Below are 1,153,433 nucleotides of genomic sequence, written 5' to 3'. Positions count from 1 at the left end.
CCCACATATATGCTGTCTACAAGAGACCCACTTCAGACCTAGGGACACATACAGATTGAAAGTGAGCAGGTGGAAAAATATATTCCATGCAAATGGAAATCTAAAGAAATCTGGAGTAGCAATTCTCATATCAGATAAAACAGACTTTAAAATAAAGAATGTTACTAGAGACAAGGAAGAACACTACATAATGATCAAGGGATCAATCCAAGAAGATATAACAATTATAAATATATATGCACCCAACATAGGAGCACCACAATACATAAGGCAACTGCTAACAGCTATAAAAGAGGAAATCGACAGTAACACAATAATAGCAGGGGACATTAACACCTCACTTACACCAATGGACAGATCATCTAAACAGAAAATTACTAAGGAAACAAAAACTTTAAATGACACAATAGACCAGAGAGATTTAATTAATATTTAAAGAACATTCCATCCAAAACCAGTGGATTACACTGTCTTCTCAAGTGTGCACAGAAAATTCTCCAGGATAGATCACATCTTGCATCACAAATCAAGCCTCAGTAAATTTAAGAATATTGAAGTTATATCAAGCAGCTTTTCTGACCAAAACGCTATGAGATTAGAAATGAATTACAAGGGAAAAAATGTACAAAACACAAACATGTGGAGGCTAAACAATATGTTACTTAATAACAAAGAGATCACTGAAGAAAGCAAAGAGGGAATCAAGAAATACCTAGAGACAAATGACAGTGAAAACACGATGATTCAAAACCTATGGGATGCAACAAAATCAGTTCTACAAGGGAAGTTTATAGCAATACAAGCCTACGTCAAGTAACAAGAAAAATCACAAATAAATAATCTGACCTTACAACTAAAAGAACTAGAGAAAGAAGAACAAAGAAAACACAAAGTTAGTAGAAGGAAATAAATCATAAAGATCAGAGCAGAAATAAATGAAATAGAAAAAAAAAAAACAATAGCAAAGATCAGTAAAACTAAAACCTGGTTCCTTGAGAAGATAAACAAAATTGATAAACCTTTAGCCAGACTCATCAAGAAAAAGACAGAGAGGACTCAAATTCTATGAGGCCACCATCACCCCAATACCAAAACCAGACAAACATTCTACAAATAAAGAAAATTACAGACCAATATCACTGATGAATATAGATGAAAAACCCTCAACAAAATACTAGCAAAAACAATCCAACAAAACATTAAAAGGATCATGCAACATGATCAAGTGGGATTTATCCCAGGGATGCAAGGATTCTTCAATATATGCAAATCAATAAATGTGATACACCATGTTAATAAATTGAAGAATAAAAAACATATGATCATCTCAATAGATGCAGAAAAAGCTTTCGACAAAATTCAACAATGATTTATAATAAAAACTCTCCAGAAAGTGGGCATAGAGCAAAATTACCTCAACATAATAAAGACCATATGCAACAAACACACAACAAACACCATTCTCAATGATGAAATCCTGAAAGGATTTCCTCTAAGACCAGGAACAACACAAGGATGTCCACTTTCACCACTATTATTCAACATAGTTTTGGAACTCCTAGCCATGGCAATCAGAGAAGAAAAAGAAATAAAAGGAATACAAATTGGAAAACAAGAAATGAAACTATCACTGTTTGCAGGTGACATGATACTACATAGAGAATCCTATAGATGCCAGCAGAAGACTACTAGAGCTAATCACTGAATTTGGTAAAGTTGCAGGATACAAAAGTAATACACAGAAATCTCTTGCATTCCAATACATTAATGATGAAAAATCAGAAAAAAAGTTAAGGAAACACTCCATTTACCACTGCAACACAAAGAATAAAATACCTTGGAATAAACCTACCTAGGGAGATAAAAGTCCTGCATGCACAAAAGTATAAGACACTGCTGAAATAAATTAAAGATGATACAAGCAAATGGAGAGATATACCATGTTCTTGGATTGGAAGAATCAATATTGTGAAAATGACTATACTACCCAAAGCATTCTACAGATTCAATGCAATCCCTATCAAATTACCAATGGCATTTTTTACACAACTAGATAAAAAAATCTTAAAATTTGTATGGAGACACAAAAGACCCCAAATAGCCAAAGCAGTTTGAGGAAAAAAAAAAACAACGGAGCTGGAGGTATCACACTCCCTGTCTTCAGACTATACTACAGATCTACAGTAATGAAGACAATATGGTACTGGTACAAAAACAGAGATATGGATCATTGGAACAGGATAGAAAGCCCAGAGATAAACCCACACACCTACAGTCAACTAATCTATGACAAAGGAAGCAAGGATATACAATAGATCTCTTCAATACATTGTGTTGGGAAAACAGGACAGCTACATATAAAAGAATGAAATTAGAACACTCCCTAACACCATACAAAAAACTAAGCTCAAAATAGATTAGAGACTTAAATGTAAGATGGGACACTATAAAACTCTTAAAGGAAAACATAGGAAGAACACTCTTTTACATAAATCACAACAAGATCTTTTTTGATCCACCTCCTAGAGTAATGGAAATAAAAACAAAAATAAACAAATGGGACCTAATGAAACATCAAAACTTTTGCACAGCAAAGGAAACCATAAACAAGATGAAAAGACAACCCTCAGAATGGGAGAAAATATTTGCAAACAATCAACGGACAAAGAATTAATCTCCAAAATATATAAACAGCTCATGCAGTTCAATATTAAAAAAACAAACAACCTACTCCAAAAATGGGCAGAAGACCTAAGCAGACATTTCTCCAAAGAAGACATACAGATGTCCAAGAAGCACATAAAAAGCTGCTCAGCATCACTAATTATTAGAGAAATGCAAATCAAAAACTACAATGAGATATCATCTCACACCAGTTATAATGGGCATCATCAGAAAATCTACAAACAACAAATGCTGGAGAGGGTGTGGAGAAAAGGGAACCCTCTTGCACTGTTGGTGAGAATGTAAATTGTTACAGCCACTATGGAGAACATTATGGAAGTTCCTTAAAAAACTAAAAATAAAATTACCATATGATCCAGCAATCCCACTACTTGACAGATAGCCAGAGAAAACCATAATTCAAAAAAGACACTGCACCCCAATGTTCATTACAGCACTATTTACAATAGCCAGGTCATGGAAACAACCTAAATGCCCATCGACAGACAGATGGATAAAGAAGATGTGATACATATATACAATGGAATATTACTCAACCCTAAAAAGGAACGAAACTGGGTCCTTTGTAGAGACGTGGATTGATCTAGAATCTGTCATACAGAGTGAAGTATGTCAGAAAGAGAAAAACAAACATCGTATATTAATGCATATATGTGGAACCTAAAAAAATGGTACAGATGAACCAGTTTGCAGTGTAGAAATTGAGACACATATGTAGAGAACAAACGTATGGACACCAATGGGGGAAAGCGGTGAGGGGGTGGTGGTGCTGTGATTAATTGAGATATTGGGATTGAGATATATACACTAATATGTATAAAATGGATAACTAATAAGAACCTACTGTATAAAAAGTAAATAAAATTAAAAAAAAGTTTTCCCACATCAAACTCATAAACCTCAACAAATCTTGAAATGTTAGTGGAGAATATGAACATACATATTCAAAAGTAAGTTCAAACTACCAAGAAATATGTTGGCATAAATTAGTGGAATCTGCCTTTTCTGGAGGTCACAGTGGCTTCATTTCTATCTTAGGATGAACTTCTTATGCTACCTGGGGTCAGGTGAGTCTAAGCATGTTCTGGATATGAAGAAATCTGGACCCTTGTGGGTCCTGAAAATTTGATGTTTTTGCTGAAATACACAGTCTGTGTAAAACATTCTCTCACAGTGCTCCAGGAACTGCATTAAAGTACACACCTAAAGAGGATGGATTAATATTGTGGAATCGGAGTGAAGAACTACTTCTTAAGTGAATATAGTCTGCCAAGAACTATGGTTGGCATTTCTTCACACACCATTTTTTAAGAACTTGCAATAACTGCAAGAGGTTAGTAATACTAAATCCAGTTTATAGACATGGAAATGAAAGTCCAGAAAAGTTAAAAAACAAAAATCATGTGTCAGATCGCATGTTATTTATATGCAGACAGGTGGGAATTAAAGCCATCTTTTTATGCTCCTTTTTGTTGTGTCATAAGAAATCCATTTAAGATACAGACATACCACTGCAGCTTTTGTAAACTAGTGGCCTGGACTTGGGAAGTTCAGAAAGTGAAAATTGGAGGTAGTTTCTTAATAGACATGTGAAGAAAATATTTCAAAGAGATAATGACCAATTATTAAGACACAATTATCAGTTTCACTTGCTTGGTACCAAAAACCTTAATGGACAAAATATTATTCTTTTCTTATGTATAAGTAAAATAAGGCTATGGAGATTAAATTTTGGATCAACCTGACAGGCAAACAAATAATTTCTCACTTATTCTTTTCTTCTGCTTTGCATCATCTTCATTCCAGGAACTCGGCTGAAACAGGAACCACTATCTGAGGGAAAGAACACTGGGAGGTATAAGTGGTCAAGTAGGGCATTTGCCCCAAAATGATGCATGTGATTCACGTTTTATTGCTAAAATCTAATTGGCCAAACCCAGTCTCAGTGGGGAAGGGAAATATAACCCTCTTTGTCTATCCAAGGAGAGAAGTGGAAATGAGTGGACAGTAACATAATCTTCGATAAGTATCTTATCTAATTTCACATCATGTCAATGAGTGAATTGGATTTAAATGGAGGCAGTTTAACTCTATAAAGTCAATGCATTTTAACATATATATTTTCTTTCATATAATAATAGCTGGCAGCTTATTTGTCAAGCACTCTGTTAAACATTTTGCATGGATTTTCTCACTGAACTTCATATCAATCCAATGAAGACAGCACTTTTAGCATCATCGTTTTTTCAAATGAAAATTTGTTTTCAAGGTTTGAAGGGATAAATTATCTTACCCAAGTCACATTGTTTATGCATCTTGTCTCACAGCAGAACCACTTTCTTAATGAATACCAAAGGGAAAAGCAGTGGGGTATTAAACATACATCAGATATAGATTAATTCCTGGATCTTACAGTTAAATTTGAACATCTGTTTTAAAAGCAACATGGCATAATCTTGTGTCAATACATATGTATGGCTAACATACTCAGAAGGTTAACATAAAGAAATCTTAAGGGAACTCACTGTCTTTAAAATCTGTCTGCTTGTGGTTATGTGTAGTCCCATTGCCTTACCTAAGGTCCCACTCTAAGCCCCTGTCCCCAATACATTTTTGTAATACTAACTCATTCCCTAGCTCTAATTTATTACCCCCAAACTTGACTACCATGCCCTGGTATTTCTTTCATGTAGTTAAGAATTGACTTTTTATCCTAGGTTTTTTCTGGTTTTGAGTTTGTTCATTTACATTTTGCTAAATTACTTTAATACAGGATACTCAGCTCCAAGAGCCCCTCTTACAGCTTTATCCTTTTTTGAGAGTACCTAGTGCCTGCTATAATCATTTTATTTAAAAAAATATAATAATTTATAAAGAATTATGAATAAATTTATAAGTAATTATAATAATTTATAAAATTATGATTTTGTTTTAAAAGCCACCATTATTAAATATTACATTATATATAATAATACAGCACCACAACAAAAATAGTGAATGATTTTATATTGTTTTATGTGTATCAAGTGTATTATGTGTATTTAAACACAACATACAACTCATTTAATTCTCCCAATGACCTTGTAAGGTATGTATTATTATAGCCCTCATTTCATAGATGAGGAAGTAGAGGCACAGGGTCACAAGGCTGGTAAGTGATGGGGCCTAGAATTAGAAGCAGTCTTTTTGAAGTCTGTAAGCTTAACCTCGATGCCAAACTGCTTGGAAAATTTGGTAAATCCTCTTTGGATCAATTTTCCCACATTATGGAGACAATGAAGAAGAAAATGAAAAAAATCCATATGCATTCTGGTGTTGATTAACATATTAATTAATTATGTAATATTTGAAAGCACTGTCAAATAAATGGAAAGGTTAGAATAATTAATAAAATATCCAGTCTATGTAATATTGCACTATCTTCAAGAATCTTAAGTATAAAAACTGTATTCATTAAAATTATTTATGCTTTATTATCCATTGTGTATTTTAGTAATAGCCAAATTGTTCTAAGCATTAGTAATAAATAGAATGAGATGGACAAGAAAGTGCCATGAACTCTTGTACTTACATTCGAGTTAGAAACACAGAAAATAGAAGCAACAGGGAAATAATTAATCAAACTAAGTAATTACAGATTATTATTATTAGAGAAAAGAACAGGGTCTAAGATTGTATTACCATATTAAATAAATACTTAAAAAATACACATATATACATTGAATGGAAAACAATTCATAATAAAAAATTTAGCCCTAACTTTTGGATTATGGCATTGTGCTGGATTTATTTTTCTTTTAAGTTTTCTTTAATGTGGCCAATTAGAGAAAGACAAACACCCCAACTGAAAAAATAGGCAAAGGAAACAAAAAACGAGTTCCCAAATAATAAGTTTAAATAACCAATTAACAAGAATAAATATTATTTCAGGGAAAATTGCCTATACAATTTCCTAACACTGTGCAGCATGTATTGTTTTTTGTATTTACAAAACCATTTTTTGTGTCATCTTAATTTTTTTTTGCTATCCTAGATTTAGGTTTCTGGTGAGTAGGAACTATCATCTGTTTTATCCCGCATTGAACCTTGAGTTCCTGCAGAGTAACAGGAACATAATAGATATTTGTAAATATTTATGGAATAAATCAATAAAACTGTTAACATTTAAATTAAGTAAATGAACTAAAGTTAGTACAAGATATCACTTTTTCTCATCAGTTAGCCAAGAGGAGTTAAAATTGTAATAATCAATATTGGTTTATCAATGTTCGGATGGAAATAAAGTGATAAAAATATTTTCTGCAGATCAATTTGCAAAATGTTGCAATAGCCCTCAAAAAAGTTATCTTCCAATTTTGTACTCTCCTCAATATGACATCTGGCTGAAGAAAATAATGCAATTTGTGCACAAAGTTCAAATATAAGACTGCTTAATACAGAATGCTTATAATGAATAGACTTCTCTCTTTGTGATGAGATTGCATATGACATTTGTTTTTTCTTCATACCTGTTATGGACTAAGGTGTGTCTCTTCGAAATTCATATATTGAATTCCTAACCCCCAGTATATCTCAGAAAGTGACTGTTTGGAGACAGGTCCTTTAAAGAGGTAATTGATTCTAAATGAAGTCATAAGAGTGGGGTTTCAATCCAATAGGATTGGTGCCTTTATAAGACCAGGAAGAGACACCAGGGATGGGTGCACAGAGAAAAGGCCATGTGAGGGCACAGCAAGAAGATGGTCATCTGCAAAACAAGGACTGAGGTCTCAGAGAAACTAAATCTGCCAGAACCTTGATTTGTACTTCCAAATTCCAGAGCAGTGAGAAAATAAATTTCTATTATTTAAGCCACCCAGTCTGTGGCATTTTGTTATGACAGCCCCAGTAAATGAATACAATGGCTTTTCTGAAACTTCCATAATTTCTTTATGTTCGTTTTTAAGTCAGTGAAATGTTTTTAAATATATTTATTTAATATTTTTATGATTTTATTATTTTATCATTGTATGTTTAAGGTCTAGTATAGAAAATAAGATACAAAGTTAATATCAAGTAGCCAGTATAAGTCCTCTCAGAGAAGTATGGATACATTACTATAGTAAATTTAAACTGTAGGGATTCAGAGGGGTTAATTCAAGAAGACTACATAGAGAAGAATTCAAGTGGGATATTGAAGACTGGGTAGAATAAGGATCTGTGACTGATGGGAAGATAGATAAGGAGGTACTGGGAATACTTTTTCAAGTAGCAAGGTCAAACGATTTTCTGTACTGTGGTCAGAAAGCATGGAACTCTGAGTAGAAACACTGAAATTTCAAATGGCTGGAACATAAGATGAGGGAATAGGAACACTGAGATAAACATTTCAGAAAGGAAATTTTGAGGATGTAATTTGGACTTGAGCCAAAGTAGCCAAGACCAGCAGAGAGAAATGATCTTTTCATGATCAAATTTGATATTCAGATATATAATTTGGTAGAACATTACAATTTTGGAGGTGGGAAGAGAGATTAAGGTTAAAAGACAAGTTCATAGCTAGTAAAATACTTCAGCCCAAGTACTAATGAAAAACTAAATTAGTATTGTGTCAGACTCAGAGCTATTAAGAACTAGAGGGATAGCTCTTGCCTATAATTTAATACAGGCAAATAGAGAAGACAGAAACAAAAGATGAAGCCTGGATATCCAACCTATGCTTTGGAGAGGTGAGTTCAGATCAGAAAAAGTGTTGTTGTTGCTGTTACTTTTATTATTGTTAAAGTTTGGGGAATCTACAAGTTTGGAAATAAAGGTGATATGTAATTTATGTAATATGACTAATACAGAGTTTAAGGAAATGTAAGGATGTTTGGGTAAAATTAACCAGCACACAGAATGTAAGCCTGGAGCTCAGGAACAAGTCAGATTTAAAGAAAACACACAAAAATAGTGAAAACAATTTGTAAAATATTTAGATCTCTAAATCAAGGAAGGGAAGAATGTATCCTTTACATCCATCTGAAACCTGGTATTGTATGTCCCAGAACATTTATATGGCTTTCATAATGTTAAGAATGGAACAGAATCCCCAAAGTAGAGGTTTCTTCCAGTCCAGATAGAAGGAAATAGGAGTTTATAAGTCAAAGTATTGTATTAAGTTGATTCATATTAACACACAGAAATGTTTCTGCTTAGCTAAGGATTGAAAGTAAAGACCAACACAAGATAAAAAGACAATAAGTTTAAAAAAGTAAAATGAACAACTATAAGTTTTAAACAATAAGTTTAAAAAAGTAAAAAAAAGTAAAAAGTTTAAAAAAGTAAAATGAATAACTACTTAATTAACTCTCACTGAAATAAATACTAAATGTTTTCATGAATTTAAAATCAAATGCTACAAATAGATCCTCAAGAAAAGATAGATCCCTTAAAAAAATCCCCAGAAAATTTTGGCACTTCTGATTAGTGTATACTAGTGATAAGCTGATGATCCCACTGAAACATAGAAAGAGTCTTGTTCATTAAAAGAAAAATCATATTGTCATTCATCAAGGAACTGTGGAAGCAATGAGTAATAGATGAATGAAATCTCCAGGAGGAAAGATGTGCTTACCAACTTCCAGGGGCTTTTGTCAATATTGGACATGGACTAAGGGATGGTCTTGATTAGACAAAGATCCTCTGCTTGGAAGAAAGAGAAATCAATAGCACTTTTAGAGGTTGCTGGTGGTTAATGCAACTAATTTAAAATGAGGAAACGTGAACATACAATCTGTTTTCCCTAGAAGATATTTACTGAAATCTAGATTCCTGTGGGATACTGAAAGCTTCTAAAAATCAGAGTGAATCTCCCTCTGTCTTCCAGTGCTTAGGAAAAAAAAATCTACTTCAAGCACACTGCTGGCCTTCTTCTCTGGATAACTGCAAGATCTTGAAGCTGTTTGGAGCAGGACACTTCATAAATACAGTAAACACATTCAGAAGGCAGAGTGAGGTGCCCTACAAACTTGTGGTACTTAATTTAGAACTTTCTCATTAAAATGCTGTACCTTTTGTCAAAATACTTGCTGAATTCTGAAGTTACGTGGCAAGAAAATCGAGAATGCTGGATGGGGATCTCTGAAAGTAAAAGCTAGATGTCCCACAATCTTTTAGACTCAGAAGATAGAGATTGCTGGGGTCTCAATGAGATATTGATACGGAAACCTCTGAGAAAAAGAACTAGAACTCCCATAATTATTTTAGTGTCAACAAGATAGAGAGTGCTGGGCTCTCATTCTAGAAGCAAACCAGGCATAAACTGAGCCCTTTACTGAAACCTTGTCCCATTCCTGACTCAGATGAGCTATTTGAGTAGTAGAGGAAAAGGGGAAGCCAGTACAGTTTTGGTTTACATACAACATCTATCACACACATAAAAAAATCACTAGACATGGGAAAGACAAGAATACATAACCAATAACTGAGAGGAAAGAAAAATAGATACAGATCAACAAATGGTTCAAACATTTGAGTTAGTAGGCAAAAATTTAAAATAACTATAATTGTTTTTTTACATCTTTATTGGAGTATAATTGCTTCACAGTCGTGTTAGTTTCTGCTTTATAACAAAGTAAATCAGCCACACACATACATGTTCCCATATCTCTTCCTCTTGCATCTCCCTCCCTCCCACCCTCCCTATCCCACTCCTCCAGGTGGTCACAAAGCACTGAGCTGATCTCCCTGTGCTATGTGGCTGCTTCCAACTAGCTATCGAGTTTACACTTGATAGTATATATATGTCCATGCCACTCTCTCACTTTGTCAAAGCTTACCCTTCCCCCTCCGCATATCCTAAAGTCCATTCTCTAGTAGGTCTATGTCTTTATTCCTGTCTTACCCCTAGGTTTTCATGACATATTTTTTTCTTAAATTCCATATATATGTGTTAGCATACAGTATTTGTCTCTCTCTTTCTGACTTACTTCACTCTGTATGACAGACTCTAGGTCCATCCACCTCATTACAAATAGCTCAATTTCGTTTCTTTTTATGGCTGAGTAATATTCCACTGTATATATGTACCATATATTCTTTATCCGTTCATCCAATGATGGACATTTAGGTTGTTTCCATCTCCTGACTATTGTAAATAGAGCTGCAATGAATATTTTGGTACATTACTCTTTTTGAATTATGGTTTTCTCGGGGTATATGCCCAGTAGTTGGATTGCTAGGGTCATATGGTCGTTCTATTTGTAGGTTTTTAAGGAACCTCCATACTGTTCGCCATAGTGGCTGTACCAACTAACATTCCCACCAGCAGTGAAAGAACGTTCCCTTTTCTCCACACCCTCTCCAGCATTTATTGTTTCTAGATTTCTTGATGATGACCATTCTGCCTGATGTGACATGATATCTCACTGTAGTTTTGATTTGCATTTCTCTAATGATTAATGATGTTGAGCATTATTTCATGTGTTTGTTGGCAGTCTGTATATCTTCTTTGGAGAAATGTCTATTTAGGTCTTCTGCCCATTTTTGGATTGGGTTGTTTGTTTTTTTGTTATTGAGCTGCATGAGCTACTTGTAAATTTTAGAGATTAATCCTTTGTCAGTTGCTTCATTTGCACATATATTCTCCCATTCTGAGGGTTGTCTTTTGGTCTTGTTTATGGTTTCCTTTGCTGTGCAAAAGCTTTGAAGTTTCATTAGGTCCCATTTGTTTATTTCTGTTTTTATTTCCATTTCTCTAGGAGGTGGGTCAAAAAGGATCTTGCTGTGATTTATGGCATAGAGTGTTCTGCCTATGTTTTCCTCAAAGAGTTTGATAGTTTCTGGCCTTACATTTAGGTCTTTAATCCATTTTGAGCTTAGTTTTGTGTATGTGTATGTTAGAGTGATCTAATCTCATACTTTTACATGTACCTGTCCAGTTTTCCCAGCACCACTTATTGAAGAGATTGTCCTTTCTGCACTGTACATTCCTGCCACCTTTATCAAAGATAAGGTGACCATATGTGCATGGGTTTATCTCTGGGCTTTCTATCCTGTTCCATTGATCTATATTTCTGTTTTTGTGCCAGTACCATACTCTCTTGAATACTGTAGCTTTGTAGTATAGTCTGAAGTCAGGGAGCCTTATTCCTCCAGCTCCGTTTTTCATTCTCAAGATTGCTTTGGCTATTCGGGGTCTTTTGTGTTTCCATAAAAATTGTGAAATGTTTTGTTCTAGTCTGTGAAAAATGCCATTGGTAGTTTGATAGGGATTGCATTGAATCTGTAGATTGCTTTCAGTAGCAGAGTCATTTTCACAATGTTGATTCTTCCAATCTAAGAACATTGTATATCTCTCCATCTATTTGCATCATCTTTAATTTCTTTCATCACTGTCTTATAATTTTCTGCATACAGGTCTTTTATCTCCTTAGGTAGATTTATTCCTAGATATTTTATTCTTTTTGTTGCAATGGTAAATGGGACAGTTTTCTTGATTTCACTTTCAGATTTTTCATCATTAGTGTATAGGAATGCCAGAGATTTCTGGGTATTAATTTTGTAACCTGCTACTTTACCAAATTCATTGATTAGCTCTAGCAGTTTTCTGGTAGCATCTTTAGGATTCTATATGTATAGTATCATGTCATCTGCAAACAGTAACAGCGTTACTTCTTCTTTTCCGACTTGGATTCCTTTTATTTCCATTTATTCTCCGATTGCTGTGGCTAAAACTTCCAAAACTATTTTTGAATAATAGTGGTGAGAGTGGGCAACTTGGTCTTTTTCCTGATCTTAGTGGAAATGCTTTCAGTTTTTCATCATTGAGGACAATGTTAGCTGTGTGTTTGTCATATAAGGCCTTTATTATGTTGAGGAGAGTTCCCTCTATGCCTACTTTCTGCAAGCTTTTTATCATAAATTGGTGTTGAATTTTGAAGAAAGCTTTCTCTGCATCTATTGAGATGACCATATGGTTTTTCTCCTTCAATTAGTTAATATGGTGTATCACATTGATTGATTAGGTATACTGAAGAATCCTTGCATTCCCGGAATATACCCCACTTGATCATGGTGTATGATCCTTTTAATGTGCTGTTGGATTCTGTTTGCTAGTATTTGGTTGAGGATTTTTGCATCTATGTTCATCAGTGATATTGGCCTGTAGTTTTCTTTCTTTGTGACATCCTTGACTGGTTTTGGTATCAGGGTGATTGTGGCCTCGTAGAATGAGTTTGAGAGTGTTCCTCTCTCTGCTATATTTTAGAAGAGTTTGAGAAGGATAGGTGTTAGCTCTTCTCTAAATGTTTGATAGAATTCACCTGTGAAGCCCTCCAGTCCTGGGCTTTTGTTTGTTGGAAGAATTTTAATCACAGTTTCAATTTCAGTGCTTGTAATTGGTCTGCTCATATTTTCTGTTTCTTCCTGATTCAATCTTGGCAGGTTGTGCCTTTCTAAGAATTTGTCCATTTCTTCCAGGTTGTCCATTTTATTGGAATAGAGTTGCTCGTAGTAATCTCTCATGATCTTTTGTATTTCTGCAATGTCAGTTTTTACTTCTCCTTTTTCATTTCTAATTCTATTGATTTGAGTCGTCTCCCTTTTTTTCTTGATGAGTCTGGCTAATGGTTTATCAATTTTGTTTATCTTCTCAAAGAACCAGCTTTTAGTTTTATTGATATTTGCTATTGTTTCCTTCGTTTCCTTTTCATTTATTTCTGATCTGATTTTTATGATTTCTTTCCTTCTGTTTATTTTTTGTTGTTTTTGTTCTTTCTCTAATTGCTATAGGTGCAAGGTTAGGTTCTTTATTCGAGATGTTTCCTGTTTCTTAAGGTAGGATTGTATTGCTATAGACTTCCCTCTTAGAACTGCTTTTGCTGCATCCCATAGGTTTTGGGTTGTCATTCCATTGTCATTTCTCTCTAGGTATTTTTTGCTTTCTTCAGTGGTCACTTCGTTATTAAGTAGTGTATTGTTTATCCTCCATGTGTTTGTATTTTTACAGATCTTTTCCTGTAATTGATATCTAGTCTCATAGCCTTGTGGTCAGAGAAGATACTTGATATGATTTCAATTTTCTTAAATTTACCAAGGCTTGATTAGTGACCCAAGATATGATCTATCCGGGAGAATGTTCCATGAGCACTTGGGAAAAATGTGTATTCTTTTGTTTTTTGATGGAAAGTCCTATAAATATCAATTATGTCCATCTTGTTTAAAGTATCATTTAAAGCTTGGGTTTCCTTATTTATTTTCATTTTGGATGATCTGTCCATTGGTGAAAGTGGGGTGTTAAAGTCCCCTACTATGAGTGTGTTACTTTTGATTTCCCCTTTTATGGCTGTTAGCATTTGCCTTATGTATTGAGGTGCTCCTATGTTGGGTGCATAAATATTTACAATTGTTATATCTTCTTCTTGGATTGATCCCCTGATAATTATGTAGTGTCCTTCTTTGTCTCTGCTAATAGTCTTTATTTTAAAATCTATTTTGTCTGATATGAGAATTGCTACTCCAGCTTTTTTTGGTGTCCATTATCATGGAATATCATTTTCCATCCCCTCACTTTCAGTCTTTATGTGTCTCTATGTCTGAAGTGGGACTATTGTAGACACTATATAGATGGGTCTTGTTTTTGTATCCATTCAGCCAGTCTGTGTCTTTTGGTGGGAACATTTAATCCATTTACATTTAAGTTAATTATCGATATGTATGTTCCTATTCCCATTTTCTTAATTGTTTTGGGTTTGTTATTGTATGTCTGTTCCTTCTATTGTGTTTCTTGCCTAGAGAAGATCCTTTAGCATTTTTTGTAAAGCTTTTGTGGTGCTGAACTCTCTCAGCTTTTGCCTCTCTGGAAAGGTTTTAATTTCTTCATCAAATCTGAATGAGATACTTGCTGGGTAGAGTAATCTTGGTTGTAGGGTTTTCTCCTTCCTCTCTTTAAATATGCCCTGCCAGTCCCTTCTGGCTTGCAGAGTTTCTGCTGAAAGATCAGCTGTTAACCTTATTGGGATTCCCTTGTGTGTTATTTGTTGTTTTTCCCTTACTGCTTTTAATATGTTTCCTTTGTATTTAATTTTTGACAGTTTGATTAATGTGTCTTGGCATTTTTCTCCTTGGATTTATCCTGTATGGGTTCTCTGTGCTTCCTGGACTTGATTAACTATTTCCTTTCCCATATTAGGGAAGTTTTCAACTATAATGTCTTCAAATATTTTCTCAGTCTCTTTCTTTTCCTCTTCTTCTTCTGGAACCCCTATAATTCGAATGTTGGTGCTTTTAATATTGTCCCAGATATCTCTGAGACTGTCCTCAGTTCTTTTCATTCTTTTTTCTTTATTCTGCTCTGCAGTAGTTATTTCCAATTTTTTATCCTCCAGGTCACTTATCCATTCTTCTGCCTCAGTTATTCTGCTATTGATCCATTGTAGAGTATTATTAATTTCATTCATTTTGTTGTTCATCATTGCTTGTTTCATCTTTGGTTCTTCTAGGACCTTGTTAAATGTTTCTTGCATTTTCTCTATTCTATTTCCAAGATTTTGGATCATCTTTACTATCATTATTCTGAATTCTTTTTCAGGTAGACAGGCTATTTCCTCTTCATTTGTTAGGTCTGGTGGGTTTTTATCTTGCTCCTTCATCTGCTCTGTGATTTTCTGTCTTCTCATTTTGCTTATCTTATTGTGTTTGGGCCTGCTTTTTGCAGGCTGCAGGTTCATAGTTCCCGTTGTTTTTCGTGTCTGTCCCCAGTGGCTAAAGTTGGTTCAGTGGGCTATATAGGCTTACTGGTGGAGGGGACTAGTGTCTGTGTTCTGGTGGATGAGGCTGGATCTTGTCTTTCTGGTGAGCAAGTCCACGTCTGGTGGTGTGTTTTGGGGTGTCTGTGGCCTTATTATGATTTTAGGCAGCCTCTCTGCTAATGGGTGGTTTTGTGTTCCTGTCTTGCTAGTTGTTTGGCATAGGGTGTCCAGCACCTTAGCTTGCTGGTCGTTGAGTGAAGCTGGGTGTTGCTGTTGAGATGGAGCTCTCTGGGACATTTTTGCCATTTGATATTATGTGGAGCTGGGAGGTCTCTTGTGGACCAGTGTCTTGAATTTGGCTCTCCCAACTCAGAGGCACAGCAGTGACTCCTTGCTGCAGCACCAAAAGCCTTTCATCCACATGGCTCATAATAAAAGGGAGAAAAAGTAGAAAGGAAGAAAGAAAGAAAGAGGATAAAATAAAATAAGGTAAAATAAAATAAAGTTATTAAAATGAAAAAATAATTTTTAAGAAAAAAATTTTTTAAAGTAAAAGAAAACAACAAAAAAATGGATGGATGGAACCCTAGGACAAATGGTGAAAGCAAAGCTATACCAACAAAATCTCACACAGAAGCATTCACATACACGCTCACAAAAAGAGGAAAAGGGGAAAAATAATAAATCTTGCTCTCAAAGTCCACCTCTTCAATTTAGGATGATTCGTTATCTATTCAGGTATTCCACAGATGCAGGGTATATCATGTTGATTGTGGAGATTTAATCCACTGCTTCAGAGGCTGCTAGGAGAGATTTCTGTTTCTCTTCTTTGTTCGCACAGCTCCTGGGGTTTAGCTTTGCATTTGGTCCTGCCTCTGCATGTAGGTTGCAGGAGGGCGTCTGTTCTTTGCTCAGACAGGACAGGGTTAAAGGAGCCATTGATTCGGGGGCTCTGGCTCACTCTGGCAGGGCTGAGGGAGTGGTACAGAATGCAGGGCGAGCCTGCAGTGCTAGAGGTCAGTGTGATGTAGCACCAGCCTGAGGCATGCCATGTGTTCTCCCGGGGAAGTTGTCCCTGGATCCCAGGACCCTGGCAGTGGTGGGCTGCACAGCCTCCCCGGAAGAGCGGTGTGGATAGTGACCTGTGATCACTCACAGGCTTCTTGGTGGTGGCAGCAGCAGCTTTAGTGTCTCATGCCCATCTCTGGGGTCTGCGCTGTTAGCTGCGGCTCTCACCCGTCTTTGGAGCTCCTTTAAGTAGTGCTCTTAATCCACTCTCCTCACGCACCAGGAAGCAAAGAGGGAAGAAAATGTCTCTTGCCTCTTTGGCAGGTCCAGACTTTTTCCTGGACTCCTTCTTGGCTAGCTGGGGTGCACTAACCCCTTCAGGCTGTGTTCACGCCACCAGTCCTCTCCCTGTGCTCCGACCGAAGCCCAACCCTCAGCTCCCAGCTCCGCCTGGGTGAGCAAACAAACCTCTTGGGCTGGTGAGTGTTGGTTGGCACCGATCCTCTGTGTGGAAATCTCTCTGCTTTGCCCTCTGAACCCCTGTTGCTGCACTCTCCTCCATGGCTCCAAAGCTTCCCCCCTCTGCCACCCACAGTCTCTGCCTACGTAGGGGCTTCTAGTGTGTGGAAACCTTTCCTCCTTCTCGGCTCCCTCCCACTTGTTCAGGTCCTGTCCCTATTCTTTTGTCTCTGTTCTTTTTTCTTTTGCCCCACCCAGGTACGAAGGGAGTTTCTTGCCTTTTGGGAGGTCTGAGGTCTTCGGCCAGCATTTGGTAAGTGTTCTGTAGGAGTTGTTCCACGTGTAGATGTATCTCTGGTGTATCTGTGGGGAGGAAGGTGATCTCCACATCTTACCCTCCACCATCTTCCTCAACTCCCCATCTGCCACCTCTTCTCCCTCCTCCAGTTAGTAACTCTTCTTGCCTGTTCACTGTATGCCAGCTCTTGTACTGTACTACTGTACTTTTCAAGGTACTGTACTGTAACGTTAAAAATGTTTTCTGTATTTTTTTGTTTGTTTCTTATGTATTATCTGTGTGAAAAGTATAAACCTATTACAATACAGTACTATATAGCCAGTTGTATTGGTTGGGTACCTGGACTAACTTTGTTGGACTTAAAAACAAATTGGACCTACGAATGTACTCCCGGATAGAACTCATTCCTGTGTAAGGGACTCACTGTAGTTCTTAAATTTAGAACCTTGCAAACATCTCAGGCAGTCTAGGATATGTAGCAATTGTGAAAAGACTGAAAAAAGTGAGAAGATCATTAGTACATTCATATGTCAAAGATAAATGAACTAGGGATCATATTGTTCTTCTAAATGAATTTTACATGAGCTTACATCACCACTCCATTTCTGTGATAACATTTATCTACATGCTTTAGAGGGCTGGATTTTTATTTTCTTAGCTTATGTTTATGTTATATGCACCAGATAGCAAACTTATTATTGAAGAATAAGAAAATAGTGTGGCTACAATTTGAGGAAACTCTCAGGACATTTTCCTAAAAACCAATGTAGCATTGACTTCACAAAACAGTCTTTTGAGACATTAGGATTTAAAATTTTTTAATAGGTGATGAACATAAAAGCTTGGGAAAAGCAACAAAATTTTGTCAAAATTAAGGGTCTTCACGCAAATAAGACAAACAAGACATTGTAGCCATTTTGATGGTGAATAATTCTTAATAAGACCCATAATTACCTGGTTCAGATCCAAAATTCTTTAGAGAGCATATATATGTGTTTTTCCCCCAAATATGATCACTTGTATATTCTTTTCCAACTTTTGTAAAAATATAAAATAATGGTCCAAGTTCTTAAAAGCATTAAGGCTGAAATAACAAGACTATAAAATTGAAAGTTCAACCATTTTTTCCTAAAATAACCCCCTTTAGTACCCTGACTTAAAGCAGTCACACTTTCTTCCATTACAGCCCTCTCTTTCCCTCCCTCTCTTTCTCTATATGTGCCTGTTTTTTTTCCCCCCTGTATATAGCCAATTATAAATTGAAAAATCCTTTTTGGAATAATCTATGAGATTTATCATGTATCAAATTACAGAATTGCAGTAATTGAATTTATATTTATCTGAGAAAGCCTCTACTTTATGAAGACTTACAAATCATTGTATAAATAAGCAGAAATTTAAATATTTGATCAAAACACTCTTTTCTATGAGATGTCAATATATTGATTGGTATCTAATTTGAAAATTATTTGTGGGGTCACAGAAGAGTAATGTAAAATAAGGATACAACAATTATGAATTCAGTGTTTACAATTCTGTAATTAGATATAAATTTTATGGATTAAAGATAAAATTAATCAAATAAGTGATTTTCTTAATTTTTTAAAGCAAAATAACCTTCTTTACAAATGAAATTTTATGCACAACCTGATATATAATACAAGACAAATAAAGTGAGACTGTTCTGGTTAAAACACAATGAGGTTCACAGAACCTTACACCAGCTGTCAACCCCAACAAACCTGGAGAACCATAGCATTCTACACTACATAGTGTGAAAGCACCAATCTAATCTACTCTAATCCCATTCTCCAGGTGGAAAATATTATATACAACATTAAACAAAGTCAGTATTTCTCTGGCTGATTCTTTTTATTATCAGTGGCCAAAACTTTGTAGGCTTTTTCCTAGAGACCACTCTCACTTCTGTGATAGAAGTTATATACCCCTGGATTCCCTTAGCCTAGAGCAGAGGCAAGCTAACATTTTCTATAAAGGGCCAGGTAGTAAATATTCTATTCTTTGCAGTTCAGAAAGTATCTATTGAACATACTCAACTCTGCTGCTGTAGTTCAAAAGCAGCTACAGATTATGTAAAAAAAGAATAGAGTGTAGCTTTGTTCCAATAATATTCTATCTACAAAAATACTCAGTGAGGAATGACATCAGCAAAAAATGGCAAAATAGTTAGTTCCAAGGACTTGTCCATCCATAGAAACACCAAAATTTAAGCAAAAGCTGTATGGATCTAGTTGTCAGAATGTTGGAAAATATTCAATGGTTACAGCAACAAATGGAATGCTGAATCAAAAAATTGCAATTTAAAAATGATAAGAAAATCTTTATGATAGTTTTACTTTCCCATGCCACACCCACCTCTCTGGTTCAGAGACAGCCTACATTCTGAGTGTGGGATTCTGACTCTATGTTATTGAGGGAGCAAAGCAGGCATTATTCTACAAGGATTGTAGTGGTCTATTTTGTCCTATCAGGGGTTACCTGAAGGAATGACAGAGGTGCTGCCTTTATTTCACCTAGCTCTGAATTCTTTCAGCACAGAAAAACAACTACAGTCCTTGGAATCATTGTAAAACAAACGAACAACCCACTGCTACATGAAGAAGATTATAGTTGAGGCAAACAATAGACATGTAGAAGCCTGGGAGGAAAAGCTGATGAAAGAGTTTCTTTGGGAAATTAGAGAATTGAAAAACACCTGCTTATACCAGGGAATTTAGAAAGCCACATTCAAGGCCAGAGCCAGACACATGCTCAGAAAAGACATGAAAATATCCTAAGCCTTTATCCCAGGCTAATTAATCCCTAGGTTTAGAGAAGCAGGAACTGAAGACATAGGCAGAGTTGTAAATGCCTGCCTAAGTATTAAAGTAATGCCTCAACACAGGCCAAATTTCCTAAGATTAGGAGCGGTTTTTTTCTCTTTTATTTTCTTTATTTCTATGTTTTGGTTTTAGTTGCTAAAGGAAATCTCTGTAAAAACATTAGTTGACCATAAGGTAAAGCAACAGTGAATTCAGAGACCACACACAACAAAGAATACAAAGTTTATGAAAATAGTTTAGAAAACTCACTAAACAAAAAACCACAACACATATAAGGCAATAAAAATAAACCCTGAGGAAGGAAAAGCAAAAGATTTCCAGAGTAACTGAATTATAATATTCAAAATTCTTATGTTGCAACAAAAATTATGAAATGAAAATAAACAAGAAACTTTGGCCTATTCACAGGAGAAATGAACAGAAACTGTCCCTGAGGAAACATAGATATTGGACTTATAAGAAAAAGACTTAAAATTAATGGTCTTAACTGCACTCAAAAAGCTAAAGAAAACCATGTACAAATAGCTAAAGAAAATATAGAACAATATATAAACAGTTAGAAAATATCAACAGAAAGGCAGAAATTACAAAGAGGAACCAAACAGAAATTCTGGAGCCAAAGAGTACAATAAAATAAAAATTCATTAGAGAATTTCAACAGCAGATTTGAGCAGGCAGAAGAAAATATCAACAAACTTGAAGATAGGTCAATTGAAGTTAGTCTGAGGAGTAGATAATAAAAGAATGAAGAAAAACAAACAGAGCTAAGATACCTGTGGGACACCATGAATCATACCAATAGTGGGATCTCCAGAAGGAAAAGGCACTGCACACATTAACAACAGAATATATAGTTTTCTCAACTGTACATGGAACATTCTCCAGGATAGTCCATATGTTAAGTAAAACATGTCTCAACAAATGTTAAAAAACTGAAATATTTTAAAGAGAATGCAAAGTTATAGAAATATATATATGTATTTCTTAAAACAAAAAAGAGATGAAGGCAGAAAGAAAAGCAAATTATTCATACCACAGATGTCATTGACAACAAATGAACAAATATTTAGTATTTTATACTCCTGCTATTGAGAAATTTTATATTCTTTAAAAGTTTTTATTTGTATTCACAGGTTTTTATTTTTAGTATATTTAATGAAAAAGTAATTATGCAATTTTTTTTGTTATTTCATATATCCAAGTAGCTATTTATACTTTTGTGAGATTATTTTATCAATTTAAAAAACAATTTTAAAAATTTGGTTTAACAACATATTTGCATATTTGTTTCAGTTATCAACTTCTTATCTTCATGAATCAGAAATTTATATATTGATCAGAAATTGATTTGTCATAAGACACATGCTTGGTCATAAAGTCAAAGAGATGATATTCTAGCAAATCAAAATACTTTTTATTTTCTATATTTATTGTTATTTATATTTTTGTAATCCTTGAAGCATTAGAAGTACACCCTGTGGTTCTCAGGCTATGTTTATACAGAACTCATGTCTTTAACAGTTGAATATGTCTTCACAGGATTTATAGCACTCTGGTACAGTCTTGCATGGAACAGTACAGGGACAGAACAGACTTCATACTAAGATGGCAAAATGCACTCAGGCTTCCCAGCCCTGCTCCCAGATTCTCATCATTGTGACCAATGAAACATAAATGCAAGAGCAATTTCTTTTTGGTACAAATGGAAACCAAGGAGGGTGTCATCAGCTTGTTAGAATGTTCAGAAATGTTTATGAGATATAATAGCAATAGGTCAGAATTAAAGAGTTGAACTGTTCAGACCCCCAGCTGGATAGTAAGAATGGAGCCTCACCAGCTCCCCACAACTATTCACTGTACGTTTTTTTCTTATGTCATGATTTTAGTATGAATATGAAGATCACATCTGTGGAACTACTCTTCAAAGTAGCAGTCAAAATAACAAACAACAATAACAAAAAACATCAGTGGTGTTCTCTCCTGATTGGAGGCTTTAATAATCAGAAGCTGGAAAATTGTATCTTCTTTAAGAGTCAGCAGTTGCAACAAACAGAAGACTCTGGGGCAGTAGCATCAACAAGCAAAGGTAAGTAAATGGGGCTATCTACCCAGGAGTCCCAGGATTTCAATAGTTATTCTGCCTGTGGAATCAGTTATACCATAAGCTGTTGAAGAATAAGTGCAATCCAATGAATGTTTACATAAATAAAATAATTAATGAATGTATACAAATGATTGAATAAATTTAATAAATAATATATATAAAATATATAGTGTTTGCTCTTTTGTTTTAATCTCACATTTATGAAAAATTTTTAATCTATTGAAAACGAACCGACACTAGTCCCCGTACTAAGATAATTACAAAGAAGAAAATAAGAGAGCAGGGAGAAAATACAAATTTACTAAATGCAGAATGGCAAAAGATTCAATGAAAAGTCATATTTTTGCAATTCTAGAACTCAAGAAAAATAATTAACAATAAAACAACAGAAAAAAGGCAAACAACCTGAAAGACAGTACCTGACAATCCAATGAAATTGCAGAATATTGAAAAAGAATAGAAAAAATATTCAAAAAGTATTAAGGAAAAATTGGAAAGCTTTGATTCTATAGATAAAACTCTATTTGACTAACAGGTAGAAGTAGTTTAGGGTTTTGAGATAAAGAAACCTAATATTTTCTTCATAAGAAAAATATTAATCAGGAAGAACAATAAGAAGATTGGGGAACATAACATTTTAAGCTTTTTCTTCTGTAATATTAAAAAGAAGAGGACAATAGAAAAATCATGTAAAGAACTTTGAGGTGAAAACATATTGGGCCTAACTTTGAGCCAAGTGAGGTCCTCAAAGTGAGGTCCGTGGAGCAGCAGTATGGGTATTGCTTGTTAAGGATGAAGAATCCAGGTCCTGAACCAGACCTACTAAATCAGAATCTGCATTTAACAAGATCCTGAGGTGATTCAGGTGCACATTCAATTTGAGAAGCATAGCACTAGGACTATGCTTTCTCTGTGTATGTATATCTGTGTATTGGTTCTATGTTTAGTCAACTGGTTCAAAATCCATTCTCAAAGTAAGCAAATTAATTGGAAATCTTTAAAGAAGGAATATTGTTGAAATATCCTATTAGAATAGTATTAAATATGTCATTATTAAAAAGAAAACAAAACAAATTGAAACAAACAAAACCTCAAATGGTTGCCAATTCATTCCTTTTATTAAGTTCTTTATTTTTTCTTTGAAAATATTTTTCCTGAAAGGAAGCATTTACCTACCTATATTTTAGATTGTATTTAAAAATCCAAGTGGATTTAGGAGTTAGAAGAGCTAGTTTGTAAAACATCAATTCTGTTTTTAGAACCACAAGAAACTATTCCAAGAGAATAAAAATATGTGTTTAAAGTACTGTGTGGCATATAAGGTGGCTAGCTGAAATTACAGTCCCCTACTTTTCAAGGTGTTCAATATTTTGGTATACCAAGACATGCTATTTTGTTCCCGGTCTCTTATCATAGAAAGATTATAACTTATCTAGAAAAAAAATCTTGTTAGAATATGATTAAGATTTTTATTTTAAAAAATTAAGTTTAAAGATAACCAAAAAAGAATCTTGATACCTCTGAAAATATACCAATACATCAAAATCCATTACTCTCAGAAATGTCATTAATGTTGGCTTTATTTTTAATAGATTTTACAATTTGTTTTTATAAATGTAAGTAAGATTAAACCATGAGAGTATACAAATGTATATATTCATGTATTGATCTATTCAATCATTCATTGACTCATTCAAAAGTGTTAAATATCCTCATACTGTAAGTTTGAAATTCAATTAGCCCCTATTCTTCAACAGCTTGTCATATAATTTCATTGAGACTGTAATCAAGGTTGTGCTTCACAAGTTCCTCCAGCAATATCATGAGGCTCTGAATATCACTAACATAGTATATGAATTTAAGTCATGTTACCCAAGTGAAAAGCTCAGTAGATAATTTTACAGTGGTAATATACATAATATATTATATATATATTATATATAAAAGAGCCTCTAATCTAAAAGTGACACAGGAATGGCACACTCATGTAGTCATTCAAATGGCTCATAATTTCCTCTGTGTGTGTGTACACGTATTATCAATATGTCGGCCCCCTTCTTACACCACACTTACCCACTAAGTTCTCTACAATAGAATATAAAAGTTTCTCTTATGTAGAGCATACTATAGTCTCATATTTACTCTTAATCACCTACCTCTTTACCTAGCACATTTTGTTTCCTCAGTATATTCTACACAGGGTTTTCTATATATATGACTCCAAATTGCAAAATCCTTCTGAGTAAAGGCATACCCTATTTACTTTTTTCCAAATTGTACACTTTGTTTCCTTTTAAACATATTTAAGCATTTTATTTCTCTAATTAAAAATTAGACATATTTTGACTTCAAGTAGTTTTCATTCTATTGGGTGAAACCAACCATTAACAAGATAAATTTTTTTAAACCCGTGATTTATTATATGACAATAAATGTTATGATGAAAAATAAGGCAGGGAAAGTGATGATGTGTATAACAGCCTCAGTAACAGCCACTTATTTATTTATATATGAGTAATGACCTGGAAGATGTGAGAGGATAGCCGTATGGATATCTAATGGAATAGCATCATAGACAGAGAACTGGGAAGTGTAGGGGCCCTAAAGAAGGACCATATCTTACATGTTAGAAGAATAAAAATAAAGGCAGTGTAGATGGACCAGAGTGAGAGAAGAAAGCAAAATATATCATTATTTCTCTATCTCTTTGCTCTGTTTTCATCTGTGTTGCATCCATCTTCAGGTAGATTTTTGCAAGCATAGCCACCAACAACAAAAGACCTATCTCCTATTTGACTAATAATTTAAGTGGAAACAAAATTTCCACTTCCAAATATCTCTAGCATAAGTTGATAGAAGGCTTTCATTGGCTCATCTTGAATCATGCATCCACGTTTGAATCAGAAACAGATCAGGGATGCCAGTTCTCTAACTGGCCAGGCCCCGGCCCTGTGCAAACCCCTGTGGCCAGAGGGTGGTACTCACCCCTACCCAATTATGAAAACCCAAAGTAGAGGTTGGTGGGCCCACAACAGAAAGTCAAGTGGCTGTTCCTTAAAGTAAAAGTGAATGGAAATTATTCAGGACCAAATAGCAGATGTAGAACTCGTGCTATTACAGTTTAAATACATTCATTTGACAGTGTGTTCAAATAAAACAGTTGGCCAAAGACATTGAACACACATTGTAATCTTCATTTTGCCAATAAGAGAAAAAGATAATAAACCAGGAAATGGTTAAGAAAATGCATAACTAAATTATTACTTGGTTATACGTGTATGCATTCAGCTATAGGTCAAAATGACAAAATCAAACAAAATTTATTCATTGAGTTAATAGCTTTAATTGTGTTGAGGAAAGATAGCTTCTATTCAAAATATGTATGCCATAGTTTTTAAGCTTTAATGTATGCAGGTGTGGGCTCCTGGTTGTGAATAGTTCCTAAACTATATTACATTTGGATTTTTAATCTTCATAAATTATTCTAACATAGGAATTGAATATACAAAGAGTATAAATGAGATACTAAGCACTTCAGGACTGTGAACAAAGTGCATTAAATGCTAAAGCAGAGCTAGAATTCTGGAGAGGTTTTATCAGTCATATTTATTGTCTGAGTTTCAGTTTTATTAGAGCTGCCTAAGATATATTAGATTTTCCAGATTTTTAAATGCCAGAGTCATATCTGCAAATTGCAATGTAATACTTGTTAAAATCAAGAGGAATTAAAATTACAATGGCTACAGCAATATGAAATGTATTTCTCATATCTCTTTTTGTAACATCAAGATATTCTGTCTCTTTAGAAATGTCTTATTAGGTAAGAGTTCAGTACTGTATTTGTACAGATAATTATCACAGAATAAGAGGGGAATATACAAACTAAATGCAGATTGCACACATAACCTTCCATCATTCCTTTATGAATATCTATTTAAATGCCATAATGCAGAAATTTAGTTGTGCTCCAAAGATTGAATATACATAAATTTGCATAATAAGTAACAACACCTAGAAATTATTTATTACTGGTAACCAGGTTTATATATTAGCCAATAATCATATTAATGTAAATTTGTTAAATATCTAATTTCTGCCAGGCATTCTTCTGGGCCCTAGAGATGTAGCAATAAATTAACCAGACAGAAACTTCTGACCTCTTAGAGCTTCCATCGTACTGGAGTGAGATAGATAGTAAACAAATAAATAAAGCAACTAATATCTCAAATGGGAAAAAAAATGAAATAGGAAAGAATTTGGGAAAACATTATATTTTATGTGAAAAAAATACACACAAAAATAAAATATACACTTTTAAATATGAGATTTCGAATACATATCATAGTACAAGGAGTAATCAAGTTCACCCTGATGTGAAGTAATTTGTGTCTACTGCTAGGGTTACTTCAAAACAGCAAGATACTCTTTTAAGTCATTAAAATCTGCTCACACTTTGGCGGGTCTATTTCTAAACATTTTCTATGTCTGTGTTTTTTAAAATACTCTTGTAAAGTGTGTGGTGTTGGATATATTTTTAATCAATATGATCACTCCCGGTTCTTAGCCAGAAAGCTGAACTTGTTTAAATAAATCATTTACTAATATATTTAGATTGTTTTCACATTCTGTTCTTCATTAATTCTGATTTTTCTACATATTTTTTACTTTACTTTTTTCTACTTTTAAAAATTTAATGTTGTTAAAATTATTTTTTCCCACAAGGTATATAAAGAATATACACATTTCTCTTCTTTCAGAGTAACTCTTCAAAATCTAACATGCATAATTAAAATTTGTTCATTATCAGCATAATTGAAGGAACTTGAAATATTTTATATCTTAAAATTTTTTTTATTCTATATTAGAGCACAGTTGATTAACAATGTGTTAATTTCATGTGTACAACAAAGTGATTCAGTTATACATATACATGTATCTATTCTTTTTCAAATTCTTTTCTCATTTAGGTTATTACAGAATGCTGACCAGAGTTCCCTTCGCTATACAGTAGGTTCTTGTTGGTTATCACTTTTAAATATAGGAATGTGTACATACCAACACCAAACTCCCAGTCTATCCCTCCCCCCAGCCTTTCCCCTGGTAACCATAAGTTCATTCTCTAAGTCTGTGAGTCTCTTTCTTTTTTGTAAATAACTTCATTTGTATCATTTCTTTTTTTTAGATTCCACATATAAGTGATATGATATTGTCTTTGTCTGACTTACTTCACTTAGTATGATAACCTCCAGGTCCATCCATGTTGCTGCAAATGGCATTATCTCACTCTTTTTAATGGCTGAGTAATATTCCATTGTATATATGTACCATATCTTCTTTATCCAGTCATCTATTGATGGACATTTAGGTTGCTTCCATGTCTTGGCTATTGTAAATAGTGCTGCAGTGAACATTGGGGTGCATGTATCCTTTCAAGCCAGATTTTTCTCTGGATATATGCCTAGGAGTGGGATTGCTGGATCATATGGTAGCTCTATTTTTAGTTTTTTAGGGAACCTCCATACTGTTTTGCATAGTGGCTGCACCAATTTACATTCCCACTAACAGTGTAGAAGGGCTTCCTTTTCTCTACATCGTCTCCAGCATTTATTATCTGTAGATTTTTGATGATGGCCATTCTGACTGGTGTGAGGTGATACCTCATTGTATTTTTGATTTGCATTTCTCTAATAATTAGTGATGTTGAGCATCTTTTCATGTGCTTCTTGGCCATCTGTATGTTTTCTTTGGAGAAATGTCTATTTAGGTCTTCTGCCCATTTTTTGATTTGGTTGTTTGATTTTTTGATATTGAGCCACATGAGTTGTTTGTAAATTTTGAAACTTGAAATACTTTATCTTTTATCCCCACTTTCGGTATTGCATTATTGTTGTCTAGTGTTTTCACTCTACCTTGAGTTCTCCCCCACCAACAGAATATACATTATTATAATATTTATATCATTAGTTTTTGTTTAGATTTGTCTATATATTTATCAGTGTATTTCCCCATCATTCATTCTACTATCTCAGTTCTTTCTATGGTTTCTTTTTGGTTTTTATTCTTTTGTTTTGTTTTCTTCTTTCTTTTCCTCAAAGAATCTCTTTTAAAATTCATTTATGAAAGATTGAGTAGTAAAATTCTAAGTTCATTTTCATATGAAAATATTTTTATTTCAACATCTTTTTTTTTTGTTTTTGTTTCTTGCGGTACGCGGGCCTCTCACTGCTGTGGCCTCTCCCGTTGCAGAGCACAGGCTCCGGATGCGCAGGCCCAGCGGCCATGGCTCACGGGCCCAGCCGCTCTGCGGCACGTGGGATCTTCCCGGACCGGGGCACGAACCCGTGTCCCCTGCATCGGCAGGCGGATCCTCAACCACTGCGCCACCAGGGAAGCCCTCAACATCTTTTTTGTATGATGGATCTACTATTTACACAATTATGGTCTAGGAATAATTTTCTCTTAGTATATTTGGAGAACTGCATTACGCTATCTTCTGGCTTCCAGAAAAATCACTTGATAGGCACATTATCTTCTTTGTATGTTATCTATCGTTTTTTTCCTCTAAGGGATTTTTTTTTTTTGTGGTACTCGGGCCTCTCACTGTTGTGGCCTCTCCAGTTGCAGAGCACAGGCTCCAGATGCACAGGCTCAGCAGCCATGGCTCATGGGCCTAGCCGCTCCACAGCATGTGGGATCTTCCCGGACTGGGGCACGAACCCATGTCCCCTGTATCGGCAGGCGGACTCTCAACCACTGCACCACCAGGGAAGCCCTCCTCTAAGGCTTTTGAGATCTAGTAATTGTCATTGTCATTATTCTTAACTATGATATGTCTACATATGGATTTATTTATCCCACTTAAATTTTCTATATTTCCTGAATTAGAGGATCCATTCCATTCTTTAATTATGGAAAATTCTCAGCCATTATCTGCTAAATTATTGCTTCTTTACAAATTTTTTATATTCTCCTCTGAAATTTTTAATAGGCTTACAATTTGTCATATACCTATTTTAATTGTTATTTCCTATTTTCTATCTCTGATATCCTAGGTGTTACATCCTCGGTAATATACAATTCTTCTATATCCATCTTTCAGTTTAGTTATTCTCTTTCAGCTGTACTCAGTCTTTTCTTTGAACCTCCTGATTCTAATAAGTTTCATTTGTAGAATTTCTATTTCTTCTGTTTGCTTATTCTAATCTGACTCTTCCACTTTTATTTTATTTATTTATTTTTATTTTGGAGATATACATTTTAAAGTAATAACTAGAATTATGACTTATAACATTATACCAGAGCATATAAGATTTTTAGGAATTTCATGTAATGTCTGAAACATTTCTATTAACATATTTCCATATAAATAACCCAAAGAAAGTTTAGTCTTAGTTTCTTTTTTGTTTGTTTTATACAGCAGGTTTTTATTAGTCATCAATTTTATACACATCAGTATATACATGTTAATCCCAATCGCCCAATGCAGCACACCACCATCCCCAACACCCCATGGTTTTCCCCCTTGGTGTCCATACGTTTGTTCTCTCCATCTGTGTCTCAACTTCTGCCTTGCAAACTGGCTCATATATACCATTTCTCTAGGTTTCACATACGTGTGTTAATATACAATATTTGTTTTCTCTTTCTGGCTTACTTCACTCTGACTGACAGTCTCTAGATCCATCCATGTATCAACAAATGACTCAATTTCGTTCCTTTTGATGGCTGAGTCATATTACATTGTATAAGTGTACCAAATCTTCTTTATCCATTGACTGTTGATGGGCATTTAGGTTGCTTCCATGACCTGGCTATTGCAAATAGTACTGCAATGAATATTGGGGTGCATGTGTCTTTTTGAATTATGGATTTCTCTTGGTATATTCCCAGTAGTGAGATTGTTGGATCATATGGTAATTCTATTTTTACTTTTTTAAGGAACTTCCATACTGTTCATCATAGTGGCTGTATCAATTTATATTCCCACCAACAGTGCAAGAGGGTTCCCTTTTCTCCACAACCTCTCCAGCATTTGTTGTTTGTAGATTTTCTGATGATGCCCATTATAACTGGTGTGAGATGATACCTCATTGTAGTTTTGATTTGCATTTCTGTAATAATTAGTGATGTTGAGCAGATTTTCATGTGCTTCTTGGCCATCTCTATGTCTTCTTTGGAGAAATGTCTATTTATGTCTTCTGCCCATTTTTGGATTGGGTTGTTTGTTTTTTTTTAATATTGAACTGCATGAGCTATTTATATATTTTGGAGATTAATTCCTTGTCCATTGAATAATTTGCAAATATTTTCTCCCATTCTGAGGTTGTCTTTTCATCTTGTTTATTGTTTGCTTTGCTGTGCCAAAGCTTTTAAGTTTCACAAGGTCCCATTTGTTTATTTTTGTTATTTCTATTACTCTAGGAGGTGGATCAAAAAAGATCTTTCAATGATCTATGTCAAAGAGTGTTCTTCCTATCTTTTCCTCTAAGAGTTTTGTAGTGTCCGGTCTTACATTTTGGTCTCTAATCCATTTTGAGTTTATTTTTGTGTATGGTGTTAGGGAGTGTTCTAATTTCATTCTTTTACATGTGGCTGTCCAGTTTTCCTAGAACCACTTATTGAAGAGACTATCTTTTCTCCATTGTATATCCTTGCCTCCTTTGTCATAGATTAGTTGACCATAGGTGTGTGGGTTTATTTCTGGGCCTTCTATCTTTTTCCACTGATCTATGTTTCTGTTTTTGTGTCAGTACCATATTATCTTGACTACTGTAGCTTTGTAGTATAGTCTGAAGTAAGGGAGTCTGATTCCTCCAGCTCCATTTTTTTCCCTCAAGACTGCTTTGGCTATTTGGGGTCTGTTGTGTCTCCATAGAAATTTTAACATTTTTTGTTCTAGTTCCATAAAAAAATTCCATTGGTAATTTGATAGGGATTGCATTGAATTGGTAGATTACTTTGGGTAGTATAGTCATTTTCACAATATTGATTCTTCCAATCCAAGAACATGGTATATCTCTCCATCTGTTGGTATCGTCTTTAATTTCTTTCATCAGTGTCTTATAGTTTTCTGCATACAGGTCTTTTGTCTCCCTAGGTAGGTTTATTCCTAGGTATTTTATTCTTTTTGATGCAATGGTAATTTGGAGTGTTTCTTTAATTTGTCTTTCAGATTTTTCATCATTAGTTTATAGGAATGCAAGAGATTTCTGTAAATTAATTTTGTATCCTGCAACCTTACCAAATTCATTGAATAGCTCTAGTAGTTTTCTGGTGGCATTTTTAGGATTCTCTATACATAGTATCATGTCATCTGTAAACAGTGACAGATTTACTTCTTCTTTTGCAATTTATATTCATTTTATTTCTTTTTCTTCTCTGATTGCTGTGGCTAGGACTTCCAAAACTATGTTGAATAATAGTGGAGATAGTGGACATCCTTGTCTTGTTCCTGATCTTAGAGGAAATTCTTTCAGTTTTTCACCATTGAGAATGATGTTTGCTGTGGGTTTGTCATATATGGCCTTTATTATGTTGAGGTAGGTTCCCTCTATGCCCACTTTCTGGACAGTGTTTGTTTTTCCATAAATCATTGTTGAATTTTGTCAAAAACTTTTTCTGCATCTATTGAGATGATCATATGTTTTTTTTTTCTTCAATTTGTTAATCTGGTGTATCACATTGACTTATTTGTGTATATTGAAGAATCCTTGCATCCTTGGGATAAATTCCACTTGATCATGGTGTATGATCCTTTTAATGTGTTGTTGGATTCTGTTGGCTAGTATTTAGTTGAGGATTTTTGCATCTATATTCATCAGTGATATTGGTCTGTGATTTTCTTTTTTTCTAGTATCTTTGTCGGATTTTGGTATCAGGGTGATGGTGGCCTCATAGAATGAGTTTTGGAGTGGTCCTTCCTCTGCAAATTTTTGGAAGAGTTTGAGAAAGATGGGTGTTAGCTCTTCTCTACATGTTTGATAGAATTCACCTTTGAAGCCATCTGGTCTTGGACTTTTGTTTGTTGGAAGACTTTAATCACAGTATCAATTTCATTACTTGTGATTGGTGTGTTCATATTTTCTATTTCTTCCTGGTTCAGTTTTGGAAGGTTATACCTTTCTAAGAATTTGTCAATTTCTTCCAGGCTGTCCATTTTATTGGCATAGGGTTGCTTTTAGTAGTCTCTTAGGGTGCTTTGTATTTCTGTGGTGTCCGTTGTAACTTCTCCTTTTTCGTTTCTAATTTTATTGATTTGAGTCCTTTCCCTATATTTCGTGATGAGTCAAGCTAGTGGTTTATCAATTTTATTTATCTTCACAAAGAACCAACTTTTAGTTTTATTGATCTTTGCTATTGTTTTTTATGTTTCTATTTCATTTATTTCTGCTCTGACCTTTATGATTTCTTTCCTTCTGCTAACTTTGGGGGTTTTTTTGTTCTTATTTCTCTAATTTGTTCAGGTGTAAGGTTAGATTGTGTATTTGAGATTTTTCTTGTTTTTTGAGGTAAGCTTGTATAGCTATAAACTTATTTCTTATAACTGTTTTTGCTGCATCCTATAGGTTTTGGATCATCGTGTTTTCATTGTCATTTCTCTCTAGGTATATTTTGATTTCCTCTTTGATTTTTTAAGTGATCTCTTGGTTATTTAGTAACATATTATTTAGCCTCCATGTGTTTGTGTTTTTATGTTTTTTTCCCCCTGTAGTTTATTTCTAATCTCATAACATTGTGGTCAGAAAAGATGTTTGATATGATTCCTATTTTCTTAAATTTACCAAGGCTTGATTTGTGACCCAAGATGTGATCTATCCTGGTTAATGTTCCATGCACACTTGAGAAGAAAGTGTAATGTGCTGTTTTTGGATGGAATGTCCTATAAATATCAATTAAATCTATCTGGTCTATTGTGTCATTTAAAGCTTCTATTTCCTTATTTATTTTCATTTTGGATGATCTGTCCATTGGTGTAAGTGAGGTGTCGAATTTCCCCACTCTTACTGTATTACTGTTGATTTCCTCTTTTATACCTGTTAGCAGTTGCCTTATGTATTGAGGTACTCCTATGTTGGGTGCACATATATTTATAATTGTCATATGTTCTTTGTGGATTGATCCCTTGATCATTATGTATTGTCCTTCCTTGTCTCTTGTAACATTCGTTACTTTAAAGTCTATTTTTTCTGATATGAGTATAGCTACTCCAGCTTTCTTTTGATTTCCATTTGCTTGGAATATCTTTTTCCATCCCCTCACTTTCAGTCTATATGTGTCCCTAGGTCTGAAGTGGGTGTGTTGTAGACAGCGTATATATGGGTCTTGTTTTTGTGTCCATTCAACAAGCCTGTATCTTTTGGTTGGAGCATTTAATCCATTCACGTTTAAGGTAATTACCAATATGTTTGCTTGTATGACCACTTTTTTTTTAACTATTTTGGGTTTGTAAGTCCTTTTTTTCTCTTGTGTTTCCCACTTTGAGAAGATCCTTTAGCATTTGTTGTAGAGCTGGTTTGATGGTGCTGAATTCTCTTAGCTTTTGCTTGTCTGTAAAGCTTTTGATTTCTCCATCGAATCTGAATGAGATCTTTGCTGGCTAGACTAATCTTGGTTGTAGGTTCTTACCTTTCATCACTTTAAGTATATCATGCCACTCCCTTCTGGCTTGTAGAGTTTCTGCTGAGAAATCAGCTGTTAACCTTATGGGAGTTCCCTTGTATGTTATTTGTCATTTTTCCCTTGCTTCTTTCAATAATTTTTCTTTGTCTTATTTTTTGGCAATTTGATTACTATGTGTCTTGGCGTGTTTCTCCTTGGGTTCATCCTGTATGGGACTTGCTGCCCTTCCTGGACTTGGGTGGCTATTTCCTTTCCCATGTTAGGGAAGTTTTCAACTATAATCTCTTCAAAATTTTCTCAGGTCCTTTCTCTTTCTCTTCTCCATCTGTGACCCCTATAATGCAAATGTTGCTGTGTTTAATGTTGCCCCAGAAGTCTCTTAGGCTGTCTTCATTTCTTTTCATTCTTTTTTCTTATTGTGTTCCGCAGCAGTGAATTCCACCATTCTGTCTTCCAGGTCACTTATCCATTCTTCTGCCTCAGTTATTCTGCTATTTATTCCTTCTAACGTAGTCTTCATTTCAGTTACTATATTGTACCTGTCTGTTTCTTTGTTATTTAAATCTTCTAGGTCTTTGTTAAACATTTCTTGCATCTTCTCGATCTTTGCCTCCATTTTTTTTCTGAGGTCCTGGATCATCTTCACTATCATTATTCTGAATTCTTTTTCTGGAAGGTTCCCTATCTCCACTTCATTTAGTTGTTTTTCTGGTGTTTTATCTTGTTCCTTCATCTGCTACATAATCCTCTGCCTTTTCATTTTGTCTATTTTTCCGTGAATGTTGTTTTTGTTCCACAGGCTGCAGGATTGTAGTTCTTCTTGCTTCTGCTGTCTACCCTCTGGGGGATGAAGCTATCTAAGAGGCTTGTGGAAGTTTCTTGATGGAAGGGATCTGGTGGTGGGTAGAGCTGACTGTTGCTCTGGTGGGCAGAGCTCAGTAAAAGTTTAATACCCTTGACTGTTGCTGGGTGGGGCTGCGTTCCTTCCTTGTTGGTTGTTTGGCCTAAGGCAATGCAACACTGGAGCCTACATGGGCTCTTTTGTGGAGCTAATGACAGACTTTGGGTGGGCTCATGCCAAGGAGCACTTCCCAGAACTTCTGCTGCCAGTGTCCTTGGCCCCAGGGTGAGACAGAGCCACCCCCCCACACCTCTGCAAGAGGTCCTCCAACACTAGCAAGTAGGTCTGGTTCAGTCTCCCATGGGGTCACTGCTCCTTCCCCTGTGTCCTGATGCACACACTACTTTATGTGTGCCTTCCAAGTGTGGAGTCTCTGTTTACCCCAGTCCTGTTGAAGCCCTGCAATCAATTCCCACTAGGCTTCAAGTTTGATTCTCTAGGAATTCCTCCTCCCGTTGCTGGTCCCCAGGTTTTGAAGCCTGATGTGGGCTCAGAACCTTCACTCCAGTGGGTGGACTTCTGTGATATAAGTGTCCTCCAGTCTGTGAGTCACCCACCCAGCAGTTATGGAATTTGATTTTACTGTGATTGTGACCCTCCTACCAGCTCATTTTGGCTTATCCTTTGTCTTTGCACATGGGGTATTTTTTGTGTGTATGAGTTCCAGTGTCTTCCTGTCAATGATTGTCCAGCAGCTAGTTGCGATTCTGGTGTTCTCACAAGAGGGAGTGAGAACACATCCTTCTACTCTGCCATCTTGTTTCCTCCCTAGTAGAATACTTTCTAACAGACAAAGAATTTTCCATATCCTTTTTTGCACTAGCTCTACCACTTTTATATAGTGCTTCACTTTTATTGAGTTTTTGTGCCTTTTTTATGTTTTCAATTATTGCAAAAATTTATTGTATCATTCTATCTAATCCTGTTGTTTAATGGTTCTGGTGAATCAGTATGTATTTTTTAAATGTTTTTCTATAAACTCACATTTGGAGGGACTTCATTTGTGAGAATATTATTTTGTCTTCATTGGAAATATGTCCTTCTAGAGGGTATTTGTGTTTGCTACTGTAATACTACCACTATTATATGGCTCTTTATTAGAATGGAATTTCCCATATCTTTCAGGGATTGTAAATCAAAACACAAAATCCAGGTAAGAGGAGGCATATGAATTCAGATTTCCAAGGGAGATATTTTATTCTAAATGACAGTCTAACTGATAGCCAGGCTTGAGACAGATAAATTTCCATGTGTCTTTCTACTGTCAGATAGATATTTCTAATACATAACTTCACAAAAGTTCATGAGTTCTCTCTTCATAGATGTTGGACCATTCCATGCCTTGTGCAGGTCTATGGATTTATTTCTTGACACTCTTGTAACATCTATAACCAAACATTTTGTTCGTCAAGATAATAAAATGCTGAATAATATTCCACTGTGTGTGTATACTAACTTTCATTATCAATTTATCTGTTGATAGAGTGGAATATGTCTATTATCTTGATTATGATGATGTATCTATCATGGGTATTTGCGTATGTCCAAACTCGTCAAATTGTACTCATGAAATATGTAGAATTCTGTGTATATCAATCATATCCCAATAAAGCGTTTTTTTTGTTGTTGTTGGTTTTTTGTTTGTTTGTTTGTTTGTTTTTTAAGATGATGTAATGCTCCCAGGGAAGTTAAAGTGTCTCCATCAACTTTTCTCTGGATATTTTTTTAAAAATTTTCTTTTATCTTCCTTTTTTTCTATTTTTATTTTATCCTTTCTTTCTTTATTTTAGCCTGAGTGTGTAATTAAAAGGATATTTGTTATAGTTCAACTGGTAATTCTAGATATTTTGCAACAGGTGGTGTTTCAGGAAGTTTTTAATTCTCCATATTTCCATAATGATAATTTATATTTTCACATAAATTATATAATGTTTTAGGACATTTTAGGGATCATGTAGACGTTAGGAAATACAAGAAAAGCACCACTATCTGGGAAGGCTTAGCTTTTTCATTTTATCTTATCTGTAAAATGAAGCTGATGTTAATGCCTATCACTTTTTTATTTAATTGAAGTAAGACTGACTTATAATATTATATTAGTTACAGGTGTAAAGCATATTGATTCAAGTTTCCAAAAATTGAATTTTTCAATTCAAAAATTCAATTTTTGTACATTACAAAGTGATCACCCCAATAAGTCTAATTACCATCTGTCAGCATACAAAGTTACTACAATACTATTGACTATATTCCCTATGCTGTACATCAGCAGTCCCCAACATTTTTGGCATCAGGGGCCAGATTAATGGAAGATAATTTTTTCACGAATGGGGGTGAGGTGGGTTGCTTCAGGCAGTAATGCAAGTGATGGGGAGTGACAGATGAAGCTTCACTTGCTCACCTGCCACTCATCTCTTACTGTGTGGCCTGGTTCCTAACAAGCAGCAGATAGGTACCAGTCCCCAGTCCAGGGGTTGGGGACACCTTCTGTACATTACATACTCTTGACTTATTTATTTTGTAACTGGGAGTTTGTACTGCTTAATCCCCTCCATCTGTTTTGCCTATCCTCCCAGAACCCTTCTCTCTGGCAACCGCCAGTGTGTTTTCTGTATCTATGAGTTTGTTTTATGTTTGTTTTGTTTTTAATATTCCACATATAACTGAAATAATCCAGTATATGAGTTTGTCCGTCTGACTTAATTCACTTAACATAATACCTTCTAGATCCATCCATGTTGTCACAAAGGCAAGATATTATTCTTTGCATGGCTGAGTAATATTCCACTGTATATTCATATATATATATGTATATATGTATATTCCATTCTATATTTTTATATATATATATGTGTGTGTGTGTATATATACATATACACCACAATTTCTCTATTCATTCATTCATTTATCAATGGACACAGGTTGCTTCCATATGTTGCTGTTGTAAATAATGCTGTAATGAATATAGTGGTGCATGTATCTTTTTAAATTAGAATTAGTGTTTTTGTTCTCTTCAGGTAAATATCCAGAAGTGAAATTGGTAGATCATATATATGGAAATTCTATTTTTCATTTTTTAAGGAACCTCCATATAGTTTTCCATAGTGGCTGCACCAATTTATAATCCCAATAGTGCACAAGTGTGCATTTTTCTCCCCATTCACTTCAACACATATTATTTGTTGTCTTCTTGATGATAGCTACTCTGACTGATGTGAGGTTGTATCTCATTGTGGTTTTGTTTTTCATTTCCGTGAGGATTAGTGATGTTGGGCATTTCTTCATGTGTCTGATGGCCTTCTGTAAGTCTTATTGGGAAAAATGTCTGTTTAGGTCCTCTGCCCTTTTTTTTTTTTGCAGTACGCAGGCCTCTTACTGTTGTGGCCTCTCCCCCATGGTGGAGCACAGGCTCCAGATGCACAGGCTCAGCGGCCATGGCTCACAGGCCCAGCTGCTCCATGGCATGTGGGATCTTCCTGGACTGGGGCATGAACCTGTGTCCCCTGCATCGGCAGGCCGACTCTCAACCACTGTGCCACCAGGAAAGCCCCCTCTGCCCATTTTGAATTGGATTGTTAGGATATTTTTTGATATTGAGTTGTATGAGTTCTTCAAATATTTTGGATATTAACCCAAAATATCCAATTAACCACTTATTGGACGTCTCATTTACAACATTTTTTTTCCTATTCAGTAAGCTGCCTTTTTTGTTTTGTTGATGGTTTCCTTTGCTGTGAAAAAGCTTTTTAATTTGATGTAGCCCATTTGTTTGTTTTTGCTTTTTGTTGCCCATGCCTGAAGAGACATATCCAAAAAACTGGTGTCAAAGAGCATAGTGTCTATGTTTTATTATAAGAGTTTTATGGTTTCAGTTCTTACATTTAAGACTTTAATCCATTTTGACTTTATTTTTGTATTTGGTCTAAGAATGTGGTCTAATTTTATTCTTCTGCATGCAGGTGTCCAATCTTCCCAATACCATTTATTGAAGAGACTGTCTTTTCCCCCTTGTTTAATCTTGCCTCCTTTGTCTTAAATTAATTGACCACGTAGGTGTGGATTATTTTAGGGCTCTCTTTTCTAGCCCATTGTTATGTGTCTCTGTTTTTGTGCCAGTACCATACTATTTTTTACTATGGCTTTGTAGCATAGATTGAAATCAAAGCCTGTGATATATCCAGCTTTATTCTTTCTCAAGATTGCTTTGGCTATTCTAGGTCTTTTGTGGTTCCATACAAATTATAGATTATTTTTTTCTAGTCCTATAAAATGCTATGGGGCACTTTGATAGGGATTGCATTGAATTAGTAGACTGTTTTGGGTAGTGTGGACATTTTAACAGTATTAATTCTTCCAATCCATGATCATGGAATATTTTTTTATTTATTTGTGTCATCTTCAATTTCTTTCATCAATATTTTATGAATACATCAATGTTTTCAGAATACAGATCTTTTATCACCTTGGTTAAATTTATTCCTAGGCATTTTATTTATTTATTTTTTTGATGCAATTGTAAGTGGAATTGCTTTCTTAAATTCTCTGAGTATTTATCATAAATGTTGAATATTTTGTCAAGTGTTCAATGGATGTTGAATTTTGTGAAATACTTTTTATGAATCTATTGAAATGATCATATGATTTTTATCCCTCATTTTTGATAATGTGTTGTATCTCACTGATTGATATGCAGATATTGAACCATCTTTGCATTCCATGAATAAATCACCCTTTTTCATGGCACATCATCCTATAAATGTACTATTGAATTTTGTTTTCTAATATTTTATTGACAATTTCTTCATCTATGTTCATCAGGGATATTAGCTTATTTCTATCTCTTTTTTTGTAGTGTCTTTGGTGTTGGTATCAGGGTAATTCTGGCCTGGTGCTGTGAATTTGGAAGCTTTCCTTTCCTTCAATTTTTTAAAAGAGTTTGAGAAGGATAGGCATTAACTCTTCTTTAAATGTTTGGCAGAATTCACCTGTAAAACTGTGTGGTCCCGGATTTTTGTTTGTTGGGAGTTTTTGGATTACAATTCAATTTTATTACTAGCAATCAGTTTGTTTGTGCTTTCTATTTTTTCCTGATTTTGTCTTGGAAGATTGTATATTTTTAATAATTTATCCATTTCTTCTAGGTTGTACAATTTGTTGGAGAATTATTATTCATAGTAGTTTAGTATGATTTTTTGTTTTTCTGTGGTATCAGTTGTAACTTCTCCTCTTTCATTTCTGACTTTGAGCTCTTTCTCTTTTTTTCTTGCTGAATCCTGCTAAAGGATTTTTGATTTTGTTTATCTTTCAAAAACCAGTTCTTAGTTTCATTGATCTTTCCTTTTAATTTTCAGTTTCTATATTAATTATTTCTGCTATCATCTTTATTATTTCCTTCTTTATATTAATTTTGTGCTTTGCTTTTCTTTTTCTAGTTCCTTTATTTTATAGTTAGATTGCTTGAGATTTTTTCTTGCTTCTTCAGGTAGGCTGGTATCACTATGACTTCCCTCTTAGAATACTTTTGCTGCATTCTATAGGTTTGGGAAAGTTGTGTTTCCATTTTCATTTGTCTCAAAGTATTTTTTGAATTACTCTTTGATTTATTTTTGACTCATTGGTTATTTAGTAACATGTCTTAGTTTCCATGTGCTAGTGTTTTTTCCAATTTTCTTGTGATTGATTTCTAGTTCCAAATTATTGTTGTCAGGAAAAAAATGCTTGGTATGATTTCAGTCTTCTTAAATTTATTGAGACTTATTTTGTGGCCTCACATATGATCTGTCCTGGAGAATGTTCCATTTGCACTTGAAAAGAATGCATATTCTGCTACTTAGGGGTAGAATGTTCTTTATATACCTATTAAGTCTACCTGGTTTAATGTTTCCTTTAAGGCCAATGTTTCCTTATTGACTTTTTGTCTGGATGATCTGTTCAATTGACGTAAGTGGTATGTTAAAGATCCCTAATAATATTACTGTTAATATTTTCTTTATTTTTGTTAATAATAACTTTAAATATTTAGATGTTTCTATGTTGGGTCCATAAACCTTTATAAATGTTGTATCTCCTTCTTAGATTGACTCCTTTATCATTAGGTAATGTTCTTTGTCTTTTGTTACAATTTTTGTTTAAAGTCTATTTTGTCTGATATGAGTATTGCTACCCTAGATTTCTTTTTGTTTTCATTTCCATTTTTCCATCCTTTTACTTTCAGTCTCTGTGTGTCTCTATATCTGAAGTGCTTCTCTTATAGGCAGCATATAGATGGATCTTGTTTTTTCAATCCATTCAACAACCCTATGTCTTTTGATTGGAGCACTTAGTTCATTTATATTTAAAGTGGTTATTGATAAGTATGTATTGCCATTTTGTTAATTGTTTTCTGGGTGGTTCTGTAGTTCTCTCTGCTCTTTTCTTCATCTCTTGGTATCTTCCTTTGTGGTTTGATGATTTTCTGTTTATTTTTGTGTATCTATTATAGGTTTTTGGTTTGTGGTTACCATGTGGTATGTATGCGTGTGTGTGTGTGTGTATGTGTGTGTGTGTGTGTATGTATTTTAAGCTGGTAGTTGCTTAAGTTTGAACACATTCTAAAAGCACTGCATTTTTACTCCCCACATCCCATGTTTTGTTTTTCACATATTTTACATATTTTTTTATTTTATATATCCCTTAACTATTTATTGTAGTTACAGCTGATTTTTTAAAAAATTTGTCTTTTAACCTTCATGCTAGCTTTTTAAGTGGCTGATAGATTATGTCACTATATATTTACCTCTACTAGTGAGTTTTTTTCATATATTTTCTTATTTTTATTGATGGATTTCTTCCCTTTAACATTTATTCTAAGACTAGTTTAATCCTAATGGACTCTTTTAATTTTTCATTGTCTGGGAAACTATCTCTCTTTTTAATTCTGAATGATAACCTTGCTAGGTAGAGTATTCTGGTGTGTTAGTTTTTTTTATTTGTTTTTTGTTTCCTTCAGCACTTTAAATATATCATGCCACTCCCTTCTGGACTGCAAAGTTTCTGATGAAAAATCATCTGATAGTTTTATGGAGGTTCTCTTGTATGTGAATAGTTGTTTTCCTCTTGCTGCCTTGAAATTATTTTTTTCCTTAACTTTTGCCATTTTAATTGTGATTTGTCTTGGTATGTATCTCTTTGGGTTCAGCTTGGGACTCTCTGTGATTCCTAGACCTGGATATCTGTTTTCTTCTTCAGTTTAGAAAATTTTTCAGCCATAATTTTTCAAATAAGCTCACCGCTCCTTACTTGCTCTCCTTCTGGGCTCTCTGTATGCAAATGTTAGTAAGCTTGACATTATCTCAGAGATCCCTTAAATTATCCTCAATTATTTTTTTTTCCTTTTTGTCATTCTGTTTGGGTGATTTCCAGTATTCTGTCTTCCAAATTACCAATCCATTCCTCTGTATCATCTAATCTGCTGTTGATTCCCTCTAGTTTATTTTTCACTTCAGTAATTGTATTCTTCAGTGCTGACTGTTTCTTTCTAATATTTTCTAGCTCTTCGTTGAACTTCTCATTGTATTTCTCCATTCTTCTCCTAAGTTTGGTAAACACTTTTATGATCAATTTTGACCTCCTTATCTGGTTAAAGCCTTGTATTTGCTTACCTCTCTTTAATTAGGGCTTTTCTTAAAGTCTTATCTTATTATTTTATTTGGAATACAGTCCTCTGTCTTGTCATTTTGTTTGACTTTCTGTACTTATTTCTATGTATATGTGTTTATTTCTGTCTCTCATGTTCTTGAAGGTGTGGCCTTGTGTAGGCAACCCCTGTTTTAACTGTGTGTACCAGGGGGCTTGGCAAGCCAACTGGATCTGGATTAGGTATAGACCAGGTGCATCCTGGGGTGCACTGTATCAAGGCTACTTACCTGGACAGCTGGAGCTGGAGCAGACTTGGGCTGGGAGGGTCCCATGGTGTGCCATGTCAGGGCTGCACTAGTGGGATGGCTAGAATTAGAGTGGGTACAGGCCAAAGCCAGGGGTCCTGGTGCTACCATACCAGGGTGCCTTGGTGGGAATGCTGTAGAAGAGTCAGGTGAGGCTGGGTGTCCCTCCTTTGGGGAGTGGCTGGAGCTGATGTGGGCCAAGGGGCTGGGGTTTGCTGGGTTGGCTGTGGCAGGCTGGCCAGAGCACCTGGATTATGATCCTGCCTGCACTATCAAGGTGGAGGGAGAATGCAAAAAATAATGTTCTCTGGTGCCTCTGACCCCAGAGAGAGTTCCAGCAGTTCCTCACCCATCTGGCAGATGTTCTAAGGTTAGTATATGGATTTTCTTCATGTATTGTCTAGGTACCCTTTAAGCCACTGTTTCTTGCTGTGCCCCATTGGGAGTAGGTCTTCACATGAGCCCCTCAGTGATACCCCTCTCTAATGTAGGTCACCAGAGGTGGGGTTCCCACTGATATCATGTTTTTGTCTCTCCTACTTGTCTCCATGTGGTGCCTTTATAGTTTGTTGTGCTGAAGCTGTTTAATCAGCCCTCAGTTCTTCTTCAGGAGGAATTACTTTACATGTAGGTGTAAATAGAGTGTATTTGTGGGAAGAGTTAAGTTCCAGGTCTTCTTACATTTTCATCTTGGACCAGAGCCCTAGCCCTGTCATTATTCCTGCCACCATTTCAAGATTAAATGAGGGAATACCTAAAGAGTACTTAGAATTGTGCCATGTATATTGTAGATACTGAATTAGTGCTGAGTATTATTATTATTATTAACATTATTATTTAACTGTCTAGTAACTCAGGGAAAGCTTCACTGATTAGGTTTAGCTCGGAAAGAGAAATAAGAGTTAACTTGGTAAATATCAGTTATTATTGCTTTATAAAAATGATGTACCTTTTCCTGACACCTAATTAAAATAAAATATAGTGGGTTAAAGCAATAATAATTTATTATTTTTTGTGATTCTATAGGTCAAGAATTATAGCTATGGAGATTATTTGTTGTGCATGATATTTACTGGAGACAATCAACTGACAGCATTTAGTTGGCACCTAGATTGGGATAAATGCTCTAAGAAGCCTTCACTCACAAGTTAGGTGCAGTGGTGCTCCATCACATAACATCTCTCTATGCAATAACCGAGCCCAAGCTTCTTTACAGCATGGTGGCTATCCTCCTCAGAGAGTGTTCTATGAGGACAAGCTCTAATGTGCAAGAACTTATTAGACCTTAGCTTGACAATGTCTCATTGGTCAAAGAAAACTGCATGACTCATCTAGAATCAGTGTGGGAAGGGGTTACAAAAGGATGTGAATTTTAGCTCTCTGGTTTATGTGTGACTACCAGGTAAGAATCTATCACAGTGAAGAAGATAAAATAATGTTTCATGCACTTAGAAATGTATGTACAAGTGTTCAGAGATAGTAAAGATCAAAGAACATGAAAGAAGGACAACATTGTTAAAGGTGAAATTCAGAGAGAGTGTGGGTTATGGAGTGGAGCTAGAATACAAGGTAGGGTGCACACTTTGCAAGGCTGTTAAGCATATTAAGGAACTTTCCCTTTATGCTAAGAGCAATGGGAAATCATTAATGTGTTTTAAACAAGCAAATGATAAAATTATCAATAATAAATATCACTTTTTTGTGATTTATAAAACATATTGGAGGAAAGTGAAAAGAGATTTTCTGGCTTATAGACTATTTCAGCATTTCAGGCAAGAGGCACAGTTACCTTGGTGTAGATAGAAATAGATCAATATAAGATAAATTTTGAAAGTTGTATTGAGAAGCCATAGTAAGAAAAATTAAGATCCTACTAGTTATTTCTAGCTTCTGTCTGGAATGACTAGATGGATAATATTGCTATTCAATGAAATAAGAAATATGTGAATAGACCAAGTTTTGGTGTAAAAATATGAGTTGGATTTTGGACATGCTAATTTTAAGGTGACATTAAGTCATCTGTGTAGTATTAAGTTTGAAATATGAGTTTGAAATTGATCTCAAAAGAGAAGTCTGGACGATGGATAGAATTTTGTTTCCTTTCGTATATAAATATTACCTAAAATGAACATAGGTAAAATTTATTTGGAAGAGAATATAAAGAAGAAATATTTCCATGAACTGGGTCTTTCCTGAAGCATTGCAACTTTAATTGCCAGGTTGAATTGGTGCAAAACAGTCAGGGAGGGAGGGGCTTGAGTGATAAAAGAAAACCAAGAGAATTTTGTGTTATATTGATAGAAGACAAAGGAAGAGAAAGTTTCATCATTCTTGGTGAGAACATAATTCATCAAAAAAGTAAGCAAGATACAGATAGGAAAAATATATATACATTTATTCCAATGCCATAAAAGCCATTGGTGACTTAAACTGAATTTTCTGATGATAGCCATGTTGGAAAGGATTGAAGTTGGAGAAGTAAAAGATTACTCCTTGGGCTTCCCTGGTGGCACAGTGGTTGAGAGTCCACCTGCCGATGCAGGGAACACACGTTCATGCCCCGGTCTGGGAGGATCCCACATGCGCAGAGCAGCTGGGCCCGTGAGTCATGGCCACTGAGCCTGCATGTCCGGAGGCTGTGCTCCACAACGGGAGAGGCCACAACAGTGAGAGGCCCGCGTACCGCAAAAAAAAAAAAAAAAAAGATTACTCCTTAAACTCTTTTGAGATATTTAGCTGTGGATGAAAATAAATAAAGCAATATCTGAAAGGTATATGAATTTAAATGAGGATTTTAGGTCTTCCCTGGTGGCGCAGTGGTTGAGAGTCCACCTGCCAATGCAGGGGACACGGGTTCGTGCCCTGGTCTGGAGGGATCCCACATGCCGCGGAGCGGCTGGGCCCGTGAGCCATGGGCGCTCAGCCTGCGCGTCCGGAGCCTGTGCTCCGCAACGGGAGAGGCCACAGCAGTGAGAGGCCCACGTACCACAAAAAAAACAAACAAACAAATAAATGAGGATTTTATTTTATTTTTAATGGGAGGTAAATGAGAACATTTAAAAACTGAGTTGAGGGAGTGTGTATAATTACATGAGAGATCATGTAAGTCTCCTTAAAAAAGTGAGAAAAGACTGGTACATTGTGAGTGCCAAAAAAGTGTTTTTATCAATAATGTCATCACCATTGTAAGCATTACATTAAGGAAAAAAATCTGTGAATAGAAGCTTGTTTTTGTAAGATAAAATAATGAGGATGGGTGCGGGTGTAGGTACTATGCAGATGAAGAGTTCCAATCATGTGGTTTCTATTTTCTATGTAAATTTGGATGCAAGTTTATTTACTAATAATTCAGAATAGGAGATGTAAATATTTAGGAAAGCATGAGAACATTGTTATCATGCATTTAGTCAGTAAACATTTATTGGGCACCTACTATATATCAAGCATTAGTCACTGGAGATATCATGATGTGTAAAACCATATCTCTGGTAAAGTTTGATAAACACACATTAGATCAACTTAATTTTAATTGTGATACATATTCTTGAAGGAAGGACATGCACTGCTATAAGTGTATATGACAAAAGATATAACACAATAAGGGAGGCTGGTGAAGGTTCTGTAAGTATGTAATATTTGAATGGAGATAAAATTAGGAGTTAGCAAGATGAAAATGTTTATTCAAAATCAATCCATTTTTATTTAAACAAATACATATTAAACACCTAATATGTGCCATATATAATGCTAGGCATTGGTGGTAGAGGGGAGTGAATAAAATATCACACTATTCCAAACTCTCATGGGGCTTTTTATATAGTAAGGTGAGCAGAACTTTGAATTTGCTAGTTCCTCTCCTTGGAATGTTTTTCTCCCAAGTATCAACATGGCTTGTTCTCTCCCTTTCATCAAGTTTTAACCTAAATGACATCATTTTTAAATAAGCTTTTTCTAAATACTCTAATACTTCTTATCCTCCATTTTTCCTGTGTTTATTCACATTTACCATTTAATGTATTTTGCGAGTTTGCCTTGTTTATTGTCTGTCTCCCCTTTTAGAATGAAAGACTCATGCGAATAGGATTTTGTTGTTGTTTTACTCCCATTTGTATCTCTAATTTCAACAAAAATGGTGGACATAGAGTGATAATCAATGAATATTTATTGGGTGAATAAAGTAATTATGAATACACTGAATGTATTCTAGCAATACATGGTAGAAGCAGTAAAAAAATATCTTCACGTGTAATCTTCATTTTATTTTTTGTTGCCATGATACTGTATTAGAATAGCTCTAATACTCTTAAAAATATCTATTATAGTAAAACTTTTGCTTACCCTTCCCTGCCCTTCCTCTGGCCATTTTATGAGCACTTTAAGTTTAAAGGTGGCAATTTAATTAATTGAAAAAACATGTAAAGAACTTTGCATCTGCAGATTATACATCAAGGCTAAATCATAGAGTACCATTATTATTCTATCTGCACATCTTCATAAGACACATGGACATTGGAGAGGAAAAGGACAGATAGACTTCTTATCCTAGGAGCTGCCATGTTGATCCCTAGTGAGTTACACACTGTAATCCCTTGTAAGTGACAGCATATTGCCCAAGTACTCTGGTTTCTTAGCAGAAAACTTTCCAAATATTTCATGGCAGAACCTCCCTGCTTTGTTCTATGGCTGCCATATTCTGTATGCTCTGCAAACTTTAGCATTCTCTTAGGAATACTTATCTTAAAGTGCTCTAGGACCCAAATTTCCAATATATGTGAGGAGGTCCCCCCCCCAACCCACAACACCCCAAGCTGGATATCCTACAATTGAATCCAATTCTGACACTATTTACCCAGGGATAGCCTCAGATCCTACATGTTAATGACTCAATCCTACAAGATTGCCTCCATCCCACATCAGATGCTAACCACAATCCCAGGTTGTCACCTGTGCTTCTGTGCTATCCATCAGAGGTTCCCACAACAGTCCTTGGGTTCAGTTAACTCACAGAACTCAAGAAACCCATTTACTCTTTAGATTGCCACTTTCCTATAAAAGGTTATAACTTAGGAATAGCCAGATGGAAGAGATGCATAGAGCAAGGTATGGGGAAAAGGTGCCAAGCTTTCATGTTGTCTCCAAGCACTCCACTCTTTCCAGATCTCGACTTGTTTACCAGCCTGGAAGCTCTCCAAACCCTGTTTTCTTCGGGTTTTTATGGAGACATCATTACATAAGTGTGGTTGATTAAATCACTGACCACTGATGTTTGAACTCAATCTCTAGTCCCTTTCCCCTCCCTGGAGGTCAAAGGGTAGAACTGAAAATTCCAACCCTCTAATAACACAGTTGGCTCCACTGGCAAACAGCTCCCATCCTTAGGTGAGGTCCAAGGCCCACCTCATTAACATAACAAAAGACATTTTTTATCACTCTCCAAATTTAGGTAACTCCAAGAATTTGGGGAGCTGTGAGTAAGGAACCATGGAGGAAGACCAAATATATATGGGAAATGTACTTTGGTCATTTGAATGACCAAATATGTATTTTTATTATAAATCACAATATTGCAGATTCTTTTGTCTACTTCTATAGAATTTATTCTAAAGTTAAAATGTAAGTAAAAATACAAAGACTACCTTCAATATACAAAGAACATCAAGAACTCTATTTCCATTATTCCCCAAAACACTTCAGTTACCATAAGATTTAGGTGCAGTATCACATTATTTCCATCTCCTCAGCCTACCCTAGCTCTGCGCAAAATGATCCAATAACCATTTTGCTATTTTTTTCTCTTTAACTTTTATGTCCAACTATATGTGTTTCAAGTGTATTTTTATAAGTGTATTATGGATGATATTATCTTGTTTAAACCCCTTTGTATAGTAAAAATAATACATTTTCATACAGCTTATAATAGAAAATGTTTGCTAAGCTCCTCTTGATTAGCACATGGAAGCAAGTTTATTCCTCATAATTTTCCTCTGGCCTTGGTCCTCAGGAATCCCAGAAGTAAGTTTATCTCAAATACAGTAAGAGTACTACATTTGATATAACTCAAAAATGTCCTCCGGTATATTGTTCAAATACCCTCTTTAACTTTCTGCTTACAAATGTCTTGCCAATTCACATGTATTCTCTCAGCCCATTACATGTATGATATCATTTAATTCTCTGAAGAAGCATTTAAGAAAGCTTTTTTTTTTACCAATAAGAACATATATGCATAAATATTGATAAACACATATAAGTCAAACTACATGTGCGTGTATATGTGCATGTGAGTAAATAGGCATGTTAGAGTGCATGCATGTGTATGTAAGTAACTGTCAATGATGCCTTTTTGTAAGTTTATGGAGATGTAAATAAAAATAAATATATAGGAGATAATTACTTTTCAATTTTTTATGAACTGGCCTATTAGTTTTATAATACATTATTGCCCACCTTCATTTAAGCTATTGTTCATGATGTTAATGTATAAACATATCTCCTTAAAAAAGTGTCTTAAAATGTGCCATGGTGTTCATTTTTAGAGTGTTTCTGTGCTAGCCCAGAAAATTCAAATGGACTCTCTATTCTCCTTTATAGGTGATCCCAGCTTTTTCATTCATAACATCTTTTGTATAATTGCACTGTAATTTTTCATTTCAAAATATTTATGGCATGAGTAACTTTTATCCTCTCCATCTTTCTATATATTCTTTTATATTGCTGTTGTTTTCTTCATGTATTCATATTATTAAGGTGCAGTCACCCACTATCACACTCATTCCACCATCCTGAATATATAAGCTTCAATCATTCTGGCATTTTCATTTATTCAAATTCATACCCAAGTGTAATTGATTTGCAGTTCCCCTCTTTTACTCTGATTTAGCGATTTCTTTAAAATACAGATTTTATGATACATCTTCACCTCCTTGTTACATTTTTTAATACACCAAGGCCCTGAGATACAATTAAATAATTTAGGCAGAAGTTGAATCGTCCCCATGTGTTAAGTCTTACTTGGAGTTCTGTGAAGCATTTTAAGTCAAGGGATTTCCTAAAAGCATTTCTCTTTGCTTTACTCTCCATGGTAATATGAAGAAAGGAAAAGGAAGAATTAATTACTTGTGTTTGCTGTTTCCTTTATATTTAATAAAATTCTGTAGAGAGGAAATGACAATGATTAGTAGCATTCCTTTTAGATGACTTTAATAGTAATATGTAAAAAGAAGTCAAGATTGTGACTTTTATGAATAATACAAAATTTAATGTTTCATAGGAAGAGGCAAAGTTATGAGATAATTCTAGAAATAAGCAAAGCTGTGTTTCAATATTGATAGTATTATGTGATCTTTTTTAATTAACTCCTCGTATATCTGTGATTTAATGATTGTGTGTGTGTGTGTGTGTGTGTGTGTGTGTGTGTATGTGTGTGTGTGTTTTAAGGGAGGTATAATAGTAAAGTAAGGCCTGTTTTCAAAGTTTAATTCATCACACTTCAGTTTCAAAATCTGTGCAATAAGCCTGTTTTCTAATGTATTTCTCACTGATCTTTTTTTATTAGCAAAACTACTGGTTTGGGACTTCTTTTTGAATATTCTTCAAATCCATACCTTTAGTTATCCATTCAGTCTGTTACCTAAACAATCATCTATTCACTCATCTATTAGATTATCCACAAGGCACAAATACATCAGACAAAGTACTTAGATTAGATTATATCTATATCTGAAATAGGTCTACTCAGAAAACATATTGTCTCTTTATAGAGCAAGTACAGAAAAAGAAAACAAAACAAAACAAAACTGTCCTTTAAATATTATCTATGTGCCAGGTTCTGAACCAGGTATTGCATGTATGTTATCTTATTCAATTTTTGGACAAATCTGTAACTGTTATTATTTCCTTCATTAAAAATGCTAAGGTTGCCAAATGAAAAGAGCACTGGAGATTTATTTAGTTGAATAATAATATGAATATACTTAACACTACTGACTGTACAGTTCAAATATTTTAAAATGGTAAATTTTATGTTATGTACATTTACAATTAGAAATACAAAAAATACTAATTTAACTATTTAAACATGTGGCTCCATAAGTAAAAATTTGGGGATTAAAATTCAGTTTAATTAAATTTCTCTTTCCACCTTATTTTGCTAATGAATAAGAGTAATGCCATAAGAAATATACCAGCAACCTGCTTTGGGACTTCAAATAAGTAATGGATAACATGTTTGCACACTTCTACCACAGGACTTACTCTCTCATGTTGAAATCATCTCTGTGTGTCTCCTCCACCATACTATAGGTTTCCCTAAGGAAAGAACCTTGTCTTATTCACCTTGCTATTTCACATCTTGATACTGTACCTGGAACAGTACAGTACACTGCATGCACTCAACAGTCTAATGAGAACAGGATCATGGAGGACCTGATGTTATAAATTGACCTTGAAATATGCATAGAACTTAATGAGGTGAGGAAGACTGGCTTAGGAAAGGAAGAAATCCAGTTGAAAGGAAGTACTTTGAGAAAAAAAGATATGAATTTGAGGAAGCATGGAACATGTTAACAGTAAAAATCTGTCTCATTTCTTCAAGTGGGGAGTCTAGATGAGTTCTAAGGAGTAGAGATGTAAGTCAGAATATAACTGATCTTAAATGTTATGACTCTGAACTAGATCTGCTGAACCTGGCTATTCACTTCCTGGTATAAGAAAATACCCAGAGTAGATTAAATAGAATAACACAGAATAATTTAGTATTAAAAGATGAACAATCTAATCATTACTCTAATATAAGCATGGAATTTGCTCTATCAAACAGTATTCCAGATAATTTTACAAAATTGTAATTAATTGTAATGACAAGAAAAGTTCCTCAGAGAGAAAACATTGCTTAAGGATATAGGGTGAGTAAAAGACAGGATTAGCATGAGCACTGTGGCCTGCATTACTTCCAAAATAATACCTTTTATTAACTAGAGTTGGTCTGTCAACCAGCATTTATCTAAATCCTCAGAATAATGACCAATATATATTGTGTGGATTCTGTGGGATCCTCAAGTGTTTTCTGAACCATCAAAGAAATATTAAATTATTTTACATTACTTAAATAAAAATTAGGTTCTATCTTAACCTAATTCTTTAAAAACTGACATTCTACACATAATACCATGGTGAACATATGAACCCAAAGAGTTGATTATTCTGAGCTTCTTATTCTTCATAGCTGCTGAATATTAAGGCTATTATTATGCTCCTTCTATGTCAGTCTTTGAGATATTAGACTTGGGCAGTAAATTCAGTCATCTTCCAGCTCTGGGCAATATTATCATGAACATCTTTCTCTTTCTGGTAAGATTTCTTTCATACATTCAGATTGAAAAATGAATCCCATCTGTATTCATCTATAGCATGTGCATGACTGTAATATACGTCATAATTATTAATTATGTATAGATTGTAGAGGTGGCTATATCCTTAGTATTTTACTTCAATGTTTTTAGTTGACAGGGAAAAGTTTAAAACTTTAAAAAATATATTGTAATCTATTATTAACATGAAACATCAATGACCTTGTCTTTATGCATTTCTTTTTGCTCTTTTTTTTTTTTTTTGCGGTATGCAGACTTCTCACTGTTGTGGCCTCTCCCATTGCAGAGCACAGGCTCCGGACGCACAGACTCCGCAGCCATGGCCCACGGGCCCAGCCACTCCGCGGCACGTGGGATCTTCCCAGACCGGGGCACAAACCCGTGTCCCCTGCATCGGCAGGCTGACTCTCAACCACTGCCCCACAAGGGAAACGCTTTTTGCTCATATTTTTAAAAGTATGACATATTCCAGCTGTTGTCATCTCAGAGCTTCAGGGCTTAGAAACTATTGCTCCATTTATATATATATATATATATATATATATATATATATATATATATTTACTTACATGTATCTAACATTTTGTCTTTTATCAGATATTTTCTTATATAACTACAGATATTAAACCATTTTTAAAATGATCAGAGTGATGAAGTTTAGACTTTAATCAATGAAAGTAGTAAAATATATATGGATATAAGAGGCTTATAAGGAAGTTTGAAAATTCAGATAGAATTTTAATGAAATATCAAAGGAATTACAATCACCTAATGAAAACTAGGAGGTCAAAGAAAACATATGAAATAGTTACAAAGTAATTGGTCAGTAGGTTTTACTGCTCAATGAATAGTCCTACATAGTTCAGCCTTCTTTTATTTACACAGGATCAAGAGACTAATGGGCCATGAGCAGAAGTGAATGTGTCATTTATGGGCTGAGTCACAGAAAATCAGTGTCAGTTTCCTATGTTCTGGGCTCTTCTGGTGAGAATCCCAAAGAAGCTGTTTCAGATGGTGCACAACTGTGACATGGCAAAGCTTGTTTACCCTGGATGACCAAGTAACTTTGTGTAGCAGAGCCCAGCCCCAACCTGTTGGGACATAGGTAGCATGGAACAATTTTAATGCATTTAATTACTGAATTTTCAGTTATCTCAGCATAGCCTAACCTAACCTGACAAGAAGAGAAATTTGTTCTGGAAGTAGAATGCTACAGTAATAAAATCTAAAATATACTAAGTTGGCCTAGTGAAAAATAACTAACATTGGAGACTGAAAAGATGAAGTTTCATATCATATAGTAGCAAAACATTTGATAAAACTTTGTTTGCAGTAGTTTGGAAGGCAGATTGTGCTCTTCCTCATGCAATAGCACCAGGGAAGAGGTTAAAAACCAAACCTCAGTAACATGGACTAGTTGCTACTGGAAGGATTCAGCAAAGTGTTATATAAAAGAGATGATCTAGGAGACGGTTGGCAGGGATGCATGCAGAAATGAAAGTCCATAGTCATTCTATAAATTCAAGAGCCTAAAATATTTTAAAAAATGTTTTGAGGTCTCAAATTATTAAAAATGGGCTAAAAGGCTTTGTTTTAGGAAAAAATATTAAACTCAGAGTATAGCCTTCTCACCTAGTAATTTTTATGTGATGGCCATTACATTGAGACAGCAGCTTAAGGGTGAGAAAGCAAAATTTTGAGCTGTATCTTAAAAATAACATTGGATATGATTATTGTTATACAGAACTAACAGAATAAAGTAAGTTTGAAGGCCACTAAGCTTTTAAAAGAGTGAATTGATACCTAAAAAGGCCATTCTCAGGAAGGAGAGAGGTGATGATGAATAGATTTGAAAGGTTTATGTCACTGAAACATTCTTATCATTAGGCCCTTTCCTCTTAATTGTTATATTCAATGGCAGTGAAGTGGACACTTTGAACGCATAATAGCAGGTTATTGATATGATGCTGTTATTATTACGGCTATCAAAGGTCAAAAGCATATAGAATGAGGGCTTCTATATGGGCTTCTACCTAATTAGTCAGGAGTACATGTCATCAATTTGTTACTTGTCATTTAAATCTCAAACCTTTTTTTTTTTCTTATCTTGATGACGAATAGTATGGCAGAACAGAAAATGAACGAAAGTATGCTTATTACTCATGTCTTTTCAGGAATCCTCACAATTGAAGCCGTTAAATATTAAGTTTAATCATTTTAGTTCATCTTTGAAAACCACCAAGGAAGTAGGATGTGATCAAAAGAACAACTAGAATAAAATTCCTAATTCCTAATCAAGAAGCAAATGCTCAGGCTTATGCTGAGCTTGATTTATCAACTTATCTTTATTTTCTCTTTGTATAATTATACAAAGTGGTTGGAAGACTGCAAAGGTATTGATAGATTAATGCTTAGTAGGCTTTTCTAAATCTTTGTTTGTTAAAATGGATATTATCTTAATGATAAAATGAAAAAAAAATATGCTGATAATTTAAAACATTCAGGAAAAGTGGCAGCTTTTTTATTAATCTTTGCATTATTCCAAAGGGACATGATTTTTCCCTCTCTCTATTTCAAATAAAGAACACCTTAGCACACTGTCTTTTTGTAGTACACCCTATATCTTGAAGCTACCAGTGACACATAAATCATGATTTCATATAATCATAATTATATGATTTATATTACTCAAAATACCACTGCCTCAACAAATGTTCTCAACCTAAACTGTCCTTTGCACACTTAGAAACTACTTCTTAATTCTCAAAGCTGGAATGGGCCTCAAGAATCCAATTAGATTGTAAGACCATCAACTGCTCCATAAGACTGCAATAGAAACAAAGCCCAAGAACATGGAATGCCTTTCCTCATTGAATGAACTGTACAGCTTCCTCTCCTTGAAACAAGTGAAGCCAGGACTGACACCAATAAATTAAGGATGCTGTCTAGTTTCCCTGAAAGTATTTGAGAAGAAAGATACCTGGGTGGGGAAACAAAAAGACATTCAATGACAGAGTACTCATATCTGAATATCAAAAGAAATCTTGGTTTTTTACCAAGTTGTTGAAATAAGACATGTCAGCTAGTCTGATCTGATCTGGGAAACTATCTTTACATTCAGCTGTGGAATTCCTAATTCTATTTTGACAGCCATCATATTATAGTAACAATAATAACATTTAATAATTGTTGAATTTTTCCTATTTGCCTGTAGTAACAGACTCAGCCACTCCATTTTGAAGATGAGGAGACTGAGGCTCACAGAGATTAAGTAATTTTTCCAAGGTCACTTAACCATCAGTGACAAAGGTGAGAATTAATCCAAGTTCTCTTTGGCTTAAAGTGTCTACTTTTACCTATTAAAATATGGAGGCTTGTCTCCTGATATCCATGGACTTCAGTGTTAACTTCTAAATTACATGCACAATTTTGTGTATGTGTTTAAGTGCACTTTCCACTGTGGGAAGAGCATTTATCTTTTACATCAGATTCTTTAAAGGATATATCATTTCAAAAATTTAAATGCCTAAATGTTTGAAAAAAGGGGAATAGATTCTATCAGTCTGTTCTCTTTATTCGTTGTATTATCTGCTATGCCTGTGTGTGACTGTCCATTCACAGTGAACCACTGCAAACTCTCATATAGTCAACAGAAATTTGTATTATCAGTCCCCCCAACTCAGTAATGTTTATTCCACAAACACTGTACCAGTTTCTCCTCTTTTCTTTCCCTCTTTTAACATATTGCTCTCTTAGCTATGAAGAAAAGAAATTCTGAACACTTATGTACCATTATATATTGCAATTTTGAACTGTCTCATCAACTAAAAACTCTCTGTTTCCATTTAAAAATGAAATAGTGGATTTTTTTTGAAATAATTAAGTTTAATTTGAAACATTCATGTAATTTAAATATCAAAATACTATAAAATCTGTACTTTGAGAAGCTTTGTTCTAACCCTTGTCCCTTTCCTCTGTCCTACCCCTGGCTCCCTATAGGTAACAATTTTACTACTTATATGTGTATGTTGTCAGTTTTTCTTTGTGCAAATATGAGGGAAATCAAATATATACTTATATTCCTCCCTTCCTTACACAAAAGTAGAAAATTTTGCAATATCATTTAAAACTACTCTCAATAGTTATTGCTATGTTCACTTTATTTGAATTACTATTATCCAGTAATCTTGAATTTTCAACTCATATTTTATCTTAATCTTGTTCTGTCTTTAATAGAGTTTAAAAATTATTTAAGAGACACAAACTCTTAAAACAAACAGTTACATTACACTTAGGTTTTGATTTGCTGGTTATTCCTGTTGACTGATTTCTAAATCTTAAGATGAATGAAAAACTACAGTCAGTTAAATAGGTTAGTAGTGTTCTTTGCAAATTGGTTTAAGGGATGGAGGATACACTTTAAAATATTAATAATACTAATACAAAACTTTATCGGGGGAATATAGAATGAGGATTTTAATATGTACCTTCCTCTGTATATATGAAAGAAGTAATGATATAATAAACTTTAGAAATTCTCAGATCCTTAAATAAGTTAATTTATATATGGAATTTGTAAAAGAAAAATATCATGTGCAATATTTACCCCAAATTATTTAAAATTCTGATTAGCATTGTTAAGAACCAGTGCTCCTCAAAACACAATTTGGGCAAGAATATGTAGTTTCAGGAAAACCAGCAGTAAAAGGAATTACTTTGAGACACTCAATTCTACTCAATATTTCAAGCTTTGTAAAACAATTCTGAGTCACTCCCTGTTGACATTTGCTGATGTGGTATCTAAGTAGAAAAAAATCCCAGGAGAATTTCAGTTTATCAATACATTTTCTTGGAAAAATCCATGCTCTCAATATATCTAATGTATCACATTGATAAGAGATGATTACAAACAGATTAAATCTATTTTTAATGGATTGCAATTTATTTTAGGATCTGTATAATCTCCCTACCTACTTAGGACACTGTTATAGAAAAATGACATCAAGGTAAAAGATAAATCCATCAATTGGCAGTTCATTGTTAAAGATCTTTGGCATAAACTCTGCAGCTGAATGTTAGAAGAGTTTTCTTAACTCACCTGTAATTAAAAATTACTTGGTGATTAACTGAGGACATTTACTGTACTCTGATTAAGGAAGCCACCTTAAAAGGTAAAAATGTCAAATGTACAAATAAGCATCATGGATACTAAAGGAATTTTATATTTGTGTAGTATGTCAAGGGATTAAATTTTTTCCGGATGTGCAGGCTCAGCGGCCATGGCTCATGGGCCTAGCCACTCCGTGGCATGTGGGATCTTCCCGGACCAGGGCACGAACCTGTGTTCCCTGCATCGGCAGGAGGACTCTCAACCACGGCGCCACCAGGGAAGACCCAAGGGATTAAATTTTATATATAAAAACACTTTCTCCTAAAAATTCATTTTTTTAAAATGTAGTAATCCCTGTTGAGTCTTAGGAAATATGACATTTCCAAGTATAGATTTCAAATGAGTCACTCATTTAAAAAAAAAATTCTCTGTAGTCAAATGAGATGCCAAATAAGTAAAACAATGCCAGTGTAAAATCTGAGTTAAGAAAAATTCTGTTCTAATAAGTGAAGTGCCATTTTTTGGCCCTCTCTAGAAATATAACTACATTTAAGCCCTCTTGACCCTATGTAGCATTTAAAGATGAATTTCCCCTCTTTGAGAATGACTCCAAATTCTTTGTTTATGCCATTTGCTGCCAGGAATACAACTTCCTCATCTTATCCCAAACGGTGAGAATTTATGTTTCAAGTTTCCCTTCACTGCTACCTACCCAATAAAGCCTTTCTTTAAGGTCCTCCAATTGAATGTGATTTATAGTTCTTCTGAACTACCACTGAATTGTGTTTGATCACATTAGAACTCTTGATATGCTCAAATATATACTTACCTTATTTTCTGTCTTAGACTCTAAGCTCCTTAAGTACAAGTGCAAGTACAGCTTTGCAAGTAGCACAACAACTTACAAGTATTAGGAGCTCACAAAATGACTAATAAATGACTTGATTTGAATATAATTCAACACTGACCAACACTGGGGCAGTAAAGAGAGGGAGGATGGTTTATGTTTGTGCCATTAATGCATACTTGTATAATCTTTAATAAACTTTAATCTTTTTCCATGACTCTCTTTTGGTATTTAATAAATATACATCAATTTAATGTCCATGAAATAAGAGGATTAATACGTATTTTAATACATTTAAAAACATGAGAATTTCTAAAATGAAACAAAAATAGTTGGTCAGCATACCATATAAAATTTCCTAATGTGTCACTAGTGCTTTGTGAATTGCACCTAGAGAAACAATGACCTACTCAATCACCTTTTGTTGTTGAAATGTATTTTGGGTGAAAAAATATAAGGTGATTGACAAGCTGTTGTTGAGTACACATCATATGCTCGGCATGTACTGGCTGAAGTAAAGGACAGAATAAGAGCCCACAGCACAGAAGGTCATTTATTACAGTGATCATTCATATACTCAGATCTGTAAGAAAAGTGTTTTAGTCCCAAATCTGTGATTGAAAAAAGTTAAAAGAATAGATTTAGCAAAGTTCTGTCCCATAGCTTTGTGTTAGGTGACATTTTCTGATGTACAAAATGATTTAAATATACATTCTTACCTGCTAGACTATTCTTCCTTTCCCTAACCTGGAGCTATGTAAACCTTATATTTCCAAAATCTGTTTTTCTTATTTTCTACTCAGGAACCTCTGATACAGGTTGTGTATATTTTTATTTCTTCCTTTAAAGAGCAGGTTTATTTCTATTACAATAACTCTGACTATATGGAGTCATGAAGTGAGAAAACTGACATCAAAATGGGGGAAGAAAATGCTTCTGTTAAACTTTCATTATTGTCCCTCATATATTATAACTGGAACGTTTTGTGGCTATGTATGAATTGCTTTAACCTCATCTTTACGCAGAAATGTTTTGAAAATGTTAGTGATCTAATAACGAGACACCTGACAGTGGAAAATAATATTCTCTTTATTTGGATTGGAGGCAAAGCTAAAAAAGTAATAGCTTCATTATTTTTGCACTAAGCATTCCCAGATTAATTGAACCTTTCATCCAGCATCTGAATCAATGTTTAGTGCAATTGCAGAGTAAGATACATTGCTTGTGTTCCTACAGTTTCAAAAGTGGACATATTTTTCATGTCTGCTATTTTGATATGACTCAATTCTAACAATATTTCAACAAAAAATATGTTTTTTGGGGAATTAGTTTTCTAGTTGATAAGATTCTGACAATGATTGAAGCTTGATACTTCAAATCCATTTATAAATGCTCCAGTACTTTGATTGCCTTTGAAAGTAAAACTAATACTCAAGGAGAAATATTCTTTGAAACATGGCTCAGGCCTATAACAGCAAAATTCAAATCAATGGAAACATACCTTAAAATTCACAACAATTGAAGTGTGATAATCGTATTTTACCTCGTATAAAATATTTGATTCCACAGAATTTATAGCATAATCTTTTTTTATAATTATTTTGTAATATGATTACATTGATAATTGTAATGCATGCCCCTCAGTTCTTCATGTGGTGTTGTGAAGTATGACAATTAGATATGAAATTGATATGAAATTTCTCAGAATAAGACATTATTGTACTTCAATGTCATAATCCTTGTTACTTACTTGGATTTATCTTACTTTTCTTGGATAGTTAGAACTGAGCACCATTATTACTTTAGGTCAAGAACATAACAACAAGAAAATACCCTTGATTCTAATTTTTATAAGTTGAGAAGATGGCTCTATATTAGTAGAGTGGTTTGGGAAGTTCTCTCTTAAGAGGAATACTGGAGCAGTGTTCTGAATATGGGGAGAAAATACATCAAGTGAATATCTAAGAAACAATAGTCCCAAGAAAGGGAATGCTAAGTTAAAGTCTATGAGGCAGGGAAGAAATTGGGATGTACAATAGCAGCAAAAATTCCAAAAAGCACAGTGAGCTAGGGGAGAGAGGTTATAGGTAAGATTGACTGCTAGGTAAGGCATTTATATTTTACCATAAATATGATTGGAAACACTTGGAGAGTTTGAATGCGAAAGTGACAAGATCTGAGGATGTTTTAAGAAGAATATTCCAGCTACTGAGTAGAGAGTAGAATATAGAGAATGAGGAATAAATGTAAGAAAACCAGTAAACTATCAACTTCAATAACCCAGGTGAGGGATGCTGGTAAATTTTACTACTTGAAGGCCATATAAGTGTCAATAAATGGTCACATCTGGAAAATTTTTAAGCCACATCTAAAAGCTTGTTAATAGTTTAGATGTGGGTCCTGGGAGAAGAGAAGGATTTGGCCTAGGCAACTAGATGCATGGTGGTGATGTTTTCGAAGATTGGGTAGATCAGTGGAGAGCAGTTTAGAGGATGAGAAAGGAAGGCATCAACAGTTTTGTTTTGGATAACCAGGCTAGAGATTCTGGTTGGTGATGTACACACCTAAGAATCATCAGTGAATATATGGTGTTTAAAGCCACAGGAATGGATGAAATAATCTAAAGAATAAATTTGGATCAATAAAAAGGGGGTCTGAGGATGAGTTCTAGTGTAAATGCAACATTAAAAGGTCAAGGAAGAAGGTCCTGAGAAGTAACTCCTGCAGTCAGAGGAAATCCAGGAGATTCTGTTGTCCCAGAAGGTAAGTGATCAGATGCCAGTGAGAAGATGTGTATGATGGAAATTATGAAAGGATCATTGAATTTAGCATTGTAGAGAGTAATGCTGATGTTGACAAGGAAAGTTTAAGTGGAGAGATATGGGAGACTGCTTAGCTAGCATGGATTCAAGAGGAAAAGCGAGGTAAGGGAATGAAGACAGTCAATCTAGGCAACTCCTTCTGAGTTATTCTATTATAAAAAGGATCAAGGAAGAGAAGCAGTAGTTAGAAGAGGTCAGAAACCACAGAAGGTATTTATTTCCTTTAAATTCCATAAAAAAGGAAACATTTAAAATGAAGAAGGGAGATGATTACGGAAAAAATGTTTTTGAGTAGGCACGAGGAGATGGAATTCAAAGCACAGAAGAAGGAGTTGGATTTAGGTAGTTGCAGGGACACTTCAGCAATTATAAGACTGAAGGCAGAATATATGAGTGCAGATGAAGTTTGGCTATTGATTTAGAGGGGAAATCATAGGAGATTCTTATCCTATTGTTTCAATATTTTATTTAAAAAGATCCAAAGCCATCAGCTGATGTTCAGAAAGAAAGAGAGGGTGTTGGAGATTGAAGGAAGAGTAAAAGGTATGAAGTAATAGTCTTACAGAGTGGGAAAGTAATTTCACTAAGATAGTATGATAGGATTGCTAAGCAGTGCTGAGAGTCTACTTGAGATTTGAGGTCATAAATCTAAAGTGATATTTATCAGCATGCTGTATATTCTATTCTAGTCATATTTAGATGTTTGGATAGAGATATAGTGTGAATATAGAGAATTACGTGCAATCAGGGTAAAGATTATTTTGGACAAGTACAATGTGAGGATAGATGGTCAAGGTAGTGAGAGTGTGTGCAAGGAAGTATTATGGTGATAAGATACAAGATGCAAAATACAAGGGAGCTCACATAGTAGATAAGTGGGTTGAAAGTCCTAGTGAGGTTAAAGAATTGCAGGAACTGAAGTATTAGAGAAGATGAGCTGGACATATAGAAAGGCTCAGTTGGGGAGCAAGACACTTGAAATTGGCATGATTTATATATTGGAAATTATGTAGTGATCAGTGATGAAAGACTAGTTATAACAGCAGAAAAAAGATGATTGGGACTAAGGAGGTTAAGAAAGCAAGAGGACAAAGTGTTAAATATTTAAGTCAAAAATAATAACAGCAGTAGTATTGACACAAGTATAGCAAGGTTCGTACTAAAATCTTCAATAAGGGTGACACAAAGGTTAGTATAAATCTGCATTAATGAGGGATGACTGATACTATTAGTGAGGAATACTTGGTGGTAGTTGCTTCTAAGAAGCATTTTTGAGGAGGAGGGAGATAAATAAATAAGGATCTGGAAGCATAAACTAAGATGAAGAAATATAGACATAAACTCTTACTTCTGGGCTCTGAGATATAAGGTCTAAGTTTGGGGGAAATCTGACATGGGGACAGAAAATGTTTCCCTACAGAGTCTGTGTCCTTGACTTCCACTGATACCAATGGAAATGCTTTGCCTTGTTGGAAGGTGTGCACTATGTATCTTCCTTTTGCCTCTGTAGATCTATTTTCCATCTTTCTCTACCCTGTTATTTGTCCTGGGTCGCTGAGTTATGTAAACTGCATCCTATGTACTCCAGCTTCAGGTTGGGTTTGGTCAACAGGAGATTGGAGGGGAAGAGGAGAATGAGGACACAATATTTACTTTCCCTCTTATTCTCCCCTTGGGTTCTGTGTGCACTACTGTATTCCTTAACTAAAAATCCCCTAAAGATCTGTTACGTGGCCTTCTACACAATTCTTTTACTTTCTATGTTTTGTTAACTGCTCTTTGCTTGTGTTATTTCAAGCCTAGGCATGGTCATGATGCTCTAGTCCTAGGGTATTGTATTCTACCTTGTGGTTTCCCTACACCCTGTCTATAGATTTGCAAATAACTTTTTCAAATTGCCAACTTTGAGTTAGCTGCTTCCCACTACAGTAATGACAAAATACAGTAAATGGTGTAATTGTTGCCCTCAACAAATCGATCCTTAAATGGGATTCTGAAATTGGGTTGTTCATATAGTTGAGAAATGCACAGTTAACTCTTTTGCTGTGGAGAAATAGGAATAACCCAGAGTATGTTGTAGCATGTAATATGTGCATGCAATATGCAGTGAGGTTAGGTGAGAGACAAAGTGTTTTGAGATCAAGGGCTGTGTTGATCCTTTACTACAACCACAACAGTAATTATAAAGATTGTAGTATCAGCTAGCCTACTATGAAGGCTATACAGTACAACCAATTTTTGACATATTGTTAGTTTCTGATTAGATGGTCAATAAAGACACTAAAATAATTACTAGTATACAGTTGTTATAATACAATGATCATTATCTTATCATTGGTTCTGTTATATGTTCATTGATTTGGGTGGGGTAAATGTTTTTTTTGTTTAAGTCTCCAAATTTTTATATGTGCTCTGGGAACTCAGTTAACCTTATTCAATTCTATATTAGAGGTTAAATTAAGGCAATTTATTACTATGCAAATAAAAGTTACCAAATGTTCCAAAGATAAATCAAGAAAATGTGGCAGTTACCATGCCCTGGGCAATATTAAGAAAACTATGAAGTTACTCACTTTGGTGGTTATAGCACTGTAGACTTTGCTGAGAAAAACTACCTATCATGTCATGTATAATTTCTTCAACTACTGTCAACAATTTTTCTCTGGTCCCAGAGAATTTAGAACGTTGTGTGTTATAGTCTGAATACTGGCTTATTCATATACCTTTCTAGGACAAGTTAATTTATTATCTCTGGGTCATGTTTTCCTTGTTTACAGAATTTGATTATTATGCTACTTTCTAGTATTTTTGTGAGAAAAAACATAGGATAATGAATGTGGCCAGCACAGTGCTCAGAACGTAGAAATGTGTGATGGAAGCTCTATCCTAATCCCCAGCCCAAAATTCTACCTTGGGAAAATCATTCAAACTTTATCAAGAACGTTTATGATTTCTTTTTTTAACTTTTTTAAAAAAAGTTTAAACTTTATTTTATATTGGAGTATAGTCGATTAACAATGTTGTGACATTTATGATTTCTGAATAGAAAAATTAAGAACAAGTAGGGTGGTAATGCTCTAATGAGAGAGTGTGTGTGTGTGTGTCCGTGTGTGTGTTGTGTGTGTGTGTGTGTGTGTGTGGTGAGGGAGGTGGTGTTACAGTATCTGGCATTCAGGAAATTCTGTAGGCTTTACCAAATACTTGCTTGACAGGAGAAAACATTGCTTTAGTCAGAATATTTATTTGAAATTACAAAATTATCATTCAAGCCTTGTTACGGATTGAATTATGTCCCCTCAAAAAAGATATGTTTAAGTTCTAACCCTCATTACTTCAGAAGGTGACCTTAATTAAAAATAGGGTCATTACAGATGTAATTAGTTAAGATGAGGTCATACTGGAGTAGGGTGAACCCCTAATCCAGTATGAGTTATGTCTTTAGTGGAAGATGGTCATAGAATACCATGTGGCAATAAATGCAGAAATTGGCAGTGATCCAGCTACAAACCAAAGAATACCAGAGATTTCTGGGAAGCAACCAGAAGCTAGAAAGACACAAGGAAGAATTCTCCTTACAGGTTACAGAGGGAGCATGGACCTGTTGATACCTTGATTTTGACTTCTAGCTTCCGAAACTGTGAAAGAATAAATGTCTGTTATTTTTTAAAATGTCTGTTGGCACTTTGTTATGGCAGCTCTAGGAAACAAATACAGACTTAAAAGTTAGATACAAATAGTAGAAATCAGTGGGGGACTAGCTTTCAGAACTCTCCTTGGTTATGTCGAATCACTCAAAGAGATGTGGTTCCCAACCACCTAAAGGCCACCAACTCTAGGGTGACAACTGCAAACATGACATATATCCCACAAAGGACAGAGATCACAGCACTTCTCTTATGAAGAGTGTGAGGAATTGGGTTAGTCTTGAATATTTTCCCTTTATTTATGTTTTAGTTTTTATCCTTTTTACCAAATAGATGATGTTTTCAGACATTTTTCTTGATTACATTTTTAGTCTCTTATTAGTCCAAATGATGATTTAAGCAAATTCAAAGTATTTTATTACTATTTTCTCAAAAAAAAAAAAAAAAAAAAAAGGCTAACTGCATCCTGACCTCCAAATTGAGAACTTTCACAATGGATTAAAAATTAATGGCTCTGGTGATCACCAAAAAAGAGCAATTATTACACTATTTACAAAAGTTAGACGTTATCTCAATAAAGAGATGTTGTTATAACAAACTCTCTTTCTTGTTCTTTACAACCAACAGAAAAAACACACAAAAGAAGGGAAATGTGAGTTGTTTTCTTTAAAAAATAGATTAATTTTTAAAGCAAGAACACATTTATATACGTGTATGTTGTTTAGGTCAAAACACATTGAAGAGAAACAATTTGGAGACAAACATTAAAACACCCTCCTAATTAGTTAAAGGCATTTCTTTAAATACCCAGTTATCATTCCTATACCACTTATGCTGATACTAGAGTGATTTTCTTTATGCTCTTCATGGAAGAATGTCTTCCAGATAAGTGTACTTTGGAGAAGGAGTGATAGTAACAAAATTGCTGAGTTATTAAAAGTTTAATATAGTTTCCATAGGAAAGACTTTGTGGAGTACTCCTGGCAAGATCATTTAGGAAAATAATCAAGCCATGTAGACAGGCAGATCAGCCAGGAAGGAAATCAGATATAAAATGAGAACAACAGGAATCAGAATTATTTGAATATGGTTTCTTTATTTACAAAAGACTGAGAAAAATATCTCATTAAACAAAAAGTAATTTTCCAAGGGAAAGATTAAATATCCACAACATAGAATATGAATAAAGATAACAAATGCCAAACATTCAGCTAAAACAAACTGTGAAATTAATTTCCCTCTGCCTAATGGGGAACAAACAATGGCTTTCCATGTTTGTAACTTATCAAGTACATTCCTCAGGGAATAATTTATTCTTATTAAAGCTTTGAATTACAATTTTGTATTAGATTTACTTCACCATAAAAACAGAATTTTAACTTCCATACTTTTATTTCAATAATAATGTGTGATCTTTAAAAAGCAGATGATAAATTAGGCATTAGCAGTATTTTCTAGAGTTGTGCAACACAGAGTAAGGTCTGCAGACGTGGCTGTTTTGCAAGATATTTGTTACCAGAATGTAGTAAGTACAAAGATTACAAGTTTTAAAAACTTTTCTAGCAATTGACATTATCATGACATCTAAGTCTGTGGTCAGCAGACCCTTCTCATTAAAAAGAGTCTAGAGCAATTTGGATGTTGTTGAACTTGGATATGAGTTCCATAGAACAGGAGCTTCATACTAGTCATTCATAGTTGGACCATGTATAGATCTATGACAGAAAACAAAACAAAACAAAATGAAACAAAACACTCTGTATCACAGATAGTTTGAGAAACACTGGTATAGCAGCAGCAACATGGAGTCTGGAATCAGAAAGGCCTAATTTCAAATCCCACACCATATTCCTCATGTCATGTGACCTTGAGGATGTTGCTTGACTTCAAAAAATGGAGATGGAAATTTTTATCACAGAGGGTAGTAAGAATATTAAATGGAATGCCTTGACAACAAATAACAGAATGACTCACCAATGCTTCACAGGTATCCAACTAACTTCACTTCCTGTTCTTCCTTTCCCACTAGGAAGCCACCACCACCAGCATGGGCAAATCTAGTCTTCTAGAAGAAGCAGCACACTTTCTAATGTAACCATGGAGTAGCACAATTAGTAACTCTAAGTTGAAATTCTCTGGATAAAATAGAGAAACCATAATATACTATATGTGTATGTGTATATTTAACATTTAATTATCTTTTAATCATAGTCTAATAAATCAACTGCCAAACAGGATTTCCTAAATCCTCCCTAACATGCTTCCAAGAATTTGACTTTTCTTTCCAATCAAGCTCTAAACATCAGTAAAGGCATAATCTTATTCCTTGTGCTCCAGTCCATAAGTTACTTCAAATGAAATTCTGGATACAATTCAAACCTACTCAGATTGATTAAAGCATATATATATTTTGTTTGTTTGTTTGTTTGCAAACATTCCTATGTATTTCTGAATAGAGACCTCACTGTTCACATGCATAGATGTGTATTCTATGCCACTTCTTACTTGTACTATATAGATACACCACTAAAATGAACAGATAGGGACAATAAAAGATGGTGACAAACTTTATCCATTAAATTTCACTTCAAAAATGAAAAATAGAAGAAATGTAAGACAAATGTCTGAAGCTCAATGTGAGGAGGGGAGCACAAATAAAACTATTCCTAGTATTTAAAGTTTAGGTCATCACACAATCTGTGAATCAACAAGGCAGCCCTCACCATTCAGAGGGCCTATAAAATGTAACTCCCCATCTTGGAACTCCAATCACATTAAATTTACAAAAACATAACTTAGAAACCTAAAGAAAAAATACAATGGAATAATATGGACGTTAAAACATCTTTTAGGATGAAATTAGGAAGGCTCTAAGGTTACATATTGTTTTTCCACTGTAGACCATACTCTTTGTCTTGAAAATAAGTATTATAATTGATATGGGCAAAGGGTGTGAATAGGAAGTTCCCAGGAAAAGAAATGCAAATGGTTAAATAAATACATGAAAGGATCAATATTGCTCATCATTAAAGAAATAAAAATTAAAATGCTAGTGACATTTCTTGTATTTCACATTGGTAAATATTAAAATGTTTGTTAAAATAGAGTACTGATGAGTGTGTAGAGGAGACAGAAATGTTTATTCTGATCCAAATTGGTGCAACAACCTAGAAGAAAGAAAAATGGTTTCTATCAAATTTGAAAAGACACATACCCTTTGACAAAGAAACTCTATTGTTAGGAGTTTACTATAAAATCACGTTGCAAAAATTTAGCAAAATATGTAAATGGGGTTGTTAACGGCTTCAGTGCTAATAGTATGAAACAATGGAATACTCTAAATATCCATCAAGATGAGACTAGAAAAACAAATTATGGTACATAATAAAAAAAATGTTTGAGTAGAAATCACCATCCATCCTATTTCAGTAATATAAGGTGTGTTGTGCTGTATAAGGGAAGTTATACAGCTGTATAAGGGAAGTCACCTGTCAGGAAACAGGTGGCACATTCAAATTAGGATAATTTGAGGACTGTTTGATAATAGATCTTTTTAAAGCAGTGAGCACGGTACAGGGGCACAAGGAATAGTAAGTGTTCTGGGGCTAGTTTCAGTGGAACACTTACAACCTGTAAACTTCCTGAGAGGCAGCAGGAAGGAGCTACCAGAATCTAGAAATAAAGAGACTTATAGAGGTGTCTGTCTTGAGAGAGGACTCATAGAAGAACAAAGCCTGCTTCAAGCAAGTCAAAAGGGAGGGGACTAGATAAATGTCTTCACCCCTCATTCTCATCCCTACTTCTGACTTCTTTCTGGAGCTTCTGATTGGCCCAACCAAATTAGAAGCCAGAGCTAAGGAAACCTATTGAGAGTAGCCTTTTGGGGTAAAGTAGGGATATGGAGAAATACAAAGAGGATATCCAACATAGTGTGTGTATACACACGTGTGCACACACATGCACACACATACACAAACAAGAGAAAGGGAGATATTTGCCTGTCCTCATTATATTTATCAAAGTATTAACTATGGTTATTAACTATGGTAAAGTGAGATTTGAAATGAATTTTACTTTCGTTATACTTTTCAGAGTAGTTTTTTTTTTTTCTTACTAGATGGATATAATTTTTATATTTAGAAACAAGAATAAAGGTATTTTTCTGGTGAAAACAGCAACACAAGTTTGGTGGTAGTCCAAAAGAAAAAGATAGAGGAAAGAAAACATGATCCAAAATTGTAAACAAGTTCTCCTTAACCCTGCTTAAGCCTACTTGACTGTCCAGGAGCTCATGTAGTTTCTAGCACTATGTAGCAAAAGAAACCAAACAAAGCAAAAGCTTAGCATTAAAGAAGTACATTGTGAAAAACTTTCTCAAATGCTGCAGAAGCAGAAGGGATGAGAATTAAAGACTCAAAAGCCTATTTCCACATAACCTCAAGTTGTGAGTCAGAATACAGAGTGCACCAGAACTCTATTTTCTCAAAATAGATAGAGATGATTTCACTACCATGATTTTTAGAAAGGTCATGGATCCCAGGAGAAAAGAGAGTTAGAAATCAGGACAAAGATAGAAAAATTGCATTTGTGTTAGCAATGCTTAATATTAATTGCATCTAAATAAAGGTTAACATGAAATTCTGACTTGTTTTCCAAGAAAATATTTTCATTTATATATATAGCAATGACAAAGCGGAGATGTGAAGTATTTAAATCTCAGCTCAAATACCTACATGTACCCTTGACCTTGAAAATCCATCACACTACGTCTACACATTGGAATATTCCCCAGCATTAGAGATAGTATGACTCAAGCTCACACAGGCTTCTGATTTTTTTTCTTATAACAGAAGTAAATTGTTAACCTAGTTTTATTTACTATAATTCTAAGAATACCCAAGTGTACCAGCAATTTGGCCATTATACTGATCAGGAATAGAGGTGACCTGTAGGCCTCCAGCTGTCTTGTCTCATTAATGAATTACTTGTACACACAATATATCCTCCAAGTGACATCAGACAAATAGTGCCTGCCCTCTGACAAAGTCTCCTCTTGTGTCTTTGTCTGCCACAACTGCTGCTTTGTATTATGTGATATTCTGGGTTGTGGACCATTTAGCTTCAATCTTCTAAAGCATCTTTCAAGAAATACTGGGGCTTTTATACTCCTGGCACTATACTAGACACAGTGTGTAGAGGACAGAGATAGACCAATGTACAATGCAGTTATAATCTCTACCGTCATGGAGCTTTAGGATAGGTGGGTGTGATGTTTAATTTTGTGTGTCAACTTGGCTAACCCATAGTTCCCAGATATTTGGTCAAACAACACTTTGGATATTGGTATGAAGATATTTTTAGATGAGATTAACATTTAAATCAGTCAACTTTGAGTAAAGCAGATTATTCTCCATAATGTGGGTTGGCCTCATCTAATCAGTTGAAGGCCTCTAGAGAAAACAGACTGAGTTGCCCCACGGAAAAGAGTTATTTCTGAAGACTGCCTTTGGACCCCATCTACAGCATGAAATTTGGACTTGCCAGCCTTCATAACTGCATAAGCCAGTTCTTTAAAATAAATCTCTCTCTCTCTCTCTCTCTCTCATATATATAAATGAGATAAAGAAGAGAGCTCTCACCAGGAACTGAATCAGCTGGCACTTTCATCTTGAACTGTCCAGCCTCCAGAACTGTGAGAAGCAAGTGTATATTGTTTAAGGCACCCAGTCTATGGTATTACATTAAGTAGCTCAAACTGATTAAGACACAAAAATATCAAGATCCTCCTTCATTTTCTCAGTCTTCTCCAGGACCAGAAACAGTTTTCTGAACATTTAGATAAGTAGAGACCATCTTCCTCCAAACAGTTTTGAAAATGAATATGTGCCTACTTTTTTCTCTACATATACATACTAACACACTTTATGCCACATACTTCATAAGCCATCAAAGACCTCTAATTTTCATCATTTGAAGGACTCCATGACACAAACTACCTGCTTTCTCTGACACTTGATCTGTTTCCACCCTGATACAGTTACTGATTAAAAGCAGATCTCTAGAACTATAGTACGCAGCTCGAACTTGCAGCCCCACTTTACTAAACTCTGTGTGCCACTGGGTTTTGTGGTACATAAACTTGCTGAGTCAATATATTTAAAAGATATAGACCTGGCCCTTCTTCATGGAAGAACTAAAATAATAATGTTAGTTTTAGTATACTCTATGGTTATTTTTGTACCCAGAAGCTTTCTTCCTAAACAATATACGTGGGTTTATCTAGAAATTGCTGGAATCAATACAGTGTGTACAGCAATTATTTAGGAGACATCCGCTTAACATGCAACTTTTCTGACAACCCTACAAAGGCTGCCTTCATATTTTTGTAATGATTTTGGTCTTAGCTGACTATTTATTACAATCACTTATGATAGACAATTTTAAGAACAATATATAAAACTTATCATTTTATATTTATCATATTCTTATGGCTGTCAACCATGACTATAATGGACTCAGACCTTGTACTAGTTGTTTCATGAATATTGTTTAGACAAAACTCATTTAATTATAACTACTAATATATGTTTATCAGCAGTTTGGAAGGTTCATTATTACTATTTTTCGCTATGTTTTTTTAAAAATTTTTTTAGGATCCTTTTCATTTTTTTAACATCTTTATTGGAGTATAATTGCTTACAATGGTGTGTTAGTTTCTGCTTTATAACAAAGTGATTCAGTTATACATATACATATGTCCCCAAATCTCTTCCCTCTTGCATCTCCATCCCTCCCACCTGCCTTATCCCAACCCTCTACGTGGTCACAAAGCTCTGAGCTGATTTACCTGTGCTATACAGCTGCTTCCCACTAGCTATCTATTTTACATTTCGTAGTGTATATATGTCCATGCCACTCCCTCACTTCTTCCCAGCTTACCCTTCCCCCTCCCCAAGTCCTCAAGTCCATTCTCTGTAGGTCTGTGTCTTTATTCCCCTCTTGCCCCTGGGTTCTTAATGACCTTTTCAATTTTTTTTTAGATTCCATATATATGTGTTAGAATACAGTATTTGTTATTCTCTTCCTGACTTACTTCACTCTGTATGACAGACGCTAGGTCCATCCACCTCACGATAAATACCTCAATTTCGTTTCCTTTTATGGCTGAGTAATATTCCATTGTACATATGTGCCACATCTCCTTTATCCATTCATCTGTTGATGGACACGTAGGTTGATTCCATGTCCTGGCTATTGTAAATAGAGCTGCAATGAACATTTTGGTATGTGACTTTTTTTGAATTATGGTTTTCTCAGGGTATATGTCCAGTAGTGGGATTACTGGGTCATATGGTAGTTCTATTTTTAGTTTTTTAACTAAAAAACTAAATTACTAACTAATTACAAAATTTACTATGTTCTCCATAGTAGCTGTATCAATTTACGATCCCACCAACAGTGCAAGACTATTCCCTTTTCTCCACATCCTCTCCAGCATTTATTGTTTGTAGATTTTTTTATGATGGCCATTCTGACCAGTGTGAGATGATATCTCATTGTAGTTTTGATTTTCATTTCTCTAATGATTAATGATGTTGAGCATTCTTTCATGTGTTTGTTGGCAGTCTGTATATCTTCTTTGGAGAAATATCTATTTAGGTCTTCTGCCTATTGTTGGATGGGGTTGTTTGTTTTTTTGATATTGAGCTGTATGTGCTGCTTGTAAATTTTGGAGATTAATCCTCTGTCAGTTGCTTCATTTACAAATATTTTCTCCCATTATGAGGGTTGTCTTTTCATCTTGTTTATGGTTTCCTTTGCTGTGCAAAAGCTTCTAAGTTTCATTAGATCCCATTTTTTATTTTTGTTTTTATTTCCATTTCTCTAGGAGGCGGGTCAAAAAGGATCTTGCTGTGATTTATGAAATAAAGGGTTCTGCCTATGTTTTACTCTAAGCGTATGATAGTGTCTGGCCTTAGATTTAGGTCTTTAATCCATTTTGAGCTTATTTTGTGCATGGTGTTAGGGAGTGTTCTAATTTCATTCTTTTACATGTAGCTGTCCAGTTTTCCCAGCACCACTTATTGAAAAGGCTGTTTTCTCCATTGTATATTCTTGCCTCCTTTATCAAAGATAAGGTGACCATATGTACGTGGGTTTATCTTTGGGTTTTCTATCCTGTTCCACTGATCTATATTTCTGTTTCTGTGCCAGTACCATACTCTCTTGAATACTGTAGCTTTGTAGTATAGTCTGAAGTCAGGGAGCCTGATTCCGCCAGCTCCATTTTTCTTTCTCAAGATTGCTTTGGTTATTCGGGGTCTTTTGTGTTTCCATACAAAGAGTGAAAAAATTTTTTCTAGTTCTGTGAAAAAGGCTAGTGGTAATTTCATAGGGATTGCATTGAATCCATAGATTGCTTTGGCTAGTATAGTCATTTTCACAATGTTGATTCTTCCAATCCAAGAACATGGTATATCTCTCCATCTATTTGTACCATCTAATTTCATTCATCAGTGTCTTATAATTTTCTGCATACAGGTCTTTTGTCTCCTTAGATAGTTTTATTCCCAGGTATTTTATTCTTTATGTTGCAATGGTAAATGGGATTGTTTTCTTAATTTCACTTTCAGATTGTTCATTATTAGTGTATAGGAATGCAAGAGATTTCTGTGCATTAATTTTGTATCTTGCTACTTAACAAATTCATTGATTAGCTCTAATAGTTTCCTGGTAGCATATTTAGGATTCTCTCTGTATAGCATCATGTCACCTGCAAACAGTGACAGCTTTACTTCTTCTTTCCCGATTTAGATTCCTTTTATTTCCTTTTCTTCTCTGATTGCTGTGGCTAAACTTCCAAAACTATGTTGAATAATAGTGGTGTTAGTGGGCAACCTTGTCTTTTTCCTGATCTTTGTGGAAATGCTTTCAGTTTTCTACCATTGAGGACAATGTTGGCTGTGGGTTTGTCATATATGGCCTTTATTATGTTGAGGAAAGTTCCATCTATTCCTACTTTCTGGAGGGTTTTGATCATAAATGGGTGTTGAATTTTGTTGAAAACTTTCTGTGCATCTACTGAGTTGATCATATTGTTTTTCTCCTTCAGTTGTTAATATGGTGTATCACATTGATTGATTTGCGTATATTGAAGACTCCTTGCATTACTGGGATAAAGCTCACTTGATCATGGTGTATGATCCTTTTAATGTGTTGGATTCTGTTTGCTAGTATTTTGTTGAGGATTTTTGCATCTATGTTCATCAGTGATATTGGCCTGTAGTATTCTTTCTTTCTGACATCTTTGTCTGGTTTTGGTATCAGGGTGATGGTGGCCTCGTAGAATGAGTTTGGAGTGTTCCTCCTTCTGTAATATTTCGGAAGAGTTTGAGAAGGATATGAGTTAGATCTTCTCTAAATATTTGATAGAATTTACCTGTGAAGCGATCTGGTCCTGGACTTTTGTTTGTTGGAAGATTTTTAATCACAGTTTCAATTTCAGGGCTTCTGATTGGTCTGTTCATATTTTCTGTCTTCCTGGTTCAGTCTCAGAAGGTTGTGCATTTCTAAGAATTTGTCAATTTCTTCCCAATTTTCCATATTATTGGCATATAGTTGTTTGTAGTAATCTCTCATGATCCTTTGCATTTCTGCAGTTTCAGTTGTTAGTTCTTTTTCATTTTTAATTCTATTGATTTGAGTCTTCACCTTTTTTTTTCTTGATAAGTCTGGCTAATGGTTTATCAATTTTTCTTATCTTCTTATAGAACGAGCTTTTAGTTTTATTGATCTTTGCTATCATTTCCTTCATTTCTTTTTCATTTATATCTGATCTGATCGTTATGATTTCTTTCCTTCTGCTAACTTTGAGGTTTTTTTGTTCTTCTTTCTCTAATTGCTTTAGGTGTAAGGATAGGTTGTTTATTTGAGATGTTTCTTGTTTCTTAAGGTAGGATTGTATTGCTATATACTTCCCTCTTAGAACTGTTTTTGGTACATCCCATAGGTTTGGGATTGTTGTATTTTCATTGTCATTTGTTTCTGGATATTTTTAGATTTCCTCTTTGATTCCTTCAGTGATCTCTTGCTTATTAAGTAGTGTATTGTTTAGCCTCCATGTGTTTGTATTTTTTACAGTTTTTTTCCTGTAATTGATATCTAATGTCACAGTGTTGTGGTTGGAAAAGACACTTGATGCAATTTCAATTTTCTTAAATTTACCAAGGCTTGATTTGTGACCCATGATATGATCTCTCCTCGAGAATGTTCCATGAGCACTTAAGAAGAATGTGTATTGTGTTGTTCTTGGATGGAATGTCCGATAAATATCAATAAATTCCATGTTGTTTAATGTATCATTTAAAGCTTGGGTTACATTTTTTATTTTCATTTTGGATGATCTGTGCATTGGTGAAAGTGGGGTGTTAAAGTCCTCGACTATGATTGTGTTACTGTTGATTTCCTGTTCTATGGCTGTAAGTATGTGCCTTATGTATTGAGGTGCTCCTATGTTGGGTGCATAAATATTTACAGTTGTTATATCTTCTTTTGGATTGATCCCTTGATCATCATGTAGTGTCCTTCTTTGTCTCTTGTAACAGTCTTTGTTTTAAAGTCTATTTTGTCTGATATGAGAATTGCTTCCCCAGCTTTCTTTTGATTTCCATTTGCGTGGAATATCATTTTCCATGCCCTCACTCTCAGGCAGTATGTTTCCCTAGGTCTGAAGTGGGTCTTTTGTAGACAGCATATATACAGCATATATGTATTTGTATCCATTCAGCCAGTCTATGTGTTTTGGTTGGAGCATTTAATCCATTTACATTTAAGGTCATTATCAATATGTATCTTCCTATTACCATTTTCTTAATTGTTTTGTGTTTGTTATTGTAGGTCTTTTCCTTCTCTTGCCTTTCCTCCCTAGAGAAGTTCCTTTAGCCTTTGTTGTAAACCTGGCTTGGTGGTGCTGAATTCTCATAGCTTTTGCTTGTCTGTAAAGGTTTTAATTTCTCCATCAAACCTGAATGAGATCCTTGCTGGGTAGAGTAATCTTGGTTGTAGGTTTCTCCTTCATCATTTTAAATATGTCTTGCCACTCCCTTCTGGCTTGCAGAGCTTCTGATGAAAGATCAGCTGTGAACCTTATGTGGATTCTTTTGTGTTATTTGTTGGTTTTCCCTTGCTGCCTTTAATATCTTTTTTTTTTTGTATTTAATTTTTGATAGTTTGATTAATATGTGTCTTGGCATGGTTCTCCTTGGATTTATCCTGTGTGAGATCTCTGTGCTTCCGGGACTTGATTAACTATTTCCTTTCCCATATTAGGGAAGTTTTCAACTATCATCTCTTGAAAGATTTTCTCAGTCCCTTTCTTTTTCTCTTCTTCTTCTGGGACCCATATAATTCGAATGTTTTGCATTTAATATTGTCCCAGAGGTCTCTCAAACTGTCCTCAATTATTTTTTCTTTATCATTCTCTGCAGTAGTTATTTTCACTATTTTATCTTCCAGGTCGCTTATCCATTCTTCTGCCTCAGTTATTCTGCTTCTGATCCCTTCTAGAGAATTTTTAATTTCACTTAGTGTGTTGTTTATCACTGTTTTTTGCTCTTTAGTTCTTCTAGGTAACTGTTAAACGTTTCTTGTATTTTCTCCATTCTATTTCCAAGATTTTGGATCACCTTTACTATCATTATTCTGAATTGTTTTTCAGGTATACTACCTATTTCCTCTTCATTTTTTAGGTCTACTGATTTTTTGCCTTGCTCCTTCATCTGCTGTGTGTTTCTCTGTCTTCTCATTTTCCTTAACTTACTGTGTTTGGGCTCTCTTTTTTGCAGGCCACAGGTTCATTGCTCCCTTTGTTTTTGGTGTCTGTCCCCAGTGGCTAAGGTTGCTACAGTGGGTTGTGTAGGCTTCCTGTTGGAGGGGACTGGCTCCTGAGTTCTGGTGGATGAGGCTGGATCTTGCTTTTCTGGTGGGTGAATCCACATCTGGTGGTGTGTTTTGGGGTTTCTGTGACCTTATTATGATTTTAGACAGCCTCTCTTTTAACGGGCAACAGCCTGTCTGCTAAAGTGTGGGGTTGTGTTCCTGTCTTGCTAGTTGTTTGGTATAGGGTGTCCAATGCTGTAGCTTGCTGGTCATTCAGTGGAGCTGTGTCTTGGCATTGAGATGGAGATCTCTGGGAAATTTTTGCCATTTGATATCCCATGGAGCTGGGAGGTCTATTGTGGACCAGAGGCACAGCCCTGGTACCTGGCTTGAGCATCCAGAGCCTGTCATCCACATGGCTCAGAATAAAAGGGAGAAAAGAAGGAAAGAAGATAAAATTAAAATAAAGTAAAATAAAATAAATAAAATAAAAAATAATTATTAGAAATTTTTTAGGTCATAAAAAAGAAAGAGAGAAAGAAGAGAGCAACCAAATGAAAAAACAAATTCACGAATGATAACACGTGCTAAAAATTATACTAAAAAAAAAAAAAGAAAGAAAGAAAGAAAAAAACAGACAGAACCCTAAGACAAGTTGTAAAAGCAAAGCTATACAGATAAAATCACACACAGAAGCATACACATACACACTCACAAAATGAGAAAAATGGGGAAAAATGTATATATCATTGCTCCCAAAGTCCACCTCCCCAATTTGTGATGATTCATTGTTTATTCAGGTATTCCACTGTTGCAGGGTACATCAAGTTGATTGTGGAGATTTAGTCTGCTGCTCCTGAGGCTACTGGGAGAGATTTCCCTTTCTCTCCTTTGTTCACACAGCTCCTGGTGTTCACCTTTGGCTTTGGACCCACCTCTGTGTGTAGGTTCCCGGAGGGTGTCTGTTCTTCACTCAGACAGGACTGGGTTAAAGGAGCAGCTGATATGGGGGCTCTGGTTAACTCAGGCTGGGAGGAGGGAATGGTACGGAATGCAGGGTGAGCCTGTGGTGGCAGAGGCAAGCTTGACGTTGCATCAGCCTGAGGCATGCAGTGTGTTCTCTCGGGGAAGTTTTTGCTTCATCTCAGGACCCTGGCAGTGGCGGGCTGCACAGGCTCCTGGGAGGGGAGGTGTGGATAGTGACCTGTGCTTGCACACAGGCTTCTTGGTGGCTGCAGCAGCAGTGTTAGAGCTTCATGCCCGTCTCTGGTGTCTTTGCTGAGAGCCACAGCTCACGCCCATCTCTGGAGCTCCTGTAAGCCACGCTCTTAATCCCCTCTCCTCACGCACCAGGAAACAAAGTGGCAAGAAAAAGTATCTTGTCTCTTCGGCAGCTCCAGACTTTTTCCCGGACTCCCACCCAGCTATCTGTGGTGCACTAGCCCCCTTCAGGCTGTGTTCATGCAGCCAGCTTGAGTCCTCTCCCTGGGGTCTGTTCTCCAAAGCCAGAGCCTCAGGTCCCAACCCCCACCTATCTCAGCATGTGAGCAGACAAGCCTCTTGGGCTGTTGAGTGCTGGTTGGTACAGATACTCCGTGAGAATCTCTCCACTTTGTCCTCTGCAGCCCTGTTGCTGCACTCTCCTCTGTGGTTCTGAATCTTCCCCCCTCTGTCACCTGCAGTCTCCACCCATGGAGGGGCTTCCTAGTGTGTGGAAACCTTTCCTCCTTCACAGCTCCCTCCACTGGTGCAGGTCCTGTCCCTATTCTTTTGTCTCTGTTTTTTCTTTTTTATTTTGCCCTACCCAGTCATGTGGGTAGTTTCCTGCCTTTTGGGAAGTCTGAGGTCTTCTGCCAGCATTCAGTAGGTGTTCTGTAGGAGTTGTTCCACATGTAGATGTATTTCTGAAGTATTTGTGGGGAAGAAGGTGATCTCCATGTCTTACTCTTCTGCCATCTTGAAGCTCCAACCCCCTCACTATGGTTCTTTTAAATATTTTCAATCTGAGGTTAAGAAATGCTTTCATTCTGGCTTGCTTACACAACTTTTGTTATCAAAACATTTCTCCAGAGTCTGCATTTCTGAATTACTTTTCACTGTGTTCAGTGATCAAGAGCCTTTTAAGTGGAACAGTTGACATAATCATTCTAGCGAAAAACACATTTCTGAGTAATAAGTGACCCAACATTTAAAACTGAAAGATATCTACGTATAGGAAAAGACATCTAATGCATTTCTTCATATAATCAAAAGGAAACTGTTCTATATTATAGCCTATGTTTTCTCAGACCTCCCAAGTGTGGAGCTAAAAATGAGGCCATTAAGAAATGGATTTTGCCTTTACCTGCCCATAAACACCAGATCCCTACAGTTCTTTCCCTTTTGCCTTTTTTATTCAAGTTCTATTGACAGCCCCTTGATGGTCATCTTTGCAAGTGCATTTTAAGTAGTGTGAGCAACCCTCACCTGCCAACAACAGAGAGTTTTTGTAGATTCTGCTAAGCTCTGCTCTACTATTGCCATTTTACCAGGCAACGTAGATCCTTCTAGTAGGTGTTTTAGCTCCCCACTAAGCACCATTGACTTTGCTAGCTCTTGGCAAAATACATCTTCTTTGGGGACTGTGTTATTTTCCTAAGGCTGACATAAACTAAGTTCCTTAAAAAACAAAAATTATTCTCTTCCTGTTCTATAGGCCAGAAGTCTGAAATGAAGATATTAGTAGGGTTGTGCTCTCTCTGAATGCCCTAAGGAGAATCCTTCCATGTGTGTCCCTAGCTTTTGGCAGTAGTTGGCAATCTTTGGCACCCTTTCACTTGTAGGTGCATCAGTCTAATCTCTGCTTCTATAGTCATGTGACATTCTCCTTTTGTATACATTTCTGCCCAGATTTCCTTCTTATAAGGATATCAATAATTGGATTAAGGTGTATCCTAATCCAGTATGACCTTACTTTAACTACATGGCCTTGTCAAAGGCTCTATTTCCAAATAAGATTACATTCATAGTTATCAGGGCTTAGGACTTAAACATATATTTCTGAACACAGCTCAGCTCAGTAGAGAACATGAAGCCATTAAACAAATATTTCTTGAGAGCTTACTATTTGCTTGACACTCTTAGCACTCCTTCTGGGTACTGCCACTGCCTCTCCTATTCCCATCTACCTTTGCCCACCAAGCACCACAGTCTCTCTGTCACCTCCCTGGGGAGTGGTCAGACCACTAATATGTGGATGCCTTTCAAATGCCAAGGGTGCACAGAGTCAATGGCGAAAGGACAGATCTATGTCTTTCTCCCTTTTCTAATTGGTTCTATAAAGGAGGTACAGAAGCAGTGCTGTTTGTGCCTAAGAGTCTTAAGGAGTTTTATGTAACATGGCGACTTCCTTTTTGACCTCTTGTCTTCATTCTACCAAAGCCAAAAATGCAATTACATGGGTGGGGGCTGGGCCAGTGACAACATTAACTAAAGGCCTGGGCTATATTCAGGTGAGAAAACAAACAAGCAACAAAAAAGTCATTTTCTCACCCTATGGTTTTAAAACTGGCCCAAATCCTCTCCCCAGGATCTTTTCTTAAGAAATATTTTTGTGAAGTATAAGTCTCTCCTTCAAATTGATTTTTATCTGTGTTCCTCCTACACAAAATTCATACTTACTATTTCTGTCATTAGTAACTTTCAGCCTTCTGAACAATCAGTTTCATTTCAAACTATCCACACCATCTCTCCTACTTTAATTGCCAGTGGCATTCACTATTAAAGGAATGCTTAATACCGTATTCTGAATATGTAAGCACAGTTTCAGAGAGACCTTTGATCTTAAAATGTCTGTTTTTTAGAAAAGGATAAAAAATAATGATTATTCAGAGCTTACCATTTGCTAAATTCTATACTGAGTTCTTTATATACATTATCTGATTAGATCCTCACAGATAATGAAATAAGTAGTAATGTCATGTCTACTGTACAAATTATGAAACTGATGTAACTGCCCTGAAATAAATAAATTGCTAAGGTTGCATTATTAGAACCTAGCACATACCTAGAAGCTTTAATTTGCCTGTTGATCCTTAACAATTTTGCATTCTGCTTTTGTCATTTTTTTTTTCATGTAGCACAGTCCATAGGGCACTTAAAACACATTTATGATAAAAACTCTCAAGAAAGTAAGCATAGATGGAACCTACCTCAACATAATAAAGGCCATATATGACAAACACACAGCCAACATTGTTCTCAGTGGTGAAAAACTGAAACTATTTCCTCTAAGATCAGGAACAAGACAAGGTTGCCCACCCTCACCACTCTTATTCAACATATTTTTGGAAGTCTTAGCCATGGAAATCAGAGACGAAAAAGAAATAAAAGGAATCCAAATTGGAAAAGAAGAAGTAAAGCTGTCACTGTTTGGAGATGACTTGATATTATACATAGAGAATCCCAAAGATGCTACCACAAAACTACTACAGCTAATCAATGAATTTGGTAAAGTAGAAGGATACAAAACTAATGCACAGAAATCTCTTGCATTCCTATGCACTAATGACACAAAATCTGAAAGAGAGATTAAGGAAACACTCCTGTTTACCACTGCAAAAAAGAGTAAAATACCTAGGAGTAAACTTACCTAAGGAGACAAAAAACCTGTATGCAGAAAAACTATAAGACACTGATGAAAGAAATTAAAGATGATACAAACAGATGGAGAGGCACACCATGTTTTTGGATTGGAAGAATCAACATTGTGAAAATGACTATACTACCCAAAACAATGTACAGATTAAATACAATCCCTATCAAATTATCAATGGCATTTTTCACAGAACTAGATAAAAATATTCACAATTTACATAGCAACACAAAAGACCCCAAAGGGCTAAAGCAATCCTGAGAAAGAAAAACATAGCTGGAGGAATCAGGCTCCCAGACTTCAGACTATACTACAAAGCTACAGTAATCAAGACAGTATGATACTGGCACAAAAACAGAAATACAGATCAAAAGAAAATGATAGTAAGCCCAGAGATAAACCCATGCACATATGGTCAATTTATCTTTGATAAAGGAGGCAAGAATATACAATGGAGAAAAGACAGCCTCTTCAATAATTGGTGCTGGGAAAACTGAACAGCTACATGTAAAAGAATGAAATTAGAACACTTCCTAACACCATATATAAAAATAAACTCAAAATAGATTAAAGACCTAACTGTAAAGCCAAACAGTATAAAACTCTTAGAGGAAAACAGAGGCATAACACTCTAAGACATAATCACACCAAGATCCTTTTTGACCCACCTCCTAGAGAAATGGAAATAAAAACAAAAAAAAAGCAAATGGGACCTAATGAAACTTGAAAGCTTTTGCACAGGAAAGGAAACAATAAACAAGACAAAAAGACAACCCTGAGAATAGGAGAAAATATTTGCAAATGAAGCAACTGACAAAGGATTAATCTTCAAAATATACAAGCAGCTCATGCAGCTCAATAACAACAACAACAACAAAAACAAACAACCCAATCCAAAAATGGGCAGAACACCTAAACAGGCATTTCTCCAAAGAAGATATAGAGATTGCCAACAAACACATGAAAGGATACTAATCATTAGAGAAATGCAAATCAAAACTACCACAAGGTATCACCTCACACTGGTCAGAATGGCAATCATCAAAAAATCTACAAACAATAAATGCTGGAGAGGGTGTGGAGAAAAGGGGACTCTCTTGCACTCATCGTGGGAATGTAAATTGATACAGCCACTATGGAGAACAGTATGGAGGTTCCTTAAAAAACTAAAAATAGAACTACCATATGACCAAGTAATTCCACTATTAGGCATATACCCTGAGAAAACCATAATTCAAAAATAGACATGTACCAGAATGTTCACTGCAGCACTATTTACAATAGCGAGGACATGGAAGCAAGCTAAGTGTCCATTGACAGATGAATGAATAAGGAAGATGTGGCACATATATACAATGGAATATTACTCAGCCATATAAAGAAATGAAATTGAGCTCTTTGTAATGAGGTGGATAGACCTAGAGTCTGTCATACAGAGTGAAGTAAGTCAGAAAGAGAAAGACAAATATCATATGCTAACACATATGTATGGAATTTAAGAAAAAAAAATGTCATGACTAGAGGTAAGACAGGAATAAAGGGACAGACCTACTAGAGAACGGACTTGAGGAAATGGGGAGGGGGAAGAGTGAGCTGTGACAAAGTGGGAGAGAGGCATAGACATATATACACTACCAAACTTAAGGTAGATAGCTAGTGGGAAGTAGCCACATAGCACAGGGAGATCAGCTCGGCGCTTTGTGACTGCCTGGAGAGGTGGGATAGGGAGGGTGGGAGGGAGGGAGATGCAAGAGGGAAGAGATATGGGAACATATGTATATGTATAACTGATTCACTTTGTTATAAAGCAGAAACTAACACACCATTGTAAAACAATTATACCCCAATAAAGATGTTAAAAAAAAATCTACAAACAATAAATGCTGGAGAGGGTGTGGAGAAAAGGGAACCCTCTTGCACACTTGTTGGGAATGTAAATTGATACAGCCACTATGGAGAACAGTATGGAGGTTCCTTAAAAAACTAAAAATAGAACTACCATATGACCAAGCAATCCCACTATTAGGCATATACCCTGAGAAAACCATAATTCAAAAATAGACATGTACCAGAATGTTCACTGCAGCACTATTTACAATAGCGAGGACATGGAAGCAAGCTAAATGTCCATTGACAGATGAATGGATAAGGAAGATGTGGCACATATATACAATGGAATATTACTCAGCCATAAAGAGAAACAAAATTGAGTTATTTGTAGTGAGGTGGATGGACCTAGAGTCTGTCATACAGAGTGAAGTAAGTCAGAAAGGGAAAAACAAATACCATATGCTAACACATATATATGCATTCTAAAAAAAATGATTCTCATGAACCCAGGAGCAGGACAGGAATAAAGATGCAGACGTAGAGAATGGACTTGAAGACATGGGGAGGGTGAAGCATAAGCTGGGACGAAGTGAGAGACTAGAATTTACATATATATACTACCATTTGGTAAAATAGATAGCTAGTGGGAAGTAGCCACATAGCACAGGAAGATCAGCTCTGTGCTTTGTGACCACCAAGGGGGGTGGGATAGGGAGGGTGGGAGGGAGGCGCAAGAGGGAAAGGATACGGGGATATATGTATACATACAGCTGATTCACTTTGTTATACAGTAGAAACTAACACAGCATTGTAAAGCAATTATACTCCAATAAAGATGTTAAAATAAACAAAACCAAACAAAAAAATAAAATAAATAATCTACCAGTGAGTTGGGTTTGGAAGGTAGGGAAGGAGGGTGCGAGAGGGTAGGAATGAAAGAAGATTGGCCATATGTTGATAACTATTAAATCTGCTTTATGGGCCCATGGAAGTTCATTGTACTAGTCTCTCTGCTTTCTTATGCTTGCAAATTTCCAAAATAAAGTTTTTTTAATTGTGAAAAAAAATAATACTCTATAAATATCTTGTGTGGGTTTTATTCTTTTAAATTTGATGAACAATCAGTAAATAAAATATACCCTGAGTGCCTTAAGAAGCTGTATGTGAAAATAAACCAGACAGGTGGAATATTGTGCTGGCAAAATGTAGGCACCCCATATTCATGTTTAATGCCATATTTAAAGGCATATCATTCCAGAATGTGTCACTCTCATAATCAGTGGTTGAATAGTTTTACACATAAATTGTATCTTCCAGTGTAATGTATACACTGTTACCTTAGCAGCTAAGGCTCCTCCGTCTGGGACTGCATGCAAATTTTTTATGTATGCACACATAAATTTCCCAAACACAAATCCAATTTATTGGTATTAGCATGTGGCTTCACCCTCCAATATGCTGAAAGAGGCAGTTTATGTTGGAAACTTTGTAAAAACAGAATTAGATGTATATTCAGAGTTAGAAAGGTCTCTGTAGGGTAATATATTACTTCATTCTGTGCTTATTTTTTCCTCTTTAGTTTTTCTAAATGGGTCAAATATGGCTGAAGCATAATACTGGACAGCTTTATTTGCTTGACATAATTACTAATTTGGTAGCAGTCTCTTTTATTTATGACCAGTGATATTTTTCTTTCTTTAATTTTTTCTGTTTTTTTTTTTCCATTTTGAGGTAACCTCATTTATCCCAGGCAGCAGGTTGAAAAAAAAGGCGTGAGTCCTCAGTTTCCAAAGTGATGCCCCTCCCCACTATTTTGTTGGAATATAAGGATCCCTGTCTTGGACAAATACATTGTGTGACAGTGATCCCTAGTGTTCCCTTTGAACAACTTTTATTATCATTCATCCATTTATCACTAACTTATCCTAGGCATGAGGCACCAATTATGTGTCAGACAATCTGGTAAATATTTAACTGATTCTCTGACTAGTGGACTTTCCAGGTCAGTATTTCACTCTTACAGTGGAACTGAGCCTTGAACTCAATCAGAATAGAGAGATTTCTAAGTTGGAGGTTATCTTTAAGGTAAGAGATATGTAATTACCTCAAGTAATGTGAGTATCTGACAGTAGACAAGTCATTTCACCCAGCCTTGGAACTCATTTTCTTCATCTATAAAATAATAAGATTAAGACATGATCTCTGAAGCTCCTTTCAGACCTACTATTCCTTGATCCAATGAATCAGTAATTCACATGTTTATACTTCTTATGTAAAGTTGATTTTTAAAATGGTTTTTAAAAGTTATAGTCAAATTAGTGATCACTGCAGAAATTTTAGACACTACCAATGCTTACAAAAAGGGAAAATAACGGTTACCTTTAATGATATATTCCAGAGATAAGTAATCAACATTTTAGCTTTTTTTGTTTGTTCGGTTTTCTCCCATAATCTTACAGAAAGTGATATTGGGTTGGCCAAAAAATTTGTTTGGGTTTTTCCGTAAGATGTTATGAAAACCCTAAAGAATTTTTTGTCCAGCCTAATATTTTACAAGATATTTTCATAATAAAATCTTTTTTCTTTTTTTGGTTATATAAGTAGCTGTATCTGGTCCCCAAGGTTTTGTAATGGTTTTTAATTTTTTTCTGCATATTTCTAGAAGTTCTTTTGCACCTCTCCAGGTTCTGCCACTGGGTGGGAAGAGCAGAAGGTAAACACCAGCTGTCAGATCTCAGGGTGAATGAGTAATTCCCTCCAGATTCTAGGGAGGTCTAGAATACAGTTATGTGAGCAGTGAACAGAGTACTGAAGGATTTTCAGGCTTAATACAAAGGCTACTGTCTGGGGATCCTCACAGAAAGACCATCACACAGTCCAGAATGAGAAAATAGACAAAGAAATTTCTTGGAAAAGAAACTTGCTTATGAGCTCATTTGCACACTTACTGATTCTGGCTATCTGGGTTAATCAGGAGTCAGGGAAGCACCATTCACACAACAGTGACTTACAGGAAAATGATTCACAATGAAAATAAATGAAGGTTTGTGTTCAATCCAAGAGAAACATTTGCTCAGCTGGAAGTGAGCCAAGTGGAATATATGTCTGCTCACTTTATAATTCTGTACTTTAGTCATCTTGTATTTAATTATATGATAACGGTGGGTATGTTAATGCATACCTACCTTGTTACAACTATAAAATTTCATAACATTTCCTGAACTTAGAAAATTCTCCCTACTCCTTTTAAGTATTATTTGTTTTTGGAGTGTTACAGTTTTGTATTTTTATTGTTTTTAACCCCTTCTTCCTTCATTACCACCCAAAAACTAAATAGAAATGTAAAGTATACAGACAGGCATTCCCTTTTAGTATGATAAAGGATAGTAGGGAAGATATGTGAGGGATACAAAGAGATGGAGAGCTCTTTAGTAAATGTTCCCCTCACTTTTCTTCCTAGTCAAAGAGAATGCTGACAACTCTTGTTTTGAGCCAGGTATCATGGATTTGGTGTTAGATGTGGATGAGAGTGTTAGTTTTCTTGCTCTCTCTCTTTTATTCTTTTTGGTCTTGATCTAAGAAACTCTAAATCTGTGAGCAACATCTTCACTCTTCCTGTCGAAGGATCGATAAGAATCAGTCCTCTCAAAAACTTGTCAAAAAACAAAAAAATGCCATAGGTAATCACACATTATCTGTAATTCCTGATGATCCTCTAGATCATTCACTCTCACATCTGTTGTTTCTTGGCTTCATCCTCCAGCACTCCACAGAATATGTTCTCTTGAAAGGTCTAAAAATCTTTTCTTAATCCTCAGTCTTCTTGACTTCTTCGTAATATTTGAAACTGGTTATCAGCTTTGGGATGCTGGTCCTCTCCTAGCCTCCTCAAACCTTTCTGGAAGTTCTTTAGTCTCTTGCTTCCACTTCCTGTGACCACATCATTTAACCAACCTTAGTGTCAACCAGGAAGTTGTCAAGAAAATTACTGAAGTTGGCATAACATCTGCTCAAGAACTTCAGAAGGCTAAGTTAATGTTTATATAAGCCAAGTTTTCATCAGTAGTGGATGAACAACTCTGAACTTGTCATCACAACAGGCTATATACATTTAAGAGTAGAAACCTAATTGTTGTCTACAGTGTTTCCTAAAAGCTTCAGAAAAATTAAAAATTCATCAAGGCTCTTCCTCTGCACCTGATTTTTCCTTACTATTATTTACTCGTTTAACATATGATTTCATCTATAAGCTCTCTGGCAAAAATTACAAAGCATCAAACTTTAACCTTAGTTTTTATTTTTTGAATTTAAGGTCCTCCAATACTGGCTGAGGATGTGATGACTACAATTACACAACTGTACACTGATTTATTACCTCTTAAGGTTTTCATAATGAATACATGATATGATGTCTTTGATGTACAGATAACTCTGCCAGGTAGCTGTCATTAGCATATTATTAACATTATTCATGATTAATTAATTCTGGATTAATTATTTTCTAGTCTCCTCATATGCCATCTTCTTAGCAATAACTGGAAATAAGAGTCAGGAACTGCTTTTATTTTACTCCGCCTTGAGTGTCCTTATCTTCCAAGAGAGTTCATCACCAGGTGCAGTCTATCTTAGACTCAAAAATAATCTTGGGAGTCTAATTTAAACAAAACAGAGTCTCTGGCTTATAACTCCTCAGCCAGTACCCTCCATTTTCCATTAAGTCCTTATTACTAAATGTTTCACACCAGTTTACTATTTTACTTGTCTCAGCATCTCATAATAGATAGAAATTTTATCTCTCAGTAAATAGGGTTCAGTTGAAACTTCTGGCTTATTCATCACTTATCAGAATGGTGTTGGCACTCTTTTTATCTGGTTTTCATGTGTTCACTAATGCTTATCAGTCTTCCTTGATCTTAGCTTAATTCCTCTTCTTTTTCAAGATGATCTGGTTTATTCACAATTGTTTGCATTCATCTTTTCCATTTTATACAGATAAAAATGCATAAGTATACTTTATAGACATATATATTTAATAAAATAAATGACATTACCCTGTTATTATTATCCTCATACAACTCACACCTCCTGTGCTTCTTGTTTGACCATTTTCCTCCAAGTTACAAGGTTTTAATATATTCAGTGTCACTGTAGAGTCTAATGCTCCATCACTCCCTAAACTTAGTTGAAGCAGCAAATTCTGTTGACTTCATCACATTCTTTTCATTCCCAAAGCCATTTCCAGGACCAATTCCTCATCATCTCTCTTCTTGATTTGTGAAATAGTGCCTGAAATGTTTCTCACAATCTTCTTTTTTTCAGTCATTTGTAACTCCATGACAGTTACCACTATACAATATAAAGAACATTTATATTTAGATGTGTCACAGTTATCTTTTTATTCTATCATGATTGCCTGTAGGATAATCTCAGATTTATCAAGGTTTTCAAAAGCCTCCAAGATCCCTCTGTTTACAATGACAGCCATGTCTATCTTTACATTTTTCTATAGTAACTATTTCATTAATATTCTACACTTTAGATAATTCTGGTCCCTTTAATTAGGATGTTCTTCTCCCAGTTATCTAAGGTTTAACTCAGATATGATCCTTCTTCCTTCAGTCTTCCATGATTAACACTAAGCAAAATCCATATTATCCTTACTTCTTTCTTGCTCATTATGGGACACTATAACATATAAGCTTTTATTTTAATATATTTACATTCCTCATTGTAATTTAGCTATTTAATCTCTATTACTCTGCTGTTTAGGAAAACAATACATTGTTTAATGACTGGAGATTGATTTGTTTTATTTTTAAAATGTTTTCTCACATGGATCTATTCTTTTAAAGTTTTATTGAGATATAATTCATGCATCATAAAATTCATGTATAAGTCAATGTTATTTTTAGTATACTCAGAAAACTGTGCAACCGTTATCACAGTCTAAGTGGTAGAAAACATTAGAATATTTTCATCATTTGGAGAAGAAATCTTATACTCATTAATAGTCAGTCTCCATGCTCCCTGCCCAAAGAATTAGGCAACAATTAATGCACATTCTGTTTCTACAGATTTGCCAATTCTAACATTTCATTTGGATGAAATCATGCAATATGCAGTCTTTCACTCAGCATAATTTTTCAGAAGTCATTCAAGCTGTAGCATATTTATATTAGATTAATTTTTTCATGTTGTGTATCCTTTTCTGAAGTATAGATTTACAATATTAGTTTCAGGTGTACAATATAGTGATTAAATATTTTAATAGATTATACCCCATTTAAAGTTGTTAAAAAATAATGGTTATATTTCCCTGTGCTGTAAAATATATCCTTGTTGCTTATTTATTTTATATATAGTAGTTTGTGTCTTTTAATCTCATACTCCTATCAACCCCTCCCCTTTTCTTCTCCTCACTGGTAACCACTAGTTTGTTTTCTATATCTGCAAGTCAGTTTCTCTTTTGTTGTATGCATTCATTTGTTTTATTTCTTAGATTCCACCTATAATGATAACATAGAGTAATTGTCTTTCTCTGTATGACTTACTTCACTTATCAAAATAGTCTTTAGTTCCTTCCAAGTTGTTGCAAATGACAAAATTTCATTCGTTTTTATGGCTGAGTAACATTCCATATTCCATATATATATATATATATATGTATATATATATAACATCTTCATTATTCATTCATCTGTTGATGGACACTTAGGTTGCTTCCATACATTGGCTATTGTAAATAACACTGCTATGAACAACACTGGGGTACATGTATCCTTTTAAATTTGTATTTTTGTTTTCTTTGAATACATGACATCTACTAATTCTGCATCTTCCTAAAAATTTCCTTTTGTGTAGTAAATCTAGGTATTATGTTGGCCAAAAAGTTTGTTTGTTTTTAAAGTAAAAATAAAAGACACATTTTTCATTTTCATCAAGAACTTTATTGAACAACGTATTCACCTTTTTGTTCCACTGCCTTCTGCCATTTTCCAGGCAATTTCATTCTTCTGTCTTCCCCAAACTTTTTATCTTTTTGAGCAAAGAACTATTCCAGGTGCATTTTACAGTCTTCCAGGGAATTGAATTTGTTTCCATTAAGAGAATTTTATAAAGCCTGAAATAAATGGAAATCAAAGTTACAATGTCTGGTGAATATGGTGGATAAATCAGAACTTCCCAGCCAAGCTGTAACAATTTTGCCTGGTCATCAAAGAAACATGCGGTCTTGCATTATCCTGATGGAAGATTATACGTTTTCTGTTGATTAATTCCAGATGCTTTTCATTGAGTGCTGATTTCAATTGGTCTAACTGGGAGCAGTACTTCTTGGAATTAATCATTTGGTTTTCCGGAAGGAGCTCATAATAGAGGACTCCCTTCTAATCCCACCATATACACAACATCACCTACTTTGGATGAAGGACAGCTTTTGGTGTGGTTGGTGGTGGTTCATTTTGCTTGCCCCATGATCTCTTCCATTCAACATTATTGTATAGTATCCACTTTTCATCGCCCATCACAGTTTGTTTTAAAAATGGAACATTTTCGGGCTTCCCTGGTGGCGCAGTGGTTGAGAGTCCGCCTGCTGATGCAGGGGATGCGGGTTCGTGCCCCAGTCCAGGAGGATCCCACATGTCACAGAGCGGCTAGGCTGGTGAGCCATGGCTGCTGGGCCTGCGCGTCCAGAGGCTGTGCTCCGCAACGGGAGAGGCCACAACAGTGAGAGACCAGCGTACCACAGGGGGAAAAAAAAGGGAACATTTTCATTACGTTTCAGTAGAGAATCACATGCAGAAATATGGTAAAGAAGTTTTTTTTTTTTTTTTTTTGCTTAACTTATGTGGAATCCAAACATCAAAGTGATGAACATAACCAAGCTGTTGCAAATGATTTTCAACAACTGATTTAAATATTTTGAATATGTCAGCTATCTCCCACGTGATAGAACGTTGATTTCTCAGTTAGTGTTGATTTGATTGCTATCAACTTCATCTGGTTTACCCGACCATGGAGCATCATCCAGCAAGAAATCTACAACACAAAACTTCGCAAAGCACTTTTGACATGTTCGATCAATCACAACACTTCTCCATACACTGCACAAATCTTTTTTTTTTGCATTTCAGTTGCATTTTTACATTTCTTGAAATAATAAAGCATAATATGCCAGAAATGTTTATTTTTCTTCCATCTTCAATATTAAAATTGCTACACAAAAATTCACCAATTTTGATGTTTTTTTAAATGCTTGCTAATATGACAGCTGTCACTATACAAACTAACAAATTGTTTCAAATGAAGTTAAAGACAACCAAGTGCTAATAGAGTCATTTTCTTAAAAAAACAAACAAATGAACCTTTTGGCCAACCCAATATATTTTATGTTCCTTCTTCTTAGGATTACTTATTATTTTCATCAGTGGATCCAGAATCATAAACTCACTTTCTTATTCTCATTTGTATAATGAGAATATATTGGTACCAACCTGATAGGGTTATAGTAAAAATTTATTCAGCCAATACATGTAAAATACATTGTGATATACAGTGTTACCCATAAGTATTAGTTATTACTAAGTATACATATTGAAATTTAAACATAAAAACTTTGATAATATCAAAGTTACTTTTCTAACTTCCATATTAGACAGGAGTATACCAATTGAAATTTTAAAATAAAATCAGCACTAATTATTTCACATTTCATCAAGATAATTACTCCAATATGAGTAAAACTATAACATTTCCCTGACCCTATAATAAAAAATGTTAAAATAATAACAATAATAGTATGTACCAGGAACTTTATATGCATTTTCTCATTTTCTTCAAAGCAAGCCTTAATAAAAATGTTATTGTTATTTCCATTTTGCAGATGAGGAGGGTAAATAAATGAAGAAAGATTAAACAGCTAGTAAATGTGAGAAGGGATACTTGAATCCTGATCTGTCCAACTCAACAAAGCATTAATTTAACCAATTGCAATGTATGTCCATATAGTGCTCCACATTTTTTTTATGTCTTTTCTCTCACTATTTATGCTTCCCAGGATAATTTTTTCTGATCACCATATATCACCATATATCCAAATAATACTTATTTGAAGGTCATGACAAATGAGAGTTGGCATATGAGGCCTCTCTTCACACTTTATAAACAACATTTTATATGTCAGAAATTTGATACTTTATCTTTACCATTTATAGTACCTATTGATTTTGACCTTAAGTTATAATTATTAACATATTTTCTTTTTTCCCTGCCTCTTTCATGTCTAAGTTTCTTGAGAAAAACACCTGTGTTTTGTTCAGTTTTGGACTCCTCAGAATATTTAGCACACTGTATTGCATACAGTAAGTGCATAAATATTTAAGATTATGCATTTTTGTTTTTCATGTCATCTTTATAATATGTTTCAATTTTCTCTTTAAGTGAGGAAAAAGGGAGAGTGTTAATTTTGAGTAGTTGCTTTCATTATATACCAATGTCCATGTAGATTTGCTCGTAGAGCTACATGTGTCTGAAGACAGTTAAACATGAAACAGTTTTTGAACTACTCATATTTTCTTTTGATCTGTATGACTATCCTAAAGCTGGGTGCTGAGAAATCTCATGAAATGTAGTTTCTGGAAATTGTGGTTCCAGTCAGTTGAGAGTTTACTGTTGTGAATGCTACTAGGAAACGAGTTTTAATTACTGACGGAAACAATACAATTTCTATTTGAGAGTTTCATACATTTTATATACATTTTAAAAGGCAATCATTGTTAAGTGGCCAATTACTTTATCATTGACCTTATTTTCTGGACCAGAAATTCTTAGACACACAATATTAAGCCACCAAATTGAATCTACAAACTCAAAAACTTCAGTGGTCCCCTAAAGATCTTCCCTGCATCCATTGGTTTCTCTCACATCTATCATTTTCAAGGTTTAAATAATCTGTTTACAGCTTTCTTTAGTTATTCAAATGACTAAGTTCCTAGATCTAACAGATCTATAGATAGCACATGCTATATGCCTAAACACATTTTTTGTTGATGGCTGCTACCTTGAAACCTGTTCTCCAAGACTGGTTCCTGAATAGTGGAAGCACAACTCTCACAAGTCTTTTATGGAATTTCCTGTTCAAATTTGCTTAAATTAAAAGTCTTTTGAGCCAAATATTTCTTACAAGGCAATACTTCACTTTTAAAATTAGGGAAAAGTTCTGTGGAATTCCTAACTAATGATGCAACTTAAACAGTTTAAATAAAACACCAGGAAATAACATCACCCCACATATGACATTATTTTACAGTCCTTATATTTGTCTCTTTGTGCTATCCTTTGAAGTTCTTTCATGTTCTATTTTAATATTCTTTCTCCCTCTCTGAAAATGTTGGTCTTGAACCAAATATCTTGAGTTTGGTGACATACATTGTGACAGAGAAGCATCCATTCTTGTTTAAACAATGAGAACAGTATAAATAGAATCTCCACCTCCTAAAGCTAGCAACATCAATTATTTAATCTCAAATATCATTAACATCACAACATGCTTGCATAAAAAAACACTAATGGGTTTCATTCAGAAAACACTTTGTAAATTATAATCTTGTCAGTCAACATGATTAGCATATTTGCAAATTAATCTAGAATCTGAAAATACAAGACAATTAATTAACATCCATATTTAGTCTGAGGCTAGTTTATGAAACTATCATCCATGTGGAAAAACTTTGACTCTATAGAACTATATGAAGATAGTTCTGCCAATAGCTTCCAATTATACTTTATAGTATTATCACTATTTCAGATTTTATTGGTGATTTCAAAGATAAGAACTCCAATGCACAAAAACATCAAAGTGCAAGCAAGCCCTTAAAAATGTAGTTTAAAACACAATGTATGCTGTAATGCACTAATGTTTACAATGCCTAGGTTTTACATATATCCATAGTAATATATAATTATAATTGGAAAGGTTTCATTTTTAATTGTTACAACTCATCATTATTATCATCATCCAAAGGTAAATGAGTGTCTGCTGAGTATTATTTAAATCCAAAGAAGCTATTTAAAAAAAAAAAGAATAACTGATTGAAGGGACTTAAATTAATATGAATAACTAAATATAATTTCATACATATTAAGGCATAACTGCAACTGTAATCACAGATAAAGATGCTACACATTTTTTAAGGAGCTTAGTAGGATATTTGATGAAGTTTTTGAAGAGCTTTGTTTTCTGTGACTTCCTTTATTTTGCAATTGGGGCTTCCAGGAACAATTATTACTATATATTTTTTACTTTTAATAAGTAATAATTCAGTTATCTTAAGGTTAGAAAATGTTTAGCTGATTTTTTTCTCAGATTTAGTATGTGTTCTTTGTAATATTCTTTACACTTCTTTGCAGAATTCAAGGAATCAAAGGGTAACACTTTGTAAGACTTAAGATTTGAAACATGTCAGCGTGCATATGACTGGCATACTTATGGTTCTGTCTACATTTAGAACCCAGAAGAATTTATATATGACCATAAACTATGCATTGTTTAATACCCTGGTTTAAATATGAGTTTTAACCCCTGATAACTTTTATAAATTATAATTGTCATTTTAAATATAAATATTATTTTATAAATTACATTTGAATTAAGTTTAATTAATTACATGACCACTAATGATTCTACTCAGTACGTTGATTTACAGCTTTTTAGCTTAACATTTTACTACAGTGAAAATAAAATGAAAGATAAGTTAAGTTTATGTTTTCCATATGCAATTGTTATGAAGGTTAGGATGTTCTATTTTTCTCATTATTATGTGTGCATATGCTTTTTCCTTCTTAATATGTTTAGCGGGTTGAATATACACCTTAATGAATCATATTCCTGACTTCAGAAATTACCCTTTAACCAACCACTTTGTTATATTTTCAACTCTTTCACTCAGCCAGACTTGCTCTTTTTCTCATCTCTGACCTCCAATCACTTGAACTCTTTTTAGTCTATTATTAAGTAAAAGTTTTCTGGCTTTATTTCCTTTCTAGGCCATCCTGGACCAATCTCATGGTTAATAATTTCAATGAATTTCTCCCCACTCCTTGACCTATACCTTCTACAGCTAACCCCTCCTTGGCAGTGCCCAACTATTGGCCAATCCAACCATTTCTCTTTTTCCAAGGCTGGGAAGTGCTGCTGAAGAACAGCTCATAATCTTTGTAATTATATCCATTATACATTATGATTGTTGCTTTGCATAAGCCCTAAGCAACTCAGTAACTTTTTTGAGCTTCCCTTGTTAATCCCCTTCCTAATCCATGTAGTGAACATTCCAAACTGTGAAATGTTAACTTCAAATCTCCAAGCCTATCTCTATCCCAGTTAATTCTCACTCTTAGCACATGATACAATCTACTTCACTGACACAATAAAAGTCATCAATAATGGAATTTTAAAAACTCATAGAACTTTCCAGTACTATGAGTGAAACTCAATATATGAAATTAACACACACACATGGAAGTTAGGTGTAATTTCACAATGGAATATAGGCTTTGACAAAACAATATAACTATATTACAAAGGTATGAAACAACTCACAAAAGGGGTCGAGAGATAAGGCACTGACCTAAGTTACTTTAGAAATGAGTGGAGTCTGAAAGACTAAAGGCAAAAGAAACACTGTACTGTACTTGATGAAGTTATTTCCCAAAGGAGTATATGTTATCAGCTTTGATACTACTATATATCTACATTGAAAATGAATGGTTACATAAATATATGATGGAAGGTAGGATCTGTGTTTCTCACTGTTGGAGTTAGAAGTTACAAATTAGAGACAACAGAAAGCTAGATGGATCCAAAATGGTAATGGATTAGAACTGGAGACATCAGTGTGAACTCATATACACAGAAGCAGTAGGAGAAGCATTATAAGGTTTGAACAAAACCCAATGTTATTGAATATTGACATTACTACCTTATTTTCTCACCTCCCATCCCTTCAAAAACCCACCATAATCTGATTTCTAAGAACACCGTACTAATTAATATTTTGCCTCAGTTGTCACCAATTATTTATTGTTTATCACGTGCTATGTCTTATCTTCACTACAAAGTTTACTTGACTTCTCATCTTCATTTAGCAGCATTGTGTGTGTGTGCGTGTGTTTGTAAATCCTGGCTTATCTTTTCTTAACAATCTTAATTCTTTCTTTTCTGTAAACAAGAATGTTTCTGAAATTTTCTTCAAGCGAATCTTTTCTCCTTAAAAAATATCATGGCTTTATCTAAATTCTAAAATCACCTAATATTTTATCATTCCCAAAATAGGTGGGAAAAGTTCCTCTGGTGGGAGAGAATTTTCTGATTTCTCAATTTTTAAAGAGACATTTTACCTTTATTAGCAGATTCTCAGATAAATTAATGAAATCAAAATGTCTTAAGTTATAAAGAAACTCATACGATTTTATTGTAGTGATTTTTAAATAAGCAGAGTGGGAGGTGACATCATCAAGATGGCAACTTAAATCAATACCAATTTTAGTCCTTTGCACAAGAAAACCAACTAACAACTATCCATAGACAAGACAATATTGTGAAAATCCCAGAACCCAGAAGTGAGGCTGAAGCATCTCTTGGATGACAGAAACTGAGAAGGATCGCATTAAAAGAGATAGAGTAGCAGTTTCATTCTGAATACAATTGCTCTCCCTCCAGGCTAGCAGAGCAACACACCCAGAAGTGCAGCGGGAAAAGAGAACAAATTATGTACATCCTGGAAACATACAACCTACCAAGACATTATCATGAAGAAATAGAAAATCTGAATAGAATAACAATGAGTAAGAAGATTGAACCAGTAATCAAAATCTCACAACAAAGAAAATCCAGGGACCAGATGGTTTGACTGGTGAATGTTATCAAACATTTAAAGAAGAGTTAATGCCAATTCTTCTCAAACTTTTCCAAAAAATAGAAGAGATCACCTCCAAATACCAAAGCCAGAAAAGGACAGGACAAGAAAAAAAAGTGATAGACTAATATTCTTGCTGAACACAGGTACAAAACATCCCTGAATGATGATATAAAAGCCTACTTCTTCACCTATGGGCAACAGAATTTGAGTGAGCAAGAAATTCACTTTTTGTCAAGCCACTGAGATTTGCAGGTGTGTTTACTTCAGCAGATAGCATTACTCACCTTTACCTATACAAACACCTCATTGTAGATACTGTTTTTAACTGGTAAGTGTTTAAATACTCCAATCTTTCTTCTACATTGCCACCACAGCTGTATTTCTAAAGCATACACTATTTCCATAAATAACTGATGATTCACCTCAGAATAATTTAATAATACAATAATGTTCAAATTGTGTAGTATGTATATAAGGTCTATAAAGTGCCTACTTTTGTCTTTTTGTTAATTCTTCCTGCTATTTATGTCAACAACCTCCCCACCTGAAAGAGAGCAAAATCTCATCATTCTGATTAATTCAAATTTTGAAAATTGTCCATGTTCTTAGGTTTCCATTTCTTTTTTTTTCTTTTCCTTCTAGAGTTATCCTAATTGCAAATATCTTCCTGCAGAAACACTGCTCATGCTTTCAGCCTCTCACAATATTTTTTCTTGCAGCATTCCATTTTGTACTACTAGATTTTTAAATTTAGTTCACATTAACACCACTATAACACAATATTCATAGCTTATATTGCATATATAGCATTTTACTATATAATTGTTGATCATGAATTCATAAATTTTCCCCTGTAAGCTTTTGAACTATATCAAGTTCCTTATTGTTAAATTCCTTATTTCCTAACCTGTGGGTGTCTATAGTAAACATATATTAGTTTATTTTCAATTGGATGAAATTAATTTTCCTTCATTAATTTGAAAATTGTGATTTTAAAGATAAGAATACATTGAATTTTATCTTTAACAACTGCATTTTAGAGCAAAATATTTCAAAAAAAAATGAGACTGACAAGATTGTTAAGGAAGACTTGAAAAACTTACCTTATTTAGAAACAAACAAAATTAAAGCTATTATTTCTGTATAAATAATGCCCAGTATGGAGTAGTGTTATTCACTTATTAAAGCTAAAGAGATTTGAACTGATGATGGTACTGTTAGAATAATCATTTATTGTTTGCCTTTTACTGTCATGGAACAATGAAAAAACAAACTTCACAAATTTAAAATTGGCTTTCTTTATTATTTCAAATAATGTGGTTATCCTGTACTGTAAGTTTATTTTGGCATTTCAAGTATATCCTAGAAAGAAATGTAGTAACAATTCAAAAGCTCTACACAATTTTAATCAAATTAATCTGGGAAATTTTATAGGTAAGCAAAGCAGAAGATGCAGATAAAACTACATAACTATTTTTTTCAAAATGTACTAAAGCTTGAAACTTCAAAAGAATACATCTTTAAACATTTCAATGGATAAAGACTTCTGTGTTCAGAATATTAAGTACCTTCATTTCAATAAGAAAAACTACTAGAATTTGTTTCTTTTCTCCAATATTTTCTTTTCCTTTGATAGTGCTCTTAGTTATTAGTGTTTTTTAAAGCATCAAGAATGTGAAAAATAATTTGATAAGCATGTAATAGAATCCTGTAAAATGGGCAAGGCTAATATATTTCCTATAAGAAGCTAATGCAGTATATCAGATAGGCTTAAATATTGATCTTTATTGTTAAATACCACAGCTAATGGTATGGTAAATTACCTTGTTTTATATTTATTTATATGATTTCCTTCAGTTCTACAGAAATTCATGAATACCGTGAAATACTATTGTACTACAATTTTCCATTTATCCATTTATAAATGGAAAGAAAAAGACAAACTGACATTTTAATTTATTACTTGTCTATCATACCAAACTTTTTTTAATAAATAAAATTAAATCATAAACATTATAATGTAAACAATACATTATTTTCCATCTCTTTATGCTGGTTTCCACTGGAGAAGATGTCATTATAAAGAATAGCCTGAGCATAGATTACTAGAGTGCCTCTGCTAAGCCAGGGTGGGATGTCTGAAGTATGTGCTGTTAACCTATAGCTAAGGAGTATAAAAGTGTTTGCCAATATAAAAAGAACAATTCAGAAATAAAATACTTTACTTTTCCACATACTTTCAGCTACTATTTAGATTACAGAAATAAAATAGATAAAAATATGGGAGAGGAGATAGATGAAGATTTGGAAACCAAAGCAATAAAAAGATTGATGACTTCAATACAACAAAATACTCCAAGATATCAGGGTACAATTTTTGTAGATAAATATAAATCATTTTAAGTGAATTGAAAAGCAGCAATCTTTGTATGTGCTTATTGTTGTTCAAACTTTTACCTTAATAACTGACAACTATTGTTCACTGTGCAAAGATTAGGAATCTAATGTGATGTGTGAATTCATAAATTGTTTCTAATAATTTCTTTGAAAAATGAATTTTCTGTGATTCTTCCAATCCTCTTCTAGACTTCATGTGCTGTGTAAGATTCAAAATAAGTGTAGTTAATGTGAATTCTCTCCAGAATCCTTCAGGAAAAGAAAATGTCACCTACCCTTACTTTTCTAAAATAAACTTTTTCAGAGTTCTTTCTTTTCAATGTAAACAAGAGTGTCAATCACTCTGTACAAACTTCTCCTCTCCCTAAGTTCACATAAGAAACTTTCAGTTATCTGATTCCAGAAACATGGGAAATGGTCTGTTTCATATCCACGTTGTGCATTGCCTCTATAATTGCTAATATCAAGAGATGACTTTCACTTTATCATAGACCACATTTCCAAGTGAGCTCAGAGATCCCTCTCACAGGAGGAAATTTTCACTTTAGGTTTAGATTTTATGCTTAGTTACAACCCCCAGTGACATCATTAAGGCCACAGCATTGGTGTCCATACTTCTCAGGCAGCTTGCAGTCATTGTTTAATCCATTTGTAATATTGTAAGCAATCCACTTATAGTTATCAATTGCAGAAACTCATAAACTACCATTCTCTCCATTATAAGGTTACCTTGTTTTCTTTTTTTTTTTTCATCTTCAGGTATTTGCATATGCTCCAATCTTGAGTTCTTGAAAAGCCTCCAGATGCTACTTAAGGGTGATAATGGACTTCAACTCCCATACATATCCTGGATGCAGCATGTGTTCAGGGACCTGATAAATCCCATTTTTAGCCACTGAAACTCTCATGTCTTTAGAAAGCAGCTTTAGCAAAGGGAGAAAGGGTTTCAAACTACTGAATCTTCATTGTCTTATCTGTAGAGGTTTGTGTGGCAGTGGAGAAGATCTTGCTTGAAATAGAGAAAACAAGACAGAAATTAAGATTACAATAATTATTTTGTATCATAAGTATGAAATCTGCAGGATGCATTCTGGGACAAGTAAAACAGACTTAATGCAGACAAAACAACTTCTATTATTCTTTGGTTTTCTTCGATTTTAATGTAATATATTCTTTATTAATGTAAACTTGAGTTAACTGCAAATTAATTAGATTGATCTTCTACAGTTATATGTACCCCATTTCTCTGAATTAACATGAACTGTCTTATTAAAGGTAAATGGAAAGTTTAATTTTATATAAATTATTTTATTTTTTTATAATTATGCTAACAAATGGTGTGATTTTAAAAATTATAGTTGTTTACAATAGTATATTAGTTTCAGGTGTACAGCACAGTGATTCAATATTTATAAATTGTACTTATTTAAAGTCATTATAACTTGTTGGCTATATTTCTTATGCTGTACAATATACCCTTGTGTCTTATTTATTTCACATATCATATCATAGTTTGTACCTCTTGATCCACTATGCCATTTCTCTTCCCACTGGCAACCACAGGTCAGTTATCTCTATCTGTGAGTCTGTTTCTGTTTTGTTATATTCATTCACTTGTTTTATTTTTTGAGATTCCACAAATAAGTGATAATATACCATATTAGTCTTTTTCTGTCTGACTTATTTCACTAAGCATAATACCTGCCAGTTACTGTTGTTGCAAATGGAAAAAATTCATTCTTTTTTATGACTGAGTAATATTCCATTGTGTGTGTGTGTGTGTGTGTGTGTGTGTGTGTGTGTATAATCACATCTTCTTTATTCATTCATCTGTTAATGGACACTTAAGTTGCTTCCATATCTTCCTATTATAAAAACGCTGTTATAAACATTGGGTGTAGATATCTTTGTGAATGAGTAAATTCTTGTTTTCTTTGAATATATACACAAGAGTGCAATTGCTGGATCATATGATAATTCATTTTTAGTTTTTTGTGGAAACTCTATACTATCAATATTTTCTACAATGGCTGCACCAGTTTACACTCCCACTAACTGTAATAGTGTTCCTTATACATTCTCACCAACATTTGTTATTTGTGGTTTTTTGGATGATAGCCACTCTGAAAGATGTGAGGTGATATCTCATTGTCATTTTGATTTGCATTTCCCTGATGATTAATGACGTTGAACATGTTTTTGTGTGCTTGTTGTCCATCTGCATGCCTTCTTTGGAAAAAATGTCTATTTGTGTCTTCTAACCATTTTTTAGTCAGGTTTAGTTTTTTTTTTTTGTTTTTTGTTTTTTGTTTTTTTTGATACTGAGATGTATGAGTTGCTTATATTTTGGGATATTAACCCTTTATCAAACATATCATTTGTCATTATTTTCTCCCATTCAATAGGTTCTCTTTTCATTTTGTCAATGAATTTCTCTACTGTAGAAAAGCTTTTTAGTTTGATTAGGTTTAATTTCTTTATTTTTGCTTTTCTTTCCTGTGCCTAAGGAGACAGATCAAAAAAAAATTACTACCACTTATGTCAAAGAGTGTTATGCCTATATTTTCTTCTAGGAGTTTTATGGGTTCCAGTCTTATATTTAGGTCTTTAGTCCTTTTGAGTTTATTTTTGTATATGGTGTGAGAAAATGTTCTAATTTCATTTTTTTATTTAATGTAGCTGTGCAGTTTTCCCAGCACCATTTGTTGAAGAGTTTGTCTTTCCCCCATTGTATATTTTTGCTTCCTTTATCATAGTTTAGTTGATCATATGTGTGTAGGTTTATTTCTGGTCTTTCTATTATGTTCCATTGATCTACACATCTGTTTCTGTGCCAGTATCATTCTGTTTTTATTACTGCAGCTTTGCAGTATATTCTGAAGTCAGGGAAGGTTATGCTTCCAACTTCGGTCTTTTTTCTCAAGGTTACTTTGCTTTTGTGCTTCCATATAAATTTTAACATTATTTGTTCTAATTCTGTGAGAAATTTCATGAGTATTTTCATAGGGATTGCATCAAATCAGTAGATTGCTTTGGGTAGTATGGAAATTTTAAAAATATTAATTCTTCCAATTCATGAACATGAGGTACCTTTCTATTTCTTTGTATCATCTTCAATTTTCTCATCAAAGTTTTATAGTTTTCACAAAAAAGTTCTTTCAACCCATTGGTCAAGTTTATTTCTAGGTGTTTTATTCATTTCGATGTGATTTTAAACAGGATTCTTGCTTTCTTTTTCTGATAGTTTATTATTAGTGTAAAGAAAAGCAACAGATTTCTGTATATTAATTTTGTATCCTGCAACTTTACTGAATTTATTTATTTATTCTTTGTTTATAAATTTTTATTGAGTACAGTTGATTTACAATGTTGTGTTCATTTCAGGTGTACAGCAAAGTGAATCAATTATACATATACATATATGAACTCTTTTTTTTTTACATTACTTTCCCATATAGGTCATTACAGAGTATTGAGTATTGTTCCCTGTGTTACACAGTACGTTCTTATTAGTTATCTATTTTATATATAATAGAGTGCATATGCCAATCCCAATCTCCCAATTTATCCCTCTCCCCTCCCCTTGTTCCCTGGTAACCATACATTTATTTTCTACATCTGTGACTCTATTTCTGTTTTGTAGATAAGTTCATTTGCACCCTTTTTTTTAGCTTCCACATATAAGTGATATCATATGATCTTTGTTCTTCTTTGTCTGACTTACCTCACTCGGTATGACAATCTCTAGATCAATCCATATTACTGCAAATTACTTTTTTTATGGATGAGTAATATTTCATTGTATATGTGTACCACATCTTTTTATCTATTCCCATGTTGATGGACATTTATGTTGCTTCCATGTCCTGGCTACTGTAAATTGTGCTGCAATGAACACTGGGGTCCATGTATCATCTTGAATTATATTTTATTTTTCCTTTTGGGAGGAGGGTATATGCCTAGGAGTAGGATTGCTGGGTCACATGGTAGTAGTATTTTTAGTATTTTAAGGAACCTCTATACTGTTCTCCATACTGTCTGTACCAATGTACATTCCCACCAACAGTGTAGGAGTATTCCTTTTCCTACATACCCTGTCCAGCATTTATTGTTTGTAAATTTTTTGATGATAACCATTCTGAATAGGGTGAGGTGATACCTCATTGTAGCTTTGATTTACAGAAATCACTTGCATTTCTATACACTAACAACAAAAGATCAGAAAGATAAACTAAGAAAATAATCCAATTTACCAACATAACAAAAGGAATAAAATACCTAGGAATAAACCTACCTAAGGAGGTAAAAGACCTGTATTCAGAAAACTATAAGATGCTAAGGAAAGAAACAAAAGATGACACAAACTGATGGACAGATACAGCATGTTTTGGACTGGAAGAATCCATATTGTCAAAATGACTATATGACCCGAAGCAATCTGAAGATTCTAAGCAATCCCAATCAATTTACCAATGGCGTTTTCCACAGAATTAGAACAAACATTTTTACAGTTTCCTATGGAAACAAACAAACAAACAAAAAAATAACACAAACAGTCTTTAGAAAGAAAAATGGAGCTGGAAAAAAGAAAATCAGAGCTGGAGGAATCAGGTTCCCCGATTTCAGGCTATACTACAAAGACACAGTAATCAAAACAGTAGGGTACTGGCACAAAAACAGAAATATAGATCAATAGAACCGGATAGAAAATACAGAGATAAACCCATGCACCTATGATCAACTAATCTATGACAAAGGAGGCAAGGATATACAATGGAGAAAAGACAGTCTCTACAATAAGTGGTGCCAGGAAAACTGTATGTGCATGTAAAAGAATGAAATTAAAACACTTACTAACACCATACACAAAATAAACTCAAAATGGATTAAAGACCCAAATGTAAGGCCAGACACTGTAAAACCCTTAGAGGAAAACATAGACAGAACACTCTTTAATATAAATCAAAGCAAGATATTTTTTGATCCACCTCTGAGAGAATTGAAAATAAAAACAAAAATAAACAAATGGGATCTAATTAAACTTAAAAGCCTTTGCACAACAAAGGAAACCTTAAACAAAACAAAAATACAACCCTCAGAATGGAAGAAAATATTTTCAATTGAAGCAACTGACAAAGGATTAATCTCCAAAATTTAAAAACAGCTCATGCAGCTCAATATCAAAATACCAAACAACCCACACAAAAATAGGCAGAAGATCTAAATATACACTTCTCCAAACAAGACATACAGAGCACAGGAAAAAAATGTTCAACATCACTAACTATTAAATAAAAGCAATTCAGATATACAACAAATGGTGTTCTCCAAAGCCCTTTCTTTAAACATATAGGGTGCAAGAGGGCAGACGGCAGAAATAAGAAGAACTACAATCCTGTAACCTGTGGAACAAAAACCACATTCACAGAAAGATAGACAAGATGAAAAGGCAGAGAGCTATATACCAGATGAAGGAAAAAGATAAACCCCCAGAAAAACAACTAAATGACAGACAATCTTCCAGAAAAAGAGTTCAAAATAATGTTAATGAAGAAGATCCAGGACGTCGGAAAAAGAATGGAGGCAAAGATCAAGAAGATGCAAGAAATGTTTAACAAAGATTTAGAAGAAATAAAGAACAAACAGAGATGAACAATACAATAACTGAAATGAAAAAGACACCAGAAGAAATCAATAGCAGAATAACTGAGGCAGAAGAATGGTTAGTGACCGGGATGACACAACGGTGGAATACACTGCTGCAGAACAGAATAAAGAGAAAAAGAATGAAAAAAAATGAAGACAGACTAAGATACATCTGAGACAACATTAAATACAACAACATTCGCATTATAGCAGCCTCAGAAGAATAAGAGAGAGAGAAAGGACCCAAGAAAATATTTAAAATGATTATAGTCATAAATTTCCCTAACATGGGAAAGGAAATAGCCACCCAAGTCCAGGAAGTGCAGAGGTCCCATACAGGATAAACTCAAGGAGAAATATGCTGAGAGACATAATAATCTAATTGGGAAAAATTACAGACAAAGAAAAATTATTGAAATCAACAAGGGAAAAATGACAAATAACATTCAAGAGAACACCCATACGGTTAACACCTGATTTCTCAGCAGAAACTCTACAAGCCAGAAGGGAATGGCATGATATACTTAAAGTGATGAAAGGGAAGAACCTACAACCAAGATTACTCTACCTGGAAAGGATCTCATTCGGATTCAATGGAGAAATCAAAAGCTTTCCAGACAAGCCAAAGCTAAGAGAATTCAGCACCACCAAACCAGCTCTACAACAAATTTTAAAGGAACTTCTCTAAGTGGGAAACATAAGAGAAGAAAAGGACCTACAAAAACAAACCCCCAAATTAAGAAAATGGTAATAGGAACATACATATTGATAATTACCTTAAACGTGAATGGATTATATGCTCCAACCAAAAGACACAGACTTGCTGAATAGATACAAAAGCAAGACCCATATATATTCTGTCTACAAGAGACCCACTTCAGACCTAGGGACACATACAGACTGAAAGTGAGGGGAGAGAAAAAGATATTCCATGCAAATGGAAAGCAAAAGAAAGCTGGAGTAGCAATTATATTAGATAAAATAGACTTTAAAATAAAGAATGTTACAAGAGACAAGGAAGGACACTACATAATGATCAAGGGATCAATCCAAGAAGAAGATATAACAATTATAGATATATATTCACCCAACATAGGAGCACCTCAATACATAAGGCAACTGCTAACAGCTATAAAATAGGAAATCAACAGTATCACAATAATAGTGGGGGATGAAAACACCTCACTTACACCAATGGACAGATCATCCAAACAGAAAATTACTAATGAAAGCACAAGATTTAAATGACACAGTAGACCAGATAGATTTAATTGATATTTATAGGACATTCCATTCAAAACCAGCAGATTGCACTTTCTTCTCAAGTGCATATGGAACATTCTCCAGGATAGATCACATCTTGGGTCACAAATCAAGCCTCAGTAAATTTAAGAAAACTGAAATCATATCAAGCATCTTTTCTGACCACAACACTATGAGATTAAAAATCAATCACAGGGAAAAAAAAACGTAAAAATCGCAAACACATGGAGGCTAAAAATACATTACTAAATAACCAAGAGATCACTTAAGAAATCAAAGAGGAAATCAAATAATACTTAGAGACAAATGACAATGAAAACACAATGATCAAAAACCTATGGGATGCAGCAAAAGCAGTTCTAAGAGGGAAGTTTATAGCTATACAAACCTACCTCAAGAAACAAGAAAAATCACAAATAAACAATCTAACATTACACCTAAAGGAACTAGAGAAAGAAGAACAATAAGATGCAAAGTTAGAAGAAGGAAAGAAATCATAAAGATGAGAGCAGAAATAAATGAAATAGAAACAAAGTAAACAAATACAAAGATCAATAAAACTAAAACCTGATTCTTTGAAAAGGTAAACAAAATTGACATACGATTAGCCAGACTCATCAAGAAAAACAGGGAGGGGACTCAAATCAATAAAATTAGAAATGAAAAAGGAAAAGTTACAATGGACACCACAGAAATACAAAGCATCCTAAGAGACCACTACAGCAACTCTATGCCAATAAAATGGACAACCTGGAAGAAATGGACAAATTCTTAGAAAGGCATAACCTTCCCAGACTGAACCAGGAAGAAATAGAATATATGAACAGACCAACCACAAGTAATGAAATTGAAACCATGATTAAAAATCTTCCAACAAACAAAAGTCCAGGACCAGATGGCTTCACAGGTGAATTCTATGAAATATTTAGAGAAGAGCTAACACCCATCTTTCTCAAATTCTTCCAAAATAATTTCAGAAGATGGAAAACTCCCAAACTTATTCTATGAGGCCACCATCACCCTGATACCCAAACCAGACTAAGATACTACCAAAAAAGAAAATTACAGACAAATATCACTGATGAATATAGATGCAAAAATCCTGAACAAAATACTAGTAAAAAGAATCCAACAACACATTAAAAGGATCATACACCATGATCAAGTGAGATTTATGCCAGAGATGCAAGGATTCTTCAATATATGCAAATCAATCAATGTGATACACCATATTAACAAATTGAAGAATAAAAACCATATGATCATCTCAATAGATGCAGGAAAAGCCTTTGACAAAATTCAACACCCAGTTATGATAAAAACTCTCCACAAATTCATCATAGAGGGAACCTACTTCAACATAAGAAAGGCCATATACGACAAATCCACAGCAAATATTCTCAATGGTGACAAACTGAAAGTATTTCCTCCAAGATCAGGAACAAGACAAGGATGTCCATTCTCACCACTATTATTCAACATAGTTTTGGAAGTCCTAGACACGGCAATCAGAGAAGAAAAAGAAATAAAAGGAATACAAATTGGAAAGAAGAAGTAAAACTTTCACTGTTTGCAGATGACATGATACTATACATAGAGGAACCTAAAGATGCCACCAGAAAACTACTAGAGCTAATCAATGAATTTGGCAAAGTTGCAGGATAGAAAATTAATGCACAGAAATCTCTTTCATTCCTATACACTAATGATGGAAAATCTAAAACAGAAGTTAAGAAAACACTCCCATTTACCATTGCAACAAAAAGAATAAAATACCTAGGAATAATTCTACCTAAGGAGAAACAACACCTGTATGCAGAAAACTATAAGACACTGATGTAAGAAAGTAAAGATGATACCAACAGATGGAGAGATATACCATGTTCTTGGATTGGAAGAATCAATATTGTGAAAATGACTATACTACCCAAAACAATCTACAAATTCAATGCAATCCCTATCAAATTACCAATGGCATTTTTTATGGAACTAGAACAAAAAATCTTAAAATTTCTATGGAGACACAAAAGACCCTGAATAGCAAAAGCAGTCTTGAGGGAAAAAACATGGAGCTGGAGGAATCAGACTCCCTGACTTCAGACTATACTACAAAGATACAGTAATCAAGACAATATGGTACTGGCACAAAAACAGAAATATAGATCAAGGGAAGAGTGTAGAAAGCCCAGAGTTAAATCTACGCACCTATGGTCAACTAATCTATGACAAAGGAGGCAAAGATATATGATGGATAAAGAGAGTCTCTTCACTAAGTGGTACTGGGGAAACTGGACAGCTACATGTAAAAGAATGAAATTAGAACACTCCCTATCACCATACACAAAAAGAAACTCATAATAGATTAGGGACCTAAATATAAGACCAGACACTCTAAAACTCTTAGAGGCAAACATAGGAAGAACACTGTTTGACAGAAATCACAGCAAGATCTTTTTTGATCCACCTCCTGGACTAATGGTAATAAAAACAAAAATAAACAAATGGGACCTAATGAAACTTAAAAGCTTTTGCACAGCAAAGGAAACCATAAACAAGACAAAAAGACAACCCTCAGAATGGGAGAAAACATTTGCAAATGAATCATCAGACAAAGGATTAGTCTCCAAAATATATAAACAGCTCATGCAGCTCAATATTAAAAAGACAAACAACCTAATTTAAAAATTGGCAGAAGATCTAAATAGACATTTCTCCATAGAAGACATACAGATGGCCAAGAACACTTAAAAAGATGCTCAACATCACTAACTATTAGAAAATTTCAAATAAAAACTTCAATGAGCTATCATCTCACAGCAGTTAGAATAGGCATCATCAGAAAATCTACAAACAAGAAATGCTGGAAAGGTTGTGGAGAAAAGGGAACCCTCTTACACTGTTGGTAGGAATGGAAATTGATAGAGCCACTATGGAGAACAGTATGTAGGTTCCTTGAAGAACTAGAAAAAGAATTACCATATGACCCAGCAATCCCACTACTGGACATATACCCAGAGAAAACCATAATTCAAAAAGACACATGCACCCCAATGTTCATTGCAGCACTATTTACAATAGCCAGGTCATGTAAACAACCTAAATTCCCATTGACAGATGAATGGATAAAGAAGATGTCATACATATATACAATGGGATATTACTCAGCCATAAAAAGGAATGAAATTGAGTCATTTGTAGAGCTGCGGATGCATCCAGAGTCTATCATACAGAGTGAAGTAAGTCAGAAAGAGAAAAACAAATATTGTATATTAACACATATATGTGGAACCTAGAAAATGGTACCGTTGAACTGGTTTGCAGAGCAGAAACTGAGACACAGAATTAGAGAACAAACGTATGGACACCAAGGGGGGAAAGCGGTGGAGGGTGGGTGTTGTGGTGTGATGAATTGGGAGATTGGGATTGAGGTGTATACAATCATGTGTATAAAATGGATGACTAATAAGAAAATAAATAAATAAATAATAAAAAATGAAATACAATTCATTTATTTATTCTAACATTTTGTTGGTCGTGAATTTTGGATTTTCTACATATAATATTATGTCATCTGCAAACGGTGACAGTTTTACTTCTCTTCAAATTTGGTTGCCTTTTATTTCTTTTCCTTGTCTGATTTGTGTGGCTAGGCCTTCCAATACTATGTTAAATAGAAGGGGCAAGAGTGTACACCCTTGTCTTATTCTTGATTATACAGGAAAATCTTTCAGTATTGAATATGATGTTAGCTGTGGGTTTGTCATAAATGGTCTTTATTACATTGAGTTATTTTCCCTAAACACCCACTTAGATAAGAGTTTTTGTCATGAATAGATGATGGGGATGATTATCTATTCTACTTATTTCTACTGTGATCTTTATTATTTCTTTCCTTCTGCTGACTTTGGGCTTTTTTTTGTTCTTACTTTTCTAATTCATCTAGATGTTAGGTTAAGTTGTTTCTTTGTGATTTTTCTAATTTCTTGCTCTAGGCTTGTATCACTATAAACTTCCTTCATAAATAAATTTTGTCAAATACTTTTTCAGCATTTTTGAGATAATCATGCAATTTGTATCCTTCCTTTTGTTAATATGGTGTATCACATTGGTTGATTTGTGGTGATTGAAACTTCCTTGCATCTCTGGTATAAATCTCACTTGATCATGGTGTATGGTCCTTTTTATATTATGCTGAATTCATTTTGTTAATATTTTGTTCAGGAATTTTGCATCTACATTGGTCATAGGTATTGGCCTGTAATTCTTTCCTTTTTTTTTTTTTTTTTTTTGGTAGTGTCTTTGTCTAGTTTTGGTATCAGGGTAATGGTACCTTTGCAGAATTAATTTGGAAGTGTCACCTCCTCTTCAGTTTTTTAGAATAGTTTGAGGGCAGGCATTAGCTCATCTTTATATGTTTTGTAGAATTCCCTGTGAAGCTGTCTAGTCCTGGACTTTTGTTTCCTAGGAGTTTTTTTTCACTCTTTATTAAATTTCACAGCTAGTGATCAGATTATTTGATTTCTTCGGTGATCCATTGGTTGTTTAGTAACAAATTGTTTAGCTTCCATGTGTTTGTGTGTTTTATAGCTTTTTTCTTGTAGTTGATTTCTAATCTCATAATGTTTTCATTGGAGAAGATGCTTGATATGATTTCAGTTTTCTTAAATTTATTGAGGCTTGCTTTTTGGCCCAGCATGTGATCTATCCTGGAGAAAGTTCCACGTGCACTTGAGAAGAATGTGTGTTCTGCTGCTTTCAGATGGAATGCTCTATAAATATCAATTAAGTCCATCTGGTCGAATGTGTCATTTAAAGCCTGTATTTCCTTATTGATTTTCTCTCTGGATGGTCTGTCCATTGGTGTAAGTGGGGTGTTAAAGTCCCTTACGATTATTTTGTTACTATTGATTTCTCCTTTAATGGCTGTTACCATTGGCCTTATATATATAGGTGCTCCTATGCTGAGTGCATATATATTTACATTTGTTATATCTTCTTATTGAATTGATCTCTTGATCTATATGTAGTGTGCTTCTTGTCTCTTGTAACAATCTTTATTTTAAAATCTACTTTGTCTGATATGAGTATTGCAACTCCAGCTTTTTTTGTATTTCCACTGAATACCTTTTTCCATCCGTTCAGTTTCAGTCCTCACTTTCAGTATGTGTCCCTAGATCTGAAGTTGGTCTCTTGTAGACAGCATATATACAGGTCCTGTTTTTGTATCCATTCAGCCAGTCTATGTCTTTTGGTTGGAGCATTTAATCCATTTACATTTAAGGTAATTATTAATATGTATTTTCTTATTGCCATTTTGTTAATTGTTTAGGATTTGTTTTTGTAGGTCTTTTTTCTTTCCTTCCTCTTTTGTTTTCTTATCTTGTGATTTGATGACTATCTTTAGAGTTGTATTTGGATTACTTTTTCTTTTTTGCATGTGTATTTATTGTAGATTTTTGGCTTGCAGTTCCCCTGAAGTTTTGATATAGCAAATATGTCAATATTGTACATATATACAATATTGTTTTAAATGCTGCTATCTTCATTTCAAATGCATTTTCAATATTCTGCATTTGTACTCTCCTGTTCTCACAATTGCTACTTTGGTATATTTGTGTGTGGATGATTTCCTCCCTTTACTGTATGTTTGCCTTTACTGGTGAGTTTTCCCATTTGAAATTTTCTTGTTTCTAGTTGTGGCCTTTTCTGCTGATTTTATGGTATTGAATTCTCTTAGCATCTGCTTATCTTTAAAGCTTTTTATTTCTCTGTTGAATGTAAATGAGAGTCTTGTTGGGTAGAGTATTCTTGGTTGTAGGTACTTCCCTTTCATCACTTTAAAAATATTGTGCCACTCCCTTCTGGCCTGCAGAATTTCCACTGAAAAGTCAGCTGATAACCGTATGGAGATTCCTTTGTATGTTACTTGTTGCTTTTCCCTTGTTGCTTTTAATATTTTCTCTTTGTCTTTAATTTTTGTTAATTTGATTAATATGTGTCTTGGCATGTTCCTCCTCAGGTTTATCCTGCATGGGACTCTTTGCTCTTCCTGGACTTGACTGAGTATTTCCTTTCCTGTATTAGGGGCTCCTATGGAGTCACTGCTTTTCCCTGGGTCCCAGTGCACATGAAATCTTGTGTGCACCCACCAAGAGTGGAGTCAGTGTTTCCCCTAGTCCTGTGCAGCTTCTGCACTCAAGCCCCACTGGTCTTCAAAGCCAAATGCTCTGGGAGCTCCTCTTCCTGATGTCAGACCCCCAGGCTTGGGAGCCTTATGTGGGGCTCAAAACCCTCACTCTTGTGTGAGAATCTCAACAATATAATTATTTTCCAGTTTAGTTTCCTGTATGTAACCCACCCAGCAGGTATGGAATTTGATTGTGCCCCTCCTACCATATTGTTGTGGCTTCTTTGTCTTTGGATGTAGAATATCTTTTTTGGTAGGTTTGAGTCTTTTTTGTCAATGGTTGTTCAGCAGTAGTTTTGATTTTGTTGTTTTTATGAAAGGAGGTGAGCTCAAGTCCTTCTAGTCCACCATCTTGTCTCCTCCTCCACCTGTTGAGGTATTTTCTGATTTCCTCTTTGATTTCTTTATTGACTAATTGTTATTTTAGTAGCATATTGTTTATGGTTTTCCCATTTTTCTTCCTGCAATTAACATGTAGTTTCATATTTTTGTGGTCAGAAAAGATTCTTGCTATAATTTACATCCTCTTAAATTTGTTGAGACATTTTTGTCACATTGCATGTGATCCACCCTAGAGAAAATTTCATGTGCACTTGAGAGGAATAAGTATTCTGTTTTGGGATGGAATGTACTATAAATATCTATTAAGTCTGACAAGTCTAATTTGTCATTTAATCCCATTGTTTCCTTACTATTTTTGTCTGGGTGATCTGTCTACTGATGTAAGTAGGGTGTCTACTGTTATTGTTTTATTGTCAATGTCTGTTAATATTTGCTTTGTAAATTTACGTGCTCCTATATTAGGTACATATATGTTAACAAATGTTATATCTCTTCTTGATTGATCCCATTATCATTATATAATACCTTTCTTTGTGTTTTGCTACAGACTGTGTTTTAAATATGAGTATTTTTGTCTGATATGAGTATTTTCACTCCTTTTTTGTTGTTTCCGTTTGCATGGAATATAATTTACCTTCCCTCACTTTCAGTCTGTTTGTGTCATTGACTCTGTAGTGAGTCTTTTGGAGGTAGCATATAGATGGGTCTTGTTTTTGTTTGTTTGTTTGTTTGTTTTTCTTTTCCAATCAGCCACACTATGGCTTTTGACTAGAGCATTTAGTGAATTGATATTTTAAGTGATTATTAATAAGTATGTACTTATTGCCATTTTGTTCTTTCTTTTCTGGTTGTTTTTTTAGCTCTTCTCCGGTCTTTTCTTCTTTTCGTTTCTTTTCTTGTGGGTTCTTTAAGCATGTATTCATTTTTTCTCTAGTTTTTGTGTATCTATTGTAGGTTTTTGATATGTGGTTACAATGGGGCTCTTATATGTTAATCTATATCTACTTGTTTTAAACTAATACTCATTTAAGTTCAAACACATTCTCGAAGATCAACATATTTTACTTCCCTCCCCCACTTTTTGTGTTTTTGATGTCATATTTTACATCTTCATGTCTATCCCGTAAATGTTCACTGTAATTATAGTTGATTTTATAATTTTAGTCTTTTAATCTTTGTACTAGCTTATTCAACATTTACTATATATTTACCTTTATGAATGGGATTTTTCCTTTCCTATAAATTATGATTTCTTTGTAGCTGTTTCTTTTGCCCTTAAATAAGATGCTTTAACACTTCTTTTAAGGTCAGTTTAGTATTGATGATCTCTTTTAGTTTCTGCTTGTCTGAGAAGCTATTTATTTCTCCTTCAATTCTGAATGGTAACCTTGCTAGGTAGTGCATCCCATGTTGTAGATTTTTCCATTTAAGCACTTTAAATATATTATACCATTCTCTTGACTTGGAAGTTTCTGCAAAAAAACAGTTGATAAACTTATGGGAGTTTCCTGGTACATGACCCTGTTTTTATCTTGGTGCCTTTGAAATCATCCCTTTAACTTTTGCCATTTAATTATGATATGTCTTGGTTTAGGTCTCTTTGGTTTCATTTGTTTGGGACTCTCTGTGCTTTCTATACCTGGAAATCTGTTGAGTTCTGCAGCTTAGGAAGTTTCCAGCCATAATTTAATCAAACATGTTTTCTAATCCTTTCTCTCTCTTTCTCCCGGGACCCCTATAATGCAAATGTTAGTACACTTGATGTTGTCTCAGAGGTCCCTTAAACTACCCTCATTTTTTAACATATTTTTCTTTTTGCTGTTCTGATTCAATGATTTCCATCATTCTGTCATCCAAATCACTTATATATTCTTCTGTATCACCCAGTCTGCTGTTAAATTCCTTCTAGTGTATTTTTTAGTTTAGTCATTGTATTAGTGCTAATTGTTATTTTTATTCTTCAGTTTCTTGTTAAAATTATCACTGTGTTCATCTATTCTTTTCTGAAGTACAGTTGGCATTCTTTACTAACGCTTTGAACACTTTATCTGGTGAATTATTTATACTGTTTCTTTAGGGATTTTTTTCAAGATTTTTTCTTTTTCTTTCATTTGCAACATATTTCTCTGCCTTCTCATTTTGTTTAACTTTCTCTGTCTCTATGAAATTAGGTCAAATAGTTACCTATCTGACTTGAAGGGGTGTCTCTGTGTGGGAGTGTCCCTATACAATCTATGTGTCCCCAGTGGCTTTGAAAGGAGAACTGGATCTGATGTGAGCACAGGTTACTTTTCCCTCTGGGGTGTGTTGGTAGCTATCACCTTGGTGGAATGTAGGGCTGATATGGAGGGGCTAGAGCCAGTGCCAGGTATGAGCTGGGGCTTCTTCTGTACTCAGTGGCAGTCATCACCCTATTGGGAGTGGGGTCTGGTCCCAAAGGGTTGATGCAGAATTACTGAGGATCAGGTCCAAGCCCTTGAATTTTGTGCACTCCTGCTGGCAACAGCATCTCTGCCCTAGTGGATAGCAGAGCTGAAGCAAGCGGTGGTGGACTAGGTGCTCAGTGCAGGCCAGAATGTGTAATAGGGTGATCTCAGAAAGCCATTCAGAGTCCCTAATCCACCATCTAATCCACCATCTCCATATGGGTGCCAACACTGCCTTCCTTTGCCCTGTTCAGAAACAGCACTGGGTTTGACCTGGCTCTGTCTCCCCAGGTATGCACCCTCTACTAAGTAGCAGCACATTTGCTCCAATGGAGAAAGTAATTGGAGCAAGGGGGGCTGGAGCAGGTGTCTGGATTAAGCTGGGGCACATAATGAGAAGTCAGTCAGATCCCCAGGCAGCTTTCAATCTGTTGCCTTTGCATGTGCACTGGTAAGGCTGCATTCACCTTGTTCAAAGGCAGGGTCAGTCTAAGATGTCTCAATTCTCTCTAAGCATACACACTCTTCTTTGGCCAACAGCAACCACCACCCTAGTAGAGAGCTGACTGGAATAAGAAGAGCTGCTGCAGGTGCCAGGTGCTGGATAAGGTGTGGCTAGGGTGATTGCAGGAAACTGGACAGAGTTCTGAGAAGTTTTCAATCTGCTTCCTCTGCTTTGATCTTGGGGAGTAATTAAGCACAAATCTATATTTTCATTAGCAGAGTGTCCGTTTCTTACAGTCATCTGGTAAGTCCCACTGATTGTCAAACCAGCTGAGGAGACTCATCTTCCTGCTGTGGGACCCCACATCCGGGGTTCCCAATATGTATGTGGCTTAAACCCCTCACTCACCACAGAGGACCCCCAAGCCTGCGAGAGCTCCCTCCTCTTCTGTGACCCCTGCTAAGGGCACAAGTCCTGACCTGATCAATTCTCCTCCCTTCCTACCTGATTCCCTGTGGATCTTTCTTTACAGACTTAGTTGTAGAAAAGCCTTTCTGTCAGTCTCCAGATTTTTTCAGTGAGAGTTGTTCCTTATGTAGATGCATTTTTTATGTGTTCATGAGGGGAGGTGAGTTGAGCATCCTCCTACTTTACCATCTTGATCTCCCTCCTTGTTTGAAGTGTTCACTTATTACATTAAACTATTTAAATTAGAGATTTTTTTTTGTTTTGATGCACATCAACAGAGGTGATTATATAGTTGTTCTGCACAAGTTTTGTTCAGCTTGCTTTCCTATTGTTAGAGCACAGATGTTCTGAACTCACAGTGAAAAAAATCATAGATTACAGGAATGTGTCATTGTTCTCATTCTCCTGGTTTTCTTCCTCCTCTTTTTCCTCTGTTTTCTTCTCTTCATTATCTCCTTTCTTTCTTTACCAGTGATATTACTGACTACCTACCATAAGCTAGATTCTGAGGATAAAGAAAATATAAGAAAGACATGCTAACAAACAATTCGCCAATTTAACACAAGTACAAAAATGCAACTAAATACTAAGGAAAGGGCAACTGTAGATACTATGATAAATCCAATTAGAGCAACAGTTTTAACCCATTTCTTAGTAAAGGTGGACACACACAAACACCTTGAAAACTTATTTTTACATTAAGGTAAAAACTTTATAGGGTATAAAATATAATATAATTTAAAATACCAAGAAGAATGTGATAGTAGCTTCAGGCTGGCCTTTAAACTTCCAAGGTATCTTGTCAATGTACTTTGACATTAAGATAAACTTATTAGAGATACTGATATAAGATTTTTCTGGATGACTTAAGGTTAGAATTCTGAGTGACATTCAATCTCACAAGAGAAATGACAATAACATTACTCTTTAACAGGCATAAATTATAGAAGCATAGAAAAAATGGTATAGAGGAATCATAAATGTAATTTATATATAGATATGCAATAAATATATACAATAAAATGTTGGAGCATAAATAAAAGTAAACTAAATAACATTAGAACACTGGCATTTGATCAGTAATGGCCAATGGTCGAGATTCAAGTTTGGCAATCTCTCTTTTTTAAAAAAAAATAATTAATTATTATTTTTTTGGCTGTGTTGGGTCTTTGTTTCTGTGCGAGGGCTTTCTCTAGGTGCAACAAGCGGGGGCCACTCTTTATCGCGGTGTGCAGGCCTCTATCGCGGCCTCTCTTGTTGTGGAGCACAGTCTCCAGACGTGCAGCCTCAGTAGTTGTGGCTCACGGGCCTAGTTGCTCCACGGCATGTGGGATCTTCCCAGACTAAGGTTTGAACCCGTGTCCCCTGCATTGGCAGGCGGACTCTCAACCACTGCGCCAGCAGGGAAGCCCTGGTAATCTGTCTTAAAGGAATAATTCAAAATAAGGAAAATAATATTTTAATGCTACATTCCTACCACTGGAGACATCCTGAGCTCAATATCCACTCCATAATAGCAATGAGATCAACTCCAAGGGCATTTTGGGGCCATAATATTAAAGGGAATTGGTGCTAAAGTAGGAAGAGAAATTCATTAAAACTCTGATTTCTTCATTGTGCTTTCTCTATGAAATATTTCATGTTGGTTTCCCTCTCTGGAATATAATGCTCCATTTATTTATTGAAAAAATCTAAGTCAAATGAAACAAAATTAGTTATGTTCTAAGCCTTAGGAAGAAATCCTCTTATTTCTCTTACTATGATTTTTTTCAGTATTGATTTTCTTTGCTTTTGTTCCCTCTCCCCTCCACTGGGGCTAATTTGGGGTATGGATCTTAAAGAAAAAGATTCAAGACTATCTAGGGTAAATCTTCAAATATTGACACATGAACAAATACAGATATTCATGATAAATGTAATCAATAGGTAGGAGTGTTAGAAGTCAGAATTCTCAAAGAGTTAACAGGTTCCTGAGAAGTATATTTACCTTGAAGCAAACAGTCCAACTTCATTAGCCAGATAGCTAAAGTTCCTAAACAATAATTAAAATTGTTTTCATACTGTTATAGTCACAGTGGAAACTAAATGATTCTGTAGAATTTTAGAGCTCCAACCACCTGAATTTGAGACTTTTTCAATAAATGAGCTTAACACATAGGGAGGGAGATTATCTCTCTTATTTCACAATATATTGTCTAGTTGACACGATATTTTACATTTCAAGAGTGTATTTTAATGACTGCAAATTCCTACACAATCCAAGTTAGTCAGAAAAGAGAGCTCTAGACCTGTTAGTCTAAAGGCTGCAGTCACATCAGTTTCAATCACTATGAACTTCTGAAACAGCACACAACAACCTGGTTGATTTGTGGACTTACTTATGTCACCCTTGGGGATTCCCAGAAACACTCAAAGGAGGGAATTGTTCAAATATCTAGAATTTTTCATGAATATCTGAGCTTTAGATTCTTACATCCTAGTGCACATTCTTAACCCTCTCTATTTCCACCTCTCTACCTCTCCTGAGATATTATTAGCAAGTAGTGCTCTGAAGATAGTCTGAAAATGTTTACTACAGTGGTTTAAAATTTTATTGTCTTTTTGGTTATAGTAATTCTGACAGGTGTGTGAAATGATATCTTATTTTGGTTTTGATTTGAATTTTCCTGGTAATTAGTAACGTTGAGCATATTTTCATGCGCCTATTGGCCATCTGTATGTCTTCTTTAGAAAAATGCCTATTTGTGTCCTCTGTCCATTTTTAAATCCAGTTGTTTGTGATATTGAGTTGTATGAGTTCTGCATATAGTTTGGATATTAACCCTTTATTGGACATATCATTTGCAAATATCTTCTCCCATTTAGTAGGTTGCATTTTCATTTTGTTGATTGTTTCCTTCACTGCCCAAAAGCTTTTAAGCTTGCTTAGGTCTTTTTGTTTATTTTTGCTTTTTTTTTTTTCCTTTGCCTGAGGAGATATATTCAAAAAAAATTGATATGTCAAAGAGTGTACTGCCTATGTTTTCTTCTAGGAGTTTTGTGGTTTCAGATCTTACATGTAAGTCTTTAAACCATTTTGAGTTTATTTTTGTATATGGCAGGAGGAAATATTCTAGTTTTATTATTTGACATGTAGCTGTCCAGCTTTCCCAATACCACTTATTGCAGAGACTTTTCCCCCATTGTATATTCTTGACCCCTTTATCATAGATTAATTGACCATATGTGTATGGGTTTATTTCTGGGCTCTCTATTCTGTTCAATTGATCTATGTGTCTGTTTTTGTGTCAGTACTATATTGTTTTGATTACTATAGCTTGTAGTATAGTCTGAAGTCAGGGAGCATGATACCTCTAGCTTTGGTCTTTTTACTCAACCGAACTGGAGGGTATTATGCTTAGTGAAATAAGTCAAAGAGAGAAAGATAAATGCTGTATCTTTTCACTTATATGTGGAATCTAAAAAATAAAACAAGTAAATTGATATAACAAAACAGAAACAGAGTCCAGATACAGAGAACAAACTAGTGATTATCAGGGTGGAGAGGATTAGGAGGAGGGGTAAAATAAGTGAATTGAATTAAGAGGTACAAACTACTAGGTATAAAATAAATGTTACAAGGATGTAATGTACAGCACAGGGAATATAGCCAATATTTTTTAATGACTTTAAATGGAGTAAAATCTATAAAAAAATATTGAATCACTATGTTATACACCTGAAATTAATATAATATTGTAAGTCAACTACATTTCAATGAATTAAAAAAAAACTTATGAGAAAAAAAATATTGTTGATTTATGTTTGTGTAATACTTAATTATAATCACTATTGATTATAAAACAAAAAAATAAGGAATTGATGTTTTAGTAGAAAATGAGCTTAAATGTCCAGCAATAGGTGAGTAAAAAATTCACTCAATGAAATATGGTATAGTAATTAAAATGTTGGTTATGAAAACATTAAGATAGAAAATAACATTATATTTAAAAAGCAAAATTGTAGAGCATAGTTTCAATTATGAAGAAAATCATAGAAAATATACTCAATAGAAATATATCAAAATAGTTTAGGGTGGTAGAATAATGTTTGACACACTCAGGACTAGCTTCTCAAGCTACACACCTGCACACTGCCAGCTTGCCTCCCAACAGAGGACTCCACTGCCAGGCTCACACATGTGGCAGGAATGTGGTCATACGAGTGCATGTTCACAGCCAGTATCCAGGCAGTTGCTTGCTTGTGGACCTAGATCCAGCCTTGTGTCCTGTCACTGGCCTGCACCACTGGGCTCACCAGTATGTAGCCACTCCAGCTATTCACCTACAGGCCCTGTACCTAACTTTCCTCATTGGCCAGCTCTACAATGTGCCCATGGTGAAACCTCTAACCTCTGGAGCGCATTTGCCATATATATGATAAAGAGTTAATATTCAAAATATATAAGGAATGCATACAACTTAATAGCAAAAAATGCAAATATCCAGAGAAAAACTTGGTTCAAAAGTATACATGAATCCCAATGTTTATTGCAGCAATGTTTATTAAAATAGCTAAATCATGGAAGCAACTTAAATGTCCATTGACAGATGAATGGATAAAGAAGATGTGGTACATATATACAATGGAATATTACTCAGCCATTAAAAAGAATGAAATAATGCCATTTGCAACAACATGAATGGACATGGAGATTATCATTCTAAGTGAAGCAAGTCAGACAGCGAAACACAAATATCATGTGCTATCACTTATATGTGGAGTCTAAAAATAAAATTGATACAAATGAACTTATCTACAAAACAGAAACAGACTCACAGATGTAGAGAATGAACTTATTGTTACCAGGGGGAAGGGGGAGGGGGAGAGATAGACTGGGAGTTTGGGATTAACATGTACACACTGCTGTATTTAAAATAGATAGCCAGTGGGAACCTACTGTATAGCACAAGGAACTCTGCTCAATATTCTGTAATAACCTAAATGGGAAAATAATTTGAAAAATAATAGAAAATAAATAAATACATAAATAAAATGCAAATAATTTAATTGGAAAATGAGCAATGGACATGAATGAACATTTTTCCAAAGAAAAACAAATATTCCACAGGTACATGAAAGGTGCTTAACATTACTGTTCATCAGGGAAATGCAATCAGAAACACAATGAGATTTTAACTCACACCTGTTGGAATATTAATTATCAAAAGACAAGAAATAATAAATGCTGGTGAAAATGTAGAGAAAAGAGAACCTGGTATACTGTTGATGGGAATATATATTAGCATAGTTGCTATGGAAAACAGTATGTAGGTTTCTCAAAAAAAATAAAAAAGCAATATCATACAATGTTTGTCCTCCTCTGTCTGACTTAACTCAGTATGAGAATTTCTAGGTCCATCCATGTTGCTGCAAATGGTATTATTTTGTTATTTTTTTATGTCTGAGTAATCTTCCATTGTATATATGTACCACATCTTTTTTATCCATTCGTCTGTTGATGGAAATTTAGTTTGCTTCCATGTCCTGGCTACTGTAAATACTACTGCAATGAATATTGGGGTGCATGTATCTTTTTGAATTATGGTTTTCTCCAGGTATATGCCCAGGAGTGGGATTGCTAGGTCATATGGTAGTTCTATTTTTAGTTTTCTGAGAGACTTCCATACTGTTCTTCATAATGGCTGTACCAATTTATATTTCCATCAACAATGTAGGAGGGTTCCTTTTTCTCCACACCCTCTCCAGCATTTATTGTTTGTAGAGTTTATGATGGTCAAAAATAGACTTACCATATGATTCAATAATCCCACTTCTGTTTTTTTATCCCAAGGAAATAAAATTGGGATCTCATAGAGATATCTGCATCCCCATGTTTATTGCAGCATTATTCACAGTAGCCAAACTATGGAAACAGTATAAGTTCCAGTCAACAGAAAAATGGATAAAGAAGATGTGTTGTATGAAATATTATTCAGCCATAAAATGGAAGGAAATTCTCCCATTTGTGACAACATGGATGGACCTTGAGGGCATTATATTAAGTGAAATAGGTTAAAAAGAGAAAGACAAATACTGTGTGATCTCACTTATTTGTGGAACTATAAACATTGAAGTTATAGAAACAGAGAGAAAATAGATGGTTAATAGGGGCTTGAGTGGGGTGAGGTAAATGGATACTTTTTGGTCAAAGTATACAAACTTTCAGTTATAAGATAGATTAGTTCTGGAGGTCCCAGGTACAGCATATAGTTAACAATATTATATTGTACACTTGAAAGTTGCTATGAGACAATTTTAAATTTTCTCACTATAGCAACAACAATAAAAATAGTAATTATGTGAGGTGAATGATGTGTTAATTAACCTTATTGTGGTAAAAATTTTTGCTATATATACGTGTACCAAATCACCACATTATACACCTTAAACTAAAACATTGTTATATGTCAGTTATGTGTCAATAAACCTCGGGAAAAAAGAGTGTGATTCATGTGATTCATAAGGATTTTTGTCAAAATGGCAATATAGAAATTGTTATATATATATATATATATATATATATATATATATAATGTAAATTCAGTTCTGTTCTACATTACAGAACTAAGACAAAGAGCCTATAATGGTTATTATGCAAAGACATGGGATCATGAAATCTGTAAGGCTGCATATCAAAAAAATGTTTAATTTTTCTATCAGTTGGTATAAAATTATAATAAAATATTTTGCACATTTACAAACAAGTGCAACTGAAAGTCCTCCAAAAACTGAGTTCGCCTAATGAAATTATTATTAATCTCTCTATTCAAAACTTTATTCCCTTTCTTCTCCCCTCTGATCTCAATCCTGTGCTAACTGAACACTAATCAACCAGAGTCAGATGACTAATGTTGTTGATGACATTGTTAATGTACTAAAATTTCTGTTGTAGACATTATCATTAACATACAAACTCAGTTTTTTTGTTTTTTTTTCTCCAGGGCAAGAGAAGCTAACACACCCCTGAGCCATGAACCACCTGGCCTGAAAATTATAAACCAGAGACACCCTGACTCCGGCAACTATGGTTAAGAAATGTCAAAAAACAATAATTAATCCAGTTTCTTTGTTCTTCCCCTTAAAAAAAGTCTCTAACTCAAAGACCAAGATGAAGTGGATCTGTGAATTTTTTCCCACTCCATTGCCTGATGTCCTGAAAATAAAACTTTGCTTTGCTGCAAACAGCCCCTGTCAGAGATTTGTTTTTCTGAGCCATGGCAACAGCGACCCTTGGTTAGAGAATGAAAGACTAGACTAGATGCCACCAAGTGGTTCAGACTCAATTAAAAGCCAATATGCCCATAAGGAGAAAATTATTATTTATAAAATCTAAGCCTAAAAGGAAAGTTCAGTCTGTTTTCTCAAGGAAATATTCCCTTCATTGTCCTGAGAAATTATGTTACTGTACCTGTATTTTATTAAAAGTGACTGATTGAGCAAAGGGGGAAAGAGAAAACATTTTAAGGATATTCTGTATTAGACAGAAATGAAGTTCTACTTTTCTTTAAATTTTGGCAATAGAAGTCAGATTCAAATATCATAAAGCTAAGCATTATTTTTTTTAAGAATAATTAATTCTGGGGCTTCCCTGGTGGTGCAGTGGTTGGGGGTCCACCTGCCAGTTCAGGGGACGTGGGTTCATGCCCCGGTCTGGGAGGATCCCACGTTCTGTGGAACGGCTGGTCCTGTGACCATGGCCACTGAGCCTGCATGTCCAGAGCCTGTGCTCCACAATGGGAGAGTCCACAGCAGTGAGAGACCTGTGTACCACAAAAAAAAAAAAAAAAGAAGAAGAATTAATTCTGTTCTTTAGAAGGAAGCCTAACAAAACAGAAAATCACTAGCTAAACTCTTGGGATACAAATTATTCAAAACCTTATCACTAATAAAGATAAACATATAGGCAACTTCATTAATGGCTTTTAATTAATTAAGTAATTACATAATCTATAGTGAGCCCAACCAGACTTAACAGTATGGGCTGTGTCAGTGATTTCAATCATTCCTAGAGATATTAATTTAATTAATATGGGGTAGGAAATTAAGGCTTTAAAAAAGTCTCCAGGTAATTTTAATACACAACAAAGTTTGAGAAAATAGGGCTTGAGTAATCAAATATTAAAAATAAAATATTTGTGTCTTACATCCACACAGCAAAATTTTGAGGGTGTATTCTATATACATCATATAATTCCAGTAGTGTTCTATAGGACCTATTGGAAACAACCCAATCCAAAAATGGGCAGAAGACCTAAATAGACATTTCTCCAAAGAAGATATACAGATTGCCAACAAATACATGAAAGGATGCTCAACATCACTAATCATTAGAGAAATGCAAATCAAAACTACCACAAGGTATCACCTCACACTGGTCAGAATGGCCATCATCAAAAAATCTACAAACAATAAATGCTGGAGAGGGTGTGGAGAAAAGGGAACCCTCTTGTACTGTTGGTGGGAATGTAAATTGATACAGCCACTATGGAGAACAGTATGGAGATGCCCTAAAAAAACTAAAAATAGAACTACAATACGAGCCAGCAATCCCACTAGTGGGCATATACACTGAGGAAACCATAGTTCAAAAAGAGTCATGTACCACAATGTTTACTGCAACTCTACTTACAATAGCCAGGACATGGAAGCAACCTAAGTGTCCATCAACAGAAGAATGGTTAAAGAAGATGTGGTACATATATACAATGGAATATTACTCAGCCATAAAAAGAAACAAAACTGAGTTATTTGTAGTAAGGTGGATGGACCTAGTCTGTCATACAGAGTGAAGTAAGTCAGAAAGAGAAAAACAAATACTGTATGCTAACACATATATATGGAATCTGAGGGGGAAAAAATGGTTGTGAAGAACCTAGGGGCAGGATGGGAATAAACACACAGACCTACTAGAGAATGGACTTGAGGACACGGGGAGGGGGAAGGGTAAGCTGTGACAAAGTGAGAGAGTGGCATGGACATATATACAGTAGTAAATGTAAAATGGATAGCTAGTGGTAAGCACAGGGAGATTACTTAGCACAGGGAGATCAGCTCAGTGCTTTGTGACCACCTAGAGGGGTGGGATAGGGAGGGTGGGAGGGAGGGAGATGCAAGAAGGAAGAGATATGGGGATATATGTATATGTATAGCTGGTTCACTTTGTTTTAAAACAGAAACTAACACACCATTGTAAAGCAATTATGCTCCAATAAAGATGTTAAAAAAAAAAAAGAATCTGCTTTGGTTTATAATGTATCTTTCATGATTTTTCAAATAATCACACAGGTGAAATAACATTTATTCAGAGCCATTACAGAGCCACTTTATTCTTAAAAGAACCTAATTAGTAGGCATTATTACAACCATTTTCCAATTAGATAACTTGCCATAGATCATCCAATTACTATGAGAATAAGAAGTCTGGTGGTGTAGTCAAGATGTAACAACTTGAAACCAACATTTTTACTAAGAAACTGTCTATACCTTATAATAGAAATCAACCAGTCAAAGCAATATTGGACATCTGCATTTTACTGTCCATACACTCTTCAAACTCAGTGTGTACATGTGTGAATTCATATCCTAATCCCACATCCTTGCTTTACTTCCTGAATTCACTCTATACCATATAGACATTGGTTAATGACATTTACATCTATCAACACATCTAAATTAAAAATCTTAGTATCATCTTCAGTTCCCTATTTTCCCTCACTACCTCATTCCCAATATCAAATAAAATATCAGAACCTGTCAATCATAGCTAACAAATATATCTGATTGTCAGTGACTCATAGCCATCACTGCCTTTGCTTTCATCCCAGAATTCAAACTTTAAGACCCAAGCTATTTTTCTCCCACTGTTTCAAAATTTATTTTAATTCTTTGCAAGACTCATAGGATTGTGAGAACTAAGAGTTAATATACATAATAGGCCTAGAATGGGTTCCTAGTAAGATACTAATAAATTTGAGCTATTATTATTTTCTGCTAAAGAATTTCATGTAAATTCAAGTAGTTGAGGGATGTATAAAGAAGTTAGAAAAGATTTTATTTTTCTTTGCCTGTGAGAGTACATTCTACTAAGAATCTGAACTTTATGTGATATTTTCCTCTTGTCTTGGCTACAGTTATTGGAAGCCTTATTCTAAGAAAAGCAAAGCTGTCATCCCTGGCTCCTTATCAGTACAGCTCTATCACACAGAACCCATGTTCTCATTGTGACCCCATATGTAAGCCTGGCTCCCTTCTCTGAACCTACTTCTGGTCTTCTCTTTTTCATTCTCTGTCTGTATATACATCAAGACTTTATTTCCCCTCTTCCTGTACTTCTAGATTGCCTTCTATTTCTGGGGCTATTATCTTATATTTGCAAATTCAGAGGCTATTTCAATAGAACTTGTTTCCCTCTTTTTCCTCCATTCTTACCCTAGATTACTTTAGCTTCACATTACAGTGGGAATTGCAGGACATTTCTATGTTAATTGATTTTTACATGTGGCCATGAAAGAAATGAGATCATCATTATCTTCATCATCAACAACATCATCCTCATTAAAGTAATTTAATATGCACTTAGAATTTGCTGAGTGTTTAAAATGTCCTCAGTACTTGATGAGAAACACCTCACTTAATCTTCACAGGAATATTAAAATGCAGGAAAAATTATTGGTTCATGTTATAGTTCAACAAACTGAAACTCAACAAAGTTATTTTCCCTAAAGCCAAAAATCTAAGATGCTACAATGGATGTGTGCTAGCACAGAAGTAGAAAATAAGGTGAGGATCCACTGGGGGTTGAAGAGGACCATCTATGGAGAGTAGTGGCCACAGACTCAAATGAGTGGGTCTAATACAGAAAATATTTTATTCTACCTTACCTACATGTAAATAAAATTAAGAGCATGGATGTGACTTTTGGTCTCAGTGATGCAGAGGTAAAGTGAGTAGTGGAAACAAGGGTCTCTGATGCAAGGCTCCAATCATAGACCAGTCTTTGTCATTGGCTAAAGATGAACTAACTTTGTGAGCTGGGGAATGAGTAGTGTTTTATATTGAGCATATTTATCCAGGTAATCTCAGTATTAACTAGTTCTATGATTGATTATGTTTTAGGTACTTTATGGTTGCAGTGTGGAAGTTGACCCTTTAGACAATGTTTTTGGCTTTGGTGAATATTATTAGTCCAAACAAATAAATTTTTTAAAACATTTAAATGATACCTATTAATAGGAAGTTTGAAAAGTTGTGTGAAATTGGGCAAATAAAAGAAAATGGAAATGCATCCTTTTAAAAGGTATTTGTTAAGCAATAAGATTTGGGAATGTAGCTGAGATGAAACAGAATGGAGAATTCTAACTGAACAAATTTCTGCTGTGGTTACTTATTGTTCTTACCCAAAGTCAGAGGTACCAGGCCAAATTTTTTTAATGATCCTGTTTTTTTTTCATTTGAATGTGGACAATTTGTCAAATATTAATGTATAGATGGACAAAGTTCAGCACATAGTCTATTTGCAAATATATTTGTACATATAGTATGTACTTTAACTTTTAATTTCAGATTTTTAAGAAGCTGAGTTAGTAGTTTGGACATGCTCTATTAAAATAAAGAAAAAGTATTTTCTTTATTATTTAAGAGTGTTAACTATATATCAACACATAAAAAGAGAAAGTAAAGGAAGATATGCTTAATTGTGCCTGATAGATCTTTTAAATTAATTGATGTATAGGAAATTCAAGAATTAATAGTAGAGGGGTGTATTATGATAATTTTCTGTTTGTCTGTTTACATATTTACTGGTGAGGAAGGTTTACAAACTTAAATACATAATCTGCTTTAGTTTTAAATATTCAATATTGCCATTTAAGACTTTGGCAGTCAAGTGGTCACATAAAAGTGAATGTTAATTCAGCCATTATACATGTATTAAGTGAAATTTATTAGGATGAAAGTAGCTTTCAGAATTGTTAAACTATTTTTTTTTATTAGAAAGAAAGACTCTTAGTTCTTATTTACCTTTTAAGATGGACTATTGTAAGTCACAGCAATGAAAAGAAACAAGGCTCTATAAAAACCATTAAGGGGGATCAATTCTCTGCCAGAACATCTTGGATACTGGATAGTTCACTATGTCAATAAAAACATAACCACATCTCAAAGGATTTTCTTTTGTTACAGTGGCTCACAAATCTATGTGAAAGGCTTGCACAGAGTCAGAAAACATACATGCTCTGTTTCTGTATTACCAATCTCTGAGCCCTGTAAACCATTTTTTACTCTAATTACTACAAAACAATGGGCAATGTTGGGATTAAGTTTAATTTCTACAAGTTTGCTTTCCTCTGTTATTTTGACACTGCAATGTCCATTATGCCATGTGGATAAGGAGTTGACAGTTCCAGGGTGCCTAATCATTAAATTTTCACTTTATTTCTTTACTGTTTTTATTACTGTTGCACATTCAGTTTCTATGGCAATAACAGATCTCATATTTGCCAACTATAAAAGGAGAGTACAAATGACTGGTACATCTCAGAGTATTAATAAAATGATGTTTTAAAATGGTTTTATTATTACTTGCCTTCTAATTATACCATGCTACAATTATAGGTCAGGGTAAAACATCTTCACAAATTGTGTGATGAAAAAATTACCATAAATTGATAAATTTTATTATAATTATAATAGTTCCAGTGAATCTTAACCTCAGAAATATTTGACCATTGCACTCAAAGATCCCTCTCTCTCTCTTCTTTTCTTCTTTCTTCCCTCTGTCCCTTTATCCTTCTTTCCCTTCCTCTTTTCCTTCCACCCTTTCTCTCTCTTTCATTGTTTGGAAGATAATTTTGCTAGAATCTTGGTATTTCAGATTTGGATAAGGGAGAGAACAAAATGTATGAAGAATATTGAATGGGGATAATGTGAGTATTAACCATTTATGACAAGCCAGGACATTAGCTAGATACTTGTTTTTATCATTAGCTAAATACATACTTTTATTTAATCTTCAAAACAACTTATATAGTAATACTATTCAGTTTTCTTGATGAGAAAGCTGAGGCTTAAAGAGGTTATGTAATTCACCGAAAGTTGGGACTTCCCTGGTGGCAAAGAATCCGCCTTACAATGCAGAGGACACAGGTTCAATCCCTGGTTAGGGAACTAAGATCCCACATGCTGTGTGGCAACTAAGGCCTTGTGCCACAACTACTGAGCTTGTGCAACTCAACTAGAGCCCACATGCTGGAAACTACAGAGCCTACATGCTCTGGAAGCCACATGCCACAACTACAGAGGACACATGCCCCAGAGCCTGTGTGCCACAACTAGAGAAGAGAAAACCTGCAGGCCACAACTAGAGAGAAGTCCACACACTGCAACAAAGAGCCTGCATGCCACAACTATGACCCGACACAGCCATAAATAAGTAAATAAGTAAATAAATAAATATTTTTTAAAAATTCACCAAAAGTTACAGAGTTAAAGTATGTCAGATGAATCAACCAAATTCTAGTATAGGTGATTCTAGATATGAAGTCTTAGACCACTGTAGTGTATAGACATTGATGATATTCTTCAGGAAATCTAGAGAGCATTTCTTTTTTGACAGTTTTATGTACTTGATGACTGAATTAAGCAAGGCACACGATAATTACAGAATACAGCTAGATTGAAAAAAAATGAAATGTTGCATAGAGAAGAAGGGTAAACCAATTTATTATTGTGTGATAACTATCTCCTGTTCATAGTCTACTTTAAAAAAATGGTTTAAGAATAAAATTAAAGATAATTAATGTAATTGGAATAATCTATGTTAGATATATCCCAGATTTCTGTTGTACTTTAACTACAATTAAATTCTGAAAAAATTTACTGATTTTTATTTTTCTTAAATATGTGAGTGAAATCAAGATGTCATCCAGATTGATCTGGGTTCACTAATAGGATCTTTTTAAAAACTATTTATTAAAGACATAAAAAACCAAAATGACAGCCTACAGAATGGGAGAAAATATTTAACAAATAAAGCAACCGACAAGGGATTAATCTCCAAGTATACAAAGAGCTTATGCAGCTCAATATCAAAAAAACACACAAATAACCCAATCAAAAAATAGGCAGAAAATCTAAATAGACATTTCTCCAAAGAAGACATAAAGATGACCAACAAACACATGAAAAGATGCTCAACTTCAAATTACCAATGGTGTTTTTCACAGAATTAGAACAAAAAATGTTACAAGTTGTATGGAAACACAAAAAGCCCTGAATAGCCAAAGCAATCTTGAGAAAGAAAAATGGAGCTGGAATAATCAGGCTCTCTGATTTCAGACTATACTATAAAGCTACAGTAATCAAGAGAGTATGGTACTGGCACAAAAACAGAAATATAGATCAATGGAACAGCATAGAAAGCCTAGAGATAAACCCACAGACCTATGATCACCTAATCTATGGCAAAGGAGGCAAGAATATACAATGGAGGAAACACAGTATCTTTAATAAGTGGTGCTCGGAAAACTGGACAGCTACATGTAAAAGAATGAAACTAGAACATTCTTTAACACCATACACAAAGATAAATTCAAAATGGATTAAAGACCAAAATGTAAGGCCAGACACTACAAAACTCTTAGAAGAAAACATAGACAGAACAGTCTTTGACATAAACCGCAGTAACATATTTTTTGGCCCACCTCGTAGAGTAATGCAAATAAAAACAAAAATAAAACAATGGGACCTAATGAAACTTTAAATCTTTGCACAACAAAGGAAATCATAAAACAGATGAAAAGACAACCCTCAGAATGGGAGAAAGTATTTGCAAATGAAGCAACTGACACAGGATTAATCTCCAAAATATACAAAGAGCTCATGCAGCTCAATATCAAAAAAATGAACAACCCAATCCAAAAATGGGCAGAAGACCTAAATAGACATTTCTCCAAAGAAGACATACAGATGGCCACCCAACACATGAAAGGATGCTCAACATCACTAATTATTAGAGAAATGCAAATCAAAACTATAATGAGGTATCACCTCACACTGGCCAGAATGGCCATCATGAAAAAGTCTACAAAGAGTAAATGCTGGAGAGGGTGTGGAGAAAAGGGAACCCTCCTACACTGTTGGTGAGAATGCAAATTTGTACAGACACTATGGAGAACAATATGGAGATTTATTTAAAAACTAAAAATAGAGCTACCATATGACCCAGCAATTCCACTCCTGGGCCTTTATCCAGAGAAAACCGTACTTCAAAAAGACACATGCACCCCAGTGTTCATTGAAGTACAATTTACAATAGCCAAGACATGGAAGCAACCTAAATGTCCATTGAGAGAAGAATGGATAAAGATGTGGTACATATATGTAATGAAATATTTCTCAGCCATAAGAAAATAATGAAATAATGCCACTTGCAGCAACATGAATGAACCTAGAGATCATCATACTAAGTGAAGTAAGTCAGACAAAGACAAATATCATATGATATCACTTATATGTGGAATCTAAAAAAAATGATACAAATGAACTTATTTACAAAACAGAAACAGATTCACAGACATAGAAAACAAACTTATGGTTACCAAAGGGGAAAGGTGGGGGGGGAGGGATACATTAGGAGTTTGGGATTAACATATCACACTACTGTAATCAACAAGGGCCTACTGTATAGCACAGGAGCTCTACTGAATACTCTGTAATAATGTAAATGGGAAAAGAATCTGATAAAGAATGGATATATGTATATGTATAACTGAATCAATTTGCTGTACATCTGAAACTACCACAATATTGTAAATCAACTACTCTCCAGTATAAAATTGAAAAAAATTGAGATAGTAGCTGTAATAATTAAATGAACAGATTTAAATGCTAGAATTACAGTTTTTGCAGATATTTTGCATAATTTTATGTTCTTACATAAAACATTCACCATCTTTCCCAAGAATCATTTGGGAAGTAAATAAGATTTTAATGTAATTCTGAAATATATAATTAAGTTAAATATGAATATATCTCCCTTTGTAGTATTTAATGGAGGAAGAAAAGTTTATAAGTAATTGAGAATTGCAGATTTGTCTCTTTTTTTAAATGAACAAAAACCCTATGAGGTTTTTGATGTTTGTTTTATTCTGAGGCCTTAGAAAATTACAATAAGTAGTAAGAATGATTTTAGAATTTCAGATACACTCAGATTTGTACATGGTTTGACTATTGATTATTTACTACTTTACTCTGTACTGTAGAGCAGTAGAGGAATCTGTAGATATTAGTGATGCCTGCAAAGTTTGTGTCATATATTGAGGCCTATTCATATCTCCTTGGGCTCAGAAAATTGTTTTCTGTAAAGAGAGGAAGTAGAGGGACAAAACCTTTAAATAATATTCCAAATGGTGGTGGCTTAATTTCATATTCTCTAAATGATTTCACTGTTGTTACTGTGTTGATCCTATTTTTGTAATTCTCTGATTAAAATTTTGTTCGACATTATCCTTGTCTGAAATTAAAGTCACAGACCATAGAAACATCCCTTTGTACCATCACTCACCTCTCCGCTCTACCTAGGAAAAGAGTGATTCGCATGTGATGCATTAGGGCTGTTTCTGGGGGAAAACCTTCACTATTCAAAGAGTTGAAGGATTCTCTAAAATAGAAAAATGATTAGTTGTAAATTTCAAATAGCCGCAATTCTCCCCTTACCTCATTTGGCAGCTTAGATCCATTTCAAGCAAGTTTTAGTAAAATGATCTCACTTAGCTTTCAAAGTAATGTAATTTCTCAGGGGCACTAACACTCTGTCAATTTTATAGCTGACTGCATCATTTTTATTATTCCTAAAAATGACTGGAGAGAGAGAGAGAGAAAGTGGAAGGGAAAGGGAAAGGGAAAGGGAAAGGGAAAGGGAAAGGGAAAGAGAAAGAGAAAGAGAAAGAGAAAGAAAGAAAGAGAAGAAAAAGAGAAAGAGAAAGAATATTTGGTACATTTTAGGCACATTCTTAGGTGCACTCTTACTGGCATTTTCTCTCTTGCCTGGTTCTGCAGAGTAAGCAAGTTAATTCTTGCCTCAAAATCATTTTGTGAAAGGCTTACATCTTGACATCTGCTGAGTCATAACATCAAAAAGGCTTTCCCATGTTGATTGTAAGATAAATCATGTAGACTCTTTGGTAGTAGTATTGATTCTGCATTAATCACTGAATTCCCAGTGCAATTTTTCTAAAGTGTATGCACATGTTATTTCTTCCAGAAGGATGTGCCTTTATAGATATGAATGTAACACTGGTAAAGCTAAGTTTTTTACAATATCAAATTAAGCATATAATTTTTGGTTACCATTATTGTTGGTTGGTTTGCTTTGCTTTGGTTGATCCCCAATCTTTAGTATGCTAAAAAGTGTATTGTTTGAATTCTAATATGCCATACATTATGAATACCAAAATCTCTGAGTTGATTCTCTAAGTTAATTATGTAAGTGGTGATGGTAAGATTCTCTTTAGCTGCTGTGATACTAACATACACTTGCTTCTTCACAGTCTCTACTATCATAGAAGAGGATAAACCCAGAATTTTGTTGTAAATTCAACATTTATGAAAGTAACAAAGGCAAGCCAATAGAAAATGTTTGCTTTCAACAAGTAAACTATCTCTTAATATATAAGAAATATTAGGTCTATTTTAAAGGCTTAACATTTAATGTTATAGATTTTATATGACTTCCTTTGGTCAAGGGGGAACACCTGATAAGTTTTACATTATTTATTTACTCTACTTATCATTATGGTAACTGAAGAATTTTTGGAAACCAAATGTAAAGAGTAGAATATTTAGCTTTTAATCAAGACATAGAAAGTCACAAGAGATTGTATCTTTTCCTCTAACAAAAAATAACAAGCCAAATAAGCTACAAAAACATAGTTTCTCTAAGCCCATCCAAGAGTTCTACATGCAAAGAAGCCATGAAATGAACTTTAGAAAGTGATAAGTGTTTATAAGAAAGAGAACCTGGACACATCTTTGGCAGAATGATAAGACAATTAAGAATTTGCCATTAACTGGTGTAGGAAGAAACCAGCTGAAATTCTCATGTACTTTCTAATTATTTTTAAACATCTTTATTGCAGTATAATTGCTTTACAATGGTGTGTTAGTTTCTGCTGTATAACAAAGTGAATCAGCTATATGTATACATATATCCCCATATCCCTTCTCTCTTGCATCTCCTTACAACCTTCCCTAACACACCCCTCTATGTGGTCACAAAGCACTGAGCTGATCTCCTGTGCCATGCAGCTTCCCACGAGCTATCTATTTTATATTTGGTAGTGTATATGTGTAAATGCCTCTCTCTCACTTCGTCCCAGCTTACCCTTCCCCCTTCCTGTGTCCTTAAATCCACTCTACATCTGCATCTTTATGCCTGTCCTGCCCCTAGGTTCTTTAGAACGATTATTTTTTTCTTAGATTCCATATATATGTGTCAGCATATAGTATTGGTTTTTCTTTTTCTGACATACTTCACTCTGTATGACAGACTCTAGGTCCATCCACCTCACTACAAATAACTCAGTTTTGTTCCTTTTTGTGACTGAGTAATATTCCACTGTATATATGTGCCACATCTTCTTTATCCATTCATCTGTCGATGGACACTTAGGTTGCTTCCATGTCCTGGCTATTGTAAATAGTGCTGCAATGAACATTGTGGTACATGACTCTTTTTGAATTATGGTTTTCTCAGGCTATATTCCCAGTAGTGGGACTGCTGGGTCATATGGTAGTTCAATTTTTAGGTTTATAAGAACTGCCATACTGTTTTCCATAGTGGCTATATCAATTTACATTCCCACCAACAGTGCAAAAGGGTTCCCTTTTCTCCACACCCTCTCCAGCATTTATTGTTCATAGATTTTTTGATGAAGGCCATTCAGACAAGTGTGAGAGGATACCTCATTGTAGTTTTGATTTGCATTTCTCTAATGATTAGTGACATTGAGCAACCTTTTATGTGTTTGTTGGAAATCTGTATATCTTCCTTGGAGAAATATCTATTTAGGTCTTCTGCCCATTTTTGGATTGTATTGTTTGTTTTTTTGATATTGAGCTGCATGTGCTGCTTGTATATTTTGAATATTAATCCTTTGTCAGTTGCTTCTTTGTCAAATATTTCCTCCCATTCTGAGGGTTGTCTTTTCATCTTGTTTATGGCTTCCTTTGCAGTGCAAATGGTTTTAAGTTTCATTAGTTCCCATTCGTTTAATTTTGTTTATACTTCCAATTCTCTAGGAGGTGGGTCAAAAAAGATCTTGCTGTGGTTTATGTCAAAAAGTGTTTTTCCTATGTTTTCCTCTAAGAGTTTTATTGTGTCTGGTCTTACATTTTGATTTTTAATTCATTTGGAGTTTACTTTTGTGTATGGTGTTAGGGAGGGTTCCAATTTCATTCTTTTACATGTACCTGTCTAGTTTTCCCAACACCACTTATTGAAGAGGCTGTCTTTTCTCCATTGTATATTCTTGCTTCCTTTATGAAAGATAACATGACATATGTGTTTGGGTTTGGCTCAGGGCTTTCGATCCTGTTCCATGGATCTATATTTCTGATTTTATGCCATTTCCATGCTGTCTTGTTTACTGTAACTTTGTAGTATAGTCTGAAGTCAGGGAGCCTGGTTCCTCCAGCTCTGTTTTTTTTTTCTCAAGACTGCTTTGGCTATTCGGGGTCTTTTATGTTTCCATACAAATTGTGAAATTTTTTGTTCTAGTTCTGTGAAAAATGCCAGTGGTACTTTAATAGGGATTGCATTGAATCTGTAGATTGCTTTGGGTTGTATAGTAATTTTCACAATGTTGATTCTTCCAATCCAAGAACATGTAACATCTCTCCATCTGTTTGTATCACCTTTAATTTCTTTCATCAGTGTCTTATAGTTTTCAGCATACAGGTCTTTTGTCTCGTTAGGTAGGTTTATTCCTAGATATTTTATTCTTTTTCTTGCAATGGTAATTGGGAGTGTTTCCTTAATTTGTCTTTCAGATTTTTCATCATTAGTGGATAGGAATGCAAGAGATTTATGTGCATTAATTTTGTATCCTGCTACTTTATGAAATTCATTGATTAGCTCTAGTAGTTTTGTAGTAGCATCTTTAGGATTCTCTATGTATAGTACCATGTCATCTGCAAACAGTGACGGTTTTACTTCTTTTCTGATTTGGATTCCTTTTATTTTTCTTTTTAATTTTTTGATTATCGGAGTATAATTGCTTTACAATGGTGTGTTCGTTTCTGCTTTATAACAAAGTGAATCAGTTATACATATACATATATCTCCATATCTCTTCCCTCTTGCATCTCCCTCCCTCCCATCCTCCCTATCCCACCCTTCTAGCTGGTCACAAAGCACCGAACTGATCTCCTTGTGCTATATGACTGATTCCCACTAGCTATCTATTTTACATTTGGTAGTGCATATATGTCCATATATACACTACCACTCTTTCATTTGTCCCAGCTTACCCTTCCCCCTCCCCATGTCCTCAAGTCCATTCTCTAGTAGGTCTGCATCTTTATTCTCATCTTGTCCCTAGGTTCTTCATGACCTTTTTTTTTTCTTTCTTTTTTTGGATTCCATATATACGTGTTACCATACGGTATTGTATTTTTCTTTCTGACTTACTTCACTCTGTATGACAGACTCTAAGTCCATCCACCTCACTACAAGTAACTCAATTTCGTTTCTTTTTATAGCTGAGTAATATTCCATTGTATATATGTGCCACATCTTCTTTATCCATTGATCTCTTGATGGACACTTAGGTTGCTTCCATGTCCTGGCTATTGTAAATAGTGCTGCAATGAACATCTTGATACATGACTCTTTTTGAATTATGGTTTCCTCAGGGTATATGCCCAGTACTGGTATTGCTGGCTCATATGGTAGTTATATATTTAATTTTTTAAGGAATCTACATACTGTTCTCCATAGTGGCTGTATCAATTTACATTCCCACAAATAGTGTATGAGGGTTCCCTTTTCTCCACACCCTCTCCATGATTTTTATTTGTAAATTTTTGGATGATGGTCATTCTTGCCTGTGTGAGATGATATCTCATTGTAGTTTTGATTTGCATTTCTCTAACGATTAATGATGTTGAGGTGTCTTTCATGTGTTTGTTGGCAATCTGTATATCTTCTTTGGAGAAATGTCTATTTAGGTCTTCTGCTCATTTTTCAATTGGGTTATTTGATTTTTCTTTTTCTTTTTTTTTTTTGATATTGACCTGCATGAGCTGCTTGAAAATTTTGGAGATTAATCCTTTGTCAGTTGTTTCATTTGGAAATATTTTCTCCCATTCTGAGGGTTGTCTTTTCATCTTGTTTATGGTTTCCTTTGCTGACAGCCTCTTCAATAAGTGGTGCTGGCAAAACTGGACAGCTACATGTAAAAGAATGAAATGAGTACACTCCCTGACACCATACACAAAAATAAACTCAAAATGGTTAAAGACCTAAATGGATTCCTTTTATTTCTTTGTCTTCTCTGATTGCTGTGGCTAAAACTTGCAAAACTGTGTTCAATAATAGTGGTGAGAGTGGGCAAACTTGTCTTGTTCCTGATTGTAATGGAAATGTTTTAGTTTTGTATCTTTGATAACAATGTTGGCCATGGGTTTATCATATATGGCCTTTATTATGTTAAGGTAAGTTCTCTCTGTGCCTTTTTATCATAAATGGATGTTGAATTTTGTCAAAACCTTTTTTGCATCTATTGAGCTAATCATATGGTTTTTCCCCTTCAGTTTGTTAATATGTTGTATCACACTGATTGATTTGTGTAAATTGAAGAATCCTTGCATTCCTGTGAAAAACTCCACTTGATCATGGTGTATGATCCTTTTAATGTGCTGTTGGATTCTGTTTGCTATTATTTTTTGAGGATTTTTGCATCTTTGTTCATCAGTGATACTGAACCCTAGTTTTCTTTCTTTGTGACATTTTAGTGTGGTTTTGGTATCAGGGTGATGGTGGCCCCATAGAATGACGTTGGGAGTGTTCCACTCTCTGCTATATTTTGGAAGAGTTTGAGAAGAATAGAAGTTAGCTCTTCTCTAAATGTTTGACAGAATTCGCCTGTGAAACCATCTGGCCCTGGGCTTTTGTTTGTTGGAAAAGTTTTAATCACAGTTTCAATTTCAGTGTTTGTGATTGGTCTGTTTATATATTCTATTTCTTCCTGGTTCAGTCTCGGAAGGTTGTGCTTTTCTAAGAATTTGTCCATTTTTTCAACGTTGTCCATTTTATTGGCATATAGTTGCTTGGAGTAATCTCTCATGTTCCTTTGTATTTCTGCAGTGTTAGTTGTTACTTCTCCTTTTTTATTTCTTATTCTATTGATTTGAGTCTCCTTCATTTTTTTCTTGATGAGTCTGATTAATTGTTTGTCAATTTTGTTTATCTTCTCAAAGAACCAGCTTTTAGTTTTATTGATCTTGCCTACCAATTCCTTCATTTATTTTTCATTTATTTCTGATCTGATTTTTATGATTTCTTTCCTTCTGCTAACTTTGAGGTTTTTTGTTCTTCTTTCTCTAATTGCTTTTGTTGTAAGGTTACGTTGTTTACTTGAGATTTTTATTCTTTCTTTAGGTAGGATTGTATTACTATAAACTTCCCTCTTAGAACTGCTTTTTTTACATCCCATATGTTTTGGGTAGTCATGTTTTCATTGTCATTTATTTCTACATGTTTTTTTATTTCCACTTTGGTTTCTTCAGTGATCTCTTGGTTATTTAGTAGTGTATTGTTTAGCCTCCATGTTTTAGTATTTTTTACAGTTTCTTTCCTGTAATTGATATCTAGTGTCATAGTGTTGTGGTTGGAAAAGACGCTTGCTACAATTTCTCTTTTCTTTAATTTACCAAGGCTTGATTTGCGACCCAAGATATGATCTATCCTGTATAATGTTCCATGCACACTTGAGAAGAAAATATATTCTGTTGTTTTTGGATAGAATGTTCTATAAATATCAATTAAGTCCATCTTGTTTAATGTGTCATTTAAAGCTTGTGTTTCCTTATTTATTTTCATTTTGGATGATCTGTCCATTGGTGAAAGTGGTGTCTTAAAGTCTCCTTGCTATTATTGTGTTTCTGTTGATTTTCCCTTTCATGGTTGTTAGCATTTGCCTTATGCATTGAGGTCCTCCTATGTTGGGTGGGTAAATATTTACAATTGTTATCTTCTTCTTGGATTGATCCCTTGATCATTATGTAATGTCCTTTTATGTCTCTTGTAATAGTCTTTATTTTAAAGTCTATTTTGTCTGACATGAGAATTACCACTCCAGCTTTCTTTTGATTTCCATTTGCATGGGATATCTTTTTCCATCCCCTCACTTTCAGTCTGTATGTGTCCCTCAGTCTGAAGTGGGTTTCTTGTAGACAGCATATATATGGGTCTTGGTTTTGTATCTATTCACCAAGTCTGTGTCTTTTGGCTTGGAGCATTTAATACACTTACATTTAAGGTAATTATCAGTATATGTTCCTATTACGATTTTCTTAAATGTTTTGTGTTTGTTTTTGTACGTCTTTCCTTCTCTTGTGTTTCCTGCCTATAGAAATTCCTTTAGCATTTGTTGTAAAGCTGGTCTGGTGGTGTTGCATTCTTTTACCTTTTGCTTGTCTGTGAAGGTTTTAATTTCTCCATCAAATCTGAATGAGTCCTTACTAGGTAGAGTAATCTTGGTTATAGGTTTTCCCCTTTCATCATTTTAAATATGTCCTGCCACTCCTTTCTGGCTTGCAGGGTTTCTGCTGAAAGATCAGCTGATAATCTTAAGGGAATTCCCTTATATTATTTGTTGCTTTTCCCTTGTTGCTTTTAGTATTTTTCTTTGTTTTTAATTTTTGATAGTTTGATTAATATATGTCTTGGTGTGTTTTCCTTGGATTTATCCTGTATGGGACTGTCTGCACTTCCTGGACTTGATTTACTATTTCCTATCCCATATTAGGGAAGATTGCAACTATAATCTCTTCAAATATTTTCTCAGACCCTTTCTTTTACTCTTGTTATTCTGGAAACCCTGTAATTTGAATGTTTATGCATTAAATGTTCTAGAATTTTCTCAGTGTCCTCATTTCTTTCCATTCTTTTTTATTTATTCTGCTCTTTGCTAGTTATTTCCACTATTTTATCTTCTAGGTCACTTATCATTCTTCTGCCTCAGTTTTTCTGCTCTTGATTCCTTAAAGAGAATTTTTAATTTCATTTATTGTGTTGTTCATCACTGTTTGTATGCTCTTTATTTCTTCTAGGTCGTTGCTAAATGTTTCTTGTATTTTCTCCATTCTATTTTCAAGATTTTGGATCAGCTTTATTATCATTACTCTGAATACTTTTTCAGGTAGACTGCCTATTTCTCGTTCATTTGTTTGCTCGGGTGGGTTTTTACCTTGCTCCTTCATGTGTGTGCATTTCTCTGTCTTCTCATTTTCCTCAGCTTACTGCCTTTGGGGTCTCTGTTTTGCAGGCTGTAGGTTCATAGCTCCCATTGTTTTTGGCATCTGCCCCCAGTGGGTAAAGTTGGTTCAGTGTGCTGTGTACGCTTCCTGGTGGAGGGGACTGGTGCCTGTGCTCTGATGGATGAGGCTGGGTCTTGTCTTTCTGGTGTATGGACCGTGTCTAGTTCTGCATTTTTTGGTGTCTGTGAACTTATTATGATTTTTAGGCAGCCTCTCTGCTAATCGGTGGGGTTGTGTTCCTGTCTTGCTAGCTGTTTGGTATGGGGTGTCCAGCACTGTAGCCTGCTGGTCGTTGAGTGGAGCTGGGTCTTAGCAATGAGATGTAGATATCTTGGAGAGCTTTTGCCATTTGATATCATGTGGATCCGGGGTCTCTGGTAGTTAAGTGTGCTGAACTTGGCTCTCCCACCTAAGAGGCTCAGGTCTGACACCCAGCCGAAGCACCAAAACCCTGTCAGCCACACAACTCAGTAGAAAAGGGAGAAAAAAAAGAAAAAAGAAAGAAAGAAAACTAAATAAATAAATGTATTAAAATAAAAAATTTAAAAGTATTAAAAATAAACAAATAAAAAAGTAATAAAATAAAGAAAGAAAGAAAGAAGAGAGCAACCAAACCAATAAACAAATCCATCAATGATAACAAGTGCTAAAAACTATACCAAAAAAAAAAAAAAAAGAAACAGGCAGTCAGAACCCTAGGACAAACGCTAAAAGCAAAGCTACATGGACAAAATCACACAAAGAAGCATACACATGCACACTCCCAAATAGTGAAAAAGAAAAAAAAATATTTTTTTTAAAAAAAGGAAGAGAGCAACAAAATCAATAAATCTACCAGTGATAATAAGCTCTAAATACTACATTAAGATAACATAAAACCAGAAACAAATTACATGCAGAAAGCATACCTCAAGTATACAGTTGCTCAAAGTCCACCGCTTCAATTTTGGGATGATTCACTGTCTATTCAGGTATTCCACAGATGCAGGATACATCAAGTTGATTATGGAGATTTAATCCGCTGCTCCTGAGGCTTCAGGGAGAAATTTCCCTTTTTCCTCTTTGTTAGCACAGCTCCTGGGGTTCATATTTGGATTTGGCCCCTCCTCTGCCTGTAGGTCGCCCTCTGGCATCTGTTCCCTTCCCAGACATGATGGGGTTAAAGTAGCAGGTTATTAGGGGAGCACTGGCTCACTCAAGCTAGGGAGAGGGAGGGGTACAGAATGCAGGGCCAGTCTGTGGTGGCAGAGGCTGGCATGCCGTGTGTTCTCCTGGGGAAGTTGTCCCTGGATCATGGGACCATGGTAGCGGTGGGCTGCACAGGCTCCTGGAAAGGGAGGTGTGGATAGTGACCTCCCCTTGCACACAGTATTCTTGGTGATTTCAGCAGCAGACTTAGTGTTTCATGCTGTGTCTGGGGTCTGTGCTGATAGCTTTGGCTTGCTCCCATCTCTGGAACTTGTTTAGGTGGTGCTCTGAATCTGCTCTTCTCATACACCTTAAAACAATGTTCTCTTGCCTGTTAGGCAGTTCCAGACATTTTTTTGGTCTCCCTCCCGGCTAGCTGTGGTGCACTAGCTTCCTCAAGCTGTCTTCATGCAGCCAATCCCAGCCCTCTCCCTGAGGTCTTACCTCCGAAGCCCGAGTCTCAGCTAGCATCCTCCATACACCCCCACCCCCCGTGGCTGAGCAGACAACCTCTCAGGCTGGTGAGTGCTGGTTGGCACCAATCCTCTGTGCAGGAATCTCTCTGCTTTGCCACCTGCACCCCTGTTGCTGTGCTCTCCTCCATGACTCTGAAGCTTCCCCCCTACCCACTCCCTGTTTCCACCAGTGAAGGGGCTTCCTAGTGCCTGGAAACATTTCCTCCTTCACAGTTCCCTTCCAGAGGTGCAGGTCCAGTCCTTATTCTTTTGTCTCTGTTTTTTCTTTTTACTTTTGCTCTACACTCTTATGTAGGGAATTTCTTGCCTTGGGGGAAGTCTGAGGTCTTCTGCCAGTGTTCAGTAAGGGCTCTGTAGGAGTTGTTCCACATGTAGATGTATTTTTGTTGTATTTATGGGGAGGAATGTGATCTCCACGTGTTACACCTGGGCCATCTTGAAGGTCCTCTTTCATGTACTTTTACGGTATATCTTGGCTTACATGAAAAATTAAAATTCCAGGGAATCCCAAACATAGAACAAGTCTGCACCATTCACCAACTCTCCCTTGGGTCTTCACAATTTGCTTAGTGACAAATATGGTGAAGGCTGGTGTGCAGAACAGGAGAGTTGAGAAACAGATTTCCACTAATAAGTGTGTGGTTTCCCACAACTATAAATAAACCCCCTCTGAAGATGGGAAACAGAGCAGGATTTTAGCAGACACAAGGAAATTTTTAAAAGTAATAATAAAATGGGATGTTACAAATGGATTCAGTAGAGAAAAGGACTAGATAACTTGAATACAGAGCAATAGAAAGTTTAACTTAAGGAGAAAACATGTGTGAACAAATAGAACAGAGTGTCTAAGATCTGTAGGAAATCATATCATCTAACATGTATGTAATTGTATCCTCAGAAGGCAATGAAAGTGAAAAAGGAGCAGAGAACATATTTCAAGAGATAATGGCTATGAACTTTCCAAATTAATGAAACAACATCATGGATAAATCCCCAAATCACTACACTGAACAAAAGAAGCTACACACACACACACACACACACACACGCGCGCGCACACGCACACGCACACACACAGATACGACCAGCTGTATTATTTCATTTCTATAACCTCCAAGAACAGGTGAAACTAATTGATGATGATCAAAGACAGGAAATGGTTGCAATACAAATGACAGAGAGGAGAGAAAGGAGGCACAAGTGAATTTCCTTTGGTGATAAGAACAGCCTGTCTTGTTTTTGTGGAATTTCAAGGATATGTAGGACTGATGAACCTAACTGAACTGAACACCAAGGATCTGTGGGTGATCCTCAGTTAAAAGTAAATACAGGTTAACAGGAAACCATGAAAATTTTATTTAAAATAGAGTTGGGAAGCCCTGAAAGGGGAACTGTCATGCACATACCTTCCCTTGGAGCTTACGTTAATTCCTGGACAGAAAAATGCTTACTTTACTTCCCAAGTAGGAGTAAGGAAGATATTCTCTTTGCTGAGCAATAGCTCAGGAAATGAGAAACCATCACCATCCTGAACTCTCACTTTCCTCCAACACACTTGTGTTAAAACAGCCACTTCCAATTTCCTCTTTTTCTCTATAAAGTAATGATCATCTCCTTTTTCTCTGGACTTGCCTATGGTTTGCCATAGTTTACATGCCTTGGATTACAATTCCTCTGCCATCTGCAAATTAACTCACTTTTGCTGGTAAAATAACTGGCCATTTTATTTTTAAGTTTAAAAAAATGTAAACAAACTATTCATAGTACAACCACTCAGGAACTACCATGGGAAACCCCCTTTTTTTGTATTTTATTTTTTAATGCAGATACATATTACACTAGTAATAATAATATAAATAAAATTTTGTATACTTTGTTAACATGGCTTCATACTAGCATATTTCCATTACTATGCCCAAAGAGACCAATTAAAAAGAGGAAAATTTGCAACGTATCTAGGATTCCAATAGGAGAAGACTATATTTCTATGTATTTTAACAGTGGATTTAAGTACATGTTGTTTAGTTTAAGTTGTTGCCAAAATTAGCTTACAGAAAAGAAAGAGGGTAAGAAAAGGAATAAGGGTTTTTTTTTTTTGGTTTTATTTTGGAGCCCAAGGAAAGGAATGTAATGAAGCCTCATGAGGGACTTAACCCAGAAACTAGAAAACCTAAACACACACTCTGTACCCTTTATTGCACTTGGGTCATACTTGCCTTATGTCTCACTGATAGTTCTCTCAGAGGCCCATCTTCTTATTTATTTGTTACGGTGACTGACTTCTTTTCAGGGTTAACACAAGCTCAATTTTAAGTATTGTGACTATTTATTTGGTAGCCCTATATAATATAAAGTGTATTTATCCACAAACTTTGCACTGTAACATTTTTGTCTACCCATGACTTTCCCAGCATCTTAAGGTGGTAAAATATTAAGTTGTTACTAGAATGAAATGGGCTCAACATAAAAATCAAATTGAATGTAGCTGCAAAACACAGTGTAAGACAAGACGTAGACCCAGAGCCTAATCAAGAGACTTCCATCCCCCAAATTGCAAGACTTGAAAATGTTTGCCCACAGAATTTCAGAATGGCTAAGGACAAGTAACTGATATATGCCTCTTACTCATCCTACTTTTAAATGAGAATTTTTAATGCTAGTTTCTTGGTTTTCCCTGTTCCACTACTCTATTATGTGTTGGAGGATGGAAGAGGGGTGGGTAACTTATTTACTTAGTTCATAGCTCGCCATATCAAGGATATCCACATTCAGAGTAAATATAAACCATGAATTCTTTGGTTTTAAGCCTGAATACATTGTTAGATAAGATAAGACTTTTGCAACTCTTGAGAAGTAGTGGTTGAGAAGGTTACCAATGATTAGTGGAAACAGTGTGGTAATTGATTCTAGAGGGAAGACTGTGGTAATTAATTGCTATTTTGGCATGAATTAATTTCCCATTTGTATCTATACTTTTTGCCCTGTAATTCTGTATTTTACCATCCATACTCTGACTCTGGGATGGCATTTCTACTTGTTTTGGCTAATAGAACATGGCAGAAGTGACTATGTTTGCAAGTTCTGAGCCTAAGCCACAGAAAACTTTGTAGGTTCAGCATGACTTCTTATGCTTTGGGGCTTGCTTGCACTTATGCTTCACCCTTTCCATGAGAACATGCCATACTAGGCTGCTGGAAAGGTATGAGTCATATAGAAATAAGACAAAGGGAAGAGAAGGAAGGTGATCCAGCTAGCCACGGCCCAGAAACAGAGTTACCAACCTGATTCACAGCTGATCAAAAGTTCATAATAGAGTCAAACCAACACAAGAAGCACATGATTTGCTGACCCTAAAGAATCATAAGTTTAAAAACATGAATATTGTTTGAATATGTTAACTTTTCCGATTGTTTGTTTTTCAGCAATTTCCAATAGAGATATCCCCCAATTCTACCTTATTATAATTTACCTTTCATTCCCAGAAGTTAGCACATGGGCATAGTTTCTTCATGTCTTAATTTTAAATTACCAGGGATGATACTGATTTCCTACTCTCCCTGAATTAGTTCATTTTGGTTTAGGTGTCTATCTTCTGAAATATAAGATACACTGAGGAAAGGAGACCAGGTAGTGCCTCTGAAATTATAGGAAGATTTTGTTCCAACAATGGTAAAGTAATAAAAGGGAAAAAGCTTGGCCATTTTTTCCTAAGATATTTTATTAAAAATACTTTCCTACTATTTACTTACCAAAAAGAAAAGTCTGTAAAATAAAAAAGAAATATTTCATATTCTCTGGGCACAATGCAAAAACTAAGAAATAAGCAAGGTCTAGTATAATAATATTTAAGTTAAAAATATTTAATTTCCTAGAACTTAGGATGGGGGATACTGCGATAATAATTATTTTGTTAAACACAAATTTACACCGTAATAAGAGACTTTGGAAGAGGAATAAAAATAATAATACTGTATATTCAAATTAATAGAATGTCAATCCATTCTCATAGATAACTAATAGTTTTTGAGTATTTCCATTTTTCAAAAAGTGGGTAAAATAAGTAAAGTAATAACAAAAACAAACCCAAGAGCAATGCAATATTGGGGGGAAATAATGAAGATTTAAAGAAAAGACATTAAAACAATAAAGTGTGGACTGAGTGTTTAACAGGGCTCAGAAAAATACATAAAGAATTCTAAAACCTGGCACATTGAAGAATAATAGACATGCATTTAACAAATATAATCTATAGGAAATGGAAAAATACAAAGATATCAAAAGAGAGTATTAAATTAAATAGATACTGATGAAGTTATTAAATAGAATATACAGAGCTCCAGGTATAAATTGACAATAAACTTTTCTCAACCCAGTTCTGAAAGCAATAAGAAAGAAAAAAGGAAGAAACAGAAATAGAAATTCCATCTTCAGTGATAATAGTAAGTACTTAAAAAGAAAATTAACACTAAGCATGAAGTGTAGCAAAGCATAGTAAAAAAAGAAAATACAATTTTTAAAAAGCAGGTAGTGTTGTGAAAGAACAGCTATCTCCAAAGTAGGCAGTACCTAAAGAGGGACAGAAGCTAGAAGTACTGTACGGGTCCAGTGTGAGTTGTCCAACTGTGGAGCCTCCCTACCTCCTGTTTGAACCTACAGTGTGACAAGGAGGCAGTGCCGAAGGAGGTGTGGCATAAAGAGGGATACTCACAGGTATGTCATCTGGCCATATGTGTCACATTACATAGGCAATTTGTGAGTGGTAAGTGCCCTATGAGTAGGGTTTCCAGAAAAAAAAACAAATTTTATATATATATATAGAGAGAGAGAGAGAGAGAGAGAGAGCGAGAGAGAGAGAGAGAGAGAGAGAGAATACCCAGTTAAATTTGAATTTCAGATTTAATAAAAGGTAAAAGTGTGTTCCAAATATTGCATGAGACATTCTTACACACACACACACACACACACACACACACACACACATACACACATATACACACACACACACACAAAGCTATTTATTTTTTATCTGAAATTCAACTTTAAGGGTATTCTGTATTTTTGTTTGCTAAATCTGGAAACCTACTTATAGTTATTCATCTTTGTCAACCAAAACAAAGAGTAACTATCTATTAGATACACTGAAACCCTGATTCGAATAAAGGTTGGTTTGTGAGCCAAGGTATTCCCCTGCCTCCTCCTTTACATAAAGTGTTCACAAAATACCACTTATTTGGGAAGACTTCCCCATATTTAAAAATAAGTAGTAGCAAAATACACAAACATAAAAACTTAGGCTCTAAAAAATAAAAACTACCATTAGAAAAAGTAAGAAAGAAACTGAAGGAAAAGTGGAAATAAAACCTACATAGCAGTATGAATTTGCCAGAAAATTGAAAATCAAGAAATACTTCTCAACTAACTCATTCTGAGGTCATCATCACCAGACAAAAACATATCACAAAAATAAACTACAGACTAAAATATTTTATAAACATAGGTTCAAAATGTCTAAACAAAATTTCAGTGAATTGAATTCAAGAGTATGCTAAATGAATGTTACATCATGACTAAATGGTATTCAATTAAGGAGTGTAAAGTTAACATTTAAAAAAAATAATGTGAAAGAGGATTCTTAGAAGATGGTGGAGTAGGAAACACCAGAAATCTGTTTCCCTGCCTAGACAGCATCTGCACTGGAAGAATCCATCTGCTGTAACTATTTTGGAACTCTGGAGTCTATCGAAAGCTTACAACTTCCATGGGAAGACTAGGAAAGTACAGACATACCTCAGAGATATTGAGTTATCTTTATACTATATTGTAATCTTTAAATGTGCAATAACATTATGTCTAAAAAAGGTATGTACTTTAATTAAAAAATATTGCTAAAAGATGCTAACCATCTGTTGAGCCTTCAGTGAGTTGTAATCTTTTTGTTGGTGAGGTATATTCCTTCAGTATTAATGGCTGCTAACTGATCAGGGTGGTGGTTGCTGAAGGTTGGGCTGACAGTGACAATATCTTAGAATAACACAACAATGAAGTTTACAGCATTAATTGACTCTTCCTTTCACAAACAATTTTTCTGCATCATACAATGCTGTTAGACATTTTATCCACAGTAGAACTCCTTTCAAAATTGAAGTCAATCCTCTCAAACCCTGCCATTGCTTTATTAACTAAATTTATGTAAAAATCTAAATCCTTTGTTGTCATTTCAATCAACTTCACAACATCTTCACCAGGAGTAGATTCTATCTCAGAAACCACTTTCTTTGCTTACCCGTACGAAGCAACTTCTTATCCATTAAAGTTTTATTATGAGATTGGGACAACTCAGTCACGTCTTCAGGCTACATCCTCCACTGAACTCTTGAACCCCTCAAAGTCATTCGTGAAGGTTGATATCAACTTCTTCCAAATTCTTGTTAATGTTAACATTTTGACCTCTTCCCATGAATCATGAATGGTTTTATTGGTATCTAGAATGGTGAATCCTTTCCAAAAGATTTTCAATTTACTTTGCCCAGATCTGGCAGAGGAATCACTGTCCATGGCATCTATAACCTTACAAAATGTATTTTTAAAGACTAAGTCTTGAAAGTCAAAATGACTCCTTGATCCATGCACTGCAGAATGGATGCTCTGTTAGCAGGCATGAAAACAACACTAATCTTATTATACATCTCCATCAGAGCTTTTGGGCAACCAGGTGCATTGTCAATGAGCAGTGATATTTTGAAAAGAATCTTTTATTCTGAGCAGTAGATCTTAACAGTGGGCTTAAAATATTCAGTAAACGTTGTTGTCAACAAATGTACTGTCACCCAGGCTTTGTTGCTTCATTTACAGAGCACAGACAGAGTAGATTTAACATAATTTTTAAAGGTCCTAGGATTTTCAGAATGATAAATGAAAATTGACTTAAAGTCACCAGCTATATTAGCCCCTAATAAAAGATTCAGCCTGTCTTTGAAGCTTTGAGGCCAGGCATTGACTTCTCCCCTCTAGCTATGAATGTCCTAGATGGAATCTTCTTCCAATATAAGGCTTTTTCAACTACAATGAAAATCCACTGTGTAGTATAGTTACCTTCATTAATTATCTTAGCTAGGTCTTCTGGATAACTTGCTTCACCTTCTACATCAGTTATTGCTACTTCATTCTTGCACTTTGATGTTATAGAAATGGCTTGTTTCTTTAAACCTAATGAACCAAACTCTGCTAGCTTCATATTTTCTTCTGTAGCTTCATCACCTCTCTGAGCCTTCAAAAAATTAAAAAGAGTAGGGCCTTGATCTGGATTAAGCTTTAGAAATGTTGTGGCTAGTTTGATTATCTATCCAGATCACCAAACATTTTTCATCTCAGCAATAAGGCTGCTTCACTTTCTTATCATCCATGCGTTCATACATGGCATTTATCAATTAAGTTCTCTGTCTTATATGGTGCAGTTTGTGGTGCCCCAAAACAATTACAATGGTAACATCAAAGATCGCTAATCACAGATTACCATAACAAATATAAAATTAATGAAAAAGTTTGAAATATTGTGAGAATTACCAAAAAAGTGACACAGACATGATGTGGGCAAATGCTGTTGGAAAAATAACACTGACATGCTTGATGCTGGCTTGCCTCAAACCTACAGTTTGTAAAAAATGCAATATTTGAGAAGTGCAATAAAGTGCAATGCAATAAAATGAGGTATGCCTGTAAATTGTGGTTAATTTCAGTCAATTTCAGCTCTTAGCACAGTAGCAGATTTTAACACCCCTGCCCTCAGCTATGTGGCAAGCAGCTGTGAACATGTTCTCAGAGCAGCGTGTGCAAAATTTTCAGGATCCAGGGTGGACAAAAAGGACTCTGTACTACAAATATTGGGAATCTGTTCTCTGATCCCTGATTGCTACTTCTGATCACAGAGCCATGGCCAAAAGGTGGGCAGATATTGTTGCAGATCCTCCATTGTTGCAAGCTCCTCCTCAGAAGGTTAAAGTGACAGCTAGAGGATTTAAAGGGCCAGTGCCCTTCCCTTCCTGTTTATTTTGCTCTCTTCCCTCTTTTGGGGGTCAGATATTAAAGATTAGGTCATTCAAAAGCAATTGCATATAAGAGGAAAATTAGAAAGTTACCACACATACCCAAGGGAAAGACTCAGAAAACACCTGAGAAGACCTTAAATTTACACCACAGACTGATCCTAAGCACAGAGATAGCCTACAGCAATCAAAAAACAGAAACAATATACAAAACACAAAACAACAAAACCTGGTAAAGGGGAAGAATCTGATTTCCAGAGTTAACACATTATTAGATTTGCACACTTATATTCATAGCAGCATTATTCACAATAGCTAAAATGCAGAAGAAAACTAATGTTCCATTGATGGATCTATGGATAAGCAAAATGTGGTATATTTATAAAGTGGAATAGTATTCAGTCTTAAAAGGGAAAGGAATTCTGACACAGGCTACGATATGGATAAACCTTGAGACCATTATGTTAATTTAAATATGCCAGTTACAAAAAGACAAATATTATATGCTTCCACTTACATGAGGTACTCAACATCAGTAGTCACAGTCATGGAAAGAGAAATAGAATGGTGGTTCATAGTGGCTGGGGGGAGAGGGGAATGGGGAATTATTGTTTAATGGGTACAGTTTTAGTTTCACAAGATGAAAAGAGTTTTGGATATGGATGGTGCTGATGGTTGAAAAACATGAATCTACGTAATACCACTGAGCTGTACACGTAGAAATGGTTAAGATGGCTAGTGTTGTTTGTATTTTACCACAATAATAATATAGGGAAAATCAATAATGCAATTCACCATATTAACAAACTAAAAAAAAGGATTATCAGATTATCTCAATAAGCACACAAAAGCAGTCAAAATCCACCATCCATTTCTGATAAAAGTTTTCTGGAATCTAGGTATAGAGGAGCCTTCTTTCATCTCATTGAAGGTCATCTGTAAAATCTTATAGGTATCATCTCAATGGTAAAAGTCTGGATCCTTTGCCCATAAGTTCTGGAATAATTCAAGGATATCTCTTCTTACCACTTGTATTCAGTACTCTGCTAAAGGACCCAGTTACGCAATAAGGCAAGAACAGAAATAAAAACATCAGATTGGGAAAGGAAGAAGTAAAATTGTTTTTAGTTGCAGATTGCATACTTAGCTGTATAAAAACATCTAAACAAATATACAGATCTGTAACCATTTGTAATCATTTTATTATAAATTTAATATTTCATTCATGTTTTAATTGATTAAAACTAAGTTTAATTCATTCAACAAATATTTGTTAATCATCTACAATGCATCAGGTACTATTCTAAATTATGTGCCCATTGAAAAATAGTACTGTAGATAAAGACTGCCCTCTTGGAGCTTACATGCTAGTGTGTGTATGACGGGGCAGATAAAAGGTAAAATAAATACATATAAAAGGTGTAATAAAAGAAGATAGATACTATGGAAAAAATGAGTAATTAAAGGGGCTAGATGGTGAAGTGTAAGGGTGATCAGAGATACCTTTCCTGAAAATACTTGAAGGCAATGAGGGAACAGATCTGAATCCAGCTGGTAGAGTGTAGACATAGACTCTACTAATTCCTTTCACTTTAAAAACTGCTGGGCAGGGAGAGAGTTGGAGAGTAGTTGAAATAATATGTATGTGGAATTTTTTCATTGTCTTTCATCATTTGTTTTTTATTCACCTGAGATTATGGAGATCCTGAATTATGATTAAGGTAAAGAAAAGTGAAGCTCAATTTCCACTGCATAACAATGTGGATATTGTCAGAAGTTTATTCAGTCTCCTCGTGCTCTTTCAACCTTACCACTCTCAAAAAGAGTCGGGGGACTAGGAAAGCACGTTACCATGTACGTTTTTTGACAACATTGTGATTGAAAAGATAGTTCATCATCTGTTAACTGTCAAGTTGTGCTTAATGCACAGGCACATCTGTCTCACAAACATCATCAAACTGTGCTCTTGAGCCTCTATCCATACATGGAGCAGTGCGGCAGTGCTCTTGTTAGCTTTGAAGTGACTGCACTGCGATGTCTTAGTGTAAGCCCAGAGGGAACTAGTAGAGAGTTCTTCTTCCCCAACAGCCCTAGATGGACATCTGAAGCATTAGATTATTTATATGACTGTAGCACAGGATAACAGACTCCTTCAGGAACAAGGAATACATTTTAGGAAAGCAAAACAAAACGTGTCTTTATATCTGTCATGTATAATACAATATAAGCATTTGCTTTATTCCTGCAACTCCCTACATCTAAATTGTATTTTATTACCATTCAGGTAAAATTCAAGCACCTTGTTTTGTAGTTCATAAGATTCTGCAATGTGGAAAAAAAAATGATTGGAATGACCAAACCGCTAATAGTAGATCTTCTTTGGGGTGTGAAAATGGGGTTATTTGCTTTTGCTCCCTTCCACATTTCTGTTGTGCAAATTTTTGATAGCAAGCATACATTCTTTGGTAATGAGAAAAATCTTTATATTCATATGATATCATATGAATATAAAGATTTCATTTTGTTCAAATTTGCATCAAAATATTATCCAGGAATTGTAATAAGAACCAATACTCAAGTGTTTTCTATGTTCAGATACTCCAGATATTTGACTACTCTAATTCCTTTCAATTTTGTCTTCTAAATATCTCTTTAGCTGTTTCCTCAATTCTTGCTCTCCATCTCTGACCCCAGTGACTTGCCCTTATTATTCAAATTGTAGACTAGACAAGTAACTTAAACATCAAATGGAATTAGAGCAAAAGAAAGAGTTGACAAACCCAAATCCATAATGAAGTATATCTTACCTGACCCAGATCATAATAATTGATTTATTTTGCCAAAGATAGTCAGGGATCTGAAATAGAAACCCAGACAGAAGTTTTTAGTCAGTGTGGAACAAATGAGAAAAATATAATGATGATGACAACAATAAAACACTACCATTTAGTGAGAGAGAGAATGAGAGAGAACAGGAGGGAGAGAGATTTGGTGGATTTTACCAAATAGAACAATTTATTTTAATCTCAGAAATTTTAATATCAATGACTATTTCAGAAATTTATGATATATATTTTTGGGAGTTTCCCTTTGAGACTGTTATGAAAGTTATGAAAACTTTTTGAAAATTTTATTCAGATTTAGCTGCACTAAATAATAACAGTTTAAAAAATATAAAGCTTTATTTTACTTACTTTGTATCTCTTTTTAGATTTCCACTGGAATCTAAACGCAAAGTCAAGATGGTTGCCAGCATGCTTAGCATGCAAACGTTACTGACAATGGCAATCTCAAGTGGGGAAATAACTCTACACGTTTTTTTTTCTTGTATTTTATAGACAATGTTGTTTAACTGGAAAGTACAAATGTTATAATAGTAACAGGAAAAGAAAAACACAAAACTATAAAAAACTCTTAGTTATACATAAGTTTTAAAATGTTTACAATGATCATCTCTAGTTAAGGAAAAATGTAATATCTTTATCTTTTATATTTTATAACTTCCAAAATGAACACGTATTTTATAGTTAGGAAAATATTACTAAAATATAGAATAAAAAAAATAACGGATTATTAAGACAATAGATTGTAAAGTTCAAAAGAATGGTTGAGTGGCTGAAATAATGCCTCCTGAACTGCAGTGGGTGGTTCTAGGGAAAGGCTCTGAAGAATCAATAGAATTTAGGAAGAGAGGGAGGAATAAGAGTATTCTTCATAAATGTAACTAAATGAGAAAACACACACACACACACACACACACACACACACACGAATTGAAAAGCTTTGAGTTGTATTAGCAGAAGCATCTCCGTAATTTTTAAAATGCCCATTCATTTACTTAATAAGCATGTATTGAAGACCTATGTTGTGCTAGAACCCATAGGTTCTGGAAACAAAAAGTCAGGTCCAATAAGACTTCTGTCCTTTAGAGGCTGACGATTTAGTAGAACAATGCAGAGTAGTCAATAATTACAGTATGGTAAATATCAAGGTAGACATAGTCATATCACATGGTGGGAACACAGATAGGTCTCTGACCCAGATTTTGGGATCAAGGACAATATTCTAGTAGAAGTCATGCTCAAGCTGAGATTTGAGGTATTGTCAGGCTAAAGATAGCAACCCTAGACAGAATATCCAGCACATTGGAAAATATAAACTATGAAAAAAAGACTGGAGAACATATATAGTTTGTTATGGCAAAGTCAGAGGGATGGAAGTTGAGAGGGGAGTTATAAACCTAGGGTAAGATCCCATAGGATATCCTGTGTTAGCACCCCTGGAATATTTGTTGGCCTGAAATAATTATGGATTTAATGAAGCTTGCATAAGCACATGCATCCCTGACTGAGAAGTAAATTTAATTAGTGTAACAAATGAATTTAGACAGTGACAGTTGTTCCTGTTCTTTGTTCCTGGCCTCCAACTATACAATGGGCAGATAAAAAAGTTCTTATCCTGAGGGGGTTTATAATTTAGTTTGTGAGAACACAAACAAATATTACCCAGAGACAAGGAGGAGACTAGACAGGAGTTAGAAGTGGCGGCTGTGGTATTGAGTGTCTATAATCTCTAAAGGTGTCTAGCAATGAAATGTCTCCTGGAGACAGTCTTCAGCACTAAAGGTGAATGGATAGTTATTATTATGAGTTTTCACAGTCCTGGAAGGATGAAACTCTCTGAGGCAATTAGCCTATTTTTAAGAGATGTTAAAGATTTTGGGGATGATAGGAACTGAATGTAAGCCACATAAGGATGTTCTCCTTTGGTATGTCAACCCCTGTTTTTGTTTCATTACCAGTGTGGGCATAACTTTGTATAAAATAGGACATCGCAAGTTCAGTAGGACATATATTCATTGGCTGAGGAGTGGACTATGCGTCTCCAAGATAAAAAAGTAGTGACTGTCAAACAATATTTTGTTAAGTGGTCCAGCTCTATAGATACTTTTACACAGTGGAGTCTGTAGAGGTTACACTTATAAGTCAGAAGCAGACTCCATGGACAGGAGACTTGGAGAGTCTTCTATTTCAAGCAGCATAATGCATTGGAAAAAACCTTAAACAGAATTTTAGAAGGAAGTTGCCTAGAAACTAAAAACTCAAAGTCCAGTGAGAGTTTATAAGCCTCTTGGAAAAGTTAGCTTTATTCTTCATTGAGAAATACTGTTCTGAGTATAAATTGGGGGCACCTAAATAAAACCAAAACTAAGAAATATCTCTTTCCCCCACCTCTTGACTATATACTACCACTGAGTAGATAATACCAGTTAAAGAGGAACAAAACTAGGACTTGAATTTCTTTACCCATAAAATTAAATTAGAATTAAATAAGTAAGGCAAATGAAAATGTTATGAAAACTGTTAAATACTACTCAAAATAAGAGTTTGTGGAGTGGGTTAGCACATTTTAAAGTAAACTTTCCATCCTTTTCCTCTGCCTTAATGGAAAGAGTATACTTCCCGATACCTTGACTTGGAGAGGTATTTGATAGGATATTAGTAGAAATGATGAGAACAGAATGCCTAAGAGGCAAGAGACCATTGTTTCAGGATGTGTGAGGAGAGGGGATTCAGAGCACTGCCTAAATGAGTTCCAGAGATGGGCACGATACATGGTTATCAGCGTGGGCACCAGAGATGGGAATGAGATGCTAAGGCTGCTACTGCAGCCACCAAGAAGCCTGTGTGCAAGCACAGGTCACTAACCACACTTCCCCTCCTAGTAGGCTGTGCAGCTCACCACTACCAGGGTCCCGTGATCCAGGGACAACTTCACCAGAAGAACACACGGAATGCCTCAGGCTTTTGCAACGTCATGCCAGCCTCTATTGCCACAGGCTCACCCCACATTCTGTATACCTCCCTCCCCCCAGCTTGAGTGAGCCAGAGCCCCCAATCAGCTGCTACTTTAACCCCATCATGTCTGGGCTGGGAGCAGATGCCAGAGGGTGATCTACAGGCAGAGGCAGGGTAAAATCCAAAGATGAACCCCAGGAGCTGTGTGAACAAAGAGGAAAAAGGGAAATTTCTCCATGCAGCCTCAGGAGCAGTGGATTAAATCTCTACAATTAACTTGATTTACCCTGCATCTGTAGAGTACCTGAATAGACAATGAATCATCCCAAAATAGAGGGGGTGGACATTGGGAGCAACTGTACACCTGGAGTTTGCTTCTAGAATCTAATTTGTTTCTGGTTTTATGTTTATCTTAGTTTAGTATTTAAAGTTTATTATCATTGGTAGATTTGTTTATTGATTTGGTTGCTCTCTTCTCTTATATATATATATGTGTATATATATATATATAAAAGTATATATATATATATACATATATATATATAATTTTTTTTTTCCGTTTTCTCTTTTTGTGAGTGGATGTGTCTGCTTCTTTGAGTGATTGTGTCTGTATAGCTTTGCTTTTACCATTTTTCCTGAGTTCTCTCTGCCTTTCTTTTCTTATTTTAGCATAGATTTTAGCACTTGTTATCACTGGTGGATTTGGTTTTTGGTTGAGTTGCTCTATTTTTTCTTTCTTGTTTTTTCTTCTTTTATTACTTTTTAATTTTTTTAAAAAATTAATATTTTTTAAAATTTTAATTTAATAACTTTCTCTTCTTTCTTTCTTTCTTTCTCTCCTACTTTCTTTTTTTCTCCCTTTTCTTCTGAGCCATGTGGCTGACAGAGTCTTCATGCTCCAGCCGGGTGTAATGCCTGTGCCATTGAGGTGGGAGAGCCGAGTTCAGGACATTGGTCGACCAGAGGCCTCCTGGCTTCCTGTAATATCAAATGGCAAAAGCTCTCCTAGAGATCTCCATCTCAATGCTAAGACGCAGATCCACTAAACAAATAGCAAGCTACAACACTGGACACCCTATGCCAACAAGTAGCAAGGCAGGAACACAACCCAAATGATGAGCAGAGATGCTGCCTAAAATCATAATAAGGTCACAGACACCCCAAAACATACCACGGGATCTGGTCCTGCACACCACAAAGACAAATCCAGTCTCATCCACCAGAACACAGGCACCAATTCCCTTCACCAGGAAACCTACACAACCCACTGAACTAACCTTACCTACTGGGGACAGACACCAAAAACAATGGGAACTACAAACCTGTAGCCTGTGAAAAGGAGACCCCAAACACAGTAAGTGAAGCAAAATGAAAAGACAAAGAAACACACAGAACATGAAGGAGAAAGGTAAAAACCCATCAGAGCAAAGAAATGAAGAGGAAATAGGCAGTCTACCTGAAAAAGAATTCAGAGTAATGATAGTAAAGATGATCCAAAATCTTGGAAATAGAATAGAGAAAATAAAAGAAACATTTAACAGGGACCTAGAAAACTAAAGAGCAAACAAATGATAAACGCCACAATAAATGAAATAAAAATTCTCTAGAAGGAATCAATAGCAGAATAACTGAGGCAGAAGAAAGGATAAGTGACCTGGAAGATAAAATAGTGGAAAAAATAGCAGATAAAATAGCAGAATAAAGAAAAAAGAATGAAAAGAATTGAGGACAGTATCAGAGACCTCTGGGACAGCATTAAACACACCAGTACTCAAACTATTGGGGTCGCAGAGGAAGAAGAGAAAAGAAAGGAACTGGGAAAATAGTTGAAGAGATTATAATTGAAAACTTCCAAAATTTGGGAAATGAAATAGTCAATCAAGTCCAGGAAGCACAGAGTTCCATACAGGGTAAATCCAAGGAGAAACAGGACAAGACACATATTAATCAACCTATTAAAAATTAAATACAAATAAATAATATTAAAAGCAGCAAGGGAAAAACAACAAATAACATACAAAGGAATCCCTATAAGGTTAAAGGCTGATCCTTCAGCAAAAACTCTGCAAGCCAGAAGGGAGTTACAGGACATATTTGAAGTGATGAAATGGAAAAACTTACAACCAACATTGTTCTACACAGCAAGGATCTCATTCAGGTTTGAAAGAAAATTAAAAACTTTACAGACAAGCAAAAGTTAAGAGAATTCAGCACCGCCAAACCAGCTTTACAAGTGCTAAAAAAACTTCACTAGGCAGAAAACACAAAAGAAGGAAAAGACATAGAAAAACAAACCCAAAATATTTAGAAAATTGTAATAGGAGCATACATATTGATAATCACCTTAAATGTAAATGGTATAAATGCTCCAACCAAAAGACACAGACTGGCTGAATGGATACAAAACTGAGACCCATATATATGCTGTCTACAAGAGACCCACTTTAGACCGAGGGACAGATACAGACTGAAAGTGAAGGGATGGAAAAAGATATTCCATGCAAACGGAAATCAAAAGAAAGCTGGAGTAGCAATTCTCATATCAGACAAAATAGACTTCAAAACAAAGACTATTGCAAGAGACAATGAAGGATACTACATAAGAATCAAGGGATCAATCCAAGAAGAAGATATGACAATTGTAAATATTTATGCACCCAGCATAGGAGCACCTCATTACATAAGGCAAATGTTAACAGTCATAAAAGGGGAAAGTGACAGTAACACAATCATAGTAGGAGATTTAATACCCCACTTTCAACAATGGACAGATCATCCAAAATGAAAATAAATAAGGAAGCATGAGCTTTAAATGATACATTAAACAAGAAGGACTTAGTTGCTATTTATAGGACATTTCATTCCAAAACAACAGAATACACTTTCTTTTCAAGTGCTCATAGAACATTATCCAGGATAGATCATATCTTGGGTCACAAATTAAGACTTGGTAAATTTAATATAATTGAAATCATATCAGGTATCTTTTCTGACCACAGCACTATGACTACATATCAATTACAGGAGAAAACCTGTAAAAATACAAACACATGGAGGCTAAACAATACAATACTTGATAACCAAGATATTAATAAAGACATCAAACAGGGAATCAAAAAATACCTAGAAACAAATGACAATGAAAACATGACGCCCCAAAACCTATAGGATGCAGCCAAAGCAGTTCTAAGAGTGAAGTTTTTAGCAATACAATCCTACCACAAGAAACATCACAAATAAGCAACATAACCTTACATCTAAGCAATTAGAGAAAGAAGAACAAAGAAACACCAAAGTTAGCAGAAGGAAAGAAATCATAAGATCAGATCAGAAATAAATGAAAAGGAAAGGAAGGAAATGATAGCAAAAATCAATAAAACTAAAAGCTGGTTCTTTGAGAAGATAAACAAAATGGATAAAACATTAGACAGACTCATCAAGAGAAAAAGGGAGAAGACTCAAATCAATAGAATTGGAAATGAAAAAGGAGAAGTAACAACTGACTCTGCAGAAACACAAAGGATCATGATAGATTACTACAAACAACTATATGTCAATAAAATGGACAGCCTGGAAGAAATGGACAAATTCTTAGAAAAGCACAACCTTCTGAGACTGCACCAGGAAGAAATAGAAAATATGGACAGACCAATCACAAGCACTGAAATTGAAACTGTGATTAAAAATTTTCGAACAAACAAAAGCCCAGGATGAGATGGCTTCACCAGTGAATTGTATCAAACATCTAGAGAACAGCTAACACCCAACTTTCTCAAACTCTTCCAAAGTATAGCAGATGGAGGAAAACTCCCAAACTCATTCTATGAGGCCACTATCACCCTGATACCAAAACCAGATGAAGATGTCACAAAGAAAGAAAACTACAGGCCAATATCACTGATGAACAAAGATGAAAATATCCTCAAAAAATTACTAGCAAACAGAGTCCAAGAGCACATTGAAAGGACCATACACAATGATCAAGTGGGGTTTATCCCAGGAATGCAAGGATTCTTCAATTTACGCAAATCAAAAATGTGATACACCATATTACAAATTGAAGGAGAAAAACCATATGATCATCTCAATGGATGCAGAAGAAGTTTTTGACAATTTTCAACACTAATTTATGATTTAAAAAAAACCTCCAGAAAGTAGGTATACAGGGAACTTACCTCAAAATAATAAAGCCATACATGACAAACCCACAGCCAACATCATTCTCAGTGGTGAACAACTGAAACAATTTCCTCTAAGATCAAGAATGAGGCAAGATTGCCCACTCTCACTCTATTATTCAACATAGTTTTGGAAGTTTTAGCCACAGCAATAAGAGAAGAAAAAGAAATAAAAGGAATCCAATTTGGAAAAGAAGAACTAAAGCTCTCACTGTTTTCAGAAGACATATTATACATAGAGAATCCTAAAGATGCTACTAGAAAACTACTAGAGAGAATGAATTTGATAAAGTAGCAGGAAACAAAATTATTGCACAGAAATCTCTTGGATTCCTATACACTAGTGATGAAAAATCTGAAAGAAATTAAGGAAACACTCCCATTTACCACTGTAACAAAAAGAATAAAATACCTAGGAATAAACCTACCTAAAGGGACAACAGACCTGTATGCAGAAAACTGTATGAGACTGATGAAATAAATTAAAGATGATACAAAGAGTTGGAGAGGTACACTATGTTCTTGGAATGGAAGAATCAAAATTGTAAAAATGAGTATACTAGCCAAAGCAATCTACAGATTCAATGAAATCCCTATCAAACTACCAATGGCATTTTTCACAGAACTAGAACAAAAAATTTCACAATTTGTATAGAAACACAAAAGACCCTGCATAGCCAAAGCAATCTTGAGAAAGAAAAAGATAGCTAGAGGAATCAGGCTCCTGGACTTCAGACTATACTACAAAGCTACAGTAATCAAGACAGGATGGTACTGGCGAAAAACAGTAATATAGATTAATGGAACAGGATAGAAAGCCCAGAGATAAACCCACACACATATGGTCACCTTATTTTTGGTAAAGGGGACAAAAATATAAAATGGAGAAAAGACAGCCTCTTCAATAAGTGGTGCTGGAAAAACTGGACAGCTACATGTAAAAGAATGAGATTAGAATACTCCCTAGCACCATAGACAAAAATAAACTCAAAACGGATTAAAGACCTAAATGTAAGGCTAGACACTGTAAAACTCATAGAGGAAAACATAGGCAGAACCCTCTATGACATAAATCACAGTAAGATCCTTTTTGACCTACCTCATAGAGAAATCGAAATAATAACAAAAATAAACAAATGGGACCTAATGAAACTTAAAAACTTTTACACAGCAAAGGAAACCATAAACAAGATTAAAAGACAACTGTCAGAATGGGAGAAAATATTTGTACATGAAGCAACTGACAAAGGATTAATCTCCAAAATTTACAAGCATCTCATGCAGCTCAATATCAGAAAAACAAACAACCCAATCCAAAAATGGGCAGAAGACCTAAATCGACATTTCTCCAAAGAAGATATACAGATTGCCAACAAACACATGAAAGGATGCTCAACATCACTAATCATTAGAGAAATGCAAATCAAAATTACAGTGAGGTGTCACCTCACACCTATCAGAATGGCCATCATCAAAAAATCTACAAACAATAAATGCTGGAGAGGGTGTGGAGAAAAGGGAACACTCCTACACTGTTGGTGGGAATGTAAATTGATACAGCCACTATGGAGAGCAGTATGGAGGTTCCTTAACAACCTAAAAATAGATCTACCATATGACCCAGCAACCCCGCTACTGGGCATATATCCCTGAGAAAACCATAATTCAAAAGGAGTCATGTACTACAATGTTCACTGCAGCTCTATTTACAATCACGAGGCCATGGAAGCAACATAAGTGTCCATCGACAGATGAATGGATAAAGATGTGGTACATGTATACAATTGAATATTACTCAGGGATAAAAGAAATGAAACTGAGTTATTTGTAGTTAGGTGGATGGTCCTAGAGCCTGTCATACAGAGTGAAGTAAGCCAGAAAGAGAAAAACAAATATCATATGCTAACACATATATATGGAATCTAAAAAACAAAAGAGAAAATGGTTCTAAAGAACATAGGGTCAGAACAGGAATAAAGATGCAGACGTAGAGAATGAACTTGAGGAGGCAGGGTGGGGGAAGGGTAAGCTGGGACAAATGAGAGTGTGGCATGGACATATATACACTACCAAATATAAACTCGATAGCTAGTTGGAAGCAGCCACATAGCACAGGGAGATCAGCTTGCTGCTTTGTTACCATCCAGAGAGGTGGGATAGGGAGTGTAGGAAGGAGAGGCAAGAGAGAGGAGATATGGGGATGTATGTATATATATAGCTGATTAACTTTGTTTTAAAGCAGAAACTAACACACCATTGTAAAGCAATTATACTCCAATAAAGATGGTTTTTTTTAAAAAAAGAATATATAGGCATAAAGAGGACTTTGTCTTCAGTAAATTCTTACCTTGGATTTCTTGATTCTGGTTCAGAAGATTAGGCCTCCTTAATAGGCTACTTTAAATGTTTGAACTATATAAATTTCTTCCTAAACCCTAAACTTTAATTTACAGTGTCTGGGTGCTATATGTACTGAAGATTTCAGTAAATCTGTTTATGTCTTTGAATGATTTCAAATTTTGTTGGTGAATCATATTTGAGAGATTTGGTTATATATTAATACATATAAATTGAGCCTCTTTAAGACTTTTTTATTTTTTTTCATTCAGTGATTCAGTAAATGTCTTTTTAAATACATTTACAGCATAATGAGCTTGTGAGGATCTCACTATAAATATGCTTAAAAACTAAACATAAAAACAGGGTGAATATAGGAACTGACATGCCTAATTCATTCATGGTAAGGTCTTATGCAAGTTCCATGCTCTAGAGAATTTTTACATAAAGTTTTAATGAAAGTTTTGGCAACTCAAAACTCATTTTATGCTCCTGAGTAACACAGGGGAATATCACTTTTCCCAAAGGCGGATCTGGACAGCTAAATCACAAGTTGTAAAGGAGATAAGTTCATTCAGATTCTTAGACTGAATTTACATCTATATTATAGTTTCAACTATCATCTTTTTAATATTGTGTTTTTTTTAAAAGAATAAGAACAGCATTTCCCAAAGAGGCCTATTGAATATGTTATATTAATATTTTAGTGCCAAAATTATTATTAATAATAATACATTGCAAAGTATCCAAAACTTGTTGGAATTTGCCTATAACCCGTCTAGGCCAAAAGGAATAAAGTGTTCTGTTTGGGCAATTATCCTTTATATGATACCTAAGAGTTTGGTGTGAGATTTTAGTAAGCATGGATAGGAGTTCATTAGCAGCAAGATTAATTAGTGAGAATATTAGGCCTTATCTACAATCCATAATAGAGAGATAGAGCTTTTATTTTTATAGAAGACACAGATTGCATATAGGACTCTATGTACAGCTTTAATATTATATGTATCAAAAATGCACATATATATTTAATACATTTTTATTCTGGAATAGGTATTTTTTTTCATTTTATGCTGATATCTAAATAGACTGAGCTTTGGGGGGCGAGAACTTGAAAAAAATAAGAAAAGACCATAAGATTCATGCCCTTGATGAGTTAGTTATTCTAGGCAAAACTAGCTGGAACATACATATATTCAGTGAAAAACAAGAAGGTGAAAAGCAAACCAGGAGGAAAGGTAGAGAGGACAGTTACTTATTTTGGTGACATTTATCCCTTGCTTTTACCCAGTATATGCATTTTTTAAAGTGAAAAGGTATTTTTATACTGATATTTTTCTTTGGATACTGATATTTTTCTCAAGGATTGTGAATTTAATCAATGAATCTTCAGCTGATTGATTCACATTCCTTGAGCCTTTCAGATACATTGTTTGAAAGAGAGAAAATGCCTTCTCAGGCTAAAAACTGAACTTCTTATGCAGTGACTGATGTTATATTTATTACTCAAGAAACCACTGGTGAAGTGAAGAAAGTGACCAAATTTTTATGTACAGCATATTCTAGCTATATAAACTTGCTTGCATCTGTTGGAAAAGAAGCAATTTAATTATAAACAATAATTACCTCTGAGGTATGAGATCTATAGTCTTTATTTATTTATTTAGGTTTCCTTCTTTTATTTATTTATTTATTTATTTATTTATTTATTTATTTATTTATTTAATATGTCTTTTTTGGAGTATAACTGCTTCACAATACTGTGCTAGCCTCTGTTGCACTACAAAGTGAATCAGCCATATGCATACATATATCCCCATATCACCTCCCTCTTGAGCCTCCCTCCCACCGTCCCTATCCCACCCCTCTAGGTGGTCACAAAGCACTGAGCTGATCTCCCTGTGCTATGCTGCTGCTTCCCACTAGCTTTCTATTTTACATTTGGTAGTGTATATATGTCAGTGCTACTGTCTACCTTTGTCCCAGCTTATGCTTCCCTTCCCCATGTCCTCAGGTCCATTCTCTAGGTCTACTTCTTTATTCCTGCCATGCCACGAGGCTCATCAGTACCATTTTTTTTTTAGATTCTATATATATGCGTTAGTGTATGGTATTTGTTTTTCTATTTCTGACTCACTTCACTCTGTGTGACAGACTCTATGTCCATTCACCTCACTACAAATAACTCAATTTCATTTGTTTTTATGGCTGAGTAATATTCCATTGTATATATGTGCCACATCTTTATCCATTCATCTGTCGATGGACATTTAGGTTGCTTCCATTTCCTGGCTATTCTAAATAATGTTGCAATGAACACTGTGGTACATGTCTCTTTTTGAATTATGGTTTTCTCAGGGTATATGCTCAGAAGTGGGATTGCTGGGTCATATGTTAGTTCTATTTTCAGTTTTTTAAGGAACCTCCATACTGTTCCCCATAGTGGTTGTATCCATTTACATTCCCACCAACACTGCAGGAGGGTTCCCTTTTCACCATACCCTTTCAAGCATTATTGTTTCTATATTTTTTGATAATGGCCATTCTGACTGCTGTGAGGTGATACCTCATTGTAGTTTTGATTTGCATTTCTCTAATAATTAGTGATGATGAGCATCTCATCACGTGCCTCTTGGCTATCTGTATGTCTTCTTTGGTGTAATGTCTATTTAGGTCATCTGCCGAATTTTTAATTAGATTGTTCATTCTTTTGATATTGAGCTCCATGAGCTGTTTGTATATTTTGGAGGTTAATACTTTGCCTGTTGTTTCATTTGCAAATATTTTCTCCCATTCTGAGGATTGTCTTTTTGCCTTGTTTATGGTTTCCTTTGCTGTGCAAAAGTTTTAAGTTTAATTAAGTCCCATTTGTTTATTTTTAATTTTGTTTTTGTTTTTTTCATTACTCTAGGAGGTGGGTCAAAAAAGAACTTGCTGTGGTTTATGTCAAATAGTGTTTTCCTCTAAGAGTTTTATAGTGTCTGGTCTTACATATAGATCTTTAATCCACTTGGACTTTATTTTTATATATGGTGTTAGGGAGTGTTATAATTTCATTCTTTTACATGTAGCTGTCCAGTATTCTGAACAACAATTATTGAAGAGGGTGTCTTTTTTCCATTGTTTGTTCTTGCCTCCTTTGTCATAAATTAGGTCACCATATGTACATATGTTTATCTCTGGACTTTCTATCCAGTCCATTGATCTATATTTCTGGTTTTGTGCGAGTACCATACTGTCTTGATTACTGTAGCTTTGTTGTATAGTTTGAAGTTGGGGAGCCTGATTCCTCCAGCTCTGGTTTTCTTTCTCAAGATTGCTTTTGCTCTTCAGAGGCTTTTGTATTTCCATAAGAATTGTAAAAAAAATTTTTCTAATTCTGTGAAGTATGCCATTGGAAATTTGACAGGGATTACATTGAAACTGTAGATTGCTTTGGGGAGTATAGACATTTCCACAGTATTGATTCTTCCAATCTAAAAACATGGTATATTTCTCCATCTGTTTATGTCATCTTTGATTTCTTTCATTAGTGTTTTATAGTTTTCTGAGTGCAAGTTTTCACCTCCTTAGGTAGGTTTATTCTTAGGTATTTTATTCTTTTTGTGCTGATGGTAAATGGGAGTGTATCCTTAATTTATTTCTAATTTTTCACTGTTAGTGTATAAGAATGCCAGAGATTTCTATGCATAAGTTTTGTATCCTGCAACTTTACCAAATTCATTGATTAGTTCTAGAAGTTGTCTGGTGGCATCTTTAGGATTCTTTATATAGAGTATCATTGCATCTGCAAAAGTGATAGTTTTGCTTCTTCTTTTCCAATTTGTATTCCTTTTTATTCTCTGATTGTCATAGCTAGGACTTCCAATATTATGGTGTATAACAGTGGCGAGAGTGGACATCCTTGTCTTGTTCCTGATCTTAGTGGAAACGCTCTCAGTTTTTCACCATTGTGTATGTTGTTTGCTGTGGATTTCTCATATATGGCCTTTATTATGTTGAATTCAGTTCCATCTATGCCCATATTCTGGAGAGTTTTTATCATAAGTGGGAGTTAAATTTTTTTCAAAGGCTATTTCTGTATCTATTGAGATTATAATATGGTTTTGTTCCTTAATTTGTTAATACAGTGAATCATATTGATTGATTTATGTATATTGAAGAATCCTTGTATTCATGGTATAAATCCCACTTGATCATGGTGTAGTCCTTTTAATATGTTGTTAGATTCTGTTTGCTGGTGTTTTGTGGAGGATTTTTGTGTCTATGTTCATCAGTGATATTGGTCTATAATTTTCTTTTTTTGTGATATCTTTTTCTAGGTTTGGTGTCAGGGTGATGGTGGCTTCTTAGAATGAATTTGGGAGTGTTCTTCCCTCTGCAATTTTTTGGAAGAGTTTGAGAAGTATCAGTGTTAGCTTTTCTCTAAAAGTTTGATAGAATTCGCCTGTGAAGCCATCTGGTCCTGGACTTTGGTTTGTTGGGAGATTTTTAATTACAGTTTCAATTCCATTACTTGTGATAGGTCTGTTTATATTTTCTAATTCTTCCTGGTTCAGTCTTGGAAAAGTGTACCTTTCCAAGAATTTGTCTATTTCTTCATGGTTGTTCATTTTATTAGCATATAATTGTTTGTGGTAGTCTCTTATAATCCTTTGTATTTCTGTGGTGTCAGTTGTGATTTCTCCTTTTTCATTTCTAATTTTATGATTTGCATCCTCTCCCTTTTTTCTTTTTTTTTTTCTTTTTTTTTTTGCGGTACGCGGGCCTCTCACTGTCGTGGCCTCTCCCGTTGCAGAGCACAGGCTCCAGACGTGCAGGCTCAGCAGCCATGGCTCACGGGACGAGCCACTCCGCAGCATGTGGGATCTTCCCGGACCGGGGCATGAACCCGTGTCCCCTGCATCGGCAGGCGGACTCTCAACCACTGCACCACCAGGGAAGCCCCTCTCCCTTTTTTCTTGATGAGTCTGGCTAAGGATTTATCTATTTTCTCTATCTTCTCAAAGAACCAGCTCTTAGTTTTATTGATCTTTGCTATTGTTTTCTTGGTTCCATTTCATTTATTTCTGCTCTGATCTTTATGAATTCTTTCCTTCTACTGACTTTGGGTTTCCTTTGTTCTTTCACTAGTTGCTTTAGGTGTCAGGTTAGATTGTTTATTTGAGATTTTTCTTTTTTCTTGAGGTGAGATTGAATTGCTATAAACTTCCCTCTTAGAAGTGTTTTTGCTGTGCCTCATAGGTTTTGGGTCATCGTGTTTTTACTGTCATTTTTTTCTAGGTAATTTTATCTCTTCTTTGATTTCTTCAGTCATCTCTTGGTTATTTAGGAGCACACTGTCTAGCCTCCATGTATTTGTGTTTTTCACAGTTGTTTTCTTGTCATTGATTTCCAGTCTCATAGTGTTGTGGTCAGAAAAGATGCTTGATATGATTTCAACTTTCTTAAATTTTCCAAAGCTTGATTTGTGACCCAAGATGTGATCTATCCTGGAAAATGTTCCATGTGCACTTGAGAGGAAAGTGCATTCTGCCACTTTCAGTAGAATGTTCTATAAATATCAATTAAATCTATTGGTCTATTGTGTCATTTAAAGCTTGTGTTTCCTTATTTATTTTCTGTTTGGATGAATTGTCCATTGGTGTAAATGGGGTGTTAAAGTCCCCTACTATTTTTGTGTTACTGTCGATTTCCCCTTTCATGGTTGTTAGCATTTGCCTTATGTATTGGGTGCATAAACATTTATAATTGTTATATCTTCTTCTTAGATTGATCCCTTGATCATTATGTAGTGTCCTTCCTTGTGTCTTATAATAGTCTTTATTTTAAAGTCTACTCTGTCTGTCTGATATGAGAATTGCTACTCCAGCTCTCTTTTGCTTTCCATTTGCATGGAATATCTTTTCCATCCCCTCACTTTCAGTCTGCATGTGTCCCTAGGTCTGAAGAGGGTGTCTTGTGGACAACATATATATGGGTCTTGTCTTTGTATCCATTCAGCCAGTCTGTGTCTTTTGGTTTGGGCATTTAATCCATTTCTGTTTAAGGTTATTTTTGATATGTATGTTGCTATTACCATTTTCATAATTGTTTTGGGTTTGTTCTTATGGATCTTTTTCTTCTCTTGTGTTTCCTGCTTAGAGAAATTTCTTTAGCATTTGTTGTAAAGCTGGTTTGGTGGTGCTGAATTCTCTTAGCTTTTTCTTCTCTGAAAAGCTTTTGATTTCTCCACTGAATCTGAATGAGATATTTGCTGGTAGAATAATCTTGGTTTAAGATTTTTCTCTTTCATCGCTTTAAGTATATCCTTTCACTCTCTTCTGGCCTGCAGAGTTTCTGCTGAAAAATCAGCTGATAATCTTAAGGGATTCCTTTGTATGTTATTTTTTGTTTTTCCCTTGTTGCTTTTAGTATTTTTTCTTTGAATTATTTTTTGTTAGTTTGATTAATATGTGTCTTGCTGTGTTTCTTCTGGGGTTTATCATGGATTAGACTCTCTGTGCTTCCTGGACTTGGGTGGCTATTTCCTTTCCTATGTTAGGGAAATTTTCCACTACAATCTCTTCAAGTATTTTCTCAGACCCTTTCTGTTTCTCTTCTTCTTCTGGGACCCCTATAATTCAAATGTTGATGTGTTTAATGTTGTCCCTGAAGTCACTGAGACTGTCCTCATTTCTTTCATTCTTTTGTCTTTATTCTGCTCTGTGAGTTATTTCCACCATTCTATCTTCCAACTCACTTATTCATTTTTCTGCCTCATTTATTCTGCTATTGATTCATTCTATTGTTTTTTTTTTCATTTCAATTATTGTGTTGTTCATGACACTGTTTTTACTTTAGTACTTTTAGGTCCTTGTTAAACATATCTTGTGTCTTCTTGATCCATGTCTCCATTCTATTTCTGAAATATTGGATCATCTTTGCTATCATTACTCTGAATTCTTTTTCAGGTAAATTGCCTACTTCCTCTTCATTTATTTGGTCATGTGGGTTTTTACCTTTCTCCTTCTTCTGCAACATGTTTCTCTCTCTTCTCATTTTGTCTATCTTACTCTGTTTATGGTATTCTTTCTGCAGGATGTAGGGTTGTAGTTCTTCTTGCTTCTGTTGTCTGTGCCCTGATGGGTGAGATTGGTCCAGGAGCTTGTTTAGGCTTCCTGATGGGAGGAACTTGTGCCTGCCCTCTGGTGGCTGTAAATAAGTCTTTTCCCTCTGATGAGTGGGGCCACATCAGGTTTGCTGTATCTGTGAGCTTATTATGACCTTAAGCAGCCTGTCTGCTAATGGGTGTGGCTGTGTTCCTGTCTTGCTTGTTGTTTGACCTAAGGTTTCCAGCACTGGAGCCTGCAGGCAGTTGGGTGGAGTTGGGTCTTGGTGTGAGATGATGGCTCCAGGAGAGTGCCCACTGATTAGTATTCCCTAAGCTTGGAAATTCTCAGCAGTCCCCTGTCCTGAACTTGGCACTCCACCCCAGAGGCCCAGGCCCAACCCCTGTCCTGGGAACCAAGAGCCTGCAAGCCACACAGTGTGGCCAGAGAAAAAAGTAAGAAAAAAATTAAAAGAAATAAATGAGACCCAAGACTATTAGCAAAAACAACCAAACAACAACAAAAAACAAAAAAAGAAAGAAGAAAACAAACAGATAAACCAAACCCAAGACAAATGGTAAAAAACAAATGCAAACGCAAACAGACACAAAAAAAGCAAAGAAAACAAAAAGCAAGAGAACAAAAAACAAACAAAAGAACTCAAAAATGAAAATAATCAATAAAGACTAAACTAAGAAAAACAAAAAATGAAAAATAAAAGTAGAAAACAAATTTAAAAAAATCAAAGAAAACAGAAAACAAACACATAAAAATGATCCAAAAAAGAACAAAGAACAAAAATAAGAAATAAACACAAAACAACCAAAAAGTAATGTAAAAACCAAATAATAAAAAAATAATAAAAGCAACAACAACTTATCTACATGAAACAAAGAATAATAGTAACAAGAATCTTTTACTGGGGCCTCCTTTGTCGGTGTCCTTGCTCCCATAGTGAGCCACAGTCAAGCCTTCCTCTCCAGGAGGCCCTCCTATACCTCTAGGTAGGTATCTGGACCTGCTGTGGGTACTTTGGGGCAGCTCAGACTCTGACATGGCCCAACTGCTGCATGTACTTGTCTGCAATGTCCACTGCTGCTAAACCTAGACTGGTTCAGTTGTGGGAACACTCAATGTCTATTAAAATATTCCACAGATGCAGGATTTACCAAGCTGATCATGGGATTTAATCCATAGCCTGTGTAGCTGCATGGAGAGATGTCTATCTTGTTCCTTAGTTACACTGCTCCTGGGGCTCAGCTTTGGTTTTGGCCCACCTCTGCATGTGCACCACCCTCAGTCATTTTTTCTCCACCCAGGCAAGAGGGAGTGAAATCAGCATCTGATTGGGGCTCACTTACTCACGCTGGGGAGGGTAGAGCAACCACAACTGATGTGTGCATGAAGTGCCTGTGGCAATGGAGACCGGCAGGTAGTTGCAACAGATTGGGGTGCACTCACTCTGGTGGGAGACCCGCCCAGCACCCACAGAGGCAGGGGCTAGTGTGTGGGACTTGTGGAAGCCCTGCCTCTTCTGCACCACTCACTCAACAATGGCACCTTATTTCCTAGGCAGACCACACTTCCTCTAGGGGCATTCCTGGCTGTGGAGTCACTCACTCCCATTCTCACTGTTGTATCCATGGAGCTAAAGCAGCTCTCTCCCTGGGTTCATTCTCCTAACCCCACACTTTAGCACTGAGCCCTTACCAGCACTGGTGGATTCCTGTTTCAGGCAGGGGTGTCCAAGGCTGATTTCTGAGGAGGCTTTGGGATGGGTGTTGCTCAGGACCCCGGAGCCTATGCAGGTGGAGGAGGCCTTGTCTTGAGGGGTGGGAGAGCCTGCTCAGATGGGTGCCCCTCCCAGTGCTGGTGGACGGAGAAGCCAGAGGTTGGGGAAGGAGTTTGCAATGGCAGCACTGCCCCTTATGTTCCACTAAACAATGACGCCTTGCTTCTGTGGTGTTCCAGGCTTTTTCTGCAAACTTTCCATTTGTGGAGCTCCTTACTTCTCTCCCATTAGGCTATCTTTTCACAGCCAACAGCTGTTCCCTCCCTGGGTCTACACTCCAAACCCCACTTTCCAGCACCCGGCCCCCCTCCACAACAGGAGACACATGATTCAGCCTGGGGTGCACAGGGCTGCGGTGCAGACCTGTGCACAGTTCTTACTTTGTCCCGCCTTCCACAGACTATCTGCTGTCTTCCCCTTTTAACTCCTGAAGGTCCCTTTCTGTCCCAGCTCATTTCCCCACCATGAGGGGGTTTTTCTGTGTGGGAACCTCTCCTCACCTTCAGCTTCCCACCAGGGGTGCTGGTTTCTTTTTTGATCCCTCTTTTTTTTCTTTTTTTTCCCCTTCTTTCATCCTAACCAGTTGAGGGGGGATTTTTCTTGTCCTTTTAGGTGTCCAAAGTCTTTTGCTAGAGTTCAGCAGGTGCCCTGTGAGAACAGTTCCATTTGTAGATGTGTTCTTCATGTAGCTGTGAGGAGAGAGGCATTCCATGTCCTCCTACTCTGCCGTCTTGACTCCTCCCTTGCACACAAATCCCTAGAACAATTCTTTAGCATTAAGCTTACCATTCCTTTGGATCTGGAGTTATTTGGGGTTAAGTACCCATTTCTCGGTGAACTGATATACATCTACATATCAAATTTATCCCTCTATTTTCCCTAGCCAAGCCCATCAAAATATGTTTTTTTTTACACATATCCTTAAGCTACTTATTTCTTATATTCCAGAATTACTTCTCATTTGGGTTCCATTAAGCCTTTCCTCAGTCCTCAATCTAAACTTGACAGTTCAGTGCTTCTACATCCCTTGTCTTGATCTCTACTAACTAGTACATAATAGGTCCTCACCAAATGTTTGTTAGAATGAGTGAATAGGTATAAATGAATGAATTAGTACTTCAGATGATCCTTCCAGAATTATATAGGCCTTCTATGGATAGTGTTTATTTTTCCCACTTGACTAAATGCTTCCTGATCTTCAATCCCTGATTACTCAGAGCACTTGGTATCTGATGCAACCCAGGACCAGGTTTCAGGGAGGGTCTAAGCTTATCTCAGATTATATCTTTAGTGTGGTAGTTTGCTTTGGTCTGAATTTTTGTGTCTCCCCAAAATTTTATGCTGAAATCCTAACCCACAATGTGATGGTATTAGGTTGTAGGGCATTTGCAGGTGTAATTAGGTTATAAGGGCAGAGTCCTAATAAATGGAATTAGTTCCCTTATAAAAGCAGTCCCAGAGAGATCCCTTGTCCCTTCCACCATATAAGGTTACAGTGAAAAGTTAATCACCAAATTGTCAGCACCATGATCTTGGACTTCTCAGCCTCTAGAATTGTAAGAAATAAATGTTTGTTGTTTATAAGCCACACAGGTTATTGTATATTTGTTACTGACGCCCAAATGGATTAAGACATAGCAGTTATTGCTGCTCAAGGAAAATAATCAAAATCAGGTTTTGTGTTTGCACCTCCAAACGAGGGAATTTCAATCCCCAAAATTCTAAATTACACTTTTCCAAAACTGCTTTTGGATTCTTCACCCCTACTATTATGTAAAAATCATATACAGCAGTGTAAATCTGAAAGCAGTTTAAATTTTAAAAAGTTATCAAATACAAAACATAAACTATGGCAGATTTGATGGTGAGGGTGCAAACATTACATTAGCTTCTTAACAATCTAAAAATATCACATGTATAGTTTCCTAGGGAGCCTTAGGAATACTGTTTGGAGGTCAGAATATATATCAGCTCTCTAATAAACTCTAAATGTTGAATAAGTAGACCCAAAACCCTATGTGTACTGAGTATATTTCAAGTACTATGTTTTATTAACTATTCATTGAAGAATTTGTTGAACAATTCAACATATATAATCAAAAAGCAGGAAGTTCCCTTTTAATTTTCTTGTAGAGTCATAAAGAATATTGTTCTAAATAATAGAAGCAGATTGTAATTAATTTTCTTTTCTTTATTCTCCTATTGAAGTCAAGCCCTGTCATTGTAATTTTAGCAATTTGCAGCAACAAAGCTTGAGGGTACGTATGTTACTTAGCAAGTGTCCAAGAGGGATGGAAACTGGATGAAGGGCAGTTATTTCCCCAAACTGTGGAAGGTAAGCCTTTCTTCTAGTAAATTTCAGTTTAATTTTTGTTGTTTATAGGCTGATCTAACTAGCAACTGTACTGTTACCTTTCTATAATGAACCCGAGACTATACTCTTGGTCAATCTGAGGTAACATTAGCTACTTGTTCTCCCAAAAGTTCTTGACATCTTGGCTTACCTGTCTCAGCCATTGTCAAACTGAACCCAGAATTCATTTGCAAAAGAAGTTTCAAAGGGGATTATTCATTTGTATGGAATACATTTAGCTGTTTTGTTTTTTAAGGACATATCTACCAACAACAAAAAAAAACCATAAATAATTCTTAGAATTGCATAAATGAATTGTATTTCCATCCATCTATGAATATATTTTAGTAGGATTCTGGAACAAGACAGGTTATAAAACACTAATATACTACACGTGAAAAAATTAAAATTTAAAATATTTATGCTCAATAAAGAAAGCTGAAGCATAAGAAAGTCAGGCTGGAGATTTATGGTGAGAAACATAAAACTGATATGTCAGATTTGGTGACAGATTACTTATCATTACAATTATATAGACATTATTTTGGCAATTTATTCTCATGTGTAGCATGCACTGAGCATTTTTTCTCCTTATTAATAGTTTTGAGGCAGTGCTATTTGCACAAATAAGGCATATTAAAATAACAGCTCTGAATACTACAAAGCAAACACATGTTCTATTGGCCAGGGAATCCTGGCTGGGGCCAAGTTGACAGTTCAATTATCCAAACAGATTACAAATGATTTCACTGAAGACAAATAGCTGTGGATTTCCCTCTGTGAGTATTGCTCAATAAGATTGAAAAATGTCAAAGAGAAGCTGCCTTCACTTTAAATAACTGTATGTTTGTGAGATGTGATAAAGATTGTTTGTATGTGCATGCTGTGTGTGTGTGTGTGCATGTGTGTGTGTGTGTGGTGTTTAAATAATTAAGAGAACTCGAGGATTGGGGTGTTTTTTAAAAGACAAATTTAGTAAGATCAGGTTACGGAAATTTCAACAACTAAAAAAAAATTACCTGTCACTTCTATGAGATTACAATGAAATTTATTGTCATTATGAATATCCTGAAGTATTACAATGTTCTGAATAACTTTTGGAATCACCACATAAAAATTGTGTTTAGTGTGTACTGTGAGTTGTGAGTACAGTGATTCTATTTTTTGTTGGTAAGCTAGAAATCACCAAATGAAATTTAGGTCAATCACTACCCATTGTACTTAATTAACAAAATACCTAATTTTACCAATTAGATAGCTATTTTTTCTAAAAATGAAAAGCTCAGCTCCAGAATAAATATGTGATTGAAGGCTTCACTTTGACTTTGTTTGTTTGTTCTCTTAATGAGAGTGAGACTCTATCTTAAAAAATCATTATATGGATCAAAACAGAAGAAAACTATTGTGTCTTCCATGTTTTATAAGCATGTGAATGTCCAAATTATATACATAAGATTTGTGGAGCTTCAGTAAAGAAAGAAGGCAACATATTATGGTAGAAAAAGCATACATTTTAGAACCAAGTTAACTTAGGTTTCAAACAACTAGTGCAGTCTTAGACAACTTATTTAACATCACTGAACTTAATTTCATTTGTCTCTGAAGTGGCACTGATAGTATTACTCAGTCCATAGGAATAAATAAAATGACACTCATAAATTACTGAGCACAATGTTGGAACATCAGAAGTGCTTTGTTGATGTTAACTATTGTTATAATAATGAACTGGGCAGAGAGACATAAGGTCACCTACTTAGGGTGTGAGTGACATGAGCACCATACCTTCTTTCATTAAATCATCCATTCCATTCATTGAACAGGCACTTATTGAACACAGATTGTGTCGGATACCAGCTGATATCTGGGTGTGAATAGGTAAAAAAAAAAGAGTCTAAAAGGATCACAACCTTGTGAGAGCAACATGAAAGCCAATAAATAATTTCAGTTGAGGTAGAGGCATGCACGAGATGCTAAGAACAGAGGCATGGAATCTAGATTGGCAGGTTCACTAAAGAATGGTGAAGGTAATGGTTGGGTGGAGACTTAGAAATGAATAAGGATTATTTAGACAAAAGTCCTGGGCAATAAGTGAAGAAATGTGTTGAAACATTTGCTAATCCATTTATATTTGGGAAGGAGATTATAAAAATATGCTTCCTAGGGATATACCTGTGGATACCTAGTTGAGTAAAAGAGTACAAGATTACTATAGACATTTAAAGATGCAGAATTTTAAAATATTAGTGATATATAGACAAACATTTTTAAAAATTCTATTGATATTTTTGGGTCTGTATCTGGGGTTCTTTATATATGCTACTTGCTTAATCGAAAATATGTCCATTCAGGAAAGCAAAATACGTTGCATTTTATGATAAAAAACATCAGAATTAAAACAACAGATTGAAATCATTTTATCTAAGTAACTGGAAGCCATTTATACCAAGTTTGTATAGACAAAAAAAATGTTTCTCAAAGGCTATGTTCTTTTAATCAAAACTAGTTATTTTTTCTTTTCCTTTATTGTTTCAATCATGCAGTAATGTGGAGATCGGCATTAATAGTAGTAACAAACAGTTGCATACACATCCATACATATAGCTGCATTAAGTCCCATAAAATAACAATTAGATATACAGTCCTTGACTATAAAACATGAAAGAAATGCATTAATATATAGCATGACATTTAAATTTTTTTTAATTTTATATAATTTTTAAAGGTTACTTTCCATTTACAATTAATACAAAACATTGGCTATATTCCCTGTGTTGTACAATACATCCTTAAGCCTATCTTACACCCAATAGTTTGTACCTCACACTCTTTTGCCCCTATATGTCCCACCTCTCCCCACTAGTAACGACTAGTTTGTTCACTATATCTATGAGTCTCCTTCTCTTATGTTATATTCACTAGTTTGTTGTTTTTTTTATATTCCTCATAAAACTGATATCATACAATATTTATCTTTCTTGGTCTGGCTTATTTCACTTAGTATAATGCCCTCTAAGTTCATCCAGTTGCTGCAAATAATAAAATTTCATCCATTTTTATGCTGAGTAGTATTCCATATATATATATATATATATATATATATATATATGAAAACAAGTATATATATATATAGAAAACAAATAAACCAAAACCTAAAATTGAATTTTAATAAAATTTTATGAAATGACTTTCTAATAAAAATGAATATAAAGTGATGCTAGAATGGTGTTTTTTCTTATAAGTGTTTTGGACTAGCACTCAATGCTATTTATTTATTTATTTATTTATGGCTGCATTGGGTCTTCGTCACTGCACACGGGCTTTTTTTAGTTGTAGTGAGCAGAGGCTACTCTTCATTGCAGTGCCTGGGCTTCTCATTGCGGTGGCTTCTCTTGTTGCGGAACATGGGCTGTATATGCATGGGCTTCAGTAGTTGTGGTGCATGGGCTCAGTAGTTGTGGCATACAGGTTTATTTGCTCTGTGGCATATGGGATCTTCCCAGACCAGGGATCAAACTGGTGTCCCCTGCATTGGCAGGCAGATTTTTAACTACTGCTCCACGAAGGAAGTCCCTAGAATGGTATTTTGAACTCATGAACACAAACAGTTATGTCTAGCTCTTTCCTGTGTAATTTTTTCTGCTTTCTACATACAAATTTTTTAATTTTTGTCTATCATTCTGTGAAATTTTTGTTACTCCTATAAACCAATATATTGCTATTACTATTAGTCCTGTGGCAGTATAATTAACAAAGCTGCATCCAAACGAAGCAAAATACCAATAGCCATACCTATTACAACACTCTATTGTGACCTATTGCATAAAACCATTGAGACATCTATGGAGCTTGCTTATTGTGTCTTTGTAATTCACTAATTTAAATAATAATTCCATTTAGCACTACTTGTAGTGATATCAAAGTGATGTTAATACGTAGGGAAATCATGAAAAAACAAACTGATGATCCTCGTATATCATCTAGTGCTATCATTACATAGATGAGTTTTCTGTAATTTATGGGCTCATGTTATTAGCTCAAAAGCACATTGAAGACACAACTCATGCTCAATTTTAGTTATCTGAATGTAGTACTTTATAAAAACAATACTAAGTATCATTTTGAAGAATACATTTAAGCAAAAGCTTATATTTAATTCATTGACATCACTCCTATTTTCACTCAAAATGCTTAAATATGACTACTAAAGTATTTTTTATGGTAATAAAAGTCATATTAGAAGTATAATTTAATTTCAATGCTATGGAACTGTTTGTGTAAATTTCCAAATCATTAAATTTTAGATACTAAATTTTATCCCTTCCTTATGTCCAATATATCTTCTTTTACCCACTATAATTTGATGAGATTAGGAAAACTGCTATAATTTTACAGAGGCTCCCATTTTTAATAAGAAAGTTCTGAATGGGAGTAGAGAAGTGCAGACAAAATAGAAGGTTAGAATTGGAAAAGTCCATAATAAGCCTATATGGAGATGGCTAAATCTTTAAAATAGGGTCATCCTTTTAAGCTTTGGGGAGGAGGATTCCAGAAGGAAACTTCCAGATGGAGGAAAGATTGCATCATGTATCTCTAACTTTGTTTCTGAATGTCACCACCCTTTGTTATTTTCTCCGGTACTTCCAACCCCTAGCACTGTATACGCTTTTTAAAATTCTAACATAAGTGTAGGCAAAAATTCTTCCCTTTGATGTCTCTTATCATAGAGACTGATGTTTTAATGGAGAATTTTTATAAAGACAAAGATAAAAAAAACTACAGCCATAAAACACAATCTAATTATTCATGATTCAGATGCTAAACACCACAGTATAGAATAAGAACTCATCACAGAATAAAATTTTCAGACTTCCTCAGTCCTCTGGCAACTTGCAGTTTATTTTCTAAGGAACATTGGTGTGAAATTCCCTTCTGTCTTTAATGGTAGCATGATGTCATGTAAAGTACACTGCATTTGGAGAATTCAGTTCTAATTCTGTCATATGTTTTAAGGTAACTTTAACAAAGCCTTAACTTCCCTGAATATAATTTTACTCTTGAAAATAGCAAAAGAAATTACTTTCTTTTCTATAGGATTGTCATAACTTTCAAATGAGATACAGTATTAAAATAAAGCTCAATATACTTTTTTAACTTTTTATTTTATATTGGAGTATAGTTGATTAATAATGTTGTGTTAGTTTAAGGAGCAAAAACAATGGCCTACACTGAAAACACTTTTCCTTAATTTTTTCTCTCCAATTTTTTTTTCCACATGGAAAAATCTACATATTAATACTGTATTAGATAAATTTACCTATCAGAATAAAACTTTATTCCTCAGAACCCTCTAGCGTTTGTCAATTCAGCTTCTGATCTTTATAGCATCTGTATGTCAATTCCAAATCTGTATAGTTCAATTCCTTTCCAGGACCATGCTGAATGAATTTTTAAGCCATAATTAAAATTAAAGCATTTATTGCCTCAGTTAATAACTTAGTGCTTCTCTGAAGCCTTTTTTGATGGTATACACAGGTGAAGACTGTTCCTCTCAGTCATCTATTTATGCACAGTATACTGTGATTTAGTGTCTAGGACATTATAAAAATTAATTAGATTGTTTTTTCATTAACTATAATTTAGATAATTACACTGTATTGGGAGACATTTTCAATCCTGTGATTATTTGAGTTGACACTCAAATGTTGCAGAAAAGCAGTGCTTTCCTTTTTCATAAATTTATTTTTTATTGAGGTAATGTTGGTTTATAACATTATATACGTTTCATGTGTACAACATTATATTTCTATTTCTGTATACACTACAACATGCTTATCACGAAACATTTAGTTTCCATCTGTCACCATACAGATGACCCCTTTACCCATTTCACCCTCTAAACCGCCCTTTCCCATCCAGTAACCAGTACTCTGTTCTCTATATCTACATGTTTATTTCTGTTTGGTTTGGTCTGATCATTGTTTTTGTTTGGAGGTGTGTGTGTGTGTTTTCTTTTCACATATGAATGAAATCATATGGTAACTGTCTTAACCTAAAGAAATATTTTTGGAATTCTCTTATAGCCCCAAAAGAAGCAATATGAAGTTTTATGTAGGTATCTATAAAATATTGCCTTAAATTCCCTGAGCTCTGCTTAACCTCTGTACCCCAGTGGTAGTGTACCTCCATTTAACCACCTATTTTTCTGTTGAAACAGAGCCTTACTTTCCCTGGACAATCCTTTAAATTCAACTGAGCAAAAATATATCTTTTTTTAAAAGCCTAACAGTTCCATATTAGCTAAAGCTAAATACCAGATCTGTATAAGGATCATAATCTTCCCTCCTCCTGCTTTGTCCACAAATATTTGTGCTTATGCATGCACTTGTTCACCCTACGAGACCTACACTAATATTGCAGGACATAGGGTGAAGCTTTGTTGATAATGTGATGAATTATGATCAAGAATGCAGAAAACTGAAATCCTTCCCTGCCTTTTATAGTGACTTTGTTTTTATATTGGTAGAATTACTAAAGAAAGTATATATAAGGAAGGGAAGTCATATGGGCAAAAATATAGGTTCATGGAAAACCTAAGTAGCCCTCACTAACATCTTATGTACAGCTTTTATAAAAATTGGCTTAAAACATTAACCTTGGCTTAATGAGCACATTCTATTCCTTTCCTGTCACCTGTTTTGTAAGATTTTTAAAGTTTTTTTCTTTCTTTTTCTTCATGGCAAGACACAATACAATGACACTCTGATACATGAAAGTCAGAACTCTTTGTTACTTATAGTTCTGAACAAGACAAAGCAGCTAGGCTGGGCCACAGAAGGGGATGCGGCAGGGAACAGGAAAACAGGAAACTGGGGCTGTTCCCACAGCTTTTGTATGCAACCTGGATGAGGTTAGCTAGGTTTCATGGACTCTTTCATGGATTGACTAATTTGAATAATTTTGCAGGCTCCAGGACATAAGGGCTGCCCCTCGCGTTCTGGTACCTGGCACTATAGTGATTAGGATGGGTGCATAGAAGCCTTGGAGTGTGAGGACCCCATAAGGGAGGTAGGTGGGGTGTGAATATAATCAGCTGCCCAAGAAAGGGAACTGACCACACTCTGGCCTAGTTTCAAAACTAGGTTAAGACAGCATTTCAAAAACAAAAACAAAAAAACATGTTTTTCATCCTCCATTCCCTCACCCACATGAAATCTTAATCCTCTGACTAACAACACTGAGAAAGTAAATCAAGGTGGAAGGGGCTCCAGTCAACAAGGTTTTCTGTTTCTCTGGTCAACAGACTCACTCAGGATGACCAAGGATGAGATGAAAAACCAAGAGAGATTGTCCAAGAGAGCAGGGTTCCTTTGAACCCACAGCAATTTAGCCCCCTTGCCCACCAGATACAGTTAATATCTTAGATCTCAACTAATTTGTTAGCAGTTCATCCTCTGTTAGGGAGATAAGAAGCTAGGAGGGAGTTGTGAAAAAGTAAGCACAGATTTTCTTTTCTTTCAGCCTCTTAAAATAGCAACAGCAAAAACCCAGACTCTAAAGACATGACATGAAGATATCTGAGTCAAGAGCCCCAAGAAGAATGCTTTTTGACAGAGCTGTCTTTAGCAATTAGTAACTTGTATGGGATTGAGGCTGACACAGAAACAAATCCCAAGGATTATTCTGAAGTCTGTGAACATCTAGACTCTCTAATATGTCTTTTAAAAGGTCTTTCATGGCATAGCACTCGATAGCATTCATTTTCCTTGTCCAGAACCTTCCTGCACATCATCTGCTCTAAAGCTGTGTGAACTTGCATTTTATTTGCCATCAGGTATGTACAGAAGTTGTAGAATATTATGGTGAATTACATGCTATTGTGGGGTTAAGCACAGAGAATCAGTTTGGCATGACTGTACATTGTGAGGTGGTACATGGTAAGATGTTATCAGTGAGGTGAGCTGAGGTCATAGCATAAAGCATACTTATAAGTATCATGCTAAAAAGTTTGGACTTTTTCCTGAGGGCAATGTGAAATCATTGAAAAGTTTTAAATATGGAAGAGATATGATCATATTTGAATTTTAGTAAGACAACTCTGACTATTGTATGGAAGACTGTTAGAGAGTGGTAAAATAGAACTTTAAAAGACCAATTACAATGCTTTTAAGATAATAGATGGAATGGAAAGAAGTAGCCAGACCCAACAGGCATTAAGAAGGTAGAAACAACAGGAGTGGATGATTCATTAGGTGTGGAGAGTTAAAGATAATGGTGGGTCAACTAGGTTATTGTCTTGAGCAAATATTCAGAAGTAAAGAAAACCTGAGGTACCTTGGATGGAAATGAAAGGAACATTTGCTCTTTCCTGGGTTTGAGATGCCTTTCTTCTTCTTCCTTTTGGATAAATTCCCCCCCCACCTTTAACATTCTGATCATCATTTTTCTTAGGATACCTTCCTTAGATCATTTGTGTGCCAGATCATTAGGGATAACCCCATAATAGCATTCAACAAAATATATTGTAATAATTGGCTTCTTCACATTTACTCCATATTATCTTGTGAGCTGTCTGAAAATAAGACTTGAGTCTCTCATCTCTGTATCTCTGATTCATCACCTAATACATGATACCAGGTGATCAATAAATATTATTTAAAAGGTGAAAGGAAGGAAGAGAGGAAGGGTGATTAGTAAATGGGTAATTTTCTCAAGTAAACACCAACAAAATCTCATTGTCTGAACACAACAGATGTTTATTTATCACTCACTCTGTAGAACAAGGCAGGCTGTGGAGCTTTTCTGGGTGATCTCAGTTCCTATTGATGAATCAAAGACAAGATTGCATTCATCTTGAGGTTCCACCATCTTCTGACTTTAGGAAAATTCAGTCAGCAGATGGAGGAAGAAAGCATGGGAAAAGCATACCAGATACCCCTAATTTGAGTGAGATCTATCACTCTATCACTTGTACTCATTATTTTATTACAAGAATTAGATATATACCCAATCTTAGAGCAAGGACATGTAGGGAATGTAAAGAAAAAGCAACAACAACAACACACGGATCATGTTGAGCACTAACAGTTTCTAATACAGGAGGAAATTAAAAAGGAAAGAAGAAAGAAGAGAGGGAAAGTAAGTGATTGCATACGACTAGAGTGCAGAAAATGAGTCCTAATAATTCCTAATATTGAATATATCCCAACATTCAAAGAGGACACTTAGTTGCATACTGTATGAGTGATGACTTAATAAGCACTGTGACAGGTGTGCTAAGAACATCCCTATTATACCGATCCAGAATCAGAAACATGCATTGTAAGCTGAGAATATGCAGTCAAGAAATAACTTTTTACGTCACTATATGTGTAGTATGCCACAATGTGAGTGTATCCATGACTTCATATATATCTTCAAATGTATCTTCAAATATTTCATCTCTTAAACATGCTATTTCATGTATAATAACTTATGAGTTATTATACTGCCTAAGTTTCCCTTCTCATTCAGAGAAAGTTTAAAGTAAAAATTTAGCATAGGGAATTTTTTTTGTGACACAATATCAGGTGACTTATTATTCAGAAATGTAGTCAGAAATGTAACATTGAAGTATGCAGAGCAGAGATTAATTTGCATCTGCTTAAAACTCATATCCTGATCTTCTTCTTGCAGTCACTTAATACAGTATGGTACATAAAATTTATAGTATGAATCTATAATATGAACCTCGGTCTCAGGAGGTATCCTTACTATACAAAATATTCTACTAGTTATCCAGTTGCATTTATGTGTTTCAACAGGTTTGTTTTGTGCATTTATTTTTAAACATAAAATTAGGTTTACTTATAGAAAAATTAGCATATTCATGACTTTGAAAGTATAATAATGTCCTTATTATTGAAACTCTGCCTCTAGAACTGCACTTTAGTAAATATGTCTTAATGTGTATTCATGAAACTGTAACAGGCAGTGACGCTGCATAATCTGAAACCACCCAAGATGTGAATGGGTGAGTATGTTAAAGAGAAAATGTAAATCTGTAAGATGAATCAAGCATGTCAAGGTCTTTCTGCTAGATAATTGACATAGTGTAACTCATAAAAAAAATTCTTCTCCTTTTCAATTAATTTTCCCAATCCTCAATGTCTTTGTCTTATTTGCTATAGTGATTGTTTTGATGATAAATTAGAAAATATATGTATATAAATGCCCACAAAAGCTATTGCATAGTCAATTATAATCATTAAAACCAATCCTTACTGCTAAACTCTTCTAAATTGTAACTCTACAAGAAGCAGTTGATAGGATCAAATAAAAAATTAAATCTACTAACATGTCTATTTATATTTCTTTCATATTGGTAGAGTAAGGTCAGGATCCTAGGAATTATCACAGAAATAACACATTCTTGTATTCCTAGAATAACTTTTACATTCTTGTGATTTAGTCAGATAAAATTTTGTGTAGGGTATTTGCATCTCATGTCTAAGTGAAATTTGTCAATAACATTATTTTCTTTTATTTTTCATATCTACTTTTTCTGTCCGATTACACTAGATGAATCTGTAGTCAGAGACAAATGTTAACATCTTTCTCTCAGAAATTAACATAAATTTTAATAACAAATAATAGGTTTTTTTGTAAACATAATCTTATGGACAACAATTAGAGAATACATCTCTATATCTCCATGTATCTATCTATCTATCTATCTATCATCTATCTGAGAGATTCCATTCCATTCAAGCACACATTGAAGTTTTATCAGACTTAAAAAACTAACCCAGTTAAATAAATAATATCTTGGAGAGATAATTAATGTGTCAAAACTGACTCAAGAAGAAAAAGGAAACCAGAATAGGCCTATAATCATTTTTTAAAAGTAGATATATTAATATTTATCACCACTTCCCTTTCCACGCATATAAGAATCAGGCACAGACCATTTCACAGAAAATTTTTATGAAAACTTCAAGAATCTGATAATCCTCATCTCATGCAATTGTCTTGAATGATAGGAATAGAAGAAATAATACTTTATACAAGCTACTTTATACAGACACTTTTATATGACACTTTATACTATAAGACACTTTATTCACTTATTTTATAGCTAGTGTAATCTGACATAAAAAGTGGATATGAAAAATAAAATTATTGACAAATTTCACTTACATATGAGACATATGAGATGCAAATAACCTACAAAAAATTTCATCAAACTAATTAAATCTAACTTTTTGTCTTTTGCTTTTAATTTTGAATTTCAGCTGTTAGATAAAGACTAGATCTGAGCTGCTATGTCCTTATGGTGAGGAATTCATAGTATCCTTTTGTCCTTAATAAGGATACTTCATCCTTAATAATAATGCATTTAAGATTCTATTAGTATTGCCTAATGGCTTCCCTTGGTTAGTATTTTCCCATTGTACATTTTATTGTCAAACTTTTTGAGTCATTATAATTCTAAATATGTTAGAGCTGATTATTCTATATGCCATTTGAGACTATCTTTCAATGTGTAATATATACATATTCATTTATATAGTGATGACTGATATATTGTTTCTGCTATCATCTAACACTGTGATTTTTCATAATTATGAATTTTCTTGATTTCTCAGTTTTCCTTTTTTGAACCATCTCTGCTTGCCTTCATAATGAATGAAAAAAGAGATCTTCATTTTAATTATGATCCCCTTGTTCCATTTTCTATATTATTATCTGATATTTTGCATTTGTTCTATTTTAACATCATCAAGTTGGTTATATTTTGTATCTTTCATGTCCAATGCTTATTTTAAGTTTTAACATATTTGCCAATTTATTTATATAAGACTACTTATGCAAAATAACTGCTTGGGCATTTCCTTCTAATCTTCTGTATTCAGAATATTTCTTACTTTAAAAAAAGTAATTTAGAAGTACTTTCAGAGATAATCTCTAACTATTAAACTCTCCTTTTTTCTGTCCTGCTTTTAGCATACCTAGTATTTTCTACAAAAAAAAACACAACATAAATAAACAACAACAAAAAACTTGTTTCATGGCAAGGATTCATTATTGCTGTTTTCTTTTTCTTTTTTTTTTTTTAGTTATCTGAAGCTCATGACCTCATGTCTGAACTACTTCAATAATCTCAGAACTAACCCCCTCCATATCCCAGCCTCCATCCCTCCCAACATTGGTTTTTGTACTCTTTCTTTGATACTTCATAGTACACAAATAAAATAGCACACAAATTTTATTATGTAACACACATATTTTATTACATAAAGTTTTCTTTTAACATCTTTATTGGAGTATAATTGCTTTACAATGGTGTGTTAGTTTCTGCTTTATAACAAAGTGAATCAGTTATACATATACATATGTTCCATATCGCTTCCCTCTTGTGTCTACATCCCTCCCACCATCTCTATCCCACCACTCTAGGTGGTCACAAAGCACCTAGCTGATCTCCTGGTACTATGCAGCTGCTTCCCACTAGCTATCTATTTTATGTTTGGTAGTGTATATATGTCCATGCCACTCTCTCACTTTGTCACAGCTTATCCTTCCCCCTCCCTCATATCCTCAAGTCCATTCTCTAGTAGGTCTGTGTCTTTATTCCTATCTTACCCCTAGGTTCTTCATGACCTTTTTCTTTTTTTCTTAGATTCCATATATATGTGTTAGCATACAGTATTTGTTTTTCTCTTTCTGACTTACTTCACTCTGTATGACAGACTCTAGGTCCAGCCACCTCACTACAAATAACTCAATTTCATTTCTTTTTATGGTTGAGTAATATTTCATTGTATATATGTGCCACATCTTCTTTATCCATTATCTGTTGATGGACACTTAGGTTGCTTCCATGTCCTGGCTACTGTAAATAGAGCTGCAATGAACATTTTGGTACATGACTCTTTTTGAATTATGGTTTTCTTAGGGCATATGCCCAGTAGTGGGTTTGCTGGGTCGTATGGTAGTTCTATTTGTAGTTTTTTAAGGAACCTCCATACTGTTCTCCATAGTGGCTGTATCAATTTACATTCCCACCAGCAGTGCAAGAGTGTTCCCTTTTCTCCACACCCTCTCCAGCAGTTATAGTTTCTAGATTTTTTGATGATAGCCATTGTGACCAGTGTGAGATGATATCTCATTGAAGTTTTGATTTGCATTTCTCTAATCATTAATGATGTTGAGCATTCTTTCATCTGTTTGTTGCCAATCTGTATATCTTCTTTGGAGAAATGTTTATTTAAGTCTTCTTCATATTTATGGATTGGGTTGTTTGTTTTTTTGTTATTAAGCTTCATGAGCTGCTTGTAAATTTTGGAGGTTAATCCCCTGAGAGTTGCTTCATTTGCAAATATTTTCTCCTATTCTGATGAAAGAAATTAAAGATGATACAGGGGGACCTTGAAGATGGCGGAAGAGTAAGACGTGGAGATCACCTTCCTCCCCACAGATACACCAGAAATAAATCTACATGTGGAACAACTCCTACAGAACACCTACTGAAGGCTGGCAGAAGACCTCAGACCTCCCAAAAGGCAAGAAACTCCCCACGTACCTGGGTAGGGCAAAAGAAAAAAAGAAAAAACAGAGACAAAAGAATAGGGACGGCACCTGCACCAGTGGGAGGGAGCTATGAAGGAGGAAAAGTTTCCACACACTAGGAAGCCCCTTCGCGGGCGGAGACTGCAGGAGGTGGATGGGGGAGCTTCGGGGCCACGGAGGAGAGCACAGCCAGAGGGGTGCGGAGGGCAAAGCAGGGAGATTCCCGCACAGAGGATCGGTGCCGACCCGCACTCACCAGCCCGAGAGGCTTGTCTGCTCATCCGCCGGGGTGGGCGGGGCTGCGAGCTGAGGCTCGGGTTTCGTTTTCGGACGGAGCGCAGGGAGAGGACTGGGGTTGGCGGCTTGAACATAGCCTGAAGGGGTTAGTGCACCACGGCTAGCCGGGAGGGAGTCCGGGGAAAGGTCTGCAAATGCCAAAGAGGCAAGAGACTTTTTCTTCCCTCTTTGTTTCCTGGTGCACAAGGAGAGGGGTTTAAGAGCGCTGCTTAAAGGAACTCCAGAGACGGGCGCGAGCCGTGGCTAAAAGCGCAGACCCCAGAGACGGGTGCAAGCCGCGGCTAAAAGCGCGAACCCCAGAGACGGGCGCGAGCCGCGGCTGAAAGCACGGACCCCAGAGACGGGCGGGAGATGCTGGGGCTGCTGCTGCCGCCACCAAGGGGCCTCTGTGCGAGCACAGGTCACTCTCCACACCCCTCTTCCGCGGAGCCTGTGCAGCCCGCCACTGCCGGGTTCCCGGGATCCAGGGACAACTTCCCCGGGGGAAAGCACGGCGGGCCTCGGGCTGGTGCAGCGTCACACCGGCCTCTGCCAGCCGCAGGCCCGCCCCGCACGCAGTGCCTCTCCCTCCCCCCCCGGCCTGAGTGTGCCAGAGATCCCGAATCAGCGGCTCCTTTAACCCCGTTCTGTCTGAGCAAAAAACAGACGCCCTCCAGCGACCTACACGCAGAGGCAGGGCCAAATCCAAAGCTGAGCCCCTGGGAGCTGTGAGAACAAAGAAGAGAAAGGGAAATCTCTCCCAGCAGCCTCAGAAGCAGCGGATTAAAGCTCCACAATCAACTTGATATACCCTCATCTGTGGAATACCTGAATAGACAAGGAATGATCCCAAATTGAGGAGGTGGACTTTAGGAGCAAGATCTATGATTTTTTTCCCTTTTCCTCTTTTTGTGAATGTGTATGTGTATGCTCCTGTGTGAGATCTTGTCTGTATAGTCTTGCTTCCATCATTTGTCCTAGGGTTCTATCCGTCCATGGATTTTTTTAAAAAAATTTTCTTAATAATTAATATTAATAACTTTATTATACTTTACCTTCTTTCTCTCTTTCTTTCTTTCTTTCTTTCCTTCCTTCCTTCCTTCCCTCCTTCAGACAATGAATCACCCCAAATTGAGGAGGTGGTCTCTGAGAGCAAGAGTTATGATTTTTCCCCCTTTACCTCTTTTTGTGAGGGTGTATGTGTATGCTTCTGTGTAAGATTTTGTCTGTATAGCTTTGCTTCCAACATTTTTCCTAAGGTTCTATCCGTCCCTTTTTTTTTTCTAAATAAGTATTTTTTAATTCAATAACTTTATTATAATTTATTTTATTTTTACTGTATCTTCTTTCTTTCTGTCTTTTTTCCTTCCTTCCTTCCTCCCTCCCTCCCTCCTTTCTTTCCTTCTTTCCTTCTTTGCTTCTTTCTTCCTTCCTTCCTTCCTTCCTTCCTTCCTTCCTTCCTTCCTTCCTTCCTTCCTTCCTTCCCTCCTTTCCTTCTTTCTTTCCTCATACTTCTACTAATTCTCTCTACTTTTTCTCCCTTTTATTCTGAGCCGTGTGGATGAAAGGCTCTTGGTGCTCCAGCCAGGAGTCAGGGCTCTGCCTCTGAGGTAGGAGAGCCAACTTCAGGACACTGGTCAACAAGAGACCTCTGAGTTCCACATAATATCAAACGGCGAAAATCTCCCAGAGACCTCCGTCTTAACACCAGCACCCAACTTCACTCAACGACCAGCAAGCCACAGTGCTGGACAACCTATGCCAAACAACTAGCAAAACAGGAACACAACCCCACCCATTAGCAGAGAGGCTGCCTAAAATCATAATAAGGCCACAGACACCCCAAAACACACCACCAGACGTGAACCTGCCCACTAGAGAGACAAGATCCAGCCTCATCCACCACAACACAGGCACTAGTCCCCTCCACCAGGAAGCCTACACAACCCACTGAACCAACCTTAGCCACTGGGGACAGACATCAAAAACAGCGGGAACTACGAACCTGCAGTCTGCAAAAAGGAGAACCCAAACACAGAAAGATAAGCAAAATGAGAAGACAGAAAAACACACAGCAGATAAAGGAGCAAGATAAAAATGCACCAGACCTAACAAATGAAGAGGAAATAGGCAGTCTACCTGAAAAAGAATTCAGAATAATGATAGTAAGGATGATCCAAAATCTTGGAAATAGAATGGACAAAATGCAAGAAACAGTTAACAAGGACCTAGAAGAAATAAAGATGAAACAAGCAATGATGAACAACACAATAAATGAAATTAAAAGTACTCTAGATGGGATCAATAGCAGAATAACTGAGGCAGAAGAACGGATAAGTGACCTGGAAGATAAAAGAGTGGAAATAACTACTGCAGAGCAGAATAAAGAAAAAAGAATGAAAAGAACTGAGGACAGTCTCAGAGACCTCTGGGACAACATTAAACGCACCAACATTCGAATTATAGGGGTTCCAGAAGAAGAAGAGAAAAAGAAAGGGACTGAGAAAATATTTGAAGAGATTATAGTTGAAAACTTCCCTAATATGGGAAAGGAAATAGTTAACCAAGTCCAGGAAGCACAGAGAGTCCCATACAGGATAAATACAAGGAGAAATACGCCAAGACACATATTAATTAAACTGTAAAAAATTAAATACAAAAAAAAATATATTAAAAGCAGCAAGGGAAAAAAACCAAATAACACACAAGGGAATCCCCATAAGGTTAACAGCTGATCTCTCAGCAGAAACCCTACAAGCCAGAAGGGAGTGGCAGAACATACTGAAAGTGATGAAGGAGAAAAACCTGCAACCAAGACTACTCTACCAAGCAAGGATCTCATTCAGATTTGATGGAGAAATTAAAACCTTTACAGACAAGCAAAAGCTGAGAGAGTTCAGCACCACCAAACCAGCATTACAACAAATGCTAAAGGAACTTCTCTAGACAAGAAACACAAGAGAAGGAAAAGACCTATAATAACGAACCCAAAACAATTTAGAAAATGGGAATAGGAACGTACATATCGATAATTACCTTAAATGTAAATGGACTAAATGCTCCCACCAAAAGACACAGATTGGCTGAATGGATGCAAAAACAAGACCCTTATATATGCTGTCTACAAGAGACCCACTTCAGACCTAGAGACACATACAGACTGAAAGTAAGGGGATGGAAAAAGATATTCCATGATAATGGATACCAAAAGAAAGCTGGAGTAACAATTCTCATATCAGACAAAATAGACTTTAAAATAAGGACTATTAAAAGAGACAAAGAAGGACACTACATAATGATCAAGGGATCAATCCAAGAAGAAGATATAACAATTATAAATATTTATGCACCCAACATAGGAGCACCTCAATACATAAGGCAAATACTAACAGCCATAAAAGGGGAAATCGACAGTAACACATTCATAGTAGGGGACTTTAACAACCCACTTTCACCCATGGACAGATCATCCAAAATGAAAATAAATAAGGAAACACAAGCTTTAAATGATACATTAAACAAGATGAAGTTAATTGATATTTATAGGACACTCCATCCAAAAACAACAGAATACACATTTTTCTCAAGTGCTCATGGAACATTCTCCAGGATAGATCATATCATGGGTCACAAATCAAACCTTGGTAAATTTAAGAAAATTGAAATTGTATCAAGTATCTTTTCTGACCACCATGCCATGAGACTAGATATCAATTACAGGAAAAGATCTGTAAAAAATACAAACACATGGAGGCTATACAATACACTACTTAATAATGAAGTAATCACTGAAGAAATCAAAGAGGAAATAAAGACATACCTAGAAACAAATGACAATGGAGACACAACGACCCAAAACCTATGGGATGCAGCAAAAGCAGTTCTAAGGGGGAAGTTTATAGCAATACAAGCCCACGTTAAGAAGCAGGAAACATCTCGAATAAACAACCTAACCTTGCACCTCAAGCAATTAGAGAAAGAAGAACCAAAAAACGCCAAAGCTAGCAGAAGGAAAGAAATCATAAAGATCAGATCAGAAATAAATGAAAAAGAAATGAAGGAAACAATAGCAAAGATCAATACAACTAAAAGCTGGTTCTTTCAGAAGATAAACAAAATAGATAAACCACTAGCCTGACTCCTCAAGAAAAAAAGGGAAAAAACTCAAATCAATAGAATTAGAAATGAAAAAAGAGAAGTAACAACTGACACTGCAGAAATAAAAAAGATCATGAGAGATTACTGTAAGCAACTCTATGCCAATAAAATGGACAGTCTGGAAGAAATGGACAAATTCTTAGAAATGCACAACCTGCCAAGACTGAATCAGGAAGAAATAGAAAATATGAACAGACCAATCACAAGCACTGAAATTGAAACTGTGATTAAAAATCTTCCAACAAACAGAAGCCCAGGACCAGCTGGCTTCACAGGTGAATTCTATCAAACATTTAGAGAAGAGCTAACACCTATCCTTCTCAAACTCTTCCAAAATATAGCAAAGGGAGGAACACTCCCAAATTCCTTCTACAAGTCCACCATCACCTTGATACCAAAACCAGACAAGGATGTCACAAAGAAAGAAAACTACAGGCCAATATCACTGATGAACATAGATGCAAAAATCCTCAACAAAATACTAGAAAACAGAATCCAACAGCATATTAAAAGGATCATACACCATGATCAAGTGGGGTTTATTCCAGGAATGCAAGGATTCTTCAATATACACAAATCTATCAATGTGATAATCCATATTAAAAAATTGAAGCAGAAAAACCATATGATCATCTCAATAGAGGCAGAGAAAGCTTTTGACAAAATTCAACACCCATTTATGATAAAAACCCTGCAGAAAGTAGGCATAGAGGGAACTTTCCTCAACATAATAAAGGCCATATATGACAAGCCCACAATAAACATCATCCTCAATGATGAAAAACTGAAAGCATTTCCACTAAGATCAGGAACAAGACAAGGTTGCCAACTCTCACCACTCTTATTCAACATAGTTTTGGAAGTTTTAGCCACAGCAATCAGAGAAGAAAAGGAAATAAAAGGAATCCAAATCAGAAAAGAAGAAGTAAAGCTGTCACTGTTTGCAGATGACATGATACTATATATAGAGAATCCTAAAGATGCTACCAGAAGACTACTAGAGCTAATCAATGAATTTGGTAAAGTGGCAGGATACAAAATTAATGCACAGAGATCTCTGGCATTCCTATATACTAATGATGAAAAATCTGAAAGTGAAATCAAGAAAACACTCCCATTTACCATTGCAGGAAAAAGAATAAAATATCTAAGAATAAACCTACCTAAGGAGACAAAACCTGTATGCAGAAAATTATAAGACACTGATGAAAGAAATTAAAGATGATACAAATAGATGGAGAGATATACCATGTTCTTGGACTGGAAGAATCAACATTGTGAAAATGACTCTACTACCCAAAGCAATCTATAGATTCAATGCAATCCCTATCAAACTACCACTGGCATTTTTCACAGAACTAGAACAAAAAATTTCGCAATTTGTATGGAAACACAAAAGACCCCGAATAGCCAAAGTAATCTTGACAACGAAAAAAGGAGCTGGAGCAATCAGGCTCCCTGACTTCAGACTCTACTACAAAGCTAGAGTAATCAAGACAGTGTGGTACTGCCACAAAAACAGAAAGATCAATAGAACAGGATAGAAAGCCCAGAGATAAACCCACGCACATATGGACACCTTATCTTTGATAAAGGTGACAGGAATGTACAGTGGAGAAAGGACAGCCTCTTCAATAAGTGGTGCTGGGAAAACTGGACAGGTACATGTAAAAGTATGAGATTAGATCACTCCCTAACACCATACACAAAAATAAACTCAAAATGGATTAAAGACCTAAATGTAAGTCCAGAAACTATCAAACTCTTAGAGGAAAACATAGGCAGAACACTCTCTGACATAAATCACAGCAAGATCCTTTCTGACCCACCTCCTAGGGTAATGGAAATAAAAACAAAAATAAACAAATGAGACCTAATGAAACTTCAAAGCTTTTGCACAGCAAAGGAAACCATAAACAAGACCAAAAGGCAACCCTCAGAATGGGAGAAAATATTTGCAAATGAAGCAACTGACAAAGGATTAATCTCCAAAATTTACAAGCAGCTCATGCAGCTCAATAACAAAAAAACAATCAACCCAATCCAAAAATGGGCAGAAGACCTAAATAGACATTTCTCCAAAGAAGATATATAGACTGCCCACAAACACATGAAAGAATGCTCAACATCATTAATGATTAGAGAAATGCAAATCAAAACTACAATGAAATATCACCTCACACCAGTCAGAATGGCCATCATCAAAAATTCTAGAAACAATAAATGCTGGAGAGGGTGTGGAGAAAAGGGAACACTCTTGCACTGCTGATGGGAATGTGAATTGGTTCAGCCACTATGGAGAACAGTATGGAAGTTCCTTAAAAAACTACAAATAGAACCACCATATGACCCAGCAATTCCACTACTGGGCATATACCCTGAGAAAACCAAAATTCAAAAAGAGTCATGTACCAAAATGTTCATTGCAGCTCTATTTACAATAGCCCAGAGATGGAAAAAACCTATGTGCCCATCATCGGATGAATGAATAAAGAAGATGTGGCACATGTATACAATGGAATATTACTCAGCCTTACAAAGAAACGAAATTGAGCTATTTGTAATGAGGTGGATAGACCTAGATCTGTCATACAGAGTGAAGTAAGTCAGAAAGAAAAAGACAAATACCGTATGCTAACACATATATATAGAATTAAAAAAAATGTCATGAAGAACCTAGGGGTAAGACGCAGACCTACTGGAGAACGGACTTGAGGATATGGGGAGGGGAAGGGTGAGCTGTGACAGGGCGAGAGAGAGTCATGGACATATACACACTAACAAATGTAGTAAGGTAGATAGTTAGTGGGAAGCAGACGCATGGCACAGGGATATTGGCTCAGTGCTTTGTGACAGCCTGGAGGGGTGGGATAGGGAGGGTGGGAGGGAGGGAGACACAAGAGGGAAGACGTATGGGAACATATGTATATGTATAACTGATTCAATTTGTTATAAAGCAGAAACTAACACACCATTGTAAAGCAATTATACCCCAATAAAGGTGTTAAAAAAAAAAAGGATGATACAAGTAGATGGAGAGATATACCATGTTCTTGGATTGGAAGAATCAACATTGTGAAAATGACTCTACTACTCAAAGCAATCTACAGATTCAATGCAATCCCTACCAAACTACCACTGGCATTTTTCACAGAACTGGAACAGAAAATTTCACAATTTGTATGGAAACACAAAAGACCCCGAATAGCCAAAGCAACCTTGAGAATGAAAAATGGAGCTGGAGGAATCAGGCTCCCTGACTTCCGACTATACTACAAAGCTACAGTAATCAAGACAGTATGGTACTGGCACAAAAACAGAAAGATAGATCAATGGAACAGGATAGAAAGCCCAGAGCTAAACCCATGCACATATGGTCACCTTATATTTGATAAAGGAGGCAAGAATATACAGTGGAGAAAAGACAGCCTCTTCAATAAGTGGTGCTGGGAAAACTGGATAGGTACATGTAAAAGTATGAGATTAGAATGCTCCCTAACACAATTTACAAAAATAACCTCAAAATGGATTAAAGACCTAAATGTAAGTCCAGAAACTATCAAACTCTTAGAGGAAAACATAGGCAGAACACTCTATGACATAAATCATAGCAAGATCTTTTTTGACCCACCTCCTAGAGAAATGGAAATAAAACCAAAAATAAACAAATGGGACCTAGTGAAACTTAAAAGCTTTTGCACAGTAGAGGAAACCATAAACAAGACCAAAAAACATAAAGTTTTAATAGTCTCCAACTTTATTTAGTTCAAAACTCACCAAAGAATACACAGAAGACCAGCTGTAAGCTGGCAAAATTCTCATATGTACATTGATCACAACACTGACTAAAATTCATTTTCTTCCCCTACCTCCGACCATGGCTATTCCTTTTCTATGAATACAGTGCCCCTTATCCTTTATTCATGCCCCCAGTCCCCTAAACAAAAGTTATATCTGATGCCCTCCTTGCCCTACCTCCATAGCTAATCAATATTTAAATCTTATAAATTTTATCCCTTAGTCTCTTTACAAACATTCTCCATATTTTCATTCTAACAGCTATTTCCTATTTTAGTCCCTCATTGGCTTATACCTATGTAATTACAATATCCTCTTTCCTAGACACAATTCAACCCATAACACCTTCTATGTTTTTCCTCTGATGTGTTGGATTACTTATTCTGAGAATGTGCCATGCACTCTCACACCTTAATTTATTTTCACAGGCTAGTCTTTCTACATAAATTTTCCATTTTCCACTTAAGGTGAGATTTTAACCTTTAATATTCAGCTCAATTATCACTACTCTCCAATACAACATTAAAACCTTCTTTCTTTTGTATTTTCATAGAAATTCTTATATGATTCTATATTCATTTAAATATTTTTATATACCCCTGTAATCCCACAAGTAAATGTGGACCCTGTCACTGTAGTCTGTGTGATATTCATTTCTGTATCCGCAATGTCTAACATAGTACTACATAAAATATCATGTCCTCAGTATATATTTTACATGGATTAATGAGTGAATGGATGGATAGATGTATGTATGCATGTATGTATGTATGGATGAAGTGCCACTAGTGCGTATGATTTTATCACATGAATATACTGCTTAAAACAGCTAACCCTCATTTTTTTGCATGATAATGTTCAGATTCCTTAATGTCACTCCAAAGACATTTCATAATAGGGCAGGTTAAACTCCTACACACTCCTAAATTGCCTAGTTGGGCCATGACCATTTTATTACAGCTTGCCCCAGTTACATGATTTTTCAAACCACACTGTGTGTTCTGTATTCAACAGACACATACACAGCCCTAGGTATTCCAAAGCACAACTATCTAGTGTTCTCTCCTTTGATTGGTATACCATTGGGTTCTCTGAGCATCTGCTGTTCCATCTTCATATTCATTTTCAAATATAATATTACTTTTTGTTTCAAGCACCTTTGCATGTATTCCCTATATTGCACTTTCATTCTACAAAAGTACCCTATTTATTTCTAAACAAAACCATAACTTCACCATAGCTATCTCCTTCCTTGATGTCAGTACAATGTTTCTTTAGCCTTGGGTCTTATGAGTTCTGTTCTGCTCACTTCTCTTCTGGAGCTCACTTCTTTTTTTATGCTTGATAAGTAGTTATTTTCACCTCTTACTGTAAATACAAAGCCTACCATGGGCCAGACACAATAGACATTTGGGCTACATCAGTGAATAAAATAGACAAAGGTCCTTGCACTTGTCTAGTTTATATTCTAACAGGGATAGCCAGGTAATAAAAAATAAACAGTAAACACAATAAATAAATAAATTAGATGGGATCTTAGACAGTGATAAATGATATAAAAATAAGAAAAAGTAAATCAGGGTAAGGAGGATAGGAATAACTGAAATTTCAGTGGTAGTCAGTCATAGCTCATTGAGAAGCTGACATTTGAGCAAAGATGAGAAGAAGGTGAAGGAGAGTCAAATTTGGAGGAAGAGAATAATAGGCAAAGGGAACAGATAGTGTAAGACTCTAACTTGGGAGAGTGCTTGTTTGAGGAACAGCAAGGTGTTCTGTTGTGGAAGATGAGTGAAAGGTATGTGGAAAGAAGTAAGAGAGGTGGCCAAAGCTGTAACTTACAGGTCATGTAAGATGTTGAAAATTATATCTATAATGTCATAACTATCTACAGAATCATCAATTTATATTTCCTCACCCTGCTTTGTTTTCTTCAGAGGATACATTTCTATCTGTGATTATTCATTTTATGTATTTGTTAAAGGTATATTATTTCTCTCTCATACTAAACTACAAGGCCTTTAGGACAAGGAAATTTACAATAGCTCTAGGGACATATTAGTGGCCCAGTTATATTTGTTGAAAGCACATGAATGTTGCATGGTATTTCCTTATATTTTCTAACTGCCATTTACCTCATTAGTATACTTCAGATCTGTTTTTCCAGCCCCTGATGTTGATGCTCAAAATATATTTGCTGCTTTGAATTACAATAATGGGAAATTAAAGCAGCATAGTAGTCTATTATAGACAAGCTTCAAATCTTTCAATCCAAGAGCTTTCATAGTGTTTATTTATTTATTTTTCTGCACTCTGTTTATGTGGATTCACTGCAGCTTCTAATTGGTAAGGAGAAGCCTCAGGATATACTTACAAAACACACAAACAATGAACAAGATGTTCTTATTTTTATAAATATGTAAAATTAAAACTAGTGCTCTATTGTCCATATCTCCAGAAATTAGAATCCTATTCACTTAGAAATATCTTCTTAATGGAGGGGAAAAAACCCGAAACATAAGAAAGAAAAAAACAACACAACTATCCCCCTTTAAATTAGTATTTCTAGGTTTCTAAATTGATTTTTATATATGAATAAACAGTGAAATAAGGTCACATAAAATTTAAAATTGTGTAGAATCATCCACATATTTTTCTTATGCAGTAGTTATATTTCTAATTCTAATTCTATAAATTTTAACTCACAAGTGTCTCTTGACCAATAGGTAAGGTAGAAATAGTGCCAGTCAGGACATTTGTGTTAATCCCAGAGCCTCAGTAAAGAGAACATTGGTAATACTGCCACTGATTCAGGATTGCTAAGACAAAAAAACCAGAAATATAGATCAGTGAAATAGGATAGAAAGACCAGAAATAAACCCATGAGGAGAAAAACTATACAGTGGGGGAAAGAGAGTCTCTTTAAAAAATGGTCCTGGGTAAACTGGACAGATACATGTAAAAAATGAAATTAGAGCACACTTTAACACCATACAAAAAAATAAACTGAAAGTGGATTAAAGACCTAAATGTAATACCAGATACTGTAAGACTCTTAGAGGAAAACATAGGCACAACACTCTCTGACATAAATTGCAGCAATATATTTTTTGATCCATCTTCCAGATTAATGGAAATAAATAAATAAATAAATAAATAGGACCTAATTAAACTCAAAAGCTTTTGCACAGCAAAGGAAACCATAGACACAACTAAAAGGCAACACACAGAATGGGAGAAAATATTTGCATATGGTGCGACTGACAAAGGATTAGTCTCCAAAATTTACAAACAGCTCATGTGGCTCAGTATCACAAAAACTAAAAACCCAATCAAACAATGGGCAGAAGACCTAAATAGATATTTCTCCAAAGAGGACATACAGATGGTTAAAAAGCACATGAAAAGATGCTCAACATCACTAATTATTAGAGAAATGCAAATCAAAATTGTAATGAGATATCACCTCACACAGGTCAGAATGGTTATCATCAAAAAATCTACAAATATTAAATGCTGGAGAGGGTGTGGAGAAAAGGGAACCCTCCTACACTGCTGGTAGGAATTTAAATTGGGTCAGCCACTGTGGAGAACAGTATGGCGGTTCCTTAAGAAACTAAAAATAGAGCTAACATATGATCCAGCAATCTCACTCCTGGGCATATATGAAAAGAAAAATATGATTAGAAAGGATACATGCACACCAATGTTCATTGCAGTGCTGTTTACAATAGCCAAGACATGGAAGCAACATAAATATCCATTGACAGATGAATGGATAAAGAATTTATGGTACATATATACAATTGAATATTACTCAGCTGTTAAAAAAAATGAAATAATGCCATTTGCAGCAACATGGGTAGACCTGGAGATTATCATACTAAGTGAAGTAAATCAGACAGAGAAAGACAAATATCATATGATATCACTTATTTGTGGAATCTAAAAGAAAAATGATACAAATGAACTTATTTACAAAACAGAAACAGACTCACAGATTTAGGGAACAAACTTATGGTTACCAGGGAGAAGAGGGGGAGGGGGATAGACTGGGAGTTTGGGATTGACATGTACCTACTGCTATATTTAAGATAGATAACCAAAAAGGACCTACTGTATAGCACAGGGAACTCTGTTTAATATCCTGTCATAACCTAAATGGGAAAATAATTTGAAAAATAATAGATACATACATATGTATATGAATCACTTTTCAGTACACCCAAAACTAACACAACATTGTTAATCAACTATATTCCAATATAAAATAAAAATTAAAAAAAAATAATAAAGTTATTGGTGTTTTGTAGGCTCTTCTTGCAAACCCATGTATGCTTTTATTTCTGGTTCTTTCCCTTAATTGTTTAGATTGGTCTTATTTTCTGTATATTGCTTCTTTGGATTCCTCATTTTGTTCTTCAACAAATCAGATTCCTCCCCTCCCCCTGGCATTTATTCTCCTACTATATTGTCTTTGTTGGATGTAGTTCCCTTCTTTGGAAGGAAATAATTTACTATCTCTTAGGAACTCCTCAATTTGCATGGACAAAAACATATTTGGAATATTTTGTGCAAGAAGATTTTGCTCAGTAGAAAAAAAATAAACAAAAAAATAATATGGCCTTTCTTTTTAAATTCTCATTTAACTACAGGCATTGCTTAAAGCAAAACTTATTTTAAAAGCTTATGTTTTTGTCCCAGCTCATGGGCACGCACTAAGTACATATGATAGCATATATATACACTGACTAAATAAATAAATAATATAATGTGGCATATATATGCTGCAATGATATATTATAACACAATAATTCTCTCTATATATGATATATATAAAGCAAAAATTCTGCCTCAAACCTTTTATTATGAATGGATTACAGTTAGCTGATGTCAAAAATCCAGATAGTTGGAATTAAGATGTTTGAGTAGATTTTTTAAAATAGCTGATTCATATAAATGCAGCATAAATAATTTGAAAACCAGAAATTAGCTACCTCTTAAAAGGGAAATGAGAAAAAAATTCTGTTCATGACTCTAATTCTAATTTTTGAGTGATATTATAGGCTGAATTTTTAAATGTAATGCTCAATTTTTTTCTGATATTTACCATTAAAACAATTTAAGTAATTAAAATATTTTCACCACATATAAAATAAATTTAAGCTGGTTCCTTAATCTGGTAATAAAAGGAATAATAAATAAAAATATGTTATATAGAAAGTTGAATAATAAATGATAAAAGTTTACAGAGGAATATGACAATAAGCAGCTGAAATTTAGAAAAAGTTTAGATATATCTCAAGGAATTTGGAATATAGTAGGATAAGCATAGCATTACAAATGTTGAAACTGGCATAAACAAAATTTTAAATTTGGTCATAAGTATGATATACACTGTAATATGATGTTAGGCCCATTATGATCAACAGATATAAATTAAATCATGATAATGCTTCATAAAATAAAACTTTATCTCTTTAGCTCTCACCTGTGACAGATATTAAGTTGGAACTGCTCCTGTTCCAGTTGTCTCTATCCAGGGTTGATGAACTGTTCATGTGAGGCTCAAAGACAAGTTTCTTTTTTAAAAAAGAACCTTATTTGGGCAATTAATCTGTGACAATAAATGGTGTTAGGAAAACAGGACAGCTTCATGAAAAAGAATCAAACTGGACTACTTTCTCACCATATATAAAAATAAAATTAAAATGGATTAAAGCCTTAAGTGTAAGATCTGAAACCATAAAATTGCCAGAAGAAAATATAGATAATACTTCCTTTGACATCAGTCGTAGCAATATTTTTTTGGACATGTCTCCTCAGGCAAGGGAAACAAAAGCAAAACTAAACAAGTGTGACTACATCAAACTAAAAATCTTCTGTATGGCAAAGGAAACTATAGACAAAACAAAAAGGCTGAATGGAAGAAGATATTTGCAAACAATATATCTGTTTAGGTGTTAATATCCAAAATATTCAAAAAACTCATAAAACTGAATATTGAAAAATAGTCAACCTGATTAAAAAATGAACAGAGGAACTGAACAGACATTTTCCAAAGAAGACATACAGATTGCCAACAGGCATATGAAAGGATGCTCAGCATCATAAATAAAGATTACAATGAGATATTACCTCACACTTTTCAGAATGGCTCTTATCAAAAAGACAAGAAATAAAAAGTCTTGGTGAGGGTGTGGGAAAAAGGGAACACACTTGCACTGTTGGTGGGAATGTAAATTTGTACAGCTACTATGGATAACAGTATGGAGCTTTCTCAGAAAATTAAAAATAGAACTACCATATGATCTAGAAATTCTACTCCTGGTTATTTATCCGGTAAACAGTAATTGGAAAAGATGTATGCACCCCAATGTTCAATGCAGCAGTATTTACAATAGCCAAGATACAGAAGCAATCTAAGTGCCCATCAATAGGTGAATGGATAAAGAAGACCTGGTATATATTGAATGGAATATTAGCCACAAAAAGAATGAAATATTGTCATTTGCAACATATATGAACCTAGAAGGTATTATGCTAAATGAAATAATTGAGACAGAGAAAGACAAATACTGTATGATTTCACTTATATGTGGAATCTAAAAAAACAAAACAAATAAGCAAACATAACCAAACAGAAACAATCATAGAAACAGAGAACAAACAGGTTCAGGAGAGAAATAGATGAGGGAGATTAAGAGATACAAACTTCCAGTTCCAAAATAAATTAGTCACAGGGATGAAATGTACAATGTGAGGAATATAGTCAATAATTATATAATATCTTTGTATGGTGACAGATAGTAACCAGACTTATTGTGGTGATCATTTTGCAATGTATAGAAATATTGAGCCACTATGTTGTGTAACAGGAAATGTTAGTCAAATTATACCTCAAAAACAAACAAACAAACTAATAGAAGAAGACATCCGATTTGTTGTCAGAGGCAGGGGAGGGGGGAGGGGAGATTGGATGAAGGTGGTGAAAAGGTACAAACATACAGTCATAAGTAAATAATTACCAGGGATGTAATGTACAACATGATAAATATTATTAACACTGTTGTATATTATATATGAAAAATTTTCTCATCACAAGGAAAAATATATTTTTCTATTTCTTTAATTTTGTGTCTATATGAGATGATGAATGTTCACTAAACTTATTGAAGTAATTATTTCATGAGGTATGTAAGTCAAATCATTATGGTACACACCTTAAACTTATACAGTTCTGTATGTCAATTGTATCTCAATAAAACTAGATGGAAAAAATTAGGGCCACAGAAGAGGTCCCCCAAATCCTACTTTGGTTCATAGTTTCATGTTTGCTTTTGTGATATCCAATTGATATTTCAATCTTCATGAGAACAGGATCTTGTTTATTATTGATCACTAATAGATGTATATGTCTGATCTAATATAGTATATATAATATATATGCATAACATAATAAATATTGCCACAGTTAGTTGAATTAGCAGAGACCTACCTGATAAGTCTCCACAATAAGAAAGCCTGAGAAAAGTATTATAGGTAAAATAAACAGAAACTTAAAGGCTCCAAAATAAGAACAATCTTGCAGATTTTGAGAAATGACAACATGACCATGGTGGCTAAAGCAGAATATAGTTGGAAGAATTGTTTGTAGGTGGGCTCAGAGAGATTCAGGGCACAGATTCTACAGAGCATTGTAGGATATAGTAAGAGACTAGATCATTCAAAGAGTAGTGAAACATTGCTACATGGTTTTAGGAAAAGAGGACTATGTGATATAATTTATATATTTAAAAGTAATCTGGGTTATTCTACTGGGTAGAAAATAGACTGTTGGAAGCAAATGTGAACAGTTAGGAGTCTCCTTGCCTTTGCCCAGTGAGAGATGTTGGCATTTTAGACAGGAGTAGAGATGGGTATATTTAAGAGAAACTGCACGCTGATGAGTAAGTTGGAGGGGTGAAGACAGAGTGAGAAAAATCTAATAAAATAATCCCAGTCATTTGGCTTGAGAAACTGGGTGATTATCTGTATAATTCTATCAATGGGCAAGACAAGGTTGATTGATACATGGTTTGGGCTTATATACTAATCATAAATATTATTTGGGGTCTGCTAATTGAGGGTGTCATGTAGAAAGTTGTAATTGAATATGAGATGAGACAAATGATTAAAAATTACCTTATATCTTTATAAAATATACTTTATATTATTGCCCTGATGTTAAATCCAGAGCACTTGAGTAACTTAGTGAAGGTCATGTTTTATTAATTGGTGAAATCACAATTCAAACCTTGGTCTGATTCTCAAGCTAAGGTTGATTTGTTTATGCTACTTCACATTGCTCAGCCTAAACTGTAATAAAGCAGAAAACATATATTCAGACTGCAGTAATTTAAGGCAGAATGTGCCAAAATTTCTATCTGAGAAGGAAGAACATTTTTTTTAACTGGGGTAGTGCATGATGTCTTCCTAGGAGAAGTAGTTGGTGAGTTGAGGGGGAAGCGTTCCAATAGACAGACTGGAGGCAAAGATTTTCTCTCTGAACCAGATAAGAAAACCATATATGAGCAAGAGCAAAGGAGTGAAAAGAAGTGTTGATATACATTTGGGAATTTTAACCTTAGCATAGCTTGAAGAGAGGGTTTAGAGTTGGACAGGGTAAAAGATAATACTGCAATGTTGCTGCTAGATGCTAGATGTCCTGGTAAATAAATTAGGTTTTATTCTGGAAAGAAAAACTTCTGTAAGATTTTGAGTAGGACTAGATGGCTGACCATATAAATGTAATGTAAAGTGTATGTTCTTCTCATAGAAAACTATAAGTCTAAGCCAAAAGGAAACAAAATTCAGCTATTGAACATATGAGAAATCTGAAACTAAGATGACAGATTACTCACCCCAAACCATATAGAAGTTAACGATTAATCTGGAATTAGAGCTCAGATGTCTTGATATATCAATGTCCTATCTATCTTTTATGCTTTGTATGGACAATTTCTTATAATCCCTTATACTGTTATTGTTTACTTTCATAATTCCTCTATCTTCCCCACTTCAAACATAGTGCTGTGTGCTGTAAGGACTCAAACTGTATTTATTCAGGACTCTGTGCTGATGGTATCTCTGACAACACAGTTTTACTGCTGTTGTTACTTTAATTTCTTTGCTTCCCCCCATAAAACTAAAACATCAACCAGGACAGCAAAACAAAAACCCAAAAACAACTACAAAAATACTAAGCATTCCCACAAACTGCAAAATATGAGTGACTGGAAACAAACCACTGAAGTCAAAAAGACCCCCATGATATCAATGCCTATGCAGCTGGAAATGAAGATAAGACTTGGGGACCTCTGATGACCTGTTATACAGAGAAACTTAAAATAGCCTATAAACACTCACTGGAAATTATAGCAGTCCAATCAAAGAAATAGTCTGGGACCAATGAGCTCTCAAAACTAACCAACTGAGGCTTCACTGCAGGATAAAACCACATAGTGAGGAGACCTCATAGGAGATAGAATCCAAATTGACAAGACAAAGATAATAGGGGCAAAACCATTTGGAAATTGGGGTGTGGGAAAGAAAATCATTATGTATCACAAATTACAAAACTGTCTTTCAAGCACTTCAAAAGACAGTGGAAGAGGGAGGTTAGGAGCTGTGGAGCCACATCTAATTGCAAAGGAGGCTAGAATATGCAGTCATTTTTTTGCCTGGGAAGAAAATGTAGACACAGATATCAGTACCCACTGGCAACCCTACCACATGTAGAGCCATTACTCTCCTGGGACCTCTGTTCCATGTCCTGATATTGATAGAGGTGGAGTGAACAAAATTAGAATGATCCTTTCATATGTGTATATGCACACTGCTGTATTTATATCAAAATATTCAATTCTATTGTAAGCAAATTCACATGTTATTAAATAACCTTCAGAAACACCTTGTTTACTGGCCACAACATACTCCCTTTTGTATTTCCGTATTACTATTCTGTCACTTGACACTTAGGCTGTTGTAAAACATTTGCTATTACAAATTATAAGACAAACATGCTTGTGTATAAATATCTGCTCATATTAATAATTATTTTTAAGGATAAGTTTTTTTTTGTTTGTTTTTGTTTTTGCAGTACGAGGGCCTCTCACTGCTGCGGCCTCTCCTGTTGTGGAGCACAGGCTCTTGACGCGCAGGTCCAGTGGCCATGACCCATGGGCGCAGCCGCTCCATGGCACGTGGGACCCTCCCAGACCAGGGCACGAACCCGTGTCCCCTGCATCAGCAGGCAGGCTCCCAACCACCGTGCCACCAGGGAAGCCCTAAGGATAAGTTTTCTTTTTGTTTTAGTTTCTTGTTTGTTTTTTACATCTTTATTGGAGTATAATTGCTTTCCAATGGTGTGTTAGTTTCTGCTTTATAACAAAGTGAATCAGGTATACGTATACAAATGTTCCCATATCTTTTCCCTCTTGCGTCTCCCTCAATCCCACCCTCCCTATCCCACCCCTCTAGGTGGCCACAAAGCACCGAGCTGATCTCCCTGTGCTATGCGGCTGCTTCCCACTAGCTACTTATTTTACGTCTTTAGTGGGGAATTTCTTTTTAAAATTTATGAAGGACTTCTATGGTTCTTGCTATATACTGCCAACTTGCCCTGTGTAAATATTGTACCAATTTGCATTCCCACATGGGTGTATCAGTGTCAGTTACCTTGGAAAACTCTGGACATTGCCACTTTTTAAAAAGCTTTTATAGTTTGTAGAGAGAAAATATCTCAGTATTCATGAAATATATATATTTTTTATTTTTCCTTAAAGATTATAATAGTATCTGTGGCCATTAAATTGATATTAAGATAACCAAAAGTCAGAATTAAGAGCCCAGAATCAGATAAGTCCATTCAAATGTGGAAATCAGGTAAGTCCCTTTTCTTAAAAAAGGAAGTATGAAAACTATAGTTTTATGAATGGCTTCAGAAGGAAATATTGGTTAATATTTGCCATACAACCAATCCATCTTTTCCAAGGACTTGGTAAAGAGCAGCCTGTTTTGTACACCACTATGAACCCATACTTACTGTGTCCTTCAACTTCTCCTAAAAAGAATAAAGTTAATATATATCTCCATTTACTTGGAGCTCATAGATAACTGAACATTCAATAACTTCATGGAGGAAATTCTGAAGATAATCCCTCTGATCTATAACATCATGTATTATTAATAATTATCTTGTTCTATTAGAAAGGATATCCACTTCTTATCTTAAACACAGTACCAGAATATGTAATTTGAATACTATGTGAAATTTTGAATTATATCCATGCTGTGAAATTCAAGAATATTATTTATCAACAGTTTTTCATACAGCCAATAAAATGACATTTGTTATTATAGATAATTATGAGTTGATATAAATACATCAAAGATTCATTTGTTAATAGAAATATTGCCACAGAGGATTAAGGAAGATCAATTTTTAATCTTCTCCATATTAGAATTCTGCATATGTTATGTAATAAGATTTAATGTATGACTGTTTACTTGTCTGTCTTGAAGAAACTTTATTTTCATAAATGTATCCCAATACCTAGCTCATCACTTGCTATGCAGTGGTTGCTTTATAGCAACTACAAAGCACTGATTATTCAAGAATCTAAAAAACCACAAGGCATTTAAAAAATTATTATATCATAATCATTATTGTCATCATCACCATCATCACCATTAATATCACTATTATTCTGTGACTTGCCCAAAGTCTATCTCTTTCATGTCTTAAATTTCAAAGTGATAGAAATCCAAAAGTATCAGCTTACCAAAAAGATTTATCATGCTCACAAGGGGGCATCTCCCTGATTCAAGGCATTCTGAGATGCAAATTAGGATGAGCTGCAAGAACAACTTGAGAACAGCACTCAATTACTTTCAGGACATTTTTTTCCTACCTTATTTCTGCTTTTTCATTCCTATGTGATTACCTTCTCTATTTTCCTCAAATTGACTTTCTCTTCCTCTTGAGTCCATGTATCTTCTTCAGTCCACTTGACTTTCATCAGTAGTCAAGACACCTTAGGGCCCCCATAGGATATTATCTTTTTGGTTTTTTTTTTTGTCTCAGTAAGCTCTGAGAAAAATTCTGATTTGCCCAGCTTGAATCAGGTATCTAATCCTGAACACATTTTCTCTGTTCAGATTCACAATTATGTTATGATGCAGGATACTATCACTGTAACAATTCACAAAAATGAAATTCAAAAATTGACCAGTGTGATGAATGATCAATTCAGACAAAATTTATTGTTGAAGGCCATATTCTAAGTCATCAAATTGCCAATTGATTCATTTCTCAAACTTCCCAAATATACTAATTGTTAAAAATGGTTTTCCACAGGTTTGATGAGTGTGTTGACAGCTTTCACAAGAATGTACACTTTTGGACACTGCAGAGGTAAAAACTTTTGAAATATTTATTTAAATATTATGCATATTTAAATACATATAATATACACATTTAAAACCTATATAAATATTTAAAAATATATACATATATGTATGTACACATACACATATATACATACACATAAATATTTACTTTTTAATAACAATTTAAACTTAACCTAATTAAAGTTATTATTAAATACTAAAAATAACATATTATACCTAATTTGTTTTAATTTTGGAAAGTAAAAAATAACATCCAAAAGCCTCTAAAAGAAATCTGAAGTAACTAAAAGACTCACATCATTTATGAAATGCTGAATTTTTGGTATCTAACAATGACAAATTGGAAACATTGACTTGTTAGTTGTTAGGAGAAAGATTCAGTATTAAAGAGTAAAAGTGTTCAAGAGTGGAAGCAAGACATGGATGCCCTGAACGAATAAATATAATGGACTCTATGAATAGAAATAAATGAGAAAGTGACAGGAGGAACCACATCACATAATAAATTGTATGTAATAAATTGTGGCAACTAATTTCAAGATATAACTTTAAATTTAAATGTTACCTGAAATTGCCAAATGAATTCTGAAACTTAAAGATTATAAATCCAAAATGAACAAAATTTTTGTTTTAAATTACATTAACCTGAAAAATTCCTATATAAATTAATGAAACTTTGGTTACAGAATCTGTAATTCACATTTTGAAGTAAATATATACATACATTTAGAACTCTAATATTAGTACTTTGAATTGTAGCATTCATAAAATTGTAGTTCAGTAGAGGGATCAAAATTGTATACTCCTGTTAAGCTCTTAAAATGTTCCCATTAAAGCACTTAAATCTTTCTCTAAATTTATTAAAATCATATCTACCAAATTTCATGAAATTTTAAAATCAGTCATTTAGCAAAGTATTCATCAGTAAGTTTGATATTTGACAGATTTACTTTGTGGCAAGATGAATTTCAGTAATTTGATTTGATGAATTTATTTTCAGCAAATTGGCTTGATTTCATGGCTGAATGGAGAACAATTAGAATACCCATGGATGTCTCCTATATTGAAGTCCTAGATCATGTCAGTGGTAGGTTACAAACAGATGACACCCCAGGCATCCCTATTCCTAGTTTAGCAGACATCACTTCTCTTTTTGTGGTAGAAAACCATTCAAGTGCCAGTGGCTAAAACTGTCATGCTCCCAGATGGGATTGCTAAAGAGTTGAAATAAACTGAGTATTTAAATCATGGCTTTGGAATATCTTTTTCCCCTTGAATCAATTCAATTTTTAGCTCCATGCCCATTATGGTTTGAGCACCAACTCTGTCAGGAGGTTTGACATCACATAGATGTAAACAATGGCTCTTTTTTTAGTCCTGTTCTGCTTCTGTAGCTTGCTTCAAAAATTGGCAAAGTGTCTACTGTAGGTTTAGGATTAAGGCAGGTACTTAATACAACATCAAAAAATCACAGGTAGGGGCTTCCCTGGTGGCACAGTGGTTGAGAGTCTTCCTGCCGATGCAGGGGACACGGGTTCGTGCCCCTGTCCGGGAAGATCCCACATGCCGCAGAGCGGCTGGTCCCGTGAGCCATGGCCGCTGAGCCTGCGCGTCCGGAGCCTGTGCTCCGCAATGGGAGACACCACAACAGTGAGAGGCCCGCGCACCGCAAAAAAAAAAAAAAAAAAATTCACAGGTGGTAATGGGTATTTCAATGCCATAGACCAAAATCCATTTCCAGTCCCAAGAGATGACCTCAGGAAGTGGGAACATTTTGTGTATGTTGATGTGCATGTGTGTGTGTGTGTGTGTGCACATATTTGTGAGTCTGTGGCTGTGTATATGTATAACCACATGTGAGTGGTGGTATATGCCTTTATGTCATGGATATGATATTTGGGCATTCAGAATAAGAATAAGGAAACCTGAAATTTGGGAAAATACCATTTAACAATCTACTGACTCAGCTTATCTAGAAATTAATTATTAAACTAAATTAGTATTTTAAAGACCCTCTCATAGAACCAGAGTTGCAGTAGTAAAACAAACAAACAAACAAAAAAAAAAAAACAGAAATCCTGTCTTAACAAGCTTGTATTAGCATGTGAAAAGAGATACAAAAATGAGTAAGTAAAACAAGTAGTATGTCAGTACTGGTGTTAATAGCTTAGAAAAGAATAATACAGGCAACTGGCTAGGCTGTGCCTTGTTAGGGGTGTGTGTGTGTTCGTGCGTGTGTGTAATTTTAAGTATATTATGAATAAAAACCTTACTCAGAAATTAAAACCTGAAAGATTTGAGGTCTGAACTATGGAGACATCTGGAAGAAAAGTACTCCAGGGAAAGGGAAGAGAAATACAAATGCCCTCAAATGGGATCCTGTCTGCTATATTCCAAGAGGAAGGTCACTACAACTGGAGGGAGTGAGAAAGAGTAAAAGTAATATGAGGTGAGGTCAGGAAAGTGACTGGAGGTCAGATTGTGTAAGAGCTTGCTGTCATCATAAGGAAATCATTGTAAGGAATCATGAGGAATTTCAGGCATTGCCGACAATTTCCTCTTCTTCATGCCTGACATTCAATCAGTTGCTAAATTCTATAGATCTACTCCAGAAATATCCTTCTAACTCTTTTGCTTTTTTCACTTTCCATGGTCACTGCCCTAGATCAGCTCTCACTGTCTGTATAATGATTATAACAGCCACCAAACTGAAAATTCTGATTTTCTCCATCCTCCACATTGCCACTAGAGAAGTCTCTCTCAATTCCTCTGAAAATGCAAATCTAATCATATAATCATATAAAGACTAAAACACATTTTCATTGCAACTTGATAAAGCCCAAATGCTAGCTCTGGCATTCAAACACTGGAGGATCTTTCTTAACTTAATTTTTCTACCTTATCTCTAGGTAATACCCTCTTCCTCAACCTGTAGCAATCCACCCATACCTCATTCAAATTGGATAACAATTTCTCGACAACAACAGGCCTCAGTGACTCTGCTCTCAATAGTATTCTGTACTTTACTGTATCACTTAATATGCTTTAAGGCTTTGGTCTATGTGTCCATGCATTGTTCCTATGTGTATTGCAAGGGTGCTCCCTGTATGTGGTCTTATGGTGCATATTCAAACTTTTAGGCCACTTCTGGGTATTTCTGGCAGGCAAGAGTGGTGAGATAACTTGGATGTTCCTAGCAGGAATACCAACGTGCATGATGATAAGGAATAATGACTGGGCTGTAGTGGTGACAGCAAATTCCTGGGTATAGAACTTGTTTTAAAAATGTGAGCCTTAGACTTCCCTGGTGGTGCTGTGGTTGAGAGTCTGCCTGCCAATGCAGGGGACACGGGTTCGTGCCCCAGTCCGGGAAGATCCCACATGCCGTGGAGCGGCTAGGCCCATGAGACATGGATGTTGAACCTGAGCGTCCGGAACCTGTGCTCCACAACGGGAGAGGCCACAACAGTGAGAGGCCCCACATACCGCAAAAACAAAACAAAACAAAACAAAAAAATGTGAGCCCTAGAGTAGGAATGTCTGATATTGAGAAAGTGACTTAAACTTCTATATATAAACTAGAGATGACAATCATGCCACACTCATTGGGTCATTGTAAAATTTATCACAGTGACTATCACATAGCATGTTCTCAGTAAATGATAGCTATAATGAGTATTATAAATCAGGTCACCATTGCACTAGTGGGGAATGAATTCACCCTATTAAGATAGAGTCAGGTATAAGAAAAACAAATGAGGTCCAGTGAAAATAACAAGGAGTTAATGGAAAGATAAATAATATTTCTGCTACAAGGGGGCCTCCTGGAATAGACATAGACACAACATTGTTAAAGGAGCAGCCATGAGTTTGTGGATTCTCTGGACAGTGGCAGGGCTCTTGGGTACCCCAATAAGAGGAGGCCATGGCACACTGACAAGGTAACCACATTCATCCATACAAGTGCTATTTGTGAAATATGCCAGACAGTATTCACTGCTTAGAACCAGAGTTAGAGAAGATAATTTGCAATATATTCGATGAGTTTGGAGCTATGAAATGACACTTGGCACTATTTTAATTCAATTCTACTCCCAAGTTGGTGCAGCCAAGATAATTACTTGCTATTATATGTATTCCTGGAGCCTATTGCAAGGAATGGCATATAATAGGACTCTATAAATTTTTACTGAATGAATTAATGCTGAATCTTCACTTCCTCTTGGCAATCAATATTTTAATTACATTGGTGACAGTAATGGTTAATTCATGAAGCACTAATGGGAAACAAGCACATTCCAAAGGAAGAAAATATAAAATGGAATGCAGCAAATAGCATTATGGATACCACTAGGTATATATTAGTTTCTCCTCTCCCATGCCTGTAAACTATAATCTCAATCCCATATGAAACAAAACCACAGGCTTCACACTTTCTGTTGTTTTCATTTCTATTCATTTTAAAACAGTTTTTGCAGTCTTTGAGGCTTAACATGTTGGTGCCAAATTTGGCTTTCTTTTTTTACCCTCAGCATTATTTTAATCAACCTGTATTTATTGACCATTTACTATATACAAGGTACACTTTTAGATGTTAAAGTAACAGTGATTAAGGAGGAAGTTTGTGCTCTCAAAATCCTCAAGTTTTGCTGAAGGGAGAGATGAGTAAACAGAAAAATGTCCTACTTTTGAGAGACATAGAGAGCTCTGAAGACACAGATTCCTGGGCTGAATCTTAAAAGAGGAACCAGGCCAAATCATCTCCATAATTGATTTTTTATAAATCTTTGGTGTCAATACACTGTTTCCTGGCAATTTGGTCAGATAGTATTTTTAAGGTAAGTTTTATTTATCTTCATGGATATATTATATCTCATGACACCCTCTCCTCCAAACTGCATGAAAATGATGTGAAGAATAACTATTCATCCAAGTTTAATGGGGCAGTCTATTCCACACCTATTATCCAGTTTAATTATTAATAACGTCCTCTTCCACTCTGAGTGTATTAAGAAACAAATTTTATGGTCATGCTATTAAAGACTGAACAGACACTCTTTTTTTTTTTTTCATCTTTATTGGAGTATAATTGCTTTACAATGGTGTGTTAGTTTCTGCTTTAACAAGACACTCTTGATAATCCCTTCAGTTTGACTAACCTGAAGCAGGTTTCTTCCTCCCTCCAGGCCCAACTTCTCTCTTACTCCCTGTCCTTACAGAAACCAGATGGCCTAACTGCAGGAGTTCCTCCCCACCCATTTTCTTAGCATTTTTAACTTTAGAAAACTTGTGATTGTAAATTCTTTCTCTGACCCTTTGAGATGTGAAACTTTTTCAAAATCTCTTGCCGGCTGTACAATGTGTGAATGTTGTTCTCAAGGACACGGGAGATATCCCTTTGAAATATAGCCATCGAGGAAGATCCCAATTTCTATGGGTGGTTAGAAGTCTGAGTTTGGTGCTAACCTTGCTCCAAGTTGTAAAATTACCTCCTGTCATGAAGATACAAGTGTGTTCACTTTTCCTTTAGACAGAGTCAATTAGAAAACACACAAAAAATGGTCTAAGATCTCTCCACCCCCACCCCAGCTCTTAAAATCCTTCCAGTCCTTTGTTCCATTGTAGTTCAGTTATGGTCTCTCCCTTATTGTAATAGTCTTGAATAATGTCTTCCTTGCCTGATCAACTTGTCCAGTGAAATTATTGTTTCAACATAACTATGTCTACCAGATGTGCAGGCAAAACCAAAGAGAGGTCTCCAGCATCTTCTCTGAGCAATAGACTCATGTATCCAACTTCCCACTGACCATCTCCACTTGGATATCTGAGAGACTTCTCAAACTTAAGATGTCCAAACTTAACTCTCAAAGTTAACCAATCAGTCCCTCTACCATAACCACCACCAACGCAAACACAGAAACCATTCCTTTGGGCAATTTCCTCATTTCAATATATGGGAATTTTACAGTCCTGATTGCTCAGGCAACAATCCTTGAAGTTATCCGTTACTGATGTCTTTTTTCTCTTGTATTTTGTCTATTTGAAAAACCCACAGTGTTTAAATTCAAAATATATTCAATATTCATTTCTTACAACTTAAAGATTTACCACCCTGGTTTAAGCCACTCTTTTCTCTTATTTTGGATTTTATATATATATATATATATATATATATATAGTCCCTAAATTTATCCCTTGCTTCTAACATTTATCCCTTCCCCCCACCTTCCCCAAGAAAGATAATTTTTAACCAAAAATAGAGTTATCTTTTTAAATGTTCTTCTGTTTAAAACTTGTTTCCCTTCCAATATAAAATCAGAATCAAAGCCAGAAACCTTCTAAAGCCTTTGCAGTGAATTGAAATGATACACCTGTGGGGTAGAACAAATCAAGTGAAAACCTTTGCTAAGATCCCAGAAAGAGTTAAAGATGTGCCTAGTTTCCCCTAAGGCAGTTTGTAACCATTTTTTCTTTTAGGAGCCTAGAAGATGACTTTTTGTCATACGGTATTTTATAAGCTAGCATTTCTATTTTCAATAAGCTTTTTCACTCCTGTATCTGACAGTTCATTTTCTGCACAGTGATTGCTTTAATCTTCTAAACAGGCCACAGTATGGTTTTACACAAAAGATCATGCTATTTTGTGTGTGAGAGAGAAAACGTTTCAGCATAGTCCACCTTGTTCTCTCCACAAAGCAAATTTAATATTTAAATTGTAAACAGACATATTTCTTATGTCTCCACTGAGACTTGTTTTATTAAAATGGAAAGTTTATGTCAAAGAATATCTCAGTTTTTTTTCTTCACCAGTATGTCTTACAGATTTATTATCAAATTTCTTTTTTGCTTATTTGGTTAAAATGAACAAATATGGTCCATATTTTTTTAACATCTTTATTGGAGTATAATTGCTTTACAATGATGTGTTAGTTTCTGCTGTATAACAAATTGAATCAGCTATACATATACATATATCCCCTCCCTCCCTCCCACACTCCCTATCCCACCCCTCTAGGTGGACACAAAGCACTGAGCTGATTTCCCTGTGCTATGTGACTACTTCCCACCAGCTATCTATTTTACATTTGGTAGTGTATATATGTCCATGCCACTCTCTCACTTCGGCCCATGTTACATTTCCCCCTCCCTGAGTCCTCAAGTCCGTTCTATATGTCTGCCTCTTTATTTTTTCCTGCCCCTAGGTGCTTCAGAAGCATTCTTTTTTCAGGTTCCATTTATATGTGTTAGCATACCATAATTTTTGTTCTCTTTCTGACTTACTTCACTCTGTATGACAGACTCTATGTCCATCCCCATCACGACAAATAAATCAATTTCATTTCTTTTTATGGCTGAGTAATATTCCATTGTTTATATATGTCACATCTTTATTGATTCATCTGTTGATGGACAATTAGGTTGCTTCCATGTCCTGGCTATTGTAAGTAGAGCTGCAATGAACATTGTGGTACATGACTCTTTTTGAATTATGGTTACTCAGGGTATATACCAAGTAGTGGGATTGCTGGGCTGCAAGGAAGTTCTACTTATAGTTTTTTAAGGAACCTCCATATTGTCCTCCATAGGCTGTATCAATTTACATTCCAACTAAGAAGGCAAGAGGGTTCCCTTTTCTCCACACCCTCTCCAGCATTTATTGTTTGCAGATTTTTTGATGATGGCCATTCTGAGTGGTGTGAGGTGATACCTCATAGTAGTTTTGATTTGCACTTCTCTAATGATTAGTGATGTTCAGCACCCTCTCATGTATTTGTTGGCAATGTGTATATCTTCTTTGGAGAAATGTCTATTTAGGTCTTTGGCCCATTTTTCAATTGGGTTGTTTGATTTATGGATACTGAGTTGCGCGAGCTGCTTGTAAATTTTGGAGATTAATCCTTTGTCAGTTGCTTCATTTGCAAATATTTTCTCCTATTCTGAGGGTTGTCTTTTCATCTTCTTTATGTTTTCCTTTACTGTGCAAAAGCTTTTAAGTTTCATTAAGTCCCATTTGTTTATTTTTGCTTTTATTTCCGTTTCTCTGGGGGTTGGGTCAAAAAGGTTCTTTCTGTGATTTATGTCATAGAGTGTTCTGCCTGTGCTTTCCTTTATGAGTTTTATAGTGTCTGGCCTTACATTTAGGTCTTTAATCCATTTTGAGTTTATTTTTGTGAATGGTGTTAGTAAGGGTTCTACTTTCATTCTTTTACATGTAGCTGTCCAGTGTTCCCAGCACCACTTACTGAAGAGGCTGTCTTTTCTCAATTGTATACTCTTGCATCCTTTATTAAAGATAAGGTGACCATATATGTGTGGGTATATTTCTGGGCTTTCTATCCTGTTCCATTGATCTATAATTCTGTTTTTGTGCCAGTACCACACTGTCTTGATTACTGTAGCTTTGTAGTATAGTCTGAAGTCAGGGAGCCTGATTACTCCAGCTCCGTTTTTCTTTTTCAAGATTGCTTTGGCTATTTGGGGTCTTTTGTGTTTCCATACAAATTGTGAAATTTTTTGTTCTACTTCTTTGGAAAATGCCAGTGGTTGTTTGATAGGGATTGCATTGAATCTGTAGATTGCTTTGGGTAGTAGAGTCATTTTCACAATGTTGATTCTTCCAATCCAAGAACATGGTATATCTCTCCATCTATTTGTATCATCTTTAATTTCTTTCATCAGTGTCTTATAATTTTCTGCATACAGGTCTTTTGTCTCCTTAGGTAGGTTTATTCCTAGATATTTTATTCTTTTGGTTGCAATGGTAAATGGGAGTGTTTCCTTAATTTCACTTTCAGAATTTCCTTCATTAGTATATAGGAATGCAAGAGATCTCTGTGCATTAATTTTGTATCCTGTTACTTTACCAAATTCATTGATTCTCTCTAGTAGTTTTCTGGTAGCATCTTTAGGATTCTCTAAGTATAGTATCAGGTCATCTGCAAAGAGTGACAGCTTTACTTCTTCTTTTACGATTTTGATTCCTTTTATTTCTTTTTCTACTCTGATTGCTATGGCTAAAACTTCCAAAACTATGTTGAATAATATTGGTGAGAGTGGTCAACCTTGTCATTTTCCTGATCTTAGTGGAAATGGTTTCTGTTTTTCACCATTGAGGATGATGTTGGCTGTGGGTTTGTCATATATGGCCTTTAATATGTCGAGGAAAGTTCCCTCTATGCCTACTTTCTGTAGGATTTTGATCATAAATGGGTGTTGAATTTTTTCAAAAGCTTTCTCTGCATCTATTGGGATGATCATATGGTTTTTCTGCTTCAATTTGTTAATATGGTGTATCACATTTATTGATTTGTGTATATTGAAGAATCCTTGCATTCCTGGAATAAACCCCACTGGATCATAGTGTATGATCCTTTTAATGTGCTGTTGGAAAATACTGTTTCCTAGTATTTTGTTGAGAATTTTTACATCTATGTTCATCAGTGATATTGGCCTGTAGTTTTCTTTCTTTGTGACATCCTGGTCTGGTTTTGGTATCAGGGTGACGGTGGCCTCATAGAATGAGTTTGGGAGTGTTCCTCCCTCTACTATATTTTGGAAGAGTTTGAGAAGGATAGGTGTTAACTCTGTTCTAAATATTTGATAGAATTGGCCTATGAAGCCAGCTGGTCCTGGGCTTTGTTTTTTGGAAGATTTTAAATCACAGTTTCAATTTCAGTGCTTGTGATTGGTCTGTTTATATTTTTATTTCTTCCTGATTCAGTCTCAGAGAGTTCTGCTTTTCTAAGAATTTGCCCATTTCTTCCAGGTTGTCCATTTTATTGACATAGTAGCTTGTAGTAATCTCTCATGATCATTTGTATTTCTGCAGTGTCAGTTGTCATTTCTCCTTTTTCATTTCTAATTCTATTGATTTGTGTCTTATCTCTTCTTTTCTGATGAGTCTGGCTAATTGTTTATCAATTTTCTCTATCTTCTCTAAGAACCAGCTTTTAGCATTATTGATTTTTTCTATTGTTTCCTCCATTTCTTTTTCATTTATTTCTGCTCTGATCTTTATTATTTCTTTCCATGTGCTAACTATAGGGGTTTTCTTGTTCTTCTTTCTCTAATTTCTTTACATGTAAGGTTAGTTTGTTTATTTGAGATGTTTCTTGTTTCTTGAGGTAGGATTGTATTGCTATAAGCTTCCCTCTTAGAACTGCTTTTGCTGCATCCCATAGGTTTTGGGACATGGTGTTTTAATTGTCATTTGTTTCTAGGTACTTTTTAATTTTCTGTTTGAATACTTCTGTGATCTCTTGGTTATTAAGTAGTGTATAGTTTAGCCTCCATGTGTTTGTATTTTTTACAGATTTTTTTCCCTGTAATTGATATCTAGACTCATAGCATTGTGGTCAGTAAAGATACTTGATATGATTTCCATTTTTTTAAATATACCAAGCCTTGATTTGTGACCCAAGATATGACCTATCCTGGAGAATGTTCCATGAGCACTTGAGAAGAAAGTGTATTCTCTTGTTTTTGGGTGGAATGTCCTATAAATATCAATTAAGTCCATCTTCTTTAATGTATCATTTAAAGCTTGTGTTTCCTTATTTATTTTCATTTTGGATGATCTGTCCATTGGTGAAAGTGGGGTGGGAAAGCCCTCTAATAAGATTGTGTTACTTTTATGGCTGTTAGCATTTGCCTTATGTATTAAGGTGCTCCTATGTTGGGTGCATAAATATTTACAATTGTTATATCTTCTTCTTGGATTGATCCCTTGATCATTATGTAGTGCCCTTCTTTGTCTCTTGTAATAGTCTTTATTTTAAAGTTTAGTTTGTCTGATATGAGAATTGCTACTCCAGCTTTCTTTTGCTTTCCATTTGAATGGAATATCTTTTTCTCTCCCCTCACTTTCAGACTGGATGTGTCCCTAGGTCTGAAGTGAGTCTCTTGTAGACTGCATATATTCGGGACTTGTGTTTGCATCCATTCAGCCAGTCTATGTCTTTTGGTTGGAGCATTTAATCCGTTTACATTTATGGTAATTATCAATATGTATGTTCCTATTATCATTTTCTTAATTGTTTTGGGTTTATGAATGTAGGTCTTTTCCTTCTCTTGTGTCTCCTGCCTAGATAAGTTCCTTTAGCATTTGTTGTAAAGCTGGTTTGGTGGTGCTGAAAATCTCTTAGATTTTGCTTGTCTGTAAAGCTTTTCATTTCCCCATCAAATCTGAATGAGATCCTCTCTGGGTAGAGTAATCTTGGCTGTAGGTTTTTTCTTTAAATTACTTTAAATATGTTCTGCCACTCCCTTCTGGCTTGCAGAGTTTTTTGCTGAGAAATCAGCTGTTAACCTTTTGGGGATTCCCTTATATGTTATTTGTTGCTTTTTCTTGCTGCTTTTATTGTTTTTTTTCTTTGTATTTTATTTTTGATAGCTTGATTTATATGTGTCTTGGTGTGTTTCTCCTTGGATTTATCCTGTATGAGACTCTCTGTTCTTCCTGGACTTGATTGATTATTTCCTTCCCCATGTTAGGGAACTTTTCAGCTTTAATCTTTTCAAATATTTTCTCAGACCCTTTCTTTTTCTCTTCTTCTTCCTGTACCCCTATACTTTGAATGTTAGTGCCTTTAATATTGTCCCAGACGTCTATGAGTCTGTCCTAAATTCTTTTCACTCTGTTTTCTTTATTCTTCTGTGTGGTAGTTATTTCTACTCTTTTATCTTCCAGGTCACTTATCTGTTTTTCTGCCTCATTTATTCTGCTATTGATTCCTTCTAGTGAATTTTTTATTTCATCCATTGTGCTGTTCATCATTTTTTTTTGCTCTTTAGTTGTTCTAGGTCCTTGTCAAGCAGTTCTTGTATTTTCTTCATTCTATTTCCAAAATTTTGGATCATCTTTATTATCATTACTCTGAATACTTTTTCAGGTAGACTGCCTATTTCCCGTTCATTTGTTTGCTCGGGTGGGTTTTTACCTTGCTCCTTCATGTGTGTGTATTTCTCTGTCTTCTCATTTTCCTCAGCTTACTGCCTTTGGGGTCTCCTTTTTGCAGGCTGTCGGTTCATAGCTCCCATTGTTTTTGGCATCTGCCCCCAGTGGGTAAAGTTGGTTCAGTGTGCTGTGTACATTTCCTGGTGAAGGGGACTGGTGCCTGCGTTCTGGTGGATGAGGTTGGGTCTTGTCTTTCTGGTGTACAGGGCCATGTCTGGTTCTGCATTTTGTGGTGTCTGTGAACTTATTATGATTTTTAGGCAGCCTCTCTGCTAATTGGTGGGGTTGTGTTCCTGTCTTGCTAGTTGTTTGGTATGGGGTGTCCAGCACTGTAGCTTGCTGGTTGTTGAGTGGAGCTGGGTCTTAGCAATGAGATGGAGATATCTTGGAGAGCTTTTGCCATTTGATATCATGTGGATCTGGGGGGTCTCTGGTGGTTAATTGTGCTGAACTTGGCTCTCCCACCTAAGAGGCTCAGGTCTGACACCCAGCCAAAGCACCAAAACCCTGTCAGCCACACAACTCAGAAGAAAAGGGAGAAAAAAAAAAAGAAAAAGAAAACTAAATAAATAAATGTATTAAAATAAAAAAATTAAAAGTACTAAAAATAAACAAATAAAGTAATAAAAGAAAGAAAGAAGAGAGCAACCAAACCAATAAACAAAGCCATCAATGATGACAAGTGCTAAAAACTATACCCCCCATAAAAGAAATAGACAGTCAGAGCCCTAGGACAAATGCTAAAAGCAAAGCTACATGGACAAAGTCACACAAAGAAGCATACACATGCACACTCCCAAGTAGAGAAAAAGAAAAAATATACATATATATATATATTTTTTTTTAAAAAGGAAGAGAGCAAAAAAATCAATAAATCTACCAGTGATAATAAGCTCTAAATACTACATTAAGATAACATAAAACCAGAAACAAATTACACGCAGAAAGCATACCCCAAGTATACAGTTGCTCAAAGTCCACCACTTCAATTTTGGGATGATTCACTGTCTATTCAGGTATTGCACAGTTGCAGGGTACATCAAGTTGTTTGTGGAGATTTAATCTACAGCTCCTGAGGCTACTGGGGGAAATTTCCCTTTCTCTTCTTTGTTCACACAGCTCCTGGGGTTCAGCTTTGAATTTGTCCCCACCTCTGCATGTAGGTCGCTCTCTGGCATCTGTTACCAACCCACACAGTACAGGGTTAAAGTAGCAGCTGATTAAGGGGCTCTGGCTCACTCAGGCCAAGGGGAGTGAGGGGTACAAAATGCTAAGTGAACCTGTGGTGGCAGAGGCCAGCATGACATTGCAAGAGCCTGAGGCATGCCATGTGTTCTCCTGGGAAGTTGTCCCTGGATCACAGGACCCTGCTAGTGGCAGGCTGCACAGACTTCCAGGAGGGGAGGTGTGGATAGTGACCTGTGCTTGCACACAGGTTTCTTAGTGGCTGCAGCAGCAGCCTTAGCGTTTCATGCCAGTCTGTGGTGTCTGTGCTGATAGCTGCAGCTCTCACACGTCTCTGGAGCTTGTTTAGGCAGTGATCTGAATCCCCTCTCATTGCACACCCAGAAACAATGGTCTCTTGCCTCTTAGGCAGTTCCAGACCTTTTCCCGGACTCCCTCCCGGTTAGCTGTTGTGCACTAGCCCCCCTCAGGCTGTCTTCATGCAGTCAACCCCAGTCCTCTCCCTGGGATCTGACCTCCAAAGCCTGAACCTCAGTTCCCAGCCCCCATTCACCCCAGCAGGTGAGCAGACAAGCCTCTCAGGCTGGTGAGTGCTGGTCGACACTGATCCTCTGTGCAGGAATCTCTCCACTTTGCTCTCTGCACCCCTCTGGCTGTGCTTTCCTCCATGGCTCTGAAGGTTCCCCCTGCCCACCCTCTGTCTTCGCCAGTGAAGGGGCTTTGTAGTGTGTAAAAACTTTTCTTCCTACACAGATCTCTCCCAGAGGTGCAGGTCCCATCCCTATTCTTTTGTCTCTGTTTCCTCTTTTTTCTCTTGCCCTACCCAGGTACGTGTGGAGTTTCTTGCCGTTTGGGAAGTCTGAGGTCTTCTGTCAGTATTCAGTAGGTGTTCTGTAGGAGTTTTTGCACATGTAGATGTATTTTTGATGCATTTGTGGGGAGGAAGGTGATCTCCATGCCTTACTCATCCACCGTCTTGAAAGTCCCCCCAATATTTCAGTTTTAAGTCATTCTCCCAAACTCTCTTTTACCACTCACCACAGCTGTTTCACTTATCTTTATAACAAAGACCTTGAATTTGGAAAGTGCTAGAGCTGGAGCTCTCTGACTAACCATTGTAAATAAGGGATGGCAAGAGCCCTCTAATGCAACTTGACCTTAGGCAAGAAAGGCCAAACAGCAATTACAGGAAAGACAGAAAACAAATATTGTTCTTTTCTTTGTCTGGTAGATCACTGACTTTTCAAACATACTTTAACATTTGCCAAGAGGATGAGACCCTGGTGAGTTTTAAGTAGTTGGCTCAAAGGTTAAATGTATTTCTTAAACACCTATAGTTGAAATGAAATGATTTAATAAGTTTAGCAAAAGCTTTTGGAGTAGATTACTAACAGATATTTGTTAACAAATGTAAGTGTGCCTGTTATAAACTATTTTTAATGAAAGAAAAGAGTTAAAATATTCTGAATGAAATTAATAGTGAAAAGCCAATATTTTCAAAGCAGGTTGTTGCAGTTTGCTCCTGAACTGTGTCTATCCATTCTTTTCACAAATGTCACTATAAATATGGTAAAGTGGTGAGACACCAATTCAGGAGTCTCTTTGAAAGAGTAATGGACTTGCTTCCTAGGAGAAAATGACTATATAGCAGCATAGGGAGCAAAGAAACACAACCATGCTCATTATAAAACTATGTTGAAACAGTAATTATATGAGGGAGGGACAATTCTGAGAACAACATGCTGTCTGGCACTTAGATTTACCTCTCAAACATGTGGACTTATGGTGCTGGTAGTGGAATGATGGGGGTTGCTTCTTGACAAAATTTTGAAGCACATAGTCCAAATAACTTGTACCACTAGGTTAAGGTATTCTCTCTCCTGGACATTGACCTCCTTATCTGCTTTCTGATGTGTGTCAATTCTCTTCAAGGCACAATATTTATTTTAGCATGCAACCTGATTGTTAACCAGGCTTGGTAGAACAGATATGTAAGAAATACTGCATTAGTATTAATTCCCAAAATGCATGGTGCAGAACCCCACTATCTGAACACAGGCTGTCAATTCCTTATCCCCTTCTACCCAGCCATAAGTACCCTTACTTTACTCCAAACCACTTTTTCCATGAATTCTTGGGGTGGTTTCTCAAGTGCCCTGGACAATAACCTGTGCTCATTGCTTTTCTCATATGGCCTCATCCAGAAACACAAGTGCCTAAGGAAAGGATTTACAGTTCCAGAGCAATGCTGGATTCCATGCAGAAGTGGATGCATTACCCTTCTCTCTAAGTTTGCCCTATATTCTGTCACCTGGCCTTTGTCACGCTGCACCTCTAGTTATACAGAACACTTCGGGGTAACAGTTTTTGTAACTTCTGGTTCTATATTTCTTACCTCAGACTTTAAAGAAGGTTCTCAGGTAAGTTGGACCAAGCGGAAGCCATTACAGTGTCTTTATCCAATAAAATTATTAATATAATAATGATGACAGTGATAGCAAACCACTTACTAAGTGTTTATTTAATTCCAGGTACTATTCTATGTACCTAACATGTATCAGGCTTTATTACAATAAATCTTCAAGCAATGCTGTGGGGTTAGTGGTTTATGTTAATTTAACTGATAAGGGTCTTGGGTCTTGGAGAAATTAAGTAAAGTCCATTGAGAGAGCTGTTACTTAAACCCAGCTCTGTCCAATTTCAAATCCATTACACTGTACTATGATTTCCCTACCCACTCCTTCACCAGTTCGCCAAAGGATTGTATACATATTTCTCCTTCTCTCTTCTAAATAGAATCCATCATATATAAGCAAAAGTAAAATAAAACAAAAAAGCAAGATCAAAAGATATCCACAGATAGTCAAATTTGCATTTCAGTTTGGGACTCAGGGCATTCTGCTACTTTTAGAAATAGCAGTATCTTCAATAAGTAGACCAAATAGTGTAGTTTGTGAGATTTTATTTCTTTGTTTATGGTGTTGTTAAGACACAACAGACTTAGCAAAACTTTCAATTAATGAATTTATCCCTTTATTCAGTAGCTCATTACTAGGCACCTCAAATATGCTTCAAACTGCTAGGTGCTGGAAATTTAAGAGTGAAAAAATAAAGATGATTTAGTCTTTACCTTTATGCAGTTAACAGTATAGTAGGGGCAACTAGTTTTAAGCAAAAAATCACAAATGTTTAATGAAAAAAATGTGTTAAGTGCTAAAAAGCTAAAGTGCTAAAAATACAGCATGACCTGAAAGCATTCAAGACATAGATATAATTTTGTCTGGGTTGGACTTTCAGAGGGTGGTTGTCCTTTATAGCTAGCCTTATGATCTATTGTTTTTTCCCCTAGGTTTTCATTTCAGTATAGATGACAAAGGATAATTATTATAATAAATGATATTATGTTCATGACAGCATATGCAAAGCACCTGGCATCATACTCTGTACAAAGCTTATGCTCAATAAATAATTGTCCCCTTCCTCTCTGGAATCCCTGCCATGTATGCACTTTCTGCCTCACCTTCATAAATCAGCATATTTAGCTCAATTTAAAATAACACAGTTTGATCATAGAAATAATGACTTTATTCCCTTTTGACTAACTCATTAGTTTTTTCTCCCTTTTGAATAATTCATTATTTTTCAAAATCCTTGACCATTTTGTTTTCTTTTTTTCTTTTTCAGATGAATATTTGTTGTCATCACTACAGATACATATTATTAAAACTTTATGAAATACAAACATTTATTTTTCAGTTAAAATAAGTGAAATTATATTAAATAGGAATAGATTTTGTTCAAGTGAGTCATATTTATGGACCTCAATTACTTTTTTTTGAAGTATACTTGACCTAAAACTCTATGTTACTTCCTGATTCATAACAGATTCAATATTTCCACACATTACAAAATGATCACCACAAAAAGTCCATTTAACCATATGTCACCACAGAAACATTTCATCCCTGTGACTCATTTATTTTGTAACAGGAAGTTTGTGCCTCTTAATTTCCATTACTTATTTCACTCATCCTCTGACCCCCATCCCCTCTGGCAACCAACTGTTTGTTCGCTATATGAGTCTGTTTGTATTTTGTTATGGTTTTTAGATTCCACGTATAAGTGAAACCACATGGTGTTTGTCTGATATTTCACATAGCATAATATCCTCTAGGTCCATCCACGTTATGGAAAAATGGCAAGACTTTATTCTTTTTTATGGCTGAGTAATATTCTATTGTATGTAGACATCACATCTTCTTTTTTCATTCATCTATCAATGAACATTAAGTTGCTTTTATATCTTGGCTATTATGAATAATGTTGGAATGAACATAGGGGTGCATATATCTTTCTGAATTAATGATTTTATTTTCTTTGGAACAATATCCAGAAGTGGAATTGCTGAACTGTATTTTTAATTTTTTGAGGAACCTGCATACTGTTTTCTACAGTGACTGTACCAACTTACATTCCCACTAACAGAGCAGGAGGGTTCCCTTTCCTCCATTCTGACAAGTATGAGGTAATATCTCATTGCAGTTTTGACTTGTGATGTTGAGCATCTTTCCATGTGCCTGTTGACCATCTGTGTCTTCTTTGGAATAATGTCTATTCAGTTCCTCTGTCCATTTTTTAATCAGGTTGACTTTTTTTTTTTTGATGTTCAGTTGCATGAGTTATTTGAAAATTTTGGATATTAACACCTAATCAGATATATTGTTTGCAAATATCTTCTTTCATCAAGTAGGGAGCCTTTTTGTTTTGTTGATAGTTTTATTTGCTGTGCAGAAGGTTTTTTAGTCTGATGTAGTCCCATTTGTTTATTTTTGTTTTTGTTTCCTTTGTCTGAGTAGACACATCCAAAAACATATTGCTAAGGCTGATGTGAAAGAGAGTACTGCTTATGTTTTCTTCTAGGATTTTTATGGTTTCAGGTCTTAAATTTAAGTCTTTAATCCATTTTAATTTTATTTCTGTATATGGTGTGAGAAAGTAATCCAGTTTGATTCTTTTGCATGGAGCTGTCCAATTTTTCCAACATCTTTTTTTTTTTTTTTTTTGCAGTACACGGACCTCTCACTGTTGTGGCCTCTTCCATTGTGGAGCACAAGCTCCGGACGTGCAGGCTCAGTGGCTATGGCTCATGGGCCCAGCTGCTCCATGGCATGTGGGATCTTCTGGGACCGGGGCACGAACCCATGTCTCCTGCATCGGCAGGTGGACTCTCAACCACTGCGCCACCAGGGAAACCCTCCAACATCATTTTTGAAGAGGCTCTCTTTACCCCATTGTATATTCTTCCTCCTTTTTAATTGACTATATGAGTGTGGATTCATTTCTGGTTCTATATTCTGTTCTATGCATCTGCTTTTGTGCCAGTACCATACAGTTTTAATACTATAAATTTGTAGTATAGTTTGAAATCAGGGGTTTTGATATCTCCAGCTTTGTTCTTTCTCAAGACAGTTTTGGCTCTTTGGAATCTATTAAGTTTCCACACAGATTTTAGAATTCTTTGTTCTAGTATGCCATTGGTATTTTAATAGGGAATGTATTTAATTTATATATTGCCTTGGGTAGTATGGTCATTTAAACAATATGAATTCTTCCAGTCCATGAACATTTGTTTGTGTCATCTTCAATTTCTTTCATCAATTTCTTATAGTTTTCTGAGTACAGGTCTTTAACCTCCTTAGTTAGATTTACTCTTAGGTATTTCATTTTTTTTTTGATGCGATTGTAAATGGGATTGTTTTCTTAAATTATCTTTCTGATAGTTTGTTACTAGTGTTTAGAAATTCAACATATTTCTATATATTGATTTTGCATGCTGCAACCTTACTGAATTCATTTATTAGTTCTAACGAATTTTGGTGTTGTCTTTGGGGTTTTCTATATATATTATGTCATCTGCAAACAATGACAGTTCTATTTCTTCCTTTCCAATTTGGATTCCTTTTATTTCTTATACTACTCCGTGCTTTTTAAAAAATATCTGTTTTTTTTTTTTTTTTTTTTTTTGCTGCATACTGTTGTACCTGAGTGGATGAAAGACAGGCCATAGGCATGGAAAATTGTCTCTAATATTCACATATATTACCTTTTTTCCCCCCTTGTATTCCAGTTTATCTCTTGCTCTTATTTCTTTTGACTCTTGTGACATTTTGTATATTCCCAAATATTCAACTATGTTGATTCCACATGATAGTTTATGATATCTGTCTTGGATGTTCTCACAGAAATTGTTACTGAAAGTGGGGTCTGGCTGCTCACCACTCAAAAGCCAGTAAAGAGGCAAGGTCGGTGGAAGAGAAAGTTTGCTTTATTTTGGAGGCTGGCAACCTGCAGGGGAGGGCAGGCTCCTATCCAAAGGCCAACTCCCCACCACCACCACCCAATAATTACTAGGCAAGGACTTTTATAGATGGAAGGAGGGGTCTACATGCAGAAACATCACAGTCAGCTCTGAGAGTCATCTTGAAATTAGCCATGCAGTGGTCTGATCAGCTAATCTTGATTAAGTACAGTTAGTCCTTATTTTCAGAGTCGGTTTGTTACCATTTCTTTGTGGCCAGTTTTCTGAATTGTGGCAGCTTATTTCATGACTACAGTGTGGTCATCCTGTAGTTAACTTCTACCTGGTGGGGGTTTTAGTATCTATAAGACAGCTCACAGGATATGGCTTAGAATATTATCTATAACCCACGAGGAGGAACTAAAGATTCTTTACGATGCTTAATGGCTATATTATTATTTAGTCTTGTAGGAGTGTTTTCCTTTGTTTCTACATTTTCTCACTTTTCTGACTAAACTTATTCTTTTGCTAAATTTTTTCCACAGACAAAAGGCAGGCAGAGAACATGGGTAGGAAAGACCAAAGGGTCCTGCTCCATTTCATGATGATCAATTTACATAAATATTTCTGGAGTACAACTCTGCACTCTCCATGATATTCATATTTTATATTTTTTCAACTAGTTAAGAATAAAAGGGTTGTCTGGTTATCCATTTCAGTTGATAGCAATGTACCTCTGTCCAGATGAAAGAGTTAATCTTAATAAGCAGTTAGCCCATTCCAAAATGATGAACTAGTTTTCACCTGACTGCTGCATGCAAAGCTGTCAAACTTCTAATGATTACCCCCTTTGAATGTGCATTATAATGGCTACCATATTCTTTAATAAGTATTAGTCTTTAGTATTAATATAAATTACAGAGGTTTTACTGGGTTATGTCACTCTACCCAAGTTTTTAGCCAAGACAGGAAAAAGTCTCTACAAAATATTTTTGCATTCAATTGATCTCTGTTGATATAAAGAAGAAAATGAAGAAAAGAAGATGACAAGTTACTGTTTTCAAATATTTGAAAGGCTGTCTTCTGAAAGAGAGGTTAAATGCATTATGTCTATTTTCATGGAAAAGATCTAGGATAAAAAGGAAGCAATCTTGATACCAATACACGAAGGGTACAGAAAGGCACATTGTGACACCATATAAAGATCGCCTTGGGCTTCCCTGGTGGCGCAGTGGTTGAGTCTGCCTGCCAATGCAGGGGCACGGGTTCGTGCCCCGGTCCGGGAAGATCCCACATGCCGCGGAGAGGCTGGGTCCGTGAGTCATGACCACTGTGCCTGCGTGTCCGGACCCTGTGCTTCGCAATGGGAGAGGCCACAACAGTGAGAGGCCCATGTACCTCAAAAAAAAAATCGCCTTTATGATAGTTAGAGCTGTTAAACTAAACTGAGTTGGTGTTTCACACAGTTCTGATCTAACTTCTGAGTTAACCAAATTGACAGCTGTAGAGAATTGTGTACATGGGGAGTTTTCTTTGATGGGTAGTTCAACTGGATTATCTCTACTGTCCCTAGTCCCTCTAAATTCCTGTGGCTAAAAGCAGTTTTTTTTTCCCTCTAATTACAAAGTATGGGAGAGGGTAAAGAACATATATTAGGGTAATGTTTTTAACAATACATCAAACATACTTTCATCAATGAAAAAATTTTCCAGAGTTAATTCATGCAAAGAGTAATTAATAAGCACTGCTTCCTCAAAAATTTATGTGTTTTGCTTTATTTTTATTTTTATCTCAGTAAAACTTTTAACAGAAGTAACTTTGAATTCTAGAGTTATACATGATTTTATGCCATATATGCAGTAAATACCAAAAGATAAAGAGGAGATGTGTTTTAACATCTCTATCAAACCTACATCAAAAATGAATGAATTGTGTCAGTGTTTCTACAAGTGTCCCAACTTACACTTCCTTTTTTCACATGTCACTTGCATTTACAGTTTTGAAACAATGTGATGATTTTTTTTCTAATTCATTTAATCAACACAGTACTACAGATGAAAGAGATGCAAAAGATCATCTAATTCAAACTCTTCTATTCTGTGAGGAAATATGCTGACAGAAGTGAAGTGAAAATGAGAAGGTGGAATAAACATTGCATAAATCTTAATTAGAGGTGCTGATTATTAGACTGCATGACTCCCTTTGCTGAGATCTACAGGACCTTGTTAACCAACCTCATTCTACAGTCCTGTGTGGCTTAAATACCTACTTACTTAATTCAGTCAAGCATTAGATGAAGTTAGATTGAATCAATATTGATACTGGGAGTTCTGGAATCCTCAGTCCTAATTCATTGTCTCTTAGCAAACCTTTACTGAGTGCTTATTATGTGCCAGAATATATAAAACGTCCTGAAGGTATAAAGAACAAACATCCCCATACTCCAGGAAGTCCCATCTAGAGGAGAAGACAAACAGTACAGTGAGTCAAAAAGCATTAAATGCTATATTACAGTAAAGTGATATGAGCAGATAGAGTGACCTTGTAACTGATTCAGGTGCCAAATGAATAGGGGTTTTGTTTTATTTACTGCAACAGTTTGGAAAGGAGGAGAACATGGAACAGAGCTCAGGAGGAGCAGGAAGTTCTCCATTTCAGTTAAAGTATGGCACATGGAATCTGAACTAGGAAAGGTAGACAGAGCAAAATTATAAAGCACATTCTTCACTAGGTAAAGGAGCTTGAATATAATCCTGAAGAGATATAAATAGCCCAGTGGGGCTTCCCTGGTGGTGCAGTGTTTGAGAGTCCACCTGCCGATGCAGGGGACATGGGTTCGTGTCCTAGTCTGGGAAGATCCCACATGCCACAGAGCGGCTGGGCCCGTGAGCCATGGCCGCGGAGCCTGTGCTCCGCAATGGGAGAGGCCACAACAGTGAGAAACCCACATACCACAAACAACAACAACAAAAAATAGCCCAGTGAACTGAAGCAACGAAACACCATAATCCAGGAAATGCCAACAGTCAAAATATAATAATCTCTGGGCAGACATATTAGCTCTGCAATGACTCAATCGTCTACCTCAGAACACCTTGCGAGGAATACTTTAGATTGAATAAATGCAAAGCAAACAGACAAAAAAACACCTCAGTACTTTTAATCAGTTTTATATGCCTTTAATATGTGTCATTACCATGATAAAAGCTGAGCCAAAGACTCTTGGCCAGAAGTAAGTGGTTACCACGGGTGCACTGCATTAGTGGATGGCTTATGATGGAATCAAAGATGAGAGTGAATGGGGGAGGTGATAATGGCTAACTCAAAATTGAAGGACATTTGGACCAGTAAGAAATTCTAAAGAGAAATTTAAAAACTACAATGATCCAACAGGGACATGGCTGGAAATTGTGTACAGGGGCCACAGCCGTGTCACTCATTCATTTCACAGGGAAACGGCCTTCTAGGGAACTTCAGTCTCAATTTCTCTCTCTCTCTCTCTCTCTCCATCGCATGTGCACACACACACACACATATACACACCTGAGACACTAGAGATTTGTTTTGCTGTTACTGCACCCAATCATGTTGTAAAAATAAAACTAATCTCTTACGTTTTGCATGCCAAGTTTTACATTCTTATATAACCTAATCCTCCTCCAAACCCTATGATATAGATCCGATTATTGCATCCATTTTAAGGTTGGGAATGTCAAAGATGCCAAATAACTGGTAAAAAAGTAAAAGATAGACACAGAGTAAAAAAAGTAAAAGATAGACATAGAGTTAGCATAGGACTGCAATTCACTCCAAAGTGTATATCCAAGAGAAATGAAACATATTCATACAAAGCTTGTAGCAAATGTTCATAACAATATTATTTATAAAAACCCCAAATTAGAAACAATCTAAACATCCATCAACTGATGAAATGGTAAAAAAATTCTGGTATATCCATACAATGGAATATTATTCAGGAATATAAAGAAGTACTGATACATGCTATAATACAATAAACCTTGAAACCATTACACTATGTGAAAGAAGCCTTTACAAAAACTACATATTTTATGATTCCTTTCATGTAAAATATCAAAACTATTTTTAAAAGCCTAAAGACTGAAAACAGATTAGTGATTGCATAGTATTGAAGCCTGGAAGTGAGGAAAGGGGAGGAAAATAGGTAATGACTACTACAACACTCTTTTCTGGAGTTTTGTAAATGATAAAATTGGATTGTAGTGATGGTTCATAATTTTGTAAATATACTAAAAAAATACTAAAAATACTTTAAATGTATGTTCAATATATTAATTTTAGGGTATATAAAATCTATCTCAATAGAGTTTAAATTGTAGAGCCAGGATTTATACTCAGTCTGACTGTATACCTGAACTTGTAACTAATAAGCTAATCAATCTTCTTCTACTTATATATGGGAATTGTCACCACTGGTTAGCTTCTATGAACTGCAAAAGATAGTTTCCATAGATGCCCTTATCTCTTAAACTCACTTAATTAGTAAAGTCTATGTAATTCAAGCTGTCAAATTAACTTTCTTGTGCTTCCAAATGACAAACTGCATGGCTTCATTTTCTTCTTTTGTAGAGACAATATTTCTTTTCTAAAGAAAATGCCTTCACTTAAGTTTCTTGATTCTATCCTTTTTCATCTCTTCTCTGGCTTTGTGCCATTTTTGACTCTTCTAAAATTCTGTTTCCTGCTATTGCTTGTTCTCTGGCTATAAACATTCTAAGATAATCCCCATTCTTGGAAAGAAAAACACAACAAAACCAAGGAAAAATAAATGTTTCTGTGCCTTTCCTTCCAACCTCAACCTATCACCTTAAATCTCATTTTATGGCTGCCAAACTTCTTGTAAGATATTGCTTCATGGCTCCATTTCTCCAAATTCCACATAGGCAAAATCTCATGACATCCCAGAGTGGCTTTCTTCCTTACTGGTTATGTATTCTTTAAATTTGCCTTCTAATTACTTCCTAATGGCCAAATCCAGCAAACTTTCAAAACCCCAAATCTGAGGGCAAAATGGAATGTTAGCATAAGACAGAAAAAAGTTTCAGTACTTAAAATGCAAAGTTTGCTACTCTCTGAATCTAAATTTTCCTATTTTAATTAGTACAGCAAAAGGTAGTGAAAATACTGTTTTTGTGTCAGAAATATTTATCAACATTAAAGAGTTCTGGACATATACATAATATAATATGTATATGAGTTAACACTTCTGGACTTCAAGAAATGAAGAAACAAACCAACTAATCTGATCTTTAAGTAATATTGATTGTGCCTTCAATAGAAAAAATATAAGGTGAAGGTAAGAATACTGCCTTGAGGAAAAATAAACTATTTGTACATGTTTTGTTTATTTCAGCCTATAATATGGTACACACAAAAGGATATTTAAGATGCTAAATTGCAAAATAAATTAAATTTATGTTGTATTAATTTTTTTAACTGAAGTATAGTTGATTTACAATGTTGTATTAGTTTCAGGTGTACAGCAAATTGATTCAGTTATACATACATATATATCTAAGTTTTTCAGATTCTTTTCCCTTATAGGTTATTACAAAATATTGAGTACAGTTCTCTGTGCTATACAGTAGGTCTGTGTTGGTTATCTATTTTATACATAGTAGTCTGTGTATGTTATTCCCAAACTCCTAATTTATCCTCCCTCCCCTTTCCCCTTTGGTAACCATAATTATGTTTTCTATGTCTGTGGGTTTATTTCTGTTTTGTTCATTTGTATTTTTTTCCTTTAGATTCCACATATAGGCAATATCATATGCTATTTGACATTGTCTAGCTACTTCATTTAGTATGATAATCTCTAGGTCCATCCATGTTGCTGCAAATGACATTATTTCATTATTTTTTATGGCTGAATTATTACTCCATTGTATAAATACACCATATATTCTTTATCCATTCGTCTGTTGATGGACTTTTAAGTTGCTTTCATGACTTGGCTATTGTAAACAGTGCTGCAATGAATATTGGGGTGCATGATGGAAATGTAAATTGGTGCAGCAACTATGGAGAACAGTATGGAGGTTCTTTGAAAAATGAAAAGTAGAGCTACTATATGATCCTGCAATCCCACTCCTGGGCATGTATCTGGAGAAAGCCATAATTATATTAATTATTATTTTTTTCTTCCTTTTTACAAGCAAGTTCTGCTCACTTTTATTTGAGCAAGGCATACTTACTGTCCTTTATAAATTATAGGCTTACATTAAATATACTTAGATGGAAAGAAAATTTCAGATTTCTCACTATATTTTTCAAACAGTGTAAAAGCAAAGCTTTTAAAGCTCACTTATATTTTTTAAAAATTACATTAAGTTATTAGCAAGTGGGAATAATGACTTCTAAAACAATAGTTCAACAGCTATTGATGATATTCTTTTTTTTATTTTTATTTTATATTGAAACATAGTTGATTAACAAGGTTGTATTAGGTTCAGGTGTACAGCAAAGTGATTCAGTTATACATAAACATGCATCTATTCTTAACTAGTACATGTAAAGTATAAATGTCAAACCCCATATCTCCATTTGCATTCTTGGATTGGAGATGTCTTGCTGGAGGTTAGTGGGTGGAGAATGGGCCAAGAGGGGATCACAGTAAATTTAAGCTTCATTGAGCTATGTTTTGGGTATCAACTGGCTATTGGGTTAATAATTTTAAAAATAATGAAAGAATTTTGCATTCAATATAATATATTCATTTCAAGTTATGAGTCAGTGGTAGAATTTTGACACCCATAATCCTAACCTCCTGGTGTCACTCCTATGGATATATAGCAAAAAAGACTTTGCAGATAGAATTAGAACTACCAATTATTTGACCTTAAAAGTGTTAGATTATCGCAGATTATCCAAATGGACCTCATCTAATCACATGAGCATTTTGAAGAATAGGGATTCATTATGCTGTCATTTGCTTGAAAATGAATTACAATGAGAAGAAACTGAATTCTTCCAACAACCTGAAGGAATAGGGAAGCAGAGTCTTCCCCAAAGCCTCTAGATAAGAGGCTACCCCAGCTGGTATCTTGACTTAGACCTTGTGAGACCCATCACAGAGTATCCAATAGAGCCATACTGTGCTTAGACTTCTAAACCATGGAACTGTGAGATAATAAATAGATGCCATTGCAAACTGTTAAGTTTGTGGTAATTTGTTAGAGTAGCAATAGAAAAGTAATAGGGAGCCTTACCAATGATTTTATAATAATGTGACAAGCCTTGCTATATTTGGCATTGGCTACATTTGACACAGAAAATGACAGAATGTAAGAGTTTTAACTTTAATTTGTACATTAAAACATACATGTGCTACCTTATAGAAAGAACTGAAAGACACCATTGCTGGAATAACTACTTTCTGTGTTTTGTATCCTTAGATATGACAGAAATAGTAATATGTCTTTGCTGAATATCTCTCTCCCTGTCTTTTTCTCTCTCTACATATATATACATATACATATATATATATATACACACACACACACACACACACACACACACATATATATATATATATAAAATGGTGTTATGCATAAAAGATAAAGCCAAACTATGTTTGCTTGCTGTATGCTTTTGAATTCAATATCTCAATATGTAGCCTTTATGCTCCTCCTTAGGATGAGCAAACTAAACTTGGTGTTTGATGTGTTGGTTCTGTACCTGTAGATAGTATAAAGCAGCTGATCTGAAAATAATTCTTCTATCCACAAGTGACAAGAAGAGAATATGAATAACTTCAATTGTTTCTCAGTGCAATAGGCCCTGGTTATAACTGAGAAACATAGTCTTTGTCACTATTTAAAAGATTCTGTGCTGCAGTTGAATCTTAATGGTAATAATAGTTTAAAGAGCTGCCTAGCCACATTTTAGCTACAGTTTAGTTCTACACTGTTAGAAAATTTTCAAAAGCCAGTCAAAAAATAATTCAACCACAGTCCCTACATCATGAATCTCAGTTACATGTCAGAGAGGAAATTAGACAACAGTTCTAAAACTTTCATGTAAGTTGTTCCCTATTAATAATTAAGAGTTTCAGGATACAAGTACTGACTTGAATGAAGGTAGTCAATTCTCAGGAACAACTTGTCCAATTTTCCTCATTCCCAGTGTTACACCAACCCATAAACTCAACATGGATATTAAGCCTAAATGGATCACAGAGCTAAACCTATGAAACACCTCTTAAAAAATAAAATAGGAGATGATCTTTTGACATTGGTTTAAAAAATATTTCTTAGAGATAACACAAAAAAATACTCTCCATAAAAAAATTATAAAGAGGATTTCATTCAAACGGTTTTAAGTCACCCTTCAGAAAATGAAAAGATAAACCAAGCTTAAGAGATTATATTTGCAAATCATATATCTTATAAATGAGAAGTTTAAAAAATATTTTTAAAAAGAGGTAAAATCCTTATATAGATATTATACCAAAGAAGATATACAAATGACTAATAAAAATAGAATATTAGTCATAACGAAAATGCAAATTAAAACCTCAGTAAGATATTTCTTCACATCTATTAAGATGGCTATTATAAAAAAATACATCACTGATATGAATGTATAATGGAACACTACTTTAGTAGTGAATTAGGCAGTATTTTTTGTGAAATGTAAGTTTATCACATGACTCGGAAATTTCACTTTTATATATCTAACCAAAATAAATAAAAACATATTTTGACACAAGAACATGTAGGTAAATGTTTATAGAAATATTATTCATACTAGCCAAAAACAGAAACAATTCAAATAGCCATCAGCTTGTGAATGGATAAAAAATTATGGTATATCTGTGCAATGAAATATAAATAGACAATAGTAAGAACCAACTATAACTATGCCTGTGACAATATGGATAAATTACAAAAACATTACTCAGTAAAAGAAACCAAACACAGAAGACTTAATCGTGTAAAATTACATTTATCAGAAATTTCAAAGAAAAGCATTTCTATAAAGACAGAAGGATCATCATGGTTCTCTGGGACATAGAATGGGAGGGAGGATTGGCCAAAATTTTGCACAAGAGATCTTTTGGGCGTGATATAAATATTCTAAAACTGAATTGTGGTGATGGCTGTGTAACTCTATATATTTACTAAAAATAATTAAATTTTACACTTTCAATGAGCATATTTTATGATATGATATGTAAAGAATATCTTAATCAATATTTTTTAAAATGGCTGGTACTACTCTATACTGCTACCTTAATTAGTTATTAGATATGAGCTACTGAAACAAGATTATTATCTTGCACAAGAAAGACTTGCAGCTAAAATGATCCCTGAATATATTAACATCTGAAAACTGTCTTAAGACAGAACATTCCAAACAAGTGAGGGCAAAAAGCCTTTCATTGAAAAAAGACTTGAGTGGTGCATCATAGTGCCACCACAGGGTTGTTAAAATTTCTTAGAGAACATTGACAAGACAGACTTGATTAAGCAGATACTTTTGGCTATGTTTTTAGGAGTAGAAAGAGATACATTTGGGCAACTAATGGTAGAGGGCATTGAAATCATACTTTTACTAATCTGTAGAAATTGAGAGTTATGTATTATTAATAAAAGTGGTATAGTGAAATTAATACATACAGAATCTTATTTAAAAGTAAAATTCAAAATTATCGAAGTAGAGATAATATTGAGAATCAGATTTTATAACTATTTGTAGAGAATCTTTTAAAACTGAAGGATGAAAATGATATGAGGAGTGATAAAAATAAATCATATTGGTTTCTGGTTGGATATCTCCATGAAAAAGCATAAACTTGCAATGTCTTAGGAGATATTAGCCAAAACACTGAAATGAAGATGAACTACAAAATAAGTGCTCACAGAATTAACTTGGAGTTGAGGCTCGTAAGTAGCCATATTGAGTACTGATGGAAATAGAAATGCAGATAACACACTTGGTGAGTCACCTCAGATGTGGCACTACCCTAGCCAGGGCCCTGGCTTGTCAGCTTGGATCCAAGCACCTCCACATCCTTCTGTTCCTCCTCTTAGTGCTGGCCCATCACATCTCACTGGTACCTGTGGCTGGGACCTGTGATGTCTCCTGTGTCAGTCCTGCCCTTCAGCCTATATTTACTTCTCACCAGGGAAGTTGGGTTCTGCCAAAGGAAGCAAATCCTGAAACATGAATGCCTTCTCATTAAGGGAGGAGCTCAAGATGTTGGAGTAGAAGGACATGGGCTCATCTTTTCTTATAGAAACACCAAAATCACAACTAACTGCTAAACAACCATGAATAGAAAAACAGTGGAACCTACCAAAAAAGATACCCTACAGCCAAAAACAAAGAGGAATCTACAACAAGATGGTGGGAGGGGCACAAGGGAGGGGCACAAAGACATAAAGTACCATATGTGCCAGATGGGCCACCCACAGACTGGAGAGCAATTATACCATAGAGACACTCCCACAGGAGTGAAAGTACCGAGCTCCACATCAAGCTTCACGGTCTGGGGGTCTGGCAAGGGGAAGAGGAAACCTCAGAGAATCTGGCTTTGAAAGCCAGTAGGTTTTGATCACAGGAAATCCATGGGACTAGAGGAAACAGAAACCCTACTCTTGGAGGGCACACAAGGTTCTGTGCTTACCAGAACCCAGGGGAAAAAAGCAGTGACCTCATAAGAGGCTGGAACAGACCAAACTGTTAATATTGAAGAGGCTGGGCCAGAACTACCTGTTAATATTGAAGGGTCTCCTATGGAGGTGGGGAGCAGCTGTGGCACAATGTGGGAACAAAGACACTAACAGCAACTGTTCTGGAGAGTACTCATTGGTGTGAACCCTCCCAGAGTCCATCAGTAGCCCCACTCAAGAGCCTCTAGGCTCCAGTGCTGGGATGCCTCAGGCCAAATAACCAACAACATGGGAACACAGCCTCAGCCATCAGCAGACAGGCTGCTTTAAGTTTTCCTGAGCATGGCCCTGCCCATCAGAGAGACAAGACCCAGCTCCACATACCATGGAGTCCCTTCCATCAGGAAGCCAGCAGGAGACTCTTAGACAGCCTCATCCACCAGAGGGAAAATAACAGAAGCAAGAAGAACTACAACGCTGCAGCCTGAGGAACAGAAACTGCAATCACAGAAAGTTAGACAAAAAGAGTCAACAGAGGAATATGTCTGAGATGAATGAACAATATAAAATGCCAGAAGAACAACTAAGTGAAGTGGAGATAGTCAATCTACCAGAAAAAGAAGTCAGAATAAAGGTGCAGAAGATGATCCAAGGCCTCAGAAAAAGAATGGAGGCAAGGATCAAGAAGATGCAAGAAATGCTTAACAAAGAACTAGAAGAACTAAAGAACAAACAAACAGAAATGACCAATACAATAACTGAAATAAAAAATACACAAGAAGGAATCAATAGCAGAATAAATGAAGCAGAGGAATGGATAAGTGACCTGAGAGACAGAATGGTAGAAATCACTGCCATGGAACAGAAAAAAGAAAAAAAAAAAGAATGAAAAGAAATAAAGACAGTCTAAAAGACCTCTGGGGCAACATTAAACACACCCACATTTGAATTATAGGGGTCCCAGAAGGAGAAGAGTTAGAGGAAGGACCTGCTAAAATATTTGAAGAGATAATGGCTAAAAGCTTCCCTATCATGGGAAAGGAAGCAGTCACCCATGTCCAGGAAGCACAGAGAGTTCAAAGCAGGATAAATCCAAGGAGGAACACACTGAGACACATAGTAATCAAATTGAAAAAAAAAAATTAAAGAAAAAGTACTAAAAGCAATGAGGGAAAAGCAACAGATAAGATAAAAGGGAACTCCCATAAGGTTATCACCTGATTTCTCACCATAAACACTGAAGGCCAGAAGTGAGTGGCATAATATCTATAAAGTGATAAAAGGGAAGAACCTACAACCAAGAACACTCTACAAAGCAAGGCTCTAATTCTGATTCAATGGAGAAATCAAAAGCTTTACAGATAAGCAAAAGCTAAGAAAACTCATCACCACCAGACCAGCTTTACAATAAATGCTAAAGGACCTTTTCTAAGCAGAAAAGAAAAAGTCACAACTAAAAACAGGAAAATTATGAATAGAAAAGTCCACCGGTAAAGACAAATATGAAGTAAAGTTAGGAAATCAGCCACACACAAATATGATATCAAAACCAGCAATTGTGAGAAGAGGAGAGTACCAATGCAGGATATTGGAAGTGCATTTGAAATTAAAATAAACAGCAACTTATATCAATCTTCTTTATATACAGACTGCTATATGAAAACCTCATGGTAACTGGAAACAGAAAATATACAATAGATACACACAGGCACAAAATTCCAAACACAACAATAAAGGTAGTCATCATATCACCAGGGAAGAGAACAAAAGAGGAAAGGAAGAAAAAAGACCTACAAAAACAAATCCTAAACAATTACCAAAATGGTAATAAGGACATTCATATTGATAATTACCTTAAAAGTAAAGATAAAATTATCCAACCAAAAGCCATAGACTGGCTGAATGAATACAAAAACAAAACCTGTATATATGCTGTCTACAAGAGACACACTTCTTAACTACGAACACATACAGACTGAAAGTGAGGGGATGGAAAATGGTATTCCATGCAAATGAAAATCAGAAGAATGCTGGAGTAGCAACACTCATAACAAAGAAAATAGACTTTAAAATAAAGACTGTTATAAGAGACAAATACTGACACTACATAATGATCAAGGGAACAGTCTGAGAAGAAGATATAACAATTGTAAATATATATGCAACCCACATAGGAGCACCCCAATATATAAGGCAAATACCAACAGCCATAAGGTAGAAACTGACAGTAACAAAATAATGGTGGGAGAAATTAATACCCCATTTCCATCAATGGACAGATATTCCAGACAGAAAGTCAATAATGAAATACAGGCCTTAAATGACACATTAGACCAGAAGGACTTAACTGATATTTAGAGAGCATTCCATCCAAAAGCAGCAGGATACACATTCTTTTCAAGTGCACATGGAACATTCTCCAGGATTGATCACATGCTGGGTCAAAAAGCAAAACAAGGTAAACTTAAGAAAATTGAAATCATATCAAGCAACTTTTCTGACCACAATGCTATGAAATTAGAAATAAATTACAGGGAAAAAAATGTAAAAAACACAAAGAAATGGAGGCTAAACAATATGCTACTAAACAACCAATGGATCACTGAAAATAATCAAAGAGGAAATCAAAAAATACCTAGAGACAAATGAAAATGAAAACACAATGATTCAAAACCTATGAGACACAGCAAAAACAGTTCTAAAAGGCAAGTTTATAGCAATATATTCTTACCTCAGGAAACAAGAAAAATCAGAAATAAACAACCTAAACTTACAACCAAAGCAACTAGAGAAAGAAGAACAAACAAAATTCAAAATTAGCAAAAAGAAAGAAACCATAAAGATCAGAGCAGAAATAAATGAAATAGAGAACAAGAAAACAACAGAAAAACTCAATGAAACCAAAAGCTGGTTCTTTGAAAAGATAAACAAAGTTGATAAACCTTTAGCAAGACTCATCAAGGATAAAATGGAAAGGGCTTAAATCAATAAAATTAGAAATTAAAAAGGAGAAGTTACAACAGACACCACAGACATACAACAGATCATAAAAGACTACTACAAGCAACAATATGCCAATAAAATGGACAATCTGGAAGAAATGTATAAATTCTTAGAAAGGTACACTCTCACAAGGCTGAACCAGGAAGTAATAGAAAATATGAACAGCCCAATCACAAGTACTGAAATTGAAACTGTGATTAAAAACTCCCAACAAATAGAAGTCCAGTACCAGATGGCTTCACAGATGAATTCTATCAAATATTTAGATAAGAGCTAACATTTATCCTTCTGAAATTCATCCAAAAAAATTGCACAGGAAGGAATACTCCCAAAGTTATTCTATAAACTACCATCACTGTAATACCAAATCCAGAAAATGATGCCACAGAAAAATTAAACCACAGGCCAATATCACTGAAGAACATAGATGCAAAAATCTTCCACAAAATACTAGAAATCAGAATCATACACCATGATCAAGTGGGCTCTATCACAGAGATGCAAGGATTTTTTCAATATCTGCAAATCAAGCAGTGTGATACACCACATCAACAAATTGAAGTATCAAAACAATATGATCATCTCAATAAATGCAGAAAAATCTTTTGAGAAAATTCAACACCAGAAAATGGCATAGAGGGGACATAAGTCAACATAATAAAGGCCATGTATGACAAAACTACAGGTAACATCACACTCAATGGTGAAAAGCTGAAAGCATTTCCTCTAAGATCAGGAACAAGACAAGGATATCTACTCTTGCCACTTTTATGCAACATACTTTTGGAAGTCCTAGCTATGGCAATCAGAAAAGAAAGAGAACTAAAAACAATCCAAATTGGAAAAGAAGAAGTAAAACTGTCACTGTTAGCCAATGACATGATACTATACATAGAAAATCCTAAAGATGCTACCAGAAAACTACTAGAGCTCATCAATGAATTTGGTAATGTTGCAGGATACAAAAATAACACCCAGAAATCTATTGCATTTCTATACACTAACAATGAAAGATCAGAAAGAGAAATTAAAGAAACAATCCCATTTACCATCACATTGAAAATAATAAAATACATAGGAATAAACCTACCAAAGGATACAAAAGACCTGTACTTTGAAAAGTATAAGATGCTGATGAAAAAAGTTGAAGATTACACAAACAGATGGAAAGACATATCACGTTCTTGGATTGAATCAATATTGTTAAAATGAAAATACTACCCAAAGCAATCTACAGATTCTACACAATCCCTACCAAATTACTGATGGCATTTTCCCCAGAATTAGATCAAAATATCTTAAAATTTGTATGGAGACATGAAAGACCCCAAAGCAAAAGCAATCTTGAGAAAGAAAAATGGAGCTGGAGGAATCAGGTTCCCTGGCTTCAGACTATACTACATAGCTACAGTCATCAAAAGAGTATGGCACTAGAAGAAAACAGAAAAATAGATAAATGGAACAGGATAGAAAGACCTGAAATATACCCATGCATCTATGGTCAATCTATGATAAAGAAGCCATGACTAAACAGTGGATAAAGACAGGCACTTTCATAAATGGTGCTGGGAAAACTGGACAGCTACATGTAAAATTTGAAAGTAGAACCTTCTTTAACACCATACACAAAAATAAACTCAAAATGGATTAAATATCTAAATGTAAGACCGAATACTATTAAACTTTCAGAGGAAAACATAGGCAGAACACTCTTTGAAATAAATCTCGACAATATCTTTTTTGACCCATCTCCCAGGATAATGGAAATAAAAAGAAAAATAAACAAATGGGACCTAATTAAACTCAAAACCTTTTGCACAGTAAAGGAAACCACAAACAAGACAAAAACACAACCCAAAGAATGGGAGAAAATATTCACAAACGATGTTACCAAGGTGGAATTAGTCTCCAAAATTTGCAAACAGATCATACAGCTCAATATCCAAAACACAAGCAACCAAATCAAAAACTGGGCAGAATACCTAAATAGACATTTATCTAAAGAAGACATACAGATTGCCAAGAGGCACAGGAAAAGATGTTCGATATCACTTATTATTAGAGAAAAGTAAATCAAAACTACAATGAGATATCACCTCACCCCAGTCAGAATGGCCATCATCAAAAACTGAAAACAATAAATTCTGGAGAGGGTGTGGAGAAAAGGGAACCCTCCTTCACTTTTTTTTTTTAAAATTTTCACAAGAGATAAATAAACTGATACCAAGCATTGTAAGTGGATGACCACAACAAAAGCAACAATGATTGCAATTACTAAACACGAAACACACTCATACTATGTCATAATATTGACATTCAGTCCAGTAATCCTCCACTGTAACAGCTCCTTTATTTTGCAGTGAAAATTGATTTGTATATTATTTGCTTCTGAGTCCTTGTGGGATTTTTTTTTTATTCAAACAGAAAGTCACAAAAATTATAATCATCCTCATCAGTTCACTCAGTCCCATGTAATTAATTTTTTTTCATCTTGATCTTTTGTTAGCACTTTTATGAATTCAACAGTTTTCCATTAGAGTTCTGAAAATGCTAATTCATTCAGTTCAGCAGTATAGTCAGTTACCAGAAGGCTGTACTTGTCAGAGTCTTTTCCATGAATTCCTTGAAGATGAAACCCTTTTATAGGAACATTTTTGCAAAAGCATCAGAGTACACCCAGAACTGCCTGTAAATGACAAAAGACTTTAAAATAACTACAGTTAAAGATTTGATGAAAGTTCATAATAATGCAATTGACAAGGAAATTTAGTTATTTCTGAGGTATACATTTTAAAGTAATAATTAGAATTATGACTTATAACATACCAAAACATATAAAATTTTTAGAAATTTCATGTAATTTCTGAAACATTTATATTAACATATTTCCATACAGATAACCCAAAGAAAGTTTAGTATTAGTTGTTTCTGTTTGTTTGTTTATACTGCAGGTTCTTATTAGTCATCAGTTTTATACACATCAGTGTATACATGTCAATCCCAATTGCCCAATTCAGCACACCACCATCCCCACTCCCCTGCGGCTTTCCCCCCTTGGTGTCTGTACGTTTGTTCTCTACATCTGTGTCTCAACTTCCGCCTCTTGATGAACTTTTTATTTAAAATACTTATACAGGACTGCTCGACAGTTTCATATTGCCGACAACAGCAATTTATCATTTATAATATTTCAAACAGTTTACAATTTTTAAAAGTGTTAACACTTTTGAAATTATTTGGAGTTATTTATATTAAATATACCTGATAATTTTGCTTTTGACTAAATATGGGAATTTGGGGGAACAAACAAAAATGGTGGCAAAGAGGGTGTATGGTGAAGGTGAAAATTGTTATGAATATTTTAAAAGAAAATAAGCCCACACCAATAAAAAATAAATCCCTTAAAAATGAAATAAAATATCTTCATCTGCCTGAAGAATTTCTATGGCAGCTTGCAGGGCCTGAAATATAGGTTTGTGTTGTATGTGTATGGGGCAATATTTAGATATATAAGTTGCTTCAGGGCTAGTTCTTGTTGATTTATTTTGTGGACAGCCTTGATTCTAGAGCCCTTTCCCCAGGAGCATGGGAGGCTGAGTGTATACATGTCAGTCCCAATTGCCCAATTCATCACACCACCATCCCCACCCCCCCGCAGCTTTCCCCCCTTGGTGTCCATAGTTTGTTCTCTACATCTGTGTCTCAACTTCTGCCCTGCAAACCAGTTCATCTGTACCATTTTTCTAGGTTCCACATACATGTGTTAATATACGATATTTGTTTTTTTCTTTCTGACTTCCTTCACTCTATATGACAGTCTCTAGATCCATCCACATCTCAATAAATGACTCAATTTTGTTCCTGTTATGGCTGAGTAATATTCCATTGTATATATGTACCACAACTTCTTTATCCATTCATCTGTCGATGGGCATTTAGGTTGCTTCCATGACCTGGCTATCATAAATAGTGCTGCAATGAACACTGGGGTGCATGTGTCTTTCTTTCTTTCTTTCTTTCTTTCTTTCTTTCTTTCTTTCTTTCTTTCTTTCTTTCTTTCTTTCTTTTTTTTGTTGTGTTGGGTCTTCATTTCTGTGTAAGGGCTTTCTCTAGTTGTGGTGAGCGGGGGCCACTCTTCATCATGGTGTGCGGGGCTCTCACTATCACGGCCCCTCTGCTGATGGGGCACAAGCTCCAGACGCACAGGCTCAGTAGTTTTGGCTCACGGGTCCAGATGCTACATGGCATGTGGGATCTTCCCAGACCAGGGCTCAAACCCATGTCCCCTGCACTGGCAGGCAGATTCTCAACCACTGCACCACCAGGAAAGCTGGCAGGTGTCTTTTTGAATTATGGTTTTCTCTGGGAATATGCCCAGTGGTGGGATTGCTGGATCATATGGTAATTCTATTTTTAGTTTTTTAAGGAACATCCATACTGTCTCCATAGTGGCTGTATCAATTTACATTCCCACCAACAGTGCAAGAGGGTTCCCTTTTCTCCACACCCTCTCCAGCATTTGTTGTTTGTAGATTTTCTGATGATGCCCATTCTAACTGGTGTGAGGTGATACCTCATTTCAGTTTTGATTTGCATTTCTCTAATAATTAGTGATGTTGAGCAGCTTTTCATGTGCTTCTTGGCCATCTCTATGTCTTCTTTGGAGAAATGTCTATTTATGTCTTCTGCCCATTTTTGGATTGGGTGGTTTGTTTCTCTAATATTGAGCTGCATGAGCTGTTTATATATTTTGGAGATTTTTCCTTTGTCCGTTGATTCATTTGCAAATATTTTCTCCCATTTTGAGGGTTGTCTTTTTGTCTTGTTTATGGTTTCCTTTGCTGTGCAAAAGCTTTGAACTTTCATTAGGTCCCCTTTGTTCATTTTTGGTTTTATTTCCATTACTCTAGGAGGTGGATCAAAAAAGACGTTGCTGTGATTTTTGTCAAAAGTGTTCTTCCTATGTTTTCCTCTAACAGTTTTATAGTGTCTGGTCTTATATTTAGGTCTCAAATCCATTTTGAGTTTATTTTTGTGTATGATGTTAGGGAGTGTTCTAATTTCATTCTTTTACATGTAGCTGTCCAGTTTTCCCAGTACCACTTATTGAAGAGACCCTCTTTTCTCCATTGTATATCTTAGCCGCTTTTGTCATAGATTAGTTGACCATAGGTGTGTGGGTTTATCTCTGGGCTTTCTATCTTGTTCCATTTATCTATGTTTCTTTTTATGTGCCAGTACCATCCTGTCTTGATTACTGTAGCTTTGTAGTATAGTCTGAAGTCAAGGAGTCTGATTCCTCCAGCTCCATTTTTTTCCCCTCAAGACTGCTTTAGCTATTCAGGGTCTTTTTTTTCTCCATACAAATATTAAGATGATTTGTCCCAGTTCTGTAAAAATTGCTATTGGTAGTTTGATAGGGATTACATTGAATTTGTAGATTGCTTTGGGTAGTATAGTCATTTTCACAATATTGATTCTTCCAATCCAAGAACATGGTATATCTCTCCATCTGTTGGTATCATCTTTAATTTCTTTCATCAGTGTCTTATCGTTTTCAGCACACAGGTCTTTTATCTCCCTAGGGAGGTTTATTCCTAGGTATTTTATCTTTTTGTTGTTGCAATGGTAAATGGGAGTGTTTCCATAATTTCTCTTTCAGATTCTCTCTATATAATATCATGTCATCTGCAAACAATGACAGTTTTACTTATTCCTTTCCAATTTATACTACTTTTATTTCTTTTTCCTCTCTGCCATGGCTAAGACTTCCATAACGATGTTGAATAATAGTGCTGAGAATGGACATCCTTGTCTCTTTCCTGATCTTAGAGGAAATGCTTTCAGTTTTTCACCATTGAGAATGATGTCTGCTGTGGGTTTGCCATATATGGCTTTTATTATGTTGACGTAGGCTCCCTCTATGCCCACATTCTGGAGAGTTTTTATCATAAATGAGTGTTGAATTTTGTCAAAAGCTTTTTCTGCATCTATTGAGATGATCATATGTTTTTTATTCTTCAATAGTTAATATGGTGTCTCACATTGATTGATGTACGTTTATGAAAAATCCTGCATCCCTGGGATAAATCCCACTTGATTGTGGTGTATGATCCTTTTAATGTGTTGTTGGATTCTGTTTGCTAGTATTTTCTTGAGGATTTTTGCATCTATATTCATCAGAGATATTTGTCTGTAATTTTCTTTTTCTGTAGTATCTTTGTCTAGTTTTGGTATCAGGGTGATGGTGGCCTCATAGAATGAGTTTGGGAGTGTTCCTTCCTCTGCAATTTTTTGGAAGAGTTTGAGAAGGATGGGTGTTATCTCTTCTCTATATATTTGATAGAATTCACCTGTGAAGCCATCTGGTCCTTGACTTTTGTTTGTTGGAAGATTTTTAATCACAGTTTCAATTTCATTAATTGTGATTGGTCTGTTCATATTTTCTGTTTCATCCTGGTTCAGTCTTGGAAGGTTATACCTTTCTAAGAATTTTTCCATTTCGTCCAGGTTGTCTATTTTATTGGCATAGAGTTGCTTGTAGTAGTCTCTTAGGATGCTTTGTATTTCTGTGGTGTCTGTTGTAACTTCTCCTTTTTCATTTCTAATTTTATTGATTCGAGTCCTCTCCCTCTTTTTCTTCATGAGTCTGGCTAATGTTTTATCAATTTTGTTTATCTTCTCAAAGAACCAACTTCTAGTTTTATTGATATTTCCTATTGTTTTCTTTGTTTCTATTTCTTTTATTTCTGCTCTGATCTTTATGATTTCTTTCCTTCTGATAACTTTGGGTTTTGTTTGTTCTCTCTCTAGTTCCTTTGGGTGTAAGGTTAGATTGTTTACTTGAGATTTTTCCTGTTTCTTGAGGTAGGCTTTTATAGCTATAAACTTCCTTCTTAGAACTGCTTTTGCTTTATCCCATAGGTTTTGGATCGTCATGTTTTCATTGTAATTTGTCTCGTCGTATTTTCATTGTCATTTGTCTCTAGGTATCTTTGGATTTCCTCTTTGATTTCTTCAGTGATCTCTTGGTTATTTAGTAAAGTAATGTTATCCTCCATGTGTTTGTGTTTTTTTATGTTTTTTTCCCCTGTAATTCATTTCTAATCTCATAGTGTTGTGGTTTGAAAAGATGCTTGATATGCTTTTAATTTTCTTAAATTTTCTGAGGCTTGATTTGTGAACTAAGATGTGATCTATTTGGAGAATGTTCCATGCACACTTGAGAAGAAAGTGTAATCTGCTGTTTTTGGATGGAATGTCCTATGAATATCAATTAAATCTATCTGGTCTCTTGTGTCATTTAAAGCTTCTGTTTCCTTATTTATTTTCATTTTGGATGATCTGTCCATTGGTGTAAGTGAGGTGTTAAAGTCCCTCACTATTATTGTGTTACTGTCGATTTCCTCTTTTATAGCTGTTAGCAGTTGTCTTATGTATTGCAGTGCTCCTATGTTGGATTCACATATTTATAATTGTTATATCTTCTTCTTGGACTGATCCCGTCATCATTTTGTAGTTTCCTTCCTTGTCTCTTGTAACATTCTTTATTTTAAAGTCTATGTTATCTGATATGAGTATAGCCACTCCAGCTTTCTTTTGATTTCCATTTACATCAAATATCATTTTCCATCCTCTCACTTTCAGTCTGCATGTGTCCCTTGGTTTGAAGTGAGTCTCTTGTAGACAGCATATATATGGGTCTTGTTTTTGTATGCATTCAGCAAGCCTGTGTCTTTTGTTTGGAGCATTTAATCCATTTATGTTTAAGGTAATTATCAATATGTATGTTTCTATGACCATTTTCTTTGTTTTAGGATTGTTTTTGTAGGTCCTTTTCTTCTCTTGTGTTTCCTGCCTAGAAAAGTTCCTTTAGCATTTGTTGTAGAGCTGGTTTGGTGGTGCTGAATTCTCTTAGCTTTTGCTTCTCTGGAAAGCTTTTCATTTCTCCATCAAATCTGAATGAGATCCTTGCACGGTAGAGTTATCTTGGTTGTAGGTTCTTCCCTTTCATCACTTTAAGTATATCATGCCACTCCCTTCTGGCTTGTAGATTTTCTGCTGAGAAATCAGCTGTTAACCTTTTGGGAGTTCCTTTGTATGTTATTTATTGTTTTTCCCTTGCTGTTTTCAATAATTTTTCTTTGTCTTTAATTTTTGCCACTATGATTACTATGTGTCTCAGCCTGTTTCTCCTTGCATTTTTCCTGTATCGGACTCGTTGCACTTCCTGGAGTTGGGTGGCTATTTCCTTTCCTATGTTAGGGAAGTTTTTAACTATAATCACTTCAAATATTTTCTTGGGTCCTTTCTCTCTCTCTTCTCCTTCTGGGACCCCTATAATGTGAGTGTTGTTGCATTTAATTTTTTCCCAGAGGTCTCTTAGGCTGTTTTCATTTCTTTTCATTCTTTTTTCTTTAGTCTGTTCCACAGCAGTGAATTCCACCATTCTGTCTTCCAGGTCACTTATTCGTTCTTCTGCATCAGTTATTCTGCTATTGATTCCTTCTAGTGTAGTTTTCATTTCAGTTATTTTATTGTTCATCTCTGTTTGTTTGTTCTTTAATTCTTCTAGGTCTTTGTTAAACGTTTCTTGTGTCTTCTCGATCTTTGCCTCCATTCTTTTTCCGAGGTCTTGGATCATCCTCACTATCATTATTCTGAATTCTTTTTCTGGAAGGTTGCCTATCTCCACATCATTTAGTTGTTTTTCTGGGGTTTTATCTTGTTTGTTCATCTGGTATATAGCCCTCTGCCTTTTCACCTTGTCTATCTTTCTTTGAATGTGGTTTTTGTTCCACAGGTTGCAGGATTGTAGTTCTTCTTGTTTCTGTTGTCTGCCCTTTGGGGGATGAGTCTATCTAAGAGGCTTGATGGGAGAGACTGGTGGTGGGTAGAGCTGACTGTTGCTCTGGAGGACAGAGCTCAGTAAAACTTTAATCTCATTGACTGCTGATGGGTGGGGCTGGGTTCCCTCCGTGTTGGTTGTTTGGCCTGAGGCAACCCAACACTGGAGCCTACCTGGGTTCTTTGGTGGGTCTAATGACAGACTCTGGGAGGGCTCACACCAAGGAGTACTTCCCTGAGCTTCTGCTGCCAGTGTCCTTGTCCCCACAGTGAAACAGAGCCACCCCCCACCTCTGCAGTTGACCCTCCAACACTAGTAGGTAGGTCTGGTTCATTCTCCCCCAGGGTCACTGCTCCTTCCTCTGGGTCCCAATGTGCATGCTCCTTTGTGTATGCCCTCCAAGAGTGGAGTCTCTGTTTCCCCCAGTCCTGTTGAAGTCCTGTAATGAATTCCTACTAGGTTTCATAGTCTGATTCTCTAGGAATTCCTCCTCCCGTTGCCAGACCCCCAGGTTGGGAAGCCTGATGTGGGGCTCAGAATGTTCACTCCATTGCGTAGACTTCTGTGGTATAAGTGTTTGCCAGTCTGTGAATCACCCACCCACCAGTTGTGGGATTTGATTTTACTGTGACTGCACCCCTCCTACTGTCTCATTGTGGCTTCTCCTTTGTCTTTGGATGTGGACAATCTTTTTTGGTGAGTTCCATTGTCTTCCTGTTGATGATTGTCCAGTAGCTAGTTGTGATTCTGGTGTTCTTGCAAGAGGGAGTCGTCATTCACTATTGAGGGAATGTAAATTTGTACAGCCGCTGTGGAGAACAGTATCAATGCTCCTAAAAATAATGGTAACATATTATTCAGCAACCCTACTCCTGGGTGTATATGCAGAGAAAAACATGGTTTGAAAGGATACAGGCACCCCAATATTCATTGCAGCACTGTTCACAATAGCCAAGACATGGAAACAACCTAAATGTCCATCCACAAATGAATGGATTATGAAGATATGGTACGTATATACAATGGAACATTACTCAGCCATTGCAAAGAATAAAATAATGCCATTTGTAGCAACATGGATGAACCAGATTATACTACCAAGTGAAGTCAGACTGAGAAAGATAAATATCATATGATATCACTTATATGTGGAATTTAAGAAAAATGATGTATGAGCTTATTTACAAAACAGAAACAGACTCACAGACTTAGAGAATGAATTTATGGTTACTGGAGGGGAAGTTTGGGGAGTAGGGATAGATTGGGAGTTTCAGATTGACACGTATATACACACTGCTATATTTAAAATAGATAATCATTAAGGACCTACTATAAAAAAAATAATAAAAAATAAAATTAAAAAAATAATGACAGTGAAAAGATAAAAAATTAAAAATAATAAATTATATCATTCTGTTCTAAAATAAGCAGAAATGCAAAATGTAATTTTTCAAAAATGGAGAGATTTTTTGAAAAGAGCAATTTTGAAGTGATAATGAATGGTTCAAGCTTTATGTTTAGTGTAATAATATTGTTCAGGATGTAGGAAACCAAGGTTGAGCATTTTCTAGACATTTCTTTTATGAGATCTATGATTTCAGCTAGTCAAAGAGATGGACTCTTAAGGGGACAAATATGACTAAATGAAAATTTTTGAGTCTAAAATTTTACAAGGTAGGTGAGTCTCTCATGTCATAGAACAAAGGCTCACCATACTCCATAGCCTTCAGGAACTTCAGAAGTTACCTAAAGTATCTTTATTAATGACAGGAAAAAGAGGCATATGAAGATTGGGTCATTTGCTCTAGAGCCTGTAACAAAAAATTAATAGAATTATAAAGTAAAAATGGTACACACGAATCCCAGAAGGGCATTCAGTTAGTTATTATTGAGTATGAGACGACAATGGGACTATAAAATAAGATTTCCATTTTAAAAATGGGAGTAAGCATGGAATTTAAGTCTTACACAAGGGTCAGTCAAATAAATAAGAGCGAGTAGACATTAAAGTACAAATCTAAAAATTTAGCCTTGAGTGAAGGCATGGATGGAAGGAGAATAGGAAAGAAGAAGGTGAGAAGAAGAAAGAAAGAAAGAAAGAAGGAAAGAAAGAAAGAAAGAAAGAAAGAAAGAAAGAAAGAAAGAAAGAAAGAAAGAAAGAAAGAAAGAAAGAAAGAAAGAAAGAAGAAGGAAAGAAAGAAAGAAAGGGAGAGGGCAGGGATAGGGAAGAAGGAAGGAAGGATATACATTATTTAGATGAGGAAATAGAAATACATGTAAAAAAGAGAAAAATGGAATGGCTTGAAGGCAAGATACAGTGAATTTTGAGAGAGATAGCAAAGATAGTACAGGCCTATTTGCTATTCATTTCAAAGAGAATGAGAACTGGGGATAAACATCAGATATGGGAGAAAGGATATCATTAGAAATAATAAAATACAATGAGGGACTATATTAGAGCAATTAAGAACCTAAGTTCTGGAGTTAACAGATCTAAATTTAAATCTTCCTCTTTATTTAGATGCTGTGAGAACTTGGGCAACTTATGGTCTAAATCTCATTTAAAAACCAAAACTGTCAAAAGTAACTGTCTCTTAGACTTAAGGTTAAATAGATGGGGTACAGAAATAAACAAAAAAACCTAAAATAGTGCCTGATATTGTTAGTGTTCAATCAATATTTCATTACTATTATTATAGTTTATGTCAGAGAGTTGGTAAAAGAAGACAGAGCTATTACAAATAAATATTTGTAACCACAGATGATGTCAATAAGCACATGACTAAAGGCTTGCTATTGTATTTTGTTTCCTAAAGAAAATTGATATCACAGAATAAATAATAATAAAGATAAATTTCTGTGTGTGATATAATTCCATACGGATGTGACATATTCCAGGTCACATTTTAAAGGAAATATTCTACCAAAATTATTTCCAAGATGGCAATATTTTATTTACCATTTTTGCAATTAGTGAATAATAGCTGACAGTCTATTTTCAGAATAATTGTTATGGCAGTGATTGTCCTCTGATCTCATAATCATTTTCTAGTGTAATTTGTTATTAGTATTTGAGTATGAAATGTGGGATTGAATAAGTGTGAGAAGTGAAAAGTCTTTTACCATCTCAATTGCCATAATATTGACTGTAGGTTTCTATGGCACTTCTATTATTTCTTAAACTTTGTGAGCTCTATTGGGGAAGTATCCGTTGATTAGACCTAGGTGGCCGAATAGATATTTCTATGGCTTACTGATCTACTGGTAAGGATGGTATGTCAGAAGATTCAAAGAGCACCATAGTCTGCTGTTACCAAATTGAGTCTATGGGCCTTGATCTGGCCCTAGCCCAGCTGATGGCTCCCTGCCTCAGTGGGGGAGGGTTCTTTTCTGGTTTGTTGGAGTAGGCAAATAATGAAACTGAACCTGAGATCCACACAGCATAAATTTTATTCAATGGCTAAAGAATGGAGAAACAGGAACTAAGTTCACAGATCAACTTCTCTCCCACCTGGCAACAGGGATTTAATTTTAAAAGGTAAAGGCAAAGGGAGGAAGAGTGAGGCTGATGATGGGGAGGCATATTCATTAGTCTTCTGGGGAATGGGCAGGGCTTTTGAGGAGAAGTGGGGTGCCACTCTCTTTTCATCCTTTTTTGGTCCTTAATATCTGGTCTTGGCTGCCAGCAGGTGTGTCATTTAGTATGCTAATGAAGTAAAATCTGTATAATGGACTCAGGGTCTGTTGTAGGTCAGATTTTTTGCCATTTTGGTCCTAGCTGGTTCCATCTGGGTTTTTGTTTGTTTGTTTTGTTTTGTTTTGTTTTGTTTGTAGCTTACTTTCTTGTCTCTGGACCCTTTAACTTAAAGGTTTATGTTAACTCTTGCTAAATGTAGGGGTTGGAGGGTTGTGAGCAAGGACACTCCTGCTAAAGGTGGGGGTTGATGGGTTTTGAGCAGAGACCTGGAGGAGTTCTGGTAACATGTCTAGGTTATATTTTATTGACCTTGCTTTTGGATTCATAGAAGAAAAAAAAAAATGAGTAGCAGTAGTCACCATTTTTCTTCCACTTGCAAAGATATCTATTTTGTTTCATAATATATGTTAATATTTTATAAATTTTAAAGATTCTTTTGTTGGTGGGATACAACACACAGACACTTGAACACATGCAAGATAGAAACCTTTGTTACTTAGAGCTCCAAATGAAAGAAGACTGCCATGCAAGGTCACACAGGAGGTTACATCTCGGGTCAGGGTAGCAGCAAACTGGGGATGTAGAAGGCAGTTTATATATGGTAAAGAGAGTGTGATTATCTAGGTTCCCAGGCTCCCTGTGGAATGGCTGGATTGAAAAGTTTCATAGGCTCTTGCATATAGGGGCTGTTCCTAGACCTCTGGCTTCTGGCCCCAGGGTAATTAAGGTGAGTGCCTAGTGGTCCCAGGGTGTGAGAACTCAAGAAGGGAAGTTGCCCAAGAAGGGAAACGGTTCAGCTTCCAACCAGGGCCTTAACACTGGATCAAAGCAGCATGAAATATTTTTTCTTATTATTATTATCATCATCATCCTTAATAATACTAATACTATTAGTCGTTATCATAATTATTAATATATAAAAATATAGTGTCTTAAATATTTACAACACACTATTAATTTGAAACTAGTGTTAACTTTGTATTGTAGCTATAAATAGTGAGGGTCAAGGAGGATAAGAAATTTGATAATGTTCACTAAATTTGTAACTGACAGCTTAAAGTTAAGTTGACTGATATCATATTCGATATATATTATCAGAGTTCCACTCCAAGATGGAGACATAGGAGTCTCCTGAACTCAACTCCTTCCAGGGACACACCAAATCTACAGCTACACAGGGTGCAATTGTCTCTGAAGGAAATACAGAAACTAACCTAGCAACTCCTACATATCAGATGAATGAGAAATTATCCGCATTGAAATGAGTAAGACAGGCTGAGACACACTCAAATAAACCCCACAACTGGGACGTTACTCACAACTCCTAGCTTCCCCCTGAAGAGTGAAGAGTTTGGGCCCAACATCTACTGCTCCAACTTTTAAGACCATTTGAAGGACTAGCCCCCAAAACACCTAGTTCAGAAAGCCAACCGAGCTTGTACCCATGAGACGCACAAGACTACAGCAAACAAATAAACAGTTCTTAGAGAGCTTGGGAGGACTCACTGTGGCTATCCCTCCAGGGCTCAATACAGAGGGAGGAAAAAAAATTGCTATCTCCCAGTCTTTCCCTGAAAGAGGCCTGTTTGCATGCTATAAAAGCTGCTGCCTGAGAGCCTCTAATTTAGCTTACATCTAGAGGCTGACTGAGACCGTCCTCTTTGGGACACTAACAGGTCCTCCACACATTCTCAACTGCTGGGAACCACTAAGAACAAAGAAGATGATTTGGACAATCACTAATGTTTAAGAGACAACCAAAAGCTCAGGCCAGGCTGAACTGTAAATTTCATCTCCCACATGAGACGGCTGCCAAGATTGGAAGAGGTTATTCGTTCAATATATATTCTCTTGTGCAGGTCTAGATGAGAGCCCTCCTTTGTTCTGAACTTCTAAATCATCTTTTGCACTGATGGATTCATTTTATGACCTGCAAATCCTTATAACCAGCACCAACCTAAGGCAGAATAAAATTAAGCAATGGAATCTCCGCATTCTACAGTTAGAAACTTACTCAAATCTAATGTTAAATGCACTTTCACTGTATCAATTCACCCAGCTCTGATAATCATCATTCATCCTGGCACCTAGTTCCAGATTTTCCATTCAACTGATCTATTAAATAATGGGATAAGTGAATCAAAACAAGAAATACTTGGTGCTATGGAATTATAACAAAGTAGAAGATGCTTATTTACTTTTGTGAATGGCCTATGTCATTCCCCAGAATTTTGCTTTGAAGGAGTTATAGTAAGTTTTAAGTGATTAAAGGATCCTGGCCTATGGGAACAGAATACTCAAAGATATAGAAAGATAAAAGGCACTGATGTGTTTATAGGACAGTTAGTAAATCAACATGGTTAAGGAAGAAAATACATTTATGGCAGGGGCAGGAGAAGAACATTAAAGCATTAGATTATGGAAGAGATGTGAAAAGCTTATTCTATTTTTTTTTTGCACATTTTATTTTATACATCTATTTGAATTTGAAAGCAGCAATATGGTCATATTTGCACATTAGAAATACTACTGTCTGTAATGCAAAGGACATGTTGGAGTCAGGAGAGAGTAGAGGAAAGACAAGTTGAGAGACTGTTGTTGTAGTCTAGACAAGAAAAAGTGAAAACATATAATCAGGTAGAATAGGTGGAAATAAAAAACAGGACAAAGATTGACAAAGGAGGTAAAATCCACTACAAAAAAAAGTAGAATACATCCTAAAGCCCAAAAGAAATTTGTTTGTGAAAACTGTGTTTTGGATGAGCCCCATGAATGCCAATAGTGAAAAGCAGATCTATCTGCTGGGGACATATGATATCTGAGTTTTCTCTGTTTGTGGAATGTGGAGTGGTAGGTATTATAGCAACCAGGATAATAAGAATGAAGTGTTAGAGTGTGCATTGAAGTGTATCCCTGAAGTTTTTATTCTTTGAGAACAACACATCTGTAGTACATCTTGAAGTTAATATTTGGATATGTTATATTTACACCCAAATCACATTTTAGTGTTGTGCTAGCATAAAGGGGAAAATGTTTTCACTGTTCCTGGAAATGATGCTATATTTCACCTTCACTCTGGAGTTTTAGACAGGAAAATAGAGAGTTAGCAAAGAGAAATTAAATGACTCTGTTGTGATATCTTCTTTTTAGGTTACGTTTTAATCCAAATTTCATTCTATGTGTGAGGAGTCTATGAACAACAAAGGCAACAAAATGTAGAGCAAGAGAAAGAGATTCAATACCCTTCCCCTTTAGGAATTCACTTAGTGATAAAATGGCTATCCTGTCAAGAATTATCATCATAAAAAAGAGATATCAAAAGAATCACTTTCTCTTTTGCATTTCCAGAAAGATATTTCTGCTTTTCTTTCATGAGGTGCTTCTGTGACTGAGACAAATCTTAACAATGGAAGATTGAATTTCAGTCATTTAATGTCTTAGTACCATGGACCTGTTAATATACTGTGTCAAGCTGTTTAAATATTTCATTATTTAAATATTTATAATGGGAATTTTTGACATGGACGAATCTGTACTTTCTAAAAAATACAGATTATAAGTTTGAAACATATAAAACAACATGAGAAAGATAGATGAGATAGCCACCAGTGGTATCCTGAGGATGATGTCTTCAGTATGGTTGAACTGTGCTATCAAGTGAAGTCTGTCTCACGGTGACTAGGTGACTAGGCTAGACTGTTAGTGAAATAACTACTTAATTCACATTCATTGAATTGCTCTTTATTACAATGTCACCCTTTATAACTATTAATTATTTCTTAAATTTCTATTTTGTCTGCTATTAATATTGGTTCACCAGTCTTCTTTTGTTTATATTTGGCTATCTTGTCCATATCTCCTATTTTATTTTTAAGGATATTGTAAATTTTTGTTAAAGAAATAACTCTTATAGTAGCATATAGCTGCAGTTTAAAAAATCCAGTTTAAGAGATTGTATTTAAACAGGCTTATTCTGTTAGCATTTATTGTGTTTAATATATTTAGACAGTTCTCATTTTTTGCTATGCTTGGATAAACTTTTCATTATCCTTCTCTTTTTCTAAATCTATTTTTCTCCTTTTATGGTGTGTAAACTTGAAATTAATACTTTCACTGGTTACAACTAAAATTTTCATATATTCAATAAATGCCTTTCTGTACATATTTCTAACAAGCCTAAAATTGTTTAATTCTACTATGTTGCTCTTCATGTGTTTTAACACTGCTAATACTTCATCCCATGCTCTTTTATTTTATTGCCTTCTGAAAGTTTTAGGCACACAATTAGTTATTATTAATTATAGTCATATTGAATTAAATTTACAAACATATTTTATTATTTTTATCACATCTATTTTTTCTTTCACTAGACTCCTACAGTTTTTACTTTCATTTATGTTAAAGTACATCTTTTTGTAATGAAGAAAGAAAGTCTATGGATGATAAACTCCCATTGGTTTTATAGGTATGGTTTTGTTTTTTTATTACTTCATCCTAACTCTTGAATGTTGTTTTAACTGGCTATGGAATTCTAAATTGCCAGCTATTTTCAATCAATACTTTACAGATACCTCTTCATTCTCTTCTGGCTTATATTATTGTTGATGAGAAGCCTGCTAATTCTCATCATTCATAGGTATGCAATTTATTTATTTATCCACTAATTTCTAATATTTTGTCTTTAATCTTAATGCTTCATAGTTTAACTAAAATGTTATAGTTATAAATTTATTTTAATTTTTTGTTTAGTACTTAGTATACTGATTTAGTCTGTAGACTATTTCTTATATTCCAGAAAATTATTATCTCTTATAATATTGCTTCTTTGATATTCTTCTTATTCTCTTCTTTCTGAATGCCTATGGAATAAGTATTGGAGTCTGTTAATCTATTCTCTATAGCTCTGAATAATTTTCATCTTTTAAAATTATCCTATCTGTGTTCTGAGTTCCTAGTACTGTCTTTCAATCTCAATAACTTCTAATTGATTCTGCTTATAAACCTGTCTTTTTAAACTTTTTCTGCTTATTTATCAATATTCTTTATTCTTTTTTTATGAGAGATATTCTCATTTATATCTGTAGGAAATTTCAGATTCTTTACTCTAAAGAAATATTATTTTTGTTGACTGCCCTTTTAGCAAGATTGTTTCTCACTTTTTTCTTTCTTTTTCTTAAATTTTATTTTAATTTAATTTTTTAATGTTTTTTTTTTTTTTTTGCATTTTGATTTGCAGGCTTCTTTTGACTGGATCTCCCCTCCTCTTTCTCTCTCCTTATCTTATGTTCCATTTACACTCAAATTTCTCTCTCTGTTGCTTGTGTAGTAGTCTTTACACAAGTCCTCAGGCTGTTATAATAGCAGCTGGTCTTGAAGGGACGGCTCAGGAGTTCTGACCTTGAGGTAAAATGTAAATATTGAGAATCCAGTCACTGAAAAAAACATGTAGCTTTGTATAGGTTTTAGCTGAAAAGGCTATGAAGTTTTGCCTGCTTTCACTTGACTCCTTAGAAATAACCTTCACATAAACCATTATATCAGCTAGTGAGTGTCAGTTGCAATATATTTTAACATTCTTTCACAAGTTGGGAGCATTAGCACACTTCTGATTTGCAGATATGACTTTTACTTCTGTCTCTCATGTGCGAGCACCAATATTCTTATATTGTTAAAACACTTGCCTTTATCAGGCTGCAAAACCAGTCATGCCAGGATGCAGGCCTGCCGTGGATGGCCAACACCAGCCCTGGGAATCCCCAGCAAGCACTGGGACAGAGCCCCACCTACCAGCATGCCAGCAACAGCTCTGGTATGCCACAGGCTGTGCAGCCAGCCACATTGGGACCAAGATCTTCCAAGCAAAGGGATAGAAGCCATTGCATGAGGCAGGGCTAGCAGCTAACTTGGCCAGGGGCCAGCCCTACCTACCAGTTCACCCACAATAGTTAGCTCCACCACAACAGAAGGGTCCATGCAATCCACAAAGGAGACACCCTAGAATATAGAGCTCTGATGGCCAGAGGGGCATGTGCTACCCTGTCTCATAGGATATCTCTTATATAAGGCCACTTCTCCAAGGATGGGAAACATAACCAAACTATCTTATGTATAGAAATAAACACAAAGAATTAGATAAAATGAGAAGATATAGGAATATGCTCCAAATGAAGAAAAAAGACAAAACCTGAGAAGAAGACTGAGCAGAGTGGAAATAAGGAATCTCCCCCCAAAAAGTTCAAGGTAATGATCATAAAGATGCTCAGCCAACTCAGGAGAATGGATGAACACAGGAAGTTTAACAGTGTTAGAAAACATAAAGAAGAACCATATGAAGGTGAAGAAAACAATAACTGAAATAAAAATACACTAGAAAAAAATCAATAATAGATTAGATGTTACAGAGGAACAGACCAGTAAACTGAAACATGGAGAAGTAGAAATAGCTCAAGCTGAACAGAAAGAAAAAAAAAATTAAAAAAAATAAGGAGAGTTTAAGAACTTCTGGCACAACATCAAGAAAACTAACATTCACTTTAAGGGTCCCAGAAGGAGAAGAAAGAGAGAAAGAGGCAGATAACTTATTTAAAGGAAAAATAGATGAAAATTTCCCTAACCTGTCATAGGTAGCAGACATCCAGGTCCAGGAAGCACAAATAGTTTCAAATAAGGTTAACCCAAAGAGTTCCACACCAAGACACATTATAATTAAGATGGTAAAAATTAAAGATAAAGAGAGAATATCAACAGCAGCAAGAGGAAAACAAATAGTTATGAACAAAGGAACTCCCATAAGTGTATCAGCTGATTTGAAGCAGAATTTTACAGGCCAAAGGGAGCACAGTATAGTCAAAGTGATGAAGAAAAACACTAAAACCCAGAATACTTTACCCAGCAAGACTATCATTCAGATTTAAATGAGAGATAAACTGTTTAATAGACAGAAAAAGCTAAAAGAATTTAGCACCTCTAAACCAGCTGTAAAAGAAATGTTAAAAATACTTCTCTAAACAGAAAAGACAACTAGAAATATAAATATTATGACAGAAAATATCTAATTCATTGAGGCAAATATACATTAAAGGTAATAGATCAACCATGTAAAAAACTAACAGGAAGGTTAAAGAAAAAGTAGTAAAATCATCTCCATCCACAATAAGTGGTAAAAAGATACACAAAACAAAAAATATAAAATATGATGTCAAAAATATTAATTGTCTGTGAGGGGGGAGTAAAATGCAGAATTGTTTGAGTTAAATGCATTTAAATTAAAGAGATAATCAACTTAAAATAATAACTAATATATATAAAAGTTGTTATATCTGAACTTCATGATAACCACAAACCAAAAACCTATAGTAGATATACACACACAAAAGAGAAAGGAATCCAAACGTGATAGACAGCCATCAACTCACAGGGAAAGAGAGCAAAAGAAGAAAGTAGTAAAACTAAAAACAAACAAACAAAAAACAACAACAAACAAATAAGAAAATGGCAATAAGTATGTTTCTTTTAATGATTATGTTAAATGTAATGGACTAAATGCTCCAGTCAAATGCACAGAATGATAAACAAAAGTCCAGGGCCAGATAGCTTCATAGGTGTATTCTACTAAACATTTAAAAAAAGGGTTAACACCTACTCTTCTCAAACTATTTCAAAAATTTTCAGAGGAAAGAACACTTCCAAGCTCATTCTAGAAGCCCAGAATCACCCTAACACCCAAAAAGGGGAAAGACACAAAAGAAAAAGAAAATTAAAAAATCACTGATGAACATAGATGCAAAAATCATAAACAAAATATTAGCAAAGTTAATTAGTCAATATATTAAAAGTATCATACACTATGATCAAATGGTATCTATCACATTGTCTATCCCAAGGATGCAAGAATGATTCAACATCAGCAAATCAATCAATGTAACAGTCCACATTAACAAACTGAAGAATAAAAATTCTATCATGTGATCATCTCAATAGAAAGCTTTTGACAAATTTTGACATTCATTTGTGATTTTAAAAAGACTATCAACAAAGTGAGTATAAAAGAAATAGTCTTCAACATTATTAAAGCTATATATGAGAAAGCTACAGCCAATGTCATACTCAATGACAAGAAGCTGAAAACATTTTTTTCTTTAAGTTCAGGAACAAGACAAGGATGACTACTCCTGCCACTTTTATTCAACATAATATCGCAAGTCCTTGCCACAGCAATTAGCAAGAAAAAGACATAAAGGAAATATAAATTGGAAAGGAAGAAGTAAAACTGTCATTGATTGCAGATGATATAATACAATATATAGAAAAAATTTTTAATGTTACCAAAAAATTATTAGAACTAATAAATGAGTTCAATAAAGTTGCAGGACACAAAATTAATACACACAAAAAGATGTTGCATTTCTATATACTAGCAACAAACTATCAGAAAGAGAAACTTTTAAAACAATCCCATTTACAATAATATCAAAACGAATAAAATACCTAGAATAAATTTAACGAAGGAGGTAAAAGACCTGTACTCAAAAAGCTATAAGATATTGATGAAAGATATTGAAGAAGACACAAACATGTGGAAAGATACACTGTACTCCCTTAGGCTGGTGAAATGTCACATCGGCCTCTGCAATCACATGCTCGCCCTGCACTCCACACCTCTCCCTCCCCCTGGCCTGAGTGAGCCACAGTCCCCAAATCAGCTGCTCCTTTAACCCTGTCCTGTCTGAGGGAAGAACAGATGCCCTCAGGCAACCGTCATGCAGAGGTCTGTCAAAATCAAAAGCTGAACCCCGGGAACTGTGCAAACAAGGAAGAGAAAGGGAAATTTCTCCCAGCAACCTCAGGAGCAGAGGATTAAATCTCCAAAATCAACTTGATGTACCCTGCATCTGTGGAATACTTGAATAAACAATGAATCATCCCAAATTGAGGAGGTGGACTTGGGAGTGTAGTGGAATAACTGACGACATGGAAAGGATACGTGACCCATGAGCCCCCCCTCGGCAAACCGAGGGCTAGCGAATAAGCCAGAACCCCTCGGCAGACTGAGGGCTAGCAAGTAAGCCAGAAATGCAGGCAGTCCTGGCTACTTTGGGCGCTGATCCATGAAATGACCTCAGTATAATCAGAATTATGGGAACACAAGGAAATGTCCTTGTGCTACTTTAGTATAATCAGAATGATGGGAACACAGGGAGATGTCCTTGTGCTGCTTGTGAGCTCAAGGATGAAGCACGGCATGTCTTTGAGAAAGCCCATTGTTGCTTGTATAATCAATAAAAGCTTATGTTGCTGCTTTGGCATTTCTGGAATGTTAAGAAAACAAGTTTTAAGATGTAAACATAGATAATGCTTAAATAAAAGCTACCACAGCAGGACAGATGGCGCTGTTTTGCCAGAGCGAGCGGCAGCCCTCTACTGCTGTGTTTCAGCAAAATTCATCTCGTGTGATGAGCTTACTTTCGGCCCTGTCATAAGAAAACTACAACAGGGAGCAAAGATATATATTTTTTTTCCTTTTTATTTATTTATTTTTTTGTGGTACATGGGCCTTTCACTGTTGTGGCATCTCCTGTTGTGGAGCACAGGCTCTGTATGCGCAGGCTCAGCAGCCATGGCTCATGGGCCCAGCCACTCCATGGCATGTGGGATCTTCCCAGACCAGGGCATGAACCCATGTCCCCTGCATCGGCAGGTGGACTCTCAACCATGGCACCACCAGGGAAGCCCTTTTCTTTCTCTTTATTTCTTTGTGTGAGTGTGTATGGGTATGCTTCTGTGTGTGATTTTGTCTGTATAGCTTTGCTTTTACCACTTGTCTTAGGGTTCTGTCTGTTGGTTTTTTTGTTTGTTTGTTTATGTTTTTAAATTCTTTTCTTAATAATTATTTTAATTTTATTTTATTTTATCTTATTTCTTACTTCTTTCTCTTTTTTTCCCTTTTATTCTGGGTTGTGTGAATGAAAGGCTCTTGGTGCTCCAGCCAAGAGTCAGGACTGTGCCTCTGAGGTGGGAGAGCCAAGTACAGGACACTGGTCCACAAGACACCTCCCAGGTCCACATAAAATCAAATGGCAAAAATCTCCCAGAGATCTACATCTCAACGATAATACCCAGCTTCACTCAACGACCAGAAATCTACAGTGCTGGACAACCTATGCCAAACAACTAGCAAGACAGGAACACAGCCCCATCCATTAGCAGAGAGGCTGCCTAAAATCATAATAAGGCCACAGACACCCCAAAGCACAGCACCAGACATGGATCTGCCCACCAGAAAGGCAAGATGCAGATTCATCCACCAGACACTAGTCCCTTCCACCAGGAAGTCTAAACAACCCACTGAACCAACCATAACCACAGGGGACAGACACCAAAAACAATGGGAACCATGAACTTGCAGCCTGTGAAAAGGACCCCAAAACACAGTAAGTTAAGCAACATGAGAGGACAGAAAACCACACAGCAGATGAAGGAGCAAGGCAAAAACCCACCAGACATAACAAATAAAGGGGAAATAGGCAGTCTACCTGAAAAAGAATACAGAATAATGATACTAAAGATGATCCAAAATCTTGGAAATAGAGAAAATACAAGAAGTGTTTAACAAAGACCTAGAAGAACTAAAGAGCAAACAAACATTGATGAACAGTACAATATATGAAATTAAAAATTCTCTAGAAGGGATCAAGAGAAGAATAAATGATAGAAGAACGGATAAGTGACCTGGAAGATAAAATAGTGGAAATAACTACAGCAGAGCAGAATAAAGGAAAAAGAATGAAAAGAATTGAGGACAGTTTCAGACATATCTGAGAGAACATTAAATGCACCAACATTAGAATTATAGGGGTCCCAGAAGAAGAAGAGAAGAGGAAAGGGACTGAGAAAATATTTGAAGAGATTATAGTTGAAAACTTCTGTAATATGGGAAAGGAAATAATTAGTCAAGTCCAGGAAGCACAGAGAGTCCCATACACGATAAATCCAAGGAGAAACATGCCAGGACACATATTAATCAAACAATTAAAAATTAAATAAAAAGAAAAAATATTAAAAGCAGCAAGTGTAAAACAACAAATAACACACAAGGGAATCCCCATAAGGTTAACAGCTGATCTTTCAGCAGAAGCTCTGCAAGCCAGAAGGGAGTGGCAGGGCATATTTAAAGTGATGAAAGAGATATAAACCTACAACAAAGATGACTGTACCGAGAAAGGATCTCATTCAGATTTGATGTAGAAATTAAAACCTTTAGAGACAAGCAAAAGCTAAGAGAATTAAGCACCACCAAACCAGCTCTACAACAAATGCTAAAGGAAGTTCTCTAGGGAGGAAAGACAAGAGAAGGAAAAGACCTACAATAACAAACCCAAAACAATTAAGAAAATGCTAATAGGAACATACATATCAATAATTACCTTAAATTTTAATGGATTAAATGCTCCAACCAAAAGACATAGACTAGCTGAATTGATGTAAAAACAAGACCTGTATATATGCTGCACACAAGAGACCTACTTCAGACCTAGGGACACATACAGACTGAAAGAGAAGGGATAGAAGAAGATATTCCATACAAACTGAAATCAAAAACAACCTCAAGTAGCAATCTCATATCAGACAAAATAGACTTTAAAATAAAGACTATGAAAAGAGACAAAGAAGGACACTGCATAATGATAAAGGGATCGATCCAAGAAGATATAACAATTGTAAATATTTATGGACCCAACATAGGAGCACCTCAATACATAAGACAAATGCTAACAGCCATAAAAGGGGAAATTGACAGTAACACATTCATAGTAGGGTACTTTAACACCCCACTTCCACCAAAGGACAGATCATCCGAAATGAAAATAAATAAGGAAACACAAGCTTTAAATGATACATTAAACAAGAGGGACTTATTGATATTTATAGGATCTTCCATTCAAAAACAAGAGAACACACTTTCTACTCAAATGCTTATGGAACATTCTCAAGGATAGATCATATCTTGGGTCACAAATCAAGCATTGGTATATTTAAGAAAATAGACATTGTATCAAGTATCTTTCCCGACAATAAAGCTATGAGATGAGATATCAATTACAGGAAAAAATCTGTAAAAAATACAAACACATGGAGGGAAAACAATACACTACTTACCAAACAAGATATCACTGAAGAAATCAAAGAGGAAATCAAAAAATATGTAGAAAGAAATGACAATGAAAACACGATGACCAAAACACTATGGGACGCAGCAAAAGCAGTTCTAAGAGGGAAGTTTATAGCAATACAATCCTACTTTAAGAAACAAGAAACATTTCAAATAAAAAAACTAACCTTACACCTAAAGCAATTAGAGAAAGAAAAACAAACAAAAAAACAAAGTTAACAGAAGGCAAGAAATTATAAAGATCGGATGAAGAATAAATGAAAAAGAAATGAAGGAAATGATAGCAAAGGTCAATAAAACTAAAAGCAGTTCTTTGAGAAGATAAATAAAATTGATAAACCATTAGGCAGACACAAGAAGAATAAAAGGGAGAAGACACAAATGAATAGAATTAGAAATGAAAAAGGAGAAGTAACAACGGACACTGCAGAAATATAAAGGATCATGAGAGATTACTACAAGCAATTATATGTGAAAAAAAATTGACAACTTGGAAGTAATGGACACATTGTTAGAAATGCACAAGCTTCAGAGACTGAACCAGGAAGAAATACAAAATATGAACAGACTAATCACAAGCACTGAAATTGAAACTGTGATTAAAAATCTTCCAACAAACAAAAGCCCAGGACCAGATGGTTTCACAGGGGAATTCTATAAAACACTTAGAGAAGAGATAACACCTATCCTTCTCAAATTCTTCCAAAATACAGCAGAGGGAGGAACACTCCCAAATTCATTCTATTAGTCCACCATCACCCTGATACCAAAACCAGACAAAGATGTCACAGAGAAATAAAACTACAGGTCAATATCACTAATGAACATACATGCAAAATTCCTCAACAAAATACTAGCAAACAGAATCCAACAGCACATTAAAAGGCTCATACACCATGAACAAGTTGGGTTTATTCCAGGAATGCAAGGATTCTTATATATATATGCAAATCAATCAATGTGATACACCATATTAACAAATTGAAGGAGAAAAACTATATGATCATCTCAATAGATGCAGAGAAAGCTTTTGACACAATTCAACACAAATTTATGATAAAAACCCTTCAGAAAGTAGGCGTAGAGGGAACTTTCCTCAACATAATAAAGGCCATGTATGAGAAACCCACAGTCAACATTGCCCTCAATGGTGAAACTCTGAAACTATTTCCACTAGGATCACGAACAAGACAAGATTGTCCACTCTCACCACTATTATTCAACATAATTTTGGAAGTTTTAGCTCCAGGAATCAGAGAATAAAAAGAAATAAAAGGAATCCAAATTGGAAAAGAAGAAGTAAAGCTGTCACTGTTTGCAGATGACATGATACTATACATAGAGACCCTAAATATGCTACCAGAAAACTACTAGAGCTAATCAATGAATCTGGTAAAGGAGCAGGATACAAAATTAATGCAAAAAATCTCTAGCATTCCTATACGCAAAAAATCTCTAGCATTCCTATCTCTAGCATTCCTATACGCTACTTCTAACAAAAAATCTCTAGATTTCCTGATGGAAAATCTGAAAGTGAAATTAAGAAAACACTCCCATTTACCATTTCAATGAAAATAATAAAATATCTAAGAATAAACCTACCTAAGATGACAAAAGACCTGTATGCAGGAAATTATAAGACACTGATGAAAGAAATGAAAGATGATACAAAGAGATGGAGAGATAAACCATGTTCTTGGATTGGAAAAATCAACATCGTCAAAATGACTCCACTACTCAAAGCAATCTACAGATTCAATGCATTCCCTATCAAACTGCCATTGGCAATTTTCACAGAACTAGAATAAAAAAAATCACAGTTTGTATGGAAACACAAAAGACCCCAAACAGCCAAAGCAATCTTGAGAAAGAAAAACGGAGCTGGAGGAATCAGGGTCCTTTACCTCAGACTATACTATGAAGCTACAGTAAGCAAGACAGTATGGTACTGGTACAAAAAAAGAAATATAGATCAATGGAACAGGATAGAATGTCCCGAGATAAACCCATGCACATATAGTCACCTTATCTTTGATAAAGAAGGCAAGAATACACAATGGAGAAAAGAGAGCCTGTTCAATAACTGGTGCTCGGAAAACTGGACAGGTATATGTAAAAGTATGAAATTAGAACACTCCCTAACACCATATACAAAAATAAACTCAAGATGGATTAAAGACCTAAAGGTAAGGCCAGACACTATAAAACTCTTGGAGGAAAACATAGGCAGAACATTCTACGACATAAATCACAGCAAGATCCTTTTTAACCCAACTCCTAGACAAATGGAAATAAAAACAAAAATAAACACAGGGGACCTATTGAAACTTAAAACCTTTTGCACAGCAAAGGCAACCATAAACAAGACAAAAAGACAACCTCAGAATGGGAGAAAATATTTGCAAATGAAACAACTGACAAAGGATTAATTTCCAAAATGTACAAGCAGCTCATGCAGCTCAATATCAAAAAAGAAACCACCCAATCCAAAAATGGGCAGAAGACCTAAACAGACATTTCTCCAAGAAGATATACAGACTGCCAAGAAGCACATGAAAGAATGCTCAACATCATTAATCATTAGAGAAATGCAAATCAAAACTACAATGAGATATCATCTCACACCAGTCAGAATGGTCATCATGAAAAAATATAGAAACAATAAATGCTGGAGAGGGTGGGGAGAGAAAGGAACACTCTTGCACTGCTGGTGGGAATGTGAATTGGTACAGCCACTATGGAGAACAGTATGGAGGTTCCTTAAAAAGCTACAAATAGAACTACCATATGACCCATAAATACCACTACTGGGCATATACCCTGAGAAAACCATAATTCAAAAAGAGTCATGTACTAAAATGTTCATTGCAGCTCTATTTACAATAGCCCAGAGATGGAAACAACCTAAGTGTCCATCATCGATGAATGGATAAAGAAGATGTGGCACATATATACAATGCAATATTACTCATCCATAAAAAGAAACGAAATTGAGCTATTTGTAATGAGGTGGGTGGACATAGAGTCTGTCATACAGAGTGAAGTAAGTCAGAAAGAGAAAGACAAATACCGTATGCTAACACATATATATGGAATTTAAGGAAAAAAAAGTCATGAAGAACCTAAGGGTAAGACAGGAGTAGAGACACAGACCTACTAGTGAATGGACTTGAGGATATGGGGAGGGGGAAGGGTAAGCTGTGACAAAGCGAGAGATTTGCATGGACATATATATATACACTACCGAACATAAGATAGATAGCAAGTGGGAAGCAGTTGCATAGCACAGGGAGTTGAGCTCGGTGCTTTGTGACTACCTAGAGGGGTGGGATAGGGAGGGTGGGAGGGAGGGAGACACAAGAGGGAAGAGATATGAGAACATATGTATATGTATAACAGAATCACTTTGTTATAAAGCAGAAACTAACACACCATTGTAAAGCAATTATATGTCAATGAAGATGTTAAAAAAATGATACACTGCACTCATGGGTTGGAAGGATAAGTATTGTTAAAATGATCATACTTCCAAAGGCAAAATACAGATTAAATGTAATCCTTGTGAAAATACCTATGACATTTTCACAGAACTAGAACAAATAATTCTGATGTTCACATGGAAATACAGTAGACCTTGAATAGCAGAAACACTCTTGAGAAAGAAGAACAAAGCTGGAGGTATCACAGTCCCCGATTTCAAACTATGCCGCAAAGCTACAGTAATCAAAACTGTATGGGTAGGCCGAGTAGCTACCCACCGTAGGGGCAAGACCCAGCTCTAGCCACCAGTAGGCAAGAAACAGACATTCCCGTCAGAGGTGTGCACAAACCTCTTAGACTTAGACTCATCCATCAGTGGGCAGACAGCAGAAGCACAAAAACTATAGTCCTGGACCCTGAGGAACAGAAACTTCAATCACAGAAAATTAGACAAAATGAGTTGACAGAGGAATATGTCCCAGATGAATGAAGAAGGTAAAACATGAGAACAATTAAGTGAAGTAGAGATAGACAACCTACCAGAAATACAATTCAAAATAATGATAGTGAAGATGATCCAAGATCTTGGAAAAAGAATCGAGGTAAGGATCAAGAAGATGCAAGAAATGTTTAACATAGACCTAGAAGAGCTTAAGAACAAACAGACAGAGATAAATAGTAAAATAACTGAAATGAAAAATACTCTAGAAGGAATCAACAACAGAATAACTGAAGCAGAAGAAAGGCTAAGTGAGCTGAAAGACAGAAATATAGAAATAACTGCTGAAGAACAGAATAAAGAGAAAAGAATGAAAGAAATAAAGACAGTTTAAAAGGCCTCTGGGGCAACATTCAGCATAACCGCATTGGCATTACGTGGGGTCCAGAGGGAGAAGAGATAGAGAAAGGACCTGAGAAAATATTTGAAGAGATAATGGCTGAAAACTACCCTAACATGGGAAAGGAAACAGTCACCAAAGTCCAGGAAACACAGAGAGCCCAGGCCGGATAGATCCAAGGAGGAACATGCTGAGACACATAGTAATCAAACTGACAAAATTTAATGAGAAAGAAAAAAATATTAAAAGCAGCAAAGGAAAAGAAACACATATCATACAAGGCAACTCCCATAAGGTTATCAGCTGATTTTTCAGCAGAACCTCTGCAGGCCAGAAGGAGGTGGGACAATTTAAAGAGGTAAAAGGGAAGAACCTACAACCAAGAATATTGTACCCAGCAAGGCTCTCATTCAGATTTGATAGAAGAATCAAAATTTTTCACACAAGCAAAAGGTAAGAGAATTCAGCACTACAAGACCAGTTTTGCAACAAATGCTAAAAAAACTTCTCTAAGCAGAAAAGAAAAGGCCACAACCACAAACAGGAAAATTACAAAAGGAAAAGCTCACGGGTAAAGGCAAAGAAACAGTAAATATAGGAAATCATCCACACACAAATATGATATCAAAACCAGTAATTGTGAGAAAAGGAGAGCACAAATGCAGGATTTTGCAAAAGCACTTGAAATAAAAACACCAGCAACTTATATCAGTCTTGTTTATACATGGACTGCTATATCAAAACCTCATAGTAAGTGCAAACTGAAAATCTACAATAGATACACACACACAAAAGAAAAAGGAATCCAAATACAATGCTAATGGTAGTCATCAAATTACAAGAGAAGAGAACAAAAGAGAAAAGAAAAAAGACCTACAAAAGCAAATCCCAAACAATTAATAAAATGACAATAAGAACATATATATTAATAATTACCTTAAACTTAAATGGATTAAATGCTCCAACCAAAATACACAGACTGGTTAAATGGATACAAACAAAAATCTATAAGTATTCTGTCTACAAGAGACCCACTTCAGATCTAGGGCCACATACAGACTGAAAGTGAGGGAAAAGAAAATGGTATTCCATGCAAATGGAAATCAAAAGAATGCTGGAGTAGCAATATTCATATCAAAAGAAAAATAGAATTTAAAATAAAAACTTCTATAATAGACAAAGATTGACACTACATAATGATCAAAGGAACAATATGAGAAGAAGATACAATAATTGTAAATATATATGCACCCGACATAGGAGCACCCCAATATATAAGGCAAATACTGACAGCCATAAATGGAGAAGTCTACAGTAACAAAATAATAGTGGGAGATGTTAACACAGCAGTTTCATCAACGGGCCAATCATCCAGACAGAAGATTGATAAGGAAACACAGGCCTTAAATAACACATTAGAGCAGATGGACTTAACTGATATTTAGAGAGCATTCCATCCAAAAGTGGAAGAGTACATATTCTTCTCAAGTGGTCATGGAATATTCTCCAGGATTGATCATGCTAGGCCACAAAGTGAAACTCTGTAACTTTAAGAAACCTGAAATCATATCAAGCATCTTTTCTGACCACAATGCTGATAATCAATTAGAAGGAAAAAAATGTAAAAAGCACAAGCACTTGGAAGCTAACCCATATACTACTAAACAACCAATGGATCACTGAAGCAATCAAAGATGAAATAAAATACCTAGAGACAAATGAAAATGAAAGCACAATGATCCAAACACCTCTGGAATGCAGCAAAATCAGTTCTAAGAGGAAAGTTTATAGCATTACAATCTTACCTTGGGAAAAAAGAAAAATCACTTTACACCTAAGGCAACTAGAGAAAAAATGAGCAAAACCCCAAATTAGCAGAAGGAAAGAAATCATGAAGAGCAAAGCAGATATAAATGAAATAGAAACAAGAAGCCAATAGAAAAGCTCCATGAAACTAAAAGCTGGTTCTTTGAAAAGGTAAACAAAATTGACTAAACTTTAGCCAGGCTAATGAAGAAAAAAAAGAGAGCTCAAATCAATAAAATTAGAAACACAAAAGGAGAAGTTACAACAGACACCACAGAAATACAAAGGATCATGAGACTACTACAATCAATTATATGCCAATAAAATGGACAACCTGGAAGAAATGGACAAATTCTTAGAAAGGTACAGTCTCCTAAGACAGAACCAGGACAAAATAGAAAATATGATCAGTCCAATCACAAATACTAAATTTGATTTTAAAGCTCACAACAAACAAAAGTCCAGGACCTGATGGCTTCACAGGTGAATGTTACCAAGCATTTAGCAAAGAATTATTACCCATCCTTCTGAAACTCTTCAAAAAAATTGCAGGGGAAGAAATACTCCCAAATTCATTCTATGAGGTCACCATCACCTTCACACCAAAACCAAAAATATTGCACAGAAAGAAAATAACAGGCCAGTATCACAGATGAACATAGATGCAAAACTCCTCAACAAAATACTAGCAAACTGAATCAAACAATACATCAAAAGGATCATACACAATGATCAAGTGGGATTTATGCCAGGGATGCAAGGAATTTTCAGTATCCACAAATCAATCCGTGTGACAGACCACATCAACAAATTGATGAATAAAAACAATATGATCATCTCAATAGATGCAGAAAAAGCTTTTGACAAAATTCAACAGCGATTTATGATAAAAACTCTCCAGAATGTGGGCATAGAGGGAACAAACCTCAACATAATATAGGCCATATATGACAAACTTATAGGTAATATCATACTCAATGGTGAAATGCTGAAAGCATTTCCTCTAAGACCAGGAACAAGACAAGATATCCATTTTCACCATTTTTATTCAGCATAGTTTTGGCCACAGCAATCAGAGAAGAAAAAGTAATAAAACAAATCCAAATTGGAAAAGAAGTTAAACTTTGTCACTTTGCAGATGACGTGATATTATACATAGAAAACTAAGTCACTTTGCAGATGACATATTATACATAGAAAATCCTAAAGATGCTACACACTAATAATGAAAGATCATAATGAGAAATTAAAGAAATCATCCCATTTACCATCACATCAAAAAGAATACCTAGGTTTATACCTAGGAATAAACCTACATAAGAAGACAAAAGACCTGTTCTCCAAAGAGTGTAAGACGCTGATGAAAGAAATCAAAGATGACACAAACAGAGAGATATACCATATTCATGGATTAGAAGAATCAATATTGTAAAAATAACTACACTACCCAAGGCAATCTACAGATTCAATGCAATTCCTACCAAATTACCAGTGGCATTTTTCACAGAATTAGAACAAAAAATTTTAAAAGTTGTGTGGAGACAAAAAAAGACTGCGAGTAGCCAAAGCAATCTTGAGAAAGAAAAACAGAGCGGGAGGAATCATGCTTTCTGACTTTAGACTACACTACAAAATAATATGGTTCTGACACCAAAAACAGAAATATAGATCAATGGATATATGGATATTTGATAATTAATCAAATATGGATAATTTGTTAATTAATATGGATAATTAATCTATGACAGAGGAGGCAAAACTATAAAATGAATGAAAGATTCTCTCTAATAAATTGTGCTTGAAAACTAGACAGCTACAAGTAAAAAAAATAAATAAATAAAACTAGAACATTCTTTAACACTATACACAAAAATATATCCAAAATGGATAAAAGACCTAAATGTAAGATAAAATAGATACTATAAAACTATACTATAAAACAGATACTATAAAACAGATACTATAAAACTCTTATAGCAAAATATAGGCAGAACACTCTGATATAGACTGTAGCAAGATATTTTTTGATCCCCCTCCTCTGGTAATGGAAAATAAAAAATGGGACCTAATTAAACTCAAAATCTTTTGCACAGCAAAGGAAACCATAAACAAAATGAAAAGACAACCCACAGAATTGGAGAAAATATTGGCAACTGATGCGACCAATAAGTGATTGGACTCCTTAATTTACAAAGAGTCAATGCAGCTCAATTTAAAAAAAACAACAAAAAAAAACAATAGAAAAATGGGCAGAAGACCTAAAGAGACATCTCTCCAAAGAAGAAATACAGATGGCTAAGAGACACATGAAAAGATGCCCAACATCACTAATTATTTGGTAAATGCAAATCAAAACTACTATGAGATATCACCTCATACCAGCCAGAATGGCCAACATCAAAAAATCTGCAAACAATAAATGCTGGAGAGGGTGTGGAGGAAAGGAAACTCTCCTACACTGTTGAGGGAATGTAAATTGGTACAGCCACTATGGAGAACAGTATGGAGGTTCCTTAAAAAACTAAAAATAAAGCTACCATATGATTCAGCAATCCCATTCTTGGGTGTATATCCAAAGAAAAACATGGTTCAAAAGGATACATGCACCCTAATGTTCACTGAAGCACTGTTTACAGTAGCCAAGACATGGAAGCAACTTAAATGTCCACTGACAAAAGAATGGAAAAAGAAGTTGTGGTAAATATATACAATGGAATATTACTCACAATGAAATAATGCCATTTACAACAACATGGATGGACCTTCACTTTACTAAGTGAAGTAAATCAGACAGAGAAAGACAAATATCATATGATATAGCTTATATGTGGAATATAAAAATAAATAATGAATTTATTTATAAAACAGAAACAGACTCACAGACTTAGAGAACAATCTTATGGTTACCATGGGGAAAAGGTAGAGGGGAGGGATAGACTGTAATTTTGGTATTGGTGTGTACACTCTGCTATATTTAAAATAAAATGCCTTAACATGAAAAAATATTAAAAACTGTATGGGTATTAGTACAAAAACAGAAATATTCATCAATTGAACAGAATATAGAGCCCAGAAATGAACCCACACTTCTATGGTCAATCAATCTGTGACAAAGGAGGCAAGAATAATCAATGGGGAACAGACAGCCTTTTCAATAAATCGTGTTGTTAAAAGTGAACAGCTACATGCAAAAGAATCAAATTGGACTACTTTCTCACACCAAATATAACAATAAACTCAAAATGCATTAAAGACTTAAACGTAAAACCTGAAACCATAAAACTCCTAGAAGAAAACATAGGCCATACTCTCTTTGACATCTGTCTTAGCAATATTTTTTGGATATGTCCCCTCAGGCAAGGGAAAGAAAAGCAAAAACAATCAAATGGAACTACATTAAACTAAAAAGTTTTTGCACAGCTAAGGAAACTATTAGCAAAACCAAAGGGCAACCTACAGAATGGGTGAAGATATTGCAAACAGTATTTCTGATAAGGTTAATATCCAAAATATACAAAGAACTCATTCAACTCAAAAAAAAAAAAACCTATTAAAAGTGGGAAGAGGGCTGGAAAAACTTATTTCTGAAGTCATACAACTAGGCAACAGACACATGAAAAGATGTTTAACATTCTTTTTTTTTTTTTGTGGTACGCGGGTCTCTCACTGTTGTGGTCTCTCCCATTGCGGAGCACAGGCTCCAGATGTGCAGGCTCAGTCGCCATGGCACACGGACCCAGCCGCTCTGCGGCATGTGGGATCTTCCTGGACCAGGAAACGAACACATGTCCCCTGCCTCAGCAGGCAGACTCTCAACCACTGCACCAACAGGGAAGCCCCAACATTCTTAATCATCAGGGAAATGTAAATCAAAACCACAATGAGATACTACCTCACACTTGTAAGAATAGTTGTGAAAAAGACAACAAATGATAAATGCTGGTGAGGATGTGGAGAAAAGGGAACACTTATGCACTATTGGTGTGAATGTAAATTGGTGCAACCACTATGGAAAATATTATTAAATTTCCCCAATAAATTAAAAATAAAACTACTGTTCTATCCAGTAATTTCATTTCTGAATATTTTTCCATAGAAAATAAAAACACGGACTCAAAAAGATATATACACCACAGTGTTTATTGTAGCATTATTTACAATCACCAAGATATGGGAACAACCTAAGTGACCACTGATAGATAAATGGATAAGGACGATGTGCTATGTTTATACAATGGATCATTAACCATAAAAAAAGAATAAAATCTTACCATTTGCAAAAACATGGATGGACCTGGAGGGTATTATGCTAAATGAAATGAGCCAGACAGAGAAAGAGAAATACTTTATGATTTCACTGATATGTGGAATCTGAAAAACACAAGAAATGAATAAATGTAACAAAACAGAATAGACTCATAGATACAGAGAACTAACAGGTGGTTGCCAGAGAGGAGGTGGGTGGGGGGGATGAGAGAAATAGGTGAGGGAAATTAAGAGGTACAAACTTCCAGTTAGTTATAAAATAAATCAGTCACATGGATGTAATGTACAGCATAAGACATATAGTCAATATTTTTTTAATAACTTTGCATGGTGACAGATTGTAACTAGACTTATCTTATCATTTTTTAGTGTATAAAAATATCAAGTCACTACGTTGTACACTGAAACTAATATAATGTCAATTACACTTCAATAAAAAAATAATCCTGTCTTTATCTGCCTTCAGTTTTGAGGTTAAACAACCTCTCTTTTTTTTTTTTTTTTTTTTGTGTGTGTGTGTGTGTGTGTGGTATGCGGGCCTCTCACTGTTGTGGCCTCTCCCGTTGCAGAGCACAGGCTCCAGACGCGCAGGCTCAGTGGCCATGGCTCATGGGCCTAGCCACTCCGCGGCATGTGGGATCTTCCCGGACTGGGGCACGAACCCATGTCCCCTGCATCAGCAGGTGGACTCTCAACCACTGCGCCACAAGGGAAGCCCCAACTTCTCTTTTTAAAAACACAGCCCTCCCCATTTCCTCAAATACATATGAGCAGAAATAAACTGTTCCTAAACTTGGACAGTTGGTGTTATCCATTTTGAGTTCTAAACATCTAAATTGTGGATCCTGGACTAGGACGTCTGCTCCTGTATCTACAAAAACTCTGTTACTTCCTGTCTCAATAGACAATCCTAAATTTGGCCTCACACCTGTTTATGCAAGTAAAGGTCTCTTGATCTGTTTTTGGTGCCTTCTGACAATAAAAGAAGGAAATGAGTGATTTAGTTATATCTGTATTTTGTATTTGGTAACTCCCAACATAAAAAAAAAATCTCAACATACACAACACACACACACACACACACACACACACACACACACACACCAAAATCTCGCTTCTGACAATGAAAGAAAACAAATGAACAAATAGGGAAATGCAGTATGGCTAAGATGGAACACAGAAGGATCATAATAACAATATGCTTTTCTTTGGTTTTTGTTTTGTTTTGTTGTTGATTTTGCTTTTGCTTGATAGCAATGCACACTTCTAAAAGTAACATTTCCTTTAATCAGGCCCAATACCTTGGAAGAGAGCCCATGAGAGCATAGTTGATGATTGAATTCCCACAGCTTTCAAAATACTATTTTCCCTCACTGAGCTGTCAACCCTCAAGGGCAGAAACTGTAGATTGCTAATACATGGCTGTAGTCTAGCAGTACGGCATATTCTTTGGTCTTGAGAAAGTTGAAAAAAAACTGCCCATAGCTTGCAGTGGTTTCATGTTCAGAAATCAAGAGGAATTTCCAAATGTAAAAATGTATCGCTGATGGAACCTAAGTAGAGCAACAGAGCTCATATGGAAAAACTATAAACAAACTTCAAGTGATGGTCTTACCCAAGCCCATAGATTTTATATATCTTGGGCTGAGAGGTCCAGAGACATATTTCAATGTTAACAAACTGATACATAAAACCATTCTTATGCAGCACAGGCTGTCTTCCCCAGCTCTATTTAAATTGCTCTACTCCTAAGGGAGATCAGAAGCCACAATTTAATATGTGTGTATGTGTGACTGTGTTCATGCCTTGCTATTTTCAATTTTCTTAAACTTAAACCCAATTTTTTGGTTATTTATCCTGGCTTCTCCAATTTAAAATATATACATAGTCTATTTTTAGAGCAGTTTTAAGTTCACAGCAAAATTAAGCAAAATGTACAGAGAGTTCTCATATATCCTGACAAACCCACCCACAAGACTCGCTCCTTATCAATATCCCATACCAGAGAGGTACGTTCGTTACATCAATGAACCTACACTGACACATCATTATCAACCAAAGTCTATAATTTGCATTAGGGTTCACTCTTGGTGTTATAGTGTTATATATTTATGGATTTGGACAAATATACAATGACATGTGTCTACCATTGTAGTGTCATACAGAATATTTTCACTGCCTTCTGTGTTCTAGCTATTTATCCCTCCCTCCTCCCTAGCAACCACTGGAAACTACTGATCTTTTTTTTTGTCTCCATAGTTTTACCTTTTCCAGATTGTCATATAGATGGAATCTTACAGTATATAACTTTTCAATTGGCTTCTCTTAGTAATATGCATTTAAGATTCCTCTATATATTTTCATGGCTTAATAGGGCATTTATTTTTAGCAAAGAATATTCCATTGTCTGGATGCACCACAGTCAATCTATCCGTTCTCCTACTAAAGCAATCTACTACATCTTAGTTGCTTTCAAGGTTTGTCAATTGTAAATTAAGTTGCTATAAATATCCATGTACAGGTTTTTGTGTGCATATAAGTTTTTAATTCATTTGGGCAAATATCAAGGAGCACAATTACTGGATTCTATGGTAGGAGAGTGTTTCCTTTTGTAAGAAACTGCCAATCTGTCTTCAAAGTGGCTCTACCATTTTACATTCCCACCAGGAATAAATGAGAGTTGCACATTCTCACTGTCATTCATTATTGTCAGTGTTTTGGATTTTGACCATTCTAATAGGTGCGTAGTGCTGCTCACTATTGTATTAATTTGCATTTCCATAATGACGTGATGTGGGGCAGCTTTTCATATGCTTATTTGTCATCTATATATCTTCTTTGGTGTGATGTGCACTTAGATCTTTTGTCCATTTTTTAGTCAGCTTGTTTGTTTTCTTACTGTTGAATTTTGAGTGTTCTTTGTATCAAATAACAGCCTTTATCTAAGTCTTTTGCAAATATTTTTTCCCAGTCTGTGGCTTATCTTCTCATTCTCTTCACCATGTCTTCTGCAGAACAAAAGTTTTTAATTTTAATAAAGTTTGCTTATCAATTATTTCTTTCATAGCTTGTGCTTTGGTACTGAATTTAAAAAGTCACCACCATAGCTAATGTCATACAAATTTCCTTCTGTGTTATCTACTAGGACGTTTATAGTTTTGTATTTTATATTTATGATCCATTTTGAGCAATTTTTGTTAACAGTACAATGTCTGTTCATTTTCTTTTCTTTTTTTTTTTCTGCATAGTGATATCTAGTCATTCCACCCAGCACCATTTGATGAAAAGACTATATTTTCTCCATTGTATGCCTTTGCTCCATTGTCAAAGATCAGTTGAGTATATTTTATGGGAGTATATTTCTGAGCTCTCTATTCTGACCCATTGATCTATTTTTTATTCTTTCACCAATATTACACTGTAATATTGATTACTAAAGCTTTATAGTAAGTCTTGAAGGTTCATAGTGCCAGTCTTCCTACTTTGTTCCTCTCTTTCAGTATTATGTTGGCTATTTTCAGTCTTTTGCCTATCCATATACACTTTGTAATGAATTTGTCAATATCCACAAAGTCACTTGCTGAATATTTGATTTGATTTGCATTGAATCTGTAGTTTGATTTTGGAAGAGCTGACATCTAGACAAATTTGAGGTTTTGTATCCATATACATGGAAAATCTCGTATTTATGCAGTTATTTGTTTCTTTTTGTCTTATTGTTTTTATAATTGTCTCATATAGATCTTGGACATATATTTTTAGATTTATGCCTAAGTATCTCATTTTTAAGGATGCTACCATAAATAGTACTTTTTAAATTTCAAATTCTACTTTTTTATTGCTGGTGTATAAAATTGATTGACTTTTGTATATTAAACTTGTATTCTGCAATCTTACTATAACCACTTACTAGTTCCAGGAATCCTTTATTAATTCTTTTGGATTTTCTACATAGGTAATCATGTCATACTTGAAAAAATACAGTTTTATTTATTTCACCTAAATCTGTATCCTTTTATTTCCTTTTCTTCTCTTATTGCATTAGCTAGAACTTTGAGTACAATAATGAAGTGATGAGAGGGAACATTCCTGCTCAAGAAAGCTTATTTTCTCTGACTATGAAGTATGATGGTAGCCAAGGGTTTTCCTGTAGATGTTCTTTATCAAGTTGTGGAAACGCCCTCTATTTCATAGTTTGCTTAAACTTTTGTGTGTTTTTTATTTATCACAAAAGTGTGGTGGATTTTGTCAGTTAATTGCTCTGCATCTGTTGTTGGAATTATATGATTTTTATTTCTTAGTCTGATGTGATGAACTACATTATTTGACATTCTAATGTTGAACCAGCCTTGCACAACATGAATAAATCTTACTTTGTTGTGGTATATAATTTTTTTGAACATTGTTAGATTTGACTTGTTAATATTTTGCTGAGGAATTTTGCATCTATATTCATGGGATATATTGGTCTATAGTGGGGATTTTTTGGTGTTTTATTTTTATAATGTCTTTGACTGGTTTTAGTGTTAGAGTAATACTGGCCTCATAGGGTGGTTTAAGAAGTGTCCCCTCTGCTTCAAACTCTGGAAGACATTATAGGGACTTGGTATATTATTTCTTAAAGTGTTTGGTGGAGTTTACTAGTGACCAATCTGGGCCCTACATTTTATGCTATGTTATGTTATGCTTTGCTATTTTATTCTTTTTATGTCTTAACATGTTGTTAACTATTATTCAGAGCAAAATAGGGAATCAGTTCTAGTCTAGATTAGGAAGCTGTGCTTCATGAACTTGCACAAAATGCATACTTATATGTACCTTAACGTCTTGGATATAAAATTAAGAAATTATACCAGAAAATTTCCAAGAATCCAACAGACTAATTCTGTGATGCTAAGGCATTTTAAATGTAAAAAAAGAAATACAAAACAATGACTAAAAGCTAAAATTATTAGTCACAAAACTGAAATTTCAATGAAGATATATTTCAATGAGGATATATATATATTTAATTGGAGCATAATTGCTTTACACTGCTGTGTCATTTTCTGCTGTACAGCAAATTGAATCATATATATATATATATATATATATATATATATATATATATATATATATACCCCTCTATTTTGGATTTCCTTCCCATTTAGGTCACCAGAGAGAACAGAGTAGAGTTCCCTGTGCTATACAGTAGGTTCTCATTAGTTAACTATTTTATGCATAGTAGTGTATATATGTCAATCCCAATCTCCCAATGCATCCCACCACCCCACCTTTCCCCCCTGGCATCCATACGTCTGTTCTCTACAACTGTGACTTGATTTCCACTTTGCAAATAAGATCACCTATACCATTTTTCTAGATTCCACATATATGTGTTAATATATGATATTTGTTTTTCTCTTTCTGACTTACTTCACTCTGTATAATAGTCTCTAGGTCCATCCACATCTCTGCAAATGAAACAATTTTGCTCCCTTTTATGGGATTAATATTCCATTGTATATATATACTGAATTTTCTTTATCTATTGCTCTGTTCATGGACATTTAGGTTGCTTCCATGTCCTGGCTATTGTAAATAGTGCTGCAATGAATATTGGGGTGCATGTATTTTCTGAATTATGGTTTTCTCTGGGTATATGTCCAGGAGTGGGTTTGCTGTATTATAGAGTAGTTCTATACTTACTGTTAAAAGGAACCTCCATACTGTTCTCCATAGTGGCTGTATCAATTTACATTCCCACCAACAGTGCAAGAGGGTTCAATTTTCTCCACAGCATCTCCATCATTTATTGTTTGTAGATTTTTTTATGATGGCCATTCTAGGTGATACCTCTTATAATTTTGATTTGCATTTCTCTAATAATTAGTGGTGTTGAGCACCTTTTCATGTGTTTGTTGGCTATCTGTATGTCTTCTTTGGAGAAATGTCTACTTAGGCCTTCCACCAATTATTGATTGAGTTTTTTTTTTTTTGATATGGAGCTGAATGACTCAGCTGTTTGTATATTTTGGAGATGGATCCTTTGTCTGTTGCTTAATTTGCAAATATTTTCTCCCATTCTGAGAGTAGTATTTGTCTTGTTTATGGTTTCCTTTGCTGTGCAAAAACTTTTAAGTTTAATTAGGTTAGTTAGTTTATTTTTGTTTTTATCTTCATTATTCTAGGAGGTGGGTCAAAAAAGGTGTGCAGCCTATGTTTTCCTCTAAGAGTTTTGTTGTGTCTGGCATTACATTTAGGCCTTTAATCTATTTTGAGTTTATTTTTGTGTATGGTGTTAGGGAGTGTTCTAATTTCATTCTTTTACATGGAGCTGTCCAGTTTTCCTGGCACCAATTTTTGCAGAGACTGTGTTTTCTCCATTGTATATTCTTGCTTGTTTTTCATAGGTGTGTGGATTTATCTCTGGGATTTCTATCCTGTTCCGTTCACGTATATTCCTATTTTTGCATCAGTACCATACAGTCTTGATTACTGTAGCTTTGTAGTATAGTCTGAAGTCAGGGCGCCTGATTCCTCCAGCTCCATTTTTCTTTCTCAAAATTACTTTGGCTCTTCAGAGTCTTTTGTGTTTCCATACAAATTATAAAATATTTTGTTCTAATAGTGGGGAAAATGCCATTGGTAATTTGATAGGGAGTGCATTGAATCTGTAGATTGCTTTGGGTAGTATAGTCATTTTCACAATATTGATTATTCCAATCCAAGCACATGGTATATCTCTGCATCCATTTGTGTTATATTCAATTTCTTTCATCAGTATAATATACTTTACTGTGTACCAGTCTTTTGCCTCCTTAGGTAGGTTTCTTCCTAGATATTTTATTCTTTTTGTTGCAAATATAAACGGGATTGTTATCTTAATTTTTCTTTCTGATCTGTCATTATTGGTATATAGGCATGCAAGAGATTTCTGTGTATTCATTTTGTATCCTGCACTTTACTAAATTCAATGATTAGCTCTAGTAGCTTTCTGGTGACATCTTTAGGAATTTCTATATATAGTATTATTTCATCTGCAAACAGGAAAAATTTTAGTTCTTCTTTTGCACTTAGGATTCCTTTTATTTCTTTTTATTCTTTGATTGCCATGGCTGGGACTTCCAAATCTATGTTGAATAATAGTGGTGAGAGAGGACACCCTTGTGTTTTTCCTGAGCTTAGAAGAAATGCTTTCAGTTTTTCAACATTGAGAATAGGTTTGCTGTGAGTATGTCATATATAGCTTTTATTATGTTGAGTTTATTATGCTATTCCCTCTAAGCCTGCTTTCTGGAAAAGTTTTTATCAAGAATTGGTGTTGAATTTTGTCAAAAGCTTTTTCTGCATTTATTGAGATGATCATATGGCTTTTATTCTTCAATTTGTTAATATGGTGTATCACATTGATTTGCATATATTGAAAAATCCTTGCATCAGTGGGATAAATCCCACTTGATCATGATGTATCATCCTTTTAATGTGTTGTTGGATTTGGTTTGCTAGTATTTTGTTGAGGATTTTTGCCTATAATTCATCAATGATATTGGCATGTAATTTCCTTTTTTTGTGATATCTTTGTCTGGTATTGGTATCAGGGTGGTGGTGGTCTTATAGAATGAGCTTGGGAGGTTCCTCTCATGCCAATTTTTGGAAGAGTTTGAGAAAGTTAAGTGTTTTCTCTTCTCTAAATATTTGATGGAATTCACCTGTGAAGCCATTTTATTGTGGACTTTTGTTTGTTGGAACATATTTAATCGCAATTTCAATTTCATTACATGTGATTGGTCTGTTCATATGTTTTATTTCTTCCTGGTTCAGTCTTGGAAGTTTAAACTTTTCTCTGAATTTGTCCGTTTCTTCCAGGTTGTCTATTTTATGGGCATATAGTTAATTGTAGTAGTCACTTATGGTCGTTTGTGTTTCTCTGGTGTCAGTTGTAACTTCTTTTTCATTTCTAATTTTATTGATTTGAATCCTCTCCCTTTTATTCTTGATGAATCTGGCTAAACTTTTATCAATTTTGTTTATCTTCTCAAAGAATCAGCTGTCAGTTTCACTGATTTTTGCTATTGTTTTCTTTGTTTCTATTTAATTTATTTCTGCTCTGATCTTTATGATTCTTTTATTCTACTAAATTTGGAGTTTTTTGTTCTCTCTTCTCTAGTTGTGTTAGGAGTAAGTTTAGGTTTTTTATTTCAGATTTTCTTGTTTCTTGAGATAGGGTTTTTTTTTCTTTTTTTTAGACTTTGGGGGTAGGAGTTTATTAATTTATTTATTTAGGTTTGCTGTGCTGGGATTTGTTTCTGTGCAAGGGCTTTCTCTAGTTGTGGCAAGTGGGGGCCACTCTTCATCACGGTGCATGGACCTCTCACTATCGTGGCCTCTCTTGTTGCAGAGCACAGGCTCCAGACGCACAGGCTCAGTAGCTGTGGCTCACGGGCCTAGGTGCTCCATGGCATGTGGGATCCTCTCAGACCAGGGTTTGAACCTGTGTCCCCTGCATTAGCAGGCAGATTCTCAACCACTGTGCCACCAGGGAAGCCCCAAGGTAGGGTTTTATTGCTATAAACTTGCCCCTTAGAACTGCTTTTGCTAAATCCCATAGATTTTGGGTCATCATGTTTTAGTAACCATTTGTTTCTAGGTATTTTTTTATTTCCTCCTTGATTTCTTCAGTGATCTCTTGGTTATTTAAGAGCATACAGTTTAGCCTCCATGTGTTTGTGTTTTTTTACAGTTTTTTTCCTTCTGTCATTGATTCTAATCTCAAAGTGTTGTGTCAGGAAAGATGCTTGATACATTTCAAATTTCTTCAATTAACCGAGGCTTGATTTGTGACCCTAGATGTGATCTATCCTGGAGAATGTTCTCTGTGCACTTGAGAAGAAAGTGCATTCTGCTGCTTTTGGATGGAATGTCCTACAAATATCAGTTAGTCTATCTAGTCTAATGTGTCATTTAAGGACTGTGTTTCCTTATTAATTTTCTCTCTGGAAGATCTAGCCATTGGCATAAGTGAAGTGTCAAAGTCCTCTAATATTATTATGCTTCTGTCGATTTCCCCTTTTATGGCTGTTAGTTTTTGCCTTATGTATTGTGGTGCTCCTATGTTGGGTTAATAAATATTTATGATTGTCATGTCTTCTTCTTGAAACGATCCCTTGATCATTATATAATGTCCTTCCTTGTCTCTTATAATAGTCTTTGTTTTAAAGTCTATTTTGTCTGATATGAAAATTGCTACTCCAGTTTTCTTTTGATATCCATTTGCATGGAATATCTTTTTCCATCCCCTCACTTTCAGTCTGTATGTGTCCCTAGGTCTGAAGTGGGTCTCTTATAGACAGTATATATATGGGTCTTGTTTCTGTACCCATTCAGCCCGTCTATGTCTTTTTTTGCAGCATTTAATCCATTTACATTGAAGGCAATTATCAATATGTATGTTCCTATTACCATTTTCTTAATGGTTTTGGGTTTATTTTTGTAGGTCTTTTTTCATACCTTGTGTTTCCCGCCTAGGGATGTTCCTTTAGCATTTGATGTAAACCTGGTTGAATGGTGCTTAATTCTCTTAGATTTTGCTTGTCTATAAATCTTTTCATTTCTCTGTTGAATCTGAATGAGATTCTTGGTGGTTAGAGTAAGCTTGGTTGTAGGTTTTTCCCTTTCAACACTTTAAATATATCCTGCCACTCCCCATGGCCTGTAGACTTTGTGCTGAAAAATCAGATGGTAACATTATGAGGATTCCCTTGTATGGTATTTTTTGCTTTTCCCTTGCTGCTTTTAATATTTTTTCTTTGTATTTAATTTTTGTTGGTTTGATTAATGTGTGTCTTGGTGTGTTTCTCCTTGGGTTTATCCTGTATGGGACTCTCTGCACTTCCTGGAAGTATGTGATTATTTCCTTTCCCATGTTAAGGAAGTTTTCCACTATAATCTCCTCAAATATTTTCTCAGACACTTTCTGTTTGTTTTCTTCTTCTGGGACCAATATAATTCAAATGTTGATTAGTTTAATGTTGTCCCAGAAGTCACTGAGACTGTCTTCATTTATTTTCATTCTCTTCTCTTTATTGGCAGTTATTTCCAATAACTGCCAATAATGGTGGCAGTTATTTCCACCATTCTGTCTTCCAGCTCAGTTATCTGTTTTTCTGCCTCTTTTATTCTCCTATTGATTCCTTTTAGTTTATTATTCATTTCAGTTATTGTGTTGTTCATCACTGATTGTTTCTTCTTTAGTTCTTCTAGGTCCTTGTTAAACATTTCTTGTATATTCTCAATCTGTACCTCTATCTTATTTCTGATATCTTGGGTCATCTTTACTATCATTACTCTGAATTCTTTTTCAGGCAGATTTCCTATTTCTTCTTCATTTATTTGGTTTTGTGGGTTCTTACCTTGCTTCTTCATCTGTAACATTTTTGTCTGTTGTTTCATTTTGTCTAATTTACTGTGTTTATGGTCTCCTTTCCACAGGTTGCAGGGTTGTAATTCCTCTTGCTTCTGTTTTCTGTCCCCTGGTGGGTGAGTTTGGTCCAGGGGCTTGTGTAGCCTTCTTGGTGGGAGGGACTGGTGCCTGCTCTCTGGTGGGTTTAGCTGAGTCTTTTCCTTCTGATATGATGTTTGTGAGCTTAGTACTACTTTAGGCAGCCTGTCTGCTCTTGGGTGGGGCTGTGTCCCCGTCTTGCTGGTTGTTTGGCTTGAGGTGTCAAGCACTGGAGCCTGCAAGCAGTTGGGTGGAGCCAGGTCTTAGAGTCCAGATGGATACCTCCAGGATAGTGCATGCTGATTAATATTCCCTGGACCCAAGAATTTTCTGGAATTCCAGCATCTTGGCCTTGGTGCTCACATCCCAGAGACCTGGGCCCAATCCCTGGTCAGGGAACAAAGAGCCTGCAAGATGTAAAGAATGACCAGAGTAAAAAGAAAGAAAAGAAAAGAAAAAGAAAAGAAAACAGACAAACAAAATCCAAGACAAATAGCAAAAACAAACAGCAACAACCATAACAACAACACACACACTCAAAAAAAAAAGAAGAAAGAAAACAGACAAAACCCAAGAAAAATGATAAGAACAAAACCAAACAAACAGAAACCAAGAAGCAGACAGAAAAAAAAAAAAAACCACAGAGAAAAAAAAATCAGTGAACAAAGAAAATAACTCAAAGATGAAAGCAATCCATTAGGACTAAACTAACAAAACCAAAAAAGTGAAAAACAGAAAGACAACTCAAAAATAAGGCAAAGGATACATAAAACAAACACATAAAAATGAAAAAAGAAAGAACAAAAACAAGAAAAAAACAACAAAAAATACAGTAAAAATAGAAAAATAAAAAATAAAATAAATATTGAAAACAATAAAATAATAAAAAGTAAAAATAAAAAGTAATTAAAAACAGCACCACCAACAACTGAACAAAAAGAAACAAACAAAAAATAATAGAAAGAAAGAATATATAGTTATCTCTTCTCTATGGATAAGACAACTGAAACAAATCTTACCTCACCTATAAATAAGTTTTACTTTAAGGACTTAAAAACGTGGAAAGTGATTTTGGCACATCAGATAAAATTAGCAGCAATTGTTTGCTTTCCAAAAGTTTGTTCAATTATCAACATTTTTTACAACTACTTATCCAGGCACTGATATGGATGCTGATTTATGAAGAAAATAAAAGTTTTCCCTGTCATAAGGAGACTGATATCTAAGAAATCTGAAGAAAAAGAAATGGCATATGATGTATATAATGATGATGAGTTAGGAGTTCTAAATGGGTACAGATAATGAAGCAGTGCCTCCACCTCTAGTAGTCTCATACACCTGGCAGCAGAGTTTGAGATCTCCAGTCAAACTGATTCACCTTTGGCATTTATCAGCAAAAATTTTCTATAAATTAAGAACTAATCATAATACAGTACTTGGCAAAAAGTGAGCAATATCTACATAGCCAGAATTAATCAGCATTTTTTAAAAGTTTAGACTCTTGGCATCTTCCTCTTTTAAGTGGTAATAATATTTCTGAAATCATCAAAAGTGATTATAAGAATTAAACAAGATGATGTATGAAATGTGCTTAGCAAACATTTAGCATATAGTGATATTTAATTAATTGTACCTATTAAAATAAATGATTTCTCAGAAAAATGAGAATATATAAGTTATAAAACAAAAATTTTATTATTAGAGAAAGAAAGAAGAATAAAAACTGTTAGAAGATATAGTCAAGAATATCCCCCATAAAGTAGAACTACATAGATAATAACAAAGAAAAATAGGAGATAAAATATATGAAAATTAAAAAAAATAGTTAAGAGATCCAACATCAAACTAACAGGGATTAGAGAAAATAGGAGGTGGATATTCTCTAAAAATTAATGTGCCCTGGAACTAAAGGGCATGGCTCTCTATATTTATGGTTTCATGGAGAGCCCAAGTACAATAAATGAAGAAAAATAAAAGGCTCACATTAAAGTATATCATAATGAAATTCTACTACAATTGGGTAAGATGCTAAAAGATTCCTAAAACAAGGCAAAGTTTTTGGCATTAATGTTATGAACAGAAATACTGGAAATTAAGAGATAATGGAACAATGACTTCAAATTTTGAAGTACAATCATTTTTAAACTATAATTCTTGACCAAACCTATTATCAATAAAATGTAAGAGGAGGACAAGGACATTTTAAGACAGTAATGTTCTCAAAAATGTTGTCTCCCATGTGCCCTTAATTAGTAGGTGTTAAGAAATAAACTAACAAAGAGGTGCATATAGGATCTAGGAAACAGGAGGCTTAACATTGGTACAAAGAGTCCATAGTAGACACTGTGTAGAGTGACCTATAGAACAGTCCACTAGTTTGGAAAAGAAAGACAGATCACTCCTCCAGGGAGATGCTCAAGAAAGTAGGGAAAAAATACATATGTATGTAAACTTGGACCTAAGAAGGTTTCTAATGAATTTGAATATTTGGAGTATACATAATTAACATTGTATTTGAATATTCTGAAAATAATACTAGTAGATGTTTGAAAGATCTGCTTAGGATTTAAAAAAATAATCTTTACGTAGAACAGTAGATTAAAAAATGAAACAAATATAAAATCTAGGAAGGAAAAGAAATATTGTTATAATATATTTTATTACTTGGTGCAACAGTGAACATTTATGAATAAGAATAATGCTATTATGACTACAAGATGCCAAAAATTTCCATGAAATTGAGTCAAGTTTGGAGGGTGCATGGAAGGGAATATGGGGTTGGAGGGATAAGGTCAGTCAGAGAGTTAAATATTTATCTGCTGTGAATGAAATCTGAAATCCTTTAACACAAATAGCAATATAATCAAATAGTTTTGAAATGTGGAAATGGTTGCTTCTGAAAAGTAGGTCTGGTTGGTGGGATGCAATGGGACGAAGACTGGTCCTTTTTGGTATGAGCCTGATAACATTATTTGGATTTTAAATGATGTGTGTGCTTGTATAACTCTAATAAAAATCTAAAATACATTTAAAATATTAACAAAAGTTGTGGCTTCCCAGGGGAATAAATTAATTACCTTTCTCTTTTAAAGAACTAAATCAAGTTTACCTTCTGCACTTGCTGAGTAAGTTTAATGCAATTATAAGACTATATTCCCACTCCCCATACCCAGCACACATACAACAAATATTTTCAACTGTCTTTAGATGCTTAAGATGTCATTAATGTATGGCAAAATCCGTTTTTGTATAATTAAAAACAATAGCATTTAATTCAAATGCATTTATAAAATTACTCTCATATACAAATTCATTTCCATGAACAGTAATTATTCATCAAGTTAACCACTTAAGTTGTTCTATGAGACTCTGTTCAACATTTCTGGAATGTTAACCTGTGATGGTAATGTTGGAAAAAGACAACCCAGCATAACTGAAACTTTGACATGCTAGTTAAACATTAAACTTTTAGTAAATGATCTAATCCCTGCTGAATATCAGAATTATCTGGGCCCAAAGAGAGTGCAAAATTGGTGTAATAGCTCAGCTGTGAAGGCAGAAAAGTATTTGATGCAGTTTCATCCATATTAAAACATCTTTTAGGGAAAATTGTTGCCCCCAGAGAAGCTACTCAAGGAACAAAAGTCTGACTCAGAGTTTTTTGATGAGGTCTTGTGTCAAAAAAAATTACCTGAATCAACTAGATCCCTTTAGTGCTGGATAAAAATATGAAGAGAAAGACAAGTAGAAAGATGTGGAGAGGATGAGGAAAAGAGAAAGAGAGATAGAAATTTTCCATTGCTAGTGAGGCTGAAGAGTCCAGATTGTGCCCCAGTTGTTCCATCCAGCATGTAACAATAATATTCATCATTAGTAAGTCACTGGGTATGAGGCATGGGAGTGGGAAGTAAAAAGTTTCACAAAGCAAATTCCTGCTCACAAACACTTCAAAGTCTTTGTAGACAAACTGTATCCTCACAACAAGAATCAGAGGCTCTGCATTCAAGCATCATATTGACTATAACAGTTTCTTTCCAGTTGGAAGACATGCTAGTATAATTGATGATATTTTTCTAGTCCTCAAATAAGTGTTTCTCAGGGCTTTGGGAGAACTTAATTAATGCCACCTGATATTTTTCTTCTTGTGCTATATGTTTCCTAACAGATTTCCTGCTGCGGCATTTTGATTATTTCTGTTTTGAAGCTTCTTCCTCTAAATTCCCTTGGGGTGGGAATCTGCAAGGAGATAAAAGTATGGTTTGTAATCTCATAGAGTGATTCAGAGATTAGAGTCCCTGGCACTGAGTCCCTTGCTTAAATCCTGTTTAGCTTGCCATATGAAACTGTTTAAAATGTCTGTGAAGTTTCATCTGCAATAGTAACATAGAAATCAGGAACCATCCATTGGAGCTTTGAAATGTCTCTGTTCTTTGTTGCTTTTCCTTTGATTTAAGCACTAAACTCTTAATACAGTGTACTTTACACAGGTGAATATCAATGTCACCTAGGGAATTTTTAAAATATAATGTCAAGGCCTTGTACTTGGAAATTTAATTTGTCTTGAGTATGCCCAAAGTATGCTTTTCTCCCTCATGTTTTCCAGATGGTTCTCATGTGTGATCAGGATTGAGAGTCACTGTTCTCAGAATAGAAAATGGATAGGTTAAGTGAGTAAATTGTAGAACACCTTGGAAAAGAGTGCAGAACACCTTCGCTGATCCAAACAAAATACTTTAAAAAAATCTTCCAATATTTGCTAAATCAAAAATGTCAAGTGATATAGAGTGGGAAGGAGGTATGTTGAAGAAAGAGTGGATTAATAATGTTTGGGATTGGGAGCAGAGTGGGAGGGAGAATGGAGAGTTTGGGTGAAGGTTCTTTAGAATCTGAAATTTGCCCAGAGTATAGAAATTACATGCAAGATTTCTACAGGAAGCTCTTCATAAAACAGTTTAAGAAAAACTAGGTATATGTAAAGACATTTCTGATATTTTCCAGGTCCCTGTATGAGTATGATTCAGCTAAGGGCCTGTGGGCTAATGCTAATTTTTATTCCTGATCCTTTGATGCTAACACAGGTCAAAACTTTGGAATGCTTCCTCTATGGATATGACTAAGCTGAAATACAGATAAGTTTTTTTTTTTTTAATTTATTTTTGGAATGTAGGGCATGTTATTCAAAGTGGTGATATCCTGTTCAGAGGGTGATTACCTGGCTGACTTGATTCTGGACTGGGTCCTTTTTACTACACCTGAGAACTGCCAATTGTTCAAAGAAAGCAAATTGTCATTATAGTTCATCTTCTTTTCATAATGCCCCTGCTCTGGAATCATCCCATCCCTTGGGCCCCTGGTATTTGTTTGATCTTGCTATGTTCTTCCTCCAAACCTGTATGACTTCCCCATCGCATTGTTTCTGAGTCTGCTATAACTGAAAATTTCTGATGGCAGAATCACACATGTAGCATCTGGAGACTTACGTACGGTGTAAAGTTAAAGCAGGAGTTTAGCTTGAGGCATATCCCTTGTGAGCAGTCTAGAATGCCATTCATTTCTAAGTCTTGCTTTTCTAAACCAACAGGAAATATGAGTAATATAGCCAGAGTATAGAGCTCTGAATCTGTAATGGTGGTTCCCTGATGTGGGAAATCACCCTTTCTTTTCCCACCTGATACAAATAGCCAATTTTAATTTATCTCTGAGGGAGAATTGAGGGTGAATTTACCATTTTTGCTGCTGCGAAAGGAAGAGAGAAGGTCTCCAGAGTGCATTTTCCCATGGAATGGCTTTAAGAGAAAAACCTACTGATAATATACTTAATTTACATGCATTGTAAAGACTACTTCCTCCTGCTGCTAATTAGTGTGTGGTCCATTAATGTTGTGAGTCCAGGAGATGCCTCACTCCTGGTCAGTCACTTAAAGCATAGCCTGGGGAAATGCAAATTTCCTCCATCTCTGCAGAGTAATGAAACTGTCGGAAGAGTAATGAACTGAGGACTTGTACATACAGAGTCATTCAAATGAATTTTAATTTGGATGAATTATTTGGTTTTACAGTTAGGTTAATACACAGTGTTTATTTTATTTTATTTTTTAATAAAACTTCTAAAAGCTAGATTGTTTCCTTGAAATATTGAAGGACATATAATCTTCTTTTTGAGGATTGACTCTCCCAGAATAACATGATGTAGTATAGTGACTTTAATCCTAAAACCTCTCCAAACTAATTTCTGAGTGGGCAGGGCACTTTAGGATTATCCTTCCCTAGGTATTTGTCTCCAGTGTTTATCTCTGACAGTTTTACATTATTTGATGTCTCAACTAGTTTTACTGTCATTATTTGGAGCATGTAGTTATTACCAAACTCCATTGTTCAAATTAATGAAAGTCTGCCTCATGTGGATAAAGTTCTCAAGTTTTAAGCTAAATAAAACTTTGTGTTCCATTAGCCACTAACAATATGTGTGACTTTGGACTAGCTGATTGATAATGAAAATGCTGCATTGTATGTCAGAAGTAGAGAATCATCCTATTAAAGGAGATATTTTAATTAAAGGATCTAGCACAGAATCAAGCACATGGCACAAACTAAATAACTGGTAGATTTTGCTATTACCTCTATGACTACTATGAATTAAAGTGCTGGGTGTGGCTGAGTGGGAAAGCATATGAAACAACATTCATAGTTGACAGGTATGATCTAAGTCTTGATCTAGGTGGTGGAAATGCTCTAAAAATTGACCAGCATTATTTATTTAAGTAAAAGTCCATTGAGTGGTGGACTTAAGATTTATGCATCTTACTAATTTTAAAAAAAATGTGTTTTGTGAAAGCAGTTTATTGTCACTTAACTGCTCTGATTTCAGAATCTTCCTAAAAATTAATTTGATCATCTTAATAAAACTTATATATTAGTAGAGTATATAAATATGAATCAGTGTAGTTAGAAGATAATGCATATGAAATGTATGAATGAATGAGAAATTATGCGGTATACATAGTTTGCTTAAATTATAAAAGCTTTTATGATCATAGTTTTTAAAAATAATTTTTATTGGAGTCTAGTTGATTTATAATGTGGTGTTAGTTTCAGATGCACAGCAAAGTGAATCATTTATATATATATCTCTCCACTCTTTTTTTATATTTTGTTACCATATAGGTCATTACAGAGTATTAAGTGGAGTTCCCTGGGCTATACAGTAGGTTCTTATTAGTTATCTGTTTTATATATAGTTCATTTGTACCATTTTTTTTAGATTCCACATATAAGTGATATTATATGATATTTGTCTTTGTCTGACTTATTTCACTCAGTATGACAGTCTCTAGCCCCATCCATGTTGCTGCAAATGGCATTATTTTGTGTTTTTTTATGGCTAATATTCCATCATGTATATGTACCACATCTTCTTTATCCACTCCTCTGTTGATGGGTATTTACGTTGCTTCCATGTCTTGGATATTGTAAATAGTGCTCAATGAATATTGGGGTGCATGTATTTTTTTGAATTATAGTTTTCTCCAGATATATACTGAGAAGTGGGATTGCTGGACCATATGGAGTTCTATATTTAGTTTTTAAGGGAACCTCCATACTGTTCTCCATAATGGTTGTACCAATTTACATTCCCACCAACAGTGTAGGAGAGCTCCCTTTTTCCAACGTCATCTCCAGCATTTATTGTTTGTATATTTTTGATGATGGCCATTCTGACTGGTGTGAGATGATACCTTATTGTAGTTTTGATTTGCATTTCTCTAATGATTAGTGATGATAAGTCTCTTTTCATGTGCTTTTTGGCCATCTGTCTTCTTTGAAGAAATGTCTATTTAGGTCTTCCACCAGTTTTCTTGATTGGTTTCCCATTCTGTGTGTTGACTTTTTGTTTTGTTTATGGTTTCCTTTGCTGTGCAGAAGCTTTTTTTTTTTTTACATCTTTATTGGGGTATAATTGCTTTACAATGGTGTGTTAGTTTCTGTTTTATAACAAAGTGAATCAGTCATACATAAACATATGTTCCCATATGTCTTCCCTGTTGCGTCTCCCTCCCTCCCACCCTCCCCATCCCACCCCTCCAGGCTGTCACAAAGCACCGAGCCAATATCCCTGTGCCATGCAGCTGCTTCCCACTAGCTATCTACCTTACTGCGTTTGTTAGTGTGTATATGCCCATGACTCTCTCTCGCCCTGTCACAGCTCACCCTTCCCCCTCCCCATAACCTCAAGTCCGTTCTCTAAGAGGTCTGCGTATTTATTCCTGCTTTACCCTTAGGTTTTTCATGACATTTTTTTTCTTATATTCCATATATATGTGTTAGCATACGGTATTTGTCTCTCTCTTTCTGACTTACTTCACTCTGTATGACAGACTCTAGGTCTATCCACCTCATTACAAATAGCTCAATTTCGTTTCTTTTTATGGCTGAGTAATATTCCATTGTATATATGTGCCACATCTTCTTTATCCATTCATCCGATGACGGGCATTTAGGTTGTTTCCATCTCCGGGCTATTGTAAATAGAGCTGCAATGAACATTTTGGTACATGTCTCTTTTTGAATTATGGTTTTCTCAGGGTATATGCCCAGTAGTGGGATTGCTGGGTCATATGGTAGTTCTATTTGTAGCTTTTTAAGGAACCTCCATACTGTTCTCCACAGTGGCTGTATCAATTTACATTCCCACCAACAGTGTAAGAGGGTTCCCTTTTCTCCACACCCTCTCCAGCATTTATTGTTTCTAGATTTTTTGATGATGGCCATTCTGACTGGTGTGAGATGATATCTCATTGTAGTTTTGATTTGCATTTCTCTAATGATTAGTGATGTTGAGCATTCTTTCATGTGTTTGTTGGCAGTCTGTATATCTTCTTTGGAGAAATGTCTATTTAGGTCTTCTGCCCATTTTTGGATTGGGTTGTTTGTTTTCTTGTTATTGAGCTGCATGAGCTGCTTGTAAATTTTGGAGATTAATCCTTTGTCGGTTGCTTCATTTGCAAATATTTTCTCCCATTCTGAGGGTTGCCTTTTGGTCTTGTTTATGGTTTCCTTTGCTGTGCAAAAGCTTTGAAGTTTCATTAGGTCCCATTTGTTTATTTTTGTTTTTATTCCCATTACTCTAGGAGGTGGGTCAGAAAGGATCTTGCTTTGATTTATGTCATAGAGTGTTCTGCCTATGTTTTCCTCTAAGAGTTTGATAGTTTCTGGCCTTACATTTAGGTCTTTAATCCATTTTGAGCTTATTTTTGTGTATGGTGTTAGGGAGTGATCTAATCTCATACTTTTACATGTACCTGTCCAGTTTTCCCAGCACCACTTATTGAAGAGGCTGTCCTTTCTCCATTGTACATTACTGCCACCTTTATCAAAGATAAGGTGTCCATATGTGCATGGGTTTATCTCTGGGCTTTCTATCCTGTTCCATTGATCTATCTTTCTGTTTTTGTGCCAGTACCATACCGTCTTGATGACTGTAGCTTTGTAGTATAGTCTGAAGTCAGGGAGCCTGATTCCTCCAGTTCCTTCTTTCGTTCTCAAGATTGCTTTGGCTATTCGGGGTCCTTTGTGTTTCCATACAAATTGCAAAATTTTTTGTTCTAGTTCTGTGAAAAATGCCAGTGGTAGTTTGATAGGGATTGCATTGAATCTATAGATTGCTTTGGGTAGTAGAGTCATTTTCACAATGTTGATTCTTCCAATCCAAGAACATGGTATATCTCTCCATCTATTTGTATCATCTTTAATTTCTTTCATCAGTGTCTTATAATTTTCTGCATACAGGTCTTTTGTCTCCTTAGGTAGGTTTATTCCTAGATATTTTATTCTTTTTGTTGCAATGGTAAATGGGAGTGTTTTCTTGATTTCACTTTCAGATTTTTCATCATTAGTATATAGGAATGCCAGAGATTTCTGTGCATTAATTTTGTATCCTGCCACTTTACCAAATTCATTGATTAGCTCTAGTAGTTTTCTGATAGCATCTTTAGGGTTCTCTATGTATAGGATCATGTCATCTGCAAACAGTGACAGCTTTACTTCTTCTTTTCCAATTTGGATTCCTTTTATTTCCTTTTCTTCTCTGATTGCTGTGGCTAAAACTTCCAAAACTATGTTGAATAAGAGTGGTGAGAGTGGGCAACCTTGTCTTGTTCCTGATCTTAGTGGAAATGCTTTCAGTTTTTCACCATTGAGGATGATGTTTGCTGTGGGCTTGTCATATATGGCCTTTATTATGTTGAGGAAAGTTCCCTCTATGCCTACTTTCTGCAGGGTTTTTATCATAAATGGGTGTTGAATTTTGTCAAAAGCTTTCTCTGCATCTATTGAGATGATCATATGGTTTTTCTCCTTCAATTTGTTAATATGGTTTATCACATTGATAGATTTGCGTATATTGAAGAATCCTTGCATTCCTGGAATAAACCCCACTTGATCATGGTGTATGATCCTTTTAATGTGCTGTTGGATTCTGTTTGCTAGTATTTTGTTGAGGATTTTTGCATCTATGTTCATCAGTGATATTGGCCTATAGTTTTCTTTCTTTGTGACATCCTTGTCTGGTTTTGGTATCAAGGTGATGGTGGCCTCGTAGAAGGAGTTAGGGAGTGGTCCTCCCTCTGCTATATTTTGGAAGAGTTTGAGAAGGATAGGTGTTAGCTCTTCTCTATATGTTTGATAGAATTCGCCTGTGAAGCCATCTGGTCCTGGGCTTTTGTTTGTTGGAAGATTTTTAATCACAGTTTCAATTTCAGTGCTTGTGATTGGTCTGTTCATATTTTCTATTTCTTCCTGATTCAGTCTTGGCAGCTTGTGCATTTCTAAGAATTTGTCCATTTCTTCCAGATTGTCCATTTTATTGGCATAGAGTTGCTTGTAGTAATCTCTCATGATCTCTTTTATCTCTGCAGTGTCAGTTGTTACCTCTCCTTTTTCATTTCTAATTCTATTGATTTGAGTCTTCTCCCTTTTTTTCTTGATGAGTCTGGCTAGTGGTTTATCTATTTTGTTTATCTTCTCAAAGAACCAGCTTTTAGTTTTATTGATCTTTGCTATTGTTTCCTTCATTTCTTTTTCATTTATTTCTGATCTGATTTTTATGATTTCTTTCCTTCTGCTAGCTTTGGGGTTTTTTTGTTCTTCTTTCTCTAATTGCTTGAGGTGCAAGGTTAGGTTGTTTATTCGAGATGTTTCCTGCTTCTTAAGGTGGGCTTGTATTGCTATAAACTTCCCCCTTAGAACTGCTTTTGCTGCATCTCACAGGTTTTGGGTCGTTGTATCTCCATTGTCATTTGTTTCTAGGTATTTTTTGATTTCCTCTTTGATTTCTTCAGTGATCTCTTCATTATTAAGTAGTGTATTGTTTAGCCTCCATGTGTTTGTATTTTTTACAGATCTTTTCCTGTAATTGATATCTAGTCTCATGGCGTTGTGGTCAGAAAAGATACTTGATACAATTTCAATTTTCTTAAATTTACCAAGGCTTGATTTGTGACCTAAGATATGATCTATCCTGGAGAATGTTCCATGAGCACTTGAGAAAAATGTGTATTCTGTTGTTTTTGGATGGAGTGTCCTATAAATATCAATTAAGTCCATCTTGTTTAATGTATCATTTAAAGCTTGTGTTTCCTTATTTATTTTCATTTTGGATGATCTGTCCATGGGTGAAAGTGGGGTGTTTAAGTCCCCTACTATGAATGTGTTACTGTCGATTTCCCCTTTTATGGCTGTTAGTATTTGCCTTATGTATTGAGGTGCTCCTATGTTGGGTGCATAAATATTTACAATTGTTATATCTTCTTCTTGGATCGATCCCTTGATCATTATGTAGTGTCCTTCTTTGTCTCTTTTAATAGTCCTTATTTTAAAGTCTATTTTGTCTGATATGAGAATTGCTACTCCAGCTTTCTTTTGGCTTCCATTTGCATGGAATATCTTTTTCCATCCCCTTACTTTCAGTCTGTATGTGTCTCTAGGTCTGAAGTGGGTCTCTTGTAGACAGCATATATAAGGGTCTTGTTTTTGTATCCATTCAGCTAATCTGTGTCTTTTGGTGGGAGCATTTAGTCCATTTACATTTAAGGTAATTATCGATATGTATGTTCCTATTCCCATTTTCTAAATTGTTTTGGGTTCGTTATTATAGGTCTTTTCCTTCTCTTGTGTTTCTTGCCTAGAGAAGATCCTTTAGCATTTGTTGTAAAGCTGGTTTGGTGGTGCTGAACTCTCTCAGCTTTTGCTTGTCTGTAAAGGTTTTAATTTCTCCATCAAATCTGAATGAGATCCTTGCTGGGTAGAGTAGTCTTGGCTGCATGTTTTTCTCCTTCATCACTTTCAGTATGTCCTGCCACTCCCTTCTGGCTTGTAGGGTTTCTGCTGAGAGATCAGCTGTTAACCTTATGGGGATTCCCTTATGTGTTATTTGTTGTTTTTCCCTTGCTGCTTTTAATATGCTTTCTTTGTATTTAATTTTTGACAGTTTGATTAATATGTGTCTTGGCGTATTTCTCCTTGTATTTATCTTGTATGGGACTCTCTGTGCTTCCTGGACTTGATTAACTATTTCCTTTCCCATATTAGGGAAGTTTTCAACTATAATCTCTTCAAATATTTTCTCAGTCCCTTTCTTTTTCTCTTCTTCTTCTGGAACCCCTATAATTCGAATGTTGGTGCGTTTAATGTTGTCCCAGAGGTCTCTGAGACTGTCCTCAGTTCTTTTCAGTCTTTTTTCTTTATTCTGCTCTGCAGTAGTTATTTCCACTCTTTTATCTTCCAGGTCACTTATCCGTTCTTCTGCCTCAGTTATTCTGCTATTGATCCCATCTAGAGTACTTTTAATTTCATTTATTGTGTTGTTCATCGTTGCTTGTTTCATCTTTAGTTCTTCTAGGTCCTTGTTCACTGATTCTTGCATTTTGTCCAATCTATTGTCCATTCTATCTCCAAGATTTCGGATCAACCTTACTATCATTATTCTGAATTCTCTTTCAGGTAGACTGCCTATTTCCTCTTCATTTGTTAGGTCTGGTGCATTTTTATCTTGCTCCTTTATCTGCTGTGTGTTTTTCTGTCTTCTCATTTTGCTTATCTTACTGTGTTTGGGGTCTCCTTTTTGCAGGCTGCAGGTTCGTAGTTCCCGTTGTTTTTGGTGACTGTCTCCAGTGGCTAAGGTTGGTTCAGTGGGTTTTGTAGGCTTCCTGGTGGAGGGGGCTAGTGCCTGTGTTGTGGTGGATGAGGCTGGATCTTGTCTCTCTAGTGGGCAGGTTCACGTCTGGTGGTGTGTTTGGGGGCGTCTGTGGCCTTATTATGATTTTAGGCAGCATCTCTGCTAATGGGTGGGGTTGTGTTCCTGTTTTGCTAGTTGTTTGGCATAGGTTGTCCAGCACTGTGGCTTGCTGGTCGTTGAGTGAAGCTGGGTGCTGGTGTTAAGATGAAGGTCTCTGGGAGATTTTCGCCGTTTGATATTATGTGGAGCTGGGAGGTCTCTTGTTGATCAGTGTCCTGAAGTTGGCTGTCCTACCTCAGAGGCAGAGCCCTGCCTCCTGGCTGGAGCACCAAAAGCTTTTCATCCACAGGCTCAGGATAAAAGGGAGAAAAAGTAGAGGGAATTAGTAGAAGTATGAGGAAAGAAAGAAGGAAAGGAGGGTAGGAAGGAAGGAAGAAAGAAAGAAAGAAGCAAAGAAGGCAAGAAGGAAAGAAAGGAGGGAGGGAGGGAGGGAGGAAGGAAGGAAGGAGGGAAAGAAGGAAAAAAGACAGAAAGAAAGAAGATACAGTAAAAATAAAATAAAGTATAATAAAGTTATTGAATTAAAAACTTATTTAGAAAAAAAAAAAGGGACGGAAAGAACCTTAGGACAAATGTTGGAAGCAAAGCTATACAGACAAAATCTTACACAGAAGCATACACATACACCCTCACTAAAAGAGGTAAATGGGGAAAAATCCTAAATCTTGCTGTCAGAGACCACCTCCTCAATTTGGGATGATTCGTTGTCTAAAGGAGGGAAGGAAGGACGGAAAGAAAGAAAGAAAGAACGAAGGTAAATATAATAAGGTTATTAAAATTAATTATTAAGAAAAAAAATTAAAAAAAAAACATGGACGGATAGAACCCTAGGACAAATGGTGGAAGCAAGACTATAGAGACAAGATCTCACACAGAAGCATACACATACACATTCACAAAAAGAGGAAAGGGGAAAAAATCATAGATCTTGCTCCTAAAGTCCACTTCCTTAATTTGGGATGATTGATTGTCTATTCAGGTATTCCACAGATGCAGGGTACATCAAGTTGATTGTGGAGCTTTAATCTGCTGCTTCTGAGGCTGCTGGGAGAGATTTCCCTTTCTCTTCTTTGTTCTCACAGCTCACAGGGGCTCAGCTTTGGATTTGGCCCTGCCACTGCGTGTAGATCGCTGGAGGGCGTCTGTTTTTTGCCCAGACAGGATGGGGTTAAAAGAGCCGCTGATTGGGGGCTCTGGCGCACTCAGGCCGGCGGGGACGGAGGGGCACAGAGTGCGGGGCGGGCCTGCGGTGGCAAAGGCCGGCGTGACTTTGCACCAGCCTGAGGCGCGCTGTGCGCTCTCCCGGGGAAGTTGTCCCTGGATCCCGGGAACCCGGCAGTGGCGGGCTGCACAGGCTCCGCGGAAGAGGGGTGTGGAGAGTGACCTGTGCTCGCACACAGGCCCCTCGGTGGCGGCAGCAGCAGCCTTAACGTCTCCCGCCCGCCTCTGGGGTCCGCGCTTTTAGCCGCGGCTTGCGCCCGTCTCTGAATTCCGCGCTTTCAGCCGCGGCTCGCGCCTGTCTCTGGATTCCGCGCTTTCAGCCGCGGCTCGCGCCCGTCTCTGGGGTTCGCGCTTTTAGCCGCGGCTCGCGCCCGTCTCTGGAGTTCCTTTAAGCAGCGTTCTTAAACCCCTCTCCTCACGCCCCAGGAAACAAAGAGGGAAGGAAAAGTCTCCTGCCTCTTCTGCAGGTGCAGGCTTTTCCCCGGACTCCCTCCCGGCTAGCTGTGATGCACTAACCCCTTCAGGCTATGTTCAAGCCGCCAACCCCAGTCCTCTCCCTGCGCTCCGGCCTCAGCTCACAGCCCCGCCCGCCCCGGCGGGTGAGCAGACAAGCCTCTCGGGCTGGTGAGTGCCGGTCGGCACCGATCCTCTGTGCGGGAATATCCCCGCTTTGCCCTCCGCACCCCAGTGGCTGTGCTCTCCTCCGCAGCTTCGAAGCTCCCCCCTCCGCCTCCCGCAGTCTCCGCCCGCGAAGGGGCTTCCTAGAGTGTGGAAACTTTTCCTCCTTCACTGCTCCCTCCCACTGGTGCAGGTGCCGTCCCTATTCTTTTGTCTCTGTTTTTTCTTTTGCCCTACCCAGGTACGTGGGGAGTTTCTTGCCTTTTGGGAGGTCTGAGGTCTTCTGCCAGCCTTCAGTAGGTGTTCTGTAGGAGTTGTTCCACGTGTAGATGTATTTCTGGTGTATCTGTGGGGAGGAAGGTGATCTCCGCGTCTTACTCTTCCGCCATCTTCCGCCTTCCCCCTGTGCAGAAGCTTTTAAGTCATATTTGTTTATTTTTGTTTATATTTTCATTACTCTAGGAGGTGGATCTAAAAAGATATTGTTGCAGTTTATGTCAGAGTTCTGCCTATGTTTTCCTCTAATATTTTTATAGTGTCTGGCCTTACATTTAGGTCTTTAATCCATTTTAAGTTTATTTTTGTGTATGGTGTTAGGGAGCGTTCTAATTTCATTCTTTCACATGTAGCTGATCAGTTCTCCCAGCACCACATGTTGCAAAGCCTCCTTTGTCATAAATTAATTGACTATAAGTTCATAGGCTTATTTCTGGACTTTCTATCCTGTTCCATTGATCTATATTTCTGTTGTGGTGCCAGAACCATAATGTTTTGATGACAGTAGATTTGTCTTATAGTCTGAAGTCAGGGAGCCTGATTCCCTCAGCTATGTTTTTCTTTTTCAAGATTTCTTTCCTATTTGGGGTCCATTGTGTTTCCATATAAATAGTAAAATATTTTTGTTCAAATTCTGTGACAAATGACATTGATAATTTGATAGGTATTGCACTGAATCTGTAGATTACTTTGGGTAGTACAGTCATTTTCACAATATTGATTCTTCCAATTCATGAACATGGCATATCTCTCCATCTGTTTGTGTCACTTGGATTTCTTTCATCAGCATCTTAGAGTTTTGAGACTACAGGGCTTTTGCCTCCTTAGGTAGGTTAATTCCTAGGTATTTTATTCTCTTTGATGAAATGGTAAATGGGATTGTTTCCTTAATTTCTCTTTTTGATCTTTGGTTATTAATGTAGAGGAATGCAAGACATTTCCTTGTATAAATTTTGTATCCTGCAACTTTACCAAATTCACTGATGGGCTCTAGTGGTTTTCTGGTAGCATATTTAGAATCTTCTATGTATAGTATCATGTATCTGCAAACAGTGATAGTTAAAATTCTTTTCCAATTTGATTTTTTTTTTTCTTTGCGGTACATAGGCCTCTCACTGCTGTGGCCTCTCCCGTCGTGGAGCACAGGCTCCGGACGTGCAGGCTCAGTGGCCATGGCCCATGGGCCCAGCCATTCCACAGCACGTGGGACCCTCCCAGACCGGGGCATGAACCCACGTCCCCCACATCGGCAGGCAGACCCCCAACCACCACGCCACCAGGGAAGCCCCCAATTTGATTTTAATTTATTTCTTTTTCTTTTCTGATTGCTGTGGCTAGAACTTCCAAAACTATGCTGAATAAAAATGGCAAGAATGGATATCTTGTCTTGTTCTGACCTTAGAGGAAATGCTTTCAATTTTTCACCATTAAGAATGATGTTAGTGGGGCTTCCCTGGTGGCGCAGTGGTTGAGAGTCCACCTGCCGATGTGGGGGACACGGGTCTGTGCCCTGGTCTGGGAGGATCCCACATGCTGTGGAGTGGCTGGGCCCGTGAGCAATGGCTGGTGGGCCTGCGCGGCCGGAGCCTGTGCTCCACAACGGGAGAGGCTGCAGCAGTGAGAGGCCCGCATACCACAAAAAAAAAAAAAAAAAAGAATAATGTTAGCTGTGGGTTTATTGTATATGGTCTTTATTATGTTGAGGTAGGTTCCCTCTATGTCTACTTTCTAGACAGATATTTTTTTATCATAAGTGACTATTGAATTTTATCAAAAGATTTTTATGCACCTATTGAGATGATCATATGGTTTTTATCCCTTAATTTGTTGATGTGGTGTATCAGATTGATTGATTTGTGTATATTGAAGAATCTTTGTATCCCTGGGGTAACTCCCACTTGACCATGGTGTATGATCATTTTAGTGTGCTGTTGGATTCTGTTTGCTAGTATTTTGTTGAGGATTTTTACATCTATGTTCATCAGTGACATTGGCCTGTAGTTTTCTTTCTTTGTTCATGTAATAAATGTAATACAGATGAAGAAAACCAGACATCTTTGTCTGGTTTTGGTATCAGGGTGATGTTGGCCTCATAGAACGAACTTGGGAGTGTATCTTCCTCTGCAATTTTTTGGAAGAGTTTCAGAAGGGTTTCAAATAATTCTCTAATTATTTGATAGAATTCGACTGTGAAGCCATCTGGTCCTGGATTTTTGTTTGTAGGAATTTTTTTAATCACAGGTTCAATTTCAGTACTTGTGATTGGTTTGTTCCCATTTTCTATTTCTTCCTGGTTCAGTCTTGGGAGATTATACCTTTGTAAAGATTTGTCCATTTCTTCCAGGTTGTCCATTTTATTGGCATACAGTTGCTTTTAGTAGTCTCTTATGATCCTTTGTATTTCTGTGGCGTCCATTGTAACTTCTTGTTCATTTCTAATTTTATTGATTTGAGTCTCTCCTTTTTTTTTTTTCTGATGAGTCTAGCTAAAGGTTTTAAAATTTTGTTTATCTTCTCAAAGAAACAGCTTTTAGTTTCATTGATCTTTTTTATTGTTTTCTTCGTCTGTATTACATTTATTTCTGCCCTAAACTTTATGATTATTCCTTCAACTAACTTTGGGTTTTGTTTGTTCTTCTTTCTCTAGTTGCTTTAGGTGAAAGGATAGGTTGTTTGTTTGAGATTTTTCTTGTTTCCTAAGGTCAGATTGTATTACTATAACCTTTCCTCTTAGAATTGCTTTTGCTAAATCCCACAGATTTTGGATTGTCGTATTTTTGTTGTCATTTATCTCTAGGTATTTTTTCACTTCCTCTTTGAATTCTTCTGTGATCCATTGGTTGTTTAGTAACATGTGATTTAGCCTTGCATTTGTGTTTTTACATTTTTTTCCTGTACTTTCATTCTTTCTTCCTTTAAACTATTTGCAGACTTTCTCTTTTTTAATTAATTAATTAATTTATTTCATTATATTTGGCTCTGTTCGGTCTTCATTGTTGTGCACGGGCTTTCTCTAGTTGCAGTGAGTGGGGGCTACTCTTCATTGAGGTGTGTGGGTTTCTCATTTTGGTGGCTTCTCTTGTTGCAGAGTACAGGTTCTAGGTGTGTGTGTTTCAGTAGTTGTGGCATGACGGCTCAGTAGTTGTGGCTTGCGGACTCTAGAGCACAGGTTCAGTAGTTGTGGCACACAGGCTTAGTTGCTCTACCTCATGTGAGATCCTCCAGGACCAGGGATCAAACCTGGGTCCCCTGCATTGACACGTGGATTCTTAACCACTGTGCCACCAGGGAAGTCCCTCCTGTACTTTATTTCTAATCTCATAGTGCTGTGGCCAGAAAAGATGCCTGATATGACTTCAATTTTCTTAAATTTACTGAAGCTTGATTTGTGATCCAAGATGTGATGTATCCTAGAGAATATTCCATGTGCACTTGAGAAGAAAGTGTATCGTGCTGCTTTGGATAGAACATCCTATAAATATCAATTAAGTCAACCTGGTCTAATATGTCATTTAAGGCCTGTGTTTCCTTATTGATTTTTTTCTGGATGATCTGTCCATTGGTGTAAGTGGGGTGTTAAAGTCCTCCACTTTTATTGTGTTGCTGTCAATTTCCCCTTTTATGGCTGTTAGCATTTGCCTTATATATTGAAGTTGGGTGCATATATATTTACAATTGTTATATCTTCTTATTGGATTGATCCCTTGATCATTATATAGTGTCTTTCCTTGTCTCATAACAGTCTTTTTTTTAAGTTTATTTTTTCTGATATGAGTATTGTTACTCCAGCTTTCTTTTGATTTCTGTTTGCATGGAAGATCTTTTTTTCATTCCCTCAGTTTCAGTCTGCATGTGTCCCTAGGTCTGAAGTAAGTCTCTTGTAGGCAACATATATACAAGTCTTGTTTTTGTACCCATCTATCTATGTCTTTTGGTTGGAATATTTAATTCATTTACATTTAAGGTAATTATTGATATGTATGTTCCTATTGCTTTTTGTAACTGTTTTGGATTTGTTTTTGTTGGTCTTCTTTCTTCCCTTCTTCTTTGGTTCTATCCTCTTGTAGTTTGATTACTAACTTTAGTGTTGTTGTTGAGTTGCTTTTTCTTTTTGTGTGTGTATCTATTGCAGTTTTTTTGGTTTACACTTCCCATGACATTTTGATATAGCAGTGTATATACGTAGAAAGTTATCTAAGTCTCACAGTTTCTTTTTTTTTCTTTCTTTCTTTTTTTTTTTTTTTTTGCAGCACGTGGGCCTCTCACTGTTGTGGCCTCTCCCATTGCAGAGCACAGGCTCTGGACATGCAGGCTCAGAAACCATGGTTTATGGGCCCAGCTGCTCCGCAGCATGTGGGATCTTCCTGGACAGGGGCACAAACCTGTGTTCCCTGCATTGGCAGGCGGATTCTCAACCACTGCACCACCAGGGAAGCCCTCACAGTTTCTTTTTTGATGTCATATTTCTGTGTGGATGATTTCCTACTATTACTTTATGTTGGCCTTTATGATGAGCATCCCCATTTGTGATTTTCTTCTTCCTAGTTATGGCTTCTTTTTTTTTTCTACCTTGAATAGTTCTATTAGCATTCCTTGTAAGGCTGGTTTGGTGGTGCTGAATTCTCTTAGCTTTTGCTTGTCTGTAAAGGTTTTGATTTCTCCATTGAATCTGTATGACATCCTTGCTGGGTAGAGTATTCTTGGGTGTAGAATTTTTCCCTTTCATTACTTTCAATATATCATGCCACTCTCTTCTGGCCTGCAGTGTTTCTGATGAAAAATCTACTGATAACCTTACAAGGATGTTATTTTTGGTTACTTGTTGCTTTTCCCTTGTTGTTTATCCTGTATGGGACTCTCTGTGCTTCCTGGATTTGGAGGACAGTTTCCTTTCCCTGTTAGGAGACTTTTCAGCTATAATCTCTTCAAATATTTTCTCAGACACTTTCCCTTTCTCTTCTTCTTCTTGGATCCCTATAATGTGAATGTTGTTGTGATTTATGGGAATGTTGTTGTGATTAATGTTGTCCTCATTTCTTTTCTTTATTCTATCTTGTGGCAGTGATTTCCACCACTCTGTCTTCCAGCTCACTTATTCGTTCCTCTGACTCATTTATTCTTCTAGTGTATTCAGCTAGATTCCTTCTAGTATATTTTTCATTTCATTTATTGTGTTGTTCACCTCTGTTTGTTTGTTCTTAAACCTTCTATCTCTGTGTTAAGCATTTCTTTTACCTTCTTGGTCTGTGCCTCTATTGTTTCCAAGATTTTGAATCATCTTTACTATCATTACTCTGAATTCTTTTTCGGGTAGATTGCCTATCTCCTCTTCCTTTAGTTGTTCTCATATGTTTTTGTTTTGTTCCTTCATCTGTCACATATTTCCCTCTCATCTCATTTTGTCTTACTTTCTGTGTTTGTGGTCTCTCTTCCATAGACTGCAGGACCATAGTTCCTCTTGCTTCTTGTCTGCCTCCTGGTGGGTGTGGTTAGTCCAGGGAATTGTGTAGGCATCTTGGTGGGAGGGAGTGGTGTCTGCCCTCTGGTGGGTTAATTTGGGTGTTTTCCCTCTGGTGGGTTAATTTGGGTGTTTTCCCTCTGGTGGGCAGGGCTGTGTGATGGGGTATATTTTGAGGTGGTTGTGAGCTTAGTACTACTTTAGGCAGCCTGTCTTCTGATGGGTGGGTCTGTGTTCCTATCAGTTTGGTTGTTTGTCCTGAGGATTTCCAATACTTGAATCTACAGGTTGTTGGGTGGAGCCAGGTCTTGGTGCCAAAATGGAGGCCTCTGGGAGAGCTCACGCCAATAAATTTTTCCCAGGACTTCTACTACCAGTGTCATTGCCCCCTTAGTGAGCTACAGCTGACACTCATCACCCCGAGGGACCCTCAAAGACCCCCATGTAAGTCTAGCCCAGGTTCCTGTGGAGGTACTGCTTTGTGCTGGGTCCCAGTGCATGTGAGAAATTTTGTGCACCCTCCAATAGTGGAGTCCTTGTTTCCTCCAGCCCTGTGGAGCTCTTAAACTCAAGCCCTGCTGACCTTCAAGGCTAAATGTTCTGCTGAACTTCAAGGCTAAAGGCTCTTGATACCAGAACCTCAGACTGTCTTGGAGGGCTATTTTTATGTGGAAACATTCCTGTGTAGCCTGTGTGGGTTTAATTATTTGCTGTGGGCACTGTTTGTAGTATAGATGTCTGCCACTTCTTTCTTCTGTGTATGCTGGCCATTATCCCTTCGATAAGAGGTGTGACTGATGTTGTGGTGACCATAGTTTGCACTAGATATTGAGTAGGGTCTCCCCTTTTCTCTGTGGTTGTCACTTCCCTGTCAGGGATGGGGTCTGCTCCCTAGTTGTTGGAGAAAGAGCTCCCAGATCTGTTTCTTAGCTGTGTTTCTGATCTGTGGTGTTAGGTAGGTGGGATTGGAGCATGCTATGGGGGAGAATCCACTGAGTTTTCCTCCTCTGGAGCTGTTCACCTGTGGGTGTGGGTGTGCTCTGTTGGGTCACCTTTCACCAGTTGTGTGAGCTTTCATATTACACTGTTTTTGGCACTGCTCTTGGCCAAAACTTAACCATGGTTATGTTGGCAATTGGCCCTGGTGACTCTCACACATTGTTTTCACCAGGCCACCAGCATAGATCCACTGAAGTCATGTCCCAGGATTGCAGTAATCATGGGTCTAGACTGCTGTGGGTGTTATGGAGACAGTGACACAGGTCCTATCCCACTTCCTCTCCTCTTTCTTGTCCCTTCTTCTTTCTTTAGTCATACCCAGTTACACGGGAAACTTTCTTGTCCTTTTAGTGTCTGAGTTCCTCTGCCAGTGTTTAGCAGGTGCTCTGTTAGAATTGTTTCATTTGTAGAGGTAGCTTTGATGCATTTGTGGGGAGAGGTATACTCTATGTCCTCCTACTCTTTGGCTTTCTTGACTTCTCCCTATATAAACATGGGTTTTTAGGATTATAAAACTACTGTATTTTTATTGTGAAAATTTGAAAAATGAAAATTTAAAAGCCCACAACCGAAATACTCAGTCATAGGCAATAACTCACAATGTCATCATTTTGAGAATATCACAATTAGTATTTTGTTAAAAAAAATCTTTTTGCACATATATACATATACACATATATATGTCAAGTATACTATAATAATGTGTCTTACTGGTGTAATTACTATTTTTATTTAATGATGTATTATATTTCCTGAATTTAGATGCTTTTGCATTATTTCTAATGTCTGCAGAAAAGTTCTTAGTGTAAACATATAATTTATAAATTATATCTTATTCTGGCATTTAGATTAGCTCTCCTTTGGATTTGATTTAATTATACTTACCTTGCAATAAACTTTTACAGAATAAACACTGAATATATCTACCTAGAATTAGGATTGCTGGACTAAAATATACATATATTTAAAATCTTTTGATAGCTTTATCCAAATTACCCTTTCAAAAACTTAGTTATTTACATTCCTGCCTCCAATGAATCACAGGTCATTTCCTCACATGTTTGCCAATGATGAATACTAAGAAAATTAAACTCTCCCAAAGCAACAGGCAAAACACATTTTATGCTGTAATATTTTGTTTACTTGTGTAGTTAAATGCTTTTTAATATATTTTACATTCCATTATTTCTATACATACTTTTGCTTACTTTCTGTACCACAGACTTCATGTAATTGCAATTAAGTGTCATTTTACCTGGAGAAGGCATATTCTAAGTACAGTTGCACCAGGACTTGGTCCAGGGACAGCATCTGATTAAAATTCCACATGAGATCACATTCTCATAATTACTCAGCATCAAAAGTCAGTAGAGATTTCTTTATTAAGGACAGTGGTTTTCTTCTTCAGTGAAATAAAAGGTGTCAAAACTCAACAAAACTGGGGTCTTTTTACTAGAAAATGAAGTGACCTTACTCTGTCAGCTCTGTTGGAGAATAAACGGTGAGACTGAACCATAGCAGACTACCTCCTTTTCCTTCTTTTTGCTGACCATAGTGTTGGAGATTAGTAGCAATCATTGAGCCAGGGGAAAAACAATAATACACTATGTAGCTGTCCAGTTTTCCCAGAACGATTTATTGAAAGACTGTTTTTTGCTCCATTGTATAATATTGCCTCCTTTGTTGTACATTAATTGACCATAGGTGTGTGGGTTAATTTCTGGGCTTTCTGTACTGGTCCATTGATCTATATTTCTATTTTTGTGTCAGTACCATACTGTTTTGATCAGTATAACTTTGAAATATAGCCTGATATTAAGGATCCTTATTCCTCCAACTCCATTCTTCTTTCTCAAGATTGATTTGGCTATTCAGAGTTTTTTTTGTGTGTGTCTCCATACAAATTTTAAGATTTTTTGTTCTAGCTCTGTAAAAAGTGTCATTGGTAATTTTTTATTTTTATTTATTTATTTATTTATTTTGTGGTACACAGGCTTCTCAGTGTTGTGGCCTCTCCCATTGTGGAGCACAGGCTCCAGACACACAGGCTCAGCAGCCATGGCTCATGGGCCTAGCCACTCCATGGCATGTGGGATCTTCCCGGACCGGGGCACGAACCCGTGTCCTCTGCATTGGCAGGTGGACTCTCAACCACTGCGCCACCAGGGAAGCCCCCGTTGGAAGATTTTTAATCACAGTTCCAATTTCCCTACTTGTGACTGGTCATTCATATTTTCTATTTCTTCCTGGTTCAGTCTTGGGAAATTTTACCTTTCTAGGAATTTGTCCATTTCTTCCAGGTTGTCCATTTTTTGGCATACAGTTGCTTGTATTAGTCTTTATGATCCTTTGTATTTCTGCAATGTCTGTTGTAACTTCTCCTTTTTCATTTCTAATTTTATTTGTTTGAGTCCTCTCCCTTTTTTTCTTGATGAGTCTGGCTAACAGTTTATCAATTGTGTTTATCTTCTCAAAGAACCAGCTTTTAGTTTCATTGATCTTTGCTATTGTTTTCTTCATCTCTATTTCATCTATTTCTGCTCTTATCTTCATGATTCCTTTCCTTCTACTAATTTTAGGTTTTGTTTGTTCTTCTTCTTCTAGTTGCTTTATGTGTAAGGTTAGGTTGTTCATTTGTGATTTTTCTTGTTTCCTGAGGTAAGATTATATTGCTATAAACTTCTCTCATAGAACTGCTTTTGCTGCATCCCATAAGTTTTGGATAATTGTGCTTTCACTGTCATTTGTCTCTAGGTATTTTTTGATTTCCTCTTCAATTTCTTCAATGATCCATTGTTTGTTTAGTAGCATATTGCTTTGCCTCCATGTGTTTGTGATTTTTACAATTTTTTCTTGTAGTTTACTTTTAATCTCATAGAGTTGTGGTCAGAAAAGATGCTTGGTATGATTTCAATTTTATTAAATTTACTGATGCTTGCTTTGTTTCCCAGCATGTGGTCAATCCTAGAGAATATTCCATGTGCACATGAGAAGAACATGTATTCTTCTGCTTTTGGATAGAAAGCTCTATAAATATCAGTTAAGTCCATCTGTTCTAAAGTGTTATTTAAGGCCTGTGTTTCCTTATTGATTTTCTGTCTGGGTGATCTGTGTATGATGAAAGTGAGATGTTTAATTCCCCCACTATTTTTGTCTTACTATCCACTTCTCCCTTTATGGCTGGTAATATTTTCCTTATATATTGAGGTGCTCCGATGTTGGGTGCATACATATTTACAATTGTTGTATCTTATTCCTGTATTGATCTCTTGACTATTTGTGGGGAAACTGGACAGCTATATGCAAAACAAAAAAAAAAATGAAATTGGAACATTCTTTAACACCATACACAAAAATAAACTCAAAATGGATTAAAGACATAAATGTGAGACTGGACATTATACAATTCTTATAGGAAAACATAGGCACAACACTGTGACATAAATCATAGCAATATCTTTTTGAGCCATCCCCCAGAATAATGGAAATAAAAACAAACATAAACTAATGGAACCTAATTACACTAAAAGCTTTGCACAGGAAAGGAGACCAGAAACAAAATGAAAAGACACCCTAAGAATAGGAGAAAATATTTGCAAATGATGTGACTGACAAGGGATTAGTCTCCAAAATTTACAAACAGCTTTTGTGGCTTAATATTTTCAAAACAAATGACCCAATTAAAAAATGCACAGAAGTCCTAAATAGACATTTCTCCAACGAAAACATACAGATGGCCAAGATGCATATTAAAAGATGTTCAACTTCACTTATTATTAGAGAAATTCAAATCAAAACTACAATGAAATATCATCTCACACCAGTCATAGTGGCTATCATAAAAGAATACAGAAACCATAAATCCTGGAGAGGGTGTAGAGAGAAGGGAACCCTCCTATGCTCTGGGGGTAATGTAAATTGGTGCAACCACTATGGAGAAAAATATAGATGTTTCTTAAGAACTAAAAATAGAGCTACCATATGATCCTGCAATTCCACTCCTGGACATGTATACAGAGAAAAACATGGTTTGAAAATATACATGCACCCAACATTCATTGAAGCATCGTTTACAAGACATGGATGAAGCCCAAATATCCATCAACAGATCAATGGATAAAAAAGATTTTGTACTTATATACAATGGAATATTACTCAACTATTAAAAAGAAGGAAATAATGTCATTTGCAGCAACATGGATGAAACTAGAGGTTGTCATACTGAGTGAAGTAAGTCAGACAGAGAAATAGAAATATTATGTAATATCCCTTATATGCAGAATCAAAAAGAAAAAAATGATACAAATGAATTTATTTACAAAACAGTAATAGACTCACAGACTTAGGGAATTAACTTATGGTTACTGGGGGAAAGGGTCAGGGAGAAGGAAAGTTCGGGAGTTTGGGATTGACATGTACACATTGCTGTATGTAAAATGAATAACCAACAAAGACTTAGTGTATAGCACATGAAACTCTGCTCAATAGTATGTATCAACTTAAATGGGAAAATAATTTGAAAAATAATAGATACATGTATATGTATAACTGAATCACTTGCTGTACACCTGAAACTAACACAATATGGTTAATCAACTGTACTCCAATATAAAATAAAATGTTAAAAAATGTAATACACCAGATTTATTAAAGGACTACCTTAAAAATATGCTGTTTTGGAATTTGTGCATAAGAGTGGGAATAGTGACAAAAAGGGCTACACCTTGAGTGTGCTGTGCCCCAGGACCCCTTCATTATATACACACTTTGATTAAACAATGCATTACAAAAATTCATGGGTCATTTGAGGTGTAGTGATTTATTGATAAAGAGTTAGTAAAATGGATAAAAAAGAGGCAAGCATTCATTTTTTACTGTATTATTAGCAGGCACATTTGCAGAATCTTTGCAGTATCCAAGCACCATCTTTTCCTGTCTAGTCCAGAAACCATATCTATTTTTTGTTTATTTTGTTTTGTTTCACTTTATGGCCAATGACACAGTTTCGGGCTAATTTCAGTTCTCCCATTATAAGAAAGGTATCATTACTGTTATTGCTCACAATAATATAGCTCTTGGGAATCTGTTTATGTTGAAATAATATAGATCTTCTTGCCTCTTTTGTTCCTAATATCTTTTATTTAATGCTGTTTACATACTCAGGATGCTTCATCATCTATCCTGTCACTAGTGACCACTGACTTCAGATGACTTCCTTAAGATTGTTACTTTGCTTTGATTATGATGCTCACAAGTGCAATTTTACCCAAATTATGCAGGAAAATGTGAAGAAGAATTCATTTTTCAGTCATGTTAAATTACCATTTGGAATTTCATAGCACAGACAAAAAACTGTATCCATTATTGAACTCTTTAAGCAATGGTCACTGCATTCATAGAGTGACCTGTTTCAATTTTGCAACATCTCTACTTATGTGAGGGACCTGAAGGTAGAGTGAGGTAAGTGATCCCATTTGTTCAAGAAATGCCTTTCCCTCTAATCATCATGGAATAAGAACAACTCTGGAGATAACACTGATTTCATCAGTGTCAGACACCAGAAGGTAACAGTCAGAAAATCTTTTGTTGCAGAGTAATGGTTTGAAAAATCCCTTGAATGAGATAGACATGGCCACTCCTGGAAGACTGCTAGACCCTGGGTGGAAAGCCAGCAGTGGATGTGGAGTGGTAGCCTGGTTTTAGCACAGGAAGCCATATGGGCTAAAGACATTGTCCCCACTCCTGCTGCTCTTGGGTGCTATAGACCCAGGCAGCACCATGGTGAGAACCAACACATAAGTCCACACATGTAGCCTAAGCCCAAGGGGCAGCTGTGGACCAGCCCAATAATAGCTCTCAATTCATCCTATGTGCATTGTGAGGGAAACACTCAAAATCGACACATAGTAGCGAGATCTCACACAACCCAGCAGAAAAACATTGCAGTGGCCAATAAGTGTAATCTGATCAGTGGTCTGTCCTTGTGGGGTTGGTGTAGACATTGTTTTTTGGCCTTTCATTTCTGTTTTTGTATTTGTCTCTGGTTACAAAACTGGTATCTGCACAATATAAAAATGTTGATAAATTCTAAACAATGTAACAAAAATAAGACAATGATAGTAGCATATTTCAGTGTTAATGTGTATAGTGGGCTTTGAAAAACTAGAGAGATAATGTTGGATTATAAATCAAAGAACAAAATATTTATATGTGAATCCAAACCAATTTAAACTTAATAAATTAATCACTGATCTTCCTTACAGAACTATTCCAAATAACACCTTTAGACACACCCATCTCTAGGCAGTGTGGCTTAACTCCTTCCACCTTGAGTGTGAGCTGTGCTTAGTCACTCAGTTTAAATGAATAGAGTATGAAAATAGAAAAATGGTAATTTTACAGTGGAGAAACTTGGCAAACACTGACTCAGCCAATTAATATCATACATGGAAATTCAGGTTGTTATCATGTATCCCCCCTATATGATATGATGAGAAGGGCATTTCACCTCCTTGGTGCTCTTTCAAAAAATCTATAAATCCAGATGAACCCAAATTGGGAAACATTCTAAAAAAGACCTAATGAGTATTCTTCAAATTTTTCAAAAACTTGGGAAAAAAAAAAAAAAAGAAAACACTGAGAAACCCTCGGAGATACAAGAAGACTAAGGAAACATAGTGACCAAACATGATTATTCTACATTAGAACCTGGAACAGAAAAATGGCATTACTGGGAAAACTGGTGAAATTTAAATCAAGTTTGTAGTTCAGTTAATAGTATTGTAACACTGTTAACTTCTTCACAATGTCAGTATTAGGGGAAGCTTGTTGTGAAGGGTTCGCAGAAACTCTCTACGCTATCTTGGCAAACTTTCTGTAAATTTGAAATTATTTCACACTAAAAAGCTTTAAAAAATACTAGTACATTCCTAGCCAGTTTATTTTTCCTGCAAACGCTCTTTCAAACAAAGAAATGTTTATAATTTCTATGTGATTTAATATCTATTTTACAACTTACAGTTTCATCACATGTGTTTCAAAATAATTAAGAGTTCATAGAAACCTTTAACAGGAGCAATTATTTTATGAATAATTTACTTAACTATTTGAATATCATTGAACATATAGATTTTAGTAATTTTTATTATTACAAATAATTTTGTGATTAAAATATCATTGTGCAGAAATCTTTATGTTCTATTTGGTTTATTTATTTAGAAAGTTATTTCAGTAAGTGAGAATGAAAAGCCAAAAAGAATATGAACTAAAAAAAAGAAGTTTCTGATATATATTATCAACTTCCTTTGCAGAAAGTTTAGTGACTCATTTTAAAAGAAGTAAGTGATATCTGAAAGACACTAGAATATCATGAACAAAATTATATCAAGAACAAACTGAGACAGTTAAACCTTAAGAAGAAAGAGAGAGAAGTTGTATTCTCATAGTAGGAAGTAAAATCTTCCAGCCCCAGCAGATATTACACACATTTGGATAAAGATCAAAGGAAGCAAGAATGTTAAAAAAAATAAAAAATGGGGAAAATATACTTATTTTTCTAAATCTACTTGTGTGTGTATGTGTGTGTGTGTGTGTGTGTGTGTGCGCGCAAAGGGATTTACCAACAACCACTCATCCAGTTTCAAGTATACTGAAAACAGAAGGACTAGCATCTGATCCTGGTTCTACCAATTATGAGTTGTAATTCAGGTTGAGTCGTATCTGTCTCAGCCTCAGTTTCCTCACGTAAAAGGAGGCAATATTAAAGTAGATATTTTTTGAAAATCATTCCTTTACATTTCTCCACTAGTAATCACCAGAGATTTATTCATGCTTCTTAGTTTGTAGAGAAATATTTGATTACCTCCCCCTGTCTAATGGAGGGTAGGTATATGAGATTTCTAATAACTATTTTTCTCATCTGTTTCCCTTTTGAATACGGAGTTTGAGACGCTACATGCCCTGCAGACTTCTGGTTAATATAAGGGATTGTGGTCATCCACAATCTTTCCTGAATATGTTCACCTGAAACATGCTGTCCACTCATGTACTCCAACAGTGGATTCTCTACTGGATTGACTACCCATTCCCTAGCTTATCAATCATTATGCTTTGTTGTGATTACTTTATGAGGGGATGGGTCAAGCAATTTTTTTTGAGAGCATGGGACAAACTGATTTTGGTCATTGTGCTAAGATCTAAGGATATCTCTAATTAAACTCTACATACTTTAAATTAAACATCTTGTTGGCTCTTAAAATTTAGAAAAATAAAAGCTCAGTTCTCTTATGGTGGACAGGAAGTAACATTATTACCTACTATTTGACTTCTATGGACTATTGTCACCATGTAAGTGTGCCCTTTTTTTCTCTGCATATCCAACCCCAATCTTCTTGTCAATGCCCTGTCCAAATCTTTCTCTTGCCTTGAGTTTTCTTTAATTATTTTTTCTTACCTCTTCCCCAAATTCACACAAATCTTGACTTCCTTTAATGTTTAACGGTTTTTAAAGTAAAACTTAACTAGATATTTACCACATGCTGGTTTGTGTGTGTATGGATAGAGGGATGGTTATTTAACAGAGCATAGCTTCCTTAGCTATGAAGCCCTGGAGTTGAATCTCAGCTTTAACATTTACTAACTATGGGACTTTGGGCAAGTTACAGAACCTCACAGAGTTGCATTGTGCTCCTTCTGTAAAACAGGGGAAATAATTCCTTTGCAGGCTTCTTGTGTGGCTTAAGTAGGATATTCATCATGTAAAATGTCTTGCTCTAAGTGCTCAGTTTTATTTCTAACTTTCCCTCTCATGGTTGTTGTTTATTTTCTTATAAAATAAAGTTTTGGCTTAACAAGGAATACTAGCAACATTGAAAGCATTTTGGAAAATTAAATGTCACAAATTTAGCATACATCAAACACCTGGTCCAGAGAAAGTCAGGGACAAGTTTTTAAAATACTGCTAAATAAAGTTTGTCATGTTAAATCAGGTTTGCTCTCTTGTTTTGATTATTTGCTTTAGTAAATCTTTCCCCATTCTTATATAACATATTTTAGTTAGTTAGTTTGTGGTTAATATTTAAAATTCATCTCAATGCCTTCAGTTCTGTTAGTAACTAAACTTGTTGTGGATAAGTCATCATTAAATGGCCTAGGAGATTTGTAGAATGTAGAGTGCTCTGTATGTATTAGCTGAGGTCTGAATTGCTGATCTTACAAGAAATGTGGCATGTGTAAAGTCTAATTGTATTCTTGTTTTGATAGCTTCCAATTCTGAGTAATTAAACATTGCTCATATAGTGTTCTAATGTTAATTACATTCCCATTTGCCAGAGGCTACATGTTCCCCCAAATGCCCAAAGACAGTATCTGGGAAAAACCAAATAAGTTAGAGGCAAGTAGTAAATATCTACATTTATCTACTTTAAGCAATTAATTTTGATGTTACTCATAAGAGTTCATCAATCTTGAAGTTTGACTCTTGAAGGGCTAGAATCTCCAAGTGGTCAAGAATGTGATAACCATGGTTTCATCAGAACACTCTGTTCTTTCTAATTTCAGCTGTGATGTTTATGTATTACATTGTTGAAGAAAAAATTTCCTTGCTTACAGAAGCAGAGGGTGCCATTTTGAAACTGTGTAACAATGGCAAATGGCTAAATCCCCTATGTTACCTGGCCAGAAAGTTTAGTCATTAAATCTTTTACTCCCTCAGTCACAAAAGGCAGTCCCCCTTTTTGAGAGATTAGAAAACCACAAAAGATTCTGCTCTAGGAAATTACTGTATTTTCTCATGTTTGAGACAGATAGTTGAGGTTGCTGATAAAGCCGTGTGTTCCTTAGCTTTATCTTATGCTCTTATCAAATTTGGTGTTGTTGCCTGTTCTTTATATAAAAAAAAACATTAATAGAAAAACAATATTATTGGGGAAAATTGTGAAAAAAATGACAGTTAAGGAGATATCTTTTATAAGAAAATATCCTTAGAAAATATCCCCCCATAGGAGCTCCAAGATGGCAGAAGAATAAGACGCAGAGATCACCTTCCTCCCCACAATTATGTCAGAAATACAATTACATGTGAAACAACTCCTACAGAACACCTACTGAATGCTGGCAGAAGACCTCAGACCTCCCAAAAGGCAAGAAACTCCCCATGTACCTGGGTAGGGTAAAAGAAAAAACAGAGATGGGACCTGCACCAGTGGGAGGGAGCTGTGAAGGAGGAAAGGTTTCCACACACTAGGAAGGCCCTTCACCACCTGAGACTGTGGGTGGTGGAGTGGGGAGCTTTGGAGCCACAGAAGAGAGTGCAGCAACAGGGGTGTGGAGGGCAAAGTGGAGAGATTCCCACACAGAGGATCGGTGCTTACCAGCACTCATCAGCCTGAGAGGCTTGTCTGCTCACCCACTGGGACAAGTGGGGGCTGGGAGCTGAGGCTTAGGCTTCAGTCAGATCCCAGGGAGAAGACTGGGGTTGGCTGTGTGAACACAACCTGAAGGGGGCTAGTGCACCACAGCTAGCCAGGAGGGAGTCCAGGAAAATATCTGGAGATGCCAAAGAGACAAGAGACTATTTCTTGCCTCTTTATTTCCTTGTGTGTGAGGAGAGAGGATTAAGAATGCTGCTTAAATGAGTTCCAGGGATGGGCACAAGATGCAGCTATCAGTGTGGATCCCAGAGATGGGCATGAGACACTAAGACTGCTGCTACAGCCACCAAGAAGCCTGTGTGCAAGCACAGGTCACTCTCAACACCTTCCCTCCAGGGAGCCTGTGCAGCCTTCCACTGTCCCGTGATCCAGGAAAAACTTCCCTGGGAGAATGCAAGGCGTGCTTCAGGCTGGGGCAAAGTCTCCCTGGCCTCTGCTGCCATAGGCTAGCCCCACAACTGTACCCCTCACTCCCTCCATTCTAAGTGAGGCAGAGCCCCCGAAGCAGCTGTTTCTTTAACCCTGTCCTGTCTGAGTGAAGAACAGACACCCTCAGGTGACCTACACACAGAGGCAGGTCCAAATCCTGAACAGCAGGAGCTGTGTGAACAAAGAAAAGAAAGGGAAATCTTATGCAGCAGCCTCAGGAGTAGCGGTTGAAATCACTGCAATCAACTTGATGTACCCTGCATCTGTGGAATACCTGAAAAGACAATGAATCATTGCAAATTGAGGAGGTGGACTTTGGGAGCAACGATATATATATATATTTTTTTTCCTTTTTCTCTTTTTGTGAGTGTGTATGTGTATGCTTCTGTGTGTGATTTTGTCTGTGTAGTTTTGTTTTTACCATTTTTCCTAGGGTTTGGTCTGTCCATTTTTTTTTCTTTACTTAAAAAAATACTTTTTTCTTAATAATACATTTTATTTTAATAACTTTATTTTATTTTACTTTATTTTATTTTATCTTCTTCTTTATTTCTTCCTTTTTTTCCTCCCTTTTACTCTGAGCCGTGTGGAGGACAGGCTCTTTGTGCTTCTGCCAGGCATCAGGGCTGTGCCACTGAGGTGGGAGAGCCAAGTTCAGGACTCTGGTCCACAAGAGACCTCCCAGCTCCATGTAATATCAAATGGTGAAAAATATCCCAGAGATCTCAATCTCAATGCCAAGACCCATCTCCACTCAATGACCAGCAAGCTACAGTGCAGGACACCCTATGCCAAACAACTAACAAGACAGGAACACAACCCCATCTAGGAGCAGAGAGGATGAATAAAATCATAATAAGGCCACAGAAACCCCAAAACACACCACCACATGTGGACCTGCCCACCAGAGAGAAAAGATCCAGCCTCAACCACCAGAACACAGGCAATAGTCCCCTCCACCAGGAAGTCTACACAACTCACTGGACCAGCCACTGGGGACAGACACCAAAAACAATGGAGACTATGAACCTGAAGCCTGTGAAAAGGAGACCCCAAACACAGTAAGTTAAGCAAAATGAGAAGACCGAGAAACACACAGTGGATGAAGCAGCAAGGCAAAAATCAAGCAGACCTGACAAATGAAGAGGAAATATGCCATCTACCTGAAAAAGAACTCAGAATAATGATAGTAAACAGGATCCAAATTCTGGAAATAGAATGGAGAAAATATAAGAAACATTTAACAAGGAGTTAAAAGAACTAAACAGCAAAGAAACAGACATGAACAACACAATAAATGAAATTAAAAATTCTCTAGAAGGGATCGATAGCAGAATAACTGAGGCAGAAGAACGGATAAGTGACCTGGAAGATAAAATAGTGGAAATAACTACTGTGGAGCAGAATAAAGAAAAAAGAATGAAGAGAATTGAGGACAGTCTCAGAGACCTCTGGAACAACATTAAACACACCAGCATTCGAATTATAGGGATCCCAAAAGAAGAAGAGAAAAAGAAAGGGTCTGAGAAAATATTTGAAGAGATTATGGTTGAAAACTTCCATAATATGGGAAAGGATACAGTTAATCAAGTCCTGGAAGCACAGACAGTCCCATGCAGCATAAATCCAAGGAGAAACATGCCAGGACACATATTAATCAAACTATCAAAAATTAAATTCAAAGAAAAATATTAGAGGCAACAAGTGAAAAACAACAAGTAACACATAAGGGAATCCCCATAAGGTTAACAGCTGAACTTTCAGCAGAAACTCTGCAAGCCAGAAGGGAGTGGAAGGACATATTTGAACTGATAAAAGAGAAAAAAACTATAAACAAGATTACTCTAACCAGCAAGGATCTCATTCAGATTTGGTGGAGAAATTAAAACATTTATAGACAAGCAAAGGTTAAGAGAATAAACACTACCAAACCAGCTTTACAACAAATGCTAAAGGAACTTCTCTAGGCAGGAAACACAAGAGAAGAAAAAGACCTACAGTAATAAACCCAAAACAATTAAGAAAATGGTAATAGGAACATACATATCAATAATTACCTTAAATGTAAATGGATTCAATGCTCCAACCAAAGACATAGATTGGCTGAATGGATACAAAAACAAGACCCATATATATGCTGCCTACAAGAGACAGACTTCAGACCGAGGGACACATACAGACTGAAAATGAGGGGATGGAAAAAGATATTCCATGCAAACGGAAATAGAAAGAAAGCTGGAGTAGCAATTCTTATATCAGACAAAATAGACTTTAAAACAAAGACTATTACAGGAGACAAAGAAGGACACTATATAATGATCAAGGGATCAATCCAAGAAGAAGATATAACAATTGTAAATATGTATGCACCCAACATAGGAGCACCTCAATATATAAGGCAAATACTAACAGCAATAAAAGGGGAAATCGGCAGTAACACAATCATACTAGGGGACTTTAACACCCCACTTTCACCAATGGACAAATCATCCAAAATGAAAATAAATAAGGAAACACAAGCTTTAAATTATACATTAAACATTATGGGCTTAATTGATATTTAGAGGACATTCCATCCAAAAACAAAAAATTACACATCCTTCTCCAGTTCTCATGGAACATTCTCCAGGATAGCTTATATCTTAGGTTACAAATCAAGCCTTGGTAAATTTAAGAAAATTGAAATCATATGAAGTATCTTTTCCAACCACAACACTATGAGATTAGATATCAATTACAGGAAAAAATCTGTAAGAAATATGAACACATGGAGACTAAAAAATACGTTACTAAATAACCAAGAGATCACCGAGGAAATCAAAGAGGAAATCAAAAAATACCTAGAAACAAATGACAATGAAAACACAATGACACAAAACCTATGGGCTGCAGCAAAAGCAGTTCTAAGAGAGAAGTTTATAGCTATACAAGCCTACCTTAAGAAACAAGAAACCTCTCAAATAAACAACCTAACATTACACCTAAGGCAATTAGAGAAAGAAGAACAAAACAACCCCAAAGTTAGAAAAAAGAATGAAATCATAAAGATCAGATCAGAAATAAATGAAAAAAGAAATGAAGGAAATGATAGCAAAGATCAATAAAACTAAAAGCTGGTTCTTTGAGAAGATAAACAAAATTGATAAACCATTACCCAGATTTATCAAGAAGAAAAGGGAGAAGACTCAAATCAATGGAATTAGAAATGAAAAAGGAGAAGTAGCAACTGACACTGCAGAAATACAGAAGATCATGAGAGATTACTACAAGAAACTACATGCCAGTAAAATGGACTACCTGGAAGAAATGGACAAATTCTTAGAAATGCACAATGTTCTGAGACTGAACCAGGAAGAAATAGAAAATATGGACAGACAAATCACAAGCACTGCAATTGAAACTGTGATTAAAAATATTCCAACAAACAAAACCCCAGGACCAGATGGCTTCACAGGTGAATTCTATCAAACATTTAGGGGAGAGATAACACCTATCCTTCTGAAACTCTTCCAAAATATAGCAGAGAGAGAAGCACTCCCAAAATCATTCTACGAGACCAACATCACTCTGACACCAAAACCAGACAAAGATGTCACAAAGAAAGAAAACTACAGGCCAATATCACTGATGGATATAGATGCAAAACTCCTCAGCAAAATACTAGCAAACAGAATCCAACAGCACATTAAAAGGATCATACACTATGATCAAGTGGGCTGTATCCCAGGAATGCAAGGATTCTTCAATATACGCAAATCAATTGACGTGATAAAGCATATTCACAAATTGAATGAGAAAAAACATATAATTCTCTCAATAGATGCAGAGAAAGCTTTTGACAAAATTCAACACCCATTTATGATAAAAACCTTCCAGAAAGTAAGCATAGAGGGAACTTTCCACAACATAATAAAGGCCATATATGAGAAACCCCCAGCCAACATCGTCCTCAATGGTGAAAAACAGAAACCATTTCCACTAAGATCAGGAACAAGACAAGGTTGCCCACTCTCACCACTATTATTCAACATAGTTTTGATAGGTTTAGCAACAGCAATCCAAGAAGAAAAAAAAATAAAATTATTTTCCAATTTTCCAAATTGGAAAATAATAAGTAAAGCTGTCACTGTTTGCAAATGACATGATACTCTACATAGAGAATCCCAAAGATGCTACCAGAAAACTACTAGAGCTAATCAATGAATTTGGTAAAGTAGCAGGATACAAAATTAATACACAGAAATCTCTTGCATTCCTATACACTAATGAAGGAAAATCTGAAAATGAAATTAAGAAAACACTCCCATTTACCATTGCAACAAAAAAAAAATGTCTAAGAATAAACCTACCTAAGGTGACAAAAGACCTGTATGCAGAAAATTATAAGACACTGATGAAAGAAATTAAAGATGATAAAAATAGATGGAGCAATTTATCATGTTCTTAGATTGGAAGAATCAATATTGTACAAAAGACTCTACTACCAAAAGCAGTCTACAGATTCAGTGCAATCCCTAACAGACTACCACTGGCATTTTTCACAGAACTCAAACAAAAAATTTCACAATTTGTATAGGAAACACAAAAGACCCCGAATAGCCAGAGCAATTTTGTTAAAGAAAAAACTTAGCTGGAGGAATCAGTTTCCCTGACTTCAGATTATACTACAAGGTTACAGTAATCAAGACAGTATGGTCCTGCCACAAAAACAGAAATATAGATCAATGGAATAGGATAGAAATCCCAGAGGTAAACCCACACACATGTTGTCACCTTATCTTTGATAAAGGAGGCAAGAATATACAGTGCAGAGAAGACAGCCTCTTCAGTAAGTGGTGCTGGGAAAATTGGACAGCTACATGTAAAATAATGAAATTGGAACACTCCTTAACACCATACACAAAAACAAGCTTAAAATGGATTAAAGACCTAAATATAACGTCAGACAGCATCAAACTCTTAGAGGAAAACATAGACAGAACACTTTATTACATAAATTATGACAAGATCATTTTTGACCCACGTCCTAGAGAAATGGAAATAAAACCAAAAAATGGAACCTAATGAAACTTAAAAGATTTTGCACAGCAAAGGGAACCATAAACAAGACGAAAAGACAACCCTCAGTATTGGAGAAAATATTTGCAAATGAAATAACTGACAAAGGATTAATCTCCAAAACATACAAGCAACTCATGCAGCTCAATATCAGAAAAACAAACAACCCAATCCAAAAATGGGCAGAAGACCTAAATAGACGTTTCTCCAAAGAAGATATGCATTGCCAACAAACACATAAAAGAATGCTCAACATCATTAATCATTAGAAAAATGCAAATCAAAACTACAATGAGATATCATCTCATACCAGTCAGAATGGTCATCATCAAAAAATCTATAAACAATTAATTCTGGAGAGGTTGTGGAGAAAAGGGAACCCTTTGCACTGTTGGTGGGAATGTAAATTGATACAGCCACTATGGAGAACATTATGGACGTTCCTTAAAAAACTAAAAATAGAACTACCATAAGACCCTGCAATCCCACTATTGGGCATATACCCTGATAAAACCATAATTCAAAAAGATTATTGTGTCAAAATGTTCATTGCAGCTCTTTTTAAAATAGCCAGGACATGGACACAACTTAAGTGTCCATCAACAGGTGAATGGATAAAGAAGATATGGCACATATATACAATGGAATATTACTCAGCTATAAAAAGGAATGAAACTGAGTTATTTGTAGTGAGGTAGATGGACCTAGAGACTGTCATACAGTGTGAAGTAAGTCAGAAAGAGAAAAACAAATACTGTATGCTAACACATATATATGGAATCAAAAAAGAAAAAAAAAAGATCAGAAGAACCTAGGGGCAAGATGGGAATAAAGATGCAGACCTACTAGAGAATGGACTTGAGGAAATGGGGAGGGTGAAAGGTAAGCTGGGACAAAGTGAGACAGTGGCATGGACATATATACACTATCAAACATGAAATAGGTAGCTAGTTGGAAGCAGCTGCATAGCACAGTGAGATCAGCTCGGTGCTTTGTGACCACCTAGGGGGGTGGGATAGGGAAGGTTGGAGGGAGGGAGATGGAAGAGGGAAGAGATATGGGGACATATGTATACGTATAACTGATTCACTTTGTTATAGGGCAGAAACTACCACACCATTGTAAAGCAATTATACTCCAATAAAGATGTTAAAGGAAAAAAAAAAAAAAAGAAAGAAAATGTCCCCCCAAAATGAGCAAAGAATGGAAATAGACAATTGACCAAAAAGAAAGTGAAATGAATAGCATACAAATAAGATAGTCAAATTCAGTATTGTTCATGGACTTACCAATTAAAATTCCAATCAGATATTACTTTCATCCACCAGTGTGGCAATTAAAAAAAAAAGGATAAGAACTATTGCTGGCAGAGATGTGAAGAAAAGTACACTCGCATGAGTTTCTTTCAGAAATATAAATATTAAACCATTTTTACAGAAGTATGAAGCAAAACTTACTAAATTTAAAAATAAATGTAACTGCAGTAATCCCTCTTCTGGAAATCTGTTTTAAAGATATAAATGCTGTAGTTGAATACTTTAGAATATGCATGTTTATTAAAGTGTCCATAGTGGGCATAAGCACCCATGAATAAATGACTAGATTGGTTGAATAAACTCTGCACACCCATAATATTGAATATTATGTAGCCATTAAAAAAATAGTTATATCAGTTGACATGGATAAATTTCCTTTAGTTATTATTGAATAAGCAACACAAAAACAAATGTTTTAAATTAAGTTTTAAAATAAATATGCATGTTACACAGAAAATTATGTATTTCCAGTTTCATACACAAGTTTAAATATTTGTAAAATGTACAACTTTCAACCATAATTGTATATGGTTAAATGAGCTGGGAACAAAATTTGGAAAAATACAAAAATGGACACCAGGTTTTCAAAGTTGGTTACCTGTGGGATGAGGTGGGGGAATAGGTGGAAGTGGGTGGAGAAGAGGAAAAGTGGGAAGTGCAAAGTAATTAAAGAAAAAACACTGCAGTAAGATAAAATAGAATGTGTAATATGATACTCTATATAAATAATGCATATGAGTACATATATGTTTATAAAAATTAGAAAAAAGTTAATGTCTATCAACATGAGATGTATATATTGTCAGGGTAATAAAAATATGTTGTTCAAAATTAAAGACAGTGGTTGCCTATTGTAAGTAGTATGGCTCTGGGTGGGAATAAGAGGTAGGAGATACAATTGAAGAAGGGTGCCTAAGGTTTCCAAAGCTATTAACACTTGTTATAACATTGTTAATTTTTATATCTTATGTATACATGCTTATATTGGCTTATATATATGAAATGTAGCATAATATTAAAATGCAATTTTACATGCAATGTGTAAAATTACTTAGCAAGTAGCTAAGTAATATGGGAAGCACGATTTTTTTTAATTAAAACAAGCAAACAAAAACCTAAAGCTTCCTAAAACACACATATAGTTTCAGAAGCTACATGTATCTCAGGTTTCAAGTTAATATAGATTCATGAACACAGAAAAGTTGTGGAAGGAACTGTGAAAGAAAACTCAAAATGGAGTTTCTAAAGAGAGCTCTCTAAAATGGAGCTTGGAGACCAATGAGGAAGTGAGACTTAGCATATCTCAGCCCAGAGGGAATTTGACTTTTTGACCACTTATTGTCTTAATGCAGGGATCCAGAACATCTTCACAATATTCCAGATATTCAAATAATTATCACACCCTTACTGTAAATAACTGATGAGATATTTATTCCTTGCATAAAAGCCAATCATAATACTCTAAAGACAACTTTAACAACCTTGTAGCATTCCCCTTTATAAAGCTCTGGCACTTTTTCTTCCCTAGAACACTCTTTCAGTTTTATCCAGATCTTTGTCTCCCAAATTGCAATTCCCAAGACCCCAAATAAAGCTCCCTGCTCTTTGCAGCCTCCATCGACAGAATTTAGCAAGGATTTTAACACTGAATGGAGTTTGGGGATGAAGTGGAGTGGGATTCAATGATGGGAAATAAATGTTGTTATTGTTTTGCCTTTGTTTACCTTTCTACTGTAGTATCTCCTTGTGTAAAAAAACATTTCTCATACTATTGTTGCAATTTTGAAAGAAAAAAGAACCTTTAAGAGAGAACATTACCAAAAATACCTACGTAATTGGAAAAATGAGATTGATACACACTTAGCTAAAAATCTTTTTCACCCTTTAAATTCAGCTCAAAAGTTCCCTCTTTCCAAACAGTCTTTCTTGTATTTTTTCTCTTTTATCCCACATCAGTATAGACTCTCCCTTATCGCACATTGCATTTGACTGTGAAAATCAATGTAATTACTGGAATTATAACAGTTTATTTGTCTGTTTCCTTTACTAGAGTTGGGATTCCAATGTTTTCAATCTCATTATTTCTGGTTTCTAGCATGGTCTTAGAGTCCCTACAAGAATGCAATGCATTACTGAGAGATCTCCTATCACTTCACTATTTTATTTTAATGAGGTACCAAAATAAATAATATAGACAATAACTTTTATAAAAAAGCTAAAAGCATGAATAATCTCAAATCCAGGAGTAATATCTACCAAAATGTACCATTGTGAACAAGGAAATATGAACTAGGTGCTTTGTTCCGAGATAGTACTTTAATATTTATGGGAAGAAAGGTATCTTAGAAAAATAATTTAATACATATGTGTGTTTTCAAAAGCTATGGCCAAGGTATGGTGGGTTGTATCATTGTTTCAACTATTTGCTGTGCACCTTGTGAGAAGAATATACATCTCCATTTCATTGACATTACACTTGGGTTCACATACATTGCTGGTGGTCATGTTAATTGGTACAAGCATTTTGGAAGATTGTTTGGCAGTATTTACTAAAGCTCAACATGTGTGTCATTGGGAATAGTCAATAAGCTATCTATAATAAGAATAGAGAGGAACCAAGATGGTACAGTAGAAGGACGTGCTCTCACTCCCTCTTGCAAGAACACAAGAATGACAACTAGCTGCTGGACAATCATCGACAGGAAGACACTGGAACTCACCAAAACAGACACCCCACATCCAAAGACAAAGGAGAAGCCACAATGAGATTGTAGGAGGGGAGCAATCACAGTAAAATCAAATCCCATAACTAATGGGTGGGTGACTCACAGACTGGAGAACACTTATACCACAGAAGTCCACCCACTGGAGTGAAGGTTCTGAGCCCCACATCAGATTTCCAACCTGGGAGTCTGGCACAGGAGGAGGAATTCCTAGAGAATCAGACTTTGAAGGCTAGTGGGATTTGATGGCAGGACTTCAACAGGACTGGAGGAAACAGAGACTCCACTCTTGGAGGGCACACACAAAGTAGTCTGCACGTTGGGACCCAGAGGAAGGAGCAGTGACCCCAGGGGAGACTGAACCAGACCTACCTGCTAATGTTGCAGGGTCTCCTGAAGAGATGGGCAGTGGCTGTGGCTTACGGAGTGGACAAGGATACAGACAGCAGAAGTTCTGGAAAGCACTGCTTGGCCTGAGGCCTCCCAGAGTCTGCCATTAGCCCCACCAAAGAGCCCAGGAAAGCTCCAGCGTTGGGTTGCTTCAGCCAAACAACCAACAGGGAGGGAACCCAGCCCCACCCATCAGCAGTCAAGCAAATTAAAGTTTTACTGAGCTCTGCCCACCAGAGCAACAGTCAGCTCTACCCACCACCAGTCCCTCCCATCAGGAAACTTGCACAAGCCAATTAGACAGCCTCATCCACCAGAGGGCAGACAGCAGAAGCAAGAAGAACTACATTCCTGCAGCCTGTGGGACAAAAAACATTCACAGAAAGATAGACAAGATGAAAAGGCAGAGAGCTATGTACCAGATGAAGGAACAAGATAAAACCCCAGAAAAACAACTAAATGAAGTGGAGATAGGCAACCTTCCAGAAAAAGAATTCAAAATAATGATGGTGAAGATGATCTAGGACCTCGGAAAAAGAATGGAGGCAAAGATAGAGAAAATGCAAGAAATGTTTAACAAAGACCTAGAAGAATTAAAGAACAAACAAACAGAGATGAACAATACAATAACTGAAGTGAAAACTACACCAGAAGGGATCAATAGCAGAATAACTGAGGCAGAAGGACGGATAAGTGATCTGGAAGACAGAATGGTGGAATTCACTGCTGCAGAACAGAAAAAATAAAAAAGAATGAAAAGAAATGAAGACAGCCTAAGAGACCTCAGGGACAACATTAAATGCAACAACATTCGCATTATAGATGTCACAGAAGGAGGAGAGAGAGAGAAAGGACTGAGAAAATATTTGAAGAGATTATAGTTGAAAACTGCCCTAACATGGGAAAGGAAAGAGCCACCCAAGTCCGGGAAGCACAGAGAGTCCCATACAGGATAAACCCAAAGAGAAACATGCCGAGACAAATAGTAATCAAATTGGGAAAAATTAAAGACAAAGAAAATTAATGAAAGCAGCAAGGGAAAAATGACAAATAACATACAAGGGAACTCCCACAAGGTTCACAGCTGATTTATCAGCAGAAACACTACAAGCCAGAAGGGAGTGGCATGATATACTTAAAGTGATAAAAGGGAGGAACCTACAACCAAGATTACTTTACCCAGCAAGGATCTCATTCAGATTTGATGGAGAAATGAAAAGCCTTCCAGACAAGCAAAAGCTAAGAGAATTCAGCACCACCAAACCAGCTCTACAACAAATGCTAAAGGAACTTCTCTAAGTGGGAAACAGAAGAGAAGAAAAGAGCCTACAAAAACAAACCCAAAACAATTAAGAAAATGGTCATAGGAACATACATATTGATAAATACCTTAAATGTGAATGGACTAAGTGCTCCAACCAAAAGACACAGTCTTGCTGAATGGATATAAAAGCAAGATGCATCTATATGCTGTGTATAAGAGACCCACTTCAGACCTAGGGACACACACAGACTGAAAGTGAAGGGATGGAAAAAGATAATCCAGGCAAATGGAAATCAAAAGAAAGCTGGAGTAACAATACTAATATCAGATAAAATAGATTTTAAAATAAAGACTGTTAAAAGAGACAAAGAAGGACAGTATATAATGTTCATGGAATAAATCCAAGAAGAAGATAAAAAATTATAAATATATATGCATACAACATAGGAGCACCTCAATACATAAGGCAACTGCTAACAGCTATAAAAGAGGAAATCGACAGCAATACAATAATAGTGGGGGACCTTCACATCTCACTTACACCAATGGGCAGATCATCCAAAATGAAAATAAATAAGGAAACAGAAGCTTTAAATGACACAATAGACCAGATAGATTTAATTGATATTTATAGGACAATCCATCCCAAAAGAGCAGATTACACTTTCTTCTCAAGTGCACACTGTACATTCTCCAGGAAAGATCACATATTGGGTCACAAATCAAGCCACAGTAAATTTAAGAAAATTGAAATCATATCAAGCAACTTTTCTGACCATAACACTATGAGATTAGAAATGAATTACAGGGAAAAAAACGTAAAATACACAAACACATGGAGGCTAAACAATACATTACTAAATAACCAAAATATCACTGGAGAAATCAAAAAGGAAATCAAAAAATACCTAGAGACAAATGACAATGAAAAAACGATGACTCAAAACCTATGCGATGCAGCAAAAGAAATTCTAAGACAAAAGTTTATAGCTATACAAGCCTACCTCAAGAATCAAGAAAAATCTCAAATAAAGAATCAAACCTTATACCTAAAGGAATTAGAGAAAGAAGAACAAAGAAAACCTAAAGTTAGCAGAAGGAAAGAAATCATAAAGATCATATCAGAAATAATGAAAAATAAATGAAGGAAACAATAGCAAAAATCAACAAAACTAAAAGCTGGTTGTTTGAGAAGATAAACAAAATTGATAAACCATTAGCTAGACTCATTGTGAAAAAAAGGGGGAAGTCTCAAATCAGTAGAATTAGAAATGAAAAAGGAGAAGTAATGACTGACACTGCAGAAATACAAAGGATCATGAGTGATTACTACAAGCAACTAAATGCCAATAAAATGGGCAACCTGGAAGAAATGGACAAATTATTAGAAAAGCACAACCTTCTGAGACTGAATCAGGAAGAAAGAGAAAATATGTGCAGACCAATCAAAAGTAATGAAATTGAAACTGTGATTAAAAATCTTCCAACAAACAAAAGTCCAGCACCAGATGGCTTCACAGGTGAATGCTATCAAACATTAGGGAAGCGCTAACACCCGTCCTTCTCAAACTCTTCCAAAAAATTGCAGAGGAAGGAACACTCCCAATCTCATTCTATGAGGCCACCATCACCCTTATACGAAAACCAGACAAAGATACTACAAAAAAAGAAAATTACAGACCAATATCACTGATGAATATAGATGCAAAAATCCTGAACAAAATACTAGCAAACAGATTCTAACAACACATTAAGAGGATCATACACCACAATCAAGTGGAATTTATCCCACGGATGCAGGATTCTTCAATATATGCAAATCAATCAATGTGATACACCATATTAACAAATTGAAGAATAAAAACCATATGATCGGGCTTCCCTGTTGGCGCAGTCGTTGGGAGTCCTTCTGCCGATGCAGGGGACATGGGTTCATGTCCCGGCCTGGGAGGATCCCATGTGCCATGGAGTGGCTGGGCCCGTGAGCCATGGCCACTGAGCCTGCATGTCTGGAGCCTGTGCTCCACAACGGGAGGGGCCACAACAGTGTGAGGCCCGTGTACCGTAAAATCAAAAACAAAACAAAACAAAAACAAAACCAAAAAAAAGTGTGATAATCTCAATAGATACAGAAAACACTTTTGACAAAATTCTACACCCATTTATGATAAAAACTCTTCAGAAAGTGTGCATAAAGGAAACCTCCCTTGACATAATAAAGGCCACATATGACAAACCCACAGCAAACATCATTCTCAATGGGGAAAAACTGAAAGCATTTCCTCTAAGATCAGGAAGAAGACAAGGATGTCCATTCTCAGCACTATTATTCAACATAGTTTTGGAAGTCCTAGACATGGCAATCAGAGAAGAAAAAGAAATAAAAGGAATACAAATTGGAAAGGAAGAAGTAAAACTGTCACTGTTTGCAGATGACATGATACTCTACATATAGAATCTTAAAGATGCCAGCAGAAAACTACTAGAGCTAATCAATGAATTTGATAAAGTTTCAGGATACAAGATTAATGCACAGAAATCTCTTGCATTCCTATATATTAATGATGAAAAATATGAAACAGAAATTAAAGAAACACTCCCATTTACCATTGCAACAAAAAGAATAAAATACCTAGGAATAAACCTACCTAGGGAGACAAAAGACCTGTGTGCAAAAAACTATAAGACACTGATGAAAAAAAGTAAAGGTGATACCAACGGATGGAGAGATAAACCATGTTCTGGATTGGAAGAATCAATATTGTGAAAATGACTATACTACCCAAAGCAATCTTCCAATTCAAGGCAATACCTATCAAATTACCAATGTATATTTTACAGAACTAGAACAAAATGTCTTAAAATTTGTATGGACACAAAAAAGACCCCGAATAGCCAAAGCAGTCTTGAGGGAAAGAAACGGAGCAGGAGGAATCAGACTCCCTGACTTCAGAATATACTACAAAGCTACAGTAATCAAGACAATATGGTACTGGCACAAAAACAGAAACATAGATCAATGGAACAAGATAGAAAGCCCAGAGATAAACCCACACACCTATGGTCAACTAATCTATGACAAACGAGACAAGGATATACAATGGAGAAAAAACAGTCTCTTCAATAAGTGGTGCTGGGAAAACTAGACAGCTACATTTAAAAGAATGAAATTAGAACACTTCATAACACCATATACAAAAATAAACTTAAAATGGATTTGAGACCTAAATGTAAGACCGGACACTATAAAGCTCTTAGAGGAAGACATAGGAAGAACTTTGACGTAAATTTACTCTTTGACGTAAATCACAGTGAGATATTTTTTGATCCACCTCCTAGAGTAATGGAAATATAAACAAATGGGACCTAATGAAACTTAAAATCTTTTGCACAGCAGCAGAAACCATAAACAAGACAAAAAGACAACCCTCAGAATGGGAGAAAATATTTGCAAATGCATCAACCGACAAAGGATTAATCTCCAAAATATATAAACAGCTCATGCAGCTCAATATTAAAAAAAAACAGACAACCCAGTCCAAAAAATGGGCAGAAGACCTAAATAGACATTTCTCCAAAGTAGATATACAGATGGCCAAGAAGCACAGGAAAAGCTGCTCCACATTGCTAATTATTAGAGAAATGCAAATCAAAACTACAATGAGGTATCACCTCACACCAGTTAGAAAGGGCATCATCAGAAAATCTACAAACAACAAATGCTGGAGTGAGAGTGGAGAAAAGGGAACTCTCTTGCACTGTTGGTGGGAATATAATTTGATACAGCCACTATGGAGAACAGTATGGAGGTTCCTTAAAAACTAAAAATAGGTCTTCCCTTGTGGTGCAGTGGTTGAGAGTCCGCCTGCTGATGCAGGGGACATGGGTTTGTTCCCCGGTCCAGGAAGATCCCACATGCCATGAAGCGGCTGGGCCCGTGAGCCATGGCTGCTGAGCCTGCACGTCCGGAGCCTGTGGTCCACAACAGGAGAGCCCATAACAGTGAGAGGCCTGTGTACCACAAAAAAAAAAAAAAACTAAAAATAGAATTACCATATGATCCAGCAGTCCCACTACTGGACATATACCCAGAGAAAACCACAATTCAAAAAGACGCATGCACCCCAATGTTCATTACAGCACTATTTACAATAGCCAGGTCATGGAAACAATGTAAATGCCCATCAACAGACGAATGGATAAAGAAGTTGTGGTACATATGTACAATGGAATATTACTCAGCCATAAAAAGGAACGAAATTGGGTCATTTGCAGAGATGTGGATGGGCCTAGCGACTGTCCTGCAGAGTGAAGTAAGTCAGAAAAAGAAAAGCAGTTATCGTATATTAACACATATATGTGGATCCTAGGAAAAAATGGTACAGATGAACCAGTTTGCCGGGCAGAAATTGAGACCCAGATGTAGAGAACAAATATATGGACACCAAGGGGGGAAAGCGGCAGGGGGTTGGGGGTGGTGGTGTGATGAATTGGGCGATTTTGATTGACATATATGCACTGATGTGTATAAAATTGATGACTAATAAGGACCTGCTGTATAAAAAATAAATTAAATTAAATTAAAAAAAAAAAGAAAAGAATTTTATTTCAGCCAAACTGATGACTATAGCCTGGGAGTCACAAATCCAAACAGTTGAATTGTGTTCTGTTAGACTACAAAATGAGGGAGGCTTATAAAGGCAAAACCCACAAAACTACAGAAGTTGTTTGTTAAAAATTATAATTGGAGCTGGTAAGAAGTAAGTGTTCTTGTTAAGCAAGGATTGTTTGGGGTCCAAAATTATTGCCTAGTTATAAGGGGAGAACTTGAGACCATAAAGTTGCAGCTGGCAGATTCTAGCAAATATTGTTTTTGAGAATGGCTTGTGGTACCCTTGAGTCTGATTCAGTTCAGAAAATTCAGGTTTTCAGTGACATAGGAACTTGTCTGAAATCACATCCACAATGGCCACCCAGCTCCATTTTGGATGCCTGAACCACAGTTACTCCATTTTGATTTTTAAAATTCATTATTTTCTTTAATGATTAAAGCAGATGTTCAATGTATGTTTGATAGGCTGCAAACAGGCTGTTTTAGTTAGCATAAAGTTTAAGTTAAATTATGCATAAGCCAGAATGGCTTCCCCATACCTGAATATGTGTAAATTTCTTCTATCTTACACATATGTTATGACTTAGAATTTTTATTACTAGGAATATTGTCAACAGAAAATATATTAATAGTCATGTATAAAAATAATTACAGCAGGATTATTAAAAATAGCCCAAACTGAAAACAATCTAAATTTCCTTCAATATTAGTTGAATAAATAAATGTAGCAACATTATGCAATGGAACACCTACATATATCTGAATGAATGAAGTACATAAGGATCTGATGATATAGATGAATATAACAAACATAATATTTAGTGAAAGTAGCTAGTCACAAAAGAGTTCATATAGAATTGTTTCATCTTTAAATCTATAAAGGTCAGAAGCAGCCAGAATTAACTTATTGTGATATAAATCAAAATAATTGCTACATTTGGAGAGGTAGTGATTGGGAAGGGTCATGGACAGGATTTTGGGGATATTAGGATGTTGTTTTTAAATGTAGAAGAAAATACTTTGGGGACGTGTATATATTTGGAACTGTTATAATAGCCCTGACTGAAACATTATAAATAAATCAGTAGATTTACTATTTTCTAGACCATTCAATTAACTCTATTCCACTCACATGTAACATCCCTAAATGTGACCAGTAATCAATGTAATACATCTGGAAGATAAAAAGTCAGAGTGGTGAATCAGTCTTAAAAGCTAAAATACATTATTAGTATTAGAAAAAACATGAAAATTAAAAAAAAAACACCCTGCTGAACATTATAGTGAGTTATATATGGAGAGAATATATGAATGTGCATCATAACATACATACATCAACTATATCAAATATACTTCTCAGACATGTAAATATTTTATTTAAAACAAAAATTTCAGCAAAATTTTATGTGCTTGCCACATGACAGATATTTTTCTAAATTTTTATTATCTCATTCAGTTCAGGGTACAATTATTATCTTGATGTATCAGACAAGGAAACTGAGGCAAAGACAAGTTAACTAACTTGTTAAAGATCACAGAGCTAGAAAATATTGGAACTCAGAATTTAATTCAGGTAGTCTCAGATTCTGTACTAGGTTACTTCCAAATAGAAAAAATGATTTTTAAAAGTTAAAAAAAATCCTCTTGTTTTCCTCCATATGTAAATAAACATGAATATACAAAACTGTTTTACTTAAACATTTCTATAATGCAACACTTCAAAAGGTTTCTGAGTACAGTTGTGATTTACGTTAACTAAAAAAAAAAAATCTCTGTCACTTTTGTAAGTTGTATAAATGGCAGAGAGTTTTTGAATTGGAAATGATCCTAAGAATTCCTTTTGTACAAACATTCATTCAAATAAGATTTTATTCTATGACCTCCCTTACATTATTAGTTCTAATTCAAAATTCCAGTGTAAGAAACTGGACCTAGGTCCCACTCCCTCTCCCCCGACCTGCCACATTCAATGTCTTCTTTTTATTCCAATCATTTCTGGAAATTACCACGTATTTTATAAAAAGTTTACTGGAAAAACAAATGCTTTTTTAGATATGTTTATGAGCACTTTAGCTTATCTCTCCTACTTCTATGTATGTATTTGTCCTTACCCTATAAATGTGGTACACACCAGTCTTTAAAGCACAGAAAGAGGTAAAAGCAATCCTCTGGCAATAATCCATGAGTCAGGTTATCTATTCACTTACCTTTGATTCTTGCTCTTCTCTCTTCTGCTTGTTGAGCCACTAATTTTCTGCCTCAGTTCCTAATATCTGCCTCATGCCTCGTCTGGAAAGAGAGTTGAACACTAGAACTCCAATCCATCAGATCTTGAGTTAATTACACTATGCTTATGCTGTTTCTAGACTACATTTCCCAGGTTGTATATTATAAAGTGTATATTGTAGTTTTCATATGCTTCACCATGAAGATCAGGCTTTTGTGAAAGTGCTCTGCTCTTCCAGTGACGTTCAAATTCAGAGCAGCTGAGAAGGGGCTTTGATGCAGAGCCCGACCTGTGCAGTGCAGTGGGGTGACTGCTTCCCTACCTCACAGACATAAATGGCATTATGAGGAGTCCTGTTACACTGCTCCCTCACTAAGTGTGCTGTCAGTGTAATCTCCACATTTCATTTGTTTATTTACCTCATTCTATTACCTGCTTTTAAGCCAGACCTACCCCAGCCTCCTCTTAGACAGTTGATTATTTGCTAAGAACCATGAGAAAATATTTTATAATAAATTCTTTCAAATCTTTTCTTGAGTTACACTAGATGATAAATATTGAGATTTCTGATTGTCATTATATGTCTTAGGTATTCCTCACACCTACACAACATCTGTGAATTTGATAAGCTTTCCTTCTGTGTTCCTGCATGTCACTGATAATCAAGTTATCTGATTATTAAAACTCACTCACTGAGCATGATTGCTCAGCCTACTGATTGGTAATGTCACTTCTTTTTCTATTGTTAAAAAAGAGACAGCAGATCCAAAATGGAATCATTTGTGCTAAACCCACATCACCAAATCAAGACAATACCTAACATAACTACTGTTTCAACCTCTTCCAGGAATGGAATCTTAAACATTCAATCTGGAATTACCTGTTCAGAACTAGTGAGGCAATCTGCCTGATAGACCCCTGTTGTCCCCCAAAGGAAGGTGACTTGCCACAAACAACCCACTCTTCGCTAGTAGTTTTCATCCCACCCAGTTCTGCCTGTGAAAGTCTTTAATTTTGTACAACGCTTTGGAGATCCTTTCTATTTGCTAGATGAGATACTGCCCAATTCATGTATTGTTAATACAGCCAATAAGATCTTTAAAATTTACTCAGTTAAGTTTTGGGGTTTTTTTAACACCATTTATTGTCAGTATACATTTCTTGAAAGGCAATTATGTATCAGAGATTGTGTTATTTGCTAGGAACATAAAGAAACAGAAGTCCCACATCCCCAAGAAATTCACAAATGGATGGGATATAAATACATGACTGAAATATTATGATATAATAAAGAGTAACAAAGAGTATCAAGGAGACATTACCAGAGAGCAGAGATTGGTCATGTTTTTTCTGTTTCCAGCAGCATAGTGCCTGACACAGAGAAAGTACTAAATGCATATTTTATAAATGAACATCTACTGTTCTTAATGACAAATGATAAACAATGATAAAACAATGTCATGTGACTAGGGTATTTTCTTCTTCAGTATCAACTTTAAATCCATCATATTTTTTGAGCAATGACATGCAAACATTCCTACAAGCTCCGGTGAGGAATGTAGCAACCCTTTGCCAAAAACTGCTGCTAAAATATCATAAACTATGAGCCAGTAAACCAAATTCAGTTTTTCAACACCGTCTGTGTGCTCAGGATATCTACATTCGATTTCCTCCTGTCTTTTCCAAAACACAACGTTTAATTGGAAAAAGACATAAAATACCACTTGTGCTCTGAGACCTTTACATTTATATCTCAAATTTCAAAATGATAAAGGATACATCCCAGCAAGTTCTTTTACTTGTTTTCCCCTAGAATTATGTCTTCACACTTTGTATTAGTCAAGACTTTTAAGTACAAACAACATAAATCAACTTTGGCTGATTTAATAATAAAATGAATCTATTAAAAGGTTAGTGGGTACATTACCAAATTGAGAGGAAAGCTTCAGAACTAAGTTTGAAAATGGACAGAGCAATAAAGGCCTGTCAGAACCACAGTCAAAATCATGCCACAAAAGCAGTAGAGTGATGGCAGAGTTACCATCCCTATCAAGTGGTAGATAATAATTCTTGCATCAACCACTTCCACTGGACAATTGACTCTGTTGTCATGTTCAGTCACTGCTGCCCCTCCAAGCTCAATATGTTGCTGCTTCCATCTACCACCAAAATCCCTACTAGGATAGACACTTTTGATTGTCCAAACATGGGTCAAATGCCTATATCCTAGTGGCAAGGGGCTGAAATAATACAGGCTTTTCCAGTCACAAAAGCTTATAAGTAGAAGGAGTCTTCAAACATGCAGAGGGATTCAGCTGCTGGATGTTCCAAGGTGGAGGAAGCAGAAGAAAAATGTCTACCACCCATTTATAGTAAGTAAAATACATAATAAAGAAAGAAAGATATTATAATTCTTGGCAAGTAATCCCAGAACAAAACATGAAACAGAACATTCCAGAACAAAAGCGTAATCCCTGGTTAACCTAGGTATCAATATAACCTATACTATATATAACTCTTGCTACAAAGGGCATTCCTAAAAGTATTAAAAGTATTTTCATACACTAAATACATTTCCATAAACCTCATAATCCTCACAGATTTTCCATAGAAAATCTATGGGAAGAGATAAATATTTATGTTACAAGTAACTATTCCATTTTCACTGTAGAAAATAGAGGAAGCACACTTTTGCTAGTGGGGAAGAAAATGTCGCACCCAAACAACCATGGATACCAGTCAATGGCTTTCCTTCTAGATACCTATGTCCATGTATGTATTGTGCCTCTATATTCATAATACAATGTGTGTGTGCATCTGTGTTTAGGTATATGGCTTATATCATTATACAATATATGCTTTAATCCTGATTTTCTAAATTAGCAATTTATTAACTGAGAAAACATTTTCAATGTTAAATTTCTGTATTACTTCTACAGATTATTTCTCTTTTTTGTTCTTTGTCATTTTAAAAAAAATATCTACTCTAGAAATATTTTAATTTGCCTCTGCCTCCTCAAGAAAACAAAATTCTTTCCATATTTTCATCTTGTATGATTTTTGCATACAGACACTGAACATTTTTATTTTCTTGAAAGGTATTAGTCAAAATCAGGTAAGGAGACCAATTGACATTTTCACATAATTGGTGAGATCCTCAGGCAGGAAGACAAATATAACACAACCCCTGCAGGTTGCTGAAACATTTCCCTCAGTGTTCATATCTCCAGGGTATCAGGATGGACTTTCCACCTTCTTGTTAAGCAGCAGCAGACCATTCCTATCACTGCTGCAGGGAGGAAGCTGGGTTTTGACACCTCAAACCCTTTTGAGTTTCCAGTAGGCAGGTCACTCTGGAAAATGCTACTTTTTCTTCCCCAATCCACTCTTCTCTCACTAGTGTCCGTTAATAAGGGCCAGTTAATTTCCCTATATAAAAAGAGAATAAGTGGGTTAAAGAACAATGGTTTATACTCTAATAGGATGAGATTCTTGAGATGGAGTGGACAGAGCAGAATGAGAACAATTGTCAGTGTTAGGCAGATCTAAGCTTTAATCTCAGTGCTTTTACACCACAGTTGTGTAGCAGTCAATAAGCACTCAGATTAGCTGAACCTCCTTTTTCTCATCTACAAAATGGGAATAATACTACGTACCTCATTGCGTTGTTGTATGTGCCCTGTGACCTCATATCACTAATTCCTATGCTGTAGTAATTAATCCAAACTATGTTAACATATACTGAATACATAGAAACACATCCTTCGATATTTCTAAAATTCTCTTACCTGTTGCTCAGTTTTTAGCTTATCATACTTACTGTGGGTTTTCCTAGATAGCTAATTTTTAAAATAAGGAAAATAGTAATTATTTCATCTTTGCTCTGTGTTAAGGACTCATGGAATATCCTGAATTGAATTGTATATGAACTAACACCCTCTCACCAAAATTTGCCTATGCAATAATCTTTCAAAATGTTATCTGTATCTATCCACATATAGGACATTGAGGATTTGGATTTTTCAATTTTTTAGCTTAAGCGGTATATTGTTTCATAACCACTGTAACTTAACAATAGCTATTGCTTGTATAATAATTTAAGTTTGACATTATTTTACATGGCCTCTTTTGATCACCAAAATATTCCACATATATATATTTGGAAGATGGTTTTATTACTATTATCTTCTTAAACATCATCATCCACATTTTATAAATAAATAGACTAAAACTCTACCATTTAAAAGACTTATTTAAGATCACACAGAAGAGACTGAGCCCAAAAGTGTGTGCCTGCTGATACCAGTAGTCATGCTTTTCTCATGAGACTACATGCCTCCAAAGGGAAGAATGTGATTAAAGTAATATTAATCTTCTATGTTTGTGTTTTCCTTTTACTTTTGGAAAAATCACTATAGATAGAGATAGATGGATAGATAATAAATAGACGACAGACACTTATGTGTATGTGCTTGTGTGATGTATTCATGATTTTTTTGTTCATTGTTTAAAATAACTTTAAAAAAATAACATGAATCTGCATACCACCAGTGCTCATCTATTATCTTCATTCACCTCATTTATTTTTAGAATCTACTGTTTTAAAATAACTCAAACAAAGCCAACAGGAGTCATTATTTGTTTTAGCAAACAATTTTTACATTACTACTTTGTACTAAACTCTGTGCTAGGAACTTGAAATTTAAAGATAAATAAAATGAGATCCCTGACTCTCAGAACTCACAGTCTTGTGAACTACTGTAAGTCTGATTATATTCTTGTCTAATACAATACTACACGTACTTCTTAAGTCAGGAGAGTGAATTTGGCCTGTGGCAGTTGGTTAAGTCTTCATTGTAAGTATGACACTAGAGCTAAATCTGGATAAGTAGGCACACCTTGGGGAACAGGTCCATATGTTTTAACAGATTCTCAGAAGGGTCCATAAACTAAAGGAATTTTAAGAAGTGCTTATTTTAAAATGAAGAGAAATGGTAGGACTGAGCTTAATTAAATAGAACAAGACTAGACAATTACTGGTTTATATCCCCCCATGACAAAGTCTAGACTTTATACTGGAAGCAGTGAGAAGTAGTCAGTGAGTTTTTAAGCAAAAATATACGATTGAGTATGTGTTTTAGAAATCTCACTTCTGTTAGTAATATGTTTGAAATAATCCATATTTTAAGTTTGTGTATATTTGGATCATACTAATTTAGTTATCCCCCTTTCACCCAACAACATTTTTGTCTATAGATGAGTTTCTATGTCATGGCACTGCACATCCACAGCTAGATACTTGTCAATATGTAATGTTTGAATCATTACATTAATTTCAGATCACTGATTGATTACATTTTGTTTCTCTGCTTTGCAGAACTGAAAAGAACACAGACTTGAAAGGTTGAATCACTTCGTAGGAAAGTCTTCTTGGTCTCATTTAATCCCAGTAAGATATCTCTGATTAATGTGCCTCTACCAACAGATTTTTTTCTTGTTTCCCTAAGTTTGGTTAATGAGAAATTACCTACTTCCTTTTTTGTTAGTTCCATTTAGATGTATTCATTTAACACAATCATATATGTAAAAGTAAACTCAATTAAAATGTTTTCACCAAAGTTAATATTAAGAACATAAAATATTTCCAGGGGAAATGAACTAACATTTATTAAGTACTTACTATATGTATGGAATATTAAGTGTATTATGTTATCTAAAGGGAAAAGCAGAAGCAATAGATAGGGTCTTTAGGATAACAATGTATAAATTTAGAAAGTTTGTATTGACACATAAGTCATAATCCTTGTATTCCCCCTTCACATTATAAAAAGTGTGAAATCTGGTTCAGAAGAATAAAATATATTTAAAAATATGTCTTTTTACTTTTCATTTGATACCTACTGATGTTAAGTCAAGAGGATGAGAATAATATCAGAATCTACCTCTGAACCACAGCAAGTATAATACTGAATAAACTGTAAGCCCTCAAATTCCACACTTCCCCTGGAACACTCCTCAGTGGGTCACATGTACTCCTGATAGTAATTGACATAGTCATTCCTAGTTTAGTTCACCATCTTTGGACCTCTGTATGGTTTTCCTCATGTCATTCCCAAAGCTCAGGACTGACCCTGATACATGCACGATTTTGCTCCTGGCTTAAAAATACTCTGAAATCATCATCATTCTTGACATGGTCAGTGTAATGGTACATCTACTTTAATTACTCTGGTATTCCTCTTACTGATTTAGAAGAGGGTCAAAATTACAAATGCCACACCTCTTTTGGCAGTCTTCTAAGAGAGAAGTCTTTTCCTCTTAATTTCTGGTAGTACAATAATATTTATTTCTTTAATGGGGCTTGCTATTTAATTTTCTCAGAACTTCTTTCCTTCTGGTGTCACCAGAATGAAAATCAAATACTTCAGCAACAAATGTACTAGTGTATTTGGACTGAGTCAAAGTATGTCTGATCCCTACTAAAATAGAACTGTCTCCAAAAGTGTCACCCAGGGAAGCAACATGAGGGTCCCTAACCCATGCCTAAACTGTCTCTATAAAACACAAGTACACCTGCCTTAGGCAAAGAAGCATGGAAGCACCCCCCAATCCCCATGCCTTTCTAATAAAAACCTCCCTCTGGGCAAACTTGCAGAAAATCAAAACTGACTGTAACTTCTAACTTGTCTACAGAACAGGAATAAGTGGGCTAAACCACAAGAAACTGGTGTAAACTGGCTGAACATCAAAATTGGGACAAAGGTCGCTCTACACTTTATTATCATCTCATTTTAATGTTAAAATTACCATCTGACAGCATCATGTTGGTTTCACCTGCTTTTGACCTAAAGCCCAAAGGACCATAAGAAGGCAGAAAGGAGGCATGGACCTCATTCTAGGAAATCACCACCTGTTCCCACAAATCAGAATGAGAGAAGACTCCTATCCCCTATAACCTTCTTCACCCTTTTTCTATACAGAAAATTTGCCCCACTTGAAATCAGGGAGAAGGTGCTTTCAGAGCATGAGCTCCCCTTCTCCATTTTTTGGCCAATGAATAAATTTTCTGTCTGCTGCTACAAAAATAATTTCACTTTACTGTTGCAGTAAATACCCGGGTAGGGAAATAACCAAAGGAGGGATCAGTAACAAAAAGGAGAGTAGGATGTTAATTTCCTAATCCTTATCGGTCCCCCAAACCCCACCTGCAATTCAGGAAACTTATAACCAGGATTTCAGTTCTAATGTTTGTTTTTTAAATTTTATTATTTATTTTTAAAAATGAAAGTCACAATACCTGAATACAAAATAGGAACTGATTTTCAAAATTTTAGGTAAACACTAAATTGAAACAAAGGCATGTTGCAATTAGAGTTTATGTCTTTTTCATTAGTAATTATAGTAGCTACAATTTAGTGATATCTACTTTATGATATACAACTGGACTGGGCATTTTACATTAACTCTCTTTTTTAAATCTTTTAAATCTTGTTGGTTTGAGCAAAGGGTTCACTTAGGGAACATTAAAAGTATTACGTATTATGTTGGCTCTAGGTATTTAAAAGTTGTTTGTTTGATATGCTTTGACTCACAAAATACCTCAGCCATCCGTCAGCTCATTTGTTGGTTTAACAGATATTTACTGATTACCTCTTATTGCCTATGTACAAGGGATAGAAAAATAAAAATGCATGTTTAACAAAACATCATACGTTAAACCTGAAAATTGATTTTAAATATTATATTGGAGGGTGAATAGAGTTCATTAGTACTGTTACAAAGTACAAATTTATCCATAAATTTCAGCTTTCTCCATTGATTCAAAGGCAAATCTTTTCAGGGACGCACAATGCAGATGTATAGTATAGTGATATACCTACTAAATATTTTTCTTGGTAGTTAAGTTTGAGAACTTTGTGTGGTGAACATGGAATGACTGTGTCTTTGTATGTTATGAGTTTTTTTTTTTCTTTTGTTTTTCAAATACAGTGAGCCATGTCAGTATTACTCCTTTTTCTCTATACACCACACCCCCAGATGTTTAGATCATCTGGCAATTTTATCTGGACAGTTTTCTACACTTATGTATGAATATATTTTTAAAATCACTGAAGAATATCTATTGGTGAACATAAGAGTAACTAGCATAGTGTTCTTATTATATGGTAGAAACTCATATATAGTTCACTGACTGCTTCTCATGATCCAGTGAGCTAGGCAGTAGAGGGAGAGGGAATAATTCTGTTATAATGAAGAAGATTGAGTACAGGTAGGTAAATAATTCCTGTGGTCATTGTGGTAAAACCTGGCGGAGTCAGAATTCAAATCCAGGGTACTGTGATTTGAAAATCCATCCTTTCTCTAATATATCATGTTAGTTGTTAATGGACACTAAGCAGTAACACAAAATGCCCTCAATAAACTAAAATAAGGAAAAACATCCTTATGTAATTCTCATACCATTTTAACATCAAATATAACCACCTTAGAATTTGTTATGTATTAAATAGTCTTGCAAACATACATTATCTTTGACCTGGCAATTATCCTGGTAAAAAATAATAATTAAATATAACCATAAATATTTATCCACAGCAATCTCAGAGTTGTTCCTAATGCTCTCCTCAGGCAGTTTTTTCACCCCTGGAATTTAGCACTTTTATACTCCCCATTGCAGCACCTCAACATTCTTGCCCTTTTTAAGTGGATCTTTATGTTCACCTATATAGTGCCTTTTCCTTGACTTTTTGTGGGGGCTTGATCTCATCAATTAGTGCACCCGGGAGCAACTCAACCAAGAAGACGTGTGTATTAGAAGTGACATTGGAAAAGTTCCTGTGACTAAAATATAACCTGATGCTACTTTTCTGCCTAAAACTTTTCACCGTATTCCAATCAATCAAGTGTGGATCAATATTCTTGCTTATTATTTTGAGTTGCCTCTCTCTTTTTGCCCTATGAAATACCATCTGGCTCTTGCTCTTTGAACTCCAGCTATACTGCACTGTCAGTTCTAAAAATGCACTGATGCTCCCTCTTCCCTTAGGATAATTGCAAATGCCATTCTCTTCTGCCTTAGGAAACTTTGTCATTCCCCTTTATCTTGTCAATGCTTACTCATTCTTCAGTTTCTGACTCAATAGTTAATTCCTTCTAGAGGAATCTCTCCTAAACCTCAGAATAGGGTCACCAGATTTAGCAAATAAAATACAGATGCTCAGTCAAATTTGAATTTCAAAGAAACAACTATTTCAAATAAACAAATATTTCAGATTTTTTTAGTATATGTCCCAAATATTGCAGGAGATGTCCTGTATTTGAGGCTGTATCTCAGATTAGACTAGATCTTCCCCTTAAATACTCTCTTAGCACATTCATCAATTTTATGGCAATTAGCACAATTTATAGTCATATATTTACCTAATTATTGTGTAATTCTCCTCATTTGCAAGCTCAATATGGAAAGGACTATATCTGTTTTGACAACCACTCTATCCCTAGCGTTATCAGAATGCTCGAAAACTAGAAGAGCTCAATAAATCTTCTAAGAACAAATGAAAAAAGTGATAAAATAAAAATACACATTTAAAGGTGAAATTTCAAGCCAATAATGAAATTATTTTCATGGTGTTAGAGAGTACGTTTTAATACCTTTAGTTACATTTATGCATTTATATTTATTATATTGAATATTTATTGAGCATTTATTCAATTTCAGATACTAATTACTTTGCATTGCACTAAGTACTTTGCAAACATTATTTCTTTCAATTCTCATGACAGCTCTATGATGTTAGTACATTAGCCCTGCTTTACACATTAGAACACTAAGAATTAGAGAAAACAGTCATTTTCTGTAGTCACAAAGGTGCTATGCAGAAACTTTATTCTTTAATACATATACAAATACTACCCAACCAAGCAAGAATGTGTGTTAGTGTGTGTGCACGTGCACACACATGCACCTACATATGAGCACATATGTCTCCATGGAATGAAAGTTTTCTTTTGATTGCTTTAGAATTTTAAGGAAGATATCCAAAGCACTTGTTGTGAATAATTGTAGTCATAATCTACAAAGAGTATTTCATGCATGCCTACATACATAGATATATGTGTGTACATATATACACACCCTGGAATATCTTCAGCAGCAAAGGATTACTTTGTAAACTCACTATGTACCAATGAAGTTATGATTCTTGATTATATATAAGAAAAAGCCTTTTGAAACTGAAAAGTCTTTGGGTTTCACATACTTCCCTTTTCTCTCAATTTAAGTAGAGCCTGTGACTTCTCATAAAACTTTTCTTGGTACAAGATTACTTAAGTTTACCAATGACTCAAAATTATATTAGTTGTTTTTTTTTTTCCTGCTATGTACCTTGGCTGGAAAAAAATATTCTAAATTGTATATATTTGCACTTTGGCTATTAAAATGAAGAGTTAACTCCAATTGCCTAGTGAGGGAGATCTAGAAGTGGCTGTGAGAGCTTACTGTATATACTTTACAGTTTGTTTCATGTCAGTTCAAGTTACATGAAGCAACAGGCATTTCTTAAGATGAATTATTAGCAATAGATTTGCAGTTCCTGAGACATGAAACTTAGTCAAGTTTATGATCTGGAAATAAGGCATCCCATGATATGAAAGCTCACAAATCCCCTCTTGGGCTATACTATATCTTGTCATTGATGTTGAATGTTATTTTCCAAAGTGTGCATATGGCATTTATTTAAAGCAGTAATGAATAATAGATTCAGAGTTCATCTGTGGAGAAAACATCAATTTTTTTCTATGAGTATTTAGTGCATCCTCATACTAAAAGTATTTAAACATGTTATTTTATTAAGATGATCTCTTGCCAAATGAGAAAAATTTTAGTTTAGTTTGAATATATCTTATGTCATCATTATTTTATTATGATGGAGACACTAAAAAATAAGAGATCACAAACCTCTTACTGAGTTGACAGAACTGAGCTAGCTAAAACTATATCTGTAATAAAAGGAGAACATTTTGCAGGGTTTCACAGAGAAAAGCAATTCACAGAGTGTTCTGTGCTATGTGCACTTCCTGTATTCAGGTGCCTTTTTGTTTTCATTATGTGTGACAATGTGTTATGGATGCTTATGAGTGAGCACTTTGTGAGATACAGAATTAAATATGTCTAATAAATATGAATTCTGCTGTCTCAAGGCCCATATAAAAATGATCATTATTTATGTGAGCATCCACACAAGAAAAAATTATTACAGCCTGTTATAGAGATGTTTCATTCTTAGAAGGGCCAAATGCACAAAAGTAAGTATTATTCTACTCTCTCTCCTTTTTTTCCATCTCTGAAGGTATAGAGAAAACCTTTGATTTTGAAATGCATCTGAAAAAAAAGAATAGTTTGAATATCTTTTGAACTTCCCTCAAGGAGAGAAATCCTACAATTTTGGAAGAAAAATGAATGTAAACATCTTACTCTAGGAAGCAATAGTTTGGTTAAAAATAGTTGCCTGGTACCATTTATTTTGCAATGGTTTGTCTCCACAGCAAGCTAGAAACCTGACCCTTCCAGAGGAAATGAGCCCTTAAAACTCTCATCAGCTGTGAATCAGGTTACAGGGGCAAAAATATTATTAAATACCAGGAAAGAGTTTTGGTTAACATTAGCATTTCAACACACCAATATTCCCCAATTTGTCTGGGAAAGATCGTTAGGTTCAGTGTAACCAAAAAGCTACCTTCAAATTAGGGAACCATAAAGCAGTTAAGAATTCAGCTTACATTGAAAAATGTTAGCACTTCTAGCATGCTAGAAATGACATCAAATGCCCAAGTCAATATATTGGCAATTTTAGACTTGTGCAGCTAAATATTTACTGCACAGCCAGCCAAATTACCTTTTTAGATATCTAGGTGCAAACACCCCTTAACTGGAGGGTTTAATGAGTCAGTAATCATTGCTCTGATATTGGTAGAGCAATGATGCATGAATATTTTAGGCAAAATCTTGTTTTAAAGCTGAGAGCTAAATTTCTGTTCTAGACGTTTATTAGAGAATCTGCCAGGTTGAGAATTTGCTAACATGATATGGCTTGGATTTTGTTTCTTTATAGAGCATTGCATTATATTTATATATTTAATTTAGTTTATTCCTTTTAAGATGTGTATGAAATGTAAAGGGAAAAAAATGTATGAAGAGGATGAAGGAAGGAAAACCTCCCACAAGTAATATTTTACTTTTTTCTCACAATAGTTAACATTACTAAAGTTAAACTTTTATTTAGGGTAACCTGTCTTTGTTTATATAAACCAAAGGACCTCTGAGGTATGTTGCACTGATTTTTGGCAGGGCACCGTAATTAGCCTGTGCACTTATACTGAGCAATTACTGTTTCATGCTTTTCTTTTTTTTCCTTCCTTCTGTTCTTTCTTCAACTATTTATTGGTGAAGCCCTTAATATATAATAGGATCAAGGTGAATCCTGCCCTGATGGTAGCCATAGATTACTACTCATGGACAATTATATCTGTAGACAATTTGGAGAGGTAGGCAAATAAACTATCAACTGAAAGTCAGTATGATGGGTGTCATGTTAAATTTCTGAAGAGAACTCAGTGGGAGTTCATAGGAAGGAATCTAGAAAGAATTCAACATGATGACTCAAAAAATTTATCAAGATGTTGACTTTAAAAAATGCACAACGTGAGAGTTGTAAGTTAAGTTTTATTTGGGGCAAAATTAGGACTGCAGCCTGGATGACAACACCCAGATAGCTCTGAGAAACTACTCCAAAGAGGGAGGGGGGAAGGTCAGTATATATATGATTTTGGTGAAGGGGGAGTACATTCAATCGAGCACATATTTTTTTTCGGAAGGTTTCTGCTACTCACAAGGAGCAGTCATCACCATTGAAGGATTTTAGTGTTTTTCTAGATATGAGGAGATATAAGAATTGGGCTCATAAAGTCAGCTCCTGAAAATATCTAACTATAAAGTCAGCTCCTGAAAATATCTAACTATCTGAAGACCTGTTCTGCCAGTTTTTCCCAGAGCACAGAGTGCCTCATTTCTGCTCTCCTCCTGAACTCCTTTCAGGGGGTCTTGAAAGTCAGCAGCTGCGGCAGCACATGATTTACTCCTTGTAGAGGTAGATGGCAAGTGCCAATGGCAAGTACCAATTTGTAGTTGACCAAGAGAAGGTACATTTAATCATGATTGAATCTTCTAAAAAATATACCTTTAAGAAAGGTTTAACATGTTTCCAGGAAGGGAAACAGTACAGGCAAAGGCACGAAAATGCAAATATATGTAATGAGATGGTAATGAGCCCAAACCCAATAACACCCATGCTATGGACTAAATGTTTGTGTTGCCCCCAAATTCACGTGTTGAAACTCTTCCACCAATGTAATAGTATCATGAGGTCAGGACTTTGGAAGGTAATTAGGATTAGCTGAGGTCTGAAGAGTGCTAACAGTAACCCTCATGAACAAGATTATTGCCTTTATAAGAATCCCAAGAGAAATCTTGCTTCTCTTTTCTCTCTGCCATTTGAAGATACAACAAAACAGCCACCCGCAACCTGAAAGAAGGTTCTGACCAGAACTGAATTATGCTAGCAGCCTGATCTTGAACCTCTAACCTTCAGAACTATGAGAAATACATTTCTGTTGTTTTAAGCCTCCAAGTCTGTGATATTCTTTCATAGCAACCTGAACAGACTAATACAATCCATGAGTTCTTGATATTTATTAATAGTATTTTATATATAGTACCTTTTTGCATATTATTTTGCTTCATTTTGTGGATTTTAGCAATTTTGCTTAATAATTATATTGACAGAAAAAGCATATTACCAATTTTAAAAAGAAAAAGAAAGCACGTACTGTAATAGCCAAAATATATATATTTGTCCATGAACTCCTGTTTTCTCCATTGATTCAAAAGCAAATCTTCATTAGTGATGCTCATTGCAGTGTATAGCATAAGGGATATACCTATTCATTCTTCTCTTTGAGATAGGTAAGTTTGACCTTGTATGCTTATTACAGAGTATAGCTTTTTTCTTTGGTCTCTCAACTAAAGTGAGCTATCTATAACAATTTTCAGCATTACTTCTTTATCTCTCATACCCCAATATGTCTAGGTTTATCAGGACAGTTTTCTGCCCTTATGTTCTAAATATATTTTTTAAATTACAAGTGATTATCTATTGGGGGATATAAAAACAAGTAACATGGTGTTATTATTATACAGTAGAAATTCAAAATACTGTTCACTGGCTGCCTCAAATAATGCAATGAACTATACTTAGGGCAATATGTTCTTCCTTAAAAGAAGTCACATCACAGTGTCTTGAGTGTGTGTGTGTGTGTGTGTGTGTGAATTCATATATGTTTTTTTTCCTACAAATTAATGTGGATAATATGTTCTTTGAATATTTACATGTTTATATATTCATTTTAGTCATGAAAGTACTTGGCAGATATTCACTAGTATTAGTTTCACTAATGTCAGACACTGTATTAGGATTAGAAACAAAAAGATGAATAAGCAAAAGTTGTTACCCTGAAGGAGATGCATGGAATTATTTGACAGTTGACCTGATTCCAAGTTGAAATGTTCTGCACATGTCAGTATCTCAAGTAGTCCTGCTTTGTTGAAATAAATTCAGAGCACATTTTTCATAATTTCAGCATGTGTCAGTTTCCAACCCTACTGAAAACAGAAAGCTAAACTCCTTACTCTGGGAAGAAAAAGAGTGATGATGTGGTAGGTAGGGGAATAGCAAAGGGCTAGAGAAAGATTTGTATTGCTTTTTACTAAATCTGGATAAAAATTCAATAGGAATTAAACTCTTCTTGTAAGGACACCGTGGGGAATTATGAAAGACAAAGCTAAGCTATGCCAAGCTTGACAGCTTATTTATTATTTTACAGATTTCTATTCAGAGAAGGACACAACCAGAAAGACACTTTCCACTGTTTCTCAACTATTTTGTCTTATTTCTGAGAGTGCAGAGCCCACTGTGTGTATCCTATTGAATTTAAGTTTTATGGTCCTCCAGATTTAGTGGGAGTTTGAAAAAAAAACTAAGTTGTACTTTATAGTTTCAACCAACAAAGAAGGAAAATACTATGAGTTTGAAGTGAGTGGCATACCCTATTCAAAATTACCTTTTACTAGAGGTCAATAGTTCTCAACTGATTGTGATTTTATCTCCCAGGGGACAGTTGGCATTGTCTGGAGACATAGTTGTTTGTAACACCTGGGTGATATTGCTGGCATCTAGTGTGTAGAGGCCTGGGATGCTGTTAAACATCTTCCAGCACACAGGCTAGCTGTTTCTCAATAAAGAATTATCCACCCACTCTCAATAATAGTGTCCAGTGAAGAAACGCTGATGTAGGTGAAGCCCATGATAGGCAAGGAAGTGCATCACTTGTTTTTGTTGTTGTTGTTGTTTGTTTGTTTGCTTTGACTCACTTTAAAAACAGAGGTTTTATTTTTACTTTAAAAAAAAATATTAACTCAGCCTTTTAAAGTGTGGACTATTTATTACAGATTACTCGAAAATCTAGTATAAATGTAGAGTAACTGGAAACACTAAATTACGGTGATAAAAGGTACAGTATTAATAGCAATACTTTTAAAATCAGATAGATCTGAATTTGAGATCCAAATCTGCTGTTCATTGACTTTGTGACCATGGTTCTATTATATTACCATATCTGAGTTCACTTATGTTTTAAATGTCTGCAATAGAACTTACCCCATTTGGGTTTAGTAAAAAATAATTGAAATCGGACTATGATGGAACAACTTGTAGCAGACCAATACTCTCACTAATAATAACTAGAAAAACTGAATAAAATTGTATCTTTTTGAAGGTATTGGAAAGCTGTTGAAGGAGCCAGCGATGGAGGAGCCAAGATCTCAGAGAGACAGAAATTCACTAAGGAGAGCCCTGAATCCGCATGCTGTTTTTCCTCTTGGAGCTTTCACTGAATTACAGTGGCATAAGACTAAAAAGACAGGCAGAAAAAAGAACAGAACTTTTGAACATTTTACTGGATTTGGAATGTAAAAATTGGAATTTGGGACTTTCAAGGCAGACAAGACTTGAAGTGAGATACAGAGAAGTGAGCCAGGCACTTGAGTCTGCCCACTGAAGAATTTGCCATAGGGTATGGTGCAATGTGGGAGGTTAAGATAAAGGCTGAAAGCCTAAACAGAAGTTTTAATAGTTTCTTGCTCCTATAGAAAAAAAAAAATCTTAGAATAGGTTAAGATGTCTTTATCAGGACATAATTCAGAACCATAAAACCAAAATATGAAAAATGTAACTACTTCTATTTAAAAATTCATATTTGTTAAAATATAACATTTAAAGAATAGAAAGCCATAGGAAAAAATATATGTAAGCAGAAACATTTAAAGAATAGAAAGTCATAATATATATACATATATACACATATGTTTATATATATATATATATATACCTATACACATATGTAAGTAGAAACATTGTTAAAAACTCCAATAGGCATATCTCAAAAAAAGGATAAAGTTTTCAACCTTTGACATGAAAAGATAAACAGTACTAAAGGTTGATGTTCCATCATTGGTGGATGTGTAAATTGGCACAGCCACTTCTGAAATCTTTTGAGCAGTACTTACTAAAGTTGAACATACTTGAATGTTCATAGCAATGCTATTTAAGTCAAAAATCTAAAGTCACTTGAATATTCAACATTAGAAAAGTGGATGAATAGCCTATGTTATATTTATCCAGTGAAATACTAGAAGCAATAAGAATTGAAAATTATGCCTAAACACAAAAGTGTGGATGACTTTCTTAAACATAATGTTGAATGAAAAAATTCAGTCACACAATTATATGTAATATAAATCTATCTATAGTGATAGAAATCAGAAAGATAGTTACTAAAGCAGAGGAGTTAATGACTGGGAGAGAACATCAGTTTTCTTCAAGGGTTTTACTAATGTTCTATTTCTTAATATTGGTGATTGTTAGAGAGTGTATATTTTGTGAAAAATAATGAGCTCTTCACTTATGATATTTTTTTCTGTATATATGTTGTGCTTCAAAAATTTTTTTTTAAATTAAACAGAATAACTTTTTTAAAAAATTGTCAATCTAATAGCATAGATATTGGGATATTGGGACATACTGAATGCTCAGTAAGTGGTCGTTGTTACTGTGATTATTATATTTATTCAAAGTAGTATCAAGTAAAACACATGAGGGATGTACTGCTAAATAAAGGAATAGGTTTTCATAATTCTAAGATTTTAATAAAGATTTTTCTAATTTATTTTTATTTGCAAGACAAAGGCTTTGCTCTTTACTATTTGATTCCAATATATTATTTTCTTCTTTTCAAATTTGCTTTGTGTTGGTCATTTAGGGGCAATTGTTTATGCTTTATGGCTATGGTTATGGACCATAAATGATTTAATCAGAGAGGAGTAGCTGATTAAATAAGAGCACTCTGAGTTTGTTGTGATGAAGCAAATTTGCAAAGCTTCTTTAGGTTTTTAAATGAAAGATTTCATAACAGTTGACTGCTAATGTTGATGAGATATTTTCTACAGAGAAATATCAAAATTACATGATCTCTTCAATTTTTAACAAGAAATGCTCAATATAATCTCATATAACTCAAAAATTATGGGAAGTTCAAACAAAGAGTAGCCTCAAGTGAAAAACATATGTAATTTAAGTATTCCTTTGATTTTTCTATTTGGATAAGATGAAGTCTCTGTATATGTTTGAAATTCTAACAAATAAGGAGAGGTATATGTTTTTAATTTGTTGGGAGATGTACTTTAATAACTTATCTACCAATAAGGCAGCTATTACATGTTCCCAACACAAATTGCCAGTTAATTTGTTTCTAACTTAATGAAGCTATAAAATCTATAACAGAATCAAATAGCTTACTTTTATGTTTGTTAAAAAAAATGTAAGCAAAATTTAGTGGAGAATCATCTGGGGAAGACTACAACAGATAATAATTGAACCCTCTAAGCTCTGATGATGAATTGCCACATTCTTCTTAACTCTTCTTTTTAAATGAAGTTTAGTTTATTTTTCAAATATTAAAGTTGTGCACATTTTAAGGATATTTGAGAAATAGATAATAACAAAAAATAGGAAAAAATTCACATTTCATTGCCCAATACAAGTATTGTTAATAGTTCAGTGTAATTTCTTACAGTTGATTCTTGATACACTTGTTAAATCAAAATTATATTTCATATACAATTTTCAAACTATGTTTCACTTAATATTATTGTATTAGTATTTTAATGTTAATTAAAAATTTAATGTATGAATAATATTCCATTATATTTTTACATAATAAAGTAATTCTCTGTTGCTGAAGTTGAGATTCTTTCTAATTTTTGGTGCATTAAATACTGTTATGGATAAAACATTTTTCTGTATGGCAAGTATACCTTTATTAAAGATTATCAGAAATAAATCACTGGGTCAAACTGTACTAAAAATTGAATATTTTATTTTTGGTTAATCCATTTAGAGGATTATTTAGAAAACTGATCATGAAAATATGATAGAATGTTGACTTTTGCATTTATTTATGAAAGATTTCAGGTATTGTGTTCAAGGTATTAACTCTGATTCTTTCTACATATACTGTGTATAGCAGTTTGATCACATAATTTTTAAAAAAAATTATCTTAAACCGTCTTATACCATTTGCTCTTGGAGTCAAGAACCAAAATATTTTGTAATTATATTTAAGATCCTTATCTATTTTGATACAATACGTAGATTAGATAGATAGATAGATAATTGATAGGTAGATGATAAATATAGATAAGCATGAAGGACAGATAAGTGGAATTGCATGCCATTTGGTATTTAGTTCAGTAGATCTATGGAAACCCTGCCTGAACATGCCAGACAAAAGGGTTTTGTAAAGACCAAGTCATGAGGTGGCTCAATGTTTGCACATAAACTGTGAATAATCAATATTACTGCTCTTCAGATGGATATTAAAATTTTTATTAATAAGGACCAGTTTATGATAGTTGCATACAATATTTGTATGTGAAATCTTCTATATATAGACCTTTCTATATAGAAAGGTGAAAGGGGATGGAGGCACTGGAGAATTTTAAACAGGTAATTGTTTTGGTCAAATATGCATTTAAAAGAAACGCACAACTGTGTGGAGGGAGTGAGGGTAGAGTAAGCCAGTGCTCATCATCAAGGAACTGTTTATTTCCTGACAGTGTATTTAAATTTTAAGAAAATGTTCAAGAAGGAATATAGAGATCCTTAAATGAGCTGGTATATGTGCAGCTGCCACTTACTGCTGAGAGATTACTAATGCAAGAGAAGCTGATTTTTCACAATAACATTTGAGGCATTTATTAAATAAATACCTTGGTTTGAATTCAAGAAAAATTTCTTACTTAAAGTCTGTCATACGCATGCAATGTTCAGTTCTATCCAAAATCTTAGGTGGGATTTGACTATTGAACACACAATGATGTTCCTCAGACAGTACTGGTACTCTTGCTGACCCTGGGGGCAAACTAGGAAGCATGTCACATTGATTGGTATGTTTCCAAGGCATGTCTGCATGTATGCCTGGATGCAAAAAACCTTCAGCATTTTGTACCATCACCCATTAGAGCTTTAGGAGGGAGAATCACCATCAATTACTCAAACAAATCATCCCCCCATTTTTTAACCTCTTCACGTTCTTCATTAGCAAGAAAGGAATGCAATCTTGCTCACTATTTATTTATAATGAGTGGTTAAGTTAAAAATGGAAGCAATGGCATAATACATGTGTGCCCTTATCTATAAATCTGAACTTGGTTTTAATAAAATCTTGCCTGTTTGTATACTGTTAAGGCTTTCATTCTTTATTTTAATTGATTAAGTAAATATATATATATATATATATATATATATATATAGCAGCATACTTACTTCAATAGCTTACATTTACTATAATATTTACCACCATCAGACTTGCCACATGTTAAGACTTAGCTTTGTGCATACATACTGCCTTTGCTTGAAATAATGAGTAATCATAATACCCTTCTAAGAAAGGTTTTGAACATCAAAGAAAACCTACTGGTAGAATAATGACATCTTATTTATTTATTTATTTGTTTTAGTCCAACCAAGAGCATTTCCTATAATAAAGAGCAGAATGTTCTCGCAATGTGTGTGTGTGTATGTGTACATTCTTCCATAGAGTATATTAAAGTATCAATGAGCAACAGTCAACAACCCAGAATTCCTTCTATCTGCTTATAAGGTTAAATCTCCTATAAAGAGTTTATTCAGTTGGAAAATATTAGATACATCTTAAATGATAAAAGCTTTTATAAAGACAACAAATGTCAACTACTTTTGATCAACACTTGCTAAATACATTATCTTTCAAATAATTTGCTAAATTTTTAATTCAGAAATTCTTTGAAATCCTGGATAAAGAACACCTGATTCTTGTCCTTGAAAATATATTTCTACTATAAATTTAAAAACTAGCATAGCTATCAGCCTCATAAAAAATTTTAATGTGTTTGCTATCATAGAGTATGATCTTTGGGGGAATAGTCATAAAGTTACATTTTTGAATCTGCAGTTCTGAGAATCAGAATCTTGTGTTTTTACTAACACTTCTGACACCAAGTGTGTGGGTTTGTTTTTATTTTTGCCCACACCAACCAGTTCTCTGATTTTCCCAATACCCACTGTGTGTTTTACAATTCAATTCAGATGCTACCTGGAATTAGCAGAGACCCCACAGTTTAATGATCCATTCCCACAAAACTGCCCCCCTCGTAAGATGCCAATCACAAGCCCCAGGCCTCCCATATTTCTGACTGGCTGGTTATAAATTGGGGGCTCCCATGACCTCCCCTCACACTTGATAATCTTCTATAACCACTCATAGAACTCAGAGAATTACTTTACTTACAGTTATCAATTTATTATAAAGGATAAAAATAAACAGCCAGGTGAAGATGTACATTAGGCAAACTCCAGGAGGGTCCTGGGCACAGGAGCTACTGTCCCTGTGGATTTTTTGTGTACCATCCTCCCAGCATGCTAATGCATCCACCAACTCAAAAGCTCTCCAGACCCATCATTCAGAGATTCTTATGAAGGTTTCACTATGTAGGCAAAAATGATTAAATCATTAACCATTGGTGATTGAACTTAACTTCCAGCCCCTCTCCTGTCCTGTAGGCTGGGTGTGGGGTTATAAGTTCTAATCATCTAATCATTCCTTAGTCTTTCTGATGACCAGCCCCCATCCTGAAGACATCTAGGGGCTCTCAGCCACCAGTCATCTCATTAACATACAAGACATTCATCACTCTGGATATTCCAAGTATTTTAGGAAATGTATGCCAGGAAGCAGACAAAGACCAAATAGACACTTCTTATTGTATCACATAAATTTTGCCCTTTGTAAGTTTAACAACATAGAGTTATACTATGAGGCTCTCTGAAAGGCAGTCCTCATGGACTTCTACTTCCATACCTCCATTCTCTTCCAAACCATTTACCTTATAAATAATATACAGAATAATATCCTTTCCATGAATAAAGAAACCTAGATTTTAGTCCTCCATTGCTACCAACTAATTGAATGGTATTGGGAAACTCCCATTAGGCAATGAGGTTTCAATCTCCTCATTTGGAGCACACATGGAGAGAATTATATAAATGTTATGATTCCCCCAAAGTTCTAAGATTCTATAATGTTATGCTCCATTAGACGAGACAACTCCCAAGGGTTATCACAGGGTCCAAATAAACTAGCAGTACTTAAAATAAAATTTGAGTCTGTAATGTTTATTACTGAAATAATATATGTTGTTCCTTTGTTCTGCAATCACAATAAAATAGTAAAGATAATAGGGAAGTTTAATTTTAAGATAAATGGTAGCTTTTTCTTCTGTTCATTGGAATTTAATGCTTGTGTATTAAAGACCATATCATGATTTAGGCAAGCAGTATCCCTCATAGCAAGTTTAATATATGAATATTAATAAGGAATTAATACCCCAAACAAGGGGACTGATGGAGTCAGGTGGGTTTGACCCAATGTACTGTATGAACATGAAGGATGGAGGTAGAGCCAGGGATATGTCACAATGTTAAGAGGTCATAAAAATTGTCAACCTAATTCAACAAAAGATCAACATTAAAAAGGTAATGGGATCTTGTCAGGTGAATAGAAGCTAAACAAGGCAATATGCAACAAGTGGAACTGTCCCAAGCTGTCCCTATCCTTTTACAATAAGATACGGAGTTCTTTTTCAGAGACAAGAGAACAAAACCACAATTCATGCAGCTGAAGCATGTGTAGAGGAGAAGATTTTGACCTCAAACAACTCCTGGAACCAAAGTTTCTCCCACAGACAGAACCAGAGGACAGGGGAATAACCAGAACTTGAACACCATAACACTTTCAGGAGCAAAGTGTGTCTAGGAAGATCTGGTGCTGAAGCCCCTTCATCACACTTTATCATAAATGGCTAAGCGCCAAAGTCCTCCAGTGGAAAACTGCCTTGCCAGCTCTTCCAAATATTTCCTCTTCTAACTCATAAAAGTTTGACCAAACCCCAGATTGGAGAGACAGATTTGAGACATGCCTCCTTGTATGTTGACCATGCAATAAAGCTTTTTATTTTCTCAAAAGTCTGTGCCACAGTTCTGGCTTCTATGCATGTCAGGCAGTGAGCTCTTTGCTTAGTAACAATTTCTGTTAACAATTAAGGGACCAATGTCCTGTGACCACCTGCCTGAGACTCTGTAGCTCCCTGTGGGCTGCAGGCTCTTGTCGCCGACCTTAAGTGCCTCCAGACTACTTTGTTTACTCTTATGCCTTTGCAAAAATACTTCAGCTTCATAGAAAGGATTTTTTGACAAGTACAGGTTTCTGATAAATTTCATATCATACCACTGAACTGACTAATATAGTAAAAACTTGTAGTGGAAACTCGGATGGCTTCATGAAACTGTTAACAGAAAAGTAAGATCAAGGATTAGTTACATGGGACTGAGTGAACTGATGAATATAGTTATAATTTTCATGGGTTTTTTGACTGAAATATTACTGACTTTTAATCTGTATTTTTTTAGATATAAGAAAACCTTTTTCCCTTAAGCTAATTATGACTTACAATCACTTGGTAAATTATATTTTTGTAAGCAGAATCGAAACATTTATCCTTTCTCTCTACTTGATCCCTCCAGATTTTGGAAACTATTAACGAGTATTCTAATCTTTATGGCAATATATTTATTTGCATAAATTCAATAAGGATCTCTTCTCCTTAGAACATAATTGGAAACATTGGTTATGCTGCCATAGCTTTTACTGAAATATCATACTTGAGAATATATATAGAATGAGATATAACCAGACAATTTTAAAGTACTGAGGTAAACTTTATAGAATCATGAAGCCACTTGGGAAAACAACCTGGTACCCTGCTTGTAGGATTCTCAGCAGCCTTGTCAGGTGAATAAAAGTGAGATTCTTCCTGAGAGATGCAAGAATCTCAGGATATTTTAGGGACTTTGAGAAGAGAGGAATTTACCCAGATCTATAGATATTGCAGGCGTAATCTTTTTTTTTTTTTTAGCATCTTTATTGGAGTATAATTGCTTTACAGTGGTTTGTTAGTTTCTGCTTTATAACAAAGTGAATCAGTTATACATATACATATGTTTCCATATCTCTTCCCTCTTGCATCTCCCTCCCTCCCACCCTCCTTATCCTACCCCTCTAGGTGGTCACAAAGCACCGAGTTGATCTCCCTGTGCTATGCGGCTGCTTCCCACTAGCTATCTATTTTACATTTGGTAGTGTATATATGTCCATGCCACTCTCTCACTTTGTCACAGCTTACCCTTCCCCCTCCCCATATCCTCAAGTCCATTCTCTAGTAGGTCTGTCTTTATTCCCATCTTACCCCTAGGTTCTTCATGACATTTTTATTTTTTTCTTTTCTTAGATTCCATATATAGGTGTTAGCATACAGTATTTGTTTTTCTCTTTCTGACTTACTTCACTGTGTTTGACAGACTCTAGGTCCATCCACCTCACTACAAATAACTCAATTTTGTTTCTTTTTATGACTAATATTCCATTGTATACATGTGCCACATCTTCTTTATCCATTCATCTGTTGATGGACACTTAGGTTGTTTCCATGTCCTGGCTATTGTAAATAGAGCTGCAAAGAACATATTGGTACATGACGCTTTTTGAATTATGGTTTGCTCAGGGTATATACCCAGTAGTGGGATTGCTGGGTCGTATGGTAGTTCTATTTGTAGTTTTTTACCGAACTGCCATACTGTTCTCCATAGTGGCTGTATCAATTTACATTCCCACCAACAGTGCAGGAGGGTTCCCTTTTCTCCACACCCTCTCCAACATTTATTGTTTCTAGATTTTTTGATGATGGCCATTCTGACTGGTGTGAGATGATATCTAATTGTAGTTTTGATTTGCTTTTCTCTAATGATTAATGATGTTGAACATTCTTTCATGTGTTTGTTGGCAATTTGTATATCTTCTTTGGAGAAATGTCTATTTAGGTCTTCTGCGCATTGACGGATTGGGTTGTTGTTGTTTTGTAATTGGGTTGCATGAGATGCTTGTAAATTTTGGCGATGAATCCTTCATCAGTTGCTTCATTTGCAAATATTTTCATCCATTCCAAGGGTTGTCTTTTCGTCTTGTTTATGGTTTCCTTTGCTGTGCAGAAGCTTTTAAGTTTCATTAGGTCCCATTTGTTTATTTTTGATTTTATTTCCATTTCTCTAGGAGGTGGGTCAAAAAGGATCTTGCTGTGATTTATGTCATAGAGTGTTCTGCCTATGTTTTCCTCTAAAAGGTAGATAGTTTCTGGTTTTACATTTAGGTCTTTAACCCATTTAGAGCTTATTTTTGTGTATGGTGTTAGGGAGTGTTCTAATCTCATACTTTTACTTATACCTGTCCAATTTACCCAGCACCACTTATTGAAGAGGATGTCTTTTCTCCACTGTATATTCTTGCCTCCTTTATCAAAGATAAGGTGATGATATGTGCATGGGTTTATCTCTGGGCTTTCTATCCTGTTACATTGATCTATATTTCTGTTTTTTTTCCAGAACCATACTGTCTTGATTATTGTATCTTTGTAGTATCGTCTGAAGTTAGGGAGCCTGATTCCTCCAGCTCCATTTTTTGTTCTCAAGATTGCTTTGGCTATTTGGGGTCTTTTGTGTTTCCATACAAATTGTAATTTTTTTTTGTTCTATTTCTGTGAAAAATGACCGTGGTAGTTTGATAGGGATTGCATTGAATTTGTAGATTGCTTTGGATAGTAGAGTCATTATCACAATGTTGATACTTCCAATCCAAGAACATGGTATATTGCTCCATCTATTTGTATCGTCTTTAATTTCTTTCATCAGTTTCTTATAATTTTCTGCATACAGGTCTTTTGCCTCCTTAGGCAGGTTTATTAATAGATATTTTATTCTTTTTGTTGCAATGGTAAATGGGAGTGTTTTCTTAATTTCATTTTCAGATTTTTCATCATTAGTGTATAGGAATGCCAGAGATTTCTGTGCATTAATTTTGTATCCTGACACTTTACCAAATTCATTGATTAGCTCTAGTAGTTTTCTGGTAGCATCTTTAGGATTCTCTATGTATAGGATCATGTCATCTGCAAACAGTGACAACTTTACTTCTTCTTTTCCGATTTGGATTCCTTTCATTTCTTTTTCTTCTCTGATTGCTGGGGTTAAAACTTCCAAAATTATGTTGAATAATAGTGGTGAGAGTGGGCAACCTTGTTTTGTTCGTGATCTTAGTGGAAATGGTTTCAGTTTTTCACCATTGAAGAGAATGTTGGCTGTGGGTTCTGTCATATATGGTGTTTATTATGTTGAGGAAAGTTCCCTCTATGCCTACTTTCTGCAGGGTTTTTATCATAAATGGGTGTTGAATTTTGTCAAAAGCTTTCTCTGCATCTATTGAGATAATCATATAGTTTTTCTTCTTCAATTTGTTAATATGGTGTATCACGTTGATTGATTTGTGTATATTGAAGAATCCTTGCATTTCTGGAATAAACTCCACTTGATCATAGTGTATGATCCTTTTAATGTGCTGTTGGATTCTGTTTGCTAGTATTTTGTTGAGGATTTTTGCATCTATATCCATCAGTGATATTGGCCTGTAGTTTTCTTTTTTTGTGACATCCTTGTCTGGTTTTGGTATCAGGATGATGGTGGCCTCATAGAATGAGTTTGGGAGTTTTCTTCCCTCTGTTATATTTTGGAAGAGTTTGAGAAGGATAGGTGTTAGCTCTTCTCTAAATGTTTGATAGAATTCGCCTGTGAAGCCATCTGGTCCTGGGCTTTTGTTTGTTGGAAAAGTTTTAATCACAGTTTCAATTTCAGTGCCTGTGATTGGTCTGTTCATATTTTCTATTTCTTCCTGGTTCAGTCTCAGCAGTTGTGCATTTCTAAGTATTTGCCCATTTCTTCCAGGTTGTCCATTTTATTGGCATAGAGCTGCTTGTAGTAATCTCTCATGATCGTTTGTATTTCTGCAGTGTCAGTTGTTACTTCTCCTTTTTCATTTCTAATTCTATTGATTTGAGTCTTCTCCCTGTTTTAATTGATGAGTCTGACTAATGCTTTATCAATTTTGTTTATCTTCTCAAAGAACCAGCTTTTAATTTTATTGATCTTTGCTATCATTTCCTTCATTTCTTTTTCATTTATTTCTGATCTGATCTTTATGATTTCTTTCCTGTTGCTAACTTTGGGGTTATTTTGTTCTTCTTTCTCTTTTTGCTTTAGGTACAAGGTTAGGTTGTTTATTTGAGACGTTTCCTGTGTCTTAAGGTAGGATTGTATTGCTATAAACTTCCCTCTTAGAACTGCTTTTGTTGCATCCCATAGGTTTTGGGTCATCGTGTCTCCATTGTCATTTGTTTCTGGGTAATCTTATAGAAAGCCCTTGGTGTGGCTTCCCTGGCTTTGATAGGGCTTTTAAAAGTTCAATCTCAGATTCCTTATGGAATGTTCCAGCAAAGCCAAGTTTAAAAGAGCGTATATAATCAATTACATGTATGTAAATAGTCAGGTCAAGATAACTGAAACTAGATTTATTTTGCAAACAAATTAGTCTTAATTTGGCTATATTTGGTAGAAATGAAAGAAAATACTTTTAGAGAGAAAAAATCTGTTTTAGTAATATATTTTTCATCGATATTAAGTTCTAGTGCTGTTAATTGTCTTTGAGCTTTTGTATTTACTGCCTAAGACTCCCTTCAGAATGTCTCCTTGTTGCTATGTTGTGTTATTATGGAGTGTAATTGATTATTAAGAAGACATGCTAGGATTGTTTCCAAAGCTTCCCGCAGTAACATATCTTTGGATGAAAATCAGATGCTTTGTGACCTGCAATAAGAAGATTATGTACATTGGAAAACACATCATTCAAAGGACTCTTTCAAAGCTAGATGGAAGGACACTTATCAGGTATTTTGAACTACATCATGCACAGTGAAACGGAAGGAAATTGACTCAGATTTAGTGCCCATTTCAGAAAGGCCTCTGCACTGGACTGTTCTATATAAAGGACTGCTGTCCTCAAACTCGCCTTAAAACAATGCTCAAACAGAGGAGAAACCTATGCCATCAGCACCCAGGAGAAGGCATTATATTTCTTAGGGAACTATTAGACAGGAGAATTTTCTTGGTTACAAACTACCTGAATAAGCAGTTGTTTGTGCAGTAGTTAACTCATCATTTTGTGTTTATATTAATCCACCCTCTGAAATAGAAAACCATCTGGATAAAATTAGGTATCAGGCAACTTGTGTCATTACAAGAACCTGGATTCTATCTTTTAGAAAATATCTTTCCATTAGACCCGTGGGAAATAAGGTCTATATTTGAGAGATTGCTTAAACTGGGTATTATTGTTTTGTGCTTGCTAGGATTTATATTCTGTCTTATCAAACTCTGCACTTGCTGTTTGTAATGTATTCTCAAGTCCTTTTTAGGCCTATAATCCTTACCAACAGGAAGTAGCCAGAGCAGCTGTCACTCCTTATCCCTCAAGATTGAGGAGTCAACAACAAAAAGGGGACATTTGTAACTGCAGAACCAGAACCAAATTGGCCTTTTCCTGTTTCTAACAAGATACTGAGTTGTTTTTCAGTGAAAATAGAATAAACCACAGTTTATGCACAGAGGAGAAGATTTTGACCTCAAACAATATACAGAATAAAATTTCTTCCCTCCTCAGAACAAAAGAACCAAGACACAACCAGAAACTGAATGCTGGATCCCTTTCAGAAGTTAAGGGTCCTTTGCCCAGGAAGATCCAGTGCTGACACCCCTTTACCACATCTTACCATAAATGGCCAAGTTCCAAAGCCCTGCAGTCAAGAAGAGTCAGGGTCAAGAAGGGAGAAAACTCAACTCACCAGTGCCCCCATATACAAACCCTCTTCCCTTAATCCATAAAAATTTGACTGAACCCCAGACCAAGGAGACAGATTTGAGTGTGCTCTTTTCTCTTTGCAGGTTGGCATTGCAATACTTTTATTTTATTAAAAATTGATCCCATAGTATTGACTTCTATGCTTGTTGGGCAGCAAGCCCATTGCTCAGTAACAGAAGCAGTAATTAGAAGTCTAGTTTGGCAGGGGGTCTTCATTCAGGGGATCTCATTTGCGATCAGCCCACTCATTTAGTGCCCTAAAAGAGGTAATTCTATGGATAAAACTTGAAACCCTGATGTATGATACTACAGAGGTAAATACATGTCATTATACATTTTTCAAAACCCACATAATTTATAACACCAAAGGTAAATTCTAATATAAACTATGGTATAAGCTAACTATTGTCTGACAACAGTATATCCCTTAGCATATAACAAATAAAGCCATTTTTTAAAGTATAAAAATAATCAATAAAAATATAATAATCAGTAAAATATGCTAGGATATTTGTATAATAATAATTGGAAAACCACACACTTGTGTTTTTTTCTTTTGTTTTGTTTTGCTTTTCCATTAGAGTTGACTGAGGAACATTCTAAAGTGCATCTAGAAATATGTAACATTTATACTTTACTGAAAATTTCTTTCTATTTTTATGTTTCAAATTAAAACATGCATTTATGTCTTTAATTATTGCTAATTTATAAAAATCATTACTAAATTCCTTGAAAGATATTACTAGGATTAGAGCCTATAATTATGTCTTTAACACTAATTTTAGAGGAGCTTCAAGATGGTGGAAGAGTAAGACATGTAGATCAACTTCCTCCCCACAGACACATCAGAAATACACCTACATGTGGAACAACTCCTACATAACACCTACTGAACGTTGGAAGAAGAACTCAGACCTCCCAAAAGGCAAGAAACTCCCCATGTACCTGGGTAGGACAAAACAAAAAAGAAAAAAGAGACAAAAGAATAGGGACAGGACATGCACCAGTGAGAGGGAGCTGTGAAGGAGGAAAAGTTTCCACACACTAGGAAGCCCCTTTGTGGGTGGAGACTGTGGCTAACGGAGGGGGGAAGCTTCGGAGACACAGAGGAGAGCGCCACAACAAGGGTGCAGAGGGCAAAGCAGAGAGATTCCCACAAAGAGGATCAGTGCCGGCCAGCACTCACCAGCCCGAGAGGCTTGTCTGCTCACCCGCCGGGGTGGGCGGGGCTGGGAGCTGAGGCCCCAGCTTCAGAAGTCGGATCCTAGGGAGAGAACTGAGGTTGGCTACGTGAACACAGTCTGAAGGGGGCTAGTGCGTCACGCTAGTCGGGAGTGTGTCCAGGAAAAGGTCTGGAGCTGCCGAAGAGGCAAGAGACTTTCTCTTGCCTCTTTGTTTCACAGTGAGTGAGGAGAGGGGATTAAAAGCACCACCGAAACAAGCTCCAGAGATGGGCGTGAGCCACAGCTATCAGCTCAGATCCCAGAGACAGGCATGAGATGCTAAGGTTGCTGTTGCAGCCATCAGGAAGCCTGTGTTCAATCACAGGTCACTGTCTACACCTCCCCTCCCGGGAGCCTGTGCAGCCTGCCACTGTTAGGGTCCCGTGTTACAGGGACAACTTTCCCAGAACACAAGGTGCACCTCAGGCTTTTGCAATGTCACAACAGCCTCTGCTACCACAGGCTCACCCCGCAATCTGAACTCTCCCTCCACTGGTCTGAGTGAGCCAGAGCCCCCCAAATCAGCTGCTTCTTTAACCTCGTCCTGTCTGGGTGGGAACAGATACCCTCAGGCAACCTATATGCAGAGTCAGGGCCAAATCCAAAGCTGAAACCCAGTAGCAGTGGGAACAAAGAAGAGAAAGGGAAATCTCTCCAGCAGCATCAGGAGAAGTGGATTAAATCTCCACAATCAACTTGATGTACCCTGCATCTGTGGAATACCTGAAGAGACAATGAATCATCCCAAATTGAGGCAGTGGCCTTTGGGGGCTACTGTATATATATATATATTTTTTTTTTCCCTTTTTTCACTTTTTGTGAGTGTGTATGTTTATACATCTCTGTGTGATTTTGTCTGTATAGCATTGCTTTTACCATTTCTCCTAGGGTTCTGTCTGTCCATTTTTTTGTTGTTGTTGGATAGTTTTTAGCACTTGTTATCATTGGTGGATTTGTTTTTTGGTTTGGTGGCTCTCTTCTTTCTTTCTTATTACTTTAATTTTTTTTAATTTTTAATAATTATTTTTTATTTTAATAATTTTATTTTATGTTATTTCCTTTCTTTCTCTCTTTCTCTCTTTCTTTCTTTCTTTCTTTCTTTCTTTCTTTCTTTCTTTCCTTCTTCCTTCCTTCCTTTCTTTCTTTCTTTTTCTTTCTTTCTTTCTTTCCTTCTTCCTTCCTTCCTTCCTTCCTTCCTTCCTTCCTTTCTTGCTTTCTTTCTTCCTTCCTTCCTTCCTTCCTTCCTTCCTTCCTTCCTTTCTTTCTTTCTTTCTTTCTTTCCTATTTGCTCCCTTTATTCCAAGCTGTGTGGATGACAGGGTCTTGGTGCTCTGGCCTGGCATCAGGCCTGTGTCTCTTAGTTGGGAGAGCCGAGCTCAGGACATTGGTTGACCAGAGACCAATATCAAAGAGCAAAAATCTCCCAGGGATCTCCAACTCAACACCAAGACCCAGCTCCACTCAACGACTACCAAGCCACAGTACTGGACGTCATAGGCCAAACAACTAGCAAGACAGGAACACAATCCCACCATTTAGCAGACAGGCTGCCTAATATCATAATAAGGCCACAGACACCCCAAACACAAAACCAGACGTGGACCTGCCCATCAGAAAGACAAGATCCAGCCACATCCAACAGAAAACAGGCAGTAGTCCCCTCCACCGGGAAGCCTACACAACCCACTGAACTAAGCTTAGCTACTGTGGACAGACACCAAAAACAACAGGAACTACGAACTTGCAGGCTGTGCAAAGGAGACCCCAAACATAGTAAATTAAGGAAAAGGGGAAGACAGAGAAACATACAGGAGATGAAGGAGCAAGGTAAAAACCCACCAGACCAAACAAATGAAGAGGAAATAGGCAGTCTACCTGAAAAATAATTCAGAATAAAGATAGAAAAGATGATCCAAAATCTTGGCAATAGAATGGAGAAAATACAAGAAATGTTTAACAAGGACCTAGAAGGACTAAAGAGCAAATAAATACTGATGAACAGCACAATAAATGAAATTAAAAATTCTCTAGAAGGATTCATAGCAGAATAACTGAGGCAGAAGAACGGATAAGTGATCTGGAAGATAAAACAGTGGAAATAACTACTGCAGAACAGAATAAAGTAAAAAGAATGAAAGTAATTGAGGATAATCTCAGAGATTTCTGGAACAACATTAAATGCACCAATATTCGAATTATAGGGGAACCAGAAGAAGAAGAGAAAAAGAAAGGGACTGAGAAAATATTTGAGGAGATTACAGTGGAAAATTTCCCTAATGTGGGAAAAGAAATAATCAAGTCCAGGAAGTGCAGACAGTCCAATACAGGATAAATCCAAAGAGAAACAGGCCAAGACACAAATTAAACAAACTATCAAAAATAAAATACAAAGAAAAAATATGAAAAGCAGCAAGAGAAAAACAACAAATAACATACAAGGGAATCCCCATAAGGTTAACAGCTGATCTTTCAACAGAAACTCTGCAAGTCAGAAGGGAGTGGCAGGACATATTTGAAGTGATGAAAGAGAAAAAACTACAACCAAGATTATTCTACCCAGCAAGGATCTCATTCAGATTCAATGGAGAAATTGAAACCTTTAGAGACAAGCAAAAGCTAAGAGAATTCAGCAACACTAAACTAGCTTTAGAAAAAATGCTAAAGGAACTTCTCTAGGCAGGAAACACAAGAGAAGGAAAAGACCTACAATAACAAACTCAAAACAATTAAGAAAATGGTAATAGGAACATACATATCAATAATTACCTTAAATGTAAATGGATTAAATGCTCCTAGCAAAAGGCATACACTGGATGAATGGATACAAAAACAAGACCCATATATATGCTGTCTACAAGAGACCCACTTCAGACCTAGAGACACATACAGACTGAAAGTAAGGGGATGGAAAAAGATATTCCATGCAAATGGAAACCAAAAGAAAGCTGGCATAGCAATTCTCATATCAGAAAATACAGACTTTAAAACAAAGCCTATTACAAGAGACAAAGAAGGGCACTACATAATGATCAAGGGATCAATCCAAGAAGAAGATATAACAATTGTAAATATTTATGCACCCAACATAGGAGCACCTCAATACATAAGGCAAATACTAACAGCCATAAAAGGGGAAATCAGCAGTAACACAATCATACTACGGGACTTTAACACCCCACTTTCACCAATGGACAGATCATTCAAAATGAAAATAAATAAGGAAACACAACCTTTAAAAGATACATTAAACAAGATGGACTGAATTAATATTTATAGGACATTCCATCCAAAAACAACAGAACTAACTTTCTTCTCAAGTGCTCATGGAATATTCTCCAGGATAGAACATATCTTGGGTTACAAATCAAGCATTGATATATTTATGAAAATGGAAATCGTATCAAGTATCTTTTCCAACCACAACGCTATGAGACTAGATATCAACTACAGGAAAAAAATATAGGTAAAAAATACAAACACATGGAAGCTAAACAATACACTACTTACTAACGAAGTGCTCACTGAAGAAATCAAAGAGGAAATCAAAAAATACCTAGAAACAAGTGACAATGAAAATACGACGACCGAAGACATATGGGATGCAGCAGAAGCAGTTCTAAGAGGGAAGTTTATAGCAATACAACCCTACCTGAAGAAACAAGAAACATCTCAAAAACACAAACTAACATTAAACCTAAAACAATTAGAGAAAGAAGAACAAAAAAACCCCAGAGTTAGCAGAAGGAAAGAAATCATAAAGATCAGATCAGAAATAAATGAAAAAGAAATGAAGGAAACAATAGCAAAAATCAATAAAACTAAAAGCTGGTTCTTTGAGAAGATAAACAAAATTGATAAATCATTAGCTAGGCTCACCAAGAAAAAAGGGAGAAGACTCAAATCAATAGAATTAGAAATGAAAAAGGAGAAGTAACAACTGACACTGCAGAAATACAAATGATCATGAGAGATTACTACAAGCAGCTCTATGCCAATAAAATGGACAGCCTGGAAGAAATGGACAAATTCTTAGAAAAGCACAACCTTCCGAGTCTGAACCAGGAAGAAATAGAAAATATGAACAGACCAATCACAAACTCTGAAATTAAAATTGTGATTAAAAATGTTCCAACAGGGCTTCACTGGTGGCGCAGTGGTTAAGAGTCCACCTGCCGATGCAGGGGACACGGGTTCGTGCCCTGGTCCGGGAAGATCCCACATGCCGTGGAGTGGCTGGGCCCATGAGCCATGGCCGCTGAGCCTGCGTGTCTGGAGCCTGTGCTCCACAACGGGAGAGGCCACAACAGTGAGAGGCCCACGTACAGGAAAAAAAAAACAAAAAAAACCCAAAATGTTCCAACAAATAAAAGCTCAGGAACAGATGGCTTCACAAGTGAATTCTATCAAACATTTTGAGAAGAGCTAACACCCATACTTCTCAAACTCTTCTGAAATATAAGAGAGGGAGGAACCCTCCAAACTCATTCTACAAGGCCACCATCACTCTGATACCAAAACCAGACAAAGATTTCACAAAGAAAGAAAACTACAGGCCAGTAGCACTGATGAACATAGATGAAAAATTCTCAAAAAAATACTAGCAAACAGAATCCAACAGCACATTAAAGGATCATATAGCATGATCAAGTGGGGTTTATCCCAGTAATGCAAGGGTTCTCCAATATACCAAAATGAAACAATGTGATAAACCATATAAACAAATTGAAGGAGAAAAACCATATGATAATCTCAATAGATGCAGAAAAAGTTTTGAACAAATTTAAACAACCATGTATGAAAAAAACTCTCCAGAAAGTAGGCATAGAGGGAATTTACCTCAACATAATCAAGGCCATATATGACAAGCCCACAGCCAACATCGTCCTCAATGGTGAAAAACTGAAACCATTTCCACTAAGATCAGGAACAAGACAAGGTTGCCTACTCACCACTATTATTCAACATTGTTTTGGAAGTTTTAGCCACAGCCATCAGAGAAGAAAAAGAAACAAAAGGAATCTAAATCAGAAAATAAATAGTAAAGCTGTCACTCTTTGCATATAACATGATTCTCTACATAGAGAATCCTAAATATGCTACCAGAAAACTACTAGAGCTAATCAATGAATTTGGTAAAGTAGAGGATACAAAATTAACACACAGAAATCTCTAGCATTCCTATACGCTAATGATGAAAAATCGGAAAGTGATGTTAAGGAAACACTCCCATTTACCATTACAACAAAAAGAATAAAATATCTGGGAATAAACATACCTAAGGAGACAAAAGACCTGTATGCAGAAAACTATAAGATACTGGTGAAAGAAATCAAAGATGATAAAAATAGATGGAGAGATATACCATGACTGGGATTGGAAGAATCAATATTGTGAAAATGACTCTACTACCCAAAGCAATCTACAGATTCAGTGCAATCCCTATCAAACTACCACTGGCATTTTTCACAGAACTAGAACAAAAAAATTCACAATTTGTATGGAAACACAAAAGACCCCGAATAGCCAAAGAAATCTTGAGAACGAAAAACAGAGCTAGAGGAATCAGGCTCCCAGTCTTCAGACTATGCTACAAAGCTACAGTAATCAATACAGTATGGTACTGCACAAAAACAGAAATATAGATCAATTGAACAGGATTGAAAGCCCAGAGGTAAACCCATGCCCCTTCAGTCACCTTATTTTTGATAAAGGAGGGAAGAATATACAATGCAGAAAAGACAGCCACTTCAATAAATGGTGCTGGGAAAACTGGACAGCTACATGTAAAAGAATGAGTTTAGAACATTCCCTAACACCATACACATAAGTAAACTCAAAATGGATTAAAGACCTAAATGTAAGGTTAGACCCTATCAAACTCTTAGAGGAAAAGATAGGCAGAGCACTCTATGATATAAATCACAGCAAGATTCTTTTTGATCAACCTCCTAGAGAAATGAAAATAAAAACAAACAAATGGGAGTTAATGAAACTTAAAATCTTTTTCACAGGTAAGGAAACCATAAAAAAGGTGAAAAGCCAACCCTCAGAATGGGTGAAAATATTTGCAAGTGAAGCAAGTGACAAAGTATTAATCTCCAAAACTTATAAGCAGCTCATGCAGCTCAATATCAAAAAAAAAAAAAAAATCCAAAAATGGGCAGACGACGTAAATAGACATTTCTCCAAAGAAGATATACAGATTGCCAACAAACACATGAAAGAATGCTCAACATCATTAATGATTAGAGATACGCAAATCAAATCTGCAATGAGGTATCACCTCACACCAGTCAGAATGGCCATGATTAAAAAACCTACGAACAATAAATGCTGGACAGGGTGTGGAGAAAAGAGAACCCTCTTGCACTGTTGGTGGGAATGTAAATTGATAGAGTTACTATGGAGAACAATATGGAGGTTCCTTAACAACCTAAAAATAGAACTACCATATGACCCAGCAATACCACTACTGGGCATATACCCTGAGAAAACCATAATTCAAAAAGAGTCATGTACCACAATGTTCACTGCAGCTGTATTTACAATACAGCATACACACTTAGGAAGCAACCTAAGTGTCCATTGATAGATGAATGGATAAAGAAGATGTGGCACATATATACAATGGAATATTACTCAGCCATAAAAAGAAATGAAATTGAGTTTTTTGTAGTGAGGTAGATGGACCTAGAGTCTGTCATACTGAGTGAATTAAGTCAGAAAGAGAAAAACAAATATCTTATGCTAACACATATATATGGAATCTAAAAAGAAAAAAAAAAGTGGTCATGAAGAACCAGGGGCAGGATTGGAATAAAGGGGCAGACCTACTAGAGACAGTACTTAAGGACATGGGGAGGTGGAATGTTAAGCTGGGACAAAGAGAGAATGGCATATGTGGACATATATACACTGCCTAATGGAAATTGATAGCTAGTGGGAGGCAGCCTCATAGCACAGGGAGTTCAGTTTGGTGCTTTGTGACCACCTAGTGGAGTGGGATAGGGAGGGTGGGAGGGAGGGAGACACAAGAGGGTAGAGCTATGGGGTATATGTATATGTATAGCTGTTTCACTTTGTTATAAAGCAGAAACTAACACACCATTGTAAAGTAATTATACTCCAATAAAGATGTTAAAAACCCATTATTTGTAAGTGTGAGAAGGTGGCAATTTGGCAATACTCATCTAAATTATTGACATACGTTCCCGTTGACCTAGATGGTCTTCATGTTTGAATATAGAAGTACATTTCACATGTGTGAAATGACATTTGTACAAGGTAATTTTTTTGGTATAACTTGTACCAAGATAACATCAGTAATACCCTAAGTATCTAACAATATGTAACTGCTTAAATATATATTCAATACATTCACATGATGGAATACCTTGCAACATTAAATAAAAATAAGTAATGTGCAGAAAAATAAACTAATTATAAAATTTTAAAGTTTGAACCTCTCTAGGTTACATATGTTAACAGTGAAGGTACATTTAAGTAAACATTTAACTTTTAATCTGGCTGTTAATAAATAAGTAAGTGTTTTAAGGTTTGTATTTATAGAGTAAAAACAAACCATCAAGTCACTAATGGAATAACTTGGAGATATTTTCACTTTTCAACAAATGGAGTACTATCATTCAAATTAACTTCTTTTAAGTGTTTGCATTTTTGATCCCTTTCATGGAAAAGGAATACTTGGCTCCTTTTATAAAAGTAGCAGGGGAAATGCATTATACTGATTTTAATATGGATACACCCTGCTTTCCGATGCCTGGGTAAAACTCTAACTTCAGCTCCTGGATAAGAATTTAAAAGCATCATTAGTCAATAAAGATTAAGGTTAAAACCAAAACAAAATACTATAACACCACGGTTCTATTGTAAAATGTTTAGGCTCACTGCTTTTCTCAGTCCACACTCAGTCAGTCTCCTTAGACTTAACCACTTTGATTAATTACATTAATCATATCTATTGTGTGCATAAATGTATTTTATGGAAGTTTCTTCAGATAATTTTATAAATTAAATATATAGATTGTTTAAAAATATAAATACTCAAAACTTATTACATAAAGCAAACATTCCTATTTCTTATTAAAAGAAGAAAACACTTTGACCCTTCAAATGTTTATTTTGTTATTTACTACTATATTTCTAGATAATATGTTCATTAGATGCTAATTTATTTTTAAAAATAATGAAGTTTCTGTTCCCCTCATTTGCCTGGATTCCTTGCAAGTCCTTTTCCTTTTTTATTCTAAGTAAATATCTCCTTTTGTACCTAATTTTTAACTCATTTTGATTTTTCTCTTAAAGAAAGCCTCTTAAATACTGTAATTTTAAGTCTTCATAAAAACTGGATCCATTAGTATGTCTTGATTTTTTCAGTTTTAAGCATTATTCTGAAATTTTCACCTCTGCCTAGTATTTTTATAACTGTTTATTTGTTTGTCTTGGTCCTTTAATGTTGTAATCTTTCTCTGATTTCCAAGGACATGTGGCTGCTTGTTTAAGACTGGGCCACTAAAATGTTGAGGGCCTGAATAGGGCTTGGACATAGAGGACATCACTAAAAATTGATTTGGTTTCACTAGGAAACAATATTTGTATATATTTATTATGTTGGTCTTAATTTTAAAATTACTGGAAACCAATCATATCTGAGAACTAGAGATCTGTCACAAGATGAACAGAATCACTATGATAGTTGTGAAGGAAGATCACAATATAATAGCTGTGCCCCAGGTCTTGGGAGTAACACCTCCAGAGTGGAATTGTTCATGAAATTCAGGAAAGGTGTCTACAAGATCAAATTGATGACAGGTATGATATGCTGGAAAGATTGGAAAGGTGATTTGTGTAATTGGTGATTGAAATTTGGGATGATTCATAATTTTTTTTTTTTTTTTTTTTTTTGCGTTACACGGGCTTCTCACTGCTGTGGTCTCTCCCACTGCAGAACACAGGCTCTGGACACGCAGGCTCAGCAACCATGGCTCACGGGCCCAGCTGCTCCACGGCATGTGGGATCTTCCCAGACTGGGGCACAAACCCGTGTCCCCTGCATCGGCAGGTGGACTCTCAACCACTGTGCCACCAAGGAAGCCCCATAAATATTTTTTTAATAAATCAACGGTTTAACCAAGCAAGCAAACACAAATGATAACATAATTAAGTGTAGAAAATAGAATAAATATGTGTGCTTGAAAACAAAAACAATTATAGAGTACTGTATGGCTCACATATAAATAGCATTTTAATAGCCATATCAATATATAAACTGAATATCAATATAATCAAAATTATAACTATATTGAAGAGGAGTTACTGGACTTCTGTTTGTATGTGTATGTCTAATAAGGGATGGAAGAAGAAATTGTTTTTTATTATAATATAGTTGCTGTGCAATATTTGTTTCAGGTATACAACATAGTGACTTGACATTTGCATACATTATGAAATGATCATAACAATGATCACTAATAATCAACTGTCCCCACATGAAGTTATTACAATATTTGTGACCATATTGTTTATGTTGTATATTAAGTATATCACCTTGACTTATTTATTTTCTAACTAGAGGTTTGTACCTTTTAATACCTTTCATCCATTTCATCCCCCCACCCTCTTCTCCTCAACAATCACCCATTTGTTCTATTTGTTCTCTGTATCTCAGATGGCTTCATTTTTTGTTTGTTCATTTTTTTTAGGTTTTACATATAAGAGAGAACATAAGGTACTTGTCTTTGTATAAGCCATTGTCTGACTTACTTTACTTTCCATAATAGACTCTAGATCCATCCATGTTGTAGCAAATGAAAAGATTTCATATTTGTATATATGTACCACATCTTCTTTGTATATGTACCATATGTGGTACATATACATATAAAAAATCCATATATGTACCATATGTGGTACATATCCATATCCATATATGTACCATATCCATATATGTACCATATGTGGTACATATACATATAAAAAATCCATTCATTTTCAAATATCTATATCCATTCCATATCTTGGCTATTGTAAATAATGTTGCAATGATCATTGGTGTGCATATGTATTTTCAAATTAATGTTTTTGTTTATTTCAGGTAAAACCCAGAAGTAAAATTCCTAGATTCTGTGCCAGTTCTATTTGTAATTTTTTGAGCAGCCACCATCCTGCTTCCAACAATGGCTGCACCAATTTACATTCCCACGAACAGTGCCTGAGTGTTTCATTTTCTCCTCACCAACACTTGTTATTTGTTGCTATTTTTATTATACCATTCTGAGAGGTGTAAAGTGATATCTTATTATAGCTTTAATTTACATTAACCTGATGATTAGTAATGTTAAACATCTTTTCTTTTGTCTGCTGGCCATCTGTATGTATTCTTTGGAAAAATGTTTTTTTCAGGTCCTCTGTTCATTTTTTTAAATCAGGTTTTTTGATGTTGAATTGGAAGAATTCCATATATATTTTAGATATTAACCCCTGATTAGATATATCATTTGCAAATGTTTCTCTCATTCAGTAGGCTGCCTTTTTCATTTTGTTGATAGTTTCCTTACCTGTGCAAAAGCTTTTTAGTTTGTTATAGTTCATTTGTTTATTTTTTTATTTTGTTTTGCTTACCTTAGGAGGCAGATCCAAAAATTGTTGCTAAGTCCAATGTCAAAGAGCATACTGCCTATGTTTTTTTCTATAAGTTTTATGTCTTCAATTCTTACATTTAAGTCTTTAATACATTTTGAGTTTATTTTTGTATATGGTGGGAGAAAGAAGTCCACATTGATTCTTTTGCATGGAGCTGTCCAGTTTTCCTAACATGATTTATTGAAGAGAATATTACATATTCTTCCCTCCTTTGCCATACATTAGTTGACCATATAAGTTTGGGTTTATTTCTGGGCTCTCTATTCTGTTCCATTTGTTTATGTGTCTGTTTTTGGTGCCCTTACCATACTGTTTTGATTACTGTATCTTGGTAGTGTAATTTTAAATTAGGGAGTGTGATACCTCCAGTTTTGTTCTTCTTCCTCAAGGTATCTTTGGCTATTTTTTTGTTTCCATATGAATTTTAGAATTATTTGTTCTAGCACTGTGAAAAATGCTTTTGTTATTTTGACAGGGATTGCATTAGATCTGTAAATTGCCTTGGGGAGTATGGTCATTTTAACAATGTTAATTTTTCCAATCCATGAGCACGGTATATCTTTCCATTTGCTTGTGTCATCTTCAGTTTCTTTCACCAATGTCTTATAGTTTTCAAAGTGTAAGACTTTTACCTCTTTGGTTAGATTTATTCCTTGGTATTTATTGTTTTTAATGCAATTATAATGAAATTGTTTTGTTAAGTTTTCTTTCTGAGAGTTTGTTATTAGTGATGGAAATGCAACATATTTCTGTATATTAATTTTGTAGCCTGCAACTTTACTGAATGTATTTATCAGTTCTAGTAATTTTTCATGGTGTCATTAGGATTTTCCGTATATATTATTATGTCATTTGTCAGCAGTAACAGTTTACTTCTTCCTTTTCAATTAGGATTCTTTTTATTCCTTTTATTTTCTTTGTCTGATTGCTGTGGCTAAGGCTTCCAATACTATGTTGGATAAAATTAGTGAAAGTGGGCATCCTTGTCTTCTACCTGATCTTAAAGAAAAATTTTTCAGCTTTTCAACACTAGATATGATATTGGCTATGGGTTTGTCATTTGCTATGGACCTTTATTTTGTTGAGGCATGTTCCTTCTACACCCATTTTGTCGAGGGTATTTATCATTAAAGGATGTTGTATTTTTTCAAAAGCTTTTTCTGCATCTATTGAGATGATAATATGATTTTTATTCTTCAGTGTGTTAATGTAGTATATCACATTGATTGATTTGTGAATATTGAAGCATTTTTGCATGTCTGGGATAAATCATACATGATCATGGTATATGATTCTTTTAATGTGTTGTTGAATTGATTTCTTAATATTTAGTTGAGAATTATGGCATCTATGTTCACCAGTGATTCTAGCCTATAATTTTCTTTTTCTGTAATGTCTTTGTTTGGTTCTGGTATCAGGGTGATGTTGGACTCCTAGAATGAGTTTGGCTGTATTACTTCCTCTGCAATTTTTTGGAATAGTTTGAGAAAGAGAGGTGCTATCTTTTATTTAAATGTTTGTTAGAATTCACCTGTGAAGCCATCTGGTCCTGGACTTTTGTTCATTGAGAGTTTTTTGTTGTTCCTGTTGCTTGTTTGTTTTCACTACTGATAATCAGTCTGTTCATATTTTCTATTTCTCTTGATTCAGTCTTGGGAAATTTTACCTTTCTAGGAATTTTTCATTTACTCGAGGAGTCTTATATTTTATTGGCATAAAATTGCAGTAATCTCTTATGATTCTTTGTATTTCTGTGGGGTCTGTTGTAATTTCTACTCTTTCATTTCTTATTTTATTTATTTGGGCCCTCTTTTTTTGTTTTAACATCTTTATTGGATGGACCCTCTTTTTTGTTTTTTTTCTTAATGAGTCTCTCTAATGTTTTATCAATTTTGTTTATCTTTTCAAAGAACCATCTCTTAGTTTCATTGAACTTTTCTATTGTTTTTATTTGTTTGTTTTGGTTTTGTTTGGTTTATTTATTTATTTATTTTTGTCTCTATTTCATGGTTTTCTGCTCTGATATTTATTATCATTCCTACTGCTAACTTTGGGTTTTGAATGTTCTGTTTCTAGTTCCTTTAGGCATAAGTTGAGATTACTTGAGATTTTTTTCCTTGTTTCCTAAGGTAGGCTTAGTTGCTATGAACTTTCTTCTTAGAAGTTTGCTGCATCCCATAGATTTTAGATCATGTTTTTCCATTTTCATTTGTTTCCAGGTATGTTTTAATTTCCTCTTTTATTTCTTCAGTGACCCATTGGTTGTTAGGTAGTATGTTGGTTCATCTCTATGTGTTTGTGGTTTTTGTTTTTGTTTGTCTGTTGTTCAGTTTTGTTCTTACAGTTGATTTCTAGTCCCATACCTTTGTGGTCAGAAAGGATGATTAATATCCTTTCAAATTTATTAAATTTACTGAGATTTGTTTTATGGCTTAGCATGTGATCTATGCTGGAGAATATTTCATGTGCCTTGAAAATACTGTGTATTCTGGTGATTTGCGTTGGAAACTTCTATCTATCCATTAATACCAACTAATCTAATGCGTTAAGGCCAGTGTTTCTTTACTGCTTTTCTGTCTGACTGATCTCTCCACTGAGGTGAGTGGGATGTAAAAGTCCCCTACTGTTACTGTGTTATTTTCAGTTCCTTCTTTTGTGTTTGTTAATATTTGCTTTATGTATTTAGGGGCTCCTATGTTGGGTGCATATATCTTCTTGATGGATTGATCCTTTACCATTATTTAATGTCATTTTCTGTCTCTTAGTCCAGTCTTTGTTCTAAAGTCTATTTTGTCTAGTATAAGTATTGCAATCCCAGCTTTCCTTTTATTTCCATTTGCATAGAATATCTTTCTCCATCCCCTCACTTTCACTGTGTGTGTGTCTTTAGATCTGAAGTGAATCTCTTATAGGCAACATATATATAGGTATTACTTTTTATTTTAACCATTCAGCCACTCTATGTATATAATTGGAGCATATAGTCTATTTACATTTAATATAATTATTTTAAAGCAATTAAAAAAACCTTATTTATTTATTTATTTTTGGCTGTGTTGGGTCTTCATAGCAGTGTGCAGGCTGTCCCTAGTTGTGGCAAGCAGGGGCTACTCTTCATTGCAGTGAGCAGGCTTCTCATTGTGGTGGCTTCTCTTGTTGATGAGCATGGGCTATAGGCATGCAGGCTTCAGTAGTTGTGGCTCGCAGGATCTAGAGCACAGGTTTAGTAGTTGTGGTGCATGGGCTTAGTTGTTCCATGGCATGTGGGGTCAGCCCAGACCAGGGCTCAAACCCATGTCCCCTGTATTGGCAGGTGGATTCTTAACCACTGCACCACCAGAGAAGCCCTATAATTATTTATAGGTGTGCACTTACTGTTATTTTGCTCATTCTGTTCTGGTTGTTTTTGTAGTTTTTTTCATTCCTTATTTTTTTTGCTCTCTTCTCTTGTGATTTGATGACTATCTTTAGTGCCACTTCTTTTGCTCTCTTCCTTTGTGATTCATTGCCTGTCCTCTTTTGTGTGTATCTATTATAGATTTTTGGTATGTGGTTGCCATGAGGTTCATAAAATATATATTTATATATGATTATATAATATATGATTATATATTATATATATAATGATTACATATATGATTATTTTAAGTTGATTATTTCAAAGTTGGAACACATTCTAACCAGTCTACGTTTTTACTCTCCTCTCACATTTAATGTTTTAATGTCATATTTTACATCTTTTTGTTTTGTGTATCCCTAAACTACTTATTCTGGATATAGATGAATTTATTTCTTCTGGCTTTTAACCTTCATACTAGCTTTAAATGTGATGAATGTACTATATTTACTGTACAATTGCCTTTACTGTGAGATTTTTCCTTTCATAATTTTCATATTTCTAGCTGTGGCCTTTTCTTTTCCACTTAGAAAAATCCCTTTAACTTTTCTTGACAAGCAGGTCTAGTGGTACTGAACGCTTTTGGTTTTTGCTTGTCTATAAAATTATTTCTCTCCCATTCAAATCTGAGTGATAACCTTGTCAGGTAGATTATTCTTGGTAGTAGGTTTTTCCTTTCATAACTTTGAATATATTGTGCCATTCCCTTCTGTGCTTCAAAGTTTCCACTGAAAAGTAATCCATCTTATGAGAGTTTCTTTGTATGTACCCTACATACAAACCTTCAAGTTGCAAACTTTCAAAGATGCAAACAGGCATTCCATCAATGTCAGGCATGAGTGAAATTGCGATTTCCCTCTGTCTCCGATTGCTGACAACCCTTCACCTCTAACATCCCCCACCTCCTTTCCCTCCTCCAGTCAGTAACTTTTCTTGCCTGTTCACTCAATGCCAGCCCCTGTATACCAGCTGTTGTATGGTACTGTATGGTACAGTTCAAAGTACTGTACTGTAAGATTAAAAATGTTTTCTTTATTTTTGTGTTTGTTTGTTTTTTATGTATTATTTTTGTGAAAAGTATTATAAACCTATTGCAGTACAGGACTGTATAGCCGATTATGTTAGTTGGGTACCTAGGCTAACTTTGTTGGACTTATGAACAAATAGGACTTATGAACACTCTCTCAGAACAGAACACATTCATATGTAGGGGACTTACTGTAGCACTTATGCTATTTAAAGATTCTCTCTTAATCTTATTTCTTGCCATTTTAATCATAATCATAATGTGTCTTGATGTGGATCTCTTTGGGTTTGTCTTGTTTGAGACTATGACATCTGTTTCATTTGCCAGGTTAGGGAATTTTTCAGCTATTATTTATTTAAATCAGTTCTCTGTCCATTTTTCTCTTTCTTATACTTCTTTGACCCTTATTACACAAATATTAGTATGCTTGACATAGTCCCATATGGCTCTTAAACTACCCTCATTTTTTAAATTCTTTTTTTTTTCTCTTTTCTGTTCAGCTTGGTGATTTCCACTATTCTGTCTTCCAGATCCATGATCCTTTCATTTTTATTGTCTTACCTACTATTGATTCCTGCTAGTGTACTTTTTATTTGAGTTATTGTATTCTTCAGCACTGCTGGTTCTTCTTTATATTTTCTAACTCTGTATTGAAATTCTGTGTTCATCCATTTTTCTCCTGTGTTTGTTGATCATCTTAATGGTCATTACTTTGAATTATCTCAGGTAGATCATTTATCTCCACTTCACTGAGTTGTTTTTCTGAGGTTATATTCTGTTCCTTCTTTAGAAAGTGTTCCTCTGTCACTTTATTTTGCCCAATTCTCTATGTTTATTTCTTTTTGTGTTAGGTAGGTCAGTTACATTTCCTGATCTTGGGGAACTAGTCTTATGTAAGAGACTTCTTATGTGGCCAAGAACACACTCCTCACTAGTCATCAAAGATATATTCTCTAGGGGTGCCCCTTATGTTGGTACTTCTGTTGTGTTTGGCCTACTACTGTGGGTGCACTTGTATGCAGGGCTGGCCTCCCTTCCTGGTTGGATGCAAGGACCTGCCTTTTGTGGTGACTGTGGACTTTCTGGAGGGGGGAGGGGGGAGGCGGGAGGCCTCCCATAAATTGACTGTGTGGTCTGGAGTAATTAGGGCTGGTGCTGGCCCACTTGGAGGAAGATATTTTTATACTCTTATGTAGGAAGTGAGCAGGTAATTTCTAAAACAGAAATAAAAGAAGAACAGTACCAACATTATTTAGAGATGAATAGGTAAATGCAAAAAGAAACAGCAAAAAGCACTGTACAAGAATGTGAGAAAGGAAGGTGTGTATAGGAGGCAACTCTTCCCTAATAAGCTTTGAACTGTTTTAAATTGTGTGCAAGTATAACCAAATAATCTCCCATCTCTCAGAGATTTAAGAGAAGACATTGCATCTGTAAAATTGTACAGAGTATAAGGTAAACATGATGAAAAGAAAATAGAGCTCAAGATTGAAATATGACATTACAAATGAAAAGCTCCATTAAGTGTCTAGAAGATAGAGTTGAGGAGATCTCTCAGAATGTATAGCAATAAGAAACAGATGTGGAAAACAGAGGAGAGAAAATAGGAAAAACTCTAGAAATCATTCTTAAAGATAATAACAATAGCAGACTTTTGTATAACAATTACTAAATGGCAGACAATATTCTCAATTTTTTACAAAAAGCAATTAATTCAAATCTGAAACAATTCTATGAGGAGACACTATTCATATGGTCTACACTTAGCAGTTGAAAAATCCTAAGTATGAAAGGTTAAGCCATTTGGCTCTAGTCATACAGCTAGTGTGGATAGAACTTGGATCTGCAACCAGGAATTGTGACTCAAGATTCTGTGCTATCAACCCCTCAGTATAACGAAATGGAGGAGATTATCACATAAATAACTTAAGAATATTTCCTGTCATTGGAGGTATAAATTTACAGATTGAAATATCCATTATGTTCCCCAGAAAATGGAAAACAATAGATCATCCCCAAATTTTCTGGCAGTGAAGATCTACATATTTTCAGAAAAAATATATATATATCTAGCCACTAAGCAAAATTCCAGAATAATATTGGAGGTTGAGGTTGTTAAAAACAAGATGAGAAGTTAGGGAAAAAATCAAACAAAATGTTCTTAAATGTGAAGAAGAATTATCTCCAATGTAGAAAGTTATATTTAGCCAAACTGTGCAATATCAAGGCTACAAGAGATATGTTCATATATATAAAGTTTCAGCACTTTTTCTCCCCAGGGAAACATTCTTCACCTTTCTCAGACTGAGCTAGATGTTGTTCCTATGTATTCCTTTGGATTTCAGAAAATATCTCTATGAAAATTCTAACAAAATTCTATTGAACGTGTTCTTCTATTTTTTCTTCCTTTTGTCCTTCCTTCTTTTCTTCTCAAATATTTTTGAGTACCTACTCAGTATTAGGTATGTTTTGATTGACAAAATACAGCCTGCATTAATAGAGAACATTTTCCCAAACTATATTTGTAGTGAGAATGCACTAACCCTCTCAAAAGGTTAAGCACCTTAAGCACATCTCACATCTGACCCTTTATTCATGCTGAATAAAAGAGAATTATCTTTAGTAAGAGTCATCTCTCTGAGTCCCTCAAGTTTACTGTAATTGAGTGGCTTCCAATACGTCATATTGCCTATACCTACCACTTCTTCTATGGCATGTGTGTTAGGCAGAATAGTCCTCCAAGAAACGCACAACCAGAACCTCAGAATATGATCTTATTTGGAAATAGGGTCTTTGTAGATGTAGTTAAGATGTGGTCATATTGGATTATGGTGGACCTAAATTTAATATGACTGGTGTCTTCATTGTAAAAGGGACATTTTTATAGAGACACAGACACAAAGGGAGAGATTGGATGGAGGCAGAGATTTGAGTGATGCAGCCGCAAGCCAAGCAACACCTGGGACTACCAGAAGCGGAAGAGATAAGGAAGAGCCTTCTCCTAGAGTTTTCAGAAGGAGTTTGGTCCTACTAACACCTTGATTTTAGATTTTTAATCTCTAGAAGATTAATCGGTAATCTCTACTATGGAACAATAAATTTCTGTTGTTTTTAGCCAAAAAAATAAAAAGAAAAGAATGCCTGCAAGGAAGAAGAATACAAATTAGCAAACAAATACATATATAAAGCTTGTAAAAATGATGAGGAAAAGAAGCAGGGTGCAGTCTGCACAGACCAAATTTTAATATCCTCAAAAATTTATTTATTTTTGCATCCCCAGGGCCTAGTACAGTGTTTTCCATGTAACCACACAATAAATTTTTGGTCAATTGCAAATACATGTTGAATAAATATATGTATTTTCCTAATAATCAAAAAAATATGTTACATGAAAAATCTAGTGGAAAAAATCTTAATAGTTTGTGTGCACCCATCAAAGAGTAAGTTTTTAATTTTGCTGTGTATTAGGCCTCTTAACAGCTTTTTTAGTCTTTCATGTTGTTACTTTGTTACTTGTAGAATATAATTTTAATACATGCACAACAAAATTTAAAATAATTATCCTTTTTCCATTTTGCACCTGTTCAATAGAGATAAGGAGAGCAAATGATCTGAGTACCTCATTAATTCACAGAAAATATTGCTTTCAACCTGTGTTACAATTCCAAAACTCCAATAGCAAGCTATAATCAAGCTATAAGATTCTACAGCACTGACAGTGTCATGCCCAGTTTAACAATAGATAGATAAATATGGTTAACTAGTGGTCTAAATGTAATTGTATTGTGGTAGGAAATGTGGTGGTAAAGCAGATTATCATTATTACATAATGAACTAGCAATCTTTATATACATTGTTTCTGTTTACACAATAGTTAAGCCTTAGGCAAAACTCTGCAATATTTAAAATATACAGCTGCTAAGTCTTTTGTTTTTAACAGCTTTCACTCATTCCTTCACCCCCAAAATCCAAAAGGTATAAACAGGGAAAATTGAGTACTTAGAGTTAACAATAGGAATCAACAAATTTTTTATGCTAATTAATGTTACTGGTACAATAGGTTTGGAAATGGCAATGAGCTGTACCTAATTTATTTTGAATTTCATGTTCTCTGAAAATAGCAAGGAGGTTCTTCTCTATACAAAGATATTAGAGAAAACAGGTAATTTGTAATTCATTTTATACTTGTCTGTATTTTGACACCATAGGACTCTGAAAGAAAACTAAATTATATCTATGCATTTACATATAAATGCCAAATGTAAGTAAAACTGTTCATACTGATTTTCATTATTACTGGAAAATTTGGATAAATGCTTTGTTAATTTCAAATTCAATATATTTTGTTTAAAATTTGAATAAATCCTTTAATTTCTCCAAATATAAAAATCAGATATATGCACATTATCTGCATGAAGAAATAAGGTGGAATATTCTGTAGTTTTTTGTCATGATCCTTTGTTCTATATAGCTCATCTCCCCTTTGCAGTATTCCCTCCAATTTCTAATATCCAGTTCTTCTGAAATAACTTTCAGTACTACCAGTAATCCATGCTTTCTTTCACTTTGTTCAAACTTCTCATTGCATATGACTTATTTTAATATTCAGTAAACCCAATGACATCCTGACTTCTCTATGATAAGAAAATATTTTAACTGCTTGTCTTTTTCCCTCAGTAGGCTGAAAGTTTCATGAGATCATATGCTATGTCTTGCCCATGTTTGTATTCTAAGCATTCTAGCTTAGTCCTGACACAAGGTAGGCTCTCAAAGCACATTCACTGAATCTATGTACAAGCAAAGAACTATTAAAAGTATCTATCTATTAGCCTAACTTCAAACATTTAACCATTTTCTACTAAGAGAACAATTTGAGTATTGGAAGTCTGTTTTGTAAAGACTGGCAAGGCAAATCAGTAAATTTGGTCATAATAGATAGATGAATCAATAATGCAGGTTAACTAGAGAACACTGCAAAAATATCTGATCCATTATTCCCAATATTCCAACTACAGACTTTTGAATAGTTGATATTTCTTGACATTGAGGTCAATGAGGTCAGTGAGGTCACTTTCATATTTGTGGTGTGCTATCCTTCTTTTGAAAGAGCTGTTTTATTATATTAACTTAACACAGCATCCAGATGAAAGAAAAGAGAAGCCTAGTTGGGGTTTGGCAAGGTTAACTCTGCTGTCAGCTATCACATTTTCATAACAATGAAAAATGTACTTTATGGTTAGCCATAGAACATCCAGAAGCTGTGTAAGAATACAGGGGTAAAAGGATAAAATAGTATTATAATTTGAAAAAAAAAATGCTACAAGATTAGCGTCATATAGCATTACTTGTTCTAGAGCTTCTCCAGTCTCTTCAAGCCTTGAATACAGCCTTTCTATTTTATATACAGCTGAAAAATCTGCTTGTGTCTTATTTAATGTCCAGTCCCTCAACATTTCCTTTTCAGTTTAAAATTACTATTAATTCCACCTTTAGTATTTATTCTATGGAACATTTATAAAAGTAAGACATACTTATAGGTAAATACACTAATTGTAGTATCCTAATAATAACTAACATTAGAAATAACTTAAATGTGCATGAATGTATATGAATTCTTAAGATAAAACCTGGGGTATCTATATAAGGGATCTTCTGTATGGATCTATTAAAAAAGAGAGAGCTCTATACATAATTGACAATCCATGGCAAAGAAAGCAAGTAAAGGACAGTATATAGCATAAAATATTATCTGTATAAAATATACATAAATTATGTAGGCCAGAAAAATACAGAAGAACTGATGCTTGCTTTTTTTTTTTTTTTTTTTTTTTTTTTGGCTCCAGACACGCAGGCTCAGCGGCCATGGCTCACGGGACCAGCCGCTCCGCATCATGTGGGATCTTCCCGGACCGGTGCATGAACCCGTATCCCCTGCATCGGCAGGTGGACTCTCAACCACTGTGCCACCAGGGAAGCCCCGATGCTTGCTTTTTATAAACAGTTATTCATGTTTCATTATGGAAGAAATTTATTTACTTTTTTTTCTAAATTTCCATTGCATTCAACTGTCTACATACTGAACTAAATTCGTAGTCAGAAAAAAAAAAGAAAGCATTTATTAAAATGCTACATAGAGATCTCTTTCTTCTCTTTTCAAAACTTGTCTCAGGGGAATTTTAATGCTATCATCCTTAGCAAGACTGGGTCTTCCACTGATGTTTGTAATATCATCCCATTCTAACTATTTCAGAGCCTCACATCCTCAATTATCTCATGATATACCTCCATTGTCAGTTTCACCATGGTTTACAACATCCTCAGGTTTCACAAAATGATAATTTGGAAAAATAGAACAAAAGAAACAAGTGAATAAGTAACTAAGTAACAAAGTTTTAAAACATGTCTTTCTATTTTACATTTGGTAGTGTATATATGTCCATGCCACTCTCTCACTTCGTCCCAGCTTACCCTTCCTACTTCCCATGAACTCAAGTCCATTCTCTACGTCTGCGTCTTTATTCCCGTCCTGCCCCTAGGTTCTTCAGAACTTTTTTTTTTTTTTTTTTTAGATTCCATATATATGTGTTAGCATAGCAGCTGCATAGCACAGGGAGATCAGCTCGGTGTTTTGTGACCACCTAGAAGGGTGGGATAGGGAGGGTGGGAGGGACATGCAGGAGGGAAAAATATGGGGATATATGTATATGTATAGCTGATTCACTTCATTATAAAGCAGAAACTAACACACCATTGTAAAGCAATTATACTCCAATAAAGATGTTAAAACAACGACAACAGAAAACATGTCTTCCTATTTTCTTCTCCAGCAAACTTCTAGAAGTAGTTATATCTACTTTATTAATTTTCTGTGTCATCTACCTATCATTCCTTCCCTCTTGGTTCTATTCACAGCTTAAAAGTCATAATTAACTTTCTAATCCTGTAATCCTGGGTTTGGCAAACCATTTCTGAAAAGGGTCACACAGTAAATATGTTAGTCTTGACTGGCTAAACAGGCTCTGACACAACTAAACTCTGCCATTGTAGCACAAAAGCAGCTGCAGACAATACATAAAAAATGGACAAGCTGTATTCCTATAAAACTTTATTCATAAATACAGGGAGTGGACTGGATTTGCCATGTGAGCTATATTTGCAGGCTCCTGATATAACCTAATAGCTAATTTTCAGTCATCATCATTTTTACTTTTCTGAATTGACACTGACTTCTTACTTCTTGAAATTCTCCTCTCTGGGCAGAAAGAATTTGGGATCACCAAATATTCCATGGGCTCCTGTACATTTCCCAGGCACCCTTGAAGTTACATTGAGAACACGTGACTCATTGTGCCCAATGGGTTTGAGTGGAAGTGATGTGCATTCCTTCTTTTCCGACACAGTAAAGAACTAGGATATGAATTTTCTGTGTTCTATCTCTTGTTTGCATTGAGGGTGGCAAAGAACTCCAAATTGCCAGAGCTGCAGAATGCACAGACCCAACACTCCTTGGTGACAGTGGAAATAAGTTGCAGACTGTTACAAAGTGAAAACTAAACCTTTGTTTTGTTAAGAAAGTGAGATATAAGGGTTTATAAGTTACACTATGGGCAAACCTATACTTAGTCTTTTCAACTTCCCTCAGATCATGCTACTCCTTACCTAAAGGGTGTCATGGTTTTCCTCTCTTTTTCAATTAACAATAAATGTTCAGGATATTTAGTGTGGCATTCAAGATCATGACCCTACTTTTATTAGTTTTTGAGTGCTTTGCAGCAATTGCCACAAACTCAGCTACTGAAAACAGCACATGCTTAATTTGGTACAGTTTTCATGGGTCAAAAGTCCAGGCACAGTTTAGTGGGGTCTCACAAGCCTGCAACCAAGATGATGAATGGGGCTGAGGTCCTGCAAGAGGCTTGACTTGAGAAAAATTAACTTCCAGCCTCCCTCAGATTGTTGGGAGAATTCAGTTCCTTGTGACTGTGGTACTAAAGTCCCTGTTTTCTTGCTGGCTGTCAGCAAGGGGTCACTCTCAGCTCCTAAGGGCCATCCTCAGGTCCTAGGCATGTGAACCTCTCACATCTTGGCAGCTTACTTCTTTGAAGTCAGGAAGAGACTCTCTATTCAGTAAGGGCCCATTTCCCCTTTTAAAGGTTTTCAGCTGATTAAGTCAGGCCCACTCAGTATAATCTCCCCTTTCATTAACTTATAGTCAATTGATTTGAAACCTTATTGCTATCTGTGAAATCCTTTAACTTTTTCTCTATAAAGTAACCTAATCACGGAGTAATATCCTATCATGTTCACAGTTTCTCCCCACACCAAAAGGGAAGGCACTATGTAGGGCATGTACACCAGGAAGAGGAATTTTGGGGGCCATGTTAGAATTCTGGTTACCAAATTGTCCTAACGTATTTCCCAAGCATTAATTACTTCCACATTTTCCTCTTGGTTCCATGTAATATAGCTAAAAGAAATCACTTGGATTTCTTGCTGTTTATTCTTCGTCTTAAGACAAAGCTAACAATTATTGTGGTTATTGTGGTTAAGCTAACAATTATTGATGGTTATGTTATACATCAAATACTCTCATGTTTATTATGTTTTTAATCCTTAAAATAATTCAGAGAACTTAGTTTTAACATCTCCATTTATATATAAAGAAACAAATTTCTATTCTTGAGACCCAAGCTCTAGATTATTTAATTATGACTCATCAATTTATTTACTAGGCCTCTATCTTTTCCATATGCTAATGTCTTTATCTAGAATTTATCCCATCAGGCTCATATGTATAATACCTATCCATCTTTAAAATAATTTCCCCCAAATTTTATTATGAGATTTTTCAAATATATACCAAACTGAAAGTATTTCATAGTGAAGACCAATATACATATCATCTAGTATCTACCATTAATATTTTACTGTACTGGCTTTATCATATATGTTTCCATCCATGCAACAACACCCTATCCATCCAACATTACACTGTAGTTTTTGATATGTTTCAAAGTAATTTGTAGGCATCAGTACACTTCCACCTAAATATTGTAATATGTAATCTCTTAGCTAAACTTCAATAGTTATTTTCAGACTCTCTTCTTTTGATGCAAAATTTACATACAATGAATACATAAATATTAAGTGTACATTTGCTGTGTTTTAACAAATGCTTACATCTGGGAAACACAGATGAATATCAAGATATACAATATTATAATGACTCCAGAAACTTTCCTCGTGCATTTTTCCAGATAAACCCTACACCCACCAACAATCTTTTAATTCTTCCCCACTGTTAATCAGTTTTGCCTAGTAAAGAACTTCATTTAAGTTGAATTATATAGCATGTTCTCTTGTGCTTTTTTTTTTTTTTTTTTTTTTTTGTGCTACGCGGGCCTCTCGCTCTTGTGGCCTCTCTCGTTGGGGAGCACAGGCTCAGCGGCCATGGCTCATGAGCCCAGCCGCTCTGCGGCATGTGGGATCTTCCCAGACCGGGGCATGAACCTGTGTCCCCTGCATCAGCAGGCAGACTCTCAACCATTGTGCCACCAGGGAAGCCCTCTTGTGATTTTTAATACTACAGATGCTTTTGATACTCATTCTTTTTGTGTATGAAACAAGTAGTTTCTTTCTTTTTGTAACTGAGTAGTATTGAATTAAAAAAACATATCTTAGTTTGTATATTCATTATATTGTTGATGGAAACTTCTTTCTGAGAATATTATGAATGAAATTGTCATGAACATTTGTGTAAAAGTTTTTCTGTTAATATTTCTTTTCATTTTTCATGAGTGTATACCTAGAAGTTTAATTTCTGTGACATATGCTAAGTGTATGTTTAGTTTCATAAAAAACTAAGACACTGCCATAATGCTTCCAAGGGGGTTGTATTATTTTACATTTCCACCAACAATATACAGGAATTAAAGTTTCTCCACATCCTCAAGTACACTTGTTATCACCAATCATTTTTGTTTTAACCCATTCGGTGGGTGATAAATTTATTTTCCATTTGCCTGATGACTTACAACATGGAACAGCTTTTAAAAATGTCTATTAAATCTTGCCTCTTTTTATTAGGTCATTTTTTAATTTATTTTTATTGTAGTTATAGTTATTTATTTCTGTGGCTTATATAAGAGACATTTAGCTAATTTCAAGTCACAGCTACGTACTTCTGCATTTCTTCTACAGTGCTTTATGGTTTTAGTCTTTCCATTTTCTCTGTTATGAATATTTAATTTTTCTGGCAGCATTTCCTGAAAAAAAAAAATTCAACCCACTGGGTTGCTTTGGTGCTTTTGTTGAAAATTAAATGACTATATACCAATGTGTCTATTACTAGATTTTAAATTTTGTTGCATTGATCTCTGTCTCTGATACTTATTGTTTTATTGTACAGTCTTGATTATGGTAGCTTTATTGTTAATTCTGAAGTCAAGTAATGTAAGGCTTTTAAACTTTCTTCTTCTTTTAAGATTTCTTTTCATATTCTAGTTTCTTTGCAGCTCAATATATATTTTAACCAGCCTACTAAGTTTACAGAGAAGTCTTTTGGGACTTTAGGATGACATTGAATCTGTGGATCAAATTGGGTGGAATACACATATTAATAACATTGAATTTTCCATTAATGAAAATGGTATACCTCTTCACTTATTTACATCTTGTTAAATGATCTCAGCTATGTTTTATGGTCATTTTAGAGATTTCCTTCATCTTTTTAAAAAAATGTATTCCTAAATATTTTGTCTTATAATGCTACTCTGAATAAAATTATTTATTCCATTTTATTTGTGTTTGCTACTAGTACTAAAAATGCAACTGATTTTTTTCTTACATCTTATAAGCAACGTGTGAGAGTTCCAATTTCTCTGTATCTTTGCCAATATGTGTCATTTTGTCTTTTTTTTATAGTCATCCTAGCGGGTGTGAAATGGCATCATATTATAGTTTTGATTTGTATTTTCCTAGCGATTGATAATATTCAGCACTGTTTTATATGCTTATTAGCCACATGTACACCTTCTTTGAAGAAACATCTATTCATACTCCTTCCCTGTTTTTTTTCTCCCCATTGAGTTATAGTTCCTTCAAAATGCTGTGTTAGTTTCTGCTAAATTTCCCCTTTTATGGTTGTTAGCATTTGCCTTATGTATGAGGTGCTCCTATGTTGGATGCATAAGTATTTACAATTGTTATGGCTTCTTGAATTGACCCCTTGATCATTATGTAGTGTCCTTCCTTGTCTCTTGTAACAGTCTTTATTTTAAAGTCTTGTTTATCAGGTATGAGTATTGCTACTTCAGCCTTTTTTTGTGTGTGTGTGGTACATGGGTCTCTCACTGCTGTGGCCTCTCCCGTTGTGGAGAACAGGTCCCGGATGCTCAGGCTCAGTGGCCATGGCTCACGGGCCTAGCCACTCCATGGCATGTGGGATCTTCCCGGACCTGGACATGAATTCATGTCCCCTGCATCGGCAGGCAGGCTCTCAACCACTACGCCACCAGGGAAGCCCTTCAGCTTTCTTTTGATTTCCATTTGCATGGAATATCTTTTTCCATCCCCTCGCTTTCAGTCTGTATGTGTCCGTAGGTCTGAAGTTGTTCTCTTATAGACTGCATATGTACGTGTCTTGTTTTTGTATCTATTCAGGCAGTCTATGTCTTTTTTTTGGAGCATATAATCCATTTACATTGAAGCTAATTATCAATATGTATGTTTCTATTACCATTTTCTTATTTGTTTGGGTTTGTTTTTGTAGGTCTTTTTCTTCTCCTGTGTTTCCCACCTAAAGAAATTCCTTTAGCATTTGTTGTAAAGCTGGTTTGGTGGTGCTGAATTCTCTTAGCTTTTGCTTGTCTGTGAAGCTTTTGATTTCTCCATCGAATCTGAATGAGATCCTTCCTGGGCAGAGTAATCTTGGTTGTAGGTTTTCCCCTTTCAACACTTTAAGTATATCCTAACACTTCCTTCTGACCTGCAGAGTTTCTGCTGAAAAATCAGCTGATAACCTTATGGGGATTCCCTTGTATGTTACTTTTTGCTTTTCCCTTGCTGATTTTAATACTTTTTTTCTTTGTATTTAATTTTTGTTAGTTTGATTAATATGTGTCTTGGCGTGTTTCTCCTTGGGCTTATCCTGTGTGGGACTCTCTGCACTTCTTGGACTTGGGTGGCTATTTCCTTTCCCATATTAGGGAAGTTTTTGACTATAACATCTTCAAATATTTTCTCAGACCCTTTCTCTTTCTCTTCTTCTTCTGGGACCCCTATAATTTGAATGTTTGTGCATTTAACATTGTCCCAGATGTCTCTGAGACTGTCCTCATTTCTTTTCATTCATTTTTTTTTACTCTGCTCCTCAACAGTTATTTCCACCATTCTATCTTCCAGCTCACTTATTCGTTTTTCTGTCTCAGTTATTCTGCTCTTGATTCCTTCTAGTGTATTTTTCATTTCAACTATTGTGCTGTTCATCAGGGAGGGAAGAAAAGTGGAAGGGGGACAGGACAGTGCCCCTTATGGGGGCTGGGGGAGGAGAGAGGTTCCCATGCTCGAAGGGGTCCACTCACAGCGAGGGGATCAGTGGAGATGGAGAGGGACCTTTGAGGGATCAGGGAATCAGAGGGGGAGGTAGCCAGCATCTCCCCCTCCTGCTTGGGCCCTAGTATGTCTGTTTGGGTCCTGGGCCTGAAACCCAAACCCTGGGGCCCCCTCTGGCCACGTAAGTCTCCAGGACTGAGCCCCACCCCCTCCAAGACCTCCTCCAGCTGTACCAGTCCCTGCTGGCATGCCTGTGGAGGCCTGCATCCTGGCTGGCCTGCACAGGCACATGTGCTCCAGGCCAGCTACAGGAACAGACACTGGTGAGAGGAAAACATGCAGAGGTGGGGCTGACACAGCAGGTCCAGAGACCTACCTAGAGGTCTTGGAGGGCTACTGCGGACATGGGGTAGGCTGTAGCTCACCATGGGGACAAGGGCACTGATAGATGAGGCATCAGGGAAATTTTTATTTAAAATTTTTTTAACCTTTTATTTTATTCTTTTTTCTTCATTTTTGGCTGTTGTGGTTCTTTTTGTTGTTGTTTTATTTTTTCTAATATATTTAAAATTTTTCTAATTCTATTTTCTTTGTTGTTGTTCTGCTGTTTTATGGGGTTTTTTTTCTTTGTTTGTTTGTTGATTTTTCCATGCTGTGTAGATTGCTGGGTCTTGGTTCTTTCCCTGTTTTTTTGAATTTCATTACTTGTCTTTTTTATTATTGAGTAATAATAGTTCTTTATTTTCTACATAAAAATGCTGTATGAAATTCATGATTTGCAAATATTTTCTTCTTTCTTTGGATTATTTTTCACTTTCTTAATGGTATAATTTGTAGGACAATAATCTTAATTATGGTGAAGTTCAATTTATCTATTTTTCAAATGCTGCTTGTGGTATTAATGTTATATCTAAGAACCATTGCCAAGATTCTGAAGACTTCCCATTAATATATAAAGTAATTATTTATATGGTCAGATTTAGATCTACCATTTTACTGTTTAGTTTTTATTTGCCAGTCCCTTTTAGTTTCTCTTTTTCTGCTTTTTTTCAATTATTTAAATATTTTTTTGGAATTCTATTTTAAATTACCTACATTACATACATATATATATTTAAAAATCATCCATTTCTCTCTTTATTCCATTTATTTCACACTCATATGCTAGTTCATTACAAAATTGACATATATGCTCCTTGAACATCCAAAGATATATCAAGAAAATCCTTTCTCCTATATTAAATTAGTTATTGTTTCTTTAGCTCATGTGTTTTTTATCCCACATATATTTTATGTGTTTGCTCTAGAGATTACAATAAACATGTTTAGATTTACAAACTAGAGTTAACATTATACACATCATTAAAATGTTGAAATCTCACCAACATATAGATCTAATAAATCCCCCCTTTCTCCCCCCACCACCACACACACATTTTATGCTAGAGGTAGAAAACTTTTTTTTTTTAACATCTTTATTGGGGTATAATTGCTTTACAATGGTGTGTTAGTTTCTGCTTTATAACAAAGTGAATCAGTTATACATATACATATGTTCCCATATCTCTTCCCTCTTGCGTCTCCCTCCCTCCCACCCTCCCTATCCCACCCCTCCAGGCTGTCACAAAGCACCAAGCCAATATCCCTGTGCCATGCGGCTGCTTCCAACCAGCTATCTACCTTACTACGTTTGTTAGTGTGTATATGTCCATGACTCTCTCTCGCCCTGTCACAGCTCACCCTTCCCCCTCCCCATAACCTCAAGTCCGTTCTCTAGGAGGTCTGCATCTTTATTCCTGCCTTACTCCTAGGTTCTTCATGACATTTTTTTTTCTTAAATTCCATATATATGTGTTAGCATACGGTATTTGTCTTTTTCTTTCTGACTTACTTCACTCTGTATGACAGACTCTAGGTCTATCCACCTCATTACAAATAGCTCAATTTCGTTTCTTTTTATGGCTGAGTAATATTCCATTGTATATATGTGCCACATCTTCTTTATCCATTCATCCGATGATGGGCACTTAGGTTGTTTCCATCTCCGGGCTATTGTAAATAGAGCTGCAATGAACATTTTGGTACATGACTCTTTTTGAATTTCGGTTTTCTCAGGGTATATGCCCAGTAGTGGGATTGCTGGGTCATATGGTAGTTCTATTTGTAGCTTTTTAAGGAACCTCCATACTGTTCTCCATAGTGGCTGAAGCAATTCACATTCCCACCAGCAGTGCAAGAGTGTTCCCTTTTCTCCACACCCTCTCCAGCATTTATTGTTTCTAGATTTTTTGATGATGGCCATTCTGACTGGTGTGAGATGATATCTCATTGTAGTTTTAATTTGCATGTCTCTAATGATTAATGATGTTGAGCATTCTTTCATGTGTTTGTTGGCAGTCTGTCTATCTTCTTTGGAGAAATGTCTGTTTAGGTCTTCTGCCCATTTTTGGATTGGGTTGCTTGTTTTTTTGTTATTGAGCTGCATGAGCTGCTTGTAAATTTTGGAGATTAATCCTTTGTCGGTTACTTCATTTGCAAATATTTTCTCCCATTCTGAGGGTTGTCTTTTGGTCTTGTTTATGGTTTCCTTTGTTGTGCAAAAGCTTTGAAGTTTCATTAGGTCCCATTTGTTTATTTTTGTTTTTATTTCCATTACTCTAGGAGGTGGGTCAGAAAGGATCTTGCTGTGATTTATGTCATAGAGTGTTCTGCCTATGTTTTCCTCTAAGAGTTTGATAGTTTCTGGCCTTATATTTAGGTCTTTAATCCATTTTGAGCTTATTTTTGTGTATGGTGTTAGGGAGTGATCTAATCTCATACTTTTACATGTACCTGTCCAGTTTTCCCAGCACCACTTATTGAAGAGGCTGTCCTTTCTCCACTGTACATTCCTGCCACCTTTATCAAAGATAAGGTGTCCATATGTGCATGGGTTTATCTCTGGGCTTTCTATCCTGTTCCATTGATCTATCTTTCTGTTTTTGTGCCAGTACCATACCGTCTTGATAACTGTAGCTTTGTAGTATAGTCTGAAGTCAGGGAGCCTGATTCCTCCAGTTCCTTTTTTCATTCTCAAGATTGCTTTGGCTATTCGGGGTCTTTTGTGTTTCCATACAAATTGCAAAATTTTTTGTTCTAGTTCTGTGAAAAATGCCAGTGGTAGTTTGAAAGGGATTGCATTGAATCTATAGATTGCTTTGGGTAGTAGAGTCATTTTCACAATATTGATTCTTCCAATCCAAGAACATGGTATATCTCTCCATCTATTTGTATCATCCTTAATTTCTTTCATCAGTGTCTTATAATTTTCTGCATACAGGTCTTTTGTCTCCTTAGGTAGGTTTATTCCTAGATATTTTATTCTTTTTGTTGCAATGGTAAATGGGAGTATTTTCTTGATTTCACTTTCAGATTTTTCATCATTAGTATATAGGAATGCCAGAGATTTCTGTGCATTAATTTTGTATCCTGCTACTTTACCAAATTCATTGATTAGCTCTAGTAGTTTTCTGGTAGCATCTTTAGGATTCTCTATGTATAGGATCATGTCATCTGCAAACAGTGACAGCTTTACTTCTTCTTTTCCAACTTCGATTCCTTTTATTTCCTTTTCTTCTCTGATTGCTGTGGCTAAAACTTCCAAAACTATGTTAAATAAGAGTGGTGAGAGTGGGCAACCTTGTCTTGTTCCTGATCTTAGTGGAAATGCTTTCAGTTTTTCACCATTGAGGATGATGTTTGCTATGGGCTTGTCATATATGGCCTTTATTATGTTGAGGAAAGTTCCCTCTATGCCTACTTTCTGCAGGGTTTTTATCATAAATGGGTGTTGAATTTTGTCAAAAGCTTTCTCTGCCTCTATTGAGATGATCATGTGGTTTTTCTTCTTCAATTTGTTAATATGGTTTATCACATTGATGGATTTGCGTATATTGAAGAATCCTTGCATTCCTGGAATAAACCCCACTTGATCATGGTGTATGATCCTTTTAATGTGCTGTTGGATTCTGTTTGCTAGTATTTTGTTGAGGATTTTTGCGTCTATGTTCATCAGTGATATTGGCCTGTAGTTTTCTTTCTTTGTGACATCCTTGTCTGGTTTTGGTATCAAGGTGATGGTGGCCTCGTAGAAGGAGCTTGGGAGTGTTCCTTCCTCTGCTATATTTAGGAAGAGTTTGAGAAGGATAGGTGTTAGCTCTTCTCTAAATGTTTGATAGAATTCGCCTGTGAAGCCATCTGGTCCTGGGCTTTTCTTTGTTGGAAGATTTTTAATCACAGTTTCAAGTTCAGTGCTTGTGATTGGTCTGTTCATATTTTCTATTTCTTCCTGATTCAGTCTTGGCAGGTTGTGCATTTCTAAGAATTTGTCCATTTCTTCCAGATTGTCCATTTTATTGGCATAGAGTTGCTTGTAGTAATCTCTCATGATTTCTTTTATTTCTGCAGTGTCAGTTGTTACCTCTCCTTTTTCATTTCTAATTCTATTGATTTGAGTCTTCTCCCTTTTTTTCTTGATGAGTCTGGCTAGTGGTTTATCTATTTTGTTTATCTTCTCAAAGAACCAGCTTTTAGTTTTATTGATCTTTGCTATTGTTTCCTTCATTTCTTTTTCAATTATTTCTGATCTGACTTTTATGATTTCTTTCCTTCTGCTAGCTTTAGGGTTTTTTTGTTCTTCTTTCTCTAATTGCTTGAGGTGCAAGGTTAAGTTGTTTATTCGAGATGTTTCCTGCTTCTTAAGGTGGGCTTGTATTGCTATAAACTTCCCCCTTAGAACTGCTTTTGCTGCATCCCACAAGTTTTGGGTTGTTGTGTCTCCATTGTCATTTGTTTCTAGGTATTTTTTGATTTCCTCTTTGATTTCTTCAGTGATCACTTCATTATTAAGTAGTGTATTGTTTAGCCTCCATGTGTTTGTATTTTTTACAGATCTTTTCCTGTAATTGATATCTAGTCTCATGGCATTGTGGTCAGAAAAGTTACTTGATACAATTTCAATTTTCTTAAATTTACCAAGGCTTGATTTGTGACCCAAGATATGATCTATCCTGGAGAATGTTCCATGAGCACTTGAGAAAAATGTGTATTCTGTTGTTTTTGGATGGAGTGTCCTATAAATATCAATTAAGTCCATCATGTTTAATGTATCATTTAAAGCTTGTGTTTCCTTATTTATTTTCATTTTGGATGATCTGTCCATGGGTGAAAGTGGGGTGTTTAAGTCCCCTATTATGAATGTGTTACTGTCGATTTCCCCTTTTATGGCTGTTAGTATTTGCCTAATGTATTGAGGTGCTCCTATGTTGGGTGCATAAATATTTACAATTGTTATATCTTCTTCTTGGATCGATCCCTTGATCATTATGTAGTGTCCTTCTTTGTCTCTTTTAATAGTCCTTATTTTAAAGTCTATTTTGTCTGATATGAGAATTGCTACTCCAGCTTTCTTTTGGCTTCCATTTGCATGGAATATCTTTTTCCATCCCCTTACTTTCAGTCTGTATGTGTCTCTAGGTCTGAAGTGGGTCTCTTGTAGACAGCATATATATGGGTCTTGTTTTTGTATCCATTCAGCTAATCTGTGTCTTTTGGTGGGAGCATTTAGTCCATTTACATTTAAGGTAATTATCGATATGTATGTTCCTATTCCCATTTTCTAAATTGTTTTGGGTTCGTTATTATAGGTCTTTTCCTTCTCTTGTGTTTCTTGCCTAGAGAAGATCCTTTAGCATTTGTTGTAAAGCTGGTTTGGTGGTGCTGAACTCTCTCAGCTTTTGCTTGTCTGTAAAGGTTTTAATTTCTCCATCAAATCTGAATGAGATCTTGCTGGGTAGAGTAGTCTTGGTTGCAGGTTTTTCTCCTTCATCACTTTCAGTATGTCCTGCCACTCCCTTCTGGCTTGTAGGGTTTCTGCTGAGAGATCAGCTGTTAACCTTATGGGGATTCCCTTATGTGTTATTTGTTGTTTTTCCCTTGCTGCTTTTAATATGCTTTCTTTGTATTTAATTTTTGACAGTTTGATTAATATGTGTCTTGGCGTATTTCTCCTTGTATTTATCCTGTATGGGACTCTCTGTGCTTCCTGGACTTGATTAACTATTTCCTTTCCCATATTAGGGAAGTTTTCAACTATAATCTCTTCAAATATCTTCTCAGTCCCTTTCTTTTTCTCCTCTTCTTCTGGAACCCCTATAATTCGAATGTTGGTGCATTTAATGTTGTCCCAGAGGTCTCTGAGACTGTCCTCAGTTCTTTTCATTCTTTTTTCTTTATTCTGCTCTGCAGTAGTTATTTCCACTATTTTATCTTCCAGGTCACTTATCCGTTCTTCTGCCTCAGTTATTCTGCTATTGATCCCATCTAGAGTACTTTTAATTTCATTTATTGTGTTGTTCATTGTTGCTTGTTTCATCTTTAGTTCTTCTAGGTCCTTGTTAACTGATTCTTGCATTTTGTCCATTCTATTGTCTATTCTATCTCCAAGATTTCGGATCATCCTTACTATCATTATTCTGAATTCTTTTTCAGGTAAGCTGCCTATTTCCTCTTCATTTGTTAGATCTGGTGCATTTTTATCTTGCTCCTTTATCTGCTGTGTGTTTTTCTGTCTTCTCATTTTGCTTATCTTACTGTGTTTGGGGTCTCCTTTTTGCAGGCTGCAGGTTTGTAGTTCCTGAGTTTTTTTGGTGTCTGTCCCCAGTGGCTAAAGTTGGTTCAGTGGGTTGTGTAGGCTTCCTGGTGGAGGGGACTAATGCCTGTGTTCTGGTGGATGAGGCTGGATCTTGTCTTTCTGGTGGGCAGGTCCACGTCTGGTGGTGTTTTTGGGGTGTCTGTGGCCTTATTATTATTTTAGGCAGCCTCTCTGCTAATGTGTGGGGTTGTGTTCCTGTCTTGCTAGTTGTTTGGCATAGGTTGTCCAGCACTGTGGCTTGCTGGTCGTTGAGTGAAGCTGGGTGCTGGTGTTAAGATGGAGGTCTCTGGGAGATTTTCGCCGTTTGATATTATGTGGAGCTGGGAGGTCTCTTGTTGACCAGTGTCCTGAAGTTGGCTCTCCTACCTCAGAGGCAGAGCCCTGACTCCTGGCTGGAGCACCAAGAGCTTTTCATCCACACGGCTCAGAATAAAAGGGAGAAAAAGTAGAGGGAATTAGTAGAAGTATGAGGAAAGAAAGAAGGAAAGGAGGGAAGGAAGGAAGGAAGAAAGAAAGAAAGAAGCAAAGAAGGCAAGAAGGAAAGAAAGGAGGGAGGGAGGGAGGGAGGAAGGAAGGAGGGAAAGAAGGAAAAAAGACAGAAAGAAAGAAGATACAGTAAAAATAAAATAAAGTATAATAAAATTATTGAATTAAAAAAATCTTATTTAGAAAAAAAAAGGGACGGATAGAACCTTAGGACAAATGTTGGAAGCAAAGCTATACAGACAAAATCTTACACAGAAGCATACACATACACCCTTACTAAAAGAGGTAAAGGGGGAAAAATCATAAATCTTGCTGTCAGAGACCACCTCCTTAATTTGGGATGATTCGTTGTCTAAAGGAGGGAAGGAAGGAAGGAAAGAAAGAAAGAAAGAAAGAATGAAGGTAAAGTATAATAACGTTATTAAAATTAAAATTGATTATTAAGAAAAAAATTTTTTTAAAAAAACCATGGACGGATAGAACCCTAGGACAAATGGTGGAAGCAAGACTATACAGACAAGATCTCACACAGAAGCATACACATATACATTCACAAAAAGAGGAAAAGGGAAAAAAATCATAGATCTTGCTCCTAAAGTCCACTTCCTTAATTTGGGATGATTGGTTGTCTATTCAGGTATTCCACAGATGCAGGGTATATCAGGTTGATTGTGGAGCTTTAATCCGCTGCTTCTGAGGCTGCTGGGAGAGATTTCCCTTTCTCTTCTTTGTTCTCACAGCTTCCAGGGGCTCAGCTTTGGATTTGGCCCTGCCACTGCGTGTAGGTCGCTGGAGGGCGTCTGTTTTTTGCTCAGACAGGGCGGGGTTAAAAGAGCCGCTGATTAGGGGGCTCTGGCGCACTCAGGCCGGCGGGGCGGGAGGGGCACGGCGTGCGGGGCGGGCCTGCGGCGGCAAAGGCCGGCGTGACTTTGCACCAGCCTGAGGCCCGCTGTGCGTTCTCCCGGGGAAGTTGTCTCTGGATCCCGGGAACCTGGCAGTGGCGGGCTGCACAGGCTCCGCGGAAGAGGGGTGTGGAGAGTGACCTGTGCTCGCACACAGGCCCCTCGGTGGCGGCAGCGGCAGCCTTATCGTCTCCCGCCCGTCTCTGGGATCCGCGCTTTCAGCCACAGCTCGTGCCGTCTCTGGAGCTCCTTTAAGCAGCGTTCTTAAACCCCTCTCCTCACGCACCAGGAAACAAAGAGGGAAGGGAAAGTCTCTTGCCTCTTCGGCAGGTGCAGACTTTTCCCCGGACTCCCTCCCAGCTAGCTGTGGTGCACTAACCCCTTCAGGCTATGTTCAAGCCGCCAACCCCAGTCCTCTCCCTGCTCTCCGGCCTCAGCTCGCAGCCCCGCCCGCCCCGGCGGGTGAGCAGACAAGCCTCTCGGGCTGGTAAGTGCCGGTCGGCACCGATCCTCTGTGCGGGAATCTCCCCGCTTTGCCCTCCGCACCCGTTGCTGTGCACTCCTCCGCGGCTCTGAAGCTCCCCCCTCCGCCCCCTGCAGTCTCCGCCCGCGAAGGGGCTTCGTAGTGTGTGGAAACTTTTCCTCCTTCACAGCTCCCTCCCACTGGTGCATGTCCTGTCCCTATTCTTTTGTCTCTTTTTTCTTTTTTGTTTTGTCCTACCCAGGTACATGGGGAGTTTCTTGCCTTTTGGGATGTCTGAGGTCTTCTGCCAGCGTTCAGTAGGTGTTCTGTAGGAGTTGTTCCACGTGTAGATGTATTTCTGGTGTATCTGTGGGGAGGAAGGTGATCTCCGCGTCTTACTCTTCCGCCATCTTCAAGGTCCCCCAGAAAACTTTTTATGTAATGGACCAGATAGTAAATATTCTAGACTTTGCAGGATACAAACAGTTCCTGTTGCGTATTCTGCTTTGTTTTTGTTTTGTTTTGTTTTAATAATATTTTTTAATGTAGAAAATCATTCTCAGCTTGAAGTTTACAAATATAGAGATGGTAGGCTAGACGTTGCCCATGGGCCATAGTTTGTTATCCTTTGCATTATGCTATCATTATAAATATTACATGTATATACCTTATAAACTATAAAAGAAAATGCTACATATTTTTGCTTCAGAAAGATACATAAATTTCAAAGAAAGAGGAAATAAGGAGAATTTATATTTATCCAAATGTTTAACATTTCCCATGGACTTTGTTCTTTTTTAAAGACACAGATTTCCAACTTGTGATGCTTGGAGAATTCCTTTTGTTTTATGTATGTAAGTATTTATTTATTTGCATTGTGTATTTGATGTCAAAAGAATTCTCTAAGTTTTCTTATATCTTCGATATCTTCTTTTGCCTTTAGTCTTCTGGTTTACTTTGGCTGAATATAGAATTCTAGAATGATAGTTTTATTTAGTTAGATTTTATTCAGTACTCTAAAGATGCTGTTTTACTGTCTTATACATTTTTCTTTCTGATGAAAATCAACAGTAATTTGAAGCATAGTTGCTCTTTATATAATATAGAATTTTATGCTGGTTACTTTCAGAATATTTTCCTTAGTTTGGCTCTAACTGTTTTAACAATGGCATATCTACAAATAGTGATCTTCATGTTAATTCCTGCTTAGAGTTTCCTGAGTTTATCTAATCAGGTCACAAACAATGCCCTGCAAATGAAGAAAAATCCAGATCTCCTTCAGAAGGAAGAATGCAATAGCATGACAGTTGTATACAGTGACTTCCTCTTAACTATCCTGAAAGAGACCTTCAGCAACTCAGCTGGGTAACTGTGCCTATGGGAAGGAAAAACTATTAGACACCATCTTTGGCTAATACCAATTATTGGGGAACCAGAACATCACAGGTCCATCAGTCCATCAAAGTGTCAGATAATGAAGGAAGATCTGAATTTTCCTCATGATAGGATTGTTAAAATAGTATGTGTAGTCAAAACATGTATGCTTTGGGTCTGGCAGAACTACCACAATGGCTCACTGACACACCAGGCAAGGCCTGTTATGGATGAAAAAGACAATTAAAATCAAAAGCAAAACCAGATCCTGAGGGAATTGTAGATACTAGAGTCAACATCAAAACTTTAGGGTTAGGAATGGTGACTCTTATTGTACTCACATTTAAGACTCTATCTTGGCTGATGCAAAAGATAAATGGCTTTTGGAGGAATACAGTGGAATATCTTAAGTTTAATCATATCATCACTCCAGTGCAGCTTTTCTTCTAGGTATGCTCTTGTAATAGGAACAAATCAGTTCAATTGGCAAACAGCTATTGACCTGACAAATACTTTTTCTCTATTACAATAAGATAAAACAGTACAATAAGATTCCTTTTACCTCACAAACCCAACAATAAAATATTACCACTTGCTTTAGGATTACCCACCCTCTCTATTGGGCTACGACCACCCTTTAAAGTACCTTTTTTTTTTTTTCAATTAGAGGGGAAAAAAACACCTCTATACGTGGACAAATTAGAACAATTTTCACCCTGGGAAGAAAAGTGTGCTCCATGAGAGGAAGAGGAACAAATTTCATAAAAGACATATATTGTGTGCCTTCTTACAGGCAAATGTAGCCCAATTCCAGAGCACAGAGCTGAGTGAGCTGAGTGCAGACTCAATTGCAGTTTACCTTTACTCCCTTAGATCAGTGCCCTAGTGCAGTACACAAACTGTGAAACCACATGTGACAAACCAAATTCTTTAACACAATTAAGATCTCAGGGAATTTAACTGGTCAACAAAATAATACACTATATGTTATGTTTTAAGAACTGGATTATGTCAGGGAAATTTCTGAATGGCCAATGATCTGAAACATGCCAGGCTCTTCCTTCTATAGGGGTAAGTCAAGATGCTACAGCCTAGTGCTCTCAATCACTAAGAAAGAGGCCTGCTGATTGATTTTGGAGGGAATATATATCACAATATAGGAGAATGCTCCAACTCATTTCCTGACTCACTTCCCAAAGTAGTCAGTTCATTGTGGAGCCCCATGCCAGCAAAGGCTCTTCAGCTTGTTCAGGGTGTACCTCCACTCTGCACTTATAGTTCTAAAGATTCACCATATCTCAAGGTCTCTATGCTAACAGATGCTCAATTCAGAGCACATTATTAAGAATGAAGGTAGAATGTGTAATGCATATTTTTATATATTTTAATGAATGTTGCTTGTATTCACTACCTCTCCTTCAATAGTTTATATATTTTGGTCATTAATTTTATAATTAACTACAAAATATTTCTATAATCTTCAGAATATAAGAATACCAGAACTTATAGTGCAATATACATGACCTAGAAATTCTGGACCTAGACTGAGTGCAGTAACTAATGAAATTTTTGTTTGTTCCCTTGAGGAAAGTGTGATTGCAGTTTGAGTTATAAAAGGGATAGTTGCATTATATAAAGCAGAAATATTTGTGTGTGGTGTGGGGAAGATCTAAAGTATAAGAAAGAATTCATGTAGATGTTAGACAGCTAAAATGATATGTGTTCATTTTTATTTATGTGGCATCCCATGATAGGTGAATGTTAAGACACAGTAGTCCATATCTATTTTTTTAAATATCTTCTGCAAGGTACAGCTTTTGTAAATATCAAAACTGTGGCCAACTAGAAGGTTTCCCACAGGAATTTAAACACTACAAAGATACTGTAGATTGAAGAGATCCTTGACATGGTAGCAAGTGTCCAGGGTTATAGAGAACTGCAATACAGTACTCCTGCAATGGCAGAAGTCCAAGTGACAGTAGATGATAACTGCTGTGGATATTGTACTTGGTCCCTTGGTTCCTGGAAAATATAGTTCCCTGATATAACAATGCCTGACAAAAATATTGATTGAAAACTTACAGGCCAATTTTAATCAGGAACATAGGGGCAAATACAAATCCACTTTCATTAACCTAAGTAGAAAAGAAATTCAAAGGAGGTATATCATTACAGTTGCCTGATCTATTTTAAAAGTAGAATTTTTTTTTCATTTTCAAGATGTAAACATTAAGTATGTACAGCCTTTTCTTGTGTCAATCATACCTCAAAATAATTTTTAAAAAGACTCTTCTGAAGAAGAGCATGTATATAACTGCTCTGTTATCCACTGAATTGTTGTTCATTTGTTAGAGTTCTATGATGAAGTCTTATAGACTTGGAGTTTTCATTATAGAATGATTTTAATTACTGTTTCACTTTTTAAAATAGTAATGAAAGGGACAGTCAAGATGGAGGAGGAGTAGGAGGATACGGAGTTCATCTCTCCCCACAAACACATCAAGAATACATCTACAAATGGAGCAATTCTCACAGAGCACCTTCTGAACACTAGCAGAGGACCTCAGACACCTAAAAGAACAAGAAAGATCCCCATGTAATCAAGTAGGATGAAAGAAAGAAGAAGGGAAAAGGAAGAAGAGAGGAAATGGAATGGGACCTATGCCCCTGCAGGGGGGCTGAAGGTGAGGACAGGTTCCCTCATCTGGGGAAGCCCCCTTGCTAGCAGGGAGATCAGCTGGAACAGAGGGGGAGTTTTGGGGGCTTGGAGGAGAACACAGCAACTGGTCTGTGGTAGGCAGGACAGAGTGAGACCTACACAGATGGTCTGTGCCACAACCCTGTGTGACCCAGCCTGAGACAGTTGTCCACTGGTGTGCACAGAGGTTGGATGCCGGAACTTGGGGTTTGGAAAGAAGACCCAAAGAGAGAACTACTGTTGGCTGTGAGGAGACAGCCTGAGTGGAATGGGAGTGAGGAGCTCTGCAACCAGGAATGCTCAGGGAGAAAGCCCAGACCACCATAGAAGAAAAGCATCATTGTTGAGTGACATGCAAAGGGTGGGGCCGCCATTGCAGCCTATCTCCTCATGCTCAATCCCCTGCATCCATGGGCACCAGGGAGGGGTCCCATTTGAGTGGCTCTTGCCCCCCTGGCCATCACCTCCTCTGTGCCCTCTCTGTCTGGGCAACCTACTCACCCAGATCACCACCTCAGCACCCTCCTGCCTGGGTGAACTGCTCACCTGATTACCACCTTAGCTCCCTCCTGGTGATGGACTTGTGCATCCCAATAGCCACCATGGCCCTCTCTCACCTGGGCAGCCCCGTGCCTGATCTCTGTCTCTGCCTCCTCCCACCTGATGGACTCGTGTGCTCTGACAGCCTCGGGAGCAGATGCTGGTGGGTGGCCCGCACACATAGGTCCACATACAGGGGCCGTGTGACGAAGGAAGAAGAGCTAAAATCTCTCCTTGGGGCGTGCAAAACACGGAGTTACACCTCCAGTGACAATTTCCTAAATTCAGCACCTGTGTAATATCTGAACAGGTAACAAGTGCTACTGCAGCTGAGACAAGTCTGGCTTTAGCAGTTGTGGGCTCTGAGGAAGTGGCAGGATATATTTAAAGTGATGAAAGAGAAAAATCTATAATGAAGAATACTCTACCCAGCAAGACTCTCACTGAGATTCAATAGAGAAATCAAAAACTGTACAGACAAGAAAAAGCTAAGGGAATTCAACACCACCAAACCAGTTTTAAAACAAATAGTAAAGGAACTTCTCTAGATGGGGAAAAAGAAAGGTCACAAGAAAATCACAAATGGAAAATCTCACTGGTAAAAGGAAACATAGGGTAAAAGCAGGAAATTATCCATATGCAAATATGATATCAAAACAAGCAACCATGAGAAGAGGAGAGCACAAATGTCAGAAAGGAATCACATTTGAAATTAAGGAACCAACAACTTAAAAAAATCTTATATATAGATAGACTGCTATATCAAAACCTCATGGGAAATGCAAATTAAAAAACTATAATAGATACACACACAAAAAGAAAAAGCAACCCAAACATAACACTAAATATGGAAATCAAACAGCAAGAGAATAGAAAAAAAAAAAGGAAGAAAACAAAACAAAAAAATGTCTATAGAAACAAACCCAAAACAACTAAGAAAATAGGAACATACATATGGATAATTACCTTAAATGTAAACGGGTTAAATGCTCCAACCAAAAGACCAGACTGGCTGAATGGATACAAAAACAAGACCCATATATGCTATCTACAAGAGACCCACTTCAGACCTAGAGACACACAGACTGAAAGTGAGAGGATGGAAAAAGATATTCCATGTAAATGGAAATCAAAAGAAAGCTGGAGTAATGATACTTACATGAGAAAAACATAGAATTTAAAATAAAGACTGTCAGAAGAGACAAAGAAGGACACACATAATAATCAAAGGATCAATCCAAGAAGAAGATATAATAATTGTAGACATATATGCACCCAACATAGGAACACCCCAATATATAAGGTAAATGCTAACAGCCATAAAAGGGGAAATCGGCAGTAACACAATGATATTGGGGGAATTAATACCCCACTTACACCAATGGGCAGATCATCCAGGCAGAAAATTCATAAGGAAACACAAGCATTAAATGACACATTAGACCAGATAGAATTAATTGATATTTATAGGACATTCTATCCGAAAGCAGCAGAATACACTTTCTTCTCAAGTGCACATGGAATATTCTCCAAGATAGATAACATCTTGGGTAACAAATCAAGCCTTGGTAAATTTAAGAAAACTGAAATCATATCAAGCATCTCTTCTGACCACAAAGCTATGAGATTAGAAATAAATTACAGGAAAAAGAACTGTAAATAATACAAACACTTGGAGCCCAAACAATATGTTACTATACAAATAATGGATCACTGAAGAAATCAAAGAGGAAATCAAAAACTACCTAGAGACAAATGACAACAAAAATATGACAATCCAAAATCTATGGGATATAGCAAGAACAGTTCTAAGAGGAAAGTTTATAACAACACAATCTTACCTCAGGAAACCTGAAAAATCTCAAATAAACAACATAACCTTACACTTAAAGCAACTAGAGAAAGAAGAACAAACAAACTCCAAAGTTAGCAGAAGGAAAGAAATCATAAAATCAGAGCAGAAATAAATGAAATAGAAACAAAGAAAACAATAGCAAAGATCAATGAAACTAAAAGCTGGTTCTTTGAAAATATAAACAAAATTTCTTAACCTTTAGCAAGATTCATCAAGAAAAAAGGGAGAGGGCTCAAATCAATAAAATTAGAGATGAAAAAGTAGCAGTTACAATGGTCACCATAGAAATACAAAGGATCATAAAAGGTTACTACAAACAATTACTATGCCAATAAAATGGACAACCAGAAGAAATGGACATATTATTAGAAAGGTACAATCTCCCAACACTGAAACAGAAAGAAATAGAAAATATGAACAGACCAATCACAAGTATTGGAATTGAAACTGTGGTTTTAAATGTTCCAACAAACAAAAGTTCAAGACCAGAGGGCTTCACAGGTGAATTCTATCAAACATTTAGAGAAGTGTTACCACCTGCCCTTCTGAAACTCTTCCAAAATATTTGCAGTGGAAGGAATACTCCCAAGCTCATTCTATGAGGCCACCATCACCCTGATACCAAACCAGAAAAAAAAAATCCCCCCCAAAAAGAAAATTACAGGCCAATATCAATGATGAAAATAGATGCAAAAACCCTCAAATAAATACTAGCAAATCAAATTCATCAACACATTAAAAGGAGCAAACACCATGACCAAGTGGGATTTATCCCAGGGATGCAATGATTTTTTAATATAGGCAGATCAATCAATGTGATAGAAATTAAGGAATAAAAGCCATATGATCATCTCAATAGATGCAGAAAAAGCTTTTGACAAAATTCAACACTGATTTATGATAAAAACTCTTCAGAAAGTGGGCATAGAGGGAACATACCTCAACATAATAAAGACCATATATGACAAACCTACAGCTAACATCATACTCAGTGGTGAAAAACTGAAAATATTTCCTATAAGGTCAGGAACAAGACAAGGATGTCAACTCTCACCAGTTTTATTCAACATAGTTTTGGAAGTATTAGCCATGGAAATCAGAGAAGAAAAATAAACAAAAGGAATCCAGATTGGAAAAGAAGTAAAACTGTCACTGTTTGAAGATGACATAATACTATACATAGAAAATCCTAAAGATGCTACCAGGAAACTCCTAGAGTTCATCAATGAATTTGTTAAAGTTGAAGGATACACAATTAATACACAGAAATCTCTTGCATTACTATACACAAAAATGAAAGATCAGAAAGAGAAACTAAGAAAACAATCCCATTTACCATTGCAACAAAAAGAAAAAAAAAAAAACCTAGGAATAAACCTACCTAATGAGGCAAAAGACCTGTACTCAGAAAACTATAGGGTACTGATGAAAGTAACTGAAGATGACACAGACAGATGGAGAAATATACCATGTTCTTGGATTGCAAGAGTGAATATTGTCAAAATGACTCTACTATCCAAAGCAATCTACAGATTCATTGCAATCCCTATCAAATTACCAATGGCATTTCCCCCAGAATTAGAACAAAAAATTTTACAATTCGTATGGAGACATGAAAGACCCCAAATAGCCAAAGCAATCTTGAGAATGAAAAACAGAGCTGGATGAATCAGGCTTCCTGACTTCAGACTACACTACAAAGCTACAGTAATCAAAACAGTTTAGTATTGGTACAAAAACAGAAAGATAGATCAATGGAAAAGAATAGAAAGTCCAGAGATAAATCCATGCACCTATGATCACCTAATCTATTACAAAGCAGGCAAGAATATACAATGGAGGGAAAACTGACTTCAATAAGTGATTCTGGGAAAACTAGACAGCTATATGTAAATGAATGAAATTAGAACACTCCCTAATACTATATACAAAAGTAAACTCAAAATGGATTAAAGACTTAAATGTAAAAAAACTTTTGCATAATCTTTGCTGTCTACTTTTTTGTTTGTTTTCTATCTTATTAACTTCTTAGCCTCTCAGTGAGACTTTTCCACATTAAAGTTAACTAAAGCCTCTTTTTGAGATGATCATATAAATCACTGAAACAGGAGCTAATTTTAGAATAAAAGGGGGCACTATTAAATTATATTTACATTTTTATAAATATAGAATAGCTGTATTTAAAATATAGCTTCTCTATTTGGCTGGTAAATTTATTTTACTTATATATTTTTTGGTGTTTGTGTGTGTGTATGCTTATGTGTGTGTCAAGGTGCATATGTGTGTTACTGTTCAATAAGTTTGTTTTTCCTCAGGTTTTCTCAAATCCTGGGGAAAGACAGAGCAAGGATTAAATGAATATATATATATATATATATATATATATATATATATGTAGGTAGTAGTAATCTATTTTATTTAGTCATTTGTTTTCATTTTCCAATTTTATAGGTGAAAAGGGCATTTCTTTGTTGTAATAGCTTGTGTTACATTGACTCCTGATGAATTTGAATATTTTAATAAGTTTACTGGCCATTTGCATTTCAACCTTTCATCATGTCTCCTTACATGAGTACCAAATTTGACTCTCATTCATTCTGTTTAAACATATGATTTGTTGACATAGAGATAAATATCTAGTATTCAATTATTATAAGAACACAATGCATTTTAAACCTAAACAATTATTTTTTCTACTAAAATGAATGATGTCCAGTGAACTTAGCTAGAAGAATCTGCTCAGCTTTAAACTGATTGTTTATCAGAAATTTCTATATCAAAATTAAGAGGATAACCATGAGTTTAACATGTGGTTTTCTTTATTTAATTCAAATGTTATATATCCTTATACCACCTTTTAAAGCTCAGTATACATAGTTTCTGAAATATCAGAATAACTTATTATTACCATTAATGTAGATTTTTAAGAGCTGATTAACTCATTCTTGGCTTTGCATTGATAGAAAATATCTTAAGTTGAAAGCTATGAAGGTAAAATTAGAGATAAATAATTTTTTGTTGATTTTTATGTGTTGTACTTCTTAATGACTTGTTCATTTCAACAAATGATGACAAATTGTCTTTGATAGAAATCCTTTAGAGTGTTTCTAGTATAGCATAAATAAATAGTGTTCATTTTCTATGTAGCATAGAATTACACTATGGTGTAAATGAACTTATTGCTAATAATTTGTAACTGTTGCAAGTTCCTGTCAGAACACTGTCAAGATGCATTTGGCAAATCTTCCCAGATAACTGGTAAACAGAAAAAGCTAATTACTTTTGGGACATTCAGAATGTGAATACATACAAATCTAATCAGAGGGTAAAATGAACTAAAAGTCTTTACAAATCTTTAAGTGGTTTCTGCTGAATTCCATGTTACACATGGGAAGAGTCAGCATGAGGAACTTCAGTCTACAACTTATACCTTCAGTGAGAAAAAAAAGAAATTGATAATGAGACAAAAGGGCAGCCGTCAGAGTCAGCCACAAGAAATAATTCTTGCTTGAAACACTGATTTTCAAAAAGGCAGGGAATTTGTGAAGAGCCTACTACTTGTGTTTCTGAAGATGTTGAAGTTAACTGAGGGTGTGATTTTTTAGTACCCAAGCAATGGTAGCAGTCAAGAGGAGCACAATACTCTTAACAAAATTCACAAAAATGCTAGTCAATTTGGAGGCTGAAAATTCTGAATCAAATTGTGATCCTGAAATAAAACTTTGTATTTGAATATTGCCCTTTGAACAGAAGTGTTTAAAGCCGAGTTAAATGTGGGGAATATTTGAACCCTGGATGATCACTAGCTTATCATTTGTATTTCACTAATCATTGTCCATATTGCTTATCATCCATATTCCACTGTCCTAGAAGTTTTATGTGATTGAAACATTTTAGAACAAGTGTTCTTATTTAGGGTCTTTGTGTGACTATATATCTTTAAGTGATCCATAGACACCCTGGATGTTTACATGAATTTTGCTTCTGTGTGTGTGTGTGTGTGTGTGTGTGTGTATGTATGTGTATGTGTGAAAGTGAATGTATCTTTGCTCAAATACCCAGAGAGAGGACTCAACTTTTTTTTCAATGTGAGTATGATCATCAAAACATAAGAAATATATCCAGGCTTAAAACCAATAATTTCTCTTGATCTTTAAGAAAAATTAATCAATAACAATAATTGTAAACTCAGTTTCAAAAGATATTCACATACAATAGTTCTAGTAATTCTCCCAGTTTTTCTGTAGAGATAATCACATCTTTTTGAGATACCTTGAAGATGACATGTTAATAAATGGCAAACTAATTTTATATGAAAGTATTCTTTTGCTCTAGGGAGGGAAACAGTCATTAAAAAATATATCTTTTTGTATATATATGTCTATGTGTGCATGTGTGTGTTTTTCTGTGTGTGTGTGTGTGTGCTTATTAGGAGTAGTCCTAGCTTGGTCTTTATAAGAGAGGGGAGATTACACTAAATAACAACATAAAAACAGAGTCTCTCAATGCTAGTTAAGAGCTACTCTCTTCTTTGTACCCACTGCCAATCACTGCCATCTATTTGTCTAATTTTCTATATCATATATAAAATGTTTGTATATATATATACATATAATCATATAAAAATGATATTTGGTACAGTTACCTGATTTGCTGTATTATAGGGGTTTATTTTGTTTGGGATAATAGTCCTTCCTATGATGTGTTTATTTATGTTAGCTATCATATACATGCTGGTCTTTCTAAGGTAGGTAATTAAAAGATAAGACAAATTACTTATTTTTAAGTTTGAAAATACATTTGAGACACTATCTCTGGGATTTTTAGGAAATGCAAACATAATTATGGTAAAATTGTGGTAATCTCCATGATATACTTAAAATAAAAATGAACACTTCTATACACTTCTGATTCTTAATGTTTCACAAATATTATTTACATTTATGAATTTCTTAGGCCCTGGGAACAGAAATTTAAATGCATTTCTGGTATTCTGATAGAAATAACTTATCATGTGTTTGAAATACAAAATACTATACCCATGTTTCATATATTAAAGTTTATAGGGTGTCTTAGATAATTAACATTTTGCCTTACTAAAGACAAATGATTTTGCTTCATGTGAAAGACATTTGTCAAATTTCCAACAATATTTTTTTAAAACACTGGAGAAATTTCTAGTTTACATAATGGGCTCTATCATTTTCCAATCAACTATACCCAAAGAGGAATTATTTACTGCAATCTTTCAGTTTTAATGGAATTGGGAAGAAACTTGCTATACAGATGAGATTTGGAGTTTCCTATTCCTTAAACTTATTTTGTAAAGTTACATCATAGCTTTATGCAGAGCAATGAATTGGTTGCATTTTACTCCATGGCATTTACTAAACTCGAATAGAAAAGCAATTGCTATCTAATAAGACTTTGCTTATTTAAGCCAGGTGATAGTGACACAGATCTCAATAACAGTGACAAATACAACAGTAAGATAAACAATAATATCATTAATAATAATAATAGAAATTTTCTATGAAGTTCATTCTATATACCAGGACTTTCCTTAACTTTCATACATATTAACTCATTTATTCCTCACAATATCATTATAGGTAGACCCATCTTATAGATAAGAAACCTGAGACACAGAAGGGTTAAATAATGCCCAAGTTCATGTAACTGGAAAATGAAGTAGCTAATGATTCAATTCCAAGTTCTGTTGATTAAGTATCCATTTTCTAATCACTGTGTTATGCTGACTCCAAGAAATTCACAGTGTGTCAGAAACTCAGAGACAGAAAAATGCACATCCTAAATACAATGTGGTCTTATAAACTGGCTGTCTTAATAAATGCAGAGAAAAGAAAGACATCATTTTTGTGGGAGGTGAGTGTAAAAGCCTTTATAGGTTTGGGTTAGACCCTGAAAAAATAAGTTGGATTTTAAAAGACAACAGTAAGAAGTGATAAAAATAATATCAGCCAAAGTGGGAGGTTCAGACACTTGTGTAATGTTAAATGCTATAATATTCTGGAGGATGTTTCAATTATTCAAAGTAAAAATAATATATACATCCATATAATGAGCTAACATTCTTTCACAGTTAGTGTTTTAGGTTTCTTATATCTTTTTCCACCATGCTGTTAATCTACATTTTTAAATAAACTTTTAAAAGTTTTAGAACAATTTTACCTTTAAAGAAAAATTGCGAAGACAGTACAGAGAGGTCCCACATACCCCACATCCAGTTTCCACTATTATCAAGATCTTACATTAGTATTTGCATTTGTTCCAATTAATGAACTAATATTGATACATTATCATTAGACAAAGTCCATGCTTTATTCATATTTTCTTAGTAATTATCTAATGTACTATTTCAGTTCCAAGATCCCATCCAGGATATCACAATAAATTGAACTGTCATATCTTTTTGTCTCCTCTTATCTATGACAATTTCTCCAGACTTTCCTTGATTTTGATTATCTTGACAGTTGAGAAAAGTACTGGTCACTTATTTTGCAGAACATCTTTTGATTGAGATCTTCTTAAGTCTCTCTCATGATTAGGCTAGGGTTATGTGTTTGGGGGAGAAAGACTACAGAGCTAAACTGCCATTTTCATCACATCATATCAAGGATACATACTATCAATATGGCTCATAACTGTTGATGTTAACCTTAATCACCTGACTGAGGTGATGTTTGTCAGAACTCTCCACTATAAAGTTACTCTTTCTCCCATACAGTACTTTTTGGAAAGAGCATGTTGTACTTTGGAAGGAAGTCACTATGTACCATCCATATCAAGAGTGGAGATCCAAGGCCAATCTTCTTGACAGTGGAGTATCTAAATAAATTTAAAATTCTTCTACACGGGAGATTTGTCTATTCTCACTCATATATTAATTTATTCAATCATTTAGTTATGTCAGTGATGACTCTAGGATATTCATTTTATACTTTGGATTATAATCTAATACAACTTTATGTATTTTATTATTCACATGGTCTCAGATTTGGCCATTGAGAGCTTTTTCAGTTGACTCCTGGTCACTTTGACATATTCACCTCATTGTGTTTTTTTTGTTGTTTTTTTGTTTTGTTATTGGTTTCATCATTTTGTTTTGCTTTTGCTTGTTCATTCGTTAAAGACTTCCTTACTTTTGGTCACTACTAGATGCTCCAGGCTCATCTTGTATATTTTCTGCCCCAGTTCAAGAATTGGACATTTATTCCAATGAACTGTGGTTAATTTTATTGGAGAATAGATTGAAAAATCAATATCTGAGTACCAGGTATGCCTATTCCTACTAGAGTGTTATGGCTTCTGTGTCTTAGCTGACACTTCAAGGAAATATATGTATATATACTAACTAATATATAGTCATATCTAAAAATATTTCTATGTGCAACCATCTGTACTTATATTAAGCTAACATGACTTCAGACTGATATCTACAACTCTAATCTTTATCACATGGCTCAGTCTAACCTCCTCCCCTTGCTCATGTACAATGTCCCACTCCAAAAATGAGAAGCTTGGCTCTCACAAGCCACAATTTTTTTACATAATTGTTTAATTCCAGTGTACATGTATAGTGTTATCAGAATTGTTAACCCATAACTTCATGGGGAACAACTTTATCAACTAAAGTGCAGTGCTATGGACAGAATAATATGCCTTTAGTTTTATAGACTCTACTAATTTCCAATGTTACTTAGCTCAGCATTATTTTTCCCACCCCCTTTAATGAATTATTTCCTGAATTTGTAATATAGTTCAATTGATTTGTCACATTTTCCATTCCATCTAGAAATTCTCTGGCCTCCAAAATAATTTTTAAGTTGCATATATTAAGGTTCACACTTTTTGGTATAAAGTTTTATGGATTTTCAACAAAAGCATAGTGTCTTATATCAACCACTTCAGTATCATATAGTCATTTTACAATCCTAAAATATCATCTGTGTTTTAGCTATCCAACCCTCCACCCTTCCCTAAGCCACTGACATTACTATCTCTAGTGGATTGAATGCTTCCATATTTGCAAAAAGCCTCTTTGCAAATGTCATTAAAGATTTACATTTAAAAATCCTGAATGACTCAGGTGGACACTAAATTCAATGACAAATGACCTTATAAGAAACAAACAGCAGAAAGACACACAGTGAAGAGGAGAAACCCATGTGACCAGCTGAGGCAGAGATTGGAGTGATATGTCCACCAGCCAGGGAATGTCTGGAGTCAGTTGCTTCCAGATGCTGGAAGATGCAAGGAACAGATTGTTATCTAGTACCTTTGGAGGGAGTGTGACCCTGTCAAAATCTTTATTTTAGACTTATAATCTCCGGAACTATGAAAGAATAAATTTCTATTGTGTTAAGCCACCAAGTTTGCGGTATTTGCTATGGCAGCCATAAGAAACTAATATAGCATCACTGTAACTTTGCATTTTCCAGAATGTCATATAGTTGGGCTCATGTATATAGCATGCAGCTTTTACAGACTGACTTATTTCATTTAGCAATATGCATTTAAGATTCTTCATTATCTTTTCAAGGCTTGATAACTCCTTTATTTTTCTGCTGAATAGAATTTTGTTATATGGATGTTCTGGTTTGTTTATCCATTCACCTATTTAAGTACATGTCATCTTGGTTACTGCTGCTTTTTTTCAATTATGAATAAAGTCTCCATAAACATTCATGTGCAGCTTTTTGTGTGGACATAGATTTTCAAATCAACTGGGTAAGTACCTAGGATTTATGATTGCCTGGATCATGTGGCAAGGTTATGAAAACTTCCAAAGCAGAAGTGGCATCTTGCATTCTCACTAGCAATGAATGAAAATCCCTGTATCTTTATTTGCAATTGGTGTCATCAACTTTTTGGATTTTTACTGTTCTAACAAGTGTGTGGTGTTATCTTTGTGTTTTAATTTGAAATTCCCTAATAATAGGTGATGTTAATCATATTTTATATGCTTATTTGAAAGCAGTGTATCTTCTTTGGTAAAATATTTGTTCACATTTTTTTGCCCAGTTTAACTTTTTTTCCTTGTTGTGCAGTTTTACTAGTTCTTTGTATATTTTGGAGAGAAGTCATTTATTAAATATATTTTTCACATATTTTCCCCTAGTATTTGGTTTGTCTTTTCATTCTCTTAATAGTGTCTTTTTAAGAAGTGATGTTTTTAATTTTAATAAATTCCAACTTACCAATATTTTTCATGATTCATGATACTAGTGCTTTATATATAAAAAGCCCATTACCAATTCCAAAGTCACGTAATTTTCTTCCATGTTATCTTCTAGACATTTTATAATTTTGTGTTTGATATCTAAATTTACTATCCATTTTAGTAATTTTTGTGAAAAGTATAAGATTTATGTCTAGGTTTATTTATCTGTCTATGGATTTTACATATGGACATCCAGTCATTCTAGCACCAAATTGATTATCCATTCTCCATTGAAATGTCTTTGCTCCATTGTCAAACTTGACTATATTTGTGTGTCTATTACTGGGTTCTCTGTTCTGTTCCATTGATCTGTGTGTCTATTCTTTTACCAGTACTGCGATGTCCTGATGACTGTAACTCTATCTCAAACCTTGATATTCAGTAGTGTGAGCAGGCTTACTTTGTTCTTCTTCAGTGCTGTGTTGTTCACTCAAGGTCTTTTGCCTTTTCACATAAAATTCAGAATAAGTTTGTCAGTATCTACAAAATAGCTTGTGATTTTGATTGGTATTTTGTTACCTATATGTCAAGATGAGAATAATTGCCATCTTAAAAGTATTAAATGGTATATATTTTTTAGAAATAAGAAAATTGTCTCAGAGTAGCATAAGTTATTTAGTGAGGTCTTGTTTTTAATAAATGTCAGGACTTGGATTTGTGCCTTTTAACAGTCTAGCTTCCAAACACAAATATTTAAATATATCATTACATTCCTTTAATTATAGCAGTCGTCACACTACTTATTTTATTTTAGATGGCCTATAAACTTTTCAAGTATATGCGTATCTGTTTTATTTTTGTTTCTCCAACAATTAGTCAAGTATGTAACACATATTGCAAATGTAACTATTTTATTTTCCACTGCTATTCACCCTGCTCTGGACAGCACATCCTCTGAATAACAAGTCTCAGGGAGGCACTCATCTTCCCCTACTGTCATTATCAATCTAGCTTTAGCCAGTTTGATCATTAAAATAAATATAATACAAAAGGTTAATCAAATCTGTCTACTTCTCTGCTTAAACCTCTCCCAAAGTGTTCTGTTGAAATTAAATTAAATCCAAATACGTACCATGGCTTGTGATTTCCTGTACAAACTGACTCTTTGTTACCTCTCTGATCTCACATGGAAATCATATTCCTCTTCTTAATTGGGCTTGAGTCATATAAGCCCTCTTTCTGGTCTTTGAAATTGCTAAGTTCGTCCTTCAATAGACTTTTGCCTTAATTATTCCTTCTCCCTGATATTTTTTTCCTAAATGTGTACAAAGGAGATTCTTTGTCATGAAAAATCTCAGTCCAAATGTTATTTCCTCAGAAAGGTCTATCTAAACACGTTACCTAAAACAACTAACCAACCTCTTGCTCCCCTCACACCATTCTACTCTAGTGAGTTTTAACGTTGTTTTGTTTTCACAGCACCTATGATTATCTGAAATTTACTCATTTCATTATTTCATTGTTTATTGTCAATATAATGAACTTTAATTTAAGGTTCATGAGGCAAGGATCTTGTCTGAGAAGTCCACCACTCAATAAATGTGTTTTGAGTGAACAAATAGGGAAACGACTAATAAACACTAATTATTTCTTGAAATTAAACATATTAGTTGTTAATCTAATATTATTTTGTTTACCCCTAAATTGTATTACTTATTATATAACTAATGCACATGATGCTGAATTTACTGAGTATTTCATGCATCAGGCTTTTGTGCCAAGACGGTTAGCAGGTGTAACATAAACCTTTATTTCTTACTTTTTTTATTTTATAGGCTTGTCTGGCACTGCCTGTTCTCAAATGTTGGTGCTGCCTAATTTGGTCCATCAACCTTCTCCTTTGCACACTATCTTTAGGTGACAACATTGAAAGTTCAAGCTCCCCTTTTTTGCCTGAACAGACCCATATATAAGTTTTTATTTAATAAATTTTTCTCAAGATTCAAATTATAATAGTTCTCTGCCTGCCAGATAGATTGCCCTGGATATTTTATAAACATTTATAATTCAACAAGTAAGCCTTCAATCTGGCCCAACTTCTTTTCTACATAATTTTGTTTGAGTGAAAAGTCAATATGTGTTTTGAAAAAGCAAACATACGCACATAGATTTTTTTAAATTTTACACATTTTGTCTTTTTATTAAGGGAACAAAGCCTTTCTGGAATTTGAAGAGATGTTTTATCCATATCTGTAAATACTCAGCATTCAGTTTGCAAATTTTAATGACACTTGTGCTCAGACAGTTATGGAATACTTTGTCATAACATGCTAACTGCTTTTAAATTCAGGATAATGAAGTACAAGGCATTCCCCTGTGAAAACAGTTTGGGAATAAATCTACATATGATGAAAAATCTTACCAAAGGAGTATGGTTAGGTTAATTGCAAAAAACAATTATGCAAACACCACTCCTTATGTTAATTTGGGATCTGCAGGAAGTTGTATGTTAAAAGATTTAAAATATGACTCACCTTCCCTGGCCTTTTTCATGGTACTTAAAAGTAGTCTCTTAGTATATTAAACAATTTGGGTGTGGTCAAAATGTGTACAAACTTAAATGTTATGTCTTCGTTTTTTTATCCCTTTTCATTTTTGTATGCTTAAGAAGGAGCAACTTATAATAGAGTTCTCCATATGAAAAATAAATCTCAACTCATTTGGAAATAATGAAAAAGCAGTTGACTCTTGGGAAGGTTCCTGAGCATCCATCAATACCTGCATTATTTCAACTAACATTTTTGGAACACCTACCAAGTGTCATACCCTGGGAATATAAAAGTAAAAAGAAAAGGAACTCTCTTTTCATCATCTTGAAATCTAGAAAAGAACCAAATACCTAAGTAGCCACTACAACATTATATGGCATTTGTTATAATGATTCTAGCTAAACTATATATGGGATTTAAGAAAGCTTATCAAATGTGATAATTGACCTGAGAATGAAATAATAAGTTAGAGTGTTTGGTGAAAACAATCAAGAAAAATCATTGGAAGCAAAAGTTTTAGCAAATGGAAAGAAATAGAGATGCTGGTTTGTCTTGGCACAAACATGGAATTTTTAAGTAGTTTAGTGTTGTTTAATTGCAAAGAATACATGTGAAAGGTGAAAAGGACACTAAAGTGACACTAAATCATGGAATGCTTTGGTCATATGAAATATTGTGTATTTGTCTTTCAGGAAATGAGGAATATGTGCAAATATTTGAATAGAGACTGATACAATTGGAATAAGTGCTAAAGTATCAAACTGTTAAAACTATATAATGTAGCTGCAAATATATAGGACATTGTGAGAGTTTAAAACAAGGAATTGAAAACAGTAGGAGGTTACCAAAATATTCAAAGTTAAAATTATAAATTCAAATGTAAAGTGTGTGAAAATTAATGAAGATCACCCAAATGAAAGGAGAGGCTATTTATTTAGAGCTTGGTATAGCAAGAGAGTCAACCATTATCACTTGCATTTGGCAGACACTCAAGATAGGTAACAAATAAGAAAGCCTTATAGTGCAAAAATGAAGGTTTCAGGTTTGTTCTAATTAGAAGTTGTTGGCATGGGGAGACTGGAGGCACACTAACAAGAAATGGGGGTCCTATGTGATTGTATTGAAGAATTTTGGCTTTCTCTGGTTGGTCCTGAATTGGAAACAGGGACAACAGTAGGGAAGTTGACAGATCCTGACCCTTCTTGACTGGTTGCTAGAAGTTTTAGTTTGGCTTCCTGGGCTGGTTGCTGAGGAAGTTGCCAATTAGCTTTTGGATTGGTTAGTACAGAGTGATTGGTCAGAGTTCTATTGTTATATGTGGTCTGTATATTTTTCTTTTTCTATATCCATCCTTTCAAGTGGGTAAATATATATGTAGACTGCCTAATTACATGACTTGACCAGTGATTATATATGACTTTGAGGAAGGACATCCAGAAGAGCAGGGGAACAGTTTCAGGAGTAGAATAGATATTTATTTAATACTACTTGTCAGTCACTTGGCTAAGATTTGTTATATCCTCACCTCTTAATCCTTACCTTAAGTCAGAAGATAAGTATACATGGCCAAAGAAGGCTATTCCCAGCATAAGGGAACTCATGGAAGTGATTCAGAGATAATTAGTTTCTGACCATACATTTAAAACCTAAAATTTTTAAATATATATATTATTTTGAAACTAAAGTTCAACTTGTGGCACTTTTAAAGTTCAATTTTTGTCACTGCCTTCAGGAGATTAGTACTTGAAAATCAGGTTCAAGGTAACTTAAAAAATAAGTTTGAGGAGACTTAAAAGGAAGATGATAAAATTTCTTTCTTTGCATTTCTTTTCTTTTACTTTAAAAAAATCTTTAGCACCACCAGACCAGCTTTGCAACAAATGCTAAAGGAACTTCTCTAAGCACAAAAAAAGACCACTACTAGAAATAAGAAAATTATGAATGGAAAAGCTGGTAAAGACAAGCATAAAGTAAAGGTAGAAAAACATCTGCACACAAATATGATATTACAACTAGCAATTGTGAGAAAAGGAGAGCACAAATGCAGGATATTGGAAATGCATTTAAAATGAAAAGACCAGCAACTTAAACAACCTTTTTTATATATAGACTTCTACATCAAATCCTCATGATAATCTCAAACCAAAAATCTAAAATAGATAAGCACACAAAAGAGAAAAAGGAATCCAAACACAACACTAAAGTTAGTCATCAAATCACAAGAGAAGAGAATAAAAGAAGAAAGGAAGTAAAGATACCTACAAAAACAAACCCCAAACAATTAAGAAAATGGCAATAGGAACATACACATGGATAATTACCTTAAATGTAAATGGATTAAATGCTCCAACCAAAAGACACAGACTCGCTTATTGGATACAAAAACAAGTTTTGTATATATGCTGTCTACAAGACACCCACTTCAGATCTAGGGACACATACACACTAAAAGTGAGGGGATGGAAAAGGCATTCCATGCAAATGGAAGTCAAAAGAAGCTGGAGTAGCAATACTCATATCAAACAAAATAGCCTTTAAAATAAAGACTCTTATAAGAGACAAAGATGGACACTACATAATCATCAAGGGAACAATCCAAGAATAAGATACAACAATTGTAAATATATATGCACCCAACACAGGAACACCTCAATATATAAGGCAAATGTTAACAGCCATAAAAGGGGAAATCAGCAGTAACACAATAGTAGTAGGGAACTTTAATACCTCACTTACGCCAATGGACAGATCATCCAGACAGAAAATTAATAAGGAAACACAGGATTTAATGACACATTAGACCAGATAAAATTAATTGATATTTATAGAGCATTCCATCCAAAGGCAACAGAATACACATTAATCTCAAGTGCACATGGAACATTCTCCAAGATTGACCACAAGCTAGGCCACAAAGTGAGCCTTGATAAATTTAAGATGATTGAAATCATATCAAGCATCCTTTCTGACCACAATGCTGTGAGATTGGAAATTAACTACAGGAAAAAAAACCTGTAAAATCATAAATACATGGAGGCTAAACAATACGCTACTAAACAAAAAATGGATCGTGGAAGAAATCAAGAGGAAATTAAAAAATACCTACAGACAAATGAAAATGAAAGCAGTGATCCAAAATCTATTGGAAGCAACAAAAGCTGTTCTAAAAGGAAAGTTTATAGCACTACAATCATACCTCAAGAAACAAGAAAAATCTCAAATAAACAACCTTAGCTTATACATAAAAAAACTAGAGAAAGAAGAACAAACAAAACCCAAAGTTAGTAGAAGGAAAGAAATCATAAAATAAGAGGAGAGATAAATGAAAGAGAGAAGAAAACAATAGAAAAGTCAATGAAAATAAAAGCTTGCTCTTTAAAAAGATAAACAAAATGGATAAACCTTTAGCCAGACTCATTAAGAAAAAAAGGGAGGGCTTCCCTGGTGGCGCAGTGGTTGAGAGTTCGCCTGCCGATGCAGGGGACGCAGGTTCGTGCCCCGGTCCGGGAAGATCCCACATGCCACGGAGCAGCTGGGCCCGTGAGCCATGGCTGCTGAGCCTGCGCGTCCGGAGCCTGTGCTCCGCAACGGGAGAGGCCACAGCAGTGAGAGGCCCGCATACCGCAAAAAAAAAAAAAAAAAAAGAAAAGAAAAAAGGGAGAGGGTGCAAATCAATAAAATTAGAAATAAAATATGGACACCACAGAAATACAAAGGATCATAAGAGATTACAACAAGCAACCATATGCCAGTAAAATGGATAACTTGGAAAAAATGGACACATTTTTTAGAAAGGTACACTCTCCCAAGACTGAACCAGGAAGAAATAGAATATATAACCAGACCAATAACAAGTACTGAAATTGAAACTGTGGTTTAAAACCAACAACAAAAAAATCAGGACCAGATGGTTTCACACGTGAATTCTATCGAACATTTAGAGAAGAATTAACACCTATACTTCTGAAATTATTCCAAAAATTGCAGAGGAAGGAAACTCCCAAACTCATTCAATGAGGGCACCATCACCCTGGTACCAAAACCAAAGATACCACAAAAAAAGAAAATTACAGGCCCATGTCACTGATTAACATAGACACAAAAAATCCTCGACAAAATACTAGCAAACCAAATCCAAAAATACATTAAAAGTATCATATACCATGATCAAATTGGATTTATCCGAGGGATGCAAGGACTTTTCAATACATGCAGATCAATCAATGTGGCATACTACATTAACAGATTGAAGAATAAAAACCGTATGATCATCTGAATAGGTACAGAAAAAGCTTTTAACAAAAGTCAACACCCACTTATGATAAAAACTCTACAGAAAGTGGGCATGGAGGGAACATACCTCAACATAATAAAGGCCATATATGACAAACCTGTAGCTAACATTATACTCAACCATGAAAAGATAAAAACATTTCCTCTAAGATCAGGAACAAAACAAGGATGTTCACTCACTCCACTTTTATTCAACATAGTTTTGGAAGTCTTTAGCCACAGCAAACAGAGAAGAAAAAGAAATAAAAAAATACAAATTGGAAAGGAAGAAGTAAAACTGTCACTGTTTGCAGATGACATAATACTATACATAAAAAATACTAAAGATACCACCAGAAAACTACTAGAGCTTACCAATGAATTCAGTAAAGTTGCAGGATACAAAATTAATACACAGAAATCTATTTCACTTTTATTTGTTAGCAGCAAAAGATCAGAAAGAGAAATTAAAGAAAGAAGCCCATTTACCATTACATCCAAAATTATAAAATACCTAGGAATAAACCTACCTAAGAAGACTAAATACCTGTTCTCTAAAAACTATACAACTCTGATGAAAGGAATAGAAGATGAGACAAACAGATAGAGGCACATGAAACGATTCTCAACATCACTAATTATTAGAGAAATACAAACCAAAATTACAATGAGATATCACCTCACACCACTCAGAATGACCATCATCAAAAAATCTATAAACCATAAATGCTGAGAGGGTGTGGAGAAAAGGGAGCCCTCCTACACTGTTGGTGGGAATGTAAATTGGTACAGCCTCTATGGAGCACAGTATGGAGGTTCCTTAAAAAATCTAATTATAGAGTTACCATATGATTCAGCAATCCCACTTCTGGGCATATATCCTGGGAACAACGTGGTTCAAAATGATACATGAACACCCATGTTCACTGCAGCACTCTTACAATAGCCAAGACATTGAAACAACCTAAATGTCCATTGGCAGATGAATGGATAAGAAGATGTGGTACATATATACAATGGAATGTTAACCAGCCATTAAAAAGAATAAAATCATTCCATTTGCAGCAATCTGGATAGCCCTGCAGACTATCATACTATGTGAAGTAAGTCAGACAGAGAAAGAAAAATATCATATGATATCACTTATATGTGGAATAAAAAAATATATACAAATGAATTTAGGTAACAGACACACAGACTTTGAGAAGAAGCTTATGGTTACCGAGGGGAAGGGTTTGGGAGAAGGATAGATTGGGAATTTGGGGTTGACACATACACACTGCTATATTTAAAATAGATAACCAGCAAGGACCTACAGTATAGCACAGGGAACTCTGTTCATTATTCTGTAATAACATAAATGAGAAAAGAATTTGAAAAATAAGAGATATATGTGTATGTATAACTGAATCACTTTGCTGTACACCTGAAACTAATATAACATTGTTAATCAACTATACTTTAATATGAAATAAAAATTTTTAAAAAATCTTTGGACTTTTAAATAGTAGTGCTTAGGGGAATGTACAGTGCTCCATTCTTTGTAAAATAGTATTCTTCATTCCCTGAGCTTAAAGTATAATGAGACTAGGCAAGAAAGAAAAATGAGCTAGATGCCCTTTGATCAACAGGTAGATCTTTCTTTATTGCACGAGTAATTGTTCACAATGTCAACAGACTTACGCATTATATTGACTACTGGGGAAATTTCCTAGATATGCTTACTAAATGATCTTAGAAATGAATTAACCCAGCTAAATTTTGGAGAAAACTTCAAATATAGTGGGAGTCTTTTTTTGCTGTTTTTGTTCGTTTGTTTTATGGGGATATTTAATACTCATCTTTTTTTGATCATCAATTTCTGAATGTATAACTGAGCTGCTTCCCACAGCTTAGTCAACAAGACAACATGTTTTGGAAAACCTACAATATACAGTGTATTAAGGTCGAGATCCAAAGGAGTATAAAGCAGAGTTCTTGCCCTTGAGGTACATATAGAATGAAGTAGGGGGTGGGGCAGTTAGCTGGACATAGAATTTTCTGCATATATGTAGGAAAGCACCAACAATAATACAGTAAAAAACAAAAATACCAATTAACCAGTACAGAAAATCTGTCTTGGATTTCATAAGATATAAAGATAATACTGAACTTTGTGTTCACTAAAGTTATGGGAAAAGAAATAAAAGTCTTTTCTATATGTTTGGAAATCTGGACAGAAAGTACTGGATTTCCTCTTATAAAATTTAATGGCATTATTTATTTAGTCCAGAAGTGGAAAATATATATTGAATATTTTTTGAAGAAAGGTATGTATTGAATAATAATTTTCACCCAGCATTGGACCTGGCACATTATATACCCTTTTTTAATTTTAATCCTTACCACAAACCTGAAGAGTAGGTAATATTAGACACATTGTTCAAATGAGAAACCGAATCTTGAGAACACACTTTTCAGGTCTTTAAAACAATGCTGATTTCTCCAAAAGTAAGAAGCTGCATAAGGTCCCAGGAGTTCCCTTATTGGAGAGACATGCATCTAGAATAAGTTTGGCCATAGAAAAGGAAGGTAAGTTTCTTTAGGGACCCCGTTTCACAATACAGTGTGACAGGAGGGACTAGGCAGGAGAAGAAACCCCCCCACTCCACCCTGGAAAGTTAAGTCATTTTATACTTTTTTTTTTTAAGTTCTGGAGTAGAAATAATGTTAGAAGAAAAAAAAACTACTATTATTGTAACTATTGAAAACAGAACTGAACAGTGTAAAGTATCTTTAAAGTATTCATTGTTGAACAAGAAACTTAACACAGAAGCATGTCCTGGATGTCATGTACTAGTCTAAACCTCAGGAATATCATATTGAACAAGGAGTGAGCTGGAGAAGCATGAATTCTAGTAGGGAGACTGACCAATAAACATATAAATAAATTAAAATACAATTTAAGATTATGAAGTAAGATACATCAAGAGATGAGGAAGGACATTCCACTAAAGCAGTTGTCACAACATATATTTTTATCAATTCAGGCTTACTGATATTTAATTTATATCTATGAAAATTGTGTGTGTGTGTGGTTTGAAAAATGCATCCAGCTCCATAAGGTTTGAGAAATGCAATCAGTTGTATAACAACCAACATAATTAAAATATAAAATATTTCCAATACCCACCAAAATTACCTGATTCCCCTTTGTAGTCAGACCCCTTCACCCCACACCCAGTCCCTGGCAACTGATGATCTTATATCTGTTCCTATACCTTGCATTTTCCAAAATAACATGTTAATGGAAACACTGTAGCTTTTTGGGTTCTGGCCTCATTTCTTTAGCATTTTTGGACTTAATTCATATTGGAGGATACATCAATAGTTAGTTCCGGGCTTCCCTGGTGGCGCAGTGGTTGAGAGTCCGCCTGCCGATGCAGGGGACATGGGTTCGTGCCCCGGTCTGGGAAGATCCCACATGCTGTGGAGCAGCTGGACCCCTGAACCATGGCCGCTGCGCCTGCGCGTCCAGAGCCTGTGCTCCACAACGGGAGAGGCCAAAACAGTGAGAGGCCTGCATACGCAAAAAAAAAAAAAAAAAAAAAAAATTGTTCCATTTTTATTATTAAATATATTTTGAATTCTCCCAGCAGTGTGTGGGAGTTCAGTTGTGTCACATCCTTCCCAAAACTTTGTACAGCCTGTTTAATTTTGTTTAAATTCTAGCCTTTCCAGTATATGTGCAATGAACTCTCATTGCAATTTTAATTTGCTCATCCCTAATGACTACTGAGGCTGAAAATTATTTCCATGTGTTTATTTGCCATTTCTCTTTCCTTGGTGAAGTGTTTGTTCACATTTTTTTAACATCTTTATTGGAGTACAATTACTTTACAATGGGATGGTAGTTTCTGCTTTAAAACAAAGTGAATCAGCTATACATATACATATATCCCCGTATCTCCTCCCTCTTGTGTCTCCCTCTCACCCTCCCTAACCCACACCTCTAGGTGGTCACAAAGCATGGAGCTGATCTCCCTGTGCTATGTGGCTGCTTCCCACTAGTTATCTATTTTATATATGGTAGTATACATAAGTCCATGCCACTCTCTCACTTCATCCCAGCTTAACACTTTCACTCCCTGTGTCCTCAAGTCCATTCTGTACATCTGTGTCTTTGTTCCTGCCCTGCCCCTAGGTTCTCCATTAACATTTTTACTTTTTAGATTCCATATACATGTGTTAGCATCCAGTATTTGATTTTCTCTTTCTGACTTACTTCACTCCGTATGACAGGCTCTAGATCCATCCACCTCACTACAAATAACTCAATTTCATTTCCTTTTATGGCTGAGTAATATTCCATTGTATATATGTGCCACATCTTCTTTATCCATTCATCTGTCAATGGACACAGGTTGCTTTCATGTCCTGATTATTGTAAATAGAGCTGCAATGAACATTGTGGTACATGACTCTTTTTGAATTATGGTTTTCTCAGTGTATATGTTAGTAGTGGGATTGCTGGGTTGTATGGTAGTTCTGTTTTTAGTTTTTTAAGGAACCTCCATACTGTTCTCCATAGTGGCTGTATCAATTTACATTCCTACCAACAGTGCAGGAGGGTTCCCTTTTCTCCACACCCTTTCCAGCATTTATTGTTTGTAAATTATTTGATGATGGCCATTCTGACTGGTGTGAGGTGATACATCATTGTAGTTTTGATTTGCTTTTCTCTAATGATTAGTGATGAGCATTCTTTCATTTGTTTGTTGGCAATCTCTATATCTTCTTTGGAGAAATGTCTATTTAAATGTCTAAATGTCTATTTAGGTGCTCTCCCACCTCTGAGGCACAGGCCTGACACCTGGCTGGAACACCAAGACCCTGTCAGCCACACGGCTGTGCCTTCCCTCTTTGTCATCCACCATCTTGTTACAGTGCCATCGCCAGGGAGAGCCCTGTTGCTAAGCTTGGTATCTGCATCCTTGCTCCTTGCAGCCAGCCCCCACATTTTTTAAATCAATTTTTTTTGGGGTTTTCTTCTTCTCATTGAATTTTAAGAGTTCTTGATATATACTGGACAAAAGTCCTTTTCAAATATGTGTTTTGGAAATTTTCTCTCTCATTTGTGCCTTATCTTTTTCTTTTCTTTTCTTTTTATTAAAGTATACTTGATTTACAAGAGTATATTTGTTTTAGGTGTATAACATAGCGATTCAACATTTTTATAGATTATACTTGTTTTGCTGAAAGCCTTCTTTTGGCTTTAAGTTTCATTAGATTTGCTGACAAATTAACCACTCATCTCACACAAACAAACAGCTTTAATCAATTCTTTAATGAAAGGTGATTTGACTTAATTTTAATATACAATCATTAGAAGGAAAGGAATAAGAATATTAGAGAAACATAACTGGGTATACATCACAGAATTCGGCAGACAGCTACTTCCAGATCCAAACACCAGCTGGGAAGTCCTGAGTGACAGCATTCTGGAACCCCATTTGGGAATGGTTCCAGGCAGTGCATTCAGCACATGGGTGAGACTTCCGAGTGGAGTTCTGGGGGCTTCCATTTATAATTCCAGGCTGCAAACTGATATCATTTTGCTGGCAAAATGGATTTACTCTAACTCTCTGGATTCACTCTAACAATGCTTTTGGTTTTACCATGTGGGTCCCAAGATTTTCCAGACCCCAAGGGACTGGCCATGTCCCCAGGGCTCAAGAAATTCCAAGACTCACTCCCTTTCTTATCTTAAGTGCCTTTGATTTGCTAGCAGCAAGTGTTAGGTGTGCAAGCAGGAGAGCAGTCCAGGCAGGGTCACAGGTCATTCAGAAGCCTGCTTCTGCCTCTGAAGCCTAAAAAAGACTACTTTATTAGTTTTCCCAAAAATACTCCATTTAAAGTTATTATAACATAACTGCTATTTTTCCCTCCACTGTAAAATCTATCCTGTGATTACCTACCTTACACATGGTTTGTATCTTTTAATTCCATACCCCTATCTTGAACCTCTCCCTTCCTTCTCCCCACAGGTAAGCAATATTTTGTTTTCTATATTAGTGAGTCTGTTTCTGTTTTGTTACATTCATTCCATTTATATTTTTAGATTCCTCACATAAATCATAGAATACATTGCCTGACTTATTTCACTAAGCATAATACTTTCTCTATATCCAATTATGTTGTTGAAAATGGAAGAATTTTATTCGTTTTTATAGCTGAGTAATATTTAATTGTATATATGTCACATCTTCTTTTTCCTTTCATCTGTTGATGAACACTTAGGTTGCTTCCATATCTTGGCTATTGTAAATAATGCCACTATGAACATCGGGATGCATGTATCTTTTCAAATTGCTGGTTTTGTTTTCTGTACATGTATTCCCAGGAGTGGAATTGCTGGATCATATGGTAGTTATACTTTTAGTATTTTAAGGAATTTCCATACTGTTTTTTATAGTGGTTGCACCAATTTACATTCCCAGCAAGAGTGCACAAAAATTCCCTTTTCACTGCATCCTCGTCAACATTTGTTATTTGTGGTCTTTTTGATGAAATCCAATCCGACAGAGGTGAGGTAATATCTCATCAGGGTTTTGATTTATTTTCTCTGATTATTAGTGAAGTTAAGCATCTTTTCATTGTCTGTTGGCCATCTGTATGTCTTCTTTGGAAAAATGTCTATTCAGGTCTTCTCATTTTTTAATCAGTTTTTTCTGTTGTTGTTATTGAGTTGTGTGAGGTGTTTATGTATTTTTGGATATTAACCCATTTTCAATCAGATCATTGGCAAATATTTTCTCCCATTCAGTAGCTTGCTTTTCTTTTGTCAATGGTTTCCTTTTCTTTTAGTATCAAAGCTTTTAATTTAACTAGGTTGCATTTGTTTATTTTTGCTTTTATTTATTTTGTCTTAGGAGACAAATGTAAAAAGGAAAAAATGGTTATGATTTATGTCAAAAAGTGTTCTGCCTATATTCTCTTCTAGGGGTTTTATGGTTTCAAGTCTTAAATTTAGGTCTTTAATCCATTTTGAGTTTACTCTTTTATGTAATTGTGAGAGACTGTTCTAATCTCATTCTTTTGCATGTATTATAGCTGTCCAGTTTCCAAACACCACTTATTGAAGAGACTGTATTTTCTTCATTGTACATTCTTGCCACCTTTGTCAAAGATTAATTGATCTTCTTGATCATATTTCTAGACTCTCTACTTTGTTGCATTCACCTATGTGTCTGTTTTTTTGCCAGTACCATGCTGTTTTGATTACTGTAGCTTCGTAGAATATTGTGAAGTCAGGGAGTGTGCTATGTCTAGCTTTGTTTTTTCTCTCGAGATTCCTTGGGAAATTCAGAGTCTTTTGTGGTCCCATATAAATGTTCAGATAATTTTTCTAGTTCTGTGAAAAATATCATGGGTATTTTGACAGGAACTGCATTAAATTTATAGATAGCTATGGATAACATGGACATTTAAAAAATATTAATTCTTCTATTCCAAGAACATGGGATAATTTTCCATTTCATTGTATCATTTTCAAATTTCTTCCTCAGTGTTTTATAGTTCTCAGAGTATAGGTCTTTAATCTACTTGGTTAAGTTTATTTCTAGGTATTTGTTAGTGTATAAAGAAGAAAAAGATTTCTTACCTTAATCTTGTATCCTGAAGTTTTACTGAATTCATGTATTAGTTCTAATAGTTTTTTTGTGAAGACTTAGGGTTTTCCATATGTAATATCATGTCATGTGTAAATAGTAACAGTATTATTGTTTTCCTTACAATTTGGATGCCTGTTGTTTCTTTATCTTTTCTGATTGCTGTGACTAGGACTTCCAATACTATGTTAAATAGAAGTGTCAAAATTGGGCATCCTTGTCTTGTGCTGGTTTTAGAGGAAAAGCTTTCATCTTTCCACTGTTGAGTATGATCTTAGCTGTGGTATAGTCACAAACGACCTTTATTATGTTGAGATATGTTCCTTTAACACCAACATTTTTGAGAGTTGAACATTCATATCATGAATGTATGTTGAACTTCATCAAATAGTTTTTCCAAATCTATTGATATATGTGATTTTTTTCTTCCTTTTGTTAATGTGGAGTATCACATTCATTGATTTGCAAATACCAAACCATCCTTGCATCTCTGGAAGTGATCTTGCTTGATTATGGTATATGATCCTTTTATTTATATTGTTGAATTCAGTTTGCTAACATTTTGCTAAGGATTTTTTGTCTGTATTGGTCAGAGATGTGGGCCTGTAATTTTTTCTTGTAGTGGCCTTGTTTAGTTTTGGTGTGGGGGAAATTGTGGCCTCATAGAATGGAGTTGAGAGTGTTCCATTTTCTTCAATTTTTTGGAATAGTGTAAGAAAGTAAGGTATAGCTGTTCTTTATATGTTTGGTAGATTTTTCCTGTGAAGTTGTCTGGTTCTGGGCTTTTGTCTGATAGGAGGTTTTTGTTTTTGTTTTACATAAATTCAATTTCACCATTAGTGATCACTCTACTCAGATTGTGTATTTATTTCTTCCTGATTCAGTCTTGGCAGGTTGTATATTCCTAGAAATTTGTCCATTTCTTCTAGGTTGTCCAATTTGTTGGCATATAAATGTTTGTGTTATTCTCTTACAATATTTTTGTATCTCTCTGGTATCAGCTGTTATTTCTCCTCTTTCTTTTGTTTATTATATACAAATATATTAATATACAAATATATTATTTGTATATTTTGTTTATTAGAGTCATCTCTATTTTCTTCTTAATGACCTGTCTGAATGTTTATCAATTTATCAATTTTGTTTATCTTTTCAAATAAACCAGCTCTTAGTTTTATTGATCCTTTCTACAGTTTCCTTGGTCTCTATTTTTTAATTTACTTTATTTTTATTATCTTTACTATTTCTTTCCCTCTGCTGAATTTGGGCTTTGTTTGTTCCTCTTTTTCTAATTCCTTTAGATGAATGTTTAGATTGTTTCTTTGAGATTTTTCTTGTTTCTTGAGGTTGGCCTGTATAGCTATAATTTTCTTCTTAGAACTGCTTTTGCTGCATTCCATATATTTTGGAAAGTTGTGTTTCCATTTTCTTTTGTCTCGAGGTATTTTCTCATTTCCTCTCTGATTTTTTCATGAGTCTTTTTTTTTTTAGTAGCATGTTGTTTATTCTCCACGTTTGTGCTTTTCCAAAATTTGTTCCTGTAATTGATTTCTAGCTTTATACTGTTGTGGTTGGGGAAAAAAATGCTTGATATAATTTTTATCCTCTTAAGTTTGTTGAGGCTTGTTTTGTGGCTTAGGCTGTGATTGCTCCTGGAGAATGTTCCACATGAACTTGAAAAGAATGTGTATTCTGCTGTTTGGAGTTGTAATGTCCTGTTGATAACTATTAAGTCCAGCCAGTCTACTGTGTTTTTTGGGACCACTGTAGCCTTATTGATTATCTGCCATCTGTCCTTGGATGTAAATGTGGTGTTAAATGTCCCTACTATTATTGTATTGTTGTCAATTTCTCCCTTCATATCTGTTAATATTTCCTTTATATATTTAGGTGTTCCTGTGTTGGGTGCTTATATGTTTACAAATGTAATATCCTCTTCTTGTATCACTGTCACTATAAAATGCCTTTCTTTGTTTTTTGGTGTAGCCTTTCTTTTAAAATCTATTTTGTCTGATGTAAGTGTAGCTAGCTCTACTTTCTTGTCATTTCTATTTGCATAAAACCCTTTTCCATCCCCTCATTTTCAGTCTGTGTGTGTCTTTAGCTCAGAAATGAATCTCTGGCAGAAAACATTTTAAAGGGTCTTATTGTTTTAATCCAATCAGGCACTCATGTCTTTTGATTGGAGCATTTATTCCATTATCATTTAAAGTAATTATTGATAAGTATGAATTTATCACCATTTTGTTACTTGTTTTTTGGTTGTTTTTGTAGTTCTTCTATGTTGTTTTCTTCTTTTTCTTTCTTACCTTGTAGTTTGATGATTTTCTTTAGTGGTATTCCTGTGTTCCTTTCTCTAAAGTTTTTGAGTATCTATTGTAGGTTTTTGATTTTTGGTTACCATGGAATTCATACTTGTTGATCTGTAACTACACTTATTTTAAACAGGTAGTCTTTTAGGTTCAGACACATTCTAAAAGGTCTATATTTTTGTACCCCTCTCCCTTAGTTTTGATGTTGTATTTTACATCTTCATGTTTATCCCTTTACTGATTGTTGTATTTATAGTTGATTTTACAATATTTTGTCCTTTAATCTTCATACTAGCTCATTTAAGAGGTTGATTCTCAACTTTCTAAATATTTGCCTTTAGTAGTGAAATTTTTCCTATCCTATAGATACTTACTCTTGTTATAGCCTTTACTTTTCCACTTAGATAAGAATCTATAACATTTTTTTAAGGGTAGGTTTAGTATTGATGATCTCTTTTAGTTTTTCTTGTCTGATATGTTATTTATATCTCCTTCAGTTCTAAATGATAATCTTGTTGCATAGAGTATCCTAAATCAAAGTTTTTTCCCTTTCAGCACTTTGAATATATCATGCCATTCCCTCTGGCCTGCAGTGTTTCTGCTGAAAAATCAACTGATATTTTAATGAGGGTTTTCTTGTATATGACTATTTTTCTCTTGCTGCCTTTAGAATTCTCTTTGTAACTTTTGATATCTTAATAATGATATGTCTTAGTGTGAGTCAGTTTGGCTTCATTGCTTGTTTGTTTGTTTGTTTGTTTGTTTGAATGCTCTGTGCTTCCTGTACCTGGATATCTGTCTCCTTCTTCAGGTTTAGGAACTTTCTATCCATAATATCATCAAATATATTTTATACCCCCCTTCTCTTTCTCTTCTCCTTCTGTGTCCCCTATAATGCAAATATTAGTAGGCTTGAACTTGTCCCAGAGACCCCTTAAACTGTTCTCTTTTTTTTTAATTTGTTTTTTTTGTTTGTTTGTTTATCTGATTGGGTGATTTTCATTATTCTACCTTCCAGATCATTTATGCATTCTTCTGTATCACCTAGTCTGCTATTAATTCCTTCTAGTGTGTTTTTCATTTAAATTATTGTATTCTCCAGTTCTGACTTGTTATTTTGTTTGTTTGTTTTTACTACACTTAGTTAAAATTCTCACTGTGTTCAGTTATTCTTATCTGTAATTCAGTTACCTTTCTTATTACTAATGCTTTGGATTACTTACCTGGTAAATTGTTTATTTCTGGATTATTAGCTTTTTTTTTTTAAGGCATTTTCTCTTGCTCTTTCCGTTGACACAAAATTCTATGTCTTCTCATTTTGCTTAACTTTTTCTGTCTCTATGAAATTAGGTGAAACAGCTTCCTATTGTGGTCTTGAAGGGGTGTCCTTGGCTGGGGCCATTCCTATACAGTCTGTGTATGTCCAGTGGCTTAGTTGGGAGAGCAGAATTTGCTGTGAACACAAGTCATATCTTTCCTCAGGGTGTGCTGGCAGCTATTACCCTGGTAGAAGGTGTGGCTGAAAATGAAGGGACTAGAGCCAGAGCCAGGTGTGAGCAGGGGCTTCCCCTCTACTCTGTGGCCACTACCACCCTATTGGAGGCACAGTCATGTCCCAGGCTGCTGGAGCAGAAACCCTAAGGATCAGTCCACTGTCTCCAAGTGTTGTAACTGGCACCCTCACCCCAGAAGGGAGCAGTGCTGGAGCATGAGGGTCTGATGTGGGCACTCAGCATGGTTCTGGGAACAGGCTGTGGTGGTCTGACCAGAGTCCTAGACCCAGATTGGTTCTGATGCATTGCCTGGGTAAGCACAAATAATGGTTGCCGCCACCATGCTCAGATGCCACTTCAGGCCTCAGTTGCCCCTCTAACTCACAGCCAAGCCCTTACCCCAGTGTGGAGCTACATTGCAAAGCAAGCAGGGCTGGAACCTTCACCCAGCTCAAGCTTGGGCTAGCACCTGGGCGGTCATGGGAAACCAGCCAGTCACTGGAGCAGTTTTTTATTCTCCCTCTCTGCCTTGCTTTGAGAAAAAGCAAGCATGCATGTGCTCTTCATGAGCAGAGTCCAGGCTTTCCACAGTGCTTCTGTTAGCCCCTCTGGCCCTCCAACCAGCCAAGGTGCCTCATGTTTCCTGTGTATGACCCCAGGGCTGGGGATCCCACTATGTGGCTCAAACCACTCACTCCCCAGGAAGGATCTCCACTTGTGTAATAGCCCTTTTCCTCTGAGTCCCCTCCAAGGGGTATAGTTCAAGACCCAATTGTTTCTTTTACCTTTCTACCTGATTCCCTATGGATCTTTCTTACAGACTTGATTATACAGGAGTCTTTCTGCCTGTCCCCACTTAGTTTTCAGTGAGAATCTCTCTACATATAGATGTATTTTGGACGTGTTCATGGAAGGATGTGAGTTCTATGTCCTCTTAATTCATCATCTTGATCTTCCTCTCTATCTTTTATTTTCTCAACAGATTCTTCTGAATATCATTTTAAAAATTTGATAATGCTCTACACCACTTTTTAAATTTTACACTTCATATTTATTTTATGCCAAATTAAAAAAAAAACACTTTGCCTGATCCAAATCTATAAAGATTCTCTACATGTTTTCTTCTAGATGTTTGTATTTTTAGGTTTTACATTTTGCTCTGTAATCCAATACCAATAATGTTTGTATGTGGTAAGCAAAACAAGATAGCTCAAGGATCTGTCTTTTTACCTATATGAGTATTGTTTCCCATTTTTAAATTTTTTATTGTCTCAGCTCTAACAAAATTTGGTGAAAAATTATTTTCTATTGAATCATCTTGGTACTTTTATTGAAATCAATTAATCATATAACTGTGGGTCTCCTGCTGAACTCTCCATTCTGTTTCATTGATTGATATGCCTAAATCACAGGTCAAAGAATACATTTTGATCAAATGCTCTGAGATTATGTATAAAAAATTAAATCTCTGGGCCAAAGTAGTTCTCATGGATGCCCATCCAATTATTTTTAAGCAAATTGTAAAACTGGTAGGTATTCCCCAATTTTTTAAAAAAAGTTTGAAAATAAAAAACAATTAAATCTATGTAGAGATAAATTTTTAAAAAGTTGAAAAAGTAAACCAAGAAATAAAAATTGACCTTGAGAATCTACTCTAGATAAAATATGATTCTAGGAAATGCAATGAACATACTATTCTATATTCTCAACAAAATTAACAACATTAAAAGAAGTAGTATTTCTCTCAGGAAGGAATTATAAGAAAAATATCAAAAAAGAGAGAATAAACTAAATTTGTAATGTGAACTGGTAGTGATAGATAAAGAAATGATAAAAATATTTACAAATCTTACAAAGGACTTGTATCAGAATACTTAATAATTTCTCAATAATAATGTCAAATAATCTAATACTGATAGGTTAAAAAAATTTAAATAAACTTTACCAAAGAAGATATACAGGCTTCAAATAAGCATATGAATAGATGCTTGAAATCATTGTTCATTAGGAAAATGCAAACTAGCATCAAAATGAGATACACACCAATTAGAAAGGCTAAAATTTAAAACGCTGATCATGCAAAGTTTTGGGGTATAAGCACAGTAACTAAATTTTATACACTGGTGCTGGAACTGTAAAATGGTACAAACACTTTGGAAAACACTTTAGCAGTTTCTTAAGAAGTTAGACATACACTTACCACACAACACAGCCATTTCACTCTTTGGTATTTATATAAGATAAATAAAAGTGTATTCCAGAAATGTTTAGAGCAGCTTTATCTGAGATAGGAAAAATTTGGTAACAACCCAAATGTCCATTAACAAGTGAATGGAAAAACAAGCTCTGGTATATACAAATGAATAAAATGTTACTTGAAAATAAGAAGGCATGAACCATTAGTAGGCACTATACCATGGATAAATCTTAAAATTATCATGATGAGACACAGTACATGATCAAGTGCATGATGTATTGTTTATTAGTATAAGGGCAAGAACATGCAAAGTAACCTATCATTACAGATAGCTGGACAACTGATGACTGCAGAAAGAAAAAAGTATGGAGGGAAGAGGTTGGAGAAAAGAATTGCAAAGTGACGCAAGGAATCATTTAGGGGAGTTGTATATATTTATTATACTGATTACAGTGATAGTTTCCTGGGTGTATAAGTATGTCTATTGCTGTCAAATTATACATTTTAATTATGTGCAATATATTGTATGCCAAATATACCTTAATAAACCTGTTACAACAAATAAGCACAAATGACACACGCACACACACACGTATTCGAAAGACTTATTTAAGAAAGGAGAAACTGAAATTTGAAATTATAAAGTTAAAAGGATAGGAAATCCAGTAGAAAATAAATGATAAAGGGTATGAATAAATAACTCACAGAAAAGATATCCCAAATGGCAAATATACGTACAGAAAGATTCTCAGCTTCACTAATAACCAGAGAGATGAAATTTGATATATCTCTCACCAGACTGGCAAAAATTGCAAAAGGAAACAATGGCAAATGATAATAAGGATGTAGGCAAAGAGGACTCTGCACTACTAGTGGGAGTTTTAACTGATGCAGGAATTTGGGAAAGCTGTTTTTAGTATGTATGGAAATTACAAACCATTAAATGTTTGTACAATTAATTATACAACCAGTATTTCAAATATCCTAGAAAAACTCTTCCACCAGTTCACTGGAAGAAACTAACTAGAGTCCTTAAAGTGACATGTTTTATAGTAACAAAGACCAGAAACAGCTTAGGGTTACACGAAAAGGGAAATGAAAAGCAATGTGTGATATATTCTTATGGTAGAATAGTCCATGTTAGAAAAAATAAATAAATAAAAAGAGATAAATCTCCCCAGTAAACATAATGTTGAGGAAAACAATAAAATAAAATAATTCCAAAAGTAATCTATAGCAATATATCATTTATATAAATAAATAAAACTAACAAGAAACACAATCAGGGATCTGATTTTTTCAGGCATCTCTTTCTTTCTCTCTCTCTCTGTTAAGTGTCAGTTCAGATCTTCTAAGAGGCAGAAGCCAAGGTATTTATTGGTAAAATATATGTGAAAATTAAGAGAGGAATATGCAGGAGTCTTCAGGGAGAGCTGTCAGACTGATGCAAATCTGTTCCTGTGAAAGGTGAGGGGGATGAGAAATAGTGTGAGAAGCTTCTTGGACCACAAACATATGGGGGAGTCCACAGGCCAAAGGTGTAGCCATTACAGAAATCTCACATCAGGTGATAATGGTCCAGGTTTAATAGCCCTCTTTGTTCTGTCACTGGAAGGAAAAATTTGGCTTGGGGTGAAGGTTATGACTGAGCTAAGAGGGTGGCAGCAGGAGGGTGTCAATCAGCCTTGCTTTCTCCAATAGAATTTCCTGGAGGGACACCTTGATGATGCACTTCCATGGTCACCATTCTGGACAGTAATATGAAAGATATAATTTAAATACATATATACCTGTGCCTATTGGAAGCAAATGAAAAGAATAATAAAGAATCTAAAAAGTATTTTGTGTTTATTAGAAGAAACGCTGATAATAGGGTTCTATGCATTGAAGAGTATGACCTACTCCGTTTTGTGAACCTGAGCTTCTTTCAAAACAAGCCTGGAACTTGGTTAAAAATTGTCTGTTACATCACTTTGCAACAATTAAATTTTTCAAAAAAGCAGAAATTGTATAATATACAAAAATAAGTCTAATCAAATCTTACAGGATAGAACTAGGGAAGTTGCATCAACATCCTCTAAGAAAGCTCAAGTGTCCCCTCAACCCCTTCAAGCATCCTCCCAACCCTTTCAAATATCCTTTATCAATCAGGGTGAAGACTTATGACTGAAACATAGTATTTGAGCTTGAATTATACAAAGTAAAGAGGTTAAAACACTATTTTTCCAAGGTAAGGAGCTCTTTATGTCTCCCAATAGTGTCAATCTTTCCTTTACTGGCCTGTTAGAGATTTACACTTCTTCACAAACCTGGCATGGTGAAAGTGGTCAGGTTCTTTTATACATGGATACATGTATAAAAGGGTAATTAAGAACTGGGATATTAGAAGGGTAATTAAGAACTGAGATGGAGACCAGGGGAAGCGGCTGAACTGATTCATCTGTTTTGCCTCTAGTCCAGTGAAAATAACTTAATTAGTTGCACTAAGCAGGAAGCCAGTTAAGAATCTGTAGATAAAATTCTATAATTAGTTGAGGTTGTATCATCTCTGTCTGAAGATGTTCCAGTTTGAAGAACAAGTTATATATCACTTATCTCTTCATTTTACACAAGAACCTGTTGGTGTGCAATTAGAAATGGGAAGCTCTCTTTTGCATGCCTTTTTCGTGTCACTCACTGGTCTAAGAGTCCTAGGTGTAATTGTTCTTCCCCTCTGCTTCTACCAAAATTATGAGTGAACAATAACATTTGTACTTGTCAGATTTCTTAAATAAGTTTCAATCAGTGCTAGTATTGCTGAGGGAAGAGATTACTTCTCAAGTATATCTGAAACCAAGCTGAATTTATTACTTTCCAAGCAAAAAAACCAAAACAAAACAAAACTGTCTTTGCAGAACAAATCAAACTGCTAATCTTTGTAGACTTTTTGGGGAAGTACAACATTCAAGGACTGGCTGACTTTACAAAAAAAGTAAGAGAGCAGAGGAAGTATGGCCTTTTGGGATTGTCTAACATTCAAAAGTAAGCATATTGAAGCAGAATTGTTAATGACTGATTGGTGCTGGTTAAACAGGCACTGTGTTTACTTGCTTAGGGCTTGAATTCAGGGCCAAACTTTTTCTACTTCCTTTCTTAAATTTGGAGAATACAACTTTTCTTTTTCTCACCATAAGAAAAACTTGAAAAATTGGACTATGTTTACATTAAAAACATCAGTTTATTAGACTACACTATTAGAGAACACAAAGACAAGCCACAGACTGATGAAACATATATTTTAACACATATATAAATGACAAAATTTTCATATGCATCACTTACATATAAAACACACTAATCCATAAAAAAAGAACAGGCAACACAATAGGAAAGTGATATGAGCAGACACTTTGAAAAACAAAATGAAATCCAAATGCCTCACAAAACTATGGAAATTGTTCAGTCTCATTAATTATTTGATAAATGTTCATTAAAATAACAGTTATACCACTACAAACTCATCAGAATATCTCATCAAAATCAAAAAAAAGTCTGACAACACAAAATCACCACAAGGAAATAGATCAACAATATTCATGTATTGTTGGTGAGATAGGAAATTAATACATCCTCTTGGGAAATGCTTGGTTTATCTACTGTGGTTGAATATGTATATATGCTATGACCCAACCTTTCTATATGTATATACTCAACAGGCGTTCAAGTGTAATTAGAAGAGAATACATATAATTTCATAGAAACTTTATATTCTTAACAAGCCCCAAGCTGAACAAAAGTATCCATCAGCAGTAGAATGGATAAAAAAATGTATAAATAAATTGTAGTATAGTCATAAAATGGAATACTCTGCAATACCAAATATAAATGAACTGCAGCTGTATGCAATGCCATAGATGAATATCACAAATGTAATATTTAATAAAAGAAGCCAGAACATAACATATACTTCAGGAAACCATTTATATAAAGTTTTAAAAAGGGCAGCTGTAATTATGATTATAAATTAGAATACTGGTAGTGGGTAGTGATCAGTGAGAAACAGAAGTCTCTTGGGTGCTGAAAATGTTCTATTTCCTAATTTGGGTGGGGGTTAGTAGGAAGTATTCACTTCTGATCATTTATTTCACTTCACACATAATGTGTGATACTTTTTCTTTGTCATACACATTAATATAAAATAATAAGAGAAAAAAAGAAACATGTTACACACAGTTAAATCGAATGTTTATATAGTTTTCATCAAGCTTGTCACCTAAATCCCACTCTGGAAACTGGATCCCAACATTGTTTATGCTCTCCATCTTCCTTGCTTTGGAATATGAACATTTCATACATGCTAAGGTGTTTGCCCTCACTTTGACAATCCACCCCCCACACCCCATTCCAGAGGCTAGAACTCAGTTCTTGGTCCCTTGGTAGGTGAACTTCTGAAAGCTGCTGAGAGATTTTTCTCAGGCTATTTTCCTATATCCTATTTAACAAAATATTGTCCATGTTCAATATTATCACCCTTCCTAGGCTTTGACCACTTGTTATCTATAATGCATATATATTTTCCCAGATACCAACTCTTTATCTGGATTACCATGTATGGAATACTATGTCTGCTGGATTCTCTTCTACTGATGAGCCTTTTTTCCATTTCTGTAACTGGATTTATGTTCTTATTATATGCCATTACAGTGACCAGTTGTGACTCTTGGGCACATCCCCTGAATGCATAACTGTAAATCATAATAAATATTTTTAATTCAACACTTGTACTTGAGGGACGTGTTTGATTGCAAACACATCATCCAGCTATGATGGTTGGAACAGGACATGGTCTTTTAAGTCCTTTAAGACAGTAACTGGAAATTTGAAAGCATATTTGTTCACAAATTTAAAAATCACTTACCTATAAGTTTTGATAGTATTATATGAAAGTAGAGACACAAGTCATACTATATTAAAATAGACTATTAGACATATAATTTGTCCCAGATAAGTTAAATGAATAAAAGTTAAAGAGACTACTTCATATGGGCATTGCTGTGAATATTGAAAGTCTGTGAAACCAACTGTGAGAAGCTGACTTCTCCTGTAGGGCAAGAAATACAACAAGAGTAATAGTGTCAGAGGAACAAGTGAGAACTGAGGCTGTGGAAGAGGTGTTAGATTCTATTCTTGATGGGGCCACAGATTGTCAAATACAATGTTAAGGAGAGAGAGGAAATATCTCAACCCCTCTCTCCTCCCTTTTTCTGATATGCTGTTGGTGACTTCCACTGGCCAAACGCCGGTAGAAGCCAGCTTGTGAGGGAGTTCTGGTGATATGTTCACAATGTTCAATATCATTTTGCATAATGCAAGGCAGAGAAGGATGAAGAATGTTGTTGAGAGGCAGAGGTGAGAAATGGAAAACAAAAACATGATGATTGTAAATCCAGCATTTTGTAACTATTAAATAATTAGAGGGCATATCTCCTTTTGTCAAAAATGTCAAACTAAGTTTGAAATAATATGGATTGAAATTTAAAAAGAAAATTATCCTGGAAGTTTAAGCTGATAAAAACAATTATGTTAACTGCTTGCAGTAAGGATTAAATAAGTGCTTACTATATGGTTGGCACTGTCCTAAGTGCTTTGCATATAGTATTCTAGTTGTATATTATTCCTCATAAAAAAAAACAAAACTATGGACTTAATACACAATTCTTAATCTCTCTTTTAGATGAGGAAAGTGAATCACAGATCAGTTACAGTAATTTGCCTAAATTCACACAGATTATAAAGCTTAAACTGTGGTCTGGTTTCAGAGTTGTGCTCTATACAATTAGACAAACTAAAATGGGGGGGGGGAAATAGCATTGATTAAGCAATAATTTCTTTTAGCGTTGCAAATGGTACTATATATTTCCAATATAAAAATATTTGAAAACACACCTCCTTAAGAGTTTTATTTCTCTATAACCTTTCCTTTCCAGACATCCTTTCCTCCTTTTAGGCTAAGACTTGAGGTTTCTCACCCACAATGATGGTTATATTCAACAAACAGCAAGGTGCATAGTGTAGGTCAGAAGAAAAAAATCCTAGAGACATATATATTAGTACAACACAAAAGTGAAACCCATATAAGTTCCGAAAAGTGATATTGGGATGGTTGGTCATGCAGGAGAAGATCTTAAGAACAAGAGAAAAGGGCTAAGTTAATACCTACTTGGAACATTCAAGGCTACCAGGGGACAAATATGCAGTTTAACTGTCAAATTATTTTCAAAGTAAAGGCTTAGTGTACTGATCTACTCCACTTACCTCCAATGTAGATATTTATAGATTTGTAAAGATAATTATCTATGCTTAATTCTATGTTCAAGAAACTCAAATCTAAGCTCAAAGCCTATATTTTTGGTGCAATGCAGTAATTAATCATTTAGTATTTATGCTTTAAAAACTTATTTGGCTTTATGTAGACAGAACAAATAGCCATGATTCAATTAACAGATAAATCTTAACTACCTCCCACAGAGAATTCAAGATTATTACTTGGGGTTGGTGGGGGGGAAGAAACCATGTAAAAATCCAAGCTGTCAAGTAGTTGCATAATCTAAAGCCTTATTGTATTTTGCAAATTATATGTGAGGTTAAGAGTAAATTGTCTTCATCAGCAGAAAAGAAAGGTGACATTTTAGTGACAAGTTCTCAATATTATGAAGTAAAGTAGGAAACCTAAGCATCCCCTAGGTGTTACTAGGAAACTCATTGCAGACTGTCAATCAATGTAATTGACATAAAGAGAAAATGAAATCTATTCTAATATAATGCTGGGAGTCAATGTTAATAAAACAGAGCAGAGAAGTCCAGAGAGTTTCTGAAATGTTCCAAATGCAAGCCCATTGAGAACTGAATTGTTCTTACAGTTCTTCATGCATAAGTCAGAATATGAAAGAGGCTTTCCTACAGGATTTTTGGAAGTAATTAGGAATGCTGATTCCGTTAAGAAGAAAGAACATTATATGGATTGATATGGGAAAAAATGATCATGTTATATTGTTAAGTGAACAAAAATGATGGTTTTGACCTTTATTCAAAATAAGATTGAGTTAAAACAGAAACAGCAATAACAACTTCAAGAAGCTCCAGGGTTTTCTTCAGCAGAAAGTTATATATTGTAGCATCCCTTCCCAATTTCTGGAACTGTTCTTGTTTAGCCACTATTTTGGCAGTAGAGATGAACGTTTTCAATCATCTCTTCCTGAAAACATCAGGCTCCTGCCTTATGAGAAGCAGATACAAGTTCCTAGAATAAACGATGAAACACTTGCTTTTACATCACATTTAATGCTCATTTAGATGAGGAAAAAAATGGAAGAGAATCAGAAATTGTAAAACACTTAAAGTACTACATGAATATAAGGTGGTGTAATTACTGGTATTAGTTTTTGTTCGGTATCTTTTTTTCCCCTGATTTTTCAGACATTTCTTGTGTTACCAAAGGCACTCTGTGGGCTTCTGGACTTGTCAAGCCATGGGATATGATTTTTTGGTACTCTTCTGGGACTATCTAACTTCTGACTAGCCACTTGCTCAGACCATCCCTCAGTTTTCTGTGATCCCAATACCATGCTTCTACTGGCCCCCTCGTGGCTTATTATGTTGCTGCCAAACTCTTGCCATCAGCTTCCCCAAAAGACATATTTTTAAATCTATGTTTTGAAGTTTCATTTGAATTCCATGTTTTGAAATCTATATCTCCAATCTAGACCTCACTTCTGAGGTTTAGACTGAATATATTAAACTGTCTTCTAGAAGTTTTCATTTTATAATCTCATAAGCACCACAAATTTTTATGTAAAATTATAATTTTATGATGAAGAGTAAGTTATAGAGTTGGAATTGCTAGGTTGAATCTTTACTATTGAATAGCTATGTGACAATGAAGAAAATATTTAATCTTTCTGTGATGTTTTCTCATTTGGAAATGAGGTTAATTACAGTACCTCCTTCACAAGAGTATGGTGAGAATTAACTAATATTTCTTTGAAAATTGCCAGCACAGAGTAAGGTCTCAACCTCAATCGTTAGCCATCATCATTTACCTTTCAGTTTGTTGGAGTACATCATTAAAATTTTGATTCAAAGGAAATTTTTATTTATTTATTTATTTATTTTGTGGTACATGGGGCTCTCACTGTTGTGGCCTCTCCATTGCAGAGCACAGGCTCTGGACGCACAGGCTCAGCAGCCATGGCTCACAGGCCCAGCTGCTCTGTGGCATGTGGGATCTTCCCAGGCCGGGGCACAACCCCATGTCCCCTGCATTGGCAGGCGGACTCTCAACCACTGTGCCACCAGGGAAGCCTTATATGTTTTATTTCCTGAGATATTGCATATGTTATTGTATCTGCCTAATGCCACAGAGTTAAAGGAGAGTTTTGCTATTTGGACATTTTACAACATTTTTCTGCCATTTTCTTCTTGGAAGAAAAACCATGGAAAAGCAGTATGTGACTGATCCTGGTGGTCTAAGAGCCATCTGGTTTTTCTCCCTCTGCAGAAGATGGAAAAGTTAGATATTTATTTCCTTTGCATTTACTTATTCTGGTAAATGGGTTATAAGGGAAAGTCTGCCTGAGGCTTTTAGGAAATATATCTCCTCTCTGATGAAAGGAGACAGGCAGTTTAAAAGAGTTCTCTCATCAACTTTCAACCCCTCTGTAGTAGGTAGAATAATTATCCCCCAAAGGTGACCTTGTCCTAATCTTTGGAACTTATGAATATGTTACTTTAAATGACAAAAGGGATTATGCAGATGTAATCAAAGGTATGCCTATGATATGGATTACCCAGGAGGATCCAATCTACTCACAAGAGCCTTGAAAATCAGACAAACATTCCTAACTGTTGTCAGAGAGTGATGTGATGATAAAGAAGGGTCTTTAGGTATGATGTGAGAAGGACTCATCCAGCCATTGTTGGTTTTGAAGATGGAGTAAGTGATCATGAGCCAAAGAATGCAGGCAGCCTCTAGAAGCTGGAAAAGACAAATAAAATGATCCCCCCAAACCTCCAGGAGGAACACAGCCCTGCCAACATTTTGATTTTAGCATAGTCAAATCGATGTCAGATTTCAGATCTAAAGAACTAAAAAAATAATTTGTGTTGTTTAGATTACTAGATTTGTAATTATTTCTTATGGCAGCAATAAGACACTTATATACTTCCCCCTTCCTGCATGAGAACATGCATTTTATAGAACTGCATAAGAATATGATGTCTAATATCCACAGCTTTCCTGATATCAAAAGAATTACAGAGATAAGAACCTGAAATAATGGATTTGCTAAGACAATCCTGAAATTGCTTAACTGCAATTGCCTTTTTCCTTATGGAAATAGTAAATATTTTTATGATCTCTGTTCCTATTGCCTTCTTGTTTGATATCTTACAGTTTATTGATTTTCTTGGGAGTTTTTTTTTACATTATTATTCCTCTTTTCTGATTATTAGGTTTTTATTTATATACAATAAATTTTTGTCAGAAGTATACAGCTTGAGACCAGAGGGCAGACAGCAGAAGCAAGAATTATAATTCTGCAGCCTGTGGAATGAAAACCACATTCATAGAAAGACAGACAAAATGAAAAGGCAGAGAACTTTGTACCACGTGAAGGAACAAGATAAAACCCCAGAAAAACAACTAAATGAAGTGGAGATAGGCAACCCTCCAGAAAAAGAAATCAGAATAGTGATAGTGAAGAATATCCAGGATCTCAGAAAAAGAATGGAGGCAAAGATCAAGAAGATGCACAAATGTTCAACAAAGAAAGACCTTGAAGAAGTAAAGAAACAACAACTAGAAGAATTAAAGAACAACAAAAAAAAAAACAGAGATAAACAATACAATAACTGAAATGAAAAATACACTACAAGCAATCAATAGCAGAATAACTAAGGCAGAAGAACGAATAAGTGACCTGGAAGGTACAATGTTGGAATTCACTGCCGTGGAACAGAATAAAGAAAAAAGAATGAAAGGAAATGAAGACAGCCTAAGAAACCTCTGGGACAACATTAAACACAATAACATTCACATTATGGGGTTCCCAGAAGGAGAAGAGGGAGAGAAAGGACCCAAGAAAATATTTGAAGAGATTATAGTTGAAAACTTCCCTAACCTGGGAAAGGAAATAGTCACCCAAGTCCAGGAAGTGTAGAGAGTCCTAGGCAACATAAACCCAAGGAGAAACATGCCGAGACACATAGTAATCTAATTGACAAAAATTAAAGACAATGAAAAATTACTGAAAGCAACAAGGGAAAAATGACAAATAACATACAAGGGAACTCCCACAAGGTTAACAGCTGATTTCTCAGCAGAAATTCTATAAACTAGAAGGGAGTAGCATGACATATTTAAAGTGATGAAAGGAAAGACCCTACAACCAAGATTACACTACCCAGCAAGGATCTCATTCAGATTAGACGGAGAAATCAAAAGTTTTACAGACAAGCAAAGGCTAAGAGAATTCAGCACCACCAAACCAGCTTTATAACAAAGGCTAAAGGAACTTCTCTAAATGGGAAACAAAAGAGAAGAAAAGAACTACAAAAACAAACCCATAACAATTAAGAAAATGGTAATAGAAACATACATGTCAATAATTACCTTAAATGTAAATGGATTACGTGCTCCAACCAAAAGACACAGGTTCACTGAATGGATACAAAAACAAGACCCATATATATGTTGTCCACAGGAGACCCACTTCAGACCTAGGGACACCTATAGTCTGAAAGTGAGGGGATGGATAAAGATACTTCATGCAAAAGGAAATCAAAGGAAAGCTGGAGTAGCAATACTCATATGAGATAAAATAGATTTTAAAATAAAGAATGTTACAAGAGACAAGAAAGGACATTACATAATGATCAAGGGATGAATCCAAGAAGAATATATAACAATTATAAATATGTATGCGCCAACCTAAGAGCACTTCAATATATAAGGCAACTGCTAACAGATGTAAAAGAGGAAAACGACAGTAGTACAATAATAATGGAGAATGTTAACCCCTCACTTACATCAATGGACATATCATCCAGAGAGAAAATTAATAAAGAAACAGAAGCTTTAAATGACACAAAAGATCAGATAGATTTAATTGGTTTTTATAGGGCATTCCATCCCAAAACAACAGATTACACTTTCTTCTCAAGTGCATAAGGAACATTCTCCAGGATAGACCACATCTTGGGTCACAAATCAAGCCTCAGTAAATTTAAGAAAATTGAAATCATATCAGGCATCTTTTCCTACCACAATGCTATGAGATTAGAATTCAATTAGAGGGGGAAAACGTAAAAACACAAACACATGGAGGCTAAACAATACATTACTAAATAACCAAGAGATCACTGAAGAAATCAAAAAGGAAATTAAAAAATACCTAGAGACAAATGACACTGAAAACACGACCATTTAAAACATGTGGGCTGAAGCAAAAGCAGTTCTAAGAGGGAAGCTTACCTCAAGAAACAAAAAAAAATCTCAAATAAACAACCAAAACTTACACCTAAAGCAATTAGAAGAAGAACAAACAAAACCCAATGTTAGAAGAAGGAAAGAAATCATAAAGATCAGAGAAGAAATAAATGAAATAGAAACCAAGAAAACAAAAGCAAAAAATCAATAAAACTAAAAGCTGGTTCTTTGAGAAGATAAAATGGATAAACCTGTAGCCAGACTCATCAAGAAAAAGAGTGAGAGGACTCAAATCAACAAAATTAGAAATGAAAAAGGAGAAGTTACAATGGACACTGCAGAAATTCAGAGCATCCTAAGAGACTACTACAAGCAATTCTATGCCAATAAAATGCACAATCTGGAAGAAATGGACAAATTCATTGAAAGGTATAAACATCCAAGACTGAATCAAGAAGAAATATAAAATATGAACATACCAATCACAAGTAATGAAATTGAAACTGTGATTAAAAATATTCCAACAAACAGAAGTCTAGGACCAGATGGCTTCACAGGTGAATTCTATCAAACATTTAGAGAAGAGCTAACACCCATCCTTCTCAAATACTTCCAAAAAATTGCAGAGGAAGGAACACTCCCAAACTCATTCCATGAGGCCACCATCACCCTGATACCAAAACCAGATGAAGATACTACAAAAAAGAAAATTACAGACCAACATCACTGATGAATATAGATGCAAAAATTCTCAACAAAATACTAGCAAACAGAACCAAACAACACCTTAAAATGATCATACGCAATGATCAAGCGGGATTTATCTCAGGCATGCAAGGATTTTTCAATATACACAAATCAATCAATGTGATACACTATATAAACAAATTGAATAATAAAAATGATATGATCCTCTCAATAGAAGCAGAAAAAGCTTTTGACCAATTTTAACACCAATTTATGATAAAAACACTCCAGAATGTGGGCATAGAGGGAACCTACCTCAACATAATAAGGCCATATATGACAAATCCACAGCAAACATCATTCTCAATGGTGAAAAACTGAAAGCATTTCCTCTAAGATCAGGAACAAGACAAGGTTGCCCAATCTCACCACTATTATTCAACATAGTTTTGGAAGTCCTAGTCATGGCAATCAAAGAAGAAAAAGAAATAAAAGGAATCCAAATTGGAAAGGAAGAAGTAAAACTGTCACTGTTTGCAGATGACATGATACTATAGATAGAGAATCCTAAAGATGCCACCAGAAAACCACAAGAGCTAAACATTTGTAAAATTGCAGGAAAGAAAATTAATGCACTGAAATCTCTTGCATTCCTATACACTAACAACAAAAGATCAGAAAGAGAAATTAAGGAAACAATCCCATTTATCATTGCAACTAAAAGAATAAAATACCTAGGAATAAATCTACTGAAGGAGGTAAAAGACATGTACTCAAAAAACTATAAGACACTGATGAAAGAAATCAAAGATGACATAAACAGATGGAGAAATATACCATGTTATTGGATTGGAAGAATCAATATTTTGAATATGACTATAGTATCCAAAGTAATCTACAGATTCAATGCAATCCCTATCAAATTACCAGTGGCATTTTTTACAGAACTAGAACAGAAAATCTTAAAATCTTTATGGAGACATAAAAAACCCCAAATAGCCAAAGTAGAATTGAGGGGAAAAAATGGAGCTGGAGGAATCAGACTCCCTGGCTTCAGACTATACTACAAAGCTACAGTAATCAAGACAAAAAGGAAAAGGCACAAAAATGGAAATATATAAATGGAACATGATAGAAAGCCCAGAAGTAAACCCACGCACCTGTGGTCAACTAATCTATGACAAAGGAGGCAATGATATACTATGGAGAAAAGACAGTTTCTTCAATTGGGGTCCTGGGAAAACTGGGCAGCTACATGTAAAAGAATGAAATTAGAACACTCCCTAACATCATATGCAAAAATAAACTCCAAATGGATTACAGACCTATATGTAAGACTGGACACTATAAAACTCTAAGAGAGAAACATAGGAAGAACACTCTGTGACATAAATCACATCAAGATATTTTTGGTCCACCTCCTACAGTAATGGAAATAAATACAAAAGTAAACAAATGGGACCCTAATGAAACTTAAAAACTTTTGCAAAGCAAAGGAAACTACAAACAAGAGAGAAAGACAACCCTCCAAATGGAGAAAATATTTGCAAATTAATCAACAAAGGATTAATCTCCAAATTATATAAACAACACATGCAGCTCAATATTAAAAAACCAAACAACCCCATCAAAAAATGGGCAGAAGACCTAAATAGGCATTTCTTCAAAGAAGACATACAGATGGGCAAGAAGCACATGAAAAGCTGCTCAATATCACTAATTATGAGAGAAATGTGAATCAATATTACAATGAGTTATCACCTCACACCAGTTAGAATGGGCTTCATCAGGAAATCGACAAACAACAAATGCTGGAGAAAGTGTGGAGGAAATGGAACCCTCTTGCACTGTTGGTGGGAATGTAAACTGATACAGCCACTATGGAGAAGAGTACGGAGGTTACTTAAAGAACTAAAAATAGAATTACCATATAACCGAGCAATCCCACTATTGGGAATATACCCTGAGAAAACCACAATTCAAAAAGACACATGCACCCCAATGTTCATTGCAACACAATTTACAATAGCCAGGTCATGGAAGCAACTTAATGTCCATCAACAGATGAGTGGATAAAGAAGATGTGGTACATATATGCAATGGAATATTACTCAGCCATAAAAAGGAATGAAATTGGGTCATTTGTAGAGATGTGGATGGATCTAGAGACTGTCATACAGAGTGAAGTAAGTCAGGAAGAGAAAATCAAATATCACATATTAATGTGTATATGTGAAACCTAGAAAAGTGGTACAGGTGAACAAGTTTGTAGGGCACAAATAGAGACACAAATGTAGAGAACAAATATATGAACACCAAGGGGTAAAGTGGCTGGGGGACAGTGGTGGTGGAATGAATTGGGAGATTGAGATTGACATATATACACTAATTTGTATAAAATAGATAACTAATAAGAACCTGCTGTATAAAAAATAAAATTAAATTCAAAAATTCAAGAAAATACAAAAATATATACAGCTTGATATATTTTGGTAATTGTATATAATTGTGTAAACACTACCAAAATTAAGCTGTGGAAAAGTCCCTTTGTCCTTGAAAGTTTATACTAAAATCTCTTTCCTCTCCCAAGCCCAAAACACTGATCTACTTTCTGCCACAACAGTTTTATATTTTCTACAATTCCATGTAAGTTGATCCACACACACCCAGTGTTTTGTGTTTTTCTTTCAGGTAGCAAAATGTTTTTGAGATTTTCCATGCTATTTTCTGCATCAGTATTTTATTTTTATTATTGAGTAGCAATTCATTGCAGAAATAACCCACACTTTGCTTACCCATTCAGCAGTTGAAAAACGTTTATTTTTTTTCCAATTTACAACAGTAATAAGTAATGTAATGAACATCCACTTCTTTGTGTGAAAATATAATTTTATTTCTGTTGAGTAGTAATGCTTGGTCATATGTAAAATGTGTGACGATTTTCATTAAGTACTTCCAAACATTTTTTCCAAAGTAAGTGTGCCATTTGCATTCTCACCAGCAATATATGAGTTCTAATTTTGCCACATCCTAGCCTGTTTTTGGCATTACTAGTCTTTTTCACTTTAGTCACTTTAGTATTAGTAGCATCCCATGTCATTTAATTTGCATTTCCTTGATGACTAGTGTTGTTGAGCATCTTTACATGGGCTCATTAATTATTTGTGTAACTGTATATCTTCTTTTGTGAAGTGTGTGTTTAAATGTTTTTGAATACACACATATATTTTCAATCATAAGAGATTCATATATTGTGTACAATTGTTTTTATTGAAGTATAGTTAATTTACAATGTGGTATAAGTATCAAGTGTACAGCAAAGTAATTGTTTTATATATATATATATATACACACACAGATATATATGTATATATATATATATATTCTTTTCCAGATTCTTTTCCATTAAAAGTTATTACAAGATATTGAATATAATTCCCTGTGCTACAACAGTAGGTACTTGCTGTTTATGTATTTTATATACAGTAGTATGAATTTGTTAATCCCAAAATCCTAATTTATTCTGTAGTTTTGATTTATGCTTTACAAGTTTTTCCAAGTCTATGGATTGTTTTTTTTTTAATTTTCTTAACTATGTTTTTAAGAGAAAATTGTTTAAACTTGATAAATCCAATTTCATCATTATTTTCTTTTGTTTTTGGGCTTTGGGCTTTGGTGTCCACAAATTGCCTAACCCAGTAGCACAATATTTTACTCCACGTCATATCCATAAAAATATTTTAACTATTATTTTTCAATCATTTAAAGTTTACAGAAAAATTGTAAAGATACTGTAGAGAGTCAATATGATCATGATGCATGAACCTAAATTAAGAAATTAACATTGGTATAACACTACTAAGCAAACTAAGGACTTTATTTAGATTTTATTAGCTTTACCACTAAATTTTAGGTTTCTGTTTTTTTTTTTTTTACTACATACTTTTTATCTATTCCAGTATCTAATTCAGGCTTAAATTTAGTTGTAACAGTTCCTTAGTCTGCTCCAATCTTAATGGTTTCTAATTCTTTCCTTTGTTTTCATTATATTGACATTTTTTTAAACATCTTTATTGGAGTATAATTGCTTTACAATGGTGTATTAGTTTCTGCATTATAACAAAGTGAATCAGTTATACATATACATATATCCCCATATCTCTTCCCTATTGAATCTCCCTCCCTCCCAACCTCCTTATCCCACCCCTCTACGTGGTCACAAAGCAGCGAGCTGATCTCCCTGTGCTATGCAGCTGCTTCCCACTAGCTCTCTATTTTACATGCCACACTCACTTTGTCCCAGCTTACCCTCCCCCCTCCCCATATCCTCAAGTCTGTTCTCTAGTAGGTCTGCATCTTTCTTCCCATGTTTCCCCTACGTTCTTCATGACCATTTTTTTTTCCTTAGATGCCATATATAAGTGTTACCATATGGTATTTGTTTTTCTCTTTCTGACTTACTTCACTTTGTATAACAGACTCTAGGTTCATCCAACTCACTACAAATAACTCAATTTCGTTTCATTTTATGGCTGAGTAATGCCACTGTATATATGTGCCACATCTTCTTTATCCACTCATCTGTTTATGGACACTTAGGTTGCTTCCATGTCCTGGCTATTGTAAATAGAGCTGCAATGAACATTGTGGCACATGACACCTTTGAATTATGGTTTTCTCAGGGTATATGCCAGTAGTGGGATTGCTGGGTGGTATGGTACTTCTATTTTTAGTTTTTGAAGGAACCTCCATACTGTTCTCCATAGTAGCTGTATCAATTTACAATCCCACCAACAGTGCAAGAGGGTTCCCTTTTTCTCCACACCCTGTTCAGCATTTATTGTTTGTAGATTTTTTTTGATGATAGCCATTCTGACTAGTGTGAGGTGATACCTCATTGTAGTTTCAATTTGCATATCTCTAATGATTAATGATGTTGAGCATTCTTTCATGTGTTTGTGGGCAATCTATATATCTTCTTTGGAGAAATGTCTATTTACGTCTTCTGTCCATTTTTGGATTGGGTTGTTTATTTTTTGATATTGAGCTGCATGAGCTGCTTATAAATTTTGGAGATTAATCCTCTGTCAGTTGCTTCATTTTCAAATATTTTTTCTCATTCTGAAGGTTGTCTTTTGGTCTTGTTTATGGTTTCCTTTGCTGTGGAAAATCTTTTAAGTTTCATTAGGTCCCATTTGCTTATTCTTGTTTTTATTTCCATTTCTCTAGGCGGTGGGTCAGAAAGGATCTTGCTGTGATTTATGTAATAGAGTGTTAGGCCTACTGTTTTCCTCTAAGAGTCTGATAGTGTCTGGCCTAACATCTAGGTCTTTAATCCATTTTGAGTTGAGTTTTTTGTATAGTGTTAGGGAGTGTTCTAAATTCAATCCTTTACACGTAGCTGTACAGTTTTCGCAGCGCCACTTATTGAGGAGGCTGTCTTTTCTCCACTGTATACTCTTGCATCCTTTATCAAAGATAAATTGACCATATGTCTGTGGGTTTATCTCTGGGCTTTCTATCCTGTTCCATTGATCAATATTTCTGTATTTTTTTTTTGCCAGTACCATACTGTCTTATTTACTGTAGCTTTGTAGTGTAGTCTAAAGTTAGGGAGTCTGATTCCTCCAGCTCCATTTTTCTTTCTCAAAATTGCTTTGGATATTCGGGGTCTTTTGTGTTTCCATACAAATTGTGAAATATTTTGTTGTAGTTCTGTGAAAAATGCCAATGGTAGTTTGATAGGGATTGCAATGAGTCTGTAGATTGCTTTGGGTGGTATTGTCATTTTCACAATGTTGATTCTTCCAATCCAAGAACATGATATATCTCTCCATCTATTTGTATCATCTTTAATTCCTTTCACCAGTGTCTTATAATTTTCTGCATACAGGTCTTTTGTCTCCTTACATAGTTTATTCCTAGATATTTTATTCCTTTTGTTGCAATGGTAAATGTGAGTGTTTTCTAAATTTCCCTTTCAGATTTTAATCATTAGTGTATAGGAATGCAAGAGACTTCTTTGCATAAATTTTGTATCCTGCTACTTTACCAAATTCATTGATTAGCTCTAGTAGTGTTCTGGTAGCATCTTTAGGATTCTTTATGTATAATATCATGTCATCTGCAAGCAGTGACAGCTTTACTTCTTTTCCAATTGTATTCCTTTTATTTCTTTTTCTTATCTGATAGTTGTGGCTAAAACTACAAAAATTATTTTGAATAACAGTGGTGAGAATGGGCAACCTTCTCTTCTTCCTGATCTTAGTGGAAATGGTTTCAGTTTTTTTTACCATTGAGGACGATGTTGGCTGTGGGTTTGTCATATATGGCCTTTAGGATGTTGAGGTAAGTTCCCTCTATGCCTACACTCTGGAGGGCTTTTATCATAAATGGGTGTTGAATTTTATCAAAAGCTTTCTCTGCATCTATTGAGATGATCATATGTTTTTTCTTCTTCAATTTGTTAATATGGTGTATTACATTGATTGATTTGTGTATATTGAAGAATCCTTGCATTCTTGAAATAAACTCTATTTGATCATGTTGTATCATCCTTTTAACATGCTGTTGGATTCTGTTTGCTAGTATTTTGTTGAGGATTTTTGCATCTAAGTTGATCAGTGATATTGGCCTGTAATTTTCTTTCTTTGTGACACCTTTGTCTGCTTTTGGTGTCAGGTTGATGGTGGCCTTAAAATGAGTTTGAGAGTGTCCCTCCCTCTGTTGTATTTTGGAAGAGTTTGAGAGGATAGGTGTTAGTTCTTCTCTAAATGATTGATAGAATTCCCTTGTGAAGCCATCTGGTCCTGGGCTTTTGTTTGTTGGAAGATTTTAATCACATTTTCAATTTTAGTGCTTGTGATTTGCCTGTTCATATTTTCTATTTCTTCCTGGTTCAGTCTCAGAAGGTTGTGCATTTCTAATAATTTCTCCATTTCTTCCAGGTTGTCCATTTAATTGGCATGTAGTTTCTTGTAGTAATCTTTCATTATCTTTTATATTTCTGCAGTGTCAATTTTTACTTCTCCTTTTTCATTTCTAATTCTATTGATTTGAGTCTTCTCCCTTTTTTTCTTGGTATACCTAGTTAATGATTTATCAATTTTGTTTATCTTCTCAAAGAACCAGTTTTTAGTTTTATTGATTTTTGCTATTGTTTCCTTCATTTCTTTTTCATTTATTTCTGATCTGATCTTTATGACTTCTTTCCTTCTGCTAACTTTGCAAGATTTTTGTTCTTCTTTCTCTAATTGCTTTAGGTGTAAGGTTAGGTTGTTTATTTGAGATGTTTCTTGTTTCTTAAGTTAAGATTGTATTGCTATAAACTTCCCTGTTAGAACTGCTTTTGCTGCATCCCATAGGTATTGGGTGGTCGTGTTTCATTGGCATTTGTTTCTAGGTTATTTTTTGATTTCCTCTGATTTCTTCAGTGATATCTTTGTTATTAAGTAGTGTATTGTTTAGCCTCCATATGTTCGTATTTTTTCCAGATTTTTTCCTGTAAATGATATCTAGTCTCATAGCGTTGTGGTCAGAAAAGATACTTGATACAATTTCAATTTTCTTAAATTTACCAATGCTTGTTTTGTGACCGAAGATATCGTCTATCCTGAAGAATATTCCATGAGCACTTGAGAAGAAAGTGTATTCTGTTGTTTTTGGATGGAATGTCCTATAAATATCAATTAAGTTCACCTTGTTTAATATATCATTTAAAGCTTGTGTTTCTTTTAAAAGTTGTGTCTCCTTATTTATTTTCATTTTGGATGATCTGTCCATTGGTGACAGTAGGGTGTTAAAGTCCCTTACTATGATTTTGTTACTGTTGATTTACCATTTCATGGCTGTTAGTATTTGCCTTATGTATTGAGATGCTCCTATGTTGGGTGCATAAATATTTACAATTGTTATACCTTCTTCTTGGATTGATCCCTTGATCATTATGTACTGTCCTTCTTTGTCACTTGTAATAGTCTGTTTTAAAGACTATTTTGTATGATATAAGAATTGCTACTCCAGCTTTCTTTTGATTTCCATTTGCATGGAATATCTTTATCCATCCCTTCACTTTTAGTCTGTATGTGTCCTTAGGTCTGAAGTGGGTCTCTTGTATACAGCATATATATGGGTCTTGTTTCTGTATCCATTCAGCCACTCTGTGTCTTTTGTTTGGAGCATTTCATGCATATACATTTAAGGCAATTATTGATATGTATGTTCCTATTACCATTTTCTTAATTGTTTTGTGTTTGTTATTTTAGGCCTTTTACTTCTCTTCTGTTTCCTGCCTAGAGAAGTTCCTTTAGCATTTGTTGTAAAGCTGGTTTTGTAGCGCTGAATTCTCTTAGCTTTTGCTTGTCTGTAAAGCTTCTAATTTATCTGTCAAATCTGAATGAGATCCTTGCTGAGTAGAGTAATCTTGGTTGTAGATTTTTCCCCTTCATCAGTTTAAATATGTCCTGCCACTCCCTTCTCTCTTGCAGGGTTTCTGATGAAAGATCAGCTGTTAACCTTATGTGGATTCCCTTGTATGTTATTGTTGTATTCCCCATTTGCTTTTAATACTTTTTCTTTTTATTTAATTTTTGATAGTTTGATTAATATATGTCTTGGCATCTTTCTTGCTGGATTTATCCTGTATGGGACTCTCTGTGCTTCCTGGACTTGCTTAAGTATCTCCTTACCCATATTAGGGTAGTTTTCATCTATAATCTCTTCAAATATTTTCTCAGTGCATTTCTTTTTCTCTTCTTCTCTGGGACCCCTATAATGTGAATGTTGGTGTGTTTAATGTTGTCCCAGAGGTCTCTGAGATTTTCCTCAATTTTTTTTCATTCTTTCTTCTTTATTCTGCTGTGCAGTAGTTATTTCCAGTATTTTATTTCCTGGTCATTTATCCATTTTTCTGCCTCAGTTAATCTGCTATTGATCTCTTTTAGAGAATTTTTAATTTCATTTATTGTGTTGTTCATCACTGTTTTTTTGCTCTTTAGTTCTTCTAGGTCCTTGTTAAACATTTCTTGTGTTTTCTCCATTCTATTTCCAAGATTTTGGATCATCTTTACTATAATTATTCTGAATTCTTTTTCAGGTAGACTGCCTATTTCCTACTCATTTGTTTGGTCTAGTGGGTTTTGGCCCTACTCCTTCATCTGCTGTGTGTTTCTCTGTCTTCTCATTTGCTTAACTTACTATGTTTGGGGTCTCCTTTTTGCAGGCTGTGGGTTCGTAGTTCCCATTGTTTTTGTGTCTGCCCCCAGTGACTAAGTTTGGTTCAGTGAGTTGTGTAGGCTTCCTGGTGGAGGGGACTAGTGTCTGTGTTCTGGTGGATGAGGCTGGATCTTGTCTTTCTGTTGGGCAGGTCCACTTCTTATGGTGTGTTTTGGGGTGTCTGTGGTCTTATTATGATTCTAGGCAGCCTCTCTACTAATGTGTGGGGTTGTGTTCCTGTCTTGCTAGTTGTTTGGCATAGGGTTTCCAGCACTGTAGCTTGCTGGTCATTGATTGGAACTGGCTCTTGGTGTTGAGATGGAGATCTCTGGGAGATTTTCGCTGCTTGATACTATGTGGAGCTGGGAGGTTGCTTGTCAACCAATGTTCTGAACTTGGCTTTCCCACCTCAGAGGCACAGCCCTGACACCTGGCTGGGGCACCCAGAGCCTCTCATCCACATGGCTCAGAATAAAAGGGAGAAAAAAAAGAAAGGAGATAAAATTAAATTAAATTAAAAATTTATTAAAATAAAAAATAATTATTTTTTTAATTAATAAAAAAATAGAAAGAAGAAAGGGAGTAACCAAACCAAAAAACACTTCCACCCATGTTAACAAGTGCTAAAAACTATACTAAAAAACAAAACAAAAAACCTGATAGAACTGTAGGACAAATGGTAAAAGGAAAGTTATACAGACAAAATCACACACACAAGCATACACATATACACTCACAAAAAGGGAGAAAATACATATATCATTGCTCCCAAAATCCACCTGCTTAATTTGGGATGATTCTTTTTCTATTCAGGTATTCCACAGTTACAGGGTACATCAAGTTGACTGTGGAGATTTAATCCACTGATCCTGAGGCTGCTGGGAGAAATATCCCTTCTCTTCTTTGTTCACACAGCTCCTGGTGTTCAGCTCTGGATTTGGCCTAACCTCTGTGTTAAGGTCGCCTGAGGGCATTTTTTCTTCACCCAGACAGGACAGGGTTAAAGGAGAAGCTGGTTTGGGGGCTCTGGCTCACTCAGGCCAGGGGGGAGTTAGGGGTATGGAATTTAGGGCTAGCCTGTGTCAACAGAGGCCCACATGATGTGGAACAAGCGTGAGGCAACCGTGTGTTCTTCCAGGAAATTGTTCCTGTATCTCGGGACCCTGGCAGTGGCAGGCTTCACAGGCTCCTGGGAGGGGAGGTGTGGATAGTGACCTGTGCTTGCACACAGGTTTCTTGGTGGCTGCAGCATCAGTCTTAGCATCTCATGCCCGTCTCTGGGGTCCAGGTTAAAGCCGTGGCTGCGCCCATCTCTGGAGCTCCGTTAAGCAGCGGTCTTAATCCCCTCTCCTTGCACACCAGGAAACAAAGTGGCAAGAAAAAGTCTCTTGCCTTTTAAGCAGCTCCAGACTTTTTCCCAGACTCCCTCCCAGTTAGCTGTGGCCCACTAGCCCCCTTCAGGCTGTGTTCATGCAGCCAACCTCAGTTTTCTCCCTGGGATCTGATCTCCAAAGCCCGAGCCTCAGCTCCCATCCCCCACCCATCCCGGCAGGTGAGCAGATAAGCCTCTCTGGCTGGTGAGTGTTTGTCGGCATTGGTCCTCTGTGTGGGAACCTCTCCTCTTTACCCTCTGCACCTCTGTTGTTGCTTTCTCCTCCATGGCTCCGAAGTTTCCCCCTCTGCCACCTGCAGTCTCTGCCTGTGAAGGGGCTTCCTAGTGTGTGGAAACCTTTCCTCCTTCACAGCTCTCTCCCACTGGTGCAGGTCCCGTCCTTATTCTTTTGTCTCTGTTTTTTTTTTTCTTTTGCCCTACCCAGGTACGTGGGCAGTTTCTTGTCTTTTGAAAGGTCTGAGGTCTTCTGCCAGCGTTCAGTAGGTGTTCTGTAGGAGTTGTTCCACATGTAGATGTATTTCTGATGTATTTGTGGGGAGGAAGATGATCTCCACGTCTTACTCTTCTGCCATCTTGAAGCTCCTCCTATTTTGACACTTTTAAAAACACTTGGTCAAGTACTTTATAGAAATGTCCCTCAATTTGGATTTATGCTGTTTTCTTATACTTAGGCTAGGGTTATGATTTGGGGGCAGCTTGGAGGAAACCACAGAAGTAAAATAGTGTTCTCATGACATGTCAGGGATTCCTTTAATGTCAGCATGATGACTGGTGTAGTTAAACTTGTTAACCTTGATCAGTTGTTTAGGGTGATATCTGCTAAATTTCTCTCCATCTGTAAAGTTACTGTTTTTCTTTTTCCATACTATATTTGTTAATAATTTAAAAATTATTTTAGAACCTATGTTTGCTTTAATTTCACTGGAGGTGTAAAGTACCAACTATCTAAAATATTTTTCTTCATGACACATTTGAAAATTGTTAGGTAATATTTTCAAGTAATTTAGCAGTTTTTTTAAAAGAAAGTAAGCATACACACTTATACTATCTTATTCAAAATGGTACATGGTTGCTATACTTTTAAAATTACTATTCCTTTTTTGTATTTCATTTCAGCCTCAATTTAGTTAAAGTTAGCTTAATGGAATTCTAACAGCAGCAGTGTTAGTTGTTGCTTGGTAATTTTTTGTTTTAAAGATGCTTACCTTTAGTTTAGCCTCTTTTTACATTTGTAATTTGTTTATCTAAACTTTTCTTAGGTTTCAAAAATGAGTCAACGTCCTGATTTGAAGACTAAGTAAGAAATAAGTGAAGGATTTTAATTCATATACTTTTGGCAATCTTCTGATTTTTATATGCTTTTTCCTCCATTCTTGCCTCCCTTGAATTTCATGAAGACTGTGTTCTAGTTAGATGATGTTTTCTAATTATTTTTCCCAGTTGACTGACACATAATTGATGTTTGTTAAATACTGATTACTGGTTGGTTTTGATAACGGGGGAAGTAGTCTTATTTTTGTAAAAGATTAGTATCAGTTGACTAGAAACTAACATATGATTGAGTTTATTTTCAGACTTAGAGCATTAATACAAATGAAGCAGTAGCATAGGAAAATGGAAACAGCATGGCAGTTGGAGTCAAAAATATGAATTCCTGGTTGTGACTGCAGTGTTTATTATCTGGTTGTCCTTTGGCAAGTCATTTATTAACCTAAATTTATTTAGTGGTTTCCTTTACAAAAATACTTATAAATGCATGTTTGCATTAATTTTTGTACTAATAATTCTTAAAAAATTAAAATCAGGTCTATTTCCCATATACCAGTTATCTTAATTATCTCTATTGCTTTATGATAATCACATCTTATCCCCATATACTAATTATTTTTCTAAAGATAATTGATTTTCTTAATATATAGAATACATAATTATTGGAATTTCATATAAAAATAAGGCTGGAATTTTTTTCATTATATTTTAGAAAAATATAAGAAGTTTTCTTAAGGGTCTAAGTGCATAAATAACTCATGTCAAATAATTTGCAGGAATGTCTAATTTTTAAAGACTCTACAGGCTGGAAGATACCTAGGATAAAAATCTAGTTTACTTATTTTACACATTGAATGCATAGGTGAATTTGCTTCTTATCAAGGTAAGAAAGCAGATGATTTAAAAAACATATCAGGGTTTTGTGAACACAAACATACTGTCAATTGGCCCATGTGACTCATGTACATATTTAGGCAAAATAAATAGAGGTTACATGTGTTTGGATGAGTGATGCTTCCTTAATCTCCTCAACCAAAATCATTATCTATCTTTTATATCCTCAGAGCACTTTGTCTTAACTCTTTTGACACATAGTATGGCCTGCCTTGTTTGAGCTTAATTAATATATATAATCAGTCATAAGGCTAGGGCTATTGGTTGGATAAATAAGCTAATAGTTTCAATAATTACTAGCATGGAGATAAGGGGGATTGGTGTATCTTATGGTAGATATGGCTAGAAATTCTTTTGTTTTATGGTGGAAGCTGGCAATTATATTTCCTGCTCATAAAGGGATAACTACATTCAAATTTATTGAAAGTTGTGGGATGAGTTTAAAGTAATGTGTAAAGAGACCTAGTAAGTTTGTTGAACCAATGAATATAAGTGATATAATTATTAGTGATCAAGATTGCCCTTTATAGTTGTGGATGGTCATTATTTGTTTTGATGTGAGTTGAACTAGTCACTGTTGAATAGAAAATATATAGTTGTTAATCATCTGATTGGGTGTGGGGAATAAAATACTTGGTAACATAATATTTAAAATAACTATCTGCAGTCTTATTATTGTTAGGGTAATTATATATATATATATGTATATATATATATATACATATATACATATATATAGTTTTTTGTTTTTTTTTTCTTCAAAACTAGTCTCTCTATGCTGTGAACCACTGGAGGAGAGAAACTCTGTCTTGTATATATTTTTTCTTCATTAAGTCCAGTACAATTTCTTACACATAGAATGGGCTCCATATACACTTTTCAATTGATTTTTAAGCATATGTCTTTTATCGTTTAGTGTTTCTCTAGGAAACAGCTTGACTTTTCTAGAATGTAGTATTTAATATGTACAAATGTTTAATTATCAGATAAAATGTAATTAATAATTTTACACTTGTTTTATTAATGTTCTCAGCTTATTAACTCTAGGTCATCATTTGCATGTTCACAAAATATACCTGTAATATTTAAGCTGTAAAGTCAGATGTCAAAATCACATACTGATATTTCATATTTTTTAAATAAATGAACTTATATATAGGAGTAGTTTATCCTTGATGTCAAGCAATGCTGCTTTTTTTCCCTTAAGCAATTTTAATCATAATTTCCCCTCGGATTTTAAAAGCACTAAGATGTGTTATATTGAATAAAATCAACTCTGCTTGGAAAAAGAATGATACAATTCATACAGTCTGAGAATAATTTGCCATAGACTAATGCAGTTTCTCTTAGAACACATTACAATTCAACCTGTATATTATCAAGAAAATAATTCTAATTCTGAAGTTGATTCAGAAGGCACAATCTACTAGAGGTAAAACTGTTGCAATGGTTTTCATAAAGTGTTAAAATATCTTGAAGGTGAAAAACATGATGAAGAAAATCAAGAAATAAGATTATTAGTATTTTTATTTCTCAAAAAGTATACTTTTATATGTCATATTAATATAATGATTTTCTAAAGCCATTGGAAGACTCTTTATAGGTATGATTGAATAACATTATAAGACTATTTTTCAGATTTATATATGTTGTATACATACATAAATCAAATACAATTTGCATCATTGGATAAATTTTTAAATGGTTCTAGTTTATATTTCTAGCCTTTTACATTTCATGAATGCTAATACGTATGCAACCTACTTTGGACTTTTAAAGAATCCTATGAGGTGGTCATGGTCATTCTTATTTTTTTTTTTAATTGGGAAACCAAATTTCAGAAAATGTAAGTGACTTTCAGAGGAATACTCAGCTACAAAGAACAGAACTAAAGTTACAAATCAGGTCTTCTAGATTGCAGTCATGTGCTTATTTATTTATTTATTTTCATTGATATATAGTTGATTTACAATATTGTGCTAGCTTCATGTGTATAGCATAGTGATTCACTTTTTTTTGTTTTTGAGATTATACTCCATTATAGGTTATTACAAGGTATTGGGTATAATTCTTTATAGAGTAAATCTTTGTTGCTTATCTATTTTGTGTATAGTCATCTGTGTCTGTTAATACCATACACCTAATTTGTCCCTCCTCCCTTCCCTCTCCCTTTCGGTAACTATAAATTTGTTTTATATGTTTATATGTTTTATTTGTTTTATATGTTTCTGAGTCTCTATGTTTTGTATATATATATTCATTTGTATATATTTTTTTAGATTCCACATATAAGCATATCATATAGTATTTGTCATTCTCTGTCTGACTAATTTCACTAAGTATACTATTCTCTAGGTCCATTCACATTGCTGCAAATGGCAATATTTCATTTTTTTCTTATGGGTGGGTAATATTCCATTATATATATATACACACACACACACACACACACACACACACACACACACACACACATTTTAAGGCAACCGTGTGTTGATGGGCACTTGGGTTGTTTCCATGTCTTGGTTATTGTCTACAGGGCTGCAATGAATATTGGGGTGTATAGATCTTTTTGAATTAGGTTTTTTTTTTTTTCTAGATATATACCCGGGAGTGGAATTGCTGGATCATATGCTAGTTCTAGTATCAGATTTTTTAAGGAAACTCCATACTCTTTTTCCATGGTAGTTGCACCACTTTACATTCCCACCAACACTGTAGGAGGTTTCCTTTTTTCTGCACATCCTCTTCAGCATTCATTATTTGTAGGCTTTTGATGGTGGCCATTCTGACTGCTGTGAGATTGTACCTTACTGTGGGTTTGAACTGCACTTCTCTAAATATTAGTGATATTAAGCATCTTTATATGTTCCTGTTAACTATCTATATGTCTTCTTTGCAGAAATGTCTATTCAGATCTTCTGCCCATTTTTTTGATTGGGTTGTTTATTTTTTGATATTGAGTTGTATGAGGTATTTGTATGTTTTGGAAATTTATCCTTTGTTGATTGTATCATTTGCAAGTATTTTCTCCCATTCTGTAAGTTGTCTTTTCATTTGGATGATGGTTTCTTTTGATGTGCAAAAGTTTTAAAGTTGGATTAGGTCCCATTTTTTTTTATTTTTGCTTTTATTTCCTTTGTCTTGAGAGACAAATTTAAGAAAACATTGCTACAATTCATGTCATAGAATGTTTTGCCTAGGAGTTTTTTCTAGGAGTTTTGTGGTGTCATGTCTTATATTTAGGTCTTTAAAAGATTTTCAGTTTACTTTTTTATGGTGTGATGGAGTGTTCTAATTCCATTGATTTATATGAGGCTACCCAGCTTTCTCAACGTGACTTGCTGAAGAGACTGCCTTTCCTCCATTGTATGTTTTTGCTTCCTTTGTCAAAAAGTAATTAGCTGTAAGTGTGTGGGTTTATATCTGGGCTCTCTATTCAATTCCATTGATCCAAATATCTGGTTTTGCACTATTGCTATGCTGTTTTGATTATTTTAGCTTTGTAGTATACTCTAAAGTCCATTGAGGATTATTTTTCCACTTTATTCTTTTCTCCTGGATTGCTTTTGCAATTTGGGGTATTTTGTGGTTCCATACAAATTTTGAGATTATTTATTCTGGTTATGTGAAAAATGTCATGGGTATTTTGATCAGGATTGCATTAAATATGTAGATTGCTTTGGGTATTATGGCCATTTTAGCAATATTAATTCTTCCAATCCAAGATCATGAGATAGCTTTCCATTTCTTTGAATTTTCTTCAATTTCCTTTATCAGTGTTTTATAGTTTTCAACATTTAGTTATTTCACTTCCCTGGTTAAGTTTATTCCTAGGTTTTATTTATTTATTTATTTTTTGTGGTATGCAGGCCTCTCACTGTTGTGGCCTCTCCTGTTGTGAAGCACAGATTCTGGACACACAGGCTCAGTGGCCATAGCTCATGGGCCCAGCCACTCCGTGGCATGTGGGATCTTCCTGGACCGGGGCACAAACCCATGTCCCCTGCATCGGCAGGTGGACTCTCAACCACTGCGCCACCAGGTAAGCCCATTCCTAAGTATTTTTTTATTCAATTTAATTATGATTTTTTATTTTTACTTTCTCTTTCTGATATTTTATTATTAGTGTATGGAAAAGCAACATATTTCTGTATCTTGTATCCTGTGACTTGTTGAAATCCTTTATTTGTTCTAATCTTTTTTTGTGGAGACCTTAGCATTCCGGATATACACTATTATGTCATCTGAAAAAAGTGACAGTTTTACCTCTTCCCTTCCAATTTGGATCATTTTATTTCTTTTTCTTATTGAATTGTTGTGGCTAGGTTTTTTTTTAATACTGCGGTAAATAGAACTAGTGAGAATTGGCATCCTTGTCTTTTTCTAAATTTAGAGGGAAGGTTTTCAGCTTTTCACCCTTGAGTATGATGTTGGCTGTGAGTTTGTCATAAATGGCCCTTATTATGTTGAGATATGTTCCCTTTGTACCCACTTTGATGATATTTTTTATCATGAATGAATATTGAATTTTTTCAAATGTTTTTTCTGCATCTATTGAGATGATCATGCAGTTTTTGTCTTCCTTTTGTTAATGTTGTGTACCACATTAATTGATTTTCACATGTTGCACCATCCCTGTGACCCTGGAATGACTCCAACTTGATTAAGATGTATAATTCTTTTTAGGTATTGTTGGATTTGGTTTGCTAATATTTTGTTTAGGATTTTTGAATCTATATTTTTCAAAAATATTGGTCTATAATTTTCTTTTCTTTTTTTTTTTTTTGTAGGGTCTTTCTCTGGTTTTGGTGTCAGGATAATGGTGGCCTCAAAGAATGAAAAGGGGATGTGTTCTCTTTTCAATATTTTGGAATGATTTGAGAAGGAAAGGTATAATTTCTTCTTTGTATGTTTGGTAGATTTTCCCATGAAGCTGTCCAGTCCTGGACTTCTGTTTGCAGGGTGGTTCTGTTTTTGGTTTTGTTTTTTTATAGATTCTATTTTACTTCTAGTGATTCGTCTGTTTAAATTGCTTTTTTCTTCTTGACTCAGTCCTGGCAGGATGTGTGTTTCTAGAAACTTGTCCATTTCTTCTAGGTTGTCCAATTTGTTAGCATATAACTTCATAGTATTCACTTGTGATTTTGTTTTAAATTTCTGTGGTATCAACTGTTACTTCTCTTTGTTCATTTCTTATTTTGTTTATTTGGGTTCCCTCTCTATTCTTATTAGAGAAGCTGGCTAAATGTTTGTTGATTTTGTTTATCTTTTCAAAAAACACCTCAGTTTTATTGATCTTTTCTACTTTTTCTTAATCTCTATTTTATTTATGTCCTCTCTGACCTTTATTATTTCCTTCCCTCTGATGATTTTTGGTTGTTTATTTGAGATTTTTCTTGTTTCTTGAGGCAAGCTTGCATCACTATGAACTTCCCTCTTAGAACTGCTTTTGCCACATCCCATAGATTTTGTAAATTTGTCTTTTCATTTTTCCTTGTCTCAAGGTATTTTCTGATTTCTTCTTAGATTTTATCAGTGACACACTGGTTTTTTAGTAGCATCTTTTTAAGTCTCCATACATTTGTTTATTTCCTGTTTTTCTTTCTGTATTTGATTTCTAATTTCATGCCTCTGTGGTCAGAAAATGTGATTGATATATCAATATCTTCTATCCTCTTAAATGTGTTAAAGCTTGCTTTTTGACTGTGTATGTGATCTATAATAGAGAATATTCCATGTGCCCTTGAAAAGAATGTGTATTCTGTTTTTTAGGGGTGTAGTGTCCTGTAGATATTAATGAAGTCCAATTCTCTATTGTGTCACTTAGAATCTCTTTGCTTTAGTAATTTTCTGTCAGATGTATATTGCCGTTAGTGGCCTTTAAAGTCTCCTACTATTATTGTCAGTTTCTCCCTTTATGTCTGTTAGTATTTGCTTTATATATTTAGGTGCTCCTGTATTGGGTGTGTGTATGTTAATGCATGTAACATTCTCTTCTTTTCTTGATCCCTTTATCATTATAGAGGGTCCTTCTTTGTCTTTCTTTATGGCCTTTGTTCTAAAGGCTATTTCATCTGGTGTAGGTATTGCTACCATCTATTTCTTGTCATTTCCATTAATGCTGTATCTTTTCCCATCTCTTCCTTTTCAGTATGTGTGTGCCTTTAGCACTGAAGTGAGTCTCTTGTAGACAACATATTGAAAGTTCTTGTTCTTTTTCTTTTTTAATCCAATTAGCCACTCTATGTCTTTTGATTGGAACATTTTGTCCATTGTCATTTAAAATAATTATTAATAAGTATGTACTTATTGTCATTTTACTTCTTGTTTTCTAGTTGTTTTTGTAGTTCTTTTTTTCCATTTCTTCTCATTTTTGTTTTTCCTTTTGTGGCTTGATGATTTTCTTTTGTACTATATTTGAGTTCCTTACTTTTTGGTATTTGTGAACCTATTGTATGTTATTTTGATTTGTGGTTACCATGGAGTTCAAATATGTTGAACCGTAACTATATCTAATTGCTTTAAACTGATAGTCACTCGAGTTCAAGAGCATACTAAACATTTTTATACTTCCCTCCCTCACATCTTGTTCTTTAAATGTTCTATTTTACACCTTCATGGTTATCCTTTTACTGTTTATTGTATATATATATATATATTTTTGTACCTAACTATATATATGTATATATATAGTGGTTATAGTTTATTGTATTTATATATATTTCACTTTTACAATTTTGTTTGTTTATTTTATTCTATGTAGTGGCTTATTTAAGTGATCTTCAATCTTTACTATATATTTGCCTTCCCTATTGGAGTTTCCCTTTCCTGTAGATTCTTTCTTCTTTTGCATTTAGAAATGACACTTTTATTTCTTTTAGGGTAGGTTTAGTATTGTTGAATTATTTTAGTTTTTGTTTGTCTGAAAAATTCTTTATCTCTCCTTCTATTCTATTTGACAGTCTTGCTGGGTAGGGTATCCTAGGTTGCAGGTCTTTCCCTTTCTGGATTTTGGACATATTATGCCACTCCCTTCTAGCCTGCAGTTTCTGCTGAAAAATCAACTGATAGTCTTATGGAGGTTCCCTTGTATAGGACTATTTTTTTTCTCATGATGCTTTTAAATTCTCTCTTTAACTTTTGCTATCTTAAATATAACATGTCTTAGTGTGGGTCTGTTTGGATCCGTCTTGTTTGTGACCCGCTGTTCTTCCTGTACCTTGACTATTTTTACTTCTTCAAGTTTGGGAAGTTTTTGGCTATTATTTCCTCAAATACATTTTCAATCCCCTCCTCTCTCTCTTCTCCTTTTGGAATCCCTATTATGTATAAATTGGCATGTTTTACATTATCCCACAAATCTTGTATGTTGCTTTTATTTATTTTTTTAAATTTGTTTTTCTGTCTGCTGTTCTGATTCTGTGATTTCCATTATTCCAACTTCCAGATCACTTATATTCTTCTGTGTCAGCCACAGTGTATATTGTGTATACACAATACACTGTGTATATTCTTTTAGCCAGCTATTCATTGCTTCTAGTTTCATTGTTTTTTATCTCACAAATTGAATTATCTGCTTTTGGTTGGTTCATTTTTATAGTTTCTAGTTCCATGTTATACTGATCTGCATTTATATCAATAATCTTTCTTAATTTGGTTACCATTTTTATTACCACCTTTTGAATTGAGTCTGGTAGACTAGTGATCTCCATTTCATTATTTATTATTTCAGAGGAGTTCTCTTGCTTTTTAAATTGGGAGTAGTTCCTCTGTATTTTCATCTTACTTAACTTTCTATGTCTCTGAATTTAGGAGAATCAGTAATTATTTTTGGTCTTGAAGGGGTGATTTTATGTGGGAGCATCCCTATGTAGACTCTGTGTGTTCAGTGTCTTTGGAGAAAGGATTAATTTTGATATGGATGCCAGCCACATCTTTCCTCGGGGTGTACTGGTCACTATCACCTTGATAGCAGATGTGATTGGTGTTGTAGGATTTAAGCCTGTGCAGGGCATGAGGCAGGACTTCTTCTCTGTTCCATAGCTGTTCTTACCTTATCAGGGTCAAGGTCTCCTCCCCAGGTGTTGGAGTAGAAGCCCTGAGGTTGTGCTCAATCAGGCTACATTCCCCTTGGGTGCATGTCCTGCCTCAAAAGAGAGGTGTGCTGAAACAATTGAGGTCTATGAGCTCAAAGAGATCTAAGGTACCACTTGTGTAAGCATCCATGGCTCTGAACAGATGCAGCCCTAGAGTTCATCCCTTCCCTATTGTAGTTGTCTTAGATTTAGTGTAAGACTGTGGCATGGAGTGGGTCAGGCTAGAGCAGTCACTAGGCTGGGGCCTGTGGTTGGGAGTTGTAGCTACAGGAATTGAAGTGGCAGCACTGCTGCCAGAGACCTGAGTTGCCCCCATGGAAATCTTCTAGGAACTGTCTGTCCCAGATCCAGTGACAAACTTTTTCATGGAGTGGGTGGGGCTGGTGTTCTCAATAGGTTGAGAGACTGACCACAGAGTGCTGGTCATGATGGCTTCTGAGACACTGCCCATGTAAGTGCTGACAGTAGCTGCTGCCACTCCACCAAGACCACACCCCAGGTCCCTAGGCCATCACTGCATATATAGACTGAATCTTACTCTAAGACCCAGCTGACCCAGATCCCAGGCCAAGCTGAAGGGTGGAATGAGTGGGGCCAGGGTGTTCATCTCACTTGGATTAGGGAGTGAGGTGAGGCAGCAGCAACCAGTGCAGAGCTCTTTTTGCCCCATTTGTTGGCAAAGCAGCACTCACTGACTCTTAGCAAGTAGAGCTTCTCCTGCCTTTATATCTGTCCCAGAAGTTCTCACAGCAACCAAGGGGTCTTGTCTTCTATGCAATGAACCCAAAACTGAGATATCTAGTCAACCCACTTTCTCCCCAGGGCAAAGGTTTGCCCTTGCAGACCTTCTCTTCCTTTCAGATTCTTCCCTGGAGCACTGGCGCCAGTGCTTTATCTTTTTCTCATTCTACCCATTTACATGGAAATCTTCCTTGCAGTTTTGGTTGTATAGGAGTTCTTCTGTTAGTCTCCAGCTAGTTTTTCATGAGAATTATTCCACATGTAGATGTATTTTTAATGTGTCTGTTGGGGGAAGTGTGCTTCACATCTTCCTACTCTGACATCTTGATCCCCTTGATGCACTTGCTCATTTAGAAGAAAGTAATATTCATGTGATACACACACACACTTCTTTGCAATAAAATTCAATATAGCATAGTAGTTAAGAGCAGGGCAATAGAACTTCACTTTTTAGTTTGTCACACTGGTTTTGCCACATACTTGCTGTGTCATGGAACTTACTTTTGTGTTTTAGTGTCTACTTCTGCAAAATAGGAGTAATAATAAAGATATCTACCCAAGTTATTGCAAGGAGGTATTAACACATTCAAATACAACAAAGTAAGTGCTCAATAATCATAGCTATCATCATCATCACCATTATCATCAGCACCATCATGATGTAACTTGCTCTTGGAAAAGTTATTTGTCTTTGAAATATCATTGTCTCATTGATAATATAAAATTTTAAATAATCTAACAATTAAATGCGAGAGTTTTAAAAATGATCTTAAATAAGTTATACATTATTTGGTCCAAACTCCAAACCAAAAAAAAATAAATTAAAAAAATATTTTCATTTTAATGTAATATTTAATATATACAAAATATTTTATGCAACATTTTTGTATATTTTGAACAATCTATATATATGCATCTTTCCTTTCCCCATAGCCTATCTTCCCTCTGGAGGAACTGTTATTCTGAATTTTGTGTTTATCATCTTTTATTTTATTTTTTCACCTTCTTATTATGAGATATACATAAAAAGTTCCCCACATATAAAACTCAGGAAACTATCACAAAGTGAAGACCATGCAATCAAAACCCAAGTTAAATAGAGTATATGCCCTAGAAGCCTCTCTAATATTCTTTCCCAATTACTACCTCTTCCTTCCCACACAAAGGTAACCATTATCTTAGCTTTTATGTAATTCTATTCTTCACTTTTCTTTATTGTATTAATATCTAGATATGCTTCTCTAATATTATAATTTGCTTTTACCAGTTTTTTATTTTTTTTCTTTTTTAAAGGTTTTGTGATTTTTATTTTTTAATTAATATTTTTATTGGCATATAAATGATTTATAATGTTTTGTTAGTTTCTTCTGTACAGAAAAGTGAATCAGCCATACATATACATAGATCCACTCACTTCTAGACTCCATTCCTATATAGGTCATTACAGAGCATTGAATAGAGTTCCCTGTGCTTTACAGTAGTTTCTTATTAGTTATCATTTATATATAGTAGGGTGTATATGTCAATCCCAGTCTCCCAATTTATCCCTCCTCTCTTTCCCCCTTGGTAACTATAAGTTTGTTTTCTACATCTGTGACTCAATTTCTCTCTTGTAAAGAGGCTTATTTGTACCATTGTTTTTAGAGTTCACATATAAGCAATATCATATGATATATGTCTTTCTCCAATTGATTTACTTCACTCAGTAGGACAATTTCTAGGTTCAACCATGTTGCTGTAAATGGCATTATTTTGTTCTTTTTATGGCAGAGTAATATTCCACAGTATATATGTACCATATCTTCTTTATCCAGCATCTATTGATGGACATTTAGTTTTCTTCCATGTGTTGGCTATGGTAAATAGTGTTGCTAAATATGGACATTGGAGTGTATATATTCTTTCAAATTATTGTTTTCTCCTGATACACATCCAGGAATGGGATTGCTGGATCATATGATAGCTCTATTTTTAGTTTTTTAAGGAATCTCCATATGGTCATCCATAGTGGCTGTATAAATTTACATTCCCACAAACAACATAGGAGGGTTCCCTTTCCTCCAAATGCTCTCCAGCATTTATTGTTTGTAAATTTTTGATGATGGCCATTCTGACCTGTGTGACCTGATACCTCATTGTAGTTTTGATTTGCAATTCTCTAATAATTAGTGATGTTGAGCATCTTTTCATGTGCCTCTTGGCCATCTCTATGTCTTCTTTGGAGAAATGTCTATCTAGATCTTCTGCCATGTTTTGATTGGGTGTTTGTTTTTTCGATATTGAGCTGCATGAGCTGTTTGTATATTTTGGAGATTAATCCTCTGTTGGCCGCCTCATTTGCAAATATTTTCTCCCATTCTGTTGGTTTTCTTTTCATTCTATTTATGGTTTCCTTTGCTGTGCAAATTGTTTTAAGTTTAAGTAGGTCCTATATGTTTATTTTTGTTGTTATTTTCATTACACTTGAAGGTGGATCCAAAAGATCTTGCTACAACTTATGTCAGAGATTGTTCTGCCTGTTTTCCTCTAAGATTTACAGTATCCGATCTTACATTTAGGTCTTCAATCTATTTTGAGTTTATTGCTGTGTGTGGTGTTAAAGAATGTTCTAATTCCATTCTTTACATGTAGCTGTACAGTTTTCCCAGCACCATTTATTGAAGAACTCTCTCTTCTCCATTATATATTCTTGCCTCCTTCATCATAGATTAGGTGACCATAGGGGTTTCAGTTTATCTCTGGAACTTTCTATCCTGTTCCACTGATCTATATTTTTGTTTTTGTACCAGTACCATACTGTTTTGAGGACTATAGCTTTGTAGTATAGCCTAAAGTCAGGGAGCCTTTTTCTGCCAGCTCTGTTTTTCTTTCTCAGGATTGTTTTGGCTATTCAGGGTCTTTTGTGTTTCCATACAAATTGTAAATTTTTTGTTCTAATTCTGTGAAAAATGCTACTGGTAATTTGATAGGGATTACATTAAATATGTAGATTACTTTAGGTAGTGTAGTCATTTTGACAATATTGATTCTTCCAATCCAAGAACATGGTATATATCTCCATCTGTTTGTGTCATGTTCGATTTCTTTCATCAGTGTCTTACAATTTTCCGAGTATAGGTACTTTGTCTTCTTAGGTAGGTTTATTCATAACTCTTTTATTCTTTATGATGCCAAGGTAAATGTGATTATTTCTTTATCTTTCTGATCTTTCATTGTTAATGTTTAGGGATACAACAGATTTCTGTGCATTAATTTTGTATCCTGCTAGTTGACCAAGTTCATTGATGAGCTCTAGTAGGTTTCTGGTAGCATCTTTAGGATTTTCTATGTATAGTATCATGTCATCTGAAAACAGTGACAGTTTTACTTCATCTTTTCCAATTTGGATCTCTTTTTCTTCTCTGATTGCTATGGCTAGGATTTCCAAAAAATTGTTGAATAAAAGTGGAGAGAGTGGGCATCCTTGTCTTGTTCCTGATCATAGTGGAAATGCTTTCAGTTTTTCACCAGTGATAATGATGTTTGTTGGGGATTTGTTGTATATGACCTTTATTATGTTGACATGTTTTCCCACTATGTCCACTTTCTCAAGAGTTTTTATCATAAATCGTGTTTAATTTTTTCAAAAGCTTTTTCTGCATCTATTGGGATGATTATATGACTTTTATCCTTCAGTTTGTTAATGTGGTATATCATAATGATTGATTCAAGTACGTTGAAGAATCCTTGCATCCCTGGGGTAAATCCTACTTTTTCATGGTTTATGATCCCTTTAATGTGTTGTTGGATTCAGTTTGCTAATAGCCAATTTTGAAGACAGTTTGGCAGGGTTTTACAAAAGTAAACATACTCTTACTATGTGATCATGCAGTTGTGTTCCTTGATATTTGCCCAAATGAATTAAAAACGTATGTCCACACAAAAACCAACACATGGATGCTTATAGCACCTTTATTGATAATTGCCAAACTTGGAAGATGTTCTTCAGTAGGTGAATGATACATTCAGGCAATGGAATTTTATTCCACACTAAAAAGAAACAAGCTATAAAAACAAATCAATTATTTAGGTATAAATATAACAAAATATGTGCAGAATGTATATGCAGAAAACTTCAACATTTTGAAGGAAAAAGATCAAAGCACTAAATAAGTAGATAGATAATTTGTGCTCATTCATTGGAAGACCAAATATTGTTAAGATGTCAATTCCTCCTAACTTGGTCTATAGATTTGACACAACTCTAACTGAAATTCCAACATGGTATCTGGTAAATGTGGTAAACTGATTCTAAAGTTTATATGGATAGACAAAAAATCTAGAATAGTCAACATAATACTGAATAACAAAGATGTATGATTAACAGTAATCAATTTTAATACTTGATATAAAAGCTATATTAATCAAGACAATGTGGTATTAGCAAAAGAATAGACACATAGATCACTGGAGCAGAATAGAGAGCCCAGGAAGACACTTTCAGATACAATCAATTGATTTTTGATAAAGGAACAAAAGGAATTCAATGAGGCAAGAACTGTTTTTTCTTCAAAGAATGGTGCTGAAATAATCAGATAACCATATGCAAAAACAAAACAGAACAAAACAAAAAACTATATACAGAACTTACACATTTTACAAAAATTAACCCAAAATGAGTCACAGACTCAATGTAATATGTAAGAGTATAAAATATCTAGAAGATAACACAGAAGATAATATTTAATATTTGGTGATGAGTTTTTAGATAAATTGAAAACATGGTCCATGAATAAAAAAGGTAATTTAGACTTTATTAAAATTAAAACTTCTGCTCTGACAAAGATACTGTTAAGAGAAGAGTAGAGAACAGAATGAAAAATTCCATCAGACCTTTATCAAATGAGAAAATGATAATTCCCCAAAGAAATTAAAGTTAGATAGGCAAAGAGCCATTCATGATCACTACCAGAATTCAGCTTGGTTCAAAGACTTGCACAATCTTCTCCCTATGTACTTTTCCATCTGAATCAACTTGCTCTCTTTTAACTATACCCCAAACATATCTTATGTATAGGTCAAACATACTTACATCTTTTCTAAATGTGTTCTATATGCCCCTCCATCCTTTTCTTTCTTTTTTCTTTTTCTTTCTTTCTTTTGTGAATACCCATAAATTTTTCATGTATATTCTGTAAATTCTATCTAAGCTTTCATGTTCAGCATACAGTTTATTTTTCTCCCCACAACCCTGCATTTTTTCCTAAATTATCTCAATTTGAATTACTTTCTCCTTGTGCTATATTATCATAATAGTACATTTGTCATTCTGTTGCAGTCATCATCATTGTCTCTTGTGTCACATGATGTTTATATATATTTTCTCCCCACCTTAGTTTGTGAGATGTATAAGAGTTGTGAATTTGACCCTTCTTTTTTAATCCTTTCAAGTCCTGAGTTAACTTTTACTCTAGTCACAGATATAAGCAAAGTTTCCATGTCTTTCAGGCAGATGAGATCTGAGGGAACAAACTGTGATTTTGCACTGTAGACATCTTCCTTCTTGCCCCAGGTTTTTCTGTTGTCATAGCAGTAGGCTACCAGTGGGAACTTAGCACACAAACATGTGCAATCCAGAATTAATATTTACTGCTCCACCTTTGACCATTGTATTACAGTTTTTGAAAGCTTAACTTTGATTTCCGATTATAATTGACAATAAATGTTAGTAATTTAGGTTTGCAGTTTCTTGGTCCCTTTACAAAACACTGAAGATTTTAAGAGGTTGATATATAAGGAACCCTACAATAAATTTGTTTAAAGCTAAGAATTCTCTTTCAGTGTGAGTAATCACTTTCTAATGTAACTATTTTCTTGTTCCAAGGTTTTTTTTAGTGCACACCTGGGCATGTCAAATTACACTATAAATATGCTAGTGACTATGTAACATTAATTTTTGGAGTTTAATTTGTATCTTTATTGTAGTTCTACAAAATTTTTCTTCCTATTTAAGAGTTTAATCACCAGGTTCCTTCTTTTCTAGATATAGAATATGAGTTATAGACTATTCTAATATGTCACATTTACTATTCTTCCATACATGGCTCTCAAACATGGACATAAAATATCAAGCTCCAATGTTTGAGGATTGTACATTCATGCATGATCTGGCAGCCAGTGTCCACTAATTTTCTATAAGTCTTCCCCTCAGTTTTCATTATTTAGGAAAACATTATATCTGTAATGAAAATAATAATGTCTAATATTTATACAGCACTTTCCAAGTGCCAGGAAGTATTCTCTATACTTTCCATCAATTATTTCACTGTTTTACACAACCATCCCACAAAGTAGGTGCTATGACTTAGTCCATATTAAGGATGAGGATATGGAGTCTCAGAGAGGTTAATTTGCTCACCAAATGCACACAAAATAGTATATAATAGGATAAGTATATCAATTCATTTAGTGTCAGTCCAGAGCTGATGTTCTTAATTACTGTGTCCTGTTGTCACTCAGCCCAGTATTATAGTGTGCTGGGCATCTAAAAGTGTATATTTCAAAATGAAACAAAAATCGAATATGAAGTGTGTAGATTATGGAATTGTGGAGTTATGACACATAGGGAGAAGGCTATAATAAAAAAGAGGCTTTTTGGTAGATAGAGCTGCTCACTTAATGTGGAAAAGCTGACCTTGGAAAATGCAAATTCATGAATATTTTCTTTGGTGGTCCTTATGTAATAAATCAAACTAAGTCCAGTATTCCAAATAGCAACCATATATTAGAATCATTGGTTTAGGTGATTATTAATGTCTGCTTTGGTAATTATTTCTCTGTTCATTTTTCTAGGCATCTTGTTTAAGTTTCAATGAAAGTGTAACTGTGAATATGAATCAATATCTGTTTATAACCTAAATCCTTTTAATTGCCTGCCAATATATTTTTGACATGAACAACACTAAGGTGTGCATTTGTTTCTGTGTATATTTCCAACTGTAATAGTACTATCTATCTGTCGGAAGGAAGAGAGGATACAGGACAGTAGAGGAACTCTTCAACCCTTATTCCTGGACACAGACGAGAAAACTCTTATATTAAAAAACAAAAACAAAACAAAGTAAAAAAAAAAGTAATTTGTGAATTCTAACAGTAAGAGGTTTTACCCAGAAGAGGAAGCAACTCCTCCAGATAGCATTACAGAAATGGGTAAAGTAGAAAAAGGGTAAACCCAGATGACAATAAAAGTATTTGATTAAAAGAGCTCTTGATATGTTAAAGTGGGGCTTAAAGAAACTATTCAGGAGACTCCAGTGGTTGGAAATGGGGTTCCTGCAAGTTGAGTTGGGTCAGTGAAACATATTTTTCAAATAATAACACTGGTATTGATGATAATCATATCTGTTACCAGTATAACATGTCATCTGTTTTAGATCTTAGAAAGTAAATCTATATTTTCTTTGTTGATTACTTGGGACTATATTGAAAGAAGGAACAACAGGCATGGTTATTCTATAACTGCTCTTGACTGACCACATAACCTCCAGGCAACTTGTTTAGCTTCTTAGGGCCTAGTACCCTTCTGAAAAGTGTATGAGATATTAATATTGTGTTGAAAATGGAATGAGCTAATACAGGTGTGACAGCAGCTTTTGATGTCCCATCAGATACCATAGGATCACTTTATCAGTTCTATTGGTGTACTCATCTCTCAGCTTGCTCTTTCCAGTCCTTTGAAAAATTGTTTTCCCCTCTAAGAATTGTCCTCGGGCAGTTGAAGTCAGTTCTCTGGAAGGTGTCTGGGAGTTAGGTCATAGATTCTACACAAAGGTGTCTGTGGACAATGATTACTTGAGCAGGGAGGAGGGTACAAAAGCCCAGCTCTCTTGACTCAAGGTAAGAGAAAAACAGGTTCAATTTACATTCCACATTCTTTTGTGTTTCCTTCTACTTTCCCTATCTCTATTTCTTTGCTTATTTATCTGTTTCTCTGAGAGCATCCCTTGAAGGAAGTATGCAAATGTATTCCAAAATGAGATACTGTTTCTGGGGAACACAACTGAGGAAAATATGTAAAGTGCTTAGCAGAACACTTGCCATGAAAGATAAAAGAAAGGTTAAATAACACAGCCACAAGCAGAACTGAGCCTGGAAGCAAAGTCAAGCCAAGTCTTATCTTTCCTGATTTCAGGCCATTTCACTTGTAGTATATATCACAGAACTTTTGGATCAGAACGTGTCCTGAAGATATGGGGTTGGGGCAGAGATGCAGTTTCTTCCGTTTGTGTTTAAAAATGTGTATAAACTTTGCACAAGAAGGATATTAATGTTTCTCTTTAGAATATGGCATGCATAATTAATTTATAGAAGATATATTCAATACTGCTTATTATTGGAAGTTTACTGTGCTCAACAAAAACAGCAACAAGCAGACATTTAGAAAGACGTCAGATCATAACTACATACCTGGAAAACACTTATTTAGGCTTAATATTATAGGCTTCATTTGCACAAACATCTTAGCATGGGCTTGAAAGTAGCTGAAATAATGTTAAATGCTATTAAATTTCACTCTGAAACTGAAAAAAAATCTATCAAAATATACATTTTGATAAACATTTTCTTCCAAATATAGTCAAGTAGAAAAGGTATAAAATGAGAAGCAGCAGGTTGTGGTGGAAAGATCAATGAACTTGGAATTAGAAAATACATAAATAAGTATTTATTCTTAGATTTGCTTAGCTGTGTGGATTTAAATTATTTACTTTATGTTTTTAAATTGCAATAAAAAATGAATCCTCATATAAAATAAAAAGAATGACATATTGCCCAAGCAATCCTGAGAAAAAAGAACAAAGCAGAGGAATAACCCTCCCAGACTTTAGACACTACTACAAAGCTAAAGTAATCAAAACAGCATGATATTGGCACAAAAACAGATGTATGGATCAATGAAACAGAATAAAGAGCCTACACACCTACAACCAATTACACTTTGACAAAGGAGGCAAGAATACAATGGAGAAAAGACAGTCTCTTCAACACGTAGTGTTAGGAAAGCTGGGCAACAGCATATAAATCAATGAAATTAGAATACTCCCTCACACCATACACAAAAATAAACTGAAAATGATTTAAAGACCTATATATAAGGCATGAGACCAGAAAACTCCTAGGAGACAACATAGGTGGAAACACTCTTTGACATAAATTGCAACAATATTTTCTTAGATCAGTCTCCCAAGGCAAAGAAAATAAAAGAAAAAAATAAACAAATGGGACCTAATCAAACATAAAAGCTTTTGCACATCAAAGGAGACCATAAACAAAATGAAAAGACAACCTATGGACTGGGAGAAAATATTTGCTAATGATGCAGCTGACAAGGGGTTAATTTCCAATATATACAAACAGCTCATAACACTCAATAAAGAAAAAAATCCAATTAAAAATTGGGCAGATGACCTGAATAGACATTTCTACAAAGAAGACACAAAGATGTTCAACAAGCATATGAAAAGATGCTCAACATCAGTAATTATTAGGGAAATTCTGCTCAACATCACTAATTATTAGGGAAATGCAAATCAAAACTACAATGAGGGATCACCTCACACCAGTCAGAATGGCTATTATCAAAAACTTTACAAATAATAAATGATGGAGAGGGTGTGGAGAAAAGGGAACACTCCTACACTGTTGGTGGAAATGTAGCTTGGTGCGGCCACTATGGAGAACAGTATAGAAGTTCCTTAAAAAGCTAAAAATTCAGCTACCATATGATCTAGTAATCCCATTCATGGGCATATACCCAGAAAAGACAAAAAGTCTAAACTGAATGTATCATGCACCCCAGTGTTCATAGCCGCACTATTCACAATAACCAAGACATGGAAACAATCTAAGTGTCCATCATAAACAGATGAATGGGTAAAGAAGATGTAATCCATATATACTGTGGAATATTAGTCATAGAAAAGAACAAAATAATGCCATTTTCAGCAACATGAATGGAGCTAGGAAATATCCTAAGTGAAGTAAATCAGACAGAGAAATGTAAATATTATATGATTTCACTTATATGTGGAAACTAAAAATAACAAAAATGAATGTGTTTACAAAAGAGAAACAGACTCACAGACATAGAAAATAAATTTATGGTTACCAATAGGGAAAGAGATGGGAGAAGGGATAATTTAGGAGTATGAGATTAACAAATACACACTACTACATATAAAATAGATAAGCAACAAGGATCTACTGTATAACAGAGAGAACAATATTCAATATCTTGTAAAAACCTATAATGAAAAATCTGAAAACAGTATATATATATGTATATATGTATGTATATATATATATACATATATATATGAATCACTTTGCTCTACACCTGAAATTAACACAATATTTTCTATCAACTATACTACAATTAAAAAAAATGACAAAGTCAAGTGTTGGCAAGGCTTTAGAGCAGCTAGAAATTTCTTACATTTTAATTCATTTGTACTTATATGACTGCACAGTGGTTCAGTCATTTTGTAAAACTCTGTCAGTTCCTTATATTTTGTAAAACTCTGTCAGTTCCTTATATATATTTATCATACAACACAGGAATCCTACTCCTAGGTATTTTATTTATCTTAAAAAATGAAGAAGCATATCTACAAAAATATTGTTAACATTTTATTTATGATAGCCAAAAATGGGGAGCAAACTTCATGTCAATTTATTGGTGAATAAATAAATTGTTATATATGGATAGTGGATTACTATTTAGTAATAAAAAGAACCAACTACTAATAAATGCAGCAACATAAAGGAACTGAAAAACATGCTGAGCAAAGAAAAAGCCAGTCATAAAACATATTTATTATATGATTCAACTTAGATGAATTCTAGAAAAGGTAAACATAATATATAGGGACAGAAAACCAGTCAGTGTTTTCTTGGGTCAGGGTGACGAAAGTTGTCTGGGAAGGGATACAAGAAAATTCTGGAGGTGTGGAAATTTATATACCTTAATTTTAGGGGTGATTACATGGGTATATAAATTTGTCAAAACTCACTAAACTTTAAAATGGGTGCAATATTGTGTCTCAATAAAGTGCATTTTCTCTATTAATTATCATTTTATATTGGCATAAGTATAATATAAGTTCTGTACCATAAGTAATAAAGCATCAACTGGAATTTAAAGAGATAACTAGTTAGTTGATTTCAATACTGGATAAATTAAGAAAAGCCAACTGCAGATTTTTCTGGGTAGCTGCTATTTGTGTGCATGCATTTACTCTAAATTAACATTCCCATATTAAAAATTCATTTAATAAACATCTGTTTACGTTTTTATATTTATTTCACTAGGGTTCATTATCAAAGATACTATAGATATGCTGTCAGTGGTGTCTAGGATAAAGACACATTTTTTTCTCTTCCCTGGGCATCTGTTTCACCTCCTTCCTTTACGCCTACATGATGTATCATTTACAATGAAGTAAATCACTTTGAAGATAAGAGTCATTTATTTAGTATGTCTAATTAAACTTTTCCTTAATTGAGTGTGATCCCAGGAAAAAAAAATAAGTGTAATTTGACAGGCTGTAATAAAATAGATATAGTCAATGTGAAACATGAAGAAATTAATGCTAACATGATTTTTGTGATATGGGTATTACATTTAAACTCAAGGTAATAAAATATAGGCTGTTATGATGTGTGAATTCTTAGTGTTCAGACCTAGAATGTATGGTCACTGTTATATGTCACTTGAAAAATATGGTAATATAGTTATAAATGGTAATATTCTATAAATAATTATTCAAACTAAGCAATCCCTGATAGAACACAGAAGCTCCAAGCAATACACAATTACTCAGAATAATTTTCTGGGTATGGACCACTTTCTGACAAGCCTGGACTAGAAATGTTTTATGGTTAGTTGCCTTTTCCACAACTTTTCTCCCCCAAAATGGCACTTGCTCAATTGTTTTCCATTGAACTGTACCCTAAACCAGAAGAAGCCAGATATTTGGAGAACTATAATGCTAGGATTATGAGACTTGACCCAAGCCAAAGGTGCCTAACATAACATTTCTAGTATGGGGTATACTAATCTCTGCTTTCTTGAGGTAGAACATTACAAGATGGAATGAGCCCCTAGAACAGACGTTATCTAGCACAAATAATCTTGGAGATTTTCTGGAATGATAAGTCATGCAGTGTCAGAAAAATCACTATTTATGGTGCCCAGTTACTAAATGTATATAATTAAATATTAGTCTATGACTACCATAACTTCTCTGTTTAGTCTAAGACAGCAAAATAAACATAAATGATTCCAGTGTAATGATGTATTTATTTACCAGGTGAAATTGAGTCATGGCTATCACTTATGTAATGCTTACCCTGCTGCAGATGTGTTGCCTACATTAACTCATTTAATGCTCACAACAGTTCTGTAAGACAGTTACTATTATTATTCTCATTCTGCAGACAAGGACTCTGGGTTAACATGAGGTTAAGTAACTTACCAGGGCCACACAAATATTATATTGCAGGAATTTCAGTTTTTGTTCATGTAGTAGTATCCTAGAACTTACCCTTTTAACTATTATATTGTAGTGGCTTTCTATTATCACCATTATTTGCAGAGTTAGAACTAGTGATACAATAGCATTCCATGGTTGTTTTCTAGGATTATCTTCCTGATAACTGTGGTGTCAGAGAAGTATTCACAAAGGGAAGAGATTCTTATAATGGATTCAGCTGAAAGGAAAACTAGACTTCTTATACCATAGGCAGTTTGACAATGTGTTTTTTTTAATACTCTGGCCATCAGTGATTTTATAATAAATCATAGAAAGGTGGCATGAAATTAAGAATATGTACTAGTTCACAAACATTATATCAAAACCATGAATAACAGTATGATGTTAAATTATGCCCTTTAGTCCACAAATAGTCCAACAGCATGAAATTATATTAAAATGATCAAAATAAATCTCATTTGCTATAGATGGATTGAAAGTAGTGCTGTCAGTCTCTTGGAGAAGTAAAATTACAGATATTCAGGGAAATTTTGGTTTGAATTTAAATGTGTCTAAGATAGAGGTAGTTATAATAGAAATAATTGTGTAAGTAAAATAATACTTACATTGCAACTATAATAATCAATAGAAAGACAATCAAGACACCACAATGGACTCTGGACTGAAGGGCCAGGTGCAAGGTCTCTGCACAATGTGCCCTGTGAGCAAGTTAAACTCGACTAAGCACAGAGAGAGAGAAAAAAGCCCCTTTCTTCTCATAAACTCCCCTCTGACAGCAAGAGCTGAGAAATTCTGCCACCTTAGCCAAAAAACTCATGGCAGTCTAAATGAAAGGCTAATTTTTTGATTAAGGGAAACCAAAAATACTGAAACAATTGTGACACAGCCAAAATGACCGTGATCTACCACTCTGAAATATGAATCCATAACTTGGATTTGGAATATTTTCAAAGTTGGCCATCTTAAAAAAAAAAGAAAATTTAATAAACTTTTAACTCATTATTGACCAGAGATGTATAGTATATCCTTTGTTACCTGAATCTTATTGACCAGAGACATTTCAATATTCACTTACATAACAAATTGCCAGCAACAGTCTTTAGTTTCTGCAAAAATCCCTCAGTCAATGATGTGTTAATATGAAACTATGAGGGAGACCTTACAGATGCTGGAGGAGTAGGATGTGGAGATCACCTTCCTCCCCACAAATACATCAGAAACACATCTACATGTGGAACAAATCCTACAGAACACCTACTGAACACTGGCAGAGGACCTCAGACTTCCCAAAAGGCAAGAAAATCCCCACATACCTGGGTAGGGCAAAAGAAAAAAACAAAAAACAGAGAAAAAAGAATAGGGATGGGACCTGCACCTCTGGGAGGGAGCTGTGAAGGAGGAAAAGTTTCCACACACTGGAAAGACACTTCACTGATGGAGATGGGAAGTGGGCAGGGGGGAAGCTTCAGAACTTTGGAGGAGAGCACAGCAACAAGGGTGCAGAGAGCATAGCAGAGACATTCCTGCATGGAGAATTGGTGATGACCAGCACTCACCAGCATGAGAGAATTGGTGGCTCACCCCCCGGGGCCAGGATTCAAGAGGTCAGATCCCAGGAAGAGGACTGGGATTGGCTGTGTGAAAGCAGCCTGAAAGGGGTTGGTGTGCCACAGCTAGCTGGGAGGGAGTCCAGGAAAAAGTCTGCAACTGCCTAAGAGGCAAGAGACAATTGTTTAGGAGTGCATGAGGAGAGGAGATTCAGAGTACCACAATTGTCATATCAAACAAAATAGGCTTTAAAATAAAGACTATTACAAGAGACAAAGAAGGACATTACATAATGATCAAGAGATCAATCCAAAGAGCAGATATAATAATTGTAAATATATACACACCCAACATAGGAGCACCTCAATACATAAGGCAAATGTTAACAGCACTAAAAGGTGAAACAGACAGTAGCACAATCATAGTATGGGAATTTAACACCCCACTTTCACCAATGGACAGATAAACCAAAATGAAAATAAATAAGGAAACACAAGCTTTAAATGACACATTAAACAAGATGGACTTAATTGATATTTATAGGACATTCCATCCAAAAACAACAGGATACACATTTTTCTCAAGTGTTCATGGAACATTCTCCAGGATAGATCATATCTTGGGTCACAAATCAAGCCTTGGTAAATTTAAGAAAATTGAAATCATAGCAAGTATCTTTTCTGACAGCAGTGCTATGAAACTAGATATCAATTACAGGGAAAAAACTGTAAAAAATACAAACACATGGAGGCTAAACAATACAATACTAAATAACCAAGAGATCACTGAAGAAATCAAAGAGGAAATAAAAACATACCTAGAAACAAATCACAATTAAAGCATGATGAACCAAAACCTATGAGATGCAGCAAAAGCAGTTCTAAGTGGGAAGATTATAGAAATACAATCCTAACTCAAGAAACAAAAACAATCTCAAATAAACAACCTAAAGCAATTAGAGAAAGAAGGACAAAAAATCCCCAAAGTTAGCAGAAGGAAAGAAATCATAAAGATCTGACCAGAAATAAATGAAAAAGATATGAAAGAAACAATAGCAAAGATCAATAAAACTAAAAGCTGGTTCTTTGAGAAGATAAACAAAATTGATAAACCATTAACCAGACTCATCAAGAAAAAAGGGAAATGACTCAAATCAACAGAAATAGAAATGAAAAAGGAGAAGTAACAACTGACACTGCAGAAATACCAAGGATCATGAGAGATTACTACAAGCAACACTATGCCAATAAAATGGACAACCTGGAAGAAATGGACTAATTCTTAGAAAAGCACAACATTCTGAGACAGAACTAGGAAGATATAGAAAATATGAACAGACCAATCACAAGCACTGAAATTGAAACTGTGATAAAAAATCTTCCAACAAACAAAAGCCCAGGACCTAATGGGTTCACAGGCAAATTCTATCAAACCTTTCGAGATGAGCTAACACCTATCCTTCTCAAACTCTTCCAAAATATAGCAGAGGGAGGAACATTTCCAAACTCATTTTACAAGACCACCATCACTCTGATACCAAAAGCAGACAAAGGTGTAACACAAAAAGAAAACTACAGACCAATATCACTGATGAACAGAGGTACAAAAATCCTCAAGAAAATACTAGCAAACAGAATCCAAAAGCAAATTAAAAGGATCATGCACCATGATCAAGAAGGGTTTATCCCAGGAATGCAAGGATTCTTCAATATACAAAAAACAATCACTGTGATAAACCATATTAACAAATTGAAGGATAATAACCATATGATAACCTCAATAGATGGAGAAAAAGCTTTTGACAAAATTTATCACCCATTTATGATAAAAGCTCTCCAGAGAGTAGGCATAGAGGGAACCTACCTCAACATAATAAAGGCCATATATGTTAGACCCACAGCCAACATGGTTCTCAATGGTGAAAAACTGAAACCATTTCCTCTAAGATCAGGAAAAATACAAGGTTGCCCACCCTCCCCACTATTATTCAACATAGTTTTGGAAGTTTTAGCCACAGCAATCAGAGAAGAAAAAGAAATAAAAGGAACCCAAACTGGATAAGAAGAAGTAGAACTGTCACTGTTTGCAGATGACATGATTCTATACATAGAGAATCTGAAAGGTGTTACCAGAAAACTACTAGAGCTAATCAATGAATTTGGTAAAGTAGCAGGATACAAAATTAATGCACAGAAATCTTGCATTCCTGTACACTAACAATGAAAAATCAGAAATTTAAATTAAGGAAACACTCACATTTACCACTGTAACAAAAAGAATAAAATACCTAAGAATAAACCTACCTAAGGAGACAAAAGACCTGCATGCAGAAAACTATAAGACACTGATGAGAGGAATTAAATGTGATACAAACAGATGGAGATATATACCATGTTCTTGGATTGGAAGGATCAATATTGTCAAAATGTCTATACTAACAAAAGCAATGTACAGATTCAATGCAATCTTTATCACACTACCAATGGCATATTTCACAGAACTAGAAGAAAAAAGTTCACAATTTGTATGGAAACACAAAAGTCCCTGAATAGCCAAAGCAATCTTGAGAAAGAAAAAACAGAGCTGGAGGAATCAGGCTCCCTGGCTTCAGACTGTACTACAAAGCTACAGTCATCAAAATGGTATGGCACTGGCACAAAACTAGAAATATAGATCAGTGGAACAGAAATGAAAGCCCAGAGATAAACCCATGCACATATGATCACCTTAAGTTTGATAAGGAGGCAAGAATATACAATGGAGAAAAGACAGCCTCTTCAATTAGTGGTGCTGGTAAAACTGGACAGCTACATGTAAAAGAATGAAATTAGAACACTCCCTAAAACCATACACACACAAAAATAAATTCAAAATGGATTAAAGACCTAAATGTAAGGCCAGACACCATCAAAATCTTAGAGGATAACATAGGCAGAACACTCTATGACATAAATCACAGCAAGTTCCTTTTTGACCCACCTCCTAGGGAAATGGAAATAAAAACAAAAATAAACAAATGGGACCTAATGAAACTGGAAAGCTTTTGCACAACAAAGGAAACCATAAATAAGATGAAAAGACAACCCTCAGAATGGGAGAGAATATTTGCAAATGACGCAAATGACAGAGGATTAATCTCCAAAATGTACAAGCAGCTACTTCAGCTCAATATCAAAAAAACAATCAACCCAATCCAAAAATGGGCAGAAGACCTAAATAGACATTTCTCTAAAGAAGATATACAGATTGTCAACAAACACATGAAAGGATGCTCAGCATCACTAATCATTAGAGAAATGCAAATCAAAACTACAATGAGGTGTCACCTCACACCTGTCTGAATGGCCTTCATCAAAAATTTACAAACAATAAATGCTGGAGAGGGTGTGGAGAAAAGAGAACCCTCTTGCACTGTTGGTGGGAATGTAAATTGATACAGCCACTATGGAGAACAGTATGTAGCTTCCTTAAAAAAATTAAAAATAGAACTACCATATGACTCAGCATTCCCACTGCTGGCCATATACCCTGAGAAAAGCATAATTCAAAAAGAGTCGTGTACCACAGTGTTCATTGCAGCGCTATTTACAATCGCCAGGACATGGAAGCAACTTAAGTGTCCATCGACAGATGAATGGATAAAGAAGATGTGACACATATATACAGTGGAATATTACTCATCCATAAAAAGAAATGAAATGAATTTATTTGTGGTGAGGTAGATGGACCTAGAGTGAAGTTAGAAAGAGAAAAACGAATAGTGTATGCTAACACATATAGATGGAATCTAAAAAAAAAAGGTTCTTAAGAACCTAGGGGCAGGGGCAAGACAGGAATAAAAATACAGATGTAGAGAATGGATTTGAGGACATGGGAAGGGTAAGCTGGAACGAAGTGAGAGTGGCATGGACATATATACACTACCAAATGTAAAATAGATAGGTAGTGGGAAGCAGCCTCATAGCACAGGGAGATCAGCTCCGTGCTTTGTGACCACCCAGAGCAGTGGGATAGGGAAGGTTGGAGGGAGATGCAAGAGGGAGGGGATATGGAGATATATGTATACCTATGGCTGTTTTACTTTGTTATATAGCAGAAACTAATACAACATTATAAAGCAATTATACTCCCATAAAGATGTTAAAAAAAAAGATACTGCAATGGTAATAAACAATCTTGTAAAAAATATTATAATGAGTTTTATTTGTTTGCTAATTTTTAAAATTTGGGGAAGTGTGGTATTGTGTTTCTTCTTTTAATTATATATCTGCCTATTACTGAATCCAAGCTCTCAATTCTCACCACATGACAGGCTGATAAATCAAGAGGCAAGTTGTTGGGACAAGGAATAGTGACTTTATTCAGAAAGCCAATAGACTGAGAAAACGGTGAATTAGTGTCCCAAAGAACCATCTTGCCCTGGTTTGGATGCTAGTTTCTTTTCTAGAACAATGATGAGGTAGGTGAGGAGGTAAAGTAAAAAGTCAATAAGTTGTTGCAAATATTCCCTAGTTCTGGTCAGACTCCAGAGTTTATGTGTTAATTTCTTCTTTCAAGGGGGGCCTGGTCAGGATGTTTCCTGTTAGCTGAACAAAGGTATTTTAGCCTAACGCTCAGGCATGGAGGTAGGTTTCCCGGAGATGAGCCATTATGTATATTTTAAGCTATGGGCAATATCCCCTTAATGATTAACTTGTACCAAAAGCCATAGAATACAAAGGTTAAAGTAAAAGAAGCAGATCCAATATGGAGTCAGATTTGTTATTCCCATTACATTCCTATAAAATGTAGATGTAGATTTTGTCTCATTATATAAGTGGTGTAAGGTAGGAGAAGAGAATTGGGGAAAGCCATATAGATATTATTTTTATTTAAGAACTATACCAATCAGAGGAAGTAATGATCAGCAGTGGAGGGTAGTCACACACAATATATAGATGGAAACAGGGCCCAATAAAATCTGTCATATGGTTGGATGAAAGGTCTCAAGAGAAGACCCAACTACACAGTTTAATTCTCCATCTCTGGAGAAATAAAACCCCTTAGTGATATGAGTAATTAGGCATAACAATGATGATAGTAAACTAAGGTATAAGTCTAGTGAACAATCATGATTGATACGGAGTAAAGACAGGAGATACTGAGGATGATACAAACAGCACAAAATTTGCTGAGAAAAGGAGACTTTCATTGTTTCTTTTTTAGTTGTTCTCAAATTTTAGCATGCATTAGAATTACCTAGTATGTCTGTTAAAACACAGATTGCTGGGTCTTACCCTCCAAGTAAGTCAGTCTGGGTTAAGGGTTGAGAATTTGCACTTATAACAAATACCTAGGTAATACTGCTGGTGTAGATAATGCTGGTATAGATAAAACACTTGAGAACCACTTTTCTATGTAAACTAGAAACACTGTCTTATTCAGTTTCCCTAGGCAGAAGCTGGTATATTCTTGAATGGACAACCCTAAATTGTCTTTTCTGATCACTATCACTCCAGATACTACAACAGGAGAATGAGGTCAACAAAGCATGGTCTGGAAACAAGGTTGAAATAACAAACATACATGACAGATGATAAAATGCAAGGCAATATGAGGGACCTTCCTAAGACAGCATCCTGAAGTAAACTGCATTTATTTGCATATGAAAAGTGCAATATCAAATAAAAGCAACTTCTTAATTCAGATTTTTCAAATCTCAACCTAAACACACTGACAAAGGCAAGTCAAGAAATCTGTCAAGAAAAGATGAAAGTGACATTTTAGAGAGAAAATAAGAAGTTTGTCTTCTGTCACTGTCTTTACAGTGAGGACTAATTGTCCCATGTATGACATGTTTTAAAGCTGTACCTCCTGGTAAGATATGTTTCCCCCAGCTGTATGAATCTCTTTGTGGTTTTGTTTTGTTTGTTTGTTTCTCAAAGAGCAAAGATCATACTCTTGGAGGAAATGTACTATATTTGAAATGGTCTCCAGTTTTCTTTGGAGGGAAAAAAGTGAGTAGCAGTGGGTGAAAATGCACATCATGAAGATTTAGACTGAATAGTTTGAAAAATTTGCTGGAAGATGAGTGAGTCTGTGTGTTGATGGGTACTAAGGAGAAACTCCAGCCCAACCTTCCACTTATTTACCTGAGAATCAAGTATATCTGAGCATGTCTAGAGGTATGGTGTGATGGGTCTGAAAATAGTCTCTTTTGAGAGAGGGAACAAGACATCCTCTGTAAGGAAAATAAATCTAGGGAAAGTAGGTACTTCGATTTGATTGAACTAATAGAAATGTTCCATTTATTGAAGACAGAGGTAATTTTGGATTCTGTCTCTGAGATTGTTTTCTGTCCATGTATACTCTCCGAGTCCTTGGGAATTCAAACTGAGAAAAATCTTGAAAGTGCTTTTTCACTAAAAAGAGCAACTAAAGCCATTAGGCACACTGGACCACATAAGCTTGGTGCACATGAATGGAGAGTGATTCTAAGGTGGAAAAGAGTGTCCTTCCCACAACAGTAGGGAATGTTGCATGATGAGGCCATGTGGAGAGTGCCAACAAACAGCAGGGGATGGCATGAGCATCACCTGCCGCTGTTTGGCATAGAGGAATAATACTGGTTCCAAATAGGAAAACTATTGATATTCCTGTCACAGACAGGAGGTCAAATGTCTTTGTTTGCATAATATTCAAAGAGTAGTCTGTGTTATGTTTTCTACTCAAGCACAGTATAATACTTATGGGTTTGAAATATATATGGGTTTTAAAAACAAGACATACATTTGTTTTACATATGGACCTCTAGCATAACATTGCTAACACTGTACTCTAATTTTTGGTTTTCCCCACTAGACAGGGAACTCCTTAAGAACAGAGACCAGATTTTGCATATCTTTATCACTTAGCACCTGACACAGAGGCAGTATTGAAATACATATTTGCATTAATAGAGAGAAATAAAATCTTGCCTTTACCTCTGCAATTAGTTAGATTGATTATGTTCTCTTGTTACCTGATCACAGAAAAAAAAAAAAAGAAATCCCACAAAGTATTCCTAGATGCTTATAATTATTGGTTTTGGGCTTGTACCTCTCTCCAGATTACAAGCTCCTCTAAATCAAGAGCTTATGTTTTGCTGACTACTGCAGAGCTGATGCCTATAACACTGGGTTATCAATATATTTTTACTGCGAAGTATACACAATTGAAAATATAGACCCCTCACTATTTCCCTAAAGTAAGTCATACCAAAAAATACCATTAACCCTAGGTAAGGATGCAATGGATAATGCAGTCATATACCCTATTCGAATTCCTCCTTTGTTTCAATTTCTGACAGGAGAATATTCATTTCCTTTTTTTTTTAGTAATATAGAAATACCTTTAATATCACAAGTGAAAAATAAGTACATGAAATAGAATGCAGGCTATTATGATAGCTATACACATTTATGTAGAGAAGACCAAAAGGAAAAATATAAAGTCATTTGTAATTTATTTGAGGAATGGGGGATTACATATTTCCCCATCTATTTTTCAAAAGTGCACTATTGTTATAATACTTTAATAATAAAAATGTTAATTCAAAGATTATTAATAATATTCTTCACTTATCCCCAGTATGGCTGTAATGTTGGCTGTAAATATGAAACTTTCTTTCACACACCAATATTTTCAAGAATGGAATATTCTCATGCAGTATGTGGTAAGATGCATTATTTCTCTCTGGATTGGGCTGATATATTTTCAATCAAACCTGTTTCCTCTATGAAATTAAGTTTCCACTGGAGACTTTATTCTCACTGTATATAAGCAGTAGTTAACAAAAAGCCATTATTTTGAAATGTCAAGTGCTTCCTATTCTAAGGTGTTTTTATACATTGATAACTTACAATCAGCTTGATTAAAGCACTGAAGCTTAAAAGTGCATTGGGACACCATCTTCATATACACAGGATAAACCCAGAGGTTCAAATACAGAACTTAAACACAGAGGGTCAAATACAGAACTACTATTTCTGAGGGAGGTACCACTTAGGAAAACCATGCTTTTTATGCCAGGAGAGATGTACTTAAATCCATGGCTTTCATCCCTTGGAAGATGAATGAAGATCCCTTTGTTTTTATCCTTCACCTCCTAGAATTCCCAGAACCTGATGGTAGAGAAATCTGCTTCTCTGGGTTGAGCAGAGAAGGGTGCAAATAGCTTTAGCTCAAACAATAATGCTGTATCCAATTTCATAAACGATTCCACTTTCTCCTTAAGTCTGCATCTCTTCCTGTGTTCCCTATCTTGATACACGGTTCCATCTTTCAGGAATTTACCTAAGACAAACACTTCACAGATATTACAAGACTTCCCTCTTCTTCATTCAAAAACTGTCAACTTCTGTCAACTAAACCTCTAAAATGATTCTTGAGATGATTCCCTCTTTCTTTCTTTTTTTTTCTTTTTTAACATTTTTATTGGAGAATAATTGCTTTACATATTTGTGTTAGTTTCTGCTGTATGACAAAGTGAATCAGCTATACATATACATATATCCCCATACCCCTCTTTGTGTGTCTCTCTCCCACCCTTCCTATCCCACACCTCTGGGTGGTCACAAAGCACCGAGCTGATCATCCCTGTGCTATGTGTCTGCTTCCAACTAGCTACCAATTTACATCTGGTACTGTATATATGACAGTGCCACTGACTCATTTTATCCCAGCTTCCCCTTCCCCTTCCCCATGTCCTCAAGTCCATTCTCAGTATTTTGTTGAGGATTTCCACATCTATATTCATTAGTGATATTGGCCTGTAGTTTTCTTTTTTTGTGACATCTTTGTCTAGTTTTTGGTATCAGTGTGATTGTGACCTTGTAGAATGAGTCGGGGAGTGTTCCTCCCTCTGCTGTATTTTGGGAGAGTTTGACAAGGATAGATGTTAGCTCTTCTCTAAATATTTGATAGAATTCCCCTGTGAAGCCATCTGGCCCTGGGCTTTTGTTTGTTGGAAGATTTTTAATCACAGTTTTCAATTTCAGTGCTTGTGATTGGTCCGTTTATATTTTCTATTTCTTCCTGGTTCAGTCTCAGAAGGTTGTGCTTTTCTAAGAATTTGTCCATTTCTTTCAGATTGTCCATGTTATTGGCATATAGTTTCTTGTAGTAATCTCTCATGATCCTTTGTATTTCTGCAGTGTCCGTTGTTACTTCTCCTTTTTCATTTCTAACTCTGTTGATTTGAGTCTTCTCCCTTATTTTTCTTGATTAGTCTGGCTAATGGTTGATCAATTTTATCTTGTCAAAGAACCAGTTTTTAGATTTATTGATCTTTGCTATCATTTCCTTCATTTCTTTTTCATTTATTTCTGATCTGATCTTTATGATTTCTTTCCTTCTGCTAACTTTGAGTTTCTTTTGTTCTTCTTTCTCTAATTTCTTTCAGTGTAAGGTTAGGTTGTTTATTTGAGATTGTTCTTGTTTCTTGAGATAGGATTTTATTGCTATAAACTTCCCTTTTAGAACTGCTTTTGCTGCATCCCATAGGTCTTGGGCCGTTGAGTTTTCATTGTCATTTGTTTCTAGGTATTTTCTGATTTCCTCTTTGATTTCTTCAGTGATCTCTTGGTTATTTAGTAGTGTATTGTTTAGCCTCCATGCATTTGTAATTTTTATAATTTTTTTTCCTGTAATTGATATCTAGTCTCATAGCATTGTGGTCGGAAAATGTATTTGATACAATTCCAATTTTCTGAAATTTACCAAGGTATGATTTATCCTGGAGAATGTTCCATGAGTGCTTGAGAAGAAAGTGTATTCTGTTGCTTTTGGATGGAATGTCCTATAAATATCAATTAAGTCCATCTTGATTAATATGTCATTTAAAGCTTGTGTTTCCTTATTTATTTTCATTTTAGTTGATCTGTCCATTGGTGAAAGTGAGGTGTTAGGCTCTACTATTATTGTGTTACTGTGGGTTTCCCCTTTTATGGCTGTTAGTATTTGCCTTATATATTGAGGTGCTTCTATGTTGAGTGCATAAAGATTTACAATTTTTATATCTTCTTCTTGGATTGATCCCTTGATCATTATGTAGTGTCCTTCTTTGTCTCTTGTAATAGTCTTTATTTTAAATTTTATTTTGTCTGTTATGAGAATTGCTACTCCAGCTTTCTTTTGATTTCCATTTGCATGGAATATCTTATTCTATCCCCTCACTTTCAGTCTGTATGTTTCCCTAGGTCTGAAGTGGGTAGCTTGTAGACAGCATATATATGGGTCTTGTTTTTGTAACCATTCAATGTCTTTTGGTGGGCACATTTAATCCAGTTACATTTAAGGTAATTATTGATATGTATGTTTCTATTACCATTTTCTGAAATGTTTTCAGTTTGTTATTGTAGGTCTTTTCCTTCTCTTGTGTCTCCTGCCTAGAGAAGTTCCTTAGCATTTGTTTTAAAGCTGGTTTGGTGGTGCTGAATTCTCATAGCTTTTGCTTGTCTGTAAAGGTTTTAATTTCTCCATCAAATCTGAATGAGATCCTTGCTGGGTAGAATAATCTTGGTTGTATGTTTTTCCCTTTCATCACTTTAAATATGTCCTGCCAGTCCCTTCTGGCTTGCAGAGTTTCTGCTGAAAGCTCAGCTGTTAACCTTATGGGGATTCTCTTGTATGTTATTTGTTGCTTTTCCCTTGATGAATTTAATATTTGTTCTTTGTATTTAATTTTTGATAGTTTGATTAATATGTGTCTTGGCCTGTTTCTCCATGGATTTATCCTATATGGGACTCTCTGCACTTCCTGAACTTGCTTGACTAGTTCCTTTCCTGTATTAGGGAAGTTTTCAACTACAATCTTTTACAATATTTTCTCAGTCCCTTTCTTTTCCCCCTCTTCTTCTGGGACTCCTATAATTCAAATGTGGGTACATTTAATGTTGTCCCAGAGGTCTCTGAATTTGTCCTCAATTCTTTTCATTCTTTATTTTACTCTGCAGTAGTTATTTCCAGTATTTTATCTTCCAGGTCAGTTATTTGTTCTTCTGCCTCAGTTATTTATGCTATTGATTCCTTCTAGAGAAATTTTAATTTAATTTATTCTGTTGTTCATCATTGTTTGTTTGATTTTTAGTTCTTCTAGGTCCTTGTTAAACATTTCTTGTATTTTCTCCATTCTATTTCCAAGATTTTGGATCATCTTTACTATTACTCTGAATTATTTTTCAGTTCAACTGCCTATTTCCTCTTCATGTGTTTTGTCTTGTCAGTTTTTACCTTGCTCCTCCATCTGCTGTGTATTTCTCTGTCTTCTCATTTTGCTTAATTTACTGTGTTTGGGGTTTCCTATTTGCATGCTGCAAGTTCATAGTTCCTGCTGTTTTTGGTGTCTGCCCCCAGTTGTGAGTTTCGTTCAGTGTGTTGTGCAGGCTTCCTGGTGGAGGGGGTTGGTGCCTGTGTTCTGGAGGGTGGGGATGGATCTTTTCCTTCTGATGGACAGGTCTTCTTCTGGTTGTGTGTTTTGGAGTGTTTGTGAACTTAGTATGATTTTAGGCAACCTCTCTGCTAATGGATGGGGTTGTATTCTTGTCTTGTTAGATATTTGGCATGGGGTGTCCAGCACTGGAGCTTGCTGGTCGTTGAGTTGAGCTGGTTCTTAGTGTTGAGACTGAGATCTCTGGGAGAGCTCTCACTGATATATATTACATGGGGCCGGGAGCTCTCTGGTGGTCTAATGTCCTTAACTTGGCTCTTCCACCTCTGAGGCTCAGGCCTGACACCTGGCCAGATCATCAAGACCCTGTCAGCCACAAAGCTCAGAAGAAAAGGGGGGAAAAAAAGAAAGAAAGAAAAAAAATAAGTAAAATAAAGTTATTAAAATAAAAACTTAAATATGTATATATATATATATATATATAATCTCCCATCCCTATTTTCTTTCTGTTTTTTCTTTTGTCCTACCCAGGTACATGGGATTTTCTTGTCTTTTGGGAAGTCTGAGAATCTTCTGCCAGCATTCAGTAGGTGTTCTGTAAGAGTTGTTCCACATGTATATGTATTTTTGATGTATTTGTGACAAGGAAGGTGATCTCCATGTCTTACTCCTCCACCATCTTGAAAGTCCTCCTCTTTTTTACTTTTAGAATTAAAATGTACAGTCTGGAACACCAAATAAAATAAAATGATTATCACCTGCAGCTTATTTATTTGGAAATGTGCCACATTCTTGGAAGATTCAATTGGTAGACCACAGAAATGATCACTATCAAGTGAACTATTCCTTGATAAGTACCATACAGAATGGAGAATATGGTTGTAAAATGAAAATATTATGGGGTTTATTATTAGTGTATGAGGATAATTTTTACATGTGTCTGAAATCTATTACCCTTGTCTTTATCCAGATTTTTCTATAGGGCAACAATAGAGATGTTATTGTGTGAAACTTGCAAAGAGTTAGCTGTTGTTTTATATTTTGGGGAGGACATAGTGACTAACTTGGAAATTACTCTTTAACAATATTTCTCAAGATATTTTATGAAAATGAACAAAATCACATGGAAGCACTTAAAAATTCATAATACTGAGCCCTACTCTAAATCATTTCACCTAGACCAGAAGCCTCATTCATTTTAGAAATTATTACCGGGTATATTCATACATTCCAAAGTTTGGTGTTGCTACTCTGTTACATAAAATACTCATCAGCTTTTGATTTTCAAATTAAACCAGTATACGTTTTTTATTACTCTTATTATTTTGGAAGACCTAACAGAGGGAAACAGATGATTGATAAGGAGGAACTAAAATATTAATATTTTCTATAATTTAAACACTATGCTAGATTATTTCATAAAAGCTCTTTTTATTAAAACCTAAAAAAACTACATTAATATTTTATTATCTACAGATGAGAAAACTGACACAGAAGAGTTTATTCTTTTATGCTAATACAGTCACAGGATTTCTAAATTGAAGTATAGTTGACTTATAATATTATATTAGCCTCAGGTGTACAACATAATGATTTGATATTTTTATACATTATGAAATGATCACCACTACAGTAAGTCTAGATACCATCTATCTCCATACAATGTTATTACATTATTATTGAATGTACTCCCTATGCTATACATTACATCCCCAGTACTTATTTATTTTATAACTTAAAGTTTGTAAATCTTAATCCCCTTCCCCTATTTCACCTATCTCTGGCAATCATCAGTTTGTTGAATCTGAGTCTCTTTCTGTTTTGTCATGTTTGTGCATTTGTTTTGTTTTGTTCTTAAATATCACACAAAAGCGAAATCATATGTTATTTGTGTTTCTCTGTCTGACTCATTTCACTTAACCTAATACCGACGCTCTGGGTCCATCATGTTGTCACAAGTGGCAAGATTTCATTTTTCTCCATGGCTGAGTATAATTCCATAATATATATATACCACACCTTTATTCATCTATCAGTGGACACTTAGGTTGCATCTGTATCTTGGGCTATTGTAAATAATACTTCAATGAACATTATGGTACATATATATTTTTGAATTGGTGCTTTTGTTTCCTTCAGAGAAATACCTAGAAGTGGAATTGCTGGATTGTATGGTAGTTCTATTGATATTTTTAATTTAATCCACCAACAGTGCACAAGGGTTCCCTTTTCTCGACATCCTTGCCAACACTTGTTATTTCTTATATTTTTGATAATAACCATTCTGGCAGCCATTGTGGTTTTGATCTACATTTCTCTGATCATTAGTGACTTTGAACATTTTTTGATGTGCCTGTTGGCCATCTGCATGTCTTCTTTGAAAAGTGTCTATTCAGGTCTCCTGCTCATGTTTTTTAATTGGATTTTTTTAAATTAAGTTGTATGTGTTCTTTATATATATTGAATATTAACTCCATATCATTTGAAATATCTTCTCCCATTCAGTAGGTTCTATATTTTTTTCCTCCTTTGTCATAAATTAATTGACCATAAACGTATGGGTTTATTTCTGGGCCTCTATCCTGTTCCAGTGATCTATGTGTCTGTTTTCATGCCAGTGCCATACCGTTTTGATTACTGGGCCACTCTTTATCTCTCCTTCAATTCTGAATGATAATTTTGCCAGGTAGAGTATTCTGGGTTGTATTTTTTTTCCTTTAAGTACTTTAAATATATCATACCACTCTCTCATGGCCTGCATAGTGTCTGCTGAAAAAAATCATCTGATAGCCTTGAAGGGATTCCCTTGTATGTGACTAGTTGTTTTGCTCTTACTGCATTTAAAATTCTATCTATATCTTTAACTTTTGCCATTTTATTATTATATATCTTAGTGTAGATATCTTTATGTTCATCTTTTTTGGGGACTCTCTGTGCTTCCTGGACTGGATATCTGTGTCCTTCCTAAGTTAGGGACATTTTCAGCCATTATTTCTTCAAATACTTTTTTTGCACCTTTATCTCTTCTCTCTCCAGGAACACTTAATGTGAATATTAGTATGCTTGACATTGTCCCAGAAGTCCCTTAAACTCTTCTCATTTTAATTTTTTTTGTATGTTCTGATTGGTTGATTTCTACTATTTTGTCTTCCAGATTGCTCATACGTTCATCTGTATCATCCAATTTGCTGTCATTTCCCTCTAGTGTATTTTTCATTTCAGTTATTGTATTCTTCAGCTTTGGTAGGTTATTTCTCATATATTTTAACTCTGTTGAATTTTCCACTGTGTTCCTCTATTCTTGTCCCAAGTTCAGTTAGCATACTTATGACCATTACTTTGAACTTTTTATCAGGTAAATTACTTATCTCTGTTTCACTAAAGTTTACTTCTGGGTTTTTATCTTGTTCTTTCATTTGGAACATATTCCTCTTTCTCTTCATTTTCTTTGACTTTTTGTGGTTTTTTTCCCTATGAATTAAGCAAAACAGTTACCTCTATTTCTCTTGAAGGCCAAGATGCTGTAGTGTGGGAGCATTCCCTGTGTAGACTGCCATGTGCTGGATGGCTTTGGCAGGCCAACTGGGGCTGGATAAGACATCAGACAAGGGGGAGAGGGGTCCTGGAGTGCACTGGTCTGGAGCCACTCTGTCAGGATGACTGGAGCTGGAGTGGGCAGTTTTTCTAGGGTGCACCAGCTCAGGCTGAGGTTACCTTAATGGGATGGTTGAAGCTGTAGCAGGTGTGAGCCTGGGCCATGCTGGTTTGGCCTTGGCAGTCTGTCTAGAGCCCCAGGCCCTTGTCAAACTGCTGCCTCTCTTCTGGGACTTGGAGTGCATTTGTGCACGAATCCTTTAATAGCAGGGTCTTGATTTCCTATAGCCCTCCAGCTCTTCTGGATGTATAACCCATTGGTTGTCAAAGCCAGACAAGAGGGGGGTTTATCTTCCTTGTGATGGCCTCCATGGTGGGGTATCTGATGTGGGGTTCAAACTTATCACTCCTTAGAGAAGACCTCCACATTTGTGATATTCCCTCTAACTTATGGGTCACTGTGCTGGGGGTGTGTCTTGACTTGATAGCATCTTTGCCCCTTATGTCCAACTCAATGTAGCTTTATATTTATATCTTAGTTGAAGAGCTATTCTGCTAGTGTTCAGGTCATTCTCAGAGATAGTTGTTCTATATGTTGTTGTAGTTTTGGTGTGTCCATTGGAGGTGACCTCTGGTGCCATCTTGATCCCCCCCCCCCAGCTCATAGGATTTCAACTCAGATTCTATACTTCACCTAACCCTATATCCTTTTATTTCATCTTTCTGAGCACAAAACAAAAGTCAAGATGTATGAATGATAAATAATAGCACATTTCATGGGAATTCTAAAGAAGCAAAGATCAATGAGGGCTGTAGAGATGAGACCTGAAGTAGGCCTTGAAAATTGGTAGGGATTTCAAATAGGTGTTAATAACAAAACATGTTAATAGTAAAAGAAGTGATTGATGGGGTGAATATATGCGTGCATAGATAAATAAATAAATATAATCTGGGGCATACTAAGTTCTCCTTCTTACTAATTGCATAAATGTAAATTTGGGCTCAGTAGCCAACTAAAATACCTACCCAGTATTTCCTTGCAAATTTGAAAATAGTTCTTTATATGACAAAGACTATAAGAGATCTATAATATGAATCCATGAAAATTGAAACCCTTTCTTACATAACAGCATATCATCAGTTTGGATTATGCAATGGAACACATTTTAAGTAAGAGAAATGGCATGAGTGATTACAGAGCAATAGGAATGAGAACAACCTACCTAAATAGAACCAGAAAAGTAGCTAGTTTAAACCAAGGTGTTTGGGGAGTAGTAGTAACATATATTTATAACATATCTTATGATTATAAAGCATTTTCATTTCCTTAATCATTTGATTCTCACAAAAGTATTATGAGTTATGAATTATTATTCCAATTTATTTTAAGCTGAGAAAGTTTTTACTTAAATTCATATGTCCTGGAAAAATTAGAGCTTGGATTCCATCACATATTTTTATTTCTGATAAGTCATGTTTTTTTGCTTATACTATGGATACCCCATATTTGAATAGAGAATGGACTTAAGTTATGGAACAAATTAAGTCAATTTATAAATCAGATACTTATTGATTTGCTAAGTAACCAGTCTCCATAAAGATGCTTGACTGGCTTCCCTGATGTCAGCCAAGATTTGATGTCCAATTACAAACTATTATCAAATTTTTTACCCTAAATGTAGTTTCTGCTATATTTTATCTTTGGGATAGTAGCACTAAGGGCTCTTAGAATGAGCTTTATGAAAAACAGTAGGCTTGTGCAAAAGTAGTAGAAAATAGCCAGCTTCCTTATTTTTCTTCACAATTTAAAACTGACCCCATAGCCTCTTACTCCCAAAAGCCTCCTCCTTTCTCTATGCTCCAGGTAAGTGCTCAAAACTCAAAGAATTTTAACTGAGAATCTTGATTCTGACCCTTCATCAGCCTTATTCATAATGGCTGTATATACTCTTGTTGGGGGTTGTGCAGGTGGTACAGCTGCTTAAGACAAATTGCTACTGAGATTTTCCTTACTGGACATTTCAGAAAATGTAATAAATTTCTTACTACCACAGCAGTCTTTCTTCTAATTCAATCAGCTCTTCAGTCATTCCAGAGTGAACAATGAGTAGTGAGTGTGTACTGAAGTGATCTGCTGGGGTCTGACCAGATTACTGTCAAAAATAGATGGTGACTGTTTTAGAAATTCTCTGAAAAAGAAGGATAGATCTTTTTTTAAATGGGTAACAAAGAGAAATACTAAAGACACATCAAGTGGGAGGAAGTTTTATGAATAAAGATATGGAACTCACAAAGGTGGTGTATTTGGAGGGAAAGAAGTATTTAAAAGGAATACCCAATTGCAAGAAAGCCTAATGTGTGGCCATATTGAAAACACAAGACTATGCATTTGATATCTTGTATTAGATTGTGAGAGTGAGACAGTTATTGATATGAGTCCCCATATCCATAACTCACAGTACTATGATCACCATTTATAATGATTAAGAAAGGGAAACACTATAAATGAGTCACTGAAGACATAATTCTTTAGAGAGGAAATCATTTTTGTTATATCTGATGTTTAAATATCAAGTAAGAAAAAAACAATTTCTCAAATTGGGGATTTTAAAACAATGTTTTGCCTTAAAATGCTCTTGTTTGACTGAATTAATAATTTCCCTGTATTTCACACAGTTCCCAGACTGGGAGAGAGTTTAGAGCAATTTTATATTTACAGAAAACTTTCATTGCACAGTGTTTCACAGATGGGTGTATGCTTTATGTAGAGGCCATATTAGATCCACTTCTGAAACCCAGTAGACTCCCAATAACACAGAACTGTTCTACCCACAAATTAGGAAACTGTGCTCTCAGAAACAAGTAGCATAGAATGCCCTCAAGGAGAAAAAGATGAAGAAATAAGACTTTCCTACCATATCCGATTTTCGAATATTAGCTTAGAAAGTTAAATGTTTTTATTCAGATAAATGAAGATGGCTACATGGTGAGCTGCATGGGGCTCTATTAAAAAGAAGGAATAATCAATCAATTAATCAGATCTCCTTGGGACAGGAATCAGTTTATCCAGCCCTCTTCCACTACATCTAAATAAGAAAAAGTCAATCAAATGGCTGAGAATGGAGTGATGCAGAACCAGGATGGGCACTAAGAGTGAGGACATATAGGGAGTAAATAGAGACCAAGGCTTTAGGAAGTACACAGGACTACCACAAAAGATCTGCAAGAAGATCAAAAGGATAAAGAAAACCTTAGGTGAAATAGCAATGTTTAACTCAATGATCCTAATCTTTTATGAGGGCAAATTCTATTATACCCATAAAGAGTCAAACACCTTTTGACTTCTATAACCCAAGATTCTATACGCAGGTTGTACATTACAGTGAGTTGAATGATTGGAGAAGAGAAATTTCAATTATGTATTATGAAGGGAAATTGTGCCTAGAAGGGAGAATTATGAAATAAATAATCTGGAGGGAAATAGTGGTTTTTGAGTCCTACTGTGACCTGATGAGAATTGGCTAATGTGTAATAAACAAAGAAGTGCCAGCAATGCAAATAAAGTTGAGAAACCATGAGACAATTTTCATTCCATCAATGCAATTGAAGCTAGTGAGGTTTAAGTTTTGGAAGTTAGAAAATAAAACCTTAAGGATCTTTGGCAGAAGTAAAGAGTAGACAGGTTTGGAATAATATAAAGAATTTGAAAAGTATGATGTAAACAAGGAATTTCAAAAATAAAGGCTATAACTATCAAATTGTTTTATTAGATAACATCTGTTAGATATTATGCTAGATGGGAAAGGAAGTTTAAAATGCACAGATGATTCTCAGAGGAGAATATTTCAAGAGGAGCAAAGAAGGTATGAAATATTCATACAACTAATTTAAACAATAATGCTTGAGTAGAAGATGAGGTCTGAAAAATCAATAACTAACATAAAGTTAGAGAGTAAGATAGTAAGGGAAAATTTGATCTAAATGAAAGAGCATTTTAAAAGGCAGATTAAGGAGAGAAGGATGTAATGATACTGAAAAGGGTAGGAGCTGTTGCATTTTTACTTGGATCTGGAAATAGGAAGAAGAGGGGAGTTGTGATCGGGCAATTATTTACAACACAAATGAATTTCTTACTTGCAGGCAAGTAATTGCCATAGAGACAGACATAATTTAATTTCTTGGCAGTTTTTTCTGCCTTAATAATATAATTCTATTTGATTTAAGTGAGATAATATTTGTAAAACATCTGGCCAAGTAAATATGGATTCACTTTTCTTAAACCCCTACATCAAGGATCTTTGAAAACATTATCAATGTATATACAGTAGAGTTTCTAAATAGTTTTGTTTTGCCTCTCTAGACATCCTAGAAGATCACTAATGTAAATAATCAGTTTTTTAAAAATCTAACTATTAAGTGCTCATATGATTAATATATTTTAAATATCTGGACCATTGTAAAACAATATTAACATGATTTTTCTGAATATTTCAGTAATGGAGGCTTAAGTATCTCTAGGCTGTGCTGTGCAGCTAGACATAACATGTCTCATTGTCACCACATTGTCTCTCTAACATTAATTCTCAAAATGATCAGAAGGTAAAACAATTTCAAACTCAGCTAGGAAAATACATGCAGATATTGAGAAAATGAGCAATGAATGCAACAGAAGAAAATAACACTTTTGCAAAAGTTACATTTATAAAGTATAAAGGAAGATGTAGGGTGACATGTTACAGCAAGAAAAAAATGCAGTTTTCTGAAAGGAAATAGTGAAAAGAAATTAACAAATGGTATTGTTTGAAACATTAAAGAAAAAAAGCTCATGAAATGAGAATAATTATTTTGTTAGTCCTTAAATGGATGTTTGTGTTGTAAATGTTTATATAATGTATTTTTATCTATATATCTGTTATTTTAATTGAACTTGTTATCAAAACTTTCCACACTGCAGAAATAAAAAAGATCATGAGAGATTACTACAAGCAACTCTATGCCAATAAAATGGACAATCTGGAAGAAATGGACAAATTCTTAGAAATGCACAACCTGCCAAGACTGATTCAGGAAGAAATAGAAAATATGAACAGACCAATCACAAGCACTAAAATTGAAACTGTGATTAAAAATCTTCCAACAAACAAAAGCCCAGGACCAGATGGCTTCACAGGCGAATTCTATCAAACATTTAGAGAAGAGCTAACACCTATCTTTCTCAAACTCTTCCAAAATATAGCAGAGGGAGGAACACTCCCAAATTCCTTCTACTAGGCCACCATCACCTTGATACCAAAACCAGACAAATATGTCACAAAGAAAGAAAACTACAGGCCAATATCACGGATGAAAATAGATGCAAAAATCCTCAACAAAATACTAGCAAACAGAATCCAACAGCACATTAAAAGGATCGTACACCATGATCAAGTGGGGTTTATTCCAGGAATGGAAGGATTCCTCAATATACGCAAATCTATCAATGTGATAAACCATATTAACAAATTGAAGGAGAAAAACCATATGATCATCTCAATAGATGCAGAGAAAGCTTTTGACAAAATTCAACACCCATTTATGATAAAAACCCTGCAGAAAGTAGGCATAGAGGGAACTTTCCTCAACATAATAAAGACCATATATGACAAGCCCACAGCAAACATCATCTTCAATGGTGAAAAACTGAAAGCATTTCCACTAAGATCACGAAGAAGACAGGGTTGCCCACTCACACCACTCTTATTCAACATAGTTTTGGAAGTTTTAGCCACAGCAATCAGAGAAGAAAAGGAAATAAAAGGAATCCAAATCAGAAAAGAAGAAGTAAAGCTGTCACTGTTTAAAGATGACATGATACTATACATAGAGAATCCTAAAGATGCTACCAGAAAACTACTAGAGCTAATCAATGAATTTGGTAAAGTAGCAGGATACAAAATTAATGCACAGAAATCTCTGGCATTCCTATATACTAATGATGAAAACTCTGAAATGGAAATCAAGAAAACACTCCCATTTACCATTGCAACAAAAAGAATAAAATATCTAGGAATAAACCTACCTAAGGAGACAAAAGACCTGTATGCAGAAAATTATAAGCCATTGATGAAAGAAATTAAAGATGATGCAAATAGGTGGAGAGATATACCATGTTCTTGGATTGGAAGAATCAACATTGTGATAATGACTCTACTACCCAAAGCAATCTATAGATTCAATGCAATCCCTATCAAACTACCACTGGCATTTTTCACAGAACTAGAACAAAAAATTTCACAATTTGTAAGGAAACAAAAAAGACCCCGAATAGCCAAAGCAATCTTAAGAACGAAGAAAGGAGCTGGAGGAATCAGGCTCCCTGACTTCAGACTATACTACAAAGCTACAGTAATCAAGACAGCATGGTACTGGCACAAAAACAGAAAGATAGATCAATGGAACAGGATAGAAAGCCCAGAGATAAACCCACGCACATATGGACACCTTATCTTTGATAAAGGTGGCAGGAATGTACAGTGGAGAAAGGACAGCCTCTTCAATAAGTGGTGCTGGGAAAACTGGACAGGTACATGTAAAAGTATGAGATTAGATCACTCCCTAACACCATACATAAAAATAAGCTCAAAATGGATTAAAGACCTAAATGTAAGGCCAGAAACTATCAAACTCTTAGAGGAAAACAGGCAGAACACTCTATGACATAAATCACAGCAAGATCCTTTCTGACCCACCTCCTAGAGTAATGGAAATAAAAACAAAAATAAACAAATGGGACCTAATGAAACTTCAAAGCTTTTGCACAGCAAAGGAAACCATAAACAAGACCAAAAGACAACCCTCAGAATGGGAGAAAATATTTGCAAATGAAGCAACTGACAAAGGATTAATCTCCAAAATTTACAAGAAGCTCATGCAGCTCAATAACAAAAAAACAAACAACCCAATCCCAAAATGGGCAGAAGACCTAAATAGACATTTCTCCAAAGAAGATATACAGACTGCCAACAAACACATGAAAGAATGCTCAACATCATTAATCATTAGAGAAATGCAAATCAAAACTACAATGAGATATCACCTCACACCAGTCAGAATGGCCATCATCAAAAAATATACAAACAATAAATGCTGGAGAGGGTGCAGAGAAAAGGGAACACTCTTGCACTGCTGGTGGGAATGTGAATTGGTCCAGCCACTATGGAGAACAGTATGGAGGTTCCTTAAATAACTACAAATAGAACTACCATATGACCCAGCAATCCCACTACTGGGCATATACCCTGAGAAAACCATAATTCAAAAAGAGTCATGTACCAAAATGTTCATTGCAGCTCTATTTACAATAGCCCAGAGATGGAAACAACCTAAGTGCCCATCATTGGATGAATGGATAAAGATGTGGCACATATATACAATGGAATATTACTCAGCCATCAAAAGAAACGAAATTGAGCTATTTGTAATGAGGTGGATAGACCTAGAGTCTGTCACACAGAGTGAAGTAAGTCAGAAAGAAAAAGACAAATACCATATGCTAACACATATATATGGAATTTAAGAAAAAAAAATGTCATGAAGAACTTAGGGGTAAGACAGGAATAAAGACACAGACCTACTGGAGAATGGACTTGAGGATATTGAGCGGGGGAAGGGTGAGCTGTGACAGGGTGAGAGAGAGTCATGGACATATACACACTAACAAATGTAAGGTAGATAGCTAGTGGGAAGCAGCCGCATGGCACAGGGATATTGGCTTGGTGCTTTGTGACAGCCTGGAGGGGTGGGATACAGAGGGTGGGAGGGAGGGAGACGCAAGAGGGAAGACATATGGGAATATATGTATATGTATAACTGATTCACTTTGTTATAAAGCAGAAACTAACACAGCATTGTAAAGCAATTATACCCCAATAAAGATATTAAAAAAAAAAAAGGATTTCAGGTCCAAATGCTTTCACTAGTAATATATAATATATTTGATGTGTACCCTTGGGTATATTCTCATTTGTGAAGAATTTAATGCAACACATCAATTATTCTGGACACAAATGAATTGCCACCCCTAGGTGGTAAGTCTCAGGAAGCAAGTATTTTGTCTTATCAGATTTCATCAGTACAATTAAGTTATTATGGAGCTCTACTGTAACTATTTTAATTTCACTACCCTTACCCATAAGCATCAAGATCACCTTCTCTTCCATGTGTGGAGCTATTATAAAACCAAATGAGTAGTTTTAGCTGAATTTGCCTTTTAGTGGTGTCACAAAGCAATATAGCCTGAGTTTAAATATGAGTGGTTAGATTGAAGAAACTTTTTGGTGCCTGGTGGGGTCATATGAGGGAACTAAGATGGAGAAAGGAGACCTGGCCTGGGACTGAGTTCAGAAATAGGCTGTTCAGCTTTGGATAATCACTTAAGCATAATTACCTCATCCTTAAAATAAAATGAGTGATATTTAAGGAAGCTTCTAATTTTATAAACTACTAGACAAATATTGTGTGTGTGTTTTTCTAAACAGGTAAATACAAACTCAATATCATCTTGTATAATGTTTTGGAAATAACTAACCTTGGTTAAAAATCTGACCTGTGAAATTTTAATCTCCAAAGTAACATGATGAATAGAAACACACACATACACAGATACAAAGGTGATATACATACATACACATACACACACACAGGTACACACACAGATGTGAATGTATACTATAAATTTATATATATAATTTATGATTGTAAAATAATGGATTTATATGTCAATATTGAAAATAAATGCAATAGGTTATTTGAAAAATAAATTTCTTATACTAAACATGAATAGAATATTTAAGATTAAGTTATGTTTCAAACTGAAAAACTATGTAAACCTTTGTACTTCTCACTGGATTTTCATGATGATATGATGTTGTTTATATACACTAAGGTTATTCTAGGTATCTCAGCATGTCTTATTTCAAATGTGTTTTCCTATTTTAAAACCTTATGTCATATAGCATTTCCATATACAGTAATTGGCTTAAGCAATCTGGTCATTATATTTCCACCACGTGTAAATCTACCTTGTATTCACTTAAGGCAGCTAATTGCTAGAAGTGAGAAGCATGCCAATTACATTCTCAATATACTCTGAGAAGGGTATGCTGGGTAAGTCACTTTCTGTGTATTTTACTCTACATTTTGATAAAAGTCAATATTTAAAATCTTTCTGAGAGTGTGTGTTGTACATTTGAGACTCTTTAAGTAGAGTTCATTCCTACCAAATAAATTAGTAAAAATCTTTAAAAAATAAATAAATAAAAGTATTTCCAACAGTTTAAATGCCTGTGTTACTATGTTCATTCACTAATAACTTCATCTAAGATATTGCTGTTTAATCATTAAGTAAAATCTTGGATGTGAACAGAGATACCTAATAGCACTCCCCTTTTTTTTTTCTTTGAGATTGTCATAGGTTCATCATATAAATAATGGCTTCTGAGATTTGATCCTTAGAGTTTCATAAAAATAGTTTTTCAGTAGTTATTTTTGAAGCACTCATTAAGAGAAAGAATTCTAGACATGGCTTGAGTTTTGTACTGCACAAATAATATATTTTAAAGGTACAAGGAATACATAGCAAATATTTAGCTACATGACTTGATTTACAATAATATTTGAAGGAATCTTGAGGAAAAGGATACTATGCTTATGACACTCAGGTGGTGTTTTTGAAACATATAAGTGGTCAATTCTCCATTTTACCTTCCCTGATTGTACTGACAGTACATGTACAATTTCAAGCTACTTGATTTTAAGGAAAAATGCTCTGCAACCTCAGTATTAGATCCAAGGTGAAAACAATATTTACAAGGACATAAATGCTAAAATGTCCTATGTCTAATATTTAATCACAAGACAAAATGTGTTGATAAAAGTGTTCACTATGTTCTTTACAAGATGATTTTTATTTTTAGAATAAGTAATAGCTATCATGTTACATGTAATAACTGTGTTTTAATGTGGTTGTTGAGCTCCAAAAATTTGAGGTCTTTTTTTCTCACTCTCATTTTCTCATTTTTCATTTCTCATTCTTTTTTTCTCATTCTCAAACCACTCACTGTGGTAGTGGTGTCAGGGGGGTGGGGGAGGGGAGTATGATATTGAAAATTGTCAATCAGTTACCAGCTAAACATTTAGAAAGAGACCTTCACGTTTCCTAGTGACAGACTACAAAATTTATCATTTATCTGTGCACTCTGAAGTAATGCAAAATTCCCCACAATGGGCTATCAGTAACTCGACTGGCCTTGCTAGGGTATTACAAGAAATTCTTTATCACACTCTGAAAGTTTCCACAGTGTCGTGTATTCTGAACTTGGACATTAAAAAGAGGTAAAAGCATTTACTTTCCCCCTTTGATCTGTCAGTACTTTAAAAACCAGAAAATAACTTTACTACTCTTCCAGAGATCCATCCAGACACACACAAAGCCTTGGTTTTCACTCAGTGTCACTGTCAGCCTTCAATGAATTAAATATCGAAATTGAATTCTTGGTTTTTAGTCCCCGGTTGTAACTAACAGATCTGCAATTACTCCCTGACCACACACACCCTGATTCCCATCTTTCTCTTCTTGCATTGCCTTGCTTTTCTTGTGACAAATTCTGTGTGATTAAAAATGAAAAGAAAAATAAGAAGTGAAATGGAAGAAAATAGGACAGAATAAATTTTATCTACTTTGTTGGCTTTTTAAAGAAATCACAGATCAATCCACTTGATACCGAGCAGGGTTCTTGGCCTTCCCCAATCAATACAAATTGACTAAAGGCAAGACAAGAAATTCAGGCAAGGCTTTATTGGGGCCCCTGCTGCAGCAGGGGGGAGCTACAACAAGCAACATGTTCCCTTGCTTGCTTTCTCGCTGAAGGGAGCAAGCTTTCTCCTTATATGGGGTTACGGTAGGGGTGTGTCCAGGGGTTGGGCCGGAGGGGTGGCTTAGGTGTTTTGCCCACTCCCTAGGTAGTGGTATGTGCATGGGGCATACGCAGTACACTGCTTTTGCTCCAGGCTCTTAAAAATTGGCAGTTGGGTTTTTAGGTCTCTTTTTATCTTTTGTCCAGAATTTGCCCCAACTGTGCATGCATGCAGTTATTTTTTGTCCCATATAGTTGCTTTGTATTTTATTGCTAAAGGAGAGGTGGGTCCAGGTACAAGCATTGCAACACTGCAGCAAAGGGTTCCAGGTCCCAGCCTGTCTCACACTGAGGCACACAAGGTTTGAAAATTTCACTTCAAATACTGAATGAATGTTATCTCATTACTTTGTCCCTCACATTTGAAGGTATTTGGCATAAAGGATGACATGTGAAAATAAATTTAATTCAATTCCTTATTCTAGCTATGTTGTTGATCGTCCTGGTAAGAAAAATGATGTTTTACCATGATTAAAATGTTTTCTATCTTGCCCTATGATCATCTCATTTTCCCTTAGGAAGTAAAAAAGAGTCTTTGTATATATTGCCAAATCCTTTACATTCCTTAAGCTGTCCTTTGAAGCATTTTAAGTCCATTACATTAGATTAAGTAGAGGATATAATGTGGTAAGATCTAGCTCTATAGACTACTTTATGTGTCCAGTTTGTTTAATTTTCATTTCAAGCTTAAAATGATGTGATTTCACTTCCTTCTCTTGATATTGCTATAAATATCGTGGCTTTGGTTGCAAAACATGCAAAAATTTTAACCTTAGGAAAATGAGTATAAACTAAGGCCTAATGTGGGGGCTGAAAAATGGAGCGGTGTAAATGATTAAACGTACTAATCACACTTTAGGAATGATTACTTTTAGAAGAAGGGAAATTTCCCAACATTCTAAATGCAATCAGAATTCTCTGTATGTTAATTTCTTAGTGAGAAAACTATGGTAATTATTATAAATGACAAAATAGAGGCAGAGCACTTATCAAGAAAAGTAATTTTTTAGCTAAATTCTAAAAAAATTGTTCTAAAACAAATGCTTTGTTTTGTATGACATGGTATAATAGCCCTTATGCATAAAAAGTCTAAATTTAAGTAGATATCTCAAAACTACACATATATGACAATAAAAAAATGTGTGATAGTAATAATAATGTTAGTGTTAAATATATTCTAAGTGTGTCAGGCTGAGTCAGTATGCTACTGGCAGCATTGAGATGAACCTCAATCAGATGATTGAGGTTCAACTCTAGAAGTCTCCAGGCAGGATCAATGTCTGTAAGCTGGAAGGTAGTGCAATTTTTCCTCAGGGATCTCTGTTGAGGATGAAGTAAGATTCTAAATAGCAACTAGAGACAGTAGACAGATTTTCTCAGGATTTCAACTAAATAGAGAGATGTTCATTGCAGTATTCCAGTCCAGGTAAATCAAGGAAACAGGGGCTTCCCTGGTGGCACAGTGGTTGAGAGTCCATCTGCTGATACAGGGGACACGGGTTCATGCCCCAGTCCGGGAAGATCCTACATGCTGCAGAGCAGCTGGGCCCGTGAGCCACGGCCGCTGAGCCTGCGCATCCCAAGCCTGTGCTCCGCAATGGGAGAGGCCACAGCAGTGAGAGGCCGGCGTAACCCGCCCCCCCACAAAAAAAAGAAATCAGGACAAAATACAGTACCAAAGATTGATGGGAATGTTTTGGGGGATGAAATTAGGGAATATATAATAAGTGAATATTGAGGACCTTACTCCAGAGTGTCTTATATGGACTTGAAAAAGCAAGACTACGTGAGCATTCACAACTGAGGTCAGCTGGAATTCCTTTTCCATTTCCTAGTTTGACTGCAATGCATTCACTACCCAAGTGAAGCTGAGTCTCGAAGTGGAATTTCTTCAGTAAGTGCAACTCCTCATGTATGAGAAACTTATTTGGGCAGATGCTTTTCAAAATTATTGAGTTCTTTAAGAATACAACTCTTTAACAGAAATTCATCACTCAACAGTCTGTGTTTCACAGTTTATTTTATAGAGATTGTACACTGGTGGCCTGTTGGCCAAATTCAAACTGTGAAACTGCTTTATTTAGACTTTACAGTGATTTAAACTATTTTGAAATAATTCCAATTTTAAAAATCAGATAAATATGTGGATATCAGGCTCTTGGTGAGAAATTGGTTATGGTGTGCTCATATTTCTACATGATAAGTATCAAAGTGATTGAAGTTCATACTCTCTAGTTAACCATGAGCCTCATCATTCTTACACGTAATCAGTTTTACACATTTATGTTAATTTAACTACCAGCCACTTGGGGCTTTGTTTTTTTTAACTTCAAGCTTATAATATTTGCTTCTCACTTTTTTCTTTATATTCTCTGGCTTTATTAAACCAGAAATATCTCCTTCATTTGCTAGACTCTTCAAATTATAAGATTTGCCTGTTATAGAAAGAATCTCCATCTGGAAAAACTCACAGTCTACGAGTGCATGGTCAAAAGTGGTATAGTATCATGTCAGTTGCTTGGGTTTGAGTCACAGGTCCAAAACGTGCATCCCCTATGACACTAGCAATTTCCTTAACTACACTAAACCTCAACTACTTCATTTGTGAAATGGAGAAAGTTAGTATTATAGTGAAATATTTTGTAATATTTGTGTGTATATATGTGTGTGTGTATATATATGTGTATATAAATATGCATATATTTAAATACATCATGTTGTAATATGATATAATTATGAGATAGTATAGATAATGATAATATAATATGTTACAGAGTAATAATGTTAATGATAACAATAATATCTAACATGTACTGAATGCTTTACTATATGCCCAGCACTTCTCTAAGTGCTCTGTATCTACGTCTTATCTATTCATGATAGCACCTTGTGAGCTTGGTATTATTATTGTCATCTACATTTATAGATGAGGATTTAAAGCCAGTACTCTGACTCCAGAGGCTCTATTAATGCTTGCAAAGATTTTAACAAAGTACATGAGACATGATTTTCTAAGGGAAACAGGGTTTTTGATTTTTTTTTTACAGTCAATTAATTACACTATCTGTATAATGCTAAAATATCTGGAAAAGACACTAAGAGAAGAAAGTCCTTTATAACAGTTGCCTACTTTCACATCCTAGAAGAAGCAAAGCATATCATGTTAGACCTACATTAACATCAAGATTAAGAAACCCAGTTAATAGTAGAGTTATTAAATTGCTTAGTTAAATAAATGTTTTTGAGTGTTAACTGCTGTGATATTCATTTCCAAAGTAATCTAACATTGAAGCTGTGTCTACGGTGGGAAATCTAAAGCCAATTACATTTTTTTGAAAGAAAAACAATAGGGATGGGCTTGAGGTCAGTAAAGCAGTGATCTGTAAAATATTCACTTTTAGAACTGACAAAATCCAGGGACTTCATCCTTTATCACTCCAAAGGATGGGCAGTCAGCTCACCTTGACCCTTTGTTGGACTTCCTTTGATAGATACAATTGGTATGTCTCAAGGAGGATGGAAGTTATGGTGGAAGTGCTCTGAAAATTCAACAGAGATGATTTCTTGGAAATAAAATCACACAAAATCTTGTTTATGCAAATGAGAGCCAGACTGCCACTAATTAAATGATTTTCTATATGAAAAAGTCTACTCCAAGAGCTCTTCATCTCCTAAAAATTCTGGTTTGAAGCTGTTTAAATGAAGGTCTTAGAAAACCTTTGACAAAACCATTTGGTTGAGTATCTCCCTATGAATGCAATGTGAAAAACCCAAATTTGTGACTTCATATTAAGCTAACTACAGTAATGATAACGCTAGAGGCAGAGCACTTATCTAGGAAAAGAGAATCAGGGAAAATACTCCCCCCACCCCAACTAAATCCTGTGTTCTTGCCATTTCTTTTTTCTTTTTTTTTTTTTTACATCTTTATTGGAGTATAATTGTTTTACAATGGTGTGTTAGTTTCTGCTTTATAACAAAGTGAATCAGTTATACATATGTTCCCATATCTCTTCCCTCTTGCATCTCCCTCCCTCCCACCCTCCTTATCCCACACCTCTAGGTGGTCATAAAGCACCGAGCTAATCTCCCTGTGCTATGTGGCTGCTTCCAACTAGCTAGCTATTTTACCTTTGGTAGTGTATATATGTCCATGCCACTCTCTCTTTGTCACAGCTTACCCTTCCCCCTCCCCATATCCTCAAGTCCATTATCTAGTAGGTCTGTGTCTTTATTCCTGTCTTACCCCTAGGTTCTTCATGACATTTTTTTTTCTTAAATTCCATATATATGTGTTAGCATATAGTATTTGTCTTTCTCTTTCTGACTTACTTCACTCTGTATGACAGACTCTATGTCCATCCACCTCATTACACATAGCTCAATTTTGTTTCTTTTTATGGCTGAGTAATATTTCACTCTATATATGTGCCACATCTTCTTTATCCATTCATCCGATGGTGGACACTTAGGTTGTTTCCATCTCTGGGTTATTGTAAATAGAGCTGCAATGAACATTTTGGTACATGACTCTTTTTGAATTATGGTTTTCTCAGGGTATATGCCCAGTAGTGGGATTGCTGGGTCATATGGTAGTTCTATTTGTAGTTTTTTAAGGAACCTCCATACTGTTCTCCATAGTGGCTGGACCAATTCACATTCCCACCAGCAGTGCAAGAGTGTTCCCTTTTCTCTGCACCCTCTCCAGCATTTATTGTTTGTATATTTTTTGATGATGGCCATTCTGACTGGTGTGAGGTGATATCTCATTGTAGTTTTGATTTGCATTTCTCTAATGATAAATGGTGTTGAGCATTCTTTCATGTGTTTGTTGGCAGTCTGTATATCTTCTTTGGAGAAATGTCTTTGTAGGTTTTCTGCCCATTTTTGGATTGGGTTGTTTGTTTTTTTGTTATTGAGCTATATGGGCTGCTTATAAACTTTGGAGATTAATCCTTTGTCAGTTGCTTCACTTGCAAATATTTTCTCCCATTCTGAGGGTTGTCTTTTGGTCTTGTTTATGGTTTCCTTTGCTGTGCAAAAGCTTTGAAGTTTCATTAGGTCCCATTTGTTTATTTTTGTTTTTATTTCCATTTCTCTAGGAGGTGGGTCAAAAAGGATCTTGCTGTGATTTATGTCATAGAGTGTTCTGCCTGTTTTCCTCTAAGAGTTTGATAGTTTCTGGCCTTACATTTAGGTCTTTAATCCATTTTGAGCTAATTTTTTGTGTGGTGTTAGGGAGTGATCTAATCTCATACTTTTACATGTACCTGTCCAGTTTTCCCAGCATCACTTATTGAAGAGGCTGTCCTTCCTCCACTGTATATTCCTGCCACCTTTATCAAAGATAAGGTGACCATATGTGTGTGGGTTTATTTCTGGGATTACTATCCTATTCTATTGTTTTGTGTTTCTGTTTTTGTGCGAGTACCATACTGTCTTGATTACTGTAGCTTTGTAGTATAGTCTGAAGTCAGGGAGCCTGATTCCTCCAGCTCCGTTTTTTTTTTCTCAAGATTGTTTTGGCTATTCGGGGTCTTTTGTGTTTCCATACAAATTGTGAAATTTTTTGTTCTAGTTCTGTGAAAAATGCCAGTGGTAGTTTGATAGGGATTGCATTGAATCTGTAGATTGCTTTGGGTAGTAGAGTCATTTTCACAACGTTGATTCTTCCAATTCAAGAACATGGTATATCTCTCCATCTATTTGTATCATCTTTAATTTCTTTCATCAGTGTCTTATAATTTTCTGCATACAGGTCTTTTGTCTCCTTAGGTAGGTTTATTACTAGATATTTTATTCTTTTTTTTGCAATGGTAAAAGAGAGTGTTTTCCTGATTTCACTTTCAGATTTTTCATCAATACTTTATAGGAATGCCAGAAATTTCTTTGCATTATTTTTGTATCCTGATACTTTACCAAATTCATTGACTAGATCTAGCAGTTTTCTGGTAACAGTTTTAGGATTCTGTATGTATAATATCATGTTATATGCAAACAGTGACAGCTTTACTTGTTCTTTTGCAATTTGGATTCCTTTATTTACTTTTCTTCTCTGATTGCTGTGGCTAACTTCCAAAATTATGTTGAATAAGAGTGGTGAGGGTCGGTAACCTTGTCTGTTCCTGATCTTAGTGGAAATGGTTTCAGTTTTTCACCATTGAGGATGATGTTGGTGGTGGATTTGCCATATATGGCCTTTATTTTGTAGAAGAAAGTTCCCTCTATGCCTAATTTCTGCAGGGTTTTTATCATAAATGGGTGTTGAATTTTGTTGAAAGCTTTCTCTGCATCTATTGAGATGATCATATGTTTTTCCTCTTTTAATTTGTTAATATGGTGTATCACGTTGATTGATTTACGTATATTGAAGAATCCTTGCATTTCTGGAATAAACCCCACTTGATCATGGTGTATGATCCTTTCAATGTGCTGTTGGATTCTGTTTGCTAGTATTTTGTTGAGGATTTTTGCATCTATGTTCATCAGTGATATTGGTCTGTAGTTTTCTTTCTGTGTGGCATCATTGTCTGGTTTTGGTATCAGGGTGATGGTGGCCTTGTAGAATGAGTTTGGGTGTGTTCCTCCCTCTGCTATATTTTGGAAGAATTTGAGAAGGAAAGGTTTTAGCTCTTCTCCAAATATTTGATAGAATTCGCCTGTGAAGCCATCTGGTCCTGGGCTTTTGTTTGTTGGAAGATTTTTAATCACAGTTTCAATTTTAGTGCTTGTGATTAGTCTGTCCATAGTTTCTATTTCTTCCTGAATCAGTCTTGGCAGGTTGTGCATTTCTAAGAATTTGTCCTTTTCTTCCAGGTTGTCTGTTTTATTGGCATAGAGTTACTTGTAGTAATCTCTCATGATCTTTTGTATTTCTACAGTGTCAGTTGTTACTTCTCCTTTTTCATTTCTAATTCTATTGATTTGAGTCTTCTTCCTTTCTTTCTTGATGAGTCTGGCTAATGGTTTATCAATTTTGTTTTTCTTCTCAAAGAACCCGCTTTTAGTTTTATTGATCTTTGCTATCATTTCCTCCATTTCTTTTTCATTTACTTCTGATCTGATTTTTATGATCTCTTTCCTTCTGCCAACTTTGGAGTTGTTTTGCTCTTTCTCTAATTGCTTTAGGTGCAAGGTAGGTTGTTTATTTGAGGTGTTTTTTGTTTCTTCAGGTAGAATTGTATTGCTATAAACTTCCCTCTTACAGCTGCTTTTGCTGCACCCCATAGGTTTTGGGTCATCATGTCTCCATTGTCATTTGTTTCTAGGAGTTTTTTTTATTTCCTCTTTGATTTCTTCAGTGAGCACTTCGTTAGTAAGTAGTGTATTGTTTAGTCTCTGTGTGTTTGTATTTTTTACAGATCTTTTCCTGTAATTGATATCTAGTCTCATAGCATTGTGTTTGGAAAAGATACTTGATACAATTTTAATTTTCTTAAATTTACCAAGGCTTGATTTGTGACCCAAGATATGATCTTTCCTGGAGAATGTTCCATGAGCACTAGAGAAAAATGTGTATTCTGTTGTTTTTGGATGGAATGTCCTACAAATATCAATTAAGTCCATCTTGTTTAATGTGTCATTTAAAGCTTGTGTTTCCTTATTTATTTTCATTTTGTATGACCTGTCCATGGGTGAAAGTGGGGTGTTAAAGTCCCCTACTATGAATGTATTACTGTCAATTTCCCCTTTTATGGCTGTTAGTATTTGCCTTATGTATTGAGGTGCTCCTATGTTAGGTGCATAAATATTTACAATTGTTATATCTTTTTCTTGGATTGATCCCTTTATCATTATGTACTGTCCTTCTTTGTCTCTTCTAATAGTCTTTATTTTAAAGTGTATTTTGGCTGATATGAGAATTGCTACTCCAGCTTTCTTTTGGTTTCCATTTGCATGGAATATCTTTTTCTATCCCCTTACTTTCAGTCTGTATGTGTCTCTAGGTCTGAAATGGGTCTCTTGTAGACAGCATATATATGGGTCTGGTTTTTGTATCCATTCAACCAATCTTTATCTTTTGTTGGGAGCATTTAGTCCATTTACTTTTAAGGTAATTATCGATATGTATGTTCCTATTCCCATTTTCTTAATTGTTTTGGGTTCGTTTTTGTAAGTCTTTTCCTTCTCTTTTGTTTCCTGCCTAGAGAAGTTACTTTAGCATTTGTTGTAAAGCTGGTTTGTTGTTGCTGAACTCTCTCAGCTTTTGCTTGTCTGTAAAGATTTTAATTTCTCCATCAAATCTGAATGAGATCCTTGCTGGGTAGAGTAATCTTGGTTGTAGGTTTTTCTCCTTCATCACTTTAAATATGTCCTGCCACTCCCTTCTGGCTTGCAGAGTTTCTGCTGAAAGATCAGCTGTTAATCTTATGGGGATTCCCTTGTGTGTTATTAGTTGTTTTTCCTTTGCTGCTTTTAATATGCTTTCTTTGTATTTAATTTTTGACAGTTTGATTAATATGTGTCTTGGCGTATTTCTCCTTGGATTTATCCTGTATGGGACTCTCTGTGCTTCCTGGACTTGGTTAACTATTTCCTTTCCCATATTAGGGAAGTTTGCAACTATAATCTCTTCAAATATTTTCTCAGTCCCTTTCTTTTTCTCTTCTTCTTCTGGGACCCCTATACTTTGAATGTTGGTGTGTTTAATGTAGTCCCAGAGGTCTCTGAGACTGTCCTCAGTTCTTTTCATTCTTTTTTCTTTATTCTGCTCTGCAGTCATTATTTGCACTATTTTATCTTCCAGGTCACTTATCCGTTCTTCTGCCTCAGTTATTCAGCTATTGATCCCATCTAGAGTACTTTTAATTTCATTTATTGTGTTGTTCATTGTTTCTTGTTTCTTCTTTAGTTCTTCTAGGTCCTTGTTAAATGTTTCTTGCATTTTGTCTATTCTATTTCCAAGATATAGGATCATCTTTACTATCAATATTCTTAATTCTTTCTCAGGTCGACTGCCTATTTCCTCTTCCTTTGTTAGGTCTGGTGGGTATTTATCTTGCTCCTTCATCTGCTGTGTGTTTTTCTGTCTTCTCATTTTGCTTATCTTACTGTGTTTGGGGTCTCCTTTTTGGAGGCTGCAGGTTCTTGGTTCCCATTGTTTTTGGTGTCTGTCTCCAGTGGCTAAATTTGGTTCACTGGGTTGTGTCGGTTTCCTGGTGGAGAGGACTAGTGTCTGTGTTCTGGTGGATGAGGCTAGATCTTGTCTTTCTGGTGGGCAGGTTCACGTCTGGTGGTGTGTTTTGGGGTGTCTGTGGACTTATTATCATTTTAGGCAGCCTCTCTGCTAATGGGTGGGGTTGTGTTCCTGTCTTGCTAGTTGTTTGGCATAGGGTATACAGCACTGTAACTTGCTGGTCATTGAATGAAGCTGGGTGCTGGTGTTGAGATGGAGATCTCTGGGAGATTTTTGCCATTTGATATTATGTGGAGCTGGGAGGTCTCTTGTGGACCAGTGTCCTGAAGTTGGCTCTCCCACCTCAGAGTCACAGCACTGACTTCTGGCTGCAGCCCCAAAACCCTTTCATCTACATGGCTCAGAATAAAAGGGAGAAAAAGTAGAAAGAAAGAAAGAAAGAAAGAAAGAAGAAAGAAAGAAAGAAAGAAAGAAAGAAAGAAAGAAAGAAAGAAAGAAAGAAAGAAAGAAAGAAAGAAGGAAAGAAAGGAGGGAGGCAGGGAGGGAGGGAAGGAGGAAAGAAGGAAGGAAGGAGGGTAGGAAGGAAAGAAAGAAAGAAAGAAGATAAAATAAAATAAAGTAAGATAAAATAAAATAAAGTTATTAAAATAAAAAAATAATTAAGAAGAAGAAAATTTTAAAGAAAAAAAAAACAAACAACAACAAATGGACGGATAGAACCCTAGGACAAATGATGGAAGCAAAGCTATACAGACAAAATCTCACACAGAAGCATACACATACACACTCACAAAAAGAGGAAAAGTGGAAAACATCATAAATTTTGCTCTCAAAGTCCACCTCCTCAATTTGGGATGATTCATTGTCTATTCTTGTATTCCACAAATGCAGGGTATGTAAAGTTGATTGTGGAGCTTTAATCTGCTGCTTATGAGGCTGCTGGGAGAGATTTCCCTTTGTCTTCTTTGTTCTCACAGCTCCCAGGGCTCAGCTTTGGATTTGGCCCCGCCTCTGCATGTAGGTCGCCAGAGGGCGTCTGTTTTTCGCTCAGAAAGGATGGGGTTAAAGGAGCAGCTGCTTCGAGGACTCTGGCTCACTCAGGCTGGGGGAAGGGAGGGGTACAGAGTGTGGGGCGAGCCTGCGGTGGCAGAGGCCGGCGTGAAGTTGCACCAGCCTGAGGCGCACCGTGCTGCGTTCTTCCGGGGAAGTTGTCCCTGGATCCCGGCACCCTGGCAGTGACGGGCTGCACAGGCTCCCCGGAAGGGGGGTGTGGATAGTGACCTGTGGTCGCACACAGGCTTCTTGGTGGCGGCAGCAGCAGCCATAGCTTCTCATGCCCACACTTTTAGCCACAGCTCACGCCCATCTCTGGAGCTCCTTTAAGCAGCTCTCTTAATCCCCTCTCCTCGCACACCAGGAAACAAAGAGGGAAGAAAAAGTCTCTTGCCTCTATAGCAGCTCCAGACTTTTCCCTAGTCTGCTTCATGGCTAGCCGTGGTGCACTAAGCCCCTGCAAGTTGTGTTCACGCTGCCAACCCCAGTCCTCTCCCTGCGCTCTGACCAAAGCCCAAGCCTCAGCTCCCAGGCTCGCCCACCCCGGTGGGTGAGAAGACAAGCCTCTTGGGCTGGTGAGTGCCAGTTGGCACCGATCCTCTGTGCGGGAATCTCTCCACTTTTCCCTCTGCACCCCTGTTTCTGTGCTCTCCTCTGTGGCTCTGAAGATTACCCCCTCCACCACCCGCAGTCTCCGCCCGTGAAGGGGCTTCCTAGTGTGTGGAAACCTTTCCTCCTTCACAGCTCCCTCCCATTGGTGCAGTTCCCATCCCTATCCTTTTGTCTCTGTTTATTCTTTTTCTTTAGCCCTACCCAGGTACATGGGGACTTTCTTGCCTTTTGAGAAGTCTGATGTCTTCTGCCAGTGTTCAGTAGGTGTTCTGTAAGAGTTGTTCCACGTGTAGATGTATTTCTGGTGTATCTGTGGGGTGGAAGCTGATCTCCACGTCTTACTCTTCCGCCATCTTCCCCTCATCCTCTTTACACTATTTCACATTATTTTATGGCTGCTACCCATAAGAAGTAGACAAGCAAGTGGACTAGGCAAGACCATACACACACACACACACACACACACAAATTCATAAGAATAATTATGAAATTTTGAGCACATATAAAGTACTAGGTATGGTGATTTTATATGCTTTACACATTTAAATGTGATATTTGTTTAAACCATCCAATAGTCTACATATTATGATCACCTCCATATTATAGATGCAGAAACTGAGCCTTACAAAGGTTACATAACCTCCCTTACACTGTGTAGCTCTTATATGGCACAACCAAGATCTAAATGTTTGCAGTCTGACTCTAGACCTGGACCTCTCAACCACTACCCACACTGCTTTAAATGTTTTCATTATATTATTCATTTAAGTATCACAAAAATCATACTTAGAAGGGTATTGAAAAGTCCAGAGTAGTTAAGTAAATTGCCTACCAGAAGCAGAGATCCAAAGCCATGACTGCCTATATAAATCCCATTATCTTTTCTCAATACCACATTTCACAGTAACTATAGAAAACTTCAAAGCTGATCCATGACACTATTCAACATATACCACAGGCAATATGTTCATTAAGCCTCAAATGAATGAACTATTGAGAGCAGGAAGCATGAATTCTGCATGAGAAGTTTCAAGGCAAAAGCTGACCTAAAAGTGGACCTTCAGCATATTGGCCTGGCTTACATATTCTGAAAGGAGGACGTTTGGTATCCCTTGTAGTAAATCCCTTGTAGTAAACCCAGAATGCATAAAGTATGTGCCTTGGAAAAGAACATGGCACGTTCCAGAACAAACGATAATTGAAGGCTGAATCTTTATACTTTTCCTTGAGAAGTGATTTGCACAATTTGGCAAGGTGTTGGGCATTTTAAAAGGCCCTTAGCAGTTTGGCATCTAAGTGTGCAAGCTTTAGGTGAAAGTTCTGGAATCAAGCCCAAGTAGAGCCGAATTCCAGGTTAGAACTGCCACTAAATATGGTGTTCATAGCCCAAGAATCTGAGAATTTTTAAGCAAGGTGTTTGTTTTCTGAGCATTCTACATTTTTTATGTGCTCAACTTATGAAGTGCCACATGCCTCAGAATACTTTTATTCAAAAGAGATACTTAGGCAGTTCTCTCCCATGATGTAGTTATAGACTGTATTAGTTCTTCTAAAAAACAATTCATATTTGTTCTGATTGAATTCCATAACCATTAAATAAGACCATTTCTTTAAATTGCCAGGAGCCATTATAAAATGCAATTTACCTATATCCTTTCTATTAAAATCCAAACAGCATTGCTGTGGCTGCAAAATCATAGATGATATAATGGATTGAATCACACTGCATTTTTTTGTTTAGTTTGTTGTCAAAATTTAAATCATGATTTGTAATTTAATTTTGTGATTCTAGAAAGCATGATGATTTGATGCTATTCATTTGCTTTTAAATAAAATCACACTGATGTATATGTATTGGGAATTAGTTACTTTCCAAATTTATGTGGCTCTTGTAGAATACAATTGTTGCCAGTTAAGCCAGAAATACTTTCTGATAAGAAGAGATTAAAGAGATATAGCAAATTGTAGAGAAAATGACAGGAAGAGACATAGAACTCAGTTGAGAAGTAGCTTAACTAAGGTGATTAATGTGTGGAGGCAAAAGAAATAAAATATCCTACTGAGGCACATACCATCTGAGTTGAACAACACACCCTAACTAGATGCCTCCTCTAAGCCATGAACCAGGTTAAGGACAAGAATTATGAAAATGCTATGCCCGATGCCTGGGAGAAGATTTTGGTTTGGGGCCTTTGAATTACATTTGTTCCTACTGGAAAAGATCTGCAAAATTATTTTCATTTACCAGCTTTATCATTTGATGGCAAAGGAAAACTTGGTAACTTATTCTGCCCTGCCTGACTTCCCACTGGAGTCCCTTCTAGCTTTCTAAATTACTTAGCACTAAGCGAGGCTCCTCTGCCAAAAAGTGAATGACTCAATGTTTGAAGCCAGGCTCATCAGCAAAATCCAGAGTGAACCTTGAAATCACTTGGATTCAGATAAAGTGAGTAACCTGTACCTGGGAAGAAATTACTTATTACAAAAAATACTCTAAGAAATAGAGAAGGGGCTCTAAAGTAGCTTTGGAAAGAGAACTTTCATTGTAGATATTGTTGATACGTTCCAGAAGATGACCTATATAGACTTAATCAATATATTTAAAACTAAATATTAGTAGGAGCCTTGGAAAAATACAAATTCCATTTCCAAGGCTCCTACTAATATTATTTATTCTTAAATTAAGACTTAAATTATTAAATTCTTATAGGCCATACACACTGGGATATATCTGTCTATCTAGATAAATAGGTAGATATATAGATAGACAGATACAGATCTCAATGTTTATGTCCTTGAATATAGCTAAATTAATTTTGGCTTGTTGGTATTTTAAACAGAAGGTGAGAAATGGGGAAAACCACTACTCTTTTAACCGATTAATTATTTAGTCGATCCATCTATTCATCTGTCTCCCCTCCACTCATTATTTCAGTTAAATATCCTTTTATTGGAAACATAAAATACCTGGAAGTGTTGAGGATAACGAAACAAATAAAATCAATACTCTTTCATGGAACACACAATCTAGTAGCAAGGAATAATATGTAAATAATAATTTGCAATATAGATGTGTCTGTAGATCTGCAATCTTTACATTGTATGCGATGTCAAGCAGGAAAATGAAATTGTCTTGTTGCACTAGAGCCTATCTAAGGCCACTCCTACAACAGCATTCAAATTCTGCATATAAACCTTCACACATATGCCCTCTCAGAGATACTAGCTTTAGCACCATCTTTAAATTCCTAACCAGTATGGCAAGGTAATAAATAATTGTTACTTCTTAATCTCATGGATTGTAATATGACATATAATAAAAATTTCAGTCAAATTTAATATACATTTGAGCAATAGAGAGGTTTGGTTGAGACTGTAAATTGTTTCCCATGAAGCTACAAGAAGAATTTTATTATAGTTACTATATAGTATTATAAGTTTGTTTATATACTGTTAAAATTTCTTTTGACTCTAATTTCTTGTTACTTTTCATATCCCCTTTTAAAAATTGTGTATAAACAATTAATAAATACAACTATCAAAGTGTTTTGTTCAATATTCTGTAGAATTATATTTTTAAAAACCAAGAACATAGAGAGAAGTCTATGACTCCTGAGTGATGTATGTACTAGGGTCTGTACAAACAAATTGAATTGCATCTTATGGACCATTTTTTAAAATTCCTTAAAGACAATGATTTTGAGGTTTCTTTTTTTTTTGAAAGCATTTTTTTTTTTTGTGGTACGCGGGCCTCTCACTGTTGCGGCCTTTCCCATTGCGGGGCACAGGCTCCGGACGCACAGGCTCAGTGGCCATGGCTCACGGACCCAGCCGCTCCGCGGCATGTGAGATCTTCCCGGACCAAGGCACGAACCCGTGTCCCCTGCATCGGCAGGCGGACTCTCAACAACTGTGCCACGAGGGAAGCCCTGAAAGCACATTTTTCATTGTTATTTTTACATTTACATACATAAAATTGATTTTTTAATGTAGAGTTGCAATTACATTACATAGAATTTTTACACTTGTGTAGATTCATGTAGCCTCTATAACAATCAGGATACAGTTTATTCAACTCCTAAAAACACAGCCGTGCTCTCTTTTGCAGTTAAACCTTCCTCCACTCAAAACTCTTGCCTACTATTAATCTGTCTCAGTCATTAGTTTTGTCTTTTCCAGAATGTCATAAAATAGAAACATATAGTTCATTATCTTTTGAGACTGAGTTCTTTTATCATCAAAATGCCTTTGAGATCAGTGTTATTGTGTGCATTAATAGTTTGTCTCTTTTTATTGCTGTTATTAGAGTTTGTTTATCTATTTTCACATAGAGACATTTGGATAGGTGCTTGTTTGAGTCAATTATGAATAAATATATTATAAATATTCATGCCCAGGTTTTTATTTTTGGACAGAAATTTCTATTTCTCTAGGATAAATACCTAGGTGTAGTATTGTTCCTCTATATGGTAAGTGAAAGCTTAACTTCAAGAAAGACTGCTGAACTATTTTCCAGAGTGATTGTACTATTTTTCATTTTCACAAGAAATGTATGAAGATTCTTGTTGGTCCACACCATTGCCAACTTTTAGCATGTTACTTTTGTTTTGTTTTACTTTGTTTCCCATTCTAGTAAGTGTGTACTGTGTACTGGCATCTCATTTTGTTTTAATTTGCATTAAGTTTAATATTCATCAATATTAAAAACATTTTCTCTGTGAAATAGAGTGTTAAAAGAATGAAGAGACATGCTACAAACTGGGAGAAAATATTTGCATAGTATATATCCAACAAAATACCTGTAACCAGAATATTTAAATAATATTCAGAATTAAATAATAAGAAAATAAACAACTCAATTAAAATGTGTAAATGGTCTGAACAGACAATTCACCAAAGAATATACTAATGGCAAATAAGTGCATGAAATCTGTTCAACCTCATTAGCCATTAGAGAAATGCAACTTAAAACCACAATGTGATGCTACAATACACCCATTAGAATGGCTAAAATGAAAATTAAAAACCCTGACAATACAAAGTTCTGGTGAAGATGCTGAGGTTTTTTGTTTGTGTGCATCTTACATTTTACGTGTGTGTGTGAAACTCTCATCTTTCCATTAATAGTATGAAATGTCCATATTAACAGTTCACTAATATAGTTCTTTTTCTTGTATGTGTTAAGAAGGGAAATACCTTTTACACACTTAATCTACATACTTATACAAACCTTAGAAACAAAGCTATTAAATTTTAGCAAAAAATACTATTGATAATAACATAAAATATGTTCATATTTCCCTATATACACGGCCTCATATTTAGTCTGGGACATCATCATTCCTTGCCAGGAACATTATTCTACACTTTAAGTGTTCTTTTGCTTCCATCCCAGCTCTCCTTCTGTCTATTTTCCATGTTTCAATCAGAGTAATGTTAAATCATAAGTCTGATCATATCATGTAATTACTCAAAGTCTTCAATAGTTTTGCTTTGCACTTAGAATAAAATCAAGATTCTTTGCCATGAATATTAGCTACAGTCCTGCAAAGAACTTTAACAAACTTTACAATATATAATAGCCCAAATATAAGAGCATTTTATTTCTTTCTCAGTTAATATCTAAAACATTTGTTTTCAAATGGAAAGATGACTCTCTTCCAAGTATTTATTCAGTAGCCCAAGCTCTCAGTGTTGAATTTTGGCATCTTCTAACATGCAATATCCAAATTTGACATGATTATCATCAAGCACATAGGTTGAAATACAAGCAACAGCTCCTCTCTTCCCTCAAATGGACCATACTTTGCCTGACTTTTTGCATAGTTAGCTTTGGTTCATCCTTAAGAAAAGGACATGTGTTCTATAGTCAGGGACACTTTCTGTGGTAACCCTTAGTCCCATCCACATTGCCCATACTTCTGCTGTTCACTGTATCCCTTGTTTCCTTAAACAAGCAAATGAAGCTCATAATAATTTGAATCAGGTTGCATATGCATCTCCTTGATTTGTATCTTTATCCTGGTTAGAATTTAGTATTATAGAAGGCAGTGAACATGTTTCTCTTGCTTACTATTGAAACTTCAAATTCCAGTATAGTATCTAGCACATAGTAGGCTCCAAATAAAAACACTTTAACACTCTGACTGTTAAAGAAAACCAACAAGGTTCCTCTTCTTACTATCATGCACTTTGCCCTGTGTATGTCAATACTATGTTCTAGGGGAATAATCCTTTACTGTACTGTATTATATGTAGAGCAAAACAGAATCAGTGAGTATAAATTGAAAAAAAAATCAACTCATAACCATTATTTTGAATACAAAATTGTTTTGAATTGAAGCTTCCTTTCAAGCTCATACTGACTAAATAAACAGTAATCACATCAAAGGTGGAGAGAAAAAAGGTGTAGTGAAAGTATTCTAAAGCCCTGAATGTGTTTTGTAATCTTTAGTGTCTAGAGTAAAATTATGTAGAGCTAACAAGCTAGTACTGGAGAGGAATGTTTTAAAATACTAAGGCATAACAGAAGGAGAGAAATAGAAATAAAGAACACAGATTGAAGGCTAATGACAAAATGGTAAATTTAATTACAAAATAAATTGTAACTGTATGACAGATAATCTGACTAAATAATCCAGTTAAAAGACAAAAGCAACAACTAGCTAAAACAATATGCAGTTTACATGAAGAATATATTAAATAAATAGGTACAAAAAAAGAATGGAGAAAAGTTATATCACATAAACAACAGCCAAAAGGAAGCCTACACAGCCAAAAAATAAGTAGACTTTAAGCCAAAAAAATTACAGTAAGAAAAAAAAAGCAGTTCATAATGTTAGATGTTGAACTCATCAAGAATATCTAACAATTATTAATTGCAAATGATAGCAGAACCTCACTATATGTGTGTGCATGTGTATTTACAGATATATTATACATATATACTTGCAGAACTGAAAAAATATACAAATACAAGATAACAAGATACTCTGGGATGTTTTTCATGTACTCATCACTTGATAAAACAAGCAGACAAAAATGTTATAGTTGACTTGATGAAAAAGTTGATCTAATTAGTATATACATACAATAATTGGAAACAACAATTTAAGCAGTCTTTTCAAGCACACAAACAACATTTCTAAAAATTGTCCATATGTTGGGTCACAAACCAAGGTTCAACAAATTCCAAAGGCCTGACACCATATAATGTAGTTCTCTGGTCATAGTGGAATTAAGCTATAAACAAAGAGCTAGTAAAGCCCCATATGTTTGCTAATTAAATACACATTTATGGATTGCTTTGATTTTCCCTGGAGAGCTCATGATCTCAGCTGGCCTAATCATTACTTTAACATACTTGACTAGGTTTAAAGATAAAACCACATCATCAGCATATAGCATAATAGCATCAATTAGATTTATTTAATTAAAAAATAAATCTAACTGCTTAACCAAAAACTTGCTTAATGTAGGTAACCTGTTTTAGCATCAACATATTTCACAATAAAATGAAGATAATGAGTGTTTATTCACAAAGTGATAACAAAAAATTGAATTGGATAATGCTTATTAAACACTTAGAAGAGTTTCTGGTACACATTAACCACATTATATTCCTAAGTTCTTGTTATCATTATTGTATTATCATCATTATAATCAATTTGTCTTCTGTGGGAAAATTAAGGTCACATTTATTCAAAAAATTGCAAGCCTGTGGTTCAAGTCCCTGTTTTATCTGTTACCAGGAGAATCTCTTCTCCATGGATGCCACCTTAACCTTTCTTATAATAAATAATCCAAGAATTTTTATGGTGCTTTCTTTTCCCCAAAAGGTCAGTATGTTTGCTACTGTCTTGTCCTTAGATTCTTTATCATCAATTTGTTTGTTTTATGTTGAAGGGAGGATAAATCCCCTGTATTCCTTTGATATTATGTTGAGGGTATCCAGGATAAAATTTTACATCTATTTGTTTGCTTACCTATGGCTTTCACAAGAGGGCTGTCAGTTCAAATTCTATTATTTGTTGACTCAGAACTAGGACCACTTGATTACCTGATTTGTTGTAGGAGTTGAACTAGTAGTCTCATTTCTTTCTACCCAAAAGTTATCTTGCTACCCTTTCCTGACATTAGATCTTGACTCATTTTACTTTCTTTCAAACCAACGAAGAAGTGATAGATATCTTGGTTTTCTCACCCAGAATACTGTAAGTATGTAGCTTTTTGACCTTCTGACTAGGAAGGTTAGTATAATTATATATTATACTATACATTGACCAATATTCTTGTCATATACACATGTGGTCAGTCCCCTAAATAGAATCTTCAGGCACATGGAGATCTATAATCATAATATATGCCTATTTTTTAGAATAGTTTAATTTCTTCCTAGTAAGGTTACCTGTTTCTGACTCATTCCCTTTTCTACCCAGTAACTAAACTGCAATAAATGTTATTACTTTATATATCTAAGTATATATTCCACTCACTTATTTAACAAATCTGTGTTTGTCTGCTACTTCAATCAAATAAACTCCAGATTTCTTAGTTTGGTAAATTCTTTGACTATATCTTAACTCCTATTACCTCCTGCCAAAAAATCTCCAATTTATTTGTCAGAAACATCCATTAATATTCAAATAAGTCACAAATTTTAACATTTATTGAAAAGTGGCTTCTCTCTACTTAAAATATGCTTAATTCCTCTATTTACTTAAGTAATTCTTATTCATTTATCATGATCTACTTCAAATGTCATCTTTTCTGTATAATTTTCTTTGACTCACTTTTTATATTCTCACTGAAACAGAAACAGGAATTGCAACATTTTTATATTGAACTGTCGTTATTTATGGTAGATTATTCCAGGTCAACAATTCGAGCCATGTAACCCCTTGTAAATTCAATCTTGCTAAGGTATGTTTGTCTCCCTCCCCTGAAATTTGATTCATATAATTCATCAATTGATCTTATTGGAGAGTCCAGGATGAGATGTTTTTGTGGATGGCTGTTCCCCAGGATTAAGAATTGAGAAGTGTCAACAACAAATTGGCACTTGCCATTGGCACTTGCCATCTACCTCTACAAGGTAGTTAAATCATGTGCTGCTGCAGCTGCTGATTTTCAACACCCCCTGAAAGGAGTTCAGGGTGGAGAGCAGAAATAAGGCACTCTGCTCTGGGAAAAAGCTGGCTGAACAGGTCTTCAGATAGATATTTTCAGGAGCCAATTTTATGAGCCCAATTCTTTTTGGTTTTTTTTCTAGATTTTTAACAGTGTAATATTAATTATAAAAAAATAACTGTAACCTTTGGGAAGTATTTTACATATACAAAACCTTTCCCTGAGAGCATCAAAAGCTCTGACATGACAAAAATCGGCAGCCCGCACAGCCTCCCGAGACTGGGGAGTGGGGGACCTCATCACAGCCGAGGCAGACGTGCTGATGTGGAAGGCAGGCTGTGGGACCCTCTGGGGTTCATGAGGGGAGAGTGGACTCAGGAGAAATGAACCCACATGCACATGCAACTGTCCCTAGAAGAAGCTGCAGAGCCTCAGACAGGTGAGAGTAGGGTTATGAGCTCCTGGGATTAGGTTCCAGGCACCACCATCAGCCTTACAGGTCCAGGAGAGCAACTCCTCTGTGCCCCTGAAGTGGGCCGAGAGGGCCAGAGATGGTGGCTGCAATGTCCTGTGTACACAGAGTACAGAATTTCAGGGCAGAGCAGTGCCTGGAGGCCCTCGAATTCCTACCCATCTTCCTTCCCTCAGCCCCACCTTCGATGAAATCACACAGGGGACCCCAGGGAGATTACCCAGTTGTCCCTGTTGGTGGCACCTTCTGTGCTCACTGTGCCAGCCTCTCTTCGGCAGGGACAGCTCAGGAGAAAGACTAGTGCAGGAAGAAGAGGTGGGGAGGCACCCACCTGGGTCCACAGTTGCTGCCCTGGATGAAGCCAACAAGCTCGCTTGACATTGGGGGTCTGAGCCCCAGGGCACCTGTAAGCCCAATTCTTGTGTCTCCTCATGTCTAGTAAAATAACTAAAATGTTTCATGGTGACGTCTGCTTCTTCTGACTAGCAGTACCTTCACAAGACTAGCAGAAACCTTCTGCAAAAAAATATGTGCTTTATTGTAGGTACTCTTCCTTCACCAAAATCACATATATACTGACCTCTCCCTGCTACCTCTTTGGAGTAGTTTTTCAGAGCTATCTGAAATGCTGTCCCCTGGGCTATAGTCCTCATTTTGCCCCAAATAAAACTTAACTCATGACTCTCATGTTGTGCATTTTTTTAAGTCAACAAAAGTCAGGAACTATTAACTAACTCTTAATCTCCAGGAAGTGTTCATGTAAAAGAAAGTATCCATCCCAAAGCAAGTACATGGAAATCAGGTTAAAAATAAGAAAGTGGAATCATTCCAATAATCTCTTGCTTTATGTCTCCAGGGAATTTGTGTCAGATTATTAAAGAGAGGAGAAATATAATGAAATGAATATTTGTCTAAAATACCATGAAGACATTGCTGAATTAGTTTTGACTTAATCACTGCTTTTGGTTCCCAAATCATTTTTTTTTTTGCAAGAACAGTACATTGCTTATGAGCAAATGTCTTATCAGAAAAATATTAAACTAAATATCTATTAAAAACTCACCAAGGTATTTATACATATTTTTAGCCATGTCCTAAAAATATGATCCATCCCAATCTTATTTGCTGGGATGTTAGACCTAAATCATGTTTAAAAAGAAGCACTGATTTGACAATTGTTTTATATATATATATATATATATATATATATATACACATACATATACATTTTTCATGATATTTAACCAAAAGAAGGAAACTCTTGGATTTATTTGATATTTTCACTCTCAAATGTAAAAAAAATTAAGTAGTTTGATCACTTGTGATATTACAAATTCACATTTGCTACCAAAATAAATAAGAAATTATGTTCAACTACTAAACCATTTTGATTTTTTACTGAGAATAATGTCTTACTATTCCAAAAAAAAAAAAAAGAAACCCCAATTGTGACACCTCATTGAAAATATATTTTCTTTTGCTTCTAAAAGTTTTTGTCTGAGGCCTGTTCTGCATTTTAAGTGGTGTATGTACATCCTTCTATGTGGCCACTAGCATGATATTCACAATTTCTAGGTGATGATTAATTCAATAGAAACTCAAATAAGACTCAGACCAGAACATGAGTAAAGATAAAGATTCATTTTGTTATATGGACACTCATTGTAAATAATAGGTTATCAACATGACTAGTACAAATCAAGACAAGAAAAATTAAGTTATTTAATATAGAATTCCCATCATCCTCAACGTCTATTCATTTTGTAAAGCTTGAAAAGAAATGAAGAAAATTACCCTAATCAAAGAAAATCAAAGGAGAATCAAAGTAGATACTATATTTATATATTAATTAAAAAAAAATGAGACTAAACTATCTTTTAGTTATTTTGGATTAAAAATAAGTAATATATTTTTTTTGATGTCAAAAAAATCACTTTTTTTGTATATGAGGCAATGCTAAACAAATAAACTGTAATGAAATTATGTCCAAAATTACATTATATAATGTAACAAAAATTGGATCATATTATTTTAGGCCACTGACTCACCAACATTTTTTGTGAATAATAATCACTGAAGGAACCTGCTCAGAATGTAGTTTTCTGGATCTACAACTACAGAGTATAATTCAGTATATCTAGGGTGACAAATCATTCCAGTTTTTCTGGGAATAATTGGTTTCCTGGAATGTGAGAACTTCAGTGCTAAAACCAGGATGAATTGGTAACTTTATTGGGCTGGGACTGAAGAATGTTACTTTGAGATTAACTTCAGATAATTTTGATGCAGGATATGTGATAACTATGACGGTATACATAGTGAGAGGCATTTAAATGGTTTTAGGTGATGAGTAAACTGTTTGTGTAAATTTATGTAAATTAAATGCTATATATAAATGTAAATCTCTATTTAGCAACAGTGAAAATAATACCTTGTAATCAGAGAAGAATCGCGCTAGAGCTGTTAAAAAACTAGTAAGCAAGATACGATGGTAGTTCAAGTTATGTTAGTGGAAATGCCAAAGTGGGTCGGTATCAAATGATATTTCTAATTAGAAATATATTTAACAACATTGGAAACTGAGTATATGTGGAGAGTCATGAGTCATTGTGTTTCATAACTTGGTGATATTAAAAGTTGACATATTACCCAAGTTCTTGGAAGATGTTTTGAAGAATGATGAAAGATAGTTTGATCAGGGATATGTGGACTTTTAGGAGTAGTGGACTTCCTGAAATGAGTAAATGTCTGACTGTGATATTTGTGGAGTCCCTTGCCATCTCTTTAGTGCTCACCTTAGTGACTGGGCAGAAAGATGTCCATCTCTCTGGCATGATAGCAGATCTCTAGGGCAAAGTGTGTTGCTTATAATATATATTCTCATTTGCTTATTTATGCTTGCTTTATCAAAATCCACAATCTATGATGCAATTCTTAATTTATCAAAATGTTTGACTTACTTAAATCCCTAATCAATGACAAAATATAATATGTGAAATAATATTTTGAGTACCATGTATTGTTTGTTAAGCAATTTAAATGTACTATGCCATTTAATCCCCATCAAACGATATTGAATTGATAATGTTTATATCTTCAGGGCATAGATTAAAAAACTGATACTCAGAGACATCGAAAAACTGGTCCAAGATTTATAGCAAATATTAGATCAAGGGTTTGAGCCCATGTCTTGAAACTCCAGAGCACTTGATTTTATGTTCTACACTTGACTTAAAAATCATTCCCATCCCCAAAATGAAGTTCTTTATATTAAATACAAATTTATTAAAACATTACAATGGATCTCAAGTATTAGAGATTTTAAGTATCATTTGGGAGAATAATCCATTTCCAGCTGTAATGGAAAGGCTTTATATATACCAATGATACTTCTGAGAAAAACCAAAACAGTTGGTTACAACTTATATACTATCTGATGAAAGAAATAGAAGAAGATTTAAATAAATGGAGAGCTATTACATGATCATGGCTATGAAGACTCAATATTGTTAAGATATCAGTTACCCCCAACTTGATCTATAGATTCAATATATTCCCAATTGAAATACTAGCAAATTATTGTGTGATTCTAAAATTTATGTAGGAAGCCAAAAGACCAAGAATGGCCAACACAATATCGAAAGAATGAATAAAGTAGAAGGACTGATATTACCTGACCTAAAGCTATAGTAATCAAGACAGTGTAACATTGGTGAAAGGATGGACAAATAGATGAAAGGAACAGAATAGAGAACCCAGAAATAAAACCACACAAATATAGTTAATTGATTTTTGACAAAGGAGCAAATGATTCATTTAAGAAAGAATAATCTTTCAACAAATGATGCTGGACCAACTAGATATCCACATACAAAACAAAACAAAAGAAAATGAATCTAGACACAGACTTTATACATTTCATAAGAATTAATTCAAAATGGGTCATAAATATAAATATAAATGTAAAATACCAAACTATACAATTCCTGGAATGTAACATAGGAGGAAACCTAGGTGATCAGTTAAATGACTTAGATATAACAACAAAAGCATGATCCATGAAAGAAAGAATTTGATCATTTTGCAAAATTCATCAAGGTCTGTACTCATGATTTCTGAAATTTTATGTTACACTCGAATAAAATGCTTACAAAGTAGGACTTCGGGTATTAGTTTTCTTTAGGGAGGGAAAAGACATCATAAATTGGTCATGAGATTTTAAATGTAGTTGTAATATTTTGTGTAAAATTTGACACATATATGACAAGAAAAAAGACTTGTGCTTAATCTGAATATTGTGTAAACTAACAGTTCCTTTTATTTATTTCTTGAATTTCTGAATGTCTAAAATGCTTTGTAACTTTAATAAAATGGTAACAACTAATAAATAGAATGGAAAGTATTGAAGAATATCTATCCCCAGCCTCAGAAACTTCACATTCTCTATTGTCAGAGTTTCTGAGTTAACTCAGGAATATACATATTTAATGAGTTACACAAATATTAAAACTCTTTTATAGGGTTTCTGCCTATTATTTCTACTTAGAAATTAAAAGGGGGTCTAGCCACAGACAAATTTTTGGACCAGCAGACCCTTAAGTATTCCTTCATGCTCAGAATTTCTGTAATTATCTTATCTGTCCTAGACTAAATTCATAAGGGGGAAGGAGAGGAAGAATTTGCAGGGAACTGAATGCATGAAGGTGTAGGTCATTCTACTGGGGAGAGAGGAATTCAGAAGACACCAGTGATGTCAAAGACACAGTGACCTTTTCCAAGAGAATGATTTGTGTTAGGCAAGTACTTGGTTACTAAGGGAAAAAAGGTGTTATACAAATGCAAATTATCTTATTCCTAAATTGGCTCCTTCTACCATTTTTGTCTCTCATCTTTCTCTTCTGAGACCACCATTAATGCAGGTCACATTATTGAACTGAGAAATAAAGGAGTAGAACTAAAATACTGCTTTCCCGCTGGGTAAAGAGCATAGCACTCGGAATGCAAAAAAGCATCAAGGTTTCTTCCCTCCACATCTCCACCTCAACTCCCAGTGCTCATATATTTTCATGTTTTTAAAAAGTCACCTTCATAGGCTTGATTATTTGATGGTTACCAGTTAGACTGACGTTGGTGTGAAAAGCAAATAAATATATTTCAAACAAGTGGAGAGTTGTGCTGATAGCCATGTGCCTAGGGATTTACTGTATTATTCTGACCATCTTTAATACTGAAACTCCATGGTCAAGGTCCTTTTATTTTTAATCCTCATGGTGTTAGAGTAACTTCATGAAAGCCACTGAGCCTGCAATTAAGTGAGCAAGAAGCACTGAAAGGAGATGGCTTTAGAGGAGCAGGCAGAAGGTAGAATTTGTATGACCTTAAAAGCCAAGGTAAGATGTTTCATTTTTATTCCAAGAATAATAGAAAGCTTTTGTAGAACTTTGATCCTTACAGAAAGAAATAGTCTCATTAATGTAAACTCAGCTCTTCTAGCTGCTCTGTAGTACAACAAAGGAAGCAGGAAAAATAGTTAGAAGCTCTCTTATTAGACCAGGTGATAGATGTTGGCTTGATGAGAGTGGGAAAGGTGCAAGTGGAAAAATGAGGTCAGATTTGTGATATATTTTTATGGTAAAAGCCACAGGATTTGCTGATGGATTTACGTGTGGAGGGAATAAAGGAAAGAGCTGATTCCTAACTTTTAACTTGAACAACTGTTCAAATGTGGTGTTATTTACTGAAATGAGGATCAAAAGAGTGCTGTAAAAGTGTTGCATAGGGAATCATGAATTTTATTTTTTCCAGTTTCTAACATTGTGCTTAGTATTTAGTGGGTAATCAAAAAATACTTGTTGAGTGAATAAGTGAGTGAATGAATACTGGACAATGTGTTATGACTAATAATAGTGGTTTATAGTTTAGTTGATGGTTTCTTTAGGAAGTGGAGAATCCTTAAGCTGGGTCTTGATTACTTAAATAACAAAACAAAACAAAAAATAAAAGAGATCATGGAGACCGCATAATAAGAGAAGATAGAGAGACCAAAGCAAAATATAGAAAGTGTGTTTATCAACTGTATTGTGTCTGATCATTTTGATGAGTAGCAGAAAAAACATTTGGATATTTTTATTTCACAAACATTCAAGTAGTACCAACTAAGGTTAGGCACTGTTCTAAGCACTTTATATTTATATTATACTTATATTTTATATTTGATTCTTTTAACCTAATCCTTCTCTCTGACCAGTTTCACACATTATGTCTATTTTTCCTTTAAATCTTTGAAAACAGTTGAAATAATTAAATTTAAAGTTTTACCCATAAATTCTGTCATCCATTTCACATATGGCTCTCCTCCTATTAACATTTTCCTTCTGATATTGGTCAATTTTCTCATATATATATGAAAAAAATATATTTTCATATATATTTTCAAAAAATATATATATATATCTGCACATTGCTGGTGCTGTTATCAAGATTCTGGATTGTGTTGTCTTCTAAACTGTTGAGTTGTCCTTTGTGTTGGAAAGCACTTAAGTTACTTGTGAATATGCCTGATCCTCTTAAGGTTTAGTTTTATTCTTTAGTAAGGTAGGATTATAGTAGTATTTCATCTGAGGATATTCCTGAGAGTTGAGTATGTTACTTTTAGAGTGAAAGAATGAGAACAAAATACAGAAAAATGTCAGTAGTAGATTCAGTGAAGTCTTTTGTTATAGAGGAGGTAACGTGTTGTTTATAAAACATCAGAAAAAATAATTGACAGCATTTGGATTTAGGGAAAGAAGAAAAGACTCATCATGTTCCTTCCCACCTCTTGCCCAAAATCTAAAAAGTGTGTAAGAAGCAAAGTACTTTCAACTAATACCATTTCCCCAAAGTATGTACATTAAGCAGAACAGAGTAATTTATGTTGCCAAAAAATTAAACTCATTCTTTCATTGGCAAAACAAAGCAGTTTCATTTCTTGCTCACAGAATATATCCAGAAAAAGTTAGTAGAAAATGGCTAGGGATGACCATGTTCTACAAAGCACTCTGGAATCCAAGTGACATAGTGTCCTCTATCTTGTATCTTGTGACATTATCTTTGATCCAAGATGGAGTAAAAGGAACCAGATTTACACAATTGCTTGAAACAACTAAAATAACAATGAAATACATGTAACAATGGTTTTCAGGTATGGCCATCAGACAGCACTGGGCAGTGATTTCTGAAATAAGGAAAACAAAGTAAGGCTAACTCATTGCCCCAAATTACAGCCTAGATAGACTTTACAAGTTGTAGTTTAAAATGGAGGAACCCAGGAGTAGCCTACTGGTCTTAATCTGTTGAGAAAAGTTTGCTGAGACTCTGGGAAACTAAGAAAGCTATAGTTTTCCGAGAAGAATACCAGAGAAGAGAAAGCAACACAGGAGAACTTTGGATATTTGCCTCCTCAAATCTTTAACTGAGTACTAATCAGAACATGCATACACGTAACCAAGACTGGAGAAAGAATTATCTGAATCAAAAAGAGGGAACAAGTCTCAGAGTTCATACATAGCCAGGAACTGTCTTTTTCCCCACAAGTCCTTAAGTTAAAACTCACAGTCCAAGAAACTCCTATTAAATTGTTTTGTAAATAATCAAACAACTTTATAGGTCTACTAAGCAAGAAGAATTTTGCTGTTTCTTTTAGTTCTTATAGTCTGTCATTCCCTGTAGCTAGCAGTGTCCCAATTTAAAGATGAAAAGTCTGGGGTTCAGAGAGGATGAGTGGTTTACCAAGATCATACAATTATAAAATTTTCAACAATGAGTTTTAACTCAAAATTTCTAAGTCCAGTATCTAAAGGCAGGGAACACCATGTTGTGTTTTGTTTTGTTTTTCTGTTGTTGTTGGTAGTGGTGATTTTGTTTGTTCATTTTCCAAACAAAAGAGTCAAACAGCTAATGAGCAATAGCTTTCTTTCCTGTTTTCTTTTTTTTCTTGTTTTAAATTTTAATGTCAAATTTCAGCTGAAATTTTACATATTTTTCAGAAAAAAATGAAAGAATCTTTATAGGACAACTGAACCAAATAAACTTAAATAAAGTAAAAGCCTCAGCCTCCTACAATTCATAGAAAATGTGAGTGTATTGAATATATAATTGCAGACAGAAAGTCACAAACAATGAGAATCATTAAATTATAAATATAATACTTTATGTTACAAACCAGACATTGTGTTAGTAATGTTCCCCAAAGTAACATATACAAAGGGTTTTTTTTGGTATTCAGGCAATGGGAGTGGGAAACTCATCATCAAAGACAATACCTTTGAGCAAATAGCCTTAAAAAATCCTATTTTCAACATTATATGAATGTAACTTAACAACCAAGTATCTTGCACGTTGACACATTCAATTGTTTCACTAAAGCACTGTTTGAAATAATGTAATTTTACTCAAAATTGTCTCCCATAAATTTAGAAAATGTGATTTTTACTACCTGGATGATAATATTTACCTGAGCCTCTTAAAGGGAAGAAAGGATAACAATATTATGAAAGTGTCCTTGCACTGATTTTCAGTCATACCTCTCATATTACTTTTAAAAATAAAAAGTAGGGCTTCCCTTGTGGCGCAGTGGTTGAGAATCTGACTGCCAATGCAGGGAACACGGGTTTGAGCCCTGGTCTGGGAAGATTCCCACATGCCGCGGAGGAACTAGGCCTGTGAGCCACAACTACTGAGCCTGCGTGCCTCGAGCCTGTGCTCCACAACAAGAGAGGCCGCTACAGTGAGAGGCCCGTGCACCACAATGAAGAGTGACCCCCACTTGCCGCAACTAGAAAAAGCCCTCGCACAGGAACGAAGACCCAACACAGCCAAAAATAAATTAATTAATTAATTAAAAATAAATAAATAAAAAGTAAATCTATCTTCATTTATTTATCAGTAAACATGTACTTATTACCTACTGTGTGCTTGACACAATGCAAAGCCCCCAGGATACGTAAACAAAATAAGTTTCAATCCTTATTTTTGAGGATTTTTTAGTATGGTTGGGGAAGCAGACAGACAAATCACAAGAAACATAAGATAAAATACATTTAGACAATGAAAATATCCTGTTTGAAACTATAAATTTATATACATGTCATTACATATTTTTCCAAACCCATAGGAGGTACAGCACCCTGAGGTAAACTATGGACTTTGTGTGATTATAATGTGTCAATATAGTCTCATTAGTGTAACAATGGTACTACCCTGGTGGCGGATGTTGATGATGAGGAGGCTATATATGTGTGGGGGAAAGGAGTATACAGAAAATCTCTGGACCTTCCTCTCAATTTTACTGTTAAGCTAAAACTTCTCTTAAAAAAATAGTTAAAAAAAAACATATTTAGAGAAACACTATATGTTCAAACATATCACTGTGGATATAGTCTCTTTGTCCCTAAAGATTCATGTCCTACTCCTTTCTTCTCTTTTCCTGGGAGGCTGAACTTTGTGGAGTGCATTGGTGAGAGTCATTAGCTAGAGATGGGAGAGGAGAAAACAAGTGGAATCACTGTATTTCTTCTCCCACTCTCCATTTTGCTGAGTTGCTGCAGAGTTTACTACTATGGCCTACTCCCTGTTGCTACTGTCTTATAGATTTAGTAACAGTGCATGGTTCCCTTAAGTCTCAGGATGGAAAGGGTAAACCACTAATGCTAGTGCTAGGACATTGTACTATATACCATTTTAATTTCCCTAAATCTTATCCATGTCACTAAAAATGGTTGCTTTATTAAATTCACTTCAATTATTGAGAATCATTATGTTATCATTTCCCTGTTGCAACCTGAATAATAGGGGTGTGTACAAAGTGACAAGGGCAAATAAGTGAGATACACGAGTGAGGACCTAGCAACTTCTGAGGAATCAGAGATTTCTGAAACCCCTCCAGAGTCTATGAAAGAAAGAATCCTGAAAACTTGAAAGTATCTTAGTTTTGCACAAGGTCTAAATGCATCCAATTTCATAGTTTGTTGGAGGAGAGGTAATTGTAAAAATTAAGGTTGGTGTATAGTGCATTTGAAATATAATAAACTGCACTTCCACTATTATAAGAACAATGTGTACTGTAAATCTATAAGAAGATTTCATTATAGATATTCTTAAGCATCATCTTCCAATTGCTTTTCCAAAATAAAATCAATGCCAAGATGAGAATTGGATAGTTTTACCAAAATTTCATGTTGAAATGCAGTTATTCTTTACCATCTTTGTTTAGATGTTTGCCAAGGGTGATGGTAATTAGGTAATAAAAACAAAAACCCGATTTGCCCATTTTTTTCTTCTGCCTCTCCATGAAAAAGATTTAGGGACTTCCCTGGTATCACAGTGGTTAAGAATCTGCCTGTCAATGCAGGGGACACAGGTTCATTCCCTAGTCCAGGAAGATCCCACATGCCGTGGAGCAACTAAGCCCATGTACCACAACTCTAGAGCCCACAAGCCACAACTATTGAGCCTGTGTGCTGCAACAACTGAAGCCTGTGAGCCTAGAGCCCATGCTCCACAGCAAGAGAAGCCACTGCAATGAGAAGCCCGTGCACCGCAACAAAGAGTAGCCCCCGTTTGACGCAACTAGAGAAAGTCCGCATGCAGCAATGAAGACCCAATGCAACCAAAAATAAATAAATTAAATAAAATAAAGTAAAGTAAAAAATTTAAAAAAGATTTGTAAGGTAACCTTCATGACAGTAGGAACAAAAATGACTTGTATCAATCGTTTATAATTCACCATATCATGTTCTGAATTTTGGGAAAGAAAATTTAAAAATGAAGAGTACAGAGCAGGCTATCTTCCAGTAAGTTATATATTTGCAAATATATTAAAAAATAAATTAGAAGGTGATCATTGTGGTAGCACCATCTCACACAGGCTAAGACTGGACAGGGGTTCATAGAATTGGCTACCACAGTTAGCTCCAGAAGGACATTAATTTTGAGTGAAAATATGTCAATAGTAATTCTGGAAATGGTCTTAATTGACAAATTTAGTCACACAGGGCACATCAGGAGTCATTTAACATTAGGGAATAAGACAGATGGCAAAATATTATTTGGGGGTCACAAGGGCTGGGTCCAATCCAGGGGAAAATATTATTCTCTTAGGAGGTAAGCAGACTTCCCCAATCATGGCTAATAGACTGAAGGGCAGAATAAGACATGGCTCCTTGTTGACAGGTGTATGTGGAGGTTAGGGATGGCAGTGTGGATTCTGGACTAAGTAGTAGATGAGAAAACTATTCAAGTCCAAGGAAGAAAGCTGATAAAAGTCCAATTCATGACTGGTCTAATATTGAGGTGAAGAAGATGAAGATAAGGAGTGGTAAACATTAATTCAATTTAAAAGATGATACTATGCTGCAGGACCAAGACCTTAATAGCAGGAGCTTAGATTTGGTAGTCACCAAAGAATGGGATGGAAAACTGGTGTCTGGGTAACTTAGAGGTAAATTTCTTATGACTGTAGAAAATAAAGCAGAGATTACAACTTTGCTTCTGCTGGATTGGATCGAAGAACTTTTAAGATAAGCCAAGTTCCCAAGTAAGGAACATGGTAAAAGAGAGTACACATCACCAGTAAAAGATAAGCTCATGCATTTGCAGACAAGTGAATCTGATCACTCTGATGGACATAATTCTTTAATGTTTGACTCATCTGGAAGACAGTAAGTTTTATTTACATAAGGCAGTGATTTAAAGTCAATTAGAAGAGAAGAGAGATTAAGAAAAATGTCCAGTGAATAGATCTACAATGGTGATAAAGAATTTTCTTCCTAAGAAGTACTTCTGTTTATTTCATGTCTAGGTGGTTTTGCCCTACAATTTGGCCTCCTTATGCTGGGCACAGTATAATGACTTAAAAGTACTTCCAGAACAAACAAATGTCTATTTTTAAGGAAATGTAAAGATTTTTTTTAATGAAATATGTCAGCAGGAAGAATTAGATGAAATGACTGACTCTGAAACAAATTATGCAATGTGCAGATATATAAATTATCTCTCTAAACATAAGACATACTCAAATTAAATGACAAATAGTAGTTACTAAAAAATTGTAAACCATACACACTGTGAATTTAATCCCTGTGACTGAAGGAAATGTCTCCGTTCTGATAATATTTACATACTAATCTTCCTTTCAGCAGTCTTTTTTTCTAATCTTCACATTGTCACCAATGTCATCTGCTTCCATATCATGACTTCTTTTACAAATGTCCTTATATCAGTTGCTGAGGATTCTCAGCCTTTCTGAAACATGATGTTTCCTGTTTTGAGTAATTTTAACAATGCACAGGTTGTTCAGCAACGTTGTCATAACTTCAGGTGTCTTTGTCATAGCACATGCATGCAAATATTCTGAAGGAACTGGTCTGTTCTATCTGATATTCAGACTATTCACCATACAGATAACAGATGACAATTCTTCTATATTGTATATTATTTCTGTGTCTGTGCCTCTGTATAGAAAATGTGTGTTCTCAGCTATGTTATCTCACCTCTAGAAGTTTTTCTCCAGATATGAAGAATGAGACAATAATATTATCTTACATGTTTCTATGCAGATAACTTTATAATAAAGAATATAAAGAGTATCATAACCCATAGGAAATGAGAAATGAACATTAGTTGTCATTGTCATACATATTAACAATATAGTCTGTAGAACACCTAGTACATTTATTATTGACTCTGTGTATATTACATATTAAGATTTTTATAGATAGTTAGCAATGGAAATAATAATCTGAGCAGTAAGTATGTGCCAACACACATAGTAAGATAATTTAATTGATATCATGAACTCTTGATACAACTAAAGTTCTATTGATAAACAATAATATGTTATATTTCCAGGAACTTATATGCTGAATGCATTCTAAATACTTCACATCTATTAATATCACGTTTAATTTGTACAATAAAATGTGAAGCAGGCATGGTTACTATACCATTTTTATACCTTATGAAGTTGAATGACAAGTCAATAAAGAAACTAGACCAAAGTCACAAAGCAAGTTTGAAATAGAATTCCTATTTGAATCATGGCATACTGGTTCAAAGCACATACTCTTAATAATGGGAGCATGGATAATTTTTAAAATAATATTTAAATGCAAATAAGTTCTTTCACAGGCTAGACAGACCTTTCATTTTTTTAAATTGAATGACTGAAAGATGCCAAGAGTCTATAGTGTCCCACCTCATTTGTGTCCACCATCCCTACCTTCCCATGGATAATTCAGGGGACTTTCAGTTAGTATTGAACCCTTTCTTGTATACAGACATGCTAGTAATTTAATCATATCAGCAGAACTTCTTCAAAAGCACTTACCTATGATAATAAACCATGCTTTGTTCATTAAATTAAATCAGTATTTAATAAACCAGACATTTTTCAACTTCACCTAGAGAAGACAATGTTTCTCTTGTAGAGAAAAACTCAAGAATACAATTTCATTTTTTATTTTTTCATTCTAATATAAAAAGTTTATTTTCATTTATGTTTTAATTGCAAATTGTGTAACCTCGGTATTTAATCAAGAACTTGATCATATGTCTAACCACATATCATGAGAATAAATCTGAAGAGTTGATAACATCACTGAATTGATTAATAAAATATATCTTGCCCAATTCTGCAGTAATAAAAGAAACTAAAAATTATGAGAATACAATGATAGTTGTTCAAGAATAGCGGTGCTTTAAATAACACTTATGTATGAATAAGGTGTGGTAGTCAGCCTTTAAGGTGACTCCTAGGGGTTCCCACTTCCTGTTATATATGCCTTTGAGTAATAAAAGTAATAAAAAGTAATATGCCTTTGAGTAATTGAAATTGGAGTCCAATTGGCATTGGCATTGGTAGCTCATATTCATAATTATGAAGATAATTCATTAGCCACAGGATGCAATGGAACAAAGTAAATTGGAATACGCATTGACATTTTGAAAATATATAATAAAATATAATAATTGTCCATGACAAATTTTGTCTATAGAATGGACAGTTAAAAGCACAGAAGTATCAGAGTAATATTATAATTTTGCAGTATTCAATCATTTTACTACCTTTTATAAAAGATACCTTAAATGCTGATGCAATATAAAGCATACTTGGATAGATTTGTCTTGCTGAAATAGATTTTTATAAGAAGTACTACTTACAAAGTTTTATTTGTGCAGGACACAATAATACATAATTAGAAAAAGCACATCTTATTCAAGTATCTATAGTAACCCATAGAGGAATTATTTAAGTTAGAACTTTTGACAACAGGATGAGGTATTGATAATAATGGAGCTGATATTGGATTACACAGCCTAACATACACATAAAAATAGGTATACAAAAATGTTAAAAAAAAACAACACTTTTTTTTCCTCAATAAATAGTTGGTGGGAAACTATAGCTTGGATAAAGAAATATTCTCTGTTCAACTCTGAAACATTTTTCTGTGTACTTCTATCCTCTTGGTGTTTTCCACACCATTCATATTTATACTTCATCCAAACTGGACATATCATTTCCCTATAGCATAACCTTTAGTTCAATGTCTGCTTAATCAGTTATTCAATGTGAGCCTTGAGTATTGGCTTTATCAATTTGATTCAGATAAAATTTTTCCTGGATGTTTTACTTATTCTTTCAGGAAGAGGTCATGTTTGTTTTCCACATGTAGAAGCACTGCTCTCTAACATTAGTTCTCTGACTATGACAACATCCTTTGTAGAAGAAGATGCTTTCTTATAGAAAGCAAATTCTTTCATTAAATTTTTGAAAGGCTAAACTTAAGAATCTTATACAAATATAAAATTAACACATGCCAAGGTTTATCCCATTAATGAGGGAACAAATAAAATATTATAATTTGTTCAAAGAAAAATTCAAACACACACACCCCCAATCAATCACAAATGCTGTAATTAATGTACAAAAGGGGAAGCTGGTAATTATCTACAGGGAATAATCAATTGCACCCAACCAGACAAAATGTATTTGCATTCCTATATATGAGCATCATTTGTAGTACTATCAGTGTTCTGCAATATATAGAGCTATGGAATGGCTCAAAGACTGATAGGTGAAGATAACCCATTTTGTAGATGTGCTACAAAAGACATCTAATCATCTTCCTTGCTCATTTCAAACTATTTTGCTATTTTTATTAGAGAGCAATGACAAGAATGCCATGACACTTCTTATATGTACTACAGTGTATGCTGCCTGAAATGCATACTTAGGGCACAAGTGTATTTTATTACTATATGTACATGTGTTCCATTTACTTCCTTTGTAGTGATCATTACAAAGCACTGAAGGAGTTATTCATCACTATTTCATTTGTGCTTTGGAGATCTTGACATCCTCATCCTGTCTTGTCATATCAGAACTCCCCTAAAGATCACCAGTATGAGGAGAAGACTACTTAGTTATATTGTCCCTTATTGATTGTACTTCACGCATTTTCACACTCTTTTCTTTGCTTGTGTCATTATATCTTTTCTCCCAATCTAAACCTGAAAGATTATGTTTAGTGCTGGTAATCAGTGATATACTTCCAGCTTACCACCAGTTTATTGGAGCTCTCTTTTTCAGGAGCAATAATTCCACAGATTTGCCTATCAGTAATGATGCTCAGTTATAAAACTTTCACTCATTGTGTTATTGAGTCCAAGCTTGATCTGCCCGCCACACAACAGACAAATAAATCAGAGATGAGATGTTGAGGCAATGAATACGACTTTATTCAGAGAGCCAGCAGACCCAGACCATGGCAGACTAGTTAGTGTCTCCAAACAAAAAGTCTTATTGGGGTTTGGATGCACAGAGAGGGGTAGGAGATGAGGAAGTAAAGTAAAAAGTCCATAAATTTTGCAAATATCCTCTGGAACGGCCAACCACAGGGAGGGGATGTGTTAATTTCTTCTTTCTTTCAGCCATCCACAGGTGGATAGGGTCCAGATGTTTCCCTGAACAAAGGCACTTTGGTTTAACATTCAGGCAGGGGAGCAGGGTTCCCTGAGACAGGCTATCGCATATAGACAGTATCCTTTTAATGAACAAAAACAATGGGAAACAAAAGTTAAAGTAAAAGAAAGACATCTAACATGGAATCAGATTTGGCTCTTCCCTGTTACATTTGTATTCCTTTATACAATGGATATCTCCATAACTGGCTTTAAGGTCTGGATCTTGACACAGGTATTCCTAGTTTATTTGGTTGCATATAGGTACTTCTTTTCTATGTAGAAATATCAGCATTTGCTTTCCATTTAAATAAAAGGATTGCAAATAATCAACGACTAAGTATCTACACAACCCCCACTAGGGTAAAGGAATAGAGGGCCAGAACTAATAAATAACTTATCATGTTAGTTTTTGGCTTGGTCTCTATAGTACAAGGCAATTTCCCCAGCCTGCCAGATGGAAATAATTCAACATTTTGCTAATGAGATAAACGCTAAGGGAAGAAAACATTTTTAAAAATAAAATATGGAAGAAAATAAACATTACAACCATTATGTATTTCTTTGAAATAGGGTGATAAATGCTCTTATTCCTTCCCATGACATCTGACAGATGCAGGGACCACTGCCAATTAGCCTGAAGTGAAGGAATGTTTAAAATATCAACACGTATTAGAAAGGCATGTGCAAAGCTGACATCTTGTGAAGCAGGGTTCCTAGAGAATGGTTTTCCTCCTTTGGGTGACCTACTTTCCCCAAATTATGTATTGCACAGCTTACTTGGTTATTGGATTGAATGCATCCAGTTTGATTGCTATGAAAATCATGTCTAGGTTTAAATACCTTTTTCTTAGCAGCTGAGACATTAAAAATTTTAATAAGAGTAGGGTGGAAAAAACTGCTCAATTAAATGCTCTGCATATTCAGATCAACATCTGTTGTTAAAAAGGATTTTTTCAGTCTCTCTCAGGAAATGGGAAAGAAGGCAATCAAAAGTTTTACAGCCACCACATTAGAGAGAGGCAAAGTGAGAACTGAGAGGTGAATTGCCCTTTTCTACCTAAGGTATTGGAGGATATTTTTACAACATTACCTACCCCTCTCCTACACAAACTCGACAGAGGGGGTCTAAGAAGTATAATGACAGAAGTGTACCGTAAATAATCACATTATGGAGATAAAAGAAGAGAAGAGTGGCTATTTCCTCCAAAGCCTAAGATAGAGCCCAAGTCTAGGGTATCAATTTTTTAGTCATTTGTTTGCTGCATTGTGAATACACATTTGTACCCAGAACTTCAAGGAAATTAAGAGAAATCTTTCCTTATGAGAATCCTTGCGGGAGAGAGAACAATGGTAGGGAGGGGTATGGCATGAAGATGAGGATTTTTTTGTTTAATAGGAAGAGTCTGGTGATGAACTTCAGCTACATTTGCTCTCTGTTCTTTTTTTACTTAAGTGGGAAGATTAAGCCGATTTGATCTGGTTTGTATTTTTCCATTTGGAGCATGAGAGGTTTAAGGGAACCGTTTTTCTCCTACACCAATCTGACCCTCTATTTTTGGAAAGCTTATGGTGATGGAATAGAATGCTGTAGAAGTTATTGAAATATGCTTGCATCTGAAATCTGGTCAAGGATGGAGAAATATTTACATGTATTTATAAATAGGAGAGAAGGGGGTAGGAGAGACAAAAGTGTTTCTAAGATGGAAGAGGATGAAACTTTTCCATGTCTAATGAACTTCTTGAATCTAGAAGAGAATGCAGAATTAAGAAAATATATGGTGATTTTATTCAGATAAGTAAACAAAAAGAGTTGCGTGTGTTTGGATTAAATTAACCAATGCAAAATCAATTACAGTCTTCTGTATTAAGACTAGCCCTCTTTACAGAGATTTGCATGGTTGAACACTGTAGAATTGATATAAATGTTATCTTGGGATATGATACATTATTGTTAAATAAAAGAGGACTCCATAGATTAATTTAGCAGTTAAGAACAAAGTAAATTATTTGACATCATAATTTGATATTTTTCTCTTGAAAGTTAACTTCCACTTGATTTCTATTTTCTTTAGCTTTCTACTGTACAGTGACTCACACTACCTGAAAATCAGTTTGCATTAGAACCTGAGAAACTGAAGCTGAATTTCCAGTGACCGTAGATCACTAAGACAAGAGTAATTCTTTATATAGGGTTGCTCACTGTGAATTTTTATTAACTTAGAGGAAATGATAGTTTTGACTGTCTCCTTTTCACCAAACAATTCCAGCAACCTGACTACAAATGCATTTCCCTCACAAACTCTGCCCCATTATTTGTACTGACACCAACAAATGAAGTGCTACCAGAAGTGCAGGCATTTTCTAAACTTTTGCCTGAATGCTTCAGAGCTGGCAGCAGATTGTAGTTAATCAAATGAGCCTTGGGGATATCATGGCCATTAGAAAGCTTTCCAGCTGATTCAGAGCTTGGGAAATTAGGGTTCTGTGATCAGCCAGACAGGGTTTTTAAGAGCCTCAGAATTCAATAGGAAACTGGAGGAGAAGGTAGCTTTTTCTTTGTCTTAAAATATTCTGTAATATGTGTTACACAAATAACTCTTTAATAATGGTACTTCTAAAGTAAATCTATGCATCATTCTACCAACCTAACTTGTTTACTTTTTATTTTTCTCTTTTCCACTTATTTTCAATTTTCTATGTTTACTCAGTTTATAGGCATCATTACAATACAATGCTTCACCTTGCTCATTCCACTTCAACTTATATCATAATTATATATCATAGTTTCCTAAAACCATCTTCCATGAAATGGAATTTATGTTGTCTCTAATCTTTTACTACTAATAAAGAATGTTTTATATGAACATCTTTCTGACTATAAATCTCTACTTTCTTTCTTAAGTTGAATCTAAGGGACCACATGGACTTGATAAAATTGACAAATTGCTTTCTAAAAAATATTCACTGGTTGCTAGTTATAATATACAATTTTATCAAATTTGAGATAAAAAAAGTTTTCCTATACTCAGACCTTCTCAGGGACTCCTTCCAACAACATTATTTCCTGATGATAAACTATTCTGCTATCAAATTACTATGTCATGTTATAACCTATTAGAAAATTGCACAATGTATTTGGTACATAGTAAACTCAAAATTTTAAATAAAATTAATTTGTGTCCTACTAGTAGACAGATAAAATTCTACTTAACTATAAAACCACTACTTGTAGTTTTAATTTTAACTCAAAACTTAAAAATAAATCAGTTACTCCCTATCAGTGGTGTTAACATTTATATATGCCAAATCTCAGGAACAAAACCTTCCACTCTCTGACTATCCCCTGGTTCTAAAGAAAATAGTATATAACAACCTTTGTTATTATTCAGGAGGACCTCTCATGCAGAAATCTGGATAGATCTGATCCTAGAAATAGCAGAAAAGGGCAAGGGGACAATAGTTCTATGGTCTAATTATGCAACAACAGAGGAAGCTAAAAATAAAGTTACACAGGGCTTCTGACACATTTATATAGACAATGTAGTTTACATACCTCTGTTTATACATCAAAACTCTCAGGTTATCTGCAGCACAAACTACTCTGTTGTATGAAAAAGAGCTTATGCTTTCTAGGCAATATCTACAAAATGAAAACAGCAAAACAACGAGTGATTCTGAGGGATGGGAAACAAGCCCATCAAATCAGATTGTATCTGTGTAAACAAAACCTTTGGCTTTAAGGGTCCACTCTGCTTTGTTTTTCACCTGTCTGTTTTGGCAACAGGTTAAGGTGTTCTGGAATGTTTCACCTGCTTCTAATTATTTGCAGACATGGTCTCCTTCACAAGCCATAAATGCTAAGATTTGCTTAACAAAGTCATAATTAAAGATCTAATTTATTGAGAAAGAACAAAGTAGATTTTGTTTCTGTTTATTTTTCATTATAGCAACACTAAGTTACCTTTCTATCACTGTTACTTTTATTATATACATCTAAGTATGAATATATATAGATAGATTATGAAATAAAGTGTTTTCATGGCTCTGTATATTTCATTACTTGCTACTATTTCATTAGGTCCTTTCTTTCCCCCAGGAAGGTGGACGTGTTCTTCTCCATTGACCAAAAGCCTGGAGGAGTAATTTTCCATTACCTGAAGGTCTTCTAAACCAATAGGTAACATTTCCAGTCAGGCAGGTAATTATAACCAGCTCTAGCTAGGCCCTCCAAATTGAAGGTTGATGATCTTGCAGTACAAAAAAATATTTGCAACTGTGGACAATTAACAAACTCAGTAGACCAGGCAAAAGTGCAGCCCCTGTCCGCATGTAATTCCACTGCCAGCTTTACTTTGACAGCTATATAATTACATGGACCATGAATTACACTCAGTAATCACTTAGTTTATAATTTCATTCCCTGTAAATTAGTAATGTAATAAAATGAGATTTCATAATCACCAGATGCATAGTGAGCTGCTCACCAGAGACTGGCAATGGCTAAGAGGCAATCTCTTCCCAAAGAGAGAGATTTTGGTGGGCTGCTGTTGACTGGTCACATGGTTGGCAAGTGATCCAGTGCTCTGAGCTTGGGGCTGCCAGTGACACTCGAGCAGCTCCAGGATGGATGCTGTATGATATACCAATAGCTGTGAGAAATGGCACCCTGTTTGAGAGGAAACCTTTGCTTTTTTAATATCATGTACAGCAGCTCCATTTATTGGAGCTGTAATTTGCATGTTACTTAATGAGTGCATGTAGAGGTTCCTCAAGAGTCCATCTTAAAAGCAATGACAATGAGCAAGTGTTCCATAAAGAATTTACTTCACTATAGGTAAGTGGGTGGTCTGTTTTTATAACATGGAGATGTAGTAAATGAGCAGGAAATATAACCACATTTCTCAAGGTTATTATTTTCCTCCAAATGGAATTTTTGTTTTGAAAATCCTTTGTATCATATTCAGATATCATACAAGACAAAGAAATAAGAATGTAAATAATAAAAATGCTGGTCTTCTTTGTTCTGGGGTTTTCACAAGTAACCCACCTTCTGACACAACTCCCCTCTATTTCATATTAAAACAATAATAAATTGTGGTTTTTAGACTCAATAGCATACAACTATGAATTATATACTTTTATGGAAAAGAACAAATGGCAAGCTCAGACAAGGTATTTGCAAGAGATTTATTAGAACTTGAGCCATTACTGCAACAAGAATTGTGCTGCAAGGGAAAATACAAATTATATGCCATTGCTTCTAACAAGAACTGGGAGTGGAAAAAAAAGCATTCATTTAGAAGAAATGTGAGTTGGTTATGCAGTACCTATTTTAATTACCATCTGATTAAAATTAATCCTAGCTAGGAAAGGAGAAAGTGGAATAAGGAAACTGTAGTCAGAAGGTTAATGTTCCAAATGCAAACAAGTAAAGGAGAGAATATCTGGTTGAAGGACATGTATTGTGACTAGACATGGGTGATTATTTGAAATGTAAAATATGTTTTTAGATATTTTTTGTTTTGACAAATGCTTTCATATTTTCTGAACTTAGGGACAAGTTGCATCCTTCATTCTTTCACCAGGGGCATCTAGATATGGTAACATTTTCCTCAGATAGAAGCATTCCTAGTGAGATAAAATTATTCCAAGGTATTAGAGACATTCATGGGACTTTGACCCCAATTCTCAATGGTTGTTTCCTTCAATGACAAACCTAGAATGTAAAGAACAGCAACTAATTTATTTTATCTTCTTTCTATAGGGTGATATTTGTAGTGACATTGATGTACAACACTGTAACTTCTTTGAAAGTCATGACAACTGCTCCAAAAGCTGATGTTTTTGTGTAGGGATGTGTGTGTGTGTGTGTGTGTGTGTGTGTGTGTGTGTGTGTGTGTGTCCACCTACATTGATGGCAGCACCAGGCAAACTAGGGAATATCACCAAGAGGTTAACTATTTTAACTAGTTCCTGGCCAACACTGAGCTTAAAAACTATCTATCCTGTATGTATATAGATACTTTTCAATTGACTTGCCATTGATAGCATTTGAACCTTGAGTTGGTTTTACATTTGAAATAGTACATTTACACTCAAACATCTGTCTTCAGTCACCAGTCATTCTTCTGAAAAAAATGAGCATTTCTAAGAAAAGAATAAGATATTAGTTAAGAAACAATAAATTATCCGATTAAAACAGAGCTTGAGATTGCAACTTTCATTGCTATTGTTGCCATAAATAGCATTAGACCTAAATGAGAAATATCCTAATCAATACAAGTTCTATCACTGCCATAATGTAGCCAAAATCATAAATAAGTTGTTAACTAAATTTTGGTAGTTGAAAAATTTGAAGATTAAATCAAAATTCACAGCACCCATCATATATATCTAAAGGAAATAAACAAAAAAGAAATAAATGTAGCAAAAATAAACTAGCAACATTCAACCTTGTGAGCGGGACAGATCCTGTATCAAAAATCTTAAAATATATTGTCTAGTAGTAAAGCAATAAACCAATGAAATTTGAAAGTAAGCACTACTAATCCACAGAAATGTCTTCCTCATCAACCCAGCCCCACCACCCCCATCAGCACCTCCCACCAATCACCACCAGACATCAGCATTGTGGGGAGAAGGGTAAGTGAGGAATTTAAATTAATTTTACTAATTTAGAATGTGTCCTTGATGATTATCGTCTGAAAGGAAGAGATGGTGAGGCAGTAGTAGGCCAGATGAGAAAGGAGTGAAGCTAAAAAATGAAGAAAAAGAATTAGAATGTATTTCTTTTTTCAAGTGACTTGCTTGTTAGAAACTGACGTCATTAATAGAATTTGTCATTTAGTTTCCTTCTGATGGGAGAAAAGCAACAATACTAATTATCACCAACAGTTAAATAATTAATGATTAATGAAAAGCAAATTTAAATCCCTAGAAGTATATGTTGATAAAGGGCAAAAACAGTAGCCCAAGTGAGGTTCATCTGCTCACTGTGAATAAGAGTCAGAAAGAGATGGCATAAGTCCTCTGTTATTTCTTGTTGCACTGGCTTAGAATGAGAAAGGAATGGATGTTACTCATATATTAGAATCACATTAAGCTGGGATAACCATACAAATCAAAGTTCTTCCACCCCCAGTACCCACAATATTTTACATAACTCCAACAAGACAGTATGAACTTTAAAATATAAGAGAGCAGTGAAAATATCCACTGTCTATAAAACCCTTTACTGACCTCGCCCCAGCCCCACTGCCAAAGCTGAGAGAAAATCATAACATGGAATACATAACAGAAACTACAACCATCAGTTTTTAATCTGAAACTCTGAAGGAAAAACCCAAACACAAAGATCATCTAATATTTAAAGGGAGCCAAAAAATAACACACTCATAAGACACTTTATAAAATGCAAGATCCAGATGAAGCAGTGTACTTAATTAACAGAGTGTAGAAAGATATGACAGGAAAACAATACAAAAATTCTAGAGCAAATAATAATAGAAAGAAAAGAAAATGGAAATGATGAAATAAAAAGGAAATAAAGGGAGAAAGGAATTAGTTCTGGGGAAAAAGTGTGTTTTTTTCTAGGAAATAGAAGAAAAATTTTCAACAATACCTTTGTACAGGAATTAGGGAAAACAAAATATATGGAGCTATATTTAAGAATAAAATGTTAAGGTAACAAAATAAGTAATATTAAAACACTAAGAAAGCAATTTGTTCATGATAAACTACAGCAGAGCAAAATAATACACTAAAAATAGAATAAAAATCACATGATAGAAGGTCATATCAGTGATATAGAGGATAGTCATTAAAATATTACCACCAGGTGAAGGTAGAAATCTAGGTTCCATACTGGACCTCCATTGACACCTGAAGGTGGTATATTTCTTGTTACTATTGGGCAAAAGTGGAAGTTATGGTTCCTTTCATGGTCCCATGAACACCATGGTGAGGGTTGTCTTAGTACTACTGGGTAATAGTGAAAGTCCTGATTACCCAATGGGACTCCTCAGACACCACTTCAACTGGGAAGGTGAGAAACACTTCATTACTGTTGGATAGAAGTTTTGGCCTCGTCAGTTGTTTCCACTGACACGAAGGAGTGATGGCTTGGTACTGGCCAGTAAGGATGAAAATGTTGTTTCCCATAAAACCATCCCAGTGGGGATATGGAGAAGCCTCATTACATCCTAGTACTAGTGGAAACCTAAGGTCCCCCACTTGGCCTTTGCTGGCATGGATTGGGGGTGGGTCCATAGTTTTGGTTTTGTTTTGTAGTGATTGTCTGTAGTAGAGAAGTTATTTTCTAAAAGTTTTCAATTTTATAAGGGCTGCCTCTTTCCTGGTCCTTTGGCTAGAGAGAAGAAACTTTTGTTAGATCTCTTTTTGTCTGTACCTTGTGGGTGTTTCAAGTTACAGGACTTCTTTAGCTCCAAGTCTTGGGTACAGGAGACAAAAATAAAACCCAGGGAAATCGCACTGTGTTGTCCCTTTGGCCCAAGGTCCCTAGATAGGCTGCCTTGTTCTCTCCAACTTTTAGGGTCTTATATTTGTTTTGTACATAATGTTGATGGGTTTTAGCTGTTCTTAGTGGAAAGGAGAGGGAAGAGTACATATACTCCATCTTTCTGAAAGCAGAAGTCTGAACATATTTCTGAAAGATTAATAGAGACACAAATGTAGAAAACAAATGGATGGATACCCAAGGGGGAAGGGAAGGTGGGATGAATTGGGAAATTGGGATTGACATATATACACTACTATGTATAAAATGATAACTATTGAGAACCTACTATATAGCACAGGGAACTCTACTCAATGCTCTGTGGTGACCTAAATGAGACGAAAATACAAAAAAAGAGTTGATATATGTATACATATAGCTGATTCACTTTGCTGTACAGCATAAATTAACACAACATTGTAAAGCAACTATACTCCAATAAGAATTTTAAAAAGATTAAAAGTGGATGGCAGAGTGGCGACTGCCTTAGGTTTAGTAGGGGAAGTCAAAACTCAAATGCCTGTAAAGATTTCCAACAAAAAGTAAAAATATCAAGTACTGGCATGAATGCAAAGAAGAGCCCTTGTAAATCTCATACATTGCTGGTGGGAATGCAGAATTATATAGATTCCTTGGACAATATTTTGACAGTTGTTTAAAAGTTAAACATATACTTATCACAACCCAACAATACTATCACTAATGCATTTGCTCAAGAGTAACCAAAACATATTTACATACAAAAAAACCCTCTATGTGAATGGGAATGCCCACTTTTTCATGACAAAAAAACCCCCAGATATCTATAAACAATAAGTGGATTATAAAATTATAATACATCCAGAAATAGAATTCTACTCAGAAGAATTGGTGAACTTCTGTTAAATTTAACAGAAGGAATGAATCTCAAAAGCATTATGTTATTGAAAGATGTAATACTCAAAAGATTACCTAAAATGTGATCCCATTCTGGAAAAGGTGAAAATACAAAAACCAAAATCAGATCAGTTGGTGGCAAGAAGAGACTGACAACAAAAGGGCACAAGAGATCTTTTTGCAATGATGGCAATATTCTATATTTTGATGGTGATATTGGTTACATAATTGTATCATCTGTCAAAATTTATAGAACTCTACATATAAAAAGTGTAAATTGAAATGAATGTAATTTATACTTCAATGAATTTAATTTAAAAATAATGAAATTAAAAATGGACAGTAAAATCCTTAATAGAAGATTTTACATTTAAAAATAAGTAAATATTTTAAAAGTTAAAAAATTTTGAGACAAATTGATGGGGTGGTCTTTTAGGTTTCTGAACCCAATTCCAACATGTGGGGCAGGGAGAGGGGAGTAGGGGCAGTGTTTTCCCACATCTATAAAGCAGTGTTCAGGACACCAACTTTGTGTCCTAGAATTCAACTCAATTCTGACACTATCTATCCAGAGACAGTATCAGATCTCCCAGGTTAAAGACTCAGTTCAAAAATACTGCCCCCTCTTTGTTGTCAATCATAAATTGCAGGTCTCCAGATTACCCATAACTTCTATCCAACTTAGCTGCAAGTTGGAAGTTCCTGTGATCCCCCTCCTCAAGTTTGATTAATTTGCTAGAACAGGTCACATAACTTAGTAAAACAGTTTACTTACATTTACAAGTTTATTTCAAAAGAATATGATAAATAATACAGATGAACAGCCAGATGGAAGAGACATGTAGGGCATGGTGTGTGGGAAGGGACACAGAGTTTCCATATCCTCTCCAGGTGCTCCAATCTCCTAGCACTTTCACATTTTCACCAACCCAGAAGGTCTCAGAACCCAGTCCTTTATGGATTTTTATAGAGGCTTCATTCCATAGGCATGACTGATTGAATCATTGGCCATTGACACTGATTTCACTTCCAGGTCCTCTCTACTCCCTGGAAATCAGATGGTGAGGTTAAAAGTTCTAGACCTCTAATCACATGATTGAGGCAATCTAAAATTCACCTCATTAACATAAAAAAAGACACTTGCTCTTATCACTTATGAAATTCCAACGGATTTAGGAGTTCTTTACCAGACACAGGATGAAGACCAAGTATATATTTCTTCTTATAAATCACAATATCACAGATGGACATAGGAGAGAAAAGAAAAGTAATGGTTTAATGAGTCAAAATTCATTAAAAATTAATTTCAGAAAGACAGTATTAAACAAAGAGAAGGAATTTAGGAGTGATAGTACAAGCATAATTCCCAGAACTGAAGAACTTGTGTTTCCATGTTGAAAGGTATCACTGCAAAGAACAGTAAATTAAGAAAAGAACCACAGCAAAGAACCACACTGAAAATGTAGAACAAAAGAAAAAAAGAGAATACATAAAGTCTTTCATGTGAGAACAACTATAAAATAAAATAAACAAAACCTATGTCAAAACTGTATTGGTCCTCTCAAGAGCAGTACAGAATGTCATAAGAAATGAACAATATATTGAGAGTTCTGATGAAATTTTTTTGCTAGCTTATGATTGTATACCCAGCTAAATTATCAATAGAATTAAAATGTTTATGAATGTAAGACCAGAAAAATTTTTACCATTAATTAAACAGGAATCTAAAGCATCCAGGAAACAATAAATCTAATAGCATTAAAGAAGATTTCAAAGTTTATATTTTAAAAAGTCTCATATTACATTGAGACTTATATTATTTTAATTATATATTTTATTTTAGGTTAAAATTTGTGTGTACTTTTATTTCCATTTAATTTCCACAATGTTCATTGAGCACCTACTCTGTGACAGGAAAAACTACCTTCTTTAAAACATACATATATTTATTTATCTATTTATTTATTCTCTATTCTCATATTTTATATCTTTTATTTCCTTTGAACTTTTATTTTATATTGGAATATAGTTGATTAACAACTTGTGTTAGTTTCAGGAGTACAGCAAAGCAATTCAGTTATACATACATGTATCTATTCTTTTTCAAATTCTTTTCCCAGTTATGTTGTTACATAATATTGAGCAGAGTTCCCTGTGCTATACATTAGGTTGCTGTTGTTACTCATTTTCAATATAGCAGTGTGTACATGTCAATGCCAAAATCCCAGTCTATCCCTCCTGCCCACCCTTACCCCCGGTAACCATAAGTTTGTTCTCTAAATCTGTGAATCTGTTTCTGTTTTGGAAATAAGTTCATTTGTATATATGTTTTTTAATTCTACATATAAGTGATATCATACAATATATATCTTTCTCTATCTGACTTACTTCACTCAGTATGACAATCTCTAGGTCCATCCATGTTGCTGTAAATGGCATTGTTTCATTCTTTTTAATGGCTGAGTTATATTCCATTGTATATATGGACCACATCTTCTTTATCTATTCTTCTGTTGATGGACATTTAGTTTGCTTCCATGTCTTGTCTATTGCAAAGAGTGCTTCAATGAACATTGGTGTGCATATATAACTTTGGACCATGTTTTTCTCCAGGTATATGTCCAGGAGTGGGATTGCTGGATCATATGGTAGCTCTATTTTTAGTTTTTTTATGGAACCTCCATACTGTTTTCCATAGTGGCTGCACCAGTCTACATTCCTAACAACAGTGTAGGAGGGTTCCCTTTTCTCCACACCTTCTCCAGCATTTATTGTTTGTAGATTTTTTATGTTAGCCATTCTGACTGGTGTGAGGTGATATCTCATTGTAGTTTTGATTTGCATTTCTTTAATAATTAGCAATGTTGAACATCTTTTCATCTGCCTCTTTGTCATCTGTATGTCTTCTTTGGAGAAACATCTGTTTAGGTCTTCTGCCCATTTGTTGATTGGTTTGTTTGTTTTGATGATATTAAGCCACATGAGCTGTTTGTAAATTTTGGAGACTAATCCTCTGTCAGTCACATCATTTGCAAATATTTTATCCCATTCTGTGGTTTGCCTTTTTGTTTCATTTATGGTTTTCTTTGCTGTGCAAAAACTTTTGAGTTTAATTAGATTCCATTTGTTTATTTCTGTTCTTATTTCCATTACTCTGGGAGATGGATCAAAAAAGATATTGCTGTAATTTATGTCAGAGAGTGTTCTGGCTATGTTTTCTTCTAAGAGTTTTATAGTTCCCAGTCTCACATTTTGTTCTTTAATCCCTTTTGAGTTTATTTTTGTGTATGGTGTCAAAGAATATTCTAATTCTTTTTTTTTTTTACATGTAACTGTCTAGTTTTCCCAGCACCATTTATTGAAGAGACTGTCTTTCCTCCATTGTATATTCTTGCCTCCTTTATTGTAGATTAAGTGACCACAGCTTTGCAGGTTTATTTCCAGGTTTTCTCTCCTGTTCTACTTATCTATATTTCTGTTTTTGTGCCAGTACCATACTATTTTGATGACTATAGTTTGTAAGTTTGTAGTGTGGTCTGAAGTCAGGGAGCCTGATTCCTCTAGCTCCGTTTTTCCTTCTTAAGATTACTTTGGCAACTCAATGTCCTTTTGTCTCTATAAAAAATTTAAGATTTTTTTTCTAGTTCTGTGGAAAAGGCCATTGGTAATTTGATAGGGATTATATTGAATCTGTAGACTGCATTGGGTAGTATAGTCATTTTGACAATATTGATTCTTCTAATCCAAGAACATGGTATATCTGCATCTGTTTGTGTCATCTTTTATTACTTTCATCAACATCTTATAGTTTTAAGAGTACAGGTCATTTTCTCCTTAGGTAGGTTTATTCCTAGGTACTTTATTCTTTTTGATATGATAGTAAATAGGATGGTTTCTTGAATTTCTCTTTCTGGTCTTTTGTTGTTAGTTTATAGAAATGCAAGAGATTTCTGTGTATTAATTTTGTAACCTGCAACTTTACCAAATTCATTAATGAGCTCTAGTAGTTTTCTGGTGGCATCTTTAAGAATTTTTATGTATAGTATCATGTCATCTGGAAACGGTGATGGTTTAACTTCTTTTCCAATTTGCATTCCTTTTCTTTCTTTTACTTCTTTGATTCCCATAGCTAGTACTTCCAAAATTGTGTTGAATAAAAGTGCTGAGAGTGGATATCCTTGTCTTGTTCGCGATCTTAAAGAAAATGTTTTTAGATTTTCACAATTGTGTATAAAGTTAGCTGTAGGATTGTCATATATGGCCTTTATTATGTTGAGGTATGTTCCCTCTAGGCCCACTTTCTGGAGAGTTTTTGTCATAAATAGGTGTTGAATTTTATCAAAAGCTTTTTCTGTCTCTATTGAGTTGATCATATTGTCCTTATTTATCAATTTTTTTATATGGTGTATCATACTATTTGATTTGCATATATTGAAGAATCCTTGCAATCCTGGGATAAATCCCACTTGATCATGTTGTATGAGCCTTTTAATGTATCATTGGATTTGAATTGCTCAAATTTTTTGAGGATACTTGCATTTATGTTCATCAGTGATATTGGCCTGTAATTTGTGTGTGAGTGTGTGTGTGTGTGTGTGTGTGTGTGTGGTATCATTGTCTGGTTTTGGTATCAGGCTGATGATGGCCTCATAGAATTTGTTTGGGAGTTTCCCTTCCTCTGCAATTTTTTGAACATTTTCAGAAGGATAGGTATTAGCTCTTCTCTAACTGTTTGATAGAATTTGTCAGTGAAGCCATCTGGTCCTGAACATTTGTATATTGGAAGATATTTTTTAATCACACTTTCAATCTCAATACTTGTAACTGGTCTGTTCATATTTTCCATTCTTCCTTGTTCAGTCTTGGTATGATATACCTTTTTAAAAATTTGTCCATTTCTTCCAGATTGTCTGTTTTATTGACATACAGTTGCTTGTAGTAGTCTCTTATAGTTTTTTGTATTTCTGTGGTGTCAGTTTTAACGTTTCCTTTTCCATTTCTACTTTTATTGAGTCCTCTCCCTTTTTTTCTTGATGAGTCTGGCTAAAGGTTTATAAATTTTGTTTGCCTTTTCAAAGAACCAGCTTTCAGTTTCATTTATCTTTGCTATTGCTTTCTTCGTCTCTATTCATTTATTTCTACTCTGATAATAATGATTTCTTTTCTTCTACTAACCTTAGGTTTTGTTTGTTCTTCATTCTCTAGTTGATTTAAGTGTAAGGTTAGGCTGTTTATTTGATATGTTTCTTGTTTCTTGAGGTAAGTTTTAATTGCTATAAACTTCCCTCTTAGAAATGAGTTTGATGCATCCCATAGGTTTTGGATTGTTGTGCTTTTGTTTTCATTTGTCTCTAGGTATTTTTTGAAATTTTCTTTAACTTCTTCAGTGTTCCACTGAGTGTTTAGTAGCATATTGTTTAGCCTTCACATGTTTATGTTTTCAACAGTTTTTTTTTCTTGTAGTTTATTTCTAATTGTCAGAAAAGATGCTTGGTATGATTTCAATTTTCTTAAATTTACTGAGGCTTGCTTTATTGCCCAGTATTGGGTCAATTCTAGAGAATGTTCCATGTGCACATGAGAAGAATGTGTATTCTGCTGTTTTTGGATGAAGTGTTCTATAAATATAAATTAAGTCTGTCTGGCTTAAAAGTGTCTTTTAAGGCCTGTGTTTCCTTTTTGATTTTCTGTATGGATGATCTGTCCATTGATAAGAGTGGGGTGTTAAAGTCCCAAAATATTATTGTGTTGCTGTTGATTTCTTCCTTTATGGGTGTTAGAACTTGCCTTATATATTCAGGTGCTCTTATGTTGGGTGCATATATATTTATGGTTGTTATTATCTTCTTGGATTGATCTCTTGATAATTATGTAGTGTCTTTCTTTTTCTCTTATAACAGTTTATTTTGAAGTATAATTTGGGAGGACCTTCAAGATGGCAGAGGAGTAAGACATGGAGATCAACGTCCTCCCCACAAATAGAACAAAAATACATCTACATGTGGAACAACTCCTACAGAATACCTACTGAATGCTGGCAGAAGACCTCAGACTTCCCAAAAGACAGGAAACTCCCCACATACCTGGGTAGGGCCAAAGAAAAAAGAAAAAACAGAGACAAAAGTATAGGGATGGGACCTACACCTGTGGGAGGGAGCCATGAAGGAGAAAAAGGTTCCACAGACTAGGAGGCCCTTTCACTGATGGAGACAGGGGATGGGCTGGAGGAAACCTTCAGAATCATGGAAGAGAGAAAAGCAACAGGGGTGCAGAGGGCAAAGTGTACAGAGGATTGGTGCTGATCACCAATCAGCAGTCTAAGAGATTTCTCTGCTCACCCACCAGGGCAGGTAGGGGCTGGGAGCTGAGACTGGGGCTTTGGAGGTCAGACCCCAGGGAGAGGACTGGGGTTGGCTGTGTGAACATACCCTGAAGAGGGTTAGTGTGCCACAGTTAGCAGGGAGGGAGTCCGGGAAAACGTCTGGAACTGCCTAAGAGTCAAGAGACCATTGTTTCAGGGTGCATGAGGAGAGGGGATTCAGAGCACCATGTAAATGAGCTCCAGAAACAGGCTTGAGCCATGGCTATCATCAAAGACACCAAGACAGGCATGAAATGCTAATGCTGCTGCAGCCACCAAGATTCCTCTGTGCAAGCACAGGTCACTATCCTCATTTTCCCAACAAGGAGACTGTGTAGCCTGTCACTACCAGGGTCCCGTGATCCAGAGACAACTTCCCCTGGGAGAACCTGGCACTCCTCAGGCTGTGGCAACTTCAAGCTGGGCTCTGCCATTGCAGGCTTGCCCTGCATTCTGTCCCTCTCCCTTCCCCCCAGCCTGAGTGAGCCAGAGCCCCCTAATCACTGCTCCTGTAACCTCCTCATGTCTGGGAGAAGAACAGAGGCCAGAGGGCAATCTAGATGCAGAAGCAGACCCAAATTCAAACCTGTAACCCAGGAGCTGTGTGAACAAAGAAGAGAAAGGGAAATTTCTCCATGCAACCTCAGGAGCAGCAGATTAAATCTCCACAATCAACTTGAGGTACCCTGTACCTGTGGAATAACTGGATAAACAATAAGTCATCTCAAAATTGAGTCAGTGGACTTTGGGAGCTACTGTAGACTTGGGGTTTGCTGTGTGCAACAAACTAGTTTCTTAATTTTATGTTGATCTTAGTTTAGTTTTTAGTGCTTGTTATCATTGGTGGATTTGCTTATTGGTTTGACTGCTGTCTTCTTTTTTATTACGTTTTAATTTAATTACATATTTAAATTTATTTTTTAATAACTTTCTTTTACTTTTTTTTCTTTCTTTTCTTTCTCCCTTATCTTCTGAGCCATGTGGTTGACAAGGTCTTGGTGCTCTGGCTGGCTGGAAAGCTTGTGCCTCTGAGGTGGGAGAGCCAAGTTCAGAACATTGGACCACCAGAGACGTCCCAGTCCCATGTAATATCAATCGGTGAGAACTATCCCAGAGATCTCCATCTCAATGCTAAGACCCAGCTCTACCCATGACCAGCAAGCTCCAGTGCACGACACTTCATACCAAACAACTAGCAAGAAAGGAACACAAACCCAGCCATTAACAGAGTGGCTGCCTAAAACCATAAGTTCACAGACACCTCAAATCACACCATAAGACATGGTCCTGCCCACAAGAAAGACAAGATCCAGCCTCATCCACCAGAACACACACACCAGTCCCCTCCACCAGTAAGCTTACACAACCCACTGAACAAAACTTACCCACTGGGGGTAGATGCCAAAAACAGTGGGAACTATGAACCTACAGCCTGTGAAAAGGAGACCTAAATGCAGTAAGTTAAGCAAAATGAGAGGACAGAGAAATACACAGCAGATGAAGGAGCAAGGTAAAATCCCACCAGACCAAACAAATGAAGAAGAAATGACAGTATACCTGAAAAAGAATTCAGAATAATGATACTAAAGCTGATAGAAAATCTTGGAAATAGATTAGAGAAAATACAGGAAACATTTAACAAGCACATAGAAGAACTAAACAGCAAACAAACAATGATGAATAACACAATAAATGAAACTAAAAATTCTCTAGAAGGAATCAATAGCAGAATAACTGAGGCAGAAGAACGGATATGTGTTCTGAAAGGTAAAATAGTGAAAATAACTACCACAGAGCAGAATAAAGATAAAAAGAATGAAAAGAATGGAGGACAGTCTTAGGGACTTCTGGGATAACATTAAACGCACTGACATTCAAACTATAGGGGTCCCAAGGAGAAGAAGAGAAAGAGAAAGGGACTGAGAAAATATTTGAAGACATTATAGTTGAAAACTTCCTTAATACGGGAAAGGAAATAGTCAATCAAATCCAGGAAGCTCAGAGAGTCCCATACAGGATAAATTCAAGGAGAACCATGCCAAGACACATATTAATCAAATTAATGAAAATTAAACACAAAGAAAAAATATTAAAAGCAGCAAGGCAAAAGCAACAAATAACATAAAAGGGAATCCCCAAAAGGTTAACAGCTGATCTTTCAGCAGAAACTCTGGAGTCCAGAAGGGAGTGACAGGCCATATTTAAAGTGATGAAACAGAAAAGCCTACAACCAAGATTACTCTACCCAGTAAGGATCTCATTCAGATTTGACAGAGAAATTAAAAACTTTACAAACAAGCAAAATCTAAGATAATTCAGCACCACAAAAACAACTTTACAACAAATGTTAAAGGAACTTGCCTAGGCAGGAAACACAAGAGAAGGAAAAGACCTACAATAACAAACACAAAACAATTAAGAAAATGGTAACAGGAACATACATGTCGATAATTACCTTAAATGTAAATGGATTCAGTGCTCTAACCAAAAGCTATACACTGGCTGAATGGATACAAAAAAAAACAAAAAAACAAAACAAAAAAAAACTTGTGTATATGGTGTCTAGAAAAGACCACTTCAGACCTAGGAACACATTCAGACTGAAAGTGAGGGGAAGGAAAAAGATACTCCATGCAAATGGAAATGAAAAGAAAGCTGGAGTACCAATTATCATATCAGACAAAATAAACTTTAAAATAAAGACTATTACAAGAGACAAAGAAGGACACTACATAATGATCAAGGGATCAGTCCAAAAGAAGATATAACAATTGTAAATATTTACACACCCAACATAGGAGCACCTCAATACATAAGGCAAATGATAACAGACATAAAAGGGGAAACAGACAGTAACACAATCATAGTAGGGGAATTTAACACCTGACTTTCACCAATGGACAGATCAACCAAAATGAAAATAAATAAGGAAACACAAGCTTTAAATGACATGCTAAACAAAATGGACTTAGTTGATACCTATAAGACATTCCATTCCAAAAAAACAGAATACACTTTCTTCTCATGTGCTCATGGATCATTCTCCAGGATAGATCATATCTTGGGTCAAAAATCGAGCCTTGGTAAAATTAAGAAAATTGAAATTTTATCAAGTATCTTTTCTGACCACAACGTTATGAGACTAGATATCAATTACAGGAAAAAACAAACTGTAAAAATTACAAACACATGGAGGCTAGGCAATACACTACTAGATAACCAAGAAATCACTGAAGAAATCAAAGAAGAAATCAAAAAGTACTTAGAAGCAAATGACAATGAAAACACGATGACCCAAAACTTACGGGATGCAGCCAAAGCAGTTCTCAGAGGGAAGTTTATAGCAATTGAGTCCTATCTCAAGAAACAAGAAATATCTCAAATAAAGAACCTAAACTTACACCTATAGCAATTAGAGAATGAAGAACAAAAGAAACCCAAAGTTAGCAGAAGGAAAGAAATTGTAAAGATCAGCTCAGAAATAAATGAAGGAAATGATAGCAAGGATCAACACAACTAAAAGCTTATTCTCTGAGAAGATAAACAAAAGTAATAAACCATTAGCCAGACTCATCAAGAAAAAAAGGGAGAAGACTAAATCAACAGAATTAGAATGAAAAAAGAAGTAACAACTGACACTGAAGAAATACAAAGGATCATGAGAGATTACTACAAGAAAATATATGCCAATAAAATGGACAAACTGGAAGAAATGGACAAATTCTTAGAAAAGCACAACCTTCTGAGACTGAACCATGAAGAAATAGAAAATATAAACAGATCAATCACAAGCACTGAAATTGAAACTGTGATTAAAAATCTTCCAACAAACCAAAGCCCAGGACCAGATGACTTCACAGGGGATATCTTTCAAACATTTTGTGTTGAGCTAACACCTATCCTTCTCAAACTCTTCTAAAACCTAGCAGAAGGAGGAACACTCCCATACTCATTCTAAAAGGCCACCATCACCCTGATACCAAAATCAGACAAAGATGTCACAAGAAAAAAAAAAAAACACTATAGGCCAATATCACTGATGAACATAGATACAAAAATCCTCACCAAAAACTAGCAAAGAGAATCCAACAGCACATTAAAAGTATCATACATGATCAAGTGGGGTTTATCCCAGTAATGCAAGGATTTTCCAATATACACAAATCAAACAATGTGATAAATCATATTAAAAAATTGAAGGATAAGATCTATATGATAATCTCAATAGAGGCAGAAAAAGCTTTCAACAGTTTTCAACACCCATTTCTGATAAAAATCTCCTGAAAGTAGGCATAGAGGGAATCTACCTCAACATAATAAAGGCCATGTATGACAAATCCACAGGCAACATCATTTTCAATGATGAAAACTTGAAACCATTTCCACTAAGATCAGGAACAAGGCATGATTGCCCAGTCTCACCACTATTATTCAACATAGTTTTGGAAGTTTTAACCACAACAATCAGAGAAGAAAAATAAATAAAAGGATTCCAAATCAGAAAAGAAGAAGTAAAACTGTCACTCTTTGCAGATGACATGATACTATACATAGAGAATCCTAAAAATGTTACCAGAAAACTCCTGGAGCTAATCAATGTACTTGGTAAAGAAGCAGGATACAAAATTAATGCACAGATATCTCTTGCAATCCTATACACTAATGATGAAAAATCTGAAAGAGAAGTTAAGGAAACACTCCCATTTACCAATGCAACAAAAAGAATAACATACCTAAGAATAAACCAACCTAAGGGAACAAAAGATCTGTATGCAGAAAACTATAAGACACAGATGAAACAAATTAAAGATGATACAAATAGATGGAAAGATATACAATGTTCTTGGATTGGATGAATCAACATTGTGAAAATGACTATACTACCCAAAGCAATCTACATATTCAATGCAATCCCTATCAAAGTACCAATGGCATTTTTCACAGTAGTAGAACAAAAAATTTTGCAATTTGTATGGAAACACAAATGATCCCAAATAGCCAAAGCAATCTTGAGAAAGAAAAATGGAAGTGGAGGAATCAGGCTCCCAGTCTTCAGACTAAACTACAAAGCTACAGTAATCAAGAGAGTATGGTACTGCCACAAAAATATAGATCAATGGAACAGGATGGAAAGCCCAGAGATAAACTCACTCACATATGGTCACCTTATCTTTAATAAAGAAGACAAGAATATACAATGGAGTAATGGCAGCCTCTTCAATAAGTGTTGTAGGGAAAACTGGAGAGCTACGTGTGAAAGAGTGAAATTAGTACACTCCCTAACACCATACACAAAAATAAACTCAAAATGGATTAAAGACCTAAATGTAAGGCCTGACACTATAAAACTCTTAGAGGAATACCTAGGCAGATCACTCTATTACATAAATCACAGCAAGATCCTTTTTGACCCACCTCCTAGATAAATGGAAATAAAAACAAAATTACACCAATGGGACCTAATGAAACTTAAAAGTTTTACAAAACAAAGAAAACCTTAAACTAGACGTAAAGACAACCCTCAGATTGGAAGAAAATACTTGCAAAGAAAGCAACTGACAAAGAATTAATCTGAAAAATATACAAGCATCTCATGCAGCTCAATATAAAAGAAACAACCCAATCCAAAAATGGGCAGGAGCCCTAAATAGACATTTCACCAAAGAAGATACACAGATTACCAACAAATACATGAAAGGATGCTCGACATCACTAATCATTAGAAAAATGCAAATAAAAACAATGAGCTATCACCTCACACCGGTCAGACTGGCCATCATCAAAAAATCTACAAACAATAAATGCTGGAGGGGATGTGGAGAAAAGTGAACCCTCTTGCACAGTTGGTGGGAATGTAAATTGATACAGCCACTAGGGAAAACAGTATGGAGGTTCCTTAAAAACTAAAAATAGACCTACCATATGACCCAGCAATCCCACTATTGGGCATATACCTTCAGAGAACCATAATTCAAAAAAAAAAATCATATACCACAATGTTCATTGCAGCACTATTTACAGTAGCCAGGATATGGTATCAACCTAAGTGTCCATGGACAGATGAATGGATAAAGATGTGGCACATGTGTACAATGGAATATCAGCCATAAAAGTAAATGAAACTGAGTTATTTGCAGTGAGGTGGATGGACCTAGAGTCTGTCATACAGAGTGAATTAAATCAGAAAGAGAAAAACAAATACCAAATGCTAACACATATATGTGGTATTTAAAGGAAAAAAAAAAAGCTTCTGAAGAACATAGGGGCAGGACAGGAATAAAGACGTAGACTTAGAGAATGGACTTGAGAAGAGGAGGGGGAAGTGTAAGTTGAGACGATGTGAGAGAGTGTCATTGACATATATACACTACCAAATGTAAAATAGCTACTGGGAAACAGCTGCATAGCACAGGGAGCTCAGCTCAGTGCTTTGTGACTACCTAGAGATGTGGGAAAAGGAGCGTGGGAGGTAGACACAAGAGGGAGGGGATATGGTGAGATAGATATATATATATAGCTGATTTACTGTTATACAGCAGAAACTAACACACCATTTAAAGCAATTATACTCCAATAAAGATGTTACAAAAATTAAATTAAGACTATTTTATCTGATATCAGTATTGCTAGTCCAGCTTTCTTTTGATTTTCCTTTGCATGTAATATCTTTTTCCATCCTCTCCCTTTCAGTCTGTATGTTTCCCTTGTTCTGAAGTGGGTCTCTTGTATACAACGTATATACAGGTTTTGTTTTTTTTCCATTCCGTCAGTCTTTAACTTTTGGTTGGAGCATTTGATGTATTTACGTTTAAGGTAATTATTGATATGTAATCACCTATTGGCATTTTGTTAATTGTTTTGACCTTGTTTTTATAGATCTTTTTTCTTCCCTTCCTCTTTTGTTTTCTTCTCTTGTGGTTTGATGACCATCTTTCGTGTTGTGTTTGGGTTGCTTTTTCTTTTTTGTGGATGTATCTATTGTAGTTTTGGGGTTTTCTGTTCCAATGAGGTTTTGATACAGGTCTATATATACATAAGGTTGTTTTAAGTTGCTGTTCCCTTTCTGGCCTAGAGAAGTTATTTTAGCATTTGTTGCAAGCTGGTCTGGAGGTGCTGAATTCTCTTAGCTTTTCTTATCTGTAAAGCCTTTGATTTATTCATCAAATCTGAATGGGAGCCTTGCTGGGTAGAGTTTTCTTGGTTGTAGGTTCTTCCCTTTTATCACTTTAAATATACCATGCCACTCCCTACTGGCCTGTAGAGTTCCTGCAGAGAGATTAGCTGATAATCTTATGGGAGTTCCCTTGTATGTTATTTGTTGCTTTTCCCTTGTTGCTTTTCTATTTTTTCTTTGTCTTTAATTTTTGTCAGTTTGAGTACTATATGTCTCTCTGTGTTCCTTCTTAAGTTTATCCTTCCTGGGGCTCTCTGCACTTCCTGAACTTGAGTAACGCTTTCCTTTCCCATGTTATGGAAGCTTTCAGCATATATTTCTTCAAATATTTTCTTGGGTTCTTTCTTTCTCTTTTCTCCTCTGCAACCCTATAATATGAATGTTGGTGTGTTTAATGTTGTTCCAGAGGTCTTAGTCTGTCTTCATTTCTTTTCATTCTTTTTTTCTTCCACAGCAGTGATTTCCACCACTCTGTCTTCCAGGTCACTTATCTGTTTTGCTGTCTCAGTTCTTCTGCTATTGATTCCTTCTAATGTTTTACATTTCAGTAATTGCATTGTTCATCTGTTTGTTTCTCTTTAGTTTTTCAAGGTCTTTGTTAAACATTTCTTGCATGTCTTTCATCCTTGCCTCCATTCTCTTTCCAAAGTCTTGGATCATCTTCATTAATATTATTCTGAATAATATTATTCTGAATAATTTTTCCAGATGGATTCCTATCTCCACTTCACTTAGTTGTGTTCCTGGAGTTTTATCTCATTCTTTCCTCTGGGACATATTCCCCTGCCATTTCATTTTCTCTATCTTTCTGTGATTGTGGTTTCTGTTCCACAGCCTGCAGGATTGTAGTTCTTCTTGCTGTCTTCCCTCTGGTGGATGAGCCTGTCTAAGAGTCTTGTGCAAACTTCCCAGTGGGAGAGAATGGTGGTGAATGGAGCTGGATCTTGTCCCTCTTGTGATCAGAGCCATGCTCACTAAAACTTTAATTCACCTGTCTCTTGATGAGTGGTGCTGTGTTTCCTCCCTGTCAATTGTTTGACCTGAGGCGACACAGCACTGAAGCCTACAGGCTATTTGGTGGGGGTAATGTTGTCCTCCAGGAAAGCTCACACCAATGAGTATCTCCCAGAACTGCTGATGCCAGTGTCTTTGTCCCCACAGTGAACCACAGCAGCCCCCCACCTCTGCAACACACCCTCCAATACTATCAGGTAGGTCTGGTCCAGTCTCTTATGGGGTCACTGCTTTTTTCCCCGGGTCCTGGTGCACACACAAATTTGTGTGTACCCTCCAAGAGTGGAGTTTCTGTTTCCCCCATTTCTGTGGAAGTCTTGCAATCAAATCCCTCTGGCCTTTGAAGTCAGATTCTCTGGGGATTCCTCCTCTCATTGCCAGACCCCCAGGTGGGAAACATGGCTTGGGGCTCAGAACTTTCACTCCTGTTGGATGAATTCTGTGTTATAATTGTTTTCCAGTTCATGTGTTGCCCACCCAGAGGGTATAGGACTTGATTTCTTTGTTACTGTGCCCCTTCCTACCATCTCACTGTGAGTTCTTTTTTGTTTTTGGATGTAGGGTATCTTTTTTTGATAGGTTCCAGCATTATTTTGTCGATGGTTATTCAACAGTTTGTTGTGATTTTGATGTTTTTGTAAGAAGGGCTCATGTCATTCTACTCTGCCATCTTGAGCTAATCTCTTTTCTTACCTGTAATTTAATCTTAGTATTAACACAGCTCAGCACAGCAATGAAAAATATTTACATAGTCAAAAGTAATGTACACTGGTTTAATGTGAGAATATATTTGGGGGATAGAGGAAGCAGGAGTGCTTCATGTAGTATTTCTTTCTATCTCATAATAGGCATCAATAAGATATTAATAAAATAAATATAATAAGAATGCCTATATAAATATATTAGCTAGAAGTAACATCTAAATGTAAGTAGCAATTAAAAGAATTGGAATAATTTGCTTTTAGAGAACAAAATGTGGTATGTGAAACAAGGCAGGAGGATATTTTTCATTTTACACTTTATAATTTTAACCAATAAAATAGGAAGCTTGCTAAAATATTCCCTCTTCACCACTTCCCTAATGCTTAAACAAAAGTGCAAATGGCTTGGAATCAAATCTTTGCTTTGCTACTACTAGCTATGGGATTTTGAGTAAATTATTTAATTTAATAATGTCTCAGTTTCTACTATTTAAAGTAAGGCAATATTAACTAATTTAATAAATTGGAATGGGAATTAAATTAACACAAGTAGGTAGCCCTCATCCCAGGGAAGGTATATTAGAGCTACTCAAATATGTTACTTTTACTTGTGGTGAGTCTCCTCTCCTGGTCCCAGCATAATTCACCTTGATCACTTTATTTCTTTGGGGAAGAGTTTGAAATGTTTTTAAATTTAGAACTTTGTGCAAATAAATTTCACATGAAATTCTAAAATAAAAAATATAGACAAATTTCTATGATTGAAGTGTGCCATTTAAAATAGTATATAAAATGAATGTGAGGTAATACAGAAACAACTTCATGCTAAAGTATTGACTTGTCATGCAAGGTAAATACAGAAAAAAAATACATGTGAAGACAATATCCAAAATGCATCATTGATTTAGTTTGAGTGGTAAAATATGATGTGTTTTTCTCATTTAGGCATTTACAAAATTTTCTGTAATAAACATTATTTGACTTTAATCAAAAGAAAACAATCTTTGTACAGATGGTGAATAATGTGCTAAAATTAATTATTCTTTAAAGATGAATGGTATCAAGGAAGGTATGAATAAGATAGCACAGTAAGAAGACCCTGAGCTCACCTCTTTCCATGGACACACAAAAATCACAACTTCTTGCAAAACAACTATCTTTGAGAACAACGTGAAGACTAACATAAGAGATTTTCCACAACTAAAGATATATAGAAGGAGCCACAATAAGATGGATAGGAGGGCTAAAGACATGTACAGTCAACACCCACACCCCAGGATGAGTGACCCACAAACAGGAACATAATCACAATTGCAGAGGTTCTCCCTAAAGACTGAGGGGTCTGAATCCCACATCATGTTCCCCATCCCAGGGCTACCAAATTGGGAAGGTGTGCCCCAGAATGTTTAGCTTTGAAGGCCAGTTGGGTTTACATATGGGAGAGCCAGAAGGCTGTATAAGACAAGAGACTCTGCTCTTAAAGGGCACATACATAGTCTCATATGATCCAAGACACAGCACAGAGACAGTAATTTGAGAGGAGCCTTTGTCAGGCCCCCCTGATGCTCTTGGCAAACCTCAAGGAGAGGCAGGATGCAACTGGGACTACCCCTAGGACACAGACACTAACAGCAGCCATTTTGGGGAGCTCATTCTACCACAAGGATACTGCTGCTGGCAAGTACCATTTTTGATCCTCCTTCTACCCTATTAGTGCCAAGAGCTTACCTGCTAGCAAGGCTGTTAGCACCAGTCTGGGACACCACAAGTTGGGTAACCATACTGTGAGAACTTAACCCCACAAAACAGCAGGCTGGAACCAGGTCTGAGACTCATTGGACTGCATAACCAACCATGCCAAGATCTAGTCCTCTTGACCAGCAAAACTACGGCCTCTGCAGGAGGCAGTTCTGGGCAGCTAACAAAGCTGAGGACAGACAACCTTCCAGTGCATTCACAGTCATTCCTGCCCCAACAGAAGGGCCCACAGAGCCCACATAGGGGACATCCCTAGAGCATGTAGCTCTGGTGACAAAATGGAAGTGTGCTGTTGAGGCTCATAAGACATCTCCTACATAAGGCCACTTCTCCAAGTTGGGAAATATAACTGACCTACTACATGGGTAAAAAAACAAAACAAAACAAATAAGCAAAATAAGGAGACAGAGATATGTTTCAAACGAACTATAAGATAAAACCCCAGAAAAAATAAAAATAAACAGTGGAGATAAGTAATCTAACCAATAAAAATTTCAAGGTAATGATCATGAAGATGCTTAATGAATTCAGGAAAAGATTGGATGAACACAATGAGAAGTTTACAAAGAGTTAGGAAATACAAAGAAGAACCAAAGACAGCTGAAGAATAAAATAATTAAAATAATAAATACACTAGAAGGAATTAACAGTAGATTAAATGATACAGAGGAATGGATCAGAGAATTGAAACAGAGAAGTGGAAATCACCCAAGCAAAACAGAAAAGAGAGAATAATCATTTAAAAGAAAAAAAAAAGAGGATAGTTTAAGACATGTCTGGGAAAACATCAAGGCTACTAACATTTGTATTGTACAGTTCCCAGAAGAAGAGACAAAGAAAAGGGCACAGAAAATTTTGAAGAAATAATAGGTTAAAACCACCCAAAACTGAGAAAGGAAACAGTCAGTTACAGGAACACAAAGAGTGCCAAACAAGATGAACCCAAAGAGATTCACACCAAAGCAATTATAATTAAAATGACCAAAATTAAAGATAAAGATAGAATCTTAAAAGCAACAATGGGGGGCTTCCCTGATGGCGCAGTGGTTGAGAGTCTGCCTGCTGATGCAGGGTGCACAGGTTCATGCCCCGGTCCAAGAGGATCCCACATGCTGCAGAGCGGCTGGGCCTGTGAGCCATGGCCGCTGAGCCTGCGCATCTGGAGCCTGTGCTCCACAGTGGGAGAGAGGCCACAACAGTGAGAGCACCGTGTACCGCAAAAAAAAAAAAAAAAAAAAAAAAAACAATGGAAAAGCAACTGATTACATATAAGAAACTCCTATAAGACTTCAGCTGACTTTTTAGCAGAAATTTTGCAAGCCAACAGGAAGTGGGACAATATATTTAAAGTAATGAAAGGAAGAAAACCAATCTGCAAAGCTATCATTCAAATTTACGGAGTGATAAAGAGTTTTATAGAAAAGCAAAATCTAAAAGTGTTCAGCACCAGTAAACCTGCTTTAAAACAATGTTAAAGGGAATTGTCTAAGCAGAATAGACCACAAGTAGAAATATAAAAATTATGAAAGAAAAAAATTTCATTGGTAAATTAGGCAAATATACAGTAAAGGTAGTAGATCAACCACATATAAAGCAGTTTGGAAGATTAAAAGACAAAAGTAGTAAAATCTTTTATTTCCAAAATAAGTAACTAAGGGATGCACAAAACAAAAATATGTAAGATATGGTGTAAAAAACATTAAATGTGGGAATGGGAGTAAAATGCAGGATTATAAGAATGTGTTCAAACTTAAGAGATCAACAACTTAAAATAATCAAAAGTCCAGGACCAGATGGCTTTACAGGTTAATTCTATCAAACATTTAAAGAAGAGTTAATGTTTATACTTCTCAACTTATTCCCCCAAGTTGAAGAGAACATAACACTTCCAAATTCATTCTACAAGGCCATCATCACCCTGATACCAAAACCAGACAAAAGCACCATAGAAAAAGAAAATTAAAGGCCAATATCTCTGATGAACATAAATGCAAAGATCCTCAACAAAATATTAGCAAATAGAATTCAATGATACATTGAAAGGATAATGCACTATTATCAAGTGGGATTTATCCCAGAGATGCAAGAATGGTTCAATATCTACAAATCCATGTGCTATACCACATTAATATATTGAAGAATAAAAATTATATCATCATCTCAATATATGCAGAAAAAACTTTTTTTTTTTTTCTGGTATGCGGGCCTCTCACTGCTGTGGCCTCTCCCATTGCGGAGCACAAGCTCCAGACACGCAGGCTCAGCGGCCATGGCTCACGGGCCCAGCCACTCCGCGGCATGTGGGATCTTCCCGGACGGAGCACAAACCCATGTCCCCTGCATCATTAGGTGGACTCTCAACCACTGTGCCACCAGGGAAGCCCCAGAAAAAACTTTTGACAAAATTCAACATCCATTTATGATAAAACTCTCAACAAAGTGGGTATAAAGGGAACATATCTCAACATAATGAAGCCATATATGACAACCTACAGTTAATATCATACTCAAAGATGTAAAGCTGAAAGCTTTTCTTCTAAGTTCAGGAAAAGGATGCCCACTCTTGCCATTGTTATTCAACGTAGGATTGGAAATCCTAGCCAAATAAATCATATGAGAAAAAGCAATACAAGGCATCCAATTGAAAAGAAAGAGGTAAAATTGTCACCAATTTTTTTCTGATTATGTTAAATATTTATTCAATAATCTATGAACATTTAACAAATACTTATTATATGACAGAAACTCTTATAGGTACAGGGGATGCATGGAGGGGCAGGGGTCAGGGAAAGAAACTAAAACTTGCAATCTACAGACAGAAACTCTCAGTAATAAACAAACGTGGCAAATAAGAGTATGTTGAATATTGCTAAGTGCTCTAGGGCAAAATAAGTCAGGGAAGAAAGGGTCTATGTGGTAGAGAGATTACATGATACTATACAAAAAATATCCTAAAGATGTCCCCCCAAAACAATTAGAACTCATGAATGAATTTAGTAAATTTGCAGGATACAAAATTAATATGCAGAAACCTGCTGTGTTTCAATACACTAATAGGGAACAATCACATTTACAACTGCATGAAAAAGAATAAAATACCTGAAGATAAATATGACCAAGGAGGTAAAAGATCTGTACTCAGAGAACTATAAGACATTGATGAAAGTAATTGAAGATGACACAATCAAATGGAAAGATACCATGCTAATGGATTGCAAGAATTAATATTGTTAAAATGACATACAGATTCAGTGCAATTCCTAACAAAATAGTAATGGCATTTTTCACAGAATTTGAACAAAGAATTCAAAAGTTTGTATGGAAACAGAAAAGACCCCAAATAACCAAAGCAATCTTGAGCAAGAAGAACAAAACTGCAGGTATCACACTACATGATTTCAAGCTGTACTACAAAGCTACACTAATTAAGACAGTATAATACTGGCACAGAAACAGGTACATAGATCAATGGAACAGAATAGAGAGCCCAGAAATAAAACCTCACTTACACGATCAATTAATCTACAATAAAGGAAGAAAGAATATACAATGAAGAAAATACAGCTTCTTCAATAAATAGAGTTAGGAAACTGGACAGCTACATTAAAAAAATTAGACTGGATTACTTCCTCACACCATATATGAAAATAAACTTGAAGTAGATTAAAGACTTAAATGTAAGTCCTGAAACCCTTCTCGAAGAAGACATAGGTAGTATGCTCTTTGACATTGGTCTTAGTAATATTTTTTTGGATATGTTTCCTCAGGCAAGGGAAACAAAAGCAAAAATAAACAAATGGGACTACATCAAAGTAATAAGCTTCTGCACAACAAAGAAAGCTATCCACAAAATGAAAAGGTCACCAACTGAATGGGAGAAGATATTTGCAATGATATATCTGATAGGGTTTAATATTCAAAATATACAGAGAACTCATAAATCTCAGCATCAAAAAACAACCTGATAAAAATGGGCAGAGGACCCAAATAGACAATTTTCCAAAGAAAATATATAGATGACCTGGAAAAATGAAACATGAAAAAATGTTCAGCATCACTAATAATCAGGGAAATGCAAATTGTAACCACAATGAAATATCACCTCAGACTTGTCTGAATGGCTATTTTCAAAAAGACAACAATAACAAGTGTGGCAAGGATGTGGAAGAAAGAGAACCCTTGTATACTGTTGGTGGGAATGTATATTGGCACAGCTACAATGAAAAACAGTATGGAGGATCCTCAAAAATAAAAACAGAATAGCCATATGCTCCAGTAATTCTACTTCTGCCTATTTTTTCCAAAAAAAGTAAAAACACTAATTCAAAAAATATATACACCCCTATGTTTATTACAGCATTATTTACAATAGCCAAGATAGAAATGCAATCTAAGTGTTTGTCTGGAGATGAATGGATAAAGATGAAGTGGTACACACACACACACACACACACACACACACACACACACACACACACACAGAGTGGAATATTACTCAGCCATAAAAAAGAATGAAATCTTGCCCTTTGCAACAGTATGGATAGACCTAGTGGATATTATGCTAACTAATATAAGTCAGACAGAGGAAGACAAATACCATATGATTTCACTTATATGTGGAATCTAAAAAAAAAAGAAAATGTAGAGGTACAAACATGACAAAACCAAAACAGTTTCATAGATACAGAATAAACAAGTGGTTGCCAGAGTGTAAGGGGGCAAGGAGATGTATAAAATAGGTGAGGGAGATTGAGAGGTACAAATTTCCAGTTACAAAATAAATGAGTCATGGGAATGAATTGTATACCATGGGGAATATAGTCAACAATATTGTAATAACTTTGTATGGTAACAAATGATAACTAGACTTATTATGGTGATGATCAGTTTGTAATAAACAGACATATCAAATCACTATGTGTGCACCTGAAACTAGCATGTTGTAAGTCAATCATACTTCAATAAAAAAAAGAATAGTATTAATGTTGATACATGTGATTTAGTCATAAATGAACAAATAAAGCACAAATAAATATTTATTTTTTATAATAGATTAATATAGATTTCAAAATATTAAATCAGTTTGTGTGCTTGTGATTATCTTAATTTATCTTTTGTTTTCATCATTAGTTTATTATATGCCAGAAGTATCATGAATAAACATTTTAAGTGGAAAAACATTGAAATGAGAATCAATTTGTACACAAGGAATAGAATTCAGTTAGTAATTAAGCAATAATGATCAAGTCAGATTAATGGCTGTCTCATGAAGTTCTTTGTTAAGGACGATTAACCCTAATGCAACAGTTAATTCCCAAGGAAATACCATATGCTTCAGGGGTCATTTCTGCCGTTAGAAATTGTCAGAAGTAAAACCACACTAAAATGTGTGTTGTCAAAAAGTAACCTTTCCATTTCTATTTCTGTGATGATTAATTTTATGTGGGAACTTGAATAAACCATTGGGTGCCCAGATATTTTAGTCAAACATTTCTGGGTGTTTCTGAGAGATATTTGGGGATGAGTTTAACATTTGAATCAACAGATCCAGTAAAGCAGATTTCCCTCCTTAATGTGGATGGCCCTCATTCAATCAGTTGAAGACCAAAAAAAAGAAAAGATGACCCTTCCCTTACTTAGTGGGAATTCCTCCTGACTGGCTGCTGGCTGCCTTGAGCTAAAACTTTGGTCTTTTTCCTGTCTTCAGACTGGAGCTGAAACGTTGGCCCTTCTGAGGTAAATCCTGCCAGCTCTTTAACTATAATTTATAATGGTGTCTTTCCTAGTTCTCAGGCCTTCAGATTGGGCCTGAAATTACATCATTGGATCTCCTGGGTTTCCAGCTGGCTGACTGCACATCTTGAGACTTTCTTACCTCTGTAATCATGTAAGATAATGCCTTGTAACAAATCTATCTGCTTATCTACTTTATCTATCTATCTACCTATCTATCTATCTATCTACCTATCTATCCATCCATCATACTGGTTCTATTTCTCTGGAGACCCGTGACTAATATATGTCCCTTTTGTTTTGTTTTGTTTTGTTTTGTTTTGTTTTGTTTGTATATGTGAAAAGGGATATATTGAAAACATGGACACACAAAAGATTCAATAATTAACAATTTCTAAAGCTCACAAGCTAAATTTAATTTTTCTTAATGTTGTATTTCAAAGTCTTTTTAAAAGAATGAAAAAAATATATTTATTCAGAATTTATCATGTGACAGGTGACTTACATATATTACCACAGTTGTTTTCAAGACAAATGGTAAGAAATTAGGAGTGTAAACCCCATTTATAGATTAAAAATGAGGTTTAGTATATTTAATTAACTCACTCACATGCATACAGTAAGAGTCACTTGGAGGAATCTGACTTCAGGATTTCTGGCTTTACAACCCATTATCTTTCTACAGTACTTTGTTGCAGTCTTTCTGAAGATTTCCTTTTAGACTAGTTTATGGCAAAAAATTCTTAATAGAACTCAAAAAAAGATGCTTTTTTATTGGGTTAAAGAGATGCCATCTAATGTATGACATAATAATTTAATATAGAAAAATTAAGTAATCAAATCATATAGTTAAGTTCAATATCAAGTTATATGACAAGAGTATACATAGGTAAAATTTGAGGGGAAATGGATATTACCATCTGAAATTTTATATATTAAAATATATCAATCTTAGAATAAAAAATTAAAATATGACATTGGCAGTCTTCTTAAGACAAAACTTTCAGCCATAGCAATAAGATACAAAATAAAGATATATAACTCTCAGAGAAAAATAATTATAGGTTATAGTTGTGTGCTGAGCATTTTTATTTTGTCCTTATTTTTTATAAAGGACAAAGTTTTATATTCAAACAAAAAGTAATTATACAATGATTTAAAGTTAAGTGTGTATAGGCTTACCCTGTCCAAAGAATTTTTGAATCAGAAGTTTAGAAAGCAAGTGTAATAATTGTTAAAGGATGAACATATTGAGTGCCTCTCTCCTAGGAAATGTGATATTCAATCCAATATATATTTTTTGTGGAGAGACAGAAATAAGAGGTTAGAGAATATCATTATAGGTCAGGGTTTCAGCAACATTTATAGAAGGTAGAGAGAAGACTTAGAAATGATTACCACTAGGGTGACAACATTAACAAATAAATCATCTATATATTTTTATACTTTTTAAAATATTGAAAAATGGTTATCTTATTTTAATTTCTTTATTATTTTTGTCTTGTTTCCTTCTTTAAACATAAATGAATACCAGTGCGTTTTTGTAGGTGTAAAATGAACTTGCAGGAAAAGGGAACAAATGAGGAAAGGAGGGTTTTTCATTAAGAAAAGTGCTTGTCAATTTATTTTAATTTTATTGCTCAGTCATGTATACTTCTCAACAGAGATACAGCTTGAGAAATGAGAAATGCCTTAAGGTAGAAATTTAATACATTAAATATTTGTTTTATATGCATATTATTACTGTTTGTTTTCCCTTTAAGCTATTGGATCTGGATGCTAATGATCTATAAATTGTATTTCATATCTAGTAAAAATAAGATTGGGAAAGAAATGGACTTTTAAATTCATTTATCCTACATAAAAGATCTAGGTGATAGCATTCATCTGCTAACCTCAATTAGTGTAGCATCCCTCTTCCCTTGACAATGTACCATCAATATACTAATATGCAGGCCACCTTTAAAATGATCTACATTCTCACCTTTTCATAGTTTCATGCCTCCTTGTCTACTTTCTACCATGGACACAATCTGACTCTTATGATGACTGTCTTTCCATAAAATGACATGAAAATCTCTGAGCTGATGCACTGAGTTCTAGTTTCACTGTTTATTGGATATAAAAATTACTGTTTCCTCCTTTCCTTCCTTCCTTCCTTCCTTCCTTCCTTCCTTCCTTCCTTCTTTCCTTCCTTCCTTCCATCCTTCCTTCCTTCCTTCCTTCCCTCCACGTTTCTTCCCACTGTCCCCTCTTCTCTCCCAATTTTTTTATTCTTTTCTTTTCATTTATTTCCTTTTTTTATGATAAAACTTCTAAAGAAACAGTGATGGGCTTCCCTGATGGTGCAGTTGTTAAGAATCCACCTGCCAATGCAGGGGACATGGGTTTGAGCCCTGGTCTGGGAAGATCCCACATGCCACTGAGCAACTAAGCCCGTGTGCCACAACTACTGAGTCTGTGCTCTAGAGCCCGTGAGCCACAACTACTGAAGCCTGGGCGCCTACAGCCCATGCTCTATAACAAAGAGAAGCCACCAAAATGAGAAGCCCATGCACCAAAATGAAGAGTAGCCCCCACTTGCTACAACTAGAGAAAAGCCCATGTGCAACAACAGAGACCCAATGCAGCCAAAAATAAGATAAATTAATTAAAAAAAAAAAAAGAAACAGTGCTTCCCCAATTCATAATAATTCTATAAAATATCTTAGTTGTGGGTGGGGCTAAACCAAACCCTCATCTGTGCCCCTCAGTGGCAGCATGCATAATCACAATTGTACATTTCTCTGGAGAGAATAATGGTTCAGGGATGGTCATAAATTAGCATCTTCCCCAAGAATTTTATGAACATAAATGGGAAAACCACTCCAATTTTGTTGGGATTTTAAGCCCTGGAAAGAATAAAAACTGTGACTTACTGGTGGCAATCTTTCCAATTATTTATACAATGAATATATTCTCAGAAAATGATGGCAATGCTGAGAAGAGCAGAACCCAGTGTTGAAATGGTGTAGAGCCATGATTCTGCTATACCTGAAGAAAATCTGCCTAAGAACTTTTTAATTACATAATCCAATAAAGTTCTATTTCATTTAGGCTACAATGAGTTGGATTTCTGTAAATTGCAATTTAATGACTCCTAGTTTATTAAACAATTAGTACCTAGAAGTCATATATTTCTAGTAACAGTTCCAGTAATGAGTGGCTAAATTTAAAAAGGGTAGTGTTGTGAGAAGGCCCTACCCCAGATTAAGAAGTTGTCATTCTACTCAAGAAGCAGATGGTTAAATTTTGTCCCCTGTCTCTGTGACAAAAGATTATGCCCTCCCCAACCAGAGAGAGTTAAGGAGCTTGGTAAAATATTTCAGAAAGTTGGAATCTTTCTGTAATGTCCTTCTTAAAGCACCATCAAAAATGAGAGGGTGTGGAGAAAAGGAAGCCCTCCTACACTGTTGGTTAGAATGTAAACTGGTACAGCCACTATGGAGAACAGTATGGAGGTTCCTTAAAAAAACAAAAAAGTAGAGCTACCATATGATCCAGCAATCCCAATCCTTGGCACATATCTGGAGAAAACCATAATCCAAAAAGATACAAGCACCCCAATGTTCATTGCAGCACTGTTTACAATAGCCAGGACATGGAAGCAAACTAAATGTCCATCAACAGCGGAATGGATAAAGAAGATGTGGTGTATATATATATATATATACACACACACACACATACACAATGGAATATCACTCAATTATAAAAAGGATGAAATAATGCCATTTGCAGCAACATGGATGAACTTAGAGATGACCACACTGAGTAAATTAAGTCACACAGAGAAAGACAAATATCATATGGTACTGCTTATATGTGGAATCTAAAAAAAATGATACAAATGAACTTATCTACAAACTTAGAGTTACCACGGGGAAAGGGAGGAGGGATAAATTGAAAGATTGAGATTGACACATACACACTACAAAATATACAACAGATAACTAATAAGGACTTACTGTATAACACAGGGAATTCTACTAAATACTCTGTAATGACCTATATGGGAATATAATCTAAAAAAGAGTAGATACATGTATATGTATAACAGATTCACTTTGCTGTACACCTGAAACTAACACAACATTGTAAATCAACTATACCCCAGTCAATTTTTTTAAATAAAATAAAAAAGAATAATATTAAAAAAAGAGAAACTTACAATCTAAGATGACCTGTTGGAAAGCAAAAGGAAACACATGGTGTGTTGTTACAAGAAGCCTTATATTCCTTTACTCTGCATTCAACATAGAGCAAGTCATAAAATCTTGCAGACTACAGATTGAAAAACAAACAAACAAAAAACAAAACAAAACAATGACAATGAACCATGTTTCCAAGCTGACATAAATGGGAGAAAATATTTAGAAAACACAAGAAGTTAAGAAATGGGACCCAGGTTTTCCAGAAACCCTCCTGCTAGGTACATCTTTCTATTTAAATTAATTATTTTCCAAACTATAAAGAGAAATTCTATTTGATGCAGCCTGGGTTCAAGAAGCCTGTGAGGCCCCCTCTATTGTATAATATATAACTAATCCTGTTGTTTCAACAGCTGACACCAAGATGGACCAGTTAATTTGAAAGTCTGGGAAGCTGGGTTGAGCACTGTGGCCCAGTGCAAAACAATGTAAATCATAATTATGAAATCCATTTTCAGGGTATTTTAGCATTGTATTTGGGGCAATATTTTTTATATGTTATTAACGTTCCCATGTTTTCAGGTGCTTGTTATACTCAGTGCCTAAGATTCTACAAGGCCCTAAATTTACAGTAAGAAGAAATGGGATCCTGGATTCATTCTGGCCTCCAAAGCCTTATAAAGGTGCATTAGGGAGAAAAATTATTCTCTCAAGAATGAGGCTTATTAAAAACTCATAATTGGTTAAGAAAAACTGTTCACTCTTTCTTCTCAGGAAGAAATGCTATATATGTTATAGATCAGTGGATGTTTTTTGCTGTTCTACCACTTCCATTTTTCTAATAAGGATTCATATTAAAGTTACTGTGATTTTTATTTTAGTCAGGTTTATATACCAGGTACAATGAATTTATCATTTAGCCTCTTTCTGACAGCAAAAAGATAAAACCTATACTTCCTGATTTGGGTGCAATAACTATAGGAGACTTTAGGTTGCATCACTTTTGGGAAAATGGTGGATATTTTTAAGTTCAACATAGGATTGTTCTACTTTGGCTGAGATATTTAAAACATTTTATTTACAGACAGAACTATGTTTTAGATTTTGACATATACACTCAGTCACAAACATAGGCAAATACAAAACTACTGCATTTCTTAGACACAGTGATTGGTTCATATATGATGATAGGACCCAAATCATGACAAACAGAATTTGAAATGTTTTTCCAGAACTAAGAGGAAAGACGCTCATTTCCTTTAGGTCTATATACTATAAGACCAGATTTCATATTTTGTAATTTAGACACAGCCATGTCTAACCTGGGTCTACAACTTTTTTTCTTTTAATTGAGTTAACACATTCTTCTTTGTTCATCAGTCATTTGGCATGGATGCCAATCCTTTATAACAAGAAGATATCTGATAAATATCTTAGTAAGCTCTAAAACTGCAGATTTCTTTCATGTTCAGGATGATGCCTACAAGGGTAGGATGGCATTCTAAGTTAAACTTGTATAAAGAATAGTTTTTGCAAATCATAATTTGTTCTGTGTTACAGACATCAAAAATGTTGAAGATATTTGAAGGCCTAATATCGCTCATATTTACCTACTACTTGTCAAACCTACAGACTAAACTATTAGTTCTTTCTTCTGTGAAAAACATTATCTCATCAAAATTTTCCCACTGTTGCTAATAACAGTTTCTTAGATATAAATTAAACAGACCATAATTGGGCTGAAAGTAAAAAATAATAAATCTATTTTAACCTAGCAAAATTGTATTTGCTATCCCATTCTGTGTAACATCATTATAATGTGCTCTGAGATATAACAAATTTGTTGTGAGCTGCTGTATTCTACAGGGGGTACACGCCAGTCATTCCATTACCCATTTAATAATGTGCATGTGCACATAATGAAATTGATTTCTGAACTCCTATAATATTGTAGTAGGTTTTACTGTATTTTAATCCCCTTAATAATTACCCCAAATTAAGAAGATGTCTAGAAACAGAAAAAATGTAATACTTTTCTGCTAATAATAATTATACTGAGAAAAAGTTTAAAGATGCACATTGCACTGTATTTTCTCATTCCTGACTGACTTAGTGATGAAGTATTTACAGGTCATAGGACTTTCATTGAAGCTGTTTATCTGCTTACAGCTTTGTAAGGTAAAACTTAAAAACTAGGACGGGGCCTTCCCTGGTGGCGCAGTGGTTGAGAGTCTGCCTGCCAATGCAGGGGACACGGGTTCATGCCATGGTCGGGGAAGGTCCCACATGCCACAGAGTGGCTGGGCCCGTGAGCAATGGCCGCTGAGCCTGCACGTCCAGAGACTGTGCTCCACAACGGGAGAGGCCACAACAGTATGCCTGCATACTGCAAAAAAAAAAAAAAAAAAAAAAAAAAAAACTAGGACAGGAGTAGCTGGCTGAGCTAAGCCCACATGAGGCACTGGAGAGGGCTGTAACCAAACCAAGATGATGACATAGGAAGACCCTGAGCTAACATTCCCCCCATGGATGCAACAAAATTACAATTAATTGCAGAACAACTATCTATAAGAACAATCTGAAGACTAGCAGAAAAAGAGTTTCTACAACTAAATATGTAAAGGAAAAACCACAACAAGATGGGTACGAGGGTCAGAGAATTTGTAGAGTCAAGAGACATACCTGCAGATAGGCAACTAACAAATGAGAAGATTATCACAATTGCAGAGGTTCTCCCCGAGGAGTGAGGAGTCCAAGCCCTACATTAGACTCCCACATTTGGTGTCCTGCATGAGGAAGACAAGCACCCAGAAGGTCTGGCTTAGGCCAATGGAGTTTGTGTACAGGAGAGCTGTAGAGCTATAGAAAATGAAGACCTTGCTTGTAAAGATATCTTACAAGCTTAGAATCCCAGCAAAGAGGCAATAATTTTAAGGAAGCCTGGGTCAGACTCACTTGCTGATCTTGGAGAGCCTCTTAGAAAGACAGGAGGAAACTGGGACTCCCCCTGGGAACATAGACTCTGACAGCAGCCATTTTTGTGATATCATTCTACCATGAGAATACTGGTGCTGGCAAGAACAATTTTGGAGTTCTTTCTCTAGGCTATTAGTGTCAGGGGCTTACCTGCCCACCAGCAGGGCAGCACCAGCCCTGGGTACCCAAAGCCCTGCAGGCAGATGCACCAGGACCTGGTTCCACCCTACACCTAGCTGACACCAGCCCTGGGTTCCCCTATGCTCCATAGCCAGCAACCCTGGAACCCAGCCCCACCTACCAGTGTGTGAGCACCATCCCCAAGATGCCCTGGGCCCCTTGGCCAACCACCCCAAGTCCTGGCCCTAGTCGCAAATGGACTAGCAGTCACTGAATGAGTCAGGGACAGCAGCCAACTGTGCCAGGGGTACAAGTACAATCACAGTAGTCAACCACACCACAACAGAAGGGCCGATGCAACCCACATAGGAGGCATCACTTGAGGATATAGCTCTGGTCACCAGAGAAGAGTGTGTTGCTGGTCCCCATAGAACGTCTCCTACATACGGCCACCTCTCAAGATGGGAAACATAACCAATACACCCAATATGTAAATTGGGATTTAGGCAAAATGAGGAGATAGATGAATCTATTCCAAATGTTGTAACAAGATAAAACCCAGAAGAACTAAGTGAAATGGAGATAATCAATCTAATAAATCAACAATTCAAGGTAATGATTATAAAGATGATCAGTGAACTTGGAAGAAGAATGGATGAACACACTGAGAAGACTAACAAACAGCGAGAAAATACAAAGAAGGACCAAACAGAGCTGAAGTATACAGTAACTGAAAATTTTAAAAATGCACAAAGGGGCTTCAACAATAGGTAAAAATATATAGAGAAATGTATCAGTGAACTGAAAGACAGAGTAGTGGAGATAATACAAGCAGAACAGAAAAGAGAAAAATAATTTAAAATATTGAGAATGTCTTCAGACCTCTGTCAACATTAAGAGCACTAATATTTGAATTACAGAGGTCTCAGAAACAAAGATAGGGAAAAAGGTACAGAAATTATTTGAAGAAATATTAGCTGAAAAGTCCTCTAACCTGAGGAAGTAAACAGACATCCAGTTCCAGGAAGCACAGAGTCCCAAACTAGGTGAAGCCAAAGAGATCCACACCAAGAGACACTATACTTAAAATGACAAAGAAAAAAAAAAGAAAAATTAAAGATAAAGAGAAAAATCTTAAAAAGCAATGGAAAAGCAACTTGTTACAAACAAGGGAAATACTATAAGACAGTCAGCTGACTTTTCAACTAAACGTTTTCAGGCCAGAAGGGAGCAGAATAATATAATCAAAATAATAAAAGGAAAAAAAATCTACAACCAGGAATTCTCTACCCCACGAGGTTATCATTCAGATTGAAGAAGCGATAGCTTTATAGACAAGAGAAAGATACAAGAATTTATCATCACTAAACCAGCTTTACAAGAAATGTTAAAGAAACTTATCTAAGAAGAAAAAAGGACAATAATTAGAAATATGAAAATTATGAAATAAAAAATCTAATTGATAAAGGAAAACATACACAGCTAGTAGGAACTTTAAAAAACAAAAGTGGCAAAATTATCTATATCCACAATAACTAGTTAAGGGATATACATAACAGAAAATTGTAAAATATGTTGTCAAAACCAGAAAAGATGCAGGGGGAGAGTAAAATGCAGGGTTGTTAGAAGGTAATCAAACTAAACAGATCATCAACTTAAAATAATTATTTATATATGTAGGTTGTTATATATGAACTTCAGTGTAACAACAAATCAAAAATTTGTAATAGATACAAACTATAAAAAAAGAAAGAAATCTAAATGGAACACTAAAGATAGTCATCATATAACAAGAGAAGAAAGCAGCAGAAGACAGGCACCAAAAAGAAATATAAAACAACTAGGAAACAATTAACAAAATGGCAATAAGTACATAAGTAACCAAAATTACTTTAAATGTAAATTGACAAAATGCTCCAATCAAAGACATAGAGGGGCTGAATGGAAAACAAACAAACAAGCAAAACAAAACAAAAAATACAACACCCATCAATATGCAACCTGCTCAAGACTCATTTTGGTTCTAGACACATAAATACTAAAAGTAAGGGGAAGGACAAAGGTATTCTATGCAAACAAAAATGAATATAAAGCTTGGGTAGCAATAGTTATATCATACAAAATAAGCTTTAAAACAAGAACAGTAAACAGAGACAAAGAAAGATGTTACATAATGATAAAGAGATCAATCAAAAAAAGAGCTAATATTATCAAAATAAATATTCCTAACATAGGAACCCCTAAATACATAAAATAAATGTTAACAGAAATAAAGGAAATCATTGACAATAACACAGTAATAGTAGGGAACTTTAACACCCCACTTACATTAATGGGCAGATAATTCAAACAGAAAATCAATAAGGAAACACTGGTCTTAAAGGACAGACAGATTGATCTGATTAACGTAATAGATATTATTTAGAACATTCCATAAAAAATACTGCAGAATACCATTCTTTCCAAATGCACATGGAACATTCTCTAGGATAGATCACATGCTAGGTCACAAAACAAAACTCAATAAATTTAAGAGACCTGAGATCATATCAAGCATCTTTTCTGACCACAAAGGTATGAGCCAGAAATTAACTACTATGAAAAAAAAATCAGCACAAAAACATAAACATGTGGAAGATAAGCAATATGCTACTAAACAATCAATGAGTTACCAAAAAATTCAAAGAGGTAATGAAAAAATTTCTGGAGACTAATGAAAATCAAAACACAAATATCCAAAATATATGGAATGCAACAAAAGCAGTTCTAAGAGAGAAGTTTATAGTGAGTCAATACTACCTCAGGAAACAAGAAAAATCTCAAATAAAAAATCTAACCATAAAACCTAAAGGAACTAGAAGAAGAGGAACAAACAAAATCCAATATTAGTAGAAGGAAAAAAATAAAAATTAGAGGATAACTAAATGAAATAGAGTCTATTTCAACTAAACAATAGGAGAGAAGATCAAGATGGCAAAATAGAATGATGTGAAGAACACCTCCAACCAATACATCAAAAATGCATCTACATGTTGAAAAATTCTCATTGAATACCTACTGGATGCTGACAGAAGAGTTCCTGCAACCAAAATTCTAAGAAAGCTTATCATGTAACCTGGTAAGACAAAAGAAAAAAAAGAAAAAAAAAACAAACAAACAAAGAATCAGAACAGTGTGCTCCTGGGAGGGAGCTGTGAAAGAGGAAAATTTCTCTCACCCTGGGAATGCCCTTCACTAGCTGAGAGATCAGCCGGGACAGAAAGGAAACTTTAGGGGCTCAAAGGAGAGTGCATCAGCTGGATTGCAGCAGGCAGAACAGAAAGAGACCAGCAGATAAGGTCCTGGCCACTCCTCTGCACTCCCCATCCTGAGACACATGTCTGCTAGTGTGTGGGGGGGCTGCGTGCTGAGCTTAGGCTTCAGTGAAGAGAACCAGGGAGAGAACTGGGGTTGAATGCACAGAGACAGGCTGAGGGGCTGGAGTGTGGTCCACGCTGCAACTGGGGGTGTACATAGGACAGAGCTTAGGTCTGCCAAAGGAGCCCCATTGTTAACAAATACCAAGGGAAAGGTAGGACTGCCATAGCACCCTCATTCTAGGCATGCTTACATTGGGCACAGCTCCACCTCTATGAGCTGTGGGAACAAGCAAGCACCAGCAGGTTCCCAACTTGTGGGGTTGGGGCTGAAATCGGAGGTGATCTCCAGGGACAGTGCAATTTCAAAAATACGTCTGAAATCTGAGTCATCTCCCAATGGCTGTGCCACCTGTGGATTTACATACTGCAGCAGCTTTGAAAGCTGATAACTGAGCACACTACTGATGTTCCCATGGCTGGGGACTGTCTGGCATTAGTGGCTGCAGCCTTTGCCAGCATGTGCATGTGGAGGTGGGCAAGGGTCTGGGCAGAATCTGTAACTCCCACAGTGGATCCAGGTATGAAACTATGGTGGTCCATGTGCCTGACTTAAGCAGATGTGTGCCAGCGAATCTGTGCTGGTGGATTTTTGAGCACCTGAGGGACACCCAAGTTGTTTGCTTGCATCCCGATGGTTGAGGCAGGTCTGAGGACAGTGCCAACAACAGTACACTATGTAAGCCCTCACAATGAGGGGTGGGAGATACCACAGAGTGCACCTCCAGGTAGACAGCTCCTGTGGAGAAAAGCTCAGTGACTCTTCTCCAAGCAGAAACACTACAGTCCCACCTACCTAACACTGAAGCTCAGAAATGGATCTCAGGGCTTCTATTCCAACAACTAGGAAACAGAACCAGCCCCAGACAGAGTTGTGACAACCACAGAGCAAAGAGGATACCTCACTCAATATTGAGGGCAGGCCATGGTCACCACAACAAAAATCACACCCCCTATCAAGGGGGAAATAGACAGCACTCACTGAGAAAAGATGTGGCAGGCAACTATACTAAAAAAAAGCCCTCAAACCAAAATTATTTGTCTCATACAGGCTACACAGGGACACAGCCACATAAAAAGTTTCAAGACTGCAGTACATAACTGTTTCTCCTAAACTCATAGAGTCAGAGAAATGTAAGTAAATGAATAAGCAGAAGAACCACTTCTAACTAAGATAAAGAGAATTCCCCTAAAAGAACAAACAATAAAAGAAATCCTTCCAGTCTAGCAGACCCCAAGTTTAAAAAGAAGGTAATAAATATACTGAAGAAATTAAGAAATGCTATTGATAGAAATGCAGATTAGTATAAAAAGGAATTAGAAACAATAAAGAAGAGCCAATTAAATTAGAAAACTCATGTCCCAAGATGAAAGTTGAGCTAAAGGAAATAAATAGAAAACTGAATAATGCAGAATAACTGATCTGGAAGAGAGAATAATGGAAATCACCCAATCAGAACATCAGACAGAAAAACAAATTAAAAAATGACAGCCATGTACAAGACCTATGGGACAATATAAAGCATGGCAATCCATGCATGATAGGGATCCCAAGAGAAGAAATAGAAAAGGAGATTTAAAATGTATTTGAAGAAATTATGGCTGAAAACTTCCCAAATCTAAAGAATGAAACAGATATCCAGGTACAGGAAACACAGAGGGTCCCAAACAAGATGAACCCAAACAAACCTACACCAAGACATTTTATAATTAAAATGGCAAAAGTTAAAGATAAAGAGAGTATTCTAAAGGCAACAAGAGAAAAACAAATAGTGACAAGAGCACCCACATAAGGCTATCAGCATATCTCTCTACAGAAATGTTGCAGGCCAGAAGGAAGTGGCAATATATACACAAAGTCCTGAAAAGGAAAAACCTGCAACCTAGAAAACTCTACACAGCAAAATTATCATTTAGAACAGTAAGGGAGATAAAGAATTTATCAGACAAGCAAAAACTAAAGGAATACAGCAAAACTAAACATATCCTAAAAGAAATATTGAAAGATATTATCTAAACAGAAAAGAGCAAGAATTTATAGGAACAGAAAAATCACAACTGGAAATTAAATCACTTAAATAAGCCAGTAAATGGAAAAAAAAATCTTTTGGAAACAATGATAGCTACAATGAACAGCAAAATATTAGCATGCAGATTAAAAAGAGGACCTCAAATCATAAAATGTGGGGGAGAGTTGTAAGAAAATATAGTTTTTTTTTTTTTAGAATGTGTTTTGGCCTATATGACTACCAGTCTAAAGCAAATAAATATAGTAATGGTTGAAATACTTGAAAAACAGGGTACCCACAAATCAAAAATATAGATTCACACAAAAAAAGAAAAGAACACAAGCACAATACAAAAGAAAACCATCAAAGCACAAAAGGAAAAGAAAAAGAAAGGAACAAAAAGAATTACAAAATCAACTGGAAAACAAGGTTAAAAATGACAATAATACATTATCTATCAATAATTACCTTAAACGTCAGGGAACTATATGGTCCAATCAAAAGACATAGAGAGGTAGATTGGATAAGAAAACAAGAGCTTACAATATGCTGCCTACAAGAGACCCACTTTAAGTCAAAGGACAGACATAGACTGAAAGTGAGGACATGGAAAAACACATTTCATGCAAATGGAAATGACAAGAAAGTGATGGTAATAATACTCATATCAGACAGAATAGACTTTAAAACAAAGGTCCTTAAGAAAGATAAAGGCTGACACTATATAGTGATAAAAGAATCAACACAAGACATGGATATTCCACTCATTAACATATATGCATCCAATATAGGAGTGACTCAATATATAAAACAAATACTGACAGACATAAAGGGAGAAATTGATGGAAATACAGTAGTAAGAGACTTTAACACCTCACTGACATCAATGGACAGATCTTCCACACAGAAAATCAGTAAGGCAAAAGAGATCCTAAATGACACAATAGAACAGTAAGAGTTAATTGATATTTTCAGAACATTACATCCAAAAACAAACAAACAAACAAACAAAACAAAACCCAAAAACCCAGGATAAACGTTCTTTTCAAGTGTAATGTTTCAAGGAAACATTCTCTGATATAGACCATAAACTGGGACACAAAAGAAACCTCAACAAATTTAAGAGGATAGAAATTATTTGAAGCATCTTTTCTAACCACAGCAGTATAAAACTAGAAATCAACACAGAAAGATAAATGAGAAGGAAAATCAAAATAAACAAACAACCAAAAAAAAAAAAAAACAGGCAAAAAGCAATTACATGGAGACTAACTAACATGCTAGTAAAAAAACAATGGGTCAACAAGAAAATCAAGAGGATATTTACTTATTTATTTATTTATTAAATTTTTTTTGGAGTATAGTTGACGTACAATGTTGTGTTAGTTTTACGTGTACAGCAAAGTGAATTGGTTACACATATACATATACATATATCCACTCTTTTATAGATTCTTTTCCCATATAGACCATTTCCCTGTGTTATAGAGTAGGTCCTTATTAGTTATCAATTTTATGTATAATAGTGTGTATATCTCAATCCCAATCTCACAATTTATCCCTCTCCCTTCCCTTTTCCCCCTGGTAATCATAAGTTTGTTTTCTATATCTGTGACTCTGTTTCTGTTTTGTAAAAATGTCGTTTGGGACCTTTTTTTAGATTCCACATGTAAGTGATATCATATATTTGTTTTTTTCTGTCTGACTTACTTCACTCAGTATGACAATCTCTAAGTCCATCTATGTTGCTGCAAATGGCATTATTGTATTCCTTTTTATGGCTGAGTAATATTCTATTGTGTGTGTGTGTGTGTGTGTGTATACCACATTTTCTTTATCCATTTCTAGAAGAAATGGACAACTTTCTAGAAACATATAGTCCACCAAAACTGAATCAAGGAGAAATAGATAATTTAAACAGACTAATTACTAGAAGTGGAATAGAAATGTAAAAACAAATAAGAAAAAAACAAAAAAAGAACAAAAAAAAATCCTGAAAACAATTTGTAGGACAGAAGCCTTTACTGGAGAATTCTACCAAACATACAAAAAAGACCTTATACTGATACCTCTCAAACTCTTCCAAAAGATTGAAGAGGAAGGAACACTCTCAGTCATTGTATGAAGCCATCATCAAATTGATACAAAAACAGACAAAGACACTACCAAAAAAAAATTATAGGCCAATATCTTTGATGAATATGAATGCAAACATTCTCAGCAAAATGTTAGCAAACCAAATCCAACACACATAAAAAGAGATCATACACCACAACCAGGTTGAATTCATCCCAGAATCACAAGGATGGTTCAACATCTGCAAATAAATCAATGTGATACATCACACCATCAAAACAAAAGAGAAAAAACACATGATCATCTCGATGCACAACAAGCATTTGATAAAATTCAATATCCATACATGATAAAAATTCTTACCAAAGTGGGTATAGAAGGAACATATTGCAACATAAAAAAATCTATTAATGCCAAACCCACAGCCACCATAATACTCAATGGTGAAAAGCTGAAAGCCTTCCTACTAAAATCTGGAAAAATGTAAGGATGGCCACTCTCATCACTTCTCTTCAGAATACTATTGGATGTGCTAACCACAGCTAACCACAGAATACTATTGGATGTGCTAACCACAGACAAGAAAAAGAAAAAAAATCCATATTTGAAGGGAGGGGTAAAATTTTCATTACACACAGACAATATGATACTATATAGAAAATCCTGAAGACTCCACACAAAAGGTGCTAGAACTGATAAATTAATTCAGCAGGGTAGTAGGATACAAGTTTAAAATATGGAAATCTTTTGCATTTTTTACAGTAACTATGAAATATAAGAAAGGGAATGTAAAAAACAAAGTACCTTTTAAAATTGGATCAACAAAATAATTAGAATAAACCTGACAGTGGAGATGAAAGACTTATATGCTGAGAACTATAAAATATTAATGAAGGAAACTGAAGATGAAACAAAGAAATGGAAAATATCCTATGATGTTGGATTTGAAGAATTAATACTGTTAAAATTGCCATACTACTCAAAGCAATCTACATAATTAATGCAATCTGATCAAATTACCCATGAGTTTTCACAGAACTAGAACAAATAATCCTAAAATTTATATGGAACATAAAAGATCCAGAATTGTCAAAGAAATCATGAGGAAAAAGAATAAAGTGGGAGACATAATCCTCCCAGACTTTAGACAGTACTAAAAAAATACAGTAATCAAAGCAGTGTGATATTCACACAAAAACAGACATATGGATCAATGGAATAGAGAGCCTAGAAATAAAACTACACATGTACAGTCAATTAATCTTTGATAAAGGAGGCAAGAATACGCAGTGGAGCAAGACAGTCTTTTCAGAAAGTGGTGTTGGGAAAGCTGGACTGCTGCATGTAAATCAATGAAGTTAGAAGACTCCCTTACACTCTACACAAAAATAAACTCAAAATGGCTTCAGACTTAAATATAAGACATGACAACATAAAACACCTAGAAGAGAACAAAAGCAAAACATTCTCTGACATAAATCATAACAATGTTATTTTAGGTCAGTCTCCCAAGGCAATAGAAATAAAAGCAAAAATAAACAAATGGGACCCCTAATAAAACTTATAAGTTTTACACAGCAAAGGAAACCATAAGAAAAACAAAAACATAACCTACAAAATGGGAGAAAAAATTTGCTAACAATGCAACAAGGGATTAATTTCCAAAATATAAAAACAGCACATACAACTCAATAACAACCAAAAAACAAACAAACAAACCAAAGAACCAGCCTAATTGAAAAATGGGGAGAAGAAATAAATTGACATTTCTCCTAAGAAGATATCCACATGGCTAACATGGACATGAAAATATGCTCAGCATCACTAATTTTTAGAGAAATGCAAACCAAAACCAACATGAGGTGTCACCTCACACTGGTCAGAATGGGCATCATTAAAAAGCCTACAAGTAATAAATACTGGAGAGGGTGGGGAGAAAAAAGAACCCTCCTACAAATTGGTGCCACCACTATGGGAAACAGTATTGAAGTTCCTCTAAATCTAAAAATAGAGCTGCTATACGATCCAGAAATCACACTCCTGGGCATATATCCAGACAAAACTCTAATTCAAAAAGAAACATGAACCGCATTATTTACAATAGCCAAGACATGGAAGAAACTTACATGTCCAGTGACAGATGAATGGATAAAGATGTGGTGTGTGTGTGTGTATAATATATATATATATATATATATATATATATATATATATATATATAAAATGGAATGTTAGCCATGAAAAAGAATTAAATACTGTCATTTGCAGAAACATAGATGGACCTAGAGATTATCATATGAAGTGAAGTAAGTCAGAAAGAGAGAGACAAATACCTTATGATATCACTTATATGTGGAATCTAAAATATGATAAAAATGAACTTATTTACAAAACAGAAATAGTCTCACAGACATAGATAACAAATGTATGGTTACCAAAAGGGAAAGGGAGTGGGAGAAGGATAAATTAGGAATTTGGGATTAGCAGGTACAAACTACTATATATAAAATAGATAAACAACAAGGTTCTACTTTATAGCACAGGGAGCTATGTTCAAAATCCTGTAATAAATCAGAATGAAAAAGAATATATATATATATATATATCACTTTGCAATATATCAAAAACTAGCACATTTTTTAACATCTTTATTGGAGTATAATTGCTTTACAATGTTGTGTTAATTTCTGCTGTATAAGAAAGTGAATCAGCTATATGTATAAATATATCCCCTCCCTTGTGGGTCTCCCTCCCACCTTCCCTAACCCAATGCTCTAGGTGGTCACAAAGCACTGAGCTGATCTCCCGGTTCAATGCAGCTGCTTCCCACTAGCTATCCATTTTACATTAGGTAGTGTATATATGTTGATGCTACTTTCTCGTTTTGTCACAGTTTACCTTCCCCTTCCCTGTGTCCTCAAGTTGATTCTCTATCTCTGAATCTTTATTCCACTCTGGCCCCTAGGTTCTTCAGAACCTTTTTTTTTTCTTTTTTTAGATTCCATATATATGTATTAGCATACGGTATTTGTTTTTCTCATTATGACTTATTTCACTCTGTATGACAGACTCTACATGCATCCAAAAATAACTCAATTTTGTTTCTTTTTAGGACTGAGTAATATTCCATTGTATATATGTGCCACATCTTTTTTATCCATTGTTCTATCGATGGACACTTGGGTTCTTCCACATCCTTTCTATTGTAAATAGTGCTGCAATGAGAGTTATGGTACATGACTCTTTGAATTATGGTTGTCTCAGGGTATATGCCCAGTAGTGGGATTGCTGGGTCATATGGTAGTTCTATTTGTAGTTTTTTAAGGAAACTGCATACTGTTCTCCATAGTGGCTGTATCAATTTACATTCCCACCAACAGTGCAGAGGGTTCCCTTTTCTCCACACCCTCTCCAGCATTTATTCTTTGTAGACTTTTGATGATGGCAATTTCTGACTGTTGTGAGGTGATACCTCATTGTAGTTTTGATTTGCATTTCTCTAATAATTAGTGATGTTGAGCATCCTTTCATGTGTTTGTTGACAATCTGTATATCTTCTTTGGAGAAATGTCTATTTATGTCTTCTGCCCATTTATGGATTGGGTTGTTTGTTTTTTTGATATTGAGCTGCATGAGCTGCTTGTATAATTTGGAGATTAATCCTTTGTCAGTTGCTTCATTTGCAAATATTTTCTCCCATTCTAGGGTTGTCTTTTGGTCTTGTTTATGGTTTCCTTTGCTGTGCAAAAGCTTTTAAGTTTCAATAGCTCCCATTTGTTTAATTTTGTTTTTATTTCCATGCTCTGATTCATATCAAAGAGTGTTCTTCCTATTTTTTACTCTAAGAGTTTTATAGTGTCTGGCCTTACATTCAGGTCTTTAATCCATTTTGAGTTTATTTTTGTGTATGGTGTTAGGAAGTATTCTAATTTCATTCTTTTACATGTAGCTGTCCAGTTTTCCTGGCACCATTTATTGAAGTGGCTTCCGTTTTTTCATTGTCTTGCCTCCTTTATCAAAGATAAGGTGATCATATGTGCATGGGTTTACCTCTGGGCTTTCTTTCCTGTTCCATTGACCTATATATCTGTTTTTGTGCCAGTACCATACTGTCTTGATTACTGTAGCTTTGTAGTATAGTCTGAAGTCAGGGAGCCTAATTCCTCCAGCTCCATTTCTTTCTCAAGATTTTTTTGGCTATTTGGGGTCTTTTGTGTTTCCATGCAAAATGTAAATTTTTTGTGTGCTAGTTCTGTGAAAAATGCCAGTGGTAGTTTGATAGGGATTGCATTGAATCTGTAGATTGCTTTGGGTAGTATAGTCATTTTCACAATATTGATTCTTCCAATCCAAGAACATGGTATACCTCTCCATCTGTTTGTATCACTTTTAATTTCTTTCATCAGTGTCTTATAGTTTTCCTGTATACAGGTTTTTCATCTCCTTAGGTAAGTTTATTCCTAAGTTTATTATTCTTTTGGTTGCAGTGGTAAATGGGAGTGTTTCCTTAATTTCTCCTTCAGATTTTTCATCATTAGTGTATAGGAACACAGGAGATTTCTGTGCATTAATTTTGTATCCTGCTGCTTTACCAAATTCATTGATTAGCTCTAGTAGTTTTCTGGTAGCATCTTTAGGATTCTCTATATATAGTATTGTGTCATCTGCAAACAGTGACAATTTTACTTCTTCTTTTCTGTTTTGGATTCCATTTGTTTCTCTTTCTTCTCTGAATGCAGTGGTTAAAACTTCCAAAATTATGTTGAGTAATAGCGGTGAGAGTGGGCAAACTTGTATTGTTCCTGATCTTAGAGGAACTGATTTTAGTTTTTCACCACTGAGAATGCTGTTGGCTGTCACTTTGTCATATATGGCCTCTATTATGTTGAGGATGGTTCACTCTATGCTTATTTTCTGGAGAGTTTTTTTTTTTTTAATCATAAATGGGTGTTGAATTTTGTTGAAAGATTTTTCTGCATCTATTGAGATGATCATATGGTTTTTCTCGTTCAATTTGTTAATATGTTTTATCACATTGATTATTTTGTGTATATCGAAGAATACTTGCATTCCTGGGATAAACCCCACTTGATCATGGTGCATGATCATTTTATTGTGCTGTTGGACTCTTTTTGCTAGTATTTTGCTGAGGATTTTTGCATCTATGTTCATCAGTGATATTGGTCTAAAGTTTTCTTTTTTGTGACATCTTTTTCTGATTCAGTATCAGGGTGATGGTGACCTTGTAGCATGAGTTTGGGAGTGTTCCTCCCTCTGCTATATTTTGGAAGAGTTTCAGAAGGATAGGTGTTAACTCTTCTCTAAATGTCTGATAGAATTCACCTGTGAATCCTTCTGGTCCTGGGATTTTGTTTGTTGGAAGATTTTTAATCACAGTGTCAATTTCAGTGCTTGTGATTGGTCAGTTTATATTTTCTATTTCTTCCTGGTTCAGTCTCAGGAGGTTGTGCTATTCTAGGAATTTGTTCATTTTTTCCAGGTTTCCATTTTTTTGGCATATAGTTGTTTGTAGTAATCTCTTATGATCTTTTGTATTTCTGCAGTGTCAGTTGTTACATCTCTTTTTTAATTTCTAATTCTGTTGATTTGAGTTTTCTCCCTTCTTTACTTGATGAATCTGGCTAAATTTTAATTAATTTTGTTTATCTTCTTAAAGAACGAGCTCTTAGTTTTATTGATTTTTGCTGTTGCTTTCTTCATTTCGTTTTTATTTATTTCTGATCTGATCTTTATGATTTCTTTCCTTCTGCTAACTTTGGGTTTTTTTTTTGTTGTTGTTGTTGTTCTTCTTCTTTCTCTAATTGCTTTAGTGTAAGGTTATGTTGTTTATTTGAGATTTTCTTGTTTCTTCAGGTAGGATTTTATTGCTATAAACTTCCCTTTTAGAACTGCTTTTGCTGCATTCCATAGGATTTTGTTCATCATGTTTTCATCGTCATTTCTTTCTAGGTATTTTTTGATTTCCTCTTTTATTTCTTCAGTGATCTCTTGGTTATTTAGTAGTGCATTGTTTAGCCTTCATGTGTTTGTAATTTTTACTGTTGTTGTTTTTTCCCTGTAATTGATATCTAGTCTCATAGCATTATGGTTAGTAAAGATACTTGATACAGTTTCAATTTTCTTAAAATTACCAAAGCTTTATTTGTGACTGAACATGTGACCTATCCTGGATAATATTCCATGAGCACTTGTGAAAAAGGTGTATTCTGTTGTTTTTGGATGGAATGTCCTATAAATATCAATTAAGTCCATCTTCTTTAATGTGTCATTTAAAGCTTGTGTTTCCGTATTTATTTTCCTTTTTGATGATCTGTCCATTGGTGAAAATGGGGTGTTCACGTTCCCTACTATGATTGTGTTACTGTCAGTTTCACATTTTATGGCTGTTAACATTTGCCTTATGTATTGAGGTGCTCCTATGTCAGGTGCATAAATATTTATGATTGTTATATCTTCTTCTTGGATTGATCCCTTGATCATTATGTAGTGTCCTTCATCTCTTGTAATAGTCTTTATTTTAAAGTCTATTTTGTCAGATATGAGAATTGCTACTCCAGCTTTCTTTTGATTTCCATTTGCGTGGAATATCTTTTTCCTACACCTCTCTTTCAGTCTGTATGTGTCCCCAGGTCTGAAGAGGGTCCCTTGTAGACAGAGTATATATGGGTCTTGTTATTATATTCATTCAGCCAGTCTATGTCTTTCGGTTGGAGCATTTAATCCATTTACATTTAAGGTAATTATTGATATGTATGTTCCTATTACCATTTTCTTAATTGTTTTGGGTTGGTTTTTGTAGGTCCTTTCCTTCTTTTGTTTGTCCTGCCTAGAGAAGTTCCTTTAGCATTTTTTGTATAACTGGTTTGGTGGTGTGAATTTTCTTAACTTTTGCTTCTCTGTAAAGTCTTTAATTTCTGTTGAATCTGAAAGAGATCCTTGCTGGGTAGAGTAATATAGACTCTAGGTTTTTCCCTTTCATCTCTTTAAATATGTCCTGCCACTCTCTTCTGGCTTGATGAATTTCTGCTGAAAAATCAGCTGTTTACCTTCTGGGCATCCGATAGTATGTTATTTGCTGCTTTTCCCTTCCTGCTTTTAATATTTTTTTCTTTGTATTTAATTTTCATTCATTTGATTAATATGTGTCTTGGTGTGTTTTTCCTTGGATTTATGCTAACTGGGACTCTGTGCTTCTTGGACTTGATTGACTGTTTCCTTTCTCACGTTAGGGAAGTTTTCAACTATAATCTCTTCAAATATTTTCTTAGACCCTTTCATTTTCTCTTCTTCTTGGACCCCTGTGATTCGAACACTGATGCATTTAATATTGTCCCAGAGGTCTCTGAGACTGTGGTCATTTCTTTTTAATTCATTTTTCTTTATTCTGCTCTGTGGTAGTTATTTCCACTCCCTTATCTTATCCATTCTTCTGCCTTAGTTATTCTGCTATTGATTCCTTTCAGAGAATTTTTAATTTCATTTATTGTGTTGTTCATCACTGTTTCTTTGCTGTTTATTTCTTCTAGATCCTTTTAGATGTTTCTTGTATTTTCTCCATTCTATTTCCAAGGTTTTGGATCATCTTTACTATCACTACTCTGAATCCTTTTTCAGGTAGACTGCCTATTTCCTCTTCATTTGTTTCGTGTGTTGAGTTTTTACCTTGCTCCTTCATCTGCTGCATATTGCTCTATCTTCTCATTTTGTTTAACTTACTGTGTTAGGGTTCACATTTTCACAGGTGGCAGATTTGTAATTGCCCTTGTTTTTGGTGTCTGCCCCCCAGTGGGTAAGTTTGGTTCAGTGGCTTGTGTAGGATTCCTGGTCAAGGGGGCTGGTCCCTGTGTTCTGGTGTTTGGGGCTGGATCATGTCTTTCTGGTGGGCAGAGCCACATCTGGTAGTGTGTTTTGGGATGTCTGTGACCTTATTATGATTTTAGGCAGACTGTCTGCTAACAGGCTGGGTTGTCTCCTTGTCTTGCTAGTTGTTTTGCATGGAACTTCCAGCACTGGAGCTTGCCGATCCTTGGGTGGAGCTTGGTCTTAGCATTGCGATGGAGACCTCTGGGAGAGCTCTCACCAATTGATCTTACATTGGGCCAGGAGGTCTCTGGTTTTCCAATTTCTTGAACTTAGCTCTCCCACCTCAGAGGCTCAGGCCTGACACTATGCCAGAGTACTAAGACCCTGGCAAACACAAAGCTCAAAAGAAAAGGGAGAAAAAAAGAAAGAAAAAAAATTAATTATTAAAAAAATTAAAAATTATTAAAATAAAAAATAAGTAATAATAATTAAAGAAAGAAGAGAGAAACCAAACCAATAAAGAAATCCACCAATGATAACAAGCACTGAAAACTATTCTAAGATAAACATAAAAATCAGAAATAAATCATTCACAGACAGCAAACCCCAAGTCTACAGTTGCTCCCAAAATTCACCACCTCAAGTTTGGGATGAATTGTTGTCTATTTGTGTATTCCACAGATGCAGGGTACATCAAGTTGATCATGGAGATTTAATCCACTGCTCTTAAGGGTGTACAGAAAAGTTTCCCATTCTCTTCTTTGTTCTCAGAGCTCCTGGGTTTCAGGTTTGGTTTTGGTCCCACCTCTGTGTAGGTCACTCTCAGGCATCTGTTCCTGCCCAGACAAGAGGGGGTTAAAGCAGCGACTGGTTAGGGGGCTCTTGCTAACCCATGTCAGGGTGAGGGAGGGATATGGTAGTCATAACTGGAATGTGAGGTTAGCCTGCAGTGACAGAGGTCAACATGACATTGCAACAGCCTGAGGTTCACCATGTGTTTTCCAGGAGAAGTTGTCCCTGGATCATGAAACCCTGGCAGTGGCAGGATGCACAGGCTCCCCAGCGGGGATGTGGGGTGGCGTTTGGATAGTGACTTGTGCTTGCACACAGGTTTGTTGGTGGCTGCAGCTGCAGTGTTAGAATTTCATGCCTGTCTTTGTTGTCCAAGTTGTTAGCCATGGCTCACACTCATCTCTGGAGCTCGTTTAGGCAGTGCTCTGCCTTCTGTGTGCAGACAGAGAAGGAATCCCCTCTCCTCATGAACCCTGAAACAATGGTCTCTTGCCTCTTAGGCAGGTCCAGACTTTTCCCAGGACTCCCTCCCAGCTAGCTGTGACATACTAGCTCCTTTCAGGCTGTGTCCATGCAGCCAACCTTAATCCTCTCCCTGTGATCTGACCTCCAAAGCCCAAGACTCAGGTCCCAGCCCCCACCAGCCCTGGTAGGTGAGCAGTCAAGCCTCTCAGGCTGGTGAGTGCTGGTTGGCACCAATCCTCTGTGTGGGAATCTCTCTATTTTGTCCTCTGCACCCCTGTTGCTACACTCTCCTCTGTGGCTCCAAAGCTTCCCCTCCACCCAATCCCCATCTCTGCCAGTGAAGGGACTTCCTAGTGTGTGGAAATTTTTCCTCCTTCACAGCTCCCTCCCAGAGGTGAAGGTCTCTTCCCTATTCTTTTGCCTCTGTTTTTTCTTTTCCCCTACCCAAGTATGTGGTGAGTTTCTTGCCTTTTGGGAAGTCTGAAGTCTTCTGCCAACATTAAGGAGGTGTTCTGTAGGAGTTGTTCCACATGTAGATTTTTTTTAATGTATCTGTGGGGAGGAAATTGATCTCCACCTCTTATTCCTCCACCATCTTGAAGTTTCTCTTTAACACATTTTAAATCAAGTATATTTCAACTAAAAAATTGAAAATAAACACAAATTATTGATGAAATTAGAGCTAATTCTTTGAAAAGATAAAGAAAATTGATAAACCTTTAGACAGACTTATTAATAAAAAGAGGGGAAAATCTCAAATAAGTAAAATCAGAGACAAAAGAAAAGAAGTTACAGCTGACACAACAAAAAACAAACATAAGGGATTAATGCAAACAATTGTACACCCAAAATATGGACTAGCTACATGTAAATGATAAATTCCTAGAAACATATAATGTCCCAAGACTGGATTAGGAAAAAATAGAAAATCTGAACAAATGGATTACCACTGACAAAACTGAATCAAAAATTTGAAGAACTCCCAACAAACAAAAGTTCAGGACCAGACAGCTTTGCAGCTGAATTTTACCAAACATTAAAGGATGAGTTAACACTTATACTTCTCAAACTGTTCCAAAAAATTGAAAAGAAGAAATGTTTTTGAACTCATTCTATGAGGCCAGTGTCTCCCTGATACCAAAACCAGACACACAAAATTACATGCCATTATCACTGATGAACATAGATGCAAGATCTTCAAGAAAACATTAGTAAATGAAATTTATGAATACATTAATAGCATTGTACACAAGTATTAAGTGGGATCTAATGCAGGCATGCAAATATGCTTCAATATCTTCAAATCAATTAATGAAATACACCACATCAACACATTGAAAATTAAAAATTATATGATTATCTCAATAGATGAAAAAAATCCATTTGACAAACTTCAGCATTCATTTATGATAAAAACTCTTGACCAAATAAGTATAGAAGGAACATACTTCAAAGTAATAAACATCACATATTACATACCTACAGCCAATAACATATTCAATAGTGAAAAGCTGAGAGCATTTCTTATAAGATCAGGAACAAAACAAGGATACCAAAAACTCAGAAAATTATGACATTGATGAAAGAAATTGAAGACAACACAAACAAATGGAAAGATATTCTTACTGTGCTCATGGATTGGAAAAATTAATATAGTTAAAATGCTTATAGTACCCAAAGTAATATACAGATTCAGTGCAATTCCTATCAAAATATCAATGGCACTTTTCATAGAACTAAAACAAATAATTCTAAAATTTGTATTAGAACACAAAATATCCTGAATAGCCAAGACACACTTGAGGGGGAAAAAAAAAAGAATGCTGGAGGTATCATGTTTCATGATTTCAAACTATACTACAAGGCTACAACATCAAAAGTGTATGATACTTGTATTACAGGGAAGACCAAAATCCGACTACATGTTGGATTTGTTTCTTTTACTTTAAAGTTTTCTTCCCATTGCTTTTGTTCACTAAAGTGATATAGTCTATATGTACTGGTCTGCCTCAGAGAACTCTGTCCCTCTGCCTGAATTTTAAACCAAAGTGCCTTTGTTCAGGGAAACATCCAGACCCTGTCCACCTGTGGATGGCTGCAAGATAGATGAAGTTAACATATCCCTTCCCTGAGGCTGACCATTCCAGGAGATATTTGCAAAACTGATGATCTTTTTACTTTACTTCCTCATCTCCTCCCCCACTTGTGCTATGAAAGAAACTGGCATCCAAACCCCAAGAAGATGGTTATTTTGAGACTTTAGTCAGCCATCTTCTCAGTCTGCTGGCTTCCTGAATAAAGTCACATTCCTTGCCTCAACACTCATCTCTGATTTATTGGCCTGTCGTATGGAGAGTAGAGCGAGCTTGGACTCAGTAAAACTGTCACAAAACAGACACATAGATCAATAGAAAAGAATAGAGAGCCGAGTAATAAACCTACAGTTATGTGGTCAATTAATCTACAACAAAGAAGGCAAGAATATACAATGAGGAAAAGACAACTTCTTTGATAAATGGTGTTGAAAAAACTAGAAAGCTACATGTAAAAGAATCAAACTGGAATACTTTCTCATACCATACACAAAAATAAACTCAAAATGGATTAAAGACTTAAATATAAAACTGGAAACCATAACTCCTAGAAGTAAACATAGGCAGTACATTCTTTGACATTGATCTTAATATTTTTTTTAGATATCTCTCTTCAGGCAAGGGAACCAAAAGCAAAAATAAGCAAATGGGACAACATCAAAGTAAAAAGCCTTTGAACAGCAAAGAAACTATCAACAAAAAGAAAAGGCAGCCCAGTGAATAGGAGAGATATTTGCAAATAATAAATTTAATAAGGGATTAATATCCAAATATACAAAAATCTCACACAACTCAAAAGCAGAAAAACAAACAACCTAATTATACCTCAATGGTTAAAAAATTATACCTCAATTAATTAAAAAAAGAAAAATAAATAAAATAGGATAAATAAAACTAGGATATAACCATAAATTCCACATTCTGTTATTTTACCTCTACAATTCTTTTCATTTAACATCTGTTATAATTTGGTATCTACTATGTACATGATGATACTAATAAAATAAAGGAACAGCAACTATCCTTAACTTCAACTTATGGGAAGACAAGCTAGTGAACAGACAATAGCAATGCAAAGCATAAAATATGCTATGATAAATGTAATCAGTGAAGCATATGTATTCTAATTAGAGACAGTACTTTACTGGTAAGCTGGAGGAAATAACAAAGATTTTGTAGAATTTGTCATTTGCCGTGTTGTAAATATCTGCACCATTGCCAATTTCAAGCTATCAGTAGTTTAAAAATGTTCACAAAGTGCCTGACTATTTACGTTTTTGACCAATGCAAGTAGGCTCTGGCCCACTATTGTGGGATGTAAAAGAGTCATGGCTACCAATTAATATTTCCAGAAGGAAGTGATATCTAATTGAATATAAAGAAGGATTTTCAGGCAATGAAACAAAGGGAGGAGGAAAATGCTTTGCTGGCAGATGGATCAGCACAAACATCTGTAAAGGAGAGAAAACATGACATTTGAGGGAAACTATGAGGAATTCAATGTTAATACTTTGATACAAAAAGTAGTAAAAATGAACTTGAAGAAGTAAATATGTTCCAGGTAGTGAACTAAGCAAAATAAGAAATTTAAACTTTTTCCAAACACAATGTTAGATCATTGAATGTTTGGGGGATGTAACATGTTTGGGGGATGTAACATGGGCAGGATTAGATATGTACATTAGAAAGATCACTCTTGTTGTCCTATAGAATATTAGTTGGAAAAGATGAGACTAATTGTAGAGTATCCAGTTCTTAAAATATTAGTAATTCAAGTAGAGCTGCTAGAAGCTTGTCTCAATGTAGTGGCAGTGAAGATGGACTGACTTTGAGACTAGAGATTTAAGGACATATAAAGGTCAACAGTTTGGCAAGGGGTAGGGTGTGGTGAGAAAAGAAGTGTTAAGAATGAGTTAATTGAATATGTAGATTGCCTTAGGTAGTATGGACATTTTAACAACATTAATTCTTCCAGTCAGTGAGCACAGAATATCTTTTCATTTGTCTGTGCCTTCTATTTCTTTTAACAATATCCTATAGTTTTCAGAGTACAGGTCTTTCACCTCCTTGGTTTTATTATTTTTCTTACAATTGTAAATGTGATTTTTTTCTTAATATCTTCTTCTGTTAGTTCATTGTTAGTGTATAGAAACAAAACAGACTTTTATATGTTGATTTTGTACCCTGTGACTTTACTGTATTCATTTATTATTTTTAATAGGTTTTTTTTGGTGGACTTTTTATGATTTTCTCTATATATAATCATGTCATCTGAAAATAGTGACAGTTTTACTTCTTTTCCAATTTAGATGTCTTTTATTTGATTTCTTGCCTAATTGCTCTGGCTAGGACCTCCAGTTCTATGTCTAATAAGAGTGGCCAGAGTGGGCATCCTGGTCTTGTTCCTGATTTTGGAGAGATAGATTTTAGTTTTTCATCATTGAAATTGATGTTAGCTGTGGGTTTGTCATATACAGCCTTTATTATGTTCAAGTATGTTCCTTCTATAATCACTTTATTGAGCATTAATATCATATCATGAATCTTGTCAAATACTTTTTATGCATCTATTGAGGTGATTGCATGTTTTTATTTTTCATTTTGTTAATGTGGTATATCACTTTGATTAATTTGCAAATATTGAGCCATATTTACACCCCTGGAATAAATCCCAATTGATAATGTTGTATGATCCTATTAATGTATTGTTCTATTTGCTTTGTTAATATTTTGTTCAGGATTTTTGTATCTATGTTCATCAGAGATATTCACCCATAATTTCCTTTTTTTCTGTTGCCTTTGTCCAATTTTAGTATTGGGGTGATGTTGGCTTCATAAAATGAGTTAGGAAGTGTTTCCCTCCTCTTCAACTTTTTGGAATAGTTTGAGAAGGATAGGTATTAATCTTTCTTTGAAAGTTTGGTAGAATTCACCTGTGGAGCTGTCTGGTCCTGGACTTTTTAAGGGGATAGATTTTTTTTACCATTTTGACCTCTGTGCTAGTGACAAGTCTATTTAGATTTTTCAATTTTTCACAATTCAGTCCTGAAATGTATGAGTCTAAGAATGTTTCCATTTCCTTTTTTTTTTAGAAAGATTTTTCTTTTCTTTTCTTTTCTTTTTTATTTTTACATCTTTATTGGAGTACAATTGCTTTACAATGGTGTGTTAGTTTCTGCTTTATAACAAAGTGAATCAGTTATACATATACATATTTTCCCATATCTCTTCCCACTTGCATCTCCCTCTCTCCCACCCTCCCTATCCCACCCCTCCAGGTGGTCACAAAGCACTGAGCTGATCTCCTTGTGCTATGCAGCTGCTTCCCACTAGCTATCTACCTTATGTTTGGTAGTATATATGTCCATGCCTCTCTCTCGCCTTGTCAGAGCTTACCCTTCCCCCTCCCTGTATACTCAAGTCCATTCTCTAGTAGGTCTGTATCTTTTTTCCTTTCTTACCCCTAGGTTCTTCATGACATTTATTTTTTCTTAAATTCCATATATATGTATTAGCATATGGTATTTTTCTTTCTCTTTCTGACTCACTTCACTCTGTATGACAGACTCTAGGTCTATCCACCTCATTACAAATAGCTCAATTTTGTTTCTTTTTATGGCTGAGTAATATTCCATTGTATATATGTGCCACATCTTCTTTATCCATTCATCTGATGATGGACACTTAGGTTGTATCCATCTCTGGACTATTGTAAATAGAGCTGCAATGAATATTTTGGTACCTGACTCTTTTTGAATTATGGTTTTCTCAGGGTATATGCCCAGTAGTGGGATTGCTGGGTCATATGGTAGTTCTATTTGTAGTTTTTTAAGGAACCTCTGTTGTCCAATGTATTGACATCAATCAAACCTGAGAAAAAAGGAATAAAGCTGGAGGTATCACACTTCCTGATTTCAAACTACATTACTAAACCATAATAATCAAAGCAGCATGGTATTAACAGAAAAACAGATACATAAATCAATGGGACAGAATTGAGAACCCAGAAATAAACTCATGCATATATGGACAATTAATTTTAAAAAAGAGCAAAGAACATACAAGGGGAAAAGGATAACTTCCTCAATAAACAGTGTTTGGAAAACTGGACAGCCACATGAAAAAAAATGAATCTGGGCCACTATGTCAAACCATGAACAAAAATCAACTCAAAATGTATTAAAAACTTGACTATAAGACCTGAAACCACAAAACTCCTAGAAGAAAACAGGCAGGGCTTCACTGGTGGCACAGTGGTTGAGAGTCTGCCTGCTGATGCAGGGGATGCGGTTTCATGCCCCTGTCCGGGAGGATCCCACATGTCATAGAGCAGCTGGGCCCATGAGCCATGGCTGCTGAGCCTGCACGTCCGGAGCCTGTGCTCTGCAATGGGAGAGGCCACAACAGTGAGAGGCCCGCGTACCAAAAAAACCCAATAAACAAAAAACAGGCAGTATATTCTTTCACATCAATCTTAGCAAAATCTTTCTATATATGTCTCCCCAAGCAAGGGCAAGAAAAGTAAAAATAATTAAATAGGCTGCATCAAACTAAAAAGCTTTTCCACTGCAAAGGAAACCATCAACCAAACAAAAAGGCAGCTTAGTGAATGGAAAAGTTATTTGCAAATAATATAACTGACAAGGGGTTAATATTGAAAATATATAAAGAGTTTCTAGGGAAGAATCTTGTTCCTTGTATTTTCCAGTTTCTAAATGTTCCTCACATGTCTTTGTTCATAGTTCTCTTCCCCTTCCTTAAAGCCAGAAATGGTAGGTTGAGTTTTACTTATGTCACATCCATCCAACCTTCTGCTTTATAGTCAAATCTCCCTTTGCCTTTCTTTTCTGTCTTTTTTTTTTTCCTACATTTAAAGACCCTTGTGATTACATTGGGCCCACCTGGATAATTCAGGATAATGGCCCCATTTCAAGATCATTAAATTAATCACATTTGCAAAGTTCCTTTTGCCATGTAAGGTAACGTATTCACAAGTTCTGGGAACTAGAGCAGACATCTTGGTGGGTGAAGGGTATAATTTTGCCTATCATAATATCTTTTAAAACCATAAATGTTGCCAGTGTTGCCAAAATGTTTCCACATTTAAACTATCAATAGTTATACACTAACAAGAGAATGTAGCCCAGTTGCTACAAATTTTCACAGCTCTTCTTATGCCTACACTTTCAATTTTGTTTACTGCAATGTTTTCCACTTTACCCCAAATGTCTATATTCCACCACTGTCTCATGGTCTTTCACATAGTTATACCTTATGTTGCTGGTTCCATTTCCTTAAAGTTTTTGTTTGTTTCTTCTCTCTCTGCACAATGCCCAACTATCATTCAATTTAGATCAAATGCTTTATCTTGTGCACAGTATTTCAAAACTTACCCAGATAAGGTCAGTTATCTCCTCTGTAGACCCACAACATTTGGTAAAAACTTTTATTTTAAGGATTTTTCATACTATGTTATGATGATCAAGTGAAATAGCTGTCTTCCTATTTTACTGTGAATTCTGGGAAGACAGAGTCTTATTCATCTCTTTATTCCCAGTGCCAAACACAGAAGCTTACAGCTAAAAATTTGCTTTAGTGGGATAGGAAACTAAGGTAGTTGCAAACTTGATTGAAATGAATTCTCTCAGACAGCAGGTTTATACAACTCAAATGACATTTTTCTTCAATTTGTAAGAGATTTTGCTGGAGTTAAATTTCTGTACAATTTCATTTGTCACATATCTAAGCTGTTATAAGCTTTCCCTGATCTTGGATTTGTTAGGACCATGGCTAATACATGACATATATAAAATATCCAGTTATTTAGCATAGTTATTAATTTTTTGTTGTCATTAATCTATTTTACCACATTGTGAAAATTTCCCTGAGGACCAAAGATATTTAACATATTTTCATTTGCTTATTGACATTTGTATATAATTTTTTGAAAAGTATCTGCTTAAGTCTTTTGCCCTTTTAAAAATTGGATAAGTCATCTTTTTATTTATTTATTTTTTATTTGTAGAAATTTATTTCATATACCTAATAGTGTGCACCTCTTAATCCCCTACCTCTATATTGTTCCCCTCATTCCCTCTCTCCACTGGTAACCACTAATCTATTCTCTATATCTGTGAATCTGCTTTTTTGTTGTTGTTATATTCTCTACTTTATTGTATTTCTTAGATTGCACATATAAGTGAGATCATACAGTATTTGTCTTTTTCTGTCTGACTTATTTCATTTAGCATAATGCTCTCCAAGTCCATCCACATTGCTGCAAATAGCAAAATTTCATTTTTTGTGTGACTGAGTAGTATTCCATTATGTGTGTGAATGGAATCTTCTTTATCTATTCATTCTTTTGATGAAAACTTAGGTTGCTTCCATAATTGGAAATTGTAAATAATGCTGCTATGCACATTGAAGTACAAGTATTTTTTTCAAATTAGTGTCTTTGTTTTTTTCTAGACGTAGAAATTTCTTATACTAACTGAATACAAGCCTTTTGCCAGAAATATATGTTCATAATATTGTTTCCCAGGTATATTTTGTTTATTTAAAATATATATGCATACAAACACAGGTATAGATATAGATATAAGCAGGAATACATATAAATCCGGAAAAAAACTATATAAAATTAAAATTACAGACAAACTAATCATGTGAATCAGGAACATTTTACCTGTGTAAAAGGAAAAATAGATGGGAGAGGTGGGGGCATACAATGTTTTTAAAAATGATTGGATTTTATTCTCAATGCAATAATAAGCTCTTGAAATGGAGCAGATGTCTCTCATGGTTAGATTTATGTGTTTATGTGATCAGTATGATTTCTCCTTAGTAATTGTTTATAGTGGTGCAAGATGTAAACAGATACTGTTTTGGAGGCATTGCAGTCCTCCAGGCAAGAGATAATGATTACTTGTACTGGGTTGGTAGAGTTGAGTGTGGTAATAAAATGGATCTATTTTTCAGGAAGAACTGACATGACTTCCTAATACATTGTACAGGAGATGGGTTAAGCCATTCCCCCAAATGAGTACCAAGCCCCTTTGCCACCATTTTACTTGTGATGAACTGCTGCCACTGTATACACAACACCTTATTTCCAGTGGTAGATCAATAATCTTATTTCAATTCAAGCTCTTCCTTTTTAATATGCCTGGCTTAAAAGAATAGTCGGAAGAACCAGGCAAAGCCATTTAAGAGGGCTGGGTACTTCTCTTTCCAGTATACTTTGAAGCCAAGAATGAATAGAGAGCACATGACAAACTCAGTTAAACATGTTTTTCCTTTCAAATTTTTGAATACTTTTCCCTCTTTGGGGCAAGGGTGATCATTCAATAATACTAGGAGCAATAAATCATGGTGTCCTGTTTGCATTAGTAAACTCTTAAACGGGATACAAATACAGCTGCCTGTACAAGCTAGGAAATTAAACACAATTGTAAAATCCTCCCTGTTTGAGAACCTTCGAAATCTGCACCACAGATTCCAACTTCCCAGACCCCTAACAGATTTTTATGAAAATCTTTGGTAAATTCTTGATGTAAGTCCTTATCATTGTTTTGATATTACTTTTTATATTCCCAGCTTAATTGACTTTTAAAATAATCCCTTAACAAGTGACAATGAGGAGTTAGACATCAGTTAGTTTGGTTGCTCTTTCAGCAAAAAAATGGCTGTAGATGATTTTTTTTTCTTTTTTTTCATGCAGGATCTTTTTAGTTGTGGCATGCAGGATCTTTTTTTACTTGTGGCATGTGAACACTTAGTTGCAGCATGTGGAATTTAGTTTCCTTACCAGAGATTGAACCCAGGTCCCCTGCATTGGGAATGTGGAGTCTTAGCCACTGAACCACCAAGGAAGTCCCTAGATAAATTGTTAAGGTAGAGTTTTAATGGAGATAGACAGCATGACTGATCTTAAAAATTTTAAGTGCTTCCTAGAAATTCTAAAATCTATTCTTCAAAAGTCCATTCTTAGTTAACTAGTAACACAATACTTGCATCATAATCATAGGTAGTTCAAAAATTCAGCAAAAATAAACAAATGACCTAAACAAGTAAACTTCTGTACTTGGTTTTCAGGGCTAGAGAAAGGCAAAAGAACATTGATTCAGTAGTCATATTATACAATGTAATCAGGAACAACTATCCAATTCTGCAAGAATGGCATTTGTCTCCCTTCAGTGAGTTCTATGGGATCAAGTCTCTTAGAGCATTATCCTCCAATAATAACTATAATAAACTGTTTCCAGGTTGTTAGTTTTCTTCCAGTAATATTAAAAAATAATCTTGTTGCCTTTCACATAATTTTCACCAATTCTAAATTTTCTAGGTTTCCCTCGAGGTCTATTTATACAATACACTCTTCTATACATTTTGTGTTTTGGTAATCCTTATTTTAAAACACCTGAAACTCTTTCTACCTCAAATATAAAGAAAAATGGGGGATGCCTGAATATTAATGGGGAGGAATAACTGTGGTTTATCACAAGATCAGAGACAAAGAATCAAGGGATGGAACTGGGCCAGCTCTGGAAAACTCAGAAGCAAGAACTAGTCTGCCTCCTCCCTTGAGAGTTTTTTGTGACATGATTCAGATCAAGTAGTCCCTAGGCTCTGAGCCCTCTCTATTTCAGTTCCAGTTTTTTGAGAGACAGAATCTGACTGACTCAGATCAAAGCCATGGATCTGTTAGTTACATCCAAGAACAAGATCAGGTGCTACAGAAATGCCCCTGAAAGACTGTCTTTGTGTCTTCAGAGCTGGCCTTACAAAAAAGGGAATGGCTGAGGTGGATGGCCATTCAAACGAGTGTCTCCCACAGATAAGCACTGTTCTAGGAGCTTCACTTATATTATTTCATTTAATCTTCATTATCAAAATATTTCACAACAGAAGAAACTGAGCTACCAGCTTTTCCATAACCTGCCCAGGGTAAGTGGCAGACCCAGACCTTAAACCCCACTCTATTTAACTCCAAAAGTATGAAAGACTATTTTGAAAATCATTCTTAGTACACAGAAATACTTTCAAAGATCACTAAAGTAATATGGCTACTCAGGTTGGGTGAATTACTATACCCATAATTGTGTAAGAAAAAAAGTTATTTTACTGCCAGAAGTTTTTGAAATGGAAAACAGAAAATTTCCAAAACATCCATAGGGAAGAGGGAACTGTCAAATCAAGCAATGTGTCTATATGCAATTAAATGGGTTTAAAAATCTTGCTCCACTTTAGCTAAAAGAAAAATAAGTCTTCAATTTTTTAAAAAAGGTTTATTTCTGACAATTATAAAAGACTTAGTGTTTGTTGAAATAAAAATAAAAACTTTCCATGAACCTCTAAGGGACAAGAGTCCCTGTGATAAAGTTGTGGTTAAATGTATATTTTACTGTTTCTAAAAATATCTGAATCTTTGGGTAGTTTGGGGGCATTTTTGTCCTTTGCATCTTCATAATTACTTTATACTTGTGAAAGGAAAGGAAAAAAGAGATGGACAGGCTGATGAAGGTAGAAAAGTGAGTGAGAAAAGAAACAGAGAGAGAGAACAAATATTTTTCTTCAAATTCTAATATTAGCTGTTTTGGTTTATTTTAGAATCCATCTAGGTCACTATTAAGAGCTTGAATTTGGTCCCTCCTCATAGTTCAGCCTAACTCTTCCCACGAGAGTAAACTGAATTTCAGTTAACTTGAATTTCTCTCTCAAATTGGGATTATAGTGCACTTGTAAGACATCTAGGGCCCAAATGGAATTCCATTTCTATGGTGATTAGATTGGAACTTGCAACTAGGAGTAATAAAGCAAAATACTAAAAACATTTCTTCTTTCAAGGACTATTATAGGGCATTTACCTCTACTTGCTGTGAAATATTATTTCAGGAAGTTTCAACTTTATTGTGTTTTGCATAATACTTTGAGAACAAACTGTTTATTTGATTCACTGTCTTCATTAGGGCTCCAGTAATTAAAAACTGATGTTATTTTTTCCCTTGAGTTTATTTTTCCTTCTTTGCCCCTTTTTAAAACTTGTTACTTTTTTCTATATTTGTGAATTGTTTTGGGATTTACTAGCGATTTGTGCAAATCTGGGCAAAAAGTCAAATGAGAATATGAGAAGTAGGCCAGAACAATTGATATCTTTTTTTTAATGATTGGCTTTCCTAGAGAAATTTCTTTTGCTGTCTACCCTCTCTTCCCTCTTGAGGTTTGGTGTTAAATCAAATTTCCAATAAGTGGGGAAAAGATTAAGATGGCATTGTTCTACAACTGTAATTATATTTATCTGTTTTATGTAAATAGAGGTGTTTTTAATAAAGATGCTTCTGGTCACTTCAATATATGGATCTTTATAGAGAGAGTAGATACAATTTTGTTAAGTAATCTGTCCAAATTTCAGCAATGGTTTTTGATGTTACCCTTTTGTATTCTTCCTAGTTCTCTATTCCCAATTCCTCAGTATGAAAATAGTTTACATAGCTCCTGCATTTATCAAAATTCCTCCCAGCACTTGAAGGAGGTGTTATTATCTCCACTTTACAGATAATGAAGATAAGGTTTAAGGAGAATGTGACTTGACCAGGATCACCTGTCTAGTGAGATACAGAGAAGAGAAATGACAAGATAAGTACATTATTAGACTAGTGAAGCGTAAATAATTTGTCTAAAATAAAGAAAGAAAAAGAAAGAATGAAGGTAATGAGTATCAGAAAATAATTTTTTTTAAAAGTCCAAAATCTAACAGACGAGTTGGTTTAAAGTTGAAAAATGAGTCTTATAGCAAGACCAGAGTGACTAAAGTCAAGACACATTGGAATGTGAGACAGGTCACAGACTAATAAGATATATTGGAAATGCCTAGAGTCAAAGACAGACTAGTAGAAACCAGGTATCAGGTACCTGAATATTTGTTCCATATTTCCTTTTGCTGCATCTCACGACTTTTACAATGTAAAGTACAGATTATTTATTCAATCAAAAAAGCAATTAATTTATATTTTCATATTTTAAATTAATAAAGTAATATATGATTACTGTAGGAAAAATATAAAAAATAAAATATTATAAAGTAAATAGAGTGTCTCATTATCCCATTTCTACCTATAGATATGTATATATGGTTTTAGAGATAGAGCTATATTTGTAGCTTATAGACATAAGCATAAATAAATTCATAGTTTCAAACAAGAAAACTTAACTTTAATTTAAGCAGTAAAAGTTAATTTGCTATTTAAAAAAATACTAGAAAGACTTTTTTATATATGTATGTTCAGGCATACATTTATTCTCATATGTATATTTGTATGAAAAATAAGTCCTAGTCACTCTACTTTTAGCACATTTAGCAACTACTTTCCCCTACAACTATTAGAGGTTCATTGCCAGCGTCTGTGATTGATAAATATGCTGAGGTGTATGTGTATTTAGTTGTATATGTACAGATCTACATTAGGTAAAATTATAAGATGACATAATATAAAAATGGGCAAAAGAATTAAACAGAAATTACACAAAAGAAGATATACAAAGAGCAAAAATTATGTGAAAAAAGATGAACAACGTTAGTCATCAGGCAAATCCATATTAGAACCCCAGTGAAGTTACACTATGCATCCATTACAAGAGCTAAAAACATGGACATCCACTTATTGCTGCACCATTTGTTGAGAAGACTTTCATTTCTTCATTGAATTTCACTGGTACATTTGTTGAAAAGCAGTTCATCATATATGAGTGAGACTATTTCTCAATTCCCAGTTCTGTTACATTGAAAATCACTACTTTCACCAAATGCCTCAGTTGCTGTGATTTTTGCAGTAAATCTTAAAATCATGTAGTTTGTCCTCTAATGGTATTCTGTTTCAAAATTGTTTTGGCCATTCTTAGTTGTTTGGGATTTCATATAAATTTTATAAATATCTTTTCAATTTCTTAAATGAAAGCCTACTTTGCTGAGATTTTGTATGGAGATGCATCAGTTCTAATCCATAGAGATTAGAAATAATAGATAACTCATGGTACAGTCATATGGTAAAATAGTATACTGAAATGAAAATGAACAAGCTACTGACAGAACATGGATGGATTCTACAAACATGTTGTTGAGTAAAAGAAGCTAACTTCAAGACAAATTATTCCATTTAAAGTAAGTCCCAAATAGGCCAACCTCATTTATGGTACTAGAAATCAGGACAATAGTCCATCTGGGGAGGAATGGAGTTAGCAACTTGGAGGAGATTTAGAGAGGATCTTCTTAAATAAAAATAATATTTTATTCTTTGATTGGGTTTTGTTTATACATCTGTGTTTACCTTATGAACAACCCTGTAATGTGGTCTTTTGGGTGTATAGTTGGGCTCTGATCTGGCTGTCATACCACTTGAAAATGCTAGTTGATAAAATCTTTTAACAGAAATTCTTAAAGATCAACCAGCCTTTACAAAACAATTGCATGTCAATGATGCTGAAATTTCAGAATCCATGACAAAGAGAATGAGAAATTCTGTTGGTCAGGAAGAATCCTAGTTGATTCTGGAATTATATTTTACAATTTTTGTATGTATCATTTATCTTTCAAGCCAGCTCTAGTGAGTTTCCTCAACCTGTGCTGAGGCATTCAAGTTCTTCTAAACTATCTTCAATAAAGCTTTTTAAATCTCTTAAGTTCCATCTGTTGCTTTACAAAACTTTATCTTTAGAAATTTAACGGATTATTTATTATCATAGAGTGTCATAGTTGGACGGAGAACCTAAACATTATACAACTCCATCAATACATTTCTGGTTGAATCCTTCCACATTTCTGTGAAGCAATTATTTAGCCTTCACTTGAACATTTCTAGGACACTTCCTACCTCTCAGAGAAGCACATTATATTTTAGATATCTCTAACTGTATACTGTCCCCTTATTATTCCTGTAATCATCTTGCAACATATAAAACATCTTTTATGATTTTTCCAAATACTTGAAAGACATACGGATTTTATTAAAATCTTTTCTAATAGTTTAGAGTTTTTTCATAATCCTGGCTTTCCATTGTTGATCAGACTTCACTTTGTCAATATATTGTTTTAGGTTTTATACACAGAACCTTAAATATATAATACACCTGGGTTTATCAGACAGATTTTCAGAGCTAAAATATCAGCTGATTGTAAAGTGTTCCCCTTTTTAGGTATCAGTATAAGAGGCTCTTGTTAAAATGCACCTGTTTCTAGAAGACCTGTGAATAGTGAGAATGTCAGTGAGAAATACATATACTACACTTTAAATTAAAAGAGTTGTATCTAAATCTCGGCTTTCCTACATATTATCTAAGTATTATCTTTAACAAATTCTTACCCTCTACAAGCTTTAGTTTGTTGATCTAGTAAAGAGAGGTAAAAGTAGTATTTGTGTTAGGATTTTTTTTAAGGTAACATATGTGAAAGCCCCTGAAAGAGCACCTGACATATAGTTATAGGTCAATAAATGTTACCTTACTCCAAATGACAAAAAATTATTAAATTAACATTTTTGTCACAGTGACCTTTCAACACCCTCTAAAATTTATGCCAAATGGCAGCTGCTACCTTCTGGTCATAAATAGGACTGGTCACAAATAGGACTGGTCATAAATAGAGGGTATGTTATTCATGCCCTGCCTGACTTCACACCTGCTATCACTTGGCATATATGTAGGCTTGAGAAATGGGAATTTTCTCTTTTGGGTATAATTTACACTGACACCAACTTTCTCACTAAGTTCTGGATTTGAAGGGTATATCTCCTTACCAGAACTATGATGCTGGAAAATGCTGACTAACGGAACACTTAAGTATTCAGTTACTATTAAATTCTAATGAACATAAAATCCACATTAACATCTAATTAAGCCATTATGATTAGTGCTGCACAATGTGTACTTTATCATCCTGGATACCTTAACATATTTTGTCTTCGAGGCAACTGAGCTCATTCAATACTGCTATTAGCTGAACAGATCATAAGAACTTTATGACACAGAGTGACCAATATCATTAACCCCTTTATAAAATTTTCCCAAAACTGAATACTCTACCACTGGGGGATTACTCTAGAAAAAGACCACTTTTGAAAAAAAATGTTCTTTACATAGGTACAAAAAATTTCTTTTGTGGACTTATGCCTAGATTAATATGTTATAAAGAATTCACCTCAAAGGAATAATCCCTAGACATTCTAAATTACTGAACAAACTGTTCAAATAAGAGTGAATATCTGTGTTTAGAATAAAGTCTTAATTTTCATCTCAATCATTGGTGTGGTATTGATATTGACATAGTTAAACCAATATTTTATTATCAAGATACAATGGATCCATTGCACAACTCATGGAAACTTATGGGCAGATAAATTTTCACTTTAATTGAATGCAAAATTTGGACCTCTGCTTCAGTCCCAACACTGTGCTTATGGACAACACTGTGCTTATGGTATGGAATTTTTGATTTGTGACTTAGACCCTGAACTTAAATGTCATTATCTATAAAATGAAATGGGCATAATTATGCACAGATGCTGCACAGACCAGAGACTGAGATAAGTCAAAAAGTCAAATATACATATTTATATATATTATAAATTTATATATAATATTTGTATATTGTTAAATATATACAGTATATATAATACTCATTAAATCACAGCTTTAGTTGTTGTTTGCTTTTAGTATTAGTATTGATAATAGATTAAATGTACTTTGAAGTTGTTATTAAGTTCTTTTGCTAATTTTTAAAAGATATTTTATTTATTTATTTATTTTTAGTAGATCTTTATTGGAGTATAATTGCTTCACAGTGCTGTGTTAGTTTCTGTTGCACTACAAAGTGAATCAGCCATATGCATACACATGTCCCCATATCCCCTCCCTCTTGAGCCTCCTTCCCATCCTCCCTATCCCAACTGTCTAGGTCATAGCAAAGCACCGAGCCAATCTCTCTGTGCTCTGTTCCTGCTTCCCACCAGCCAAGCCAACTATTTTATATTTGGTAGTGTATATATGTCAATGCTAATCTCATTTTGCCCCAGCTTTGCCCTCCCACCCCAGGTCCTCAAGTCCATTCTCTATTTCTAACTCTTTATTCCTGCCCTGAAACTAGGTTCATCAGTACACTACAAATAACTCAATTTTGTTTCTTTTTATGGGTGAGTAATATTCCATTGTATATATGTACCACATCTTCTTTATCCATTACTCTGTTGATGGACATTTACGTTGGTTCCATGTCCTGGCTATTGTAAATAGTGCTGCAATGAACATTGTGGTACATGAATCTTTTTGAATTATGGTTTTCTCAGGGTATATGCCCAGTAGTGGGGTTGCTGGGTCATATCATAGTTCTATTTTTAGTTTTTTAAGGAACCTCCATTCTGTTTTCCATAGTGGTTGTATCAATTTACATTCCTACCAACAGTGCAGGAGGGTTCCCTTTCCACAACACCCTTTCCAGAATTTATTGTTGCTTGATAATGGCCATTCTGAATGACGTGATGTGATACCTCATTGTAGTTTTGATTTGCTTTTCTCTAATAATTAGTGATGTTGAGCATCTTTTCATGTGCCTCTTGGCCATCTGTATGTCTTCTTGGTGAAATGTCTATTTAGGTCTTCTGCCCATTTTTTAACTGAATTGTTTGTATTTTTGATATTGAGCTCCATCAGCTGTTTGTATATTTTGGAGATTAATCCTGTTTGTTGTTTCATTTGCAAATATTCTCTCCCATGCTGAGGGTTGTCTTTTTGTCATGTTTATGGTTTCCTTTACTGTGCAAAAGCTTTTAAGTTTAATTAAGTCCCATTTGTTTATTTTTGTTTTTATTTCTGTTACTCTAGGAGGTGGGTTAAAAAAGATCTTGCTGGGATTTATGCCAGAGTGTTCTGCCTATGTTTTCCTTTAAGAGTTTTATAATGTCCCATCTTACATTTAAGTCTTTAATCCATTTGGAGTTTATTTTTGTGTGTGGTATGAGGTAGTGTTCTAATTTCATTCTTTTACATGTAGCTGTCCAGTTTTCCCAGCACCATTTATTGAAGAGGCTCTCTTTTCTCCATTGTATGTTCTTGCCTCCTTTGTCATAAATTAGGTTCCCATATGTGCGTGGGTTTATCTCTCGGCATTCTTTCCTGTACCATTGATCTATATTTCTGTTTTGGGGTCAGTACAATACTGTCTTGATTACTGTAGCTTTGTGGTATATTTTGAAGTTGGGGAGCCTGATTCCTCCATCTCCCTTTTTCTTTCTAAAGATTGCTTTGGTTATCCGAGGTCTTTTGTGTTTCCATACGAATTGTAAAAGATTTTGTTCTAATATTGTGAAGAATGCCATTGGTAGTTTGATAGGGATTGCACTAAATCTGTAGATTGCTTTGGGTAATATAGTCATTTTCACAATATTGTGTCTTCCAATCCAAGAACATGGTAGATATTTCCATCTGTTTATGTCATCTTTAATTTCTTTCATTAGTGTTTTATATTTTTCTGAGTACAAGTCTTTCACCTCCTTAGGCAGGTTTTTTGAGAAGATAAACAAAATTTATAAACCCTTAGCCATCCTTATCAATAAAAAAGGGAGAGGATACAAATCAGTAAAATTAGAAGTGAAAAAGGAGAAATCATAACTGACACTGCAGAAATACAAAGAAGTATAAGAGACTACTACAAAAAACTATATGCCAATAAAATGGAAAACCAGGAAGAAATGGACAAATTCTTGGAAAGGTACAATTTTCCAAGACTGGGCCAGGAAGAATTAGAAAATATAAACAGACCTATCACAAGTAATGAAATTGAAACAGTAATTAAAAATCTTCCAACAAACACAAGTCCAGGACCAGATGGCTTCACAGGCAAATTCTATCAAACATTTAGAAAATAGCTAACACCCATCCTTCTCAAATGCTTACAAAAATTTGCAGAGGGGGAAACTCCCAAATTCATTCTACAAAGCCACTATCACCCTGATACCAATAGCAGAAAGATATCACTAAAAAAGATAATTATAGACCAATATCACTGATGAATATAGATGCAAAAATCCTGAACACAATACTAGCAAACAATCCAACAGCACATTAAAAGGATCATACACATTGATCAAGTGGGATTTATCCCAGAGATGCAAGGATTCTTCAACATATGCAAATCAATCATTGTGATATGCCACATTAACATATTAAGGAATAAAATCCATATGACCATCTCAATAGATACAGAAAAAGCTTTTGACAAAATTCAACCCCATTTATGACAAAAACTCTCCAGAAAATGGGCATATAGGGAAACTACCTCAACATAGTAAAGGCCGTATATGACAAACCCACAGCAAGCATTATACTCAACCATGAAAATATGAAATCATTTCCACTAAATCAGGAACAAGACAAGAATGTCAAGTCTCACTACCCTTCTTCAACTTAGTTTTGGAAGTCCTAGCCACAGCAATCAGGGAAGAAAAAGAAATAAAAGAAATCCAAATTGGAAAAGATGAAGTAAAACTGTCACTGTTTGCTGGTGACATGATACTATATACAGAAAATCCTAAAGATGCTACCAGAAAACTTCTATAACTAATGAATGGATTTGGTAAGGTTGTAGAATACAAAATTAATGCACAGAAATATCTGGCATTCCTATACATCACCAACAAAAAATGAGAAAGAGAAATTAAGGAAACACTCCCGTTTACCATTGCAACAAAAAGAATAAAATACCTAGGAATAAACCTGCCTAAGTCTGCGAAAGACTTGTTATTAAGTTTTAATTGTGAGTTTCCCTTTCTACTAGTTTCTTTCACATCTGTTTCTTTTATCATCTGAGATTTTATAATTGATTCACCTGAGTTAGCAGATACATTTTTTTCCCCCCAGGGAAGAAGACAGGATGGAACTAAAGACAGTAATTGTTAGTCACCCGCACCTGAATACTAATTAATATATTAGGTTATTTTCTCCTAGAGTTTTCTGATTGCTGAGTAATGAGATACTGGTATTAAGACAGAGCATCATTTTAAGACTCAGGCCCATCTTGGGTGGAATATTGCAAGGAGTAACATGAAAATGCCTAAAAAGCCACAGAAAATAGAAAAGAGGAAGGTGAAAGGGTATTTGCAGTGGTTAATCACTAGAACCCTTTTTATTCAAAGTAGTTTAATTATCTTGAAAACCTATTCTTGCTTTCCTCACATCTGAAGACCTCTGCCTATCGTCCCTTGCACCAGAAGGCCTCACCTGCCCTCATCCTGGGCACAGCCTCCTGCGGTCAGTCAGGGGAAGTTGTATTAGATCTAGGCTCTATTTATTTGGAACTTGACAACTAGACCTCAGAAAACTCAACAGGTTTCTACATTTTTCCAACTTTTGATGTTGCCCCAGGACTTGGGTACTGGACCTAAATAAGTGAAATTCTTCCACATTTGGAAGTATACTTTATTTTAATCTTGTACCTATGTAGTGTAATGGAATATTAAAATGTTATTACTATTTTTAAATTTTCGTATTTTTAATTGCCTTGTATCAACTTCATGTTTACACCTGAACTTATATGCTCTTCAAATGTGGCCTGGAAAGTAACTTAAAATAAAGTATGTTATAAATTTTATAACTTTAAGTTCACTATTCCATGTTATGTTTCCTATTTATATCCACTCTATGTACAGTTATTTTTATTATTCTCATTTGTTATTTTAAGAAACTGAAACTCAGAAAGATAAAAGTCTCTTGTTTCTTCAAGTAATATTTTTGTGGTAGCACTAAATTTTTTTAAAAAATTATTTAATAAATATTTATTTAGTCCCCATTCTTTGCCTATCCATTATTCTAGTGAATAAGACAGGAACAAAAAATTAAAAAAAAAAAAAACTTGCTCTGATGTGGCTCATGAGCTAGTGAGGGAAGACACATTTATATATAGGAGAATATTAAAAATTGTAATGCTATAAAATAAATTAAAAATGGTATAATATGATAAATAAGATCTCAGGAAGCTATGTTTGATGAGATAAGGAAAACAATCTATAATATTTAGGTAAGTTGTTCCATGAAAAGAGAAAGATGAAGAATATTTGGATAAACTGGTGGTGGCCAGGCATGGTTGTGCTGTCAGAAATTGGGCATCTTAGTAGATCTGTTTTGGTCCCTGTGCAGGATGAGTTGGGCATCAGAAGTTAGGCACATATGCTCAGCACAAAGGCCAAGGGATTAGTTTATGATTATGAAACATTAAAATAAGGGAACTGCATAAGAGAGTAGAGGCTAAGAGTTCTTCTCATCACAAGGAGAATGTTTTATTTTTTATTTTATCTGTATGAGAAGATGGATGTAAACTAAACCTATTGTGGTAATCACTACACAATATATTGAATAAGTAAATGAAACCATCATGTTGTGCACCTTAAACTTATGTGCTGTATGTCAATCATTTCAGGAAAAAAAAAAAGACTGGGGGAAAAGGAAGGGAACTGAAGGGTTACAGAGTTCTCATGGCAGAAGTATATTCTTAAGGACAAAGCTGAGGGCCAGGAGAAAACTGCACTTTTAAGGCAAACCCCTTTTGTGTCTCATTTGCTGGCATTATAATGGACAGAGTGGACATTCACCAAATATTTGTTTACTAAAGTAAAGAAGTCAGTGCAGTGCTAACAATTTGAAAAAGTATACCATTTTATGAGTCTCAGGAAATAGCGGATATGACATGGTAAAAATAATTGTACATAAGGGGGTTAAGAGGTAGAAACATGTCATATAAAAGAGAAATGAAAATTACAAGGTTACAAGGACTTCTTCTAATCACACTGACTACCATGCCAAAGACTGAAAGGCTACTTTGAGAAACCAACAAATAATGGAACCCAGGCTGAATGTTCTATTTCATGCTTGAGTCCAGATCATCTCAGAAATGTATCAAGTCTTAGCAATCAGTAGAAGGTGTTAATGACTTTCCCTAAAAAAGTTTCATATTAAGGGTTGGACTGAGACTCTTGGGTATTAGAGCAAGTTACTAATATAAGGAAAAACATTCAGTATAGTGGAGGTAACTCACATAGATTGATACTCATACATGTCAGAAATGAAAAATTTTAAATTATTGTGCCATAGGCAAAAAAGATAGACCAGTTGGACCTAAATAATCAAAGAAAATTAATATTTAAAACACAAGAAAAGCCAAACAGGCCAAAGAAGAAAGGTGTGTTTCTATGGTATGTTTCTATATTGCCTTTAACCATGTAAATCAAGAGATAGAAAACAATAAGATATGATTTCTGAAACTCTAAGCTTTTAACTTGTTAAATAAAGATAAGAGTTTTATAGGCACATGAAGAAACACTACTTTTATTGGTGAAAAAGTTACATACAGTATGATGAGTCATAAAACTCATTGCCTATCCATGTAACCACCACCTCAACTAAGATATAAAATATTGCAGTCACTCTGGCTAATTCTCCTGTGTAAATTTACATCAATACCCTCCCACTCCAAAGTAACCAAGATTCTGATTTGTAGCGCTAGAGTTTAATTTTGCTTCTTCTTAATTCCATCTGAATGGAATTATACAATATATATGTTTCATATCTGGCTTCTTTCCCTCAACATATGTTGAGATTCATTGGTTATGCATGTCTTACTTGAAAAATCTATCTGCTGCCATATAGAAGTCCATGTTTGATTATATCATTCTTGTTTATCCATTTTCGGCTTGGTGGGCAATTTTTCATTGTGGAGCTGGACATTTACTGTGTGAAGCCTTAAGAATAAAGCTGCAAAGAATATTTCTGTCCTTTTATAGACATATGTTTTCACTTTTCTTGGCTAAACATCTTGGAGTGCAATTTCTTTGTCATAGAGTAGGTGTATGTTTAACTAAATATGAACTGTAAACTGTTCTTGCAAAGTTATTTTAAAACATTACATTCCTGAAGAAAACAGTAGCAAAGATCAATGAAACTAAAATCTGGTTCTTTCAGAAGATAAGCAAAATTTGTAAACCTTTAGCCAGACTCATCAAGAAAAAAGAGAGAGGATTCAAATCAATAAAATTAGAAATGAAAAAGAAGTTACAACAGACACTACAGAAATACAAAGGATAGGATCATAATAGATTACTACAAGCAACTATATGACAAGAAAATGGAGAACCTAGAAGAAATGGGCAAATTCTTAGATAGGAAAACTCTCCCAAGACTGAACCAGGAAGATGTAGAAAATATGAACAGATCAATCACAAGCACTGAAATTAAAACTGTGATCAAAAAACATCCAACAGGGCTTCCCTGGTGGTGCAGTGGTTGAGAGTCTGCCTGCCGGTGCTGGGGACACGGGCTCATGCCCTGTCCAGGAATATCCCACATGCTGCGGAGTGGCTGGGCCTATGAGCCATGGTGGCTGAGCCTGCACGTCTGGAGCCTGTGCTCCACAACAGGAGAGGCCACAACAGTGAGAGGCCCATGTACCACAAAAAAAAACCAAACCAAAACAAAACAAAACAAAAAAACACCCAACAAACAAAAGTCCAGGATGAGATGGCTTCACAGGTGAATTCTATTAAATATTTAGCGAAGGGTTAACACCTACCCTTCTGAATCTCTCCTAAAAAATTGCAGAGGAAGGAACACTCCCAAACTCATTCTATGAGGACAATATCACCTTGATATCAAAAGCAGACAAAGATATCACAAAAAAGAAAATTACAGGCCAATATCACTGATGAACATAGATACAAAAATTCTCAACAAAATACCAGCAAAGTGAATCCAACAACACATTAAAAGGATCATACATCCTGATTGAGATTTATTCCATGGATTTAAGGATATTTCAATATATGTAAGTCAATCAATGTGATACACCACATTAACAAACTGAAGGATAAAAACCATATGATCATCTCAATAGATGCAGCAAAAGCTTTTGACAAAGTTCAATACCAATTTATGATAAAAGCTCTCCAGAAAGTGGGTTTAGAGGGGACCTACCTCAACATAATAAAGAGCATATACAAAAAACCTAGAGCTAACATCATACTCAATGGTGAAAAGCTGAAAGCATTTCTTCTAAGATCAGGAACAAGACAAGGACATCCACTTTTGCCACTTTTATTCAACATAGTTTTGGAAGCCCTAGCCATGGCTATCAAAGAAGAAAAATAAATAAAAGGAATTCAAATTGTAAAAGAGGAAGTAAAATTGTCACTATTTGCAGATGACATGTTACTATAAGTAGAAAATCCTAAAATGCTACCAGAAAACTACTAGAGCTCATCAATGAATTTGGTAAAGTTGTAGGATACAAAATTAATACACAGAAATCTCTAGCATTCTTATACACTAACAATGAAAGATCAGAAAGAAAGATTAAGGAAACAATACTATTTATCATTGAATCAAAAAGAGTAAAATACCTAGGAATAAACCTACCTAAGGAAGCAAAAACCTATACTCAGAAAATTATAAGATACTGATGAAGGATAGCGAAGATGGCACAAACAGATGGAGAAATATACCATATTCTTGGATTGGAAGAATCAGTATTGTGAAAATGACTATACTACCCAAAACAATCTACAGAATCAATGCAATCCCTATCAAATTACCAATGGTATTTTTCACAGAATTAGAACAAAAAATCTTAAAATTTTTATGCAGACACCAAGACCCCAAATAGCCAAAACAACCTTGAGAAAGAAAAACAGAGCTGGAGGAATCTGGCTTCTTGTCTTCAGACTATACTACAAAACTACAGTCATCAAAACAGTATGTTACACACAGAAACAGAAATATAGATCAATGGAACAGGATAAAAAGTCCAGAAATAAACCTTTGCACTTTTGGTCAACTAATCTATGACAAAGAAGGCAAGAATATACAATGAAGAAAAGACAGTCTCTTCAATAAGTGGTGCTAGGAAAACTGGACAGCTACATGTAAAATAATGAAATTAGAACACACCCTAACACCATACACAAAAATAAATTGAAAACGGATTTAAAACCTAAAGTTAAGTCCAGATACTATAAAACTTTTAAAGGAAAACATAGGGAGAACACTCTGGCATAAATCACAGTACAATCTTTTTGATCCACCTCCTTAGAGTAATGAAAATTTTAAAAATAATAAACAAGTGGGACCTAATTAAGCTTAAAACTTCTGTACCACAAGGGAAACCATAAATAAAACAAAAAGAAAACCTTCAAAATGGGAGAAAATATTTGCAAACAAAGTGACCGAAAAGGTATTAATCTCCAAAATAATCAAAAGGTTCAGGTAGCTCAACATAAAAAAAAAAAAAAAAAAAAAAAAAGAAATAGAAAATGGATGGAAGATCTAAATAGACCTTTCTCCAAAGAAGACATACAGATGGCCAAGAAACACATAAAAAGGTGCTCAACATCACTAATTATTAAAGAAATGCAAATCAAAACTACAATGAGGTATCACCTCACACAGGTCAGAGTGGCCATCATCAAAAAACTTACAAACAATAAATGCTGGAAAGGGTGTGGAAAAAGGGTGCTGGAAAGGGTTTATTTTTATTTTTTTTAAATCCAGGGTTTCTAATGATGCTGAATCCAAGGTAGAAATAAAGGAGGACTCCATGGCAAGACAAGATTTTTCTTTTTGACCAGCAAAGGAAAATGAGGACAAAACAATTAAGTGGAGACTTTGATTTCCAGTTCACTCTGGGGATGGTGACTTGTGGAGATGTCCCCACATAAGGTCTTCCTGCAAGGAGACTCCCCATTTTATGAAAGACCTGTGACCAGGAAGAGTTGGTGGGAATTCAGTGTGCAAATACACATGCCTTTGAAGGAAGGTAAGGTCAAGGCTTCCTAGTGAATCTTTACCCTGTGGACTGGTCCATTTGGAAAGCCTGTGTACCTAAGGGTTTGCTGAAAGGAGGGCAGAGACAGAGACAACTCGCTGCTGGGCACCAGACACCTGCACACAGCTGTGATTGGACGTGTGCACACAATCTGTGTTTTGTGGATTCTATAGAATAAGCCAATGGTGGGCTGGCATCTACGGTGTAAATATACACACCACCTTTTCTTTTTCCCCTCACAAAAGATAAGTGAACATGACCTCCTCCCACTGCTTCAGTGAATAAGGACTGAGGTCAGCAGGGAAAGCAATGGTTTGGTTCTTTCTGGATCAAAATGTCTCCAAATAAAAGCTGGCTTCTAAACAATTCAGTGTGGTGCAGCCAGAGGGCGGTGCGGGGAGGTGCTGGACTGGCTACAGAGGAGACTTAGGAAGGAGGGAACACTTTTGGTGGGGGTGCGAACTGGTACAGCCACTATGGAGAGCAGTAGGGAAGTTCCTTAAAAAACTGAAAATAGAGCTACCATATGATCTAGCAATCCCAATCCTGGGCATATATCTGGGGAAAACCATAATTCAAAAAGATACATTCACCACAATGTACATTACAACACTATTTACAATAGCCAGGACATGGAAGTAACCTAAATGTCCATCAACAGAGGAATGGATAAAGAAGATGCGGTACATATACACAATGAATATTACTTAGTCATAAAAAAGAACAAAGTAATGTCATTTGCAGCCACATGGATGGACTTAGAGATTCTCATACTGAGTGAAGTAAGTCAGACAGAGAAAGAGAAATATCATATAATACAGTTTATATGTAGAATCTTAAAAAAAAAGGCTACAAATGAACTTAACTACAAAACAGAAATAGAGTTACAGATGTAGAAAATAAACTTATGGTTACTGGGGTGTAAGGAGGATGGAGAGATAAATTGGAAGATTGGTATTGACACATACACAGCACTATATGTAAAATAAATAACTAATAAGGACTTTTTGTATAGCACAGGGAACTCTACTCAATACCCTGTAATAGCCTATATAGGAAAATAATCTAAAAAAGAGTGGGTATATATATTTGTATAACAGATTCAATTTGCTGTACACCTGAAAATAACAAAACATTGTAAATCAATTATGCCCCGATAAAATTTAATTTTTTTTCTTTTCAATAGGAATAGATCCACATTATGCTCATCAGCATTCAGCATCATCAGTGTTTGCAAATTTTAAACTTTCTAGTATGAGTGTATGGTCCTCTCATTGTTTTTTTTGACTTACATTTCTCTGGTGACTGGTGATGTTGAACAATTTTTCATATGCTTATTGGCCTTTTGCATATCTTCATTGCAAAAGGAATGAAGTGCATGTTCAAGTCTTTTGTCCTTTTTTATTGTATTATTTGTCATCTTATTATTTTGTTGGAAGAGTTATTTATATATTTTAGATAAAAATATGTGTATTGTGATTATTTTCTAATTAGTTGGTGATGATATTTCACTTACTTAATGAGGTCTTTAGATGTACATAAGTTTTTATTCTAATAAAGTGTTTTTGCATCCTGTCTAATAAAATTTTGGTTAACCAGAGGTCATATTTCTTCTAAAACATTATTCTTTTATATTATTTTAATCATCTGTGTACATACACTTGTCTGTATATTATACAGACCAGTTTATTGCATACTATTATATATTATTATATAGTATTATTTTATATTATATATTATAATAATTATTTTATATTATAAAGCCTAATTTACATGGTAAAATTTTTATTTATCTGCCTTTTGGATATTAAATTTAAAAAATATAATATTTTACCTACATATTTACCATTTCTAATGCTCTTCACTTCTTCTTATAGATGTAAATCTTCACTGAATGTCATTTCCCTTGACTAAAGAATTTCCTTTAGTTTTTCTTGTATTGCTGGTCTATTGGCAACAATTCCATTTTTTTTTTATGTTTTAATCTGAAAAGGTCTTTTAAGCTCTTGAATTACCATATTTTTAATAGAATTTCTATTTCTCAGTTTAAATTTCCCATCTTCATTTATTTGTGTTATGTTTCCTTTCACTTTGTAAACATTATTTATGATATGTGGTTTGGAGTCTTTGCTTCCAATATTCAACATTATTGGAGTTCTTTCTACTGATTATTATTTGGCCTCATAATGAGTCACCCTTATGTCTTTATATACATGTCTAATACATTTTTGTTGAAAATTGGACAATGTAGCTAATACATTACAGGCATACCTCAGAAATTTTGTGGGTTCAGTTCCAGATCACCACAGTAAAGCAAATATTACAGTAAAGTGAGTCATATGAATTTTTTGGTTTCCCAGTACATATAAATGTTATGTTTATATTATAATGTAATTTATTAAGTGTGCAATAGCATTACATCTAAAAGATCAATGTATGTACATTAATTTAAAAATACTTTATTGCTAAAAAGTGCAACTATCATCTGAGGCTTCAGTGAGTCATAGTCTTTTTGCTGCCAGAGGGTCTTGCCTCAGTGTTGATGCTGCCAACTGATCAAGGTAGTGGTTGCTGAAGGATGGGGTGGCTGTGGCAACTTCTTATAATAAGACATCAATGCAATTTGTCACATTCATTGACTTTTTCTTTCACAAACGATCTCTCTGTAGCATTTAATGCAGTTTGATAGAATTTTAACCACAGCAGAATTCATTCAAAATTGGAGTCAAATCTCTCAAACCCTGATGATACTTTTTATTTTACTTTAGTTTATTTTGCGGTATGCGAGCCTCTCACTGTTGTGGCCTCTCCCGTTGTGGAGCACAGGTTCCGGACACGCAGGCTCAGTGGCCATGGCTCACGGGCCCAGATGCTCGGCAGCATGTGGGATCTTCCCAAACCAGGGCACAAGCCCGTGTCCCCTGCATCGGCAGGTGGACTGTCAAGCACTGCGCCACCAGGGAAGACCCAACCCTGATGATACTTTATCAACTAAGTTTATGTAACATTCTAAATCCTTTGTTGTCATTTCAACAATGTTCACAGAATATTCACCAAGAATAGATTCCATCTCAAGGAACCACTTTCTTTACTCCTTCATAAGAAGTCACACCTCATTAACTAAAAGTTTTTTGTAAGATTACAGCAGTTCAGTTTTGTCTTCAGGCTCCACTTCCAATTATATTTCTCTTGCTATTTCCACCATATGTGCAGTTATTCCTCCATTGAAGTCTTGAACCCCTCAAAGTCATCTACAAGGGTTGGAGTCAACTTCTTCCAAACTCCTGCTAAAGTTGATATTTTACCTCTTTCCATAAATAACCAATGTTCTTAATAGCATCTAGAATATTGAACTCTTTCCAGAAATCTTTCAATTTATTTTCCACAGATCCATCAGAGGAATTACAATCTATGACAGCTATACCCTTATTAAATGTATTTCTTAAAGCATAAGACTTGAAAGTTGACATTACTTCTTGGTCCATGGGCTGCAGAATGTATGTTGTGTTAGTAGGCATGAAAACAACATTATTCTTGTTGTACATCCTCATCAAAACTCTTGAGTGACCAGGCACATTGTCAGTGAGCACTAACATTTTGAAAGGAATCTTTTTTTTCCTTTTTCTTTCTTTCTATTTTTTTTCTGAGTAGTAAGTCTCAACAATAGGCTTAAACTATTCAGTAAACCATGTTGCAAACAGATGTGCCATCATTCAGGCTTTGTTGTTCCATTTATAGGGCACAGGCAGAGGAGATTTAGTATAATTCTTGAGGGTCCTAGGATTTTTAGAACAATAAATGAGCATTGGCTTCAACTTCAAGTTAACAGCTGCATTAACCCCTAACGAGAGTCAGCCTGTCTTTTGAGGCTTTGAAACCAGGTATTGACCCCTCCTCTCTAGCTATGAATGTCTTTGATGGCATCATCTTCCAATAGAAGGATGTTTATTTTACATTGAAAATATTTTGTTTAATGTAGCCACCTTCATTAATGATCTTAGCTAGATCTTCTGAATAACTTGCTACAGCTTCTACATCAGTACTTGTTGCTACACATTGCACTTTGATGTTGTAGAGATGGCTTCTTTCCTTAAACCTCATGAACCAACTTCTGCTAGCTTTAAACTTTTCTTCTGCAGCTTCCTCACTCCTGTGAGTCTTCATAGAATTAAAGAGATTTAGGGCCTTGCTTTGCATTAGGCTTTGGCATAAGTGAATGTTGAGGTTGGTTTGATCTTCTATCCGGACCGCTAAATCTTTCTCCATATGAGCAATAACGCTTTCATTTTCTTATCTATGTATTCACAGAACTGCACTTTAAATTTCCTTCAAATTTTTTTTTCCTTTCCCAACTCAGCTACTGTACCAAGAGGCCTAGCTTTCAGTCTATGTCAGCTTTTGATATGCCTTCCTCACTAAGCTTAATCCTTTCTAGACATTGATTTAATGTAAGAGATGTGTGAGTCTTCCTTTCAAACACACACAATGTTTATGAATCAGGTTCACTGTCTATATGGACAAGTTTGTGGTGCCCCAAAACAATTATAGTAGTAACATTAAAGATCACTGATCACAGATCACCAAAGGAACTATGAAATATTGTGAGAATTATCAAAATGTGACACAGAGTTATGAAGTGAGAAAATGTTGGAAAAATGGCTCCAATAGACTTGCTTGACACAGTGTTGCCACAAACCTTCAATTTGTAAAAACACAATATCTGTGAAGCACAATAAACTGAAGCACAGTAAAATGAGGTAGGCCTGTGTAGTGGTTCTTCATTCTGTTGTATTCTGTAGATTTTTGGTTTTGTAATAGCAGAGAGTCAACATACCTTGTTCAAACTGAAAGCTATCTTTCCCTTGATATGCAGCTGCTAATAATTTTGTTCTGTTCTTGTGCTTTTTAATCTTGGCTCCCTGTGGATCTTCTCTGTGCCAAGGATTTGAGCAGAGATGGATACATGCTTTCTGTTGTTTCCTTGCTTCTGGGTGTTCCTCCTAATTTTCCAGTTGCTTTGCCACTTATGGGCTTTGTACTCTCATGTCAATCTTTCTGCAGCCTGTACTGAGCATGGTTATTTTGTTAGGTGTTTACAGTCTCCAAACTGCTATCTCAATGAGGTTGTAATTAATATTTAATATTCTTTCACCCAGTGCCAATGTATGTTTAAATACTGTGTTTTATTCCATTGATTTAAGATTGATTATTCCATTTTGCTAAGTTTTACCCTTTTGAAAGTGCTAATATTAGGCAAAGATTTCACATCCATATCCATGTAAAGTACTAGCTCAAGATGTCTCAATTCACACAAAGGCTTGAATTTTGTTATTGTTGCTTTTAAATAAGTTTTAATTCTTAGCCTATGCCTATATTGTATATTTACAAAAAGAAACAAATTTTTTTTCTGAAAATCTCAAATACCTTATAGAAATCTACTTTATGCTCCACTTTCTATCACTCCTCATTAGCAAGAAGTAACTTATAGTATATTTAAGCTTATTTTATGTTGTGTTTTTTGAGCCTGCATCTAGTATAGTAGGCTCACTCTAATTTGTAATTGTCCTATAACCTGTGAAACTGGTGGATTCACTTGCTAATTAATGAGTTACTCTTAGCTAATCATGCTATCTTGAAACCTCATGCAATCTGGTATATTTTATTGATCATGTGAAGAGCAAGAATAAGTCCTGCTGATAGAAAAATTATTTTTCATTAGCCTATCCATGTTATGAAGATGTTTTATCTCTCTTTCACAAGAGCCATAAGGAGCAGCCTTGTAATCAGTATAAAATTTCTTCATTTCTAATCTACAACTTAAACATGATGGCTTATTGAATGTGAATACAAACTTAATGAGGTAATTATTGCTAAAATTTATGGGATTCTTACAAACATGTGGAAAAGTTATAGAGATAAATTTTATATCCTCATATAAAGTAAGCATCATCAGCATATCCCTTGACAAATATTAATGAAATCAAAATACTGCCACAAATTTTATGACATGTAAGGTATATTAGTAAATTACATTTTGAAAAGGAAAAAAAAGTGTAGAAGTGACACACTGGTCATATGTATTTGCATAATTCTCATTAGAACACCAGCTACCTTGAGTTAAAATGCCCTCCCCCACCAAGAAAAATTATTTCCACCAGAAACTATGAGGGTTACTTTAGGGTGAACCCTAAATCAAATATGACTGATGTAAGACACACACACAGAGGAGAAGACCATTTGAGATGGAGGCAGAGATTGAAGTAATGCATCTACAAGCCCAGGAATGCCAAGGATTGTCAACAACTACCAGAAGACTGAAGAGGTTGGGAAGAATATTTAACTAGAGCCATGGGAGGAAGAATTACCTTGTCAATAACTTTATTTCAGACTTCTATATTATATAACTGTGGACAGTATAAATTTCTGTTGTTATAAGCCACTTAGGTTGCTATAACTGGTTACAGCAGCCCTCAGAAACTAATACATCTGCATTAAACATATTTTGGTCCCAATTTAAGATGGCAGAAGAGTAGGTGGATGTGGAGTTCATCTCTCTTCATGAATACATCAGGAATATATCTATAGGTGCAATAATTCTCACAGAACACTGGCTGAAAACTAGCAGAAGACCTTGGACACTGGAAAGTACTATAAAGATCCCTGCATAACTGGGTAGGATGGAATAAAAGAAGGGAGTTGGAGGAGGAGAGGAAGTGAGATGGGACCTGCACCCTGGGGCAGGGGGCTGAAGCAGAGGAGATATTCCTGAATTTGGGGAAGCCCTCTCTCTGACTGGGAAATTGATTGGGATAGAGGGGAAGCATTTGAGGCTGTTGGAAGAGGGTGAAGTGGCTGATCGGTGACAGATGGGACAGAGTGATAAATACACAGGCAGTCTGTACCATGGCCCTATGTGTCCTGGAATGGGGACGTGTGTTCACATGTGTGCAAGGGGGCTGAGAGTTGGTGCATGGGGATTAGAGAATAGGCCTAGAGTGAGAAATACTGTTGGCTGTGGTGAGATGGACTGAGGGGACAGGAGGGAGGAAATCCACAGCAGGGATGCCCACAGAGGAAGACTAGACTGCCATGGAAGCAGGGCAGTATTGCTGAGTCACACACAGGGGAAGGATCCACTACTGTAACCTCTCTCTCCCCACATGCCAGTGCCTGCCGACAACAGTAAAAGAAGCCTGCTCAGGGCTGGATTTGCCCATCAGCTGCCAAGCAATAATAATAACAACAAAAAAAACCCCTCAAGATTGGCCCTTACATGCCTGCTGCCAGGTACCAGAAAAAGCTGGGCCAGGGCTGGCCTTCACATGCCTTATCCCAGATGCCAGAAAAGGCCCTCACTAGGGCTATTTGCACCCATGGACACTGTCTTCCCTACACATTTGGTGCCACTGGGGCGCCCATGATCCAAGTAGTCATACCACCTCTACACCTGGTCCTCACAGGGGTAGACACAAGAGCTCCAAAGCAGTCTCAGGACCAGACTCCTGTGGGTGGGCCACCTGTAGAGGTGGGAGTAAATCCAAAGCTGAACCCCAGGGATGGGGTGACTAAGGAAGAAGATCAAAAATCTTTCCATCAGCTGTACAAGCTGCAAATTAAATCCCCACAATCAGCAAGGTAGACCCTGCATCTATGGAATATCTGAATAGACTGAGTGTTCCCACAAATGAAAACGGTCTAGCTCTGGCAGTTGTGGACTTTGGGGGGAAGCACAGGTAGGAAATGAGCCTGATCAGAGCCTGAGTGGTCTCCACAGGGTCCAAAGAAGGTCCAGAGACCAGCCCAGAGGCAGAAGAAAGCCTCTTGGGGATGCGGAGGTGGGCTGTGTCTCATGGAATGTGCAAGGACACTTACAGTGGAGACCCCAGGGAAACATAATTATTACTATTAATTTTATTATGTTTTGGTTCATTCTCTTGTAGGTTCTGGTGTTGGTTTCTTTTTTTTTTTTTTTTTTGCTTCCTTTTTCTTTGTTTGTTTTTATTTTAAGTCTCTTGGGATCTCCATGTTCCATAACGTATTTTTTATTTTTTTAAATACATTCTATTTTTACTTTGCTTTTCTGTGGTTCTGTGTTCTTTTCCCTTATTTTTTACTTCTTTTTTTCCTTAATATATTTTCATTTCTTCTTTTTTTTTTTTTTTTTGTATTTCCATTTCTACTTTGCTTTTCGGTTGTCCTGTGTTTTACCCTATTTTCTTTTATTATCATTTTTTATTGGTTTGTTCTGTTTCCTTGCTTTATTCTTCAGTTGGCCCACTGCTTTGGTTTTGTTTTTAGGTTATGTATTTCTGTTAGCTTTAATCCTAATTGTTTGATTTAGTTTTTGAGTCCTTCTATTTGTCTGGTTGTTCTCTTGCTTTTTATTTTATTTGGCTCTGCTTTTGTTTCTTTTACATGTGTTTCCTTGTCTCTGTTTTTGTTTCATTTATTTTGTTTTTACCATCTTTCTGGGGTTTTGTTTACCTTTTTTAAAAATATATTTTCTATTTTTATCTTTCTGTTTCTATGTTGTGTTTCTGTTGTTATGTCTTCTTTCCCCTTTCTCTTATTCTTTTCTTTTTTTAATCATTTTTGTCAGCTTGTTGTTTCTTTGCTTCATTCTTCAGTTGGCATTCTGTTTTGTTTTTGTTTTTTGGTTTTGTGTTTTGGTCAGCTTTCTTCTTAACTGTTTGATTTCATTCTTGGGTTCTTTTGTTTGTCTGGTTGTTCCCTTGATTTTTGATTTATTTGGTTCTGTTTTTTTCTTTTGGGTGCGTGCATGTTTCCTTGTTCCTGTTTCCATTTGTTTGATTTTAGTTTTCACAATTTGTCTGGGCTTTTGTCTGTCATTTTTTTTGTTTTTTTTAAATCACCTTTATTCCTGGGAGGAGCAACTAGTGGGGCCTTGGTCCCTCGACCAGAAGTCAGACCCAAGGGCCTGTTGTGGGAGCACAGAGTCCAGGATGCTGAAGCACTAGAGATTTCCCAGCCCCAGGGAAGATTAACTGCCAAGAGCTCTCACAGAGACCTCTATCTGAATCCAAGGCCCAGCTCCACCCAACTGCCAGCAGCTCACAGCACTGGATGCCTCACACCAAACAACAAACAAGACAGGAACACAAACCCACCCATCAGCACACAGACTACCTAAAGTCATATTGAGCTCACAGACACCCCAAAACACACCACCTGACATGGGCCTGCTCATCAGAGGGAAAAGACTCAGTAGCATCCACCAGAACGTTGGCACCAGTCCCTGCCATCAGGAAGCCTACACAAGACACTAGACCAACCACACCACCAGGGGCATAGAATACAAGCAAGAGGAACTACAACCCTGCAGCCTAGGGAAAGGAGAACATAAATACTGTTAATTAGACAAAATGAGAAGACAGAGAATTATCTTACATGCAAATGAGCAAGATAAAAAACCCAAAAGATCAAATAAATGAAGAAGAAATAGACAAACTACCTGAGAAATGATTCAGAGTAATGATAGTAAAGATGATCCAAACTCTTGGAAATAGAATAAATACAAGAAACATTTAACAAGGACCAAGAAGAACTAAAGAGCAAACAAACAGTAATGAAAAACACCATAAATGAAATTAAAAATACTCTAGAAGGAATCAATAGCAGAATAAAAGTGGCAGAAGAATGGGTAAGCGAGCTGCAAGATAGAATGCTGGAAATAACTGCTGCAGAGCAGAATAAAGAATGAAAAGAGTGCGGGACAGTCTCAAAGACCTATAGGAAAACATTAAGCACACCAACATTCGAATTATAGATGTCCCAGAAGAAGAAGAAAAAAAGAAAGGGTCTGAGAAAATATTTGAAGAGATTATAGTTGAAAATTTCCTCAATATGGGAAAAGAAATAGTCAATAAAGTCCAGGATGGGCAGAGAGTCCCAAACACAATAAACCCAGAAGAAACATGCTGAAAAATATATTAATCAAACTAACAAAAATTAAACACAAAGAAAAAAATATTAAAAACACCAAGGGAAAAACAACAAATAATATATAAGGGAATCCCCAGAAGGTTAACAGCTTATCATTCACAGAAATTCTACAAGTCAGAAGGGAGTGGCAAGATATATTAAAAGTGAGGAAAGGGAAAAACCTACAACCAAGATTAGTCTACCCATCTAGGATCTCAATCAGATTTGACAGAGAAATCAAAAGCTTTACAGACAAGGAAAAGTTAAGAGAATTCAGCAACACCAAACCAGCTTTACAACAAATGCTAAAGAAACTTCTCTAGGCAGATAACACAATAGTAGGAAAAGACTTACAAAGAAAAACCAAAATAATTAGGAAAAAGGAAATAAGAACATACATATCAATAGCTACCTTAAATGTAAATGGATTAAATACCTCAACCAAAAGACACAGACTGGCTGAACGGACCCAAAACCAGACCCATACATATGGTGTCTAGAAGAGACCCACTTCAGACCTAGGGACACATAGACTGAAAGTGAGGGGATGGAAAAAGATATTCCATTCAAATGGAAATCAAAAGAAAGCTGGAGTAGCAATACTCACATTAGATGAAATAGATTTTAAAATAAAGACTATTATTAGAGACAAGGAAGGACACTATATAATGATAAAGAGATCAATCCAAGAAGATCTAACAATTGTAAATATCTATGCACCCAACATAGGAGCACCTCAATACATAAGGCAAATGCTAAAAGCCATAAAGGGGGAAATCAACTGTAACACAATAATAGTAGGTGCATTTAACACTCCACTTACACCAATGGAAGATCATCCAAACTGAAAATAAATAAGGAAACACAAGCTTTAAATGACAAATTAAACCAGATTAGTTAATTGATATTTATAGGACATTCCATCCAAAAACAACAGAATACACTTTCTTCTCAAGTGCACACAGAACATTCTCCAGGATATGTCACATCTTGGGTCACAAACCAAGCCTCGGTAAAGTAAAGGAAATTGAAATTGTATCAAGCATCTTTACTGACCACAGTGCTATGAGACTAGATATCAATTACAGGGGAAAAAATGCAAACACACGGAGGCTAAAAGATACACTACTGAATAACCAAGAGATCGTTGAAGAAATCAAAGAGGAAGTTAAAAAAAAATACCTAGAAACAAATGACAATGGAAACATGATGACCCAAAACCTATGGGATGAAGCAAAAGCAGTTCTAAGAGGGAAGTTTTAGCAATACAATCCTACCTCAAGAAACAAGAAAAATTTCAAATAAACAACCTAACCTTACAGCTAAAGCAATTAGAGAAAGAAAAACAAACAAAACCCCTCAAAGATAGCAGAAGGAAAGAAATCATAAATATCAGATCCAAAATAAATGAAAAAGAATTGAAGGAACCAGTAGGAAAAATCAATAAAACTAAAAGCTAGTTCTTTGAGAAGATAAACAAATTGATAAGCCATTAAACATACTCATCAGGAAAAAAAGGGAGAAGACTCAAATCAACAGAATTAAAAATGAAAGAGGAGAAGTAACATCTGACACCACAAAAATACAGAGGATCATGAGAGACTACTACAAGCAACTATATGCCAATAAAATGGACAATGTGGAAGAAATGGCTGAATTCTTAGAAATGTACAACCTCCAAGACTGAACCAGGAAGAAATAGAAAACATGAACAGACAAATTACAAGCACTGAAATTGAAACTGTGATTAAAAATCTTCCAAAAAACAGAAGCCCAGGACCAGATGGCTTCACATGAATTCTATCACACATTGAGAGAAGAGCTAACACCTATCCTTCTCAAACTCTTCCAAAATATAGCAGAGGAAGGAAAACTTGCGGACTAATTCTGCCATCATCGAAAGGAAACCATCATCCTGACACCAAAACCAGACAAAGATGTCACAAAAAAAGAAAACTACAGGCCAATATCACTGATGAACATAGATGCAAAAATCCACAACAAAATACTAACAAACAGAATCTGACAGCACATTAAAAGTGTCATACACCATGATCAAGTGGGGTTTATTCTGGGAATGCAAGGATTCTTCAATATATGCAAATCAAGCAATGTGATACAGCATAGTAACAAACTGAAGGATAAAAACCATATGATAATTTCAATACATGCAGAAAAAGTTTTTGACAAAATTCAACACTCATTTATAATAAAAACTCTCAGAAAAGTGGGCATGGAGGAAACCTACCTCAACATAATAAAAGCCATATATGACAAATCATTCATATTTGAATGATTCACAGCCAACAAATCATTCACAGCCAACATCATTCTCAATGGTGAAAAACTGAAAGCATTTCCTCTAAGATCAGGAACAAGACAAGGTTGCCCACTCTCACAACTATTATTCTATGTAGTTTTGGAAGTATTAACCATGGCAATCAGAGAAGAAAAAGAAATAAAATGAATCCAAAGTGGAAAAGAAGAAGTAAAACTGTCACTGTTTGCCAAATACGTGAAAATCCTAAAGATGTCACCAGAAAACTGCTAGAGCTAATCAATGAATTTGATAAAGTAGCAACACACAAATTTAATGCACAGAAGTCTCTCTCATTCCTAGATACTAACAATGAAAAATAAGAAAGAGAAATTAAGAAACACTCCCATTTAACATTGCAACAAAAAGAATAAATACCTAGGAATAAACCTACCTAAGGTGGCAAAGACCTGCACGCAGAAACTATAAGACACTGATGAAAGAAATCAAAGATGAAACTGATAGAAAGATATACCATGTTCATGGATTGGAAGAATCAACACTGTGAAAATGACTATACTACCCAAAGCAATCTACAGATTCAATGCAATTCCTATCAAATTTCCAATTGCATTTTTCACAGAACTAGAACAAACAATTTTACAATTAGTATGGAAGCACTAAAGACCCTGAATAGCCAATGTAATCTTGAAAAAGAAAAATGGAGCTGGAGGAATCAGGTTTTCTGACTTCAGACTATTCTACAAAGCTACAGGAATCAAGACAGTATGGTACTGGTACAAAAGTAGAAATATAGATCAATAGAACATGACAGAAAGCCCATAGATAAACCCATTAACATATGGTCACCTTATCTTTGACAAAGAATGCAAGAATATACCATTGGAGAAAAAACAGCCTCTTCAATAACTGGTACTAGGGAAACTGGACAGCTACATCTAAAAGAATAGAATTATATAACTTCCTAACACTATACACAAAAATAAACTCAAAATGGATTAAAGACCTAAAGATAAAGCCAGACACTATAAAACTCTTAGAGGAAAACATAGGCAGAACACTCTATGACATAAATCACAGCAAGATCTTTTTTGACCTACATCCTAGCGTAACAGAAATAAAATTAAAAAATAAACAAATGGGATGTAATGAAACTTAAAAGATTTTGCAAAGCAAAGAAACCATAACCAATACCAAAACACAACCTTTAGAATGGGAGAACGTATTTGCAAATGAAGCAGCTGACAAAGGATTAATCTCCAAAATATACAAGCAGCCCATGAAACTCAATATCAGAAAAACAAACCAACCCAATCCAAAAATTGCTGGAAGACTTAAATAGACATTTCTCCAAAGAAGATATACAGATTGCCAACAAACACACGATAAGATTCTCAACATCACTAATCATTAGAGAAATGCAAATCAAAACCAAATGAGGTATCACCTGACACCAGTCAGAATGGCCATCATCCACAAATCTACAAACTCTAAATGCTGCAGAGGGTGTGGAGAAAATGGAACCCTCCTGCACTGTTGGTGGGAATGAAAATAAGTACAGCCACTAGGGAGAAAAGTATGGAGGTTCCTTAAAAAACTAAAAATAGTACTGCCATATGACCCAGCAATCCCACTACTGGGCATATACCCTGAGAAAACCATAATTTATATAGAGAGGTGTACCACAATGTTCATTGCAGCAGTATTTACAATGGAAGCAGCCTAAGTGTCAATCAACAGATGAATGGATAAAGAAGATGTGGCACATATATACAATGGAATATTACTCAGCTATATAAAGGAACAAAACTGAGTTATTTGCAATGAGGCAGATGGACCTAGATCGTGTCATACAGAGTGAAGTAAGTCAGAAAGACAAAAGCAAATACCGTATGCTAATGCACATATATGGAATCTAAGAAAGTGGTACTGATGAACCTAATGACAGGGCAGGAATAAAGACACAGATGTAGAGAAGAGACTTGAGGACACAGTGGGGGAAGCAGAAGCTGGGACGAAGTGAGAGAATAGAATTGACATATATACACTACCAAATGTAAAACGGATGGCTAGTGGGAAGCTGTTGCGTAGCACAGGGAGATCAGCTCGATGCTTTGTCACCACTTACAGGAGCAGGATAGGGAGGGTGGGAGGGAGATGCAAGAGGGAGGGGTTATGGGGATACATGTATACATATAGCTGATTCACTTTGTTTATTGTACTGCAGAAACTGACACAACATTTTAAAGCAATTATACTCCAATAAAGATATAAAATATATATATATATTGGTCCCAAGTACAATGCTTTAGGTAATTCTAGCCAGAACTTATCCATGGTAAGACAGAGGCTTTAAAATGTAAATCTCAGGCTTCCTTGGTGGCGCAGTGGTTGAGAGTTCGCCTGCCGATGCAGGGGACATGGGTTCGTGCCCTGGTCCTGGAAGATCCCAGATGCCATGGAGCGGCTAGGCCCGTGAGCCATGGCCACTGAGCCTGCGTATCTGGAGCCTGTGCTCCTCAACGGGAGAGGCCACAGAAGTGAGAGGCCCATGTACCACCAAAAAAAAAAAAAAAAAAAAAAAAAGTAAAAAACAATGTAAATCTCTTGCTTTTTGATGCCCATATTACAACAATCAAAGTGCATTTCCTATGGTTGTTCACACCCAAACCAGTGTTCTGGATCCAAAACAATTTATTCATGCTTGGTATGAACCACCTTCCCAATTTTATCCCAATTTACTTAATTGGCATAAATTTCTACTTACTATATGTCCATTTTTCATCCCCACCCACCAAATAAGTGGTTCTCAAACTAAAATAGTAAATAAATCACATGAGTATAATTTTGTTTCAATAAAGATCCAGGGCCCCCCTGCAAACCTATTGAAACAGAATTCCTGGGTATAGGATCCCAGAATCTGAGATTCTGTTGTAGATTTTCTTTATATTCCAATTTGAGAAAAATTATTTTGGACCTGTGTTTCTCAAGATTTAATGTATTTATTAATAACCTAAGTATTACAATAAAATATTGGTTCTAATTTAGTATAATTGGGCCTAAGATTATGTATTTTTAAAAAGATACTAGGGATAGTCAAGGCTGAAGGTGTGTGGAATACTCTGTGAGTAGCAAGGCCTTAGAAACACTGCCCAGTTCACAGCAGAGCTTAATAACTTGGTGTTAATTGAAAGAGCACTCATATGTCTGTGCCTACACTAGCCTTAAGCTGTCTACCACCTTCTACACTGCAATTTAAATCTCTTGTGCATACTAAATTCTCTTAACAACTCTTTCCTCCATAAAAGAAAGGATCCTATTTATATTTGTATTTTACCCAAAGCACCTAGCATAATATCAGAGAAATAGAATAATTTATTCTAAATGAATGTATAAACCAAAGAATATCTAACAAACTGATGGGGGTCAGGGCAAGCTACCCCCAAATGCACCACGTTAGCACATGTTTATTTTGAATTAAAGTTACTTTAGAAGCAACTGGTGTAAGAAGGATACCCTCACCCTCCTTTGTCCTCCTGAAAGGAAATAAATCTCCCATGTGAATGGTGTACCCTTCCTGCACCAGGAGATAGAGAGACATCCTTATCACCAGAGACAAGAAATTCAGCAATGAAAAGACTGTATGTAAACAAAGCTTATTACGTCTTTATTAACTTACTACTGCCCTAAGCCCAAACATCTTTGTTTTGTCAGTTCTTCAGAAATTTATTATTTTTTTGTCTAAAAGGTGTGAAAACTACCTGACTTGGTCACTTCCTTGAATACCATATTTCTATGATCTCCTGTATCTATGAATTAAATTTATTTCTCCTGTTGATCTGTTTTATGTCAATTTAATTATTAGACCAGCCAAAGAACCTAGAAGAGGAGAAAATAAAAGTTTTCCTCTCCTACACCACAAATTAACAAACCAAAAAGAACAGACTAAACTCGTATGGGTCCTTTGGGACCATATTCCTAAATGGTAACTAACAAATACATATTGCACTTATCAGATGAGATGGGGGCTTTTCAACTATTTCTAAGAACAAAGATCGTTTAGGAGCACTGGATAAATTAAATATCTGATAACTTTTATGTTTTTAATTACCCCCCTCAACCACCATCTCTCATCATGATAACTCATAGGTTTGATGTATTTTTGAGTTGAAAAGATCAACCAAAGACTAACATTTTTATTTTTAAAAATGGGAAAATTGAGTCTCACAAAGGTTGCATTACTTGCCCAAGATTCAACAGCGAGTTAGTAAGACAAATATTATTAACAATCCCGATATACTCAATTGATGTCTGATGTCTAAAAGTAAGACAGAAAATCTGTTAGCTCAGAACTGTGTAGCAAGTTCCCAGATAAGCCTCTTTTATAGTAAATACCAGTCAAAATCAATAGGCTCATTACTCTGTCAACATTGCTATAGTGGTTTATGGGTGATGGTATCTATTAAGGGAAAATGTATAAGGAAATATAAATGATTTTAGATTAAGTAGAACCCAGAAATTCCAGACATAGTGTTGTGACGTTTTTTAGATATTTCTTGATTTTTAGTTGTGAAGGCTTTATAGTTACTGCATAATTTTGGAAGATTTCCTGTTCCTGATTAGGATTACAACCTGATGTGCATTACAGCACCATGGAATCTTCTTAAACTGAAATGGATATGGGAGACTGGAAGGAAGATGAGTTTTGGAGTCAGACAGGACTGGTGTCCAAACCTTAGTTCCTCAATTACCAGCCATATTGAAGTCAAAATGTTATGATTAAAATGTAATAATTTCAATATATACATATAACAATATTTTAAAGAACAGGATATTTCTGCACAGAGTTTTCAGTTAAGGCAATTTTAATTATCCCTCTACGCAATCTTGCCCTAATAATTTAGCTACTTTCATTCTCTACTGCTGAAAAAACCCTATATTTTTGGTAGCCCATGACAAGATGATGGGCTTATTTTTTTCATCCATCTGTAGTCCTGTTCCTTTTCCTTATTTTCATATTTAGGGTATTTCTTCCTTGTGTAGTTAAACTCTCTCCTTGCTACATTTTAACTTTTAAAATTAAAGTCCCTCTGATCCAAAAAATCAACTCCATCCTCCTCTCCACCTCCATCACTTTTCAGTAAGATGACCACTACTGTCACCTTTTCCAAACATGTCATATTGCCCTTCTCTAGCTACAATAACACCATCAGACCCTTATTGATTTCCACATCCAGATTTTACAAAGAAAATTTTGGTGATCACTCTCCCTACTTATAACCACTCTTTTCCTCCTCAACCAACTTTCATCTAACTGCAATAAAAAGTGCCCTTTCTGAGGGTACTACTGACCCCCTGGTCTAAAACGAATGGTCAATTTCCAGCTCTGATCTTAGTTCATTTCTTTGCTGCCTCAGACATTGTCTTTAAAATCTATTCTTCCTTGGCTTACATGACTCCACACTTGCCTATTAAAGAGTTCTAATTATTTTTAGCATACCTTCTGGCCACTTCAATTGGCTTGTTTTTTTCTTTTGAACTCTGAAATATTGATATTGTGTAGATTTTCACTATTGGTCTTCTGCCATTCTCATTCTACGCACTGTCCCTAAAGGATAATATGCATTGACATGTTTTTTAACCACCCTCTTCCCCTTCAAGATACTGATTACTCTAAAATGTCTACCTTCAAACTGTACATCTTTTTCAAAGTATTGACAATTTATATTAACTTGCAAAGTATTGAAGTGCTATATTCACTTGCTTGCTGACCATAAACATTCAGATACCCCACAGGCACCTTTACTCAATATGTTCATTTGGAACACATTTTTCCCTTCAATCTATTCAGTCTCTCACTTCCTCTAGTTGACTTAATAACAGCATCATTTGCAGATTTTCCCAAACTAGAACCCTGGGCACCATCCTAGATGTCTCCTTTGTCCTTCACTCTCACTTCCAATCAGTCAAGTCCTATCGATTTATTATCACAAGTAGTTAACCTAATTCAGTGCTTCTCAAACTTGAGTAGGTATCATAATTACCTGGGAGCTTAGAAAAAAATTCCAATACCTAGTACCCAACTCAGACCAGTCAGTGTAGAGCCTCTATTGATGGGGCCTGAGTAATGGTATGTTTTAACCACCTCTATTTATATGTGTTTGAAACAATGTTTTCTCCTGTCCCATTGCTCTATTGTAGGTCTTCATTATCTCTCAGTTATTACAGTAGTGTATTTATTATACCTTGTCTCCTCTCCCATCTGCCTCAACACTTTCCTTCTCAGAGGTACCAGTGAGTTCTACCTTAAAAATTTCTCAAAAAAAGTCTATTTTATATTCTATTCTATTCTTTAAAAGTATTATAGTTCTTTTACATAATTACTAAGGTCCTTAAAGATCCAGTCTCTGCCTTTCTCTCCTGACTCATAATTGTTGCTTGATGTTTTCCACACTCAGCAGGGTGTATCTTATTCACATACTTTTTCTTACCTTGTTTCTTTTCTATGCTTTTATTCCCAGAGATCTAATGCCTCCCTGTTGGGTAAAGCAGTCAAGAATGTAGTCTTTCCATGACTGCTACTTGGTCATATAAGAATGGGCCTTGAGCCATAAGCACTTCCTTAACAAGGGATAAAGAGCCCATACAGCCTGTGTTGGGCTTGTCACCTTGTGTAGAAATATGTTTCCCTCTTACATGCTTAATGAGTCTTCCTTTGTTCTGCTTAAGCCTGTATACCAATGGACTTTAGGCATGTCCCCAGCTTTCAGTATTTCAAACTTCTTGGGGTGGGGGTTGGTATCCTTCTACTGAAACAAGGGAAGGGTGCATGTAGGCAAATTATCCTGTATTGGCTGCCTGGAGATCCATGCTGCCCACTACTAAAGCTGATCTTTCTCTCTTTCTTCTCTATGTAAGTAAAGCATTGTTTTACCAGGTGCTTGACTACATTGTGGTTTTCTTGGAGACTCGAATACCAAGATACAAAGGACAGCAGTGTTTGGACTTCTATTCTTTTTGGTCAGCATGGTGATGATCTTTACTATCTTCCATGTAGTCATAATCTTCTCCTGGGATTGGTAACTCGTACCCAGTGTTTTTCTCCCATAGGATTGATAACCAGTACACAGTGTTCTGCTCAATACACTCTCTCAGCATCATTTGGCTTGTTGAATCTTACCAATCAGTTAAGTTTCTAGTCAACCTATCTTCTTTGAGAAGATTTCCTTAGGTCACATTTTATTCTAGATTAAGTCCCCTCCATAGTGCTCATTTCTATAGTTGAACTTGCCTCACTATATTGTAATAATTTATATATGTATCTGTTTTCCTACCAGAACTACTTGAGATTGGTGATTTATTCTTTTGTGAATCTACAGCACAGCTTCAGTGTTTTAGTCTCTAGTATTTATTAAATACTTGAATGAATTTGTTAACCAGTGGATTTATCAGTTTGCTTCTTTTTTATGAGTCTATCACAATATTTTATTTGCACTTGACTTGTTGCCTAGAGCTGTCAGTGAATAAGTAAAATATGTCCTTGAGGTATCATTCTCTCTTTCCCAAAAGTCTTCCTCAGGCTTTTCACATACTCCAAATTCATTGTTTTCCACATTTACCTATGCAATGTCTTCCTCTTATTGTATGTATTTAAGTAAAGCCATCTTATTACCTTGAATTAAATCCATAAATAATATAATTTATGTGTATATTTAATTTAAAATATTTAATATCTTATCTAAAATTACAAAGAATAAATAAAAGAAATGAAATTTATAATAAAATATATTTTAGTAGGTAAAATCATGAAGACTGCTTTACTAGAAGTCACAATGAAGTAGAGGTACAAACACACTTATGTAGATTCAGCAATAATGTGGCATCTACAAATGCAGACCAATAGTGGTGAGTTATGTTTGTGAACCAAAACAACAAACATCATTATTATCACCAGTACCATGTATTTCTGAAATTGGGGAAAGTTTTGCTAAATGATTCAAAGTAACAATTTGACTGACTTTTTCATTGCTTTACTGCAAAGGTCACTGTATAAAAAAATCATGGACAATGTGTGTTTATATAAAATGGAATTAGATTGTAGACTCAAGTAAACTCTTTCTGAATGCCCAGCAAGGCATTTGAAAGTGAGGAAAAGATTGGGACAAATCCACATATCACAACATTTAGCATCCCTATCCCACTATTTAAGTGACATTAGTTATCCACAAACATTGGGAGAGAAAATTTTAAAAATACTCCCAAATTTTCAGATTTCTTCCTTGGCAGTGCTAAGTTCTCTCAACATTCTTCCATGCCCCACCTCAACCCATCCTGATCACCTATCCTTACTTTACATCATTTTCCTATCTCATTTAGTATTTATCTCCATGCTCATTCTATCTGCACTTGATAAACTAATCCATGCTAAATTGTGGCTGATTAATAATTGTCCAGGCTAAAAATTTCAAGCTCTACAGAGACCATGTGATGGAGGCAGCTTTACATTGGCAGGAAAGGCAGAGGGAAATGTGTGGGAGGTTTCTCTGCTCCGCTCTTCATACAAATAGCTATGATTAAGAAGGTTCTGGAACATTACCAAAGCTTTGAGTTGTACCAATTTGGGAATGGGTTTGGGAGTTTTAATCCCCATTCTTCCATTAATAACCTAATGTTGCAGCATCATCAACTAAGAGTTTTTGATAGCAAATAATTTTAAAGATAAACATATACAGAACAAACAAATATTTAAAAAATGATAAGCCCATAGTAATCATGTAAAATCAAGGAAGGGCACACTAACTGCTTATATTTTTTAGGTAGAGTTAACTCCAGAGCTTGATTTATGCTAAAACTACTTCTGAGTGTGTGTAAACTAAATAAAGGATTTTGTAAATCTGTGGAATTTGTTTTAACCTTTATATCTGTAGTTTTGTAGTAGAGTTCTCTGAAGGTTTTAGCTGTAATTAATACTTTTCAGCTGAAAGCTAGTCTTTCCTAGGCTTACCTGAGAAAAAGAAACCTAAAACCTTTCTAAATCTCTGCTAAAACCATATATATTTCTCTGCAGTGAGATTTAAGAATGTCCTCACTTCAAAAAACCCTAGTTCTAATTTCTCTCATGTAATAATTTAATTGCCACTCTTGTAATAAAGTCCATTTTAAGCTGTTTCAAGGTACTCTACATGTTCTCTCAGAATTTTCTTGTTTGTTTTTATTTTTTCCTGTGATTCTGGTAAATCAGCCTTAGATTAGAGCAGAGTCCTTCAATATTTCACAAAGCACTTACCCAATTCTGATTCTTCATCTAAACAAGGGTTCTGAGAAAACTGCATTTTTGTAGAGTAAGAGTGCAAAGGGCAGGGATGAATGGTAGAAAGTATAATAAACAGAACAGTGAATGACAAAAAATGTAACATGCTCAAATATCTTTATAGTGTTTCTTCTGGTAAATAAGACTTAAAATATATAATCAAGTTCTTTACCATCAAAATTCTGTGATAGCCAACAAGATATGGATTGATTTAAAGATTTAAATGCACATTCTTATTTTTGGTGGTGCTTCAAGAATAGCTGTTCTAACTCTAACACAATCTTTGATAGTTTAATGAATACTAGTTTAAGCAAAGATAAAACTAGCTGCACAAAATGTCAATTTGGTATACAAAGGGGTCAATTCAGAGGCTTCTAAACAATTTTTCCTACAACCAAAATATGTCACTCTGCCACTCCTAGAGACATCAATGTGTAGACACATGCCATCTGTTTTGCTGAAGCTTCAGCTAGAAGAAAATATACCTACTATTGGATTTAAGCCAAGATGAAATACAGCAATCACAAACACTGGCAAGGATTAGTCACTTGGAAAAAATATTGATTGCATACCTCCTGTTAACAGGTGCCTGACCAAAGCAATCTGGACATGCAAATGGACTGAAAGACACAGAAACTGGCTTTGGAGAGTACATAATAGAGTACAAGAGATATAGGGAGTTGTTGGGTCAGAAAGTATAATGAACATAAAAATCACATAGATGATTTGTAAAAACTGCTTATGAATCAGTCCCACCCATTGAGTTTATGATTACTAAATCTTGCATAAGTTCAATGTTTCTGAAGTAGTTGAACAGAGTTTCATGTTTTCTAAAATAAATAAATAATTTTTTTGAAGAAATAATATGGCCTGGTAGAAAGGAATAAGTCACATAGTAAGATATGAATTTATTACTGCTGTTTTACATGTAGTTACAATAAATGTTAAAGACAAGTTCTTCATGACACATTAAAGAATAGAAAGTCATACTCTATTTAAGACCATTTCAACAAGGTAGGAAACACTACAATGGGGTTTTGCAGTAGAAGAGATTGGGATCAACTCCAAATACAAGAGTATTCTTATTGAAAATAATTTCTTCATAAACTACATGAGGTGTTGTGGAGTATGGGAACCCAATCAGATGCCAAGGATGATTAGCAATGGAGACTGGAAGATTCAACTGAATTGACTTAGATTCTTGCTAAAATTGAACAATGCCAAGATGAAAACAGAAGCTCAAAAGTCATAACCTATTTGAGAAGTGATTTCACAGGAACCTGAAATTTGGCTAAAGAAAGAACCTCTGTTATAAGCAGTAAATAATTACCAAAAAAAAAAAAAGATAATTGTACTCTCTATCATCATTGCTGTAGAGCCTCAAACTAGTTTAACCTTTCTACTATAGGAACAAATCATTTTTCCTATGCTCTATACAAATAGTCTTTATAATCTCATTTATCAAACATACCTCTATAACATAGAAAGAGAGTTGAGAGTAACTGATATAATACAGTTCTTTGTGGGATTTTTAAAGTACTGTTAACCATCATTGTAAGTTTAAGAATGAACTGTAATTGAGCCAATAGATCTCAAATTTGGCTCAATATTGAAATCACCTGGAGAGCTTAACAAATGTTTTGATGCTTAAATTTCATCCCTAGAGATTCTAATTTAATTGGTATAGGGTGCAACTTGGGTGTCTCATTTTTTTTTAATGTCCCAGGGTATTCTAAATTGTAGACAAATTTGGGACTACTGTTTGAAACCAACCTCTTACCCAAACAAAACCAAATTACAAATAATATTCAGTGATCATATTTCTTCAATGAATGTTCACAATTGTTTTAACCTGTTAACTACTTTCTAAAATATTACAGATGTATTTGTTTATTTGTTTGTTTTGCTCAGAATTAACACATTGTTACTAAATCCAGCTAAGAATTGGTTTTGTATCTTTTTCATGTATCTAGTTTCTAGTAAGAGTGAAATAAAGTTGACCAAAGAAGTAGACACATATCTATTTGTTCTTTTAGAACAAGGAATAAGACCAGCCCTGATGAAGGACTGAGAACTAGAATACTGACTCTTGGGTAGACCAGTAGTTGTCAATTTTTGAGCTCCTAAATAGGAGATTTTTGAATAGAGGGAAGGAAAATAACAGTACAGCTTCTTGTTTCTTTCAGGTAGCCTAGCTTCCTAAATGTGATGGTAAGAAGGTAGATATATTTGCAATATTAAAAAAAAACTTATGTAAAACTCAAGTTTTGCATGCCATGAAACAAAATATGTAGTAGAAGATGCATTTTTAAACTAAAGAGCTTCATTCAGGAATGTTGTGATCTCTTATTGAAAGCATTAATTTGCAGCAAACTGAAATCTTTCCAAACTTTTTTTTTCTTTTGTCATAATCTCAATTATTGAGCACATAATTCAACTTGAGCATTTTTAAGAAATACATTCTTGGCACAAAGACAGCTACATGTGAATTCAGTATTAGAAACGTTTAATCTGTCCAAAGTACTGCTTCTGATTTTCTAAATATAATTATAAAAGTCAACTGATAAGTTTGTCTCCATAAATCCTCTATCACTTCAAAGTTTAAAAATTACTTAATCTCTTTGTGCTTCAGTTGCCTTAACCATTAAATGAGGATAATCATGGACTTGTAGTGAGGATTGATTGAGTTAATATGAAAAGACACACATACACACACAAAAAAATGGAAAGACACCTTGTGATCTATTATCAATATTCTTGTGATCTATGTACCATATTTGTCTTCATAGCTATTAGAAAAGAAAGTTGTATTATGTATGTTATTAAAGTCACATTCAGCTACTGGCTGCTCTCCATTGAGTGCAGACTGGCTGACTCTTCAGATGTTATCTTACCCAAGTGATCTGCCTGCAGGATTGCTTAGGGGGGAATCAGTGGAGTTAGAGAGCTAGTTATTTTTTTAACTGCTTGATTCTTCATTTTTACTTCATTTTATCTAAGAAAAGAATTGTCAGGTTAGATAAGGCATGGTGGGAATTCAGGAAAACATAAGTCAGGAGTTCAATTAAATTGCCTAGAAATATCATCTCTCTAATTAGGTTCTCTTAGGTTAGAGGGAAACAGAAATGGGCAAACAAGAAAGGGCCAACAGAGCTGCTTTCATGTATAGACTATTCATAAGAAAAATAGGAGAAAAGGAATCTAGGTTTGGTGGTCTAAAAGAGAGCAGACTATTGGCTGCCAATAACTAAAGATGGTGAGACACCTCTAACTTGGAAAATATTTGCTCTTAAAAACATCTAACTAAAATTAAAAAGTAGCTATAAGACTTTCACATTTGGGAAATTTGAAAAGTAGTTTTTGTTTTACTTTCCAGGAGGAAGAGTACTGCAGCCAGGACCTACCAATACTTTCAAATTTTCATCCATTTTCTGTAGATAAAATTGCTATCAAAGGTGGCAAGTTTATGGGTCAAGCTCATTCCATCAATCAACCTTACTGAATTCAGGGAAGGTCTTCTCATTCTGACCTCGCACAGATGGTGACTTGTTTTAATGGGGGTTTTCTAGCACTAAGCTCTCTTTTAAAGCAGTTGATACATTTCTTAATCTGGAAAAGGAAAAGTGTCTTTGAATCTAAATATATTATTTAACCTACAAAAATAAAAAATGCACAATGTAATCAACTTTTATGAACTTAACATCAAGTTTGTAAAGATGTACAAGACAATGTGGACTTCATTATAATAGAAGGAATCCAGAAATTAACATACAAAAAAATTAATACAATCTAAGGTCAAGGCTTATTAGTAATGCAGAAGTGAGGGAAAGTATTTTGTATTTAGTAGGCAGAAATAATATCAGTAATTTTTTATTTGGTACTGTAATAGGCTGATGAAATTCCCTCCTGAGATTGAAAAACAACTGACAATGTTTGAGAACATGGCTACTCTAAAGATGGAATCCTTGAGTGACTGTGCTAAGCAGAGCCTCCATGCTTACATATGATGGTCAGGTAGCATGAGCAAGAAATAAACACTTTTAAACTATTAAGAATTTGAAGTTGTTTGTTACTTCAGTATTGCCTAGCTCAGTGCTTCTCAAACATTTATGTGTATATGACTCACCTGAGAACTTTGTAAAAATATAGATCTTGATTCAATAGATCTGAGTAGGAAGTCTGTATTCACAAAGAAAATGGGTGAGGTTGATGCTACTTGTCCATGAACCACACCTATTCAATCTGACTAATACACTAACAGTAACAGGGTTTTAACCCAGCATTTTAACTCTAAGTTCAAGGCTTATTTCCCAGCTGATAACTAATGTATCATACTGACTTTTGATCTACAGGTAGCAATCTCAACTGGATAAGAAAATTAATATAGTAGGTCATAGCCAGAAGTTAAAAGTGAAACAGAAAAAAAAGTAAAAAGAATAAAATAGAATGGAAAATAATGTTTTTACAGAAAATAAGAGCAAATATTATTTTGTGAAGTTGCACAACCTACATTATTCCAGATTGCTTTGGAAAGTATGGGACAATCAAAAATGTTTTAAATTCAATAAATCATTGGATTTATTAATATTCAGAAATGTTTGGAAATATTAAAAGAATTATTTTTTTAAAAAATATCAAAATAGGGCTTCCCTGGTGGTGCAGTGGTTGAGAGTCTGCCTGCCGATGCAGGGGACACGGGTTTGTGCCCCGGTCCAGGAAGATCCCACATGCTGTGGATCAGCTGTGCCCGTGAGCCATGGCCGCTGAGTCTGCACATCTGGAGCCTGTGCTCAGCAATGGGAGAGGCCACAACAGTGAGGGGCCCGCGTACTGCAAAAAAAAAAAAAATTATCAAAATAGGGCAGATCAAGATGACAGAGGAGTAGGGCGTGGAGCTCACCTTCTTCAACATAAACATTGAAAATACATCTACAAGTGGAGTGATTCACAAAGAACAACTACTGAATGCCTCAGACTTCCAAAAAGACTAAAAAGCCTCCACATAACTGGAGAGGACAAAAGGAAAAAGAAAAACAAGGAATCAGGCTAGGGCCTGAATTCCAGGGAAGGAGCTGTAAAGGAAGAAAAGCTCACATACCCTGGGAAGTCTCCTCAATAGCAGTGCGATCAGACTGGATGGAGGGGGAGCTTCAGAGCCTAAGAGGAGAGCAAAGCAAATGGTTTGTGGAAGGCAAAATGGAGAGTAAGCTGCACAGAGGGTTGGCACCACTGCCCTGCACTCCACAAACTGAGACACTCCTCTGTTGGTGTGGATGGGGTCTTCCTGCTGAAGCTCAAGCTTTGGAAGTCACACCCAGGGAGAGGACTGGAGCTGGATATGTGGAAACAGCCTGAAGAGGCTGGGCCATAACAACTGAGGGTGTATTCATTAGAAGCCTAGGCCTGCCAGAGAGGCAAGGTGCCATTATTAAGAAGTGCATGAAGAGAGGGACAGGACCACCATAAGAACCTTTTTTTCTGTGAGTGCTCCCAGGTAACAGGACACTGTCTAATGCAGCTCTGGGGGTGGCCTGAGTCACTGCTGTCATCTTGGGCTACAGGGGTGGGCACTGGCTACCACTACCAGACTCACAAGCAGATACCAGTCCCCTCCTCATTGTCCCAGCAGGGCACAGAAAACTCCTGCCACTAGGAAGTTCACAAGTGGGAGCCAGGAACTACCTCTACTGTCTCAGGAGTGGGCAAGGGTCGCTGTACCTGCAGAACCCATATGAAGGGGGTAACAGCCAGGGCATGCTAAGGAAAGAGGCAGCACATATCCAAATTAAAAGCAGCCTTTCAATTCCAGACAAAAAGGCAGAGCTCATCTCCTCTCATGAAAACACCAAAATCACAACTAACTGATGAAGAACCATCAGTAAAAAAGAGTGGAACAAAAAAGATATTTTACATTCTAAGACAAAGAAGGAGCCACGATGAGATGGCAGGAGGGGCACTTTCATGACAATAAAATCCCAAACTTGCTGGGTGGGCCACCCACAAAATGGAAAATAATCACATCACAGAGATTCTCCCAAAAGAGTGAGAGTCCTGAGCCCCATGTCAGGCTCCCCAGCCTGATGGTCTGACACCGAGAGGAGGAATCCCCAAAGCATTTGGCTTTGAAGACAAGAGAAGCTTGAGTACAGGGAGAAGGTGAAACAGAGCCTCCAAACTTGGAGGGCACCCAAAAGTTGTCACATACACTGAGACCCAGCACAAAGCAGTAACTCCATAGGAGCTGGGACTGGACTTACCTACAAATCTTGGACAGTTTCCTGGGGAAGCAGGGGTCAGCTGTGACTCATTGGGAGGCAAGGACACTGGTGACAGAGGCCACAGAGAATGTTCATCAGCATGAGCTTCCCCAGAGGTCACCATTTTGACATCAACACATGGTGTTACCCAACAATCTACAAGCTCCAGTGCTGAAATACATCAGACCAAACAACCAGCGGGATAGGAACACAGACCCACCCATCAGCAGGCAGGGTGCCTGAAGCCATACTGAGCTCATAGTCACCTATAAGAATGTCCCTTGTCCTCTGGTCTGGGAAGATCCCACATGTCACAGAGTAACTAAGCCCATGTGCCATAACTACTGAGCCTACTCTCTACAGCTGTATGCCACAACTACTGAAGCCCATACACTGATAGCCTGTGCTCTGCAACAAGAGAGGAGGCCACCACAATGAGAAGTCCATGCACTGAAATGAAGAACAGCCCCCACTCACCACTATGCACTGCAACAAAGAGTAGACCCTGCTCGCCACAACTAGAGAAAGCCCATGCACAGCAACAAAGACCCAACACAGCCAACAATAAATAAATAAATAAAGATCCTGCATGCCGCAACTAAGACCTGGTGCAGCCAAAATAAGTAAATAAATAATAGAATAAATGTAAAAAAAAATACTTAAAATAAAAAAGAACATCCCTTGACATGACAGTGCCCACCAGAGAGATAAGACCCAGATCCACCCACCAGTGGGCAAGTACCAGTCCCTTGACCAGGAAGTCTGCACAAGCCTCAGAACCAACCTCACCCACAAGAGGACAGACACCAGAAGCAAGAGTAGCTATGATCCTCCAGTTAGCAGAAAGGAGACCACAAACACAGAAAGTTAGACAAAATGAAATGGTAGAGAAATATGTTTTAGATGAAGGAACAAGATAAAAACTCATAAGAACAACTAAATGAAGAGGAAATAGGCAACCAACCTGAAAAAGAACTTAGAGTAATGATAGTAATGATGATCCAAGACTTCATAAAAAGAATGGAGGCACAGACTGAGAAGTTACAAGAGACATTTAACAAGAAATAGAATATTTAAAGAACAAAACAGGGATGAACAATACAATAACTGAAATGAAAATACACTAGAAGAAATCAATAGCATTATAACTGAGGCAGAAGAATGAATAAGTGAGCTGGAAGACACAATGGTGGAAATCACTGCCTCTCAACAGAATAAAGAAGAAAGAAAGCAAAAAAAAAGAAATGAGGACAGTCTCAGAAACCTCTGGGACAACATTAAATGCACCAACATTTGAATTATAGGGGTTCCAGAAGGAGAAGAGTGACAGAAAGGGCCTGAGAAAATATTTGAAGAGATTATAGACAAAAACTTCCCTAACATGAGACAGGAAACACTCACTAAAGTTCAGAAAGTTCAAAGAGTCCCTTTCTAGATAAACCCAAGAAGGAACACACCGAGACACATGTCAATCAAACTGACAAAAATTAAAGACAAAGACAAAAATATTAAAGGCAACAAGGGAAAAGCAACAGATAACATACAAGGGAACCCCCAAAAGATTATCAGCTGATATTTCAGCAGAAACTCTGCAGGCCAGAAGGGAGTGGCAATGATATATTTAAAGTGATGAAAGGGAAAGAACATTCTACCCAGTAAGGCTCTCATTCAGATTTGACAGTGAAATCAAAAGCTTTACAAATAAGCAAAACTAAGAGAATTCAGCACCACCAAACAGCATTACAACAAATTCTTAAGGAAATTCTCTAAGGGGAAAAGAAAAGGCCACAAATAGAATCAAGAAAATTACAAATGGGGAAGCTCACCAGTAAAGGCAAACATAAATAAAGATAGAAAATCATCCACACGAGAAGAGGAGAGTACAAATGCAGGATATTGGAAATGCATTTGAAATTAAGATGAGCAAGTTAAAACAATCTTGTTTATATATAGACTGCTATATCAAAACCTTGTGGGAACCATGAAACAAAAATCTATAATAGCTACATAACACAAAAAAGAAAAAGCAATCCAAGCACATCATTAAAGATAGACATCAAATTACAAGAGAAATGAACAAAAGAGAATGGAAAGCAAAAAGACCTTCAAAAACAAATCCAAAACAATTAACAAAATGGCAATACAAACATTCATATTGATAAGTACTTTATGCAAATGGATTAAATGCTTCAACCAAAAATATAGACTGGCTGAATGGATACAAAACAAGACACATATATATGCTGTCTACAAGACACCCACTTCAGATCTATGGACATATAGAAACAGAAAGTGAGGGGATGGGAAAAGTTATTCCATGCAAATGGAAATCAAAAGAAAGCTGGAGTTACAATACACATATTTGACAAAATAGACTTAAAAAAAATGTCACAAGAGACAGAAAAGGACACTACATAATGATCAAGGGATCAAGCCAAGAAGAAGATACAATTGTAAATATATATACACCCAACATAGGAGCACCTCAATACATAAGGTAAATGCTAACAGCCATAAAAGGGGAAATCGACAGTAACACAATAGTAGTGGGGGATTTAACACCCCACTCGCATCAATGGACAGATCATCTAGAAAGAAAATCAATAAGGAAACACAGGCCTTAAATGACACATTAGACCAGTTGCAATTAATTAATATTTACTGAATATCCCATCCAAAAGCAGGTGAATACATTTTCTTCTTAAGTGTACATGGAACATTCTCCAGGATAGATCACCTCTTAGGTCACAAACCAAGCCTTGGTAAATTTATGAAAATTGAACTCATATCCAGCATCTTTTCTGATCAAAATGCTATGGGATTAGAAATCAATTATAAGAAAAAAAAATGGAAAAAACACAAAAACTTGGAGGCTAAACAATAAGTTACTAAACAGCCAATGGATTACTGAAGAAATTGAAGAGGAAATCAAAAAATACTTAGAGACAAATGACAATGAAATCATGATGGTCCAAAACCTATGGGATGCAGCAAAAGCAGTTCTAAGAGGGAAGTTTATAGCAATACGATCTTACCTCAGGAAACAAGAAACATCTGAACTAAATAACCTAACTATACACCTAAAGCAACTAGAGAAAGAGGAACAAACAAAACTCAAATTAGCAGAAGGAAAGAAATAAAGATCAGAGCAGATATAAATGAAATAGAGACAAAGAAAACAATAGCAAAGATCAATGAAACTGAGAGCCAGTTCTTTGAAAAGGTAAACAAAATTGACAAACCTTTGCCAGACTCATCAAGAAAAAAAGACAGAGAACTCAAATCAATAAAGTTAGAAAAGAAAAAGGAGAAGTTACAACAGATACCACAGAAATACAAAGGATCATAAAAGACTACTATATACAAATATATGCCAAAAAATGGACAACCTAGAAGAAATGGAAAAATTCTTAGAAAGGTATAATTTTCCAAGACTGAACCAGGAAGAAATGGAAAATATGAACAGGATGAGCACAAGTACTGAAATTGAAACAGTGATTAAAAATCTTCTAAGAGGGGGCTTCCCTAGTGGCACAGTGGTTGAAAGTCCACCTGCCGATGCAGGGGACACGGGTTCATGCCCTGGTCTGGGAAGATCCCACATGCCACGGAGTGGCTAGGCCCATGAGCCATGGCTGCTGAGCCTGGGCATCTGGAGCCTGTGCTCCACAATGGGAGAGGCCACAACAGTGAGAGGCCCAGGTACCGCAAAAAAAAAAAAAAAATCTTCTAAGAACAAAAGTCCAAGACGAGACAGCTTCACAGGCAAATTCATACATTTAGAGAAGAGTTAACACATATCCTTCTGAAACTCTTCTAAAAACTTACAGAGGAAGAACAATCCCAAGCTCATTCTATGAGGCCACCATCACTCTGACACCAAATACAGACAAAGAAATTACAAAAAAGAAAATGATAGGCCAAGATCACTGTTGAACATAGACACAAAAATTCTCATCAAAATACTAGAAAACAGAATCCAGCAATACATTAAAAAGAACATCCACCATGATCAAGTGGGATTTATCCCAGGGATGCAAGGATTCTTCAATATCTGCAAATCAATCACTGTGATACATCACATTAACAAACTGAAGAATAAAACCATATGGTCACCTCAATCGATGCAGAAAAATCTTTTGAGAAAATTCAACACAAATTTATAAATTAAAGATTTCCAGAAAGTGGGAGTAGAGGGAAATTACCTCAACATAATAAAGGCCATATGTGGCAAACCCACAGCTAACAGCATACTCAACAGTGAAAAGCTGAAAGCATTCCCTCTAAGATTTGGAACAAGTCAAGGATGTCCACTCATGCCACTTCAACATAGTTTTGGAAGTCCTAGCCATGACAAGCAGAGAAGAAAAAGATATAAAAAGAATCCAAATTGGAAAAGAAGAAGTAAATAGTCACTGTTTGCAGATGACATGACACTATAAGTAGAAAATCCTAAAGATGCTACCAGAAAACTACTAGAACTCATCAATGAATTCAGTAAAGTTGAAGGATACAAAATTAATACACAGAAATCTCTTGCATTACTATGCAGTAGCAACAAAAGATCAGAAAGAGAAACTAAGGAAACAATCCCATTTACCACTGTATCAAAACGAATACTAGGAATACACCTAATAAGGATACAAAAGACCCCTACTCTAAAAATTATTGATGTAGGATGCTAATGCAAGAAATAAGAGATGAGACCAACAGATGGAAGGATATACCATGTTCTTGGATTGGAACAATCAATATTCTCAAAATGACTATACTACCCAAGGCAATCTACAGATGCAACACAATTCCTATCAGTTTATCAATGACATTTTTCACAGAACTAGAGCAAAAACTTTAAAATTTATATAGAAACACAAAAGACCTCGAATAGCCAAAGCAATCTTGAAAAAGAAAAACAGAGCTGGAGAAATCAGGCTCCCTGAGTTCAGATTGTACCACAAAGCTACATTCATCAAAATAGTATGGTACTGGCAAAAAAAAAAAAAAAACAGATATGTAAATCAATAGAATAGAGTAGGAGGCCTAGAAATAAACTCATATCCCTACGGTCCATTAATCTACAACAAGGGAGGCAAGAATATACAATGGAGAAAATACAGTCTCTTCAATAGTTGGTGCTGGGAAAATTGGACAGTTACATTTAAAAGAATAAAATTAGAACTTTCTCTAACACTGTATACAAAAATAAACTCAAAATGGATCAAAGACCTACATGTAAGGCCAGATACTACAAATCTCTTAGAGGAAAACATAGGCAGAACACTCTTTGACATAAATTGCAGTAATACCTTTTTTGATCCACCTGCTAAAATAATGAAAATACAAACAAAAATAAACAAATGTGACCTAATTAAACTTAAAGCCTTCTGCACAGCAAAGGAAACCATCAACAAAATGAAAAGATACCCCACAGCATGGGAGAAAATATTTGCAAACAAATTGACTGACAAGGGATTAATCTCCAAAACTATACAAACAGCTCATTCAGTTCTCATGTCAAAAAAACAAACAACCCAATCAAAATATGGGCAGAAGATCTAAATAGACATTTCTCCAAAAAAGACATACAGATGGCCAAAAAGCTCATAAAAAGATGCTCAACATCACTAATTATCAGAGAAATGCAAATCAAAACTGCAATGAGTTACAAACTCACACCGGTCAGAAGAGCCATCATCAAAAAGTCTACAAACAATAAATACTGGAGAGAGTGTGGAGAAAAGGGAACTCTCTTGCACTGTTGGTGGGAATGTAAATTGGTATAACCACTAGGGAGAACAGTATGGAGATTCCTTACAAAACTAAAAATAGAACTACCCTTTGATCCAGCAATCTCACTCCTGGGCATATATCTGGAGAAAACCATAATCTGAGTGGATACATGCACCCCAGTGCTCATAGCAGCAGTATTTATAATAGCCAAGAAATGGAAGGAACTTAAATGTTCATTGAAAGAGGAATGGATAAAGAAGGTATGGTACATATGTACAATGGAATATTACTCAGCTCTAAAAAGCAATGATATAATGCCATTTTCAGCAACATGTATGGACATAGAAATTATCATACTCAGTGAATTAAGTCAGAAAGAGAGAGGCAAATATCATATGATATCACTCATATGTGAAATCTAATTTATAAAATGCAAATTAACTAATTTATAAAACAGAAACAGACTTATAGATATGGAAAACAAACTTATGGTTACCAAAGAGGAAAAATGAGGGGGTGGGAATAAATCAGGAGCTTGGGATGAACACACACAAACTACTATATATAAGATAAATAACCTACAAGGACCTACTGTATAGCTCAGAAAACTAGTCAATATTCTGTGATAACCTATATGAGAAATGTATCTTAAAAAGAATGAATATATGTAGATGTATAACTGAGTCACTTGGTGTACACCTGAAACTACTACAACATTGTAAATCAACTATACTCCAATAAAAATAGTTTGTGTATTTTGATCCCAAACTCCTAATTTATCCCTCCTCCAGCTCCCTTTGGTAGCCATACATTTGTTTTCTATGTCTGTGAGTCTATTTCTGTTTTGTAAATAAGTTCATTTGTTTCTTTTTTTATATTCCACATTTAAGTGATATCATATATTTGTCTTTCTCTGACTTACTTCACTTAGTATGATAATCTATGTTCATCCATGTTGCTGCAAATTGCATCATTTCATTCTTTTTCATGGCTGAATAATATTCCTTTATAGGTATATATATTCCACATCTTATTTATCCACTCATCTGTCAATGGACATTTAGTTTACTCCAACGTCTTGGCTATTGTAAATAGTACTGCTATGAATATTGACATGCATGTATCTTTTTGAAGTATAGTTTTCTCTGGATATATGCCCAGAGTTGGGATTGCTGGATCATATGGTAACTCTATTTTTAGTTTTTTAAGAAACCTCCATACTGTTCTCTATAGTGGCCTCACCAATTTACATTCCCACAAACAGTGCAGGAGAGTTCCTTTTTCTCCACACACTTTCCAGAATTTATTATTTGTAGACTTTTAGATGATTGCCATTCTGACTGCTTTGAGGTGATACCTCATTGTAGTTTTGATTTACACTTCTCTAATATATAGTGATGTTGGTCATCTTTTCCTGTTACTGTTGGCCATCTGTGTGTCTTTGGAGAAATGTCTATTTAGATCTTCTGCCCATTTTTGAATTGTTTTCTTTTCTTTCTTTCTTTCTTTTTTTTTTTGATATTGAGCTGTATGAGCTGTTTGTATATTTTGTAAATGAATCCCTTGTCTGTCATATCATTTGCAAATATTTTATTCCATTCTGTAGGCTGTCTTTTCATTTTGTTTATGGTTTCCATTGCTGTTGTTTAATTTTCTTGTATGCACAGCTGAACACATTCCCTAATTTCCCTTGGAGTTAGGTGTGGCAATGTAATTGGGTTCTAGGCATTGGGCTGTGTGGTGAAGTGTTGTAAGTCATTTTTATGCCTGAATAATCAATATTTCTAAATGAGACCTTCCAGGCTCTTACTCCTTCCAGCTGGATGATGATATGTACAGCAGTTTTGGAAAACACATTTTGCTGATGGCAGAATTTCCATAAGTCTTTCTGAACTAACAACATTTTGGTCTGTATATAGGAGCCAAAAGTAAGTCACTATGTTGAGGTCTACTTGTTATAGCAGTCACTGCTCTAGCTTAAAGAATTTGTATGAACATTTTAAAGTAAAATCTGTGATGATATAAATTCTCTCAGCTTCTGAAAGTTTACCATTGCTTTGAAATAGGAATAAAGTACTTATGCTGGATCACAATGGCCTCAGTGACCTGGACTCTGGCTAGAGTCCTCAGATCTCCCTTTATACGTCTCCCCAGCTCTGCTCATTTGGGCTACCATCGCATTAACAGACTGGCTATTCTTTAACATACTAAGAATGTTCCTTTTTCTAGGAATTTTCACATGCAATTTCACTTGCCTGGAAAACTATTCCCCCAGATATCTGCATGGCACATCATTTTACATCTATATGCTTTCTACCCAGATGTTTCTCTCATGCTATGAATGCTGGGCTGGATCACAAGCACTGCCAGGAAGTCCAGCAGAGTCAGTGCCCTGGAGAGCAACTCTCAATCTCAGTGCTTCCTTCAGGAACATAATTTTTGGAGGCATTTTATAGATTCTCAGAAAATCCCAGGAATATCAATACCCTGTTGCTCACAGTGGCATCCTTAATAATACCTTCTTAATCATTTTCTGCCCATATTCTCCTCACTACCTCATGCATGCAATAATATTATTATAAGGGAGCAAAACTTGCCATCCTAAAATGTGTCTCTTTGGAATGAGGATCAATTAAAGCTGATTATTTTTAAGAAAAAGAAGACTCAGACGTTTTTCTTGTTACCTCTCCTTTCACTGCCTAAAATAATTTAAAGTGCCTCTTCCCAGAATAGAGCTATCATTAGAGATGTCTACAAAGAACATGGGCTAAGTGTGGTGAGGGTTACTGAGCAGGGCTAAGTGTGGTGAGGGTTAGAGATCAGGGGACACAGTCCACTCTGTGTCTTATTGTCTCTGCATGACCCAGCATTCATTTGTTTACCAAATATTTGCTTTCTATTTCCATGTGAATTGCCTTCCTCCCATTTGAAGTCGCAAACCACTTCCGCAACATCCTCTTTTGTCTTTAACTAAAGATGGTATTTAAGGTGAGGTCTTTGGCCATTTTTGTGATTACTCAGTTTTCCTGTGTGTCATGTATACATGTTATTAAACTTTTGTTTAATTTTCTCCTGTTAATTTGTCTCGTGCCAATTTAATTTTTGGACCAGCCAAAAGAACTTAAAAGGGTAGAAAAAAATGTCTTCCTCCTTGACACCATCTACACCTAAGTTCTTTTTTCAAGATATGATCTCAGGAGAACCCAAACTAACATTTTCCTTACCACCTGCCCTTTCATGAGGCTCTAAGAGCCATTTGTACACATTGTGTCTTTATCTTTGACATTGGCGATATATCATTACATCACAGTGTATCTAGCAATCGAATTATTTATTTATTTTTAAAATTGAGATCCACTAGGCTTCTTGAATTGGTGTATTCAAATGTATCATCAATTGTAAAAAATATTCAACAAATATCTCTTTAAATGTTACATCTTCTCTTTCTTTCCTCTGATAAGCCAATAATAATTGTTATATATTTTCATTCTATCATTATTTCTTTTTAATATTTTTGATCTCATCTCTCCCACATTCAGAATTGCATATTTTGACATATTTACAAGTTCACTAATTCTCTTTTTGGCTTTTTTGCTCCTGCTTTTCAATATATCTAATGGGCTTTTATTTCTATTACTATTTGTTCTTTATTTCTAGAAGTATTTTTTTTAACATCTTTATTGGGGTATAATTGCTTTACAATGGTGTATTAGTTTCTGCTTTATAACAAAGTGAATCAGTCATACATAAACATATGTTCCCATATGTCTTCCCTGTTGCATCTCCCTCCCTCCCACCCTCCCTATCCCACCCCTCCAGGCTGTCACAAAGCACTGAGCCAATATCCCTGTGCCATGCGGCTGCTTCCCACTAGCTATCTACCTTACTGCGTTTGTTAGTGTGTATATGCCCATGACTCTCTCTCGCCCTGTCACAGCTCACCCTTCCCCCTCCCCATAACCTCAAGTCCGTTCTCTAGGAGGTCTGCGTCTTTAGAAGTATTTTTTTTTAACTTCTTTTTCAGTTCTGTAGATAACACTTATTCCTTAATCATGCTTTTGGTATACACTTTTATTTTATTAAACATATTAAACATACACATTTCATGATTTTACATAATTATAATATGCTCATATTCTGCCCTTGTGCTTGATAATTCTCAGTCATGTTTCTAGTGTCCTTGTGCACTTTGTGCTTTTTGGACAGCAAGCTCAAATCCTATGGAACTTTATCTATGCAAAATATTTTTGTTCTAACTTTAATACATATTCATCCAGGGAGCATTACAATTGCTTTTGCCTAGTGGTTTGGGGCTCCTACTTTTGGGGGTCATGTAGCTTTAGCAAATTCTGACTCCAAACCTTGTGAATGAAAAATGTTGCCTGCCATATCAGTAAACAAAGGATGTTGCAGCCATCAAGCCACTACAGCCAGTCACCCTGGCAGTGAGCCCTGAGGGAGCTCAGGATGGAGACAAAGAGGCTGCCCACTGCCAACACCTTAGCTACTGCAGGCACCCCCCAATGGTGCGGCCTGAGGAGACTCAGGATGGGAAAGAATATGATACTGGCCCTAGATAGCTAAGGTGCATATCAAAGAATGATTTCAATGGGCCCAGACTTTTGTTTCTTTCCACACATAGAACAGTGTTGAATTCATTAACTTGAGATATCTGATTTTCTTTAATTAATGATAATCTTTTGATGTTCTGACTACCTGGTCTTTGTTGCAAAAATCCCTATATATCCTGGCTCCTCCCTTACCTCTTTGGAGCAGTCCCTCAAAGTGATCTGAGAATCTATCTCCTGGACTTGAAGTCCTCAGAAAATCCACTGAATCAAACATAACTCTCAACTTTTAGGTTGTGCATTTTTTTGTTGACAAACCAATGAGGGTAGATGAGAAACTTTAGAAGAAGACATTTTGTTATACTGAATTTTTTGCCTCCATTCAGTAAAAAGGCCATGACAGGCAAGTCTTCCATTGCAGGACACTTTTGTCTGTTTGACACAGGGGGTGGCACTTTTGGATGTTTTTAGATATCCCAAGCTTTATGGTAGCATCTTGGATCTGAACTCCTATCATGTAGGGAGTTCAAGTTTTGTTTCCTGTTCTCATGCGCTAGGTTTTCACTAATTAAAAAATGCTCCAGACACATATACTCGTCTGAAAACACCCTCATATTTTAGGATGTTTCTTGTTGTTTCTGATCTTACCCACTATTTCAGTTATTTGTTTAAATGGTGGTTTTAATATTTTATTCATAGTTTAAATGTGCCCTAAACTAGGAGGATTTCTCCAATAATATTGCCAGAAATGCCTAGTTCTCAGTTACCTTTAGTACACAAATGAAATATACTGCTCTCAGGAATCATGCTCCTATTACCTATAAAGTACTTATCTTCATCTTATAGTACCTACACTCAGCAATTCCTTTACCTTTTGCTATAGACTTACACAAAATTATTTTCTCTTTGTCTCTGTTCATCCTATTGCCTTTGCCTAAAATATATATTTTTTAAAACTCAGCTGTAGATCCCTTCAATATGAATCTATCTATATTCACCATAGTTAAATTTTTTCTACTTTCTCCCATACATATCTGTGTCATGACCCTGGTAACATTCTTGCTCATTTATAAAAATGAATCTTCAAAGGTGATGGTTATATCATGCTCATCTGTCTTTCACAACACTTTAGCAAATATCCTAAGTCATGAAGTGTTCTTATTTACATTTTTTAATGAAAGAATCTGCACTTACCTTGTATATATTACTTAATTTATTAAAAATAACTCTAATAAACACATAGTATTTTGTTCTTAAATGATGAGAAATTGCAGTCTCAAAGAAGGTTGGCAACTCACCTAAAAGTATCCAATTAGTAAGCAGTAGAACTGAGGTTTGGACAGAATTCTATCTCATCCCAAAGTTTTTGGTACTTCAATTTTACCAAGCATCCTTCTAACATTGGCGGGCCCAGAGAAAATCCAAATTGAATTCTGCATACATACAACTGTTAAATTGTTGAATAAAATTTGTCCTAGCATCCTAGTTGACAAAAATATACTCACAATGACCTGAAAAGTAAGATGACATTTAGAAATTTATAATTCCTCAGCGTTTTCTGCAAGACCATGGTCATGTGTGGAGAGCAAACCCTTCAGTCTCTGACTAATTCTGTCCTTGGTTTTTTTTCTCCCTACCTGGCACCATTCTATATCTCACATCCAAAAATCAGCCACACTTTGGCTACCCTTTAAAACTAGGTGCACACTGGCAGCTTGGTCTACCTAGATCCAGGGAAGAGACCCATAAGCCATTTGCAGCACAGAGCTCTAGGGTCCCAAATTGCTCTCTCACAGAGAGCAATCTGGAAAGGGAGATTGTCTCTTATTAGATACATGCATTTGGCACAGGACTGTTTATTCCATGGGAAGGAGCATAGGTGGAGTGGAGGAAGGCCAAAGTAAGACCCTCCAACGCATAGGACCTGGAGAAAGTCCTTGAAGGGTCCTTGCCTGAGTCTAGAAGAGGAACTACATATTATTTGTCAAATTTCAAAATGCAGGAAGTTAGACCATTAATCAATTAATTATCAGAAATACACTCAGACCATCCAGGTTATATTTAAAAGCCCCATATAGCAAGCATTACCCGAGGCACATATATGTGGAATCTAAAATACAATACAAATGAACTTATTTACAAAACAGAAACAGACTCACAGACATAAAAAACAAATGTATGGTTACTAAAGCGGAAGAGGAGGAGGTAAATCAGGAGTTTGGGATTAGCAGATACAAGCGACTATGTATAAAATAGATACACAACAATGTTCTACCCTATAGCTAGGGAACTATATTCAATATCTTGTAATAATTATAATGAGAAAGAATATGATATATATATATATATATCTGAATTACACCTGAAATTGACAAAACATTGTAAATTAACTACACTTCAATCAATCAATCTCCCTTGGGGGTATAAAAGGGACTACCCAGAAAAAATATGTAAAATTACTGAACAGTGCAAGTCCAATCTACAGAGCAGATCCTGCAATCTACAAGGTTAGAACTTTACTGTGCAGTGATTATAGCAGTCATTCTCAGCATTTTCATTTTAAATTCTTCCTCCCAAACACTCTTTATAGTTATTTTAGGATGAGAGAGAGTGGAACAGAGTATTATTTATTTCCCAATCAATGTCTTATGGTGAAATATATAAGAAAAAAGGAGAGTAGATGATGTGGATTTTGATAATAATATAATTATATATGCTGTTATACTATTCAACAAATCAAAAGATTAACTTAATTGTATTTTAAACCATTTTATTCTTTCCAGCCAAGATTGTCCTGTTTTTCAACACATAGCAGAATGGAATTCTTAGATATTGTTGAAATCAAAACAATGGAATAAAACCTGTGAATATTTATGTCTTCCATTACAGGAGATGTTCTGCTTATGACTTTAGACAATTGCTTTTCCCAATGCTTCTTGTACAACACCCCACCACCACCACCACCCTGGATTTAGACTCTTGTATTTCTCTTTGCTAAGATTTAATCATTAAAATTATATATATATATATATATATATATAAATGACTTTCATTTTACCTCTATATTTTTCTACACAGCTTTCTTAAATGATCACAGGCTTAATAAAACCCTTGAAATAAACAAGAATTAAGGGAACTGGAAATATGCACATCATTTTTCTAAACATACAGAAGGAAAGCTGGTTGGTTTTTCTATGGTTATCAGTCAAAGATTAGGCAGTGTCACTGATCAACTTGCAAATATGAACATTTGTCTTTAGGACATTTCAATATATCTATAGAAGTAAATTAGTCGGAGACACTAGGAGTACTATTTCTTCTATTTACTGTAATTATATCTTGGTGTCACTAAGAAAATGTATTATTATATCCTCAGGAATACATATATATATATATATATATATATATATATATATATATATATATATATATATATATATATGGAGAGATGTAAGAATGTGTCACACCCCAGGGATTATAGACCTAATAGAACTGTAGTATTTTCTACTCCCATTTACACTTTTTCACATATGAAAAGAAGTATGTTGCCAAGAATACCTGGGATTGGAAGGCTTTAATATTTTAATTTGGGAAGAACATAGCATTGTTTTCCCTCTACAATGCAGTTTAAAGCAAATAACAAAAACAGTCTAAATAAAAACATTTCAAACTCTGCTTTAATATTGGCTTTAGTGGCCAAGGTCAATAACATATTATTATCTTCCTTGCTTTTCAGAACTACATTATCACTGAATCAGTATTAGCGGTGATGAATAATCCAACCTCCTGCTTAATTTCTTGATATTGTCCTAAATCTAATTTCAGAATGTCTTCATCCTATAGATGAGAAAACTGAACCTACATTCATTCATTCATTCATTCATCCAATAAATACCTATTAAATGCTTAATATTTGTCAAGTACTGCCACTTGGGCTATAGCAGTGGGGGTAAAACATCCACTTGCTTACATGGTGCTTTCATTTGTGAACAAACAAACAAAAAGAGTGTCACTCATTATTCCCCTATACAAAAAGTTAAGTCACAACCCACCACAGTGCCCAAAACAGTGTACCCTGAGAGAAATTCAGGATGGAAAAATAAAGGATGAAGCATTCTGTGTTTGGGATATAAGGCCTCCTAAATAGTTAAGATGCATATCTAAGGAAGAATTTAACTGACCTCAGATTCTTGCATATGAATCACTTGGCTGCACACCTGAAACTAACACAATATTGTAAATCAACCATACCTCAATAAAAAATAAATAATAATAAAAAGAAAATTAAACACACTAAAATCATTAACTTGAGATATTTGTTCTTTGTGATTAGCAGTAACTTTTTTAATGCTTGATTACATGTATTTCCCAGCCAAAAATAAATTGTATATATACTGGCTTCTCCTCTACCTTTGTGCAGCAGTTCCTCAGAGCTATCTGAGAGACTGTCTTCTAGGCTATAGTCCTCAGTAAAATCCCCAAATAAAAGAGAAGCACTGAAACTCATTGCTTTTACCTTGTTTCCTTTTTGTTTGTTTGTTTTCAGTCAAAACATTTTTTAAGATGTAATGGGGGCATCTGCAGTAAACAGTTAAAGAAATATATATGAAATATAATTGTAGATAGAGATCGATGCCTTGAAAAATAAAAATGAGAAGAGTAATATGATGTAAAGATGAGGAGAGGCATTAGAAAGATGTGAGATAACAAGTAATATGTTCCTGGCACAGGGATCTTGAAACCTTGTAATTCCCTAATTTATAAGAACTCTGAAAGCATCTCTTGTTCTAATATTGGTCTTTGATCTCTGTTCCTGGCACAGAGTTCCTGAAGTCCTTATAATTTCCTGGGTGATAGGAGTGTGTTCCTTCTAAAGAGGTGACTCTGGATGGTTTCTAGATGAGAACTTGCCACTGGAAAGACCATATCATGATTAGAAATTTGGAATTTTCAGCCCTGCCCTCCATTCTCTTGAGAAGGGAGAAGGGCTGAAAATGAAGTTAATGATTGATCATTCCTACATGATGAAACCTCCATAAAATCCCCAAAGTATAGGGTTTGGTCATCTTCCTGGTTGGTGGACATGTAGAGGTTCATGGAGAGTGGTGCCTTTGAGAGGACATGAAAACTCTCTGCCCCTTCCACATACCTTGTCCTATACCTTCCATCTGGATGTTTATCTCTGCCCTTTATCATATCCTTTAATAAGCTGGTAAACATAAGTAAGTGTTTCCCTGAGTTCTATGAGTTGCTCCAGTAAATTAATTGAACCTGAGGAGGGGGTCATATGAACCTCCAATCTGTAGCCAAATCAAACAGAAGTTGTATGTAACCTGGAGACCTGGTACTTGAGATTGGCCTCTGAAGTAGGGTAGGGGCAGTCTTATGGGTCTGAGGCTTAACCTGTGGGAAGTGACCCTATCTCTAAGTAGACAGTGTCAGAATTGTGTTAAACTGTAGGACACCTAGCTGGTATCATGGAAAATTTCTTAATGTGGGGGAAAATCCCACACATTGGTAAACAGAGTGAAGCGTTTTGTGTGAATGGTAAGAGACACACAGGAAAGAAACACACAGTAGGGAAGAACTGGAATTTTCCCTACATAGAAAAAAATGTTTTGTTTTGTTTTGTTTTCTTCTTTTACAGAAGGGATAGGCAAGGAAGACTTCTCTGAAGAGGGGATGTTTGAACTCTGACTGAAAGATCAAAAGAAAACTGTAAACCAAGGAAGAGCTGGAGAATTTGAGGACTGACTGCTGACTGAATCTGCCGCTAAAGTGGGTAGAAGGAGAAAGCAAGATAAAAGCAAGCCAATAAAGCAAAACTAAACATAAAGATGTGAATTGGTATAAGCAGTGTTTTTTGCTTGCTTCCATTTTTCTGCTGTCCATGTCTAAGTATCTTCCTGTTGCAAGAGCCAAGCTAAATGGAATTATAAGACCCCTCTTAAATCCTTCTTATTGATGCTGAAAACTCAGCCTCTGTGCACCAGTGCTGCAGCAAATCTCAGAAAGAGTTTTCGGTGAAGTAGAAAAGAATAGCTTTATTTTTTGCCACGCAAAGGGGGACACATCAGGCTCCTGACCTCAAAAATTGTGTGTGTAAGGTCGGATCTTAACAAAAACGGCACCGCAAAACAAAGGAAAGCTTCAAGTGAGCTTTATTAGGGAGCGCTCCCGGGCGAGGTTCACTGGTCCGAGAGAAAGGGGCCAGAGAAGTCGCGTCCAGTACTGGATGAGGGGAATTTTTATTGGGGTAAAAGCAGAAGGCGGCTTGCAAGGGGAGGGGGTGGTTTGCTATACAGGGTAATTCCTTATTTGGTGAGGATACAGCAGGGCCAGGTGTTGGTTGGTCTGTTGTGGGGCATAAGCCCATTTTCCCTTCCCGTCAGCCCCATTGTTTTCTGGGCAGGAAGTTAGAGTCTCTTGTTGATCCCCAGAACAGGTGAGGTCGTTATGTCCCAATGCCTCTCCTACCTCATACTGGTCGATGTTTTCTCTTACCCCCCCCCGGGCCTCCTTCCCCCCCCCCCCCCCGGGCCAACGGACCTTACAGTGTGTCCTAAACCAGGAGGATTTCGTGAGGAGTTTCACAACAATAATTCAAGGGTAGGGTTGCTGATAAGATTAGGGTGTGTGTAGGACCTGCACTCTTTAATCTGGTCTCAAGTAATCTCTTGATGAGCTTCTCTAGTTCCTTTAATCTGGCCTCAGGTAGTCTTCTCTGGAATGAAGAATGCTGACATCTTCCATTTGTTGGGGGTTTTACTTCTACAAAGAGCTTAAAGATATTGCCATGTGTATCCCTTGAGGTGGAACCAGGACACTGCTCCAAGGCTGCATTATTGTTTCTTGGCTCTTCCTCCTTTGTGTCTGCATCCCTTCCCTTCCCTGATTATACACTTTGGAACTCAGGAAAGGTCATGGAGACTGCAGTCTGTCCCCTATAAACAAGAAACGGTGGGCATGGTAAGGCTTCCATGCCCAGGAGCCCCACAGGGTCCTGCTTGGTTTTATTACTTCCACTCTTTCTCAGAATTAATTACTGAAGATAGGATTTTTTGAGCATTTTTCTGTGAATACATAAAGACACATACACACACACTGCTTTCTAAATGTTTTCAACAAACTAGATCAATATTTACATTTTGTCCTCAAACTTTTCAGCTAAAATGTCCATAAGTCTTAGAAACTAATGTATATCAGTACATCTATCTTAGTCCTCCTAAAGATGACATAATCTAATATATAGCCTAAATGTATTATTAAATTTAAATATTTCTCTATTGATTAGCATTAGAATTATTTTCAATATTAACTATTTAAATGATGCTGAAATTGATATTCCTGAATATATATCAGGAATATATATCAGTAGTATAGGTAAAAGCATTTCTTAAGAATAGAGTAGTAGGGGCTTCCCTGGTGGCGCAGTGGTTGAGAATCTGCCCGCTAATGCAGGGGACATGGGTTCGAGCCCTGGTCTGGGAGGATGCCACATGCCATGAAGCAACTAGGCCCATGAACCACTACTACTGAGCCTGCGCGTCTGGAGCCTGTGCTCCGTAACAAGAGAGGCCGTGATAGTGAGAGGCCCACGCACCGCGATGAAGAGTGGCCCCCACTTGCCACAACTAGAGAAGGCCCTCACACAGAAACGAAGACCCAACACAGAAAAAATAAATAAATTAATAAACTCCTACCCCCAATATCTTAAAAAAAAAAAAAGAATAGAGTAGTAAAAATGAAATTTGTGGATTAAAGGAAATGTGATTTTTTGTTTGAGTAGATACTGTCAGATATCTACCAATAAGAACTCAATTTTTATTCTTAATAATCATGGATAAGAGCACTAGTTTCTCCACAGCCTCTCTAGAATTAACTATTCTCAATCACATATATTTGACCCAACTGAAAGGGTAACTCATAGCAAATCATTATTGTTTACATTAGTATTTCTCTGATGACTAGTACAGTTGAGTCCCTTTTTTGTGCATTCATGATTATTTATGTTTTGTTTTGTCAGGGAGGAAAAAATTTCCCTCTATAGTTCTAGGTTCTTCTGGCTGGTTTAAGAATTAAATTGACATGAGACAGATTAATTGAAGAAAATCAAACACAAGTTTAATAGCATGTATATGTGATAGAGACACAGTAAAATGGAGTAACTCACCAAAATGGCTGAAACCTTCACCTTAAATACCATTGAAACAGGAAGGTCCTGTGGGGCTCCAGGTACAAATCCTTTCTGTGTCCCCTGTTTCTTGTTTGTAGGAAACAGGCTTTATTCAGCCTCCTTAAACTTCCCTGAGTTCCAAAGGGCAGGTTCAAACAGTTGGTAATCAGGAAAGGAAGGGGATGCAGAGACAAGGGAGAGGAATTCAAGAAACAATAGTTCAGCCTTGAGGAAAGGTCCTGGTTCCTCCTTTCTCCAAGGAATGTACATAACAATATCTTTGAGTTCTTCTGCAGAACTAAAGCCCCCAACCAGGTAGAGGATGGCAACTTCAAGCTGAGTACAAGATTCCTGGAGCACCGCCCTGCTACCTCACCACCAACCAATCAGAAGAAAGTCACGCACCCCACAGCCTTCACACCAAATTTTGCCTATAAAACTTCTTCCCCCAAACTATCATGGAGTTTGTGGGTTATGAGCCACAGCCAACTGTTTTCCTTGCTTGGCCCTGCAATAAACCTTTCTCTGCTCCAAACTCCAACATCTTAATTTAATTGGCCTCACTGTCCATTGGGCACATGAACTTTGTTCAGTAACGCCATCTCCAGCTAAAGACAACAGAGGATGTTGGGGTAGTGGTTTGGGACTTCAAAGGGAAGGAAAGCAATTCACATCAAGAAGAAAAAGCAAATATTTGATAAACAAATGTTTGCTGAGCCATAAAGACACAAAGGGGCCTCTGATCCCTATGTTCTGCTCAGTAACCCCCACCACACCTAGCCCATATTATTTGTAGATATCTCTGATTATAGCTCTATTCTGGGAAGAAACTCTTTAGCTAAATTATTTTAGGCAGTTAGGAGACAGGTCAAAGTTTCTTCCTGAGTCTTTTGTGCCTTGAATGCTTTCAGCTTGAAATAATTCACATGCCAAAGAGACATTTAGAGATGGTAAATTTTGCTCCTCTACAGTTTCATCTTTTTCTTCTCTAAATCTTCATTTTTTTTCTTGTATGATACTTTAGTTTTTGAAAATTCACTTCAAATAACGCTTCCAGAAATGTGTTTATGGTCATAAAATTTCTGGGTTTTTGGATGTGAGAATGTTATTTTTCTCTCCCATTTGAATGCTAGTATTGTGTAGTAGAGAATTCTATGTTTAAAAACATTTTTCCTCAGAACTCAGGCAATGTTTCTCCACCGCTTTCCAGCTTTTGATACTGTTATTTTGTTTCTCATTTCATTATAGGTAATTTGAGTTCTTTTCCTTTCTGAATATTTTTTGGATGTCTTTAACGTTGATGTAGTGAAATTTCATCATGATGTATCTATCTAGATGTTTAGGAGTTTTTCATTTTTTTGTTTTGTTTTTTTTGTTTTGTATCCATAGCCACATTGTGCTCTCTTTCAGTTTGTATACTTGTGTATTTTTTCAGCTATGAGAAGTATTTTATTAAATTTTTGATTATTCTTTACATCAGACACTGGAGGATGTATTCTCTCAACTTACCTCTGAACTTTTTCCCATATAAATCATTGCTTAGACATTTTTTGCTTCATTTATGGTTTTGGTTTGATTATTTAGCTAATTTACTCTTCAATTATTTCTTTTAAGTCATTCAATTCTGCATTTTTTTCTTGTTGTCTTCAGTGTAGTTGTTGTTTAAAACATCTGGTTTTTATTTTTGGTTTCCAAGTCTTTTGCTTGAATCTTTCTCATATTATTTATGCATTTTCTAATGTTTTCTATCTATTTTGTGAATTCTGTTTTCTTCAGTACTAATTATTTTACTAAATATTTGCCCACTTTGATGATATTGGTATTCTTCAAAGGTTTACTAATTCCACATTTTCTGGTTCTTTCTTTGTTCCTTCCTTTGTTCCTTCCTTCCTTTTCTCTTTTCTTTCTTTCTTTCTTTCTTTCTTTCTTTCTTTCTTCTTTCTTTCTTTCTTTCTTTCTTTCTTTCTTCTTTCTTTCTTTCTTTCTTTCTTTCTTTCTTTCTTTCTTTCTTTCTTTCTTTCTTTCTTTCTTTCTTTCTTTCTTTCTTTCTTTCTTTCTTTCTTTCTTTCTTTCTCTTTTTCTTTCTTTCTTTTTTTCTATGAATCCTGCTTACCTCCATGTTCATTCTTGTTACTGACCACAAGTTCATGTGCCCAATACACAGTGAGGCCAAATTAAACAAAATGTTGGAATTTGGAGCAAAGAAAGTTTTATTGCAGTGCCAAGCAAGAAGAACAGGTGGCTTGTGCTCAGAAACTACAAACTCCGCAATGGCTTTCAGGAAAAAGTTTTTATAGTCAAAAGTTGGGGTAAGGGCACCAGGGTATGTGACACTCTTCTGATTGCTTGGTGGTGAAGTAACAGGGCAGTGATATTGGTATGTATATTCCTTGAAGAGGAACCAGGATCCTGCCCCAAGGCTGCACTATTGTTTCTTGACTATCCCTCCCATGTCTCTGCATCCCTCCCTTCCCTGGTTAGAAACTGCTTGAATCTGCCCTTTGGAACTCAGGGAAGGTCAAGGAGGCTGAATGAAGCCTATATTCTACAAGCAACAAACAGGGAACACAGAAAGGATTCGTACCCGGGAGCCCCAGAGTGTCCTGCTTGATTTCATTCTCACTGAACCCGGGGTACTTTTTGTGATTTTAAGGGGAAGAGTGAGTATTGTGCTGGTAGTTTTTCATCCAGATGTCATAAAGTCTAGTCATCAGATCCACAGAGTTAGTTCATCCTCAACTTCAACTCTCAGTCTCTTTTCAGCTTGGTGATATAACTGGTGGTGATGTGGTGAGAAAAGGATAACAGGCCTAGCTACTACATTTTAATCTTTTAAGTTAATTAATCACCTGGATGGATTAATTTGTTGAATCTGAACCCTAAACTCCTGTAAATTATATCTTCATTTATTCACTCAAGGCTATGGGTTATTCCTTTGGTTTAGTTTCTCTGTATATCTGATCCTGTTTGTTTTCTTTTGTTTAAGGACTCCTTAATATTTCTGATCCATTGATGGCACTATTCCTATTTATGGTTTTTTTCACTCTTACCTCAATGATTTTTAGGGATGAGAGAATATAGATAAGAGCATCAGTTTATTATATCAATTTATTTTCCCCCAAAAGGTACATTTTAGTAAATAATATACAGGAAGAACTACATATAAATCACAGGGAAAAATCACAATAAATATTCATAAAATGAAATAACTGTATCAGCAACACCCAGGTTAAAAACAGAACCTTACCAGCATGCCAGAAGTCTCCCTGTTCCCTTTCTCTTTGACTACCCTCCCTCAAGGTAGTCCTGACTTCTAACATAACAGATTAGTTTCACTAAGTTTTTAGTTTTATATGAATGATTCATCTACAAAATCTTTGATTTTTTTGTCTTCTTGTGCTAGACATTATGCTGTGATATTTGTTGTCTTATGTAAATGTGGTGGCCACTACCATAAGGACTTATCTTACCTCCAATCCAAAATGATAACTCTACCATTATTTTTTTAGTTTGTTTTTCCTTGAGAAGTAATATTGTTGATTATTATTTTTCATGTTTATTGTCTTTGGATACTATATTTTGTAAAGTATCAAATATAAGTATTTTCCCTTCTTTTCTATTGAGTTATATATTTTAAAATAATAAATTGAAGAAGTTATGTATATATTCTAGATATTTCACTTTACATATTTTGCCAGTTTCTTCACCCACTCTGTAGCTTGCCTTTCCACTCTCTTAATGTATTTTTTTATAGAAGTTCTAGTTTTAACGTGGTATTATTTATCAGGTATTGTTTTATGGGCAGTGCTTTTATGTGTTGTAGGTCATAAAGATGCTTTCATAAGCTTTCTTCTAGGATATTAATAGTGTGTGTGTGTGTGTGTGTGTGTGTGTGTTTAATGTTTTACACTTAATTGTATGTTCCATCTATGATTGATATTTTTTTATGGACTAAGATAAGTGTCAGAACTTATTGTTTTTCCATATGACTATTCAATTGATCCAGTTCCTTTATTGAAAACATGACTCATCGACCACCATAAAGGAGACTCATCTTTTTTGTCAATTGAGGTAACTATTTTCAAATTAAAATTGAAATTTATGTTACAAAGAAAAAAATAGCTAATGAAATATTTGTTTTATTGTAAATAAGCTGTGTAAAATGCATTGCTATTTAATTCACTTAAAATTTTAAAAAGTTCTTCTTATATTTTTTTAGCATCTTTATTGGAGTATAATTGCTTTACAATGGTGTGTTAGTTTCTGCTTTATAACAAAGTGAATCAGCTATACATATACATATAAAATTCAAGTGGCCACATTAGACAAACCATATTTAACAATTTACTAGCTCATAACATCAGTCAATTAAAGACAAAAAGAGGCACCTTCAGAGGAACACTATTCACAAAACTTGTTCTAAGTGTTGTCATTAAAATTATATGCTGCAAGCTATGTAGTTTCTGAAGTTGCCAAAATAAAAGCCTTCATTGATCAGGAAAAATAATTCTTAAACACACTTATAGATATTTTGTTTAATAATGAAAGGAGTATAACTTTTATAATAAAGTGTGATTTACAAGTGTTGTTTTCTTCCTGAATTGAATTTTGTGCATAAATATTTGCTAACCACTGTGGCACAGTAAGTAGGATTTTCACATAAGGGCTTCTTTGAGTATTGAGCAACAATAATAAGATACACTTTTTTCTAGTGTTAAACATTTTTGTTGCAAGGATAGAGAGTGTTTAAGATCATAGCTTGCAAAAAGAAAAAAATAATTAAAAACAAATTAATCACAGGAATTTGAGGGTTTTATTCTGTGAGAAGTTAAGAATGTTGCTTGTTATTATCAATCCACATCTTACTGTGAGTGTGGGTTGCATTAGCATAACTTTTTTTCTTTGTGGTTTCCAAAGTCATTATTTTGAATGTCTAAATTCTTTACATTAATGATTAAAGCAAATAATTGCTCATTTTAGTTTCAAGGGAGTCATTTCTCATAAATAATCAGTGTTCTTCCTTCTAAAATTTCAGCTCATTTTATCTTGCTCTTCTTAGAGTGACAATGTTGCTGAATTCATCACTTTTCTCTATTGAACTCTAATTCTGAGAAACCACACAGACACGCACACATGGAGTTAATACCTTAGATGGGTGGATGAGGGCATAATAACATTCCTTCACCCAGGGTCCAGTTCTTGTGAGCAATGACATTCATAAACCTACAGCCCTTTCTAGGGTTGTGATGACATCCAATTGTTGCTAATCTCTCAATGATGCTTCTCCATCCATCCCTTAACCCTGCACACATTTTTTTGTTATTGTGTTTTCATCAATCTCTCTTCAGTCACTGCATTGAGTGAATTCTGAGTTTCCTTCTGGTGCCCTGAGTGATACAACCAACACTGACAATCTCTTACCTATAGAAAATTGTGTGAAATATGTAGACACATTTTATCTTAAATAATTTTTTTAGTAATACTTTAGAATTTACAATAATATATCTATTATAGAGGTGAGAAAACTTGCTTCCCATAGCTTGAGAGTATAGAAGCCTAAATCTTAAGCCAGTTTTACCTACCAGTAAAACTTTTCTCTAAATCAAACTTCTTATTAAGTAAAATTAACATATACAGATTTAGGAGAAAATAAACTGACTTTTGGTAAACATATAACTTAATTTACCTCCTCCTGAGCATGATAGGTGGGTTTGGACTTTAGTCCTTTACCCCAAGACTGCTTTGTAGATAAGTGTAATAATTTTTGCTCCCCACATGAGGAAAGTTCCCTCCATTCCACTTTAATCTTTCAGAGACTTTCAGTAGTTATGATCTTGTCACCGCTTTACTAGCTACATCAACAGAAACTGCTTTTTTTCATATCACAGTTTTCTCTGATAATTTTTCTATGATGCACATTCTTGGCTAATTTCTACCTCTCCATTTCTCCCTCTTTCTTTCTCTCTGTCCAGTATACAGTAGTATAAATCTCATCTAACTTAGATGGGAGCAAGACTCCCATCCCATTAGGATGGGAGATCATTCACTTATGACTGATGATAACATGTCATAAAGAATATTTAGGTTGATGTGCTGTGACCTTCCTTTGATTATTCAGAGCTGTTCCTTTAATAACTCCAGCAAGACTAGTCAAAACACACTGCAGATACAGCCGTCTAACTCCTACACTATCTCCTGATCCTACATTAAGCAGAAATTCTTTATTTAAGTTAATTGTCCATAAAGTCCCTGAACACATTTGATCATAAAATCTATAGTCACTGACACAGAACAGAACTGCAGATGTTTTTTACCAGGAGGTGGGGATCACTGGGGGCCATCTCAAGGGCTGCCTACAACATTAGTCATTTCTTTTTTCTTTTTTTCTTTATTCTTACAATGAAAGAATAGATGGAAGGAAGAGAGGAAATAGGGGGAAATCTATCATTTATTGTGTTCATATTATGTCTAGGAATTTTAACATACATTAAACCCCTTGATGATTTAGAGTACAATGAGACTCAGAAAAAATTAATTTTCCCAAGGTCATTCAGCTGGTTGATGAAGGACTTATACTCAAAACATCTCAAAATCAGATGTTTTGGGTTAAAATCTCTATGCTATATAAGATGGATAACCAACAAGGACCTACTGTATAGCACAGAGAACTCTACTCAATATTCTGTGATAACCTACTTGAGAAAAGAATCTAAAAAAGAATTAATACATGCATATGTGTAACTAGATCACTTTGCTGTACATCTGAAACTAACACAATATTGTAAGTCAACTATAATCCAATAAAATTTTTAAAAAAGAATAAGAGCAAAAAACATAAAAAAATAAAACTCTAATGCATTTTTTTAATGTAAGAGATAAAAATTCTCAAGTGTCCACATTAATGAAGTCTGATTACTAAGATTAGCAGATCAAAACAGTGCAATTTTCTATAGAATATTATAGGGATGAATAACATAATTTTAACCTAATATTCCAGTAGAAAAGTAAAGGAAATCATTGAAATCATTGTTTTTGATAGGCCATTTTTCTAACATATTTATCTCTAAGTAATAGCTAAAAATTTATATCAAAGTTGTTGTTTTTTTTTTAACATCTTTATTGGGGTACAATTGCTCCACAATGGTGTGTTAATTTCTGCTCTACAACAAAGTGAATCAGCTATACACATACACATGTTCCCATATCTCTTCCCTCTTGCGTCTCCCTCCCTCCCACCCTCCCTATCCCACCCCTCCAGGCTGTCACAAAGCACCAAGCCAATATCCCTGTGCCATGTGGCTGCTTCCCACTAGCTATCTACCTTACCACGTTTGTTAGTGTGTATATGTCCATGACTCTCTCTCGCCCTGTCACAGCTCACCCTTCCCCCTCCCCATAACCTCAAGTCCGTTCTCTAGGAGGTCTGCATCTTTATTCCTGCCTTACTCCTAGGTTCTTCATGACATTTTTTTTTCTTAAATTCCATATATATGTGTTAGCATACGGTATTTGTCTTTTTCTTTCTGACTTACTTCACTCTGTATGACAGACTCTAGGTCTATCCACCTCATTACAAATAGCTCAATTTCGTTTCTTTTTATGGCTGAGTAATATTCCATTGTATATATGTGCCACATCTTCTTCATCCATTCATCCGATGATGGGCACTTAGGTTGTTTCCATCTCCGGGCTATTGTAAATAGAGCTGCAATGAACATTTTGGTACATGACTCTTTTTGAATTTCGGTTTTCTCAGGGTATATGCCCAGTAGTGGGATTGCTGGGTCATATGGTAGTTCTATTTGTAGCTTTTTAAGGAACCTCCATACTGTTCTCCATAGTGGCTGAAGCAATTCACATTCCCACCAGCAGTGCAAGAGTGTTCCCTTTTCTCCACACCCTCTCCAGCATTTATTGTTTCTAGATTTTTTGATGATGGCCATTCTGACTGGTGTGAGATGATATCTCATTGTAGTTTTAATTTGCATGTCTCTAATGATTAATGATGTTGAGCATTCTTTCATGTGTTTGTTGGCAGTCTGTCTATCTTCTTTGGAGAAATGTCTGTTTAGGTCTTCTGCCCATTTTTGGATTGGGTTGTTTGTTTTTTTGTTATTGAGCTGCATGAGCTGCTTGTAAATTTTGGAGATTAATCCTTTGTCGGTTGCTTCATTTGCAAATATTTTCTCCCATTCTGAGGGTTGTCTTTTGGTCTTGTTTATGGTTTCCTTTGTTGTGCAAAAGCTTTGAAGTTTCATTAGGTCCCATTTGTTTATTTTTGTTTTTATTTCCATTACTTTAGGAGGTGGGTCAGAAAGGATCTTGCTGTGATTTATGTCATAGAGTGTTCTGCCTATGTTTTCCTCTAAGAGTTTGATAGTTTCTGGCCTTACATTTAGGTCTTTAATCCATTTTGAGCTTATTTTTGTGTATGGTGTTAGGGAGTGATCTAATTTCATACTTTTACATGTACCTGTCCAGTTTTCCCAGCACCACTTATTGAAGAGGCTGTCCTTTCTCCACTGTACATTACTGCCACCTTTATCAAAGATAAGGTGTCCATATGTGCATGGGTTTATCTCTGGGCTTTCTATCCTGTTCCATTGATCTATCTTTCTGTTTTTGTGCCACTACCATACCGTCTTGATAACTGTAGCTTTGTAGTATAGTCTGAAGTCAGGGAGCTTGATTCCTCCAGTTCCTTCTTTCGTTCTCAAGATTGCTTTGGCTATTCGGGGTCTTTTGTGTTTCCATACAAATTGCAAAATTTTTTGTTCTAGTTCTGTGAAAAATGCCAGTGGTAGTTTGATAGGGATTGCATTGAATCTATAGATTGCTTTGGGTAGTAGAGTCATTTTCACAATGTTGATTCTTCCAATCCAAGAACATGGTATATCTCTCCATGTATTTGTATCATCTTTAATTTCTTTCATCCGTGTCTTATAATTTTCTGCATACAGGTCTTTTGTCTCCTTAGGTAGGTTTATTCCTAGATATTTTATTCTTTTTGTTGCAATGGTAAATGGGAGTGTTTTCTTGATTTCACTTTCAGATTTTTCATCATTAGTATATAGGAATGCCAGAGATTTCTGTGCATTAATTTTGTATCCTGCCACTTTACCAAATTCATTGATTAGCTCTAGTAGTTTTCTGGTAGCATCTTTAGGGTTCTCTATGTATAGGATCATGTCATCTGCAAACAGTGACAGCTTTACTTCTTCTTTTCCGATTTGGATTCCTTTTATTTCCTTTTCTTCTCTGATTGCTGTGGCTAAAACTTCCAAAACTATGTTGAATAAGAGTGGTGAGAGTGGGCAACCTTGTCTTGTTCCTGATCTTAGTGGAAATGCTTTCAGTTTTTCAGCATTGAGGATGATGCTTGCTGTGGGCTTGTCATATATGGCCTTTATTATGTTGAGGAAAGTTCCCTCTATGCCTACTTTCTGCAGGGTTTATATCATAAATGGGTGTTGAATTTTGTCAAAAGCTTTCTCTGCATCTATTGAGATGATCATATGGTTTTTCTCCTTCAGATTGTTAATGTGGTTTATCACATTGATAGATTTGCGTATATTGAAGAATCCTTGCATTCCTGGAATAAACCCCACTTGATCATGGTGTATGATCCTTTTAATGTGCTGTTGGATTCTGTTTGCTAGTATTTTGTTGAGGATTTTTGCATCTATGTTCATCAGTGATATTGGCCTGTAGTTTTCTTTCTTTGTGACATCCTAGTCTGGTTTTGGTATCAAGGTGATGGTGGCCTCGTAGAAGGAGTTTGGGAGTGTTCCTCCCTCTGCTATATTTTGGAAGAGTTTGAGAAGGATAGGTGATAGCTCTTCTCTAAATGTTTGATAGAATTCGCCTGTGAAGCCATCTGGTCCTGGGCTTTTGTTTGTTGGAAGATTTTTAATCACAGTTTCAATTTCAGTGCTTGTGATTGGTCTGTTCATATTTTCTATTTCTTCCTGATTCAGTCTTGGCAGGTTGTGCATTTCTAAGAATTTGTCCATTTCTTCCAGATTGTCCATTTTATTGGCATAGAGTTGCTTGTAGTAACGTCTCATGATCTCTTTTATTTCTGCAGTGTCAGTTGTTACCTCTCCTTTTTCATTTCTAATTCTATTGATTTGAGTCTTCTCCCTTTTTTTCTTGATGAGTCTGGCTAGTGGTTTATCTATTTTGTTTATCTTCTCAAAGAACCAGCTTTTAGTTTTATTGATCTTTGCTATTGTTTCCTTCATTTCTTTTTCATTTATTTCTGATCTGATTTTTATGATTTCTTTCCTTCTGCTAGCTTTGGGTTTTTTTTGTTCTTCTTTCTCTAATTGCTTGAGGTGCAAGGTTAGGTTGTTTATTTGAGATGTTTCCTGCTTCTTAAGGTGGGCTTGTATTGCTATAAACTTCCCCCTTAGAACTGCTTTTGCTGCATCCCACAGGTTTTGGGTCATTGTGTCTCCATTGTCATTTGTTTCTAGGTATTTTTTGATTTCCTCTTTGATTTCTTCAGTGATCTCTTGGTTATTTAGTATTGTATTGTTTAGCCTCCATGTGTTTGTATTTTTTACAGTTTTTTCCCTGTAATTGATATCTAGTTTCATAGCACTGCTGTCAGAAAAGATACTTGCTACGATTTCAATTTTCTTAAATTTACCAAGGCTTGATTTGTGACCCAAGATAAGATCTATCCTGGAAAATGTTCCATGAACACTTGAGAAAAATGTGTATCTTGTTGTTTTTGGATGGAGTGTCCTATAAATATCAATTAAGTCCATCTTGTTTAATGTGTCATTTAAAGCTTGTGTTTCCTTATTGATTTTCATTTTGGATGATCTGTCCATTGGTGAAAATGGGGTGTTAAAGTCCCCTACTATGAATGTGTTACTGTCGATTTCCCCTTTTATGGCTGTTAGTATTTGCCTTATGTATTGAGGTGCTCCTATGTTGGGTGCATAAATATTTACAATTGTTATATCTTCTTCTTGGATCGATCCCTTGATCATTATGTAGTGTCCTTCTTTGTCTCTTTTAATAGTCCTTATTTTAAAGTCTAGTTTGTCTGATATGAGAATTGCTACTTCAGCTTTCTTTTGGTTTCCATTTGCATGGAATATCTTTTTCCATCCCCTTACTTTCAGTCTGTATGTGTCTCTAGGTCTGAAGTGGGTCTCTTGTAGACAGCAAATATATGGGTCTTTTTTTTGTATCCATTCAGCTAATCTGTGTCTTTTGGTGGGAGCATTTAGTCCATTTACATTTAAGGTAATTATCGATATGTATGTTCCTATTCCCATTTTCTAAATTGTTTTGGGTTCGTTATTATAGGTCTTTTCCTTCTCTTGTGTTTCTTGCCTAGAGAAGATCCTTTAGCATTTGTTGTAAAGCTGGTTTGGTGGTGCTGAACTCTCTCAGCTTTTGCTTGTCTGTAAAGGTTTTGATTTCTCCATCAAATCTGAATGAGATCCTTGCTGGGTAGAGTAGTCTTGGCTGCAGGTTTTTCTCCTTCATCACTTTCAGTATGTCCTGCCACTCCCTTCTGGCTTGTAGGGTTTCTGCTGAGAGATCAGCTGTTAACCTTATGGGGATTCCCTTATGTGTTATTTGTTGTTTTTCCCTTGCTGCTTTTAATATGCTTTCTTTGTATTTAATTTTTGACAGTTTGATTAATATGTGTCTTGGTGTATTTCTCCTTGTATTTATCCTGTATGGGACTCTCTGTGCTTCCTGGACTTGATTAACTATTTCCTTTCCCATATTAGGGAAGTTTTCAACTATAATCTCTTCAAATATTTTCTCAGTCCCTTTCTTTTTCTCTTCTTCTTCTGGAACCCCTATAATTCGAATGTTGGTGCATTTAATGTTTTCCCAGAGGTCTCTGAGACTGTCCTCAGTTCTTTTCATTCTTTTTTCTTTATTCTGCTCTGCAGTAGTTATTTCCACTCTTTTATCTTCCAGGTCACTTATCCGTTCTTCTGCCTCAGTTATTCTGCTATTGATCCCATCTAGAGTACTTTTAATTTCATTTATTGTGTTGTTCATCATTGCTTGTTTCATCTTTAGTTCTTCTAGGTCCTTGTTAACTGTTTCTTGCATTTTGTCCATTCTATTGTCCATTCTATCTCCAAGATTTCGGATCAACCTTACTATCATTATTCTGAATTCTTTTTCAGGTAGACTGCCTATTTCCTCTTCATTTGTTAGGTCTGGTGCATTTTTATCTTGCTCCTTTATCTGCTGTTTGTTTTTCTGTCTTCTCATTTTGCTTATCTTACTGTGTTTGGGGTCTCCTTTTTGCAGGCTGCAGGTTCGTAGTTCCTCCTGTTTTTGATGTCTGTCTCCAGTGGCTAAGGTTGGTTCAGTGGGTTGTGTAGGCTTCCTGGTGGAGGGGACTAGTGCCTGTGTTGTGGTGGATGAGGCTGGATCTTGTCTCTCTAGTGGGCAGGTTCACGTCTGGTGGTGTGTTTTGGGGTGTCTGTGGCCTTATTATGATTTTAGGCAGCCTCTCTGCTAATGGGTGTGGTTGTGTTCCTGTTTTGCTAGTTGTTTGGCATAGGTTTTCCAGCACTGTGGCTTGCTGGTCGTTGAGTGAAGCTGGGTGCTGGTGTTAAGATGGAGATCTCTGGGAGATTTTCGCCATTTGATATTATGTGGAGCTGGGAGGTCTCTTGTGGACCAGTGTCCTGAAGTTGGCTCTCCTACCTCAGAGGCAGAGCCCTGCCTCCTGGCTGGAGCACCAAGAGCTTTTCATCCACACGGCTCAGGATAAAAGGGAGAAAAGGTAGAGGGAATTAGTAGAAGTATGAGGAAAGAAAGAAGGAAAGGAGGGTAGGAAGGAAGGAGGGAAGAAAGAAAGAAGCAAAGAAGGAAAGAAGGCAAGAAGGAAAGAAATAAGGGAGGGAGGGAGGAAGGAAGGAAGGAGGGAAAGAAGGAAAAAAGACAGAAAGAAAGAAGATACAGTAAAAATAAAATAAAGTATAATAAAGTTATTGAATTAAAAAAATCTTACTTAGAAAAAAAACAAAAGGACGGATAGAACCTTAGGACAAATGTTGGAAGCAAAGCTATACTGACAAAATCTTACACAGAAGCATACACATACACCCTCACTAAAAGAGGTAAATGGGGAAAAATCATAAATCTTGCTGTCAGAGACCACCTCCTCAATTTGGGATGATTCGTTGTCTAAAGGAGGGAAGGAAGGAAGGAAAGAAAGAAAGAAAGAAAGAAAGAAAGAAAGAAAGAACGAAGGTACAGTATAATAACGTTATTAAAATTAATTATTAAGAAAAGAAAAAAAAATTTAAAAAAAAAAACAAACATGGATGGATAGAACCCTAGGACAAATGGTGGAAGCAAGACTATACAGACAAGATCTCACACAGAAAAGAAGCATACACATACACATTCACAAAAATAGGAAAAGGGAAAAAATCATAGATCTTTCTCCTAAAGTCCACTTCCTTAATTTGGGATGATTGGTTGTCTATTCAGGTATTCCACAGATGCAGGGTATATCAAGTTGATTGTGGAGCTTTAATCCACTGCTTCTGAGGCTGCTGGGAGAGATTTCCCTTTGTCTTCTTTGTTCTCACAGCTCCCAGGGCTCAGCTTTGGATTTGGCCCTGCCACTGCGTGTAGGTCGCTGGAGGGCGTCTGTTTTTTGCTCAGACAGGATGGGGTTAAAAGAGCCGCTGCTTCGGGGGCTCTGGCGCACTCAGGTGGGTGGGGAGGGAGGGGCACGGAGTGCGGGGCGGGCCTGCGGTGGCCAAGGCCGGCGTGACGTTGCACCAGCCTGAGGCGCGCTGTGCGTTCTCCCGGGGAAGTTGTCCCTGGATCCTGGGAACCTGGCAGTGGCGGGCTGCACAGGCTCCGCGGAAGAGGGGTGTGGAGAGTGACCTGTGCTCGCACACAGGCCCCTTGGTGGCGGCAGCAGCAGCCTTAACGTCTCCCGCCCGCCTCTGGGGTCCGCGCTTTTAGCCGCGGTTTGCGCCCGTCTCTGGAGTTCCTTTAAGCAGCGCTCTTAAACCCCTCTCCTCACGCCCCAGGAAACAAAGAGGGAAGGAAAAGTCTCCTGCCTCTTCCGCAGGTGCAGACTTTTCCCCGGACTCCCTCCCGGCTAGCTGTGGTGCACTAACCCCTTCAGGCTATGTTCAAGCCGCCAACCCCAGTCCTCTCCCTGCGCTCAGTCCGAAACCGAAACCCGAGCCTCAGAGCCTCAGCTCGCAGCCCCGCCCGCCCCGGCGGGTGAGCAGACAAGCCTCTTGGGCTGGTGAGTGCCGGTCGGCACTGATTCTCTGTGCGGGAATCTTCCCGCTTTGCCCTCCGCACCCGTTGCTGTGCACTCCTCCGCGGCCCGATGCTCCCCCCTCCGCCCCCCGCAGTCTCCGCCCGCGAAGGGGCTTCCTAGTGTGTGGAAACTTTTCCTCCTTCACAGCTCCCTCCCACTGGTGCAGGTGCCGTCCCTATTCTTTTGTCTGTGTTTTTTCTTTTTTTCTTTTGCCCTACCCAGGTATGTGGGGAGTTTCTTGCCTTTTGGGAGGTCTGAGGTCTTCTGCCAGCCTTCAGTAGGTGTTCTGTAAGAGCTGTTCCACGTGTAGATGTATTTCTGGTGTATCTGTGGGGAGGAAGGTGATCTCCGCATCTTACTCTTCCGCCATCTTCCGCCTTCCCTCTATATCAAAGTTTTACATGATCACCTATTATTTTGGTATGGAAATCATTTTTCTAATGGAATGTTTAAGTGAATTCTTATGTTAAACTTCAAGATTTTTATTAATGTCAAGTACAGAATGCAATTAGATATAAAAAGAAGTGTACACTTCACAAGTGTACACTCCACATTTCAGAGAATTTATGCTATCAAGCTTGTTATCAAGGAAATGACATTTTCATTCTTGAGATTATTATTCAATGTTTTACTATCTCCAATACTTGGGTTTGACTACAGCTAATGAAGTTTAGTCATTTGTTTTCTATTTCATCCTATATTTAAATTGTGCTAAACCTACAAGGTGGTATGTTATGGCATCCAAGCCTCTGTTGTTTAATTCCATTGGCATTAACTGGACTTTTATGTTTTAAATATATTAAGTTTAAATCAAGAAACATTTATCACTACAAGGTTGTATACCTTGCAATTAAGTGAGCTATGTCACATTTTAAAGCAAATATGTAAACCTTGTAGAAAGTTGTTATCCTTAGCTTAGTGATCCATTGCTGGTTTCCACTGATCAACTTATATTTAAATTCAAACAGCCAGACATAATGATATATATTTAAATTCTGATGAATTTTAATTTCAAGTTCATTTTTCCATACTTACAAACTCTGCCTTTTCCCTGTATTTATGCATTTGAGCTGTTTTGTTCTATTTTGTTAAATGTTTGAAATCTTTGCATTCTGTTCTTAAAATACCTCTTGAAATTTAGTGAACCCTTCACATTCTTTTAGTTCCCTGAAATTTAGTATAGCAAGAAAAGGTGACAAAATTTTTTTCTTTTACATCTGCATCTTTATTCCTGCCCTGCCGCTAGGTTCTTCAGAACCTTTTTTTTAGATCCCATATATATGTGTTAACATACGGTATTTGTTTTTCTCGTTCTGACTTACTTCACTCTGTATGACAGACTCTAGGTCTATCCACCTCAATACAAATAACTCAATTTTGTTTCTTTTTATGGCTGAGGAATATTCCACTGTATATATGTGCCACATCTTTTTTATCCATTCACCTATCAAAGGACATTTTGGTTGCTTCCATATTCTGGCTATTGTAAATACAGCTGCAATGAACATTGTGGGACATGACTCTTTATGAATTATGGTTTTCTCAGGGTATAGGCCAGGTACTGAGATTGCTGGGTCATATGGTAGCACTATATTTAGTTTTTTACAGAAACTCCATACTGTTCTCTATGGGGCTGTATCAATTTACATTCCCACCAACAGTGCAAGTGGGTTCCCTGTTCTCTACACCCTCTCCAGCATTTACTGTTTGTAGATTTTTTGATGATGGCCATTCTGACTGGTGTGAGGTGATACCTCATTGTAGTTTTGATCTGCATTTCTCTAATGATCGGTGATGTTGAGCATCCTTTCATGCGTTTGTTGGCAACCTGTATGTCTTCTTTGGAGAAGTGTCTATTTAGGTCTTCTGCCTATTTTTGGATTGGGTTGTTTGTTTTCTTAATATTGAGCTGCATGAGCTGCTTGTAAGTTTTGGAGATTAATCCTTTGTCATTTGCTTCATTTGTAAATATTTTCTCCCATTGTAAGGGTTGTATTTTCATCTTGCTTATGGTTTCTTTGTTGTGCAAAAGCTTTTAAGTTTCATTAGGTCCCATTTGTTTATTTTTATTTCCATTTCTATAAGAGGTGGGTCAAAAAGGATCTTGCTGTGATTGATGTCAAAGAGTGTTCTGCCTATGTTTTCCTTTAAGAGTATTATAGTGTCTGGTCTTACATATGGGTCTTTAATCCATTTTGAGTTTACTTTTGTGTATGGTGTTAGGGAGTGTTCTATTTTCATTCTTTTACATGCAGCTGTCCAGTTTTCCCAGCACCACTTATTGAAGAGGCTGTCATTTCTCCATTGTATATTCTTACCTCCTTTATCAAAAATAAGGTGACCATATGTGTGTGGGTTAATCTCTGGGCTTTCTACCCTGTTCCATTGATCTATATTTCTGTTTTTGTGCCAGTAATATCTTGATTACTGTAGCTTCGTAGTATAGTCTGAAGTCTGGGAGCCTGATTTCTCCAGCTCCATTTTTCTTTCTCAAGATTGCTTTGGCTATTCAGGTCTTTTGTGTTTCCATAAAAAATGTGAATTTTTTTTGTTCTAGATCTGTGAAAAATGCCATTGGTAGTTTGATATTGATTGCATTGAATTTGTAGATTGTCTTGGGTAGTATAGTCATTTTCACAGTATTGATTCTTCATATCCAAGAACATGGTATATCTCTCCATCTGTTTGTATCATCTTTAATTTCTTTCATCAGTGTCTTATAATTTTCTGCATACAGGTCTTTTGTCTCCTTAGGTAAGTTTATTTATAGGAATTTATATCCATGTGTTGCAGTGTTAAATGGGAGTGTTTCCTTAATTTCTCTTTCAGAATTTTCATCATTAGTGTATAGGAATACAAGAGATTTCTGTGCATTAATTTTGTATCCTGCTACTGCTACTTTACTAAATTCATTGATTAATTCTCGTAGTTTTCTGGTAGCATCATTAGGATTCTCTATGTATAGTATCATGTCATCTGCAAACTGTGACAGCTTCACTTCTTCTTTCCCAATTTAGAAGCCTTTTATTTGTTTTTCTTCTCTGACTGTTGTGGTTAAAACTTCCAAAGCTATATTGAATATTAGTGGTGAAAGTGGACAACGTTGTCTTTTTCCAGATCTTACAGGAAATAGTTTCAGTTTTTCACCATTGAGAACGATGTTGGATGTGGGTCTGTCATATATGTCCTTTATTATGTCGAGGTAAATTCCCTCTTATGCCTACTTTCTGGAGGGTTTTACAATAAATGGGTGTTGAATTTTGTCACAAGCTTTTTATGCATCTATTGAGATGATCATATGGTTTTTCTCCTTCAATTTGTTAATATGGTTTATCACATGATTGATTTGTGTATATTGAAGGACCCTTGCATTACTGGGATAAACCCTGCTTGATCATGGTGCATGATCCTTTTAATGTACTGTTGGATTCTGTTTGGTAAATTTTGTTGAGGATTTTTGTATTTATATTCATCAGTGATATTGGCCTGTAGTTTTCTTTCTCTGTGACATCTTTGTGTGGTTTTAGTATCAGGGTGATGGTGACCTCATAGAATGAGTTTAGGAGTGTTGCTCCTTCTGCTATATTTTGGAGGAATTTGAAAAGGTAGGTGTTAGCTCTTCTCTAAATGTTTGATAGTATTTGTGAAGCCCTCTGGTCCTGGGATTTTGTTTGTTGGAAGATTTTTAATCACAGTCTCATTTTCAGTGCTTGTGATTTGTCTGTTTATATTTTCTATTTCTTCCTGGTTCAGTCTTGGAAGGTTGTGCTTTTCTAAGAATGTGTCCATTTCTTCTAGGTTGTCCATTTTATTGATGTATCGTTACTTGTAGTAATCTCTCATGATCCTTTGTATTTCTGCCATTTTAGTTGTTACTTCTCCTTTCTCATTTCTAATTCTATTGATTTAAGCCTTCTCCCTCTTTTCTTGATGAGTCTTGCTAATGGTTTATCAATTGTGTTTATCTTCTCAAAGAACCAGCTTTTAATTTTATTGTTCTTTGCTATTGTTTCCTTCATTTCTTTTTCAGGTATTTCTGATCTTATCTTTATGATTTGTTTCCTTCTGCTAACGTTGGGTTTTTTGTGTGTGTGTTCTTTTTTCTCTAACTGTTTAGGTGTAAGGTTAGGTTGTTTATTTGAGATATTTCTTGTTTCTTGAGGTAGGATTGTATTGCTATATACTTCCCTCTTAGAACAGCTTTTGCTGCATCCTGTTGTGTTTTCATTGTCATTTCTTTCTAGGTAATTTTTTATTTCCTCTTTGATTTCTTCAGTGATCTCTTGGTTATTTAGTAGTGTATTGTTTAGCTTCCATGTGTTTGTAGTTTTTACAGATTTTTTCCTGTAACTGATGTCTAGTATCATCGGGTGGCAGTCAGAAAGTATACTCAATACAATTTCAATTTTCTTTTCTTTTTTTTTTAACATCTTTATTCGGGTATAATTGCTTTACAATGGTGTGTTAGTTTCTGCTTTATAACAAAGTTAATCAGTTATACATATACATATGTTCTCATATCTCTTCCCTCTTGCATCTCCCTCCCTCCCACCCTCCCTATCCCACCCCTCCAGGCGGTTACAAAGCACTGAGCCGATATTCCTGTGCCATGCGGCTACTTCCCACTAGCTATCTACCTTACGTTTGTTAGTGTGTATATGTCCATGACTCTCTCTCGCCCTGTCACAGCTCACCCTTCCCCCTCCCCTATCCTAAAGTCCATTCTCCAGTAGGTCTGTGTCTTTATTCCTCTCTTACCCTTGGGTTCTTCATGGCATTTTTTTTTTCTTCTTAAATTCCATATATCTGTTTTATCATACGGTATTTGTCTTTTTATTTCTGACTTACTTCACTCTGTATGACAGACTCTAGGTCTATCCACCTCATTACAAATAGCTCAATTTCGTTTCTTTTTATGGCTGAGTAATATTCCATTGTATATATGTGCCACATCTTCTTTATCCATTCATCTTATGATGGGCACTTAGGTTGTTTCCATCTCCGGGCTATTGTAAATAGAGCTGCAATGAATATTTTGGTACATGACTCTTTTTGAATTTTGGTTTTCCCAGGGTATATGCCCAGTAGTGGGATTGCTGGGTCATATGGTAGTTCTATTTGTAGATTTTTAAGGAACATCCATACTGTTCTCCATAGTGGCTGAACCAATTCACATTCCCACCAGCAGTGCAAGAGTGTTCCCTTTTCTCCACACCCTCTCCAGCATTTATTGTTTCTAGATTTTTTGATGATGGCCATTCTGACTGGTGTGAGATGATATCTCATTGTAGTTTTGATTTGCATTTCTCTAATGATTAATGATGTTGAGCATTCTTTCATGTGTTTGTTGGCAGTCTGTATATCTTCTTTGGAGAAATGTCTATTTAGATCTTCTGCCCATTTTTGGATTGGGTTGTTTGTTTTTTTCTTATTGAGCTGCATGAGCTGCTTGTAAATTTTGGAGATTAATCCTTTGTCGGTTGCTTCATTTGCAAATATTTTCTCCCATTCTAAGGGTTGTCTTTTGGTCTTGTTTATGGTTTCCTTTGCTGTGCAAAAGCTTTGAAGTTTCATTAGGTCCCATTTGTTTATTTTTGTTTTTATTTCCATTTCTCTAGGAGGTGGGTCAAAAAGGATCTTGCTGTGATTTATGTCATAGAGTGTTCTGTCTATGTTTTCCTCTAAGAGTTTGATAGTTTCTGGCCTTATATTTAGGTCTTTAATCCATTTTGAGCTTATTTTTGTGTATGGTGTTAGGGAGTGATCTAATCTCATAGTTTTACATGTATTTGTCCAGTTTTCCCAGCACCACTTATTGAAGAGGCTGTCCTTTCTCCACTGTACATTACTGCCACCTTTATCAAAGATAAGGTGTCCATATGTGCATGGGTTTATCTCTGGGCTTTCTATCCTGTTCCATGGATCTATCTTTCTGTTTTTGTGCCACTACCATACCGTCTTGATAACTGTAGCTTTGTAGTATAGTCTGAAGTCAGGGAGCTTGATTCCTCCAGTTCCTTCTTTCGTTCTCAAGATTGCTTTGGCTATTCGGGGTCTTTTGTGTTTCCATACAAATTGCGAAATTTTTTGTTCTAGTTCTGTGAAAAATGCCAGTGGTAGTTTGATAGGGATTGCATTGAATCTATAGATTGCTTTGGGTAGTAGAGTCATTTTCACAATGTTGATTCTTCCAATCCAAGAACATGGTATATCTCTCCATCTATTTGTATCATCTTTAATTTCTTTCATCCGTGTCTTATAATTTTCTGCATACAGGTCTTTTGTCTCCTTAGGTAGGTTTATTCCTAGATATTTTATTCTTTTTGTTGCAATGGTAAATGGGAGTGTTTTCTTGATTTCACTTTCAGATTTTTCATCATTAGTATATAGGAATGCCAGAGATTTCTGTGCATTAATTTTGTATCCTGCCACTTTACCAAATTCATTGATTAGCTCTAGTAGTTTTCTGATAGCATCTTTAGGGTTCTCTATGTATAGGATCATGTCATCTGCAAACAGTGACAGCTTTACTTCTTCTTTTCCGATTTGGATTCCTTTTATTTCCTTTTCTTCTCTGATTGCTGTGGCTAAAACTTCCAAAACTATGTTGAATAAGAGTGGTGAGAGTGGGCAACCTTGTCTTGTTCCTGATCTTAGTGGAAATGCTTTCAGTTTTTCAGCATTGAGGATGATGCTTGCTGTGGGCTTGTCATATATGGCCTTTATTATGTTGAGGAAAGTTCCCTCTATGCCTACTTTCTGCAGGGTTTATATCATAAATGGGTGTTGAATTTTGTCAAAAGCTTTCTCTGCATCTATTGAGATGATCATATGGTTTTTCTCCTTCAGATTGTTAATGTGGTTTATCACATTGATAGATTTGCGTATATTGAAGAATCCTTGCATTCCTGGAATAAACCCCACTTGATCATGGTGTATGATCCTTTTAATGTGCTGTTGGATTCTGTTTGCTAGTATTTTGTTGAGGATTTTTGCATCTATGTTCATCAGTGATATTGGCCTGTAGTTTTCTTTCTTTGTGACATCCTAGTCTGGTTTTGGTATCAAGGTGATGGTGGCCTCGTAGAAGGAGTTTGGGAGTGTTCCTCCCTCTGCTATATTTTGGAAGAGTTTGAGAAGGATAGGTGATAGCTCTTCTCTAAATGTTTGATAGAATTCGCCTGTGAAGCCATCTGGTCCTGGGCTTTTGTTTGTTGGAAGATTTTTAATCACAGTTTCAATTTCAGTGCTTGTGATTGGTCTGTTCATATTTTCTATTTCTTCCTGATTCAGTCTTGGCAGGTTGTGCATTTCTAAGAATTTGTCCATTTCTTCCAGATTGTCCATTTTATTGGCATAGAGTTGCTTGTAGTAACGTCTCATGATCTCTTTTATTTCTGCAGTGTCAGTTGTTACCTCTCCTTTTTCATTTCTAATTCTATTGATTTGAGTCTTCTCCCTTTTTTTCTTGATGAGTCTGGCTAGTGGTTTATCTATTTTGTTTATCTTCTCAAAGAACCAGCTTTTAGTTTTATTGATCTTTGCTATTGTTTCCTTCATTTCTTTTTCATTTATTTCTGATCTGATTTTTATGATTTCTTTCCTTCTGCTAGCTTTGGGTTTTTTTTGTTCTTCTTTCTCTAATTGCTTGAGGTGCAAGGTTAGGTTGTTTATTTGAGATGTTTCCTGCTTCTTAAGGTGGGCTTGTATTGCTATAAACTTCCCCCTTAGAACTGCTTTTGCTGCATCCCACAGGTTTTGGGTCATTGTGTCTCCACTGTCATTTGTTTCTAGGTATTTTTTGATTTCCTCTTTGATTTCTTCAGTGATCTCTTCATTATTAAGTAATGTATTGTTTAGCCTCCATGTGTTTGTATTTTTTACAGATCTTTTCCTGTAATTGATATCTAGTCTCATGGCGTTGTGGTCAGAAAAGATACTTGATACAATTTCAATTTTCTTAAATTTACCAAGGCTTGATTTGTGACCTAAGATATGATCAATCCTGGAGAATGTTCCATGAGCACTTGAGAAAAATGTGTATTCTGTTGTTTTTGGATGGAGTGTCCTATAAATATCAATTAAGTCCATCTTGTTTAATGTATCATTTAAAGCTTGTGTTTCCTTATTGATTTTCATTTTGGATGATCTGTCCATTGGTGAAAATGGGGTGTTAAAGTCCCCTACTATGAATGTGTTACTGTCGATTTCCCCTTTTATGGCTGTTAGTATTTGCCTTATGTATTGAGGTACTCCTATGTTGGGTGCATAAATATTTACAATTGTTATATCTTCTTCTTGGATCGATCCCTTGATCATTATGTAGTGTCCTTCTTTGTCTCTTTTAATAGTCCTTATTTTAAAGTCTAGTTTGTCTGATATGAGAATTGCTACTCCAGCTTTCTTTTGGTTTCCATTTGCATGGAATACCTTTTTCCATCCCCTTACTTTCAGTCTGTATGTGTCTCTAGGTCTGAAGTGGGTCTCTTGTAGACAGCATATATAAGGGTCTTGTTTTTGTATCCATTCAGCTAATCTGTGTCTTTTGGTGGGAGCATTTAGTCCATTTACATTTAAGGTAATTATCGATATGTATGTTCCTATTCCCATTTTCTAAATTGTTTTGGGTTCGTTATTATAGGTCTTTTCCTTCTCTTGTGTTTCTTGCCTAGAGAAGATCCTTTAGCATTTGTTGTAAAGCTGGTTTGTTGTTGCTGAACTCTCTCAGCTTTTGCTTGTCTGTAAAGGTTTTGATTTCTCCATCAAATCTGAATGAGATCCTTGCTGGGTAGAGTAGTCTTGGTTGCAGGTTTTTCTCCTTCATCACTTTCAGTATGTCCTGCCACTCCCTTCTGGCTTGTAGGGTTTCTACTGAGAGATCAGCTGTTAACCTTATGGGGATTCCCTTATGTGTTATTTGTTGTTTTTCCCTTGCTGCTTTTAATATGCTTTCTTTGTATTTAATTTTTGACAGTTTGATTAATATGTGTCTTGGCGTATTTCTCCTTGTATTTATCCTGTATGGGACTCTCTGTGCTTCCTGGACTTGATTAACTATTTCCTTTCCCATATTAGGGAAGTTTTCAACTATAATCTCTTCAAATATTTTCTCAGTCCCTTTCTTTTTCTCTTCTTCTTCTGGAACCCCTATAATTCGAATGTTGGTGCATTTAATGTTGTCCCAGAGGTCTCTGAGACTGTCCTCAGTTCTTTTCATTCTTTTTTCTTTATTCTGCTCTGCAGTAGTTATTTCCACTCTTTTATCTTCCAGGTCACTTATCCGTTCTTCTGCCTCAGTTATTCTGCTATTGATCCCATCTAGAGTACTTTTAATTTCATTTATTGTGTTGTTCATCATTGCTTGTTTCATCTTTAGTTCTTCTAGGTCCTTGTTAACTGATTCTTGCATTTTGTCCATTCTATCTCCAAGATTTCGGATCAACCTTACTATCATTATTCTGAATTCTTTTTCAGGTAGACTGCCTATTTCCTCTTCATTTGTTAGGTCTGGTGCATTTTTATCTTGCTCCTTTATCTGCTGTGTGTTTTTTCTGTCTTCTCATTTTGCTTATCTTACTGTGTTTGGGGTCTCCTTTTTGCAGGCTGCAGGTTCGTAGTTCCTCCTGTTTTTGATGTCTGTCTCCAGTGGCTAAGGTTGGTTCAGTGGGTTGTGTAGGCTTCCTGGTGGAGGGGACTAGTGCCTGTGTTGTGGTGGATGAGGCTGGATCTTGTCTCTCTAGTGGGCAGGTTCACATCTGGTAGTGTGTTTTGGGGTGTCTGTGGCCTTATTATGATTTTAGGCAGCCTCTCTGCTAATGGGTGGGGTTGTGTTCCTGTTTTGCTAGTTGTTTGGCATAGGTTTTCCAGCACTGTGGCTTGCTGGTCGTTGAGTGAAGCTGGGTGCTGGTGTTAAGATGGAGGTCTCTGGGAGATTTTCGCCGTTTGATATTATGTGGAGCTGGGAGGTCTCTTGTGGACCAGTGTCCTGAAGTTGGCTCTCCTACCTCAGAGGCAGTGCCCTGCCTCCTGGCTGGAGCACCAAGAGCTTTTCATCCACACGGCTCAGGATAAAAGGGAGAAAAAGTAGAGGGAATTAGTAGAAGTATGAGGAAAGAAAGAAGGAAAGGAGGGTAGGAAGGAAGGAAGAAAGAAAGCAGCAAAGAAGGCAAGAAGGCAAGAAGGAAAGAAAGGAGGGAGGGAGGGAGGGAGGAAGGAAGGAAGGAGGGAAAGAAGGAAAAAAGACAGAAAGAAAGAAGATACAGTAAAAATAAAATAAAGTATAATAAAGTTATTGAATTAAAAAATTCTTATTTAGAAAAAAAAAAGGGACGGATAGAACGTTAGGACAAATGTTGGAAGCAAAGCTATACAGACAAAATCTTACACAGAGGCATACACATACACCCTCACTAAAAGAGGTAAATGGGAAAAAATCATAAATCTTGCTGTCAGAGACCACCTCCTCAATTTGGGATGATTCCTTGTCTAAAGGAGGGAAGGAAGGAAGGAAGGAAAGAAAGAAAGAAAGAAAGAACGAAGGTAAGGTATAATAACGTTATTAAAATTAATTATTAAGAAAAAAAAAAAACATGGACGGATAGAACCCTAGGACAAATGGTGGAAGCAAGACTATACAGACAAGATCTCACACAGAAGCATACACATACACATTCACAAAAATAGGAAAAGGGAAAAAATCATAGATCTTGCTCCTAAAGTCCACTTCCTTAATTTGGGATGATTGGTTGTCTATTCAAGTATTCCCCAGATGCAGGGTATATCAAGTTGATTGTGGAGCTTTAATCCACTGCTTCTGAGGCTGCTGGGAGAGATTTCCCTTTGTCTTCTTTGTTCTCACAGCTCCCAGGGCTCAGCTTTGGATTTGGCCCTGCCACTGCGTGTAGGTCGCTGGAGGGCGTCTGTTTTTTGCTCAGACAGGATGGGGTTAAAAGAGCCGCTGTTTCGGGGGCTCTGGCGCACTCAGGCGGGTGGGGAGGGAGGGGCACGGAGTGCGGGGCGGGCCTGCGGTGGCCAAGGCCGGCGTGACGTTGCACCAGCCTGAGGCGCGCTGTGCGTTCTCCCGGGGAAGTTGTCCCTGGATCCTGGGAACCTGGCAGTGGCGGGCTGCACAGGCTCCGCGGAAGAGGGGTGTGGAGAGTGACCTGTGCTCGCACACAGGCCCCTTGGTGGCGGCAGCAGCAGCTTTAACGTCTCCCGCCCGCCTCTGTGGTCCACGCTTTTAGCCGCGGTTTGCGCCCGTCTCTGGATTCTGCGCTTTCAGCCGCGGCTCGCGCCCGTCTCTGGATTCCGCGCTTTCAGCCGCGGCTTGCGCCCGTCTCTGAGGTCCGCGCTTTCAGCCGCGGCTGGCGCCAGTCTCTGGGGTCCGCGTTTTCAGCCGCGGCTCGCGCCCGTCTCTGGATTCCGCGCTTTCAGCCGCGGCTCTCGCCCGTCTCTGGGGTCCGCGCTTTCAGCCGTGGCTCGCGCCCGTCTCTGGGGTTCGCGCTTTTAGCCGCGGCTCGCGCCCGTCTCTGGAGTTCCTTTAAGCAGCGCTCTTAAACCCCTCTCCTCACGCCCCAGGAAACAAAGAGGGAAGGAAAAGTCTCCTGCCTCTTCCGCAGGTGCAGACTTTTCCCCGGACTCCCTCCCGGCTAGCTGTGGTGCACTAACCCCTTCAGGCTATGTTCAAGCCGCCAACCCCAGTCCTCTCCCTGCGCTCCCTCCGAAACCGAAACCCGAGCCTCAGAGCCTCAGCTCGCAGCCCTGCCCGCCCCGGCGGGTGAGCAGACAAGCCTCTCGGGCTGGTGAGTGCCAGTCGGCACCGATCCTCTGTGCGGGAATCTTCCCGCTTTGGCCTCCGCACCCGTTGCTGTGCACTCCTACACGGCTTCGAAGCTCCCCCCTCCACCTCCCGCAATTTCCGCCCGCGAAGGGGCTTCCTAGTGTGTGGAAACTTTTCCTCCTTCACAGCTCCCTCCCACTGGTGCAGGTGCCGTCCCTATTCTTTTGTCTGTGTTTTTTCTTTTTTTCTTTTGCCCTACCCAGGTATGTGGGGAGTTTCTTGCCTTTTGGGAGGTCTCAGGTCTTCTGCCAGCCTTCAGTAGGTGTTCTGTAGGAGTTGTTCCACGTGTAGATGTATTTCTGGTGTATCCAAGGGGAGGAAGGTGATCTCCGCGTCTTACTCTTCCACCATCTTCCGCCTTCCTAGAGTACTTTTAATTTCATTTATTGTGTTGTTCATCGTTGCTTGTTTCATCTTTATTTCTTCTAGGTCCTTGTTAACTGTTTCTTGCATTTTGTCCATTCTATTTCCAAGATTTTGGATCATCCTTACTATCATTATTCTGAATTCTTTTTCAGGTAGACTGCCTATTTCCTCTTCATTTGTTAGGTCTGGTGCATTTTTATCTTGCTCCTTTATCTGCTGTGTGTTTTTCTGTCTTCTCATTTGCTTATCTTACTGTGTTTGGGGTCTCCTTTTTGCAGGCTGCAGGTTTGTAGTTCCCACTGTTTTTGATGTCTGTCCCCAGTGGTTAAGGTTGGTTCAGTGGGTTGTGTAGGCTTCCTGGTGGAGGGGACTAGTGCCTGTGTTGTGGTGGATGAGGCTGGATCTTTTCTCTCTAGTGGGCAGGTTCACGTCTGGTGGTGTGTTTTGGGGTGTCTGTGGCCTTATTATGATTTTAGGCAGCCTCTCTGCTAATGGGTGGGGTTGTGTTCCTGTTTTGCTAGTTATTTGGCATAGGTTGTCCAGCACTGTAGCTTGCTGGTCATTGAGTGAAGCTGGGTGCTGGTATTACGATGGAGGTCTCTGGGAGATTTTCACCGTTTGATATTATGTGGAGCTGGGAGGTCTCTTGTGGACCAGTGTCCTGAAGTTGGCTCTCCTACCTCAGAGGCAGAGCCCTGACTCCTGGCTGGAGCACCAAGAGCCTTTCATCCACACGGCTCAGAATAAAAGGGAGAAAAAGTAGAGAGAATTAGTAGAAGTATGAGGAAAGAATGAAGGAAAGGAGGGAAGGAAGGAAGGAAGGAAGAAAGAAAGAAAGAAAGAAAGAAAGAAGCAAAGAAGGAAAGAAGGCAAGAAGGTAAGAAAGGAGGGAGGGAGGAAGGAAGGAAGGAGGGAAAGAAGGAAAAAAGAAGATACAGTAAAAATAAAATAAAGTATAATAAAGTTATTGAATTAAAAAATTCTTATTTAGGAAAAAAAGGGACGGATAGAACGTTAGGACAAATGTTGGAAGCAAAGCTATACAGACAAAATCTTACACAGAAGCATACACATACAACCTCACAAAAAGAGGTAAAGGGGGAAAAATCATAAATCTTGCTCTCAGAGACCACCTCCTCAATTTAGGGTGATTCGTTGTCTAAAGGAGGGAAGGAAGGAAGGAAAGAAAGAAAGAAAGAAAGAATGATGGTAAAGTATAATAAAGTTATTAAAATTAATTATTAAGAAAAAAATTTAAAAAAAAAACATGGGCGGATAGAACCCTAGGACAAATGGTGGAAGAAAGACTGTACAGACAAGATCTCACACAGAAGCATACACATACACATTCACAAAAAGAGGAAAAGCGAAAAAAATCATAGATCTTGCTCCTAAAGTCCACCTCCTTAATTTGTGTTGATTGGTTGTCTATTCAGGTATTCCACAGATGCAGGGTATATCAAGTTGATTCTGGAGCTTTAATCCACTGCTTCTGAGGCTGCTGGGAGAGATTTCCCTTTGTCTTCTTTGTTCTCACAGCTCACAGGGGCTCAGCTTTGGATTTGGCCCTGCCACTGCGTGTAGGTCGCTGGAGGGCGTCTGTTTTTTGCTCAGACAGGATGGGGTTAAAGGAGCCGCTGATTCGGGGGCTCTGGCGCACTCAGGCCGGGGGGGAGGGAGGGGCACTGCGTGCGGGGTGGGCCTATGGTGGCAGAGGCCGGAGTGACGTTGCACCAGCCTGAGGCCCGCCGTGCATTCTCCTGGGGAAGTTGTCCCTGGATTCCGGGAACCTGGCAGTGGCGGGCTGCACAGTTTCCGCGGAAGAGGGGTGTGGAGAGTGACCTGTGCTCGCACACAGGCCCCTTGGTGGCGGCAGCAGCAGCCTTAGCGTCTCCCGCCCGTCTCTGGGGTCCGTGCTTTTAGCCGCGGCTCACGCCCGTCTCTGGAGCTCCTTTAAGCAGCGCTCTTAAACCCCTCTCCTCACACACCAGGAAGCAAAGAGGGAAGAAAAAGTCTCTTGCCTCTTCAGCAGGTGCAGACTTTTCCCCGGACTCCCTCCCAGCTAGCCGTGGTTCACTAACCCCTTCAGGCTATGTTCAAGCTGCCAACCCCAGTCCTCTCCCTGCGCTCAGACCAAAACTGAAACCCAATTTTCTTAAATATACCAAGGTTTGATTTGTGACCCAAGATATGATCTATGCTGGATAATGTTCCATGAGCACTTGAGAAAAAAGTGTATTCTGTTGTTTTAGGATGGAATGTCCTATAACTATCAATTAAGTCCATCTTGTTTAATGTGTCATTTAAAGCTTGGGTTTCCTTATTTATTTTTACTTTGGATGATCTGTCCATTGGTGAAAGTGGGATGTTAAAGTCCCCTACTATGATTGTGTTACTGTCGATTTCCTCTTTTATGGCTGTTAGCATTTTCCATATGTATTGAGGTGCTCCTAGGTTGGTTGCATAAATATTTACAATTGATGTATCTTCTTCTTGGATTGATCCCTTTATCATTATGTAGTTTCTTTCTTTGTCTCTTGTAATAGTCTTTATTTTATAGTCTATTTTGTCTGATATGAAAATTGCTACTCCAGCTTTCTTTTGATTTCCATTTGCATGGAATATCTTTTTCCATCCCCTCACTTTCAGTCTGTATGTGTCCCTAGGTCTGAAGTGGGTCTCTTGTAGACAGCATAGAGATGTGTCTTGTTTTTTTTAATCCATTCAGCCAGTCTGTCTTTTGTTTGGATTATTTAATCTATTTACATTTAAGGTAGTTATTGATATATATGTTCCTATTACCATTTTCTTAATTGTTTTGGGGTGTTTTTGTAGGTGTTTTCCTTCTCTTGTGTTTCCTGCCTAGAGAAATTCTTTTAACATTTGTTCTAAAGCTGGGTTGGTAGTGCTGAATTCTGTTAGCTTTTGCTTGTCTGTAAAGGTTTTGATTTCTCTGTCGAATCTGAAAGAGATCCTTGCTGGGTAGAATAATCTTGGTTGTAGGTTTATTCCTTTCATCACTTTAAATATGTCCTGCCAGTCTCTTCTGGCTTGCAGAGTTTCTGCTTGAAGATCAGCTGTTAACCTTAGAGGGATTCATTGTGTGATTTTTGTCATTTTTCCTTTGCTGCTTTTAATATTTTTTCTTTGTATTTAATTTTTGATAGTGTCATTAATATGTGTCTTGCCATGTTCTCCTTGGATTTATCCTGTATGGGACTCTGTGCTTCCTGGACTTGATTGACTATTTCCTTTCCCATATTAGGGTAATTTTCAACTATAATCTCTTCAAGTATTTTCTCAGTCCCTTTTTTTTTCTCTTCTTCTTCTGAGACCTTTATAATTCAAATGTTGGTGTATTTAATGTTGTCCCAGAGGTCTCTGAGCATGTTCTCAATTCTTCTCATTCTTTTTTCTTTATTCTGCTCTGCAGTAGTTATTTCCACTATGTTATCTTCCAGATCACTTATCCGTTCTTCTTCCTCAGTTATTCTGCTATTGATACCTTCTAGAGAATTTTTAATTTCATTTATTGTGTTGTTCATCATTGTTTGTTTCTCTTTAGTTCTTCCAGGTCCTTCTTAAATGTTTCTAGTATTTTCCCCTTTTTATTTCCAAGATTTTGTATCATCTTTACTACCATTACTCTGAATTCTTTTTCAGGTAGACTGCCTATTTCCTCTTCATTTGTTAGGTCTGATGGGTTTTTGTCTTGCTCCTTCATCTGCTGTGTGTTTCTCTGTCTTCTCATTTTGTTTAACTTACTGTGTTTGGGGTCTCCTTTTCACAGGCTGCAGGTTCGTAATTCCCATTGTTTTTGGTGTCTGCCCCCAGTTGCTAAGGTTTTTTCAGTGTGTTGTGTAATCTTTCTGGTGGAGGGGACTCATGCCTGTGTTCTGGTGAATGATTCTGGATCTTGTCTTTTTGGTGGAGAGGACCACATCAGGTGGTGTGTTTTGGGGTGTCTGTGACCTTATTATGATTTTAGGCAGCCTTTCTCTTAATGGGAGGGTTGTGTTCCTGTCTTGTTAGCTGTTTGTCATAGGGTGTCCAACACTGTAGCTTGCTGGTCGTTGAATGGAGCTGGGTCTTAGCAGTGAGATAATCTCTGGGCAAGGTTTTGCTCTTTGATATTACATGGATCTGGGAGGACTCTGGTGGACCGATGTCCTGAACTTCATTTTCCATTTCAGAGGCACAGACCTGACATGCAGCCAGAGCACCAAGACCCTGGCAGCCACATGGCTGAGAAGAAAATGGTGAAAAAAGGAATGAAAGAAAGAAACAATAAAATAAAATTATTAAAATAAAATTATATTAAAAATTAAGAAAATTTAAAAAGTAATTTAAGAAAAAGAAGAGAGAAAGAAGAAAGCAACCAAACCAAAGAACAAATCCATCCATGATAGTAAGCACTGAAAACTATACTAAAAAAAAAAAAAAAAAAGATGGACAGAGAGAACTGTAGGACAAATAGTAAAACAAATGTATACAGACAAAATCACACAAAGAGGCATACAGATACACACTCACAAAAAGAGAAAAAGGAAAAAATATATATCTATATATTAGAAAAAAAGAGAGCAACCAAATCAATAAACAAATTTAGCAATGATAATAAACTCTAAATACTAAACTAAGATAAACATACAAGCAGAAACAAATTAGATGCAGAAAGCTAACCCTAATTCTACAGTTGCTCCCAAAGTCCACCTCAATTTTGGGATGATTCATTTTCTATTCAGGTATTCCGGAGATGCAAGTTACATCAAGTTGTTTGTGGAGATTTAATCCATTGCTCATGAGGCTTCTGGGAGAAATTGCCTTTCTTCTTTGTTCACACAGCTTTGATTCAGGTTTTGAGTTCAGGTTTTGATTTGGGGTTCAGGTTTTGATTTGGCCCTGCCTCTGCTTGTAGGTCACTGTAGGGTGACTGTTCCCCACCCAGACAGGACAGGGTTAAAGCAGCAGCTGATTAGGGGGCTCTGTCTCACTGAGGCCTGGGAGAGTGAGGGTTATGTAATTCAGGACAAGCCTGCGGTGGCAGAGTCCAGCATGATGCTGCAACAGCCTGAGGTGCTCCATGTGTTCTCCTGGGAAGTTGTCCCTGGATCATGGGGCCCTGGCAGTAGCAGGCTCCACAGGCTCCCAGGAGGTGAGGTGTGGATAGTGACCTGTGCTTGCACACAGGCTTCTTGGTGGCTGTGGCAGGAGACTTAGCGTTTCATGCCCGTCTCTGGTGTCCACACTGGTAGCCGCATGTCTCTGGAGCTTGTTTAGGTGGTGTTCTGAATCCCCTTTCCTCACGCACCCTGAAACAATGGTCTCTTGCCTCTTAGGCAATTCCAGACTTTTTCTCAGACTCCCTCCTGGCTAGCTGTAGCACACTAGCCCTACAGAATGTGTTCATGCAGCCACCCACAGTCCTCTCCCTGTGGTCTGACCTCCAAAGTCCGAGCCTCAATTCTCAGCCACCATTCGCCCTGGTGGGTGAGGAGACAAGCCTCTCAGGCTAGTGAATGCTGGTTGGCACTAATCCTCTGTGCAGGAATCTTTCCACTTTGCCCTCTGTGCCCCTGTTGCTGTGTCCTCCTCTGTGGCTCTGAAGCTTTGCCCCTGCCCACCACCCATCTCTGCCAGTGAAGGGGCTTCCTAGTGTGTGGAAAATTTTCCTCCTTCAGAGTTCCTTCCCAGAGGTGCAGGTCCTGTCCTTATTCTTTTGTCTCTGTTTTTTCTTTTTTTCTTTTCCCCTATCCAGGTACATAAGGAGTTTCTTTCCTTTTGGGAAGTCTGAGATCTTCTGCCAGTGTTCAGTAGGTGTTCCATAGGAGTTGTTCCACATGTAGATGTAATTTTGTTGTATTTGTGGGGAGGAAGGTGATCTCAATGTCTTACTCCTCTGCCATCTTGAAGTTCTCCTACCCAACATTTTTAATGCCTAAAGAGTGATCTCTTGTTTTTTCTCCTAACTTGAACTTAAGTTTCTTCATTCTGAACTTTAAGTCCAAGTAAGGTAATTATTCTTCTTGATAGAAAAGTCAGAAACAGACTGGGAGCTAAAAATTGTGTGGTCTTACTTTTAACACCACACCATCTGTTTCAAGCAGCCCAACTATGTCTGTCTTATTTTTTGTTTTGTTTTGTATTTTAGCATAACTTTTAAGAATAAAAAGCCAAGTTTAGTTTTGTTTATAATTTTTGCAACTTATGTGGGGCTCCATTTAGCTATATTTATACTCATCAAATGTATATTCTTCCTTTCATCAGTTTCATTCATTTTTGTAATGACGTTCCTAATCAACATATTCTGATACTTAAAAAAAGTGCTAATGCTGCAGCACGTATAATATAAATTCAAAGTACTCTTACTTGGCCCACTCCTAACATTTCCTCAAAGGTAACCAAGGTTGACATTTTATTGCCTGTTCATTTTGACATTTCTCTTTGTACATTTTATGAATTATACATATATACACATATATAAAATATATATGTATTCATATATACACACATATTAATATATACATGATTGAGTAAAATATATAGACCTGTACATGAAATATGCACTTTACAGATAAATATAGACAGTGTACAAATGTCTATATATTTTATGCATGCCTGTATATATATTTTTTTTCAGCAACCTGGCTCTAATACTTTTCAGTATATCATAAACTTTTTTTTCCATTTTTGTTAAGATTTTTCTCATTTTTTAAAGCTGTATCTCTATAATCATTGTACCATAATTTACTTAAACATGTTCTAATCAAATTGTTATCAGTTTTTAATTGTGCCTTTTAAAATAACAACTGTTAGATATTCTTGTGCATAAGGAAGTTGTGTCATCAGAAGTCCAAGAGATGAGGAAAGAATGGAGAGAACCTCCACAAGCACTCCAGCTCACACTGAAGACCAAACAATGGCCACTACCACTTGGAGATGAGAAGGAAAACCAAGAGAGATCTCCAGAGGCACAGACACCAAGGACCTGCTGACATCTTAGGGCAAAAAAAGAGAACTGAGAGAAACTCCACAAGTACATAGAACCTTACACTGAGCACCAGTCAGCAGCCATCTGTTGCTGACAATTGAGGAGGAAACTGAAGGAGACTCCCATGAGGCACTAATGAATGGGGTAGGCTGATGGCTGAGATCAGGACAGGATAACAGATATAAACTATCCTGGTGATCAAAGTCTAAGCCCTGCTAAAGAATTGATTCTGATTCTACCTTCAATAATATGGAACTTCTGGTGACTCTACCATAAGCATCAATATCCCAAGCCTTGTTCAGTCACAGACTAGATTGAAATAATTCCCTTATTCATTGCCTAACAGAAGAAGAAGTGTATTCTTTTGGGAAGTAAATATGATTTACCTTAGCCTTTATTGCTCTTTTATACACAATAGCTGACATTGGATCAAAGATTATGAGATATAAGAAAATGTGACACATTATCAAGAGAGGAAATAGACAATAAAACCAGATCCAGATGTGATCCCGATATTTCAATTATCAGACAAATACACTGTAATAGCTATGATCTAGAAATTCTACTGATATTTATCCAAGGGAACTAAAAGTATATGTGCATGAAAGGAAAAAGAATTACATGTGGATGTTTATAAATACCCAAACCTACAAGTTATCATATATCCATGCAATAGAATATTACTCAGCAATAAAATAGAAAGAACTACTGATACATGTAATATCATATCCTCGACAAAAGGAGCCATACATAAAAAAAAAAAACTGTGTGATTCCATTTACATGAAATTCTAAAATTTTCAAAAAAATCTACAGTGACAGGAAGTAGATCAGTGATTGCTTGGAGATTGGGATTGGGAAAATGAATGACTATAGAAGAGCATGAAGACCCTTTCTGGGGTAATGTAGTTTATATTTTGATTATAATACTAGTTCCATGAGTGTCCAGCACATATAAATAACTCTTCCAAATTAAAATGACAGAAAAACAAAGAAGCATACAAAATATTTGGATAGCCACTTCAAAAAATAAGGTATGCAAATAGCTAATACACTAGTGAAAAAAGAGTAATGAAAAATGAATAATTATTACTCATCAGGGAAATGAAAATTAAAACAGGGAGATACCACTATATGTTTATTAAAATAGACAAGAAAAATGTCATCACCAATCAAGGAGAGAGTGTCAACACCAAATGTTGGAGAAGTTGTAGAACAACCAGAACTCTTAAACACTACTAATACGATTGTAAAATGGTACAACTAGTTTGAAAAACTGTTCAGCAGTTTCTTAAAAGTTATACATGGATCTTCCCCTGACCCAGGTATTCCATTCTTTGATATTGTTCCAAGAGAGAAAAAACACGTTTGTAAAAACCTATAAACAATTGTTCATAGCAGCTTTATTTATGAGCACCCAAATCTGAAAGTAACCTAGGAGTCCATCAACAAGAGAATGTTAAACACACAATAGTCAGTAATATGAAGGAAAATAAATAATTTATACACATATAGAAAAGGTGAATCTCAAAAACATCTTGCTAAGTGAAGAATCTAGGAACAAAAGAATAGTGCCTCCATTCATATAAAGTTTAAAATAGGCAAAACAAACCCTTGGTGTTGGAAATCAGATCAGTGGTTGCTTAGAAAATGGGAGAATAGTGCTGATTGTCAGAAGGTATAAAGAATAATGGAAATATTATATTCTTGATTGTGGTATGGGATAGATATTTTTTTATGTGTTTGTGAAGCTGATTTAATTATACACTTAATATCTCTGTCTTTTGTATTTTTTTATGAGATGGTCATTTGGGTGCAGCCACAAGATGATATAGAAGTGAGGCTCAGGAATAAAGGACACTTAATTTACCCACAAGTACTAGACATGAGACGTATGAAACACTTCCTGGGGCCAAGAGGAAAGACACCAGAGTGGTCAGGAGGCAGAAGACAAGACCAAGGTGATGGTTTAGGCCATGGCCCTTATTGGGGTTTTTGTGGGAAAGGCATGGCAGGGCAGGGTGACCCATTTAGAATTAGTTAGTATGGGACTATAGAGATGGCCCCTAGTTGCCTGACACCTGTCTCTTGGATGGCTAATGCAGAGGAATATTGTCTCATGTGGTGTACAGGCCAGCTAGAGGAGGTTTGTCCTTTATTGATTGATTTCTGTATCAAAGACAGGTCCCTGGCTGGGACATTTGCTGGCTCTAAGAATTGGCTAATCCCCAGAGGGTCAGTCTTTCTCCACCCAGAAATGCTTTTAAGATATAAAAACATCACAATATACTATGCTATATGTACTATATACATATACATATATATATATATATACACACACAATGTATTTTTTTTAACATCTTTATTGGAGTATAATTGCTTTACAATGGTATGTTAGTTTCAGCTTCACAACAAAATGAATCAGTTATATATATACATCCCATATCTCTTCCCACTTGCGTCTCCCTCCCTCCCACCCTCCCTATCCCACCCCTCCAGGCGGTCACAAAGCACCGAGCTGATCTCCCTGTGCTATGCGGCTGCTTCCCACTAGCTAACTACCTTACTTTTGGTAGTGTATATATGTCCATGCCTCTTTATCGCTTTGTCACCGTTTACCCTTCCCCCTCCCCATAACCTCAAGTCCATTCTCTAGTAAGTCTGTGTCTTTATTCTTGTTTCACCCCTAGGTTTTTCATGACATTTTTTTTTAAATTCCATATATATGTGTTAGCATACGGTATTTGTCTCTCTCTTTCTGACTTCCTTCACTCTGTATGACAGACTCTAGGTCTATCCACCTCATTACAAATAGCTCAATTTCGTCTCTTTTTATGGCTGAGTAATATTCCATTGTATATATGTGCCACATCTTCTTTATCAATTCATCCGATGATGGGCACTTAGGTTGTTTCCATCTCCAGGCTATTGTAAATAGAGCTGCAATGAACATTTTGGTACATGACTCTTTTTGAATTATGGTTTTCTCAGGGTATATGCCCAGTAGTGGGATTGCTGGGTCATATGGTAGTTCTATTTGTAGCTTTTTAAGGAACCTCCATACTGTTCTCCACAGTGGCTGTATCAATTTACATTCCCACCAACAGTGTAAGAGGGTTCCCTTTTCTCCACACCCTCTCCAGCATTTATTGTTTCTAGATTTTTTGATGATGGCCATTCTGACTGGTGTGAGATGATATCTCATTGTAGTTTTGATTTGCATTTCTCTAATGATTAGTGATGTTGAGCATTCTTTCATGTGTTTGTTGGCACTCTGTATATCTTCTTTGGAGAAGTGTCTATTTAGGTCTTCTGCCCATTTTTGGATTGGGTTGTTTGTTTTTTTGTTATTAAGCTGCATGAGCTGCTTATGAATTTTGGAGATTAATCCTTTGTCCGTTGCTTCATTTGCAAATATTTTCTCCCATTCTGAGGGTTGTCTTTTGGTCTTCTTTATGGTTTCCTTTGCTGTGCAAAAGCTTTTAAGTTTCATTAGGTCCCATTTGTTTACTTTTGTTTTTATTTCCATTTCTCTAGGAGGTGGGTCAAAAAGGACCTTGCTGTGATTTATGTCATAGAGTGTTCTGCCTATGTTTTCCTCTAAGAGTTTGATAGTTTCTGGCCTTACATTTAGGTCTTTAATCCATTTTGAGCTTATTTTTGTGTATGGTGTTAGGGAGTGATCTAATCTCATACTTTTACATGTAGCTGTCCAGTTTTCCCAGCACCACTTATTGAATAGGCTGTCCTTTCTCCACTGTACATTTCTGCCTCCTTTGTCAAAGATAAGGTGACCATATGTGCGTGGGTTTATCTCTGGGCTTTCTATCCTGTTCCATGGATCTATCTTTCTGTTTTTGTGCCACTACCATACCGTCTTGATAACTGTAGCTTTGTAGTATAGTCTGAAGTATGGGAGCCTGATTCCTCCAGTTCCTTCTTTCGTTCTCAAGATTGCTTTGGCTATTCGGGGTCTTTTGTGTTTCCATACAAATTGTGAAATTTTTTGTTCTAGTTCTGTGAAAAATGCCAGTGGTAGTTTGATAGGGATTGCATTGAATCTATAGATTGCTTTGGGTAGTAGAGTCACTTTCACAATGTTGATTCTTCCAATCCAAGAACATGGTATATCTCTCCATCTATTTGTATCATCTTTAATTTCTTTCATCAGTGTCTTATAATTTTCTGCATACAGATCTTTTGTCTCCTTAGGTAGGTTTATTCCTCGATATTTTATTCTTTTTGTTGCAATGGTAAATGGGAGTGTTTTCTTGATTTCACTTGCAGATTTTTCATCATTAGTATATAGGAATGCCAGAGATTTCTGTGCATTAATTTTGTATCCTGCCACTTTACCAAATTCATTGATTAGCTCTAGTAGTTTTCTGGTAGCATCTTTAGGGTTCTCTATGTATAGGATCATGTCATCTGCAAACAGTGACAGCTTTACTTCTTCTTTTCCGATTTGGATTCCTTTTATTTCCTTTTCTTCTCTGATTGCTGTGGCTAAAACTTCCAAAACTATGTTGAATAAGAGTGGTGAGAGTGGGCAACCTTGTCTTGTTCCTGATCTTAGTGGAAATGCTTTCAGTTTTTCACCATTGAGGATGATGTTTGCTGTGGGCTTGTCATATATGGCCTTTATTATGTTGAGGAAAGTTCCCTCTATGCCTACTTTCTGCAGGGTTTATATCATAAATGGGTGTTGAATTTTGTCAAAAGCTTTCTCTGCATCTATTGAGATGATCATATGGTTTTTCTTCTTCAGTTTGTTAATATGGTTTATCACATTGATAGATTTGCGTATATTGAAGAATCCTTGCATTCCTGGAATAAACCCCACTTGATCATGGTGTATGATCCTTTTAATGTGCTGTTGGATTCTGTTTGCTAGTATTTTGTTGAGGATTTTTGCATCAATGTTCATCAGTGATATTGGCCTGTAGTTTTCTTTCTTTGTGACATCCTTGTCTGGTTTTGGTATCAAGGTGATGGTGGCCCCGTAGAAGGAGTTTGGGAGTGTTCCTCCCTCTGCTATATTTTGGAAGAGTTTGAGAAGGATAGGTGTTAGCTCTTCTCTAAATGTTTGATAGAATTCGCCTGTGAAGCCATCTGGTCCTGGGCTTTTGTTTGTTGGAAGATTTTTAATCACAGTTTCAATTTCAGTGCTTGTGATTGGTCTGTTCATATTTTCTATTTCTTCCTGATTCAGTCTTGGCAGGTTGTGCATTTCTAAGAATTTGTCCATTTCTTCCAGATTGTCCATTTTATTGGCATAGAGTTGTTTGTAGTAATCTCTCATGATCTCTTTTATTTCTGCAGTGTCAGTTGTTACCTCTCCTTTTTCATTTCTAATTCTATTGATTTGAGTCTTCTCCCTTTTTTTCTTGATGAGTCTGGCTAGTGGTTTATCTATTTTGTTTATCTTCTCAAAGAACCAGCTTTTAGTTTTATTGATCTTTGCTATTGTTTCCTTCATTTCTTTTTCATTTATTTCTGATCTGATTTTTATGATTTCTTTCCTTCTGCTAGCTTTGGGGTTTTTTTGTTCTTCTTTCTCCAATTGCTTGAGGTGCAAGGTTAGGTTGTTTATTCGAGATGTTTCCTGCTTCTTAAGGTGGGCTTTTATTGCTATAAACTTCCCCCTTAGAACTGCTTTTGCTGCATCCCACAGGTTTTGGGTCATTGTGTCTCCATTGTCATTTGTTTCTAGGTATTTTTTGATTTCCTCTTTGATTTCTTCAGTGATCACTTCATTATTAAGTAGTGTAGTGTTTAGCCTCCATGTGTTTGTATTTTTTACAGATCTTTTCCTGTAATTGATATCTAGTCTCATGGCGTTGTGGTCAGAAAAGATACTTGATACAATTTCAATTTTTCTTAAATTTACCAAGGCTTGATTTGTGGCCCAAGATATGATCTATCCTGGAGAATGTTCCATGAGCACTTGAGAAAAATGTGTATTCTGTTGTTTTTGGATGGAATGTCCTATAAATATCAATTAACTCCATCTCGTTTAATGTATCATTTAAAGCTTGTGTTTCCTTATTGATTTTCATTTTGGATGATCTGTCCATGGGTGAAAGTGGGGTGTTAAAGTCCCCTACTATGAATGTGTTACTGTCGATTTCCCCTTTTATGGTTGTCAGTATTTGCCTTATGTATTGAGGTGCACCTATGTTGGGTGCATAAATATTTACAATTGTTATATCTTCCTCTTGGATCAATCCCTTGATCATTATGTAGTGTCCTTCTTTGTCTCTTCTAATAGTCTTTGTTTTAAAGTCTATTTTGTCTGATATGAGAATTGCTACTCCAGCTTTCTTTTGGTTTCCATTTGCATGAAATACCTTTTTCCATCCCCTTACTTTCAGTCTGTATGTGTCTCTAGGTCTGAAGTGGGTCTCTTGTAGACAGCAAATATATGGGTCTTGTTTTTGTATCCATTCAGCCAATCTGTGTCTTTTGGTGGGAGCATTTAGTCCATTTACATTTAAGGTAATTATCGATATGTGTGTTCCTATTCCCATTTTCTTAATTGTTTTGGGTTCGTTATTGTAGGTCCTTTCCTTCTTTTGTGTTTCTTGCCTAGAGAAGTTCCTTTAGCAGTTGTTGTAGAGCTGGTTTGGTGGTGCTGAACTCTCTCAACTTTTGCTTGTCTGTAAAGGTTTTAATTTCTCCATCAAATCTGAATGAGATCCTTGCTGGGTAGAGTAGTCTTGGCTGCAGGTTTTTCTCCTTCATCACTTTCAATATGTCCTGCCACTCCCTTCTGGCTTGCAGAGTTTCTGCTGAGAGATCAGCTGTTAACCTTATGGGGATTCCCTTGTGTGTTATTTGTTGTTTTTCCCTTGCTGCTTTTAATATGTTTTCTTTGTATTTAATTTTTGACAGTTTGATTAATATGTGTCTTGGCATATTTCTCCTTGGATTTTTCCTGTATGGGACTCTCTGTGCTTCCTGGACTTGATTAACTATTTCCTTTCCCATATTAGGGAAGTTTTCAACTATAATCTCTTCAAATATTTTCTCAGTCCCTTTCTTTTTCTCTTCTTCTTCTGGAACCCCTATAATTCGAATGTTGGTGCGTTTAATGTTGTCCCAGAGGTCTCTGAGACTGTTCTCAGTTCTTTTCATTCTTTTTTCTTTATTCTGCTCTGCAGTAGTTATTTCCACTATTTTATCTTCCAGGTCACTTATCCGTTCTTCTGCCTCAGTTATTCTGCTATTGATCCCATCCAGAGTACCTTTAATTTCATTTATTGTGTTGTTCATCGTTGCTTGTTTCATCTTTAGTTCTTCTAGGTCCTTGTTAACTGATTCTTGCAATTTGTCCATTCTATTGTCCATTCTATCTCCAAGATTTCGGATCAACCTTACTATCATTATTCTGAATTCTTTTTCAGGTAGACTGCCTATTTCCTCTTCATTTGTCAGGTCTGGTGGGTTTTTATCTTGCTCCTTCATCTGCTGTGTGTTTTTCTGTCTTTTCATTTTGCTTATCTTACTGTGTTTGGGTTCTCCTTTTTTGCAGGCTGAAGGTTCGTAGTTCCTGTTGTTTTTTGTGTCTGTCCCCAGTGGCTAAGGTTGGTTCAGTGGGTTGTGTAGGCTTCCTGGTGGAGGGTACTAGTGCCTGTGTTCTGGTGGATGAGGCTGGATCTTGTCTTTCTGGTGGGCAGGTCCACGTCTGGTGGTGTGTTTTGGGGTGTCTGTAGACTTATTATGATTTTGGGCAGCCTCTCTGCTAATGGGTGGGGTTGTGTTCCTGTCTTGCTAGTTGTTTGGCATAGGATGTCCAGCACTGTAGCTTGCTGGTCGTTGAGTGAAGCTGGGTGCTGGTGTTAAGATGGAGATCTCTCTGAGATTTTTGCTTTTGATATTATGTGCAGCTGGGAGGCCTCTTGTGGACCAGTGTCCTGAAGTTGGCTCTCCCACCTCAGAGGCACAGCACTGACTCCTGGCTGCAGCACCAAGAGCCTTTCATCCACAGGGCTCCTTAATTTGGGATGATTCGTTGTCTATTCAAGTATTCCACAGATGCAGGGTATATCAAGTTGATTGTGGAGCTTTAATCCGCTGCTTCTGAGGCTGCTGGGAGAGATTTCCCTTTCTCTTCTTTGTTCTCACAGTTCCCAGGGGCTCAGCTTTAGATTTGGCCCCGCCTGTGCGTGTAGGTCGCCGGAGGGCGTCTGTTCTTTGCTCAGACAGGACGGGGTTAAAGGAGCCGCTGATTCGGAGGCTCTGGCTCACCCAGGCCGGGGGGGTAGGGAGGGTCACGGAGTGCGGGGCGGGCCTGCAGCGGCAGAGGCCGGCGTGACGCTGCAGCCTGAGGCGAGCCGAGCGCTCTCCCGGGGGAGCCGTCCCCGGATCCCGGGACCCTGGCAGTGGCGGGCTGCACAGGCTCCCCGGAAGGGCGGGTGGCTAGTGACCTGCGTTCGCACACAGGCCTCCTGGCTGCGGCAGCAGCGGCCTTAGCGTCCCATGTCCGTCTCTGGGCTCCGCACTCTTAGCCGCGCCCGTCCCTGGAGCTCTCTCAAGCAGCGTTCTTAATCCCCTCTCCTCGTGCACCAGGAAACAAAGAGGGACGTAAAAGTCTCTTGCCTCTTCGGCAGGTCCAGACCCCTCCCCGGACTCTCTCCCGGCTAGCCGCGGCGCACCAACGCCCTGCAGGCTGTGTTCACGCCGCCAACTTCAGTCCTGTCCCGGCGCTCCGACAAAAGCCGGAGCCTCAGCTCCCAGCCCCACCCGCCCCGGCGGGCGAGCAGACAAGCCTCTCGGCTGGTGAGTGCCGGTCGGCCCGATCCTCTGCGCTGGAATCTGTCCGCTTTGCCCTCCGCACCCCTGTTGCTGTGCTCTCCTCCGCGGCTCCCAAGCTCCCCCACTCCGCCACCTGCAGTCTCCGCCTTCGAAGCTCCCCCACTCCGCCTCCCGAAGTCTCCACCCGCGAAGGGGCTTCCTAGTGTGTGGACACTTTTCCTCCTTCACAGCTCTCTCCCGCTGGTGCAGGACCCGTCCCTATCCTTTTGTCTCTGTTTAGTTTTTTCTTTTGCCCTAACCAGGTACGTGGGGGGTTCCTTGCCTTTTGGGAGGTCTGAGGTCTTCTGCCAGCGTTCAGTAGGTGCTCCGGAGGAGTTGTTCCACGCGTAGATGTATTTCTGGTGTATCTGTGGAGCCACAATGCATTTTTTATATGTAAATTATATTTTGTTTTTAAAATACTTGGGGTCTTATATAAATTTTTGGGCAGTATTTCCAGGTGTTAAACTGTCTCTGAAAAGTGAATGATTAGCTTATGTTTTGCACTTCATCTGTCTAAAATGTGCATGTGTATGTTTCTGTGTGTGCTTTTATGTGTGTGTATGTGATTGTTGCCTTCTATATAGTAATATTGGCAAGTCCATGGGAAATGAAAAAAAAACATTTTCCATCATGATATATTTTGTCAAGACATGATTCCCAAAATTGAATTTTATTATTCTTTACAATTCATATAACCAAATTCTATAGTTAAATTATCATTTAGGTTTTAATGTCACAGACTTCTCATTTGATATGACTTGATACAGACTACTGATTACTTATTACAGATCATGTCCAAATACTGATACATTCTCTCACATATTCATAGATACCATAGCATGAACAGAAATAGAAAGCCCTAATTCTCTTTTATTAAGCAAATACTTTTTTAAATAACTAAAATTCAGTTTGTATATGCCTAGAAAAAATCCTGGGTGATATAAAAGTGATTTTTTTCTTACCTGAGTGTTCTGATTTTTTTATAAACATGCCGAACTTTTGTAATTAGAAAATCTACAATAAATGTTATTTTAAAAATCTATCTAAAAAGTATGTATTCTTTCAAATTGTTCAATAGGAGCAGAATCGGTCAAGGCACGGGGAAATTTTGTATGAGCAGGAGAAGCTACTCCAGGGTGACCTCTTGACTACAGGAGAAACAATCACTGACCAGCATAGGTTCCAAACAGTACTCCCCCCACCTTATGATTCACAAATTGGGAAGAAAGAACACTGGAACAGCCCATATGGAAAGGTTTTGTTCCAAAGAACAGTTTCTGCGCTGTTATACTCATTGCTTCAGAGACCTAAAAAAATCTCCAAGCCTATGGTTTACCTTGGACCCATGCCTGGCATAATATAACAATTACCATGTAAAGGCACAATTTTTTAGTCTAAATATGATGAACTGGATTGGATATTATGAAATTATTAGAAATCATTTTGCCTAGACTAGATGAAAGGCTAAATTTTATAGTTAAATACAATTTTGAGGAGAAAAAGTAAGTTTAGCAGGCCCATCAGCCTTTTTCCCTTAATCTTTTCCCTGTAGATTTTCCCACTCCATGAGAAGAGGAGTCTGGGAAAGAGGAATCTAAGTAAGAAGGGGAATCTTATCAAAGGAGCAAAAAGTAAATGGAGTTTTTTAAAATCTATTCTGACCCTCTTTTTGGCCTGAGGGTATCAGTGTAAAACATGGCTGAAAACTACTGCCACAGGCAACTAGTTTGCAATTCAACAGACATCATTATTACCTTATATGCTGCTTTAAACTCTTCTTCAAATGATCAGAATAAATATTATATGTTGAGAACTAAGTTTTTAAGTGTGAAGGGAGAGAAAACTAATATTTATTGGGCTCTTCTATATCCTAGAAACTATCCTAAGTGATTTGGACTCATTATATTATTTACTACTAACACTCCACTCTGGAGAAAAATTGATATGTTTCCTTCCTCACCCTGTCAGACTAAGATAGCTTTTTGGTAATGAGTGTGAAAATCATGGAGATATGTGTTGGACTACTGGACAAGTTTATTGACACTTCATGGTAGCATTTTAATTTGCCCAAAGTGTTAAGTCATGGACATATGACAGATATCAATGAGAAATTCTACATGTCCTGAGTAGACATCCCAGGAGTACAAACTATCGAGAAATTAGAAATTAGCAAAATATTTAGTTGTTTTTGAGGTAACTATTTACCACCAGGTAAATCTCCTTGCCCTGATAACTGTCTTAGTGGCAGAGGTTAAAATGTTCTTACTTTCTTGAGCAGGAGCAGCAGTGGGAAGGGATAATCTCCACTTCACCAAGTACCAATGTCACGCAACCATCTCTACTGCTTCTGAATGAAGGTCACTAGTATATTACTATCTTCTCCAAACTTGTACTCTTTGAAACCATAAATTTCAAATCAGAATTTCACAGAGGCTAGAATTCCTATTTTAAAAGTAAAGGAGGAATATAAAGCTTAACTAATTCATTGCCTATTTCTTTGCCTTTTCAAATTTTTTTTAAGATGCATATATTACTTTTACAGTTAGGAAAACATTAACACTTTCAGGTTACTAAGCTATTGTCTCATAATAGGATACAAACATAAATAAACAGAGTTAGTTTATTGATATGTTTCATGCTAGTGATTTGACTATATTGATTCAGAAGTAGCTAAGGTTTATGAACTTTCCAAAACACAAAAGTGGTAAAATACCACATTAAAATTAGCTGTTAATAAGTTTTATAGAAGTATCATGTATTTTCATCAATACATATTTCACATATATTGTTTTTCTTACAAAATTATAGAAGCAAAGTAGAAAACATATGAAAACCTAGCCCTCTATTTGACTGTATAGTTCTAAATGCCAGGTCTTCAGGACTCAAGATATAAATGTTTGTATGAAGTAACATCTGAAAATGTGTAATAATAAAATTCTGATTAAAGTTTCTTCTATAGCATATGCATTTTCTCCTGGCCAAAAATCAAAACATCACATTTTACTACCAAATATACTTGGCATTAAGCCACACACAGTTGTTCCCTATTTACCATAAATTTGCTTCCTTGTTTAATGCTCACTTAATGTGCATGAACTACATGGGTAATTGACTCCCAGTTTACAGTGAGGCATAAAACTCCCATAGAATCTTTGCTTGAATATTCAGTAGAATATGTGTAAAATGTTGATGTGAAAGTGATTTAAATGTGATGTGAATTTGGAGGAGGTAAGGAAATATTCTTCAAAATGATGTTGAGGTAATAAAAAAACCAGGTTACAAAGGGAATATCTTTTACTCAACCCCTGGGCAAGATCACATGACTGTAAATTATAGAAGTTTTTCCGTGTGTCAATAACTGCAGATGTTACTGTAAAACACATGCACTGCACATATGAACAGGCATGTGCATACTTACACATATGTAGGAATAATATAATAAGTGGGAAATGCTAATTCAAATACATATGTCTTTAGATTGCTAGAATATCTATAAGAGGGTGGCATCAGCAAGATAGAGGGTAGGAAACCCTGAACCCTCCTTCTCCACAAGCATACTAATTCAGTAAAAATTCATGGACAAATTCCCTTTGTAAGAAATTCATAAAATAATTGAAAGGCTCCTTCACCCCAGGAGAATGTAAAACCAGATTCACCAAAGCCAGTAGAGAGATTTAGGGCACTCTCTTTCTGGAGTTCCTGTCCCTAGCACAGCATCATGTGACCAGGAAGAGACCTCTAAGCTCCTAAATTCATCTAGGGAAGGGAAAGTGTTGGTTTGTGATCCAGTGTCCAAACTTTTATGAAAAGGCTTCTGTCTTGTCAGTCTTGAAGCTCTGACAGGTCTGACAGAGTCTAAACCTTCCCCACCAGGGAAAACTAGAAACAGAAGCTTAGCCTGGTAGATGCCATAGATCCTCACCTCTGCTCAGCACAGAATAAATAGATTAAAAATCTCAGCTCTCGGCCTCCTCCTGAGGAAGAAACAACTTGATTCAAACATCCAGAGACCCAACTTTTCTGGAGCTGACAAAGAACTAACATCTGACTTACCAGTACTGGAGCTCTGATAGGTCTGGCACAGTCTAGCCACCCAGAGGAAAACAGCAATGTGAGTTGGGCTGTTAAATGCGATAGATTCACCCACTGCTTAGCACAGAGAAAGCAGATTAAAAAATCCCAGCACACAGGTACTCCTTGGAGAGGGAAAGAGTTGATCTGCACATCCACCACCCCACTTTTCCATGAATGCCCAAATAAGTAGCATGTTTTCCAAGTCCTGGAGCTCTGATGGGTCCAGCAGAGTCTAGCTGCCTGGGATAGAACAGAGCTGATGATTTGGAATGGTAGATACTGTAGATTCTTCCCTCTTGCTCAACACAGAGCAAACAAATGAACCATCTCGGCTCTCAGTTTTCCCCGGGAAAGGAAAGAGTTGATTCATCAGGTCAATGCCCCAACTTCTCTGGGGCAGCCAAAAGAACTGGCATTTGAATTGTCTGTCTTGGAGCTCTGGTGGGCCTGGCACAGTCTAGCCACATGGGGGGTAACAGAGCTGGTGGTTTGGACTGGTAGACAACATAGCTCTCCATCTCTCCAGCTCAGCCCAGAGCAAGTGGACAAAAGCCATAGAATCCCTGATAAATATATCAAAATCCTCAATAAAATGCTAGTAAACTAAATCCAACAGCACTTTAAAAGGATCATACACCACGACCAAGTGGGATTTATCCCTGGGATGCAAAGAATGTAAGGTTGGTTCAACATACAAAAAATTCAATTAATATGATACACCATATTAACAGAATAAAGAATAAAAGTAACATACAGGTGAAGAGATGCAGAAGAAATATATGATAAAATTCAACAACTCCTGATAAAAAACTCTCAGCACACTGGAATAGAAGGAACACACCTCAACATAATACAGGCCATATGTGAAAAGCCCACATCATACTCAGTGGTAAAAATAAATAAATAAATAAAGCTTTTACCTAAGATCAGAAACAAGGCAAGGATGGCCAATGTCAATTCTTCTATTCAACATAGTACTGGAACGGAGCAATCAGGCAAGAAAAAAATAAATAAAAGGCATCCAAATTGGAAAAGAAGTAATATTGTCCCTGTTTGCAAATGATATGACTATATATATATATACACACACACACACACACACACACACACACACATATATATATATATATCAAAGGCTTCTTTAAAAAACTCTTAGCACTAATTAATAATTTAATAATGTTCCAGAATACAAAATCAAAATACAAAAATCAGTTGCCTCACTATATACTAATAACAAACTATATGGAAAGGAAATTACAAAAAATCCCACATACAATAGCTTCAACAAGTATAAAATATTAAGAAATGAACTTAACTAAGGAAGTGAAAGACTTGCCTTGAATAGGTATTTCTCAAAGGAAGACATACAAATGACCAACAGGTATATGCAAAGGTACTCAATGTCACTATTCACCAGCAAAATGAAAGTCAAAACCACAGTGAGATATCACTTCACAGCAGTTAGAATGTCCTTTATAAAAAGGACAACAAGGCAAAGAATTGGAGAAATTGAAACCTCTGTAGTACACTGTTGGTGAGAGTGCAAAAATGGTGCAGCTGCTGTGAGAAAAAGGATAAATTTCCCTCCAAAATTTAAAAACAGAAATACCGTATGATCCAGTAATTACACTGCGTGGCATTTATCCTAAAGATTGGAAATCTGAATATTGAAATGACCTTAGCACTTCCATGTTCATTGCAGCACTATTCAGAATCACCAAGATGTGGAAACAGCCTAAATGTCCATCAACAAGAATGAGTTAAGAAAATGTGGTATATGAATATAATGGAATATTAGGCAGTCTTTAAAAAGACGAAAAAATTGAAATTTTTGACAACATGGGTGAACCTTAAGGACATTATGCTACGTGAAATAAGCCATTCACAGAAATACAAATACTGCATGTTTTCACTTATATGAGATATCTAAGATAGTCAAATTCCATAGAATCAAGGACTGAAATAGTTGTTGCTAGAATGAGGGCGAGGGTGGGGAAATACTAATCACAGCATACATTTTCAGGTAAGCAAGATGAATAAGTTCTAGTGATCTGTTGTACAACATTGTACCTGTAGTCAACAATAATGTAATGTACACTTAAAAATTGTTAAGAGGGGAGATCTCATGTCAAGTATTCTTACCTCAATAAAACAAAAATAAAATAAGTATCTATAGATTTTAATTTATAGAATGTCTTTAAAATTTACATATTTGTTTCTCATTTATCCCCCCAATTTTAAGGTTATGATTTATTATGCTTTCTAGTAAATATAGGCTTTTTGTTTGGTTTAAGTAAAGTCTAATGCTAATGAATCTGATTAATGGGGTACCTGAAAACATATCCTTTAGTTTGGAGTAGGCTTTTTGAAAACTGTAAAGCAAGTTTCATGCCAGTGTACATTTATTTTGAATTGATGAATTACTCTGTCCATGAGGAAGAAAGTGAATATGACTAATACTACGTGTAGTTTCACACCTGTTGTGGTGTTGGCATATGGCTGGTTATCTCATAAATAATTTTCTTGAGCTAGTTTGGAGCAGTTATTGATAAAGTATATAATGGTAGAACTCTGCAAAAATACCAGAAACATCACAACTGCTGCCTTACTTTTCATATGCCTTTGCAGCTGTCATATTCTCATCTGAAATGGTGTCTATTTATCCATGCTTACTATCTCTTTCAAATGCTCTTTGAAAACTCACATTTTCTCTAAAGAGAAATGTTGTATTCTTCATTCTGTTTCCTGAACATTATCTTTAATCTGAACTGGAAATATGTCAATTTGCAAGGCATCAATCCTGAAAATAAGTATACAGTGTTTTATAATGATCTCAAATCATTCTTTCCAAGTCACTTCTCCAACTCTATTACAAAATTTTAGTAGAAAATCTAGGCTCTTTTCCCATCTTTTTCTGTAAATTTTCCTATCAAACATAGGAATGTACAAAGAGTTGAGACTCTTACTGAGAAATCAAGAAAAATTAATAAAGATAAGTTTCTGTGAAGCAATATATTTTAAGAGAAATAATGGTGAGCATTTTGAATGTTCATTACATGTGAAGTATTGCTTCAAATGTTTGATATGAATAGATTTATTCAGTTCACAAAACTTTTTGAGTTAATTTACATTATTATTCCCATTTTAGGTGTGTGATATAAGAGGCATACATATTTTGTAAACTTGTTCCGAGGACTACAACTAGTAAGAGCTGGCATTTGAATCCAGACAGATTGATTCCAGAGTCTGTGTGTCAAGGACACTGGTTTTCCTACTTCTCTATGCTAAGAATCATGGAGCCATGGCAACATGCCTTTCACATGCTACGATGGATGTAGTGTCATGAACCAGAACTAAGTAATTCAAAGAATTGAATTCCAATGCTGCTTTTACTACCCATTCATTTTCCCCTACCCTTCCTCAATATCCACCTCTATAAAATCAGAAATTTATACTATATGGATTTTAAAGCTTCTTTCTGTTCTAAATATTCTTTTGTATAATAAAAATCATAGTGATGTTAACAGTGAAGGCAAATATTGTTGGTATTTACTCATTTCTACTAGAGACAGGCACTATGCTACCTGATTTTTCACATCTATTTATTTTTGAACTACAAATGATACTTTTCTTTAAATATAATTATCAACTCCCTTTTCAGAGGAAGAAACTGAGGCTCAGAAAATATAAGTAATTTTCCCAAAGTAAGAGGACTTTCTAATGGCTGAGCTAAAATTAAAAGCCATATGTATATATCTGTGCTCATTCCTACAAACAATTATGTCTCTCATGTGTAGTAATATACCACAATTTTTTCATTATCAACATTTGATGCTTCTGTATGAGCAAATCAGTCTTTATTATTTTTTTCCTTGAAATAAATATATATTTTTGTTTAAATTGAATATATGCTATAGATTTTGCCTATTCACATATCATCCAGGGTAGCAAGCTATATCAGATATGTAAGTTAGCTATAGTAAATCCATTTTGAAGGCTTTGAATTGTCCTTTTCTCCCTTCTCTTCTTACTTCTTTTTAAGATTGTTCTAACATTAAAACAAAATAAAAAGACTCCTGACTTGACAAGGCTTACTGGTTTTCCTCATGTATCTCAGTTTATAAGAGAATATACGATTTCACAAAATGTACATATTGTGTGAAATGTAGGTAATAATTCTTCTATATATAATATATACATATATAGGAATATTTTATTCTGTAAATTATTAATAAACAGAAACCTCAATTAAATAGAATTAGGTGACCAAAACTGGGGAATTCTCATGGCCTGCAATGGTACCAGAGTCCAGCAGGAAGAAGAAAGACCTCCTCCTCTTTCCTGGCAACAACTCAGCCAATGAAAAGCCATGAACACTTTGTTTGCTATAACTCTCACAATCTACTTTTCTTCTCTATAAAAGCTTTATTTTTCCCTTGCAATACAGGGACTTGTATATGGCTGGCCATAATTGTGGACCTGGAATTGCAATTCTTTGCTCACCCTGTATAAGCTAGTGTTTGCTGAAGAAATAACTGGCAGTCTATTATTTTAGGTCAACATTTTGTGGGCCCATATTGGATTCCAGTGAAGACCCTAGCAACCTGGGACTGGTGAGTAAAGATATGTTGTACCCACACTGAGCCCTTTGTTGCTCACCACTTTTTTTTTCTGATCCTAGAGTTTAAGAGTATGTCTTCCTCCTGGATCTGAGATTCTGTCTTCTTTGTGTTTTGAAGCTTTCCAGGCTTTATTTGGGATCTATTTTAAGATTTTGTCCTTTCTAATTAAGGTCTTTTTCTTCATGTGAGTACTCGTTTGACACTTTGGTCTGCTTTTGAAATCAGACTGTTTCTCCTAGAACTAGCTAGCTATTGGTCCATTCCTTCAGAGATTGGCTATTTCATTGAAATTGTCCCTGCTCAATCTTCCACTCATTCCTTTGGAATAAGGATTGTTCTATGAGAACTGGAATAAGAAGACTTCGGCATGGCTCTTCCAGGACAAAAACTGTCCTCTTAGAATTGGATGGTTTTAGGCCTGCAGGCTGTTTGAGTTGCAAGCTGTCTGTGTTATTTGAACTGTTGAAGCTGAACTGCAGTCTGTTTAAGCTATTTAAGCTGTTTGAGCCATTTAGGCAGTTTCATAAATATTCTTTTATTCTAGGGAAAAACCTCTGAGAAATGGCATCCCAGTGATCTAAATATTTTGAGGGCATCCTCCCTAAAGGACCTTAGCCAATTTTATATTTAAAAACCATGGTCCATCCTCAGGTGGATTTCTTTTTTTTTTTTCTTTGTTTTTGAAGTAAAGACTTTATTTTTTTCATGAAATGTTGAAGATGTTTTAAGCATGTGGTGAATAATTTCAATTTAGTGTTGTTTTTTTTTTTTTAATTCAGGCCCTGTGCCTTAAAATTCTAGTCTTTCAATAAATAGGCCTTATTGATCTGACCTATTCCCCTACTCTTTTTTTTTTAACATCTTTATTGGGGTATAATTGCTTTACAATGGTGTGTTAGTTTCTGCTTTATAACAAAGTGAATCAGTTATACATATACATATGTTCTCATATCTCTTCCCTCTTGCGTCTCCCTCCCTCCCACCCTCCCTATCCCACCCCTCCAGGCAGTCACAAAGCACTGAGCCGATATCCCTGTGCCATGCGGCTGCTTCCCACTAGCTATCTACCTTACCACGTTTGTTAGTGTGTATATGTCCATGATTCTCTCTCGCCCTGTCACAGCTCACCCTTCCCCCTCCCCATATCCTAAAGTCCGTTCTCCAGTAGGTCTTTGTCTTTATTCCTGTCTTACCCCTAGGTTGTTCATGACATTTTTTTTTCTTCTTAAATTCCATATATATGTGTTAGCATACGGTATTTGTCTTTTTCTTTCTGACTTACTTCACTCTGTATGACACACTCTAGGTCTATCCACCTCATTACAAATAGTTCAATTTCGTTTCTTTTTATGGCTGAGTAATATTCCATTGTATATATGTGCCACATCTTTATCCATTCATCCAATGATGGGCACTTAGGTTGTTGCCATCTCTGGACTATTGTAAATAGAGCTGCAATGAACATTTTGGTACATGACTCTTTCTGAATTTTGGTTTTCTCAGGGTATATGCCCAGTAATGGGATTGCTGGGTCATATGGTAGTCTATTTGTAGTTTTCTAAGGAACCTCCATACTGTTCTCCATAGTGGCTGGACCAATTCACGTTCCCACCAGCAGTGCAAGAGTGCTCCCTTTTCTCCACACCCTCTCCAGCATTTATTGTTTCTAGATTTTTTGATGATGGCCATTCGGACAGGTATGAGATGATATCTCATTGTAGTTTTGATTTGCATTTCTCTAATGATTAAAGATGTTGAGCATCCTTTCATGTGTTTGTTGGCAGTCTGTATATCTTCTTTGGAGAAATGTCTGATTAAGTCTTCTGCCAATTTGCGGATTGGGTTGTTTGTTTTTTTGTTATTGAGCTGCATGTGCTTCTTGTAAATTTTGGAGATTAATCCTTTGTCAGTTGCTTCATTTGCAAATATTTTCTCCCATTCTAAGGGTTGTCTTTTGGTCTTGTTTATGGTTTCCTTTGCTGTGCAAAAGCTTTGAAGTTTCATTAGGTCCCATTTGTTTATTTTTGTTTTTATTTCCATTACTCTAGGAGGTGGGTCAGAAAGGATCTTGCTGTGATTTATGTCATAGAGTGTTCTGCCTATGTTTTCCTCTAACAGTTTGATAATTTCTGGCCTTACATTTAGGTCTTTAATCCATTTTGAGCTAATTTTTGTGTGGTGTTAGGGAGTGATCTAATCTCATACTTTTACATGTATCTGTCCAGCTTTCCCAGCATCACTTATTGAAGAGGCTGTCCTTTCTCCATTGTACATTCCTGCCACCTTTATCAAAGATAAGTTGTCCATATGTGCGTGGGTTTATCTCTGGGCTTTCTGTCATGTTCTATTGATCTATATTTCTACTTTTGTACCAGTACCATACTGTCTTGATTCCTGTAGCTTTGTAGAATAGTCTGAAGTCAGAAAACCTGATTCCTCCAGCTCCATTTTTCTTTTTCAAGATTACATTGGCTATTCAGGGTCTTTAGTGCTTCCATACTAATTGTAAAATTGTTTGTTCTAGTTCTGTGAAAAATGCCAGTGGTAGTTTGATAGGGATTGCATTGAATCTATAGATTGCTTTGGGTAGTATAGTCATTTTCACAATGTTGATACTTCCAGTCCAAGAACATGGTATATCTCTCCATCTATTTGTATCATCTTTAATTTCTCTCATCAGTGTCTTATAATTTTCTGCATACAGGTCTTGTGTCTCCTTAGGTAGGTATATTCCTAGATATTTTATTCTTTTTGTTGCAATGGTAAACGAGAGTGTTTTCTTGATTTCAATTTCAAATTTTTCAACATTAGTATATAGGAATGCCAGAGATTTCTGTGCATTAATTTTGTATCCTGCTACTTTACCAAATTCATTGATTAGCTCTAGTAGTTTTCTCATAGCATCTTTAGGATTCTCTATGTATAGTATCATGTCATCTGCAAACAGTGACAGCTTTACTTCTTCTTTTCTGGTTTGGATTCCTTTTATTTCCTTTTCTTCTCTGATTGCTGTGGCTAAAACTTCCAAAACTATGTTGAATAAGAGTGGTGAGAGTGGGCAACCTTGTCTTGTTCCTGATCTTAGTGGAAATGCTTTCAGTTTTTCACCATTGAGGATGATGTTGGCTGTGGGCTTGTCATATATGGCCTTTATTATGTTGAGGAAACTTCCCTCTATGCCTACTTTCTGCAGGGTTTTTATCATAAATGGGTGTTGAATTTTGTCAAAAGCTTTCTCTGCATCTATTGAGATGATCATATGGTTTTTCTCCTTCAGTTTGTTAATATGGTTTATCACATTGATAGATTTGCGTATATTGAAGAATCTTTACATTCCTGGAATAAACCCCACTTGATCATGGTGTATGATCCTTTTAATGTGCTGTTGGATTCTGTTTGCTAGTATTTTGTTGAGGATTTTTGCATCTATGTTCATCAGTGATATTGGCCTGTAGTTTTCTTTCTTTGTAACATCCTTGTCTGGTTTTGGTATCAAGGTGATGGTGGCCTCATAGAAGGAGTTTGGGAGTGTTCCTCCCTCTGCTATATTTTGGAAGAGTTTGAGAAGGATAGGTGTTACCTCTTCTCTAAATGTTTGATAGAATTCGCCTGTGAAGCCATCTGGTCCTGGGCTTTTGTTTGTTGGAAGATTTTTAATCACAGTTTCAATTTCAGTGCTTGTGATTGGTCCATTTATATTTTTTATTTCTTCTTGATTCAGTCTTGGCAGTTGTGCATTTCTAAGAATTTGTCCATTTCTTCCAGATTGTCCATTTTATTGGCATAGAGTTGCTTGTAGTAATCTCTCATGATATTTTCTATTTCTTCAGTGTCAGTTGTTACTTCTCCTTTTTCATTTCTAATTCTATTGATTTGAGTCTTCTCCCTTTTTTTCTTGTTCAGTCTGGCTAGTGGTTTATCTATTTTGTTTATCTTCTCAAAGAACCAGCTTTTAGTTTTATTGATCTTTGCTATTGTTTCCTTCATTTCTTTTTCATTTATTTCTGATCTGATTTTTATGATTTCTTTCCTTCTGCTAGTTTTGAGTTTTTTTTTTTTCTTCTTTCTCTAATTGCTTGAGGTGCAAGGTTAGGTTGTTTATTCGAGATGTTTCCTGCTTCTTAACGTGGGCTTGTATTGCTATAAACTTCCCCCTTAGAACTGCTTTTGCTGCATCCCATAAGTTTTGGGTCGTTGTGTCTCCATTGTCATTTGTTTCTAGGTATTTTTTGATTTCCTCTTTGATTTCTTCAATGATCACTTATTATTAAGTAGTGTATTGTTTAGCCTCCATGTGTTTGTATTTTTTACAGATCTTTTCCTGTAATCGATATCTAGTCTCATGGTGTTGTGTTCGGAAAAGATACTTGATACAATTTCAATTTTCTTAAATTTACCAAGGCTTGATTTGTGACCCAAGATATGATCTTTCCTGGAGAATGTTCCATGAGCACTTGAGAAAAGTGTGTATTCTGTTGTTTTTGGATGGAGTGTCCTATAAATATCAATTAAGTTCATCTTGTTTAATGTATCATTTAAAGCTTGTGTTTCCTTATTTATTTTCATTTTGGATGATCTGTCCATTGGTGAAAGTGGGGTGTTAAAGTCCCCTACTATGAATGTGTTACTGTCGATTTCCCCTTTTATGGTTGTCAGTATTTGCCTTATGTATTGAGGTGCTCCTATGTTGGGTGCATAAATATTTACAATTGTTATATCTTCTTCTTGGATCGATCCCTTGATCATTATGTAGTGTCCTTCTTTGTCTCTTCTAATAGTCCTTATTTTAAAGTCTATCTTGTCTGATATGAGAATTGCTACTCCAGCTTTCTTTTGGTTTCCATTTGCATGGAATATCTTTTTCCATCCCGTTACTTTCAGTCTGTATGTGTCTCTAGGTCTGAAGTGGGTCTCTTGTAGACAGCATATATAAAGGTCTTGTTTTTGTAACCATTCAGCCAATCTGTGTCTTTTGGTGGGAGCATTTAGTCCATTTACATTTAAGGTAATTATCGATATGTATGTTCCTATTCCCATTTTCTAAATTGTTTTGTGTTCATTATTATAGGTCTGTTCCTTCTCTTGTGTTTCTTGTCTAGAGAAGTTCCTTTAGCATTTGTTGTAAAGCTGGTTTGGTGGTGCTGAACTCTCTCAGCTTTTGCTTGTCTGTAAAGGTTTTGATTTCTCCATCAAATCTGAATGAGATCCTTGCTGGGTAGAGTAGTCTTGGTTGCAGGTTTTCTCCTTCATCACTTTCAGTATGTCCTGCCACTTCCTTCTGGCTTGTAGGGTTTCTGCTGAGAGATCAGCTGTTAACCTTATGGGGATTCCCTTGTATGTTATTTGTTGTTTTTCCCTTGCTGCTTTTAATATGCTTTCTTTGTATTTAATTTTTGACAGTTTGTTTAATATGTATCTTGGCATATTTCTCCTTGGATTTATCCTGTATGGGACTCTCTGTGCTTCCTGGACTTGATTAACTATTTCCTTTCCCATATTAGGGAAGTTTTCAACTATAATCTCTTCAAATATTTTCTCAGTCCCTTTCTTTTTCTCTTCTTCTTCTGGAACCCCTATAATTCAAATGTTGGTGCATTTAATGTTGTCCCAGAGGTCTCTGAGACTGTCCTCAGTTCTTTTCATTCTTTTTTCTTTATTCTGCTCTGCAGTAGTTATTTCCACTCTTTTGTCTTCCAGGTCACTTATCCGTTCTTCTGCCTCAGTTATTCTGCTATTGATCCCATCTAGAGTACTTTTAATTTCATTTATTGTGTTGTTCATTGTTGCTTGTTTCATCTTTAGTTCTTCTAGGTCCTTGTTAACTGTTTCTTGCATTTTGTCCATTCTATTTCCAAGATTTTGGATCATCCTTACTATCATTATTCTGAATTCTTTTTCAGGTAGACTGCCTATTTCCTCTTCATTTGTTAGGTCTGGTGCATTTTTATCTTGCTCCTTTATCTGCTGTGTGTTTTTCTGTCTTCTCATTTTGGTTATCTTACTGTGTTTGGGGTCTCCTTTTTGCAGGCTGCAGGTTTGTAGTTCCTGCTGTTTTTGATGTCTGTCGTCAGTGGTTAAGGTTGGTTCAGTGGGTTGTGTAGGCTTCCTGGTGGAGGGGACTAGTGCCTGTGTTGTGGTGGATGAGGCTGGATCTTTTCTCTCTAGTGGGCAGGTTCACGTCTGGTGGTGTGTTTTGGGGTGTCTGTGGCCTTATTATGATTTTAGGCAGCCTCTCTGCTAATGGGTGTGGTTGTGTTCCTGTTTTGCTAGTTGTTTGGCATAGGTTGTCCAGCACTGTGGCTTGCTGGTCGTTGAGTGAAGCTGGGTGCTGGTGTTAAGATGGAGGTCTCTGGGAGATTTTCGCCATTTGATATTATGTGGAGCTGTGAGGTCTCTTGTGGACCAGTGTCCTGAAGTTGGCTCTCCTACCTCAGAGGCAGAGCCCTGACTCCTGGCTGGAGCACCAAGAGCCTTTCATCCACACGGCTCAGAATAAAAGGGAGAAAAAGTAGAGAGAATTAGTAGAAGTATGAGGAAAGAAAGAAGGAAAGGAAGGAAGGAAGGAAGAAAGAAAGAAGCAAAGAAGGCAAGAAGGAAAGAAAGGAGGGAGGGAGGGAGGGAGGGAGGAAGGAAGGGAGGAGGGAAAGAAGGAAAAAAGACAGAAAGAAAGAAGATACAGTAAAATAAAATAAAGTATAATAAAGTTATTGAATTAAAAAATACTTATTTAGAAAAAAAAAAGTGTCGGATAGAACCTTAGGACAAATGTTGGAAGCAAAGCTATACAGACAAAATCTTACACAGAAGCATACACATACAACCTCACAAAAAGAGGTAAAGGGGGAAAAATCATAAATCTTGCTGTCAGAGACCACCTCCTCAATTTGGGATGATTCGTTGTCTAAAGGAGGGAAGGAAGGAAGGAAGGAAGGAAGGAAAGAAAGAAAGAGAAAGAAAGAAAGAAAGAAAGAAAGAAAGAAAGAAAGAAAGAAAGAAAGAAAGAAAGAAAAGTATAATAAAGTTATTAAAATTAATTATTAAGAAAAAAATTAAAGGAAAAAAGACATGGACGGATAGAACCTTAGGACAAATGGTGGAAGCAAGACTATACAGACAAGATCTCACACAGAAGCATACAAATACACATTCACAAAGAGAGGAAAAGGGAAAAAAATCATAGATCTTGTTCCTAAAGTCCACCTTCTCAAATTGGGATCATTCCTTGTCTATTCAGGTATTCCACAGATGCAGGGTACATCAAGTTGATTGTGGAACTTTAATCCGCTACTTCTGAGGCTGCTGGGAGAGATTTCCCTTTCTCTTCTTTGTTCTCACAGCTCACAGGGGCTCAGCTTTGGATTTGGCCCTGCCTCTGCGTGTAGGTCACTGGAGGGCGTCTGTTTTTTGCTCAGACAGGATGGGGTTAAAGGAGCCGCTGATTCGCGGGCTCTGGCGCAGTCAAGCCTGGGGGGAGGGGGGGCACTGTGTGTGGGGTGGGCCTGCGGCGGCAGAGACCGACGTGACGTTGCACCAGCCTGAGGCCCGCCGTTTGTTCTCCCGGGGAATTTGTCCCTGGATCCCGGGAACCTGACAGTGGCGGGCTGCACAGTCTCCGCGGAAGAGGGGTGTGGAGAGTGACCTGTGCTCGCACACAGGCCCCTTGGTGGCGGCAGCAGCAGCCTTAGCATCTCCCGCCCGTCTCTGGGGTCCGTGCTTTTAGCCGCGGCTCGCACCCGTCTCTGGGGTCTGCGCCTTTAGCCGCGGCTCGCGCCCGTCTCTGGAGTTCCCTCAAGCAGCGCTCTTAAACCCCTCTCCTCGCGTACAAGGAAACAAGGAGGGAAGAAAAAGTCTCTTGCCTCTTCGGCAGGTGCAGACTTTTCCCCCGACTCCCTCCCGGCTAGCCGTGAAACCGAAACCCGAGCCTCAGCTCGCAGCTCCGCCCGCCCCGGCGGGTGAGCAGACAAGCCTCTCGGGCTGGTGAGTGCCAGTCGGCACCGATCCTCTGTGCGGGAATCTCTTCGCTTTGCCCTCTGCACCCGTTGCTGTGCACTCCTCTGTGGCCCCGAAGCTCCCCCGTCCGCCTCCCGCAGTCTCTGCCCACGAAGGGGCTTCCTAGTGTGTGGAAACTTTTCCTCCTTCATAGCTCCCTCCCACTGGTGCAGGTGCCGTCCCTATTCTTTTGTCTCTGTTTTTTCTTTTGCCCTACCCAGGTACGTGGGGAGTTTCTTGCCTTTTGGGAGTTCTGAGGTCTTCTGCCAGCCTTCAGTAGGTGTTCTGTAGGAGTTGTTCCACGTGTAGATGTATTTCTGGTGTATCTGTGGGGAGGAAGGTGATCTCCACGCCTTACTCTTCCGCCATCTTCAAGGTCCCCCCCTCAGGTGGATTTCTAACCAAATGGACCAACCTGCTCAAAAGTAACTTAGAATATCAATGGTCATTGAGGAGAACTTTTGTAATTTCCAAACTTAATTTTCTTAAACTAAATTGGACAACTACATAAGTCTAAAATTTCCAGAATTGAATGGAATGCCTATTTCAATTGGTATTTTGAGACTTGCAAATATTCTCAGAAGCCTAAAATTACCTCTCTAAAAAGATACAATTTTAAGATTGACTGAGGTAAACTAACAATTAAAGAAAGAAAGAGTGGTTTCCAAACCACTCTTTAGTTTCATGCCCCTCTTCCTTGGCTCCTTTGTCTCAGGCCTTGCCTCCAATGCCATCTACCTCCTCCCTTCTACATCCTCAGTTCTCTCATACTAATTCACTGAACTTCCCCCTTTCTCTGAAATTCTTCCCACTCCTTTTTCCTCTGAACTTATCAAAACTTGTCCCTTTAAAATTAAGCATTCTGAAGATTCAGAGGCTAAGTCTTAATTTCTTATATTCCCTGGACTAAAGCTAAACCATGAGCCATAGTGAAAGATTTTCCCAAAACAACAGAAGATTCTCACCAATTTGCTGAGGGATTAAATGTAGTCATTCAAGCATATCAACCTGATTTCTCTGACTTATATCAGCTGTTCATATGCTTGTCAGTGAATACCAGACCCAGCATTGGATGCAAATCACTAATTGGAAAAATCCTGAAAGGTCTCTAGAATTACAGCCAGGAGACCAGCCTGGTAATTTATTATAGAATTAGGCTTGAGCAATCATTAAGCACATTTATTTAGCAATTCCTAGGACTTTTTCAAAGCCTGTTGACTGGAACAAAACTCAGGCCTACACACAAAAATCTGATGAATCTGTTTATGATTATGACAATCATTCTCAGATTACTGTTAAAGAAAATTATGCTCTTCCTTCAGATGTTGATACCACCTGGTAGCTTTTAAATCTTTGTTTATTAATGGACTGTACCAGGACTTTTCCTTTATAGTAAAAATGGCCAGGATGGAATGGAAAACTATGTCCACTCCATATTTAGTTAATCTGGCAAACTAGCTCTCTCACACTCTAGATAATTCATCTAAAAGGAAGACCGCTCAAATTCTTAATCTTCAGCTCTAGCAAATGAAGGCCCCTAAATGAAACCAAAACCCTCCGTGTTTCTGTAATTATTGCAGAGAGCCAAGACATTAGAAACAAGATTATTACAAATTTAAGAGCTTCAGTCACCTTCAGCTCTTTAACTAGTCTTTCCAATGTCCTGGCAATTCTCAATAAATGGGCTCTGAGGAACTACTGGGGCTCTTCCAAATCCTGCCTGTTAATCAGCTTGGACAGACATTTTTCCAGATTGGTGATGGATCTTTTCCAGTCCTAATTGAAACTGGAGCCACACTCTTGGAGCTCAACTCTTCTACTATAAAACAGTCCTTGTTTTGAAGTACTAAAATAGTTCAAATACTGGGGAATCTCTAATAAACCTCAAGAGGTTCCTGTCTCTGAACGTATTCTCTTTTCTTTAAGCCCTTTGAGATATACACATGCTTTCTTCCTCAGCTCCTCTGCCCCTATCCATTTATTAGGCCAAGAATTCTTAGGGAAGTATCAAGCCAAAATTTATTTCTCTCAAAATGTGGAAATTATTCTAGGGTTTGACAGTAGTCATCAAAGTAACTAACCAGGTGAATTAAATTAACCTTTATTTATTTATTTATTTGTATGTTCTTCGTGTCTGATGATACTAGAGCTGATTCTGGAAATAATGATCATTTGACCCTACAGAATGAGCTCCCACCCTTCTTATGGGGGGGAAAAAAAAACCTTCAACTGATAGTGGCAAAATTCACAGTGCATCTCTTATCAAGATTCAAATATATCTCTCAAAGCCTTCCCATAATCCATCAATATCCTATAAGAAAACCTGGAAGGCATAATGTCCATAACTAGTAGTTGAGCCAAGCCAATTCACAGATTTTTATTGTAGCCCAGCCCCCGCCCCGGCTGTGTCAGCTAAGTGTTCTTCTCCCCCAGTGAAATGGCCAGATGTAATCATTTATGGGTTTCAGTTTATTAAACTCAAAAAGATTGGCTAAATTATGCTCTTATATTTAAAAAAGTAACAAAGTTTAACCCCCTCTTATGTTATATTCAAGTAGAGGGAGAACTGGATTATTTGCTGTAAAAAGAGCATTTAGATGTGGAAACAATTTAGGAGTTGGGAGACCAGGAAATAGAGAACCACAGGGGTCAATATTAAGGCCAATTTTTTTCTACTTTATATGTTAATGATCTGGAAGAAGGAACACGCCACAAAGTAGCAAGAATTGCTGAGGGTGAAACAGAGGTGAGAAGTGTCAAGGATGGAGAGCAAATAATATATAGGGAGGTAATATAGTATGGAATGAGCTAGACACAGAGTCCCTGCTTTAGCAGTGTAACATAAAGGACCGTGAGGTAATGAGGTCAGAGATCAAAACAAGGGAAGTTAATAAAAAGTTTAATAGCGGCATGGTACATTACACCAGTGGGTGGGAACAAGGAGAGGGCTGACCTAGGAATGCTGAGTAAATATGCATTAAAACTTAGGATTCACGATTGAAATAAAATTAACAGGCATTTGGGGGGCTTCCCTGGCGGCGCAGTGGTTGAGTGTCTGCCTGCCGATGCAGGGGACACGGGTTTGTGCCCCAGTCCAGGAAGATCCCACATGCCGCAGAGCGGCTAGGCCTGTGAGCCATGGCCGCTGAGTCTGCGCGTCCGGAGCCTGTGCTCCGCAACAGGAGAGGCCACAAGAGTGAGAGGCCCGCGTACTGCAAAAAAAAAAAAAAAAAATTAACAGTCGTTTGAAGTGGTCTCTGGGGAGGCTCTGGATGTGCAGTTTGTAAGTGATATGGCTAATTCATCAAAGTTTAGATGCAGAGCTTCGAAGTTAGGCTGAGACAAAGGAGGCCAGATGCTTCAGGGTGAAATGAATTGAAAATGCATTGCTATAGTAACCTCCTGTTTGGCCTTTCTTGAATCCATAGAAAAGAAGAAAAACACACCTGCCACCTGGGATGGAGAATTGATGTCTCATATATATTTTTTCCTAATTACTGAAGCTTGGGAAGCAATAGTTAAGTGTGATCACTTTCTTACATTCTGAACAGAGGGCCAAGTGATTGACCAGAGTGTTTCTCAATGTTTAACATGGATATGAATCTTCTGAGAATCTTATAAAGTGGCAGAATCTGATCACGTAAGTGAAGTTAGGTGTAGGACACTGAGATCCTATATTCCAAATGTCTCCCAGGAGACGCCAATTCTCTGAAACCATGCTTTGAATGAAAAAGTGTTTATCCCTGAAATTTTTCAAAGTCCCCAAATCTCTCTTTCCTCCTTCCACCACACTCCAGGGAAATTTGAATAGAAAATCCATATTACTACCTTGAAATAGTTTTATAGTTTTTTTCTGCTTTTCTCTCCTTTTGAGTCTAGTTTTTAAATTTAAGATTTATATATAGATATAGATATATTTCTAATATATATGGAGTAGAAACATAGAGAAATAATTGTGTGGTATTTCAGTCTTTTCTACAAATCTCCTAAATAATACAGAGGTTTCAACTTTCAGCTATCTGAAAACAATCACATCATAAGATCATTTCTAAAATATACTGTAGTTTAATATATTTGGTACAGTTTTTATTATAAATTCACTATCTCTTTGCATTGCTATAACATTTGTTTAAAGAAAATCCAAATAACAATATTTTAATATGTAAAAAAATTAGAATGTTATTGTTCATTCTGAGATTAAAGTAATTGTAAATAATCAAAAGGAAATTGATATATCTCTAAGGATGTAGGGAACTAAATTTTATTCTCTATAGCAATTGCTAAGAAAATAATATGTGCTGCATAGTATATATAAAATGTTCAACATTACTAGCCATCAAGGAAAGGCAAATTAAAACCACAATAATCTGTCACTGAATAGTTATTAAAATGGCTAAAATGATAAAGAAAGAAAATACCAAATGTTGACAAGGGTGTGGAGCAACTAAAACTCTCACAAACATATGGCAGGAATGTAAATTTGTACAATCACCTTGGAAAATGGTTTGGTAGTTTCTTAAAAAGTTAAACATATATCTACCATATGACCTACAGTTATCTAAGAAAAATGAGCATATAAGTTTTGATAAAGACTGATACAAAAATGTCATGACAACCTTATTTGTAATAACCCCAAACTGAAAACAACACAAATGTCCATTAATAAGTAAATGGATCCAGAAAATATGGCATACATACTACTCAGCAATAAAACAAATTAACTAAAAACACATGTAATAACATGAATGCATATCAAAACTATTATGTGCAATGAAAGAAGCCAGACACAAAGGAGTACATGCTGGTTTTTTTCCATTTATATACATTTCTGAAAAGTACAAACCAAATTATCATGAATGAAAGGAGACTAGTTTCAGTCTAGGGCTGGAAGTAGGATACAGATATGTAGCAAAAGAACAAGAGTAAGTATTTGTGGGTGATGGAAATGTTTAGTATCTTGATTGTGGTGGTGCTTCATGAGTTTGTTAAAATTCATCAAATTTCACACTTTAAATAGGTATTGTTTGTTGTAGGTAAAGTATACACTAATAAATTTAATTTTGTCCTGAGCTATGATAATAACAAAAGAGAATAAAGATTAAAACCACAGGGAAGTGGAGAAAAACTGAAAGGAGGACTAGAGAGTAACTCATGGGTAGTAGTAGGCAGAGAATTAATATCAGGTTTTCTTCCAGTGAATTGAACCTATTGTTCTTATTTCAGTTAATAAACATTGGGCTACACAGGGTCATCTAAAAAGAGCACATAAATCAAACTTAGAGTTGCAGCACTGCATCTTTTTATTTTGGACTGTAACATTTTATCCCTAGTGTTGCCTTTCAAATGACACTGAAATATTTTAGCAAGATGATTTGTGAACAGAATAGCTAGGGTGGAATAGTGTTTATAAGATGCTAAATTCAGTGCACTAAGGGCAAACTTCTCAACAGATTCAGTACTAGCATAATATTTCTTTGAAGGCCAACCACACTCCAAAGTGTTCTTTTATTTAATTCTCACCATAACACACAAAGGGTTTTACTGATGAAGGTTTTCACAGAAGTGACTTGTCTACACTTACATCCCTAATAATTGCTAAATGCATAATTTAAATTTAGATAGTACGAGCCACTATATTGTAATAATGAAATAAAAGCCCAGCGAAGACAACTTCCTGCTGAACTTACAGTATTATTTGGTGGAACAGAGAGAATTAACACTAGGTTTAACTCACTCCAAAATACATTCTTTATAAAGAATGTCCTAATAAATGCATGTTTAAACATGTATCTCAAAGTGCTTTCATTTGCCATAATCTTAGAATCAGGTTTGAAAAATTGCTCACAACTCTATGACCAAAGACTATTTATCCAAGTGGACAAATAGGTTCCTTCCCCAACACCAAGACATTACCTAAGTCAAACTTTATATCAGTAGCAGAACCAGGAAATTTGGATCAGAAATTCAGTATTTGTCTTCAAAATGTCTTTAAGTATAACAAATACGAGAATATTTTTTCTACCAGCATAAAAATTGCAAATAGTCATATTTCTCAAAATGGTTTACCAATTCAGTTCTTCCTCCAGAAATCAGAGTCTTACCACTTCTACCAATGCTTGCTATGTCTCTTATGAACAGAGGGGGATCAATTGCTTTAGATTTCAGGTTAAGCTTTTCAAATTTTAGATACATGGATTTTGGTTGAATTTAGATCTTTGCCAGCTTTGATATATTGTAGTAGGAACTGTTAAAGCTCAATAAATATTCATGTGATCCTTCACATTGTGGTTCATTTTGGTCACATGACTAGGTTCTGGTTTCGGTAGAAGAAATGTAAGCTTTTTCTAGGCTTGGCCTTTTGAATCATTCTATGCAATTGTCCAGCCCTTTCTTCTGAAGCAGTTATCTTAAGTGTCATGGTTAAAAATACTAAAGATATAAGATGGAGGAGAGCTACATGCACCTATTATACATTGTGTGATAAGAAACAAATTTGTATGAAAACAAGGATAGTCTGAACTATCTAGATTAATATATATGTATATATGTATATATACACATATACATATATACCTTCATATAACCTCTGTTATCCTTAAACTCTGTTAATCTAATATCAACATAGAAGACATTCTTTGATAAAATAAGAGTGCTATAAATTACTAAAGGGAAAAGATGAAGTCTCTATTAAATTTTCTTAAAAATTTCAGGATTGGTTCAAGATGGCAGAGTAGAAGGACATGCACTCACCTCCTCCTGCGAGAGCACCAAAATCACAACTAACTGCTGAGCAACCATTGACAGAAAGATGCTGGAACCCACCAGAAAAGATACCCCACATCCAAAGACAAAAGAGAAGCTGCAATGAGACAGTAGGAGGGGCACAGCCATGGTAAAATCAAATCCCATAACTGCCAGGTGGGTGACCCACAAACTGGAGAACAATTATACCACAGAAGTTTTCCCACTGTTGTGAAGGTTCTGAGCCCCACATCAGGCTTCCCAGCCTGGATGTCTGGCAACAGGACTAGGAATCCCCAGGGAATCTGACTTTGAAGGTCAGCGGGATTTGATTGCAGGACTTCCACAGGTATGGGGGAAACAGAGACTCCACTCTTGGAGGGCACACACAAAATTTTGTGTGCACTAGAACCAAGGGGAAAAGGACAGTGACCCCATAGGAGGTTGAACCAAACCAACTTGCTAGTGTTGTAAGGTCTCTGGCAGAGGTGGGGGTCGGCTGAGGCTCACTGTAGGGACAAGGGCACTGGCAGCAGCAGTTCTGAGAAGTACCCATTTTTATGAGCCCTCCTGGGGGCTGCCATTATCCCCACCATACACCCTGTAGGCTCCAGTGCTGGGTCACCTCAGGGCAAAGAACTAACAGGGAGGCAACACAACCCCACCCATCAGCAAACAAGCAGATTAAAGTTTTACTGGTCACAGCCCTGCTCACTAGAGCAAGACCCAGTTTTACCTACCACCAGTCCCTCCCATCAGGAAGCTTGCACAAGCCACTTAGATAGCCTCATCCACCAGGGGGCAGACAGCAGAAGCAGGAAGAACGGCAGTACTGCAGCCTGCAGAACAAAAACCACAATCACAGAAAATTAGACAAAAAAAGCCAGAGAATTATGTCCCAGGTGAAGGAACAAGGTAAAAATCCAGGAACAAAAACTAAATGAAGTGGAGATAGGCAACCTTCCAGAAAAAGAATTTAGATGCCTCAGAAAAAGAATTTAAAATAATGATAGTGAAGATGATCCAGGATCTTGGAAAAAGAATAGAGGCAAAGATTGAGAAGATGAAAGAAATGTTTAACAAAGAACTAGAAGAACTAAAGAACAGAGACAAACAATACAATAACTGAAATGAAAAATACATGAGAAGGAATCAATAACAGAATAACTGAGGTAGAAGAATGGATAAGTGACCTAGAAGACAAAAGGTGGAAATCACTGCAGTGGAACAGAGTAAAGAAAAAAGAATCAAAAGAAATGAAGACAGACTAAAAGACCACTTAGACAATATTAAAAATACCTACATTCAAAATATAGGGGTCCCAGAAGGAGAAGAGAGAGAGAGAAAGGACCTGAGCAAACATTTGAAAAGATAATAGCTGAAAACTTTGCTAACATGGGAAAGGAAACAGTCACCCAAGTCCAAGAAGTACAGAGAGTTCCAGGCAGAATAAACCCAAGGAGAAACATGCTGAGACACATAAAAATCAAATTGAAAAAAATTAAAGACAGAGAAAAAATAGTAAAAGCAACAAGGGAAAAATGACAAATAACATACAAGGGAACTCCATAACCATAATGTTATCAACTGATTTCTCAGCAGAAACCCTGCAGGCCAAAAGGGAGTAACATGATATCTTTAAAGTGATGAAAGGGAAGAACCTACAACCAAGAATACTCTACCCAACAGAGTGCTCATTCAGATTTGATGAAGAAATAAAAAGCTTACAGACAAGAAAAAGCTAAGAGAGTTCAGCACTGCTGACCAGTTTTGCAACAAATGCTAAAGGAACTCCTTTAGGTGGGAAAGAGACCAGCAATTTAAAACAACCTTATACATATACAGACTGCTATATCAAAACTTCGTGGGAACAGAAAACCCAAAAACTACAATAAATACACACACAAAAAGAAAAAGCAACCCCCAAAAAACACTAAAGCTGGTCATCAAAGCACAAGAGAAGAGAACAAAAGATGAAGGGAAGAAAAAAATACCTACAGAAACAAACCCAAAACAATCAAGAAAATGGTAATAGGAACATGAATATCAATAATTACCTTAAATGTAAATGGATTAAGTACTCCAGCCAAAAGACATAGACTGGCTGAATGGATTCAAAAACAAGACCTGTATATATGCTGTCTACAGGAGATCCACTTCAGACCTAAGGACACATACAGATTGAAAGTGAGGGGATGGCATAAAGTGTTCAACGCAAATGGAAATCAAAAGAAAGCTGGAGTAACAATACTCAGACAAAATAGACTTTAAAATAAAGACTGATATAAGAGAAAAAGAAGGACTCTATGTAATGATCAATGGATCAATGAGAGAAGACGATATAACAATTCTAAATATTCACCCAATATAGGAGCACCTCAATATATAAGGAAAATACTAACAGCCATAAAGGGAGAAATCAACAGTGACACAATAATAGTGGAGGATTTAACACCCTGCTTTTATCAATGGACAGATCATTCAGACAGAAAATCAGTAAGGAAACACAGACCTTAAATGACACTTTAGACAGATGGACTTAATTGATATTTATAGAACATTTTATCCAAAAGCAGCATAATACACATTCTTCTCAAGTGGACATGGAACATTCCCCAGGATTCGTCACATGCTGGCCCACAAAGTGAGACTTTGTAAATTAAAAAATTTGAAATCATATCAACCATGTTTTCTGACTAAAATGCTATGACATTAGAAATAAACCACAAGAAAAGAAAAACTGTAAAAAACACAAACACGTGGAGGTAAACAATATGCTACTGAGCAACCAGTGGATCACTGAAGAAATCAAAGAGGAAATCAAAAAATACCTAGAGACAAGTGAAAATGAAAGCACACTGATCCAAAACCTATGGGATGCACCAAAAGCAGTCCTAAGAGAGAAGTTAATAGCAATAAAATCTTACCTCAGGAAATAAGAAAATCTCAATATACAACCAAAAGAAACTATAGAAAGAAGAACAAACAAAACCTAAAGTTAGTAGAAGGAAAGAAATCATAAAAATCAGAGGAGAATGAAATGAAATAGAGACAAAGAAAACAAAAGCAAAAATTAGAAAATGAAAATTAGAAATGAAAAAGAAGTTACAAATGACATCACAGAAAGGCAAAGGATCATAAGAGAATACTACAAACAACTGTATGCCAATAAAATGGACAACCTGGAAGAAATAGACAAATCCTTAGAAAGGTACAATCCCCTAGACGGAATGAGGAAGAAATAGAAAATATGAACAGACCAATCAGAAGCACTGAAATTGAAAATGTGATTTAAAAAACCCCAATAAACAAAAGTTCAGGGCCTGATGGCTTCACAGAAAAAGTCTATCAAACATTTAGAGAAGAGTTAAAACATATCCTTCTGAATCAGTTCCAAAACACTGCAAAGGAAGGACACTCCAAAACTCATTCAGCGAGACCACCATCACCCTGATACAAAAAAACAAAGATATCACACACACAAAAAAATACAGGCCAATATCACTGATGAACATAGATGCAAAAATCCTCAACAAAACACTAGTAATCTGAATCCAATAATACATGAAAGGATGATATACCATGATCAAGTGGGATTCTTCCCAGGGGTGAAATGATTTTTCAATAACCACAAATCAATCAGGGTGATATACCATATTAAAAAATTTAAGAATAAAAACCATATTATCATCTCCATAGATGTAGGAAAAGGTTATGACAAAAACAATCACAACAATATCTTTTTCAATCTGTCTCCCAGAATAATGGAAATAAAGACAAAAGTAAACAAATTGGTTATGTTTTCCTTTGCTATGCAAAAGGTTTTAAGTTTCATTGGGTCTCATTTTTTTTACTTTTGGTTTTATTTCCATTTCTCTAGGAGGTGGGTTAAAAAGGCTCTTGCTGTGACTTATGTCATAGAATGTCTGCCTAAGTTTTCCTCTAAGAGTTTTGTAGTGTCTGGCCTTACATTTAGGTATTTAATCCATTTTGAGTTTATTTTTGTGTATGGTGTTAGGGAGTGTTCTAATTTCATTCTTTTTCATGTAGCTGTCCAGTTTTCCCAGCACCACTTATTGAAGAGGCTGTCCTTTCTCCATTGTATATTCTTGCCTCCTTTATCTAAAATAAGGTGTCCATATGTGCATGGGTTTATCTCTGGGCTTTCTATCCTGTTCCATTGATCTCTATTTCTGCTTTTTTTTTTTTTTTTTTTTTTTTTGCCAGTACCATACTGTCTTGATTAGTGTAGCTTTGTAGTATAGTCTGAAGTCCAGGAACTTGATTACTCCAGTTCCGTTTTTCTTTCTCAAGATTGCTTTGGATATTCAGGGTAAAATACAATTCTCAGAATGGGAGAATATATTTGCAAATGAAGCAATTGACAAAGGATTAATCTACAAAATTTACAAGCAACACATGCAGCTCAATATCAAGAAAACAAAGAACACAATCCAAAAATAGTCAGAAGATCTAAATAGACATTACACCAAAGAAGATATACAGATTGACAACAAACACATGAAAGGATGCTCAACAGCACTGATTATTAGAGAAATGCAAATCAAAACCACAATGAGTTATCACCTCACACCAGTCAGAATGGCCATCATCAAAAAATCTACAAACAATAAATGTTGGAGAGAGTGTGGAGAAAAGGGAACCCTCTTGCACTGTTGGTGGAAATGTACATTGATACAGCCACTAGGGAAAGCAGTATGAAGGTTCCTTAAAAACTACCATACGGCCCAGCAATAGAACTACTGGGCATATACTCTGAGAAAGCCATAATTCAAAAAGTGTCATGTACCACAATGTTCACTGCAGCACTATTTACAATAGCCAGGACAAGGAAGCAACCTAATTGTCCATCAACAGATGAATGGATAAGAAGATGTGGCACATATATACAATGGAATATTTCTCAGCCATAAAAGGAAATGAAATTGAGTTATCTGTAATGAGGTGGATGGACCTAGAGACTGTCATACAGAGTGAAGTAAGTCAGAAAGAGAAAAACAAATACTGTATGCTAACACATATATATGGAATCTTAAAAAAAAAATGTTCTGAGGAACCTAGGGGCAGGACAGGAATAAAGACACAGACGCAGAGAATGGACTTGAGGACACGGGGAGGGGGAAGGGTAAGCTGTGACCAAGTGAGAGAGTGGCATGGACATATATACACTACCAAATGTAAAATAGATAGCTAGTGGGAAGCAACTGCATAGCACAGGGAGATCAGCTCTGTGTTTGTGACCACCTAGAGGTGTGGGATAGGGAGGATGGGAGGGAGATGCAAGAGGGAGGAGATATGGAGATATATGTATATGTATAGCTGATTCACTTTGTTATAAAGCAGAAACTGACACACCATTGTAAAGCAATTACACTCCAATAAAGATGTTTAATAAATAAATAAATAAACAAATTGGATCTCATTAAACTTGAAAGCTGTTGTTCGGCAAAGGAAACCATAAACAAAATGAAAAGAGAACCCACAGGTTGGGAGAAAATATTTGCAAATGATGTGACTGACAAGGAATTAGTCTCCAAAATTTACAAACAGCTCATGAAGCTTAATATCATCATAACAAACAACCCAGTCAAAAAATGGGCAGAAACCCAAATAGACATTTCTCCACAGAACACATACAGATGGCCAAGAGGCATATGCAAAGATGTTCAACATTGCTAATTATTAGAGAAATGCAAATCAAAACTACAATGAGATATCACCTCACACCAGTCAAAATGACTATCATCGAATATCCACAAGCAATAAATGCTGGAGAGGATGTGGAGTGAAGGGAGCCCTCCTACACTGTTGCTGGGAATGTAAATTGGTGCAGCCACTATGGAGAAAATTATGGAGGTTCCTTAAAAATCTAAAAGTAGAACTACAATATGACACTGCAATCTCACCCCTGAGCATATATCTGGAGAAAAACGTGTTCCGAAAGGATACATGCACCCCAGTGTTCATTGCAGCACTGTTTACAATAGCCAAGACATGGAAGCAATGTAAATGACCATCAACAGAGGAATGGATAAAGAAGATGTTGTACATATATACAATAGAATATTTCTCAGCCATTAAAAGGAATAAAATAATGCCATTTGCAGCAACATGGATGAACTTAGAGATTATCATACTGAGTGAAGTAAGTCAGACATAGAAATATCATATCATATCCCTTATATGCAGAATCTAAAAAGGAATGATACAAATGAACATATTTCTAAAACAGAAACAAGCTCACAGACTTAGAGAACAAACTTATGGTTACTGGGTGGAAGTATGGAGGGAAAGGATAGTTAGGGAATATGGGATTGACATGTACACACTGCTATATTTAAAATGTATAACCAACAAGGATCTACTATATATCACAGGGAATTCTGCTCAATGTTACTTGGCATCCTGAATAGGAGGGGAGTTTGTGGAGAATGGATACATGTATATGTATGGCTGAGTCCCTTTGCTGTGCACCTGAAACTATCACAACATTATTCATCAGCTATATTCCAATATAAAAGAGTTAAAAAAAAAGATTTTGACTCACAGAAGGCTCAGGTGATTGTTAGCATTTTTTAACAATATTTTTTAATTAAAAAATGGTACAAATGAACTTATCTACAAAATAGAAATAGAGTTACAGATGTAGAAAACAAACTTATGGTAATCAGGGGTAAGGGGAGTGGGGGCAAATTGGGAGATTGGGATTGACATATACACACTACTAAATATAAAATAGATAACTAATAAGGACCTACTGTAAGGCACAGAGAAATCTACTCAATACTCTGTAATGGCCTTACGGGAAAAGAATCTAAATAGGACTGGATAAATGTATAACTGATTCACTTTGCTGTACACCTGAAACTTATACAACATTGTAAATCAATGATACTCCAATAACATTTTTTAAAAATACAAAAAATTTAAATATTATTGTGAAAATAATAAATAAATAAAATACATTTCACCCTAAAATATGTCAAATTAATTTAGTAGATATTTATCAAATACCTATTAGCAAACCATCCTGAATAATGGCTAATAATAATAGATAATAAAACCTTGTATTTATTAAGGGTTTCCTGCATACCGAGTATTCATGTAAGCATGTTATATATTTAACTCATTGACACTTTGAATGATTTAAGCTTCACCACACATTGATATCAGACAGCAACAGTATAGAGAAAACATTTCAGAGTCAGACGAACATGTGTTTGTATCTCAGTTCAACCACATAGTAATTGTGTGAGATTTTTACAGTAATGACTCCCAATGAATGATGCCTCTTTGTATCCTTGGCCTTGCATATTCCCCTCCTACAATGACTCTGGGCTTGGTCTTGTGACTTGCTTTGACCAACTAGACATTAGCAAAATTTACCTAAGGAGCTTCTTGAAAAGTGATTGTGCATTGGGGCTTGCCTTCTCTCTTGCTGCTTTTACAGCTTTTGTTATGTAAAAAACTTGGCTAGCCAGTGAGAAACACATGGTTCAGCCTATAATTATCACCAACTTCTAGACATCTGAGTAAGGTCATCTCAGACCTCTCAACCCCAGTTGGGCTATCAGATGACTGCAGCTACACGATTGACCAAGAGGAGATCAGGTGAAGAACCAAGACCAAAGTGATGGTCCACACAATCCCAATGGATAAATGGTTGTAATTTTAAGCTACTAAAGTTTATGATGGATAGTTATGCCAGTGATAGGTAAAATCACTTCAACTTTATTAGTTTTAGCTTCTCCATCTTTACAATACACATGGTAATATTTATATTAAAGAGTTGTGACAATTATTATATACAGCAATATATGTAAATGTGTCCATCACAATGCCTTGGACAAGCAAATAATAACTAAACTTAACTTCCCACATTCTATCCTTTCCCATTGCCGGCTTTAGCAGAAGAGTTTCTTTTTGGCCATATATTTTAAAAAATGAACAGAAGCGTAATTTCCATGAAAATTTCTCTGGTTGGCTAGTGTGAGAGAAGCTACAGCACAGGAAAATAGTTATAATTACCCTAGGCAACTAAGGGATTGTTTGCTTCAAGATTTAGAGCATATCCAGTGTTCTAAATAAGTGAACTAAAGCAAACTGGTGGCTTTCTCTTATTCACTTTTTTTTTTCTATTCTAGGCAGAAAGAAGCCTTTCACAAAAGGTGCTATTCTACGAATTTCCAAGCCTGCATCAGTCTGAAACTTTTTTAAAAATTTCTATAACTTCTTTGGAGGAGGGAGAAAATTGCAGTTCTCTTTTTTTCCAAACACTGCCTCCCATTCTTCATTGCCCTTCATTCTTCCAGCTTCCACTTCCCACTCTGTTATCTATAACACTTCTTCCATAACACTTCTTCTTCCAGGATCCTCTCTTAAATTAGGTTTTTCTATCCTCAGTTCCATCCAAGAACATCTAATATGGATCTCTAAATCTAACTCAAATATTAGACTTTGTTAGAAATAAATCTTTTATTCTTTATTTTATTCATGACCTTGGAATTGTTAAATAATAACAACTTGTATTTGGTGAATGCTACTTGCTTGAAAAATAAGCTTTAGATGGTCCTAACCTCTAGTTTAAATTTTATTTATTGGCATGTGCAGAACGAGCCTCATTATGCTCCCTCAGTATCTCCATAACAGCTGGATACTGCTCTAGAAGTCCAAGGCCAAGTTCCATAAAGTTAGTCTGATTATCAACTTTGTGTTGCCTTTTCTCCAAGCTTTTAGGCTCTGATAATCCCAACCTCTTTCCTTTATTTTCCCCAACATGGTGAAAGCAGGCAGTGGGGGAGAATATAGTTGCCTACTGCAGTTATTACTTACAATAGTGTTTCCTTTCACTTTTTCAATTTTCCAATCTCTTGCACTAAATTATTTCTGTTGAAATACCTAATGTACAGAAACATTCATAGACAAAATGTAAAAGAATGGGCATGACTGGGTTCCAATAAAACTTTACTATAACAGGTGGAAAGCTGGATTTGTTCCATAGATCATAGTTTGCTGACCATTGATCTAAACTACTATGTTGTATTGATCAACAGAAATTTAACAAAGATTATTACTATTTATTACACTATTAATCCTTTCATTTAAAGTTATGTTCTCTTTGATGTTTTTCCCTAACATTATTTTATATTTTCTATGAATAAAAATTATTTTATTACTCTACAAATATCCAGGATATTCCAGATACACTTTGGATGTTGCTTCCAACATATGCCTTTAATAAACATATATATATTTTTAAAACATCCACACTGGATATTTCCACAGGTAGCACATCCAGACTAGGTATTTCCACAGGTAATTTATCTATCTAATTGTGTTATAGCTTTGTAGCAGTTACATACAGAAATGTATTGGCTATCTATAAATCTATGATCTTGTGCATATGTTCCATGTTATGTTTTAATTTTACATACATAAAATTGTTTTAGTCCCAAGCCAATGGATCAGGAGGCATTTTACTGTGCTATCCATCCATATTTGGGGTATTCTTTACACTGTCACCCTCAATAATGCCAGTGTAGTCCTCCCCAGACTCTAAAGGGAGGAGACATTAGTATTATCTTTGTAAATAATGACAATTTTTTTCTTTCCTCTATTTTATCTATATATTTTTTCCATTGAACTTTAAGAACTTCACTTTTTTTTCTTTTGTTTCCATATATAAATTTTAAATTATGCTCTGTAGCAGCAGCTAAACTATTGTCTTATTTTTTTCCTAAAATAAATCCACTGCACATTTAATCTTCAAAACTGTGTATCTGTAATTTTCTCTCCATCTATAGTTCTTGGTTATGTGACTGAAGGGAAGTTGCAAGTGATACAGTTTAGAATAATCTGCTTTTATTCATTACTGAATAATAGATGGCAGTTGGAGATTTCATATTGTCAACTCTAATTTTGCATCCTAATCATGCTAGACAACTGGTCTTCAAAACCTGAAATAAATCCCATTACCACAATATTCCCTTCTGGATTACATAAGAATGTTGACATCTTTGGTAATAAATTTACTCAGACAGCTGCTAAGAATTTTACCAATCTTGAGAGCACATTCTAAAAGCAAAAGAGAAAATAGAGACCCTGGTTGATTACTTACCCAAAACATTTATCTTTTGGGGAAGCAGAGAAAATAATACATTTAAGTGCCTGTAAAAGAAGGCATTAAGATATTATTTGTCATTTTGTGGTCTGTCTTGTAAGGTTTGTTTAGTGACATCTCATTTTTCATAAGAAGAAGGATAAATGACTTGAAAAGCATGGGTTGAATTTGGAATGAAAAGTCAGTCCCTGCCATTTCTCTTTGAGTAAAAATAAAAGTTTTCCCATGGAGATAGACAAAGCTGAAGCAACCCCTTTGGCCATTATGTTTACAGTCAATCTGGCCAGTGTAATGCCATCAGCAGAAGTGAAATTCTAAACAGTGTTCTAAACAGATTAGCTCTTACAGTTACTTAGACAGATGTGAATCCGGCTCACTTGTTGTCTTAATGCTTGCCTGTTGCTAATGATGTTCCAAAGTTATCAAGGAACGGAAATAAATGGCTGGCCTGGTAGCTGCCTGGAGCTGCCTTAAGTGCTGGGCCTGCTGGGTATCAATTGTTTGGTGACTTTCATGTTAGAATGATACACTGATTTGTTTAAATGCTTCAGTGCATTAATGCTTCTTGTCTCTCCCCAAGCATTCAGTCTCATCTCATTCAGAAGAAGAAAACTTTATTACAGAGAGAACATGTTCTATTCAGTGACTTGAAATATGATTGGCTGAACTGTTTGGATCTTTACCAAGCTATGTCTCAGAAGCACTTTTGAACTGAGACTGTGGAACACTCACTATTATGGAAGATGATGAGAAGAAAGGATTTGGTAAGAAAAAACAGAGTATTTAGACAGGCCTTATTAGCCAATTTTCTGATTCTCTCAGGAATAACTTTCACAAATTAGCAGCCTTAGGAAGTTGCTGCTTTTTCTCCTTCCTCTCTCCCTTCTTCCTTCACTTCCTCCTTTATTCCCTCTCTCTCTTTTTAGCCCCCTTTCCTCTCCATCCTTCTCATCCATTTTTTCTTTAATGATATCTCTTCAGCTAATCTGATACCCAATCCCACAAAACACATAACTTACACATGATGAAGTACTCTAGAATGACAAATGTACATCAAGGAACTCAAGGGACAGGTAGTAGTAATTAATGCAAGTTATCATGAAATAGAAACATGTCAGACATTTCATCTGGGGGAACTCTGCCTTCTGAAAAAGTCTTAAATAGGATTTTATCTGGATGTTCCCTTTAAGGCAAGTATCTTTGGGAGGAGAAAATGCTTTCTTCCCCCACGTTTATTTCATCTTCTCCTCTTTGGTGGCTTTTATAAGGCTTCTTCCCTACATTTCAGCACAGATCTTTCTCTCTTTCCCTCTGTCAGATTTATTTTTTATTTCTCTTAAAACAAAAAACTAGGAAGACAGTAGAAAAATCAAATGCAGTAGTTATAGTTTTCATCAGCCTCAAATCCAAGTGTAAAATTTTAATTTATTTTATATATTTATAAACATAGAAAAGTCAAACTTTATTTCTAAATTGAGTCTCCATTTTCTATGGTAGGAGCACAATCTTGTCATTACCTGATATACAGTTCAATGTGATGGTTTATCTATCAATTTGGATTTAAACTCAACAAATTTATGGTTTTCTTTTCTTTTTTTCCTGTTCTGTTGATATACTCTCTCGGTTTGTAGAAGAAGGCTTCTATAAAATCATGGTACTCAATCTTCAGTTTTCTGGTATTGACATCTGGTCTTTGATAATCTGCTTCTGTCTCCACAGGTACCTGCACGGATGGCCAGAAATTCCCTGTGATTATGTTCTCTGAGCCAGGCTCAACTGCATCTAGCCTCTAGCTCACAAGGTACCACACTGACATCTATATCTTGGCATCCCATCAGGACTTCAAGACTCTTTAGGGCTCTAATTCCTCCTAGAAAGCTTGCTTCTCTCCCTAAGGCATGAGAAAATTCTGCTGTTCTCTAAGTATGAGACAGGGTGGTTAGGACTTTACAAAGATTTGTAATGTAGCTGTTACTACCCTCCTCATGGGGTACCATGTTGAGCATAGGTTTCATCTGGTCTTTGGGGCCAAAAACCTTGAGAAGAAAAACTTTCTAGTAGATATTCTTCTATGTCTATTGTTTAAGCCCAGACCTCAGCTGACACAAGCTCCCAAAAGCCTTACCTTATTCTCAAAATTATTATATTGACGTTTGAAACTCAAAATCTCATTATTTCTTTTTACTTTTTAATTAGGACAATTTTACTCCTCCCTGATGCATGATTAGATGGGAAAAGTCCCCTTGAATTTAAGGGAGAACCATCACTGATTTCTCGAAATTTCACTGTACAACTTCTCCCACTCTCCCATACTGGTTGCTGACTTTACTCCATACAGCTAGGCAGAAAGTCCATCCTTAAAGGGGGATCAGGATGGCCTATTTCTGTGTCTACTACAGAGGAATTGATGGAAAAACAATGTAGCAGAGAAAATATTTTAAACTACAATCTAAATCCCCATTGTCCAAAGAGATAGCACTAAAAATAATTAAGGAATAAGGTGATTCTTATGAGGACACATGAACTTTTACCTTAGGATGAAATGCAAAAATATGTGTCATTGAAATAATTGATGAAATTAACTGAGTGAGAGATTTGTTCCAGTAAAAAAGGAAAGGAGTGGGAAGTTATTTAACGACTAGTCAGTTCAAATAAGTTCTCAATATTTGAAGGGTTTTTTTCTTATCCTTGGTCTTCATTTTCTTTCACTGGCATTCTGAAAATAGTTCAATAAAGAGTTTACTTTCTCATCAGATGTGATTTAGACAAAACCACCTACTTAATTGATCCATGGAGACCTGCATTCAAATACATCTCTGCCCTGACATATTCTGACCGCATGGGCTTGGATGATTTATTTAACTTTTCACAATTTGATTTCTCATTTCTATAGTGAGCACAATTGTATGTATCTCATGGTTCTGTTATGAGGATCAAGTGTGATATTATAAAGGCCTGAGAAGCAACCTCAGTACAGGTAAATACTGAGGTCCGTGTGCTATGCTCAACTCTCCCTTATCTAGAGAGTAAGATTTAGTTGTTTGCAGTGAGATCTTGAATCCTATTGTTTTACCTTTTATGAATTATATGTGTATACCATTCTGAGTTGAACAGCCAAGATATGTGGTAAAAATAACCTCATCCACAGGTACTTAAGAAGACCCAACTCTGTGTAGGGACATGTTACCTATCAAAACTGTGTTTCTTCATGTACCTGCAAGAGTGGATCATTGACCCATAGTCCTGAATCTTTTCCCATAGGTTACAAACAAGAATTCTAACAGATCCAAATGCTTTCTGCATTCCCTAAATCAGGATGTGCTATGCCAGTGCTCTGGCCAGGGCTCCTCATTATGGTGAGGTTGAAAGAAGCACTGTAGCCCTGATTGAAGGTGATAATTGCAATATCAAATCAGAAATAAAACTATGATTAGGTACACAATGTTTGTCAATATTCCATTATAACCTTTATTTCTTGAGACTAAAGGACAAGGCTTTTATATTTCCTTTTTTTAATGTGCTATAGACTTTAAGTTATGCAGGAGGTAAAGTTACCAATGCTTGTTGATTAGCTGAATAGTTTTGTAAAGCATCACATATAATTTTTTGCCTCCATTTATCAAAATAGGATGCAAAAGAAGGATTTGTAATGAGTTTTTTTGTTGTTGCTTTCTGTTATTTTTCTCTTCTTTGCAGAATACAGAATAACTAGGCTCACATAGAGTATCTTTTAACTAAGCCCTGTGGCTGTCCCCAAACCCAGGGTATATATGTTCTCCTTCTGCAGGGAATGGATATGAGGCTGATTGGGGAATGTCTCATAATTGATTTCCAATAGAGATACAGAACTCCTAAGGACAGGCTTCAGTCTTGAGACAATATGTAATAAAGACATTTACTTAATTATTCTGCCAGTGTAAACAAGTGGAATCTGAAATAAAGAATGTTGTTAAAGACAGGATATCTTATTAGTTCCTTGTACATAGAGTTCAAATTAATGACTAACACAGGGTTATCAAGAAAGGTACAGAAAAGAATAATAAATGGATAAGGAGACTTTGCAATACCACATTCGTAGACTCAATTTATGGATTATAGATTAAAATTCTTAGACAGGGTTTATTTCCTTAAAGTAAAATTTCTACAACATAGTTTAGTATATACAATTGGACTTTGAGTTAAAATGCTAAAGATTCAAATCCTGGTAAGATCACAGATTAATAGGATACTCTGAAAAAGTTTTCCTGAGCTTATTTTTCTCATTTGTGTCTACCCTATCCCCTGACACAGTATGTATTCAGTATTTTCGAAATTGCCCTTTTTATATGGCTTATTTACCTCCATACATACCTGGTTCTGTGCTATGTTCTCTGAAGGAGTACCCTAAAGGAGCTTACAAATACATTTAAGAAATAATACTTAAATTCACAAAATAAACAAATGATTTACAAGTGCAGTAATTGTAATTAAACATTTATTAAAAGTAGTTGCCAGGCTTCCCTGGTGGCGCAGTGGTTGAGAGTCTGCCTGCTGATGCAGGGGACAAGGGTTGGTGCCCCGGTCTGGGAAGATCCCACATGCTGCGGGGCAACTAGGCCCGTGAGCCACGGGTGCTGAGCCTGCGCATCTGGAGCCTGTGCTCCGCAACGGGAGAGGCCACAACAGTGAGAGGCCTGCATACCACAAAAAAAAAAAAAAAAGTGGTTTCCAATAAACCATAATTTGTAGAAAAACTAATATTGAAAGAAAAAACAAATTATGATAAATGGGAAGGTTTCAGAGTGAAGATTAATCCAAACTGAACTTTGTCGTCAGTGTGGGCTTTTTTTTTTTTTTTTTTTTGCAGTGAGTGTGATAGAGGAAGTTGACAAGCTGATTACATAACTGATAAAATTATGAGGAAGTGGGTAAACTCCACCTGGCAGAAGACACTTAAAATCAGGGGAAAAAAACATTGCACAAGGCCAAGAGTATCAACTGGTAGAGGATATGGAGTATGAAGGTAAAAAGTATATTTAATCTGATAAATTATAAGTGGGAGTCCCAAAGGCTTTACTCTAAAGAGTTACAAGTGATACCAAATGTAATACATGCTCATCCCAGGATCCCTGCTCTGAGAAAACTAGCCTTAACAATCCACTCATCCACAGTACTGGGCTCTGGAAATATATTTATATAATACAACCTTGAGCACCTCTCAACAACTCCATTCTTCTCCACACTTTTGGCAAAATATTGGAAGTGAATACCTCATCTGAATAGGGCAGGAGTAAGTTGCATGTCAGATCTTATCATCTCTCTAAGGAATGTAGAAATAGAAGTTAATAGTATTTTTAGCAGTCTCTGTTGGGCAAATGAACTGAGACTATGGGTAATTAGTGCACAGAGTTATGCTTTTGAGCCTCATGCACATGCAAAGAGGATTTATAGTCTTTGCAAGAAAGGCAGAAGAGAGAGACAGGGAGAGAGAGAGAGAGAGAGAGATTGAAGAGAAAGGAAAAAAAAAAAGAGAGAGAGAGAAAGAATATGAAAGAAGGCTTCCCTGGTGGTGCAGTGGTTGAGTCCGCCTGCCGAAGCAGGGGACACGGGTTCATGCCCTGGTCCGGGAAGATCCCACATGCCGTGGAGCGGCTGCACCCATGAGCCATGGCTGCTGAGCCTACGCGTCCAGAGCCTGTGCTCCACAACGGGAGAGGCCACGACAGTGAGAGGCCTGCGTACCGCAAAAAAAAAAAAAAAAAAAAAAAAGAATATGAAAGAGACACAGAGAGGAAAGAGAGATGAGAAATCAGAGTTTTCTGGAGATAACGAAAGAATAAACTCAGTTTCTGCCATATTTCTAGTCTCTGCTCAAGTCAGTCTTTTTAAATTTTTACCTTTGGTTACTTTTTTATACCATTGCATCCTTACATTACCTTTTTCCCCCTCCTGGGTTATTTATTTTACTTAGAATAGGGTTCTTTATTTAGAACCAAAAATCTCTGCTTGAGATAGAAGTGCTAGTATTGAGCAAATTGGATGAAAATAGGGATGGACAAGGAAAAGTAAAATCAACTAGACAATATTTGGGAGGGAGGAAATAGGTAATTAGGAAGTTACTTGGTATAGAAAGTAAGGGATCGATGCAAGAAATATTATAAAGGAATGCTCAACAAGAATAAGTGGATGATCATTTATGAAACTTTGTAGGAAATAGCCAAAAGTCACAAATGTAAATACACAAAACCTTATTAAGTATATACTATGTACTATATCATAATGCTGAAAGATTAGAAGACTAACAGTTACAGGGGAGCCAGGATATTAGCTAAATTATTTGATTTTGGAAGAACAATAGTGAATTTTATTGAGGGTTTTATTAAAATTTAAACTAAGTTATGGTGAGGAGTATGTCTGTATTATTAATCATTGGTGCCTAGAAAAATGCCTACTGCTATATATTTGCTCAGTAAAATTATTATGAATAATTAAGAGTATTTTGGATGATAGCAGCACACTAAGGGGTACATAATGAGCAGGAAAGAATTTATTTATTTAATTTTTATTTGCTGTATAACCATTGGTGTTAGAAAAAAACAAGATCAGTGAAATATGGTAAACCTTGATAGAGGGATCGTGCAGCCCACAAAAAAAGAATCAAGGCTAAAGGCACAGGGCTTCCCTGGTAGTGCAGTGGTTGAGAGTCCACCTGCCGATGCAGGGAACACGGGTTCGTGCCCCAGTCCGGAAAGATCCCACATGCCGCAGAGCGGCTGGGCCCGTGAGCCATGGCCAGTGAGCCTGTGCGTCCAGAGACTGTGCTCCACAACGGGAGAGGCCACAACAGTGAGAGGCCCGCGTACCGCCAAAAAAAAAAAAAAAAAAACTAAAGGTACAGATATGAGGTAAGATGGTATAGGAAAAGCCATTAAAATTTGAGAGTGAGAGACTTTGGCAAAGGGGTTCTAGGTTACCTTTATTAGAATTTTTGTTCAATAAATAGTTTATTAGCTTACTCTCCACCAAAATTTTTATAGGTTTGAAAAAAATTGAAGTGCAGTTAGTTAAACATTTAAAACAAGAATAGCCATCAACCACACTGATATTTTGTAATCTGATATCTAATGCATAGGTTTTTGGGTATTTTTAAGAAAACAATTTTATTCTCAAAAATGTACTGGAGTCAGCTGAAATGCCTAGAACTAGATGTGGTTATTACTTTTTGTTATTGGAGTATAATTGCGTTACACTGCTGTGTCAGTTTCTGCTGTACAGCAAAGTGAATCAGCCACACATATAACATATACCACCGCTTTTTGGATTTCCTTCTCATATAGGTCTCCACAGAGCACTCAGTAGAGTTCCCTGTGCTATACTGTAGATTATCATTAGTTATCCATTCTATACATAGTAGTGTATATATGTCAATCCCAACCTCCTAATATATCCCATCATCGCCCCCCCCCTTTCCCCCTTGGTGTCCATATGTTTGTTCTCTATATCTGTGTCTCTATTTCTGCATTGCAAATAAGATCAGCTACACCATGTTCTAGATTCCACATATATGCATTAATATACCATATTTGTTTTTCTCTTTCAGACTTACTTCACTCTATATAACAGACTCTAGGTCCACCCATGTCTTTGCAAATGACACAATTTAATTCCTTTTTATGGCTGAGTACTATTCCATTGTATATATGTACCACTTCTTCTTTATCCATTACTCTGTTGATGTACACTTAGGTTGCTTCCATGTCCTGGCTATTGTAAATAGAGCTGCAGTGAACATTGTGGTACATGACTCTTTTTGAATTATGGTTTTCTCAGGGTGTATGCCCAGGAGTGGGATTACTGGGTCGTATGGTAATTCTATTTTAAGTTTTTTGATGAACCTCCATACTATTCTCCATGGTGGCTGTATCAATTTACATTCCCGCCAATAGTGCAAGAGGGTTCCCTTTCTCCACACCCTCTCCAGCATTTATTGTTTCTAGATTTTTTGATGATGGCCATTCTGACTGGTGTGAGGTGATAACTCGTACTTTTGATTTTCATTCCTCTAATTATTAGTGATGCTGAGCACCTTTTCATATGCCTCTTGGCCAGAATGTCTTCTTTGGAGACATGTCCATTTAGGTCTTCCACCAATTTTTTGAATGGGTTGTTCATTTTTTTTGATATTGAGCTTCATGAGCTGCTAGTATATTTTGGAGATTAATCCTTTGTCAGTTGCTTCATTTGCAAATATTTCTCCCATTCTGAGGGTTGTCTTTTCGTCTTGTTTATCATTTCCTTTGCTGTGCTAAAGCTATTAAGTTTCATTAGGTCCCATTTGTTTATTTTTGTTTTTATTTCCATTTTTCTAGGAGGTGGGTCAAAAAGGACCTTGCTGTCATTTATGTCATAGAGTGTTCTGCCTATGTTTTGCTCTAAGAGTTTTGTAGTGTCTTTAATTTTGGTCTTTAACCATTTGGGGTTTACTTTTGTGTATGGTGTTAGGAAGTGTTCTAATTTCCTTCTTTTACAGGTAGCTGTCAAGTTTTCCCAGCATCACTTATTGAAAAGGCTTTTCTTCATTGTATATTCTTGCCTCCTTTATCAAAGATAAGGTGATCATAGATGCATGGGTTTATCTCTGGGCTTTCTATCCTGTTCCTTTGATCTATATTTCTGTTTTGTGCCAGTACCATACTGTCTTGATTACTGTAGCTTTGCAGTATAGTCTGAAGTCAGGGAGACTGATTCCTCCAGCTCCGTTTTTCTTTCTCAAGATTGCTTTTGTTATTTGGGGTATTTTGTGTTTCCATACAAATTGTGAAATTTTTTTTTCTAGCTCTGTGAAGAATGCCATTGGTAGTTTGATAGGATTGCCTTGAATCTGTACATTGCTTTGGTTAGTAGAGTCATTTTCACAATGTTGATTCTTCTAATCCAAGAACATGGTATATCTCTCCATCTGTTTGTGGCATCTTTGATTTCTTTCATCAGCATCTTATAGTTTTCTGCATACAAGTTTTTGCCTCCTTAGGTGTATTTATTTCTAGGTATTTTATTCTTTTAGTTGCAATGGTGAATGGGATTTTTTCCTTAATTTCTCATTCTGACCTTTCATTGTTAGTGTATAGGAATGCAAGATATTTATGTGTATTATTTTTTTTATCCTGAAACTTTACTAAATTCATTAATTAGCTCTAGTAGTTTTCTAGTGGCATTTTTAGGATTTTCTATGTATAGTATCATGTCATCTGCAAATAGTGACAGCTTAACTTCTTTTTTGATTTGGATTTCTTTTATTTCTTTTTCTTCTCTGATTGCTGTAGCTAGGACTTCCAAAATTATGTCGAATAATAGTGGTGAGAGTGGGCCACCATGTCTTCTTCCTGATCTTAGAGGAAATGCTTTCAGTTTTTCACCATTGAGAATGATGTTTGCTGTGGGTTTGTCATATATGGCCTTTATTATGTTGAGGTAGGTTCCCTCTATGCCCACTTTCTGGAGAGTTTTTATCATAAATAGGTGCTGAATTTTGTCAAAAGCTTTTTCTGCATCTATTGAGATTATCATATGATTTTTATTCTTCAACTTTTTAATATGGTGTATCATATTGTTTGATTTGTATGCATTGAAGAATTCTTACATCCCTGGGATAAATCCCACTTGATCATGGTTTATGATCCTTTTAATGTGTTGTTGGATTCAGCTTGCTAGTATTTTGTTGAGAATGTTTGTGTCTATGTCCGTCAGTGATATTGGCCTCTAATTTTCTTTTTCTGTGATATCTTTGTCTGGTTTTCATATTGGTATGATGGTGACCTCATAGTACGAGCTTGGGAGTGTTCCTCCCTCTGCAATTTTTTGGAAGAATTTGAGAAGCATAGGTGTTAACTCTCTCTAAATGTTTGATAGAATTTCCCTGAAGCCATCCAGTCCTAGACTTTTGATTGTTGGAAGATTTTTGATCACCTTTTCAATTTCATTATTTGTGGTTGGTCTGTTCATATTTTCTATTTCTTCCTGGTTTGGTTTGGGAAGGTTGTAATTTTCTAAGAATTTGTCCATTTCTTCCAGGTGTTCATTTGATTGGCATATAGTTGCTTGTAATCATCTCTTATGATCCTTTGTGTTCCTGTGGTGTCCACTGTAAGTTCTCCTTTTTCATTTCTAATTTTATTGATTTGAATATTTTCCCTTTTCTTCTTTATGTGTCTGGCTAAAGGTTTATCAGTTTTGTTTATTTTCTCAAAGAACCAGCTTTTATTTTCTTTGTTCTTTGCTATTGTTTTCTTCATTTCTATTACATTTATTTCTGCTTTAATCTTTATGATTTCTTTCCTTCTACTAACTTTGCATTCAGTTGTCCCTCTTTGTCTAATTTCTTTAGGTGTAATATTAGGGTTTTTATTTGAGATTTTTCTAATTTACTGAGGTAAGATTGTATTGCTATAATCCTCCCTCTTAGAACTGCTTTTGCTGCATCCCATAGGTTTTGGGTCATTGTACTTTCATTCTCATTTGTTTCTAGGTATTTTTTTTTTATTTCCTCTTTGATATCTTCAGTGATCTCTTGGTTGTTTACTAGCACATTGTTTAGTCTCCATGTGTTTGTGTATTTTACATTTTTTTTTCCTGTAGTTGATTTCTAATCTCATAGCATTGTGTCCAGGAAAGAGGCTTGCCATGATTTCAGTTTCATTAAAGTTACCAAGGCTTGATTTGTGACCCAACATATGATCTACTGTGGAGAATGTTCCATGTATGCTTGAGAAAAAAGTGTGTATTCTGCTGCTTTGGGATGGAATGTCCTATAAATATCAATTAATTCTCTCTGTTCTAATGTGTCATTTAAGGCTTGTGTTTCCTTATCTGTCTGTCTAGATGATCTATCTATTGGTGTAAGTGGAGTGTTAACATCCCCCACTATTACTGTGTTATTGTTGATTTCCCCTTTCATGGTTGTTAGCATTTGCCTTATGTATTGAGGTCCACCTATGTTGGGTACACAAATATTTATAATTGTTATGTCTTCCTCTTGCAAAGATCCCTTGATCATTATGTAGTGTCCTTCCTTGTCTCTTGTAATAATATTTATTTTAAAGTTTATTTTGTCTGATGTGATACTGCTACTCCAGTGTCCTTTTGATTTCTATTTGCATGAAATATCTTTTTCCATCCCCTCACTTTCAGTCTGTATGTGTCCCTAGGTCTTAAGTGGGTCTCTTGAGGACATCAGATATATGGGTCTTGTTTTTCTGTCCATTCAGCCAGTCTGTATCATTTGGTTGGAGCATTTAATCCATTGATATTTAAGGTAATTATTGACATGTATGTTCTTATTACCATTTTCTTAATTGTTTTAGTTTTGTTTTTATAGGTCTTTCTTTTTCTCTCTTGTGTGTTCCACCTAGAGAAGTTCCTTTTTCATTTGTTATCAAATGGATCTGGTGGTGCTGAATTCTCTTAGCTTTTGCTTGTCTGTAAAGCTTTTGATTTCTTGGTCAAATCTGAATAAGAGCCATGGCGGGTAGAATAATATTGGTCGTAGGTTTTTCCCTTTCATCATTTAAAATATATCCTGGCATTTCCTTCTGGCTTGCAGAGTTTCTGCTGAAAAATCAGATAATAATCTTATGCGGATTCCCTTGTATTTTATGTATTGCTTTTCCCTTGCTGCTTTTAATATTTTTAATTTGTATTTAATTCTTGTTAATTTGATTAATATGTGTCTCAGCATGTTTCTCCTTGGGTTTATTCTGTATGGGACTCTCTGAACTTCCTGGACTTGGGTGGCTATTTCCTTTACCACATTAGGTAGTTTTTAACTAAAATCTCTTCAAATATTTTGTTCAGACCCTTTCTCTTTCTCTTTTTTTTTCTTTTTTCTTGGAACACTATAATTCGAATGTTGGTGAATTTAATGTTGTCCCAGATGTCTCTGAGACTGTCCTCATTTCTTTTCATTCTTTTTCTTTATTCTGCTTGGTGGTGGTTGTTTCCACCATTCTATCTTGCAGTTCACTCATCCATTCTTCTGCCTCAGTCATTCCCCTATTGATTCCTTCTAGTGTATTTTTTATTTCAGTTATTGTGTTTTTCATCACTGATTGTTTTTTCTTTAGTTCTTCTAGGTCCTTGTTAAACATTCTTTGTATCTTCTCAATCCATGCCTCCATTCTTTTTCCAAGGTATGGATCATCTTCACTATCATTTTTTTGAATTTTTTTCAGGGAGATTGCCTATTTCCTCTTCATTTATTTGGTCTTGTGGGAATTTACTTTGCTCTTTTGTCTCTAACATATTTCTCTGTCATCTTATTTTGTCTAACTCACTGTGTTTATTGTATCCTTTCCACAGGCTGCAAGTTCATATTTCCTCTTGATTCTGCTGTCTTCTCCCTAGTGTGTGAGGTTGGTGCAGGGACTTGCATAGGCTTCCTGGTGGGTGGGACAGGTGCTCGTGCTCTCGTAGGTGGAGCTGAGTCTTTTCCCTCTGATGACCAAGGTTGTGTCAGTTGGTGTGTTTCTGGGTATCTGAGAGCTCAGTACAACTTTAGGCAGCCTGTCTGCTGATGGCTGGGACTGTGTTCCTGTCTTGCTGTTTTTTTGGTGTGAGGTATACAGCACTGGAGCTTGATGGCAGTTGGGTAGAGCTGAGTCTTGGTGTCGAGATGGATACCTTGGGTAGAGTGCATGCTGATTAATATTCCCTGGGCCTAGGAATTCTCTGGCAGCCCAGCGTCCTGGACTTTGTGCCCTCACCCCAGAGGCCAAGACCTGACCTCTGGCCAGGAAACAAGGAGTCTGCAAGCCATACATCACAGCCAGAGAAAAAAGAAAAAAAGGAAAAGAAAACAAACAGACAAACAGAACCCAAGCCAAGTAGCAAAAACAAACAGCAACAACACAGAAAAAAACCCCAAAAAACAAAGAAAAAGGAGGAAAGAAAACAAACAGAAAAACCAAACCCAAGACTAATGATAAAAACCAAACCAAACAAACAGAAACAAAGAAACAGACCAAAAAAAGACAAAAATATAAAAAACAAGAGAACAAGGAAACAAAAGAACTCAAAAGTGAGAAAAATCAATGAAGACTAAGCTAACAAAAACAAAAAATGGAAAAGAAAAGAAAGCAAAGTATCAATTAAAAAAAAGCACAGAAAACATAAAACACTTGAAAGCAATCAAAAAGAAGAACCACAACAAGAAAAAAAACAAAACAAAAAAGTAAAATAAAAATAGAAAAAAAAATTTAAATATTAAAAAATTTAAAAATTAAAACAACAACATCTAAAGAAAATGAAAGAAACAAAAAAAGAATAATAGTAATAAGAATATTTTCCTGATGCCTCCTCTGTCAGTGTCCTTGCTCCCACAGTGATCCACAACCAAACCCTGCCTCCCCAGGAGGCCCTCAAATACCCCAGGTAGGTCTCTGGACCAGCTGTGGGCACCATGGGGCCAGCTCAGTCTTTGATCTGGCCCAAATCCCACATGTACTTGGCCCCAAATCCACTGCTGCTAAAGCTAGACTGGTCTCAGTTGTGGGAACACTCATTGTCTATTCAGACATTCCAGACTTGCAGGATTTATCAAGCCAATTGTGGGGATTTAATCTGCAGCTTGTGCAACTGCATGGGGAAATTTCTGCTCCTCTTCCTTAATCACTTATTAGGCTCAGCTTTGATTTTGGCCTCACCCCTGCATGTGCGCCATCCTCAGGCCTCTGTTCACCACACAGGCAAGAGGGAGTGAAAGCAGCAGCTGATTGGGACACACTCACTCAGGCCAGGGGGGGATATGGTGGCCACAACTGGGGTGTGTGATGTCCCTGCATCCCCAGAGACCAACAAGCAGTTGCAATAGACTGGGGTGCACTCACTCTGGTAAGAGTCCCTCTCAGTGTCCAAAAAGGCAGGCACTGGTGTGTGGGGGCAGTAGTGGCCCCATCCATTGTGCACCAGTCAACGATGGTGTTTCATTTCCTTTGCAGACTCCACTAACTTCCAGTCATGGATCCCCTCACTCACTCCTGTCTCCTCTGTTTTATCCATGCAGCCGAGTGGTCCTCTCTCTGGACCCACTCTCTTAATCCAATGCTTTAGCACTCAGCCCCTGCCAGCATCAGAAGATTCCTGTCTCAGACAGGGGTGCCCAGCGCTGATTCCCCAGGAGGTTTGGCATGGGAGGCACTCAGGACCTCAGAGCCTACAGAGGTGGAGGAGGCCTTGGCTTGAGGGGCAGGCAAGTCTGTTCAGATGGGTGCCCTTCTTAGTGCCCACAGAGACAGAAGCCAGTGGGTGGGGAATGGGGTTGAAATGGCAGCCCCACCCCTTGTGTGCCACTCAACAATGATGCCTTACTTCTATGGAGTCCTGGACTTCTTCCCCAACTTTCCCAGTTGTAGAGTTCTTTACTCCTGTCCCTTCAGGATGTATTTTCACAGCCAACAGCTGTCCCCTCCCAGGGTCCATGCTCCAAACCCCACTTTCCATCACACATCACCCCCTACGCAGCAGGAGACACATGACTCAGGCTGGGGTGCACAGGGCTGCAACACAGACCATGCATGCAGTTCTTGTTTTATCCTGCCTTCCACAGACCACCCACTGCATTCCCCTTTGATTCCCCAAAGGTCCATTTCTGTCCCAGCTGATTTCCCCACTGTGAGGGTTTTTTTCTGAGTGCAGGAACATCTCCTCACCTTCAGCTTCCCACTAAGGTTGCTGGTTCCTTTTTTGATTCCCCTTTTCTTTTTTTCTTTATTTCATCCTACCCAATTAACAGGGGATTTTTCTTGTCCTTTTAGGTGTCTGAAGTCTTCTACTAATGTTCAGCAGGTGCCCTGTGAGAATTGTTTCATTTGTAGTTGTATTCTTGGTATACTTGTGAGGAGAGACAAATTCTGTGTCTTCCTATACTGCCATCTTGACTCCTACCCCCAATGCATAGGTCTTTGTTGTAAGCAGCTTTCCCTTTTTGCAGTGTTTAAGATCAATACTCATTTCTCATCAATGTGCATTGGTAGAACTGACAATATCAAGTACCACTGGTAATGTTTAGAGGTCCTATGAGAGGCTTACAGAAGATCCAAAATGCCAACAAGAAGATATTGAGAGAAAAATATGGTGTGTCCTTTTCCACTGAGGATGTCATATATCATGGCAAGTGCAAGAGCTATAGTGAGGGAAAACCAGGTATCAGTGGGAAAAATCATATTAAGCAGCAAGAATAAGGGGCAAAGCAAGAAATAAAAGAGGAAAATGAGCTAGGAGAGTTCTAATTATGGTGGAATGATGATTAGAGAAGAGTGGGTTGAGAAGAGTCATTCAGATCAAAGGATTTGAATAGTGAAATCATGCTTGGATTCAGCATGAGTGTAGTATAGTATTGATAGGGATAGAGTGGGATGATTAAATAGTTAGTTTATAAATCTCACTAGGAGATTAAAGCCCGGAATTTTAAGGGAGTTTGGGAGACTGCTGTAAGCTAATGACTACTCAAGAAAAGAATCCAGTAACCTAGCAACAATCTATTCTACCTTGAAGGAAGATTGGGCACATTCAAGTGCCAGGCACACTCAACCCACAAGTCCTGATAGTTAAAACACGACAATAGATATGGGGTTGGAATCTTGTTACATGAAGTAAGGAAGTTAACAGTCCTTGAAGATTAACATTTCTGCATGTAGTCAAGATAGGAATAGAGGTGAAAGGGGTAAAGAAATTAGGTGAAAGGGGACATTATACCAAAATCTGAGATGAATTACCATATTTTAGTTTCTGTTACCACCCTTTTGCTAATATACATATGATTTAAATAGCACCATAACAGTCCCAGTAATATCATATCAGGTTAAAGGAGGGATTAACAATGTAAGCCATGATGCCTACCAAAAAATGAGGAAGAAAGCAGTCTTCTCCCCTTCGCACTTTTTCTTTGATTATAAAAATGTAGCCTTTTTTTGTTCTCTGCTTATATCTCTCACAAGCATCCTATGCACTATTTGTCTATCACTTTGCCTCACCCTGAATTCTTTCGGTGCTGAGACAAGAGAACCCAAGCTTCAGTAAGTCTTGACATCAGGTTAAAAGTTTTAATTAAAAGACAGTGGGTTTGAGTCACCTCCTAAATCAGGGATTATGGGTTCAGGTCCCAATGTGAAGTTTGGCTGGGTTCGAGTCCCATCCAAGGAGGAATGAAGTTTCAGTAGTTGAGTAGATATAGCATAATGGAGTTTGGTGAGTAGATATAGCATAATGGAGCTCTATATGACTAAACAGGTAATGTTTATCCATAAAATTCCACCTCGTCACTCTACAGATGGATCTATATTGATGTGTTTAATAATTACTAGTCAAATACATAAAATATGCAAGTTATTGTTCTAGGAACTGTGAGAAGTTAATAATGAACCTAACAGGAACCATCTTTTCAAAGCTGAAATTAGCAAAGCTTACAAGAGAGGTACACTCAAAGTAGTTTGAAGCATCCAGAAGAAACTTCTGGGAAGATTTTATCTAAATATTCTTACCTAAAGTAAGTGTAAGGCCAACTGGCCCGAGGCAGGGGAACACAATCAGATTCACAGGTTGCATCAGACCGAAATTCTCCAGACCACCCAGTTCCAGAAACTGCCCTGGAGACATTCCGGACCACCCAGTTCCAGGAACTGACCTGGGGACTTTGAACCCAGCCCAGCCTTCCCGCCTTTCGAGGGGCGGGACCAATGGTCCCCCAGGATACCCGAAAAGACCACCAAATAAGGAATACCCTGCACCCTCCCAGATTCACCACACCCCTTTCCCTTCTTCCCGGGTGCGACTTCTCTGGCCCCTTTCTCTCGGACCAGTGAAGCTCGCCCGGGAGCGCTCCCTAATAAAGCTCATTTGAAGCTTTCCTCTGTTTCGCGGTGCCGTTTGTTAAGATCCGACCTTACAGTAAGCCCATCCCTAAAAAATGGTCTACTATCACTAAGGAAAAACACAGAAAAATGAATGAGGGCCCCAAGTTCATACCTATACACAAGAAAGAAGAAAGGAAAGAATGCACAGTAGGTCAGTAAACAATGGTATAAAATTTAAACTCCATTAAAAAATCTAAGAAAATCATGTGGGAAGCAATTACTCTTCATGTGTCCCAGGTGATTTACAGAAGACTTATGATTAGAGTTGGCCAGAGAAGACATGGCACTGGGAAGCTGATGTGCACTCTGCCATTTCCCTTCCTGGACCCAGCCTAGAGTTAGAGGTAGTCCACATTGCTTCTGTTCTTACCACTGACATCCCCCAGTTCCCACAGAGTTTGCTCTTCTGTGATCACAAAGCTGAGCTGCTGGCAGGGGTCAAATTGCTTTCAACAGAGGGGACCAGATGCATTTTCTTTGCTGCTGTGGCAGCAACTCAAGCAACAGTTCCATTGAAAGAAGTTCTACCCTAAATACTTAAGGCTAGGCAAGTGATTAATATGCAAGCTTAAGCCAAAGAAATTACAAGCACTCTGCTCTAGAGAAGTTTAAGTCAGTGAGAGATCCAAATAATGGGAGTCCTGAGGAACCATTCCAAAAATCAGAGGAAACTGAAAGAAAAGCTTAAAATAACATTTTTAAAAGAAAAAAAAATCAGAGAGGTTTAATAAATTTATATGACCTCTTACTGGATTGTAAACATTCAAAGTGTTAGTAAATAGAAGAGGGAATGGTGCAAAGGAGAAAATAAATTAGATGGCATATACAACATTGCAGTATTTCCCAACCGAAATCACAGTGCAGACAAGACGGGCAAACTGGCTGAATTTCTTTGAGAACTCTTCAAACTGTGAAGGAGTGGGAAAGGGGAAGGAAAAACTACCTGAGCTGCAAGGTGGAAAAAAAAGAGATAAAAATTAAATCTTTAAAAATTTGCTTTTCTAATCCCTGAAATACAATAAGCAAAACTGCAAAAGAAGATTTAAGGGAAGAAAGTATATTTAATCTGATAAAGCCCTGTAGAAAGGACAGAGGAAAAGTCTCATCTCTATATCTCTCTCAACTCTCCATTGTCCCGGTACAGCTTCTGCCTTAATTAAAAAAAAAAAAATCTATTTTTTACTGATTTATTTGGCAACTGCACAAGAATGACAAATAACTCTATGGCAGAATGGGTTTTCATTCCTCAGTTCTCTTTATTCCAAAATCAGATTGCATTCATTGGAACTTAATCCGGTATCATTAAAATCTTCCTTCTCTCTCTCCTTTTTCCTTTCTGTCTCTATCTAGGGTCTTGGTTTAAACAAGTTTTAGATGACACTCAACTGAAAGTTGACTTTTAGATGAAAAGATTAGGTATGTCCATGACCTGCCAATGTTAGTCTATTTCACTACAAGGTCACCACATGAACCAACATTGTATCAGCATCTGCAATTTCTAGGCATTCATTTTTATAGAGTGTTGCAGGAATGCAAAGATGACCAAAACACAGTCACTTCCTCAGGCTGGTGTAGTGGGAAGAGCCCAGGGCTGAAATCAGAAGACAGTTGACCAGATTCTGCCACTATAGTTATGACTGCATTCCCTCCACATTCCTTTCTTTAAAATAGTACTCTGCCAGCAGTCTATAGTGACATGATGGGCCTAGATGGACAGACTTCTATTCTGTGCCAACAACCAACCCACTGACTGCAGGTTCTCAGCTCAGGGATGAAGTTGGGATTGAGGCTATCAGATTTTATTTCTAAAATGTAAATTTAGAATATTAGGTCTTCAGGTGTTAGGTTTAGGGACAGAATCATTGTTATGATGAAACAGAGTTAAGGGCAAGCTGAGGCTGAAAAGTACAGAAAGTAATATTGTTGCAGAGAAAGCCAGTGTACAGAGAAATGAATATAGCAAATAAGCAGAGAGAAGCAAAGATATGAGACAAATATTGAGAGAGAGAGTAAGGTAGAAGATAAGTGGGGAGCAGGAGACAGGAAGAAAAAATGAAAGAGAGAAATGAATAAGGACTGTCTTATTAGGATGATGCCTTCTTGTATTTCTTGCAAAGTATTCTGTGACTTTCCTCATAATCTTGCTATAGTGACCCTAGTTTTGACTTCAACTTGTGTATTTCTGTCCTTTGAAACAAAAAGACATTAGTTACAGCAAATCTTGAGTGGTGTGTGACATAAATTGGGTTATTTTACCTTGCCTCTCAGAGCTATAACTTGCTTAACTGTTTGATGGTGATATTAATATCTCCTGGTGACTAGATGCTACATGTGAAAATGTTACTCTGATGCTTGCCACTTATCTGTGTGTAAAGTGTCTCTGAAATTTAATCTGAATCCCTAGCCAAAACATTAATAATGGAGAGTATCTGGAATACCTCCACTAATTGGGAAGAGTGTAGAGAATCAGGGGTTTTGCCAGGAAGATAAAATGGCAAAAAGGCTGCTGTGGGCAAGCAGGGAAGGGAAGAAAGTGAATTGGAAATGGTGCTGAGCTTGATGTGGCGCATGTTGGCAAGAGTGTGGGACTATAAATAGAAAAAGAAATCAGGGTTTGGCCAGTGTTTTCCTGACCAAAGTCATGAATCTGAATTTCAGTTTGGTTTTTGACTTATTCTAAGGCATATGCAGTTATAAAAAGAGTAGGACAGGAGAGGGGTACAAAGACACGATAAGCACGAAGTTCCTCAGTCTTTTAAAATAATATCTCTGGGGCTTCCCTGGTGGCGCAGTGGTTGAGAGTCCTCCTGCCTACGCAGGGAACGCGGATTTGTGCCCCGGTCCGGGAAGATCCCACATGATGTGGAGCGGCTGGGCCCTTGCGCCATGGCCGCTGAGCCTGCGCATCCGGAGCCTGTGCTCCGCAACGGGAGAGGCCACAACAGTGAGAGGCCCACATACTGCAAAAAATAATAATAATAATATCTCTGAAGTGAAAATTCTGCAGTGTTTCACTTTCTAAACTTTGTGTTTAAAAAAGAATTGGATTTTTTTTCCAGAAATACATTTATATTATACCGTTCAATATATTTTTGAATACTATATTATCCCAGTAGATTAATGTAAGAATCCTAGTTATTCTCCTTCCCCCAGTCCTTTCATCCCTTTCAGAATCAGCACATTTGAAATGCTACCCTCACAGGCAGTGTATACCCTAAGCCAGTTACATATAGTTTCAATACAAAAGCAAGATTTTTCTGAGACATTTTGTAAAACAGTGCTTGACATATAGTAAGAATTCAATAAATACTTACTGAATACATTAATAAATAATATGCCTTCTTAATTTCCCATAACTATTAACAAGGTTTACTCCGGGAATTCTGATTCTATATGGAAGAAGACTGAGGGAGAGGAGAAAGGGAAAGAGAAGTAAAAGCAATCTTTATATTTTATTTAAAGATAAAATTGGATAACATTCCAGTCATAATAACACAATGTTGTTTGAATACAGTCGGATTATTCTTATATCTTTAATCCCCGCCATCTTGTGCCCTGCAACCCTGTGCATATTCTTTTTTTTTGTCCTGTTGTATGTATGTATATATGTATTTATTTATTTTTTAGTTTTTAGTTTTTTTATTGGATTAAAATTGCTTTACTAAAATTGTTCGTTTCTGCTGTACAATAAAGTGAATAAGCTTTATGTATACCTATATTCCTTCCCTCTTAGCCCTCCCTCAACCCCATTGCCTCCCATCTAGGTAATCACAAAGCACCAAGTGGAGCTCCCTGTACTATACAGCAGGTTCCTACTAGCTACCTATTTTAAATGTGGGAGCTTATTTATGTCAAACCTAATCTTCCAATTTGTCCCACCCTTCCCTTCACCCCCATGTCCATATATCCATTCTCCACATCTATGTCTCTATTCCTGCCCTACAAATAGGTTCATCTGTACCATTTTTCTAGATTCCTCATATATGTGTCAATATACGATGTTTGTTTTTTGCTTTCTGACTTACTTCACTCCATATGACAGACTCTAGGTTCATCCACATCTCTACAAATGACCAAATTTTGTTTCTTTTTAGGGCTGAGTCATATTCCATTGTATATATGTACCATATCTTCTTTATCCATTCATCTATCATTGGACATTTAGGTTGTTTCTATGTCCTGGGTGTTGTAAAGAGTGCTGTAATGAACATTGGGGTACATGTGTCCTTTTGAATTATGGTTTTCTTAGGGTATATACCCAGTAGTGAGATTGCTAGGTTATATGGTAGTTCTACTTTTAGTTTTTTAAGGAACCTCCATACTTTTCTCCATAGTGGCTGTATCAATTTATATTTCTACCAACAGTGCAAAAGGGTTCCATTTTCTCCACACCCTCTCCAGCATTAACTGTTTGTAGATTTTTTGATGATGGCTATTCTGACCAGTGTGATGTGATACCTCATTGTAGTTTTGATTTGCATTTCTCTAATAATTAGTGATGTTGAGCATCTTTTCATGTGCCTCTTGGCCATCTGTATGCCTTCTTTGGTGAAATGTCTATTTGGGTCTTCAACCAAACAGAAAATAAATACAGAAACACAAGCTTTAAATGATACAATATAGATCAGATAGATTTAATTGATATTTATAGGACATTCCACCCGAAAGTGGCAGAATAAACTTTCTTCTCAAGTGCACATGGAACATTCTTCAAGATAGACCACATCTTGGGTGACAAATCAAGCCTCATAAAATTAAAAAATCTTGAAATCGTATCAAGCATCTATTCTGACCACAAGACTATGAGATTGGAAATCAATTACAGGAAAAAAAAACTGGAAAAAACAAAAATATATGGAGTTAAACAGTGCACTACTAAATAACCAAGAGATACCAAGAAGTCAAAGAAGAAGTCAAAGAAGAAATTTTAAAATACCTAGAAACAAATGACAATGAGAACAAGACCACCCAAAAACTATGGGATGCAGCAAAAGAAGTTCTAAGAGGGAAGTTTATAGAAATTCAATCTCACCTCAAGAAACAAGAAAAATCTCAAATAAACAATCTAACCCTACACTTAAAACAACTAGAGAAAGACGAAAAAGGAAAACCCGAAGTCAGTAGAAGGAAAGAAATCATAAAGATCAGAGCAGAAATAAATGAAATAGAAATGAATAAAACAATAAGAAAGATCAATAAAGCTAAAAGCTGATCCTTTGAGAAGATAAACAAAATTGATAAACCTTTAGCCAGACTCATCAAGAAAAAAAGAGAGAGGATGAAAATCAATAAAACTAGAAATGAAAAAAGAGAAACCACAATTGACACCACAGAAATACAAAGGATTATAAGAATCTACTACAAACAAATATATGCCAATAAAATGGACAATCTGGAAGAAATGGACAAATTCTTGGAAAGGTACAATTTTTCAAGACTGAATCAGGAAGAATTTGAAAATACAAACAGATCTATCATAAGTAATGAAATTGAAACGGTAATTAAAAATCTTCCAACAAACAAAAGTCCAGGACCAGATGGCTTTGCAGGTGAATTCTATCAAATATTTAGGGATGAGCTAACACCTATCCTTCTCAAACTCTTCCAAAATATAGCACAGGGAGGAACACTCCCAAATTCGTTCTGTGAAGCCACCATCACCCTGATAGCAAAACAAAAGATATCACAAAATAGGAATATTACAGACCAATAACACTGATGAACATAGATGCAAAAATCCTCAACAAAATATGAGAAAACAGAATCCAACAACACATTAAAAGGATCATACACCAAGATCAAAAGGGATTTACCCCAGGAATGCAAGGATTCTTCAATACACACAAATCAAACAAGGTGATACACCATATAAAAAGTTAAAGAATAAAAACCATATGATCATCTCAATAGATGCAGAAACTGCTTTTGACCAAATTCAACACCGATTTATGATAAAAACTCTCCAGAAAGTGGGCATAGAGGGAACTTACCTCAACATAATAAAGGTCATATATGACAAACCTATAGCTAACATCATACTCCATGGTGAAAAGATGAAAGAATTTCCTCTAAGATCAGGATGTCCACTCTCACCACTTTTATTCAATATAGTATTGGAAGTCCTAGTCATGGCAAGCAGAGGAGAAAAAGAAATAAATGGAATACAAATTGGAAAAGAAGAAGTAAAACTGTCACTGTTTGCAGATGACATGATACTATACATAGAAAATCCTTAAAGATGCCACCAGAAAACTACTAGAATGAATTTGGTAAGTTTGCAGGATACAAAATTAATGCACAGAAATCTCTTGCATTCCTATACACTAACAATGAAAAATCAGAAAGAGAAATCAAGGAAATAATCTCATTTACCAGTACAACAAAAAAAATAATAAAATACCTAGGAATAAACCTATGAAAGGAGGTAAAACACCTGTATTTAGAAAACTCTAAGACACTGATGAAAGAAATCAAAGATGACATAAACAGATGGAGAAATATACCATGTTCTTGGATTGGAGGAATCAGTATTGTGAAAATAACTATACTACCCAATGCAATCCCTATCAAACTACTAATGGCATTCTTCACAGAATTACAACAAAAAATTTTACAATTTTTATGGAAATACAAAAGACCCCGAATAGCCAAAGCAATCTTGAGAAAGAAAAATGGAACTGGAGGAATCAGGCTACCTGACTTCAAACTAAACCACAAAGCTATAGTAATCAAGATAGTATGGTACTGGCACAAAAACAGTAATATAGATCAATGGTACAGGATAGAAAGCCCAGAGATAAACCCACAAATATACGGTCACCTAATCTATGAGGAAGGAGGCAAGAACATACAACAAAGAATAGGCAATCTCTTCAATAAGTGGTTCTGGGAAAACTGGACAGCTAAGTGTAGAAGAACGAAATTAGAACACTACCTAACACCATACACAAAAATAAACTCAAAATGGATTAAAGACCTAAATGCAAGACCAGACACTATAAAACTCTTAGAGGAATACATAGGAAAAACACTCTTTGACATTAAACAGAGCAAGATGTCTTTTGACCCACCTCCTAGAGTAATGAAAATAAATACAAAAATAAATAAATGGAACCTAATGAAACTTCAAAGCTTTGGCACAACAAAGGAAACCATGAACAAGATGAAAAGACAACCCTCAGAATGGGAGAAAATATTTGCAAATGAAGCAACTGACAAAGGATTAATCTCCAAAATATACCAACAGCTCATGGAACTCAATATCAAAAAAACAACAAACAATCCAATTTAAAAATGTGCATATCCTTTTGATTTTGAGGTCACTGGCTCTAATGAAATAAATACTTCATTACATTAAATCCTTATTTCATTTAAATTTAAGGAAAAAAATAGATGAAAAGTTAGAATACAGGCTAAAAGTTTTATTCCAGTTATAAAAATGATGCATGTTCACTGCAGATAAAATAGTAACTTAAAATCCAGGTATACAGAGATAAAATTATGAAAGCATTAATTTATAAAAGGGAAAATTCAAGGCAAAGACAAGATATATTTTCTATCAGCCTTATGATGGAAACACAAACTACAAAAAAAAAAGTCAATTAGTACATTTACAATGTTTGGGTAATCACCCAGACCCTAAATTTTGCAGCCCTAGTGCCCCTTATGGCATATTACTACTATCTTTTTAGTTAAGTATGGGTGCTAGTGGGATATACACACCATGATTTTGACAATGCTTTAGACTAGGGTTTTGAGTGGGTCTGTCCCCAGCAATCTCTTCTCTGGGACCTTCTCCCTGTCCAGCACACACACACACACACACACACACACACACACACAAACACGTGCACACAAAGACTTACTGGAGATAAAAATGCTGCCTTTCCTGGAGTTTCCCTTAATTTATCTCCATCAAGGCAACCACATAAACTTATTGATATTTCTTCTAAGTGTTTGAACCCGGTGAGAAAGTAAGTAGGATGACCAAAATAATGTTCATGGAGAAAGGTTAAAATTCACCAAGTTCACATGATATTAATTCTTGGTATTTTCCATAGATGTGACTCCTAAATAACTTATAATTTGAAACAGTATGGGTAGAATACTGATCTCCATTATTTTTTCCTGAAACTAGGTATTGCAGTTCCCTCCTTCTGGAGACATTCCCTGAAGTAGGGGTCTAAATATGCCAGGTGTTTTCACTCACAGGAAAGGAACAAATTGCTCCCTCGGCAATTATACCAGGCTGGTTTATTGACATACAAGTGAATGAAATGTTTATACCCTGAGAGGGAGCCCCTGCATCATTGTCAAAATTACAGGCCCTCAGATCAACATTGAATGTCTTTCCCTAGAAAATGTGCAGAGATAGACAAAGAATAAGGGGAAAAGAACATAGCAGGTAGCTGTAAACAGCTGTATTTATGAAATTATATCATAATCAAAACATGAATCCTGTTTTCTGAGAAAACTACTGAAAATCCTAACCATAATATTGTCCTCTACTCAACTGCCAGATTGGCTAATATGTTATTCTTTCAAAAATCTAGAAGCTAAATTCTCAGTACCATACAGAGTACAACCTGAAGATGAAATTGTAAACAATTTCCAAGGCTCATTTAACATAAAATCTGATGTATCCAGGCATCAAACTATCAATTCCAAGGTTTGTTTCTGAGCAGTTCTCAGATGTGATAGATAGATGAGATAGAGGAGTACTTCAGCACCTAGCCTGGTATTGGGCACATAATAACCAATTATAATATTTATTTATTTACAGTTTTAAAATGTGAGATATCACAGTTAATTCAGAATATGGCCATTTGTGCAACAAAAATTTCTGAAGCAAAAAATATCTTTGAGAGAATCTTCTCATGTTTCTTGTGTATGGAAAATAATTTGGGATAAATTTTAGTGTTGTTCATGTTTAGAAATACAGTTCTTTCCAATCACAATTTTTTAATCTAATAACCAGACCAACCACAAGTTCAAACTATAGTGTTGATAGTAATTATATTAAGCAGTCTCTGATGACTTCATCTAAATATCCTGCTTTTAAAAATTACTAATATTTTTGCCTCTTCTTCACACATGACAACTTTCTATCTCCAAAACTTCAACTATGACACACATTAGACAGCTCCAGATGGATCCAGCTCAGGTTTTTCTGCTGAATTTCAGATTTCACATAAATCAGTATTTTGGCATTATAGCTCACCTTTTCTCCCTCCTCCACACGCATCCCTAATCTGTACTTTCTTTATTCTCTATACTAGGACTTCAATAAATAGGAGCTAATTTTGCACACCCTTCCCACTTTCAGAATTTGAAAGATTTAATCACTTCAGTTAGAAATGTCAAATTCATGTTTGTCTACCCTTATGTAGAATTATTCCATTAGTCTTCAAGTCTTATAAATTCTACCCTTTAAACGTCCCTCTGATATATTCCCTACTCTCTACATCTTCTACCTCTGCTTTAATTTTGTTCCATACTGCTTTATATTGTTCCATATTTCCTTATTTCTCATATTCCATCTATTAAAATGACACAAATTTCATAAAAATAAAGAAAATGCATTAAAACAAACAAACAGAAAGAACATTTTTAGGGACATGTTGGAAACTGTCAAAATGTCTAATTAATATGTAATCAAAGAACAAGAAGGAGAGGTAAAGAGAGGTAAAAGAGATTTGAGTAGAATGAATATTTGAAGAAATAATGGATGAAAAGTTTTCAGATTTTTCAAAGTGACATACATTTATAGATTAAAAATTCAATAAATGATGAATAGGATAAGTTAAAAGGTAACCAAGTTTATTCACATAAAATCAACTGACTGGAAAATCAAGGTAAAGAAATGATTCAAAGAAAGTAGAGAAAATTGACATATTAAATAGAGGGGAACAATAATTAAAATGATAGTAGATTTTAAGTCAGAAATCATGGTGTCTGTAAGATGATGGGAAAAATCAATAAAGTGTTGGAAAAAGTTAAAAAAAATTTTCTACCCTAAAATCTGTATTCAGTAAAAAAATGTTTTCAAGAATAAAGGAGAAATACATTATCATATGAAGAATAAACAGAAAAATTTGATGCCAGAAGATGCTTTTTTACAAGAAATGAAAAATGAAACAAATGCAAAAGTACATTAACAAGGCCAAAAAGGGAAGTATATTAGAGAGAAATTTTGATATTTGAGAGTAAAAAATAACATCAGAAATGGTAAAATTCTCAGTAAATATAAAAGTCTGTGTTCTCTTATTTAGTTTTTAAAAAATCAATGTGGCTAAGTCTGTTGTTTTAAGCAAAAAAAAAAAAAAAAAAAAAAAAAAAAACCCACCAAGTTATTGTTCTTATATGTAGATCTGATCATGCCACTCACAAGCTTAATAAAACTAAAATAGTTTCTAATTTTCTATTAAATGAAACTCTTTAGAATATCATTCATTCCCTTCACAGATAAATGTCAATGTAAGCCTACTGAAATGTAAATTCTATGAGGGTGAACATTTTTCCAGTATTGTTCACTGCCATATTTCCAGTGCTTAGAAAGTGTGTCTTGTACATAACATAGTCCTTGTTATCAATAAGTATTTGCTAAATGAATGAATACTTCCAGCATCCTTCCCTCCTGGGTCCCTAATGTTGATTGTGTTTCACATGCTCTGCTCTTAGTTACCACCTTTTATTTCCCAAGATTCTCCAGCTCACCTTGAAATTCCAAGTTTATATATTAATCATTTATGTGGAATTCTCTCCACCTTTTCCAGTAAACATATGTAGAAATTTTCTGTTCCCCAAGCATTCTGTGTATACATCTATTATCCTACTTAAACATTTTATTTTAAATATTTCTGTATATCATCAGGGACTGTCTTGTACACCCATCCACCCTCAAATGTTAATCAGAATCTATATACATAATAGTAATTCAATAAATATTTGGTGAATGTAAGAATAAATGTGCCTGGTTTCAGAGGTCTATAAGAAATAAGAATTTTTTATATATTTGAACCAACATATAAAAGGTAGATATGGTTTTTATTTAAGGAAAAGCACAAATATATATTTAAAAGAAATTTATAATAAATATGTAAATTTTGTCCCCCAAATTTTTACTTATTTTAACTATTGAATGCCCTATGACAAATCTGGACAGAGGTAGAATGCAGTGTTGACATTTAAGAAAATGATAGGGAAATAAATAACAAATAATTCTAAATAGGCTATATTCCAAAAGTTATTTTGTAAATGAATCATGTAGTGTTTGAAAGATGTTTCTTAAAGGAAAAAAAAAAAAAAGGGAAGAGAGGACAGGAGAGTAGAAGAAAAAATAATGGTTATATTCTCAGATTATTCCATTGAATAAAGTTTAATCTAAAATATTCCAGAGATGGCACATGTGGTACTGCTGAAAAAAAAAAAAAATTAGGAACCTGCATTCCTCCTACCACCTGTATGCTGCCTTCTATCTTGAGAAATGTTCTCTGGCAGAAGTTGTACATTTTTGTAAATGGCACTATAGATTTGGCTTTGCTCTGAGATGCAGGATAAATGGGAGAAAGAAAACCAACAATCCATAATTATCAAAAAGAAAACCCAAAAAACAAAAACAGGAGGAAAGAATAGAGACAAAAATTACCATCCACTTGTGCACACATTTACCCACCTTGGGTTCAGAATGCATTGGCTACTCTACCACCATTGATAAGATAAAAGGGTTTTATCAGGCAATGCAGGCCATTGATAGGATAAAAGGGTTTAGAATTCCTCCTCCTAATTCTTGATAGAGGAATAAAAAATATCCAGAAAAACATGTTCTAGCCCATTTCTTATACCTTCTCTTTCGTAATAGATTTTGCTGGATGCATTATACAGGTACAGTGGGTTTTCTGTTTGATTACTTGGATTGTTGGTCAATTGTGAACTGGGAGTTGATTATACTTGGGTTCTGCTATGATAATAAGAATCACTTACTGAAAAAGACTGTGTCTGTTTTCTCTACATGTACCTACCTGGGTTAGCCAAGTATATAGGGAATTTTTAAGTAGCCCCCAAAAAAGGATATCAAATCAAGAGATACTTGATATCAAATTTACATTATTTCTTTACTCTGTATGCTCTTTTCACTTCTTTCTTGTTCTCTTTTCTTCTTCTATCTGCATATCATTCTTTTGACTGTACTTACTTCATTTAATAAGACAACAATTATAGTACTTTCACTCTCCTCTGTCTTTTAAAGAATATTGGCAATGAATCAGTGTACTTTTCCCAATTTTATTTATCTGATGTTCCCTGATGGATTACAGAAACTTCCCCAAACACAGGCAGTCCTAAAAGTATCAGTGAACTCCAGGGAAGAAACCTATATCCTCTTTGTCTTTATAATTCTGCAATCTTGGGCACATGACTTGCTAGACATCCCTCCTAAACTGAGCATTAGCAAATCTAAAATCAGATCACTTTACCTAATTATGATAAATAGGGGGAATGGGGAGCAATGTGATCTGTTTAGACTCTGGAAAAAAAGAATAATCTCAAATTACTTGATGAGTACCATGCTTCCCCTTTCTTCTATATCAGGCTTAAATCCTTGCTACCTTTTCTAAATGGTGCCTGAATGCTTTTTCTCTGTATGTTCTTCCTCCTTTGGAATAACCCCTGCAGATGGTGTGATAAGCTAGCAGCCAATTTAAATTAATTTTGGTAAATTGGGAAGAAATGTGTCCCTTTCTGAGATGACAGAGTTTCTCCCCAAGATCCCCAGAAATAATCTGAGAGAATGATTAGCTCTGTAATAGATTCCCATGGTGTGTGTCACTCTTAGATTGTCACAGATGTTTGTTGCTAATAGGATTTTGTGTTCCATGCCAAACATTCTAATTTCATTGTAACTTTTTTTTCTAACCATAAAATTATGACTAACATATTTAGCTTGTATTTTCAAGAAACTAATGTTCCCCAAAGGAGAACCTTGGGAAAATATTCTGGTGACTAAAATAACACAATTCTTTTTTGAAATCACAGAGTACTAACCACTGGACTGCCAGGGAATTTCCAATAACTCATTTCTCAAAAGTCTCATTGTAAATAAAAAAATAATGCCACTATATTAAACCTTAAAATAAAATAACTCATAATTGACAAAAAGGGAAGTGTTTAATTTAAATTAGGAAGGGGCTAAATTATCTAAGGGAATAATATCAGTTCCATTATCAAAAGTCTTCTAATGACCACCATAAGTAGCTGTTCTGAAGTTAATTAGCTTACATGGAGGGTAAAGAATAGAGAGTTGAGGCAGTCACCAACAAAGCAAAAGCCTGTATTTGAAGGTATTTTCTAAAATACAGGGTATTTTCTAAAATAACCCATATTATTCTGTGGAATTACTTATAATTCCACATATCCATTTAAGGAATGGATATCCATTTAAATGGATATCCATTTAAGCCATATCCATTTAAGGAATATATGTAATATACACTTCAGGAAAATTCCTGTTATTCATCTAATTCCTTAAAACTTATAATAATTAGATCATCTTCACTTGCTTAGTAAAAATACAATAGAATTTTATTTTCTCCAGTTTAATACTATTATAAAAAATTAAGGGGAATGAATACCATTAAAAAAGTATCTATTTCTACTTCTTTCTGTTTGAATTTGTGATCACAGACTGAACTAAAACTTACCTTTGCCCTATAATAATAACATCTTTCGTTTTCTAGCACTTTATAGTTCACAAAGAACTTTCATGTAGATTATCTCCCTTATTTCTTAGTTTTAGAAAGTTGGTGGTAATTTACACCACTTTACAAAATGAAAAATAAAAGACTACATGAGCAGATACAGCTGATATTATTAGACTCAGTATCTAGGCAATTTAAAAAAATACATGCACTTTCATGACAAAAATTTACTCACACAGCTAAAGGTTGCTTTAACCTACTCAAGAAAGTATTCTTTTTCCTTTTTCTTTTTGTATCTATGTGAGATTATGGATGTTTAATTTACTGTAGTAATCATTTCACAATATATGTAAGCAAATCATTATGCTGTACACCTTAAACTTACACAGAACTGTATGTCATTTATATCTCAATTAAACTTGAAAAAAGAAAGTTTTATGAAGTAATATAATAATATTATATGAAAATACATGGTATTGACCTCAAGTATTGGCCAAAATGGAATAGATACTAGATCTGTCTTACTACTGAAAACAACTATAACACTGAACAAAATATATGAAAACACACTATTTATCCACCTTGAACAACAGGTAGCACAGGAATATGGCCCTTGAAAGAAGAAAAACAAGTGAAGTGAGCTTATCAATCATATCAAGATTGCCTTAGCTTTCTGCTTTGAGGAGGAAAGTGGACCAGAAGTGGAATAGCAGTTTGGTGAGCTAAGGAGGTAGAATCAAGAGTTCCTGATACAGAAGCAGAGCAGGTAGAATTTGTGACAGAATACCAGTAAAGTTGGAGTGTACAAAAAAAGAGGACCCCACAAATCTGTATGGGTATTCATTGTGAATGAGATTACACAAGGCTCAGCAGAGAACTGACAGTTGAATAGTGCTATCAGTGACTTGGCAGTGATGGAATTTATTAGAGTTCCAGTTCAGCCAAAGTGTGGAGACCTCATTGAACACATCAGGCACTCAGTTAAGCCAGCATAATGTCCACTACTAAGGAATTAGAACCATAAAGTGAAATCATGTGTAAGCTTCTAAGTTTACAACTGAGTTCACAACTTAAAGATACCTACATAAATAAGGAATTGAACCAGTTTTAACAGAACAAAAGTAATGTCAGTAATTTACTAACAACATAATCTACACTCTATATATCCTATATTTACAATATCCAGCAAATAACCACACATAATTAGACATTTGAAGAGAAAAATGTGATCCATAGTAAAGAGAAAAATAGTCATAATCCAGATAGTAGAACTTGCACACAGGTCTTTAATGCAGAGATATTTTAAATGTATCCAAGAATTTGAAAACAAGCAAACAAACAAAACATGATCATAATGAAATAATATATGGGAAATCAATAGTAAAATAAAAATTTAATTAAATGGAAATTCTGGTTTTTAAAAGTACCATATCTGATGTAAAAATCCAATTACAGTGAATAAGAAATAGTAGAGAAAAATGATAATCTTGAATATATGAATATAAATTATATAATCTGAAGAATAAACAGAAAACAATAAATTTAAAAGGTAAACATAGCAGAGCTTTAGTAACTGTAAATCTATAAAATTTGTATTTGAACTCCTAGAAGACAAAGGAGTGGGGCATAAAACTATTTAAAGAAATAATCATATAAAATTTACCAAATTTGTTTTAAAAATGAACATAGTCCTAACAATCTCTGTAAACTCCAAGAAAAATAGTGTAGAAACAACAACCAAAACTACCTAGGTAAATCATAGTCAAACTTCTGAAAACAAAAGATAAAAGGAAAACCTTGAGGAGACAGTCAAGATGGAGAAGGAGTAAGATGTGGAGATCACCTTCCTCCCCACAAATATATCAAAAATGCATCTATATGTGGAACTACTCCTACAGAAAACCTACTGAATGCTGGCAGAAGACCTCAGACTTCCAAAAAGGCAAGAAAATTCCCACATACCTGGGTAAGGCAAAAGAAAAAAGAGAAAAAAAAGAAGAGGCAAAGGAATAGGGATGGGTCCTACACTTCTGGGAGGGAGCTGTGAAGGAGGAAAAGTTTCCACACACTAGGAAGCCCCCTCACTGGTGGGGATGGGGGGTGGGGTGCTTCAGAGTCACTGAAGAGAGCAGAGCAACAGGGGTGCAGAGGGCAAAGTGGAGAGATTCCCACATAGAGGATCAGTGCTAAGCAGCACTCACAAGCCTGAGATGCTTATCTGCTCACCCACTGGGGCAGGTGGAGACTGGGAGCTGAAGCTCAGGCTTCAGTCAGACCACAGGGAGAGGACTGGGGTTGGCTGTGTGAAGACAGCCTGAAGGGGCAAGTGTGCCACAGCTAGCTGGGAGGGAGTTTGGGAAAAAGTCTGGACTTGGGGAGAGGCAAGAGACCATTGTTTTGGGGTGCTGGAGGAAAAAGGCTTCCTGCTTCCTGTGCCCACAGATAGCAGAGCACTGCCTAAGCAAGCTCCAGAGATGGGGGTGAGCCACGGCTATCATTTCGGACCGCAGAGGTGGGCACAGACTGCTACCACTGCTTCCACTGACACAAAGAGTCATGTGTGCAAACACAGGTTACTAACCACACCCTCCCAGGAGCCTGTGTAGCAGGCCACTACCAAGGACCCGTGACCCAGGGCCAATTTCCCCTGGAGAACCCACAGCACACCTCAGGCTGTTGCAACTACATGTTGGCCTCTGCTGCCACAGGCACTCTCAGCATCCCAATTATGACTACCGTACCCCTCCCTCTCCCTAGCCAGAGTGAACAAGAGAGCCCTAAACAGCAGCTGCTTTTACCCCCTCAGGTCAGGGCAGGGAAGAGATGCCTGAGGGCAGCCTACACTCAGAGGTTGGGCCAAAACCAAAGCTGAACCCCAGGAGCTGTGTGAACAAACAAGACAAAGGGAAACCTCTATATGCAGCCTCAGAAGCAGTGGATTAAATACCTGCAACCAGCTTGATAAACCTTACATCTATGGAATACCTGAATAGACAACGAGTGTTCCCAAAATTGAGGCAGTGGAATTTGAAGGCCACGGTAGACTTGGGGTTTGCTTTTTGCATTTGATTTGTTTTTGGTTTTATGTTTATCTTAGTTTAGTGTTTTGTTTTGTTTTGTTTTGTTGTTAGTTTCTGCTTTATCACAAAGTGAACCAGCTATACATAAACATATATCCCTATATCTCCTCCCTCTTGTGTCTTCCTCCCACCCTCCCTATCCCACTCCTCTAGGTGGTCACAAAGCACTGAGCTGATCTCCCTGTGCTGTGTGGCTGCTTCCACTAGCTTTCTATTTTACATTTGGTAGTGTATATCAGTCCATGCCACTCTCTCACTTCATCCCAGCTTACCCTTCCCCCTCCCCGTGTCCTCAAGTCCATTCTCTGTATCTGCATCTTTATTCCTGTCCTGTCCCTAGGTTCTTCAGAACCTTTTTTTTTTTTTAGATTCCATATATATGTGTTAGCATATGGTATTTGGTTTTCTCTTTCTGACTTACTTCACTCTGTATGACAGACTCCAGGTCCATCCACCTCACTGCCAATAACTCATTTTCATTTATTTTTATGGCTGGGTAATATTCCATTGTATATATGGGCCACATCTTCTTTATCCATTCATCTGCTGTTGGACACTTAAGTTGCTTCCATGTCCTGGCTATTGCAAATAGAGCTGCAATAAACATTGTGGTACATGACTCTTTTTAAATTATGGTTTTCTCAGGGTATATGCCCAGCAGTGGGACTGCTGGGTCATATGGTAGGTCTATTTTTAATTTTTTAAGGAACCTCCATACTGTTCTCCATGGTGGCTGTATCAGTTTACATTCCCACCAGCAGTGCAAGAGGGTTCCTTTTTCTCCACACCCTCCCCAACATTAATTGTAGATTTTTGATCATGTCCATTCTGACTGGGGTGAGATGATACCTCATTGTAGATTTGATTTGCATTTCTCTAATGATCAGTGATGTTGAGCATTCTTTCATGTGTTTGTTGACAAACACATGAAATGCTGTGAATGTCTTCTGAATGCTGGTAGAAGACCTTAGTTTAGTTTTTAGTGTTTGTTTTCATTTGTGAGTTTGTTTATTGGATTGGTTGCTCTCTTACTTTCTTTTTCCTCTTCTTTGTGAGTGTGTGTATATGTTTCTTTGTGTGCTTTTGTCTGTTTAGTTTTGCTTTTACCATTTGTTTTGGGGTTCTGTCCGGGTTTTTTTGTCATTTGTTTTTATTCTTTTTCTTTCTTTTTTTTTCTTCCTTTTTGCTCATGCCATGTGTCTGTCAGGGTCTTGGTGCTCTGGATGGGTGCTGGGTCTGAGCATCTGAGGTGGGAAAGCTAAGTCCAGGATATTGGACCACCAGAGACCTCCCATCCCCATGTAATATTAATCAGTGAGAGCTCTCCCAGAGATCTGCATCTCAACACTAAGACCCAGCTAAACCCAATGGCCAACAAGCTCCACTGGTGTACGTCCCATGCCAAACAACTAGCAAGACAGGAACACAACCACACCCATTAACAGACAAGTTGCCTAAGTCATAGTAAGTACATGGACACACCAAAACCCACCAACGGACATCATCATCCCCACCAGAGGGACAATATCCAGCTGCCCCCAGAACACAGGCATTGGTCCCACCCTCCAGGAAGCCTACCTAAGACACTGAACAAACCTCAACCACTGGGGGCAGACACAAGAAACAAGAGGAAATATGAACGTGCAGGCTGCAAAAAGGAGACCCCTAACACTGTAAGTTCAATAAAATGAGAAGACAGAGAAATATACAACAGATAAAGGAGCAAGGTAAAAACTCACCAGAACAAACAAATGAAGAAGAAATAGGCAGTCTATCTGAGAAAGAATTCAGAGTAATAATAGTAAACATGATCCAAATTCTCACAAATAGAATGGAGAAAATACAAGAAACATTTAACAAGGACCTAGAAGAACTAAAGAGCAAAATGATGAACAACACAATAAATGAAATTAAAAATACTCTAGAAGGAATCAATAGCAGAATAACTTAGGCAGGAGAATGGATGAGTGACCTGGAAGATAAAACAGTGGAAATAATTGCTTCAGAGCAGAATACAGAAAAAAAGAATGAAAACAATTGAGGACAGTCTCAGAGACCTCTGGGACAACATTAAATGCATCAACATTCAATTATAAGGGTTCAAGAAGAAGAAGAGAAAAAGAAAGGGTGTGAGAAAATATTTGAAGAGATTATACTTGAAAACTTCCATAATGTGGGAAAGGAAATAGTCAATCAAGTTCAAGAAGAAAAGACTACCACACAGGATAAACACAAGAAGAAACATGCCAAGACAAATATTACTCAAACTATCAAAAATTAAATACAAAGAAAAAATATTAAAGGCAGCAAGGGGAAAGCAACCAATAATATACAGGGCAATCCTCATAAGGTTACCAGTTGATCTTTCAGCTGAAACTCTGCAAGTTAGAAGGGAGTGGCAGGACATATTTAAAGTGATGAAAGGGAAAAAAACAGCAACCAAGATTTCTCTACCCAGCAAATATTTCATTCATATTTGATAGAGCAATTAAAGCCTTTACACACAAGTAAAAATTAAGATAAATTCAGCACAACAAAACCAGCTTTCCCTTGCTAAGGGAAGCTCTCTAGGTGGGAAACAGAAAAGAAAAAAAAAAGACTTACAAAAACAGACCCAAAACAATTAAGAAAATGGTAATAGGAACATACATATTGATAATTACCTTAAATACAAATGTATTAAATACTCCCACCAAAAGATATAGACTGGCTGAATGGATCCAGAAACAAGACCTATATATATATATATGCTGTCTACAAGAGACCCACTTCAGACCCAAGGACACATAGACTGAAAGTGAGGGGATGGAAAAAAGACATTCTGTACAAATGGAAATCAAAATAAAGCTGGAGTAGCAATATGCATATCAGTCAAAATAGACTTTAAAATAAAGACTATTACAAGAGACAAAAAAGGACACTGCATAATGATCAAGGGATCAATTCAAGAAGACTTAACAATCGTAAATATTTATGCATCCAACATGGGAGCACCTTAATTCATAAGGCAAATGCTAACAGCCCTAAAAGGGGAAATTGACAATAACACAATAATAGTAGGAGACTTTAATACCCTACTTACACCAATGGACAGATCATCCAAACAGAAAATAAAAAAGGAAACACAAGCTTTAAATGGCATATTAGACCAGATGGACTTAATTGATACTTACAGGACATTACATCCAAACACAACAGAATATATTGTCTTTTCAAGTGCACACAGAACATTCTCCAGGAGAGATCATATCTTGTGTCACAGATCAAACCTTGGTAAATTTAAGCAAATTGAAATCATATCAAATATCTTTTCTGACCAGAGTGTTATGAGACTAGATATCAATTACAGGGAAAAAAAAAAACTGTAAAAAATACCAACACATGGAGGCTAAACAATACACTACTAAATAACCAAGAGATCACTGAAGAAATCAAAAAATACCTAGAAAAAAAATTACAATGAAAACACGATGACCCAAAACCTATGGGATACAGCAAAAGCAGTTTGAAGAGGGAAGTTTATAGCAATACAATCCTACCTCAAGAATCAAGAAAAATATCAAATAAATGACCTAACTTTATACCTAAAGCAATTAGAGACAGAAGAAAAAAAACAACCCAAAGTTAGCAGAAGAAGAGAAATCATAAAAATCAGATCAGAAATAAATGAAGGAAACAATAGCAAAGATCAATAAAACTAAAAGCATGCTCTTTGAGAAGATTAAAAAAAACTGATAAACCATTATCCAGACTCATCAGGAGAAAATGGAGAAGACTCAAATCAAAAGAATTAGAAATGAAAAAGGAGAAGTAACAACTGACACTGCAGACATACAAAGGATTATGAGAGACTACTACAAAAAACTATATGCCAAGAAAATGGACAGTCTGGTATAAATGGACAAATTCTTAGAATAGTCCAACCTTCCAAGACTGAACCAGGAAGAAACAGCAAATGTGAATAGACCAGTCACAAGCACTGAAATTGACACTGTGATTAAAAATATTCCAAAAAACAAAGCCCAGGACCAGATGGCTTCACAGGTGAATCCTATCAAACATTTAGAGAAGAGCTAACACCTATCCTTCTCAAACTCTTCCAAAATATAACAGGGGGAGGAACACTCCAAAAATCTTTCTACAAGACCACCATCACCCTGATACCAAAACCAGACAAAGGTTTCACAAAAAAACAAAACTACAGGCCAATATCACTGGGGAACATAGATACAAGAATTCTCAACAAAATACTAGCAAACAGAATCCAACAGCACATTAAAAGGATCATACACAATGATCAAGTGGGGTTTATCCCAGGAATGCAAGGATTCTTCAATATATGCAAATCAATCAATGCAATACACCATATTAATAAACTGAAAGATAAAAGACATATGATAATCTCAATACATGTAGAAAATTTTTTGGCAAAATTCAACACCCTCTTATAATAATAAGATATTATAATAATAATAATAAAATAATAATAATCTTATAATAATAATAATAATAAAAAATTCAACACCCTCTTATAATAAAAACTCTCCAAAAGTGGGCATAGAGGGAACCTAGCTCAACATAATAAAGGCCATATATGACAAACCCACAGACAATATAATTCTCAATGGTGAAATTCTAATAAGCATTTCCTCTAAGATCAGGATCAAGACAAGGATGTACACTCCCGCCACTTTTATTCAACACAGTTTTGAAAGTTTTAGCTGCAGCAATCAGAAAGGAAAATGAAATTAAAGGAATACAAATTGGAAAAGAAGTGAAACTGTTACTGTTTACAGATGACATGATACTATACATAGGGAATCCTAAAGATACTACCAGAAAATTACTAGAGCTAATCAATGAATTTAGTAAAGTTCAAGATACAAAATTAATGCTCAGAAATATCTTGCATTCCTATACACTAACAACAAAAGGTCAGAAAGAGAAATCAATGAAACAATCACATTCACCACTGCAAAAAAAGAATAAAATACTTAGGAATAAACCTACCTAGGGATGTAAAAGACCTGTACTCAGAAAACTATAAGACACTGATGAAAAAAATCTAAGAAGACACAAACAGATGGAGAGATATACCATGTTCTTGGATTTGAAGAATCAATATTGTGAAAATGACTATACTAGCCAATCTAATCTACAGATTCAATGCAATCCCTATCAAATTACCAATGGTATTTTTCACAGAACTAGAGCAAAAAATTTACAATTTGCATGGAAATACAAAAGAATCTGAATAGCCAAAGCAATCTTGAGAAAGAAAAATGGAGCTGGAGGAATCAGGCTCCCTGACTTCAGACTACACTACAAAGCTACAGTAATCAAGACAGTGAGGTACTGGCACAAAAACAGAAATATAGATCAATGGAAGAGGTTAGAAAGCCCAGAGATAAACCCATTTCATATGGTCACCTTATTTTTGACAAAGTAGACAAGAATATACAATGAAGAAAAGACACCCACTTCAGTAAGTTGTGCTGGGAAAACTGGACAGCTACACGTAGAAGAATGAAATTATAACACTTTCTAATATCATACAAAAAAATAAACTCAAAATGGATTAAAGACCTAAATGTAGGACTTCCCTTGTGGCACAGTGGTTGAGAGTCCACATGCCAGTGCAGGGGACATGGGTTTGTGCCCCAGGCCAGGAAGATCCCACATGCCATGGAGCGGCTGGGCCCGTGAACCATGGCCGCTGAGCCTGTGCATCTGGAGCCTGTGCTCTGGGATGGGAGAGGCCACAACAGTAAGAGGCCCACGTACCAAAAAAAAAAAAAAAAAAAGACTTAAATGTAAGGCCAGACACTATAAAACTATTAGTGGAAAACATAGGCAGAACATTCTGTGACATAGATCACAGCAAGATCCTTTTTGACCCACCTACTAGAGTAATGGAAATAAAATAAAAAATAGACAAATGGGAACTAATTGAACTTAAAAGCTTTTGCACAGCAAAGGAAACCATAAACAAGATGAAAAGACAACCCTCAGAATGGGAGAAAATATTTGTAAATGAAGCAACTGACAAAGGATTAATCTCCATAATATACAAGCAGCTCATGAAGCTCAATGTCAAAAAAACAAACAACCCAATTAAAAAAGGGTGGGAGACCTAAATACACATTTCTCCAAAGAAGATATACAGATTGCCAACAAACACATGAAAAGATGCTCAACGTCACTAATTATTAGAGAAATGCAAATCAAAACTACAATGAGGTATCACCTCACACCAGTCAGAAATGGCCATCATCAAAAAATCTACAAACAATAAACACTGGAGAGGGTGTGGAGAAAAGGGAATCTTCATGCACTCTTGGTGGGAATGTAAATTGATACAGCCACTATGGAGAACAGTATGGAGTTTCCTTAACAAACTAAAAATAGAATTATCATACAACCCAGCAATCCCACTACTGGGCATAAACCTTGAGAAAACCATAATTCAAAAAGAGACATGTACCACAATGTTCATGGCAGCACTATTTACAATAGCCAGGACATGGAAACAACCTAAGTGACCATAGGCAGATGAATGGATAAAGAAGATGTGGCTCACATACACACTGGAATATTAACCATAAAAAGAAACGAAATTGAGTTATTTGTAGTGAGGTGGATGGACCTTGAGTCTGTCATACTGAATGAAGTAATTCAGAGAGAGAAAAACTCGTACTGTATGCTAACATATCTTATGGAATAAAAAAAAGGTTTTGATGAACCTAGGCACAGGACAACAATAAAGATGCAGATGTAGAGAATGGACTTGAGGACATAGTGAGGGGGAAGGGGAAGCTGGGATTAAGTGAGAGAGTACCATTGACATATATATACTACCAAATGCGGAATAACTAGCTAGTGGGAAGCAGCCGCATAGCACAGGGAAATCAGCTTGGTGCTTTGTGACCACTTAGAGGGGTGGATAGGGAGGGTGGGAGGGAGGGGATATAGGGATATATGTATACATATACCTGATTTACTTTGTTATACAGTAGAAAATAACTGAACATTGTAAGGAAATTATACTCCAATAAAGACGTAAAATAATAAAAAGAAAAAGAAAAAAAGAGGAATCCTGGAGAGTGTTTAGAGGAAATATTATTTGTGGTGCATAATGACATAAATAATAACAGGTTAACCAGAAAAAAAGGAAGACAGATTATTTACAAATTTATTGTAACATTTTTAAAAAAACAAAATGTATTATAATAGGTTTATACCACTTTGATAAAATACTTAATGTATCTCACCATATTAACAGAGTAATTGAAAAAAATATATATATATATTTTGTGTGGTACACAGGCCTCTCACTGTTGTGGCCTCTTCCATTGCAGAGCACAGGCTCTGGACGCGCAGGCTCAGCAGCCATGGCTCACAGGCCTAGCCACACTGTGACATGTGGGATCTTCCCGGACCAGGGCACAAACCCGCGTCCTCTGCATGGGCTGGCAGACTCTCAACCACTGCACCACCAGGGAAGCCTGAAAAATATTTTTATCTCATCTAATGCAGAAAAAAAACATTTTACAAAATAAAGTAGTTTTTAAAATAAAATATGTCAGCGATCTAAGTGTACAATTGAACTTCCTCAATCTCATAAACAGTATCTTTTAAAAAACTATACCTACATTGTATGTAATGGTGAGATATTTAACTTTTATTCGTGACAATGGGGAACATGACAAAAATGTTCACTCATCGCTTCTATTCAACATTTTAGTATAGATTTTTCACAGTAAGGTAAGGCAACAAACAAACAAACAAAAAACCATAAGCAAAACCAAAATTATATTTACAGTAATTTATATTTGACCAGTTGCAAAGGTAATTTGAACAGAGAGCCTTATAATAATTGTGCTAGATATCCATATGTAAAAAAGTATAAAGAATTATGATCTCACACCATACACAAATACTCAAATATTGATTTAAAACAGATCACAGGCATAAATGTAAAAATTAACAATATTAAGCTTTAGAAGAGAATATGAGTGTATATCTTTGTGATTTGTAGGTAGCAAAGGTTTTTGAGAAAATAAGTAGAAAGCAATAGCCAAAGAAGAAATTAAAAGAAAAATAAATTAGACTTCACCAATATTAATAACTTTTTGCATAACATATGTCAGAAAATAAATAGACAAATCATAGATTAAAAGGAAATTTTTACAAAGAATTTGTAGGCAGTATAAAGAATTCTTACAACTCAATAAAATAACATAGTAATTTAAAATGTATAAAAACTTGAAAAATACATTTTCCAAAAGAAGATATTCATATAGTTAGTAAGCCCATGGGATCATCAGTCAAATGCAAAACAAATTCAAATTACATTTATAATGTGCTACCACACACCTACTAGAATGCCTAAAATAAAAATAAAAACATAAACAAACAAACAAACAAACAAAAAACTATTTTTAGAAAATGTTGGAACACCTTGTGGCAAGAGAAGTTAAGGAAGACTCAAAGAATGAAAGTCATATTGTAAGATCATAGCAGTCAGCTTAAAAGAGTCCCCAGTGGGCCAACTCTAGGAAAATTTCAGCTTCAAAATAAATGAGGATAGTAACAAGTTGTAACTGATTCAATAAAATAAGAACATAAATTCATACTGATATAAATGAACAAATCAATAAATAATTGGAGAAAAGATATTTATCTTTACAGCATACTGCCAAGAATATTACTGGGACAACTGAAAAAATTCAATATGGAATATAGATTAAATAGTATTGTATCCACATAAAATTTCCATGTTTTATTAACAGTACTTTGGTTATATAGGAAATTCTTGCTCATGCATTTTGGAATAAAGGGGCACTGTATCTCCAATCTACTCTCAAAGTGCTCATAATAAATTTCATACACATATTTATAAAAATAATTATAAAGCAAATGGGGAAAAGTTTAAACAAATAGTGAAGCTGGGTAAAGACTATATATGAAAGCTCCTTGTATACTATTTCTGATATTTTGTCATAAGGTTGAAATAATATCATAATACAAATTGCCAACAAAATATATATACTGTTAATTACAGATAATTATCACTATATTTTAAAGGGCAAGATTTTCTACCAATAGTTATGTTAACAAATGACATTACTGGAGGTACATATACCAATAAGTGAAAAATATGCTTTATTTTTTTGAGAAATATGCTTTATAATATATAAGCATTAAACTCACTGAGATGGATAGATATCTTAATTGGTATATGTAAAGTACCAATTTATATGAATAAATTATAAATTATATGAATTAATTTCTTTGGTATCCACTATTATTATTTATAAGTAGGATAATGTGTGCATAGTTTTTCTTTCCAAATTATGTTGCACAATTTTTTATTAAGAAGCTAAAGATTCAAGGAATTTAATAGATTGGCATCCAATTAAGCATCCTAATTTTTTTTTAAAAAAGTGTTTTCCAACTTCCTAAGTAAACTGACAATTTAAGATTTTTACAGAGGTATGAATGTGAGAATGAAAATCCCTCACTGTATATTGAAATGACATATTTTAGAATGCACATTTTACACTGTGGAAATAAATCCTAACAAGTTCTCTTGGGAGTATTATGTTTAAAAAAAGAAATGTTATAGCTCTGACATAATCCACTTCACTAAACATAACTTTAAAACACTCTTTTTGAAATGTGACAGTTAACTGGAATTTTAATGTAGTAACAGAATCTGCCATATCAATGATAGAATGATGTAAATGAAATAAACTCATACACTTAATTCTAAACCCAGACTTTATTGAATGTGCAACTGATTGTTCAAGCTCAAGTCAGGATTCCAACCACTTTTTCTACATAGAAAAACAATTGGTAAATTTGAATTGCATTTTCCTTTAGGTTCCTCCTGGCATAGTTGTTTACATAAGAATTTCTGCCTCTTTTTGGATGCCCTTCTATATCAGCTAGGTGATCATAGTCAGCATTAACACATAAAATTAGGGATATCACAATGAAAGCAAGCAAGCAAAAATATAGGTAAACAAAAAAACAAAAATATAGGTAAACACAGCAGACTTTCCTTCTCTTCTTGAATTTCTAACTTATGTTTGAAATTTGAAGAAAACATTGAATGTCTGATGTGTATCTAAATATATGGAAAAAAATGTTTAATTCATTAATGTTACAAATAAGAGAAGATAAATAATGAAAGAGAGATAAAATTTCTAAACTACACTCAAACATATAAAATGATAAGATCACTAGGCTGTGGTAGGTTATACATAGATTATATAATACCTAGAACAATGACCAAAACTGTATACAAAAAGCAAAATAAACCCAAATGAAGCAGAAGGAGGGGGACAATAAAGATAAGAACATAAATCAATAAAATTGAAAAGGCAAAACTGTAGAAAAAAAGCTAATGAAACAAAGAGATGTTTCTTTGAAAACTGACACACAAAAAAAAATTGATAAAGAAAACACAATTTACCAATATCAGGGATGAAATAGGGGATATCACTATAGGTCCCATAGACATTAAAAAAAAAAAAGATAATTAGGGAATAGTAGAAACAAATCTACACACATAGATATAACCACTCAAGTTGCCAATTTTTACAATTCATTAAAAAGCACACTCTACTATAATTCACCCAATATCGATCAAAGTGATCCACCATATTAACAGGCTAAAGAGAAAAAACACATGATCACATCAATCCATACACAAGACATTTGACAAAACTCAGCATCCATTCATGATAAAAATTCTCAGAAATACAGTAACAAAGGAAACTTCCTCAATTTGATATAGAGCATCTACAAAACAACAAAAATAACAAACAAAACACCTACAAATGTTATTATTCTTAATAATCTAAGACTGAATGCTTACCCAATGAGACTCATAAATAATGTAAATTTGTCTACTCTAAATTTTTATTACTCAATATAGTGCTAGAATTTGTAAACAGTGTTGTAAGTTAAGAAAAGGAAATGAGGATCATACAGGTCAGATATGAAGGGGAAAATTCTCAATTTTTGCAGATGACATGATTGTCTACATAGAAAATTCCAAGCTATTTAAAAAAAATCTTAAAACTAAAAAGTTATTTTAGCAAGTTGACAGGATACAAGATAAACATACAGAAATCATTCTTATTTCTATGTAGAATCAGTGAAGATATGGATAACAAAATTAAAAATGCAATGTATTTACAATTGCCTGAAAAAAATAAAGAAAACTTAGATATGAATCAAGCAAAATATGTGTAGTATTTGGATTCTGAAACTGCCTAACCTTGATAAAGGTAAAAAAAGACGATCTAAACAAATTGAGATATATTTCATGCTTATGAATTGGAAAACTGCATATGGTAAAGATTGATATGCAGGTTTAATGCAATTAATATTAAAATTGCAACATGATTTGTTGTAGATACTCTAACACTTATATGGAACAGGGAATGAAATAGAATAGCTAAAATAAATTTTGAGAAAAAATAATAATGTGAGAAGAATTAGTCTATGCTATTCTAAGCTTTATTGTATAGCTATAAAAATCAAGACTGTTTCATTGGAGGAAGGATAGGCATATAAATCAATGGAACTGAAGACAGAACTAAGAAATAGATACACACAAATATGCTTGATTTTTGACGAAGGTGGAAAATTAATTGGATATCTGTAGAGGGAAAAAAAAACTTGTCTTAGTCCCATGTTTTATAATATTAAATAAATATGGATTGCAACTTAAATTTATAACTTAAAACTATGAATCCTTTGAAAAAAACATAGACAATATTTGCATTCTAGGCTAGGCAAGTATTTCTTAGATTTGACACCAAATTCACAATATATATAAGAAAATTTAATAAATTGTACTTCAACAAATTACAAACTTTTAATCTGCAAAATATCCCACTAAGTATATGAAAAGCCAAACTATTTTCAGGGAAAAAAGTATTTCAAAGCTGCATCTACCTAGCATCTAGGATATTAAAAACTAAACAAAATAGAACAAAACTACAATGTCAACAAAAAAGACGAAAGCAAATTCAAATTAGAAAATGGGAAGAACACATGAAGATATTTTATGTAAGAGGATATCCACATGGCAAATAATCATGTGAAAAAATGTTCAATATCAACATCGTTAGTAATGTGAAATTACCATTTCCCCAAAGAAGGCATACAATGATCAAATAGTACATGAAAATGTTTATCACTAATCATCAGGAAAATGTAAATCAAAATCACACTGAGCTATCACCCCACACCTGGTAGAATGACTGTTATCAAAAAGACAAGAGATATCAAATACTGATGAGAATATGAGAAAAGGAGAACCTTGGTGGGAACATATATTGGTAAAGACACTATGGAAAATAGTATAGACATCATACAAAAAATTAAACATATAAATACTATATGATACAGCAATCCCATTTCTAGGTATTTATCCAAAGGAAATGAAATTAGGATCTCATAGATATATCTGCACTCCCATGTTCATTGCAGCATTATTCACAAAAGCTAAGAGATGGAAACAACTTAAATGTCTATCAACTGATGAATGGATAAAAAAGAATGTGGAGAACATGAACATACACAGACACACACAGAAGAATATTTTTCAGCCATAGAAAAAGATGGAAATTTTGTCATTTACAACAACATGGATGCCACTTGAGGACCTTATGCTCAGTGAAATAAGTCGGACAGAGAAAAACAAAAACTGTATGATCTCACTTACATGTAGAATCAAAAAAAGCTTAACTCATAGAATCAAAGGGTAAAATCGTTGTTGCCAGGGTCTGGGCTGGAGCCGGGGAGATAATGGAGCTGTGGGTCAGAGGCTATAAACTTCCAATTATAAAAGAAATAATTCTGGGTATCTTATGTATAATATGGTGACTATAGTTAATAATGTTGTATTGTATACTTAAAAGTTGCAGAAAAGTAGATTTTAAATGTTTTCATCATAATGACAACAGCAACAACAATTAATGGTAAATACACGAGGTGAAGAATGTAACTACCCTTACTGTGATAATCACTTCCAATGTATACCTGTATTAAATCATCATGCTGTACATCATAGACTTACACAATGTTGTCTATCAATTATATCTCAATAAACCTGGAAAAAGCAATCTATGATGCATCCATACCATAGAACACTATTCATCAATAAAAAGATATGAACTGTGAATCTCCAGAAAACTGTGCAAAGTGAAAAATCCAGTTCCAAAATGTTACATACTGTATGATTTCATGTATATAACATACTTGAAATGACAAAACAATAAAAGTGAAGAGATTGTTACCTGCCAGGTGTTAGTGAGGGAGTGGGTGAGAGGGAAGTGATTGTAGCTATAGAAGAGCAACTTGTGGGATCCTTGTAGTGATGAAAATGTTCCCCATACTGACTGTGTCAAAGCCAGTATCCTTGTTATGATATTCTACTATAGTTTTGTATGGTGGTAAAATTTGATTACAGGTACATGAGATGTGTATTATTTCTTACAACTGTATATAAATCTAAAATTATCTCAAAATAAAAATGTTTAATTAAAAGAAGACCTCTTGAAAATCAAATATGTGTTAGAGTAAAAACACACCTAATAACTAAGGGAGAAAAATTAGGTAAAAACTGAAGTTTGATTTCTGGATTTAGTAATTAACTTTTCTTCTAGGATTTTATGTTTTGTTTGTTTTTAAGTCTATGTAAGTTCACACCTTGTGAACAACCTCAAATACACACATATTGCATACATCAACTTGAAATTGAGCATGAGTAATTTCATATTTTTACTACAAATGAGGAATGGTATCTAAGGTATTTTTTTTTTATATAATGTGTCCCTAGCACAGTGTCTGGCATGAAAATGGAAATGTTCTGTAAAGCAACAATCATACTGACTTATGAATCAATAACTGTCAACACACATTCTCCCCAACAAAAAGCTCTGACTCAAATATCCTGACATTATGGCAGGGAACATGTAATAAGGGAGAAGTGGGCTGATGTTGATGTTGACATCCTTTTAGGAATCTGTATTGAAGAACCTTTGATATTATCAACTTTGTAGCAACAAGGGCCCTTGAAGCAAAAACTACCATATGGCAGAACTTCTCTTTGATCACCAAACCATTTCAAAGTTGTGCTTATGCCTCTAAACCTTAAATAATAAACAATATCATAGCACTTTCATATTATGAAATAATTTGAATTTAGAGGAAAATACTATATTTAAATTATAATTAGCTCTAGTGATTTTATTTTATAGAATTAATGGATTAATTTCAGTTAGTTGGTGTGACCCATGAACACCTGTTTGATTGCAAATAAGATCACTGAAGGTCATAAGTGAGAAGCCTCTAGTGCTTTTTCAATATTAACCTGGAATAATAGGATAAACAATCTGGCATTTTGTTTTCTAGAATCCACTGACTGAGTTGATTTCCCTTGGTCTAAAAGAATTTAGACTTAATGCTTCTTGGAGACAACCAGATTTTGATGTGTTCCTCACCCTCAACTCCCTTGACATAATGGACAATATGGCCTGCTAGGAGAAGTGGCTTGCCTAAGTCCAAGAACCTTTGATTATTTTGCCCATTGGGTCTGGGAATCAGTGGGAGGCAGCACTATAACTGGTATATGATTTACTTATACCTGGTGTGTCTGCTTTTTGGACATCAGAGTCCACTCAGACAAATACAAATAAATTAGGAGAAGGAGGCAAGATGGTGGAGTAGAAGGATGTGAGCTCACCCATTCTTACAGAAACACTAAAATCACAACTAACTGCTAAACAACCACCAACAGAAAAATGCAGGGACCTACCAGAAAAGATACCCTACTTCCAAAGACAAAAGAGAAGCCACAGTGAGATTGTAGGAGGAGCACAACTGTGATAAAATCAAATCCCATACATGCTGTGTCGGCGACCTGCAAATTGGAAAATGATTATACCACAGAAGTTCTCTCACAGGAGCAAAACTTCTGAGCCCCATGTTGGGCTCCACAGTCTGGGGGTCTGGCAATAGGAGGAGGAGCTTCCCAGGGAGTCTGGCTTTGAAGGCCAGTGGGGTTTGACTGCAGGTATTCTACAGGACAGGGAGAATTAGAAACTCCATTTCTGGAGGGCACAAATAAGGTCTCATGCACAACAGGACATGGGGAAAAAAGCAGTGACCTCATAAGAGACTGGGTCGGACTTGCCTGCTAGTGTTGGAGGGTCCCCTGCAGAGGCAGGGGGTGGCTGTGACTCATTGTGGGGACAGGAACACTGGAAGCAGTGGCTCTGGTGAGTGCTAATTAGGGGTACCAGAAGGAGAAGAGAAAGAAAAGGGCCTGAGAAAATATTTCAAGAGATGAGGAAAATTTCCCTAACATGGCAAAGGAAACAGTCATCTAAGCCCAGGAAGCACAGAGAGTCCCAAGAAGGATAAACCAAGGAAGAACATGCTGAGACACATAATAATCAAATTGGCAAAAACTAAAGACAAAGAAAAGAATATTAAAAGCAACAAGGGAAAATCAACAAATAACATACAAGGGGACAAGGGAACTCCCATAAGTTCATCATCTGATTTTTCAGCAGAAACTGCAGGCCAGAAGGGAGTAGTATGATATATTTAAAGTGATGAAAGGGAAGAACCTACAATGAAGACTACACCACCCAGCAAGGCTTTCATTCAGATTCAATGGAGAAATCAAAAGTTTTACAGACAAGCAAAAGCTAAAAGAATTCAGCACCACCAGACCAGCTTTGTAACAAAGGCTAAAAGAATTTCTCTAGGCAGGAAAAAAAGGGTCACAACTAGAAACAAACAAACAAAAAATTATGAATGGAAAAGCTCACTGGTAAAGGCAAATATATAATAAAGTTAGGAAATAACCTGCACAAAAATATGATACCAAAACCAGCAATTGTGAGAAGAGGAGAGCACAAATGCAGGCTATTAGAAATGCATTTGAAATAAAAAGGCAAGGAACTTTAAAAAATCTTGCTTATACAAAGACTGTTATATCAAAACATGGTATCCACAAACCAAAAATCTACAATAGATACACACATAAAAAAGAAAAAGGAATCTAAACACAACACTAAAGTTAGTTATCAAATCACAAGACAACAGTACAAAGAGGAAGGGAAGGAAAAACAGCTACAAAAAAATGCAAAACAATTAACAAAATAGCAATAAGAACATATATGTTGATAATTACCTTAAATGTAAATGGATTACAAGCTCCAACCAGAAGACATACACTGGCTGAATTGATACAAAAAAAAAGACCTGTATATATGCTGTCTACAAGAGACCCAGTTCAGATCTAGAGAATCAAACAGATTGAAAGTGAAGGGATGGAAAATGGTATTCCATGCAAAAGGAAATCAAAAGAAAGCTGGAGTAGCAATACATTTATCAGACAAAATAGACTTCAATATAAAGACTATTACAAGAGACAAAGAAGGGCACTACATAATGATCAAGAGATCAATCCAAGCAGAAGACATAACAATGGTAAATATCTATGTACCCATCATAGGGGCACATCAATATATAAGGCAAATGCTAAGAGTCATAAGAAGGTAAATTGACAGTAATACAATAATAGTGGGGGGCTTTAACACCCCACTTACACTAATGGACAGATCACCCAGACAGAAAATTAGTAAGGAAACACACACCTTAAATGACACATTACACCAGAAAGACTTAATTGATATTTATAGAACATTCCATCTGAAAGCAGCAGAACACAATTTCTTAACAAGTGCACACGGAACACTCTCCAGGATAGATCAAATGTTTGGTCATAAATCATGCCTAAATAAATTTAAGAAAATTTATATCTCATCAAGCATCTTTTCTGACCACAATGCTATGAGATTAGAAATCAAATACAGGAAAAAAACTAAAAAACACAAACACATGTAGGCTTAAAATATTTGTTACTAAATAACCAATGGATCACTGAATAAATCAAAGAAGAAATCAAAAAATACCTAGAGACAAATGACAACAAAACACATCAATCCAAAACCTATAGGACACAGCAAAAGCAGTTCTAAGAAGGAGGTTTATAGCAATACAATCTTACCTCAAGAGCAAGATATATCTCAAATAAACAACCTAACCTCACACCTAAAGCAACTAGAGAAAGAAAAACAAACAAAACCCAAACTTAGTCGAAATAAAGAAATCATAAATATCAGAGCAGAAATAAATGAAACAGAGATGAAGGAAACAATAGCAAAGATCAATGAAACCAAAAGCTGGTTCTTTGAGAAGATAAACAAAATTGGTAAAACTTTAGCCAGACTCATCAACAAAATCAGGGAGAGGACTCAAATCAATAAAATTAGAAAAGAAAAAAGGAAAAGTTACAATGGACACCACAGAAATACAAAGGATCATAAGAGACTACTACAAGCAACTATTTGCCAATAAATGGACAACCTAGAAGAAATGAAAAAATTCTTAGAAAGGTGCAATCTCCCAAGATTGAACCATGAATAAATAGAAAATATGAACAGACCAATCACAGGTACTGAAATTGAAACTGTGATTAAAACACTTCCAATAAACAGAAGTACAAGACCAGATGGCTTCACAGGCTAATTTTATCAAACATTTACAGAACAGGTTACACCTATCCTTCTGAAACTATTCCAAAAAATCTCAGAGGAAGGAAAACTCCTATACTCATTCTATGAGGCCACCATCTCCCTGATGCCAAAACCAAAGATATCACAAAAGAAGAAAATTACAGGCCAATATCAATGATGAACATAGACACAAAAATCCTCAACAAAATACTAGCAATCTGAATCCAACAATACATTAAAAGAATCATACACCATAATCAAGTGGGATTTATCTCAGAGATACAAGATTTTTTCAATATCCACAAATTAATCAGTGTGATACACTACATCAACAAACTGAAGAATAAAAACCATATGATCATCTCTATAGGTGAAGAAAATCCTTTTGACAGAATTCAACATCGTTTTATGATAAAAACTCTCCAGAAAGTGGGCATACAGGGAACATACCTCAACATAATAAAGGCCATATCTGACAAAACTACAGCTAACACCATACTCCAAAAAAAAAAAAAAAAAGCTGAAAGCATTTCATCTAAAATCAGGAACAAGACAAGGATGTACACTGTCACTTTTATTCAACATAGTTTGGAAGTCCTAGCCATGACAATCAAAGAAGAAAAGGAAATAAAGGGAATCCAAATTGGAAAAGAAGAAGTAAAACTGTCACTGTTTGCAGATGACATGATATATACATAGAAAACGCTAAAGACACTACCAGAAAATTACTAGAGCTCATTAATGAATTTGGTAAAGTTGCAAGACAAAATTAACACACAGAAATCTCTTGCATTTCTACATGCTATAAATGAAAAATCAGAAAGAGAAATTAAAGAAACAGTCTCATTTGCCACCTCATCAAAAATAATAAAATACCTAGGAATAAACTTATCTAAGGAGGCAAAAGATCTCTACTCTATAAACTAATATGCTGATGAAAGAAATCAAAGATGACACAAATAGATGGAAAGATATACCATGTTCTTGGATTGGAAGAATCAATATTGTCAAAATGACTATACTACCCAAGGCAATCTACAGATTCAATTCAATCCAATCCCTATCAAATTACCAATGGCATTTTTTCACAGAATTAGAACCAAAAATCTGTATGGAGACACAAAAGATGCTGAGTACCCAAAGCAATCTTGAGAAAGAAAAATGGAGCTAGAGGAATCAGGTTCCCTGGCTTCAGACTTCATCAAAACAGTATGGTTCTGGCACAAAAACAGAAACATAGATCAATGGAACAGGATAGAAATCCCAGAAATAAACCCACAAACCTATAGTCAATTAATCTATGAGAAAGGAGGCAAGGCTATACAATGGAGATAAGACAGTGCCTTCAATAAGTGTTGCTGGGAAAACTGAAGAGCTACATGTAAAAAAAAAATGAAATTAGAACGTTCTTTAACGTTCTTAACCATACACAAAAGGAGACTCAAAATGGATTGAAGACCTAAATGTAAGAGCAGATACTATGTAACTCTTAGAGAAAATATAGGCACAGCACTCTTTGACACAAATTGCAGCAATATCTTTTTCGATCCATCGCCTAGAGTAATGGAGATAAAAACAAAAATAAACAAATGGGACCTAATCAAACTGAAAATCTTTTTTATAGCAAGTGAAACCATAAACAAAATGAAAAGACAACCCACAGAATGGGAGAAAATATTTGCAAATGATGTGCCCGACAAGGGATTAATCTCCAAAATTTACAAAAACTCATGAAGTTCAATATACAAAAAAAAAAAAAAAAAGATAAAAAAAGTGGACAGAAATCCTAAATAGACATGTCTCCAAAGAAGACATACAGATGACCAAGAGGTACATGAAAAGATGCTCAACATCACTAATTATTAGAGAAATGTAAATCGAAACTACAATGAGGTATCACCTAACACTAGTCTGAATGGCCATCATCAAAAAGTCTACATACAGTAAATGCTGGAGAAAAGGGAACCCTCCTACACTGTTGGTGACAATGTAAGTTGGTACAGTCACTGTGAAGAACAGTATGGAAGTTCCTTAAGAAACTAAAAATAGAGCTACTATATGATCTAGCAATCCCACTCCTCGGCATATATTCAGAGAAAAACATGGTTCAAAAGGATACATGCACCACAACGTTCATTGCAGTGCTATTTACAATAGCAAGGACATGGAATCAACCTAAGTGTCCACCGACAGATGAGTGGATAAAGAAGATGGTGTACATATTTACAACAGAATATTATTCAGCCATTAAAAATAATGAAATAATGCCATTTGAAGCAACATGGGTGGACCTGGAGATTATCATACCAAGTGCAGTAAGTCAGACAGAGAAAGACAAAATATCATTTGATATAGCTTACATGCAGAGTCTCAAATAATGATAAAAATGAACTTATTTATAAAACAGAAATACACATCACAGACTTAGAGAACAAATTTATGGTTATCAAGGGGGAAGGGTGGGGAGGAGGGATAGACTTGGAGTTTGGGATTGACATGTATACACTGCTATATTTAAAATAGGTAACCAACAAGACCTACTGTATATAGCACATGGAACTTTGCTCAATACTCTGTAATAACTTAAATGGGAAATGAATTTGAATAACAATAGATAAATGTTTATGTATAACGGAACCACTGTTGTACACATGAAACTAACAAAACATTGTTAATCAACTCTACTCCAATATAAAATAAAAATTAAAAATAAAAAACAGAGAAGTTTGCACATAAAAAATTAAAATGCCCTTAATAATTAGTCTTTTAAAGACTAATTCTGAAACAAGCCTTTGGAAGTGGGAATATGTGTGTCAGTATATGTTCAATGATTATCCTACTCAAATAAGCTGTGTATCTTATAGCTCATAATTTGCCCATAGCACAAAAGCAAAAAAGAAAAAGAAAAAGTTGAGTGGCATTTTGGGGATAGTGTTTTCAGACATTTATAAGAAAATGAAATGATAGACATAGTCTAAACTTTACCCAACCGTATACATTTAGAATTTAGAGACATCTGAGTCCTAAATGAGTGGACACATCAATTGTTTCAGCATTCCCTCTCCCCAAGGTTTTCAGCTGTGGAGGAGATGTTAAGCAGAGAGAATTAGCAGAATCTTGCACATTCTCAAGATATTATATTCAAAGTCAGTGCTGAAGTTGAATCCAAAGATGAACTATAAAATATTGGAAATTATGGCCAACTTCTCCCAGTTCAAATACAACAAGAATACAAAGGCAGAAAAATATAAGAGGTTGATGGTAGGACTTGAGACTAATAAACGATCTAATTAAATTGTCACCTAGTCATGATTCAGCTTAACAGTAAGAAATCTGACTATCAACCCCTTATTACAACTACCAGACAAAAGATAGAGACTGAATGCATTGTTACATAAAGAAACAAAAGCAAAATATATTATACTTTTGTCTTTGCTGCTTTTTTATACTCACTGTGGCTGATTCATTTTGTTGTGCAGTGGAGGCTATCACAACATTGTAAAGCAACCAGACTCCAATAAAAATTAATTTAAAATAAAACAGGAGACATTTTGAAATTTCTGGAGATATTTTTGATAGTCACAACTGTGAAGATGATACTGACTCCTAGGGAGTAGAGGCCAGGGGTGCTGCTAAACATCCTACAATGTATAGACAACCCCACTCAACACAATGTTGACAGGACTGAGATTGAGAAATGCTGCTGTAGTGGAAAATGCTTGATTACTGGGGCAAAAATTGCACCAAATTAAATGCACTTAGAAGCAGCTCTCTCTGAAGTAGATACTGCTTTGCCTTAAAAAGCCCACACCTTTTCCTTTAATATTCACACATGTTCAGTGAAAAACTGAAAAGTACTTCCATCCTTTGACTGAATTAACTTGAGCTATCTTTTTGATCTTCATTTGTACCTTGTTTTCTCTGTAATATTCCTCAGATAGGGATATAAACACAAGACTAGGGCAAGGAACAGGCTACAGTGTCCGAGAAGCATGGGCAGGACAAGAAGGTACTCCTGGAAACTCCATCGAGTGTTTCACTCAATGGTCACATGCCATGGTACAAAGGAGAATCTGGTCACATCATTGTTTGTGTAGGCAACACAATCCCTTTATCAGAATTTATAACTTCCCAGATTAGCCTTCTGTGTTTTTGCTTCTTTAGAGAAGCAAAAAGTTCTCTTAGCCTTACGATTATTCTTTCCCTCAATTGCTTTCCTCAAGCCTGGGTACAGAGGTCAAATTGGTGCAGGTTTTAAATCAAATTCCACTAGCCATTTAAATTCTGAAAAAAATGCTTTAAACTCTCTTGGACTCATCTTGCTAACTTTAGATATGGCAATACCAAAATAACAAGTTTATTAAGGCTATCAAGTGAGATAATTCAGAGAATCTAATACAATAGTAGTTATAGAGTAAGTACTTTGAAATCTTAGTTTTCTATTCCCCCTAACATCTCACTAATGAAGACAGAATCTTTGGGAACATCTTCTAGCTTTTCTGACTAGTTTGAGGGCACTGGGTTTACAAAACACCTATAAAACCCTATTGACACACACACACAAAGACACACACACACACACACACACCATGGAAACAGTGTGTAATTACATACAAAATCATGTATTCTCTATTCTACGGTCACATCTTCCCTGGTATATCTCCATGGAGAGAGAGAGTGTGAGATTGAAAAGAAACAGAATCAATTTGAATTGTATATCCACTTGAGCTTCCTTTGTCATTCGTACTTGTTCAACTTTAATATTTTCTATAAATGTATTTGACTACTTCACTTTCCTTGTGTTTCACATAAAACTTCAAAGTCAACAATATTTTCTTTAAAAAATATACAGATGATTTCTGAAACTGCATTAAGTGCTTGGTGCAGCAACATTATATAAGCCCTCATGTAGGATTAAGAAGTGGGTAGATTTGGAGTAATATTCTGTAAATTATAATGTTAGCAGTGCTAAGAATATGATCTCTATAAATCTCCAACTATCTCCTAGGTCTCTATATATGTTATATTTGATTTTCTACATAAAGTTTTCCCAAAAAAATCAAATCAAATCAATTTGGAAACTTTAAAGCTTAGCTAAGCCTCAACCATTAATAAAAGTCACAGATTGTATAGGTTTATTTCGAAAATTGTTATAGTAATAGTTCAACTAAAAAAGTATTTTCCTGGAGCTGAAGGGAATATTAGAGGCTATCTAATCCTTCCACATTTAGTTTAGAGATGAGAAAAATGAGGTCTAAATACACCAAGAAACTTGATGGATTACACAATTCTAAAATGGCAAAGATTAAACTGATATCCTGATGTCATGATTCTAAGTTTAGTTATTTGCACAGCCTTCCCCATATTCATAGAACTTTTGAAGTATAGCTATCAAGCTAAACTTACGAATCACTTTGTTTTATTAATTTTTGCAGCACGTTGAGCAGACAACAATTCAGATACACCCATGATTATGGTTTTTGACCTGGAGATAGGTCACTAACACCAAAGTAAACTCGGAAATAGGAGACATAATTGGTGAACAGAAACATCTATTTGAAGATATATTTGCGTTATTTGCCCTTAAAAAACAAACAAACCTATTTTACCACTTATAAAAATAAACCTGATCATGAACCAGTGATATAAAAATAAGATTTGGGGACAATAAATACTTTCATCAAAATAGGTAGTAGCAAAAGCACTTACCATTTTTGATGAATCTATAAATGAGATCAATAAAGTATTAGACCTATTAGTCTCAATATTTTTTAATCTCAATTCAACTGAAGGATAAGTCACATCACATCAGTAACAAATTATTCTTAGCTCAATTTTAGTAGGGACTTGGAGGAGAAGTGCTGGGTAAGGATAGGCAAGCACTTTGCATTTTTTAAAAGCCACTTTCTGTTGACTAATTCTTATACATCACATGTGATATGTTTTTTCCCTCTAGCTTAAGAAACAGGGTTTGAGAAATTCATACATGACAAACTTAACAATTTACTAACTTCCAAATCCTGGTTGTCTTCAGGTTCTTTCACAAATTACTCCTTGGAGGTTATGGGGGAGTGGGAAATTTGAATTAGACTGATATTTATGCATTCTAGACTGATATTTTTAAAATATAAGAAAATTAAAAATCACAATAAGGTTAGTAATGAAATGATAGTGAAAACAGATTAATTTATATAATCTAGGTTTACAATGATAATAGAATTCATTGTGATCACTTTATTTTATTTGCTTTTGTTCCTATAAGAAGTCTTCCTGTATTAGTCAGTTGGTGGATTAAAGAAATATACCCAGAAAACAATTGAATACCCAGAAATTAATTGAAAGATAATTATATTTTTACTCAAGAATCATAAAGAAACTTAAAATTTTATAATTCTGAACACCATCAATATATTTTTTCTCTCCAATTATTTATATCATCATATAATCTTTGGATTATTGGGAAATATTGCATAATGCTATTTTTGTATGATTTTTATTCACCTCCATCTCTTCCCAGATCAAGTACTTTTCTTTGATGTAATCACTATACAGTTGGCACTCCCTATCCCAGGAAGCAGAATCTGTGAGTAGAGGGGGCCAACTGTACTATGCTGCTTTATATAAGGGACTTGAGCTCAATGGATTTTGGTAACCATGGTGGAGGGACTTAGAACAAATCTCCCACAGTTGAGGGGGTGGGGAATGGAACTACTGTACATAGCTAATTTTACACATTCCTGGAGATCCCACAGAAGTGTTCTTTTTTTCTGGCTCTCACTGTTTTTCTATAATGGTCTTTTGTATTCTCTTTTTCTCCTCTTCATTACTGTTAATGAAGAGGCTATGTACCATATGTCATTTGAAGGGGCTCTCAATGCCAAAATATGGGACAATTAGGCAAAAAATAAATAATATAATATTGAATTATAATCCACAGAAGAAAACAAATATCCATGAGGCCATATTGATATAAATAATAGTAGAATAAACACATAAATGAAATAAATGGATAATTATTTCTTACATAACATTCCAATTAAATGTAGAATGAATGAATGGAATACAAAATCACCCTTTGGGGAGACGGGAGGGTCCTCGGCTAAAGCCAAAGGCGGATCAAAGTGGTGGGACTTGCGCCGTGGCCGCGGAGACATGAAGGCCCTCCGCACTCCTCCTCAGCATCCGGGTCAGTGCTCACCCTCGCTGTCCTGTCCCCAGCCCCATGGAGAAGACGGAGTTGATCCAGAAGGCCAAGCTGGCCGAGCAGGCTGAGCGCTACGATGACATGGCCGCCTGCATGAAGATCGTGACGGAGCAGGGCTCCGAGCTGTCCAACGAGGAGCACAACCTGCTCTCGGTGGCCTACAAGAACGTGGGCAGGGGCCGCAGGTCCGCCTGGAGGGTCATCTCGAGCATCAAGCAGAAGACCGACACCTCTGACAAGGAGCTGCAGCTGATTAAGGACTATCGGGAGAAAGTGGAGTCCGAACTGCCGTCCATCTGCACCACGGTCCTGGAATTGTTGGATAAGTATTTAATAGCCAATGCAAACAATCCAGAGAGTAAGATCTTCTATCTGAAGATGAAGGGAGATTACTTCCGGTACCTTGCTGAAGTTGCTTGTGGTGATGATCGGAAACAAACGATAGATAATTCCCAAGGAGCTTACCAAGAGGCTTTTGATATAAGCAAGAAAGAGATGCAACCCACACACCCAATCCGCCTGGTGTTGGCTCTTAACTTTTCTGTATTTTACTATGAGATCCTTAATAACCCAGAACTTGCCTGCACACTGGCTAAAACAGCTTTTGATGAGGTCATTGCAGAACTTGATACACTGAATGAAGACTCATACAAAGACAGCACCCTCATCATGCAGTTGCTTAGAGACAACCTAACATTATAGACATCAGACAGTGCAGGAGAAGAATGTGATGCGGCAGAGAGGCAGAGAACTAAGTGCATACAGGGTGTCATCCTTCTTCCCCTCAAGAAACCTTTTTACTCATCTCCATTCCTTATTCCATTTGGATTTCCTATAGCAAAGAAACCCATTCATGTGTATGGGATCAACTGTTTATAGTCTTTTCACACCACAGCTTTGGGAAAACTCCATTCCTTGATTTGTGTTTGTCTTGGCCTTTCTGGTGTGCAGTTACTGCTGTAGAAAAGTATTAATAGCTTCATTTCATATAAACATAAGTAACTTCCAAACACTTATGTAGAGGACTAAAAATGTATCTGGTATTTAAGTAATCTGAACCAGTTCTGCAAGTGACTGTGTTTTGTATTACTGTGAAGATATGAAAATGTAGTTAATTACAGTTTAAAGAGTGTTCTGCATAACTTCCTGATTTCTACATTCCCTCCCTTAACTCTTCTTTGGGGGTTTTCTTTCAGTAAAGCAACTTTTCCATCCTCTTAATATATTCCTTTTTGGTAGGAAACCAGAAGTATTAGATTGAATGGAAAAGCAGTTGACATTCTGAGGCTGGAGATCACAAATTAAAATGCCTCCTGTATCATATATGATGGAGGTCTTGCATATCTGTGACAACAGGGAGTTTCCTCATTCATTCTTCATTTGCTGCTGTTTAAGTTGACAACTTCCCTTCCCAATAAAAATTCACTTACACCTTCTGCCTTTGTAGTTGTGGTATTCACTTTACTATGTAATAGAAGTAGCATGTTGCTGCCAGAATACAAGCATTGCTTTTGGCAAATGAAAGTGCATGTCATTTCTTAATACACTAGAAAGGGGAAATAAAATACACAAGTCCAAGTCTAAAACTTTAGTACTTTTCCATGCAGATTTGTGCACATGTGAGAGGGTGTCCAGTTTGTCTAGTGATTGTTAGAGAGTTGGACCACTATTGTATGTTGCTAATAATCATCGACTGTAGTCCCAAAAAGGCCTTGTGAAAATGTTATGCCCTATGTAACAACAGAGTAACATAAAATAAAATTACATTTTATAAACCAAAAAAAAAAAAAAATCACCCTTTGGCAAATACCAGAGTAATAATTTATTGTGTCAATATATACTAAAATCAATAGGCAAAGGTATAATGAAAATCAGGATATTTACATCATCTCAAATATCGCACCACAATACTACTTATTAATTACAAAGGAAGAATAGTATTTTTACAGTAGAGAAAGCTGTGAGACACCACTTTAAAAATTAGCATTACCAATAATGAGACAAATTGTCATCATGTGCCTCCTCATATGATACACTGAGTAGAACATAGTATTAATTGGGTGATATTAAAAGAAAATAGCCTTTAATTAAGAATGTAAGCAGTTATGAGTTCCCACTCTTCTCTAACAACAAATAGAAAGCTGAACAGACAGAAAAATCAATAAATCTCCTCAAATCTATAAGACAAGGAAGGACATAGAGTAAACTGCTGCCCCTGAGCTTGGAGGGGATAAACAAATACAGGGAGTCATGGCTTATTGGAACAGAGATTCACAAATGGAAACTGTCATGGAAACCAGGGCTAGCAAAGGAAACACTAAAGTGTAATTGATGAATTGCTGGAGACTCAGTGTGGGCAACTCTGAGAGGTTAAAAAAAATTCTAGGGAGTCCCAGGCATAGGGAAGCCCCCAAATTTTGTGAGACTTACATTCAAGAGCTTCACCAGGATCTCACAATAAATGAGGGAAACCCCTTCATGTTTTCTAGTTCCAGAAAAAGAACCATTATGAAATACTCTAGAGTACTCTGTTCTTATCGAGGCCTGCCAGCAGGGAAAACTAGTTAGCCAGAACCTAACCTGCTGGGGTTTTATAGAAATCTAATTGACCTCTGGTGAGTGAAATATACAACTCCAGTGAGCTCTAGCCTTCCACATGAGAGAAGGGAAATAACCAACTGCAACCCACTCTAGCCCTCCTGTCCTATCTAAGGGGGGATAAAACACTGAGACACACTTGTGGAAATCAGAGTCCAGTGCATAACCTCATTAAAAGACTGAGACTTAATTCTGGGACTATAGAATGCTCCTTTCCCCTCAAAACTTACCAACACATTTCGAAAGGCTTATTTATAGTAGTTCACTTTACCCAGGAACATCATATCTGGCTATGAAGAAAAAAGTTACAAGGCATACTAAAAGATATAAAATATAATTTGAAGAGATAGAGCAAGCATTGGAATCAGACATAACAGAAATGTTGGAATTACCAGATCAGGAATTTAAAACAACTATGAAGAGTATGCTAAGGGCTCTGCTGGATAAAGTAGACATCATGCAAGAACAGATAGGCAAAGTAAACAGAGAGATGGGAATCCTAAGAAAGAACTAAAAGGAAATGCTAGAGACCAAAAACACTGCAACAGAAATGAAAAAAGCATTTGATGGTCTTATTAGTAGAGTGGACACCACTGAGGAAAGAACCTATGAGCTTGAGGAGATTTCAGTAGAAAACTCCAAAACTGAAAAGAGAATAAAGACTGAAAAACAAAGAATAAAATATCCGAGGACTACAGGACAAGTAAAAAAAAAGGTGTAACATACATGATATAACAGCAATAACAGCAGAAGAATAAAGAAAAGAACAGTGAAACATTTGAAACAATAATGACTGACAATTTCCCCAAATTATTATCAGAAATCAAACCACAGATGTATGTTTTTATGTATGTGAAGTAAATGACAGAAATTGTATAAAGAATGAAAGAGGTGGAATTAGAAATGTTTTGTTATAAGATAGTCACACTATCTGTGAAGTGGTATTGTGTTATTTGAAAGTGAACTTGGATTAGTTGAAAGTGTATATTGTGAACTTGAGGACAACCACTAAAAAAATAAAGTAAAATAAAAATAAAGGTGGGGGGAGAAGTATAACGGATATGTTGAGAAAAAGAGATGATAAAATTATTTTAAAATGCTCAATTAAAACAACAAAATGCAAAAAAAAGACATAAGTAGGAATAAAGAACAAGGGCAACAAATAGGAACAGTAGCAAATATAGTAACTATTAATCCAACTATATCAATAATCACTTTGAAAGTTAATGGCCTTAGTGCACCAATTAAAAGATAGAGATTGTCACAGTGGATCAAAAAGCAAAACCCAACTATATATGTTGTTTACAAGAAACTTGCTTTGGATATGAAGACACATAGATTAAAAATAAACAGATGGAGAAAAGCATGCCATGCTAACACAAGTCAAAAAAAGCAAGGGTAGCTGTATTAATTTCAGAGTAGATTCAAAACAAGGAAGGTTATTAGGGAAAAAGACAAGTATTACAAAATGATAAAGGGGTCAATTCTCCAAGGAGACATAATGATCTTCAAGATCTACAACGGAGCATCAAACTACATGAGGCAAAAACTAATAGAACTGCAAGAAGAAATAAATGTATCCACTATTCATAGTTGGAAACATCAATATCCCTGTAGCAGAAATGGACAGATCTAGCCCGCAGAAAATTAATAAGGACATAGCTGAACTCAACAACACCATCAATCAACTAGATATAATTGACATGTATAGACTACTTTATCCCAAAACAGCAGAATACACATTTTCCTCAAGCTCAAATGGAATATTCACCAAGGTAAACCACAGTCTGGGCAATAAAATACACCTTAACAAGATATAAGAGGAGAAATCATAATACCTGCTCTCAAACCACAGTGGAATTAAACTAGAAATCAATAACAGAAAGATAACTGGAAAATCCAAAAATACTTAGAGACTAAATAACACCATCTAAATAGCACAAGGGTCAAAAAAGAAATCTCAAGAGATTAAAAAAATAATTTTGAACTAAATGAAAATGAAAACATAAAAGCAAAATTTGTGGCATGCAGCAAAAAAGCAGAGCTCAGAGGGAAATTTATAGCACTGAATGTAAATATCAAAAAGGAAGAAAAATCTAAAATCAATAATCTGAGTTTTCACCTTAGAAAATTAGAAAAATAAGAGCATATTAAATAAAAAAATCCTAAGGATTAGAGAATAAATCAATAAAATTGTACATAGAATTCAACAAAACAAAAAGCTGATTCTTTTATGAGCAGACCAATTACCAATAATAAAATTGAACCAGTAACAACAACAACAACAAAAAATCCCAGCAAAATAGATAGGTGCTAACTATTCTTTATGAAATTCACCTGTGAAGATGTCTGTTCCTAGACTTTTGTTTGCTAGGATTTTTTATTTTTTTGACATAAATCACAACAAGATCTTTTTTGATCCACCTCCTAGAGTAATGAAAATAAAAACAAAAATAAACAAATGGGACCTAGAGAAACTTAAAACCTTTTAAACAACAAAGGAAACCATAGACAAAACAAGAGAACCCTTAGAATGGGAGAAAATATTTGCAAATGAAGCTACCAACAAGGGATTAATCTCCAAAATATACAAACAGCTTATGCAGCTCAATATCAAAAAAACAAATAATCAAAAAATGGGCAGAAGATCTAAATAGATATTTCTCCAAAGAAGACATACAGATGGCCAAAAAACACATGAAAAAAATGCTCAACATCACTAATTATTAGAGAAATACAAATCAAAACTACAATGAGGTATTACCTCACACAGGTCAGAATGGCCATCATCAAAAAATCTACAAATAAATGCTGGAGAGGGTATGGAGAGCAGGGAACCCTCCTACATTGTTGGTGGGAATGTAAATTGGTACAGCCACGATGGAGAACAGTATGGAGTTTCCTTAAAAAACTAAAAATTTAACTACCATATGACAGAGCAATCCTACTCCTGGGTTATACCCAGAGAAAACCATAATTCAGAAACATACATGTACCCCAATGTTCATTGCAGCATTATTTACAATAGCCAGAACATGGAAGCAACCTAAATGTCCATCAACAGGGGAATGGATAAAGAAAATGCGGTACATATATACAATAGAATATTACTCAGCCATAAAAGAGAGCAAAATAATGCCATTTGCAGCAACATGGTTAGACCTAGAGATTGTCTTTATGAGTGAAGTAGGTCAGACAGAGAAGAAGAAATATCATGTGATATCACTTATATATGGAATCTAAAAAAAAAAAAAAGGTACAAGTGAACTTATTTACAAAACAGAAGGTTTTGTATATAGTTACACACTACTATATATAAAATAGATAACTACTAAGAACGTGCTGTATAGCACAAGGAACTCTAGTCAGTACTCTGTAATGGCCTATATGGGAAAAGAATCTAAAAAAAAAAAAAGTGGATATCTGTATATGTAAAATTCATTCACTTTGCTGTACAACTGAAACTAACACAACATTGTAAATCAACTATGTTCCAAATTTTTTTTAATTAAAGAATAGTTAACACCTATCCTTCTCCAACTATTACAAAAAAAGTTAAGAGGAAGGCATGCTTTTGAACTCATTTTACAAGCCTAAAATGAGTATCAGGATAACCTGATACCAAAATCAGACAAAGACACCATAAACGCACAAACAAATACAGGCCAATATTATTGACGAACATATACGAAAAAATCTTCAACAGAATATTAGCAAACTGAATTCAACAATACATTAAAGGGAACATACACAATGAGGTAGTGGGAATTATCCCAGAGATGCAAGGAAAGTTCAATATTTGCAAATCAATCAGTACGATACACCACATTAACAACTTGAAAAATAAAAGTCATATGATCATCTCAATAGACAGAAAAGGCTTTTGACAAAATTCAACAGCCATTTATGATAAAAACTCTCAACAAGGTAAATATAGAGGGAAAATACCTCAACATAATAAAGGCTGTATATGAAAAACTTACAGCCAACATCATACTCCATAGTGAAAACCTGAAAACATTTCCTCTAAGATAAAAAACAAGGCAAGGATGCCCACTCTCACCACTTTTATTCAACATAGTTCTGGAAATCAAAGCTACAACAAACGATAAAAAGAAATAAAAGAAACCCAAATTGGAAAGGAAGAAGTAAAACTATCTGCAGGTGGCATGATGTTATATATTTAAAATCTTAATAATGCCACCAAAAAAATATAATTACCAAATGAATTCAGTACATTTACAGGTTACAAATTAATATACAGAAATCTATTGTGTTTCTACATACTAATAACAAACTATCAGAAAGAGAAATTAAGAAAACAATCCCATTTACAATCACATCAAAAAGAATAAAATACCTAGGGATAAATATAACCAAGGAGTTAAAAGAGCTATACTTAGAAAACCATAAAACATTGATGAAAAAAACAAATTAAAGACAACACAACAAATTAAGCTATACTGTACTCATGGATTAGAAGAATTAATGCTGTTAAAATGAACATATTACCCAAGGCAATCTACAGGTTCAATGCAATTTCTATCAAAATATGACATTCTGGAAAAGACAAAATAATGAAAACAACAGAAACATGAGTCATTGCCAGGTGTTAGAGGAGTGAGAGAGATGAAAATCCGGACCACAGAGGATTTTTAGGGCAGTGAAATACTCTGTATGATGTTTTAATGTTGGATACATTTCATTATATATTTGTCCAAACCTATAGAAAGTATAACACAAGGAGTGAACCCAATGTAAACTATAGATTTTGGGTGATTATAGTGTGTCACTGTAGGTTCACTAACCATAACAAATGTTTTCCTCTGATGGGGGTTTTGATAATTGTGGAGGCTATGTATATATGGAACAGGCAATATATGGGAAATCTCTATACCTTCTTCTTAGTTTTGCTCTGTGAAAATAAAGTTTTTAATAAAAAATAAATTAAAAACCCTTAACATTATCTTCAGGAAACTGAACTGAGGGACATTCTACAAAATAGCTGTCTAGCATTCTGCAAAAATATTAAGACCATAAAAGATAAAGACTGAAGAATTATTCCAAATTAAAAGACACTAAGGATACATGATAACTAAATTCATTGTGTGATCCTGGATTTAATCCTGGTCCAGAAAATAACATTATTGGGCAAATTGATAAAATCTGAACAAAATGTCTATACTAGTTAATAGCACTGGAGCAATGTTAATTTGGGGGTTTTGAATAGTGTTCAGTGGTTATGTTAAACGTTACCATTTAGAGAAATTTAAAGAAAATTAGGTGAAGTTTAAAGGAAATTGTCATATTTTTAAACTTTTATGTAACATCTCAAATTACTTAAAAATATATGTTAAAAAATTAATGATGCCTACATCTCTAACCTTAGAGATTCAGATTTAATTGGTCAGGGATGGGGCTTGGTTCTTGGTTTTATATAAGTTCCCCAGGTGATTATAATCCAGCCATGGAAGTTTTCAAATAAGCACATATTTTTCCTATTTCTTTGAAAACTCCTTGAAGGCAGAGTCATCTACAAATTCCTCACTGGACCTCTCAGTGCTTTCCACATAGTGGGCATGCAAAATACTTTGCAATAAAAGATATATAATGGTTCCTTTATATGATACATCCACAATAATAGATACACATATTTCTCATGGGAGCAAAAAGCTTAGTGTAAATATTGAGACCAAGTAGGAACAATTTCATTAAAACAAATATTTACATAGGATATGGAGTTTAAAATATGGCCCTGAAAAAAAAATTGTTCTTGCATTGGAAAAGAAGTTTGCTTTCTAACCAGTTCCCCAGTGATCTGATTCCACTAACCATTTAATCTTGGCATTTATTAAATTGCCTTATTCTAAAAAAAATACCTTATAAAATTACATGTAATAAAACATTTTTTTCTATGTAACACTTGGCTTACCTGACTATCTTCTGATCAATTCTATGGGATTTTGTTTCCTCAATATTTATTTTTATATAATTATTAGAACTATGATACCTCATTAACTATATTTCTTTATTCGGAATTTAGGTAGAAGTCAGCCATAAATTCAACTGTAAGTTGCTTCTAAAAAACAAGTATTATTTGCTAATCAAAGCAATAATGCACAATTTTTTCCAAGCTTGTGATTGGAAAAACATATCCAACTCCTTGGGAAAATTTTATATAGTCACCTTACAAACATCCTTACACCCGTGTGTAATTGCTATATATATTCAGAAGTCTTTGCCTTTCAAGGAGGCACTAAGTTGTATGGATTCAGTTTTAGATATATAAATAAAAGCAGTATTTTTCTAGACCTCTGGTATGCATGTATGTGATGAAGAAAAAAATATGCAATTAAAAAATATTTCCTCACTCTAGGTGGTTATCCCTATTTTCATCTTTATGCAGCAGAATGGTGTGATAAAGAAATAAAACAGAAATTACATTCCTCCCCCTGCCTCACAATTCAAGTAACAAAGAGGCAGCCATTTGGATTTAGTATAGTTTGTTTCACCTCTTCTTTAGTTGTTATTTCAAGTGTGTTCATCTAAGAGAAAATAACCAAATGTCTTTTAATAACAAAGAAATATAGCCAAAAGTCAATAAACTAAGCCAAATTAAAAAGGGAATTATTTTGCTTAACCTGAGGTTTTATTGTCTTTCCTAGGAGAAAATAAATATTGCTTACTTTATTGGGAAAAGTAATTTATTTGATGGAATTGAAAAGAAAGATTGAACAAGAGTTGGATCATCCCCAAGGAGCCTCATGGGCATAAAACTCAGCACTGTGATTTTGCCATCTCCCCAAGGAGTTGTCTTCCATGAATATATAAGGAAAACTTGAGAACTTGCGATGTTCTCTCTTTGGGAGGGAAGAGAAGTATTTCCAGAAAAAGGTGTGCAGCTACTTATTTGAGAGGCTTGAAGACGTACACTGAAAAAGAAAACAGTAAACTGGACTCAGGAGAGAGTTTCAAATACAGAAGAGTGAGATCTCCCTCTGAGACTGTCATTTCTACAAAAGCCTAGCCTTGTGAACTTAAGAGAATCAAGTAAAATGTTAACTTGAAATTTATACCCTCTCAATCTATTTGAATCCTAAAATCTCTCAGTTATTTAGTGAGTAACTTTTTATTCCTATAACATAGTTCTGTGTTTTAGATGGCATGAACTGATAATTCATAGTAACCTGAGGAAAGAAAATGTGAAGATGACCAGACTGGATAGCAGCAATAAGCCATGTACAAGAGATTCAATGGCAATGTATGAATTCAGAAAGTTTGAAAGGATAAGATGAAACTTCATATACAAGTAAATTCTAATAAAAATAAAGCTAGTATGGTTATATTAATAATAGAATAAGTAGGCTTTAATTTACAATTTAAGGTAGGTGAAATCCTCACAGTGCATTGCTTTGACCTCTGCTTCTGACTCCTTTCACTTTGAAGGACTCTTGTGGTTATATTAGGCTCACTTGAGTAATCTATCTCTATCTATTGGATAAATAAATCAGATAAAATATCTCAATTGCTAGAGATATATAGCATCATTCCATAATGTAAAAAGTAAAATTAATGAAGATACAAGTTTTTAAATGGCATGCAGCTAATAATATATTCTCAAAAGAAAAAAAAATGATAGTTATTAGTAGAAAGTAGACAAATGCTTAATTAGGGGAAAAGACTTTAAAAAGACATTTCTTTCAGTAATTGGTGAAATAGAAAAAGTTTAAATAAGGATATTCCATATTTGAAAAATATCATTAACCTGCCCCAATGGGAACACTTCAGACACCGCAAAAATAACTGCAAAATATATATTATTTTCAAGCAAATTGGAACATTTTCAAATGACAAAATTTTCATAAAATATTCTCTGACTACACTACAATGCAATTAATGCCAATTACAAAAATATAACTAACAGAGCTTCTTGTATCTATAAATTAAGAAATATTTCTAAGTAATCCATGAGTTATAAAAGAAAAGAGAGAGAGAAAAACAGAGAGAATATTTGGTCTGAATAGTAATGCATAATCAATATACTAAAAGTTAGAGAATGCAGTTTATAGGCATAAATTAGAATATATGGAAGGCTGAAAGTTAAAAAGTTAAACATTTATTTCAAAATGATAGTAAAAATAGACTTAAAAATTAGGTGAAAAGAAGAATAATGGCTTCCCAAAGAGATCTATATCCTAATCCCCAGAACCTGTGAATATGTTAGGTTGTATAGCACCAGGGAATTAATATTGCAGATGGAATTACATGCTAACCAGATGATCTTAAAATAGAAAAATGATCCTGTTTTATCTGAGTATGCCAAGTATATTCATAAGTGTCCTTAAAAGTGGAAGAGGTAGGCAGGAAACTGAGATCAGAGTAATGCAATATAAGGATTTGACCTAACATTATTTACTTTAAAGGTGAAGGGCAAATGCCACAAATCAAGGAATGTGGACAATTGCAAGATGCTGGAAAGGAAAAAGATTTTCTCCTAGAGCCTCCATAAAGTACTGCAGCACTGTGGACTCCTTGCTTTTGGAGTGGTGGGATTTGTGTCAGACTTCTGACCTCCAGAACTGTAAAATAATGTTTGTGATTTTTAAAAGCAATTTGTAGTAATTTGTTGCAGCAATGATAGAAAAAGATTAAAAAAAAGTAGAAGAAAGAATGATAAAGAATAAAACTGAAATCAATTAAATTATAAAAAAAATGTAAAATAAAGATGATCAACAAATTTCATGAATAAAAAGAGATGGTACATATAGATAATATGAGGAATAAGAAAGGGAACTACAGAACAAATGATACAGACATTAAAATAATGGAGTTTGGGAGAGTGATCAAGATGGCAGAGGAGTAGGATATGGAGCTCACCTCCTCCCACAAATACATCAGAAATACATCTATATGTGGAATGATTCACACAGAACATCTACTGAACACTGGCAGAAGACCCCAGACTTCTGAAAGGTCAAGAGAGCCTCCATGTAACCAGGTAGGACAAAAGGAAATAAAAAAGAGAGAGAAAGGAATTGGGATGGGACCTGTGCCCCATGGAGGGAGCTGTGAAGGAGGAAATGTTCTTGCACCCTGGAAAGTTCCTTCACTGGCAGGGAGATCAGCCTGGATGGAGACGGAGTTTTGGAACCTTGGAGGAGGGTGCAGCAACTGGTTTATGGAAGGTGAAATGTACCTGCACATATGGTCAGTACAACCACTATGCACTCCCCAGTCTGAGATGCTTGTCTGCCAGTGTGGGCTGGGGCTGGGTGCTAAAGCTCAGGTTTGGAGGTCAGACCTGGGGAGAGGACATGGGTTGGCTGTGTGGAGACAGCATGAAGGGCCTAGAGTGTGGCAACTGAGGGTGTACATGTAAGGGCCTGGGCCTGCCAGAAAGACAAGTCACCATTGTTGGGAGGCATGTGAAGAGAGGGGTGGGACCACCATAAGAGCCTCTTTCCCCATGCAAGCTCACAAGCAACAGGAAACTGCCTACATGAGATCCAGGGGCAGGTGTGAGCTGCTGCTGCCACCATAGTATGCTCCAGAGGTGGGCATGTGTTTCCACCACTACTAAAAGACTTATGAGCCAGTGTCAGTTGCTGCCTACACTAGTGCAAGCCCAAGGAGCATACTCACTGACACTCTTGCACACCCCCTGGCAGGAGGATAATGACCAGCACCTGTCAAGGAAAGAGGCAGCAAGCATCTAAACTACAAATAGCCATTGTGCCAAAAATATTAAAACTACACAAGCTACACAGGGACAATCTCACATATAAATACCCCTTCAAGACTACAGTAGATAATTGTTTCTCCTAAACTCACAGAATAAGAGAAGTATAAATAAAATGAAGAAGCAGAGGAACAATTCTCAGTTAAAAGACCAAGAGGAGTCCCCTGAAGGAACAAACAATGAAACAGACCTCATCAGTCTAATAGACACCAAGTTCAAAAAGGAGGTAATAAAAATATTGAAGAAAGGCTATCAACAGAACTGCAGATTACTGTAAAAAAGTAATGGAGGAGCCAAGAAAACTGAGGAAACCCATTTGCCAAGACAAAAGCTGAGCTAAAGGCAATGACTAGCAGAATAAATAATGCAAAAGAATGAATAAATGATCTGGAAGATACAGTAATGGAAATCACCCAATCAGAACAGCAGACAGAAAGCCAGATTGAAAAAAAAAATGAAGGCAATATTAGAGACTTATAGGATAATATAAAGCATGCCAATCTACATATAATAGGGGTTCCAGAAAGAGAAGAAAGAGAAAGGGGGATTGAAATGTATTTGAAGAAATTATAGCTGAAAACTTCCCAAGTATAAAGAAGGAAATAGATATCCAGATATAGGAAGCACAGAAGGTCCCAAAAAAGATGAACCCAAACAGACCTACACCAAGACATATTATAATAAAAGTGGCAAAAGTTAAAGAGAGGATTCTAAAGGCAGCAAGAGAAAAAAAAAAGAGTTCTTTACAAGGGAACCCCCATAAGTCTCTCAGCTGATCTGTCTACAGAAATATTGCAGGCCAAAAGGGAGAGGCAAGATATGTGCAAACTCCTGAAAGAGAAAAATCTGCAACCTAGAAGAATATACCCAGCAAGATTATCATTTAGAATAGAAGGAGAGATAAAGAATTTCTCAGACGAGCAAAAACTAAAAGAAAACTAAACCAATCCTAAAAGAAATATTGAAAGGTCTTCTCTAAATAGAAAAAAAAAAAAAAGCAAGAATACATAGGAAAGTGAAAATCACAATTGGAGAGTAAATTACTTAAATAAGCCAGTATACAAATCAAAAAGATCTACTTGTGGAAGTGATGATAAACACAAGGCACAGCAAAAGGATAAACATGAAGATGAAAAAAAAGACACCAAAATCATAAAATGTGGAGGAGGGAGTAAGAAAACATAGTTTTTGTTTTGTTTTGTTTTCTTCTCTTTTGTTTTGTTTTATAACATGTTTGAGCCTATATGACTCAGTCTAAAGTAAGTAGATATAGCAAAGCATTAACGTACTTGAAAAACAGGATAACCACAAATAAAAAACGTAAAATAAATTCACGAAAACCAAAAAGAAGAGAACATAAAGAGAATATACAAAACTAAAAGGAAATCATCAAACCACAAAAAGAAAATTAAAAAGACAAAAAAAGGAACAAAGAAGAAACATAGAATCAACTGGAAAACAAGGTTTAACATGGCAATAAATACATATTTATCAATAATCATCTTAAGTGTCAGTGGACTAAATGTTCCAATCAAAAGACAAAGAGTAGCAGAGTGGATAAAAAAACAAGAGCCTACAAAATACTGCCTATGAAAGACCCACTTTAGGTCAAAGAACACACATAGAATGAAAGTGAACAGGATGGATAAAGATATTTCATGCAAATGGAAATGCCAAGAAAATAGGGGTTGCAATACTCAAATCAGACAAAATAGACTTTAAAGCAAAGACCATAAAGAAAGATAAATACAGACACTATATAATGATAAAGGTATCAATACAAGAAGAGGAATTTATACTTATCAAGATATATGCATCCAAATACATAAAACAAATACTAACAGACATAAAGGGAGAAACTGTTGGTAAAACAATGATAGTAGGAGACTTTAACACTCCACTCACATCAAAGGACATATCTTCTAGACAGAAAATCAGTAAGGCAACAGAGACTAGATGATGCAATAAAACAGTTAGATTTTGTTGAAATTTTCAGGACATTTACATAAACAAAATACAACAAAACAAAAAACTGGATTACACATTCCTTTCAAGTGCACATGAAACATTTTCTAGGATTAACCACATATTAGGGTACAGAACAAATGTCAACAAATATAAGAGTATAGAAGTTATTTCCAGCATCTTCTCTGACCACAATGGCATGAAACTAGAAATTAACCACAGGAAAATAAATCAGAAAAAAAAAAAAGGTTTACATGGAGACAAAACAACATGCTACTAAAAAACTAGTGGGTCAATGAAGAAATCAAAATGGAAATTAACAAATAACTTGAGACAAATGACAAAGAAAACACACCATACAAAATCTATGGGATGCAGCAAAAGCAGTGTTTAGAGGGGAGTTCGTAGAGATACAGGCCTTCCTCAAAAAAAAAAAATCTAAAACAAACAACCTAACCTACTACCTAAAAGAATTAGACAAACAACAAACAAAACCTAAAATCAGCAGAAGGAAGGAAAGTATAAAGATCAGATAGGAAATAAATAAAATAGAGACTAAAAATTGAAAAAAAAATCAATAAAACCAAGAGCTGCTTTTTGAAAGGGTAAACAAAATTGACAGACCTCTGGCCAGGCTCACCAACAAGAAAAGACAGAAAACACAAATAAACAAAATAAGAAATGTAAAAGGAGAAATATCAACCAATACTGAAGAAATGCAAAAAACTATAAAAGAATACCATGAACAATTATATGCCAACAAATTCAACAACCTAGAAGAAATGGACAACTTCTAGAAACACACAGCCCACCATAATTGAATCAACAAGAAATAGATAATTTGAACAAACCTATCACTAGAAGTGAAATACAATCTGTAATTAAAGAAAACAAAACAAAAACAAAACACTACCTGCAAACGAAAGTCCAGGACAAGTGCTTCACAGGTGAATTCTACCAAACATACAAAGAAGAAATTATACTTATTGTTCTCAAACTATTCCAGAAGTTTGAAGAAGAGGGAATACTCCCAAAGACATTTTATGAAGCCAACATCACCCTGATACCAAAACCAGAGAAAGATACTACCAAATAAGAAAATTACAGGACAATATCTTTGATGGAGATAGATGCAAGAATTCTCAACACAATACTAACAAGCCAAACCCAACACATAAAGAAGATGATACACCACAACCAAGTGGGATTCACGCCAAGTTCACAAGGATGTTTCAACATATGCAGAACAGTCAGTCACCACATCAAAAAAAACAAATAGATAAATACCACATGATCATCTCAATAGATGCAGAAAAAGCAACTGACAAAATCCAACATCAATTTATGATAGAAACTCTCACAAAAGTGGGAATAGAGGGGACATATCTCAATATAATAAAAACTATTTATGACAAACACACAGCAAATATAATACTCAACATTAAAAAGCTAAAGTCTTCCCACTAACATCTGGAACATGACAAGGATACCCACTCTCACCACTTTTATTCAACATAGTATTGGAAGACCTAACCACAGCAATCAGACAAGGAAAAGAAATAAAACCTATCCAAATTGTAAGGAAAGAGGTAAATTTTTCATTATATGCAGATGACATCATACTTTCTATATATAGAAAACCCTAAAGACTCAACACAAAGACTACTAGAACTGATAAATGAATTCAGCACTGTAGCAGGATACAAGATTAGCATACAGAAATTGGTTGCATTTCTTTACATTAACCATGAAACAGCAGAAAAGGAATGTAAGAAAACAATACCTTTTAAAATTGCACCAAAAAAATATGTTGGAATATACCTGAACAAGAAGGTGAAAGAATTATATGCTGAGCACAATAAAACATTAATAAAGGAAATTAAAGATGATTCAAAGAAATGGAAAGATACCCCATGCTCTTGGATTGTAAGAATTAATATTGTTAAAATGGTAATAATACCCAAAGCAATCTACAGATTTAATGTGATCCCTATCAAATTACCCATGACATTTTCCCCAGAATGAGAACAAATAATCCTAAAATTTATGTGGAACAATAAAAGACTCAGAATTGTCAAAGCAATCCTGAGGGAAAAGAACAAAGAAGGAGGCATATCTCTCCCAGACTTCAGCCAATACTGCAAAGCTACATTTTCAAAAGTGTGGTATTGGCACAAAAACAGACATAGGGATCAGTGAAACAGAATAGAGAACCCAGAAATAAACCCATGCACCTATGGTCAATTAATCTTTGACAAAGGAGGCAAGAATAAAAAATGGGAGGAAGACAGTCTCTTCAGCAAGTGGTGCTGGGAAAGTTGGACAGATGCATGTAAATCAATGAAGTTAGAACACACCCTTACACCATGCATAAACATAAACTCAAAATAACTTAAAGTGTTAAATGTAAGACAAGACACCATAAAGCTCCTAGAAGAGACTGGTGGCAAAACATTCTCTGACATAAAATGCCCCAGTGTTTTCCTAGGTCAGTTCCCAAGGCAATAGAAATAAAACCAAAATAAACCAAAATAAACATATTGGAGCTAATAAAACTTAACAAGCTTTGCACAGCAAAGGAAACCATAACAAAACAATAAGGCAAACTACAAAATGGGAGAAAATATTTGCAAATGATGTGACTGGCAAGGGCTTAATTTCCAAAATATACAGACAGCTCATACAACTCAATTAAAACAAACAAACAATCAAACAAACAACTGAATCAAAAAAATGGGCAGAAGACCTAACTAGACATTTCTCTAAAGAAGACATACAGATGGCCGATAGGCACATGAAAAGATGCTCAACATCACTAATTATTAGAGAATTGCAAATCAAAACTACAATGAGGTACCACCTCACATAGGTCAGAATGGTCATCATTTAAAAGTCTACAAACAACAAATGCTGGAGAGGGTGTGGAGAAAAGGGAACCCTCCTACACTGTTGGTGGGAATGTAAAGCTGGTGCAGCCACTTTGGAAAACAGTGGAAATTCCTTAAAAAAACTAAAAATAGAGTGGCCATATGATCCAGCAATCCCACTCCTAGGCATTTATCCAGACATAACTATAATTCAAAAAGATACATGCACCCCTATGTTCATAGTGGCACTATTTATATTAGCTAACCTACATGCCCATCAATAGAAGAATGGATAAAGAAGATGTGATACATATATACAATGGAATACTAATCAGCCATAAAAAATAATGAAATAATGCCATTTGAAGCAGCATGGATGCAACTAGAGATTATCATACTAAGTGAAGTAAGTCAGAAAGACAAAGACAAGTACCATATGATATCACTTATATGTGGAGTCTAAAATATGGCACAAATGAACCTGTCTATAAAACAGAAACAGACTCACAGATATAGAGAACAGGGAGGGGGGTGAGGACTGGGAGTTTGGGGTTAGTAGATGCAAACTATTACATATAGAACGTGTAAACAACAAGGTCCTACTGTATAGCACAGGGAACTATATTCAGTATCCTGAGATAAACCATAATGGAAAATAATATAAAAAGATTGTATATATGTGTATAACTGAGTCACTTTGCTGTGCAGCAGAAATTAACACAACATTGTAAATCAACTATACTTCAGTAAAAATAAATTTAAAAAATAATGGAGTTTGGATGAAGAAATTTACATGAAAATGTAAACAAAATGGATAAGTTCTTAGAAAAATATAATTTAGCACAATTGCTTTAAAACAGAATTAAAAATTTGAATAATCTTTTACTAAACAAAATCAATCAGTAGTGAAATTACCTTCCTTCAAAGAAAATTTATATATGTTGCTAACCAGTGACTTCTAATAAACATTCAAAGAAGACATAATACCAGTCATAGAAAAAGTCTTCCAAAGAACATGATATTTGACCAGAAATTCATGAATTACAGGCTAATCTCACGAACATGAATGCAGAAATCCAAAGCAAACTATTATAAAATCAAATTCAGCAATATGTAATGAGGAGCATGCACTCTGAGCAAAGTGAGTTAATTCAGGAATGAAGGGTTGAGGTAATATTAGAAATTAGACTGAGCAGTTGCACTTAAAATTCATGAGTCATTCCTCCCTTCTTTCATTGTGTATTAGCCATGAGGTTTGAGGTGGGGGCAGGGATTTATTCTACCCTCAAATACAGAAATGTGCATTGATTGGCATAAAATGAGAAGGGTACTTTTAGTGTCTTAGTCACAGTTGAGAGATGGAAAAGCAGACCAGGCTGAAGCCAAATGTCCAAATTGTGCACAACATTCCAGAGGTAATAGTGTATATTGGGGGAAAGGGACAAAGGATTTAAGCTAATTCAATCAAAGTGAAAATCAGCACTTCTATTTGATGTTGGAGAGGAAAGGTGCACTCTTTTTTAACTTGGATGAGAAACATGCAGTTCCTGAAGCTCAAGCAGACATTTTGTTACCAGAGGAAAGTTGAAGATACCACTAATTCCAGTCAGACAAGTGGAGAGGGAAAAAAAACAACAAGAAAACATTAGTGACAGCACTGATCTACTGGTATAAAACAAACCTCAAGTCTGCCCTACCTCTGAACTTTCAACATTTTCATGAAATATTATTTTCTTTTTTAATGTAGGTGGTGTGTTTGTTTTATAATGTTGAAACTTAACACAGACTGTGTGATTAGGGAATAAATGAATTTTTCTATAGGCAAATTATTTCTTCTGTTAGTGAAACTAATGGAAATTGGTAAGGATGAATCTCTGTATGAACACTAACAGAAACTTTGTAAGAAATTTGAGTCATGAGTAAAGTTTAATAACTATAGAGTTAATTTTCCCCTGTATGAGGACAAGGTAAAAACAAAATCTACATAAACAAAAAAATGCATCCTTCACTTCCACTATCAGCAATAATTTTCTTAGACATAATAAAATATTATTTAAAATTTTAACACTACAATAAAAGTAAAACTGTCATTAAATCATCATGTTTGAGTTTACCTGAAAGTTCTTTAAAAAGATTTTTCACAAGGTGTAGAATAATTTATATTTTCAGATACAATCTCCCTCACTCCTTTAATTTCATGTATTTTTCAAAGAGTTACTGTTGGGCTGCACACTGCAGGCCTGCAAGCCTTGTACTTACCCAGCCTGGAGACCAAAGAGAGAGCCCAGAGTCAGCAAAAGAGACATCAGTGATTTAATGGATAGGGGGAATCTTACACATCTGAAGCAAGGTCCTGGAGTGACACCCAACTCATGTGTGGCAGATGGAGGCAGTCATTGCTGGGTGGGGAGTGTTTACCAGTTACAGGGGGAATTGAAATCAGGTTGGCTCATTGGTTACCAGGGGAATTAACAGAGGACTATGCCCTCACTGCCCCTTTGATAAAATATCCTGGTGGAGATGTTCTGATCTAAAGATTAGAACAATCACTAGCAGGTGTATGGGCCAAGTATGTAGAAAGGTCAGTCATGTGAGTAGGTTATAGGTGAAGCAGGCACTGGTTGAGTAGGGGATGTAGAGAGAGCAAGAGAACAGCCACTTTGGTGGCCCAATCATACACTTATTTTAATTACAACACATTTTATAAAAGGTAATATTACAGGACTTAAAAATAGTTTAAAACTCAGCCTATAGTACAGTTCAAACCCCAAAGTTAGAAATAAAAATAATTGTTCTGAAATATGAACATAATTGTTCTGAAATATTTCCTGTGATGTTGACTGTGCCTTTACTAACATTGAGTGCAATATTAGCATTAAAAAAAAAAAAAAGACAATGCTGATCTAAAGAAATCAAAACTCTGAAACCAGTAAAGTTGCGCCTTCTCAGGAAAAACAATACAGGAAAAATATATTTCCATACAAGTTCGAAAATGTTCTCCAAATATAGTATTCTTAACCCTAAACAATTCAGAAAATTTTGGTAGGTAAAAAAGCTGTGTAAGAAAGTAAAATGTATTTTTATTTTACTTTCTTATTCATCTTTACTCATTATTCTCAGCCCTGTAGTCTAATGATCATTAGCTATTTAAACGTCCATTAGATCATTAGAAGCCTAGCATTTTGATGTAGTGGAGTCATAGCATATTCATTAGCTATAGACTGAGTTATAACTTTTAAAAATAGATGTTGTCTAATGCAGTAAGATTACCTACGCTTCGTTTGTGTTGACATTTGTGGTGGTTCTAATAGTTATAGTGAGTAAAGACAATCTTTTTTTTTTTTTTTCTCACAGTCGACCAAACTGCTATGCCTAGTGCTATTTTTCACACATTTGTTTTTTCTTATTCATCTGCGGTTAGAGGATTATTTGGTACCACATAACAGAGTAAATTCAGGTAGTCCCAAGGGAACAAAAAAAAGTGTGTGGTCTCATTTGAACTGGGGCCTAACCAACTGATTTAAAGAGAATCCTCCAGCCTCAGTTAAACCTTTGAACAACTGCTGCTCCGGTCAACATCTTGACTATAAAGTAATTTCGTGAGATTTATCAAGCCAGAACTGCTCAACTAAGATGCTTCCAAACACACAGCTCACAAAAAGCTCTGAGAAAACGAATATGTATTGTCTTAAGCAATTATGCTTTGGGTAATTCATTATACAGCAATATATAATTAATACATTGTGCTCATCCTAGAAACACTCTTCTAAATGAAGATTCAAGATGTTTAATTTAGTTTGGTCTCTTCACTTAATGTAGAGGAAACTGAGATGCAAACTAAGTTAGTGACATATAGTTCTCTAGAATCTCAGTTAATTGAATATTTTCCAAGTGGAAAAAAAAATCAATGTAATATTGTATAAACCATGGATAATCATTAGCAAGAATCACATTAACACATTTTGCACATGTAGGCTCTTTTGGTCTCAATATACCTAATTATGTGTTTAACAGTTTTCCCTGGAGTTTCTTAACCCACCAACATGGCACTTAGAAATACAAACCATTAGTAAAAGAATATAAAGATGCACATTAATTTCTTTTCTTGGTTAAAATAAAACTTTTCAGAAACAATAGTCTGTCAACTGAAAAAAAAATGCACAACGTGAGTTAAGTTTTATTTGGGGCTAAAATGCGGACTATAGCCCAGGAGACAGCATTTAGGATAGCTCTGAGAAACTGCTCCAAAGAGGTAGGGGGGGAAGGTCAGTATATATGTGATTTTCGTGAAGGGGGAGTACATACAATCAAGCACATATCTTTTACAGAAGGTTGCTGCTTAATCTTGTAAAGGTTACTGCTAGTCACGAGGAGCAGATGTCACCATGAAGGATTTCAGTACTTTCTAAGATGTGAGAAGATGCAAGAATTGGGTTAATAAAATCTCTTGAAAATATCTGACTATCTGAAGAGCTGCTATGCCAGTTTTCCCCAGAGCACAGGATGCCTCCTTCCTGATCTCCACCCTGAACTCCTTTCAGGGGTGTTAAAAATCAGCAGCTGCGTCAGCTCATGATTTAATCCTTGTAGAGGTAGATGACAAGTGCCAATTTGTATTTGGCAGTCTCTGTCCCTTTTGAACATTGACAGAAATATAAATGTGACTTAGAATAGAATACCAAGTCAAGAACTCACAGTTAAACTGATTCATGGTAATGAGAGGAAGTCTAAATTAAGTTCCTGGACCCATTTCCAATGTTCCAGTGTGTGTGTGTGTGTGTGTGTGTGTGTGTGTGTGAACAAGGTCTCCCCACACCAACAACAAGCGATGCTCAAAAAAATCAGCTGAGTGTCCTACAATTCAACTCAATTTTGGGACTATCTACCTTCAGATTGCTTCATATCCCAGAGGTTAAGTGTTCAGTCCAGATGAGACTGCCCCTCCTCCCAATTCAGATGTCACTCCAACCCAGGTTGTTATCTGTGCTTCCGATGGGCTACAGATTGGAGCTTCCCATGACTCCTTCCTTGGACTTCAGACACCAGTCAAAAGTACAGGTTTTTACTGACAGTTCTGACCAAATGGCCAAATCTGACCAAATCAGAGGTTCCAAGACTCCCTCTTCAGGTTCTATTAGTTTACTAAAGCAGCTCTCAGAACACAGAGAGGCATTTTACTTATTAAATTATCTGTTTATTATAAAAATAAATAACTAAGGAACAGCCAGATGTAAAAGATTCATATGGAAAGGGGCTTGACTTCTCCATGTGCACCACTCTCTCAGCACCATCATGTGTTCATCAACAAAGAAGACCTCCAAACCCCATCTTCTGAGGGGTTTATGGAGGCTTTATTACATAGTCATGACTGTTTAAATCATTGGCAACTGGCAATTGATTCAACCTCCAAATTCTCTCCCCTTCCTGGAGGTAAAGGAATGAGACTGAAAGTTCAACCCTCTAATCACATGATTGGCTATCCCTGGAAATGCATCCCTTTTGTTAGGTGTGGTCCAAACTTTACCTCATTAACATACCAAAAGACACCTTTGTTGTTCTAATCACTTAGGAGATTACAAGGGTTTGGGGAGCTGTGATCCAGGAACGTTGGACAAAGACAAAATATAAATGAGAAATATATTTTTGTCATCTGAATGAACAAATTTCTTATGCAAAAAATAATATACAGAAACCTCAAAAAGGAGCAGGAGGTCAGAAGGAGAAACACTCATGCCTTATAATGATAGCAGAGCCCAACAGGAAAAGAAAGACTTCCTCTTCTTTCTTTGCAAGAGTTTGGCAGATGAAAAGCCAGTATACTTGGAACTCTAAATTCCTCCAATGGACTGTTTGTTTACCATAACTCTCCCAGTTCCCTTTCCCTTCTAAAAAAGAGTTCTCCTCTCCTTCTTTTGCAGGACTTGCAAATGGCTTGTTGCAGACCCCAAATTACAATTATTTGCTGATCCTGAGTAAACTTATTTTTGCTAGAGAAAAAACAGTTTATTTGTTTTAGGTTAACACTTACAACAGTTTATTTGTTTTAGGTTAACATTTATAACAGTTTATTTGTTTTAGGTTAATACTTATAAATCATAATTTCACAAAGATATTCAGGGATTAAAGTCAGCTTTCCAATTTGGAGTCAGAACTGAGTGGGAATCAAGCAGGGAGATGGGGTGAAAATCATTTCAGTGAGATTTTCTAGGAGTTAATAAAATAAAAAACGGCATGTCTCTTAATCATATGTTGCTATATCATAAGGAGTATTATATAGCCTTGAAGTTAAAAACTGCTTTGTACCATAAGCAGCTCTTTTTGGTCATTATTTAATTTTTGTCTTATATATTGGCAAAAGTATTAATACAGTTCCCTAGATTATTTTTATGTGCTATCATGGTATCTATAATAAGCTGGAATCTACTATATTAGAGCAGCCTTGTACTCATACACACAGAAATATAGCCCCTTACTCTGACCCTGGTTTACAGGTTCATAAGAACCTAAACTGCATCATTTCCACAAGATTTTGCTATAATATCACTTTGCAGTCATTGGTGGAATGAAAATAATTTTCTGTAAACTAGCTAAACTAACAGATGGTTTATCACTTATGGACACATGTTCCTAGGCATTAGCTATTCCATAGTTTGTTTTTACACAGACACTTTGCAATAAAGATAATGCATTAATTAGCCTTATGAATAGATAACAGATTTTCATCATTAGAGAACATTCCTTAAGGAAAGTTCTGTTTTGTTTGTTTGATTTTGAGAAGTGGGAAAGGGATACAGATTACTAGATGTGGAAACTCAACTTCCCATATAAGTGGAACAATTGCTCTGTGTTGAAAAATATCAGTGTGAAAGATGAGATCAAAATACTGTTGGTTTCATAAAAATAAATGAGCAAACTACTGTAAAATAAGGACTGTATGAGAAATTAATTTGAAATTTTAATAACAGAAATATCCATTATTCAAACTGCTATCATTAGGCAAGTATAAAATTTATTTGATGTAAAAATAATTTCTGAAATACAGTTAAAAATTTCCCCTTTCAAATGAAAAAATAAAAATCTTTCCCCAGAGCTTTGGCATAGAGCAGTCTTACATTATTGTATTATCTGTGCTTTCCAAGTCTTGTATATCCATTGATAGAATGGAAGTGACAATACATATATTTCTTTCTTAGTAAAACAATATTCAATAATAATTTTATTCTTAAAACTTATATTGATAATAATGGAAATTCTGATCCAAAACAACAGTATTCCAACATCTGAGGTAATCTGGACATATCTTTGTCCCTAGCTGAAGACTCCTAAATAAAATACATATGTAATCAATACATGATCTGATACTATTCACCAAATTATTAAGCAGAATTCAAATGAATCAAAACCATTAAACCAGAAAAAAATCAGGTGTCAAGTAATGAATTTGAAATACGGCATGAGTTCATGAGTGTGAAGAGGGCAAATGTTGGTGAGAAAATTAAGCCAGGAGTCTATACATGGACTCCCAGAAAACCTCCTCAGGAAAAAATAAAAAACTTAAAAATGCCATCATTTAAAGCCTCTGAAAATTGTTCTAAGACCCTACAACTAATGAAGAAACATTCATTCAAGAAAATCTACTAAATCTCAGTAACAGCAGTGAGTCTGTGACATTCGATCCATGACTCATCCACATTTCATGAACCACAGATATGTGTCATGGAAGCTCTAGCCTGGGTGCTCTATTCCAGGAAAAGTACAGCCAAAAAGACAAATATTTTCTTCCTCCTCCCCAAATCCCAGTCTGAGTTTATGGTTTCACTCTGGGAGGATTCAAGTGTCATTTACACCATCATATTTAATTAGTAAAAAATATATAAATAACCTGATTATAACAATAGTTGTAAGTCAAGTTTCTATAAAAAACAAGCATTCAGGAATAATAAGAAAAAAAAATCTTAACAATTAGACAACTGGTAGACTGGGTTGCCAAATACCACAGTTATCATAAAAGTGTGTTAATTAAAATTATTTGGGATTTGCAGAAAAATAAACAATGACTTCCATGCAGCCAGAAAAAGGGTTAAATATAAATTCAAATACATAGAGATATGTACTAGATGATATAGATGGTGCTTCAAATGAGAAGTTTACTTTTTAATCACTTTCTAAGAACAAAGTTTTATAAGACAATAGAAAACAGAAAAGGCAGATCATACCAAAGATAGACAAGTGGATTATAAATTTATGAAACCACATGTATCATAATAAGAAAAATTAAAATAACAAAAATTATTTATATCCTGTAAACAATTGTCAAAATAGTTGATAGTACACATATAGTTGAAGGAATGATATATTGGTAGAATTACAAATTGATGAAATCTTTCTGAAGGGCAATAAGGTAATGTAGGTTGTATAGCCAATTGAAAAGTACATCTATTATTTGGCTTGAGTATTCTACATCCATAGTTTTATCTTATATTGTATTAAAATACATGAGAGAGAATCTAATGTAGAAGTTATAATTTTTTTTTTTTGCATCTAGGTTACCTTCTAATTCCAGTTCTGCCATTTACCATATGCATGAACTTCAGAAAATATTAAAGTATTCTCTTCTTTATTTTCCACATATATGAAATGGAAATAATAAATCCTTCATAGGATTGAAGGATGATCTAATTATATAATGTCTCAGAAGAGTACCTGGTATAGAGTAAACACTACATAAGAGCTTATTATCATTAAAAGTATGAAAATAAATGTGTACAACGAGAATAATCATAGCGTTTTTAATAGAAAAAAGGAGAAAAACAGAAAAAATGAAAGTTTATGATTATGAATAGAGGAGTGTTATGCATTTTATTATAAAATATAAAACAGATATATCATGTAAATACACATCTGCTGATATAAAACTCTTACCAACATACATGCTTAAAATAAAACATAAAATTATGGAATAGAGCATAGGTATACTTCAATTTGGGGAAGTTTTTAAAAAATCTATCCATATGTCACTTATATTTAAGGTGAATAGCAAATTTCTTGAGGAGCCACAAGAGAATGTTATCAGTAGTTTTGGAGAGAAGACCTGGGTATCTGGGGTGTGAATGAGTCTGTTTTCACAATATACTCTTTTGCCTTATTTGAACTTATATTATTTCTATAGGCATTTTTAATAAGCAAAATAATTAACTTAATAAAATAACTCATCAAAATACTTTCATTTATGGTCCAAAGTTGTATGGATTAAAGTATTAATTGGGAAGCAATGAAGTCAACATTACTCATGGCAGTATTATGATAAATCAATACAGTGAACACAGTTAATTGTTAGGTGTTTGTCAGGTTTGAGTTTCTTAAAGTTTATAAAGCTATTTTGTACATCTAATCTTTCATAACAAGGGAATTTGGAGAAAGGTTTTTAAAACACAATAACTTCATGGTGTAGATATATAGATATGGATTATATAGACTATATAGATGTTTGGGACAAGCAAGAATGGTGCAAAGGCCAAAACGCTTTAATAAGAGAACATGCTTTATTAACTCAATTACTGAACTGTAATATAAAAGAAAAACCTACTCGTTACTATTATTACAGTAAAAGTCCTTATCAACCGAAATATAAATGACAATTTAAGAGAAATTATTAATCAAGATATTAGTTATCTTTATTATTTTAAGGGATGGTCTAAAACTTTTCAAACATTTTTATTTCAACTTTGCATAGAAATAGACTCTGATTAGGTACTGTGTTGAACCTGAATGCATTGCTTCCTCTGGGAAATATCTCCACTTGGGCATAAAGGATCTGGAAAATTTCAAGACTTTCTGAATAAACACTTAGGTTCACAATAGTGTATTTATGATTGGGTATGCCAAATGAGCATAAATTCAAATTTTATTTACACATTTGACAATCAATTTTCTTTCTTTTACACTGAGTTTATGTTGTACCCCATTTGTAAGCAAAGTGATTAGTTTTTATCAAAACAAGAACATGTTCCTCAGGGTGAGTTGGATTATTTTTAATACCTGATAAACATGGTTATAAAATCATCTGAAAACTTACTGTATATATTTTGAACATTATGAAGAGAAACGTAAACCTGATAAAATTTCTTCATGGTTTTTTTTTTTTTTTTTTTTTTTGCGGTACGCGGGCCTCTCACTTTTGTGGCCTCTCCCATTGCAGAGCACATGCTCCGGACGCGCAGGCTCAGCGGCCATGGCTCACGGGCCTAGCCGCTCCGCGGCATGTGGGATCTTCCCGGACCGGGGCACGAACCCGTGTCCGCTGCATCAGCAGGCGGACTCTCAACCACTGCGCCACCAGGGAAGCCCCGATGAGTATTTTTATACATTTACAACTGGTTGGTAAAGGCAAATTGAGGAGCATTATCTTTTCTACTACTTGGATATAAATACCAGATAATTTGACACTTTTTTAAAAAAAATATATATCCTGGAGATTAGAAAGTTATCTGAAACATAAGTAACATATGAGTTAGCACATTTTTTGTTAATAAATGCAAAGCTAAAAATTCCATTCTCAAATTAACCAACATAAAATAGTATTTCCTCTATTACTGACAAGCCACAACAGTCAGATGAAATTATTTTCAAGAATGCTGCTTTGGAAAAAACGCTAGCAGTGAATCCACGGCGGAGCGGACAATTTGAACGCCACCTAGCTGCGGCACGCTGCCAGGGCGCTGCTGACCCTCCCCTGGACGGCAGCCTCTGCCTCCGGACCTGGAAGGCCGAGAAGGAACCGCGGGTCCGCAAGCCTGAGCTCCAGCCATGGGCCCGCGCCGCCGGATCCGCAAGCCCGAAGCCCCAAGGAGGTCGCCCCTGGCCGGGCCCATCCTTAGGCACTTCCTCCCGTCAACTTGCTCGCCGGAGACATAGGGTTCTGAAGGAGATCCGAACTCTTCAGAAGAGCACACACCTGATGTTAAGGAAGAACTCCTTCTGCCGCCTGGCAGCAGAAGTGTTTCTAGTTAATCTCTTTTAGGATGTCTATCTCCTCTCCTTACATACAGGCCGTGTCACTCGCTTCCCGAAGGATGTGCAGCTGGCCAGGAGGATCCGAGGCATTCAGGAAGGGCTCGGCTGAGCTCCTGCCGCCCTTGACTCTGGATACCAGGGATGCTGCCCGTAACCAGGACCAGATCCACGGAGTACAAGGTGCTGCCTGGACTTGCTATCTCTGAGCAGAGTGTGCATGTTGCTTTTGTAATTAGTTTTGTTTAAGTAGAAGACTGCATGGCTTTCCTCTGTAACAGAGGTAATATATGACAGAATCAACACATTGCAAAAGTCCTGAGATTAATTTTCAGATGAAGAGACTCCGAGTTTGACTTCACTTTGCAAATTATTCATAAGACTGATGATTTGGAAGACATCAGATTTTCTAGGTTATGGGAGAAAAGATCTTTCTGTACCATTTAATTTTTTTATTATTTTAGATTTTTCTGTACCATTTAAATTTTTTTACCATAGGTATATTTACTTTTATTTAAAACATAAGGGAAAAAATAAGAGAAGACCACTTCAGCCAGTTGCATGGAAGAGGCTGGCATGTCCAGCATGCAAATCTCTGTCCTTCAGATTGACTTCATCATTAGTGGCAGCAGCAAGTTCCTGTGTGGATTGTGCCTGTCAACAGATTATATAGCTTTTTAAAAACTCAGCTGGGATGAAAATAGGAAATCGTTAAGCTTTGATGGTCTGGCTCCTTCTGGTAAATTCCTATCAAACTCATTCAGAAATTCTAATTTATAGAATTTATTTTATTCTTATTTGCAAATCATAGAAGATGTATCATAATTTATACTGCAGAATTTTTCATTCCAGGACTTTTAAGAGCCTTTTCAATGTTTTTACAGGTAATTTTTATAACTTCCTTGTGGAGACATAATAAAAATAATTATTTAATGAGAAAAAGTTAAAGCAGAGTTACTACTATACAGAGATTATACTGTGTTCTTTGTGTATCAGCATTAAGTTCTTCATCTGGACACTTTGCCAACAGCCACAGTTTAAACAAGAGAATTCAGGAATGTGTTTTTGTCTCCGATGGAATAGAGTATGAGCAGATAAAAATCTTTCCCATTGCTTGTAACTGAAAGCAGTTTAACACATTTCCAGAGAAATGGGAAATGCCGAAGACTTTTAGATATTGTGTGTGGTGAAAATGGTTAGTGAGGGCAGACACTAATAATGATGTGTCAGCCAACTGAATTGAGAGACAAACTAAAGGGAAAAGGACCAAGTTCTGTTGTTTGATAGATTTTAACCCTTTGGAAAAACCTTTTCCTGTTCGACATCAACTTATTTTTATGTAGACATTGGAATAAAGCTTATCTATCTATGAAAAAAAATGCTGCTTTGGAAATTACATGTTTTATTACTTTAATTTCATTATTTTTCATTAAAAACTTTATCTTGAGATAAATATAAATTCACATGCAGTTGTAAGAAACTGTGGACAGATTATGTGTACCTTTCACCAGCTTCTCAAATGCTATCACTTTGTAAAACTATGATGCAATATCACGGCTAGGATACTGACATTGATACAGTCAAGATATAGAACATTCTCATCACCAGAAGGACCCCTTATGTCACCCTTTTATACCTACACCCACTATCCTTTCACTCCCATCCCCTCCTTAGTTCCTGGCAACCCGCAAGCATGTTCCCCATTTCTATAACATTGTCATTTCAAGAATGTTATGTAAATGGAATCATACAATATGTAAATTTTTATGACTGACTTTTCTCATTCATAATAATTTTCCAGAGAATCACCGAGGTTGTTGTTGTGTGTTTCAATATTTTTTTAATTGACTGAGTATTTTTCTGTGGTATGGATGTAGCACAGATTTTTTAACAACTCACGTGCTGAAAAACATCTGGATTGTTCCCAGTTTGGGGCTATTATGAATAAACTACCCCAAACATTTGTATACAGGTTTTAGTATGAACATAAATCTTTATTTCTTTGGGATAAATGCCCAGGAATTAAATTGCTGGATTGTATAGTAGATGCACATTTAGTTAGTTAGTTTTTTTGTTTGTTTTTAAAGAAACTGATATTTTAAAGAAACTGATACTTTGAACTGTGTGAAACTATGAGTCTCTTCCTGTCCAATTTGCCCTTCCTCTTCTCCTTTCACACGTCAGACCTGCATCATGGTGTGAAGGATATCTTGCCATTCTCTATCTCCTCCACTTTATTCTTCTAAAAGTTTACCCATAAGTCTCTTGCACAACTAATTTTGTTTTGATGTCTACTTCTCAAAGGACACAGTGTAACTCAAATTACCTTTAGAATAATTATTTTAATGTAAAAACTAGATCAGTGGAGTAGAACATATTAAACAGTAAAAATGGAAGTATTGAGGATTTGGAACAACATTATGAATGTTGTAAAGTGTCTTAACTTTGATGCAAATTGCTTTAGAGAGTCCAGAAAACACTGGCATAGTATACCTTGCTAAATTTTCCTTAGTAATATTAACATCTATAATAGGAAATTCAGATATTAGTGTGGTTTTAAATATGCCTCAAATCATTTGAACTTCTCTCATCAATAGGTAGGGTCTAATACCTCTACCACTGAATATTGTGTGGCTTCAATGACTTATTTTTTTTAATAAAGAGAACAAGGCAGAAATTCCTAGGTTATAAAAAGCAATAGAAATTTTGCCTGGTTCTTTCTCTCTTGGGATATGTGCCCTGAGCCTGCATGTCAGAAATTCTACTATCCTGCAGCCACTATGCTGGAAAGACCATGTGGAGACACCACATAGAGAGATAAAGAGAAATTCCAGAAGTTCCAGATCCCTCAACCCCAAGTGAGTCTTCACAGCCCAAGCACCAGACACTGATTCTAGCTTCTAACTTTCAAGCCACCCCACCTGATGCCAAATGGATTAGAAATAGGCAGTCTAGACCAAGGCTCCCCTTATTCCTGAGAAGAGAAAATGTTATTGCTTTAAGTTACTAAGTTTAGGGGGCATTTTGTTATGCAATAAGACACTTCTGGAATTGGATTTCTGGGTCCTGCTCTTTTATACTTCGATGTTGAAATAATCTGACCCTTTCCCCAATTCCAGATAGATACATAGTTTTATTTAATTTTTGGATTTATTCTAGTTTAAAGGTAAGGGAATAGCCTTATTTAATATTTGGGAGCAACTGCCTATAATCAGTCCCCTTAGATCCTCACTATAGAATGTGATAAATGTATTTCTTTATGTAATGTTTCAGCAGTAAAAGTGAAGCTAGTAAAAGATGATAAATGTAGCCTGAAAAATGGACTTAACAGATTCACCAATTTGTAGAAATGTATAACCCAGGACCCAGTTTTATTTCATATAATATTCAAAACACAGAATATGGAACTTTGGTATGCTCTTCAGACATGCTGCAATCAATAATATGTGAACGACTGTATTTTCTCAGTAGGAGACTGTGAAGCTCTAACCTAAAGAAAAAGCTACACAGGAAAAAAGTTCCATGACTGTATGAAGCACACAATTATCAACACTCTACAAACCTATAATCAGAACATTTGCCTTTTTCAGCTCTTTGAGCAAAACAATGTTTAAAAACAAACTAAGAGAAAAGAATATTAATAATTCCACTCTCTGGGCAGTTTCAAATATAGCCAATTTTTTTCTCCTTTTTTAAAAATGACAACTATTATGTTTGATCAGGCCAAGAACTTAGTAAATGTCAGCTTAACTGATTAAGTTTTTATCCCACACACTGAAAATATTTCTTTACTTCCTCAAATGAAAAATAGTTATACATCCATTTTAAAATATAATGATTGATTATTGAAAAACAACATAATGACACAAGGAAGCTGTAACTGAAATGTAATTACTGACCTGTAACATTCTCATGAGATGAGATGAATATAGGTTCAATAAACTTAAATTTTAAAAAGTGTTTATATTCTCAGAGCTCCTTAGTGGCAGAAGCTAAATTAAATACAAATATTAATTTTCTCAACCCAGAAAAACAGTATCATAACTCCCATTTCATATCCCATTCAAATATTGCACATGATGCCCTAAAACACAGTCCACCCACACAAAATAGCAAGAATTAATCTATAAAATGACTTATATTAGAAACATGCAATAGTGAAAATGTCAAATTGATTTGGAATTTAAGATCTTAGTGAATCTGAACATGTCAATGCACACTTAACTTAGGCTTTGTCTAATAATCACATAATACCATTTTCATTTTCTCTTATATATAAGTTTGAAGTGACAGAACTAATACTGAGATTCAAAGAAGCCTGTAGCTGATATGGTGGTTTTTATTTCTGAGGTCTCCACAGATTGGGTCTCTTTTCTCTTACCATTTTTTCTCTCTTTTCTTTCTTACTCTTCTTCATCAATTATTAGTATGTTTTTTGTACCTTCTTTTTGCCTTTTTGGGGGCTTGAAGGCTGTGAGCTATACCTATTCTCAAGGAAATAGAAATATACAGATATAGACATTGAGTAAATAGGTATATTAATAAAAAATATAAGAGGATATCAGAGGAAAGAAATCAACAGAAGTAGAATCAAAGAATATTGAGTGGAGGATAGAGACATCAGTTTAGGCCTTATAGCCTAAGTAAAATAAGATAGTAGAAAAGGGGAAGAAAATTTTAGACTCAGTTGGAGTCTGAAGCAGTAAGGAGACAATTACAGAGTCAATACTTAGAAAGTAATTAAGCTCCAAGTAAGGAAATTTCATGAAAGAAATGAGACTTGAGTGAGTTTTTGAATAAGGGACATGCAGTTAATTAGCAAAGAGTAAGATATTTTCAAATTTTACTGAATATCCATTAAAAATATTTGTCACATTGAAATTGAATTGGGCTAAGGCAAGAAGATATTGTAAGCATAAAAATATGAGACAGTAGGGTGGAAGGACTGAGAAACTGAATCAGATGATAAGGGTGGGAAAAAATACAGGAAATTTGACAGCCAGGCCAAGATGTCTGTAGTTGAGGTAACTGATAATGAGACGTAACTGGTATTTACATGTCTCATTGTGATTTCTTTGTGATAGATATTTCTTAATCTCAAAGCCAGAAAAATGACACTGAAAAAAAAATAGTGATTCCCCAAATAAAGCTTCTCCCTAGAACCACCTAACACAATTAAATTGTGTTGAGGCTTATGTGAAGTGTCAGAAAGTTGGGAGTCAGATCCTACAAGACATGATCCAAGTATATTCATTAGAAATGTCATTTCCCTTAGCATAAAGAACAGAGAGAGTTATTACCTGGGAATTACAAGATGCCATCCCAATGGGAAATTTTTTTTAAGAGTTATGTTATTCAATAGTTAAGTGCTAATGTGCTCAGAGATGATATTTAAAATAGAATCTTTGTACAATATGTCAGCTTCTTGGCTATGCAAGAGCAGGAATCTTCCAAAGAAGTTACTCAAATTGTTTTAATCAGCAATATCCTAAGCTTGCCACCCTTTAAAATATCAACTGTTCTTCATTCCCCAAAGCAGATATATTGCCTAACTATTATGTAATAGGTGGATGATTTCTCAATCTGAAATAGCACTGTTCTAGTTTGTAGGTGAAACAAAGCTTTGGAAGGCTATTTTAGTTTTGTCAGAAGAGCTCAGGTAGCAATTGGCTGACATCTATTGGAACAGTCACAAAACTATTCATTCTCCAATGGCCTAAGTGCCAATTTGCTGTTTCAGCAATAACTCTCTTCCAATTATATTGCTTAGCAAGATTTATTTTCTTCTATCACAGCCTCATCTCTCTAAACATTATGATGAGCAATGGATTTGTATTGGTTGGCCTATAATCAATACATTAACCTATGTTGCATTGCTCAAAGTGGCCAGGTAAATCTTAGAAAAGCATGTTAATGCAGGAGATAAGCTTACCCTGGTAGATAAATTAACTTCATTTGAAAACTGCTAAGACTTTTAGTCTCATCTTGAAAGTTTACCATCTTTAAAGCATGAACATTCCAGAAGGGCTTGGTCAACACTGTCTGGGGCAATAAACAGTGTTACTAAAGGAATATAATTTAATCATGTGTAAGCATTTAAGCATGTATATTATAGTTCACAAATGAATGGCTAATGAGCTACATTCAGCCCCCAAATATATAATGGCTCACCTATTAATTTTTAATTAAACAAGTCCCTCCAATCTTAAATAGGAAAATTTCACTCAAGGATCTTGATTTCAAGGACCCCCAGAAAAATCGGAAGATCTGGTGACACAGTCTGCATTCCCGCAGAGCAATAATTAGCTGGAGCTCAGTCGGGCTCTCCTCCTTACAGACCCTTCTGAGCACTCATGTTTTCCCCATATCCTCTCTCTTCCCAATTCCCCATTAAATTTATAGTAGACATTCTTCAGCTAGGTGTTTAACTATATTATATGTTTAAAATTGATTATGTAGGCTTTAAAGAGCTTTGCAAGAAAAGCATACATCTTTTAGATGGGAAATAAATTATCATTTTTGGAGAAGGAGCAGTGTGTTACTCTATGTGCCTGGGATGTAGGTGATAGTCACTGAATACACTGGGTTTCTCCTGAAGATTCTACTCTTGAGGGAAAGGATGGAGGAGTTTGACCAATTTTTGTTAAACCCTTTTAATGAATTCTTGAACCAAAAGGATAGACTCTTGTCAGCCAGAATCCTACTATGTTAACCAGTGCCCATAGAATATACAAGGAAACAGATACAAATCCAAGCTAGACCAACAAGATTCTCTCTCCCAGGCATTTAGACATGGATCTTTAAAACTCCTGATTGTTTGCATGTGAAAAGAACTATAAATTCAGCTTTCATGAGGCAGTAATATTTCACAGTTTAGATCAAATAGTAAGAAAGACAGTCTTCAGAGTTATAAGAAAGGCAACAAAAATAGTAGATTCTTGGAGGAAAATAGAATTGATAAATGATATTCTGAAGATTTCTCTGTTACTACCCACCCCTTGGATTCCAGGAAATAACCATTCTTAAAATAAAAATCCTCCTTTTGTTTACCTAGCTTAATCTTTATTACTTGAAACCAATACCATCTAGATAGTAACAATGGAAAAAGGGGGAAATTTGTTACACTGAGGCCCTAACAGAAAGGATAATTTCAACATTCTTCCCCATATATCGAACTTAAAGTGCAATAAGAATAAGACAAATTCATCTACTTTAGTTTAATTCTGTTTGTCCAAAATCCCTTTGGCTTTTGAAAATCACGCCACATTCTGCACTATACATATTTCCAGTTTTAAGCATGCAGAGTTGTAAATCATTATAGTTTTATTATTGCTGTGTTATTCTGTTTTACTGTTTGTTTTCCTAGTTTGAATACTATCTTTTCTAAATTTAAATATAGAAAGTTGAGCCATAAATTAATACTTATTTTATTAGAATTCCAGTAATAGATGAAATGACATTGAACGTTTCCAAGGTGGTTTCTAAAACCTCCTTCCAAGGAAGTACTTTGAAACAGTATCTTCATAAATTAAAAAAAAAAAAAAAGATTTTCTCATTAATGAATTATTTTGCATATGACATCTATGCAGTCCTGGTATGGGAACCATAAAGATTATTGAGATATAAATAATGCAGTAAGCAGAAATGATGTTCAACTCTAGTGACTATTTAAACCAACCTTCAAATGTTTTAGTATAATGTATCAGGTGGGACCATTCCTTAAAATCCATGGTGACTTTTTGTTCATCAACCTCAGATAAATCTTACCCTTTAGCAACTCATTGTATAAGTGAAAGGGGAGGGGAGTAATTTAATTGATTTAACAATAAATCAACATGTGTAGAAAACACAAAAGGTAAATAAATAGTTTGCAAAATCATATTTTTTCACAATGTTTTAATGAAAAATGGTTTCTTATATCAGGCCAGGATTCACCATACCTAGAGGCAGGTATAGTCAGGATATTCCCTTTACCACATGTGTCTAGGTCATATTAAAGTGAGAAGGAACAGTTGAGTTATTTTCCTTTTTATACCGGACCACTAATATTTACAACATTTTTTTAAGTGATAGTAAAATGTATTGTCTTTATATATGTAATAAAGCCTTATATTGAACACAAAGAAATACATGATTTTGTTCACAGAAAATCCATTTCTCATGCCTTTGATAAAAAAAAAAAGGTTAAAGGAATACTCAAAGTATATTGGTTTTAAGGTTGTCAAATTTTGATTTTCCCCCAGGTTTATTGAAGTATAGTTGACAATTAAAAATTGTGTATATTTAAGATGTTCAACTTGATATATGTATACATTGTGAAACATTCATCACAATCAAGCTAAGTAACTCAATGACCCCAAATAGTTATCATTCTCTTTTTAAAATTTTTGTGGTGATAGGACTTAAGATTTACCCTCTTAGCAAATTTCAAATATACAATACACTATGATTAACTATAGTCACACTGCTTTACACTGATATATAAGACTAGGTTAAAAGAGCAATTCTGGCTGGGGACTCGAAAGAGAGGGGAGGAAAACTTCAGGACAGGCACTGAGAAAACCAACTGGTATAGTTAAGGCACAGAAACTATGAAAGAAAAAGTGGCATGTAATGTTAGCAAATTTTGAATGACAGTTTCATGAAAGATTTAGGAAAGTTATTTAGAGGCTAAAGAGTTCACTCTTGCTCAGTATAAGGTACATTTCTGTGGAAGGATTTGAAGGAGGAAAATGCCTCAAATAAAGCTTTGATCCAAGACTGCCTTGTTGCAGGGCAGAATATGTATGGCTCCGGGGAACATCATGACTTTCAAGGGCCCCAGGCACTTTTTTCCTCATGATCTCTTTGAATTAATAGTTCATTTTTTACTTCTGATTTTAAAAGAAATTAAAACACTTCATGGGGTCCTACAAGCATATGGACCTTAAGTTTTGTGCTTAGTGGGCTTAATAGATAAATTGGCTCTATCTGGCCCACAAGAGACTACACATTTTAGGGGACTGCAGTTAGAAGATAAAGGTATCATACAAATTGGTGACATAGAGATTAATTTAAATAAGTGTGACAAAGGGAAGAGTTAAAAGCTAATGTTCAGGAGGAATTAACAAGACATGGGAATTATTTGGAAATGAAAGTGAAAGATAAAAGTAAAAGAAAATCTCTAGGTTTTTCCAATCACTCCTAGGGTACACTGTGTAATATATGAGGTTTCCCATTGTAGGTGAGCAAAATTTGCCACCCCAAAGTATGTCTCTTTGGCATGAGGATCAATTTAGACTGATTATTTTTAAGAAACAGAAGATTCAGAAAGTTTTCCTTTCTACCTTCCAGTTAGCTACCTAAAGAATTTAGATAAAGGGCCTGTTTCCAGAATAGAGGTATCACTAGAGAGCTGCAAAGAATATGGGCTGGGTGTGGTGGGGAAAACTCTAGGCAGGGCCTGGAAATCTGAATCCACACTGTGTCTCATGGTCTCTGCATAGCCCAGCAAATATTAATTTGCTTCTCCACCTTTATGTGAATAGCTTTCCTCTCCTTTAAAGTCCCAAACAGCTACCCCCAACATCTTTTGTTTTTAGCATAAGATCATATTTAAGTTGAGGGCTTTTGGTCATTTTTGGTTAGGAAGTTACTTGGTTTTCCTAAGTCTCTCCCATGTATACATGTTATTAAACTTTTGTTTGATTTTCTTCTATTAATCTGTCTCATGTCATTAGACCAGCCAGAAGAAATTAGGACAGAGGAAAATTTCTTCCTCCCTGACACAGGGTTTTTTTGTTTGTTTGTTTGTTTTCATTTATATACCATCAACTGATGAAAAACAAGATCTCAGTAGAAGTTGGTTGAATAAAATTAAATTGTAGGTCTATGCATTTATGTCTTTGAAATCATATGTGTGTTAGCATGAATACACAAATCCTTCTTCAAAGTAGACAACATATAAATAATGAATAATTGTCTATAAAAATGTAATAGGAGAGTATCTAGCCTTACCAGCCAATGAGTTTGGATAAAATCAGAATAACTACTCTTGAGGCCGCCTGAATTTCCCATCAACATTTTGCCTCAGTGTTCTGAAAGTCCTTTTAATTGTCTCTCAAGAGCTCACGTCTCTCTTGTTCCTCTCCTCCATCCACTCCAGTTGATATTCACTAGTAGTAAAGCATGCTGGTTGCCTGTTCCCACTGTGGTAACACTGATGTCCCTCAAGATGTCCTTGTACATGCAAACTGTAAAGGGCACATTGTTTTGAACTTTGGTGGAGACATTTTTATTACCACAATGTTAGGAGGTATAATTTGCATATAGTGGGCAGGTGTCAGGAATGTTAGATACCCTACTATGCAAGGGACAAACATAATAATGAATAATTGTCTTGTATACTGTATGTATTTTAAATGTTCCTATGGGCAGTCATGTAAGTGAAATACCTAGTATGATTACCTGAATCTAGTACCTAAGTCTGTGTTAAATAGGAATACAAACAATTATATTCACAGTGATCCTATACATAAGTTTAAGAATTGGAATATTTTATTATGTGACCTAGTATAGTAGTAACTGAGTATTACATACTTAAATGTGTGTTAATGTATTATAAAGTATATTTCTTCTACTTCTTTTATGTTACAATTAAGAAGTTATATTGATTTTCAAAGGTAGATTTTATTTAAGGATATCAAACATAATTTTCCTAAGTATTTGTGATATAAAGGAGATGTTGCTTTTATAGAGTTGAGAATCTCTGCCCTAGAGAGATATCACAAAATACACTAATGTGTATTGAAGCAGTACTATGTTCTGCAGATAATGGAAAATAATTTTCTCCTCTTCCTTTTGTGGCCAAGAAAAAGTTTTTATCCACAGAAATCCTCCTTTGGCTGTGACTTGCACCCTCTTTCTTGTGGGTCAAATGGGACCATGTGATCAATATGTGAAAAAAAGATACAATTCTGAAATTTTTATCCAATTTTCTCACAATATTTTGGTCCAAATTTGACTTATATTTATCTTTAAATGGAAAATAGGTATTCTCTTAAAAATCATCTCACTTTGATATGAAATGGTCAGGTATATTTAAATTTCAACTTGGCTCAAGTCTCACGTGTAGAATTCCTATTTGATGATTTAAATCTCTGATTTTCTATCTGGTCAGAAAAGTAGCTATAAGTTACGTACTTCACATTTAGGAGGTTAAAAGCCTTCAGGAGTAAAGAAAAAAAAATATATATATATATATTAGGAAAGTAAGATGAGTTTAAAAGCCTCTTGAGTTTCATTTACTAAGGGCCTCCTGAAAGAAATAAAAATCTATTGACCAGTAATAGAAAATTGGTAATGCAATTAGTCTTTAGTGTTAAGGGATGTATGTATAGCCCTCCAAACATAATCCTCCTCTGTGCAATTTTTTTTTTTCCTAGAAATTTATTTTTTTATTTTTTTGTGTGTGGTACTCGAGCTTCTCACTGTTGTGGGCTCTCCCATTGCGGAGCACAGGCTCTGGACTCGCAGGCTCAGTGGCCATGGCTCACGGGCTTAGCTGCTCTGCAGCATGTGGGATCTTCCTGGACCGGGGCACAAACACATGTCCCCTGCATCGGCAGGTGGACTCTCAACCACTGTGTCACCAGAGAAGCCCTTTTCCTAGATATTTTGAGGCAGATAAGTTCTTTTATATTTTATAGACAGAAATGATAGGGGTACCCTAAATGAAACCTAGGTTGGTTACATGGGAAAATAAATGGTGAATGGATGTTGTGCCAGTATCCAAGAGCAGTAGGAAGGAAAAACCTATTTAGACCTTTATTCTAGTTTTTTTTCACTTAAGTGAGATGCCCCTGTGCTGTTAGAATATTGCTGGTTAACCCCAAGAATACATGTCATTTTAATGATCCTACTACCAAATAAGCCGAATTCCATTTTTTCCTGTGCTTCCAGACACAAGAAGGAGAGGGTATGTCTGTTACACACACACACACACACACACACACACACACACACACACAAACATACACTTTTCACATTTAAAATGTAAGTCTATCCTCTTAATAGATATTACAGAGAAAATTGCTTCAAGCTATTATTTTCCATAAGGAGTGTGGATATCTATATCTTCTATCTATCTATTTATCTATCTATCTCTAATTGAGTGTACAAATAGACTAGTTTGAGTCTCAAATGACTCCCAAGCAGGCCAACAGATTTTCAAGTTCTTGAAGGTGTAACAGAAATTTACATATGAAGGGCTTGTCAGGCATGTATATGTGTATGTGTGTGTGTGTGTATATATATATATATATAGAGAGAGAGAGAGAGAGAGAGAGACAGACAGACAGAGAGACAGAGAGAGAGACAGAGACAGAGACAGAGAGAGAGAGAGAGAGAAATGGGGCAATATATATATATATATATATATATATATATATATATATATATATATATATATATACTTTCAGCCCTCCATATCCACAGGTTCCACATCCATGGATTTAACCAACTGCAGGTCAAAAATATTTGGACAAAAAACAATTCTAGAAAGTTTCAAGTAGCAAAACATGAATTAGCTGCATGCTAGCAAATATTTGCATAATACTTACATTGTATTTACAACTATTTAGGTGGCATTTATATTATATTAAGTATCATAAGTAATCTAGAGATGATTTAAAGTATAAAGATGATGTGCATAGGTTATATGTAAACACTGTGGCATTTTATATAAGGGACTTGAGCGTCCACAGAGTTTGGTATCCAAGGGGGACTGAAGCACAAGTGTATATTAGAATAAATAAATACTTAAATATTAAAAGGGGATATCATTACAGAAGGGGAAGTGTGGCTAGCCTTCTGTGCACGATTAATCTTGTGGCTATAAATAGGAAGTTCAGAGAGAGATGGAGAGCAAGGAGGAGAACATTGTGGTGGCTATTCAGAGGAACAGGAAGGAGTAGAGGGAACCAAAGGGAGAGAGCTCTCTGAGGTTCAGAGGATTTTTCCAATTTGGAAATCCTTTGAGATAAATGTTATTCAGTTTATCTGAGGGAAGCAATAGGGTTCATTATTACATTTGGAGGCCTCAAAATACCAATCAAATGTGCTTATTGTTTTTGTTATCTTGATCTATAGCATATTTTTTGTTCCACTTGAGTGTGCAAATAGACTAATTTAGGAGTCTCAAATGAGCCCCAAGCAGACCAACAGATTTTCAAGTTGAGGGTGCAACAGAAATTTACAAGAGGAGGGCTTGTAAGTCTCAAACTAAGTCAGAGTTCTGTATGACAGCTGCCTGTTGACAGTGCACTTAGAAACCAGACTCCCCATAAATACTGAGTACTCACCAAGATAAAGTACTCCCTTCTCAGATGAAAGATTTCTTTCCCAAGTGAAATATCTCTTTCCCAGATAAAGCCAGTAATAAAGGACACTCAAATAAAGTCTCAGAACTTTGAAGAAAGTGGGGAGTTGAGGACCAAAAGGACTTACCCCCATGACCCAAGGCTGCAGAGGAGGCAAAGGAGTACAGGGGACTCCTATATGTGCCTTACATTTGCAGCAGTGCTGAAGTAGAAGTGACTCACTTTGGATCCCACTTTTTAAAAATTTATTTATTTATTTATTTTTGGCTGTGTTGGGTCTTCATTGCTGTGCATGGGCTTCCTCTAGCTAAGGCAAGCAGGGGTTACTCTACGTTGTGGTGCATGGGCTTCTCATTGTCGTGGCTTCTCTTGTTGCAGAACACAGGATCTAGAGCACAGACTCAGTAGTTATGGCACACGGGCTTAGTTGCTCTGTGGTGTGTGAGATATTCTCAGGCAGGTATTTAACCTGTGTCCCCTGTATTGGCAGGTAGATTCTTAATGACTGCTCCACGAGGGAAGCCCTGAATCCCACTTCTGACACCACATAATGTCAAAGAATAATTAGTATCAAGGCTACAGAAAACAAAGATTTTTATTTGGGGTCTTAAGAATTTCAATTCTGGAGACACAGGTTTGGGTAGAATGAAACATGCTCCAAGGAAGAGAAAGAGAGAGGGGTTTATAAAGACAAAAAAAATAAAAATAAATAAGGTTGTTAATGTTGCCCAGTGAAAACTGTAATTAACTTTGATGAAAGTCAGGAAATATCTGTCCTTAAGGAATCTCAGTTTGTTTTAGGGTAGGTGTCTGATAAGTAGATAAGTTTTCATGAGTTATTTCAGGGAAAGGGGCCAATAAGTATTCTGCATTTCTGGCAGATGTTCTGGATGTCTTTGTTAGGAAAAAATGTGGTCAAAATATCAGATTCCAACCAGGATGAGGTATGTATAAGTCACATTTCCTCAATGGCCTCTCAGCTTCATTTTGGAGAATTTTCTTAGCTCTCCATTTTAGTTTTTTTTTCATACAAGAAAGAAATAAAACTGCTGTTATTCACAGATGACTTAATTGTCTATGTAGAAAACTAACAAATTTATAATTTTTAAAAATCTCTTAGAATTAATATGCAAGTATAACAAAATCAAAGGACACAAATTTGATATACAAAAATTGCTTGATTACTTTCTTATATACTAGAAATGAACAATGAAATTTGAAGTTTAAAAAATATAGTAGTAAGAAAGTTGAATACTTAGGTATAAATCTAACAAAATAATATGAACAAACCTGAAAAGTGTTTAGTTAGACTGACAGAATAAAAAGTGAGTTACCACTTGCAGGAGTAAACGCATGAGCAGAAACTGCCTCAGGACCCAGTGCAGGGGTAGAATAATATAAAGTGTAATTGACAAATTACTGGAGGCTCAGTGTGGAGAAGTCTGAGAATTAAAATTAAAAAAAAAAAAACTCCAGAAGAATTAGGTCATAGGTGTAACCTCACAGTATTGTGAGATTTACCTCCAGGAGCTTGACCAGGTTCAACAGTAAATAGAGAAAAATCCCCTTGTGCTTCCAGGATGGAGAGGGGAAAACTAACAATTTTAAAATCCACCAGAGCACTGATCTTCTTAACAAGGCCTGACCTCAAGTGAAACTAGTTAACCATACTATCATTGTAGCTATATTAACCAATTGGAGTATCATCAGAGCCTAACTGACATAAGGGAAGAGAAATGACTCCAGCTGAATCTAGTCTTTCATATGGGAGAAGAAAAATACCAAACTAAAGCCCACTCTATCAATTCTGTCGCATATCAGGGGGGAGAAATAATTGAGAAACACTAGTGTAGATCAAGTCCAGAGACACAGGCTAACCAGAAGACTAAGACCCAAAGATAGAACTGTAGAACAATTCTCCTCCCCCTACTACTCACAAGATTACTAAAGACCTACTACAGCAGTTCCTTTCAGCCAGTACATCATGTCTGACTATCAACAAAATTTACCAGGCATACCAAAAGGCAAAACAACAACAACAAAAATTTGAAGAGACAGAGAAAGCATCAGAACCAGACATGGAAGGGTTGTTAGAATTATCAAATCAGGAATTTAAAATGATTATGATTAATATGCTAAAGGATCAAATGGATAAAGTAGATATATGCAGAAACAGATGGAAAACAAGCAGAGAGATGGAAATCCCAAGAAGGAACCAAATATAAATGCTAGAAATCAAAAACACTAACAGAAATGAAGAATACTCTTCATGGAAGACAGCCTCTTCAATAAGTGGTGCTGGGAAACTGGACAACTACATGTAAAAGAATGAAATTAGAACACTCCCTAACACCATATACAAAAATAAACTCAAAATGGATTAAAGACCTAAATGTAAGTCCAGACACAATAAAACTCTTAGAGGAAAACATAGGCAGAACACTATGACATAAATCACAGCAAGATCCTTTTTGGCCCACTTCTTAGAGAAATGGAAATAAAAACAAAAATAAACAAATGGGACCCAATGAAACTTAAAAGCTTTTGCACAGCAAAGGAAACCATAAACAACATGAAAACACCCTCAGAATGGGAGAAACTATTTGCAAATGAATCAACTGACAAAGGATTAACCTCCAAAATATACAAGCAGCTCATGCAGCTCAATATCAAAAAAAAAAACAAACAACCCAATCCAAAAATGGGCAGAAGACCTAAATAGACATTTCTCCAAAGAAGATATACAGATTGCCAACAAACACATGAAAGGATGCTCAACATCACCAATCATTAGAGAAATGCAAATCAAAACTACAATGAGGTATCACCTTACACCACTCAGAATGGCCATCATCAAGAAATCTACAAACAATAAATGCTGGAGAGGGTGTGGAGAAAAGGAAACGCTTGCACTGTTGGTGGGAATGTAAATTGATACAGCCACTAAGGAGAACTGTATGGAGGTTCCCTAAAAAACTAAAAATAGAACTACCATACTAGCCAGCAATCCTACTACTGGGTATATACCCTGAGAAAACCATAATTCAAAAAAGTCAGGTACCACAATGTTCACTGCAGCTATATTTACAATAGCCAGGACATGGAAGCAACCTAATTGTCTATTGACAGATGAATGGATAAAGAAGATGTGGCACATATATACAATGGAATATTTCTCAGCAATAAAAAGAAATGAAATTGAGTTATTTGTAGTGAGGTGGATGGACCTTTAATACAGAGTGAAGTGGATGGTCTGTCATACAGAGTGAAGTAAGTCAGAAAGAGAAAAACAAATACTGTATGCTAACACATATACATAGAATCTAAAAAAAAAAAAAGGTTCTTATGAACCTAGGGTCAGGACAGGAATAAACACACAGATGTAGAGAATGGATTTGAGGACACGGAGGGGGGAAGGGTAAGGTGGGACAAAGTAAGAGAGTGGCATTGACATATATACACTGCCAAATGTAAAATAGCTAGTGGGAAGAAGCCACATAGCACAGGGAGATCAGCTTGGTGCTTTTTGTCCACCTAGAGGGCTGGGACAGGGAGGATGGGAGGGAGATGCAAGAGGGAGGAGAAATGGGGATATATGTATACATATAGCTGATTCACTTTGTTATACAGCAGCAACTAACACAACATTATAAAGCAATTTTACTCCAATAAAGATGTTGAAAAAAAAAAGAATATCCTTCATGGACTTATTAGCAGACTGGACAGAGCTGAGGAAAGGCTCTGAGCTTGAGGAAATTTCAGTAGAAATCTTCAAAACTGAAAAGAAAAGAGAGAAAAAAAGGTGGGAAATAAAAAAGAAATCAGATATAATATCCAAGGACTGTCAGACAACTACAAAAGTTGTAATATATACAATATAATGAGAATACTAGAAGGATAATAAAAAGAGAAAAGAACAGAAGAAACATTTGAAAGAATAATTAGTAAGAATTTTCCCCAAATTAATTTTAGACACCAAATAACAGATCCTGGAAGCTCAGAGACTACCGAGCAATATAAGCCCATAAAAGGTACACCTGAGCATATCATTTTCAAACTATAGAAAATCAGAGAAAAAAATTCCTGAAAGAAACCAGAGGAATAAAACCCAAAATTAAAAATTGCATCTGACTTCTCAGAAATAATGCAAGTAAGAACAGAGAGGTTTGAAAAATTCAATTTGTTGAGAGAAAAAAAATGAAAGAAAAAAAAAGCACCAACCAACCTAGAATTCTGTGCCCTGTGAAACTATCCTTCAAAATCAAAGGGAGAAATAAAGACTTACTCTTACAAAAAAAAAAAAAAAAAAAAAAAAAAAAAAACTGAGAGAATCTGTTGCCAATAGACCTGCTTTGCTAGAAATGTTAAAAGAAGTTCTTTAGAGAAAAGAAAAACTATATGGCTCAGAGATCAGATCTACATAAAGAAAAAAAAAAGCATCAGTAGTCATTACATAAAATAATACATGATTAAAACCACACTGAGATACCACTAAATATCTATTAGAATGATTAAACTTAAAAAGAATTGCAAGGACATGGAGCAACTGGAACTCTCATGCTGCTAGTAAAGTAAATTGGTACAACGAGCTTATGAAACATTTTGGCAGTTTCTTGAAAAGTTAAACATTAATTTGTCATAGGCTCTATCCATTCCACTCCTGGTTTTTAGCAAGAAACAAACATTTGTACATAAATACTCATAGCAGCTTTATTTGTAATAGACAAAAATAGAAGTAATCCAAATGTCAACATGAATGAAAAAATAAATTGCCATAAATACATACAATGAGGTGCTCCTCAGAAAAGAAATTTAAAATATTGTAAATTAAAAAGAGATTCATACAATAACATGTAAGAATCTCAAAATAACTATGGTGAATGAAATAATTCAGAAGCAAAACAGAAAAAAAGAATGTTCTGTATAATTCCATATTTCTAAAATTCCATAAAATCTGCACAAATCTATAGTGATTGAAAACAGATCTGTGGTTGTCTGTGTATGGAGTAGAGCAAGAAGATATGGATGGAAGAGCCATCAAGGGCCATGAGAAAACTTTTGAATGTGATAAGTGTGCTTGTTATTTTGATTTTTGTAATTATTTCCTGGGCATATGTCAAATGTATCAAATTACATTTAAAAATATACCTGGAGAAACCCATAATTCCAAAAGATATATGCACCCCAATTTTCATTGCAACACTATTTACAATAACCAGGACATGGAAGCAACCTAAATGTCCACCAACAGAGGAATGGATAAAGAAGATGTGGTATATATATACAATGGAATATTACTCAGCCATAAAAAGGAACAAAATTGTGCCATTTGTAGAGACAGGGATGAACCTAGAGACTGTCATACAGAGTGAAGTAAGTCAGAAAGAGAAAAGCAAATATCGTATATTAATGCATATATATGGAATCTAGAAAAATAGTACAGATGAACCTATTTGCAAAGCAGAAATAGAAACATAGACGTAGAGAAAAAATGTATGGAAAACAAGGGTGGGGGAAGGGTGGTGGAATAAATTGGGAGATTGTGATTGACATATATACACTATTATGTATAAAACAAATAACTAATGAGAACCCACTGTATAGCACAGGGGAAAACAAGAAGTTACAATGTTTGTAGGACATATGTTAAGTTAACCTTAAAAATGCATTCCAGCATATAGTAGGTTCAGACAAATACTGTTTGATTCCCCTTATATGAGATACCTATAATAGTCAAATTCATAGAGTCAGAAAGTACATTGGTAGATGTCAGGGGCCAGGGCGTGGGGCGGTGGGGAGGGGGAATAGGGAATTAGTATTTAATGGGGACAAAGTTTCAGTTTTCGAAGGTGAAAAGTTCAGGAGATGGATGATGGTGAGAACTGCACAACATGTGAATGTAGTCAGTGCCACTGAACTGTACAGTTAAATATGGTTAAAATAGTACGTTTTATATTATGTGACTTTTAGCACAATAAAAAAAAAATCCCCCCCAAAAAATAGCTATACAAAAATGCAGGCAACAGCACTGACATTTTATTATATACTTACAATAAACTAAAAGCAAATTTTGTGAAAAATCTGTATAGTTAATGTATGTCAATTATAACACAGTTAAGAGCTTTAAAACTAAGGCTAACTAAAAGCCATTGGGAACAAAAAGAAACATGACTAATCCAACTGAAATTTGAAGAGGAAGAAAATTAAAAGCACAGTAAATAAAAAGTAAAACAGCATTCAAAATAAGTACAAATGTATTAGTAACCTTAATAAATATAAATGGCTTATAGTCACAAGTTAGAGAACAGACTCTCATTTAGGAAAGCAAGGTATGCTAAATTTTGTCATCTAAAATACACCTAAACTATAATGTTAGTGAAAAATTGAAAGTAAAAGATCTGAAAAATAATAGCCTTCAAATATTAACATCAACAACAGCCAAAGTGTAGTGTAGCAGTGATAATAAACGGTAGGATAATGTTCATGGCCAAAAAAAAAAAAAAAAAAGTAATTTTAGGAACTAAGAGAGTCATTAACAATATAAAACAAAGGTATAACAATTCCACATGTTTTTACACATGACATTATTCTAAATAAATAAAGGTTAAAGTAATCAAGCTAAAAATTTATGATATCATATTTATCAGAATTACTAGCAGATTCCAATGTTTTATTCCAATGTTTTATTGCAAATCAGATTTGCTGAATTTAGTGTTCAACATCATACAATTTGTAAAATCACCGAAATGATTCTTAAGCACATAGATGTTAAAGAACCTGATGTCTCTAGATAAGCCATTCTCTGAAATCATTCCAAAATTTCAGGAGAGAGGTAAGTACAATGATATGAAGTGGTGATTTTCAGACTTGAACATATACCAGAATCATCTGTAAGGGTTATTAAAACACAAATTAAAACTCACCCACAGAGTTTCTAACAGTATATCTGAGCTGAGGCCTGATAATTTGCACTTCTAATAACTTCTGAGGGGATCTCTGGAGGGCAAAAGATTATACTTCAAGAACCAATAAAATAAAGAGATATCAAGTTCATGGTAATATTTAGTGAGGTGCCATTCTCTCCATCATGCATTACAAGGGTGTAATATGGAAAGAGAAAGTGCTTAGGAAAGACCTATATTATAAAAGTAAAATTTGCTCTTATTGTTAAGAGTCTGTCAATTTCCTTTTATTTCTATCCTCAGTTAATGTTACTCTTGGAGTTATTTGAGGTATAACCCCTCACCCCTCACATCTAATTACATTCCCAATCCTATTGATTATACTTCTTTTTTAAACTTTAATTCATATGGTCTTCTCAATTTTCAACTCACCCACTCAGAATTTCTCAATTAAATAATGCAATATCTTCTGACTGATCTCCCACCTCCAGCTTCTCCTGAATCCTATAAAGTCCATTTTGTAAGCCCTATGTGATATTTTTGAAGCATGGCTTGGGTTATTTCACTTCTTTCTTCAAAAGTGTTTATTTATTTCTGTGCAGTTGGATATTTCATATGCAATGTAGAGCAACCATGAAAAGACTTAGCATGGCATTAACTCATTTACCTAATAAATATTCATTAGTTTCCTAGTATATGCAGGGCTCGGTGCTGAGTTCTGGTGATAAGATGTTTAAAAAGTTCAAAAATTTCCCCTGCCTCATTAAGATAGAGTCTAGTGGAGAAGACAGACATAGAACAGGTGATCACAAGTGGAGTAGTAACTAACCATAGGTAGGTTTAATTGCCTTCCATTTTATGGTCTAAATTTCCTATAACACAAAGTTCTTCCTATACCTTTACATATTTCATATGAGTCACATTATATTATATTTTTCTTTCCCTGAAATGTTTAATTATTTCTTGTCTTTGTTTGTAGTTTTACCACCATCTGGAATGCTTTCCCTCTACTTCCCCCTATTTTAGAGCCCACTCGTATTTTAAGATCCAATTCAAAAGTCTTTCTTATCCCATAAGTCAGGATAGATTGCTCCATCTTCTGCACCTCTACAGCATATTGAATTTCAATTTGTATAGTGACTTACTTATCAATCATTCCCACTAGATGTGTCCTGTGGGAAGGAAGAAGCTGTGTCCACCATTGCCAGTACAGCATCTTGTGCAGAGCATAAGTTTAAATAATGCCTGTTGAATAAATGAAAAATGAAATTTAAACTTCTTTTGGCTTTTAAATCCATTTCTATAGAGGCTTGATGATAAGGGAAAATAAGTCTTTCAGTTCCCAACACAAATTAAAAAACTAGGGTCTCAAAAATATACTCTTTTTTAATTATCCATTAATCAAAATTAACAAAATCACAAGGGATATCTATTTCTGATTCTTAGGGATAATTATATGCATAACACTTCTTTCATGAATTTCAATTAAATTTAAACTTACTTATTAAAATATTCTACAACTGAACTGGTTTTTATTTCTCTGAAATACTTCAGTCATGTAGGCCCAATAGTTCAGCATCTTAACCAGAGATTCAATATTCTATTGTTTTACAAGAAACCCAAAATCTCACTACAAATAATTCAATTTCATTTCTTTTCATGACTAATATTCCATTGTATATAGGTACTGTATCTTCTTTATCCATTCATCTGCCGATGGACAGTTAGGTTGCTTCCATGTCCTGGCTATTGTAAATAGTGCTGCAATGAACATTGGGGTACATGACTCTTATTGAATTATGGTTTTCTCAGAGTATATGCCCAGTAGTGGGATTACTGGGTCATATGGTAGTTCTGTTTTTAGTTTTTTAAGGAACCTCCATACTGTTCTCCATAGTGGCTGTATCAGTTTAATTCTGACCAACAGTGCAAGAAGGTTCCATTTTCTCCGCACCCTCTCCAGCATTTATTGTCTGTAGATTTTTTTTTAAACATCTTTATTGGGGTATAATTGCTTTACAATGGTGTGTTAGTTTCTGCTTTATAACAAAGTGAATCAGTCATACATAAACATATGTTCCCATATGTCTTCCCTCTTGTGTCTCCCTCCCTCCCACCCTCCCTATCCCACCCATCCAGGTGGTCACAAAGCACCGAGCTGATTGCACTGTGCCATGCGGCTGCTTCCCACTAGCTATCTACCTTACTACGTTTGTTAGTGTGTATATGTCCATGACTCTCTCTCGCCCTGTCACAGCTCACCCTTCCCCCTCCCCATAACCTCAAGTCCGTTCTCTAGGAGGTCTGCATCTTTATTCCTGCCTTACCCCTAGGTTCTTCATGACATTTTTTTTCTTAAATTCCATATATCTGTGTTATCATACGGTATTTGTCTTTTTCTTTCTGACTTACTTCACTCTGTATGACAGACTCTAGGTCTATCCACCTCATTACAAATAGCTCAATTTCGTTGCTTTTTATGGCTGAGTAATATTCCATTGTATATATGTGCCACATCTTCTTTATCCACTCATCCGATGATGGGCACTTAGGTTGTTTCCATCTCTGGGCTATTGTAAATAGAGCTGCAATGAACATTTTGGTACATGACTCTTTTTGAATTTTGGTTTTCTCAGGGTATATGCCCAGTAGTGGGATTGCTGGGTAATATGGTAGTTCTATTTGTAGTTTTTTAAGGAACATCCATACTGTTCTCCATAGTGGCTGAACCAATTCACATTCCCACCAGCAGTGCAAGAGTGTTCCCTTTTCTCCACACCCTCTCCAGCATTTATTGTTTCTAGATTTTTTGATGATGGCCATTCTGACTGGTGTGAGATGATATCTCATTGTAGTTATGATTTGCATTTCTCTAATGATTAATGATGTTGAGCATTCTTTCATGTATTTGTTGGCAGTCTGTATACCTTCTTTGGAGAAATGTCTATTTAGGTCTTCTGCCCATTTTTGGATTGGGTTGTTTGCTTTCTTGTTATTGAGCTGCATGAGCTGCTTGTAAATTTTGGAGATTAATCCTTTGTCGGTTGCTTCATTTGCAAATATTTTCTCCCATTCTGAGGGTTGTCTTTTGGTCTTGTTTATGGTTTCCTTTGCTGTGCAAAAGCTTTGAAGTTTCATTAGGTCCCATTTGTTTATTTTTGTTTTTATTTCCATTACTCTAGGAGGTGGGTCAGAAAGGATCTTGCTGTGATTTATGTCATAGAGTGTTCTGCCTATGTTTTCCTCTAAGAGTTTGATAGTTTCTGGCCTTACATTTAGGTCTTTAATCCATTTTGAGGTTATCTTTGTGTATGGTGTTAGGGAGTGATCTAATCTCATACTTTTACATGTACCTGTCCAGTTTTCCCAGCACCACTTATTGAAGAGGCTGTCCTTTCTCCACTGTACATTCCTGCCACCTTTATCAAAGATAAGGTGTCCATATGTGCATGGGTTTATCTCTGGGCTTTCTATCCTGTTCCATTGATCTATCTTTCTCTTTTTGTGCCAGTACCATACCGTCTTGATAACTGTAGCGTTGTAGTATAGTCTGAAGTCAGGGAGCCTGATTCCTCCAGTTCCTTTTTTCGTTCTCAAGATTGCTTTGGCTATTCGGGGTCTTTTGTGTTTCCATACAAATTGCAAAATTTTTTGTTCTAGTTCTGTGAAAAATGCCAGTGGTAGTTTGATAGGGATTGCATTGAATCTGTAGATTGCTTTGGGTAGCAGAGTCATTTTCACAATGTTGATTCTTCCAATCCAAGAACATGGTATATCTCTCCATCTATTTCTATCATCTTTAATTTCTTTCATCCGTGTCTTATAATTTTCTGCATACAGGTCTTTTGTCTCCTTAGGTAGGTTTATTCCTAGATATTTTATTCTTTTTGTTGCAATGGTAAATGGGAGTGTTTTCTTGATTTCACTTTCAGATTTTTCATCATTAGTATATAGGAATGCCAGAGATTTCTGTGCATTAATTTTGTATCCTGCCACTTTACCAAATTCATTGATTAGCTCTAGTAGTTTTCTGGTAGCATCTTTAGGATTCTCTATGTATAGGATCATGTCATCTGCAAACAGTGACAGCTTTACTTCTTCTTTTCTGATTTGGATTCCTTTTATTTCCTTTTCTTCTCTGATTGCTGTGGCTAAAACTTCCAAAACTATGTTGAATAAGAGTGGTGAGAGTGGGCAACCTTGTCTTGTTCCTGATCTTAGAGGAAATGCTTTCAGTTTTTCAGCATTGAGGATGATGCTTGCTGTGGGCTTGTCATATATGGCCTTTATTATGTTGAGGAAAGTTCCCTCTATGCCTACTTTCTGCAGGGTTTTTATCATAAATTTGTGTTGAATTTTGCCAAAAGCTTTCTCTGCATCTATTGAGATGATCATATGGTTTTTCTCTTTCAATTTGTTAATATGGTTTAACACATTGATAGATTTGCGTATATTGAAGAATCCTTGCATTCCTGGAATAAACCCCACTTGATCATGGTGTATGATCCTTTTAATGTGCTGTTGGATTCTGTTTGTTAGTATTTTGTTGAGGATTTTTGCATCTATGTTCATCAGTGATATTGGCCTGTAGTTTTCTTTCTTTGTGACATCCTTGTCTGGTTTTGGTATCAAGGTGATGGTGGCCTCGTAGAAGGAGTTTGGGAGTGTTCCTCCCTCTGCTATATTTTGAAAGAGTTTGAGAAGGATAGGTGTTAGCTCTTCTCTAAATGTTTGATAGAATTCGCCTGTGAAGCCATCTGGTCCTGGGCTTTTCTTTGTTGGAAGATTTTTAATCACAGTTTCAATTTCAGTGCTTGTGATTGGTCTGTTCATATTTTCTATTTCTTCCTGAATCAGTCTTGGCAGGTTGTGCGTTTCTAAGAATTTGTCCATTTCTTCCAGATTGTCCATTTTATTGGCATAGAGTTGCTTGTAGTAATCTCTCATGATCTCTTTTATTTCTGCAGTGTCAGTTGTTACCTCTCCTTTTTCATTTCTAATTCTATTGATTTGAGTCTTCTCCCTTTTTTTCTTGATGAGTCTGGCTAGTGGTTTATCTATTTTGTTTATCTTCTCAAAGAACCAGCTTTTAGTTTTATTGATCTTTGCTATTGTTTCCTTCATTTCTTATTCATTTATTTCTGATCTGATTTTTATGATTCTTTCCTTTTGCTAGCTTTGGGGTTTTTTGGTTTTTCTTTCTCTAATTGCTTGAGGTGCAAGGTTAGGTTGTTTATTCGAGATGTTTCCTGCTTCTTAAGGTGGGCTTGTATTGCTATAAACTTCCCCCTTAGAACTGCTTTTGCTGCATCCCATAGGTTTTGGGTCGTTGTGTCTCCATTGTCATTTGTTTCTAGGTATTTTTTGATTTCTTCTTTGATTTCTTCAGTGATCACTTCATTATTAAGTAGTGTAGTGTTTAGCCTCCATGTGTTTGTATTTTTTACAGATCTTTTCCTGTAATTGATATCTAGTCTCATGGCGTTGTGGTCAGAAAAGATACTTGATAAAATTTCAATTTTCTTAAATTTACCAAGGCTTGATTTGTGACCCAAGATATGATCTATCCTGGAGGATGTTCCATGAGCACTTGAGAAAAATGTGTATTCTGTTGTTTTTGGATGGAGTGTCCTATAAATATCAATTAAGTCCATCTTGTTTAATGTATCATTTAAAGCTTATGTTTCCTTATTTATTTTCACTTTGGATGATCTGTCCATGGGTGAAAGTGGGGTGTTTAGTTCCACTACTATGAATGTGTTACTGTCGATTTCCCCTTTTATGGCTGTTAGTATTTGCCTTATGTATTGAGGTACTCCTATGTTGGGTGCATAAATATTTACAATTGTTATATCTTCTTCTTGGATCGATCCCTTGATCATTATGTAATGTCCTTCTTTGTCTCTTTTAATAGTCCTTATTTTAAAGTCTATTTTGTCTGATATGAGAATTGCTACTCCAGCTTTCTTTTGGTTTCCATTTGCATGAAATATCTTTTTCCATTCCCTTACTTTCAGTCTGTATGTGTGTCTAGGTCTGAAGTGGTTCTCTTGTAGACAGCATATATAAGGGTCTTGTTTTTGTATCCATTTAGCTAATCTGTGTCTTTTTGTGGGAGCATTTAGTCCATTTACATTTAAGGTAATTATCGATATGTACGTTCCTATTCCCATTTTCTAAATTGTTTTGGGTTCGTTATTATAGGTCTTTTCCTTCTCTTGTGTTTCTTGCCTAGAGAAGATCCTTTAGCATTTGTTGTAAAGCTGGTTTGGTGGTGCTGAACTCTCTCAGCTTTTGCTTGTCTGTAAAGGTTTTAATTTCTCCATCAAATCTGAATGAGATCCTTGCTGGGTAGAGTAGTCTTGGCTGCAGGTTTTTCTCCTTCATCACTTTCAGTATGTCCTGCCACTCCCTTCTGGCTTGTAGGGTTTCTGTTGAGAGATCAGCTGTTAACCTTATGGGGATTCCCTTATGTGTTATTTGTTGTTTTTCCCTTGCTGCTTTTAATATGCTTTCTTTGTATTTAATTTTTGACAGTTTGATTAATATGTGTCTTGGCGTATTTCTCCTTGGATTTATCCTGTATGGGACTCTCTGTGCTTCCTGGACTTGATTAACTATTTCCTTTCCCATATTAGGGAAGTTTTCAACTATAATGTCTTCAAATATTTTCTCAGTCCCTTTCTTTTTCTCTTCTTCTTCTGGAACCCGTATAATTTGAATGTTGGTGCATTTAATGTTGTCCCAGAGGTCTCTGAGACTGTCCTAAGTTCTTTTCATTCTTTTCTCTTTATTCTGCTCTGCAGTAGTTATTTCCACTATTTTATCTTCCAGGTCACTTATCTGTTCTTCTGCCTCAGTTATTCTGCTATTGATCCCATCTAGAGTACTTTTAATTTCATTTATTGTGTTGTTCATCATTGCTTGTTTCATCTTTATTTCTTCTAGGTCCTTGTTAACTGTTTCTTGCATTTTGTCCATTCTATTTCCAAGATTTCGGATCTTGGAATTCTTTTTCAGGTAGACTGGCTATTTCCTCTTCATTTCTTAGGTCTGGTGCATTTTTATCTTGCTCCTTTACCTGCTGTGTGTTTTTCTGTCTTCTCATTTTGCTCATCTTACTGTGTTTGGTGTCTCCTTTTTGCAGGCTGCAGGTTCGTAGTTCCCGCTGTTTTTGATGTCTGTCTCCAGTGGCTAAGGTTGGTTCAGTGGGTTGTGTAGGCTTCCTGGTGGAGGGGACTAGTGCCTGTGTTCTGGTGGATGAGGCTGGATCTTGTCTCTCTGGTGGGCAGGTTCACATCTGGTGGTGTGTTTTGGGGTGTCTGTGGCCTTATTATGATTTTAGGCAGCCTCTTTGCTAATGGGTGGGGTTGTGTTCCTGTTTTGCTAGTTGTTTGGCGTAGGTTTTCCAGCACTGTGGCTTGCTGGTCGTTGAGTGAAGCTGGGTGCTGGTGTTAAGATGGAGGTCTCTGGGAGATTTTCGCCGTTTGATATTATGTGGAGCTGGGAGGTCTCTTGTGGACCAGTGTCCTGAAGTTGGCTCTCCTACCTCAGAGGCAGAGCCCTGACTCCTGGCTGGAGCACCAAGAGCCTTTCATCCACACGGCTCAGAATAAAAGGGAGAAAAAGTAGAGGGAATTAGTAGAAGTGTGAGGAAAGAAAGAAGGAAAGGAGGGAAGGAAGGAAGGAAGGAAGAAAGAAAGAAGCAAAGAAGGAAAGAAGGCAAGAAGGAAAGAAAGGAGGGAGGGAGGGAGGGAGGGAGGAAGGAAGGAAGGAGGAAAAGAAGGAAAAAAGACAGAAAGAAAGAAGATACAGTAAAAATAAAATAAAGTATAATAAAGTTATTGAATTAAAAATTCTTATTTAGAAAGAAAGAAGAAAAAAAGAAAAAAAAAGTGGGGGTGGATAGATCCTTACGACAAATGTTGGAAGCAAAGCTATACAGGCAAAATCTTACACAGAAGCATACATATACACCCTCACTAAAAGAGGTAAAGGGGGAAAAATCATAAATCTTGCTGTCAGAGACCACCTCCTCAATTTGGGATGATTCGTTGTCTAAAGGAGGGAAGGAAGGAAGGAAAGAAAGAAAGAAAGAAAGAACGAACGAAGGTAAAGTATAATAACGTTATTAAAATTAAAATTGATTATTAAAAAAATTTTTAAAAAAAACCATGGACGGATAGAACCCTAGGACAAATGGTGGAAGCAAGACTATACAGACAAGATCTCACACAGAAGCATACACATACACACTCACAAAAAGAGGAAAAGGGAAAAAAAATCATAGATCTTGCTCCTAAAGTCCACCTCCTCAAATTGGGATCATTCCTTGTCTATTCAGGTATTCCACAGATGCAGGGTACATCAAGTTGATTGTGGAACTTTAATCCGCTGCTTCTGAGGCTGCTGGGAGAGATTTCCCTTTGTCTTCTTTGTTCTCACAGCTCACAGGGGCTCAGCTTTGGATTTGGCCCTGCCTCTGCGTGTAGGTAGCTGGAGGGCGTCTGTTTTTTGCTCAGACAGGACGGGGTTAAAGGAGCCGCTGATTCGGGGGCTCTGGCGCACTCAGGCCGGCGGGGAGAGAGGGGCGGGCCTGCGGCGGCAAAGTCTGACGTGACTTTGCACCAGCGTGAGGTCCGCCTTGCGTTCTCCCGGGGAAGTTGTCCCTGGATCCCGGGAACCTGGCAGTGGCGGGCTGCACAGGCTCCGTGGAAGAGGGTTGTGGAGAGTGACCTGTGCTCGCACACAGGCCCCTTGGTGGCGGCAGCAGCAGCCTTAGCATCTCCCGCCCGTCTCTGGGGTCCGCGCTTTTAGCAGCGTTCTTAAACCCCTCTCCTCACGCACCAGGAAACAAAGAGGGAAGAAAAAGTCTCTTGCCTCTTCGGCAAGTGCAGACTTTTCCCCGGACTCCCTCCCGGCTAGCCGTGGTGCACTAACCCCTTCAGGCTATGTTCAAGCCACCAACCCCAGTCCTCTCCCTGCGCCTCAGCTCGCAGCCCCGCCCGCCCCGGCGGGTGAGCAGACAAGCCTCTCAGGCTGGTGAGTGCCGGTCGGCACCGATCCTCTGTGTGGGAATCTCCCCGCTTTTCCCTCCGCACCCGTTGCTGTGCACTCTTCCGCTGCTTCGAAGCTCCCCCCTCCGCCTCCCGCAGTCTCCGCCCGCGAAGGGGCTTCCTAGTGTGTGGAAACTTTTCCTCCTTCACAGCTCCCTCCCACTGGTGCAGGTGCCGTCCCTATTCTTTTGTCTCTGTTTTTTCTTTTTTTCTTTTGCCCTACCCAGGTACGTGGGGAGTTTCTTGCCTTTTGGGAGGTCTGAGGTCTTCTGCCAGCCTTCAGTAGGTGTTCTGTAGGAGTTGTTCCACGTGTAGGTGTATTTCTGGTGTATCTGTGGGGAGGAAGGTGATCTCCGCGTCTTACTCTTCCGCCATCTTCAAGGTCCCCCTTGTAGATTTTTTGATGATGGCCATTCTGACCGGTGTAAGGTGATATCTCATTGTAGTTTTGATTTGCATTTCTCTAATAATTAGTGATCGGATTTGTATTAGAGAAATGTAAATCTAAAGTGAGAGGTCTTCTTGAAGATCTTTCTATGAAGTCTGGATAAATAGGAGTCAAAGAAGTCAGACACCGAAAATTGCACACTATGCATTTCATTTACCCATATTATATGTAGATATAATATATTATATTTGTCTGTATTTCTTCTCATATGTATGATTTTAGAAATCAGGATTTTTTTTTTACTCTTAGGGACATGGAGTGATACTAACGACAATAATGTGACATGAGTAGAGGTTATGGGATGGTAGTAATGATATTCTTTTCTGACATGAGAGCTGATTATACAGTTATATTTAGTATATGCAATTTTATTCCTATGATTATAACTTTTAGTTTTCTGAATATATGTTAGACTTTAATAAAAAGTAAACGTCTTCTCCCTGGTGGGGTGGGAAACTTCTGAAAATACTGCAGTGTCTCTGAGTAAAAGTCAAAATCCCTAAGATGATAAAAGTCTGTACATGATCTCTTCCCCTTTGCTACTCTACTCTCATAGCATTCTTTTCCAGACATACTGACCTCTTTGCTGTTCCAGGCACACACAGGGTATGTTTCTCTCCTGTAGACCTGAGAACTATTTGCTGTCTTGTTTGGAACACTTTCTAGCTATAACTTCCTCACATTCTTCAAGTCTTCATTCAAATATAAAATCAATAAGGTCTATATGACCACACTTTTTTTGTAGAGAAATTACTCTTCACTACTGAAATGGAGGTAGCTATAGTTTCAACTAAATTTGTGGAATAGTCAGGCTTTAAGTGTTTTTAAAATAATTGAGTATTCTTTTAGTCACCATCTGGGGACATTGAGTAATCAGTTGTCCTTATAAATCTGTAGTTCAAGGAAGTCAGTCAGAATCAATCAGACTATACATATTTTGGAGTTGTGGGCCTATAGGGATATTTAACTCTGAAATCATGATGTGATTGAAAGAGAGAGAGAGACAGAAGGAGAGAGACACACACACACACACACAGAGAGAGAGAGAGAGAGAGAGAGAGAATGTATGTGCATAGAGAAGAGGAACAATAAATAAACACTAAGGTAAACCAACTTCAAGAAGCTCAGAGAAAGGAGAAGAGTTAATTAAAGAGAATGAGAAGGATAAACCAGTGAGGCAGGAGTAAAACCAAAATATCATACCATTCTAGAAGTCAAGGTGATAAAATACATGCAAGAAGAGAGTGATAAGATATATACAATCCTGCTTAAAGTTAGTGTGACCATATAATTTGTTATCTAAACTAAGACATTTTGAGAGTAAGTATAATCCTCATGTTGTCCAACAGTTTTAAAACAGAATTGTCTTAGGAAACCATGACCATATGGTATATACAGGTCAAGTAAGATGACGACTGAGAATTGAGCATTAGATTTAGCAATGTGAAGGCTATTGTATAAATGATGATAAGTGCAATGTGGGGAGTTGGGGAAGAAGAATGCTCCCCCAAATTCACGTCCACTTGGAATTTCAGAATGTGACCTTATTTGGAAATAGGGTCTTTGCAAATATAATTAGTTAAGGATTAAGATGGAATAATACTGGATTAGAGTGGACCTTAAATCAAATAAAAAGAGGAGAAGATGCAGGAAGACACAAAGAGAAGGTGGTTATGTGAAGACAGAGTCAGAGATTGGTGCAAGCCAAATAAAGCCAAGTAATGCCTAGGGCTACCAGAAGCTGAAAAAGACAAGAAAGGATTCTCCCCTAGAGCCTAGAGAGAGGGCATGGCCCTACTGGCACCTTAATATCAGACTTCTAGTCTCAATAACTGTGAAAGAACAAATCTCTGTTGTTTTGAGCCACACATTGTTTTCGTACTTTGTTCTAGCAGCCCTAGAAAACTAATACAGGAGGTAAAAAGCATACTTGAATTCAGTTTAAGAAATATTAGGAAAAGAGAGATTAGAGGTGGGTGGCATAGAAGAGTGCTCCTCAAATTGCCTTATAAACTGTCTGTGTTGAAGGACAAGCTTCTTATTTTCTGGTCTGTTGCAGAACAAATGTTTCTATAAAATACAATAAAAATAAACAAATTACTCCAAGAGTGAAATAAAGGACTGAAAACAACAAAATATGAGCCCCAGTTTCATTATTATTTGATTCTACTGATATATAAAATTATTCCACAAATTGTTGCTAGACTTGTTTCTAAATGCTTACTTTTAATCTGTTTACAGAATGGTACTCACAGTTCAGGGACTGGAATGGACCCATATGCCACATACTTAGAGTGTCACTGGTACAGACAACTCTTTTAAGGGCTCTTAGAGAAAGTCAAATCTGACTCTGATAATCATCACTCTATTGAAATGTTGTCTATTTTTCTCTTTTATATTTTCCTAGAAATTCTGGGAATAAATATATATGATATTAATATGCATGGCTGTAAAATTTTGGAAAGAGTATAACTTTGATGAAAATAGGACCACCTGTACCAAATGTTCAGTGGCTACTATTGACCCTCTGCCCAGGTACTCTTACATCTCTCTTGCTGTTTCTTTGAACCCCACATCCAGCTTTCATGTAAATTTGCTTCTAAAGTCCTGCACTGCAATCTTTATTTTTGATACTACCCTTTGGCTACTGAAAATAATTTTGCCCTCAAAGGGCCTGGGAGTTTACTTCATCCTAGCATGCAAGTGCAAAAGTATGAAAATTCAACTCCCTTTCTTCCTGTGGGACAATTCCCCAAGGTACAATTTATACTCTAGAGCACCCCTTGGGAACAGGCTGAGACTGGGACATTTTGAAAGCTCACACTGATTTGGCTTCTACCTTCTTGCCCTGTTTGCTCCACTTTCTGTTTTTTAATGGAAGTGCTTCTACAATAACCACTTGCATATGAATCCTCATCTCACAGTCTGTGTCTGGGGAATCTGAGGTAAGACCAGATATAGTCACCTGCAATAAAGAAAATGGTTCATGAAGTAGTTTTCTCTTTCTGATGCATTTCATTTATTAGAATAAGTTAGCTACTGTGACTTGATTATAAGAGCCAATAGAGGAAAAGGTTCACCAAACCTTGAATGTTTTCTATAAAATTTGAAATGCATGGAAATGTAAGAGGAATTTTATTTATTAATAAACTTTTAGAGTTTTATTCAAGGTAAAATTTCTCTCTCAAGTAAAATGTTAGTTTTGGTTTTAAAAGTATAACATGTGCTGTAATTAACATGTTTTTAATTTTTTGCTGGGCTATGGATATTTTAATTGGTGGTTTGATGGCTTTTTTCCCTTTAGCTAGCATTTTTATAGAAAGATATTGCATTTCATAATATGAATATATAAATTATTTATATACCATAAATTAAGTAAAATATATACAATGTGACTATAATCAAATAAAGCTTAAAAATGCCAAATATATGTATCTATGTGGGGATGGGTCAATAATTATAAAGAATTCTTTCTCTTAGACTTTTACAGTCAGAGTAGATTTCAGTGGAGAATTGAACAAAATCTAATATAACTTACTTGATCTGCAAGTAATTTAGCTTTTATACAATAAGCTTAAGGCTCAAGACTGTAAATGTATTAGAGTTTTTCACTTAATGTAGCCTTAAAAATATGAATTACATCTACCTCATTTTTAGATATGCTTATTTAGGAGCAAAAAGATTATATATTACTGCACAACTTGTAATCTAAAGCTCTGGACTCTTTTAAAAAAATTTGGATAGGAACTAGAATGACTGGAAGCTGCTATGTTGATATTGTCTTCCATCATAAATAAAGACTTGTGTAAATGTACCCATACACATAAGATGTTCTTATAAGCATCTTTTGTTAAAGGATACAATATATTACAATTAGTGAAAGAGATAGTATCATGTTATAATGCATTCTGAAATCAATCGCCACTACTTTCTGTGAGTTCTCTGCCAGTTTTCCCCATGCTCTGGCACCTATCACATGCTTTTGGGTAAAACACCATCTACTAGGTCCAAAGGTCAACCAAGGAAAAGGGAACTAAGCTTCTGTCAGATGCAAATTCTGTTTCTGGCTTATTGTGGTAGTTTTTGAAAAAACAATCACTTAATATTTATATTTTTTCCTACTGTGAAAAAAAAGGTTTGAATGACAAAAATGGAAGTGTCTTGCAAAGAAAAGATGAAAAATGCCTCTGATAGGAATAATCTAAGCAAAACCATCCTTTTGCTGCTCTGTGGAACTTGTGTGTGGGAAAAGTTCATGAGTCTCCAATTATGCTAAGTTGGTGATGGAATGCCAGGGCTGGATTGGAACTCAAAAGTCCCTTTTCCTTTAGGTCATGAATATTCTGAGAGAGATCACAGCTCCTAAGCTTTGCAGGCTGTGGAAATTCGATGAACAGAAGAAAAGCTTTCTATAAGTCAGTACAAAGTGCATTGGCATAATATTAGTAAAGGTAACAATTTATAAAGAAGGAACAATGTTTTGTACAAAAGGTATTTGGCTCGGATAGGTAGCTTATGAAAATGTCAAGCATTTCAGCAATATAGTTATATTACAGCCAAAAACTAGAGAAAAGAATGCTCTAAGTTCTACTAACCCATCTTCATTTACTTCCAATCCTAACCTGACCCAAAAGAAGCCAACAGTTAATGAGAATATCAGTGTTAAAATCTAGAAGTCTGACATTTATGTATTCTGTAATAACCAGGTTGTTTTGGTATGTACAGAATATAGTTAGAAATATTGTCAAATTAACATTAGCTCCATAGTTTGTGTGAAAATCTCGATAGGAAGGTTCTAAGTGCATCTGGACTCACAAAAAGACAATGACTATTAGAAAAATGTAACAGTTCCATTGAAGGATATGAGTTTTTTTTTTTTTTGTCATTTATTTGCCTACTTTGTCTTTGCTTTATACTAAAATGATCACACAAATTAGAAAACTCAAACTCTCCATGGTCATTTTAGATTCCTGATTCCCTAAGACCCTAATAAGTGTAATAAACAGGTGTGGCCTTCTACCAAGCCCAAGTAACATTCCTATTGCCAGTCTCAGTGAGTTGCTATAGCCCTTTCCACCCTTCTAACTGTATTTGGTAACTCTGGCAACTTGCCTGTGTGGAACAGGTGCAAGTGTGCATTCCTGAGTATTCACTGGTAAGCCAGGTAAATCTGAGATCAAGGCCTAGACATGTGTAGGTATTTTACCAGAAGTGGCTTCATGACTTCTCTGAACTTCTGTTTATTTTATTATCTATGAAATTTTGATAATAAATTTGGGCTGAAAGTCAAAATCACAAATCTATTTTTCTAGTATTGTCAAGTCATAATTATTTATCGAGTAGCTAATACTACATGTGGACAAAGTAAGTTATTTCTATCTGAGCCAGAAAGCATAGTGCTTCCCTGACATGAGCTGAGAAAACTGTGGTTATCTCCTCCCTGCCTAAAAGAAAGCAAAGATATTTTAAAGTTGAGAAATTTACAAACAAATTTTCTAAAGACCAGATTTTATTTGAGCAAATAATTCAAAAGAGAAATATCAAAACTTAAAAGAAGTACTGCCCTGATAATGAATATCTTCTTTAAAATGGTGGTGGTGGTGGTGGAAGGAGTAGTTGATTAGAGTCTCCTAGAGAGCAATGGGGCAAGTTGTTTCTGTTGGGTCTATTGGCTTCACTGTTTACCTAATTGCCACAGAGGTGTAAGTTTCTCGGAAATCTGACTATTCTTTAGAAAATAGAACTATCCCTTGCCAGTTCGGAGGAATACTTCTTTTTTAATTTGTTTTGGTTTTCCTAGCAAGGGTATGCCTTTCTCTTCTAGATTCAACCTATTTTCTTTGATGTCTTTATTTTTATGCTAATGAAAAAGAGGCACAGGCCAATAACAGATCCAACATTTGTTTTAAAACATTGAGTAAAAACATAAGCTATAAATAACCTAATTCAGTGTCACAGCAGTTAAAAATCAAAATTACACCAGATTGGGTTTTTGAATGGAGCTAAGATTTTCACATCTACTACATTATTAATCTTTCCACTTATGCTATATTAGCTTGTCATATTTTGTGCCATTACACTAATTTTCCCTCCTTATTCTAGTCTTTGTGGTTTCAAGCTGGTGAAATATAAAACCTGCAGTGTTGCCATATTAAAATTATTTTGCATATTTGCAATTTGAAGAAGCAAGGCATGCACCAGTGCTCTGGTTACTGAGACCCCACATTTTTACTTAAACAATATTTCACTGGACATTTAGTGTGCATAATGGAATATTTGGGGCTGTGCAGCACTCTGTAGTATTGTAAATAAAACTATTATCATTCATAAAATTTTAAGGTGAACATTAAGATCTCACATTTTAGACTAGGTAAACTGAACAATGTGCTAAACTCTTAATGAGGCAGGCTAATAAAGAAGAAAGAAGGACTCAGAACTGATGCTGGAGAAAATTGCACTCCTGAAGGGAAAGTTCAATAACATAAATTAAAATGTCCAGAGAGCAAACTTAAGTTTCACCCTAATGAGCATTCATATTTAATTTTGTGGCCCGGATGGAGTTTTACCTTCCAGAGAGATGGGTCTTGAAATAAGAACAATGGCAATATTATGGTTCTGATGGCTCCTCCAGTTCACCTCTGGTTTGTAGCCTAACAAACAAATGAGTTATTAAATAGATGGGTTCCAGCTCCAAGTGACAAAGTATTGGAAAGGGCCAAACAGATTTTTATTTCCAAGGACTTATTTAGGTAGATTCAGGATCAAGTCAGGAATTTGTATTTCCATAACCCACATATAAGTCTGAAACGAACCAGAGGGAAAATTGCCACTTGTGTTCTTTTGCAGAACAGTAGTCTCAGACACAGGTAGACTATTTATATAAAGTTATTAGTAGTAATTGTAATACAAAGAAATATAGTTGAGTTAAATTGATGAGCAAAGCCAAGACATGTCAGAGAAGAGGACAAGACCAAGGGACAAAGCCATGGGACAAAGACAAGGTGTAAACTCATGGTGAAGTGACAAATAAAATGGTAGGAAGATTATGAGCATATCTTAACAGCAGGTGTGGAGGGAACAAGAAAATACAGGCATACCTATATTTTTGTTTTATTGTGTATCACTTTATTGCAATTTGAAGATACTGTGTTTTTTAAAAATTGAGAGTTTGTGGCAACCCTTCATGGAGCAAGTCTATTGGTGGCTTTTTTCAACAGCATTTGCTCACTTTGTGTCTTTGTGTCACATTTTGGTAACTCTCACAAGATTTCAAAGTTTTTCATTATTTTATTTTTATTAAGTTGATTCGTGATCAGTGATCTTTGATGTTACTATTGTAATTATTTTGGAGTGCCACAATTCATGACCTTATAAGAAGGCAAACTTAATAAATAAATGTTTTGTTTTTTCTGACTGCTCTACTGACTGGCCATTCCCTTGTGTCTCTCCCTCTCCTCAGGCCTCCCATTTTTGATATACAACAATATTGAAATAAGGCCAAATAATAAATCTAAAAAGGTCTCTGAATGTTCAAATGAGAGTTGCACATCTCTCACTTTAGATCAAAGATTAGAGAGACTTAGTTTTAGTAAGGAAGGCATGTCAAAAGCCAAGGTCGGTTGAAAATTAGGCCTGTTGTATCAGTTAGCCAAGTTATGAACGCAAAGAAAAAGTTTTTGAAGGAAGTTAAAAGTGCTCTTTTAGTGGACATATAAACGATAAAAATGCAAAACTTCCCTCTGCTGATATAAAAAATGTTTTAGTTGTCTAGATGGAATATCAAACCAGTCACAAAACTCCCTTTAGCTAAAGACTGATTCAGAATAAGACCCTAAATCTCTTCAATTCTATAAAGGCTGAATGAAGTGAGGAAGCTGCAGGAGAAAAGTTTGAAGTCAGCAGAGGTTGGCTCATGAGGTTTAAGGAAAGAGAAGCCACTGCACAACATAAAAGTGCAACATAAAAGTACATAAAAGCACTGATGTAGAAGCTGAAGCAAGTTATCCAGAAGATATAGCTAACAACATTAATGAAGGTAACTACAATAAACAACATATTTTCAATGTAGAAGAAAGAGCCTTATATTGGAAGAAGATGTCATCTAGGCCTTTCATAGCTAGAGAGAAGTCAATGCCTGGCTTCAAAAACTCAAAGTTTGGGGCTAATGCAGCTGGCGACTTTAAGTTGAAGCCAATACTCATTTTCACTCTGAAAATCTTAGGTCCCTTAAGAATTATACTAATCTCTCCTACCTGTGCTCTCATAATTGTACGACAAAGCCTAGATTTCAGCACATCTGTTTTCAACATGGTTTACTAATATTTTAAGTCCATTGTTGTGACATACTTCTCAGAAAAAAAGATTCCTTTTAAAATATTACTGCTCATTGACAATGTACCTGGTCACTTGAGAGCTCTGATGAAGATATACAACGAGATTAATGTCATTTTCATGCCTGCTAACACAACGTTTATTCTGAAGCCCATGGATCAAGAAGTACTTTCAACTTTCAGGTCTTGTGTGTGTGTATCTATTGTAGATTTTTGGTTTGTGGTTACCATAAGATTTTGACATAGCAGTCTATATATATACAAGATTGTTTTAAGTTACTGGTTTCTAATTTCAAATGCATTTCCAATATCCTGCATTTGTACTCTCCTCTTCTCGTGATTGCTGGTTTTGATATCATATTGGTGCATGGATGATTTCCTACCTTTACTCTATGTTTACCTTTACCAATGAGCTTTCCCATTCATAATTTTATTGTTTCTAGTTGTGGCCTTTTATTTTCCACCTAGAGAAATTTCTTTAGCATTTGTAGTAAAGCTGGTTTGTAGCTGCTGAATTCTCTTAGATTTTGTTTGTCTGTGAAGCTTTTGACTTCTCTGTTGAATCTGAACAACAGCCTTGCTGGGTAGAGTATTCTTGGTTGTAGGCTTTTCCCTTCCATCACTTTAAATACACTGTGCCATTCCCTTCTGGCCTACAGAGCTTCTGCTGAAACATCAGCTGATAACCTTATGGGAGTCCCCCTGTATTTTATTTATTGCTTTTCCGTTGTTGCTTTTAATATTTTCCCTTTGTCTTTAATTTTTGTCAATGTGATTACTATGTGTTTCAGTGTGTTCCTCCTTGGATTTATCCTTTATGGGACTCTGCACTTTCTGGACTTGGGTGACTGTTTCCTTTCCCACATTAGTAATGGAAGTTTTAAGCTATTATCTCTTCAAATATTTTCTCAGGCCCTTTCTCTTTCTATTCTCCTTCTGGGACACATATAATGTGAATGTTGGTGTGTTTATTGTTGTCCCAGAAGTTTAAATCCCAGAGGACAGTTTAAGTCCTCATGTCTTTTTATTCTTTTTTTATTTCTTTATTCTGTTCCATGACAATGATTTCCACCATTCTGTCTTCCAGCTCACTTATCTGTTCTTCTGCATCATTTATTGTTCTATTGATTCCTTCTGGTATATTTTTTATTTCAGTTATTATATTGTTCAACTCTGTTCTTTATATCTTCTAGCTTTTTGTTAAACATTTCTTATATCTTCTTGGTTGGTGCCTCCATTCTTTTTCTGATATCTTGAATCATCTTTAATATCATTACTCTGAATTCTGTTTCTGGTAGATTGCTTATCTCCCCTTCATTTAGTTGTTCTTCTGAGGTTTTATCTTATTCCTTCTTCTGGAACATATTCCTCTGCCATCTCATTTTGTCTAATTTTCTGTGTTTGCAGTCCCACAGGCTGCAGGATTGTAGTTCCTCTTGTTTCTGTTGTCTGGCCCTTTGTGGCTGAGGCTGGTTGAGGGGCTTGTGCAGGCTTTCTGATGGGAGGGACCAGTGTCTGCCCACTGGTGGGTGAAACTGGGTCTCTTTCCTCTGGTGGGCAGGGCTGTGTCAAGGTGTATGTTTAGAGTAGCTATGGGATCAGGAAGACTTTAGGCAGCCTGTCTGCTGATAGGTGGGGCTGTCTTCCTGCTTGGTGGCTGTTTGGCTTGAGGCCTCCCAGCACTGGAGCCTATAGACTGTTGGGTGGAGCCAGGCCTTGGTGTCAAAATGGCAGCCTCCAGGAGAGCTCATGCCAATGAGTACTCCCCAGTACATCCACTGCCAGAATCCTTGTCCCCAAAGTTAGCCATAGCAGCCCCTACATCCCCAGGAGACCCTCAAAGATCAGCAGGTTGGTCTGGCCCAGGATCCTGTGAAGTCCCTGCTTTTTCCCGAGTCCCAGTTCACACAAGACTTTGTTTTCACTCTCCAGGAGGGGAGTTTCTATTTTCCCCAGTACTGTGGAGTTCCTATGATCAAGCCCTGCTGGCCTTCAAAGCCAAATGCTCTGGGGGCTCCTCCTCCTGATGCCAGACCTCCAGGCTGGGGAGCCTGACATGGGCCTCAGAACTCTCTTATGGGAGAACTTCTGTGATATAATTATTTTCCAGTTTGTGTGTCACCCACCAGTTGGGTATGAGATTTGATTATCTCACAAATGTGTCCCTCTTACTGTCTTATTGTGACTTCTTCTTTGTCTTTGGATATAGAATATATATTTTTGGTAGGGTCAAATCTTTTTTGTTGATGGTTTTTCAGCAGTTAGTTGTGATTTTTGTGTTTTCATGAGAGAAGGTGAGCTCAAGTCCTTCTACTCTGCCATCTTGTCTCCAACTTAATCAGGTCTTATTCTTTAAGAAATACATTTCATAAGGTTATAGCTGCCATAGATAGTAATTCCTCTGATGGATCTGGGGAAAGTAAATTGGAAACTTTATGGAAAGGATTCATCATTCTAGATTGCATTAAGAATACCTGTAATTCATGGGAAAAGGTAAAAATAATAACATTAGCAGGAGATTGGAAGAAGTTGATTCTAACACTATGGATGATTTTGAGGGGTTCAGTGGAGGAAGTAACTGTGGATATGGTGCACATAGCAAGAGAACTAGAGTTAAAAGTGGAGCCTGAAGATGTGACTGAATTGCTCCAATCTCATGATAAAACTTTAACAAATGAGGAGTTGTTTCTTATGAATGAGCAAAAAAAAAAAAGTAGTTTCTTGAGATGGAATCTACTCTTGATGAAGCTGTTGAGAAGAGAGTTGAAATGACAACAAAGGATTTAGAATATTACATACATTTAGTTGATAAAGCAACAGCAGGGTCTGAGAGGATTGATTCAAGTTTTGAAAGAAGTTCTGTGAATAAAATGCTCTCAAGCAGCATTTCATGTGACAGAAAACCTTTCATAAAAAGAACAGTCAATCAATGTGGCAAAGTTCATTGTTTTTTTTTAAAAGAAATTGCCACAGCCACACCAATCTTTAGTAACCAACACTCTTATCAGTCAGCAGCCATCAACACTGAGGCAAGACCCTCCACAAGCAAAATTGTTACAACTCACTGAAGTCTCAGATGATGATTAGCATTTTTTAGCAATAAAGTATTTTTTAGTTAAAGTATATACATTGTTTAGACATAAGGCTATTACACACTCAATAGAATACAATATAGTGTAAACATGACTTTTCTATGTACTGGAAAATCAAAAAAAATTGTGTGACTCACTTTATTGTGATATTTGCTTTACTGTGGTGGTCTGGAGCCAAACAAACAATATCTCAAAGTATGCCTGTAGTTTGAGATGTAGAATATCATCAAAGGTAATATTTTCTGGGATAGACTGTGTCTTTTAAAGAATCATAATGAGACTGAATATGAATGTTGGTGGTGACAGAGAAGAGTTTGACTACTATCCTATGAGTCAAAGTGAAATCCAATACTTAACATAGGTACACCTTGTAGAACTCAAGGGAAAACCCCTTTTGCTGAGCAAATTTAAGCCAGAATTTACACAAGTCACAATGGATAGGAGTCTTTCTGAGGTTTATTTCAGTAACGTTCAGCTGGGAGTTGAAGGAGATTGAAACAGAACTGAATGAGTTGAGGCAAAGGTGACCTCAACTTACATCAACTTATAGGCTTACATCAGCTGATAGGACTGAGAAATGAAGAATTGACCAGTTACTTTCCCACAAAGATCTTGTAGTCTAAAATATCCATTAAGCCATCTATGTATTTATTGGCACCAATTTTCTTCTTCAACTACATCAAATCTGCCAGGTGGTCTAATCAATTTTATTCCTGAAATGTAAAGAAAGCAGCTCACTGTTTATGGTTATACTGCCACCATGGTAAGATATTCTGCTTTTGACTTTTGCAATTGCTTCTAAATTTGTCTAGCTGCTCTCACTCTTGCCAAGTACCACACCTATTCCAATCCATTTTCTTCACAATAGAGTGATTTTAATGTATATAAATCAGGCCATTTTACTTTCTATATAAAACTTTCTGATTGCTTCTTTATTTTTTTATATATATATATATATATATATATATATTTTACAGTAGGTCCTTGTTGGTTATCTATTTTAAGTATAGCAGTGAGTACTTGTCAAGCCCAAACTCCCAATTTACCCCTCCTGCCCACCTTTGCCCCCTGGTAACCATAAGTTCATTCTCTAAGTATGTGAGTCTCTTTCTGTTCTGTAAATAAGTTCATTTATATAATCTTTTATTCTAGATTCTTCACATAAGCAACATCATATGATATTTGTCTTTCTCTGTCTGACTTACTTCACTTACTATAATCTCCATGTCCATCCATGTTGCAGCAAATGCATTATTTCATCATTTCAATAGCTGCATAATATTTTAGTGAATATATATATACCACATCTGATTTATCCATTCATCTGTTCATGGCCATTTAAGTTGCTTCCATGTTTTGGCTATTGTTAACAGTGCTGCAATGAACATTGGGGTGCATGTATCCTTTTGAACCAGGTTTTTCTCTGGATATACGTCTAGGAGTGAGATTCCTGGATCATATGGTAGGTCTCTTTTTAGTCATTTAAGGAACTTCCATACTGTTCTCCATAGTGGCTGTACCAATTTACATTCCCACCAACAGTGTAGGAAGGTTCCCTTCCTTCTCTCCACACCCTCTCCAGCATTTATTTTTTGTAGATTTTTTGATGAAGGCCATTCTGACTGATGTGAAGTGATAGCTCATTGTAGTTTTGATTTGCATTTTTCACTAGTGATGTTGAGCATGTTTTCATGTGTTTCTTATCCATCTGTTTGTCATCTTTGGAGAAATGTCTGTTGATGTCTTCTGTCCATTTTTTGATTGGATTTTTTTTTGTTTGTTTTATATTGAGCCTCATGAGCTATTTGTAAATTTTGGAGACTAATGCCTTGTCCCTCGCATCATTTCCAGATATTTCCCCCATTCTGTGGGTTGTTTTTTAGTTTTGTTTATGGTTTTCTTTGCTGTGCAAAAGCTTTTGAGTGTAATTAGTTCCCATTTGTTTATTTTTGGTTTTTATTTCCATTACTCTGGGAGATGGATTAAAAAATATATTACTGTGATTTATGTCAAAGAGTGTTCTGCCTATGTGTTCCTCTAAGAGTTTGATAATATCCAGTGTTATATTTAGGTCTTTAATCCAATTTGAGTTTATTTTTATATATGGTGTTAAGGAATGTTCTAGTTTATTTTTTTACATGTAGCTGTCCAGTTTTCCCAGCACCATTTATTGAAGAAACTCTCTTTTCTCCATTGTAGGTCTTGCCTCCTTTGTCATAGATTAATTGACCATAGGTGAGTGAGTTTATTTCTGGGCTTTCTATCCTATTCCATTGATCTACATTTTTGTTTTTGTGCCAGTACCATACTCTTTTGATGACTGTAGCTTTGTAGTGTTGTCTGAAGTCAGGGAGCCTGTTTATTCCAGGTCCATTATTCTTCCTCAATATTGCTTTAGCTATTTGGGGTCTTTTTTGTCTCCATACAAACTGTAAGATTTTTTTTTTAATCTACTTCTGTGAAAAATGTCATTGGTATTTGATAAGGATTTCATTGAATATGTAGATTGCCTTGGGTAGTATAGTCATTTTGACAATATTGATCCTTCCAACCCAAGAACATGCTATATCTTTCCATCTCTTTGTGTCATCTTTGATTTCTTTTATCAGTGTCTTATAGTTTTTGGAGTACAGGTCTTTTGTCTCCTCAGGTAGTTTTATTCTTAGGTATTTTAATATTTTTGATGTAATGGTAAATGGGATTGTTTCTTTAATTTCTCTTTGTTAACTTTTGTTGTTAGTGTACAGAAATACAAGACTTCTGTGTATGAATTTTGCAAACTGCAAGTTCATTGATGAGCTCTAGTAGTTTTTTGGTAGCATCTTTAGGATTTTCTATGTATAGTATCATGTCATCTGCAAACACTGACAGTTTTACTGCTTGTTTTCCAATTTGAATTCCTTTTATATCTTTTTCTTCTCTTATTGCTCTGGCTAGGATTTCCAAAACTGTGTTGAATAAAAGTGGGGAGGGTGGGTATCCTTGTCTTTTTCCTGATCTTAGATGAATTTTACAGCTTTCAGCTTTTCACCTTTGTGTATGATAGTTTATTGACATTTAAAGTGATTATTTGTAGGTATGTACTTATTGCCATTTTGCTACTTTTTTTCTGATTTTTTTTGCAGTTCTTCACAGAGTGTATTTTTAATGCTAAGGAAACATTGTTTTTTAATAGTGTTAACATGAATGGATGTAATAAAAGAAGTCATTTGGCCTGCTGTCCTAAAAGTTTTGACTGGTGAACTGGAAACATGGGGATGTTCAGCCTGCTTTATGGCTATAAGAAAACTATTTACTTAGTCTATTCACTAGAGCTTATCAAGCTTCCTTACTATCTTTGATAGATTCCATTTGCAATGATTTAACAAGGGGAATAGAACCTACTCTTCCCTATCCTAAAAGACAACACTCGTTCACTCGTACAAAATAGTAAAATAGACATAAAAATAGTACCATGGAAAACGGGAAAAACAGTGTGCAATTTATAAGGTTGTTTGATAGGCAAAATATATTGATATGCGTAAAGCATTTAAAACGGCTTCAGGCCTATACAAAACGCTATATATATGTTAACTTTTAACATTATATCATTCTTGAATCTCAATTTATTCACCCGAAAAGTAGATGTAAAATTCTCATTAGTGACATCTGTTGATACCAGGATTATTTGGATAAGGGTCAAGACACAAGAGAAACTCTAGAGTGTGCATACTGACATCACATAACACAAATAAAAGCAGATTGATTAGAAATCCTATATAAAATTCAGTCTTTGAGACATAAAATGATGTCTTCATTTTCAAATATTTTGAAAGTCAGATAATGATAAATATGCACAAGAAACATAAACAACTCTGAACATTTAAATTTATAACATTTTTCTCATAGATATTTCTCAATTTGTAACCACTGTGGCAAACTAGTCTTGATCCTTATTCAGGGAAACATAAGTTTATAGTAATTTTGATTGATCAGCCTAAGGCAAACAGAAGCTAACAAGAAACTCTTCAGACCTTAACTTTGAAGAACAATGTTTTGTCCTCCAGTGTGGATGTGTAAGCTTGAGAGTACTGGGTAAAGAGTAGTAAGATGTAGACCAACACAGCTGACATTTATATTTCTCTCTTTTAGAAAAAAAAACAAACTTTATTTCAGAGACACTCTGAACCACATTAACATTATCTTGCAAATGGTTTAAAAGCAATGTGATTTGTAAAAATTAAAACAAATCTCAATTAAATTTTACATCTAGAATTTAATTGTTTACCATAATCCATATATTGCATAATATTGAATTATAGTGAGTATGCATATATTAAATTATAATAAAGTGAAAAGATAAAGACAGCAAGACAACTAGTGCCTCTTAAAACATGGCCCCTGGATTGTCACCAGTCACCAAACTGTTATAGGACTGGAGCAAGAAAAGTACAGAAATAGTTATCATGTAGAAACTTGTATAGCAGTCTGACACTCCTGTGATCTTCAAATGTGTGATCATTTTCCTTGCAATTTCCCTTTATTTTATTTTACAGTAGTATTCATTTAAAACTGATTGGTGATTTAAAAAAAAAACTGTTTGAGAAGTGAGAGCAATGAAAGGATAATTAAAACAGTAAAGGGAAGGGCAGGGCCAGGGTCTCAGCTAATCCATTGAGTACTAACTAGTATTCATAATATACCTTTAGAAAAAGTCATGGGAGTGACCATGAGAGGTGAAGCTGCCTTGAAGGCCAGACATCATCTAGTCACACCTATTTCCTGGCTTAACATGTCTGCTGAGTTAAGGAAAATTGGCACTATTATGAACCTTTAATGCTCTCCCTCCATCCTAAGCCTTAATAATTTGATCATTTGATACTGACCACTGCTGGAGATCTCAAGATCACCCTTTGGTCCTCTTTTGCAATAATATTAAAGCCCTTGTTTTCCTGGTTTCTTCTTGTCATCCACTTTGTCTATTTCATCTGTGAACTCGAGTAGCTGTCAAGAGTAACTCATCAGAATGTTATATAGCATTGACCACCCAGTTAGTCTTGTTGTTTTTTCTCTCTTTGAAGAGCTTTAGTTTTATTTCCCAATCTGTTTATTTTTCTAGGTTTCACCAGCTATTATCAGTAAACTGAATTTTTAAAAAATTTCCTGTCTTGAGTTTTTCAAGATCATCAGGAGCCAGTGCCTTTCTTTTGATTTATCTCCACATTGTCACACAGGACCATAGTGAAATATACCTCCATTCTCAAATTAAGTAATATTATGGCTTAACTGTCTCAGTTTCTACAATTCTGTAAGCAAAAATTTTCCACTTTACTGATTCAGATTGTCCTGCAAAGGCACAGGACAGTTAGAGATTACAGTTTTGATCTTTGAGGATTCCAAAAGCTATCCATCTATTTCCCCTCAGTGTCTTGATTCTATTTTCAGGGAAGAGTTAGGAGTTGACCAAAAATTGTTCTATAATGTTTCATTTTGCTTTTTGAAAGGCAGCTCATTCTGGTAAAGATATTGCAGCTTGGAGTCAAAGGGTCAGAGAATCTGGTTTCAAACTGTATATGCTTCCAGGCCGCTGATCTATCATCTATCTATCTATCTATATCTATCTAGACATAGATAGACAAACAGATGATAGATGTAGATATATTCTCAAAGGTTGTGGTGAGAATCAAGTGAGATAATATTAGGTAATAATTTGTCTTGTAAATGTTAGTTGGTATTTTTTATCCCCAATGAATACACAAAACATGGGGTCAATCTTTAATTACATCCATGTTAACCATCATAAACTGAAACATAACTTATTGAATAAATGTATATTCTTCCTAAATTTATGATTGAATAACTCTTCAACAATGGGAAGTAATAACTGAGACAAAAACAGAAGTTTGTTCATGGAGGCCTGAGTTTACAGATAAAAGATAGGTGTGTGCTCAATGACACAAAGGAATAACAGATAGAAGTAGAGAGAGTAAATGGTTCAAATAAAACTAAAAGTGACAGCACGGTATTTGCTATTTCTGGTTAATTTAGATGAACGTTGAAATTTATTAATAAATAAATAAAAGTTGTACAAACCTGCAGTGAAATATTATTTAGAAATAAATAGGAATGAAGTACTCTTACATGCTACCGCATGGATGAACCTTAAATACATTATGCTCCATGAAAGAAAACAGAAAAAAAAGATCATGTTGATTTGTTGATTCCATTTAAATATAATGTCCATAAGTAAATTAATTAAGGCAGAAAGTAGATTAGTGTTTGCCTAAGGATAAGGGGAGTGTTGCAGGAAATTAAGGACTTACTGCACAGGAATAAATGAATATGTTTTAGAATAAAACATATTCTAAAATGTTTCGGGGTAATAAAAATGTTCAAAAATTGATTGTGGCTATGGTTGCAAAACTATGTGAATATGCTGCAAACCAAATATTTTAAATGGTTTTTATATGTGAATTATATCTCAATAAAGCTGTTGTAACAAAGAAGAAAAAAATGCAAAAGGAAAAAGGAGAAGAGCCTTGGGGAGAACAAGTGTTAGTAAGTTTTCTTTATCAACAATTCATTCTTCTGTTACTATTAACTTTAAGTAATTTGTAAACAGCATAATAATGATTTTTATACCAGAATTCTTCAAGAACTCTCAAAATCTCCTTTATAAAATCACATGAAGGAACATATATAGTAAGCATTATTAGTAAACTAGGAACCTATTTTAGTCTTTGACTTTTCATAGAATAAATTAAGTGAAAGTGACAAAGTAAAATAGCATTTGTAGGAACATTTCCTATTTCCCATAGTTCCTGGTATGAAACACATCATTAAAAATATTGTCATCCTTAGGGGCAAGATTAGTGGATCTACCTAAACCCCAGTAATGAACATACGTGTCAGTGCCAATTGTTCTTAGTTTAAAATGACCAGCTGGTGTAAAATAACAGAATGCATTTTTTCACCATTCCAACCATAACATTTTTTTTGTGAAATTCATGACTACACATTATTTTTTTTGTAATTATTTATTTTGTAATCTTTTTTTTTTTGACCTCTTTATTGGAGTATAATTGCTTTACAATGGTGTGTTAGTTTCTGCTTTATAACAAAGTGAATCAGCTATACATATACATATATACCCATATCTCCTCCCTCTTGCGTCTCCCTCCCACCCTCCCTATCCCACCCCTCTAGCTGGTCACAAAGCACCGAGCTGATCTCCCTGTGCTATGTGGCTGCTTCCCACTAGCTATCTATTTTACATTTGGTAGTATATATAAGTCCATGTCACTCTCTCACTTCATCCCAGCTTACCCTTCCCCCTCCCCGTGTCCTCAAGTCAATTTTCTACATCTGCGTCTGTATTCCTGTCCTGCCTCTAGGTTCTTCAAAAGCATTTTTTTTCTTTTTTTGTAGATTCCATATATATGCGTTAGCATACGGTATTTGTTTTTCTCTTTCTGATTTACTTCACTCTGCATGACAGACTCTAGGTCCATCCACCTCACTACAAATAACTCAATTTCATTTCTTTTTATTGCTGAGGAATAGTCCATTGTATATATGTGCCACCTCTTCTTTATCCATTCATCTGTTAATGGGCAATTAGGTTGCTTCCATGTCCTGGCTATTGTAAATAGTGCTGCAATGAATATTGTGGTACAGGACTCTTTTTGAATTATGGTCTTCTCAGGGTATATGCCCAGTAGTGGGATCGCTGGGTCATATGGTAGTTTTATTTTTAGTTTTTTAAGGAAACTCCATACTGTTCTCCATGGTGGCTGTATCAATTTCCATTCCCATCAACAGTGCAAGAGGGTTCTCTTTCCTCCACACTCTCTCCAGCATTTATTCTTTGTAGATTTTTTGATGATGGCCATTCAGAGAAGTGTGAGGTGATATCTCATTGTAGTTTTGATTTGCCTTTCTCTAATGATTAGTGATGTTGAGCATTCTTTCATATGTTTGTTGGCAATCTGTATATCTTCTTTGGAGAAATGTCTATTTAGGTCTTCTGCCCATTTTGGGATTGGGTTGTTTGTTTTTTTGATATTGAGCTGCATGAGCTGCTTGTAAATTTTGTAGATTAATCTTTTGTCAGTTGCTTCATTTGCAAATATTTTCTCCCATTCTGAGGGTTGTCTTTTCATATTGTTATGTTTTCCTTTGCTGTGCAAAAGCTTTTAAGTTTCATTAGGTTCCATTTATTTATTTTTGTCTTTATTTCCATTTCTATAGGATGTGGGTCAAAAAGGATTTTGCTGTGATTTGTCATATATAGCATACTCTCTTGAACTATGTTGACCATAGTATCTCCAAGCATTTTATGTACAACATCTTATTATCTCATCTAAACAACAAAAAGCCTTACATTTTTCACATGAAGAACTGGGCTTTGAGAGGTAAAATAACTTTTCAAGATTATAATAGCTTGTAAGAATACAGCTAGCACTACACAATACTGATGGCTGGGTGGCTTATAAACAACAGAATTTATTGTTCTAGGATCTTGGAAGTCCAAGATCAAGGCTCTACATGGTCAAGTTCTGGTGAGGGCCCTCTTCCTGGTTCATAGCTGATACCTTTTTTCTGTGTTCTCACATGGTGGAAATGGCAGGGACATCCCTAGAACTTCTTTTATAAGGACACTAATCATATTCATGAGAGCTCTACTCTCATGACCCACTTCCTAGAACCCCCCCCCTCCTCCACCTCCTAATACCATCAACTATGGGAGTTAGGATTTCAACATGAATTTGGAGTACATAAACATTCAGACCATAGTAAAAGGTGACTATTTTTAGTAGTTAAATATTAATCCTGATATAAACATATTGAGTATGATGTAATTAAGGAACATCCAAATAGAAATGTCCAGGAATGAGTTTATGATGACATACTGTATTTAAGTGAGAGTTTTGTGGAGAAAGTCTGGGCATCTTCATAATAAAAATAATGAAAATGGCTGCACTTTCTGAGGAAGTAGTTGTCAGGAAGAAAGACTATAGAGATGGAAACAATATAGGCATCTGTGCTAGATTCTTAAAACAACTTTTCTCTAAATAAGGGAGAAGAAGGAAGAAAAAGAAAGGGGAGTGGGGAGAGAATTTGTTAAACCATGTTTCCTGTTTATTTACAAATATGTACCAGTCAATAGATTAATAAAAAATTATCAATACACAAACTGTAAGACCATAATACATCATGAGAAACTTTCAACTGCCCAGTTAAAAAAAGCTATGATTCTTTTAAGAGAAAATATCATTTCAGAGGCAGAAAGGGAGAAAGTGCTAAACTTCAATAATATAAAGAAAAAATGAGAACTGGTCCTCTGTTAATTTTAAATTTAAGAAAATAATTCAGTTAAACTTAGATGCTAAGATTTCCTCTTCATTCAACATTGGCAAACAAATTTGGCCTCTCCGCCACCAGCCTGGATCCTGCTCACAATATCACCATTAAAATTCACTTGCTAGAGATAGCTAACACTGGTGTATGGTACATAGGAAATTGTTAAGAGAGTAGATTTAAGAGTTCTCATCACAAGGACAATCTTTTTCTTTTCTTTTCATTACATTTTTATAAAAAGATGGATGTTAACTAAACCTATTGTGGGAATCATTTCACAATATATGTAAATCAAACCATCATGTTGCTGGGACTTCCCTGGTGGTGCAGTGGTTAATAATCTGCCAGCCAATGCAGGCAACACAGGTTTGAGCCCTGGTCTCGGAAGATCCCACATGTCGAGGAACAACTAAGTCCATGTGCCACAACTACTGAGCCTATGCTCTAGAGCCCATGAGCCACAACTACTGAGTCCATGTGCCATAACTACTGAAGCCCACATGCCTCGAGCCCATGCTCTGCAACAAGAGAAGCCACCGCAGTGAGAAGCCTGCACACCGCAATGAAGAGTAGCCCCTTCTCGGCAGAACTAGAGAAAGCCCCGCATAGAAACAAAGACCCAATGCAGCAAAAATAAAATATATAAATAAATAAATTTTAAAAAACACATCATATTATACACCTTAATCTTATACAATGATATATGTCAATGATTTCTCAATGAAATTGGGAAAAAAAATAACCTGAACTAGAGTTATATAAAAGAGAAGACATGAAAATTTTATCTGATTGGGTAACATAAGACACAATAACCAGGGAAAAGGTGAGAAAATTAAGTTAGTCATTGTCTACTTGTTCTCTGCAATGCCAAGTATCACCAATGATGGTGAAACCTAGCTGTTTATGCCAGAGTCCCTCATCACAAAAGTGAATGAGAAGGATCTCTTTTGAGCCAGTGACCAGTGAATAATCTGTTACATCTTTTTGGGGGGAGCTCAAAATTAAATTTATAATCTTATCTAAATATGGGTTATGGGTTCTTACTTTCATGAATAAAGAGAAGTGTTATATTAATGGGGGTTATAAATTATATGAGGGACGATTTCCATGACTGTCTTCACCACAAACTTCGTATGTTTCTTGAACAAGGATGGAATGGGGAGGTGGGGAAGAAGGATAATATTTAATATTTATTCTGCACCAATTACATTGATTTTTCTGTTAATATATTCTAAATTAACCTCTCTCTCTACAACTCACTTTTCTTAACAATGTAATAGTCTAATAATAATCCATTATAAAGCTGATTCACTTCTGTTAGTACAGCAGAAACTAATGCAACATTTTAAAACAATTTTACTCCAATAAAAAAATAGAATCATAAAAAAGTGAAAATAATTTAAATTAAAGAAATAGGCAAATATTATTTATATAAAATGTAAACATTTAAAATAAAATAGCTATTATTAGTGAGAATATGGGCAGTGGTACACTGGTAAACAGACTCTCTGGGGAAAAAATTCCTCATTTGTAGTGTTTGGCAATTTCCATGATGTAAATGCTTTCAACATGTCATAAGACAAGCTATCAATGTGACGTCACTGTACACAGAGTTAGGAAGAGATGCAGGATCAGCTCTCCCAAGCTGGTATGAGCCAATGCTGTTATACTACAAGTTTATGGAAATGGATACACTTATACATGATTTTTGACACATTCTCTTTTCATGCTATGTTGCAGTAAGATTCAAAATTATAAAAGTAAGTATAATTTGATGGACCAATAGATTATCAAGTTATCTATACATGGAAATTTTTTGTGGAAATCCAAGTTATCAGAGGCTATATCTATAGCTATCTAGACACAATGCAGATTTTTTTGCAGCTTTGTTTGTAATAGTGAAGCTGAATGAATAAATAAATAGCTACATAGATTTACATTACACCTATACTATGAAAATTAAACAATTATTGTAAAATTTAAAAAAGAAACATGTGGAATAGAGAAAGAAAAGGGAGGAAAGAGAGAAATTTGGAAAGATAAATTGTTATTTCTCAGGAAAGATATGAGAGAAGAAAGTGTGATGGGGACCTTTCAGATTTACTTTTTGTATTTCTGTATTTTTTTGAATTTTTAAACTAAATATGTGTCATAAAAATCGAGATAATAATAATGACACAGGGAATTCCTTGGAGGTCCAGTGGTTAGGACTCTGCCCTTCCACTGCAGGGGGTATGGGTTCAATCCCTGGTCAGGGAACTAAGATCCTGCATACCAGGTGGTCCTAGCTGCTTAAGCCAGAGTTCCTCATCACCAAGGTGAATGAGAAGTATCTCACTGAGTCACAGAGTCTCAGTGAAAATCATAAAAATGATTTGATACATTACAAAGAATGCTCGTTAGCTTTTCTTTTTTTTTTTTGTGGTACACTGGTCTCTCACTGTTGTGGCCTCCCCGTTGTGGAGCACAGGCTCCAGGAGCGCAGGCTCAGCAGCCATGGCTCACGGGCTTAGCTGCTCCGTGGCATGTGGGATCTTCCCAGACCGGGGCACGAACCCGTGTCCCCTGCCTCAGCAGGTGGTCTCTCAACTACTGCACCACCAGGGAAGCCCTGGTTAGCTTTTTTAAAAAAAGTTTATTTTATATTGGAGTATATTTGATTAACAATGTTGTGTTAATTTCAGGTGTACAGCAAAGTGATTCAGTTATACAAATACATATATCTGTTGTTTTTCAAATTCTTTTCCCATTTAGGTTGCAACAAAATATTGAGCAGAGTTCCTTGTTGGTTATCTCTTTTAAATATAGTAATGTGTAAATGTCAATCCCATATTTATTTCTTTGGACCTCATATTCTTTCATCCTATAATTATAAAAATCCTATAATCCCTTAACCTGTAATTATTTTTAAAAATCTAATTATTTATCATATATTAATAAAAATCCTATAATTCTTTAACTTATTGTTTACTTAATACTTGTCATGGTGTACTGGAGCTGGCTTATACTGGTTCATGGGAAGAGCTGAATTTTAAATTTTCAGGAATTTGGTATGTCAGTAGTTACAACTTTTATTATAAATAAAATAATATAAACATAAATAGTGCTAAAGTTAAAATTGGTTTTAGGTTAATTAATTCAATTTGTATGGGAGTAAGAAATAATTTAACAATAGAATACATATTATATTTAATGATTATAAATTTATTGAGAAAAGAGAGAATTGAGATGCAACTCCATTGCTTGTGGTTGAATTGCAATAATAAGTTAACTATGGATACAACTGTTAATTATGTTATTAAGTTCGGCCCCAAAATTTTTAGTTCATGAAAATAAGCTAAGAAAAGAAAATAATGTGGGTAAGAAAAAATACTGAAATATAAATGATAGGATAAAAATACTTTGCATAGATATTAAAAATTAATGTAAAAGTTTCCTTCATAAAGCCCTGACAAAACATTGTGAGAAAAAGCCAAAATGTGTGGTTTCAACTACTGGGTATAAAGTTGACGAGTAGACTAAAATAAGAGCAAAATTAAAATCCATTCAGAACTTGTATATTAGTGTGCTAGGAACTGAATATACAAAGATGAGAAGACATTTATCCCAGCCCTCAAAGGACTTTTCAATGATATGAAAAGGAAAATCTAATAAATTCTCTAATACAGCTAAGCTAAGCTTCCTGGGAGGTTTGCCTCAGTCCTACTAAAGAATGACAAACTATTTTTAAATAAAAAATAATTGTTTCACTAATCTGATAACAATGATACTTTTTTCTAAAGTCAGAAGATAAAGGGGAAAAATTCTTACCTGCTCAACTGACAGAAAGCTACAAAGTCATCTTATTTCCATGGAATCTTTCACACTGAGTGTTTTCTTTGGAAAATACAGAAGCATTCTTCTGAAAAAATTATGTCTTAGTTGATTATCTATTTTTCCTTTGTCTGTTATGACTTTGGAAACAGTGCCAATTTCTAAACAGTGCCCATTTCTAAAATCTAGCAAGCCCTTCTCTTGCTGGAAATTATCCAGAGTCCACTTGTTTCTGAAAATAACAAAGTGCTGCATCCAAAAAAGGAAAGAAACTGAAAGGAATCATAATTTTTTAAAAGTGATAATTATAACACACACAAAAAAATTCCTGAATGCTCCAGGTACATGAGACTAACAGGCTAACTTATTTTTTTTTGCAGTACGCAGCCCTCTCACTGTTGTGGCCTCTCCCATTGCAGAGCACAGGCTCTGGATGCGCAGGCTCAGTGGCCATGGCTCACGGGCCCAGCTGCTCTGCGGCATGTGGGACTTTCCCGGACCGGGGCATGAACCCATGTCCCCTGCATCGGCAGGTGGACTCTCAACCACTGCACCACCAGGGAAGCCCAGGCTAACTTCTTAATAGAGAATACATGATTATCCTGGGGGTGGGGGGGAATATAAGTAATAATTTGGTGGAAACTAAAAGAAGGTGTTATATCAATTCATGATTAGAGAGAAACAGTGATTCTAAATTGGAGGGAGTAACTCAACCAGTTGGTAGTTTATATTTTAAAGTCTTGTAAGGAGTGTTGGCTTAGATTTGTGTTGTAAACCCTAAATCAAAAGCAGCTCCTTACAGTTTTGATGGAAATTAATGACATAGTAGCATGTAAGGTACATGAAGTCAGAAATTTCTATTTTTGTTCACTATATTTACTAATAGTAAATACTATTTTACTAATATTTATTTTTTATTTGCATTGTGTCCCTATACTCATCACAGAGTAAGAAATTGACTATTTATAGAGTAAATGAATGCCTGAATTAAAAAAATGAATGACAGAAAGAGGTACATAATTCTATGATAGCAACAACTAGCCTCAATTCCAAGAATAACATATTACATTTGCTGTAATGTAATTAAATAGCTAGCTAACCTAGCCGATAAAGAATTCTGGCTTCTTGGCTTCACAATTTATTTGAAATGGTTTTAAGATGGCATCAACAAACAGTATTTATGCATTTATTCTGGAGAATTAGCTGGGCAAATTCCAGTTTTGGTTCAGTGAAATTTATTTACTGGAAGAATAAAGACTTGAAAATAAAACTTTTGCTTTTGTTTATTGTCACACTATTAAGAAACTTGAAGATCTGTTAGTAAACCTTTCCCTTATTCTTTTTTTTTTTTACAAAAGAGCAAAATTAAATATATAGGCAAGTATATTAATGTCGTCAAAAACGTCGTACATATTTCCTTTGCTATTTCCAGGTTTTCATTCTTTACCACAGATGCAGGAGGCTAGGAATATAAACTCTTGGCCAGATTTTGCCATCAGCTTCCCCAAAGGAAAGAAAAATATATATATATATATGTTATGTATATATATTTGGTGTGTAATTGTAATATGCAGCAGCAAATTGACTTTCATGCAAGGTTTCTTCCTTTAAAAGTCTTCTAGAAGAATTAATTTATCCATAAGCTCTTCAGAGAATCAAGATGAGATTCATTATTTGTAAATAATTCCTGCTAGTTTTGTTGAATATCAGCATTGATTAACTGCTAGTTGTCATTTATCAGCTTCCAAGCCAGCTGATTCAGCTACTTAACTTTTTGTGTGGCTATAATTTCCCCCCTCAGATTTATTTCTCCTCTGCTTTACCCAGAACTTAGCATAGCATGATTTTCTAAGAGAGAAAGCACATATACAAACTATGATCCAAAACTAAATTCTTCAGCATCAACTTTTCAGAACTAATTTTGTTGATTTAGATGCATGAGTTGTTCCAACTTCCAACTGTTTGGTCTTCCCAGCATGATTGACACATTGGAGAGCAACATTTCAGATGACTCCAGCTCCCACCTTTTGAGCTGTCTCAACAAATACGAAGTATTCCCCACTGTCCAAGGTCCAAATTCCTTACTCATAGAATCAGTAGCATAATAAATGGTCATATCACTTTCCTAACTTTTGGGGTAATTTTTATACAGCTTGGTAATAACATTAGAAACTCTAGGATTTTACCAATTTTACTGATCGTTTTTAAAGAAAAATTTATGGTTTCTTAAAAATCTAATTGTGCAATGTTTTATGTGATTTTTTTTAGTTTTTTTTTTTTAGTTTTTCTTAATGTTTACTTACCTTGGGTTTAATTTGCTCTTCTTTTTCTGTTTTTTGTTTGTTTGTTTGTTTTTTTCTTTTTTAAAATGTGGAAACATCTTTTCTAACATAGGCATTTAATACCATAAATTTCTCTCTGCTTTAAGTGTATCCCACAGATAGTAGTATACTGTGTTTCAATATTCATTCAGTCCAAAATATTTTCTAATTTTCTTTGGGTTTCTTGACCTGTGGATTATTTACAAGTTTCTGCTTAATTTGCAAGTAGAGATTTGGGAGATATCTTTTCTCATTGTTCTCTGTTAATTCCGTTGTGATCTGAGAAAACTCTCTGAATTATTACGTTTCTAAATTTTTTGAGACACTTCCAACATATGAACTTTTGTGATAAATGTTCCACATAAACAGAAAAATATTCTATAGTTTCTTTTTTTTAAAACATCTTTATTGGAGTATAATTGCTTTACAATGGTGTGTTAATTTCTGCTTTATAACAAAGTGAATCAGTTATACATATACATATGTCCCCATATCTCTTCCCTCTTGCATCTCCCTCCCTCCCACCCTCCCTATCCCACCCCTCTAGGTGGTCACAAAGCACCGAGCTGATCTCCTTGTGCTATGCAGCTGCTTCCCACTAGCTACCTATTTTACTTTTGGTAGTGTATATATGTCAATGCTACTCTCTCACTTCATTCAAGCTTCCCCTTCAACCAACCCCATGTCCTCAAGTCCATTTTCTACATTTGCATCTTTATTCCTGTCCTGCCCCTAGGTTCATCAGAACATTTTTTTTTTTAGATTCTATGTATATGTGTTAGCATATGGTATTTGTTTTTCTCTTTCTGACTTACTTCACTCTGTATCACAGACTCTAGGTCCATGCCTCACTACAAATAACTCAATTTCGTTTCTTTTTATAGCTGAGTAGTATTCCATGTTATATATGTGCAACATCTTCTTTATCCCTTCACCCGTCAATGGACACTTAGGTTGCTTCCATGTCCTTGCTATTGTAAATAGTGCTGCAATAAACATTGTGGTACATGTCTCTTTTTGAATTATGGCTTTCTCAAGGTATATGCTCAGTAGTGGGATTACTGGGTCTTATGGTAGTTCTATTCTTAGTTTTTTAAGGAACATCCATACTGTTCTCCATAGTGGCTGTATCAATTTACATTCCCACCAACAGTGCAAGAGGGTTCCCTTTTCTCCACACCCTCTCCAGCATTTATTGCTTGTAGATTTTTTGATGATGCCCATTCTGACCAGTGTGAAGTGATACCTTGTTGTGGTTTTGACTTACATTTCTCTAATGGTTAGTGATGTTGAGCATTCTTTCATGTGTTTGTTGGAAATCTGTATATCTTCTTCGGAGAAGTGTCTATTTAGGTCTTCTTCCCCTTCATTATTATTTAAATTTATTTAAATGACTATATTTTTATTGGTACTATTTTTTCTAAATAAGCTTTTTTTGTCTACTCTTTTGAGTTTTGATGTTTTGTACTTTATTTGATCTATTTATTCCATTTATTAATGGTTTCTTTCATATACTTTTCATTGCAGCATCTGCCTGAGTCTCCTCTTGACTTGTTTCCACAATATATCATGTTTCTTTGTGGGTTAAGTTTTAGTAGAATTGTTTTCCACACTATAAATCCCCAAAGTCAGAAGTGATCTTCCAGATCTGCTATGTATTTGCTTCTAACAAGTACCTTAGCTGTAGAATCAAACAATGAGCAATATTTATAATATTCATTTTGGAACTACATTATAGAGGTAATATACTTATTATTGAAGTAAAATGTGCATACGATAAACCAAATCAATTTTAAGGATATGGTTAAATGATTTTGCTAAATGTATATAAACATGCAACCAACACAAAAATCAAGATAGAGATTTCTGTCATCCAAAAAGTTCTTCTCATTCACCTTTTCATTCAATTTGTCCAAACCATCCACAACCAAGAAAATGCATGTTTTCTGTTATTATAATTTAAATTTTCCTTACCTAGAGTTTCAAGGAAAAGGAAATAGGGTTTCAAATAAAAAGAGCATGATATTTTATGACTGACTTTTTTTGACAGGAATAGTGTTTTGAGTTATTCATGTTGTTATGTGTATCATTAGTTTGTACATTTATATTTCTGAGAAGTATTCAATTTACTGAATATACCATGCTTTGATAATCCATTCAGTGACTGATGGACATTTCCCTTGTTTCCATTTTGGGATTGTAATGAATAAAGCAGTTATGTAGATTGTTCTCCAAGTTCTTCTGTATGCAAATGTTTTTATTTCTCTTGGGTGAATACCTAAGATTGAAATTTCTAGGCTATATGATGATTAAGTTTAACCATATCAAAAACTGCCAAACTATTTTTCCAAGTGGTTGTACTATTTTACATTATTAATAGAAATATCTGAGAGTTCTATTTGTTCCCTATTCTCAGTAACAACTGACTTTGACAATCATTTTAATTTTAGCCATCTCATCGGCTATATAGAAGTATTTCATTGTGAAAATTTAAATTTGGCTTAATGAAAGTGACATTTACATATGGTAAATTTTATTCTTTAAGTATTCAGTTCTGTGAGTTCTAATAAACACATACAATCTTGTAACTAGTACCACAATCATAATACATAGCAGTTTTATCACCTCACCCACAATTCTCCTGTGTCCATTTTTTAGACCATATACCACTCCCCACCTCCAATCCCTGGCACCAATCTGACAGACTTTCTGTTCCTGTAGTTTTGCTTTTCCAAAATATTATATAAATACATTCATAGGCTATATAGCCTTTGAGTTTGGCTTCTTTTATAATATTTAGCATAATGCAACTGAGATTAATCCATGGCATTGTGTGTGTTGGTAGTTGATTCTTTTATTGCTAAATGATATTTTAATTAATTAATTAATGTATTTATTTATTTTTGCCTGTGTTGGGTCTTTGTTGCTGTGCACAGGCTTTCTCTAGTTGTGGTGTGCAGGCTTCTCATTGCAGTGGCTTCTCTTGTTGCAGAGCACAGGCTCTAGGTGTGTGGGCTTTTGTGGCTCATGGGCTTAGTTGCTCTATGGCATGTGGGATCTTCCTGGATCAGAGCTTGAACCCACATCCCCTGCATTGACAGGTGGACTCAACTACTATGTCACCAGGGAAGTCCCGCTGAGTGATATTTGATTGTGAATGAACCACAGGTTCTTTTGCCATTCAACAAATAGGGGAAATCCATGCTGTTTTCAGTTTGGAATAATTATAAGTAAATTATGTGCTTATTTATCATCCACTGAATTCCCAGGTTTACCTAGTCAATCATGTTAAAATTAAGGCATTGATGAGGAAAGAGGGAGACCTTGAAACCAGGGATGGAGATATCTGGTCAGACACAGGAAAAGCTGATTATCTTACTCCATTGAGCCTCCTTTGTAAATGAAAGCAACTTTGTTTCCTATGCCTGAAGAAACTTAAAAATCCTGTTTAAAAATAGCACATCAGAAACATCTGTAAATGACATACAAAATTGTTCTCAAAATTACAAAAGAAGATGGAAAACTAATGTTCTTCATGGTTGGGCATGCTCTCTTGTTAAACCCTAATCCTATATTTTGAAATTCAGAGCAGGAATGTGTGAAGACCACTGTATAATTTCAAATAGCCCAGAACGTGTCACACTTGAGGAGTTCAGGCTTCATTCCCTATCTTATTTTCTGTAGATTACTGGTTTAGCATTTGGGAAAGTAATCATAGTTTTTAGGTAGTAAAAAGGGTCATGACAAAGAAAATTTCTCTTATGACTATCTCATCACATACTCTAACCACATCATTTTCTGGACTTGTTCTGTGTTGTGCTAAATTACTAAATCTAGGGCATTGCTGTCTCAGATGTGCAACTGCAGTTCATTTATCTGAGCCTGATGCAGTTGAATACATAATGACATTCCTTTCTGTTGTCTCTTTGCCCCTTCTTCACTGGAGAGCCTTTAGAGGCTCTCTACAGTTTTAGGAACAAAGTTTCTTTATTTAAAGTGCTTGAAATAACTGAGAGAAAATACAAAGAGAATAGGAATTTGGCTCAACTGACCAAGATTTGAAACTCAGCTTTACCTACATCTTGGACAATAAACAAAATTTTCTCCACGATTTTGAAATAAACATTGTAATATCTATCATATTCTGTTGTTTTGAATAGTAAATGAGATACTGCATGCACCAGTACATAGCCCAAACACTGATCATTTATTAATAAACACTATACACACTTAGAAAAGTAGGGTATAAATCTGGATTTGCCTATATATCTTTCATTCGTTTTTTTCATACAGTCATTCATATTTTAAAGTTTACCCTTTTAAAATAAATATTTAACATGTATCAGTCTGCGGGTGAGTTTACCATTGTGAATAAGATACAATGACTGTCCCTGGAGTAGTCATTCTAAAATAAACAATCAGATTTTTAATATGAAGAATGTTATAAAACAGTGTCTTTTAATACTATAGAGTGATTTGTAATCAACTGACAATATTTATTCAGTATACCATGTCTGTCATAATCTTTATGAAGAAGGTCTAGATGAGGACAGAATTATATAAGTAGGAGTAATTATAATCCTTGATTTTAATGATCTCACAGCTTATCATCTCTTGTGGTAGGTATGCTTTTCCATTCCAGGTGTAGGGTTTATTGAAGAAGGCACAGCATCTAAACCATGTCTAGTACATAATAGGATTTTAAAAATATTTTATCAAAGAATTAATAAATTCAGAAAAATGAAATGTCTTTTCTTTAGTTTGACATCAACTTAAGGAAAAAAGAACAAAACTATTTTATAGAAATGCAAGAGAGGGAGAAAGATAAATAAAACAGCCATTGAAATTACATATGGGGAAGTATTTAGGGTGTATGGTGCTTAAGCAAGAAAATTAAGCTTCTATTGAGTGGGAGATAGAAAAGCTGTAATACACTGCAAAATGAGGTAAAGGAACTAGACTTATAGCATTTAAATTAAAATGACCGAGTACTAAATGTGTGGATGGAAGTGTAACCAAGATAGCTGAGTAGGATGGCCCTGAGCTTACTTCCTCTCACAGGGACATCAAAATTACAACTATTTACAGAGAAATTATCTATGAGAACAACCTGCAGACTAGCAGAAAATATTTTCCAAAATAAAAATATAAAGAAAGAACCCCAATAAGGTGGGTAGAAGGGGAGGAGATGCAGTATGGTCAAGACCCACACCCCAGGGTAGGTGACCCACAAACAGAAAGATAATCACATTACAGTGGTTCTCCCCAAGAAGAAAGGGGTCCAAGCCCCATATCGGGGATCTCAAGCCTGGGAGTCCTGCACTGGATAAAAGAGCCTCCAGAACACTGGGTTTTGAGGCCAGTGGGGCTTGTGTATAGAAAATTGGAGGGCTGTAGGAAACAGAGACTCCACTCTTAAAGGGTGCATGCAAAATTTCACATTATTTGAGTCCTAGTGGAGAGGGGGAAATTTAAAAGTAGGCTGGATCGGACCCACTTGCTGATATTAGTTCTCTCAAAGATATAGGAGGTAAATAGGACTCTCCTGGGGTTGGAGATGCTGGTATAAGCCATTTCAGCAAGATCATATACCACAAGGACACTAGTGCTGACAAGCCCCATATTGGAGTTCTCTCACTAGCCTATTAATGCTGGGGGCTTACCCACCAACAAGCAGTTCATCATCAGCCCTGGGCCCCCATGGGCCCCCCCACCATGGGTTAGCATCAGCCATAGGCCCCCTCAGTTGCCACAACCAGGTGCTTCAGGACCCAGTCCTGTACACCAGCAAGGAAGCACAAGCCCTGGGCTCACTTGGGCCCTGCAACCAGCCAGCCAGGGACATGATACCACCTGTCAATAAGCCAGTATCAGCCAGGATCTCCCCCTGCAAAATGTTCAGCCACTTACCCCAGGATGAGGCCCTCCACCAGCAGGCTGGCACCAACACTTGGTTCCCTGAATCCCACAGGCAGCTGCCACCACCACCAGTGGGCCAGCAGCCACCCCACAAGGTAGGTCCTGCCATCAACAGGGCCAGGAACCTGCCCTGATAACCAGCATGACCACAGTAGTCAGCACCATACAGAAGGGTGCACACAACCCACATAAGGGACAACACCAGAGCATATAGATGGGAGTGTGCTGCTGGGTCCCAAAGGACATCTCCTACATAAAGCCACTTCTCCAAGATCAGGTAAATTAATCAACCTACTTAATATATACAGTAAACACAGAGAATTAGGCAAAATGAGGAGATAAAGGAATACATTCCAAATGAAGGCACAAGACAAAACCTTAGAAAAAGAACTAAACAAAATAGAGATAAGAAATCTACCCTATAAAGAATTCAAGATAACAATCATAAAGAAGCTCAACAAACTTGGGGAAAGAATGCATGAATATAAAGTGACAATTTTAACAGGAGTTAGAATATATGAAGAAGAATCAAACAGAGCTGAATAATACAATAACTGAGATTAAAAATGCAGTAGAACAAAACAAAGATATACTATATAGCACAGGGAATTATAGCCTGTCATTTTCTGGTCATAACTTATAATGGAGTATAATCTGCAAAATATTGAGTCACTATGTGGTACACCTGAAACTAACATGACAGTATAAATCAACTATACTTCAATAAAATATAGATTAGATGATACAGAGGAACAGATCATAAATCTGGAAGGGAAAGTATTGGAAATCACCCAAGCTGAACAGTAAAAAAATAGATGAGGATAATTTAAGATGATTCTGGGACACATCAAGCACACTAACATGTTATAAGGGTCCTGGAAGGAGAAGAGAGCAAGAAAGGGGCAAATAATGGTGTATTTGAAGAAATAATAGCTAAAAACATCCCTAACCTGAGAAAGGAAACAAAGATCCAGCTCTAGGAAACAAAGAGAGCTGCAAAGAATTTGAAGCCAAAGAGGTCCACACCAAAACACATTATAATTAAAATGGCAAATAATCATGATAAAGATAGAATCTTAAATGCAGCAAGAGAAAAACAACTAGTTACATACAAAGGAACTCCTATAAGACCAAGCTTTGACTTTTCAACAAAAACATTGCAGTCCAGAAGAGAGCAGTGCAATATATTCAGTGATAAAAAGAAAAACTCTATAACCAAGAATACTGTACCTGGCAAGGATAACATTCAGATTGAAACTGAGATAAAGAGTTTTACAGACAAGCAACAGCTTAAGGAGTCTGGCATCACTAAACTGACTTTACAAAAAATGTTAAAGTGACTTCTCTAAGTGGAATACACAAGACCAAAATTAAAAATGTGATACTTACAAAAGGAAAAAAACATCAATGGTAAAGGAAAATATAGAGCAAAGGTGGTAGACCAACCACTTATGAAGCTGGTAAAAACTTTAAAAACAAAAAAGTGGCAAAAGCAGCCATATTTATGATAAGTAGTTAAGAAATACACAAATCTAAAAGATGTAAAATATGATGTCAAAACAATAAATGTGAAAGTGGGCAGAGAGAGAACATACCTCAACATGATAAAGGCCATATATGACAAACTCATAGCTAACATCATACTCAGTGGTGAAAAGCTGAAAGCATTTCTTCTAAGATCAGGAAGAAGACAAGGAAGCCCAATCTTGCCACTTTTACTCAACATAGTTTTTGAAGTCTAGTCATAGAAATCAGAGAACAAAAAGAAACTAAAGGAATCCAAATTGGAAAAGAAGAAGTAAATCTGTCACTGTTTGCAGATGACATAATACTAAACATAGAAAATCCTAAAGATGTTACCAGGAAACTACCAGAGCTCATCAATGAATTCAGTAAAGTTGCAGGATACAAAATTAATACACAGAAATCTCTTGCATTTCTATACACTAACAATGAATGATCAGAAAGAGAAATTAATAGAACAATTCCATTTACCATTGCATCAAAGAATAATAAAATACCTAGGAATAAATCTACTGTAGGAGGCAAAAGACGTGTACTCTGAAAACTAGAAAACAGTAAGGAAAGAAATTGAAGATGACACAAACAGATGGAAAGCTCCACAGTGTTCTTAGATTGGAAGAATCAATATTATTAAAATGATCATACTACCCAAGGCAATCTACCCAATTCAATGTAGTCCCTATCAAAATTCCAATGACATTTTTCTCAGAACTTGAACAACTAATTTTTAATTAGTATGGAAACACAAAAGACCCCAAAAAGCCAAAACAATCTTGAGAAAGAAGAATAGACCTGGAGGAATCAGAATCCATGACTTCAGATTATACTACAAAGACACAGTAATTGAAACAGTATGGTACTAACACAAAAACAGACATATAGATAAATGGAACAGAATAGAGAACCCAGAACTAAACCTATGCACCTGTAGTCAATTAATTTATGACAAAGGAGGCAAGAATATACAATGGAGAAGAGACAGTTTCTTTAATAAGTGGTGCTGGGAATACTGGACAGCTACATGTAAAAGAATAATATTAGAACATTATCTAACACTACATATACAAAAATAAACTCAAGATTGATTAAAGATCTAAATGGAAGACCAGATACTATCAAACTCTTAAAAGAAAACATAGGAAGAACATCCTTTGACATAAATCTCAGCAATATCTTTTCAGATCCACCTCCTAGAGTAATGAAAATAAAACAAAAATAAACAAATGGGAACTAATTAAACTTAAAATCTTTTGCACAGGAAAAGTAACCATAAACAAAAAGTCACCCACAGAATGAAGGAAAAATTTGTTCATGGTAACCCTAAAAAAAAAATAGCTAAATACAAAAAAGGAGTATAGAATTCAAACATAATACAAATTATAGTCATAAAATCACAAAGTAGAGAGCAAAGAAGAAATGAACAAAAAAAAAACTACAAAAACAACCATGAAACAATTAACAAAGTGGCAATAACTACATACCTGTCACTAATTACTTTAAATGTAGATGAACTAAATGCTCTAATCAGAACAGATAGGGTGACTAAATAAATAAAAATACAAGTCCAAAAAATATACTGCCTACAGGTGACTCACTCATGTCTAAACACCTGTACAGACTTAATTCAGGATATTAAAAAAGGTACTCCATGCAAATGGAAATAAAAAGAAACCTGGTGTAGCAGTACTTTAATTAGACACAATAGACTTTAAAACAAAGACTGTAACAAGAGACAAAGAAGGACATTACATAATGATAAAGGGATCAATCCAACAAGATTTAACAGTTGTAAATATATATATATATATATATATATGTATAGTTACAACATAAAAGCACCTAAATATAAAGCAAATATTAACAAACATTAAGGAAGAAATTGACAGTAATACAGTAGTAGTAGGGGATTTTAACACCCCACTTACCTCATTGGACAGATCATCCAGACAGAAAATCAATAAGGAAACATTGGCCTTAAATAACACATTGAACCAGATGGACTTAATATAGAAAAATATTATATCTAAGCAGCATAATATACATTTTTTAAGTGCACATGGAATATCCTCCAGGATAGATCACATACTAGCCCAAAAAACAAGTCTCAATAAATTTAAGATTAAAGTCATATCAAGTACCTTTTCCAAACACAATAGTATGAGACTAGAAATCAACCATAAGAAAAAAACTGCAAAAATGGCAAACACATGGGGGCCAAAATATATGCTACTAAACAAAAATGGGTCACTGAGGAAGTCAAAAAGGAAATAAAAAATACCTAGAGGCAAATGAAAATGGAAAAGGAATGATGCAAAATCTATATGATACAGCAAAGCAGTTCTAAGAAGAAATTTATAGTGATACAAGCTTACCTCAGGAAACAAGAAAAATCTCAAATAAATGACCTAACCTTACACCTTAATGAACTGGGAAAAGAAAGAAAGAAAAAAAAAGCCAAAATTAGTAGAAGAAAATAAATAGTAAACATCAAAGCAGAAATAAATGAAATAGATAAAAAAATCAATGAACTAATAACTGGTTCTTTGAAAAGATAAACAAAACTAATAAAACTTTAGCTAAACCAATCAGGACAAAAAAGATAGGGCCCAAATAAAGAAAATCAGAAAAGGACGAGGAGAAATTACAATCAACACCACAGAAATGCAAAGGATCATAAAAGAGTACAATGAACAATTATAGGTCAATAAGGGAAACCTTAAAGAAATAGATAAATCCCTAGAAACATGCCAGTAAATGGCAACCCTAAAAGAAATGAATAAATTCCAAGAAACATACAATGGTCCAAGCTGTACCAGAAATAAATAGAATATGAACAGACAAATTACCAGGAATGAAACTGAATCAGTAATCAAAACACTCCCAGACAAAAAAAGTCCAAGACTGGATGACTTCGCAGGTGAATTTCACCAAGCATTGAAAGAGCAGGTAACAACTATCTATCTCAAAGTGTTCAAAAAAAAAAAAATTGAAGAGGAAAAAAATGCTTCTGAACTCTTTCTACAAATCCAGCAGTAACACAATACCAAAATTAGACACAGACACCACAAATTTTCTTTGTTTTTAAAATTACTAGTCAACATACCTGAAAATAGATGCAAAAATTTCAGCAAATATTATCAAACTGAATTTAACAATCATTAAAAGGATCATACACCAGGATAAATTGGGATTTATTCCCAGAATGTAAAGATGTTTCAATATTCACACATCAATAAATGCGATGACAGTGAAGAATAAAAATGATATGATCATCTCAATAGATGCACAAAAAGCTTTTGACAAAATTCAACATCCATTTATTATTTTAAAAAAAAACCTCTCAACATAGTAGATATAGAGGGAACATAATTTAATATAATAAAGACCTTATATGACAAAACCACAGCCAACATCATACACCTCAGTAAATAGCTGAAAGCATTTCTTCTAAGATCAAGAATGAGACAAGAATGACCACTCTAACCACTTTTACTCAACGTATTATTGAAAGTCCTAGCCAGAGCACTCAGAAAAGGAAAAGAAATAAAAGGCATCCAAATTGGAAAGGAAGAAATAAAACTGTTTACTTTTTGCAGCTGATATGATTCTATATATAGAAAATCTTAAAGACACCAGCAAAAAACCGTTAAAACTATTAAATAATTCAGTAAAGTTGCAAGATACAGAAATCTGTTGTATTCTACACACTAACAGCAAATTATCAGAAAGAAAAATTAAGAAAACAATACTATTTACAGGCACATAAAACAGAAAAATATACTAAGGAATAAACCTAACCAAGGAGGTGAAAGAACTGTACTTGGAAACCTATAAGACACTGATGAAAGAAATTGAGGACAACACCAAAAAAATGGAAAGATATACCATGCTCATGGATTGGAAGAATTAGTATTGTTAAAATGCCCACACTACCCAAGGAAATCTACAGATTCATTGCAATCCCTATCAAAATACCAGTGGCATTTCTCAGAGAACTAGAACAAATAATCCTAAAATTTGTATGGAAACACAAGGGTCCTCAATAGCTGGAACAATCTTGAGATAGGAGAACAAAGCTGGAGGTATCACACCCCCTGATTCAAAACTATACTAACGGGACTTCCCTGGTTGTGCAGTGGTTAAGAATTCACCTTCCAGTGCAGGGGATGTGAGTTTGATCCCTGGTCAGGGAACTAGATCCAACATGCATGCTGCAACTAAGAGTTCACTTGCCACAGCTAAGGAACCTGCGTACCACAACTAAGGAGCCAGTGACCTGCAACTAAGGAGCCCGTTAGCCACAACTAATGAGCCCACTGGTCACAACTAAGGATTATATTTGCCACAACTAAAGGAGCCAGTGAGCTGCAACTAAGGAGCCTGCCTGCCACAACTAAGATGCGGTGCAAACAAAATAAATAAATTTTTAAAACTATACTAAAAAGCTACAATAATCAATACAGTATGGCACTTGCACAAAAACAGGCTCACAGAACAATGGAACAGAATAGAGAGCCCAGAAACAAACCTACACTTGTATGGTCAATTATTCTATGATGAAGGTGGCAAGAATATACAATGGGCAAAAAAAAGCCCCCTTAATAAATGATATTGGTAAAACTGGACAGGTACATAAAAAAGAATCAAACTGGACTACTCTTTCACATTATATACAAAAATAAACTCAAAATGGATTAAAGAAAAATGTAAGATCTGAAACCATAAAATTGAAAGAAGAAAACAAAGGCAGTATGCTCTTTCACATTGATCTTAGTCATATTTCTCTTGAATCTGTCACCTTAGACAAGGGAAACAAAAGCAAAAATAAATAGATCTCACTACATCAAACTTAAAAGCTTTTGTGCAGTGAAGGAAACTATCAACAAAACAGACAGCCTGCTGAATGGGAGAAGATATTTGTAAACAATATTTATTGATAAGGGTTTAATATCCAAAATATACAAAGTACTCATACAACTCAACATCAAAAAAAAAAAAACAATTAAAAAATGGTCAGAGGGACTTCTCTTGTGACGCAATGCAGGGGACACAGTTTCAATCTCTGGTCTGGGAAGATCCCACTTGCCGTGGAGCAACTAAGCCTGTGTACCACAACTATTGAGCTTGCACTCTAGAGACCACAAGCCACAACTACTGAGCTCATCTGCCGCAACTACTGAAGCCCTCATGCTCTAGGGCCTGTGTGCTGCAACTACAGAAGCCCACACACCTAGAGCCCATGCTCGGCAACAAGAGAAGCCACCTCAATGAGAAGCACGTGCACTGCAATGAAGAGTATTCCCACTAGCTGCAACTAGAGAAAGCCCATGCACAGCAATGAAGACCTGATGCAGCCAAAAAAAAGAAGTCTATCCAGAGGACCTGAATAGACATTTTTCCAGAGAAGATATACAGATAACCAGCAGGCCTACAAAAAGATGCTCAACATCAATAATCATAAAGAAAATGCAAATCAGAACTACAATAAGATACCACCTCACACATGTCAGAATCATCAAGAACACAAATAACAAGTGTTTGCAAGGATGTGGAGAAAAAGAAACCCTCTTACACTGTTTTGGGATTGTAAATTAGTGCAGCCAGTATGGAAAATAGTATGGAGTTTCCTCAAAAAATAAAAATCAAAATTTTATATGATGGATAAAAATATGGTAGTATCTATATACAGTTGAATATTACTCAACCATTAAAAATATAAAGTTTTGCCATTTGCAGAAAACATGGATATATCTAGTGGGTATTATCCTAACTAAAATAAAATATCAGGCAGAGAAAGACAAATAATGAATGATTTCATGTACATAGAATCTTAAAAAAAATAAACCAACAAAATGAAAACAGATTGATAGATACAGAGAACAAATGGGTGGTTGCCAAAAGTGTGGGGGACATGAAAAAGGTGAAAGGGATTAAAAGGTATGCATCTTCAATTATATAATAAATAAGTCATAGCCATGTAATATACAGCATAAGGAATATAGTCAATGATATTTTATTAACTTTGTACAGAGACAGATGGTTACTACAATTATCTTGATGACCATTTCATAATGTATGCAAATGTCAAATATTTATGTAGTATACCTGAAGCCAACATAATATTGTACATAAACTATATTTCAATTGTAAAAGTTTTACTGAAAGATTCAAGACCAAAAAAGTGTTTCTGTTTGGTCACATTCACAGCAGTGTTTAATGTATTATTTGATCTGATTTTTAAGCTTTCTTTAAAGGTAATTTATATATATTTTTTTCTTTCTGTAATTTTTTTAACATTTTTATTGGAGTATAATTGCTTTACAATGGTGTGTTAGTTTCTGCTTTATAACAAAGTGAATCAGTTATACATAAACATATATCCCCATATCTCTTCCCTCTTGCATCTCCCTCCCTCCCACCCTCCTTATCCCACCCTTCTACCTGGTCACAAAGCTAGAATAAAACCAAGTTGATCTCCTTGTGCTATGCGACTACTTCCCACTAGCTATCTATTTTACATGTGGTAGTATATATATGTCCATATATACACTATCACTCTCTCACTTTGTCCCAGCTTACCCTTCCCCTTCCCCGTGTCCTCAAGTCCATTCTCTAGTAGGTCTGTGTCTTTATTCCCATCTTGCCCCTATGTTCTTCATGACCTTTTTTTTTTTTTTAGATTCCATATATATGTGTTAGCATATGGTATTTGTTTTTCTCTTTCTGACTTACTTCACTCTATATGACAGACTTTAGGTAATTTATAATTAAGTCATTTAAAATGAATTTTCTTTTGAGGACTCAGAAATTTGCAATATAAACATGTAGGTGATTTTAGAGTATGGGCTGGAGATCACAGAACCTTGGAAGTGTCTAATTTTATTTCCTGATTGAAAGTTAGGGATTCTGGCATTGAATGTCACCATGTAAAGCACTCACTGACTGTGTTAAACAAAAAGGATGGGGTGGTCTTTTCAAATGCCTGGTCTGATCCCTCGGCTGAAGAATCTTTTTTGTTAAAAAGATAATGTAGTTTTTTATTGATCCAGAGCAATGGGCCAAGCAAGGTTTTGCTGCAACAGTTTCTATATTGCTGCAACTCAATAGGAAATACACATGGATTCTAAATATGTGTTTTTAAACTAATTTATTTCATCTTAATTTTCAGAAGTCAAAGGCATTAAATTATAATTTAAATCCAGATATGTTAGTTTGCTTGAGCTATAAATCTAAATATAATAGAAATACTTGATAAACTCCAATTAAGGAAAGATAAGATATGGGAGCTGAACATTTAAAAGTTTCTTATCAAAGCTATTGAAATATCAAACTGTATGACTGAATTAATATTTTTGCAAACAATGATAGTCAAAACACATCTGGAGCTTCCCTGGTGGCGCAGTGGTTGAGAGTCCACCTGCCGATGCAGGGGACGCGGGTGTGTGCCCTGGTCTGGGAGGATCCCACATGCCACAGAGTGGCTGGGCCCGTGAGCCATGGCTGCTGAGCCTGCATGTCCGGAGCCTGTGCTCCGCAACAGGAGAGGCCACAACAGTGAGAGATGCACGTATCACAAAAAAAAAAAAAAAATCTGTTCTTATTCAATGCTGGAAGAGAAATTAGTTAAGAATGAATTAAAAATGCTGGAGAGGGTGTGGAGAAAAGGGAACCCTCTTGCACTGTTGGTGGGAACATAAATTAATACAGCCAGTATGGAGAACAGTATGGAGGTTCCTTAAAAAACTAACAATAGAACTACCATACAACTCAGCAATCCCACTACTGGGCATATACCCTGAGGAAACCATAATTCAAAAAGAGTCATGTACCACAATGTTCATTGCAGCTCTATTTACAATAGCCAGGACATGGAAGCAACCTAAGTGTCCATTGATGGATGAATGGATAAAGAAGATGTGGCATATATATATACAGTGGAGTACTACTCAGCCATAAAAAGAAACGAAATTGAGTTATTTGTAGTGAGGTGGATGGACCTAGGGTCTGTCATACAGAGTGAAGTAAGTCAGAAAGAGAAAAATACCATATGCTAACACATATATATGGAATAAAAAAAAATGGTTCTGAAGAACCTAGGGACAGGATAGGAATAAAGATGCAGACGTAGAGGATGAAATTGAAGACATGGGTAAGGGGAAGCGTAAGCTGCAATGAAGTGAGAGAGTGACATAGACATATATACACTACCAAATGTAAAATAGATAGCTAGTGGGAAGCAGCCACATATCACAGGGAGATCAGCTCAGTGCTCTGTGACCACCTAGAAGGGTGTGATAGGGAGGGTGGGAGGGAGATGCAAGAGGGAGGAGATATGGGGATATATGTTTATGTACAGCTGATTCACTTTGTTATAAAGCAGAAACTAACACAACATTGTAAAGCAGTTATACTCCAATAAAGATGTTGAAAACAACAAAAAAAGAATGAATTAAAAGTTAATATATTAAATTCTACATTTTCAGAAATGTTAACTGGATTTCATATTTGGAAATTTCTACATAACAATAGTAGATATTCATATCAGTAGTATAATTTAATTGCATTTAGCCAATGTTGTTAACTAGATACCATATTCTAGAAAATATTTTTTAAGGTAGTGTGGAATTACAACACCAGTAAAATCTTTATCTTCTTTCCAAACAGCTTTTAGGTCTATTGTTCCAGATGGGCAGATCTCCGGGAAAACTAAGAAAATAATTAATTTTAGGAAAGTTCTTGCATACGTATTTTCCAGCATTTTATTCTCCCTCCATACTGGTGACACCGTGTTGGTACAAATCTTCATAATCTCTCTGTAGTTACATGTCTAAAAACTAAGCTAAGGGAAGCACAATCTTTTCATGCTCGGAAAATAAAATGTATTTTTCTGAATCTGGAAATCCATGTGTAAATTCACAAAACCAAATTATGATGGGAGATTTAAGACAAGAATCGTGACTGACCCTGGTGTACTTTGAGGAAAATTTATCCTTCTTAAAAAGTGGGTAAAATAATTATAATTAAATTTATATATGAATTTTTTTAGATGAAGAAATAATGAAATATCAATAAACTAGTAGACAACATACTAAGGTTATAATAATCAGGTCAACTTATGGACTTATTAGTTGTAGAACTATGGGGAAGTTGTTTCAACTCCTGTGTCCTACTTTTCTCATTTGTCAAGTAAGAATGATGATAGTACTTATACCATAAAATTGTTATGAGATGAATGAGTCAATAACTATAAAGCACTTAAAAGAGTGCCTCACATATAGTGAGCTTCATATTTACATGTGTTCAGTAAAAATATAAAGATCCAGAGATCAGAAAGTTAAAAATAGCATGGAGATAAGCCTAAAATGTTTAGAGACTATGATACCACAAAGCACAGGCTGGACAATACATGATTTACTAAGAGATTATGGAACCTCTCTCAATATTAATAGCCAGATGAGCCTCCTAAATACTCTCAGCTAAAGTGCTAAAAGAAAATAATAAAGAAAAGTGATTAAGCAAAGTGAAATAGAAGGTTTAAACTGCCATAGACTGATCCCAGAACCTAATCTCCCAGGGGAGGGAAATTGGCCTCATGCAGAGCACACCGTTTTAGGAAATGAGGCCTAGTCAGTGAAACCAGAAACAATTTAGTGATTAAGACAGTCATTCCTGGTAGAATGCTTTGGTAGCAGGTCAGGGCAGAAAACCACATCATATAATCACTAGTAGATGCCCTAGACTCTTGATCATATCAGAGAGGTGATTGGTGTTCCAACTGAAGGTCAGAGGCTGAAATTCCACAACTTCATACTGCTGTAACCACAAGACTTATATTCAAGTTACCGATTATGCTGACTGGGGTGGAGTTTGTGCCTTCCTAATTAAGCAGATTGAAAGCTTCACAACTCAAGAGCTAGTGGTCCTCTCCAAAACTTTGACATTCTGTCTTGATAAACTCTTGTGTGCTATTTTAGAATGCAATAGGCTATGGAAGAACCATACACCAGCTATAGCTCTTGTGTCTATGAATTTCCCCCTTATGTTTGCTGTCTGATAATTCTCCCCTGTTTGCTTGATCAAGATCTTAAGCAAAACCAAAGCTTGACCCACTAGCTTACTTCACAGTTTCAGAATCACTGATGAACTGCATACTATATAAGGCATCTCACAGTGCTGAGGTAGCAATATTCTAGACTACTACCCATGCACACACTATAGTAAAAACTCAGAATGCTGCAGCACTAAGTACAAAAGAATGTTCCCAAGAAGGTAGCCTAAACCACATTGATCAGAAACAATAGAAGTTTTAATTTCCATAGTGAATGAACGGAAAAGAAGGAAGGGAGCAAAGAAGGCAGGCTACTGATTTTCTGTGCATAGGAAGGGCTCTTGATTAAGGCAGGACCAGTGATAAAATGATATCCCTGGTACACTTTCAAATTCACTCATTGATATAAGTGGCAAGTTATGATATGTGTAAGGAATGGCAGTACAAAGGACCAAGAGAAATACCTCGAGAAGAACATCCTGACCCATCTACTCTATAAGAGTTTATTTAGCCACTCATTTATGCATTTAAACAAATATTTTTTTTCAATACTTATGATGCCCTTGGTTGTCTTCTAGGTACATGTGAAAAACAAAACAAAACAAAGCAAAAAATCATTGCCTTATGTAATCTTTATTTTAGTGAAGACAGCCAAATAATATTTTTGTTTATTTTTATATTTCTATGTATATGTAAAATATTTATAAATGTATATGTATGTATATATGTATACAAAACACTGTATAATATCATATCAGATGATAAAAGCTGAATAAAAGGATAGAGAATATCTTGATATTTCAGTATCAGGTAATGTTATATGAGAGGTTTCCTCACAAAATGTGAGTGTTGAACAAATATTTTTAGGAAGAGAGGGAACTAATCAGTTGATAAGGAGAGGAGTATCCAAAGCGGGGAAAACACAAAGTCCCTAGACCAAGAGCATAAAAGTTGCACTGAATGAAAAACAAGAAAGCAGAATGGTGGCCAGGAGAATGGCAGTAGTTGAAAGGTAGCCAGGAGCAAGATAATGTAGGACCTTGAGTGCCACTCTGAGGACTGTTTTTCATTCTGAATGAGAATGACAGACATTGGAGGATTTCAAGCACAAGATTGATATGATTGTAATTTTACTGAGCTGCATTTTAAAAGGACCACACTGAGAACTGTTGAACACACTGAGACTGTTGAAATAGTTCAGAAGATTGCGGCCTGGACCACGAAAGGGAACAATGAAAACTATGAGCAGTAGTTAATTCTGATTATGTTTTTAAGGTATAGTTAATAGGATTTACTGCTAGATTAATGGGATCATGCTAAAATGCTTGTAAATAGTGAAAGAGTTTAGAATGCAACTGTGTTGTGCCTTTGTAAATGTGGGTGACAGATTTGAGTTTCAATATGAATATACAAATTTATTTTTATTATTTATATTTAATAAGATGTTACACACTAGATCAGTTATCTGTGACAAGAGTGCTTAGTTCAAGTTCCATAAATTCCTTAGAATGTTAAAATAGTGAGATGCAAAAGTAGATATAATTCTGAAGGATAAAGGAAAAAAGGAAATACCTGATGCATTCCTTCTCACCTCTCAACATAATAAATTAATTTTTATTAAAAGGAAGAAGTATATAAGAAGAAATATATACATATATATATGATATCTTAGGAAAAATTTTATTCCCATTATCATTATTCTTTGGATGATAAATAGGTAAACCATTTTCAAGAGGGATAGATCCTTATGATCTTGAGTGAACAATCACCTTAGATAAACGTTCTGAAGTGTGGATTTTTACAGTGAATATCTATACCAAGAAAAGTAAAGAAACTGACACTCCTACCCTTAGATAACAGACAAACCACTACAATAGATAGACCAAATTTATCACTTTCCAGCAAATACCTGACAGGTATTCCTTTGTGGGAAAGCTGAACTAAATATGGTCTGCTCTGAAAAATTACGGATTCATAACCATCAGTCAATCAAGCAAGATATGTTTGGAAAACAAGCCAATAATGAAATGCTAATGTTCACTCACAAATATTACTTTCTGTGTTATCAATCAAAAGGTAGCACAATTTAGTGAGGTCCTGTACACTTATTGAGACAACAAGTATTATTTTGAATGTATCTATGTAAGGTGATAGACACACTGAGATGATTAAAAGAAGAATTCTTGTCAGGGGTGTAAATAATTCATTATAATAGAAATGGAAAAATGCTGTTGTACTTGTAGGCATGAGGACTCTTCACAAGTCTCATATATATCAGTTCTCACCTTTTAACCACATTGTAAGTCTTATATTTTCCATTGCCTTTGAATTTAGTAGAGATTATCTGAGTTGCTTCAGTCAATTAATGTGAGTGGAAGTGACTTTAACCACTTCTGGTTAGAAGTTCAAAGAGCCAAGCCATGATCTACCATGTCACTTTCTTGGACACAGAAAATGTGTCCAAATGACACAGTGATTACAATGGTACAGCTATAGCATCCATTATCTGGGTTTCTTAATACCTGTAATGATCAGAGGCCCCTTGCCAACCTCCACTGGTTTTATAATGTAAGCAAAGTTAATTAAGAACTGACACAGAAGTAGAAATGATGCTATGAGAAATCAGAACATAGTTATTATCCAGAGTAAAGACTTTAAGGAAAAAATCCTGGAGTAACAGGACACTGAGCTGAGCCTTAACAATTAGCGGGAGTAAGGTGAATGGAAAGGATGGTGGCCTTATGTAGACCATACAGAAAAGAGAGAGAGTAATATGTACAGAAACTGTATATGGTTCATCATGACTGGAGGGTTAGCATCAATAGATTGTCAATATGTAGTACTGGAAAGATATTTAAGGATCAACTCACAGTGGCCCTTTGTTACTAGGCTTAGTTTTAGTTATTCATTTTTAAAGAGACTGTTAACTAATTAAAGCATGCAAACAGATCTAAAATACATAAACACTATGTACCTGCTACCTACCTTAAAAATTAAATTAGAAGTACACTTAAAATCCCCTGTGTATAAAATTCTTCAGTCACCTCCTCCCTCATCACTACAGGTAATAATTATCCAAAATTTTGCTATATAGCTATGTAACCCTAAATTTTATATATATATATATATATATAATCATTTTGTCCCTTTGTAGATGATAAACAATTATATTATTTTGTAAGCATTTTCCTTTTTACTGTCATTTGATTTTTTGGAAAATAGTCTATATCCTTATATAAATGCAAGACATTCATTAAAAATGTTGCATAGTACTCAGTTATTTGAATTTATCATAATTTTTATACTCGGTGCTCTGAAAAATGTCATTTACCATTTTTCACTGGTACAATGTTAAACTGAATGTTTTGTAAATTCCCCTGATAGATATGTGCAAGAGTTTATCTAGAATATACGAGTATGAAATTACTGGGTCTAAGGCTATGTGAATCTTCAAATTAACTAAGTGTTACTAAATGAAAAGAGTTATTTATACTTAACCCAGAAGCCAAAGGAAACTCCTGAAGGATGTTTAAGGAAGGCATCAGCATGGTAAGGTTTTTGGTTTAGAAATCTCTGGCAGCAATACGCAAATGTTATTGGAATTGAGCAAAATCTTATGAACCAGAAATAAGGCAGTGCCCAAGGAGATTGTCAAGAAGAGGAGAATCACCAGACATTGGTTGGCTAGTGGGGGAAGAGAGGTATGGTGAATTTGGTTTATAGGCGTATTAGCAGGCATGGACTCTCACTGACATTATCTCTGAGTTTTTTCACATACTAGTTAAATTTATTATTTCTCTTGTCTTCAAATATTAAGTTTAAGGCAGAGAACTATTGTGTATTCTTAAGCAACAATGTGTAGGACATTTATTTTGGTTCTTTATGAAAGCATATGGTAACTTTCTTTTTCTTAATTTTTATTTTAATTTAATTAATTTTTTTTATACAGCAGGTTCTTATTAGTCATCAATTTTATACACATCAGTGTATACATGTCAATCCCAATCACCCAATTCATCATACCACCACCTCCACCCCCACTCCCCCGCAGCCTCCACCCCCCTTGGTATCCATGTTTGTTCTCTACATCTGTGTCTCAATTTCTGCCCTGCAAACCATTTCATCTGTACCATTTTTCTAGGTTTCACATATATGCGTTAATATACGATATTTGTTTTTCTCTTTCTGACTTACTTCACTCTGTATGACAGTCTCTAGATCCATCCAAGTCTCAACAAATGACCAAATTTCATTACTTTTTAGCATATTGTAACTTTCAGAGTTACTTTTTTAAAGTCATATTGACTAAATTTAAATCAGTTTCATTACTTATATGTAACCTCTCTTTACTTCAGTTTCTTTTTCTGTAGAACAGTGATAATAATAATACCAACTTCATGATGATGTCTTTAGTATTAATTGAGATAATTATAGATTATTTACAGAACTTGTGTAGCATATAGGAGTTACGGATAAGTGTTAACTATTATTATTGCTATAATGCCACAATCAATTGTGAAAGTAAACGATAGCATCCCATACTGAAAAATTGAGACCCAGAAACTTTCAGTAACTTAGCGAGAAGCTCAGCTAGAAAACAGAAGATTCAGGACTTGAAAATTATGCTGTTCCCTCTACTCCATGTTGCACATAGCCCTATCCTTACTTTTCAGGTTTCATTCTTTCCCTTCTTTTTATGGTAATAGTCCAGTAGACTGAGTACATGTGACAATTGATTTTTAAATTCAGTGAATCACCCTTCACATTTTTGTTCCACCATTACTCTATAATCCAATTAGTTATTTCTCATTCTTCAATGTACAATTTATATTTTTTCCACCTTCAAATTAATCAATTTAGGTGTTATAGCCTTTTATCTAAATTCAAAATCCTTAGGAAAGAGTCTAGACATGCAGAAGCACTCAAATTTTACCCCTTTTCTCCTAGCAGATAAAGAGAAAACAAGTTAGGGCTTACAAATGTGTAAGGTGGGAGAATTAGAGGAGATAAAATGTTCACACTAATCTGAATTTAGTCTTCATAGAAATCTATTTGAATATGGAAACAGAATATGCTTAGTTAGCAAAGGATTTATGGATTTTAAAAACGTGGGTTTTTTTGGGTATTCTTCTAACATATTTATTGGAGTATAATTGCTTTAAAATGCCATGTTAGTTTCTGCTGTATAACAAAGTGAATCAGCTACACATAAACATATATCCCCATATCTCTTCCATCTTGGGTTTCCCTCCCACCCTCCCTATTCCACCCCTCTAAGTGGACACAAATCACCAAGCTGATCTCCCTGTGCTATGTGGCTACTTCCCACTAGCTATCTATTTTATATTTGGTAGTGTATATATCTCCAAGCCACTCTCACTTCGTCCCAGCTTACCCTTTCCCCTCCCCATGTCTTCCAGTCCATTCTCTACATCTGTGTCTTTATTCTTGTCCTGTCCATAGGTTCTTCAGAACCTTTTTTTTTTTTTTTAGATTCCATATATATGTGTTAGCATAGGGTATTTGCTTTTCTCTTTCTGAATTACTGTATGACAGTGTCTAGGTCCATCCACCTGACTACAAGTAACTCAATTTCATTTCTTTTTATGGCTGAGTAGTATACAATTGTATAAATGTGCCACGTATTCTTTATATATTCATCTGTCACTGGGCACTTAGGTTGCTTCCATGTCCTGGTTATTGTAAGTGGAGCTGCAATAAACATTGTGGTAGATGACTCATTTTGAATTATGGTTTTCTCAGGGTATACGCATAGTAGTGGGATTGCTGGGTCATATGGTAGTTTTATTTGTAGTTTTTAAAGGAACCTCCATAATGTTCTCCATAGCAGCTGTATCAATTTACATTCCCACCAACAGTGCAAGAGGGTTCCCTTTTCTCCACACTCTCTGAAGCAATTATTGTTTGCAGATTGTTTGATGATGGCCATTCTGATTGGTGTGAGGTGATACATCATTGTAGTTTCGATTTGCATTTCTCTAATGAGTAGTGATGTTGAGCATGCTTTCTTGTGTTTGTTGGCATTCTGTATACCTTCTTTGGAGAAATGTCTATTTAGATCTGCTGCCCATTTTTGGATTGGGTTGTTTCTTTTTTTGATATTGAGCTGCATGAGCTACCTGTATATTTTGGAGATTAATCCTTTGTCAGTTGATTCATTTGCAAATATTTTCTCCCATTCTGAGGACTGACTTTTCATCTTGTTTATGATTTCCTTCGCTGTGTAAAACTTTAGAGTTTCATTAGGTCCAATTTGTTTATTTTTGTTTTTATTTGCATTTCTCTAGGAGGTGGGTCCAAAAGGTTCTTGCTGTGATGTATGTCATAGAGTGTTCTGCTCTAAGAGTTTTCCTCTAAGTGTTTTATAGTGTCTGGCCTTATATTTAGGTCTTTAATCCATTTTGAGTTTATTTTTGTGTATGGTGTTAGGGAGTGTTCTAACTTCATTTTTTTACATGTAGCTGTCCAGTCTTCCCAGCACCAATTATTGAAGAGGCTGTATTTTCTCTATTATATATTCTTGCCTCCTTTATGAAAGATAAGGTGGCCATATGCATGTGGGTTTATCTCTGGGTTTTTTATCCTGATCTATTGATCTATATTTCTGTTTTTGTGCTAGTACCATACTGTCGTGATTACTGCAGCTTTGTAGTATAATCTGAAGTCAGGGAGATTGATTCCTCCAGCTCTGTGTTTCTTTCTCAAGATTTCTTTGGCTATTTGGGGTCTTTTGTGTTTCCATACAAATAGTAAAATTTCTTGTTCTACTTCTGTGAAAAATGCCATTGGTAGTTTGATAGGGATTGCATTGAATCTGTACATTGCTTTGGGCAGTAGAGTCATTTTCATAATGTTGATTCTTCCAATCCAAGAACATGGTAACTTTCCATCTGTTTGTATCATCTTTAACTTCTTTCATCAGTGTCTTATCATTTTCTGCATACAGCTCTTTTTTCTCCTTAGGTAGGTTTATTTCTAGGTATGTTATTCTTTTTGTTGCAATGGTAAAAAGGAGTATTTCCTTAATTTTTCCTTCATATATTTCATCATTAGTGTATAGGAATTCAAGAGATTTCTGTGCATCATTTTATATTCTGCTACTTTACCAGATTTGTTGATTAGCTATAGTATTTTTCTGATAGCATCTTTGGGATTCTCTATGTATCATATCATGTCATCTGCAAACAATGAGAGTTTTGCTTCTTCTTTTCTGATTTGGATTCCTTTTATTTGTTTTCTTCTCTGATTGCCATGGCTAAAACTTCCAAAAACATGTTGAAAAATAGTGCTGAGAGTGGGCAATCTTTTCTTCTTCATGATCTTAGTGAAAATCATTTCAGTTTTTCACCATTGAGAAAAGTGTTGGCTGTGGGTTTTTCATATATGGCCTTTATTATATTGTGGTAAGTTCCCTCTATGCCTACTTTCTGGTGAGTTTTTATCATAAACAGGTGTTGAATTTTCTAAAAAGCTTTTTCTGCATCTATTGAGGTGATCATATGGTTTTCCTCCTTCAATTTGTTAATATGGTTTATCACATTGATTGATTTGCATATATTGAAGAATCTTTGCATTACTTGGATGAACCCCACTTGATCATGGGGTATGATCCTTTTAATGTTCTGTAGGATTCTGTTTGCTAATATTTTGTTAAGGATCATCAGTGATATTGATCACTGATGCATGATCATCAGTGATATTGCTCTGTAGTTTTATTTTTTTGTGAAATCTTTGGTTTTGGTATCAGTGTGATGGTGGCCTCATAAAATGAGTTTGGGACTGTTCCTCTCTCTGCTATATTTTGGAATAGTTTCAGAAGGATAGCTTTTAGCTGTTCTCTAAATGTTTGATAGAATCCACCTGTGAAGCCATCTAGTCCTGGGCTTTTGTTTACTTGAAGATTTTTAATTGCAGTCTGAATTTCAGTGCTTGTGATTGGTCTGTTTATATTTTCAATTTCTTCCTGGTGCAGTCTTGGGAGGTTGAGCTTTTGTAAGAATTTGTCCATTTCTTCCACATTGTCCATTTTATTGGCATAGATTTGCTCTCATGATCTTTTGTATTTCTGCAGTGTCAGTTGTTACTTCTCCTTTTTCATTTCCATTTCTATTAATTTGAGTCTTCTCCCTTTTTTTCTTGATGAGTCTGGCTAGTGTTTTATCAATAGTTTTTATCTTCTCAAAGAACCAGCTTTGGGCTTCCCTGGTGGTGCAGTAGTTGAGAGTCCGCCTGCCTATGCAGGGGACATGGGTTTGTGCCCCAGTCCAGGAAGATCCCACATGCCGCAGAGCGGCTGGGCCCATGAGCCCTGGCCACTAAGCCTACATGTCTGGAGCCTGTACTTCACAGCAGGAGAGGCCACAACAGTGAGAGGTCCACATTCCGCAAAAAAAAAAAAAAAAAAAAAAAGGAAAACAAAAGAACCAGCTTTTAGTTTTATTGATCTTTCTTATTGTTCCTTTCATTTCTTTCTCATTTACTTCTGATCTGATTTTTATGATTTCTTTCCTTCTGCTAACTTTGGGGTTTCTCTCTTCTTTCTCTAGTTGCCTTAGGTGTAAGGTTAGGTTGTTTATTTGAGATATTTCTTGTTTCTTGAGGTAGGATTGCATTGCTATAAACTGCCCTCTTAGAACTGCTTTTACTGCATCCCGTAGTATTTGGGTTGTCATGTTTTCATTGTCATTTGTTTCTAGATATGTTTTTATTTCCTCTTTGATATCTTCAGTGATCTCTTGGTTATCCAGTAGTGCATTGTATAGCCTCCTTTCTTCGTATTTTTTACAGATTTTTTTCTTGTAATTTATATCTAGTCTCATAGTGTCGTTGTCAGAAAATATACTTGATACAATTTCAATTTTCTTAAATTTACTGAGGCTTGATTTGTGACCCAAGATATGATATATCCTGGAGAATGTTCCAAGAGCACTTGAGAAGATAGTGTATTCTGCTGTTTTCAGATGGAATTTCCTATAAATATCAATTAAGTCCATCTTGTTTAATGTATCATTTAAAGCTAGTGTTCCCTTATTTATTTTCATTTTGGATGGTCTGTCCATTGATGAAAGTGGGGTGTTAAACTCCCCTATTATTACTGTGTTACTGTTGATTTCCCCTTTTATGGCTGTTAGTATTTGCCTTATGTATTGAGGTGCTCCTATATTGGGTGCATAAATATTTACAATTGTTTTATCTTCTTGGTTTTATCCCTTGATCATTAGGTAGTGTCCTTCTTTGTCTCTTGTTATAGTCTTTACTTTAAAGACTATTTTGTCTGATATGAGAATTGCTACTCTAGCTTTCTTTTGATTTCATTTGCATGGAATATCTTTTTCTATCTCCTCACTTTCAGTCTGTATGTGTCCCTCGGTCTGAAGTGGGTCTCTTGTAGACAGGATATATACGGGTCCTGTTTTTGTATCAATTCAGCCAGTCTTTGTCTTTTAGTTGGAACATTGAATCCATTTACATTTAAGGTTGTTATTGATATGTGTGTTCCTACTACCGTCTTCTTAATTGTTTTGGGTTTGTTATTTTTGGTCTTTTGCTTTTCTTGAGTTTCCTGTCTAGAGATGTTCCATTAGGTTTTGTTGTAAAGCTGGTTAGGTGTTGCTGAATTCTCTTAGCTTTTGCTTCTCTGTAAAGGTTTTAATTTCTCCGTTGAATCTGAATGAGATCTTTGCTGGCTACAGTAATCTTGGTTGTGGGTTTCTCTCTTTCATCACTTTAAATATGTCCTGCCACTCCCTTCTGGCTTGCAGAGTTTCTGCTGAAAGATCAGCTATTAACCTTATGACGATTCCCTTGTATGTTATTTGTTACTTTTCCCTTGCTGCTTTTAATAGTTTTTCTTTGCATTTAATTTTTGATAGTTTGAATAATGTGTCTTGGCCTGTTTCTCCTTGGATTTATCCTGTATGGTACTCTCTGTGTTTCCTGGAGTTGACTATTTCATTTCCCATATTAGGGAAGTTTTCATCTATAATCTCCTCAAATATTTTCTCAGTCCCTTTCTTTTTCTCTTCTTCTTCTGGAACCCCTATAATTCGAATGTTGGTGCCTTTAATGTTGTCCCAGAGGTCTCTGACACTGTCCTCAGTTCTTTTCATTCTTTTTCCTATATTCTGCTCTGCAGTAGTTATTTCCACTATTTTATCTTCCAGGTCACTGATCTGTACTACTGCCTCAGTTATTCTGTTATTAATTCCTTCTAGAGAATTTTTTATCCCTTTTATTGTGTTTTTCATCCTTGTTTTTTTGCTCTTTAGTTCTTCTCAGTCCTTGTTAAATGTTTCTTGTATTTTCTCCAATCTATTTCCAAGATTTTGGATCATCTTTACTATCATTACTCTGAATTATTTTTCAGGTAGACTGCCTATTTCCTCTTCATTTGTTTGGTCTGGTGGGTTTTTACCTTGCTCCTTCATCTGCTTTTTATTTCTCTGTCTTCTCATTTTGCTTAACTCACTGTGTTTGGGGCCTCCTTTCAACAGGCTGCAGGTTTGTAGCTCCTTTTGTTTTTGGTAATTGCCCCAGTGGCTAAAGTTGGTTCAGTGGGTTGTGTCTTCCTGGTGGAGGGAGTTAGTGCCTGTGTTTTGGTGGATGAGTCTGGATTTTGTCTTTCTTTTGGGCAGGACCGCATCCACTGGTGTGTTTTGGGGTGTCTGTGAACTTATTTTGATTTTAGACTGCCTCTGTACTAATGGATGGGGTTGTGTTCCTTTCTTGCTAGTTGTTTGGCATAGGGTGTCCAGCACTGTAGCTTGCTGGTCATTTAGTGGAGCTGGGTCTTAGAATTGAGATTGGGATCTCTGAGATTGTTTTCACTGTTTGATATTACATGGGGTCAGGATGTCTCTGGTGGACCAATGTCCTGATCTCGGATCTCCAACCTCAGAAGCTCAGGCCTGACACCCGCCTAGAGCACCAAGACTCTGTCAGTCACCCAGCTCAGAAGCAAAGGGAGAAAAAAATAAAGAAATTAAGAAAAAAAAATAATATAAAGTTATTAAAATAAAAAATTAAAGAAATAAATAATAAAAGGAATAAAAAAAGAGAGAGCAACTAAACTGAAAACAAGTTCACCAATGATAACAAGCACTAAAAACTATATTAAAAAAAAAAAAGACAGAACCCTAGGACAAATGGTAAAAGCAAAACAATACAGACAAAACCACGCAAAGAAACATACACATGCACACTCACAAAAGGAGAAAAAAGATATATATATATATATATAAGGAAGAGAGCAACCAAATCAATAAACAACTCTACCAATGATAATAAGCGCCAAATACGAAACTAAGATAAACATAAAACCAGAAATAAATTAGATGTAGAAAGCAAACCCCAAGTCTACAGTTGATCCCAAAGTCTGCCGCCTCAATTTTGGGATAATTTGTTGTCTATTCATGTATTCCACAGATGCAGGGTACATCAGTTTGATTGTGGAGATTTAATCCACTGCTCCTGATGCTGCATGGAGAGATTTAACTTTCTCTTCTTTGTTTGCACAGCTCCTTGGGTTCAGCTTTGGATTTGGCCCTGCCTCTGCTTGTAGGTGGCCTGAGGGCATCTGTTCCCTGCCCAGACAGGACGGGGTTAAAGGAGCGGCTGATTAGGTGGCTCTGGCTCACTCAGGCCAGGGGAGAGAGGGATATAGAATGTGGGGTGAGCCTGCAGCAGCAGAGGCTGGAGTAACATTGCAATAGCCTGAGGCATGATGTGTGTTTTCCTGGGGAAGTTGTCCCTGGCACTGGTGGGCTTCACAGTCTCCCAGGAGGGGAGTTGTGGATAGTGACTTGTACTTACACACAGGCCTCTTGTTGGCTGCAGCATCAGCCTTAGTGTCTCATACCCGTCTCTGGTGTCTGTGCTGATAGTCGTGGCTCACATCCATCTCTGGAGCTCATTTAGGTGGTGCTCTAAATCCCCTCTCCTCATGACCCAAAACAATGGTCTCTTGCCTCTTAGGCAGTTCCAGACATTTTCCTGGACTCCCTCCTGGCTAGCTGTGGCACACTAGCCCCCTTCAGGCTGTGTTCATGCAGCCAACCCCAGTCCTCTCTCTGGGGTATGACCTCTGAAGTCCAAGTCTCAGCTCCCAGTCCCCACCTGCCCCAACGGTGACCAGACAAGCCTCTCAGGCTGGTGAGAGCTGGTTGGTACTGATCTACTTTGTGGGAATCTCTCCATTTTGCCCTCTGCACCCCTGTTGCTGTGCTCTTCTCCATGTCTCCAAAGCTTCTCCCCTGCCCACCCACTGTCTCTGCCAGTGAAGTGGCTTCCTAGTGCATGGAAACTTTTCCTCCTTCACGGCTCCCTCCCAGAGGTTCAGGTCACATCCTTATTCTTTTGTCTCTGCTTTTTCATTTTTCTTTTGCCCTACTCAGGTACGTGGGGAGTTTCTTGCCTTTTGGGAAGTCTGAGGTCTTCTGCCAACCTTCAATAGGTGTTCTTTTGCAGTTTTTCCATGTATAGATGTATTTTTGATGTAATTGTGAGGAGGAAGGTGATCACTTCTTACTCCTCTGTCATCTTGAAGCTATCCTAACATGTGTTTTTGACTACTCTAGCAAGATAACAGAGTTAATTGTGCCACTGATCCAATTGAATAGATAAAAATGAGGGTCAAATGAGCACATTTACTGATGGGAAAAAAGCTAAAATATATTCCCATATATTTATGTTTTAGTTCTGGCTAATATTACTTTGGGTGATCTTCTGTAATTTTGTTTACAACTGCTTACTTTGAAATTCAATAATTAGTGGTAGGCCACATGATGGGTTACTTCATTGGTGCAACTTTCAAGTGAAGGTATGTCTTACCTTTTATCAGTGGCAATACTGGGCAATGTCTGGAGATATTATTGGTTGTCACAACTATAGATGAGTGCTACAGACACATAGGGGTTAGAGGCCAGGGATGTTTCCAAACATCTTCCAATACACTGCACACCTGTTCCAGTGAAGAATTATCTATACCAAAACTTTAATAATACTGAGGTTGATAAAACCTGTCCTGTATTTATGACAGGTTGGAGTTAACCCCAGCATCTTTGATCATAAATATGTTTAATACTCTCTAATCTTTCGGCTTTCAAAGCCAGCCTGATACCAATACAGAAAGCATTAAAAGAAAAATTTTTGTGGCTGCCAGGTGTTTGAAAGGTGTTTAAAAGTATAATAAACAGGAATATACATAATAATATATATATTAATATATATAATTAACATCATATATATATAATATATATATATTATATATATGTTAATTATATATATAATATATATATATAATTAACATCATAATATAATAAACATCACTGCTCAATTACAATTGAAACATTAATATATACTCATTGCTCTTGTTGTATGTTTGACATTAAAGCATGATATGGTAAATGGTCACATAATTAATTATTTCACTATAGCTTCAACATTTAAAACACAGTTTTGGAAACAATTAATCCAAAGTGGATTATAACTTGGGAAGGACTGTGATAAATAAAATGTCAAAATCTTTCGCATAGAAAGACTAACAGTTTCCAGCACAGGTATGCTCTCCTATTACATGAATATCCTGTATTCTTTATCTTTCTCATTTCTGTTATTGTCATCAACATTACAAAGAACAATGAGCATTGTTCAGACAAGAAAAAACATGATTTTCTTCTGACTCACAATCTGATTTCTCTTATATTTCCAAAGTAATGTTTTCATGTGTTCTTATTAAATAATCTAATGCCTGTATCAAAATATGTCTACATCATATGCATCTGTGGACTACATCTCATTTATGCCCTACCACTTCTCCTCACATTATTGTATTTGATCCATCGTCCCTCCAACACATTCTCCTCCATATTACCAGTTATCATAAACGTAAACACAAAGCTCTAAGCATGTTACTCGTATACTTTAAAATCATGAATTTCAATCCCTTGGTAGGATAAAATGTTTAGTGGGACACATAAAACTACTTACTTTCTGGTACCATACAAGCTATCCAGTTTGTCTCTTATTAGTTTCCTTTCCTATTCTCTCTTTTTTAACTATATATGATTATCATTTTTGAACTAACCAGAAAATTATTTTTATTATTTTTCAAAACCAAGTTTGAACATCATCTCCTCTCTGCATCCAGACTCCACTTTCATAGAGAAGTTTATCTTATTTCTTCTCTATGTTCCAATAGTTCTGAGTAGTAACATGTATCTTAGCTTTATAAGTATGATACTAACTACTGCTTCATTTTTATGTTAATTCTACCTTAATCACTGTGATCAACCCCAAACATTGTGGTCATACCCTACTCTCCTTTGTATTATAAACAGCTAACCATTTTGTTGCTTATAGTTAGTCTTCTAGCAGTGCTTTGGGATAACAGAATAAATACTTCCAAACCATTTATTTCATCTTTGTCCTATTATTAACTTTTACCCAAGAATCTAACATTTGGGAAAATAATGGTTGTCAGTCATTTTGTCTTTCTGGCATTGGTGTGGTAATCAAAATAATAGAAAAGGAAGATCCAAGGATGCCTGGCTCACCAAGTGGATACTATAGGATAGAAACAGAAATATATAGTATAGGATTTACTATAGGATAGTATAGAAATACTATAGGAGAGAAATCATGTTCAATCAAGTCATAATTTTAATTTATGGAGCAGACTGTCACTTATGTTTTTTTATCAGCATATGCTGTACAGTAATTTTGATATAATGATATATTGCTTTTGATGAATCAGCAGCTCATTGTAAAAGGGGATTATAAATTATTTTGAATGTGAGGTGGTTATTATTATTACATGAGTGTTTTAGAAAGCATTAACATTAAGTGAATGTTGATATAAAGAGCTTATGCATTTTAGACATTTAATATATTTGTAATAACAACTAGAAGTGACATAAAATAAGTTACCAATATTGAATAAATGTTTTATCAACATACATTATAAATTTTATATGAAATATAAATGAAATATGAAATATGCATAAAATATGGTGCTTATTATAGTAGTCTTAGTTTCCTTTTCAAGAAGACATTAATATTAGATATACAGTAATAGGTTTAGAGAAAGCCATCTATATTTAACTAAGATAAAGTACATCACATAATTATAAATGCTTCTTCTGAAACTATTCCAAAAAGGAACACTCCCAAACTCATTCTATGAGGCCACCATCACCCTGATAACAAAACCAGACAAATACCACAAAAAAACACAAAAATTACAGATGATTACAATAATTACAAAAATTACAGTGATTACAATATCACTGATGAACATAGATACAAAAACCTTCAACAAAATACTAGCAAACCAAATCCAACAATATATTAAAAGGATCATACACCATGATCAAGTGGGATTTATCCAACGGATGCAAAGAATTGCAATATCTGCAAATCAATCAGTGTGATATACCACATTAACAAATTAAAGAAAAAAACATATGATTCTCTCCATAGATGCAGAAAAAACTTTTGACAAAATGCAACACCCATTTATGATAAAAACTTTCCATAAAGTGGGCATACCTCAACATAATAAAAACCATATATGACAAACCCACAGCTAACAACATACTCAATGTTGAAAAGCTGAAAGCATTTCCTCTAAGATCAGGAACAAGACAAGGATGTCCACTCTCACCAATATTATTCAACATAGTTATAGAAGTCCTAGCCATGGGAATCATAGAAAAAAAATAAATAAGGGGAATTGAGATTGGAAAAGAAGAAGTAAAGCTGTCACTGTTTACAGATTATGTGATACTATATATAGAAAATCCAAAAGATGCTACAAGAAAACTCCTAGAGCTCATCAATGAATTTAGTAAAGTTGCAGGATAGAAAATTAATACAAAGAAATCTCTTGCATTTCTATACAATAAAAATGAATGATCAGAAAGAGAAATTAAGGGAACAAATTTACCATTCCATTAAAAAAGAATAAAATAACTAGGAATAAACCACTCAAGGAGACAAAAGACCTATACTCTGAAAACTATAAGATGCTGATGAAGATGACACAAACAGATGGATAGAATCACTGTGTTCTTGAATTGGAAGAATCAATATTGTCCAAATGACTATACTACCCAAGGCAATCTACAGATTCAATGCAATCCCTATCAAATTACCAATGACATTTTTCACAGGACTAAACAAAAATCCTGAGAATGTAAAAAGAAGCTGGTTGACTCAGGTTTCCTGACATCAGACTATACTATGAAGCTACAGTCATCAAAACAGTATGGTACTGGCAGCAAAACAGAAATATAGATTGATGGAAAAGGATAGAAAGTCCAGGAATAAACCCATGCACCTATGGTCAGTTAATCTGTGACAAAAGAGCCATTTCTTGCTCTTTTGAAGACAGCGCCAGTCTTCTCGTCTCTGTCTGACCCCACTGGGGGGCCTGTGTGCAATTTATCTTTCTAATTGTCAGGTATTTCTTTTCCACAGTGTGGGCAGAAGACAGATCCCCACTCCCGTCAACTGTCTCCCGTCTCTTTATTATCCATTTCTTGCCTTTCCCTCCTCCTGTCTTCCTGCCCCCACTTCTTTTTTCCTGATTCCTCCTCCTTCCCACTTCAATTTCAAAATCTCTCCTGCCCCCTCTCACCATGCCCCTTCCCCTACCCTTGTGCCTTTTGAATATAATTCAGTGATGTCTTGGGAATACTAGCACACTCCCCTAATTCAGCCAAGCATGGGACTCTGTGTGAATTCAAGCTGTGTGCTGACAATGTCTTGGTGATCCAGCTGGGTGTCAGGCCAGTGCCTCTGAGGTGGGAGAGCCAAGTTCAGGACATTGGTCCACCACAGACCTCCTGGCTACACATAATATCAGATGGTAAAAGGTCTCCCAGAGATCTCCAGCTCCAGCTACACTCAACGACCAACAAGCTACAATACTGGACAGCATATGCCAAACAACTAGCAAGACAGGAACACAACCTTTCCCATTAGCAGAGAGGCTGCTTAAAAACATAATAAGTTCACAGACAATCCCAAAACACACCACCAGATATGGTCCTGCCCACCAACAAGACAAGATCCAGTTTCATCTGCCAGAACACAGGCAACAGTTCCCTCCACCAGGAAGCTACACAACCTATTGAACCAAACTTAGCCACTGGGGGCAGACATCAAAAACAATGGGAACTATGAACAGGTAACCTGCACAAACAAGATCCCAAACACATTAAGTTAAGCAAGATGAAAAGACAGAGAAACACACAGCAGATGAATGAGCTAGGTAAAAACCCACCAGACCAAAGAAATGAAGAGGAAATAGGCAGTCTACCTGAAAAATAATTCAGAGCAAGTATAGTAAAGATGATCTAAAACCTTGGAAATTGAATGGAAAAAAAAAAAGTTTAACAAGGACCTAGAAACCCTAAAGAGGAAACAGTCATGAACAACACAATAAAAGAAATTTAAAAGTCTCTAGAAGGAATCAAAAGCAGACTAACTGAGGCAGAAGAACGGATAAATGACCTGGAAGATAAAATAGTGGAAATAACTACCACAGAGCAGAATAAAGAATGAGGAATGAAAAGAATTGAGGACAATCTCAGAGACCTCTGGGACAACATTAAACACACCAACATTCGAATTATAGGGGTCCCAGGAAATAAGAGAAAAAGAAAGGGATTGAGAAAATTTTTGAGGAGATTATAGTTGAAAAATTCCCTAATATGGGACAGGAAATAGTCAACCAAGTCCAGGAAGCACAGAGTCCCATACAGGATAAATCCAAGGAGAAACATGCCAAGGCACATATTAATCAAACTATCAAAAAATAAATACAAAGAAAAACTATTAAAAGCAGCAAGGGAAAGCAATAAATCATATACAAGGGAATCCCCATAAGGCTAAAAACTGATCTTCCAGCAGAAACTCTGCAAGCCAGAAGGAAGTGGCAGGACATATTTAAGTGATGAAAGGGAAAAACCTACAACCAGGATTACTCCACTCAGCAAGAATCACATTCAGATTCGACACAGAAAATAAAACCTTCACAGGCAAGCAAAAACTAAGAGAATTCAGCACCACAAAACCAGCTTTACAACAAAACCTAAAGGAACTTCCTTAAGCAGGAAACACAAGAGAAGTAAAAGACCTACAACAACAAATGCAAAACAATTAAGAAATTAGTAATAGGAACACACATATAGAAAACTACCTTAAATGTAAGTGGATTAAATGCTCCAACCAAAAGACATAGACTGGTTGAATGGATACAAAAACAAGACCCATATATATGCTGTCTACAAGAGACACAATTCAGACCGAGGGACATATACAGAATGAAAGTGAGAGGATGGAAAAAGATATTCCATGCAAATGGAAATCAGATGGAAGCTGGAGTAGCAATTCTCATATCAGACAAAATAGACTTTAAAATAAAGACTATTAAAAGAGACAAAGAAGGACACTACATAATGATCAAGGAATCCATCCAAGAAGAAGATATAACAATTGTAAATATTAATGCACCCAAAAAGGAGCATCTCAATATCTAAGGCAAATGCTAACAGCCATAAAAGGGAAAATCGACAGTAACACATTCATAGTAGGGGACTTTAACACCCCACTTTCACCAATGGACAGATTATCCAAAATGAAAATAAATAAGGAAACACAAGCTTTAAATGGTACACTAAAAAACATGGACTTAATGGATATTTATAGGACAGTCCATCCAAAAACAACAGGATGCACTTTCTTCTCAAGTGCCAATGGAGCAATCTCCAGGAGAGATCATATCTTGCATCACAAAGCAAGCCTTGGTACATTTAAGAAAACTGAAATTGTATCAAGTATCTTATCCAACAACAATGTCATAAGACTAGGTATCAATTACAGAAAAAAATCAGTAAAAAATACAAAAACACATGGAGGCTAAACATTATGCTACTAAATAACTAAGAGATCAGTAAAGAAATCAAAACATGCCTAGAAAAAAATGACAATGAAAACACAATGGTACAAAACCTACAGGATGCAGAAAAAGCAGTTCTAAGAGGCAATTTTATAGCAATAGAGTCCTACCTCAGTAGAAAAGAAACATCTCAAATAGACACCTTACCTTACACATAAAGCAATTAGAGAAGGAAGAACAAAGAAACCCCAAACTTAGCAGAAGGAAAGGAATCATAAAGATCAGATCAGAAATAAGTGAAAAAAGAAATGAAGGAAACAGTAGCAAAGATCAATGAAACTAAGAGCTGGTTCTTTGAGAAGATTTAAAAAAAAGAAAAAGATAAACCATTAGTCAGACTCATCAAGTAAGTAAAGGAGAAGACTCAAATCGATAGAATTGGAAATGAAAAATGAGAAGCAACAACTGATGCTGCAGAAATAAAAAGGATCATGAGAGATTATTACAAGCAACTATATGCCAATAAAAATGGAAAACCTGGAAGAAACAGATAAATTCTTAGAAAAGCACAACCTTCTGAGACTGAACCAGGAAGAAATAGAAAATATAAACAGACCAATCACAAGCACTGAAATGGATACTGTGACTGAAAATCTTCCAACAAACAAATGCCCAGGACCAGATGGCTTCACAGGCGAATTCTATCAAGCATTTACAGAGAGGTAGCACCTATCCTTCTCACACTCTTCCAAAATATAGCAGAGGGAGGAACACACCCAAACTCATTGTAAAAGGCCACCATCACCCTGATACCAAAACCAGACAAAGATGTCACAAAGAAAGAAAATTACAGGCTGATATCACTGATGACACAAATGCAAAAATATTCAACAAAATTTTAGCTAACAGAACCCAGCAGCAAATTAAATGCGTCATACACTGTAATCAAGTGGGGTTTATCCCAGGAATGCAAGGATTCTTAAGTATATGCAAATCAATCATTGTGATAAACCATATTTACAAACTGAAGGAGAAAAAAACATATGATCATCTCAGTAGATGCAGAAAAAGCTTTTGACAAAATTCAGCACCTATTTGTGATAAAAGCCCTCCAGGAAGTAGGCATAGAGGGAACTTACCTCAACACATTAAAAACCGTATATGACAAACCCACAGCCCACATCGTTCTCACTGTAGAAAAACTGAAACCATTTCCTCTAAGATCAGAAAAAAGACAAGACTGCCCACTATCACAACTATTATTCAACATAGTTTTGGAAGTTTTAGCCACGGTAGTCAGAGAAGAAAAAGAAATAAAAGGAATCCAAATCAGAAAAGAAGAAGTAAAACTGTCACTGTTTGCACATGACATGATACTATGTATGGAGAATCCTAAAGATGCTACCAGAAAACTACTAGAGCTAATCAATTAATTTGGTAAAGTAGCAGGATACAAAATTAATGCACAGAAATCTCTTGCATTCCTATATAGTAATGATGAAAAATCTGAAAGAGAAATTAATGAAATACTCTCATTTACCATTGCTGCAAAAAGAATAAGATACCTAGGAATAAACCTACCTAAGGAAAGAAAAGACCTGTATGCAGAAAACAATAAGACACTGATGAAAGAAATTAAAGATGATACAAACAGATGGAGAGATATTCTATGTTCTTTAAGTGGAAGAATCAACATTGTGAAAATGACTATACTACCCAAAGCAATCTACAGATTCAATGCAATCCCTATCAAACTACCAATGGCATTTTTCACAGAACTAGAACAAAAAGTTTCACAGTTTGTATGGAAACACAAATTACCCCGTATAGCCAAAGCAATCTTGAGAAAGAAACATGGAGCTGGAGGAATCAGGCTCCCTGCCGTCAGACTATACTACAAAGCTACAGTAATGAAGGCAGCATGGTACTGGCACAAAAATGGAAATATAGACAATAGAACAGGATAGAAAACCCAGAGATAAACTCATGCACACATGGTCACCTTATTTTTGATAAAGGAGACAAGAATATACAATGGAGAAAATAAAACTTCTTGAAGAATTGGTGCTGTGAAAACTGGACAGCTACATGTAAAAGAATGAAATTAGAACATTCCCTAATATCATACAAAAAAATAAACTCAGAATGGATTAAACACCTAAATGTAAGGCCCGACACTATAAAGCTCTAAGAAGAAAACCCTTAGAGCAGAACACTCTATGACATAAATCACAGCAAGATCCTTTTTTACCCACCTCCTAGAGAAATGGAAATAAAAAGAAAAATAAACAAATGGAACCTAATGAAACTTAAAAGCTTTTGCACAACAAATGAAACCATAAACAAGATGAAAAGACAACACTCAGAATTGGAGAATATATGTGCAAATGAAGCAACTGACAAAGGATTAATCTCCAAAATTTACAAGCAGCACATGCAGCTCAATATCAAAATACCAAACAACCCAATCCAAAAATGGGCATATCTAAATAGACATTTCTCCAAAGAAGACATACAGATTGTCAAGAAATACATGAAAGGATGCTCAACATCACTAATCATCAGATAAATGCAAATCAAAACTACAATGAGGTATCACCTCACACTGTTCAGAATGACCATCATCAAAAAATCTATAAACAATAAATGCTGGTTAAGGTGTGGAGAAAAGGGAACCCTCCTGCACTGTTGGTGGGAATGTAACTTGATACAGCCACTATGGAGAACAGTATGGAGGTTCCTTACAAAACTACAAATAGAACTACCATATGATCCAGCAGTCCCACTACTGTGCATATACTCTGAGAAAATCATAATTCAAAAAGAGTCATGTACCCCAATGTTCATTGCATCTCTGCTTGCAATAGCCAGGACGTGAAAGCAACTTAAGTGTCCATTGACAGATGACTGGATAAAGAAGATGTGGCACATATATATAGCGGAATACTACTCAGCCATAAAAAGAAATGAAATTGAGTTATTTGTAGTGAGGTGGATGGACCTAGAGTCCGTCATGCAGAGTGTAGTAAGTCAGAAAGAGAAAAACAAATACTGTATACTACCACATATATATGGAATCTAAAAAAAAAAAAGTTTCTGAAGAACCTTCGGGCAGGACTGGAATAAAGATACAGACGTAGAGAATGGACTTGAGGACACGGGAAGTAGATAGGGTAAGCTGGAACGAAGTGAGAGAGTGGTATGTATATATATACACTGCCAAATGTAAAATAAATAGCTAGGGAGAAGCAGCCGCATAGTACAGGGAGATCAGGCCAGTGCTTTGTGACTACCTAGGGGGGTGGGATATGGTGAGTGGGAGGGAGACACAAGAGGGGGGAGATATGGTGATATACGTTTATGTATAGCTGATTTACTTTGTTATAAAGTAGAAACTAGCACACCATTGTAAAGCAATTATACTGCAGTGAAGATGTTTAAATAAAAATGAGCCAAGAATATTCAATGGAGAAGAGACAGTCTCTTCAATAAGTGGTGCTGGGTAAACTGGACAGCTACATGTAAAAGAATGAAACTAGAATATTTTCTAACACCGTACACAAAAATAAACTCAAAATGTTTTAAAAACCTAAATATAAGACCGGATACTATAAAATCCTTAGAGGAAAACATAGGAAGAACACTCTTTGACATAAATTTCAGCAAGATCTTTTTGGATCCACATCCTAGAGTAATGAAAATGAAAACAAAAATAAACAAATGGGACCTAATTAAACTTGAAATCTTTTGCACAGCAAAGGAAACCAGAAACAAAACAAAACAAAACAAAAAACCCACAGAATGGCAGAAAAAACTTGCAAATGAAACAACAAACAAGGGATCAATCTCCAAAACATTCAAACAGCTCACGCAGCTCAATATCAAAATCAAACAAGCCAATCAAAACATTAGCAGAAAATCTAAAAAGACATTTCTCCAAGGAAGACATACAGATGGCAAAAGTACATGAAAAGATTCTCAGCGTCACTAATTATTAGAGAAATGTACATCAGAAGTAGAATGTGGTATCACCTCACACAGGTCAGAATGACCATCATCAAAAAATCTACAAACAATAAATCCTGGAGAAGGCGTGGAGAAAAGGGAGCCCTCCTACACTGTTGGTGGGAATGAAATTGGCACAACCATTAAGGAGAACAGGACAGAAGTTCCTTACAAAACTAAAAATAGAGCTACCATATGATCATTCAATCCCACTCCTGTGCCTATATCTGGAGAAAACCATAATTTGAGAAGATGCATGCACCCTGGTGTTCATTGTGGCACAATTTACAAGAGCCAAGACATGGAAGCAACTGAAATGTTCATCTACAGATGAATGGATGAAGAAGATATGGTATATATATATATATATATATATATATATATGCATACACACACACACTGGAATATTACTCAGCCACAATAAAGAATGAAATAATGCCATATGCAGCCACATGGATAGACCTAGAGATTATCCTACTAAGTGAAGTAAATCAGACAAAGACAAATATTATATGATATCACTTATATGTGAAATCTGAAAAAAATACAAATGAATGTACATATTTACAAAACAGAAATAGACTTACAGATATAGAAAATAAACTTATGATTATGAAAGGGGATGTGGATGGGGTGTGGGGAGTGATAAATTAGGAGTTTGTGATTAATATATACATACTACTAAATATAAAATAGGTAAGCAACAAGGACATACTGTATAGCACAGAGAACTCTACTCAATAACGTATAATGGAAAAAAATCTGAAAAAGTATACGTATAATTGTATATGTATAATTGAATCACTTTGCTGTACCACTGAAACTAACACAACATTGTAAATCAACTATGCTTCAATTATGTATATATATATTTATTTATTTATTTATGTAAATTCCTTCTGAAAATTAGAGGTTCAGTAAATACTAAATTATTACTTTTCAAACAAATTTCTTTTTAATCTATGTTTGAATTATTGTCATTTATGTCAGCAAAATATTATTTTTCAAACTAGTTCATGCTCTTGAAGCAATTTGAGTTTCAGTATGGGGAAAGAAGAAAGGATAGGAGAAGAGGCTTACCTTTGAAATATTATAATAATATTTAATATTAGTTTAACAAATGACAACACAAAAACAGTAATTCAATATTATTCTTAATGTGAAGCCTTTATTAAATAAATACAAATAATGTTAGTTACATTTCACACTATTTTATTTTACAAAGTGTAAATGTATCAACTAGGTGAAAACTTTTAAAATATGTTCTGTTTTTTTTTGTAAATTGATGATAAAATGCTAAATATTTAGAATGGTATCAAGGAATCCATTTTTATGTGTTCCTTGATTACTGTTTTGAGTCATTGATAAAGGCATACTGACTTGAATTAATAAACTTTAATTTTTGGTAAAAAAAGAAAAACCACATGGAAAAGAAAAAGAAAATATCTCATTTTATATTAATCATTTGATACATTGTAAACACATTGGGTTAAATAAATAAAATATCTTATTAAAATTATTTTAATCTGCTTTTTAATATTTTTAAATTAATGCTTTTATAAAGTTAAAATTTGCTAGATTAATTAAAATTAAAACTTTCTATAAACTAAAAAGTAATTTCTAGAAAATTAAAAATATAAAATAATATATTTTGATTAGTCTGCTCTAAAGCATTTTGGTGTAATGGTATTCTCTGAAGGGTAGACTAGAAGATATAACAAAAGCATACATTTCATTGGAAAGGACTTAAAAACTCATCCATTTCAACCACCCATTTTTTCCAGAACTTACTTATTCCAGGACTGCAATCTAGAATTGGATTGTGGCAAGAGCTACATAAAACCCTGAATGAAATGTGAGGTGGTTGATGGGAGAAAGTCCTGAAGCAAAGGCAGAAGAGTCAAATTAACATAAGGTTGTACTGAGGCAGGCTGAGCTATGGTGCAGGAAGTCATTTTGTACACCAGACACTGAAGGAGCAAAAAATTTGAACACCCAAATGTAAAGATTCAGAGGGTGGATGGGAGGGTTATAAAAAGATGGGGGAGCAGCAAGGAAGGGTTGCAATGTATTTGTGTTTGGAAAAGTCCTGCCATCTAATGATTCAGTCACTCCATCCTTTTTACAGGCAGTTTGGCACATTCCAGAGCATATCTTAAAGGTATATATATTTTTTCAATTTTTCATGTAATATAGTAATAATACTGCTAATAAAATGTTATTAGTTTAGTATGAATAATAACATTTAATGACTACTTATTATGAGTCAGGCTCTCTGCTTAAGCTCTTAAATTAATAATATATTTTGTAAATATTTCTTTGATATAAGGAATTTAACAATTGATCCATCTGAGACTTAGTAAGGTAAATGATTTATTTAAGATCATACAGCTAGCAAGAGGTGCATTGCAGTAGAGAGGGGAGTTGAAGGGATGGGCTGTAATTTAAATTCAGATTGTCTAATTCCAAAGTTCAAGCTCTTCAGCATAACAAGACACTATATTTAAAATGTGTAGAATGGAATATCCAGGAAATGCTTTAAATTTTTTAATGATAAGCAACTCAATACCTGTTAGGATGCTCTTTCACTTTTTCAATTTTTTTTTAGAAAAATTACAAAAATTTGAAAAATAAAACATTGAAACAAATCACTGTGAATCCTTCATCCAGCTTCAACACCATCTACATGTATCATAATTGTTTCTGTGCTACACCACCCATATTTGTTTCTGCATTTTAAAGGAAATCATAGATGTCATATCATTTCATTCCTAAGTATTTCATTATATATATATATATATATATATATATAAATGACTTTAGAATTTTCTTACATGATCACAATAGCACTATTTATATAACATGATTAATAACAGTTTCTTAAAATCATCTAATAAATTTATTTTTAAATCTCCCTCAACTACCTAAAAATGTCTTTTTATAATCAATTTGTTTGAATCAGAATCCAACGATATTCTGCTCATTATTTCTGTTGTTATGTATCCTAATTATCTTTAGGTCCCTTTTAATCTAGACTAGAAATTTCTTCCTTTCCATGTTTTGTTTATGATATTGGCTTGCTGAAAACAATTCAGCAGTTATCTTGAAAAATGTTCTACATTCTAGAATTGCCTGATTTCTTCCTTATGGTAGCAAACACACCTGCTCCATGCTTTACTATTCTCTGTATCTCCTGAAACATGAAGTTAAATCTAAAGACTTGGTAAGACTAGATTCATTATTTTCCTCTGGCCTGAATAGGTAGTCTGTCCACTCATACTACATCAAATCAGAAAATTTATAATTTTTTATTGTCACAATTTTCTTGATGTAAAAGTGATCAAATTGTTCAGGTTTGAACTCCCTGATCTTTTCATTGTAAGTCGCCCAATCACCTATATATTTATTGATATTATTAACTGAATCAATGAAAATTTAGTAAAAACAAAAACAAAACAAAACAAAAAAACCCTGAGCCATTCTTTCCATCGTAATACTACAGGTTTATTATAGGAATTTGACAGATACAAATGAGGGAGGACCTGGAGAGATAAAAGTCTGGAAAGGAGGTGTCAGGATGAAAGAAACAATCAGTAAATAATCTGTCTGAAATTCTGTACCAAGGATATCAGAGAAGGCATATGTGGACAGCCATGGAAGTTGAATAAAAAGGGAGAAGGAAAAGTAAGAGAAGTAGATGGAATCTCTGGGAAATGATGCCTCTCTGTAGCATTCACATCTGTGATCTGCAGCCCCAAAATTTTGGTGAGCCTGGGGACACTGTTTGCTATTTAAATTAATTTTTGTTGGAATATATTTGATTTACATGTTGTGTTAGTATCAGGTGTACAGCAAAGTGAATCAGTTATACATATATCCATTATTTTTATATTATTTTCCCATATAGGTTTTTAGAGTATTGAATAGAGTTCCCTGTGCTATACAGTAGGTTCTTATTATTTATTTATTTTATATATGGTATGTGTACATGTCAATCCCAATCACCCAATTTATCCTCTGCCCTTTCTCACTTGATAACCATAAGTTTGTTTTCTACATCTGTGACTACATTTCTGCTTTGTAAATAAGTTCATTTGTACCATTTTTTAAGATTCCACACATAAACGATTTCATGTGATATTTGTCTTTCTCTGTCTGACTTACTTCACTCAGTATAACAATTTCTAGGCCCAACCATGTTGCTGTAAATGGCACTATTTCATTTTTTTTGACTCGGTAATATTCCATTATTTATATGTACAATATCTTCTTTGTCCATTCCTCTGTTGATGGACATTTCAGTGGTTTCCATGCCCTGGCTATTGTAATTAGTGCTGCAATGAATAGTTGGGTGCATGTATCTTTTCAAATAGTTTTCTCCAGATATATGCCCAAGAGTGGCATTCCTGGATCATATGGTATCTCTGTTTTTAGTTTTTTAAGGTACCTCCATATTGTTCTTCATAGTAGCTGTACCAATTAAATTCCCACCAACAGGGATAGAAGGTTCCCTTTTCACCACACCATCTTCAGCATTTATTGTTTGTAGATAGTTTGATGATGGCAATTCTGACCAGTGTGAGGTGATACCTCATTGTAGTTTTGATTTGCATTTATCTGATGATTAGTGATGTTGAGCATCATTTCATGTGTTTGTTGACAATCTGTATATCTTCTTTGGAGAAATGTCTATTTAGATCTTCCATCCATTTTTGATTGTGTTGTTTGGTTTCTTTGATATTGAGGCACATGAGCTGTTTGTATGTTTTGGAGATTAATCCCTTGCTGGTTGTTTCATATGCAAATATTTTCTCCCATTCTGAGGATTATTTGTTTTGTTTATGGTTTCCTTTGCTGTACAAAAGGTTTTAAGTTTAATTAGGTCCCATTTGTTTATTTTCATTTTTATTTTAATTACTCTAGGAGATGGAACAAAAAAGATCTTGCAGTGATTTATGTCAAAGAGTGTTCTGCCTGTTTTCCTCTAAGAGTTTTATAGTGTCTGGCCTTACATTTAGGTCTTTAATCCATTTTGAGGTTATTTTTGTGTATGGTGTTAGGGAGTGTTCTAATTTCATTCTTTTACATGTAGCTCTCTAGTTTTCCCAGCACCAATTATTGAAGAGGCTGTCATTTCTCTATTGTATATTCTTGCCTCTTTTGTCATAGATAAGTTGACCACAGGTGTGTGGGCTTATCTCTGGAGTTTCTATCCTGTTCCATTGATCTATATTTCTGTCTTAATTATTGTAACTTTGTAGCATAGTCTGACGTCAGGGAGCCTGATTCCTCCAGCTCCGTGTTTCTTTCTCAAGATTGCTTTGGCTATTCATGGTCTCCTGTGTATCAATACAAACTGTAATAGTTCTGTTCTAATTCTGTAAAAAATGCCATTGGTAGTTTGATAGGGATTATATTGAATCTGTAGATTGCTTTGAGTAGTATAGTCTTTCTCACAATATTGATTCTTCCTATCCAAGAACATGGTATATCTGTCAAACTGTGTCATTCTTTATTTCTTTCATCAGTATCTTATAGTTTTCTGAGTACAGGTCTTTTGCCTCCTTAAGTAGGTTTATTTCTAGCTATTTTATTCTTTTTGAGGCCATGGAAAATGGGATTGTTTCCTTGATTTCTCTTTCTGATCTTTCATTGTTAGTGTTTAGGAATGCAAGAAGTTTCTGTGCATTAATTTTGTATCCTGCTACTTTACCAAATTCATTACTGAGCTCTAGTAGTTTTCTGGTAACATCTTTAAGATTTTCTATATATAGTATCATGTCATCTGCCATTAGGGAAAATTTTACTTCTTCTTTTACAGGTTGTCATGGCTAGGACTTCCAAAACTGTGCTGAATAATAGTGGTGAGAGTGGACATCTTTGTCTTCTTCCTGATCTTAGGGGAAATGTTTTCAGTTTTTCACCATTGATAATGATGTCTGTCCTTTACTGTCTGGAGATTTTTTATCATGTATGGGTATTGAATTTTGTGAAAAACTTTGTCTGCATCTATTGAGATGATCATATGGTTTTTATTCTTCAATTTGTTAATATGGTGTATCACATTGATTGATTTGCATATATTTAAAGAATCCTTACATCGCTGGGATAAATCCCACTTGATCATGGTGTATGAAACTTTTAATATGTTGTTGGATTCGGTTTGCTAGTATTTTGTTGAGGATTTTTGCATCTATGTTTATTAGTGATATTGGCCTGTAATTTTCTTTTATGTGTGATATCTTCGTCTGGTTTGTGTATCAGGGTGATGGTGACCTTGTAGAATGAGCTTGGGAATGTTCCTTTCTCTGAAATTTTTAGAAGAATTTTAGAATGGTAGGTGTTAACTCTTCTCTAAATGTTTGATATAATTCACCTGTGAAACCATCTGGTCCTGGAGTTTTGTTTGTTTGATGATTTTTAATCAGTTTCAATTTCATTACTTGTGATTGGTCTGTTCATATTTTCTAATTCTTCCTGGTTTAGTTTTGGCATGTTGTACGTTTCTAAAAAATTGTCCACTTCTTCTAAGTTGTCCATTTTATTGGCATGTAGTTACTTGTAGTAGTCTCTTATGGTCCTTTGTACTTTGTGGTGTCCATTATAACTTCTCTCTCCTTTTTCATTTCTAATTTAATTGATTTGAGTCCTCTCCCTTTTTTCTTGATGAGTCTGGATAAAATTTTATCTATTACATTTATCTTCTCAAACTAGCTTTTAGTTTCATTTATCTTTTCTATTGTTTTGTAAATCTCTATTTCATTTATTTCTCCTCTGATATTTATGATTTCTTTCCTTCTACTAACTTTTGGTTTTGTTTGTTCTTCTTTCTCTACTTGCTTTAAGTGTAAGGTTAGTTTGTTTATTTGAGATTTTTCTTGTTTCTTGAGGTAAGATTGTATTGCTATAAACTTCCCTCTTAGAACTGCTTTTGCTGCTCCCCATAGGTTTTGGGTCATCGTGTTTTTTTGTCATTTGTTTATATATATATTTTTTTGATTTCCTCTTTGATTTCCTCAGTGATCCATTGGTTATTTAGTAACATATTGTTTAACCTCCACGTGTGTATTTTTTACAGTTTTTTTTTCTCCTGTAATTGATTTCTAATCATAGAGTTGTGGTCAGAAAAGATGCATGATATATTATTTTTCAATTTTCTTAAATTTACTGAGGCTTGATTTGTGACCCAAGGTGTGATCTACCCTGGAGAATGTTCCCTGTGCACTTGAGAAGCATGTGTATTCTTCTGCTTTTGGATGGAATGTCCTATAAAAATCAATTAAGTATCTCTGGTCTAATGTGTCTTTTAAGGCTTGTGTTTCCTTGTTAATTTTCTGTCTGCGTGATCTGCCCATTGGTGTAAGTGGAGTGTTAAATTCCCCCACTATTATTGGGTTACTGTCAATTTCTCCTTTTATGGCTGTTAGCATTTACCTTTTATGAGGTGCTCCTGTGTTGGGTACATATACATGTACAATTGTTATTACTTCTTGAATTGATCCCTTGATAATTATGTATTGTCCTTCCTTTTGTCTTGTAACAGTCTTTATTTTTAAGTCTGTTTTGTCTGTTATGAGAATTACTACTCCAGCTTTCTTTTGATTTCCATTTGCATGGAATATCTTTTTCCATCCCCTCATTTTCAGTCTGATTGTGTCCCTAGGTCTGAAGTGGGTCTATTGTAGACCACATATATATGGTTCTAGTTTTTGTATCCATTCAGCCTGTCTCTTTCTTTTGGTTGGAGCATTTCATCCATTTACATTTAAGGTAATTATTGATATGCAATTTTCTTAATTGTTTTGGGTTTGTTTTTGTTGGCCTTTTTTTCTTCCCTTCCTCTTTTTTTGTCTTCTCTTGTGGTTTGATGAGCATCTTTAGTGTTATGTTTGAGTTACTTTGTCTTTATGTTTGAGTATCTATTGTAGTTTTTTGGTTTGCATTTCCCATGATGCTTTGATATAGCAGTCTATATATATACAAGGTTAAGTTGCTGGTCTCTTAATTTCAAATGCAATTCCTGTTTCCTGCATTTGTACTCTCCTCTCCTCACGATTGCTGGTTTTGATATCATATTTGTGTATGGATGATTTCTGGCTTTTAGTGTTTGTCTTCCTTTACCAGTGAGCTTTCCCATTTGTGATTTTCTTGTTTCTAGTTGTGGCTTTCCATGCCCACCCCCAACACACATAGAGAAGATTATCTAGAATATTTTGTAAAGCTGGTTTGGTGAGCTGAATTCTCTTAGCTTTTGCTTGTCTGTAAAGCTTTTGATTTCTTCATAGACTCTGAATGAGAGTCTTGCTGGGTATTCTTTGTTGTAGGTTTTCCCCTTTCATCTCTTTAAATATATCATGCCAGTCCCTTCTGGCCTGCAGAGTTTCTGCCTCAAAATCAGCTGATAACTTTATGGGGATTCCCTTGTATGTTATTTGTTGCTTTTCCAGTGTTGCTTTTAATATTTTACTTTGTATTTAATTTTGTTATTTTGATTAATATGTATCTCGGCATATTCCTCCTTGGGTTTATCCTGTATGGGACTCTCTACATTTCCTGGACTTGTGTGACTATTTCCTTTCCTGTTTAGGGATGTTTTTGACTATAATCTCTTCAAATATTTTCTCAGACCCTTTCTCTTTTTCTTTTCCTTCCAAGGCCCCTAGAATTCTAATGTTGGTATGTTTAATGTTTCCCAGTGTTCTCTGATACTGTCCACATTTCTTTTCATTCTTTTTTCTTTATTCTGTTCCATGGCAGAGATTTCCATCATTCTGTCTTCCAGCTCACTTATCTGTTCTTCTGCCTCAGTTATACTGCTATTGATTCCTTTTAGTTTATTTTTCACTTCAGTTATTGTATTGTTCATCTCTGTTTGTTTCTCCTTTAGTTCTTCTAGGTCTTTGTTAAACACTTCTTTTACCTTCTCGATCTATGCCTCTATTCTTATTATGAGACCTTGGATCATCTTTACTGTCATCACTCTGAATTCTTTTTTCAGGTAGATTGCCTATCTCATCTTCATTTAGTTGTTCTTGTAGGTTTTTATCTTGCTTCTTCTTCTGCAAGGTATTTCTTTGTCCTCTCATTTTTCGAAATTTCTGTGTTTGTGTTCTCCTTTCCACAGGCTGTATGATCTTAGTTCCTCTTGCTTCTGATGTCTGCCCCCTAGTGGATGAGGCTGATCCAGAGGCTTGTGCCATTATCCCCTTGTCAGGGAGTTGGATTGGTGTGGTGAACAAAGCCTACCATAGATATTGAGTGGGGTCTCCCCTTTGCTCTGTGGTTTTCACTGCCCTTTGAGGCAGTGGCTTCTCCCTAGTTGTTGGAGTAGAGGTTCCCAGATCTGTTTCTTAGCTGTGTTTCTGATCTGCAGTGTGAGGTAGGTGGGATTGGAGCACTTCCACTGGGAGAGAATCCACTGAGTATTCCTCCTCTGGATCTGTTCACTTGTGAATGTGCTCTGTTGTGTCCCCTTTCATGCATTGTGTGGGCTTCCAAAATACACTGTTGTTGACCCTGTTCTCAGTCCCACCTTAACTGTGGGTATGCCAGCAATTGACCCTGGTGACTCTCAGGCTTTGTTTTCACTTGGCCACTGGCACAGATCCTTTGAGTTCACGTCCCAGGACTGTAGTAGTTATGCACTTGGACCCACTGTGGTAGCTATGGAGGCAGCTTAGACTCTGGCCTGACCCAACCTCCATGTGTATTTGCCCACAAAGCCCACAGCTGCTTTTTGAAAGCCAAACTTAACCCAGTTGCAGGAACACTTCTTGTCCTTTGGAGTTTTGCAGGCACTGAATTTAAAAAGCACTCAGTGGAGGTGTAACTCTGTGGTTCACACAGCAACAAGGAGATATTTCAGCACTTCCTCATCAGTCCCACAGCCCCTGGGGCTCAGCTGTGGCTTCAGCCCCTTCTGTGCATGTGTTCCTACTACCAGAGTCTGATCCAGAAGTTGCCAGAGCACACAAACACATCAGCCAGGAAGGATCTGAGCCCCCAAGCATCACCCAAGAATGGTGCTTCACCTCTATAGTGGTCTGGGCTTCCTCTATGAGTACTGCCTGTTGCAGAGCTCCTCACTCCCATCCCCTCCCGTGGACATTCATCTCAGGCTGCGGTGTGCAGGGCTGCAGCACAGACCACCTGTGTAGGTCTCACTCTGTCCTGTCTGCCTTTGACCATCTGCAGGGCTCTCCTCCAAGCCCCTGAAGCTTCCCCCTCTGTCCCAGCTGATCCCCCTGACAGTGATGGTGCCTCCCCATATGTGAGAACGTCTCCTCACCCTCAGCCTCCTGCTAAGGACACAAGTCCCATACTGCTTCCTGTTCTCTTCCTTTCTCCCCTTCTTCTTTCTTTTGTCCTACCCAGCTATGTGGAGATCCCTTTGGCCTTTTAGGTGTCCGAGATCCTCTGCCAGTGTTCAGAAGGTGATTCATGAGAATTGCTCTATTTGTTGATATATTCTTGATGCATTTGTTGGGAAAGACAAACTCCATGTCCTCCTACTCCTCTGCCATCTTGGAAAGTCCTGGGGCCACTATTGATCACCAGGCTAGCACTTAAGAAAATGAGCTGGATAGCAGAGGAAAATGAAGTCATACGTGGTTGGACATGCATCTTGCATCTGTCTGTCACCATGCCTAATTAATATGACCCTCTGAAATTTATAGTTTGGCTTCACATTGTCTTCTAGATTTGGGGCAAATTATTCTTTTACTCAAATCTAATGTGGGCTCCTACAAAGAATAGAATTATAGTAAGCATAGTTCTTGGCCTTAGCCATGTTAACATAACACATCACAGTCACCATCCATTAATGGTATTTAATTAAGGTTTGTAAAATTGTGATCATCTAATTCTGCAATTTTACATTTTAATTATGTATTCCCTTGAGAATTTATTACCTAGAATTCTTTTTTGTAGGAAGAATTTCTTCATTCTTTCACTAGTCCTATTGGATAACTCAGAAACATATGTCAGAGAAGTAGAATAAATGTTAATTCCAATTAATTATAAAATTTCAGGGTAATAAATTATTATCCTATCAATTTCAATGGTGTCTGATGAATGACAATTTGTTTTCTCTCTCATTTTTTTCCCTCCATCTCTTCCTTATCAGGGAAGGAGTTATTTCATTTTGAACTCCTGGATTTCTTATACTATCTTTTTAAATCAATTGCAATCTTTTTTATAATCTTCAGATAATGCCATATTTGCCCAATGCCCTAGGTCAATCCATATTTCCACAATTGACAAGGTTCATTTTTTTCTTATGGCTGAGTACTATTCTGCTGTATATTTATATACCATATCTTCTTTATCCATCCATCTATCCATGGGCATGTAGATTGTTTTCATATCTTGGTTATTGTCAAAAATGCTGGAATGAATGTTGGTGTGCATATATCTTTTTAAATTAGTGTTTTTGCTGTCTTCAAAATTGAAATTGCTGGCTAATATGGCCGTTCTATTTTTTTCATTTTTTTGAGAAATGTCCATAATATTTTTCTTAGTGGATGCACCGACTTAAAATCTCAACAACAGTGCAAAACTTTCCTTTTTCTCCATGTCCTCACCAACACTTGTTACTTGTGGGTTTTTTATGATAACCATTCTGACATGTGTGATGTGGTATCTCATTGTGGTTCTGCTTTGCACTTCTGCAAAGATTAGTGATGTTGAGCATCCTTCTATGTATCTGTTGGCCATCTCTGTGTATTCTTTGGAAGTAAAAATGTCAAGTCCTCTGCCCATTTTTAATTGGGTTTTTGTTTATTTGTTGTTGAGTTGTATGAGTTCTTTGTTTATTTTGATATTAACCCCTATTTGGATATATCATTTGCAAATATCTTCTTCCATTAAGTAAGCTGCTTATTTGTTTTGTTGATAGTTTCCTTCACTGTCCAAAGCTTTTTTAGTTTGATGTAGTCACATTTGTTTCTTTTTGCTTTTCTTTTCCTTGCCTGAGGAGACAGATCCAAAAATAAATACAGCTAAGACTAATGTTAAAGAGCATACTGTTTGTTTTATTTTAGTAGTTTATGGTCTTAGGTCTTATGTTTAGTTTTTAATCCACTTTGAGTTTACTTTTGTATATGGTGTGAGAAAGTAGTCCAGTTTGGTTATTTTGCATGTAGCTGCCCCATTCCAAACACTATTTGAAGAAGCTGTCTTTTCCTCATTTTGTATTTTTACTTCCTTTGTCATAGATTAATTGATCATATAAGTGTGTGTTTATTTCTAGGCTCTCTATTCTATTCTATGGTCCTATGTACCTGTTTTTATGCAAGTACCATACTGTTTTGATTACTGTAGCTTTGTAATATAGTTTGAAATCAAGGAACATGATATCTCCAGCTTTGTTCTTCTTTCTCAAGATTGCTTTTACCATTTGGGGGTTTTTGTGTTTCCATAAAAATTTTAGAATTCTTTATTGTAGTTCTGTGGAAAGTGCCACTGTTGTTTTGATAGAGATTGTATTGAATCAATAGATTACCTTAACAATATTTACAAAAATAATTTAGCAATATTAATTCTTCCAATTCATAAGCACAGTATATCCTTTTATTTGTTTATGTTGTCTTTATTTCATCAATGTCTTATAGTTTTCAGAGTATAGGTCTTTCACTTCCTTGGTTAGATTTATTCCTAAGTATTTTATTCTTTGTGATGCAATTGCAAATTGAATTATTTTCTTTAATTTCTCTTTATGATAGTTTGTTGTTAGTGTATAGAAACACAACAGGTTTCTGTATATTACTTTGTATCCTGCAACATTAATGAATTCATTTGTTCTAATAGTTTTTGATGGTGTCTTTAGGGTTTTCTATAAATAGTATAACATCTTCAGAGAGACAGTTTTATTTCTTCTTTCTAATTTGAATGCCTTTTATTCCTTTTCTTTTTCTGATTGGTCTGGCTAGGACTTTTGATAATATGTTGAATAAAAGTGGTGAAAATGGGAAACCTTGCCTTGTTGTCATCTTAGAAGAAATGCTTTCAGCTTTTTGTAGTGTCTGCATCTGGTTTTGGTATCAGGGTGATGCTGGTTTTATAGAATGAGTTTGGAAGCATTCTCTCCTCTCATTTTTTGGAATAGCTGGAGAAGAATAAATGTTAACTCTTCTTCAAATGTTTGGTAAAATTCACTTGTGAAGCATTCTTGTCTTGGAATTTTGCTTGTTGGAAGTGTTTTTTTTTTCTTTTTTTATTACTGATTCAATTTCTTTACTGGTTATGGGTCTGTCCTTATTTTTGTTTAGTTCCTTTTTCTGAGGTTTTGTCTTCTTCTCTTTTTACTGAACATATTTCTTTGTCTCTTCATTTTGCCTAATTCTCTATGTTTATTTCTATGTATTAGGTAGGTTGGATATGTTCCCAATCTTGGAGATGTAGCCTTATATAGGAGACACCTTATGGGACCCAACAGCATGTTCCCCTCTGGTTACCCAAGCTATGTGTTCTATGGGTGCTCCCTATGTGGGTTACATGGATCTTTCTGTTGTGGCATGGCTGACTACTGTGGGCACACTGGTAATTGGGTCTGGCCCCTGACCTGGTTGGCTGCCAGGCTCTGCCTTGTGTTTGGCTGTGAGCCCACTAGAGAACAAGTATGTTTCTCATGTGACTGGCTGCATGGCCTGAAACAAGGAAGTAAACCTGCTGCCAGCCCATTCATGGTTGGAGCCAGTTCTCTGTGATGTTACCTCATAGTGGGGTGGGGTGTGGGACCCAGAGCGCTGCTGCTGGCATGGCAGTGGTCAGTTCTGTGTCCCTACATGGCTGTCTTCATGACTGCAGAGTCACAGTGCTATTCACAGCATGCTGGTGGTCAGGACCTGTTTCTTGGCTGCATGTCCTGGAGAGGTGTGCAGATGATGCTAGCTGGTAGACTGGTAAACCCTCAGCCCTAATAGGCTAGTGAGAGGTTCCCAAAATGGTGCTATCCAGTTCTGGTGTCATCTATTAAATTAGCCCCCCCAAAATGGCTGCCACAAACAACTTAATCACCAGGAGAGTCACAGTTTTCACCTCCTTCTCCTGAGGGCTCTCTGTGACCAGCAGGTTGCCCTGTCTTAGGCTTATTTCAAACCATTGCCTCTCTGCTAGGACTCAGAATGTGAGATTTTGCTTACACCATTTAAGAGCATTTTATTTTTCCTACAGCCCCCTAGCTCTATCAAACATAAGCCCTGCTGGTTTCAAAGCCAGATGTTCGTGTTGCTGGTGTAGGACCCCCAGGCTGGGAAGACTGATGTAGGGCTTGGTCCTCTCACTCCTTGGGGAGGACCTCTAAAATTATGAGATTCCTCCTGTTTGTGGGTCACTGATCCAGGGCTGTGGACCCTGACCCATCCCTCCTACCTTTCTCTCCTGCCCATTTCATTGTGGTTCCTTCTTTATTATCTTTAGCTGTGGAAAACCTGTTCTGTTAGTGTTTAGGTTGTTCTTATAGATAGTTTCTCTGTAAGTGGTTGTAAATTTGGCTTACTCATGGGAAAGGTGTGTTCAGAGTTTTCCTAATCTTCCATCTTGGCCACACCCTACATATCTCTACATACATTTCCTTTAAACATTCTTTACATATCCATCAAAAGGGTTGTGGAGTAATCTGCATGTCCAAATTTGGAGCTCTGCAATAACAAGGCTAACATAGAGAATTTATTTATTTATTTTTTATTGAAACCTTGATTTCCCATTGGAAGAAATGGAGTTAGAAGGGCTAATGGTTATGCCCAGAAACGTCTAAATAAACAAAGTTCGATTAAAAAGGAAGAGAGCACAGATGATGTAGCAGAACCTAGGGCTTCATAGGGTATCCTGGGAAGGAACTCATCTTTATTTAAGAGTAAAATAATGGTGAGTGTTTTACTGTCACTCATTTGGCAAACAATAAGTGAGGCACCCTCCTATACATTATAGGCATTAATATGAATACCAGGTTAGTCAACAAGGAAGGTGTTTGGTCTAAATCTGGTAGAGTTCTTTCAGTGTCATTGGGAGCTTATCCTACATTTCCCTAAGATAAAAATAAAAAGAGAAATAGGAGAGTAATATTTTGGTAGTCCAAATACATAAAATTGTTCTACATGAATTTTAAGATCTTGTCTGTGGAACAAGATTTTAAATAATGCATGAGAATCCTTTTGGTATCTGATAATATGAAGTATTTATAGATAAAATATGGCTATTACTGCTCTTTAGATTTTTACTAATAATTCTCAGTACCACATTTATTCCATCAAATTTTACCAGGTTGAAACCTTGTTGTTATATAAAGTTTGATAATGTTTTTGTTATTGGTTTAAATTTCAGTAATGAAAAATAATTGATTAAAAATTATTCAGAGGGATTGTATTTATTTGATATCTTTTATATACTTTAAAATAGCCATTATTATACCTTTAAAATCTAGACACAATGTCTGAAAAATTCTGTGTGTCTATATATGAGTGGTTAGTTTGTGAATTTATACAAATGGCATTAAATATATGCAAAAATCAACCCTCTTTTACTTATATATTCAACATCTCATTTGTACTGAGAACAATCACATTTTAAGTAAATTCAAGACTCCAGAGTTATTGGTTATTATTATTGGTTATAATAACTATGGTTATTATTAATGACTATGGTCATCATCAGTATTACCACTTTTAATCAGAATTTTACAAACTATGATTAACAAAAATATTTGTCTTGTTGAGTATCAATAGCCTTCTATATATATTGTCCCCAACAATAAAAATAAGTGGGGTAGTGGGAGGGAGGGAGACGCAAGAGTGAAGAGATATGGAAACATATGTATATGTATAACTGATTCACTTTGTTATAAAGCAGAAACTAACACACCATTGTAAAGCAATTATACCCCAATAAAGATGTAAAAAAAAGTGGGGTAAAGTCCCAAATGGAATAAGAAGTTTGAAAAATTTCATAATCATGAGATTAAAAGCCAACAAGAATTATGGAAAATTACATTAAATGCCAATAGTTTCACTAGAGATGAATAGTTGAGAAGCAAAATCATCTTTTGAAATATGCTTTTTTAACTTCATTTGCTCCTTTCTTAAATATTAAATAGGTATTGATTACTGTGAGACAAATATCAAACCCTATTAAACGAGTAGTTAAATATTGATAAATGTAATGTACAGACAGGGGCGCATAGTGATTTGATATTCACTGGGAATAGGTTTAGTGTATACTCATATTATTTTCACCAAAATAACTACAAAGTCTGTTTCTTAGCATCTTTACATTTTATGATGTAAACAACTAACTAGTTTAGGAGGCCAGAAACAAATTAAGTTTCTTCTTCTTCTTCTTCTTTTTTTTTTAATTTCTTTACTCAAACCAATTAAGTTTGTTTTGTTTCAAATATTTACATAAGTTTTTAGGTATAAATTGTATTAACTATGAGGGTCTTAATGACCTTAAAGCATTTAGGACATCTGGTTTTATACACAATTGATACAGGTCTTAAGTCTCTTATGAAAATTTCTTGGGTAAAATTGGTTTTCAGAATTAAGAATTTTTCAAATTTTTAGAAAACAAATATAAGGGCATTAACTAACTATTAGGCAATGCCTCTAATATGGCTAAAGTAGCAGTCCACAATCAAAATGCTTAGCTATTTCTGCCGCAAGGAGTGTGAACACTCACACTAATCAAAATAAAGGAAAACAAATGGTCTCATTTTGATTCAGGTCAGGTTTGCAGGAAAATAAATTTTTGCTAATTTAAGGGGAAAACATAATTTTAGGGTATTAAATTCTGTAGATCTATTTAAAAATTTAGTTCAAAACTTTTAACTCACTGTCATATTAATTTTTAAAACATTATGGGAAAAAGATAATTTTTTTTTCTCATCCAATTAAATGAATATTCTCTATGGCATCTTGATAAGAAGTTGTCTCACTTGCTGAATTACATTCATTAGTCATTCTTAGAAAGAGCTCCCCATCATATAGGAAGCAGAAAGGGGAGTTTGCATTAAAGACACAGAGAACATATCTATAGCTGGCTCTCATGTTATGCCCCTGGGCTCATCAATCCTTTCCTGCTACCCATATCAGCTAGATCCTTGCTATTCCAAGTGTGGTCTCAAGACCAGCAGCATTTGCAGCAACTAGGGTGTTGTTAGAAATGCAGAATCTCAGTTCCCATTCCATATCAATGAAACCTGTATCTACATTTTTAAAAGATTTAAAGGGATTTTAAGAACATTCAAATTGATTAATAATGATCTACCAGGTTATAGAGGAAGAAGGTTTCAGCTGTATCTAAATAGCCTGCCCCTGTTCTTGTCAATGTTTCTGGAATTGCCATTCACTCACTTTGATTAATGTTTGTACTTTAAGGAAATTTTCATACAAATGATAAAAATTTCCTTGGATTAGGATAAAGCCTTAAATCCTTAGCATCCATGTAAGTTTCTGGGTGGATTTCCTGGAATAAAGACTTATGTCTGGAAAGTGCACACAGGGAGAGGGAGTCTACATGACCCATGGCTTGGTCTTGGGGATTGTTATAGAGAATGGAACTACTATAGCCTTTTCTAAGTACAACTGGGGGGTGGGGAGTGGGGATTGATGTATCTTGTCCTTAGGTGGATAGAATTGGCTAGAACAAATCCATCTAAAAATAAAGCTAGTTTCTCAGAAAGACCTCTGGATCTAAGATTCATGATAATACAGAATTTTATGATTCTGAATCACTAATTCCCTCCTGTTATTTTTTGTTATTGTTAGTTCTTGGGTTTATTCTCCACCTTCCTTTTCCTCCACCAGAGGGACTTTTGATCTTGTCTTTAGGGGAAATCAGGAAAGGAGGAGCTAGTGATACCATATTATGCTTCAGAGTAAGTTTTGAACAAATAATATCACAGAAACAAATTGAGAGGTAAACAATTAGAGTCCCAGCTGCCTGCAGCAAGAGAGGTAATACACCTAATAAATAGCCTTAAGGCTTAATGATACATGAACTGATGTGTGGTTACCTGAAACATACATTTTGGCTCTAAAGAAATTTTTAAGTGTTATTTTTAGAAGATATTTTGTTAGATTGTCTGAAAGTCTTAAAATACATTGTGTTCCAGTTGTTCCATGCAAAGTAGAATGAGTAAGCAAGTAATGATACAGCGATATTGGGGAGGAGAAAGTATCAATAGCTTAACTCAGTAACTCTATGATCAGTTGAAGAAAAACATGAATGAAAGGGATTCAGAGTTTTTTATGATGAATTGTATCTCTCACAATCAAGATTAGTTATAAGAGACGGGCGCGAGCCGCGGCTGAAAGCGCGGAATTCAGAGACGGGCGCAAGCCGCGGCTAAAAGCGCGGACCCCAGAGGCGGGCGGGAGACGTTAAGGCTGCTGCTGCCGCCACCGAGGGGCCTGTGTGCGAGCACAGGTCACTCTCCACACCCCTCTTCCGCGGAGCCTGTGCAGCCCGCCACTGCCGGGTTCCCGGGATCCAGGGACAACTTCCCCGGGAGAGCGCACAGCGCGCCTCAGGCTGGTGCAAAGTCACGCCGGCCTTTGCCACCGCAGGCCCGCCCCGCACTCTGTGCCCCTCCGTCCCCGCCGGCCTGAGTGCGCCAGAGCCCCCAATCAGCGGCTCTTTTAACCCCATCCTGTCTGAGCAAAAAACAGACGCCCTCCAGCGATCTACACGCAGTGGCAGGGCCAAATCCAAAGCTTAGCCCTGGGAGCTGTGAGAACAAAGAAGAGAAAGGGAAATCTCTCCCAGCAGCTTCAGAAGCAGCGGATTAAAGCTCCACAATCAACTTGATGTACCCTGCATCTGTGGAATACCTGAATAGACAACCAATCATCCCAAATTAAGGAAGTGGACTTTAGGAGCAAGATCTATGATTTTTTCCCCTTTCCTCTTTTTGTGAATGTGTATGTGTATGCTTCTGTGTGAGATCTTGTCTGTATAGTCTTGCTTCCACCATTTGTCCTAGGGTTCTATCCGTCCATGTTTTTTTTTTTAATTTTTTTTCTTAATAATTAACTTTAATAACCTTATTATACTTTACCTTCGTTCTTTCTTTCTTTCTTTCCGTCCTTCCTTCCCTCCTTTAGACAACGAATCATCCCAAATTGAGGAGGTGGTCTCTGACAGCAAGATTTAGGATTTTTCCCCATTTACCTCTTTTAGTGAGGGTGTATGTGTATGCTTCTGTGTAAGATTTTGTCTGTATAGCTTTGCTTCCAACATTTGTCCTAAGGTTCTTTCCGTCCCTTTTTTTTTTTTTTTTCCTAAATAAGAAGTTTTTAATTCAATAACCTTATTATACTTTATTTTATTTTTACTGTATCTTCTTTCTTTCTGTCTTTTTTCCTTCTTTCCCTCCTTCCTTCCTTCCTCCCTCCCTCCCTCCCTCCTTTCTTTCCTTCTTGCCTTCTTGCCTTCTTTGCTTCTTTCTTTCTTTCTTCCTTCCTTCCTACCCTCCTTTCCTTCTTTCTTTCCTCATACTTCTACTAATTCCCTCTACTTTTTCTCCCTTTTATCCTGAGCCTGTGGATGAAAAGCTTTTGGTGCTCCAGCCAGGAGGTAGGGCTCTGCCTCTGAGGTAGGACAGCCAGCTTCAGGACACTGATCAACAAGAGACCTCCCAGCTCCACATAATATCAAACGGCGAAAATCTCCCAGAGACCTTCATCTTAACACCAGCACCCAGCTTCACTCAACGACCAGCAAGCCACAGTGCTGGAAAACCTATGCCAAACAACTAGCAAAACAGGAACACAACCCCACCCATTAGCAGAGAGGCTGCCTAAAATCATAATAAGGCCACAGACGCCCCCAAACACACCACCAGACGTGAACCTGCCCACTAGGGAGACAAGATCCAGCCTCATCCACCACAACACAGGCACTAGCCCCCTCCACCAGGAAGCCTACACAACCCACTGAACCAACCTTAGCCACTGGAGACAGACATCAAAAACAGGAGGAACTACAAACCTGCAGCCTGCAAAAAGGAGACCCCAAACACAGTAAGATAAGCAAAATGAGAAGACAGAAAAACACACAGCAGATAAAGGAGCAAGATAAAAATGCACCAGACCTAACAAATGAAGAGGAAATAGGCAGTCTACCTGAAAGAGAATTCAGAATAATGATAGTAAGGTTGATCCGAAATCTTGGAGATAGAATGGACAATAGATTGGACAAAATGCAAGAATCAGTTAACAAGGACCTAGAAGAAATAAAGATGAAACAAGCAACGATGAACAACACAATAAATGAAATTAAAAGTACTCTAGATGGGATCAATAGCAGAATAACTGAGGCAGAAGAACGGATAAGTGACCTGGAAGATAAAATAGTGGAAATAACTACTGCAGAGCAGAATAAAGAAAAAAGAATGAAAAGAACTGAGGACAGTCTCAGAGACCTCTGGGACAACATTAAATGCACCAACATTCGAATTATAGGGGTTCCAGAAGAAGAAGAGAAAAAGAAAGGGACTGAGAAAATATTTGAAGAGATTATAGTTGAAAACTTCCCTAATATGGGAAAGGAAATAGTTAATCAAGTCCAGGAAGCACAGAGAGTCCCATACAGGATAAATACAAGGAGAAATACGCCAAGACACATATTAATCAAACTGTCAAAAATTAAATACAAAGAAAGCATATTAAAAGCAGCAAGGGAAAAACAACAAATAACACATAAGGGAATCTCCATAAGGTTAACAGCTGATCTCTCAGCAGAAACCCTACAAGCCAGAAGGGAGTGGCAGGACATACTGAAAGTGATGAAGGAGAAAAACATGCAGCCAAGACTACTCTACCCAACAAGGATCTCATTCAGATTTGATGGAGAAATTAAAACCTTTACAGACAAGCAAAAGCTGAGAGAGTTCAGCACCACCAAACCAGCTTTACAACAAATGCTAAAGGATCTTCTCTAGGCAAGAAACACAAGAGAAGGAAAAGACCTATAATAACGAACCCAAAACAATTTAGAAAATGGGAATAGGAACATACATATCGATAATTACCTTAAATGTAAATGGACTAAATGCTCCCACCAAAAGACACAGATTAGCTGAATGGATACAAAAACAAGACCCTTATATATGCTGTCTACAAGAGACCCACTTCAGACCTAGAGACACATACAGACTGAAAGTAAGGGGATGGAAAAAGATATTCCATGCAAATGGAAGCCAAAAGAAAGCTGGAGTAGCAATTCTCATATCAGACAAAATAGACTTTAAAATAAGGACTATTAAAAGAGACAAAGAAGGACACTACATAATGATCAAGGGATCGATCCAAGAAGAAGATATAACAATTGTAAATATTTATGCACCCAACATAGGAGCACCTCAATACATTAGGCAAATACTAACAGCCATAAAAGGGGAAATCGACAGTAACACATTCATAATAGGGGACTTAAACACCCCACTTTCACCCATGGACAGATCATCCAAAATGAAAATAAATAAGGAAACACAAGCTTTAAATGATACATTAAACATGATGGACTTAATTGATATTTATAGGACACTCCATCCAAAAACAACAGAATACACATTTTTCTCAAGTGCTCATGGAACATTCTCCAGGATAGATCATATCTTAGGTCACAAATCAAGCCTTGGTAAATTTAAGAAAATTGAAATTGTATCAAGTATCTTTTCTGACCACAACGCCATGAGACTAGATATCAATTACAGGAAAAGATCTGTAAAAAATACAAACACATGGAGGCTAAACAATACACTACTTAATAATGAAGAGATCACTGAAGAAATCAAAGAGGAAATCAAAAAATACCTAGAAACAAATGACAATGGAGATACAACGACCCAAAACCTGTGGGATGCAGCAAAAGCAGTTCTAAGGGGGATGTTTATAGCAATACAAGCCCACCTTAAGAAGCAGGAAACATCTCGAATAAACAACCTAACCTTGCACCTCAAGCAATTAGAGAAAGAAGAACAAAAAAACCCCAAAGCTAGCAGAAGGAAAGAAATCATAAAAATCAGATCAGAAATAAATGAAAAAGAAATGAAGGAAACAATAGCAAAGATCAATAAAACTAAAAGCTGGTTCTTTGAGAAGATAAACAAAATAGATAAACCACTAGCCAGACTCATCAAGAAAAAAAGGGAGAAGACTCAAATCAATAGAATTAGAAATGAAAAAGGAGAGGTAACAACTGACACTGCAGAGATAAAAGAGATCATGAGAGACTACTACAAGTAACTCTATGCCAATAAAATGGACAATCTGGAAGAAATGGACAAATTCTTAGAAATGCACAACCTGCCAAGACTGAATCAGGAAGAAATAGAAAATATGAACAGACCAGTCACAAGCACTGAAATTGAAACTGTGATTAAAAATCTTCCAACAAAGAAAAGCCCAGGACCAGATGGCTTCACAGGCGAATTCTATCAAACATTTAGAGAAGAGCTAACACCTATCCTTCTCAAACTCTTCCAAAATATAGCAGAGGGAGGACCACTCCCTAACTCCTTCTACGAGGCCATCATCACCTTGATACCAAAACCAGACAAGGATGTCACAAAGAAAGAAAACTACAGGCCAATATCACTGATGAACATAGATGCAAAAATCCTCAACAAAATACTAGCAAACAGAATCCAACAGCACATTAAAAGGATCATACACCATGATCAAGTGGGGTTTATTCCAGGAATGCAAGGATTCTTCAATATACGCAAATCTATCAATGTGATAAACCATATTAACAAATTGAAGGAGAAAAACCATATGATCATCTCAATAGATGCAGAGAAAGCTTTTGACAAAATTCAACACCCATTTATGATAAAAACCCTGCAGAAAGTAGGCATAGAGGGAACTTTCCTCAACATAATAAAGGCCGTATATGACAAGCCCACAGCAAACGTCATCCTCAATGGTGAAAAACTGAAAGCATTTCCACTAAGATCAGGAACAAGAAAAGGTTGCCCACTCTCACCGCTCTTATTCAACATAGTTTTGGAAGTTTTAGCCACAGCAATCAGAGAAGAAAAGGAAATAAAAGGAATCCAAATTGGAAAAGAAGAAGTAAAGCTGTCACTGTTTGCAGATGACATGATCCTATACATAGAGAACCCTAAAGATGCTACCAGAAAACTACTAGAGCTAATCAATGAATTTGGTAAAGTGGCAGGATACAAAATTAATGCACAGAAATCTCTGGCATTCCTATATACTAATGATGAAAAATCTGAAAGTGAAATCAAGAAAACACTCCCATTTACCATTGCAACAAAAAGAATAAAATATCTAGGAATAAACCTACCTAAGGAGACAAAAGACCTGTATGCAGAAAATTATAAGACACTGATGAAAGAAATTAAAGATGATATAAATAGATGGAGAGATATACCATGTTCTTGGATTGGAAGAATCAACATTGTGAAAATGACTCTACTACCCAAAGCAATCTATAGATTCAATGCAATCCCTATCAAACTACCACTGGCATTTTTCACAGAACTAGAACAAAAAATTTCACAATTTGTATGGAAACACAAAAGACCCCGAATAGCCAAAGCAATCTTGAGAACGAAAGAAGGAACTGGAGGAATCAGGCTCCCTGACTTCAGACTATACTACAACGCTACAGTCATCAAGACGGTATGGTACTGGCACAAAAACAGAAAGGTAGATCAATGGAACAGGATAGAAACCCCAGAGATAAACCCATGCACATATGGACACCTTATCTTTGATAAAGGTGGCAGTAATGTACAATGGAGAAAGGACAGCCTCTTCAATAAGTGGTGCTGGGAAAACTGGACAGGTACATGTAAAAGTATGAGATTAGATCACTCCCTAACACCATACACAAAAATAAGCTCAAAATGGATTAAAGACCTAAATGTAAGGCCAGAAACTATCAAACTCTTAGAGGAAAACATAGACAGAACACTCTATGACATAAATCACAGCAAGATCCTTTCTGACCCCCCTCCTAGAGTAATGGGAATAAAAACAAAAATAAACAAATGGGACCTAATGAAACTTCAAAGCTTTTGCACAGCAAAGGAAACCATAAACAAGACCAAAAGACAACCCTCAGAATGGGAGAAAATATTTGCAAATGAAGCAACCGACAAAGGATTAATCTCCAAAATTTACAAGCAGCTCATGCAGCTCAATAACAAGAAAACAAACAACCCAATCCAAAAATGGGCAGAAGACCTAAATAGACATTTCTCCAAAGAAGATATACAGACTGCCAACAAACACATGAAAGAATGCTCAACATCACTAATCATTAGAGAAATGCAAATCAAAACTACAATGAGATATCATCTCACACCAGTCAGAATGGCCATCATCAAAAAATCTAGAAACAATAAATGCTGGAGAGGGTGTGGAGAAAAGGGAACCCTCTTACACTGTTGGTGGGAATGTAAATTGATACAGCCACTGTGGAGAACAGTATGGAGGTTCCTTAAAAGCTACAAATAGAACTACCATATGACCCAGCAATCCCACTACTGGGCATATACCCTGAGAAAACCATAATTCAAAAAGAGACATGTACCAAAATGTTCATTGCAGCTCTATTTACAATAGCCCGGAGATGGAAACAACCTAAATGCCCGTCATCAGATGAATGGATAAAGAAGATGTGGCACATATATACAATGGAATATTACTCAGCCATAAAAAGAAACGAAATTGAGCTATTTGTAATGAGGTGGATAGACCTAGAGTCTGTCATACAGAGTGAAGTAAGTCAGAAAGAGAGAGACAAATACCGTATGCTAACACATATATATGGAATTTAAGAAAAAAAAATGTCATAAAAAACCTAGGGGTAAAGCAGGAATAAAGACGCAGACCTCTTAGAGAACGGACTTGAGGTTATGGGGAGGGGGAAGGGTGAGCTGTGACAGGGCGAGAGAGAGTCATGGGCATATACACACTAACAAAGGCAGTAAGGTAGATAGCTAGTGGGAAGCAGCTGCATGGCACAGGGATATTGGCTCGGTGCTTTGTGACAGCCTGGAGGGGTGGGATGGGGAGGGTGGGAGGGAGGGAGACGCAACAGGGAAGACATATGGGAACATATGTTTATGTATGACTGATTCACTTTGTTATAAAGCAGAAACTAACACACCATTGTAAAGCAATTATACCCCAATAAAGATGTAAAAAAAATAAAAAAAATAAAAAAAAAAGATTAGTTATAAAACCCTTTGACAATTTGGCGATTCAATTCACCTGAATACTGATAAAGAACAGGTAACATTTCAAAAGTTTAAACAAATTTTGGACTTAAAAGCTGATTGAAAACAAATAATAGATGCTTTTAATGACAAAAAACATTTCTCTGATAGAAAAAGAAGTTTGTATTAAAGAAGGGAAATAAGTCTAACATTTTTCTGCATCTTCCTGAACATACAGGAATCACAGAAATTTCCATATATTTTTTTCTGCACAGAAAGCCCTACAAAAGTCTTTCCCAAAGCAAGAGGAAAAATAAAACAATTTTAATTTGTTTCTTCACAGTTGTGATGAAAATATAACCCAGAATTGCTATTTAAAATTTGTTGTTGTATTAGAGTTTGCTAATATAATTATACTTTTAAAGAATTCAGTTTAACTTAATAACCTAGTTTGTTAATAAATATAGAAATACTGGCAAACCTTGCTATCATATAATTTTTAATTGCCCTGTATAAAGTCGATAAAGCTTTCAATCTTAACATGTTCACATTTGGATAAATATAAATTCATCTTCCATGAGTCTCTGTCAGTGTGAGACATCATGTACAATTTCACTGTAATATTACAATGGGGAAATTTAAGGTAGCTGAAAACTGAAATATTTGGGAAAACTTTGTTCATCATTCCTGTTTCTCAATGATTGAATCTAATTCACTTTAATTTTTTACTGAGTTCCTCTTCTCTTGAACACTGAGCTATGTAAGTTTTTGGATATAAGATGATGGATCTCAAGGAAATTTTCACTTGAAAGCATGTGTGAAATAGGGACAGTAAGAATTAGGCAGCCAAAAGATAATAATAATCAGGCATAGATAAATATATGACTACCAGAACTCTTACTACTAATAACAGTAGTATTCTGAAGACAGCCAGTACTACTATGAATAATAACAACCAATGTTTAGAAGTTTACCTGAACAGACATTGTGCTAGTTATTTTACAGATTAGGACTTTTATTTGTAAAAAGCAAAAATCTTACTTGAATTAGGCTAAACAAAGTATGTATTGACTCATAACTAGTAAACAGGATTAAACCTTGGATAGGGAGATAGGGATAAAATTCTGCAAGACTCTATTCATCTCTCTTAGTTATTAGTTGCTTATTGCTTTCTTTCTCTATGACTGAAAATTGACTTTTCTCCAAGGAGCTGAGAGAAAATATTGCCAGGTTCTTTACATCTTCTCAGTGTTGCCATCAGGTAAAAAGAGATTCCTCATACCTCATTTCCCCAGAAGTAAAAAAAATCCTCAGAAAGTCTCCCATGGGTTTTGCTCTAAACCAACTGTTAGGAGAATGCCAGAAATCTTACAATATTAGCCTAGAATGGACTGGGTATCTACCCTCGGCAAAATATGTTCATCTTTGTATCCCATGATGAAACATATTCTATACTCTGGTGGGGGTGGGATAGGAAAAATTATTGTAAAAAATACAACCATACAGTCACAGCTATTGGTAAACAAAGATATCATTTCAATTTATTTCCATTTTTATTTCTGATTTTCATGAGAATCATTGTGAGTTAGATAGAATTTTATTTTATAGAGAGGAAATAAAATTTGTTCAGATAATTAGTGAATTGTAGATCTAAGAGCCATACACTGGTTTATCTACTGGTGTCAACAGTACCACTCAAGCATGGCCTGCCTCATCCAATGCCTCAGGATATTCCTGTACCTCATTTTGTACTAACACTTTGGAAGCAAATATTCACAGTGGTTCCCTGAAAATTTTGGAAGTCTCCCTGGGGCCTGGGATTGGCTGAAAATGCCATCCATTGTGGGGTGGATGCCTGTCACCAGTTCTTGCTTGTCCACATCTGGTTTCTATCCTACCTCCAATTTATAATCTGAGGCCAGCAAGGATGGTGGCAGGCATCCTTTCCCTTTTGGCTGTCCTCTATGCTACTCCTGCTGCTAATACCCAGGATAGCAACTCTAGTCCCTCTGTAGGTTCCATACTTGCATCAGTCATTCCTTTAGGGTGGACATGTCTGTCTCTTTTGAGAATTTTCTGGACTTTTGTTTCACAATGCCAAGGGGCTCTTCTGATATTTTCTCCTGCCTCAGATCAAGGTGGTGACTTCATGCTCTCCTAAATCATTCTTGAGCTGTGCCAGACAAAGAGGGGGAATTCCTTGTACAAATGGGACTGTTTCTCTCATTCCACCCATAAGCTTCTAGTTTATCCTACCTGCTGGTGGTAGTGTGTGGAAAGCAGGAGTGTCATCACAGTAAACGAGATATCCTAGGATTGTTATGAAAACAACTTAAGATTTTGAGAAATCTTGTTTGGAAGATGTGTTGTTCTATGTTTCCAAAGGGTCAAATATACATCACAAGAAAACAAATTATCTTTCACATTTCCCTGAATAGTCTAAGGCTTGCCTTTGTGGTGATCATCAACAAAGCACAGTAACATCTTTTGAGAATGTCATTTGAAACCAGAATTCATAGGACTCACAAAGGATGATAAAATGTAAAGACCAGTGATGTAATTAATGTGAAACAAATTGTGTCAGGGAACTACTGAGGCAAGATCTACATTAATTTTTATTTTAAATTAAATTTGTTTTATTAAATATAGTTGATTTACAATACTATATTAGTTTCAGGTATACAGTATAGTGATTCAGTATTTTTGCAGCTTATACTCCATTATAAGTTATTAAAAAATAATAGCTATAATTTCCTGTGCTATACAATATATCTTTGTTACTTCTTTACTTTATACATAGTAATTTGTATTTGGTAATTGTATACACCTAATCTGTCCCTTCCCACTTCACTGTTCACTTTGGTAACCACAAGTTTGTTTTCTGTATCTGTGAGTCTGTTTCTCTTTTGCATATACATTCATTTGTATTATTTTTTTAATTGCACTGTAAGTGATAAGTTATGGAAATTATCTTCATCTAACATATTTCACTAAGCATAATTTTCTCTAGGTCTATCCACATTGCTGCAATGGCAGAATTTCATTCTTTTTTATGGCTGACTAATATTCCATTTTGTGTGTGTGTGTGTGTGTGTGTGTGTGTGTGTGTGTGTGTGTATATAATATATGTTATATACATATAATTGACTTAAGAAGACAATCATCTATTGATGGACACTTTAGTTGTATCCTTGTCTTGGCTATTTGAAATAGTGTTGTTCATAAACATTGGGATGCAAATATCTTTTTGAATTAGTGTTTTTGTTTTTTCTGGATAAACACCCAGAAGTGGAATAGCTGGATCATGTGGTAGTTCTTTTTTCAGTTTTTTGAGGAACATTCATACTGTTTTCCATAGTGGCTGCATCAATTTACATTCTTACCAGCAGTGTACATGGTTCCATTTTCTCCACATCCTCTCCAACATTTGCTATTTGTAGACATTTTTGAAGATAGCCATTAAGACAGTTGTGAGATGATCTCATTTTCTTTTGATAATTAACAATGTTGAGCACATTTTAATGTGACTATTAGCCATCTGTATGTCTACTTTGGAGAAATGTCTATTCAGGTCTTTAGCCATTTTATTGATATTGAGGTGCAAGACCTGTTTATATATTTTGGATTTTAATCCACCTTGACCCACAAGGTAGGTCATATCATCTGCAAGTATCTTCTCCCATTCTGTAGGTTGTCTTTTTGTTTTTTTGATAGTTTCCTTTGCTGTGCAAAAGCTTTTAAATTTAGTTAGTCCCCACTGGTATACTTTTGCTTTTATTTCTTTTGCCTTAGGAGACAGAGCCAAAAACATATTACTATGATATGTGTTGAAAAGTGTCGTACCTATGATCTGTTCTAGGCATTTTATTGTTTCAGATCTTACATTTAGGTCTTTAATCCATTTTAAGTTTATTTTTGCATACTGTGTGAAAGAATATTCTAATTTCATTGTTTGACACATAGCTGTCCAGTTATCCCAGCACCACTCATTGAAGAAAATTTTTCACCATATTATATTCTTGCCTCTTTTGTGATAAATTAATTGACTTTGAATGTCTGGGTTTATTTTTGGGCTCTCTATTCTGTTTCATTGATCTATATGTCTGTTTTATTTATGCCAACACCATGCTGTTTTGATTACTGTAGCTTTGTAGCATAGTCTGAAGACTGGAAGGATTATACTTCCACCTCCAGTTTTTTTCTCATGATTTTTTTAGCAATTCTTGGTCTTCTGTGTCCGTATAAATTTTAGGATTATCTGTTCTAGTTCTGTGAAAAATGTTATGGTTATTTTTATAAGGATTGCTTTAAATCTGTAGATTGCTTTCAGTATTACTGCCATTTTAATGATATTAATTCTTCCAATCCAACAGCATGAGACATTTTTCCATTTCTTTGAATTATCTTCAATTTTCTTTATCAATGTTTTATAGTTTTCAGCATATAGGTCTTTCATCTCCTTGGTTAAGTTTATTACTAGGTATTTTATATTTTTAATGCAATTTTAAATTGGATTTTTTTTACTTTCTCTTTCTGATATTTCATTATTAGTGTAAGGAAACATGAATAATTTCTGTACTATTATTCTATCAGGCAGAATTAATTTATTAGTTCTAATAATTTTTGTGTGGAAATAGTGAAACATTTTACCTTTTCCCTTCCAATTTGGATAAATTTTATTTATTATTTTGTCTGATTGTTGTTGCTAAGACTTCCAATCCTATGTTGAATGGAAGTGGAGAGAGTGGGCAACCTCTTCTTCTTCCTGAAATTAGCAGGAAGGCTTTCAGCTTTTCACCATTAAGTATTATGCTGACTATGGGTTTGTCATAAATAGTCTTTATTGTGTTGAGATATGTGTCCTCTGTACTCACTTTGGTGAGAGTTTTTTTCATGAATACATGCTGAATTTTGTCAAATGTTTTTTCTCCATCTATTGAGATGATCATGTGGCTTCTGTCTTTCCTTTTTTTATATATATAATGAGGTATATTACATTGTTTGATTTGCATATTTTGAACCATTTTTGTAATGCTGGAATGAATCCAATTTGATCTTGGTGTATGATCCTTTTTATGTATTATTGGATTTGATTTGCTAATATTTTGTTGAGGACTTTTGAATCTATATTCACCAAAGATATTGGCCTGTAATTTTCTTTTTTTGTAATGTCTTTCTCATTTGTTTTTTTTTTTTTGTTTGTTTGTTTGTTTGTTTGTTTTCAGGGTGATCATGGCCTCACAGAATGAATTTGGGAGTGTTCCCTCCTCTTTAATTTTTTGGAATAGTTTGAGAAGGATAAGCATAAATTCTTTGTATTTTTGGTAGATTTCTCACCTGAACCATTCAGGTCCTGGGTTTTTGTTTATAGGGAGTTTTTTTCTACACATTCTATTTCATTTCTAGTGATCCGTCTGTTCAAGTTGTCTGTTTCTTCTTGACTAAGTCTTGGCAGGCTGTATGCTCCTAGAAACTTGTCCATTTCTTCTGTGTTGTCCAATTTGTTGGCATATAACTATTCATAGTATTTTTTATGATTTTTTTTTTTTTGTATTTCTGTACTAGTAATTTCCCCTCTTTCACTTCTTATTTTCTTTATTTGGGTCCTGTGTCTTTTCTGAGCCTGGTTAGAGGTTTGTCAATTTTGTTTATCTTTTCAGAAAAACAGCTTTTGGGTTTGTTGATCTTTTATATTGTTTTTGATGTCTATTTTATTTATTTTCTCTCTGATCTTTTACCTCCTTCCTCTGTTGAATTTGGACTTTGTTTGTTCATTTTCTTATTCTTTTAGGTGGAAGTTTAGGTTGTTTGAGATTTTTCTCATTTCTTGAGGAAGGCCTGTTTATAAACTTCCCTGTCAGAACTGCTTTGCTACATCTCATAGATTCTGTAAGGTTGTGTTGTCATTTCTGTTTGTCTTGAAGTATTTTCTGAATTCATCATTGATTTCTTAATTGACCTATTTATTTTAGTAGCAAGTTTTTTATTCTCCACATGTTTGTTCTTTTCCCATTTTTCTTTGTGTAGTTGATTTCTAATTTCATACCCTTATGGTCAGAAGAGATGCTTGAAATAATTTCTATGCTCTTAAATTTGTTGAAGCTTCTTTTTGTGACCTAGTATATAGTCTATCCTAGAGAATATTCTATGTATGCTTGAAAATAATGTGTATTCTGTTTTTTTGGATGTAGTGTCCTGTAGATAGCAGTTAATTTCAACTGGTCTATCACATCAGTTAGGACTTCTTTTGCCTTATTGATTTTCTGCCTGGATCATCTGTCCATTAATGCTAATGGGGTCTTAAAATCTCTTACTATTATTGTAGGCCTATCAGCTTGTCCCTTTATGTCTCTTAGTATTTGCTTTATATATTTAGGTGCTCTTATACTGGGTGTGTATATGTTAAAGAGTATAATATTTGCTTCTCATATTAATCACTTTATCACTATATAATGCCCTTCTTTGTCATTCTTCATAGATTTTTTTAAAAAGTTTATTTTGTCTGATATGATTATTACTACCCCTCCCTTCTTGTTGTTATCATTTGCATGAAATATCCTTTTCCATCCCCTCACTTTCAGTCTGTTTGTCTTTCACCCTGAAGTGAGTTTCTTGTAGGCACCATTTTGCAGGTTCTTATTTTTTAATACAATCTGCCACTTTACGTATCTTGATTGGAATATTTAGTCTATTTACATTTAAAATAATTATTGATAAGTATGTACTTACTGTCACTTTAATCCTGGTTTTCCAGTTGTTTTTGTAGTTCTTCATTGATCATTTTTTATTCTTTTTATTTTTTTTATTTTTGTGGTTTGATGATTTTCTTTTGCAGTACGCTTGAGTTCCTTTCTTTTTGTTTTTTATGAGACTATTGAAGGTTTTTGCTTTGTGGTTACCATGGAGTTCAAGTATGTTGATCCATAATTATATCTAATTTCTTTAAACTGATAGTCACTCAAGTTCAAGAACACTCTAATAGATCTACCGTTTTATACTGTCTTCTCCCACAGTTTGTTATTTTGTTGTCCTATTTTACATCTTCATGCTTATCATCTTACTATTTATTGTGGTTGTAATAGCTTTTATGTCATCTTTTTAAACTGTTTATTAATCTATGTACTGGTTTATTAAAGTTGTCTTCAATCCTTACTATATATTTGCCTTTCCTATTGTGATTTTTTGTTTTCTATAGATTCTTGCTTCTTTTCTATTTAGAGAAGACCCTTCAATATGTCTTTTAGGGTAGGTTTAGTATCACTGAATTCTTTTAGGTTTTGCTCGTCTGAGTAATTTTTATCTCTCTTTCTATCCTAAATAATAATCTTGCTGCATAAAGTATCCTAGATTGAACACTTTTCCCTTTCAGAACTTCAAATATCTTCATGTCTCCTCCTCTGGCCTGCAGTGTTTCTGTAGAGATATCAGCTGATAGCCTTATGGGCTATCTTGTAACTGACTGTTTTTCTCTTGCTGCCTTTAGAATCCTCTCTTATCTTTAAATTTTTGCCATTTTAATTATGATATGTCTTGGTGTGGGCTTATTTGGATTCATCTTGTGTGGGACTCTCTGTGCTTCTTGTACCTGGATATCTTTTTCCTTTAGGTTTGAGAAAGTTTCCAGCCATAATTTTTTCAAACACATTTTTGATCCCATTTTCTCTCTCTTCTCCTTCTGGAACCCATATTATTCATATGTTGGCACATTTTATATTAACCCATAGATCTTGTATGTTGCTTTCATTTTTTTCCCATTATCCTATCTTCCAGATCACTTATGTGTTCTTCTGTATCACTTAGTCTGCTCTTCACTCCTTCTAAGAATGTTTTTTATTTCACTTATTGAATTACCTATTTTTGATTGGATCTTTTTTATATTTTGTGGTTCCTTGTTAAAATGATCCATGTTTTGATCAATTATTTTCCCTAATTCAGTTAACATGTTTATTACCAATGTTTTGAATTCTTTATCTGGTAAATTTTTATTTCTTTATTTTTATTTCTTTATTTTTTTATTTTCAGGGGTTTCCTCTTGCTCTTTCAAATTGCACATATTTCCTCTTCTTTTTAATTTTAGTTAGCTTTCTCTATCTCTATGAATTTAGTTGAAATAGTTACCTATTGTTTTCTTGAAGGAATGTTCTTATGTGAGAACATCCCTATGCAGACTGAGTATGCCATATGCATTTAGTGGGGGATTCTGGATTTGATGTGAATGCTAGTCATGTCTTTCCACAGGGTGTGCTGGCAGCTATCACCTATGTAGGGGGTGAGGTTGGAGAGGGAGGAGCTTGAGCCTGCACAGAGTGTGAGGCAGGACTTCCTTTCTGCTCACTGACTGTCACCACACTGTCAGGGGCTAGATCTGATCCTTTGTAGTTGGAGTGGAAGCCATGAGGGTTAGGCTTGAGCTGGCTCCATTCCCTTAAGTGTTTGTTCTTCCTTCTCCTGGCACTGGGGTCTTTGCCCCAGATGAGAGGAATGCTGAAGCAAGTGAGGCTCATGTACCTATAGAGGTCCAATGCTCTGCTCGTGTAGGCATCTACTGCTCCACTCAGATGCAGCCCATGATAGCTTCTTTTCCCCAGCAGTGGCTGCCCCAGATCTAGTGGTGCACTCTGGCATGGAGAGAGTAGGGCCAGAGAGTTTGCTCAGCTCGGGCTGCAGTATATAGTGAGGTGGTTGGGGGAAACCCAGCAACTGCACTTCTGTCAGAAGTCTGGGCTGCTTTTGGAGTAACACTTGAGTAAGTGACAAGAATGGTCATTACCGCCCCACCTGGGCTCTTGCCCCAGGACCAGGTTACCTCTGTATCCCAAGGGCAAGTTTTTCCCAGCTCCTGGCCACCCTAGATCCAGTGCTATGTTCTTATGTGGAGTGAGTGGGGTTGTGGCATTCACTCAGCTCCAGCTGGTGAGTACAGCAAGGAGGCCACAGGAAACACAGCACCTGCTAGGACCAACCTTTTTCTGCCCTGCCTTGGGGCAAGCTAGCAATCATTCAGCCCTCAAGAATAGAGTCTAGACTTCTCTAGCCATTTTATCTGTTCCAATTGTTCTCTAACCAACCAAGGGGGCTTGCTCCCTATGTGTAGGACCCAAGGACTGGGATGCCCAGTCTGTGGCTCCATCCACTCACTCTCCAGGGTGGGTGTCTGTGCAATTTCCCTTTTCCTCTGAGTCCCTTCCCTGGTTCACAGGACTTGACCTGATTGCTTTCCTTCCAGTCCTACCCAATTTGGTGTATATCTTTCTTACAATTTTCATTGTACAAGTGTCCTTCTGCCAGTTTCCAGTTAGTTTTCAGTAAGAATTATTCTGTAAATAGATGTATTTTTAATGTGCTCATGGGGGAAGATGAGTTCCATGTCTTCTTACTCCACCATCTTGATCTCTATATTATTTATATATTAGCAAGTTCCAAAGAGCCATTGCATTGTCATAATAACAGTATCACTACCTTTTTCTAGTGGTAGGAGATATGCAATTAGCCAAAAAGAGCACATCTGACAATGAAAAACATGGAGTTGGTTCTTGAACTGGAATAGCAAGATAGGGTGCCTGAACACTAGGAAGAATATTCACAAGCACTAGCGGAAAAATAAATACATAACTACCTTTTCTCTGCCCATGATTCTAAACCTATATTGATGATAATTATGTCTCACTTTGTTCCATTGGTTTTATAATATTTTTTAAAGCAAATTGTTTATATAAACAGGAACCCAGTAAAAATTGCCTTGTGGACTTGTGTCAGCCCTGTCTCCAATATAGGAGATTTGAGAACAAAGAAAATAGCTATAATACAATGTACTAAGTACTATAGCTCTGTGTTAAGTACTATAGAAAAAGTGCATAAATTGCTATGGGAAATAGGGAACTTTGGTGTGGGGTGGGGCAGAGAAAGTGAAAAAAAGTTATATTTGAATGAATTATTGAAATATAGTTGATATAAAGATTATTTCTTAAATGGTATATGTTAAAGGATTCTTGATGTTTGGCATGAAAAAGCAAAGCTTGTATCAGACCTTGTAATGCAATTTTTCTCTGAAAAATATTGTCAAGATGTTTATCAGTTTGAAAATAAAAGCAATTGCTGGGGTTAATATGGTTGGAATACCTTAATCCAAAATATATTGTGCATTACAGGCAAAAATTAGTTTGTACTGATGAGCATAATCTCAAAAGAAGAAAGTTCTGAATTTTTAAATATGTCTCTAAATAAGATAAATTAGTTGATCCAAGAAAAACTTGATTACCACTATTTAACAGAATCTTGGAAGAAATAATTAGTTAAGGGAAACAAAGTATTCTTTTGAGTTTACAAATTGTAAGAGGAAGAGAGAGCTTATTAATGCTCTAATTAATATGGCATAGCATCATTCCTTTATAGTTAAGGCCTAGTGTGGTTAAGAAGAAAACTGTTTAGTAGTTAATGAATCTGGGGTGTGGCAGCCTCAGTTTACATCATATAATACATCTCAGTTCTCACACCTAACCAGATGTGTGAATATTGAAAATTACTTATTCACTCAATGCCCTATTAGAAAAATGGGGATAATAGTATCTATCTCATAGAATTGCTATAAGGCTTAAATGGATTAGTGTCTATAAACTGTTTGGATCAGTTTCTGGCACATATAAAGTATAGTAAATATCATTTATTATTCTTAACTCTGAGAACTTTGATTATCTAACAAAGTTTCTGAGTCATAGAACAGCAGAAGCCATTAAAGCTGTCATCAATATAAACCATATCCTTCATGTGTGGCTAAATTCCAAGACTCTTTATCTTCCTACATCTGGGATCCAAATGGGAGATTTGGTGGGCATTAGGGTGAAAGGGCTAAATACAGGTGGGAAATTGTGCCATTACAAACTTTTGCATTTCACCTAAGCTTCCATTATTTTAGAAATTCTCACACCATACACAAAATTAATTCCAGATAGACTGTAATATTTAAATGTAAAAAGTAAGATGATATAGTTTCAAGAAGAAAATATACTAAAACATTTAAATAGAAAATATTGTAAAATTAAGAAATTAAAAAGGTAAATCATATCGACTAGTCTGAACATTTAACAGTATTCTTCCAATCCATGAACATGGGATATCTTTCCAGTTATCTGTGTCTTCTTTAACTTCCTTCATCAGTGTTTTATGATTTTCAGTATTCAAGTCTTTTATCTCTTTGGTTAAGTTTACTCCTAAACATTTTATTCTTTTTGTTGCTATTGTGAATGGAATTGCTTTCTTCACTTCTTTTTGGATAGATCATTGTATATAGAAACATGAATAATATTTGCATGCTCATTTTGTATCCTGCAACTTTACCAAGTTTATTTATTAGTTTTAATAGTTCTATTGTTGAGTCTTTAGATTTTTCTATACATATGATCATATCATCTGCAAACACAGATAATTTAATTCTTCCTTTCCAATGTGGATGCAGTTTATTTCATTTTCATGTTTAATTTCTCTGGCTAGGACTTCTAGTACTATGTTGAATAGGAGTGGTGAGAATGGACATCCTTGTCCTTTTAAAGAGAAAGCTGTCAGTTTTTCCCCACTGATTGTGATGCTAGCTGTGGGCTTTCTTATATTGCCTTTATTGTGGTGAGGTAAATTCCTTGTATATCTATTTTGTTGAGACTTTTAGTCATGAATAGATATGGAAATTTGTCCAATTCTCTTACTGTGTCCATTGAGATAATTATGTAGTTTTAAAAAATTATTTTGTCAGTGTGGTTTATCACATTGATTGTTTTTTTGTATGTTGAAATATTCTTGCATTCCAGGGATTAATTTCACTTTGTCATGGTGTATGCCTCTTTTAATTTGCTGCTGAATTCACTTTTCTAGTATTTTATTGAGGGCTTTGCATCTATGTTCATCAGGAATATTGGCTTGTAGTTTTTTTTTTTCTTGTAGTTTCTTTGTCTTTTTATGCCATAAAATGTGTTCAGAAGTGTTCCATCTTCTGTTTTTTTTAAAGAATTTTAGAAGTATTGGCATTAATTGTATTGAATGTTTGGTAAAATTTACCCATGGAACCCAATGTCCAATATTACTATAAACATATCAAAAAGGTGCTCAAACCCAAATGATATACCAATACACACCCATCTGAGTAGTTAAAACAAAAATAAATAAAGAAGAGAAACAACTAATGAATAACCAAGTATTGACAAGAATGTGAAACAACTAGATCTACTGGTACCACTATGAAACTGCTGTTGTACACAAATTATAAATTTGTATAACTACTATAGAAAACTGTTTGGTACCATCTTCTAAAAATGAATGTATTCATGAAAAGAGTGTGTAAGAATGTTCACACAGCACCCCCTACAATAGTCAAAAACTAGAAGCAAATATTATTCAATTATATGCTCCTGGAAAATAATCCAGAAACAAGAACACATGTTATAAAGTTTCATTTTTTTTTAATGGGAGGGGAGGAGACATAAACAATCTATGATGTTTATATTCATAATAATGGATATTTGGAGGGAGAACATTCACCTGGAATAAGCAAGAAAGGAAATTTTCAGGTTTTAGTAGAGGTTTATTACTTGATCTTGGGGTGGTTACAAAACATTTTTAACTCTATAAATGTTCATTTGGCTCTACACTTTTGATTTATGTACTTTTTTGTAGCATGTTATATTTCAATAAGAAGTCAATATAAAAGAATTCCTGATGTTAAAAGAGAGCTTTATTCAATGAAAAATTGTAGATTGAATAGAGACAACAGGTAGTTGTCTAAATTACTGAATAGAGTTTTGCAAAGGAGGGAGATCACTGCATATTTCAACACAGCTCTGTATTATGGCAGCAGTGGTAAACTCCAGGTGTATAGGAGTTCTTGCTACATAGGGGACTCAGGAAAAGTTCAGAATGAATGAATGCATAGAGGTGAGAAAGTTTTCTGAGAGAAGCAAGTAGTCTTGAATGTCTGATGCATGAGGCACATGGGAAGAAATTGATGAGGAGTTAGGCATTAAGGAACATCTTCGAGTTGTAAAGAATATTATAAAATAAATTTGAAAATATGACCATGGTTCTGAGATACTAAAAAAAAGCTTTAATCCTTACATAAAACTCATTCATTCATTCATTCCAAAAATGACAAACAGACATAATCTTCATTGTTACTGAGGAGTTGGAACATAAAAATGTAATGGGTATAAATGAATAAGCTATGATTTTTAATGCAGTAACTTGGATTTTGAGCTAAAAGCCAATATTATCTTTGGAGAAGCATAGCCCAAAAAACATTTTTTTGTGAGAAAATCACACATAAAAGAAATCCAGAATCAACAAATAATCTTGAAGGTCCTGCTATGATGATGAAGTTGTCTATGAAAATTTTTTTTTTGCTTTTTATTTTACTTTATTTTATTCTTTTATTGGAGTAAAATTGCTTTACAATGTTGTGTTAGTTTCCGCTGTACAATAAAGTGTATCAGCTATATGTATGCCTATATCCCCTCCCTCTTGGACCTCCCTCTGACCCCCCATCCCACCCACCTACGTCATCACAGAGCACCAAGCTGATATTCTCAATTAATTCCATAATAATCCCTGGTAAGTTAACTCAATTTTAGACAAATTTTTTGAGACTCAATTTCTTTTATGAGTACATTGATGCTCACAGAACTATTTGGTAGCAGAGCCAGGAATGAGGTTTCAATGAAGTACTTATTATGCTCTTCCTATTAATGTTTATGGATATAAAATAAATGGTCAATTGTTCATAAAATCCAGCTTCATACAAAGGTGAATTTTTTTCTAAGCAAGGAGTGGGTAACTCTTCTAGCTATGACTCAAAATAGAGAAGCCAAAAGAAATCATCTATAGAAATTTAATTGCATAGCAGTAAATAAATTGCATGGCAAAAAAATCAAAGGCAAAGTAAATAAAATGACAAACTGCAGAAAACATGTGTAGTTTATTTTATTTTATCATTATTTTTATTGAAGTATAATTGATTTACAATATTATATTAGTTTAAAGTATACAGCATGATTTACTATTTTACAGATTATACTCCATTAAAAGTTATTATAAGATAATGGCTATAATTCCATATGCTCTACAATATATCCTTTTTCCTTACCTCTTTATACATAGTAGCTTGTATCTATTAATCCCCTAGACCCCTACCCCTAGTTTACCCCTCTCCCTTTTCCTTTCCCCTTTGGTAACCATTAGTTTGTTTTTGATATATGTGAGTCTGTTGGACATACATTCATTTGTATTATTTTTTAGATTTCATGTATAAGTGATATCATACAATATTTGTCTTTCTCTGTCTAATCTCACTAAGCATAATATTCTCTAGGTCTATCTATGTTGTTGTAAATGGCAGAATTTCATTCTTTTTATCGTTGAGTAATATTTCTTTGTATATATACATATATCATATCTTCTTTATCCATTTGTTGATGGGCACTTGGGATGAGTCTATACTTTGGCTATTGTAAATAGTGTTGCTATAAATATTGAGGTGTGTGTAACTTTTTGAATTAGGATTTTCATTTTGTAGTTTATTTTATAAATAAATTAATATTTATATTTTAAAGACTTTTAATGATGGTGAAGAAAAATATTGACTAGCTTAGAGAGGATGTGTTAGAAATATGAACCTGAACTCCATAGAAGAAAATGTAAATGGAACTTAAGTATGTTAAAGATGCTAAACCTCACTTATAATAAGAGAGACACAAATTAACTCTAAGTGAGATCGAATTTCTCACTTATGAAATTGGCAAAGTATCACAAGATTGACAATTGATTCTTTTGATAAAGTTCTGAGAAAACAAACTCTCAGATATTATCAGTGGGAATGCAAACTGTCACTACTCTAATGGAGGGGAACTGGCAATATATACAAAAGAACATGGGCAATTTTATGAAAAGGCTATTCAATCAACCAATGATGGTAACAAAATACTTAAAACATGTCCATCAAATATCCATCAAAAGGAAGCCCTATAATTGATATCTAGTCTCATAGCATTGTGGTTGGAAAAGAAGCTTGATATGACTTCAGTTTTCTTAAATTTACCAAGGCTTGATTTGTGACCCAAGATGTGATCTATCCTGGAGAATATTCCATGTGCACTTGAGAAGTAAGTGTATTCTGTTGTTTTTGGATGGAATGTTCTATAAATATCAAATAATTCCAACTAGTCTAATGTGTCATTTAAACCTTGTGTTTCCTTATTTATTTTCTGTTTGGATGATCTGTCCATTCCTGTAAGTGGGCAGTTAAAATCATCTACTATTATTGCATTACTGTCCATTTCCCCTTTTATGCCTGTTAGCATTTGATTTATGTATTGAGGTGCTACTATCTTGGGTGCATAGATATTTACAATTGTTATATTTTCTTCTTGGATTGTTCCCTTGATCATTATATAGTGTCCCTCCCTGTCCGTTGTGATAGTCTTTATTTTAAAGTCTATTTGTTCTGATATGAGACCTGTTACTCTAGCTTTCTTTTGATTTCCATTTGCATGGGATATATTTTTCCATCCCCTCACTTTCAGTCTGTATGTGTCTGTAGGTCTGAAGTGGGTCTTTTGTGGACAGCATATATATTGTTCTTGTTTGTGTATCCATTTAGCCAGTCTATGTCTTTTGGTGGGGGCATTTAATATATTTATATTTAAGGTAATTATCGATATGTATGTTCTTATTACCATTTTCTTAATTGTTTTGGATTTGTTTAAGTCTTTTCCATCTCTTGTGTTTCCTGCCTAGAGAAATTCCTTTAGCATTTGTTGTAAAACTGGTTTTTTGGTGCTGAATTATCTTAACTTTTGCTTGTCTGTAAAGCTTTGGATTTCTCTGTCAAATCTGAATGAGATACTTCCTGGGTAAAGTATTCTTGGTTGTAGATTTTTCCCTTTCATCACTTTAAATATATTTTGCCCCTCCCTTCTGGTCTGTAGAGTTTCTGCTGAAAGATCAGCTGTTAACCTTATGGGGATTCCCTTGTATGTTATTTGTTGCTTTTCCCTTGCTGCTTTTAATATTTTTCCTTTGTGTTTAACTTTTTAAATTTGATTAATGTTTTTCTCATCATTTTCCCCCTTTGATTTATCCTGTCTGGGACTCTCTGTGCTTCCTGGACTTGATGGAATATTTCCTTTCCCAGTTTGGGGAAGTTTTCAACTACAATCTCTTGAAATATTTTCTCATACCCTTTCTTTTTTTTTCTTTTTCTGAGACACCTATAATTCAAATGTTGATGCATTTAATGTTGTCCCAGAGGTCTCTGAGACTGTCTTCTATTCTTTTCATTCTTATGTCTTTATTCTGCTCTGTGGCAGTTATTTTCACCATTCTATTTTCCAGCTCACTTATCTGTTTTTCTGCCCCAGTTATTCTGCTATTGATTCCTTCTAAAATATTTTTAATTTCAGTTATGGTGTTGTTCATTACTATTTGTTCATTAGTTCTTCAAGTTCTTTGTTAAATGTTTCTTGTATTTTCTCTGTTCTATTTCCAAGGTTTCAGATCATCTTTACCATCATTACTTTGAATTCTTTTTCAGGTAGTTTGCCTATTTCCTCTTCATTTATTTGGTCTTGTGGGTTTTTATCTTGCTCCTTTGCCTGTAAGATACTTCTCTGTCTTCTCATTTTATCTAATTTACAGTATTTGAGGTTTCCTTTCCCCAGGCTGCAGGGTCGTAGTTCCTTTTGCTTCTGTTCTCTACTCCTGATGATGAGTTTGATCCAGTGGCTTATGTAGGCTTCCAGATGCAAGGGACTGGTGCCTGCATTCTGGTGGGTGGAGCTGAGTCTTTTCCATCTGAGGAGAAGGACCATGTCAGGTGGTGTGTTTTGGGGTGTCTCTGAGCTTAGTATGACTTTAGGTAGTCTGTGTGCTGATAGGTGGGTTTATGTTGCTGTCTTGTTTGTTGTTTGGTGTGAGGCATCCAGCACTGGTAGCTGCTGGCAGTTGGGTGGAACCAGGTCTTGGATTCAGATAGTGGCCTCCACAAGAGCTCTCCGTGGTTAACCTTTCCTGAGGCTGGGGATTCTCTAGTGGTACAGCGCCCTGGACTCAGTGTTCCCATGCCAGAGCTTCAGGCCTGACTTCTGGTTGAGGGACCAAGACCCCACAATTCATTCAACCTGGCAATAAAGGGGATTAAGATAAAAAAAAAAAGATTAACAAAACCCCAGACAAATAGTAAAAAGTAAAATCAAACAAACAGAAACAGAAACAAGGAAACACACACACACAATAGAAACAAAAACAGATCCAAATAAATCAAAAAGCAAGAGAACAGGGCTTCCCTGGTCATGCAGTGGTTGAGAGTTTGCCTGCCGATGCAGGGGACACAGGTTTGTGCCCTGGTCCGGGAGGATCCCACATGCTGTGGAGCGGCTAGGCCCATGAGCCATGGCCACTGAGCCTGTGCGTCTGGAGCCCGTGCTCTGCAATGGGAGAGGCCACAACAGTGAGAGGCCCGCATACCGCAAAAAATAAATAAATAAATAAAAAGCAAGAGGACAACCAGACAAACAAAAGAATCCAAGAACATAATCAACAATTGAAAAGAAAGCCGACAAAAACACAAAAACAAAACCAAAGCAGAGTGCCAACTGAAGAATGAAGCAAAGAAACAAAAAGACCTGACAAAAATGTTTAAAAAAAAAAAGAAAAAGAGAAAGGGGAAAGAAGACAGAACAAAAGAAAAGCGATGTAGAAATAAAAATAAAATAAAGATAAGATAGAAAATATATTAAAGAAAAGAGACAAAACCCCAGAGAAATGGTAAAAACAAAAGCAAGCAAACAAAAACAGAAACAAGGAAACAAACGTACACATGTAAAAGAAACAAAAACAGAGCCAAATAAAACAAAAAGAACAACCAGACAAATAGAACTCAAAAACGAAATTAGACAATTAGGATTAAACCTAACAAAAACACATAACCTAAAAACAAAACCAAGGCAGTGTGCCAACTGAAAAATTAAGCAAGGAAACAGAACAAACTGATAAAAATGATTAAAAAATAATAAAAATAAAATAAAAACAGAAAAACACAAGATCAAAGAAAAGCAAAGTAGAAATGGAAATATAAAAAATAGGAAAATATGCTAAAGAAAAAGAAAAGGGAAAATATCACAGAACAACAGAAAAGCAAATTAAAAATAGAAATATTAAAAAAAATTAAAAGTTATAAAATATGGAGACACCAAAAGACTAAGTAATAATAAAAAGAAAAATCTAAAACAACAAACAAAAAAGAGAAAGAGAGAGAAAGAAGAAACAAAAAAGCCAGAACGAACAACAGAATGAATCAAAGTATAATAAAATTAATAGTAATAATTATGTTTCCCTGGAGTCTCTGCTGTAAGTTTCCTTGCACATGCCATGAACTACAGCCCACCTCTGCCTCACCAAGAGTCTCTCCTCTCCTTCTGGGCTGGTCTCTGGACCTGCTGCAGGCCCTGTGGGGACCACTCAGACTCTGACCTGGCCCAGTTCCTGCGTGTGCTTGCCCCCAAAGTCCACAGCTGCCAGAGCTAGACCATTTTCATTTGTGGGAACACTCATTGTCTACTCAGATATTCCACAGATGCAGGGTCTACCTAGCTGATCACAGGGGTTTAATCTGCAGCTTGTACAGCTGATGGAAAGATTTTTGATCTTCTTCCTTAGTCACCCCATCCCTGGGGTTCAGCTTTGATTTTATCACCACCTCTGCATGTGGTCCACCCATAGGAGTCTGGTCCTGAGGCTGCCTTGGACTTCTTGGGTCTGCCTCTCTGAGGACTGGGGGCAGAGTTGGTATGACTGCTTAGATTTTGGGAGGGCTGGCAGCACCAAATGTGCAGGGAAGCCGGCAGCCACAGGTGCAAGAGATATGATTCTAGTGAGGGCCTTTTCTGGTGTCCAGCATAAGACACATGAGGCCAGTCCTGGCGAGGCTATTTCTGGTGCCCAGGCACCAGCAGGCATGTGAGGGCCAGCTCTGAGGGTTTTTTTTTCATTTCTTGACAGCTGGTTCCCAAGAGCCAGCCCTGAGTGGGCTTCTTTTATTGTTGTTGGCAGGCGCTGGCATGTGGGGAGAGAGAGGTTACAACAGTGGCTCCTTCCTGTGTGTGTGACTCAGTGGTAGCGTCCTGTTTCCATGACAGTCCGGTCTTCCTCCATAAGCGTTCCCTGCTGCAGATTTCCTCCCTCCCATCCTCTCTATCTGTCTTCCCACAGCCAACAGGATTTCTCCCTCTAGGCCTGTTCTCCAATCTCCATGCACCAGCTCCCAGCCCCCTTGCATACCTATGAACACAATTCCCAGTCTGGGGCACGTAGGGCCACATTATGGACTGTCATGTATTTTTCACTCAGTCCTGTCTGCCACAGATTGGCCACTTTACCCTCTTCTGACAGCCTCAAACGCTTCCCTTCTGTCCCAATTAATTTCCCTGTCAGAGAGGGTATTTTCCTGAATTTGGGAATCTCTCCTCTGCTTCAGCTCCCCCACCCTGAGGTGCAGGCTACATCCCACTTCCTCTCCTCTTGCTTCTCCTTCTTTTTTCCATCTTAATCAGTTATGCTGGGATATTTATAGTCCTTTCTGGTGTCCAAGTCTTCTGCTAGTTTTCAGCCAGTGTTCTATGAGAATTGTTGCATCTATAGATATATTCCTGATGAATCCATGGAGAGAGATGAACTCCACATCCACCTACTCCTCCACCATCTTGAATCTCGGATGTAAAGTTTTAAATTGAAGGAGAAATAGCCTACTGTGACTGCGATCTTCAAAGTAATTGTATGTGCATGTGTAGTTGCTTCTGACCAACATGTATACATGTTGACCTTGTAATAGATAGATAATCACCTGTTAATCACTAATTCACAATTGGGGGATCCTATAAATTAGTTAAAATTAATAAAATTATTAATTCTAACTTTAACAGATAAAGAGCAAAGAAAAGAGCCCACAAAATTTCATTTTGTTATTTTCTTCAACCTTCAGAAATTATCATTCCTAGGTTGTCAATGAAAAAATTTCACAAAAGACACCCAATTCTGTATTAAGAGAGATTTCAGTTTCAAGTATTAGATATGTGACTTACTAACTGAAAGGGACTGTATATCATTGACTGTAATTTGTTACCACTCTCTGTATCTCTGACCTTTTTGATTTGACTTTCAGTTCCTCTTACTAGAAGCAGAGAATATATCCCTGTCCATCAATGTTTGATCAATAGGTGTAAGGAGAAGTGACAGTGGGCCAGCTTGAGTTCAAGCCTTAAAAGTTGTTGCAGTTCTGTTCTCACCCCTCTTTTATTTCTGCTGTTATCATATAAGAATGTGTGTCAAATAACCCATAGTCCCAGAAGAATGAGAGACACATGGAATTCACATGAACCTATCTTTGGCTTGGAGCCAAACTCAGCCAAATCCAACCAGTTCAGATGAATCACAGCCAAGCTGCAGCTTCATGAGTGAAAAAACAAAACAATTATTATTATATATCATTAAGCTTTGTTTGGCTTTGTTTTTTGTTATGCAGCATTACAGTAGTAAATGCTGATTAATCCAGACAGTTACAGAACTAAGATACTGTTGTAAGAAAAAATTTAAATGTGTTACAGTGGTTCTGTAAATGTGTTACAAGACAGGAGAGGGGAGAAAACCAGTATCTGATGCTGGAAAACACATTAGCTATGTGTCTCAATTTCCTAGTAAAACTTGAAAAACTATAACTAATTCATAGAGACAATATAAATATTTAATTGGATATTATGTGTCAACAGCTTAACCAGTGATTTGTGCATACAAATTATACACAAATTTTAGTTATAGACATTAAAGAAATATATTAAAAACAAAAATAATAATTGCAATGTGCAATTGAGAGTTATGAATCAACATTCATGGCCTCCTAAATAAGCACTCCAGGAATGATTTCAGATATTCTAAAAACCATGAAACAAAATAATATAAAATAGAGAATAAGTAGGACCTAAATCATCAACCTACTTAATCCTATTAAGTTACCATATCCCATCAAATTATTGTAGCCCAAATCTTCTCTTAATCTGTTAATTTTCCTATGACATACATGCAAGAGTTTCTTCTTTACTAACACATTTCAGTCAGTGTGATGAAAGAATTAAATATTAGCCCTGTGGCAAACCCATCAAGTAGATATGGTGTATCATTATTAACCCCAGTTGATAATGAGGAAATCAAGACACAGCCAGAAAGGTAACTTCCTCCTAACTGTGCTCCTATTAGGTAAAAGGACTAAGGTTTGCACCCAGGATCATCTGATTACACAGTTCTTTGCTCTTGTCCACTGTTTTCTGCTGAAGCTCCCTGAAGCACAGAGGTTCTCAAACCTGGCTGCCTATTAAAATCAACTGGGAGCTTTGAAAATATGTGCATGCCTTTGTCTAACCTCCATAGATTCTCACTTCATTGATCTAAATTAAGCCAGAAATTTTTAAAATATCTCACGTGACCTTGAATTCTGGTTCTGCCAAGTAGAAATTCTCTCTTCCTCATTTTCCTCATCTGTGAAATGGGGATTGTGGTTGTATCACCTCATAAGATTATTTTGAGGATTTAATGATGTAATATTTGTAAAGTGCCTGGGACAGTATCTAGATATAGTAACTGCTACTCTGGTGATTCTTAAATAAAGACAACAGACCTGGAAATGGAAATAACTTGGTTCAAATGGACATAATTCCAGCTATTGCTAGCTAACACTGCGAAAATCATGTAATTTATGCTCTAAACTTCTGAATTATTGATGGTCTTCTTTACCTCTCCCTCTTCCTCTTCCTCTTCTATTTCATTTTATTTGGAGTTAATTAAATTTACTTTTTAGCATAAAAATGTTTTACCATGGTAGTATATCTTGTTTTATTTTTGAAACGTATTGGGAAATTTAAACATTGATCTTGAAGGCAAAAAAAAAAAAATCCTCATCATTCAAAAGCTATAATATGGGTTCAAAAAAAACCATTTTTTTTAGGTTAGTTAGCTCACAAGTTGCATAGTAAACGCAAGAGAGCCATATGGGAAGAATGTAGAATTTAGGATACCTTGAATTTTAATCAACTCATTTAGAAAACAGCACAATAACAGATTGTCGCTGAAGTACAATAATTCTGTTCTTCAGGGAAGGTTTTTTTTTTTTTTGATTCATATAACATTTTTTCTTATAAAGGAAAATACAGGATCTAATATTTTTCTGTTCTGGGTAACTTCCCAGCAAAAGTTGCTGAGACAAAACCTGTGATGGCTTTCATATTCATGGAGGTGGAATAATTTCAATTTGGAAGTATCTGCAAATATGGGGGCTGGGGCATATTATTTCCAGATCCAATTTGAAAGACTAAGAACTTTCTGACTCCTCACTCTGTGTTTTTTCTAGACAATCTATTTGGATTTGTCCAAAACAGATAGAAGTAGTCAATTAAAACTTGTGCTTTGCTGTATTTGTTTCAGGCAGTATTATTCCCACAGGCCTTCAAAATATTGTTCTGTTATAGCCTAATTTCTCCACAGCATCATGATGTTTTATAAATATTTATTCAGATTTTTTTTCCCTACAAGGCCACAGCCTTCTTGAGGTTTATGTCTGTCTTCCTCAGATATAAACTAATGCATATGTTGGTCTCTGTGCTGAGTAGTGAGACAGAACTTCTTTTCTTCAGAAAGATAAATTATTAATATGCAAAGCTTGAAGTTTGCTGAGAAGGAGGTAAGTAAATGTCATGAGGAAATGAAGGAAAAGAAAGGATACAAACTCTTATCTGGTCTACCTGCAAGTCTTTCTGAAGGACTCAGGTTTTTCCAGCCAAGATCCATATGCTAGGCAGGGTAAACAAGGTTTCTGAGATAAATATTACCACATGCCTGGAAAGAGTCAGGGCCAGCAGGTTGTGGAGAAGTGTGATTTGAGGGTGCTACATTGAGAAGGAAGCAGACCCTGGACCATCTGCTAAAACTATCAAGGTGTACTGGGAGAACTGACTGCATGAGTGTATATAAAGAAATATGATGCTGAAAACCATTCTGGAATGAACTACTCTTAATTGACTATACCCCCAAGAAGTTGCCATCCTATCTTTCTCCTTGAGAAACTACAGTGCTAAAACAATGATCTCCACTAATGCCAGTGAGAAGAACAAAGATAGGATCAAGTTTAACCATGAGATATTAATAGATTGCACTTTTATATTTGCAATCTGGTGGGTGTAGAAAGGATGAACAGTGACAATGCTTTGGAGTGAAGGTTTTAGCTGTGACATCAGGTCTTGCCACTGGAGGCATAATGGCAGAGTTTTAACCATTGTGGAGCAACCAGGATACAGTATCAATAATAGAGACTTCTGAGCTTCATCTTCAAGAGAGTGGCACTTTGGACACAAGAAGGTATTCCAACATAAACTGCAGAAGATACAAAGGGTTTTGGGGGTTTTTTTTCAGGCTGACCTGGTATCCTTGACAATATGAGCAACATCAGCATCGTCAGCATTGAAGGACTCTGTAGAAGGCCCACCTTAAGATGAAAGTTGGTGAGTCCATGTGTAACAAAAGTATATATGAGCTCTAGAATTACTGGCAATGAAACGGGATAGACAAGCAACACAAAAAGATTTAATAGGTGGTATATTGATTCCCCACGTTGTCATGGCTCTGGAGATGTAATATTGGTTGTATAGTTAACATAGAGAAACCTTGGTAGTAACCTTGTTTGCTTTAAAATGCTTATCTCACATGACCCTTTCAGTTTTGTGAATCAGATATTCGTGTGAGGCATTGTAGGACCACTTAGGATCCTCTGACCAGCCCAGTTATCTCCTTCATCCTAATCTTAGGTCCCTTCTCCCTAGCCAGTCAAAGCCCTAAATGTATTATTTCAGGTTCCTTTATCTTTTCAAATGATTCATATATATCTAAACTCACTCCTACTCTTCTATGATTCTTTACTTCTCTTTTATTCCTGTAAAGGATCACTATCAAAATGTTTAATAAATATACCCCAAATTACTAGGAAATTTAAGGTAATTATCAATTTTCATAACAAAATATTACATTTATTAATTTTATTATTGGGTGAATTATTCTCTAAATCTTTCAGAGAAGTTAAGTCTAACTTGCATAATTGTTTACTTTAACTCTCTCATGCTCGTATATACTGTAATTATAGTATTCATGATGTTATATGATAATGCATATATATTTCCATTAGACTAGCGGTTCTTTAAAAGTAGTACCTATGTCCTTGATTTTAATACTGACTGCATTTAACACAGAAACAAATCCATTGTGAGATTTTAACAAATAACCATTGAATAAAACCATATTATCTAGGGTTTGTGGATATTTTCAATCAACAATAATGAATAGCTGTCCTTTGAATACTGCTATGAGACCTTAGTTATTTTTTGACTGCCATATAGATAATGTTAACTGCTTGGAGAAGACAGCTGACGTTTCAGAAGGCTAGCCAATAAAATCTGTCTACTAGTCACTCCTCAAATTCTAAAACTACCTTAGATTAAAGAGATCACCTAGATTACATGAAGTTTGATTTGGAGAAATATACATTTTGTGGGATGACAAACTTATACAAGTAAGAAAACAAAACAAATTGCAATTGCCATTTTGGTTCACTGACTTGGAAGTGTCCCAGACCTGTAAGGGACTCTGAAGCTTAGGTATTATTTGCGTCACAGAAAACCCTCTCTCTGGTATGTATAGAACTACCTTTACAGAACAAGATGCAATGTGTTTTCTCAAATTTTGTAGAGTTTCAGTAAAAGAAATATTCATACATGGAATGCAGGAGTATTTTTATTTTGAGGGGGAGGAGGGATAAAAATACAGAAAATATTATTCATTATTTTTGTTCGAAATCCCTTATGTGAGTCTACTAAGATTTTTTTTTTCACTCAGAAAGTAAACCAAAGTATAGGCTATTTCTAATTTGAACTTGTCTGTTTCCTCCTAATAAAGAATTAGAACTGCATGACACATCAAGTGTCTTTTTTTCTTAGAAACCAGGAAATGTAGACATTATGATAGATTCAGCTGTCATAACTCACAGCCTTGATTTTCCAAAGTTTATTTTCCTTCTCCTTCCACCACTTTGCTTACTTGGGTTTTAAATCTTTTCTTTAATTTTTTTTTTCCAATTTTACTGCATCTATGTTTATGTGTACCTCAGATCACCTAGTGTAAACAAGTAAAATCTGAATTATTTACCTAGGAACCCAGCAGTTGAAAAACAAGAGTCAATGAAGATAGAAAGGAGGGGGATCTTTAAAGATGATAAATAAGAACACAGCTACTAAACTTCCACACCTTCAATGCACAACTCAACTCACTCAGCAAAAATCAGAAATACATTTACTCTCCCTCTTGTAATGGAGAGACCTAGAATCAGAGTGAGAGGCACCGGATGAGGTTAGCCTTCCTGCTGTCATTCTTGCAAGGTCAAGGCTAGCAGCAAAATGTATCTTAAATAGAGCTGCAGGGAAGCTAAAACTCAGCACACTGGAAGCTGAGAGTCCAGTTGGGTTAGGTAAGGTTGGGACAGTCACTTAGGCAGAGAATGAAGGCCTAAGACAAAGGAGAAGTCAGAAACAGATATCTGAAACCAAAGATGTCAGAGTAGTAAACTGGAAACAGGGAGCAAGGCATGGAGGAAGAGATGGTCTGGGACGGGCTATAGCCAATAATTGATTCGCTTTTCTGTCTTGTGATGCGTAGGCAGGTTGAGTTTTGATTACATTGAAAAAATATAGTTCAGAGTGATTCCATTGACTGGCCTTATTGGTCAGATTGTTATTTTTTATGGAGACAATTTGGATAATTCAATAAAAAATTTTCCTTTGGATGTAGAAATAAATAAAGAACTAGTGAAAGAAAGACTTAGGAGGCAGAGTTCATATGGTTTTCAGAGTCCACAATAGTGTTATTCCTAAGAGAAATGAATTTTAACGTTTGCACAAACTGGAAAAAGCTTTCAAAAATTAGTTACCTTTTAGGTTGTCTGAACAGCGCTGTGTTCTTCAACTCCATCTTCTTCAGAATGCTTCCTTGATAAATATAATTCAACTATCAGTGCTCCTTCAAGCTCACCTGGGCTTCTTGCACATTAGTGAAATTCGGTTTCCAATGATTTCACATCTACCCTGCTACTGTAATTTCTTCGTCTTGACAATGAAGATAGTGCCCGATCTTTAGTGTAGTTTCTAATTATTAGATTTAAAAATTCTATATTCCCACAACTCTAATATGGTGTGTTAATAAACCACACTAACATTTACTCTCATTAATTACACAAAAGAACTCTGAAATAAAGCTATTATATTTGTATCTTCTCCCTTTTTTGAAGATGAATATTCTGAGACATAGAGAGATTAAGTTACCCATCTATAATTATATAGCTATAAACAGATCTAGGACAATGACCCCAGCTTTCTTATTCCAAGGTGGAAGTTCTTTCCTTTTGTATGCTACAGGAGTCTCAGTCAGCTAGTTTTGACTGGAATACCTTAAGGTTCTGACCTTAGTCACTGTGAGCAGCTAAAACCTAGGATCCAGCAGTACCACCCTATCATCTATTCATTCAGTCTATTAGTCAAAATCAGTTGAACAGTCTCTGTGTGACAAGCAGAGAGCTAGTCACTAAAAATCAGGCTTGCATGCTAATAGGCATGATGTCTGAGACTAGAGTGTATCTCATTGCCTCTAAGACAATGATGGAAGGAATCAACTTGAAAAGTTCAACCCTAGCATGGAAGATTCTTACATAAAAGTAAAGCTTATGATGTAGTTTAGATATTATTGCCACTGTGCTAACCCAGCACTAAGTGAACAATGGTTGGATACACAAGACCAGGTCTAGAATCACCCTGATGCCAGCAACAGTGCACAGAGAATTGGCTCAAGGGCCACAGGCATCTCCCCAGCATCTCTGTGGCTGCCATGGACATGGTGCCAATTCTGACTAGTTCTTCAACTGCCTCTGAATGTTCACAACTTTTGCTTTTGGAGTGGGCTCAGTAACAGGTGGAATTAAGGGAGACTCAAAAGTTTGATAGAGTATTCCAAACACTAGATAGGCTTAGTACATATGATGTTAATCAGCAGACTGTGCATAAAACAATGGACATGGCAGGTGAGTTTGTTCTTTCTTCTCTGACAGAGACTCAATGTTTCAGGGAAAAGACTGTGGGCTATGGAATATGGGACAATTGGGTCTATATACTGACTCTGCTATTTAATCTGTGGTCTTGGGCAAAAGTTTTGAAATGTCTGATCTTCAATATCCTTGTTTGTGTAAATGAGTTCAGTATAATCATACTTTCTCCCAAGGCTGAATTAAAGGTTAAATTCATGTGGGTGTGAATGATATATAATTAATTGGGGGAAAAAAAGAAAGTAATTTGCTGACAAGTCTGTATAACATTATCTCATGTTATTTTAGGTGAAAATATAAGGAAACAGAGACAGAGATTAATAGAGTGTGCTCTATCTGAAGTTTAGAAGAATATAGACTGAAATGGAGGTCTGGTGGGATTGAAGTGACCATAGGTGGAGATTTTTACTTCATACATCATATTTTATAAGTATTCTGAATTGTGGTGAGATTGTGAGGGATTCTTACTCTGTGTGTATGTGTGTGTATGTGTGTGTGTATTTCATATAAGGGTAATTAAGATATACTACACAGATTACATAAGAAAAAACCCTGGATCACAATGTACATTCTCTATAGATAAATGTCTTTTTTCCCTTTTCTTTAAGATCATTTATTGCTGAAATTGACAATCCTTATTACTGGCCTCTTCTGAAAGAGATGCCATGAGATTATTAAATAGCCTGGGAAGTTGGTGTGGTATAGGGTTTTCAGGAAGCAGAACACATTTCCAGGAAGGAGACTGAAGTATCCTGGGCCATTCAAAATAATCAAGGGAGTGGCTCACTCTTCTCCTAACTGTGAACTGAGGAATCCTATTCAATTGTTGTCCCAGAGAACCTCGGAGTAAAATGGAAAGAGGAAAAGATTTGGAATAAAAGCAGTTGTGTTCTAGCCCTTGCTCCACAACTGAAAATTCACAAGTCACTTAACCTAACATTCCTAACCTGAAGAGTTGATTTGATTTTTCTTCTCTTTACATGTTAAGCTAAAAGTCTTTGTGATGAGGTGGTGACTTCAAAAATGCTTTCATTGATTCACTCATTCATTTATTTATTCAAAGTTGTTTGAGGACCTATTAAAGAGTGCCAAGGTAACAGAGTTGAAAGTCCAGTGGTGGAGGAAGCTGCCTTAAGATACAATATAGTAAAAGTAATAGGGGTTCTGGGGCCACCAGAGATTAACTACCTAACAGGAAGAGTTGCCTTTTCTTTGCAAACTATGAAACATTTTGTAAATCCCAGCGGTTCTTATTCTTTCTAATTGAGCAGGACTTGGCTTGTATATCTCCCAAAGAAAGGTTTACCTATGAATTAGCAACAGTGTTTTACATTTAGCTAAGAAAAAGGAGAAATCTTTATTTTTATCCTGTAGTTCTTCAATTGCTCTTTATAAACAGTTCAATAGATAAACTCTTTCCTCCACTCTCACTCCACAAATACACATCTGTATCTATTCCACTCTTTATTCCTTTCTCTGAAATGTTTCCATTACTTATGATTTGGTCTACTATCATCTTCCAATTACTGGTGTGAGTTGATATGTTTTAAACAATAACTCTCTGTAAATCAAGTGTTCTCCCACCATACCAGCTTCAGATAATTGGGATGATTGCTTAACTGCTAGGGTGTTGCTAAAATTAGAATGGTTTTACTGTATTAAGTATAAGATGGAGTTTCTCTGTCAGTTCATCTCTTTCTGTCAGGCAAGATCTGAGGCCAAATAAATTGCCATGGCCTTCATTGTTAGCAGAGCTTCTGTCTAGACCTTGATTAGACTCAGAGATTTCTAGGAATGCTCAAGAATATTTCCCATATTTTCAAATAGCACTGCTTATGAAACAAAGATCAGTATATTTAAATACCTCTACTCAAGGAAGAGCTAGTTAATACTTCTTTAACACACCTTGGGGAGAGAACTCTGGGCCCCTGACCTTAAGAGCTACAAACCTGCTGGCTTATAATTGCCTGGATATATTATAGTATTCCCATGTAATTTAACAGTTTTTAAATTTGAGAAGCAGTTTGCCATCTCGTAAATCACATTTGACAATGCAAAGGGAGAGCTAACCTTTCTTACAACACATAGACAATAAAATTCCATTTTTGACTTATTGTTTTTATGTGTAAACAATATTTATTGTCTTTAATTCTATGAAGCTTACAGCTCAAAATTAATACCTAGATTTAACCATCCAGAGCTCAATGACATTGTTATATGGCTTTTCAGTAGCTTCTGACATAATATTTTTCCTTTGAATATGTGACTTTGAGCATCATTATTTTTATGTACATGTGGAATTTGAAGAGGATTTGAGAAACTCAATTTCCAATGTTTCTTATTTATTGATATCATTATAAAGTGCTCCACTCTTTGATATTAAAATCTTCCTTTTGTATCTTTAACATTTATGATAAGTGGTAAAATATATTTTTTAAATGTCCTACCTAAAACCTGTTCTAAATGTGGGTTGAAGTTGGGGACAAGACTGACACCATCCCAGTCCTGCTCTTTCTCCTAGTCTTCCTTAAATGGCATCATCATCTACATAATTGCTCAAGCCAAAATTCTAGAAATTTTCATCGATTTCTCATTTTCCCTCTCCCCACTCTACATCCAGTCATCAGGAACCTATGTCAATTCCATTTGCACCACATTTTCTGAAAGCAACTACTTTCTCCATCTCTACTAGCAACAAAATTCTCCAAGTCTCCGTAATCTCTCACCAGAAATGCTATAAGAAGAGCCTCTGAACTGGTCTTCCTGCTTGTTCTCTTGTCTCCCTGAAACTTATTCTCCAGTGGCATTCAGTGATCTTCTAGAACCTCATTTTTCTAAAGATTGACTGAACCAGCAGCATCGGCATCACATGAGAGCTAGTTAGAAATGCAGAATCTCAGTCTCCACCACAGACCTACTGAACCAGAAAATCTTTATTTTAACAAAGTCTTCAGGGGATTTGTAAGCACAATAAGTTTGAGAGGCACTGATCTAGAACATAAATCAGTTTTATAGTCCTTCTGATTGAAAGTCTTCAGTAATTTCTTATTTTTACCTTGAATAAGCCAATAAAGCCCAAACTCTTTAATATGGCTCATGAATCTCTGTGTATCATGACAATTGCCATACCCTCTGAGCACCTTCTTTTCCAATTTCCTCGACATCCATTATACTTCTGCCACAGGAGTGATCTTTCTGCTCCTAGACATGTCTTGGGGTCTTTGCACTCGCTGTTTCCCTTCATCATGGCTCTTTCCTGTCATTCTGATCTTCATTTATATATTACCTAGTCAGACATGACTCCCCTTAACTACTCAAATGAGAGTAGTCATCAGATTATTCTTTGTTTCCAGGCTCTATGTTAATTCTATGCTTAGCACTTTACTGCCGTTTCACACTTTTCCTTTCTATTTGTTTATTATCCTTCTCCTCTCCTTGAGAAAGTTCTTCATTAGTCTTGTTCTCTACTCTATCTCCAGCACTTAAAACCATGTTTGCCACACATTATAGACACTGAATGCTTGCTTGCCAAATAGACACTGAACAGAAAAATGAAGGAAGGGATAGAAAATTGGATATATCCAGGATGTTTCCCGGAGAGAAACTAGGGGAGGGTCCTGGATAAACCATACCCAGAGAGGCTGGGTGTGGGTCTTGCTAAAAGTGTGTCTACTTTTCTTAAGTCTGGAACTGGAAAAGATAGAAGGACTTTATCATTTAAGAAACAGTACTCAGTGCTTCCCAGGTGGCACAGTGATTAATAATCCGCCTGCCAATGCAGGGGACATGAGTTCAAGCCCTGGTTTGGGAAGATTCCACATGCTACGGAGCAACTAAGCCTGAGCACCACAACTACTGAGCCTGCACTATAGAACCCACAAGCCACAACTACTGAAGCCCACACGCCACAACTACTGAAGCCCATGTGCCTAGAGCCTGCATTCCACAACAAGAGAAGCCAACGCAGTGAGAAGCCTGCACACCGCAACGAAGAGTAGTCCCTGCTCGCTGCAACTAGAGAAAGCCCATGCACAGCAATGAAGACCCAATGCAGCCATAAATAAATAAATTAATTAATTAATTAATTAAAAAACAAAAAAAAGAAACAGTATTCAGGACATAAACCTGTTGTTCTTGTCGGCATGCCTCCACCCAAAAAATAAAAACTTTGATATCCTTTTTCTTTAAACAAAAAACTTTCATAATTTAGCAAAATTTGATATGATTCTTGGTATGGAAAACAGGTCTCTAATAGAGTGCTAGTACAACATGTAAAGTACATTCAGGCTCATTGCCTTTGGCAGGCTCTCACCATTCTTATCCTTGGTAAACTGAAAAGTAGAGGCCAGGAGGGTGGCATAAATGTTACTTCCCTGGTTAAAACAAGAGGCAGTAGTAGAGATTGTGCGGGGGAAATAGTTTAATATCACACTTTCTTTTTTCATTTCCTGGCTCTTATCCTAAACTGTAATGATTGTATACGTTCACATGTTCATTGTTTCCCTCTTCCAGAGTAGAACATCACTTTTACCTCTCTAAAGCTGGGAGTTTTATCTAACTTTCACTTTACTTCTCCAGGGACTAGCACAAGAAATAGAACATAACAGAATCTCTACAAATATATATTGAATGAATGAATGAAAAATAAAGGAGAGAATAACTGATGAAGAAAATTTCCAGGAGAGGCTGTAAGTTCTGGAAGTTAGAGAAGGGATATGCCTTTCATTGAGGCAAGATAGACATTTCAAAACATTTATTACTACAGTGTCACATTTGTAAAGGTCCATTCCTATTTTTTTAGTAGAAAGAGAAATCCACTGGACACAATTACCATTCAATTTCAACATTCACTATTTGCCCCTAGCTTAAATATATTCTGTGAGTCAGGCTTCTGACTTAAACTCCCCAGCCTGTCAGTATTCCAGCCTCTGATGACACCAACTTTTTACAGGTGGAAGGATAATGGAGATGGGTTTCCTATTGGCAGGAGTTCACTGGAATCTCTATATAAAAACTTAATGATGGAGCAAGAGCTTGCCTATAGAATTCCCTGTCTTAAGTATGCTTGTTGTCTGGAAGGAACAAAAATAAATCCATGATTTATTTAGGTAGCAAGTTACTGAGAAAGACAATGCACTAGCAATCCAGATTCTTACCCCTGGTGAATAAACATTGTAAAACATCTTAGAAGTCTTAGATCACTGGTGATGCTATTACCAACCACTTCCAGAAACAAATGGGTAATCAATTAAACATCGCCTTAATTTGTGAATGTGGTGCCTGGTAAAAGAGGAGAGATTAAACCATTTACTAATAATTAGTTTTATGGGAAAGTACTAAAGGTTTTTTTAGATTTTAAGATTAAAACAGAAAGGAAATATTTACATGCCCATTCTAGCATTGATTGCAAAATACAGTAGATGACTCATATTCCACTGGCTTTCTCTTATAGCATAATGTGAAGGTAAATGTGTTAGAATAGAATAAAAAAAATGACTTGCATCTAAGCAGTAGTTCTGGGGAATATTAAAGGTGTAAATTTAGACCAGTTTCTCTGAGCTTTTGTTTCATTATTTGTATGTAATATGGAAAAAGGTGATCACTTAATTGTGGATGCGTGGTGGGGGAAGGGGATGGTATTAGAGCAAGTATAAGAAAATGTGTGTCAAGAAAAGAGTAGATACCAAATAAATCATGAATGTTGCTTTTGTTATAATTAAGGAAAATTAATTTAAATAAATTTAGTACTATGACAAATTAATTAATAGATATAAAAGTAGTTTGTAATATTAATATATAAACATAGCCATATTATGAATATAATTAAAATGTGGTTGGGCAAAAATTTTGTTACATATGCTATTTTCCTAACAAAGGGACACAAGGTTGTTTAACCTAAATGGGTCATAAGCCTCCAAGGTTATACAAGGAATAAATGAGGTAAATATTAGCTGTTATTATTATTATTACAATTTCTCAATATTTTGATTCATTCCATGACAGTGTATCTCATGTAGACCCATCACAATCCAACTCGGCCGCATTCTATGAATGCATGGAATGCATTCTATGAATGTATGGAATGCATTCTATTAATGCATGGAATGCATGGAAAACACATGACACATTTTTTTTCATATTCTTTTCCTACTATTTTAAAGTGAAACTTTAATAATCATCAATCCACTCTCCTCAAAGTTTATGAAGATCACTTGAGGATGGCTAGCTGCAATGGTTTTGATTGTTTCTTTCAGTTGTGTTTTATTTTAAATCACTAAAATGTTGATAGATGTTATAGACTGAATGCTTGTGTCTCCACCAAAATTCATATTATGAAAGCCAACCCACCAATGTGATGGTATGAGGAGATGAGGCCTTTGGGAAGTAATTAGGATTAGACAGGTAGGGCTATGAATGTGGAATCCTAATGAATGGGATTTGTGCCCTTACAAGAATCACAAGAGAGTTTGCTTCCCCTCTTTTCTCTCTGCTGTATGACAATACCATTCCCTCATCACCTCTACATGATTTATTTTTCCACTTTATTATTGCCTGTTTGACTTTCCTGACTCAAGTCACATATCACTTTCTCCCTGAAGACTATTTTGCATCCCCTAGACATTAATTGAACCCAGTAGTATCTTTTTTTTTTTTTTGCGGTACGCGGGCCTCTCACTGTTGTGGCCTCTCCCGTTGTGGAGCACAGGTTCCAGACGCAAAGGCTCAGCATCCATGGCTCACAGGCCCAGCTGCTCCACGGCATGTGGGATCTTCCCCGACTGGGGCATGAACCCGTGTCCCCTGCATCGGCAGGTGGACTCTCAACCACTGCACCACCAGGGAAGCCCCCGGTAGTATCTTAAGTGTCATTTATAATGAAGATCAGCTATGGTTTGGTAATTACCTTACCAAAGCCCTCTAAATTCTTAAAATAGTAGAAGGTTTATTTCAATGGATTATGGGTTAATATACTTTTTGGAGTTTGGAAAGCAGGGATCAGGAAAGTAACATTCAGAAAGTCTCTGTTGCAAGGCTTATAGGGAACATGCTACTGCAGGTTTATTTTGCTTATAACACCAATGTGGGTGGTGCTGAAAAGGAGACCTGTGGTTCAGCAGGAAATACAAACTTCACCTAAGCAAGAACTGTCTTTGAAGTCATCATATTGAAAAATCAAGAGTTCACCACATCAACAACAAGAAATAGCTTCTAAACCCCTTTTTAGCTGTACTCCCAAAAGTGGAGACATGTCTAAAATAAGGCTATGCTCTACTAATGGCCAAAAACAAATATTTGGGAAGTCTTTCCCAGGTACTGGATTAACCTTGGCTGGTACTTTTCAACAGCAAACATATAAAAAAGTATTTCTGATACACCTTAGTTGGATTATTTTTCAATAACAAGTGTGGAGTTGTCACTTTCTTTTTCAGTAACCAAATTAGAGCACGATTCTTTTTAAGGTTATCTCCCCATACACAGACACCCTTTCTCTGGGTAACTATAGAAAATGTAAGTGGAAGTTTCGACTTGTAATTTGTTCCTTCTGAGCATTTTTCTTTTTGAATGTTTAGTATTTTATTATAAATATTTTTCCTCTTATTTCTCATTCATATTACATTTCAGAGTAGAAAGAGGAATGTTTCTCTACTTCTGTGAGTAAGTAGGCAGAAATAGACAGATATTTTTAATAAAAAGAAGCAATTGAGACTGAAAAGCTTGTGTGAAGACCTCCCTTAACTAGAGTAAACAGTGTCATTGATATGCTTGTTCCTGTAGTTGTTTTTAAAATTATGTTCATTGGCTTCACATTCTCAAGGAGACTTAAGAATCATGATGGCAAGGATATTATTATTTTTATTTCTATATCCCATTCACCCAACACAGACACTGAAACATATTAGATGCTCAGTATATACTTATTTTTAAACTCTTTCTTAATCTGATAATATCACTAAGATTTACTTTCCTCATCTGTAAGAGAAGAATTCTATACTATAGCATGAAGATTTGGGGAGGATTTAGTTAGTAAATATATGTTTACCACATTATTTGGCATGTAGTAGTAGCTTAGTAAATGTGGGTATATACTCAATGCCTTGATTCTGGAAAACACAAACTCCTGACTCCTTGGCATCACTATATGCCTACGGCAAAGTTTTCTATAATACCAGATCTCCAACTCTGTTGAAAGCATCAACTCCCTGGGCCAGACTCTGTCCAGACCTGACATTGGCATTTTCATTTCATAATCTCTTATTTTTTTGTATTGTTTCTTAAATTTTTTTCAGGACTTACATACGACTTTTATTAAATAAGAGTACATAAGTTACATTTTTCCATTTAGGTAGCAGATTCCTGACATCATCACATTTGAAAGGTAAAAAAGTTATTAAACAATCAATTGAAAGTAAAGTCAGTTTTCTTGGGGTTTTCCCCCTTTTCCTATAAATAATATAACTAAAGAATGTATAAGGAAGAGCCAACATTTGTGTGGCTGGGAAATGAATAGCACACATTTTGTGCTATTATAGCACAAAACAAGCATGGCTTGTTAGAGTTCTTTAGTTTTCTAAAGAACTCTAACAAACTGACTTTACTTTCATTTAACCTATAATATGTCCACCTTGTCAACATGTTTACGCAGCAGCCAAGTCTGCCTAGCTGAGAGCTCTTTCCAGCTATACTAACCTCAGCCAGTATAGAAAACTCATCTGTAGACATTTTAAGATAAAATTCTTCCACTGAAGTGTTTGTTTAACAAAAGTGATGGTAATGACCTGACTGAGGATGGATTTACTCTTGATTCTTAAGCTTCTTTTAAAAAAATTTCTCTATAAAACACAGTGAGAGTCACCCACTGGTCAAAGCTGAAAACAAATATGGTACAAGTATTTCACAAATAATCTACTAATTATATTTTATATAATAAGAACTAAATACTTCCTTCAAAATATTTAAACAGATTAACTCAGAATCAGTAAAATAAAACAAAATAAAACCCCAACTTATTTGTATTTTCCCCCTTTTTTGTATTTGTTGCCTCCTCCTGGCCTGGAGATGGTGGTCAGTAAAAAGGGGAGAGGATAGAGGGATAGATGACATGTAGACTCCAGGGAACAGGTGAATCCATTTCAAAGGCTAGAAACTGGCCAGAGTAATGTTATTTCAACTAAAACATTCCAGCTCTGTCGGCAATTTCAGAGATATTTCAGAGATATATACTTAAAATTTAGGATGCACATAGTGTCCTTTAGGTTAATGACAGAAAGAATTTTGCTCCCAAACTTTAACTTGCTACAGTGTTAACTATTACATAATAGCAGGTATTCATAGCAAAGCTTTCTGAGATTTTTCCATGAGAAACAAATTCCCTAGGATATTAATAGGATAATACTAATGGGGAAACATAAGGGTCTCCAGGATAAGTAAGTTAGGGAATAGGTTTTGTTTTTTATGAGAGCCTATAACAGGAAAATCTGAACTATAAGTCCCCAAGAAGGAGATATGGTAAACAGTTTCCCATTCTTATTGTGCATACTGTGATGAGACTATTCTGTAGAATATACTATTGGTGATTGTTGTTAAGTGGCATCACATTATATATACTAGAATGATCAGCATTTTATGTGTCCCCTCTGTAGGAGGACTCAGAGTTTGACTCAGTGTTCTCATCTATAAATGGAGCAGTTTTAATCTACACAAGTGCAATAGAGTCCTTATGTAGTCTAAGTAAGATAATAGCTATTATACTACTTTAAAACTTTAAAGCACTATGCACATGCAAGAAATTTTTTATTACATCTATTACTAGATATAATACTAGTGTTTCTCAAAAGATGAAGGGCTGGAGATGAAAAATAGAAACATTGTTTTAGAAGTCCAGGGACAACTTCCCTTCTTTGTCAAAATCCCATACACACTGCTTGGTATTTGAAATTCAGTGATTAGAAATTATTATTTTTATATCAGATTTTTCCCTGTTAAACTTTCTTTTCCTTAGAGGAAAGTACCACATTAAGTTTTATAAGTGGTCTGATCATATGTACAATTCTCCTGGTCAATGTCACTATATGCCTCTTATCCTAGTATCCCATTTGGTTAATGTCCCCATTTAATATCAAAAGGGGCTTCATTTACATGATATACAGTCAGCCTACTTATTAGATATATTTACAACCTCATGTGAAAGAATTAGTTCCGTCTTTTGTTTCAGTATGCAAGTTCTAAATGGAGAGGTGAAAGAAGGGAAGAAAAGGATACCTTGATGGGTCGAACATGATGAGGTGAAAAGTGTGAGGTTTGTATAATCTGAAAAAATGGAGGGGAAATAGGAATAATGAAGAAAAAATTGGAGGATTGGAACCAAGATGACAGAGTAGAAGGACGTGCTCTACTCCTTCTTGTGAGAGCATCAAGATCACAACTAGCTGCTGGACAATCATTGACAGAAAGACACTGGAACTCACCAAAAATGATACCCCACATCCAAGAAAAAAGAGAAGCCAGACTGAGATGGTAGGAGGGGCACAATCACAGTAAAATCAAGTCCCATAACTGCTGGGTGGGTGACTCACAGACTGGAGAACACTTATAGCACAGAAGTGCACCCACTGGAGGGAAGGTTCTGAGCCCCACATCATGCTTCCCAACCTGGGGGTCTGGCAACGGGAGGAGGAATTTCTAGAAAATCAGACTTTGAAGGCTACTGGGATTTGATTGCAGGATTTCAACAGAACTGGGAGAAACAGAGACTGCACTTTTGGAGGGCACACAAAGTGGTGTGTGCATCAGGACCCAGGGGAAGGAGCAGTGACCCAAGGGGAGATGGAACCAGACCTACCTGCTAGTGTTGGAGGGTCTCCTGCAGAGGTGGGTGATGGCTGTGGCTCACTGTGAGGACAAGGACACTGGCAGCAGAAGTTCTGGAAAGTACTCATTGGGGTGAGCCCTCCAAGAGTCCTTTATTAACCCCACCAAAGAGCCCAGGTAGGCTCCAGTGTTGGGTTACCTCAGGCCAAACAACCAATGGGGAGGGAACACAGTCCCACCCATCAGTAGTCAAGCAGATTAAAGTTTTACTGAGCTCTGCCCACCAGAGCAACACTCAGCTCTATCCAGCACCAGTCCCTCGCATCAGGAAACTTGCACAAGCCTCTTAAATAGCCTCATCAACCAGAGGGCAGACAGCAGAAGCAAGAACTACAATCCTGCAGCCTGTGGAACAAAAACCACATTCACAGAAAGGTAGACAAGATAAAAAGGCAGAAGGCTGTGTACCAGATGAAGGAACAAGATAAACCCCCAGACAAACAACTAAATGAAGTGGAGATAGGCAACCTTCCAGAAAAAGAATTCAGAATAATGATAGTGAAGGTGATCCAGGACCTCAGAAAAATAATGCTGGCAAAGATTGAGAATATGCAAGAAATGTTTAAAAAAGACCTAGAAGAATTAAAGAACAAATAAACAGAGATGAACAATACAATAACTGAAATGAAAACTACACTAGAAGGAAAAAATAGCAGAATAACTGAGGTAGAAGAATGGATAAGTGACCTGGAAGACAGAATGGTGGAATTCACTGTTGCAGAACAGAATAAAGAAAAAATAATGAAAAGAAAGGAAGACAGCTTAAGAGACCTCTGGGACAACATTAAATGCACCAACATTCACATTATAGGGGTCCCAGAAGGAGAAGAGAGAGAGAAAGGACCTGAGAAAATATTTGAAGAGATTATAGTCGAAAACTTCCCTAACATAGTAATGGAAATAGCCACCCAAGTACTGGAAGCACAGAGAGTCCCATACAGGATAAACCCAAGGAGAAACACTCCAAGACACACAGTAATTAAATAGGCAAAATTTAAAGACAAAGAAAAATTATTGAAAGCAGAAAGGGAAAAATGACAAATAACATACAAGGGAACTCCCATAAGGTTAACAGCTGATTTCTCAGCAGCAACTCTACAAGACAGAAGGGAGTGGAATGATATACTTAAAGTGATGAAAGGGAAAAATCTACAACAAAGATTACTCTACCTGGCAAGGACCTCATTCAGATTCGATGGAGAAATCAAAAGCTTTACAGACAACCAAAACTTAAGAGAATTCAGCACCACCAAATCAGCTCTACAACAAAGGCTAAAGGAACTTCTCTAAGTGGGAAACACAAAAGAAGAAAAGGACCTACAAAAACAAATCCAAAACAATTAAGAAAATGGTAATACGAACATGCATATCGATAAGTCCCCTAAATGTGAGTGGATAAAATGTTCCAAACAAAACACACAGGCTTACTGAATGGATCCAAAAAAAAGACGCATCTATATGCTGTCTACAAGAGACCCAGTTCAGACGTAGGGACACATTCAGACTGAAAGTGAGGGGATGGAAAAAGATATTCCATGCATATAGAAATCAAAAGAAAGCTGGAGTAGCAAAATTCATATCAGATAAAGTAGAGTTTAAAATAAAGAATGTTACAAGAGACAAGGAAGGACACTACATAATGATCAAGGGATCAATCCAAGAAGAAGATATAACCATATAAATATATATGCACCCAACATAGGAACACCTCAATACATAAGGCAACTGCTAATGGCTATAAAAGAGGAAATCGACAGTAACACAATAATAGTGGGAGACTTTAACACCTCACATACACCAATGGACGGATCATCCAAAATGAAAATAAATAAGGGAACTGAAGCTTTAAATGACACAAGAGACCAGATAGATTTAATTGATATTTATAGGACATTCCATGCAAAAAACAGCAGATTACACTTTCTTCTCAAGTGTGCATGGAACATTCTCCAGGATAGATCCCATCTTGGGTCACAAACCAAGCCTCAGTAAATTTAAGAAAATTGAAATCATATTGAAATTGAAATCATCTATTCTGACCACAATACTATGAGATTAGAAATGAATTACAGGGGGAAAAAAAACGTAAAAAACACAAACACATGGAGGCTAAACAGTACGATAATAAATAACCAAGACATCACGGAAGAAATCAAAGAGGAAATCAAAAAATACCTAGAGACAAATGACAATGAAAACACGATGATCAAAAACCTATGGGATGCAGCAAAACCAGTTCTAAGAGGGAAGTTTATTGCTATACAAGCCTACCTCAAGAAACAAGAAAATTCTCTAATAAACAATCTAACCTTACACCTAAAGGAACTAGAGAAAGAACAAGCAAAACCCAAAGTTAGCAGAAGGAAATAAATCATAAAGATCAGAGCAGAAATAAATGAAATAGGAACCAAGAAAACAATAGCAAAGATCAATAAAACTAAAAGCTGGTTCTTTGAGAAGATAAACCATTAGCCAGACTCATCAAGAAAAAAGATGGAGAGGACTGAAATCAATAAAATTAGAAATGAAAAAGAAGTTACAATAGACACTGCAGAAATACAAAGCATCCTAAGAGACTACTACAAGCAACTCTATGCCCATAAAATGGACTACCTGTAGGAAATGGACAAATTCTTAGAAAGGCATAACCATCCAAGACTCAACCAGGAATAAATAGAAAATATGAACAGACCAATCACAAGTAATGAAATTGAAACTGTGATTAAAAATTTTCTAACGAACAAAAGTCCAGGACCCCATGGCTTCATAGTTGAAATCTATCAAACATTTAGAGAACACCCATCCTTCTCAAACTCTTCCAAAAATTTGCAGAGGGAGGAACACTCCCAAACTCATTCTATGAAGCCACCATCATCCTGATACCAAAACCAGACAAAGACACTACAAAAAAATGAAAATTACAGACCAATGTCACTGATGAATATAGATGCAAAAATCCTCAACAAAATACTAGCGAACAGAATCCAGCAGCACATTAAAAGGATCATACAAGATGATCAAGTGGGATTTACCCAAGGGATGCAAGGATTCTTCAATATACGTAAATCAATTATGTGATAAGCCATATTAACAAATTGAAGAATAAAAACCATATGATCATCTCAATAGATGCAGAAATATCTTTTGAAAAAATTCAACACCCATTTATGATAAAAACTCTCCAGAAAGTGGGCATAGAGGGAACCTACCTCAACAAAATAAAGGCCATATATGACAAACCCACAGCAAACATCATTCTCAATGGTGAAAAACTGAAAGCATTTCCTCTAAGATCAGGAACAAGACAAGGATGTCCACTCTCACTACTATTATTCAACCTAGTTTTGGATGTCCTAGCCACAGCAATAAAAGAATAACAAGAAATAAAAAGAATATAAATTGGAAAAGAAGAAGTAAAACTGTCACTGTTTGCAGATGACATGATACTATACATAGAGAACCCTAAACATGTCACCAGAAAACTACTAGAGTTAATCAATGAATTTGGTAAAGTTGCAGGATACAAAATTAATGCACAGAAATCTCTTGCATTTCTATACACTAATGATAAAAAATCTGAAAAAGAAATTAAGGAAACACTCCCATTTCCCATTGCAACAAAAAGAATAAAATACCTAGGACTAAACCTACCCAGGGAGACAAAAGACCTGTATGCAGAAAATTATAAGACACTGATGAAAGTAATTAAGAGGATACCAACAGATGGAGAGATATAGCATGTTCTTCGATTGGAAGAATCAATATTGTGAAAATGAATATACTACTCAAAGCAATCTACAGATTCAGTGCAATCCCTATCAAACTACCAATGGCATTTTTTAAGGAACTAGAACAACAATTCTTAAAATCTGTATGGAGACACAAAATACCCTGAATAGCCAAAGCAGTCTTGAGGGAAAAAAAAGGAGCTTGAGGAATCAGACTCCCTGACTTCAGACTACACTATAAAGCACAGTAATCAAGACAATATGGTACTGGCACAAAAACAGAAACATAGATCAATGGAACAAGATAGAAAGCCCAGAGATAAACTCACGCACCTATGGTCAACTAATCTATGAAAAAGGAGGCAAGGATATACAATGGAGAAAAGACAGTCTCTTCAATAAGTGGTGCTGGGAAAACTGGACAGCTACATGTAAAATAATTAAATTAGAACACTCCCTAACACCATACACAAAAATAAACTCAAAATGGATTAAAGACCTAAATGTAAGACTAAACACTATAAAACTCTTAGAGGAAAACATAGGAAGAACACTCTTTGACATAAATCACTGCAAGATCTTTTTTGATCCACCTCCTAGAGTAATGGAAATAAAAACAAAAATAAAGAAATGGACCTAATGAAATTTCAAAGCTTTTGCACAACAAAGGAAACCATAAAGAAGATGAAAAAACAATGCTCAGAATAGGAATAAATATTTGCAAATGAATCAATGGACAAAGGATTAATCTTCAAAATATATAAACAGATAATGCAGCTCAATATTGAAAAAACAAACAACCCAATCCAGAAGTGGGCAGAAGACCTAAATAGACATTTCTCTAAAGAAGACATACAGGTGGCCAAGAGGCATATGAAAAGCTGCACAATATCACTAATTATTAGAGAAATGCAAATCAAAACTACAATGAGGTATCACCCTCACACCAGTTAGAATGGGTATCATCAGAAAATTTACAAACAACAAATGCTGGAGAGGGTGTGGAGAAAAGGGAACTCTCTTGCACTGTTGGTGGGAATGTAAATTGATACAGCCACTATGGGGAACACTATGGAGGTTCCTTAAAAAACTAAAAACAGAACTCCCATTTGACCCAACAATCCCACTACTGGGCATATACCCAGAGTAAACCATAATTCAAAAAGACACATGGGGCTTCCCTGGTGGCACAGTGATTGAGAGTCCACCAGCCGATGCAGAGGACATGGGTTCGTGCCCCGGTCCAGGAAGATCCCACATGATGCAGAGCGGCTGGACCCATGAGCCCTGGCCGCTGAGCCTGCACGTCCAGAGCCTGTGCTCCACAACAGGAGAGGCTACAACAGTGAGAGGCCCATGTACGGCAAAAAAAAAAAGAAAGAATAAGAAAAGACACATGCACCCCTGTTTTCATTGCAGCACTATTTACAATAACCAGGTCATGGAAGCAACCTAAGTGTCCAACAACAGGCGAATAGATAAAGAAGATGTGGTACATATACACAATGGAATATTACTCAGCCATAAAAAGGAACAAAATTGGGTCATTTGTTGAGATGTGGATGGATCTAGAGACTGTCATACAGAGTGAAGTAAGTCAGAAAGAGAAAAACAAATATTGTACATTAGCACATATATGTGCAACCTAGAAAAATGGTACAGATGAACTGGTTTGCAGGGCAGAAATTGAGACACAGATGTAGAGAACAAACGTATGGACACAAAGCGGGGAAAGTGGCAGGGGGTGGGGGTTAGGGTGTGATGAGTTGGGCAACTCGGATTGACATGTATACAGTGATGTGTATAAAATTGATGACTAAAAAACAAACAAACAAAGACCCAGCACAGTTAAAAATAAAAATAAATAAATTAAATTAATTTACAAAAAGAAAAAAAAGTGAACCAATTCATGATATAAAAAAAAGAAAAAAAAATTTCAGCAAGAGAAGTCTGGGATCAGTGAATACCAATGTGGCCTTCCTTGATTATTGGTTAAGAGATCACTGTGTTATTAACATTCAGGGGAGGAAGGTGGCTGTTTACTTGAGACTGGTGAGAAGGGGTATTTATTTAGAAAGTTTGGGAAGTCAACATGTCTCTGAGGTTTGCCATCAGAGTCGTTCAAATACAAATAAAGATAATTGCATCATTAATCTACTTCTGCAGTTTGGAGAAGAAACCAAACCTGGAATAATCGATCTTAAAGGAATATAAAGTCAGAGGGATATGACATTTGTTCTTTCAGTGAAGAGAGATTTAGAGTGAAAGGAAAGAGCCCATTTTATTCCATGGATGTGTAATGAAATACCCTAATATACACCCACCTATTTCTTTGAAGATGCTTCTTGGAAGGAACAGAAGGCAGAAAATGCTTCATCATCACTAGCCTTCCACTTTAATAGCCAGGACAGGAGAAGTTGAAAATCAGAGTTTTGTTTGTATTAGCTTGTGATATCAGATTTTATATTGAAGCCTGCCTAGTTTGCATTGCAATGGTCTCTGGAATATGTTACAAGAATTTATCAATGTTTTCTGCCCTCTGAGAGTGATTTTCCTTATATTTTCAATTTAATATTCACCATTGAATTATTCTGTTTTATAAAAAGACTGACAGTTTTAATCTAGAATTAGATAATTCATGAAAGCCAGCTTCTGGTGATTATCTGATTTAGAATTTAAAAGGTTTGCAAAATTATAAATCAGATATTTTTGCTTATCTTATCAGAAACTTTCTGTACCCAAGTATGTTACTTGTTCCTAACGTTAAAGTTCTGACTGAGACACTACGCATGTGATAATGTTCTTCCAGCAAATTATGACTCTTGAAGGTTGAGTTAACCAAGGGTCATTCCCTTTAGGAGAAACCATCCATAAAACAGTAGATTCTCCTTAGGATCAGAGTACATCATTCCTTCCCTAGAAATATGGTATCTCATTTTTAAAAGCTGGTCTAGGAGAGACAGGAGAGGGTATATTCACATGAGGCTTTTAAATCATAGAATGAACCTAATTTTTTTAAAGCAAACTTGAATATTTGAAATATTTTTACATTTACAGGAGAGTTGTAAAGACTAATAAAATGTATTAGTAACCATCATCTAGCTTCTCCTAATTTTATATCATATAAAACCATGGTATATTTATTAAAACTAAGAACTTTTTTAACTTTTTTATTTTATATTGGAGTATAGTCGATTAGCAATGTTGTGATAGTTTCAGGGGCACAGCAAAGCTACTCAGCCATACATATACATGTATCCATTCTCCCCCAGACTCCCATCTCATCCAGGCTACCACATAACATTAAACAGATTTCCCTGTGCTATACAGTAGGTCCTTGTTGGTTATCGTTTTTAAATATTGCAACATATACATGTCAATCCCAAAGTCTTTAGCTATCCCTTCCCTCCACCCTTCCCCCTGGTAACCATAAGTTCATTCTCTATGTCTGTGAGTCTGTTTCTGTTTCGTAAATACATTCATTTGTATCATTTCTTTTTAGATTCCACATATAAGTGATATCATCTGATATTCTTTTTCTCTGTCTGACTTACTTCACTAAGTATGAAAATCTCTAGGTCCATTCATGATGCTGCAAATGGTGTATTTCATTCTTATTTATGGCTGAGTAATATTCCATTGTACCACATTTTCTTTATCCATTCCTCTGTCCATGGACAGTTAGATTTCTTTCATGTCTTGTCTATTGTAAACAATGCTGCAATGAACATTGGGGTGCATGTATCCTTTTGGACCATGTTTTTCTCTGGATAACTGCCCAGGAGTAAGATTGCAGGGTCATATGGTAGCTCTATTTTTAGTTTTTTAAGGAACCTCCATACTGCTCTCCATAGTGGTTATACAAATTTACATTCCCACCAACAGTGCAGGAGGGTTCCCTTCTCTCCACACCCTCTCCAGCATTTATTGTTTGTGGATTTTTTGATGATAGCCATTTTGACTATCATCAAAGTGGCTGTGTGAGGTGAGGTGTGAGGTGATAGCTCATTGTAGTTTTGATTTGCATTTCTCTAATCATTAGCGACATTGAACATCTTTTCACATGCCTCTTGGCCATCTGTATGTCTTCCTTGGAAAAATGTCTATTTAGATCTTCTGTCCATTTTTTTGATTGGGTTGTTTGTTTTGATGATATAAAACTGCATGAGCTGTTTGTAATTTTTGGACACCAATCCCTTCTCAGTCACATCATGTGCAAATATTTTCTCCCAATCTGTGTGTTGTCTTTGCATTTTGTTTATGGTTTCCTTTGCTGTGCAAATGCTTTTGAGTTTAATAACGTCCCATTTGTTTATTTTTATTTCCATTACTCTGGGAGATGGATAGGAAAAGATAGTGCTGCAATTTATGTCAGAGAGTGTTCTGCCTATGTTTTTCTCTAGGAGTTTTATAGTGTCCAGTCTTACATTTAGGTATTTAATCCAATTTGAGCTTATTTTTGTGTATCGTATTACAGAATTATCTAATTTCATTTTCTTTTTTTTTTTTTTTTTTTTTGCGGTAAGTGGGCCTCTCACTGCTCTGGCCTCTCCCGTTGAGGAGCACAAGGCTCCGGACGCGCAGGCTCAGCGGCCATGGCTCACGGGCCCAGCCGCTCTGCGGCATGTGGGATCTTCCCAGACCGGGGCACGAACCCGTGTCCCCTGCATCGGTAGGTGGACTCCCAACCACTGCGCCACCAGGGAAGCCCTAATTTCATTTTCTTAAATGTAGCTGTCCAGTTTTCCCAGCACCATCTGTTGAAGATATCATCTTTCCACCATTGTATAGTCTTGCCTCTGTTGTCATAGATTAATTGATCATAGGTACATGGGTTTATTTCTGGGTTTTCCATCCTGTTCCATTGAGATATTGTTCTATTTTTGTTCCACTACCATACTGTTTTGATGATTATACCTTTGTAGTATAGTCTGAGGTCAGTGAACCTGATTACTCCATTTTCCTTTCTCAAGATTGCTTTGGCTATTCAGGGTCTTTTGTGTCTCCATACAAATTTTATGATTTTTTGTTCTAGTTATGTGAAAAATGCCATTGTTAATTTGACAGGGATTGCATTGAATCTGTGGATTGCCTTGAATACTGTAATATTCAATAGTATAATATTTATTCTTCCAATCCATGAACATGGTATATCTTTCCATCTGTTTGGGTCTTCTTTGCTTCAATTTCTTTCATCAGCATCTTTTAGTTTTTGGAGTACAGGTCTTTGTCTCCTTAAGTAAGTTTATTCTTAGGTATTTTATTCTTTTGAGGCAATGATAAATAGGATTGTTTTTGAATTTCTCTTTCTGACCTTTCATTGTTAGTGTGTAGAAATGCAGCACATTTCTGTGTAATAATTTTGTAGCGTGCAACTTTACCAAATTCTCTGATGAGCTCTAGTAGTTTTCTGGTAGTGTCTTTAGGATTTTCTATGTATAGTATCACGTCATTTGCAAACAGTGAGAGTTGAACTTCTTCTTTTCCAATTTGGATTCCTTTTGTTTCTTTTTCTTCTCTGATTGACATAGCTAGGACTTCCAAAACTATGTTGAATAAAAGTGGTGAGAGTGGACATCCTTGTCTTGTTTCTTAGAGGAATGCTTTCAGCTTTTCACCATTGAGTTTGATGCTAGCTGTATGTTTGTCATACATGGTCTTTACTATGTTGAGGTAGGTTCCCTCTATGCCCATTTTCTGGAGAGTTTTTGTCATAAATGGGTTTTGAATTTTGTCAAAAGGTTTTTCTATATCTATTGAGCTTATCATATGGTTTTTATTCTTCAATTTGTTGATTGATTTGTGGATATTGAAAAATCCTTGCATCCCTGAGATAAATCCAACTTGATCATGGTTTATGATACTTTTAATGTATTGTTGGATTTGAACTGCTCGTATTTTGTTGAGGATTTTTGTGTCTAGGTTCGTCAGTGATATTGGCCTGTAATTTTCTTTTTTTGTGGTATCTTTGTCTGGTTTTGTTACAGTGATGGTGGCCTCATGAAATGAGTTTGGGAGTTTTCCTTCCTCTTCAACTCTTTCAGAAGGATAGGTGTTAGCTCTTTTCTAAAAGTTTGATAGAATTTGCCTATGAAGCCATAAGGTTCTGGGCTTTCATTAGTTGGGAGTTTTTAAATTACAGTTTCAATTTCAGTGCTTGTGATTGGTCTCTTCATATTTTCTAATTCTTCCTGGTCCAGTCTAGGGAGACTGTACCTTTCTAAGAATTTGTCCATTTCTGCCAGGTTGTCCATTTTATTGGCAAACAGTTGCATATAGTAGTTTCTTTTGATCCTTTGTATTTCTGTGGTGTCAGTTGTAACTTCTCCCTTCTAATTTCTAATTGTATTGATTTGAGTTCTCTCTCTTTTTTTCTTGATGAGTCTAGCTAAAGGTTTATCAGTTTTATCTTTTCAAAGAACCAGCTTTTAATTTCATTGATTTTGTTATTGTCTTCTTCATCTCTATTTCATTTATATCTGCTCTGATTTTTATGATTTCTTTCCTTCTACTAACTTTTACTTTTGTTTGTTCTTCTTCCTCTAGTTGCTTTAGGTGTAAGGTTAGGTTGTTTCTTTAAGAATTTTCTTGTTTCCTGAGGTAGGTAAGATTGCATTGCTATAAACTTTCTGCTTAGAACTGCTTTTGCTGTATCCTGTAGGTTTTGGATCATTTCATTTTCATTTGTTTCTAGGTATTTTTTGATTTCCTCTTTGATTTCTTCAGTGATCCATTTGTTGTTTAGTAGCATATTGTTTAGCCTCCATGGGTTTGTGTTTTTTGTAGTTTTTTTTTTGTTGTTGTTGTAGTTTATTTCTAATCTCATAGCATTGTGGATGGAAAAGATGTTTGATACAATTTCAATTTTCTTAAATGTATTGAGGCTCGCTTTGTGGCCCAGGATGTGGTCAATCCTGGAGAATGTCCAGTGTGCACTTGAGAAGAATATGTATTTTTCTGCATTTGGATGGAGTGCTCTATAAATATCAATTAAGTCCATCTGGTCTAATGTGTCATTTAAGGCCTGTGTTTCCTTTCTGACTTTCTGTCTGAATGATCTGTCCATTGATGAAAGTGGGGTGTAAAACTTCCCCAATATTATTGTGTTACTGTCAATTTCTCCCTTTATGACTGTTAGTATTTGCCTTATATATTGAGGTGCTCCTATGTTGGATGCATATATATATAAAATTGTTATATTTTCTTCTTGGATTGACCCCTTGATTGTTATGTAGTGTCCTTCTTTGTCTCTTATAAATGTGTTCCTAGGCCTGAGGTGGGTCTCTTGTAGACAGCATATATACAGGTCTTGCTTACATATCCATTCAGACAGTCAGTGTCTTTTAGTTATCTCATTTATTCCATTTACATTTAAGGTAATTATCAATATGTGTGTTCCTATTGCCATTTTCTTAATTGTTTTGGCTTTGTTTTTGCAGATCTTTTTTTCTTTCCTTCTTTTGTTCACTTCACTTGTGGTTTGATGATCATGTTTAGTGTCTTGTTTGGGTTGCTTTTTCTTTTTTGTTTTTTTGTATCTATTGTAGTTTTTGAGTTTGCTGTTCCCATAAGGTTTTGATACAGCAGTCTATATATTTACAAGGTTGCTTTAAATTGCTATTCTCTTTCCCACCTAGAGTAGTTCCTTTAGCATTTGTTGCAAAGCTGGTCTGGTGGTGCTGAATTCTCTTAGCTTTTGCTTGTCTGTAAAGCTTTGATTTCCCCATCAAATCTGAATGAAAGTCTTGCTGGATAGGGTATTCTTGGTTATAGGATCTTCCCTTTCATCACTTTAAATATATCATGCCACACCCTTCTGGCTTTCAGAGTTTCTGCTGAGAAATCAGCTGTTAACCTTACGGGAGTTCCCATGTATGTTATTTGTTGTTTTTCCCTTGTTGCTTTTAATAATTTTTCTTTGTCTTTAATTTTTGTCAATTTGATTACTATGTGTCTTGGCATGTTCCTCTTTGGGTTTATCCTGCCTGGAACTCTCTGCACTACCTGGACTTGAGTGACTGTTTCTTTTTCCATGTTAGGGAAGTTTTCAGCTTTATTTCTTCAAATAGTTTTTCAGGGACCATGATAATGTGAATTATCTCCCTTTTCTCCTTCTGGGACCCCAATAATGTTAATGTTGATGTGCTTAATGTTGTTCCAGAGGTCTCTTGGACTGTCTTTATTTCTTTTCATTCTTTTTTCTTTCTCTATTCCATGGCAGAGTTTTCCACCTTTCTGTGTTCCAGGTCACTTATCCATTCTTCTGCCTCAGTTATTCTGCTATTGATTCCTTTTAGTGTGTTTTTCATTTCAATTATTATATTGTTCATCTCTCTTTGTTCTTTAATTCTTCTAGGTCTTTGTTAAACATTTCTTGCATCTTGTGAATCTTTGCCTCCATTCTTTTTCCAAGGTCCTGGATCATCTTCACTATCATTATTCTGAATTCTTTTTCTGGAAGATTTTCTATCTCCAGTTGATTTAGTTGTTTTTCTGGAGTTTTATCATGTTCCTTCATCTGGGACATAATCCTGTGCCTTTTCATTTTGTCTATCTTTTGGTGATTTTGTGATTTTTTTCTGCAGGCTAGAGGATTGTAGTTCTTCTTGCTTCTGCTCTCTGCCCTCTGGTGGATGAGGTTATCTAAAAGGCTTGTGCAAGCATCCTGATGGGAGGGACTGGTGGTAGGTAGAGCTGGATGTTGCTCTGTTGGGCAGAGCTCAGTAAAACTTTTATCCACTTCTGTGCTTATGGGTTGGGCTATGTTCCCTCCCTGTTGGTTCTGTGGCCTGAGGTGTCCCAGCACTGGAGTCTACAGGCTTTTTGTTAGGGCTAGTGGTAAACTCCAGGAGGGCTCCCACCAATGGGTACTTCCTAGAACCTCTTCTGCCAGTGTCCTTGGCCCCACAGTGAGGCACAGCCATCCCCATCCCCCAGGAGACCTTCCAACACTAGCAGATAGGTCTCGTTCAGACTCCTATGGAGTTACTTCTCCTTTCCCCTTGGTCCTGGTGCACACAAGATTTTGTGTGTGCCCTCCAAAGGTGGAGTCACTTTTTACCCCAGTGCTGTCGAAGTCCTGCAATCAAACTCCACTGGGCTTCAAAGTCTGATTCTCTGGGGATTCCTCCTCCCATTTCTGGATTTCCAGGTTGGAAAACCTGACATGAGGCTCAGAAGCTTCACTCCAATGAGTGGACTTCTGTGGTATAATTGTTCTCCAGTTTGTGGGTCACCCACCCAGCAGTTATGGAATTTGATTTTATCGTGACTGTGCCCATCCTACCATCTCATTGTGGTTTCCCCTTTGCCTTTGGTTGTGGGGTATCTTTTTTGGTGAGTTCCTATGTCTTCCTGTTGATGATTGTTCAGCAGTTAGTTGTAATTTAGGTGTTCTCTCAAGAAGAAGTGTACACACATCCATCTCCTCCACCATCTTGAACCCTAGAACAAAAACTAAGAAAATTTTAATGCTGCTATAATACTAACATATAAATAAATTATTTTATTTGGATTTTATCAGTTTCTTGTTTTTGTTTTATTTTTTTACTTATGCTCTTTTTCTGTTCAGGGTCTGCTTTCAGATATGTTCTATATTGTGGTCACTGCCATGTATGCAAAAGCTATGGGACAGAACTGAATTGACAGAAGTCTCTTTCAAAGAAAGACTAAGGAAATTTGATTTCTTTTGACCTAGTCTCTAACTGACAAGTACCTGAGTCACATAGAGGTAGGGAAAATTACATTGGGGGTTTCCTATGACTGTTGTAAGACCTTGGAGAACAAGTAGCTCTGGCTTCTCATTATATTTTTGAGTAAAATGTAAAGAAAGGAAAATAATTTTCCCTATTTTACAAAAAAAATTGTGGGCAAACCAAATAATCAAGTGCAACAGTTCAGGCAGTGGAACCCGCATGCCAAGCACATTCTATGGCCAGTAGAAGGGTTAGAATAACACAGTGGGTGCACAGTAATGAAAGGATGTCTGCTGTGTTGGAGTCATGATGGGATCTAAAGGGGGTAATGGAGTGGAGAATGAACCTGAAGTGTTCACTACTTGGGAAGCCAAGGAATGAAGGAGAAGAAGTTAATTACTTGGGGGAAGAAGGAGCAGGTAGAACCTGGACACCCCTCATGGTAACTGTTTGAAACTTTCTAGATGTTTCCAATAATACTATAAAGAAATGAGTAGGGAGGCACAGCAGTAGCTAAAGTTCTGCATTAGTAAGTAGAGACAAAGAGTCTAAACAAAATCATTTAGAGTATATATAGTATTGTGTACTTGTTGAAAATCAAGCTTATCTCTTTGTCACACCTCATATATTTTTTTTCAGTAGGAAATATTGACCTTCAAACTAAACATGTATTCATAGATTTAAGAAAGTTCAGATTTTTCCCTGTAGTGAGCATATTTGCTGAAGATGTTCCAAAGCTCAAAAACTATTTTTTCAATAATAGCTGAAAGTCTATCAGGAGGAGAATGGAAAATAATTCAGTTAGAGACATGTTTAGATGGATTTTATCTTTCTTTCAATGAATCCAACAGTTCTCCAAATTTCAGAGTAATAATATAAAAAGCCCTTCTAGCAGCTTTGTATCTTCATGAAAGATATTGGAATAATGTTTCCAGATATCCAACCTAAGAAAAATAAAAAGGGTCTTTATGCAGTGTAATGTATATATTTTTTAAATCATTTAAAAAAAGATGTATATTCTGATTTGTTTATCTAGAAATAGAGAGGAAATTTTTTTTGTCCTCCATGCTTATTTACTCTATGCCCATTACTGCTCATAACTAAATAATTTCTTCTCTAAAACAAATAATTAGATTCAGACAACATGGCAGACTGTACTCAAATGTTTCACCCTATCAACTAACACACAAACACACACACAAAGTGATTGATCAAACATTTAAAATGCACACCCAAGTCATACCAAAGAAAGACAATTCACCCAGATGCTTGAAATAAAGAAATTAAATCAAGATGGTAGGCAAGGCTGATAAGGTAGGGATCCATGAAGTGTTTAGACCAGGAAGAGATTCTGAAGATCCAATTATGAATCAAAGTTATAAATGTTTTTTTCTTACTTCTCAGCTTTGGGTGAGGAAATAAATATTAAAACCCCAGACATGTATGTATTTAGGTAAGGAATCCAAATTTATAATACCTACATGGTGCAAGGATTGCAAAAGAAGAAATAGATAAAATCTGGTAGGACAATTGAAATTCCTGAGATACTTCACAGAAGCCAAACAGAAACCATTCTATTTAAATACTTTGATAACTCAGGATATACAGAAACCATACAGAATAAAAGACACAAGCTGAAAAGGAAAACATGGATACAAAATAATTACAGACCACATGAGAAAACACACTATTACAAGAAAGAGTCCACACATAAAGAGCAATAGCCCAAGAACTGAGAATAGTTGAATAATCTGAAAGTAACTGTAACATAAATATGCTTACAATGTTAACAGGTATATTTTGAAGGACTAAAAGCCAAATAAAAGAAAAACACTACAAAATAAGTGTAGATAGATTTTTACATAGACACATGCTGAATTTTTAGACATAAAATACAATCAATGAAATAAAATAAAATTCATAGGTAGATTAAACAGCTAACTAGTGAATTAGAAGATTAAAATGAGAAAATTAGGAGAATACAGTATAAAGAGATAGATATGAAAATATGAAAGAGAGGTAAAGAAAACTTGGAAGGTAGTAGATGATACAACATAATTTGAATTGAGCTTCATAAGAAAAAAAGAAAAAAACAATTTTTGACAGAAGGAGTTATTATGTGAAGAGATTCAGTGAATTTTCATTAACTGAGAAAGATAAGAGTTCTTAGATGGTAGAAAGACACTAATTCCTAAGCAATATAAATACAAATAAACCCATACCTGGAAACTTTGATTAGTAGTTGTATAATTCACCAAACAAAAAAATTTAATTAGGACAGCAGATATCAAAAAAAAAAGAAAGAAAAATTAAGCACAATATGTTTAAAAGCAACAGAGAAGAAAATTGTAAAGTAGGTCCAATTATATGATACAAGCAAATGAGATTAAGAATGTCTGCATTTAATTTTAGAACAAAATGAAATTAAGTATTCCAGTGACTCTTACTTGATTAAAAAGATATCTTCACTAAGGTAATAAATCAGATGATTTGAATGAGCTGTTTTCAGAATGTAGAAGTCCTAACTCTTTCACAAATTGGCCTCAAGCCAACATGGTGTACACCAGCCAGTTAAACAGGACTCCTTCTCTCCCAGGACCACTTCAACCTAAGTAGGGATGTAGTTATTAATCTTATATATTGAGTTTCTCTGTAATTACTTTTTTCTTGGAAGAAAGTTTTATGTAGATTTTTTAAAGTCTGAATACCAGAGTTGTGTGCTGTTTCTCCATGTAAATGTTTTGCCTCCTCTTTAATTCCCTATCTCCCTAGACAGACCTATACTGGATTATTAAGAATAGAATTCTACCAAGAATAACAGTGGAAGAAGCTACTTATTAACATTTATTTTTACACTTATTTTTCATGGAATACTCCCAACAATTTTAGAGTTATTTGTAATACAGATTAGAAAGAGGAATTTTAACTTTCAAAGTTTCAAACCTGAAGCAGACTTGTCCCAGGGGAACCTGTTACAACAATGATTTTGCCAAAGAATTGTTGTTGATTATTGGAAATCAGAACCCAAGTTATGATTACTGATATCTTTTAAGTAATACGTATATGAATCTCTGAATTATTTAGATATCAAACACAGATTTCAATAATATTTATAACATTTGACAGTATTTCCATGCCCTGTGCTATATTATGTTATTAGTCTGATTTAATTCAAAAAATAATATTAACTGAACACCTACTCTGTATTAGGTATATCACTGTGGATAAGATATGATAAATTAACAGACTGCCAACAAACACATGAAAGAATGCTCAACATCATTAATCATTAGAGAAATGCAAATCAAATCTACAGTGAGATATCATCTCACACCAGTCAGAATGGCCATCATCAAAAAATCTAGAAACAATAAATGCTGGAGAGGGTGTGGAGAAAAGGGAACACTCTTGCACTGCTGGTGGGAATGTGAATTGGCACAGCCACTATGGAGAACAGTATGGAGGTTCCTTAAAAAACTACAAATAGAACTACCATATGACCCAGCAATCCCACTACTGGGCATATACCCTGAGAAAACCAAAATTCAAAAAGAGTCATGTACCAAAATATTCATTGCAGCTCTATTTACAATAGCCCAGAGATTGAAACAACCTAATTGTCCATCATTGGATGAATGGCTAAAGAAGATGTGGCACATATATACAATGGAATATTACTCAGCCATAAAAAGAAATGAAACTGAGCTATTTGTAATGAGGTGGATAGACCTAGAGTCTGTCATACAGAGTGAAGTAAGTCAGAAAGAGAAAGACAAATACCGTATGCTAACACATATATATGGAATTTAAGAAAAAAAATGTCATGAAGCACCTAGGGATAAGACAGGAATAAAGATACAGACCTACTAGAGAAGGGACTTGAGGATATGGGGAGGGGGAAGGGTGAGCTGTGACAAAGCGAGAGAGAGGTATGGACATACACTACCAAACGTAAGGTAGATAGCTAGTGGGAAGCAGCCACATAGCACAGTGCAATCAGCTCGGTGCTTTGTGACCACCTGGAGGGGTGGGATAGGGAGGGTGGGAGGGAGGGAGACGCAAGAGGGAAGAGATATGGGAACATATGTATATGTATAACTGATTCACTTTGTTATAAAGCAGAAACTAACACACCATTGTAAAACAATTATACCCCAATAAAGATGTTAAAAAAAAGAAAAAGATATGATAAATTAATCATCCTCTGTTACCCTCTGAGAACTTATAGTCTAGAAGGCCAGTAAAAAAATTAGAAAATAATTCTAAAACAAACTTATACATTGCACAGGAAATATACATAAAGGAAAACATTATTTATCCCTGTGAAGAGGGGGATAAAAGAAAGCTTCTTTGGGAAGATGGCACCTATGCTGTGAAAGATCAGTGTGAATTAAAAAGTCAGTCAAGAGGGAGGAGATATGGGGACATATGTATATGTATAGCTGATTCACTTTGTTATAAAGCAGAAACTAACACTCCATTGTAAAGCAATTATACTCCAATAAAGATGTTAAAAAAAAGTCAGTCAAGGGAAAAAGAAATTTTAAATAAAAAAATTAGCATGAATGAGAGCAGAAAGAGTCAACATAATATCCTGTTCTAACTCTAAGTAATTCAATTCTGTTTGATCATGACATGTAAAACATGGACTACCAAGAGAAAGGATTATAGAGCTCTCTTGTTTTCTCGTAGTCATACAGAGCCACTAAAGTGTTCTATGAAGAGAAGTAATATAATCAAATTTATACATTAGATCACTCTGGTGGCAGTATGGAGAAAACTTTGGAAAGCATATTTTCTTAAGAAAATAGTTTGGGAGGGGAAAAAAACAATTCATGAAACAGTAAAAAAAAATTCATAGACTTATTATACCATAATGAAGTTTGTTTAATGATTTATTGAAAGCATGTGTTATTCTCAGAATAGACTCACTGGGTAGATATTATTGATATAATAATAATCAGCCCAAATTATCTCAATTACTTTAAATTATAATAACCTAAAAGTCTTTTTCTATACGTATGCAAATACTTGATGAGCCAAAATTGATGAGGGTGTTAGACAATGTCAAACTAGAAAAAGTGAACTAGCAAATCCTGTAATTCTGATCATTGTGGAAAACAAGCTGAATATTTTAGTCTTCTACCAGAGTGTTTTCCTAGTCCTTTTTTTAGGCTATAATTATTAATCTTTTCCTGCCTTTCTATCTGGATACCACCATATGGATACAAATATATACATATAAAGTACTGTCTGAATGAATAACTCATAGAAAAGATACATGTCATAATGCAATCTTGAAAATATAATTTAGCAAGCAATTAGTAAGTGACTACTTTGAGGCCAAGAATATATAACATGGTATGCTAGACATATGAAACAGAATACAAATCCACTGAGCAATGTGCTCTCTTTCTCCTAAAAAAAAAATATATATATATATATATATATATAGAAGGAAATATTAGGTCTATAAATACAATACCAAATTCTCAAGCAATGTAAATAAATGGAGGTGTAAATGGAAATTATGATCTAAGAAAAGTATGGGATGGGAGGACTGGATTATTTAACACAATTAAGGGTTCAGTCCACTAGTTTTCTATTGTGGCAGAGAATGTTATTTGTACAAACCAGGTAACATTTGCCAATTTAATGATGATGGAGTTGAGATCTGTCATGTATATTCTTGGTCCATTAAAACATAAATTAAAAATGCAAACCCTTGCATGAAATCATTCACACTCTCATATCCTTTATCTTCCAAATAAATTCAATTGATGTAGTGGAGATCACTGAAACTTTTAGTGTTATTAGAACTAATACATAGAGGTGACTGTGCCATCTGCTGAACACCTTATTGGATTTTACATAACCAAGAAATTAACTTCAGTTGGATTAAATCACTAAGATTTGGGGATCTGTTTGTTGAAACAGCTAACATTATATGCCCTAAATAATATAGTTAGCATAACAAGCGTGGATGAGTGGGTCCTTCTCACTCAGGAATGTGTATATCTATGTATTATTTTTATATACTCATATGCATTGTTATACACAGTCATATATACTGTTTGTATATATACATATATATAACAAATCAACAAGATTAATGTATAAATTGAATATCAATGAATAATTTATTGTGAAAACCCACTATAAATTATTCATTGATATGAAGACAAGAATGTTATTCTATGATTACTGCATTTTCTCCCTGAAGACATATATGGGAAGATAAATTGTATTCAGACATTTCTTTGGAGTGTATGGAATAAGAATGAGAGAGAACAACAACAACAACAACTAAAACTGAAATAAGGGACCAGGAAGATAGATACCAGTGGTTTTAAACTTTTAGAGAGGCATAATTACTGAGAGCTTGCCAGAAAGATTCAAAGAAAGAGATTTTGTTTTGAAATAAGTTATAATTAATCACATTTTTCCAGGCCAAAAAAAAAAATAATAAAGACAGCCAAAATATTGAACTACCAAAGGAAAGTAAAGAACACATAAACTTAAGTTTGCAAAACTGTGTAAACATTCACAGTACAAACAAGGTAGTGAGAGCAAAACAGCAGGAAATGAGCTGGATATTGATGTTACAATTAAAATACCATCACCAAGTATGTTACACCAAGATAGAGTCATCCTTTACTTCAAATTTCTTATCCTTATGAATCTACTATGATTTTTAAATGTCCTAAAATTAATAAAGCTAAACTTGTTTATTTACATAGCTAGTTTTCTATAATTTTCCCCAGTTCTTTCATGTTTATAACAGTAATATATATATATTTTTTCCACTAGGAGGTGAGTAGGGCACATCCTCTACCAGGGTGTCCCTCTGCACCATCCTTATTATGACTACCTGATGTCAGGTGTTATTTATGTCTGGAAGTAGACATTTTCAACAGGGACATAGAGAAGTAAATGGATTAGAGAAATCAGTTATAGATAAAGCAAACAGGACTTGCTGATTGAGAGTATGCAGTTAAGGAGAGAAGTGATTCAAGATTATGTCCGTATTTTTTACTTAGGTGACTTGATGCTTGGTGGTACACTTTATTGAGTTAGGGATCATAGGAAGAACAACAATTCTAGTAAGGTAGATGATTTCACTTTTGGACACATGAACTTTTATTTATTGTGATATATTCAAGAAAAAGTGTCAAGAAAACAATTAGAAATGGATATAAAACTCAGAGCAGGAAAGTTTGAGATGAAAATATTCATTTTGAACCATAAAGATATAAGTGATAAATATAGCAATGGGAGAGGATTTTATCACTTCTGAATGATGTGAGAGTGATTTTTAAGTGACTAGTAAAAATACTAACATTTTAAGATATGGGAAGAGCAACCATGGATTGACAAAGATCAAAAAGTCAGATAATAACAAATGTTGGTAAGAATGTAGAACAACAGAACAAGAATTTTTACATAATGAAAATTGGCACAAGTAATTTAAACATTAAGTTTAGAATTATTTTGTAAGGTTGAAAGTATTCATGTCATAGAATTTCCCAATTGTAGATCTAAGTATATACCTAAATAAATGTGTATACTTGTGTACCAAAGGACATGTATAAGAACATTCAATTAGCATTATTTGTAAAAGAAAAAAAAGAAACAAAAAATCCAAGGGTTTATCTATAAGAAAATTAATAATGTTTGGAACTTCAATAACATAAAAGTGAGAATTAAGCATAGTTCAACATGAATGAATCTCAAGTCAACATTATTGGGGGAAAAGAGAAGAATACATACTGTATACTGCCATCAATATAAAATTGAAAGTAGGCAAAACTTTCAATATGTTGGTAGAACACATACATATATTGAAAAACTAATAAAAAAGCAGGGCAATAATCACAAAATTAGAATGACAACCAACATTGTTAGGAGAGAGAAAGATAAAAAATGGAGAACATATTCTTTTATATGGACAGAATATTTAAAAATAAAAGCAAATTTTAAACATGAGATTGGAAGATTAGATTAGAGCTTGCAAAGGAAATTGAAAAATCCAACAGAGAAGTAAAAGTGTTGGAAACAGTACTAGGAGAGACAATGTCCAAAGAATAACAATATTTTAAGATGAAGAAGTAGTTGACTGTTAAAAGCTGGTAAGCAGTCAAAAAGAAAAAGAGTCAGAAAACTAGTTATTTAGCAACAAAGAGGTAATTGGCAATATTAAGTAAATTCAATAGGGTGAGGGGATTTGAAATGAGAATGAAATTCTTTGAGGAATAAATAAGAGGTGAGGAAGTGTGAAGAGGGCAGTCAAAAGGGTTGTGGCTGATCTTGGAGGGTTAGGGAAGGACTTGTGTTTACAATTGGTGGGCTTTGGATCCACCTGTGTACTTATAGGATAGAGCATACAGAATAGGGAGGAGTCAAAAGTTTTGGAAAATGAGAGAATTAATTTCAAAGCAGCTGAATTGCTTGAGATGAGGGAGATGATATGATCTAGATTTTAGGTGAGAAGACTGAGATTTTGATCTTGACAGAAAAGTCATAGTGACTCTTCAACTGAGAACAGCTTTGAAAACTGAAAACAAACAAAAATTATCTGAAGATTTAAAAGAGAAACCAAAAGATCCAGGATTTGACAGGGCCAAGATTGGTGTTTGCTGATTCCCAGAGTAAGAAATAGAAAACAAGCAAAACTCAGCAGCGTAGAGCTTGCTGCAACCTCATTGGTTTGAGGATACAGAAATTAAGAGTTCAGAGCTTCTAAGCCAAGTTCTTGGTGCAGAGCAAAATGCCCAACGTTTTCCCTTTGAGATATTTGACCAAGCATAGCTGTGCATATGTGGGACAAGACCAAGCAGACAGCAATAGCTGGGTAGCTAAAGAGCTGACCAGAAGTTTTAGGAGTCTTATAGCCTTGGGAGACAAAGTTGGAGATCCTGACTAAACAGGATGGAGGAAACTTGATAACAGCCCACGCTTTCAGTGGAAACTCAGGAGTTAAACACTAGGAATAAAGATTATTTTAGGAGTAAGAGAAAACTATTTACCACACTCTATTCCCACAATATCTGCTTTCCAGATTTTTTTAAACCCTCCCTGAAAAAAATTATAATTACCTAACCCTCAACAATTGTCCATACTCAATAGTTGGCAATCAATAAAAATTGCCAGGCATGCCAAGAAAGAATGAAAAGATGATCTCCCCTTTCTCCAAATAAAATAAAATAAAGAACCAATAAGTGATCTAGATACTGGAGCTATCAGATTGGAATGTATATATATTTTTGAACTAAAAAAAATTTAAGAAAATAGAGAAAATATGAATGATTTTACTCAAGAAAAAATAATCAAATTGGAAAAAACTTAAATAAACATATGCAATAAATTGTTTAGAAAACTAGATTGGTCATAGCAGAAAAGTGGATTATTGAACTAAAAGAAAGATTAGTAGAGAAAATACAGATTGGGACACAAAGAAGAAAATAGAGAAAAGAGACATAAAACAAGGTGGAAATATATAATATAAGTGTAGCTGGGGCCTTACATGGACAGGAGAAAAAAAATGGAACAGTTGCAACATTTGAAGACATATTGGTTGATAATTTTCCAAATATGATCATAGACTTCGATCCACAGATTTAAAAATCTCAGCAAACACCAACTAAACACTAACAGTCTAAATGCAAACAAACATACAAACACCTAGGCACATCATATATTTGCTCTCAAGCAAATAGAAAGTCCAAGCACAGGAGAAATTAATAGTGTGGTGTTAAAATAAGAATAACCAGTTAGCTTTATGGGGTGCTGTTGACTAGCTAAGGCATTAAGGGGAGCTTCTGGTAGGCGGGTAATAGTCTATTTTTAAATCTGTATACTTATTAAATGAATATATTAACCAGGTAAAAATGAATCTCATTGAACATTTTGTTCATATTTTTACATATATCATACTTCAACAAAAAGTTATTAAAATTAAAGCCCATAAACTTTTTGTTTTGAAACTTGACAAGGTGATTTTCAAATTTATAGAAACACAAGGGGTTAAGGGTGGCCAAAGTATATTTGAAGAAAGAGAACAAGGTAGGAAAATTTGCTCTACCAGATATCAAGGTTTATTTTAAAATTGCAGGAACTAGAATTATGAGGTATTGTTCAGGAAGAGACAAACCAATCAGAAGAACAGAATAAAGGGCAAAGAATAAATACCCATACACATATGACCACTTGATACATGATTAAAATGTCATGGCAAAACAGTTGAGAAGTTCAGTCTTTCTGAAATAATCATGCTCAGACAATACTAAATCCATATGGAAAGAAATATTGACCCCTATCTCACACTGTATGCAAAGTTTAATTTTGGATTATAGCAAATTAAATTGTGCAGGAAGAAAATTTAAGCATCTAGAATTTAATACAGAATAATATTTTAATGCCTTGGACAGGGGAAAGAACCTACTAAACAGAACAGAATAAAAAACACTAAATAAAAAATATTTTGACCATATTAAAATTTTTGTTTTCTTTTTGTGAAAGAAAAAGAAAAAAAGTTTCTTTTAAGGGACAGAGCCAGCAATACACAGAGTGATGGAAGATATGTGTGCTAAATATACACCAAATAATTGTTTCCAGAATATAAAAAGATCTCCTGCAGAAAAACAGGAAAACAGACAAACAACCTTACAGTAAAATAAACTAGATATTTGAACATCTTCTTCAAAAAAAGTGTATAGAAATGGCTAATAAATGTGTTTAATCTCCCTAGAAAAGAGGGAACTGGGTATTAAAAACACAGTGAGGTACAACGGCACACCCAACAGAATGACTAAAAATAAGAAAATAATAACAAGTATTGGTGAGGCTGTGGACCAACAACAACTCTTAAAATTCTAGGAGCCATATAAATTTATGTAGTTCCTTTGGCAAATCATTTTGTATTATCTACCAATGTTGAATAAACTCACACCCACAGACCCAATAGTTCTATTGCTCAGTATCTATCTAATGTAAAATCATACATATGTGCACAAAAAATGGACAAAATATTAATTGATGTATTATTCATTATTCATAAAATCCCCAAACTGGGAATAAGCTGCATATCTTTTCATAGTAGAGTGTATATAAATTGTGCTATACTCATATAACTAAATGCTATGTAGCGATACAAATGAACAACATGCATGAATTTCGCAAGCATAAATGAAAGAAGCCAGACACAAAAGACTGCTGTATAATTTGTTTTATAGAAAATTTAGGAAACAGGCAAAACTATAGCGTTTAGAGATTCATGTTAATGTTGTAAAACCAAATCAATGCAAGAAAATGATCACTATGTACATCAGGTCTGGGGCTGTCTTTGGAGGAAAGGAAGGATTTTGTCACAGGAAAGGTTATGAGGGAGGCTCCTGGGTCCTGGAAACATTCTATTTTTGACCTGTATGATGGTAGATGTTGTAATAAAGCACTGAACAGCAAATACGTGTGTTTGTGTATGTATATGATATCTCTGTATATATGTTATATGTACAAAATAGTTAAATAAATGAAACTTAAAATATTAAAATTAGTTAATATATGTTGAAATTGCTTTATGAGTTATAAAGTCTACACAGGTATAAAGTTTTTCTTTTCATTAATATTACTAGTTTCAAGAAGTTTATTATCACCTAATACACATTTTCATAATAATTTTTATTCAGTAGCCAAATGTAGGAAACAATTTTAAAAAGTATGTACACAATATTTTTCTTGGACCTTACAATAGGTATCGCTGAGGAGTATAAACTCTGAGCAAGGGGCCATAAACTCTTTCTCCAGTTCTGCCACATGTTTGATGTCTGATAATTATGAAGTCAAATTAAGTATCTGCGCCACTTTTTTTCCACCTGTAAATCATATTTAACATATAACTAACTCACTCTGGAGATTAACCTACGAGTATACAATTTCAAAACAAATTCTTAAATAGGTTGGAAACATGCAGATAACAGCTGCATTAATCAGTAATGATTATTAGAGTGCTTTACAAAGGAATTACTAAAATGTACTCTGGTAGTTAAAAGAGATAAGCATACTCATTTGCAAATGCAAAACTGTAGCTATTAAATCACAAGGCACTGGCTACAGTTTTTTTCAAACTGTAATTTGAGGAGACTTTTTCATTTAAATATTTCTAGCGGTTACAGCAATAACTTGACATTCACGGTTTCTGAATCTTGTAGAAACCATTCTTTATTTTTTGATCTATGCTGACATGTACTTTACCTTAAAATACACAACATTTTTCAAAAAATATATAGTAGAATATATACCATAAAATACACACACAATATAGAACAAAGGTAAAAGGGAATAACTAGTTAGAGGAAGGGGAAAAAAAGTTAAAGAAGGGCTGAGATAATTATTGCAATTAGATATTAAATGTTCCTTTGCCATGCTGAGTGTAGTAGCTTGTAAGAACATTTGTTTCCAAAAGCTTTGATGTGATTACTAAGTGCATTGTCAAAATCCTCTGTAATCAGTTATGTGAGAAGTCTTTATTCTCTACTACCTAAGTTAGAGCACAAAGACTAATGGATCAGGAAGTAGGAACTGGCTCATAATCTAAGCTACTATTATCCTTGATTAGTTTTGTAGCACTGAGCAAATTATCATCTTACTGAGGCTTCTCTTTGGTCAAATGAGGCTGTATAGGAGGATAAACACGTTCTCAATTCTAATAATCTATGACTTAATAATTATATATCAAGAGTCACCAATTTTTCTTTTGTCAAATTCCAGGGAGGCAATAGTTTAAGCTTCACAAACCATACCGTCTCTGTGGCAATTACTCAACTTCGATGTTGTGGAGTGAAAGAAGCTGTAGATAATGCATCAGCTAATGGGCATGACTGTGCTCCAGTAACATTTTATTTGGGAAAATCAGCTACAGGCTGGATTTGGCCTTTGGGCATTAGTTGTCTAACTCCTGGCATACATTGACATAATATTAGTTTTCTATGAAGTGTTGGGTCAAAATTGGGTACAGACATAATCTTGAATAAAGTGGCTAATGAAAATAAACTCACAAACAATGGTAAATTGGGGGCTTAAAAAAGAACCCAAGTTTGTTTTATGCCAAAACCTTCTGCTAATCTGCTTCCTAATGGGGTTTATAAGATCTTATTTCAAGTTGCTGGATTGAGATTCCTATCTAAGAAATAGAGAGCATAGAGAAATTGTCAGCATGGTTTCTATTTTATGCTATATCTTCAGTTACACACAATGCCTACCTTTAAGCATCCAAAGTGAAGTAGAATAATCATCTGTAATATAAGATCAATGCATGCCCTTATATGAATAAATCAGGTTTCCAAAATCAGTTTTCTTAAAAGAAAATTATGTTATGGCCATTTAAAATGGATTAGGGAAGGGGTAGGGGTACTTCAATTTAAAGACAATATGTCATTTCAGTGTTTAGCTTCTTGTTTTTTTCCATGCCTATTTCTATCTGGCTTTTGCACTACAGACTGTCTAAGAAACTGCTCTATGTGGTTTTGGAGTATTCCATATGAATTTCCCACATTAGCGAATCAAGCAGAAGTGCCTAACATTTCTGTTTAGAATTTATAATTTGTTGGATATCAGAAGTAAATATAGAGAAAACATAAACCCATACTTTATAGGCATAACAAACATTAACCTATAGTATTACTTCCTTTGAAATTCTTTATTATTTTACTGTATCTATGTGTTGTTTTGATTATTCAAACAAACCACTAAAAATAATGGTTCTAGGTAAAAATGAGTAATCTTTGTTCGGTAAATTAGATCTAAACATTAAGAAAACAAATGAATAAATTATAGTATAATTTAAATAGTAAAGCTCAGTAAAGACATTTCAAATAGTAAATAAGACATAAACTCTCATTAAAACTCCTGTAGACTTTATCCAAACTGCTTTACACTTTACAAACCTAATTCTGATAAAGATTATATTACAGGTTATATACTTAAGGGCGTTTTGATTAGAGTTACCAAATGATTTTCACATATATCACCCATTGGCTTTTCAAAAGCCATTCCCAGAATGTAAGAGGATGATTTTTTAAGGTTCATTCCTCAGTTAATGTAGCCCAACTGGTAAATATTCAGGATGTTTAATCTTTATGGTATTCTGTAAGCAGACCCATTAGTCTATGTACTTCCCTGCAACACTCACTTTTTCTATCGTACATAATTTATACTGTTGTTAAGTATTTATTGACTGATTTACAGCACCAACAATGAGGAGTTCAGTACCCTTAAAGTAATAATAAAGAATAAAGTTAGCTCACTAGAAATTTTTATAAAAAATATACATCACTTCTGCCACTATATATGTTTGGGAGATTCTTCTTTTATGAAGTCCTGTCTTATAAAATTCTCTTTGGAGGCTATTTCACACAAAACCTAGTTCCCAGAAGTTATCTTTTCAGTATAAGGTGAGGCATTTTTCATGTTAGTCACCTCCCCCATCTTTGCCATCTTTTAATTAGCTACATTTGTATTTCCTTGTGACTATAGTTGGCCCTCAGTATCTGTGGGATCTGTAGATTTAACAAACTGTGGATTGAAAATATTTGAAAAAAAAAATTCTAGTAACTTCCAAAAAGCAAAAGTTGAATTTGCCACACCTTGGCAACTATTTGAATAGCATTTACATTGTATTTGGTATTATAAGTGAACTAGAGATGACTTAAAGTATATGGGAGGATGTGCATAGGTTATATGCAAATACTAGGTCATTTTATATAATGGACTTGAGCATCCATAGATTTTGGTACCCATGGGGGTTCCTGTAACCAATCACCCATGAATACCAACTGTACTTTGATACAAATTACATAATCATTCACTCTTCAGTTGTGACCTACAATTAGCTGTGCTAAATAAATTGGTGGAGTCCTTTCATAAGAGACTTTGGAAACAAGTGCAAAAGGAAGTGTTTTTGCAGGTCCTGCAAAAGGAGCTTTCAAAGCGGATCATTAAAATAGTGGTCACTATAAGCCAACATTACAATGTATGATTTGGATAATGAGAAGTCTAACAAATTATCTTGAGATAGAGAAAGTAGCACATTTTGCCAACAACTGGTGCAATTTATGAAACTGTGATATGTAAATCAAATTAGGTAATATGTTCAGCTAATGATGAAATTCAAAGACCAATGGCACTGGTTGCCCAATGAAAGAAAAATAATTTCAATAATTATAATAGCAATTATAATAATAAAAGTAGTCATAACAGTAATAACTTTTATCATTCATTTTGGTCATTGTGTGCCTGTCACCATGTTAAGTCTTTTTATATATCTAATTTTATTGCATTCTTATTATAACCATGAGAAACAACACAATATTACTATTTTTTCTCATAATTGGAAGAAATAGAGACTCAACGAAAATAAAATATTTGCCCAGAATTACAGAGATAGTAAGTTGCAGAAATGGAATTTGTGCTGAGGATTTTTGGATTGAAAATTCTATGCTCATTTTTCTCGAGCTTTATTGAGATATAATTGATAAAACTGTCAATGCATACAAATGTCAGTGCATGGCATAATGATTTGATATACACATACATTGTGAAATTATTACCACTATTAAGCTAATTAACATACCCATCACCTCACAGAGTTACCATTTGTGTGTGTGTGTATATTGAAAATGCTTGAGATCTACTCTCTTAGCAAATTTCAACACTACAACACAATATTATTAACTATAGTCATCATGCTGTATATTAGATATCCTTAATTTATTCATCTTATAACTGAAAGTTTGTAACTTTTGACCAACATCTCCCCAGACCCAGTCCCTGGCAACCTCCATTCTACTCTGTTTCTATGTTTGACTTTTTTTTTTTTTTTAAGATTTCACACATTAGTAAGATCATACAGTATTTGAGAACATTATGACAAATGAAATAAGCCAGACAGAAAAAGGTAAACTCTATACAGGCAGACCTCAGAGATATAGCAGGTTTGGTTTCAGACCACCACAATAAATAAATATCATAATAAAGTGAGTCACACAAAGTTTCTGGTTTTCCAGTGCATATAAAAGTTATGTGTACACTGTACTATAGTCCATTAAGTTTGTAATAGCCATATGTCTAAAAAAAAATTTAAAAACTTTATTACTAAAAAATGCTAATCATTATCTGAGCCCTCAACAAGTCATAATCTTCTTGCAATAGGAACAACAAAGATCACAGATCACCATAACAAACATAATAATAATGAAAAAGTTGGAAATACTGGGAAAATTAACAAAATGTGACTCAGAGACAAAGTGAGCAAAGGCTATTGGAAAAATGATGCTGATAGACTTGCTTGATGCAGGGCTGCCATAAACATTCAATTTGTAAAAAAATGCAATATCTGCAAAGTACAATAAAGTGAGGCACTTGCTTATATTTTTAATTGCTAAGATTATAAACTAAAAATGAACAAAATGGAAAAGTACAAAACTTTAGAATTCATGAGCTAGAAGTAATATGACAAGATGCCTAGTTAGTATATGACAGTACTGCTTTTTGGCTTTTTTTATTTGTGCATTTTTTAATGGAACCTAAGTTTACTCTTAAAAAAATCCTAGTTTAGACAATATATTATATGGTCCGTCTAGCTAGATGCGTCTTTTGAAAGCATTTTGTGTAACACATGAATTTTACAAACACAATTCAATCTAGAAGAGATGATTTTTGTCTGTGATCTCATAGGTAGTTATTGGCAGCATGCTCTGAAAACTCTGTCCCCTCAACCTTCCAAAAATACTACTGAAATTTATTTCAACAACTCGATGGATATTTGATTACAGCCTACTTCAGGCATAGCCCTGTGCCAAACATTGTGAAGAATACGAAGAAGTGGAAAAATTTTCCATTGTCCCCAGGCAAGGGAGGATTTTCCTGAGGAAACAAGACATATGCAACACATGGTAAATAACTTAATAGAATGATAACTGGGATATTGAAGATGAAACAAGATGATAAGCTAGAGAAAATGTTATCAATCATAAAGTGAGCATAGCATTGTATTGACATTAAATTAAGAAAACAAAAGTTAAATTCCAATGGGTCCCTTGAGTATAGGAGCTAGATCTAAACTTTGTAACCATTTCATTGTAACCATTGTCAGTTATTTAACAGTCCGTTTCTCACTATCTCTGAGAAATATCCAATGATATCCATTTCAGAAGGCACTATCCCCTGCTGACTTTCAAAACCACTCACTAAGGATCTTTTCTCTCTACTAAATAGTAAATTTTTGTGACCAATGAATATAGCCATTTTTACTATGGGACTCATTAAGTTATCTAGAGTGTGTGTGTGTGTGTGTGTGTGTGTGTGTGTGTGTGTGTGTGTGTGTGTGTGTGTGAGTAGTAGTAGTAGTAGTAGTAGTAGCAGCAGCAGCAGCAGCAAAGATATGACTCATCTTCTGGGATACTGCCCAGTGCTAGGATACCAGCTGAGTACCATAATCCAAGAAGATACTGATATCCAAATACACAAATATTTAAGTCTAGGTTATATAGATTGACTCACGTAATATTTCTGGTATAATTTCAATGGGATTTTATTGGAACCATACCCAGCAGTGCAAAGCAGAGTAGAAAATCAAATAAGAAAAAACTTCAGTTTGTTTAGAGGTAGTACAGCAAAGAATTAAAATGGTGGTCAATTAAGTCAGTCCGATCTTAGTTTGAATACCAAACTAACCACCTTCTTACCCCCACTACCTTACTCTGACATTAGGCAAGTGAGATAATTCTGTAAACTTCTGTGCCCACAGTTTTAAAACATATATCTTTTTTTAAATATAAATTTATTGTATTTATTTTTGGCTGCGTTGGGTCTTCATTGCTGCACTTGGGCTTTCTCTAGTTGCAGCGAGTGGGGGCTACTCTTTATTGCAGTGTGCAGGCTTCTCATTGTGGTGGCCTCTCTTGTTTTGGAGCATGGGCTCTAAGCATGTGAGCTTCATTAGTTGTGGTGCACGGGCTCAGTAGTTGTGGCTCGTGGGCTCAGTAGTTGTGGTGCACAGGCTTAGTTGCTCTGTGGCATGTGGGATCTTCCCAGACCAGGGATCGGAACTGTGTCCTCTGCATTGGTAGGTGGATTCTTAACCATTGCGCCACAAGGGAAGTCCCTAATATGTATATCTTAATGAAAATCATTTAGGGCTATCATTAGGACTAAATGAGAAAACACAAAGCGGATCCATTATATAAATTTCCAGCATATAAAAAAATAAGTAAATGGTGACATAATTTATTAAAGCCCCATCAAACAAACCAATATTAAAACTTTCTGTAGATGCAATTGAGTAAAATAAAATACAGTAAACTAAAATAAAAATGCACTTGGGTAGTAATTTGCTCTACAGCATCCTAAAGTGTGATAGTAATAAGAAAAAAAAAAGTATGCTTAATGTTCATACTGAAACCCAGTGCCAGAAAAAGAAAAGATGTATGCTAAAGCAGCTTTGGAAATAAAACAAAAGCAGAGTGACCAGCTTTGGGGTGCAGTGATCAGAGACGACATTCATTTTGAACAAAGTATGAAAAACTCAATAATATATATACCTGGCTTCACACAACCTCAACATATCCCAAAATAGCTACAAAGCAAAGGGTTGCACTAATATTTGAAACTGAATCCTAGGCAAGCCTATTTTGTGAGAGTCCTTTTCTGCATGATAGGGAATAGGACAGGTGTCCAATTAACCTACTCATTTTCACAGGGGCCAAAAGCTAAAGACCTTTTGATGCAGTGTGGGAAACCAAAGGACAGAGAACTGGAGTCAGCTTAAATAGCAAGGGCAATTTGCATGTGTCTTCAATCTACAGAGCTAATTGTAGAGTGAGGGATTCTTGGAAAGTGAAATAAAGGAGGTACTAATGAATAAGCAAATGTGAGATGTCCTGTAGAAAGTCCAGATTTGGCATGCTGAGATCCATTATAAGATTTTATAAATCCCTTATGCTAGCTTGAATGGACTAGCTAAATATATTTACATAGAGAAACAGGGATAAACTATTTTAAAACTGCCGACATCACTGTTATTGCATATACAAAAGGGAAACGATATTAATGGTCTTACCTCCCCCAGGGGACATCAGAGATAATGAGTTTGAAAATGATTTCAGTGGAAATCAAGGAAAATACTATCCAGTGGTTTTCAAAATGGAGTGAGAAGGATGACACAAAATTTTTTAAGAAAAAATTGAAATAAATTAATATATATTTACTTCATCATTTAGCATGTATGATCTGTATATTTTATAATACTCCTAATAGTTCAAAAGCACATATACATAACTTATAAATACATGCATGTGTAGATTAGAGATGCCTGCTCAAAAAAAATTAAGGGTAGCAGTATGTCTTCAAAAGGCTTTGAGACCACCATCATAGATGTTTTTGAATTCCACCACCAAGTTTCCATCAGAGTCACAAATATATTGACAATCTTGGAATTTTATATGTTAATTTATAAAGACTTAAAGATGTTTTACTGGATCATTACTATGGTGTTCAGGGTTAAATCCTTTAGTGGGATTTCTCAAACTCCCACCCTGCGACTTTGCCACACAGTCTTAGGGGTACCCATGATAAACTCTTTCCCTGAGGCATCAGGTTACTCTGGCAGCTTGCTTTACTTAGATTCTCGATTCTCTTAGCAATCATTTCCTTCTGTTTCCTCGCACACTCACTCAACCTAGTTTTTCCCTCCATCACTGACAGAAACCATTTGTAAGACCTAGCCACATATTTCCTTCATTTCCTTCCTTTGTCCCCAGTGTACACCATACATATGCAACCACTCGTTCTCTGCTTTTCTTCTTCTTAACATTGAGCTCCCTCTTATTCTAATTATTATCAATATACTTATATGTGTGTGTGTGTGTGTGTGTATAGGTGTGTCCATGGCTCAGAGGACACTAACGTCCAACATTTTCCAGTGTTTCCCACAGAGCCATATCACCCTTCAGCAGAGAAAACAGTGATCCATACATAAGACAGTTCCAAAAATTGCTGAGAAAAAACCAGTCAGGTAAGCACGATAACAAAAATTGTAGTACAAGCCCCAGTATAAAGCCAGTGGTAGAAAGCAGTACGTACTGGATTTCTTAGCTTGTGTATAATGGATGCTTCAGACCAAAGGAGAAAAAGAGTAAATTTAGAATCCCTCACTTCTGTTTGACAATTGATCCATTAACAGGTAAAGTGAAGAGGGATATAGGTGGCATGCATATATAGCAATATCTGAAATTCCAAGTTTATGGGAATGCAAGCTGTGGTTTGTGGCTGTGCCTGTGACTGACAGATCCTTGCTGTGACAGCAGTGTTTCCACCACCCTTTCAAATGGAGGACTTCCCCTGGGATGTCTTGTCAGTCCTTGGCACTCTGACACTGCAGCCTGCCAGAGTGATGGCTTGCCTGGTCAGCCTGGCCTCTTCTGACTTAGGGGCACTATGTACAGATTTCTGAAGGGAAGGGTTGAGATGGGGATCTGCTCTGTATTACGTTGGGCAAGGTAGTTCCCAGCTGCTCTTTCTTTAAAAGGAAAAACACAATCCATTTAATACCGGCAAAAGTTTTTTGCCTTGGTTCCAACCAGTCTGGAGACAGACAAGGCATGTGTCTTTTTGTCATGGAGTTCTTCACTTCCCACCATTATGAACCAAGTCTGGTTAAAAATAAAAGAACTGGAATTTCCCTGGAAGTCCAGTGGTTAAGACTCCGTGCTTCCATTCAAGGCAGCACAGGTTCAATCCCTGGTCAGGGAACTAAGATCCTGCATGCTGCACAGCATGGTCAAAATGAACCACTCAAGATTATATTTAAATTTTAGTTACAAAATAAGTAAGTGATTTTCTACAGCATCCCCACTAAACGTACACTAAGTGTACTATGATTTTATTCATATTTTTCCAAACAGTAGGATAAAAAGTAACACAAAGCAAATTAACTGCATGAACACACACACACACACACACACACACACACACACACACACCAGACACCAGACACCAAAAAACAAGTTGATAGAAACAAACACAATGATAGAATTTGAATTACACATATCCTACAATCAAGTTCATACATAAAAGATATTGAAAGTGTTTTAGTGGAGGAAAACACCAGTTACAAATTGGGAAAACCAAGGCTTTGGCCTTGTTTCCAGTGAAAGAGCTTGAACAAATCAGTAATCCTCTTTGTGACTCATATTCTCATCTATAGAGAGGGCTAACAGTGCTTGCCCTCAAAGCACTGTTGTGATAGGAAATCTTTTGCATTTTTCTTTCGTTAACAAATGTGAAAGGTATCATATAAGTATTGTGATGTGAAATAGTACTTTCTTGTTGTTTAAAATTTCTTCTGAAACCCCCAAGCTGAAAACAGTTAAAAATAAATACCTCTTCTCCTCACTTCTAAATAAATGTACTGGACACATTTAGGCAAGATTTACTAGAATTTAATAACAGCAGTCTTTTAATCACCAGTCACATCATTTACCCAAAAGAATAAAATGAGAAAGAATAAAATGAGATTTTTGGAGAGGAATTCATTCAATCAGAAGAATGTATAGGAGGTGAAAATCTGTGTCACTTTTTCTCCCCTACTCTTGGGGGTAGAGGTATTTCCCACTACCACCCTTAGCCAAGTGAATGGTTTTCCAAAGAAACATTCATAGTGATGGGAATGGTTGCAAGAAACACACCTTCCTCTTATTCCAAAACTGGACAATTGTAAGCTCTTGTGAGACTAAGGGAGTGAAGCATAGCTTAGTGAGTGAGATCCTGGGACAAAGTAACATATATCTGCCAGATTTGGAGAAATTCTGGGACACAGAGGTACCTGAGGTAGCTGGTTCTTACCTTGAGAAGGCTGAATCCGGGGGCTGGATGGAGTAGATACATGGTAAGACAAGGAGGGAGGAAGGCAGTGGGAACAAACAGCAAAATATTTTTGCAGAGCAGGAATGTACAATATTTTCCACAGAACGAAGGAGATACTGAGGAAATAACTGTGTGAGATCTCTTAAAGAGGAGTCCTATAAGAGGGTTGCTTTACAGAGAAAGGTAACTCCAGCAGAGAAAAGCTAGAGATGATTCCCCAGTGTGCAAGAATGGGGGTGTTGGTTATGTAAAGGATAAAAGGGATCAGGTGGAAGTGCCCCTCCTATTTGGGAAGGATGCAGTATGAATAGGGATAAGGTCTCTAAAGAATTTTTCAGGACCCTATGGAATAGTCAACAATGAGATTAACAGAAGGCATGGCAGCCAAGTAGTTTCTGCCAACTAAATATATCTTTAATCTTGTCTCTTCAATTGCCTCTCCTTGTCTCTCCAGTTCTAATGCAACTTCAAACAGGAGGTGGAAACAAGTGGAGGAAGAGTGAAGAACAAATCTCATCTTGCTTTCTCACTGCAGACATCCAAGCCTCAGGCTTGAGTTGAGGGGATGTAAAGATCACTGAATTGCATGAAAAATGGAAGTTGTGATTTAGTGTAATTTAGACTGGATTTTAAAATCTAAAAATGAGACTATTCTTACATTTGAAAGGGGCTAGAAATTATGAGATCTTCCCAAAATGTTGAGAGACAAGTAAAAGATTCAACAGTGCCTGTCTGAAGGCACTAATAGGAAAAAAAATAAAGCTGTATCCTAATTAACAAGTTCAGTCCAACCCGTATATGCACAAACACATATCTATATCATTTATCTACTTCTCTATCTAGAAAATAGATGATAGATAGATAAATAGATAGATAGATAGATATTCACACACACATGTACTGTGCACATATAATTTAGTATCTTACTATAGAGCACTTTTAATATTTTAATGTGCCTCTTCATTCATTACTGCTTAGTAACCACACCCTAATTTCCATGGGGAAGTATCCTTTTCTACTCTCTGTCCTTATAATTTGCATAGATTGGACATCTTCCAACTCCAGGTTTGGGTAGTACCCTAGACCTATCCATTCAGTATATTTTCTATGATCTTGTCCACAATAATTATTTAGCAATAGGCTTGTGACCCAAAGACCAATCACATCCAATAAGATGGTGTTGTAAATATTTGGAAAAATAAGTTTTTGTTCACTGGAGTTGAAGCAAATAGAATGTCAACATAAAGCTGCTAAGAGCTATCTTGTGACTATGTGAAGGTAGCCTGCCTATGGACATAGAAAAAAAATTAGAAATGCATAGCAAAAATTTACAAAAGAGAAATTTTCTGGTAATTGATGAGTTGTTTGAGACCCTGGATTCAGGTGTGGCTGAAACCAAAACTAATTCTGTAATTTTAAGCCACTTCAGCTGATAGATTCCTTTTTTGTTTGTCAGTTTGAGTTGCTTTTTTCCCATTTTCAATTAAAATGGTTCTTAGGAATATCCTCCTTAAAACCTGAGGACTTTCATGGGTTTCCCTGGTGGTGCAGTGGTTGAGAATCTGCCTGCCAATGCAGGGGATGAGGGTTCAAACACTGGTCCCACATGGATTCCACATGTCCCGGAGCAACTGAGCCCGTGCACTACAACTGCTGGGCCTATGCTCTGGAGTCCACGAGGCACAGCAGCTGAGCCCATGCGACACAACTGCTTAAGCCCTCTCACCTAGTGCCTGTGCTCCACAACAAGAGAAGCCACTGCAATGAGAAGCCCTGCACTGCAGTGAAAAGTAGCCCCTGCTCACCGTGACTGGGGAAAGCCCGCTGACAGCAACGCAGCCAAAAATAAATTAATTAATTAATTAATTTCAAAAAAAAGTTGAGGACTTTCACATGAACATGGATGATGGTTGTCAAGAAAAAGTATTAAGTAATGGCAACAATAGACGTGGAGGGGACTGATTAATCAGTAAATATTCTTTACAGTTAAATGGGCACCATATTCTCAGGCTTTTGAAAGAATTTCTTTTATCTATCACACATAAGCTGTCCATGTATGACTACCTCTAAATTTTATAATTTTCTGGCCTATTAATTTAAAATATGCATATTGTTTTAGGATTTGCAGGCATGAGACATTTTTGGATTATAGTGCATTTCACTCCTTAAGTAAAGTTGCTCTTAGAGTTATTATTTTACAAATCATGATGAAAATGTACTAAACCCAAGCAATTTGAATTTGACTCCCTAGCTTTTTTCAATATTGTTTTGATGTTTATAAACCAGGAAAATAATTGACATAAGTGAATCTATAAAATTTGATTCTGTTTTGCCTGGTAGTGTAGCAGTTGCTGGTGGAAAAAGTAAGCATACCATACAAATGGAGAAGGAAGCATTCAGCAATTCTGTCAAGTTGAGTATAAAATTTCTAAATCCTCTTGCCATTGGATCTAAATTTAGAAAGTGAATTTCTCTAGCTTTTTCCTTACACACACTGATTTGAAAAGTGAAAATAAAATGCAGGAAATTTTGATGAATAAACCTCTGCTTATTTATTTTGTGTGATTCCATTATATATGCAAAATATTACTGATTAAACATGTACTTTAAATTATTTAAAATTTAAATTACTGATTAAAAATATAGAAAATACAAAACAGAAATATGTATCATCCATCATCCAAGTTATAGCTAGTATCTGAAGAGTGTTTCTTTTGCTTCAAGCACTGCTCTAAATGTTGCATATATATTAACTCACTTAACAAAACAATTTAATAAAACAATTACTCTTATGATATAATACTGATATCATCCTTCCTTTTTCAAAGCTGAGGAAATTGAGGAAATGATATATTATTACTTAAGAAAGTCAAGTATAACACAATGAGTCACAGATAAGACATGCTGACTAATTTGGATTCCAGTCTCCATTTCATAACTACTGTTTGTTTTCTACCATTTGATTCTCCTTCAAAGATGAATACCATTAATATGTTGACTTGCTGAATCCTTCTTATCTGTATTTGCTTATTAAGAATTATAATTGACTGTGTATAATACTTCTTAACTTACTTAACATTATTTCATAAGCATTTTCAAAGTCATTACATGGTATTTGTAAACATTTCAGTGATTATAATATACTCAAATGACTTGATGAGCCAATTAATTTAACTACTGCCATATCTTGGGGCAAAGAACTGTCTTTGAATTTTTACAATTAAAAAACAGTGTTGATACAATAAACATATTTTGGGGTATAAAGATTTTTCTTCTTTTCAGTTTATTTCCTCAGGAAAGTTTCCTAGATTGAGAATTGACAGACCAAAGTATTAATACTTGTTTGAATCACATACTGCCAAGTGTTTATTTCAAAAAAGTCATCTTAATTTACACTTTTACAATCTGTGATATTTTCTTTTGTTATTTTTATTGTTTCAAGGAAACTATAAACTATTTCATAGAATCTCCTTAATCATTATTGGAGGTAACACTAATTTAATGATTTTCTTCAAAGAGTAGAGATAGTTAAGCTGTCTGTGAATGTCTTTTGGAATTACTATACCTGAATGACCTACACAATGATAAATTAAAAGTAGCTGAAATTTTCTTATGCTGAAATCTTCAAATATTTTTATCCCAACTCTCCTCCCATGCCTTCACTTAATGCAGAATTTCTTTAAGACAAAACAAAACAAAACACAATACATACTATTTAACAACCTTGACTTTGTCAATCAATTATTTCTTTTTTTTCAAAATTTGTATTTGTTTAATTTTTAAAAGAGCCTGGCTGGGCCTTGAGTACTTCCATGGTGCCTAGTGAACACTAACAATGGGTTACTGAGACCAGAGGTCAGAGTTATAAAGCCACATTGCAGTTCTGTGGAGCTGAGTGGGGAAAATCTATATTTCTGACTCATCCACTGTCCCCATGTGAGCACTCAAAACTGCAGAGGTCTGCCCAGGAAAAAAAAAAAAAAAAAAAAAACCTCAGTTTACACCAAGGTTGAAAACAAACAAATATAAATCATTTAAAGCACCACATCACTAAAGGCATTTATTTTGAAAGAATAAAAATGTAACTTGCAAATAAAGGGGTGCGGCACACAAATGAGCTGAGAACACAATGGTTGAAGAGGGAGGAGCTGTAAATACAGCCACGTACATGCCACATATCTCAGAGGGGCAGGCTCCTGAACACACTGGCTTCATAATATCAGACAGCCTACCAGAATCACAACTAGCTGCTGGACAATCATCGACAGGAAGACACTGAAACTCACCAAAGAAGATACCCCACAACCAAAGACAAAGGAGAAGCCACAATGAGATGGTAGGAGGGGTGCAACCACAGTTAAATCAAATCCCATAACTGCTGGGGGGGTGATGCACAGACTGCAGAACTATACCACAGAAGTCCACTCACTGAAGTGAAGGTTCTGAGCCCAACGTCAGGGTCTCAACCTGGTGGTCTGGCAATGGGAGGAGGAATTCTGAGAGAATCAGACTTGAAGATCAGTGAGACTTGATTGCAGGACTTCAACAGGACTGGGGGAAACAGAGACTCTACTCTTGGAGGGCACACACAAAGTAGTGTGTGCAATGGGACCCAGGGGAAAGAGCAGTGACCACAGGGGAGATGGAACCACACCTACCTGCTAGTGTTGGAGGGTCTCCTGCAGAGGTGGGTGATGGCTGTGGCTCACCATGGGGACAAGGACACTGGCAGCAGAAGTTCTGGGAAGTACGCCTTGGTGTGAGCCTTCTCAGAGTCGGCCATTAGCCTCACCAAAGAGCTCAGGTAGGCGCCAGTGTTGGGTTGCCTCAGGCCACACAAACAACGAGGAGGGAACCCAGCCCCACCCATCAGCAGTCAAGCGGATTAAAGTTTTACTGAACTCTGCCCACCAGAGCAACAGTCAACTCTACCCACCACCAGTCCGTCCCATCAGGAAACTTGCACAAGCCTCTTAGATAGCCTCATCGAGCACAGGGCAGACAGCAGAAGAAAGAAGAACTACAATCCTGCAGCCTGTGGAACAAAAACCACATTCACAGAAAGGTAGACAAGATGAAAAGGCAAAGAGCTATGTACCAGATGAGGGAACAAGATAAAGCCCCAGAAAAACAACTAAATGAAGTGGAGATAGGAAACCTACCAGAAAAAGAATTCAGCATAATAATGGGGAAGATGCTCCAGGACCTCGGAAAAAGAATGGAGGCAAAGATTGAGAAGATGCAAGAAATATTTAATAAAGACCTAGAAGAATTAAAGAACAAACAAACAGAGATGAACAATACAATAACTGAAATGAAAACTACACTAGAAGGAAAAAATAGCAGAATAACTGAGGCAGAAGAATGGATAAGTGACCTGGAAGACAAGATGGTGGAATTAACTGCTTCAGAGCAGAATAAAGAAAAAAGAATGAAGACAAATGAAGACAACCTAAGAGACCTCTGGGACAACATTAAATGCAACAACATTTGCATTATAGGGGTCCCAGAAGGAGAAGAGAGAGAGAAAGGACCTGAGAAAATATTTGAAGAGATTATAGTTGAAAACTTCCCTAATATGGGAAAGAAAATAACCATCCAAGTCCAGGAAGAACAGAGAGTCACATACAGGATAAACCCAAAGAGAAACATGTCAAGACACACAGTAATCAAAATGGCAAAAATTAAAGACAAAGAAAAATTATTAAAAGCAGAAAGGGAAAAATGACAAATAACATACAAGGGAACTCCCATAAGGTTAACAGCTGATTTCTCAGCAGCAACTCTACAAGCCAGAAGGGAGTGGTATGATATACTTAAAGTGATGAAAGGGAAGAACCTACAACCAAGATTACTCTACCCAGCAAGGACCTCATTCAGATTCAATGGAGAAATCAAAAGCTTAACAGACAAGCAGAAGCTAAGAGAATTCAACACCACCAAAGCAGCTCTACAACAAATGCTAAAGGAAGTTCTCTAAGTGGGAAACACAAGAGAAGAAAAGGGTCTACAAAAACAAACACAAAACAATTAAGAAAATGGTCAGAGGAACAAACATATCAATAATTACCTTAAACACGAATGGATTAAATGCTCCAACCAAAAGAAACAGGCTTGCTGAATGGATACAAAAACAAGACCCATCTATATGTTGTCTAAAAGGGACCCACTTCAGACCTGGGGACACATACAGACTGAAAGTGAGGGGATCAAAAAAGATATTCCATGCAAATGGAGATCAAAAGAAAGCTGAAGTAGCAATACTCATATCAGATGAAATAGACTTTAAAATAAAGAATGTTACAAGAGACAAGGAAGGACAGTACATAATGATCAAGGAATCAATCCAAGAAGAAGATATAACCATTATAAATATATATGCACCCAACATAGGAGCACCTCAATACATAAGGCAACTGCTAACAACTATAAAAGAGGAAATCGACAGTAACACAATAATAGTGGGGAAATTTAACACCTCACATACACCAATGGACACATAATCCAAAATGAAAATAAATAAGGAAACAGAAGCTTTAAATGATGCAATAGACTAGATAGATTTAACTGATATTTTTAGGACATTCCATCCAAAAAACAGCAGATTACACTTTCTTCTCAAGTGCACACAGAACATTCTCTAGGATAGATCACATCTTGGGTCACAAACCAAGCCTCAGTAAATTTAAGAAAATTGAAATCATATCAAGCATCTTTTCTCACCACAATGCTATGAGATTAGACATGAATTACAGGGAAAAAAAATGAAAAAAAACACAAGCACATGGAGGTAAAACAATATGATAATAAATAACCAAGAGATCACCAAAGAAATCAAAGAGGAAATCAGAAAATACCTAGAGACAAATGACAATGAAAACACGATGATCCAAAACCTATGGGATGCAGCAAAAGCAGTTCTAAGAGGGAAGTTTATATCTATAGAAGCCTACCTCAAGAAACAAGAAAAATCTCAAACAATCTAACATTACACCTAAAGGAACTAGAGAAAGAAGAACAAGCAAAACTCAAAGTTAGCAGAAGGAAACAAATCATAAAGATCAGAGCAGAAATGAATGAAATAGAAACCAAGAAAACAATAGCAAAGATCAACAAAACTAAAAGCTGGTTCTTTGAAAAGATAAACAAAATTGATAAACCATTAGCCAGACTCATCAAGAAAAAGACGGAGAGGACAGAAATCAATAAAATTAGAAATGAAAAAGGAGAAATTACAACAGACACCACAGAAATACACAGCATCCTAAGAGACTATGACAAGGAACTTTATGCCAATAAAATGTACAACTGGGAAGAAATGGACAAATTCTTAGAAAGGTATAACCTTCCAAGACTAAACCAGGAAGAAATAGAAAATATGGACAGACGAATCACAAGCACTTAAATTGAAACTGTGATTAAAAACTTTTAACAAACAAAAGTCCAGGACAAGATGGCTGGACAGGGGAACTCTATTAAACATTTAGAGAACAGCTAACACCCATCCTTCTCAAACCCTTCCAAAATATAGCAGAGGGAGGCACACTCCCAAACTCATTCTATGAGGCCACCATCACCCTGATACCAAAACCAGACAAAGATACTACAAAAAAAGAAAATTACAGACCAATATCACTGATGAGTATAGATGCAAAAATCCTCAACAAAATAGTAGGCAACAGAATCCAATAACACATTAAAAGGATCATACACCATGATCAACTGGGATTTATCCAAGTGATGCAAGGATTCTTCAATATACATAAATCATTCAATGTGATAAACCATATTAACAAATTGAAGAATGAAAACCATATGATCATCTCAATAGATGCAGAAAACGCTTATGACAAAATTGAACAACTGTTTATGATAAAAACTCTCCAGAAAGTGGGCATAGAGGGAACCTACCTCAACATAATAAAGGCCATATATGACAAACCCACAGCAAACATAATTGTCAATGGTGAAAAAATGAAAGCATTTCCTCTAAGATCAGGAAGAAGACAAGGATGTCCACTCTCAACACTATTATTCAACATAGTTTTGGATGTCATAGCAATGGCAGTCAGAGAAGAAAAATAAATAAAAAATACAAATTGGAAAAGAAGAAGTAAAACTGTCACTGTTTGCAGATGACGTGATACTATACATATAGAATACCAAAGATGCCACCAGGAAACTACTAGAGTAAATCAATGAATTTGGTAAAGTTGCAGGACACAAAATTAATGCACAGAAATCTCTTGCATTCCTATAAACTAATTATGAAAAATCTGAAAGAGAAATTAAGGAAACAATTCCATTTACCATTGCAACAAAAATAATAAAATACCTAGGAATAAACCTACCTAGGGAGACTAAAGACCTATAGGTAGAAAATTATAAGACACTGATGAAAGAAATTAAAGAGGATATCAGGGCTTCCCTGGTGGCACAGTGTTTGAGAGTCTGCCTGCCGATGCAGGGGACACGAGTTTGTGCCCCGGTCCAGGAAGATCCCACGTGCTATGGAGTGGCTGGGCCCATGAGCCATGGCTGCTGAGCCTGTGCATCCGGAGCCTGTGCTCTGCAATGGGAGAGGTCACAACAGTGAGAGGCCCTCATAATGCAAAAAAAAAAAGAGGATACCAACAGATGGAGAAATATACCATGTCCTTGGATTGGAAGAATCAATAGGGTGAAAATGACGATACTACCCAAAGCAATGTACAGATTCAATGCAATCTCTATCAAATTACCAATGGCATTTTTTATGGAACTAGAACAAAATGTCTTAAAATTTGTATGGAGACACAAAATACCCCAAATAGCCAAAACAGTCTTAAGGGGAAAAAAAACAGAGCTTGAGGAATCAGACTCCCTGACTTCAGACTATACTACAAAGCTACAATAATCAAGAAACTGGACAGCTACATGTAAAAGAGTGAAATTAGAACACTCCCTAACACCATACACAAAAATAAACTCAAAATGGATTTGAGACCTAAATGTAAGACTGGACACTATAAAACTCTTAGAGGAAAACATAGGAAAAACACTCTTTGACATAAATCACAGCAAGATCTTTTTTGATCCACCTCCTAGAGTAATGGTAATAAAAACAAAAATAAACAAATGGGACCTAATGAAATTTAAAAGCTTTTGCACAACAAAGAAAGCCATAAAGAAGATGAAAAAACAACCCTCAGAATGGGAGAAAGTATTTGCAAATGAATCAACAGACAAAGGATTAACCTCCAAAATATATAAACAGCTCATGCTGCTCAATATTAAAAATACAAACAACCCAATCAAAAATGGGTAGAAGACCTAAATAGACATTTCTCCAAAGAAGACATACAGATGGCCAAGAAGCACAGGAAAAGCTGCTCAACGTCACAAATTATTAGAGAAATGCAAATCAAACTACAATGAGGGATCACCTCACACCAGTTAGAATGGTCATCATCAGAAAATATACAAACAACAGATGCTGGAGAGTGTGTGGAGAAAAGGGAACCTTCTTGCACTGTTGGTGGGAATGTAAACTGCTACAGCCACTATAGAGAACAGTATGGAAGTTCCTTTAAAAAACTAAATATAGAATTACCATATGATCCAGCAATCCCACTACTGGGCATATATCCAGAGAAAACCATAATTCAAAAAGACACATGCACCACAATGTTCATTGCAGCACTATTTACCATAGCCAAGTCATGGAAGCAACTTAAGTGCCCAGCGACAGACAAATGGATAAAGAAGATGTGGTACATATATACAATGGAATATTACTAAGCCATAAAAAGGAATGAAATTGGGTCATTTGTAGAAAAGTGGATGGATCTAGAGACTGTCATACAGAGTTAAGTAAGTCAGAAAGAGGAAAACAAGTATCATATATTAATGCATATATGTGGAACCTAGAAAAATGGTACAGATGAACCTGTTTGCAGGGCAGAAATTGAGACACAGATGTAGAGAACAAACATATGGACACCAAGGGGGAAAAGCAGTGGGGGGTTGAGGGTGGTGGTGTGATGAATTGGGCGATTGGGATTGACATGTATACACTGATGTGTATAAAATTGATGACTAATAAAGACCTGCTGTATAAAAAAATAAATAAAATAAAATTCAGAAAAAAAATCAGACAGCCTGTTTGTTCACAATATTAAAAGACATCTGGAATTAGCTACAGTAAGGGATTGAAAGTTGCCTGAAGAATGGACACAGAAAGGCTGTGTCTGTGGATGCCATGTCATTTGGGATGGTGGAGCTGCTGGGCCTTCCTACTGACCACTGTCTTGCAAAAAGTGCAGAAAAGGGAGGGATGGTTTTATTCATCTTCCATCATTCCTTTCACTGGGTCCTTCTGTCTCATCTCATCCAGCTGTCTCTTTGTCTCTTCTTCCATCCTTCAAATGTTCTCCATAGTCAGGTCAACCCAGTTATTGATCCAACAGAATAGCTGCCTGTGGAAGTTTGTAAACAGATGTCTCTCTTGCTTATGTATAAAATTTTCCACTTTGTTCTGTAGGCCCCACCCCTTGAACTTGACAGTATCCAGTTTATATGCACACAAGTATGGGCAGTCTTTCTGATTTACAAGTTCTTATTTCCAATTGGGGTCAAGGATCCTCGGCCTGTTTTGATAGATAAAAATTTTTCTGGATCTTCCTCTGCCTTGTAATTCTGTCTAAGTACTTCACTTTAATCTGCAATGTCTGTATATATGGCTTCCACATGTTTCCATGCCTCAGGCTCCAGTTTATGCACATTTTCCTGGGTGCCAAGATCTGGTTTATGCCAGGTTTTCATTTTAATCAGACAGTATTCTTTCAGGTACTCATTTGTAATAACAGTTCTGTAATAAAAGTAGTCATTACATGCTTTTTCATATATATCCAGGGCTCCATCTGGGGCCAGCATTCCAACAAACGTGGGCACTTTGCCCTGTAAGTGGTAGATCTTGTGCATGTACTGGCCTTTCTCACCGTTCTTTTCATAGGTCTCATTCACCAGAACCTCCACACTTTCACCACCACCCATTCCCATTTTCCCTGGCCTCCACCACAGAATACAGCTGCCCTACTTGACACTCTTCTACAGACGCAGGTAGGATGACTCCATACTCCTTGAACAGCATCATGTTGCTTCCAGCTCAAGGGTTGCCCACTGCCTGCCCAGCTTCCCACGGCTTCTTGGCAGCCCCTCTCCTGGTGGTCCAGACTGCTGCCTGTGTGATTTCATCATGGTCTGCTGTCCCCACAGCTCTCTCTGCTGTCGCCTCACCGGATCCTGCTGCCCCAGCCTCACCCCCTCCCGCCATTTATTTCTTTTAAAAATAAGCCCAGGTAATTTTTACAGAACTGTGCTTTTATTTTGTATGTGGTGCAGTTGTGTCTGTTATTTTTGTTTTTTGGTGTTTTTTTTGCATTGCATTACATATATTATTAATCCATTAATGTTTTTTCTAGTGATTTCTTTTTGAAACCAAAGACAATTCTTTGATAAGATCAATAAAATTGATGAAACCCCAAAGCCATACTGATCAGGAAAAAACAAAAGAGAGAGAAAGCACAAGTCATCAATTATAGGAATAAGAGAGGTGACATTACTACAGATTTTACAGACATTAAAATAATAGTAAGGGTGTGTTATGGGTAACTTTAGGCTAATACTGTGGACACTAACACATTGTAATGTTTTTTCCACTTCTCTGTAAATTTGTGTGTTCATGTGTGTTTGTGTATAATAGTAAAAAAAAAAAAAGAATTTTAGATTTAAAGCAAGGGAGAAAATCATGCATTAGTACATGAAACCCAAATAAAATGGATTAAAAAAAGCTGGAGAAAATATTTGCAATATAATGACAATCCAAGGAGTATTAGTTCTAATATATAAGTAGCTTTGAATCTGTATAAGAAGATAAACATTCTTATTAAGAAAAAAAAGGAAATTTTCAAAGCGAAAAATTTTTAAATGGCCAATAAAAATAAATGTGTTTATATACAAATATATATAATAATCAAGCTCAAAGTTAAGTAAATATAAAGTATTCAACATTAGGTAGAATTTTCAGCTGTCACCTTTTCAAAACTATTTTAATGAAAATATTTAGTACTGGCAAGGTTATAGGTTAACATACTTATGCACTGCAACAGGCTTTTTTTAAGAGAGTCTGGAAGTTATTATGTATCTGATAAAATATGTCACAACTCTTTCAAAAAGTACTTCAACATTTTTGACAATGAATTCCTCATCTAACATTTATGAAAAATTTGTTTATCAGAGTTTTAATTTCATGACATTTCATGAAATATTAGTCATCACAATGAACAATAATAAGGAATTGGTTAAATTACACTATACATATAATACTTTAATAGGCAAATGTTATAAATAATTATTTAGATGAGTATGTAATAAGAAGAAAAATTCTCACTTTATATTAGCAATTAAAAGACAAATTACAAAACAGCATATATAATGTAATCTCATATTTTTTGAAAAATTGTTTGAAGACTTTAGTAAAATTAAAATAATGCTTATTTCTAGCTAGTGTTTTAGGTGAGTTTTGTGTAAGTTTGTGTTTTTTCCTTTATTATGCAAATTTATACAATAAACATTTATTAATTTTATGAACATTATAGAACCAAAAAAACTATTTTCTTGTTAAAAATATTTGCTTAGCATTTTTCTTGCTTGCTTTTTGTTTACTGGGTTGATTGTAGTAGATGGTGTGTTTTTGATTTAATGTAGTAAAATGTACATGGTTTGGAGTATTTCATTTTATGATTTTTACCCATTAGGCCATTATATCCTTCCTAAGTGTCTTCACTTAGAAAGAACAGTCAGAAAATATACTGAGAAGTGCCTTCCCTAAGTAAACAGAAGGAGAGTATTGAAACTAGCTACTGGGCAGAAAGGCTCATTTTGGGAATTCTGCTCTTAGGTCTCTAGGTTCCCATTCAAAGATGAGGTGCAACATTTTTACAGTTGAAATTCAAATAGTACAATTAACCATTCTATGTTTCCCCAAAGGAAACAGTATAGTTTCTTCCCACTGTCAAGGTTTGTATAGCTTAGGAAAGAAAAAAATTAAAGAAGAATCCATGATTGCTGCATCTGACTGCTTGACTGCTGGTTATGCTGGATGAGCACCTTTACCACAGCAGGCAAACTAATGAAACTTTCTGAACCTCAGTTTTCTCATCAGAAAATACCTGAGCATATTGATTTTTAATTTGCATAATTTTGTGAAGATTAAAGTGTTGAAAGCACCAGGTTTCCAACGTGGTTTGTTTTATCATGGTAGGTCTTATGATAGGGTACCCTTCAGCAAGCCTGAAACTAGAACAATGTGCTGTTTTCAACAATAGCACAGTAATCTCTTGAGGTCCCACTACATGGTAAATAATATGTGTGTAAATTTTTGAGACTCTTTTGCTCTTGTGACCTATTGAAAGAGTCTCATGACTTTAAGGTCATTTGTATATGCTGTTAAAATGAGACAGTGATTTACTTTACAGTTTAATATATCTCCCAAGACTCTTCTTTATTATTCATTACCTTAGTAGTTTATCTTAGATATTCCTAACTATGTTTGCTAAAGAAATTTTAGAATGGTATATAATGGCATTGCCTCAGGCAAAAACTTTGATTGATATTTCCATTGTACTGGTTTTCTCTGATTTAACTCAATAACATTTTTTTTGAATTTTGTTTTATTTTTATACAGCAGAATCTTAATACTTGTCTATTTTATACATATCAGTGTATACATGACAATCCTAATCTCCCAATTCATCCCACCACCCATGCCCCACTTTCCCCTTGCAGCATCCACATGTCTGTTCTCCATCTGCATCTCTACCTCTGCTCTGCAAACCAGTTCATCTGTACCATTTTTCTAGATTCCACATATATACATTAACATATGATATTTGTTTTTCTCTTTCTGACTTACTTCACTCTGTATGACAGACTCTATGTCCATACACATCTCTACAAATGACCCAGTTTCATTCCTTTTTATGGCTGAGTAATATTCCATTGTATATATGTACCACATCATCTTTATCCATTCATCTGTTGATGGGCATTTAGGTCGCTTCCATAACCTGGCTATTGTAAATACTGCTGCAATGAATATTGGGGTGCATGTGTCTTTTTGAATTATAGTTTTATCTGGGTATATTCTCAGCAGTGGGATTGCTGAATCATATGGTAATTTTATTTTTAGTTTTTAAGGAACCTCCATACCATTCTCCATAGTGGCTGTATCAATTTACATTCCCACCAACAGTGTAGGAGTGTTCCCTTCTCTCCACATTCTCTCCAACATTTATTGTTTGTAGATATTTTGATGGCCATTCTGACTGTTGTGATGTGATACGTCATTGTAGTTATGATTTACGTCTCTCTAATAATTAGTGACGTTGAGTATCTTTCATGTGCTTTTTGGCCATCAGAATGTTTTCTTTGGAGAAATGTCTATTAAAGTCTTCCACCCATTTTTTTGATTGGGTTGTTGATTATTTTTGATATTGAGCTGCATGAGTTCTTTGTATATTTTGGAGATTAATCCTTTGTCAGCTGCTTTATTTGCAAATATTTTGTCCCATTCTGAAGGTTGTCTTTTCATCTTCTTTATAGTTTCCTTTGCTGTGCAAAAGCTTTTAAGTTTCATTAGATCCCATTTGTTTATTTTTATTTTATTTCCATTACTCTAGGAGGTGGGTCAAAAAAGATCTTGCTGTGATTTATGTCAAAGAGTGTTCTTCCTATGTTTTCCTCTAAGAGTTTTATATGTCTGGGCTGACATTTAGGTCTTTAATCCATTTTGAGTTTATTTTTGTGTATGGTGTTAGGGAGTGTTCTAATTTCATTCTTTTACATGTAGCTGTCCAGTTTTCCCAGCACCACTTATTGAATAGACTGTCTTTTCTCCATTGTATATCTCTGCCTCCTTTGTCATAGGTTAGTTGATCATAGGTGCGTGGGTTTATTTCTGGGCTTTCTATCCTGTTCCATTGATCTATATGTCTGTTCTTATGTGAGTACCATACTGTCTGGATTACTGTAGCTTTGTAGTATAGTCTGAAGTCAGGGAGTCTGATTCCTCAAGCTCTGTTTATTTCCCTCAAGATTGCTTTGGCTGTCTGGGGTCTTTAGTGTCTCCATACCAATTTTAATGGTTTTTGTTCTAGTTTTGTAAAAAATGCCATTAGTATTTTGATAGGGATTGCAATGAATCTGTAGATTGCTTTGGGTAGTAGAGTCATTTTCACAATATTTATTCTTCCAATCCAACAACATGATATATATCTCCATCTGTTGGTGTCTTCTTTGATTTCTTTCATCAGTGTCTTATAGTTTTCTGAGTACAGGTCTTTTGTCTCCTTAGGTAGGTTTACTCCTAGGTATTTTATTCATTTTGTTGCAATGGTGAATGGGATTGTTTCCTTAATTTTTCTTTTGGATCTTTCATTGCTAATGTATAGGAATGCAAGGGATTTCTATATACTGATTTCGTATCCTGCAACTTTACCAAATTCATTGATTAGCTCTAGTAGTTTTCTGGTGGCATCTTTAGGATTATCTTTGCATAGTATCATGTCATCTGCAAATGCAGACACTTTTACTTCTTCTTTTCTAGTTTGGATTCCTTTTATTTCTTTTTCTTCTCTGATTACTGTTTGTAAGACTTCCAAAACTATGTTGAATAAAAGTGGCAAGAGTGGACATTCTTGTCTTGTTCCTGATCTTAGAGGAAATGCTTTCAGCTTTTCACCATTGAGAATGATGTTTGTTGTGGGTTTGTTGTATATGGCCTTTATTATGTTGAGGTAGGTTCCCTCTCTGCCCACTTTCTGGAAAGTTTATATCATAAATGTCGTTGAATTTTGTCAAAAGCTTTTTCTGCATGGATTGAGATGATCATATGGTTTTTATTCTTCAATTTGTTAATATGGTGTAACATTGATTGATTGGCATATATTGAAGAATCCTTGCATCCCTGGGATAAATCCCAATTGATCATAATATATGATCCTTTTAATGTGTTGTTGGATTATTTTTGCTAATATTTTGTTGAGGATTTTTGCATCTATATTCATCAGTGTTATTGGTCTGTAATTTTCTTTTTTTGTAGTATCTTTGTCTGATTTTGGTATCAGGGTGATGGTATCCTCATAGAATTAATTTGGAAGTATTCCTCTGTGAATTTTTGGAAGAGTTTGAGAAGGATGGGTGTTAGCTGTTTTCTAAATGTTTGATAGAATTCACGTGTGAAGACTTCTTTTCCTGGACTTTACTTTGTTGGAAGATTTTAATCACAGTTTCAATTTCATTACTTGTAATTGGTCTGTTCATATTTTCTATTTCTTCCTGGTTCAGTCTTGGAAGGTTATACCATTCTAAGAATTTGTCCATTTCTTCCAGGTTGTCCATTTTATTGGCATAGAGTTTCTTGTAGTAGTCTCTTATGATGCTTTGTATTTCTGTGATGTCTGTTGTAATTTCTCCTTTTTCATTTCTAATTTTATTGATTTGAGTCCTCACCCTCTTTTTCTTGATGAGTCTGCATAAAGTTTTATCAAACTTGCTTATCTTCTCAAAGAAACAGCTTTTAGTTTTTTTTTTTTTTTTTTAATCTTTGCTACTGTTTTCTTTGTTTCTGTTTTCTTTATTTCTGCTCTGATCTTTATGACTTCTTCCCTTCTGCTAACTTGGGTTTTGTTTATTCTTCTTTCTCTAGTTCCTTTAAGTGTAAGGTTAGATTGTTTATTTGAGATTTTTCTTGTTTCTTGATGTAGGATTCTATTGCTATAAACTTCCCCCTCAGAACTGCTTTTGCTGCATCCCTTAGGTTATGGATCATTGTGTTTTTGTTGTCATTTGTCTCTAGGTATTTTTTGATTTCCTGCTTTATTTCTTCAGTGATCTCTTGGTTATTTTGTAATGTACTGTTTACTCTCCATGTGTTTGTGTTTTTATGTCTTTTTCCCTCTAATATTTTTCTAATCTGATAGCATTGTGATCAGAAAAGATGCTTGATATGATTTCAATTTTCTTAAAGTTACTGAGCCTTCATTTGTGACCCAAGATGTTATCTAGCCTCGAGAATGTTCCATGTGCACTTGAGAAGAAAGTGTAATCTTCTGTTTTTCTGATTGGATGTCCTATAAATATCAATAAAATCTATCTGGTGTATTGTGTCATTTAAGCTTACATTTCCTTATTAATATTCTGTCTGGATGATATGTCCATTGGTGTAAGTGAGATGTTAGAGTCCCCCAGTATTATGGTGTTACTGTCAATTTCCTCTTTTATAGCTGTTAACATTTGCCTTATGTATTGAGGTGCTCCTATATTGGGTGCATATATATTTATAATTGTTATATTTTCTTCTTGGTTAGATCACTTCATCATTGTGTAGTGTCCTTCCTTGTCTCTTGTAACATTCATTATTTTAAAGTCTATTTTATCTGAGGGGAGAACTTCAAGATGGCAGAGATCAACTTCTTCCCCACAAATACATCAGAAATACAATTACATGTGGAACAACTCCTAAAGTACACCTACTGAATGCTGGCAGAAGACCTCAGACTTCCCAAAAGGCAAGAAACTTCTTCCCCACAAATATATCAGGAATACAATTACATGTAGAACAACTCCTAAAGTACACCTACTGAATGCTGGCAGAAGACCTCAGACTTCCCAAAAGGCAAGAAACCCCTCATGTACCTGGGTAAGGCAGAAGATAAAAGGAAAGACAGAGACAAAAGAATAGGGACAGGACCTGCACCTCTGGGAGGGAGCTGTGAAGGAGGAAATGTTTCCACACACTAGGAAGCTCCTTCACTGGCAGAGACAGAAAGTGCAAGGGGGGAGGGGAAGCTTCAGAGTCACGGAGGAGAGCGCAGCAACAGGGGTGCAGAGGGCAAAGCGGAGAAGTTCCCACACAGAGGATCATTGCTGACCAGCACTCACCAGCCTGAAAGGCTTGTCTGCTCACCTGCTGGAGCAGGTGTGTGCTGAGAGCTGAGGTTCTGGCTTCGAAAGTCAGATCCCAGGGAGAGGACTGGGGTTGGCTGGGGGAACACAGCCTGAAGGGGCTAGTGCACCACAGCTATCCCGGAAGGTGTCCGGGAAAATTTCTGGACCTGCCTAAGAGGCAAGAGACCATTTCTTCAGGATGCGTGAGAAGAGGGGATTCAGAGTACTGCTTAAACAAGCTCCAGAGATGGGTGCGAGCCACGGCTATCACCTCAGACACCAGAGACAGGCATGAGATGCTAAGACTGCTGTTGCAGCCACCAATTGGCCTGTGTGCAAGCACAGGTCACTATCCACACCTCCCCTCTCAGGAGCCTGTGCAGCCTGCCATTGCCAGGGTCCCGTGATCCAGGGACAACTTCCCTGGGAGAGCACACGTCATGCCTCAGGCTGGTGCAACATTATGCGAGCCTCTGCTACCATAAGCTCACCCTACCTACTGTACCTCTCCCTCCCCTTGGCCTGAGTGAGCCAGAGCCCCCAATCAGCTGCTACTTTAACTCTGTCCTGTCTGAGTGAAGAACAGATGCCCTCAGTTGACCTACATGCAGAGGCAGGGCCAAATTCAAAGCTGAACACCAGGAGCTGCATGAACAAAGAAAAGAAAGGGAAATTTCTCCCAACAGGCTCAAGAGCAGTGGATTAAATCTCCACAATCAACCTGATGTACCCTGCATCTGTGGAATACCTGAATAGACAATGAATAGTCCCAAAATTGACGTAGTGGGATTTGGGAGCAACTGTAGACTTGGGGTTTGCTTTCTGCATCTAATTTGTTCCTGGTTTTATGTTTGTCTTAGTTTATTATTTAGAGTTTATTATCATTGGTAGTTTTTTTATTGACTTGATTGCTCTTTTCCTCCTTTTCCTGTTTTTATATATAGATATATAATTTTTTTCCTTTTTTCTCTTTTTGTGAGTGTGTATATGTATGCTTCTTTTTGTGATTTTGTCTGTACAGCTTTGCTTTTACCATTTGTTCTAGGGTTCTGTCTGTCCAGTTTTTTTTGTTTGTTTTTGTTTTATTTTTAGTATAGTTGTTAATGCTTGTATCACTGTTGGATTTGTTTTTTGGTTTGCTTGCTCTTTTTCTTTCTTTCTTTCTTTCTTTCATTCTTTCTTTTCTCTCTCTTATTTTCACTACTTTTTAATTTTTATTTCTTTTTTTATTTTTCCTTTTAATAACTTTATTTTCTTTCTTTCTTTCTTTTTTCTACTTTTTCTTCTGAGTTGTGTGACAGACAGTGTCTTGGTGCTCCAGTAGGGTGTCAGGCCTGTGTCTCTGAGGTGGGAGAGGCAAGTTCAGGACATTATTCCACCATAGAAGTCCCAGCTCCACATAATATCAAGCAGCAAAAGCTCTCTCAGAGATCTCCATCTCAATTCTAAGACCCAGCTCCAGTCAACAATCAACAAGCTACAATTCTGGAAACACTATGCCAAACAACTAGCAAGAGAGGAACACAACCCCATCCATTAGCAGAGAGGCTGCCTAAAATCATAAGGTCACAGACACCCCAAAACACAACACCAGATGTGCTCCTGCCCACCAGAAAGAAAAGATCCAGCATCATCCACCAGAACACAGGTACTAGTCTCCTCCAGCAGGAAGCCTACACAACCCACTGAACAAACCTTAGCCACTGGGGACAGACACTAAAACAATGGGAACTATGAACCTGCAGCCTGTGAAAAGGAGATCCCAAACACAGTAAGTGACACAAAATGAGAAACACACAGCAGATGAAGTAGCAAAGTAAAAACCCACCAGACCAAACAAATGAAGAGGAAATAGGCAGTCTACCTGAAGCAGAATTCAGAGTAATGATAGTAGAGATGATCCAAAATCTTGGAAACAGATTGGAGAAAATGCAAGAAACGTTTAAAAAGGACCAAGAAGAACTAAAGAGCAAACCAACAATGATGAACATGTAAAAAGTCCATGTAAAATAGATAGCTAGTGGGAAGTATCCACATAGCACAGGGAGATCAGCTCGATGCTGTGTGACCACCTAGAGGGGTGGGATAAGGAGGGTGGGAGGGAGACACAAGAGGGAGGAGATATGGGGATATATGTTTATGTACAGCTGATTCACTTTGTTATAAAACAGACACTAACACACCATTGTTAAGCAATTATACTCCAGTAAAGTTAAAATAAATAAAATTTAAAAATAAAGTCTATTTTAACTAAGTATTGCTACTCCAGCATTCTTTTGATTCCCATTTGCATGGATTAACATTTTCCATCCCCTCACTTTCAGTGTATATGTCCCTAAGTCTGAAGTTGGTCTCTTGTAGACAGCATATATATGGGTCTTGTTACTGTATTCATTCAGCGAGGCTTTGTCTTTTGGTTGGAGCATTTAATCCATTCCCATTTAAGGTAATTATTGATATGTATGTTCCTATTTCCATTTTCTTAATTGTTTTAGGTCTGTTTTTGTAGGTCCTTTTCTTCTCTTGTGTTTCCCACTTAGAGAAGTTCCTTTAGCATTTATTTTAGAGGTGGTTTGGTGGTGCTGAATTCTCTTAGCTGTTGCTTGTCTGTAAAGCTTTTGATTTCTCCATCAAATCTGAATGAGATCCTTGCCTGGTACAGTAATCTTGGTTGTAGGTTCTTCCCTTTCATCACTTTAAATATGTCATGCTACTCCCTTCTGGCTTGTAGATTTTCTGCTGAGAAATCAGCTGTTAACCTTATGGGAGTTCCCTTGTATGTTATTTGTCATTTTTCCCTGTTGCTTTTAATATTTTTTCTTTGTCTTTAAATTTTGTCAGTTTGATTACTATATGTCTCAGCATGTTTCTTCTTGGGTTTATTCTGCCTCGGACTGTCTGCACTTCCTGTACTTGGGTGGCTATTTCCTTTCCCATGTTAGGGAAGTTTTTGACTATCATCTCTTCAAATATTTTCTTGGGTCCTTTCTCTCTCTCTTCTCCTTCTGGGACCCATATAATGTGAATGTTAGTACGTTTAATGTTGTCCCAGCAGTCTCTTAGTCCATCTTCATTTATTTTCATTCTTTTTTGTTTATTCTATTCTGTGGCAGTGAATTCCACCATTCTGTGTTCCAGGTCACTTATCTGTTCTTCTGCCTCAGTTATTCTGCTATTGATTCCTTCTAGTGTATTTTTCATTTTAGTTATTGTATTGTTCATCTCTATTTGTTTGTTCTTTAATTCTTCTAGTTGTTTTTTCTTTAAAATTCTAGGTGTTTGTTCTTTAATTCTTCTAGGTCTTTGTTAAACATTCCTTGCATCTTCTTGATCTTTGCCTCCAATTTTTTCCCAAGGTTCTGGATCATCTTCACTATCATTATTCTGAATTCTTTTCCTGGAAGTTTGCCTATCTCCAGTTCATTTGGTTGTTTTTCTGGGGTTTTATCTTGTTCTTTCATCTGGTACATAGTCCTGTGCCTTTTCATTTTGTCTATCTTTCTATGAATGTGGTTTTCTTTCCACAGGCTGCAGGATTATAATTCTGCTTGTTTCTCAATAACTTTTTGTTTATATGATGGAAGTTTTGTGATGGATATTTTTAAAAATATAGTGACAAACTTATCAGGCAAAATTTATACACATGCAAATTAATCCTGTTTGGTTCTCAAAATCATGGTCCACTATGAACACTTAAAGAAATAGATTGACATAAAATTCCAATGAAACACACATTAGCTCTTACACATTCCATCTACTGTCCAGTCTGGAATGAGTGGTCAGCATAGTCTGCAAACTGATAAAACCACTGGTAGACCATAAGCCATGAAACACATTTCTCTTTGTGATGTTCATGAGTGTGAGCTTGTTTGATATGTACTTACTGAAGTGCTCAAGCTTTTTGGCTTGCAATTAGAATGTTCCTCACAATGAAAACTAGCCCATGGGCCAACTATCCCTTGAAACCTCATAAGTAGAATTGGACCTAAGCTTCTCTCCCAGAAGAAGGAAACAAAATGTGTTTATATGATTATGAGTGCAGCGTAATGAAGGGCAGATGTTTGGGTCCAGTAATTCTTTAAAGATCATTTTCATTCATCCACTAAATTATTCATTCATTGACAAGAATTAGCACCTACTAAGTGTCAGACATTGTATAAGGTCTTCTTAGTGACAGAATATAAGAAACTAACGATCCATTCAAAAATTTTTTTTAAAAACTGTCTTTGTTTACTTAAGCTTGTGCTTCAGATTTTTGTGAGATGGATTTTTGCTTACCACAATCACAATTTTACCTGCTTGGATAGAAAGAAAAGAAAGATAAGAAAGAGCAGATTAAAAAGAATATAAGAAAACCATTTTCTACAATTCCTCCAGTAAAGTATATACATATATATTTATATCCTATATATATATTTATGTGTGTGTTTGTATATATATACACACATATATACAGAAGTTATATATATATATATATAAAGTACTTTATATGTGTTTGAAAAGTGCAGAAAAACTTTACTACTACAAATATTTAGGTTATATATATATATCATATGTATATTTATGTTAAATATTTGTAATAATAAAGTTTTTCTATACTTTTCATCAGCCAGTCAGAACTGAGCCTGTCTACATATGAATAAAGATGTCATAAGGAACAGTTTTTACGATATGAGCCACAGTTACTGTTGCTATGGAATTCCCTCCAACTCCCCATGTTCCCTTTGGTCTAAAAGGCATCTGTTAGATTCAGACCTAACACACAAACCCCAACAGTATTAGGGGGTTTACAGAATTGCTAAGTTAAAAGCAATATGGTACATGAATATGTGAACAGGGTAGCTCTTTTTCTGAAAGAGGGGTGGATCTTTATTCTGCTTTAGAGACAAGTGTCAGAACATATATTTTGTGATACAAAGGCTCAGAATGGGAAGGAAATTTTGAAAGACAAGTCCACCCCACTATATCTTGAAAACTCAGGAGTCTTTTTTTTTTTCTTTTTAAATCCCTCCTCCCTCCTTTCCCTCAAGGTTTTTAGGGTAAAAGCAAGAGACTATATTATGAATTGAAATACTGAGGAATGGGAGAAAATAAATACAAGGAAATAATAACTATCAGGGCTGCCAGCTGACATCACGCTACCTGCAAGTGAATCTACCCCAGTCCCTTGTGTTTCTTCAATGCATTGCATGATTTTAACAGTCACGGTGTCTAACTTTTAGCTTCCATTGTGCTTCTGGTGTAGCCAAAAGCAATTCCTAAGTCAAGTGCTTTTCTTTTTACCTTTCCTCAAAATTTTAAGAGCTAATATGAAATACCAAAACACCACTAACTGAAAACTGATTTTGGAACGAATTACAAAGCCAGCTCAGTTGAGAAGAACACATGGAGAAGTTTCAATCAACTACCTCTGTCCCCACTGAAAGTCTCTGTTAAATTTCTCTGACTGGGGCTTCAGTAGTAATGTTCAGATCTCTTGCAATCCAAAGAAGAATAATTTGCAAATTTAGCTATTGAAACTTAAGGAACAACTTTACTAACAGGACTTTAATTCCAGGGTTAACACAGATAAAATTAACTATATCTTTGAAAGGATAATGTAAGTCAGATTTATTAAGTTATGGCCAAAGAAAAATATTTAATAATGTTTTATCTTTTCCATGAATTCTAAAATTCTTGGGTGTCAGACTAAATGTTTCACATAACAATCATAAGCTGTGGGTTTTATCATTCTAATTTAACAGACGTGAAAAATGAGGAAAATAATGTGACTAGGGCTCAGATCCAGAAAGGGTTATCTGATATACAAGGCTGGACTTCCAATTACAATACTTACCTTTTGTTGAGAATTTACTGTTTTCATGCTCTGCGCTAAGTGTGTTATGTGCATTGTCTCATTTAACATTTACATAAACTCTATGGTATAGTTGCAATTACTTCTCATTATTTTCTAGATGATAAACCTGAAGCTTAGAGAAGTAAATTAATATCCCCTGTGCCACACAACTAGTGAAGGCTAGAGCAGGATCTTAGCCAGTCTTTGACTCTGCACTCTTCATTCTCATCCACCAGACAGTGTCATTGTCACTATTTCATCTGTGTTTGAAAATAGAGTTCATATAGATTGTTATTAGTAACAGAATGAGTATATGGAAATGGAGAAGCAATAAGGGAGGTAAAACGTAGCATAGTACATAAGTATTGCAATTCAACATTGAGAAAGACATAGGAGAGTGAATCCAATTCCCCAGAGTGCTGGGACTCCTCTCTGTTTGTTAGGGTAGAAGGACATGTGGTTGAAAAGGTGGGCCAAACAAAGTCCTAAGTTTTCCAGTGAGTTCTTTTCTGCTTCTTTGTGTGTACTTGGGGAATGCCAAAGACATATATAGAGCTATGTATGGCAGAGAGGAGTTAAAGCAGACCATGCTCACTCACATACTTCCAAAACAAAAGAGAGATTTTCCAATTGGTTCAGCCTTGCTAAACATGCCAAAGACGTGTAAAGCATAACTTTTTCTACAAAAGCATCCTAAATACTTATATTAGAGATAGGGAAGGTACAATCCAGATACACCAAACCAGACCACTAGTATTTGTCTCTCAAACCAGCCAGACAGTAAGGTATCTAAGAGTTCAGGTAGCCACATTCAGATAGCTAAAAGCAGGAAGCTGACAGATACCATGAGTATCAGGGATGATCTGAAAATGTTGAATTAACTGATAATTTTTGGATATGCTATTTTCTTAAATCCTTTAACAGATGGTACTTTCCCCACTAGCTGCAGCAGCATCTATCACAAAGTTGAAAAATTATGAACCATCCACCTAAAGTAGAAATTTCTCTATGTGTAGATGATAATTTGTGATGAAATCAAGTACAGTAGTGAGGGAACAAGCTTGTCCCTTTGCGTTTGACTATACAAGGAAATTAGGTTGCAGCCTCCAATTTTGCCCAGTGCTTAAACGGACCAAGAACCTATTTGAAGAGAAAAGGAAAATATGGTAGCAAGTTTTTTACTTCATGCACTTAATACATGTGTCTTGCTCGGTTAATGTTAACTTCTGAAAGATTCCATCCTCATACCATGATGCCAGTCAGATTGGTCTGACTCAGATGCACAAGAACACAAACCTTGCACTGATCTATGACTAAATCTTACCACAATTTACTATTAAAATTGAGCATTATCACACATTATTAGTAAAATTACTCCCTTGAAAGAATGGTTGCATGAAACCTCCCCACCTAGTGCCATGGGTAGCTTAATGAAATCCCTTCAGGTTTTGCTGGGCAATCTTTACTTTTTCAGGAGAACTCAAATAGCCATGTAAGTGCAAAGACATTAACATAAAAGGCTGCATAGATTCTGAAGATATTTTTAAGTTGATGAGAGACAGTATAAAGAATGTATTTTGACACATTTTGGTTTAGAAAAAAGCTTGACCCTTAATCGAGTTCTTAAAAAAAAATAGAAAGCACAGTAACCTCAAGATACCAAAATAATAAAATTAACACTGACTTCAATGTACTAGAAAATTTTATTAAGAACTGAATACATACCAAGGACACTGCCAATATTTTCAGGGCACTCAATTTCACACTTCTGTGTAGTAGGGACTATCACTGGCCTTATTTCACCACTGAGGAAACTGAGGCTCAGAAAGGTGAGGTTAATTATGCAAAGTCACAAAGTAAGTAGCAGAGTCAAGATTGAATCCAGATATTCCAGATCAAGAGCTCATTATTTAAAACAATAAACTGATTTGAGTCTTTCTGAGGAAAAAAATCAAAAAGAAAAATGTTCTATTAGGTCTAGGATGCCATAATCCCAATTCAATAAAAGGATGCCTGAAAATCATCTATAATTAAAGGGCTCTACTGAAACTAAATCAGTGTTACAGAGACAAAAAAAATATTAGTGGATTATTATATCCTGGTCATATTTCAAAGGATTTTATTTATAAAGTACCAAAGAGCTATGTTAAGATATAGATTTCCCTGTGAGAGTGAATAGAAGTGAAGTAAGTGTATTTCCAAACTCTTAAATGCCCTTCTCAGAGGCAAATTGAAGTCGTGTGTAGAGCAATGTTAGATTACTAGGCTTATAATGTCAGGAAAACTGCTTAACATTTTTAAACCTATTTCTTTGTTGGTACACACACACACACACATCCTATTCTACTGTCTAAAGTGTTGTGAGGGTGGTATAAATGTCTAGTGAAGGAGAGATCTGCTGGCAGTAATAGTAAAATAAGTAATTTGGCCCCACCCAACCACTGAAAACAAGTAGAAAATTTGAATTTAAAAACTCTGCTCAAAAGCATCAGCATGGTGATAAGACAATGAGGAGTGAATGGATCAAGATGCTAGAGACAAGGAAACCCAAAGAAATAGCTCAACATTTGGGCTATATTTGCCCTAGGGCGAGGGCATCTGCACATTCTGGACAAGGCAGCTGAATAGCTGAGAAGTTAAGCAGAGTTTTGGACAGACCCTGAGGCTCAGGGGATAAAAATTGGAGCTCAGCAACACCCCTTACACACACACACACACACACACACACACACACACACACACACAGGACATTGGGTTAAGAAGTCTAAAGTTTACACTCCAGGAGTAAAGGTGAGTCAAAACTAGATTGACCTTTATGATAACTGAAGCTCTGATTGGATACAGGAAATAATGGGCTTCTAGTGCACCAAAGGCAGGGGCTCTGTTGAAAGAGCACACAGTAGGGGATCTTAGGTGCTGTCAATGTTTTATTCTTGGCCTGAGTGGTGTTTACAAGAATTATTGACTTCATGACAGCTTATTGGTCTATACACTTATGATTTCCATGCTTTTCTCTACTAGGTTTTATCTTTCAGTAAAAGCATTTTTAAAATATTTATGGTAGGGACATAGTAAAGGGACAAAGTAGGTAATTAAATTGTTAATCCCACTAAGGGATCATAAGTAAAGAAAAAAAGTATAGGAGGCCCTGTAAGTTAGTAATCACTCAAGAAAGCAGATTTGTTTAACCACAAGACGAAGCAGGCTTGCTTAGTAACAAAACCATGCAACAGAAGCATGAGAAATGCCCCAAAACAATAAAACAATGGTGGAATGAGAACCACATCCTGCCCAGTAAGGTCAGTAAGTTAACGATTCCCAGGACATGCTCCTCTGTGCACACTAAAAACAAAAAAAAATTAAGGAAAGGTGACATTATCCTGAAACCTGAGATGATTTACCATATTTTAGTATATGTTACTGCCTTCTTGTGCATTTCCATTGTGCCGTGACAGTCCCAGTTTGACCACGTAGGGACAAGAAAACTCCCCCACCTGACATGGAGTAGGAACTGATGATGGAAGAATGACATCTAATCAAGAATGAGGAAAAAAGTGATCTTTTCCCCCTCCCCACTTTTCCTTTGATTATAAAACTGTAGCCAACTAAGTTCTGGGTGTGGCACTCCCTTGTCCATTCACTTGTATCTCTTACAAGCATCCTATACTAACAACTCTTTCCTTACCTGTCACTATACCTCTTGCTGATTTCTTTCTGCACCAAGACAGAGGAACCTATGCTCTACTAAGTACTGAGACCCATTCTGTCAGTTTCATTTATATTTAAGGCAAAAACAAACAAACAACCAAAAAAAAAAAACCCTTGTAATAATCTCTGGCATGTTAGAAGTTTATTCTTTCTATGGTATTTTTAAAAATTTTTTCAGTAGTTTAGATAGATAGATAGATGATAGAAAATCTACAATACCAAGCTTTTAGATAAAAAAGAACACACAATAAGTAAATAAACACAATAAAATACCAGTATAAATCCTGAAAATTCAGGACTATGTAATACTGAAATGAGGTTTCTGCTTCTTCCCCAGAGTTTGATAATGTGAGCCACAATGTTCACTGATGGCAAAGTACAAGGCAAAGAATTCATGACAGTGTACACTGCTGCCAGGTATGAAAAAAGAGAGAGAGAAAGCGCAAAGGAAGGAAGGAAGAAAGGAAGGAGAGGAGGGAGGTAGGGAGGAAAGAAGCCTTCTGAAAACCAGATCCCTGGAGCATTGAAACCATTCTATTTTCAGTAAGATGCCCAGGCTCCCAGCATACCCATTTCCAAAGACTTCTCAAGGGCCTGGCTTCCACCTAGAGGGTCACATCATGTGAGCATACCTAATTGTTCAGGAATGTCACTGAGCACAATCCATTAATGTGAAATCCTCTTGCCAAGGTTTCAGAATAAAAAAATATAATGACCTTATATTTTTTTCTTTTAAAAGTGTCCATCTGTCTTAATCAGATTTAGTAGAGACAGGGGCAAACTAATCTCCCAGAAGAATTTAATGTGAGGTAGAAAGGAAATGCTAGCTATCCCTACCACCCAAAACAGCCAGAGGAGAGCTACCTTCTCTCATCCTCACTCCCAAGATTCTGTCAATTTCTACTCAATTGTTGAAACTTTTCCTTTCTTCAGACCATAACTTTGTGCTTTTAGAATGTAGCATTCTTGAACGCTTTGATTATCATCTTTGGAAACCAGGTAAACTGAAGCCCAAATACCAGCTCTATCAGCTATTCTATTTTTAGATATCAAGCACGCCACATCATTGAGCCTCACTTTCTGAATCTGTTAAATAGACATAATCACCAATGTCCCAGGGTTAATGTTAATGCATGAACAGCAAACATTTCAAGGCCTGAGACATGAAAATCTCAGCAAATGCTATTATGCTATTTCCTTCTGCTTCTCTCTCATTTTACTTGTTTTTTCAAAAGACTGTGTATTTGTGATTGGCTGTGCTATTATATTCCAAGGCAACCAGTTGATTCAATCAATGTAGATTTTGAGTTACACTCAAACCATACCTCATGTTGCATTTTGGATCAAATAGAATGCTTAATGATTTGGAATTGAGGCTAGGTGAGCTGTATGGTGAGCAAGATGACCTTGACATTTCCCCCAGTTTGACTAAATTTTAGAAGACAGGCTTTCTGACTCTAAGTTCCTGACCTCCCCCTTTTTAACATTTACTTTAGAAACCTGTGATTGTAAATCCTTTCCTTACTACTTAGAGACATAAATCTTTTGAGAAAGTTTCTTGCCAGTTTTACATACCAGTAATGTCTTTCGGGGTGGGATGGGGAGGGTGAGAGGGAGGGAGACGCAAGAGGGAAGAGATATGGGAACATATGTATATGTATAATTGATTCACTTTGTTATAAAGTAGAAACTAACACACCATTGTAAAGCAATTATACTCCAATAAAGATGTAAAAAAAAAGACCTGGGAACCATTTCTTTGAAATGTAATCATCAAAGAAGATAGTGCCTCTATCTCCCAGTTTCTGTGAGAAGATAGGGGCTTAACTTGCTCCAAATTGTAAAACTACATCCAGTCATGAATATATGAGAAAAATGAGAAAATTTCCTTCTTTTAGGTAAGGTCAATTAGCAAACATAGATGACCTACCCTCATATGGAGTTGGGTATTTCTACGTATTCAGATTTTGTCTATGTTCTCTCCCCTTTTGCTGACAATAGTATTGGAATACAATCAACTTCTGTCTACTGATTTTGTCCAGTATGATTTCCTTTTTTAACCATGGATACATAATTTTTTGCACATTGATATTATTCATGAATGAATATACTCCTGTAATGATTTATTCATATCTGTATACCTGTAAACTTATCAGAGTTTCTTAGACAGAAAGACTATAAACAATCGCAAAGGAAGAGTACAAGATATAAATCAAAAGATATGTCATTGACTTAATGTATCAGTGAGTTGATGAGTGAATCAAGAAATATTAATTAAATTCAGAGAATTTGGAGTTAGTGTGAGTTTTTCCCTTCACCAATCAATCAATCTCTGTTTCTCACCTTCTCTCCCTCTCCTTTTATTCTCTTTCCAATCATTTATTTCCAAAGTCAAATGTAAGAGGTAATTAAAAATAAATAAACACATATACATGGTACACAGACAAACAATTCAAGTGAAACACATATTTTAAAATAGTATTTTTTAAAATGGTAAAATATTCGTAACATACCATTTAATATGTGGCTCACTAAATGTTCAGCACCTCAAGCAGGGTCTGCTCTATTGTTTTTCACAGTCAGGTAGTTTCTTTCCCCTACTTTTAACTCATTTCCTATAGAAGTGCTGATTATCCAAAAGAAGAGTTCAGTTCTGCTTTCTAAATGCAGATAGTATCAGCCATCTTGATATGTCTGTTTGCTCAATTGCTTTTCAATTGTAATACTGTCATAAATATCTTCCAATATACTTTTATTCCTAAGAAGTTATGTATTAATAATTCGTGAGTTAAACCTGTTCCATCTGTCACATCAGATTCTTTCCTTTCATAATAGGAACTTATGAACAGACTGTGCAGAATTTATAGGCTCTCTCTCTCTCTCTATCTCTTTTAATATGACTCTCACTTAAATTCTTTACTAAGCAGGCAGAGTTGTATCTAATATCCATGAGATGTTATTACTTTAAAAGAAAAAAAAGAGGTAGAAATCAATGTTTATTTGTTCAATAACAGGGCAAAAGTAAAGAGAACACGTTTGGAAACAGCAGGTGAGGCTTTCAATTTGGAAAGCAATCAGAATATCAGTTGTCTGCCTTCAAGGACAGAGCTCATAGCTATATACAAATGGGGGGGGGATCTGAATGCAGCTCTTCTTTATTTTGAGTTTCACACATTTACAAAGACATTCCTGACACTCCTACGTATATTCTGATTCTGAATGCTAATTTAGTAGTCCCAGCTTTGATTGTTAACAGTCTGCCTAAGACTTGTTGGTTGCTTCTTGGTATATCTTATCAAATTTCAAACTTACCTCAAAATTAAGAAATATGACTTTAAAATATGGGCACATATTAGCCATCCAAAAAAAGGCCCACTGAGCCCTGAAATTCAGTAAACTTTTACAGAGTCCCTACTCTTTGCCAAGCAGTGTAGCAGACATTGAGGATACAGAGATGCTTTGCTTACAATGAATGTCAGTGGTGTATTTTAAAAAGTTAAACCTGAATGTGGATTAAACCCAGAAAACTATAATGCTGTACATAATGTTAGGATCTCCTTACTTCCCCAGTATACTATAAAAAACAAGGTTATCTTTTGTTAAAAACAAGGTAACTAACCCAAAATGGAATCACTTAAGGTAAGCCCCATGTCAACAGCTGAGACTTAATTACAGTTTTGGATCTCTGAGAAATGGAATGTTAAAGAAGTCAGTCAGAAATTTCCTGATCAACACTAGTTAGGTAATCTGTCTGAGAGATACTTGCTATCTCTAAAGGAGAGTAAACTTGCAATAACCAATCTACTTTTTTCCTAATATAACTTCCTTGTTCCTACTCCCTTCAGCCTCTAAAAGTCTTCCATTTTGTACAGCTCCTAAGAGCTCCTTTCTATCTGCGAGATTGAATGCTACCTGATTCAAATCAATTTTTGCTCAAATAAACTCTTACAATTTTTAATATGCCTATTTTAACAGTTCTGTTTTCAGAGAGGAAACTGAAGGAGACCGGTGAAGGCCTCCAGAAGCAAAAAGCAATCAGTAGTAGGTACCTGTTGAGTCCCTTGAGTTCACTGCTTTCTCACTGCCTCTGGAGATAGTAAGTCACCCTTGGATCCTAGCTGTGCAGTTTTTGCATTATGAGGTTTCAGACTTTATTTGAGCATTTCCTTTTCTGGACTGAGTCTGAAAACTTGCCAGAGTTGAGCTGGGTCTAACTTAATTTGGGCTGAATCTAGTGTGAGGCCTCAGATAAATAAAACAAAAAAATTTAAAGACTAAACAAGCAGGCTAAACTAACCAAGGATAATCTTGAATAACTGTGGTCACAGTGGAGGACTTTTATCCTAGGTAAGCTTAACCATTTATGAGGTGCTCTAGAGAAAAAGCGGTCTTAGCCAAGTATTCATAAAGGCTACAGGGAAAATTATTTTCCTCCTCTAAAGGTGAAGGGGATGAGACTCACTGGGACACCTCACTAACTCTAGAGCCTGCAGATGGGATTCTGGGAAAACCGGCAGAAGCCAGCAAAGAGTGAGATTGCTTGCCAAAGTCAGCTCTCATCTTTATCCGTTGTGACTAGTTAAGAAGGGTAGGTAAAATTTCATGCTGCCCCATTCTTTCAAAATTCAGATTGGAAGGCAGAAAACATTTGTAAGAATTAGATCTTTGAATTTTGACTTGTGAATTTGCTTTCGGGTATGCATTTGTTGTCCATCCTTTCTCCCCAAGGGACAGCTATTGCTTTCTTGTTTGTATCATTTTGAGTCCTGATAACTTGACTTGGCAGCTGTCAGGTTGTGAATCCCCAAAATATTGCCAAACAGAAATGTGGAGTGTACCCCGTTTGTGGCTAGATATGGCTAGACAGAAATGTGGGTTAGGTTCCATTTGTGGCTAGGGTCCTACCACTGTTGCCAACTCTCAGAAGAATTGACAATGTCTTTTTTTTTTTATTCCATTCATCTGTTTGTTTATTTTTTCAGCAATTCCACACTATTTTAGTGTCAGTATCTTTATAAGAAGACTTGCTATCTGGTGGTACAAGTTCCCTAGCATTTGTTTAAGTTATTCTTCCTTTTGGTTTATCTGTGAGAGTTCCTCTGGATCTTGGCAGAGTAGTATCTTTTGCACTCTCTTTGGGGAAACTCTTGCATTCATGGGGTTCTTCAAAACTACCAGGAATATATACTGTTTGTCCTGGCTGAAACCTGACAAAATACTTGAAAGAACTTTTTTAAAAATTAGCTCCATGGTCAGACGTTGGCCAAATTCGAAGCTGATAGTCAAAGACTGATGGGAACTTTTTTTTTTAACCTAAGCTAAAAATGAAACGGTGAACCCAGAGTGAAATAAAAACATTCTGAAGCCTTTGTGAAAAGACTTACTAAAACATTCCAAAGACACACAGGTCTAAATCTAAAACATAGCAGGTTTTTTTGGTTTACACCTTAGTTGAAGATCTTCTGATACAAAGAATCAAATTGAAAATTTGTTTGTCTCCTGATATTCAGGCTGCAACAGAATTCTTTGAGGAATAAAAATCAATTGTAGTTGTCTTACAAATCTAGTGTTTATGAGAACAGAAATGTGGCTCTAGAAACAATTCAAAGCCCACTTATCCTTTCTACCAATCCCCAAACTTCCCTATTCATTTCAAAAAGCTTGAAGATATTGTAAAAGATCTAGATTAAGGAAACAAAAATCCCTCTTAGTTAAACTTACATTCTTTCTCTGTGCCTTTTGAGATGTAAGTTATTCTACTTGGTCTTCTCCAGAAACCAAGGAAATTCTTACCAGAAAAAATACATAAATAAATAAATAAATAAGACCATTTTGAAAACTAGGACTATGAAAAATCTTAATAATCTTTTCCACAAATATTAAAGCTTTAGCCATTTGAGCATGTAACCTTAACTTGCTCCATCTGCCAGAAACACAATTTGGATCTAATTGTTCTTTTACGAAGTCATGAGTTTTGCATTATTACCTGTCTGTTGGCTAAAATTTTGAAACAAAAGCTGTTTGTGTCTATCTTTATGTTTGTGGATGTCTATGTATGTATGTTATAAATGTGTGTTTTTTTTCTTACCTCCAGATGTATAGCCAAAATTAATTTGTAAAGAGCTCTATTTAATTGGCTTAAAGAAAGTTAAACATTTATATAAATCAGGTATACTTTCATAAATATAGAACCTAATCCAAATGCTTTCCAAGTTCATGTGATCTATAATAATCTCCAGTAAATAAAAGCTAGTGTAAGGTTTGTTGGTTTAATTAAAACAGACACGTCTTTAGAACTATCAATATAAAATATACTGCAGGTATGCAACTCTTATACTACCTAGGTTTAAAGTCAAATAAGCTCATGCTATCTCTCTTACAGGGTTTATCAACAAAAAAGATAACTTAAGATGACGGTTAGTTGTTTAATGTCTCATGAACTTCTCATGAGTAATCTAAACATGATTGTTAAGAACAAGTAAATTAAAGAGATTATGATAAAAGTTTATAAATAAACTTTGCCAATAATAATTATGTTTTATGGTACATTTACTTAAAACTATTTTCCAAAATCTTTTTGGCAACCTGAAACATTAAAGATATACTGAGATAAGTTAAATGATATATATTCATTGAATATCTAGATCATTTTCAAATAAGATAAAGTACTAAAATATGAATTATTGAACACAAGTTTACCTACTTTTGGCTTTTTATTACAAAGGAACAAAAGTTTTTGGGTTTATCAGTAAACATGTGCCACAAGTGCCACATTGAAAAGTTTACTGTGAGGAAGATTATACTTCTAGAAATTATAAAATGTATCTATCTATAAATTTGCCAATCTACAGAATGCTGGTGTAACAGATAGTCCACAATTGTTTACTTCTTAGTTTTCACCAGGAATAAAGGATTCTAAGTGTTAATAATTCTATTCAATATAAGTAATTAAAACTACTTAGAAATAATGAGTGAAAGGAGACTGTGTATGAAAACTAGGTAAGGAAAGTAAAATGATTGATTGTTCCAGAAAGAGAAAGAGGATGAAACATGGGACAATATCTGAATTGATATAAAAAAAAATCTCTAGGTTTGTGAAAATGAAAACTTGGGAAAGGAACTTCATTTGTGGTCAAGCTGGTTAAGATTGGAATGATATGGGGATATATGTATATGTATAACTGATTCACTTTGTTATAAAGCAGAAACTAACACATGATTGTAAAGCAATTATACTCCAATAAAGATGTTAAAAAAATTGGAATGGCTTTGTTTTTTTAATGTTTTAAAATCAAGTGTACACTGGTGCAAAATTAGAAATTGGTTTTCTCTCTGTTAAAAGTATAATTTTTTTTCAATTATTTGTCTGCTCTTAATAAGAAATTGTAAACAAAGGTTTTCTTTACTTTGAAAGTAATCATCCTGGACAGCAAAGATTTTGTGTCTTACCAAAATAATTTACTGCGTTCATGTTGTCTTTATCAGGTCTTTGATTACTTTAGACAACCAAGTCTTCTCAATATTTAAAGAACTAAATTTTTTTTTATAACTATGCAACCTCTGTATTTGACTTTAACATCTTCTGTTGCCACTTTGGTTATATAGATACTTAAGTATTATTTCATAATGATCTGTGATCCTATTTAATCAAATATTCAAACTTTTTGACATTTTGACAACTTCCCCAAATCAAAATCTAAATGGAGATTTTTGACTTTAAATAACTGTGAGATTTCCCAGAGGAGCCCTGGAAAATCTCAAAGGATTTATCTCTCACCTTGTAAAAGAGTGATATTAAACTAATTAGGTTTATTTGACATGTTAAATTACATAGGAGCATTGTCAAATAAGTGATGATAAATCTTAGGTTATATGTGTATAGATGCATGTTAGTAATATGTGTTCTAGAAGTTGCATGAAATTTCTAAAATTTCTTATATGTACTGGTTTAATGTTATCAGTCATAATTTCAGTTTTCATCTTAAAATACATGCCACAGAAATAAGCAAATTTCTTTATCAATTTCATTACAGTTAACTCTCAACATATCTTTAACCATGGACATTTCTACATCTTTTGTCATTTATAAACAATTATTGTTTTACTCTGATTCTTTTACAAAAGTGTGATTCATGAAAAGCACCCTGTCAAGTACATTTGACAACTGACATGGCTGTCAAATTACAAGGTACTGAAACCTGGGTGAATATTTCACAACTAAACCATGTTCCACCCAACATCAGGTCCTGTGCAAATGCTGGAGACCTCAAAATCAAATTGCCTAATAAAAGAAGTAGTGGACATTAAAATAGACCACTTTCTTCCAAGATGTCAGATTGAGATCATTTCTTTCCAGTCCTCCTTTGTTCTCTGATCATCCTTTTTCTAGTTCTTATATTATGAAGTTCTTTATGATTCATTTTTTCACTTCTTGTTTTGCTCTGGGCTGGCATATATCTCAGGCCATTGCAAAGAGATTGCCTCCAAATCTCCAAATGACTGTTGCATTTGCCATGATGCTGGTAATCCTGTAGTTCTTCATACCTTATACTTCTCCTTATGTCTAATGTCTCAGTTACTCTGGAATAAACTCCACCCTTTATCATCAGGCTCCCTAATGCCAGGGTCTATCTTCCTGTCTCTCCTTAACAATTCCAAGCCCAGAGAACATTACCTCTTGGTTCTGGACAAAGAAAAGGACGAGGCAAAAGTAACAAGAATAAAACTTCTTGTGCCGTCTACAGAACTTAAATTTTACTGCCTTCCATGGCTCTTATCTTTCCAGTTCTGAGTCACAGGCTCAAACAGGAATTACCAAGAGGTATTCATGATTCAAAATTCACTTCCTTTGGTATATCCCTATTCCCTGGCTAGTAGTAAGTGCAAATGAGGTTATGATCAGAAACTTCTCCTTAACTCTTGAAAATATTTCAAAATCTGCTACTAAAGAAATAACTGTCCAACAGAAATCCTTAGACTCTATATCCAAAGTTGTCCTTGATAATAGGATAGCTCTTGATTATCTTTTAGCTGAGCAAGGTGTTTGTGCTATGGCCAACACCACTTGCTGCACTTGGACTGACACTTCTTAGGGAGTTGAGACTTAGCTACATAAGACAGTTGGCTTAAGAAAGTGACTCTTTCAATGGGGTCTTTTTGTGACTTATTTGATTCTGATTGGCTTGGGTCTTAAAGACCGTCCTCCAAAATGCATTCCAAACATTGGGAATTATCCTGGCTATACATAATCATAGTAGTCTCCCTAGTGTGCTATATTATCTATAAAGCATTAGATTCATGTTTGCAGCCTCTACTCAGCAAGCAAATGATCTCCCTAAAAATACAATGTCAGAAAAGAAACAAAGAGAATGACCAACTTAAAGAATGTGAACCTGACATCACAATCTTTGAGTGCCACACAAAGATTCAGTAAAAACTGGAAGAACTCCAGAGTGGTAGCTGAGAAAATCCTTATGCCTATTTTTTAGCTGTTTTGTATTTTGTATTTTTTTTAATTATATCTCTCAGTTATGCTAAGAATCTGATCAAAAGGGGGGAATTGTTAAAAACAAGGCAACAGGCCCAGAACGGAGTTGCTTAGACTAAGGCCTACAACACCAAGCTAAGATATTTATAGTGTTGGATCTCCCAGAAAATGGAATCCTAAAGCAGTCAATTAAGAAATGCCTGATCAGCACTAGTTAGGTAATCTATCTGATAGACTCCTGTCATCCCCTAAAGGGAAGTAACTTTGCAATAACTATTCTATTTTTTTTTTTGGCCTAATATAACTTCCTTGTTCCCATTCCCTTTTGTCTATAAAAGTCTTTTCATTTTGCACAGCTCCTTTGGAGCATCTTCCTATCTGTTAGATTGAATGCTGCCTGATTCGAATCAATTTTTGCTCAAATAGGCTCTCAAAATTTTTATTAGCCTCAGTTTATCTTTTAACACTGTTAAATTAATGCATATAAAAATAAAAATAAGTTAAACTGTATTTAGCACAGTATTTATTTTTTCTTATTGGACATACATGCATCATATAAGCAGCATTGGAGCCATGAATTAACTAATAAAGAGAAGGGGAGGGGTTGCAGTGTTTTTGCAAGCCCTTCATGACTATAGGAAAATATCTGGTTGGACTTGGAATAAAATGTGAGAATTGAGCATTGATTTCCTTCCTGCAGCATTGTAAGAACATCGTTTTCAACACTATTTGTGAAAGGCAGCCTCTGATTTCTTCGGCTAAAAGGAGGCAACCTTATGATTTGAACCCAGAATGTATATATTCTGTTTGACAGGTTAACATATCACAAATGCAGAAACATTTGTTCCTATATAGATTTTGATAGAAACTAAATGCAAAGAGAAAAGATGAGATTTAAGGCCTTTGATAGCTCGCATATTGTATCTGTGGGGGATCCTGGAAAGAAACAAAGGGCATAGTAGAATAGGAGTAATTGAGAGGAGTTTAGAAAGGCATTATTTATAAAGATACAGCCAGAGTTAAATAAGAGCAATGAGAGAGGAGAGGAGGAAAAGGAGAAGGGAAGGATATTAGATCTGAAGGAGGCAAGAGGAGGGAGGAATTACTGAAAAGGATGACTACCTGATAATAGTGTCACTTTTAGAAGAGAGACATAGTCAACTTCTACCAGGGAGGAACCAGGATAGTCCTATTCTCACTCTTCTTCCCTTGGGATTTTGCTGCTGTCTTCCATTGACTGAATCCAACAGGGAGGCAGAGGGAAAGAAGCTCATTGATGCTATCCAAACAAGTGAGTCTTTCAGGAACAGAGAAGGGTGGAGAAGATTGGGTCTAGAGAGGCAAACAGAAAATGTCCAGCACAGTCCACACTTTGACCTTTAGCGTCCACTTTTGTCTTTTGTCCAGATGAGGGTACCCAAAGTCTCATCAGTTACTGTATCATCACAGAACAGTATCATTTTTTTCATACTTTGAACTGCAACTGAAGACCTTTTTCATTATTTGAACCCTTTAAATAATTAAATAGGAAAAAAAGAAGGAAACAAAAACATTAATCTAAAATGTAGCTATTACAGTCCCTATCTCCATATCTGTTCTATATATGATCCCAGGGCTTAATTTGATAATCAGGCCTCCTTCTCCAACTACTCATTACATGTTGATACCTTCTGACAGCATCTTTTCTAGAAGGATTATTTGCTTGGTGCATTCTTTATCAAAATTTTAATACTATTGTCATAGCCTGTTTGAGCTATTATAACAAAGTACCATAGATTATAGATCTGTTGACTTAGAAACAGCAGACATTTATTTCTCACAATTCTGGAGGTTGGAAAATCCAAGATCAAGTTGCTGTCAGATTCTGTGTCTGCTGAGGGCATGTGTCTGGGTTCGCAGAGGGTGACTTCTGACCGTGTACCACGTGTTAGAAAGGACAAGGAGTATAACTGATCTACTTTGTTATAAAGCAGAAACTAACACACCATTGTAAAGCAATTATACTCCAATAAAGATGTTAAAAAAAAATCAGGGAAACACAATAAAAGAATAAACTACTCATATAATGATATGTGTCCAAATGCCAGATACCAAAGAATACACAGTGTGTTGCCATGTATGTCATATATGGTGATAGAGGTCAGTTTAGGTGTTGCCCTGGGGGAGTATGGAACAGAAAGAAGTAACAGAGAACATTGTAGGGTGTTAGAAATATTTTATAATATCTTGACCTGGTGTTGGATACATGGGTGCATAGAGATGTAAAAATTCAGTTATTAGCAATGCAATTGGTGTTTATTCTTTGTATGCATACATTAAAAAAAAAAAAAACTCCAGTAGGATAATTAGGCTGTCAGTTGTATGAAGTAAATTTTGGTCAAGGAATAGCCAAGGTAGTAATGCAGTAATAAGTTATAAATGTGCTCACTGTGCACTAGAATGTCACGATTGGAATACAAGAAATATGTGTAAGAAAAAAGACAAATATTCAATATTGATGGTTGAATGAACTGAATAAATTAGATGACTCTCCTTTCAATTTAAGAAGTTTGCCAGTGTTTGGATACCTTTGAACAAGGAAAAAATGGAAATAAAATTTTTATTAAGAAAAAAAAAATGAAAGGACAAGGACTCTCTCTGGGGTGTTTTTTATAAGGGTGTTAATCTCATTCATGAGGGTTTTGCCTTCATGGCCTAATTACTTCCTAAAACTCCACTTCCTAATATCATAATGGGAATTAGGTTTTAACTTATGAATTGGGGGTGGGGGTCACAAATATTCAGAACAAAGCAACTGTGAAGTCTAGATCCTTAGTCCTAGGAATATAGAGTACTGCAATTTTCCAGTGTCCAAATACAATGGACAGAGTAGTAAGGGGCAATCTAGTCTTTCCATAGAGTTCCCAGACATAGTCTTCTTTGCTCTCATTATATGATAACAACCCAAATTCTCTCAAATAAATTACTCAAACTCCTACATCTCTGTTGTCTGAAGAATCCAAAATATCTAGGAAATAGTCCAAAGGCCAGGTCTTAGCTCCTTATTTAACAGAACTATGCTATGAAGCAGAAACATTTCTATCTTGAGACTAGGGTTTCTAACCCACTCGGGGGAACTTTGTTGAGATAGAAAGCAAGAATTATTTAAGTAGGTTATAGGTGTAGTAGTGATGGTGTCAATATCACCTATACCTGTTGTTTCCCAACTAAGCATTCAGGTTTAGATGTTACCATATCATAGCTATTGATTGAAAACTTACATCCCATGATAGAACCCCAAACTCATAGAGTGCCATATCCAAGATGGTACCCCAATTTATCCTTTAGCAGACCATTTTACTATTCTACCAAGCCAGCTCTCTCTGGATAATAAGACATAAGGGAAGATCAATGGTTTCTATGAAATGAACATTTTGCTTCACTTTTTTTCCCATAAAATGCATTTTCTGATGATCAACAATATTGTACTTCAATGAATAATGCAATCTGCAAGCCACAAATAATGATGGCAGAATTGCTGTGAGTGGGGAAGGTAAGTCTGTACCTGGAGAGTAAAGGTCTATCCTTATAATGATAAAGATAACAAATCACGGTCCTTTCCAAAATGAAAAGGAATGGTGCTAATCTAGGGCTTAACATTGGCTTTTGCTTCTCATTTTTAAATTATTACTTTGTCTAATTAGTCACTAAGTACAATGATTTCTTCTTCATATCTTTCTTTCTTGCTTGCTTATCTATGCATCATCTATCTCCCTATCTATCTATCATCTATCTACTTCCTTTCATCCTTTCTTTTCTTTCTTTCTTTTTTTTTTTGTTCTTTTCTTGCACATCTGTATTGCTGGAATCCTTATTAAATGATCAGTTTTCTAAAAAGTCAATAAAGTGACCATTATTTTAAAATATGTAAAAAAAAAGTAAATACAACAATAAATATGCAACCATTGCATCAGCTATCTCAGTAAAAAAATCAAAAGGTAAGAGATTGTAGTGACCTAGATTATGCTTTTTTTTCTTTATTTTTCCCAGAAAACTTATATTACCATGAGTTTTATAATAGAAAATCAAAGGGATCATGGAATTTTGTTTAACTTATGCTCAGAATTTCTTCAAAGGCAGCTAAGTCCTTGATAGTTTCTAAAAATAATACAGCTACACTGTATGAGGGTTCCCTTTCCTCCACACCGTCTCCAGCATTTATTGTTTGTAGATTTTTTGATGATGGCCATTCTAACTGGTGTGAGATGATATCTCATTGTAGTTTTGATTTGCATTTCTCTAATGGTTAATTATATTGATCATTCTTTCATGTGTTTGTTGGCAATCTGTATATCTTCTTTGGAGAAGTGTCTACTTAGGTCTTCTGCCCATTTTTGGATTGGGTTGTTTGGTTTTTTTTGATATTGAGCTGCTTGAGCTGCTTGTAAATTTTGGGGAGTGATCCTTTGTCAGTTGCTTCATTTGCATATATTTTCTCCTATTTTGAGGGTTGTCTTTTTGTCTTTTTAATGGTTTCCTTTGCTGTGCAACAGCTTTTATGTTTCATTAGGTCCCATTTGTTTATTTTTGTTTTTATTTCCATTTCTCTAGGAGGTGGGTGAAAAAAGATCCTGCTGTGACTTATGGCATAGAGTGTTCTGCCAATGTTTTCCTCTAAGAGTTTGATAGAAAAAACAAACAAAAAAAAATGGTCATGAAGAACCTCGGGGAAAGACAGGAATAAAGACACAGACTTACTAGAGAATGGACTTGAGGACACAGGGAGGGGGAAGGGTAAGCTGGGACAAAGTGAGAGAGTGGTAGTGTGTATATGGATATATATACACTATCAAATGTAAAATAGATAGCTAGTGGGAAGCAGCTGCATAGAACAGGGAGATCAGCTCGGTGCTTTGTGATCACCTAGAAGGGGGGGATAGGGAGTGTGGGAGAGAGGGAGACACAAGAGGGAAGAGATATGGTGATATATGTATATGTATAACTGATTCACTTTGTTGTAAAGCAGAAACACACCATTGTGAAGCAATTATACTCCAATAAAAATGTTTTTTTAAAAAAGTAAAATAAAATAAAGATATGGTTACCAGTTTAGTAAAAAAAGAAATAAAAAAATTAGTATGAAATTACTTACTCTCACATTAGAACAAAATTTGAAAAATAAATAAATTTAAAAAATTAAAAAAATTAAAATGATACAGCTAAAACTTTAGGGATAATATCAGACACTCTTTCAAACCAGAAGAATGCCACTTAGTGTGCTGAACTATTAAATTATTTCTAGTAACCTAATGACTTAAAAAAGATATTCAATCTTCCCGTAGTCTCAAATTATTCTTCAGTAGGAATTTAAGATAGTAGAAATTGATGTACCATGTATACAAATAATGTGTTTGATATAGCTAATTGCTTCCTGAAGCAAATTGCAGGTAACTAAATTTTATGCTACCCCAAACCTAATGTCTCCATTTCTAGTTATATGTTTCAAAAAAAGATAGTGTTATCAAATATTAAAATAAATCTAAATTATCTTCTCTTTAAAATATTTCTATTATAAAACACTAACTTTTTATAATGCCTTTTAAAAATTTGTTTTATATCTTTATTGGAATAAAATTGTTTTACAATGTTGTGTTAGTATCTGCTGTATACAAAGTGAATCAGCTATATGGATACCTATATCCATATATCCCTTCTCTCTTGAGTGTCCCTCCCACTCTCCTTATCTTACCCCTCTAGGTCATCACAAGGCATCGAGCTGATCTCCCTGTGTTATGCAGCAGCTTCCCACTAGCCATCCATTTTATATTTGGTGGTGTATATATGTCAATTCTACTCTCTCATTTCGTCCCAGCTTCCACTTCCCCCACAGTGTCCTCAAGTCCGTTCTCTATGTCTGCGCCTTTATTCCTGCCCTGCCACGAGGTTCATCAGTACTGTTTTTTTCAGATTCCATATATGTGGGTTAGCATACAGTGTTTTTTTTTTTCTTTCTGACTTACTGCACTTGGTATGACAGACTCTAGGTCCATCCACCTCATTACAAATAACTCAATTTTGTTCCTTTTTATGGTTGAGTAATATTCCATTGTACATATGTGCCACATCTTCTTTATCCATTCATCTGTTGATGGACATTTAGGCTACTTCCATGTCCTGACTATTCTAAATCATGCTGAAATGAGCATTTTGGTACATGTCTCTTTTTGAATTATGGTTTTCTCAGGGTATATGCCCAGTAGTGGGATTGCTGGGTCATATGGTAGTTCTATTTTTAATTTTTTAGGGAACCTCCACACTGTTCTCCATAGTGGCTTATCAATTCACATTCCCATCAACAGTGGAGGAGGGTTCTCTTTTCTCCATACCATCTCCAGAATTTATTATTTGTAGATATTTTGATGATGGCCATTCTGACCGGTGTGAGGTGATATCTCATTGTAGTTTTGATTCTAATTTCTCTAATGATTAGTGATGTTGAGCATCTTTTCATGTGTTTGTTGGCAATCTGTATGTCTACTTTGGTGAAATGTCTATTTAGGTCTTTGACCGATTTTTGGATTAAGCTGTTTGTTTTTTTGATATTGAGGTGCATGAGCTGCACGTATATTTTGGAGATTAATCCTTTGTCATTTGCTTCATTTGCAAATATTTTCTCACATTCTGAGAGTTGTCTTTTCATCTTTTTTATGGTTTCCTTTTCTGTGTGACAGCTTCTAAGTTTCATTAGGTCCCACTTGTTTATTTTTTATTTTATCTCCATTAATCTAAGAGGTAAGTCAAAAAGGATCTTGCTGTGATTTATGTCATAGAGTGTTCTGCTTATGTTTTCCACTAAGAGTTTTATAGTGTTTGGGTTTCCATTTAGGTCTTTGATCCATTTTCAATTTATTTTTGAGTATGGTGTTAAGAAATGTTCTACTTTCATTCTTTTACATGTAGCTGTCCAGTTTTCCCAGCACCATGTACTGAAAAGGCTGTCTTTTCTCCATTGTATATTCTTGCCTCCTTTTTCAAGATAAGGTGACCATATGTGTGTGCATTTATCTCTGGGCTTTCTATCCTGTTCCATTGATCTATATTTCTGTTTTTGTGCCAATACCATACTGTCTTGATTACTGTAGCTTTGTAGTATAGTCTGACATCAGGGATCCTGATTCCTCCAACTCCATTTTTCTTTCTCAAGATTGCTTTGGCTATTCGGGGTCTTTTGTGTTTCCATACAAATTTTAAATTTTTTTGTTCTAGTCCTGTGAAAACTGCCAGTGGTAATTTGATAGGGATTGCACTGAATCTGTAGATTGCTTTGTGCATTACAGTCATTTTCACAATGTTGATTCTACCAATCTTTCCATTTGTTTGTATCATCTTTGATTTCTTTCATCAGTGTCTTATAGTTTTCTGCATACTGATCTTTTGCTTCCTTAGGTAGGTTTATTCCTAGGTATTTTATTCTTTTTGTTGCAATGATAAATGGGAGGGTTTCCTTAATTTCTCTTTCAGATTTTTCATCATTAGTGTATAGGAATGCCAGAAATTTCTGTGCATTAATTTTGTATCCTTCTACTTTACCAAATTTATTGATTAGCTCTAGTAGTTTTCTGGTAGCATCTTTAGGATTTTCTATGTATAGTATCATGTCATCTGCAAACAGTGACAATTTTACTTCTTCTTTTCCAATTTGGATTCCTCTTATTTCTTTTCTTCTCTGATTGCCATGGCTAAAATTTCTAAATCTATGTTGAATTATACTGGTGAGAGTGGGCAACCTTGTCTACTTTCTGATCTTAGAGGAAATACTTAAAGTTTTTCACCATTGATATGATGTTAGCTGAGGCTTTGTCATATATAGCTTTTGTTATGTTGATGTAGGTTCCCTCTATGCCCACATTCTGGAGAGTTTTTTATCATAAATGGATGTTGAATTTTGTCAAAAGCTTTTTCTGCATCTGTTGAAATTATCATATTTTTTTATCCTTCAATTTGTGAATAATAAAACATTGATTTTTAAGATGAATCACAATATATTCATTCAAAACTAACAAAAACAAATAATATACAAATAGTATTATATTAGTGTATGTATTGCATCTGAACAGGTGGTATAAGGAAAATTATTTTAATTCGTATACTACTGTTATGAGTTGAATTGTATCCCCCTAAAATTTATGTGTTTAAGTTCAAACTCCCAGTACCTCAGAATGTGACCTTATTTGGAAATAGTGTTACTGCAGATATAATTAGTTAAGATAAAATCATAATGATATAGGGTGGGCCCCTAATCCAATATGACTTATAAAAAGCAGAACTTGGACACAGATGCACACAGGAAGAACCCATGTTAAGACTGGAGTTATACTGTCACAGCCAAGGAGAGAGGCCTGGAACATATTCTTTCCTAGTATCTGCAGGCAGAAAATGGCCTTGCCAAAGACTCAGGAGTCTTTTAGACTCCATATCTGTGAGACAATAAATTTCTATTATTTAAACTACTCAGTCTGTGGTACTTCTCATGGCAGTCCTAGAAAAAATAATACAAGTACTAAAGGAGGTTGGTAATGAAGCATTAATATTTTATGATAGATAGTTGTATTGCTCTTACTCATGAGAAACCCATTTAAAGGAGAAGAAGAGAAGAATATGGAGAAAAAATTAAAAGCAGGCAAACTAACAATTTATTTAAGAAGATTCGTAAGAAAGTGTTGTCACTTTTTTGCTGAAGTTTCCACTCCAAAGTGTGACACAAGGACTGATTTCCATGGGAAACAGTGTCATGAAGGAGTGCAGCTGGTGGAGAAAAATAATGACCAAAATGCTACATTAAACTTCAGATTAACAGTCAACTCTAAATTAGGTTCAAGTCATTGCTCTAATAAATAATGTGCACATCTCATGTACACATATACTTCTTATTATGTGCATTTAAATCATGAGAGTTAAATATTCAAATACTTGAAGTTTAAGAAAATTTTCCTCTGCAGGTCTCATAAGACTTCCCAAGAAACTAATTCCTTCTTCTAGTTGGCCATGGAGGACTCCAATCCAACATGCTTATCATCAAAATGATAATCAGGTTCCAGATAGCATAAACCCACAAGGATTTCCAGTAACCCTCTCTGAATTATAACAACAATAACCAACAGGCAAAAATAAGCCCAATATAGTTCCAACATGAAAATATAAAAATAACTTATTTCTACACATATCTGGCAAAATAAAAAAAAATTAAAAAAACAAAACACATACATTTGAGAGAAAACAGCATTTGGGATAAGGTTTGTTTGCCCTGTGGCTTCTGAAACTGTGGAATATTGCTTTGTGTTTTGTTTGTATTTTATTTTGAAAAACAGGAGTCAAGTCATTTTTTTAGAGATAATGTAAATTATGTCCGTGAATTAATGCAAAGTATCAGAGATCGACGCACAACACTGACAAACTGTTTTTGGTGAATTACCCTTGCCATTGTGGTTTTACCATATACTGAAGGACATTACAAGAAAGAACTTTATAGGCTGGTTCTTATTTCTGGCAGGAAAGAAATGGTAAACCCAAAGGCTAATGGAAGAGAGCCTGGAGAAGGAATGATTAACAGTTTGTAGGGTTAAAGAACCAACAAAGAATAGCAATGCATCACTAGATCTGAAGAAGCAAGAGAAAGAATGCTGTTACCAGAACCATATAAGAGCTGTGACTGTGGGAGAAACCAACCCAACAGGACTTCTTGCCTGAGATGGAGAAATGTAACCACTGCTGAAACCTTCAGCCCTGCGTGGTGAGAGCAGGATGAATAAAGACCCTGAACTACTTCTCCTCTGCCCATAGTCTCTTGTTGGTTTCTCTTAAAATGCAACAACGTTCAATAGACGGAGCCCAAGGAGACGAGCCTCCAAAGGCACAGAGCAGGCAAAAGACAATGGAGAATGAATATAATGGTTCAACTGGTTATTCTATTTAGTAAAAGAGTGTTGTTGCAAATACTCCTCACTTCAGTGCTACAGTATCATCTTTATGAAAGTCCATTGTGAAGAATTTTCTATAAGTTTCATTATCAGAAATAACTTTGCTTATCTCATATTTCTCCTTATCTAATAGTCACCGTAAGCTATTAAATTCTCTCTTTGCTTTGGTTCACAGGAGACTTGAAGTTCCGTGCATGTGCTATGTCTAACATAATATACAGGTTTAATGGCATGAAATAGCTACAATCTTTGTCCTTTTTTAAAAAGTATCTAATTTTTCATTTTTTATATATTTTTGATGTGTTCTATATATTGTATAAACAAATAAAAATAACAAACAAATTGAAAAAAAATAACCTCTTCATCCAAATGCAAAGCTTCTGTTCTTCAAATAACCATTTAGAAAATGAAAAGGCAAACCACAGACTGGGGGAAAAAATTACAATATATATCTCTGACAAAGAATATGCATGCAGAATATGTGAAGACTCATACAAATCAATGTTAAAGATAAACATTAAGAAAAAGGTTTTGAATAAATACTTCATAAAAGAAGACACAGGAAGGACCAAAATCACATAAAATAATATACACTGTTATTGGCCACAGTGTAAACCCTTAAGAGATAGTACATCAAACCCACAGGAATGGTTTTAAAAAAAATTTACAATACCAAATGTTAGAGAGAATGTGAAGCAACTGAAACTCTGATCCATCATTTTTGAGAGTACAAAATATTACAACTCTTTGAAAAACTACTTGACAATTCTATTTTCTTATAGGTAAACACACCTATAATATGACTCAATAATTCTATTCCCACACATTTACTCAGGAAAGATGATAATGTATGTCCCCATAAAGATTTGTTTTAGAAAAATCATAAGAGATTTATATACCATGGGAAAATTCTGGAAACAACTGGAATGTTCAAAACAAGGAGAATTAATAAACATATTGCAGTATAATACGTTATAATGGAATACTAGCCTGCAATGTAAGTTTAAAAAAAGACAAGAGGCTCCAAATTGAGTCACTTGCATAAGTCCAAAACACCAAACCGAGACTTATTAACATTATTAGTTTTGGCCTCTCCCAGGAGTGGAATTTTAAACTTGTCAATCTGGTGTTACCTAATCAAAACTAATGAGGTAATCTACCTGATAGACCCCCCACCCCCGCAGTCCCCTAAATGAAAGTGACCTCGCCACAACCTACACTTTGCTAGTAATTTCCTTGTCCCACCCATTTCTGCCTATAAAATTCTCCTCACTTTGTACAGCTCCTTGAATCTCCTTTCTATTTGTTACATTGCATGCTGCCCAATTCATGGATTGTTGAATAAATTCAATAAGATCTTTAAAATTAATATACAGCAGCACAAATTAATTTTAAAAATATAATGCTGAACTAAAAAAAAAAAGTTTTACACCAACGAGTACCTGCCATACAACTGCATTTATGTGAAGTTTTAGAATAGGAAAAACAAATTCATGATGATAGAAATTAAATCAGTGAATGCTTCTAGTCATGTTGGAGTGGTGGTGACAGACTGAATAAAGGGGCACAAATAAAGTTTCTCTGATTATGGAAATATTTTAAATCATGATTTGAGGTGATGGTTAGAGGGGAATATACATTAGCAAAATCTCAGTAAGCTCTACACTTAAGATATGCACATTTTATCATATGTAAATTCAATAGAAAGTATTAAGAGTAAATTTTTTTTTTTAAATAGGAAGACATGATAAGAAACTCAATCAAATCTGAATAGAACTAAATTTCTCAACTATCTGCCCAGGACCTCAAACCTCTGAACTAACGTACAGTTTAAGAAATGTGTTATAGTAATTTTGTGAACCATTAACTATTATTGGCGGTGAATTTCTTTTAATTCATTTCAACAAGCACTTACTGAGTTCCTACTCTGAGAAAGACACTAAAGGATAATGGTGAAACAGAGACAAAATAAGATTCCTTATCATCAAGCAATTGTCTAACAGGGTTTGAGAGACTCCAGAAAGAACTATTTCAAGGGCTATTTAAAAATATTAAATTTAGCTAGGACAGGTGACAAAGTCATAATCATTATAGCAAAACCTAATATAGTATCTGAGATATCGGGCAGGAGGAACTTGTAAAAGCAAATGTTATTAAATAGTAGTTAATATACCACTTTAAGACAAAATTAGGAAAAGATATATGTAAAACTGAGCTTCTTACTCCTATTTGAGTCCTTCAACCTATCCGAAAACTGGTATTTTATTTTATTATTGTTATTATTATTTTTTTTGCGGTACGCAGACCTCTCACTGTTGTGGCCTCTCCCGTTGTGGAGCACAGGCTCCTGACGCGCAGGCTCAGCGGCCATGGCTCACAGGCCCAGCCCCTCTGCGGCATGTGGGATCTTCTCAGACCAGGACACGAACCCATGTGCCCTGCATTGGCAGGTGGACTCTCAACCACTGCGTCACCAGGGAAGACCAAAAAACTGATATGTTAAAACAGGTATGAGGTTGGAGGCAACTCACTAAATACTCTTGAGGCTTTCTGTTGTCATAACTACTAAAGTAGATGCTGGGAAAGAGAGATATAACTTTCTAGGTAAATTTGTAGGTAAATGGGGATTTAAGTGTTTTCTATGGTGGACTTTTATTTTCTTTCTAAGTAGTAAATCAAAATATACAATTATAATAATAACAATACCTACAAAAAAGTGTAGTGATTAAGAGACTTAGAATCCTGGCTCTGCCACTTACTAGCTGTGATCAAGTCATTAAGCCTTAACTTCTCATCTGAAAATGGAAATAATTTAGAGTACCTACATCATAGAGTGTTTCTGAGAATAAAGTATGTACTTTATATAAAATACATAGAAATTCCACAGGACACAAACAGTCAATAAATGTTTATTATTATACTTAAAGAACCATAAAGCCCTTTTGCATACTGCCTAGCATTTGGTGACAACTTAATATACATTCTTATAATAATATTCATTATCTTAAATTTCACTTTAATTAATAATGATTATTATTATTTTAACCTCAGCACTGCCTATGATGTCTGGTAATACAAATATGCATTCAATAAATAAGCAAAAACGCACATTAAAAAAAGAAGTTGAAATTGTCATGTGGCCTGACTTTTTTTTAGAGAAAATCAACACATTTCAAAATAAATTCTGGGGATATAATTAAATGCTCTGCAAATGACATATAGAGTAATGTGAAATAAAAACAAAGACATTTTGTGTGGTAAGGAAAAGGGAAAATTTCTTATGCAAAATGATCTGAATTGATCCGGAAGGATAATGGAATAGAGAATCCTTTTAAAGAGCAAAATCAATACCCTGATATAAAAGAGATTTTAACTTATTTATAGTGAGAAAATTGACAGAAAATAAACTAAAAGATATGTGATAGTCTTGGAAAGCAAATCAGGACTTGTAAAAGGAAAAGAATATCAATAATTGAACTTGTAACAAAATGACTTCTCATTTCTTCCCATACATTTTAATTTAGAGCAAAATGACATAAGGAAGTCAACAGAATGCCAAAAACAGTGTAAGAAGTAGCAATGTCAAGGATGTAAAAGCAAAACATGGTATGTAAGGTTTGTTTGATGCCAGTTTATCCGGTTTCAGTTATTGATCTTTGTCTGCCAGTCACCAATCTACATCTTTTCTGTTTGTCAACTGATTCCTGCAAACCATGTGTACAAACACACACACACACACACACACACACACACACACACACACACACACACACACACTTGAATAGAACATGAACCCAACTCCCTTGAAGGGATAAACCATAACAGAGATCTGGAAACCACTTTATGGACAACAGTGCTGTGAGAAAAATGGCAAGTTGTCTCCCTTTGGGAAAGCAACTGCTCTGGAGGCTGCCAGGAGACTGTGTCCTGGCTATTAAATTTGACAGCTGTGTTCCTGGAGAAATCTTCAAAATGTTTTCAGAGGCATGAAATGTTATACAAACTTATGACATTGTAAGTGTTAGTGAATGGGAGCACAGAATTCCCTCAGAAGTATGGGATTTGAGGACAAAAGTCTGCACTGGAATGCTATGTCACTTAATAGCTGAATGACTGGAATAAAAGTGCCCAACATATTTAATTTCACAGGCATTGTTTCTTCTTCCATAAAATAAGGCTATTCATTTTACATGAAAGAATTCTTGGGAGTTTTAAATACTATAAAACTCTGGCTCAGTACTCTACCCATACATGTTCCACATACGTTATCATAGAGAGAATGATTTTTTGCATTACTTTCCCAAAGAAGCCTATTACCATTTTTTGTTAGAATTTATACCTTTTTAAAATTACTCTTTTTTTCTACTATTTTGCACAGAACACACAAGGGAGAGAATACCAAAGAAAGTAGAGAAGTGTAAAGAGAAGGAAAGGAAAGAGGATGAGCAAGAGAAGAATGTTTCTGGGTAGCCAGGATACACATAGCTGCCAAGTCTTTAGGTATAGCATGAAAAATTCTGCAGCTCCGGACCTTTGAACACTGTGGAATGGTTACTTTGCATTTAACGAATGCAAAGATGGCTCTTAATAACACTTAAGTGTTTTGCATAGTTGAATGATATTATTTATATGTTAGTTATTTTTTCCATTCCTTCTCCCTCCTCCATTTCCACTCCTTTTCAGATTTTCCATTCTGTGCTCCTTATCTTGTAAAAGGATAGTCACAATATAAACCACAAAAAAAGCCTAGTAGGCTCTAACTTTTAAATTCCAAGTGTTTAAACATTTATAGACCAGAGACTACACAAATGTTTGGGGAAAACAAGAGGGAGAAAAAAAGACCTTTCCACAGAGTTTTACTAAATATCACCCACTACTATTCAGATTGAAAAAAAGATTTCTTCAGTGTTAGAAAAGGGAGAAAAAATGGAGAAGAGGTAATGAAAGTTTCATAGGCCTAAGAGAGGGAGCAAGAGACTAGAGAGATTTAGGGAACTTAAAAGCTGAGAAGATTTAGAACCTGCTTGTGGGCCCTGGGTCTTCCCTAGGTAGGCAACAAGATCCCAGCTATATTCAGACTCATAGACAGTATTTTAAATCAGTTTTACATGGGAAGAAAGGGAATTTCTTAATTGGAATATGCATGGTCCTGGATTAATAGATATCACAGTAGACAATGTCTTAGCAGATCAGTTGATGACAAGGTAGGTACTAACATCCTGAGAAGCTTGATCCTATGTGAGATTCCTTTCCCAGGACACTTGCACTTTAGTTCATTAGGGCTTGAAATAGAAATAAAGGTAAATTTCTTGAACTTCAGAGTCTGTGAATTGAGATTCATACCTACTGACTTTTTATTGTGATAATATATATAACAAAATTTATTAATATAAAATTTATGTTAATAATTAACATAAAATTTCAACCATTTTAATTGTATTAAGTACATTCACACTTTTGTGCAACCATCACTATCATCCACCTTCAGAATTTTTTCAACTTCTCCAACGAAAATTTTGATCTATTGAACACAAACTTTTAATTTCCACCTCCTCTTAGTCCCTAGCAACCCCCATTCTATTTTCTGTTCCTATGAGTCTGAATACTCTAGGTACTTAATATGAGTGGAATCATACAATATTTGTCCTTTTGTGACTGGTTCATTTCACTTAGCATAATGTTGTCAATGTTCATCCATGTTGTCGCATGTGTCAGAATTTCCTTGCTTTTTAAAGGCTGAATAATAGTCTATTGTATTCTATTCTATTGTAATAATATGATATATCCATTCATGATATCCATTCATGTGTTGATGGACACTTGTGTTGCTTCCACTTTTTGACTATTATGTCTTGATTTTCTTAATCTATAGGGAGAAACAATGACTTTTGTCTTCCAGAAATATATTTGCATTTAGCATTTGTTGTATTTTTTCCTATTTGCTCCCTCTTTATGGTTTCAGGTCTTTTATAATTCATCATTATCCTTTAAAGTCTTGGAGAGATGGTTGAATCAGTAATCAGCTATGTTTAACTATAAGTTAATGGTATTGATTTTAATTTCAAAGGTCTAATTAACTTTCTTCAACTTTTCCCTTACAATTGTCTTTTTTTATGATGATGATGGTTTTTAAATCAAAGGACACTTAAGGTGGAACCTGACATTAAATAGTGGCTCCTGATTATTAAAGAGCAACTTTATTACTCCTTCATCCCCACCCTTCTCTCCCCCACATTTTTAGATCTAAAGAACCAAAGGGAAGTTGGAGGAAAAATGGAAATTAGTGTTTGTTGATTTGCCCTTAGTTGATTTGATCAGTGGCAAAAGGAAACATGATAGGTCAAAAAAGCTATGGTTTAAGACAAATGTGTGTAAAACAGGGAATTCTGATATGAACACTGTCCTCGGGCTTGTTTCATTCTGTTGTGACTTTCTAAGTGTTCTTATCCACTGCATTCAGAATATTTGTAATAGGGTTGTGAGAGTTATGAATGTGAATTACCAGTGTTGGGTCCTCTGCTAGGGAGTAAGACTTATACTTCTTGCTATCCCTGGGACTACTCTTCCCTTTTACTATGTACTTTGACACAAAGTTCTTATTTAATCCTCCAGTAACACATTTTAATTACATTTCTGCTATGGTCTAAATGTTTGAGTCTCCCCAAAATTCACATGTTGAAATTCAAAATCCTAAGGTGATGGTATTAGGAGGTGGGGTTTTAGGGAGGTGATTTGACCATGATGGTGGAATCCTCATGAATGTGATTAGTGCCTTTATAAAAGAGGCCTGAAATGCTCCCTTGCTGCTTCCATCATGTAAGGACACCATGAAAAGACAACCATCTAAGAGGTGGTTCCTCACCAGACACCAAATCTACCAGCACTTGGCCTCGGACTTCCCAGCCTTCAGAACTCTGAGAAATAATTTACTACTGTTTATAAGACAGTCAGTCTATGGTATTCTGTTATAGCAGCCTGAATGAATTAAAACAATTTCTAACAATTATCTTGGATGATTTTATAAAGGAAAGCTCATGTTTATTTTTTTTGGATAAAGTTTAAAATGATTTTTTAATACTTAAAAATAAACAATGTTGATAGATTTTTAAATGAATTTGGGGGTAACTCACAACTTTACATTATTGAGCCTTTCCTTGTAGGAATATGATCCTTCTCTTCATGTCTTAAAATCTTCCTTTGTGTTCTTCAGAAGAGTTTAGAGATGTAAGGTAAACTCTGTATTTCTTAACTTTATAACTAGGTAATTTTGATGTTGTTGATGTTGGGAGTAACACCTTTGCTTAACCATCACTGCATGTTGATAATGTGGCAAGCACTGTACTAAGCAACTTAACAGTATTAATTTATTTAATTCTCACAACAATTTTGTAAGTTAAGTAAGAGCTATGTGGAAACTGATTTAAAGACTATGGAAATGACACTTAAAATATGGAATTAGCCAAAGTCATGCAGCAAGCATATGGCAAAGCCAGGATATAAAACTAATTTTAAATATTTCCACATCACTCTATATTTTTTATCATTATACTCTTTTATTCTGCCCCCTTGATTTAAGGAAACGCATACACAAACACACACTGAGTTTTAACTAACAGACTACAATATCTTCCATGAGATAATCCTAACTTCATAGGACATGTTGATATAGGAACTGTTTGTAGATATTTTTTTTTCTTTTGGCCATGCCACGTGGCTTGTGGGATCATACTTCCCTCACCAGGGATTGAACCTGGGCCACAGCAGTGAACGCACTGAGTCCTAACCATTGAACCACCAGGGAATTCCCAGTTTGTAGATATTGTTTAGAAAATAATTAGTCTGACAGAGTTAGCCTTATAAACCTCATAGTTAATTGACTATGAACCTTTCTTATTTAACAATTTGGGTGACTTGGGGTGGGGGGTGGATAAAATGATGGCACTGACCATACTTATCTAAATTATAGTTCTTACCCTGGAAATTCCCATAGATGTATGTTAAAAAAAATTATAGTATCCAAAATGATTTAAGTGTTCTACATAATAATTAGTAATCATAAAATAATCATAAATATAATAATCATAAATAGGGTTCCACTGCTGTAAAATTTTGAAGGAATGTCTCTTATAGGTTTACATTGCTATCTTTGTCATTTGGACAGAAAGAAGGAAAGAACTAAATTATTTTGTATTTATAATGCTTACTGCAGTAATAAGGAATACAACTATCAAAATCCAACTAATTTCTCTGCTTTTAAGTTCCCACAAAACCTTATAGAAAGGTTGCAGAATATAAGGTTAATATACAAGAGCCAATTGTTTCTCTATATACCAAAAAAGAACAAGTGGAATTTGAAATTAAAAACACAATATCATTTACATTAGCATTCTTGAAAATGAAATAGGTGTAAATCTAACAAAATATGTATAAGATTTTTTGAGGAAAACAACACTTGACTCTAATGAATAAAATCAAAGAAGATCTTTAAAAATGGAGAGAAAGGACATCAAAGATAGAGCTGAATAAGACATCCTTGTTCATGCCCCCCCCACACAACAACAAAAATTTGGTATCAGGCTTCCCTGGTGGCGCAGTGGTTGTGAGTCCACCTGCCGATGCAGGGGACACGGGTTTGTGCCTCAGTCCGGGAAGATCCCACATGCCGTGGAGCGGCTGGGCCTGTGAGCCATGGCCACTGAGCTTGTGCGTACGGAGCCTGTGCTCCGCAACGGGAGAGGCCACAGCAGTGAGAGGCCCATGTACCGAAAAAAAAAAATGGTATCTATTCACAGACTATAGTGTCTTTGTGGGAGCTGCGGGATCCAGCACCATATGTTAAGGGATCCAGCAGGAACCTCACCCACCTGCACATTGAGTAATAGGCTTACAGACCTTGGTTCTAGCTGTTGACCATGAAGTGGTACATGAACTAGCTCCAGATTCTCTAAGCCATGGTCCAAGAGACCCTGGAGAACCCTGTCTCAGACAATCACCTACAGAAAAAAAGAGCCTTTCTGGAAGTCTAGGTTTCCAATGGAGAAGTTTCAGCACACTGTTGCAGCAAACAAGTATGAGTTTAGATACATTGGAGATGGTTAGAAGAAAAGTTTGACTTTACTCACATCAAACTTTTTCCAAGGTGGCACAGTTCAGGGACAAGAGAGACCTTTTCAGCTCATAATTTTTCCGAATTCAATACCTCACTTTCAACAATGAACAACTCATCAAGACAGAAAAATCAATAAGGAAGTGTTGGACTTGAACTATACTTTGGATCAAATTAACCTAACAGATATAAACAGAAGAACATTACATCCAACAGAGGCAGAATACACACTCTTATCAAACACACACAAAGCATTCTCTAGATATAGCATATGGTAGGACACAAAACAAGCTTTCTTTTAATTGAAGTAGAGTTGATGTACAGCATAATATGTTACAAGTGTACAACATAATGATTCAAAATTTTTAAAGGTTATATTCTCTTTATTGTTACTATAAAATGTTGACTATATTTCCTATATTGTATAATATACACTTGTAGCTTATTTTATACATAATAGTTTGTACCTATTAATCCCTTACACCAACATTGTTTCTCTCCACTTCCCTCTTCCCACTGGTAACCACTAGTTTGTTTTCTACATCTGTGAGTCTGCTTCTTTTTTGTTATCTTTCCTAGTTTGTTGTATTTTTTAGATTTCACATATAAGTGATATCATACAGTATTTGTATTTCTGTCTGACTTATTTCACTTAGCATAATGCTCTCCAAGTTTATTCATGTTGCTGCAAATGGCAAAATTTCATTCTTTTTTGTGGCTGAGTAGTGTTCCATGGCATTTTTCTGAGAATTAGAACCAATAATTTTAAAATTTGTTTGGAAACACAGAATACCCCCAAATAGCCAAAACAATCCTGAGAAAGAAGAATAGAGCTGGAGTATTCACACTCCCTGACTTCAAACTATACTACAAAGCTACAGTAACCAAAACAGTATGGTACTGGAGCAAAGCTGGGTACATAGATGAATGAAACAGACTAGAGAGTCTAGAAATAAACCCACACACTTATGGTCCATTAGTCTACAACAAAGGAGGCAAGAATATACAATGGAGAAAAGACAGTCTCTTCAAAAAGTGGTGTTGAGAAAGTTGGACACCTACAGGTAAATGAATAAATTAGAACTTTTTTTCACACAAAAACTCATTTTATAAGGCCAGCATAATCTTGATATTAAAGTCAGATAAGGACAATACAAGAAAACTACAGGCCAATATACTTGATGAATGTAGTTGCAAAAATTCTCAATAAAATATTAGTCAGCCAAATTCAACAGTGAATTAAAAGAATTATACACCATGATTGAGTAGGATTTATCCCAGGGATGCAAGGATGGCTCAATGTACACAAATCAATAAATATAATACACTAAATTAATAGAATGAGAGATAAAAAAATTATGATTATTTCAATAAATGCATAAAAATCATTTCATAAAGTTCAACCTCTTTTCCTGATTAAAAACTCTCAACAAATTGAAGGGAGAAGGAAAATAATTAAGCTTAATAAAGGCTGAATATGGCAACTGACTAACACCATACTCAATGGTGAAAGGTTAACTCTTTTTCTCTGAGATCAGGGAAAATACAAGGGTGATCCCAGACCTCTTGTATTCAACATAGTACCAGAAGTCCTAGCCAGAGCATTTAGGCAAGAAAAATAAATAAAACGCATCTGAATTGGAAAAAAAGAAATGAAATTGTCTTTGCCTGCAGATGATATGATCTTATATATAGAAACCCTAAAGATTCCACCAGAAAAATGAGTACTAATAAATTTTAAAATTTCAGGATTGAAAATCAATTTATAGAAATCAGTTGCATTTCTATACACTAACAGTAAAGTATCTGAAAAGAAAAAGACACAAATAAATGGAAATAAATATAACGTGTTCATGAATTGGAAGAAATAATATTGTTAAAATTATTGTTAAAAATATTCTTCAAACATTTAATAATATTGTTAAAATACTACCCAAAGCCATCTATAGATTCAATGCAATACTTATCAAAAATTCCAGTGTAATTTTTCACAGAAACAGAAAAAAAAAAATTCTAAAATTTGTGTGGAACCACAAAAGACCCTGCATGGCCAAAGCAACATGAAAGAAAGACAAAGCTGAAGGCATCACACTTCCTTTCAAACAGTATTTTTAAACTGTACCATTTGAAACACTGTGGTACTGGCATAAAAAGACAAATAGACCAATGGAACAGAATGAGAGCTCAGAAATAAACTCTCTCGTATATAGTCAAGTAATATTTGACAGTGGAGTCAAGTTTACTCAATGGGGAAAGGATAGTCTCTTTAATAAGTGGTGTAGATAAAAGTGGATAATCACATACAAAATAATAAAATTAAATCCCTACCTTATGACACTAAAATATTAATTTTCAGTAAAGATCTCAATATAACACTTGAGAGTGTAAAACTTCTAGAATAAAAAAGGGAGAAATCTCCTTGACTTTGGTATTGGCAATGAGTCTTTGGGATATGGCACCAAAAGTAAAGGCAACATAAACAAAATAAACAAGGGGGACTATATCAAACTAAAGAAAAAAAAACAAAACAAAAACAAACAAACAAACAAAAAATCTACACAAACAACCAAGAAGAAAAAAGGCAACCTATGAATGGGAGAAAATGTTTGAAAAGCATGTATCTGCAAACAGATATCAAAAATATATCCAAAATATATACGGAACTCATGTAACTCAAATCCAAATAAAATAACCTGATTTTAAAATGCCATAGGGGGCTTCCCTGGTGGCACAGTGGTTGGGGGTCCACCTGCCAATGCAGTGGACATGGGTTTGGGCCCTCATCTGGAAAGATCCCACATGCCACAGAGCATCTAAGCCCATGCCCCACAACTGCTGATCCTGTGATCTGGAGCCCATGAGCCACAACTGCTGAGCCTGTGTGCCATAACTACTGAAGCCCGTGTGCCAGGATCCTGTGCTCCACAACAAGAGAAGCCACCGCAATGAGAGGCCCACGCACCTCAACGAAGAGTGGCCCCCACTTGCCTCAACTAGAGAAGGTCCATGTGCAGCAATGAAGACCCAATGTGCCAAAAATAAATAAATTTAAAATGCCAGAGGAAATGAATAGCCATTTTTTCCAAAGAATACATACAAATTGCCCAGATTTGAAAAATTACTCAACATCATTAATCATCAGGGAAATGCAAATCAAAAACATATTGAGATATTACCTCTCACTTGTTAGAATAGCTACTTTAAAAAGGCAAGTGATAATAAGTGTTGGTTAGGATGTGGTGAAAAAGGAACCCTTGTGCATCAGTAATGGAAATGCAAATTTTTACAACACTATGGAAAACTGTATGGAGGTTCCTCAAAAAATTAAAAATAGAACTATCATATAATGCAGCTAAAAGTGTTCTGTACCCCAATTCAATTTTCTGTGTGTGTGTGTGTGTGTGTGTGTGTGTGTGTGTGTGTTTGTAGGAGTTTACACAAAGTTGTTCTCCTATACCAGCTGGGTGTCCTACAATTCAATTTAATTCTGACACTACCTATCAAGAGATATAATCAGATTCCACTGGTTAAGGGCTCAGTCCCACAGACTGCCCTCCACTTTAGATGCCAATCACAAGACCAGGTTGTTACCTGTGCTCCTGACCAACTGGCTACCAATTGGAGGGTCCCACAACCCTTCTTTGGGTTTGATTAATTTACTGGAGTGGCTCATAGGAATCAGGAAACCCACTAGATTACTGGTTTATTACAAAAAAAAATTATTAAAGAATGTGAATCAATAGCCAGATGAAGAGAACAAAGGAGCTTCTCTCCTCATGGAGTTTGTGGCTTACATGACGTGGTGGTAATGTGAAAGACTTCTGCTTCCCTAAGTTGGAAGCTCTTTAAACTCCCTCCTTTGGTCTTTTATGGCACCAAAAGTAAATACAAATACTTATTTTATGCACTTAAAATATCATTGGTGGAACTCCACAAGTTTTAGCAATTGCCTAAATAAGTTCCCTAGCCAATTCAACATACAGTATTTCTGGAAAGAATTAAGTATGATAATTATGCTGCCCACATATTTTCCTTTAATGTTTACAATAACCAAGGAAAAATTGATGCAAGATAATAAATACAGATAATATTTTCTTCTTAAGACATGTCTCTCTAAGAGAGACATTATGGACATCAGCTACAAATTACTATATCCATTTAAAGCTAAAATTAAAATTAAAAACTAGTAAGTAGCAAATGGAGATTTGTGCCACACAGACTGTTAACTGCAGAAATAAGTAGCTTCTAACAATGGGGACTTTCCCATTTAGGGATAATAATTTCAAATTATTTTTTTTCCTTTATTTGATACAGCAATGTTGTCATGACCTTCATCCACTTTGGGAGTTTGGTAATATTTTCACTTATGTCTTCTCTCCATGGGAATAAATGATTCTAAACTTGAAATCTCAGTACCTATGTGAAAAATAACTTTATAAATACTTCAAACACTTACATTTGTACCAACAAATGTTCTAATATGAATAAAAAAAGCATTCCCTTTCAAACACAGAAATGCATAACTAGAAACCAGATAACAGGAGTCCTACACATACAGTTCACTGTCAATTCTCAGAAGTATTTTACATAATCTTCAATGGCACTATAATTATATATGTTTCTTATTAGGTTTTGCCTAACTTGGCGTTTCTATAGCTGTTTACTAGTAAATCTAAGTATTTGTTGATTCAGCTATAATCTTTGATATATGACAATCATCAATATTAATACAAATATTTTAAACCAATTTTATGCATTTATACATTCATTTCACCAACATTCCTTGAACAACCATTATTTGTCAGACACTTTCCTTGGCCCAGGAGATATTAAGAAAAGTTACACCTGATATCCTCTGCCCTTAAAATATAATTTTGGAAAAGAAAACAAACAAGAAAATATATTTTAATTCAAAGCAATAAGTCTGTTGTGAGAGCATGCTGTTAAGACTATATTGTGTGTATGTCTGCATGTGTGTGTGTGTGTATGTGTGTGTTTTAACATAATGTAAGTTCATTGTCTTAATTTGGGTTGCCTGCAAAACAGATGCTAAGCAGGGATTTGGGTTCAAGTACTTTATTAAAGAGGTAATCACAGGAAGTCCTCTAAATGATTGATTTATGCAGGAACTCTATTCAGTGGTCTGTACAGTAGGACTAAAGCAATTGTTCTCAAATGTTAAGAGTACCTCAGTTTGAGGGCTTATAGTACAGATGGCTGGGCCCCACACTCAGAGCTTCTCATTCAGCAAGTCTGTCGTGGAGTACAAGTACTTGCATTTTCATAAATTCCTACCTGATGATGAGGATGGGGAGGGTGTCTCAAGACATTTTAGGAACCAATGGCTTAGTAGGTGTGAGCAGGGCACAAGAGCATAAGCTACATTCACACATAGTCAAATACTTTTGATATCCTTATTCTATCTAAACATCACAATTTTCTCATGCTTTCAACCATTTATTTCATCAACAATTGAACTTGCATAAGTTTCAGTCACACATAAACTTGGAAAGGCCTTGTGCTCTTATTAACTAGTCTTTAACCAGGTGATTAAATCCAGGTGGTTAATTAGAAAATATGTGACTGGTACAATGCACTTATTTTATTTTAATATGGGGGGAGGAGATTCTTGTAGCTATAAACTAAATATTCATCTTTGATTTGAAGGAGCAGGGTGCAAAGGTTACATTTATTGCACAAAAAAATGTCCTCTGGAATAATAGCTTTTGGGTCCTAGATCAGGATGTGTGAGGAGAGAAAGCATGTGCATGTGTATTAATGATATACATGAATAGCAAGAATAACTATATTGTGTTTATATATATTTGATAAAATTCTTCCAAGCATGAAATCAGAATTTTTCTCTGCATCAAGCAAAGTATTTCCACGAGGTTCACGGAGTTGGAATAAAAACAAAAGTCTCAAATCAGTTTGGTAAAATAATTATGTATATATTAATATTTTACTGCTTTTGAATAAAGAATGTCTTGTAGAGAAATCTTTTATTCAGTTCTTGCCTGTGTCTACACTACAGGTAAAAAATCCATTTATGAAGGGAATTTTTAAAACAAAATGAGTGTTTGTATTTATGTGGGGAACGTGGTAACAAAGGAATGTACTTAACTGCAGTATGCTATTTGTTTTCACAAAACACACATGCAATTTTCTATTCTGACTGTACATTCAAATCCATGTAAAGAGGGCACTTTATTTTCCAAGGACACTGAGTAGAATAATGTAAACTGACTGAAAAGAGAGAAACTTTACTACTGCATATACTCTGGGTCTTTAAAGGCACCAGAATTAGGAAAGCTAAGTGATAATATCAGCTACATAAACTGTTCATTTTAATATATAATTCTAGATGGTAAGGGTCTGAGACAATTGTACTAAGTCTCTCCACTGAATATTTAGTTATTTCAATAAAATTGAGATATGCAAAGGAACAACATATGATAAATAAAACCTCTGTGCAAGGATGCCCTGATTGTAAACATAAGTGTTGTATCCCTTAATGTTCATAGGCTAAGAAACTAAAGAGTAAAATTAATCTTCTCTTATTAGAGGCATTTAAATAATGCAATTTAAGTATCTATCCTGAAAAAAGATAATTAAATACTTCTTTAGGGTCAACATATACATATTAAATAAAACTTTCTTCCCTGAATCTTATTTTTAAATCTAATTTTGCTTACATGACTGATTCTCTTTCTTTTTGCTGAAATCCCAGTTATTTCAGTGCTCTAGTTTTCAACTAGGTGTTACATTCCAATTCAGTTCCATGCTTCAAACCCTGTATTCTTTAGGAGAAGGCTTTGTGATTTGCCACGCCTTTTCTGGTTTTACGAGGATTCAACTTAAGCCAGGTTTTAAAAAAAACAGCTATATAGGGAATGCCACTGATCCTTCATTAAATATTGAGAATTTACAGCCAGAAAATGGGGGAAGTATGGGGAGAAGAAGCAAAACTTGTGATTTAACACACAGATTCATTCAACAATTGCCAACCCCTTTTTTACCCCAGTTGCTGTGAAGCATCTTTAGTGTGTGTCATTTCATTCATTTCAGACAGCAGCATTCTGAGATTGTTGTTATCTCCTCATAGTATGCTCATTAACATGTTCATACCTGTTCAAACTGCCTCCTCTCTTGAAAGCTGTTTTGCATGCATCCTACCTCCACTGCAAGTGCTCTTAGCCTGAAAAAAACTCAAACTTCAAGACCAATTGCAAATGTCCTTTTCATTATAAAATGTTCTTATGTTTTCTACTTCCCAATATGAAACATTCTCTACTCTCTGTGCTCAGTGAACATTGTTTACAGGTTCAAATCTATATTACAGTGCTTGTCACTTTGATTATAGTTTATAGCATATGTACCTGCTCCTCCACAAAGTCTATGAACTATTGGGAAGAATGCAAAAAACCTGTTCTTATTTTTTATTAGTCAATAAAGTAAAAAATGTTTCCATGGGCTACCTTCTTCTTTGTAATTCAGTTCTGCTCAGTTCAAACAATATTTATTAAGTACATAATGTTGCCTTATAAATTGAGATAGTCCTCAAGAATTCAAAGATGGATTAATATTTTGAATTTATGATAAGAGTGGCAGTTATGTATGCAGGCTATTTCATACAACAGAAATATGTTATGGAGTTTTCCTGAGCAAGAAGTGTTGTTTAGCCTAACACACAAAAAATATGGTAGATTCTGGATTAGAAGAGGATGGGTCTTTTATCAAGCCTAAGTATCAGGAGACATAGGAATGAACAAAGGGTTAATCTTGGTAGAATATGGGTCTGAGTCTAGACAATCTTCTGAACCCAGAAAGTGTGTTTGTGTTTCTGTATGTCTACAAAAAGAGCTATGTACTAAGGTTTCTAAAAGATTTTACAGCTGAAGATAAACATTACCCAGTGATAAACTACTGCCTGGTCAGTGTAATCATAGTAGTCCTAGGCAATTGAAATGCTTTTGTCCAGTGGAGAATAAACATAACATGTAGCCAGTTTGCCAGGTTTTAGGAACAATGACCCTTTCAGGCTGATTCAGTCCAGCCAGCTATGGTGGCCAGATAATCTCTGCATTGTCTCTCAAGGCTAACATATTTTGTAGTTATTTCTTGCTCCATTTTCCAGTGTCTCTTTTTCCTAGCCATAAAAATGGTTAAATTCAATCATTTGGATTGAATGTGTACCTTGAAGCTTGGGTGGTAGAAAGTCTTATGATAGCAAAAAGGAGGGTAAGAATCATTTATTTTGAACTGGGAAAAGTTTGAACCAACTGACAGTGAAGTGAAAAAAGTTCACAAAATGTGATCCAGCCAGACTCTTAAATCTTAAATGCTACCAAACATTTGCTCAATGCTATTCCAAAATCCTTAGTCAAATGAGAACATTTCTAAGAGAATTTAAAAATTCATGTTTTGGTTTGGATCAGTAATATTCATATTAGTGCCCCCAGTCTTTCTTCCTCTTTGACATCCAGACTAGGTTCAAAATTGCCTCTTTTGTTTCTTATCCTTCCTCCACCCCCACTCCCACCTGGAAGTTTTCTACCATTGCTATACTATGTCTTTTATTTTCTTTTTAAATGGAGGGAAACATACCTTTGAGAAATAGGAAAAAGAAAATAAAACTATAGTGGAGTAGCAAGAAGAAAAAAAGGCAATAGAAAGAGAAGAAATACATGGTCTAGGGCTAGTTAGGGATATTTGGAGTGGGGGAAGGAAGTCCTGAAGAAAGTGGCACCAGGAACAAAGGAGATAAATGCAAAAAGAATGTGATTTTTAAATGAGGGCTATATAGCCCCTTCACTGTTTGAGAAATATGTGCAAAGAACTATTTATTTTACAAACTTATATTTTAATTACTGGGCTATTTTTTTTTCAACCAAAGAAGTACTTTGAGTCTGAACTATATGGGTTCTGATTTCAATAGAACTGAATGTTTATTTTCTTTCCCCAGATGTTCCATATGGAATAAATGGCCTCATTTGGGCAACACACTATTGTAAACTAAAAATGAGAGATTTTCAGATAGGTCTCTAAAAAGACAATGGGACAACTGGTAATACTTTTGTGTACTGGACAACTTAATTATTGACACTTAAGAAGTGTAGAATCCTTGCTAACTTAAAGTATGACATTAAAGAGCATATTCAGTGGTCAAAATATTTATGATTGATTTAACAAAATGTATAAACACTATGTATTATGCATTCCTAGAAAAGGTGAATGGAAAGAGAGCTAATAGGAGGTATATGTTATTCTATCTACTTGTAAGGCCACCATATGCAAACAAAAGTTAATTTAAATAGCCAAATATGGTATAAAAATTTAATATATATTTATGATTATGTTCTGTAGTGAGTCTGTGGTCTATTGATTTTTTTTTAATTTATTGAAGTATAGTTAATTTACAATGTTGTGTTAATTTCTGCTGTACAACAAAGTGACTCAGTTATATATAGATACACTCTTTTGCATATTCTTCTCCATTATGGTTTGTCTTAGGATATTGAATATAGTTCCCTGTGCTATAGAGTAGGACCTTGTTGTTTATCCATCCTATATGTAATAGTTCATCTCTGCTAATCTCAAACTCCCAATCCTTCCCTCCCTAACCCATCTCTCCCACTGGCAACCACAATTCTGTTCTCTAAGTCTGTGAGTCTGTTTCTATTTCATAGATATGTTCATTTGTGTCATATTTTAGATTCCATATATAAGGGATATCATATGGTATTTGTCTTTTTCTGATTTACTTCACTTAGTATGATAATCTCTAGGTCCATCCATGTTGCTGCAAATGGCATTATTTCATTGTTTTTGATAGCTGAGTAATATTCCATTGTATATATGTACCCCATCTTCTTTATCCATTCATCTGTCGATGGACATTTAGGTTGTTTCCATGTCTTGGCTATTGTAAATAGTGCTGCTATGAATATAGGGATGCATGTATCTTTTTAAACTATAGTTTTGTCTAGGCATATGCCCAGAAGTCAGATTGCTGGATCATGGTAACTTTATTATTAGTTTTTTTGAGAAACCTCCATATGGTTTTTCATAGTGGCTGCACCAATTTACATTCCCACCAACAGTGTCAGAGGGTTCCATTTTCTCCACAACCTCTCCAGCATTTGTTATTTGTAGACTTTTTAATGATGGCTATTCTGACCTGTGTGAGGTGATACTTCATCGTAGTTTTGATTTGAATTTATCAAATAATTAGCAATGTTGAGAATGTTTTCATGTGCCTATTGGCCATCCATATGTCTTCTTTGGAGAAATGTCTATTTAGGTCTTCTGCCCATGTTTTGATTGTGTTTTTTTTGTTGTTTGTTTTTGTTGTTGTTGAGTTGTGTTGTTGAGCTATTTGTATATTTTGGAAATTAAGCCCTTGTCATAAATAGCTATTATTATGTTGAGATATGTTCCCTGTATACACACTTTCATAAGGGTTTTTATCATGAATGCTGAATTTTATCAAATGATTTTTCTGCATCTATTGAGATGATCATGTGGTTTTTGTCCTTTCTTTTGTTGATGCAGTGTATCACATTGATTGATTTGAGTATGCTGAACCATCCTTTTGACCCTGGGATGAATCCAAAGGTATGTGACCTCTTTTATGTGTTGTTGGATTCAGTTTGCTAACATTTTGTTGAGGATTTTGTGTTTGTATTCATCAAAGATATTGGCCTGTAACTTTTTTTTTTTTTTTGGTAGCATCTTTGTCTGGTTTTGGTATAAGGGTGATGGTGGCTTCAGAGAATGTTTTTGGGAGTGTTCCTTACACTTCAATCTTTCGGAAGAATTTGAGAAGGATAGGTATAAGTTCTTCTTTGTATGTTTGGTGGAATACCCTGCCATCTGGCCCTGAACTTTTGTTTGTAGGGAGGGTTTTTTTGTTGTTTTTGTTTGTTTGTTTGGGGTTTTTTTTAGAGATTCTATTTCATTTCTAGTGATTGGTCTGTTCAAGTTATCTGCTTCTTGATTCAGTTTTGGTGGGCTGTATGTTTCTAGAAAGTTGTCCATTTCTTCTAGATTGTCAAATTTGTTGGCATGTAATTGTTCATAGTATTCTCTTATGTTTTCTTTTACTTCTGTGGTATCAGTTGTGATTTCCCCTCTTGCATTTCTTAATTTGTTTATTTCTGTCTTCTCTCTTTTCTTCTTGGTGTGCCTGGACAGAGGTTTTCAATTTTGTTTGCCCTTTCAAAGAACCAGCTCTTGGTTATATTGATTTTTTCTACTGATTTTTTAAACTCTATTTTATTTATTTCCTCTCTTATCTTTATTGTCTCCTCCTTTGTGCTGACTTTAGATTTTGTTTGTTCTTCTTTTTCTAATTCTTTTAGGTAGTGGGTTAGGTTGTTTGAGATTTTTCTTGTTTCTGAAAGAAGACCTGTATCACTATGTATTGGGTTTGCCAAAAAGTTCATTTGGTTAGTGAATACATTGTTCAATAAAGGTCATCTTGAAAATGAAAAATGTGTCTTTTGTTTTTACTTAAAAGCAAATGAACTTTTTGGCTGACCCAGTGCTTCTCTCTGAGAACTGCTGTTGCTGCATCCCATAGATTTTGTATGGTTGTGCTTTCGTTGTCATTTGCCTCAAGGTATTTTGAAATCTCTTTTTTTTTATTTCATAGTTTACCCATTTGTTTTTTTAGTAGCATGTTGTTTAATCTCCATATAATTGATTTTTTCTCATTTCTTTTTCTGTGGTTGATTTCTAGTTTCATACTGTGTGGACAGAAAAGATACTTGAAATAATTTCTATACTATTAAATTTGTTGAGGCTTGTTTTGTGCCATAGTACGAGGTCAATTCTAGAGAATTCTCCATGTACACTTGAAAAGAATGTGCATTCTGCTTTTTTTGGACCTAATGTCTTGAAAATATCAATTAAGTCTAACTATTCTGTTGTATCATTTAGGATCTCTGTTGCCTTATTGATCTTCTGTCTCATAGATCTGTCCATTGATGTGAGTGGGGTGATAAGTCTCCTGCTGTTATTGTATTCCTGTTAATTTCTCCCTTTATGTCTGTTAGTATTTGTTTTATATATGTGGGTGCTCCTATATTGGGTGTATATTTGTTGATAGGTATAATATCCTCTCCTTGTATTTATCCTCATTATATAGTGTCTTTCTTTATCTTTCTTTATGGCCTTTGTTTTAAAGTCTATTTTGTCTGATATGAGTATTGCAACCTCTGCTTTCTTGTTATTTCACGTTTGCATGAAATATATTTTTTCATCCCCTCACTTTCATTCTATGTATGTCCTTTGCCTTAAAGAGGGCTCTTGTAGGAAGTATATTGTAGACTTTTGTTTTTTTTTAATCCAATCTACCACTCTGTGTCTTTTGATCGGAAAATTTAGTTCATTGACATTTAAGGTAATTATTGATAGATACATAATTATTGCTGTTTTACCTTGTTTCCTGGTTGATTTTATATTTCTTCTTTGTCCTTCTTTTTCTTTTTTCTTTCACTTTGTGGTTTGATGATTTTCTTTTGTATTATGCTATGTTCTCTTCTTTTTGGTTTTGTGAATCTGTTGTATGTTTTTGATTTGTGGTTGCCCTGTTTTTCAAGTATGTTAACCCCTTCCTATACCTACTTGCTTTAGACCGGTAGTCAAATAGGCTAAAACACATTCTAGAAAAAAATTTATATTTTCTTACTCTCCTCCCCACATTTTATGATTTTGATGTCCTCTTTTGCATCTTCATGTTCATCCTTTTGTTGTTCATTGTGGTTATCATAATTTTCACAGAAAGGTTTGTATTTTTTTTAATCTGTGTCCCAGCTTATTTAAGTGGTTTACTTTCCAACTGTGATTTTTCTCTTTCCTATAGATTCTTTTTTTTTTTTTTCTATTTAGAGAAGTCCTTTCAGTATTTCTTTTAGGATAGGTTTAGTATTGCTGTATTCTTCTAGTTTTTGATTGTCTGAGAAATTCTTTATCTCTCCTTCTATTCTAAATGATAATCTTGCTAGGTAGAGTATCCGAGGTTGCAGATTTTTCCCTATCAGGACTTTTAATATATCTAGCTAGTCCCTTCTGACCTGCAATGTTTCTGTAGAGAAATCAGCTGATAGCCTTATGGGAGTTTCCTTGTAATTAATTCTATGTTTTTCTCTTGTTGCCTTTAGAATACTCTCTTTATCTTTAACTTTTACCATTTTAATTATAATATGTCTTGGTGTAGGTCTGTTTGGGTTTATCTTGTTTGGGACCCTCTGTGCTTCCTGTATCTTGATATCTGTTTCCTTATTTAGATTTGGGAATTTTTCAGCCATAATTTGTTTAAATACATTTTCAATCTCCTTTTTTCTCTTTCTGAGATCCCTATTATGTGTAGATTGGCAAGCTTTATATTATCCCATTGGTCTCTTATAATGCTTTCTTTTTTTTTTTTTTCATTTGGGTTTCTGTCTGCTGTTCTAACTGGGAGATTTCCATTATTCTATCTTCTAGATCACTTATTCATTCTTCTGGATTATTCATTCTGCTATTCATAGCCTTTAGTTCACCTTTCATCTCTTTGAAAGAATTCTCTAATTTTTCTTGGTTCCTTCTTATAGTTTATAGTTCCTTTTTACAGTAATCTGCATTTCTGTCCATAGCCTTTTTTAATTCCTTCAGCATTTTCCTTGTCTCCTTTTTGAACTCGTGTCTACAAGAGTGAAGTAGTCTGTTTCATTGTTTGTTCTTTCAGGGGAATTCTCTCAATCTTTTAATTGGGAGTAGTTCTTCTGCTTCTTCATTTTACTTTATTTCTCTTGCTCTATGAGTTTAGGAGAAACAGTTATCTACCATGGTCTTAGAGGTCTATTTTTATGTGGGAATATCCCTGTATAGTCTGCATGGGTTTAATATTTTTTGGTGTGAGGGCTGTTTTTAGTATGGATGCCTGTCAAATTTTCCTCAGTGTATGCTGGCCATTATCCCCTTGATTAGGTGTGACTGATGTTGTGGTGACCACAGCCTGCACTGGATATTGAGTGGGGCCTCTTCTTTGCTCTGTGGTTGTTACTGCCATGTCAGGGACAGGTTCTTCTCCTTAGATGTTGGAGTAGAAGCCTCCAGATCTGTTTCTGAACTGCATTTCTGAGCTGTGGTGCATGGTAGACAGGATTGGAGCACTCCCACTGGGAGAGGAGCCACTGAGCATTCCTCCACCAGAGTTGTTCACTGGTGAGTGTGCTCTGTTGTGTCACCTTTTACCTACTGTGTGGGCTTACAAAGCACACTGTTGTTGACACTGCCTTCGGCCCTTCTCAATCATGGTTTATGCCAGCAATTGACCCTGGTGTCTCCCAGGTGTTGTTTTCACAAGGCCACCAGTGCAGATCCACTTAAGTCAGGTCCCAGGACTACAGTAGTCATGCACGTGGACCCTCTGTGGGAGCTATGGAGGCAGTTCAGACCCTGGCCTGGCCCAACCCCCATGTGTACATGCCCATGAAGCCCACAGTTGCTAAGGTCAGACCTATCTCAGCCACATGAACACCTGTTGTCCATTCAGATGTTCTGCAGGCACCGAATTTACAAAGCTGGTGGTGAAGGTGTAAATCCACAATTCGCACAGCCACAGGGAGAGATTTCAGCTTTGCTTCCTAAGTCACACGGCCCCTGGGGTGATTTCAGCTGCACCTCTGCATGTGGGCAACCCACTGGCATCTGCTCCCAGGGTCTGCTGAGGTGGCATCCAGAGTGAATGAGCCTTCCCAGGCAGAAGCCTCCCCTGGAGCCCCCGGAGACAGGGGCCATCACATGGAGAAAGAGGCTGCAATGGTAGCCCCACCTTTCCCTTCACATACCACTTTAACAATGACACTTCCCTTCTATGGCAGCCCAGACTTCTTCCAAAAACACTCCTGGTTATGACACCCCACACTGCAGTCACTTCTGACTGTCTCCATGCAGCCCAACAGCAGTACTCTCCCCTTGGTCTGTCCTCTAAACACTGTGTTCCAGCACCCAGATCCCACCTGTACTAGAGGACGCATGTCTCAGGTTGGGGGGCGCATGGCGGTGGCAGAGATTATCTGTGTAGGTCTTTCTCTATCCTGCCTGCCACAAACCAGTTTTTGCACTCTTCTCTCAGCCTCTGAAGCACCTTTTATGACCCAGCTTATCTCCCTGCCATTGGGGGCCTTCCCAGGGTGTGGAAACCTCTCCTGTCCTTCAGCTCCCTCCCAGGGGCGCAGGTCCAATCTCACTTCCTTTATTTTTTTTCTTGTTGTCCTACCTGGTTACGTAGAGATCTTTCCTATCTTTTCAGGTGTATGAGGTCTTCTGATCGTGTTTGTGATGTGTTCTGTGAGAATTGTTACATTTCCAGATGTATTCTTTTGTGCTGTGTGTGTGTGTTAGTTTCTGCTTTATAACAAAGTGAATCAGCTATACATAAACATATAACCCCATATCTCTTCCCTCTTGCATCTCCCTCCCTCCCACCCTCCCTATCCCACACATCTAGGTGGTCACAAAGCACCAAGCTGATCTCCCTGTGCTATGCGGCTGATTCCCACTAGCTATCTATTTTACATTTGGTAGTGTATATATGTCCATGCCACTCTCTCACTTTGTCCCAGTTTACCCTTCCCCCTCCTCATGTCCTCAAGCCCATTCTCTGTGTCTACATCTTTATTCCTGTCCTGCCCCTAGGTTCTTTAGAACATTTTTTTTTCACACACTCTCATGCTTACTTTGAAGTAATAGCATGTATTATAATAGGCTATATCAAGGTTTCTCAATCTGAGCACTATTTGGACCAGATGATTCTTTTTTTTTTTTTGCGGTATGTGGGCCTCTCACTGTTGTGGCCTCTCCCGTTGCGGAGCACATGCTCCAGAGGCGCAGGCTCAGCGGCCATGGCTCACGGGCCTAGCCGCCCCGCAGCATGTGGGATCTTCCCGGACCGGGGCACGAACCCACGTCCCCTGCATTGGCAGGTGGACTCTCAACAACTGTGCCACCAGGGAAGCCCTGGACCAGATAATTCTTAGTTGTGGAGTCTGTACTGTGCAATGTAGAATGCTTGGCAACATCCCTGGCCTTTACCCATTACATGCCAGTTTTAATCCTCTCCCCAGTTGTGGCAATTAAAACTATCTCTAGATACTGTCAGATATTCCCTGGGGGTCAAAATGACTCCTGGTTGAGAATTACTGGGCTGTATTATACCACAAGAATAAATAATTCCACAATCTCGATGGCTTAATACCCCAAATGTTTATATCTTGCTCACATAAATTCTACTGGGCAACTTTCCAGGGCACTTGTACTCTATGCTGTGGCTCAGTATTCTGAGCTACTTTGGTTTTATGGTAATTCCAATCAACACATGCTTCCTAGATCATCATGGAAAGTAAAGGGAGAGTGTAAAATTGAACACAAGCTCTTAAATATTTATGTCCAGAAGTGACATTTTTCACTTCTGTTCACATTTCATTGATCAGAGCAAGTCACATGGCCATGTCTACCTTTAAGTGGGTGAGAAGTAAGATCTCCCTCCAAGAAGATTAATGAACATACTGTTGTCTAGTGCAAGTATTAACTGTTAAACTCCACTTTCTTCAATGAACTATGCTACCAAAAAGAACTATAGTACTGTCAAGGGTAGAGAGGCAGGATAGTATGAGATTGTGTATTCTGGAACAAAAATACTTGGCACTGAACCCCAGATTTATAGCTGTCAGTGTAGACACAACGTGTCTAATACTCACTGTGCCTAAGTTTCCTCATCTGTAAAATAAGAGATAATAAAAGTATCTAACTCACAGGGAGTTACAAGAGTGAAATGTGTTAGCATTTTTAAAACCCTTAGAAAAGTTTCTGAAACATAATAAACACTTTTAAATGTGTTTAAATAAAAAGAAATAGTATACAGAGAGAATAATTGTATACATTTTTTTATAAAGAGGGTGAAAACAGTTCAAAAAGTGATGTGTATTCAGAGGAATTTATAGACTTTTAATATGACAACTCCACAAATAAAAATGTCAAGAAAGGCATGTTTCCAGTATAACTTGGAGCTGCTTACCAAATTCAGGAAAATAAATCAATAAATGTTGAAAAATGTTTGAAAGTATATTATTAAGTTTAACCTAGACAAAATGAGATAGCAATGTACTTGCTGTCTGTTCATCAAAGTCCTGTTACAACTGTTAAATATTAACTATAAATGAAAATATGTGTCTTCTTGCTTATTATTAGAACTTTACTAAAATATTTCCTTTAAAAAAGTACTCAATACTAGTTAATACATCCACCCATTTAAAGTATCATGAAAATACTAATACCTAATTGTTTAGTCTATAGTAGTGTTTGTTCAACATTTCCTTTCATGAAATCTCGTTAATGTTTTATTCAGATAGCATCACCCCTCACTATCATTTACTACTGGGTTAAGGTTGCAGGGTCAGCACCACTGATACAAAATAACTGAGTTACAACACACTTTTTTTTTCTCTTTCTGCTGTTGGATTTCTTTTAGAAGACATTTAAGGAATCGTTTTCATTCTGACTCTATAAAAATGAATGTTCTTCCATTTGCACTATATTTGTGACTTGGTTTCCTAAATTTCTCAGATTCACCTGCTTTACAACTTTTAGAACATTAAACATACTTAGACACTGGCTTCCATCTTATTTATAATTTTATCTGTATGTCACCCCTTCAGCAGAATTCTGATCTAGTCTTTCTGATCTTGGCTTCTTTTGTCCCTCTTTGATTGTTATAACAACATAAAGCTTCAGATGGACAAATTTCCTATTTGTACCCAACTTCCAAGTATCTTATTGGTCTGCTTGAGATTAGAAGGGAAGATTCAGAAAGAGTAAAAAATTTATCTCATTAGGTTATATTTTTAAAGCGTCATAATCATGTGATGAGACTGTTAAAAATGTACGTTGCTAAGATTCACCTCAGACCTGGTGAATCAGAATCTCTGGGTATGAATCATTGGAAATCCATATTATTAAGAAACTCTCCAGATGATTTATACACATACCACATCACTGTAACCAGATAATAGGATTCTACTATATATCTAAAATTCATTTATAGAAAAAATTAAAATGAGCAAAATGAATTATATGAAATATTTGTCATCAAACATATAAAATCATTTTTATATTCGCTTTACAAAAACTACATACATATGTCTTTAACAATAAGTCAAAGTGTAGGTCATGATTTGACCTGATCAATTATTTTACTAGGTTTAGAAATATTATCAGTAGAAAAATACCAGATTTATATACTTAGAGAAAAGAATAGCAAAAATGTGTCTCATTGTATGCATGGAGTTTTTAGTATGTATTCGCTTCTCTGTGGCTTTATCTTCAAAAATATTTTGAAAACATTTCTAAATAATAGATTATAGGCTCTTGGAGAGCAAAGGCAGTGCTTCCTTCCATTTCTAAAATGTCCTACTGTGATGAAATGTCCTGAATTGTCTTTAAACATTACTGATGATAAACTATTCTAAACAGTTCTACTCCAGACCATTGTTAACAGAATTTCCTTTTGAAATGATCATCTATAATCTATTTACACATTAGGATAATTGACAAGGAAAGAGAGAGCTCTGATGTCAAACTTTGTATTTTAAGATATGACTGAGACTTACTTCTCTTTTAATAGTTAAGATGCCTGGCTTTGATATAGTTATCAAGATGAATGGTTTAGAGTAAGGATAATCAACAGTTTCAAGTTCAGATCAATAAAGTAAATGTATTCAAAGCTATAACTTTATAACCTTTCCCTATATTACAACATTTTCCACAGTCAACTTTCCTTTATGTCAGCATAACAATCACAGACCATAAGGAGAAGGGGCAACATTGTTAGAAGTACAAAAACAAGACTCTAAATGAAACTCCTCACAACTTGAAGACATATATCCTTGGCCATCTCTTTTTTAATTATATTTTATTTTATATTTTTAAACATCTTTATTGCAGCATAATTGCTTTAAAACGGTGTGTTAGTTTCCGCTTTATAACACAGTGAATCCGTTATACATATACATGTATTCCCATATCTCTCCCTCTTGCATCTTCCTCCCTCCCACCCTCCCTATCCCAAACCTCTACGTGGTCACACAGCACCGAGCTGATCTTCCTGTGCTATGCAGCTGCTTTCCACTAGCTTTCTATTTTACATTTGGTAGTGAATATATGTCCATGCCACTCTCTCACTTTGTCCCAGCTTAACCTTCTCCCTCCCCGTATCCTCAAGTCCATTCTCTAGTAGGTCTGCATCTTTATTCCCGTCTTGCCCCTAGGTTCTTCATGACATTTTTGTTGTTGTTGTTGTTGTTGTTGTTGTTAGATTCCATACATATGTGTTAGCATACGGTATTTGTTTTTCTCTTTCTGACTTACTTCACTCTGTATGACAGATTCTAGGTCCATCCACCTCACTACAAATAACTCAGTTTCATTTCTTTTTATGGTTGAGTAATATTCCATTGTATATATGTGCCAAATCTCCTTTATCCATTCATCTGTCAATGGACACTTAGGTTGCTTCCATGTCCTTCCTATTATAAATAGAGTTGGGATGAACATGGTGGTACATGACTCTTTTAGAATTATGGTTTTCTCAGGGTATATGCCCAGTAGTGGAATTGCTGGGACATATGGTAGTTCTATTTGTAGTTTTTTAATGATCATCCATACTGTTCTCCATAGCGGCTGTATCACTTTACATTCCCAACAGTGCAAGAGGGTTCCCTTTTCTCCACACCCTCTCCAGCATTTATTGTTTGCAGATTTTTTGATGATGGCCATTTTGACCAGTATGAGATGATATCTCATTATAGTTTTGATTTGCATTTCTATAATGATTAATGATGTTGAGCATTCTTTCATGTGTTTGTTGGCAATCTGTATATCTTCTTTGGAGAAATGGCTATTTAGGTCTTCTACCCATTTTTGGATTGGGTTGTTTGTTCTTGTGATATTGAGCTACATGAGCTGCATGCAAATATTGGAGGTTAATCCTCTGTCAGTTGCTTCATTTGCAAATATTTTCACCCATTCTGAGGGTGGTCTTTTGTTCTTGTTTATCATTTCCTTTGCTTTACAAAAGCTTTTAAGTTTCATTAGGTCCCATTTGTTTATTTTTCTTTTTATTTCCATTTCTCTAGTAGTTGGGTCAAAAAGGATCTTGCTGTGATTTATATCATGGATTGTTCTGCCTATGTTTTCCTCTGAGAGTTTAATAGTGTCTGGCCTTATATTTAGGTCTTTAATCCATTTTCAGTTTATTTGTGTGTATGGTGTTAGGGAGTGTTCTAATTTCATTCTTTTACATGTATCTGTCCAGTTTTCCTGGCACCACTTATTGAAGAGGCTGTCTTTTCTCCACTGTATATTCTTGCCTCCATTATCAAAGATAAGGTGACTATATGTGTGTGGGTTTATCTCTGTGCTTTCTATCCTGTTCCATTGATCTATATTTCTGTTTCTGTGCTAGTACCATACAGTCTTGAATAGTGTGTTTTTTTAGTATAATCTGAAGTCAGGGAGCCTGATTCCTACAACTCTGTTTTTCTTTCTCAAGATTGCTTTGACCCTTCAGGATCCTTTGTGTTTCCTTACAAATTGTGAGATGATTTGTTCTAGTTCTCTGGAAAATGCCAGTGGTAATTTGATAGGGATTGCATTGAATCTGCAGATTGCTTTGGGTAGTATAGCCATTTTCACAATGTTGATTCTTCCAATCCAAGAACGTGGTCTATCTCTCCATCTATGTGAATCATCTTTAATTTCTTTCACCAGTGTATTATAATTTTCTACATACAGGTCTTTTGTCTCCTTAGGTAGGTTTATTCCTAGATATTTTATTCTTTTTGTTGCAATGGTAAATGGGAGTGTTTTCTTACTTTCAATTTCAGATTTTTCATCATTAGTGTATAGGATTGCAAGAGATTTCAGTGCATTAGATTTGTATCCTGCTACTTTACCAAATTCATTGATTAGCTATAGTGGTTTTCTGGTAGCATCTTTAGTATTCTCTATGTATAGTATCATGTCACCTGCAAACAGTGACAGCTTTGCTTCTTCTTTTCTGATTTGGATTCCTTTTATTTCTTTTTCTTCTCTGATTGCTATGGCTAAAACTTCCAAATCTAGGTTGAATAATAGTGGTGAGAGTGGGAAACCTTGTCTTTTTCCCAATCTTAGTGGAAATGGTTTCAGTTTTTCACCATTGAGGATGATGTAGGCTGTAGGTTTGTCATATATTGCCTTTATTATGTTGAGGGAAGTTTCCTCTATGTTTACTTTCTGGAGGGTTTTTATCATAAATGGGTGTTGAATATTGTCAAAAGCTTTATATGCATGTATTGAGATGCTCTCATGGGTTTTCTCCTTCAGTTTGATAATATGGTGTATCACATTGATTGATTTGCGTATATTGGAGAATCCCTGCATCCCTGGGATAAACCCCACTTGATCATGGTGTATGATCATTTTAATCTGCTCTTGGATTCTGTTTGTCAGTAGTTTGTTGAGGATTTTGCATCTATGTTCATCAGTGATATTGGCCTGTAGTTTTATTTCTTTGTTACGTCTTTTTCTGGTTTTGGTACCAGGGTGATGGTGGCCTTGTACAATAAGTTTGGGAGTGTTCCTCATTCTGCTATATTTTGGAAGAGTTTGAGAAGGATAGGTTTTAGCTCTTCTCTAAATGTTTGCTAGAATTCGTCTGTGAAGCCATCTGGCTCTGGGCTTTTGTTTGTTGGAATTTTTTTTAACATATTTATTGGGGTATAATTGCTTTATAATAGTGTGTTAGTTTCTGCTTTATAACAAAGTGAATCAGTTATACATATACATATGTTCCCATATCTCTTCCCTCTTGCATCTCCCTCCCTCCCACCCTCCCTATCCCACCACTGCCGGCAGTCACAAAGCACCAAGCTGATCTCGCTGTGCCATGCGGCTGCTTCTCACTAGCTATCTACCTTACGTTTGGTAGTGTATATATGTCCATGCCTCTCTCTCACTTTGTAACACTTCACCCTTCCCTCTCCCCATATCCTCAAGTCCGTTCTCTAGTAGGTCTGTGTCTTTATTCCTGTCTTAACCCTTGATTCTTCATGACATTTTTTGTTTATTCTTAAATTCCATACATATGTGTTAGCAAACGGTATTTGTCTTTCTCTTTCTGACTTACTTTACTCTGTATGACAGACTCTAGGTCTATCCACCTCATTACAAATAGCTCAATTTTGTTTCTTTTTCTAGCTGAGTAATATTCCATTGTATATATGTGCCACATCTTTATCCATTCATCCAAAGATGGGCACTTAGGTTGTTTCCATTTTCAGGCTACTGTAAATAGAGCTACAATGAACATTTTGGTACATGACTCTTTTTGAATTATGGTTTTCTCAGGGTATATGCCCAGTAGTGGGATTGCTGGGTCATATGGTAGTTCTATTTGTAGCTTTTTAAGGAACCTCCATACTGTTCTCCACAGTGGCTGTATCAATTTACATTCCCACCAACAGTGTAAGAGGGTTCCCTTTTCTCCACACCCTCTCCAGCTTTATTGTTTCTAGATTTTTTGATGATGGCCATTCTGACTGGTGTGAGATGATATCTCATTGTAGTTTTGATTTGCATTTCTCTAATGATTAATGATGCTGAGCATTCTTTCATGTGTTTGTTGGCAGTCTGTATATCTTCTTTGGAGAAATGTCTATTTAGGTCTTCTGCCCATTTTTGGATTGGGTTGTTTGTTTTCTTGTTATTGAGCTGCATGAGCTGCTTGTAAATTTTGGAAATTAATCCTTTGTCAGTTGCTTCATTTGCAAATATTTTCTCCCATTCTGAGGGTTGTCTTTTGGCCTTGTTTATGGTTTCCTTTGCTGTGCAAAAGCTTTGAAGTTTCTTAGATCCCATTGGTTTAATTTTGTTTTTATTTCCATTTATCTAGGAGGTGAATCAAAAAGGATCTTGCTGTGATTTATGTCATGGAGTGTTCTGCCTATGTTTTCCTCTAAGCATTTGATAGTTTCTGGCCTTACATTTAGGTCTTTAATCCATTTTGAGCTTATTTTTGTGTATGGTGTTGGGAGTGATATAATCTCATACTTTTACGTGTACCTGTCCAGTTTTCCCAGCACCACTTATTGAAGAGGCTGTCCTTTCTCCACTGTACATTCCTCCCTCCTTTATCAAACATAAGGTGACCATATGTGCATGGGTTTATCTCTGAGATTTTTATACTGTTCCATTGATCTATCTTTCTGCTTTTGTGCCAGTACCATACTGTCTGATTACTGTAGCTTTGTAGTATAGTCTGAAGTCAGGTAGCCTGATTCCTCCAGCTCCATTTTTCGTTCTCAAGATTGCCTTGGCTATTTGGGGTCTTTTGTGTTTCCACACAAATTGAGAACTTTTTTGTTCTAAGTTCTGTGAAAAATGACAGTGGTAGTTTGATAGGGATTGCATTGAATCTGTAGATTGCTTTGGATAGTAGAGTCATTTTCACAATGTTGATTCTTCCAATCCAAGAACATGGTATATCTCTCCATCTATTTGTATAAACTTTAATTTCTTTCATCAGTGTCTTATAATTTGGTGCATACAGGTCTTTTGTCTCCTTAGGTAGGTTTATTCCTAGATATTTTATTCTTATCCTTGCAATGGTAAATGGGAGTGTTTTCTTGATGTCACTTTCAGATTTTTCATCATTAGTGTATAGGAATGCCAGAGATATCTGGGCATTAATTTTGTATCCTGCAACTTTACCTAATTCATTGATTAAATCTAGTAGTTTTCTGGTAGCATCTTTAGGATTCTCTATGTATAGTATCATGTCATCTGCAAATAGTGACAGCTTTACTTCTTCTTTTCTGATTTGGATTCCCTTTATTTCCTTTTCTTCTCTGATTGCTGTTGCTAAAACTTCCAAAACTATGTTGAATAAGAGCGGTGAGAGTGGGCAACCTTTTCTTGCTCCTGATCTTAGTGGAAATGCTTTCAGTTTTTCACCATTAAGGATGATGTTGGCTATGGGTTTGTCATATATGGCCTTTATTTTGTTGAGAAAAGTTCCCTCTATGCCTACTTTCTGCAGGGTTTTTATCATAAATGGGTGTTGAATTTTGTTAAAAGATTTCTCTGCATCTATTGAGATGAGCATATGGTTTTTCTCCTTCAATTTGTTAATATGGTTTATCACATTGATTTGCATATATTGAAGAATCCTTGCATTCCTGGAATAAACCCCGCTTGATCTTGGTGTATGATCCTTTTAATGTGCTGTGAATTCTGTTTCCTAGTATTTTGTTGAGGATTTTTGCATTTATGTTCATCAGTGATATTGGCCTAGAGTTTTCTTTCTTTGTGATATCCTTGTCTGGTTTTGGTATCAAGGTGATGGTGGCCTCGTAGAATGGATTTGGGAGTGTTCCTCCCTCTGCTATATTTTGGAAGAGTTTGAGTAGAATAGATGTTAGTTCTTCTCTAAATGTTTGATAGAATTCGCCTGTGAAGCCATCTGGTCCTGGGTTTTTGTTTGTTGGAAGATTTTTAATCACAGTTTCAATTTTAGTGTTTGTGATTGGTCTGTTCATATTTTCTATTTCTTCCTGATTCAGTCTTGGCAGGATGTGCATTTCTAAGAATTTGTCCATTTCTTCCAGGTTGTCCATTTTATTGACATAGAGTTGCTTGCAGTAATCTCACATAATCTTTTGTATTTCTTCAGTGTCAGTTGTTACTTTTCCTTTTTCATTTTTAATTCTATTGATTTGAGTCTTCTCCCTTTTTTTTTTTTTTGATGAGTCTGGCTAATGGTTTATCTATTTTGTTTATCTTCTCAAAGAACCAGCTTTTAGTTTTATTGATATTTGCTATCATTTCCTTCATTTCTTTTTCATGTATTTCTGATCTGATCTTCACGATTTCTTTTCTTCTTCTAACTTTGTTTTTTTTTTGTTCTTCCTTGTCTAATTGCTTTAGGTGCAAGGTTCGGTTGTTTATTTGAGATGTTTCCTGTTTCTTAAGGTGGGCTTCTATTGCTATAAACTTCCCTCCTAGAAGTGCTTTTGCTGCATCCCATTTGTTTTGGGTTGTCATGTCTCCATTGTCATTTTTTTCTAGGTATTATTTTATTTCCTCTTTGATTTCTTCAGTGATCACTTCGTTATTAAGTAGTGTATTGTTTAGCCTCCAAGTGTTTGTATTTTTTATAGATCTTTTCCTGTAATTGATATCTAGTATCATAGCATTGTGGTCAGAAAAGACACTTGATAAAATTTCAATTTTCTTAAATTTACCAAAACTTGATTTGTGACCCAAGATATGATCTATCCTGGAGAATGTTCCATGAGCACTAGAGAAAAATGTGTATTCTGTTGTTTTAGGATGGAGTGTCCTATAAATATCAATTAAGTCCATCTTCTTTAATGTATCATTTAAAGCTTATGTTTCCTTATATATTTACATTTTGGATGATCTGTCCATTGGTGAAAGTGGGGTGTTAAATTCCCCTATTATTTATGTGTTACTGTCGATTTCCCCTTTTATGGCTGTTAGTATTTGCCTTATGTATTGAGGTGATCCTATGTTGGCCGCATAAATATTTACAATTTTTATATCTTCTTCTTGGATTGATCCCTTGATCGTTATGTAGTGTTCTTCTTTGTCTCTTGTAATAGTCTTTATTTTAAAGTCTATTTTGTCTGATATGAGAATTGCTACTCCAGCTTTCTTTTGGTTTCCATTTGCATGGAATATATTTTTCCATCCCCTCACTTTCAGTCTGTATGTGTCTCTAGGTCTGAAGTGGGTTTCTTGTAGGCAGCATATATATGGGTCTTGTTTTTGTATCCATTCAGTCAATCTGTGTCTTTTGGTGGGAGCATTTAGTCCATTTACATTCAACGTAATTATCGATATGTATGTTCCTATTCCCATTTTCTAAATTGTTTTGGGTTCGTTATTGTAGGTCTTTTCCTTCTTTTGTGTTTCTTGCCTAGAGAAGTTCCTTTAGCATTTGTTGTAAAGCTGGTTTGGTGGTGCTGAACTCTCTCATCTTTTGCTTGTCTGTAAAGGTTTTAATTTCTTCACCAAATCTGAATGAGATCCTTGCTGGGTAGAGTAATCTTGGTTGCAGGTTTCTCTCCTTCATCACTTTAAGTGTGTCCTTCCACTGCCTTCTGGCTTGTAGAGTTTCTGCTGAAAGACCAGCTGTTAACCTTATGGGGATTCCCTTGTGTGTTATTTGTTGTTTTTCCCTTGCTGCTTTTAATATGTTTTCTTTGTATTTAATTTTTGACAGTTTGATTAATATATGTCTTGGCATATATCTCCTTGGATTTATCCTGTATTGGACTCTCTGTGCTTCTTGGACTTGATTAACTATTTCCTTTTCCATATTAGGGAAGTTTTCAACTATAATCTCTTCAAATATTTTCTCACTCCCTTTCTTTTTCTCTTCTTCTTCTGGAACCCCTATAATTCAAATGTTGGTGCATTTAATGTTGTCCCAGAGGTCTCTGAGACTGTCCTCAGTTCTTTTCATTCTTTTTTCTTTATTCTGCTCTGCAGTAGTTATTTCCACTATTTTATCTTCCAGGTCACTTATCCGTTCTTCTGCCTCAGTTATGCTGCTATTGATCCCATCTAGAGTACTTTTAATTTCATTTATTGTGTTGTTCATCATTGCTTGTTTCATCTTTATTTCTTCTAGGTCCTTGTTAACTGTTTCTTGCATTTTGTCCATTCTATTTCCAAGATTTCTGATCATCCTTACTATCATTATTCTGAATTCTTTTTCAGGTAGACTGCCTATTTCCTCTTCATTTGTTAGATCTGGTGCATTTTTATCTTGCTCCTTTATCTGCTGTGTGTTTTTCTGTCTTCTCATTTTGCTTATCTTACTGTGTTTGGGGTCTCCTTTTTGCAGGCTGCATGTTCATAGTTCCCGTTGTGTTTGGTCTGTCCCCAGTGGCTAAGGTTGGTTCAGTGGGTTGTGTAGGCTTCCTGGTGGAGGGGACTAGTGCCTGTGTTGTGGTGGATGAGGCTGGATCTTGTCTCTCTGGTGGGCAGGTTCACGTCTGGTGGTGTGTTTTGGGGTGTCTGTGGACTTATTATGATTTTAGATAGCCTCTCTGCTAATGGGTGGAGTTGTGTTCCTGTTTTGCTAGTTGTTTGTCATAGAGTGTCCAGCACTGTAGCTTGCTGGTCATTGAGTGAAGTTGGGTGCTGGCATTGAGATGGAGATCTCTGGGTGATTTTCACCATTTGATATTATGTGGAGCTGGGAGGTCCCTTGTGGACCAGTGTCCTGAAGTTGGCTCTCCCACCTCAGAGGCACAGCACTGACTCCTGGCTGCAGCACCAAGGGCCTTTCCTCTACATGGCTCAGAATAAAAGGGAGAAAAAGTAGAGAGAAAGAATTAGTAGAAGTAGGAAGAAAGAAAGAAAGAAAGAAAGAAAGAAAGAAAGAAAGAAAGAAAGAAAGAAAGAAAGAAAGAAAGAAAGAAAGAAAGAAAAGAAGGAAAGAAGGAAGGAAGAAAGGAAGGAAGAAGGAAAGAAAAGAAGGAGGGAGGGAGGGAGGGATGATGGGAGGAAGGAAGAAAGGAGGGAAGCAAGGATAAAAGAAAGAAAGAAGGAAAATAAAGTAAAATAAAATAGAGTAAAATATAATAAAGTTATTAATTTAAAATATAATTATAAAGAAAAAAATAATTAATAGAAACAGAAGGATAGAACCTTAGGACAAATGGTGGAAGCAAAGCTTTATAGACAAAATCTCATACAGAAGCATACACATACACACTCACAAAAAGAGGAAAAGGGGAAAAAATCATAAATCTTGCTCTCAAAATCCACCTCCTCAATTTGGGATGATTCATTGTCTAAAGGAAGGAAGGAAGGAAGGAAGGAAGGAAGGAAAGGAAAGAAGAAAGAAAGAAAGAAAGAAAGAAAGAAAGAAAGAAAGAAAGAAAGAAAGAAAGAAAGAAAGAAAGAAAGAAAGGAAGGAAGGAAGAAAGAAGATAAAGTAAAATAAAATAGAGTTATTAAAATTAATTATTAAGAAAGAAAAAAATTAAAAACAAAAAAACGGATAGATAGAACGCTAGGACAAATGGTGGAAGCAACGCTATACAGACAAAATCTCACACAGAAGCATACACATACACAATCACAAAAAGAGGAAAAGGGGAAAAAATCATAAATCTTGCTCTCAAAGTCCACCTCCTCAATTTGGGGTGATTTGTTGTCTATTCATGTATTCCACAGATGCAGGGTACATCAAGTTGATTGTGGAGATTTAATCTGCTGCTTCTGAGGCTGCTGGGAGAGATTTCCCTTTCTCTTCTTTGTTCTCACAGCTCCCAGGGGCTCATCTTTGGATTTGGCCCCGCCTCTGCATGTAGGTCGCTGGAGGGCAACTGTTTTTCGCTCAGACAGGACGGGGTTAAAGAAGCCGCTGATTCAGGGGCTCTGGCTCACTCGGGCCGGGGGAAGGGAGGGGCATGGAGTGCGGGGTAAGCCTGGGGCGGCAGAGGCCAGGATGACGTTGCACCAGCGTGAGGTTCGCCATGCGTTCTCCTGGGAGAGTTCTCCCTGGATCCTGGGAACCCGGCAGTGGCAGGCTGCACAGGCTCCCCGGAAGGGAGGTGTGGATAGTGACCTGTGCTCGCACACAGGCTTCTTGGCAGCGGCAACAGCAGCCTTAGCATCTCCTGCCCGTCTCTGGGGTCTGCGCTTTTAGCCGCAGCTCGTGTCCATGTCTGAAGCTCCTTTAAGCAGCGCTCTTAATCCCCTCTCCTTGTGCACCAGGGAACAAAGAGGGAAGAAAAAGTCTTTTGCCTCTTTGGCAGCTCCAGACCTTTTCCCCGACTCCCTCCTGGCTAGCCGTCGTGCACTAACCCCTTCAGGCTCTGTTCACACTGCCAACCCCAGTCCTCTCCATGCGCTCCCACCAAAGCCGGAGCCTCAGCTCGCAGCCCCTCCTGCCCCGGCGGGTGAACAGACAAGCCTCTCAGGCTGGTGAGTGCTGGTTGGCACTGATCTTCTGTGCGGGAATCTCCCCACTTTGCCCTCCGCACCCCTGTTGCTGCACTCTCCTCTGCGGCTCCAAAGCTCCCCCCGCTCCGCCACCCGCAGTCTCTGCCCGCGAAGGGGTTTCCTAGTGTGTGGAAACCTTTCCTCCTTCACAGCTCCCTCCTACTGGTGCAGGTCCCATCCCTATTCTTTTGTCTCTATTTATTTTTTTTTCTTTTGCCCTACCCAGGTACGTGGGGACTTTCTTGCCTTTTGGGAGGTCTGAGGTCTTCTGCCAGTGTTCAGTAGGTGTTCTGAAGGAGTTGTTCCACGTGTAGATGTATTTCTGGTGTATCTGTGGGGAGGTAGGTGATCTCCGCGTCTTACTCTTCTGCCATCTTCCCCTCGTCCCCCCTGTTGGAAGATTTCTAATCACAGTTTTAATTTAAGTGCTTGTGATTTGTCTGTTCATATTTTCTATTTCTTCCTGGTTCAGTCTCGGAAGGCTGTTCATTTCTAAGAATTTGCCCAATTCTTCCAAGTTGTCCATTTTATTGGCATATATTTTCTCGTAGTAATCTCTCATAATTCTTTGTATATCTGCAGTGACAGTTGTTACTTCCCCTTTTTCATTCCTTGTTATATTAATTTGAGTCTTCTCTCTTTTTTTCTTCATTAGTCTGGCTAACGGTTTCTCAATTTTATCTTCTCAAAGAACCAGCTTTTAGTTTTATTGATCTTTGCTCTAGTTTCCTCTGTTTCTTTTTCATTTATTTCTGATCTGAGCTTTATGATTTCTTTCCTTCTGCTAACTTTGGAGAATTTTTTGTTCTTCTTTCTCTAATTTCTTTAGGTGTAAGGTTAGGTTGTTTATTTCAGATGTTTCTTCTCTCTTAAGGTAAGATTGTATTGCTATAAACTTCCTTCTTAGAACTGCTTTGCTGCACCCCAAGGTATTGGCTCATCTTGTTTTCATTGTCATTTGTATGTAGGTATTTTTTGATTTCCTCTTTGATTTCTTCATTGATCTCTTGGTTATTAAGTATTGTATTGTTTAGCCACCATGTGTTTGTATATTTTACAGATTTTTTCCTGTAATTGATATCTAGTCTCATAGTGTAGTGGTCAGAAAAGTTACTTGATATGATTTCAATTTTTTAAAATTTACCAAGGCTTGATTTGTGACCCAAGGTATGATCTATCCTGGAGAATGTTCTATGAGCACTTGAGAAGAAAGTGTATTCTGTTGTTTTTGGATGGACTGTCCTATAAATATTAATTAAGTCCACTTTTTTAATGTATTATTTAAAGCTTGTGTTTCCTTATTTATTTTCATTTTGGATGATCTGTCCATTGTTGAAAATGGGGTGTCAAAGTCCCCCACTATGTTTGTGTTACTGTCAATTTCCCCTTTTATGGATGTTAGTATTTGTTTTATGTACTGAGGAGCTCCTATGTTGGGTTCATAAATATTTACAATTGTTATATCTCCTTCTTGGATTGATCCCTTGATCATTATGTAGTGTCCTTCTTTGTCTCTTTTAGTAGTCTGTTTTAAAGCGTATTTTGTCTGATATGAGAATTGCTACTCCAGCTTTCTTTTGATTTCCGTTTGCATGGAATATCTTTTTCCACCTCCTCACTTTCAGTCTTCATGTGTCCCTAGTTCTGAAGTGGGTGTCTTGTAGACAGAATATATACGAGTCTTGTTTTTGTATACATTCAGTGGGTCTATGTCTTTTGGTTGGAGTATTTAATCCATTTACATTTAAGGTAATTATTGATATGTATGCTCCTATTACCATTTTCTTAATTGTTTGGGGTTTGTTATTGTAGGTCTTTTCCCTCTCTTGTGTTTCCTGCCTAGAGAAGTTCCTTTAGCATTTGTTGTAAAGCTGGTTTGGTGGTGCTGAATTCTCTTAGCTTTTGCTTGTCTGTAAAGGTTTTAATTTCTCCATCAAATCTGAATGAGATCCTTGCTGGGTAGAGTAATCTTGGTTGTAGGTTTTTCCTTTCATCACTTTAATATGTCCTGCCACTCCCTTCTGGCTTGGTGTGTTTCTGCTGAAATATCAGCTGTTAACCTTATTGGGATTCCCCTGTATGTTATTTATTGTTTTTTCCTGCTGCTTTTAATATATTTTCTTTCTATTTAATTTTTGATAGTTTGATAAGTATGTGCCTTGGCATGTTTCTCCTTGGATATATCCCGTGTGGGACTCTCTGTGTTTCCTGGACATAATTAACTATTTCCCCATATTTGGGAAGTTTTCAATTATAATCTCTTCCAATATTTTCTCAGCCCCTTTCTTTTTCTCTTCTTCTTCTGGGACCCCTATAATTCAAAAGTTGTTGTGTTTAATGATGTCCCATATGCTTCTGAGACTGTCCTCAATTCTTTCCTTTTCTTTTTTTTTTTTTTTTTTTTTACTTTATTCTGCTCTGCAGTAGTTATTTCCACTATTTTATCTTCCAGGTCACTTATCTGTTCTTTTGCTTCAGTTATTCTGCTATTGATCCCTTCTAGAGAATTTTTAATTTCATTTATTGTGTTGCTCATCACTGTTTTTTTTGCTCTTTAGTACTTCTAGGTCCTTATTAAACGTTTCTTGTATTTTCTCCCTTCTATTTCCAAGTTTATGGATCATCTTTATTATCATTATTCTGAATTCCTTTTCAGGTAGACTCCCTATTTCCTGTTCATTTGTTTGGTCTGGTGGGTTTTTACCTTGCTCCTTCATCTTCTGTGTGTTTCTCTGACTACTCATTTTGCTTAACTTGCCGTGTTTGGGGTCTGCTTTTTGCTGGCTGTTCGTTTGTAGTTCCCATTGTTTTTGGTGTCTGCCCCTAGGGTCTCAGGTTATTTCAGTGGGTTGTGTAGGCTTTCTGGTGGAGGGGTCTAGTGCCTGTGTTCTGGTGGATTTTGTCTATCTGGTGGGCAGGTTCTCTTCTAGTGGTGTGTAATGGGGTGTCTGTGGCCTTATTATGATTTTAGGCAGCCTCTCTGCTAATGGCTGGGGTTGTGTTCCTCTCTTGCTAGTTGTTTGGCATAGGGTATCCAGCACTGGAGCTTGCTGGTCATTGAATGGAAATGAGTCTTGACGTTGAGATGGAAATCTCTGGGAGATATTTGTCATTTGATATTATGTGGAACTGGGAGGTCTCTTGGGGACCAGTGTGCTGAAGTAGGCTCTCCCACCTCAGAGGCACAGCCCTGAAGCCTGGCTGGAGCACAAAGAGCCTATCATCAACACTGCTCAGAATAAAAGGGAGGAAGGAAAGAAAGAAAGAAACAATAAAATAAAGTTATTAAAATAAAAATAATATTTTAAAAAATATGTAAAAGTAATAAAACAAAAAAGAAAGGAAGAAAGAAGAGAGCAACCAAAGCATAAAACAAATACACCAATGATAACAAGTGCTAAAAACCATACCAAAAAAAAAAACCAAAAACAGACAGACAGAACCCTAGGACATAGGGTAAAAGCAAGCTATACAGACAAAATCACACAGAGAAGCATACATATACACACTCAGAAATAGAGAAAAAGAGAAAATAAAAATAGGTATATCGTTTCTCCCAAAGGCCACCTCCTCAATTTGGGATGATTTGCTGTCTATTCAGGTATTCCACAGATATAGGGTACATCAGGTTGATTGTAGAGATTTAATCCACTGCTCCTGAGACTGCTGGGAGAGATTTCCCTTTCCCTTGTTTATTCGCACACCTCCTGTGGTTCAGCTTTAGAGTTGGTCTTGCCCCTGCATGTAGTTCGCCTAAGGGCGTCTGTTCTTCGCTCAGACAGGACGGGGTTAATGGAGCAGCTGACTTGGGGGTTCTGGCTCACTCAGGCCAGGGGGAGGGAGAAGTACAGAGTTCAGGGTGAGTCTGCAGTGGCAGAGGCTGGCGTGACATTGCTCCAGCCTGAGCTGCACCAGTGTTCTCCCGGGGAATTTGTCCCTGGATCATGGGACCCAGGCAGTGGCACGCTGCACAGGCTCATGGGAGAGGCTGTGTAGACAGTGACCTGTGCTTGCACACAGGTTTCTTGGTGGCTGCAGCAGCAAATTTAACGTCTCATGCCCGTCTCTGGTGTCCATGCTGATAGCCGTGGCTCGCGCCCATCTCTGGATCTCATTTAAGTGGCACTCTTAATTCCCTCTCCCTGCACACCAGGAAACAAAGAGGGAAGAAAAAGTCTCTTGCCTCTTTGGCAGCTCCAGACTTTTTCCCGGACTCCCTCCCAGCTAGCTGTGGTGCATAGCCTGCTTCAGGCTGTGTTCATGCAGCCAACGCTAGTCCTCTCCCTGGGATCCTATTTCCGAAGTCCAAGCCTCAGCTCCCAGCTCCCATTCGCCCCAGCGGGTGAGCAGACAAACCTCTCGGGGTGGGGAGTGCTGGTCGGCACTGAACCTCTGTGCAGGAATCTCTCCACTTTGCCCTCTGCACCCTTGTTGCTGCGCTCTCCTCCATGGCTCTGAAGCTTCCCCTCTCCACCACCCCCAGTCTCTGCCCACGAAGGGGCTTTCTAATGTGTGGAAATCTTTCCTCCTTCACAGTTCCATCCCACTGTTGCAGGTCCCATCCCTACTCTTTTGTCTCTGATTTTTTCTTTTTTCTTTTGCCCTACCCAAGTAAGTGGGGAGTTTCTTGCCTTTTGGGAAGTCTGAGGTCTTCTGCCAGTGTTCAGTAGGTGTTCTGTGGGAGTTGTTCCACATGTAGATGTATTTCTGATGCATTTGTGGGGAGATGATCTCCATGTCTTACTCTTCTGCCATCTTGAAGCTCCTCCTGGCCATCTCATTTAAATTTTATCTTCTTAATAATTCTATACTGGGGACGAGCTTCAAGATGGTGGAAGAGCAAGATGTGGAGATCACCTTCCTCCCCACATATATATCAGAAATACATCTACATGTGGAACAACCACTACTGAACATATACTGAATGCTGGCAGAACTCAGACCTCGCAAAAAGCAAGAAACTCCCCACGTACCTGGGTAGGGCAAAAGAAAAAACAAAAAACAGACAAAAGTATAAGGATGAGACTGCACCAGTGGGATGGAGCTGTGAAGGAGGAAAGGTTTCCACACATTAGGAAGCCCCTTCACGGGCAGAGACTGTGGGTGGTAGAGAGAGGAAAGTTCAGAGCCATGGAGGAGAGCACAGCAACAGGGGTGCAGAGGGCAAAGCAGAGAGCTTTTCACACAGAGGATCAGTGCCAGCCAGCACTCACCAGCCTGAGAGGCTTGTCTGCTCACCCATCGGAGAGGATTGGGGCTGGGAGGTGAGGCTTGGGCTTCGGAAGTCAGATCCCAGGGATAGGACTGGGGTTGGCTGCGTGAACACAGCCTGAAGGGGGCTAGTGTGCCACAGCTAGCCGGGAGTGTGTCTGGGAAAAAGTCTGGAGCTGCTGAAGTGGCAAGAGACTTTTTCTTGCCTCTTTGTTTTGTGGTGCACAAGGAGAGGTGATTAAGAGTTCTGCCTAAATGAGCTCCAGAGATGGGTGTGAGCCACAGCTATCAGGGCGGATACCAGAGATGGGCGTGAGATGCAAAGGCTGCTGCTGCAGCCACCAAGAAGCCTGTGTGCAAGCACAGGTCAGTATCCACACCTCTTCTCCTGGGAGCCTGTGCAACCGGCCACTGCCAGGATCACATGATCCAGGGACAATCTTCCCGGGAGAATACATGGTGCACCTCAGGCTGTTGCAAATTCACGCCAGCCTCTGCAACCTGGAGCCTTTCCCAGCCCCACATTCCATAACCCTCCCTCTCCCCCCACTGAGTGAGACAGAGACCCCTAATCAGCTGCTACTTTAACCCAGTCCTGTCTCAGTTGGGAACAGACGCCCTGAGGTGACCAACATGAAAAAGTGGGGCCAAATCCAAAGCTGAACCATGGGAGCTGTGCGAACAGAGAAAAGAATGGGAAATCTCTCCCAGCAGCCTGAGGAGCAGTGGATTAGATCACCACGATCAACTTGATGTATGCTGCATCTGTGGAATACCTGAATAGATAATGAATCTTCCCAAATTAAGGAGGTGGACTTTGGGAGCAAAGATATATATTTTTTTTCTTTTTTCTCTTTTTTGACTGTGTATTTGTATGCTTCTGTGTTTAATTATGTCTGTATAGCTTTGCTTTTACCATTTGTCCCAGGGTTTTGTCTGTCTATCTTTTTTTTTTTAATAAAGGTTTTAGCGTTTGTTATCATTGGTGGATGTGTCTTTTGTTTTGGTTGCTCCCTTCTTTGCTTTTTTCCTTTAATTACTTTTTAAAATTTTTAAAAAATATTTTTTATTTCAATAACTTTATTCTATTTTATTTTATAATTTTGACTTTCTTTCCTTTTTTCTCCCTTTTATTCTGAGCCATGTGGACAACAGGCTCTTAGTGCTGTGGTCGGGTACCATGCCTGTGCCTCTGAGGTGGGAGAGCCAAGTTCAGGACATTGGTCCAACAAAGACCTCCCAACTCCAAAGACCTCCCAACCTCCCACCAAGTAATATAAAATGGCAAAACTCTCCCAGTGATCTCCATCTCAATGCCAAGGCCCAGCTCCACTCAACGACCAGAAAGCTACAGTGATCAACACTCTATGTAAAACAACTAGCAAAACAGGAGCACAACCCCACCCAGTAGCAGAGAGGCTGCCTAAAATCATAATAAGGTCACAGACACCCCAAAACACACCACCAGACGTGGGCCTGCCCACCAGAAAGACAAGATCCAGCCTCATCCACCAGAACACAGGCATTAGTCCCCTCCAGCAGGAAGCCTACACAACCCACTGAACCAACTTTAGCCACTGGGGACAGACACCAAAAAAACCCAGGAACTACAAACCTGCAGCCTGTGAAAAGGAGACCCCAAACACAGTAACTTAAGCAAACTGAGAAGACAGAGAAACACACAGCAGATGAAGGAGGAAGGTAAAAACCAACCAGACCAAACAAATGAAGAGGAAATAGGCAGTCTACCTGAAAAAGAATTCAGAATAATGAGAGTAAAGATGATTCAAAATCTTGGAAATAGAAGGGAAAAAATACAAGAAATGTTTATCAGGGAACTAGAGGAACTAAAGAACAAGCAAACAATGATGAACAACAAAATAAATGAAGTTAAAAATTCTCTAGAGGGAATCAAAAGTGGAATAACTGAGGCAGAAGAACGTGTAAGTGACATAGAAGATAAAATACTGGAAATAACTACTTCAGAGCATAATAAAGAAAAAAGAATGAAAATAATTGAGGACAGTTGCACAGACCTCTGGGACAACATTAAACACACCAACATTAGAATTATAGGGGACCCAGAAGAAGAAGAGAAAAAGAAAGGGACTGAGAAAATATTTAACAAGATTATAGTTGAAAACTTCCTTAATATGGGAAAGGAAATAATTAATCATGTCCAGGAAGCACAGAGAGTCATATACAAGATATATCCAAGGAGAGACATGCCAAGACACATATTAATCAACTATCAAGAATTACATACAAAGAAAAAATATTAAAAGCAGCAATTAAAAATATTAAAAGGGGAATGGAAAAAATAACATACAAGGGTATCCCCAATAAGTTAACAGCTGATCTTTCAGCAGAAGCTCTGCAAACCAGAAGGGAGTGGCAGGACATATTTAAACTTATGAAAGGGAAAAACCTACAACCAAGATTACTCTACCCAGCAAGGATCTCAGTCAGATTTGACCGAGAAATTAAAACCTTTACAGACAAGCAAAATCTAAGAGAATTCAAGACCATCATACCAGCTTTTCAACAAATGATAAAGGGATTTCTCAGGCAGGAAACACAAGGAAAGGAAAAGACCTACAATAACGAACCAAAAAAATTAAGAAAATGGGAACAGGAACATGCATATCAATAATTACCTGAAACGTAAATGCATTAAAGTCTCCAATGAAAGATGTAGACTGGCTGAATGGATACAGAAACAAGACCCATATATATGCTGTCTGCAAGAGACCCACTTCAGACCTAAGGACACATACAGACTGAAAGTGAGGGGATGGAAAAAGATATTCCATGCAAATGGAAATCAAAAGAGAGCTGGAGAAGCATTTCTTATATCACACAAAACAGACTTTAAACAAAGATTATTACAAGAGAGGACGAAGGGAAGATGGCAGAAGATTAAGACACAGAGATCACCTTTCTCCCCACAGATACACCAGAAATACATCTACACATGGAACAACTACTACAGAACACCTACTGAATGCTGACAGAAGACCTCAGACCTCCCAAAAGGCAAGAAGCTCCCCACGTACCTGGGTAGGGCAAAAGAAATAAAGAATAAACAGAGACAAAAGGATAGGGAAGGGACCTGCACCAGTGGGAGGGAGCTGTGAAGGAGGAAAGGTTTCTACACACTAGGAAGCCCCTTCATGGGCGGAGACTGCGGGTTGTGGAGGGGGAAAGCTTTGGAGCCGCGGAGGAGAGCACAGCAACAGGGGATCGGAGGGCAATTTGGAGAGATACCCACACAGAAGATCGGTGCCGACCTGAACTCACCAGCCCAAGAGGCTTCTCTGCTCACCTGCCGGGGCAGGCGGGGCTGGGAGCTGAGGCTCGGGCTTTAGTCGGAGCACAGAGAGAGGACTGGGGTTGGCAGCATAAACACAGCCTGCAGGGTGTTAGTGCAACACGGCTAGCTGGGAGGGAGTCCGGGGGGAAAAGTCTGGACCTGCCAAAGAGGCAAGAGACTTTTTCATCCCTCTTTGTTCCCCGGTGTGCGAGGAGAGGGGATTAAGAAAGCTGCTTAAAGGAGCGCCACAGATGGGTGCGAGGCACGGCTAAAAGCGCGGACCACAGAGACGGGCATGAGACACTAAGGCTGCTGCTGCTGCCACCAAGAAGCTTGTGTATGAGCACAGGTCACTATCCACACCCCCCTTCCGGGTAGCCTGTGCAGCCCTCCACTGCCACAGGATCCAGGGACAACTTCCCCGGGAGAACGCACGGTGCGCCTCAGGCTGGTGCAACGTCACGCTGGCCTCGGCCACCGCAGGATCGCCCCGCACTCTGTGCCCCTCCCTCCCCCCTGGCCTGAGTGAGCCAGAGTCCCCGAAACTGCTGCTCCTTTAACCCCATCCTGTCTGAGCGAAGAAGGGATGCCCTCCAGGGACCTACACACAGAGGCAGGACCAAATCCAAAGATGAGCCCCTGGGAGCTGTGAGAACAAAGAAGAGAAAGGGAAATCTATCCCAACAGCCTCAGAAGCAGCAGATTAAATCTCCACAATAAACTTGATGTATGCTGCAACTGTGGAATATGTGAATAGACAACGAATCATTCCAAATTGAGGAGGTGGACTTTGAGAGCAAGATTTATGATTTTTCCCCCTTTTCCTTTTTTTGTGAGTGTGTATGTATATGCTTCTGTGTGAGATTTTGTCTCTATAGCTTTGCTTCCACCATTTGTCCTAAGGTCTATCCATCCATTTTTCTTTGTTTTTTAAAAAATTTTTTTCTTAATAATTGTTTTTATTTTAATAACTTTATTATATTCTTTCTTACTTTATTTTATTTTACTTTATCTTCTTTCTTTCTTTTTTCTTCCTTCCCTCCTTCTTTCCTTCTTTCCTCCCTCCCTCCTTCTCTCCCTCCTTTCTTCCTTCCTTTCTTTCTTTCTTTCTCTTTCTTTCTTTCTTTCTTTTTTCTTCCTTCCTTCCTTCCTTCCTTCTTTCCCCCTCCCTCCTTCTCTCCCTCCTTTCTTCCTTCCTTTCTTTCTTTCTTTCTTTCTTTCTTTCTTTCTTTCTTTCTTTCTTTCTTTCTACTTCTACTAATTCTTTCTTTCTACTTTTTCTCCCTTTTATTCTGAGCCGTGTGGATTAAAGGCTCTTGGTACTGCAGCCAAGAGTCAGTGCTGTGCCTCTGAGGTGGGAGAGCCAACTTCAGGACACTGGTCAACAAGAGACCTCCTGGTCAACCTAAGATATATCCTGGTCAACCTAAGATATACCGATATATCCTTGTAAATGAGTTTAGCTACACACTCCCCTGACACTGTCTAGTAACTCCATCAAACATTTATTATTTACTATGATTTCCTTTTCTAATTCACTCATTCAATACAAATACATGCACACATGCAGTAGTTAGGATAACTGGAATTTTTTTAATGTAAATTTACCGATATAACTACCACCCATGTAAACTTCTCAGTCTTTCAGAATTAACATGGAATCCACCTAAATGTATTTTCCCTTTACCATGTATGGCAGCAAAGAAAACCAGTTCTGGCTGTTGTTTTCTCTTAACATCCCTTTATATGCTTCTCATCTGCACTTCTTCACCAGAGGCCAGTAAATGATAAATAAGAAGATCCATGCCAGTGATTGGCATCAATTTACAGTTAAAGTTTCATTGTTTCTCTAACATATCAATAGATCATTAATTGAGAATATGGGAATATAGCCTTCTAATGCAGTTCTCAGGGAAAAAGGTAATAAAGCTGGTTAAGCAGAATGATCAGTACATCACCAAGATTACAAAGTAGGAGACCCCATCATCCCTCCATCTCCCCACAAAGATCACCAATATTTGATCCCCCAAAACACTCTGCTTTTGGAGATCTCAGGAGTCCACTTTAAAAACTTAAGCAACACAAAATTAACTTTAAACAGATTATAACTTAAACACAAGGCCTGAATTTGTAAAACTTCTAGAAGAAAACAGGAAGAAATCTTGATATTGGTCTTAGAAATGATTTATCAGTTGTGACACCAAAATTTCAAGCAACAAAAGCAAAAATAAATAAGTGGGGCTACATCTAACTAAAAAGCTTCTACACAGCAAATGAAACAATCAATAAAATGAAAAGGCAAACTATGGAATGGGAGATAATATTTGCAAACCATATATCAGGTAAAGTGTTAATATCCAAAATATATATAGAACTCATACATTTCAATGGCAAAATAACAATTTGATTAAAAATGAGCAAGTGAACTGAATAGAGTCTTTTACAAAGAAAATATACAAATGGCCAAGACGTATATGAAGCAGTGTTTAACATCACTAATCATCAGGGAAATGTAACTCAAAACAACAATTAGATAGTACCTCACACCTGGTAGAATGTGGTTTATCAAAAAGATTAGAAATAACAAACTTTGACAAAGATGTTAAGATAAGGGTACCTTTGTGCACTTTTGGTAGGAATGTAAATTAATTCAACCATTATGGAAAACAGTATGGAGTTCCTCAAAAAGTTAAGAGTAAAACTAGCATATGATCTAGCAATCCCACTTCTGGGTATATATCCAAAGGAAACAAAATCACTGTTGTGAAGAGCTAGCTACACTTCCATGTTTATTCAGCATTATTCACAATAGCCAAGACATGGAAACAACCTAAATGTTAGTCTATGGATGAATTAAAGGGAGATGTGAAACTGTAATATTATTCAGCAATAAAAAAAAAAAAAAGAAAAAGAAATCCTGCCCTTGGTGATACCATGAATGGATCTTGAGAGCATTATGCTAAGTGAAATAAGTCAGACAAAGAAATACATATACTGTATAATATCACTTGCATGTGGAATCTAAAAAAAGCCAAACTCATAGAAACAGAGAGTAGAATGGTGACTATCAGAGGCTTGAGAGATGAGGGAAATAGAAAGATACTGTTCAAAGGGTACAAACTTTCAGTTTTAGGATGAATAAGTTCTGGGGATGTACAGCATGGTAGCTATAGTTGACAATACTCGACAGTTGCTATGGAAGTGGAGCCTTAATGTTCTTACCATAACAACAATAACAATAAAATGACGATTATGTGAGGTGAAGGATGTTTTAAATAATCTTATTGTGGTATATACATTTTGCATTATATACATGTGTCAAATCATACACACCTTATTATATGCGACATATCTCATAAAGCTGGAATGAAAAAAGGAGTGATGATGTATTAGTAGCTTATCATGGCAATATCAGTTGCCTTCCCCCTAGCCCTATAACTTCCTCTTTGGCTCCTCTATATCATTATAGGGTTGTAAACTAGCAGAAAGTGTCTTTAAAATTGTGACCTTTAATAAGAATTTCAAACATATGAGTTAAGTTTTAGAGCTTTAAAATAAGTTACTATAAATGTGTTTTATTAAAAAATAAAATAGAAAAATCATGAGGAAACAGTGAAGAACTAGAAAACAATGTAGCAATCTAATCACACATTTGTTTCCCTTTAACTTGAGGTTTTGAACCATTAATTAACCTTAAAAATGAATGTGTACTGTATATAAATGTGTACGCAGTGCAGTGTTCTTAAGTGAACCAGTATTCTGACAGTAATAATTAATGAGTTAATAGCTGTGGCTATTTTAGGACAGTTTTAAAATATAATTTTGTGCAGAACATATGGGTTTACTGGTAAGTAGAAACTCATAAAATCTTAAATGAAGAAGGAAATTTAAAGAGCATATAATCCTTGGCAATACAAAAGCCTATCCTCAGTAAAATGGCAGTGCCTATCATGGTACTTGGCACCTACTTGGTGTTCAGTAGTTACTTGCCTAATATTTCCTTGCTGTGCTAGTAACATTGGATTATTACTACAATGATCTCATAGAACTTTCAAAAAAACCTGAAGAGAGTCAGACCTGTTTTTGGTGAACTTTTGCCAGTTGGTGGAGATTGCTGCTTCCCTTACTATGAATTTTCACCCAGATATTTTAGAATTATTTCTAAAATTTATTCAGCCCTGATCATCAAAACAAACCAAGAAGTCTTTATGTTTTCTGCCAATTTTCCCTCTTTCACATGTCAATTAAAATTAGTTAGAAGTATTTAAAACCCTCCCTTGGCACATCTTCCACCAGTCGTTCTTCTAAAATTTCTTGAACAAGTGGTTCATTCTCAGTCTCCAGTTTTTCATTGTCTCTCATGCCTTGTGCTCACAAGTAACATCCTCAACATAGCTAGTTATCAAAGTGATCTCTCTGAAATAAGCAGATTTTACATTTTTTTCTCTCCTTTAAAATGTCCTCTTTTGAAACCTCATTACTTTGTAATGTTTACTTTAATAAAGCATCTTAAAAACCACCTTCCTTGTATTATAAAGAATTTTTAAAAATAAGTATGCCTTATGATTTCAGCATTGTTTCTCCCTTACATTTGATGCTGTCTTGCACATCACATAGTCTCTTTCAGAGCTCTCAAATACCCACACACTCACACTACCTTTTTCCTGGAAAAGGGTCAGATTTTTAGTTATAAGTAATTATGAGGACTTTTCTTCAGCAAAGATTCCCTGAGGCTGACAAATAGTCTTACAGCCCTAATTAAATTATTTTATGGTAAATCTAATAACTATTCTTGTTTAGGTAAAAAACGTTTGGGATTTTTGCTTTTAAAAAACTTCAAAATAGGAGGAGAGTTCAACCAACCACAAGGACACATATATAGAGCATGATCTCATTCCTTAACAACTAGGTAGGATTTAAAACAAAAAAAATGTCTTAATATCTAATTTAAGATAGCAGACAGTTTAATACATTTATCACTCATTAATAATATTGCTTTGAAATATAACAGAAGAAATACACAAATGAAATAAATCCATAACTCTGCTGTAAATTCAGAATGAGTCCCATCAACAAACTAAATGGTAGAGAACTTCTTGAACATGGAATGAAAATAAGGCCAAATGCATACCTGAGCTCCTTGAAATCCTATTTGAGTTAAAGAAGAGACCGTCAAAAAGGAGTGAATTGTTTTGCATAAGAATTCCAGAATAATTTAAAAATGAGAGGTAATGGGGCAGAAGAGAATCAACCATAGTGTAGTCAGCAAAGAAACTAATTAGAGAGATGGAAACAGTTGTATGAATCTTTTATTATCAGAAGTAACTTCTGTCACCACTATTTGCCCTCAGGATAAATCACAAATATAGCCAAACCAAATGAAAAACAAACTGAAAAAGTAGCCTGAGATTCCTAAGGATACTTAAAATTATGAAAGCGCACACATAGAGAAGACAATCTACCCACATTTGTATACATTCAACTGACCAACTACTTGTTGATCTCACTTCTGAGGTTTGAATTTAGCTCTTTCATGGATACCGTGAGAAATCTTTTTAGTGTGTGTTTCAGAGTAGTTTTCTGTCGCTTGGATCTTTAAGAACAGTTGCTCAGGGATATATATATGTATATGGAATTTTATACTGGGTTGACATTATGCAGAGGTGGTGAGACAATTTCTCCTGCCCACCCAGATTCCCAGATGGGAAATTATCAGCAGAGACAATAAATGATTTAACTGATCATGTAATTAGATGGATCCATATGCACACTGAGGATGAAGTGTGGGAAATAAATAACAATGGATTCTATGAAATGCTGAACTTTCATTTTATTTTACATCACAACTAAGTCTGCTATGTTGCCTAAATTCATTTCAATATTTTAAGACCTTTATCAGGAAAGAGTAACACCCCAACTATTGGAAGAAGACTGGAAGGATCCACAGAATTTAGTAAGCCACTGAATGGCCCAATGACACTGAAATATCACTCAGAGTTAGTAAAGTTAACAATTGTCTCCATCTGCTATCACTCATTGTTTCTCAAAATATAATTGTAATTAAACACAACATGATCTGAAGGACTGAATGAAGACATGAGTGAAGAAGAAAAAAGATGTATTTAGAATAAATGAGAGAAATTTATCAATATATTCTCTAATAATTTGGGTTAAATATGTGGACTTAGATTTTATGGGCACAAATCTAAGACAGAATGAAATAATTTGGGGTTGGGCTGAATTGATGTATGTGCAATCACCAGAGGTTCTGTATTTCACATGCTTGTTGGAACCTCCTTAGTCATTAAAACACATTCCGAATTTGCAACACAATCAGAACCGAACAGTGACCAGAAAGCCTTTGAGTGACTGAGGGTGAAGGATCCAATAACTGTAGGCAATAAAAAAGCTGGATGAGATCTTTAAGAATACTTAACATCTCACCATGTCTGATGGTCAGTTTCAGACCCTTTCCTCTTGATCAAGTGAAACAATTGACCAAAATTTTTTAAATAGAGTTCTCCTGTTTGTCCTCTGTAGGCCTGGAACATCTATGAGACATTTGTAATTTCTGATCTCAGGTTGAGTGTAATGAATCTTAGGGTCTTGTTCCCAAGTGCTAACTGTTAAATGCCATTAACAAAGTGAGTACAGTCATTGTAAAGACAGCACTGTGGCATAAAAATCAGGGTTCAGTGAATAGTCTGACATCAAGAGATCTCTTGATAACCAATCAAGGATTCACCAGGGACAAAATCAACAATTCACAAGTCCCTAAGACAAAGGGCTCACTTGAGTTACCAGGCTGTGTAAGGAGCTCTTTGCTGGAAACTGCCCCTAGCCTGAAACCCCTTTTCTTGTCACTTTAGCAAAGCTACATTGTAACTAACTTTTAAACCAGGCACCCTCATGCTCTACTCATCTCCAGCTCAAGCATGCCTTTTAAATCTTTTAATCACACAATACCTTGCTTAACTTGTTGGTTCGTTCCACAGATCAAAGAAGTGGAAGTGAAGAATAAGTAATTAACAGATGACAAGGTTCTTCTTTAACTTCCCCTTCAGTAATCTGAACAAAGTGTGTGACCAAACTGTGTGAAGAACCTAACATCTAGAGGAAGATCACAAAGAGTCAACGAGCCTGCACACAAGCCTGCACACAGTGAGAAATGGTGACAACTCTGACCTCCTATCTCAATGATTAACTGAGATTACTTTCCTGTTTCTCTTTAAAAGTTTCATTACTGGGCAGAATTTTCAGAAGTGGTTTTGGGAAGATGCTGAGTCCACCATCTCCCCAGATATCCAGCATTCTAAATTAAAGGCATCTTTCGTTTCTACCATTTGTGAGTACTGATTTTGTAAGTGACAAGCAGTGGAACCCGTGTTCAATAACAGCTGCAGACTCAGATCTTTCCTCTTAATTTCTAGTTGTGAGTTAATTTTATTTCTCTGTATCTCAGATCCTTTCAAATTTCTCCATGGCCACTGATCTGGGTAGCTCTTCACTGAGAAAGAAAAATGTCCCACCTTTTGAATCCTAGAAATGGTAAAATACTAATCAGAGTCTCAATTTATCAGTCAGAATGAAGGTTTAGAGGGACTGGGTGATAAATAAAGTTCTTACTTGGATTCACATTATCATAGGCCCAGAAGGACCCAAGCCAACACTTCAGGTCTCTTCCCCAGTTACTGTGATATGCTAACAATAAAGAACATCAACAACCAGCAGAAACCTAGCTCCATGAAGTTAGCATAGGGGCTAATAGCAAATTGAAGTCATTGAATGTTCTTCTTTATGGACAGAAACAGTAAATCCAAAAAATATTTCAACCTTGATAGAAATGCAAAGATATCTTGGTAGACTTGAATGACACAGAGGTGACAATTCCAAATAAATCCCCACTTATTTCCTGAGTTTTTTACTGTACACATGATAGACGGTTCTTCAGACCAATGGGATTATGAACACCATCATGGAGCAAATTAATAAAGCCCTTACAACTTATTATGAAATTTTTGATCTGGCAAATAAATTTTTCTCCACATTTTAGTTAATTTTCACCCTGGTAGAACAGCAGGATACTATTTAAATCATGACTCAAGTATTTATCAATTATTTTCTTTTTCTATCACAATCTAGATAACAGGTATCCTGACTATCTCATCATCTTTAGGAAGGCCTTCTCTCTGCTATATCAAAAGTATTATGTTATGAACTAGAGACCTGGATTAGCAGATACTCTAGATGTAAGATACATACACTATATAATTAGAATATTCATCCTTGGAAAACCTGCCACCCTGTAAACTTTCTGACAAATCTAGTGTTCTTAAACATGTTAGGATATAGCCCCCAGGAAATATTGTACCCTGCACCACCTTTAACTAAGAAAATGATGGAGTACCTACATACCTACATGGAACTCTGGAATTTGGGGACAGCAAAATCAGTGGAGATTATATATATATATACATATATATATGAATATATATATGTATATATATATATTTAATCATGTATGCTAACAAATTCGAGTAGTTTCATCATGATTTAAAGAGTTGCAATTGGTATTATTCTTAGTGACTTGTAAATAGTGACATTTCAAAAATGAAAATGCTATATGCTTCTTTTTAAATGTAGCCCACGGAATCAAAATACCATAATAAATTGATACCCACCATTAAAGGTTTATAAAAATACACGGGAAGGGTTTCCATTAGCAGTCACAAATGTTACATTTCTCTTTATTCTTCTTGAACTTGTATTTGTATTCTGCTTCCCTTACAGAATTGAATCCTAATATATCTTTTATGCATGAATAAGTTTATTGAGTACTATTATGGTTTTCTGCTATGAAATATTTTAGTATATTAAAAAAAACTGTGACTATAAGACTCTAAGCATTAGACGATCCCTTCTATATCAAGTCATCATAACAAGTATAATTAGTTTCCTCCTTAGCACACGTAGACAACATGTCTCATCATGATGATTATAATTAACACACAACTGACCAAATGACACAAACATATGAGGGACTTGGATAAACTATGAAACATATATAATTTTATTAAAACGTAATCTCTTAATGACATAAAGATGCCATTTTTTTCTAATAAGTTTAGGTGTCTGTGAAAGAAAAACACTACTGCAAAATTGAGACAAGCCTCAACATTACTTTTGCGCCTATTTTTTTTTTTTTTGAGATTTTTGTGCAGAGAAAGATTATTCATATGGACAAGGTGGAATCAAAGGAATTTATTCTTTGTAATGTCAATGAGTTTTTAAAAACACTTCTGAAATATCAGTTTCCAAAACCAAAAAGACCAAATATTATCAAAAACTCTTCTTAATTATACATCAACAGGCAACACAATTATGCCCTCCTTCAATGTTGTTAACAGCAAATAATTAGAAACCTCATTGTTTGCAAAAGAATATTAAAAAAAAGTTATTATAATAACTCATTTTCTGAATTTTGGAGATAAATATAAAGAATTAAAAATAGTTAAAATGACTACTGATTATAGCTTTGTTTCTTTCACCTAGGTACACCATAGTTCAACCTGATATAGACAAAGTTAAGAAAATTGCAAAAGTTGTTCATTTCAAAACAGTCTTTTAAAAACATTTTTGATATTTTTTTATATCATCAAGTGCATTAAATATATTTTCTTCAAAACTTTAGAAATACATTCTTAGTTTATTCAATATATGGGGAAAAGACCACATGAAGTAGAAATTGATTGCTTCTCACATGTTCTGGCTACAGGCTGGCATCCTTCTATTTAGTTGAGTAATTTTTCTGACTAATTGGTGCTGATGCAGTCCTAAATACTTACTCTCATTTGACCTAATTACCAAACTAGTGCACACTATCAGTCACTTTCAAACTAATATGTTATTAGGTAATACCATGTCACTTCAGAATTCTAAATCTGAGGAAAGGAGGAGGAGGAGAGAGAGAAGAAGGGGGAGGAGAAGGAGAAGAAAGGGAAGATGGTAGAAGGAGAGAAGGGGAAGAAGAGAAGACAAAGAGAAAAGGAAGAAAGCAGAAGGCATGGAAGGGAAGAAGTAAAAGAAGGGAGTTTGGGGATTGTTTCACAGTAGGTTTGTCATCCAGGTGAAATAAGCTATCATCTATATTTCTTACTAATGCTTTCTTTGTTTTGATTTCACAGTATACACCACTGGAAAAGATTCAATTTTTTGACCTTGGACTGGGGAAGGAAGACTTGATGTTGCTAAGCAAAACCATCATTCTTCTTACCACTCCTTACTATATGTGAATTCAGGTAATACTAATCCATGCAAAAATATCACATTTATGATGTTACTCTTGGATTTTAGCCAAAACATGTACAGAGAAACCTTCTACAGGTTTCTGGTTCTGTGATTTAAAAAAAAAAAATTCTCACATACCAATATTTGAAATTGTCTCATTTTTTTAGAGTCCTCCAAATAATAAAGCATAGTAAGATTTAGGATTAGTAACAGGTGTGAGTTTTTTTAAATATGTAAAAAGGGCTTTCATAAATAGAAAGCTGGGAAAGGGGGAAAATGAGAATCTTCTTGATACCTCAACAAGTTTAATTTTTTAGAGTCATATGGACTGCTCTTCATAGTGGCTGTGCCAATTTACTTTCCCACCAACAGCGTAGGAGGGTTCTCTTTTCTCCACACACTCTCCAGAATTTATTATTTGTAGACTTTTTGATGATGGCAATTTTGACTGGTGTGAGGTGATACCTCATTGTGGTATTGATTTGCAATCCTCTAATAATTACTGAGGATGAGCATCTTTTTCATATGTTTTTTTTTCCATCTGTATGTCTTCTCTGGAGAAATGTCTATTTAGATCTTCTGCCCATATTTTGATTGGGCTGTTTGTTTTATTTGTTTGTTTGATATTGAGCTGCATGAGCTCTTTGTATATTTTGGAGATTAATCTCTTGTCAGTTGTTTTGTTTGCAAATATTTTCTCTCATTGTGAGGGTTTTCTTTTCATTTTATTCATGGATTCATTTGCTGTGAAGAAACTTTTAAGTTTAACTATGCCCCATTTGTTTATTTTTGCTTTTATTTTCATTATTCTAGGAGGTGGATCAAAAATTATCTTACCATTATTTATGTCAGAGAGTGTTCTCCCTGTGTTTTCTTCTTAAAGTTTTATAGTATCTGGCCTTACATTTAGGTCTTTAATCCATCTTGAGTTTATTTTTGTGAATGGTGTTCGGGTGTGTTCTAACTTCATTCTTTTACATGTAGCTGTCCAGTTTTCCCAGCACCACTTATTGAAGAGACTGTCTTTTCTCCATTGTATATTCTTGCCTCCTTTGTCATAGATTAGGTGACCATAAGTGTGTGGGTTTATCTATGGCTTTCTTTCATGTTCCATTGATCTATAGTTCTGTTTTTGTGCCAGTACCATACTGTTTTGCTGACTGTAGCTTTGTAGTATAGTCTGAATACAGGGAGCCTGGTTCCTCCAGTTGTGGTTTTCTTTCTCAGTATTACTTTTGCTCTTTGGGGTCTTTTATGTTTCCATAAAAATTGTAAAATATTTTGTTGTAATTCTGTGAAAGATGCCATTCTTTGATGCCATTTTTAAAATGCCACAGTTTGATAGGGATTGCATACAATCTGTAAATTGCTTTGGGTAGTATAGTCATTTTCACAATATTGATTCTTCCAATCCAAGAACATTGTATATCTCTCCATCTGTTTGTGTCATCTTTTATTTCTTTCACCAGTATCTTATAGTTTTCTGAGTACAGTTCTTTTGCCTCCTTAGGTAGGTGCAGTCCTAGGTATTTTATTCTTTTTGATGCAATGGTGAATGGGGTTATTTCCTTAACTTCTCTTTCTGATCTTTCATTGTTAGTGTGTAGGAATGCAAAAGATTTTTGTGTATTAATTTTGTATCCTGCAACTTTACCAAATTCATTGATAAGCTCTGGTAGTTTTCTGGTAGCATATTTAAGATTTTCTCTGAATAGTATCATGACATCATGGTCATCTGCAAACAGTGGCAGTTTAATGATTTTCTAATCTGGACTCATTTTATTTCTTTTTCTCTTCTGATGGCCAGCTTCCAAAACTATTTTGAACAAAAATGATTAGAGGACATCCTCATCTGATCTTTCTGCATCTATTGAGATGATCATGTGTTTTTTATTCTTCAATTTGTTAATGTGGTGTATTACATTGACTGATTTGCATACATTGAAGAACCTTGCATCCCAGTGATAAATCCTATTGATCAGGGTGTATGATCCTTTTAATGTTGGATTTTTTTCTAGTATAATGTTGAGGATTTTTGTGTCTACATTCATCATTGATATTGGCCTGTAATTTTCTTTTCTTGTGATATCTTTGTCTGGTTTTAGTATCAGGATGATTGTGGCCTTGTAGAGTGAGTTTTGGAGTGTTCCTTCCTCTGCAATTTTTTGGAAGTGCTTCAAGAGGGTAGGTGTTAACTTTTCTCTAAATGTTTAATATAATTTGACTGTGAAGCTATCTGGTCCTGGACTTTTGTTTGTTGGAGGATTTTAAATCAATTTCAATTTCAGTACTTGTGATTGGTCTGGTCATATTTTCTCTTTCTCCCTAGTTCAGTCTTGGAAGGTTATATCTTTCTTAGAGTTTGTCCATTTCTTCTAGGTTGTCCATTTTATTGGCATATAGTTGTTTGTAGTAGTCTCTTATGATCCATTGTATTTTTGCAGTGTCAGTTGTAACTTCCCCTTTTTCATTTTCAATTTTATTGATTTGAATCCTCTCCCTTTTTTTCTTGATGAGTCTAACTAAAGGCTTATCAATTTTGTTTATCTTCTAAAAGAACCAGTTTTTAGTTTCATTAAGCTTTTCTATTGTTTTCTGTATTTCTGCTCTGATATTTATTATTTCTTTCCTTCTACTAACTTTTGGCTTTGTTTTTTCTTCTTTCCCTAGTTGCTTTATGTGTAAGAATGGGTTATTTATTTGAGATATTTCTTGTTCCTTGGGGTAAGATTGTATTGCTATAAACTGCCCTCTTAGAACTGCTTTTTTTGTGTCCCATAGGTTTTGGATTGTTGTGTTTTCATTGTCTTTTTTCTCTAGATATTTTTTGATTTCCTCTTTGATTATCTTCAGTGATCGATTGATTATTTAGTAACTTTTTTTTTAGCCTCCATATGTTTATGTTTTTTACAGTGTTTGTTCCTGTAGTTGATTTCTAATCTCATAATGTTGTCATCAGAAAATATGCTTAATATGATTTCAATTTTCTTAAGTTTACCAAGACTTGATTTGTGATCCAAGATGTGATCCTGAAGAATATTCCATGTACACGTGAAAAGACAGTGTATTCTGCAGCTTTTGGATGGAATGCCCTATAAATATCAATTAAGTCTCCTGATCTAATGTGTTATTTAAGGCTTATGTTCCTTATTTATTTTCTGTCTGGATGATCTATCCTTAGGTGTAAGTAGGGTGTTGAAGTCACCCACTATTATTGTATTATTCTCGATTTCCCTTTTTATGGCTGATAGCATTTGAATTATGTATTGAGCTTCTCCTATGTTGGGTACATATATCTTTACAATAGTTATGTCTTCCCCTTGGATTGGTCCCTTGATCATTATGTAGTGTCCTTCCTTTTCACTTGTAACAGTCTTTATTTTAAAGTCTATTTCATCTGATATGAGTATTGTTACTCCAGCTTTCTTTTGATTTCCATTTGCATGTAATATCTTTTTCCATCCCCTCACTTTCAGTCTATATGTGTCCCTAGGTCAGAAGTGGGTCTCTTGTAGACTGCATGCATAGAGTTTTTGTTTTTGTATCCATTCAGCCAGTCTATGTCTTTTGGTTGGAGCATTTAATCCATTTACATTTAAGGTAATTATCAATATGTATGTTCCTATTGCCATTTTCTTAATAGTTTTGGGTTTGTTTTGTAGGTCTTTTTCTTGTTCTTCTCTTGTGTTTCCTGCCTAGAGATTTTCCTTTAGTATGTGTTGTAAAGCTGGTTTGCTGGTGCTGAATTCTCTTAGGTTTTGCTTGTCTGTAAAGCTTTTGATTTGTCTGTCAAATCTGAATGAGAGCCTTTCTGGGTAGAGTATTCTTGGTTGTAGGTTTTTCCCTTTCATCACGTTAAATATGGCATGCCATTCTCTTCTGGCCTGCAGAGTTTCTTCTCAGAAATCAGCTGATAACCTTATGGGGATTCCCTTGTATGTTATTTGTTGCTTTCTCTTTATGCTTTTAATATTTTTTCTTTGTATTTAATTTTCATTAGTTTGATTAATACATGTCTCATCATGTTTCTCCTTGGATTTATCTTGTATGGGACTCTCTGCACTTCCTGGACTTGGGTGACTATTTCATTTCCCATGTTAGGGAATTTTTCAACTATAATATCTTCAAATATTTTCTCTGACACTTTCTCTTTCTCTTCTTCTTCTGGGACCTTTATAATTCAAATATAGGTACATTAAATGATGTCTCACAATTCCCTCATTTCTTTTCATTCTTTTATCTTTATTCTGTTCTGTGACAGTGATTTCCACCATTCTGTCTTCCAGCTAACTTATCTGTTCTTCTGCCTCTGTTATTCTGCTATTGTTTCCTTCTAGTGTATTTTTCATTTCATTTATTTTATTGTTCATCTGTTTGTTCTTTAGTTCTTCTAGGGCTTTGTTAAACCCTTCTTGTACTTTCTTGGTCTGTGCCTCCATTCTATTTCCAAGATCTTGCGTCATCTTTACTATCACTATTCTGAATTCTTTTTCAGGTAGATTGCCTATCTCATCTTCATTTAGTTGGTCTTGTAGGTTTTTACTTTGCTCCTTCGTCTGCAGCATATTCCTCTGTCATCTCATTTTGTCTAACTTACTGTGTTTGTGGTCTCCTTCCTGCAGGCTGCAGGGTCATAGTTCCTCTTACTTCTGGTGTTTGCACCCTCATGGGTGAGGTTGGTCCAGGGGTTTCTGTCAACTTCCTGGTGAGAGGGACTTGTGCCTGTGCTTTTGTAGGTGAAGCTGGGTCTTTTTTCCTCTGGTGAACAGGGCCATTTCAAAGGGTGTGTTTTGGGGTGTCTGTGAGCTTAGTATGATGATAGGCAGCCTGTATACTGATGGGTGGGGCTGTGTTCCTGTACTGCTGGTTGTTTGGACTGAGGCTTCCAGCACTGGAGCTTGCAGGCTGTTGGATTGAGCCAGGTCTTGGTGCCAAGATGGGGACCTCTGGGAGACCTCATGTCAATTAATATTCCTTGGACCAGGAATTCTGTGGTGGTCTAGTGGCCAGGACTCAGCACTCCCACCATGAGGGCTCAGGTTTGATGGCCATCTGGTGAACCAAGACCTCAGAAGCCATGTGATGCAGTCAAGAAAAGAAAAAAAAAAGGAAAAGAAAACAGACAATGAAAACCAAGTCAAACAATAAAACAAAACCAATGAAACAAAAGCAAACAAACAAAATATAAAGAAGACAAAAAGAAAACAACCAACGCAAGAAAAAAACCCCAAAACTAAAACAAACAATAAAAACAAAACTAAAAAATACAAAAACCAAGAAAAACAAAGAAAACAAAAAATAGACACAGAAAATGACAACAAAGCAAGAAAAGGGAAACAGACAAAAAACAAGACATACAATAAAAGCAAAACCAAACAAAAATAAAAAACAGAAACACAAAAACACAAAGAAAACAACCAAACAAAAATACCAAAATACCACAAAAGCAATCAAAACAAAACTAACAAAAACAAAAAGAAAACAAAAAAATAAACACACATAAATGACAACAAAATAAAACAAAACAAAACAAAAAACAAAAAAATGAAACCAGAAAAGAAAAAAAAAATTTAAAAAGCAAAAAAGACAACAAACCCAAACAAAAATAAACCAAAAAACTAAAAATAGACAAAAAATATATTTAAAAAATTTTAAATAAATATATAATTAAAATTAAAACAATAGCAACAAACAATTCTCTGGGGCCTCCACTATCAGTGTCTTTACCCCAAAGTGAGCCACAGTCACCCCCCTCCTCTCTGGGAGGCCTTCCAATACCTCTAGGTAGGTCTCTGGACACACTGTGGGCACCATGGTGGCAACTCAGACTCTGACCTGGCCCAAGTCCCACGTGTACATGCCCTCAAATGCCACAGCTGTTAAAGCTAGACCGGTCTCAGTTGTGAGAGTACTCATTGTTCACTCAGATGTTCTTCAGATGTTGGATATACCAGGCTGATTGCAGTGGTTTAATCTGTGACTTTTACAGCTGCACAGATATATTCCTGTCCCTCTTCCTTAATCACACAGCCCCTGTGGCTCAGCTTTAGTTTTGGCCTCACCTCTGCATGTGGGCCGCACTCAGGAGTCTGCTCTCTGCCCAGACGAGAGGGGACGAAGGCAGTAGCTGACTGGGGGACACTTGCTTGCTTAGGTGGGAGGGTCTAGAGGTGGCAACTGATTGGGACACACATGCTTGCTCAGGCAGGAGGGGCATAAGGTAGTTAAGACTGGGTCCTGATGAACCTAGGGACAGTACAGGAAAAAGACACAGATGTAGAGAATGGACTTGATGACACAGTGAGGGGGAAGTGTAAGCTTGGGCAAAGTGAGAGAGTCGCATGGACATATATACATTACCAAATGTAAACTAGATAGCTAGTGGGAAGCAGCTACATAGCAGAGGGAGATCAGTTTGATGCTTTGTGTCCACCTAGAGGGGTGGGATAGGGAGGGTGGGAGGGAGATGCAAGAGAGAGGAGATATCAGGATATATGTTTATGTATAGCTGATTCACTTTGTTATACAGCAGAAACTAACACACCATTGTAAAACAATTATACTCCAATAAAGATGTTAAAAAAAAAAAAAAAGACTGGGGCATGCACAATCACTGTGCTGGGAATCCCCCGCAGTGCCCACAGCATCAGGGACTGGTGTATGGGGAGAAAGTCCATGATGGTGGCCCCACCCCTGATCATCACTTAACAATGACACCTTACTTCCAAGGCAGTCTGTGCTTCCTCCAGGATCATTCCCAGCTCTGGAACTCCTCACTCCTATCCCTACAGGCTGTCTCCACACAGCTGAGCTCCTCACTCCCACCCCTTCAGGCCATGTCCATGCAGCCAACACCAGTCCTCTTCCCAGGCCCACTCTCATAACCCCACGCTTTAGCACCCAGCCCCCACCTATGGTGGACATGGTGGACACCAGTCTCAGACTGGGGCATGCAGGGCTATGATACAGACCATCTGTGCAAGACTTGCTCTATCCTGCCTGTCACAGACCAGCCACTACACTTTCTTCCAATAGCCCCCAAAGCTTCCCCTCTATTTCAGGGTATTTTCCACCGGTGAGGGGTTAGAGTAACCTCTCCTCTCCTTCAGCCCCACTCAAGGGGTGTGGGTCCCATCCCATTTCCCCTTTTCTTTTTCTTCCCTTTCTCTTCTTCATCCTACCCAGTTATGCAGGAATCTTTTCTTGTCCTTTTATGTGTCTGAGGTCCTCTGCTAGTATTCAGCTGGTGCTCTGTGTGAATTTTTCCACTTGTAGATGTATTCTTGATGTACTTGTGGGGAGAAGTGAACCCCAGGTCCTCCTATTCCACCATCTTGACTGCTCTCTAATTTTTAAATGTTGCTTATTTTTCATTCTCACATTTATCTTCAGTGTCAATGTCATTGACCTCACTACTGCTACTCTTTGAGTCATTGAACATATCTCTGGAACTCATATTCAGCTTTATGTAGTTTGAGATATGGCATTGTTTTAATCCATGTATAGGGTTATCACTGGAAAATTCATCCAAATCCATAAAAACACATTTAAATTTTATTAGGAGTTTTGTGGTTTTCATTTTTCTAGTAAGTTTATGTTTATGATCACCACAATATAGCCCTTTGCTAAATTTCTTTTAAAGCAATCTTTTTAAAGTCTGTTTTAAAATATTGAATAGAGTACGTCTAGTAACTAGTTTAGTACTGGAAAACAAAATAAGGCAACCCCAAGGAGGTGGTGTGTGAATTGAACACCTAAATGGATTTAGTGGAAGATGGTGGCAACCTAAGGTATATTAATGACAGGGATACTGGCCAAGGGCTACTGCAGTAATCTAGGAGTGGACTATAGGAAGCAGTGAACTAGGAATTGAGTGGAAAAATCAAATCAAATATTCACTTCAAAGATTAAAGCACATAGATTTAATCAAAGAGAAAGAAAATCCAGTGGCTATTTGCATATAAGAGATGGAGAAGTCATAACAGGTGCTCAAAAATTATTTGTGAAATGAATGAGGAAATGATCAAAAGCAAGGTCATGGTTTCAAGCTGGAAATGATACACATGGCTAAAGAAGTTTGTTAAGTGCTCAAAAAAGTAAGAAATCTAGCTGGGCACAGGAAATATGTTATTAAAGAATAGGAATAGGTGAAATACTATGGATGGAGTGTTAGATATAGGAATCTGCCTTATATGGGGGCAGGTGCAAAGAAAACATAGTACAACTGAGATTAAAATCTGTCAGTGATAAATTAAAGTTGAATGGTTTGGGTTTAGCTTCCAATTCTTGATTGATCATGCTTGAGTGGTGAATGTCCTATACCTATATAATAGTGGGAAGAGCATTGGTCTTGAAATCAAGGATTGAATTCACATCTTAGATTCACTATTTATTGGCTGTGTAATCTTTGGCAAGTTGTTTAATCTCTCAGCTGGTTATTTTTCATAAATTGTGAAAAATTTCATCTCTCTCACTGACAGTGAGAATTTGATGAGGTAATCTACAAATATGCCTGCCACATAGGTATTCAGTTAATGTCCTTTAAATTTTACCTTTAAATTTTTAATTTAGAAAGAAAGTCCTTTAAATTTTTCAATCTAAATTTTTAATTTAGAAAGAAAGTCCTTTAAATTTTAATCTAGAAAGAAAAAATATTGAGAAATATCTAGCTTTCCCCTGAAAGTACCTGTTAACTGTAGAACTCATTTAGCCAATGTAAGTGAGACAAGAAAATGGAAGCATAAATGACAGAAGGAGGATTCAGTCTAGCCCGAGAATCTTCTGTGAGTTATCAGAAATCATCATGATGGCATCTAAGATTATTCCCTCATAATGATATCTCTACTAGCACTCTTTGCCTGTTTAAAAATAGTTCTCCCTCTTCCCATAAGTGAGCACATTATTCACATTTGCCTAATTTTAGACTTTCCCTCAAGATTTTTGAAATGGAGCTAGATAAGAGCCTCGCTTTGTTTTCTGATTGCTGAACTGGAAAGTGTAAGCCACTAAAGAAGCAAAGTATTTTCTTATATCTAGGGATGCTTTATGTTGGGAAATAATAGCACTTTAGCAGTCTCAGAAATGGAAAGAGGAAAATGGAAAAACTTTGGCAACATCTTGGTCACAGCAGAAAAATCACTACCAGATGTAACTATAAAGTGCTGTGAGTTGAGTCTAGATCAGAAAGAGGATAGTAAGTGGCCTAAGAAAACTGACACCCATAGTCCAGAACAACGTCTGTGCTCTCAACACAAGGTCACTGAGCAGGCTTGTTTGTCAAATCAGCCAGTGCACTAGCACCAGGAATTGGATTCTGAGGGTCTGTCTTGCATATTTTTATTCCAAAAATAACCTTAAGAATCAGATACTCACTTGAGGTTATGGGGAGGGGGAAGCGTGAGCTGTGACAGGGCGAGAGAGAGTCATGGACATATACACACTAACAAACGTAGTAAGGTAGATAGCTAGTGGGAAGCAACCACATGGCACAGGGATATTGGCTCGGTGCTTTGTGACAGCCTGGAGGGGTGGGATAGGGAGGGTGGGAGGGAGGGAGACGCAAGAGGGAAGACATATGGGAACATATGTTTATGTATGACTGATTCACTTTGTTATAAAGCAGAAACTAACACACCATTGTAAAGCAATTATACCCCAATAAAGATGTTAAAAAAAAAAAAAAGAATCAGATACTCAGTGAAAGATTTGCACAGACCTAAGCTAGTGCTCCAGCAGTTCTTCCAGGTAATTGGGAGTGCATGGTGGACAGAGGCCACAATGGGTGGTATATGGACAGTAACTCCCTTGGAGGCCACTGAAAGGGAATAAAGGAGGGAGGAAAATGTAGAAAAGTTGGTCCCTTTAGCCTCAGCCTTTCTGCAGGATTCATCAATGGCAGTAAAGTCTGTGTGGTGTCTGCTAAAATGGGGTCCCCACCCTGGTCTAGAAATCTGCAGTTTAACAAGCTCTACAGGCAAATCTTAGGGATCTGAAGTTTTGTAACTCTTGCTCTATTGATTCTGATAAAGAGAAAAACCTGAGAGATAACTGGTGGAACATGTATTGAATCTCTTCTATTTTCTTCAGGAAAGAGTGGCATTTGACATTTTCATAAGAACTTAGAGACTGACTCTAAAAAGTATTTACCTGAGCATTGTGTTCTCTGTACATACACAAATCATCTGGGAGGTCTGACCTCTACCTCTTTGTTCTGTGAAATAAAAAGAAAACAAACAGAAACTATTTTAGCTAAATTTAACAGGAGGATAATGTATTGAGGAGACATCAGGGAACTCAAAGAAGCCATAAGACGGTAGAGAAAAAGTGAGTAGGGACCAAAGAATGCCAGGTGCAGCCACGATCCTACCACATTAAGTTTTTTATGGAGTGGTGGATGGGATTTTATTATAGATTCTCTGCCACAGTCATTGCAAACAGTCCCTGCACCTTTGAGTAACTCAAGATTCAACTTTCTAGGCAAGTGGACTTTCCTAGGTACTGTGGCTGTGCTTTAGTTTTAAGGAGCAAAGGGAAGGTCTGACACCCAACACCTAGACTTTGATAGTAAGGGGTGAACCCTGCTTCCCTTCAATTTTTGCAGGCCCCAAACTAAGAAGAGTATCCAGATGCTGGGAGGATTACTACATATTACAGATTTCCATTATACTACATCATAGATTATTTAAAAGAAAGTAGTATTAAAAATTTTAGTAGATGTACCTGATACCTGGCACATGTTCAATAAACAGCATTTGCATGGTTCTTTTTCTTGGTTTCCCATTCACATTTTCACATATTAAATGGAGATTACTATCTGAATGTTAACTATGACAAAATGGAAATAAATGTAGCTTTTGACCTAGGTTACATGGTTAATTGATGACAGAGCTATGCAAGAGCTCCAGCTTCTGAGACGTGCATAAGACTTTTTTATGGCAAGAAGAGGGAGAAAGACAAACAAACAAACAAACATACAGTTATGTGTTTTTCTCATTCAAGGTCAATAGGGAAAAAATGATTCAGATTCACATTGAATTCTTTAATTTCAATCTTTGTCCCCAATGTTTATTCAGGAGGGTCTCATTTCTTGTAATGAATAGTATAGCAGGACAGCAGGAAGTGAGAGTTAATATTCAGAAATGTGTTATTGGCTGTTGAGTGAGCCACAGTTTTAGTTCATAAGTGTACTTGTAAATCCCCAAATTCCAACTTTTTCCTTGATTCTCTTAGGTGTTTGGAGTTCATTGATAAAGCTTACTTCAACCTACCAATGTTGAAGAATACTTTATTATTTACTGATAGTAAATAGTGCCCAGAAAGCTTAAAAACAAATGATGAAAAAAAAAGAAAGAGAAGGGGGAAATTGTTTATTTAACAGTTACTCATCCTCATCAGTGCTTTATTGTACAACAATACATATAAATATGTACATTGTACTCCCTGCAATTTAATGTAATGTTACCCTAAATTAATATACTAGATTATTGTAGCCATTTCAACCCCACCAAGAACCATATATTCAAATATTAAAGCATGTATTAAACCATGTTACTTCTCTGATAAACTAAAATGTATCATCTTATTCTTTATACTAATAAGCACTGAGAAGTGGACAGCAGTTCTTTGTAAGGCATCTTTATCTTCTACTCTTTGCCATTAGGTTACCTCTCTCCACCCTAGATGCATCTCCTGCTCTTTGTGTTCCCTGAGAGTTCTGATGCTACTGCACAAGGTCCTTCCAGGGGATGCTATTGATGTCCCAAGGCTGTCAGTCCTCTCAGGTCACCTATTGTTCCAAGAGACACTGTATTACCTCACTAGATGTCATTGTTTCCAATGGTCTCTTGTAGATATGGTCTCCATCTGTCCAGGTGCCAAAAGGACATTGGGAAGGAATATCTGCTTCCTTTAGTTTTATTTTCTTCTAAGTATCCCAGAGGTATGTACCTTGTGCCTTAGTGGTTTATAAACTCTAGCTAAACATGTCTTCCATTTATAATGAATAATTATCTCCCCTAGGAGCTTGCATCTGGGGATCTCAACTCAATGAATTTAAATTTCACTTATAACAGGGTATACCAATTTTTTTCCTCCCCTCTACCCTCTTCTATACATGCTAAACACACTCTCAATAATAAGCCTTTCTTACTGGTCCTTTCGTATTTGAATCCTTGATCCCTCATGCAAATAACCACATGGAAGGCCATTGGATTTCCAGTGATGAACATTCTTACACTCAAACCAGAACCTTGTTATAGACAGTAACCAGTAGTCCAATAAATGAGTATTTAATGAACCTGTGTCATCATAAAGACACTTAGGGTTTTGGGGGTGAGGGTTTGGATGTTTCTTTTGGTAACTCTTCATTACAACTCTGTGAAGAAGCAGCTGCTTCATCATTTGGAAGGAGCCCTTGAAGCAGTTCTGTCTAATAGAACTTTCTGCAATGATGATAGAAATGTTCTTTACCTCTGCTGTTCAGAATAGTAGCCACTAGCCACAGGTTACCATGGAGAACTTGATACATGGCCAATATTACCGATAAACTTACACTTCAATTTTGCTTAATTTTAATTACATTAAATTATTTAAATAACTACATGTGGGCAGTGGCTGCCATACTGAAAAATACAGCCAAAGAAAAATTAAGAGCAAAAAAAATCTTATTCTTGATTCCATTAGGTGTAGGTTGTAAATTTTGAAAATATATATCAATTGAAGTAACTCTAAAGAATAAAACAAACTTTAATTTAGGTAAGACCCTGCCACCATCAAATTACAAATGGAAGCAGCAAAGAAAAGAAATACTAAAAAGTACAGTTTCCAAAAAGACCATCAACAACATAATTCAAACCATACATTGTCAATAAAACCAAAGAAGTGACTATTTGTGTTTAATATGACTCTGCAAAGCATGAAACAATTAAGAAAAACTGTTTCAAGAAGTGAAATAATTTGGTCTTGATGTGTAATGGGTAGAAGTAATTAATTCCCATGGCTGTCAGGAATCTAATTTCCTGATTTTAATGTCTTAAATACAACGCATGCAAACACTAAAGCCAATTTTAAATAAAACCAGACTTTTTTTCCTTTGGGTATCAAGCACATTCAGAATCGAGAGAAGGAAAAGTGGTAAGCAAAGCTGACATGGACAACCCTGTGACATGAAGAGAAAGCCAGAGCACAATTAGGAAGTATATAAACTCATAAAAGGAACAATTGCTTATTCTCATGCACAGAATTTTCAGTTATTCCGCAATAAATCTGATTTGTTGGAGTTATGCTTAAATTCAAAGCTCCAGATGACACCACTTTGAAATCTTAAGGTGAAGAGCTACAAGCAATTTAAAATTTGAAAATGAGGTCTCTGATGTGTGCCTCGGACATGTGCTTTGCTTCTGATAACTGGCACAGAGCTTTGCTAATTTTCTTTTTTATAAATTATGTCATTGTCACCATAATGGCTCTGGAATGATGTGAGGATTAGAGCCTTTTGTGCCTGAAGTTTATTATGTTCATACTAATTTTTATATGGCAGGGTATTATAGATGCAGTGCATTGTAAAGCATTGTATGGAGAAGGAGTTGGCAGTGGGAATGAAGAACAGATCAATCAAGACAAGGATCTTTGTTTGCCCATCACTGTTCTTTTGTTGTTGCATTGTTTTTGAATCCCAAGGAAAAGTGAGAGTGTGAAGGTGGGAGGAGTCTTATTCACAGCCCCTGTGCAAGTCTTGAGGGTAATTGATGAAACACCTCAGTTCTTGAATTCAAAATGGGAAGGAAGAAAAATACTTTAATCTTGAAGAATAACTATAGCCAATCCTTCATTTGGGGGTTAGACACAATGCTTAAAATATCGTAAGTCAGAAAAAGAAAAATGAATACCATATGCTAACACATATATATGGAATCTAAAAAAATGGTTCTGAAGAACCTCTGGGCAGGACAGGAATAAAGACACAGTCGTTGAGA

At 35.6% G+C, this 1,153,433-nt stretch overlaps 1 protein-coding gene and 2 pseudogenes across 1 annotated transcript; 2 read left to right on the top strand and 1 right to left on the bottom strand.

Annotated features, from left to right (window-relative positions):
* Nucleotides 1-811,523: 811,523 nt before the first annotated feature.
* LOC132510818 (14-3-3 protein theta-like) lies at nt 811,524-813,418 on the top strand. The gene has a single exon (XM_060133225.1). It carries the CDS (start codon nt 811,654-811,656, stop codon nt 812,335-812,337), a length of 684 nt encoding a protein of 227 aa, XP_059989208.1. The 5' UTR covers nt 811,524-811,653; the 3' UTR covers nt 812,338-813,418.
* A 26,192-nt stretch (nt 813,419-839,610) lies between these two features.
* Nucleotides 839,611-839,926, top strand: LOC132511821 (histone H3-like centromeric protein A; annotated as a pseudogene).
* Nucleotides 839,927-1,045,819: 205,893 nt separating this feature from the next.
* Nucleotides 1,045,820-1,046,632, bottom strand: LOC132511449 (phosphatidylinositol transfer protein alpha isoform-like; annotated as a pseudogene).
* Nucleotides 1,046,633-1,153,433: the final 106,801 nt, after the last annotated feature.

The sequence above is a fragment of the Lagenorhynchus albirostris genome, chromosome 20 (genome assembly GCF_949774975.1).
Source record: "Lagenorhynchus albirostris chromosome 20, mLagAlb1.1, whole genome shotgun sequence".
Taxonomy (NCBI): domain Eukaryota; kingdom Metazoa; phylum Chordata; class Mammalia; order Artiodactyla; family Delphinidae; genus Lagenorhynchus; species Lagenorhynchus albirostris.
Note: the sequence above shows the minus strand (reverse complement) of the source record. Positions and strands in the feature narration are given on the sequence as shown.

Coding starts and splice junctions, on each gene's coding strand:
- LOC132510818 (XM_060133225.1), top strand. CDS start 811,654: ATGGAGAAGACGGAGTTGATCCAGAAGGCCAAGCTGGCCGAGCAGGCT.